The sequence below is a fragment of the Emys orbicularis genome, chromosome 1 (assembly GCF_028017835.1).
Source record: "Emys orbicularis isolate rEmyOrb1 chromosome 1, rEmyOrb1.hap1, whole genome shotgun sequence".
NCBI classification, from domain to species: Eukaryota; Metazoa; Chordata; order Testudines; family Emydidae; genus Emys; species Emys orbicularis.
Window position 1 is genome coordinate 117,726,092 of NC_088683.1, and position 968,479 is coordinate 118,694,570.

General features: G+C 43.3%; 6 protein-coding genes across 11 annotated transcripts; 2 read left to right on the forward strand and 4 right to left on the reverse strand.

Moving 5' to 3' along the window:
- Nucleotides 1-26,891: 26,891 nt before the first annotated feature.
- DCP1B (decapping mRNA 1B) lies at nt 26,892-85,904 on the reverse strand. Its single transcript, XM_065403351.1, has 9 exons — nt 85,752-85,904; nt 82,003-82,043; nt 78,418-78,545; nt 47,562-47,628; nt 45,729-45,864; nt 39,890-40,018; nt 38,258-39,106; nt 30,915-31,163; nt 26,892-27,022 (listed from the first exon to the last, which is right to left on the reverse strand). Exons 1-9 carry the CDS (start codon nt 85,902-85,904, stop codon nt 26,942-26,944), a joined length of 1,833 nt encoding a protein of 610 aa, XP_065259423.1. The 3' UTR covers nt 26,892-26,941.
- A 97,066-nt stretch (nt 85,905-182,970) lies between these two features.
- CACNA1C (calcium voltage-gated channel subunit alpha1 C) lies at nt 182,971-790,702 on the forward strand. 2 transcript variants are annotated; one of them, XM_065403340.1, is made up of 46 exons: nt 182,971-183,286; nt 189,036-189,139; nt 523,154-523,293; nt 531,788-531,927; nt 562,365-562,515; nt 567,532-567,736; nt 603,695-603,798; nt 610,780-610,952; nt 643,960-644,050; nt 654,948-654,974; nt 657,203-657,363; nt 658,427-658,652; nt 664,842-665,049; nt 665,889-666,009; nt 668,201-668,315; nt 669,641-669,761; nt 669,875-669,944; nt 672,921-673,053; nt 676,029-676,158; nt 679,244-679,303; nt 683,264-683,370; nt 685,340-685,427; nt 685,895-686,002; nt 686,568-686,620; nt 686,728-686,874; nt 688,176-688,377; nt 688,808-688,966; nt 696,129-696,239; nt 715,803-715,886; nt 744,557-744,589; nt 747,607-747,735; nt 756,052-756,117; nt 761,076-761,167; nt 762,618-762,783; nt 763,628-763,755; nt 765,919-766,015; nt 767,852-767,954; nt 776,685-776,786; nt 778,511-778,638; nt 780,041-780,175; nt 781,299-781,651; nt 784,395-784,523; nt 785,073-785,182; nt 786,164-786,267; nt 789,782-790,108; nt 790,406-790,702. In XM_065403340.1, exons 1-46 carry the CDS (start codon nt 183,001-183,003, stop codon nt 790,700-790,702), a joined length of 6,324 nt encoding a protein of 2,107 aa, XP_065259412.1. In that variant the 5' UTR covers nt 182,971-183,000. The 2 variants fall into 2 exon arrangements, with proteins under 2 accessions (XP_065259412.1, XP_065259406.1); XM_065403334.1 differs by lacking the exons at nt 679,244-679,303; nt 715,803-715,886 and adding exons at nt 679,445-679,504; nt 716,448-716,531.
- Nucleotides 790,703-824,620: 33,918 nt separating this feature from the next.
- IL17RA (interleukin 17 receptor A) lies at nt 824,621-842,509 on the forward strand. The gene is made up of 12 exons (XM_065423411.1): nt 824,621-824,636; nt 828,305-828,448; nt 830,404-830,528; nt 831,993-832,119; nt 834,534-834,581; nt 834,671-834,831; nt 837,359-837,445; nt 837,877-837,955; nt 838,053-838,067; nt 839,958-840,059; nt 840,295-840,324; nt 841,002-842,509. Exons 2-12 carry the CDS (start codon nt 828,313-828,315, stop codon nt 842,507-842,509), a joined length of 2,418 nt encoding a protein of 805 aa, XP_065279483.1. The 5' UTR covers nt 824,621-824,636; nt 828,305-828,312.
- An 8,841-nt stretch (nt 842,510-851,350) lies between these two features.
- TMEM121B (transmembrane protein 121B) lies at nt 851,351-852,787 on the reverse strand. Its single transcript, XM_065399103.1, has one exon. The coding sequence runs from the start codon at nt 852,785-852,787 to the stop codon at nt 851,351-851,353; it is 1,437 nt and encodes a 478-aa protein (XP_065255175.1).
- Nucleotides 852,788-870,081: 17,294 nt separating this feature from the next.
- HDHD5 (haloacid dehalogenase like hydrolase domain containing 5) lies at nt 870,082-879,725 on the reverse strand. Of its 3 annotated transcripts, none has more exons than XM_065418285.1 (8): nt 879,600-879,725; nt 876,518-876,721; nt 875,059-875,171; nt 873,562-873,655; nt 872,969-873,002; nt 872,551-872,725; nt 871,366-871,554; nt 870,082-870,723 (listed from the first exon to the last, which is right to left on the reverse strand). In XM_065418285.1, the coding sequence occupies exons 1-8, from the start codon at nt 879,723-879,725 to the stop codon at nt 870,348-870,350; spliced, it is 1,311 nt and encodes a 436-aa protein (XP_065274357.1). In that variant the 3' UTR covers nt 870,082-870,347. The 3 variants fall into 3 exon arrangements, with proteins under 3 accessions (XP_065274357.1, XP_065274373.1, XP_065274366.1); XM_065418301.1 differs by lacking the exon at nt 879,600-879,725 and having other exon boundaries at nt 870,082-870,613; nt 870,662-870,723; nt 876,518-876,792; XM_065418294.1 differs by lacking the exon at nt 879,600-879,725 and having other exon boundaries at nt 870,082-870,599; nt 870,639-870,723; nt 876,518-876,792.
- Nucleotides 879,726-886,791: 7,066 nt separating this feature from the next.
- On the reverse strand, nt 886,792-922,244 carry ADA2 (adenosine deaminase 2). Of its 3 annotated transcripts, XM_065415299.1 has the most exons (10): nt 922,096-922,244; nt 915,413-915,720; nt 911,363-911,588; nt 904,589-904,799; nt 900,535-900,662; nt 899,150-899,240; nt 897,923-898,031; nt 896,969-897,126; nt 890,506-890,708; nt 886,792-889,247 (listed from the first exon to the last, which is right to left on the reverse strand). In XM_065415299.1, exons 2-10 carry the CDS (start codon nt 915,705-915,707, stop codon nt 889,139-889,141), a joined length of 1,530 nt encoding a protein of 509 aa, XP_065271371.1. In that variant the 5' UTR covers nt 915,708-915,720; nt 922,096-922,244; the 3' UTR covers nt 886,792-889,138. The 3 variants fall into 3 exon arrangements, with proteins under 3 accessions (XP_065271371.1, XP_065271377.1, XP_065271380.1); XM_065415305.1 differs by lacking the exons at nt 886,792-889,247; nt 890,506-890,708 and adding an exon at nt 893,587-894,110; XM_065415308.1 differs by lacking the exons at nt 886,792-889,247; nt 890,506-890,708 and adding an exon at nt 896,113-896,193.
- Between the last annotated feature and the right edge of the window lie 46,235 nt (nt 922,245-968,479).

The following is a 968,479-nucleotide window of genomic DNA, read 5'->3' on the forward strand; positions in this document are numbered from 1 at the left end:
GGAAAGAAGTGGCACTGCTAAGCATTGAGGATGGGGTGGAGATTAAAGATAATCTAGGCATGGCCCAACACCTAAACAAATAGTTTGCCTCAGTTTTTAATGGCACTAGTGAAGAGTGTAGGGGTAGTGGCAGGGTGGCTAATGGGAACAAGAATATGGAGGTAGAAATTACCACAGCTGAGGTGGAAGTCAAACTCAAACAGTTTAATGGGACTAAATTGGGCAGGCCCGGATAATCTCCATCCTAGAATATTAAATGAACTGGCACAAGAAATTGCAAGTCCAAGAGAAAGGATTTTTAATGAATCTGTAAACTCGGGGGTCATACCCTATGACTGGAGAATTGCTAATATAGTTCCTATTTTTAAGAAAGGAGAAAAAAGTGATCCAGGAAACTACAGGCCTGTTAGTTTGACCTCAATTGTATGCAAGGTCTTGGAACAAATTTTGAAAGAGAAAGTAGTTAAGGACATAGAGGTGAATGGTAATTGGGATAAAGTACAACATGGTTTTACAAAAGATAGATTGTGCCAGACCAACCTGATCTCTTCTTTGAGAAGGTAACTGATTTTTAGACAAAGATCTAATCTACCTGGATTTCAGTAAGGCATTCGATACAGTTCCACATGGAAAATTATTACTTAAATTGGAGAAGATGGGGATTAGTATGAGAATTGAAAGGTGGACAAAGAACTGGTTAAAGGGGTAACTACAATAGGTCATACAGAAAGGTTGTACAGGCTGGAGGGAGGTTACTAGTGGAGTTCCTCAGGGATTGGTCTTGTGACCAATCTTATTTAACATTTTTATTACTGATCGTGGCATAAAAAGTGAGTGTGTGATGATAAAATTTGTGGATGACACAAGTTGGGAGGTATAGCCAATACGGAGGAGGACCAGAATATCATACAAGAAGATCTGGATGATCTTGTAAACTGGAGTAAAAGAAATGGGATGAAATTTAATAGTGCAAAATGCAAGGTCATGCATTTAGGGATTAACAAGAATTTTTGCTATAAGATAGAGACTTATCATCAGAGAGAGGAGAAAGACGTGGGTGTATTGGTTGATCATAGGATGACTAAGAGCTGTCAATGTGATGCAGCAATGAAAAAAGCTAATGCAGTCCTAGGATGCATCAGGCGAGGTATATCCAGTAGAGACAGGGAAGTGTTAGTACCTTTATAGAAGGCACTGGTGAGACCTCATTTGGAATACGGTGTACAATTCTGGTCTCCCTTGTTTAAGAAAGATGAATTGAAACTGGAACAGGTGCAGAGAAGGGCTACTAGGATGATCCGAGGAATGGAAAACCTACCTTATGAAAGGAGACTCAAAGAGTTTGCATTGTTTAGCCTAACCAAAAGTAGGTTGAGAGGAGATATGATTACTCTCTATAAATACATCAGAGGGATACATACCAGGGAGGGAGAGGAGTTATTTAAGTTAAGCACCAATGTGAACCCCAGAACAAATGGATATAAACTGGCCATAAACAAGTTTAAGCTTGAAATTAGATGAAGGTTTCACTCCTTTGATGGTTAGAAGTTCTGGAGCAGCCTCCCAAGGGGAGCAGTGGGGGCAAAAAAACCTAATTGGTTTCAAGACTGAGCTTGATAAGTTTATGGAGGAGATGGTATGATGAGACTGCCTGCAATGGCGTGTGGCCCATGGGTGACTGCTAATAGCAAATATCTCCAACAGCCGGTGATGGGACACTAGATGGGGAGGGCTCTGAGTTACTACAGAGAATTCTTTCCCAGGTGTTTGCCTGGTGGGTCTTGCCCACATGCTCAGGGTCTGACTGATCTCCATATTTGGGGTTGGGAAGGAATTTTCTCCTGGGTCAGATTGGCAGAGACCCTGGGGAGGGGATTCACCTTTCTCTGCAGCATGGGGCACGGGTCACTTGCAGGTTTAAACTAGAGTAAATGGTGACTTCTCTGTAACTTGATGTCTTTAAACCATGATTTGAGGACTTCAGTAACTCAGCGAGAGGTTATGGGTCTATTTCAGGAGTGGGTGGGTGAGGTTCTGTGGCCTGCAATGTACAGAAGGTCAGACTAGATGATCACGATGGTCCTGTCTGATCTTACAGTCTATGAGTCTATAAAGAATAAATCTTGCCAAACTTGATTGCTTTTATGATGAAATTATAAATATAGTGGATGCAGAGAAAGCAGTAGATAAATCAGATCTGGATTTTAGTCAAGCATTTGATGCTGTGCCTCTCAAAGGGCTACACTGTGGTATGAATGCTCCAGCCCCGAGCAGGGGGCAATGCAGAGCCCAACTGCCCTAAGAGGAGCACAGAGATGATAATATCTCAGAGAAATACACTCTCTCCAGGGCTGCTGTTTATGTATGGAGGGCAGGAGGTGCAATGAACTGCATGCATTAGAAAGGAGCAGACTGGACCCAACATACTGGCCCCACTCTGGCTTATTGGGGAGGGAGGGAGGCAGAAAGAGGGGCCAGATCCCCACCACCTCCTGTCCCTGATTTCTGTATCCTGCAGGAATGAGCAGTAGCACAGGGCAGAGCTGGAGCGAAAACATCTACATTTGGAAAGATTGAAAAAATTGGGGGAAAAATTGATGTTTTTTTCTTGAACCTCCCCCAGTTATTTGACCATCTATAGAACTGGCTGAATTTTTCGTATTTTGATGACTAATAAAAAGTCACAGAAAAAAGTTGCCTTTTTCTGGGCAACATTTCCTCACTCTTTTTGCAAGGAGCTCTAGTGCAGGAAGCATTGGGACTGTTATTGTGTGAGGTTCCTGTACAGGTGTGCGAAGTGGGGGATTCTTTTTCCTCACTCCTTCATCTATGTCAGGGGTGGGCAAACTTTTTGGCCTGAGGGCCACATCGGGGTTCCAAAACTGCGTGGAGGGCCAGGTAGGGAAGGCTGTGCCTCCCCAAACAGCCTGGCCCCCACCCCGTATCTGCCCCTCCCACTTCCCGCCCCCTGACTGCCCCCTCAGAACCCCCCCCATCCACCCCCCCCCCTTGTCCCCTGACCACCACCTCCCGGGAGACCTCAAGGGCCAGGCAGGACAGTCCCGTGGGCTGGATGTGGCCTGTGAGCCATAGTTTGCCCACCTCTGATCTATGTATTGCCACTTATAATCTGGACCCAATTTAATCCAAGTTGGTTTAGCTAAAAGAACTGCCATGTGCTTTGAAAACTATCCAAAGGACTGAAACAAAAGATGATGAGAAACAGCAATGGACCGAGTTGGGAAGATGATTCTGCTGATAATCTGTGTTAGCTCCCATTTTATTTAAAACCTTCAGTAGTGAGCTAGAAGAGGGAGTAAGCAGCAAAAGAATGCAATAGAAAGATGAACTGAAAGTACTATTGAGACTAGACCAATAATACAAAGGGACTTGGAAAAGGTTTAATTTGATAACTGTGTGTATAGTTATTTCTACGGTGCTCAGTCACTACAGTCTCTGAGCACCTCTGAAACACAAGGAAGCAATAACTAAAAACCGATTCAACAAGGTGCAAAAAATGAAATCGAATTCTGAACAACTGGTGAAAAACAATCCAAAGCAAATATACAAACTGGGCTGGAGAAACCTGGGAGGGTGTAAGAGACCTAGCAATGAGAGTGGACAGCAAATTAGAACTAAGTTAGCAACGCACTGTGACAGCAAAAAAGGCCAGTGCAATTCTGAGCTGCATTCACAGAGGCATCACAGCAAGGAGCAGAGAAGAAATATCCCCTCTCAATGTAGCTCTGGTATGACTGGAGTTGGGACATAGTGCCAGGCACTGAGATACAGAGTTCACTTCTAGGCACTTATTATCAGAAAGATACTGACAAATTAGAAGGTGGTCAAAGAAAAGCAACAGGCATTATCAGAGGGTTGGAGTAACTGATATACAAGAGAAGATTATTAAAGAAGCTAAATACGCATTGCTTGGCTAAGTAATGGCTATGGGATGACATGGTCATAGTTTACACCTGAATGGAGAATTATGTAGTGTTACAGTGGGATATAAATAAGGAGAATGGGATGAAATTAAGGAAGGGAAAAATTAGGTTGAATATCAGGAAAACTTTCTTGAGTGTGAGCTCTGCTTGGCCATGGGATTGCCTCCCTAGACACTTACTTGACCAGTGCACAATTGGCCCTTATGCTACATTTCCTAGTATTGGGGTCTCTCCTCTCTGCTAGCTGGCGAGTCCGGTGGGATAGAGGATATGATAGTGTGCTTGAGGGCTGAAGGAGAGGAACTCAATGAGAATTTGAGGATAAAAGACAGGGAGGAAATAAGCGAGGGTGGAAAGGAATGGGGATGGAGAGGAGATGAGAGGGGGTGTTGTTAAGAAGACAAGTTAAGAAGTTAAAATTGGATGGGATGATAAAGTTAGAAATGGAAAAGACCATTCGATCATCCAATCCATCTCCCTGCCAATGCAGAGCTGTTCCCTACAATACATTTCTAGCATTTTGTCCAACCTAGTTTTAATTGTTCCAGGAAATAGGTCTTTCAGCTCTTCCTTGAGGAGGTTGTTGTATGCTCACTTGGCAGCACACAACTCGGGGGCTGGGGGGTGAATCAAGCCTGTGATTTTAAAATCTAACCAGGACTTCTGGTGTCCTGTAAGATGCAACCCAATTACTAAAATACAGGATGCTGCTGATTTTTTGCATAGTAGCCCTGAACACTGCAGGCCTTTGGAGGGGCTCATAAGGGTGACTGTCCGAGTCCCACTCTTCTGTAGATACCAGGATCAAGGGGTGAGGAGATGGTGTCCGTGTTAGCCTGCTTCCCTTTCTGGATCCATTAGGATCCTGTCATCTGACTGGGAATGCTGAATAACCATGAACATCAATGTAAGATAGCGTGTTGTCTGTGATTAATAAGACACTTTTATTCTAGTTTTGGATGAAACATTCAGGCTTTAAATAAAAATTTGAAATATTTAATTTTAGTTTATTCTACTTTGGCGAGACTATTTTCCATCCTAAAGGAAGGATGGGAACTATCAGCAGAGGAAACAGTCTTTGGGTAGGTCACAGCTGATACATTGCATTGCTGTTGAGATCATCTTCAAGTCTCTATCATTCATGCTATCTCACAGCAGGACTAATCAGATGAAGATCTGGGTGTGAAAGCTCCTTGGCAGTGTCCCTTTAAAGCCCTGCTCCAGAACAGTGCTTTAGCATCAGCCCAGCAAACTGTCTTCAGAAATGGTTCTTGCAAGAGTGATACTAGCACAGTGCCTCTGGCCTGTCTCAAAAGGCCTAACTTCCATATACTGGTTTGGCAAGCAGTCTCGTAGGGCCTTGCCCACACTAGAAAAACGAGCATCCATATTACAGCAGCTGCCAGCAACAGTGTAGCTATGCTAATGATAGCTATGGGGTAGGGCCTCGGGTGGGCTCCTGTTAGACACAGAGAGGTATTTTTACCATTCTGTCAGGCAAATCTTCCAAGCAGGGTCTCAAGACATGATGATTAAAAATTCCAGAGCCTGTCTAAAATAGCAGCTTAGCCCCAGCCAATGCAGCCATGGCTTTGCTGGGTGTTGCTGTTATATGATGCCGATTGTTACAGCCCAGGAATGGGGTCCAGGAAATCTGGGTTCTATTCCTGGCTCTGCCACTGAGTGACTGTGAGACCTTAACCTCTCTGTTCCTCAGTTTCCCCTTGTGATATTAGTCTCATTATTGATCTTTCAGCAGAACAAATTCATCCCTGTGTAATTACTGGAACAAAGGAATTGCCATACTAACTGAGAACAGTGGCCCATCTAGCCCAGCGTCCTGGTAGTGACATTAGTCAGTACTGGATGCTTCAGAAGAAAGTCAAAGAAATCATGTAATAGAGAATAATGTGAATAGCTGGACCATAAAACATCACTGGAGTTAATCGAGGCTGAATTTGGCCTAACGTTCATTTCAACTTCTAAATTCCACCCTCTCTCTCAGTTAGCATCTGGCTCCAGATCCATTCTTCTGCAAACTGCATGATTTTACAACTGTTTATAGAAACAGTCATATAAAAGTTCTATTAATTAATGCCTGTGGCTGGTCCTTTTTTTTTTTTTTTATTTTAACTTCTCTCTAAATTTAGATTTGTCTAAATATTCTGGGATAAAACAGGCACTTTCTTGCTCAGAGCATTTTAAAGACACAGCATTCATCATTGTTCTCAGCAGCAACGGCAGCAGCAGGAAACCCAGAGCAACCAGAGTAGGAGACATCAAGGGAGAGCAGAATGCACAGAGACTAAGGAGCAGAGAAGCATCTCCCCACTGTTTATGCAATAGAATAAAAGAAATAGTGAAAGCAGATATTTGATTTTTTAGAGAAATCTGGGCAAATGGCAGCTTTCCTACCTGCTCTAAGAAAGAGACCCGAAAAGAAACCAGACAGTGTCTTTATCTAACCACCCCCCAGGAGACAAACGTAATCTTTTCCACTTCATGACCCAAAGGAACTCAATTAGTAGGAAGGCAAACAGAATTTTAAGAGGGATTAAAGTCTCCCATGTGGAGGTGGCTGCTCTAGAACATTTCTTTCAAGGGGGGTTGTGCTGCCTGGTGGATGATGCAAGATTGTGGCCGCATGGAGAGGCACTAGAATTGCACGGCACAAAGTGACTAAATAAAGGATGCCGCTTATTCTGTTGATCTCCAAGACCACCAAGACGCTTTACTAAGTGCATATCGCTCAGTGTAAATTGCATGGCCAAATCCTGTTGCATATTAAATGCAGGATGTGATGACCTTATTCTGAGGATACACTACAAATATCTCCTCTTCCTACTCAGTGTGTTAACTACCTCTTAGGCTCCAGTCAAGATTTCACCAGGTTATAAGAACAGAGGGAGCTGGACCAAATTCAGGCTGCTCCAGCAGGGATGCACGAATAGGAGGAAAGAGCACACAAACCACAGCTCTCCTGGTGCTCTTGCGTAAAGGAGGGCCATATGTTGGTTGCAGGTCCTGGAAGTGAAAAGTCACTTTCCCTTTCAGTCTCAGTTTACTCACCCCCCTACTTGTGAGGATTCAATAGTTAACATTTGTACGGAGCTTTGAACATATAAAGTGCTCTATAAATTCTAAGTATTATTGCTAAGGGAGGTAGTGCAGTCTAGTGGGCAAGGTGCTGGCTTGAGAGTCAGGAGACCTGGGTTTCTATTCCCAGCTCAGCAATTGACCTGCTGTGTGACCTTCACCTCCCACTCTTTGTCTTGGCTATTTAGCTAGCAAGCTCTTTGCAGCAAGGACTATCTCTAACTCTGTGTTTGTACAGTGTCTGGCACAATGAGGCTCTGATCCCAGTTGGGGCTTCTAGCACAGCTGTAATACAAATCAGAATATGAAGAATGGGGGACATGTCTGGGCAGGATCTCTCCTCTCAGTTATCATTCATCCTTTTAAAATTTCCAGCTGATGTTGTTTTCCCCAAACCCTTCTTTTTCTTCAATGTTTTCCCTTTTCTCATTCAGCCTCTCTTGCCCATGCAGGTTTACATTCACTGTTCATACCTTCCCTCTTTTTATCTTTTCTTTGCCCCTATCCTTCCCATTCCCTCTTCCTCACACTTTTCTCTCTCTCCTCCATGACTCTCCCACTGCAGCTCCTCTACCCTTTCCAGGCCTCCTTTGACCCTCTCTTCTCTAGTGTACCTGTCTTTTTATCCTCCGATTCACCATCCTTCCAGCACTATGGAGGGATGGTGAGGGTCACTGTCTCTCCTGCAGCGGCTTCTGAATGACCAGGGAGCACTCTGAGGAGTTAGTGTCTCCTCCAGTGCAGTTGCTCAGCAGCGCCCACTCAGGCCACTGTGGGCATGTCTACACTGCAATAAAACACCCGCAGCTGACCTGGGCTTGCAGGGCTTGAGCTGTGGGCCAATAAAATTGCAGCATAGATGTTTGAGCTTGGGCTGGTGCCTGGGCTCTGGAACCCCATGTGCGGGGAGGGTCCCAGATCCTGGGTTCCAGCCAGAGCGTCTACATTGCAATTTGATAGCCCTTCAGTCTCAGCTGCACAAGTCAGCTGATCAGGACCAGCTGCAGGTGTAGACATACAATGTAAACCCAGGGTTAGTAGAACTCAAGTCAGCAGACCCTTGATTTGTTAACCTAGGACTTGAGCATCTACACTGATTTGAAAGTCCAGATTAGGAATTGTAGAACCCTGGGTCCCAGCCTGGGGCTCCAACATTTTACACTACATTATGTGCGCCTGAATCCAACCACCCATATCCCAGACTTCCTAGCGCCCTCCCAAAATGTGGCTGCTCTAGCCCTTTGTTCATGGTACAGTGTGTGAAAACTTGACTGTCCACCAAACTTGTCTCTCCAGAGGACAGAGAAAGTTGGCCTGTAGGACTGTGGGATACTTTTGGCGGACTCCCAGAGCATGCGTCCAGTGGGATGTGCCTACACTGCAAAACAATAGGGCTTGGACCCTGGGTCCCAGCTTGACTCAGGGTCAGACCGTCCACCTCTGTGGGGTCCTGGGACCCTGTGTCTGAGCCCTGAGTTAGCACGATTTGTGCGTAGGTGGAAGGGTGGGGGTTAGCCTTGAGACTGAGTTCAAACCTTGGGCTTGCACTGCAGTATAGAGATACCCTCAGTTAGTGCCCCAAAATTGGAAGATGAGCTCTTTAGCCTTACTGAGAGGCAAGAAGTCTGACAGACATCTGCTTTTTTCAGTGCCTGAGTTCTAACTGATCAGCATTGCCTAACATTGCCTCTGCACAACCACTGGTTCCGGCGAGCTCTTGCCAGGTACGGTTCTCCACAACCACCATATTACAGTATGAGAGTGAGAGTACTGCTCTGACTGCACCCTGGCTGGGCAATAAGAGCCCCACAGATCTTGCAGGAGGGTCTCACCCCAGGCGCTGCATTAGCCTAGCACAGGACAGTTCTCTTCACTAAAGAGCATCCATAGGAACCCTCGTCCCTGGCAATGAGAGAAAAGGCTTGTAGATCAGTCTAGGGCTTCAGAGAAGGATCAAATTGCTGGGTGAGCAATAGGGAAGGGTCCATTTGGTGGAGTGCCCACCGGGGGGAAAAGATCCATTTGCTGTGAGGGCAGGGGTCAGTTTGCTGTGGGGAGTGGGCCAAAAGAGCTAGATGATCAAACTGAGGGGGTGAGGGAGATACAAATTCCAGGTCCAGGAGTTAAAGGAAGAATCAATTTTCCTGAGATTGGGGTGGTGGGAAGATCAATTTGCTGAAGGGGGCTGCAGAGGTAGAGTGTAAATGAGCTGGGAGGAAGAGAACAGAGCATCAATTGGCTGGGGATAGTCACAGGACTGAGTAGGTGGGAGGGGTTGTACAGGGTGGACTCAGAGAGGACAGCTGGGGGCAGAAAAGGATGGATAGAATGTGTGAGAGAGGGGTGGTCAGAGGGTGAATTGGAGACCAGAGAATTGCTTGGGAAGGGTGAGGGGAAAAGGATGGACTAGGGAGTAGAGATTTGACAGTGGTGGAAGAGGGGAGAGAATCAGTTGAATGGGAAGCCCTATTAACGGTCTCCTAGTCTGGAGTTCCTCAGATTTTGAGTGTCCATCCTGAGACCACATGAGCCCGATTTCTAGAGGTGCTCCTTCCACTGCCTGTAGCTGGAGTGGTGAGTACTCAGCACCTCTGACAATCAGGCCCTAGGTGTCTCAGCTAGGGCATTCAAAATCATTGGCTAGTTTTGAACATTTTGGCCTTGATATTTATAAAGCACATGGAGGACCTCAAACGCAAAAGCCATAGTGATGCAAAATGCAATTCAAAAACCGTTGAATCTGAGATTTTTGCATTTAATTCGCAATTCACAAAATGCTCCAATTTTGCCAGTAGTCTCGAAGTCATGATCTGTGACATTTCATGATTTTTTCTTGAAAATAGGACTGACCATTTTTTCCCCACAGAAAACCTTTAACATTTCAAACGTTTTAATTGGCTGATGATCGATTTGAACGTGTTTTGAGATAAAACTGGCCTTTAATAAAATGTCACAAAAAGAGAACTTCTGAGCCATGGGAAAGCCTGGAATGAAATAGTCAATCATTTTTTCATTAATATTTATGAAAACATGTTTTTGATTTTTTGCCAGCCATTACTTATCTCTAAAGATATTGTGATGGGTTTAAAAAGAAAGGGAGGAGCAAGAAAGGTTCCACATCAGATTAGAACAGTTTTTAGAGTCTCATATTTTGCTCCCAAATTACTCAACAAAGCACTAGAAGTGTTTCCCTGACCAATGACAATGAAGCTGGTTGCTTGTGAATAGACCTCAACTCAGGACCAAAAGTACATTTGGGAAAGATTGTGTTGTAGCATCTCTTCTTGACCTCTAATTGCAATTCAAGTCACTTCCCTTCTCACCAAGCCACTTCCAAATCTGTAATTAGTAAAGTTACCTGCTAGCTTTCATAATGGATGCTCTCTCCTTCCTTCAGCATCTGACAGCGTCTCTTGCTTTTCACAGAGATTGTCCTTCCATTGCCTGTTTTAGTGCTGTAACTCTGCCCTAAGAGGATTAAGATAGAAATCATGTTCTGTACTGAAGAATCATTAAGCACCTACTTGGATTTCCTTCACAAAAAGAGTCCAAGGAGGTTAGAGATCAAACCAGCATATTTCTTGCAAGCAGCTCGTATTATCTTTGTAGCATCTAGGGTATGTCTACACAGCAACTAGACATCGGCGGCTGGCCTGTGCCAAGTGACTCAGGCTTGCGGGGCTTGGGCTGTGGGGCTGTTTCATTGCTGTGTAGACTTCCAGGCTCGGGATGGAACCTGGGTTCCAGGACTCTGCAAGGTGGGGAGGGTACCAGGACTCGGGCCCAACTGAGACTGGAGCCCCATTGTTCTAGACATTGTATGTATACATGTAGGAGACAATCCCTATTCTACCTTATAGACTGACAAGAATTATTCTAGCCAACAGGGAAGAGTGAGCACAAATCAACTCTCATATTACTAGACTATATCACAGTGTACATGTCTTAAAAATCAATTTATAGCAACCTCACTTATATTGTGTTCTCTTCTGCTGTTGTCAACATTTGTGTAGTGTGTCTGACAGTGAATAAAAAAAGAGAGTGACAGCTCAGAAAACCACTCAACTTGATCAGGGATGGAGCAGCCTACAGCCCCCTTCAAAGAAATCGAGGAAATGCATTCCATTCAGTTTGACTTGAGCTAAAAATAATTAAATAAAAATGTTATTCCCAGTCATGCCCTCTGTCCAAAATCATTTGCTCTGGTTAAAAACACACATTCCAACTGCCTGCCTTCTGGTAAGCACTGCGTCAAGATTGAAGTTAACATCTTTCCAAGCCAGAGGCTCCTGAAGTTTTTGAGAGAAGCCAAATAGTTGTGGCCTCAGGGGAATTCATATGAAATCTGACGTACACAAAGCAGGCAGCCTGGCACCGGAATCTCATTAGCAATGGTTGTTTGCTGTAGCTATGACCTTAGTGTAACTCTCACTCCAGTGATGTTGCAGTTAATTGGCATTTCCAGTATGGAATGATTCTCTCTTCTAGCTACAACTTAAGATAGGCTCCATTCTGCTCTCCAGGCTCCACTCTGCTCTCTAGGTCTGTAAATCCACTAAAAAGAAAAGCGTTACCTGTATTTTAATGTACAGTATTACATTCTGACAGCTACTAAGCTACTTTATGTCTGCATGGGAGTCCAGCTATCAGACTAGGCAACAGCAAAATGGGTGTGCTGTTTAGATTACACACACAAAATTTTGATGGAACACTGCTGCTCTGAACGGTTACAACAGCTATTAAACTGTGCTGTCTGTTCATTTTCAATGTCTTACTTTGCAAGAAACGATGAACACATCTAAGAGATTGTGATGGATGGAGAGTGAGCGAAGCCATTCAGCAGAGAGCTCCTGCCTGGGGAATGCTGGCAATATGCAGGTTATACAGAGAACCCTCAACCCCTCTCTCTCCCCCGCACCCTCACCCCCGGCCTAAATTAACATTTTTTAATTGCTATCCCTCACTGTTAAGGAGGTGTGTGGCAGCCTCTACTGGCACAGATAATGCATAACCTTGTCACGTACTGTATATGCATATGATCCAATGGCTGCAGGTTAAAGCGAAACAAATTCATACTGGAAATAAGGTGTACATTTTTAACAGTGAGGGTAAAAAATTGGAACAATTTACCAAGGGTTGTGGTGGATTTTCCATCAGTGACAATTTTTCAATCAAGACTGGACGTTTTTCTAAAAGATCTGCTCTAGGATATATTTTGGGCAAGTTCTATGGCCTGTGCTGTACTGGAGGTCAGACTAGACAATCACAGTGGTCCCTGCTGGCCTTGGAATCTATGAATTGTGATCCTCATGCATTGAGAAAAGCTTAGCACATCAATGAAGACACTTAAAATGCAACCAATGGCCAAGTGGCAAGTGTAGCTAGTCCAGGTTATAGGATCACAACAACTTTCCACTCCTCACTTTCCTTCTATATGAGATTATCACAACAATAAAATATGGTATAAACACATAGTCAACATGAGAATTCACTGCTGCAGGAAGCCATTGCGTCACACGTGACAGCTGGATTTTTAAAAGGCCTGGATAATTTTATAACATATACAAACTTAGTATAATTCATTCTCAGGTTTCAGAGCATAAGGTTATCATCTCAGGGGATCAGGAAGACATGTTAGCATCCATATGCAGCCATCCATTGGCTAAAATCACTATTATTCTGGGCCATGGGGTTTCTCTGAAACTGCAATTATTGGTAACTGACAGGAGGGATACTGGACTTGATAGACCACTGGTCTGACCCACTATGACAAACTTATGTTTCTATATACAGATTCTTCTCTTTTCCATACAAATTTTCATTTGCTCTTGTCTGAAATGCCTGAAGCAATCACTCATCTATGGACAGACCCATCACAAAGCCTCCAAAACTCCCACAGAGATGCTGCAGTCACCTGGCAGGAAGAAAAAAAAACATAGGGCCCTACCAAATTCACAGCCATGAAAAACATGTCACGGACTAAGTTCCCTCTAAGCTGCATGACCGCGCAGCAGCCTATTAAGCGCCGTACAGGCGCTCAGAGCTGCGGTGGGGAGAGATGCTTCTCCCCCAGTCCCTGACCTGCCATGCTGGGGAGAGGCGCCCCTCCCCCGGCCCCAACCCAGCCCAGCTCCGGACCTGTCACGGATGGGGAAGAGGCGCCTATCATGCAGCTCCAGCCCCAGAGCTGCCGTGGCAGGGAGAGGCACCTCTCACCCCCAGCCCAGGTGCTGCTGCAGGGAGAGAGAGCTGGGGGGAGTCCCCTCTCCCTGTCGTAGCCCCGGGGCAGCCTGCACCCCAAACTCCTCATCCCCAGCACATAACAAAATTGGTGCACAGAACAAAATTCATTCCACACTTTCATGGGAAAAATTAGAGGGAACACTGGTCACGGACTGTGAAATCTGATCTCCCCCATGAAATCTGGCTATTGTAGGGGAGACCAGATTTCACAGAGTTGGGCAGCTGGAGAGCAGTGGCTGCTGGCTGGAAGCCCAGCTCTGAAGGCAGTGTTGCTGCCAGCAGCAGTGCAGAGGGTGGCCTAGTATGGGGTGGGATCATCAATTCGGGGGGGGGGGGGAGAGGGGGCAGGGCTGGCCTTAAAGGTGGGCAAGTGGGTGATTGCCAGGGACCCATGGTCCAGGGGATGCTGTGGTCATCCTCATCCACACACACAGCCAGCCCAAGGCCCCTTTAACTACCAAGCGCTGGGTCTGAAACCGAGGAGAGGCAAGGCTGAGGGTGCCCCAGCTGGGGGCTCCCACTGTGTGCAGGGCTCCAGCTGCTAGTCCCGGATGGGCTGGGGTAGGACAGACCTTCCTCTTCCTTTGCACGGGCCACTCCTGAGGCTGGGTCAGACCCATCTCTGGGAACCAACCTCGGCTGCAGGAAACTCCACGGCTACTGGCTGGGAGTTTGGTAGGGCCCTATTTATAAGGCCTAAGTGCAACAGCAGCTCTATCAGCAGCAGGAATCATATTAGGGACCCTGAGAAATTGGAGGAGAAAATGGTTACTAACCTTCGGTAATTGTTGCTCTTAAGATGTGTTGCTCATGTCCATCCCATGCTAGGTTTCCATGTGCCACGTGCACAGTTGCAGAGCTTTTTCCCTTAGTGGTATCCGCAGGGCCGACCCTAGTGCCCTCTGGAGCCCTGTGCACATGCGTCAGTATAAGGGGTGCCACCGACTCTGCACCCTCTCAGTTTCTTCTTGCCAAGAACTCCAACAGAGGGGTAGGAGGACGGGTCATGGAATGGACATGAACAACACATCTCGAAGAACAACAGTTACGAAAGGTTAGTAACTGTTTTTACTTCTTCGAGTGCTTGCTCATGATGATTCCATGCTAGGTGACTCACAAGCAGTATCCCTGGAGGTGGGCTCAGAGTTCACGGGCATGCTGATTGCAATACTGCTCTACCAATACTGGCATCGTCACGGGCCTGCTGGGTGATGGCATACAGTGGGACACGAATGTATGAATAAACGACCATATTGTGGCCCTGCCGATGTCCTGGATTGGCATCTGCATGAGGAATGGTACTGAAGAAGCCTGGGCTCTTGTGGAATGAGCGGTCACGATGGCCAGAGGCTGAACTTTCGCCTGCTCATAGCAAGCTTGAATGCAGGCGGTTATCCAGGAGGAGATTTTTTGGGATGACACCGGTAGTCCTTTCATCCTGTCTGCCACAGCTACAAAAAGTTGTGTAGACTTGTGGAAGAGCTTAGTCCTTTCAATATAAAAGGCCAGGGCCGGTCTAATGTCTAAAGTATGTAGCCAACATTCCTCATTGGTGCTGTGAGGCTTTGGAAAGAAGACAGGGAAAAAAATGTCCTGGTTGTTATGGAACTGCGACACCACCTTTGGTAGGAAGGCCGGGTGGGGGCGCAGCTGGACCTTGTCTTTGAAGAACACCGTATAAAGGGGTTCTGAAGTCAGGGCTTTGATTTTGTAGACCCTTCTGGCTGAAGTAATCACCACTAGGAAGGCAACATTCCATAAGAGGGGCAAGAGTGAACAAGATGCCAGCGTCTCAAAGGGGGGCCTCGTTTAAGTCCCATGGTGGAATCAGGAGCAGGTTTAAGTCCCATGGTGGAATCAGGTCGTGAACCTGCAGGTAGAGTCTTTCCAAACCTTTGAGGAACCTGATTGTCATCTTGTGGGAGAAGGCTGATCTGCCCTGGACTGGATGATGGAAGGCAGAGATCGCTATAAAGTAAACCTTGACCGACAACACAGCCAGACCCTGGTGTTTCAGGTGGAGCAAATAATCCAAGATGGACTGCAGGGAAGACTGAGATGGAGAAAGATTCCATTCAGAGTCCCAACAACTGAAATGTTTCCACTTAGCCAAGTAGATAGCCCTGGTGGAGGGTTTTCTGCTACCTAGCAAGACTTGCTGGACCTGATCTGAGCCGGCCCACTCCTCAGGGTTTAGCCACATAGAAGCCACGCCGTCAGGTGTAGGGAGGCAAGGTTTGGATGAAGCAACTGGCCTTTGTCTTGAGAAATCAAGTGGTGGGAGCTCTAGTGGAGTTTCTACTGAGAGGTCCAGAAGCGTACCGAACCAGTGCTGGCATAATCACAATGGAGCTATCATGATATCCTTTGCCTTGTCCCTCTTGATCTTTAGGAAGACCTTGTGAACGAAGAGGGTCGGTGAAAAGGCATACAGCAGTCTGCCCGCCCACGAGAGCAGGAAGGCGTCGGACAGGGAGCCCTTGCTGAGCCCATGATTTGAACAGAATTGGTGGCATTTCCTGTTCTGTCTGATGGCGAACAGGTCCACCTGGGGAGTCCCCCACTTCTGGAAGATAGCACTGACTACCTTTGGGTGAAGAGACCACTTGTAACAAGAGGAAAAGGACCTGCTGAGGTGATTCACCAACGCACTCTGGTCTCCCAGGAGGTGTGCCGCCTCAAGGTGAATGGTGTGGTTCACACAGAAGTCCCACAGTTGGAGGTCCTCTTGACACAGGGCTGAGGAACGAGCTCCCCCTTGCTTGTTGACATAAAACATCGAGACCATATTGTCCATCAAGACCAGCATGACCTTGCCAGAGAGCTGGGGAAGGAACACCTGGCAGGCCAAGCATATAGCCCTGAGTTCCCCAACATTTATGTGCAGGGAGAGTTCTTCCTGGGACCAGAGACCCTGGGTTCTGAATCTGCAAGGTGGGCTCCCCACCCCAGGTCTGAAGCATCCAAAACCAAGGTTACTGATGGGTACGGGGCAGAGGGCAGCAAAAGGCACCTCTTTCATCACCAAACATGGGTCTATCCACCAAGTTAGAGATGCTAAGACATTTGACAGAATCGTGAGAACCGAATCCAAGTGGTGTCTGCCCAGGAAGTAGACTGACGCCAGCCACATCTGTAGGGATCTGAGGCGTAGCCATGTGTACTGCATCATGTAAGTATATGCTGCCACGGGACCTAGCGGCTTGAGGCACATCTGGGTGGTTGTAAGTGGCTGAGCTGTGATGTGGGTGATTAGATCTGACATAGTTCAGAACCGGGCCTCTGGCAGGTAGGCCTTGGCCTGAGTGGAATTGAGCACTGCCCCTGTAAACTCTATTCTCTGCACGGGGACTAGTGTTGATTTCTGTTCGTTTATTAACAGGCTCAGCGCCTGACTGGTGGCCCATACTATGCCAATGCTGTGCTGAACCTGAGCTCTCGAGCGGCCTTTGATCAACCAATTGTCAAAGAATGGCATGCCTTGACATCTTAGGTACGACTCAGGCGCACTGTTTCTTGGCACCGGGAATGGAGAATGGTGCCAGGAAGAGCACGGTGCCAGTGGAGGCCAAAGTACTCAGTGTCGATTCGGAGCGGGATGCTCAGAGGATGGTCTGAGGGCTGCCTCCATTAGCAGAGCCTTCAGGTGAATGTCTCAATCTTTCTGAGTCCTTGGTGTGAAGCCCCTGCAGATCATACACTTCTCCTTAATGTGAACTTCCCCGAGGCACTTTAGACAGGCCGAATGCGGGCCGCTCAGAGGCATAGGCTTGTTGCAGGAGAAGCACGGCTTGGAGATCAGAGACCAGGGCATGCCCAGACCTTGGGATGACATCCCTCTATGACTGAGACAACTATCTATACTATGTACACTAAGACTAACTTGTAACTAAATTTGCTGACTACAAAAACTATAGACAAATAGGTAAGGCTATGTTTTAGTCATGGGTATTTTTAGTAAAAGTCATGGACAGGTCATGGGCAGTAAACAAAAATTCACGGCCCGTGACCTGTCCATGACTTGTACTATATACCCTGATTAAGCTTGGGGGGGCCCAGGGGTGCTCGTGGGGGGGTGACCCGAGAGTGCTGTGGGTGCTCGGGGGGAGCAGCCCTGGACTCCCACTGGTGCTGGGGGCGGGGGGTTGGCGGGACTGTTAGGCTCCCTACCTGGCTCCTTGTAGCTTCCCGAAAGTGGCTACATGTCCCTCCCTCAGCTCCTGGCTCCGCGCACTGCCCCCACCCCAAGCGCCGGCTCCACAACTCCCATTGGCTGGGAACCCTCACCCCTTCCTGCGCCCCAACCCCCAGCTCTGAGCCCTCTTCCACACCCAAACTCCTGCTGCTGCTGTGGGGTGGGGGGGCAGTGGCCCAAGACTACACCAGCAGCGGCTGGTGCCGTTGGCCCAGGGCCTGTCCGAGCTGCTCGGGTGGCCCCCGGGCCAGCCACACTGGCCGCTGCAGAAGTCACATGACTTTCTGTGACCTCTGTGACAAACTCGCAACCTTAACAATAGGTCAGAGTCCAAACCATGGTTAGGAAAGCCTTGTGAGAGCAAGAAGGTCGTTCCAAGCAACCATCTAGGGCGGTAAGAAGAAACAGAGGGTGCGGATCTGGCAGTGCCCCTTATGCGAGCGTATGTGCATAGGGCTCCAAGGGGTGCTAGGACCAGTCCTATGGATACCACTAAGGGAAAAATCTCCAGCAACTGTGCATGTGCACAATTAGTATGGAATCGACCTGAGCTAGCACTCGAAGAAGAAAGAGCAGATGCTAATAGGATGGGGGAAGATAATGGGCAAGTTGCATCGATTTGGCTTCTCTAGCTTGCTCTGTTATACAGCTAGAGATGGTACATTTCACAGTGAAGGTAATTTTTCTGACTGATGCAGGAATTGCATATGAAAATATTGTCCTTGTTAAGTGTGCCCTGCTGGCTTTATTGATTCTCCTGTTCTTCCTCTCTCTCTGCAACACAAGGGATACAGTTTTCTCAAGTGCAAGACTTCTCAGCCAGTGGGTCATAACCAGGAGGGGAATTGCGAGGGGGCTCCTGCTAGGTCACACCCACTGACTAAAAAGAAAAAACAAGATCAGAAATTATTTATTTGCAAAGGCCCAGTGCAGGAGCTTGGATAGGAAAGGAAGGAAGCAGTTTGCTCCTTCCCTGTTCTTCTGCTGCCTCTACGTCCCTGTGTTTGCTCCATTCCCTCCCAATCTCAGGGCATGTCTACACTTGCCTGGGAGCGATGCTGCTACGATCGATGCACCAGGGGTCAATTTAGTGGGTCTAGTGAAGATCCACTAAATCAACCACAGAGCGCTTTCCCGTCAACTCCAGTACTCCACTGGAACGAGAAGAGTAAGGTAAGTCAAGGGGAGAGCATCTCCCATCAACGCAGCACAGTGAAGACACCCGCAGAAAGTCAACCTAAGCTACATCAACTCCAGCTACATTATTCACATACCTAGAATAGCGTAACTTAGGTCGACTTACCCCGGCAGTGTAGACAAAGCCTCAGTGTAAGCACCTCCCAACCTTCATGCCCACACAGCACTTGGATCTGTGAGAAGTGCTGCTCTGGGAGGCTATGGAGGGTTGTGGGAAGTGGATAAGTTATGGCTAAAAGCCATGGAAGGTTTTTAGGATCTAGGTGGGAAAGAGTTGAGAACTACTGGCCCAGTGGCTAGGAGGCAGGAGAGCTGGGTTCTGTTTCCACCTCTGCCACAGCCTTCCTGTATAATCTTGATTAAGTCACTTACTTAACCTCGCTGTGTGTCAATTCTTCTTTCTTTAAAATGGGGATAATAATATTTCCCTTCCTCTTAGCAGTGTCATGAAGCTTGTTTGTAAGTATGACGTTTTTTAGATCTGTGGATAAATGGTGCTGAAGAAATACAAAGTATATATAAGAAGCAGACAGTCTCTGCTGTTTTCCACACTGTTGCAGTTAGAGCAAGTTAGGAGGTTATAATCCAAAGAAACTCAATGGAGCAGGCATTCAGATACATTATTGTACATCAAATAAGAATGAGCAGATCAGTTCAGACTAAATAAACATTGACCAAACCTTTGCCCTGGCTCTCCCTCCTGTGCCTTAAACTTTTTATCTTTCCCATGCAAGCTCTTCATATATCCAATATCACATTAATTATGGTGGAGCTGAGGAGAATATCTTCCTGGCCACCTGTTCTTGGTGTAGCAAGAACAATCTCCAATGACTCTTGCAGCATAAGTACAATATCACCTGCACAGCTCGCTCTCCTTTAGCTCCCAGCTCATGTCTCGGCAGTCATTCTCAATTGTCTCAATCTCTTGCTTTGGCCTTCTGGCTGGTTCCAATGTGCAGTATGCTGAAAGGGTTCTATCTGCCTGCTTTAATAATCTCACCTAGTCTCTGTGACTAGGTGAATCTATGAACATGTTGTAGGTTCCTATTCCTGAGAGGCCACACCTTCTGAATTTCTCCCCACACATGAACATTTGGTCAATAACTTGCAGTATGAAATCTGTCACCAGGCCCCTTGTTTCCTTCTCTCTGGAGTCTTTGTACTGACCCATCTCACATACTCCCCTTCTGGCCCACTCCCATGCCCCTTTCAATTCATTATCCATGCTCAGACTCTGTTGAGCTCTCTCTGCTTTAAACTTGAGAGTTCCTTCCTTTTTAATCTCCAAGGGCAATTTTTCTTGTCCTGGTGTTTCTGCTGTCTCACTGCTTTCCTGTTGTCTTGTCTTCTCTTCAGGTAGCCTGTGAGTCCATCAACCTTCTCCCCTGAAATGGTAACAGGACTCCATGTTGCAAGGAAAGTCATCCCAGACTTAGTGATGGAAGGTCAGCCATGAGGTAGTCCTCTAAATAAAATGCCTTTGTGCATTACAAATTTATGTTCACCTTTCAGAACTTGAACTACCATTATACAACTGGTGGCTCTCCTGATTGCTAATAGTTTGCGTATGTCCAGGAATCATAGAATATCAGGGTTGGAAGGGACCTCAGGAGGTCATCTAGTCCAACCCCCTGCTCAAAGCAGGACCAATCCCCAGACAGATTTTTGCCCCAAATCCCTAAATGGCCCCCTCAAGGATTGAACTCACAACCCTGGGTTTAAGCAGGCCAATGCTCAAACCACTGAGCTATCCCTCCCCCTGGATCCCTGTTAATAATTCACCTCTGTTCCCTGCCACCTTCAAAGCTAAAATCTCCTCCTCTACTCTGGTGTCTGTCCTTTCCTACGTTTTTCTTTTCCCCTTTGTTTCAATCTCAGTCTCTTTTGGCAAATTCCCCATGGATGAAGTTTCTGGTCTACTGTTTTCACTCATTTTAATAACCCGTCAGGCTTTGCACTCCCTATTTTCTCTTCCTCAGGCACTCTGGTATTTCCCACTCTGCAAAGAGCTGGATTTCATGCAAGGCTTAGCTCTGTTCCTTGATTTACACTCACTCACATGACCACCCTGCTTCCCATCCCTTTCACAGAGCTCCCAACCAGTTTACTTTCAGCTACCCCCTCTGAGCCCCACTGGATTCTTAAGACTACAGTCGCTTCATGTACAGATATTATTTTTATAGATTGCTCGGTGCCTGGGTTGTATTACTCAAGCCACTTCCAAATGAAAACATACCTGGATTTTTTTGAGTTTAGCTAAAATCATCTAAACTTTTCCTTCAGGGGAACTTTAAAAAAAACCCAACAAAAACAAACACACACACAGACAAATCACTCTCAGTGGACAATTAATAGTGTAGGGTACAGAAAATGTCCACAGATCAATAGGCACTGGAACACCAACATGATTAAATCTCTACCAATTTCAGGCTGCTGCTAACAGAACCTGTGTGACAGATCAACATGGAGTCCTGTTATAGTTCTTCTCTACAGCCACATAATATCCTACTTTTCAAAACTTTAAACTGTTTTGTTTTTCTTTTAAGATAGTATTTAAGGAAACAGACAAGAGCCTACTTGATGACCATGGTACAGAACAGTGCCGAAAGGTAGCAGAACCCCAGTTGATGATGCTTGTGTACAGTCTCAGGAAACTGGATTCTCATCGCTCTCCAAGGAACCAGAATGGGGAAGTAGACAAGGGAAATGACTGTTTGTGGAGTGATGTGATACGCAGGGGTAGAGAACTTGCTAGCTGAGGGGGTTGGAGCTATCATCTTAAGCAGAGGAAGACAGTTGAAGAGTCAGGCTGCCAGCCAGATGTACAAATGAGCAGAAGACCTTGTTTCCAGCATGAGTGGTCCTAGGCTGGGCATGCTACCAAGAACTTAACTGTTCCTCTCATATCTTTCTTTTATTTCTCTTTTACAGCAATATTTACAGGAGAGTACAGAGGTAAAATACATACATAGGTCTGCAGGTTGTGTCTGTGGAATAATACCTAGCTTATATGTAGTGCTCTTCATGAGTAGACCTCAAGTGCTTGATGGAGTAACGCAATCACACAGAGCCATTTGATACACTCTGCAGTCCACAAGTAGGCATGTAATTTTTATACACAGTACATGAGAATTTGGTACAGAAGAAGTCCTTAGTTATTTATTTATTCAGTGTCTAAATGGGAGATTAACATCTTTCTCGGTACACAACAGTAGTTTTAGCACTTTGTCATGGTCCACATCTTTTTTTCTTGTATTTTTCAAGTAGCTCACTGAGCAGCGATCTGTTCCATATCTTGTGCTCTCTTTAGTCACTTTACCAGCAGTGTTTTCTCTGAGCCATACTATATTGGTGTTATGAATACAAATATACTGAATAAACAGCTTTCTTTGTTTTGCATTCTCTACGTGCAATGTTTGTTTTGAATTAACTCGACTATTTCCTATTGGAAGCCTCTCCAAGATGATTAGAAGGAGGTGGCAGTTATGTATCTTGGGGATATTTCTCCAGAAATTTTGCTTCTCTTTCTTTTACATGCTGCACCTTGTCTATTCAGTGCTATTCTGAGTTACACGGACAATGGGAATCCATTTCTTAGATCTCCCAGCATACCTGATTTATTTTCATACTTAGACATGGATTTCTGTATCTGCCTAATCTATTCCAGAGTGATAGGAATGTCAACATTTTAAAAATACAAATCTGACCTTTTATGGTTGTAAGTTTTGAATGACACTAAAAGAGTAGATCTCTGAGTTAGAAAAAAACCTAAACTATCTAACCATGGTCTTCTGAGACAAGCTAGGGGTTCAGTATGTGTTGTCAGGAAAGTCTTAACAACAAATGTCTTTATGCACTTCCAGATAGCTAAAGTGGTTGATGCATATGTTAAAAGACTCAAGACTGGATTTGTACTTCAATCTGTATGGTATCTCTAGAGGACTAATTTCAGTAGGGAAGCAGTGTCCCCTGGTTTGTTAACATGAAGCTAATATTTGATTCCCTTTTTTCCCCCTCTTTCCCAGCTGAACCTAGAAATGTGTCCAGAGATCAGAACAAGATCGTTGGGAATATCAGTGGTAGCAGTTTGGAAAAGGAGCAGAAATCTTAAGGGACATTCATCTTAAAAGTTCTTACTCTACCTACCAGGATTAGTAGAATTTATGATAGTTTGTCAGAGTATTTATGGTTCAGTTCAATATTCATTCCAAGAAATCAGAATCCTACTTTTTTGTACTTACACAACTGAAGAACCCACCTGGGAAGAGATGTCCTCTTACTGTCTTTTATCTTAGATCTTAAAATGTTGTACCGCAAAACCTCTATTTAATCTAATTTTAGGCTTTTCCTCAGCAAAGACTGCTGAATTTGCCAATCTGTGTGTTGTGGGTTTAAAGCCCCAGAGGGACAAAGATGAAGCCAGGAAACTCATTGCACTTGCAACTGAAACCCAGAGCTCATCACAATTTAAACAGACTTTCACTTTAGACCTAGTACGCCCCTACTTAGCTACATTACTCTCCTTGAAAATCTTATTTTAATGTAGAATTGTAATTATTCCCTTTGCATCAATAAAAAAAAAGAAAGGAAAAGGAAAAGCAATAGGAAATTAATGCATAAAATCAGATTAAAGATTTGAATTTTCTATGAGAGGAGCCTGGGGACAGGTTTGGATGCCTTCACTGAGTATAATATATTTCCATGATAATTATAACACTGACAGAGACAGGATTAATCAGAGATCATGCTCCAGCACTTCACTGGGTTTCTGCTATTTACCATCTTCCCGGTGAGTTTTATGTATAAGGAGTTTTGTAGGCAGTCAAAAAGTAAAATTAAATTGAAAATTAACACAAATGCAATAGTAAGACTGAGAAGTACAGCATATAAAAAAGGAAATCCCAGAAAGGTACGTTCGCTACAGAAGTGTTAACGGAGCCTGCTGAACCTCACAGTAGCATATTAAAGAGAATCGTGGTTAAAGAGGAATAAAATATATGACAGATGTGCAACATGGACGTTTCTACAACATGTTCACTTGATCCTTTCACATTTCCTGACTTGCATGCGTGCCTCTTTCTTTTTTAGAAGAGATAAAAGCAGGGTAGAGAAAAGCACTGCTATCACTTCAGCAATGCTGCCTTAACTGAGGTGGCCTTCTTAACTCAGGAGGCCTTAAAACTCAGGAGCCCTTAAGCTGTTAAGAGTGCCCTAATACCAAAGCAGTTCAGAGACCCCAACTGTTCTAAACCACTTTAGCTTTGAGGTGACCTACAAAATCTAACAGAAAGGGTTCTGACACACATACAGACATGGGCTGTGTAAAGGAAAACGACCAGATATTTGGTTTTATGCTTTAAAAACAAACACGTTATTAAACAGAAGATAGCATTAAAGATCTCAGCTGTTAGTTACGAAATGTCCGGAGAAGTTCCAGCTTTTCTATAGTTGTGGATGGCTCTGACTATAAGGGCCTTATTCTGACAAAAAGATACTTCAATTTGCTCATTCTCTCACGCTCTTTCCTTCCGCCCTTAACCACATCTACCAGATAATATTCCAGTCACTCCCCCCAACCCAAGTCTCTCTACATTCAGCTACCATGCAAGTTTGACTTCACCCTTGTGGTGGATCTCACCATCCTTCTTTTTCCCCAGCCAAGAATCTGGGATTTCTTTCTGAGCCTCATTCTATCTTTTTCCCCCCTGCTCCTCTTGGTAAGCACACAAGTCAGCCAAGAGAATAGGCCCATCTCACCTCTTCTCATCCTAGCTTTCCCACAGGAGATGAATATTTGCCTCCTGAGAAATCCTGGGCATTCTCTCCCTCACGCAGTGAGGCATGGGTGGATGAAGAAGAACTCTGAAATGTTACATTGTGCATATGTGATCAGAAGAATGGAAAAAGATACTTCACAGTTTGCTTCTGTGATACCACATTGTCTGCCCCTACCAGACAATGTTTGTTTCAAAGTTTGTTTGTTTTTTTAGGTCAAGTATATTATCAATTTGAAAGAGAGCCAATACCACTGTTTTTGATGCATACCAAGAGGTTGCTGAAAAGGTCAAGGTTTAAAGTAATTTTTTTTAAATTCAGAATTTCTTGAAATGCTGTTCTACTCTGAAAAGCAAATGCAAAAATGGCATCATTTGATCTCAATTATGCCTTTATCAAATATGCTTATTTTATAAGTAAGAATGCTTCCCCGGGACAGGCTTGCAAAAAACTCTATTTGGGGTGTATCATAGTCAAACTAAGATAATTCCTTTTAGCACATCATTAGTAATAAAGCTTCTACAGGCCAAATTAGGTCTTTAGCTATACATGTCTATCATCCTCAAATTACATCAGGCCCTTGATTACACTCATGCAAACCCACTGGTCTTGATTCCAATTTTACTTACACCATTGTGAATCAAGATTGACTTCAATGAAGTAAATAGAATCACCCCTCTGTATAATGGATGTGACATCAGAATTAGGCCTCTTCTCTTCAAGGTATGCCCTCCATGATACCTGTGCAACCTGTTGCCTTCAGTGGGTTTGTATAGTTATAAGTGACTGAAATTTACTAAAGCATTTTGTTGATTACCAAAAAGAAATAGAATCCACCTTGTTCTCTTAGGGTTTGCCTACATGGGAAAGTTTTACCGGTTCTACATAGTTACACAGGTATAACCCCTATGTGGACATACTAATTCTGGTATAAGAATGGTTGTTTTCAGTTTAGCTTAAACCCGTTCCCAAACAACAAATTAAACCAAAAAAAGCCACTTTTATACCAGAATTAGAGTGTTCACATAGGGTGTGTGTGTGTGGGGGGGGTCAACTATATAACCAAACAACTATATCAGTTTAAATTCACACCGTATGTAATACTGAACACATATGCCCTTGTAGACAAGGCCTTTGTTGATTTGCCTTGACAGTACTGGGAGTAAAGCAGTAAAAACATACTTTTGTCATTACAATCAACAAATCTGGCTCTGAAACCACAAAGGAAACAGTTCTGATGAGTAAGAAAGTACCGTTTTTATACTGTAGCATTACAGAGTAGAAAAAAATTTGGACTGATTTTTTCTTCGATAAGGACTATGAACAAACCATGACTTTACATATACCATCTGCCACTGAAGCATGTAAGAACTAAAAACACCACATTTGTTTGTTTAGTCTGATTGATTTAAAAATGTGTTAATGTGGAGCACATTGCTCACTGTAATCTACTTCATTCCTATACAAGTTTGGAAGTATATTAAATTCAGAGCTTAAACTTGACAACTGACCTTTCAGAACTAAATACTTAGTCCACCTGGTAGTAAAATGAATCCACTGCACATTCTGGCTAATCCATTTTATTTTCTTTATAAATGGATCATTGGAACCACTGACCCATCTGCTCTTGGAACATATTAAAAAAGGACTTATAAACCAAGTAACTGTTTTCTTGACCAGTTTACATATTGCTTATGATTATGCAGATTGTTTCCAGAAGCACAGAAATATGATGCTAGTGCCACATCAGATCTACATTAACAGCAAGAACAGTCACAAACAAAAGGACCACCCTATAATTTTAAAAAACTCCTCAGAGTTCATTTCTATAGCTGGCTATAAATATTCTGAAGACAAAACAGAAACTGATTTTCATAAAAAAAATTGAGGAAAAATGTCACCACTTTCTTTGAAACAATTTTTTGTTGTTGTTAGAAAAGGTGATGGAACAACCCGTTTCAAAAGATCATTCCTCTTCCAAAATTTCACCAATATCTTCATATGCTTAAAAACAGTCCAACACTGCCACATGGTGGCCAGGAATGGGCACTGTTCATTGTGAAATAGTGTTGAGTAATGGAAGTGATAACATCTATCTGAGAAAAAAACACATTAAATATCTAGTCCATGAATAACCACAGCCATAAATAAAAAGAAAAATGAACTCTGAGAACAGAGTCTTTATGAAGGAAATATAATTAATCTAGCAACAGCCCATGTAAGAAAAATAATTTAAGATATTTTGTGAGTCTTTAGCAGCGTCGTTACCCTCCCCCCCTGAGGAAAGCAGTTTCCACCCACACATTTCTCAGTACAGCATGTACTTGCCAACAAGCAATATTTAAGTGTAACTAAAAAGTCTAGGACCATTTATTTCATTTTATTGTTTTTAAAGGCAGAAGCTTTTAAACAATGTAACACCACTTGGCATGAGAGACTTTTTCTTCCTGGAGTTCAGGAAGTCATAGAAATTTAATTTTAAAATTATCTTTTACATAGACTTTTTGATTGCTGCCTTTCTCACACTGAAGAGATAAGCTTCATAGATAATGTTTAAGAAGTTGTCATCATTCTGAAAAACAAAATAAATAAGACTTGTTACTGGAGGATCATAGTTCTCAAGTTAAAAGATTCTGAATTCATTCCATTTCAGGGTCTAATGAATTTTCAACCTTACCATCCCAGTCAAAATTGGCACTAGCAGGGGGTTTTCATCCTCAAACACACAAAAACAGAACACAAAACCCAAACACTTTGTTACCTCCAGCTAATAGCTTTAACAGCATTTTTTGCATACATTGGCAGCATGAAAAAAAGGGGGAATTCTCTTATCTCTTTTAGAAGAGTTGAAGTCACGGAAAACAGGAAATTTTGTAAATTCATGATGACGTTGGCTGGGTGAAAGTCAGACTTTTCTCTTTCCCACCCTGCAAGACTTCTGTAGTGATAACATATACTTGCAATTTCTTCCCTTCACCCTAATTATCACATATCTAGGAGGTCCTTTACACAGTTTCTGTTCCCCACCCACTACTGCAATAATAATACCACAGTGCCTGGGTGAGCAGGTGGGCTGTGTTTCTTCCTGTTCCTACACTAAATTCCATGCAGTCAAATTGCTGCACCTGCACTGAATGCCATTGGCTTTAATGGTCTTAATCTGCACTAGTTACTCCACCCATGCACACTTAAATAGCTGGCTGATTCTTGATCATCTGCTTAGGGTCTAACTGATCCTCATATGTGGAGCTGGGAAGGAATTTTCCCTCTCAAGTCAGATTGGCAGTGATCTTGGGGGTTTGAGCATTCCTCTGCAGCATGGGATATGGGTCATTTGCTGGGATCATCCGGGTATCTCTATCAATCAATTCCCAGCCACTGCAAGGGTCTCAGTCATTGGTGCACCTTGGTCCCTCCTATTGTCTGCCTGTAGCACATAATAATTTAGTCTCTAATGGGCTGTAGGCTTTGGTCTAATTTCAGTTGCTAGTTTAGTAGATGCTGGGTGGTGTTGGTGACCTGTGATATACAGGCGGTCAGACTAGATGATCTGGTGGTCCCTTTTGGCTTTGAACTCTATGACTCTTTAGGATAGTAGTTCTCAAACTTTTTCCATTCTGCAGACCATTTTGCACTAAAATATTTTTCCATGGAGATCTCCCTTTCCAACACTTCAATACGCCACACTGGCTGGTTCTCAAAATGGTTCAGTTTGCAGACCACCAGGATTTTACACACCACAGTTTAAGAACTACTGCTGCCGAACCTGACAGCCTGGCAGAGTGGAGGAACAGAACAACACAAATTACAAGGGAATGAACCAACCCATGCATGAGCATAGGAGGATAACTAAAATTAGGACAGTCCTTCCCCCCCAGAGCCTCCTGCACTCCATGAAACAGCTGATTGGGAGGTGCGGGGAGGGAAGGGGAGGCGCTGATTGGCGGGGCTGCCGGTGGGCAGGAGGTGCTGGGAGCAGGGGGCTGCTGATGTATTACTGTGGCTCTTTGGCAATGTACATTGGTAAATTCTGGCTCCTCTCAGGGTCAGGTTGGCCACCCCTGCTCTCCATACTATTGCAATAATCTTTGTACAAAGTATCCCTTGAAAGGTATCATTTGAAAACTCATAATTTGCCGATATATAATATCATGGTAAAATGCATGTAGCAGCGTTATATGTGAAGTTATAAACATAAGCTGAAATCATGACTAAAAGTAGGTTTTCCAGATAAGTCTGAGGAGTGGCCAAACCAGTTCCTCAGAGATAAAGGGCAAGCTGATGCCTCAGCCAGGTGTAAACAATGCTGATGGACCATTACCTGCTAAGTGGCCATTCTTTGGCAGGAAAGCGGGCAGAGGCAAAAATCTACATGTTAGCAAAGGAACAGCATGGAGTTTCCTGCCACAAAGACTGACTGTCCCCTGGCTCCCACCTGGAAATGTTTTTCAAGAGGGGGACTGAAAATATAAAAAGCAGGGGCAGATACCTCAAGACACTCCCTTCTTTCTCCCCCTGCCCATCATATTCATTGCCTCTGAAGAGACAAAGGAAACCGCCATTGGACTCTGGGGGAGGAGTCCTGTCCTAAAGAGTCTGGTCAGTAAGACTGCTGAAAGCATATGCTGAGGAAACTTTGAATCTAATGTAGTTTGTTAAGTTAGGCACAAATTGTGTTTTCTCTTTATTTTTGTTGTAATCATTTCTGACTTTTATGGGGCTTGGGCTGTCGTCCCCCCTGGTTATTTTTAGTAAAAGTCACAAACAGGTCACGAGCTTCCATGGATTTTTGTTTATTGCCCACAACCTGTCCATGATTTTTACTAAAAATAACCATGACAAAACCTTAACCTTATTTATAAGCACTCTGCATTCCATTATATAAATCATTAATGAAAATACTAAATAGTACCAAACTCAGGACTGACGCCTGTGAAATCCCATTAGATATGCCCTCCTTGTTGGACAGCATGAATATGGTCTTTCAATCAGTTGTGCAGCCACTTTATAATAATTTCATCTAGATTGCTTTCCCCTAATTTGCTTATGAGAATGTCATGTAGAACTGTGTCAAAAATTTTACTAAATCAAGATGTATTATGTCAGCTGCTCTCCCACCCCCATCTACTAGACTAGTAACCCTGTCAAAGGAGGAAATTAGGTTGGTTTGGCATGGTTTGTTCTTGACAAATCCATGCTGGCTATTCTATAACCCTGTTATCCTCTAGGTGCCTACAAACTGATTGTTTTGATCCAGTATCTTTCCAGGTATCGAAGTTAGGTTGACTGATCCTATTCTTCTCCAGATCCTCTTTGTTCCCCTTTTTAAAGATAAGTATTATATTTGCCCTTCTCCAGCCCTCTGGACTTCACCTGTCCTCCAGGAGTCCTTGAAGATAATTGCTAATGGTTCTGAGATTGCTTCAGCTAGTTCCTTAAATGCCCTAGGATAAGATCCATTAGGCCCTGTTGGCTTGAATACATGTAACTTATCTAAATATTCTTTTCCTATTTTGCAATCCTTCCTCCTTGTTAATATTAATTGTTTTGAGTATCTGGTCCTCTAACTTTTTTAGAGATGACTGAAGCAAAATACTCATTAAACACCTCAGCCTTCTTGATGTCATCAGTTATTAGCTCACATTCCCTGCTAAGTAGAGGATCTACACTTATGTGGGCAAGTAGCCTGGGCTTAGAAATTGGAACCCAAGACCTGTCCCTCTTTATTCCTTATAAATTATATACATTTACCTTTGGCATTTACCACATCCCCTTTAAAACCACTGTTTCTAGTATCCATAGAATTTGAAGATAGGAAGGATCCTAAAAGAGCACTCATTCCACTCTGTGTCAAATACAGGATTGTTTTCTACATAATATTCCTGAGTGTTTTGTCAAGACTATATCTGAGTCACGCAAGCTGGAAAACTACATTTAATTGACCTTGTTGTTAAAATATTTTCTGGATATTTATCCTTCATTTTTACTTGCTCACCTTCATCCCATTATTTCTTATTCCTACTTGAACTTCTCCTGCCCTCAACATGGATCTCTTTTAAGGATTTCCAAAGTACTGTATTGCCATTGAGATGCTCATCTTTTAGCTAAACTACATACATGTAAGTCGTTTTCACCTTTAAGCCAATTCCTGTAAGCCCATAACATCCTTGTTCTCTTCCCTGAATCCCCTCAAATTTATCATTCTTGAACTGTTGCACCCCAAACTGCATACATTAATCAAAACAGTTAAACCACAACTGTAGCAAGAGGGACTATTATCTCCTTAGCCAATGATTTAGTGCTTCTTTAATATATAGCCAGAAATAGTACAACTGCCAGTGGACATTTTAGTTTACTAATCTATCATTCAGACTGGTGGATGGGACCAATTATCCATCAGAGGTATTTAAATCAAAATGGGAAGGAGGGATACAAGCAAAGGGGGAATGTTTCTGATTCTTTACCTGGATCAGGTGTAAAAGTGTTTCCTGAAGCTGCATCTTGGTCAATGAGTTGCTGTTTACGACAGATGGCTCTGGATTCTGCATAGGAAGGAGAAGGCTAGCTGAATTAGAAGCAGATTCTTGATTTGCTGGTGGTAAGCACCCACTTTCACTTGCCTTTGGTGGAGCAGGTGTGGACTGTGTGAACAGCATGGGGGACATCAGCAGTGCAGGAGTCACAGTAGCAGGAATGCGCTGAGGTGGGATGACCTGCCCATACACAAATTAATAAAAAATGGAAGCATTTAAGCAATGTGTATATTCACTAAGAATACAGGGGTAAAGATGAAGAGGACTCCAGACAGAAATAGATTCACAAGAGCAGATATGCAGGGATACACTGAGGATTAAGAGTATCTGGGGCCCACAGCCACCCATCCAGTTCAAGATCACAGTACTCAATCTCATGTGTAATAAAGTCTATATATCTGGCAAATTGGTTAAATAGAAAATCAGCTTATTATAAAAGTTAGACTATTATAAATACTAGCACTGTAGAAGAATGACAAACTACAACATTTGAGGTCCTTCTTATAAGGATGGTCCTTCCATGTCCCCCGGTTTGGGTTTTGAGAATATGCTCGCTAGTATGAGAGTGTACTTTAATAAATATTTTGAATTTTATAGTACGTTTCATCTATAGCTCTCAAAATACTTTGGGGGGGGGGTATGCATCCTCATTTTACAGATAGAAAAAACAGGAACAGAAGGTTAGGTGACTTGCCCGAAGTTCCATAGTGAGTTGTTGGCAGAGTCAGGAACAGAATCTAGTTTTGACTTCCTGGCCCATGCTCAATGCACTAGACTAAAAAAACCTTTAAAGAAAAAGAGAACATCTTTACCAGAAACCTAGATGCTACTATGATTCTGTCAGAGTTCCCTTAATTTTAGTCTAAGCAGGGAGGCACATATTGATTTGAAAGTAGAGTGTGAGCCTGCAGAGTTTTTATCCTTTCAATTATGGGGTATATTTAGAACTATTAAATGTGCAGCACCGACAATGCTGCTAGGAATAAGATAATGTGACAAGTGCTCTTTAAATGTTCACCACAAAGCTCTAGCAATGGGCCTTAATTCTAATCTGTAGCTTTCCTCACTGCTCAAGTATCTGGCATTATTTGAGAGGCTTCCAGTGGGAGCAATATTGGGTGATTTTTTTTTAATATGGACAAACACCCATAGTAGCATCTTCTAAAGCTCTCTATGTAAGCTTGAAAGTTTGTCTCTCTCAACAACAGAAGTAGGTCCAATAAAAGATATTACTTCACCCACACTGTCTCTCTAATATCCTGGGACCAACATGATAACAACAAAACAAATATTTACTGTTATTTTATCTAAACTATTTGGGCACTATTCACCATAGTATGCAGTCACTCAAAAAAAGAGAGAAAAAGGACTAAGTTCTCAAGCTACTTTCTGATGGTAAATTTACAGGAGTAGAAAAACTTTCTAGAAGGATTTGTGGATATGAAAAAGCATGCAATATTATGCTATCACTAACTGCACTGTTTAGTAAATATTGTTTTTCTGCTTTTCAAAGCCAGACTGCTTTTAAAAAAGAAAACTATTTACGTGCAATTCCTATTCCCCATGATGCACAATCATAACAGAAAGAAGCAAGTCTGTGTTCCCTGCACATGAATGGCAGGTCTTCCCTAACTCACTGCGTGGCTGCTGCCAGCCAGCAGCGAAGGTGGTACACGCATGTCTGTGCTTGGAACACTGCTGGCCCCTAGTGTTACTTATTAGTCGTTCTGTTCTAACAAAATGACTAATGCTGGCAGGGATGTTTCTAGCTAAAATAAAAGTAATATGCATCTACAAAATTTGGATACAGTGTCAGGTTTTTAAAAATCAAAGATACCACTTTGCTGTATACAATCTGAGGAATAAGAATCAGTTACAGAAGTATAGAGGTACCATGTTGTGCTTTTAATAGCATGGACTTATTCTAGTCATAAACAAACATACAATGTAGTTTAGTAGGCATCACTTAAGAATTATTTGTTTTTCATGGTGAGGAACTGCTTTTCACCAGTATACGTAAAACAGAGGCTAAGTGTGTAAGTAACCCTGCCATGTACTGGTGACTGAGCAAGTTAATATTTGGCTAATGCAATACCCAAGTGATCCTCACACCTAAAATATTTGTCTCGGGATAAGAATAGAAAATATATGCACCTATTCCTTGTAAATGAAGTCTTAAATTTTCTGTGTAACGAATTTAAAAATGTATATTCTTGTTAACAAATGAGATCCTACATGTTCATAAATTCTAGCATTTAAGTAGCTTCCGTACATGTGGAGGATAGTCTCCTTCAACACAAAGGAGACTTTTTTCAGTTTAGCTATTTAGTTCAGATATTTTCAGTTACCCAAGTGACAAAATTTACCCAACGGCTTCTGAACTTCTGTTAGAAATGTCAGATGTTGATTCTGGTACTATTATTGTAATCTCTGTAGTACCTCCTGCAACTTTCATTGAGAGTGATTACTGTGGCTTGAAGGTCCTAAAGAATCTTTGGTAATGGAGTAACTTCAGATAAAACACCTTTGAGATGATTTCTTAGCTAGCAGGTGTGTAGGTGCCAAATTCAATGTTGCCAATATAGGACACTCAGGGCATGTCTACACTTACCAGTAAATCGGCACTGCTGCAATCGATGCAGCGAGTGTCAATTTAGCGGTTCTGGTGAAGACACACTAAATCGATGGGAGAGCACTTTCCCATCAATTTGTGTACTCCGCCTCCCTGAGAAACGTAAGGGAAGTCAACGGGAGACACTCTCCCATTGACACAGCACAGTGTAGCCACTGCGATAAGTGGCTCTAACTACGTTGACTTCAGTTACGTTATTTACATAACTGAAGTTGCATAAGTTAGATCGATTTACCGCAGTAGTGTAGACCAGCGCTCAGTCTATTTTGACACTACTTTGCCAGTCAGCCATTTCTCTTATCTTTGAATAATTCCTCATAAGGACACAAATCACCTTCCTAAAAATGTTGCTAATAGATTTTTTTCTGATAGAATTTAACCTGAATTGCTTGTTCATTCAACATCCACTGATTTATCTCTAGCTTCACCACATCAAGACTTAAGTCTCTGACTCACCATCAGCACAGCAGGACTTTAGTTTGTCAGTTGTACAGCACTGCAATAGGACAACAAGAAAAAATATGCTGCTTTGAAACAAAGTACTTACAGCTGGATAACATGGCACTTGGTGAATTTATTTTATATTGTTTGAGCTGAGAAATGTATTGGAACTCTTGTAATGTAAACTGGGGCCTACTATCACACACTAGCTGCTTGGAATTCCATATGTATCAAATGAGTCTCTTAGAACATTAGTAGTTAGAGTATGTGTTGTGGACTTCTGGCCATTTTTAGCGAGTATCACTTAGGACTAAAAACATTTCACCTAAAAATGTCTCAGCAAATTCTAGATGTAGCTGTTGCCAAGATTTTGTTGGTTAAAACCAGGGTACAAACATGTTTTTGTTACCATGCACTTGTACACAACTGGTGCACTCTTCTGCTGTTGATTACATCTGAAATTCAAACCCTGGATGCCAAATTTATCTGTAGCCTAGTTATTTTGTTATTGCTGTTCAGAAACTCCCTTTCTTAAATATTTGTTATTGCAGGTTAACTGTTATTACCCAAGTACCTCATCAAGTATAAAAGAATCTTTTGTGACTGGAAAGTTCATTCCACCATGAGGTAAATGCTCCTAAGCATTTTCATGAACTGGCCTGTCATAACTAAAAAAAGTGCCTTTCCAAGTTTAATTCAGAAATTATGGTATTTTTCAAATTTATTAAATGTTTTACTTGTGACAAGTAAAAAATACCAGTTGTACCACCACTGAGTACCATCACCACTACAAAGTACCACTTTTATGCACAGATAGAAATAACGCCCTATATTGAAAGTGTGTAACTGATTTAAGGCTGGTCTAAGAAGTGGTCTATTGTAAATAGGATAAATTATTTGTATAGTGTCAAGGCTACGGTAGGTACTCTTATGATCGTGGCATAAATTCATGAAAGCACTTAAGCACGTACTTAAGACCATCCCTATTCAGAACAGCACATGCTTAATGATAAGCAGGTGCTTAAAGTCCATTAGGGATCAATGCTTTCCCATTGGGAATTAAACATGCTTACTTGTTGCCTTTAATATGGATAGTTTCCTGAATCAGGCTAGCACTAGGCAGAGTGCCTCCTTTGTAGATTTGAGCATAACTGTTCAGCTTTTGCTATTTTTCCCTGCAATTAGTCTTTCCTTTCCATATGGGAGTTGAAAGTTCTTATGCCATATGGAGATACATCACAAGCCAATTTAAAACTGGGTTTGTAATGTGTCAGAACTATCGTTGAGAAAATACAAGCTATAGTCTCCTTATCATTGAAGAATCTTATCCGTTCCTTAAATATCCTTGGTCTTTTTTTTCCAATAATGAAGATATTGTTGAGACAGCATTCTATTCCTGGCAGATATCGTAAAATTTGCTTTATTGTCCTTTGATCTGTAGTAGGAGCAGATACCATACTGAATGATAAACAATTATAAGGAACAGACTTTTTGGTGCATTTATTGTCAGGATCTGCTTTGATTAATCTTGCTTCAGCATGTAAAAATATATTTGTGACAGATCTATTTAATTTAAATGTTTATTCACTGGACAGGGTGGCAAACAAGTCTTCAGTCTATAGAAAAGAATACTGAGACACACTGAGAGGGATTGACCCTGATTTTAAAGTCTCTACAGATTTTTACCTTCCCATCTTTTTCAATAATAGGTATAACTGGCTTGGCCAAGTCACTGAATTCTATAGGAAATCCTGTGCTAACTAGCCTTTCTTAGTCTATGTCTACTCTCTGACCCAATGGAATGGAATAGGTCATGCCTTACAGAATCTAGGTTGGTAGTGGTACTAATGATTAATCATATCTTAATCATTTTTATAGTCTGTAATAGGTCTTCTAAACAATGCTGAATGTTTCAAAGTCAGTACAACCAGTACAACACTAGTGGTTGTTGGTGTCTCAGCCAATAAAGCCATCTCCTGTGAGTCAATATGAATCTTCTTGAGTAATGCTTTGCCAAGCAAGGTGAGATTGGAATTGTAATAATTGTTGTTGCATTTTATGCACATTTACAGTAGTAATCTCTGGAATGACTTTTCCCTGTACGTATTTTTGCTCTCAGCCATTGTTTCTCTTTGAATTCTTCTAGTAAAATTACTAAGATTATGAAGCTAGTATCAAGTTCCATTCTGAATGGTTGTTCTTTTCATCTCAGGTTTACCCAGATATAATTACTGCTTTCTTGCCTTTTTCAAACACATGCAAAATGAGGTCACTATCACTTATCAATATCAATACCAATCTCTTTTTCTGAGATGGGTTATATTTTTGTTATTTCCTATTAGTACAAACTGGTTTATAATATATAGCTTGACACTTGATGATTTTCTAGGTTTGAATAGCACATTTTCCCCATGCTGTGTGCATGTTTCATAGTGAGTTAGACAACTTCTCACACTTATAGAATGCAGTCCCCTCACCCAGTGAAAACAAAAGTAATTACTGTGACTTTGGTTACCTTTTTGTTAGTAACTTTTAGGAAATGGATAGAAAATATCATAATGCCACTATATAATCCCATGATGTGGCCACACCTTGAATACTGTGTGCAGTTCTGGTCTCCCCATCTCAAAAATGATATATTAGAATTGGAAAAGGTACAGAGAAGGGCAACAAAAATGATTAAGAGTATGGAACAGATTCCATATAAGGAGAGATTAGTAAGACTGAGACTTTTCAGCTTGGAAAAGAGACGACTAAGGGGGGAGACATGATAGAGGTCTATAAAATCATGAATAGTTTGTAAAAAGTGAATGAAGGAGTGTTATTTACTCCTTCATATAACACAAGAACTAGGGTCACCCAATGAAGTTAATAGGCAGCAGGTTTAAAACAAACAAAAGGAGGTACTTTTCGCACAATTGCATAATCAACCTATGTTGCCAGGGGATGTTGTGAAGGTCAAAACTATAATGGGGTTTAAAAAAGAATTAGATCAGTTCATGGAGGATAGATCCATCAATGGCTATTGGCCAAGATAGTCAGGGATGCAACCCCATGCTCTGGTTGTCCCTAGCCTCTGACTGCCCAAAGCTGGGAGTGGACAACAGGGGATGGATCACTCAACGATTATCTGTGCAATGCTCCGCTATAATGTCGTTTGGCTGCCTGCTCTGTCCACAGCTGGCAGACCCCCTATCAGCTCCCCTATGCCCCCCCCCCAGCGCTTCCCGCCCACTGGCAGACCCCGCGGATCAGTGCCTTCCCCCTCTTCCCCCCGCCTCCTGCCTGCAGCAGTCAGCTGGCTTCTGGCGTTCAGGAGGGAGGTGGGAGGACTTGGCGTGCAGGCTCCCCTCCCTCCTGAAAGCCGCAAACCAGCTGATTGCCGCGGGCAGGAGGCAGGGGAGGGAGGAGCCTGCACACCGAGTCCTCGCTCCTCCCCCTCCCTCCTGCCCCCTGAACATCGCAAGCCAGTTGATTGCTGCGGACAGGAGGGAGGGGGGAAGAGCGAGGACACCGGTGCACCTGCCTCCTGCCCCCGGCAATCAGCTGGCTTGCGGTGTTCAGGAGGCAGGGGTGAGAGGGGGAACCTGCGCGCTGTGTCCTTGCTCCTCCCCACTCCCTCCTGAATGCTGCAAACCAGCTGATTGCCACGGGCAGGAGGCAGGGGAGGGAGGGGGGAGGAGCGAGGACGCGGCGTGCGGAGTAAAGGGGGGGGGGAAGAAGAGGCGGGTTAAGGGTGGGGCTTGGAGGAAGGGGTGGCATGGGTGGGCTGAGGGTTGAGCCCCCCGCCCCTGGTGCTTGCAGAGTAGGGGAAGCTGCCGCTGCGCAACGTGCTTCACCTAACCTACAGCACCTTCAGCCTCCTTGCTGCCTCATTGTCTCCAGTGCCAGTGGGCTGTGCCTGTGTGGGGTAAGGCAGGGGCACCTCCCAATTATAGTACTGTACTGTATGGCAAAAAAAAATAAATTCCCTGGCACCTAGCCCCCCATTTACATTCATTCTTATGGGGAAATTGGATTCACTTTACATCGTTTCACTTAAAGTTGCATTTTTCAGGAACATAACTACAACGTTAAGTGAGGAGTTACTGTAATGGGAATTAGAGAACAGCCTTATAAAACTGAATTCTGTTGCACTGCAGCTCAAAAGATTCCTAGATACCTTCCCCACAGGCATTAGTTCCTTAAATCACATGTTTACCTGAAAGAGAGGGCTCTGCTTTTGTGCACCTGATGTCTTGTCTATCCAGGCGTCCAAGGGTTTTAGAGTGTTGGTGTTCTGAGTAACTACAGGAAACTTAGCTGCCAAGGTAGGTCTGCTGGACACATGTAACTGTTGCTCCTGTTGCACTATCTGGAGTTTTTTCAGTAACTCTTGGGGTGAAATCACTCCAGAACTGGTTGATTGGTTGCCCGAGAGGGAAAGTGGCTGTCTAGGAAGTTTGGACTGTTCTTTACCAACAGTCTGAGGCTCTAAAGTCTGGGTTGGAAGAGAGCCATTGAAATATACCAGATGTGGCTGGGTCATGTTATTTATCTGTGCTGCTGATGCTGTAGCAGCAGAAGTCCTGCTGAAGATTGAAGCTGTTGAACTTACAGTACCTGTTGCACTTGGGTCCATTTTGGTCACTGATCCTGATTGTCCCTGCAGTTTCTGTAACAAGCTTTGAGTGCCAGTTGTGTCCTGGGCTGGATGAGATGTTACAATACCATGAGAAGTCACCGGTTGGAAGAGTCCAGTGAAAACCTCCCCTACGGAGCGGACATTGCCGTTTTCACACAGTCGATTCTCAGGAAGCTCAGAGAGTGGATGAAGGTCTGTCCCACGCACCATAAGTTTTTGAATAGCTGGGCAAAGCTGCTTCTCTGCTGAGGGTGAATGTCCGCTAGGTTCCTCATAGGACAGTGAACGCACTACCCTCTGCCTGACAGAAAGATTAAGTTGGTGCTTTTTCTGTGACTGTTCTGGGACATCTTGGTATATGGTAGGATTTTCTTGTTTTCCAAACAGTGCTGTCAAAGATAAGTGTTGTGGTTCGGAGTCCATGTTCTACAAGGAAAAAGAGAATAAGTGAACACAGTTCTTGTGCACATTAAGCTACATTAACTGTCTGAAGTGTTACCTTGCAGTATCTAAGGAACAGCCAAGACAACTGACCTACACTTCCTCCTCTCAAGAGGATTATTTAATGACTGTGTCATGTGGGAGGAAAGGATTTTTAAACAGCCTTGAAACTCCTGGTCTGTGAGAAAAATGCTGCTTCCAGAAAAAAGGTACGAACTTCACTTTCAATGCCTAGAGAGAAGGGTCTCCTCTTACAGTCACTAATAAAATATTAGAAAAGCTCAAAAAGGTTATGAAGGGGAAGAAAGGAACCTTCTGTCCCTGTGGGAAGTAGTGTCACTTTCTGTCTTTCGCCTTACCATGGCAAAATGGATGTAGCTTGTTGGATTTTGCATTGTGATGTATTTTTAAGTTATATGAAAGGCATCTATCATGTATGGAAAGGCATTTGTACAAATTTAAATTAATAAATGAATAATAAAATAAGCTGTGTTCCACTGGCTAGTTGGTGGTTTGCCTGCAAGCACAACAACATTCCTGAATTGAGAGATCAATTGTTTTTGCTTGACTCAGCATACAACATCTATGTTTTAAATAACCATTTTACACAAAAAAGCTATTTTTTGTAAAGAGATATTAATTTTGCATTAAGACCATCCCATTTACCCTAATTCCACTTCGCATTATTGTACTATTTGATCTACGCAAGCATCCTCCCATGCCGGATATGTTATGGCAGCACTAGTCAGAGTGCAAAATAAAGTGTACCTTGCCTTGATGAGGTATTTGTTGGTGCTGAGTTTCACTGGGCTTCACTGGTATTGGTTTGATCAGGTTTGGGTTGTCATAGATAGCAGAGGAACTGGTCATTTGTTTTGGCTCTGAACAGGTCTTACACTGCAACAGAAATAAAACATATTTTGGAATGAAAGAAACTACCACTTTCTTAAGGGATGTTCTCCCCTAACTTTGTATCATAAAATCCCAAACTGGTTAAGTCTTCAAGAAATACCACCACTTGCAAGCCTGACAACTGATTGTGATAAATGAGGATACTGAATAGAAGTCAATCTCAGTTCCTAGGAACGTTAGCATAAGTTTACGGACTCAAGTCCGCAATGCTTTGTATGTGAGCCTTTAAAAAAGAAAAAAAAAAAAAAACCAATTCCCTTCCTCGTCTTTTCCTGTACATAAGGCAAAACCAACCTGGCACCTTACAGACCAGACCACAGCTACAGGTTTTCTCTATCAGTGAACAGCTAGTTCTGTTATGGCTTGAAAGTAGCTTAGGTACCTGAAGGATTTATATGCACATATATTTATAGGCTATCAATAGGCACATTTTACATATTTTACATTAGTACTTTCATAACCTCATAATTTCAGCTTGCCTGGCAGATATAGCTCTATTGAGAGACAACTGCCACCCTCAAAAAAGCAATTCAACGCACATTTCTTTTTCTCGAATGCTCCTGTGTGGATTGCTGCTGGTTTTCAAAAAGGAAGAGGAAAAAGAAGAAAGAGAAATGGAGAGACGATTAAAGAACATGAGTGTGACAGTTTGAAAGCTGGTATCCTATAGATTTTCCACTGAAAATTACATGGAACAAAATTTAGAAATGGCCTATAAAAACAATGCCGTACAGTATATCACTTTGTTTACTATTTTTACTAGTTTCTGGGTTTTCTTTAAAACAGGGTTGTAAGGGAGGACTATATTTTAAATCTTTTTTCCTAGGGTTGAGGGTTATATTTGCTGATCTCCTCTAGATAACGATCTCATGCCATCGACAATCACATAACATGTATAGTTTATACACACTTAAAATCTTAAGAAAAAAACTGAAGTATGTGATTGGTTAACATTTGAGTCAGTATGTTCTCTTGTTAAATACTGATATGTTAACTGGTATTCTTATCTCAAAAAGGATTGGGCAGAAGTAGAGGGGGATTCAGAGATGCTCGACAAAAATGATTAACAGTATGGAAAGACTAAAATATGATGAGAAACTGGGAATATTTAGTTTAGAGAAGGCGCAAATAAGAGGAAACATGCTGGAGGTATACAAAATAATGAATAGTACAGAAAAGGTAAATCAAATGCTTCTCTTTACCCTCTCATAATTGAATGACAACAAATATAAATTTGATAAAAGGAAATTATGCACTGTATAAAGAAAGCAGTATTAGCCCGTGGAACTCTGATACAAGATACTACTGTGACCAAGAGATAAGCAGATTCACAGAAGGATTAAATATTTCTACTAATAACAAGAACAAGTTAATTAGACACAACAAACAAAAATGTGGAGGAACTATAAATCCTCATTCTTCAGAGCATAAACCAACCTCTAACTGATGAATATTAGGAAAAAGCTTTCCTTATGTCCAGATCATTCTTTAATTGTTGACTTTGGGCTTGTACGCCTTCCTCTGAGGCGTCTAGTTCTATGCATTGTTGGAAATAGAATAATGGAACAGATGGACCACGGGTCTGATACAGTTCCTATGCAATTACTAAAACAATAGGGCTCTTAGGCTTTTGGTGTTCAGAGACCATTGCCTATCATGCTGACCCATGTCTTACTGTTTCGTTGTACTCCCCCATGTGTCTATATCCATCTACTGGCTCTTGTCTTAGAATGTAAGCTCTTTGGGGTGGGGACCATCTTTTCATTCTGTGTCTATCCAGTGCCTAGCACTGTGGTGTCCTGGACATGGCAAGGGCTCCTAGGTCCTATGGTGGTACTACTACTAAAGAAACGACGGGGTGGTCTGGGTAGCAGACGCAAACCTGGCAGGATTCAAAGGACTGATCATAAGCCAGAATAGCTACCGAACAGTTAAAAATAAACTTGAGAGATATACAAGGCAGAGTGGACTGAAAACTATCCAGTGCATCCATTTCTAATACACCTATCACTATGGGAAAACGAATGAGAAAGAGAGGGACAGATTAGTTCAATGACTGCATGAGGAGGCCAATAAAGAAGATCTTGATGACTGTTAGAGAAGGCAGGGTATTTATGTCCTGGTTCTATGGAATGCTGGGCTTGAGGGAACTGCCCTAACTGCCAACTACTTCTCAAAAATAGTTCACTGGCTGTGTGGACAGGCATGTAACTCCTACAATGGTGCTCAGGGGAGGAAATGTCATGAAGGAGCATCAAAGTTCAATTCATACACCTGGGCTTCTGCTGTTCTGCTTCAACCTCTGGCTCAGATGCTGCCTTCAGCACTGGTTTTTGGAGGCACAAACACAGACATGCTAAAAGGGCTGCTAGCAGCAAGGTGGAAAACGTTAGTTCAGTTCTTGAATCTTCCTTCATGCGGTCCCCATCTGGCATAAGGTCAGCAACTGCTTCAAGCAACAGGACTAGGAAACTATGACAACCAAATAGTAAACTTTGCCCTGAAAGGAGAACTGCAAAGCAAAAATGGAACTTGAGTTAACTATAAAATGCTGTACTGAATGCCCGCTGGGTGGGCAGCATTCAACACAGAGAGCTATATAAGCTATCCTGCTACAATTTTTTCCCCTCGGTGTAAAAACTTGTTAGTATACACTAGTTCACTGAAGATGTCTGGGGTATCTCAAATGTCAGAAGTCTCATCAATTCAAGCGCAGGCTGTAGTATTTGATGGCACACAATGGTGAATTTTAGGAGCTCTTCAAATGAACTAGGAAGTACCAAGAGGATTTCACAGCGGGCAAGAGAAACTTCTTAAAAAATGAGTTTATATTGATTTCTATGCTCAATGCCCCAAGGCCTGGTTAATGAGGGCAGAAATCTGGGCTTAACTAAAGTTTCACTTTTGCTTTGCAGTTGCCCTTTAAAACCTGTTACATATGGATGGCTTAGAAAGACAACATCAGAACAACAATTTGAAGATCCAGTATGGAAGAGGGAAGAGTGTGCCAAAAACATTAAAATAGATATTTGTGTTAAGAAAAGTTTCCTTTGCATTAATCAACACCGAATGGCACATGTCATTGTGTTGTCTATTCACCTAGCTTTGTTAGGTCCCTCTGGAGTTCCTTCACCTTTAAGTTTGTGCATGCGGCATCCACACGGGGAGTTACAGAGCAGCACTTTGATGCACACCGCTATTCACCCCCCCTTAGTCTGAGCTGTACAACAATGTAGACATGCCCTTAAGTCTTAAGTCACTTCGGCTCTTTGGAGAATTTTACCACTGGACTTAAATGAAAGAAAACAGACCTCTTGAATGCACTAAAACCTGCTTGTTTATCTTGTCTGTTCCTACTCTATGGCACACCAGGCTTCCATTATCCTCCCGAATCACAGAGACTGCAGAAGGGGTAATAAGCAGACTTGACAAGCTGATTTCAGCACAATGAGTCTTGAGACATAAGCTGGCAAGAAAGTATAACAGTCATGAAGTGGCCAAAAATCACGGTACTTGTGAAGTATAGTGGCATTTGAGGTAGGGGTGTCATCTGCTATGAGGCAAGGGGGATAGCTGCCTCCCCCAGACCTTGGTTTGCCTTCCTCCTCTGACTTTTCATAGGTCTATATACTCCATTATGTCTTTTTACCCCTTCTCCGAACTCTGCAGGATATAATATATCCTATAACAATGTTCTAGATGCTGATGCAACTTTGACCCCTCCTCCCAAAATTTTCTGAAATGATACCCCTGATTTAATGTAAAAATAAATCTGTGTGTCACTATTTGTCCCCCTCCTCCTTTCGTAATTTTATGTTACTAAGGCCACTGGCATGAAAACATGATCTCTAGTCTGTACCAGGTCAGCTATTCCTGCTGCTTATGCCCCAGCTGAAGGCAAAGTGCTCTGTTGCAGAATATTTCCTTGGCAACCAATTATGATGCCACAAACATAGGATTATGTGGGGCATAAGCAGCAGCAGCAAATTTACAAAATATTCAGACTTTGTTTGCACACATATCTCCGAACAAAATATTTTTGTATTTCTCTTCCTCTATTATCCTACTACATAAATGTATATGTATAAAGGGAGAGGGAGAGACTTTTCTCTGTCTATCATTCATTCATCACCAAGGTAACTGAGCACAAGCCTGATGTTTTTCTAGATTTTCCAGAAGGTACCATTATAGTTTTTTCAATAGTGGCTATTCAAATTAGTTGTAAACACTTTATTGTATATGAAGCAACAAAGTTTTGATCCAAGCCTAGGTAACAATTCAGGATTAAATTACACCATCAAGTCTCCTTTTTGTCATCTGTTTAAAGCATTAAACCCACCTCTTACACAGAACAGGTCTCAAGATGCTGGCTTCAAAAGCAGCTCTGCCACAAGAAACAAAGGCTACATTTCATGGGAGCCGAGAAAATTCACTACAGCCTTGCTTAAAATCTTATTAGTAACCACATTTCACAAAAGAAATAAAATCACCTCTCTTTAAATTGCTTGTGTTAAAAAAATATATATTCCCAGATACAAAACTCTAATATCTTATGAGCTCATTATTCAACGGTGCTCCATATGAAAGAGAGGAAACAGCAGCAGGATCCAACGGAGGCTCTGAAATAATTTACACCATTGATATGAATAATTGAATTGATTGGACTTTTATTCTGAAAGGTAAAACATTTTGGGCTACTCAGTAATAAAGAGAAGAAAGTTAATTAATCCATTAGTTACTTAGGTGTCTTAGAAACTCCAGAACACAGAGGAAGCATGTGGGTTCAAATTATACTAGGTTTCAAACCTTTTCATTTCCATCCATCAGTGACTAAACTACATCTCACCAACTACATTTAAAAACAGTTACTTACATGCTAGGTAGGGGTATTCTCAACCAAAACTAAAGTATGGAAAATACATTAGATATTTGTCAAAGAGACTGAGAATAACTTCCCAGCAGCTAGAAGCCACCATGAGCATGTCATCCACATCAAAGAAGTTAAAAGCAACAGAGGGTCCTGTGGCACCTTTAAGACTAACAGAAGTATTGGGAGCATAAGCTTTTGTGGGTAAGAACCTCACTTCTTCAGATGCAAGTCTTGCATCTGAAGAAGTGAGGTTCTTACCCACAAAAGCTTATGCTCCCAATACTTCTGTTACTCTTAAAGGTGCCACAGGACCCTCTGTTGCTTTTTACAGATTCAGACTAACACGGCTACCCCTCTGATACTTGACAACAAAGAAGTTACAGCTCTTAGGCACCAATGAATACGCAAGGAGTATGTGAGATTCATGTGTCAAAAATCAAAGTCACTGAAATGTATCCCATAAGCTCACATCACTTAGATAATACTTAATTCTGTCCTGAGTGCAGAGGACTGGACTAGATGACCTCTCAAGGTCCCCTCCAGTCCTATGATTCTATGATCACTTAATAATGCCCCCACAGAAAAACAAAAATTCCTATATGTATTATTTTCCGTAGAAGATACTGATACACAAACATGAAATTGTTTTGCATGTTTTGACAGGGAAAACCACATCAGGCATACTGCTCCAACACCCTGTAATTATTTGATGTTTGCAAAGTAATTTTACAAAAAGAACATAAATCCATTAGAAAACAAAATGACAAGAGGTGGTGTCATGTTATCAGGATGCCCAAAGGAAATTTTACACAGAACAAAACTCACCTTGGTATATTCATCTTTGGCCTTAGTAAGCATCCGTAAGATATCCACTTCCTTGCTATCACCAGAGCTCTGGATCATTGGAGAGGCTCCTGCTCCAGCCCCCTGCCGTGCTTTGAATTGCTCCTGCTGAGTTAGACTGGAAGTGAGGGGTAAAGTGGGAATCCATAAGGCAGAAATAAATGAAAATATCAAGTTCAACCACAATTATTTTTAATCATTAAACAAAACTCTAGAAGTCTATATATTTTTGCAGTCTATATAAAAGGATGGCTTGACTGGGGACAAGATGAAGTTTCCTCCAAATTCTGTGCACACAGGGCCATAAAGACTTGAATTTCTGAAACTCAATCACAGGTTCCATAGCCAGAAGGTACAGGGAATTTATTGTGTTATTCAGTTCTGACTGGTGGTGGGAGGTGGGGAACAGACACAATTCAGTCATTAACTTGTAGTAAGTGACCAATTTCCTGCCCCAGCTGTTTTATAATTGCAGCAGAATGCTGAGAGTTCTAGCACACAGCCACTTGGCTGAGCTACAGGGTATTTTTTAATCTATATGAAATGCTGTTATTATAAACCACTACACATGGTTTCCAATAGCATGAATCCTGTGAAAACTAGTCTTTATTGTAGTAAATTATCAGTTTGAGAGTACCTAATCACCACCAACTGCAACTTGAGCTAGTTAACTAACATTAGCTGTTAAAAGCTCAGGTTTCCTAGGGATCATTGCTTATTTCTGTAAATTGTTTCTCTATCAATTATTTCTTGGGTCACAATTTAGCCACTTCAGCGCTGTAGGACATGCAGTGGTGATTTTTTTTTTTTTTTGCTGTCTTATAGACCGCTGTATTTCTCACTGTATGTATGTCTACTAGTGCTGCAGTGTAGACATACCCTAAGGCCTCAAAAACTTTGATTACAACATTTTATCAAAAATTAAGCACCTCCAACCCCTTCCCCATCAAAAACAAACAAACAAATGTTGCCAAAAAGCAGGCATATAGCAGGGTAAAGGAGCCAGCCATTAGATATAGAGCAGTAGGCAGAGAAGGGATGGGCTCTGCCAGCAATGGACTCTTACAGAAAGCAGTGAAAAAGCTAGATGAGTGGACATCAGTAATACTATCAGAAATGAAATGTTGCACAGAATATATATGGTTTTATGTGAGGTGTTCGATCTCTGATTTGATTGTATAATTAGAGCTTATAAAACACACTGAAAATTGTTTTATTAAGCAAACAAATATATTGAAGTCAGAGCCTTATGTTTCAGAAAAATGACAAAGAACTTAATCTTGCACATTTTGTTAAAAAAAAAGGAGAAATAGAAGGAGTTGTTCAAGGTTAACATGGAAAGGACATATAAAAAATACAGAAAAAACCTGCAGGCATCCTTTATGAATGTCCCCTCCCCCCACTTACCCCTTTTCTTTTTCTTGCACACTTGCAACAGTAATTCCTTTTAAAACTATAGGTCCCCAAAAAGAGGGGGGAAATTATCCATTCTAACCCCAATGTAGTACTTTTTCATTGAGACACTCTCCGAAATAGATCCGTTAGGTTTTAGAGAATAAATCAGATGACCCATTACATTCTGATATAATTTGAGAGATACCGAATTATGTAAAGGTATTGTATTCTGTTTATACATTTATTTTTAAATACATAATATTTAGTGATGTGTGACACAATCTTATTTTCAACAAGTTCAGTATAAATGGGGTTAATGTTCAGAGGTGTAATACCATCCAAGCAATATAATGTGCATGTATATACAGAAGTACATACACATAAAGAGCACAAAAATCTTGTTTACCCATCATCACTTACTTTTTCATGAGCTCTGCAATTCTTTGGCATTCTTCCTTATCATAAAACCAAATTCCATAAATGGACACTGTAAATGCACATCAAACACAAACTATGAGCATCTATCTTCTCATACATAGTATTCCACCTGACAGCAACTCGCTTTGGAGTGGGTAGTTAAAGGTGACTTGCAAAGGATTATTTTTTAAAATGTTTCTTTAAAATCTCTCTCTCTCTCTGTATATATATCTTCTATCCTACTCATCTATTTCCACAGCTTTATTGTGGAATGAAAACTTGGCATAGGAGGTTTAAGCTGGAAAGGACTTTGTTAACATTTGAAAAGAAAATTAGTTTACAGCTGTTTGTAAGGCACAGAAGTGCAATGAGCCCTCCACCCCATTTCCCCTCAAATTTTCAGCCATTTGTTATTTGCAAGTCATTTGTATAACTAAAAAAGGACTGAAGTTAAATTTGCCAAAAGATTATCTTTAAATATGATTTAATCACAATGCCCTGGCAGGGTGGGGGGAGGAGGACACAAACTAAATAGGCAATGAACAGCACATTTTAAAACTATATATGGTGCGTATCATTAATTTTCAGAGTAGCGTCATGATGATTTTATTACTTGTCTAAATAAGACATTTTATACCATAGGCTGTGATGGTTCCAAAACTCATGTATAAATATGCAACAGAGCTGTTGGTGTGAATTGTGCAAATAATGAACATCCTATACAGAAAAGAAAATTAAACTTTAAAACCTACATTTAAAAACACTGAGTTTATAACACAAACCAATAAAGGTCAGGAATGTTAAACTGCAAACCTTTAAAACTAAACATGGGATCTGTTTTTAGGATCCCTAATTACTATCAGAGTATGCATAAACTCAAAAAACTAAACATTCTTTTTTATACAAAATATTTGAAAAATTCATTGTTCTGTTAGGTCCTGTTTACACTACAAACAGTACAATAACTGAATCCTTCAATACAATACAGTGGAGGACAGACGTGATTAAAATACGACTGAACACTATTTTAAAAAGTTTTACCAAACCATTGTAAAGGCTCTGCAAAGTCCCATCTACCCAGTCATGTCCAACTTGTATTTTAATTGTGTCAAGGTGCTACTGTACTGTAAATGGGTCTCTAGTATAGGAGTGGTCATAGTGTAAGACCATAGTTGCCTGCTGTATCTTTAGTTCAAAAATCTTTATTCCTCCTCCTATCACTGGTATAATCATAAACTGCTAAATCAGGTGTTTGTGTGACTGAGTTTTGGATTTTGTTTTGGTTTTTAAGAAATTTATATTTGACACCTGGGAGATTTACATCACTAAAATCAATTACAAGTCAACGGAACACAATAATCTCCCTGTTTGTTAACATGGGCTAACAGGAACACCCTACCACCTCTGGCCATGGACAATTTAAAATCTGGAACCAATAGCAAGAGCGACCAAGCAGATTTCAATTCCTGTGACAGAACATGAACCGAGAGAAGCTCTCTCTCTAATTACCTGGGTAACAGACCATTTTAGATTTCATATGTTATAATGAACAGTTTGACATGCACCCAGAAGCAGACGACAACAAGTGCTGATCACAGAGCATAGAATGTTGACTACTAAAGTGATCTGGCCTATTCAAGTGACATTCCACCGCATCAGTTGAAGGTTTGAGTCCTTTTCTCAGGTAGCCTCAAGGCATATGTCCTCACTGCACTGTTAGCCTAGGATCTTACTCAGATGTTGACCTTAACTCCCTTCCAGTCCACCTATAGAAACCTCCCACCAGAATTAAGTTAAGCTTTCAACCCAGGCTACCTGGCCCGGCTGGAAGCATAGAGCCAGGGCTCCACTTTCACTCAGGCTGGCAATCTGCCCTCTTTGCAGCGAGGATGCAAAATCACTTAAGGGCTATCGTCCTCCAATGCCTTCCCGAAAGGACAGATACGTTTGTCCACAACTCAGAGAGAAACAATCACTGCAGCACGAAGAACCATGAGATGTGCCCCCAGAAGTCGTAGTGTTACACACAAGGGAGTGCCTGGCTTTTCACACCCGGGGTAGGCTAACCAGTGCTCAGTCTTGGGTGCTGATTACTAGGGATAACTGCAGTAAAGACACACCCAAGTAGAGCATCTTGTTGAAACCTCAAATTTAGGGCTTATCTACACTGGCAATTTACAGCACTGCAACTTTCTCGCTCAGGGGTGTGAAAAAACACCCCCCTGAGAGCAACAAGTTCCAGCGCTGTAACGTGACAGTGTAGACAGTGCACCAGCATTGGGAGCCGCGCTCCCAGCACTGGTAGCTACGCCCCTCGTGGAGGTGGTTTTTTTAGAGCGCTGGGAGAGCTCTCTCCCAGCAACTACACAAGCCACGTTAAAGCGCCACCGCAGCAGCGCTTAAGCATTGCCAGTATAGACTAGCCCTTAGATTACTACGTCATGGATTACTGGGGCAAAGTCTGAGTTAAGAGTGGAACAGCCACACGCTCCTAGCCAGTCACAGATGGGAAAGGCAATACATACTATAGTTAGTACCTAAGAATCCAGGAGCATCAATAAATCTAAAATGACACCAGACTACAAAAACTGTAATGGCAGCGGCCTGGCATATCCCTGTAATAAAAGTTGAACTCAGACACCACCAAATTCTCTAGAAGCATTCTAGTACTTATTACAATAATTTGTCTCACCTAGACTGAGTCTAAACCGGATTGCTCCTATCTATTCCTCTAACTCTATCAGGCAGTGTTTGGCAAAAAACAAACAAAAAATTAGATCTGAGTATCATCTGCCAAGCGGTAATCTCACACGCCAAAATGTGTCTCTGCTTCCCCCACACTATACTTACGCATTTAACAAAGGAGGAAAAGGATACTCCTCATCCTTTGAGATCTGTTCCAGAGGAAAAAAGAAATCTACTGAAAGGCCTCTTTTATCCATTCCTGTAAGGCTTTGCAGGGTGTTAGCAAAACAAACACATCATGGACAATGATATCAAAAGATGCTGATAGAGCTAACAAAATCACATGGACTCTGTAAGAACCAAGAACTAATTAGGGGGAGCTGGTCAGATTCATACTGCTTACTGAAAGAAATGTGACTCAGTATCAATCTTATAAATTTTATTAAGTCTCAAAGAAATACAAAATCAAGAAAACATATCACCAAAATTAAACTATTGTTAATAATAAACTAAACTAGAAATAAAGCATTACAACTATCAAATCAAAATCAGTATCAAATCAAGTTTGATGATTTAATTCCAGTCTAACTAGTTAAATCATAGGATTACTGTTAAAAATAGTCAATCCTTATACATTCTAAACAGGATTCTAAGAAAGTGGCTGTTTGGTTCTAAGTCCTAACTAAAGAATTTTACCAAGGTGAATCAAATCAATGATTTAAAGTCTGTCAATGGCTTACTACGGAAACTAAATTATTTAATATGTTTAAACCACATCAAAGCCAATTATAAAGCTTCCTGCTTAGAATTCTAGTCTTATTTTGTGGCTAACACCCCCACATCCAGAGATACTATAGTAGAGGCTTGAGTTGATCTTGGAGATTCTGAAATGCCAGTTTTCCCTCAGGTGGCTTACTGACCCAAAAAGGTAATGTTTTCAGCCTTATCCTTAGTTCCAACAGTTTGAAAATTTTATTTACTCAGCCATGCAGCACTGCCCCCCCAAGGTTTCTGACAAATCAGGTGCAAGGCACACCTTGGAGCCACACAACTTGGGCCAATCAAGGTCAGATTAGGTCATCTTTTAGTAAGCATCAACTTGATTAAGCTCTACTTAAATCAGAAATTTAAAAATATATGCTAGTTACTAGACACTGTAAATCTGCAATTCCTTCTCAAAATGTCAAAAATACAGAAATATTAGACCACTTTTGAAGAAGCTGGCATGTACTTATCCAGGTGAAAAAAAGTCTTGAAGTGACTCTGTCATGAGTTTCTGGAACGTTCAGCATAAAAATAACTGATTAGAAAAGAATCCTGGCAACAGTCACTCAACATTCATCCATCAGCAAAACTAAAAATAAGTTTGAACAAACTTATGATCAGTTATCCATTTCATCATCTCCAGTTCCCTCAAAAACCAAGGACTTTACAGTGTAGTTGTAGCCATGCTGGTCGCTGAAGAAGAACTATGTGTTGCTTGCAAGTTTCTCTCTCTCACCAACAGAAGTTGGTCCAATCAAAGATATTACCTCACCCACCTTGTCTCTCTAAGGAATTTACAGTAATTTCTGTTTTGGAACTGGGCTATAAGTAAGGCTCTTTGTTTTTGGTTTTTATCAAATTGACCCCCCCCCCCCCAATTCCTGGGTTTTGACACAAACAAGAATTTGGATTTTATCAATTTTAACCTGAATTTTGCAAATGCTGGAATGCCCTAGACCTGGCTCTGTCCTTGGAGTGCCCCTGCCAAAAGGCGCAGTGCGCCTGCACAGAAGTCAACTGCTCCTGCTGTGCCGAGGGGTAGCAAGACAGGCAGGGAGCCACATTCTGGCAGCCAAGGGGGGCTCCCTGCGCATCTCGCCTCATCACCCGACTCCCTGTGCAGGAGGGGAATGAGACAAGTAGGGACACAGGCAATAGCTCTGGTCTGCTTTCTCTGCCAGACAGAGCCTCCTCCTGACTCCGGGCCTTCACAGTGGCTCCAACTGCTTCCCTTGCACAGTAGACAAGTGAGACACGCAGAGAGCTGGGCCCTGGTAGCCGAGACTGCTCGACTTCTGCAGCAACAAGCCTGCAGGGAATGGAAGGCCGCTGCCTTCCCATGAACACTGGGCTGCCTTCACACCCTCACCCCCACCGGACCCTTCATGTTTGGTTTTTATCAATCATCTTTTAAATTTTTTTTTTTTTTTTTTAATACTGATTAAATTCCTGGGAAATTTTAAATTAAATAAAACCCCAAAACGCATGAGAAAAAACTCTTTTTCTGGAATCTTCATCTTGATAAAGAAAAGTAACTTTAAAACCTATCAATATTAAACCCCCATGAAACATAAAATTTTATATAAGGTCTGTATTCCCATACAAGCTGTTCCTCTCTCAACTATTTTGTTGTCAGTCACTAACTGTCAATCATAAATAAAATACCATCTCCTTGCTAAGCCCACATTTAAAGATGACCTGTAAAGGGGGGAGAGGAGGAGGGGGAGAGTTTGTGCCCTTTTGTTTTCTCTATGATGTATAGCTGAGGCAAAGACGACTTGAAAAGAGTTTTTGTTTTGTTTTGTCTCCTTTTGCTTTTTACGATAGAAATTCAGGTCAGATCTGCCATTTTCCTAGAAAACTCTGTGGACAACTCGAGAATTAACAGGTTTGTGACATCACAACTATCAAGGAAGTAAAACCTGATTAACTGAGCAGGAAAGTGATTTTTATTAAGACTAAAACTCTCTGCTTTTGCTAACTGTAACTAAAACACCTAACAAGCAGCTAGGAAAAAAGCTCTCTGTTAAAGACTGAAGAATCCTCTCCTTCAATTAAAAGGCTGATAAAACTCCAAATCCACTTTCAACATAAACAGGGATAGGAAGACATAATATTTTCATTATTTCAAAGGTGAAAAAAACAAGCAGGAAAAATATTTTATTGAAGGAAAATAAAATCATTTTCAGAGTTATCTTTACACAACACAAAAGACATGGGGGAAAATTCTACCTCCCTGCCCTCCTCCCGCTCCCGTCTCTTCCCTCTCCCCCGCCCCCCCTCCCAAATAAAAAGCTTCACAGGTCACCTTTAAAACCAAATTAGCAGGGAATTGCTCAAATAACTTTCTCAACCATCTTTCCCCAAACGCAGATGGTTAAGAGAGTGGGCAGTAAATTGGCAATGTTGTTAAAGTCAAGAGACCGTTTTTTGTGTAAGGACCTCACCACCATCTGTTTAATTGTGGCTGGAATCCGGTCTTAAAAGTGAAGCATTTAACAATTCTTGTTAATAAAATGGACCCCAAACCTTCCCTCTGGTCTTTTACCAGCCAGGAAGGGAAGGAACCCAGATCACAGATTGTCAGATGTAGCTGCAACAATACATCTTAAACCTCACTCTGCAAAACAGGACACTACTCAAATAGAGAAGGTAGTTTGTTTATAAGATCTTGCTCGTGGCTCTGCCCTAACTGTGTTGGTCACACCAGACTAGATTCTTTTCAGCAGAACAAATAAAAAAAATGTTCCTTACAAGAAAATCTCAACTCTATATCAGTAATAAGCAAATTGGGTGCACCAGACTGCCCCAAAATTCATGTTAGCTCTATCAGCAACTTCTGAGCTCATTGATACATCTGCAAACATTTATGGAAGTAGATGGAAAAACCCTTCAGTGGGTTCTTTATTTCTTCTGCAAAAGACCCCAAAGGCAAATTGTGTTCACTAGGACAATTCAGCTGACGCTGATGTTACAGGAAGTGTAGCGAATGATATAGTTGCCTGTTCCAGTTATGATATGGAAAGACAGAAATTCTCTGTCCTGTGATCTGATTTAGCCAGGAGCGCTGCCAGCTTTTCCGCCACCCTAGGCGGCGGAAGGTCCCGTCCCAAAATGCCGCCCCCCCCCCCCCAGAAGCGGCGGAAGGTCCCGCCGCTGAAATACTGCCACGGTCGCCGCCCCCCAAATCGCAGTGCCCTAGGCGACCGCCTAGGTCACCTAATGGGTTGCGCCGGCCCTGGATTTAGCATGAATTTTCCTCCACTGGCATTCTACCCTCCTCTCCCGCCACTTCCTGAGTCCCAGATCATCTGTAAACCAATGTGACTTGTGACACCAACATAAAGGTAGGAGATTTGTTGCTGTTAGTCTGTCAATATCTCCTGATAAGTTGTCATTATTACTTTATTTTACAGTGATGCGTAGAGGCCCCAAGTAAGACTGGAGCCCCACTGTGCAGGCACTGAACAAATACATAGTAAAAGTTGGTTTCTACTCAAGATTGACAAAAGGTAGATGAAAGGAGGTATGATCCCCATTTTACAGATGGGGAACTGAGACAGAGAGATTAAGTGACTTGCTCAAGGTAACATTAGGAAGTTTGTGACAGATCTGGAAATTAAACCCAGATCTTCTGAGTCTCAACTACAAGACTGTCCTTCTCATAATATTCCATCAGTAGAGGGCTTCAAAGGTAATCTGCATTATTCCTCATAAAGATCTGGAATGCAATTGTCTCCATAAACTTCTCAGGGCACACTATCAAAACAAAAGATGGGAGGCAAGGCCCTCATTTACAACAAATGATCTGACCGTAATGTAGAAATCTATCACCACAAAAATCTGGGCAGTAAAATAGTCAACAGGCATCACAGACTCTGGGAGGCAAAAAGGTGGCTTAAAGTCACTTTTTCCTCCTCATCCTGAGCTACAGGCACAGCACATAATCTGGCCCCTGGGCTCTATTCCCAGCTGTGCCATAATTCACCTATTACTACCTCAGTTACAAAATCTGTAAAATGGGGAGTGATATTTGCATTCTAAGGTAGGAGTAGGAGACCTTGCTCAATTAAAAGGGCTAGAAAGTGCACATGATTATTAACACCAGCCAGTGGAAGAGATGAAACTAGAACACATGGTCTTTTTCTGGCTCTCAGCCCACCTTATCCCAGTGGTAAAAGTAGACAAACAGAAAGACGAGCTCACTGCAATAGTAGACAAGGAAGAGGGAAAGCATAAAAAAGCATTGCTCTCCCAAACTGGGCAGATGAGAGGGAGCTGTCATGTTGCTTTCAGCAGAGAAGGAACGAGAGCTGCACTTCCCCTTCCCCTAATGCCTTCATTATTTCCACTCTACCTTCCCCTAAGCTAAAGAAGTGGCAGCTGCTCCTACAATGTCTCCCCAAAAGCCTCTACCAAGATCTATTGTAGCACTTTTCAGAGGTTTATAACTCAGCCAAAATCTGGGTGTATATTTCTGGGGACCTCAAAAAGCACCTCTTCGATCCTGCTACCCTCCTGCTAAGTGTCAAGTTCCTGCTCCAAACTCCAGAGGTGCTAGAGATCTTCAAAGAAATGAAAATAATTTAACATTTGTAAAACTACCTATTTTCCCCTAACCTCATTCTCAGAAATAGATGAACAATTTTTGCTGAAATTAAACAACAAACAAGCGAACAAAACCAGCCTGAGGCAGTGAGCAAACATAGAAGTTTTCAGCCCAAATGGTTAAAAGTTTGGAAAAATTATAAGCATTTGAAAAGAAGGGCTTATAATGGAAAGTGTTAAGCAACCTTAACTATAGATGTTGCTTCCAGCTCTGCTTATAATGATCCATTTTAGCTTATTTCTGCACTGAATGCCTCTAGATCTTAGTTAATGGAAGCGTATTTGCAGTTCTGGGCTTAAAGGAACACCATCAAGCACAAAAATCCAACTTTTCTCAAATTTGTACCTATTGTTATGAGTAATGTGTAAAGATTACCTTAACTTTTTCCCCTGTATTTTTTCCATTTGTTTACTCTGTGCATTTGACAACACTTTGTGCATAGTCAATTTCACTGTTTCTTCAGTTTCCTATGTTTGGATGGATCTTTCATTTAGTAACTGCAGTAAGAAAAACATTTTAAAAAATGGGAAGCTATCATTGTAAAGCCATAAAAATTGGCTGGGGACTCAGAAGCTGGTGTAGTATCTGAAACTACTTTAAACTCTTTTTGCAATTGTGCAATTTCAGGTTGCCAGTGTCCCTTTAGCTCAATATTCACTTTAGCTTTGCAGTTCATCTTTACATCACACCCTTTGACTGTGCTTTTATCAATTTGTCTTGGCCTTTTAAAATTTTGTAATACATGAAAAAAGAGAAATTTTCTACTGAATCCTCTGCAGCCCTCTCTTCTGCCATACTTCACTATTATTTATCTTCAATAATGCAGAAATCTGCCCACAGATAGAGTTTCCAGTGGAAAATGAGAAATATGATTTTAGAAGGCAAAATTTCTTGGGCACAAAAAGCAGTCTTGCCTCCCTCAGGAAAAAAAAAAAAAAGAGTAAACAGGATTTGGTTTATTCTAGTCATAGATAAGTTCACACTGTGTTTACAAGACAAGCTTAGACACCTTGTTGCAGCTTCATCCCCTTTTCATATGCATATGGCGAATACATTTTCAAATACTGGAAAACCTACAGGATATTAAAATTCCCCCTTTCTATAATTCCTGAATTTTAGTAAGTGTGATTATACTTTGAATGATGTTGTTTTTCCCCTTTGTTAATTGATTAAGGGTTTTTTTGGTTTTAGGGTATTTATATATTCTATTTTATCAATTTTGGTTTAATTGTGTTTTAAATTAAGGTTTAGATTACTGTAAAACGGGCAGATTGATTGACTATTCAAACAAGACAATTGTTTGGTGGAGTAGTCTGTATGGCTACTCACTATGCTTTTAGCTTTGAAATCAAGTTTTTCACCAATGTGATTTAAAAAAGAAATATGTAGCATATTCTCTGTTTCAAACCTTCAGTTTAACAGGTTAGTTCAGCAGAACATACAGGCTCATCAATTTCCTGTTGGTGTAATAGCCAGACACTTTTTAAATGCTGAGGGAGGGCAGGAAGGCAACCCAGTTGAAAATGGGATTCTTGACCCCCAAAGATAGAATATAGTTGTGTGTTAAATAAGAACTTGGATCTGCAAATCAGGAGGTTCACATTTTACAAAATCTGCAGAGGAATGGAAAAACAGGTTCTCCCAGAAAACAAATGTGTCTTTTCAATTATATTGGGAAAACAAACCTGTTTTTTCAGCGCAAACAATTTCTTGGGAAAGAAACACTTCAACATCCTTTGTCTTCCTTTCTCTCATCCTCCCCCACCTCCTGGTGCTATACTTCCATCAACTCTGCACAAACTGGAAATTCCCTCAAAGACAGTTTCAGGGTAAGTAATTTGATTTCTCAAGAATCTGCATGTGTGGCTGTCTCTTGATCAAGAACTATTACTTCCTACATTTGGTTTTCTACTTTGCCTCCTATAAGCTTGCACCTGGACCTTTCAGCTCTCTCAAGCAAGGAAGCAAAAGTGGCTGAATCACCGACAATTTAATGTCTGCTGAACCTATTTTAAGGAAATCATATGTTGATTACAAACTTGAACCCCAACTTCTGAAAGGCATGAATTCAAAATACAAAAATGCCTCAACTCTTGGCCTATGGGAACTTAAATCCCAGCACTGCATCTTTCAGTGACAAGAAGCTCTTCTAGGGCATTATGGAAGATTTTTATTTTCTGTGTGGTGAGATGTACAAAATGTTCATGTGATAGAAACCAAAAAAGAAAAAGAGATGAGCCAACCAAAGAGAGAGAGAAAAAGGACCTAACTAAAACATTACTGGAAGGTTTATAATACCTCGACCTAGTCACATGGAGCTACAAGCCCTGATGGCTTTATTTGTTCTAAATTTTCATTTCCCCCCCCAAGTTTCCCCCCCCACATTGAAAGATGTGTTGAGATATAAGTTATTGTGTAGAGTATATGCTGACAGCACATCCTGTTAAGCAAAGAATGTGAACACTGACTTTCTGCAAAGTTTGACACAAAGGCAAATGAATTGCCAAAGCACGTCCAGGTAGTCCAATATCTTGTCTCAGACAGTGAACACTACCAGATGTTTCAGAAAAAGATTCAAGAAACTCTACAACAGACCATTACGGATGAGCTTAACCATAGAGAGCCTGAAGCACGAGGCTTATATCCTTTACAAATTTCTACCCTGGCTAATGGAACTCTGGGTTGTTATTCATATAAAAAATAACCCCAGTATCACTGAATCACAAGCTCAGAAAGGCATAGGAGTGCAAAAATATGTAAAATAATGACAAGAATGGGTGGAGAGAGGATTTCTTATTATAATTTTAAGCAATATATCAGCAAATAACAGTTATAGATTTTAGAACAGGAATGCATATTTCTAGGATGGCAATATCCTGGCTAGAACGAAGTTAACCAGATGTAATATTTTAAGTTTACTTTCATTTGCTGATTAACACAAACTCTGAATTGCAGAGAAATTATAATAATTAAACCATGCTGGTCATTAATAGTATTTATAATCCTAGACAGGGATGATTGAGCCCCAACACTAAGTTACTAGTTTTCAGGTTTTTAAAAACACATTTGCAAACTTTGTAGAATGACACTGGAACAGTTGAACTCAGTTTTATTATAGAATACATTCCTTATCCTTTAAAGGGTATGCCATCCTATACTTGGGTTTCATGTTTTTAATGGAAAATATGGTTTAATGCTGATTTTCAGTGTTTGCTCTGACAAAGGCAGATCTATTGAGTGTCAAGCATCTTATATTACATCAATTACACACATGAATGATTCAGTATATGCATCATATGGTACACTCTCTTCCCTATTTATCTTCCTTGTTTTGAGAAAGGGTTACAAATATAAGTTTATATGTTAAAAAAAAAAAAAAAAAAAAAAACCAACAAAACAAAAAAAACCAAACTCACATTCCAGGAGAAGTTTTCTGGCTATGTCAGGCCTGAGGTCCACTCACCCCTAGACAAAACCTATCTTTCTTCAAACACAAGAGGATATCAGACAAGTTAGTGGTGATTTACAAAAACCAGAGATCACCATGACTCAGTGAGGTGATGAGCTGACAGGCGGATGGAGCCCATTATCTTCACTTCTCAATCTAAGTTTTCCTGCAAAACCACTGGGGGAGGAGAGGGCTTTAACCAAGCATCAGGCACGCAGGACAAGAAAAGGATTAGGAGTAAAGAGCTAGGGAAGAAAAGATAACGCAAGAGACGTTGCTTAAGTTTCAAATAGCTGGAAAATAGTTTCTGTAGTTTTGGTCACACGAGCTTTTGCAAGAGAGGGGTTTAACATCTGGGCAAGTTTTGTGGCTATTAGGTTTAAATGATACTCAAGTAGGAAACCACTGACAATCAGGAATCTACTTTTACAGAATATTTAGATTCAGCTGTGCAAAGCTACCTTTGGAAGTATAAAATGTTTCAAGCCTTTGTTCGGCAAGCTACTTCAGCATATCGCCCACTACCCAGTCTTCTGCCAGGTGAACCTGAGATGAGGTATAAGGGCAAGTTGGTGCACGAAACTCAGCTTAACTGCTTCTACATCCAACCTGGAGGTAAGACCCCATTATACAGTGATGTACATAATGATACTCTGAAATCTATTGTGATGTATTCCATTCCTATTGAAACAGAACAGTCAATTTCATATCTGAAAGAGCTTTGATGAACAAAGCATTCTAATAACCGTTGGTAATATATTTTGAAATTGTATGTGTATGAATGCACTGCCACAGGATACAGAGTGCTCTGGAAATTCTCAGATCTCTAGAGCTAAGTAGACAAGTACACCTCTACCCCGATATAACCCGACCTGATATAACAAATTCGGATATAACACGGTAAAGCAGCGCTCCGGGGGAGCAGGGCTGCGCACTCCGGCGGATCAAAGCAAGTTCGATATAATGCAGTAAGATTTTTTGGCTCCCGAGGACAGCGTTATATTGGGGTACAGGTGTACTTCACTGGGTAACGTACTGACTTTTAAGCATTTAATTAATTCCAGTCCCCCATTTCCATCTAGAAAAGGATGAGATAGGATTTTAGCAAAAATATTTGATTCCAGAGTTTAAAATGTAGTCACAGGCAAAGTGTGGGCCTGGGCTTGGGTCGGAGTAGATAGGGAGAACAGGGTTACATTTTAGAGTATATAAACAATATTTGAAGACAAAATATTAAGTGTGTTTTTTTTAAAAAGGGGCTGGAAAGACTGATTTCTAAAGGGGAATTAATTGTCTGAGATTCTTATTTTCTGATCTCCAATTTCCAAAAGTACTATGTACATATTCACTGTCCTGGAAACAACATGGATGCTTTCCATTTTATCCTATACAAGGAGGTAAGAGGGGGGGGGAAAGTGTCATATGAAAAGTAACCCTCTTTAAAAAAAAAAATCCATTCCATCTTTAACTACTGTGCTTTTCTGCATCATATGCCTATCTTATCTGGAAAAGATGTCCGGAATTCCCAGTGTTGGCAGTACACTCAGCAGTACATGTTCAGAGCAGCTAGCATATTGCCTATGTACTGACATCCATAAATGGAAACTATGGCTGTGTTCAGCAGAAATACACTGAATTATTCCTCTTTCCACCTCATTAAGAATCTCACCCACATCTCCAGAGTGCTCTAAATATGCCTTAACCCTCCTTCATACACTTTCTGCATCAGTCTTCCTGGCCAAACAGGGATACAATCCCACAGAATACAAAATCACCATCAGCCACTGAAAGTCTACATAGCATTGTTATCTTTAGCTTCAGTCTGTTTCTTCTCACATGACATACAATTTCACTGACTTTCAAATCAAGTCCATTATTCCACATAGTTGAAAATTCACATTAGCAGAGAGGCATTTCTTTTTCTTGTGGATTAACAGCTTTATCAGGCAACAGGGATACTTGAAAATGACAGCTTTACCCACTACAGGTAAGGTCGCAAAACTGTTACCATAACACATCCATTTTCACATACACGGGTCTTCATAAAATGTTCACCTTTTCAGTTGAAGATTTCCATGCTCAGATCAGACTGTGCAGAAAGTTTTTTTTTTTTTTTAATTTGAACAAAATCCCTGTAATTGTGTTGAATCATGGGGAAAAATATTGTTTTCCCGCTGTAATATTTTAACCTGTTTTTAAAGAGAGCTACAAGAATTGGCATATATATAGCCCTCATTGAGCATACACTTTGATTTAAGGGAACCATTAATAACAAAAATAAAGTTATAAGCAATTGGAAAAATCACTTCGGAAAACACTGAGTAAAGCATGTGTGTGCTGTTGCTCTTTTGTCTGTTTTTTAAAGATCCATCTCCTTTGTGATTTAGATCCTATAATTCTGAAATTATATTTCCTATCCACATTAATTAAAAGCGAAATTCCAAATATTTTAAAAGAGTGCTTAACAGAACAGGTCTGTTCAATGCCCTCTATATGAGGAAAGGGGAAAATATGACCAACTGTGAATGTTTTCCCACTCCGCTTTTTCATTATTTACTCATTACATTATAGTTACTGATGTATATACACCACATGCTTATTTTGCCGGCAGTGAATGATCCTGTGCTCTTCGGACTTGACATTTCACAGTGGGATTCTACTCTCACTGAAGTCAATTAGAGTTTTGCTATAGACTTCAAAGGGAGAGGGATTGTGTCTTACATTCATATTCTATATAATGCAACCTGACTGAGACAGTAGGTAGCTAGCTATTCCTATTTCCTAATAAAGGCCCTGATCCTACATATATGTTTTGAGCCTGCACAGTAATGCATCTGTTCACAATTAATTGCCAGACAGGGTCCTACAGTTCCAGCTAGCCATAAAACTCCTGGTATAACAATTACAAACACCTACAGGTAAGCATTCAGGATTTTTGCTATCTTTAAAAAAATAAATAGGGGTGAGTTTCACAGAATTCTATAAAAATATAACTTAATACCCCCCATTTCTATCCTTACTTATTCTCCTATTTGATCTTACTCAAGTGATTTATTTGCTACATCCTTTAAGGGGAGTAGAATACAAGAGGGGAAGGAGGATGGGGGAATAGAGCATTAATAGCAATTGCTTTTATAAGCCAATTTAGGGAATCAAATTCTGACCTCCAGAGAGAGAGAGAGAGAGAGAGAGAGAGACAGAGACAGAGACAGACAGACAGACAGACAGACAGACAATCAATTAGTTCAGATGAATGCTAGACAGGAGAGGTAACATCTTGAAGATAGGAACAAGAAGTTCTAGTTCTCCCAATGATTACAGAAAGAAGTTGAGCCCCTCTTCCCCAAGCACTCCTCACAGACCAGCATGTTCTGAGGAGTTCTTCTCTCCTAAGCAGACTTTAGATTGTCTTCACACCTATATCAAAGGATTCTAAATAGCCAGGAAAGATAGGAGACCAAAGAGGGCTTTTTTTTTTTTTTTTTTTTTTTTTTTTAATAAGAAAGAGGAAGAGCAAGAAAAAAAAATCTTAAATCAATACTAAGGTTGCAGATAAAGTGACATAAAAGAGAAAATGTAAATTTCTAAGTTGCGTATCCTATTTTATGGTATCCAGTTAATGACAATCAGTAATACAATTAAACTGTATGCATAACCAGTAAAACAGGTATAGAAAATAATACATATGCAACATGACATAGCTAATAGCTAATGCTGCTATTGGTATTTTAACCTATTCCTTACCTGGTTTTAACAGTGCAATCTTATTATTACCTAAGTATTTTCTACCCATTTAATTTAGATTACCTTTTAAACATAAAATAAAAAGAAGTGAAGTGAAGGACGGGATCAATACCTACCTTTGCTGCTGTTCTTGTTTAGTGGGAGGCAAGATTATCATTGGCGTACAAGCTGTTATTGCTTTATTTTAACAATGGAAAAAAGCAGCATTTTTTAAAAAAAAGAGTATATTGTAGAATGAAGAAAAAATTGCAGACCCTCTAGATAGGTGGAATTTGAAATTGTTTTTGTAGCAAAGATGTCTCTCTAGGACCCAGGTTAGGTTCAACCACAAACATTTGTATTCTGGAACAAACTATTGTGGAGTGACTTTACAAACGCATTATCTATCTTGAGTTAACTGGGAATCAATGGATATAAAAAAAAGCCTACTGGTATGATCAAGCCCTCTGTGTCCAGTGACCTGAATTTACATAGTTTCACCATTCTCACTTTAAAACAATATTACTTCATACAAACAAAATATTTATGAATATTTTAAAAGGACTTTGGGCCATAAAGGTGTCTTCTTTAATGGAACTAGATATTCTGACCCGATGTGCCATCTACTTTTAAAATCCAAACAATCCCCACAACAACTTGTCTTTCTTTTAAGTCATAGGGATACAAAGAACATGTTGCTTCTGTGCCTAAAAACCACATTTTTAAAAAATTAGAAGTTTTCTGATTGAACACGGACCCATTTTTCATTTAAACAAACTACAAATTTAAAATGTGTAATTTTATGTGTAATGTAGTTACATCAAAAATCCACACACGTCCCAACTAGTTAAATGTACAATTCAGAAAGGCTTATTTAGTCCAGTAACATAACTCTCCCAGGATGGACAACTGTGCCGATACTCCTCTCCACTTTAACATTGATACTTCTACTAAAGGAATTCAGCCTCAATAGGTCAAGGGCAGAAGGTCTAAAAATGTCCATTTTCTTTCTCACAATGAAAACAATTGAGTAAATTATTGTTAACCAGAATTCCTTTAAATTAGAAAGGTGAAATGAACTCCATTCTAACAGACTCTAAAATGAGTTCTCCCAACAGAGATGGGTTCTAGCTTAAGGTCATCCAGGCACAAGCATAGTAAATCTAATTTAACAAGAAGTATAATCTTGTCCAAAGAGATTGCAATCACTTGCCCACTGAGGCTAGGTCTACACTACCCGCCTGAATCGGCGGGTAGAAATCGACCTCTCGGGGATCAATTTATCGCGTCCCAATCGATCCCCGAATCGACGCTCTTACTCCACCAGCGAAGGTGGGAGTAAGAGCCGTCGACGGGAAGCCGCGGAAGTCGATTTTGCCACCGTCCTTACAGCGGGGTAAGTCGGCTGCGATACGTCGAATTCAGCTACGCTATTCGCGTAGCTGAATTTGCGTATCTTAAATCGACCCCCCCCTGTAGTGAAGACGTAGCCTGAGTGTGGTATTTGACAAAGCTCCCTTCCTGAGACAAAGAATGAAGGCTGAAAAAAGTAAAGACATTTTAGGTTACTTCTTTGGACAGCTGCCAAAACATCAACTGAGTGTAAATCTGCAAAATTTGAGGATAGGCAGAACAACAAGTTCCTCAATTCTGAGTTGAACTAGCTGTAGTTACAAATGAAATTTAGTTGCAAGAGATATTTACGTACTGTTTAAAAGATGATCTTTCAGGGTCTGTAAAGCCATTCATAATTATTTCTATTATAGTCGCACCTAGGAATCCTAATCAGTGCCCAAATTCCCTGTAAGCTGCGCGGCTGTGTGGCAGCCTATTTAGCGCTGCGCAGATGCACAGGGAACCCACCCAGGGACCTGCCACAGCCAGGGGAGGGGCGCCCCTCCCCCGACCTAGCCCCACTCTGCCACGGCTGGATGAGGGGCAGTCCGAACCCAGGCTCGGCCCGCACCTGCCATGGCGCCCCTCCCCTGACCCCAATTCTGCCGCAGCCTGGGGTGCCAAGATCTGCCATGGCCGGGCACCCCTACCCAGCTCGAACCCAGCCCTGGCCCTGCCACGGCGCCCCTCCTCCAGCCTGAATCTGCCAGAGGAGGGGCGCCTATCTTGTGGCCCCAGCCCCGGAGCTGCTGTGGCGGGGAGAGGCACCCCCCCCCCCACCGCCAGCCCAGGTGCTGCTGTGGGGAGAGAGAGCTGGGGGGAGTCCTCTCTCCCTGTTGTAGCCCCAGAGCACCTTCCTGCACCAAAAACCCCTCATCCCCGGCCCCACCCCAGAGCCTGCAACCCCAGCCGGAGCCCTCATACTCCTGCACCCCAAACCTCTGCCCCAACCCCAAGCCCCTCATCCCTGGCCCCACCCCTGAGCCCCCTCCCACACTCCAAACCTCTCACACATAACGTCCATATTGGTGCACATAAAATTCATTCCGCACGCGGGTGGGAAAAATTAGAGGGAAACACTGGTCAGTGCCCCACCGTATTAAGCGTAATTCATGCTAGCAGAGTTTGGGTCTTTCTCCCTTTCATTTGGCTGTACCACATTTATGAGTCTGCCACTGTCCCGGATCTAAGGAGATCTGCAGTATACGCTCATGCTTTCAGATCTATAAGTCCCAGGTTCAGTCCCTGCAGATGACACAATCAAAACCATAGTTACACATTCACTGAAGAAACAAAGAAAACTGTCCACATCCCAGGAAGCTGACAGCCTAGGTTACAGGATGGACACAAGAGATACAAGACAGAGAAACAGAATTTAGGATACTGGGAGGATGAGGTAACAACAGAACAAAGCTTAGCATGAAAACAGTAGTCTCAGCTTAACACTTATCTAAATGAAGCCAGTGATTAAGTCCCAATGCTGAAATGACCATTAATTCAGGAAAGCTAAGGAGTTTTGAAATTTAAGGATGATGAAAGATGAGAAAGACATCACAAGAGCAGCTAAGATTGCTACTAAATTGTTAGTTCCGGAACAATGATCAAACAAACCTTTTGAAATCCACCCATCAAAACAAAATAAAAAAACAAAAACAAACAAACAAAAAAGCTACTCCCCTTGTCGTAACTGTTGTTCTTCGAGATGTGTTGTTCATGTCCATTCCAATCAGGTGTGTGCGCGCACACATGCACGGTAGCCAGAAGATTTTTCCCATAACCGCATCTGTCAGGTTGGTCCGGGCGCCCCTTGGAGTCGCACCTTCATGGCGCTGAATATAGAGCCCTGCCGACCCACCACCCCCTCAGTTCCTTCTTGCTGGCTACTCTGACAGAGGGGAAGGAGGGTGAGTATTGGAGTGGACATGAATAACACATCTCGAAGAACAACAGTTTGAGTAACCATTTTTTTCTTCTTGTTCATGTCGATTCCAATCAGGTGACTCACAAGCCCAAGTTTAGGTGGTGGGATCGGAGTCTTCCACTGATTGGAGCACTGCTCGTCCGAAGGCCACATCATCTCTGGCCTGCTGGGTAATCGCTTAGTGCGTAGCGAAAGTATGGTTGGAGGACCACATCGCTGCCCTGCAGATTTCCTGAGTGGGAACCTGAGCCACGAACGCTGTTGATGAAGCCTGCACCCTGGTGGAGTGTGCAGTGACTGGAGGTGCAGGAACACCTGCCAGTTGTAGCACTCACGAATACAGGACGCTATCCATGATGATATGCGTTGGGATGACACAGGCTGACCTTTCATTCTGTCTGCCACTGACACGGATAACGACCGATTTTCTGAACGGTTTTGTTCTCTCGATATAAAAGGCTAACACCCTGTGGACCTCCAGAGAGTGGAGCCTCTGCTCCCTACCGCTGGAATGTGGCTTAGGGTAGAATACCAGGAGAAAAATGTCCTGGTTGATGTGAAACTGCGACAAAACCTTCAGGAGGAAAGCAGGTGAGGCCTGAACTGAACCTCTCCTAATAGAACACGGTGTAGGGAGGCTCTGATGGGAGGGCCCTGAGCTCAGACACCCTCCTGGCCGAGATTATTGCTACCAGGAACGCCACCTTGTAAGAGAGGTAGAGGCAGGGAGCATGTCGCTAATGGTTCCACGGGGGGTGGGGGTGTCCCATGAGCCTAGAAAGGACCAGGTTGAGGTCCCAGGCAGGGATAGGCTGACGGACGTTAGGGTACAGTCTGTCGAGCCCTTTTAAAAAACCAGCTGACCATAGGGTTAGCAAGCACAGAGCGGCCCTCTGCACCAGGGTGGAAGGCCGAGATGGCGGCTAAGTGCACTCTTATTGATGACATCAAGAGCTCCTGCTGCTTCAGATGGAGGAAGTAGTCCAGAATAAGCAGCACTGAGGCTAGTGTCGGGGACGAATGGCGCTGCGCCGACCAGACTGAAAATCTCTTCCACTTGGCAAGGTATGTGGCTCTTGTAGAGGGTTTTCTGCTGCCAAGGAGGACCTATCTAACCTAGTCTGAACAGGAAAGCTCCAACAGTTTCAACCATGGAGCTTCCACACCGCGAGGTGAAGCAACTCGAGGTTTGGATGTTGAAGACGACTATGATCTTGAGTCAGAAGATCCGGGAAAAGCAGCAGGGTGATCGTGGCTTCCACGGACATGTCTAGGAGAGATGTGTACCAGTGCTGATGGGGCCAGGCTGGTGATATCAATATGACCTGAGCTCGTTCTTGCCGGATCTTTAGAAGTACCTTGTGAACGAATGGTATGGGCGGAAAGGCGTATAGGGGAGAACCTCCCCAATGGAGGAGGAATGCGTCCGCTCTGGAGCCCGGGTTGTGATTTTGGAAGGAGCAGAGCTGCTAGCACTTCCTGTTGTGTTGCGTGGCGAATAGGTCTATCTGGGGAAGTCCCAACTCTGGGAGATTAAAATTGCAACGTCCGGGCAAAGGGACCACTCGTGGCTGTGAAACAACCTGCTGAGGTGGTCCGCCAGCTTGTTCTGTACCCCAGGGAGGTACAACTGAATGTTCTACACAGAAGTCCCACAGCATGAGGGCTTCCTGGGACAGGGGAGAGGAGCATACACCCCCCTACTTGTTGATATAGAACATTGCTGTTGTATTGTCCGTCATGACTGATACACATTGTCCCGTTAAGTATGCACCACTCTGAGCTCTCTGATGTTGATGTGGAGACCCAGGTCCACCTGAGACCAGAGGCCTTGAGTCCTGCGTCTCCCAGATGTGCTCTCCAGCCCAAGTCTGATGCGTCCGTCATTAGCGACAGAGACGGCTGCAGAGTGGTGAAGAGGACCCCATAGCATACTTTTGAGGGTCAAGTCACCACAGGAGGGAGTCGAGGACTGGGCGAGGCAGGATCACGATCCTGTCCAAGCTGTCCTGGGCTGGGCGATACACTGACGTGAGCCATGACTGAAGAGGTCGAAGCCTGAGTCTGGTATGCCGTACCACATAGGTACAGGCAGCCATGTGTCCGAGAAGCTTTAGGCAGTTTCCCGCTGTGGTGGTGGGAAACTGTCTGAGGCCTCGAATGATATCGGTTAGGACCTGAAACCTTGCTTCTGACAGGTATGCCCTGGCTTGGGTCAAGTCCAGTACTGCCCTATAAACTATCCTCTGGATGGGGGACAGAGTCAATTTTGCTTCATTTAGAAGGAGACCCAGGTTGTCGAAGGTGGCTCTGATGAATCTGACTTGAGCTTCCACATGGGTCCTGGAGCGGCCCATGATCAGCCAGTCGTTGAGGTACGGAAACACCTGTACCTGGTGCCTGCGCAAGAACATGGCAGCGACTGCCATGCACTTGGTAAAGACTCGAGGTGCTGCTGCCAGGCCGAACGGAAGGACGGTAAATTGGTAGTGGGTACTGTTGACCACAAACCTGAGGTACTTCCTGTGGGGCTGAGTGATTACGATATGAAAATATGCGTCCTTCAAGTCGAGGGTGGCATACCAGTCTGCTGAATCCAGTGAGGGGATGATGGAGGCCAAGGAGACCATGCGGAAACTGAGTTTCTTCACGAACTTGTTGAGTTCTCGCAGGTCCAAGATAAGCCAAAGGTGGCCTCAGACCTTCGGTATTAGGAAATACCAGGAACAAAAGCTCCTGAGGAACCTCTTCCACTGCCCCTAGAGATAGGAGCTACTGCACCTCCTCGATAAAGAGCTGCTCGTGAGAAGGGTCCCTGAAGAGGGAGGGTGGAAGGGCACAGAATTGGATGGAGTATCCCCTCTCTACTGTGCAGCACACCCAGTGGTCTAAAGTGATATGGGACCATGAATGGTAGAAAGGGGACAGTCTGGAGGAAAAGGTAAGGCGGGGTAGATCCAGTTTTTTGTTCTGGTGCGCCGTCCTCGACCGCACCTTCAAAAAGTCGGTTTGGGGCCGGAAGGTGGTTTGGGTTGGCCAGACCCCTGGCCTGAGGACACTGTTGTCTTTTCCTGCCACTCCTGCTCCTCCTCTGAGAACCGTCCTGGAGGTTCTGCTGATAGAACTTCTGAGGAGGTTGCGGCCTAAAGTGTTTCCGCTGTGTGATGGGAGTGTGCAGGCCCAAAGACCTGACGGTTTCTCGTGAGTCTTTCAGGCTATGCAGCCTCTTGTCTGTCTTACCAGAGAAAAAAGAGTCACCCTCAAATGGGAGGTCCTGAATGGTCTGTTGGACCTCATAAGGGAGCCCCGAGACTTGAAGCCAGGAGCCCCTTCTCATGGCCACCCCAATAACCACGACCCTAGTGGCGGCATCAGCACCGTCCAACGCAGCCTGGAGGGAAGCCTGGGAGACTAGCTTTCCCTCCTCCACCAAGGCCAAGAATTCGGCTTGGGTGTCTGAAGGGAGGAGCTCTGCAAATTTGGCCATCGCCACACAGGTATTATAAGAGTACCTGTTGATGATGACCTGCTGGTTTGAAATATGGAGCTGAAGAACCCCTAATAGAGTAGACCTTTCTCCTGACAAGGTCGAGTCGCTTAGCCTCCCTGTTTTTAGGCGTGGGCCCCTGGAAACCCTGCCGCTCACCCCAATTAGCAGAGTCCACGACAAGAGAGTCAGGAGGTGGATGGGAGTACAAATGTTCATACTCCTTGGAGGGTACAAAATAACACCTCTCATTGTGCTTGGCAGTGGGTGGCAAGGAAGTTGGGGTCTGCCAGAGGGTCTTGGTGGTATCCACAATAGTCTTAATATGTGGTAGGGCAATACGAGAAGGTCCTGAGGGGGCAAGGATCTCCACCATGGGATCAGCCTCCTCGACCACCTCCTCAGCCTTAATGCCCAGACCCTGTGTTGGCGTGTGGGCAGGCGCCGAGGCGAGCTGCATGGTTGATAGCGGGATGAATGTGGCTGAGGCCACCGAAGACGCTGAGGAGTGGTGTCCTGGGATCCCTCCCTGGCTTTGGTGAAAGGCCCAGGGGGTCCAGAATGACCACTGTGGTGGATTCTCGCCTGTCTCGCCTTGACCTTGATCGTTGGCTCCTACTCCTTTGAGAGTGGTAGGAGTCAGACTCTGACTACGAGACTGAAGACCACGGAGGAGCCGAGCTTCCGTGCCTCGAGTGTCAAGAGCTTGGGGAGCGACTAGCTCTCTGTCCGAGTGGGCTGGTGCCGAAGGACATGGCGAGGGGGAATGCCTGGACATCATTGCCGGCGTCCCTCTTGACTGCACCTGGGGGCGGGGTGGGATCGCCAGCACCGGAGGTTCCTCCCTCCTAGGGGACGAGAATGGCGCCGTAAGGTGCAGTAGATCCCGAGCAGCTTCAAAAGCTTCCGCTGAACCGGTGAATGTGGGGGGCCTGAACTCAACTGCCTCACCTGAGCAGGAGTCGACGGGGCCCTAACGGGGGATTCCGAGCTGTGGCCTGCCTGGGGTGTCGCTTCCTTAGATTTAGCCGGAGGTGACCGACTGTCCGGCTTCTTTTTCTTCTGAGGCACCAGCGAGTGAGACCAGTGCCTGCTCTCTGCTGGGCCTCGGGAGGTGACGTGCCGAGAGTCCCGGGACGAGTCCTTTCTCGGCACTGAACTCGATGATGGCGCTGGGGCACTCCGCGTTGACGAGAAAGTGTTAGGAGCCGGGTCAGAATGGGGGCGTAGAGCTGCCTCCATGAGGATCACTTTAAGCCACTGCTCCCTTTCTTGAAGAGATCTAGGGCGGAACTCGCGGCAGTTCTTACAGCAATTCTTTTGGTGACCCTCCCCTAGGCACCGTAAACATGGGGAGTGTGGCCCGCTCTTTGGCATGCGCTTTGTGCAGACCACACAGTTTTTAAACCCTGGGGACCGCGACATACCACGGCTCCGGGGAGTCAGAAGGGGGTAGAGACCCCCAACAACTCTAATCACTACTACTGACTAGTAACTACTAAGATAACTAACTATATACAAACAATTGGAGTTGAATGCGCTTGCTAAAGCGAGGGCTATGGGAAGTTTCAGCCTGCTGTCACTGGCGATAAGAAGGAACGGAGGGGGGTGGCAGGTCAGCAGGGCTCTATACTGAGCGCCATGAAGGCGTGACTCCAGGGGGTGCTTGGACCGACCCGACGGATGCTGCTATGGGAAAAATCTTCCAGCTACCGTGCATGTGTGTGCGCACACACACACACATATGATTGGAATCGACATAAACAAGCACTCGAAGAAGAACTGAAAGTTAGAGTGAGAATATCTTTCACTGACAAGTTCAAAATAATTGAGTCATGGTAAAAAAAAAAAAAAAAAAAACCAAGTAAAAACAAGACCCCCCCCCCCCCCAAAACACTAACTCTATTTAAAAAAAAACAAACAAACCCCACACAACTCAAACCTCCGAGCTGCTCTTTCATCTTCTAAATCTTCTAGGGATCTTGAAAGTCCCAATATTTGGACTTGGCATTCAGTGTGGAGAATTAAGTTTCTAGAAGCTGAGAGTTTCTCTATCAATGTCTTGTCTTTGATATACAAGTTTATGAGGGAATGTTAACCAGATAACTCTGAAATGGAGGAAGTGCCCAAATCTGAAGTGTCAGTGAGTTCAACATGCATCCTGGTCCCCAAGAAGTTGGCTAAGATCCCAAAGTACCCCCAAGATAGTATGGAAATTGGCAGATTTCTTGATTCTAGCATGTCAAATTGCTTCTTCTTGGAAATAAGTGAAGAAGAATTTTCCTTGCATTTTCACATTTTAAAAACTTCTATTTTTTACAATCTGTATCATCTTTCTCTAAGTGTTTAGTTACTTGACAATGAGGGCTTTGCTTCTAGAACAGACTTTCCCTTCTTTGGTTGCCTCTCTAGGAACTCCTGATCCACCATACCATGGCAGCAGACTCTCAGATGTTGAAGATTCCAATAGCCTGGCTATCCCTTCAGATGCAATAAACACAACCCCTAATGTTAACAGGGCAGGACTTTGTGACATACTAAAATCCAGCAGTTCAGCTAATTTTCCTCATAAACAACAGTGGAATGGCAGTCAGTCCACAGTTCCCACACTATCTTCCACTACATAATAGTATAAAAGCTCCTGAAATGCGGAGAAATTTATCTTGTTGCCTTGTCATTTAATTTTTCTCCACATGCAATACCCAGAAGATAAACAACTATCTGATAATCTTTCCCAGTAACTATACTGTCTATTTACAAGGTGGAATCATCATTGTAAACTCGCCTTATTCCATAAAAATGGCAAAAAGTAAAGAGTGAAGGGAAGATATGTTCATCAACTCAAGAAGGAATTCACTGACCGAATGTAGAGCACTGCACAATTGGCTAGATATGTTCTGTTGGCATGGCAGAGGTTACAAATCCTCTGAAATATTAGAGACACAAGGTTTAGATGAAGTAATATCTTTTATTGAACCAACTTCTGCTGGTGAAAGGGACAAGCTTTTGAGCTTCAGAGAACTCTTCCTCAGATCCAAAACATTAGATATTTGGCCAATGCAGAAAACTGAATTAGATGAACCAATAATCTAATCTGGTATAGTGACTTCTGTATTTCTACTGGGCTGCATCATAGTAACAGGCACAAGGCTCTTAAGTGAAAGGTCTCTGCACAAATCAGTTGGTTCCAAGGACCAGTGTCCTCACACTGCAAATACTACTGATGAAGGAGGAAAGAGAAATAATTCTGGATTTAATGTCAGACCTTGACAAATCTCATTACCCAAACTATAGCGTTTAAGGCTGGATAGTGTTTTAAATTATTAAATGATTTAACCAATGCCACAGAGAAAAATGATTATTTTGCTGTTAGAAAAGCAAAGGGAGTTTTCGAAACAATTGCAACAAGTATAACAATTTCAACCAGGTTGAAAATACTGATTGTGGTGTCCCAATCCCTGTGTCATGAGGTACTGAAACAGAGAGAAACTTCTACTGGCAATATCCATAATGACTGGATTTGTTTGAGCTTCTACCCACTCCTAGCTTCTAAATTAACAGCCCTAGTTCCAACCTGGCTTTAATAGACACACAGACAAACTTTTCAAAGAAACAGTGGATTAGCGCAAATGTTCACTGGCTTGGCACCCAAAGCCCGCCTGAAGAGCCTTAGGATTGGATTGTAGGGGTTTGCATCAATGCTTTTAGGCACTATTTCAACTTCATGTTACAAAGGCAAAACAAAATAACACAAAACAATATGAAAACTGCCAAACTACAATAAGAAACATTTTAATTATACTGTAAATCTTCATAAACTTTAGCATAATTGAATATAATTTTTGAAACTTTTTGTATTGTTATTGTATATTGGTTGCAAGTACAGTCCTTCTAAAGGATAAATATAATGCAACATGTATGTTAGACTTATCCAGCACAGAAATACAATCCCTTGCTGCTGAGTGTATTTATTTCAGATTATGTGATACAATGAGCTACAGATATCCATCTGCATTGAAATCAAACTGGTTTCAGTGATCGTTCAACAGAATGCTGCAATTTGACAGGATTTATTCAGTCCCTCAATCGTACTGTTTGCTTTCAGCTATCTCTGAAATTTACACTTAGAATAAACTTTTACAAATATCAACTGCTAGTTTTCTTATAAAGGAAAGCAATTGTACTGCTGAACTGTTAAAGCACAGAGGAAAATGTATGATTTAAATCATATAGAATAGGAAGATAAATACAGCAAATAATTAAAGACTCAGACAATTTAATGAAAGGCTAGAATAAAGGTAATTTACTTAAAGTATCTACTAATTTTGCTCCCAGCCCTCAGTGGGCAAGTAGCTATTATTGCATGTCCCTTTACCTAGCAGATGGAGGCAGGAAATAAATAAATAAAAGTTATAATATTAATCCCTAAAAAGGAGCTAGTTCTGATTGAAAATTCCAGTTTGTAGGGGGCATTCCAAAACCTCAACTTAGTGAGAATACTGGAAATAAAAAAATATGTGATGAAAAGATCTACAGTACTGCTTGAGCTGGAAATCCATAGTAATGTTGTGAGGATGAGTTAACTAGTGAAAACATATTTTTAAGATTGCTACAATCAATACATTTTTAAAAAAACAAGGTCTCAAATAGATAAGGAAGAAAAGGACCAGAGTTCCTCACACTTTAGTCAAGCAATTTTGGGTAGACTCTGTCTGGACCTAAAGAAGAGTAGGAATAGTCAAATTAGAAAGTAAATTGTGTTTCTCCTATGCACTGTAAATTAGTTCAGTCAACTGGTCACTTCAAAGGCCAGACATATGATGAGAGGACTGAGATATACTGACCCATCAGAGGTAGGCAAGCAACACCACCTGCCAAGAAGGCATTTCCAGATTACTGCCACTACAGTGAGATGTATAGAAAAAGGTGAAGAGATGTTCAGGTCATAACTCTGCAGAACTCCAGAGAAGAGGCACATACTTTTTTCTGCCCTAACAGAGTGGACTCCAACTCCTAGAAAGGAATCTTATTGGTCACATGGGCCTCTGACACATAAGAAAGGCTTTTAAGTTTTTCTACCTCTCTCCATAGATAAATAAATGGTCTGGCTCCTGATTTCCCATACTCTTTTAGGTAGACCTGAAAGGCCTCTCACATTTACAATATGCGTCAGCTTCTAGTATTCATCCTTTACAAAGGGTCTAAGGGAAGTAAGTAACACAACATGAGCAAATTTGACAAAGGAAAAAACCTCAGGAAAGGAGGGACTTGTTTGATCATCGCTTTGGCTTGGTAAAAGACTAAATTGCCTACAGGAAGTTCCATAACACTCTTAATTGAGCAATGGACACTAGGAAGATAAGTCTTAAGGGCAAAAAGTCACATGGACACTGGCCTCAGAGGCCTGATACCGTGGGGAGGACGGGTGAAAATCCATGGATGTTCAAAACTAGCCTTAGATCCCAGAAAGGTAAGGAGCTCAGATCGCAGAGGGCTTGAATTTGTCCACTCTCTTAAGGAATGTGACTATTTCTAGGGGAGTCCAACAGAGGAATTATTTTGTCCCCAATAAAGCACGAAAAGTTGCAGTTTGCACTCAGAGTGAGTGCTCAAACTTTTACTAGACTATTTTGTAGGGGGGTGGGGGAAAAGAGCAATAGAACAACCAGGGCTCAAATGTCTATCCCTGCACCTGGAACATATCTGACAGTAATAAGCATTGGAAGTAGCCGGCTTATGGACTTATAACACAGCCAACCTATGACTCTTTTTATGCAGTCAACCACTCAAGCCAAGTGACCGACATAGGTGATTTCAGGTTCTGGTGGAGTAGTTGGTCCTGAGAAAATAAGTCCCCCCAGAAAGGAAAGTGGAAGGAACTTTTACAATACCAGAAGTACAGTGGATGAGGATCTTGGTGCTTTCTCTATCTTACCCTCACCAGACGGAAGGCATAAGCTAAGACGAAGTGCTATGGTTGCAAGAAGGCATTGGCTCTCATGGCTAAGGGATCCCTAATTGGAAAGAAGAATTTTGGGATCTTCATATTCCTCTGGGTAACCATATATTGCCAATTCATGAGCACAGCTAATTTATGCAAAAACATGTTTGTGTCACTGCTTCCCTGTCCACTCTCTCCCATCCCCTTAACATGTTTGTTAAATAAAATTGTTGCATCTGCTCTTTAAATTTAGATTGTAAACTCTTTATGTCAGGTACTGTTTCCTACTATACACCTGTACAACTACTAGTACAATGGAGCCTCTAGGTGCTACAGTACTATAAATAAGATAATATAAATAAGTAACTATAATACTATGCTTCCCAACAGCTGTCATTCTCCAGATGATTCTGGTTGTGACTCATCCTGTCTATCCTGCAGTCTAGTTCCCCATCTATGTGTATATAGCTGAGAAGGAGATAAGGTTTCTTTCTAACCACATATGGGTCTGCGAGAGTCTGCTGCTATGCCTCTTTTCCTGCACTCTCCAGTACATGATACAAGCGATTATAGGAACACTTTTTGTCTGCATTCAGTGCATTGCCCTTCAGGCTGCACTGAAATGCAGGAAAGCACTGCAGACTGCTCTTATTTTCTGGAGGTTAATTGGTAAGGTGTTTTTCTAATAGTCATAGAATGCTAGACCTTCATTCCACCTAATCCTTCCTCTTTTTCCCCTCCTCCCACCCCAGTCCCCTCATTTCTCTATTCATTTATGTCTTCTCCTATTTTATTACTGTTACCCCCAACATAATATGTTATATCTATATAGTATTGTCTGGATTTGTACTGGATGGTCTCGCTGCTTTGAGAAGTTGTAAAACTGCATAATTCCATAATTCTACTGGAGACCTCATGAAATGTGTGGTATTTGGAAACATATACAAGTCAAGTCATTTACTTCTTTGTACTTTTCACTGTCTGTTTTTTCATGAAAACAAGCAAACAAAAAAACCAACAAAAAATCCATTACAAACATCAGCCGCCCTGAGCTGCCTTGTGGCCAACACAGGAATCCCAACCAGACAGACCTATGAGCTAGGCAGGGGGATATAGAAGGTAGACTTACTTCAGAACTGGAAATAGAGACAAATAGCTTGAGCACTGACCAACTGTAAGGAGTTGGTGCTATTATGATCTTGAAGTTCTAAAATTCTGGCATGTCTTGCAGGGAATATATAGTTTACATTTTGAGAAGAAAATTTAATGAATTATGCTACCATCAAATAATGCTCATTTTGTCTGTAATGCAGTGTTCAGGGATGTCTTCTTGTTCCCTCTATGTTAGTGTGTTTTATACCGTTACAATAGACTGCTTCTCGCTATCATTAATTATGGTTTCTCACCATTGAAAAGAGACAAAGGTTAGTACAAATGACAAGATCTTATTCTCATTTCTTAAATCTAACATCAAAATGTAAGTTTTAAGCATACACACACACACACAAAAACCACTGGGCATTTTTACAATGATATATACACATAACATAAGGGAAATACTTTGCATGTATATAGGTAAGAAACTTAAAAATCCACCAACTGGAGTGATAACTAGTCCCTACCTTACTTACCATTCTAAAATCTTACTAATGGCTACAAGTAGAGGCGTGGGGCAGCCTGGCGATGTCCTCTGGATTTACTTTCAGTTTCCCTGAGAAATTTCAAGTACCACCACTCACCTCTTTTTCAGCTTTTCAGATACTTTCAAAAGGTAGAGGATTTATTGACAGTTCATGATGTTCTCACTTTTCCACAATCATTTCTACCACACAGTGATTCAGAGCCACTGAACTCCCTCTTGCTGCATTTTCCTGCTTCAAATTATATTTGGGAATAGATAGTCTCTCTGATGAATATAACCCAATGTGCTCCAGGTGAGATACTATGACATATCTTCTGGTTCTATCACATCCAACTGGAACACTTCTAGATTTCAGATGCACACAAAGGCAGGTTCAGAGGACTCCATACAAACTGTTTTAAAGTTTAGGACCTGAAGACAAGCCTGTGCCATGGTACAGATCTCCTGCATGAGTACAGAGACATAACCCTTCATTTTCTGAACCACTGGCTCTTGCAGGCAAGCTTTGCCTAGCTACACACTGAAATGGCCTCTTGGGCAAACTAGCTCCTGAGAGCTTCAGGAAGCTCTTGGCCCTTGTTTGTGACAGTCAGATGGCTCCAATAACCCCAGGAAAGACTGAACCTTATATACTGCTAATGCCTGCAGATCCTAGCCTGGAATGAGCCAGTCAACCAAAAACGGATGGACAAACCTGCCTTCCTTCCTGAGAGCAACAGTCAATAACACCCACTAGTTTGGCTAACAGGGTAGGGAGCTGTAGCCAAACCAGAAGGCAGGGTTTTGAATTGGCAGTGTTTTTCCAGTGTTGCCCAGCACACACAATGAAATCAGAGATCAGCTATACCACCCCATCTTGAGTGGCTTCCCCTTAAGGGAAGTCTTCCAAATACCAATTCAGACATACTCAAAAAAACATACTGCATGACAAGATTTCTACATATATCTATATTACACTGTATTTTAGCACATAAAGTCTACTATTTGTCAGCCAAGAGACGGATTAATGGCTTAACAATGTTTACCTACTTTCTCAAGAAGAGAGGCACTTTGAAAAAAAGAGCCACTCCTCCCTTGATTTGGCATGTCAAATATCGAAATTTGCCCCTCTGGGTTGCAATTCCTGAACAAGCCAATGTCAGCTCTTGAAAGCCATAGACTAAATGCACTAGTAGTCATTGGAATGCTTTAAAGAGTTTATTTCTCAAACACTTTACCCAATGGATAGAAGAGAGAGACTCACATCTGGCATTTCTGTAAAGCAGAAAAGGGTCCTGCAGCTGGAAATCTAGGTCTTTAGTGATGGGTTCTGTTCGATTTTCCATGCTCAGCCTGTTCATAATGGTGAAGCCATGCCTGGGAGAAGCTGATCTGTAAATTACCAAGCAGAAATCATAGCAAGTCAAGGAAAAATATGAGTACCACTTCTTTGTCAGACAGTGCTCCAAAATTATTATTTCAATAGAAGTTGTCATATAAATTCTAACTATGTTGCCAGGGAGGAAACAGTCTTGGAGCCTGACAGAATTTTTGGTTCCTTTGTGGAATCCTTTTGCTTTCTTCAAACCCGTAAGCTCTGTATGAAAAATGACATAGATAACTGTGGCCACAATGACTGTTTTTTTTATACACAATCTGCAGCATCTGAGGTGCTATAGTTTGAGTCCCAAAGCCTCTAGTCATAATCCTAATTATTTGTGCATGCCCTGCATTCACAGCAAGTTCTAAGGCCTACAACTTTAGGAATGGGCAATAACTTACTAATGTTAAACTTGTCCTCAGATCATTGGTGTCATAGTATCCAAGGATCAGAACTGGTCTACACTTTCCCACTGCAGCAGAAAAGGGATATTGGAGATACAGTTGTGGAACAAAATTAATTACAATTTTTACTTTTTTTTTTAATACACGAAGATAATGAATTATACAAGTCACTCCAGGTGGGATTTTCAAAACTCCCTAAGTGACATAAGAGCAGAAATCCCACACTCTACTTCTGATGCTAATAGGAGATGTTACTTTGGAACCGAGTTTGACAGTGATGGACAAGACACTGACTAAATGTTTGGGATAAGTGCCAAGTACAGTAATCACCAGCGGGTGTCTTCATTAACTCCAAAGCACAGGAACCTGCATTACAGGAAGGGAGGCAACAGAAAATGAAACAAAGGGTGGAAGTGATAGAAAGAATACTTGATGGTAATAGCCAGAGTTGTATTTCTCTGAGTCTTTTAATGTTATCCCTAACAGGTCTCATTTTTGACATTTAGGGTAAAGGTATTTTTTACAGTTCACAAAGAGGCGCAGATGATAAATAAACCAGTTTATTTAACTGAAATGCTAGACATTTTCACATTTCCAAAATAGCAGTGAGAATGGATTTGTTACTACAACATCTGTAGAAAGGACTTCCTCAGTTGTACCCACCCCAGTTTCCAACAGGTATGAACAGATGATTTTTATGTGCTAAGACGTAAACTTTATAAGCCTTTTCAACATTAACTGACACTAAAATGTGAAGGGGACTACTTAGTTATTGTTTGAAAAGACATCTAGAGACAAGACACTCTATGTAGAAGAGCTAAATATTATTACTGGGGAAAACAATGCTGTAAATGAATAAAACTAGAGAACATAATTAGATGGGGGAATTAGATTGGACAACGCCAAACCACATTAAACTGTGCTGTGTATGCTGGTGTATTTGGCATTTTTTGCTCAGAATTGCTAAGAGCCCAGGATCCACTGAAAATAAAATCAGGTATTCTCTTATCAAAGAGAAGGAGACAAGGGAAGGGAGTGACAGAAAGAATACTTGATGGTAATAGCCAGACTTGTATATCTCTGAGTGTTTTGGCATCATCCCCAACAGAAAGCAGATAATTGACACTTAGGGCTTGTCTTCACTACTGGGGTAAGTTGACCTAAGTCACGCTACTCCAGCTACGTGAATAACGTAGCTGGAGTTGACATAGCTTAGGTCGACTTACCCTGGTGTCTTCACTGCACTGTGTCGACAGGAGACACTCTCTGGTCGACTTCCCTTACTCTTCTCGGAGAGCTGGAGTACCGGGGTCGACCGGAAAGTGCTCTGCCGTCTTCACAAGACCCGCTAAACTGACCCCTGCTTCATTGATTGAAGCAGCATCGATCTCCCAGTAGTGAAGACCAGCCCCTAGGGTAGAAACATTTCCTCGAAGTAGTCTTTCAAAATAAAGATTATAGTTTTAGTCTATCACTTTTCATTTTTGTAACGCTCTTTATTTTATTAAACTCTTTTTTTTAACCATGTATTTTTCAGTTTAATTATGTAATTGAATGTCTTCATTCTACTTTCCAGCCTGTGCCTTTATTTCCTGCTTAAAGGCAAGGGCTAGGAAAGGGTTAACTATTAGTGCTGTGATTAAGAATATAGGTGGAACTGAGCAGAAAAGACTGCAGTTACTAGACTGAGACGCTGCAACAGTTAAGTGAATATCCTTCCTCAACTTCCTTCTTCTCAGGACCCAGAAAAGGAACCGGAGTGGTGGAGGGGCACCAATATGACAGACTAGAAGCAGGAGGCTAGTTGCAGACAGCTCCAAAATTCAGGTCCAGTGTACAAGAGAATTATATTCCTGCTACGGAGTGGGCAAGGCACCTTTGATCTGCCAGACCCTGCCACAAGCAGCAGACACAGGAGATAGTTCCTTCCTCCAGCAGTGGCAGCTACAACAGCATCTCTTACCTCATCCATTCTTGTTCTTCTCTACACAGATGAATAGAAGAGTGGGTGTGGGGAGGTGCTGGTACTGGCTTCTGCTGCTGGGTAGGAAGGAGCCTAGAGATCAAAGTAAGCTCCCATACTCCCTAGTAGAAGATTGGGTCCACTGTACACCTGGCCTCACATGCTGTTTGTCACCTCCATATCCCTCTCTTCCCAACTCAATCAGAGGGACCTCCTGCCTCCTCAGTCCCCATCCTTCTTCTAGATGGATCCTCAAGAAAAAACAAATGGAGGGAGGAAATCCACTTACCTGTTCGACTACCCAAGTCTAACAGCTGCAACCCTATGTCTGCTAGCTGCTTGATCTTCTGCTCGTTACATCAACAGCAAGCCCAGCACACTGATGATAGAGCAGGCATTGCAACATACCTGTGTGGTACAAAAGATGAGACTAAATGATCTAATGGTCCCTCCTGGCCTTAAAATCCATTAAATTATTCCCCATCTCCCCAAACAACCCTGCCTTCAATTAAGAGGTGAAGAGTTAGAAAACAACAAATGTAATATAAAACCGAACCATGAAATTAAAACAAACATCCAGAGCTGTTAGAAAAAAGAGCCACTGAGAATATCTTAACACTTGGGGTGAAACATGCATGATAACCACATTGTAAGTAATTTGATACCGAGGCAAATGTAAGGAAAAATGCATGAACTTTCCCCTATCCAGGAAACAATTACAATTGTATTAAGTCCTGCCATTTCCTTAACCTTGATGAGCACTATTATTTACTCTGCCATTTAGCTTTTTTGTTCTGAAACCTTCTAAAGGACAAATGTTACATCCTATTTAAATAGAACTTTGTCAAGATTTATCAGATTCATCCATACTGAGGTCTAAATTACATTTCCAAGCCTTATCCACATGAACACGTACAAAGTGACGTTCTCCTTTTCAATCGTCCCTTCCCTGCATTGTCTCTGACAATTTCAAACTAACTTCAGTTATTCCTTTTCACCATGTAATAAGACTGGATTTAGAGTGGTTACTTAAGGATTCTTTTTAGCAGGCTTTTCTACTTCCATAGATTTTATGTTGACATTAAAATGTAACATTCTCACCTTGTGTAAACAAAGAGTGTTCCTTCCACATCAGTTTTCTCCTAAAATAAAAGAAACATTCAAGTAATTCAAATAAAAATTCATAAGGTGAAGGAAAACCAATGTTTTCCACAAAACAATCGCTTAGTATCACCAGCAGGCATAAGACACACATTGGTATAGTGAATTTAACATATTGGATCATTAATATAACAAAGACAGCAGTAATAAAAGGGATTATCCTTATGAAGAGGAGAAAAGTGGATTTACTGCCATATTCATAGTCCATTGCTGATGAAGCAATAGGAAGCACAGGAACTATTATTTTGTCAACCATAAATAAGCCACCACTATCTTCCTTTTCCCAAAGACCATGACAGTTACATATTTCTGACTGAAATGAGGAAATAATTAAACCAAATTTCAGGGATTTGCTAGTAAGAGATTACAACTACCATAGTTCCCCTTCATCCTTCAGCTGAATCAGGTTTTACGATAAGACATGAAAACCATCAGCTCTGCATTTTTTTATTTTTAGTTCTGGTTTTTTTGAAGACAAAAAATCTCACAGTTGTCTTCTTATCTAATTTTTTCTCCTGATATCCTGTCAGCCAAGATAATTGATGAGTTGTCATTTAAAAAAAGAAACTTCAGTGTCTCTTCCTGATCTACTGGATGTCAGAAAGTGACAGTATATTTATGCTTCTGCATTCCATTTGACACATAATATCCCACTTGCTTAAAATATGTAAGCTTTTCTGGTCCAGGGACAAACATTTTGGAGACACGCTCTTTGGGATCCTTTTAGATGAAAAATACTACATAAAATTCTGTCCACATAAAGATAGAGTTACATTTGAAAATCATGCTTAAACATAGTTTCCCTAAACCAGTTTTGATCACTGTTTTAACCCCATCAGCATTAGCCAGTCAGCAGAGTTAAAAATCAATTTGGGGGAAAAAAACTTTAAGTAAGTTTTTCATACACAGCTCTATTTGCTGTATGCACAGGGGTTAGGTGAAATCATTATCACACTCTGACCTACGCATATTCAGTCTGACAAAATATTAACGGGACACTCAAGATAATCTTTTTTTCTAAATATCATCTGTATTACTAATGTCTTATATATTTTTTAAATATACTGATATACTTTTCAATATTTATTTTTTGCCCGTAACTCAGTGCAGACTTTGAAAATGGACTGGTAAGCTTCACCTCCTCCTAGTATCAGTTTAACTTTCTTATCCTCATTTACCAGCACATTGCATTTGTGTTTTCCCCCCTTCCTCTCTCTCTCACTGCAGTGTAATATTTTAATCTAAAAAGTTTTTACTGAAATAAAGACTCTTGATAACATCGCTATTAGGTTTTGTAGGACTTCCTTTAAAAAACAACAACATATCCATAACATTTATGTTTGAGGGGTGACTTACTCAAAATTGTCTATTTAAATAAGATTCCAGTCCTATAATCTAATTGTTATCGGGGTCTGCCCATGCAATCGCCAATGCAGAGTGCCACTGAAGACAACAAAAGCCTGTACAGGCATACTTGAACAGAGGAGATCAAGGGATCAGAGTTTAGACACAAAGCTCTACAGCGTATAATGTTAAGGTTACACAATTAAAATAACTAAAAGACAGGAAATGCAGGAGTTAAGACTCCCAGTTATATATCTTATATGTTTTATGTGTGTATAATATTTTAAGCAACAGATTTTAAAGAAAAGCAGGACTACAAAATACTACATATGTGCAACGCAGCTGTTTTTCTGGAAATCTTTTAACTTTTGCATTTACTGTCTTTTTATCATTTCTGACTGGATAACCTTAATGCTGCATTAACTATTTATTTAATTTTCTCTTTCTTACATGATTTAGATAGTATCTGCTTCCTTCTGGCTAAAAGTCCTTAATATACGAATGAAGACAATGGACAAAAGATAGAGGAAGGGAAGGAGAAAGAAAAGAAATGCAGAGAAAGCTTGTTCATTTCAGCTTGTCAATGACATACACCAGCTCAGTTCTTCAACAGAGTGTGCACTGGGTTAACTAGGAGGCACCAATCAGTAGCTATTAAAGTGCATTGAAATGAGTGCTTTTCTAAGGAGGAAAAGCCCTCATTAATGGTCCATCTCTCTATGAGTGCTCATTTTGTATTAGGCATGTCCACAGTTCAATTTTCAAATGTTCAGAATTTTTAGATTAAATGTTGAAATTTCCAACTACTTTTTTTAAATTTAATCATGGACATACTTCTCACCAAAGATTAGGTTGATGCCAAGTTTCAAAGTTCAGCCATATCTGAATTTCTTCTCCAAAAACAAATCTGGCTGTTTGTTTGTTTTTTAAATACACAGAGGCTAGGCTGTATTTTTTCATTGTATATAACTTTCAAAAACACCTGACAAGATTTCTGTCAATTTCCCCCAAATTAATAACCTTTGGGCAGAGACCAATTGTGGAAAATTTTAAACAAATGGAGAATTTTATGAAATTTTAGCACATGAAAATGAAAGGATAACAATTGAAACTATATTGTATTTGCTATCAAATGAATCCAAGACTGTGCTATAAACTGGAAGAGACTTAGGAGAGAAAGGAAGTTAGTTCAATGTGTATGGTTCCTCGCTGTGGCCCTGATCTAGAAAATAACTTAAGGCTTCTCTATGCTGTAACTAATGTGCTTTAAGGGGGTCTGAGTTCTAAAGCCCACTAACGTGTTGTGCATTACTTGGGCTATGCAGACCCTGCTGGTGTGCTTTAACACAGCACTGCGGAAACAGCACTATGTCAAAGCACACTAGGGAATCTTTAGTGCGCACCAGAGGGTCTACATGGACCAAGAAATAACTCAACACATTAGTGAGCTTTAGAACTCACACAACACACCCATACAGTACACTACCCCACATGCAGACAAGATCTTAAGCATGTACTTAACTTTAATTGCATAAGAAGTCCCACGGACTTCAGCATGTTAATCACATACTTAAATCCTTTACTAAATCAGGGCGTCTATAAACAGTATTCTTATCATGAAGATTTGTTACATTTGCTGCTTCTTGAGCATTGGTACCACATTACTGGTAAATCTGGAATTATATGCTGTGCTTCCAAAAATCATATACACATACACCACTCCACAGAGCGTTCCAGTCACAATACACTTTCCATAGAGCACTGCATTGTATTCATACACTATATACATATAGACTATATGCTCTTCAGGGCAAGGACTTGCTACCTGCTTTAGCACACATTGTTTAATAGACACCCCTATGAATTTAAAGTTCATCAAGCCAGCATGGGGGAGGGACGGCCACCTCTTCATTCTCCCAACTATCCTCTCACCAGCTTTTGTCTGGTGTTTAGTTTCAGAATAGTGCGGGAGACAACCGGAAACTGTTCTTTTCCCCTTTCGGGTTTCACAATGGCCGTGGGCCTTTATAACAGCATATTAAATTTTATAAATTAAAGAAGAGAAATACAGCCCCAAGACTTTCAGCCACCATCCCTCCCAGCTCCCTCACTGCCCACGTGTGTGTCTGTGTGGGGTGTCTTCCCGCTTCGTGCCCTCCCCACGTCGGGGGGGGGGGTGTCTCCCCACTGCCTGCCCTCCCCAAACCGGTATGTGTGTGGGGGAGGTGTCTCCCAGTTCCCTCCCCCCTCCTGGGGGGGGTCTCCCCGCTACCTGCCCTACCCCACCCCCCACCCCGCTATGGGGGGCTCCTGGCCCGGGGGGGGGGGAATCTCATCTCACGCACCCACTCGTTGGCGCGGTGCCCGAAGGTGTAGAGCGCCACCTGGCTGGCCACGTCCACGATGCTGCTGATGTAGGGGTCGTGCCGCTGCAGCGCCGCCAGGCTGATGTCCAGCCCCTTGCCCAGCAGGGCGGCCCCGGCCACCGCCGCCGCCATTTTGCCTCCAACAACAACACTCACGGCGCGCTGGGTAGGCACGATTAATCTAAAGCCGAGAACGAGATCTAGCTCTTAGAGAGAGAAACAAAACTGGGCCAGGGTGCTGGACCCAGACTCGGTAGTCGAGCGCCGAGTTCACATTGCTCAGGATTGTTGCCATTAGCAACAAGATAAACTCACCAAAGGCCAGGCCGGGCTCTCGCGTAACCCAGGGGGCGGGGCCTGCAGGGACCGCACCTTGTAACGCCCGGCCTCGCACAGCCCACGCGCGAAATCAGACTCTTCTGAGGGGCAGCCGTGTGAGGGCATGTGCACGCACAGGCACGTGTAGCCAGCGGTGTACAGAGACCGGTATTGCCATCCCCAGTTGTTCCAAAATCATAAAAATGGTTCAACAATAATAATTTTTAGGTTCTTTTTATTTGTTTTGTGGTGGTGGAGTCTTTAGGGTTCATGTTTAACAGATTTACTCCACAACCTGGAGGACTACAGACTTAGGGGTTTTGTTTGTTTGTTTTTGTTTTTAAATGCAAGTTAAGAGTCTTTGAAAATCACTTGATTCCAGCTGCTGGGGATTCAAGAAAAGTATTGAGAATTCATTTGCAAACTTAACACCATCAATTTGGGCTTGAATAGGGACTGGAGGTGGTTGGCTCACTACAAAAGCAATTTTCTCTCTCTTGGTATTCACACCTCCTCATCAATTATTGGGAGTGGACCACATCCACCCTTACCTAATTGGCCTTCAACATTAGTTCTCCACTTGTAAGGTAACTCCCTTCTCTTCATGTGCCAATATATATTTATGCTTGTTTCTGTAATTTTCACTCCATGCATCTGAAGAAATGGTTTTTTACCCACGAAAGCTTATGCCCAAATAAATCTGTTACTCTTTAAGGTGCCACCAAACTCCTCGTTGTTTTAATGAAATTTTGAGACTTGGCAATCCAGAGTTAGAAACACAGGCAAATATAGGCACATATACATATGCCCATAAGCATATGTAAATACAGAAACATATATGCACAGAAATACATGCATGCCCCAGGGCACACATAGACCTAGATGTATATGGGCATGTACACTCATACCTATGAGTATACAGATACACCAAAGCATCAACACACAAAAATACCCACAAGAGAGCACACAAAGCCGTACATGTCTGTAGCATAGACACACATACACATGGGAATGGGCATGTATATATATATGTATGGACATACACACATGGGTGGGTACACACCCATGGCTATGTGTACTCATATTTGCCAGCATACACCTATGGATCTACTTACTCATCTGAATCAGCTATGAAATAATACAAGTGAAGCTAATCAATGGAGAGGCGCCATGATTAGAAACAGATGGACAATACATTTTCCTCCAAAGGTAAGCAGTCCGGTGCCCTAACATCAGTCCAAAGTAAGTAAGGTATGGCGTTTCATGGACTAGGGAAAGAAATGCTGTGGTCTGGAAACTTCAGGAGGAAGATGGGAAGAAAACCAGTGAGGAGGAAGGGTGACAATTAGGCATTCCTTGCTGCTCAAGTGACAAGTAGATCAACTCAATTATTTCTGCTGTCTAAACCCTCCTGGATTCCCTAGTAACAAGACATCCCCCTGTCCCCGAATCCCCTCTGATGTGCCAATCCTTCTTATGGCCATTTTGTCTACCCCAATTTGTCACTGAGGTATGGGAGGATTAAGCTCTCTCAACCTGACTTCTGCAGCTGCCCAGCCCTTTTGGTACCCATACTACTGATAATATTTAAAAAGGTTTCCCTATTTTGTATTGCAAAAATCTGGTCAACCTAACTCCAAAAGAGACAGAATATAATGCAGAAATTGATTTGCAATGGATTGTTCTTTCAGATTGTAAACATTCACTCATGGTTACAATTTGGCATTCCAGTGAAGGTCTGAGTCTGTTATTGTGCAACATTTTAATCAAGTTACTGTTTAATAACAAGTTATTGTTTATATACCTTTTGAATTCTGGGAATGTATAAAAGCAGAAGTTAGTAAGATTGTTTCTGATGGTGCCTATTTGGTCTGACTGAGTGGCTAATCGATGTTTAGAGCCTTGCAGGTTTGTTTCCATTAAGAGGAGAAATTGATTATAGGAGTCAGGTATATTCCTTGATGCAATCCTGTTTATTTACAAAGAATGTACAGAGTCCTGCTTCCCTGTACACAGAGGAAACAAACAACTGCAGGCAGTTTCCTTGCTCAGAAATCCTCAAACCTGCCTTTCCAGTGCATTCTGTGCCCAAGGAACTCTGTCTCTCTGCTCCCTCTCAGGACCATATTCACAACTGCTTTTTTCCCTCTCTGTTGGTTTTCTTTTTGGTTCCTATTGGTTTTCTCCTGGCATCTTGCCTCTTTTACACACACAGCTTGCCAAACAATTCCTTACTCCCTGTGTCTGCGATCAGGGAACCCCTGAGCCCACACATCTTGGCCTCTGATGAGGCCTTGCCACATGATCCATTGCCTTGGGCAGTATCTTCTATTGTTTCCAACTATCTCACTACATTAAGGGGATTAATTGCGCCTTCTATTTAGCCTGAAACAAAAGTGCACACCCACAAGTTTTAACCAGTTTTGTGACCTCTAGAGAACAAAGGCCTGCTTGATGGCAGCCATTAACATCTTACAACATAACACTGTCAGCTTGTCTTGTGCTTTAGTTCTTTAGTGAAGACTCTACCACACCAATGGGAGACCTTCTCCTGTTAGCGTAGTTAATCCACTTCCCCGAAAGGTGGTAGCTATGTCCGCAGGAAAGCTCTCCGTCTGACATAGAGCTATCTACATAGTGGTTAAGGTCAATATAAGTATGTTGCTCAGGGGTATGGATTTTTCACACCCCTGAGTGAAATAGTTATACCGATATAGGCCTGTAGTGTAGACCTAGTCTGTGTTTAAAAAAAATCTTGTAGGTACAGAAGCTTGTGAATTCTCAATTCTCTACCAAAAATAAGCACTTCTCAGCAAAGATTTCATAACAAAAATCTTTAATTCTTTAAATGTGCTTGTTTTCTCACTTACTAATTCACTAAGGGAACAATCTATAATTGCTCTCCCAAATCAAGTTAGCATGATTTTACTGGAATTTGTTTATGAAGCAAAGTGGTTTTTTAGCTTTGAAAAGTCATAATTTTATAAAGCACATAATTGTGAAATATAGAATCATAGAAATGTAGGGCTTGAAGGGACCTCAAGAGATTATCTAGTCCAGCCCCCTGCACTGAGGCAAGACCACATATATCCAGCCATCCCTGACATATGTTTGTTTAGTCTATTTTTAAAAATCTCCAGTGTCAGGGATTCCACAACCTCCCTCAACCTGATACTGTAGCAGCTACTCTTATGTAGAACTGGGTGAATTCTTTTTGGCAAATAGTAAATTCACTAAAAATACCTTTATTGGGGAAGCAAAACTATTTGCAAATTTGGGTAGAATTCAGTGAATAGTTTTGACCAAAAACAAACGAACAAAAATTGGAAATAGTAACATGTTTCATTTCAACATTTCTGAAAGAAAACATTTTAAAACAAATGAAATGAACAAAATGTTTCAACTTTTTGTTTAGAAATGGCCTTTCATTTTGAAATTTAGCTAATAACAGAGTTCAACCTAAGCCTTCTCTCCAGGTGTGGCTGCTTCTAATGTACCTCCTTCAGGATTGCTCAGTCCACACCTCGGTTCTCTCTGTCTCAGATTCAAGGTGCCTCTGTATAGTGAGTTACTCCAGCCCCCCTTACATCCTGGGTGGAGTTAAGCAAGCCCCCACCTCAAACAGCAGGACTCAGTATCTCTGCTTTCTTATCTCCTCAGACTCAGTCTCTCCCCTTCTCTCTCAAGAAAAACTTAGATGAAGGTTGGCTGCATCTCTCGCTAGCCATCCTGATAGGGTCATTTCATATATATTGTCCCTTCAGCACAGTTTTATTACAAATGATCAGTAACTGACTTTACAGTATGATTGGGGAACATGTATGTTGCTGGTACCCACAAGTCTAAAAGACTACTGTTGGAACTTTGTCTACCTCAAATCCCAATGTTTAAGGAAGTTTTAGTCTTTTTGTTAGCAGTTTACGCACTCAGGATTCCTTAACTGACTCAGCCTTGAACCAAATGGCACATGGAGAAAACTGTGCTCAGCCCAGTTAATTCCATCTGGCATAGTTATTTAAAAATTTAACTCCCAGAATCAAACTAGATCCAGTCAATTTCATTCTCAAACTAGAAAAAAATTGCAAGGAAAAGATATATAACATCACAGTAAGTTATCAGTATCAGTGTATGTGTAATACTACCCCCTGGTGGAATTTGGCAGACCTTTTTGATGCAAAAGCAGCCCACTTCACTATCCGTTGAGAATTTTTATTTTAACTCACTGAAAAATAAGATTCTCTACTTTGGTGCTTTGATTTTGAGAACTCTGATGCTGTAGGTATTGTGTGTGATTAATTACAATAACCACAAGTTGTCATGGATTTCTGAGGAATTCTTTCAGGAAATGAGGGCATGTTCTTTGATTGAGATCACATTTCTTGCTTTGCACATTTTTGCAAAATGTTTCTGTTGCTGTAATTCTAAGTGTTGTCATATGGTGAACGCTTATTTCAGACACTGTACATTTCACACACACCATCTTCTGTCTAAGGGCTCATCTATGTGGGAAAGTTTTACCAGTTATATTAATATAGTTATACCTGTATAAATCCTCACCTCCGATGTGGACACTCTTATTTCAGTATAAGTGTGGCTTTTTTTGGTTTAGTTTAACCCCCTTGACAAGTAACATAAACTGAACTGAAAAAGGCACTCTTAGCCTAATACTGGAATAAGTGTGTCTGCATTGGAGGTTATACTGATATATCGGTTTAAATTCAAACCTTATTTTATACTAGAAAAATGTTCCCATGTAAACAAAACCTTAGTTTGCTACTCACTGCTTCTTTATTTACTTCTATTTTTTTCCAAAATTTTAGTTTTGCTCTGCAGGTATCATTCCTTCCAACTGAGATTAATGCCACAAACCAGTCTGGTTTTGATAAGAGAATCTGTTAGTTCTCCAAAATCCTAAATTTAATTTAAAATTTAAGCTCTGTTAAATATTAATTTATTGCCTCAACTTGTAATTGGATACAAATGATAAAACTGATCCCTTTTATATATTTGTTTTTGGGATACACTAGTCATCAAACCTCTGAAAAACAACACCCAGATTATTTCTTCCAACCTCTTCCCAAAAATGAAGGTGTTATAAACCTCCAATCCTGCTTCTTTTTCTATATCCAGAAACAAAGATGTCAAACATCGGTGGCTTCCGCCCCCTCTCCCCCAAGTTCTGTAAGCATGAAATAAATCAGAAATCACTGAACTTCCTACATTGCTCAACAAGATTTCTGAGTTTTCACTTTGAAGTTTGTTTGTTTGCCATTTTGTTTGAGTTATAATCCCTAGCCTAACACAAGGTTATATTCTGATGAGGCAACCACCTTGAGTCCTTTATAATAAAGGGCAAGCATTTGAATTACACAACCAGTAAAGTAATATTGTTACCATGAGAGCAACAAACTTGTACTCATTTAATAGAATATTGCTTTAGGATATTTACTATGGCTACTAATTTATTGCCATACTAGTATTTAATCAGGCAATCACCTTAACTCTTAGACATATGGCATTTGTCAGACCACCAACTAATCTATAACAGTACAGGCTTTTCACTGTGGTGCATACTCAGGGTTTGGGGAGCATTTTTCTTTATCTGTTGCATTTTGCTGGTAAATACATAAAAGTTCAAAATACCAATGCAATATTTGTGTTTAAATGGTTTCAAGTTAAAAATGGACTCTTCCTTACATGGAATATTGCAATAATGATTCACAAGTAACAGCACAATGTAATGCAATTACTGCCTTATACTAAACAGTGTTAGGCAACCTATGGCACAGGTGCCGAAGGCAGCACGTGAGCTAATTTTCAGTGGCACTCACACTGCCCGGGTCCTGGCCACCGATTTGGGGGGCTCTGCATTTTAATTTAATTTTAAATGAAGCTTCTTAAACATTTTAGAAACCTTATTTACTTTACATACAACAATAGTTTAGTTATATATTATAGACCTATAGAAAGATACCTTCTAAAAAGGTTAAAATGTATTACTGGCACGCGAAACCTTAAATTAGAGTGAATAAATGAAGACTCGGCACACCATTTCTGAAAGGTTGCTGACCCCTATACTAAAAGTTTGAAATACTGCATTTTGTTGTTAGATTGATATTGCTTTAAATTATTATCTTTGTTATTTGTATTGCAGTAGGGTTTATGGACACTGCAAGAAGCATTTGGGCAGTCAAAGACCTAACATTTTTGTATCTCTGTCAGCGATGCTCTGGGAAATAGTGAGCGAAATGTATCCCTGCTTTTATACTAGGGACATCTGGTACACAGGGGCCTCCCGTGGGCAGCCAATAGAAGATTGAAGCACTTTTAATGAGATTCTGGACTGAAAACCAAGGGTATTAACACCACAAACTCCAGTGGGTAGCTGCCAGGGCTGGCCTTACCATGAGGCGAACTGAGGCGGCCGCCTCAGGTGCCAGACTGTGGCGGGGGGGGGGGCACCACTAGGACCCAGAGTGTAGAGGAGAACAGGCAGTCAACTGAAGTTAGTAGAAGCCAGTTAGGCCCTTAAGATGCTGATACCTTCCCTTACTCAGGCCCTGCTACCAGCCTGCTTATTTGTCCCCTTCAATTGAGTGTTGAGAGCCACTATAGCTGGCACAGAACAGCAGTCATGAGTGAAAAAAGAAAACGCCCCTCTGGGGCAGCATTCAAAAAAAGAAAGAAAGCAAAGGAAGCTTTTCTATCTAAGCAGGAAGGAGCTTTCCTGAGATATAGACACAAATGTTCACGGTGAGCCTTCCGGCCCCAGTGAGGGTGTGAGTGGTGAGGAGATGCCTGATCTTCCAGTTAGTCAGAGTGCAGGTGACCTGGCAGCTACTGCAGCATCCATATCTCCATCTCAAATGGATGTAACCATGCACATTCCTGAAGAAAAGTGTAGATCAGAGAAGAGTGTGGTGGAGGCGCAAGAAACAGCTGCTGCTGAGTTTAATTCCTTAAGTCTAGATGATCCAGGACTGTGGACCCACTTGAGCAGTAGCCTGAGGGACTTCCTTGTACTGCATTGGCAACAGCAAGTGAAAAACTTCATGTTCCCCAAAGACAATGAAAATAGAAGTTTCCATCCAACACATTACTGGTGTGAAATCCCCAATGATGACAAAGTGGAGAGGCCATGACTTATGTACTCAAAAACCCAGAATGCTGCATACTGTTTTTGTTGCAAACTCTTCCAGTCTAATGTTCCAGCCACATTGGGTTCTACAGGAACAAAGGACTGGAAAAATCTGGCTAGAAAGCTGGCATGCCATGAGAAGGCAGCAAGTCACCAGAGAGCATTCCATAGGTGGAAAGAGCTTGAGATGAGACTAAGGTTAAAGGCCACCATAGATGATCAGCATCAAGAGAAGACTGCATCAGAGTCTCTTTACTGGCAAAATGTTCTGAAAAGGCTCATTGCCACTGTGAAAATCCTTGCTACCCAAAACCTAGCACTGCGTGGCACTTCAGATCAGCTGTATGTGCCAAACAATGGAAACTTCCTTAAAATTGTGGAGCTGATGGCTGAGTTTGATGCTGTACTCCCGGAGCATCTAAGAAGAGTCACCACCCAAGAAACGTACACACATCACTACCTTGGAAAAACAATTCAAAATGAGATCATACAGTTACTGGCAACAAAAGTCTAACAGAAGATTGTGGCAGATCTGAAGTCAGCAAGATATTACTCTGTTATTCTGGACCGCACCCCTGACATGAGTCATACGGAACAAATGACTTTAATGGTGCATTTTGTAACAACAACAGAACCTAGTGAAAATGTCCCTTCAATAGTAACTGTCAGAGAGCATTTTCTAGAATTTATTGACATTGATGATACTACAGAGCTGGTATGACAAATGTGCTTCTTAAAAAGCTGGAAGATATGGGAATTGCGATAGCTGACATGAGAGGTCAGGGCTACGATAATGGTGCCAACATGAGAGGAAAGAACAGAGGAGTGCAAACACGGATCCGAGAGTTAAACCCTCGAGCTTTTTTTGTCCCATGCAGTTCTCATTCATTGAACTTGGTGGTCAGTGATGCAGCATCAGCTTCTTGTGAGGCTGCTGAATTTTTAAATATAATTAAAAGCATCTATATATTTTTCTCTGCATCAACTCATCGATGGCAAATTTTGAAGCAACATCTGGGAACATCCTCTCTGATACTGAAACCACTGAGTGCCACATGATGGGAAAGTCGAGTGGAGGCGATAAAGCCTATCAAACACCAAATTGGGAAGACAGATGATGCCATAGTTGCCATTATGGAGGATAACGCTATGACAGGAACTGTTTGTGGGAGAACAGTGGCAGAGGGAAATGGAATCACCAGAAACATACATAACTTCAAATTTCTGTGTGGCTTAGTGTTGTGGCATGACATACTGTTTGAAATAAATGTTGTAAACAAGAGACTCCAAGGTGTTGACCTTGATATATCTGGAGCAATGGAAGAACTGGGCAAAGCAAAGTCATACCTACAGTCTTACCCGTCAGATGAGGGATTTCAAAACATTCTGAAGAGTGCACAGAATTGGCAGAGGAACTTCAAACTGAAGCTATTTTCCCACCCATTCAAGAATACAAGGGTCACCGAAGAAGAAGACATTTTGATTATGAGGCATGGGATAATCCCATAAGAGACCCCAAACAACAATTCGAAGTTGAATTCTTTAACCAGGTGCTAGATTGTGCAATACAGTCAGTTGAAGAAAGTTTCATGCAGCTCAAGGAACACAGCAGTATATTTGGGATGTTGTATGATATTCCAAAACTCCTCACTATACCTGAAGAAGACCTAAACCAGCAATGCAGGGCACTAGAGACAGTTTTGACACATGATGACATGCGCGATATTGATGCGAGTGATTTAGGTGATGAACTGAAAGTCCTTTCAAGATACATTTCAGCAGGATCAACTTCAAAGGCTGTTCTGGAATATATGTGCACAAATAAGATGACCACCCTCTTTCCACATGCTTTTGTTGCTCTGCGCATACTTTTAACACTTCCTGTAACAGTGGCCAGTGGAGAACGCAGCTTCTCCAAGCTGAAGTTAATAAAAACACATCTATGTTCCACAATGACATGGGAGAGGCTGGTCGGCCTTGCAACCATCTCAATAGAGCATGAGCTGGCCCAGACTGTGGACCTTCAGCAGGAAGCAGTTCAAATCTTTGCAACCAAGAAGGCACAGAAAGCACCACTTTGATTATTCAAACAGATAAAAATTCCAGTGTTTACTATGCAGACAAGAAAAGTTACATTTGCTGTTCAGGCGTTTGAAAGTTGAGTGTTACTTAAAATTTTTGAACAAGGCTGTAGCAGGGTGGACACCTGCTCCTGCCTGGAAGAGCCTGAGATAGCCCAGGGAGCAGGTAGCATGAAGGCTGAGCTGATTAGGGGAAGTGGCTGCAGCTGGGGCCACACCCCAGACAGCCTCAGCAGGCCCTATAAAGGCAGGGAGGCAGGAGCTCAGGCCAGAGTCTCTCTCTGCGTTCAGGAAGAGAAGGGCCTGGCTGTAGGGAGCTAGACACAGGGAACCTGAGTGGAGCAGGGCTGGGGAAAGGCTGAGGAGCTGGGGAGCTCCAGCCTGGATAGCCCCAGGCTGTGGCCTGGTAATAGGCCAAGGGGTACTGGGGGTTGCAGAGGGCAGCCCAGGGCTAGGCCAAGGCAGCAGGTCCAAACCCCCCTTGCCAGTGATGAGTGGCCTATACTGCAGTCTGCCCCAGGGAACAGGGGCTAGTTGGTGACTGGCAGTGGCCTAGTGCTGAGGCAAGGTGGGGATAGTTGGTGGGGGTTCCCCAGGGAGGGGAGACCCAGATTTGTGGGGTACTGCCAGGGGGCAGCATCCCAGTAATAGGGGCACCGGGTCCTGGGAGGGACACGGGTGCCAGCAGAGGACAAGGTGGATCACCGGCCTGCAGAGGGCGCTCCAGAGGCTGGTGAGCTAATTCCCTGGATGACCAGTAGGAGGCGCTGCAGGGGTGAGTCCGCTCCTCTACAAAGGCATTTTAAGTTGTTGTTTGTCCTTTATTGGGGTAGGTAGCAGAGCAGTACCATGAGAGGAGTAGAACAGGAAGAAGGCAGAATTGAGACCTTTCAAAGTTTTGGCCCAAGCGAGGGGGCATAGGGGCGTCATTTGAGCTCCCCGCCTCAGGTGCCAAAATGTTGTGGGCTGGCCCTGCTGATAGCAAAGTCTAGGTTTATTATACTTGTGTGAATCTGTTTGCCTTGGTACACTTTGAGTGCTGTGAAGGTGTTTGGTAGTCACTTTTCCACAGTCTGATTTCTTCATTTTCTGGTGATGCTGATGCTATGATGTGTTGTCTGTCAGATGAAATTTACAGGCACTTTAACTTGCTAGATGGGAACAGTGAGCTACAAGGATTTCCTGAGGAGAAACTTCCATGAGAAGTGTATGAGGTTTCTCATTTTTCTTTTGGCTGATTGGTGTTTGCCCAAATCTATTAATTTCATTATCACCTCAATTCAATCTTATACAAATAACCTTCACTGGATCCTGTGTAACCCTGTTCCCTGAACTGCAAAGAAGCATCTGTGCTCTTTAAACAACCAACAAAAAAAGCAGACAGCTTAAGACTTCTTGTTAGACTCTCCTGATGCCTGCTATTGTCTTACTAGTCATCTTTAAGAAAAGCTTCTCATAAATGGGTGTGGCTTCCTTCTCAGAGTTCAATTAATTAATAACTACTTATGTGAATAGAAGAATGCACATTTTCAGTACTCATTCCTGCAGTCCTTTTTATTCAGGTCAATAGGAATTTTGTTTAAGGGTCTGTGGAATTGGGTTCTGAATCCAAAAGGACAGGTTAGTTATAGGTCCCATAATCCATTGTGTAATCAGGTGTCAGAACAGATTGTGATAGAACCAGCTCAGGGAAAGTGGACACAGAGTCCAGCCTGTATGAGGAGAGCAAAGAAAAAAGTTGTTGCTGTTGCAGCCTCTCTGAACAGTGGAAATTGGGCTCCAATGTTCTTTAAGGAGGCAATCAGAGGGTGTGTGTAGCTTAGCTATCTAGGGAGGGAGAGATGAAATTGCTGACTTTGGGAGAGGGAGAATGAAAAGAAGTCTATAAACCTTCCTTGGAAAGGGGAAGGCGTAAGTGGTTGCAGAAGTGGCTGAGTATCTAAAGAGAAAGAGAGAGTAAGGATGAATGAAGAGGCACAATTGGAAAAAGGGAGTCTGAAAGCCTGTAGCTTGACATCTATTGGTGGATGTTAAAAGCCCACTGTGCATGCACAATTCCATGACAGACAATCCAATTTTGCATTTTAACAATACTAAGGTGACCTGTATTTTAATGTCAGCTGATGAATTACAGCCACATTCCATCCCAAAGGTGGCTGCATTCCAGTACTGGGTGGAGTTTGTAAGGTGCGGTAATATCCTTAGAAATGATAGGTGCATTTAAATGTAAGAAACTATATTTAATAATCTATCTGGGAAATTATCATTACCAGAAACAATATATACTAATTGAGTTATTTAGGTGGTTGTTTTAGATTGTTAAAATGTTTTGAAACCAGCTCTAAGGGGGAAAATTTTCAATATATATTTTTATAAGTTAAAATGTTCAAGCAATAAGTCTTTTATGTGGTCTGATATCTTCTGGAATTTTGTTAACTTCATTGTTATCTTGTAATTCCATTTTAAATGAATACAATGATTTCCCGTATAGATTTAGCCTTGCATTTGGCAAATTCTTTTGCTTTGTTAGAAGGAAGAGCGCCTTGGCCCAGCCAAATTTGCACTTTTGCTGGTTCATAGTTGCCCTAAGGCACCAAGGAGTAGTCATTATTCAGCAAATGGAGATGAGTGAGCTAGTTAGGATAACAGAAAAGCTGACAAACATTTGTTTATTCAGTAGAAGCAAACATAAAGTGAACCTTTCTGGTTTTTTTTAAAAAGCGCCTTTTCCTTTTTTATGTACCTCTGCATTTCCTACTTCCAGAATATTACAGAAAGACTATTCACATGGCATCTCATGGCAGGGGTTTATTTTCTTGAATTTTCCAGTTCAAAACTACAGACTAAAAGAGTTTGGATAAGCATCCAAACTTCTGGATAATTATTCAGACCAAACCTTTTAAGGTTCTCCCACTCTCTTTACTATCAGTAGCTATGATATTCCCATGCTGACTACGGGGGAAAAACAAATATCCGCAAAAGTACATTTATATTGATTTATCTTCCCTCTTGTTTTCAAATTTAGTAAAGACTTACTACTAATATAGCATTACATAAAGATTCCCAGGAGCTACCAGGGCTAATAAGACCGGGTCTCATTGTATGCTGTCTGTCAAATTGTACTCACTTTACAATAGAAAGCAGGGGCCAATTTAAGGGTCTGCGCATGGTCAGTAAATACGCCGCATGGGGCCTGATGGTCACATCACCGTAGGCTTTTTTAAAGATAAAAATTAAAAAAAAAAAAAATTATAGGCCTAAACAAAAGTGGAATCTCACGCAATTCTGTAATTCTAATTATTGGAACCTCTCACCACAGTGACACTTTTCCTTGGCAAATTGTCCTATGATGATGTCCAGTTCCAACTTTGCTGTCTCATCTTTCTCAGTTACAAGGTCACTCAGCTATGTTTGCTAGAGTGTTGAATGCATGTAGTTTTCGACACACCTTAGTGTGCTCATTGTGCACTTGGCACTAGCCACTTTAGTTGGTATGGTGAGAAAGTCAACACAACATTTCCATTTATGTTAAAAAATCATCAAGAGAACTTGACACTCTGAAATTCAAATAGCTCTGGACTTCAAGTGACAAAATGAACACCTCTGTTTCCTTTATAAAATAATATACTTATTGAAAGACATAATCTTGTGAACCTCAAATCTAAAGAAAAATAGGAGTATTTTACCATGAATTTAAGAACTTCCTCCTTTGACGCCTCTACATTTATATATTAAAGTCGCCTGCGATGGAGGAAACCAAATAGAGTAGCTAGCTCTTGGAATCCCTCACATTGAGATTTTAGTTCCTCAATCATATTGTTTAAGACCTCAAAATATTTCCTTTGATGATTATCCTTTGTTTCTAACATAGAATCATGTGGAAGTTCATCATCCATGCAGCATATACATCTCTTTATGTGGCTTGGATAGATTGCATTTTCAAAACCCATTGTTTCCCACTTGTTCTGAGATGCTTTTATAATTTCCTCATACTTTTCTTCAGATCTAAGTTTGCTGAACTCATTCACTGTGCTCTCAAATGTCCAGAGGACTTGGAACAGGTCAATTTTCTTTGATTGAAGGATTCCATACTGCAGCCACAATAACTAAGATCCTATGCCACCATAACAGATTTAGGTAAAACATTCAAGCCATCAAGGACAGCTTGCTTATTACTCAATGTATGTCCTCATTACTCCTGCATTCAGCTACAGTTTCATCTTCTAGGCATTCAAATATACTGTGAAAATTTACTATTGTTCTCTCAGGCTACGTCTTCACGGGGGGGGGGTCGATTTAAGATACGCAAATTCAGCTACGCGAATAGCAAATCGATGGCGGCAAATCGACCTCCGTGGCTCCCCCGTCGATGGCGCTTACTCCTACCTGCGTTGGTGGAGTACAAGCGTCGATTCGGGGATCGATTGTTGCGTCCCGACGAGACGCAATAATTCGATCCCCGAGAGATCGATTTCTACCCGCCGATTCAAGCGGGTAGTGAAGACGTAGCCTCGGTTGCTTTCATTCAAGCTGCCCATCTAGTAGGATTGCCAACCCTCCAGGATTGGCCTGGAGTCTCCCAGTATCAGCATCAATCTCCCAGTGACTGTTGAAAGCAATCCGGAAGATTTTGATAGGATATTTTAAGAAAATGATATTACATCATGGTGGGGGAAAAAAATCTCCCCTAATAGCTTAAATCAGAGTTGGCAACCCTACCATCTAGTCTTGAAGCATACCTTTAGATGTAAAGGTCTCCTTCGTTCTTCAGAAGCCTGTTCAATTTTACCTGCTGCATCAATCTTTTTAACTTCATCTGGGGCTTGAAGTACATCATCAAGTTCCTCTTCCCTTTGCAAAACTGTACTCTCGTGAGCAAGAGTTTGCAGATAAAGATTATCTTTGGACATAATCATTAATTTTTCCCATTGATGGTTAGAGTCTGTGAAATATTTATGTATTTCCTGCAAAGCACTGAAGAAAACCACCAGGTCTGAACTGGCCTTATTTTCAGCAGCATCCACCAAAATTAGGTTAATTTATGTGCTGGGCAACAGATGTATATGGTGCATACACTTTTCCCCTTGCCTGAATGATACTCTGTCATTTTTAGTTAGTCCTTCATGCGTTCCAGCCATAACAATGGCCCCATCATATCCCTGTCCAGACATGAATTTGGGGTCAATCTATCATTGCAGGATAAAACATTTAGTTAACTGGTCACACAGGGATGCAGCATCTGCCTCACTTACTGCCCAAAGCTTACAAAATGCTCTTTTATATCTACTTTTCCTTTTATATGATGCTTATTGACAAAGTGAAAATTGCCATTTGATCAACATGGCTAATATCCATAGTTGAATCTTCAATTACAGTAAAAAACTCAGTTTCTGTGCAGCTATTAAGTATGCCCCTCCTGGATTCTGATGCTAAAAGATTTATAAGTTCATCAGTAATTGTCTTGCTCAAGTATTTGATTCTCTTGGTGTCACCAATATGTTGAGCAAATGTTGTATGATGCTCAAGCAAAGACCATAATTGTTGGTCTCCAGCACTTCATGGTGGCCATGGAAGGGGAGACCTAAACTAGCAAGTTTTGACTGTGACAAACAATATTTTTAAGTCTTCTTGCCATTTCCTAATATTTTCAGATGCTTGTTTATCAAACCATACATTGATACTATGGCTCTTCGCAAACTGTAGAGCTGCCACATGTGACTGCACATGTTTGCTTCTTCTATGAACAGACATTGACTAACCATGTTGATTTTCAAGTTTCTGTATCCCCGAACAGCCAACAAATGTGACAGTATGCATAAAATGAAAGATATGAGTATGCTAAGCCACTTGACATGCAGATCTTCATGTGGTGCATTTTCCATTCTGTAAAACGAAGATGAAAAATGAAAGTTTGTAGGGAAAAAAGGAAACTGTCCATTTGGCCTATCACTTTCAGTGAGCTGGCAGGGACCAAGCTGTACAAGCATACACAATTGCTCAGGTGATAAAAGTCACTTTCAGGATTCAATTTTATCATATGGGAATGTCAAACCCATTTCAGCAGGAAGACTGCTTTGATTTGCTTCATTGTTGACCTGTTCATGGACAGGACCTTTGGTTTTGTTCCTTTCAAGTTCATCTACAGGACCTTTGGAAACAAACTACATTTCCCAACAGTAGCCCCTTCAGCACCGGAGAATTCCCAGCGGCTGTGACCGCTGTAGGATGGGGTAGGAAACTTCTATTACTACCAGACACTGCTGTGCATGCTCAAATGCTGTGGGACTTTGCAAAGGCATTGCAGGACTATAAAAATGGTGTCTGGTGGCCAATGACAGCATTAGACACATGCAACCCATGCAATTGCATCAGCCCTCAAGCAGCGAAAGGTCCTCTTGCCATGGTGACTGACTTAGTTACTTGTGAGGATGGGGCCCCAGAATTGAGTGCACAGGAGGGGAGGAAATGGCAGTGGCAGAGAAATAGCTGGTGCAGCTGCTCAGAAGGCCCCTGCAAGCTGAGGGCTGCTCAGCCACACAACATATACCTGGTGCAGGCTGCTGCCATTGTCTGTGGCCTGCTAGAACCTCTAGGGAAAGCAATGCATTGGTCCCCACTGCTCACATTTTAATTTGCCTGGGGAGTGGGCCTCCAAAATGGTGGCTCTTCCATGAATTCTGATTAGTGGGACTGCCAATGGCAGAGCCTCTCCTCCCACTGGCAGGGAAAATTCAAATAGGGGCAGCAGGAATCGGCTTGCAGCTCTTCCTAGAGGCTCTGACTATAACTTTGGTGGCAGCAGCAGTGGTAATTTGTGACTCTGATGACAGCAGTTCTGGCTTTGGCGGAAGCAGTAGTGAAGGCTCTAATGGTAGCAGCACTGGTGCAGGGCCCAGGTCAGGGGAAGCAGACAGCAAAGCATGGAGCTGGGTGGGGGCAGATGGGGTAGCAGAGCAGGGGTGGAGAGGCAGGGATGAGTATGGGAGGTGGGGAAAGTGAGAGTTTATTTGAATATGGGACATGTGATGTCATGTGGGGGACTACAATAAAAACCTGCACCAGGGCCCATCATTTTGTTCCTCTATCACCAGCAGATGGAAGAAGGATATGGGGGGGGGGGGGGGTTATTTGGAGCGGGGGGTCTGTCAGCATTTGCTGACTTTGCTGGCTGTTAATTCTGCCACTGAGAGAGTCCACTGTGGAGATGCCCAATGTGGAGAGGTTTCTGCATATTTAAGCATAAGCCGCACATCAGTGGCTGTGATCACAGGGATTAGGTTGAAAGGAGCCAACGAGAGTGTGGAATGGGCTAAAAAAAGCTGTTTAGGAAAGGGAAATAAGAGGCAAGGTGGTGTGTACACACACACACACACACACACACACACACACACACACACGCATTTATTTCTTTATGCTATATTTTTAAGACAGGTTTGGTACTCCAGATATGTGCAAGCTGTTATGCAAATATCTGAAGATCCATACTTGTGTTTGTGAAATCTAGAGAAATAAGCATTACTTCAATGTTTGATCAGTTCACTTCTCTCAACCCTTCTATTTGTCTTAAAAAAAAAAAAAAAAAAAAAAAAAAAAAAGATTCTGAAAGCAAAAATGTATGCTCTTGGAACATTAGATTTCACCGTTTAAATTCACAAAAGTCAGGGTACTTGAAAGTTTTTTGTCTCTCAGAAATAATCTCAACCACATGCATGCAAACACACACATCATCTATACAGAGAAATTCAGACTATAGAGTTATACAGACTATTACACATGCACAAGAGTGCCCAGGTACAGTTGCTGCAGCAAAAGTAACTGAGTTTCTTGAACTTGTACATTTAAATTCTCAGCCATAACAGTCTATAACATTATTTGTTGCACTGAATATTAAATTGATTAAAAGTTTTTAGCCTTATAAATGATACATACATACATACATACTCCTTGCAATGTCAAAAACATAAAACAGTAACAGTATATAAACTGGTGGAAAAACAAAATTCTCAGTATTCTCACTGTGTACTATCCACCTGTACAAATACATGGTGGGGAACATTTCCTGCTTTACTAATGGGCAGTGTGTTACTTTTTCAAGGTAAGACATTGCATAACGGAACTGTTAAAAAGCAGAACATTTGATCATCCTATTAAAGGACAGAAGAAAACAGTGGCTTACTGAAAAATAAAGTTAAATAATTGGTTCACCCAAAGAAGGTGTTTGGTCTCCCAGTAAAGCTTCTGATTTTTTTTACAGCTGATAGTTTACATCTTCAGAAATATTTTTAAAACCTTTTGATTTTCATTTCAGAATAGTTTCTCTCCCAAACTACAAATCCTACTTTTTACTTTTAATGCATTGATCTATGGTAGCTGCTTTCAAAGGCAGGAAACTGGATCTGCTGGTGATATAACTAGTATCAGATAGGATACAACAACAGAAGTAAAAGCATTCAAATTTATTTAACTACTTTAAAATAATGGATTGGTTTTTATAAACTAACATTATAAACACCAGGGCAATCTTTCTCCCATTGAAGTGGGCAATTTTGCCCTGCCCTCCATTGGGAGCCATAGCTGGGCTTTATTTAAGTAAACAAGGAACAGAAGGATACATTTTGATTAGGAACTGCCAAGTTGTGCTAGCTGTAGACAAGTGATTATGTCAGATTTAAGATTACTCTGTAAGGGCCTGATTTTGCAAACTGATGTTTGGGTATAAATCCTTAGAATGGAATTCCATTGACTTTAATTGGATTCAGAGTAGGGGTCTGTGTGTATGGATTTTTTTCCAGATCAGACACCTTATTGTTAATTTGTGCTTTCTGCTCAACCTTTCTATTCCAAAAGTACTGAGAATAAATCCTCATCAAAGAAGTAAGACATCCCAGTCGCCACTAATCAAACAAGAAGATCCTGTTATCTCACATGCTTAATCTGTCAATCTAATTTTCCATTAGGGTTCTAGAGATGAGCTGGAATTTCAAACTCTCTTGCTGACTGCATGCCTTCTATTATAATTACATAAAAAAAAAAAACTACATTAAAAGAACATTCATGTTGCAAACCAAGCACTCAAAAGTTAGAAAATGCAAGAACTAAGGGTGTCCAGGCAACCTTAATTTGGCTCTCTTATGCATATGCTACTCCTGAGGGACTTCTGCATCAAAAATTAAAAATTCTGCACACAATATTTTCAAATTCTGCAAAATTCTGCATATTTTATTTGTCAAAATAACATGATATAATCACACCAGTTTCAATTATTTTCAGTCATTTATTTCAAAATACCTGTCAGCAAGTATGTCTCTAACAATAGAGACAACAAAAAAGTTTCAGGAAATGTTTTTTGACAGATAGATTCCTTATTAGTTATGTATATTAATACATAACTCAGAGTAATAATTCATTTAAACTACAAAACAGAACTGTATTTCCCGCCCCCCTCAGAAGCAGTGCAGAGGCTTGGGGGAGTCAGGGGTAAAGGAGGAGCTGAGGGAGAGGGAAATAATTGCTGTGAAGGAGCCTGGGTGTGAATTTGGAGGGTTGTTGGGTATAGGTGGGGAAAAGTATGGAACAGATTTTTTTTGTGGGGTGAGGAGGGATTGTTAAGGAGCTTCCCCTATGCAGACCCTGGCTGACCCCTAGCCTCTCCCATTCAGTCAGGCACCTCTGCCCCTGTCCCCACATGGCCTTGCACCCCCTTCCCCTGTCCCCATGTGCCTCAGTGCCCCCACTTAGCCACCCCCTATCCCTGTGTTGTCCTGCACCCCATCCCCATGTGGCCCTGCAGCTTCCTCCCCCCCCATGGCCCTGCGCCTCCACTCCCATTCAGCACCTGCCCCAGTCTGTCCTCCCCCACTAGCCCTTATGAGCCCCTGTCTGATCCCCCAGCAGCCCCATACTGTCTCCCCATAGCCGCTGTCTCCTGACCTGGCCCGACAAGCATTGTGAAGAAGGTAGGCTTTTTTTCTTCCCTAGCTGGCGGGAAGCTGCTGCTCTGTTCTACTGCCACAGTGCCCTCTGATGGGTAAAAGGCAGAACTGCAGCAGCTTTCCAACCAAAGTTATTTTCTGCTGAGGCTGCTCTGTTCTAGCACCACAGTGTCCTCGGGTGGGGAAAAAAGTGGAACTGCAGCAAGTTTCCAGCAGATGCTTTTTGTCTGCGCAAAAAATTAAAAATATGCATGGCTCATTAATTAGGCATATGCACAGTGGCGCAGAATTCCCCCAGGAGTAATATGCATTATGATTTAGTCTTTAATTACATCATCACATACTATATTTTCCACAGGACTCCTGCCTCATTCTGTGCACAGGATGGATGATGCTCACTGAACGAACAGCTTTATTTACTGTGCACCATTTGAACTCTGCTTTTAAATACTGAATTACTGATATCCTCATGGGCTTTTCTATGGTGTTCATCACTGTAGCTTCTAAGTGCTTCACAAATGTTAGTGAATTTATCTTCACAGCACCCCTATGAGATCAAGGAGTATTCTTATGCCCATTTTACAGATGGGGAGCTGAGAAATAAAAGCATTAGTGTCAAAAGTGTACATTAATTTTGGGTGCCTAATTTGAGATACTTATGGCCTGATTTTTCAAGCAATGATATTGATTCACAGCACAGCTCTCATTGACTTCAGTTGCAGCTCTGAGTACTCAACACTTCTGCAAATCAGATCCCAGTTGCCTCAGCTTGGGCACCCAGAAAATGAAGAACACACAGTTGGCGGCTATCTGTGAAAAGTTTGGATTTAGAGACTTGCCCGGCATCACACAAAAATAGAGACATATTAATCCTATTGTACAAGGCACTGGTAAGACCTCATTTGGACTACTGTGTACAATTCTGGTAATCTATGTTCAAGAAAGATGGATTTAAACTGGAATAGGTGCAGAGAAGAGCTAGTAGGATGATCAGGGGAATTGAGGGTTTATCCTGGAGAGGAGATTTGAAGAATTTGGCTTATTTAGTTGATCAAAAAGTAAGATGGGTGGGATCTGATTGCTCTCCATAAATACATTATGGGGTGTGGCAGACCCAGACCAGTGGGGTACAGGAGTCTGGTAGAGGGCAAATATACTGGTCACTGGATGAGTAGTTTTCTGTTCCCTGAGTGACCAGAGCAGGGGCTGCACTAGAGTAATCAGGAACCTGCTAGAACCAGTTAAGGCAGGCAGGCTAATTAGGACACCTGGAGCCAATTAAGAAGAAGCTGCTAGAATCAATTAAGGCAGGCTAATCAGGGCACCTGGGTTATAAAAGGAGCTCACTTCAGTTTGTGGTGGGAGTGTGAGGAGCTGGGAGCAAGAGGCGCAAGCAGCTGAGAGTGAGAGGGTGTGCTGCTGGAGGACTGAGGAGCACAAGCATTATCAGACACCAGGAGGAAGGTCCTGTGGTGAGAATAAGGAAGGTGTTTGGAGGAGGCCATGGGGAAGTAGCCCAGGGAGTTGTAGGTGTCCTGCACCTGTTACAGGAGGCACTATAGACAGCTGCAGTCCACAGGGCCCTGGGCTGGAACCCAGAGTGGAGGGTGGGCCTGGGTTCCCCCCAAACCTCCCAATTGACCTGGACTGTGGGTTCTTCCAGAAGGGAAGGTCTCTGGGCTGTTCCCCAACCCACATGGTGAATGAGGCAAGAAAATCCGCCAATAAGCGCAGGACCCACCAAGATAGAGGAGGAACTTTGTCACACTGGTGTCAGGAGTGGGAGCTTGGGGTGCACAGCGCGGCGGAAGAAGGAGGGTGATTTAAAAAAAAAAAAAAAAAAAAAAAAGGGAGAGGGTTTATTTATTTTTTTCACCACAATGGATGACGTAGTGCGGGCACTGAAACAAGCTACGGCGGCCCAGCAGGAGGCTACCCATGTCCACGCAGCCGCCCAAAAGGAGGCAGTGCGGCTGCAGCAAGAGACTAATCGCCTGCTGATGGACCAGGCTGCTCAAGACCGAGCTATGTTGCGGGAACTGGTAAACCAGGTAAAGTCCCTTACAGAGCTGAATCGCGGCCATGATGGGACGCGGCTCATACGGGCCAGCCATTGGCTGCAGAAAATGACATGGGAGGATGATGTAGAGGCATACCTTCTGGCCTTTGAGAGGACAGCCCTACAGGAGGCCTGGCCTCGAGATCAGTGGTCTGGCATCCTTGCCCCATTCCTGTGTGGGGAGGCCCAGAAGGCCTACCATGATCTGCCTGAAGAGGCTGCGGCAGACTACCCCCAGCTGAAAGCAGAGATCCTGGCCAGATCTGGGGTAACGACAGCAGTGCGGGCCCAGCAATATCACGATTGGAGGTACCAGGAAGACAAAACCCCGCGGTCCCAATTGTATGACCTCATCCATCTCGCACGAAAGTGGTTGCAAACAGAGTCCCAGAGTCCGGAAGAGATACTAGCGGTTCTGGTCATCGACCGATACATGAGGTCATTACCACCAGACCTTCGTGCCTGGGTAAGCCAGAACAAACCCTCCACCTATGACAAGGTTGTCGCCCTGGTAGAGAGGCGAAGGACAGCGAGGGAGCTGACCCGACCAGTTAAGGAAGAGGCACCCCGGGTTAAACTAGCAGCACCAAGCCCTAAAGTTCGGGTGACTGGGCCACCAGGAGGGCCCAGGTGGAAAAAGAGAGAGGCTGAAGGCCCATCAGAGGCTACAAAGAGTCGGAGCACTGAGGGAGAAGAGGATCGTGATGTTAGACTGCCCAAACCAAGAGACCGGGGAACGCCTAGGGCTCCATACAGATGTTATGCCTGCGGGGAGTGGGGACACATAGCTGCACAGTGTCCCAATGCTGAGGAGCCTATGCAGTGTAACCTGGGGAACTGGGCAGATCCATGCTCCCTAATCCACCTTGTGGGGGTCTCACTAACCCCACATATGTATACCAGACCAGTGAAACTAAATGGGGTAGGGACCATGGCACTGGTTGATTCGGGGAGTGCTATCACGCTTATCTCAAGGAAGTTCGTGAAACATAGTCAGCTGCTACAGGCTAAACGTACGGGGATAACCTGTATCCATGGGACAGTTAGTTACTACCCCACCATCCCAGTAAAAATTGAGATCCAAGGGAACACTACTGAGGTAGCAGCAAGTGTAGTCCCTGAACTCCCATACCCGGTGCTCACAGGGAGGGACTTCCCAGGGTTTGAAAACTTACTCCCAGTAGGGAGATTGGAGAAAGATGGGGACCCTAAAATTGGTGAGGCATCCACAGCAGACTGTCAACCCCCAATCTTTTCTGAAATATCCTCAGATTTGTTCTCCACTCCCAGACAGGGTAGAAAGACAAAAAGGGAAAGGAGGGCAGCTAAGTCCTTGGGAACCCGAATACTGACCCAAAGCCACAGGGTCGCTCTTGTAGGTAGGCGGACCCGCGCAGCTGAAAAGGAGGCCACGCAGGAGGGAGAAGCACCTGAGTCTGACCCCCACCCTAATGCTTCTGAACCAGTAGAGGCAACAGAGACTGGGCCCCTAGATCTTGGGCAGATTAGCCCTGGGAGAGAAAATTTTGGACAGGACCAGGCAGAAGACCCAAGGTATGACAACATTAGGAAGGAGGTGACTGAAATAGATGGGGTCCCCATGGAAGGGAAAACCCAGGGACCAGGACCCTACTTCATAATGAAGAAGGATCTCTTATATCGGGTTGCACCAGTACAGGGGCAGAAGGTACAGCAGATCCTAGTACCTCAAAAACACCAGAACGCTGTATTAAGTCTTGCTCATAGTCATCTTTTGGGGGGGCATTTGGGGGTAGAGAAGACCCTGGCACAAGTCCTACAACGGTTCTCTGGCCCGGAGTACATGAAGAAGTGCGGAGGTACTGTACCTCCTGCCCGGAGTGTCAGCTCCACAGTCCCCGTCCCCACTTGAGGGCACCTTTAGTACCCCTTCCCATCATAGAGGTCCCCTTTGAGCGAATAGCCATGGACCTAGTGGGACCCCTGGAGAAGACCGCTCGGGGCCACCAATATATACTTGTTGTTTTGGACTATGCTACTCGCTACCCAGAAGCCGTCCCCCTGCGGAACACGGCCTCTAAAACTATAGCCAAAGAGCTGGTGGGGATCTTTGCCCGAATGGGGCTACCGAAGGAGATAGTAACCGACCAAGGAACCCCATTTATGTCGAAGCTAATGAAGGACCTCTGTACGCTGCTCCATATACATACCCTGAGAACTTCGGTCTACCATCCGCAGACTGATGGGTTGGTAGAAAGGTTTAACCGAACCCTCAAGGCTATGATAAGGAAGGTGGTAAGTCGGGACGGGAAGGATTGGGACACCCTACTACCCTACCTTATGTTCGCTATCCGGGAGGTACCTCAGGCCTCAACTGGGTTTTCCCCCTTTGAGTTATTATACGGGCGTCACCCCCGTGGCATACTAGATATCGCCAAAGAGATCTGGGAAGAGGAACCCAATGAGGGGAGAAATATAATAGAGCATGTAATGCAGATGCGAGACCGGATAGCCCGGGTTACCCCTATTGTACGGGAACATTTGGAGAAGGCACAGGAGGCCCAGCGAACCCATTACAATCGCCAGGCAAAAGTGCGACAGTTCCAACCAGGGGATCGGGTTATGGTGTTGGTACACACGGCAGAAAGCAAGCTTCTGGCCCAATGGCAGGGGCCCTATGAGGTGGTTGAACCCGTGGGGGAAGTAACCTACAAGGTGCGGCAGCCAGGACGCAGAAAACAAGAACAGATTGATCACGTTAACCTTCTGAAACCCTGGCATGCACAAGAGGCATGCACAACGGTCCAGAAAGACCTAACCCAGGAAAACAAGCCTTCCAAACAGGTGAGAGTGTCTCCCGATTTAACACCAGACCAGAAGAATGAGGTGTCTGAGATGATCTTCCGGAACCAAGATGTGTTCTCGACAAAACCGGGTCGAACAACCGAGACATATCACCACTTCGTCACGAACCCTGGGGTTCGAGTAACAATGAGGCCCTATCGGGTGCCAGCGGCAAAAAGGGAGGAAATAAAAGCAGAAGTAAAAAAAATGCTGGAGTTGGGGATCATCGAAGAATCCCACAGTCAGTGGTCCAGCCCAATCGTGCTGGTACCCAAACCTGATGGCACCACAAGATTTTGCAACGACTTCCGGCAACTAAACGAAGTATCCCAGTTCGATGCGTACCCCATACCTCGCATAGATGAGCTAGTGGACCGTCTGGGTAATGCCTGGTATTTGACTACCTTAGACTTGACAAAGGGGTACTGGCAGATTCCCCTTGCAGAGGACGCAAAGGAAAAGACTGCGTTCTCTACACCAGAGGGTCTTTTTCAATATACTGTCCTCCCTTTTGGACTACATGGGGCCCCAGCTACTTTCCAGCGCCTCATGGACAAGCTATTACGCCCGCATAACAGTTATGCTGCTGCCTACTTGGACGATGTGGTCATTCATACCCCAGACTGGGAAACCCACCTGGAGAAGGTGGAGGCAGTCCTCAATACCTTCAGGCGAGCTGGCCTTACAGCAAACCCTGCCAAGTGCGCTGTAGGGTTTACAGAGGCCAAATATCTTGGCTACATTGTAGGAAAAGGTTTGGTAAAACCCCAAGTGAACAAGTTAGAGGCCATCCAAAATTGGCCCCGACCAAGTCGCAAGAAACAAGTCCGGGCGTTCCTAGGTGTGGTGGGGTATTACCGACGATTTATCCCCCACTTTGCCACAAGAGCAAGCCCCCTGACAAGACCTAGTGAAAGCCCGTGGACCTGATCTGGTGAGATGGTCTGACGCAGCAGAGGAAGCATTCACAGACCTACGGCCTGCCCTCTGCAGTAACCCCATACTGATAGCCCCTGATTTCACCAAGGAGTTTATCCTGCAGACGGATGCATCGGAAGTAGGGTTGGGGGGCCGTTCTATCACAGATGGTCGGGGAGGAGGAACACCCAATTCTATACCTCAGTCGGAAACTCCTTCCAAGGGAACAAAAATATACAGTGGTGGAGAGAGAATGCCTCGCTGTAAAATGGGCCATGGAAACATTGCACTACTACCTGCTCGGGTGCAGATTTGTCCTCGTGACCGACCATGCCCCTCTTTAATGGATGCTGCGGAACAAGGAGAAGAACACAAGGGTGACCAGATGGTTCTTATCCCTCCAACCTTTCCAGTTCCGTGTGCAACACAGAGCAGGGAGCCGTCATGGCAACGCCGATGGCTTGTCACGTGTGCACTGTCTGGCGTCCCAAGCTCCCCAACCCCTTGGTGTTGAGCAGGGGGGAGGGATATGTGACAGACCCAGACCAGTGGGGTACAGGAGTCTGGTAGAGGGCAAATATACTGGTCACTGGATGAGTAGTTTTCTGTTCCCTGAGTGACCAGAGCAGGGGCTGCACTAGAGTAATCAGGAACCTGCTAGAACCAGTTAAGGCAGGCAGGCTAATTAGGACACCTGGAGCCAATTAAGAAGAAGCTGCTAGAATCAATTAAGGCAGGCTAATCAGGGCACCTGGGCTTTAAAAAGGAGCTCACTTCAGTTTGTGGTGGGAGTGTGAGGAGCAAGAGGCGCAAGGAGCTGGGAGTGAGAGGGTGTGCTGCTGGAGGACTGAGGAGCACAAGCGTTATCAGACACCAGGAGGAAGGTCCTGTGGTGAGAATAAGGAAGGTGTTTGGAGGAGGCCATGGGGAAGTAGCCCAGGGAGTTGTAGGTGTCATGCAGCTGTTATAGGAGGCACTACAGACCGCTTCAGTCCACAGGGCCCTGGGCTGGAACCCGGAGTAGAGGGCAGGCCCGAGTTCCCCCCCAAACCTCCCAATTGACCTGGACTGTGGGTTCTTCCAGAGGGGAAGGTCTGTGGGCTGTTCCCCAACCCACATGGTGAATCTCTGAGGCAAGAAAATCCGCCAATAAGCGCAGGACCCACCAAGATAGAGGAGGAACTTTGTCACGGGGGGAAATACCAGGAAGAGTAAAGAGCTATTTAAGCTAAAGGACAATGTCGACACAATAATAAATGTATATAAATTGGCCATGAACAAATGCCAGTTGGAAATTAGAAGATGGTTTCTAACCATCAGAGGGGTGTGGTTCTGTAACAGCCTCCCAATAGGAGTTGTGGGGGCAAATAACGTAAGTAGTTTTAAGAGAGTGCTGGACAAATTTATGAGTGCAATTGTACCACACGGTTGTTTGTGGTGGTAGTGGGAAGGGCTCAACAGTCTTGGAGCTCACTTCAAGTTTATGTCCTATGGTCCTAAAGCTCATGCTTCAGGGTTTCAGCTAATCACTGGCAGGGGTCAGGAAGGGATTCCCTCCCCCACCCCTCCAAGTGTAGTTTGGGAGAGATTTTTATCTCCTTTTACTGGAGCATTAGGAGATGGCCATGGCTGGAGATGGGACATTAGGGAGGGGGCAGGGCTCTGGGGTGGCACTAAGCATTCTCTCTCTGAGGTGCATGGCTGGTTGGTTCTTGCTCACATGCGCAGGATCTAACTGATTGCCATATGGGGATCAGGAAGGAATTTTCCTCAAGATCAGATTGGCAGTGGCCTTGGGATTTTTTTTGCCTTCCTCTTTATCATGCAGGTGCAAGTCACTTGCCAGAATTATCTGGATATATCTCATTTAATCATTTCCCTGCCATAGCAAGGGCTTTAGGCACCAGTACTTCTTGGTCCCTCCTATTCTCTGTCTGTGGCACATAATAGTCTAGTCTCCCGTGGATTGTAGTACTTTGGTCTCATTTCGATTGTTGGGTACGTGTGTGAATGCTGGGTGGTGTTGGTGGCCTGTGCTGCACAGGAGAGCAGTCTAGATGATCTAGTGGTCCCTTCTGGCCTTAAATTCACTAACTGTATGACATTGGAAATCTGTTTACTGGCAGACATTGCCTCTCTAATCCTGGGAACTGAGGCCTACTCTTATGTAGCTTTCACCCACCCTACCATTTCATAGTTATCCAAGCATTTAGCCCAGATCAGCAAATGAATTAAGAGCAGCTTGGCTGAAGCTCAGTCTGAGAGAAACTGAGGTGATGCTGCTGGGAAGAGAGAAGCAATTTGAAGAACTTCCCTGCATTGAGGGCACCTGCCCTAAAATTGTTAAGAGGTTCTTCACGCTTGGTGTTCTGACTCTCTTTATTACGTCCAGATAACCATGGCTGTAAAAAATGACCTTTTCCACCTCTGGCTGGCAAGAAGACTGCATCTCTCCCTGCCAGATTCAAACATATTTTTAGTGAGCCACACATATGTGATCTTCAGGCTTCATTACTGTAGTTCTATGTACCTGTGTACAAAATCACCATCTTAAAAAAATAAACCTATAGTTGGTTCAAAACATAGTAGTCTGTCTGCTCTGCAACACAGGCCACTGAGAGCCATTACTCTAATGCTCTGCAATCTCCTTTATGGAGCCAGATTCTTTGGGGAGCCAAAGATGAGTGCAGAGCAGAGAGAGAAATCTGTATATGCTTTATAATTTTCTGAGATGCTTAAATATCTTGGTGATAGACATGGTGTAAGAATCTATGTAGAGACAAAGATGGAGGTTAGAAAAGTACATAATATTTTGTGTGAAGCTTCAAGTGTAGTTTCCTCTGTTAATTTATGTTTCAATAATAAATCACCCTGCACTTATGAACCACATTCCCCCCACCCCCGCTGGGAATCTATCAGCCTCCACAGTGTCTCACAGGTGGAGGGGAAAGACATCTAGGCATATCAGTGCAAACATACTTATTTATTGTGTCTGCTGGCTGGGAAGTCAAGGGTGAAAACCCAACAGTTTGGATAAGTGAAGACAGATCCTAAAAACAAACTTCCGAGGAAAAAACTGTCCTTCCTTTTTTTAAGGTACTTTAACCTTGACCTAACACTGGGAAAGTTATGGTATCTTAGATAGTGGTAAGTCTTGAGAAAGCACAGGATAAATAAAATATCTTGCTCCTTTTTTCTTTTTCTTGTGGTGGGGGTTGTGTGTTTTTTTTTTTTTTTTTTACAGCTGTTGCATACCAGTTATTCAAATACAGTGTTCTTTAAGGTATTTTTTGACTTAACCCTTGGGACTCCTGCAATTTCCAAACTTAGGTGATTAGGAGGATGTGTACTCTGCAATGTCCAAAAGTATGAAGATCTTATGGTCCTTGATCCTTCACTGATTTAAGAAGATGGTTGTCACTTGGGTATTCAGAATGGCCACTTGCTTTTTTACCTCCTTCCTCATTGTCACGGTTGATCTGACAGTAAATGATTCAATAGCTCCTTCCTCCTTCTTTGTGGGCCCTAATGAATTAGGGGCCATGTTTTGACCCAATGCATAAATGACCACCCAAGTGCATTCTGGTTTGTGACTCAATTCAGGTGCAGATCCTTCTTTCACAGAGAAGGATAAATCTATTTAGGGGTAGAGGTGCAGAAGTTCTTTGTCAGGAGGTCTGTGTCACACATGCACAAATGTGCAGATAGATGATGTCCTAGGCTTAATGACAAGAATACCCTCCACAGGTTCTTGTCCAGGATGGCTTCTGCAGCTGCCTCTGTGGTTTTGGTCGTAAAATGGCAGGTTGGGATGGAAAAGATGTGCTTAATTTCCACCCTACTGCATGAATGTTTTCTGATGGGAGCTGACATAGAGAACCCTGACAGAATTTGGCCTGAGAGTCACTCATGTTGTGTTTTATATCCCCTACTATTCAGTTCCATTATTTCATAATGAAGGATGTTATGGGCCAAAATAGTTATGCCCAGTTACACAGGGCTGAATTTGGCTCTCTTGGTATTAGAGCATGCTATGAAAACGATCTAGAAATATTTACTGTTTCAAGTTACCAAACTTGTTTTACCCAAGGCAAAATTAGGGGCTACTTGCATTACTAAATAATTGTTGAGTCAGAGCGTGTTGCAATAAAAAAAACTGATGAGTTTGTTGTGTTTATGTGTGTTCTGATGTGAATTAAACCAATCCATTGTCTTTTTTTGTGTTCCTAGGGATGCACTATTTTTATGCAGAACTTGCAAAAGCAGACACAGTTCACTGATGTTTATTAGCGACCTTGTCTTGTCCTCTGAATTATGGGCAGTCTGCTTTGAACATGGGGAAATGCTACTAACAGTCATGATGTGGGTGTTCAGATTTTTTTTGTAGTTGTTTAACCTCTGCAAGGCCCTTCTACAGTTTTAGATTTGAAAAGAGGGAAACTGAATTATGGGTGATTAAAGCTGAAATATTTATAGAAGCAGTTTTTGATTTTAAAAATAGCATTTGTGCCTGAGAAGATCAGATGTGCTACTTCAATGTGAAAAACAAAACCAGATTTTAGTGGATTTTATTAATAGCAACTGCATGAAATTTGATAATATTATATCATTTTAAAAGTATTTTCCCCTAGTTTGGCATTTAGGGTGCTGCCTCATTAAAGTATAATACTCTATGATTTTTTTAAAACATCACAACATAGGACATAACAAAATATTTGATTTTTTTTCTTTTTTTCTAAATATTATAAAGCCAAGCAATGTGATCATTTTTGTAAAAGGGAGAGGTATACAGGAGCCAACTAGGGTGACCAGATGTCCTGATTTTATAGGCACAGCCCCGATATTTGGGGCTTTGTCTTACATAGGCGCCTAATACCCCTCCACCCCCGACCTGATTTTTCACACTTGCTGTCTGGTCACCCTAGGGCCAACAGCAAATAAAAGGAAAAGCATCTCTGATAAAACAGAGCTTTCAAAACAAAACGGGAGGTGTTAGCATTAGCAGTTTGATCAATATAAGGAGGTGAGGTTCAGCCTCTACCAGCAACAAAGTGTTGTAAATTATTAACAAGGCATACACTAGTTACGGAACAAAACTTAAGTCTTAGTTCTTTAGGGGTGTAAAGTTTCCACAGTAACCTAAAATAGAAGCATGTAAGGGACTTAAAAATCCCTCCATGCTATTGCAAAATCTAGCATACAACCCAATGCTACAGTCCTTATTCAGACAAAACTTCCACTGGAGTTAATGGGAGTTTTACTGGAATAAGTATTAAGCTATGCAGTATTTAGCCCATGGCTATTTTAAGATGCAGGGAACTATTAATGCGAATACTGTGAAAATATAGGGCCAAATCTTGATCATCCAGGAATAGTCCAGTTGACTTTTATTAGAACAGTTATGCAAATAAGGTGAACAGGATTTGACTCATAATGTATTAAGTATTATGATCTCACAGTAGCGAGATTGTAGTTAAGATTGCATCAGAATTTTTTGTTTTACGTGGTCTGTATCTGAGTGTCTCACCTCTTTTTTTTTTTTTTTTTTTGGGAACCCTTTTTTGTAAATATGCCATGGAGAATTTGAACCAATTTTTAGCCACTGATTTAATATGGGTGTGGAATCATTTCCAATATGCATTTTGTGTTTGCATGTTGTTTTTTAGGAAATGTGGGGAAAATGTAACACCAGATAAGCCTGGGTGCACCTTTGCTGCTCACTGCTGCTGCCTGAGCAGTAACATTGTGACATTAGAGGTAAAATCAGCCACTTATCACTCAGTCCTTCCAGTTCATTTGCATACTTGAAGAGAGTCACTCTTGTCCTGGTTTTCATAGCAACGACTGCCTTTGATAACTGATTTATCTCAGGGTACCATAACATTATTGCAAAGAAAGTCACAGGAGGAACTGTAATCAGAGCACACAGGATAAACTCCTGCTGTGCTCCTTTGGGTTTGTACTGTATTAAGTTACACTATTTCTTTTCAAAGGGTAATTGTTCATTATTTCCTCAAAAAGGGTTACATGAAAATAAGATACAAAATTCCAGCTCCTTTTTCATGTGTATTGTTTATATGTTTCTTACAAATTGGGGGCTCTGGCTCTCTAAATATTTACCTTTTTTTAAAAAGTGGGAAATTATAGATATGGGACCCTACTCCATTTTCTGTTAGACAATTTTAAAAAGTCATTTAAATGTTGCTGTAAAACTTATCTATTTTTTTTCAATACTGTGTGGAGCTTGACATGACATTAAAACTTCCCCCCCCAAAACACAGAGAGAGACACTGAATTCATGCTGTCTTGTTTATAGGATACATCAACATTCTACGAACAATACTGCTGCAATTTAATTAACAATGTCATATAAAACATAATCATTGCTGTACAATATAGTTTTATGGCATATATATATATATGTGTAAGATTTTCTTTCTATTAAAAAACTAAGGAAATTCTCAAATAAACTTGGTTTAATGTTAGTTAAGGTTGCTGTCATCAATAAACTAAACCATAAAAATGTAGGAAATACAAAGTTAAGGATTAAAAAAGATTAAAAGGAAACAAAGTCAAGTACTCTCAAATTAAGAAATACCAAAATGAACATTGCTCATTCAACTTTAATTTGGCTCCCATGTGTGTATGCATTATGATACAGTATTTATTACACCCAGAAATTATCACCTATGAAAAGTTTGATTTAAGTGACTTGTCCAGCATCACAAAGGAACTTGGAGGCAGAGGTTGGGATAGACTCCAAGTCCTCAGGATAGCAGTAATTAAAGACTGTATCATAATGCATATTTATGAGTGGGCTGAGTTAAAGTTGCATGAGAAAATATTCATTCTGGCATGTCCTAAATTCTGAGTTCTTGATTTTGCAAACTTTTAATCATATTTAATCCTTAACTTTGTATTATCTATTTTTATGATTTAGTTTGTTGATGAGAGCAACCTTAACTAACCTAAAACCAAGTTTTTTGTTTGTGAATTATATCTAGAGGATGAACTATGAAAGTGAAAGTCAAGAGAGACATTCTGGTTATGATAAGGAGGTTCTTCTTTTCCTTTCCTGTAGCATATAATTATTGGTGTAGTGTAATCAATATATTTATTGTGTCTCAATAGCATAAGCTGTAGCCAAGTCTGAGTACTGAACTCAGTACCATACTCCCTCCCTGTGCTGTTAGAGCATCTGGCCACTGGTGGGATTGTGGGGAAAAGGGAATGTCTTGTGTTGTTCTTTTAAGGGAAATTGGTGATGTAGTGTGGGAAAGTTTCTTCACTACACAGAAACAAACATGCCACAGTGGTTAAAAGAACACACAGGATGATTCTTTCAATTAAAAATGATAGCTTGTGGGGGACAGAGCCGGTGACTTTGGTGTGTTAGTGCACTACCCTTTCACTGTCAGAGATGTTAGGTCAAATTCTGGTGTAGAGCACACATGGGGGGGGGGGGGAATTAGTGCCCCGAGGACACTATCTGTATGTCCACATCACAAATCAAAGCACAGTTTTGCATAATTGACTGTATTTATGTTTTAAGAAGGGGGACTAAGCCCCTTCTCCCCAAATATTTGGAAGTTTTTTTTAATGTTAAGATACCTTTCCTAGATAGAGTTTGGGAAACAGTGTTAATTTGAACCTATGTGGATACTGTCACCTCTCTGAACTAATCGCTGCCTCAAGTTTCCCCAGAATGACAAATCTGCTTGACTTTGCAGTCCTCTCACCCGAAGAATGTGTAAGGCAGCACACTTGATTAGTCAAGAGAAGGCAGTGTGCATCCATTAATATAGGAAATGTCACATCAGACTCTCTGCTTCCACCAGCCTGGAAATGATGGGCTGTACTCTTTTCACATGACTGATGGGTAACAGTAAACAATTTGAGGTACAATTGTTAGTTACCTTTTACTCCTGGGCTGACTCTTGGTTTTCCTCGCTGTAGTTCAAAGCTTCTAGTAATTGCTTGGTTTACCGTACTATCTTGACTGGCACTTGCATCTGAAGAAGTGAGGTTCTTACCCACGAAAGCTTATGCTCCCAATACTTCTGTTAGTCTTAAAGGTGCCACAGGACCCTCTGTTGCTTTTTACAGATTCAGACTAACACGGCTACCCCTCTGATATCTTGACTGGAGCTCTTGGAAAATAATCAAAGTCAGTCCTAGTTATTAATTTGACAAAACTTTCAAGGAATGTTTAGGATGATGAAGGAAATGGTGAAGACACCTGAGTAGATGGCACTCTTCCCTCTGAACCAATGACCCAGTATACTTACTGTTGGGTTTCATTGTGCTGCTGTATTATCTTTTGACTGTGATATAAATTTGAGGGACTGACAATTTGTGATCATTATAGACTCCTTAGGACTTTTTACTGTAGTAGGGTTGCTAATGCTAAACCTGACCCCAAATTCCAGTGCAGGTAATTACATTCTGCCTAAATTCTTAGAGTAGCTATAATCTGATATGGTATTCCTTACTTCTTATTGCAAACTGTTCTGTGATCTTATTGTGTTCTGTTAAACAGTTGCTGTCCTTTAACCCAAAAGGCAGCTGTATGTCAGTGAAAGGTGAAATGATTCCTGTAATAGGTTTTGGGATGCTTTGAAACCTTTTGGGATGCAAAGCACTGCATACATATAAGATGATGATTATATCATTATTCTGTAGATGCCATTGCATGCTATGGAAACTTCATTATAGGGGACTGAGGAACTCAAAGCCTGGAGATGGATGGTACAAAAACATCAGGTTCCAGTTGCTGTTACTTTGCCATGTGGCAAGAGTGGAATTCATCAGTTCCAGATTGCTGAAAAGTAAGATGTAGATGCATTACTAAGGGTCCGATTCTGTTCCCACTGAAGTCTATGGGCCTAATTCTGATCTCTTTGTACCAGTATAAATCATATAATGCTTGCGTGAGATCAGAATCAGGCCCAATAACACTAGTAGAAGCAAGGTTGGGCCCTTGCAAACAAACAGATATATTCTTGTTTTTAAAAATTCCATTTAAGTTATACACTTGCCAGACATGCAGAGTAAATGTGAACAATGATTGGTATTTCCCAATAAAAGACTTACGGTAATTTAATTAAACATATTTACACCATATGCACTTTCTGGAAGTAAGTTCATGCATGCTGTGGCTTTGAGTGAAGGATCAATTTTGACCACCAGCCCACTTCCATTTTGGCAGTAACACCATATGCCAGGGATTCTCAAACAGGGTGTCGGGACCTCTCAGGGGGTCGTGAGGTTATTACATAGGGGAGGGGAGGGGTTGTGAGTTGTCAGCCTCCACTCCAAACCCCACTTTGTATCCAGCATTTATAATGGTGTTAAATATATAAAAAAGTGTTTTTAATTTATAAGGGGGGTCGCACTCAGAGGCTTGCTATGTGAAAGGGGACACCAGTACAAAAGTTTGAGAACCACTGCCATATACCATTCATCCACTGTATAATCAATCTTCTATCTTTCTAATTTTGTTCTCATGTATATTGCTTTGATACTTTGTCAGTTAGTCTACAAATGTCTAGTTTAAAAATAAACACAGGATTTTAGAAGGATTTTTGATAAACTAGAGGCACACAGAAGGAAGAATTGTTTATATATGGTTATAAAGCTATTTCTGTAGCGCTATTTCTGGTAAACTGGAACTATTTGATAACCTAGAGTAGCATAAAAAAGAAAAATTATTTAAGCATAGATATAGAGCTATTTCTGGAGACAGCTGGAGTTGATCTTATTGGCATCATGTGGGTTTCACTGAATAGCTTTGCATAGAACATTCTTATCCGGGATATAGAAGATATGTTATTGTTTTTTCCTTTACCTTCTTATGTTATTATAGGAACAGACTTGGGTTCTTCTTTCTTATATTAACCTGTCTTTCAATTCTAGACATTGGTAAGGCTGCAAAGCAGCACTACGGTACCGTACAGCTAAATACAGATGTTGAAAGTGTGATATCTGGCATCCTGTCAGTCAGTCCCTTGGGCACAAGTCTGTGCCTATTCATGTTTGAACAATAGTCACGTGTCTCATTTGTAAAGCCAGGTACTTCTCTTGCATTCCATGCACTGTATATTTGTTCTGTTATATACTGAAGAAACTCCACTGTTGTGCTTTCTGATAAATGTTCCTTCCCCAGGCTGCAGTGAAAACCAGCAGCACCCGTTGTGCATGATAGCAACTGCCAAGAGCATTGCCAACTTAAGTGGCAGGTACTCAGGATTTGAGGAGCATAGTAGTGGCTATTATTTGGAAATCATTCATTTTCAGCTCCCTTAAGCTTCACCAACCTGGAACAGATAGGTTGCACTTTTCCTTTTGGATTGACAGGCAGCAACATTCAATACAAGCCTTCAGAATTTTGGTGCCTTCCTCTGCTTTGGTCTCTTACTCCCTCCAGAGTTCATGCTTAGCTTCTGTAGGGGACACAGCAAGAGGGTTCAGCAGTTGCAAAAATCAAAGACCCACCAATGAGACTGAAGAGGGAGAACTTAATTTGGGAGACCGTTCAACAGTGATTCAATTAAACATTACAGATGCAATGTTCAGACTCACCTTCTGCTTCTTGGACTACTATGATGCAGACAGAGGTGAATGAGATTTTGGGTTTTCCCTTGCCCAGTTCCTTAGAGGCAAGAGAAAGGCCCTTAAGAATAGAGCATGTCAACAAAGCACAGTTGGAGGTGAGTAAACAATTTTCTACTTCACCTGTTCCTGGTTCAGAATCATAAGCTACCAACAGTGTCTTCAAACAGACCATGATAAAAGAAACTCCAGCATCTATCCTCCTAAAAATTAAGGTGTCCTTTCCCTTCCAGTCTTGCTCCAGAAGCCTAGAAGCAGAGTCTGATGCCTTGGTTAAGGGAGACAGCCTCAGGGACTTGGTTATGCAGAAGGCAAATCTGAAATATTCAACTTTTATATTAATTGCTCCCAACCCCCTTCTGAAGTAGGGGAACTTAATTTTGCCTCATCCACATCATAGGTGATGACACAAGTAACCTTACACAAAGGACATATCTTAAAGAGGAGGCAGTTATTTGGAGCTTAGAAGAACAGGAAATCAAGACATCTGCTCTCTTCAAAATTCAGTTCCTCACTCCTTATGTTACTTTGGACAAGTCATTTATTTTCTCGGTTTCTTAATCTGCAAGATCAGTATAATAATCATTATTATATTTTATTATTTGTATTGCTTTAATGCCCAGAGGCCCCAATCAGGATCAGGGCTCCATTATGCTGAGTGCTGTACAAACACATAAAAATACACAGTCCCTGCCTAGCAAATCTTAGTATAATTTAAGAAAACAGTTCAACAAGTGAGGATAACATACAATAGGAGGGAAGTGGGGAGGCAGAATGAGAGACAGACTAAGATCACAGTTACATAGGCTAATTTATATGTACACCAAATATCTGTCTTCTGTTCCTTCTGTTTTCTTTTCAAAATTTGTTTCAACTCCTGTCTCTTGTAGTTTAAAGAAAAACATTTAGTTATAATCAAATAAATGCTGAAAAATTCTGTGACACTCCTCAAAAAGACACCCCTACCCTTTCTTGGCAGCCAGTTAGAGTCCATGATGCCCCTCCATTCTGACACTCACTTATTTTTCTAGACAGGTTACCTTGTGCACTTCAGAATAGTGAAGGATGCTGATTAGCTGGTGAAGAGGTGAGATATTTTTCTTTTGGTGGAAAGTTCTGCCACTGCTGTAAATTCAACCAGGAGGTACTCTCTTTGTGGTTCACTTCTACTGTCCCCCCAATTAAAGAACAAATCAAACCAAACATGGAAAAAATTGAAGAACCTAAACAAAAATCTAAAACTCCTCCACCCTAGAGAGAATGCATTCATTGAGAAATAAGTGTCATTTATCATAGACTTTTAGGTCAGAAGGGACCATTATGATCGTCTAGTCTGACCTCCTGCACAACGCAGGCCACAGAATCTCACCCACCCACTCCTATATCAAACCCATAACCTATGTCTGAGCTATTGAAGTCCTCAAATCGTGGTTTAAAGACTTCAAGGTGCAGAGAATCCTCCAGCAAGTAACCCGTGCCCCACGCTGCCGAGGAAAGCGAAAATCCCCCAGGGCCTCTGCCAATCTGCCCTGGAGGAAAATTCCTTCCCGACCCCAAATATGGCAATAAGCTAAACCCTGAGCATGTGGGCAAGACTCACAAGCCAGACACCCAGGAAAGAATTATTTGTAGTAACTCAGATCTCACCCCATCTAACATCCCATCACAGGCCATTGGGCATATTTACCGCTAATAGTCAAAGATCAATTAATTGCCAAAATTAGGCTATCCCATCATACCATCTCCTCCATAAACTTATCAAGCTTAGTCTTGAAGCCAGATATGTCTTTTGCCCCCACTGCTCCCCTGAGAAGGCTGTTCCAGAACTTCACTCCTCTGATGGTTAGAAACCTTTGTCTAATTTCAAGTCTAAACTTCCTGATGGCCAGTTTATATCCATTTGTTCTTGCGTCCACATTGGTACTGAGCTTAAATAATTCCTCTCCCTCCCTGGTATTTATTCCTCTGATATATTTATAGAGAGCAATCATATCTCCCCTCAGCCTTCTTTTGGTTAGGCTAAACAAGCCAAGCTCTTTCAGTCTCCTTTCATAAGACAGGTTTTCCATTCCTCAGATCATCCTAGTAGCCCTTCTCTGTACCTGTTCCAGTTTGAATTCATCCTTCTTAAACATGGGAGACCAGAACTGCATACAGTATTCCAGATGAGGTCTCACCAGTGCCTTGTATAACGGTACTAACACCTCCTTATCTCTACTGGAAATACCTTGCCTGATGCATCCCAAGACCGCATTAGCTTTTTTTCATGGCCATATCACATTGACGGCTCATAGTCATCCTGTGATCAACCAATACTCCAAGGTCCTTCTCCTCTTCTGTTACTTCCAATTGATGCGTCCCCAGCTTATAACAAAAATTCTTGTTAATTCCTAAATGCATGACCTTGCATTTTTCACTATTAAATGTCATCCTATTACTATTACTCCAGTTTACAAGGTCATCCAGATCTTCCTGTATGATATCCCGGTCCTTCTCTGTATTGGCAATACCTCCCAACTTTGTGTCATCCACAAACTTTATTAGCACATTCCCACTTTTTGTGCCAAGGTCATTAATAAAAAGATTGGTCCCCAAACTGATCCATGAGGAACTCCACTAGTAACCTCCCTTCAGCCTGACAGTTCACCTTTCAGTACGACCTGTTGTAGTCTCCCCTTTAACCAGTTCCTTATCCACCTTTCAATTTTCATATTGATGCCCATCTTTTCCAATTTAGCTAATAATTCCCCATGTGGAACCGTATCAAATTCCTTACTGAAATCAAGGTAAATTAGATCCACTGCGTTTCCTTTGTCTAAAAAATCTGTTACCTTCTCAAAGAAGGAGATCAGGTTGGTTTGGCACGATCTACCTTTTGTAAAACCATGTTGTATTTTGTCCCAATTACCATTGACCTCAATGTCCTTAACTACTTTCAAAAATTTTTCCAAGACCTTGCATACTACAGATGTCAAACTAACAGGCCTGTAGTTACCCGGATCACTTTTTATTCCTTTCTTAAAAATAGGAACTGTGTTAGCAATTCTCTAGTCATACAGTACAACCCCTGAGTTTACAGATTCATTAAAAATTCTTGCTAATGGGCTTGCAATTTCATGTGCCAGCTCCTTTAATATTCTTGGATGAAGATTATCTGGGTCCCCCGATTTAGTCCCATTAAGTTGTTCGAGTTTGGCTTCTACCTCGGATGTGGTAATATCTACCTCCATATCCTCATTCCCATTTGTCATCCTACCATTATCCCTAAGCTCCTCATTAGCCTCATTAAAGACCGACGCAAAGTATTTGTTTAGATATTGGGTCATGCCTAGATTATCCTTAACCTCCATTCCATCCTCAGTGTTTAGCAGTCCCACTTCTTCTTCTTTCTTTTTCTTCTTATTTATATGGCTATAGAACCTTTTACTATCAGTTTTAATTCCCTTTTCAAGGTTCAACTCTACATGGCTTTTGACCTTTTCTCACTTTATCCCTATATGTTCTGACCTAAATAAGGTAGCTTTCCTTGCTGATCACTCCCATCTTCCACTCCTTGTAGGCTTTCTGCTTTTTCTTAATCACATGTCTGAGATGCTTGCTCATCCAGCTTGGTCTACAATTCCTGCCTATGAATTTTTTCCCCTTTTTTGGGATGCAGGCTTCTGATAGTTTCTGCAACTTTGACTTGAAGTAATTCCAGGCCTCCTCCGCCTTTAGATCCACAAGTTCTTCAGTCCAATCCACTTCCCTAACTAATTTCCTTAATATTTTAAAGTTAGCCCTTTTGAAATCAAAAACCCTAGTCACAGATCTATTTTTGTTTATCCTTCCATTTAGTTTAAACTGAATTAGCTCATGATCGCTCGAACCAAGGTTGTCCCCTACAACCATTTCTTCTATGAGGTCCTCACTACTCACCAAAACCAAATCTAAAATGGCATCCCCTCTTGTTGGTTCAGCAACTACTTGGTGAAGGAATCCATCAGCTATTTAGTTTGTGTGGGAGCTTAACTTGTTCAGCTTTGCACTCACACTATTAATGAGAGGACATTCATAAACTAATATGTACTCTTGATAGTAAGTAAGCTATTAACTAGGGCTGTCAAGCGATTAAAAGAATTAATCACGATTAATCGTGCGATTAAAAAAATTAATCATGATTAATTGCTCAATTAATCGTGCTGTTAAACAATAATAGAATATTTTTGGATGTTTTCTACATTTTCTACAGTGTCAAACTTTGGACTTGTAGGCTCTAATCAGTCCTACTTCTTGTTCAGCCAATCACTCAGACAAACAGGTTTGTTTACATTTGTAGAAGATAATGCTACTGCTTCTTTTTTACAATGTCACCTGAACGTGAGAACAGGCATTTGCATGGCACTGTGGTAGCTGGCACCACAAGATATTTAGCGCAGATGCGCTAAAGATTATGTCCCTTGATGCTTCAACTACCATTCCAGAGGACATGTGTCCATGCTGATGATGAGTTCTGCTCGATAATGATCCAAAGCTGTGTGGACCGACACATGTTCGTTTTCATAATCTGAATCAGATGCCACCTGCAGAAGGTTTATTTTCTTTTTTGGTAGTTTGGGTTCTTTAGTTTCCGCATCAGAGTGCTGCTCCTTTAAGCCTCTCATTCTTCTCATATTTTGGAAGGCACTTCAGATTCTTAAATCTTGGGTCGAGTACTATAGCTATCTTTAGAAATTTCACATTGGTATCTTCTTTGCATTTTGTCAAATTTGCAGTGAAACTGTTCTTAAAATGAACAACATGTGCTGGGTCATCATCCAAGACTGCTATAACATGAAATATATGGCAGAATGAGGGTAAAACAGAACAGGAGACATACAATTCTCCCCCAAGTAGTTTAGTCACAAATTTAATTAACGCATTATTTTTTAAACAAGCGTAATCAGCATGGAAGCATATCCTCTGGAACAATGGCCGAAGCATGAAGAGGCATATGACTCTTTAGTGCATCTGGCGTATACATATCTTGTGATGCCAACTACAACAGTGTCATGGAATGCCTGGTTCTCACTTTCAGGTGACATTGTAAATGTAAACAAACTTGTTTCTCTTAGCGATTGGCTGAACAAGAATTAGGACTGAGTGGACTTGTAGGCGCTAAAGTTTTACATTGTATTGTTTCTGAGTGCAGTTATGTAACAAAAAAAATCTACATTTGTAAGTTGCACTTTCATGATAAAGAGATTGCACGACAGTACTTGTATGAGGTGAATTGAAAAATACTATTTCATTTGTTTACAAATATTTGCACTGTAAAAATGATAATCAAAAATAATATAAAGTGAGCACAGTACACTTTGTATTCTGTGATGTAACTGAAATCGATATATTTGAAAATGTATAAAAACATCCAAAATATTTAATAAATTTCAATTGGTATTCTATTGTTTAACAGTGCGATTAATCACGATTAATTTTTTTGAGTTAATCACGTGAGTTAACTGCGATTAATTGACAGCCCTACTATTAACTTGTTTCTTCCAGAATAGGTTGGATGGTTGAATAAAAAAGTCTCTTAATTTCATGGTGGATAAACTGTTTTTTCAGCTAAAATGGTAAGAAATGAAAATGGGGAAAATACAAATAAACAGTTTTGGTTGAATGCTGCAGTGATAGTTTAAATATAGTACATCACCATTTTTTTTCTAGATTCAAAATATAAAGACTTTCTAGAGAAGATGTGGCTAGAAACAATAAACATATAAAGGTCTTTTTACAGTGAGTTGATTCAAAGCCTGTGTACACCACACATTTTATCACCCTCAAATTGTAGGTGACACTCTAAACCTTTTGCTGCTGTTCCTGGAACCTAGTGTACTGCTGAAATTTTATTAACATTCCAGTGAAATCAATGGTGCAATGTGTACGTGTTCAGTAGCCTAGTGGTGCATATTAAGAACATAAGAACGGCCATACTGGATCAGACCAAAGGTCCATCTAGCTCAGTATCCTGTCTTCCGACAGTGGCCAGTGCCAAGTGCCCCAGAGGGAATGAACAGGTAATCATCAAGTGATCCGTTCCCTGTCGCTCATTCCCAGCTTCTGGCAAACAGAGGCTAGGGACACCATTCCTGCCCATCCTGGACCATTGATGGACCTATCCTCCATGAATTTATCTACTTCTTTTTTGAACCCTGTTATAGTCTTGGCCTTCACAACATCATCTGGCAAAGAGTTCCACAGGTTGACTGTGTTGTGTGAAGAAATACTTTCTTTTGTTTGTTTTAAACCTGCTGCCTATTAATTTCATTTCGTGACCCCTAGTTCTTGTGTGATGAGAAGGAGTAAATAACAGTTCCTTATTTACTTTCTCCACACTAGCCATGATCTTATAGTCCTCAATCATATCCCCCCTTAGTTGTCTCTTTTCCAAGCTGAAAAGTCCCAGTTTTATTAATCTCTCCTCATATGGAACACGTTCCATACCCCTAATAATTTTTGTTGCCCTTTTCTGAACCTTTTCCAATTCCAATATCTCTTTTGAGATGTGGTGACCACATCTGCACACAGTATTCAAGATGTGGGCGTACCATGGATTTATGTAAAGACAATATGATATTTTCTGTCTTATTATCTATACCTTTCTTAATTATTCCCAACGTTCTGTTTGCTTTTTTGGCTGCCGCTGCACACTGAGTGGATGTTTTCAGAGAACTATCCACAATGACTCCAAGATCTTTCTTGAGTGGTAACAGCTAATTTAGACCCCATCATTTTATATGTATAGTTGGGATTATGTTTTCCAATGTGCATTACTTTGCATTTTTCAACATTGAATTTCATCTGCCATTTTGTTGCCCAGTCACGCAGTTTTGAGAGATCCTTTTGTAGCTCTTCACAGTCTGCCTGGGACTTAACTATCTTGAGTAGTTTTGTATCATCTGCAAATTTTGCCACCTCACTGTTTACCCCTTTTCCATATCCTTTATGAATATGTTGAATAGGACTGGTCCCAGTACAGACCCCTGGAGGACACCACTATTTACCGCTCTCCATTCTGAAAACTGACCATTTATTCCTACCCTTTGTTTCCTATCTTTTAACCAGTTACCAATCCATAAGAGGACCTTTCCTCTTATCCCATGACAGCTTACTTTGCTTAAAAGCCTTTGGTGAGGGACCTTGTTAATGGCTTTCTGAAAATTTAAGTACACTATATCCATTGGATCCCCCTTGGCCACATGCTTGTTGACCCCCTCAAAGAATTCTAGTAGATTGGTGAGGCATGATTTCCCTTTACAAAAACCATGTTGTCAAGTATCAGAGGGGTAGCCGTGTTAGTCTGGATCTGTAAAAAGCAACAGAGAGTCCTGTGGCACCTTTAAGACTAACAGATGTTGTCATAACTATAAAGGGAAGGGTAACAGCTCTCCTGTGTACAGAACTATAAAATCCCTCCTGGCCAGAGACTCCAAAATCCTTTTACCTGTAAAGGGTTAAGAAGCTCGGGTAACCTGGCTGACACCTGACCCAAAGGACCAATAAGGGGACAAGATACTTTCAAATCTTGGGGGGGGGAGGAAAGGCGTTTGTGTGTGCTCTTTGTTTAAGGGGTTGTTCGCTCTTGGGACTGAGAGGGACCAGACATCAGTCCAGGTTCTCCCCATCTTTCTAAACAAGTCTCTCATATTTCAAACTTGTAAGTAAAAAAGCCAGGCAAGGCGTCTTAGTTTACTTTGTTTTCTCAACTTGTAAATGTACCTTTTACTAGAGTATTTATCTTTGTTTGCTATACTTTGAACCTGGGCTAGAGGGGGGTCCTCTGAGCTCTTTAAGTTTGATTACCCTGTAAAGTTATTTTCCATACTGATTTTACAGAGATGATTTTTACCTTTTTCTTTAATTAAAAGCCTTCTTTTTAAGAACCTGATTGATTTTTCCTTGTTTTTAGATCCAAGGGATTTGGATCTGTATTCACCAGGGAATTGGTGAAAGGTTTCTCAAGCTTCCCAGGGAAGGGAATGGTGGCAGCGGACCAGAACTAAGCTGGTAGTTAAGCTTAGAAGTCATCATGCAGGCCCCCACACTTGTACCCTAAAGTTCAAGGTGGGGATACAGCCTTGACAGATGTATTGGAGCATAAGCTTTCGTGGGTGAATACCCACTTCGTCAGACACATGACGAAGTGGATATTCACCCATGAAAGCTTATGCTCCAATATATCTGTTGGTCTTAAAAAAAAAAAACATGTTGACTCTTCCCAACCAATTATGTTCATCTACGTGTCTGACAATTTTTTTTTTTTAACTATAGTTTCAACCAGTTTGCCTGGTACTGAAGTCAGGCTTACTGGCCTGTAATTGCCAGGATCACCTCGGGAGCCTTTTTAAAAATTGGTGTCACATTAGCTATCCTCCAGTCATTTGGTACAGAAACTGATTTAAATGTTAGATTACAAACTAAACAGTTAGTAGTTCTGCAATTTCACATTTGAGTTCCTTCAGAACTCTTGGGTGAATACCGTCTGGTCCTGGTGACATATTACTGTTTAGTTTATCAATTTGTTCCAAAACCTCCTCTAATGACACCTAAATCTGGGACAGTTCCTCAGATTTGCCACCTAAAAAGAATGGCTCAAGTTTAGGAATCTTGAGTCCCTCACATCCTTAGCCATGAAGACTGATGCAAAGAATTCATTTAGTTTCTCTGCAATGGCTTTATCGTCCTTGAGTGCTCCTTTAGCATCTCAATTGTCCAGTGGCCCCACTGGTTGTTTAGCAGGCTTCCTGCTTCTGATGTACATAACTTTTTTTTTTTTGCTATTATTTTTTGAGTCTTTGGCTAGCTGTTCTTCAAAAAAATTTTTGACCTTCCTCATTATATTTTTACATTTCATTCGCCAAAGTTTATGCTCCTTTCTAATTTTCCTCACTAAGATTTAACTTCCACTTTTTAAAGAAGCCTTTTTGCCTCTCACTGCTTCTTTTACTTTGCTGTTTAGCCACAGTGGCACTTACTTGGTTCTCTTACTATGAATATTACTAAAATATTCCAGATGTATATGGTAGAAGTCATGGGGTTTAAATGAAGTTTACAAACATGTTAAAGTACCAACATAAGTACCTTTATATTGAAGCCATTTGGATAACTTTTGTATGCCAGCCCAAATCCATGTATCTGGAGATGATATAATATATACACTATTTAAAAAACTTTCCAGGATGTCTTTTATATCTCTCCAACAAAATAACACTTTGTTTCATGCTTCTACAACTTTTGTAACACTTTAATAATTTCCCAATAAATGAGCTTTGGGATGTCCTTAGAGAACACTCAAGATGGAAACATAATAAAATATACAGATTTAAAGTTGATGATTTAACCAATCCAGTTAAGGTCTGTGCAGCATTTGCTTGTGGTGTTTTGATGAAGATTTTTATGGAAAGGAAGAGCTCTTTTCAGCAATCTATTGGAACTAATTTTATTTTTTTGAATTGTTGGAAAAAATTTAGATCACCTAAATGCTGGACTAGGTGGTGCTGAGATGCACCCTTTTATTAGCTGTAGATGATAGCCTTCCATCTCTGGAAATCTGGATTCAAATCTAATATTGCTACCCATGAAAATATTTCTTTAATCTAGTGTCCCTTTCTTTGCCCACATCACAAAATCCCCATTTAGTTTAACACCACTACCAGTCACTATAGCAGGGGGTGTTGGTAGAGCGGTGAATTATCGTGAAGAGTCCAGGACAGCAATAGCTAAGGGTATTGCAATTCAGGACTGAAATACTGTGGTTGCTAGGGTGTTGTGATTTTTCTCCAGCCAGAAAAAATAATTGATTAAAAAAGCCAAAAGAACCCCATGAAAGATTTTATGAAGTAAAACACAAGCCCCATGTTATGTGATTCATTTCATAAGCATATTTAGTCCTCTAACGTAAAAGGATACATTGTCCAAAATGAAAAGCTTGAAATTCTATATGTAAAACCAGTAACACAATAACTAAGTCCTCAGTCTATTAACTAGTTAGTCCTACCACTCTCCTGCAACTGATAACTAAAGCAGGTAATTTTCTTTTTCAGCATATAGCCTATTACTAATATATGTTGATCTTCTAAAAATTAACAAAATTCTCAACTGTCCTGTGTTCCATGATTTTACTTCTACCATTTTCTACCATTTTGTTGCAAAGAACTGTGATATAACCTTGTTCACAAAACAAATCTGGATCTTCAATTTTAAATGCTAAAAGCATTAAATTATGTTCCATCAGTCATGTTTCATCTGCCTCTTCCTGTTCTGAGCTCAACTTATGACCTTTTTATTTGGAAGCAGTCATACTGGCTAACTAGTGGAAAAGTTCCATATCTTCTTTGAATTGCTTTTTGATTTTATTGTTGTGCGGCTCCATTTGTTTGTTAATTAGATCAAGCCAGATTTTCAGTGAGATGGAAAACAGTAGCATCAACAGACCGTAATCTGTCAAATCCCTTCGAAACCTTCTTCATTGGCTTTTGTAATTTTAGTCTTTGTAGAGTCCATCATTTTAAAAAATGCATGTGATTTTTTTTTTTTTTTTGGACATAGTCCTCCCTCATGCTCTCTGTAAATTTAAACTAACTTATGGTAGCTATTTACAAATAAATTTATAGATACAATATTTCTGAGAGCTCCACCAAGTATCATTAGGGAGTGTCCTTCTTTTTCAGTCAACTAACCATGAAGCGATTGTGAAGAATATTGGAACTTCCACAATATGTTTTTGGACTGTTAGGTGATTTTAATAGTGTGCAGAACAGCCATATGCCAGAAGTTTAGTTATACTTCATTTTATTCATGTTGTGAGCAAATGACAAAGACCTCATTGTCATACTATTCTTTGCATTTTTAGATGGCATCATCAACAACTTGAACATAATATTCTATAGTTTTTCTTTTTAGACAAAGCATAAGTAGCAGTAAATTATAATTCATTTTTCATTGTATATCTGATTTGTAGACTTTATCAGGTCATATTTCATGTTTCACCAACTATCTTGCATTAATATCAATGTTGATTCTTTTAGTTCTTTAATTTTTCTTTTCCTTTACTTGCAGCATCCAGTAATGGATCAATCTGTTTGTAGCAGTATATGCAATTCTAAGTACTCCAATCATTTCTCAGTTAGAATAAAAGAAAATGCAATTTTTTTTTTCAAGTTCAAGTCTTTGCAGTTCAGTTTTTATGGCACAGTCATCAACTATTCTTTGTAATTTTGTGAGGAACAGACTGCTCAGGAATGGAGATAACGAAGTTCTGTTAGAAGGCCTGGTACCACGTATTAAATTAGCATTGTGTCCATGTGTTGATGATGAAAATGTCATTGGAAAATATCTTACAGGATTTCACAGGATCATGAAAACTTACCTATGATCTCTTCAACTTCATTTTCATTCAATGACACATTTGGTCTTGAAGAATCCTAAGAAACGGATTTTTTGCACTTTTTGACGTGGGCACAAATCTTTTCTATCTTGCTACTTAACAGCTCTTCACAATGTTTACATTTTACTTAGGGTAATTATCTCTTTTTATTACCTCAGTCTATTCAAGCACTTGTTACCTAAAGTTGAAGGAAGAGGTAGGAATGTCAGATAAATTCATACAATGATGTTTAGTAATCACTAAACATTAATTATCTGTTTGCAGTATTGATCAGCAGCTCTCACATTTACTACAGCTGGAATCAAAACCAAATTAACTCTGAAGATTGCAGACTGAAAATTAAGATGAGCTAAACAGCTTTATATAAAACAACATTTTCAGATGCCAAAACCTTCCTTCCAGAAGTTTCTATATTCTAGCAAACCATACCCTACTTAACATTTCAGTTCCATCCACTTCTATTTCTTAAATATAGAATAACAGTTGATTCCACTCAGTAGCCACTCCCTTGTCCAGTCTTCAATGGTTTCATTAATTTACCTTCTTCTCGAAAATTCTAGACAGTTGTGACTTTCTTACCATTTCCTAATAGACTTAGAAGGCCCAATAATGTGGATACTCTCATAGTTTTCCTTTTAATTTTTTAGAATAGTTAGTTTTTATTGGCATATTGAAATTAGAACTTAATGACTGAGATTTTCAAGCCAAGTAGGGCATTTAGTCATAAAAGTCCTATTAATTTCAATGGGAGTTGTGTGGCTAAATTCTCTAGTTGGTTTTGAAAATCTCAGTGTTTTGGTTTTGTAAAAATTTCAAGTATATGTCATATTCTAGTAAATATCTCACAGTACCAAATTCTAAGAAAATGAAAACACACAGAAATCCTGATAACCTGAAAAATGTCTCTGGATTTTTTTTTTTTCTGGGGAAAAAAAATCCCTGTGTTTTATGTAAGTGGTAGAGCTGAAAGCTTGTGCACCTGGCTACAGTCCGAATTGCTTACATTCATGCCCATTAAAACTAACTATAAATTTAAGATAAAAAACATTTTAAAAACCCAGTGTTTATTTTAGATATATGGAAGATTTCCTTCATTAACAGGTAGAAAGATGGTGTGGAGAGTGCGGCAATCAAATTTGTAGGAGATGTGAAACTGGGAGGAATGACAAATAGTTTGGAGGGTAAGATTAAAAATGAACAATCTCAATAGATGAGAAAAATGGTCTGAAGTCAATAAAATGTGATTGATATAAGGTAAATGCAATGTGGTCATGCCGGACAGAATACTCATATGCACCAATATAGAGCAAGGAAATACTGGTTAGGAAGTAGTAGCACAGAGAAAACCCTGAGGGTTATGGTAGGTGATACATTGCATATGAATCCACAATGAAATGCTGTCACAAAAAACAGAAGTTATGCTGAGCTGTGTTAAGAGAATCATGCGTTAGCCAAGGAAGATAATTCTTTTGCTGTACTCATCACTAATTAGGTCATTGCCCTCAGATTTAGTTACCCCATATTTAAGAAGATAGACACTAGACAACAACTGAAACCATTAAAGACCAAGTTTTCAAAAATGGAAGACTGAGATCCATGTGCAAAATTTGAATTGTGGTTAGGTCCCATTTCTTCTTTTATTGAAATCAATGGCAAAAATTCCCATTGTCTTCAGTGTGAGCAGGAGCAGACTGTTATGTGCTGCCTCCACTCCCAGCCTGACTGAGGTGCAAAAACCTAAATCTGAATAAAATTTTACTTTTAGCATAGTAGTGCAGAGATCTGAAACAGGGTTTCTTTCCTTGAAAAAATCATTTTTGTATGATTTTTCATACAATTTCTGGAGATAAATGTTTATTTTCTTCTTTTGAAGAATTTATCCTCTTGTGGTATTATAGGTAAAGGAATAACTACCAACAATGGTGTGAAGTTAATCTATTGAAAATAGGACCAACTAGATAATTTATGCAATAGCCATATTACATTAATTGGAAAAAATCTAGTCTGTTTGAGGCATAATGAGAGTACTTAAAAGATTGTCATCATATTTCTTTAAAAGTAGTTGTTAATATTCTTATTTAATATTCTTCAAGGATCTCTGTTTTTACTCCATTTCTTTCGCAGTTCTGCCGTCAAAAACTGGCATCACAGTAGCCCTTCCTTTAGTACAAAAGGGCTGGATACCAGCCACAGAACCCAGGCAGATAGCTATAACTTATTTGCTAAGAACTGATGTTAGTTTTTATGTGCCTAATATACTCTGTATATTTGGGAAGGGAGATGGAATACTGCATTGTTTGGCAGAAAAAATAAACTCATGATACATGATCTACTGCTCAAACAAACTCTGCCACTTCATACCTTAATACAGAAGTAGTTTCTCAGAAATAAGTACCCATCTAACTATTTATATGGCCCTCATCTCAATGGTATCTGAGCACCTCACAATCACAAATGAATTTTATCCTCACAACACTCCTGTGAAGTAGAAAGCGCCTATTCCCATTTTACAGAGCGAGATCAGAGGCACATGATAGATTAAGTAATTTTTCTAAGGTAACACAGGAAATCTGTGACTGAGCAGGAATTGACCCAAGTCTTTGACCCCTTGGTTTAGTGCCTGTCCACTAGACTAGACTACCCAGGTTAACAACTTGCAATGCATATTTAGTAGAGAAAACTCAAAGAGAAGCCATCAACTTTCTCAGTATTTTTTTTACTGGAAGAGGTTGTTCCTCCGAATCTTTAATTTCTTTCCTTTGGCTGAAGAGGGCTAGATGTGGTTCTGTTTGGAAAGGTATCACTGCTTTTGTAAGCATCAGACAGCTATCAGTCACTCAAGAACAATTCAAGGCCCTCTGTCTTCCTCCGCGCTGAACATTCTGCCTCTGGTGTCTTGCTCAGAACCTACCAATCCAGAGTACTTAGGCCCAAACCTAGTTCCCTAGTAGGGCATTAGTGTGCTATGCTGCCACGACTAGACTACCAGTCTACTTGTTGATGTAGTGTACTTGTTAAGTGTGCTGCATTTCCATCTCTCTAATGGCTAGTCTGTTAGAGCAGGGGTGGGCAAACTTTTTGGCCTGACGGCCACATCTGGGTGGGGAAATTGTATGCAGGGCCATGAATGTAGGGCTGGGGCAGGATGTTGGTGTGTGGGAAGAAGTGCGGGGTGTGGGAGAGGTTGCAGTGTGCAGGAAGGGGCTCAGGGCAAGGGGTTGGGGTGCAGGAGGGGCTCAGGGCAGGGGGTTGGGATGCAGCAGGGGACTCACGACAGGGGGTTGGGGTGCAGGAGGTGTGCAGCAGAAGGTTGGGTGCAGGAGGGGTTTGTGGTGCGGGCTCTGGCCCAGCGCTGCTTACCTCGAGTGGCTCCGGGCTGGCAGCTGCACGCAGCAGGGCTAAGGCAGGCTCCCTGCCTGCCCTGGCCCTGAGCTGCTCCTGGAAGCAGCCAGCACCACATTCCTGCTGCCCCTGGAGGTGGGGTGGGGCAGGCGGCTTTGCTGCGTGCTGTCCTCGCCTGTGGGTACCACCCCCAAAGTTCCCATTGACTGCTGTTCCCCGTTCCCGGCCAATGGGAGCTGTAGGGGGCAGTGCCTGCAGGTGAGGGCAGCGCACAGAGCCCTCTGCCCCCCCCCCCTTCCCCAGGGGCCACAGGGATGTGGTGCCGGCCGCTTCCGGGAGCGGCGCGGGGCCAGGGCAGGCAGGGAGCCTGCCTTAGCCCCACTGCGCCATGGGGCTGGCAATCCCCCGGCCAGATTGAAAGCCCTGATGGGCCGGATCCGGCCTCCCCTGTGTTAGAGGATAACAGCCGCCGCCTCCTCCTATCAGATGGTGAAGGTTCTCCTTTAACTCAAGCAGTCTGTGTTTTGGTGCTGAAAACCTCAGGTTCAAACCCTGCTGTCTTGTACTGGGGATCATTACATTTGCATTCCCCAATTGCTATTTTATATTTAAGTTGTCTGGGTGAAATACTTCCTGGTACAGATAGCCAGTGTGAGGCACATCATACACCTTAAGCCCCATGGTAATACATGGTAAAACCGTGTACTTAGGTTATCACAGTGTTAAGGAAATGTGGTATAACCACCTTTACTTTAAATGCAACTTTTTAACAAATTGATTTTCACTAACTTTTCTTAGTGCTTAAAATAAGATTTTTTTGAGAAAAGTGCTTGATGGTCACTGTCCTACCTCTTGACTGTCTTTCATTACCAGGATGACTTTATCTTAAATTTACATTCACTTCCACCTTTTACATAGTAAGCTATTAGTGTCATAGATGTTGTATCGGGAAACTGCTGGTTATAGTAAAACTTATTTATGTTAACAAATTAATGCAGGCTAATATTCTAGATCCTTGCACTATTTTCTTCTGAACCTTGTTTTTGGTAATTGGCCCAAATTGTGTCCTATGTTGGGAGCTTAGAAGGATAAAGACCAGAGAAAGATCTGTATGTGGTAGGGACAGCTTGTGTATGTGCCTGCAGATGTATGTGATTTGGCAGAAAGCAACACTATGGTGGTTGGTGGCTGACATTTGACTAATGCTGTATATAAATTTTCTGCTTGTTGAGCATGTGAACCAGTAAGGGCAAATTAGATGTTTACAGATGCCCCAAGGAGTATTTGACTTCTGTGTAGCAATGATCAGCATTCTCCTAAATGCTTCCTAAGTGACTGTGTCCATGCAAGTGATGGTTTTCTGGGTGAATCATGCAAATCTTGGTTGACTCATGCTTTAAAAAACGGAATGAACACAATCCAAGATGGTAAGAATTTGGGTTTATATAGAGAACAGTAGAGCATACTTATTTACATTCAAAAGTAAGAAACAGGAGCCATTGTTCAGTTCCTTTTCAGTGCTAAGGGTTTGTTAAATATAATTTTTGAGGGAGAAGTTATTTTTCACAGACCAAAAAACAACTAGAAATGATGATAAAAGTTAATGTAATATACAATCATTCGATCTCAAACTATGATGTCACCTGGTTTCATGAATTAAACCGGGTAAGTGTGTTTGGATGGGACACTATGAGATAAAATCTAGGTGCTGGAGGAAGTAGTATTTTTGATTCAGCTGGAGGCACTCTCTCTTCTGAGTCAATACTAACTCAGTGCCTCAGCATGGTGTTATGGGGCAATGTGCTTCAGGAGAATTTGTCTTTTCAATGCCACCAAAAACGGAAGTCCTGTGGTAATTAGAAAACCAGGGGACCTTTTTTATGACAGGCGAGTGTGCTGGCCAAATTTCAACGTTGGTAATTGCATTATTCTTTGGAAAATCATGGGAGACGGGAGAGATTCCAGAAGACTGGAAAAGGGCAAATATAGTGCCCATCTATAAAAAGGGAAATAAAAACAACCCAGGAAACTACAGACCAGTTAGTTTAACTTCTGTGCCAGGGAAGATAATGGAGCAAGTAATTAAGGAAATCATCTGCAAACACTTGGAAGATGGTAAGGTGATAGGGAACAGCCAGCATGGATTTGTAAAGAACAAATCATGTCAAACCAATCTGATAGCTTTCTTCGATAGGATAACGAGTCTTGTGGATAAGGGAGAAGCTGTGGATGTGGTATACCTAGACTTTAGTAAGGCATTTGATACGGTCTCGCATGATATTCTTATCGATAAACTAGGCAAATACAATTTAGATGGGGCTACTATAAGGTGGGTGCATAACTGGCTGGATAACCGTACTCAGAGAGTTGTTATTAATGGTTCCCAATCCTGCTGGAAAGGCATAACGACTGGGGTTCCGCAGGGGTCTGTTTTGGGACCGGCTCTGTTCAATATCTTCATTAACGACTTAGATATTGGCATAGAAAGTACGCTTATTAAGTTTGCGGATGATACCAAACTGGGAGGGATTGCAACTGCTTTGGAGGACAGGGTCATAATTCAAAATGATCTGGACAAATTGGAGAAATGGTCTGAGTTAAACAGGATGAAGTTTAACAAAGACAAATGCAAAGTGCTCCACTTAGGAAGGAACAATCAGTTTCACACATACAGAATGGGAAGAGACTGTCTAGGAAGGAGTACGGCAGAAAGGGATCTAGGGGTTATAGTGGACCACAAGCTAAATATGAGTCAACAGTGTGATGCTGTTGCAAAAAAAGCAAACATGATTCTGGGATGTATTAACAGGTGTGTTGTGAGCAAGACACGAGAAGTCATTCTTCCGCTCTACTCTGCTCTGGTTAGGCCTCAGATGGAGTATTGTGTCCAGTTCTGGGCACCGCATTTCAAGAAAGATGTGGAGAAATTGGAAAGGGTCCAGAGAAGAGCAACAAGAATGATTAAAGGTCTTGAGAACATGACCTATGAAGGAAGGCTGAAAGAATTGGGTTTGTTTAGTTTGGAAAAGAGAAGACTGAGAGGGGACATGATAGCAGTTTTCAAGTATCTAAAAGGGTGTCATAAGGAGGAGGGAGAAAACTTGTTCACCTTAGTCTCTGAGGATAGAACAAGAAGCAATGGGCTTAAACTGCAGCAAGGGAGGTCTAGGTTGGACATTAGGAAAAAGTTCCTAACTGTCAGGGTGGTTAAACACTGGAATAAATTGCCTAGGGAGGTTGTGGAATCTCCATCTCTGGAGATATTTAAGAGTAGTTTAGATAAATGTCTATCAGGGATGGTCTAGACAGTATTTGGTCCTGCCATGCGGGCAGGGGACTGGACTCGATGACCTCTCGAGGTCCCTTCCAGTCCTAGAATCTATGAATCTATTATGTCTAGCTCAGTTTCCCTTGTGGTTTCAAGTGGCTATGGTATTATCTTCCTTTCCTCAGCAAATCTGTTGTGTACAGGGCCGGCTCTGGCTTTTTTGCCTTGCAAAAAAGCCTCCCGCCGCCCCCCCCGGCGGGGAGCGCAGCAGGGGAGGGCGGTGAGCCCGGCCGGGGCCCCGCTCTCCCCGACCGGCCGGAGCGCCGGGAGGAGGGCGGCGAGCCCGGCCGGGGCCCCGCTCTCCTCGACCGGCCGGAGTGCCGGGGGAGGGCGGCCCCGCTCTTTCCGGCCAGCCGGAGCACCAGGAGGAGGGCGGAGAGCCCGGCTGGGGCCCCGCTCTCCCCGACCGTCCGGAGCGCCGGGGGAGGGCGGCCCCGCTCTTCCCTGCCGGGGGGAGGGCAGGTGAGCCCGCCATGGCCCCGCTCTCCCCGGTGGCCGGAGCGCCGGGGGAGGGCGGCGAGCCCGGCCGCGGCCCTGCTCTCCCCAGGTGAGCGCCGCCCCCCTCCAGGTGCCGCCCCAAGCACATGCTTGGAGGGCTGGTGCCTGGAGCCGGCCCTGGTTGTGCACATGTTGCTGTGTGCTGTTATGCTCTGAGTTTCACCCCAGAGATATCCACAGTTTAGTGGTGATTGAAAGATTCCTAAGAGATAGATGTTTTGTAAAGCGCATAGGGATCCATTTGGAGGAAAGGTGATAAAGGCCATTATCATTTAAATCCAGACTACACTCTATAACCAACCTCAAAATATATGAACAGGAAAATCCTACCATTCTAGCTTAATTGAAGGTATATTAGGAAGCAACAGAGCTACCTGTATGTTTAATCACAATGAATCATGTTGCATGCATGATGCTTATAAGTTGATGCTATATGACAATTAAAATATTGCGTTTATTGTTTTACAGGTAGGACATAATGTTCTAGATGTTCCCCAAAATGCAACTCCAACTATTTTAGCTTCCCCAATCAGCACAATTTCTAGCCTCATTCCTGAGAGGGGTATTTTGTAACTCTGCATTTCTTGTTGAACATGGCAGCTCTGAGAGCCCAGATACATTTAACATGTACTGTATTCAGTTCACATTTTGTCTGAAAGAAGTCATTTCTGCTCTCTGTGGAGGCTCCTAGTATAGTGGGCCAAATGACAGGGATAATTAAGTAGAATGGTGGGATACCCCAACAGAACACTTTTGTGTTTCCACCAAGGATTTTGAAAATCCTAGCTTGATTAATCTGTTTAAACATCTGTGCATCCTCTTGTCTGTGCAACTTATCCCTCCGTATCCCTTTCATCCTCCTCCGTGTATTGTGTTTGTATTTTAGTTATACAGCATCCTGATTGTAATTGATCACATGTAATCACAGCTCATTCCGATGTTTTGTTAAACGCCGTTGTATGAAGCAGACGTTAATATTTCAGCAAATGATATTGTCCTCCTTTAAATTCAGATCACAGATGCATTCCGTAGTGGAACCGCAGGGTAGAGCCCACAATATTGAGAAATAAGATTGAGGAGGGGGGTAGTGGAAAGCTGTTCTAATTGCAGTGGAATTCTTGTAGCGATCTGCAATGAATACTATAGAGCTCAGTTCCACCAAGCTCTGTCTGTCAGTCTGTCTATTGATTCCACCCCTCCTTCCCCCCCCCCACTTTTCCAGGCAGCCAGATCCAGCTTGCTTTCTTGACGTCATGTCTGTAGAAAGGTTTCAGCAGGCGCAGTGAGGGGAGAGAGCATGTTAAACTTTCAGATCAAGTCAGCCGGCTCCTAAAGCTGTGCACGGGGGGCTGTGTGCTGTTGCTGCTGCCGCAGCTGGAACATCTGGAAGTGTTCAGTGTGTCTGTCTGTCTGCGAGAGCGAGAGAGGGAGGGAAGTGAGTGTGCTGAGAGAGGGGAGGGAGTGAGGGGCTGGGACTGTGCTCTCTCTCCCTCTTCCTCTGCAGAAACAGCTTTCTGCCAACAGAACGCGCTCAGAATGGCTTTGAAGAGGAGCAGCAGCCTTTGAACATCTCTCTCCCCCTCCTCTTTTTCTTACTCTTTTAAATGATGGATTTAAAAAAAGACATTTAACCCTTTGAGATTTGTCCTGGATGCTTTTTTTTCGTTTCCCCCCTTCTTGCGCTCTCTCTCTCTCTCTTTTTTTTTAATGGTTTAGCAGCCAGAGGTGCTGTGCTAAATTCTTGGAAGGGGCCCGGATGTACTGAGGATGCATTGCAATTTCACTAAAGGAGGCAGTAGTGGAAAGGATCAGTTTTTGGTGTTTGATGCAATAATGGGAATCAGGTAATAATAAAAGGGGAAATACTGCAGCTCCATTCTTCCTTGAATTTTACCAAGCCGATATTTGGAGGGATTAATCTGGACTCATTTTAAATGGTCAATGAAAACAAGAGGATGTACATTCCAGAAGAAAACCATCAAGGTAAGATTGAGGTTTACCTCAAAGAATCTAGCAATTATTTTCTATTCTGTCCATCGTCTCTATAATGTCAATTTCTAATGCTGCTGCTAGAGTCAAGGATAGGAGGGGAATAGCAAGAGAAAGCAGGCTATGACACCAGTTTCCATTCAGATCATACTGATAACAGACGGATTTGTTGCAGTGATCTTGTTAGAGTATCCGCTGAAAAATCCCCATGGGAGCATGTGTTTCATAAGAAATACCAGGGAAGGAAAAGTTGTCCAAGTCCTTTTTTTTAATTTATTTATTTATTTATTTATTTTAAATAACAGAAGAGTGGAAAAGGGACGCCCAACGGACAGTTTGGAAGAAGGCTAAGTGATTTTGCGGTGCAGCTTGGCTGTTACGTGTCAGAGGAAGATTACTTCCAGTACAGCCTGGTTTAGGGGTTGTCACTAGTTAATATCACACCAATTCCTCCAAACCCAAATCTCAATACAGTTTCCCAAGATGCTGGGAGGGGAGCCCTCTCCTTCTCCTTTGGCTATTTCTAAACTAACATCAAAGGGGAGAGGATGAGGAGTTATCTGTGTACACACACATACACATATATGTAATATGTCGGAGATATATAGTGATAGAAAGGTATGATGTAGCGCTGTTTTATGTTTAAATCAAAGTTGGGTTTTACTTTTAGTAGCGAATTCTCAAATAGCTCGTTCTGATTGTCCACATTATGGACTTTAAGACACGTTAGTTCTCTTTATAATTAAGAAGTGTAACCACCTACCCCCTATATTAAAACTTTGTTGGTCCAACTCTAGAAGTTCCCCCTCCACTCCCCAATTGGCAGCTGTTATACTTGATGTTATTTTTATCCTGTAACCTGCATGTTCTCAAGCTCCCTCCATTCTCCTCCCCGAGCAGCATTTAACGCACAAATTGTGATTGCAGAACAAATAGAGCCATTTTCTTCCCCTGAAAAGAGAGAGAGAGAGAGCGGTCCTTGGTGGTAGTAGTGTATCGAGGTGTCTATATAACCCCATTTGTGACCAGCGTCTTTTTCATTTCCACTAAATCTCCCCGCATTGCCTGATAAGGAAGCTTCTCCGTTTTAGTGGTGCGTACTTACACCTCTGGTGTCAGAGGCTAACTTGTCTGTCTGTAAATGCTGCCCCCTTTCCTCCCTACTCCTACTGTTGCTAGAGGGGGATTTCCCCTTAAAGACCGCAGTTAAACAACTCGTCTTGGCAAAGCGCCCCCGAGTCATTTGGTGAGCCACTCAATCTGGGGGCTAGAAGGGCAGTTTTGGGCCAGATTTTCTCTTCCTATTTAGCCCCCTTTAGCTGGGGAGGAAACACCCACGGTGCATCTGGGCTGTAGTAGCCTTAGTGGAGGAAGAATAGGTCGATTTCAACGATCAAATCCCCAATTAAACACAGATTAAGAAGAAAAACAAACAAACAGCCCCCTCCCCCTCCAAGTACTCTCCCAAAATAAGGTAGGCGGAGCGAGGAATCAGCCCCGATCTAAAGTGTGCGCTTTTTTGTGTAAGCTCCTAGTGCTTTGCACATGCATTCGGCAGGCAGAAGTGGATTTCTCCTTCAGTGCCAGAGCTGGTAAAGTGAACGAAGAGCTTAGCCTTCATAGCAATATGCCAACGCTATGGCAACCTGAATCCAGCTCCCTACTTATCAACTGCAGTGATTATATAATTGGAGGAGCAGTTTTGCATCTATCTTTGGATGCTGATTCTCAGTGCTCCCAGGTGAAAGAACAACTTCTAAAGCAAACAGAAAACCATCCAAACGTGGAAGGAAGTTGGTTTCCCTGAGGGCTGGCATTTATTCATATGTCTTTTAATTTTTGTAAGTGGAGGAAGCTTGTGAGGTAAAAATGGATTTGTAGCCAAGAAAATGGGTGGCAAAGAAGATCGGAGCTCAGAGCAAACCAATCCCACGATGTAATGGAGTAATTAGAGCAAACAGCGATTCTAAAATGAAAGGCAGAGATTAAAAGGATGAGTGCAAAGGAAAGCCAGGATACTGAGCTGCTCTTCTCAGTATATCTGAAAACATTTGGTTTAGGACACTAGAATGTCTTAGCTTTACATTCACCAGCTGTTGACAGCAAGGAGGGTATTCTGGGTACTGCCAGTAAAACACATATCTTTATGTCTGTATTAGAAGTTTGAGTGGCATGACTAGGCCTCTTCTTGTCACAGGTGCTCTCTGCTTATGTCTATATCCAGTCAACCACTTACCTGACTATCCTAATGCTCTCACATTCTGGAGTCGGGAAAACAAATGAGCCAAATTACTATTCTTTATTTAAAAAATAACAAAGGCCTTTGGTCAGGTAGAGAAGATCATATGGTTACAAAGGCATTTTTGATGTGAATACACTATTTTCTTATGTATTAATACGTGTAGGTTTATAACATACTTGTATTAACTTTATAGTGCTGCTTAGAAAAGTGATGGTATATTTTCACCCTGAAGTCATAATTTTCCCAGTTTTTTGAGATGAAAGATATTGGTCTGATATATTTTCCATCACGCTCTTGTACTGCACATAGAAAAGGGTAATGGGGTTGTTTTAGCTAGTAGCACTGTTGCTTCTTGATGCTTAGGTACTTTTCAGTGCTTAATTATTCTACACAATGGAGTATATTTCAATGACAATTATTCATTGTAACCATAGAGCATATGTTTATTTAAGGGAAAAAATAAAAAACAAGCACAAGAAAAAGCATGCACAACTAGCTACATCATATCAAATGGACTTACTATAACCCATCATAGTATTTCAAATTTTTTAGTCATAAAATAAAATGGAAAATCATTCTGCAAAAGTATGTTTTGCACTCCTTTAAAATGCACAGGGAACACAGTGAGCCCTTTGGTGCTCCTAGTTTGAGTCTCAGGTGTAGTTTAAACATCTAGTTAAATTTCAATGCTTGTGCTTTTGGCATTGGGAGGCAGGGAATCTTTATTTGATGAGATTTGTTGGCCAAATATGAAGGGAAATAAAACTGGTGATGGTTGTTTGTTTATTTAAAAAAAAGAGTAGTTCAGCTGTTGCAGTTATCAAGGTGGACATGGGAGAACTTGGGCTGTTTAAGTACTGCCTCTTCCAGAAGGTGGCACTACAGGGCTATGGAGTCAAGAAGTCATAAAAGAAATACTTGACAGGAAAGAATTTCAGGTCCACCCAGTCCATCCTTTGGCTCTCAGCAAGAATATCTGCTTTTCAGAAAGAAAGTCCGTATATAGCATTGATAGTTAGATATGTATCCATCCTATAATTAAATTAATTAGTACTACAGACCCCTGCTAGGTCATCTATTCCACATAGTAATGATCCTCTGAGTGAAAATCCATTTCTGATATCAGGTTTAAACTGCTCTTCATTCAGTCTCAGATTATGCCTTTGGGTTTTGTCCTTGTTGCATAGTCTGAACAGATTCCGACCTGCTCGTTGTGGGACTCCCTCAGGTATTTTTAAACCATAATTAGGTCTTACTGTAGCCTCCTTCTTTTCTAGGCTGCACATATTTTGTTCTTGATATTTTTCCTTGTAAGACAGTCTCTTCAAAATAAGTTTGTATCTTCTTAAATAAAGGCTATATTAATTAGTTCCTCAATTTACCAGGAACATACTGATAATAAGAGGGTCAAGCCCCTAATATACTCATAAGATATTTTCTGACCTGAAGTTAGGGTCATGTGATGTGTACTGTGGCAGAAAATAATACATCATTTTAAGGGTGAAAGATATTTTCCTTTACAGGTAAAAATGCATAGATTTCATTTTATTTGTTGGAATCTGTCTCATGCTATGTTACAACACAAAACCATTGAAGATGTAAGATAGATAACATTGGATGGCTTCTCTAACTTTCTGCTGTATTTTCAGCATGCTAATTTTACTTTCTATACTTTTGGGGAGTTGCTCCTACATGTATGAGAAACTGCTCTCCTGCCATAATTTAAAAAAATAAATTAGCCACCGGTTCATTAATTTTCTGGTAACTATATTTTGTCCTTTCATTTTTCTGTAAAAGGTCTGTCAGTAGAAACATTAGAAAACCTGTTTTGTGAGACATAAAAATTCTCTCTTGAGACTGGTGCCCATGGTATCAGATCATATTTCAGTTTCAGATATTGGCAGAAAAGAAACCTTGAATTGCTGCTTTGAAGTGCAGTTCTGCAACTCCTAGCCCTGGTGACTGAACAATAAATAATGTTATTTACAAAGCACTATCTTCCTCCTCAAAGTAGTCAACACATTGTGCAAGCAATTAAAGTACTGTTGCACTATTAAATAAAATAGTTGAGACATTAGCTAAAGCTTCATAAAATACATGTCTCGAAAGATAGGTGGTCCCTGTTGATAGACTAAAGCGCAGCTCCCCTGGACTGGAGCAAATGAGTCCAATCCAGCCAATTAGAGGGCTGGGCTACACCTGTGCCTATAAAGGGCTGCCAGTGGGCAACTGGAGGAGGAATTGCTTGGGATGGGCTATTTTCTGGGGAGGAGAAGGTATGCTGGAGTGGAGCTAACACCTGTGGTGGATGTCCTGAAGCAAGGGGGTCAGGTGCTCAGGGCAATAGCCATGAGACTGCTACCCCAGAGAAGGAGCAGGGCTGGTCAGAACTGGGACCCTGCCAGAAGGTCTGAGAGGGGTGGAGCAGAAACCTGGAAGTAAGGACTAAGTTAAAACTGTTTTTCTACTGGCTTCTGTTAAGAAAATGGGTATGGCAGCATATATTCTGGAGTTGGGGAAAAACCCTGTGTCACTGGCCAGGCAACAGCGTAGCTATGCTGAACGCTCTCTAAAGAGAAGTGTTTTCAGGCAGTTTTTTTCCCCCAAGGGGAGGAGCCAGGGCCGGCTCCAGGCACCAGCGGAGGAAGCACGTGCCTGGGACGGCACATGCTAAGGGGCGGCACAGTCCGGGTGGCTTTTTTTTATTTTTTTGCTTGGGGCAGCAAAAATGGTAGAGCCGGCCCTGGGAGGAGCGATAGGCTGAAGTGGATGTCTAGACAGAGAAAGAGTTCTGCATATGAAGGGTTACTACATCTGCTGACAGAAGGTGTGGAGATGCGACCCCAAAAAAGTGGTTGATGTCAGAGCATAGATCCAGCCAGGAGAGGGTTCAGTGGGGAGATCTTGATTATACAGTGACCCCCCAAATAATCTTCTATCTCTTATATAGACTTCAATGAGAAATGTTGCATATGCCCTAAGTTCTCAAAATAAATATATACCCCCCCCAAAAAAACACTAAACAAAACAAAATAGTAAGAGGACCAAAGAATGCCACCATGGCTAAATAGCAGAGTAAAAGAGGTGGTTAGAGGCAAAAAGACATCCTTTAAAAATTGGAAGTAAAATCCTAGTGAGGAAAATAGAAAGGTGCATAAACGCTGGCAAGTCATATATAAAAGTATAATTAAACAGGCCAAGAAAGAATTCGAAAAGCAACTAGCTAAAGATATAAAAATTATCAGCAATTTTTTTTTTAAGTACGTCAGAAGCAGGAAGCCTGCCTAACAATCAGTGGGGCTGCTGGACGATGAAGGTGCTGAAGAAGCACTCAAGGAAGACAAGGCCATTGTGGAGAAGCTCAATGAATTCTTGTATCGGTCTTTGCTGCACAGGATATGGAAGAGATCCCCATACCTGAGCCATTCTTTTTAGAAGAGGACTGCAGATGAGAGGAGAATATGAATATGAGAGTAGTATCTCTTCCTCTCTGGAGCTTGGCTGAATTGAGCCACACTTTTCCAAGCAAAGTTCACAGTTGAGAGATAAAGTCCTATTGTATCTGTGTTTTTAAAAAGGCAGGGGATGCTTTAAGTTTAGTTTTCCACTTTACAATAAAACCCACTACTAGGGTGTTTAAATATCACCTAGGCGTATAGAATTCTTTCATGCTCTCATTGGTCTGTCATAGTATGGTTGACATAAGTGCCCTAATTCTTAACATGATTAAGTACTTCCAAATATAACCCCTCAATAAAATGGGACCATGAAATAAGAGAAAGGGACATGATTATGTAGGGGCTATCTACCAGAAAGACTTCTGTCTTTTCTGGGTTAAGAATGAGGCATCCCTGAAAAATCTAGCTGGCAGTATTATCTAAGTACCCTTCCAGGACAGAAGCTAACAGGGTCCATAGGGCAAGGAGTGTATTATTGCCTGTCCTCCTCAGACTAGTGATATTTTATCCATGTCTAAAAATGATGTCTCAAGAGGGCACATACTGTATGTAGCAATGAATATAGAAAAGAAGTTAGAGCCTGGAGTAATGCTGCATTCCAAATCCCTTGTTGATTACACATGATTGTCCACTGCCAATACTTAATTCTTATCTTCCAGTAGTGTTCTTTGGTTGCCATAGCAACAATCCATGGTCAGGCTATCAACATGTTGAGTGGTCCAGCTGTGAGGTCAAATGACAATACCCTACAGTCAGGAGACCTGAGCTGCCCCATAGCTGGGCACAATCCTCTTTCCCAAAAAAAGGAAAGGCATACACTTTGTTGCCAAGAGATGGATTCCTAAGAGGTGGGCTGGGCTACTTCAAGTTTAAGGACAGAATGTTAACTTAGATGTGCCAGCCAATAGCTTAATTACAGCCATGCTACTGGGTTTAATCAGCCAGCATGATCAATTGTTGGAACCACAGATGGTGGGTTTCAGGGAACCCACATACCATGGACATCTTCACCAGAAACCACACTGAACTCAGCCAGGGTAGACAGTATCTTGGAAGCCTGAGATTCTCATAATTTAAAGGCATGGCGAGACAAACCTGGAGTCATTCTTTTCAACAAATATACTAAGCTTGTCACAGCAGTGTAAGCAGGTAGTTTTCCTACCCTGTGCCAAAACATAGTCCTTACATACTGTAAAAGGTCAAAAATTCCCTCACTGGGATTTGAATTTATGCTTTACTTAACAGTAGATAATAAAAATAAAAGATAAAAAATCAAGTCCAAGCTGCCTTTGTAGGTTTGGCTGCTTCTATGCTTTCTCCTCAAGGATTCTTCAGATGAGACCCTGCATACACTCTGCTCAGAAAACCACTTTCACCACCATTATAACCAGGGTGAAGTCAACAACACTCTCCTGCAGCCATGAGCCAGCAGAAATCTATGAGCAATTCCATGCAGGATTCCACTGGCTGTAAACAGAGCAGGTCAACAGAAGAATTCTGTTCCTCTGTTACAAACGTTGATTTGAAGTGACTACTGTTGGGGGCAAATTTGGATTAACCAAATGTAGTGCGACTAGATAGAGCTCAGCTGGGTAGTTTCTCAAAATGTAGTTGGCTGGAGACGTACAAAATCTCTTGTGCTTGATTATAGCTCTTTTGTATACCCCCATAAAGTCCTTTGTACAGAAGATGATTGGACTCCAAGTGCCTTTCCCTGCCATCTGCTATCTAATCTATGACCCATCTGCATTCTGTCCCAAATATCATCATTAAACCCCAGTGATATCTGGGCAAAAGAAACAACCAGAATGCAACACAGGGGGGAGCCAGGGAGTTGTCTCCTTTAAACAATGGAATTAGTTATCAATGAGTTTATTGACACCTTGGCTAGAAAGTGAAGTCCAATATGCCCCTGCACCAGTAAGGAAACTGAAAAAATCCACAGGACTCATCAGTCTCCTGAGCTGGATACAAATAGACGTGTGTTAGTACAGAGATGGGGGAGATAGTTGGCTCCTATTCTGAAACCTGCAAGATGATAACTAAATCACCCAATGTGGATGACCCGTGGACCTAAAATTTTCAGACCAAATCCAAAGATGAGGTCAAGAATATGACTATCCCTGTGGGAGCTCTTTTTGTCCTGTGGGTAAAACTCAGTTAATTGTTTCCATGAAAATACAAATTGGTGACCATCTGCACATTGAAATCCCAAAGGATACAGAATCTTTCCTTTTTAAAATATGCTTCTATAAATGTCTTTGTTTTTTTAACTGAAGTTTTTCAACTTTTAAGTCCATGATGTGGATGGCTGCCTTTGGATATTTTGGAAAAAACAATTTAAAATGACCGAACATGACACTATAATGATAAAGTAAATATGGCCTAATTGAGTAATTAAGGCCTTGTCTACACTACGAGAGTACTTCGATTTTAGTTAATTCGACTATGTGGAATCGATATTACTAAGTCGAACGTGTGTGTCCACACTAAGGACAATAATTCGACTTTGTGAGACTTTGTGAGTCCACACTAACGGGGCAAGCGTTGACATTGGAAGCGGTGCACTGTGGGCAGCTATCCCACAGTTCCCGCAGTCCCCCCTGCCCATTGGAATTCTGGGTCGAGCCCCAAATGCCTTCTGGGTAAAAAAATGTGTCGAGGGTGCTTTTGGGCGCCTGTCGTCATCCGTCCGTCACTCAAGCCCTCCCTCCCTCCCTCCCTGAAAGCGCCGGCGGGAAATCAGTTCGCGCGCTTTTCTGATTACTGACAGCGCGGACGCCACAGCAGTGCGAGCATGGATCCCGCTGCGACCATCGCTGCAGTTGTGGCAGTTCTCAACGCCTCGCAGCTTCTCCTCCACCTGTACCAGAGGCAGCTGCAGATCAATCATGAGAGGAGGCTACGGCACTACCGTGACGGCATGAAGTCGGACACTAGCTCCGACCTCTCTGAGAACATGAGACCCAGCGCCCAGGACATCTCGCTGTCACTGGGTCTTGTTGATACTGTTGAACGGCGATTCTGGGCCCGTGAAACCAGCACGGAATGGTGGGACCGCATAGTGCTGCAGGTCTGGGATGAATCCCAGTGGCTGCGCAACTTTCGCATGCGGAAGGGGACTTTCCTCGAACTGTGTGAGTTGCTGTCCCCTGCCCTGAAGCGAAAGGACACCCGGATGCGGGCAGCCCTGACTGTCCAGAAGCGAGTGGCCATAGCCCTCTGGAAGCTCGCAACGCCAGACAGCTACCGGTCCGTCGCTAACCAGTTTGGCGTGGGCAAGTCTACCGTGGGGGTTGCTGTTATGCAAGTAGCCAGGGCAATCGTCAAGCTACTGCTATCTAAGGTAGTGACCCTGGGAAACGTGGAGCTCATCAGAGATGGATTTGCCGAGATGGGATTCCCAAACTGCGGTGGGGCTATAGATGGGACTCACATCCCTATCCTGGCACCGGACCACCAGGCTAGCCAGTACATCAACCGGAAGGGCTACTTTTCCATGGTGCTGCAAGCACTGGTGGACCATCGGGGACGTTTTACCAATATCTACGTTGGATGGCCTGGCAAGGTTCATGACGCTAGGGTGTTCAGGAACTCTGGTCTGTGTAGACGGCTGCAGGAAGGTCTTTACTTCCCGGACCACAGAGTAACTGTTGGGGATGTGGAGATGCCTACAGTCATCCTCGGGGACCCTGCATACCTGCTAATGCCCTGGCTCATGAAGCCCTACACTGGCGCACTGGACTCAGGGAAAGAACTATTCAACTACCGGCTCAGCAAGTGCAGAATGGTGGTGGAGTGTGCTTTTGGCCGTCTCAAGGGGAGATGGAGAAGCCTACTCACTCGCTGTGATCTCAGCGAGACCAATATCCCGATTGTGATAGCTGCTTGCTGTATGCTCCACAATTTGTGTGAGAGCAAGGGGGAGACCTATATGTCGGGGTGGGAGGTTGAGGCAAATAGCCTGGCTTCTGATTACGTCCAGCCAGACAGCAGGGCGATTAGAAGATCACAGCGGGACGCGCTGTGCATCAGGGAGGCTTTGAAAGCCAGGTTCCTGACTGAACAGGGTCTCCAGTGACTTTTTACTTTGTGGACACAGATGCTGAACCTGCCCCCGTTTCTTTACCCAGTTACTGTTGACTATCCTTCCAAGTTACATACCCCCTTCCCCACCTTCCCAACAAATAAAATCTGTTCTGTTCTGTTAATGAACAAGGTTCTCTTTTTTACTGTTTTCGCGGGAATGTTTTAAACCGGGGACGCAGACTGTGGCGGGGGGCGGGCTTAGTGTTTTGATGCAAATGATGCTTCTAAAGTCCGGGAATGACAGGCTCCGCAGTGCTGGATTGGTTGTTTCAACGCAGCCTGCCAGCAGTCCTGGGCGGGACTGGATGTATGTGTCGGCCAAGTGACTTTCTGGCAGGGGGCGGAGGGTAACAGATCCCCTGCTGCGTGGCTCTGTGATCCAGGATAAGGACCGCGGCATAGGATCTCTAACTGCCCTCCCCCGACACAAAGTCACAGATCAACCCCCTCGCACCCCAGAACAAGAAAACCGCCTCCCAGACTGACCAGGGTAACTGGTGACTGTGCTGTGTATGTGTCCTGATGCTGGACCTGCCCCCGCCTCTGTAGCCTGCTACAGGTGACTGTCCTGTCCAAGTAACAAACCCCTTCCCCCCCTTCAGACAGAATCCCCTCCAAAAGACACTCTCGGAAACAGTACTTAACAGAAACAGATGTTTTATTATGAACCGCACATGAAAAGGGGGGGGGGGGGAGGAAACTTGGACATGGGCTAGTGTGAGATGGGTAGGAAAGGACTTTTCAAAGTTTGGAACGAGAGCCTTCCATTGCTGCAGCAGTGTGCAGTGGCCGACTGACAGTTTTAACGGCCCTTGCCGCCCCTCCTTCTTTGTACTTTTGGTGAGGGGGGTGTGGGACTTGGTGGCGGGGGAGGGCGGTTAGAGATAGACAGCAGCAGTGCTCTGTCCTCCTGCCTCCGGTCTTGCAGAACATCCACTAGGCGCCGGAGCGTCTCCGTTTGCTCCCTCATTAGTCCAAGCAGGGTTTGAGTAGCCTGCTGGTCCTCCTGGCGCCACCTCTCCTCCCGTTCCATGACTGCTCTGTGCATTTGTGACAAGTTCTCCCTCCACTGTGTCGTCTGGGCTGCCTGCTCTCGTGAGCACTCCATAAGTTCATAAAACATGTCTTCCCGCGTTTTTCTCTTCCTTCTTCTAATCTGCGCTAGCCTCTGGGAGGGTGATGCCAGGCTGGGTTGGGAGACAGTCGCAGATGTGTCTGTGGGAATGGGAAAAAGGGAGTAAATTCCTGAGACAGATAAATGAAGTTGCTAACAAAGAGCATAGTCTTTCTCTGTGAACAACACCATGCACTGCACCTTTCACATGCGCACTCAGGACAAGGTCGAATTTTCGGCCCTCGCCTTATGTGTCTGGGGTCCTGCAGTTGCGATCAGAGAAGCGTTGCAGGACACCTCTACTTCTGCTGCAGGAAAACATGGTAAGCCGTAGACTTGTGGCAGCTTAAACATGTAATAGTAGCACTGGGCTCCTTTCGCACTGAATGCAAGGCCACTCTCTGCTGGCAGCAATCAGGGAAGCATGAGCTCTGCCCCTGTCCCACCACCTCGCGGCTGTCCCCGGGAAAGATCCCTGTATGCTGCCCCTCTGCCGCCTCCACCGCGTGGCTGTAAAGCAGTCCCAATACTAACATTCCCCTCCCTAATTTAAAGCAGGGCGTCATGTGTGACATTACACTCATGAGGATCTCGGAGACCGAGAGGGGAAGGATGCTGCGTGAGAGCATGCAGAGGCCTGGGCCGTATGCCGCCATGCTGTGCCGCGCACTGATCCCCGACTACCTGATGGACTCATGGCGTGGGAACGTGTGTTACCACGGGGGACCGAACAAGATCGCCCTGCCGTGGAACCTCATGCGCATGCTGGAGCGGTACCTCCAGGAGAGCTATGCCGAGCTATCCCAGGAGGACTGTCTGTCCATTCCCGGGCACATTGACCGCCTTTTCATTTAAGTTCAGCATAACGGACTACAGAGTGGAGCGTCCTGTGGTGGACTAATCATGAATATCCGGACAGTACTTGATTTTCTATACATAGTTAGGAGTAAATAGTTCACTAAGCCAACTAAATCATGAACAACAAATTACTAATATAGTTAATATTCCTGTTTTGTTATAAATAAAAGTTTCTATGTTTAAATGAGTGACTGAAAAGCCCATTCTTAACAATATAAATATTCCACTTATGTTAAAATGAAATGTTTAGATGTTTAAAGCACTCACTGCTTGATCCTTCCCCTGATTCGGTGTCCGGGGTAAGGGCTGTGGACGGTTGGTAGGGGATCTCGGTAAGGGTGATGAAGAGCTCCTGGCTGTCGGGGAAATCAGCAGTGCAAGCGCTGTCGACTGCCTCGTCCTCCTCATCTCCTTCCTCATCTTCCCCGTCACCTAACATTTCCGAGGAGGAACCGGCCGTGGACAATATCCCATCCTCGGAGTCCACGGTCAGTGGTGGGGTAGTGGTGGCGGCCGCACCTAGGATGGAATGCAGTGCCTCGTAGAAACGTGATGTGTGGGGCTGGGATCCGGAGCGTCGGTTTGCCTCTTTGGTTTTTTGGTAGCCTTGTCTCAGCTCCTTGATTTTCACGCGGCACTGCGTTGCATCCCGGCTGTATCCTCTCTCTGCCATGGCTTTAGAGATCTTCTCGTAGATCTTTGCATTCCTTCTTTTGGAGTGCAGCTCTGAAAGCACGGACTCATCGCCCCACACAGCGATGAGATCCAAGACTTCCCGATCAGTCCATGCTGGGGCCCTCTTTCTATTAGATTGCACGGCCAACTCTGCTGGAGAGCTCTGCATCGTTGCCAGTGCTGCTGAGCTCTCCACGCTGTCCAAACAGAAAATGAGATTCAAACTGGCCAGACAGGAAAAGGAATTCAAATTTTCCCGGGGCTTTTCCTGTGTGGCTGGTCAGAGCATCCGAGCTCGAAGTGCTGTCCAGAGCGTCAACAGAGTGGTGCACTGTGGGATAGCTCCCGGAGCTATTACCGTCGATTTCCATCCACACCTAGCCTAATTCGATATTGCCATTTCGAATTTAGCGCTACTCCTCTTGTTTTCGAGGATTACAGAAGTCGAATTTAAAAGAGCTCTATTTCGAACTAAGTAGCTTCCTGGTGTGGACGGGTGCAGGGTTAATTCGATGTAACGGCGCTAAATATAAGCTCCTAGTGTAGACCAGGCCAAAGTCAACATTTCTTCCTTACAGGCATTACAGGGGAGAGCATTCATGTTACTGATCAGATTTCAGATTCTTTATTCCAAAGGAGGAAGGGGGGGGGAAAGTTTTTTCTCCATTTGTCAGCTTGCCAGAAGGATGTAATAGTTTTAAAGAATCCTCCCTTTTAAAAAGTGATACTTTTCTTTTGTCCATGTGTTGTCCCTATTACAAATTTCATGTCACATTTGTCAGACATACGCTCTTAAGTTCACAAAAAGAGTATCTGAGTCTCCCTGCAAGTCAATCTATCCCAGCTTTGTCAGATACAGGCTGTGTTTTTTCTGCTTCATGCATTCTTGACAATAATAATTCTGAATTTGGAATGTCTTATATTATCTAGTTGTTAGCAGTAGATTTAATGAATTTTAGATATAGAAGCATTGCAATGATCCATATGATAGGCGATGGAGTTTAAGTAAATTCAGGAGGTTAAAGATAGTGCCAGTTGAAGATGATGATAAAATACATTCTTGCAATTGAATATACTCCAAAATATATTTAACCTAAAGTAAGATTAAGGTATGACGCGGACAAATGTCAGGAGGTTGAAAGTTAGGACTGATATGCCATGTCATCTGTAATGCACTTTGCTGTGTCTACGTAATGCAGTATTGAAAATGTCTGTAATATGCAGACATGGCAGAGTACTCAAAGATGAGTACTCAAAAGACCAAATTCTCCCTTCAGATCTGCATTCAAATATCTAGAATTTGGATTTAATTGGGGTCTGATAGCCTCTCTGGTTAACTGAGGATCCACCGGTATACTACCTGTCTCAGAAGTGTGGATCACCAAATATCTTCTGCATTTGTGATTTCAGAATCTTTGTGGTTTGATTTAAAATTGGTGCCTTTAGCAAGAAGCAAGAGTTATTTGTATATTGACAATTGAAACAGATGGATGTAGAGTTGATTTGAATGTAACTTATGCTAACCTTAAGTGGAATAATTTGTACTGCTGAGCTGACTCAGATATATTGTCAACAAGTGCAAGCGATATGTAATTTTATACCACTTCAACTAAATTAGAATTCTAGGTGCAAAATCTAGGACTCTGGGTCATCATTTAGATTTGGGACATTCCAGGAAGGTCTTTGACTCCATAAAACAATGAATGGATTAAAATAACACATCTAATATTTTCTTGTCTGTCAAGATAAAATCTTGCTCCAGTATTTTTCCTGGGCCATACTGTCCCATGAGTTGTGAAGCAGAACTGCTCATTGATTTAAATGGACAGTTCAACTTAAAAATCGATGGAACAATAGGCTCCAAGTTATTTAGAGGTAAACAATATATTTTACTCACCCCCAATGAAAGTCTAAAAGATAAAGAGCACTTTTCAGAATGAATAAGCTATGAAATATGCTTGAAAATCAATTTTTAATCTCCAGATTCAAGTTTTAAAATATATCTAATCAAACTCCTAGTCTATTCATGGTGAGCAGAAATACTGCTTATCAAACTTTTACACTATTGAGCTTGACAAAATGGGTGCTGTTTACTTTTAGCTATTCAAAGAACACCATGTGCTAAAAAACAAGAGGATAGAAATTGTATAAACAAAATGTTGCAGTACTTACTGATCAGGTACTTGTCTTGCTGGGCCCTGTTTAGGTTGATTGTAACAGTCACAAATAAGCTGTAAGAATGGGGAACAGATTGGATATATGTATTACCTGCTCATAATATGTTGCCTAAACTATATGAACCCTGTAGTTGCATTTGAAGATTATTGTTCATATATTGAAAATGCATAAGCCAGCATAATTGCTGTTATGCCTGTTTAAAAAACAAAACAAACAGAAAAACCCCAACAACAGAAAAGAAGTTGGAAACTCACGTTAGTTCGAACAGAAGGAAATAGGTAAATCATAGATGCTAAGACCAAGGTTTTCTGAAGGGACTAGTTATTTTGGATGTCTCAATTTTTGGGTACCCATTTAATACCCTAAAGCAGGGGTCAGCAACCTTTCAGAAGTGGTGTGCCGAGTCTTTATTTATTCACTCTAATTTAAGGTTTCGCTGGCCAGTAATACATTTTAACATTTTTAGAAGATCTCTATCTATAAATCTATAATATATAACTAAACTATTGTTGTATGTAAAGTAAATAAGGTTTTTAAAATGCTTAAGCAGCTTCATTTAAAATTAAATTAAAATGCAGATCTTATCAGTTTAGTGTGCCCTTGCTTTTCTTTGCTGAGTTTTCCAATGTCTGGCATGTATTTGGATACTTTAAGCTGCACACAGGCTTCTGAGGGATCAGTTGTTAACTGGCTCCAAGAGGGACAGAGGACAGATTTCATGTATGAAAATACCTGTTCACACAGGTATGTGGATCCAAATGCTGAAAGCATTGCAAACGCAATTGTCTTCAAACAGTTAAATTTCACTGGCAGGGACGTCCAGCAGGTCAGAATAGAGGCCCCATGATCTCTCTTGGTAGCTTCAAGTGCACTCCTCAGATCTCCAAACTTTGATGCCCACAATTCTGAGCTTTTTAACTGAATGAGCTGCATTTCGAAATCTTCAACACCCATCCACTGAAATACAGACAAATCCAAGTTGCTTTCGTTGATCTTTTCAGGTTTAATTAGAAAAGAAAGCATTGGGCCAAATCGCTGGAAATCTTGAAATCTGTCAGAAAATTCTGATTCCAGTTCTTGCAATGTACATTCCAATCTCATCGACACTGACAATGCAATGTGTTGATAGCTCTTTTATGTGTTGGAAGTAGCGGAAAGTCAAAGTTCGAATATCCCAAGAAAAAACTGCTAGTTTTACAACAAGTGCCTCAAGTCTTCATAAAGATCCAGAACCATTTGCCCTGCACCCTGGAGACAGAGGTTGAGTTCGTTTAGGTGAGCGGTGATGTCGGTTAGAAACATGAGCTTACACAGCCATTTGTCATCATCCAGTTTGGGGTAGTTTTGTCCTTTTTCTGACAAAAAGGCCTTGATTTCATCAAAACAGTTTACAAAGCATACCAAAACCTTGCCACAACTTAGCCACTGAATGTTGCTATAAAGTGGAATGTCATTATAAGCACTGTCCATTTCTTCTAGTAGTGCTTGAAACTGTCTGTCAAAGCAGATCGAGCAACAAAGAAATCCACAATTTGCACCACTGTATTCATCATATTATTAAGCTCTGAATTAGAAATTTTAGCATGCAGGTTTTCTCAATGGTTAATACAATGAAATTTGACTGTCGGGTGGCCAATTTGATCTTCATGTAACTTTACAAATCCCTTCTATTTTCCGACCATGGCAGGCACACCATCTGTTGTCACACAAAATATTTTTCTGATGTCAACTCCTCGTTCTTCAAAATGGTTTACAAAACTTTCCACTATATCTTCCCCCTTTGTTGTGCAGAGCCCCCCGGAGCAGTGGCGAGGACCCGGGCAGCGTGAGTGCCACTGAAAATCAGCTTGCGTGCCATAGGTTGCCTACCCCTGCCCTAAAGGGACCTGATTTTTCACAGGGGAGGTGCTTACCAGTTTCTGAAAATCAGGACCCTTTTAAGGGGATCACAAATTAAGCATCTGAAAATTGCCACTTCATTAACCACTTTTAAAAATATTAGCTCCTATGAAGAGAAATAGAGGTCAGGCACTGGCTGTGGGCTCAATCCTACAAGCTCTCTGCATGTGGAACTCTAACTGCAGTTAATGGAGGCTTGGTGAATGGAGGCCCTGCAGGATTGGGTCCTAAAATCTGAAACAAATTTATTTAAAATGGATCAGAATGAATAATTATTTATAATCTGTTAAGTGCCAAGTATGTGCTTAGCACTAAATAGGACACATAATTTAGACAGTCCTGTTCTGAAGAGCTTACCACCTAGAAGTTAGAAATGGAGACGGCTTGGACTTCTTGGAAACTTAGAAGAAGGATTAAGTTTAAGTTAAATATGTTGTTTGCTTGCTGGATTTACTTCTTGTGGGCATGGGGGGGGGAGAGTGAGGATTAAGGGGGGGGCGTTGAAAACAGAGAGGTGGTGTTTTGGTCAATTGGGATGAGGTGTGTATTCTTTGCATAATAGGACATTATGAAAAAAGTCAGACAGAAGGAGAGAATGAGATTGCCTGCAGAGAAGAGGGGGTTGAGGAAGGAACATAAGAAATGAGTTAGTACCTCAGGTAATCTGTAATAATATAAGCAAATATGTACCCATGTTATGCACTCATGTGGGGAAATGATTTGAGGTAAATGCTAGTGGGTGTTGCTAGAAATGCCCACTGAAGCAACTAAAAAACAAAGCAAAACTGGATACAATGTGGCAGAAGATGTGAGCCAAGAACTTTTACAAACACATGGCAGCATATGTAATAAGGGGCCACAGTATACATATAGCTTGAGATGCCTTAAAAAGAGGCCTGATTTTCAGAAAGTGAACAGTCCAATAAAATGTTTTGAAGCCTTTTGTAGTCTGAGATGAAGCCCACTCCCACCATATCCTAGTGATACTTATGCTTAGACATCAGCTTATGCTTATATTCTGCCAAACTAGGGCACATATTTCTATCAACAGAAAGTTAAAATGCATGGGCCATATCATGCCATTGACTTTAAGCAGAACTTGCACTGAAATGAAATGGAATTTGCTATCAGTTTTCTGTAGTGTCTACTATCTCTCTTTGTTTCGCCAAGGAAGCATATATGATACCTTGGCTTTGCCTTGATTCCGTCAACATTTCCTCAGGATACTTTGGATGTTGTTGTTTTTGTTTGAACATACATTTATTTTTCAGATCTTCTGCATGGGAACATTTGTGCTGCAAGTAGTGGCAGTGTACCAAGGAGGAGATTTTGGCTTGTGCATAGAATTTAGAGGTTGTTTTTGTAGTAAGTTGCTATACTTTTTGGCATGCAACCTATAGGACCTTACAGTTCCTTATTTGCCAGAAGCATAGATAAGGAAACCTCATCCAGAGCCAGATTCACAAATGTCAAAGGGCACAAATCAAATGTGTTGCTCTTATAGCACACCTGAGTGATTTTTTTATTTCACAAAGGGATAAGGCTGGCCATAAGGATGAGCGTACAACTTGAATTTTGAATTGTTACTTCTGCCTATGTACCTCAGAACTCTAACATTATTTAAATATACGGTTGCATTGATAGACCTCAATCTGTGTGCGGTAGCATGGGGCTTAAACCCCTGTTTAATAAAACTAAATACCTTTATAATGACTGCACGGGGGCAGACACCAGATGGTCCAACTCAAACAATACAGCAGATATACTTAATAGATCAGTAGGAGTTATTTTGCAGAGAAATGAAGAGGCTAATATCCAAGTACCTTACTCTGCTGGAGAAAAGGAACTATGGAATATAAAGATTTGGAGGCTCAGGATAGTAGTTTAATTTGCTCCCATTTTATTACCTGGATTATCAGAAGCTCTATCATATTTCCATGGAGGTTTTACCTGGTTCAGTATGGTGAGACCTCTGGGCATTCTTATCTCTTGTGAGAGTGAGTTCCATAGACTAGGTCCAGCTTCTGTGAAAATTCTGTCTTGAGAACTTATAAGCCTTCTCCATTGGTCAACAGCTTCATGGTTCCAGTGGAATGTAACTGTCATAGAAGCATCGGAGTGTAGGGCTGGAAGGGACTCGAGGTCATCTAGTCTAAGGTCATGGAGATAGACTCTCTCTCTCTCTTTCAGCTAGCTGGGAAAAATCCCCTGGAGGGGTTTGAATATTAGGAGAAAGACCTCAAATTGAACTTTGTGTTTTGAACCAGTTGCAGCCTATTCAGGGTATGTGATTTCATTCCTAGATGGGTGTTGTAGTAATCAAGCTTGGGTCTCATGAATGCAGGGGTCAGCGTGCCCAGGCTGAGTCTGACAGGAGGGGGAACAATCTTCTGATCAGCTGCCGATAGAAATGGACATTCTTTGTTGCTGTGTCTACATGCCTCCAATAGCATTGAGGAGCAAAAGAGAACCTCACAGCTGAGAACCATTTTAACAATCTGTGCGCAAAAGCTCTCAATGGATTTGTAGTTAGGGAGGAGGTGAGTTTTTGTTCCTCACGGTTCCTACTAGAATCAGCTCCATGTAATCTTGGTTCAGCTTCAGACAGCTGCTTTTGATCCATGTGTTCATCTCAGCTAGGCATTTGAAAAGGTGGTAGTTGGTGCTGCAAATTGTAGTCTCCGTTGTGACTTGAACTTGTGACTTGTAGCGGTACAGATTTGTTTAGTACTAGCTATCTGTCATCTCTTCAGCAAAACTGTCACAGGGTTTTAAATTTTTTAAATTCCTTTAAAAATATTCTTATGAAAATGCATATTGCGTATTTAAGAAACTGGAATACCCCCTTTTTGGAGCCATTCTAATGTCTTGGACACATGTGTTGGTGTGCTCTGTGTATGTAGGCAGAGGTATTATTCACTCAATGGACCAGAATAAATAAATGACTCTGAATTGCACTGATCTAGTTACATTATATTGAGTTTTGAAAGGGGTAGGAAAACATGCAATAAGAGAGAGATGTGCTAATGTCCTGTATGACCCATGTTTTCTAATTACAGTGCCAAAACTATTAAACTCTATTCTAATGATACATATTAAAAGAATTTAGAGCAAAATATTTTTCAATTATTAAGACCTTTTTTAGTGAGATTCACCAGTAGGTGCAGATGTTGCATGAGCCTTTTAAAGGTAATTATTCTGCATGGAGATTTAGCCACATGACTTCTGTTAATGTATTCCTTAGATTAAATACATTTGTATCATGCTAAATATATAATCCTTAGAGTTGGTGGACTAACTTTTAGCTCTATCTGTGTGTGTTACATATAACATAAAATTTTACCTAAAAAGAAATTTCAACTTTTTTTGCTGGAGTCAGTTTTATTTAGAACAAGTTTTGGTCATGGCTTTTCCATAAATAGATAATGAAACAAAGTCTTAGAAGAATGAGAGAAATAATATAGTTGCGTCTGAATTCTGTCATTCTCATAAAGTATGTTCCATCTAAGGTAAATCTTAAGTGTCTTTATTCCTAAATTTGTTAGTGAAATGTGCAACAGTTGACATTAAAAATGGCAAAATAAAAAGAATATTTCAGAAGAGATCATATTACTTTGTCGGGGCAAGTAATATATTTCTAAAAATCAAGGATTGCATACATATTTTCTTTATATCATTGTAAAAAACCCATTCTATCATACAAACTATATCTTTTGGAAGATCTACCAAATAGGGGCACAGTGTATTCTTCATATCTTTACATATCATCTCTTCAAAACCTCTTTTCCACAACCTATAACTTACGTTTTATAAATGCAATTCTGAATTTGTGCTTTTTGCAGAGGCAGTATGATGACAGAGGTGAAACACTTGCCTTCCTCTGAGATGTGGTAGTCTGCTGTGGCCTACTCCACTTATGTGAAATTATTTCTGTTGAGTCTTAGATTAGTTTCACTTCCAGAAGACCATCAGCAAGAAAATCAGGTCACAAAAATTGTGGACTGGCTCAAAATGGTGGTCGCAGTCCAGTCTATAGGTTTCACCTCATTGTCTCATTTGTACAGTGTTTATTAAATTATTTGAGGTTCCAGAGTAGGAAAATCTTTTAAAAAACTGAAGAAATAACATGCTATCACAGGGGTAGGCAACCTATGGCACGCGAGCTGATTTTCACACTGCCCGGGTCCTGGCCACCGGTCCAGGGGGCTCTGCATTTTAATTTAATTTTAAATGAAGCTTCTTAAACATTTTAAAAACCTTATTTACTTTACATACAACAATAGTTTAGTTATATATTATAGACTTATAGAAAGAGACCTTCTAAAAACGTTAAAATGTATTACCGGCACGCGAAACCTTAAATCAGAGTGAATAAATGAAGACTCGGCACACCACTTCTGAAATGTTGTCGACCCCTGCGCTATCACATCCAGTAGCTTCTAGTATAGAGCTTTTGCAGAAATTGCAAATATATATTCCTTTTTAGGATGCATCACTGTAACTTTTCATCGACTTACCCATAATGCTTTCCCTCTCCATTTAATCCTGAATGCTCTCCACCTGCAAATGCCCAGATGTGGTAGAATGACCCAAAACATGAGATGAGAAAATGCAGGACATTTTTAGATTTAGCTGTGGTTGATTTATTTAAAGTAACATAACTCTTCTATAACACCAATTTCCTGATTAAACAGTTGTGCTGCAAATAATGACGACAATAGAAACCCGGATCTGTGCGAGAGGATGTTGGATGTTTCTTATTATAGGCCCAGATATATCATAAAAGGGGATATTTGAGAGATTTATTAGGAAATAATTTACTTTAAATTGCAACATAATTTTATAGAGTTTTCTGCTGTTCTCAAACTGTCTGTGAATAACTAATAGATTTTAGGGTCAGAAGGGACCATTATGATCATTTGGTATGACCACCTGCATAGCACAGGGCAAAGAATCTCACCTAATAATTTCTACATCAAACCCATAACTTCTTTTTGAGTAAGCAGTAGAGGTCATATATGTGGACATTAGTAAGGCTTCTTCTAACACAGTAACACATTACATCCTCATAAGCAAACTAGGGAAATATGGTCTAGATGAAATGACTAGAAGATGGGTGCACAACTGGTTGAAAGATCATATTCAAAGAATAGTTATCAATGGTTTTCTGTCAAACTGGGAGGCGTATCAAGTAGGGTCCCACAGAGGTCCATCTTGGGTCTGGTACTATTCAGTATTTTAATTAACAACTTCGATGGTGTAGTGGAGAATACACTTATAAAATTTGTGAGTATCATCAAGCTGGGAGAAGTTTCAAGCACTTTGGAGGACAGGATTAGAATTCAACATGATCTCGATAAGTTGGAGAATCGGTCTGAATCAATAAGAAGAAATTCAATAAAGACAAGTGCAAAACACAGCACTTAGTAAGGAAGTTCACAAATATAAAATGGGGAATAACTGGCTAGGCAGCAGTACTACAGAAAAGGATTGGGGGTTATAAAGCATTGCAAATTTAATGAGCCAAGAACATGATTCAGTTGCAAAAAAGGCAAAAATCATGTTGGGGTATATTAACAGGAAGTAATTGTTCCAGTCTACTTGGCACTGGTGTGGCCTCAGTTGGAGTACTGTGTCCAGTTTTGGGCACCACACTTTAAGAAAGATGTGAACAAACTGGAGACTCCAGAGGAGCGCAATAAAAATAAGAGATTTAGAAAATGTGACCTATGATGAAAGTAATGGGAATGTTTAGTTTAGAGAAGAGATGATGATTGAGGGGGAACATGAAAATAGTCTTCAAATATGTAAAAGGCTGACAAAGAGTTTGGTGATCAATTGTTCTCCATGTCCACTGAGAATAGTACAAGAAGTAAATGGCTTACTTTGCAGCATGGGAGATTTAGATTAGATATTAGGAAAAGTTTTCTAACTAGAAGGATAGTTAAGCTCTGGAACAGGCTTCCAAGGGAGGTTGTGGAATCCCCATCATTGGAGGTTTTTAAGAATAGATTAGACAAGCACTTGTCAAGAATGGTCTAGTTATACTTGGCCCTGCCTCAGTGGAGGGGGCTGGACTCACTAGATGACCTTTTCAGGTTCCTTCCCACCCTACTATATCTACAGGTGCTGAGAAGCTTCAACTTCCATTGACTTCAGTGTGAGCTGAGGCCTATTAAAAAGTCATAGGACTTGATCAATGATTAGCAATACTGCCTGGTTTGTAGCTACTGTTGCCATGTTTTTCTGTTGATCAGGGATTTTGCGTGTGTGTGTGTGTGCGTGTATTCAGTAATGATCAATGGATCTGCTTTTGTATAAACAGGAATTTATATTTTTAGAAAGAATCTATAGAGACTGTCTCGTGCATTTGTCTGCACCCACTGCGGAAAAGGTCAGAGTGGTTGGTTAACAATGTTTGTATAGACAGCTAGTGACATAAGAACTATTTCAGGGTTATGCATTATAGCTCTCAACCTAAGATGCAAGCCAGCCATTGTGTTTTTTACTCATAACATTGCTTGTGAGGGATCCTCCTTTCCTAACATCTCCCACCTTTTATTATCATTGGACATGCTTCATGCTAGCAGACAGTTCTGCCTGCACATTTTTTTTCTTTACTGCAGATATAACCTTCTGATTCTGTGCCTAATTTAGGGCAAAAATTTGCAGAGCAGTGTCAGTGTCTGTTTTTGCATCTGGATATTACACATGCTCAATTTTCAGACTTGGAACACATTCCAAAAGGATACCAGAAAATACAAAAGTATGTCAGAGAAATGTGGGCATGTTAAAGATAAACTTAAATGCTTTAAAAAAATACCCAAATGATCTAATAAAGTGAAATTCTACTGTGAAAAGTGCCTCTGTAAAAATACAGTTGTCTCAATGATTCCAGATCAAATATGCGCAGTTTATGAGTAAAAAAGATGTTTTTTCTATCTGCTGAAATCTAAGACTCAAGCTGAGTTTTTTTCATTCTCATGTATCAGTCAACATTAATTCACTCATTAAATTTCTGCAGGTTCAGTGAAGGGGCAATTCCAGGGAGATTGGATTTCCTCTGTCCCCTCCCAACCTGTAAAGGTCAAATCTAGGGTGACCAGATAGCAAGTGTGAAAAATCGGGACGGGGGTGGGGGATAATAGGAGCCTATATAGGAAAAAGCCCCAAATATCGGGACTGTCCGTATAAAATCGGGACATCTGGTCACCCTAGTCATATCCCACACAGGTATCCGTGGAGGTGCTTTTGTGAGTTGAGGGAAAGTCGGATGATGCCACTGGGGCAACATCCGTCGTCTTTCTTCTAATCCAGGAACTGCTAAGTGTTTTTTCTTTCCCCCTCTAAGACCTTAAGGGAACACTGCCAAGTTAAAAAGCACCCATCTGTCTGACTATTTTTACCTTCTATAATATTAATTAAAAAATAAGATTAATACAACTGAATGGGGTTAGAAAAAAGATTTCTTTTATTATTTGGTTAACTTTGTGCATTTGACAGAACTTTGTGTATAGTCAGTTTCGTTATTTTCCCTGTATAGTTAGTTTTTCCTGTTGTGAGGGTCTTTTCCACAGCAACAGAGGAGAGAAAAATACTTTAAAAACAGGAAAATGTGACGGTAAAAACAAAAAGATTAACAGAGAAACTCAAGGTCTAGTTTAGTACTTATTTTATTTAACTCAGTTTCCTTTTAAACTGGCTGTATTTCAAGTACATAGTGCCCCCTTAATTCATTAGGATATTAGATATGTAATCTTAACATTACAAAAATATTATTTATAAGTAAATGTCGAGGTCTAAATTTTCAGGTGTTTGCACTTTTGGGGCCCAACTTGACACCTTAAAGAGGTCTGCTTTTCAGAAAGTGCTGAGCACCTGCCTATGAATATCAGGCCCATTTAATTTGTCAAATGTTTTGCACCCCCAAAATTGTGGAGGCACAAAATACTAGTCCCTTCAGAAAATGTAGGCCTGACTTATTTTACCTGGGTTCTCCTACAGGAGCCTTAGGCTAGGTCTACACTACAGCGGGGGTCCGACCTAAGATACGCAACTTCAGCTACGTGAATACCGTAGCTGAAGTTGCGTATTTTAGGTCGGCTTACCTAGCGGTGAGGACGCGGGAAAGTCGACCGCTGCCGCGCTGCCGCCGACTCCGCTGCCGCCTCCTGCCGAGGTGGATTTCCGGAGTCGACGGCAGAGCGATCAGGGATCGATTTTACCGCGTCTTCACTAGACGCGGTAAGCCGATCCCCGATAAACCGATTGCTACCCGCCGGATCGGCGGGTAGTGAAGACAAAGCCTTAATACTTAAGGCAATGCAGCAAGCTCTGCTTTAGGTGTTAATAATGTCACCAGCTATTATGAGGGAAGCCTAGAGCTCTGAACTCAGCTGCTAACATAAATAAAATGAAAAGACATTTTAAAATATTTGGGAGAAAATGTAGCTATAACTTAAATCTACCCATATTTTCTGTTAGGGCCAAATTTTGAGCACTGTTTATGTGGTTGGAAAGTCTGTCTAAGTCCCAGATAACTGGATAAACAGGCTCAATGCCAGAGTGACTGATCCTGGGAATGCTGGGATCCCAAGGGATCTATATCTGCCCTATGGGAGTGAGGTGCAGAGATACTTAGGTATGGAGAGTTCCTGCATGAGCCTTTCCTTCACCCTTTGCAACCTTGCTTAGGGGCCAGGTACAATACTATGTGCTCCCAGACACAAGGACCAGGAAATTCAAGTGCAAACAATAGTGCTAGAAATCTCAAAGGGGATAGGGGAATGATGGCTTTGCACCATACCTATCAGATGTGGGCAGACACAGAGGGAGTACATGTTGCTCATCTTAAGTGGAATAGAAGTTGATGATACTTTATGCACTTGTCCAGCCCTCCCAGACACATTATACCTGCTTTAGGCAGAATGCCTCTGAAAGCCGCTGACTGGATGTGTGCAAGTACACACAGGCCCTGGAAGCAGCAGTTTAAAGGCACAATGTCACCCACTGAAGTCAAAATAACTTGTACTGTACATTGTTTAATTGGTCAGGGCAGATCTCTGTGTACAGTTGACTGCTGCTGGGGTTTCCAGATCTCTGGAAAGTGAGGAGTTCATAGAAGAACTGGTTGTAGGGGAAAACTTTGGTTCTAGTGATCATGAGCTAATTCAGTTTAAACTAAATGGAAGGATAAACAAAAATAGATCTGCAACTAGGGTTCTTGATTTCAAAAGGGCAAACTAAAAAAATTAAGGGAATTAGTTATAGAAATGGACTGTACTGAAGAACTCAAGAGTCTGAATGTGGAGGAGGCTTGGAATTACTTTGTCAAAGTTGCAGAAACTATCTGACGCCTGCATCCCAAGGAAGGGGAAAAAATTTGTAGGGAAGAGTTGCAGACCAAGCTGGATGATCAAGCATCTCAGACAGGTTATTAAGAGAAAGCAGAAAGCCTACAAGGAATGGAAGATGGGAAGGATCAGCAAGGTAACCTACCTCTTGGAGGTCAGAAGGTGTAGGGATAAAGTGAGACCTGCCAAAAGCCAAGCAGAGTTGGACCTTGGGAATTAAAAAAAAAAAAAAATAGGTAAAAGATTCTATAGCCATATAAATAAGAAAACAAGGAAAGAAGAAATAGGACCCCTAAGTAGTTGAGGATGGGATGGAGATTAAAGATAATCTAGGCATGGCCCAACACCTAAAGAAATACTTTGCCTAAGTTTTTAATAAGGGTAATGAAGAGCTTAGGTGTAGTGGCAGGGTGGCTAATGGTAACAAGGATATGGAAGTAGAAGTTACCACAGCCGAGGTGGAAGTCAAATTCAAACAGCTTAATGGGACTAAATCAGGCGGCCTGGCTAATCTACATCCAAGAATATTAAAGGGACTGGCACATGAAATTGCAAGCCCAATAGCAAGGATTTTGAATTAATCTGTAAACGCAGAGATTTGACTGGAGAATCCTATGACTGGAGAATTGCTAATATAGTTCCTATTTATAAGAAAGGGAAAAAAAGTGATCCAGGAAACTACAGGTCTGTTAGTTTGACCTCGATGGTATGCAAGGTCTTGGAACAAATTTTGAAAGAGAAAGTAATTAAGAACATTGAGGTAAACGGTAATTGGGATAAAATTACAAAAGATAGATTGTGCCAGACCAACCTGATCTCCTTTGAAAAGATAACTGACTTTTTAGATAAAGGAAATACAGTACATCTAATCTATATGGATTTCAGTAAGGCTTTTGATATCGTTCCACATGGGAAGTTAGTAGTTAAATTGGAGAAAATGGGGATTACTATGAGATTTGAAAGATGGATAAAGAGCTGGTTAAAGGCAAGACTACAACGGGTCATACTGAAAGATGAACTGTCAGGCTGGAGGAAGGTTACTAGTGGAGTCCCTCAGGGATCGGTTTTAGCATCAATCTTATTTAACTTGTTTGTTAATGACCTTGGCACAAAAAGTGGGACTGTAGCAATAAAATTTGTGGATGACACAAAGTTGGGAGGTATTGCCAATATGGAGGAGGACCGGAATATCATACAAGAAGATCTGGACTATCTTGAAAACTGGAGTAATAGAAATGGGATGAAATTTAATAGTCCAAAGTGCAAGGTCATGCACTTTAGGACTAACAACAAGAATTTTTGCTATAAGGTGGGGACATGTCAGTTGGAAGAGGAGAAAGACCAGAGCGTATTGGTTGATCACAGGATGACTATGAGCTGCCAATGTGATGGGGCCGTGAAAAAGGCTAATGCAGTCTTAGGATGCATCAGGCGAGGTATTTCCAGTAGAGACAGAGAAATGTTAGTATCATTCATTATACAAAGCACTGGTGAAACCTCATCTGGAATACAGCATGCAGTTCTGGTCTCCCATGTTTAAGAAAGATGAATTCAAACTGGAACAGGTGCAGAGAAGGGCTACTAGGATGATTCGAGGAATGGAAAACCTGTCTTATGAGAGGAGACTCAAAGAGCTTGGCTTGTTTAGCCTAACCAAAAGAAGGCTGAAGGGAGATATGATTGCTTTCTATAAATACATCAGAGGGATAAATACCAGGGAGGGAGAGAAGTTATTTAAGTTAAATGCCAGTGTTGACAAATATCAGGGGGTAGCCATATTAGTCTGTATCCACAAAAACAACAAGGAGTCTGGTGGCACCTTAAAGACTAACAGATTTATTTGGGCATAAGTTTTTGTGGGTAAAAAACCACTTCTTCAGATGCATCGAGTGAAAATTACAGATGCAGGCATTATATAATGACACATGAAGAGAAGGGAGTTACCTCACAAGTGGAGAACCAAACTCCCTTCTCTTCATGTGTCATTATATAATGCCTGCATCTGTAATTTTCACTCGATGCATCTGAAGAAGTGGTTTTTTTACCCACAAAAACTTATGCCCAAATAAATCTGTTAGTCTTTAAGGTGCCACCAGACTCCTTGTTGTTAATGTTGACACAAGAACAAATGGCTGTAAACTGGCCATCAACAAGTTTAGGCTTGAAATTAGACAAAGGTTTCTAACCATCAGAGGAGTGAAGTTCTGGAACAGCCTTCCAAGGGGAGCAGTGGGGGCAAAAATCCTAACTGGCTTCAAGACTGAGCTTGATAAATTTATGGAGGGGATGGTATGATGAGACTGCCTACAATGGCATGTAGCTGATCTGCAACTGCTATCAGCAAATATATCCAGTGGTTGGAGATGGGACACTAGATGGGGAGGGCTCTGAGTTACTACAGAGAATTCTTTCCCAGGTGTCTAGCTGCTGGGTCTTGCCCATATGCTCAGGGTCTAACTGATCGCCATATTTGCAAATACGAAGAAATTTTCTCCCAGGTCAGAGAGACCCTGGAGGTTTTTCACACTCCTCTGCAGCATGGGGCCCAGGTCACTTGCAGGTTTAAACTAGTATAAATGGTGGATTCTCTGTAACTTGAAGTCTTTGAATCATTATTTGAGGACTTCAGTAACTCAGCTAGAGGTTAGGGGTCTATTACAGGAATGAGTGGGCAAGGTTCTGTGGCCTGCAATGTGCAGGAGGTCAGACTAGATGATCATGATGGTTCCTGCTGACCTGAAAGTGTATGAGTCTAAATACATGCAGTGTTTAACCTACACCTTGGCCCATGCAACAATCTCTTTTTTATGTTATTTATTCACTGTTTGCCTGATGCCGCTGAAAACAGGCTTCCAATCCATTTCTTGATTGAGTATGATATAGGCATCACAGTAACTGTAAATAGCATTGTCGGATGTAGAAATCAGCAAACTTGCAGGCTCTAAATTATTTAGAGAATATATATCACCTGTAAATAAACATTTGTCCCTGTGTCAGATAGTCTCTTTGTGACAGAGATGTGCAAAATTTCCATATCAGAACAACTCAACCAATATTTATTATGCAGTTTTGTAGTTAGGATTGCAGGATTTTGTGGCACGGCTTTCTGTGAAGGACAAGGAATGTCACAAAGTGGCCTTTCATCTGTGACATGCCTCAGTTGAAAAAACAAGTTCTAATGTGCCTTTTGCTTCGCAGAGGCTGGCCAGAAAAAGCTGCTGTTTTACCATGCACATGTGTGTGCACACGTACACAGAGGCACATGTTGTCTTTCATTTTGTATAATCTATTTCAATCTTGTGTTCTTTCATAAGTGGTATTCTGAGACCATTTAATAAAGTGAAGACTATTTTTAACTTCTATTGGCAGCTGGTAATAAATTATATTTTGATTACTTATTAAATGAAGACTATTATCCGTATTACAAAATCACTGATGAAAAAAGTACATGCAGATGAATATAATCCATTCACTAGTTTGTGGACCTAAGGTCCGCCAGATAGGATCAAACCAATAAAATGGACCACACGAATCCCGTGTCTCTATTGAAATCAAAGGAGTTATACCAGAGATGTATTAGGTCGGTGTCCCTGAGTGATGTCTCCTGAATTTGTATATTTGATTTAGCCGAAAGATGTGAAAAAGTGCATGTAAGCAAGAAAGCTCTCTGTTAGTCTACATATGAGTATTTGTGCTTGGAGTTCATACCAGCAAGTACATGGAATACACGGTGTTCATGATGTGCGGTTCAGCACACATTAGTGCATAGATCCTGTGGTGATAGGCACACTAGAAATGCTTAAAAGTGACAGATACTGGTTTAATGTAGCATTACATGAATAACTGGTACCAATGGCAAACGTTAGTCAACTCATATGCCATTTGTATTATAAATGCCTATTTGATCCAGTGTGTTCTCTGGAAGACTGCATTTATTCCAGCAGAACTGTTGTTTTATTTGAAAGCTGGTGCTAGTTATTCCCTCAAAAAAATATATATATATATGGTTCTCTCACGTTTCTTCCACTACTTCCAGAGGCTTACTTGGGATGAATGCAAATTCTCTTCTTAGTAATAGGATCTTTAGGTTGCTGTGGCTGCCTTTCCCTTCTTGAATTTTCACAGCTGCTGTAGTGGGCCATGGTTCAAAGAAGGGAAAGGTGTTCTTCAGCTTGGAAATAGAGAGCTGAGCCCCAGTCACCAACAGGAGCCTCTCTCAAGAGGCCTGGAGATGCTTGTTGAAGTGGGGGGGTTTGGTTTTCTTTCTGTTGGCCAGGAAAATTGAGGTCCTTCAAGAGAAATTGGAGCTCATTATTTCCTAGGATCGGATAACCTAGAAAAATTCCTTCTCAGTGCAACTCAGTCTGGCAGATCATAGAATTGTAGGACTGGAAGGGACCCTGAGAGGTCATCTAGTCCAGTCCCCTGCACTCAAAGGAGGACTAAGTATTACCTAGACCATCCCTGACAGGTGTTTATCTAACCTGCTCTTAAAAATCTCCAGTGATGGAGATTCCATAACATCCCTAGGCAAGTTATTCCAGTGCTTAACCAACCTGACAAGAAGTTTTTTCTAATATCCAACCTAAACTGCCCTTGCTGCAATGTAAGCCCATTGCTTCTTGTCCTATCTTCAGAGGTTAAGGAGAACAATTTTTCTACCTCCTCCTTGTAACAATCTTTTATGTACTTGAAAACTGTTATGTCCCCTCTCAGTCTTCTCTTCTCCAGACTAAACAAACCCAGTTTTTTCAATCTCCCCTCATAGGTCATGTTTTCTAGACCTTTAATCATTTTTGTTGCTCACCTCTGGACTTTCTCCAATTTGTCCAGTTTTTTCATGAAATGTGTCCAGTTCTGAGCACCACAATACTCCAGTTGAGGCCTAATCAGCGTGGAGTAGAGCGGAAGAATTACTTCTTGTGTCTTTCTTACAACACTTCTGCTAATACACCCCAGAATGATGTTTTTTTTTTTTTTTGCAATGGTGTTAGATTGCTGACTCATATTTAGCTTGTGATCCAGTATGACCCCCAGATCCCTTTCTGCAGTACTCCTTCCTAGGTACTCATTTCCCATTTTATATGTGTGCAACTGATTATTTCTTCCTAAGTGGAGTACTTTGCATTTGTCCTTATTGAATTTCATCCTATTTACTTCAGACCATTTCTCCAGTTTGTCTAGATCATTTTGAATTTTAATCTTATCCTCCAAACCACTTGGAACCCCTCCCATCTGCACACTTTATAAGTATGCTCTCTCTGTCATTGTCTAAATCATTGATGAAGATATTGAACAGAACCGGACCCGGAACTGATCCCTGCAGGACTCCACTCGATATGCCCTTCCAGCTTGACTGTGAACCACTGTTAACTACTCTCTGGGAATGGTTTTCCAACCATTTATGTACCCACCTTATAGTAGCTCCATCTAGGTTATATTTCCCTAGTTTGTTTATGAGAAGGTCATGCGAGACATATCAAAAGCCTTTCTAAAGTCAAGGTATACCGCATCTATCACTTCTCCCCTCTCCACAAGGCTTGTTTCCCTGTCAAAGAAAGCGATTAGGTTGCTTTGACATGATTTGTTCTGGACAAATCCATGCTGACTGTTACTTATCACTTTATTTTCTAGTAGGTGTTTGCAAATTGATTGCTTAATTATTTGCTCCATTATCTTTCTGGGTACTGAAGTTAAGCTGACTGGTCTGTAATTCCCTGGGTTGTCCTTATTTCCCTTTTTATAGATGGGCACTCTATTTTCTCTTTTCCAGTCCTCTGGAATCTCTCCCATCTTCCAGGACTTTTCGAAGACAATCGCTAATGGCTCAGATATCTCCTCAGTCAGCTCCTGGAGTATTCTAGTATTTCATCAGGCCCTCATGACTTGAAGATATCTAACTTATCTAAGTAATTTTTAACTTGTTCTTTCCCTATTTTAACATCTGATCTTACCTCATTTTAATTGGCATTCACTGTGTTTGATGTCCAATCATTACTAAACTTTTTCGTGAAAACAGAAACAAAAAAGTCATTTAACACTTCTGCCATTTCCACATTTTCTGTTATTGTTTCCCCCCCTCATTGAGTAACGGGCCTACCCTGTCCTTGGGCTTCCTCTTGCTTCTAATGTATTTGTAGAATCATGCAGATTCCTATGTCTTTCCTGCTATCACTATCAGACCATCAATCTTTTCCTTCCACAGACTTGCCTTGTACTGCGGGAAGCGTCTCATTTAAAAAAAAAAAAAAAAAACCTAGCAGGGAGTTGCATTTAGCAGGCATAGTGTTCAGCAGACTTATTGGGAAATGTACATCCCCTCCTGCTGCTGCATAATTCTCAGACTCCCTTTCCTAGTTAAGGCTGATGTTCCTTGTTCTCCTTCATGAGTTGTTTGTTGTTTTTTAAACAGGGTACTGGTATACTGAAGCTAGTTAGTGCATTGTCACAGCCGAGCCACAAAAAGGCAAATTACAAGCTAATTTGCTTTTTGTGGGCCTATTGAGGCAGTGCTGATTCCCACCCTACTGGGTTTTTCAAATCAAGCTTTGATAAGATACTCATCTACTTGGTGAGAGAGAGGTGAGCAGGTAACCAGATTTTCAGAATGGAATTAGTCAAACTGGAGAAGCAGAGGAAGAAACCGTAGAGAGTGGGGAAAATTCTTGATGGTGATTGGTCGTCATCATCCTACCTATTGAAGGGGGTGAGAAGAGGAATCCAGCATCTGCACTATTGCAGACTTGAACCACAGAAAGTAAATTAGCCGGTCAGCGAGACTATAATGCCTTTATTGTAACTACAGGATTATGCCCTTTGTAAATAATTAATCTGAATTCTGTTAATTCAAAAACATGCTTATAAAGAGAAATGTAATCTTTAAAGGCCATATCACCTGAAATAGACAGCAGAAACATCTGAGGTCTCTTGTAGCTCTTTCCAACACTGTTCAATTGTTTTTGTTTTGAAGCTTAATTTTGAAACAGAATATGTTGACTGAGAGAGACTGTGAATGTAATGTCAGATATTCATGCTATTTAAGTTCCTGTATGTGCAGTAGCACTTCAATGATGCTAATCTCTGCTTACCTATTTAAAAGGGGATATCTGTGTCTAATAATTAGATACAAACAAAAAATCCTGGCAAAAGAGACTTTTGTGGGTCAGACATAATTCCATAAAAGTAGTTTGTTATTGTGACTACATCTTAGAGCATATCTTATATGTTTGATCACTCATTGTTCTGTGACCTCTCCCTCCTGCCCCCACTAGAAGAAGGTAAATACTATAAATACAGAAAGATGATGCTGAAATAGCCTTATCAACTTATGATTTCCTGGTTTTGGTGAGTATATGTTTGACTATAAGGGTCCAACTCAGTTCTGCAATACCTCCATGCATATCCTCCAAATTCTTTCATGTGGCTGCAGAGTTGTCACCTTTGGGAAAGCATAGGGGTTAACCATCAAATCTTGCTCAGATTTTGGGGTATTTGCTGTGAGACAGAGACAACTGCATTGAGACACTGTGCATCTGCATCAGCTCATCAGCCCCCTTTCTCCAATGGAGTCTTAGGGTACGTCTTCACTTACATCCGGGTCCGGATGTAAGCAATCGGTTTTCTGAGTTCGATTTATCGCGTCTGGTTAAGACGCGATAAATCGATCCAGGATCGATCCCGGAAGTGCCCCGGATCGATCGCTGGTACTCCAGCTCAGCGAGCGGAGTACGCAGCATCGACGGGGGAGCCTTCCTGCCGCGTCTGGACCGCGGTAACTTCGGACTAAGGTACTTCGAATTCAGCTACGTTATTAACGTAGCTGAATTTGCGTACCTTAGTCCGAAGTGGGGGGGTTAGTGTAGACCAGGCCATAGTGTCATGGAGTCCTGCATTTATGGTTGCCACAGGACTCCCCATGTGTGGAGGGGTTCTGTGTAGAAAGGAATACTTGTTTATCTTTTTTGTGAGTTGATACTCCACAGGGCTAGAGAAATTTTGGGAATGTCCTCTGGTTCTCCCTCTTTCCATCCCTAGATCCTTGGATCAAAGCCCTACAGGGGTCTAGGGGTTGAGAGGAAACATGGTGCTGTGGACACAATAGATCCCAACACACATCTGGAAGGCAGGAAATCTATACACAGGGGATGTTTTATGCAGTGATTCTAAGGGGAAGATCCCTCCCAAGGTTCATTACAATGCTGATGGGTAATATTTTTGTTATGGTAGCACCTAGGAGCCCCTGTCATGGACCAGGACCCCATTGTGCTAGATGCTGTACAAATACAGAACAAAAAGACACTCCCTGCTCCAAAGAGCTTACAATCTAAGTAGTGTTAGCAAAGTTATGAAAATTTACCATGAACAGTCAATATGTAATTTTCAAACTTAAAGATCTGACTCAGTTACATACAGCCCATGCAGATCCCTCCACCGACACTGACTTATTTTTAATATTTTCATGATTGCAGCCTCTTTTGCTTCTTATTGGACTCTGTTCTTTCCATTAATGATGTGCAGCATAAAGAGGCTCTGTTGAAAAGAAAAAAAGCAAAGGACTCTACTCCCAACTAAAAAACAACTTGAATAAGATTTTATGTATGTTTAATTAAAAAAAAAGTTTAGTCTCAGATTTGGCAGAGAACCATCTCAAATCTATTTTTTATGTGTGATCTGGTGCTCAAAACCAATTTATAGCAAAAAAATATTTGAATCTACTACCTGGGCTGGCAACTTGCATCCTGAGTTTCAGCCTGATGTGATGTTTAAAGGAGCATGTGTATAGTATAACTCTAGCTGTAGCAAAAACTAAATTTCAGGTTGCAATTCAGGTTGCGTCTGAAGAAGCAAGGTTTTTTACCCATGAAAGCTTATGCCCAAATAAATCTGTTAGTCTTTAAGGTGCCACCAGACTCCTTGTTGTTTTTATTAAAACCCCTTGTTTTCACTTACGAATTTCCCAGAAATTCTCCTTTTGGAAGGAAACTTTTCAGTGCTTCAGAGTAGCAGCCGTGTTAGTCTGTATCCGCAAAAATAACAGGAGTACTTGTGGCACCTTAGAGACTAACAAATTTATTAGAGCATAAGCTTTCGTGGGCTACAACCCACTTCTTCGGATGCATATAGAGTGAACCTCAATATATGGTTCACTCTATATGCATCCGAAGAAGTGGGTTGTAGCCCACGAAAGCTTATGCTCTAATAAATTTGTTAGTCTCTAAGGTGCCACAAGTACTCCTGTTATTTTTTCAGTGCTTGTGTCAGCCGAAAGGTTAATTATAAGAATGTTTGAGCTCTCTTTAGTTATTTTTAAGTAAGCAAGTGGGGGGGGGGGGGGGGGAGGGGAGGAGGGAGGGGGATCTACTTTACTTATTTATTTTAAATATGAAGACTACTTTGTATTCAGTCCGACAGTCCTTGGGCAAAACTCCCCAATGATGTCAACTGAGACTTTAGTCTGAGTAAAGATTGCAGGATAAGGCCATGCTTTTGCATACAAATGAATCAAATTAGTTATGTTTGAGATTTTGAACTTTGTATGTAGCTAGTTTTCAATGTGCAGAATTGCTGAAGCGAAGTTTTTTCTGTAGCTGCAGATTGAAGTTTAAAACCCATGGAATTGTCAGACAACACAATTATACAATTCTGTTGTTCCAGGGCATGGGCTTTTGCATATCTAGTGGCGTACTACAGTTTACAGAGCTGTAGGGAAAAAAACAACTACACAACTCCATAGTGCTGCAGCCACATTTAATTTTCTATATCAATACAACATTAATGTTGCAAATAATAAAATGAAGTCAGGAAATGCAAAAATTACAGTTCTCATGTTAAAATTAACTTGGCCACATTGAATATACCGTATTCACCATTTAAATCATTACAATTGTTGGTATGACACGTACACCATGAATTATTTGCAAACAGCAATTGTAAAGATTTTAATGGTGATCACAATACATTATTTTGGGTGATTTTGCTGTAAAATGAGTAGTGTGATATTTTTGTGTGCAATGTGGTTAATTCCCTCTGGTAGACCAATCTTAACTTCTACATTTTGACTTCATTTTAAATTTACAACCTTGATTGATATTTAATAATTGATATAGTGCATGGGTGGGTTACTTGTGGGCAAGATAGCTTGTGGCTAAGTCAGCCCTGATTACAGGCTGAGCCCCACCTGAGGGGAATCAGGGGATTCCAATGTAAAAGGCAGAAGGCAATTGCAGCCAGAGGTGTGGGTGAGAGGGGAGCTGAGCCGAGCCCAGCCAGCCATAGGGTGACCAGATAGCAAGTGTGAAAAATCGGGACAGGGGGTGGAGGGTAATAGGAGCCCATATAAAAAGAAGCCCCAAATATCGGGACTGTCCCTATAAAATTGGGACATTTGGTCACCCTAGCCAGCCAGCTGGATAAAGCCTAGGAAACTAACTATCCTGTAGACACTGCAGGGAGTAGTCAGAAGGCTTCTACAGAGTCCTGAGTCAGTAGGGGAAGGCACCACCTGAGAGAACCTGGGGAGAAGCACAAATTCCAGGCTGGGGATGCTAGGAGGCAGACTCTGCTCTGCTGACACCGGGACTGTGAGAGCTTGTGTTCCATTTTCAAAGACTTTGTGTTATTTTGGACTACGGAGTGAGAGAGACTGAACTAGGGTTGAGGCCTGGAGGGCTGCTGTGTACCAGAAGACTAAATAAATGGAACCCGTTGTGGGGATTGTTTTGAATTATCTTTAAATAGTGAGTTATTAAAGGGCCCTGATGAAGGAGAATTAGAGGCAGGTGATGGCCACTGTGCTACAGTGCCATGAATTTGTAACTTTACAGAAACTAAAATGTCTCTGCCCTAAAGAGTTTAGAATCTAAGTTGATGTGTTAATAAAGTGTTTTATATGTGTTAATAGTACACCTCTACCTCAATATAATGCTGTCCTCGGGAGCCAAAAAATCTTACTGCGTTATAGGTGAAACCGCGTTATATCGAACTTGCTTTGATCCGCCGGAGTGCGCAGCCCTGTCCCCCCGGAGCACTGCTTTACCGCGTTATATCCGAATTTGTGTTATATCGGGTCACGTTATATCGGGGTAGAGGTGTATTATGTAGGGCTAAAATATGTTAGCCACAGAACAGATGCACTGGACAGAGAGGAAGGGATGCCAGGAACCTCTCTGTGACCACCTGCTGGACAAGGGCAGCAACACAAATTCTGGTGAAAGGAGTAGTAATGAGGGGTGGGATCACACTGCCCACAAGGCTTTGGGAACTGTTAATCCCAGATAGTGCTATATCTCTGCCTCCTACTTCTGGGGAGGGGAAGTCAGCATTTGGACCTTAATAACAAGCATACAGCAGAACCTGCTAATAGTAAACTAGATATAGTGAAACTTCATTTATAGTGGCGAAGTAGAATGAAATATTTAAATTTTCACTAAATTGCAGTGTGACAATAACAATTCCAATAACAGTGACCTTCATCTTATTGTTAAATTCTGTGGGTGGAAAAACAACTTTGCTCTCAGTAAAATTCACCCCTGCCCTTCAGCAGTCTGACATGAAACCTCTGCACCATTGAACCCTTAGGGTTTAGTACCGACTCTGTGAAATAGAAGGGTGAATTTTGCCCTCTAAGAGAATACCTTGCAAGTTTTGGCTATGGTACTTTTGGTACTATTTTGCCAGGTGATATCAGTGCTTTTTTCCATTTTGTATAGAGCTGTGTGAGCTTTGCGTGTGTTTGTTTGTTTGTTTGGTTTGTTTGTTTGTTTGTTTATTTATTTTTAATTTAAACCATTTCTCTAAATCAAGTCATTTGCCTGTAGATGAAGTCATTTGTCACTGCCTTTAGTTATGGAGCACAGATAGTGTCTGCAGTCTCAGAGCCTCATTAAACAGACAGATCTTTATCAGTAATCAATATTTTCAATATTTGTTAATATTAAACTGTCATTAGTGACTAGTCATTTAAAATTAATTTGTGCCAAAGGACTTATTATGGGCCTCATAATTGCAGTAGAAACAAAAGACAGTGAAGCCACTAGAAGATGTATTCTTAACCAGACCAATATATCAGTCAAAATGCATAGACTTGAGTTCTGATGTTGAACCTAACTAATAAGCAGTACTAATAGAGAAATTCCCAAATTGTAGAGAAGTCTTTGTTAGAATGCAGTGCTGTTTACTTTCATGACAGTGGGGTCCAGCCAGCATGGTCAGAACACAGTGGTAATGGGTCAGTAAGTTTGCTTCTGCTGCAAAACATAGATCTTTTTCTATCCTCTCCAATAAGTGTGTATTAAAGAGCAGCTTTATTTTGAAAATAATTGGAGTTACTTTCCAGTTTTTCTTCTTTGTAACATACTGCACCCTCATTATTAATCAGCTTTAACCCCTGGTGCCTAGCCATGTGGTCTTCAGTTGTCGTCTTCCTCTTTCATATGGTGTAAAAACCAAGCAATGTATGAGATGTTCAAATCTAGGTTGGTGGTCCAGTTGATTGCCTCAGGTGACATGAAGTGAATGGCAGAGATATCGCCAGCATACGATCACTGAGGACATTGGTTGACAAGGCATTCCATAGTTTGAAGTTTGTTTTTGCAGTCACAAATAGGATTGTGTCTTATGGAGGATGTAGGTACATCTGCCATCTGATGTGGTTACAGTTCAGAATGGACCCTAAATTCCATGAGAGTGAACAGCTGCTGGGATCTTTGGTTGGGTCCTTGATGAATTCCGCGTTTGGGTCATTGTGTTTGACATCCACCTTGCTTGCCACTGATCCTTGGAGGAAATCCCAAGTCTTTGAGATCTTGCACTGCAATCTAAAAAGAATTTGAGTTGGAATCTCGGTATGTTATTTAGGTCTTCATGTACTGGAAGATCTTTATTCCCTCTAATATGATGGGACTCCCAAAGGATTCTCATATTGCAATGAACTTGGGGTGAGTGGATGTGTGGTCTTCAGATAACAGAGAGAGAAGGAGACAAGCTCAAAATTTTCCTGCTATGAGAAGAAAACTAGAACAGCCTGATAACCTCATGGAGATGGCTGGCATAAAACATCAGTTGACCTGATAATTTTCTGTCTCTGCTTTCAGTGAGAGATGTATTTTAAAATCTGATGTGCTTTTTACTTAGGGGCATAGATTAGAGCAGAAGAGTGCAACCGATTAATTGTATCTTTCTGTTCACTCTAATGCATTTACAATGCAGCTATTGCTGTGGTATCTTAATACTATATAGACAATTTGAAATCAACAATTACAGAAGATTTAAAAAAAAATAGATTTCCAAGCAACTTGCTAACTTCCCTCCCCCACTTTTAATCATCTCTCAGAATGTATTCTACAGATAGGAGGCACTAGGTTGCCTTCTTCTGGTCCCTTTTGTTTCCCTTGTACAGGAACTCAGTTGATCTGCCTGCTTAAATATCACTGGATTTCTTTATTAATCCTCCTTAAAGCAGAACACAGTCAATGTTAGGTAATGAGCTAGCTCTGCTACGTAAGATGATCTAACTCCTTCCTCTGGTTTCTCCCCTTCTGCTCCCCTTTGCGAGTATGCCTTTTTGAAAAGCGGCAGCACCTGTTCAGAGGTGAAGGGAACTGCTTTCTCTCAAGGGTAGCCGGTGTTCTCACAACTTGAATCATTTATTTATGTGCTGTGAAGGAGTAATTATAATTGGTTCAAATTTACACTGCTACAGGACATTCCAGCTTCCTAACATAATTACCAATATCCCAAAACATGGGCTACTGCCTAGTTCACAAATAAAAACATCTAGGCTTTCCTTTTGGGCACATGCATATGTCGTTCACAGCCAGAACTTGGCTCATTGTTTACATATCACAGAAGGGTGTGCCTAAACAAAAGCTCATGTGCCATTTCACCTTACAGTGAGGTCATCTTGCTAAAGATTTGAGGCATCAGGATTTTAATGATAGCAGACAGATGTCATAAACATAGCAATTTGGGTCTGAATATGTGAATACGAGTTTGCATTATTTCAATACAGGATCAAGGAGAAGTGTCTGAAAACTCTTAGTAAAACACAAATGTCTTCAATAAGGGTAAAGAATGCTTAAAAATTTATTGACTGAGATAATTTCTTTTAATGAAAACATTTTTTCCCCCCCGTTTGTTTAAATGTGACAGTCTCTCTTTAAAATACAAGCAGCAGAAATAAGGTTTAAAAGACTCCAGTTCATGACACCAACGCAACGTACTCTCAGGAATGAATTCACAAACGGAATTTTAAAGCTATGTTTTTATTTTTGGTTTCTATCTTTACATTTTCTCTTTTCCTGGGTTTTTGTTAAGCTCCTGGGAGGTTTTTTTTTTCTTTTTCTTTTTAAATTAGCTATGATGTCAGTCCACTGTGCTGTGAAAAAGAATAGAAGTCCCCATTACCCCTATGCACACATGTCAGGTCAAGCTGTCTCTCTTTTTGTGTGTGCATGCACCTCATTTTGGGTCATTCTACACATTCACATGTATGACATTAATCTATTTAGTCTTGAAGGAGTACATTTATGATCCTTATGAATTTTCAAACTACTGAACTTGGCTAAATGAGTGGGAGAAGACGGGAAAGGTGGACATTTTCTTTTAACATTGAGTGCCTGGTGATTGTATTGACTGAAGGTTGTAAACAACTCCATGTCCATGGATTTTCATGTGAGAGTATTTCAAGGCAATTGACACTGCAGAATAGTATTCCCATAAAATGAAGTTGAACTGAAGGGAAGAGCTTTTGTTAACTGTATATTACCCTACGCTTACTCAATCTGAGATCTTTATTTTACTGAAGCTTAAGCTCTTTCAAAGTAATGTTTCCTCCTCCTGTTAATATAGCTTAATATATTTCTCTTTGTTTTTCATTCCTAGGTTCCAATTATGGGAGTCCCCGTCCAGCTCATGCCAACATGAATGCCAATGCAGCTGCAGGGCTTGCCCCAGAGCATATCCCTACTCCAGGGGCAGCTCTGTCCTGGCAGGCTGCTATCGATGCTGCCAGGCAGGCCAAATTGATGGGTAGTGCTGGCAATGCAACAATATCCACAGCTAGCTCCACGCAGAGGAAACGACAGCAGTATGGGAAACAGAAAAAACAGGGTACAACCACAGCTACACGTCCTCCCCGGGCATTGCTGTGTTTAACGCTGAAAAATCCCATCCGGAGGGCATGCATCAGCATCGTCGAATGGAAATATCCTTTTCGATGTAGTCACATAGAAACCAGCAAGTTGTTACTGTGCATTAGGCACAGTGCATAAATATGAATAAATAAATACATTAGGCTGATGGGCACCTCTGGGAATCTAAAGTGGATGAGTAGTCTCTGATGTGTTCATTGAGAGCGGTTGTGCTCAAAAAGTTTAGGCAACTGTACTAGGCTAGAGTCTTGACTGTACTGCAGCATATCAGAAGCCAGCAAAAGTTTTGCATGATGGAGATGGTGTCAAATTTTGCCCTTACAAAAGCATGTACAACTTATGCTGAAATCAGCTGGAGCTGTGCAAGGATCTCTGAGGGCAGAATTGGACCCATATTATATGAATGATAGCAATGGATCACATTCTTTTTTTAGTTACACAATAGGGGAAGCATGAGTAACTTAGGGTATGTCTACACTGCAATTAAAAACCTGCAGCAGGCCCAAACCAGCTGACTTTGGCTCACTGGGCTCGAGCTGCAGGGCTGTTTAATTGCAGTGTTAACTTCTGGTCTCGCTGCAGCCTGAGCTCTGGGATCCTCCCACTTCACAGGGTCCTAGAGCCCAGGCTCCAGCCCAAGCCTAAAAGTCTACACAGCAATGAAACAGCCCTGCATCCTGAGCCCTGTGAGCCTGAGTCAGCGGGGTCAGCCACGGGTTTTTAGTTGCAGTGAAGACATACCCTTAGAGAGTTTGATGGTATGTGATTCAAAATTCAAGAGCTGTGTAAGTCGTGGTGTCACACTAAATAGTACAGTATGCATCCTGGAAAGAAAAGGGGGGTGGCATTGGCATGGAAGACTGAAACCTGATAAAGTGTTGTCTGTGATTAGGCCAAATCCTGTTCACCTTACTCATGGGAGTAATTCCATTGAAATCACTAGGACTATTTGCATGAGTAAAGTGAGCAAGATTTTGCCTGTTCACTGGAACTGGGCGAGAGAGAGAGACTAGATCAGAGGTGGGCAAACTACCACCCACGGGCCACATCCGGCCTACGGGACTGTCCTGCCTGGCCCCCGAGCTCCTGGCCCAGAGGCTAACCCCCGGCCCCTCTCCTGCTGTCCTCCCTCCCCCGCAGCCTCAGCTCGCTCGCTCCGTTGCCGGCGCAATGCTCTGGGCGGTGGGGCTGTGAGCTCCTGGGGCAGCACAGCTGCAGAGCCCGGCCCAACCTGGTGCTCTGTGCTGCGCGGTGGCAGCAGCGGCGGTGACAGCGTGGCCCGGCTCCAGCCGGGTGGCGCGGCTGTAGCGCCGCCAACCACCGGCGCTCCAGGCAGCGCAGTAAGGGGGCAAGGAGTACGGGGGGTTGGATAGGGGGCAGGGGAGTTCGGGGTGGTGGTCAGGGGGTGGGGGTGTGGATGGTGGTCGGGGGGGGAACAGGGGGTTGAATGGGGGCCGGGGTCCCGGGGGGGCCGTCAGGAATGAGAGGAGGGGTTGGATGGGGTGACGGGGGTCTGGGGGCAGTCAGGGGACAGGGAGTGGGTGTGTGTGGATGGGGCAGAGGTCCCTGAGGGGCCGTCAGGGAACGGGGGGGGGGGGAGGGGGGGGTTGGATGGGGCAGGAGTCCTGGAGGGGGGGGGGGGCAGATAGGAGGTGGGGGCCGGGCCACGACCCCCTCCCCAACTGGCTCTCCATACAATTTATGAAACCCGATGCATCCCTCAGGCCAAAAAGTTTGCCCGCCCCTGGACTAGGGGATGAGTGTGTGACTTAGGCCTGGTCTACACTAACCCCCCAATTCGAACTAAGATACGCAACTTCAGCTACGTGAATAACGTAGCTGAAGTCGACGCACCTTAGTTCGAACTTACCGCGGTCCAGACGCGGCAGGCAGGCTCCCCCGTCGACTCCGCGTACTCCTCGTGCCGAGCAGGATTACCGGAGTCGACGGCGAGCACTTCTGGGTTCGATTTATCGCGTCCAGACAAGACACGATAAATCGAACCCAGAAGTTCAATTGCCTGCCACCGAACCAGCGCGTAAGTATAGACAAGTCCTTATAGTATAAAAAATCCAGTAAAAGTTAGAGTGGGTGTCTGGATCTAGCATTATGAGCAAGGGGCAGACAGTCAGATAATATCTATTACCAGTGTGACAGAGCACTAGAATTCAAGGGCCCAGTCCTGCTCCCCTTAAAAGTCAATGAGAGAGTGGCCATTTCCTTCAACAGAAGGAGCAGAACCTAATTTATAATATAGCTTTATTTTGTATAGTGTGTGTCAAACTGTATCCCAAATCCCCTTGGAGTGAAATACACATTAAAATACAAAGAAAAACTTTCAAAACAACATAAATCAAAACTAATCAGAAATGATGATTGTTAGTAAATCACTAGCTAGGCAGGGATCTTCAATAAATCCAAGGGACAGGACAAGAGGGCGAGGGCGGGGGGAGGAGGGGAAACAGGGCTGGGATCAGCCTTTCTGATGAAGACAGTTCGAAACTCAACAGCATGTAGGATAATGGAAACTGACTTATGGTTTTTAAGATTTGATGTGCTAATTTAGATGTTGCTCCCAATGAGGTTTGGAGGGCCAAATGTAAAGATGGGGAAGAACCCAACACTATAAGCCTGTTTAGATCTTGCTGAAACAAAACCTTCTTTTTCAGATGGAGAACGTGTTAAAAATGGTCCTGTCAATAGGGGTTCATAGATGTCCTTAAGCAGCTACTAGTCTATTCCTTCCTTTTTGGGATGCTAGTTCTTAATCCCTTTGATTGGTTTTGCTACTTGTTATCCCTTCTGACCCAACACTAATGCTTTTAGCATAAAATGATGGATGGATGACTTAGGGTCTAAGCTGAATATTGGTTTACTTACTGGCACCTCAGTAACTACATGTCTTTAGGTAGACAGCATGAATTAAAGTTTGATAAATGAGTAAGATCAGTGTTGGATGAAGGGACTTGTGTTGTAAAACAGGATGGAGCACTGATGAGATTTGAAGAGGATCAAGCAATGCAATCAAATCAATTTGAACATGCTGGTGCTCGATTTTTGTTTATTTTTTTTAAAGCTAGTAAATAGAAGATTTTTTTCTATCAAAAACTGTCCCTGAAAGTCTAGTGTTTACAACCACAAAATATTTCAATATCATCAAAGGGTTATGATGAGATTTCATCTTATTCTGCACTCTGACTATTCCCTATTATTTAGAAGGGCTGGGCTTAATGTTCTGAACACTGAAAGCCAAAGCACACAGGATGTTAAATAAATATCAGATGTCATTAATGGCCTTTTTATTTTACTATGCTGTGATTTGCAGCTTCCCACAAAAGAAAAAGTCCAAACCTGCAAAGCCTTACTTCTGAGATGTGTCTGGTCACATATATACAAGGGCTCCCATTGTAATAGATATAGTAACAGTTATTAAAGGGGTGCTATCAAGGTTGTTAGGATTAAAACTTGGCCTGTGAGTACCTGGAAAGTTGAATTCTATTGTACCTTAAGGTTCCCAACCGTGCACTTTTTATATATCTGTGGTAAAATCCTGACCCTATAGAAATTCAGTGGGCGTGCTCCCAGTCAGTGATGCTCCCAGTATCTTCAGAATGGCCAAGATTTTACACCAATCCTTGCTCTAGTGCCACATTTAGACACTGTCAATTTACATTTGGCTCAAAAATTAAATTTTGAAATATTAAGCTTTTATAAAACGTAATGCCAATGTAAAATGTTCCACAATTGAAAAAAGAAATTCCAGTGAAAAGGTTTTTAGACAAAGTAAGCCTTCATCTACAGTGCTTGAAACCCAAACACTACAGCATTAAGATCACACAAATAAAACTGGCTATAAATAAAAGTTAAACCAACTTTGGTCTTGATTCTTCAAAGGCTTGGGCATGTATTTAACTTTAAACACTGGGAATCATATCCATGTCTTTGCAGAACTGGGATCATAATTGATTGTCCAAAGAGAGAGGGTGGGGCTGGGGATGAGGAGTTTGGAGTGTAGGAAGGCGCTCTGGGCTGGGACCGAGGGGTTTGGAGGGCGGGAGGGGGATCAGGGCTGGGGCAGGGGTGAGGGAAGGGGTGCAGGTTCTGGCTGGGGGTGTGGGCTCTGGGGTGGGGCTGGAGATGAGAGGTTTGGGGTGCAGGAGGGTGCTCTGGGCTGGGATCGAGGGGTTTGGAGAGCGAGAGGGGGATCAGGGCTGGGGCAGGGGTTTGGGGAGAGGCTCAGAGGGTACAGGCTCCGAGCGGCACTTACCTGAAGAAGCTCCCGGAAGCAGTGGCATGTCCCTTCTCTGGCTCCTATGCAGAGGCATAGCCAGGCGGCTCTGCACGGTGCCCCATCCGCAGGCACCGCCCCTGCAGCTCCCATTGGAGCGTGTAGGAGCCAGAGCGGGGCCATGCTGCAGCTTCTGGGAGCCGCGTGTTGCGGCCGCTGACCCAGCACCCCAGCCGGAGCGCCGGAGCGGGGCCGAGCTGTGTGGTGCGACTCGCAAGCCTGCTTAAAACATTTCACGGGCCAGATCTGGCCCGCAGACCGTAGTTTGCCCACCCCTGCTCTAGTGACTATTTATATAAAGTGGAAAAGGTTCAGCAGGAGAGATTGAGATCTACCCACTGGGTAGGGTATTCACCTGCAATGTGGGAGACTCCAGTTCAAATTCATGCTCCACATCAGGCACAGGAGGGACTTGAACCTGGGTCTCCCACATCCTGGGTGAGTACACTTGGCTATTGGATAAAAAGAGTCAAGGATTTCCCCACTTTCTTCTCTGCTTGGTGAATGCCTGAAATTGAAATGTTATGTTTTGATCAACCTGAAATAAATTATTTTTTCTTTGTTTTGTTTTCTGTTTGTTTCTCTGAGAAAACTGAACAATTTATGTTTTGGGTCAATCTAAAACAATTTTGATTTTTTGTTAGATTTTTCAATTTGACCAGTGAACCAAAACATTGATTATTTTCACAGCTCTAGGCCTGATACTGCACATTTATGTGTGTAACTCTATGCACCTGAGTGGTCGTATTAAGATCAATGAGTCCACGCGTGCATAAAGTTAAGCATGGCTCCAATCCAATTCCTACTGAAGTCAGTTGAAAGACTCACACTGGTTGCAATCGACATTGGATAGGGCTCTATGAAAACTTTAAGACAGGCCACTTTTTGCCTTAACATCCTTGATCATGCCTTTTAAACAACCTCTGGTTAAACACTCACTCACTCACTCACACTCTCTCTCTCTCTCTCTCAATTCCTTTTGAGATCAAGACTCAGGAAAGAGACACTGTGTTAAAAATATATCATAAGCTATTTGATACAGATCCTAGTGCTTCATTGAATGTCTCTTTGAAATGTGAGGGAACAGGGTTGAGAAATGCTAACCTGCTGTCAAAAATATTTAAAATATATAGTCCGAAATGACAGCTGTATATGGACAAGAGAAACTGTATCACAAAAGGAAAGAGAGGTCCTGTCTGAATAGGCATTTCTATTAAAAATAGCACAGCTACACATGAGAGGAAAATAAAGTAAAAGTCAATCTAAATAAAAGAAGAAAAAACATTTAAGAAATCTGTGTTTACTCTTGCACGCGACTGGCCTACACTGCTTTTGACATATTAGGAAGAATCTTGGCTGGGACCTCCTAAAAGCACTTAAAAAGGCATATGTTTCTTTTCAGACTATAAGGGGCTTGGAATGTTTTCTTTAAACAGAATTCTTATAAATCTTTTTTTTTTTTTTTTACTTGTATGTGCGCATTTCAGAATAACTTCCTTAACTCCATTCCTCAGACCATTTGAAATAATTATTTTACTGACTATTTTTGCCAATTGTGTGGCCTTAGCTATCTATATCCCCTTTCCAGAAGATGATTCCAATGCCACCAATTCCAATCTGGTAAGTCCTCGCAGGTGTCCAATTTTACTCTTTTGTCGGCCTTGTTTAAAACTGACTGGAGAGTTGGTCAGGAGCTAAGGAGAAAATAAGGCGTGCATCAACTCCATACAACAGAACTGTGGATTTTAGTTTTGAATGCTGTATTGCTCTTTATTCATATTAGCACCTGTCTCATCAAGGCCTGTTGTAGGAAAGAATATTCCAAAAAATTGTGAGAATCCTGTATGTGGTGTTTTGGTTAGTAAATCTGAATGTGCTGTAGAAGTGTTTGGTAAATTTAAACTGCAGGTGTTTGCACAGAATATCTTTAATTATAGATTGCTATGCCTTTGTTTCATTAAGTGCCTTTGTGTAATTGATAAGGTCCTTCTCTCAGGTGATGTACAGCAGAGCAGCTTGGTGACTAATTTCTAGGAAGCTCGTCAATGTTTGCATTGCACGTTGGGACTTGTGTGTGTTTGAAGGCTTTTTTTCTCTTGACTGGGAAGGTTGCTATTCCTGTATCCATTGATGCAAATGCCAGTATTTTGGGATAGGTTGTCCCTGGAAAAAGGAAGGAGTGTTTACTTTTGGCTTAGTGTGAAGTCATAGCAAAGAACTCTGTTCAGGCAGAGCACAACACAAAACAGAGGTCTGGAATGCAATCCACAGAATTAGAATAAAATTTAGCCCTCCCTCTGAAAATATTATGTGAACAAATCTAATGATCTGATTGGAACAGAATGAAGTCTTACTCTGGGAGGGTAAGACGTGAGATACTGTGCTCTTACCCCAGTTGAAACTCTGTGGCATGAGAGACCTTTTGGATGGATAGAGTGGGGAAAATAAGGGCCATTTCTCCTAAACAGAGACAGCCGGCATGTATGACTTGTTAAAAATGTCACGCTTTTCTCTGGGGAACTGGTTGTTTTGATGAACTATTCTCTAGAAGTTGTCTAAAACAAATTGCAGTAAAAACAAAGACTTCCAGATCTTTCCTGGAACATAGATCCTGGGTAAAATCTTAAACTTACTTTTTTGCTTTGAGAGAAAAGGTGGGTGAGGTAATACCTTTTATTTGACCAAGAAAAGATATTACCTCACCCACCTTGTGTCTCTAGCTGATGCTAGCCCATTTGGGGTCCTAAGCAGGAATATTTTTGCCCACCTCCAATACTAAAACAGGCAAGTTCTTATAATAAAAAGTGAATAGGGGGCCCCCTTGAGCTGTTTGGGGTCCTAAACAATTGCTTAGTCTGCTTATGCCTAGCACCAGTTTTGCAAACAACCTTCTTGCTTTGAAACGTCTTTAAAAAGTTAAAACAGGGGGAAAGTGTATGCCTGTTCATATGTTTTCAGCCATTTTTTACTTAGCTTCAAACTCCATATTGGGTTTTCAACAAGGATGTTTGTGAGTTGGTATCATTACCTATTGCTATTTGTCTGATTGAACCGTTGGAATCAGAGTGCTGGATGATGATGATGATGGGTTGTGTGGGTGTGTGGATAATTTACTTTAACAATAAAATATGTCCCTTTTCAACAATGGACATCTTGTAATAAAAGTCAAACAATAGTTTCTGTATCTTATACAAACAGGAATTTCCCTTAATGGCCATTATAATAAACAGAATACCGTCTCCTTGTCTACTATACATTTTGATTTATAACATTAAAAGATACAAATGAAGCAAATTTGAAGCTTGGAGGACTTCAATTTCATCCTATTCCAGAGCTAAGTTAAATTGGGCTGAGGATACTTGTCTTATTTCAGCATCATGAAACTACTGGATAATGGCAACTGAGTAACATTTCAGATAAACTTTGGTAATAGGATCAGGTAGACTCAAGTTGGCATGTCCGGCATAATGATTAAAATTAATCTGAGTGGCTGCCATGCAGAGATCTGTTGCACACATATGGTACTTCTGTTTAATATCTCACCTCGTGCCATGACCGTCCTATCAAAACCTCTCCCCTTATTTGTGGGTGATATAATATAAAATACAAGAATTCCTAGGGATAGGTTAGTAAAAGGTGTCCACTTTACTTGGGGCTGGGTAGAAATAATTCATTTATTTGGGCAGCTGGTCTAGGGAGTTAGGGGAAAGAAAAAAATTAACTGTTTCCCTATATCCTGTTGTTGTTTTGATCTCAGTGGAATAACAATTTAAAATGTCAGCAAAGGCTCACATGGTAGGTCAGGTGTCCAATGGCAGTGAAGTGGGGTTTCATTTAGTGGCGGTAAGGCTTTACTTTGCATTATGTGCTTGGTCCTGGAGCGTTGACTGCTCAATGGCCTCTTGTCTTGTCCCTTGTAAAAGGGACATTCTGTTAAAATCGATAGAATGTTGGTTCATCCTAAGGCAAACCTCCCCTTTGCTGAATTAAGCTTTCAAGTTGTATTTCAGTCAGTACAGCGGTTCTGCCTGTTAACATTTTGCTTTCTCCCACAAGGTGATGTGCCCAGGTTTTAATATTTGTACCTAGGAATTTTAAAAAATACATTGTATAATCTATTTCACACACAGTGCATTCCAAAATGCTTCACAGAAATGTGGAATATAATTAGTTAAATATTAAGCAATAGCTAAGGGAGAGCAGAGCTAAGAGGTTTAGATAAGGGTGAAAAGATGTGTTCTGCAGAGATTTGGAATGAGATGGAGAGTTGATGGGGCACAGAGGTATAAGAAAATTGTTCCAGAGGGCATCAACTGCAAAGCAGAGGGCTCTTGCACTCAAATAGCCAAAATGTGTGGAAGGGACAGAGAAATAAGGGCTTTAAGTGGAGAGAGAAGGATTATAAACCAAACCTAGGTTTAGGAGTCTAGAACCTCAAAGGATTATTTCTGCAATAGAAAGGGTGTGCCCTGTTTCACTGTGGGTATGTTAATATTGTGTGCAGATGGGCATATACAGTGTTATCCCTTTATTTTTTAAAGAGTCAGTCTGACTGAAAGGAAGTAGAATGTGTCCAACTGCCCAGGGAAAATCTTCACTTGGGTAACAAGTATTGCTTCACATTCACTTTGCGATTTCATTTGGAGTGGGAGGGGGAAGGTGGAGTATTACCATAACAACTCTTCCATCCCTGATTTTCTGAGACATGGAGAACCTTCTTCAAGAGACATACACCTCTACCCTGATATAACGCTGTCCTTGGGAGCCAAAAAATCTTACCGCATTATAGGTGAAACCGTGTTATATTGAACTTGCTTTGATCCGCCGGAACGTGCAGCCCCGCCCCCCTGGAGTGCTGCTTTACTGCGTTATATCCGAATTCGTGTTATATCAGGTCGCGTTATATCGGGGTAGAGGTGTATTACTCAGTATGTGACGTGTAACAATTCTTTTTTTTTTTTTTTTTTTTTTTTACAAGGTTCGACAGAGAAAAACAACTGTTTTCCAATAAACTGGCACACTTTCCTCAGGCTGTGAATGCTACTTTTCTAATATCTCATTGTCACTTGTAAAGCAACTTTTTCTTTTGAGATGGGGGAGAATTAAAACAATTTTTTAAAAAAGTTAAAGGCAGGGAGGTGGTTGTTGGGAGAGGAGGAAGTTGTGGACTGTGTGAACTTCCATCAGTGCTTTTCTTTTTGTGTAAAGCTGAGCAAAATGGTGGCTAATGTGGTTTCACTGAATAATTATGATCTGGGTAAATTCTACCTGTGAGGGTATGAGATTAATCAAAAGTCAAACAGGACATATTTGTACTCTCCATAAGAATCTTGCTCAGAAGTACATACGCCTCACTCCACATGGATAATATCCATTGACACACATTCACCTCCCTCTTTTTATCGCCTTTGTCATTAGGTATGATACCTACTTTGCACTAAATCAGAAGTTAGGAACATACATGAGACTTATACGCGGTTCAAATAGCACAGGCCCTTACCATCTGAACTGAAAGAGAATCTTCATAACATGTTAAGATGTTAATATAGGATCAAAGACACACAGATGAAAAGTTCTGTTTCCATCCGTGACGGGCAGTTGTACATATATACACTAACCAGTTCATGACAATATTAATATAGGACTTGCTATCCTGGATTACATCATCAAGCCATTTTAACTGGGTGTAGTGATGTAGACTGGGTTGTGGAGAGTTGCCCACAAATGTGTTAGGTTCCTGGGGCTGGTTGGAAGCCCCCTTCCTCAGTGCTCTGCACGTGTATAAATGTGTTTGCTGGGAGTGGCTCCTACAGGCTGCTATCACCCTCGTTTTTGGACTGTCAGTGATGCACAGTATCATCACCTAATGGTGCTTATGCACCATGCAGACAGGGTCCCCCCCAACAAGTTCCATTAGCCCGGCTGTTAGGTGACTCAGTCTGTTTCTGCCTTGACCATGAGAGATTCCTGCAGCCAAGCAAGGAGTCAGGAAAAGAGCCAGTGTGTAGCTGCCCTTCTTTCTCAATCCAGTAACAGAGAGAGAAGAGAGTGAGTCAGGGGTCATTGAGATCTCTCCCAGCCCATCACCAGTCAGGCCCCAAAAACCAGCAGCATGAAACCCAGGCTGCATCCTTACTCAGCCAATCCATGAGTTTTCCACTTCCCCTTAATTCAAGCCCAAATAAGGGGAATTTTGGGGTGAGTAGCCAGGTCTCCAAGACAAATATTGTTGAAGCCAACAAGGGAAGGGAGGGGAGAGGAAAAAGAGATGGAATGTATGAGCACTGATGACATGAAAAGAAGAGCAGAACTCAAAAGCTTAAGGAATGATGGACACACAACTGATTAATTGATTGGCTAAGGACAGAACTGATTTCATGATTGAGAGGGAGCTACAGCAGATGAATTGGGGAAGGAAAAGACAGAAGTGAATTGTCTGGGGTGGGGAGACTGGGTAAGAACTGATGGGAAGGGGCATGCAAAACTGATTAATTGATGGGTAGTGAATGTGCGTACAACTGGACTGAATGGGGGTGAAGACGAGGAGAACAGATTGTGTTGGAGGATAGGATGAATATTGCTGTGGCCACCTGGCATCTTCCAGTCAAGGACTGCCTCTAATTCAGTGTTTTTCCTTCAGCAGTGGCTAGCTCTGTACCTGTTTCAGAGGAAGGCCAAACTTCCCCATAACAAATAATCAAATCATGTATACATTTCTAATATTCCAGAGTATTTCTGTATTTACCAGGCAGGCATGCAGTGGTCATAAAGACACTCAAAAGGATACTGAGGTGTACAGTGGAATGACCAGAACTTTTTATAACATTTTATGGTACAATTTGCCTGGTGTAAGGAATACTGGGCTATATTCACCAGTGATTTACACATCGTGCAATCCCAGTTAATGGACTAGCTGTGGCGCATTGTCTAGTTTAGTGTTTTAAAACTATTTTTCCAAATCAAAATCTTTAACTACATTCACCCATAGACGTATACCAGTTCTTGAATAGCTTTTGGGCATCATGCATATGTTTTATTTTTCATTTCTTCCTTTTTTATGTGTGTCCATGCAATGCTTATGTTTTTGTATAGTTTTTTAATTTAAAAGTACAGTACATATGAAAGGCCACTTTTTAAAACAGCAGACATCTGTGTTTATAAATTTAGGGTCTGAGCTGCACTGACTTCAATTAGCATAATATCAGGCTGTTGAAGTCCTGTAATAATAGAAAAATGCATGTAGCTTCTACAGTTTTTATATTTACCCACGCACACACACACACTTTGTGTCCACTAAAAACTTAATACACATACATATGGAAGGGAATAGTATTAAATGCAAAATCATTTTGGAACTAATGAACTCAACTAAGGTTTTGCTTAAATTTACAAATGAAAAAAGCTCACACATAGAGCAGTGCTGTGTATTCTCGAAAAATGAAACTAGTTTGAGGGGAATTAAAGTTAGCCTGTTGCGCGGCTGTAGTTGATATGGAGTCTTTGTGCTTGTTATTCCTGGTGATTATGCATAAAAACAGAGATAATGTACCTTTAGAATAAAACTATAGGCTGCGTAAGATAGGAAGCTGAGAGGAAAATGCTTCTGTCATTTTACTGGCAATTGCAGAATGGCACATCTGGTCAGTGTCACAGCATGGTGATAACATAACTAGGTTAATACCAAGATTTGCAACACATTCCGTATAACACAGCTCACTTCACTGTTTATGCTTTTGGATAAATAGCAGGAGAAAATTCGTTGTGGTGTTTTGATGGCCCTGCTTTCCCTCTCCTGAACTTTTTATAGCAAGGAAATCCTGTGCTACAATAGTTAAACTAAACATTCTTTTTCTACACTCATTTTTATGTGTGTTTACAGTTGGATGTTACCTTTTGATTAACTTCTTACAACTGAAATATGCCCCTTGGATGAAGAAAAATGGGATTTGTACATGCCTATTAGAGATTGTGCCAGCCTGTCTGCTTGTGAGTGTGCCTGCCTGTGGAAAGTGGGCTTGCCTGTAACATAGAGTACAAATATGTGTCTAGTTTGCTGACTGGCAATTATGTTTGTATCCAATTGAATGTATGAAGTCTGTACAAAAAAGGAGAAACTATGTTTAATCTTCTTGCATTTGTATCAGACACACAATGAATGGGTATATAATACTGTGGCTTGATATATTGTAATCTAGATACTGGTAAAAAGAAGCCTAATCAGTTTGCTTATCACAGAATTCTGAAGGTCACATATTAAAGTGGCATTCTTGCAATATATGGTCCCTTCCAGTGTACAAAGTCAGAAGTAAATTTACAAATAAGATTTTAAATAAAATGTAGCAATTCTGTAAATTATTTGCTTAGTGTCGGTCACCTTCCTGGAATCCTCACTTGTCATCCTGGTATTTGGAGGCCAGTGCTGGAGAGTTTGTATTTTACATTAACACTAGTTTTAATATCAAAAGAAAAACTTTACCAAGAGGATGGAAATTGTTTTCCATTCTCTGTGTTCTGGTTGCCTGTTAATCTGCTGTTTCAAACATTGCCACTCAGCGATTCCCTCCCTTGATTTTTCCCATGGAAGAGACTCATCAGGGCCATTGGGTCAAATCTTGCAAGTCCTTAGTCAAAAGTCCCTTTGGCTTCAATGAGAAGTTTTCCTAGAGTCAGCGGTAAGGACTATAATATGCACGATTTTATTTTCAAAATGAATTGAACAAAGCTGGTCAAAATAATGGGGTGGGGGAATTGCAAAAAGTTGAAATTTGAATGTTTTGACCAGCTTTAGAATTGAAATTTTGCAGATCAGGAGTCAGCTTTCCCTTCTCTATGGTATGGACATCTATATTTTGATTTGTTTTTATTTCCCTAGTATATTAAATCTGAATGTTCGTTTAAGTTTGTAATTCAGTACTTTTCATTGATTCTAAAAGTTAAATTTTTATCACTGAGGGAATAATAAACATACATATGTGGAAACATGATCTTTCAGTGAGTTTACTAGGGGTAAGAGTTTTTCGGCACAGCTCTGTAAGCACATCACAATAAACATTAGTATTATGAATGTTACATTAGCATCAAGAGTGCCCAACCACAGTCTGGTCACTGTTGTACTAGATACTGTAAAAACACAGACTCGGACAATCCCTGCCTCATAGAGCAGATGAAACAGAGACACATAGGGGTGAAGCAACTTGCCCAAGGCCACACAACAGATCAATAGCATTTTCAGGATTAGACTCCAGATCTCCTGGGTCCCAGGCCACTTCCCTACGTCTTGGACCACAGTGGTTTCATAGATATAACTGGTAGCAATTCCTGTATTTGGGTTACTTAACACTTTCCATTATAAAAGATTCTTGCAACTTTTTAAAGCATAAACCCTTCCATTGTTTGCAGCAGGCTTTTGAAATTGCTAGGGAGAAATCCCTGAGGCCAGAGAAGTGTCTTTTCTTTGTTCCATGAAATTCTGCTCAGGTTTTGTTGAGAAATCACCATTGCACAGCTCTTGCTTGCTTTCCTCAGAAAAATTGTTGTCAGCTTGCCAAAATAATATTTGAAAAAGAAACATTCTAATCTAAGGCCAGACTTGTGCCACTGCAATGGGAACCTCAGGAGAAGATAGCTTTGCCGAGAGAGGGGGAAGAGACCCAGGCCAGTCACTCCTCCGACAACACTCCACCAGACTTGGCACAAGGCCCATCACCAACCCCCTCTCAACTGTGAGGGCAAGGCATGGAGAAGGAGCTCCCCTCGTCTCATTTACAGCCTGTTCCTGCTGCCAGCAATGTAGTTAGTCAGCGTAGCTCAAGCTGTGCTACAGTGCTGAAGATTCTGGGTTTAAATCCTACCAGTGATTCATGATGGGGTGGGGAGTTGCTACAGTTGTAAATAATAGAATTTGTTTTAACTTTTTCCTTTTTAAAAAAACATAGGAAATTACTTTAACCCCCCCCCCCCCCATAAAAGAATGTTGTGTTGCAAAATTGAACACTTTAAGTTAGGAAATGCCAGAATTTAGGTTGCCAGGCAACCTTAATTTGGCCCCTTTGTTCATATGGATTATGATAGTCTGCAATTACATGATCACAGATGATTTTTCCCCACTGTCTTATTCAGTGCACAGTCTAAACAGGGCTCAGGAAATGAATCAGGGTCGTGTAGTGAATGAGGCTGGTTGTATGATCCCTGCTTCATTTGCTCTAGACATTGAAAGGTGTGTAGAAAACAAAGTAGGGGTTTGGAGGAAAAGAAATGAGTGCCTTGTGGTTAAGACAGATTTATGAGACACAGGTGAACACAGTTCGATCCTTGTCACTGCCACACTTTCCTGTATGATGTTGTGCAAGTCACATAAGCCTAAACTTGGCAGGTGGCCACTGTGTTTCTCACTGTTTGAGTTGCCAACTTGAGACACCTTGGATCTGATATTCTGAACTTCTGAGCACTCACCACTTCAGCAGAAGTCAGTAGGTGCGGTGAATGCTCAGCATCACTGGCAGTAATGCAGCATGGTCTGAAGGAATGATCACTGAGTGTGGAGTCAGGCGGTTCAAATCCTTATCCTGGCTTTGTCATTAAGTCACTGTGGCCTCAGGCAAGTCTCTGTCTCATCTTTCCCACCTGTAAAATAGGATGCTGCTGCTCTCACAGAGGAGATCAATCCATTGAAGTCTATGAGGCACTCTGATACTATGGTGATAAGTGCCCTAGAAAAGCCCATCAAGAAAAGAATAATTGTGTATTCATCCCATAGTGTGAAATAAATATGGCAGTGGCCTGTGGTTGAGTGAAGAGGATAAAAATAGTGAACAGCTACCTAACTCCCTGGGCACTATCCACCCCATGCACTGAATGAGGGAGGGGTCCTATGTGAAATAGGAAAAATCCTATGTGATCATGTAATTAAAGACTGCAGAATAATACATTTCCATAAGGGGGCCAAATTAAAGTTCAAAGAGTAACAAACTGTGGGATTTCTTAACTTTCATGTGCTTGACTTTGTAACCTAAGTAACATTTTAAATGTAATTTCTGAATATGCATACAGTGGAACCCCGATTATCCAATCTAATTGGGACCAGGGCCAGATCGGATAACCAAAAATCTGGATAAACCGGAGAATGGGTGGTGGGGCTTGAGCTGTGAGCCTGAGGCAGCCGGGGCTTGGGCTGTTGCACAGATAGTAGGAGCCCAAACTGCCCAGGGCTGACAGCAGGTGCGCCAGCTGGCCAAGGCTCACAGGCAAAGCCCCAGCCATGTGGGGCTCAAAGCCTGAGCCCCACCACTGTCAACCCCAGGTGGCCAGTGGTTCAGTTAATAAGGAGAGCCGGATAATGGAGGCTCGGTTAAATGGGATTCTACTGTATATATTAAAACAATGTTATTATTAAGATTGCAAAGTCAAGAACTCGAAAGTACTTGACTTGGCAACCTTGATGCTCTTTTAACATAGTTTTTTTTTAAATGTAATTTCCTAGGTTCTAAAAAGCAAATTCAAAAAACAAATTCCATCATATGGCATCATATTGACACCACCATGGTTCATCAGCAGGACTGGAACCTTTGAATCAATCACACAGACCTCTGCCACTTGAGCTAATGGTAATGGATAGAAGTTATAGATTGTCATCCTCTATGTGAACCAGCACAAGAGAGGGGTTGAGACACACCTTGGCAGAGTGGTTCACAGATATTTGCTGACAGCAAAGGAATGGTGAGACTCAGGAATCTTGGGTACCATTCTACATTCTGGAGGGGAGTGTGATCTAGTGGGCACAGACACTTCTGCCTGTCTTCCCCAAGCTTGACCCCATCCTCATCAACCTGTCCCTGTCCCAGTCCTGTCTCCTCCCCACGTCTAGCTCCTTGTCCCACTCTCCTTGCCTACCCAGACCTGGTCTTCACTTCTCAGGCTTCTCATCCTATCCCCTACCAGGCAACTCCTCATCTGATTTGTGTCTTCCTTCCCCACTGCACTGGCTCCCAGTTTCCCTCCCTGGATTCCAGTGACGGAGCTAAATGGGGGGAGGGAGACTGTCCCCCCAGCAGCTTTCAGGGGTAATTGTAGTGCCTTTTCATGGCAATAGGTATAACTGAAGGTGGCACCACCAGTGATCCATTGATTGCCCCCCTTTCTCCCAGCTCTACCAATGCTCAGAACCTGGCTGCTGTACTGGGTTCCTCATCCAATCTCTCTCCCTGTCCATGCCTGTCCTTGGCTGTCTCTGTCTCTTTGTCCAGCCAGTTCAAGTCACCTCCTGCTCCTCCTCCAATCTGTGCCCCCTTCCCTCCCAGCCAATGGGCTCCCAGTTCCTGCCCCCACTTCCTTTACTGGCTTTCTCCGCTCTCCCCGCCTACTGCCAGTCAGACTTTCTATTCCCTCCAACCTCCAGTCTCCGTCTCATTAAATTCCTTGGCCAGATGGTCCCATTTCCCTCACAGATGACTCCACTCTCTCCTCCACTGGCTCTGGCCCCCTTGCCCTGGTCCAGTTTTTGTCCCTTCTGCACTGAAAAAAGACAGCTTCCTCCTCCACACTGCCTGGATGCCAACAGGGAGGTCATTGGGAGTGCAAAAGAGACAGGCTCCCTGTTTTTAGTTCCAGTGCCCAGTCCCACCCCAGCCAGGAGCAGCAATTACAGGGAAAGACCTCTGAGCCCAAATAGCCGTGGCCCTGTGCACGTTCAGTCACTATTTGGGGATGGAGCATGTGCAAACTCGGCAGCACTAGGAACTGTGACAGGCTCAACTATGCTCCATTAGGATGGCATCTTTGGAGATTTTAGCTGTTTAGCTCTAGCAAGTGTCTACTGAGTATGTTAACTGCAATTTTTCAAAGGCTTATAATTTGCCCAAATTTGGGTTAATTTTCATGGGGTCAGCAGAAGGCAAATCTCAGACACATGGGCCACCCCTTGCCAAATTTCAAGTCCCTGCTCCAAAGCATGAGGGTGCTAGAGCATTTCAAAAAAAGGTCTTCAGAATTTTTAATGTGGGTAAAATATATTTTTCTTACCCTCATTCTTAGAAACATCTGAACTGATTTGGCTAAAATATTCTAAAAATATTCAGCTTGAGTCAGCCATCCAGTATGGAAAATTTCAGCCCAAATGGTTAAAATTTGGCAAACCTATGAACAGCTGAAAACAGGTTCACAATAATGTGAAGCATTGGGCAACCTTAAAAATAATAAAATCGTCGATATGAATGTATAACAAAATGGTTTACAGAATCAATAATATAATGAAAATTATGTAATGGTTACAGAATTAAATAATTGATGATATATAATACTGTAACTGTATTAAGTACAATTATATTATGCAATATGTAATGCAGTTAGAGAATAGGGACTTGTCTACACTGGAAAGTTTTATGGGCAAAGTTCTGTTGGCATACTGCTATCAACATAGCTTTTTCAGCAGAGTATGTCCACATTTAGCTGCCTTCACTGGTACAGTGTGTCCTCGCAGCATCAGGTTACATTGTAAAAGATGTGTAGCACTGGGCAGGCATCTGTGTTCACCCCATGCCACCCTCTGGCACATTACTTTGTTGGATATTTTTGCACTGTGTTGTCAGATAATAGCACTCCTTTCAGGGAATTGTGGGAATTTGAGGTCAAATTCCCACAGTTCCCTCTGTTTCATCCTATAATCTACTTGTTTTTGCACCATTTTTAAAAATCCACACAGTTCCCTCTGGTCCATCCTATTATATTTTCCGCTACTTTTAAATTTCTCCTGGTTCTCAGTCAGACCTGCATCATCTATTTCCCCTTTCTGAATGAGCTTCTCCTCATTCTGCAGTTCTGGGCCCTCCCCACCTCTGGAGGTTGTGAGGTGTCCACTGTCCATGATGGATTAGGTACGCAGTATTGCATTGAGCGCTACACAATAGTGGCAGCTTTTGGGGGCAGCACCAGATTTTGTTGCCTGCCTTTGTCCTCTGGTAACCTTCCTGCAGCTCCTTCTTTGCCTGGCAGTGGCACTCATACTTGTCGTACCCCAGCTTCTGCATTGCCTTTGAAATATTGGAATGTACATCTTTATTCCTGCAGGAATTCCACAATCCTACCAGCACAGCTCCTTCCCCCCACAGACTGAGGAAATCCAGGACCTCTTTCCTGGACCAGGCAGCAGCACGAGGTTAAGCTGGAGTTTTACCTGGAGCCATACCTGTACAGGCGTGCCTGCAAAGGTGAGCTAGCAGGAAAAGAGGCTTCCAGTCACTGGGACCCCTGGCAGCAGAGTTAAATATTTGACCAGAGCAGTCACTGCCACAGGGACAGGTGCATTTTGGGTTTGTTGCCAGAGGACTGGTTGTACCAGTACAGGTACTTCTGCATTCATATAGGCATTGTGTCAATAGAGGATGTATGTCGTTCAGGGAACTGGTTTAAATTCACCAGCAAAACTTCAGGGTTTTGTTGGCAGGACTCAAAATTGTGTTTGGCTGTGCGGACAGAAGGCAAGTTTTGCTGGTAAAACTTTGTAATGTACACCAGGCATAGTAGAGGGAGAGGTACAGACTGGGGTGGGGGACGTTGGTTTTCATATGACATTTGAAAAAGAAATACATAACTTCTGTGGCAGAGAGAGATTATCTGAGAAGTCTGTTCCAGATAGGAGCTGCAGATGAGATGACTCTTGTACCAACCGCAACAGAGCTTCTTAGAACAGAGAGCTGTGCTAGACTAGAAGAGGGCTCAGGAAGAGAAGCGGAGAGAAAGAAGTTCTGTGTAGTAAACTGGAATAAGTACATAGTAGCTTTTAAAATCAAGAAGGGAAATTTTGACCTGGATTCTGAAATAGATGTGGAGCCTCTGCAGGTATCTTCAGAATGGTGGTAATATGTTTAGATGATATTCAAATTGTATATTTTGTTTGTGGCAGGACTATACTTCAACACACATGCTATTTTCCCAACCATTTTCCCCTTTAGTTTTAAACTGTTTAAATTTCTGAATGATCATAATATAATGATGTCCCTTTAGAATGAAAAAGTAGCTATTAGGGCTGTCAAGTGATTAAAAAAATTAATCTCGATTAATCGTACTGTTAAACAACAATGGAATACCATTTATTTTAAATATTTTTGGATGTTTACTATATTTTCAAATATTAATTTCAATTACAACACAGAATACAAAGTGTACAGTGCTCACTTTATATTTATTTTTGATTACAAATATTTGCACTGTAAAAAAACAAAAAAAATATTTTTCAATTCACGTCATACAAGTACTGTAATGCAATCTCTTTATCATGAAAGTTGAACTTACAAATGTAGAATTATGTAAAAACAAAACAAAACACCCTGCATTAAAAAATAAAACAATGTAAAACTTTAGAGCTTACAAGTCCACTCAGTCCTACTTCTTGGTCAGCCAATCGCTCAGACAAACAAGGTTGGTTACAATTTGCAGGAGATAATGCTGCCTGCTTCTTGTTTACAATGTCACATGAATGTGAGAACAGGCATTCGCATGGCACTGTTGTAGCTGGCGTTGCAAGATATTTATGTGCCAGATGCGCTAAAGATTCATATGTCCCTTCATGCTTCAACCACCATTCCAGAGGACATGCTTCCATGCTGATGATGGGTTCTGCTTGATAACGATCCAAAGCAATGCGGACTGACGCATGTTCATTTTCATCATCTGAGTCAGATGCCACCAGCAGAAGGTTCATTTTCTTTTTTGGTGGTTTGGATTCTGTAGTTTCCATATCAGAGTGTTGCTCTTTTAAGACTTCTAAAAGCATGCTCTACACCTAATCCCTCTCAGATTTTGGAAGGCACTTCCGATTCTAAAACCTTGGGTCAAGTGCTGTAGCTATTTTTAGAAATCTCACGTCAGTACCTTCTTTGCGTTTTGTCAAATCTTCTGTGAAAGTGTTCTTAAAACGAACATGTGCTGGGTCATCATCCAAGACTGCTATAACATGAAGTATATGCAGAATGTGGGTAAAACAGAGCAGGAGACATATGATTCTCCCCCAAAGAGTACAATCACAAATTTAATTGATGCATTATTTTTTTGAATGAGCATCAACAGCATGGAAGCATGTCCTCTAGAATGGTGGCCGAAGCATGAAGGGGCATACGAATGTTTAGCATATCTGGCATGTAAATACCTTGAAACGCCAGCTACAAAAGTGCTATGTGAACAGCTGTTCGCACTTTCAGGTGACGTAAATAAGAAGCAGGCAGCAGTATCTCCCGTCAATGTAAAAAAACTTTTGTCTTAACAATTGGCAGAATAAGAAGTAGGACTGAGTGGACTTGTGGGCTCTAAAGTTTTACACTGTTTTGTTTTTGATTGAAGTTATATAACCAAAAAAAAAATCTACATTAGTAAGTTACACTTTCACGATAAAGAGATTGCACTTCAGTACTTATATGAGGTGAATTGAAAAATACTATTTTTTGTTTATCATTTTTACAGTGCATATATATGTAATAAAAATAATATAAAATGAGCAATATACCTCAATATTGAAAATGTAGAAAAAAAAATCCAAAAATATGTAATAAATTTCAATTGGTATTCTATTGTTATAAGTGCGATTAATCTCAATTAAAAAAATTAATTGCAATTAATTTTTTTGAGTTAATCACGTAAGTTAACTCTGATTAATTGACAACCCTAGTAGCTATTATTTGTAAATCCTGAAAATCACTGTAGGTGCATTGGATGTGCCATAGGCTTGTGTTCAGGGAAAAGAGCACAAATGAAGAGGGATGCAGGGAGAAGTTTACAGTACTGGGTTCTTCGGTATACTTTATTCCTTATCTCTGTAAAAATAATAAAACCTTGAAGCCCTGGAAATGTTCAAAATAAAGTCAAGAGAAAATTGCAGGTACTGTTTTCACTGATGGTTTTCTGCAGATTTACTTATCTTCCTACATCTTCAGGGTCTAGTCTCGCCATAATCAGTACATAAAAATCCCATTAATGATAAAAGGAGTTATGTGCCTGTATTTAAAGGCGAAGTAGACAGCTTTATTTAAAAGACCCATTTAGATTTCTTTATATGTAATTCACATTGTTGCAAATTCTGTAGTCAGTAATGAGGCAAAACTCCCCTTGACTTTAGTGGGAGCTTTGTTTGATTAAGGAACCCATAATTTGACGCATTGCTACTAATTTACTGCATACTTGTGACAAACAGTTGCTGCAACCTCGGGCCCTGCTGTTACCTCCAAAACCTTTGGCTTTAAAGACAAAACATTGACCCTTTGTATTTCACAAAAAAGAAAAAGGAAAAATCATCTTAATTTATAACTCCTTTAGAAACAAACAAAAAAAGGTGTTTGGCAAAGGAAGGGCAAAATCATCACAAGGGAAGGAGTCCTTTGCATCTCTGATGTAGAGGACTTCAGTTCTCTTCACTTGAGTTTGTCTGCATTTAGCCTAATATTCCCAGAACCTGTTCAGAAGTTATCACACCTTGGTATCACGGTCCTGGATTGCCTCTTCTGTGACATCTCCTTCTCCTACAATAAGAATGTCATCAGCTACCATCTTGATGCCTAGGAGTCCCTCTAGTGCCTGGTTGGTTTACACTGGAACACTTCTGGGACTGGGCTGATACCCATAGTCATTTATACCTAGTGGTACCTGCCAAAACGTGTGACGGGCAGTCAGGTGACTGAATGGCTTATCCAGCTCAATGTGCCAGAACCCATTTTTGACAATGCAACACAGTGAACGCTTTTGCCATGGATCAGTCAGTTAGTAAGTCCTCAATCATTGGTAATGGCTAGTGGGTGGTACTTGTGTCTGTCAACTACTACAAACTGCAAGTGATAATATCTTTTGTTTCATGAATTCCTTATGGACATCCTGTATTCACCTACTCAGGATAGTTTTCTTGTAAATCACCAACATTTGGACTGAATCCCTTCAAAGCCTGCGACTGCTCCTCTCGAATTTGTAAAAAGGGGTCACCATTGAGAAATGCAAGGATTTTTTACGACTGAGCCTGATTTACAGCCCAGGCCAATTTGAGGGGAAGGGGACTGGAACAAAACCTATTGTTTCTGAATAACAGAGCATTAACCACCAGGAGACTTGGCCTATCACTGATGCTGTTCTAGTAAGAAACAAAATATTGGAAGTTCACCAGTTGGGGGAGACTTCCAGCACATAGCAGGAAATCTTAATTAACATCTTAACATATTCCATTTCAGCTGGGTATTGGAGTGCTGCCTTAATTTCCAGTGTGCTGCAGCATATCTCCTTAGCACCTCATCAACATGTCCCATTGCACCTGGACACAGGAGCTCTCTTTGAATTTTCATATTTTAGTAACCTTTAGCTATAGCCTCAATAGCCTTCAGAGTGTGTGTACCTTTAAGGAATATGTATTTTGTTTGGCTGAGTCATTAGAAATTAATTATATTTGCAAACTGTTATACATTCAGGCTGTAAATTCATATCCAAACATGGTGAGCTTATCCATGCAGAACTTGGATTCTAAGACAGTAGATCTTGACCCACACAGCATACGTATGGCTTTAAGACTGTGTCTGTGTTACCTCCTGCACTTGCTGATGTTACGACTTATGATAGTTGGTTTGGGTTCCCTCCAGCTGTGGTGTCAGCACTTTAAACCACATGGATTAAATTGGGCAGTGGCAGGATCCAGACGCCTAGTTCCCTACAGTACATGCTTTCCAACTGCAGCATTTAGAAGGTTCCCCATATGGTTTTGTTGGCAGCTATGCAACTACTTTTCAAGCTGCCTTGTTAAACTTGCACTAATAGAGAGTGTTGGGATTTTGGAATGTTTCCTGTTTTACTGGCCTGCTGTTAGCTCATTGGCCATAAGGCTTGCCTGCAGGAGTATGTTGGGATTGGATGCAGTGATCATCTACACATGATAGTCTTCATCTGGTGTATTAGAATATAATTCTATTTAGCCATAGCTTTGCTAAGCTTGTTAAAACTAACAGGTAACTACAGTTATTTCCAGATCTAAAATAATATTCAGAGATACATGCTTATGCAGTGACACTTTAAAAAGTATATTTTTAAATATGTACATTGAATATTAAACCTCTGATATTCCAGGTACCTCTATCCAGAAATAGGCAGTGCATTCTGTATTATTATTATTGTTGCTATTTATTTAAAATCACATATAGTGCGTAATTATCTTAGTGCCCTTTACTGCTGTATTCTCGAATGTGCCCTGATGTGTCATTTAACTTTTAAAAAAAATTCCAAATGATGTGTGGACTTTACAGCATTTAAAAAAAGTAAAATTAAGTTGGTCAAAAGACTACAGAAGGACCCTTCCTCAACCACACAGCATACTATGCCTACAGTGTAAAATCTGAACCCTGTTTAAATGAGATAATGCAGCCGAACAAATGGCCACATAGTTGCAGACTCTTTTTTAAATTGCTGCATAATTATATTTCAGAACCTAAGCTTATAATTTTAAAAGGTCTCTTTTCCTTATGGTCACAAAGATAATCTTAAAAATTGGAACTGGATGTACATTGTTTCATGAGTACTTGCCTGAGTCTGCAGACAGTATGAAAAAATACATCTGAGACAAAGTATGAACTGCTCCCATTCATCCCAGTTGGTTGTTAACACTAAAATATAATTATGACCATTTAAATGTCAACATTCACAATGTCACTAATTTGACACATCTGCTTAATCAAACAGCAATGTAGCAGATACTGGGTTGGGTTGTACTGGGGTATCTAATTATTAAGGGTTGCAGGGGCGGGAAGAAGAAATTCAGTTCTCTCTCCTATTGAAAGTCACCATTGCCCTTGACAAAAGGGAAAGGGGAGATTCAATGCCTCTCTAGTTCCAAAAGTCTTAACTGCTTTCTAGAGGACTAACTAGGTATTTGCTTATGCAAATATTGCAAATGTATGCATGATTAAAGTAATTGGATATACACAGGAACAATTTTCTCAGCTTAAATCTTCTGAAAATGAGACTCTGTAAGTACAGTAGTCATATAATATACGACACAGCATTATGCATATGTGTGTAAATATGATGGATCAGATCTACAGCTGGTATAAATTGATGTAGCTCAGCTACATCGATTTATACCTGCTAGGAATCTGGTTTCACGTCTGCTACTTTCTATCAAACCTGTTTGACTGCATCCTAATTTTTATAAATCATTAACAGTGTTTTTCCATCGTCAAACTGTAAATCAAGCCTCAGTGGTGAATCACTGCCTTTTTTTTTTTTTTTTAAATAGATCTGGTCTTATTTAACATTCTCATGTTGTTCATTCTCATTTCACAGTCATCATTTTTTATCAATCTCAAAGGAGCATAGATTGGGTGACTGTTTCATTCTGAAATAAACAAGTTCTAGTTATAGCCATCCTACCATCTAGCATTGCTTTTTATTTATTGAAATTAAATGTTGAACACAGTTTTACAATGACCTTTACAAAATTACATTCTAGTTTCAGCATCACATTTTTTCTTTATATTGTTCATAAATATTAATGTCCAAACCAATTTTCTTTCCATTTTACACTGTCCCTAAGATAGAATCAGCAACTGCTGATTTCTTTGTTTTCATCTTTCAAGCATTAGGTTGTTGAGTGCAAGTGTTTGACAGTCCAAGGGAGCAGGGGTAGAGTGAAAGAGCAGATGAGATAGAGAGTTAAGTGTCCTAAGACTTACAGAGGCTATGAAATATGAGAATGTGTTTGAGTCATTCAGATGGTCTTTCCATCCTAAAAGTCTCACTGGGCTGAAAAGACAGACAAACAAACACAATCTTTTCAAAAATATTTATACTTCACATAGGGCCCAATTCTGTCAAGTTCTGAGCATACGCATTCCCACTGATCTCAAAATATTTTTTTTATATATATATATATGGAGGCGGAGAGGAAAAGGGTATAAAGAGGAGGCATGAATCTGAGTAAAATAGTCATACAATATTTAACGATTAACTAGTGACATAACTGGAAATATTTCTGAGAAGTGTCTGCTGAAATAAATACTCTGGTAGCTGATGGTTCCTTTTGGAACAGTTTACCTTTGCTTTCACATGAAAATACTGTATTGAAAAGGGATACCACAGAGGTATTGATCCTGCTCACAGGGAGAGAAAAATCACAGCTTGTATTCAGATGCTGCTCAAAGACTACTTATGTGCGTCTCTGCTCTATTCATTTCAGTTACTCAAGCCATTTTCAGTGCCAGGCGGGGAAACATTGTCAGACTCCTGTGTGAATTTGCAAAGGTGTGTTTCAAACAGTCAGTGTTTTTTGTGGTTCTTCCCACCCTCCACCCCCCCACTGACCTGGCATAACATGGCAGTCAGCCTCTGTGACTGTTATTGTAGCTGACACTCAGTAGAATACAAAGAGAGGCTTTGTTGAATGATAAACTGTAACAGCTTGCCCATCTTTCTTTTCTTAAAGGAGCGATTATTCCAGGCAGGGATGTTGTCATTGACCTTACAGTACATCTTTGCTTTATTTTGCCCTAGTGTATTGGAACATACCTGACCATCATTTACTACATGCATAGCATAAAACACCACCACCAAACCACAGAAAGATGTCGTAGACTATTCCCTTCTAATGTAATTTAGCTAAAAATAAAAGGGCACATGATCTCTTGAGAGCTGAGTCTGTCCTCATGAGGCTGAAGAAAGGCCACCTGTGATAGGGCCACCTTTGAGGGCCTAGAGATAAGCAGAAACTGAAACCCTGGATCCAAACTCCATAGATTAATAGATATTTAAGGCCAGAAGGGATGATTACAATCTTCTAGTCTCACCTCCTGTACAACACTGGTCATAGAATTTCATAGTAATTCTTGTATCAAGTCCATATTGTTTTTGGACAGACAGTCAATTGTGATTTAAAAACTTCTAGTGATGGAGAGTGCATCACATCCCTTGGTACATTGTTCCAATAGTTAATTACCCTCAGTGTTAAACATTTGCTCCTTATTTCCAGTCTCACATTGTATAATTTCAATTTCCAGCAAATGGAGCTTCTTAGGCCGTTATCTGCTAGATTGAGGAGCCCTCTATTATCAGAAATCTTCTCCCCAGCCACCTCCTAATTTTCTCTTGAATAAACTTTGATTGAACTTCTTTATTCTTTCATTGTAAGACAGGGTTTCCAGACTCTGAATCATTTTCATAGCCCTTTCTGAACTCTTTCCAAATGATTAACATCCTCTTTCAAGTGTGGACATCCGAATTGGACACAATATTCTAATAATGGTCTTGCCAATGCCATATAGCAGGGATTGGCAACCTTTGGCACGCAGCCAGTCGGAAATCTGCTGGCGGGCTGGGCCGGTTTGTTTACCTGCAGCGTCCACAGGTTCGGCCGATCGCAGCTCCCACTGGCCGTGGTTCGCCGTTCCAGGCCAATGGGGGCTGCAGGAAGTGGCACGGGCTGAGGGATGTGCTGGCCACTGCTTCCCGCAGCCCCCATTGGCCTGGAACGGTGAACCGCGGCCAATGGGAGCTGCGATCCGCCGAACCTGTGGATGCTGCAGGTAAACAAACTGGCCCAGCCCACCAGCGGATTTCCCTGATGGGCCGTGTCCCAAAGATTGCCAATCCCTGCCATATACTGAGATAATACCACTTCTCCATTGCTGCTCAATATTCCCCTGCTTATGAATCCAAAAATTGCATTACCCTTCTTAGCCATTGGAAGATCACATTCAGTTGGTTATTCACTATGACTTCCAAGTCCTTTTCAGAGTCAGTGCTTTCCAGGATACAGTTCCCCATCATATAAGTGTTACTTATATACTTTGTATGTAGAAGTAAGGCTTTGCATTTGGCTGTGCTAGAACACATGTTGTTCCACACCTCCTGACTCTCCAATACACAGATCTGTGGCCCTGCATTGGAACACCCCCAAACTTGGGAAATTTTCCAAACTCTGGAGTGTTCAGATGTATCTCATTACAGGGTATATCTACATAGCAACTGGGAAGTGTGATTCCCATCTCAGGTAGAGTGCATGCACTAGCTCTGCTTGAGTTAGCATGCTAAAAATAGCACTGTGGCTGCAGTAGCGTGGGTGGTGACTCAGGCTAGCTGCCTGAGTACAATCTCACTCGACTCCTGCAGGTATTTGGGCAGCTACCCCGAGCTGCTGAACATAGAACTATGGCCACACTGCTATTTTTTATTGTGCTAGCTCGAGCAGAGTTAGTGCACATATGTGTACCTGAGCTGGGAATCACACCTCCCATCTGGTGTGTAGACATACCGACAGAGAGAGAGAGAGGCCAGGTGCAAAGTCAGACCCAAACTAACCCAGGTCTGAGCCTATTTCTAGTGCAGACAAACTTGGTCATTGAAACTAGAAATTTGGGTTCCTTCCCTTTTAAAGCCTGCCTGAATCAAGGTTGACCCTAGGCATTTTAGACATGTGTGACTTCAAAGGGTTCTAAATCTTCTGGTGCCCAACTCTGTACTTTTGGTAGAACGTCTTCCTTCTGCTGTAACTCTTCCAAACCTAACACACACCTTGAAAGATTAACTTGGGGACATCCATAAGGAGCACCCCATGAGTCTAAAAAGACAAGTTCCCTGATCCATATTGTGACAGGTTGGATCACAGAAAACCCCTTGGGAACTGCCAACTGATGTACTGAGACTACCTCTGAGCCCATTTTCCCTGGCAGCTTGGGACTCCAGAACCCTGCCTGGTTGGGCTAGACATGCTAGCCTTCTACAAACACAGACCCAGGTCTGAACTACATCTCCCAAAAGGCTGCAGGCTTAACTGAAAACAGCTTAAGAAGTGTTCCTGTCTTCAACACCCAGATGCCCAGTTCCCAATGGGGTCCAAACCCCAAATAAATTCATTTTACCCTGTATAAAGCTTATACAGGATAAACTCATAAATTGTTTGCCCTCTATAACACTGATAGAGAGATATGCACAGCTGTTTGCCCTCCCAGGTATTAATACATACTCTGGGTTAATTAATAAGTAAAAAGTGATGATTTTATTAAATAGAAAAAGTAGGATTTAAGTGGTTCCAAGTAATAACAGACAGAACCAAGTGAATTACCAAGCAAAATAAAACAAAACATGCAAGTTTAAATCTAATTCAGTAAGAAAGTGATTACAGATAAAATCTTACCCTCAGAGATGTTCCAATAAGCTTCTTTTACAGACTAGCTTCCTTCTAGTCTGGGTCCAGGAATCACTCACCCCTGTGGTTACTGTCCTTTGTTCCAGTTTCTTTCAGATATCCTTTGGGGGTGGAGAGGCTATCTCCTGAGCCAGCTGAAGACAAAATGGAGGGGTCTCCCAGGGGCTTAAATAAACTTTTTCTTGTGGGTTGAGACCCCTTTCCTCTCTCCTATGCAGAATCCAGCTGCAAGATAGAGTTTTGGAGTCACATGGGCAAGTTACATGTTCATGCATGACTCAGAACTTTACAGGTGGCAGCCATTGCTCACATGCTACCTTGAAAGTCCCCAGGAAGACTTCTTATGTGGATTGGAGTCTTCCAAGATCCATTGTCCGTTAAGTGTTTCTTGATTGGGCACTTAACTTGCAAATTCCTTTCTTAAGCAGCTGACCAAATGCCTTACTAAGGCTACTTAAAATCAAACAAGTACACAGCCAATATGCATAACTTTGAATACAAAAATGATACATGCATACCAATAGGATGAATATATTCAGTAGATCATAACCTTTGCAGAGAGATGTTTCATGGCATATGTAGCATAAAACATATTCCAGTTATGTCATATTTGCATTCATAAGCATATTTCCATAAAGCATTATGTAGGGTTACCATATTCAAACATTTAAAAAAGAGGACACTCCACGGGGCCCCGGTCCCGCCCCCGGCCCTGCCCCTTCCCCGCCCCCAGCCCCGCCCCTTCCCCAAAGTCCCTGCCCCAACTCTGCCCCCTCCTCTGAGCACCCTGCATTCCCCCTCCTCCCTCCCGCTCTGATCGTGGTTGGGGGTTGCTAAGTGCTTCCCTGCTCCCCACTCGCCCTGCAGCCTCTATGCCCCTGCCTGCCCTGCTCCTCCTCGCCCTGCAGCCTCTGCACCCCCCCGCCCCTGCAGCCTCTGTGCCCCCTGCCTGCCCTGCCCCTGCAGCCTCTATGCCCCTGCCTGCCCTGCTCCCCACTCGCCCTGCAGCCTCTGCGCCCCCTGCCTGCCCTGCCCCTGCAGCCTCTACACCCCCCCGCCGCCTGCCCTGCTCTCCCCGCTCACCAGGCAGAGGGAGAGCTGCAGGCTCCAGGTGGACTCAAACACTGCCGCGCTGCTCTGTGGGGGAGGGAAGAGCGGGGGACAGGGAGGGACTCTGGCTGCTAGAGGCCCTAGTGGCTGCGAGCGGCTTTCAATCAGGCCAGGCGTCCAATCAGCCGCGCCGCACTCTGCATGAGGGGAAGGGGAAAATCCCGGACATTTCTACTTGATTAGAAATCTCCCCCCCCGGACGGCCATTTAAAGCTGAAAAACCCGGACATGTCCGGGGAAACCCGGATGGATGGTAACCCTACATTATGGGGTGCAATGTCACACATATCACTTAGCAGATACCAAAATCCTCTTTCTCTAAGCCCCATTAATGTCTATCACCCTGATATGTCTATCATCCCAACATCTCACATACGGTGTATTGATTACCAAAAGCTCAACCTGGCATCCATATTTTTAATTTGCCTAATGGCTCATAAACTGTAGGTCTGGCCTGGTCTGAATTGCAGTGATTGAAGGCTCTAACCATTGGATTGAGTAGCAAGCAGGTAACATGCAGAAAATCAGCAAGGGACACCTGTGCAGGCTTTCCTGAGCAAACAAATCACCTGAAAGAACCCCCAGAATGCAATTCCTGCAGACCCATGAGCTCTAAGAGAACTTGAGGTTGTACCTGTTTCAGTCATCCTAAATCTTTTTGGAGCCTGCTTTTTATGAGCAACTTTGGAACTTCCTAAACTGCTAGACTCAGTCACCTTGTCAAATAGCACCCAAATCTCATGCAGGTGACCTAGTTTTCAAGTGAGTTCATTGGGGCAGAAGAGGACTAGAGCACTGGTTTGTGTTTATTTTAATATTTTTTCCTACACATATAAAGGTTAATTTCTCTCTTTCTTTCTTTCTTTCACTTTGCTTATCCTATTGGTATGTCTTCATCTATACAAGGAAATGCTTTGTTCTTCTCTCCGGTTTACTCCTTACTATTACCTGGCCACTCTCCTGGATGTGGCAACTATTTGTGTGCCCACATGTGATATTTGTAAGAAAGTGTAACTAATGGACACACAAGGTTATGCTCTACAGTGAATTGTGTAACTACTTCTGTTTTCTGTTCGAGGGCTGTTTGCATTTCCAGCAGGTGCTACAACACAACTACAGTACACACAAACCTTTAGGAGTATGATCATTTGCATTTATGTAGTGCCCTTCTATAATTGCTTTACAAATACTAATGAATTAAACCTCATGAAACCTCCATGAGGTAGGTAGGTATTGTGCCGCCTTCTGTCACCAGGGCCCTGCTTCTAAAACCAGTGTCACTCCTCTATCAAGCAATAACAGAATTCTTAGGCCCTGCAGGTTAGTTTACAAGTGGAGGAAAAATCAGTGAAGTCTGGGTATATTCTAATTGTAACTTGTTTTATTTACACACATTAGTCCTGGAACAGAGGCACTCACAAACAACATGCAAGCAATCCCCTCTTCCAGAAATCTCACCCACACAACAATGCCCACTTCCCAGGAAGCAATTCTGTACCAAGAACTAATTCTACCAGCGAGAAAACCTTCTTATTGCTTGCAACAGCTTCTGCTACACTGAATTTGCAACTAAACAAACAACAATACAGACATTCTACAAAGATTAGCATACTAAGAAAAAGAAGAGTTTTTGGAAGACTGTGTGTAACTGTGCTACCTGGTGGCATCTGTCATCACAGTATTATTGGTTCCGTTTTACAGATGGGAGAATTGAGAGACACAGAGGTTGAATAACGTGACCAAGTTCATATAGTACGTGAATAGCAAACCCAGGAATCCCGATTCCCAGGCACCTGTTTAGAACACACTACCTCATCAAACAAAGATGGGAAGAAGCTGTGATGGTTCTATTGTTTAGGTGGGAGAGAAAACTGAGAGAAGATGGCTGATGAAATAATGTGGAAAAACCCAGACCATGTAAGGAATTTCAAAAGCTGCAGAGTCTTATTGAGATGGTTTGAAATGGGAATTGCAAAAGAATCTCCTCAGGCTTTTAATGTCAGAAATAAATATAGTCCCTGTTTCAGGAACTCTGCAATTTGCTTTATAATCATGAAGTGCTGTATAAAAGACTTATATGTTTTGGAATCTAGGCACATCACATCTATCAAATGACCAAGCTTGAGGTATCTATCCAAGAGGCTAGATAAATCCTAGACAAAGAGAACACCACGTGTCAGGGAGTCAGTATAAAACCTGGGCATGATGCCAGACTCTCAGGGACAATTCCACATTGATGGCATAAAGTGATTTATACTTGTCTCTGCCTCTATAATGAGTGCCAAAACAAAGGGGAATGGAGTGGAGAAAGAAACAGAAGTTGAAGTGGCATATCCTTACAGGGACACTTCAGTGAAAAAAAAAAATCTATTCATTGCCTCATTCTCCTAGGGAAAAAATGGATTTACAACATCATCTGAAATTCTATGGCCTGTGTTATACAGGAGGTCACACTAGATGATCACACTGATCCTTTCCGGCCTTAAAATTTATGAATCTTTTGGTGCTAAAGCCGCCTCACTCATATGACCTCAGTGAGACTAGCCTGGGTAAGATAAGCAGGACGTGGCCACTGATAAACAGATGGACTAAGCCCTAGACAGAATTTTTCCCCACCTAAAGAGCCCCCCATAGTAGTTTTCTCTAGTGGTCAAATCTCCAGTTTCCTGCAGTTTTTGAGGTACCTGAGTAAATTACAGGAAAGTCAGGACACTTCAAAGGTGGAAGAAGTCCAACATTTCGAAGCCTTTTATGCCCCTCTAATATGGTTCTACTTGTCTGCTTATTGAAGTCAACTATTTTGCTCTGGGATTGGACTGACTGCTTTTTCCCAGGAGTTTTTGCTCTCTGTCTTTTCATAACACCAAAAGAAAGCCTTGCAAGACAGCCTTTTTGAACAACAGAGCAGTCAGGAGAGAGAAATGATTCAGTCTTTTTGTTCCTCCCTTCTCCTACATCTCCTCATTACCATCCAACAGATTTCTCCTGAAATATTACCATTAAATAAGCAAGGGTTTATTGGAATAGACGGCAGTAATAGTCACTTCAATACAAGGCTTACATCTACCTAACCCACCTCTCATGGCAAAGGAATCTGCTCTCCCAGGGCATATCTCCTCAGACACCAAATCAAGGATGTCTGTTAGTGTGAAGAATACCAAAGACTGTTGCATCAACTCTCATAATTTTATTGCAAATCTTGCAGTATTTAGTGATTTTCTTGAAGCGACAGTTTCTGGTATGAGAATCTTACCTTTCATTAATTTTTTTTTAAGCCCTTGTGATTCCAAAGAAAAGCTTGAAAACATGAAACCTAAAGGCTCAAAAACCAGAAGGCAAATAAAAACAGCCCCACATTTATTATTTCTTATATCTTATTTTTAAGACAATCTTATGATTGGGGGTGGAGGTGGCATGGTCTGACTGGTATGTCGAATGCTTGCGGTTACTCAAAGAGTTTGTGGACTTTGTTTTAGACCAGGTTTGGAAAGGCAACTGCTCACAGAGGATTTTCTGCCTCTGCATTAGAGGACTCGTCCCAAAAGTATCATTTTAATCCCAGCTTTATTGGTTCCTTTCTTAGGCTGGTCACTAAAGCTCTGGATTTAAGCCTGACAGCACCAGAAACTGCCACTAAGAAATATTTCTCAAAGTAGATTAAAAAAGATAAAGTTGTTTTTCCAACTCCAACAACTAAGTAAAGCTCTATCCTGTGGCTTGGGCAAAATCCAGTGAAAATTATGCTTCCTGTAAGTCTTTCAGAGCAAAGACTGTTATAAATATTGAGGCTGCTCAGTAACAGAGTACACCAAACCCCTAAGGTGCCAGTAGCGTGCCTAGTGTACCATGACTCAGAGGCAAGTACTGTAGGTGCTTCAGCAGCTAGGCCTTGTAAGTGCTAGCCCCGATTGGTCCCAATAATCACTCTGAAACATGGCTAAATGAAAGGTAACTTTACTAGGGTTGGCAGGAGAGGGAAAAGTTGCAAATACCCTAGGTATAGAGGCTTAAAAAGTTACTCTTCAAAGCAAGCAATAGCAGAAAATGTTTGGGTCCCAGGGATGGTCCGGTAAAGAGTCAGGGTTCTTCAGGCCTAGTGCTAGTGCTCCTAGTGCTCTCCAATCCAGGCTCCATGCAAGAAAATAGGAGCTTGTGCATTTCCAAACCCAGCTCAGTTAGTCTCTCTCATTAAAGCCCTGTTGCTGGCTCCCTGCCCAGCTGCTGCTCCCCCATAAGTCCTACACAGACCTGCACCCAGCTATAATGTCTAGTAGTCAAAGCCTGTTCCACATGCAACTCTGCATACGATTTCTGGGGAATCTTTTCTGCAGCTTCTAGCTAGCCATGCAACCTCTGCATCCATCTTCTTTGCAGCTAGCCATATGGCCACTGCCTTCAACAGAGCCCAGCCACTTTGGGATTTCCCTTACCTGGCCAGAGGAAAGAGAAGTGCAGTGGGGAGGGGGCTTATGGGAGTTGTAGTCTCCTGCTTAGCAGAACCATCATACTGAGTTAGACTGCCCAGGGGCAAAGTTTTAGCCAGGGGCTCTGAGCTAATGGTGGACATTACTAGTGTTCCTCCTGTATAAATGATTTCTCCATTTTGGGGAGGAATGTAGAAGGGAATTAAAAACAAAACAAAAACACTCCACCTCAAGAGGACCATTTCCTTAACTAGTATAGACAGCAGGATTAGTGATGCCACTTTGGGCAGGCAGTCTCAGGTTCCATGGCTTTTTCTCTGTTTTGACTCAGATGTTTCAGAGGAGTTGGAAATTGGGGGGGGGGGGAAAAAAAAAAGAAGGTGGAGAATACCACTATTGCTAAGTGGCAAATCTGTGACATAGCTTCAGATTCAAAATAAGTAGAATTATTGGACCTGACTCTGCTGTCACTTACACTGGAGTCAAGCAAAAGTAACTCCATGGAAGTGAGTGAAGTTACATCCATATAAACCTGATCTAATGCTAAAGTCGTAAGCAATATAGTGTCAAGGAGAAACTCATGACTGCTATAGGGCTCGTGACTTTCTTTGTTCCCCCATCAAAATGACCTTTATTACCTTTGCTGTTTCAAGGAGACCACTTTAATAGGCAATCACAAATGGAGGCTCTAAAGGAGATGTCCAAGACACCTTTGCCTTTCTCCAAGGAAGAGAAACCTAGCAACAAGTTCTAGAGACTGTCCCTATTTTTACAAAAAGAACAGGAGTACTTGTGGCACCTTAGAGACTAACAAATTTATTTGAGCATAAGCTTTTGTGGGCTACATTTCAGACAGTTTGACAAGAAGATGTGAAGATACTTAACATGGGGAAATAGATTCAATGTGTGTAATGGCTCAGCCATTCCCAGTCTCTACTCAAGCCTAAATTGATGGTATCTAGTTTGCATATTAATTCAAGTTCAGCAGTTTCTCATTGGAGTCTGTTTTTGAAGCTTTTCTGTTGCAAGATTGCCACCTTTAAGTCAGGAATCATAACATTCAAAAACCAGTAGGAGAACACTTCAACTTCTCTGATCACTCAGTAACAGACTTAAAGGTGGCAATCTTGCAAAAGAAAAGCTTCAAAAACAGACCCCAACGAGAAACTTCTGAACTTGAATTAATATGCAAACTTGATTATCACTACAAAAGTTTTTTTCCCTCCTGCTGATAATTGCTCATCTTAATTAATTAGCCTCTTAGAGTTGGTAGGGCAACTCCCACCTTTTCATGTTCTCTGTATGTGTATATATATCTCCTTACTATATGTTCCATTCTATGCATCCGATGAAGTGGGCTGTAGCCCACGAAAGCTTATGCTCAAATAAATTTGTTAGTCTCTAAGGTGCCACAAGTACTCCTGTTCTTTTTGCGGATACAGACTAACACGGCTGCTACTCTGAAACCTATTTTTACAGATCCCTAGCAAATTGAAACCTGTTTCTCTGATACCTTGGACATTTGTATCTGGATCTCTGTAAGGCCTCAGAAAACTTGCCTAAACTCTACATATTCATCTTGGTCTTTCAAACAAAGATTCTGATTGGGTAAGTAATTCTTAAGAGGCATCTTTTGAGGAGCAGGCTATGTCTGTTACTCAAGTGGAATCAGTGGGTGCCCTCTCTAATTGCTGTACTGTACTCTGCTTTAGAAGGGCTTTGGAAAAGCTATCCACTTCACAATAAATCACACTTTCTTTTCCCCTTCAGTTCCCCAATAAATAAGCCATCTGTTAGTGCAGCACCATGCACTGGTAAATCTTGACCTACGGTACAAACATGTTTTCCAAGATGCCTCAGGAAGGGAAGAGAATATAAGACTGTGCTGTCATCCTTTTTGTGGTCCCTTCTAACCCTACGATTCTATGCTTGAATAGTAGGGAAGTTTCAGGCCAGTGCTAAATCTCACATGGCTGAAAAGGTTAAAAGTAAGATCAGTTATTTATTCATCAAATGTTGAATCCAAAACTGATATTTGGATTTATCCTGAGTAGAGGATGGTGATATCTGAAAGTAGGTAGGTGAGGCTGATGCATGAGCCAGTTTACAACGTGCATAAAGACATATTGTATCTAATTCAAAACAGGTTTGCCATAGCTACTCTGTTAATCCCGAGGCAATTATATTGTTCATCTACACCAGTGTTTTTCAACCACTGTTCCGCGGCACACTAGTGTGCCGCGAGATGTTGCCTGGTGTGCCGTGGGAAAAAAATATTAAACCATGCTTGAATGTCGGAACTGGTTACTAAAATTTTTGAATCCCACCACTGATGTTAAGGACTATAAATAGCTCAGAATATCAGCTTTGTGTTCAGCCAAACAGGCCCAGGTTGCGCACTGAATAAAGTATTTTATAATTTTTCATATTTCTGTTTACTTACTATTTCATAATAAAGTAATTATAAAATACTTTCTTTGTGTTTATTTGATTCCTATTCAAGAGAATTACTTTATATATAGCCAATATAGGCACAGAGTTAAATTTTTTAACATTTTCTAATGGTGGTGTGCCTCGTGATTTTTTTCATGAAACAAGTGTGCCTTTGCCCAAAAAAAGGTTGAAAAACACTGATCTACACTAGCAATAAAAAGCAGCTTCTCTGCGTTCAGGAACAAGACTGAGGGTGAGCCTTATAGCATCTGAGTTCAGCTTTGTATTGCTGCTTTAATTGCCTAATTTATACAGGAACATGTCCTGTTGTGTTGTGTTGTGTTGCACTGCCTTTATTTTTGGTATCTCTCAGATTTTCTAGGAAGATAGTTTGGTGGAATTATCCTCAAGGCCAAGAAAAAAGGAGCCACACTCTGTGGTTTTGTCTACCTGATTTCACCAGTTGGCCATTGCTCTCTCTGTGTCAGCTGCTGTGGATGATAGAGATGGACCCAAACCAAAACCCTGGACCTGAACATCTTTGAACTTTTAGAAAATTCAGATCCCAGTTAGGATCTGAACTTTGCAGCGTGGTCCCATATCCCATGTAGGATTCTTGAAGTAGGTGCTACTTTCATGATCTAGGAACTTGGCCAGAACAATGCTCTTTTTTTATTCTACCCCATAACAAGTAGCCAACTTGGAGAGGTGGAAAGAACCTATTTTTGTTTTAATCATGGCAAAGCTAGAAAAATTATTCACCCAGTCACAAATCCTAAGATAAACAAGTGAGATGTTTTACCAGGTCTGCTTCCCCTTCTGGCATTGCCATTGGCTAAACTGATGTAGCATGTCATCTCTTGTTTGGTAGTTACTTTTGCAAGCGTTCAGTCTAACAACATTAAAAGAAGGCCAGGAAGCATAAAATGGGAAGGCACAAGCTTAAAGGGGCATATCCTTATTGTAGTATTTACCAGTTTGTAAACTATTAGCATATATTTAATGACAATGCCTTTATTTTAATAATAATCCATGTAACAATTTGAAGAAAAGCAGTTCTAATAAGAACACTAAGGGTACTAATTATGCACATGATAGCATTTTAATAGACTTCCATAATTTATGGGACAGAGAGAGACTTAAGAAAACACTGATTGACTCCCTGGAGTTGAAGGTTTCTGGTGAGTGCTTCAAATGGACTAGTCCTGCTTCTTGCCAGCACAAATAAATCAAGTGTAAACCATTACATTTTAACTAAATTATGTAAATAAATCTTAGTATGTGATAAGACCTGATAGATAAACATTAATGCCCATCTTGTTATAATAGATACCTTAAGTTAAAGGTGATTGCTAGAAGAAAACATCTTTACTTTTAATCTCTAATGAAGTTGCATATTGTTAACATAAAAATGATGATAAAGAACCCAAATGATTGTATTTAGAAAGGACATTTTTGGAATCTTATTAGTGTGGTGAGAGGATACAGTGGTCTCCATTAATGAGATAACATTTGCCAATAATTACCACAGTTACTTCCTTTTGAGTAACCATGGAAATTGTACCTCAAATAATAAAATATTATAACTATCTGCATGCTGACTTTTGAATAGGAACCACTATAACTGCAGGGTGGGGGGTGTTTATTATAGTGATGCTCTGACTGCTGCAGTCCCCCATCCATTATTGATATATAGATCTGTGGGGTAATTATGAAAATGTCACTCCTAAAAAGTATGTCAGGGTTCATTATTTAGGATAGTAGGATATATACATGTGTAAGTTTAGGAGGGTGGTGAAGAGCTAGAGCCCATGGCTCTAACACAATTATATGCAAAGATCAATATTGTATGGTCTATTTGCCCTTATGGAGGTGTGGCAGGGCAGGGGTAATGCCCTGCTAAAATGCTGGCTAAGCCCTGCTTTTTGGTAAGGAGGCCAAGTGCAGGGGCTCGGCTGCAGGCCCTAATGAGGGTGGACTCACAGCCATGACTTGAGTTAAATGCCAGCAGCTGGGCTGAGTAAAGGAGGGCTATAAAAGCCCTGAGGAAAGCTCAGTCAGGAGGGTTATGTCTCCCCACCCAAGGAAGGGAGCCCCATGGGCCAGCAGACCCTGGGGAGGGTCTAAATGTGGATCACTGTTGGGGGAACAAAGTGGGGTTGCACTGTAAATAAAGACACAAGGGTGAAGCACTGAAAAAGGTGTGAAGACTATTTATTTAACCAGCCGGCACAGGCACAAGAGGTTAAGAATTATGAAGCATAGGTTGATTTTCCACATGATGGAGCTGAGGGTTGCAAGAGCCTGCCCAGGCAGAATCCAGAGGCAGTTTGTATAGTCTTTTCTATGCAGATATGTCTTCATTGCAGAGTTAGCTTGATTATAGATAATTGGAGCTAACTCCTCTCAAGTTAACCTAATTTGAATGAGAGCAGCCACACTGTGAAACATGTGCGCTGCACAGAGCGATCGTATTAGCAACATAGGATATGTTTACGCTGCAATAAAAAACCTGCGGCTGACCCATGCCAGCTGACTTGGGCTCCTGGAGCTTGGGCTAAAGGGCTGTTTACTTGAGCTGTAGATGTTCGGGCTTGGGCTCTGGGACCCTCCTGTGACGTTGTGCAGTCTATATGGTTTTATAAAAACATGATAATAAGTGAATATAATGTAACTGGGATAGTTTTATAAAAATTTGATAATAAGTGAATATAATGCAACTGGGATATGCTTCATGCAAAAGGTCTCTTGTAAGGTATCATTACAAAGCTTATAATCTACTGAGTATGATCATCCGATTTGTATAAATGTACCACTCTTGTATCTAAAACTAGAAATATAAAATATAACTCTGAGGGCTTATTGTAATTATGTAAAGTGTGGGCCATTAAGGATGGTTTGGAATCTTGATGACTCCCATTGTCTGCAGATGGCTGTATTTACCTGTGAGTCTTCCTGTATGTGTGTGTGCTGGCAAGTGAGTAATGAAGTCTTGCAGTGACATGTGATCATGTCACCTGAACTGGAATCCATCTGTAACCTGGTGCTTTTCCAGTGAGGGGGGGGGAAACCCAGAGGGACAAAGGGTTCCCGCCTTATGCAAAAGATATATAAAGGGGTGGAAGAGAACAAAGGGAGAGAGGAGCCATCATGAAGAATCCCCTAGCTATCACCTGAGCTGGAACAAGAGCTGTACCAGGGGAAAGAATTGTGCCCAGGCCTGGAAGGTGTCCAGTCTGAGAAAAACTTACTGAAGCATCTCTGAGGGTGAGATATCTGTATTTAGCTTGATTAGACATAGATTTGCACATTTTATTTTATTTTGCTTGTGACTTACTTTGTTCTGTCTGTTACTACTTGGAACCACTTAAATCCTACTGTCTGTATTTAATAAAATCACTTTTTATTTAGTAATTTACTCAGAGTATGTATTAATACCTGGGGGAGCAAACAACTGCATATCTCTCTATCAATGTTATAGAGGGCGAACAATTTATGAGTTTACTCTGCATAAGCTTTATGCAGGGTAAAACGGATTTATTTGGGTTTAGACCCCATTGGGAGTTGGGCATCTGAGTGCTAAAGACAAGCACACTCCTGTGAGCTGTTTCACTCAGGTAAACTTGCAGCTTTGGGACAAGTGATTCAGACCCTGGGTCGGTGTCTGGAGCCAGATGGGAGTGTCTAACTCAGCAAGACAGGGTACTGGAGTCCTGAGCTGGCAGGGAAAACAGGAGCAGAAGTAGTCTTGGTACATTGGGTGGCAGCTCCCAAGGGGGTTTCTGTGATCCAACCCGTCACAGTTGGCTAAAGGGCTGTTTACTTGAGCTGTAGATGTTCGGGCTTGGGCTCTGGGACCCTCCCACCTCACAGGGTCTTAGAGCCTGGGGTCCAGCCCAAGCCCAAATGTCTACACCACAATAAAACAGACCCTTAGCCTGAGCCCCCAGAGCCTGAGTCAGCTGGGTTTTTAATTGCAATGTAGACATAGCCTCAGAGTACCTGAGGCCCCACTGAACTACTAGCTTCAGGGCCGGCTCCAGCATTTCTGCCGCCCCAAGCAAAAAAAAAAAAATATCCGCAATCAGCAGCGGCAGTTCAGCGGCAGGTCCTTCGCTCCTAGAGGGAGTGAGGGACCTGCCGCCCCCGAATTGTCGCAGGTGCCGCCCCTCTCCCTTGGCCGCCCCAAGCACCTGCTTGTTAAGCTGGTGCCTGGAGCCGGCCCTGACTAGCTTGAATGTCAGCAGCGCTCGAGCTTCAGCCCACACCCCTAGATGGGCCATCTAGCTCAAATTTAAAGAACCACTTAACTCCAGTGAGAGAATTGTGTGTGGGTAGGAGCCTGACAAGGGACAACACTTGAGTTATTCCTAGAGCAAACACTGCAGTGAAGTTAAGCCCTATATTGCATAGTCTACTTATTTGTTTCCTTTCTTATAATACAAGGTCTCGAATCACAGTAAAAACACTCATCTGGAGATAATGGTAGGAAAATTTAAAAAAGAAAAAAAGTTGCTTTAATGAATGAGTGAACTGAAAAATAGACCTTGAAACGTATACTGCAAACACCATGTATTTTTTATAATGACTGACTAAGCATGAAGGCATTAAAAGAGGTTTTCTATATCCATCAGCATTCTGCTGTCCCACCTGCCTGCTGAATTCTGGAAAATTGACTAGATAGTTAAAACCTTTTAGACTCACTACATATCTTCACAAGCACCATGGGTACAAGAAATCAAAGGCTGACATTTTCAAAGCTGATTAGGGGATTTAGCCCCACAACTCCCATTAATTTCAATGGGAGTTGCATGGCCTAATTCAATTCCTTAGTCAGCTTTGAAAATTTCAACAAGTGATGTTCATTAGATTTACACGAAACAAAATGATTGTTTTGTTTTTTTCTCCCAAACTTTTTTTTAAAAAAGATTGTGTGTGTGCCTTTTGTGTGTATTGGGATCATGTACCTGTAAGTGAACAGGGAGTATATATGTGAATACGTGTGTGTGTGTGTATGTGTGTGTGTGTGTGTGTGTGTGTGCGCGTGCGCTTCAGTGTCTGTCTTGCGAAGACAGGGACACTCATCAAAAGTTTTATTTGTGTATTTTTAAGAGGGTCAGAATTGGCATACCTATTTCACTTTCCTTATACCAGTGACACTGTAGCTTTAATATTGGCACCAAACCTGTTAATACTATTGCCCAGTCTTACAGGTGGTTTGCACTAACAGACTTGTAGGTGGTTCAGAATTGTGTTAAACCTTGCAAGAGATTTATAATTTCTAATAACAAATATGTAAATTCTATACACCAGTGTTGATTTTAGTTTATTGTTTTTTAAATTATGCAAGTAGGAGAAAACATGTCTGGTGGCACTAGGATTTTAGGAGTAGATTAAATAATTTGGTCTTAAAACAACAAACATGGATTGACAAGAAAATCTAAAAAACTCTTTGATTTCTTGTGGCTTACAAAATCATCAGTGAATTATGACAGCTACTCCTTCATATGCATGTGATTTAAAAAAACCACACAAACAGCAATCAACAGAAACCTAAGATGAAAGAAACCATTAATACAAAAAAGCACATATAAGCTTTACTCTGATGCTTTTAAAATGTCTCCAGAGGGAAGAATTTATGGACGATGATTTGAGGGCACATTCTCCCTTGTTTGTGAGGGGAAGTTCATGCTGTGGCTCATCTTGGGTTCATAGTCTGACATGTTTTTATCTGTTTTTGCTCACTGGAAGATGAATCTTTTAGTGCTATGGTGTCTGCTGCCCCTCAATTAATTGGTCCTGTCCCACATTTATTGCACATCAGGTTTAAGTGAAGGGCAGAAGTATGAGATTTCATAAGAATGGTATTGCTTACATGCCATTGTAAACTGTTTATTTCTGAGATTCCAACTTCAGCAGTGCACAATGCATTGTCCCTCTGGTTTTGCTTTATCTTCCAGTCTGAGAAAAACCATTATTTCATACCAAGCTGGTGAATGCTTTAAAGGGATGTTGGTTTATGTGGGTGATGCCAAATTATCCAAGAACTACTTGATTCCTTATAGGGATCCTATTCTTTTATTTGTGTATATGTCTTTGTCATGACCTTTAATTTTCTAAGCTATGTGATAGCTTTTCTGAAAGGCTTCAAGGTGGGCTTTGACTGAAGGTAAGTTTGAACAGAAGAGAATAAATTCTAATGTGCAATGGTGGAGCTCTCCACCGGAGTAGAATATTGTATATAACTTAAATTGCAGGAGATAATTTAAGTAGGCAGAAATACCTAAAGTGGAATTTTGCCAGGATACTGGTGTTAACATCCATTCTATTGCAAAAAATGACACAAGACCACAATATGTTATATTGACTACAGGTGCTCAGAAGCGCAGCTTTATTTCATGTCTGAAAGATGACAACTTCAGTAGTTCTGTGCCCCTTAGTACCATATTGGTTCAGTGTTGACTCAAAGGGAGGACTGTCCTCTATTGAATTACCAACACCACTTTCTGTAGCACAATGGATTTCCGTATAGATTTCCCATCCAAGTGCTCACCAGGTCCAAACCTGCTTTATGTTTGTGATCTTACTAACCAGCAGCTTGAGGTTGCAAGTATTTCATGTACTTCACATGAATTCTTAGATTCATGGGAAATAGTTGTGCAACTGCTTTGAGATTGTGTATGAATGCTGATGCCACTATTTTTAATTTCCCCAAAACTTTAAATCTTGTGTTGCTGGAATTAAGAACTGGGAAAGTGGTCTGCATAGGAAGACGGGACAATGGCTCTTAAGACAGACTTTGTCACTTTGTCATTGCCCAGAGATACTGTACAGATGGAGAATAAGTCCAACTTGAATGAAGAACAGGATTTTCTGAGATACGGTTATGACAACTTTGTTGAACAAAACAAAAAAAAGGCGCAAAGAAGAACTGCATGCCTGACTTTAAGAAAAGCCAACTTCCACATAGTATGTTGGACAAATTGTTAAAGAAAACTCCATCCATATTTGTATGGCTCCCTGTAATCCTGTTTTCTTCCCCCCTCCCTCTGTCCTTCAGACACAGTACCTGGAACATTTCCTCAGTTAGGCACCACATTCTAGAAACAAGAACATTGAAACTTAAAGCTTGAAAGAGAGAGATTCGTTATGTCATTACTTAATTTACATTAAGTAAACTGATGATGTAAGAATGGGATAGGAAGTCTCCAACAGACAGAGAAGGGATTCAAAGTAGATCAAAAATACAATAATTCAACTCAAGTCATTGCAGTGAGTCACTGTCCTGAAGACTTTGTGTTCTGACAGTGTGGTGGATCATAGCAGAGAGAGTCCTCCATCTTTTCTTCATGCATAACAAGTCATTTGGAAGAGCTGTGCAGCTGGCAGAGAAGAGACATGAACACATCTTTCTCCTTGGAAGAACTGGCACGCTTCCGGCTATGTTAGATAAAATTAAATGATTGAAGAGAGACAGCTTATAGCTGGTGCCAATATATGAGGGAACACCTTTAGCATGATTTAACTGCAGTGCATCTTCCATACACTGGAAATGTTGAGATGAATAGAAAAACATTTAATTATATTAAAGGTAAACATAATTGTTGACAGTACAAGCATTTTTTTCTTTACAATATAAGTGAAACAGTTCATAGAAAGGATAAACTGTGGGATTTTCTGCTACAAGAAAACAATTAAAACAAAAATGGTGGTTGGACTTTAAAAGGAACAATAATTTAATGACGGTTGATAACAGTAACAATTCAAGTTAAACTGATTAGATCTCTTATTCACGACACAAGATGATCACCTGTGAGGACTTGGAAGCTTCTCTCTATAACTCTCCACACCCATGTGCAGATTTGTACTGTGGCTATGTACATTATGTAGGTTTTGTGCCTTCCTCTGGAGGGTCAGATACTGGCCACTGCTGAACACAGGATAAGGGAACAGATTAATAGATTTTTAAGGTCAGGAGGGGCCCTTATGATGATCTTGTCTGGCTTCCTGCATGCTACAGGCAACACTTTCACCCAGTAATTCTATAACTAGTCCAGTAGTCTAAAAAAGCTGTATTCTTAGGAAATGGTTGGCTGTACATTTATATTAATTACAAAGGAAAGCGAACAGTTATTTTGTTATGCTCAGATTATAGGGTGACCAGATATCCTGATTTTATAGGCACAGTCCTGATATTTGGGACTTTGTCTTATGTAGGTGCCTATTATCCCCCACCCCGTCCCAATTTTTCATACTTGCTATCTGGTCATCCTGATGTGATATAATCTAGTGGGAATTAATAACTTTCAGTTGGGAGCATAGGCTGTTGAAAAGGAGCACCACATAGTTCTATGGTAATTAGGGTGTTTTATGGAAACATTGCAATTGGCATCCTGGAAGAGACCAATGGGCTTTCTAGTTCAATATCCTGCCTTTGGCAAAGGCTGATGATGATGTTTCAAGGGAAGGTGAAAAATCCTCCATAATGTGCAAGCTTATTTGAGAGGGAAAAATTCCTTTCTGATAGCAGTTGCTGATCAGCTTAGCTCTGAAATATGAGTTTTTTCCCCCTCCTAACTTCCTAGCCCTAGGTATTTATATAAATGTTGTTCATGTGTATCCTATTTAAAATCCCACTAAAATTTTGGACTCCATCATTTCCTGTGGTAATGAATTCCATGGTTGGTATAAAATCCTTATTTTTTATTTTTTTATTCAGACTTTTCATTTACAGCTATCAAATTCTCTAACTATATGACAAAATTTAAAAACACAAACATGAAACAGAGCATGTCAAATAAATGTTAGAAAAACAGAATTCCTAAAAATTCTTCCCAATCCCAGAATGAGCTGCATTCCATCACCTAGAATCTTAGACAGTTGGGAGCTGCTTGGTGCTCAGCACTTTGGAAAATCAGATCACTCTTATGGACTTAGGAACCTAACTTTAGGCACTCACTTTAGAAAACCTGGGCCTGGGTCACAAATCTCAGTTAACAAGAATACAACAATAGCAGGAGCAGACTATAGCTCCCCAGATCACAGTAACAAAGAAGGCTGTGTGATAAGTGACTAAAATCCATTACGAAAACAATAAGGGTTATTTTAATTATCCTAACATTAAGAGGTTGAATAACTCATCAGGGCATGATTTGATTACATATTTTTCTTGATATTGTAAATGGCAACATTTTAATCAGCTGGTTTTGGGACTTGTAAAGAGGAGAGAGGACTCGCAACATAGTCCTATGTAACAGGCAAGAGTTAATGCAGGTATTGAGAAGGGGAGCTCCATTTTATAATAGTGGCTATTACACAGTCAGGTTTCAGGACTGTGAAGCTTTGAGGGAAATGGTCAAGATCAGGCTGAAAGATGGGAGGAAAATTAAAAAAATTAAACCATAGAATTATCATGGAAGATGCTATTTCAGAGCACTCTGGTAGAGGAGAAAATGGTTTATATAACAAAATGGAGGCAGTAAGTTTGGCACAATTAATCAGAGAAGAAAACTAATTCGTTAGAGCTTAAAAATCATTCTTTAAAAAATGGAAATCCTGTCCAAATACAATTAGCAGATTGGAGTACAAATGATGCAAGATATGATGTAAATTAGAAATGTGCAAAAAGATAGGAAGGCCAAATAAATACTTTTGAAATCCTTTGAAGACATTTGATGTAAGATAGTTGAATGCAACTGCAGGACTAGAAGTGCAATGCACATTTTTTGTTGAGGGCAAAAGAAGGAAAAGGAAGTGCAGTTCACACAAAGCAAGGATGTTATAATGTGAGTTAGAGAGCTTAATGGGGGCATACAATAATAAACATGTACTTTTTTTGCAACCTTGATCTGAATATCTCAGAGTGCTTAACAAATATTGAGCTTCACAACATACCTGTGAGGTAGCTAAATTTAACTTTTGCCCTTTTACAGTTGGGGAAACTCAGTCACAAAAAGGTTAAGTTGCTTGTTCAAGGTCAGACAGGAAATCTGTGGCAAGAGCAGAGAGTAGAATCTACATCTGTTCACTCACAGTTCTGTTCCTTATTCTTTTTGCCCAGTCCAAAGTGTATGGAATGATTAAAATGATTAGGGCAATACTAGCATTGGTTATAAAAGGAAGATACACCCCACTGTGTATTATGCAAAAGTAGCTGGTAGTTTTGACAATTTGTAACATTTGACGCTGAGATAATGCTTTAAAAACTAGACAATCATATCTCATGTTTCAGGGAATCAGTTATTCATCTTTGGGGATCAAGAAGGAATTTGCACCATCCTGTATATACTATTGCAAAATTTGATAGGTGCACTATAGGTCTTTTAATTTCCTCTGAAAGGGTTATTGGATATCACAGAGGCTGGATTTCAGAGTAGGTGGACAAATGGTCTGGTTTAGTATCTAATCTACCTATTTATGCTGATTTGCACAAACTTCTCTTAAAATGAAGAATGGTGAGCTATGTGTTCCTAAATGGCAGCAGGTCACTCTAAAGAGGGATTCCAGATGCGTACAAAATGTAGGCAAGATGAAAATTCTCTCCATTTCCCTTAGTTTTTTGATCAATTTGGGCAAAACTGTCTGACAGTTCAAAAGAGTTGAATGGTTCAAACCATTTCATGTTTTATAATGATATTCTATGTTCATTAGGACAAATGTCTCCAGATGCCTGAAGCTTGACTTGTCATAGGCCTCTGTGCATCACTCAGTGCCTAGCAACAGTGATCAGGTCCAGTATTTTCATGCTCCCTTCATTTTGAGTGTTTTTCAGCTTCTCCTAGCTTGTATTTGAAATAAAAACATCTTGAGCAACACTCACCACCACACAAATGATAGCTGATTTTAATATTCTATGGGATAAATTTGTCCTGGTAGGAAGCCCTTAAAACCATTCTTTTTTATTCTAATATTATGATTTCAAATCCTTGAATTTAATCTCTTGGGAACCTGGTAGCAAAATGGAAGAATTTGTGTTGCAAATCACTTATGCACAAATCATAGGTTATTGGAGGGGACGACAGGAAAGAAGAGAAATAGGCCAAAAAATAAAGGGTTTCTTGCCTCCAAACTGCACTTTAAACACGTTATCAGAAGAAAAACCTTGAATGTTTTCTAAATAAGCAGGCAGTTTGCAGACACAAACAGGGTTTTTCGTCTCCATGGTGTTCAGATGATAATCCTATTTTCTCAATATTAATAACTTCATGGGCATTAAAGAAAAGACTATTCTTGAGGCAGCCATTGAAGCAAAACTACATAGCCTATACCTTCATGTGTAAACTATTCACCTTCTCTGCCATATTTTAGTTGGGAGGAATGTTATTCAATTGCCCTTTTTTGCAACCGGTAAGCATTTTGTGCATCTCTTAAGGCATCATTTGCCTATTGTATATGTGACTGACCCTGAGTGTGGCTTGTCATCAGTATCTCCCTTTTCCCTAGAGGAATGGAAGCAAAATTCATTTGTGTTTTTCACCTCCCTTTGACTAAAACAGTTTTTAAACTGACCAACTATATTTCTTGCTGTGGCATTTAATTTTGTTTGGGTATTATGTCAACTGGCATTGGATTCTGGGACTTGTAGTCCCTGCAGGCTCTGCTTCATATTAAAGCACATTACAGGACTCCTCACACTTCATTTGGCCAGTGCACACGCTTTGGCTAACCTAGCTCTAATGAAATCACAGTCAAAAGCAGAGTGGAGCTTCTGAACGTCTACTCTGAGTCATTTTATTACAATTCATAGACAGCTAGTGAGATTGTGTCTTTCCTCTCCATATGAGGCCATTTTATGTAGATGGATAATTTGCAAATATGAAATGCTTTAAACTAAAATGTCTTGGAGCCAGTTCCAGCTCCAAGTTCAGCTAGTGTGAAGTGGCATAGTTCCGTTGACTTCAGTGGAATTAAGCTAATTTACACCATCTGAAAATCTGGTTTACCATCCCCCTCCCCCTCAAATCTCCAAAATCCTTCATAAGCTGTTCCTGTTCTGGCCTTTCTTTATTTCAGTTCTCTCCTGTAGTTCCCCCACCTACATAGTCTTCTTTCTTCCTGACAGTCATACCATAAAACAGAATCTATTTGTGCAGTTACAGTACATTTCAGGAAACTCACCTCAGACTGGTTGATGCAATCAAAGCATAAACAAAAGGTGTGTTATCTAAGTCATGCAAAGTGCTTGAGAGGGTGATTAGAGATATTTGTGGATATTCTTTCAAACTGTCACTGAACCTTGCCTAACAAGGTTTAACTTTTGTATTGTCTGACTGCATTGCTTTGCTGAAGGGAAGACCTATATTATGTTCTGAACTGGGATTGGATTTCGTGGTAAGTTTTATCATGTTTCATGCTTGTAAATGTAAGACTAATTGTTAACTGGTCAGATTCTGGCTTGTCCCTGCATATGTGCACAAGTGGGGAGGAAGTGTTTTATCAGCTGTTGCTGAGCCCATGGTTGGCATGTCTACATACACAGTCACTGTACTACCAGTATTTATTTAGTAGTAAATTTATTTGGTACTTATAGGCATGGCAGCCAGATCCCAGACAAAACTGTAAAACATTAAGCACATGTACATGACACTAATTGGGCAGATGAGATATTTGTGTATTTATTTATTTCAATTTATTACTATTCCTATGAAGCTCTCTAGGCACTTATGCTTTTTTAGGAACACATTAAAAACTAATGCTATTTCTGAGAAAATAAATAATATTGCTGCTGATTCCTGGACTTTATTGGAATTGCTCTAAAACAGTTTGGTTTGGGGGAGTGGAGTAATGTTTTGGTTTTAGCTGTGAGGGAAAGAAAAGGGAACGATTGAAGGATGGGGGAGAGAGCCCAGTGGGTTATGCAAAAAGAACAGGAGTACTTGTGGCACCTTAGAGACTAACAAATTTATTTGAGCATAAGCTTTCATGGGCTACAGCCCACTTCTTCGTATGCATAGAATGGAACATATATTGAAGAGATATATATATACACATACAGAGAGCATGAAAAGGTGGGAGTTGTCTTACCAACTCTGAGAGGCCAATTAAGTAAGAGAGAAAACTTTTGAAGTGATAATCAAGATAGCCCAGTACAGACAGTTTGATAAGAAGTGTGAGAATACTTACATGGGGAGATAGATTCAATGTTTGTAATGGCTCAGCCATTCCCAGTCTCTATTCAAGCCTAAGTTGATTGTATCTAGTTTGCATATCAATTGAAGTTCAGCAGTTTCTCGTTGGAGTCTGTTTTTGAAGCTTTTCTGTTGCAAAATTGCCACCCTCAGGTCTGTTACTGAGTGACCAGATGGGTTAAAGTGTTCTCCTACTGGTTTTTGAATTATGATTCCTGATGTCAGATTTGTGTCCATTTATTCTTTTGCGTAGAGACTGTCCGGTTTGGCCAATGTACATGGCAGAGGGTCATTGCTGGCACATGATGGCATATATCACATTGGTAGATGTGCAGGTGAACGAACCCCTGATGGCATGGCTGATGTGATTAGGTCCTATGATGATGTCACTTGAATAGATATGTGGACAGAGTTGGCATCGGGCTTTGTTGCAAGGATAGGTTCCTGGGTCAGTGTTTTTGTTCAGTGGTGTGTGGTTTTTGCTGGTGAGTATTTGCTGGTGAGTATTTGCTTCAGGTTGGGGGGTTGTCTGTAAGCGAGGACAGGTCTGTCTCCCAAGACAGTGGGTTATGGGCACTCTTTGGCACTGTTGCCTTCGATCTCCTAACACAGTGGTGGGCAACTTGCAGCCCGTCAGGGTAATCTGCTGGCGGGTCGCGAGACAGTTTGTTTACATTGATCGTCCACAGGCATGGCTGCCCGCAGCTCCCATTGGCCACTGAACTGCGGCCACTGGGAGCTGCTGGTGGCTGTGCCTGCAGACAGTCAGTGTAAACAAACTGTCTCGCGGCCCGCCAGCAGATTACCCTGACGGGCTGCAGGTTGTCCACCACTGTCCTAATGGGTGGGGAGCAGAAGTAGAGAGGGAACAGGACCAGCATGTGTCTCTTGTTCAAGAAGGGAGTTGTAAGTTAGTGACATTTTTAGAGAAGTGGAGAAGACATCACTTAACTCATTTTTGTGAAGGCCTCTCAGCTGGAGCAGTGACATAGCTGTTGTTGTGGGTCCATACAGGAATGGAGGAGCTGGGGGACAAGAGTGAGGTTTTATTGCTGGAGGCCCCACTTGTAAGGCCTAGATCCCAAAGCCGTGAGATAGCCAATGGCAGCAAGACCTTAATAAGACCCTGTAAGGAAGTCCAGCCTGCAGATATCAGAGGTTCCAGCATCATGGTTGTTTGGTTCTAAATGGGGATGAGTCATCCCTGATTTACGTCTGAGTCTGAGATTGCTTAAGCCTGAGTTACCTCTGACCCTGAGCCTGTTTAACCCTGATTAGCTATCCCTGAGTTACCTCTAAACCTGCTTAAGCCTGAGCCCAAGCCCTGGTCTACACTATGGGCTTAGGTCGAATTTAGCCATGTTAGGTTGATTTTAAAATGAATGCATCCACACAACCAACCCCGTTCCGTCAACTTAAAGGGCTCTTAAAATCGACTTCTGTACTCCTCCCCGGCGAGGGGAGTAGTGCTAAAATCGACCTTGCTGGGTTGAATTTGGGGTAGTGTGGACGCAAATCGACGGTATTGGCCTCCGGGAGCTATCCCAAAGTGCTCCATTGTGACCACTCTGAACAGCACTTTGAACTCCGATGCACTAGCCAGGTACACAGGAAAAGCCCTGGGCAGGGCTGGCTCCAGGCACCAGCTTGTCAAGCAGGTGCTTGGGGCGGCCGCTCCGGAGAGGGGCTGCACATCCAGGTATTCAGCGGCAATTCGGTGGACGGTCCCCCACTCCGCCTGGGAGCGAAGGACCTCCCGCCGAATTGCCGCCGCAGATCGCGATCGTGGCTTTTTTTGTTTGTTTTTTGTTTTGGCTGCTTGGGGCAGCCAAAACCCTGGAGCCAGCCCCAGCCCCGGGAACTTTTGAATTTCATTTCCTGTTTGGTGAGCGTGGCAAACTCAGCAGCACAGGTGACCATGCAGTCTCCCCAGAATCGTAGAGCGTTGAATGTTTCTACGCTCCCCCTATCATCTCCGTCCCTGAGGTTATCGCAGATTAGAAGGTGAAAAAAATGCACTTGCGATGACATGTTTTCCGAGCTCATGCAGTCCTCCCACACTGATAGGGCACAGTTTAATGCATGGAGGCATTCAGTGGCAGAGGCCAGGAAAGAATTAAGTGAGCGCGAATAGAGAGCTCCTTATCTTTCCCTCCTCCCCCATCCCACCCGGGCTACCTTGTCTGTTATCTCATTTTTTTTAATTAATAAAGAAAGAATGCATGGTTTCAAAACAATAGTTACTTTATTTTGGAAGGGAGAGGGTGGTTGGCTTACAGGGAATTAAAATCAACAAAGGGGGCGGGTTTGCATCAAGGAGAAACACATACAACTGTCACACTGAAGCCTGGCCAGTCATGAAACTGGTTTTCAAAGCCTCTCTGATGCGCGGCATGCCTTGCTGTGCTCTTCTAATCGCCCTGGTGTCTGGCTGCTCAAAATCGGATGCCAGGCGATTTGCCTCAACCTCCCACTCTGCCATAAACGTCTCCCCCTTACTCTCACAGATATTATGGAGTACGTAGCAAGCCACAATAACAATGGGAATGTTGGTTGCGCTGAGGTCTGACCTAGTCAGCAAACAGCACCAGTGAGCTTTTAAACGTCCAAAGGCACATTCTACCACCATTCTGCACTTGCTCAGCCTATAGTTGAACTGCTCATTACTACTGTCCAGGCTTCATGAGCAAGGGATAGGCTGGGGTAGGTGCGACCGCGCGGTGCTGCCGGCTGGGAGAGCAGCCTGAGGCAGAACCCTCCAACTTGCATGATATTCCAGGCAGGACTGAATCTCCATGAGACGAAACTTAAAGAAGAGAAAGACCTGGAGTCTCTGGCTCCCATTTGGTGCTCTAAGAGGAGGATAGCCATGTCTGTCCAGGCACCCCGATCGACCTCACCGAGGTCTGCCAGGAGCACCCAGGAGACATACAACAGCTATCAGTCCTACTGCACCATCTGCCGCGAAGGCAAGGAGCTGCTGCTGTGTGGCAATGCAGTACTGTGTCTGCCAGCAGCACCCAGGAGATGTACGGTGATGGTGAGCTGAGTGGGCTCCATGCATGCCGTGGTATGGTGTCTATACAGGTAACCCAGGAAAAAAGGCGCGAAATGATTGTCTGCTGTTTTCACGGAGGGAGGGAGGGGGCCCTGACGACATGTACCCAAAACCACCTGTGACAATGTTTTTGCCCCATCAGGCATAGGGGGCTTAACCCAGAATTCCAATGGGCAGCGGAGACTGCGGGAACTGTGGGATAGCTACCCACAGTGCACCGCTATGCAAGTCGATGGTAGCCATCGTAGCGAGGACGCACTCCACCGACTTAATGCGCTTAGTGTGGACATACGCAATCGACTATATAAAATCGGTTTCTAAAAATAGACTTTTATAAAATTGACCTAATTTCTTAGTGTAAACATACCCAGAGACTGTGATAAGTCATCAGAGGCAATTACCTGCAGCTTCAGGTCTAGTGATAGGCCCCAGGCCATTAAACAGTGATCAGCCAATCCACAGGCAAGGACACACCCACATGATCCCAAGGCAGGTATATACTGTTTCCAAAGGGAAGCAGTTTTTCTCTTCTCTGCAATATTACTGTCTGGCTGGGAATGCTCCCTTTGCTTAATTGTTCTGACAGAATGCCACTGCTCCTGCTCCAGCTGGCTCTTTCTCCTGTTTCTGCTCCAGCCCATTCCTATTTCCATGTAGACAGCCCCTGCTCTAGCCTGCATCTGCTCTTGCCTCAGCCGGCCACCCAGTGATTCTGACGTAGGTCAAGCATTACATGATGATCCCTGTAGTCTGAGTCTCATAGTGTTACAGATAATGGGTGGCTGGGCTCTGCTCCATTTTATGAAAATTAGTTGCAAGCCTCTGGCTCCTGTAAGTTGCCCATATGACCTTCAGTTGGATGAAGTTTGTGCAGCTGTGTTTCAAATTCCTTGTAGATGGTTCCCATCAGCAATCCCCCATTTGGGTGGCAATAATGCTGGGAACTGCCGCTTGCATTACTAGAATTACCCTCTCTGTTTTGTAGCATCTTAAATATATTGTAGCAGGAGACGTTTTAGAGGCGGGAACATGTACATTACACAGGATTCTTTCAATATTTCAGTTACTTTAACCTTTATTTAATTAATTGAACCACACTAAACTGAGTGCTTAAAAGCCATAGTAATAGTCACTAAAATTGCAAGCAGCCTTTTTGAATACCAAAGCAGGCTAATGAGAAACATTGATTTTAAAGGAACTGGGTAACTTTGCTCTGAGGTAGTAATGAGACAATAGAGCATTTTACTGCTTTGATGGCCTGTGTGAAATGAGTTGGTGGCCCCAGTCCAGTTCCTAATAAATGCTTAGCTGCTACAACAATATATTCTCTATAAATCATCGATACTGCCCATATCACAAAACCCACCACTACTTTTGATACCAATTGGCTGTCTCAGCAGAGAGCCCTGAGTGTGATTGGCCATAGTTATGCAGGATTGCCCCAACTCCCTTAAAGGTGGTTCTCTGTACTAAAGTTGAAACATTTTGGCAAGGTGCATCATGAGAGTTCTTTGAAAATGCTGAGTATCCAGGTACATATTCTTTGGATAAACCTCAATTTCCAGTTCTGTCAAAATCTGGCATTGTTTATCAACACTAAATTGCACTTAAAAAACAAAGTGGAAACAGAAAGGAAAGCCATTGGTTTGTAAATCTGTACAGAAAATCTGTTAAATTGCTTCTTGTTTGTAGGATTCGGTGTGCAGCTTCTCTTTAAGCCCCTCACAATTAGGGATGGTCTGAATGGGAAGAATCCCCACCTTATGTCTTCACAGAACACTCATATATTCATGTCTGAAAACTCCCCTTGTCGTCCATTTCCTGCAATGTTCTTTAACTTAAAAACAATAAGCATAACCCAGAGCCTAAGCTTCCGTCTGAGCTGGCTATTTGTAACATCTTTTCCTGCATGTCCTCCTGTCCCACCCACTAGCCCACTGCTTACCTCAAGGAGACGCCAACATTTATCCTTCTGATAAATAAGACCCGTCTGATCTGATCTGTCAGTATATATTGGACAAAGAGTGCTTCAAGGTCCTAGCATCTGACATCTGTCTATCTGTGTGGGTACTTATATGATCCCCATCACTGTATTATCTGAGCGGTGAGCACCTGATACAGATGGGCAAATTGGTTCAGATAAATTTAGAATTGACTCAACTTTTTACCCAGTCTTTGGAACAGAAACCAGACCGTACTAACTTTGAATGTCAAAACTCTCACTGATTTCAGTCAGAGTGCTTGGATCAGGATCCAAATCTTTGAATTTTGTGAAGCTCCGAAAAGTTAACTTTTTAAAATTAATTCTCATACATCTCTACACTTCCTTGATCCAGTCAAGATCAGAAGTGCAAAAACTGAATTATGTGAGAGAGGCTGCCAGATCAGAAACAGAGTGCCAGAAACCTCCCCACATAAAACACTGCATACTTGCAAGACTTTCCTCCCAATTAGCAGGCCAAAGATGTTTGGTAAAGTGTTGGGTAATATTATGTATGCTTAACTGAACCTCAAACCTCTTGTGGTTCACCCATTACTGTTCCAAGTTAAACATGCTTTCCTCACCTCACACACCCATGAAAGCCAGTCCCTGTCCTAGTGTGCTTCTGCCATGAGAATACAAATATTAGCAGACAGAGCCCTTAAAGGTCAACAGAAATCAAAGAGAAGTGTATTCCACAGTGATAACTAAATAATGCAGAAGCTGTCACTTCAACAGTGCCAGAAAGAGCAAGAGCACATCCGTTCACTTGTGTGGACACAGACACACACACACACACACACACACAGAGCTTAATTAGAAAGGCAGTGTCTCCTCTCTCCTACGACATCATTGTAGGATCATAAAATGTGGGTTGCCTAGGGAAGCATAATATTAACTTTTGAAATGAGAATTCTTTTTTGGAAACGTTAATTAATGAGCATCAGCAATTCATGCGCTGCACAGAGAAAGCAGCAGTTGGGGGTCCATAGGGTCTCAGATGCTGGCTGGCTTTGTGTAGCCCTTTTCTTTTCAGCAGGTGAAAGCAGACCAAAAGAGCAAGTCATTGGGGAGAACAGAACTGCAGAATGAGTCACTAGAAAGGGATTGGATAGAATAACGTGGATTTTCTGCTTACATGCTATTTTATGCCTCTATGCTCCTGGGGGTGGTTGGAGAAACCGTTTTATGGAATAAGACTTGTGAGCGGTGTGATGGATTTGGAGCTGCTCTGTAATAATTTATGAATACTGTATGTTGACCTGGTTATTGGGATGTTTACCGTATGATTATATTGGTTTAGGTGGAAAAGGACTATTGGGAAAAACAAGCAGGAAGGAAAAAGAATGGCTCATGATAAGCCACTCCTCAGCAAACACATAAGAGCTGTTAAGAGACAATGCCAGAATAGGAAAAGGCCTACAAACACAGGGGATCAAAATAATTGTGGCAGGTTTAAAAAGGAATAGTCTCTCAAGAGAGGGGGGAGTTGTTTGGGGAAACCAGACTGGAAGATGGACTGCTGCTGGGGGTAACTGAAGGAGTTAGGCCTGCCTAGGTTACCCTCAGGGGATGGTTAGCCTTTAGATAAGATAGCCATGAGTGTAGACTGTTTGTTGTTTAAAATCCTATTGTTCTAAATGCTTAGTTCTTATTGCAAAAGAAACAATACTTTGTTTTAAGAGGTGAGTTTGTTAACATATATCACTGGTCACAGACTCCCAAAGGGAAGAACTGCAGATGTCAGAACTCAGTTGGGAACCTACTGGGTAAACACAGTTGATACACAGGGTACTGTAGCCCTCAGCCTGCTCTAAGCAAGGAAGAATTGTGGAATTCCACCCTGGAAGAGGTAAAGGCCTGACAGCTGGAGGAATGTACGTAGAGGGATCACAAAGGGGACAGATGTGTAACTGTGGCAAGGGGTTCCATATATATGCAGGGGACTGGACTAGATGTCCTCTTGAGGTCCCTTCCAGTCCTATGAAATAGGTGATAGGAAAAAAATGGAAGCAAGGCCATTAGTAGGTATAAGAAACCACTACTGACAGAATGAATTTGTAACTCATTCTAAGTTGTTTTGCTTATATAAATGTATATACTTGTGACAAGTAGGGCCTTTCTCAGGGGTCACGCTCATGTGACTTCAGAGCCCCTTTGCCCCTTTTGGGTTTTGGTAGGTCTTTGTGGCTTGACAACTGTCTCCCTCTCTGCTCCCTCTCTGTAACAAGAGTCAGTTCCTTCCAAGGCACAGCACCTTTCCTCCTGATTACCACCTCTTCCTGTGACCAGCTGTCCTTTGGAAACTTGCTTCCTCCAGCTGGAGCAGGCTCTGCAGGTGTGTTTGTTTGGTAGGAATTGAGCCTGGAGGAGCTTGTTAGACTTCTCGTGATTGGAATAGGGGGCCTACTCTAGAGCTCCCAATCACAGGAATGAGTATATTTTGTATAAATAAATGTGATCTCCTAATTAGGTTTATCTTTGGAAATTAATACACTTTGAGACTACTGATTTTAAAAAAGATATATTATTTGTAAAAGAGATTATTAAAATCTTGTGGTATCGAATTCATCTAAAAAGTCACAGATTTGACCTAAGTTCAAGGAGAATTTCCTTTCTAATGACACACAGCATGATTTTCATCTCCCAAAATAAAAATAAAATTCTAGCAAATCTACAGCAACTAGTACTTTTGTTTGTATATAATTTGGGTGTAGATTATTAAAACTTTGTGACACTGACACCTACATACAGATCTCAAGTATTTGTTTCAAGTAAGGGATGGCGTGATAGTCAAGACTCTAGGAGGAGTTCAGAATGCCCACACTGTGTGTATAATTACAAATTCTGCCATCATTTATACTGGTATAAATTTGGTGTAACTTCATGTAAGTCAATGAAGTATGGCCTGTTTTAAAAAAGAGCATTCCCCTGCTGTAATGGAATGGTTCTTCCTTGGGGAAATGCAATTTTCTTCTCAGCCTATCAGAATCCCGGTCCCCCAGTGTTCTGTGAGGTACATGGAATGATGACTACTCTAAGGAAAAATAAGAGAGTTTCAGAATGTTGTGGAATCCTGGATGATTATTGTCTAGTAAGGAGTTACCACATGATTTGTGATGATGTGCTTTGAGGATCAGCCCAGCTGAAGGCTAGAGTTTAGAGGTCAATGAAACAGCATTGTGGCAGAGTTGGTAGCTGCAGTCTCCAGTCAGCACTGCCTCATGAAACTTGCAAGATGCTTGTGTGTTCAGCCTAAAAAGTTTGACATGGAAAATGCTGTAATGTGATTTTCCTGTACATGTAAAATCTGTTCTGAATTATATCCACCTGCAAAAGTGTGTGTGTGTGAGAGAGAGAGTTTATGTGCAGTCTGAATGTGATTGCAATGTATTCTAACTGGCCAAATCTGTTTTAATGAACACTCCTTTCCCAATTCCATTCCCCATTCTGATTTTTATGGTGAGTCAGATGGGCAAATGTACAGGAGATACTTTTACCTGGAAGTATTTTCAGGTGCATAATGTTAAAAAGGAAATGCAAATGAGGTGTTGTATTAGTCCTTTAGATACAGAGGATGGTTGCTTTTACTTTGATGCTCACACCTCAATAAATATGTTCTCTTTGGGATATCCAGGTGGAAACTCTTAATTCTTCCAACATAACTTGGTTCCTTTTTTTATTAAGATCAAGTTATTGTGGATGTATCAGGTCATGTGATTATAAAACTGCACTGAAAAGATGAACAAAATACAAATCACTTAGAGCTTTTAATATTTTATGCTATCATATACCTGTGAAAATCACACTGTTCTCTGCAGCAGCAGCAAAGCCTATATATAGAGGGAATCATTATCTAAAGACCTTTTCAAGGTGCCAGGAACAAGATATTTGTATGTTAAATCCCTCATATGGGCAGTGAAGCACTGGAAACCAAATATGTACTTTCCCCCTTGAAGTAGCACTTGTGTTTTTATATAAAAGGTTGGCTAGCTAGCTAGATAAGTATGTTATAAAAACATGTCATCATAATTCAAAAACAGATGTTAGTTAAGAATTACCAGTGGAAGCTTCAATTTTTCTGTGGGCTTGGATGGCTTTTAGTCTTATTTTGTGGACCCGGCCATGTTTTGTAACGGTGAGAAACTGTTTTTTCCTGTTATTTTTGCCCCATTCCTGAGATTGTTCTGACCATACAGCTGTCCCTCCTCAACCTAGGCATCACTATACACCTACCCTCCAGTTTGACCTTGGATCTTTTAGACCTCTTAGTCTGACCTCAGCACTGTATCCTGTTAAGTCTTCAGACTTGCTATTTGGTTCATCACTCCCCTTCTTCATTGAACCAAGCATCCAGGCCTTCCTGATAAGCATTCTTCCCAGCTCACTGCCCTCACTTTTTTTGGCAAGTTGCCAGGTTAGCCACCTGACCCCTGGGTTCCTTTCTGAGTAAACTTAAAATTCTCTTCTTTTTCCTTAGAGTGGGATGATGTGAGTTGCTAGCTGGCTGAGTGGCCCTGGTTTGCTGGAGGGGAGAGTGCTATGATGTCTGAGTGACATCTGAACTGGGGAAAGGAAGCTATGAAACATGGAATGTTACATGCAGTAAAGGTGGGGCCATGGCCAAAAGAGGTCTCATAAATTGTCAGCCACCATGCAATAAGCAAGGTTTATTTTTGTTACGTAAATGACCCCGTAAACAGCCAATTCCATAGTTTTTTCAGACAAAGTGAGGGGATTCTGAAGTTTATAGAAAATAATTAAAAAGTAGAATTTTCATTTTAACTTAAAACTGATAAAAGGTGAAACTTACACCCACAGAGACTGATGTGCTCATTCTGCAAAGGGGGTTAGAGCATGGTTAGAGGTAGTGCAAGCTTCCCTCACTAATGCCACATTTGGAGTAAGCTACTCATTCTGAGCTACTTTGGGAGTAGCTTACCCCCAAAGTAGTCCCACTGATTAGTGTGTGATCGGTCACACTAACATACACATCTTGAATCTCAGATATTGAATATTGAACTATTATTTATTTATTTTTTATTTTATTTTATTCTATTATTTATTTTATTTTCTATTTCTACTGTGGTAGAATCCAAAGATCCCAATCAGAATTGGGGCCCCATTTTGTTACTTTGTACAAACTCAGAGAAAGCCGTGGTCCTTGACCCAAAGAGCTTAACGTCTAAGAATAAGCAAAACAAACTGTGACCAATCCAAGGAGTAAATCAAAATTTCAAAATAGTTGTTGAACAGTTTCAAAAAATGTATAAAAGCAAGGAAGCTGTGATCATCTCATGAGCATCCCACAAGCAGTAAAATTGTTGCTAGACTCCTGGAATGGATTGTTTTTTCAGCTCTATTGGCTACAGTAAATACATTCACAGACAACACTTTAATGCAGAAGTATTCACTCAAACAAAAATTTCTCATAGACTCATAGACTCCAAGGTCAGAAGGGACCATTATGATCATCTAGTCTGACCTCCCGCATGATGCAGGCCACAAAAGCTGACCCACCCACTCCTGGAATAATTCTCTCCCTTGACTCAGCAGTTGAAGTCCCCAAATCATGATTTAAAGACTTCAAGTCGCAGAGAATCCTCCAGCAAGCGACCCCTGCCCCATGCTGCGGAGGAAGGCGAAAAACCTCCAGGGCCTCTGCCAATCTACCCTGGAGGAAAATTCCTTCCCGACCCCAAATATGGCGATCAGCAGAACCCCGAGCATGCGGGCAAGATTCTCCAGCCAGACCCACATTGACCATTGATACTAATTACCAGCGATGGCACGTTATTGACCTATTGACTAAAATCACGTTATCCTATCAAACCATCCCCTCCATAAACTTATCAAGCTTAATCTTAAAGCCAGAGAGGTCTTTCGCCCCCACTGTTTCCCTCGGAAGGCTGTTCCAGAACTTCACCCCTCTGACGGTTAGAAACCGTCATCTAATTTCAAGCCTAAACTTCCCGACGGCCAGTTTATATCCATTTGTTCTCGTGTCCACATTAGTACTGAGCTGAAATAATTCCTCTCCCTCCCTGGTATTTATCCCTCTGATATATTTAAAGAGAACAATCATATCCCCCCTCAGCCTCCTTTTGGTTAGGGCTTCTCGAGTCTCCTTTCATACGACAGGTTTTCCATTCCTCGGATCATCCTAGTGGCCGTTCTCTGTACCCGTTCCAGTTTGAGTTCATCCTTTTTAAACATGGGAGACCAGAACTGCACACAGTACTCCAAATGAGGTCTCACCAGTGCCTTGTATAGCGGAAGCAGCACCTCCTTATCCCTACTAGAAATACCTCGCCTAATGCATCCCAAGACCGCATTAGCTTTTTTCACGGCCACGTCACATTGCCGACTCATTCTCTTCTTATAAAGATCTTGCCCTATAGATGAACAAACTCTGGTAGAGGGAGTGAATTCCAGAGTTTAGAAGCCACCATTGAGAATGTCCTGCCTCTGCTCCCACAAAATTCAAATTTAGAGATTTTCAGCAGAAACACGTCTGCTGATCTCAATATTGAGATGATGCATAAGGATAGAGGTAGACTCTTAGATTATGTGGAGCCCAGACCATTTTAAAATAGCCTTCTTCTTAGCATATGCACAATGTGCATCAGGTGGCATGTGACCAGAAGTCATCACCAAATTTGGTCTGCTGGTTGGATCACTAGCTCTCTGGCCTGGGCCGGGTACTAACAGGGAGTGCGACATGAACACCGATCTATGTCCCCCTTTAAAACTAACATCTTAAATTACACTGGGAAGCAAATAAGAAGTTAGTGCAGCCTATCCATCAGATTTAAAATGTGGTCAATACAGCTTATGACATTCAAGTAATGCTACTGTATTCTCCACCAGCTGAAGCTTCTGCGGCATCTTTAAGGGAAACTCTGAGAAGAGTACATTGCAACCTGGAGGTGACTAAAGGATGGATAACTGTGACAAGAACCACAGTAATGATAAGCCATATATAAACTCTTAGTTAAGCACAGACAGTAGAGCCTGCTTTTGGACACTGTTGCTATCGGAGCAGACAGAAGTATCCCCCAGTCTTTATCATGGACAAGAGGTGGGCATATAGTCTCCACAGAGGAGTAGACACAATCCTTATAGCACCTTTGAGATGCCAGCACCATCATCTCCTTCAGCCAGTTCAGTCTCATCCAAGCCTTTCTTTTAGACAAGCACTGGACAAGTGGAAAGGCTGCAAGCTTGGTCTTGGTCTGAAGAAAAAGAAAAGATTGTTGGCGTGTTAGTAGTTCTGAAGTTCAGAATGCCTCGCTATCTAAAGATGTGGCAGGAAACTATTGGCCTATGGATTTGAATACTTCGTGAGTGGGAGACTTAACACTTTTCTGATGTTCCACACCTTATACACATGATCTTTTCCCCGGATCTTCCATCTCAGATAGTGTGGTGAAGAAAGTGCAGGCAGTGTTTTAAAAAATATGAGGTAGAAGTTTAAACTTTATCTTCTTTTGGGGTCTGAAATTTAGCTAGAGATCAGCCCTATTTCCATGCTGAAAAAAGCCAGAAAATAATTTCTGAGATGCAGGTATCAATTGGTGCTCTCTTCCTGTGGGACTCTAACATAATTGCCTGGTTTGTAATGCTCTACTTGCCTTGCACAGATCAGTTTCATCCTGGAAACTGTTCATTGTATCCCCAGCTCTTTTTATGTAATGTGTTTTCCAAATTAGATGTTCTTTAGTGGAAATGTCTTGTCTTTATGTGAAATTTATAAACCCATTACAGATTTTACACCTAAACATATTTTTATTCAGGGAGCTAGCAGGAGAAATGTTTCCTTTGCAATTGATAGTACACATTGTATCCTAGCTTGTAGCCTTTAATGGTTTGCACCCAGCAACAAGCAGTGTAGGATTTAATATGCTGGCTATAGGACTATGTCTATGAGATATGTGGTAGGTCCAGTAAGCTCACATTACACAGACAGGATGTGTAGCCAGCCTGTCGCTACACTAAGTGGTAAAGCAAAGAGCTTTCACTTTGAGGATGATTACAGTAAGCAAGCAGATATATTTATAGTCAGTCCTAAACTTACAAGATCAGTTTTGGTTGTACTGAGAAAACGAATGATAGATATTTTACCTAGGTTGCATGCCAGTTTTCATTTCAATTAGGAAATGTTCCCGTGGCAAGTAAAGAATATGGTTGTGATTAATGATTCTTGGCACAGTGATACAAGATACATTTTTGCATGAAGAGAATTCTCTTTGGAGGTTAAGACATATGCAAGGATGGTGTGTTCCTGCAGCCTTTACTTGTGCAAGGGGACTTCATATTGTCTTGAGGCTAACAAAACCACAGTTGAAGTTGTAACATGATTATAGCTATGCTAAGTTTTGAGTGGGAGTTCTACTTGTGATCATAATGCAAGTCTAGATATGTGACAGTGAATATTATGTGAAAAAGAGTATGATGGGAGCATAAAACCATAGGAGTGGATAGTAAATTCTTTGAGAGAATCAAATACAGGTAATTAAAAGGACAATGCACCTCTTCGTATGATAGTGATCTTTCCCACTTACTTTCACTGCCTCTGATAGTAGTTGTGTTTTCCAGTGGTTAAAGCAAAAATCTGACATCCTGAGGGCCATGAATTATACCACTGCCTGAGTCACTGACCTGTTTTGTTACCTTGGGCAAAAACTCCTTGATCTCCATTTAGCTGAGTCTGGAGCTCTGGAAAACCTATTTTTTTAAAAAAGATACACTGAATCTGAGGTGAGTTTCCAGGGGAAAGAAATAATAAGACCCCAAATTACAGAACTTCTATTTGTATTTATTCTTTTTTTGAGTTTGTTTTTTACATTTTCCCCTTTAATCCTCCCCCTTGTCCTATGTTTATTAATTCTTATTTATTATCATATATTATAAATAGTGCTTTTCATCTGAAGAATGCCAAAACACTTAGGATTCACTTCTGCAAATTGCTGAGCACTCTCAACTCCCTATGAAATAAATGGGAGCTGAAGGGTGCTTACCAATTTTCAGGAGGTACCACAGTATATTGCAAGACTGAGTCCTAAAAGTGTAAGAGGATATATAATATGTACAGGAATTCATCCACCAGTCAAATATAGCCAGTCTCCATCTCACAGCAGAGAGGGTAGTAATTCAAATTGGGATTAGGCTATGAATACCAAATTTAACATGCTACCTGTGTAAAGTTCATTGGAATCTTTTTAATGCCCATAAATGTTCAGGAACCTTGCCTTTAGAGCTCAACTGTAAGACAGTATCTGCAGTAGCACAGTAGCTCTCTATGTGAGATCACTGGTTCCATAACTAATTTATTAATACTGACTCCTAGGGTAAAGAGCCACTTGCTGAATCACAAACATGACTTTCTGCAACACTCTGGGAGAGATTATTCCTTCTGCTACTCCTTTGTATGTTGCTGAGGTGATGTAAAATGGCCAGTAGAGCCACAGATCCAGCTAGGGGTAGAATTTCCCTGATGCAAGCTTTGAGCAAGGCAAGTTATGCTACCCTATGAGTGCTGGGCTACAAGCCCCACATAGGGGGCATATTGGGGGCAGGTCTGGGGACAGGAAGGGTATGTTGAGAAGGGGAGAAGGCAAGGCTGCAGTGCATGGCAGTATAGGGATCCAGGGATGAACAGCCACTCATATGAAGCTGGGAACAGACTTATGTAACTTAGGTATATCCCAAGGCGGTCTAAATTATACCAGAGGCCACACTGGCCCCTGCAGCAGCCCAAAGTCAGGAGGGGGGTGCAAAAATAACATAGCAGAACAGCATAAAATCTCACACTCTGAGTTTTGCTTAAGTGATTCAGTGAAATACTCTGAACCAGTCTGACCCTTGCTTAGTTTTTCAGTCCTGACAGACTTCACAGTCTAAAATTGCCAGGTTAAATAGCTTACTGAGTCTTACAGTAGGATTTGAAGGTGATTTTACTGCCAGGTTTCTCAGATTCTGGAATAAACTGAATGCTGGCAATAGTATTAACCCATTAAAGTGAGTGCATAGCATGGATGCTTTCCATCTATAGATTTTCTCAAATGCAAGACAGTAGTGAATATTTCAAAAGAACTCTTGAATTTTTTCAAAGGAAGAGGAGTGACTCTCCCAGAATCCATTGTCAAAACTTTCTTTTTAACAGGATTAAGATTCCTGTTCAGAGGCAGGAGTATGGCTCTGGCTCTTCAGCAGCATGCAGACAGGACAGGCTGGCTTCCCCTTGTCCTGTGGCAGTGATTCTCTATTTTTTTCATATAATTTCTAGATGTGTAGTAATCTTCTCGTGACACCTCTCCTATATTTCTTGTGACAATTGTGTTGCTTGGTTACATGAAAAAGTAAAAAAGAATTAAGAGGCAAGTTGGAAAATAAACTCACTTAAATGGGATATGGGTATGGCTGCTTGTTTGCATCCTGCATTTTGTAACTGTGAGCTTTATTTCCCCTCCCTGAATGTAGGGCTTTACATTTATTATGCCAAATCTCCCCTCATTGCTAATAACTTCCACTTCTCTAATATTTTCAGGTCACTTTGCTTCTGTCCTCCTTGGTGTTTGTTACCCCTCCAATTTTGTCAGTAAATATATTCATGGTTAAACTAACACCCAAGGAAGACTAAATTTCATGAACTGCTGAAAAATGCTTGTGGGGTTTTTAGGACTCTAGTTTGTCAAAAAAGTCCCTGAAACAGGAATGGACAATTACCATGAAATGTTGCTATTTGAAGACTGAAAGATGCCTCACTACTGGGACAGGGACTGTTTAATGGAAGTTCTTCACAGTGGTCTGTAGAACACAGTTTGAGAACCACTGTTTTATTGGTATCATTCTTTTTTACCTCCTTCAAGGAGACAACTTATTGGTGCTGCACCCGGAGAATCAGTGAAACAGAAAAGGGGGACTGGCCAGACCACAACAATTTACTTGAAATAAAAGAATCTGAAATGAAACAGTGTAAATTTGTGACAAATGCCATTAAAACGACATATTCTTCCAAAGGCCTGATAGCAATATAAAGTGGGGAATTTATGGCACAAAATAAACCTTCAGGGATCAATGATGTTAGTGAACTATTCAAGATTTTCATCTGTTGCAGTATATCTCTCTTGGGCTTGACATATATACGATCAGAAAGTTAAAAGCTTGTTTACAGGCTGCTTTGCAAAAGGAAATGAAATATTGAACCCCTCTTGTGGGGGTCTCTTTGAGATCATCAGATGCAGAGTAACTTAATCAACAGGTTCTTATTCAGTCTCTTGTAATAGGAGTTCATAGCATATAGAACAAAATAAATAAGTGTGTTGCTACCTTTTAGAACACCCTGGAGGAAGTTTTGGTTAAAAAAAAAAAAAAGACCATCATTCTTGATTGTCTATTTAGAAGTTAAGCATTAATTGACGTGTTTAAAATAACCAGTCGATTGAAACAAAATGCTTAAACATATTGTAGGACAGAAAATCCCATCAAGCAGCTGCAGTATCATTTTCATCAATTAAAGGCAAATTTTTATAAAATGCAATAGTACTAAAATGAAATATGCTTCAAGCAAATTTGTCTTTCCCTCCCCCCCACCCCGCACACACATTGTAGCTCTCACAGTAACTTGGCGGGATGCAGCATGTGAAATTCAAAATGGAATTTAAGTGATGCATAGGACTTGTGCTGGTCCTCTGCATAAGGGTGAATTTCACCCAGATATCATTGAATAGCACAAGTGTATTCTGAGTGATGAGAGCCTGAGCAGGCTGCATAGTTGAGGAAAGAAGGTAATTTTATACATATATCATTCTGACCTCTGTAAGTTGTTTTTGAATACTTTAAATTAGAGCGACGTGTCATTGAGAGAACTTTTGCAAAGAAACAGTGATGGGCCTGAAACAAATGGGAATATTGGGATCCAGGTCCAGATCAATACATTTTAGGGTATGTCTACACTTGCAGAGTTTTTGCTCTGTAAGTTTCACCAGTGATAGTGAACCGGTGAAAGTAAAGTGCTGGTTTGTGTACTCACTTAATTCCTCAGGCGTCAGAGAGTGTTTACATTAGGAGCACTTCCAGCGCCCAAGAGAGCAGCATTCTAGGGCAGCTATCCCACAGTGCAGCTCTCTCCAGTTTGACGATGGGTCTTGTGGGAAGGGGGGGGGGGGTGATCGCGGGGCATCCTGGGTCCCTGCACAAGGGGATCGTTTGCTCCGGTGAGCAGGCATTGTCACCTGGCCAGATAAGTGAGCACTTGCCAAGAAAACAGGAAGGGAAGTTTCAAAGTTCCCGGGGCTTTACAGGGGGAGGGGTGGATGTCTGGCAACAGAGCAGCTGGCTAGAGTGGTCACCTAGGCACTGTGGGATATCCTTAAGAGGCTAAAAACTGTGTAAACAGGAAGAACGTGTCTTCACTTGTACATCACAGCAAAAGCATCACCCAGTAAGAGCTGCATGCCTCTCGTGGAGGTGGTTTTCTTTTTGCGGTGAAACTTCTGAGTTTCACTGCAAAATGTCATTGGCAAGTGTAGACGCTCCCATGGTTTTTGTGCAAAGAAGGGACTTTTTCTGCTTTAAATGGCAAGTGTAGACATGCCCTTAGTTTGGGCCTAACTCTAATTTAGAAAAAAATCAGCTGTGATACCCTATATTTTTTGCCTTTTTTTGTCCTTTGTTTTTATTACTAGAGACTTCCTGGAAGCAACTGCTAAGTTCATCTGTCTCTGCTGATCATTTCTCATCTGAATTCATAACTAGAGCTGGTTCAAAAGATTTTGATGAAATTTTTTTCCACTGAAAAATGCCATTTTGTCAAAACACATTGGTTTTGAAGGTCCAGTATATATATGAGAGAGATCCACCTTGGAGCAGTGATTTAGAGCAGAGACTCTCCCACATCGCAGTCTATCTCTCTAATGAATATTTAATTATTTATACAAAATGGAACAGCTCCAACAGGAGAGAGAGACTGCCATTATAGCCTGATGGTTTAGGGCAAGCTTTGCCTATGCTCTGGCTTAGGCAGAGCAGGGACTTGAAACTAGCTCTCCCATACCCCAGGTGAGTGCCCTAACCTTACTGGCTATTCTGGGGTGGATCTCATTCTTGTATTTTGTGAAAAATTCTGAAAGGTCTTGTTTTCATTCTTTATTGGAGCAAAAACTAATCTCAAAAACCTCAAAATGTTTGGCAAAATGGAATTGTTTTTTGGCAGGCCCTAGTCATAACTCTCTGTGACAACACGGTAGTTGCTGTGGAGATGATAATCTTGTTTCCATGCAGATTTCCTTAGTAATACAAAGAAGGAATTAAAACAATAATAAATATAAGTCTCCAAGGGGTTTGGGTCCTGGCTGAACTTGAATTAATATGCAAATTAGATACAATTAACTTAGGTTTGAACAGAGACTGGGAATGGTTGGGTCATTACAATAATTGAATCTATTTCTCCATGTTAAAATATCCTCACACCTTCTATGGGTCATCTCGATTATCACTTCAAAGTTTTTTTTCCTCTCTCCTGCTGATGATAGCTCATCTCAATTGATTGGCCTCTTACAGTTGGTATGGCTGCTCCCACCTTTTCATGTTCTCTGTATGTATAAACATCTTCTTTCTGTGTGTTCCATTTTATGCATCTGATGAAGTGGGCTGTAGCCCACGAAAGCTTATGCTCAAATAACTGTGTTAGTCTCTAAGGTGCCACAAGTACTCCTGTTCTTTTTGCTCTCTCCCAGTGTGATACTGCAGCAATGGAGATGAGCTGAGGTGTCTGAGCTAGCAGCCCTTAGGTTTAAAGGTGAAGAGCTGGACATTTTCAGTCAGGGATCCTTGACTCTTAAATTCAGTTCCTTCCCTTGGTCTGTTAAAGCTTGACTTTGCTGAGCTTCTGGGCACTTGTAAAGTCCATGTAGTCTCTCTGTCTTTTTCGCATGTGTAACAGAAGAGATTGAGTGGGTCATTGGGAATGGATGGGGAAGAGTTTTAGTTGCCCAAATTCTGTATATGTATGTGGTTTATAAATTTTGTATTTGGAGCATTGGATAGGCACATTTTAAATAAATACAAATAATTAAAAATGAAAATATAGGACATAATACTATGGTCTGCAGAGCCCTTCCCTTTTCTGATGGTCAGAATGGATCACTTTGAGAACCAAGCATTGTGGGGGTTGGGAAGAGAAGTGATACGGAAGCAATTGGAGTGAGGGAGGAAGGAAGGTGGGTTCATGAGAAGATCTCTCTCTTGTGAAGTGGTTGGCAGAACTGATAAGTTGTAGAACCATTGCAGTGGATCATCAAAATGGTTTCTGAATAGAATGGCTTTCAGAGTTCTCCCTGGTGGTGGTGATGGTTGCTTAAGCAAAAGTTTTGCTCCCTTCTACAGTCTACACTCATGTGAAGGAAGGCCATCCTTCTGAGAAGACACATGAAACAGATTTCTCTGTTGGCTTGAAACTAAAGGTTTCTCCTAGAGCTGTCCATGTTCACTATGCCTGGTTTTTGCTTTCATAACAAACTCAGAACTCATACTCGAAGGTTTCATTAAAATGCTGGTCTTCTTTGAAAAGTGACTTTGTAAAAATTGTATTTTAGGATTCCATGCTTGTTTTTCTGACTTCAGATTAAGGATGTTCAGTTTACAAGTAAAAAAAATATTTTCTTTAACTGCCAGCCCTGCAAACTCAGTCTAGGGTTTGAAAGTTAAGCCTGGTTCTTTCCTTCTTAAACATCACCACCAGTAATATTCTGCAGGACAAATTCTGTCGTCAGTGACACTTGTTTAATGCCATTGCTTTCAGTGGGATTTTAAAGTGTCATGGCAGACAGAATTTGTCCCTACAGTTGAAACTTAATGAATAATTAATTAGTCATTGATTATATACAAGCCAGAACAGAATACAGCTCACATTCTCATATCTGTATTTGTTCTGCAGGGCTAAGAAGAACAAAAAAGTAGTCAAATCATATTTGTGTCCCTAAAACAAGCAGTTATAATTGTGTTACACAGGGTGCAGATCAATTGAGAGAGACCATTTCCACATGGTCACTTTTCAGAGGAAAACAGTACTTTAAGGTTTGTGAACCTTTCAAATATACTGGTTTTAAAAGTTCTTTAGCCAGTCTTTGGTTTCTTGTTGAAATTTGCTAAAGATCAGTGGTCTTGTGGGAGTTTTGCTTTGAGTTTCAGGTTAATTTGAGTTTAACAGGTATGAATTTTTGTGGAGAATGAATTTCAAACATACATGTGAAAATATTCATGGAAATAGAATTTTAGACATACATGTATGTGTCAGAAGTCTTGTATACTCATTCAGTCAAGGAATAGCAACAGTACCATGTGTGACTTACTGGATCATTCATAGCTGAGTAAAACAGCTGTAATATCAAGAAATGGACCAAGCCAAATCACAAAATGGTACACTTATTCTGGTATAAGTATCTACACAGGGAACTCTTTTGGAATATCTATTGCACTTTAAATACAAACCCTACCTTATTCTGGAATAATTTCCCCATGTAGACAAGCTCTCATTGGTGTAGTCTATGCAGTATACTGTATTAATTATAGCAAACCAAAGTAGTTTTGTACTATTTCCCTCCTTACTGTAGCACATAAATGGATTGTCTAGCTAACTTTGGCTAAGACATAATCACATCACTCTGTGACCGAAAACAGAAATCTACACACCAGGGTAATTCAAATACTACAGCAGATTTAAGACAAAAGTCTCTGTTTTTGGTAACATTTAAACTTACTGTGCATTTAGGGTGAAATTCTCTCCACCTTCTTAAAGTCTGAGTTGGATGTGAAATGTGTGCCCTCCACCTAGGGCCAAACTGAGAGACTGTAATGTGGCCCCTCCGTTGTGGCTGGAAGGTTGATCAGCAGTCCTTCCCCTGACTTGCTACCAGTGTTACCTTCTGCCTCCAGTGCCAGCATGGAGATGCTTCCAGCACTATGCAGGCATCCTTGTGTGATTGCTCAGCAGGCAGACACCCTCTCTCCCCCGTGTAACTTTGATGTAGGGTTAGGGTAGTGCAGAAAACGGGGCCAGATTTAGGGGCAGGCAACACAGGCGACCGCCTGGGGTGCTGGTTTGGGGGGCGCCGGGTTCGGGGTGCTCTTTTTGTTGTTAGCAATTTCGTGGTCTATGGAGACAATGGATTTGAAGGTGCCATCACTGCTGCCAAAGAAATGGCGGAAAATGTAGGAGTTGAGCCTGTCTTCAAGGAAACTCATATTCATTGGAAGAAGAGACAATTTGGTTACAAGGGCAGAGATGAGGTGATGGGAAGCTCAGAATCAAAATTCAAGAGGGAGGTTTTTTTTCTCACTCGTTGACACTGCTCGAGCGTCCATCAAGAAAGGTTTGGACAAATGAAGCACTGTGAAAAGATCTGGGGTTGGGGGGAGGAGGGGAGGGCCGGCCCACAACATTTTGGCACCTGAGGCAGGGAGCTCAAATGACGCCCCCATGTCCCCTTGATTGGGCCAAAACTTTGAAAGGTCTCAGTTCTGCCTTCTTCCTGTTCTACTCCTCTCATGGTACTGCTCTGCTACCTACCCCAATAAAGGAGAACTAACAACTTAAAATGCCTTGTTCAGAAATTTTAAGTAACACTTAACTTTCAAACGCCTGAACAGCAAACGTAACTTTTCTTGTCTGCATAGTAAACACTGGCATTTTTATCTGTTTGAATGATCAAAGTGGTGCTTTCTGTGCCTTCTTGGTTGCAAAGATTTGAACTGCTTCCTGCTGAAGGACCACAGTCTGGGCCAGCTCATGCTCTATTGAGATGGTTGCAAGGCCGACCAGCTTCTCCCGTGTCATTGTGGAGCGTAGATGTGTTTTTATTAACTTCAGCTTGGAGAAGCTGCGTTCTCCACTGGCCACTGTTACAGGAAGTGTTAGAAGTATGTGCAGAGCAACAAAAGCATTTGGAAAGAGGGTGGTCATCTTATTTGTGCACATATATTCCAGAAAAGCCTTTGGAGTTGATCCTGCTGAAATGTATCTTGAAAGGGCTTTCAGTTCATCACCTAAATCACTTGCATCAATATTGTGCATGTCATCATGTGTCAACACTGTCTCTAGTGCCCTGCATTGCTGGTGTAGGTCTTCTTCAGGTATAGTGAGGAGTTTTGGAATATCATACAACATCCGAAATATACTGCTGTGTTCCTTGAGCTACATGAAACGTTCTTCAACTGACTGTACTGCACAATCTAGCACCTGGTTAAAGAATTCAACTTTGAATTGTTATTTGGGGTCTCTTTTGGGATTATCCCATGCCTCATAATGAAAATGTCGTCTTCTTCAGTGACTCTTGTATTCTTGAATGGGTGGGAAAATAGCTTCAGTGTGAAGTTCCTCTGCCAATTTCTGTGCACTCTTCAGAACATTTTGAAATCCCTCATCTGACCGGTAGGACTGTAGGTTTGACTTTGCTTTGTCCAGTTGTTCCATTGCTCCAGGTATATCAAGGTCAACACCTTGGAGTCTCTTGTTTACAACATTTATTTCAAACAGTATGTCATGCCACAACACTAAGCCACACAGAAATTTGAAGTTATGTATGTTTCTGGTGATTCCATTTCCCTCTGCCACTGTTCTCCCACGAACAATTCCTGTCATAGCATTATCCTCCATAATGGGAACTATGGCATAATCTATCTTCCCAGTTTGGTGTTTGATAGGCTTTATCACCTCCACTCGACTTTCCCATCGTGTGGCACTCAGTGGTTTCAGTGTCAGAGAGGATGTTCCCAGATGTTGCTTCAAAATTTGCCATCGATGAGTTGATACAGAGAAAAATACACAGATGCTTTGAATTACATTAAAAAATTCAGCAGCCTCACTAGAAGCTGATGCTGCATCACTGACCACCAAGTTCAATGAATGAGAACTGCATGGGACAAAAAAAGGGTTTAACTCTCAGATCCGTGTCTGCACTCCTCTGTTCTTTCCTCTCATGTTGGCACCATTATTGTAGCTTTGACCTCTCATGTCAGCTATCACAATTCCCGTATCTTCCAGCTTTTTAAGAAGCACATTTATCATACCAGCTCCCGTAGTATCATCAATGTCAATAAATTCTAGAAAATGCTCTCTGACAGTCACCATTGCAGGGACATTTTCACTAGGTTCTGTTGTTGTTACAAAATGCAGCATTAAAGTCATTTGTTCCATATGGCTGATGTTAGGTGTGCAGTCCAGAACAACAGAGTAATATCTTGCTAACTTCAGATCTGCCACAATCTTCTGTTTGACTTTTGTTGCCAGTGGCTGTATGATCTCATTTTGAATTGTTTTTCCAAGGTAGTGGTGTGTGTACATTTCTTGGGTGGTGACTCTTCTTAGATGCTCCTGGAGTACAGCATCAAACTCAGCCATCAGCTTCACAATTTTAAGGAAGTTTCCATTGTTTGGCACATACAGCTGATCTGAAGTGCCACGCAGTGCTAGGTTTTGGGTAGCAAGCATTCTCACAATGGCAATGAGCCTTTTCAGAACATTTTGCCAGTAAAGAGACTCTGATGCAATTTTCTCTTGATGCTGATTATCTATGGTGGCCTTTAACCTTAGTCTGGTCTCAAGCTCTTTCCACCTATGGAATGCTCTCTGGTGATTTGCTGTCTTCTCACGGCATGCCAGATTTCTAGCCAGATTTTTCCAGTCCTTTGTTCCTGTAGAACCCAATGTGGCTGGAACATTAGACTGGAAGAGTTTGCAACAAAAACAGTATGCAGCATTCTGGGTTTTTGAGTACATAAGCCATAGCCTCTCCACTTTGTCACCATTGGGGATTTCACGCCAGTAATGTGTTGGATGGAAACTTCTATTTTCATTGTCTTTGGGGAACATGAAGTTTTTCACTTGCTGTGGCCCATGCAGTACAAGGAAGTCCCTCAGGCTACTGCTCAAGTGAGTCCATAGTCCTGGATCATCTAGACTTAAAGAACTAAACTCAGCAGCAGCTGTTTCTTGCACCTCCACCACACTCTTCTCTGATCTACACTTTTCTTCAGGAATGTGCATGGTTACATCCATTTGAGATGGAGATGTGGATGCTGCAGTAGCTGCCAGGTCACCTGCACTCTGACTCACTGGAAGATCAGGCATCTCCTCACCACTCACATCCTCACTGGGGCCGGAAGGCTCACCGTGAACATTTGTGTCTATGTATCTCAGGAGAGCTCCTTCCTGCTTAGATAGAAAAGCTTCCATTGCTTTCTTTCTTTTTCTGAATGCTGCCCTAGAGAGGCGTTTTCTTCTTTCACTCATGATTGCTGTTCTGTGCCAGTTATAGTGGCTCTCAACACTCAATTGAAGGGGACAAATAAGCAGGCTGGTAGCAGGGCCTGAGTGAGGGAAGATATCAGCGTCTTAAGGGCCTAACTGGCTCCTACTACTTCAGTTGACTGCCTATTCTCTTCAAGTGGGTTCAGGGAAGCAGAAGGAAACAGAAAGCTCCCTGAGAAGCTGGTATTAATCAGTCCAGGCTCCTGGGGGTGCTAGAGAGGTACATAAGAGGCTCCTCCTCCTCTCTCTCCCTGCAGCTCCTGCTGCTTTCTGTTATTCCCTCTCACCTTTTCTCCTGCCTGCCTGTTATGTTTCTTGTGCCCTCCTTCCTCCAGCACAGCACTCCACCATCTCTGTGCATCTAGAGCAGAGAGAATACATATGCACCAGCAGCAGACACAATTTTCTACACTCTGGGTCCTAGTGGCGCCCCCCCCCCCCCCCAGTCTGGCACCTGAGGCGGCCGCCTCAGTTCGCCTCATGGTAAGGCCAGCCTGGGGTGGGGTGGGGTGGGGGGTTAGGACCTTAGTAAGCTGCTGGTGGACAGGAAAACACTCTTGAACTATTGTACAGACCTTCACCGGACGCTGACACCTGGGGAATGTTCTGACATCAATGATAAAGACCTCTATGTTGAATTGGATAGCACCTGTCACATTTTGCAACACAGGAAGCACTCCCCACTCCAAGTTCTCCAATTCATTCATGGTGCAGAGCTGAAGGACACTTTTCCTAATGTGTGGATAGCTTTGAGGATTCTGTTCATCCTGCTGTTCACAGTCATGAGCGGTGAGTGCAGCTTCTCGAAGCTCAGATTCATTAAAACATATCTTTGATCGATGATGGCCATTGAGAGACTGACATCGCTTGCTGTTTTATCGCTTGAAAATGCCATTGGCCAGTCTTTGGATCTCTCTTATGTTGCTGTGCTTCAGCTCGTGAGGGCAAAGGGAAGAATAGCGACCTTTTGAACTAAGGGACTAGGGTTAATATTCTAAGGCTGTCATCTACTGTAGTACTATTTAATACTGGCTCACCCAGAGCTAGTGCACAGTTCAATTTCTTGATGTTAGTACATTTCAGTTATTCTTAAAATTAAAGAGTTTCTATAAACTTAGACTAAACGATTTTTTTTATTTGCTTATACATGGCATGAATAAATACAGATTTACAGATCCTAGTGTGCAAATTTAGCATCTTATATGACAGGGATAAACCATGCATGCAAATCGTGCATTAAAGTTGTGAAATGGGCTACAACTGCAATAAAAATAACGTATTCAAAAGTTTAATAAATGGAGGTGGGAGGGGTGCCATTTGGTCTATGGCTGGCCCTGGCAGAGGACCTTGTGTTGGCCCTCTTCACTGGGGTTAATTGAATCTGTAGTGCTGCCTTTTGGACATATTGCCTTGAACTTCTGATGCTTTAGACATACAACATAATTTGGACATAAAAACGACAGAAAGGAATATGAATACTATAATTAAAATAGTTCTTGGGGCAACAAGAAGAGCGTGCTCTGTACTGTTTATAGTAAAACGGTATTTTAAAGTTAATATGTGCGAGATAACTAAAAACTAAGGACATTTTTTACTTGACTGTATCCAAGGCGGCTACTGCTATTAGGGCTAGAAATTGGCTATTGCCTGAGAGGGTCATATGTCATTGGTTCTGACACCTTGAAACTGTACGTCAATGTAAGTAATATGGGGCACCTTCATCCCTGGTCTTTGGACACAATACCAAGGGGGTAAATCCCTCAGTCTGGGTGGTAGTGAAGAATTTATCATAGAAATTTATAAGGAAGAAACATTTCCTTCTTATTGGTCAGGCTTTATGAAGACAAATGGAATCAGAACAGAATGTCTTTATAAAGTAATTCCATTTCATGTTGTGCTCATCTTTTTGGAGGTTGCTAACTGGTACCTCCATATATGCAGTTGCTTGGCTAAGGCTAAAGAATCGCTAATTATATTTTAGAAATACAGTTTAGAAACTACAGTCTAAAGTAACTCTCTTGAACTTAGAAAAATTGTGTCTCTGGAAACCATCTACAGAAAGATATCTGTGCTTCCCAAGGGGAGCCAACAAGGGAAGAAAGCAAGTCAGATTTTTCACTGTTTGAGTCTGTGCCTTCCTTAAAGGTTATCCTTGTATTTGTAATTGCTTTGTTTTTCTCAGGAGCTGAGATCCATCCGGACAAAAATCAAATTCTAGGCTGAAATCAGAAGGTTTAAAATCCTGTTATTTTAAGTGCTGTTTGCTTTAAACGTGTGTGTCTGGTTATGTTTATATAAATTACTCTTATCTGATACTCAGCAAGTCAAGCTGTATAAAATTCAGTGATATATACCAGAGAGAGGGAGAGAGAATGATCTTTCTCACAAGGAAAAACTTACATTTTACTTTTCAGCAGTTTCTTAGAATAGCAGGTACAATGTAAAAAAAAGAGTTCTCTCTTGTTTTTTAAAAGTTATCTTGAGTTTAATTTGATTTATTTTTATATAGTGGATTTTTTTAATTAACAGGTCTCAAAATACTTTGCAGAATGTTCTAAACACAGATCCACTGCCTCTCTGTTGGTGTCACTGTTTAAGGGCATTATTCCCAGCTTTCAAATCTCTAAAGCCCTTACCATAACATTTGCCTTTCTGATGCATGCATCTTTCATTGCTCCCTAAAATGCTCTGTAGAAGATACACTGTTTGCTGAAATACTGTACATATAGGGGCAGAACAGGAGAGAGAAACATTTGTATTGTAATACCACTGAGGAAGGGCCATGCCAGCTTAACTACTGGCGCCAATTTGGAATATAAGCGGTGATAAAATTGTCATGCGTGACACATGGAACTGTAGGGAGATCACACTGGCTGAGGGCTGTTAAAGAAGCTTACGGCAGCAGTTCACCCCTTTATCAACTGTTTCTGCAGCTGATTCATTTCCCTGACAGTTACGAGAAGCAGTTCATGGGAATTCGGCAGCACCAAACCACATAGATCATTGAATCAATAACAGTAAAACATTACTGGTTAGGATCAAATTTAATTTGGTATTTACAGTAACAGTTTACAGGGACCTTAATGGCTTTCTCATCTTTTTTTAATGTGTATTCCTTGTAGTAAAGCTACTGTTGCTTTGTCTGTGTGTGTGACTTCATTTTCTCTCAGAGCTGTGTGTGCATGTGTATACATGTGTCTGTGTGGTAACCTTGACCTCTCCATAAAATCATGAAAGGCTAACTTTAATAGTTTCACTTCTGTAACTTTAATGAACTTTTGATGAAGGATTTTTTAGTGCAATAGTCTATCTTCTTTCTGATGATCCTTCCATAATATTTGCTTTCTTCAACTCTGTGTAAATTAGCCATATAATACTTTCCACTTCGGTAGCATCTTCCACCTGAGGATTTCAAAGCTCTTAATGCATTAAGCTTCACAATACTCTGTAAGTTTCAATTATCCTTGTTTTACAGATGAGGAAAATTGAGGCACAGAGAGGCTGAATACCCAAAATAATCAGGTGTTAGAGCTGGGACTAGAATCCAATTGTTCTGATGCCTTGTCTTGCCCCTTAACCACAAAACGATTCCTATATAGACTATAATAGCATACACTTTTGGAGCTTTTACACCCCTTCTCTACTGATGCAGAGACTTAGGATATTTGACTTTTTCCCACATAACAGTTGCTTTTGGTGTTCAGAACAATTCCTTTTCTAGTCTTTAATTTCCTGTTTTCATCAGTTTGGAAAATAGTCTGACTGCCATTGTTTTGTTTTGTTTTGTTTTGGTTTTTGGAAGGGCAGTGCACATTTTAAAAGGTAATCAAAGCTTATGGGCTACAAATATGCCTTTACTGAAGGGCTCTTGAGTGTTCTTTTTTATTATTATTTTGTCTGGTACACATGGACATCTACATGGGGTGAAAAAACCTAACGGCTTTATTTTTAGGCTTTGCTAATTCTCACTCTTCTCCTAGTTCCCAGCTACCTGGCAACAGCTTATTGTCATGGCAACACCAATGTTAATGAGTGAAGCTCTCAGTGTGTCTGTTTTATCTGGCTCTCTCTGATAGATACAAAGCTGCAGCATCTGTATAGCCATCACAGGCCATAAACCGACTTCTTGCTCACTGGAGACTGTGTGGTTCACCAGGGACCATGTGGATGAGGTGAAGAAAAAAGGGGAAGAGGAAGGAAGGGACTTGTTGCTATTATTAGGATTCATATTTTGCTTAGAAATACCAGGGTACCAAAGTGTTCTATTTAAAGTCATTATTATAGTCTTCCTACTTGCCTTTTTATCCTTGTTACATTTCACAGTTACAACTGTGTTGCTATTTATGTGTGCATCCTTCATATGCTTACACAAAGTGTGTCATTAATTACTGCGGCCAGGTTCTCATCTCATCCAAAAGAATCCAATCCCACCAGGCCAGATTCTACCTTGACTGTAGCTCAGGCAATTTATGCCCTGATTTATACACTCTGGATGACATCTTCAGTGGGAGTTTTGACATTGACTTCAACGAGACCAGGATTTCATCCTGTGGCTTTAATGTGGGGTTGTACAAGTTTTAAGTTAGGGCAGTATTTGGGCCATTTAATTTACTGGGGTTAAAGTAGGGGTTAAAAGAAGATTTGAGCCTTCTATTTCTTTAAATAGTTTATATTTTGTAAACAATATTCATCAATAACATAGATTGATATCAGTTCAGAGATGAGATTTCCTGCTCCCATGTACATTTACTCTGTCACCCCCTCTCACTGACTTCATAGCAACTCTGTCCAACCACTGAGGCCTAGACTTGAATCCTGACTATGGGACTCCAAATGCTGGAGTGAAGAGTGTATCTTTCCCTTCCCCCAAAGGACAAAGCACAGTCTTCACTTTCCTCCATCTCTTGGCTAGCCCAAGATGCCAGATTTTGGCCTCCCTTTGTTAAGGATAGTTATTCAATCTTCTGGACAAGAAAGGTTAAAATTAGAGCAGGTTCAAATTTTCCATTGGAAAATGTGGTTTTATTGAAATAAAAATTTCAGTTAAAGTTTTAGATTTTCCAACCAGAAAATTAAAAAAGAAAAGTTTCATTCAGAATCAACATTTCCCTTACTTTCCCACTCTTTTTAGTGTTTCCCACCCTGTGTTTTCCCAGTGGGAAAAATGCAAGCAAAGTTTAAAGAGAGAGAGAGGCAGGGTGAAGTGGGGGGAAAAGCAGAAAATCTCAAAATTGAAAATACAAAACTAATTTTGTAGTTTCAAAAACCAAACCAGCATTTTAAGTCAACACTAACTGGAAAATCTGACCTTTTTTGGTCAAAATTTTCTAAAAGTGATTTTCCCCAGGAAATTTTTTTTTGGGAGGGGGGGAGAAAGAGGGTGAGAGTTTTCTGCTCATCTCTAGTTAAAATAAAATGCCTTCCTCATAGTTAAACATTGGTGAATGGTGAATGTCAGTGTAACCAAAATGACCATTAAGCAATATGTCATGACAGTAGGTGGTGAAATTGTTAGATATCACTGCATCACTCACCTCTGGGGTGAGCCATGAAGTACAAAGATTAATCACCATGACCTAGAGTATCTTTTCACTATTATAAATTGGCTTGATTACTGTATCTTGATATTTGTATGTCTTAAATTCCATTTAATGATAATCATTATACTTCCAAATAGCAGTTTCTTCCATGTTTCTTAATACCACTAGATACGTTTTAATCATCTGGAAGCTTGCTGTTTTTTATTTCTCCTAACAGCACAGCAAGGTGTGCTGGAATTACCCAGAAATGCTGTCTGTCATGCCTCTTAACAGCCTGTAATTGCCCAGAAATGTACTGACTGACATGTCTTAGTGCTCATATATGACAATGGAATGGAATGTGCAGTGACCTGAGCTGTCTAATATTTGGTAAAGTCTGTCGCATAGTACACATTTTAGCTATGATAAAATACCACATGTTGTGTCTTGGCTTGACAGTGAGATTCCTGGGTCATACAAGAATAGTGAACAAGGGCAGTATTGGATTTGTAGAATGTGTGTACTAATTTAGATAATGTTAGGTTTATCTCATAATTACTTTTTTCTTGTGAAACTTGAACAATTTGTGTAATATTGTGTGTATATATATGGCTCAAGAAATATAGTGAAATATACTGGTTTTGCCACTTGATTTTATTTTTGTTACTTTTAGTGCATGACTAAAATGTTGTACTAGATAAGGTGATACAACTATATGAAATGGTGCATCTGAGAGTCTACTTAATTGCATGTATTAATTAGGATTGGTTTTAAAAAGTTGGTTTTAGATATATCTGCAGAGTTCTGTCCTGCACTCACTGAATGGGAGTTTTGCTTCTGACATCAATGGGAGCAAGACCAGGTCCTTATTTCTGTGGTCTGTGCTTTGTTAGGTACCCTGCAAGTAAAATATTTTTGCTATGTCAAGATAGCGAACAATTTGGATTTTTTAATGAAGACTCATGAACACATGAAGACATCCCTTGGCTGTGTGCTCCATCATTCACCCCACAAATCTTTATTGCATCAGATACTATTTATTCTTCTCCATTGAGTCTAGACTTCATTGGCAGATTGTCAAGATTTCGATGAAGAGATATATGGGAGTCTCATAATAAACAGACAACTTAAAAATCTTATTAGAAAATGGAGCTTGTAAGGCAGACCTCAAGGAAATGTCTATAAAGAGACCCCCTAACACTTTTACCCAAAAGTGGTGTTACAATTGGTAGACACTTTGCAAGCTCTGGTAGTAGTTCTTTGGTTTGTGGATTCCACACAGATCACTGGAAGAGTTGGAGGTTGTTTTGTGGTTTAGGCACATTTCAATCATTAGATGCCTCCTAAAAATCATTATAATATTAGAGCTTGGACAGACTGCGTGTCATGGTAGGGTTCCTGGATTCTGTGGATATCATATTATAGTTTCAGGGCTCTAAGGTCATTGGGAACACCAAAAGTCTTATTGGAAGCTCTGGAGGTTAATTTTAGATCACTGGAAGCATAACCAAACTTTGTAAAGGAAAAAATATACATTTAAAAATATCTAAACAAAAGGAGAGAGAGACTTCAGAAATAACACCACAAAAACTGATACTGTACTAATGTGTGTAATACTAGAAGAATTCTTCAGCCAAGTCTGCCTCAAAGAATCATCTGACTGGACACCACAGAGTGGATGAAACCATACTCTTGAACATTACATTGCTTGCTTCAGGATAAAGATTGACTGTGAAATCCTTAACAAACATCACATCCACCACAATCTCTCCACTGCCAAGAGGGCAGCTATACAGTCCCTGTAATCTAACCACCAGACAGTGATCAAACCAGCAGAGAAAGGGGATGCCATTGTAGTCCTCAACAGTGATGACTACATGAACGAGGCCAACCAACAACTCTGACACCACCTACTTTAAAGAGCTTAAAGAAGACCCCACACCACAATTTACCCAGGAATTTAAGGGTATAATCAAATCCTTCCCCAAACAGCTCTAAGAGAAATTCTACAAATTCATCCCCCATGAACCTACCCACAGAGATCTTCTACATGCTTCCCAAGATACACAAACAAGGGAACCCAGGCAGACCTATCATATCTGGCCATGGCACTCTTACTGAAAGAATATTGGGACTCATAGAAACCAGGCTCAAACCACTCACCACAGAAAGGCCCAGCTTCCAACAGGACACAACCAACTTCCTTCACAAACTTTGCACCATTTACAGTCTCCCTCAGAACACCATCTTTGCCACCATGATGTCACTTATATCCTTCACAATGTTGGCATAGCTGCTGTGACGCTGGCAGACCAGGTCATGCTAGAGGGTAATCAGGTCAATTCACTTGTGTATTAGTATACATCAAAATGAGTGTAAATGTAAAAGTGTATTAAGGTGTTTAAACTTCATGAAAATTAGTGGACTGTTGCTTGTATTGTTTTCGGGTATCTGTTCCTGTTATAATGTAATAGCAAACATTTACATTATATATACTCCTTTAACTAAATAACCATCAAAGAAATCTTGTGAAATGCTAATGAAGGACTTTAATAGAAAATGCTAATTTCAAAGCAAGTGGCCATTATGTGTGATGGTCGGAGGTCAAAAGACTAAATACATTCCTTACGGTCATCAAAGGAAAAGCCCCTGTGGGTAGAGACACTGTCAGTTTGCTTTCTGTGTGAAGAATCTATAAATATGGATTCAAAGAAAGATCCTTTATCTCTGAACTGTTTGGACTCTTACAGTGAAGTGTACCAAATGCAAAGCGGAGATCCCCAGAGACAATTTGGGTACCCTGTAAAGACTTTTGGAAAACTGGCAGTTTATTATATCACTGCCACCATTTGGAATTATAAACTGTGATTCATTTTATTTTACCTGCTTTAACCTCTCAACAACTCTCATTCTTTTTTTGTAGCTAATAAATCTTTAGTTAGTTTACAGAGTAGCAGCCGTGTTAGTCTGTATCCGCAAAAATAACAGGAGTACTTGTGGCACCTTAGAGACTAACAAATTTATTAGAGCATAAGCTTTCGTGGGCTACAACCCACTTGGGTTGTAGCCCACGAAAGCTTATGCTCTAATAAATTTGTTAGTCTCTAAGGTGCCACAAGTACTCCTGTTATTTTTTTAGTTAGTTTACTGTACAATTGGCTGCCAGCATTGTCTTTGGTGTAAGATCCAGAGTACCAATAGATGGGCAGGGGGTGGGAGTAAGTGACTGGTCTCTTGGGACTGGGAGAAACCTGATGTGGTGTGATTTTTGGTTTAAATTACCTTTTATCATAAAGTTCAGTTTGCCTGGGTGGCAAGATAGACTGGAGAGTCTAAGGGGACTGGAGTTCACATTTGTTACTAGGTTGGTGAAATCTAATTATAGAACACACTACCAGTTTGGGGTGTCTGCCCTTGTTTTCTGACAGTCTGTTCTGAGGTAGGCACTCACAGTACTGAGCCACTCCAGACAGCGTGACAGCTGCCTGCCTCAGATATCTACAGGACAATGGACAACCTTCAGATATCCATCCCAAACACATCGCCAAACTCAGCCATTTCATCCTCACCCATAAAAATTTTACATTCAACAACAAAAACTTTGTCCAAACCATGGGAACAGTCATGGGTACTAGGATGGCTCCCCAACATGTTAACCTCTTCATGGATCACCTTAAAGAAGAATTTTTGGACAAGTTCCCCACAAAACCAATGATATACCTGAGAAACATCGATTATGTTTTTATCCTTTGGACAAATGACTTAAACTGCTTCATAGATTTCCACCACAACTTCAACAACCACCATCCATTAAACTTTCTCTGGAGCACTCCCACATTAGCATTAACTTACTGGACACCATGATCAGCTTCAATGCTTCAGACAGCTATATACAAGAAATCCACGAATCATCACGCCTATCTTCAGAGATCCAGTAATCACCCCCAAACACTCCAAGAAATCTGTTATCTGCAGCCAAATATTTGCACACCACAGAATAAGCTCTGAGGATAAAGTCCAGGATATTCAACTTAATGCACTCAAAACCCCATTCACAATACAAGGACACTCCACCAGAGAAGTAGATCACATCATGGACTGGCCCATCCAAATACCCTGAGAGAATCTGCTTCAATACAGAAATAAAAACCCCTCTGACCGCACAGTCCTAGTTGTCAGCTTCCACTCCACACTGGAACCCATAGGAGTATCATCAAACAACTACAACCCATACTTGATGGGGACCCCATCCTGAAAAATCTTTCCTGAACCCTCTTTTGTGGCCTTCACACAACCCCCCAACCCCTGCAAGCTCATCATCAGAAGCAAGCTCTCCACAGACCAGGACACATCAACTCAAAGCAGCACCAGACCTTGCCAGACCAACAGATACCCGCAGAAATATCTCCACTGCTACAATGGTCAACACCCTCTACCACACACCTTTCAAGATCCATGGGTTCTATACTTGCCCATCACAAAATGTGGTGGACGTCATCCAGTGCACTAAATGCTCCAATAACTATGTGGGTGAAACCAGGCAATCACTATGCTCTCACATGAACTGACACAGGGAAATGATAAAAGACAAAAACACTGGTCACCTGTAGGTGAACACTTTTCACAAAGCGATCACTCTATATCTGACCTATCCTCATCCTCAGAGGAAACCTGCACAACACTTTCAAAAGACGAGCCCAGGTGCTTAAATTCATAACTTTGCTATGAACTAAAAATCATGGTCTTAATAAAGATACTGGATTTATGGCTTACTACAACAATCTGTAACGCACTAACCCTCCTTTTTGTCCTATAACTACAGGGTTTTAGGCCACTTCACCTTGAATGGTCCCTTAGAACAGGGGTCGGCAACCTTTCAGAAGTGGTGTGCCGAGTCTTCATTTATTCACTCTAATTTAAGGTTTCGCATGCCAGTAATACATTTTAACGTTTTTAGAAGGTCTCAGTCTATAATATATAACTAAACTATTGTATGTAAAGTAAATAAGATTTTTTAAATGTTTAAGAAGCTTCATTTAAAATTCAATTAAAATGCAGAGTCCCCTGGACTGGTGGCCAGGACCCGGGCAGTGTGAGTGACACTGACAATCAGCTTGCGTGCCGCCTTCAGCACGCATGCCATCGGTTGCCTACCCCTGCCTTAGAATATGTGCTAACTACTTATGCTAAACTATCTGTTCATCTTGTATTTAGCTGTGACACTCTCTCAGTACCTTTCCCAGACCTGAAGAAGAGCTCTGTGTAGCTTGAAAGCTTGTCTCTCTCACTAACAGAAGTTGGTCCAATAAAAGATATTACCTCACCCACCTTGTCTCTCTCAAAAATAAACAAACACAATTTAAAATGTCCCTTAATTAAATCAATAAAATCCATGGAAAATATTTAAATGTCCTTCCAGAATAAGAAGTCAACACTTGAGCTTTGTTGCACTTGTGATAAATAGAGCAGAAGGGAAGATGACTGACACAATTCAGGGATGGAGGAGAAAGACTAGATAATTGTGAACTTTGCTTGGGAAGTGTCATTAATAGGCTAGACTGCTCATGCAGCCACAGTGCGTTATTTCACTGCACAACCCAGTTTTGAAGACAGGTCCATGTCAAATATACATACATTTTTGCCAGATGGAATAATAAACACTTTATTCCTTTGACAACATGTTCTGTCCAGCATGCTGCTGGCAGGAAGGAAGAAGCACTAGGAAATGTTCAAGCTACAGCTGTTTTTGCAATAGAAGCATTACACATTATTGTTTCGAGTGGTTGCTTGTAGTCCATTATTCCTTTAAGAATAAATTCTTTAAGATTGTGTAGAAAGAAGATGAAATACCATTCCAGGAAGCTGGGGGTGGGGTGGATGATTGGGGGGAGATGGTAGTCCATCCAGAGCTGGGATTTGGAAACATGTCTAAAATTGTACGTAAGCCAAAGTTATTGTTCTCATTTAAAAAACCAAAACCTAAATGTTTAATATTAGGGGAAAGACTTCTAGCTGTTTGTTTGAAGAAGGATTGTCCCACCTCTGCCAGCCTCCTCAAAGCTCCTGTCCATTTCCCTTGTATCCCAGTACCTGTTCAGGCCATTTTGGTTTTGCCTCCCTGACTTCTGAAACATCTGGCCATAGCTGGGATGTAGACACTGATCAGAGGAGTGTTTTTTTTTTTTTAATTCCCATGATTCGTGTTCAGTTCCCTGCTCTGGCCATGTTTGTTAAGCAGAGCAGGGAGTGCTGTTGATTGGACTGATTAGCAAAGAGAACTAGGTTAGCAGATTGCAGGTGTGCAGCGCTTCCATACTGCTGGCAGAATGGAGGAAGGTGAAGAACAGGGGATGATGATAAAGCATAGTGAGAGAAACAGAATCCAAATCTCCTCTCTGATTTCCAGCAGCAAATTCCAGAAAAGTGTGCCTGTGCCTTTTTATTTTAACTTCAGGCTAGTCGTATTTTAGGTAGTGAAAGCAGGCAACAAGGAGACACTGGGCCTGATCTTACATTCAGGTAAAGCTTCCATTGAAGTCCATGAGAGTTTAGACTGAACAAGGAGAGCTAGATTTAGCCAATGGGACCCAACTCTTTATAATGCTGAAAATATTAACTACATTCAGCATTTCTATAGGGGACTGTGCCTGTGCAACTCCTGTTGCTGTAATTTAAAACTATGGAGGAGAGCCTGAATCCTTTTTTCAGCTGTGAAGGCTGTACTCCTATCTTGAAACTGTAGGCCTTGCGCTTTCCTCAAACATCTCACTCAGAAACAAGGGACACATTTATATATAGAATGAAAACCAAAAATTGCTTTGCGTTACTGTAGCATCTCCCCTGTGTGCTCCGTACAGCACCATCAGGCGCGATAGAATGTGTGATGCAGTGTTTTGTTGCTATCACAAATCCAATCTCGCAATTGAAAATTTCCCCTTTCACAAGATGAAGAGATTTTGTTAATGTTCATTACTGCATATTAAAACATTACTGCTCAGATCCTTTCACTGCATTATACAGAGCACTGTCATTCCCTCTTCCCATCAGCCGAAATAATCAATTATCCTAAATTGCATTACCTTCAAATAAAACAGAGAAGGATATGGGCTCTAGCCTTGACAATCAAGGATTGCTTTAGATAATGTCGTTAACCACTTGAAAAAGCAGAGTGAGATATCTGAGCCATGTGGCAAATCAGCAGAAGAGGGAGACACAATTGGATTGTTCTGCAGTAAGTCTGTGCCTCTTTTATGACAAAATCTAAGTCAAAGATTACTCTGTTTGTAACAGACTTCCATGTTGACTTCAGTGAGTTAATGGGTAATAGAAATGAGAGACATTCCAAATAGAAGGTGTCAGAACTCTTATTCTTATATATTTTATTATTTTTACAGAGTCATAGTTGTTTGTGGCACTGTACAGACAAATAAAATGATAGGCCTCTGCGGTGAAGCTCTTAAAATCAAAATTAGACATAAGACAGTAAGGGGATTAGAAGTAAGACAGTAACCAGAGGAAGCTAGGAGGGGATATTTGAGAATGAGGGTTATACCAGTGAAAGAGTTTAAGATGTGCTTATTGTTACACACACATTGTTATGGGTTCTCTCTGGAATTTTAAAAAAGAAATCAATTTAATATTTTAGGTTTTTGGTAGTGTTCAGAACAAAAGCTGAGTCAAGGACTGAAAGATGTGTGCCTGGAGGAATGTGAAGAGGGAGTGAGATTGTGCAGCAGAGAGGATCAGTGAAAATAGTGCATCTATAGGGGTGGTGTGGGAAAATATGTATAGCCTTCTCATCACCAGCTAGTAAGACAATTATATTCCTGAAAAGTTAATTCTGGTATCTCGCTCTAATGAGAGAGAGGTGTTCCTAGGTGCCCAGTCCAAGCACATCCAGTGACCTCATTCAGTTGTATTCCTCCATGAAATCATTTATTTCCTCTCCCACTTTGGGGGCAGGGTGCAGAAACAGGCTAAGGTAGGAGAGAGGGGATGAACAAGCAGGCATTCAGATGAGCAGTGGTTGGTAACTGCTGACTCTAGGGCACCCCCCAGTTGGAGAGAGTGGACAAGGTGCAGATAGTAGTGGCACAGAGACACTGGAGACAATTGTAGCTAGGGAGAGCAGCCAGCATTCAGGCTACTGTATTTGGGAGTTCCTGGATGCTTTTCCAATCCTGGGAGCAGCCAGGGCCGCCCAGAGGATTCAGGGGGCCTGGGGCAAAGCAAGCAAGCTTGTACTCACCAGGCAGCGCTCCGAGTCTGCGGCGGCGGCATTTTGGCCGCGGGGGGCCCTTCAGTCGCTCCACGTCTTTGGCAGCACTGAAGGGACCCCCGCCGCCGAAATGCCGCCGAAGACCCGGAGCGACCGAAGGCCCCCCGCCGCCGCAGTGCCGCTGCCGCAGACTCGGAGTGTCGCCGGGTGAGGAAAGGGATTCTCAGCCAGGGCTCGCGGGGCCCCTGCGGGGCCCGGGGCCTGGGACAAATTGCCCTACTTGCCCCCCCCCCCCTCCCCGGGCGACCCTGGGAGCAGCAATTAAAGCAAGAGAGAAGAACTTTCTGTCAAGTGTCTCCTCAAAGAGTCTAAGAAGGCAGCACAGTAGGCATGTCTGAACAGTGCCGGAAGACAGGGCTTGAGGGATTGAAGAATCTCTCCAGTCTCTGGGAGGCTGCGTGCAGCACAATGAGATCACTTTGTTTTATGTGGTTTGGAGGAGAATGTGCATAATTCTAGCTGCAGATGGGCCAATCTGGGCACCACAAGTGTCATAGCCTACATAAAATAGCCTGGGGGGTTGAGGCTATCCCTTTTTGAAGCAACTTTTGTGAAAATGTTTTTATTCCAGGAAAGTACCAATTTTACCTTTTATTCAGCTACTGAAATCAGCCCTATTCATGGAAAGGAGAATTCTCTGCAGTAAAGAGATTTGCAATTTCTTAAAAGTCCTGTTTCCAGCTGCACAAGTGCAGCATTGAATGACTTTAAGAGGCTCCACTGCAATTTATAGTTTGGTTTTCTTCCTCCAGTGCATGAAGTATATAGCTTGAATGCAAGCTGCCTCTCCATGACTTCTAGACTGTTTGAATTGAGACACAAAAGCTAGGTAATTATTAGGTGCATGGTAAATTTATATACAGAAGAAAGCTGCTAGCTCTTTGAGCTGCCAAGAGAAGGTCTCTATGTTGAAATACTGGGAAAGAAAACTGAGTCAAGATTGCTTAATCCAAATAAAAGGCTGAATTTCATTTCTCTTTGGGACACATTTAGGACCTGATCTAAAGACCAATGAAGTCAGTGGGAAGACAATGGGCTTTGGATCAGACCTGGGTGTTCAGACAAGAGGAATAAATGGAATACGCTTAAGAAGATATGTTCGAACAAAATACAGTGTAATTGTTATGCTGTAGGCAGGTGCATTTTGAACTCAGGAATGTGCTAATTTTGATTTTTATCATACTGTATAAAAAGGCCTGCTGATGCCACTGGAGTTAAGGGTTGGTAAGTGTTTCCTTCAGAAACTTCATTTTACAGGGTTAATTATCTCAGCCATTTTCAATCCCATTTGAATAAATATGTAAACTGACAGCCTGAGGGCACTTTGTGTGCTGTAGATATAGATTTATTTAACCAACAATGATCAAAATCTACAGAATTCTTTCATTGTTGTATAATGGCAAATATGATCTCTGAAAAATGTTAGAACTTTTTGCCCCTCAAGATGTGAGAGTGAAAACATTGCTTGTGTTTGGGCGAAGTCTGTTTTTACTCAATTTTTACTTGGTCTTTACTCAGGCAAAACTCCCACGGACTTCACTGAGAGCATTGCCTGAGGAAGGACTGAATAAGAACTTCGGGATTTGCCTCCTCATGCTCCTTCATGTGAAATTTGAATGAAGCATATCTCTTTTGTCCCAGTCAAATCATCAGACGATGCTTCCTGCTTTCATGAAATTTTTTTTTAGCGTGCAAAATCTGGCTGATCATAATGAGATTTTTGTGGAGTAACAATCATTTGGATTTTGCTATGACTATTTTCCATTATGAAAAATTGCAATCATTATACAAATCAGCATCCAAGACTGACTCTTTCCAAAATACAATGGGGCAGACATCAGTGCTTTTGGATGTCTGGAATGGTCCACAGGTGGTATTTTGCTTGACTGGATGGCTTCACCTTTTGGCTTTTGATTGACCTGCAAGTCAGGGATTTTTCACTGTCCTGATAACCTGAATCTATCTCTTAGAGTTGCTCAATAGTTGTGCACTGTATCTTTGATTAATTAAATACCTCTGCCTATGTGGTTTTGATTTACTCACTATTTCAGTCTCTAATGTCACAGGAATTTCCACAATGGAACACACTAAACATCTAGTCAATTATCCTTACCATGGGTGAAGCTGGATGCCTCAACAAATGTGAAATTCCCGTGCCCCTCATTAATACAACTAGACAATTTCACAATACTATACCATGGAGGTACTGTTCATTGGGATCTCCAAAAGGTAATGTTAGTACTTCAGTATTCGAGATTAACATTCTGAACTCCCTAGCAAACAGGAACTGAGTTAGGAACACAGATTTTGGTTTAAGCTCATCCCTGGTATATGTTGTTTGAAGTTAATGGAGTTATGTCAGGGAGGAAATTGGGCCCCTTTCTCTCTCTCTACCAGACTTCAACTCCACTTTCTCTGCTTTTATCTGAAGATATACTATGTGACTTTTCCCTTGTCTACATTTCTGAAGTTTTCTTTCCTTTGGCTATTACTTATGTTAAGTATTTTATTGCCTTCAGTAATTATTTGCTTCATTTCTCCTAACTTTGTTTGTCTAGTCTATTTAGACTGTAACATCTCTGGGCCAGGGACTGTCTCTTATTATGTGTCTTTACAGCGCCCAGCACAATGGGGCCCTGAACATGGCTGAGGCCTCTAGGTGATACCATAATACAAATTAAAATACAAAGCATTTTGGGATACAGATGGTATGAAAAGTGCTATACAAAATAAGGCTTCAGCAAAGCATTTAAGCATGTGCTTCAGTTCCCTTGATTGCAATAGGACTGAAGCACAGGATTAAAGTTAAACATGTGCTTAAGTGTTTGGCTAAAAAGGGGTCTAAGTTGTACTTTTATTGCTATAAGATTCTTTAGAATGCAAAACAACTATTAAAATTTAAAGTGTTATCAGTCTTGATTATGCTTGTTACATGGAAAATTGTGTGGAAATGTATTTGGAGAAATAAGAGCCAAAAGGACAGGTAAAGCAGGATAATTAACAAACACTGGTCCCACCAAGAAATCCCCACTGAGGATAAAGCTAATTAAAATGTATTGTAACATTGAACTGAATAATCTCCTCATTGGCTTCTACTTTGCATACAGAAATAGTTGGCATGTCTGTCAGTAAGAGAAGAGAATCCCAGCCATGCAATCTAATTCTTTTCTTTATTAACCTCTGAAAAAGTCCATTTATCCCCCACATTTCTCCAAACTTGGCAAAAGAAAACAGAGAAAATGAATTAAAAAAACTTCCTGCAAGGAGTGACTCCTGATTAGGGTGGAGGTTTCTCAGGCTACACAGGGAACTGAGCACTGTAGATAATTTGAACTGTATTTGGCCTATGGTTAAGTAGAGGAATTTTTCATCTTTGCTGGTAGACCATGATTTTTATTAAGATTAAATAATCAATAGAAATTGAGTCTTGTTATTGACTTGAAGGCAAGTTGTTATAGGACCCAACCACATGATGGGATCAGGGTTAGCTGATATGATGTTCAACGTGATTCGTCCTGATCTACTAATTGTTATAATCTGATCAGTGTTGTCATCCAACTTGCTTGTATAGTGTAAATAAAACTTAGAGTTTGAAATGGTAGAATAAATTCTGCAAAAATGGATTAGTGTGCAGAAGGTAGGTGATGCAATCAAAGATGGATGATAAATTCATTTATCACATTTTATCAAATGGATATCGTGTGTGTGTGTGTGTGTGTGTGTGTGTGTGTGTGCAAGCACAAAATATGCCTGAGGTACTCTCCAGACTTGTAAAACAAATTATTTTGTCTGTAGTCAGATAAGCTTTAATAGTCCTGCATTGAAATAGGAGAACAACCTGATCTTACATAAAGATTAGATTATTTTTAGCAAACTGATAGCATCTGGGATTAGAAGTGCTTTCTCATTCATGGAAATGGAAAAGAAATGCCATCTCATCATCAGCAGGGATAGCTTCTGTGGAGTCTTTTTGATATATTGCTGAACTGTACTATTACATAAACCTATTGGAAATGAATTCACAAAGGATGTGTGGAGAATACATCCAGTGGAAATGAGGACCAGTGAGGGTTATAGCCATTTAACAGAGATGATGTGTTTTATGGATCTCAGGAACCAAGATCTGAACTGTAACCACTTTTGGTTATTATAATAGGTACAGCGATGGAACCTGTTGAACAGACCAGTAGGGAATAAGATTTAGTGGAATCCTGTAATTAGTTTTAGGCCAAAATCAGGCTTTTTGAAATTGCTATAATGTAGTCGTGAATGTTTGTCTTCTAGGTTATTAATAACTATTGCCCATAACTGATAATTTGCACTTTTTGCTACCATTGACTATTAGCAATGACCAAAAGAAACAAATGCTTATTTAAACCTTCCTTCTGTTTTTCCCATTCTCCACACAGCCTCATCAGATGAATCTTCCATAGAGTTAATAATAGGGCTGTCAAGCGATTAAAAAAATTAATTGCGATTAATCGCACTGTTAAACAACAATACAATACCATTTATTTTAAATATTTTTGGATGTTTACTACATTTTCAAATATATTAATTTCAATTACAACACAGAATACAAAGTGCACAGTGCTCACTTTGTATTTATTTTTATTACAAATATTTGTACTGTAAAAAAACAAAACAATTGTATTTTTTTAATTCACGTCATACAAGTACTGTAGTGCAATCTCATTATCATGAAAGTTGAACTTACAAATGTAGAATTATGTAAAAAAAACCTGCGTTCAAAAATAAAACAATGTAAAACTTTAGAGCCTACAAGTCCACTCAGTCCTACTTCTTGGTCAGCCAATCACTCAGACAAACAAGTTTGGTTACAATTTGCAGGAGATAATGCTGCCTGCTTCTTGTTTACAATGTCACCTGAAAGTGAGAACAGGTGTTCTCATGGCACGGTTGTAGCTGGCATTGCAAGATATCTATGTGCCAGATGTGCTAAAAATTCATATGTCCCTTCATGCTTCAACCACCATTCCAGAGGACATTCTTCCATGCTGATGATGGGTTCTGCTTGATAATGATCCAAAGCAATGCGGATTGACGCATGTTCATTTTCATTATCTGAGTCAGATGCCACCAGCAGAAGGTTGATTTACTTTTTTGGTGGTTTGGGTTTTGTAGTTTCCACATCACAGTGTTGCTCTTTTAAGACTTCTAAAAGCATGCTCCACACCTTGTCCCTCTCAGATTTTGGACGGCACTTCAGATTCTTAAACCTTGGGTCGAGTGCTATAGCTATTTTTAGAAATCTTGGTATTTCTTTGCATTTTGTCAAATCTGTGAAAGTGTTTTTAAAATGAACATGTGCTAGGTCATCATCTGCTAGGTCATCATTCAATTGGTATTCTATTGTTATAAGTGCGATTAATTGCGATTATTTTTTTTGAGTTAATCACATGAGTTAACTGTGATTAATTGGCAGCCCTAGTTAATAATAATAATGAATAAACCCAAGGAAACTAAAATTATGCTTTTCAAGTGAGCTCATACTAGGCCAAGCCATATGAACAGGGTTGGTCATTCTGGACTGAGGGAGCTGAGGAACTGACATATGCACAAAGGGTCTCTGGGAATGGGAAATTGTTGGAACATTATTGGAGGGCTGTTAAAGTGAGGCCCTCATAAAGGGCTGTGAGGAATGGGAGACACTTGTGATCCGATTTGTAAGTCACCAGGAGGCAGGGGTGAAAGTAACTTAAAGGATTTACCAGTAATCCGGAGTCCATAGGAGGGGGCGGGGCCTCAACCGGAAGAGGCGTGGCCTCTACCGGAGGAGGCGGGGCCTTTAAACCCCGGGCGCTTTAAATCAGGATTTAAAGGGCCCAGGGCTCCAGCTGCTGCTACCGCAGTGGAGCCCTGGGCCCTTTAAATCACCATCGGAGGGGGCCCCGGCCTCTGGCGGAGCTTTAAAGGGCCCGGGGCTCCGCTGCAGTAGCGGCAGCCGGGAGCCCCTGGCCCTTTAAATCACCCCCCGAGCCCCGCGGCTGTTACCCCAGGTCTCGGCCTCTGGCGGAGCTTTAAAGGGCCCCGGAGGGTAGCGGCAGTGAGAGCCCCAGGCCCTTTAAATCACCGCCCGAGCCCCCGGCTGCCGCTGCTACCCCGGGGCTCCGGCAGCGCGGCTCGGGTGGCGATTTAAAGGGCCCGGGGCTCCCACTGCTGCTACCCTCCGGGCCCCTTTAAATCGCCACCCGAGCCCCGCTGTTGGAGACCTGGGGTAGCAGCCGCGGGGCTCGGGCGGTGATTTAAAGGGCCAGGGGCTCCCGGCTGCCGCTACTGCAGCGGAGCCCCGGGCCCTTTAAAGCTCCGCCAGAGGCCGGGGCCCCCTCCGATGGTGATTTAAAGGGCCCAGGGCTCCACTGCGGTAGCAGCAGCTGGAGCCCTGGGCCCTTTAAATCATCCCCGGGGCTCCCAGCCTCTGCAGCTGGTAGCTCCGGGGGCGATTTAAAGGGCCCGGGGCTCCAGCAGCTGCTGGGAGCCCCGGGCCCTTTAAATTGCCGCCAGGGGAAGCCGATCCGCCTCGGTATGGCGCACCGGCTCTTGCCGTACCGGGGCATACCAGCTTACTTTTACCTCTGCCAGGAGGCTGATGGGGTTGTCTTTGAAGGTTACTGGTAGACTGGCAAGGCCTCATCAGGGAGGAGGGGAGAACAACAGAGCGCTGTTGGAGAGCTATGAGCAGCGCTTTATTAGCACAGTGACAGGAAGGTAGAAGTGGTCATATTGGGGCACCTCCATCCCTTCTCTCTCCTAAAGAGATAAGATAGCTTCCATTTCCATATCTTTTCAATCCTGAAAAAATGGGGTTGGTTCAAGAGAAAGAAGAAGGCTTGATTTGCTCTTTATTCTAACCAAACTGGTTCATCCATACACAAATCAGTAGGAAAAAAAGGAATGTAATGCCCCCTTGCAACTTAGAAAATAACAAATAGGAGAGAGAAAAATAAAACAGCAACTAAGACAAATAAAACTATACTTAAAGACTTTCCCTTAAGTACTGTTTTTTATGAGATAACAGATCAAGAAAAAGAATCTTAACAGTGAATTTATTACTTGATAATTTAAAAATAGATTCCAATAAGTTTAAGCCTGCAATTTTCAGTACAGTACATGCATATTAGCATAAAATTAAAGCACATTTATATGGATTATTCAGTGCAGAACTCTTTCCTGCCTCCATTCTGTCCTATCCAGCATTAGATTCCCTCAATCCCAAATAACCACTGTCTCACAAGGTTTACCCCACTATTGTACAAATCCTTCCCCCACTCCCCAGATAGAGAGGTGGAATCTATTATGGTACTGATCTGACGCCAAGGCAGCCAATGGAAGAATGAAGTCAGATTTACTTCATCTTTCCCTCTTAATAAACTCCCCAAATCATAGGGTTTTACCTCAACACAACTATTCTCCAACCATAAAGGCTTAAGTGAGCATCCGTCAGAGCTCTGTTGCTATCATCTGATAATGATCCTGATTTCACCAATAGTTATCACTGTTGGAAACAAGCCTCACCCTTGGCAACTGGAGCTAGATGCTCCCTCCTTGACTCCTGGCTCTAAAACATTGGCTTGCTTTGTGAATTTGGGCAAGGCCCTTTTTCTCTCTGTGGCTGTTTCCCTCCCTGTAATATGAGGGTAATTATAGTACTTACCTGTCTCCAGAGAGAGATTGTAAGGTTTAATGAGTTAATGTTTCTGAAGTAATTTGAAAAGACAAAGTGCTAAATATTCTCATCCAGTGATGAAAGTTTCTTGGAAATGAGAGGCCAGACCTGGAAATTGGGCTGGCTGGACCAGAGTCTCTAGTGTGGTACCTGAAAACACTTAACCAGAGGACAACTGTGCTAACCTTGCATTTGTCACAAAAACAGTCATTTTGCCAAAATGCAACTTCTTAAAAATAATACTTGAATTCAGAAATAATTCAGTAGTGAGGTCTTAAAAAGAAAACCCTGGATGCCATTTTGAATAGCTACACTGGCAAATGGAAAGTATGTGAGAGAGAAAAGAGTGAATTCTCTGAGATTCTGTGGTTCTAGGGTTGCCAAACCCCCCGGATTGGCCAGGAGTCTACCGGAATCAGCCTCAATCTCCCGGTGACTATTAAAAGCAATCTGGGAGATTTTAATGGGCCAAAAGTCTGGTCTGCGGCGCAGCATGGCTAAGGCAGGCTCCCTGCCTGCCCTGGCTCTGCGTGTCTCCCGAAAGCAGCCAGCATGTCCGGCTCCTAGGTGCAGGGGTGGCCACAGGGTCTCCATGCGCTGCTCCTGCGCCCTGCCCCGAGCGCTGACTCTGCAGCTCCCATTGGCCAGGAACCGTGGACAATGGGAACTGTGCGGGTGGTGCCGGCAGGCAGGGGCAGCACGCAGAGCCTCCTGGCTGCCCCTGAGCCTAGGAGCTAGACATTCTGGTCACTTCCGGGAGCCGCCTGGGGTAAGCGCTGCACCCCTCACCCCCTCCCACACCCCAACACCTTGCCCCAGTCCTGAGCCCCCTCCTGCACCCCAACCCCCTGCCCCAGACTCAGCCCGGAGCCCCCTCCCACACTCCGAACCCCTCGACCCCACCCCAGAGCCCACACCCCCTCCTACACCTCAACCCTCTGCCCCAGCACTGTGAAAGTGAGTGAGGGTTGGGGAGAGCGAGTGACAGAGGGAAGGGGGATGGAGTGAGTGGGGGTGGGGCCTCAGAGAAGAGGCAGGGCAGGGGGTGGGGCAAGAGTGTTTGGGTTTGTATGATTAGACAGTTGGCAACCCTATGTGGTTCTCTAACCAAGAGAGCCGCAGCTGACATTTGTAAAGCTACAGTACAACAGGGCTCTGGGGATTGTTTCACAACAGACCTTTGGCAGTCACATAACAGAGTGACAGCAAGGGAGAGCAAAGCCTCTGAGGTAAATATATCGATGTGATCTTCTTGCAGTTTTGCAGGCTTATCTGGATATTTAAAGTCCACACAAGAAAGCAAATCAATTGATAAAATAGTGTGTTGCGCATAAGCCCTGGTGGTTGGCATGCTGCCAAAGTCTGCCAACACTGCAGTTAGTCAGTGTCTGCTAAACAGGTGTATGTGGCATCCCTTTAAATCAATGCTAGGCTTAACTCTTCTGTAGTGGCAGGTAGCAACACAGAGCTTGAATGAAGAATATCAGTTGCCTGAAACTGATACATGTATGTATGTGCATTGCTGTCTTCTGTCTCTCTATCTGTCGTACATACATCGTATTGTGGAGGGATGGTCGTCGTCAGTACATTACAGTTTTCAAACTTGACTTACCAAAATTATTTTAGTAATAGCTAGTGTGTAAATGGGTTCTCCATGCCACTCTCCAGCTCCCTACTCACCCATTAAAATACGTTAAAATATATAGATCTACATATCTGCCTACAGACACAGATATACTAGGTGTAGCCGGTAGTACTGTGGTAGCATTAAATAGGTGAGGCACTGCATGTTGAGCTCTCAGGGCTGGAACATCAACCAAACACTTCTGAACTCTGTCTGTGTACTGGCAGATTATGTCTATATCTAGATACCGATAGATAGGGAGAAGAACAGAGGCAGAATATCCTCACACTTTTTTAAATATACAATCGAAGGTTGTTCACAGAGGCATTTTTTTATTCTTTTTCATAATCATATTTGACTTGACAGTCTATTATAATGACACATACACTTGGTATTAATAGGCTATTTTTATGTTGTCTGCATTTCTGAAGATTGTGAGATCTTTACATCTCTGAATATGTCTGACTATTGTTCTGCTATATTTATCAAATATATGACTAAGGAGAGATGTTGCGCCAGCCTTGAGAGCCTTGTGCACAGCGCCTCTGCCCATTTAAATGTGACTTCAATATTACCAACCTCCATCTGAGGTTGAATCTTGATCTCTCTACATTCAGCACAGTACAAGCAGGGTTCATGATGTTTTTGTTTTGGGCTGTGTTCCCTCTATTTTAAACCATTTTTTAAATAATTACAATGATTTAACTTGTACGGGAGTTTCCTCCAATTCCAGAATACTTGTGGTGTTACCCTTTCCCTAAAGAATGACCAGAAATGTGTTCAATATGCTCTCCAGGTCATAATACGATAGGAAATGGAGAATTCTGCTTTTGAAACTGTTTGCATATACAGTATCTCAATTCTTGGAATCCACTCATGCCACACAGCCCTCTCATTGTGAAAATAACTACCATAGGAAGGGGCAATATAGTACCATGCATATGCAGCTCAGTGCAAAACATGAGGTTATAAAGAAGTACAGAGCTGCTGCCCTCTCTGTTCCTCTTTTGTTCACCTGTCCATTTGATCTTGGGAATTCTGGTCTCTCAGCAGACCGTTTTTTCCATTTCCCCCCAAATTGCTAAAATTCACACCGCTTGCTCTCCCATTGCCTCTCTGGAAATGCGGTACTTTAGCCTGCTCAACACTTACCTTTAGGAGAATAGCCCTTAGATTCCAGGGCAACACTTGCATTCCTCCTGCAGGGTTACTTCATAGATCTGGACCAAACCATTATACACATCACTCAGCACACAGTGGAGACAATTTGATTTTGCCTCACATGCTTGGGGCTACAAGCATCAATATTATTATTATTTTATAATTCTACTAAAGCATGGTAATGTCAAACACATAGGAAAACACAATTTTATCTTTTTAACACACTTTTGTTTTCCTTTATATTTTGTTATTGTTCTTGCCTGTTTCTTGTTTTTGTTTCAAGTTCCCAGTTTTATATAGTTTTTATTTTGTTTGTATGCCAAATGCAACCATTCTCATTTTGGTAGAATTTGCACTTCCTGTGTTCAGGAATAAATGACTTCCCAAAGTGCAGGGCGGGTAGAAATCCAGGGCCATTGTCTTCATACAACCCGCCTAGTCTTTTATTCTTCCCTGCTCCTTTGGATAATCTCACTTCTGAACAGGCAGACAAAACGGAAGGAAGAAATGAACCTCTTTCTAACCATGGACTCATGCCATGACGTCTCCTTCAAGTATTAAAAGTGGGAGGCAGTATATTTAGAGAACATTTTTGCACCCTTATCTGCAGTGATAACTAAGATGAGGATGCAGATGAATACCCCAAAGTGATATCGGAAATAAGGATGAACATGTAACCCTTGGCCATCACCAGTTATGAAGTCTCCTCAGCCCTCAACTGAGGTAACATCTCAGCAGGGGTGCTGGAACTAGTGGTGCTAGAGGTGTGGCAGCACCCCCTGGCTTGAAATAGTAATAACAATCAAATACATGTTTTCCTCGTTCAGCACTCCCACTATAAAAATTGTTCCATCACCTCTGCATCTCAGATCAGGGTTCAACTACATAACCAGTACAGTAACAAAGTGTGCTCTTGTTTTTAAAATAAAATGGAGCCCATGGAGTTAACTATTTACTGTACACAAAAGCCCTAAGAAATCCTATTTACAAATAGCTGATAAGTACAAAGACTAGCAGTAGGATGCAAGGGTGTAAATGATGCTTTACCACACATATGCAATACTAAAGTTATGGGCTTGGTGCAGATATTAATGATAGAGGTTCTTTCCCTGTGTTTTGCAGAAGGTCGGAGAAGATGATCATAATGGTCCCTTCTGCCCTTAAAATCCATTAACCTTTGACTAGCAGTGCAATCATAGTGAATAAAAATGAAAAGGCACATAGGGATGCATGAAATAATTGATAACTAAAATACGTTGGTCCTGATCCTGTATTGAAATCAACTAATGTGAACAGCTGTACTTGTGTAGAGTCCCACTAACTTCAGCACAATTTCTCAGGGATACAGTGCAGGAGGAGGGCCACTGGTGGGTGTAGCTCCACATTTCCAAGAAGGCCCTTCACTTCCTGTGCTGGTTCTGATTTGTCACTCAGGTACAGTTTTTATTTTCACTTTACATCTTTGATATATCTGAAACCAAGACTCTAATCTAGGAAAGCATTTAAACACATCCTTATCTTTAACACATGCATAATCCATTGACTTCAGTTGGACTAACTGTGTTCTTGAAGTTAAACGTGCTAAAATGCTTTGCTGGATCAGGACCTAAGTGAATAAGGTTCCAGTGTCACTAGCCCAGCTCGGGTTCAAAAATGAAAGCAAACCAGAATGAGTAATCTGATTGCACTGCACACACCCAGTATGGAGAGAGCTCTGCTCGGGATGTCAGCTGTTTGTAACAGAGTTATAATAAGAATACTTTTATTTATAAAACAACCCCCACCTCTTGCTTTATGTTGTTTGTTTAAACAAAGTGAATTGTTTACACAAACATAACAGTACAATAAAATCAAATAAATAACATGCTCTTAACAGTCAAGCAGATTAAAAACGAAGAAGGAATTCCTACTCTCTCTGTGTCTCTCTAAAACACACAAATACAGAAGGGATATTAGGGAAGATACATTATTAATAAATACAGGTCCAACAATCATCATAAACTAAAACACTGCCATTAAACAATACTTGAAGTGCTTATAAAAGTGGGGAGAGAATTGCTGAGCGAGATGCCAGAGGGAAATGGCTCCATTCCCAAGGGGACACTGAGGCAAAGGTGCGGTTGCCTGCCACTATAAAGGGCAGGGGTGGGATCCCTGAAAGATGGGTGATGTCACAGTGCAGAAACCAAGCCTAAAGTCAATGTGGATTTCCACATTACCCAGAGCCTTTACCAGTTTCTGTTTTGAAAATTAACAAGGTCAATTTAAAAGCAAGGTGTCACTCTGTAGAAGGTACTAATGTAAAGAACACTGGGCAGGCTTACTATGATCTCTCTTAGGCAAACAAAATATCAGACAGGCAGGGCCGGCTCAAGCGTTTTTGCCGCCCCAAGCAGAAAAAAAAAAAAAGCCGCTATTGCAAGCGGTGGCAGCTCTACTGCCGCTTCATTCTATGGCGGCAATTCGGCGGCAGGTCCTTCCCTCCAAGAGGGAGTGACGGCCCCGCCGCTGAACAGCCGCCGAACAGCCGGATGTGCCGCCCCCTTCTTCATTGGCCGCCCCAGGCACCTGCTTGCTACGCTGGTGCCTGGAGCCGGCCCTGCAGACAGGCTACCATATTCTGAATAAGCTGCAAGCTGTGAAGCTGCCCTGGGAAGAGAGAGTTATAGTAGACAAACCACATGGTCACAAGAGTACCTGTTGCTATTGTGAGTTTGACAAGGGATAAGTAAGGGCACAGCCTGTGCAAAGTGTGCAACAGAATAAACATTTTCAGGCCATGTACATGCCTACAGTTTTCCATGGAAAAGGAATAATCAAAGAGTGATGCCAGAATTCAACTCATTCCTTAAGGTTAGAGTGATCATGCGATAGAGGAGCCACCTCAGTTAGGGAAGTGGAGAATAGTCATTCTTGCTAAAGTTCTCTAGCTCCACATTGAACTGTTAGCCTAATTTATGCAAATCATTGGCAGTGTCAGGGAGAAAAGTACTCACCTGACTCCGTATGTATACTGAGATTTGTAAAGGAGAAACAGTTCCCCAAGGCACAGCTGCAAGCATAGGTGCTGGAACTAGGGATGCTGGAGATGCTGCTGCAACCCCTGGCTTGAAGTAGCAACAACAACCCAAATACATGGTTTCTGCAGTCAGCACCCCCGCTATAAAAATTGTTCCAGCACCACTGGCTGCAAGGCATCTTGAGAGCTAAAAGAATATGTGGTGCCATCAGATGGTTCCTACTTAATCTGAATGGCTGGCAGATCTCGGTATATATTTCCAAAAATAACTTTGTAAGGGGGGAAAGAATATATGGAAGAATATTGAAAACGTACTGTATCTACTATTGAAACTGAATTTAAAACCTCTGCATACAATTAGAACAACTTAATAGGGACATTTGCTCAATTGGGATACATGACTTGGAATTGACTTTATGTAATGTATATAACAAGCTTTATAATCTGTTTTATTGGGACATTACTGAGACCACTTGCTAGATAATATCCATGTCTGGAAGCTGATTTTTAAAATTTTCTATGGGCATTGAGGTGGCATTTAAAATACAAGCCCAGTTTTTAAAGTGCTTGTTATGATAGAGGCTGTAGTATTTATAATTTATGTTTTTAGAATTTTATGTGTATGTTTTGTTTTCTAGCAGTGCAGTGCAGCTTTAACTGTTTTTAAATGTATACACACGCATGTAATAGCCATATCTGATACAATGATATTATTATATACTTATGGTATACTGACTTTTGTCTGCATATCTACTGATTATCTGCAAAACTCTCAGCAAATTATGCATAAATGTGTACCTGATTCTCTGCCATTTCTTTAGTCCATTTATAGTTCCCTGACGTTTCTGCAAGGTAGAGACCTGAAAATCTGTAATGAGGATCATTGGCTTAATTGTAGGGCTGTCAATTAATCTCAGTTAGCTCACGCGATTAGCTCAAAAATATTAATCATGATTAAAAAATTTATTATAATTAATTGCGGTTTTAATCGCATTGCTAAACAATAGAATACCAATTTAAATTTGCTAAATATTTTGGATGTTCTTCTACATTTTCAAGTATATTGATTTCAATTACAACACAGAATACAAAATGTGCAGTGCTCACTTTATATTATATGTAACCCTTCTGCCCCTCTGAGTTGGCAGCAACAAGGGCCGGGTTCTGTATCTAGGGGTTCCGTTTCAATAACGCAATGCAAAACCAGCTTGAGCCCCCACCCAGTGACCTGGGACAATTACATACCACCCCCCGGGCGCCTCTCGGAGGCAATACTTCCCCTCTCGCAAGCACGGAGTCTGAGTGTAGCAAAAGCCTTTTAATAAAGGAGGGAAACAATGCGACATTATGTTGGGGAAACACCACAAACAGGATTCATAATGCAAACCATGAGCAAAAGACCCACCTCCAAGTAAGTTTGGCAGTGTCCTTTTCCCCTCAGGGTCTTAAGTCCAATCACCCCAAAGTCCAACAACCCAAAAGTCTCTGTCCCTGGTCAGTGCCGCCCCAGAGTTCAAAAGTTTATCTGCAGAGTTTTACCCCCCCAGCCTGGGTGGAAATGGGGGGGGGCACCTTACGTGGTCTGAGGCCGACTGCCCCGCCTCTCTGTGGAGTTCTGCTGCAGCCTTCACCACGAATGGCTCCGCTCTACCAGCTGCACCACGTCGCTCCTCCAGCCGCCCCTGCAAACTGCTCTGCTCCGCTCACTGTTCTGTGGGCCGCTCCAACCGTCCCACAAACTCCTCCACTCTGCCAGCTGCTTAGCAATATATCTTCAGGCTCCCCCACTAGTTAACACAGCACTCAGTGATCTCAGCTAAGCAATTTTAGCTCTTTTAGTGATTTCAGCTTGTAGTAGGGGAGCCCCAGAGCTGGTGCACTATTGGCCCAAAGTGAATTCAGCTCAGCAATCTCTAGCTAGACTCCTAATGGAAGCAAAATTAGCTTTGCTATTCAACAGTGGAGAGACAGGGTAGTGCAATTGGTGTTCCAGGCCCTCAAAAAGCAGCCCCATACCATCAGGTACACATACCTGCCCCCAACCTCTCTCAGTTCACTGGGTTTTGTAACCCATGCCCCTTGTCTAGCGAGTGCTACTTAGTTAATGGTGAGTCCCTCTGTCATACAACAGTTCCACTGGCCTTGATTCACAGAATCAGGGTAACAACACTTTATTCTTCCTGCCCCAATAACAGAGAAACTGGGAATCCCACACCAGCCAAAGTAACCACTTTCAGTTGCTGTTGTCCCAGGCTAGGCAGGTGGGTGTGCCTATGCAAACAAGATCAGCCCCTGAAGTTCTTTTCCACCCTCGCCATAATTCACCACCAGATGTCAGGGTAGAGCTCATCCTGACTCTGCTTACATCTATTTTTGATTACAAATATTTGCACTGTAAAAATGATAAACAAAAGAAATAGTATTTTTCAATTCACCTCATACAAGTAGTGTAGTGTGACCTCTTCATCATGAAAGTGCAGCTTACAAATGTAGATTTTTTGTTTGTTTGTTACATAACTGCACTCAGAACCCAAACAATGTAAAACTTTAGAGCCTACAAGTCCACTCGGTCCTAATTCTTGTTTAGCCAATCGCTAAGAGAAACAAGTTTGTTTACATTTACAGGAGATAATGTTGCCTGCTTTTTATTTACAATGTCACTGGAAAGTCAGAACAGGCGTTTCTGCTTCATGCTTCGGCCACCATTCCACAGGACATGCTTCCATGCTGATGACACTGGTTAAAAAAATAATGCTTTAATTAAATTTGTGACTGAATTCCTTGGGGGAGAATTGTATGTCTCCTGCTTTGTTGTACCCACATTTTGCCATATATTTCATGTTATAGCAGTCTTGGATGATGTTGCTCGTTTTAAGGACATGTTATTCATTTTAAGGACACTTTCACTGCAGATTTGACAAAACACAAAGAAGGTACCAATGTGAGATTTCTAAAAATAGCTACAGCACTCGACCCAAGGTTTAAGAATCTGAAGTGCCTTCCAAAATCTGAGAGGGACAAGGTGTGGAGCATACTTTCAGAAGTCTTAAAAGACAACATTCTGATGCTGAAACTACAGAACCCGAACCACCAAAAAAGAAAATCAGCCTTCTGCTGGTGACATCTGACTCAGATGATCAAAATGAACATGCATTGGTCTGCACTGCTTTGGATTGTTATTAAGCAGCACCCTTCATCAGCATGGACGCATGTCCTCTGGAATAGTGGTTGAAGCGTGAAGGGACATATTAATCTTTAGCGCATCTGGCACGTAAATATCATGCAACACCGGCTACAACAGTGCCATGCGAACACCTGTTCTCATTTCAGATGACACTGTGAACAAGAAGCAGACAACATTATCTCTTGCAAATGTAAACAAACCTGTTTGTCTGAGTGATTGGCAGAGCAAGAAGTAGGACTGAGTGGACTTATAGGCTCTAAAGTTTTACATTGTTTTATTTTTGAATGCAGTTATTTTTTGTACATAATTCTACATTTGTATGTTCAACTTTCATGAAAAACAGATTGCACTATAGTACTTACATTAGGTGAATTGAAAAATGCTATTTCTTTTGTTTTTTACAGTGCAAATATTTGTTTAAAAAAGTGAGAACTTTACATTTTGTATTCTGTGTTGTAATTGAAATAAAAATATTTGAAATGTAGAAAACATCCAAAAATATTTATATAAATGGTATTCTATTATTGTTTAAAAGCACGACTAATCACGATTAATTTTTTAACCGTGTGATTAATCACAATTAATTTTTTTAATCGCTTGACAGCCCTAGTTAATTGGGATGGTTTTCTATCAATGGAACTATCTCTAGTAACCACATTTCTTGTGAGCTCCTTGAGTGTTCAGAAAGTGCCGAGCACATAGTAGGTACTGTTGTAAATAAGCCAAATACAAATAACCTTCTGCCATATTAGGTGAAGTTATCTAAGTGGTAGGTTGGAGGAGTAGAAAGCAAGGAATGTTTAGAGACTTCATGGGCCAGATCCTGCAAGGTGCTGAATGCCCTCCACTTACTGCAGGGAGAATTGAGGGTCCCACCACCTCACAGAATTAGGTCCTTAATTTTCTTAAGAAAGTTTATATATATAAACATTAAGACCTCGATCTTTCTTTTCACAGACGTGATTCTGTCAGTTTAATGGTCTTTGTCCATGTACAGAAGACTAGAGAAAAGAGACGAGAGTTTCTCTTGCCATTGGGCATAAACACACCAGGAAAGCAGGAGACTGCTATAGGACCACTTCAGTTCTTTGGTTCAAGTTCCCAGATGGGTACATAGCTCTAGAATCAGAAGTGAAATATGCCAGCAAGTCTGTGTTGCATTGTAAAGCCCCAGTTCTACAAGGTACTTAATTGTGTGAATAAAATTAGGCACATGTTTAAGTATCTTGCTGAATCAGGGCCTAAAGAGTTCAAATTCTATGTAGATGGGTAATGACTAACATTCTGGCCACAACCTTTTACAACCAGGAAAGCCAGAAGTTCATGGTTCTAGAGCTATGTACCACTTGAACCAAAGGACTAAACTGGTCCTATAGCAGTCTCTTGTATCCTGGTGGTCTGTGTTCAATGGCATGAGAAACTTCCTGCTAACATTCCCTGCTCAGAGATGGTGTGAATCAAACACCCACCATTCATTTTACATCTTTTAAAACTAATTTATTTGTAGTGCATCTTCTAGAATGGAAATGCATCATAAGAGCATCTCACTTCATTTGTAAGGTCAATGATACATTTTGAGAGTTTTATTTGCTGTGGGAGGATTTTGTATCTTTTATAATGAAGCATACAGATATGTAAGTGAGAACTACATGAGATCATGAGAAGTGTGTGGCAGGGGAGTCGTGTTGTAATCTAAAAGTTTGGTTATTACCACAGAGACAGTTTCTTGTTCCACATAGTTGGATGTATTATTATGTGTCGGTGCTTTTGTAATTCTTATGCATGTTTAGTTTTGTTTGACAAAGCCAGGATGGTAACAAATAAAAGAACACAAAAGGCCTACTCCTGGGAAATGTGGTGCACCCCTAGTTTCAGACGATTTCAGTGGGAGTTGGGAGCCCTCACCACAGATTAGAATCAGGCTCACAGTGTTTATGTACTGTAGGTAGATTACATTAATGACTGGAGGTACTACAGCTCACTCCCCAGATTGTTCCTGAACATGTTTGACTTGTCTTTGTACAAGTCCCTAAAAACACAGATCCCATCAGCATAATTTTCAAGAATCTCATTTCTTTAAATTATTCTGTAAATCAGGACATATTTATTTTTACCTGCAGGAACAGAATCAGGTGGGACCAGGACTGCCCAAAGGTTCTCTTTTTACCAAAAACATCTACATTTAGTACTGTGTATCTGATTGGAGACTTTCTGCATAATCAGTTTCAACTCCATAGCACCTGGCCATGGGCAGATACTGTGGAACAAAATAGTCTACTCAGTTTGACACAGGATCTCACTTTATAGACCTGATACAGACTTTGATTTATACAGCTACAGTGAAATTGTTCTCCAGTAATTTGATCTCCCAATGAACTATCACCCTGATGGTTTGGTTAAAGATCCTGTATATACATTCATTCATCTAAGCTGGTCTTGATGTACTTGTGATGGAAACTTCAATCCATCCTGTCTCACTTACTGAATAGCTCACCCAAGCTCTGGAGCTGTGGAAAAGTTACTTGAATGGAGGATCAGATAACAAATGGACAGTGGTGTAATGTCACCTTGCCGTGAAGGATGTATGCAGTACTAAGGAGTGGCAAATTGCTTCGGGTAAAATAAAAACTGACTTGAACCATGAGTTGGACTTGATGGATCCCATAGCTACAGTTCACCACATAACCTTTCAAGGTATTCCTATTGCTTTGTACAGTATGTAAGACTTGCCTTTTTCAACACCACCATGTCTATGGCTGCTGATTTGCACAGCAATTATTTAGGCGTAGATGGAGGGGTCTTTTCTGTCTATTGTGCATAGGCTCATGGAGAGCAGTATGGAAAGTACATACTGTATATCAATCTTGCCCTGTTTTTCTTTTTCCCCCCAAGACTTTAGCTGTTTGACCACGTCACTATAGTTAATAGTATGCTTTGAATGCTCCAGGCCTCACTTGCATTAAGAATAAGGCATTGTTTTAAAAAGCACCCCTTTCACGTTTGGAAGTGTCCACTCCTGGTGATGTTTTCAATTTGTTACTAATCTATAAGTGCCCAGTACAGTGAGTAGCTAAGAGCCTCCTGCGTAGTGCTGAGCACCCTCAACACCCACGGATTTCAGTGGAATTGGAGGACAATCAGCACCCTGTGGGACAGGCCATTAGGGAATGCTACAGACAGCTGGAGCAGAGACATGTAATCAGTGTTGATGAAAGTGCTTGGTGGCTGTCTGGAAAATATGGCTTTTGTTATTGGGTTTGGCTCGAGGGACTAACTTTGAGGAAAGTTTTAAGAGAGTTAATTATATATTACATACAATAAGCTCTGTTAAAAGAACATATTAAGGTTTCAAAGGCAAGCACTCAAAAGTTAGGAAATGCCAGAATTAAAGTTGCCAGTGCTATGTTAATTTGGCCCTCATATTATATGCATTATGATACAGTCTTTAATTACATGATCAAATATAATTTTTTCCCACAGGGCACCTACTTTGTTCAGTGCTCGCTTAATGAGCAGCTATTCAATATTTTTATTTTTCCTCAGTGTTCAATGGCCCCAGACCTTGTTTACTGCACATCACACCAACCCCGCTCTGAACATAGAATTATTAATTTATTCCTGGGCTTTTCTATGGCATCCATCAACGTGTGATCCGAGTGCTTCATGAACATTGATTAACTTATTTTCACATCACCCCTAAGAGGTGAGAGGGTGTAATATGTTATATCAGCTGGGGAAGTGAGGAACACAGAGATTGTAAAAATGTTTCACTAATTTTGGGTGCCCAATTTGAAATGAGTAGGACCTGTTTTTTCAGAGTACGTAGCATTATATAGCCCTTCATATGTTCAAAATACAGCTCCCCTTGACTTCAGTTGTAGTTGGGAGTGCTCGGTACTCTTAGTCTCCCACTCTGGGCTTGCTGAGTCCCAAACTTCCTCACCTCACAACAGCTAGTCCCAGTCTCCTTGCCCAGCCAGTCCCAATTCCTCCCTCCCAGCTCCTTATCCTATCTATCTCAACACTCCTCCTCCATTGACTTCAAGTCCTAGTATCCCTCCCCAGGGTTCCTCATGCAACCTGTCTCCCCACAACCCCTTCCCCAGCTCCTTGTCCATGTCTCTTTGACCAGCTAGTCCTGGTTCTCCCTCCAACTCCTTGTTAGATCTGTCTCCCCTTCCTGCTCCCCATTCTTTTCCACTGGTTTCCAGTCCCAGTCTTCTTGTCCATCCCCATTCCCATCCCCAGCCAACTGGTTCACAGTTTCCCCCATCCGTTTCCTTCATCATCTCTTAGTCCCAGTCCCTTTCCCTGTGTGCCTTTCCCAGTCTCAATCCCCAACCAGCCACAGTCTTCACCCACTCCCTAACGCATGTCACAATTTCTCCTCCTCTCCCAGTCCCAGTCTTGCCAGACTCCTTGTCCCAATCTACTCCTTTCCCTCATGCCTGGCTTTTTACCCTTTTGCATTCAAATCATGCATCTTCCTTCTCCATACTGCCTGGGTGCCATTGAGTGATCATTGACACAGGAGAGACAGGTTCCCTGCTCTCAGTTTTGGTGTATGGCCCCACCCTGTGCCAGAGCAGCCATTATAGGGAAAGTCCAGCTGTGCCCATGTACTCCTGGACTGGAGCATGCTCTTTCACTCTGTAGGAATGGCACATGCACTGTCTAGTCAGCACTAGGAGTTTTGAGAGGATGTTGCACGCTCAGTGAGGATGGAATCTTTGGAGAATTTAGCTGCTTAAATTGAAGTCTCTACTGAGTATACATGAACTGCATTTTTTCAAAGGCTTACAATGTGGCCAAATTTGGGTGGATCTCACAGGGATGGCCAAAGGCACACCTATGACACAAAGGCCACCTCCTGTCCAATTTCAAGTCTCTGCTCCAAAGCAGGGGGGCCCTAGAGCTGTGCAGAGAACAGATAGCCTAGCCTCATTCTTGGAAATGGCTAAACAATTTTGGCTGAAATTTTTCCAAAAAATTCAGCCTGAGGCCCAGAGTTGGCATAGACAATGTTAGCCCAAATGGTTAAAGTTTAGTGAAGTCAGAATCAACTGAAAACAGGATTTTATAACAGAAAATGTCAGGTCTGCTTAATAATTGGTGCTACTTTCTCTGTCTATAATAATTCATCTGTGCAGTGACAAAAGGAGGGGAGAGACATAAACAGTTTACAAATACTGGAACTGTATAAACCCAAAAATTGGAAAGGAAGTGCTTAGGGTGGTACATGGGGTTTAATGAGAAATAATTCCATGAAATTAAAAAAGGGTCAATTTAAGCCAATTGTAGGGAAAATCTTCTGCCAGTGCATTTTGTTAGGCTGTAGAATAAGAAATGATGGGAACCCACTGTTTGACACATTTGAAATGAGACTGGACAAAACATTAATAAATGTACAATTGGGAACAGTCTTAGACTGTATCTAGGGAGATGAACAGGATGCCCTAATAAGTCTTTTTAAAAGAACCATTAGGTCTTTAACAAACATAATTGTGAACTTTTTCCATTTAACATAATATAACGCAGATTGTCCTATTTATTGAAGCACGCTCTGCACTGATAGTTTGTAATTCAGGGACTGCGTCCTGGTCTGCATTTCAGTGCACAGCGCTCATTGAGTTTATCATTGTACACATTATAGGTCAGCTTCCAAAACCATTACTCACATTAGGAACTTACTCCATAAGTAGTCACGTTGAAATGAATAGGTGCAGAATTTGGCCATATGAATTTGAGAGTCCCTTGGAAAAATGGAAAGAGTGAAGGTGTATAGGGACCAATCAAGAGAAGCTGTCATAAATTCAGAGTTTGGTCTTGGGGGTGTTTTCAGGGCTACCTAAGTGCCCAGTTCTCTGCATTCTGGAGTCACCCACCACTACTGAACCAGTATTTAGAAATTAACAAAATAAAACAAAAACAAAAGAAAGAAAAGAAAAGATCACTATTAGAAATGTCAGTTAAAATAATGAAAGTGGCAGAGCTCCCTTTCTAAGGAAATTTTGTAATCAGGGTAATAAATTATATTTTAGAAATGAGTGAATTGTGCTAATTTCATTTATACTTTTAAACTCAAGCAAATCTGCAGATTGTTATTTGTATATTCCATGTATAGAGAGAATTAATAGCTCTTTACACTGAATTTGTAGGTCAAGTATGAGACCTTATTGTAAATATAGGGAAAAATACCTTTTAAATGATATACAATAATTTACATTTGGTAGTGCCTTTCAACTTGGAGGATCCCCAAATGCTTTGCAATCTACAGTATGTATAATCATATTTCATACTTATTTATTATTTATAAATGATTGTTATACAAAATGTGCTAGGTGCTGTACAGATATAAAGGAAGACACAGACCCAGCACTAAAGCGCTTGCATTCTAATGGCAGACATGATTTAACAAATGAAAGTTACAATAATATTAGATAGGGTAAAAGAAGGTTACAAAAATATGGTCACACTATTATTTAGTTTTTATTCATGTGTCTTGTTACAAAATATTGCTTCCCAATATGTACACCTCAACTCACTAAAATTTCTATCCCTGGCAAAGTGCCTCCTTGCCAGCTCCCTGTCCACACCATCCACTCCTGCACCTGACCCTCATTCCCCCATCATTTTTAAACATACAATTCCTGCTGCGATCCAACCCTCCCACTTCTTGTCCTTTCTCACCATCCAACCATCCTCTGTACTCAGTATTGTAGTTTATGAAGTGTTCAAGTCTGAATGATATAGATCACAGGAAAAATCCAAGAGCAGACAGTTCAAAAAAGAAGGGCTACACACAACCTTAGAGAAAGCCACTAAAAACTTGCCAGTTTACTAAAAACAAATGGCATGACCTTCAACTCGAATAGTCAAGGATGAGTTCAAGTCAGGTCTGAGAAATCATAGATTATATTTGAGAACTTTATTTCTAATTAAGGGAAATTAACTTTGTGTGACATAGTATGGTATAACCTTCAGCTCCTGATAATCTTAGGAGCTAAATATGTCGGTACATTCAGAATATCAAAATTATATTATTAAACATGTTAAGCCTCTTGCACAAATACATTATACTGTGTGTCTGGTCATTATAGGCTAAGGGGCAGAAGCCCCATTAGTAATGTCACAACTGTCTAGCATGGCTGATGCAGTGCGAGGGTGCAATACCACCTGCTGTCATAAAAGACTCCTGGAGGGGCTGCTCTAGCCTTTGGAGACTGCAGTACCCCAAGCTGCTAGCCAGGGATTTCTGATCCTGTAGCTCATAGCCTGTGGGCAGTGGCGATAAGAAGGCACAAGGCAGGGAATAGAGGCGTCTGTGGCACTAAACCCACTGAGGCAGAGTACAGGGCTGGCTGCACATGCTCTCTAATGCTTTTGCTTCTGCTTTACTAGACCCAGCAACAAGTAGGGAGGGTGGTTTCTGAGCCCAGTAGTAGTGGGCATCACATAGAATGGGGAAGAGTTCTTAGCCTGGTGGTATTGGGTGGGAAAGAATTCAGAGCGGAGAAGGTAGTTCTGAACTGTGACGATGTTAGGAAAAGGGGGAAAGGGGAGCTCAACCTCAGATGTAGGGAGGAAGTTCAGGGTGGGGGATAGTTCTGGACAGGTGAGGTTTGGATCAGAGAGAGCTGGAGAAGTGTGTGCGTGTTTGGGGTTCTGAGCTGAGAGGGGAACAGACTGGACTGGACAGAAATGAGGGGGAATGGCACTGACTGGTAAAATGTGATGTGGGTGGTGGGGAATGGTAGAGGTAAGTGCTGGCTGAGGTGAGCAGAGAAGAGTTTTATCAGTTATATTATTCTGGACTTACAGAAACTTTAAAAATGTATGAAAGCAAGTGTGTAGCAGCTAATTCCCCCTGTTGCCTCCTGTTCATAATGTAATTGCCTGCCCTAGAGATCTTTTTATTAAGTGACCTAGATATATTAACAGTATCAATTAAAAATAAAGGGGAAAATCTAATTCTGCTTGTGAATTCCTCTCTGGAGTTTCTGGTTAGCTGATAGGAAGACAGGAGCAGACACATCTACAAGGGATGCTATGTTGTGGGGTTTTGCCCCTCTTTTTTGGTAACATAATTGTGATCTGTGCTTTGGTCTTTGACAGAGCTGCTGTTGCTGAGACCCTCATAATAACATCTTTTCTGCAGCATTGTAGTTCGGAGAAATCCTTGCCACATTCATAGTAATATACTATGGTGGCTGACACACATTTGAGGGGAAAACCCCAGTTTGCCAACCAAAACCACTAAATCTTTGCTCTCATTTCTATCCAAAATTTTCGATTTTTCATCATTACATACTAACACTTTGCAATTCTGTAGTGTCTTTTGTTAGAGGATCCCAAAGCACTTTACAAATAGTGTATTACAGAAGTAAGGCTCACAACACCCCTGTGAGGTACTTGTAGGTAAGAATAATGATCTCCTTTTTATACAGGAGGAAACTGAGGCATAGAGAGATGAAGGGTCTGAATTTCAACCCAAAATTGTGAGAGCACTACCATACAGGTTAGGGAGACACCTATCTAACTATGCATATGTGCAAATTCCCAACATATACATTGTCTTGTGCTTGCAAAGTAAGTGTGTAACATATATGTGCAATTTCAAACTGAAAACTAGGCCATAACTGAGTTGCTCAAGGTCACACAATGTGTGATATCTCTAGTGTCTCTGGTCTCTCAGTACTATGCTTTAAACACAAAACCATCCTTCCTCCCTAAATGACTGAAATCAGCAGGCAAACTTAAGTATTCTAGTGAGTGCTAATTGCCCTCAGAGCTTCACGCAGGTTTCATTGATTTATCTTTTGTTTGCTAAATGTCATTTTCTCACCTCTGCCTTGTTTGTTAGACTGCACTCTAGAGAACTAACAATCATTTTCCAAAATTTTGTTTTTAAAAAAAGTCGTATACATCAAAACTGTCTGCTTTGCTGAGAAAATTGTAATCAAATATAGAACAGAATGACTGAATTTGGCCCAAGGAATTATCATGGAATAAGAAATGTGTGCATAGAGACACACACTCAAACAAAAACTCATCAAAAGAGAATCTCATTTGGATTGGATCTGATACATTGTTGTGGCAGTTTATCATGTACTATATAGAGCATGGGCAAATACAGACGTCTGGGACTATGCTATGCGGGGAGTTTAGAAAGGCAGCTGAAGTTTTCCATCCATAATTTTTTCTCAACCTATTTAATCATAGAAAGCTTCGTGATAATATCTGCTGTCACAATACTATACACGGGAGAGTTATCGTGCTGAAATAGAATCAGAATATGATGTTTTAGAACCACTTACAGACAGGTATAACAGTTTTTCAGGCTGTCTCCTGTAATCTGCATTTTGCAGGACATTTCCCTTGTTATTCACCATAGTGTCTATTTTTGATCACTTCTGGTAGCAGTACCTTGACTGCCTCCCTAGGGTTGACTCTAAACTCTGATCACTCCTAATATTGAAACATATTCCCTAATATCTAGTGTGATTTTTGGCTAAGATGCCAAAGCAGGTTTTATCAAGATATTGGCTAAGTGCAGGCTACCTATGTTGTTTCCACAGGGGCTGCATCTTGTATACTATGAATATCTGTTCTTGACTTGTCTCCAGAAAAAATATTAGCTGTTTTTCTCCTCCTCCTCCTCTAGCTAAAATTGTAAGCAATCTGAGAGGAGGCTGTTAGATAAATGCCAGTAGGAAAAAGGGGCCTCTTAAGAGAAAGAGCCACCAGCACAAATACCACACCATTAAATGGGATATTGTAGATTCAGATATCTCAGGGATTACTAGTGGCAGAGGCAATACAAATCTTCTTCAAAGTGATTTGTGAATTATTAAATTTATTTCAAACTGCTCTATTACTCATAGGAATTGTATCAATCAACAAAGAGAGGTAAATTACTGGATCAGTCAGAAAATATTGTTGTAGCTGAAGAATCAATGCTAATTGAATCATTAGGGCATTATTACATGAAACACAAATAGCTTGGGATGATAACTCATTGCTCTGTTTGATCTATAGTCTACAAAGAAGACATTACACCAACAATTGCAGTGCTTGATTGTTCCGCTGATAGACATCATATCTTCTCAATATTATCAGTATAATTAGTGGCATTTTGGTTTTAAACCTTTTCTCCTATCTAGCACTTAAAATACCTGAACTGACCTGAGAGTGATTGTATTCTAGAGATCATCCCTTTTCTTGCCCTTGGGCCAACGTCATAGGGCTTGCACAGGTGCAACTAAGTGCATTGTTTGGCTCCTGGTATGGTAGAATGTTTTTATTAAGTTTTCTCCATTTCAAAGAACCCTGTCATAGCTCTCTTTAATGCAGTGGTTCAAACAAGATGGGTTGCAGTAGAAAGCTTTTAATACAAATTGTTCTAATATTCCATAATAACAACATTGGCACAAATTAAAGGAACTTGCTGCTTTGGGTCTCCCATAGATGTGGCCTCATTGTCACTGCACTGAGAGCCAAGAAAGTTTGACACTAATGCAGAGGATGAAAGGTGTGGACATTGTCACTAGTCCTGCACTCATCAAGTTGCAGTCACTCAGGATGGATAGGAATGGTAGCACCTTCTGAGCTGCTTCATTGCACCCATTCTCTTTCAGACACAAATAACCATACGCAGTCTGCTAGACTGAGTTCTGATGGCTGCAGGATTCAGAGATCATGTCTTCGCTTTTTAGCCATTGCAATAGCAATGTGTCCTGACTGAGGCATAGTGACAGTTAGACCTACAGTCTGTACATACATATGTATATATGAGTGATAGAGAATACATGTGGGTGAGTAGTTGTTTGCTGGGGTAATTGGGAATGAGTGTGTGTATGTGAGAGAGAGGGTCTGTATGGTTACATAGGTGAGAGTTGGTTTGGGATGTTGAGAGGTGTTTTTGACCTTCCTACTCCCCTCCCCCTTCCTAGAAGTGTCTTTGGGAGTAATTTATATGGCGATAACACTAGCAGGATTTTGCTATATGGTGCATATTTCCTATCATCTTGTCCCAATAATAAACTCTGCTAGTGAAACTAAAAGTGTTACCAAACTGTTTGATTTCCTGCTACTTCTCACCCTGCTGGAAAAGGGGAATCATTGTACTGTACGAGATGACTTCTCTGTCAAGGTGACCTCTTCTGCACCGTTGGAAGGTCTGAAGATATTTAAGTCTGGGTATGTTCACGTGTTTGAACAGTTGGAGAATTGTGTGGAGTAAGTCTGAAAAAGAAACATGTCAAAGGAATGACACACCCCACTGCATATTTTCTAATTCTGAAATTTGTTCAGTGCATTAAGAAGATTAATGAATGAAAGGGGTGGGTGCCAGCAAAGGACTGAAGTGCACCTTTTGAAGCCGTAGCATTAATGTAATTTCATGGGTAGAGCAATGCAGCTGCATCACTTTTCTTTTTTTTCTTTTGAAGTAAACATTGTGTTTTGTATTCACGCTGATGGCTCTGCCACAACCTTTCTGGGCTGTTTGCCTGCCTGCCCAACGCATCAGCTGAGAAATTTATAAAGTGCTTTTTCCTTTCCCCGCCCTTTCAACATTTCTGCTCCTCATCAATGCCCCAAGTGAGTAGTCACCAAGCTCTATAATCACAATGGAACCGCAGATGCTCATCATCAAAAGGCTTGTGCAAAAGGTCACAGGCTGCAGAGGGGACACAGAGCAGCGTGACCATGATACAAATGCATTCATTCAAGCCAGCAGATATTGGGAATCTTTTTGAATTTTGTAATATCCAGAACCATATAATTCATGACATCATATGGAGATGATCTTGCAATTTATATGGTGTCAAGTATCAGGGGGTAGCCGTGTTAGTCTGTATCTACAAAAACAACAAGGAGTCTGGTGGCACCTTAAAGACTAACAGATTTATTTGGGCATAAGCTTTCGTGGGTAAAAACCTCACTTCTTCGGATGCATAGAGTGAAAGTTACAGATGCAGGCATTATATACACACACATATATATATAATGGTATATATAATGCCTGCATCTGTAACTTTCACTCTATGCATCCGAAGAAGTGAGGTTTTTACCCACGAAAGCTTATGCCCAAATAAATCTGTTAGTCTTTAAGGTGCCACCAGACTCCTTGTTGTTTTTGCAATTTATATAGCACTTTTTATCCAAATGGATCCTAAACTTAATCTGAAAAATTTAGATATAAAGGAATTGGTTTGTCAGTGAGTCAGATGCAGCCACCTCCTGGGCTGAAACACAGCAACTGTTTAAAAACACACAGCAATAATATAGAACACTTTAAGAGGAGAAATTAACAAATAAAATTTCAGGGGGAATGTCAAGTTAGGTAAGAATTACCCAAGTTGAAAGTTGGCTAGGACACCACATTTAACAATCATACTCTGAATTTACAGAACAACATGGGTGAGACAATGGTGTGATCCAAAGCCCGGATCCAAAGCCCACCAATATTGATGGAAAGACTCCCCATTGACTTCAATGGGCTTTGGATCAGACCCCAAAGGATTAGAATATTACATTTTTTGTGTTATTTAAAAAACAGCACTTCCAACTACAAAATGCCACTGCACAGCATTGCTTTAATATTAAATCACTGACAACACTTCTTGCAGACTTTTCACTAGAGGGTCCACACATAAGTAGTGACCCAGCCCTACTCAATTTAGTTTCAGAGATAAGTAGCTACGAGCATGGCTGCATTGGCTCACTCCCACCAATTATTAGGCTTTTAAATATGATCTAATAGCTAGCCTTTTGGGGGCATTTCTTTTGTGGCTGTTCAGTAAAGTCTTGTTGACAGTTTTTACAGACATATATCATGTTTGCCTCACTGGGCTTGCACCTGATCCCACTGAAGTCAGTGGGAATTATTCCATTCATATTAATGGGAGCAGGATTAGGTCCATAATCTAAAGAGAGAACTTTTTGAAGCGTTCAGAAGACAATAAAGGGCACAGGGATTTTGTCCTCTCCTGCCAGCTGATGACAAGCAGAAAGCTCTGTGGAGAAATGTGACAGAGGATTTAATGTCTTTGATTATGCACCCCAGTACTGCATAATCTAAAAATACTGCAATTGATGTCTTAAAAATAAATACAAACAAATAAAATGAAAACCACTTTTCAACACAGAATAAGGGAGAAAATTCACATTTCTCACTTACTTTTACCTGCAGGATTCAGGATTTTCCTGATTCAAAATCTGCCTGATTTGAATTCTCTCACAGGAGAAAAATCAGACTTTTCAAATTGTTGGTCTTTAAAATCTGTTAATCTGTTCTGAAGTTTCTCTTGTTTCTATAACAGGACTCATTGCTTGGAGTTGAGAAGCATGAAGGGATCAGAGAAGTGAGAATTGTGGTCAGGGAAAGCCGGGGAGTCTAAGTACCATTCAGAATTTCTGTCTAAATTTCACTCTCACACACATGCAATTCTGGACAGAGAAATGTTATTTTGTAAACAATGAATGCTTGTTGAAAATTTGAAAAGTGGCACTTCAGTCAGCTGAGATCTGTCACCTGATCAGATGACCGTCCTCCCACTAAACTAAACTTGAGATGGTCTTGCCTCCCATGCAGTTTCACTTCATGAACTTGGTATGATCCTATACTCTTAGCTGCTAAGCTGCTGCTGCTTAAAAGATGCATCATCTGCTGATGCCCACCTGAAGAGATTTTTGATCTCCTAAAAGAGGCTTTGAGCTGCCATAGGCTGGCTGATGGCTAGCAGAAAACATAAGAATGTAAGAAACACGAGGAACAGGAAAAGGTTATGCAGATCTTTATTTAGATTTTTATCCCACCGTCCTGTTTTTTCACGATGTCCCTCAATCCCCTCTTTCTTCAAAAACAAATCAGGACATTTCTTGTATTCATTATATGTTTGAGTTTAAATGCTTCTTCTAGCAACTAGAGGTGGACCTGAGCCATGAAATTCTGATCTGTTTTTCTAAGTACATGGATGATCAGATCTGGGGGATTGATCTATGTCCATCCCTGCAGATAACGTTGTACCAGATCTCTTAGACTGGATGCAAATTGTCTGGGCCACCCAGATAAAAATCTGGTCTGAATCCAGACTGAGTTTCTGGGATATTTAAATAATTATTTGTACCATTCAGAACTTCTGTTTGGGTGGACAGCCATTGACCAGCTGCTCCACTTTTTCCACATGATCTACCCTGCAGAATTCCCTGACTCCCTTAAAAAGCCTAGCTCCCCCATTAAAAAGCCTAGTTGGTATCAATGGCAGCAGTGGACTTTCCACTCAACCTGTTGCCACACTTTTCAGAATTTGTCAGAACCAGCTGTGATTGAGTCTTATAAAGCGAATTTGAACACTGTGAGTTTGATTTGGAAGGCTCCCTTTGGGTCACTGGTGTCCAGCCTGTGGATGACTTTGTTGAGAGGAACATTTCAATTTGATTATGAATTGAAGTCGTGTTCCTTGAGCTGTGTGTCCTGTGACTTTTTTAACTGAAATGTTTTTAACTCCATCATTTTGAGGAGGTGGTAGGGGTCACTATCTCTCCATTGCCGCGCCCCCCCCCCCCCCCCCCCTACTGCCCAAGCATCCCAGGAGCAACTGTGATGTCAGCTGGGAGTGCTCTGCTGGTCACTTGCTGTATTGCAGGAGAGGGAGAAGAAAGTAGAGCTGGATGAATCATATTTTGGTTTGGTGGTCAAACCAAAAAACCTGGGGAAAAATCATTTGGGGTCATCCTGAAACAATTTTTGTTTTTTTTTCTGTTTTTCTGTTTTGTTTCATTTTGGGGGTGCTTTTAACCTTTTATTTGTTTGTTTTTTAAGATAAATCTAGCTATATTTCTAAACAAAACATCATTTTAAAAATCTCAAAATGTTTTTACTTTAAAAAAATTCTCCCCCTACCAAAAGCCCCCCTACTTGCCAAATTTGACCTGAGCTTGAGAAGTTTTGGTTGTCCCAAAACTACATTTTTTGGCAAGTTAATTTTGTAAAAAAAATTGCCCATCTTTAGCTGAGAGCCGTTTTAGCTGCTCCATTGCCTGGTTCCCTTCCAGGCTATGAGAGGAGAGGAAGAACATTGTAGGAACTCAGCTGGTTCTGCCAGAGGCTAGGGGAGCACCTGAAAAAGTATAGCTTAATTCTCCCCCACACAACCACCCAGCGCAGCTCAGGATAGGGGAAAAGGAGAAGCTGAAAACCAACAATTAATTATGGCTTTTTGATTCTCTGTCCCAGCCCTAATGCAGGTTAGAAGGGTTGCTCTAACTTGCATCAGCTGGATAGCCAAACTGCAGCTATTTCCCTTCCCTGCCCCCAACGTCTCTTGCCATAGTGGCTGTGGGGAGGGAGGTGTAGGAACCAGCTATGCCAGCTCGATGCCTGCTGGGAAGTCTCCCATTCCAAGAGAAATTCTCAGCAGTAAACTTGAGGGACGTTTCAGGACACAGAATCTGTCCCAAAATATTGGTTGGGATTCCTTGACCTTTTTGAATAAGCATGTTCAACCCACAGGCTGACAAGATTGGACACCACTGCTGTAGAAGGTGGTATAACAGTGTGTCATATTAATGTTGTGACATTGAAATGCATCATTATGCAGAGCTGCATGCACTGTCATACACTGTCTCTGGTGTTTGGTGACCTGTGTGGTCAGACACAGACTCTCCAATTTTTCTCCCCCCTGTTTGAAAATGGGACAGAAGACAGTATTAATTAAAGCTATAGGTTTCATAATTTAGGTACAGATTCTGTTTTGAGCTACATGCATACATCTCAGACCAAAGTGAGAGCTCTGTACTTATCTTAGACCCAAGTCTGTCTTTCTCTTTCATTTCCCCTTTCTTTTGATTTTTCTCTTTTCAAGCAACAGAGAGAAAAAACAAAATTAATTTCAGTGGAAAAAATAATAAAAGGAGAAGAGAAACTTATGGAGATGGGAGCATCCTTAAGCATTCAAAACTATGGCTATGCCCTTGGGCTTTCCTCTGCTCAGGTTTTGTCAGGGCATCTCTCACTGACAGAAGCTCCTCTCCTACAAGTCTGTCTCAGGGATGATTCAGATTTAGAATTTTTACACTCTTGAGCTATTTTGAAATCAATAGGCACCTAAAATGACTCAGTCTGATTCTCCATTTCAGGATAATTATCCATCACATTTTGCATTCCTTCACGTATTGTTTACACTGCACATTCCCCTAATTTCACTCACCATATTTCAGTCTTCTTTATAAGAAATAATAAATCTAGTTTGTGGCCCTCACCCCCCACCTCCGTCACATGTTGAAGAAAGAACAAACCCAGTCTCGGTGGTGGAATGTATGGAATCTCTCTAATCTGTTTCCAAGGAACATGTCCTCACGGCCAGGCCAATGAGCAAGGAAATGTTCCTTTCCATTGTAATTAAGCTGGAGCTCCAACTCCATGTACTCTTTTCTGTATGTTTAGCTTCTGGGTGCAAGCGAGATGTTGGGTCCTTAGTACCATGGAAACTGATAGGTGATGTATGTTGGTAGTTGACATCCTGGATAGGAAAAAGATCATAATGGAAAGGTGGTGGCTGTAACTGATGAGTGAGAGCTGCTTTCTTGTACCACACAAAATCTGTCATCTACATGTAAGGCTTACCCTGCCTGAGAGTTAGCCGTTATGCTGTGGCTGTGCCCGTGGTCTCTCAACATTCCCTAATAGCTGAGTACAGTGCAAAGAGTAATGGAAAAGAGGACACTTCTAACACTGCATTACCTTTGCAAGTACCTACAGTTTTAACAGAGAGAAAAGTCTTTTGAATACTAATCTGCCTATGTATTTCTGTTTTTAGCTAAAAATCTGAGATGCTTAGTCAATGGAACATTTAACCTAGGTAAGTAGAAATAAATTTAGGTGCAGATTTTCAAATGTGTGTGCCTAGAATTAGACTCCTAAATCAATGTTTAAGCACCTAAATAAGTGACCATATTTTCAAAAATTCAGTAGGAGCTGCTGGGAGCACAGCACTTTTCAAAATCAGGCCGTTTACCTTCGTGTCTAAATATTGATTTAGACACCTAATGTTAGGCACCTATATTTTGAAAATCACAGCTATACTCTACAGTTACCATTTTTAAAATTTGCACACACTACTAGTTTCCAGTGCCAACTGGAGACTGGCATCTTTCTGACTCCCCTTATAAATAATATGGTAATACTTTCAATTTCTGCAGATCAGTCTGTCTATTGCATGCATCACCATTGCATTTGACTGCAAAACAAATTATATGAGCTGCTCAAAGTACTTTACTAATTTTAAGAAATGTAGCTCCTGTGAGATAAGTCAATAGTAGTATCCTCTTTTTTTATGGATGAGAAAATTGTAATAAATAGAGATTAAGGGGATTGGCAAATGACACATAGGAAGTCTGTGACAGCAGTGAGGACAACAAGGAGTCTTGACTCCCAGTCATTTGCAAATGGGTAATATAAACCTTTCTGTTTTAGATTACTTAACTATAGAACTTATTGGAAAATCATAATTTTTTTCTCAAAAATATTTCAGATTAAAACATTTTGTTCAAAATGTTTACAAAAAGACTAAGTGAAATAAAACAATTATTTTTCTTTCAAATTGAAATTTTAATTGCATTTGCCTTTTCAAAAAATGGGGAACATTTATTTTTTGGATTCTTCTACCTCTTCCTCTTCCTTATTTATTTTCTCCTCTTTTTCCACTGGAAATTGGTGTATGTGTGTGTGTGTGTGTGGGGGGGAAATAGAAAGGAGAGAGAGAGTTTTGGGGATTCCCCCCCCCCTCACTGTTTTCACTGGACAAATGTGATGAAAAAGTTTTTTAAAATAGTTTAAAATGTTAGAAAAACAATACTTTCTCTCACTTTTATTCAAATTTTCACATTTTTCCAGTGGTAAAGTTAAAAAGAAAGTATGAAAAAGTGTTTTCCCCTCACTTTCTCTTACTTTTATCTTTCCCTCTCTTTTCCACGTGAAAATGGGCAGTGGGGGAGGGTGGCTATGTAAAAACTTTCAATTTTTTTTATAAATGCCAAAAACATTAAAACAAATTTTGTCCTAAAATTTTTCAATAAAAAGGAGAGAAAAATGTAATTGAAAACTTTTCCTAAAAATCATTTTATACAAAATTAGATTTTCTTAAGTAAAATCTTTTTGTTGAAAGTGTCACCCAGATGTACTATGTAATGAGTGAAACAGAACAATTTGCTCTCTGTATACTCAGGCATTATTTTTTCAGTTAGTGTCTAAACCTTCCTGAATAAACTGAGTCAGTACAGCAACTTCACTATAAGTTTTGCTACAGATAATTAGAATTTATGACTAAAGAGAACTATTTATTTGATATATTATCTGGTAAAGGTGTTTATAGGTGCTTGGCTTCAATGAGTAAATATTCCATGTAAAATAAAAATGAACCACAACTAAAGCCTGGATTATACATTAGGACTTTGTTGTTTGACTGCATTCAAAGCAACATCACATCCTCAAACTTGTTGTTGCACCCAAACCTTTGAATCTCAATGACACTCAAAGGGAGGGAGAGAACCTAAAAATTGTATACACAGTTCTCTATATGCTTAAATACATTACTTATCTGAAGCAAGTAGTACTGACAAGACAGATGAGCCTTGAATGTTAGAGGTTGTCAGTGTAAATAGTTTTGAGCTGTTCCAAGAGCTCACTGCTACAAATGCTTGTGCGATCTGAATTAGGACACAAGACCCACAGTATAACTTGTATTGAGTTTCTCCAAAAATTCTTTCCCCTCCCACCATTTTCTTGTTACTATTTCCTTCCTCTTCTTTAGCCCCCTCATCCCCACCACTATATACTTTATAGCTTCCTGCTGCAACTGCCTCCAGGGACTAGCACTGATGGAAGGTTTGAAGTTATTGCAACAAATCCTTCACCATAAAGGACCTTCGCTGCTTTCATTGTGCTTCACATCATCACCATTCAGAACTTTATGGCAACAGCAGGGATAGAGCTCTGACCAGATTGCACCAAAAGCATCTGCTGCTCTATAAGCTCTCACCGCTCGACCTAAAAAAAAATCATTGTCAGGTGTTAGCATCAGTACATGGGCTATTGCACATAAGCGAGAAATTTTGATTCCATTCAATAAAGACCAATGGTGTAACACACACACTAGCCAATTAATTATAGTATAATTACAGGCAGACTTGCTGTTTGCTGTTGGCTTGCAAACCATCACCCTGTAACTGTGCCCTGTTCTCTTACACTGTGGCTTTCAAACACTGATTATTCTCCCTTTCAAGGGATGAAATACTTTGGCCCTTTTTATCTTACATCTCAAGTGCCAGAGTCTGGCTGCCACCTCAGTTGTGACATTTGACATGAGCAGGAGAATTTGGCATTGAGTCCTGGGTGTATGGACTGCTGCAGTTTTGACAATCTGACTCTCTTGATGAGTGAAGCAATTGCACCTCATGCTGGAAATCGCTGAAATGTATTCAGAGATTCCAAGTCCAAAAGGGACCGTTGTGATCATCTTCTAGTCTGCTCTCCTGTATAGCACAGACCAGAGAACTTCCCCAAAATAATTCCTAGAGCAGATCTTTTAGAAAAACATTCAATCTTGATTTTGAAACAGTCAGTAATGGAGAATCCACCATGACCCTTGGCAAATTGTTCCAATGGTTAATTACCATCACTGTCAAAAATTTATGCCTTATTTCCAATCTGAAGTTGTCTAGCTTCAAACTCCAGCCATTGTATCATGTTATATATGTGCTGCCAGCTTCTTTTTTCTTGCATGCTTGTGATTAAGGTGTTTCTAATTAAAGGAAAAAGTGAAGTAGTTTATTAAAATAAAAGCCCCAAGTTATTTCTACTGGGGGACAGTCAGTCAGTGTGAAGGGCAATTGTTATTCAAGGTTACTAGGTACTCCTAAAATCAAAGCATTGAGACTTGATAGTGATGTATACAGCTATGTCTGTGCTGCATAAATATCCAAACAGCACTGATTAAACTCCCAAAATCCTGACCCAGAATATAGTGGGTAAAGAGCAAAACCTGGAATGGGTTGTCTGAAAACAATATCTCTCTGGTCATTCTGAAGTCCTGGTTATGAGTTCAGAGAGGCTGACCTCATGACATTAGAAAGAGTTCACACCGCACAGCTTAATGATTTGGAGGAAGAATAAACAGTGAATTGTGGATGATGACTCTAAGTAGGTTTGGTTGCTAAAAAACTATCTATAGAGGATTCTGAGAAACTTCAGATAGACTTATGCTCATTGAGGGATTCTGACCCTTGATGACTTGGAGATTTATTTTCTATTTAGGTGCCTATATGACTCACCACCATAGCATTTGAGCACCTTAGGTGGGAGGTAATGCTTCTTCCCTCCCCTGGATCATCCAGAAGAAAGGAAGTGTTCCCCTCCAGTGGTCAGGAGGGAGAAAGGCAAAGAAACAGAATAAGAGCCCTTCCCTTTCGTGTAGTCTAGAGCAGGGGTGGGCAAACTTTTTGTCCCGAGGGCCACATCGGGGTTGCGCAACTGTATGGAGGGTCGGGTAGGGAAGGCTGTGCCTCCCCAAACAGCCTGGCCCCTGCCCCCTATCCGCCCCCTCCCACTTCCCGCCCCCTGACTGCCCCCCTCAGAACCTCCAGCCCATCCAACCCCCCCTGCTCCTTGTCCCCTGACTGCCCCCTCCCGGGACCCCTACCCCCTATCCAACCCCCCTGCTCCCTGTCCCCTGACTGCCCCACTCTCTACCACACCCCTGCCCCCTGACAGCCCCCCCGGGACTCCCACCCCCTATCCAACCACCCTCTGCTCCTCGTCCCCTGACCACCCTCTCCCAGGACCCCCCGCCCACAATGGCTCCCTGGGATCCCACCCCCTTATCCAACCCTCCCTGTCCCCTGCCTGCCCTCCCGACCCCTATCCACATCCCTGCCCCCTGACAGGCCCCTCAGGACTCCCACTCCCAACCCTCCGTTTTCCCCATCCCCTGACCGCTCCCCCAGAACCTCCACCCCCTCCAACCAGCCCCTCCTCCCTGACTGCCCCCCAGGACCCCCTGCTCCCTTACCCAACCCCCCTGCTCCCCGCCCCCTTACCAGCAGCAGGAGCTCGCAGCCGCGACACCCGGCCAGAGCCAGCTACGCTCCCCACGCTGCCCAGTGGGAGCGGCGGGCCAGAGTGCGGCATGACTGCAGAGGAGGGGGGACAGCGGGGGAGGGGCTGGGGACTAGACTCCCCGGCTGGGAGCTCAGGAGCTGGGCAGGACAGTCCTGCGGGCCGGATGTGGCCCGTGGGCCGTAGTTTGCCCACATCTGGTCTAGAGGGAAACACCCCTGCTCCTTCCATTTCTCCCAAGTGGCATGCACATACATACACACATGCCCATTTACACAGGATAGTTAGCAAATGAGTTTTGTAAATGACCTATCTCTTTCTACATACATACAGCACCATAACACCCAGGGAATCTAAGACTTACAGGGACCCCCTAGCAATAAATACTGCCATTTCATAGACTTTTCCTCTATTACCACAAATAACAATAAAAGCAGTCAGATGAAAGATGTAACAAGCTGTTGCTTTGGCATACAGTCTGGAAGCTCTTTCCACATAACCATTATGCACCTGGTCTGTTCTCAGAAAAATACCCCAAAGCAGGGATTGGAATAAATAATGCACCAAAATAAGGAAAGCATCACAGCACAAATTTTGTTTGATAGCCACAGGACCCTGACTACATCATATGTATGTTCCATAAGTCCACTGAGTGCTCTGGGGTCATGCCAGACAAATGCTTTCCATTTCCTTGACCTCCCACTGGAAAGATTTCCTTGATCAGGGAAATCTTTAGCCAACATGAGGAAAATTGTTTTCTGATCAACAGAGGACCCAATGGCCTGGAACTGTATATCTTTTTCAGGTGTCTTATCTCATAATTTCCCAGAGTATTTTCCTTTGCTTGTACGTGAAGCATTCTGGGCATTTCTGAATAAGAACATATTGCTGGACTTGCCACACCAGATTAGGCTATTGGTCCATCAAGTCCAACATCCGTCTTCAGGGAGTGAGGATTATTTGATGCTTCAGAGGAAGCTGGAACAGTTCTGTAATGCACATAGCCAGTTGTGCAGTTACCTCTGGGAGGTGAAGCATGGAGCAGTTGTAATGGCCTGAATCAGGCATTTTGAACACTAATACTCTTAACTTGCAAAGCTACAGATATTATTGATAGTCAAAGTTATCCAGCTGCACTATTATTTGTCTTTTAACTTCCTCTTGTAACAAGTGAGTTCCATAGATTTACTATATAAAGAACAAAAAAATACTTGTTGTTTGTTTTAAAGTCTGATCTTGAATTTTAAAATTCTCCTTGTTCTAATATTTAGGCAGTGGGGCCAGAGGAGGAAGCCTTTCATAAATGGGTACACCTCAGTTTTGTCCCCTCTAACTCTTCTCTCTGAACCAATAGCAGTCTTCGCATTCTCTCATCAGATATAGTGTAAGTCAGGTCATGCTGCAGTACATTTGGATCAGATTTCTAAGGACTCTTTTCTTTCTATAGTCTACTTTTCACTTCTGTTCAGATTTTATTTCCATTACAACTTCTGTCTGCTTCTTTGAACTGCACTTGAGTTTCTTAAATTGTTCTTAAATCTTAGCATTTCACTACATGATTCTTATATATAAATGGTAAATCAATTGGTCTCTAAAGAGCTGTAAGATCTTTTGGATTTCAGGTATTATAATTTAGTGTAGACAAAAATAACTTTTAAAATAATGAAATCATTGTTGGAACTAAGATATTGTTTAGTCTATTACATCTCTGTTCTCCCATTTTTCCTAGTGTTTTTCCTCTCTTTTGAAGGATATTTTAGGGTGTTAGGTGGAAGGTTGGGTGTGGTGTTTCTAGAATAATGGATTCCAAGCCATTATATTCTGAATATTTGGAAGAGCACTCATAATGTTTGCCTGGTAACCTTGATGATGGTTTATCTGCTGAGGAGAGTGAGCAGAAGTTATAGGATTAATTTTGGATTCCAATTTTTACTGAACTTGAATTCTGAAAAATTCATTTAGTTGGCCCCTTTTGAAATTCAGTTTTTATACCATCTCTGTGGATCATTTGAGAAGATGAGCAGATAGATCTCTTCACCTCTATACAGAAGCCCCATACACCACATGAATCCTACATTAAACCCTCAAAAATAGGGTTCAAGAAGTGTAAAGGCCTCATGCTTGGCTACTGGACATGGGATGAATTTCACTCGAAAATAATCTGGCATTCAGTACTTCCAATAGCCTCTTTCATGATATTGCCATATAGCTTTTTAAGACCCAGAAGAAATAAAAGTTGGTTTATGGGATGCCTATTTCTCTGTTGCAGTGTCTCTGTGAGCAGAAAGTAAGTATCAGGGAATGAATCCTCTGAACTGCTATCTCTGCAGATCAAGTGAACGTGTCAGAATGTAGCATATACACTTCTGGTAGCTCATAAAATTTGTTACCAGGAGTTTCTTGACCACTGGTTGTTACATTTAGGAATGGGGTTAAATTGACCTTCCTTAGGCTAATGAAAACTCTGCTGTGATTATCTTGTTGATGTATACAATGCTTTAAAGTAAATCAGCAAATGAGCATACAGGTAACTACCACAAACTGTTTTCATGTAGGTATAGTTTATGGTGGAGACTCTTTTTTTTTTTTTTTGTAGAGAAGTCTCTTCTGAGTGATCATCAATTCCTAGTAATGCAAATCAGTTTGGAAACTCAGCCAGGGAAATTAGCTCCAAGCCTTACTGCAATATGTTAATCCATTAATCCAAGGGTTGAATTGACCATAGAACATATGATGGCTTTCCTGGAGCAAAAAAATTGAGAGGTTTGTAAACTGCCCTCTCCAGTGAGTTGCTGGATAGCAGTCGGGGAAAAGCTGTGGGAGTTGATAAGGGGGGGGGGGGGGAAGTCCCTTAATTTACATTGGATTATTTGGATTATCCACTAGACTGCAACAGTCAGAAGAATGTCTTCTCTCTGCCACTAACCTGAGATTGTAGACATGAATCTTGGAAATTTTATCTAAAGATCCTCAAATGGGCAATGCCATTTTCAGAAAATGAAAAGGGAAAACAAATCTTGAGTTCTCCAAATGTGTTAGTTTCTTTCAGTCCCAGAGAGAAAAAGAACATCTATGTTGTGAGGGTCAGAAGCAGTGATTGACACCTCGCAAAAAATAAAACCATGGGCCCCTATTCTCCTATCCTAGGATCTGAGTAACTCCTCAATGGGATTTAGTTATTTCATACTGGAGGAGAATTGGGCTCCAGTCCAGTCAGCTATAGAAAAAAGGAAGCCTCTCTTTATTTAGGGTGTAAAATAACAAGTGGACTGATCTAATCAGAACATTAAAGTGTACAATGATCCTAAAATGTGCAGGATGTTAACCTAGAATCAAGGCTGTACAAAAAATTAGGGATAATGGATTCTCACTGAACTCGAGATTCAACTGTTTGTCCCTCTCTGTTTGAGAAAAAGGCTACTTTCTCTGCCTTGGAGGCAAGAAGTGAGATTGTATGGGATATACAGTTTATGCTGTTAATTCTGCTTAAAGCACAGTACCGGGCTTGGCCAAAGACCTGAACCATCACAGTGTTCATGAATGTGTGTCCATGTCCTTCTATGTTTGTATCTCTTTAATGTAGTAAGTCCAACCATTTGTCTTTTAAATGCTCCCAGAATTTTCCCTCTGTAATGACTTTTAGAGACCTCTTGGGGTGAATTGTCTTTTTACATCCTTCATCGTTTTTTTCCTCTGTGTCTTCTTGTCCTACCATGGACATCTGCTGTATTGAACTCTCTTCTTGTTCATGCATCCTTGGACCTTTTCCCCATCCCGCCACCAGTTTTTCTTCATGTATTTTAATTGGTTCATTGACGTGACCACAGAGGGGCCCCTGTTGGGTGAGTGCTTTTTCTCTTGGGTCGAGCTTGATGTAAGGATAATGGGTACAAACACTCCTAGGCCTGGGCAATTTGTTGCTCAAAGTATGAATCTGATATATGCAGTAACTCCATATAGCTCTCTGAACTGTTCCCTTGGATGACTATGAGGGGTAGCCCTTTTTTCTTCCATGGTCTAATGGCACATTGTACTATATTCCATTACAGCACTTGATAGTTGAACATATAGTACCACACAGAAAAACACAGTAAAGACTGTTAATAGGACTATAATCTTTCATGTCTCAGACTTTGCCAGCAAAGAATGGGCCTTAGCTGCCACTAGGAAACTAAATTAAATTCCATCTAAAATGCTAACCTATCCTCCTAGTTGTACTGCTGATAGATGGAACAAGTAATTGTTACTACTCCTGCTATGGAAGGTCTCTCAGGAGTAAAACACAGAGGCTCTCATCTTGCCCTTGGTGTAACTACAGTTACAGCATGAAGAAAAGGTAGCCTGCTTTAATAGGAGCCTGCTGCTGCTGAACACTTGCTAAAAGAAATTCAGGATAATACCTTTCTGAGTGTTCCACTATCATGAAAAGAAGATTAAAGGATAAATGGCTTATATGGTTGCATTGGCTTGAGCGAACAAAACAAAAAGTGACAGAATTTTTCTGTCAGTTTTGATACACTATGTTTATCAATACTGTATGCTTTCCATTTGAGAATTAAAGTACTGAATAAAGGGACTGGAAAACTTATTTTGTCCCATAGGGAAGAATGTGGTCCAATGGGAGAGGACTGGGAGACAGGGAACCCTGGGTTCTATTCCTGATTGCTACCAACTTACTCTGTGACTTTGGGTAAGTCATACTGACCAAAATTTTCAATCTTAGGTGCCTGAAGTTAGGTACCCAGAACCACATGTTGATATCTAACTAAAGAAAAGGAAGGGAGAGGATAGGCAGACATACAGATTTCTTCTTGCACTGAAAGTTCTTCTAAAGGACCAAGTCCAGCTTTGTAGGACCCACAATGTCTCTGAACAGAAGTGTACTGTGATAGGCCACTGCCTGCTGGGAATACAGTGTTCTTCTGACTGACATGCTGTAAATCTATTAAGATCTTTAAAATGAGCTGTGGAAATCGTATTATGAGAAATACATGGATCGATATGCAGTGAAAATTTGTAGGAAGACAAACTCCCAAAAATTACATAGGGGAACATTTCCAGTGCAGTCCTTTCATAGAAAATTAGAAGGGCTCTCATCAGCTAGAGCATGGATTGTGTAGCTAATTCCCACTAATCACTGACAATTTATGCATAACTATGGGGCTTTAAGCACTAATTACCTATAGTGAGTACTTCTGGTGTGTTTTTGGTTTGTAACATTCACTTCCTCCTACCCAGAATATGTGCTAGTGCTTTGTCTCTCCCTGTCTGTTTCTCCCATGTGGTGAGCCAGTCATAAGTTCTCTCTTTTAATCTCTTCTCCAGGGTATAGATTCTCTCTCTCTTTGCAGAGAACTATACTTGGGTTCTCCAGTTCACTTTCCTAGAGACCCACACTTGGATTTTCTCCCACTGCTTGGGATCTAAGCGTGTTTTTTCTCTCTTCCGCTCTCCCACTGCAGATAGAAGCATAAGCTAAACTTTCCCTCCCAAAAGATACACGAGCAAGCATCTATTCTCCTTATCTCTGGGTATCTGAGAATGGGTTCTCTCTTCCCTTACCACCAGAATGATTCCTCATTACTGACTGAAGGGTGCTCCTGAGCGAGTGCTAAAGTTTCCTCGCCAAAATCTTTTATGGGGTCCACCATTTCTCTTTCCTGTGGATGGCCATTGTGGAATACTTATACTCTGATGGTGAAAGAACAAAATGACATTCTCTGAGGCTTAGATGCTCTGTGGAGTAGACAACAAGGCTATAGCTGTGGCTGACAGCTCAACTCTCTGATAAGACTTCCAGAGCTGGTTTATTTTCCATGAGTCCTTAAAATTCCATCAGCTTTGGAAGTGAGAGCCCTGAATACAGGACTTCTATGCTGCTGCACCAAAGCATTACCCCAGGGGCAGCTTCATTGAATTAGGAGTTTATTGGCCAGGGATGAATTCTGGGCCCCGTTAAAGTCAACAGGAGTTTTGTGACTTCAGTGGGGCCCGGATTTCACCCCAGCCCTGCACTGGATTTTCATATAGTGTGATCTCCCCCTGTGAGTGGTAAATGCACCATCCTGAACTACCAGAGCTCAGCACTGGCATAATTCCAGCAACACCTGAGACCCAGCTCTAGATGTGTATGATCAGTAGTCAAAGACTAACATCTGGGATAGTTTTGCAGTATCAGATGAAAAGCTGGGAATAGCTGTAAAAGTATTAGAATATGAATTCAGAAGCTATTCAGAACTATGATCACCACTGGTTCATAATAAAAATATTTTGCCTCTCTATAATGCTATTTATCTTAGGATCCCATTGTTGTACAAACACTAACAAAACAAGCCTCACAGCAAACCCATGAGGGAGGTAAGTATTGTTATATCCATTTTACGGAAGGGAAAATTGAGAAACAAAAAGATTAACAGAACTGGCCAAAATCAGAGGCTCTGCTGGGAATATGACCAAGGAGCCCACACTACCAGGTGCCTGCTCTACCCATTCAACATGCTGCCTGCTATAGGCTTAAGAGTCTGTTTGCTAAACCTGAATAAAATACATTATGATGATGATTTTAGAAAATAATGTTTAATTAACCCTCAAATGTAGATAAAGTGATTCAGACATTGCTAACTTGTAACATCTGGAAGGAGAAAGATTTTTCATCATTAATGGGAAATCTGTAGAAGGAATTTGCTTGCAGAGTAAACTATTGTTTAAATTACTAGCATTTTAATCTTGTGAAACCAATGTTTGAAGCAATTTGGAATCAATCAAATGTAAAATGTAAGACGGTTGTTGGTTGTTTGGTTGTTGTTGTTTTTTGAGGGGGGGCAGGGTTGTTGTGTAAGGAACAGGTTTTTTGCTATTGATTCTCACCTAGGATAACAAACCATATGGTGCCTCTGCCTGCATTGTAAGGTGTGTGCTTTTCATAATGGACCAGTTTACTTCTACTCCTCATTGAACCTTGACTTATTCTTAACAATTTTCTTAACACAGTACAGAAACAACAATAACAAAAATTACTTCATGTGCCATGGAGAATTTTGCTTTCAAGGATACATCATTAGAAAACTGTAAGGATCATAGAGGTGTCTCTTTGAGTATTGATTGGATCTTTGAGAATACCTTTTACATCAGTATGTAGGCTGAAATTCGAACACATTTTTTCATGAGTCAAGAAGCACAAACCTCTGTAGCTTTGTATATCAGCTTATCTGTATCTTAATCATTGACTTTCATTCTGAAGAAATTTAGTATTGCGTATGGAGTTTTGATTTGTTTTGTTTAAAAAAAATTCTTTTACACAGCAGTTTCCTTTATGTATGTCTTTTGTATATGTTTTAATAATTAATTGGTTAGTGTTTTTACAGTGCTTTGAGAATGTAAAGCTCTATCGAAGTACTAAGTATTATTAGCACATCAGACTAGTGTCATGGTAGTAAAAATGAGGTACAGAAACTTTCATGTCTTGGTCACTGATATAATCAGGAGTGGCCAAAATTTGTGCTCATCTGACATCTGTTAGGTGTTCTAAGTGACATGAGTTGGTGGTTTCAGTCCCATGTCTGGTGAAAAGGTAGCCACATCACAATAAATGGCACTAACAGGGACTCTAGTTGGCAGTCTCAGAAGAGAGGGAAAGGATTCCATGAGCAAACCCTAAAGATGATTCCTCTAGGTTAGGGGAGCGACACATTGAGGCAACATGTGGGAAGCTTGCACTACCACTGCTCATGATGTTTCTATTCTGTAGATAAATAATAGATTTCAGTCTCCAGGGTTGTCAATCTGTCCTCTTTTGCCAGTTGAAATTTATTTTTAAAATATAAATAAATAAACGGAATTGTCTTTTTGAGTTTGAACAAGGGCTTCTGTGCCTCTTTGCCCAGTAAAAGAGCAAATAGAAAGCTTGGGGATGTGCATTGCTTTGTGTTGTCCTGCTGAGCCTTTGGCTGATGTGCTACAGGCTAGAAAGAAGTTTACTATACAGGGTAAAGATGGCATATAATTAAATGTTCATATGCTGTCAAAACACTGACAGTTACAAAATGCTTCAGCCATTAACTCATTGGAGAGTAAGCAATGAGCAAAATGACTTCAATACACAGAAGAAATTCAGAGCCCTGAGGGAATGCTAATTCAGAGACAGAGTAATAGGGATTAGTGCTTGATTTATAGTGTGGCTAAAAGAAATCAACTAGACTAAACCTGCTTCAATTTCACTGCCTACATATATGCTTAAAGATATAGTCAGAAGTCAGTGAGCAAGGCATTAACTATCCTATCCATCTTTCATTAATGCTAATGGGAGATATGCCCGTACAATCTATCTTTGTGCACTGAGGTGAGGAGATACACACTTTGGTTTTAAAATAACATCAAGACCATTTTGTAGGTTTCTGAAGAAAAAATTAATGAGCTGGACATAGGGCTCTAGACTGAATTCCTAGTAAAATCTGTCACTATCCACTCTTGAGTTTGTTTGTTTTTTACTTCACCTTGTCCCTCACCACCCCCAGCTCTACCAGTGATGCCAACCTTGACTGCACACTTGTTCCCTTCTCACACAGTAATCTTCAGACCTTAATCCACACTGCCCCTGATGCATGGGATGCCCTTTGCAAATTGTGCAGTAGGCCACAGTCCTCTCTTCCTTTTGTCACTTCTTCTGTGACACCTAAATGAAAGGATAGATTTAGAGTTAATCTTGACCCACTCTTTTCTTTCCACTCTACTCCACTGAAACTACTCTCACCAAGTTGTGCAGCAACCTCTTTGTGGGCAAATCTCATGGCTTCTTCTCCATCCCCATTCTCCTTGAATTTTCTGCTGCACTTGATACTGTCAGTGCTATTTAACTTCTTGAAATGTTGTCCTCTTGGCTTTCATGTTAGTGTCCTTCCCTGGTTCTTCATCTACATCTCTGGCAGTTCCTTTGGTGCCTCTGTTAGTGGGTCCTTCTCCTCCCTTTATATGCTCTCCAGAGCAATCTCGCAGGGCTCAGTCCTTGGCACTCTCATCTTTTTGCTCCACACACTTCCACCCATCTGACTTCATGGAAAAAAGCCAGAAGGAAAAAGTAAATCTGCAAGTCATCTTACACTGATTATTTGGAGATTTACCTTTCCACTCACCCAATCCTTTATTTCAGCCTCACTTTGAAAAAGGCGGTACTTCCTGGGACCCTAAAAGCACCCCAATACCTGTTGGCACACTGTTGTCATGATATTTACCCAAAAAGGTGGTATATAATGTATTACTGGAAAACTAATAACTCACCCATCAATAATATTCTTGTGTGATGTGTGGATGGTAAAACCACGAAGAACTTTATAGATATATATGCTGGAAATATGTGACTAAAATATGTTTAAATCAGATACATCAGGTGGAGTTTTCACCAAACAAAGGAAAAAGGCCCACATCTCAAACCAGATGAGGCTAAATTCAATGGCCTATTCATTTGTTTTGGAGGTTGCAGAAAGAGATCATTTGCACTGTAAAAATCACCAGGGGGGACAAGACAGCACAGCGTCTACAACAGACAGCATGGCACCAATACCAGCAGGGAAAAGGAGCTTTGTTTGGGCTTACTTTTCAAAGAATACATTTTAAAGGTTTATGGACTATATAAAGAAAGGGGAGAGAACCTCATAGTTATCCATTACTGGGCAGATACAAGAGAGCAGGGCTCTTGTACATCTGAGAAAAGTGGATCCTTCAACCAAGGGGGTTAAAGTCGCTGGGAACTCAATATAGGTGAGAAACCTGCTTAGGCAAAGATTGTAACTTGCTTAAATTAAGTTTCAATTTTAGAACAGTATTTTTACTTTTGTTTGTTTGTAACCATTTCTATCCTTACTCCTTTTATTTGGTATCACTTAAGCCTATGACTTTTTGTTGAATAAACTTGTTTTACTTTTACTATAAATCAGTTCAATGCTGTGATTGAGTGGTTGTCAAACACCAGTTAAATTAAAGAGCTGCAGTGTATTGACTCTTTAAAGGAGCAATGAACTTAATAACTTCTGTGAGTGTTCCAGGGGAGGGCTGGACACTACGGAGGCACACAATTTGGGGGAAATTTGGGACTGGAGGGCTGTCAGGGATCACTCTGCAAAAAGTAACTAGGTGGTGGAAGACAGGATGTGACCTGCATACTTGTTTGCTGGCAGTTGGTGTCAGGGCTGTGAGCCACAGCAGCATGACATTTAAGGCATCCAGAGGTGCAGGGCAGGTGGTGACACAGTTCCTTACTGGTCTGGGTTGAACCCCAAAGTGTCGCACTTCCCCAACTCAGAGCCGTTTTGTGAGGCGCGATTAATTCGTAAAGTGCTTTGAATGCCTCAGCTGAAAGGCAGTCTATTAATGCACAGTGTTATTTAAAATATTACAAATACAAAGAGCAGAATATTTCAACTGCTATCTACAGTGAAGATCTGAAGGCTTAGGACTTTTCTTTTGTTAGAAGCCATAATCTTATCACAGAGAATTTAGAACCTTATTCATGGGAGCTCCACCATTAGATTATATTTCCTTTAGATTCAGACTCTTGTTAGAAGCCCATTTCGAGCATTCTGTTTGGGGGTTTACACGATGTTATACCATGATGGTATTGTAATCTAATAATTTGGGATACTAAAAAATATTTGATTTAATATTTGGGATTAGGGTTTGGTATCATTCTGCCAATAGGAGGCTGGGAAGAAAGGTTTGATTTATTATTGCTCTGGAAATTTTGGTATTGGCTAAATGTTCTGGTGTAGTCTTAGCTTTTTGACTGAACTGCACAGTTGCCTCAATGCATGTATCAGTGACTGCCAGTGCATAAGAGACGCTCAGGAAGAAGAAATGAGAAGGAAATATAATCTAATTACATTTTAACACATTTCCAGTTAGCGTTGGGTTGAACATGATTTTTAGTTTTGATTTATTTTGATGTGCTTATGAATTATGTACTGCAGAAGATTCTGTAAGTATTATTTGTTATCGCTGCTTAGTAATTTTCATCTGACTATAAGACCTACAAACATTTGTAAGATTTTTCCTCTTTGACATTTTTTAGGGTGGGTATGGTATAGTGCTCATTTATTGCACTAACTTGTGTTATGCTGTAATATGAATTTCTATCATATAGAATTTCCAGGGTAGCTCAATCATGGCCCGTAACACCCTGTTGTTCCAGTCTTGTGACTCGTACACAGCTCTATGAATGCACTCTATGTCCTGATCTCCAAACTCCTCATTTCTGCTATTCTAGATGTGTGTGGTCCACCAGCATCAAGCTCTACTAGTACATGTCATTCCTGAACTCCAGCATCCTTTTCTGTTCCATTTATAACCTCTTGCATAGTTTGGCTAACACATTTTAATTTTGACCTGTTTAACATCCTTGCTGTTTGACTCCTGGGCCTTTCTCAAACAGAGGCTGCCAATAGTGCTAATTCTGCCAAATATGATAGTACAGCTGGGCCTAAGGTACAAAGTATGTATCCAGAACCATTCAGAAAGGACTTTGGTTTGGGCCCATCTCTAGAATGATGGTTTTGTAAAGTGGATACATGGGACTAGGATGAGACTACCCTAGTCCATTTCATTTGCAATCTGCTGTAAGCAAAGATCATAGCACAGATACTAACCATTCTGGTTTGTGCAACGGTTCTGAGATATCTTCTATGGAGCAACAAAAAGTTCCTTAGATGCATTAGCCTATAACCTTTTCAAATTTTTGAGCTGAAACTATATTTATATCCTGATTTTCTTGAATGCAGGGATGCTACTGTGAATATACTACTGTGAATATCCACATAAGCAGATTCTAAGATTTCTTATGGAACATAGTACTAACATATGAACCCCCTTGGGTGTGGAGCGCCCAGTTAATCAATTAAATAGCATAATTAAAAATACTAAAAAGTATTAAGGAATTTAAATTACTGTATAATGTATTATGAGCAGATCTAAATTAATTAAATGCATAATGTAATGTCACATAGATGTACCAGAGATAGTCACAACATTTGGTATTTAAAAGGTTCTTAAATTTAGGAAATAAGGAATCATCATGAAAAATATTGGTTAGAATCTGAAAGTTGGTAAATGACCAATCTCCTGACTTTTTGTCCTGTCTCCAAGAGAATATTAGTGCTTTCAGAGCTCCTAAACCATATATCTGAAGGATAAAACTAGTCTCCAAAATTTCTTTAGGAAAGTAAGGTAAGAAACCAATGTTGAGACACATTTAACTTCCTATTTTGATTTATTTCTGAACTGGTACATTTTATGAAACTCTGTAATGCACATTTCAGTTGGAGTGAATTCCTTTGATGGGATTTTTTCCCCTAGAGTAGACGTATTAGTTATTATCTTGAAAATCAAATTTGTAACTTCTGACTGGAGAGTTTAGTACATTCATGTTGCTAGAAGCATGTCTTTGAGTGGAAAAAAAGTCATTGCCACCATCCTGGGAAAATTACTAATCTCCAAACAAAGCCCTAAACTACTACTTTTTTAAAAAAGCTTTTGATAAAACAGATTTTTATCTGCGTGTGTTGGTAAGATCATGTCCCCGTATCCAGAGAGCATATATGGTTTTATATCTGCAGTGTGAACAGGCTTGCACATCCAAAACATTTTCTGTTTCCCTGAGGGGTCCTCTGATTCCTGAGATTCAACACACTTGTCCCCTCTTAATTTTCTCCACTAGAGCATGTCATTGTCTGTCTGGATATGGGCTCTCAATGCTTTTTTGTGTTGACATTTCATAAGGGACATCTTGTCAGACGTTATTTCATTGGTGAAATTTGTTTGTAGCACACAACTGTATTTATGATTTCTAACTCTCACCACTGAAGAGCCCGTCTGATTGTGGGTAAGCATTGCTTTTTGATGATGTATCTTTAGAGTTGGACAGTTACTAGTGGGCATGATGATCTCTTCCGCAAAGAGCTGATGCACCACTGCCTCCTTGGTTCCACCAGCCCAGGAGTACTCAACAGAACTCCTTGCTGGCTCAAGGGTAGTTTAACATGAACTTGGATCTCTCAGCCCACTGGCGTAATTGCAGTGAATTGTGCTGCGGCTAGAGTATTTGAAATGCTCCAGTGTTTGAGATGTTACTACATAAGTGATAAGAACAATAACTAGGCAGGGAATAGTCTTCCAACTTGGTTGCTGACGAGGAAATACCAAAGATTAGAAAGCCAGGGCTGATGTAGGTGTGTGCCCTTCTGTGGGAAACCTAGTCCCAGTGTGGGATTTCCTGCACTGAGAGAACGGAGTCAGAAAATAAGCTAGATCTACCATAACAATGACTACCTAAATGACAATCGGGAACATATAGCACAAGAAAAACACTATTTGTCACTTGTGAATAATATGATTATCCCAAATTCATGCTGATAAAACCTTTATACTGCACCACCCCATGTCTTGGGGTGCTTTAGTTCAACCACAAGATCAGACTAGATAATTATAATGGTCCCTTCTGGCCTTAAAAACTGTGGGTAAAATCCTGGCCCCCACTAAAGACAACAATACTCCCAATGATTTCAATATGGCCAGGACATCTCCTTATGAATCTATTTATTACATATATAAAAATTAGATCTATAGATTTTTTCCTAGAGAATAATAATGCTTCCCTGCTTTGTAGGGGATCGTGAGGCTTAAATTATTATCATAAAGTACTTTGAGATCCTCAGATGAACAGTATTATTTAAATGGTTAACAGTTATTTTTAATATGGCAATACTTTAATACTAATATGTAATATGTCTGCCTCAAACATCTAATTGTAACTGGGTTCCCCTCACTGTCACTGTGATCCTCACTGTCTGACGCCCTCCACTTGTTTGACACACCCACTTGTTGCATCTTACCTTTATTAGTTCCTTTCCCAAAGAGCTTGCAATCTATCGCCTGTGATATGTATACAGTGCCTAGCCCAATGGAGCTCCAATCTTGATCAAGACCTCTAGGTGCTACTGGACTACAAACAATAAATCAGGGGTTGGCAACCTTTCAGAAGTGATGTGCCTAGTCTTCATTTATTCACTCTAATTTAAGGTTTCGCGTGCCAGTAATACATTTTAACGTTTTTAGAAGGTCTCGTTCTATAAGTCTATAATACATAACTAAACTATTGTTGTATGTAAAGTAAGTAAGGTTTTTAAAATATTTAAGAAGCTTCATTTAAAATTAAATTAAAATGCAGAGTCCCCCGGACCGGTGGCCAGGACCCAGGCAGTGTGAATGCCACTGAAAATCAGCTCGCGTGCCGCCTTCGGCACAAGTGCTATAGGTTGCCTGCAATAAATAATAAAAATATTATCATGGTTGAGTAAATATTTATTGAGCTATTTTAAGCTATTGTAGTAATAATATTAAACACTAATATTAACCAACTGTCACAACATTTCTATGAAATAGGTGAGTCAATATTCTTAGTCCTATATCTCAAATGGGGAAATTGAGGCAGAGAAGTTAAGAGACTTGCTCAATGCCATAAGGGGGTTCAGTGACAGAAATAAAACTACAGCTGAAGTTCCTGACTCCCAGTCCTGAGCTCAGTTCACTAAACTATGCTGCATTAGAGACCATTTCACCAGAGTATTCCTCTTTAAATGTGAAGCAGTCACTCTATAAAGTAATTCTCTACCAAATTGCCTGATGCTCTGTTTCTGGATCTCAGACCTTTCACTTCCTAATTAGGTTTGCCTATTCAGCGGTCAGGTTACAGTGGTGTCTGGAGTTCTCTCTCTGGCTTACCACATCCCTCGTTAACACATTAGAGCTGGTTTTAGATTTCTCACACTTTAATTGTATTCAATGAAAGCTGTTTATGTGGAGTCCCAAAATGGATTTGTTTTTGCAGTGCTCCTCCTTTGTTGGATATTAACGTTTAATTACCAAAACGATCATATTGCCTCATCACTGAAAGAGAGAAGAGCTAAGGGACCTAGTAAATACAAAATTAGATGCACAATCAACCTTCAATCTGGTCATAATGTTGTTACTTAAATATTATTATAACTCCTGTCATAAGCTTTGATCTGATAGAATTTGAAATGTTTATACCCAGGGCATCTGGGATAACTTGTTTTTGTGAGCGTGCTAAAGTCAAAATGTCTGAACTAAAGAGATGACTACTCCCAACAAGCTTTATTTGGGACCTTTCTGTGCTTAAGTGGCTGGTCTGCAATGTACTTCCTACAGAATGGGAACTGAGATGGAATCCAAGTTGAATTTAAACCAAGAAAAAACTTTTCAAGCAATCTTTAATCAGCCATAAATGTTCTCATGGTTCCAAGGAGCATCTTTCAGTGGGAGCTGTTTTTGAAGCAACACCAGACTTTCTCTTCTGATTTTGGAAAGGGAGGGATGCATAACCAATAAACAGATGCAATATACACTCCAAAAGTAGGGGGACTTCCTGGGGAAAAATAGAGTTTCAGTTCAGTTGGGTTTGTTTGGGGGTTTTATATCAATTTAGATTAAGTCAAAGATTGGATGGGGGCTTTCACTGAGAGTAATATATGGAGGGCAGCAAAGGGAAGTGTGGTGGGTACGCTAGCTTTTAAAGCCTTAAGAAAACCTTGCTGTTTGATTCTACTAGTACCACAATGCTGCACATGGTTTGTAGGCATGCACTCTGGAATATTTTCTGATTTTCAACATTTTGTGTTTATTGTTAACAGCTGTTACCAGATATGACATCTTGTGTTTCATAGAATCATAGAAATGTAGGACTGGCAGGAACCTTGATAGGTCATCTAGTCCATGTCTCCTGTACTACAGCAGGATTAATTATTATCTAGAACATCACTGACTAGCGTTTGTCTAATCTGTTCTTAAAAACCTCCAATGACAGAGATTCCACAATTTTCCTGTGTAATTTGTTCCACTGCTTAACTACCCTTACAGTTAGGAAGTTTTTCCTAATGTCTAACCTAAATCTCTCTTGATGCAATTTAAGACCATTACTTCTTGTCTTGTCCTCAGTGGTTAAGGAGAACAATCTATCACACTCCTCTTTGTAACAACCTTTTATGTACTTGAAGACTATTATCATGTTCCCCCTCAGTCTTCTCTTCCCTAGACTAAACAAACCCATTTTTTTCAATGTTTCCTTATAGGTCATGTTTTCAAGACCTTTAATCATTTTTGTTGCTCTACTCTGGACTTTTTCCAATTTGTCAACATTTTTCTTGAAGTGTGGTGCCGGGAACTAGACACAGTACTCCAGTTGCGGCCTTATCAGTTCTGAGTATAGTGGAAGAATAACTTCTTGTGTTTTGCTTCCAACACTACTACTAATACATCCCAGAATGATGTTTGCTTTTCTTGCAGCAGTGTTACATTGTTGAAAACTATTTAGTTTGTGATCCACTATGACCCTCAGATCCCTTTCCGCAGTATTCCTTCCTAGGCAGTCATTTCCCATTTTGTATTTGTGCATTTGAATATTCCTTCGTAAGTGTAGTACTTTGCAATTGTCCTTATGGAATTCCATTCTATTTACTTCAGACCATTTCTCCAGTTTGTCAAGATCATTTTGAACTTTAATCCTGTCCTTTAAATGCTTGCAATCCCTCCCAGCTTGGTATTGTCCTCAAACTGTATAAGTGTACTCTCCATGCCATTATCCAAATAATTAATGAAGATATTGAATAGAACTGGGCCCAGGACAGATCCATGCGGGACCCCACTTAATATGCCCTTCCAGCTCAGTTGTGAGCCATTGATAACTACTCTCTGAGTATGGTTTTCCAGCCATTTGTGCACCCATCTTATAGTAGGTTCGTCTAGGCTATCATCTAGTGGTATGATGTTTCAGTGGCAATATTTCATCATGGACTGTGAATGAATTTTTTTAAAAACATTCTATTGCATGAAACATTTTGATATTTTGACTTTTTGTTCTTGATTTGAATGAAAAACATAGTTTGGAATAGCAGAACTTCCTGTGGGACAAGAATTCCAATTTTTGACCACCTCTATTTATTTTTGTTTCACTCCAACTATGTGCTCAGCACTGGACAAATCACAAAAGTAAAGAACTGTCTGACATAATTAGATTAAAGTCCAAAGAAAAAACAAAAAAGAAAGAATACACTGGGAAATCCAAAGAAAGGATTTGAATGAGGATAGGTGGTAGCTCAGTGAAGTGACTTCAGAGATATCCCCGAACTGGAATTATGAAACTGAACTCCTGCTCCTTATATTTTGGTGAGAGAAGATGGTATGAAAATTTAGATTCTAATTTCTTGGTTAAGCATTATCTCTGTAATGGACTACTTGGAACTCTGAGTCTGAGCACCCCTGAACTTTAGAGTTATTTGAAATCTAAACATGAATCTGAAGATTGCTGCTCAAACAACCTTTTGATATGCACCTGAACTTCTAGATACTTATCCAAACCAAATTGAACATTCTGAGATTTGTGTATCCCTTGATTCAACTAAATAAGATATTTCAGTGATCAGACGTCACCATTATTAATGCCACATGAGCTGAGTTTGCCTCCAACTCTGACTAGATTGCAGTGGAAAAAAGTAAAATCAAGCAGAATCTGGCTAGGCTGTTTGGTATTAAACTATACAAAGTAGACTGGATGTTATCAGAAGCATGCAAACTCCATTCAGATTCCCTTATCCCATTGCCTTGTGAGGTAGGCTGTAGCTTTTGAGGCTGTTAGTGTGTTGATTTTTATGACTATGTTTAATAGCACTTCTGACTTGGGACTTCTCTCCTCAAATACTTGTCAACGTGACCTGTATTTTTTATTAATTACATTCTCTGAAGTATTCAACTCTTCAGTAGTGTTGCTGGGGTAGATGTGAAGCTTTTGAGCTAGTCACCAAAAAAGAAACCCAAGTAAATCTATAATTTACTATGTCCAAATAACAATGGATGCAACTCCCATTCCTCAAACACATGCTCCCAACTGTGATGGTTTTTGCATGTCATCTTATACTTCCATTATTTATATACCTATGTCATGTTTGCCCATCCTTCTATCCTCTTAAATATATTTTGTTGCTGTCTTTTAAATTTGGCTTGTCTGGGTTAAATTGGGCCTATTCTTTCTAGTTCAGGAAATATATGCTGTATGTCTACTTTTTGTACTTGACTCACTGTGGACAGTGAAACAAGACAAATTAATTTAATTTTCCAGTTCTCTTGCAAAAAGCTGTTGTGATGCAGTTTCCAGCATTATTGGGATGGGTTTAAATCTCCAGCATACCAGAACTGATTTCATTTTTTAATTACAAGCACATTTCTCTTCCAATAAAGTTGCCTACAAAACTAAAAATTGGGACTAAAATTACTGGACCAAATCCCTTTACAATAAATAATCTTGAAAACATGGGGGTGTGGATTACTGCCTCCCCAAAGAACTGAAGAAAAGATATGGCCCCACAAAGTAACCCTTTTATGAGCAGCCAGTTAAAACCATGTGATCAGTGGTATATGGTTTGTGAGGATTAGATTCAATTCAGACATTTAGATTAAGGGAATGGTCTTCCAATATATTTCGGAAACAAGATGCTTCATGAATGTTGCAGTCCTATCAGTGTTCAGAATGAGCAGAAGTTCCTGAGAGTTGAGCTAAGCCTCTCTTATTTTAACCAGCAGCAAAAGCTGAATTAATAGCACTTCTGAATTAAGAAAATATGATTTCAGCTGAACAAGAAAGCAAGACAAAATGAAATAGACCTCAAGGCTGAGATTTTCAAAGCTGCCTAAGGGATTTGGATACCCAGTTCCCATATACACCTCTACCCCGATATAACGGTGTCCTCGGGAGCCAAAAAATCTTACCGCGTTATAGGTGAAACCGTATTATATCGAACTTGCTTTGATCCACCGGAGCGCGGAGCCCCGCCCCCCTGGAGCGCTGCTTTACCACGTTATATTAGAATTCGTGTTATATCGGGTCGCGTTAAATCGGGGTAGAGGTGTATATAGGTGTAGGGGTCTCACTCCTACATTCCTTTCTTCCTAATGTGCTTTTCCCCATGATTCAGATCAGTGCTGCAGGTTTCCAATTGGCTTTCATGGCACTGCAGGATTAGGGGAGTCTGCTTACTGCGTTCCCTTCGCCTTTGGCTCCTGCATTACAAAAGTCCCCTTCTGCTTTCTCATCTCCTCCCTCTACTTTGTTCCCCAGCTCAGACCTGTGCTGTAGCATTGCAGGAGCTCCCTCACTTTTCTCTTATTAATTTGTGTGCTGAGCCCTAATTATAATTTACCAAAATGTTTTTCCATTTTCTATCCATCATGCTGTACATCTATAAAGGAGTGGGTGAGAAGACTTGTCAGTAAGTCACACCTCTTCAATATTTTTGGAACTACATTTTTAGGTGACTGATTCAGATGGACTTTCACTGTCAGAGAATAGAGACATAGCTTTTTCCTAGCATGTATGTTTCTTTCCACCTCAATCATCTTGTCGCTGGAATTTGAATTAAATTATGGGCAGGGTGGATAAAAATCAATGATTTTTTTTAAAAAAATCAGATTTTTTTTTAATTTAAATCAGATTTTTTTGATAAAATGCTTTTTGATGAAAAAATCTATCTAAAGATAGTTTTAATTAAGGTACATTATAGCTTAAAGATATCTTATCATGGAATAGGGATTATAAATTCTAATTCTATATATGAGACAATATATTCATGTAATGTTTAAGAAAAGTTTTGTAAATGAGTTCCAATAGTTCATGGATTAAGGACCCAATCTTATGGGGTTCCAGGGGCTTCTGTATAGATTATTTAGGTTAATCTTTCTATCTACCCAGTGGGACTCGGTGCTCAGTCTAGAAGATACCATCAGAGATGCTTAGTTTTGCAATTCTCAAACTGTGGATTTGTGTCTCCAGACAGAACATGCTTGTTAACAGCAAAAATGTTTTTAAGTAAATAAATAAATAAATATATAGGGGTGAGAAATAACAGACCTCAATCCTATTGTCCCTCTTCAAATTTCAATCCCTTACCTCTCTCTAAAAGTGCAAAATTTCAAAAAGTTCGATGAATAGAAGATTGTTGGGGGCGGAATAGATCTGGACAAGGAGAAGAAGTCTGGTGATAAATGTGAAAAGGGAGTGAAACTGTTTGAGCAGCATATTCCAGAAGTCTTGAGTTCTTTCTGAGTGTAGCTTTCATTGATTTGAGATCTACCATACCATTTTCTCTCTAGAAGGGAAAACCTATAATGGCAGCAGGCCGTAAAAGAGACCCAGTTTGGGAATATTTTAATGAAGTTCCTCTACCTGTGGGTAAGACAGGCATGCGTGCAAAATGCAAACAGTGCAACTAAGAAATGCAAGGCCTGGTGATGTTCTCCTCCTAATACAGCATGGCAAGAAAATCCTCCAAATATTAATGATTAACCTCTTGAATTGGAGATCACCTCCCAATGACTTCATAAGTATCTGCTTCAATTACCTTTGGTAAATGAAATAACCAAACAATCATTCCTTTTCTGATATATCTGTAAAACTGATCTGAAAAGTTTTCAAAATAAATCACTTTAAAAATGTATAGTGTGTACCTTCTAAAAATGAAACTTACATCTATCTCTGAGTTGTGAAGAATATTATTAAGGTTATAACAACCAACAATAATGCACTTTTATGTAGAAATCCATTATTAAATCGGGTCTTCCTGACTAGTGATTTAAATCATGATTTAAATCAAATCCACCCTGATTGGTGCCATTCTATGGGCTCAGTCCCGCAAACATTTACCCAGGTGAGTAACTCTACTCATGTGAGTATTCCCATTGAGCTACTCCTGATTTAAGCACCAAGTATTTGCAGGATTCGGCCTCATTATTGTTGATATGGACCCTCCAAATGTAACTCTAGTTATATTGTAACTACTAATGCGTATCTAGTCACAGCAATGAAGTTGAAGTTATTCCATAAGCTGCTTATTCAGAGGTGAAAGAACCTGGACAGGGGCTAGAGTACGGCAGAGAATTTACAGTGGAAGGTCAGTGTGTGCTGTCATTTAATTTTTTTTAATTACAGGATATTGTCAAGATAAACATGATGGGCCAAATCTTTCAGTCATCTCTCAGGCAAAACTCCTTTTGACTTCAATTTCAAGAAACTGTTCTTTCAATTTATTTTTATAGTCCCTTATCGCTGCCATTGTGTTTGGATTTCCAACATTACAGGGCAATCTTGAACTAGGAAAAAGAATGTTTCCACTTATATAAAAAACATATTAAGGACATATTTCTATTTATATTAAAGTTTTATACCCCTGTGATGCTTTGGGGATTACCCAGGCCATTAAGGGGCTGTGTTACCACCTGCCGTATAACCTTGGGTGCTTCTGTGCTGAGCAGCTTTGGCTCAGAGCCCTGACACCAGGAGCATGCTCACAGCACAGCGACCTCACCCTGGCTTCCACCAGCCTGGTTACTCCTTGCAGAGTGATACCAACAGCACTTCCAGTCCCGGGTCTCCCCCAAACCATCTACCCTGCAGTGTCCAGTCCCTGTCACTGGACCCCCCATAGAAATTATCAAATTCACTGCCTCTAAAGAGACAGCACACACCAGACTGTTGGTTTGGCTGAAGACCCAATTTCAGTTTAATACACAGCTTTGAGATGATGTTGTAAGCAAACAAGAATAAGGGCTTGTCTACACTTACCAGAGGATCGATGCTGCGGCGATCGATGTATCGGCGGTCAATTTAGCCACCGGTCTCTCTCCCGTCAGCTTCTGTACTCAACCTGATCGAGAAGAATAAGGAGAGTCGACAGGAGAGCATCTCCCGTCGATGTCACGTAGTGTGGACCCCACAGTAAGTAGATCTAAGCTACGTCGATTTGAGTTATGCTATTCACGTAACTTAAATTGCGTAGCTTAGATCGACTTTTCCCTTTAGGTGTAGACAAGGCATAAGTTTATTAATAAAGACGATAGGTTTAAATGATTACAGGTAAGAGTGAAAGAGATAGGAAAGGTTACAAACAAGACATGCCTTCTAGCAACTAAAATTTAATTCTAGCAACTTATAATCTTTAACTAAACAGTTTCCTTACTTACATCAAGTTATCAGTGTCCCTAGTTCTGCAGAGTAGGGGACCCAACTTTCATAGGCTCTAAGGGTGTTATACCCTTTCGTCCCCTTAGTTATGGATGATAAAATGGCATTTTGCTTTTGCTTATATCTTCCCCAAGTTCATTGGCCTGTTTCAAGAAGCAGGAAGGCTTCCTGGGGGTGCAGCCTCCTTCTCCCTTTGTGATTATTTGTGGTCATCTTCCCCTATTTGCTTGCCTGATGGCTTTGTTACCTTACTTGTAAATGTGCTTTTCATTGTCTTTGGTCACACCTGGCTTTATTTACATTGGAGACACAGTCAAGCCTGCAAAACAACATTCCTTTGTCTAGGACAGGCTCGCCTTAGGCTCTGGTCTGCCAAACACACTTTAGGAACATATTGCCAGCACACGTCTATAATCCTTTATACACCACCTTTACATACATCACACAATAATATTAATGATCAGCATGCTACCAGTTTGCATATGACATCTTACATGTAGGGTTGCCAACTTTCTAATTGCACAAAACCGAACACCCCCTGCCCTGCCCTTTCTCAGAGGCCCCACCTCTGTCCTGCCCCTTCCCAGAGGCCCCACTCCTGCTCACGCCATCCTTCCTTCACTTGCATCTCCTCCGAGATGTAATCTGTGAAATACATCACCTCAGTGCCCCACAATATTTGTTTCTCTGGTCTGATCTTTTCATGGCTCTTCATTTTAGGGAGCTCTACTCCAGACATGCCAAACCTGCGAAAAAAACGCAGAAATTGTGCTTGTTTTTGGCTTAACTGGCTTGTGAGTTGCTTGTTGGCTAGTTTTTGGCTTGTTGCTTGTTTGGCTTGTAGTTTGTTGCTTGTTGTAGCTTGTTGCTTCTTCTTTTTTTTGATTGGCTCCTGGCAAGCAGGGGCAATGGCAGGGCCGGCTCCAGCTTTTTTGCTGCCCCAAGTGGCGAAGCCAAAAAAAAAAAAAAAAGATAAAGCCGCGATCGGCGGCACTTCAGCGGCAGCTCTACCACGCCGCTTCATTCTTCGGTGGCAAGTCAGCGGCGGGTCCTTCCTGAGGGACCTGCCGCCGAATTGCCGCCGAAGACCCAGATGTGCCGCCCCTTTCCATTGGCCACCCCAGGCACCTGCTTCCTTTGCTGGTGCCTGGAGCTGGCCCTGGGCAATGGGGGGGCGGCAGGGCAAACAGGGGCAAGGGGCAAGCAGGGACAAGGCGGGGAGAGAGTCAGGGGTGCACAGCAGGCCCACCACAGTCCCAGACTGCATGCAGGGGGGATCTAGTCAGATAGAGTGTTGGGGTTCTTAGGGATTGGCTTGTTTTAGCCTTGTTTTGAAATGGGATTAGCTTGATTTTTGGCTTATCGTGAAAGTCGGGGTGCTTATTTACCACGTGAAAGTTGGCAACTGTGCTCTACTCCCAGTTAGCTGGGAAATTCCCTTCCTCTAAGCTATCCTTCCCTGATACAAAACTTTAGTAAATTCCCACCCAGGATATATATTTCCCCATCCTGTCCATATTTTTCTGTAGTTTGCCTTATCACTTGCTAAATGCTATTTCCCTCAGTCCAAGCACTGAGAGCTTTGTGGACCACTTCCCTTCCCAGGAATTTCACAAATTAGTAGCGTTGCTGTCCAATGAAATATGGAGTAAAAATCTAAGGTCATGTACTACTCTCTGCTTCATAGATAACAAAACGAGGAATCTATGAAGATAGAAAGCATGACGGCTCTTCTACATTTGTCTCCTCTTGCCCCAGACACTGTGGAAGACTCATTTTATCGTAAGGCCAAACACAGAAGTGGGGGAATTGCTGAGGAGCAGCCCCTCTCTGTTGGATGTTCTCCGCAGGTCTCGGCTGATTTGTAAGTGGGAACTCACCCAGGAATTTCTGCTAGTCTGACCAGCAGAGAGAGAGACTATAAGGAGGCAACTCTGAGGAGAGGGTTTTTGGTATAGCCATCTGCAGAGACCATACCACTGAAGGAAGGGAGAGAGCTGCAGAGCTCCCTGTCCGCACTGCATGTGTCCCAAGTTCCATGCAGATCCTGGACCATCTTGGGGTTTAAGGGTTCAAACTCCCTACCTTTTCCATTCAGGGGTAAACCCTGTCCCCAACCCAGCATGACTGGGAAGAAACTCAGTGAGTGGAAACTCATGGACCCCTAAGCCACTATGAAGGAGAACCTCTAAGAGCAGAATATGCCTCCTGTTCTGTTAGTTGGTAAATTTTCCGCTTTCTGTATTTCCCTTACTGAAGCTGCTGGTAGTTCATATGTTAGTAGGCTTTGGCAGTTATCAGATATATGTATTTAAAGGCCTCCCTGTATTTCTGTTTTATGTTTGGTGTATGGAAAACCTATATTTTTCCTCTGCTTCATTCCATTTACAGGTAATCCTTTGTATGGATTGCACTGTGAATGCTAACAACTGAATGCTTGTGTATGCAACAAACGTGGGGGATAACGTACATATTAATCAACACACTGCTTGATTCACTGCTATCTAGTGGCTCTAACAGTGTTAGTCAAAGTATTATTTAGTATACTTCATCAGGAGAACTGTAGCTGCTGAAAGGTAGTGCTAATATGTATGTTTGACCTGAAAATTATAATGTAAAGTGCAGGGCAATGCATGTAGTATAGGCAATTTTTAATTAAAGTCTGTTCACAAAGTATGTAGCTCATTATGATGTGGAAATACCAAGTTGTCAACTTGTCAATCACACTAAAAGGGTTTCCATCTAACAAAGTAGACCAGTTTAAAAAATATGGTTTATTGAAATTCAATGTCTTTGAATAATTATGTACTAAATGTGGCTGCCATATGAAGGCACACCGCAACGATGGAATCATGCCCAGCAAAGTAAAGCTTCCTGAGTAATGCAGTCTTCCAAGGCTAATAGTGCAAGATGAGTACAGTTTGTACAGAGGGAATGCTTGAGGGCAAAGAGGAAGTGGCGTGATATACACTTAAATGGATTGGATGTGTGAAAACACCACAGTCTGGCTTTATTCTGATTTAAAGTATAATTTCTTTTATCTTGCAAACCTAGACATTTTTCATAGCCGTCCATGATTTAGAGTGTGTGTGATTGGATACTAGAAATTTCAATTACATAATATATCTAACACAGGCTTTACTTGTAAACAAATTGTGGTTCCTTGATAGCTCACTAGGAGGTGTGTGACTGAGGTTATAGAATAAATTTAAGATAGTCTAATTCGACCAAGTGCAGTAGAGAGAGAGCTGTAATAACTGCATATTAATAATAATTTGAAAGTATCAGAGTTAATCCATTGCTATTTGCTAAGTAGACACTAAAGAAAATATGTCATTAAAGGTGACTTGCAAAGAAATATAAAATAATCCAACAACTTTGGGTTTACCTGCTGAATTGATAGGCGCCTGTTTGTACAAGGACTCTTAGGAAAGTTAAGACAAGTTAACTAAAGGTGTGAGGTTAAGGCACATAAGTTAAAGCACATTAAACCCTTGTGTGGATGCTCTCATTCAGAGGTACAATGGAGAATTAAGCTGCAGGGAAATAAGACCACTTTACTTATGAATTAGTTAATTCGTCTTAACTTTCTTGAGTATCCCTATGTACCCAAGTCTCAAGTATATGTAGAAAGAGGTATTAATACATCAGTAACTTAAAACATACCTTTTTTTCAGCCCTACATTTCCAAAGTCAGGATCTCTAGGGACTTTTATGTCTCACATTACCATAGTATCGGAGCACCTCACAATTTTAAATACATTTTATCCTTCGACGCACCTGTGAGGTTAGATGGCACACAGAGATAAAGTGACTTGCCCAAGGTCACACAGGAAATATGTGTCAGATCAGAGAATTTAGGCTGGATCTCCTGAGGGGAATGCTCGGGGATGCAGATGGAAGCGGGGGCTACGGTCTGTGAGGGGGGAATGTCGGGGGGAGAACAAGAGCAGTGGAAGCATGTGACCGTGAGAAGCAGGCCAAGGAAAAGGAGGGCTAGTGAGGGGGAAATAGAACTCAGGAACAGGTTTGGGTGTTTGGCTAACGAGGAGGGGACGCAGCAGGTGGTAACTGATGGTGGGAGGCAGAGGAAGAAAAGAAGGGCAGCTAGTCCAATAGACAGGGGGGAGGAGTTGATGGAAACAGCATCAATACTCGGCCCCAGGAGGATACAGGATGGCAATAGGGGGACTATAAGGGAAAATAGAGACAGACAGGAGTTACGGCCGCAGGGAACAGGTGATAGATTAGTAGATTGCGCTGCCACCAGGCAAAGGCAGGTTTATGTGATTGGGGACTCCTTACTGAGGAGGTTAGACAGGCCTGTGACCAGGGCGGACCCAGAAAACAGAAGGGTGTGCTGTCTGCCGGGCGCTAAGATACGGGATGTGGACCTGCGGTTGAAAAGGATCCTAAAAGGAGCAGGTAAGAACCCTTTGATCGTCCTTCACGTAGGAACGAATGACACGGCTAGGTTCTCGCTAGAGAGAATCAAGGGAGATTATGCCAGGCTGGGGAAGACGCTTAAGGAAGTCGAGGCTCAGATTATCTTCAGTGGGATTCTGCCTGTTCCTAGAGAAGGACAGCAAAGGGCAGACAGAACTGTGAGGATAAATAGCTGGCTAAGGGAGTGGTGCTATAAGGAGGGCTTTGGGATGTATGGCCACTGGGAGGCTTTCGGGGACAGACAGCTGTTCTCACGGGATGGACTTCACCTGAGTAGGGAAGGAAATAGACTTCTGGGAGGGAGGGTGGCTCATCTCATCAAAAGGGCTTTAAACTAGGAACTTGGGGGAGACGGTTGGGAGATGTCCAGTTAATCTCCACGCCAGATTCCAACACTGAAAAAGAGGGCAAAGAGATAAGCACAGATATAGGTAGGGGTAGGGAATTGGACATGAGAAGGAGGGGGCGGATGGACAGTACGGGGTCCGTACCAAATTGCATAACTAATGGAAGAAAGGATAGACAGCGTACTGTAAGATGTTTATACACAAATGCGAGAAGCCTAGGTAACAAAATGGAGGAATTGGAGTTCCTGGTCCGAGAAATGAAACCTGATATCGTAGGAATAACCGAAACGTGGTGGAACTGTAGTCATGACTGGAGTACAGGTATGGAAGAGTATGTGCTGTTTAGGAATGACCGGAAAAAAGGTAAAGGTGGGGGTGTGGCATTGTATGTCAATAATGAGCTAAAATGTAAAGAAATAATAAGTGATGGAATGGATAAGACGGAGTCTGTATGGGCAATAATTACACTGCGTAAAAGAACTACTAGAGCCTCCCCTGAGATAGTGCTTGGGGTGTGCTATAGACCGCCGGGATCTAGCCTGGATGCGGACAGAGAACTATTTAATGTTTTTAAGGAAGTAAAAACTAATAAGAGCTGTGTAATCATGGGGGACTTTAACTTCCCAGACATAGATTGGGGAACAAATGCTAGTAACAATAATAGGGCTCAGATGTTCCTAGACGTGCTAGCAGATGAATTCCTTCATCAAGTAGTAGCTGAACCGACGAGGGGGGATGCCATTTTAGATTTGGTGTTGGTGAGTAGTGAGGACCTCATTGAGGAAATGGTTGTAGGGGACAACCTTGGCTCGAGTGACCATGAGCTAATTCGGTTTAAACTAAATGGAAGGATTAACACAAATAAAACTCTGACTAAGGTTTACGATTTCAAAAAGGCCAACTTTAATAAATTAAGGCAACTACTTAGGGAAGTGGATTGGGCTAACATACTTAGAGAGCTAAAGGCAGATGAGGCCTGGGATTATTTCAAGCTGAAGTTGCACGAGCTGTCCGAGGCCTGTATCCCGAGAAAGGGAAAACGGTTAGTAGGCAGGAGAATTAGACCTAGTTGGATGAGCGGGCGTCTCAAAGGGGCGATTAAGAAAAAACAGAAAGCGTACAAAGAATGGAAGAGGGGAGAGATCGGCAAGGAAACCTACCTTATTGAGGTCAGAGCATGTAGGGATGCAGTGAGAAAGGCCAAAAGCCGTGTAGAGTTGGACCTCGCGAGGGGAATTAAATCCAATAGTAAGAGGTTTTATAGCCATATAAATAGGAAGAAAACAAAGAAAGAGGAAGTGGGACCGCTGAAGAATGTAGATGGAGTGGAGATTAAGGATAATCTAGGCATGGCACAATACCTAAATGAATATTTTGCGTCGGTCTTTAATAAGGCTAATGAAGGGCTTAGGAATAGAGGGAGCAGGACAGAGGGGAATAAAGGAGGGGCGATTGACATTACAGTATCAGAGGTGGAAGCCAAACTTGACCAGCTAAATGGGACTAAATCGGGCGGACCGGATGATCTTCATCCTAGAATATTGAAGGAGCTGGCGCGAGAAATTGCAAGCCCCTTAGCGATAATTTTTAATGAATCTGTAAACTCGGGGGTGGTACCGTTGGACTGGAAAATAGCTAATGTGGTTCCTATTTTCAAGAAGGGGAAAAAAAGTGACCCGGGTAACTACAGGCCTGTTAGTTTAACTTCTGTAGTATGCAAGGTCTTGGAAAAAATTTTGAAGGAGAAAGTAGTTAAGGACCTTGAGGTGAATGGCAATTGGGACAAATTACAACATGGGTTTACGAAAGGCAGATCATGCCAAACCAACCTGATCTCCTTCTTTGAGAAAGTAACAGACGTTCTAGATAAAGGAAATGCGGTGGATCTAATTTACCTCGATTTTAGTAAAGCGTTTGATACTGTGCCGCACGAGGAATTATTGGTTAAATTAGAAAAGATGGGGATCGATATGAAAATCCAGAGGTGGACAAAGAACTGGTTAAAGGGGAGACTGCAGCGGGTAGTACTGAAAGGTGAACTGTCGAGTTGGAGGGAGGTCACCAGTGGGGTTCCTCAAGGTTCGGTTTTGGGTCCTATTTTATTTAATCTATTCATTACTGACCTCGGAACCGAATGTAGGAGTGGGCTGATAAAGTTTGCGGATGACACAAAGTTGGGAGGTATTGCCAATTCGGAGAAGGATCGGGATATTCTGCAGGGAGACTTGGATGACCTTGTAAATTGGAGTAACAATAATAGGATGAGATTTAATAGTGAGAAGTGTAAGGTGATGCATTTAGGGATGACTAACAAGAATTTTAGTTATAAGTTAGGGACGCATAGGTTGGAAGTGACGGAGGAGGAGAAGGACCTCGGAGTCCTGGTTGATCGCAGGATGACTATGAGTCGGCAATGTGACGTGGCTGTGAAAAAAGCTAATGCGATCTTGGGATGCGTTAGGCGAGGTATTTCTAGTAGGGACAGGGAGGTACTGCTTCCTTTATACAAGGCGCTGGTGAGACCTCATTTGGAGTACTGTGTGCAGTTCTGGTCTCCTATGTTTAAAAAGGATGAACTCAAACTGGAACGGGTACAGAGAAGGGCCACTAGGATGATCCAAGGAATGGAAAACCTTTCCTATGAAAGGAGACTCGAGGAGCTCGGTTTGTTTAGCCTAACCAAAAGAAGGCTGAGGGGGGATATGATTGCTCTCTTTAAATATATCAAAGGGATTAATACCAAGGAGGGAGAGGAATTATTTCAGCTCAGTAGTAATGTGGACACGAGAACAAATGGATATAAACTGGCTGTGGGGAAGTTTAGGCTTGAAATTAGACGAAGGTTTCTAACTGTCAGAGGGGTGAAATTTTGGAACAGCCTTCCGAGGGAAACGGTGGGGGCGAAAGACCTCTCTGGCTTCAAGATTAGGCTTGATAAGTTTATGGAGGGAATGGTTTGATGGGATAACGTGATTTTAGTCAATTAGGCATTAACGTGCCATCGCTGGTAAAATGAGGGTCCAGCTGTAGAATCTTGCCTGTATGCTCGGGGTTCTACTGATCGCCATATTTGGGGTCGGGAAGGAATTTTCCTCCAAGGTAGATTGGCAGAGGCCCTGGAGGTTTTTCGCCTTCCTCCGCAGCATAGGGCAGGGGTTGCAGGCTGGAGGATTCTGTTAAGTGGGTGGGTCAGCTTTTGTGGCCTGCATCATGCGGGAGGTCAGACTAGATGACCATATTGGTCCCTTCTGACCTTAAAATCTATGAGTCTATGAGTCTATGAGAGTCAAGCTATCAGGACTGACTCAAAAGTTTCAGCACTTTTGGCACTTCCTTGACTATAGCTATTACAACCATGAAAGTAATGTTGAATAGAATAAAGCAGGAACAGTAGGCTAGATCCTGTCCTGACGGGAAAAAATGGTGGGCGCTGAACATCCACCGGCAGCCCTCCTATCAGCTCCCCCTCTGCCTGCCAGCGCCTCCCACCTGCTGGCAGGCACCACGGATCAGCGCCTTCCCCTCCCTCCCCATGCCTCCTACCCGCTGCAATCAGCTGTTTCGCAGCATGCAGGAGGCTGGGGGGGAGGAGCGAGGATGCAGTGTGCTTGGGGGAGGGGGTGCGGGTGGAGCAGGGGGGGAAGAGGCAGGGTGGGGTAGGGCCTTGGGGGAAGGGGTGGAGTGGGGGCGGGGCCTGAGGCAGAGCCAGGGGTTGAGCACCCCCCGGCACTTTGGAAAGTCGGCACCTGTGGTTCTTTGATCCTACTTTTGTCCCAGTTAGTTAAAGTAGGAGGTGTATTATTATTTTTATTTAAAAAACACTGTTTGATGTCAATATTTTTCATATAGCAAAGCGAATCAGAGGCTTGTGGTGGTGAGTGTCAGTTACCAAGCTAACTGCATCTCTCCTGGTTTCTCCAGGCACACCGCCCTCTAGGGCTCAGGCCTCAAGCCATCACCTGCCTCTTGGGGTGGAACCTTATGATTCTCTTACTCGCAGACTAGACCTTGGCTGCAGTCCCCTGTGTATCCATCATGATTACCTCAGCAGATCTGACTGTGGGTACGTCTACACTTACCGGAGGGTCCGGCGGCAGGCAGGATGTTCTGGGATCGATTTATCGCGTCTGGTTTAGACGCGATAAATCGATCCCGGATCGATCCCGGAAGTGCTCACCGTCGACGCCGGTACTCCAGCTCGGCGAGAGGAGTACGTGGCATCGACGGGGGAGCCTCCCTGCCGCGTCTGGACCCGCGGTAAGTTCGGACTAAGGTACTTCGAATTCAGCTACATTATTAACGTAGCTGAATTTGCGTACCTTAGTCCGAAGTGGGGGGTTAGTGGGGACCAGGCCTGTGGCTCAGACTTTGCAGTTCTGTTCCCTCCAGGGGAAGGACAGTGGTAATCAGTGACCAAACAGCTTCCATGAAGCAAACTATCATTTATTTAGAACAAAAATATTTCAGAAAAAACATACCTTAAAAACAATAGAACAGCTTATGTACATGCCTGCCTCTAATGCTTATCTAACCATCTTCCACAGGGGAACCCTGGAAGGAGTAACTCCCTGTAGACTCTTCTGCAGACGCTTCTTCTGCGTCACCTTATCTCTCTGTAAGAAATCACTGACACTGCTTGGGCAGCTCCTGGCACCCCCCACCTCATCCCCTTCACAGGAATCAATACACTTTAACTTTTTATAGAGTTCAGTACAACTCTCTAGGCCAGTGGTTCTCAAACTAGGGCCACCGCTTGTTCAGGGAAAGCCCCTGGCGGGCCGGGCCGGTTTGTTTACCTGCCGCGTCCGCAGGTTTGGCCGATCGTGGCTCCCACTGGCCGCGGTTCACCGCTCCAGGCCAATGGGGGCTGCAGGAAGCGGCACGGGCCGAGGGATGTGCTGGCCGCCCTTCCTGCAGCCCCCATTGGCCTGGAGCGGCGAACCGTGGCCAGTGGGAGCCGTGATCGGCCGAACCTGCGGATGTGGCAAGTAAACAAACCGGCCCGGCCCGCCAGGGGCTTTCCCTGAACAAGCGGCAGCCCTAGTTTGAGAACCACTGCTCTAGGCTAGGTCTACACTAGCACTTTTGTTGGTATAACTTACGTCGCTCAAGGGTGTGAAAAACACCCCCCCGAGCGCCATAAATTACACTGACAGAAGCATCGGGCAGCGCTATGTCGATGGGAGAGTGTCTCCTGATGACATAGCTACTGCTGCTTGTTGGGAGTGGTTTAATTATGTCAATGGGAGAGTTCTCTCCCGTCAGCATAGAGCGGCTACATGAGCGATCTTACAGTGGTGCAGCTGCATCGGTACAGCTGTGCTGCTGAAAGCGCTCTAGTGTAGACATGGCCTTAATCTGGCAACTCCCAGCTCTGGCAAAATAGGGTTTCCAACAGGAAATTGGATCTCTGAAGCTAACAACCTGCCACATTGTCTTCCAAACGCATAGCTAAATGTTCTTATCTGGGAAATCACTGGGCTGCTTTCCTGTTTGTTCTTCCCACAGCTCTCTTGTGCTAGAACAGTACATTCACACAGGAAAGGCACATATAGTGTTCATAAAATTGTTACATCTCTGTATTCCAAACATTACAGATGATTACCTAGCAGCTCCACTTCTGTCACAGTGTAAGTCTGTATCATCTCCAAAAGCATTGTAAAATTTTATGGCCATATTGTGCTCTATGGATCTACAAGCTGTGTGGGCTCTCTGCATGAGCCTCTTCTCTTAGCTGTAAGAGAGGTGGAGCATGTTTCCTATGGCATTAAACCACCATATCCCTTCTGCTGGATCCCAGCGAGAACCACTAATGATACTGGAGACCCACAAGTAGGGGTAGGACAGCAGGGGGCTGCTGGGAGATGGCTTGAAGCAGGGCCCAGGGTATGTGTGTCATTCCCTCTGGAATTCATGTTACAGGAAGTGCTGTTGGAGACTTAGTATGTGGTCCTGTTCCCTATGGGTAAAGCTATGTGAATAATTGATTTTTTATTTGCTGGTAATTCCGGGGGGGAAAAAATGTGTTTAGGGCTAACCCCAAAATGATTTTTTTTTCAAAACTTCTGATAAATTTTTTAAAAGCACATACCTTAATATCCACCAGGGTTTTCAGGGCAGTATTTCTCAATTTCAGCATTGAAGAGTGCTAGTGGGCGTTGTGAGTCTGTGCGCCAGGTCACAAAGACACTCACTGAAATTTGACCTGCCTGCCCCTCCGTCATGATGGAGGGGCATGTGTGCCAGATTTGAGTGAGTGGCGTTGCAACCCGATGCGTGAGTTGGAAGGCTTGCTGTGCCCCACTCCACGCCCTGGTTGAGAACTATTGTTCTAAACAAATTCCAACTTAGGTAATTATATTCCTCTTTCCTAAATCCACCTTATATCAGTAGTTTCCATTGGACATGGTCTTCTTCCTCACTTGCTGTCCACTAATATTGCTACTCTGTACCCTGTGTTCCACCCCAAATATGGATGCGTTTCAGTGATGGGTGGAATAATCCCTTTTTATCTCCTGCCTACCTCACAAAAGTGTTGTGAGGCTAATGTTCTTTGAATCTCAAGCACAATATAAATGCAAAGAGCTATTAAAAGACATGAGGAACCTCGCTAATGTGCACATTGCTAATTAGCACACAGAAAACATGTATTTCACTCTACCTCTTAGGAAAGATTTAATAGCAGAATGGTGCAGTGAGGTCTTGTATTATGAAGACTTCATTACTTTTAGAAATATGCTAAAGAACATTTACTATTACATTATGAAGTATTATCAGGAATAACTAAGAAGTGGGCTGTAGCCCACGAAAGCTTATGCTCTAATAAATTTGTTAGTCTCTAAGGTGCCACAAGTACTCCTGTTCTTTTTGTGGATACAGACTAACACGGCTGCTACTCTGAAACACTAAACTACATTTGCCAAATGAACAAAGTACATTGTATGATACTTTATCCTTGCTTGTGCCTGGGTGTTGTTCACTTACTTGATACTTCAGAAAATGTACTAATATGCAATGTGTCTTCTAATCAAGGCTCTGAGAGTTGGCTACTTAATGTGGATATTTAGAGATCTAGGGCCCGACTCTGATCACACAAAGAAGTGTCATAAAAGTCAATAGAGTTGCATAGTGTAAAATTGGTGTTGATGAGATAAGAAACTTCGGAATATGAAGACCTAATTGAATCAATATGAATGTTGAGGAATGTAAGTTTTGCATATGACCCCATATCCTATTATTAGAGCAGCATCACAGCTGGAATTTCTGTTTTGTGGTAAATTCTGCGATTTTGTCATTTGTTTTTGTTCTCAACTGGAAGAATTTCAAAATTTCCTGCAAAACAATTTTGTCCTGAACATCTCATGTTAGGCCAATTGAAACATTTTGTTTTGATAAAATTGAAATGTTTTGTTTCTGTTTTGAGTTTGTAATTTATTATATTATAATATAAAATAAATTTTGAAATGAAGTCATTTTTAAACAAAAAATAGAAATGTTCTCTTCCTAAATGTTTTAATACTTTATAACAAAACTTGGTCAAAATGTACACTTTCCTGTGGAAATTTTCAATTGGAAAAAACATTCCATTGGAAAAATTTTGACCAGCTATAACTATTATATATTTAAAAATAATTTCTACTAAATCAGAGTTAATATTTCCATTGGTGTCAATAAATATATGTAGGAAGGGCTACCGTTTACAACTTCTAAGGATAGCCTATTCAAGCAAAGGCTTGGCTTTAAATACAAAATATAACTTTGGTATTAGGGAATGTCGTGAGCAAAATGGTCAAACACATCTGAACAGTGGAATTTCAGATATAACACAGCAGCGCAAAATAGGGATTAATTGGATTATATATAAAAGATGATATATAACCCTTTATTTGCTCTTATTTTCTGAAAATGTTAAAGAAAGTCTATAGTGAAAGAGAGACAAGGTGGGTGACGTAATATATTTTATTGGACCAACTTCAGTCTGTGAAAGAGGCAAGCTTTCGAGCTTACATAGAGCCCTTCTTCAGGTCAGAAGTTGGTTCAATAAAAGATACTACCTCATCAATCTTGTCTCTCCAATATCCTGGGACAAACACACCTACAACAACATTGCAAACAACTATAGTGAAAGAAACTATAGTGACCATTTCAGCTGAAAGAAAGTGAGAAATAGTTTGCTCCTCAATGTGAAATATTTAGATGCAGTTTAGAAACCTAATATTTACAAGACATCAAGACTGGTATTTGACTAGGAACACTTGTTTTACTTGTCCAGGTATTGAAGTAACTGGAGAAACTACTAGAATCAACTATTAGAATATAGAGCTCCAAATTTTTTTGCTAATTTGTATACAAAAGAAGAGTATTTATGTGAAGTTGAAGTGACTGTAAATAGGCAGCTTTATATAGGACCTTTCATTTAATTCGTCTTTTGAGTAACTATGATGTGAAAATTAGTCACGAGAACTGAGAAAGATGAGGTTTCAGTGTGATAGAAATTGGGATGAACTCCAGCATCCGAGTGGTTTCTCATGGTGGAAATATACCTAATGCAGTTGAGGGTTTCGAGAATCCTAGCAATATCCACATAATACTATGTCTAGCACTCTTTATGGACATGAAGTAGCAGTCATGGCCTGGTTACTTTGTACTCACAGTTTGTACCCAAATTTGCTTGTTGTTGGACTGTTTGCACTCACCTTTGTTTAAGTAAAATGCCTTAAAGAAGAGAACTTCTTCCTGAGATGTTTTCTCTGAAAACCCATTACTCTGAAGTAAGGATCTGGTTCTTTTGAGACAATATTTAAAATAACAGAATTATACTTTGCACTTTTTTAAAAAAACCATCTTATTTATCCTTTCATACACATGAACAACAATAGACAAGAAATACAAAAAGAATACATATATAAATTCCCTCCCACTCTCTCCCTTCCTCTCCATTTAACATTATCTCCTTGGTAACACATCCTCGGAATGTGTTAGTCACATTCAATTCAATATCTAGCTGTTTAATATATTTGAATCTTCTCTGTAAAGTCCAGCTCCACATACTAATTTACTTCTGCTTTCTCTGTCTCTTTAAATATGTTTTCCAATGGCCTACTTCTTGCTCAGTGATCCAAAACCACAAAGGATGAAATCCTGACCCCACTGAAGTCTATGGCAAAACTCCCATTGACATCAATGGGGCCAGGATTTCACCGAAAAGCTGTTCTCCTTCTGCTCCCAATTCCAGTTATTTAATATCCAAATTGGATAAATGCTGCTTCAGTTTGATAATATCTGATGGAGATCTTTACACCTGAGTTTGACAAAAAACAAATGTGTGGTAAACATGCCTAAAGCCCTTTCTAGGTTCAGGAATAACAATATTGTACAATCTTGAATGGAGGCTGGCATTTTTTTCTCCATTCAGTATTGCATTAAATAAATTTGTGAGAAAGCCTACTGATTTTGATTTAAATGTTTTATCGTGTAAAATCAATATAACCCATCTGGGCCTGAGGTTTTCCCATTTTTAATATACTTTGCGGTTGATGATACTTAATCCTCTGTAATGGAATGACCAAGCACATGTATATGTAACTCTTCCCCTGAGGTGTAGCTCAAGTCTTCTTTCTGGGCTTGCTACTTGGAGTAGCTCCTCCTTTTTCGCATGTGTTGAGTCCCAGGTTCTTGCATGTGTTGAGTCCCTGGTGCTTCTACCCAGGGTGACAGATCACTGTTCCCAAGACACCAGGCATGTTATCCCTTAGGAAAATGAACGATACCACCACTGCTGGCAAGGACTATATACCCAGTACACAAGAAACAATAAAGTACCGTATGTAGGCACCTTCTACTACTGTGGCCCTCTAAACTTAATTGAAGCTGTTCCTGTCGGGAAGATTCTGAGTGCTGCACTCCTGCTTGGAGACTACAACTCCCATGATGCCTTGGGGAAGAGACTTCCATTCCCAGGGGTGAGGAGAGCCTTATTTTGGATGCAGAGGCAGCATGCAGTGGTCTCCATTTTTGTGGGGAGCTGAGATCCTGGTCAGGTGTCAGGATATTGCTCTGTGGAGCTCTATACAAGCCAGGAACTGCTGTTAAGCTGCTGCTAGAAAGCCAGAAGCTGCTGCTGAGATAGGATTGGTAGGTGTCTGGTTTTTCACCGGAACACCCCATTGAAAAGGGATCCTGCTGGCTCCAGTCAGCACCACTGACCGGGCCGTTAAAAGTTCGGTTGGCAGTGCAGCGGATCAGGCAGGCTCCCTGCCTGGCTCCATGCAGCTTCCGGGAAGCGGCCGACATCTCCAGCTTATAGGTGGAGAGGCAGCCAGTGAGGCTTTGTGTGCTGCCCCCACCTGCAGGCGCTGCCCCAAGCGCTGGCTCCACAGCTCCCATTGGCTGGGTATCGGAACCCCTTGGCCGCTCCTCCACCTAGGAGCTGGAGGGACATGTCGCTACTTCCCAGGAGCTGCCTGAGGTCAGCACCGCCCAGAGCCTGCACCCCAAACCTCCTCCCTCACCCCAACCCTCTGCCCCAGCCCTGAGCCCTCTCCCAGACTCCAAACCCCTTGACCCCACACCCTAGCCCGGATCCCCTTCCTGCACCCCAAACTCCTCATCCCCCACCCCACCCCAGAGCCCGCATCCCAGCCAGAGCCTTCACCCCTTCCCGCACCTCAACCCCCTGCCCCAGTCCAGTGAAAATGAGCGAGTGAGTCAGGGAGGGGGGATGGAGTGAACAGGGGGTGGGGCCTTGGAGAAGGGGCTGGGTAGGGGGCAGGGCAAGGGTGTTCAGTTTTCTGTGATTAGAAAGTTGGCAACTCTATGCTGATAAACTGCTGGGGCTTTGACCAAGCAGGGACCCCAGGAGGCTATTGCTTGGCTTCATTGGAACTAAGGCACAGACTGTTGCTGTGAACAAAAGTGACTGAAGTTGGCATGGAGTGAAGATGGTGTGAGTAAACACAACATTTTTTGTTTGGGAAAGTGCTTGCAGGGGAAGGGGGATAGCGAAGAGACTTGAAGGGGTTTCCTTGAGTCTGAGAAGAGATGAAGTAGTCTTATTGTCTAACCAGGATTCAGGGTTATCAACCTATAGTTATAACAACTCCCATCTTCAGAGGGATTGTGCAGTTTGGAATTATTCCAAGTTAGAATTGTTCTGCTTCTTGTTGCCTTGCCTGGTCTACTATACTGGACCAATAGAGTGCTGTCCCCAGCTTCAAGATCTTCAAGTGCACCCACACAAGCAAGAGTCTAGAACTCTGAAACTAAGAGTAGTGTACACCCAGAGTGGGGTAATTGGTGCCAGTGTAAATATAAGTTGGTTAAATTTAATTTATTACTGTAAACTGCATGTATTAATTGATTTATTGAGGTGGTCCTTACTGATTGAAAGTGGTTGTGACATTTTAATTAAATTCAGTCTGTTATGATGTCTTTCTGAGTGGTTAAGCAAGGTTGTGTTAACTCTAATCTAAGACTATATTGTCTGTGTATTGTTCATAATTGGTACTTTTGGGTTAGACTAATTGCATAGATTAGCTAAGATTTATTCCTATAGGCTCCCAAGGCACCCCAGTGTGTGTGTACAGGGGTTATCCAGGTGGAAGCACCACCTAAGATTAACTTCATTTATAAATAGGGCCCTACCAAATTCACGGCCATGAAAAACACGTCACAGACCCATGAAATCTGGTCTCCCTCTGTGAAATCTGGTCTTTTGTGTGCTTTTACCCTATACTATACAGATTTCACAAAGGAGACCAGCGTTTCTCAAATTGAGGGTCCTGACCCAAAAGGGAGTTGCGGGGGGGGGGGGGGTCACAAGGTTATTTTAAGGGGGGGGAGTCACTGTGTTGCCACCTTTACTTCTGCACTGCCTTCAGATCTGGGCAGCTGGAGCGTGGTGGGTGTTAGCCGAGCACCCAGCTCTGAGGGCAGTGCCCCTCCAGTAGCAGCGCAGAAGTAAGGGTGGCAATACCATCCCATGGCACCCTTACTTCTGAACTGCTGCTGGCGGCAGCTCTGCCTTCTGAGCTGGGCTCCCGGCCAGCAGCCGCTGCTCTCTAGCTTCCCAGCTCTGAAGGCAGCGCTGCCTCCAGCAGCAGCGCAGAAATAAGGGTAGCAGTACCGCAACTCCCCTACAATAACCTTGAAATCCCCCCACAACTCCTTTATGGGTCAGGACCCCTACAATTACAACACCATGAAATTTCAGATTTAAATAGCTGAAATCATGAAATTTATGATTTTAAAAATCCTATGATCATGAAATTGACCAAAATAGACCATGTATTTGGTAGGGCCCTAAATAAAAGGACTGGAGCAGAGGGGTTGATAGAGGATCCCCACCTATCCAACACCACTAGGATACTCAGGATTTCCTTTACTGTCGCTAACATCAGGCAGCTGGACACACAGGTGAGAATTGCCTGTTCCTGAGTAACTTGGGAAGGAAAGGGGGAGAGTTACAAGTGCATCAACACAAACCCCAGCAAAGAAATGACACATCCCAAAATAACAGTATAACAAAGGGGAACTTTATTTGGAGCAGGAAAAGAGGGTCTGGGGAAGGAAAGGGTTAGGGTTAACTGATGAAGACTGAAACATCAACAAATTTCTCACTTCCCCACACTCACAACTCTTCCCAGCTCCCTCCTTGGCAGTTTCTCAAGTGGATGGCACACTGAGGATGAGTCTGGATACAAGTGCTGCAGCACTGTGAATAGAGGTGACCGGGATGTCCCAATTTTATAGGAACAATCCCAGGATCCAGGCCTTTGTCTTATATAGGCACCTATTACCTCCCACCCCATTCCTGATTTTTCAAACTTGCTTTCTGTGAATGTTGTCCAACTTAATAAGTGTCCCCTTACTGTGTCTTTGCCCATTGGTGGGGCAGGGTCCTCCACTGGCTCCCTGTCTGGAGTCCTTTGAAGGTCCCAGCTGGCTCTTTTAGTTGCCTGTGCCAGGTCAGATCTTTGCCTCTCTGGACACTGGTCTCCACAGGGTGGAACTTCCTGATTCATGTACTAGATCCCACAGCAGTTCAAAGACTCCCTTTGTGGGGAGGGGAGTTAGTCAGAGATCTCCTGATGTTCTGCTTCTCACTCAGCTCCCTCCCAAGCACAAAGCTCAGAACTGAAACTAAACCTAGCCTCTTTGTCTCTGAGTCAGGCTATCCCCTTCCACTGAGGGGCTGGGCAGCCCTGGTTCATCCATGACCCAGCAAAGTTCTTGTCTATATCACCTACTGCGGAAGCCTCCCTTTTGGCCTCAGCAGAAGTTTCTAGTACAATGGTTCCCAAACTTGTTCCACCGCTTGGGCAGGGAAAGCCCCTGGCGGACCGGGCCGGTTTGTTTACCTGCCGCATCCGCAGGTTCGGCTGATCGCGGCTCCCAGTGGCCGCGGTTCGCTGCTCCAGGCCAATGGGAGCTGCTGGAAGCGGCGGCCAGTACATCCCTCGGCCCGCACCGCTTCCTGCAGCCCCCATTCCTTTGAATTCCTAAATGGAAGTTGATATACTTTATTTGAATTCCTTTTAATTGTCTGGCTGAAATATTATTCCCTTCAATTCCATTTTCATAATGTAATTGTTTTGTATATTTGAGGTCTCTTTCTGTTTTAATCATTAATAACTGGCAGCCCCAGTAAATAACTAGAATTTTATTCAAATCGGGTTTTTTACAATGGGATCCTAGTTTTTTAATCTTCTGTTCTTCTTGTCATCTCTCTTTCTCCCCCACTCCTCAATTAGGAGGCTCGGTCAATAGAGTGATCTTTCATCACTGCTTTATTTGCCATCCTTGGCAAGAGTTATTAGATGTGTGCAGTTTAGTTTCATACAACCTCACTGTGAGATAGGTCAGCATTATTATTATCCCTGTCTTACAGATGGTGAAATTGAGGTACAAGGAGGTTAAGGTTAAGAGGTTGACATGCTCAAGGTTACATAGGAAATCTGTGGTGGAGTCAGGCATAAAATACAGATCTCCTGATTCTTTAATCCCAAAACAATCTATTAAACAGAAAAACAGTGGCAGATGCTGTGATGCCAATCTGATGGAGAACCTCCGTGTGAGAGTTGGAGGAATTGGTGAGTACAGAACCCAAATAGCAAAAGCTGGAGACTGATTCAACAGTTTCGTTATTCAAAGAGATTGGAATCGTGGGTGGACTTGGTCCTAGATTTCACAGTTTTGTTTTTGACTATGAAACATGGAGGCCAATCTTATCTGACTCCTCCTCCATATGCTGGAGTGCCTTGCGAAAGTGCCTGTCGGGGCTCTGTACTAGAAGAACAATGTCATCAGCGTAGTCAGGGTTTGAGAGCAAGAATCACCGTCGCTTGCATGTTCTATATAAACAAACAGGGAGGAGCTCCCTCTGCACTGAGGCATTAAGACTGTGGAACTAGTGCATCAATCACAACATCACCATATCGGCCTTCTGTCTCCCAGACCATCAAAACACCACAGCAGACATGTTAAGCAGAAAGTTCTCCCACAATTACGAATGGGAAATAAATACCTCGGTGATACAGGATATATTCCAACAATGGGGTTTCCCACCCATAGATCTATTTGCCACAAGTCAGAACAGCAAATGTCCATTTTTGCTCCAGGGCCAAGATCCATGGGCAATTGGACGCACCTCTCCTTTACGCTTTCCCTCCTACCCCGTTGTTGTTCAGGGTCATACATAACATCAAGGATGACCAATCCAGAGTCATTTTGATAGCCCCCACATGGCCCAGACAAATTTGGTTCCCATACCTGCAGCGGATATTGGCATGTTCACTGCACCATCTCCCACTTCTTCCACATCTCCTGTTACAAGATGCAGGCTAGGTCTTGCACCCAAACCTGGAGATACTCCACCTGAGGGCCTGGCTCCTCCATGGTTCCAAGGTGAGATGACCTGCTCAAAAGAGGTGAAGGATATCTTGATAAACAGTAGGCGGTTGACTACACGCTCTACTTACCTTCAGAAATGGAAGAGATTCCACACCTGGTGCCAGAACAAACAAATCAGAGCTATCACCTCTGCTCTACCATTAGTCCTGGACTATATCCTTGGACTAAAAAAACTGGGTCTTTCACTGAGCTCAGAGTACATGCGGCAGCTATCACAACCTTCCACCATAAAGTAGATGGCTCTTCAGTCTTCACCCATCCAATTACAAAATGATTCTTACAAGGTGTCCAGAACCTCTATCCTGAACTCAGAGTCCCAATGCCTCCATGGGATCTTAATCTAGTACTTTGTTCTCTTACCAGACCTCCGTTTGGACCCTTGGCTACATGTTCACTGTTACATCTATCAATGAAAGTGGCCTTCCTTGTCACCATCACATCTGCAAGATGTGTAGGAGAACTTGAGGCCCTCCTGGCATACCCACTATATAGAATCGTCCTCTGCGGTAGAGAAGGAACTGATGGGCGGTTGGTCACACAGCACTAGTTAACTGCTACTGACAATACGAGAGGGGGACAGTGCATATGCAGCCCAACAGGGCACTACTGTCAAAATTCTCTGTCCAGGGGCACAGAATCACCCAGAGGGGGGACACCTCTTGAAGAACCTCCGTTACTGCACAAGATAAGTGACCTCTTTCTTAAACTGTGTTTGAAAAATGCTTTCAAACACAGTTACTAAGTCTGCTATACGTAGGCTGTAAGGCCTTTTCTTTGCCCCCAGTTAAAGTGACACACTGTCAGCCTAGCTCCTAGGCCTAGCTCCTAGCCTAGCATTATGTATGAGCTTAGCTCCCAATGGGATTTGATCTTGCACTGTGTACAATAACTTGGTAGCTAAACTAATAATTCTTAGTACTTAAATGCAGATCTTCAAATGCTTTACACAGCTGGGTAAACTAGCAATACTCCCATTTTACAAACGGGGAAAGTGAAGAACTATAAGATGAAATGACCTTGCTAGAGTCATATAGCACATCAGTGTCTGGGAACACAACCAAAGTTGCCTGATTCCCAGTCTAAAGGATCTGTTTTTTTCTAAAAGTGTCCTAATGGTCATAATAATTGTTTTATCACTGTTGCTTATAATTACCCCCTTGAAAGCTCAAAACCAAGTTACAAAATGTTTTTTTACTGTGCACCTACATAGAGGTTTGTTTTTGTAGGGTTACTTATGGCAACCTGTTGAAATATGTTTGTTATATAACTTAGTATGTGTATATACCTATATAATATAACATGTATACGTGTTGGGGGGACATCCCCACCTTCTCATTCCTCCCCGCATGCATGCACACACGCATACACACATGAATAATTACTTGGAATTTGCAGATAGAACAATGTGATGTCTGCTGACCTTGACAAGTATTCTTTTTTATAGCAGAAAAAGGAAACAAATGGAGCAAGTGATAAAATTAGTTCATTTAGAGGAAAGATTGTGCTTAAAACCCAGGCCTGGGAATCAGGAGGTCAGGGTTCTTTCTATGTGTAAGGGGACTGTTGCCCCCTTACTAACATTCAGTGGGGGTGTTTTGGTTGGCTAGCTCCCAGCACTAAAAGGGGAAGGGTCGATGGCAAATCAGGAGCCTGAGACTGACAGTCCCCAGGAACAATGGGGAGAGGCCAATGCTCCAGATCAGCCTGATTGACAGGGCGGGCAGGCTAATCAGAGAATCAGGAGGCGAGGGGGGTCCCATCCTCCGTGTGAACTGGAATGGCTTGAGTCAGACAGAGTGGGGCCGAGCTAAGGAGAGAGCAGGGGCCCGAGCTAAGTTGCTGGGAGCAGAGCTGCAGCCCCAAAGCCAGAGCACAGCCCAGAGAGAGCAGACCTGCCCTGGGAGGAGAGCTGCAGCAACCAGAGCCAGAGGGGCCAGACAAGCAGCCAGGAAGCAGGTCAGAGCTGGGAGCAGAGTCACAGAAGCAGCCTGCAGAGCAGACCTGCCCTGGGGGCAGAGCTGTAGCAACCAGAGCCAGAGAGGCCAGAGAAGCAGCCCAGGGAGCTGAAGGCAGAGCAGCAGCAGCAGCCGTGCTGAGGCAGAGTGGAGCTGGGGCTGGAGCAGGGGCTGGAGCAGTCCGGAGCCGGGTGCGGTGAGCAGCTGGGGAGAGTGAGGGGGACCCTGGCAGTGGGCCCAGCACAGGGAGACGCCTCAGCCAGGAGGCCTTGCAGGCCAGACTTGGAGGGGGATCGTAACCCTGTCAGGGTGGGGGCGACGCTGGGAAAAAGGGTCCTGCCACCTAGAGCCTGAGAGCGTGTGGCCACTGCCAGAGCAAGTGTCCAACCCGCAGCGTCTCTGCAGCACAGCCAGGGCCTGAGAAGGAGCCTGGGACCTACAAGGAACAGACTGTGAACTGCCCTGACGTTCCAGAGACACTGCTTGTGATGTTCCCTGCCACAGAGCAGGGTGATGGGTTTTCCTTTAACCTTTCCCATTTTTCCTTATTCTTTTTTAAAAGTAATTGTTAATTAAACAACTTGTATTTGCTTTAAATTGTATGAAATGATCAGTGGGTCAGGGAGGTGCCCAGTGCAGAGAGAGTACCCCGGAGTGGGGACACCCTAGCCCCTGTCCTAGGTGACCACAGCAGGGTTGGGGGTCAAGCCCCCCAGGAATCCTGGGCCCAGCCTTGTTGGGGTTTACGAGGACTCTGCCAGACAGGAGAGTGGAAGGGGAGTCCTCAAGGGCAGGGAGGCCTCTGGGTAAAGGAAGTGGGAGCGAGGACTCGGATCCTTTCGCTAGCCCACTTCACCGGGGTAGTGCAGAAGCCAGGAAAGTTCCCCACAATAGCGGGACCATTCCCCCGCTTACATATGCCAGGCACTTCCTTTGTGTCTCTGGACTAGTCCCTTAGATCACAATTTTCAAAAGTGGCCAGTTATTTTGGATATCTCCATTGCTGTGTGCTCAGCTTGAGACACTTATATGTACCACAAGTTGGGCACTCAATATGTATGACCATTTGGGACAATTTTGACTTTAGCTTACTTGTTAAATTACAGAATGGTCTTCATGTACTTTATGAAGATTAATATATCAATATTGGTAAAGTGCGTTGGGGTTCTTGGATGTAGGGTGCTTTAGAAGTGCAAAGAGGTAGTGGTAAATATGCAGATACATTTATGTCATACACAGGCATTCTCTAACAATCCTTAGGGTTATCTGACCATGGTGTATCAGTTGTACTGACCTGCACAAGTGGCCGAAGACAGCTTCCATCACTTAATAAGGAGATAATCCTGTGGAGATAACACTGGACTATGTTAGAAAGAGAAAAGTTTGGCATGAATAAACTTGTAACAGAGCTGGTATGTCTCTCATACTAAAAATAGATTATAGTTCCCTGATCTGGAAGAGAGAGAGAGAGTGTGTGTGTGTGTGTGTTAGAGGCAGCAATTAGCTTTGGTATCTAAAGGCTTGTCTACAAAAACAATTAGTTCGTGGCAAGCTGCGGTGTGAATCTCTCCCACACTAACCTGCTGTGGACTAACTGTCCATGTGGACCCTGCTGACCTGCATTAACTGTTGGGTAATGCTCTTTAATCTAGTCCTCTTTGAAACAGACATCTAAGATATCTCAGAGTACAAATGGATTAGGAGAGCAAAACACTCCAGTCTTTTGGATAGAGAAATAGAAGTTGTGTTCCTTCACCATTTGCTGTACTTCGATCTATTCAGTGGCAATAACATTGATGCTTTTCTGTAAGTGAGGCATCCTAATAAGTTACATTTGTGAGGCACCCTGAAAACAGTGACAGCTATTTGGAGAAGAGGTGAAGAAGTCACTCAGGAACACTTATACCTAGAGGTTGGGAGTGCCCTCCATGTTGGGTGCCGGACAGCTGAATTATTTGGCATATATGCAGACAAAGGGATAGCCTTTGAAAGGAGAAGACTTTTCCATGGATTAAAGGGAAATGGAACCATTTAACATGCTACTGTGAATACGCCTAAGGCGTTGGCCCACAATGGCATGTTAAATGGTCATCTTTTAAATTCATTTCTTCATTTTTTACTCCAGCAAAATTCCCATTGCACTCCAGGGAGTTTCTCCTGAATAAGCACATAATAAGGATTTCAGGATTTGGCTCAGAGTTAATAAAGGCATTTGCCAAAATTTTCAAATTTTCAATATGCCACTCATTTTGGGTGATTCAATTTTGAGTGCCCAATTTAGGACACTTAAGAAGTACCCAACATTTTGAAAATAGTAGCCACTGTATCTTTCCTTGTTCACTGTAGTGGACTTTTCATTTGCTTATGTGTTGAGCCATATTCACCAGACATGCTCACCTGTTAGTTTTTTATACTGTGATACATGCATTGTTAATGGCCAGTTTTTGGTGATGTAGCGGGAAAATATCCTTTCTTTCTTTCTTTTTTACAGTGCTGCTTTTTTGTGTGAGTGACCATCTTCCATCACAGTTGATATGCTGAGCTACATACATGGGGAAAAGAGTGGGTAGAGAGTTACTAACGTGACTGGAAAAATGAAAATAGTTATTAGATGTCATAAGAACAGATGGCTTGTGTCGTATATCTTAGAGCAAAGATGAAAAAATCGATAGAGAAATTTGAAGGAATGTTATTAGGGTATCAGAAATCTATTCTTCAATAATAGCTAGGAATGCCAAAATTTTGGCAGAAAAACTAACAGGGAGCCCCCAAATCTCAGCTGCATCAAAGCTTAGAAAGGAAAACCTGAAATCTCATATCTGCCAATGCTTAGGGCAGGACCTGAAATCTTGGCTACACCAGTGCTCTCTAGGGGACTTGAAATCTCACTGCACAAATGCTTAGTGGGGGGAACCTGAAGTCTCCAATTCACCAACATTTGGTGGGGGACCCAACATCATCTCATCTTTCAGCTAATGAAAAGGAATAGGAATGGAAGGAGAGGTCTCAGAGGGCTGGAGACTGAATAAACAAACTGATAATGTAACCAAATCAAATATTGAGTGTATTTGCAACTTTCCTTAGCTTGATTGTAACCTGTTTAGTTCAGTTGTTTACATTTCTATTGTCATTTACTAGAAGGAAAAAAAATACCATAGCTGTCAGCATAGTGAGCCGAATTATTGACAAGGAACATGCATTTAAAGGTTGTTTTATCAACTGCGTTGGCTGTGCTTTACAAGAGATGTATTAATCTTTCACACAAGATCGAGATTGACAAATATAAAGTCATCAACATAAACAGAAAGCTGTCAGTAGAGGATATATTTATGGAGGGGGTTTATTACTATTACCTATTGCAAGGGTTATTAGAGAGAGCAATACCCATGCTGCACAGGCAATTTATAGATTATAAGATGGGTGGAGGAGAAGTCATTTTCTACTGCCAAAACCTCCTCTCTCCTCTACTAGAGGAGGGCATACGGCCCAGCACAGCCCAGGAATGGGTGGCTCTGGCCAGGAAGGGAGTGTAGGGCCAGTGCAATCATGGGGTATGCTGATCAAATACACCTTTCTTGCAGAGCTTGTAACTGTAAACTAAAGCTGTCCCCATCACTTAATAGAAACCCCTATCATGGTGAAGAAACATGGGTGGCATCAGTGCCTGCACTCTGTTAGAATAAATTACTCCAAGATTAAGGAGGCCTCTCTCCTGTTGGGAGGTGTCAATTATGATTCTCTGTGTAAGCACTAGTGAATCTGGCTCTAAAAATTGTGATCCTTCAACACTGCACAATTAAGAGACTTTCACTCCATGCTTTATAACAATGTGTGTAGTATCACACAGATATGAGACATCTTTTTAAGTCTGTACAGAATCCTCCTGCATTACTTGCTGGGCTTAATTCCAGAACCTAGTGCAGTTGTTCAAAGCAGATGTCAAGTAGTACAGGTTACCCCACAGATTTGATTTATCTTAATATTGTTATAATCCAATAGAGAATGTCCTGGATTCAGGCTTCATGAGAGGCAAACTTTACTAGGTCTTTATTTGAGGGATTTAGCCTGTAAGGAGACTTAAAAGCAGTAAACATTGTACTCCTAAGTCTGTGTGTGTTTGTATTTTACATACATATTTACCCGGTCCTGCGATATTTACGTAAGTGACAAGGGTATGCAGAGGAGACATGGGAGATGAGTTTATGTGGCTACTGGGGGATTATAAATTGCATGAGTGGCAAGTGAAAGGGCTTGCCCAGGTGTTGGGCAGGATTTACAGAGAGTTAACGAGAGAATCTGAAGGAATCATTAAGCAATATTTACAGAGAAGACTTGGTGGTGAAGAAACTGAGTCAAGCAATGTACGGCGTAGACAATAAGAACAGGACATTGTGCTGCCTTCCAGATGCCAGAACTATTCTGGAATGTATTTATAGGGGCATCATTTGTATGAGTAGGGAGTTTAAAATATCTCTTATGCAGCCTGGTTACTGCTGTACTTGGGAATCCCATCATTCTAAGGGTGCAAATCTGACTCCCTTAGTATAAAACGGGCACAGTATACAGGAAAATATCTAATGAAGGGCAATCACAATAATGAATCATTAAAGGAGATTGCTTCTGTACGTGGTGTAAGAAAATTAAATATGTACTGTAAACTTTGGAGAACAGGGACCAAACTAGTCTGAGAAATATGAATATAAAGGAGGGTGAGAATCTGAGATAAGTGTGAAACAAATGGGAAACTCATGAAACTAAAACAGCTAAAAATATGCTTCTAGGGAGGATGTTTATTCTATACTCTTAATGTAGAAGAAATCGCCTGTTCCACAGTGGGGGCTGAACAAAATAACTCTTGAAAAATCCCATCCTCACCCACCCCCAAAATAATTGTTTGAGTATTTTAGTTAGATACATAGATAGCTACTCAGTCAACAAATGGTACTCAGGTTAACTAGCAATCCCTATACACTCAAGGAATTGACATGACAGTACAAAGGCTATCATGGATAATGCTGACAAAAATCAGGATGGTAGACAAGGCAGAGCCACATTGGTCTGTGCATCATAAGGAACACATTTTTGTCAATGGAATGGGAAAATATTGATCAGGGAAGAAATATGACTTCTAAGCTTCTTTTCCTATGAGGCTAGTAAGTAAAATATTACATATTTCACAGTGGGTGCAATGGTGTCAATGATTCCGTAGATGACACTTTTACCTTTGAATCAGTACTAAACCAGTGTCTCAGCATGAAGTTGGGGACTACTGTGGTGCTGGAGGTACTGAGGTGTAAAATTGAGATCTGGTCACTAAAGAGTCCATGAAACGTTTAGTTAAAGTAGTGGTCTCAGACTCACTATCTATTGGTTACATTCTAATCCAGGAAATAATAATTCTGCTTACCTACATTCTCCCTGAAGTTTCAGTTGGATATTCTATTCACTTCCTGACTTGCTAACTTACTGCATATTGTTATTGTGTGCTGTTGTCACTGTTCAGGCTAGTTACATCTCTGTCCCCTCTTCTGGTCTCTTTGAGTGCACCTCAGGAGACTGGCCCCACACTTTCACTTCTCAGCAGGACCTGCTCCAGGGTTTTTGCCGCCCTAAGCACCCCCCCAAAAAAAAAAAAAAGCCACGATCGCGATCTGCGGCACTTCCGCCACAACTCTACTGCCGCCGCTTCTTTGGCGGCAATTCGGCGGCAGGTCCTTCCCGCCGAGAGGGAGTGAGGGACCCGCTGCCAAATTGCCGCGGAAGAGCCGGACGTGCCGCCCCCTTCCACGTGCGACCCCAAGCACCAGCTTGCTAGGCTGGTGCCTGGAGCCAGCCCTGCCTCTCAGGGTGAAATCCCATGAGTCTCCTGCCCTTAAACGAAGTCTGTGGCTACTACTCCTATGGATCCACCATGCTTATTCTGCAGGTCTGACTGGATTCAATACCTGAAGTAGTTCCCTATGGGAGCTTTTGACCAGTTGTGTAGACATTGACCAGACAGCCTTTTAAAATGAAGTAGTGTTTAATCTTAACATTAGGAACAAAGCACAATTTAAGAGGGAAAGGGTTTTAAAAACCAATAAAAGGTCTACAAGCATATCTATCTTACCCAAGTCTTACCAGCCTCTGGAATCTTAGCAAGGCCTAATTTCTTAAGATCCCCAAGCAAGTGAGTGTCTGTGGGTGATAGCTTGTTTCCCAGGCATAGGTTCCCTGGTAACTGCCCTTCCCCTAGAGAGTGTGTGTCCTTTTAAAAAATGTAGTCCTATCCTTTGTTCTTTCTTCCTGGGCCTTTTGCCTTGCTAGTCCAAAACCAGTTTGGTGAGCTCCCCAGGTGGCAGAGTCAGATCAAGGCTTTTGCATTTTCTCAGGTTTTTGCACCTCCTTCCTCCTCCTTGAATTAACCCCTTGGATCGATGTTACAGACAGTAGTCTCCTTTACGACAGTCCAAGGACCAATATTCAGAAGGTATTACAGAGCAACTCTAGATCTGTGCGAGCTGTTAAATAACTGCCACATTCCACCCCAGAGGTAGATGCACTTCAGTGGAGAAAGAAGTGATTTCTATATGTATGATTTATAAAGTGATTTATCTTCAAAATGTTAGGTGTTGTTTACAGTACAGTAAATTATATTATTATCAAGAAAGAGTATTTGCTAATACTTCATTTCAAAACTGCTACCTACTCTTCTTCAACAGTTTTCATTGAATGTGATTACTATTTTCTGGGGGATCATGATTCCCCTTCTTATGATTTTTCACTTCTGCAATATAATTCTGCACAGAATATATTTGTCTGCAAGTATGCATGATCTTTTTGTGAAATTCTTCCCAGCTAGTTTTACCATATTTCAGGTTCCCCAAAAGAGGTCATTGCCAGAGAGAGAGGAGCTAGATGGTGGAGGGGAGGAAACTGGGGGAGTGCTGAAGGGGATACCTGCAGCGGGGGTACTCATTGGAGGTGGGGGGCAGTGTCACTCCCTGTCATGGTGACAGGGAGGCTGGAGCAAGCCCAGGATGCAGTGACAGCTATCAGTCAGCACCTCCCTGCGCGACCCTCTCCCCAGGGTTTGGAGCCGGGGCTTATGTGGGCAGGATTCGACAGCTGTGGATTGCAGGGGAATGAACCAATCAGGAGGGTGTGGAGTGTTTGTGTGAGCATGATTGAATCTGCTCTGTAATCTGCCTTGGCTGTCTTTTGGTTTCTAGATCGTTTTTTAAAAAGGGCTTGAAAGGCAATGCTGGCAACTACAGGACGGTAAACTTACCTTCAGTACCAGGCAAATTGGTTGAAACTATGATAAAGAACTGGATTATCAGATACACAGATGAACACAATATGTTGGGGGAGAATCAACATGGCTTTTGTAAAGGGAAATCATGTCTCACCAATCTATTAGAATTCTTTGAGGATGTCAGCAAACGTGTGGACAAGGATAATCCAGTGAAAATAGTGTACTTGGACTTTCAGAAAGCCTTTGACAAGGTCTCTCACAAAAGGCTCTTAAGCAAACTACATAGTCATGGGATAAGAGGGAAGGTCCTTTCAGGGATCAGTAACTGATTAAAAGCTAGGAAACAAAAGGTGGAAATAAATGGGTAGGAATAAATAAATAAATCTCACAGAGGAGAGAGGTAAATAACTGGGTCCCCCAAGGATCTTTCCTGGGACCGATGCTATTCAACATATTCATAAATGATCTGGAAAAGGTTGCACAGTTTGCAGACGATACAAAATTACTCAAAATAATTAAGCAGCAGACTGCAAAGAGTTACAAAGGGATTCACAAAACTGGATGACCGGGCAACAAAATAGCAAATGAAATACAATGCTGATAAATACACATTGGAAAACGTAATCCCAACTATACATACAAAATGATGGGGTCTAAATTAGTTGTTACATCTCAAGAAAGAGATCTTGGCATCACTGTGGATAGTTCTCTGACAATTTCTACACAATGTGCTGTGGCAGTCAACAAAGCTAACAGAATGTTAGGAACTATTAGGAAAGGGACAGATAAGAATGTAGAAAATATCATAATACCACTATACAAATCCAGGGTTCACCCACACCTTGGATATTGTGTGCAGTTCTGGTCAACTCATCTCAAAAAGGATGTATTAGAATTGGAAAAGGTGTAGAGAAAAACAACAAAAATGATTAGGGGTATGGAACTGATTCCATATGAGAAAGATTAAAAAGATTGGGACTTTTCAGCCTAGACAAGAGATGACTAACGGAGGATATGATAGAAGTCTATAAAATCATGAATGGTGTAGAGAAAGTGAATAAGGAACTGTTATTTACCACTTCACATAACACAAGAACTAGGGTCACCTGATGAAATTAATAGGCAGCAGGTTGAAACGGATGTTGTGAAGGCCAAAAGTATAACTGGGTTCAAAAAAGAGTTAGATGAGTATACGGAGGATAGGTTAATCAATAGCTATTTGCCAAGATGGTCAGGGACACAACCCTATCCACTGGGTGTCCCTAAACCTTCCACTGCCAGAAGCTGGGACTGGATGACAGGGGATGGATCACTTGAAAATTGCCCTGTTCTGTTCATTCCCTCTGAAGCATCTGGCACTGGCCACTATTGGAAGACAGTTGTGGTCAGTGGAGGCACCTTACTTGAGATACCATCAGTGTAAAAGAGAGGGGTTGGCTGGCAGGGCATTTGGAATTCTCTTCCTCCCTACATCTGAAAACTGCCTGAGTTTCCTATCATTTGGGATGCAGTGTAAAGGCCCCCTTTCTCTACTGCCCATGAGATGGGTGTTGGGTAGGTCTGACAGAGAAGTTGGGGAACTTTGGGAGGTATGTGGGCAGGTTCATTAATTTCTGTTGTATTTATGTTCATAGAGTCATATATTTAAGGCCAAAAGGGACCATTATGATCATCTAGTTTGACCTCCTGTATAACATAAGACACAGAATGTAATTAAATGCATCAAGCCCATGATTTCTGGTTGAGCTAGAACACATCTAGTTGGGCTAGAGCACATGCAGTCGTAATTTAAAGACTGAGAAATGCAGAGTCCACCACGTGCCTTGGTGAGTTGTTCCAATGGTTAATTACCTTTATTGTACAAAATTTTGAGTCTTATTTTGAGTCTGAATTTGCCTAGCTTCAATTTCCAGCTATTGGATCTAGTTCTGTTTTGTCTGCTAAATTAAAGATACTTCTACTATCAAAAATTGTATCCCCTGTGTAGGTACTTAAAGACAGCAATCAAATCACTACTAAACTTTGTTAACCAAAATAGATTGAGCATCTTTAATCTCTTGCTGTAAGGCAAGTTTTTCAGACCTTGAATCACTCTTGTGGCTCTTTTCTGAACCCTTTCCAAATTCATCTACATCCTTTTTGAGTTTGGACACCAGAACTGGACATAGTATTCCAGTAATAGTCTCACTAATGCCATGCACAGTGGTAATAACATCTTCTTCCTTCAACTCAATATACTCTTTCTTATCTATCTAAGATCAGCATTTGCTCTCTTAGTCACCATATTGCACTGGCAGCTCATGTTCAGTTGATTATCTAGCCATGAACCCTATATACTTTTCTAAGTCACTGCTATCCAAATTACAGTCCCCCATCCTGTAAATGTGACTTACATTATTGGTTCCAACATCTGTGACCTTGCACTTAGATGTACTAAAATGCATGTTGTCACTGGGTTAGTTGATTTTATTCCGATGAATTGGGAAAAGGTTGGAATGGGCTCTCAGGGCACTGGATAGGCATTCTTTTATAATTTGTAAAAATCTAAAAGAATAAATAATATATTCAATTCCCCACAAGTCAGTTTTTCATCTGAATGAGAAGCATCCCTGCTTGTAAGCATATTTGTCACATGCTTCAAAGAATCCTTCTAAATTTCTTGACCAGTAGTAACCTAAATAGAGAGAGACCCTCGAAACTAAAACCCAGGTTTTACATGAAATTCAATGTACCATGGAACTAGACTTTGAAAGTTTTATCTAGAGTGCAACTGGTGAAAATTCTTTCTTGACTGGAGATTTGAAATCACTTTGACCCTGTGCATAGGAGCAAAAATAATCATTGTCATGTGTCTAATATTTTCTTAAGACAGTTTGCTGTAGCTGTTTGATCCAAGAGATATCACACCGGGAGAGGCTTTTCTTAAAACATAAGGAGTTGAGAAAAGAGAATTAGATATGGCTGTCCAAGATATTCCGGTCTATAAAGAGAGGATTTTATGGATTTAGGACCCAATCAGAGTTCAATGAAGCCTGATGAGAAATAAACTCTAGTAACTTGGTGAAATCTAAAGAACTGTTCAACTTACACCAAATTATATGTTCTAAGATTTTATAAGGGTTATTTTAAGGGTTTTATCAGAGTTTTTACACCCAGTCGATCATTAACAAGTTAAATAGGTGACCTTACAACATAGTTCATGCCTTTAGCATTAATTTAAATTTAGTGCGTATTAAGTTAGTATTTATTTAGCAATCAATGTTATTTTTGGATATATTTGCTGAAAATGAGAGAGAGATCTGAACCAGCACCACAGATCCAAACAACCTATCATTATAATGGGTAGAATTAAAACCTCAGAATCTTCATCTTGCTTCTTACTGAGCAATGTTTGGTTTCAAGTGACCTCAACTTTGAGGATATACACAGAGAATTGGTGAATGTTTGTTCCCAGTACTACAGCTGAGTGAAATTATTCAGACTAAAATCTTTTTCATCAAAATAGGCAAATTCAGGTCAACCAAAACTTTTTGAAAACTCATGCCAAATTGTTTCAGATGAAAGAAAGAAAAGAATTCTGAAAAAGTCAAAATGTTTCATTTTGACACTTTCAAAATGAAACAATTTGGATTTTATGATTCTAAACAACTTTTCATTTCAGCTTTTACTTCTATTTCATTTTTAAACGGTAAAAAAATCTCTTGAAAACTAAACGTAATGTTTCATTTTAAGTTGAACAAAAGGGTCATCCTGAAATCAATTTTTTTTTGCTTTTTCATTTTGCTGAAAAGTAAAACAAATATTTTTTTGTTTGGTGGCCAAATCAAAAAGTCGGTTATTTGCATACCTCTACCTAGAACCAGGAGCAGCAAGTGTTGCTCTATTAATAAATTAATTAGAGTAAAGGGGAAGGATGTTAAGTGAATAGTGGTTTCTCACATGCCTTCGCCTCCTCAACATGACTATTACCTCCTTTTGAGGCCTGAGCCAACTCCCTTTTGAAGTCAGTGGAAATACTTCCAGTGACTTCAGTGGGAGATAGATCAGACACATAGGATACATCTACATAGCTACTAGGAGGTGTAATTCCCAGCTCATGTACACATATCTGTGCTAGCTGTGCTCAAGCTAACACCTAAAAAAAGTAGTCAGGCCTCAGCGGCCCCGGGTAGCAGCCAAATATGTACCCGGGATGTGTGTATATCTACCCAAGCTGGGAATACACCTCCCAGCCAATGTGCAGACATATCCTTATGGACAGATTCTCAGCTTGTTTAAATGTAGCCAAAATAGCTATGCCAGTTCACACCAGCTAAGGATCCTGCTTTAATCTTTAAAATGTTGGCATTTTGCAGACTGATATATCAAGCAGAAACTCCAGAAAGTGTACACAACATATGTCCACTGTCTCTAAAGGGTTAAAAATACAAATCCACAGACAATCTGGGAGTTTGCTTACCAAAGTTTATTCAGCCCTATTTTTAGTGGTTTGAACATGTTGACTCTTACATAAGATTCATTCAGTATAAATAAACTATTCAGTAAATATTCCCACATGTGAAGGAATGGTATTTTCATCCATTTTGTTTCCGTCTTTCACTTTCTAAAATAGGCTATGGGAGCTTTTTTGTATGTATTTCCATGGCAGTTGCATGAAGAATAGCTTTGTGACTTGATCCTGCTGAATTTAGATTGGTTTTGGGCTTGTCAAGTTCCTGCACTGATTTGTAAGTGTACATCATATATTAATGACATTGCAGGGAAGTGAAGACTAAAACCAGGAAGCACACAGCTTGAAATGTGGAACCTGGTTACAACACAACGCCATTAGGTAATACAGATGAGAGCTTAACCATGCTACTGAACTAGGCTGAAGCCTTTGACTGTCCAGCAATTTAACATGGTTTGGAGATACAGTTAAGGTAACCATTTATGCAGGAATAACCACAGTGTAGCTGAGTCCCCTTATGTGTCTGTAGCTATAGTATACACAGACTTTCTCTCCCTAAGCCTTCAAGGAAACTTTTTTCTTACTGACAACAGACCTGATTCTTTTCTCTCTTACAGCAGTGTAAATCAGGAGTAACTCCACTGGCATAAAGCTCATGTAAACATCCATCTATTTTCCTACATGAACCTTACATACCTCTCCATGCTCACTAAAAACTGTTAAGAACTCAGAAAAGTATGTTATGTTTTATTCAGTTTGCCATACGTCTGCCTTTTCTTAAAGTCACATGATTGATTATGTGAGTTGTTGAGGACTGAGCCACAGAAAGGGAGAGGCCAAGGTTTTTGATCCAAGGAGACATGACACTGAGAGCCTGATTCTGGTCTTCTTTTCAGTGGAGTTACTCCTGATTTACACTAGTGTAACTAAGATTAGCCTGTCCCTTATAGTTTGAATATCTCTGACTGTATTACATTGCTTTAGTGTTGGTATATGGTATTTTAAAGTAATAAAGACCCACAACCTACATATCACTGGGCTTGTTGACAAAAAAGCCAGCATCTGTTTCATTATTTAAACTACAATAATTCAATATGAATGGGAGTCCTATGAGAACCAGGGAAAGCCCATGGCTTACACCTGGGCCTTATGCTCCCAGGCCACAGTGGCTTAGAACACTGTGAAGGCAGTGCACTCACTTCCCATAGGATGCCTGGAACACTGAGCAGTCAGCTCCCAGATTGGAAGTGTTATGTAAACTGTGCATCCAGCTTCAGAACTAGTAAGAACGTGGAGCACGCTGGACGCAGCATCGGCATCTCCTGTAGTGCTAAAGATGGGACTCATAGTGGAGGCAGCGCATTCAGTTCTTGGACCAGCGAGGTCTGGAATGTTTATGGAGGCACAAAGTCAGCTCATGCACTGGCAAATGCAAGGAGAACTTGGCAGAATATTCCACTATTGATGGAATAACCAACGCTGGGTCTGGAGGGCAACACGGTCCACTACCAGAGTGGCAGGGACACAGAATGCAGAACAAGAATCACAGTCATCTTCTGTAGGAGAAAGGGGTGGGATACCGAACACTTCTGTAGCAGTTCTTTGTTATCCAGCTTCCTTTATTCAGATGGAAGGGTTGGCCTCACTTAATGCTTTTGAGGAGGAGAATAATCAGACAGGGAAGGGGAACATATTAGAGAGATCTCAGAGAAATCCCTCCCCACTCTGCCAAATTAAACAGATTTCCTTTCAAAAAATAAAGTGGGTCTAAAGATTGTTATTTCAAATGAGGAGCATTGTAAAAACCTCCCAAACACCAGGTCCAGTTCATGCTACACTACAAGGAGTTATCTCAGCCTTCTTTTTCTGGGTTTATAACTGAAATTTATACATCCTATTCTCTGACATCAAGCTGTTTCCCCACCTGGTTCTTCAGAGTTAGTGAAGAGTGATGGCTGATTTAAAAAAAAAAAAGAGTTAATTCCCCTTTCCTCCTTCCCAAGCAGGGAAATCGTACTTTACCAAACAGCAAACATTCCTGTCTCTGTGCCTAGTAGCTTCCAGATGTTGGCAGTGGAGGCCAGTGGAATTTTACTGCCCTCAAACCTTCTAATAATTTTAACTGTACTCTGGGTTGCACATGTTTGACATGAAGGTAATTTGGAATGTAAACACTGCTGGGCATGTACTGGAATTAATTAGAGCCACCCTGTATTCTCCAAGGTTTTAAGCCTGCAATTAACTGTTTACATTAACACCAAGCAAATCAACTGGTAAAAATATAAACATAGTTTAATCGCTTTCCTCCTCAACCTGCAAGGGAAGAGAAACCACTGATGATCCGAAGCAGACCAGCTGTTTGCTATGTTGGGTCATGGCAGCCTCATTTTATAATTTCTTGGCTCCCAAAATAAACACTTTCTGACTACTTCATTATCATGGTTTTTGAGATGCTTGGCATGGAAATCTGAAATGCCAAAATGTCTCTCTGTTAGTATAAATCAAGACACGTTTAGACTTAGGTCTGGAAGTTTGTATGAAAATGGACTAAGAGTAATTGGGAGGGCTGCAACTGAGCAAACCAACCTCTGCTCTAATATCACAAAAGAGAGTGGCTCACAAACTCCTACTAATAGATATTAAGGATGGAAGAGCCTTAAGTGGACCCATAAAGTCCCAGTATATAAAAGATTGTAAGAATGAAACAAAATACAGAGTTTCCACAAGAAACAAAAGCAATCCAAAAGACAGACTAAGGCTGAAAAATCTCAAAACATCTGAGGAGGTAACATTTATATATTTATACATCATTTATAACATTATAACATTTATACATCAAAATCACTGCCATCTGAAGATACGTGATTTCAAAGAAAAGAATCCAGGCAGCAGTACTTACACAAATACATCAAACATTAGAGCAGGCATCATAAACAACACGCACCTACCAGGAAGATTCCAGTCACACATTCTATCCCCCAACAAGTTCTTCAACTCCCAAACCTTAAGGACAAGAGAAGGAAGGGCAGGGAGGAGTGGCCCTCTCTGGTTTTTAATGCTCCAGATCTTGACAAAACACACAAACAAACCCAACTAAGTATCCTAGAGCTGGTCAGGAATTTTCCATTGAAATGTGCATCTGTGGGGAAATTTCAATTTTACACACACAAAAAAAGATTTTTTGTTGGGAAATTAAAATGAATCATTTCATTTCAGGCTGGGTTGTTCTGAATGGAAACACTTTGGTTTGCTGAACCAAATCAAAACATTTCATTTTAGGTCAGTTTGATGTTAATCTGTGCTCACATGTTAAGTCATGGTTCCTGGGAGTTGTAGTCCAGGTGTCCATTTTCCTCTATTAGCTGGACTCCTGGGCAGGACTACATCTCCCTTGATGTGTCGTGGTCCCATCTCTGGTTGAGCCTTTGTGGTGCATTGTGGGAATCTCATGACCATACCAATATGAAATGTTTGGATTTGAAGAATATTGAATTGTTTAGTTTTGACTGAAAATGTTAAAACAAAAAGTTTTGACATTTCCAACTTGAAATTTTCTGGAACTTTCCATTCCGTGAAAAAGATTGAAAAAAAATGTTGAAAAAATAAAATTTCCTACAGGACAGAAATTCCGATGTAGTTCTAGTCTTTATGTTGTGCAGGCCACAACCCCCCCAATTGAGAGCCATATTTTTAAACAAAACAAACAAACAAACAAACCCAACAGCATCAAACACTCCAGTCATAATCTACATTTCCCCACAGCAGTCTTAGCAAGAGGGAAGGAAATGGGTGGTACCCCACTCTGCTATACCAGATCTTGAGACTCTGAGCAGAAAATAACATCCTCTCACAAAATAAAGCGTCCATAATACATTTTGGTCCATCACTTCCTCAAGGCATGATCCTGATACTCAAAATGTAACATTTAATAAATTCATCTGCCCAGCTGACTTCCCCCACCTTGCCTTGTGATCTCTGCAAGATTTACTGCTAATTTTTTCTTGCAGAATTACATCATCTTTTTCATAATCAGCACTGCTGTCATACCCACCCCTCTCCCATCTGTATTTGCCCACAGCTGAGTTTTCCATGCCAGATTCTCCTTATATTCAACAGCATGCAAATGCCCAGCAAAAGATTAGAATCAGGCCACCAACTCCTGCTTTGTTAATTCCCATCACTCTTTTTGAGAAAAATAGTTCCCCTGTGCTGTCTCTCATGTGGCTAATACTCCTTCCACCTTTCTAATTAGTATCTTACTCAGTAGCAGCATAACATTCAGCTTCCAGTTTCCGTGACCAGAATGCAAAGTACCCAGAGGACACAACTGTACCTGCAGTAAAGGATGGTCTCAGACTTCTGTGTGCCAAATTCTCAATTTCCATGGTATCTTTTACATTCTGTCAATCTGACTGCAATAGTCCCCTCTAATAAATGTGAATTCCTCATCTGCCCTAGTTTGTGTGTGCTGGTATACAGCTTCTAATCCTGCAGCATTACAAATCTCCAAACAAATCTCATTAAAATGTAACTTCCTGGGACCCCAGCCTAAATGTTGTTGGTATAACACAATTGAAGTCATCCAGAAAAAACAAAAGAAGAGATCAGTAAAAAGGGGGTGATCTCTTTAAAATGTTTTAGTCCTGAGCTTCCAGAACTGTGGCCCCATATAGAGCAATCACCTAATAAACAAACTAAGAAAGACAAAAAAATCTACCAACAGTGCTATCCCTGGCAAGGCTTCAGCACTCACTGATATTCTACTGAGTAACTAAAAACCAAAATCCCCACTCTATCAGATATGTCTGACTCACTTGACCAAAAAGAAGGGGCTAGCTTTCAGTCCAGCTTAACACAATATTCATCTCAACCACTACTCAGTTAAATTTCCTGAACTTGTAGTGGCCCTGCCTTCCAAAAATTGAAAATTCAGTCGCCATCTTTGAGCCCTGAAAATGGAATACATGTTTCACATAGTTGTTTAAAAGAAAAGAAAGAGGAATAATGTCAACCCTAAAATAAAACAACCCTAAGATCTCGTATGCTGTGAAAGCCACATGATGGTCACTATGTGATGTTCTTTTTCTTATATGCAATTGCTGTATTTGCCACAGGGAAGATATTATATGCAATTGCTTTTGGGAAGGGAGTTGGCTGTATGATTGCAAATGGGTAGTGACCTTGAGGCAACCTTTCCAATAGCATGTGGTCCATTATATGAAACTCCCCAACTTAAAGACACTCAAGTCTCCTCGTCCATGCACATCTCTCTCGCAGCTGTTGTATAAAAGAGAAGAGTTGCTTCCATTGAAATGATCTTTGACTTGTGACTCAGTTTGAAGGCATCTGGATTACCACAGCAATCAGCTAAGCTGATTGATTAAACCCTTCCATCCTGTGAAGGTGCTATTGTAGATGATGGGCATAGGTTTCTTTCCTGTTAAACACTGTCTCCTCTGCAGCTGCTCATTGGTCTCCAACTTGACCAGCAATTCATACAGGAGCTCATGAAGTCATATCCTATCTCTGAAACATACTGGTCTTTTTTGTCTTCAGTAGCAGTTTTTTAAATGTAGTTAAAGGATAATGCTCTGGTGGAGGAGCATATGAGGCAATAAAAGGCTTTTGTGGGTGATTAAACACCAAAGAGACATGAGAGTCCAATGCCAGGGACATTATTTCTATTATGACAAAACTGAAGGAGAGTCAACAAACCAAAGCATTAAAGAAGAAAGAAAATGCATCCTTTTCTTGCCCTGTGAGCCGGTAAATTCTGTGCTGCTGTTTTTACAGATTTTTCCATTTGACGGGATTGAGCTTGTCATTCTGATTGTTTAATATGTTTCCTGTCCTGCAAGAAGGGAATGACTCTGTCACAGGAAGCCGGTGTTATATAATGGAGTTCACCCTGTAGAAAGTCTCCTGCAACACAGGAGAAATCTTAAAGGGCTAGGACTGTAAGGACACAATCATGTAACCTACTGAGTACCTCATCAGAGGCACCAAGGACCCTCAATTCTTGGGATTTAAGGGCTTCATCCCACTCCAACTGAGGTTGATTGAGGTTAATCAGAATCTTTCCATTAATGTCAGTGAGAACTGGATCAGGCCCTAAGCAAATAACTTAACAGGGGAGCAGCTTTAAAAAATGAATAACCATCTGAGGATTGGGCTAAAAAAATGAAAGATTGTGTCTGTAAAAATGGAGTGATTTGTTTGGATACAGATAGTGACACAAATGATTTCAGTGTTTTTAGAGGGAGGATTTTCCTGTGTGCAATGACTGCCTGGAATTCTTCTTTTCTCATCTAATAATGTCTGGTAAGGGCTTGAGTGAAGGAAGGGTCCTGCTCTTTCTCTGCTGTCTGACATAATACCATCCATCTGAAGAAAGGTACATTGGAGCTTTGAGCCTTGTCATAATAGGGTTTTGATTTCATCCTAACAACACCAATCTCTCATAAATAATCATTTTATTTTTTGGGGTTGTCAAGGCTGTATCCCCACTTTGAACTTTAGGGTACAAATGTAGGGGCCTGCATGAAAACTTCTAAGCTTATCTACCAGCTTAGCTCTGGTCCGCTGCCACCATCTTAAGAATTCCCTCCCTGGGAAGCCTTGAGAAACCTTTCGCCAATTCCCTGGTGAATACAGATCCAAACTCCTTGGATCTTAAACAAGGAGAAATTGACCCTTCCCCCCTCCTTCCTTTCACAAACTCCTGGTGAATACAGATCCAAACCCCCTTTGGATCTTAAAACAAGGAGAAATCAATCAGGTTCTTAAAAAGAAGGCTTTTAATTAAAGAAAAAGGTAAAAATCATCTCTGTAAAATCAGTATGGAAAATAACTTTACAGGGTAATCAAACTTAAAGAGCTCAGAGGAATCCCCTCTGTCTTAGGTTCAAAGTATAGCAAACAAAGATAAGCACTCTAGTAAAAGGTACATTTACAAGTTGAGAAAACAAAGTAAATCTAAGACGCCTTGCCTGGCTTTTACTTACAATTTTGAAATAAGAGAGACTTGTTTAGAAAGATGGGGAGAACCTGGATTGATGTCTGGTCCCTCTCAGTCCCAAGAGCGAACAACCCCTTAAAACAAAGAGCACACACAAAAACCTTTCCCCCCCCCCAAGATTTGAAAGTATCTTGTCCCCTTATTGGTCCTCTGGGTCAGGTGTCAGCCAGGTTACCCGAGCTTCTTAACCCTTTACAGGTAAAAGGATTTTGGAATCTCTGGCCAGGAGGGATTTTAGTACTGTATACAGGAGAGCTGTTACCCTTCCCTTTATAGTTATGACAGGGGTGGTGGGATTTTTTTTTTTTTAAGAATTAGGGTTAAGTAGTGGGTGAAATAGTGGTGTAGCAATTTCAGGAGGGTGTTTTTTAGGGAGGATCATGTTTGGAATAAAAATGCTGGGTATTTTTTTTGGGGGGGGGCTATATGAAAATTGATATTTTTATCTAGAAATTGATAATTTTTCCAAGGAGTTCAAATAAAAAAAATACACTGTTTGCAAGTGATTAGTGTTACTGTAGGTTTACAGGTTTTCCCTATAACTAGTATATACTTATACTGTATCTGTAATACCACAGCAATGCTAATTACTTACAAACAACAAATGTTTTTAATAGCAACCACTGTACATATCTATATGTGGGAAAATATTTTAAAACCTTCTTCAGTAGAGGTATGGGGCAGGGGTATTTAACGTTGATTCGGAAATTTTACATTAAATGTGTGAGTGGGGTTAGACAGCTAGAAATTGATTTCCCTCCCCAATTTAAACATAACAACAGGTCCTTTGCTGTTCTAAGGGTACGTCTACACTTACTTCCTGGTTCGGCGGCAGGCAATCGATCTTCTGGGATCGATTTATCGCGTCTTGTCTAGACGTGATAAATCGATCCCGGATCGATCCCGGAAGTGCTCGCCGTCAACGCCGGTACTCCAGCTCGGCGAGAGGAGTACGCGGCATCGACGGGGGAGCCTGCCTGCCACGTCTGGACCCGCGGTAAGTTCGGACTAAGATACTTCGAATTCAGCTACGTTATTAACGTAGCTGAATTTGCGTACCTTAGTCCGAAGTGGGGGGTTAGTGTGGACCAGGCCTCAGACACATTAAAAGCACCAATGAGTTGATCACATGCCATCCCCCAATGATGAAACGGGGTAGGGAGAGGGAAAAAGACTGTTAAGAATATGATAGTCCAATAATAAATAAATAAAATAAAATGTTCTTCACTAGCATTTTAACCTCAGGGTCTCAAAGCACTTTACAATCATTAAATAAGGAAATCTCTTAATACTAGGTTAAGGATACATAGAAATTACTTCACTCGCCACTGAAATATAACCACCTATGGGGGAATATGGTTCTTCCTTAATAACAAACAATAGCATTACCCAACAGTTTAGGACAGGAAGTGAATAATCCCTTTTCTAGTTGAAATTGTAGGGCAAATTTTGTTAGGCAGCCTCTAATCAGCTGGTTTGGAATTGAGACACTACTGACACAAAGAGATCTATGAGATCTTTTTATGAACAGGACTGTAGCTTGACATCTAATCTGAAAGACATCACTTCCAGCAGAAGTGTCAATTGTTCAGTATTGACTCAGAGGGAAGAGTATCACCTCCTAAATCACCAAAACTTCTTCCTGCAGCAAATAGATGTTCCCTGGAGATCTTCCATTAAATGGATCAGCATAATGTCTTATTGATCCATAACCACAGCCAAGATCTGGTGTTATCACTTATCTCAAATAGCTCCTTGGGAATACAGGGGAGTTGACGGGGTACTACATAAGGCAGTGTTAAAGTGTTTGCCTAGGCTCTCCGCATTCAGATTAGGGGTAATTCCTTAGCTTCCATTTGGTCATACTGTCCCCAGCCTTTGCCACCAGTTTTCGCTCAATTTAGAGTATGCCAGTGTTTTTGTTCAAGGTCAGTGCCTGGGGTTTGTGTTTCTAAAGGAACCAGGCTCTCCAAGATCATTGGCATTTCCTGCCATTTTGTTACTCTGTAGCCTTCCACAGTGGTATTTTGGGTAAGGGATTTTCAGCGGCAAAGCTCTTTCTGGACTTCCTCCTTGTGGGTGGTGGAATGTCTCTATAGAGTGGAGGTCTTGGATCATGCACCTGTTTTTATCTCTCCTTTTTACTGAAGGCTTCTCATCTCAAGGGAGTATAGCAACAGTGGAGGAGTCAGTTTCAAACTCTCTGTAATGATCCTATAGGGTTGATTGAATTCAGTATTAATTTTATGTGTGTGGGTCGAGTGTGACCATCCTGGGAGTAATAGCTGAGTAACACAGGATAAGACTGGGTGCTTGGGGTGTTTTGGGGTCAGCTCTCTATTTTGTGTTTCTGGAGTACACAATTCCTGGAGTTCACTTTCTTTTTCAGCTTCTTGATGTGCTCTTTGAGACCCCAAGGCACACCAGACGTTCATAGTACTCAAGGATTGTACCATCCCCCAATATCTGGAGTTTTTGCTTGGCATGGTGGTGTTTCAGGTGGAAAGTGTACACTTGTGTCTTGCTAGGATTGGCATTCAGGAAGCATGTGTGATAGTATTTTCCCAGTACACTCTGGGAGCCAGTTAAAGTGTGCTCAGTGTCCTCAAATCTTTGATTGGGTGGCAATGCAAAGATCATCTGCATAAATGAGTCTTTGCATGTTGCGGAATTCTGGCTGGTTATTTCTGTAGACATTAAACAGCAAGGATGATAGCACTGAACCATGGGGAAGTCCATTCCACTGAGTATGCCATTGACTTCTCAGACCATCCATCTTGACAAAGAAATGTCGATTTTTGAGCAGGGAGGAGTAAACGTGCATGATGGCTCACAGTGTTGTAAGCAGCTGACAGATCAGCAAAGACAGCCACTGTAATTTTGCAGGTTTTGAACCATTTTCGATGTATTGAGCTAGATTTATAACTTGACCACAGCATGAATGTCCTGGGCAGAAACTGGACTGGTGATCTATCAACTGTCCTTCCACTATTTACAGTATTCTACCCATTATCATCTGCTCATCTAGCTTGTCGGTTGAGTGGAATAAATAACACTAGACAGTAACACTTTGCAGAGTTAGGGGTTTTATATGGTTTGAGTAGTGCAGCCCATTTTGGCCCATCTCCTAGCAGGGCCGGTGCAAGGAAGTTTCGCGCCCTAGGTGAAATTTCCACCTTGCGCCCCCCCCCCCCCAGCCCTGCGGCAGCTCCCTGCCCCCCCCCCCGCCCTGAGGTGCCCCCCCGTGGCAGCTCCCCCCCGCCCTGAGGGCCCCCCCCCCGCGGCAGCTCCCCCCCGCAGGGAGCCGTGCGGCAGCTCCCCACCCCAGCTCACCTCTGCTCCGCCTCCTCCCCGAGCACGCCGCCCCCGCTCTAATTCTCCTCCCCTCCCAGGCTTGCGGTGCCAAACAGCTGATTGGTGCCGCAAGTCTGGGAGGCGGGAGAAGTGGAGCAGCGACGGCGTGCTCAGGGAGGGGGCGTAGCAGAGGTGAGCTGGGGTGGGGAGCCCTGCGGCAGCTCCAACCCCCCCTTAGGCACCCCCGCGACAGCTCCCTACCCCCCCCCCCCGGCCCGGGGAGCCGTGCGGCAGCTCCCCACCCCAGCTCAGCTCTGCTCCGCCTCCTCCCCGAGCATGCCGCCCCCGCTCTAATTCTCCTCCCCTCCCAGGCTTGCGGCGCCAAACAGCCGATTGGCGCTGCAAGCCTGGGAGGCAGGAGAAGTGGAGCGGCGACCGCGCACTCGGGGAGGGGGCGTAGGAACACTGTAAAAAAAAATTGGGGGGCACCGCTTTTTGCCGCCCCCAAATCTTGGTGCCCTAGGCAACCGCCTAGTTTGTCTTAATGGTTGCACCGGCCCTGTCTCCTAGGGTGACCAGATGTCCCGATTTTATAGGGACAGTCCCAATATTTGGGGCTTTTTTTTATATGGGCTCCCATTACCCCCCACCCCTGTCCCGATTTTTCAGACTTGCTATCTGGTCACCCTACTGTCTCCACAGCCTAGATATATGCATTGTCTCCATCCAAAAGTTAAAGAAGTCAACAGCCATTTCTGTGCTCTCCTCCTGAAGTGTAGTAATGGTTAATTAAATATGCCATCAAGTCCAGCTACCTTTCCACATTTCAAAGTTTTCATGGCTATTGTCAGCTCCTCAGTGTTGAGCTGCTCATTGTGGACTTTGGTGTCTCTGGAAGGAGCAAAATTTCTGCTTGACTTGTCTCATTCTGCACTTTGCTTTGTGGACTGGTTTACCATTTAGGATGAGTTGGTATATGACTTGATTGGGAGAGAGTGCAGCGATGTGCTTTGGTTGTTGTCCATCCAGGTTCAGCTTGCGAATAGTGGCCCATACCTTTTTGCTATTATGGCACAGGTTTGTTGTTTCAATCACATCCCACCAGTGGTTGTGTTGCTCCTTTCCAATCTTAGAAGCATTGTCCCAAGACCAGTGATTTCTTCACCAAAGGGATCCAGGTCAAACAGTTCTGAATATCTCTTAAACTGTTGGCTTATCTGTTCTAAAATCCCTGGGGATGTATTTTTGAGCAGTCTTCCACACCAGGGAGCTAAATTCTCTATAGTGCTCATGTGTCAAAGAAATATTAAGGTGGATTCAAAGATAAAGCCTTCCCAGTTAGCCTTTATGAAGCTGAATCTTGGCAGATATTTTGTTTTCCTGGGTTGTACTGCAGCCTCTATTATCACTTGCACTGGTCTATACTGTCATCTTGGGATCACTGCCATGACCTCCCTTCTGAAGTTGTCTGCATTTTCAGAGGTGACAAGAGCTGTGTCAGGATTTTACCCCTTTTTTCATCATGCGCTTTGGAAGGTGCATTTGTCCTTGAAGTTGTGGAGCTGCCCACTTCTCTACTTCTTCTCCATTGTTGGGGTATCCCAAGATGGTATCGTGACTGTTAAAGTTGCCTATGACAAGGCATGTTTTTTCTTGCAGGGAAAAGTCAGTTGGCCATGCAAATTTTCACCTGCTTTTTGTAAGCAGAAACTACTGCTGTTTGATTGAGTTCAACCGTGATAAGTTCCATTGTACCTGACATTTCACAGTAGTGTGTTTCACAGATCTTTTGTCACTTGTAAGTATCATGCTGTCATAGATGTTGCTTTTGATGTTTACAGAGGTATTCATGCCAGGGATGTTTGGTAGTCTTGTCTTCTTATGTGTCTCCTGTAAGCACCTAATGCCTACTTTGTTGCCAGACAGAACATAAGCCTTCGCTGCAGAGAATCCCTCCACATTCACACTGATTATTTAAAGTGCCATCTTTGGTTGAGGCCCTGAAAGGGGCCACTTGAATTGACATCTATGTCTATGTCTTCTATTGAAGTGTTAGTGCATATTGTCAGTTTTGGTCTCTACCATGGTTAGTTGTAATGGGAAATTAACAGGGGCCACAACACGAACATGTCTGATGTGACCCTACCAAAGGGATAAGCCGGTATGACCTTCCTTAGTTTGAGATCTTGCACCATCACAGCACTAAGGGGGTCTGACTGCAGGCAACATATGCTGCTAAATCTGCTTAAACGAATTGAGGCACTGTATTTGCTACAGCAGAGGAGACTGAAATCTCCATTGCAATGCATCTACTTGTTGCAAGCACTGCAACATGGGCAATTTCATTTGTACATCCTTAGTGACAGTATAGTAACAATGCAAGCAATGGGTATTAGAGACAAAGCACACATCAATTGGCTCCCAAGTGGAATGGACCAGGAGTCAAACTGACCTGTGTGGGGGTAAATGAAACACATTTAAAGAACCGCATTGTGTCCATATTACTTGCAGACTTTACAATTTGGTATTGTTGTTTTTGGAATTGATACCCATACAATCAAAACTGGTTGCTTTAACTCTGTATAACATAATTATAGGGCTGACAGGCTGTGACAAGTTGGAAGAGACATTTATTCTTACAGCAGGCAGATGCTTAAATGATTTTGTATTGGAAAAAGCTGCCTGTGAAATGTTTTGTCTCTGTGTACATTACTAAACCCAGATTTGTAATGAAATCTAGCATCAAATATTTACGTAAAATTACTTTAATGTGCAAATAATTTTATCTTTAAAGAAAAAAAGCAGAGAAAATTAGTAAGGGAGTTTTAAGAATGTTGTGTTAATTACAGAACAATGATGTTTTTCTTCATCAGTTCTTTAAAATTGTTACCCAGCTGGTACTTCACAGAGTGAAATGTACACAGTATCTATTGCTATATGAAAAATATTTGTGTCCTGATGTATTAATAGCACTGTAACCTATCCCAATTGGGGTCACTGTGTATTATTAAAATCCTCTCGCAAGACCAATTTGGGAAAAGCAGGAGGCTTTATGTAATAACCATGAATCAGTGATAAATAAAACACTTTCCCACAGTGGGTCTCATCAGGAAATGCCAACATTGCACATGCTCAGTTGCTTCTTAGTCCCCTTTCCTTCCTGATTTAAGTTAATACCCTAAAAAGAACCTCTTTTGTCATTAACCAGCTTTAGGCAGTAAGGAAAGCACAAAGATGGTAGGGATGACTTCAGTAATTCAAGCCACATAGCCAGCCATACTCAGCTGTGGCAGTGGCAGAGTATATTTTAACATTTTAATTAATTAATTTGAAGATTAAAACAACTGACTCTAATCCCCAGAATGAATATGAATGTGATCTCAGCAAAATCCCATGAAATTGCACATTCCTTAGATATCGTAATGAAGGGAAATCTTGATGGGACCCACTTTTTCTAGTTTGCATTCTCTCTGATTAAGAGCACTACACAGGGCCTGCTGATTCCTGCCCCAAGAGACCCGTAAATCCCAAATATTGGCTCTGCTTACAATTTTGCTTTCCATAAGGTCTCTAAGAGTAATCTCTGCACTGCTGCCTAGCCACTAATCCGACCTAGTTACTGTAAACTGATTTCTCTTGGATGAAAGGATTTCTCTAGTTCCTCTGCAGGGCTGGCTCCAGGCACCAGCCGACCAAGCACGTGCTTGGGGCGGCACCTTGGGGCAGGGCGGCGCTCGATTTTTTACTTATTTATTTATTTTTGATTCGGCGGCGCGGCGCTCGGAGGGGGGGCAGGGCTTTGGGCGGCGTGGTGCTTGGAGGGGGGCGGGGGCTTTGGGCGGCACTCGGAGGGGGCGGGGGCTTTGGGTGGCGTGGTGCTCGGAGGGGGGAGGGGGCTTCGGGCGGCATGGTGCTCGGAGGGGGGTGGGGGCTTCGGGTGGCGCTCGGAGGGGGGTGGGGGCTTTGGGCAGCGTGGTGCTCGGAGGGGGGGCGGGGCTTCGGGCAGCGCGGTGCTCGGAGGGGGTTGGGGGCTTCGGGCGGTGCTCAGGGGGGCGGGGCTTCAGGCGGCGTGGTGCTTGGGGGGGCGGGGTCTTGGGGGGGCGGGGGCTGGCGTGGTGCGGCGCTCGGAGGGGGTGGGGCTTCGGGCGGCGTGGCGCTGGGGGCGGGGCTTCGGGTTGCGTGGTGCTGGGGGGGCGGGGATTTCGGCAGCGCTCGCGGGGGGGGGGTACGGCAGGGCGGCGCTCTTCTTTTTTGCCTGGGGCGGCAAAAAAGTTAGAGCCGGCCCTGTTCCTCTGGGACTGTTGCACTGGGACTTGGACAGATTACTTTGTGGGGTTATGCAGCATAACTAAGAGTATAATCTGACAACTACTATCTAGGTTAGGGGTGGGCAAACTTTTTGGCCCAAGGGCCACATCTGGGTATGGAAATTGTATGGCGGGCCATAAATGCTCACAAAATTGGGGTTGGGGTGCAGGAGGGGGTGAGTGCTCTGGCTGGGGATTCAGGTTCTGAGGTGGGGCCAGAAATGAGGAGCTCAGGGTGCAGGAGGGGATTCTGAGCTCGGACAGGGGGTTGGGGTGCAGTGAGGGGGGGAGTGAGGGCTCTGGATGGAAGTGTGGGCTCTGGGGTGGGGCTGGGGATGAGGGGTTTGGGGTGCAGGAGGGTGCTCCAGGCTGGGATTGAGGGGTTCAGAGGGCAGGAGGGGGATCAGGGCTGGGGCAGGGGGCTGGAGCGCGGAAGCGGCTCAGGGGTGCAGGCTCCGGGTGGCACTTACCTCAAACAGCTCCCGGAAGCAGTGGCTTGTCCCCCTTCCAGGTCCTACGTGGAGGCGTGGCCAGGCAGCTCTGTGCGCTGCCCCTTCCGCAGGTGCCACCCCCGCAACTCCCATTGGCTGCAGTTCCCGGCCAATGGGAGCTGTGGGGGTGGTGCTTGGGATGGGGGCAGCATGCGGAGCAGAGTCCCCTGGCTGCTCCTACGTGTAGGAGCTGGAGGGGGGAATGCTGCTGCTTCTGGGAGCCGGGTGGAGCCACGGCACATGCGTGTGGAGCGGCCCCCGACCCTGCTCCCCGGCTGGAGCGCGGGAGCAGGGCAAGCCCCAGACCCCGCTCCCCGGCTGGAGTGCCGTAGCGGGGCAAGTCCCTGACCCTGCTCCCCAGTGGGAGCTCAAAGGCCGGATTAAAATGGCTGGCAGGCCGGATATGGCCCGCGAACCGTAATTTGCCCAACCCTGATCTAGGTGTTTATATGGGCCCCATCACTCTAGTATCTGAATGCCTCTCAAATATTTAAAAGTAGAGCGAGATTGTTACTGATATTTCTGTTTCTTCTCAGATCATAGAAGAAATAGCTTGATTCATTTATAGGGTTTTTTGTTTGCATGCTTGTTTATACTTCTGGGTTTTTAGAAATTTACTGAGGGAAAGCTCAGAAGAAAAAAAAGATTTTTGCAGTTAGTTCTGAAATTAGTGAGATCCATGGTCATTCTTATCTCTTGCAGGAGTGAGTTCCATAGAGTAGGTTGTTTAGATTGTAAGCTCTTTGGGGCAGGAATTGTCTTTTTTGTTCCATGTTTCTACAGCTCAATGGAGTCCTAGTTCATGACTAAGGGTACATCTATACTACCCGCCGGATAGTGTTCGATGTATCGGGGATTGATTTATCGCATCTCGTCTGGACGTGATAAATCGATCCCCGAATCGACGCCCGTACTCCACCTCAGCAGGAGGAGTAAGCAGAGTCGACGGGGGAGCCGCGGCAGTCGACTCGCCGCCGTGAGGACGGCCAGGTAAGTCGAACTAAGATACTTCGACTTCAGCTATGCGAATAGCGTAGCTGAAGTTGCGTATCTTAGTTCGAACCCCCCCGCTACTGTAGCCCAGGTCTAAGGGTCTTAGGTGCTACAGTAATACAAAGAAATAATAATAATAATAGCTACTGTGACAGTTCTGTCCCCTGTGTTTCTGATTATTGATCAATGGTTTCATGGTGCCACCGGAATGTAGTTGTTGTAGGAGGTCTGGCCACAGAGAGAGAGGCAGTTTCTTAAATAGACAAAGCCAATCCCATGGAAGACTTTGAGTATTAGACGGAGATCTTGAACTGTACTTTGTATTCGGTGAGAAGTTAGTGTAGGGAACAGAGCACTGGGGTGATGAATGCATGGTGACCTGTGTTTTTAAGTACACAAACTATTGAGTTTTGCTCCAATGGGAGTTTTTTCAGGGTGTGCGGTTTCATTACAATATGAGTTTTAATGGTCAAAAATGTGTGGATCCTATACCCATCTGTGTCTAATAGAATCAGATTTAATCTTCTAGCCAGACATGTACATTAGTAAATGTTTTTTTGCCATCATGGCTATTTGGCTTTCCAATATCCCTGAGGAGTCCCAAGCAAACTAAATGGCCACAAACCTGCAGACTGACTTAATCTGAGGACAAATGCCCTTGATAGTGGGAAAAGTTATGGCGGACTTAAGTTCTTAGAAATACTTCCTGTTCCTAACAATGTTACCTCAGTCTTGCCTGGGTTGTTCAGCTGCAGCCAACTGCTCTTCATCCAGGTGATGATTTCATCTAGGCATTGAGAAAGCCGAGAGAGGGTGCTGTTTACATTTGATATAAAGGAGGTTTAGAGCTGGGTATCGACTAACAGACTGCTGGCACTTCAGCTTTTGTTTTCTTACCAGCTCTTCTCACAGTTTCATCCAGCTACTGGATAATGTGGGGGAGAGGATTGAGCCTCGAAGACTCTGCCTTCTGCAAATCGGGGGCTTGGTATTGGAGGAACAATTGTATAGGTATCTACTGGTCGAATGCAGCAAGAAAATATTGCTGATGATCAATCGTCCGTTTACTCTATTTGCACTCAGGAAAAGGCAATGGAGTGCTTCTCAGCCAAGAGATATCAGTACTCTGCACTCTCCCCTGAAGACCTGGTATTAGTCAAGCTACCTGGCTCTCCCTTCCCCATGCAGGGTGCAGGAGAGAAGAAGCCCCAACATATTTTTCCCACCAGACCATGTAATAATAATTATAATAATTCTTAGCTCCCTATAGAGTGTTTATTATCCAGGTAGCTCTCAAAGCACTTACGTTGGGGAGGAAGAGATGAAAAACCTGCCACATCCTTCATCCAGGAGTGAGGTGATTAGAATCCCCTCTGCTTCATAACTGAGCAGGAAGAGATGAGAGGAACCCTCCCACCTCACTCTGACCAAGTAGGAGAAGTGGGTTGGAAGCCTCCACTCCTCTCCAGAATCCATAAGGCAGAGCAGAAGAGTCCCCCAAGCCACCACAACAGTCATAAGAGAGGATTATGGAACACCACTTCTTCCCATCAGTCAGGAAGGATATATGTACTTTTTACATTTACTAACATTTACCATACATTAATGAGCATGTACAATAAGGAGTGTGTTTCACTCGCTGTGATCCTTGTGGCATTGTGCTCATTCTGGTTTCTATCTGGAGATCTGAAATCTCTGCAGGGATCTTCAAAATGGCTCATTAAGGATGTGTTTCAGTCAGTGGTAACAGGCGATTACCCTGAAAATCATGCAACCTGCAGTTTAATGTCTGTGGAATTAATTGACTTTACTAATAGAATGGGACTAGAGAGCTCAAAATGGAACTGCTGAATTCTTACCATGTTTGGCTATCAAAGTGGGGAGATAGCATAAATCCCACCATTACTTATCGTGTGTATACTAGTGACTGTCAACCCTCGCACACTGTCACCCTCACAAGCATGCACACAACACTGATACTTGACCTACCCACCTAGGAACTCCCTGTTTCCTTTTTGCATGCATGGAGAAAGACATACAGAGAAAAAAGAATGCTGTGGTTACTTCCCAGAGTGCATGCCATGTGAAAAGGACAGATTTGAAATTCTTCGAGAATCGGACAGCAATTGTCCAAAATGTTATTGAAATGTTCCCAGTTCTGATGTAAGCTGCACTGAACCTCTTAATGTGATAAGAGGCATTAGGAATATAAAAGGGCTCCAGCAGGTATTTAAAACATTGGAAGGTCTGATTTTTACAGCCTATAATAACATATTTACAGTGTTTCATAACTCTAAATTAACAGTGTGATAAGCAGAGGAACAGCCACTTTTCACAGAAGCCAAGAGAAGGCTGCCTGCCTTGGTTGCGCAAGTGGCAGTATTGTTCAGAACAACAAACTAGAGACTGATTTATTCCATCTTCTTGAGAAAAATAAGAAGGGGAATGGGCCGGGGAGTTGGAAAAGAAGAGCAGGGAATGGAGAGGGAGAGGTGGAAAATATGTATATAATACAAAAACCTATTGTAAGTTTGCATAATTGAACACACAAAAGTGAGGAAATGCAAAAATTAAAGTTCCAAATTTAGCATTAATTTGGTTGCATTGCATATCCTAAAGAGTAAATCACACCTTCAACTTTGTCACCGGTAACCCAAAGTATAATACATGTATATTAGGCAAGTTACTCTTACTATGGCTACCTTAAATTTTACATTTCCTGACTTTTGGGTGTATAGAATTGAAATATTAACACTGAATTATCATAGGGAAAAAGAACAAAATGTAAAAAAACAAAAGCAACAAAAGAAAAACCTACAAAAAAATCAAAAACATAGAGGCCCACAGCTCTAGTACTATGAAATTGCACAGTTGAGTTTTGGCAGCTTCATAGGCTGTAAACAACAGTACTCCATACATACAAGAGGAATCTAGCTGTGCCACTGCTGAGTATCATAGTATGGACACATGGGCATTATTCCTGTTTTACCACTGTATCCAGGTGTGCTGGGACAATTTGTATCGTGGGGGTCCTGAGCGACATTTAACCAAACTGTAAACCCTGTATATGATGGAAACCCCTTCAAGCAGGGGGTGCGGGAGCACCCTAGTTCCAGCACCTATGACTGTAGAAATGCAGAGGTGAAGCTGGCTCTTGCACAGCTCCTTGGTACCATGGGAAGCAATATGTGGGGAGGGTTAGCAAATGTGTCTCTAAGCTACCTTCATATTGCCCTAGGATGACCAGACAGCAAGTGTGAAAAATCGGGACAGGGGGTGAGGGTAATAGGAGACCATATTAAAAAAAGCCCCAAATATCGGGACTGTCCCTATAAAATCGGGACATCTGGTCACCCTATATTACCCTGTTCTGGGGCGGGCTGGGAGCTGTGTAACTTTAACAGAGTAACAGTGTAACTTCAAGGCAGCCTCAGAGCTGTAAATTACACCCAGGTGCCTGTGGGCTCAGTTGATTGTGCAGGCAGCCAAGGATTGCTGGGGTAAAGCAGAGTGCTAGCCATGACTCCCCGAGCTAGAGGCGAGGAAGGAGGTGGTGAAGAGCCAGCATAGGTATACACTACCCAGGGAACCCCCTTACAGAAAGTGAATCCACAGGGAGCTGTTAAGTCAGCCCAATGGCTACTATGTACCACTGGAGCAGCATAAGCCCACAATATGTGCTTTATCTACTGTATACTTTAACAATCATTTTATATTTAAAAACTTTTTTGAAAAAATAAATAAATTACATGATGGCTGTTGCTCACAAAGAATTTAGCCCCATATGATTACATTTGAAAGCCTTTTTCAGTTACTAATCTCAGTATATTCCCTCAGGAAAGCCAGAAAAAGTTTATATTTTTCTCTGTGGTGTAATTTGAAAATGGCTGGATTTAACTCAAGTTCTCTTAATGCAATCACCTGTGGGCAGAGACTAAGTGTTGAAAATTTCAGCATGCATGCACATTTTCTTGAGAAGTTATGAGTTTGTGAAAACAGGATTAAAATGGAAGTTGTGTTGTAATCCTCACTATTTCTTTTGCTCCCAGCAAAACTATGCTGTTGTTAAAGTAGTAGTAATAATAATAATTAATGCTATCTTTAGTGATTGCTCTACATTTTCTTGAACCATGAATCCAAGTTGGAGAAATTCCATGAGCTCAGATCAGTACAGTAAACATATGTGCCTTATTTCAGAGGTAAGTTTACATTTCCGGTTCAGAACCATGTATTCAGAGTGGATACATTGCTTTGTTGCCTTTCAGGATGTATTTGCTGCATCTTGCGAAGGACTTTAGGACTCCTCAATAAGAAAGCTGCCATAAGAATTTAGATCCCCCAGGGAAAGGGAAAGTGTGGTTGACCAATGCAATTTTAGAACATACCAACTTAAAGAAATCTCATTTTTATTTCAGGAGCTGGATTTGTAGTTTACAGATCTTTCCCTCTGTGGGACAGTACAGTGAATAATAAATATTGGCTTGGACTGTGACAGTCAGATCCAAATCCAAACTTTCCCAAAGTTCAGGGGTGAACCATGACTAGTTTGTTTATTTAAAAGTGTTGACTGAGAACCCCACATCTGATCACCTCTGAACTAGTGGTGATAATTGTATTCCAAATGCTCTTTTTAAATACTTGAGGGAGAAGCTATACTATTATTTGCCTAGGTGTTCAAGGAAAGAGAATTTCCAGTTTCCATAGCAGCTTTGGGCCCAATTTTCAATTCTGCTTCTCTGAACAAGACAGCCAAATCCCATGGGAATTAGCACTTAGTCCACAAATGCCCATTTTATGCACCACAGTGGCAGTTTGTGTGTCAAATGGGGGTATAGGAATAGGTAATATTTTCCCATTCTTAGATGTTTGAAAGTAACTGAGAAGTGGTCAGGATTTCCTGGTAGGAAGTTAGTATTCTCTGCATTTTGTATTGTCATCAGCAAAGAAGTGATGTGAACATCTACTGAAGTTCTGCTCCCATCTCACATGGATGTACTGTTCATCTTTTTGCATGGAGTCACAGCTCTGATTTGTGCTATATTCAGAGATCTGGGGTTTAGTAGGATGTAGTTATTTGACCAGAGTGTGTCTATTATTTAAAAAGAAAAAATGTAGCATTTGCATGCCCTTTTATGGTCTGCTTTTGAAAATGGGGCTCTGTCTCTCAGGGACTCCAAGCTAGCTACTGAGGCACATAAATCTAATTTTTCAATATGGGCCTGAGCACAAAGTTCAGATTAGGATGCAAACTTGCTCAGCATTTTGGGTGCTTGGATCCAGGGTTTTAATCATAGAATATTAGGGTTGGAAGGGACCTCAGGAGGTCATCGAGTCCAACACCCTCCTCAAAGCAGGACCAATCCCCAGACAGATTTTTACCCCAGTTCCCTAAATGGCCCCCTTAAGGATTGGGCTCACAACCCTGGGTTTAGTAGGCCAATGCTGAAACCACTGAGCTATCCCTCCTTCAAGCTGATCTATCTTCATTTTAAATCTCATCTGAAGACTTACATTTTTCTTTTTTCTATACATTTTGCTTTCTCTTTTTCAGAAGTTTCTCTTGCTTTTGCTAAGCTTGTCACATCCTTCCTTTCTAGACAAACCAATAAGTGTTGGCTGGAGCTATGGACAGGTGCATTTGGCGAATCCTGCTCAAGCCATTAAAAAAGTCACTGATTGTTCTAAATGTATTGATGCATAAAATACCACTGGAAAAAACAATGGAGATTCCTAATACAGCTGCTGATTAAATGTTCCTCTCCGGAGAAAAAATAATTTCCCAAGAAAGTTTGATGTCAAAACATGTTAAGTGAAATGAAAGTTGTGGTTTTTTTTAAACTAGGATAGGGAAATGATGAAAGAAAGCCACTGTCAACTCAACAGTGTAATCTCTATTCACTCTCTCAGCTCCAGAACCTCATCTCAGTACTCATCCCATCTAACTGGTCTGGACATTGCCTCCAAGAGGACATAGGGAACAAATCCTCAACTTATTGGCTGTGGCGTGGCAGCAAAGCTACTCCTGCTCTCTCCTGCACTGCCCCAATTCTCTGCCGTGAATCTTTTTTCTCTTCCTCCCATCTTTTCCACCCTGCTACAAGTCTCTGTACAGCGGATTGCATGGTACACAGGGTGTATGTGCAGCCTGTTTGAGCTCCCACAGTTCTGTCACTCCATTGTGCAAAGAAGCTATACTGATCCCATGGCATCTGGAATCCTCCAGACCTGGAGAAGAGTGGCAGGATTTGCTCCTTAGTACAGATGGACAAATTTGATTAAACTGTGGTCTTTTTGCTGCCAACTATCATTAGATGATGTTTTGCTTATTATCAACTAAAGTTCTTTTTATAATAAAGTTAACAGCAATGTCTATTTCAGACTTGTCCTACACAAATGAGCTCATTGGACCAACTCTAGGTTGAATGAACATTAGAAACATGTTTTCTGTGATGTTTTGGAATATTTTCTTGTCCATTCAGAAGGGGTAAAATTTATTTTTTGCTTTGTTTGCTGTTATCGTAATTGTCGTTTGTTTAAGTTTTAGTAGTTTTATCATTTTTTCTCGTCATTAAAACTTGTTTGTTCTGTTACTTCCAGCCCCTTAACTAAGAGTTAACGGTTTTCAAGGAGAGGGTAATAATTTCACAAACACAATAGAACATTGAATCTTTATTTGTAATGGTATATTTGGCACAATTACATTAGTTTTGATTCTTTTGCATTAAGGTTATGTGAAAAACCTTATCTTCACAATAGTCTGTTTCTCTTACAGTTTGGAAGTTCAGTATTGATATTGCAATCCAGTGATAAATAAAAGAGGTTTTTTGTTGCTAAGGCACTAATTACTCTTCAACGGGTTGATCTGTTCCGTGGATTTTTCTTATAGATTTTGGGATTTCTTTTAATTTTTTAAAGATAATTTAGATGCAGAAATGATAACACTAGACACTGAAAACTTACATTTAGCCTGGGGGGAGGTACCGCATGGGCATGTGATAGTGCTAGCTCCCTCTCCACAAACCCATAAAACGTGGCTCACTGCAGACCTGGAAAGTTCTTTTTGCTAAGACTGCCAACAAGGGTGCCAACTTGTGATGATGGTGTTTTTTAGTGTATGAGCAACTGCCCACTAGGAACTGAATTGAAACCAACAAACTGAATTTATATAGTTATAATAATAATAAATTCTCCAGAGATTGCAGCTCTTGGATCCATGCTTCAAGCATAGGACAAGGGTAAATAGCTCAAAAGTCCTGAAACACTACTCCTGTAAGGTGTATTATGAGCTACCCTCACAGAGCAGCTATGATGCTCCCTGGTACCTCCAATCAATCTGTGGGGTGACCAGATGTCCCGATTTTATAGGGACAGTCCCGATTTTTGGGTCTTTTTCTTATATAGGCTCCTATTACTCCCCCCCCCACACCTCCTGTCCCAATTTTTCACATTTGCTGTCTGGTCACCCTAGTCATCAGTGACACAGCAGCCCATGTGTGGTTCACTACTCTGTGTCCACAACTCTTATCAGGCCTGATGTACTCATTATGCCTCACACAATGGTGTCATGGTGTTTATTTAAAAGGTGACATATAATATATTATTTGAAAACTAATAAATTGCTGGTCAGTAATATTTTTGCATGATGTATGCACAGAGTGTGTACAAAAAGTTATGAATATGTGCTGGATTTATGACTTAAGTATGTTTAAACCAGGCATGTCAGGGGGAGTTGATAAACAGATCTGCCTTAGACAAAGGAATGTGTATTTGATTCTCTGACCAGCCCAGTCTTCAAGCAAACACAATGAAGGTCCATTGTTTCATATTAGATAAAAAAAGCTATTAATCTAAGAAGTGGGGGAAGAAAATTCATGGAGTTTCCTTCACCACCGGATTTCATCTCGCCATCTTCACAGCTTGAATAAACTTTTATTTGAGGGGTAAGCACCAGAAGAATCAATTTCAAAGGTTTACTAGTCTATAAAGATGGGGGGCTGACAGGGCCGGCTCTAGGTTTTTTGCCGCCCCAAGCAAAAAAATTTTTGGCTGCCCCCCTGTCCCAGCCCTGGGCTCCTCGCCGCACCCCCCTGCCGCCCAAACCCTGGGCTCTCCCCCCCTGACCCGCACCCCCCTGCCGCCCCAGCCCTGGGCTCTCACCCCCCCACCTGCACCCCCCTGTCGTCCCAGCCCTGGGCTCCCCCTACCCCCTCACCATTGCCCCCCCCACACCTCCTGCCGCCCCAGCCCTGGGCTCCCCCCCCACCTGCACCCTCCTTCCGCCACAGCCCTGGGTCACTGGTAACTCGCTCCCAGGGCAGGTCATTCAGCAGGAATTTTAGATGTGCACAGAACACAGACAGGATTGGTTCCCATATGGTTACAGAACTGCAGTAAAGTGAAACAATTTTCAGCTTGTGTGATTGGAGGATATCTGGATGCATATTATAAGACTGTCCTCCATAAATGAGGAAAAGTTGAGGTGCCTTTATTATTCTTTTGTTCCACTCTTTCTTTCTATGGGGAATTTGCCAATGCAATATCACTGTCTTCCTTTTAAACAAACAAAGAAACAAACAAACAAACAAAAAGGCAATGGCTGCTGAAAATAGCAATTCCAGTCCTAATAACCACTGGGAAGCATTTCTTGCTCAATTTTATCCTACTTTTTCTACAGCAAGTTACAGTGGATCAGTATATTTGATTTGGGAGAAATGAAGTAACAGCTGCCCAAACTGAGCTTGAGCACTCCTGAATTTTGAGGTGTTCAAATCTGGAAGGCAGGTGCTGGGAGGGGGCTGTGGCTCCGCAGGGGAGCACGGCAGCATGTATGCAGCAGCGTGTCTGGCGCTGCGCGAAGCCAGACACGCTGGTCTGAGTGGCACGGTAAGGGGGCTGGGGGGTTGGAGAAGGGGTAGGGAGTTCCAGGGGGGCAGTCAAGGGACAGGGAGCCCGGGGGGGGGGGGTTGGATGGGGCGGAGGTTCAGGGGGGGCAGTCAGGGGCAGGGAGAAGGGGGGTAGATGGGTCAGGGGTTCGGGGGGGCACTCGGGACAGGCAGCAGTTGGATAGGCATGGGAGTCCCAGGGGTTTGTCAGGGGACAGGTAGGGGGTGAGGTCCTAGGGGGGAACTTGGGGGGGTCTCAGGAGGGGGCAGTTGGGGACAAGGAGAGGGGAGGCTTACATAGGGGGTGGGGTCCCGGAAGGGGGCAATCAGGGGACAAGTACCAGTGGGGCTTAGATATGGGGTGGGGTCCTGGGGGGCAGTTGGGGCAGGGGTCCCGGGAGGGTGTGATCAGGGGACAGGGAGCAGGGGGTTGGATGGGTTGGGGTTTCTGTGGGGGGCGGTCAGAGGGAGTGGATGGTGGCAGGGTGGGGCTACCCTCTCTCCCCGTGGAGTGTCCTATTTTTTGAATGTTAAAATATGGTATCCCTACCCTTCCCAGTGCAGCTCTCCATTCAAAGCAGGCTGTAGCATGAGGTCTCAGCTTCCTCACTCCCTCCCCCTCTTTCCTGTTGGTAGTGGCCAAGGGAATGCTGGGAAATGTAGTTCTTTCCCTGCTCCAGGGCTGGCTCTATAGGCAGGGAGCTAACCAAGGAACTACAGCTCCCAGGGCCCCCTGTTGGTTCTCAGCTCCCATGCTGGATCCCTGCCGCCCCTGCAAATGGGCTGCCCCAAGCACGTGCTTGCTTTGCTGGTGCCTAGAGCCGCCCCTGGGGGCTGAACTCATGTCATAAGCAATTGAGTCAACTGATTGTATACAATATTACTGTATTATAGAATGTATAGCGTGAGGTCTTTTCTGAAAGAAAATGGCACACTGGTGATTAATATCATTGTGAAATGTATGTATTAATACTATATGAGGAGACATATGGATACTTATTGAGTATTATTCTTCAAAGTCTGTGGCCAAACAGGGAGAAACAGGTTCCCGCCCAGACAGGAGAGAAGACAGCTGTTTACCTGTCTCCTATTTAAATTAAGCATGGTGGAATAAAAACAACGGAAGGCCCATTACATGCAGGGGGATGGGAAGCCCACATGAAGGGAAGAACAGCATGAGGTCATCTTGCCTCTAGAAACAAAGACATTGAATTTTGGAAGACATAAGCAAAGACAGAAGCCATCTTTGGCATTCATCACTAGACAGACACAAGGGAACAGAGTTCTTGCAAGCTGAGAAAGATGGGTCCTTCAACCAAGGGGGGAGTTGAAGTCTCTAGGAACAGAATCTCGGTGAGAAACCATCTTGAATAAAGCCTGTATCTTGCTAGATTAAGTTTTAGACTTTTAGATGCATGTTTTCACTTTTGTTTGGTTTTAACCCTATCTAACTTTATTCCTTTTACTTGGTATCACTTAACTTTTATCATGTTGTTAATAAATTCATTTTACTTTTACTATAAACCACCTCAGTGATGTGTTTAAATGGAAGGGTGTATTTACCCCAGTTAGGTTAATAAGCTATGACATGCCCTTGTGTCTAGAGTAACAAACGGACCATATTATCTCTCTGAACTGTCCAGGAGAGGGCTGGACATTGCAGAGCACACAGTTCTGGGGAAGCTGGGGTCTGGGAGTGTGCTGGGGTCACCTTGCTGGTTGTAACCAAGGCTGGTAGAGAGACCAGGGAGTGTGACTCGTGTTTTTGCTGCAGGCTGCTGGGATCAGAGTTGTTGGTCCAGGACTCCAGTTATACACAGACATTCAGGGTGTGACCTGCATGTTTATTGCTGACTGTGAACATCCAGGCAGGGTGTTACAGTAGCAAAGCATTTTTGCACTTAAGGTTATTAGGCAGGCAGTGACTCACCCTCCTCATTGGTCTGGATTGCACCTCAAAACACCATCACTTCATTTGCTAATATCCACTTAATTAAATTTGGTTGAAATTTCTTCCATACACCCAGCAGTAACTTCTAGCAGTGCCTCCCTTAGCTTAGTGCCTTCTTTGCAGAAAGTACTACAGTTTTAATTTTGAGTCTCCTCAAATTCAACAATTGAGAAAGTTTTGATGCCTTAGGTCCTCTTGGATTCCTTGACCCCTGAACACTTGATACCCATGAGCTGTGCGGAGTGAGTGAGCTTCAAGTGAAAGATTTTATTCCTTAAGAGTAAGGTGGTGCTGTAGTATCATCCTAAATTCCTTTCAAAGATGATGGCAGAGTGACATCTTAATCAGTCATTCATTTTGCCAATATGTATCCCATGCCTTCATGGCTGTCCAAGCAGGAATATTCTCCACAAATGTGATGTGAAAAAGTCCTCACATTTCCATCTGGAGTGGACAAAACCCTTAGGAAGTTCACCTAGTATTTTTCTTTCTGTTGACACAAATATAATAATTCTGCTGTCTCCAAAGGAAGGTCTAAATAGCAGTCTGGTTGCATTTCCCAAGAGCCAATTCAATGGCATATTCAGTATGAAGGATTTCAGCCCCTATGGTCAATGTCTGCATTATTGCTTAGACTTGGCAGGAATCAAGGGAGGAGGCAAGGATTGGCCATCTGGATTATGGACCTGTTTTTTTGGAGTTCAACCCATTTTAAATTTCCATCCCAGAGACCAGCAAAAATGGGTTGTTTAATAGAACGTGGTCTTTATTTATAGGTAAAAAGAAATATATTGGAAACATTGGAATCTGGAACTGGTGTCTTAAGACAGAAGTTGCCAGATGGAAGTAGTCTTCAGTGCAAATTGTTGGGAGATATCTTAGCCCTCCATACGTTTTTTTTATTATTCTTAAAATACAGGGAAGCCTGTTAAAGTTCCTACTGCCTATTCCAGAATTATGTTACATTTTTATCTTTTTTCATTGCTTTAACTTTGGTCTCCAAGAGTGGTGATTTGTTTTGATGGGATTCTTCAGAAGCACCATAATTATCTACTTGTAATTGCTCTCTGAAGATACACCTCATAACAGATCACTACTGACTAGCCGTCTTTCCCAGAGTTGAGAGTACAGAATACTTTTTTGATACTTGCAATGGTAGTTTTTAAATCATAGATGCTTGCATTTCACTAAATGGGAATTAACTATTAATACTAAGGGATGCAGCAGCTGTTATGAAAGGAAAGCTAATGATGCAGGAGCAATGGCTCAAAACTTTGAGCTGTGGGAGTTCCTGCTGATCTTGGGCTCAGAATATGCACTTGAGCAGTGTTCTTTTATGATATATCTTCAAAGTCATTACAACTGAAATGCATCTATCTCTAGGATAAAAAGCAACTCTTTATTTACCAGCCCACAACAACATAATAGAAAATGAAGTAAGCAAAGATAATGTAAATATATTCTAGTATGGGAAGAGTGTTCCTAACAAACCATAAAAAAAATTGTGAAGCAACATCACATGGTAGAATGGCCAATGGTACCTCTTCAGCTTCAGACCAGGGGAGGTTTCCTAAACATGACCAGGTCATTCCCTAGAAGCAAAATGTACAAAAGAAATGCAAATATTGCTGTTTGGAGATTTCATGATACTGTACAATGGCTGCAAAGACATTTTGAAATCTGAGATTTCTAGCAAAACTAAAGAAGCATAATTATTCCAATTTTATTCACATGTTCTACTGATGGTACAGATTCTGAAAACTGTGTGTATTCCATTCTATTTTCAGTGGAGGGTATACAACTCCTATTTTTAGCAGCAATGCAGTATTGTTAATCTAAGACTTTGACTATCCTGTGAGTCAGAAGGTCTGATTGCCCAGAGATATATGAGTCAGGCAGGCAAGAATAGTCTGTTCCTCTTCAAGACACCAAGAGACTTAAATTTAGAGAGGAGTTTTCATACTCAGTCAACAATACAAATGAAAACATAATATCTAAATAGAAATCCTTTTACCCTTCAGATTAGATTCTTTTCCCAGGAACCTCTTGTCCCAAAATTGTTACATACAACACTGCCTCTATTTTTATACAAAAAAGGCCAGCTTGAAACCCATTTCTTTCTTTTCATATCCACTGCTGGTGAGTTAATGTATTTCTAGGTCATGTAATCCTCTCATTGTGACATAACTATTCCCACAGTAAGAGATGGAATATGCAAGAATCAGGGAGAAGAGATGGGGGTCACAGAGGAGAATTTCATAACCATTTAAATTTATTCTCAGACATCAGCTGTTTGGAAGGGCAAATTCAATTAAAAGAGCAAAGAGAAACTAGCTTATGTGTTCTTGAAGTTTCACCGAACATTGTACTTCATCCAACACTCATGGACACCAACCATTGCTGGCATCCATTTATATATGTGACAAACAGGGAAAATGCTAGTAACCACAGAGCTGCAAATAATCTATCTATATAATGCTAGGAGGAATTATACAGATAATCAAATTCTAGCTCAATCCTAAAATGCTGAATCTTTCTCAGGACATGCAGAAATGTACATCTAGCTAGACCATTTTAGTGACTTTTGAGTTGTGGAGACCAGAGTTTTAACAGTTTAACATAAAACACATAGGCACAGCAGATCTTAGTAATTGAAAACCAGTTCATGGGAGACTTGGTAGCTCAACAGATTGGTAATGAAACATGGATCCTCTCACTTGTAGGTCACTGGTTCTAAACCATCCAAGTCAGTAGTGTCAGAAAGTTGTTATATTATGACTGTTCAGTGACGTATGTGAGCTGAATTGGTAGTCTCAGTTGTGATAATACAAACTGTGAACACAAATGGCAGTAATTGGCTTTCTTTTTGGCAGTTTCAGGAAAGAATCCCAGGACCAAATAGGCCAAGGAGAGTGTAGCATTCCTACCTTCTCTGTTAATAAAGAGAGGACTGAAATCTTTCGGACTGACAATCCAGAAACTTTTATCAGCACTAGGTTCACTACAAAATGTAAGAGAAACATACTTTTAAAAAATTTAAAAATTTAAAGTCAAACTGAGAGGTGCTGAGCCGTTCCAATTTCCACTGATTTCAGTGGCAGCTCCACATGCTAGGACTGCTTAAGATTTGGCCCAAGTGAAGTAAGCTTGATGCACTGGTTTGGACCAGCTAGCCTTAGCTGTTCCATACAAGTACTCGCATTTACTATTTAGTGAAATGTTGGGTTGTAAAGCAGAGCTGAATTAGGCTGTTGACAAAACCTTGTTTCCTTCACTTTCAAAATAATTGTTGCAGTGGACTCTTATTTAGCCTCTTGTTTAAGTCTAGAATATTCATTTACAATTTGTTTATGTCGTCAGTGAATATCTGTAAGGTCTTTATGTAGTGTATCACTAGTGTTTGGTGTCCATCTCGTGTTATTGGAAACTGACTGCAAATGAGGCCGCTTCATCTGTTCCAGGAACTAATCTTCTGCGGTTTTAATGTGCTTTACCTGTCTTTAATAATCAGCTTCTTTTCTCCACTTTAATCAGAGAAGAGCACCATTGTAGCAGCATATTTAGCCCATTTTCATAGATCCATAGATTCTAACAAGAGAGCATTTTGATCATCTAATCTGACCACCGGTATACCACAGGACATAGAACTCCCCTCAATTATTTCCTGTTTGAACTAGAGCATATCTTTTAGAAAAACATCCAATCTTGATTTAAAAATTGTCTATGATAAATTGCTCCAATTAATTACCCTCTCTATTAAAAATGTGTGCTTTATTTCCACTCTGGAGCCAGCCATTGGTTTGTGTTCTATCTATGTCTGCTAGATTGAAGAGCCCATTATCAAATTTTTTGTTCTCCATGTAGGTACTTACAAATTGTGATCAGGTCACCCCTTAACCTTCTCTTGGTTAATCTAAATAGATCAAACTCCTTGAGTCTGTCACTATAAGGCATATATTCTAATTCTTTAATCATTCTCATGACTCTTCTCTGAGTCCTCTTCAGTTTATCAGCATCCTTTTTGAATTGTGAGCACCTGAAATAGACATTGTATTCCAGTGGTGCTTGCACCAATGCCAAATACAGAGGTAATATAACCTCCCTTCTCCAACTCAAAATTCCCCTCTTTGTACATCCAAGGATCACATTAACTCTTTTAGCCAAAATGTTGAACTGGGAGCTCATGTTCAGCTGATTATCCACCATGATCCCCAAGTCTTTTTTAGAGTCCCTGATTCCCTGGGTAGAATCCCTGATCCTGTAAATATGGCCTACCTTCCTTGTTTCTGGATGTGTAACTTTACTTTTGGCTGTATTAAAACACATATTGTTTGCTTGCGCCCATCTTACCAAACGATCCAGATCACTCTGTATCAGTGTCTCTTCTACACACATTCTTCTCTTCATTATTTACCACTTCACAAATCTTTGTGTCCACTGCAAACTTTATCAGTGATAATTTTGTTTTCTTCCATGTTATTAATAAAAATGTTAAACAGTGTAGAGCCAAGAACTGATTGTTGTGGGACCCCATTAGAAACACACCCATTCGATGATGATTCCCCATTTACAATTATATGTTGAGACCTGTCAGTTAACCAGTTTTTAATCAACTTAATGTGTGCCATGTTAATTTTGTATTGTTCTAGTTTTTTAATCAAAATATCATGCAGTACTAAGTAATTGCATGTGTGTCCAAACTGAAAGTGTGGCTATATAAGGACAGTGTGTTGCAAAAAACAATAAGAGCACATCAGGGTTTTGCAGTACTGAGGCATCAAGGCTCATGACAGCATTATCCAAGTCTTATATTTCCCACATAACAGTAAGAACACAGATACAGACTTTGTTGGACATGTCTCAGCTGAAATTCCCTCTTCTCATCTGCAAAAACTCAAAACGGCATAGCCTTTGTTTTTTCTAAAAAAAAAAAAAGATTAATCAGCACTAGTATTTTCAGCAGGATCATACTGAGCATGTTAGGTCCAATAACTTATACTGTATAGTAGTCATTGATGGATGTCAATATTATTCCCTAAAAATGGATAGGAGGCAGTTTTGGGTATTTTGATTCATACAAATTCATGTACAGGTACATGTAAAATGGTGGCAGTCACGGTAGCTTTTAAAGTCAAGGGACTCCAGTCTCCTTATGATTAAACAATCTATAGTATGAGGAGTTTAATCAAAGCAAGTTAGCTTTGCACATTGAATGAAGATTTCTTCAACTGGTGGTTCATCAGTCTATCATCTTGCCACAAAAGTGTCTTCTGACTTTGTATTCCATCAAAGTGAAATGTAACTGATAAGCTGAATATAAAAAGTTCCCCAGGGTTTTTACAGTGAGATCAGTCACCTTCCTATTTTATCTGACACTTAATCATCTTGTATCTAAAAGTGCAATTTCAAAATTGTTCCCTTCGTGTAGTTTTCCAATTGATATTCTCCAGGATGTCTGTCAAGTAAGTCTGATGCCAAAGTTAATTAAATCAGAGCAATGTCCATGTCAATAACCAGCCTCAAGAAAGAACAACCACTAAAATTGGACAGATCATGAGAAAAAGTATTCACACACATTTCTGCAAATTCTGAGTTACATTTTGACTTGACCATAGTCGCACCTGCATCACCTTCTTTAAAAAAAAAAAAAAAGAATCATGAACATTCATGGAAGTGAAGCTTTGTTCAGAAGAACATTTGTAAAAACTAATTTTGGACTTATACCTGAGTTTCATTGAATCAGACTGACAATTTCAGGCAGAAGCAGAAATAATAATACTCATCTACTCATATATATAATATTATTTATGTTAGGCCAACTGATCTGGGAACAGAAACGATACTATATGAGTTGGGTGACCAGTCAGACAGCTTGATTTCCAAATGGAATTCCTCACTGAATAATCAAATGAATACCCACTACAAAAAGTTCATAGGCTGAGCAGTCCATAGGCTGAAATTTGTTTGCATAAATTATTCAAAAAGTTTCAAGTAACCAATAGGTAAATATTGTAATTGATTTGCACAGAATTCATGAACAAGAGAAAAGGCTAAATTCCCTAAATAAATTGACTGTAATAATTCTACCCACTACAGCAGATTTGCAGCGCAGCCAAATGGACGTCGCTGCATTTTTCAGTAAAATATGAGTACCTCAGAGCTACATTACTGTATATTTACGAATTGTCTATCCACTATATTGGGTGTTGCCTAAATAAAGGAGCTTCTTGCACCTCTCCATGATATCTGTTCACATTTTACGGCAACATATGCCAAGACTCCTTCAATATATGATATTTTTGGTAGGGTATGTGTTATCTAATTTGGGCAAAATAAGAATTATCTGAACCTTTTCCAAAACCATGATTTGAATTTGATTAAAACATTTTCACATTGATTGACACTCTACCAAAACTGTGTTTACTGTCAGTGGCATAGCCTTTATGGGAGAATGTTTGGTGCCAGGGCCTACTCCTTTTCACTGGTTGCAGAATCTAGGAAATAGGAATGCAATAGCCTCTCCATTTGGATCAGTTGCAGGTTCTTGGTTTCAGTTTAGCAACACTCTTTGGCATCCCTGGAACTTGTACCCTAGAGTCCATCACACTCTTTTAGAAGAATATATTGCCCTATGAGATGTGAGTCCTGGGAAGCCTTAGAATGACACTAATATTTAAGTATAGCAGCTGGAAGTGTGCCCATTGAGCTGATTCTGACTCTCACTCCCTGCCTATCACCATTAGAAGATAGAGTAGACAAGCTTCTGCTTGGCACTGACTCAGGAGGGAGGGAACAGGGATAGAAAGTATGGGGACCCAGGACCCATGGAGAGGTTGTGCCACAGGTTGTCTAAGCAATCACAGATTACCCAAGGATTATGAAAGAGTGGAGACTCAGAATGTTCACAGATTTGCATGTAAATATCAGGACTTTTGACTGTTTATTGGAATCAAACATCTAAATCTTTGGAGGTTTGTCCATCATTTGTTTTTAGTCAGCTACTGACATCATCCCAGGAGAGCACAGAAGAACAGACATACACACAATAGGCCTGACCTGTAGCCCATTTAACACAATGGAAACACTTTCATTGACTTCACTAGATTTTGAATGCGGACCAATACTTGCTCCATAGCAGAAACTCAAGGAAAGGAAGTTCTCTAAAGGGTTCTTTATTCTAACATATACTGTATCATAAGCTGTCCATCTTCTCCAAAGTGCCTTTTGAGTATACAGTTGTGACTTTCTCAGGAGGTCCAGAACTATAAATCACCTATTATTGCTCTGCCTTAGCAAAATTAGCAAAAAAGGGATTTGTTGATGCTAAATTGTGTGTCAGCTCCCTGCCACACCATTCTGTTAGCCAACAAAACAAACTCCTTAGAACTCTACCAGCCCTTCCCTTGCCCTGCAGGTAACACTTGGTGCCCCCAGTTCCCAAACCCCCTGGAAGAGCATTCCAGATAGTATCCAGCCCCTGTCACTGTACACCCATAGAAATGATCAAGTCTGCAGTCTCCAAAGAGGCAGAACACACACCAGCCTATTGGCTCAGCTGAGGATGCACACCTCATACTTTAATATAGCAGCACTGAGATGAATTTATAATATGCTGACCTCTTTGTTGCCTCAGTGATGGATAACCAAAATGTCTTTTTGCTTTTCTTTATGTTCCCCAAAGTTTATTGTGATTGTCACCATGTCATGACAACCCCCTGGGGTTCAAACTCCCGTGTCTTCCCATGCTGATTTCACATCCTCATCTTAATTTGTTCCTCCTGTTTACCTCAATAATTCCTTATATTGTGTTACTACGTACATTTCACAATGATATTAATGACCAGTGCATCACTGGTTTTCATTTGATATCTTACACAACATTCGTTAGAGATAAATACCCGTGACAACTCTTTGTTAGGAGTAGTGAGTTTGTCAGGCTTGATAGGAGTTGCTGTTACATGACATTGAACCCTTTGCCAATGGGCATTGAAGGCCTTTTAGGGACACAGCAGTACTTTAAAAAAATGATTTAACAACTACGTATTCCTGACAATTGCTATTTTAGAGAGCTAAGTGGTGCAGTAGATTAATGCACTATTCACTCAGTCTGGGGAACTTGCATTCAAATTATGTGCTTTAGTCACATGACTAAGTGTAGTGGTCTCTTTATCGACATAACAAACACACACCAAGCAATTTGATGTAATTAATCTTTCTTGGCAGTCTCTGCTCAAGACATACCCAGGACTGAAAGAGCTGGAATATTACTAATCAGGATTCAACGGCATTAGCAGAGCTGTGTGGAAGGAAGGACTGGAAGAGTAGGAATGTTGCAGGCCAGGATTGTGGGTGTATTGGCAGAATCGTATGACAGTACAGGACTGGATTAACAAGGATACTGGTTCAAACATCTGGACAAGACTGCAGTACAAGCAATAATACTACATATCAGATGACACTGAGAAGGCTGAGGTGTTAAATGTCTTTTTGCTTCAGTCTTCATTAAAAAAGTCAGTTGTGACCAGATGCTTAACACAATTAATATTAACAATAAGGAGGAAGGCTTGACTTTAGTAAGGCTTTTGACATAGTCCCATATGACATTCCCATAAGCAAAGTAGGGAAATATAGTCTAGATGAAATTTCTATAAAGCAGATGCACAACTGGTTGAAACACTGCACTAAAGGAATAGTTATAAGACAGGGGTAGGAAACCTATGGCACGCGTGCCGAAGGCGGCACATGAGCTGATTTTTAGTGGCACTCACACTGCCGGGTCCTGGCCACCAGTCCGCGGGGGGGGGGGGGGGGGGGGGCTCTGCATTTTAATTTAATTTTAAATGAAGCTTCTTAAACATTTTAAAAACCTTATTTACTTTACGTACAACAATAGTTTAGTTATATATTATCGACTTATAGAAAGAGACCTAAAAAAGTTAAAATGTATTACTGGCATGTGAAACCTTAAATTAGAATGAATAAATGAAGACTCAGCACACCACTTCTGAAAGGTTGCCGACCCCTGTTATAAGAGTTTATTGTGAAATGGGATTACATATCAAGTGGGGTCTGAAAGGGGTCTGTCCTGGGTCCAGTTCTGTACAATATTTTCATTAATGACTTGGATGATGGAATAAAGAGTACGCTTATAAAATTTGCAGATGACCCCAAGTTGGGAGGGGATGCAAGCACTTTGGAAACAGGATTAGAATTCAAAATGATCTTAATAAATTGGAGAATTGGTCTGAAATTATAAAATGGAATTCAATAAAGTGTGAAATATTCCACTTAGGAAGGAAAAATCAAATGCACAAATACCAAATGGAGAGCAACTGGCTAGGCAGCAGTACTGCTAAAAAGGATCTGGTGGTTATAATGGATCACAAATTGAATGAGTCATCATTCTGGAGCATGTTAACAGGAGTGTTGTCTGTAAGACATGGGAGATAATGGTTCCACTCTACTCAGCACTGGTGTGGCCTCAGTTGGAGTACTGGGTCCAGTTTTGGGCACCACACTTTAAGAAAGAGACAGACAAGCTGGAGAGAGTGCAGAGGACAGCAACAAAATCGATAAAAGGTTTAGAAGACATGAGGAAAAGTTGAAAAGAATTTGCCAGGTTTAGTCTAGAAAAGAAAAGGCTGAGGGGGTGAGAGAGAACAGCCTTCAAATATATAGAAGGCTGTTATAAAGAGGACAGTGATCAATTGGTCTCCATGTCCACTGAGGGTAGGACAAGCAGGAACCAGCTTAATTTGCAGCAAGGAAGTTTTAGATTAAATATTAGGAAAACTATTAGGATAGTTAAGCTTTGGAACAGGTTACATAGGGAGGTTTTGGAATCCCCATCACTGGAGGTTTTTAAAAACTGGTTAGACAAACACCTGTCAGGGATGGTCTAAATATACTTGATCCTGCCTCCATGCCGGGGGATGGACTAGATGACCTCTCAACGTCCCTTCCAGCCCTACATTTCTATGATTCTATAGTAAAATAAAAGTGTATTGGCAGAAGTGGATTGGGACTATTGTCTCAAAGGGAAGCGGGTGCTGCAGATCCCGATTAAAATGTTTTGCCAATTATGTGAAAGAAGCTTGAACAGCAGTGCATTGCATTGCACAAGACAGCATCATGAACCCCTCATATAGTGGGGCTGGGGAAAGGAGAAAATGTACAGGCAAGGTAAGTAGGTTAGGGGCTTGAGATGGGCTTTGCTTTGCTGATCGCTACACTTGTGATCCTGAAAGCAAATTAATAAAAGCAAAGCACTTCACAGAGAGTCCCAGCCTGACTTTGACAGTTAAATCCCACTGTTTCCAACCATGAGTACCCCAGCGGACAGACTGTTCCCCCAGGAAAAGGCAGCCATGCAACCATTTGGTTTCAGCCAGTGCTTCCTGCTCAGAATACATCTGAATAGCAATAATGATGATAATGGGACCCAGCAAGTCTGTTAAAGAGAAGACTAGCTAATAGATTATTTTCAAATATTAGACAAGGAGAACAATCTTCCCTATTAAATATTATCTGTTACATTTCTTCCCTTCCGTCCATCAAGCAATATGTTCTGACAGTCTGAAACTTGGAGATAATTGTTAAGTTTTATTCAAATTACATTACTAACCCTGTAACTCATACTGTGTTTAATCTTAACTATCTAAAAGGATTCTGTAGGAGGGGTAGTTTTCCATTTAAGCCAACATTTCTAGGCCTTTTTTTCCCCAACAGCATTTAGCATCAAGTCCTAGCCGACACATTGGTGGTTTGAAATGACAGATTACTAAAGGTTGGAATTGTTCTAAAGAATCATATTTCACTTTTGGATGTGTTATGCTGGTCTTCTTTAGAGGCTATGATGGCTAATCTGATTCAGGAAAAAATCTTCTGGAAGTTTCATTATACTTTGACTGATGTAATGATAGTCATAATTACAACAGTGTCTGCTTTCCATGGTTTCATAGTAAAGTTTAGTTTGACTGCCATACTGGAGGAGATAGACTATCTTAGATCTTACCATTATACCCACTAACTTTATTTTTGTTTTTCTTTTTCCAAACCGTTCAGTCTGTTAGAAAAGGGAAGAAATTGCCGCTAGATTTTCCCCATTTTCTGTCTACCAAGAAGTAATAATTTTCATTGGGAGTTACTTCTCATTTTCCCCAACGTAGTTGAAATTAGAGTCAAGCCCAAATGTTTTTAGGTGCAAATGATGTTAAATCTTAAAAATCATGGGCCTGATTCACACCTTATCTATGCTGCTGAAAATCAGGAGCAACTGCAATAAAGCCGATACCATTAACACTAGTGGTAACACAATGTAAATGAGATCTGAATCAGGTGGAATAGAGGGAATCCGTCCTGACTGGACACAAATGTGGTTTGGGCTTTGTTTGTGATTGGGCAGGAAGTCCAAGAAAATATCTCCTGTCAGGGGACAGGGAATGGTTATGGTGGGGATGCATCTGGTGTGTTGCCCATTGTTTGGCAATAGTTGTTTTGATTGTTTTAATTTTTATAAATGTTCCCAGATCATATGTTGCTAGAAACAATATAAATCAATGACTGAAATTTATTCAACTTCTAAGCAACCTGGAGAGATCAGAATGGAGGTAGCAGGCAACAAGAAGAGATGTGATACTAATAAATATAAAGTTCTGTACCTATAGAAAGGAAATAAACAGCACAGTTAAACTTGGGGGTTGGGGAGAGAATGTCTGTGGAAGAGGGATGAGATTTTGTAAGTCTGCGGCTTGAATTGGTACTTGCTGTACAAATTGATTTAACCACCCCTACTGTGAAGTAAGCAGAAGGATTGTATCTGCCTGTGATTCCTTCAGTTCCCAACATAAAAAGGTAAATATAATGCAAATTTAACTGTGAAACTTTGTTGCTGTAAGACTTCATAAATATTATTGTTAAACCCTGTCGAGGATATTAAAATAGCTTCACTGCAAACAGCTTAGGATAACTTGACAAATTGTTCCGACTCCAGAAGGATAAAAGTCCTTTCCACATTAATTCTAGGGAGGGCTTTAATAAAAATCTTAGAAGAAGAGCTAGCATAGTGACATGTGATATTTAAAAAAAAAATCCATATGGGAACTACCTACCTACCAGGTTTATTTCAGAATCCAGTGCTATTAGCAGGGAGGAGTTATGTGAGCAAAGCACAAACTCATTCATCCCTGCAATGGCCTGACAGTCTGCATCCACTGCTCATAAATCCCCTTAGCCCCTCAGTCCACATTTGTAAGAGAACTGGTGCCATATGGAAGAGATTCACTTAGATTTCAAAGGATGTTTAAAATGAGCAACCTCACGGCACATTTAATCAAAAATTGTAAAGTCTTTCCAGGGAAAATGCAGGGGGCATGCTCCAAGCCCCCATAGGGTATCTCAGCTTTAGACCCAGCAGCACTTGGAATTGAATCTGACATATTAACCAGGCAAAATCTTCTTTGAGCTAAGTTGTTGCTGCCTGGAAATGTTTAAAAATACTGTATTTGGAAACAGTTCAGCACCTTGGTTGCATATTTTCTCTGGGCCAGATTTTGAAGTTCTCGATTCAGCCTTTTTCAGGCAAAACTCCCATTGAAGGCAAAAGTTACTAACTACTTCAGGATTATTCTGATATCACAGAGGATTCTGACTTGTGGTGATGATAAACCAGATCAATAGAACTCTTAAGGAAAAAAATGATCCTGTTTAATACAAATGAGCCAGATTCTGATCTCATTGACATGAATGTAAATCTGGAATAGCTCCACTGAAGTCAATAGAGTTGCTCTAGATTTACATTGAGGTGGGGTTAGCCCAATGCCCTTAATTTTGTAAGATTTCTGAATATATTTAACTCACTTAAATTGGAAACTAAGAGTGCTGGATAGGCAGGCATAGTATGGTGCAAGTTTCTCTTCAACAGTTAACCCAAAGTATTGCTTTCATGACATGCATCACCTTCTGCTGTTCTAGGTTTCTGAACCCGACCCAGTTCTTCCAATGCCCCTCAGTCCTGACCAAAAAACTCTCCCTATTTCTCAAAGTGGAGGTTGGCCTTTAACTAGACAGATTTTCATTTATACTGTGGTTCTCAATTCACCAAACTATGACCCTATGTTACAAGAGAAAAAATATGTCAGTACCCTTTGTCATAAAGAAGGGAATTTAAGGGTGATTGTGATCCCTTAAAACCTGTTCACTACCCCTTAGGGGTCACAAAAGTGCCTAAACAGGTTAGGTGCTTGCAGGTTAGGTTTTTACTGTGCTTAGATCCTTTTGAAAATCTCACTTGCCTCTGTCTGCAACTTTAGAAGCCTAACAGCTTTGAAAAATCTGGCTTTGAGGGCTAAAATTCTACTTATTTGTTATAGCAACCTGGCATATCCTGCATGCTCACTGTTCTGGGGAAGTTACAGTGGTTTCTAGCAAGGAGTTTTTGTTATGTATCCTCTGAGTTCATAGACTTGCATTCTTTACAGTCATTAGTGTAGCGATGCAATCTCTTTTGTAAGAATGTCAAGGTATAAAACAAACCTTAGTTAAGCAAATTGCTTAAGTGATTACCCATACCACCTTTCTTAGGGTTTTTTGAATTTCAATTGTATAACTAAAGAAAAGGGAGAGTTATTTTTTTAACAATGCATAACAACAACTAATAGTATAGACTATAAGAAGATAAAACTTGTACTGGGCTATGATTCTGTTAACATAAACTAGAAAAATTGGTCAATATGATTACCATCCAGGTTTTCAGAATCAAATAACACAACCATGATAGAAAATAACACTTATACTCAATCACTGTACTGGGAAGGTGACTTTGTTAAGATTTTTGACAGTCCCTCAGAATAGGACCTCACCTGTGCCAGCTGATTATCAACTCCACTGTTGCTAACACAACAGAGGAAAAACAATGCACAGCTAAAGCATGAGATAAATTGGTCAATTACTTACACAGTAATTCATCAAGGTCTCCTTCCCAATGGATCTGTAGTAGTCAACCCTTTTAATCGACTTCCCCACAAATTATATCAGCTCCAGTATCTGATTAACACTCCTAGCTATCTAACATAAACTCCTATATTTATGACAAATGGTATAGACTGAGTACAGTTCAAGAGGCTTGCACATCTGGTCTCATTTTGTGTCTATATACATCTGGATCTTGAAAGGCAGAATGAAACCAGTAACTATAGTAGACACATGTACAGTGTTTCACAATCTTAGTTAACAATATTAATCTTTTCAATTTCAATTACAACAAGGACACACACTGTAACTCTATGACAGTCTTCAAAGCCCATACACAAGCGTGTATGCTTCCTTAATAATGAGGTACCCAGTTTCAGGAAGAGGTCAATTGATTGATTTGAGTCATCATCCAAGAGAAAGTCTATGTGTTACTCATCACCAGACCTTTGCTCAGTCATCAGCTTTCAGTTCAGTTACTGTTCACAGCAGGAGTTGACATTACAAACACAGATGGAGCGAAGGATGGACATGACTGTAGTCTTATGTTGATGCGCTAGTGGGCAACCCAAATTGCTGGAAAATAGAAAGACAGTTAAAGTGGCCTATCCAGGCTAGGTACTTGATATCATCAGGAAGACTCCCAGGTGGCCAACCCAGGACCTTAGTCTTCTTCCTTCTAGATGTGTTTGGCTTTCTGGAAGCAGTGTGCTGAAGCCATTTAATCCCATTTCTGTTGGGTCGTCCAACTTGGTTTCTCTTCTTGGAGATGCTGGACCAATCAGATGGTGACCCAAAGATTCTGCCAAAGATTCAAAATGTTCAACCAAAATGAGAGTTGTCCTTTCTAACCATCCAATCAGGGAATGACGTATCAGCTTTGAGTTCTTGTAACTGAAGCTGGAATTTTCCAGGCTCTTTGTGCAAACATCTTGTCAGATCAGCTTGTGTAAGACAAGTTAGACAGTAGCTGTTGGTACAACCATATTGGAACATACATTGAACACCACCTAGAAATTAGAAGGAAGTTTTTTAACCATCAGAGTAGTGAGGTTCTAGAGCAGCCTTGCAATAGGAGTTATAGGTGCAAACAACTGAATTAGTTTTAAGAGAGAGCTGGACAAATTTATGAGTGTGGTTTGTGTGACTGGGTTGCTTGTAATGGTATGGGGCAGGGCTTGCTTCCAATGTATGTCTTATGTTCCTAAAAGCTCATGCTTCAGGGTTTAAGTCGGCCTCCTGCAGGGCTCAGGAAGGGATTCCCCTCCCCACAACGTATTCTGGAATTGGGGTTCTTTTAATCTCCTTCCTCTGAAGCATCAGGGATGGCCATGACTGGAGGTGGAACGTTGGATGGGGAAGGCAAGGCTCTGAGGTGGCGCTAAGCATTCTCTTTCTCAGCTGCTTTGCTGGCTGGTTCTTTCTCACATGCTCAAGATCTAACTGATCACCAAATGTGGAGTAGGAAGGAATTCCCTCCAAGTCAGGTTGGCAGTGACCTTGGGGTTTTTTTGGCTTCCTTTGCAGCAGGTGGGTACAAGTCACTTGCCAGGATTATCAGGGTATATCACATTTAATCATTTCTCTGCCATTGCAGGGGCCTTGCGCACTGGTGCATGTTGGTCTGTCCTATTCTCTGCCTGTGGCACATAATAGCCGAGTGTCTGGCAGGCTGTAATACTATGGTCTAATTTTGGTTATTGGGTTTAATGTGTGGGTGCTGGGTGGTGTTGGTGGCCTGTGCTATACAGGAGGCTAAGCTACATGATCTGGCAATCCCTTCTGGCCTTAAATCTTATTACTATGACTTTCTAAGTTGCTCTCTGTGGGCTGCTCTGTGGTTTATCCCTTGGCCAACTTTGCATAGTATGCTTGCCCAAGTTCCAGTTTCTCCATCAACACATTGCTAGATGCTGAAAAGTCCTGTTTAAAGTTCACATAGAATATACACAAAGTCCCTCCATATTCTTTGATGCTCTTTAAACTTGATTTAACAGTCCATTATACAAGGCAACGTCACTTCAAGAACTGCTGTTCTCCAGCAGGCTGGGACAGCTGTGTAAATCTTCCATTCTGTTCTCGTTTAAAAAAAAAAAAGGTGGAATCTTCATGTGTATGGCTGAGCTGTGTCTGTGCCATATTGGTCAAACATTACACTTCTAATTATTCTATTCTGTGATCAAGTGTCCTTATAACACACCATTTAGTTTCCATCCTGTTTGTTTACTGCCTCTTTCAACACTGGTATATTTCACTGACCTGATAGCATAAGCATGGTTGATTGCAAATATTAGCCTGACTTCTTCATTTTATTACTAAAACTAAAAGAAATCAGTCTGAATGCAACCTCTTTTTTTCCTTATCAGGATTGCCTATGAGTTAAATCCTGCCATTAAAATTTGCAATATTTTACCCAAAGCTGTATCACTTATAGTTGACTTCCCTAGTACATATATAACTGTATTTAATCCCAATAATTAATTCAGTCTGGTTCCCTATTTTTCCCCACTACTATATCTGGCAACATAATGTAGTATCTTAATATTTGATATCTATGTTTTAATTCATTCATTCACAGACAGGGAAAAAGGGAAGTCTCTTCAGTTAACCAACAGTACACTCTTGTGAAAGGCTCCAAAAAATTCCTCAGACTGTTTGGAAAATTTGAAGAAACCTAGATGATAGATTTTGAGTTTTATTTTCTCAGCTCCTCTGTCCTATCTTTTCTACAAAGCCTTGATGCCTGGGCAGTTCTTAAATAGTAATAACTCATAATTTTGGAGCCTTAGAGATTACACTTTCTCTTGTGTTTTACACTGCCTGCTCAGCTTAATGAGTTACTTTGTAAGGTTCATAACTTTTCGTATGAAGCAGCATGTATACACAAGTAAATGAGTTACAATATATGTTTAGGAGAACTTCCTAAGCATGTATAGAGTATATAAACAACTCTCAGCTGATCTGCCTCCAAACAATTCATAGAGAGCCCAATCCTTGGATCCTGACAAGCTGCACTTGGCACAGCACCCAGGGAGTCCAGGAGGGAATCAAAGGTAGCTGTATGCTTCCTTTGTGCTTCCCCAATGGTTCTGCCATCTGTGAAATTTAGGATTAGTTTATCCCTTTCCTATCATTTTCAGGATGGACTTCCAACTGGTTCTCATTGTCTTCTTTGTAACTTGTATGTGTACAGGTTCCTCCAAGAACACCGTGAATTTTCTTTATTCCACCCCTTAAAAAGGTCAGTCGTTGCATGACCCATGCCCATGGACCAAGAGCACAGGCCACAGAGCTCTCTTGTTGTTCCAGCAGGAAGGGGATCGCATGAGTGATGTGAGTCACTGAATCTCCCCCTGAGCTAAGCACACGGCCGCCACAGCCTTTAACTGTCTGGAAAGCAAGGAACTCTTATCTTGATCCTAGATCTCCTGGTGCAGTTGTTGGCTTCCCAGCTCATCCCTGAAAAAATAGTTAATTTCTGTCACTAGTTTAAAAAGAAAAAAGAAAGAATACAAATATCAGAAGAAAAATTAACTGTGAATGAAAACTGGAAGTTTTCACAAAAGTATGTGATTATTTTTATGGCTTCTGCCCTTCCTTAAGTCTGCAAGCCATCAAAATCCATGTCACAGGATAGGAGGATCTGCTGATCAGACAAACCTTTGAAAACCTCCTCCTGCTCCATAGTGCTACATTTCCCCAGTGCCTTATGGTTATAGTTGTGCAGTCCCTTTTCAAGAGAGTGATACAAAGCAAACTGCGCTCAATGTCTCCACTATTTTATGTAATTTTTTCTAGCTGGTTGGAGTTTTAATAAATTTTATCTTCCAGTTGAAGAAAGAAAGGAAGCCTCCATTAGTGTAATTATTTTTAAAACATACCAGTGGTACTGTGGGGTGCGGGGAGAAGAATATCAAGACAATAACTCTGTAAATTCAAACTTGAAAAGAGCCAGAGAAAAGTTATTTGGTTTACGAGGGGTGAACGTAATTGTAAAAGTTTTGATCAATCCTGATCTTGATGAGAAAGTATCACATTACTATAGCTATGGCAGTTTGCAGTGTGAATGGAACAGGGCGAGTGTATTTATTCCTTTACCCTGCTTTTAAAAGTCAAGACATGCTGCTTATATGGAACTTTGGGTTGTTTGTAATTACATTTTCCTAGGCGATGCAAGAGTATGTCATTTCTCATCTGTCTGTGGCATCTGTTTTTACATCAAATACAACAACGTTTTTTCTTTTTTTTTCTTTTTTCTTTTTTTTGGCCTTCATGTAAAATAAAAATAGGAATGGCTGTGAACTATGATTGGATTAATTTTAATATGCCCTTTGTGCGCAGACAGCTGGAATTAAACCCCTGTGAGCCAATATTTGCCATCAGTTATTCCTGTACAACCACATTGAGCTCAAAGAAATTCTATCTGCATAGATGAGGGGCAGAACTCGCATTCTATTTCTGTGGTGTAGATCAATATCCTCTAACGACAAGCCAGCTTACCAGTTCTTGAGTGAAATAACCCGATCTTAAAAGTTCCCCAAAGCTTCATGTTAGCACAGTTATTTGAAAATGCAGACTGAGCAACCCTTGCTTGATCTTAAGATGCAGTGACGTTCAGATGCTGTTGTCCTGTAAAGGACTATAAAAAATCCTGCCATCTAATTTACCATTCTAGAGTTATGAAGAATGCAAGGGCTTGTAGGCCTGGATTCTGTGAACTCGCTCATCTCCTTGATCTATCTTGCCATCAGTCTTTGTGCCTCTGCACATTGTCAGGGAATGGTGGGGAAAATATTGATTTTTCGTGTCGTTCAGTACTTTGGGACATCTGCAGTACCCTAAAATTGTCCAGTTCTTGAGTTTCATTTCAATGAACAGATTGCTGCAGTAGAATGAAAAAAATGTTGTGTGATTGGTCATTACAGGCTCTGAATTATTCAAGCTTCTGAGAGCCCTCAAACATTTGTTACACATGAAGTCAGACTGTCTCAGGGTCATTGTTGTGTAGTCTCTGTGTGTTTGGTTCTCTGTTGGAAAGACTAGAGAGCTCCAACTGTCCAGAAGATCACTCCGTCCTGAATAGAGATGTTTACCTCTGAGATGGGTGTCTCTGTCCTCACTCACATTGGGCTTGATTTGATCCCAATTTTACACCAGTGTAACTCAAATGACTTCTGTTGAACTACTATTCGGTCAAGACAATGTGAGAGGAGAGTTAGTCCACTATGTCTAAAGCATTTGAACAGTATCACATCCTTGTTTCTCTCTTTTCTTTGTATTACACGGGAGTTTTACAAGTGCATTCTTTTTATTCATCATGTGACTTGGGGAAAAAAATCTTCTGAATGAAACGTCTATGTAGCCATATGTCAAAATTGTCCAAAATAGTATCATATCTTAGATCTGCTCTCTCCTTTATAGAGTGCTTCATCAGAAATAGTCCCTAATGGGTTTTTACATAAGTCATCTTCTGTTATGACAGCACATTTTCTGCCCTCTTCACTTTTATTTCCCTGATATTATGCATAGCTTTCCACCATCTCTGGTTTAAAAAATCCTATTCATATTATAGAAGTCTCCAATGTGCCCTGCACAATGTCTCTGAATGGGAAACCAATTTCTTATTGTATGGACATTTTTTTTTCTTTATCATCTCTGCATATTTTTAAACGTTCTGTTGCCCCCTCAAATTTCAAATAATTCTTGAACTGACAGTCTCAGATTCTTGATCATTATTATGTGGCTCTGTTTGAACAATCTGGAACATTCTGCAAAATCTGCCCTACTGTATGTTCTATGAAGTCTCCCTTGCTTGAGAGATATTCTGAATACAGTCCAATGGTGAGATCTAGCAAGTGAATAAAGTAGTAATAATGCCACCTATTATATACAATATCATGTTTCTTTGCTACAGCTCTGCATTGAGCTGAAAGCTGTAGGGATCTTTCAGACTCTCCTGTATTTCTCTTTTAATCAAATGATGCAGTACCTTTTGATTTCCTTTCTTTATTCTTTGCTCCAATGCTTAGTATTCCAATGTCCTCTTATCTAAGCTGAAATATTTAGCTAATTAATTGCTTGAGACCATTTTCTCTCACCTTTTTTTAAAAAAAAGTCAAATCTATCAGCTTTATATATATTCACTGTTCATTCTTCTGCACTAGGAAAGAAAATCCCCCTTAGCATTCTTCCATGTCAGAATGGGGATCTGCTGAATGAACTATGTAATATTTATGAGATCATAAGAGTTCCAGACAGTCATGTCATGCAACCTCTCCGAGATAGGTAAACTGGTTCAGATAAAATTAGACCTAACCTTAATCTTCACCTCAAATTCAAACTGAACCATTTTGGAGGTTCAAAAAAGTAGGCCAATGTTTGCTCTAATTTTTCATTTTTACATATCTTTGTGCTTCCCAGTTTTGCCTGGGACTAGAAGCAGAAGCATCAAGAAACCACAATACAAACAATTTTGCAGACTCAAGAAATTAGGATAAGTACCAGCACTTTTAAATGCTCATCTGAACCTTCAAACAATTTCTGGTTTGCTTATGACTAATTTCCAGTTAGCTCTGGAGGGAACACCTCAAGTGGTATTTTTTTCCTTAGTAGTGTATCCAAACAATATATATTTTACTGAGGGGCCTTGCAAGAGATTTTTCTGCAAATTCTGTGATGTTAGTTTACAAGCCATTCCTTTGGTTTTCTACTACAGCAAAACAGTGTAAAGAAGCTGAGTTTATTTGGCTGATATTGGCCTGAAAATATTTGCTAAAATGATTATAGTGATTGCAGCTCTTGAAACAGATGGGCATCCAGTTAGCCTTTTGCTGATGGTAGTTAGCCTCCTAACATACATTTACAGAAAATGGGTAATATGTCAGGAGTAACTAAAGAGAAAACAGCAGTCAAGATTGTAAGTTGACAAAAGAATATGCACCAAATTCTGCCGTCAGTCACACCTGTGCAAAGGCACTGATGTCAGTGGGATTTCAATGGCATAACTGAGGGCAGAATTTGTCCTTGTATCTCTCGTAAAATAGCATTAGTAGTAACAGTACTATCTCAAAAGGTACTCCTAATTGTGGGTGCTCAGGACCACTTAGGATCAAGCCCTGTGTCTGGAAAGTGGATTAAAAATCTCACAAGAGAAGACTTCCATATAAAATTTTGGAAAATGTACTGTTTTGGCCAGGTCTGAAATACTTTGAAAATAGCATTCCCTGTGGTACTTGGACATTTGTTTTTAGGAAAAGCCAGGAGTGCAGAAACGTGAAAGGTGTACAACTTGGGGCTTTGGGCTGATCAGGGGAGCATAAGTGAATTTTTTGAACCTCAAAGAAGACATGGGTTTTCAGTTTGGGGCATAGGTGCATGCATTACATTATTTCTCACGGAATCCAAAAGGCTATGCCTATTCCCAAATGACAGCTCCTCAGAATGAGATTTCTACATCTTCAAGGTGAGTAATTCTTTCCCCCAGCTGTTCCTGATTACCAATTAGTGAACAAATAGTCTAAAACATAATTAGTTCTTGGATTGTAACTGTACCATTGTATTTAACCAGGACAGGAGAAAATGGAGATGTGAAATTTTTTTTTAAATCTCCTTGTTGGTCATTTATCCTACTCACATCTGGAAAGTTTCCATTTCCAGCACATTCACAGTATACAAAGAAATTATAGACAATTCCCACCTAGCCAGCACTGGGCACACCAGGGATATTTTCAGAAAAGCATGTTTGACTTTATAATATGATAGAGAAAAATGGGTAGCTATTTTCAGGGGCAGGAATACTTCATCTATCTCCGTCTGTTATTTAATTTTGTATCTTGAGAAGTATTATCCACAGTACAAAATAAGACTTGATTTTTGTAGGTTCATTAGCGAAGCACAGATCCATCCTGCTAGCCAATATTTCAGTCTGTCCTTCAGCCTGGCATGTGCTTAAAGCTCTTATTAATCATTTGGTTTAGCAATTTGATTAAAGACAAACTTAACTAACATCCTAAGCAGATAAAAGGGAAGACACCCAGAATGAAATCTCGCTCTCTTTTTATAGATACGTGATGCAGCTAAAGACAGAGAAAGATCATTGGTCAGAGTCATTCCTGGAGTAACTGTTTACAAGTCAGATAAGATCATAACTAAATTTCACTCAATGTGTCTAGATCACAGGTTTTGAAACTGTGGACTCTTTTTACTTTGGCTGTTCTAAAGTCCTTATCAGAAACAGTGGATCTTTACAGAGCTTCACAAACACCAACTGCCTGTTTCATTAGTTTAGTTTCAGTGAAGTGTTTAAAAAAATTCCCGAATAAATTGTGAAGCAAAAAATTATGCAGAACAAAATACAAACTGGAAATGAGAGTTCATTTGGCTACTTTTCTCCTTCTGCCTCACCCTTTATCGGCTCCTGTGTAGCATATTGGGATTTTTCCTCTTTTGTTCTTGCTTCTCTCTGAGTAGCTAGCTGGTTTGGCATCTCATACTCTTGTAAGTATTTTTAGCATGTCTTGAAATTTCTGAAATGGATTCCTGCTGCTGATGCTGCATTCTCCAGTGGCTACCATCAAAATCTCATCTCTCTATATATCTGCTCCTCCCTTCCGCTCCTACCCGCACACTGTATTTACCTATTTTATTCTTACTGATATATCTGATTTCTATGTTAGATCAAGTGTTTCCTCTTCCTTTTTTGGGTGGAAACCTATGAATTCTGGGCTGGGCTGTAAATCTCTTGCCCCTAAAACTCTTGACTTGCTATTTAAACACACATCAAAAACTTTTGGGTTATGTTGCCATGGTGATAGCAACATGTTTATCATGGTACCTGTCTTAGTTTTTCTTGTATAAGAGCTTTTTGCCCAGCTTTCTGTGGCACTGGAGGGCTGTTTCTTAAATTAATTTTGACAAAATAGTCTTTTTGTCTATTTAGTGCAGTGGGATTTTTTATCTCAGAAAAATGAAAACTCTATGAGATTGGAATTGTCTTCTGAATAAAGACAGGCTGCAGGGTTTGTTAGGGTTTGGGGGTTTTTTAGAGCTACCCAGTACATCTTTTCCTGATGCAGTAAGTGCCTCATAAAGAAACCTGGATTTGCTCATTTCAGCTTGCAGAAAAGTGCTCTCAGTTTTCACAGGGCATTTATTGGCAATGATGTTTTGTATAAGAACCTCCAGAGTCAGCTTTCCTGCCCTATTCCCTACAATGATGCCTGATGGGAGAGCACAGAACTAGAGTGGCTGTGAGCTACTTACTCCCTACACCATTTCATGCTGAAACTTGTGCTAGGTGGAAATGAGTTCCAAGTACATATAAGATAGTAAAGGGTGAACCTCAAAATGAGCCAAGATTTAGTTCAGTTAACCCCCAAAATGTGGATACTTGTCCAAATAGATCTGAATCTTGGAAGGATCTCCCTTCTCCATCCTCAAGTCTTCCTCCTGCTTCCTTCAAATCCAACAACAAAATCCATCCCCAACGTCATCAATCTCTTTTCCTGATCTTCCCAACTCCCTGACCTACCACACGCTCTGCTTCTTTTCACCAATCCACTTAAATGTGCTCTAGCTAACTGTTATATTGAAACTTCGTTAAATTACAGGGTTTCCCCAGATCAGAAGTGCCTCACAATGCACCTGGATTAACCTGGCCTAGAGAAATGAGATTTCTAGAGCCATAGAGACACCAAGGTAGTTTTCACCAAAGAAAGAAAATTTTGGGGGGGATCAGGGAAGATGGAGGTAGTTATCTGTATTCTTTAGAATTGGGCTCAATTTAAAATTGAGATTTAGGCTGAAATTCAGAATTGAGAATCAAGATGATCCTTATTTTATTCCAAACCAATTTATTTATCCCTAATAGGCATGCACTCCCTCTGGCTGAGAAGACAAGGATGTGATTGAATGTGGCAAAAGCCATCCTCACTTTTGTACCTTAGGTTATTTAAACACAGAAGTGGCAAGCGCTGCGTACAGCACAGAAATATACTTCCCTGTCATTGATCAACCTCTCCAGTGTTACCCCAAACAGGATGTTATTGTTGATTTCATTCACCTTTCCCCTACACCTCTTGACTCACCCTATTCCTTGAGCATTCACTGAAGATGAATCCTGGCTGTATTCTCTGATCACAGTATCTGGAAGCCCCAAAGATGTTGTCCTAGGAAAGGGCCTGATTTCATGGAATTCCAGCTCCTCAATGGGAGTTACTGCAAGCTCTCTGCACTTGGATCAGGCTTCAGGTGTTGAAAGGATAGATTAGAGTAGGTTTGCTCAAGAAAGAAAATGTTTCAAAAAACGAATAATAATACTTACCCTTTATGGAGCTTTTAACACATATAGCCTGTTATAAAGGAGAGGAAGGTTCACTACCCCCTGGTACAGCTGGTGGAAATGGGGCACAAAGACATGAAATAACTGCCCATGACCACACAGTGGGTTAGTAGCAGGAATAGAACCCTGTGTTCCTCCTCCCAGTCCCATGCTAGACACACTGTCTCATAAAAGTCCTCCTTGGGGCTATCAAATTCTTAGACACATGGAACCGCTATGGAACATTTGAGGCAGGGTGTTATGCATCACTTAGTTAAATCAATGAGATCTTCCCTTTTAGCAGGAAGCCAGCCAGGAAGCAATTAACACCAATCCTTATTGGAAGTACTCTCCAGAGTCTTTCTAGAAAAACTTTTTCTTCCTGTGGCTTTCAGCCTGTGCCTCTGTCTATAGTACTGCAGAACTGTCTTTTGGAGACTGCAGAAGTCTTAACCCTGCTCTCAGCAATGGGCAAAATTTCTTAGGCCCTGTCTTCACTGGGAAACAACCGAGTTTTGAAACTATGCATAAAGAAGAGCTAATTTGCAAAAACTTTGTGTGAAAATGTAAATGTTTGTAATTTTTCACCCTACATGTTGAGGGCTCAATCCTAAAATCCTTACTCACGAGCAATCCCACTGAAGTCAGCAGAGCTACTCACATGATTGAAGGATGCAGCCATATAACTTTATGTAACACCGACAGACCCCGGTCGGCGGGATTGAACCTGGGGCCTCTGGAGCTTAGTGCATGAGCCAAAAGCTATATGGCTGTTAGCAGAAGCATTAATCTCTCTCTAAGTGGTCTCGGTGCCACTAGATGGGACAGAACACCACCCCCAGGAGGTGAGTAGGTTACATACTTCCCCTAGCTGAAGAAGTGCGTTCTGAGCTTTTGAGACTTCCCAGTTGAAATCCCGGAAGAGCTCCTACTTGTAAACTGACAGACCCCGGTCATTGGCAGGCGGGATCGAACCTGGGAACTCTGGGACTAAATGCATGAGCCTCTACTGCATGAACTAAAAGCCATATGGCTGTTAGCTAAGGCTTTAGAGCAGACTCATTAATCTCTCTCTAAGTGGTCTCAGTGCCACTACATGGGACAGAACACCACACCCAGAAGGTATGTGAGTTACACTTACAGATCTAGTATCTTAAATATGTAATTAAAATTTATTGGTTCAACCTTTTCTGCTTCCCCCTTTAGGCCTGATCCTACTCCTTGTGCATCTGAAACTTCCAGTGAAGTCAAGGGGAATTTGGATGCACAAGAAATGCAGGATTGGGCCCTAAAGGAGCTGAACTCTTCTTCAACTTCCATAAACTTTCAGGTGGACCTTAAGGACCAACACAGTTTTGGAGCTGTGCGCGTGTGGGTTGGTGGACCTTGGTGAATGTCCTCAATGGTTTGTTTTTGTTTAAAAAAGAAAGATATCTCAACTAATATCTTTTCATTCTGACAGTGCCTCTATTTAAACAAAGACTAATTTAACTGATTCTCAGTTAATTGGTTTAAAAATACAAAAAACCTCGACCGTGGGGTGTGCAGTAGGCTTTTCATAGCACACAGTGGAGTCAGTTACCATGGCATTGCAAAAGATTTTGGTCTCTATAGCAACATCAGGTCGGCTTGTCGCACCTTATATCTTACGCAGACTGAAAGCAGCAGCTTGTTTAATCTAGAGTTAATATAAATATCGGGAGATAGGCAGATACATGTACTAGAGATTTTTCTTCTAACCACTTTAAACAGAGAGCCTCAATCAATCTTTTAATTAGTACTAATCATGCTAATAGTATGTAGCTTGTAGTAAGGGTCGGCGCAGAGCTGCAATACACTGAGGGAGCAGCAGGAAGCATTCTGCCATAGGAAGCAGAATGCCACCGGGAGCTCTCCAGTTGTGCTGGAGGGAGCACAGTCTTCATCAGACAATACTTTATGGGAAGCAGCATATTCCCCCTTCTTCCCCCCAGAGTCTGGCCAGCGGAGCCTGCTGGCATATGGGGATGCAGAGCCATGGCTCTGCTTACTTCCCGCCCCCTTTCTAGCAACTCTGTATGAGCCCCTGCACTCCTCTAAGAATGCAGGCTACAATTCATGGTCCCCTTTATGCAGGGCTACGCAAGGTGTGGTGGTAGGAAAATTCTTTACTCTCTTCCCTCTCACTGTACACCCATGAAAAGGAGAGCCATGATTTACCCATTTGTACTTTCAGGACAGTGCTATAGAAGTTTCTTTCTTCCTTCCCCATTCCCACTCTAAGTAAGTTCAATTTGTGCATGAGCTGTATCAAATTCTAATGTAGCTCCCCTGCTGGAGCACCTTAATGCCCAAGACTGGGAGAATCTACTTGCTCCTCCTTTCTAAGTAGCTCTGTGCCCCACCTGAGTGACCAATGGTCACTGGGTTCTTAGTTTTTCCTTTGGCTGATGGCAGGTGTCAACCCTTAACTTGCTAGTCATTGGTGCTAAATGGGATTCTCCGTGTGCAGTGCCTCCATCTGGTGCCTGGGTAAATAAATTAATAGACAGCCCTCTGACTTCTAGGGTATTAGGAATTCACAGGAATCAAGGATTAGCCAATATTAAGAAGGAAGAAACACTTTATCAGGGGAAAAGATAGGGTTAAATTACAGGAGGAGCAAGGCTAGGAACTGGGGGAAAAGGAAAAGGCTGGAGAATCAAGAGGAACAGACAAATGAACAGATAACTTAAACTCACAACAGTAATCCGGCCCCCACCAAATAAAAATATCCTCACTAATAATTACATGTAATCAAAATCCCACACACTTTGGGCATGACCCCGAAGTGTGCCCACAGATACCAGGTTGCTCACTGTGCACATGGTTCTTTGTGTTGGAGCTCTATAGAGATGACTGAATAAACGTAAGCTTGTACAATCAAATAACCAAATAGACATTGCAGGCCTAACTGTTGCTTGTGTGCATTGTGGTGCCAACACACTCATTCAACTCCAGGGGTACCTTGACCTGGCTGAGCGCCCACTGAGCAAGACTTTCTTTGCACAGGAGGCCTGACCTACCTAACTAGGCTCAGAGAGCAAACAGTACTCACTGTTGAGGCATCCCACTACAACGGAGATCTCACACTGAGTGGAACAAGACCCTAGGTTGCTCAAAGCCTTGCTTTCCTTAGCTTCCAGAGCAAGGGCGGCAAAACAGGTGAGGCTGGCAGATGATCCTCTCTCTCTGCATACGAGTCTGGGGCCTCCATCTCTCACTGCTCACAGCTGGTGATCACTTAAGTGGGGGTCTGCCTTTTCTACTGTAACTAGCTGTTTCAGTGACAGCTAGTTGAGGGAGGACACCCTCTTTGAAACTGGGTGTTTTGGGTCAGGTTGGCTGCCTGACAGAGCAAAAATTGAATTCTCTCCCCTACTCTGCAGAGAGCAACTGGGGAGCTGTGTCTCTTTCTGCTGCTGGAATGCCTTAGGCAGCTCCCTTCCACTGAATGCTGTTTTTGTCCATGTTCAGACAGCAAGCATGTCTGGGGGTCCCAATCCTGGGACTGTAGTTGGTCACTCTGGCATGTCAAGAAGGCTCCTGGCCCAATAATTTCACCTTTTATTCTCTGCTTCTGTCCTACGGGAAGCTGCTTTTCTCAAGTTCCCAAAAGGCAAGAGGGCTATGTCCATTGAGCTGTGAGGGTTAGAATGTGGCTTTTAAGCCATAGCCCTGAATAAGGGGCAGTGCAGAGTACACCAGATCAGGAGGAGCACTGGGAAGGTTGTAAATAAAGGAAGACTTTGAAAGACCACATGCACATACTCCTGCTCACCCAGAACACTTGTTCTGAAAAATCTTACCACTTTCACAGTGGTGGTAAATTGATATTTCTTCAAACCATGGAAGCAGCTATTGGGACTGTTAAAAGAAAAGTGTGATACTCAAAGTATATTATTCCATTCAGCCTCTGTTTTAAATGAGCCTTCATACATGCTCTTTCTCTGTGATGAGTCTGAATCCAAAAGTGGGAAGAAGTGAGGGAGACGAGGTCCTGAGGCAGGAGTGAGGGACATATTTTGTGCTTCCCAAACAGTAAACATGTTTTAAATGTTTTTCTGTTTCCAATAGTCCTTCTGTCTGCTCTAAGGGCACCACAGCATACACTGAGTACTGCTCAATTTGAGTTATGGCAGGTGTACCAGTCTGGGTGTGGGCTGAGGCTACTAGAGCTACACTTCTGACAAAAAATGGCCAGTGTTTAACCCATGCTGATGCCCATTTATGGGTAATTTGTCTATTATGTGCTTCATTCTGGCTGTCCAACTCAGGGCTCTTTAGCTGCTTCTTTATCAAACAGAATATGTTGTAGAGCACAATAGCAAACAAGATTAGTATTTTATGAGAAATAAACAAGTTTCTGTGGAAACTACAATCTCTGAACATTTTATCACACTGATTATGAACAAGACATATAATATATGTAAAATACACCTCTGTTTCTTATATCTTATCACTTGGATTCATGCAGCCGCCTCTTAGGGAGATGAAATTCCTTGCATTTTTCAGTTCCTATTCTGACATCTGGGTTGGTGATGGGCATACTTCAAAAGGGTCATAGATCTGGTTGAGAAGCTGTATCTGAACCTTATTTGTACTATGCAAGTTTCTGTAGTCTTCAATATCAGTGAAAATCTCACAAAAACCATCTTTTCTCAATTGTACTTCTAGTCCTAGTTAGAACTAGGAAGCATGCAAGTTCAGATGAATGAAAAACAGGGAATTTATGGAATTTTCTCAACCCTCAAAAACTAATGTCTTATTCAAAATACTGGGGTAGGTTATAGTTGATTCTTATTTTATTCATCTATCCTTACCCTGGGTTGCTACGAATAGAGATGGGCCAATGTGGCAAAGTTTAGATCCAGTTCTGAAGGAGGAAGTTCTGTTACTATGAAGTCAATATTTATGATAGGGAAAGTTTTCTGGCTTTATTGTTTAGGAAGTTTGTTTTAAGATATAGAAATGGTATTTTAGAAATGTGTGTGCTTTTAAATAGATGAAATTCAACTAGACTTCAGACACGCAAAACTGAAAATGTTACCATGACATAACACTGTTTGTTTAGCACAGGTAAGAAAGGGAAGGAGATTTGATACCCCCTGGTTAATAAATGTCCTAAATTGAGTCCAGCATAGGAACTGAGTGATTCCTGCACATGATACATTGTGTCATTCTGCACTGGAGTATGGCAGCTTAACCATTGCTTTTGTGGCAGAGAGCTACCCTGATAACATCACAGCATGGTGAGAGAGAAGCAAGAGTTATGAGGATAAAATTCTTGCTTACATTTCAATCATTTCTCTGATATAGTGAAAGACAGAAATATATAAACGTGTAACAAGTGACAGCTTTTCATTTAGTAGGATACTTTATAAAGCTAGCCCTAATGGTGAAGGGTTCCTTTTCCATACTTTACCATAATACACATGTTTGAGAGAAAGATGTGACTGTTCTAAGGGACAACTGTTCTGAGTGAGATGGTCTTAAATGGTTAAAAGAGCACTTTACATGCACATAACATCTTTGTACAGAGTGTATTCAGGGACGGGTATGCCGCAACAGAGAGAGGGAGCAAGCAATGACAGAGCATGCTCTGTTTTCTGCCTGACTTGAGATAGATGACAGTAATCACAGAGACAGTAATCTGGCCTTTTCTGCTGTGCCCACCTGCTGCTGATGTTGTCATGTTCTGCACTCTGCTGCCATCCTCTGTGACAGTGGAGCCTCCATTTTGGCAGTACTGGGAATAATTAGGGGTGGCATAACTTCACAGCTGGTTTGGTGTTAAAGGGGTGTGTGTGGGTGCAGGCAGGGGGGAGTAGAGAAACTGGGACAAAGCCAACAAAAAAGGAAATTAAATGGGATGTCACTAGAGCCATCAGTTAGCATTTTAACTCCACTATTAGCTGAGGACATAAAAGAAAAGTTTTGTCTGAAAATCTGGTTATTTTTGTGGGGTGTAGGAAAGGGAGCCATTAGAAGGCCAGAAATAGTCAGAATAGCAGATTACAATAACATAGGTTAGACAATAGGCCCAGATCTTTAAATTCAGTCCTGGCCCTTGAAAATCCCCCCGGTCCTTCACAAGGGAAGTTCTTTACACAAGAATTGTATTCAGTGGAATTGACCCTGCAAGGCAGCAAATCTCCTGCAAAACAAAAGGAAAATTAAAGGGCCAGGCTTTTATGACTTTTAAAGCAGAAATAAAATGTATGATGCCCTGTTCAAAAGATCTAGTGATCCTGGGATGCATAAACAGGGGAATCTCGAGTTGGAGTAGAGAGGTTATTTTACTTGAATATTTGGTACTGGTGCGACCACTGCTGGAATACTGTGTCCAGTTCTGGTGCCCACAATTTAAGAAAAATTTTGATAAATTGGAGAAGGTTCAGAGAAGAGCCACAAGAATGACTAAAGGATTATACAACACGCCTTGTGGTGATAGACTCAAAGAGCTCAATCTGTTTATCTTAACAAAGAGAAAGTTAAGGGGTGACTTGATTACAGTCAAAAAATATCTACATGGGGAATAAGTATTTAATAATGGGCTCTACAATATAGCAGAAAAAGGTAAAAATTGATCCAATGTCTGGAAGTTGGGGCTAGTCAAATTGAGACTGGAAATGAAGAATAATTTTTTTACTGTGAGAGTAATTAATCAATGGAATGATTTACCAATGGTCGTGGTGGATTCTCCATCACTGAAAATTTTTAAACCACGTTTGGATGTTTTTTTCTAAAAGATCTGATCTAGGAATTATTTTGGGGAAGTTCTATGGCCTGTGTTGTACAGGAGAGCAGACTAGATGATCACAGTGGTCCCTTCTGGCCTTGGAATCTATGAATTGCTTTATCCATGGTGCAAATCCATATACACTTTATCCATATACACTTGTGTCACAATCCTTTGCATAATTATTGCTTGAAAAAATATCAGAGATGATCTTCATTTTAGATACAGTTGGCAGGACATCATTCAGCATCAAATAAGGGATATGCCTTAGAATACAAATGGTCGCTCTAGTTATTTTCATTTTCCACCATATGGAATGGACACTCTGTAAATACAAACTAGTATCTCTCCTTATCTCTGCCTAGGGCATATCAACTTAAAGGGGGAGTTCTCTTCACGAAGGGCTTCCTTTTTCAAGTGAAGAAGAAGAGAAATCCAAGAGCTGAAGAGATTCAGTACCCAGTCCTGAAAGATTCTGAGTGCCTCTTGCATAGTGCTGTGTGCCATTGGCTGCCATTGACTTCAAAGGGCAGTGACTGTGCTCAGCACAACACAGAGGCACTCAGCACTTGGGGCACTGGCCCTTATTCCCCACAGTCCATTACTTGTTGGTCAAGGGAGCTCCAAGAACTGTATACTGTAGATATGTTGTCAGGTGTTGTGACCTTGATGTGAATTTCTGCTTTGTAATGAACATTACTACAAAGATCTCTGATTTCTGTCATCACAAAATCTAAAGCTGTTTACCTTCTTCACTACACAATCAGAGATGCAGAGATAAAATTTCTAGATACCATAATGGCTACTTCTTGGAGCAGCTGGTCTTGGAACTCACGAGGGGAGAGGCAATTCTTAATTAGTCCTATGTGGAGCAGAGGAACTGGTCCAAGAGGTGAATATAGCTGAACCACTCGGTAATAGTGACTATAATGTAATTAAATTTAACATTCTTGTAGTGGGGGAAATGCCAAAGAAACCCACCACAGTAACATTTAACTTCAAAAAGGCGTCCTACACAAAAATGAGGAAGCTCGTTAAAAAGAACAGTCACAAGGGTAAAATACCCACAGACTGCATAGAAACTATTTAAAAATACCATAATAGAGGCTCAAACTAAATGTATACATCAAATAAAAAACACAAATAAACTGTAAAGAGGACCCAAAAAATGACACTCTGGCTAAACAGCAGAGTAGAAGAGGCAAAAAGGCATCCTTTAAAGATCAGAAGTCAAATCCTACTGAGGAAAATAGAAAGTAGCATAAACTCTGCCAAGTCAAGTGTAAAAGTATAATAAGGCAGACCAAGAATTAATATGAAGAGCAACTAGCTACGGATACAGAAAAAAAAAGTATATCAGAAGCAGGAAGCCTGCCAAACAATCAGTGGAGCCACTGGACTATTGAGGTGTGTGATCGGTGTCGGTCCACCTACCCGCTAGGGGGCGGTGGGGAGCTACGACGTCACTGGCCAGCCTGGGTCACGCCTCCGCCAGCGGGGAATTAGCAGCGGGAAGGCCGCCGGCCAGAGTCTGTAGCGTGCCCCTCAGGCAGGGGAGCGCCGGCAAAGGTCAATAGCGCGCCCCTCAGGCAGGGGAGCGCCGGCAAAGGTCAATAGCGCGCCCCTCAGGCAGGGGAGCGCCGGTACAGGTCAATAGCGCGCCCCTCAGGCAGGGGAGCGCCGGCAAAGGTCAATAGCGTACCCCTCAGGCAGGGGAGCGCCGGCCAAGGGCAATAGCGTGCCCTTCAGGCAGGGGAGCGCCGGCACGGGTCCCGGCGTGGCTTGGCCGGGTAGGGGAACGCAGGCCCACCCTACACCACTGCGTTCCAGCCCAGAGCCCTGACAGTGGCAGGACGAGGGTCCCGCCACTGGATCAGCGGGGTCCTTCCGCGATACAGACTCACCACGGTGCAGCTCTGTCCCTGGGCTACTTCCTACCCGATTGCTCGTCCGAATCCCTCTGGTCCCGCCAGTGCGTCGGGGTAGTCCGCTGTTGGCAGCTCCAGCTCCCCCTCAGGCTCAGGCTCCTCCAGCTCCTCCCAGTCCTTGGCTGCTGGCAGCTCCAGCTCCCCCTCCGGCTCCTCCAGTTCCTCTGGGTACTCGGCAGCGGGCAGTCCTGGCAGCCCCAGTCCATCCTCCAGGTGAGGTTTCCACTGGTCCAGGGCCTCCCCTGGCGTGGCAGCAGGGTCTGAAGGGAGCAGCCCGCAGTCTGCGTCTGCCTCCCTCCCTGGTGCTGCTCTAACTGAGTTAAGGGCCCCGCCCTTTATACTTCCTGTTCCACCCCTCCCCTTCCGGGGGGTGGAGCGAGCTTGGGCTGGCCCCGCCCACTCAGGCTGAGAGAAAGGCCCTTTACCCTCAGGTTCGGAGGGCAGCCACCCTGGCTCCCTACAAGGTGCTAAAGGAGCACTCAAGGAAGACAAGGCTGTTGCAGAGAAGCTAAATGAATTATTTGCTTTGGTCTTCATAGCAGAAGATATGGGGGAAATCTCCATACCTGAGCCATTCTTTTTAGGTTACAAATCTGAGGAGCTGCCCCAGATAATAATTTAATTAATAATTAATGGAGATATCCCATCTCCTAGAACTGGAAGGGACCTTGAAAGGTCATCGAGTCCAGCCCCCTGCCTTCACTAGCAGGACCAAATACTGATTTTGCCCCAGATCCCCAAGTGGCCCCCTCAAGGATTGAACTCACAACCCTGGGTTTAGCAGGCCAATGCTCAAACCACTGAGCTATCCCTCCCCCCCTTTAAAGTAGGACCAATCCCCAAACAGATTTCTGCCCCAGATCCCTAAATGGCCCCCTCAAGGATTGAACTCACAACCCTGGGTTTAGTAGGCCAATGCTTAAACCACTGAGCTATCCCTCCCCCCTTCCCTGATTGAGGTATCAGTAGAGGAGGTATTGGAATAAATTGATAAATGAAACAGTAATAAGTCACCAGGAGCAGATGGTATTCACCCAAGAGCTCTGAAGGGACTCAAATATGAAATTGCAGAACTATTAACTGTCGTATGTAACCTACCACTTACATCCGCCTCTGTGCCAAATGACTGGAAAGTAGCTATTGTAATGCTGATTTTTTTAAAAAGACTCCAGACATGATCCTGGCAATTACAGACAAATTGGATGAAACTAGAATGAAGAACAAAATTATCGGACACATAAATACAATATGTCGGGAAAGAGCAACATGGTTTTTGTAAAGGGAAATCATGCTTCACTAATTTATTAAAATTCTTCGAGGGCATCAACAAGCACGTGGACAAAGGTGATCCAGTCAGCATAGTGTACTTGGACTTTCAGACAGCCCTGGATAAGACCCCTCACCAAAGGCTCTCAAGCATTCTAAGCAGTCACGAGACAAGAGGGAAGGTCCTCTCATGGATCAGTACCTGGTTACAAAATAGGAAACAAAAGGTAGGAATAAATGTTCAGTTTTCACAATGGAGAGATGTAAATAGCAGGGCCCCTAAGGATCTGTACTGGAACCAGTGCTGTTCAACATATTCATAAATTACACTGGTCTACAATTTTTGAGAAGTCGTCTGCTTCAGAGATAAAATGTGCTATTTATTATGTATTTTGATGTGCTGAATTCAAATATGACAATTAAAACAACTGATTGGCTACTGTTTCTAAGATATTTAAGTTTTTACATTTTATGTCTATGTATATTTTGTAGATAGTAGAGTTTTAATCATAAATTGTAAACCTAGGTCTTTTCATGTGTTTATGGTTGCTTTACATGATAATATTTCACCTGTCCTGTTTATGTAACACTTTAAAAATCAGCAAAAGGGTTATATAAATAAAATTTATTATGAAACAAAAGGCAAAAAACTATTCTGTACATAGTTTAGTCCTATTCAGTGTCTACTCGGCGCTTCTTGGCTTGTCTCTTGTATTCATTAAATGGAGAATCTCTTGTTACTGTCCAGCAATAGTCTGCAAGCATTGATGGGCTCCATTTGCCCTGAGAGCGTTTCTCCATTGTTGCAATGTCCTGGTGAAATCGCTCGCCGTGCTCGTCGCTCACTGCTCCACAGTTTGGTGGAAAAAAATCTAGATGAGAGTGCAAAAAATGTTTCTTTAGTGACATGTTGCAACCAAGGCTTTTGTATGCCTTGAGGAGGTTTTCCACCAACAACCTGTAGTTGTCTGCCTTGTTGTTTCTGAGAAAATTTATTGCCACTAACTGGAAGGCTTTCCATGCCGTCTTTTCCTTGCCACGCAGTGCATGGTCAAATGCATCGTCTCGAAGAAGTTCACGAATCTGAGGACCAACAAAGACACCTTCCTTTATCTTAGCTTCACTTAACCTTGGAAATTTTCCACGGAGGTACTTGAAAGCTGCTTGTGTTTTGTCAATGGCCTTGACAAATTTCTTCATCAGACCCAGCTTGATGTGTAAGGGTGGTAACAAAATCTTCCTTGATTCAACAAGTGGTGGATGCTGAACACTTTTCCTCCCAGGCTCCAATGACTGTCGGAGTGGCCAATCTTTCTTGATGTAGTGGGAATCTCTTGCACGACTATCCCATTCACAGAGAAAACAGCAGTACTTTGTGTATCCAGTCTGCAGACCAAGCAAGAGAGCAACAACCTTCAAATCGCCACAAAGCTGCCACTGATGTTGGTCATAGTTTATGCACCTCAAAAGTTGTTTCATGTTGTCATAGGTTTCCTTCATATGGACTGCATGACCAACTGGAATTGATGGCAAAACATTGCCATTATGCAGTAAAACAGCTTTAAGACTCGTCTTCGATGAATCAATGAACAGTCTCCACTCATCTGGATCGTGAACGATGTTGAGGGCTGCCATCACACCATCGATGTTGTTGCAGGCTACAAGATCACCTTCCATGAAGAAGAATGGGACAAGATCCTTTTGACGGTCATGGAACATGGAAACCCTAACATCACCTGCCAGGAGATTCCACTGCTGTAGTCTGGAGCCCAACAGCTCTGCCTTACTCTTGGGTAGTTCCAAATCCCTGACAAGGTCATTCAGTTCACCTTGTGTTATGAGGTGTGGTTCAGAGGAGGAGGATGGGAGAAAATGTGGGTCCTGTGACATTGATGGTTCAGGACCAGAAGTTTCATCCTCTTCCTCTTCCTCGTCTGACTCGAGTGAGAATGATTCTGGTGCATCAGGAACCGGCAGTCCTTCTCCGTGGGGTACTGGGCGTATAGCTGATGGAATGTTTGGATAATGCACAGTCCACTTTTTCTTCTTTGACACACCTTTCCCAACTGGAGGCACCGTGCAGAAGTAACAATTGCTGGTATGATCTGTTGGCTCTCTCCAAATCATTGGCACTGCAAAAGGCATAGATTTCCTTTTCCTGTTCAACCACTGGCAAAGATTTGTTGCACAAGTATTGCAGCATATGTGTGGGGCCCACCTCTTGTCCTGATCTCCAATTTTGCAGCCAAAATAAAGGTGATAGGCTTTCTTAACCATAGTGGTTATACTGCGCTTTTGTGATGCAAAAGTCACTTCACCACAAACATAGCAGAAGTTATCTGCACTGTTCACACAAGTACGAGGCATCTCTGCTCACTTTGGCTAAACAGAAATGTGTCCCTTTGCAAAATCAAACACTGACAAATAAGAGAGCACGACACTGTATGATTTCTAGAGCTGATATAGGGCAATTTGTTCAGCAGAGTGATGTAAGCTTCGTTATGATTGCATCATCCATGACTTCTAGGAATAACATGATGCAATTCATATCATGTATGACGCAATACCAGCTTCAGATTGCATCATTCATTGTTTTGCCTAAAAAGTAAGTACTGTCCAAACCCAGTCATAGATTTATTCATAGATCCAGTCAAAGATGTATTTTAGTCATTTCTGGTTTAAATTGAGATCCCTTCCCTTTATAACTCACTTATCCTCTGCCATTCCCAAGTCAAGGTTCGTATATACTGACCCAATAGCATATCTTGAAAACTAGAGCCAATCAACAATTTTAAGCATCATTTTCGTTCTCAGTGACCCAGAATTAGTAAAGTTTGACTACATTTATTTCAGAAGCATTTTGGCTGTAGAGCAGTGTTATCTGGAAAAAGGGGTGAACAATGAGGTGGCAAAATTTGCAAATGATAGAAAATTATTCAAGATACTTAAGTCCAAAGCAGACTGCAAAGAGTTACAAAGAGATCACAGAAAACTGGGTAACTGGACAACAAATTGGCAGATAAAATTCAATGTTGATAAATGCAAAGCAGCGCACATTGAAAAAAATAATTCCACCTACACATTCAAAATTATGGGGTCTAAATTAGCTGTTACCACTCAAGAAAGAGATCTTGGAGTCATTGTGGATAGTTCTCTGAAAACATACACTCAATGTACAGCGGCAGTCAAAAAAGCTAACAATATAAGGAACCATTAGGACAGGGATAGATAATAAGATAGAAAATATCATAATGCTGCTATATAAATCCATGGTACAAAGACACCTTGAATATCGTGTGCAGTTCTGGTCAATCCATCTACAAAAAGATATATTGGAATTGGAAAAAGTATAGAGAAGGGCAACAAAAATGATTAGGGGTATGGAACAGTTTCCATATGAGATTAAAAAGATTGGGACTTTTCAGCTTGGAAAAAAGACGACTTTGAAGGGATATGATAGAGGTCCATAAATGGTGTGGAGAAAGTGAATAAGGACATTTTATTTACTCCTTGACATAACACAAGTACCAAGGGTCACCCAGTGAAATTAATAGGCAGTAGGTTTAAAACAAACAAAATGAAGTACTTCTTCACACAATGCACAGTCAACCTGTGGAACTCATTGCCAGGGGATGTTGTGAAGGCCAAAAGTATAACTGAGTTCAAAAAAAGAATTAGATAAGTTCCTGGGGGATAGGTCCATCAATGGTTATTAGCTGAGATGGTCAGAGACCCAACCCTATCCTCTACATGTCCCTAAACCTCCAACTGCCAGAAGCTGAGACTGGATGAAAGGAGATGGATCACTAAAAATTGCCCTGTTCTTTTCATTCCCTCTGAACCATTTGGCACTGTCAGAGATAGGGTACTGGGCTAGATGAACCGTTGGTCAGACCTAGTATGGCCGTTTTTATGTCCTTATGTTTAAACATTAGGGATGTGTTCACAAAAGCATTCATTAGAGATGTGAATTATACAAGTTTTATAACTCAAGTTCATTGCCAATTCACTCAAGTTAGCTCACACCTTTTGTAAATGCTAATCTGGACACTTCACAAACTTCAGCCTAGGCTAAGCCACTAATGTTTGTGTCCTGGAAAAACATTTGTGTCACCCCCACTACACATATCAGAGGTAATACTGATGAGGCCCTGCCCACAGAACCGTGATCAGCTGGTCTGGCACTTGTCTGGTACTGATACAAAACCAAACGTGGTTTTGTGTGGTATCACACAGAGCAAGGCATTTTGAAGAGTGTACTGCCCTGTTCCTACTGGCGGTGAAGGTCATGCTGCCGGGAACAGGGCAGCGTACTCTTCAAAATGGAGTCCTCCGTGTGGTGTGAGCTTGCATGCACCATACCGGAATGTCTGGTATTCTGAGGATGTGTCAGTGGACACCCTACACTTGCACCATGTACAAAATCAGCTAGATCCAAAAGGGAAGGAGGTGCCCTAATTGGTGCATGAGGGACTGATGCTGGTGGGTCACTTGAACTGAATGTTTGCTGATAAAGGTGTTGGGGGTGATTTCTGGGTGAATTCCTGCCTCTGCAAAGTCTATAGAAGGGGTCTCCACCTCCAAGGCAAGGGATGGGAATTTGGAACTAACTTAGGATGGGGTTGCCACCTGTCCAGGTTTTCCCAGGATCATCCCTTTTTTGAGGTATCTGACCTGGGAAATCTGTAAGGGGTACTCAGTACGTGCTGCCAGCTGTCCAGTTTTATGGGCTCAGGATCATCCTGGATGTCTCTTGGTGGCAATTCTAAGCCAACTGCCAGTAATGGAAGCCCCCATCACACATTTTCACAGGTGTTAGCTAATTTAAGTTAATTGGTGATCAGTTCAGTTGAGTTACAACAGAGCCATGAACTCTAATCTAGACAAACCCTAGGAGTTTTGTCTGATCCTCTTGGCTCGGGTACACTGTTCTGGAAAGCTCACAAGACCAGGCTCTCATGTCAGATTTCTGGTGCTCCCAACTTTAGTCAGACCAGAAATGTGGTATTGTGCAGAGATGGGCCCAGACCAAATCCCGCAGTCAGAGACTACAGTGATGAATAGAGTAAAAGTACTTAGATAAATCTGAATGCCTCCAAATTTATTTAAAAAATGCTTTCATCAATATTATTCTGTTCTGATTACATTTTGTATTAATTCCCTCCATCCTTCCCCAGTTTGACACCAACTGCACTGTAGCTCTAAACTGTAGGATAGTGTCTCTTTAAGCCAGAAACAGAGGATCTGCAAAGACATTGTGGAGCTGCAAAGTCACTGTGTACTGTACAATTTTCTATGTTCTGACTAATAAATTATTGTGCATCTTCAATGTGCTCTGACATGCAATACAATTGTCCATGTAATGGTGATGATAGGCTGTCCTGAGCTAAATAATCAAGACCCCTTTATTTAGATTCCTCTGCCTTTTAAGGACATCTTAAGTAACAGTTCTTATCTCTTTGTCAGTTTTTATTCCACATTTTATCATAAATGGAACAAGCTTTTAGCCTTGAGTTTTACTGTTAAAACATGTTAAAAAGAAATTTAAGAAAAGATAAATAATCAGCTCTGTTTGCAGTGACAGACTGCCTTTATGCATCACAATAGAATATGGTTAATTGAATGTTGCAAGATGCCTAGAAAAGGAGATCTGTCTTTCCTATCGACACCGCAACAACCCTGTGCCACCAAAAACCAACATTCTGGCTCTGATCTGAACTGTTCCCTTTAAGAACCCCATGCAATTTGGAGCCTGTTGTTCTGACCCTGCACTTAAGCATCCTTCTTATCCCTCGAGCAAACCCATTGCCACCCAGAACAGTGGCCAAGCCCTGTTTTGAATGACTGATGGTGTTCTCCTTGGAACAGTCCCTCCCCACACTTACTTTTTCAATGGTTTCTAACTGCGGTTGTTGCAAATTTGCTTCTAAGTGAAACTTGCTATGAAGGGTCGCAGATGCAGCATGATTAACTTATGTCAGAAATGGTAAAAAAGAAAATTAATTTGCTCTTTCTATTTTAAACCTATAGTATTAGTATTTATAATTTCTTGTTTAAGCCCTAAATAATTTATGACCAGTCTGCTGTACCAAAGTGACCATGGTTTTCTCCTGTGGAATATTCCCTCATGGCAAACATATTAGCATGACAGGAATTGCTTACCATCCCATTGTAAAATCTTGAGTGGTTAGGAAGTGGTTCCTTTTCCCTTCCCACCTATGCCTATGGAATGCTTTACCTTTTCCATGTACTGTGACACACATCTGTACCATCCTTCAAAACCAGACTTAAGACATTCTTATTGACATTCAGTTATGTTTGCTGAGTGCTATTGTTTTGGATTTTTGACTCCATGTTTTGTGTGAGGCATGTTGGGGTATTGGCTTTCCTTTGTCCTCACTCTGGGGATTTACTCATCCACGTTAGCCCAGTTTAATAATTGTTTCTATTTTCTTGACACACTCATTACTGGTATTTAAGTTACAGGAAGGCAGCCCCCCTTCTCTTCTATTCAAGTATACCGGTTTCAGGAGAGTTTCCAGGTTATTTAAATAACAGCTGTAACATTTTAATTTCCAAGTCAATGAAATGTATATATCTCACCAGGACCAAAGATTTCTGGTTCCACGACACATCCCAGAGTGCACTGAACTGACAATGACATCATTAGAGTTGCGCAGGATTTTTTTGATGAACCTTCTTTTTTGTTGGAAAATTCCAATTTGTCAAAACTGAAAATGTTTGTGTGAAAGAGTTGATTTCAACTGATTTCTCATTTTGAAAAAAAAAATGGAAAAGTTTTGCATTTTCGAAATAAAGAATTCCATTTTTCTGTTTGAAATGACTTTTTGCTTAGAAATGTAAGCTAATTGAAGTAAAAAAATGTAAAGTAGATTGAAATCACAATGAAATGTTTCAAAATTATCAAAACATTCTGATTGACCTGAACCAAAACCATTTTCTGATTGTTGGTTCACAAAAATTTTTGAGAATTTTACTTCTTCCCAGTTTGGGATGAGAGAAGTTTTCAAAGGCTCAAAATTTTGCCCAGGACAGGAAAACTGTTTCCCCCTGGCTGTAGACATCATACTGTACTTGCTATTGACCAACATAGGAGCTAGGACTCTGTCTAGAGACAGGGTGGCAGGTGGGTTTAAGAGTTTTACTCCTTTCCAATACTGGACTGGTGTCTACTCAGTAAAATTATCTGGAAGGCATAAAGTAAGACTTACATTTTAACAAACCATGCAGTGATGATGGGGAAGAAAAGATAGACTTCCCCTTCCTTGGGGAAGATGGCCTGCTGCATATTCACCAAAAATCAGCACTGCAATCAGCAGCACAGTTCTTGCTGGGCATCTCTTGGGTATGGGACTACATAGAGGAAGGTGTTTCATGCACCTGAAAACTTAAAAAAAAACAAAAGTTTGACATTTGAAAACTTTAATTAAATTCGTGATGGCCTTATTTTGATGGTAAATCTGCTCCTTGTAGAAAGGTGGCAAATGGCTTCCTCAGAAGCACCTCAGGCCTCCTTTAATTAAAAAAATGACATTTAGCTGCAGTCATCAGTCCGTCATAGAGACTGGGCCTTTTAAAAATAATAATTGGCAGGGTCGTGTATATCTGACAATTACCTCTTTATAACTATGTTATCATTACTGTTTCATTCCGATAATTAGCTGTCATGCATGCACAGGAACCTTTTTTCCCCTAAAGATATTTCATATGCACATTTTGTAAGTGCCCAGCAGTGCTATGTACGGAGACTGCGTGCTGTTACCTCGTTAACAGCTCCCAGGCTCCTGTGGGAGATCCATAGGAGCCATCCTAGTCTGTGGAGTAAATAAGTGTCAGAAAAAATTGTGACTGCATATTTGCAGGAAGGATTCTTTCAAAGTAACGCACCTATCTTGGTACAGCAAATAATGCAGCTAGTTTTGTTTAACACTATCCAAACTATATATTTTCAAATTACATCTGAGTCCCCAAATGGGGATTTACATGAATTCACATCAAACCGTTTGTCTATCCAGTCTTTTATTCTGCTTATCAGTGAATGATACCCAATTTTATTTAGATAGCGCTTAATCTGTCTGAGGTGCTGAGTGCTCTCAGCTCCCACCAAAGTTAATAGCAGTTGTTACTTGGCACCTTACAGGATTGGGCCCTTAGTTATTTTCCAATGTATATAATGCACTTATTAAAATGGCTCTCTTGGCATGGGAAGAATGCAAATGTAAAAGCACTAATATTTGTCAATCTGAGTGAGTAAAATAGTGATAAGCACTCCTTGAAATATAAAAACCCAAACACCTTCTTCATTCAACCCAGTCATGCTGCAATGGAAGTCTGACTGAACAGCTAGGCCTCTGTGTTATGCTTTTGAGCAGGGGTAGGCAACCTATGGCACACATGCCAAAGGCGGCACGCGAGCTGATTTTCAGTGGCACTCACACTGCCCGGGTCCTGGCCACCGGTCCGAGGAGCTCTGCATTTTAATTTAATTTTAAATGAAGCTTCTTAAACATTTTAAAAACCTTATTTACTTTACATACAACAATAGTTTAGTTATATATTATAGACATATAGAAAGAGACCTTTTAAAAACATTAAAATGTATTACCAGCACACAAAACCTTAAATCAGAGTGAATAAATGAAGACTCAGCACACCACTTCTGAAAGGTTGCCAACCCCTGCTTTAGAGGGATGGGGAAAAAACATCATATGAGGATGATATTTTAATGTCCTGCAAACCTAGGTTTCTAATATGGTGGTGGAAGCATCATGCCTTGGGACATTTACAGCTAGACTGGACAAAGGACTGGAGAATAAAATATAGGGAAAACCCCTGCAATGACAAGGAGGTGGGCTAGATATTTAATAAGAGATTCTGCTGAAGAAATCCCGGCTCCATTGAAATAAATGGCAAAACTCCCATTGACTTTACTGGGGCCAGGATTTCACACTGTGATTTGACGGCATGTACCAGCCTATCAAACTCAAGGTGTGTGGCAACTCTGTGTGAAATAGCTCTCCCTTGGGATGGAAGCATGTTGCACAAAGCCCCTTGCTCACCCTGTAAATTGTGCTATAGTCACCTGACTCCTTTTGTTGTCTTAACACCATGATACAATTAATTTGTTATAACTTTGTGGTATTACAGAGTCTTCCTCTTGCTCGACCCTTTACCTTGTCTCTTGTGATGAATGAGCTCAGAGTTATGGGACAACTGTGATTTTTATTATAGTAAATCCTAATAGGAAAATCAATGCATTCTTGCTGATTTTTTTGTCCATTTTATTTCACCATTTAAAAACAAAAAAGAATAGGGAAACGCTGCTGTTAAAATGTGTGCGGGAAGCAGTGGGACCTTCCTACAGAAGCCCTTTTATATGAATGATGATAGATCTTTGTGTTTATAGTTTCAGATGGTTCTATAAAACAGAATTATTATAGATTTATTGTTATACATTTCTGTTTAGAGCTGTGTTTAGTGGCTGTTACTATAGATCTATTTCCATGCTGCCAAGGCCATGCCAAACAGGGTGTGGAAGATTATTAGCATAATTGTTCACCACACCAAGCGCAGTACCTTGCACCTAGTTAACGAAATTAAGGCAATATATTAGCACAGGTCCATCATGGCACAGATCAAATTTCTAAGATAAAACTTACTGTATTGCATATTTGTTAAGAAAGAGCATGGGAGATGAAAAACAGGTTAATCTCCGAAACCCATGTCTTTACCAGGCACTCCATTTGTCCTTCCACTATTTTCACAATGTCCCACTTTCAACCCCCACACTAACACTTAATCTCATTTGTATAAGAAGACATCAGTGCTATGCCCAGTAGTTCTCTGCTTCTGCTAAACCCAGACTAGCTGGTATGTTCAATTGCACATGCACTTATGTGCCTTCTTTGTCGGATGCTCAGTGCATTCTGGGTGCAACTAATAAAGAAGGACCAGACACTTATGTTTTAGCATAACAGTTGGCCAAAGCCTTGCAGAGACTGAACCTGTGGTCTTCACACCTATGGGCTAAATTCATTGTTATCCTAACATTGGACTGCCATTTACACTTTGCACGGGTGTATGTCAGACATTACTATAATGATCTGATAGCATTTTATATCCACTTTGCGCTCAATTTGCACTGGTGTAAATTAGTACAAAAAAGTGCAGGGCAACAGTCATTATGACCCTAAGTCTTCAGAAAGGTAAGGTGGTGATGGGAGGTAGCTATCAGTCATAGTGAAGGATGGACATAAATAGCAACAAATACAGTTATGCCCCTTAGGGGGCATAGCTGTTGTTTAATGTCAGCAGCAGGGAAGGGTCCAGTAGAAGTCATCCTGATGCCATCAGAAAGTAGTGCTCTGGTCAATAGAAAATACCATTGAAGATGATTTAGGAAGACAGTTGGAGAAGGATCTGTGATACTTTAGCTATAGCTACTCAGGCAGATAAAGACACTTGTATTATGCACACACAGAGAGCACCATGAGCCAGAAACCACAATCACTTGTTTTTAAAAATGGTCAGACTAGGCCTCAGGTTGGTGAGCAGTTACTTGCAAGCTGTTCCATTGACTTCAAGAGGACTACTCATGTGAGTATGGGGTGAATGAGGTGTTCACAATCTGTCCCCAAGTTAACAGTAGATTTACAAATAGTTCAAGAGTCACTGCCCATTTATTTTCCTAAAGAGGTCAGGTTATCTAGTTGCAAGATCACTGGACTGAGAAACTCGGTTCTAGCCCCAGTTTTGCAGTTGGTTCATTCTGTGTACTTGGGCATACAACCTCTCTGATCCAAAGTTTGCACATCTGTAAAACAGGAATAATAAATACTTACCTCCTATCACAGTGTGCTATGGATTCTAATTAATGAAGGTTTCTAAATTGCTCTGAGTGCTGCAGCTGTAACACACTCTACAAGTGTTGCTGTTATTTCTTAATACTAGCCAGATATCCCCTTCCTTATGTCTAGTTTCCTTAGTAGCTTTTTAAACAATTGATCTGTAAGCTACTGAAACCACGTGGTGTTTTGAGAACAGGAGTACTTGTGGCACCTTAGAGACTAACAAATTTATTTGAGCATAAGCTTTCGTGGGCTACATCCCACTTCTTCGGATGTTTTGAGTCCATCATATTAAACTAACCATTTGGCCAGGAAATAGAAGATAGTGAAACATTCACAGACACTTTTCAGTAATTGTTGCAGTTAATGGAACCTCCGATTACTTTGAGAGAAGTCTCACTCTGTGATTGCGCTTGAATTTAGCATGCCAAGAAACCATTGTGACATACTCAGAGCCTGAAGCTTTTGCTGCTCAAACCTTTTCCATACGGCTGCGAATCCTAATGAGAAACGAAGGCCTGCAGCTAAGTATCTCACAGCAGAGTGTATTACCGCAAACTGAGCAGAAAATGCACCCTTAGGTGAGAAATCCTCTTTAAAAGATTACTCTGCCATGGAGACGGGAGGAACGCCACTGCTGCCCTTAAGGATCAACTCATTCAGATCCAGACAGACACTCTGGCAGCCATTATTTGATGAAGAAACAGTTACCCATAGTGGCTCAGAATAAGCCTCCATTAGTGCACTCCACATGTCCTGTTGGATATATCTGCTAGAAGAGCGTTACAGAAAAGATCTCATCACTAATAGAACATCTCATTTCTGCAGGTTTAGCCTACTCCCCCTCAAATATCTTTCTTTGGGTGGGACAGCGGCATGGTGGGAACCAATGATTGCATTTCCATGACTAATGTCATGGTGTGTGCCTTTAATTTCTCAGATCAGCTAACCTGAGACACAATGGTATGTGCATTTTTAAAAAGCTCATATTAGCTTACCTGTGTCATACTTTTCAGAGCTCACATTAGTTTACTGATGGTGTGTCTCATCAGTGAGCTCGTATGAGTTCTGAAAAGCTCTTCAGCTATGTCTATACAGTGACTCCTCACTTAAAGTCGTCCCGGTTAACATTGTTTTGTTGTTACATTGCTGATCAATTAGAGAACATGCTTGTTTAAAGTTGTGCAATGCTCCCTTATAACGTGGGGGAAGCTGTTCTAGACTTGATTTTAACAAATAGGGAGGAACTTGTTGAGAATTTGAAAGTAGAAGGCGGCTTGGGTGAAAGTGATCATGAAATCATATTGTTCACAATTCTAAGGAAGGGTAGAAGGGAGTACAGCAAAATAGAGACAATGGATTTCAGGAAGGCGGATTTCGGTAAGCTCAGAGAGCTGATAGGTAAGGTCCCATGGGAATCAAAACTGAGGGGGAAAACAACTGAGGAGAGTTGGCAGTTTTTCAAAGGGACACTATTAAGGGCCCAAAAGCAAGCTATTCCGCTTAGTAGGAAAGATAGGAAATGTGGCAAAAGACCTCCTTGGCTTAACCACGAGATCTTGCATGATCTAAAAAATAAAAAGGAGTCATATAAAAACTAGGACAGATTACAAAGGATTAATATAGGCAAACAACACAGGAATGCAGGGGCAAGATTAGAAAGGCAAAGGCACAAAATGAGCTCAAACTGGCTACAGGAATAAAGGGAAACAAGAAGACATTTTATCAATATATTAGAAGCAAGAGGAAGACCAAGGACAGGGTAGGCCCACTGCTCAGTGAGGAGGGAGATACAGTAACAGGAAACTTGGAAATGGCAGAGATGCTTAATGACTTCTTTGTTTCGGTCTTCACCGAGAAGTCTGAAGGAATGCCTAACATAGTGAATGCTAATGAGAAGGGGGTAGGTTTAGAAGATAAAATAAAAAAAGAACAAGTTAAAAATCACTTAGAAAAGTTAGATGCCTGCAAATCACCAGGGCCTGATGAAATGCATCCTAGAATACTCAAGGAGCTAATAGAGGAGGTATCTGAACCTCTATCTATTATCTTTGGAAAATCATGGGAGACAGGAGAGATTCCAGAAGACTGGAAAAGGGCAAATATAGTGCCCATCTATAAAAGGGGAAATAAAAACAACCCAGGAAACTACAGACCAGTTAGTTTAACTTCTGTGCCAGGGAAGATAATGGAGCAAGTAATTAAGGAAATCATCTGCAAACACTAGGAAGGTGATAAGGTGATAGGGAATAGCCAGCATGGATTTGTAAAGAACAAATCATGTCAAACCAATCTGATAGCTTTCTTTGATAGGATAATGAGTCTTGTGGATAAGGGAGAAGCAGTGGATGTGGTATACCTAGACTTTAGTAAGGCATTTGATACAGTCTCCCATGATATTCTTATTGATAAACTAGGCAAATACAACTTAGATGGGGCTACTATAAGGTGGGTGCATAACTGGCTGGATAACCGTACTCAGAGAGTAGTTATTAATGGTTCCCAATCCTGCTGGAAAGATGTAACAAGTGGGGTTCCGCAGGGGTCTGTTTTGGGACCGGCTCTGTTCAATATCTTCATCAACGACTTAGATATTGGCATAGGAAGTACGCTTATTAAGTTTGCAGATGATACCAAACTGGGAGGGATTGCAACTGCTTTGGAGGATAGGGTCATAATTCAAAATGATCTGGACAAATTGGAGAAATGGTCTGAGGTAAACAGGATAAAGTTTAACAAAGACAAATGCAAAGTGCTCCACTTAGGAAGGAACAATCAGTTTCACACATACAGAATGGGAAGAGACTGTCTAGGAAGGAGTATGGCAGCAAGGGATCTAGGGGTTATAGTGGACCACAAGCTAAATATGAGTCAACAGTGTGATGCTGTTGCAAAAAAAGCAAACGTGATTCTGGGATGCATTAACAGGTGTGTTGTGAGCAAGACACGAGAAGTCATTCTTCCGCTCTACTCTGCACTGGTTAGGCTTCAACTGGAATATTGTGTCCAGTTCTGGGTACCGCATTTCAAGAAAGATGTGGAGAAATTGGAGAGGGTCCAGAGAAGAGCAACAAGAATGATTAAAGGTATTGAGAACATGACCTATGAAGGAAGGCTGAAAGAATTGGGTTTGTTTAGTTTGGAAAAGAGAAGACTGAGAGGGGACATGATAGCAGTTTTCAGGTATCTAAAAGGGTGTCATAAGGAGGAGGGAGAAAACTTGTTCACCTTAGCCTCTAAGGATAGAACAAGAAGCAATGGGCTTAAACTGCAACAAGGGAGGTTTAGGTTGGACATTAGGAAATAGTTCCTAACTGTCAGGGTGGTTAAACACTGGAATAAACTGCCTAGGGAGGTTGTGGAATCTCCATCTCTGGAGATATTTAAGAGTAGGTTAGATAAATGTCTATCCGGGATGGTCTAGACAGTATTTGGTCCTGCCATGAGGGCAGGGGACTGGACTCGATGACCTCTCGAGGTCCCTTCCAGTCCTTGAATCTATGAAAAAAATGTTGTTTGGCAGCCGCCTGCTTTGTTCACTGCTTGCAGAAAGAGCAGCCCGTTGGAGCTAGCTGGTGGGGGCTTGGAACCAGGGTGGACCGGCAGCCCCCCTATCAGCTCCCTGGTCCCCTAAGTTCCCCGTGCAGCAGCCACCCAGCAGACTATCAATTGCCCGGCAGCTCAGCTGTCCCTCCCCCCACTGCCCTGTGCTGCTCCTGCCCTCTGCCTTGGAGCTGCTCCTGGGAGCCTCCTGCTTGCTGTGCAGAGGGGGAGGAAGAGGGGTGCTAATGTCAGGGTGTCCCCCTCCTCCCACTCCTGCCCCAGCTCCTGTACCCTATCTCCACGGGTGGTGACAGGGGGAGGGGAGGGAACACGACGGGGCTCAGGACGGAGGAAGCTTGCTGGCAGCAGCTGCTGTCTCAACTTGCTAATATACTTAAAAAGGCAATGTACTTAGAGTGGGGTCAGTGTACTTAAAGGGGCAATGCGCGTCTCTCTCTCTCTCACACAGGGTGTGTGTCTCTGTCTCTCTCTGCCATGCTGTCTCCCCTCCCTCCATTTGTGCTGCCTTGTAGAGTGTGAGGCTACATTAACAACAATGTGTTAACACTTGAGGGCTCAGCTGAGTGCTAGTTCATCATTTAGCAGTAAGGCATTCTCTGGGAAATATCCCACCCTCTGACTTCACCATCTCAACCAAGCTTCACAATCAGCATTGCTGTGTACGGTATTAAATTGTTTGTTTAAAACTTATACTGTGTATATATATATAAAATATAGTCTTTTGTCTGGCGAAAAAACCTAACCCCCCCCCCATTTACATTAATTCTTTTGGGGAAATTGGATTAATTTAACATCGTTTCACTTAAAGTCGCATTTTTCAGGAACATAACTACAACATTAAGCGAGGAGTTACCGTACTGGCATTTTTCTTAAAATCTTCTGCTGTTGCACTAGCTCTGGTGCAATTCCACCACTGGTAGCAATGGGGAAAACACAAGTATATACAGGGCGCATTATACAAGGTACTGGTGAGACCTCATCTGGAATATTCTGTGCAATTCTGGTCTCCCATGTTTAAGAAAGATGAATTCAAACTGGAACAGGTGCAGAAAAGGGCTTCTAGGATGATCCGAGGAGTGGAGGACCTACCTTACGAGGAGAGATTCAAGGAGCTTGGCTTGTTTAGCCTAACCAAATGAAGTGGAGGGGAGATAAATACATCAGAGGGATAAATACCAGAGAGGGAGAGAAGTTATTTAAGTGCCAATGTTGACACAAGAACAAATGGATATAAACTGGCCATCAAGTTTAGACTTGAAATTAGACGAAAGTTTCTAACCATCAGAGGAGTAAAGTTGTGGAATAGCCTTCCAAGGAAAGCAGTGGGGGCAAAAAACCTAACTGGCTTCAAGACTGATCTTGATAAGTTTATGGAGAAGATGGTATGATGAGATTGCCTACACTGGCATGAAACCCATCTGCGACTGCTAGTACCAAAAATCCCCAATGGCCAGAGATGGGGCATTAGATGGGGAGGGCTCTGAGTTACAGAGAATTCTTTCCCAGGTGTCTGGCTGGTGGATCTTGTCCACATCCTCAGGGTTCAACTGATTGCCATATTTGGGGTCGGGAAGGAATTTTTCTCAGGGCCACATTGACGGAGAGCCCGGGGGTGGGCGGAAGAGGCAGAGGAGAGGTTGCCTTTCTCTGCAGCATGGGGCACAGGTCACTTGCTAGTTTAAACTAGAGTAAATGGTGGATTCTCTGTTACTTGCAGTCTTAAAATCATGATTTGAGAACTTCAGTAACTCAGCCAGAGGTTAGGGGTCTATTACAGGAGTGGGTGGGTTTTGCCCCTTTAAGTGGGACGCGCATTGCCCCTTTAAGTACACTGAGGTTTTGTGGCCTGCAATGTGCAGGAGGTCAGACTGGATGATCATGATGATCCCTTCTGTCCTTAAAGTCTATGAGAATGTATCCTTTTCATTTGGTTTGACTTTATTGGCAAAAGAAATTAACACAAAATCCAGCCCAAGTGCTTGGCTTCTCATGAGGTTTCTCCCCGAAGAGTCCTCTTCCCACACCCAACGTCCCTTCTAGAGAGGCACTACCACCTCTACATCACCTGGCCAGGTAATGACCCTTCTACATTAGTGAGTCATCAAAATCCACTTAACATTTTCCATTAGAATTATCACCTAATAAGAGGGTGTGGTTTTCAGGCAAACACTGTAAACTTCTTAAAAATCTTTGTTATTGTGTGTGTATAATATGAAACATTGATACAGATATAAAATAAACTATAGTAGGTCAAAACAGGTATATATTCATACTTGGTACAATATTTGTTTCTCAAGAGAATCTTGCCTGTATGCTCGGGGTTCTACTGATCGCCATATTTGGGGTCGGGAAGGAATTTTCCTCCAGGGTAGATTGGCAGAGGCCCTGGAAGTTTTTCACCTTCCTCCGCAGCATAGGGCAGGGGTCGCAGGCTGGAAGATTCTGTTGTGGGTGGGTCAGCTTTTGTGGCCTGCATCATGCGGGAGGTCAGACTAGATGACCATATTGGTCCCTTCTGACCTTAAAGTCTATGAGTCTATGAGTCTATGAGAAATTTACACAAACAGTGGATTTGATTCAGATCTCATTTATACCAGTTTAATGCTGATGTAACTCTACTAGCTTCACAAGAATTACTTCTGATGTTCACTATGGTAACTAAGCTCAGCATCGTACCCAGTGTTTCTAACTTTGCTAATGTAAGGAGACTGTTGTCCCCTTACTAAAACTCAGTGGGGGTGTTTTGGTTGGCTAGCTCCCAGTACCAAAAGAAAGGGGAAGGGTCGATGGGAAATCAGGACCCTGAGACTGACAGTCCCCAGGAATAATGGGGAGAGGCCAATGCTCCAGATCAGCCGGATTGACAGGGCAGGCAGGCTAATCAGGGAGTCAGGAGGCCAGGGGGGTCCCGTCCTCCAAGTGAGCCAGAATTGCCTGGGTCAGACAGAGTGGGGCCGAGCTAAGGAGAAAGCAGGGGCCCAAGCTGAGCGGGGGAGCAGAGCTGTGCCAGATCCAGAGGGGCCAGAAAAACAGCCCAGGAAGCAGGTCAGTGCTGGGAGCAGAGTCACAGAAGCAGCCTGCAGAGCAGACCTGTCCTGGGGGCAGAGCTGCAGCAACCAGAGCCAGAGGGGCCAGAGAAGCAGCCCAGGGAGTGGAGGCAGAGCAGCAGCAGCAGCCGTGCTGAGGCAGAGTGGAGCTGGAGCTGGAGCTGGGGCTGGGGCTGGGGCTGGAGCAGTCCGGAGCCAAGAGCGGTGAGCAGCTGGGGAGAGCGATGGGGACCCTGGGCAGCGGGCCCAGCGCAGGGAGACGCCCCCAGCCAGGAGGCCTTGCGGGCCAGACTTGGAGGGGGATTGTAACCCCAATGGGGCAGGGGCGCCGCTGGGAAGAAGGGTCCTGCCACCTAGAGCCTGAGAGCCGTGTGGCCACCGCCAGAGCAAGTGTCTGACCCGCAGCTTCCCTGCAGCACAGCCAGGGCCTGGGCAGGAGGCCTAGGACTTGTGAGGAACAGACTGAACTTCCCTTAGGCCTGGTCTACACTGGGGGAGGGGGGGGGGCGGAATGGCCTAAGATACGCAACTTCAGCTATGAGAATAGTGTAGCTGAAGTCGACATATCTTAGTTCGACTTACCTCACGTCCTCACGGCGCGGGATCGACGGCCGCCGCTCCCCCATCGACTCCGCTTCTGCCTCTGGCCGCGGTGGAGTTCCGGAGTCGATGGCAGAGCGATGGGGGATCGATTTAGTAGACGCGATAAATCGATCCCCAATAGATCGATCACTACCCGCCGATCCGGCAGGTAGTGAAGACGTACCCTTACATTCCAGAGACGCTGGTTGTGATGTCCCCGTGCCACAGAGCGGGGTTCTGTGTTTTCCTTTAACCTTTCCCATTTTTTCCTTATTTTTTAAAATTGATTGCTGTTTAATAAATCGTATTTGCTTTGAACTGTTTGTAAAGATCAGTGGGTCAGCAAAGCATCCAGTGCAGAGAGAGCACCCCGGAGTGGGGACACCCTAGCCCCTGCCCTAAGTGATCACAAGTTGTGGGTTGAGCTCCCCAGGCAGGGCTGGCTCTGGCTTTTTGGCCCCCCCCAAGCAAAAAAAACCAAAACGGGGCGGCTAGAACGGCAAAGCAAAAAAAAACAAAAAAAACCTGCGGCGCGGCCGGAGCGCAGGTGCAGGGGGACTGGCTAGCGGGGGGGAGGAGGAGGGAGTGGGTGGGAGAGAGAGAGAAGGGGGGCGGCCAGGGCTACAGCGGGGCGCGGCCACGCGGCCCCTCCTGCCGCACCGCCTGCCAGGAGGGCTCCGCTCCGGTCGGCGGGGAGGGAAGGACGAGGACTGCCCTGCCGGGCTTGCTGCAGGGTGCTCCCGTCCTCCGCGCCGCCGCCCCCTACAGGGCGGCCGGAGCGGAACAAAGAAAAAAAAAAGCGGCCGTGCCGCCCTAGGATTGGGCGGAATGCCGCCTCATTCAATCTGCCGCCCCAAGCACCAGCTTGCTCGGCTGGTGCCTGGAGCCGGCCTTTCCCTCAGGAATCCTGGGTCCAGCCTTGTTTTGGTTACGCAGACTCTGCCAGACAGGAGAGTGGAAGGGGAGCCCTCGAGGCCAGGCAGGCCTCTGGGTAAAGGAAGTGGGAGCGAGGACTCAGATCCTTTTGCTAGCCCACTTCACCAGGGTAGTGTATAAGCCAGGAAAGTTCCCCACAATAGCGGGATCATTCCCCCGCTTACACTAAGGTGAAAGAATGTGCATTCAGACCTTACTACTACAATACATAGCCTGAATAGAGAGAGAGATTTTATAATGTATTTGTGTGTGTATTACTGTCAAAATTGAATGAAAATCAGTTAACTTTTAACAATTATTCTCTGGTCAAGCTTGCCATCAAAATGAACATAAATATTTTGCCAGAATCTCAGGTTGCTCAACATTTATTGGACAAAAATATGTTTGCACTTTGACTAATAGAAAAGCCATTTGCATGTGTGTTGCCAAAATTAAATACTTTGGGGCACTTTTTCAGGGTGATGTGTGTTGGGTATTTACTCTAACTGCACAACTCCCATTCCTGTTAAATAAATGCATGTGATTTACTTAACAATTTACTTGAAGATGTTAGAGGGAAAATCTTTGCATCTGGATTAGCTCATGTACCAGATATTACCTGGTTGTTTGGTAGAGGTTTTAATGGCTGGTTTTAATTCAACCTCTTTTGCCAAGGGGTAGTAGATTTTAGGACTTTCCAGTGGTTGTTTCCTGTTGGGGGAAAAGCCACACTTGGTGACATGTACTTTGGGTATTTTCTCTTAGTCTGTTTTATTTACAGTATGTACACAAGTGCTATTGCTTTGAACAGAGGTGGGAAGAGCATCAACAAAACTGCACATTGACAATTCCAGTTGCAGAAATGCTAGCTAAGAAATCACTGTGTGCAGCCTGTAGTCAGAAAGCCCCCTCTCTGACCTTTGATCTCTCTGGTTTTAGTACATTGTCTATTCCTGTCCTGCCTGCTCCCTGTACTTTCACCTGGGAAACTCTTCAGCCCAAAATCTCATCCCTCTCATTGTTCAATATGGAGCATGGCTAGTTCAGATGACCCCTGGGATTTAACCAGGGCCGACCTTATGGGTAGGTGACACGGACGACTGCCCTGTGCACCATGTTCAGGGTGTGTGTGGTGTGTGCTATGGTCAAGAGGCAAGAAACAGGGTTGCCCTGGGTGCAAGGCCATAGAAGGGAGCTTGGGGCAATGGGTGGGGGTGAGGCAGTGGGACCAACAGGCAATTTGGGGGGAGCCCGAGGAGGCATTGGGAGTCAGAGGGATGGGAGGGAGCCCGGGAATGTAGCGGGGCCCGGGCAATGCGGGGGTTGGGAGCCCGGGGAGACAGTGGGGGGTCAAGCGGGAGGGGTGGGGAGCCTGGGGAGGCAGCAGGGGCGATAGGGAGGTGGATAGGGAGGTCGACGAGGCAGTGGGGCCAGGGGGATGGATGCGGAGGGGGGAGAGCCCTGGGGCCAAGGGCAATGGGGAGGTCGGGAGCCTGGGGAGGCAGCGGGGACTAGGGGCACCAAAATACAAGTTTGCCCAGGGCACAATTTTCATAGAATCATAGGACTGGAAGAGACCTCAAGAGGTCATCTAGTCCAGTCCCCTGCACTCATGGCAGACTATATTATCTAGACCATTCCTGACAGGTGTTTGTCTAACCTGCTCTTAAAAACTTCCGATGATGGAGATTCCACAACCTCCCTAGACAAGTTATTCCAGTGCTTAACCACCCTGACAGTTAGGAATTTTTTCCTAATGTCCAACCTAAACCTCCCTTCCTGCAATTTAAGTCCATTGCTTCTTGTCCTAACTTCAGAGGTTAAGAAGAACAATTCTTCTTCCTCCTACTTGTAACAACCATTTATGTACTTGAAAACTGTTATCATGTCCCCTCTCAGTCTTCTCTTTTCCAGAGTAAACAAACCCAATTTTTTCAATCTTCCCTCATAGGTCATGTTTTTTAGACCTTTAATCATTTTTGTTGCTCTTCTGTGGACTTTCTCCAATTTGTCCACATCTTTCCTGAAATGTGGCACCCAGAACTGGACACAGTTGAGGCCTAATCAGCGCGGAGTAGAGCGGAAGAATTACTTCTCGTGTCTTCTCGTGTCTTGCTTACAACACTCCTGAAAATACATCCCAGAATTATGTTTGCTTTTTTTGCAACAGTGTCACACTGTTGACTCATATTTATTTTATGGTCCATTATGATCCGCAGATCCCTTTCCGCAGTGCTCCTTCCTAGGCAGTCATTTCCCATTTTGTATGTGTGCAACTGATTGATTCTTCCTAAATGGAGTACTTTGCATTTGTCCTTGTTGAATTTCATCCTGTTTATTTCAGATCATTTCTCCAGTTTGTCCAGATCATTTTGAATTTTAATCCTATCCTCCAAAGCACTTGCAACCCCTCCCAGCTTAGTATCACCCGCAAACTTTATAAGTGTACTCTCTATACATTATCTAAATCATTTTCTGGATTTAACTCCCCTTTTCTCCATCTGTTATGCAATGCAAAGGAGCTCCTCAAACAAGTTTGACTGTTCTCAGCATTCACCAGAGCTTGCCTCTCTGCAAGCAGAAAACAAAATTTGATAGAATGAAAGTTTTCATGTTGTTGTTTTTATCCATCAAAAAGAAGCAAAAAAGGCTCAAGTTGTTTTCCTTTACCAGGTCACCTTTAACCCATGTAATAAGGCTAACAGCTGTCCTGCTCAATCAGTGTAGCCAAACATTGTGGGATTGTTAGCACTGTCTTTGTCTTTTTAGAGCACTTCATATCCAATATTACTTTTATTCAGTAAAATGCATTGCACAGATTATCCATTGCTTGGACATGAGGCCTTTGCTTGCTCTGTGCGGCCAGTTTGAGTGACTGTTCTAATCAGGCCCTCAATGATCTCATAACTGGAGAACCTACTTTGGGAGACATCTTTGAATCCCTAAGACAGGGGTTCTGAAACCTCTCCATTTTCCTCTGAAGAAGAAGATTTCAGCAATTTTGGATTTTGGCTTCTGCCATCTGTAATGAGATCTTCATCCCAGGCGTGTTCTGGTGGAGGATAGGCTTAGGAACCTCCCTTCAATTCCAGAAAAGCCCTTTTTAGCGTGGCGAGCAGATCTGGGTGGAGTTCTTAATTTCTCAGCTGCTTGTCAGAACTAACCTCTAATGCAGAGCTTTGGAGACTTGGTGAGTCCAGGGGGCTGGTTTATTGACTGCCCAGGAATCAGATGGAGAGGGTGCCAAAAGTGAATAGAGATTCCATTGTTCCATTCCACAACATGAGGGAGTATCCTAACAGACAGGACAGCACACCACCAGAATAGAAGCCTGAACATACCAGCGGTTTTTACAATCAAAACATTTCTTGCCTCCCTTGCCCCCCTCCCACTTCTACCATTTATCTCTATACTGCTAACAAGCATCAGCCCAGAAATGCAAAATTGATATTGCAAAAAGGTTTCGCTGAAGCAGCTGGCAGGACATCTCTAGCAGAAAAGAAACATGGTAGCTCAATTGTCCGTCCTCCCATCTGTCTGTCCATCAAAGAAAGCATAGGAATCCCAGTAATCCGATGGTATATGGAGAGTCTCACTGACTGTCTAGCCATCATTTGATAATCAGTGACAAATACCATTCTTTATGTGACACTACCACTGCCTCATTGAGAAATGCTGACAGTATTAGGATGGAGTCCAATATAGTTAGAAGCGGAGCAGAGTGCCTGAGGCAGGGGTGATATAGAACAGGTATTCGAATAACTGTATGGAAAGCCTGGGAAAAGGAGGTTCTGGCCTTGATCTATCAGCGAATGGAGCATGAAAGCAAGGAGAACAGATATGGGTGGCAATTTACTAGACTGAAAAAAGGCCAGAGGAAATGGGAAGTTTGGGGCCTCTTTAATTAATGACAGATAGTAAGACTCATTAGTAATTCTGATTATCATATTCCTTAGAGGGGGGTTAAGATATGTCATTGTTTAAATGGATTAACTATAGGACTAATCATGTAATTGGCAATGGCCTGTCCAGTTATGCCTATAAAATATACACACACACACACCCCATTGGCATCTTTCATATTTGTTTTCCAGTGTATCGTGGTGTGGGTGGAGCAGTGGGGGTTTGTGTCTGGGTTCTAATTCACAATTTGATAAAACTTAACTCAAACTTCTTCCCATTCTCTGGGTTCTTGGAGCACTGTACTTTTGTGCACTGGATGAGTATTACACATATCATAGGGCAACTCTGCCATGATATGTCTACCCACATGAGCTCAGACATATTTGGGTTGGGTTCAGAAGACTTGAACATGAATGGTTCAGCTAAAATAAAATGAAGCAAATTTAAAACAAATATCTTTTCGTGCATGATAGACTGAACCTGGGGAAGTCTGTCACATGATATTACTGAGGCAAACAGTTTAGTAAGTTACAAAAAGGACTGGATATTTATTTAAATAAAAATTGCATTTGTGGTTATATTAGGTAGGATTAAATTACAAGACCCATAAATTTCCATGTTTCAAGGTATATATTGATCAGCAGGTTGGGGTCAGGAATAAATCACACATGCACATATACAGCTGAGTTACAGTATTGCAAAATGTGATGCGTTATGGGGGCGTGACAATTAGATTTGAATGTATTTATCGCTTTGTATTAAATTTGAATCTACAATAACTAACCTCATTTCCCTGTAATTTCTCTCTGAACATACTGAATAGTTGGTCTTGAGAATCAAGTTGCCTGGGTTTGCATAGATGATATGTCCAGACCTATCTCCTATCTCCAAGAAGTTACAAAGAGTGCCTAAGATCTATACACATAGTACTTCAGGCAGAGTTGAGAGACATAAGGAAATATTTATTAGTTACTGAAACTGGTGTGTGAATAGGTACGCGTGGACATCACTAAGGAAAAATAACCCCCGTGGTCTGGACTTAAGGGGTATTTTTCCAAACGCTAACTGAGATTTAACATTTGAACGGTGAATCCTATGGTCAATTTACAGATACATTATTTTGCCATCATAAAATGCAGTTTCATCAAAAACTAAACGGTGCAGGAATATGTTAATTTTGGTGAAAATTTTTTTTAGAAAAAATTGAAAAAGTGTTTTGATAAAGGCAAAGTGTTCCATTTGGATGAAACAACTGAAATTTTTGTTTCAAAATGACTAGTTCAAAATTTGTATTTTAAATTTTTTTAAGAGTGGAAATCTGAGTGAAATGTTTTGAGTTTATAGAAACAAAGTTCAGCTTGACTTAAAACTAAGTTTTTATGAAAATTCCATTCTGTAGAAAATTTAGAAATTTTGTTTATGTTCTACTTTGGACTATGTTCTTTATTCTTAGGGTTTTAAAAAAAAATCTTAGAAATTGGAAGATCACATTTCTTCTTTGCTGATCCTATCTGTCTTTTACAAATATTTTATTTTCCAGTGTTTTTAATGCAACAGGTATCTATGTTTAACTTCTCCTTCTGTGTATCAGTATCTTCATTCACCATGTCATGAGGAATGTGTGTGGTTCAGAGAACAGAAGGTTTTTTGCTGAAGGGAAAGGGAGTGCCAACATAATGAGTTTGGATGTCACTCAAAATGTGTGGCACTTGTTTGTTTTGGAGGTTTTTTTTCCCTTTCAGATGCTGAGTAGATATAAAAATCAAGCAATATGGTAATTGATTTTAATAATGTATAATTGTAGGCCAATAAAATAAATCAAGCAATATACGTTTAGGCTCTGGAAATCATTCCCCAATGGATCACAAAGTTATAATGTTGGTCAGATTAGAGGGTAACTAAATAGACACTGTCCATTGAAGGGTCAGATTCTTAGGGTCTTAGCTATACTTGCATGGTTTTCATCATCTTCAGTCAAGTGAAATAGGGAGCACATGCTCATCGAAAGGCTGAATTTGGCCCTGAAGGTTTTTTTCTTGTCTTTCATAATCTATGCATTAAGGACTGACAAACAGATCTAAACAGCATAGGAATTTTCTTTGCTTGAACCTTGAACTGATCAACTCAAGCAAGCCCTCTTTTTAATTTAAAAAAAATTGATTAATTTGTTTTTAACTATTTGTGCTTTTGCACTTATGGATTATGGTCAGGTCAGGAAGCCAAGATGCCAACAAAACAAAAATGAGTGAGAGAGAAAATGGCACTTCTCATGTTTTTTCACTCTGGCCATAAGTAAATAGTACCAGACAGAATCTGGAAAAGCTAGAAATAATCTGTTTTCATGAGACCAGAATTGCAAACCAAAGACGTGGATACTTCAGTTAGATGCAGAGAAGCATCTAAACTTGTGTAGCCACATTTTCAAAGTTAGGCTTGCACAACACCACACGTACTTTTCCCTGTGCCCAGTTGATGCATGCGAATACTTCATAACCACACACGCATAGACTGGCTAATGTTTGCACCTGGGGATAGATCCACAAAGGGATTTAGGTTCCTAACTGTCATTTTAGGTGCCTAAGTCCAAAATTTAGATCTTCAAAATCCCTACTCAGCTGCTGTCTAACCCTGTAGGCACCTAAATTCTCTAGGTGGCACCTACATTTCTGCCCACCAGCAGAAACATAGGTCCCTAAGTCCTGACACCACTGAGCTGCTCATTGCCCTAGCTCATGCCTAAGTCCCAGTGGGATCCTTAAACTAGGCATTGCCCTGCCTATCTCGCTTGCAGGGCCTGATTCAATGGGTGTGCGTTCAGGAGCACCGCCAGCTTTTCTGCCGCCCTAGGCGGCGGAAGGTCCCGCCCCGAAATGCCACCCCCCACAGAGGCAGCGGAAGGTCCTGCCGCCGAAATACTGCCGCGGTCGCCGCCCCCCAAATTGTAGCACCCTAGGTGACCACCTATGTCACCTAATGGGTTGCGCCGGCCCTGCGTGCGTTGAGGCTAGTGTCCCTATCGGATTGGGCCCTGCTCAAAATGTGGTAGTGAAGGTGCCATTATACCCAGGAGCCCAGTTGTTAAAGCATTTACCTGGAAAATGGGAGACCCATACTCAAATGATCACTGTACCCCATTTGCACCAACAACTTGAACCCAGTTTCCCTGCTCTCCTGTAAGTGCCTTAACCAGCGGGCTCTAGGATATTTTAGGATGGGTTTCTCACCTGTAGAAGCTGTTGCACTTTTATAAAATACTTAAATATTCATTGGGCCAGAGAGTGAGAAAGAGAGACTGACTCTATAGCCTCGTGGTTAGTGCACATACCTGGGAGAACCAGGTTCCTGTCTCTGTTACAATGAATATTTATGTATTTTATAAAAAGTGGGACAGCTTCAACACGAACAGTGAAGAGAGCCAAACCCCAGAACACTCAATAGCCCAGTGGTTAGGGCACTCACATGGGAGACCTGGGTTCAAGTCCCTGCTCTGAATGAGGCAGAGTGGGCATTTGACTCTTCAAGAGAATGTTTGCTGCTGTGAATCTCAAGCAAAGATTCATGCCTCCCTCTGGCCCAGAGTTAGGCGCATAAGTTCCTTTGAGGCCTGCCCTCTCCTTGGCATCTCCTACTGGCTAGTTTAGGTGGCTCCCCGCTCAGCTTTCTGGCTTCTGTAATTCCCTTTCTTAGTTGCCAAACTCTCCCCATGCATTTATAGGAAGCTGGGGTGCCTAACTCAGGGCTGTGAATTCCATTGGGTGGCATGGCACTTAAAGTTAGGTATTGCAACATTGCACCTCAGTCCTCTTTGTGAAGCTAGCCCATGCGTGTTTAGACACAACTGACTACATGCACCCAAAAATTCCTGACTCGTCAAGAATTTGCACAAATTAGTTAAGAGCATGCAAATATATGTGAATACTTAAATGAAAATCTGGGGCTTGGGGTGCTTTTCCGGGCTAGATTATATGAGATTCTCTCTTCACTGCTTATTCTTGGATTTTTAAAGATTATAATGAAAAGTACTAAACAGTTTGGAGGTACAGTATGTTTCCATATACTTGCTCGTGGTATGAATTGCCCCATACTGTTCCTTGGACCTGGATATTTTTCATTACTTTATTATTGTTATTTTACTGATGTATGCAATATGAAGTTGGTTTAATAAAGTCAATCTGAGTTATTAGAATAAGTAATTTTTGTGATTATTGTAGCAAAATATACCCTTCTGTATTTTAATATTTCACAACCCCAAACTGCTGTACTTGTAGACTAAGAACACTGAAATTTTTATTTAAATTTCTGATAATAGAAAATATTAATCAGTCATGAACCATGAGTGAAAGGGCTTAATTCCAAAAGATGTTCCCATTTACTGCGACGACAAGAACAGTTGCCTTCACCTCCTTAAAGAAGTCACTCTCACAGGAAATAAGAGTACTAACACAGCAGGCCCAGGTTTTGCTTGAATGAAGAGTCATACAGGAGCATGGAATGGCAGTCTAAGGTTTCAAAAGGTAGGTCAAGAGCTTTGTGTCTTAAGCCAATGATAGATATGGTGATGGTAATACATTTTCTCCCTCTTTTGTCAGGCCAGATATTCAAATACTTTCTAGAAGATGCTGTGCCATCTTTAATAGATGCTACCTGTCTGACACTCTATGCAGAAATAATACTGGGAAAGGGCGACGAGATTCCAAGTGTGAAAAATCGGACACTTTTTTGGGGCGGGGGTATAGTTGCCTATATAAGACAAAGCCCCTAATATCAGGACGTTTAGTCACCCTATGCTGGGAGTTGGGGGAAGAAGGAGTGATTCCAGAAAGATATGTGAAACTGGCTAGGGTGTTGCTGTCTTGCTGGGATGGCTCTGTCTTGGACAAGAACCCTTGAATGTGTAGAATATGTTAGCTCACCAGTGTGCCCAACTGTTTTTGAGGCTGGTGAGGAGAGCCTTCTAAGGAGGGAGGGTACTTCTTTCTCTGCAGCCAGAAGAAAATGCAGAGCTATTTCCCTCTCTCAGCTGTGTCACTTGGTGGTTTATCCTGCTTGGTGAGTGCTTTTTGACTTCCCTTCATTTTTCTGGGATCATTGAGTCATAGATTTTAAAGGCCAGAAGGGACCAACAGATCATCTAGTCTGACCTCTTATATATCACAGGCCACCAACACCACCTGGTGCCTACACACTAAACCCAGCAACCAAAATGAGACCAAAGTATTGCAGCCCACAGGAGACTAGACTGTTATGTGCCGCAGACACAGAATAGAAGGGACCAAGGTGCACCAGTACCTGAGGCCCCTGCAGTTGCAGGGAAATGATTAAGTGAGATATACCCAGATAATCCTGGCAAGTGACCTGCTGGGGAAGCAGTACTCTCCCTCTTTAGAAAGCTCTCCTCACCATCCTCAGAAAAGTTGGGCACACTGGTCAGCTAACATATTCTGCACATTCAGGGGTTCTTGTCCCATTTAAAGGCTTCTCTAGCCATTCCAGCAAGAAAGCCTCACCCTAACCGGTGAAGCTATCAGTTAAACCCTCATCATGTGAGCAGGAACAAGCCAGACAAGCACCTGAGAGAGAGGGAGAATGCTCATTGCCACCACAGAACCCTGGCCCTCCTCCTCCAGCGGTGCTGTAACAAGGGCGAGGCGAGTGAGGCACTTGCCTCGGGCGCGCAAAGCGGAGGGGCGCAGCTCTACCGCCCAAGCGGGGCGGAAGTGGGGGGGGAAAAGCCACGATCGGCGGGGCTTCGGCGGCAGCTCTACCGTCGCTGCTTCTTCGGCGGCAATTCGGCGGGGGGGTCCCTCAGTCCCTCTCGGAGGGAAGGACCTGCCGCCAAATTGCCGTCGCCGCTTCATTCATTCTTCGGTGGCAATTCGGCGGCAGGCCCTTCCCTCCGAGAGGGACTGCGGGACTCGCCGCCGAATTGCTGCTGAAGACCCTAGAGCCGGCCCTTGCCTCGGGTGCAAAAATTCCTTGTTACGGCTCTGTCCTCCAGTGTTCCATCTCTAGCTGTGGCCATCCCTGATGCTTCAGAGGAAGGAAATTAAAAGCAAACAAACAGAAATGCATTGGGGTGGGGGGAATCCCTTCCTGACCTCTTCAGGTAACTGGCAGAAACCCTGAAACCTGAGCTACATAAGACATAAACTGGACGTGAGCCCTAGGGCTGATGATCCCTGTCCCCTCCCATCACAAGCAACCCTGGAATACCATAGTAGCAAGCAAGTTTCTAATGTAATTTGTACAGCAAAGAACGAGGTTGTGGGGTTTTTTAGTTTTTTATTTCGGAAACCCTGGTAATAGAGGTTGTGAAACAGGAGAAATCTCCTCTGTTTAGGTCTTCGGTGAGTTAAGTCAGGCTATAGAGATACTCCAAGGTAGCCTTAGGAGCAGACATTATGTACCATGTTTAACACGGGCCTTAGTGGAATTATATGCTTTTACATAGAAGGAAATTTAGCCCTATCGTTTGTAATGGGGCTTAAAGAACTAGAAATGGTAAAACCTTCACTGTTCATAAAAGCCATGTTTGTTTCATTCCTCTAATCAGAACTGATGAGTCACTCTTTTACGCAAACCCATTTCTGCGGCCTGTCAACAGCCTGTGGTAATGAATAATTTTTGAAGAAATATAGTCATTTATCTAGTACCTTTCATCCTGGAGAATCCCAAGCCACTTTACAAACTATATTCAGAGATAATTTTGTCCACTCCTGAAATGAAGCCATGTCTATGGTGGAATGCAGCAGTTGCTTAACAGAGCAGAACCCTATCACTACCACAAGAAGTGAGGAAGAAAATAAATGCAGCTGAAATAGCAGGAGGAATTTAGGTAGGCAGAATTGGAGAAGATGATTCTGCAACAGCCTAAAAACCTGTTTTTGCTTCAGTGCCCAATAACTTTCTTTTTGTGTGTGTGTGTTAACTATGTAAGTCCCCCCCAGTCATGTCTGTCATTCCTGTTGAAGCAGGAAAGAGCAGCAATGGCAGTTCTGGTGCTGCTTTTCTTTTCTTCTTTTAATTAATTTAGACCTTTTGATTAAGTGACAGCTTTCCTCAATTTTGGCAGTCAGTCCTTCTCTGACAAAATGATTTATAGACGCATTGACATTATATGATTAGGACAATAGGGTAAATAACAGATGAAGAGCTGATTGTTGTGAAACTAAAAAGTCCCCTCCCTCCCCCAAAATTCTCTGTGTGTGCCGATTTCACATGCTGTAAGAAATAGATTGTGTTGTATGCTCAGCAATTCAATACCCTGCTAACATCTAAATGAAAACCACTTTGATGCAGAAATGAAAGCAAAGGGCAAGATACTAAAAACCCTTGTGAAATCTGATATAGATCTACGCAACCTATGAGCGGCCTAAAAGGAATTAGAATCAAAGGTTGGAGATGGAAAAACTCTATTAGAGCATTCAGCTTTCCCCTAGTCAGTTGAGAATTAAATCTCACGCTGTTCTGAATCAACACCAATGTCTACTAACTTTGAGCCACATGTGTAACTACCACTTGTGTCCTCATTCTATGCATGGTTTAATGTTCCTCACTGGGGATCTTAACCCAAATATTCAACTGTCTAGCATACGCTAGTCGTCTAACAGGGATAGCTATTAGAGTTGGTCAGAAATTTTCTAACAGAATGTTTTTCCATCAGAAAATGCTCTTGTTTTGAAACGGAAATGTTTTGAAGAAATGTTGATTTTGATGAAATTTTGTTTTTTAAAAAACAGAACAGAGTGAATGAAACATTTTGATTTTCTGCTTTGAAATGACTTTTTGTTTCCATTTTAAAACATGGTTTAGAATATTAAACAGTCAAAATTGGAATAAAACATTTTGAGCAACCCAAAATGTTTTGTTTTTTTTAATTTTGTTTCATGTGAAATTTCAAACTGCTTTGGTTTTGGTCCTTTTCAGAAAATTCTTTTAAAAAATCACAGAATTCCCCATGAAACTGAAAATCTGGTTCCCACATAGCTCTAGCAGCTAAATGTAGCCTAGAGTCACTCAGGCTACTGCATAGTAGCATGGAATCCTCTGGGTAAAGATACTGGAGACAAACTGAAGGATGTCCTTGAAGTATAGAGATGAAGTTCTTGGATTCATGGAGCATTAGAATCACTTCTAAAACAATAGACTGTTTAGATTAGATAGTCTCCACAGAAGTTGAAAGAATGGCGAATAGGTCCAAAACTGGCACACCTTGGCAGGTGAACTTTAGAGAAAATACAAGAGGGAAGGAGAATAAGAGAAGTTTCACTTGAAAGATCTTGTGAGTACTTCCAACATACAATATGGCAGATACTGAAAATGCACTATATAGTGAACAATCCTACATTGACAGATAGTGGGACTGGATGATACACCCACAATAAAAGTCTTTTCCATCTATATGGGAAGTTACTATGATTCTGTGGACATGAAATGTCTAGAACAAATACAGGAGGAATAATGCAGATTTAGAAACTCATGAACGTGCTCAAACGAGGTCAAAATCTGTTCATATACCTTATTTCTTCTCTTCAGTGGCAATACTCCTACCTGATCCCATTTTTAAGAAGTCACTAATCTCTTTTTTGCTGAAGCATCTCCCTTAACCTTCACAGGAGTTACTTCTTTGCACCATCCAATTCCTTTGGCTATCCCAAAGGATGGTTGATTGCTATAGTAGTATGTATTTTATATTTGGGAGTGGATTGAAATGGTGGAAGTGTGGGTCCTGGTTTCAGTTCTGTACCAGCTTTGGTGTTTATATATGTAAGTACTATTTGCCTTTGTTTTCAAGATTCATTTCTAGTTAGTTGTTTGTTAGGCATCCAGTGGCCTTCAAGCCTGGGGTGCCACTGAGATTAATATATTTTAGAAACATGTTTTCCTCATTGCACTCACAGAATCATGTGAATTTGATCAGTGGCTTGAAAGTAAATAAGATCAACATGAGGCTACCATTGTTTATTCCCAGACACACAAATGAAGTGATTTATTTTTTGATCTGTCAGTGCGAAATGTATCTGATCACAAAACCTGGAATGCAGAGAGGAATTGCTTAATAGATCAATGGAGCTGCACACATGTTTGCATGCAGACAGCTGCAGACAGACATGGACAGATCATCCTGGCAGTCACAGTTAGTTTCAAGGTTCTGACACTCCGATTTATTCATGTTTCTTCATAAACAGCATGATTGTCTTTAAGAAATATCTTAAAATCCATGAGAAAAATGAGGAAATGTAAGAGGATAATAGTTACCTCTATGAGGCTCTAATTAATGCTAGGCTGTCTCTGAGGCAGTGTGAAATGCTACCTCTGCAAACGTGGTGGGCCTGATTCTGAACTCACTTACACCAGTGTAAACCATTCCCTTTAATGGAGTTCCTCCTTGTTTACACTAGTGGAACAGAACAGAGCCAGGCTCACCAAGTAGAGGCTCAGAGTATAGTTACAGTTACAGGGATGTGCTCAGTGCAGCATAGGAATCACTTAACTGGGTATGTGTAATCACCATTGACATTCTGGAAGTTCCACTTCCCAGTGCACACTGGAGGGAAGTAATTTCTGTGCAGTTATAGCTTACTCTGGCTTTGAATTCCTTTGAAGTTGAGGCGAAAGGTGTGGTATATATCCCTCCAATCTCCCATGTTCACTGAAGGAATGAGGGCTTGACATCAGTGGGTTAAAGATTGGGCCCTAAAACCAGACTGAAATGATCAGCTGCTTGGTCCTCACAGCAATTGCACAGGGATCCCCAAATCAGAAGCATTTGGTTACAAAAATTTCTCCTCCTCCAAGAGAATCCGAGCAGCTTTGAGAGCCTGGCTTCTTTTAACCTTATTTTGCACCTATCCTTGTGAGTGCCAGGAGAACAACTGTGGGATGGGTTAGGGCCTCCAATTTGTTAGCTTAGGAGAAATTCAGAATGCAGGTAATAGGGTGGCACAATTGCCCCACCCTATAAGCAAGCATTGGAACCCTGAAAGGAGGTACAAATTAATTTCTCTGACTCATCAAAGTAAGTTTGTCTTGTTGACATCCTCTGTGAGTATAAGGAAGGTGGAAGCAGCTCTTTAGAGAGAGATGGAATCTTGAACAGCCAAGTGTGGGGAGAAATCTTCAGCTGGAGTTTGTTGTGTAGTCTAAGTCATTTTTGGTAATAAAGGCCAGCTCCCATGAAGGAGGTAGCTTTTGAGCATATACAAAAAGTGTGTGCAGCTTCTTGTTAGAGTATGGTGGGACCTAGCCAATTTACACCTCTTTAAAAGCAGAGAGTTGGAGAAGTGGATGGGCAAATGTCCCCAAGCCACGGCTACAGCGTATCCAACACTACCTGTGGCTGCAGATGAGGCAGAAAAATGTAAGACACTTAGCGAGCAGTTGGCTTTCCCACCTTCCTCCAAACACAGCCCAGACATGCTGGACAGAGTCACAACTCACCCCTTTCCTGGCGTTTGATTTTATTGACAAAGCTAATTACAGTAAACATAAATTCCTACCCTAGCCCTCTTCCTGGACATGGATGCTTCTAGGGTGCCTCCCTAAGGAATTTTCAGTCCAACTTCCTTATATCCGGCATAGAATTGATGAGCCCACCTGTTGCAGTGAGCCAGTAGTTCCCTGCAGAGCTACAACGCCTAGCAGATCAACAGAAGAACCTCTCTACCCTCTTATTTTAGTCTGTTGGTGTAAAACTATAGCTGGGCTCAAAGACTTGCCTTCTGTTGGAGCTGCTCTAATGTATCTTCATGTCTCTCAGTAACATACAAGGCCTTTAAAAGCTCTTTGCATTTTAAGTCTTACTACAATCAGGGTCCTTAATTCACAGTTCCTGGAGACTGCTGAAAACAGCCCATAGGTGAGACTCCCATTCTGAAGGGTTAGCCCTGTCTTTAAGCTGCGCTAGCATAGCCCTATTGTTCAGATGTGTTAACTCCAATAGATTTACTGTATGTATATTTAAAAATTCAGGCAGCTGTGAGCTGAAGAACGGCTACGCATTCTGGCCCTGGTGTCTGCCTCCAGGTCTAAGTCCTTAGCTAATATGTTGCTACTGCTGCTGTCTGTGTTGATTTGGAGACACTGGGATGTCCGTGCCTGGAAAGAGCATGTGGGCGTACTGACAGAAGCACTGCTGGAGGCTATAAATTCTAAATCCTGAGAGGTTAGAATTAAAACAATGGTAGCATGTGAGCAAGTGAGTTGATCTGGATGTGCTCTCCAGAACAGCACACTGCTTGCAGACTAAACATAGGGGGACTTATTTCACCAGTCCATTTGTTTGCAAGTCTTATTCTCCTTTCTGTGAGGGGAGGAATGTGTCATTTTGGATTATAAACATGCAGCTTTCAGTAGACATGGGCCCCAACCAAACCTCTGGCTCCAAACAGCCCTGAACTTTGGGGAACTCTGGATCCAAATTTAACAGCTGGCACCTTTCCTTTTAATGGACCAAGTTAAAACCTCAGATCCAGATAAGCCTAGGCTTTGAGAAAGATCAGATGTCGATCCAGACCTTGCAATCCAGGCCCATCTCCAGTTTTTGTCATTGAAGCCAAATATTCAGGGGGTTTCAAGACTGTGCCCACAATATGTGAGTGAACATATTTGTTCAGCATCCTATTAATGTATATATTCAGATGTGCAATTGCACGTGCAAGGGGGGTAGCTGCCTACCTACAGCTACCAGAGCTCCGTGAACAAATTAGTGTTTACGAATGCACAAATTGGATTTCCATACTAGAAACAAATTTTGGAGACAATTTGAAAATGTGGCCCTCAGATAGCTCAGATTATAGTGCCAGAAAAGATGACTGTGATCCTCTAGTCTGTTCCCCTGCATAACACAGGCCATAGAACTTCCCTGAATTAATTACTGTTTTGAACTAGAGCACAAGTTTTAGAAAAACATCCAGTCTTGATTTAAAACAGCCAGTGATGGAGAATCTACAGCAACCCTTCATAATTTGTTCCAATGGTTAATTACCCTCATTGTTAAAAAGTTGTGCCATATTTCCAGTCTGAATTTGTCTAGCCTCAACCTTCAGCCATTGGATCGAGTTATAGGTTTGTCTGCTGGATTGAAAAGCCCATTGTCAATTTTTTGTTGCCCATATAAGTACTTATAAACTGTGCTCAAGTCACTCCTTAGCTTTCTCTTTGTTAAACTAAATAGATAGACTCATGGACCTCAGTCACGATAAGGCAAGTTTTCTAATCCTTTAGATCATTCTTATGGCTGTTCTCTGAACCTTCTTCAGTTAGGATTATGCTTTCCAATGTGCATTACTGTGCATTTATCAACATTAAATTTCATCTGCGATTTTGTTGCCCAGTCACCCAGTTTTGAGAGATCCTTTTGTAGCTCTTCGCAGTCTGTCTGGGTCTTATTAGTGCCAAAACAGAGATAATATAATGTCTTCTATCAGGGTTCACTCACTGCTGAGGCACCTCCTTGTGGCTGGGTCTGGGGATCAGCTCTTGCCCAGTCTGATGCCCCTTTCCATTGGTTGCTTGCACCGTGGTGTGTGTGTGTGTCTCTCTCTCTCTCTTTCTAGGACTCAGGGTGCTCCCTTTTCATGAGTCAGACGTCTGGCCAGGTCACTTTTTAGTCCTCCCCTTCCAGGGTCTCAAAGGACCACTAGATAAGCTGTCCATATGCCATGCAAGGCAGTCTTCCGGTCCAAGTCCATGTCCAGTGCCACTTTCCCAGTGGCTGGTAGGGAACCTTGGCCCACCCACCATTCCAAGTTCCACCCCAGGGACCCTATGAGAAGCGATCCAAGGCTGCTTAGTCTCAGATCCTGTTGCTGTTTCCCTGGGATCCTTCCTACATCATCTCTCTCTCTCCTGGCCTACCTTTGATTTACCATCAGAGATGCCTCTGCTCTCCGTGGCTACTTCATAATTCTCGGCCTCTTGCCAGACTCCCCAGTCAAGGGCAGGATCGCAGTGCTTACTCTCTTCCTAGAATGCCTCCTTGTCCCTAGCCAATACCCTTTCTCTCTAGGGAGTGGCTGCAGAGCTTCTCCCTGCAGCCTGCCACTTGCTCGCAACAAGTCCAGCCTGCCCCTGCCCAGCTGGGCTTCATCTTCAGTTAGATTTTATCAGTCCCTGGCTCTCCTCCAGTGTAGACTATAAGGTTAATTGGCCCTTTTTAATCTGCTCGCCCTATCAAGCCTCCCTGCTCAATTTTCTTCTGTTTATATGTCCAAAGATCTCATTAGCCTGTTTCACCAAACAGTTGCACTGGGAGCTCATCTTCAGCTGATTATCTAGGGTTACCATCCGTCCGTATTTCCCCGGACATGTCCGGCTTTTGCATCTCTAAATAGCCGTCCGGCAGGAATTGGTAACAAGGTTAAAATGTCCGGGGGGGTTTTCTCCCTCGCCTCCCTCCCTCCCTCCCTTCCATGCAGAGTGCGGCTGCTGATTGGGTGGCTGGGCTGATTGAGCCGCTCCCATTGGCCTCCAGCAGCCAGAGCCCTCCCCTGCTCCCCCCTCCCTCTGTCTGCAGCCCTGTGTAACACACAAACCGACCCACCGGGCAGCGTGTTTTGCCTACACGTTGAGCCAGAATGGTAAGGGGAGTCCGGGGGGCAGTCAGGGAACGGGGGAATGTTGGATGGGTCCCCGGCCTCCACCTGCCACCCCCCCTCCGGGCGTCCCCCCCCGTGGGCCCGCCCCTCCCTGCCTGCCTCTCCCTTGCCTGCTTGTACTGCCAGAGCCAGCAGCAACTGCTGTCTGCTGCCCCCAGGGCCTAGCGTCCCCCATCCACTAATGGGAAGACAGGCTGCCCTTACCCTGCCCTTCTACCCTAGCCCTGAGCCTCTCCAGTACCCCAAAACTCTCAGCCCCAGCCCTCATCCCCCCGCACCCTAATCCTCTGCCCCAGCCCTGAGCCTCCTCCTGCATCATGAACCCCTCATCCTCAGACCCACAGCCCTCACCCCTGCATCCCCTCCTATCCCCAAACTCCCTCCCAAACCCCCTCCCCCTTCCCACACATCCCCTCCTGCCCTCAAACTCCCTCCCAAAGCCTGCACCCCCTCCCTTTGCACTGCCTCCCACCCCCAAACTCCATCCCAGAGCCTGCACCCCTCACCCTCTCCTGCACACCCACCCCTTGCCCCAGCCCGGAGCCTGCACCCAGCACCCAAACTCTATCCCAGAGCCTGCACCCTGCACCCCTCCTGCACCCTAATCCCCAGCCCAGGACCTGCACCCCAGACCTCCACCCCCCTCCCAGAGCCTTAGGCAGGTGTGGTGGGGGGGGTTCTGGGCACCACCAAAATTTCTACAACCCTGCTACCCATGCGAGTGGATAAGGGTCGGGGCAGTCAGGGGACAGGTAGGGTCCTAGGGGGACAGTTAGGGTGGGGGGTTCTCAGCAGGGGGCAGTCAGGGGACAAGAAGCAGGGGGGTTGGGGTTCTGAGGGGGGCAGTCAGGGGGTGGGAAGTGGGAGGGAGTGGATGGGGGCAGGGCGGGGCGGGGCGGGGCTTCCCCCCCCCCCCAGTGTCCTCTTTTTTGATTGTGGAAATATGGTAACCCTAGATTATCTATCATGGACCCCAAGACTTTTTTCAGTCAGTTTCCCAGAATACATTTCCTCATCCTATAAATATGGCCTGTGTTCTTTGCTCCTAGAGATAATGTTACATTTGGCTGTATTAAAACGAATATTGTTTGCTTCTGCCCAGCTTACCAAGCAATCAAGATCACTCTATCAGTCTCCTCTCCTCTTCATTATTTACCACTCACGCAATCTTTGTATCATCTGCAAGCTTTATCGGTAATGATTTTATGTCTTCTTCCAGATCATTGATAAAAACGTTATAGTGTAGGGCCAAGAATTAATCCCGGTGGGGCCCCACTAGAAACAAAAGCACTTGATGATGATTCTCCATTTATAGTTACATTTTGAGGCCTGTCAGTTAGACAGCTTTTGAGCCATTTAATGTGTGCCAAGTTAATGTTGGATTGTTCAGTGCCTGTAATCTTTAAGGTCTCTTACTAAAGCCAATGTAAGCTAAACTCCTACAAGCCACTTTTAAATTGATTTAAGAGTTTTCATACACAAAGTTGTTTTGGTTTAACTAAAGGTGGGACTGCCCTCATTTAATAAAATCTGTTTTAAAATGGATTTAAGTTAAACCGGTGCAATGACTGCATGTAAACAAGCCCTAAGTAAGCCACCTGTGTAGGAAGACTGCCTTAAAACACAGAGCTTTCTAATTGTACTTGCCCTTTTCAGTCTGAAATGCCTACCTAGAGCCACATTTTACTTGCCAGAAGTTCATTTCCTGTTGCTGTCCCAGTCTGTTTTGCAAAAACAATACTATGAACAAGCAGGCATTTATACCAATAGGGCACAGGAACCCCTGTAGCAATAACGACACCTGTGGTACTGTCCCTATTGTTTTAATTGCAACAGAAACTTCAACTGATCAGACAGAATAAGCTTGAAATTGAACAGCTATATACTAATAGTTTCAGTCACTGGTACCCTCACTCTACCCTTGGACAAGGACCTTGAGTATATCATGCTCATGGATATAAGGCTACTAGCTCCATTAAAGGCCAGTAAGATCACACTTGCTATATCCAAATTTCCTGACATTTGTGCAGTTAAAATCTCAAACTGATTCAATTAATGTTGGGCTTTTTTGCATATAATGCTAAAAAAATTGGTTCCCCAGGAGAGTTTTGATGTGGAATTATATTGCTGATGGTGGTTGCTAAAGATATACAAATTTATCCTTAACAAGTTAAGCTTGTTGTGTGTGTGTGTATGCTTATATGCATACACACATGTTGCTGTCTTATTCTATAGCCTCTAGATATGTAGCTGTCTGTTCAAACTCTTGAGTCTGCCTCTAGGCATGAAAGAAGTTCTAACACTCCCACTACCATTTTCCACACTATGAAAGGAAAAAGATATTCAACAAAACTCTCTAAGGGTCTTGACAATTTAAAAGAAGACACTCAACTTAGTTTTGGTTACAAAACCGTTGCCACTTTTCTCAGAGTGAAAAAAACAACCCCACAAATACTCAAGCTCAGTTCCCAAATCAGTGACTACTACCTCGGCTCTGACATGCTAAATATAATTTGCCTTGGTAAGAGGTTGTTTTGCAGATGGAAGTGATTAGCAGTGAAGTGTATTGTACTAATGGAGTGCGCTAAGGTTACATTAGTTCAAAAACACAGTGTGAAAAAAGTGCCATTTTTTCTCTTCAGTACAACTGACCCAATTAAAAATATGCCAGCCGAACTGATCACATGAGCAGCCCTCTCTTTGCTTCTCTCTCACTTTTCTCATTTTCCCCTTCAGTCCTCTCTCTTTCCCTATTTCCTTTTCCACTCTCTTTTTTTTATCCCTTTCCTTAGTCTGTTCCTCCCTCTTTCCCCATTAAAGGCTCTGGGCCTCATCTTAGCCTCACACTTACACTACCTTGGGAAATTCTACATACCTCCTATCCACCATCCCCCCAAAAAGGGTTATGGAAACAATAGAGCACTAGTACCATCCCCCCCAAAGTGAAGTGCATTCGGAGCTCAGGTGCACTGCTGTTTGTACACAGAAGCTTTGTACAGCTGGGAATATGCAAATGTGTGTGTGGTTTCCCTGCGGATTTCCTCCAGAAATGCATGGACAAGACAGGCAGCAAATAATCAGTGTAGACAGCAGGCACAATTAATACACACACACACACACACACACACACACACACACACACACACACACACACACACACACACACACACACACACACACGATCTGGGTCTAGAATGTTCCTCCCACAGCTCCAAAAGTTAGGCATTTACTACTTGAGTTAAAGGAGATCTCCTTTGGCTGCTAGCTGCTTCCTTATCCTCTCTCTGGGCCAGCCCCTAGTGTGCATCAGTGTACATACAAAGCCACTGCATTACAGTAGCCCTCAAAATAAAGCAGCCACTGTCTGTTTTAAACTGTGTTGCAATGGCAAAGGAGGTAAGATCCTGGGTATGACTGATTATGATCTTCGATTTCATAGATGGGATCAGACCACTGAAGACAGAATCCCAGTGGCTACTTGTTCAAATCACCCTCTGATGCTGTCTTTGAATTATCCTAATTAGTACTTTGCTACCCATGTGCAAGCAGGGTTCTTTGTGTGTTTTTGTGGGTGTTTGCTCTGTCGGGTGTGATACCCTGCCTGCCCTATGTCCTAATGTGTTTATGTGAATTAAGTAAAGGAAGATTAGGAGGATTAGATTGATTTCATTATTCAGCTGAGTTTGAGTAAATTGGGCTTTCTTCCCCATTTCTTCTCCTTAGCGCCATGAATGTTCTCAAGTACATATTGCATCTACTTGCTCCTGTTGCAATTAACCTTATTTACAATGGCTATTCAGTGTTGTATGCTCCCTGTCTGCTTGGCAGATAGTTGTGTCTCTGTTGATGTGGGAATGGTCTTCTGACCACTGATAAGGGTTCTGATCCCTTTGACCACCCTTTCTGGGAATGTCACTTGCCCCATAGCAGTGGCTGTCTGGTTACCCGTTGTTTATGCCTTCCCAGATTGCTACTGGCTGATGTGACATTTGCCTCCCCCTACCCTTTACAGCCATGGTGTACTTTCCTCCCTTCTTCCCCATACTGTCTGTGCATGTGGCTGTAATTATCAATCTGGGGGGGGTTACAATACGGTTGTCTTTACTGAGCACAATTTTAGCTTATATCTCTTGCCTGTGCACTTTGAGCTCCAACTCCCATTATTTCCTTCCTTTTTAATATCTATCCCCCTTTCACTCTCTCCTTTAAACCTTTTCTCCCTTTTCCCCTCATTCCTTTCCTTTCCTACTAATCTCCTGCCTTCCCTGCTAATCTGTTCCCTCTCTTCTTTTCTCTTCTTAATCACCCTCCTTTTCACTTCCTCTCTCCCTATCAACCAGCCTCGTGTCTTCTTATGCATCCTCTCCTCTTGTCCATCCCCGCACCTCACTACATTAATGTAATCTGGTTGTCCTCCACTCCCCCATCCGTCTCGCTCCATAGTTGCCATCTTTCAGTCAGAGAAAGACATTCAGAATGTGAGCCACCTGAATTTTGTGTGCCATAATAAACAAATGAAATGTGTAAAAACAATGAATACATGATCCGACAACTGCAATCATTGGAGACCAAAAATTCTTATGAATTAAATTAAAAACAAACAAACAAACCTTCAAGCTGAACTGATGGCTTTAGCCTCCTCATCACATGCCCATCAGCTCAGCAGCAATTGGGATAATTCACTAATGAAATCATCCTCCAATAACAGCTGTTTGTATTGAATCAAATGTATTATTGTACTTCTCTCCTCCTGCCTTTTGTTTAGCGTATAACTCAGATATGATAGTGATGGGGATAAGTAGCTAGGCAAGTAAATGGACTTTCTCCTGTGGAGTGTGGGGTAGTGATGTCATGGCCATCCATTCAGCCCTTGTGCATGGGGTAGGGAAAATTATTTCATCCACTTCTGACCCATGGTGGCTGCAGGCTCAGGACAGCGAAGTCCTGGAACTCAAGCACTCCTTCTAACACTTTGCAGCAGGGCTTTCCTGTAAATGCCCCCCTCCCCTTCCAGATCCCAAAGAATTCTTGTCAGGGTAAAACTGTAACAGAGAAACCATTCCAACTTCACATCACCAAGGAACGAGTTAAAATATAGTAAGTCTCCAAAAGGAGTGAAAGACTGTAATCCTTCCCCAGCTACCCACTGCCTGATCCCCAAAGGGAGAAGCCTGAGATCTCCTTATATGGGGATCTTCTTTTCAGCTGAAACTGGTCAGAAACTGAATGATGTCTGTGTTCAGTCTGTATGTACAGTACTGTCACTTCCTACGTTATGGCTTCGGATAGCCACAGACAGACATTCTTCCAAGAAAAAAAGCCGCTCGGATGCTGCTATTTCAATTCGAGCCAGAGTCAAACACAGCTACGAAGAGATGTATAGTGAATGCAATCTTCCCTTTCTCAGATATTTCCAAGGCCAACAAATGACTTTCCTGATTGAATAAAGTGGCTTTGTTAAGCTGCACTGGATAGAGGGTGCTGCCTGGTATTTGTACTGTGTGAAAAATTCTAGTTTATTACTCTACAGGAATGGACAAAAATCATAGCAGTAATAAACCATCTGCTTCACTAGCCTCAGGGTATCTTAACATGCAGGTGGTTTGGGATGGTAGCATGTGCGTTTATGACAATTTACATTTTGGCCAAGATCAGACCACAAACTTTGTCACTTTTATATTAATGCTTTTCCTTTAAAAAAAAAATCATTTGCAGTCATCTGCTGTTATATGCTGGTTTGCATTTTTTTTTCTCTGCTTGTCCACCATTTTGTGCAGCATGATTGGAAGGGGGGAAGAAACGGCGGGGGGTGACAAGAGAAATAGCACTGCATCTACCCACACTGAAGCCAGAGTTAGGATTATAAACTAAGAACCTGCTCAATTATTTTGTAATTCCTTCTAAATAACAACAAATATGAGAGCCTTCATCTGACCAGCTTGAGATGCAGAGTCTTCCTCTGCTTCTGTGGTTTGTGAAACTTCCACCAGATTGTGCTTTTCCTGGCATGCATAAGGGAACTGGTGTCATGACTCAGAGTTGAGCTCGTCTTCCTCTTCTGCCTCTCCCTCTCATTGCTGGCTGACCGGGATGGGTCACCTCTTCACAAACAACCGTGTTCTGAAGCCACATGTGTCCTGACTCCTCCGATGAGTCCTTGTAGAAATGGGGCTCTTTGCTCACATGGCTGCTCAGAACACAGCCCAATTCTTTGTAAAACCAACAGTTTGTTGGGGCAGCACCAGATTTCTTATCCCTGGCTTTCTGGTAGCTCACCTCAAGCCACTTTACCTTCTCTCTGCAATGCTGTCCAGTCCACTCTATACCATGATCGTCCAGCAGCAGCTTAGATAAGGTTCCTCTCTGTACTGTTAAATTAATGGATTTTGCTCACTTCAGCCCAAAGCTGCACTAACATTCTAGTGTGTTCTTACTGCTAAGTGACAGCATGCTGATACACAGGTTTGGGGGGGTGGAGGGGAATTGTTCTGCTGTTTCACATGCTGGAGGTGGCAAACCTGCAGAAATTGCAAATAGGGTGGACCGTGGATGCAGAGCAGATGAATATGAAGGTAGACCACTTCTGGTCAGGGGTCAGAGTACAAGTAGGTGGCAAGGTAGTACATAGGAATGGGGCTCCAAGGGCTTATAGGAGGGGATTGGAGGACCATGATATCTCTCTTGTTGTGGGCTGCATGTATTCACTGCATGAACCTCAAGATAGCAACACATGATAAAAACTACCTCATGGTATGCCCTGCAGCTCAGAGTGTGGTGGCTGCTTCGCTGTGTGGATGTGTGAATGCGTATCATAGTAAAGGGGATAACTGGGGTTGGACATGAGGTTACCATGCAGTGAAGACAAGCCATCAGTTTGACCAGCCTGTGGCCCAGTGATTTGAACCCTGAGACCCTTCTCATTTAATGGCTCAAGTAACTTAACCACACTCCTTTGGTTTTGCTTTTTGGTTTTGTTTTTGCTTTTTTTTTTTTTAGCTCCTCTACAGAGTGTTAGAGTGAAATGAATAAGTAGATTGTCTAGACAGTTGAAATAATTCAAGGTCAATGGCAGCAATTCTCTCACTAGGGGACCACACTGAGATCCCTGCAGAAGTATGGTCACTGTGCCATGTATTCAGCAGTGACATAATTGCCGTGCCACGATTCTGTTAAAGATGCAGAGACTGTACCTTGTTTGCCAGGGTGACACTGTGATTGTGCCCTGTTTGCCAGGAACATGCGGTGGGCCCCCTTTTCATTGGGACCCAGGTGCAGGTTTTTTTGCTACCACGAGAGGCACCATCACTGCACCAAGTTTCCAGCAGCGATGCAGGTACACACAGCATCTCATTTCCATTGGAGACCCAGCTGTTGCGTCATTTTCACTAGCGCTGCAGGCACAGCATAGCATTTTCCAGTGGGATGCAGCTGCTGCACTACATTTCCACCAGAGAAGCAGTCACTGCATAGTGTTTCCTGCTGATGCATCGTATTTCCACTGGTGACGCAATTGCTTCATCCCTTTTAAAGGACTTTAATTAATTTCAGGGAAATAGGGCTCTTCTCATCAGCCTACCCATGACCCCTGGCAGTATTACTACTGTAAGAACAGAACTGATTAATCATTAGGATTTTTAAGAAGATTTCTAAGTTGTGGATATCTCACTAGTACAGCAGCATGGCTTTCTGTACTATCCACAGCCTTTGCCACCCAATAGCATTGACACCGATAGCAGAATGAGGACCTGTTTGACATCAAGCCATACATTCAGACACAGTATTCTTTGTCTAAGGTAAGGTGTGGTAACCTGTTTTAGTTGAATTTACTCTCACTTTTACCGATGTAAATAAGGAGTAACTCCATGAGAGTAACTCCTCTCGAGGTCCCTTCCAATCCTATGATTCTATGAAGGCAATGGAGATAAACAGGCAGAAAACCAGTATAAGTGAGATCAGAATCAAGCCCAGCTACCTTAAAGTTACACATCCCAAGACTCTTTACTGTTCCTACCCCCTCTCCTAAAGGGATCCAATTCTACCATCAGATAGATGGGTAAACGTCTCACTGAAATCAGTATGAGTTGTTCCACTTTTAACCGATGGCTGAATTGGGCCTGCTGTTCCTATTGTTTTAAGGTACATTTAATGCTCATTTTTAAAAATTTCCTATGTGCTATTGAAAGCACCTCTGTCTCACATGCCAGCACATCAGTAATCTCCAAAATGGTCTCAATTTCTGAGTGAAGCTTTGCATTTTGGGCCAAATTCTGACTTAGGGTAAGCAGGTACAACTCTTTCAAATTTAGCCCATTTAAGTTTAACACCCAACTTGCAAGTTATTCAAAGTATGCTAATTTTTTTAAACAAATGTTTGTTTTTATTTCCGTTTTGGCACCTAATTATTGCATGATTAAAACGTGGATATAATCCTCTATATGTTCTATCCAGAACTGATTGTATATACCTGGACACATATTTTATCGTTTGTTTTTAGTGTTCTATTCAATATCTCTTGCTCCTCAGTTACCCAGGATACAGTTCTTTTAGAGAGAGTGGGCTAAATTCAGTCCTGGCATAAGCAGATACAATTCCCATGGATTTCAGTGGGAGTTGTATCTGCTTTTTCCAGGATTGAATTAAGTCCAAAATGCCCAGTCATTAAAGAAAGACTCCTGGAATCTATTCCTGGATTCACCATCATCTAGTTCTGCAACCCTGAGGAAATCACTTAACCTCTTTGTGTCTCAGTTTATAAAAGAGAGTCTTGTTGAATTTAGCAGGAATGGAACCAACTTTTTTTTTTTTGAGCCATCCTGTCAAATTCTATAGCAAAGATATATTCCTCCATGAAATTCTACAAGATAGTTCAAATAACATATAGGAAGGATATAATTTTCTTTTGAGCCCCGTAATACTTTTCCAGAAAGGGATGGGTATAAAATAATCTCCTAGTCCACAAGGTGTTGTGAATGTTAATCAATGAATATTTTAAAAGTTCCCTGAAATCTAGACTCATAGAAGTCAGAGGTAGAAGACACTTATTAGATCACACAATCTTTCTTGCTTCTTATGCAGAATTGTTTCCTACGGGACATCTTCAGTGTTCTGTCCAGTCTAGTGTTAAACATCCCAAGCATGGTCTTCCATACTTTCTTTTGGGAGACTGTTCAATAGTATACCAGAAGTCAGTCTAAGGAAAATGAGATATTCAGTGTAAGTTTACCCTCTCTAAATTTTATGCCATTATTTCTAGTTATATCTTCTTGTACAACCTTAAGTTCCTCTTCTTCCTGGGTGTTTATGGCCTTCAAATATTTGAAATAGTTGCAGTCTGTTATGTTTCCCTTCTTAATAGTCAAGATATGCATATTTAGCTCTCTTAAACTTTCCTTCTGAGTCAGTCCCTGGTCATACTTGTTGCTCTTCTGCCTCTAATTCATCTAGATCTTTCTGGTGATGAGCTGCTCAGAAATGAATTAAGTATTTTAAGTGTGTTCATATACATGCAATAGAGAGAGGGACTATTTCTCTCTTTCCGTGATGTGATAGCCCCAATCTTCAGCTGCTGGGGTCATTTTGCACTGCTCTGCCAACACAAGGGAATTCTAAAGCCAGTCTTCAAGGCTAGAAGATTCCTCTTGCATAGGGAGATCCTGGGGTGGAATAGAGGTCCTGTCTCAGCTTTTACACTTTGCCTCTCTGGAGCTGGTGCAGGGAACATCACCAGAGGAAAGGGAACATAGCTGGGGCAGACCTGGACCATGGCAATCCCTGCCATGTTGACCTTCGGGCCATTGTCAGTTGGCACAACTTAGAACAGCCCTAAGGGTGCTCTAATTTACTCCACGAAGTGGCCCAGCTCCTGCACAGCCCAGGATCAAGGGAACACAAAGTGGACCTCTCTCCCCTGCACCCCACCACAAGCTGTGCTGCATTAGCCACAGCCCAGGACTGGTCCCAATGCCTCTGTGTGCAGCCCAACATTATATTGGCTTCCTTTGCTGCCAGGTCTTATTGAAAACTCATGTCTAATTTACTGTCCACTCTCTTATCCCAGGTTTCTTTCAGCGTTACTGCTTCTCAGATTCTCCCCTGCCTGATTACTTTTCTCCCAATGGAGTAGCTGGCAATTTTCAAAACTGAATTTCACTGTTATTTTCTGACTGTGTTTCCTCCAGTTTCCCCAGGTTCTTTTCTGTTGTTTTTCTGCCGTCACTGAGGTATGCAACTTTTCTCACTTTAGTATCATCTATGAATCTTAATGAGCTGCTGCTCCTCTTTCAGAGCAGTAATGAGGATGTTAAAGAGTGGACCTAACATTTATCCCTGTGATGCTGCACTAGACCACTCACCCAAACGTGATATATTGCCAATATTTTTTTTTTACTGACATTGTCAGTTTTCATTCCCTATGACTGTGTTCATATCCAAGCTGAAGTGAATTAATTTCATGAGTAAGATTTCATGAGGTGCTCTGCTCTGTCAACTGCTTATAATCCAAATACATTACATCTACTGCCTTCCTTTCATCCATTAATTTTATAATTCTGTAAAAAGATAATCAGGTTTTTCTGGCAGTATCTGGCCTTTCTAAACGAGACAGCTTTTAACTTATTCCCCTGTTCTATAGATCAGTGCTTTTTAGACTGTGGTCTCTGAACCAGAAGTGTTTCACGGAGCAGGGTTGGTATGTTCTGCAGAGAACAGGCTGGTCAAATGGTGCTGTCTCCCCCTTCTTGCTTCCAGTGGCTAAATTTCATTGCAGCACACTAAAGCATATTAAATGCATGCCTAATATTGCCCTTCTTTGTAGGCAATTGCTAGAGTTGCTCCAGTGATGATATGTGATCACAAATGGGAGGGAATGTGATCTGTGCACTGGGAAGTGAGGTGATCCACACAGTAGCGAATGGGATGAGTGGTGTCCACAAGCAAATCTTTGCATCAAGATATGGGCCACCTACAAACTAGATGCTGTCCCTGGCATTTGTGAAGGTGTGTAGTAAGGGAAATGAGGTCACAAGGAGCTCCCCACCATCACCACAACCACCTTCCATATCCAGAGCACTTACCTGGAGTGATTGTAGTTCCAGTGATCAGGGAGCACAGGGTCTGCTCCCTCTACTCACAGAGTCTCAGGGTTATACATTTCCCTGAGTTCCCCTAACAGCTGCACTGCACACTGCCCCCAGTACAGAGCTGAATCGTAAACTTGACAGAAAATGCAGTGTTGGGGTGACAAACTTCCTGAATTCAGGTCAAATTCGGTGAATAGTTTCAGCTGAAAAAATTAGAGAATTTTTTTTAAAAAAAGTCAGATAGTGGCATTTTGAATCAATCTGAACAAAACGTTTCCTTGTTCCTTTTGGGCAACAACAAAAGATTCAGTTTTGGTTTGAAACGAAACAGATACCAAGGGGAGGGGAAAACCAGCTTGCCTGCCTCCTAGAATAGTAAGAACTAGGAACTCTGCTGGCCAGGGTCAGTTTGGACGCCTTAAAGGGGACACGTTTTTTGGTCAGTCTGGTTTTGGCCTTCCCTGTCTTGAATCCTGTGCTGCAATCCCCAACCAATTTTCATTTAATTTCTTTCTGTCTGGGAGGGAAGTCTTTGAGGGTGTCAGCATTGTAAACTTAATTGGGAAGATAACAGGAGTACTTGTGGCAACTTAGAGACTAACAAATTTATTAGAGCATAAGCTTTCGTGGGCTACAACCCACTGAAGATGGGCAGAGCTGAGATGGGGATTATTGTTATGCAGGAAGGTGTTAATGGCTGCCATCAGCTGGTTCTTTGATCTGTAGACAATTACGGGGCTGATTGAATCTGTTGGCTTTTCTAACCAGTTGCCAGGGGCTCTGCCTGTGTCCTATTTCCCCCTTTTGGTTTTTCTGCCTATTGATGCCTAGCACATTCCCTGAAATGGTGGAATTTATTAGAGCTGCCACATTACAGACAGACAGAAATGCCATTAGTTGAACTTTGTTCGGCTAACAAATGCCAGGGACTGTTTTTTTCCTTTGTTGGAAAATTGGTACCATATTTGCTTTTCATTATTTTCCCTATGACTTCTCAAAATTATCATTGGGAGAGTAAGTTATTTGCTTTGAGTTTCTCAGATGAAAGTTGCTCAAAGTATGTGCCTGATTTCCTAATTTTTATCCAGTGAATGTGAGCAGTGAATATTTGAGAGTCAAGTCCATCATTCAAGAATGGGTATAATTAAGATGTCTCCTTTGGGTTTTGTTAAGATATTCATAGCAATATTCAGTGAAAATCATTGTTAACTTTGTTTCTTTAAATCCTCCTATCTTGAAAAAATCTCCAAGTTATTGATCCAGTGAAAATTTTGTGAAATAAATCAGAGAATCTTGTTCCAAGTAGCCAAATCCTGGGAACTGGGTCTGGGCAGTAATAAACGGTTTTCTAGTTTATTCTTGTGTGGTCCTAAGAACCACTCAGTACCCACTGGCAAAGAATTCACTACCACATAACAGCAATTCCTATCAAGTCTGACAAAATCACTCCACCTAACACATTGCTGGCATGGTATTTATCTAGAAAGGATGTTGTGTAAGATATCAAATGAAAGCTGGTGACACACCAGTCATTAATAGCATTGTGCTATGTATGTATGGAAGGTGTTTAAAGAATTATGTATGCGTGCTGGAAATATGTTCCTAAAATATGTCTTGGAGGCAGAGTTGAAAAACAAGTTTGCCTTAGACGAATGAATATTGCCTGGGTCTAGAATGTAAATTAAGCAGGGTGAGCCAGATACAATCAGCTGTTCATTTGCACCTGAGGTAAACACCAGTTACCAGGAGGATAAGGAAACAGCATGGTGTCAGCTTGCTGGAGCGCAAACAGCAGGGAAGAAGAACTTTATCTAGGGGTACACTTCTAAGATTTATTGGACTATAAGAAAGGGAGAGAACCCCTTTGTTATCCATCACTTAGGGGACGAGGAGGCCAGCGCTCTCTGTATCTTTGAATGGTGGATCCCCGTTGGGTGGGTGACGCTGAAAGGCTGCTTTAGGTAAGAGACTTATCTTAGGCAAGGTTGCTGCCTGTTGAGTTAAGTCACTAGGAAGTATGGTTATACTTTTGTTTTATTTGTAACCATTTTCTTTTTCGATTATCTCTACTGAGTATCACCTAAATCTCTGATTTATTAATCAGTTTATTCTTGTTATAAATTCACCTCAGTGCTGTTAGATTAAAGTGAGGTGTGAATCCTCAGCTGAGCCAACAGGCTGCTGTAGCTCTACCTCTTTGGAGACAGTGGACAGGGTAATTTCTGTAAGTGCCCAGCGCCAAGGACTGGATGCTGCAGAGGAACACTCTTCTGTGGGAGGAGGGGGTTGGTAACTGGGGGCAGCAAGGGTCACCTGCAAGGAAAGGAAAGAACTGTCGGAATCCTGAGTTTGTTGGACTGGCTGACAGACTGCAGTGTCAGGGAGCTGACACAATTTAGCAGCAGCAAATCTCTCTCTCTTGCTAAGGCAGAGGGGTAACAAGGTGACTTACAGGAACATCCAGTTCTGGATGCCCCCAAGAAAGTGTCACACCTTGTCATCCCCTAATAATAATACACAAATCATTTTAGAAAAATAAAGGAGAAAGGGACTGAAATCTTATCACTTACTTGTATTACTGTAGCACCTAGACCAGGACCACATTGTGCTAGGTGCTGTACAAACACAGAACAAAAAGACAATCCATGCCCCAAGGGGCTAACAATCTAAGTATAAGGCAAGAGACAACAGATGGCCACAAATAGATGGGGGAGTACAAGTAAGTAATGAGATGTTATTGGTCAGCATGATCGACTGTGAAGATGGACAGTGAGATAGCTTTGCAGATGTTTATGGGGAGCATCTCCCAACCAGGTGGGGCAGCATGGGAGAAAACATAAAGGTGTTTGTCTGAAAATGTAATAAGGGGGTAGTGGAGGCCGGCATCATGGGTCAATCAGAGGTGAGCATTCGCAGCTCGATAGCAAATAGGAGTTGTCTGTCTTCTCAGGCTCTCTTGGCTGTCTGAGCTGTGAACCAGAAGGCCTCCCCTTTTCAAGAGACTCCCATAATGCTTTTCTCTTCCTGCATGTGGTTTCCTGAGTGAGGTATCGCCTGCTGCCATCTCTCTGCTCTCGGTCTTTGTGTTGCTCCAACGGTTACTATGATCTCAAGAGGGTTATCCAGCACATACTACTGCATGTTTTTCTCACCCCACTTGAACTTTAGCTGCTTGTGCTGAAAGGAACCATTCTTTCCCCAAATTTCTTCTGCTGGAAGACAGAATGATGCCTGTATCTCCACATGCGAAAGGTTTCCCCAATAGCTCTCTGTTCCTTAGTCATTCTTTGATATGCACATCCACCTCTCTCACACACACACACTTACATCTTCCAGCTCAGACTTGAAATGAGATGAAGAGTCAATGAAGCAGAGAGATACTGGAAAGTAATTGGACCTGGCAGAAGCTTCAAAGGAGAAGGATCTTGCAATGACAGTGATGAGATTATGTGAAAGACAGAAGAGAGGCCATTGCTAGACAAACAGAGGGAGTAAAGTGAGAGTGGGCCAGTACAGACAGTGATGTCACAACTGCAGCCAGAGGAGACCCTGAGTTCATTAGGGCACTATCCCATGCCCTTGCTCCAATGCAGCTTGGTTTGGCGTAAGAGCGACAGTATGGTGACTCAGAATCCTGGAGAGACAACTTGAACATCCATGGGGAAAATATAAATTTGGAACAAATGGCTGAATGCCCCCCTTACTATGTGGATCTGAAGCCTTCCTCCATCTGGCATGATAGAGCATTTGAGGTTCATTGTGAAAGAGAAGGTCATACATTAAATCTTGGGTCTGGCAAGTAGGAGCCCAAATGAGTTGCCTTGCAGGGTGCTCTAGATTTGTTTGAAGCAGTCCTGAGAAAATTCTCTATATTAAAAGATTAACTACTTTCACCTAACCACCCTGGGAGTCTGGGACAGCAAAGAACAATGTGCCAGGGTATCCTGCCAATGCAGCTGCTAGGGTCTGGCATCTCTTGCTGTGAGGGCTGGTTTGGAGCATTCCCAGAATTAAATTGCTGGCACTCACTGCATGAGTAATGAGCCAGAGCAGAGTCCTGGTTGCCTCTGTTTTGTACTACTTTGGTAGGATCTCCTCAGCTCCCTCCCTCTCTTTACACCACCCATTAGAGTCGCAATTAGTGATCATGCTTATTGCATTCCTCTTTTGTTTTCAGTGAAGGGCAACACTCAGTGCTCGTGTTATTTTGTCTTTCACCGGGCTGATTTAGGTAAAGGTCACAGATGAATGTACTAGCCTGCACTTGGATTGTTTTATGTTACCGTTAGTTAGGATGATAAGATAAATTATTAAGAATGACCTGCCAGCCTGTCAGTTGCCTATTAATAAGGTGTTTGTGTATGTCTGTGTGTACATGCGCATGAGTGCAAGAGAATGAACCTGTGCATGCAGCCAGACCACCCTGGGATGTGAGCTGAGTTGATCTGACAAGCCCAAGGTGTCAGCCCAGTGGCTCCTTTTCCCAAGGTCTCAGATTTCACCAATGAAAACCTCCTGCTGAAGTCAATGAGACAATTAATGTGGACCTTTCTGTAACTCCATGTCACACAGAGAGGGAGACGAGCAATTTTCTAGCCTCCAATCATTAGGTTAAGGATAACCTTGGATAAGGGACTCCAAACAGCCGTGTCATAACCTTTGAAAACTGAGCAGTGTTTTATCTGAAAGCAAAGTGGAGTTTAACCCCAAAGCAGAACCCAGTTACAGGCTTGTCTGTGACATAGCTTAACTTGTGACAGGAAGTCACTCCTTCACCAAATGTCACTGGGTTTTTTTTGTTTTTTCTGTTTTTCTGAAAGCGCCCCTTTGGGAGCACAGAGCACTCTCAATCATCTTCTTCCCTCCACTTTTACTCCCATAAAAAGGATCTGTCATCTGGGATCCCTGTCAGAAGGGATCACTAAAGGGACAGACACAATGGGCCAAATTCCTCCCTAGTATAAGCCCATTTAAGTCAATGGAGTTACACCAGGGATGAAGTTAGCCCAAGGTGCCTGCTTCCTTGCCAGGACTGAGTGCCCATCCCCTTCTGGTTTGGAGACAAGCTCAATAAAGTCAGACTTTTCTTTATCCCCTTATATTGGAAACACGTGTGTTTTGGATTCCTTGTTAGAGGGAAACTATATCAAACTTCACAAATATAAAAAGTATTTGAATTCCCAAACCACCACAATACATGTGTAGACTTAAACAGGATAAATAAATCCATTTTAAAAGGACTGGCTGTCTCAGGGGACAGGTAATGGGACAAGGATCCTTTCATGTCTGGGTTACTGCTTGCTTCAAATTTAGGCCACGGTAGTAGGATCTGCAGGTTGTCATCTGATGGCTGGATAGTGTCCTAAGTGAAATGTGTTGGTGTCCACAGCATAATAGGTACCCTTTGGTGACAGTCTTTAGAGACACTAAGGAAATGAGAACTCCAGAAGCAACTATTGCAGAAATCTCCCTCCTTCACCAGTAGTTCAGTTTACAGGGCCCAAGTGAGATGGCTTTAGGATCAGTTTACTACCACTAGAGGATGAATGGCAGGGCCTGCTTTAGTGAACAGATGCTTGTTATCCTTTAATTTTTTGATGTGTAGTAGGGATACAGGTTCATTAAGTGAATCCCAAATTTCAAGCCATGTGGCTGACAGGACCAATCTTGCCTCCCATTAGGGGCAACCCCTTGGTTCCCTTCATTGTACTGGTCAAGACTCCTGTGCTGAGTCTAAACTTATTTTTTAGCCTGGCCACCGCTGTGCCTCTACTCTGTCCCTTGGGCTGATCCTGTAGTCACAGGTTCAGGCTGTAGTTGGACTGTTCCCCCCCAGCAACCACAGCAAAGCCACATGCGTTTAGGCCTCAGTCTTACCTGTCCTCTCTCCAGCCCGGCCCCATGCCAGCTAAGCCATCCAGATGGCCTGCAGCCAGTCCGTTGTTCCCACCGGGGCAGGGCTGAATTCCTGCTTTGGTGTAACATTCTTCTTCTCCAGTGAGAGGTGGGATGGCAGCAGGAAGTCAGGGGTGGGATTTCCTCCCAGTCTCTTTGCCAGCCAGCACTCTGAGGCCAGCTACCCTCTCTGTCTGCCCCCTAATTAAACAGGACAGCTGGGGCTGGCCCTTCCATGTGTCTGCAGTTGATCTGTGGAGCAGAGGCTCCACGAAAGGATGCTAGCTTCTGGATGGAACGTTTGGGGCACCTATGCCCAATCCTGGTTATAGTTTTATTTTGTGGGGAAGGGAGCTGTGTTCGTAGGGTGATGATAAGATTTGGTTAGACTAAGGGGCACTGCTATCACAATGTTAATGCTATTGCAACGTGTGATTGTGTAATTGAGCCAAGGTGACTTTATCTGAGCCTAATTCACTTTTCAATCTCATTTGTGCTTTGCATACTCCAGGGAATGTAGCTGTCCTCTCTTCCCCACTCCTGGTTTAAACAATCTCTGTGATGCTATTTTAGTAGAGTTCTTGTTTGCTGAATAAAAAAAGAGTCTGGCTCCTTAGTGCAGAACAATGCTAGAGCTTTTGAAAGCATTGGTTAGTCTCCTCTTTCCCAAAAGGTTAAAGGGAGGGCTCATTTGGTTTGGAAACTCATTTCAGGGAGTGAAATGGGGTAAATATCAGCAGTAATGGGGTGAAGTTGAGCAAATGAAAATTTGGGCTAAATATTAGCAAACATTTTAACTGTGAGGCCTTCTAGATTGTATAGTATGCTTTGGGAAGAAATAGTGAAAGCTCCTTCATTGGAGCTTCATTAAAAATAAACTGAGCAAAGCCCTGAAGAATATGCTGTAGAGATCAATTCTGTTTTGCATCCCACCTCCCCTCTGGATGAACTTTTCTATTTGTGATTTCTGTGATGCTAGTAACTTTTTCCTGGGGGGAAAAAACAAACAGTGTAGATGTCGGAGGTGTTATCAATCAAGTGAGAAAAGAAGCAAGATGCCCAGGAAGAGAGGGACAGGCATTCTCTCTTTATCTTTGGATGTTCACCTCTGTAGGAAATCCTGTCTCCTCTTGCTCTCCCATCATTCCACAGGAACATGACTGGAATTGCTGTATGCAGTGGCTATTGGTCCCAGTGTCCAGTGTTGCAGGTTTGTTTGGGGTTTTTTTGTGTGGCTTCAGGCTGGCAAGGAACAGCTAAGAAGGTGCTTGGGAAATCTCTCTCACTCAGGCAGCCGCCAGAGTTAATACACGTGAGAGATTAGGTTTGGGGAAAATCTGCAAATCTCAAGTCTTGGCCATAATGACTGCAGCATCCAGAGTGAAACATAAGAGGCACTGTGGCCATATTCATTAGGTAGAATGAGAAACCATCTTAATGAAGGTGAAGCTTTTCATTTAGATGTTTGTCATCAGGTTTATCTGTCCCTTCTCAGCCTCATGGCCAGATGCATGTGTTGTCCAACTGCCTTTTGAGAGGGGATCATTCAAAATCACTTCCCCTGCTACAAAAGGAACTTAATTTCAAATAGAGAAATTGTGTCATCATCTTAAAGTGCAGCAAGCTCTTAGAAATGGTGGGATCTGCATAGCGAAGTATCTCAGTGTAGTTGCTGGAGCCAAATAACCTCAAACTTCAGAGGAGTTTGGATCCAGATCTGGGCCCAAACCCCAGCTTTGAAGCTTGACCCATCTCTTATAGTTCGGCAGCTCTAATCAAACCTTTGAAACAAAATGCCAGCAAGTTACAGGAAACATTCTGTACTGTTCCAACACTTTAGCTGATGTCACTGCACTCTATTGATATATGACAACTAGCAAGTGTTGTTAATTGTCATTTCTATAATACTAAATAGTAACCTTTACTATTCATTAATGAATGTGAATGTTTACAAGTCAGTGGAAAAACAAATTGCCAGCCAGATTGTGAAAATGCATATATAATTTATTTTAAAAGTGTTTAAAATTAGTGATAAAATGCTATGTTTGTAGGAACACGTGCATACTTAACTCTGTGATAGTGGGACTGATTCTGCTCTCAGTGTCACAGGTATATGGGTGTCAATCAGGAATAACTCCACTGAGGCCAGTGGTATTACAACACCATGAAGCTGGTGTGATGGGAAACTGAGGCCCATTAGATATCACTATACTGCGTATGTACCATTAATAAACTAAAGGCAGCTGTGGATGCAATGATATTAATACCTGAAACCAACTCTCTCCTCAGGTGATATCATGGCACTTGAAATCAACTGGAATGTTTAACTAATAGCCTCAAGGTGAAAACAGAATGGAGCTGGTGACAGGTTATATTTCAGGTGGGGCCCTTGACTTTGGAACTCACTCCCCTGGTTTTTTTTGTTTGGCTTCAGCCATCTGTTATGAACATCAGTTCACATTGCAAAACACATGTAATTTCCTAGGTCTTTGGGGTGATGGAGATGGATGAGAGTTAATTTTGGTTGGCTATGGAGGACTTTGATCAGTTTTCCAGGGTTGCCAATTCTTGCAATATTACCACAAGTCTCACAATATTTGGTGTTTTTATTACTGTCCCAGCTCTTGGAGGCAAGTGATTCTGTGAGAATCTCAGCTTTTGTTTAAAAGAAAGAAAGAAAAAAAGAAAGAAACATTCATAGTTTCAGAGAAAAGCTTGAAAATATGAACCACGTGTACTCTAAAGGCTGAGAAACCAGAAGGCAAAGAGAAAGAACCAAAAATGTATTGTTTTTAAAAATCTCATGATTCTGGGACCTCACTTGTGGTTTCTGAATGCTTGGTGTTGGCAATAGTATGTATGAGGTTGAAATAAATAAATTAAAAGCTTATGGATAAATAATGAACAGTGTATGGGACATCAGCAGGATAGTAAAAAATCAGGAGGGTGGGGGTGTGATATATACCCCCACCCAAAGTTCCCTGGGAGGGAAACGGGGTAGGAAGAATCTTGAGTTTTTCTAGAGCAGTGGTGGGCAACCTGCAGCCCACGGGCCGCACACGGCCCATCAGCACAAGCCACTGGCAGGCCGCCAGGCCGTTTGTTTACATTTGCACTGTGCCTGCAGCTCCCAGTGGCCACGGTTTGCCGTTGCCAGCCAATGGGAGCTGCGGGAAGCGGCGGCCAGGCCCACGCCACTTCCCGCAGCTCCCATTGGCCGGGAACGGCGAACCACGGCCACTGGGAGCTGCGAGCGGCAGTGCAAATGTAAACAAATGGTCTGGTAGCCTGCCAGCGGCTTGTCCTGATGGGCTGTGTGCAGCCCGGGGGCCGCAGATTGCCCATCACTGTTCTAGAGAAATTATCCTTTTTCCCATCCTGCCACTGACCCAGAAGCAGAACCGTGGGTCTTTGCAGAAGCTGCGTCCAGCCCTTCACAAATGGAAGTCAGCCTTTGAGGGGGAACTGAATTGTAGGTATCCCTGAGGAGTCCCCTCTCCCTTGCCCCTCCCAGAAAGCAGCCCGGGCAAGAGCACGGGAAAATTGTTCTCCAAAAGATAATGCACTGAGTATTTTGCTCTTTGCTTTGCATTATCAAGCATTAATACTGCAGTTTCCCTGTTGGTGATTGATCAGATTAAATGCAGATTGTTCTCTCTCCTGGCATGAGCCGGAGGGTGCTGAAGAAGGAGGTGACTCTATTTATCATGGTAAAGGACATTGTCTGCCCCCTCTGAGGCTGACTGGCGTAGATTTCAAAGCCTTCCTTGTTTGTTTAAACTAGATGAAATGAACAGCATGAGCTTCCTTCCTAAACAGAGAGGTACTGTGCCTCCATTGGGAAATGGAGTATATACTGAGGAATTTCCGAATCCAGAGACTTTACACAGCATTACTTCTGCACCAACAATCTCGTTCTGTGTGGTGCCCCCTCAGAAAGACGGCACTGGTGCCTCATACTGGGCCTGCTTCTGCTCCCATAAAAGTTGATAACAAAACTCCCATTTACTTTGTATGGAGTAGGCTCATAGCTTCTGATCACTGCGATAAAATAATTTGTATTTAAGCCTTTTAAAATGTCTGGTGATGGCTGCTGAAATCCTACATTCAGCTAGTAGTAGCAGAGAAGAATTGCAACAAAAGCAGCCCTACCCCTTTCTCATGAAGATACTGACTAGTAATAATAAGTGTGCACCACTGCCCAAATTTACATTAACCTCATCCAGGCCTTCTGTTCAGGTCTGATGATAATCAGCACTATAGTGTAGCCTCAAGAGAGGCAAGGAGTGACTTCCAGTACAGCCCATCCTGGGCATAGTCTGCTAACAGATCTCAAGGATCACTGCGGGATGGGGGGCATTTGGGTGCCTGCTTTTGCATAGCCAGTTGAAGGGAGGAGGAGTTTACGAAGAAATCTGTGGAGCAGTGAGAGCAGAGATATGAGCTGAGATGTATTGCAGAGCCTTGAAGGTGAGGACGAGGTCTTTTGCCTACAATTAATGTCCATTTCTCTACTGCTCTCACTATATTCTAATAAATCCATTCAGATCAGTGACATCTATAATAACCCACTCCAAGCCCACAGCCTGCAGTCAGTGAAATGTATTTCTCCCTTCAGTGCATCATGATATAAAGTAAATAATTATGTTTTAATATTTCAGTTCCACCACCCAGAAAAATAAAATACTCAGAAATTTCCCAAAACAGAAATCAAATGCAAGCCACTTAATTACTAGCAAGTAAACAGAGTGATTCTTCCTCCTTAAAATACCCGAACACATTCATAATTAAGTAATTAAGCCACCATATAAATGATTATTCAATATAAAAGAGAGATAGATAGGCAGGGAAAGAAGAGAAGACATTACCAGCAAACACATTTCTTTCTTCAGGAAAGGTAATGACTCGTTACAGGAGAGACGATAAGTGGAAAATAAGAAAAATCATGGCAATAATTAACTTAACAATGTCTCCAGTTAAATCAACCTGTCTGTCTAAGTGATGGAAGACCACATATGAGATGTTCAACTATTTCTCAGAACCCCCAAAGACTATGTTATGATGGAATGGTTGGTCTTCTTGCCCCGGATCCTCAAATGTATTTAGGCTCCTAACATCCATGGAAATCAATGGAAATTGGGAATGAGATGGGAGTTCCAGATTCTGCCCATGGTACTAATACTGGCTCACTCTGTACAGCTTGGACAAGTCCCATAGGTCAAAATATTCAAATAGGGGTGCCTAATGTTGAGCATCAAACTCCATATTTGTATACAGACTGTGAGTGGGCCTTGCATGGCTGCACAAGGGCTGCTCACAATGACAGTCCCAAAACTGAGTGCTCTGCTATCGGAGGATAGATGAATAGCAGTAGTTCTGTGTTTGTGCAAGCAAACACAAGGTCAAACATCATGAGGTAAGTTATGAGAGGTGCACATAGTTTTAACCATACAGCTCTCACTACATATCTTAGGTGCAGGAAATTACTGTAGTATCTCAGATAACTGTGTGGTAAATACTGATTTATTCATGGTGACCACTGTATCTCGAATGGTCCATGTTGAGCTTTTAATGGTGTTCACTCTAATTCACAAGCAAATCAACATACAATATTTTGTAAATTTGCCAGCATTTATTTTATATATAAAGATAAACTCAATCAGAAATCCTCATCATATTTAAAATGAATATACCTGTTCCTCAAGTGGGGAGCTTTGCTAGCTCAAAACCCATATATATTTATTTTATATTTCTGTATAATGCTTGTCATGGAAGGCTTACCTCAAGGCACTTCCTAGGAAATGGATCATTCAGTAAATAAAAATAAAACTATTATTTAATTTCAAACACTGACAAATTAATGAATCAGGCACGAGGAGCATGATCACATCAACCATCTTTTTGTTCTGTGTTTGAATGGTGCTTTGTCAATGACTAGGGCTTCTAGGCACTACAGTAATACAAATAAGAAAAAAATAACTCCATGAGATTATAGAGCAGCAACATCAGTCAGTGGAGGCTTATCTGCAAGAGAAATAAACAAGAGAGAGGGGAGAGAGAGTAAATATTGAGGAGGAGCTACTCTTTCCTCTCATCTCTCTTCTGTCTATCTCAGGTACTAATTGTGACCCTCATCACTAGAGTATCTCAGCACCTCCCATAAGCAAAAAGATGACAATGTTCTCTCTCTTCCTTTCCTGCCTCCTTCCCACCAAGAAGCACAGGGGTCTGCCTGGGTTTCCTCTTCTTTAATGACTCTCACAGATAGGTATCATTGTTTCTTTCTGTTTACTTAGTGTTCATTAGAAATAATTCATTCGAAGAACAGTTGAGAGACTGCAGGATGAAGGGAGATATTAGCTCTTTGCTAGCAATCTGTGGAAAACTAAAGAGGGAAGTATTCTCCAATAGGCTGAAAAACACAGATGGTCCAAATGGATTATGGAGACAAATGTACCCCAGTAGTTGTACGAGTCAGATGAATCCTTTTCCATCATATTAAACTAGTCTTTTTTTCCCCATGTAGTAATGCAGTGGAGTAAACGGATATCAGCTGTCTCTCCTTCAATAAGCTTAACCAATTTTTATAAGACATTTGTGTGTTTTGATATTGGAACTGCTGCCATTTTTATGATTACTTGTGATGTACTGAAACGGTAACATCTCTGGATGAGCTTTGCTGAGATGCGGAATGAAGTGTATGTCCTTCAGATTTCATTGTCTGAGAAAACAGTGCAGAGTGTGTGAGCCTTGATAACCTGAATTAAACAATAAGTTAAAGTGATATCCTAATCACTGAGCGCTTTAGCTCCTCTGCTCTATGTCTGAGATGTTGTAATATTGGAAAGGGAAATACACTCTGTTTAGAAAACATTTAACAAAAGGAATCCTTGGTGGCTAGAGGGGAAAAAAGAGAAATTGGAAATGAAAGCCCAGATGCAGGGCTAGCTCTAGGCACCAGCCTAGCAAACGTGTGCCTGGGGCGGCAAACGGGAAAGGGCGGCTTCCCGGGCGGTCTTAGGGCGGCACTGCGGTGGCTTTCGGCGGCACGCCGGCGGCAGCTCCTCCAGCGATTCCCTCTTTGGTGGCATGACGGCGGCAGCTTTTTTCTTTCTTTCTTTTGCCGCTTGGGGCAGCAAAAAAGATAGAGCCAGCCCTGCCCAGATGGGGAGCAAACATCCACTGCTGCGTATGGAATGCTTTGCCACTCTGTGAGCACTTAGTGTGAAATTTACATTGGAAGAGGTTGCTTTACTGCATGACCATAACTGTGGAGATAGTTTGACCAATAAAGTTGAAAACGTGTTAGAACCGTTTGGGACTGTCACTGGAAACTATATGTGAGAGGGATGAAGGCTTATAAGAATCACTCATGTATCTGCTGTGAAAGCAGTTACTTTAAAGCTATTTGTGCAGTGTGCAGAACTTTGTGGACCCTTGCAAACAGTGAGTCTGCTTCTGTTCCTGCTGAAGTCAATAGGACCTACTGGAGGCTCAGCACATTTGAAAGTCGAGCCATATATTCAGGTGCCTAAATATAGATTTAGAATACTCTTAGACTTTAAGGCCAGAAGGGACCATCATTATCATCTAGTCTGACCTTCTGCACATCGCAGACCACAGACCATTACCCACACACTCCTGTAATAGACCCATAATAGAAGCCTACCTTTAGGCAGCTATTTTTGAAAATACTGAGTCTGATTTATTGGTGCCCAAGCTGTGCTCATTACAGGACTTGAGGTGTCAGGGAAAAAGGTGTCTGTGTGCGACCTTTGTGCTTCCGTTCTTCTGGGAATGGCCAGGAACTGGTTTTACCCATGATGCAGGTTATGGCTGCCTGAAGCCCAGCTGTCTATGGGCCCAAAGGACCATCCCAGTGGCTGGGAATTGTTGCTCTCTTTTACATAACTGTGCTCTATACGTAGCCCCTACTTCAGGGCCTGCAATGGGTCGAGTGATTCTATACCAGGGATCGGCAACCTTTCACATGCGGCCCACCAGGGAAAGCCGCTGGCAGGCTGGGATGGTTTGTTTACCTACAGCGTCTGCAGGTTTGGCCAATCGCAGCTCCCACTGCCATGGTTGGGTTCGCCATTCCAGGCTAATGGGGGCTGAGGGAAGCAGTGCAGGCCAAGGGATGTGCTGGGATGTGAGGGATGTGCTTCTAGTGCTGGGACTGCCTTTGTCTTGTCTCTTCTTCAAGTTGTTCATGAGTGCTAAACCTTCTGGCTGTAAACTTTACATGCACTTTATCCAGCTTACTTGCTGTGCATAATCTCCTCTGATTTCCAGTATTGCTTGGCTCTGTTGCTTCCTCAATGCCATTCTAGGTTCAAATATCCTTCACTACTATTACACACATCTGGTTTCTACCCTTCTCTCTCTCTCTCTCTCGCTCTCCTATCCCATTGTCTCTCTAGCTTTGTCTTTTTCAGGCAGGTCTCACACAGCCTAGCTCCCTTGTTCTGTTTTCCTTCGTGATGACTCACGTAAAGCTGAGTTTACCCATCATAAAGTTAGTGATTCTTTAGGGTTGAACCTTTAGGCCAAATTCTCCTAAATAAATAAAGATATCCCATCTCCTAGAACTGGAAGGGACCTTGAGGTCATTGAGTCCAGCCCCCTGCCTTCACTAGCAGGACCAAGTACTGATTTTGCCCCAGATCCCTAAGTGGCCCCCTCAAGGATTGAACTCACAAGCCTGGGTTTAGCAGACCAATGCTCAAACCACTGAGCTATCCCTCTCTATTACATTAGTGCAACTCCACTGAATTCAACAGAACTGCTCCAGTTTAACTCAGGACAGTTTGGCCCTCCCTTTTAAATAACTCTGTGTGTGCTGGCTCATTGTTTACCCTTGGCTGATAGGTATATACTGACACCACAGAGGTTGGAGAGAGACAGACAACCATATAGAGACAGTCACAAAAATAGTGTGGGAGTGCAAGGCAGATTTTTGATGCCCCTTTCCTTTCAGAAATACTTTTTCTTCTCTCAGGCCATTAGATCCAAAGCCAGGACACTTTTCCTGTCAGGCAGGAGAAGGGCTGGTCTGATGAATAGACTTCTGTCCTCATAAACCAAAATAGTTTTAATGAGGTTGGAGAGCTGTTGTCTTTGTTGAGTTGTGTGAACATGGGGTCAGATTCTGATCCCAGTTACGCTAGTATGTTTCCAGAGTGACACTATTAAAAGGCAGCTGCTCCAGATTTACACAGGTGTAACTGGGATTAGAATCAGCCCTATAGATTGCAAGTTGACAGAAAAATCTGGAGGAAAAGCAATGAGAAGGACAAATTCTCATCTCTGACAGGTTTCAGAGTAGCAGCCGTGTTAGTCTGTATCCGCAAAAATAACAGGAGTACTTGTGGCACCTTAACAGGTTTCAGAGTAGCAGCCGTGTTAGTCTGTATCCTCAAAAATAACAGGAGTACTTGTGGCACCTTAGAGACTAACAAATTTATTAGAGCATAAGCTTTCGTGGGCTACAACCCACTTCTTCGGATGCAGCATAAGCTTTCGTGGGCTACAACCCACTTCTTCGGATGCATCCGAAGAAGTGGGTTGTAGCCCACGAAAGCTTATGCTCTAATAAATTTGTTAGTCTCTAAGGTGCCACAAGTACTCCTGTTATTCTCATCTCTGAATCCCCAGTTCTGTTTCCTATTGTTTATTTTTTAATCCAGTTATCTATATCATTTATTTTTCACTGTCCCCTTGTAACAGTACCATCCTGAGTTAATGTAGCACAATATAAACAAACCTATTACCCAACTAACAAGTATACAGTTAAATATTATAACATGACTAAGCAACTCTGGACACATCCTGTGTCCTGTATCCTGCATGACGTGTATGTCCCAGCAGTTTATAGATGTTTGGATATTATTGACTGCAACAACAACAAAAGTGTGACTGGAGGTATTTTGTTTTGTTTTTTTAAATAAACAAGGTATTTTAATTAATAAAAAATGACATTGCTCTATCACCTTCCATTCAAAGACCCTAAGGTCTGCATTCTTTACAAACAGATTAAAAATTATATGAGAGGATTGCTTCATTCTTCACTGGAATGCAGTGGCTTCTGAGTGGGAAGCTACAGCCTATAAACAGTGCACAGCAACACACAAGATCAGGAAGAAAGTGAAGAGTTCCTTAGCCAACTGAAAATACAATTAAGGAGAATTTCTGGTATAGGCAAGGTGTATTTACCCAACTGGAATTGGCCTAGGTACTGAGACAGGCACTCCTACTTGTGTGAAAAGTGCCATCGTATGTTAATAATCACATCTTATTTATTTATTTTTGTTCAGAAAGGGATATTTCCCAAGAAGACCTGAGATTCCAGATTTTAGAGCAGTGTGGAGTGATATGTTTTAGCCCCTGCTCAGAAGTGAAATGCTGCTAGAAAAATTTTGGGGAATAAATGTTAGAGAAAATATATTCATAAAAATATATTAACAAACATAGGTTTGTGTGAGAGAGAGCACTGTACAGTATTTTTCTATGTAATATTGAGTTGCATTTCAGTGTTAATGGAAAAACAGAAATTGATCAGACTGATTACTCTCATTTAAAATAAACCTACAATATTTGAAAGTAATTTCCCCCAAAAGTGCAGTGTCCCTATTGTATAATAGTGTTACAAGAAATTACTTTAGAATACTACAAGACTTTCTATAAGGGTGGGGCCTGACGCACTCGAGACAGGGAACAATAAAAGACTCCACACACAACTCTCCCAGTGCCCCTAAACTTGACTTTCAGAGGCCCCGACACTTCCAATCTTGTAAAGAACCTCAGTGTTGATCTTCAGCAACCCATGCTACTCCAACCTCATTGCAGGCCTTACTTACAAAGACTGTCAACTGATGTGGTGGCTTTGTGTTAATGATGAATGACCTATATACCCTGCCTATTTCATGTTTTGGACATAAGGCCTATTATACAATCGAGGGGCTCTGTTTTTTCTGTTCTGTGTTCTGTGTTTGAGATATCTTCCTGTTATGATAATGGACTGTTAGTGCTGTTTAATGCTGCTTGAGTCAAACTGACCCGTAGTCTCCAATTCCAATTGCAAGGCAGGGTTGGAAGAGGCTTTGCTTTGTCAGAATAAGGATACAGCAAGGGACTTGATGAGCTGCAGATTGACTCATGAAGCCAGATCTAAACTGCATTGGGGTTCTTTGCAGTGGAGAATATAGCAAGATTGTTAGCTCTTTCTGGATCTAGGTCAGGGTTTTAAAATGCAGCATTTGTACTGTATCTACTGTACAGCAAAATCCTCAAGCTCCCTCCCTGTGCAAATGGAATATATCTCAGCCACACAGAGCAAACTGAAGGCATCAGGTGCTTTAATAAAATGGAACTCACTATATACTGTGACAGACCCAGACCAGTGGGGTACAGGAGTCTGGTAGAGGGCAAATATACTGGTCACTGGATGAGTAGTTTTCTGTTCCCTGAGTGACCAGAGCAGGGGCTGCACTAGAGTAATCAGGAACCTGCTAGAACCAGTTAAGGCAGGCAGGCTAATTAGGACACCTGGAGCCAATTAAGAAGAAACTGCTAGAATCAATTAAGGCAGGCTAATCAGGGCACCTGGGCTTTAAAAAGGAGCTCACTTCAGTTTGTGGTGTGAGTGTGAGGAGCTGGGAGCAAGAGGTGCAAGGAGCTGAGAGGGTGTGGGTGTGCTGCTGGAGGAGGAGGAGGAGGAGGAGGAGCACAAGCACAAGCACAAGCACAAGCACAAGCATTATCAGACTCCAGGAGGAAGGTGTTTGGAGGAGGCCATGGGGAAGTAGCCCAGGGAGTTGTAGCTGTCATGCAGCTGTTACAGGAGGCACTATAGACAGCTGCAGTCCACAGGGCCCTGGGCTGGAACCCGGAGTAGAGGGCGGGCCCGGGTTCCCCCAAACCTCCCAATTGACCTGGACTGTGGGTTCTTCCAGAGGGGAAGGTCTCTGGGCTGTTCCCCAACCCACATGGTGAATCTCTGAGGCAAGAAAATCCGCCAATAAGCGCAAGACCCACCAAGATAGAGGAGGAACTTTGTCACAATACTTGGTTACAGTAAATGTTCAGCAAGTGAAGACAAATACCTACTGTAGGCAATCTAGGAATATATTGTCTAATATTTTGCCAGTTCTCACTCACTTTTAACCAGGACAGTGACAGGAGGCTGCCAGGCACTCTTTCAGACAAGTTCCATTTTCAGTAACACTTGCCAGTCCCGAGGAAGAGAATAATTGTACCCAGGCATTTTGAACCTTAGTTTGATGGTTTCACTGCACAGAAAGATTATTGCTCTTGGGCTGCAAAAGTGGATGGAGAATCTCATAAGAACAAGTTTTTCTTGTGATGTTTTGGCACTTCTGGTCACTCTGGAATTCAAATGTCACTGCACAATAAAGGCACTGCTTTAGGACCATACATTAGAGTATCTCAATGCACTTTACAAACATCAGTGAAGTAAGCTACCCAATACCCCAGTGAGGTAGGAAAACTTCTCTGGCATGCCTCAAACATTGTCCTGCAATGAGCATTTTTATTTAAAGGGTGGGAGGTAGTGCAAGAGACCCAGATCCTCCCTATTGAAGTAAGTTTGATTGTAGAGTTTTCACAAACATTCTAAAATTTATATTCATTGTAGAAGTGTCACTGTCATGGGCTGGCTGGCCCTTTGAGGTACACTGGGCTCAGCCTTGCCCAGGATTTAGCAGCTATCCCTCAGCCTCTGGCATTAGCTGGCAAGCTAGTTAGAGCCCACAACTGGATGCAATGGGGCTTAATTAGAAAATTACCCCAATTAGATATTCTCTGCACCTGAGCTGTGATTGATTAATTGCCTGTTGGTTGGAAGAGGTGGAGCTAGGCCTTACATAGAGCTGAGAATTCAGTAGCAGGGAGGAGAGTCTGGAGGGAGGAACAAGGGGAGCCTTGCTCTCTTTGAAGAGTCTGTGGAAGACCGGCTAAGAGCCCCACAGGGAGCTGTGTAGGGTCCTGTGAGGGAGCCTGAGCTAGGGCCAAAGAGAAGCCCAGGAGGGGTAGAAGAGCTAGTGGTTATAGGAGGAGCTTTGCAGCAGGGAATAAGGAAAGCTGTTGGAATCCCTGGGGGAGGACTGCAGTGGGGAATCTTGCTGGAGGACAAACAGGATTTTGTGGAGACTGACAGGGGCAAAAAGACTATTTTTGTGTATTTGATTTTGAAGTTGGACCTTTAGCTAACCCAGGAAGGGGACTGACTTGTGTGTGACTTAACCAAAGGGCTGAGCCTCAGAAGATCCAGGAAGGGAATCAAGAGAAGGAACCATCTGGGATTTAACCTTGAGACCAAGCAAGTGGCCCCCAGAGTGAGTGTGGGAGGTAAAGTCCCCTATAATGCCATGTCTGGGCACAGAGGGATGCCCCAGAGGTAAGGATGTGCATCTGCAGCCCCCTGTGGTAGAAATTAAGAATAGGTGAACTCAGAAATGATATAATAATCTTGTAATACCTGGTGTTCTACAGATCTTTAGTGTCTATAAGGCTTTGTTCGTAAGAATATTAGAAAGGAAAAAGAGAGTTCCCTGCTGGACTGGGGCTAACACAGGCATAGAGGAAGTAAAGAGAGCCTGGGCTCCACAGCTAGAGGGGACTAGGGGGCAATGCGGAGGGAGGGAAACAGCGCATAAGAGAAAATAAACAGTATTTAAATATTATGTTTTAATCGTCATTATTATATTAATAAAAAGGGCTCAATTTAAAAATGTGGTAAATCATACTCTGGATCAGGTTACAACAATACAGATGTTTTTAAAAAAAAGGAAAAGCAATATATATGGGAATTTTAAAATTGCTATGTGATTGATGGTAACTCTATCTAAAATCTCTTATTTAAAGAGGAGGAGCAAATGTAATGGAGATCTGGCTGCGGGGATTCTCATCCCTTTTGGCACAGGGTAATATACTGTGCAAGAGCAAGCTTGGTACTTGTGGGGGAGTTTATTAATGACATGACTGTTTAATATTAATCGAATGAAAAGGGTATGCTGCTCACTGCAAAGGATTTTCCTACTATCTAGTTACAGGAAACGCGCTTGAAGAAAAATGATGATAAATACCCGAATGCTTGTTGAACACTGCTACCATATGCCTCTCCAGGGCAATCTAATAGAAAAGGGCTGGACATGCTCTTTGCTAAACACTTTCCTTTTATTATTTCAGTACAATACATAGATGCAAAGGGCAGATATATTTTAAGGAAACCTTGAAAGGTAAACTTCTCACTTTAAGCAATGTATATGCTGCCAACCAAGGGCAAATTTCTTTTTTATCAGGTGTTTTAGGGATTTAGAAAGATTTAGGGAAGGGGATTTTATTTGGGGGCGGTTGACAAGATGCTTAATCCCACTTTGGATCAATTGAATGTACACAGAGGGCATTTGGGAGGAGCAAGTGTAAATTTATTGAGTCACAAAGGCCTGGTCCACACTACCCCCCCACTTCGGACTAAGGTACGCAAATTCAGCTACGTTAATAACGTAGCTGAATTCGAAGTACGTTAGTCCGAACTTACCGCGGGTCCAGACGCTGCAGGCAGGCTCCCCCGTCGATGCCGCGTACTCCTCTCGCCGAGCTGGAGTACCGGCGTCGACGGCGAGCACTTCCGGGATCGATCCGGGATCGATTTATCGCGTCTAGACAAGACGCAATAAATCGATCCCAGAACATCGATTGCCTGCCGTCAGACCCGGAGGTAAGTGTAGACGTACCCTTATTAGAAAATGAGGATCTGTTGGATATCTGGCAGGAGATGAATCTGGATGTTGAGGGCTATACATACAATTCATATGGAAACACAACAGAAAAAGGGTGCATTTTTAAAGTCCTATATCAACTTACAAAATGGGGCGGACTAGCATTCCTTAATTTGACTTAGATTAGAATTTATTTTTTATTAAGCATCACAATTAATAAGATGTGATCAGTTGGGTTAACAATAGACCAGGGGTCGGCAACCTTTCAGAAGTGCTGTGCCGAGTCTTCATTTATTCACTCTAATTTAAGGTTTTGCGTGCCAGTAATACACTTTAACGTTTTTAGAAGGTCTCTTTCTATAAGTCTGTAATATATAACTAAACTATTGTTGTATGTAAAGTAAATAAGGTTTTTAAAATGTTTAAGAAGCTTCATTTAAAATTAAATTAAAATGCAGAGCCCCCCGGACCGGTGGCTAGGACCCGGGCAGTGTGAGTGTCATTGAAAATCAGCTCGCATGCTGCCTTTGGCACGCGTGCCATAGGTTGCCTACCCCTGCAATAGACCATCCAAACACTGGGTAAAACTCGAACATGACTGAAGACCAAATATAGCTATTCATACTTAGGTCACCAAAAATTAAAAAATCATCCATTCATCCAGACCCACCTTAGCAGCTTGGCATAAATTTTTAAAATGCCTGTTGCTGAGGCTGTCTCCCATAGCCAATTTAATTAATAATCAGTAATTTATCCATAAGAAATATCCAAATTACTATTTGCTGTGGGTGAGAGCTGAGATTGTTCAATTTGAACATCTGTTCCTGGGTCCTGATTTGAAATCATACCAAGAGATATGTAATGTCAATAATATAAAGCTCCTATATTTTCAATATTTACAACTCCACTGTTTTATTGTGAAATCTTGATACTCCAAGGCTCTATCTAGACCTTTAACCACATTTGAGGAATTGACCCAGGAGCAAGCTGCAACAAAAGGTTTAATTTAATTTTCACTGAAAAAGATCTTGATAAGAAAACAAACCACAGATGGGAGAGGGACTTGGACAGAGAAATTGATCTGGATGACTGGGTCACTATATGGGAAATGGATAAATGTCTTCAATTTGTGTAGCTCATAACAGAGAATTTTTATAAATTATTATAGCTATTTTACTCCAGTTAAGATCCATCATAGTTTTGCTACTAGGGAGGAGCTCTGTGGGCACCTTTTGTAGGCTAAGGGGAACCTACTTGTAGATGTGGAGATAGTTGGTTTTGGGAGAAAACTATTAAAGAGATTCATTGTATGACCAAACGCCAGCTTACTAACAGGTCAAGGGATCTATTACTTAATACTCTAGTAAGGAATTTACTTTTTTGAACAGAAAGGTAGATTTGTTTGTTAGCAGCTAGACTTGGTATTTCACATTATTGGAGAAAGTGACAAGTCTTTTCCCTCTGAAACTAATATAGTATAATATGGGACTGTCTGTGTAATGGGAAAACTGTCACACTAAGTATGTACACAAGAGAAGCACCAAAAAGAAGAGCGGTATTTAGGAAGTTGGCCACCTTGTTTAGCATACTTAGAAGAGGAGGGCTCTCTTGTTAGCAAGACACTATCCACGTTTTGAATGTCAACCTGACCCTGAATAAGTAATGTATGATGTAGTATATTAATCAGTTTTTTAATTATCCCATCTCTTATGGCTTAATTTTTAGAGGTTTTGAGCACCCACAACTCCAGTTTAGGTCAGGGGTGCCTGTGACTACTTAGCGTCTCTGAAATCAAGTCCAGGTTGTCTCAGGTTGGACAGTCAGCAACTGAGGAGCCCAAAATCAATGGACACCTTTGTAAGTGTTGGCCTTAATGTCTCTGTTCTTCAGTTTTTTCCATTTGTGAAATGGAGAGAACACCCTTTCTCATAGTGGCGGTGTGACTTGTAGCTTAATTCATTCACTAATGTTTGTAAAGCCTTTTGCAGGCCTCAGATGAAAGATGCTCTACTACTACAAAGTAGTAGGGTTGTTATTTTGAAAACTCCTCCAATTGAGAGAAATCAGTAACCTCAGGAGGCTAAGCCAAAGTCTCAATTAAATGCCAATATATCCTTGGCCACTGCCATCAAGGAAACTCTGACATTGCTCCAGAGACAGAAGGAGTTCAGCAATCCACAAATCCCCACATTCTCTAAATCCAGGATTAATTAAAAATATGCTCAGTGAAGCTTGCCTCTCTGCAAAAGGGGCTCTGAGGGGCCTAAGCAAAAGAGACTAAAAGAAGACTAAACATTCACCAGGGCATGTTCCTAAATGTCTTCCTGAGGGCAGGTCCAATGAGGAAGAGGAACTTTCTATCCTAAATCTCGCCAACCCAACTGAGGATCATTCAAATCAATGCTTGAGATTCTCTGGAAAGAGGGGAAAATCCCCCCGATTAACTTGGGCCTTTACCTTGTGACCTTTTCTTAGGTTACCTTGTAACGCAGATGTACACTAGAGGAGTAGAAAAAACTATTTAATACAGTGCCTGAGAGACTGTACAACTGCATGTGGTGACCGGTAAAGGTGATCATCCAGGAGTGGAAGTCTCTATTCCACCTCCTCCCCCCCCACCCCCAAAAGTAACTGAAATTTTTTTTAAAAGATATATACTGTACAAGACATTCTTTAAGATCCCAAATTATTAACAGAATTCATTTGTAGATTTGCTTAACAATTTTAATTTAAATATTGAGAAGCTTTTCAGCTGTGAATACCTGAGTATTTCTGGAACAAATGCATAAAGAGGGAGTTGCATTCCTGAGAGGTGATAATGCTACATTAACTGTATTAGGGATAACTCAGAAGACAGAGCAGCCTTTTGGCTGCTGTAAAGTATAGGTGGCCAGGTTGGTCTTTGGCTGGTTCTGGGACTGAGGGAACAAACAGATGTCTTAAACTACTCCCCCGTCATCTGATCTAAAAGCAGAAGATGGGGTGGCACATTTGGGGCTGCAAGCAATTTTTCTATTTGTTTCCTTTAATACACAAGAGGGTTGTTTCCTTTTTCCTCCAGCATCCCTTTGGTCTATTGATATATTCTCCCCTACAGTGGTAATTTAACACCAGCATAAGGCTGGATGAGAACTTCAGCAAATAAAAAAACCTGAGTCTACCCAAATCAACCATGGATGACAGTGCTTGCCATAATTCAAATGTTTCAAGTTTGATGCAAGCCAAGAGCTTTTTCGACATTTGTATCGAAACAAAATGTAGTAATGACATTTGTAATGAAACAAAACAAAAATAGGTGGGGCCTGCATTTCTTCAGCCCCAGTTCTGAAGCTCAGGAAGAAAGGTTTTCAGTTAAAATAGGGTTGCCAACTTTCTCCTCGCAAAACAATGAACACTCCTGCCACTTCTCCAAGGTCTTGCCCCCACTCACTCCATCCACCACTCCCTCTGTTGCTCACTCTCCCCACACTCACTTGCTCATTTTCACTGGGCTCTCTCAGGGGGTTGGGGTGTGGGAATGGGTGAGGGCTCTAGCTGCGGGTGCAGGGTCCCAGGTGGGGCCAGAAATAAGGTGTTCAGGGTGTGGGGGATGGGGCTCTGGGCTGAGGCAGTAGGTTGGGATGCGGGAGGGGGTGAGGGCTCCAGTTGGGGATGTGGGCTCGGGGGGGGGCTGGGAATGAGGGGTTTAGGGTGAGGAGGGTTTCTCCAGCCTGGTGCAGGGGGTTGGGGGGTGTCAGGGCTCCAGCTGGGGGTGTGGGCTCTGGGGTGGGGCCAGGGATGAGAGATTTGGGGTGTAGAAGGGGGCTCTGGGCTGAGGGGTTTGGAAGGCAGGAGAGGGATCAGGTGTGGGGGAGGGGGTTGGGGCATGGAAGGGGGTCAGGGGTGCAGGCTCTGGACAGCACTTATCTCAGGCAGCTTCCGGAAGCAGCGGCATGTTCCTTCTCCGGTTCCTATGTGGAGGCGGGGCCAGGTGGTTCTGCATGCTGCCCTGTCCGCAGCACAGCTCCCATTGGCCGTGGTTCCTGGCCAATGGGAGCTGCGGAGCTGGTGCTTGGGGAAGCGTGTGAAGCCCCCTGGCTGATCCTACATGTAGGAGCCGGAGTGGGGACATGCTGCTGCTTCTGGGAGCTGCGCAGATCCACGGCAGGAAGGGAGCCTGTTTTAGCCCTGCTGTGCTGCTAACCGGACCTTTAATGGCCTGTCAGCGGTGCTGACTGGAGCCGTCAGGGTCTCTTTTTGACCAGGCATGCTGGTCAAAAACCAGACACCTGGCAACCCTAAGTTCAAATGGGCTAAACTCAAAACCCAAATATCTCCTCTCCCCTACAGTAGATGCAACTTGTAGTGAACCAATATTATAGATAATTTAAAGAGCTAAATTAATGGGACAAACTCATCACTGGTGAGTTCACTCATTGATTTTTAGGGAACTTATATTGGGATGAATTTGCCCCATTGACTTTTTCTGTAAAATACTTCTGTGCTGTTGTCTCCGCTTCCCTTTGCTGTATGAGAGTTTAGTTGAGCTGCGCTTCTAGTACAACGAGGCTAATGGCATCCATTACTTGTAATTGAACTTTTCATTAAAGGAATGATTGCAGAAAGAAAACTAATTAAAATTAAAGAAACTCATTAGATTACTCTATTTTATGGCCCTGTTGTCAAAGGCCAGTGGAATGACAGTCTAATTTGTTTATCATGCGTCAGCTTCTTGTCACCAAGAACAGAGATTGAAATAAAGCAAAGCAAGACAGAAAGTGGGAGGGTTTGGGGAAGGGAGGGGGGGGAAACAAAGGATGTGAGAGTGACAGATATTGTGAAAGAAAGATAAATACCATATTGTTGCTAGAAGAGAGATAATTAAATGCATGGCATTGATGCAGGACTCTGACAGGTTAGCTGGGAAAGGTTTCTTGCACTTCTCTAGAGAAAGTGATGGAGGCAAATATGGAACTAATTACAATGAGGGGAAAAATAGAAACCCAAAACTGACAAATTTTCCCATCAAAAAACAAAACTTTAGCCAGAGCAAAAATGTTTGCAGAAAGTCAATCAAAAGGCCATATTTTATTGAACTGTTTCAACAACAAAAATTTGAGCAGCTGTAAATGCTGTGCACCCACAAATCCAAGTAAAGTTGAGGTCACTTGTACATCCCCATCGCCTCTAAAACACTGTTTCCATGTGTTACTAATACCTTAGATCAATAAAACTGAATTATTAAAATCTAATTCGTTTTCCCATCATTAGCTTTTTTTTTTTCGTCCTGTGTTCTGCTCTGACAACAATAGACGTTTTTTTGGTTTAATTTGTGTTGCTAGTCAGTTTCACTTTGAGGTTCTCCTGCATTAGTACACTGCTGCATTTGGAGGGATTGGAGGTAATGAAGTGAAAATAACAAAACCCACCTAAACCAATACAATTATTCTTTTAAAATGTCAGTATAAGAATATTTCTGGTATTAATGGGCCACATCCTTATGCATTTGCTCATTGTTTATTCAGTTCTTACTCGTACAAAATTCTCACTGAAGTCAGTGGGAGTTTTGTCTAACTAAGGACTACTTCGTTCAGAATTTGGTCCATTCAAATTTTGTAAAGCACTTACAGGATAGATATTTTTGGCTTCAATTTCTCAAACTATGTTATGTTACAAGGGAACTTTTAACAGCTTTACCTGTAATATCAATGGGATTAAGCTAAAGTATTATTTTTTGCAACCTTTAGCATGATCTCTCTAACTCTAATGTGGGAGCTGAAGTCTAAAATATAATAACTATTGCATGCTTGGTTGGGAGATAACAGCGTGATAAGAGAACATTTGTCTTGCAACAGCATTCAGGAGTTCATCAGCTCCTGCCACTTTTGCACTGGCAGATATAAACCCAGCTTTGATGTGCATGACCTAAACTGTACAAGAAGCAGCGGTGTAAACAGCCAGAGAATGTCACAGGATGACAATGTGCAGAGCCTGCAAGGTTATGAGGGGATACATACTGAGCACAAGAAAACATTTATGCACCACCAAAATGAGAGTTCAAGTACGAGTATCAGCAGCCTTTTATTTCTGGGATGCACGTCGGCACTTAGCCAACAGAATGGCAAAAAATGATGGATTTAGTGTATTACAGATCAGCAGGATCAACTCAACAACAAGTAAGGATACAGAACTTGGAAGGGATCCACTGCAGCAGCGTATACCATTTATAGCATTAAAATAATTTTCAGGCAGAACAATATGAATCCTGTTTGCTTAGCACCTGAGGGCATGCAGTGGAGGGGGGACTGCATGGTTGAGGATGAGTAAGTGAAAACGCAAAGCATGACATCTTATCTTTATCAAGTGAACACAAAACCTTTGAAATCTCAATCCATTTGGCAAAGTGTGTGAGTCCGGAGCTCTAGTCTCTGTCTGACGTAGAGGAAATCTGGATGAGTTCTTGGAGATCAGTTCCCAAGGTGATCTCCTGAGCCATTAGGATTTGTTTGAAATTTCACAGATGAAAGGGGATTCTGGTTAGGGTTAGGATTTAGAATCTATGAACAGGCCATCTGAAATCTAATTTTGCCTTCGAACAGAATTTCCTACAGTATATGGAGAAAATACTTCTCGGGGAGTGGGCAGGGAGAGAAATCTTTTGCAAACTAACTGGAAGCTAATCAGGCTGACTGAATTTCCTTTAGCGCCTTGTAATTTATTAAATTCCTGACCACCACCTGTGAGTTTTTTCCAATTATTTCATTTTTAAACTTTTCTGGGTGACCATGAAAATGATTTTAGGGGTTTAGGATAACTAGGAAAATATATACATACCTATCCACATCCTTACCCATCGTGAAATCCTCTCACCCCAGCTGTCCTGTCCTCTTGCCCAAACTTTTACAATTCTTTTCTCAATGGTCACCCCAGTCTTCAGCTTTCTGAACACCAACATATGTAGAATGCTGCTGCCAGACTTGTCACACATGTAAAAATGGTTAAATACAGCATGACAACTCTACTCGTTCCTCATTCATTTTGAAATTCTGTTCAAAATCATCCTCCTTGTCTTTAAAACTCTCCAGGGACTTGCTTCAGCCTATCTCACAGATTTCCTCTCCTATCCTCTAGTAGTAGAGCTATTTTAAAATCCAAATTTCCATCCCATGGGAAATTCTGATATTCCAAAAATTATTTTCATCCCAATTTGAAATATGTTTTTTATTTTTTTTAGAATGGGAAGTTCCAAAAGACTTTGAGTTTGGAAATGTCAGAACACTTTGTTTTGACACTTTTTGTTGAAATGAATTGTTTTGATATTCCTGAATTTAAATGTTTTGTTTCAGTGTCTTGAGCTGATCAAAATATTTGAGCTGATCAAAATATTTCTACACCAATTTGTATTCCCTCTGAACTGCTATGATGGTGTAGTTGTAGTTCAGCTGTCTCATGTCCCCATTCTCTTCTATGGACTGAGCTACTTGTCTGACTACATTCCCCATGATCCATTTTGGTCGTATGAGTCCCATGATGCAGAACACTAGTTCAATCACCGGGAAGATTGCAGTGTAATATGGGAGATGTAGTCTAGCCAGGAAGCATATCCCATAGATGAGAATAGAGATTTGGGGGATAGAATTTGTCTGAAAAAAAGATATACACCCTATGTAGTCCTGGTAGTTACTGTTTGAAATAGGAGGAAATGTTTCTTGTAAATATGTTGATTTTAGGGCTGTCAAGCGATTCAAAAAATTAATCATGATTAATCATACTGTTAATAATAGAATACAATTTTTAAATAGTTTTGGATATTTTCTACATTTTCAAATATATTGATTTTAATTACAACACAATACAGTGTACAGTGCTCATTTTATATTTTTGATTACAAATATTTGCCCTGTAAAAAACAAAAGAAATAGTATTTTTCAATTCACCTAATACAAGTACTGTAGTGCAATCTCTTTATCATGAAAGTTGAACTTACAAATGTAGAATTATGTACAAAGAATAACTGAATTCAAAAATAAAACAGTGTAAAACTTTAGACCCTACATATCCACTCAGTCTTACTTCTTGTTCAGCCAATTGCTCAGACAAATAAGTTTTTTTACATTTGCAGGAGATACTGCTGCCTGCTTCTTGTTTACAATCACCTGAAAGTGAGAACAGGCATTCACATGGCACTATTATAGCCGGTGTCACAAGATATTTATGTGCCAGATGCACTAAAGATTCATATGTCCCTTCATGCTTCAAACACCATTCCAGAGGACATGCGTCCATGCCGATAATGGGTTCTGCTCGATAACCATCTAAAGCAGTGCAGACTGCTGCATATTCATTTTGATCATGAGTCAGATGCCACCAGCCGAAGGTTGTTTTTCTTTTTTGGTGCTTCGGGTTCATTGGAGTGTTGCTCTTTTAAGACTTCTGAAAGCATGCTCTATACCTCGTCCCTCTCAGATTTTGGAAGGCGCTTCAGATTCTTAAATCTTGGATCCAGCATTGTAGCTATCTTTAGAAATCTCACATTGGTACCTTCTTTCTGTTTTGTCAAATCTGCAGTGCAAGTGTTCTTAAAATGTGCTGGGTCTTCATCCAAGACTGCTATAACATGAAATATATGGCAGAATGTGGGTAAAACAGAGTAGGAGACATACAATTGATCCCCCCAAGGAGTTCATTCACAACTTTAATTAATGCATTAATTTTTAATAAGCATCATAGCATGGAAGCATGTCCTCTAGAATGGTGGCGGAAGCATGAAGAGGCATACAAATGTTTAGCACAACTGGCACGTAAATACCTTGCAATGCCGGGTACAAAAGTGCCATATGAACGCCTGTTCTCACTTTCAGGTGACATTGTAAATAAGAAGTGGGCAGCATTATCTCCCATAAATGTAAACAATCTTGTTTGTCTTAGTGATTGGCTGACCAAGAAGTAGTACTGAATGGACTTGTAGGCTCTAAAGTTTTGCATTGTTTTGTTTTTGAGTGCAGTTATGTAACAACAAAAATCTACCTTTGTAAGTTGCACTTACTTTAGTGCAATCTCTTTATCATGTACTTGTATGAGGTGAATTGAAAAATACTTTCTCTTTTGTTTGCCATTTTTACAGTGCAAATATTTGTAATAAAAAATAATATAAAGTGAGCACTGTTAACTTTGTATACTGTGTTGTAATTGAAATCAATATATTTGAAAATGTAGAAAAACATCCAAAAATATTTAATAAATTTCAATTGGTATTCTATTGTTTAGCATTGCAATTAAAACTGCGATTAATCACGATTAATTTTTTGAGTTAATTGCATGAGTTAACTATGATTCACGGCCCTAGTTGATTTCTTCAAAATTTCCCATTTTTGATGAAAATTCCATTCGAAAAATGTCAGTTACATTCTGTTTTAAAGAAAATGACTTTTTAAATTTTGCAGAAATTGTTTTGCCACTCTTTCACTTGTGATTGGTGACTGAGTTTTGTCACATGTTGCTGTGTGGTGGTGCATGAGTGGATAAGTATACCTGTAAATACTGGGAGGGCGTGTAATCAGGTCGGTTGAGCAGCAAATCAGAGGGTGAAATGCTGTTCTGTTTGGATTGGGGCTAGGCATTAGGCCCGGATACATTAAACGACTATCTTCTCATGGGGTTCCCTATAGGGCTACTGAGCCATAAACCTCCTTTATCTCAATCTTTGGGAAGAGGGAACAGATTTTGGGCTGTTTGTCTCACTGATCATTGCGAGTTGCAGCTCTTTGCCTGAGCTTTTCAATACATGGGGGTTCTGGGCAGACTTTACATATTGTGGGCCTCACTCTCTGTTAATGTGGTTTCCTGTAGACCGCTGTGTCATACCCCCACCTACTCCCAAACCTTTGGCATGAGAGAACAGGGATTTGAAGCTGGTGTTTTTATCATTGGACCCTGCAGTTCTTCTATTCCAGGGCCCCATTTTCCGCTAACATTTACCCCCCAGCTCCTTGGTGCTAATCCGCTCCATAGATTTCTCCCAAAAGGAGCCTGGGTGCAGCAGTGCCTGGTCCCTGCACTGAGAGTGGACCAGGAAAGACTGATTGGGGCTCCATCAAGAAATGGAAGAATAGATGGGAACTGAACCAGTGTTGGGGTGAGGGGAACAGGCAGGGTTTGCTGCTTGTGGCCCTCGAAATACCTCCCGAGAACTCTAGGGACCTCCTCCAGAGGTGGCTTCACTGGTCCCTGACTCCTGCTCCTTGCTAATATGTGAATCTGACTTCCCTGCAACCAAAAAAATGTTCCCAGATGGTGGAGGGCAACCCTCTTCCTCTGCTACTTCTAGGCTACCAAGCAAGTGAAGCCATTTCTTTCACATAATTTTCCTGTTCCAGCTTCTCCTTATTTCTCCCCCATCCACGATGCACTGGGGGATTATTTTTGCTTTGTTTTGCTGTGACTTGGAGACGATTTTTTTTCTCCCTTTAAATGTGGCAAGCTGAAGACAGTGCACCCTCCCTTTGGCTTCCCTTGCCTACTGACACACTGAGAAATAAACTCAAAATAGCCACTCTTGGACTTCCTCTCTGAGCAATTGTCAAAATTTTGGATGAATTCAAACTTTCATTAATTTCTAATTGAAAATGTTCACATTTTTCCTTTCAGACGTTTTCAATTTGAAACTATCAGAATTTTTCATTTCGTAAGAAATTTTAAATTATCTACATTTCATTTTATAATTTTTTTAATTTATTTGGCAAAACTTTTTTTTTTTTTAAGCTCAGTATAGAACCATTAGAATTCTAGGGTTTAACTACTGGAATCAGAGGTGCCACCTAACCCAGAGACAACTTTGGGCTAATGTCAATAGCTTAATGTCAGAACTGTTCAGGAGCCTTAACGATTGGCACCTGTAATGTTGCGAGAAAACAGTGACTTACAGACTTTGCAGGCCAAATTCTGGCCTCAACCTAGTTCATATGAGTGATTGTCAATGGGAGCCATCTGCAGAGAGGTGAGCACAGAATATGGTCCTTAGAGGTGACTTTCTATTGAATGCCAATCTAACTGCAAATGTAAATTAATTCTAAAACAGTGGAAATCAGATAAAGGAATTAAAATTGCTAAAATTATACCACGGTAATCCATCATCTGCTTGTTTCCAGTGCAATTCAGTTTGTAGAAGCCTAACCATACTTCTAAAAATGTGATTAGAAGAAAATAAAATAAAATTACAGCTTAGTCTATAAATTAACTCTTCAAGTATATATAAATTAACAAACAGAACTATGTCAATTAATCCAGACTTGATTCCAGGAAGCATGTGTCTAAATTAGATGTGATTTTTCTTTGACCAGCAACATTTTACTCTGCTTCTAGTAATGTGTGTTTCACTGTAAGGACTCAAATGCTGTTCCCCTTGCTCTTTCAAAACGTTCCCTATCTTCATTGGAAATTTTACATGGGAAAGTGAGCAGAATTTCCTTCAAAAGGAGAGAGGTGTGTGCATTTTTACTTTTTAAAATATCCATAAGTATGCTAGGTGCCTACATTAATAAATTTCCTACTCCAAACAATTTATAATCTAAATATGTATATGTACACACACAACTATATGTGCTTATGTATCTCCAAAGGAATATATATGAATTTTTAAAGCAAAAGTGTCATCAGGTGTGTTCACTGTGGCCAGTGTCGTCTTATTCCTTTCCTAAGTGATGTTCATGTACTTCTGTAGCAAGAGCCTTTTTTTAAAGACACAAAGTGTGTGGGTTTTTTTCCCCAAGACATTTCAAACTGGTCTCCATTTGTGAGCATCCCCAAGTCAACTGTGAGTGCACTTTTCAACCTGGGCACTTGATAGATTCTAATACAGGGGTCGGCAACGTTTGGCACTCGGCTCGCCAGGGTAAGCACCCTAGCGGGCCAGGCCAGTTTATTTACCTGCTGACGCGGCAGGTTCGGCCGATCGCGGCCCCCACTGGCCGCGGTTCGCCGTCCCGGGTCAATGGGGGCGGCGGGAAGCCACAGCCAGCACATCCCTCGGCCCGCGCCGCTTCCCGCCGCCCCCATTGGCCCGGGACGGCGAACCGCGGCGAGTGGGGGCCGCGATTGGCCGAACCTGCCGCGTGAGCAGGTAAATAAACTGGCCCGGCCCGCTAGGGTGCTTACCCTGGCGAGCCGCGTGCCGAACGTTGCCGATCCCTGTTCTAATACCTGTGCACACAGCTGTTAGGATCCATCCTCCCCTGCATTCACAGGTGTTAATGACTGGAAGGTGAACAAACATACAGAGCCTGAGGGAAAGTACATACCTGAAAAAAAGACTATGTGAAAATCAGGCCCAGAATCTCAACTTCTGGGAGGATAAATTAGCCATGACTGCTAAAACTTGGTGCATCTTTCACTTCTCCTTTCCCAAAGAAAAGCTGGTCACTTTGCAGCAGGATTTGTAAGTTCTGTCTATTCAACATGAACCTTAGAGACTCATCTCCATTCACAGGGCTACTAAGCAGGTCACAGTTGTTTTTAATCATCCAATTAGCTTTCCATTTAGATAATATAATGAGGTTTGTTTGCTGGTTGTCAGAGATCCTTATGGCTCTCTCATTTTATGTGCCCTGTCCATTCAAGCAGCAAACAAATAACACAAAACTACTACAGAGTCGTAAACAGAACCCCAAATTCTTTGCGCTGTAGAAGGAAAGATAGTTGGAGATTAAGAAGCTGCAAGGGCTCTTCATTTTTCTTTCCCTCCAGTTGTGTTTTTCCCTGTCTGCTGGGATCTGTGTGAACAGAATGAGAAATATGCCCTTATATTACTCATGAAAAGGAAAGGTCATACACGCACACAAAAAGCAAGTGAAAGAAAAAGACCCATAGCCTTAAAGCAGGAAGAATGGGACCTTAGGGCCACCTTGTTTGCTTAGAAATTTCAGGAGGGAGAAGTTAGATTATTTATATCTCCATTTATTTATAAAGCACTCCCTGCTGAGGCATTCACTGCTCTGCATAAACAATTATAAAAGAATCATAGCAGATTAAAAACATAAATTAAAGCATCATAAAATACACAAGTTATCAGATTAAAATGCCTCTGGAAGATGTATTTTAGAAGTGGGGAGGGATGCGCTGTACTAGGTTACAGAAGGACCTATGCCCACTGGGCCGGGCCAGCACAGCACTGCCTCAGGGCCATATTCACGTCAGGGAGTCAGTTACATCTTCCTGATTCTCTGCTCTGACCCTGGAGCAGTTTAGAGCAATTTTATGGCTGCTCTAAACTGTGCTAGTTAGCTATTGTTCCTTAGGCATCGAATACCAACTGGGGATTGCCAGAATGCTTTGAGCTCTGTACGTTTCCCCTGCCTGCCCCTTCTTGTTCCCAATACATCCCCTGTGCCAGGGGATGCTAGGAGAGAAGCATAGTATGTAGATCTGCTGGCTCCATTCTTGCTGGGAACTCCCCCATTCTGTAGTATCCCCATCAGGGGATTTAGAGGTTTGCACACACTTTACATCACCTAAGTGTCACAAAGGGAACAACATGTGATAGTGAATGTGGCCTTTAGTCAACACAATAAGATGGTGATCCTTTTCCCACGAAAAATGTGGCAAAACTCACATTGACTTCAACAGGGCATTTCAGACCACCTGCAACATTCTGGAATCACTCAGTAACTTGCAGGATTGTGACCTTGTTAAGAAGGGATGTTGTGAAAGACCAGACACCTGTCAGGTCTCAGTCAGGAAGTCTGAAAACTATCAGCTCCTCTCACCACTAAGGGATTTAGTGCCAGATTTTCTAAAGACCTCAGCACCCAACATGCCCTTGGGAAATCTGGGCACATATTAGGGTGCCTGCTAGCCATTTTGACCCAAGTGGCTATCCAAAAATGTTGGGTCTTGTAGGCGGTTCCCATTTGGAGGAGAACTTGATGATAGGTATTTCTTTGATGCAATTTTGATTATTTAAAAAGAATGCACAAAGTCCTGTTTCTCTGAACACTGAAGGAGTCAAGTGGTAGGAAACACTTTCCTTGCTCAAAGCATCAAACTCTTTCAGCCAGCATTCTGCTTATCTAGGTTTCTCCCAAGGCCCCACACCTTGCTTCCAGGCTGGGCCTCCTTGTCTTCTTTCCTGTTCCTTGTCCTGTGGTGCTTCAGCTTTGTGCTGTGTCTTTCTCTTTCTCACACACACAGACCAAAAACAGTTCCACCAATCCAAATCCTAGCCCTGCATTTGAAACCCTTTGGGCCAGGTGATTCAACTTCCACTCATGTTTTTCCATGTGTCTGTGTTTTTGAGCGCAACTACTATTGTTTCAGCTATCTGATTGCAAGGTCTTCTTTGTGTTTAGTCTGTATGGTGAAGGTGGTGGCCATACCTGACCCATAGCAAGATGTAGCAGCTAGGGAGCACTCAGGGCCAGCTCCAGGGTTTTGGCCGCCCCAAGCAGCCAAACAAAAACAAAAAAAGCCGCGATCTGCGGCGGCAATTTGGCGGGAGGTCCTTCGCTCCGAGCAGGAGTGAGGGACCGTCCGCCGAATTGCCGCTGAACAGCTGGACGTGCCGCTCCTCTCCGAAGTGGCCGCCCCAAGCACCTGCTTGGTAAGCTGGTGCCTGGAGCCGGCCCTGGGAGCACTGCTAGAAACCTCTATAGGGGCATTACCATTATGGGTTATTCAAAAATTCCCCTCCCATGCATAGTGTATTCATTGTTCTTCCTGGACAGGGAAATGTTCGACAATTTAACACCAACATGTTTTCAAGTTCAAAAGGGTTAGGCTGCATGGGATTGTTTAAATAATAATAAAGTGTTGTTAATAAAATGGAGCTCTGAAATGTTTTATGGCTTGTAGATTCCTATATCTCATTTGAGCTTGTGAATGAATCCAAACACCTGAGTGTGGTGAGCAGCCAATGTGTAATTCATATGAGTAATTTAGGGAGCCAAATGAGACACGATACGCTCCATGATGATCTATTAGATGCAGCTGTCATACTGAAGCCACTTTGATTTAAATGGATGCTTCTGGTATTCTGTCCTTAATCATTGGTTGGTGCCTTGGGCAATTGAGGATAGCACCACAAATGGCTGTTCTAACCTTGGGAGAATTTTTTGGACTGCATCTGTGTCTGAAACCAGCTAAGGGAAACCTGCAAAAAAATTCCACACTTGAAATCTCCCCTTGTCACAAAAACAGCACAAGGCCAATGAACAACTTAATCCTTATGTTGAGGATTTAAATGATTAGACGCCTAAGGCTGGCCCTCTGCACGGGGGAATTCCAGCCTGGACAATGTGGGAAGAGGGGAAAGTCAGATCAGTGTGATAAGAATATAGCATAGCCGTTACTTTTTGTTTAATTGAAATAATGAACTTGAAACCAGAAAGTAGAATCTGAATTTCTTTGTATTTTAGAGGTTAGGATTTGAATCTCCAGATCCCAGCCTGTCCAAAAAAACCCAGAAGGGACCTATTTTCTGCCATTAGCTCATATATAGCCAGAATCTAGAGAATGGCCATTATTGCCAAGTTTTAGTCCAAAATAGGAGAAATCTTGAAAGATCTGCTGAACTTATAGGATTTCCACTGTTTGGGAACTGAAGTCTGGGAAGAATAATTCATGCAATATAGGCACTATCTAATTTGAACCAAAACTCAATTCCTAGACCTGATTAGTCCCCCAACCCAAACCACATCACTAGCCTATAGCTAATCTGAATCAGGACCCAAACACAGCCTCCTTGTCCCAGCTATATTGAAATAGTACCTAGATGCTCAGATACCTCAGTGATGAGCTTATAATAAGAACCTAAATAGAATAGAAACATAATAGTTTTATATTCTCCAAGTTGAATGCTATAATATTTAATGCACTATACCGTAGCTGTGATTGAAGTAACATCATTGGCGCACACATTGAGACATGAGTTCTTTTAGGAAACAAGGATAGCAATGGCTCAATCTGCGAGATACCCTGATATGATCACATAGTAAGTCAGTGGCAGAGCTGGGAATAGAAGGTGAGGCCTGACTTTCCATTCTCTTCCCTATCCAGTGTACCACACTTCCCCAGATCTTGATTTTAAGCTCAGTGATCAGAGAGCAAGTGATAAAATTGACCATCTGAAGTGATGAAAGAGTAAGCCATCTAGCTGTCTAAATGAGAATGCATTTAAATTCAGGTCCTGAACTTCTGGGGAGAATACCTTCTGTCACTTCTGAGCAACAAGCAACCTACTTTGGCTGACTCAGCAATAGTATTGTTGGGTAATAGAGTATGTCTAGCCATCCTTGGTTAGAAGAACAAGGCACCACCATGAAGGGCCTTTGATGGGTGATTTAAAAGAAAAACTGTCTCTTTAGAGTCTATTAATGGTTAAATCATAGAAATGTAGGACTGGAAGGGACTTGCAGAGGTCATCTAGTCCAGTCCCCTGCATTGAGGCAGGACTAAGTATTATCTAGACCATCCCTGACAGGTGTTTGTCTAACCTTTCTTAAAAACTTCCAATGATATCCCTAGGTAACTTGTTACAGTACCCTTACAGTTAGGAAAAACTTCCTAATGTCTAACCTAAATCTCCCTTCCTGCAATTTAAGCCCTTTACTTCTTGTCCTGTTTTCAGTGGTTAAGGAGAACAATTTATCACCCTTCTCTTCATAACAACCTTTTACGTACTTGAAGGCTGCTATCATGTCCCCCCTCAATCTTCTCTTCTCCAGACTAAACAAACTGAGTTTTTTTCAACCTTTCCTTATAGGTCATGTTTTCTAGACCTTTAATCATTTTTGTTGCTCTCTTCTGGACTATCTCCAATTTGTCAACATCTTTCCTGAAATATGGTACCCAGAACTGGACACAGTACTCCAGCTGATGCCTTATCAGTGCTGAGTCCAGTGGAAAAATTACTATTTATGGCTTGCTTACAACACTCCAGCTAACATCCCAGAGTGATTATTGCTTCTTGGTTTTTTTTGGTTTTGGTTTTTTTTTTTTTTTGCAACAGTGTTGAAAACTATTTAGTTTGTGATGCACTATGACCCCCTGATCCCTTTCCAGAGTGCTCCTTCCTAGGCAGTCATTTCCCATTTTGTATTTATGCAATTGATTGTTCCTTCCTAAGTGGAGTACTTTGCATTTGTCCTGATTGAATTTCATCCTGTTTATTTCAGACAATTTCTCCAGTTTGTCAAGATCATTTTGAATTCTAATCCTGTCCTCAAAAGCACTTGCAACCCCTCTCAGCATGGTATTGTTCTCAAACTGTATAAGTGTACTCTCTATGCCATTATCCAAATCATTTATGAAGATATTGAATAGAACCAGACCCAGAACAGGTCCCTGCAGGACCCCACTTGATATGCCCTTCCAGCTTGACTGTGGACCATTGGTAACTACTTTCTGAGTATGGTTTTCAAACCAGTTGTGCACCCACCTTATAGTAGGTTCATCTAGGCTATATTTCCCTAATTTGTTCATGAGAATGTCATGTGAGACACTATCAAAGCTTTACTAATGTTGAGATACATGGCATCTACTGCTTCCCCCATCCAGGCTTGTTATCCTGTCAAAGAAGGATATTAGGTTGGTTTGACATGATTTGTTCTCGACAAATCCATGTTGACTGTTACTTATCACCTTCTTATCTTCTAGGTGCTTACAAATTGATTGATTATTTGCTCCATTATCTTTCTGGGTACTGAAGTTAAACTGACTGGTCTATAATTTCCTAGGTTGTCCTTATTTCCCTTTTTATAGATAGGTACTATGTTTGCCCTTTTCCAGTCCTCTGGGATCTCTCCTGTCCTCCATGAGTTTTCAAAGATAATCGCTAATGATTCAGATCTCTTCAGCCAGTTCCTTAAATATTCTATGGTGTATTTCGTCAGGCTTTGCTGGCTTGAAGCTATCTAATTTAAGTAATTCTTAACTTGTTCTTTTTGTTCTGTGTTAGCCTTCCCTTCCCCCCCCTTCACCCCATTTACACTAACGTTCCCATCCCACTTACACAGATGTTCACTATTTTAGTTATCTGATCACTGCTAAACTTTTTGGTGAAAACTGAAACTAAAAAGGCATTTAACACTTCAGCCATTGCTGTATTCTCTGTTATTGTCTTTCCCTCCTCATTGAGTAATGGGCCTACCCTGTCCTTGGTCTTCATTTTGCTTCTAATGTATTTGTAAAATGTCCCTAGCTAGTTCAATCTCGTTTTGTGCCTTGGCCTTTCTAATTTTGTCCCTACATGCTTGTGTTGTTGGGGGTTTTTTAATCTTCATCCTTCACACTTTGACCTACTTTCCACTTTCTGTCTGACTCTTTTTTTGTTTCAGGTCATTGAAGATCTCCTAGTTAAACCAAGGTGATCATTTACCATACTTCCTATCTTTCCTACACATTGGGATAGTTTGCTCTTGTGCCCCGAATAACGTCTCTTTAAAAACTGATGTACTTATTTAGATTTATAAAATATGCAAGTAATGGTATGTCATGGGCACCCCTTCCAAAACTTCAATTCACAATCATCTATAAAACAAATTGAATTGCTTGAGTCTGTCTCTCCATTGCCCCAAACCTTGTGTACTTGTTACACCAATGCAAAGTGGGTGAAAAATGTTACCAGCTCAGAATGATAATGACTTACACTTTGGTTCAAAGGTGGGATTTTTATATTTACCTCAGTGAATTAGGAGCACAAATGCGGCTGAAAGTCAACCTACATTATTACACAAGATGCAAAGGAATGAAGAATTGGGCCCTTTATGCGCCTTGTAAATTGCCCTTGCATTTACAATCAGATTCTGCCACAAAATGTAATCCCTAGTGAACCCAAAAATAACTCCTCCCAACCCTTAGGCTGCTTCTTCAGAAAGCACCCTAGAGAAAAGGCTTGGGATCAGACTGGGCCAGGGCTCTATGAAACTCACAAGGGCTTTAGTGGGAGCTCTGAGCGCAGAGCACTTATAGGACTGGCTGCAATGACTGATACCTTGCTTTCTTTCTATAGCCAGGGGAGGTACACATGTGGACCAAGGGCAGGATATTAATCATTTTAAATAACTAAAAGTTGGCTCTCACAAGCACTTGATGTATGAAATCGCCATGTTGAAAGCAAAGGGAATTCTACATGTAGAACACATCTGTTTGTTCATCCATCTACTCTGATGTACCTAAACTAATCTGTGATTCTAAGCATTTTTTAAGTCCCCACTGATTATAGTATTTCCATGGAATGGTCAATTGCAGGATCAGGCCCTAATTCTTTAGAGTGAGAATGTCAAAAGCTCTCAGTGTTGAGCTTTCTGTTCCCAGTGAAACCTGTGGTAAAACACCCATTTCAGTGGGGGTAGAGTTAGGCCAATGCTGAGCACTTTTGAAAACCTTTGCCAAACAATTCTGACCTCTCCTGCTTAATGCCCCGATTACTCAAGATTTGTTGCATGCTGTCCATCCACTGCTTTCTCTTTGTATATTTTGCCCCTGTCAGGTTATGCAGGATAAAATTAGCTAGTGTTCTAGCACTGGGTTTCTGAGACCTTGATTGGGGAACAGGTATGAGAAGGTACAGTGTGCTGTTTCAGAACCAGAAAAAAAAGTGAATGGAGTAATTCTCAACAGCCAAGCATTTTACGAGCCCTGTCTCTGCTAAATAAAGAGAAAAGGTTCACCATTTTCTGCAGTGATAATGCTGCATGAGAAAAAAAGCCTATTTGTTTTTTTGATAGTTTTATTCTCTCGCATACTTGTCTGCTACACTCATGTATACTTAACTGAAAATGTCTCTTTAGCAACATAGTATGTTTTGGAAGTAATCCAACATTAACAAACCTGTCTTAACATATGTTTTATTGAGTTGATCTTGTAAGTGCACACATCTGGTTCTGTTGCATCAAAGGTCAGAGTTATTCACTGCAGCTTTAGGCCAGCATATTCACATAGAGCGGATATTCATATCTCAGATCTGATGATAATCTGTAATCCAGAAACACAGATCCTTTCACTCAGTTTCCTTGTCCTCCTTTTCCAATGTTAAATTTATATTCCCTTCCTTCCGGTCAGCAAAAGGCTGCTTCTCTTAGTGCACAGAGCCTATGGTATCCGCCTTGCATCTTTCTGAACCTGTGTATAAATTAGTGCCATAAAAGCAGTGGCCCTTCAAACATTACTGTCTGCCCTACATAATAAAGCATTTGCAGCATGCAAGGTATTTCCTATTGTACATTTAAGGAAGTGCAAGGAAATAATGCAGATACTGACAAAAACTGATCTCTAAGGTTAAGCTGGCAGGTTTTTAAAGGCCATCCCTGGGCTGGACCTCCTGTTTATAACTTAGAACCCTTGTATGAGAAATAGTTTTTGAAATGCCATAGTTGAGGACTAGAGTAGTGGAGAGAGAGGGAAAAGTTGAGAGAGCCTTGTGTAAGCAGGATCTGAACAAGATCTCCCCTGACATCTAGTGATGAGCTGGGGGAAGACTACAAAAGCAGACCCTGTTTGCGTAGACATGCCCACTTTGCCTAGGTGCACAGCATGGTGGAGCTGCTTTGCCAAAATGATGAATGTTGGCTGGTTTTGGGTTACAAATCACTCTAGTATTCAAATGCAGTGGTAATGAAATGTTGTTATCCTTATTGTACGAGTAACTATGCTTAGCATGCGCTGATTGAAGGGGTCATCCAACCTAAATAAAACCTTGCTTGCTAAGCAGAGGGTAGGAATGCCAAATCCTAGTGAAGATGAGTGGGTGTCCCTGTCCCTATCCCTATCTGGTGGTGTGGGCTCTTCCCAAAGAGTCCTAGACACTATTTGAACAGCTCCTCTTCAGTGTTTAACTAAGAGCTAATTAGACTCAATAGAGAGTCCTTGTTTCTGGTTGGTGATTCCTAGAGCTGATGTAGTTTCTGAGCAGGTCTAGGAGCTAAGGCTTAGACTTGTGTGGGGACAGTGAAAGACAACACAAAGACTGCACTGGCTGTGAGATTCCCCACTACTTGCTGAAATCACTAGGAGCTGAGTTAAGTGGCAGAACCTCAGAACATGATGTTGTAGGAGCAGCAAGCAGAGGTGGCTGATGGCAGCAGAGAGTGGTAGCAGATAAACAGTGGCAGCAGCAGAGGGATTACTTGATGCCCTCAGGGGTGGGAGGTGAATCTTGTGAACACATCCCTGAATTCTGGGTCTTTGCTACCCAAAGATAGCCAGCTCTGTGTGGGTTGCAGCAGAGGGAGAGGGGAGTGATGTGTTAAAGGGACATTGTCGCACTTTCCCACTGCAAGGTGGGAAACTGAGGCAAAGGACACTGCCCAATGCACTGTGAGGTCGGGTTGCTTATGATCACATGCTTTTGAATGTGGTTGTGGTGGTGTCAAAAATTAATGCTTGGTTCCCTCTCCCTTTTTAATAAAAGTTCTTTTTTGTTATACACAGATTCAGTGCTTGCAAGACAGGGAGTATTGCCTCTAGGGATGATGGTAGGGTTTTCCCAGATTACTGGGTTGGGACTTGAGCCAGTTCTGTTTTGTATTTTTAAGAGTAACCCCTAGGTGCTGCTGACTCCACCTGGCAGAAGGGTTACACTTGTAATGTTTAAATTTCTTAGATTGTTAACTGTTTGTTTGGGACAGGGACAGTACAGCACCTAGCACAGTGAGGACCTGGTCCTGATTGAAGCCTTTAGTAACTACTGCAATAGAAATATTAAAAACTAATAATGCTGTGTGGCATGTGTGAGATGGGAAGGAGGATGTTGGAAGAAAGAGATGGGAAAGTAGCACAGTTCTGGTCAGCTCCTCAGAGGTAGTGCTGGGTTGGTAACTTAACTCCCAGTGGAAAAAAGCCCCAGAACGCTATGCCTGTTCACTCAGAGTTGCTTGCATGAACTTGATGTTTTCAAACTCCCACCATTGCCCCAGGACATCAGTAGGAATTATAGACAACACAGAGACATCTTCAGCAATGAAAAATGGGATTAGAGGTTTCTGGTGTTAATGTAATAATTCCAAAATCCTTTGGAAACAGATGTTAGTGTTAACAATAGGTTAAAGCTTATGTCTTTATTAAGAGTAAGCAAATGTGTGATCTATTTCTCTGTAATGTAAACTCTGGTGAAACGAAGCTTTGATTAAAATGTCAGCTACTCTAGCTGATGCTTGTGTCCAGTGTCTGTAATAACCAGCACTGAAACCAGCCACAGAACATTTGTACGTGCTCTGGAGATTTATTCCAACTAGCTCAAGTCAACGTTTCTCTCTATATTCCCTTCCCCACTCGCTCCAGACATTTTGCCTGGCCTTTTCTCTGTTGCGCCACAGCCTTGCCACTAGCCAAGCAAAAGCCTTCTGCTCTGCAATTCCCTCCATCTGCAACATGCATCCTGCATTCCAGCCTCATAGACACTGAATAAATTTCTCAATGACAGCTGAAAACATATGGTATCTTTTGTCTTTTTTCTTTACCGTATTGTATTCCAACTTCGCTCTGAATCTGCCATTGTGTTTTGTCTTATCACTCTGGACTGGATTAACTCTGAAGGTGACAAGAGGATCCAGTTTGCACCCTCTTTCAGCCCAGAGGGTCATTGAGCTGGAAAGGGCATTCAACCCCAGGGCAGCAACAGTATCCTGGAACTCTACTGGGAGAGGACATATTTAAACTCAGGTTGGAGCTGCGTAAGATCCCTGCCAACAGAGACTGCCCAGGAGAGGAAATGAATCACTTTCTGTGGGCTGGCATCTTTTAGGGTGGTGCCAACTGGTCCTGGGCTTCCCAAAAGAGTGGAAATGCAGGGTATCTTGCACTTCTACATCCTCTGGGTCCTGGAACCCCAGGGTTAATCTGGCACTAAATTATACTATTGAGCTCTGTTAGAGCAAAGATAAGCGTCACTTTGGATGCTCACCCAGTAATGGCACTTAAAGCTGAAAATTATCTAAGGTTCATCCATCCAATTATGGCAAAGCACTTTATCACCATGAGTTGATTAAGCCCAGTGCTTAATTTGTGCTGGGGCTTGCTGCATCAGTTATGAAGTAAAAAAATTCCTTGAGCCCCGACACCTCTTTCATTACAAATTAAGCTCCATGATTGTCAAGTACAGTAGGTATTCTCCCCTTCCCTAAACTCATGAAGCAGGTCAGCATCAGAGCCAGGACTGGACCCCCCTCCCATCCTGAATCCTAGGCATGTCTTCTAACCAATAAACCACACTGCCTTTTTAGTGGAGAGCTGCTGAGGTTTATGGTTTAGAAAAGAAGTGAACATAAATCAATGATTTTAAAAAAAAAATCCTCAGTTCCAAACAGAACTAAAAAGTGGCCTCTTGAAATAGTCTCAAAGTAGCTGCACATTTAAAACTAGGCAATATTTTTTCCTTTGGTTTTGGTTCCTAAAATCATTAGTTTAAATGGAGAGGGTAATAAAGTCTCTGTTCTGCTCAGCAGTGTTTGGTATCTTATGTTCATTGCAGAGGATTTTACAGTGTTTTGTTTTTTATGGATCTTTCAGCTTTAACTAGAACATTGTAAAGAAGTGTGTGTGTGTGCGCGTGCACAAACAGACATATACAATATCTTGGCAGATTATTACTCAGCAACAGGGTTCAGCAAACAGCCATATTACAATAACAGAACATGAGTCTATAATTCCATAGGCATCTTTAGGAGGCAAAAGGATCTGAGGGCCTTAAGCCCGACCAAATGGAATTTGTTAATTCTTTAAATTTTGGCTCTGGAGCTGAGTTGTGTAAAAAAAAAAAAAAAAAAAAATTCTGAATTCAGAGGGCATTGGGATGGGCTCCACGTTGCCACACGTCACCATGGCACTCTGCTTCAAGTTTGACTTCTACTAATGAAAGGGCAATTTAGTCTCTGTGTACATTGAAACTTTGCCCTCTCAACTAAGACTGCCAATCAGCATGTTAGCTGGTATCAGTTTTGGGGCTGGTTTGTGTGAGATGGGCACCAGTCCACTAAAAACTGTTCTGAGTACACCGCCACCTCAATCCACAGATCCACCTATTAGTTGGCCCAAGCACAAGGAATAACACCACCAAAATAGCTGGGCTCCATTTGCACATGGAGCCCCTCAGAAAGCAATCTGAGGACTGTGGTCTCAAACCCTAATGGTGATCCATGGGGGTGGAACAAAAGGGCGGATCTATCTACGCAGGGCTTGCTTATGGCTATGGAAACCCTTTCAGTGAGGCATAGAGAGAGGCCCTTAATGGAATGGGATGGAGTAAGAGAAGTCTCTCCCTTTCCGTTTTAAAGACGTTTGTTCATCCCTAGCAAGGCCAGTTCAGTCCCAATTGCAGCACTGCCATGCCTAATTCCCATCACATTGTTCCCCAGCTGAGCCCATTTTTGTGTTCCTCTTGTATTCCCACAGACTTTTTCTTAGCTAGGGCATTGTCTCCTCACCGCGGAGTTAACACAGGCTAGCTGCCTGCTGAGCAGGATGTAGCCTGGCCTCATGCCATGCTGATAAAGGCATGTGGCAGCACAAAGGCGCGTGGTAATCAAAAGGCGCTGCATAAAGACTTCCCATCACACATTGATTTTTATTAGAGGTCCTCTGACAGCTCCGCTTACACTTACTTTACAAATGTGCGCATGGAACTTAATCGTCAATGTTTGTTTTTCTACTGTTTGCACAGCCAGTAGCCACTCAGCTCCAGGGAATTGGGGGAAGGGCAGGGACATTAAATAAGACTATTTCAGGAATCAGCAAGCCTTTTACCATTTCAGAGCTCTTATCTGTTGCCAAGCCAGTGGCCAGGCAGTTGGCTATTTACTCTTGCATGCTAATTTCTTTGAGTAACAATAAGTAATGTGAGGTTGGAGGTAGAGTGGTCACCTTATAAAAAGTCAACATTTGTAAACAGTTACCAGTATTGGTATTGTAACTGTAAACTGAAATGTCTTGGATATCTCTGTGTGTGAAGGTTAATGGTGACCACTGTAATTTACAATTGCATCGGGTAACTTAGGCCAGGTCTACACCCAGCCACTAGTTCGGCGGCTGGGAATCGAAGTTCTGGGTTCGATTTATCGCGTCTGGTCTGGATGCGATAAATCGATCCCGGAAGCGCTCGCTGTCGACTGCGGTACTCCAGCTCGGCGAGAGGAGTACCGCGGAGTCGACGGGGAGCCTGCCTGCCGCATGTGGACCGCGTCTGAACCGCGGTAAGTTCGAACTAAGGTATGTCGACTTCAGCTACGTTATTCACGTAGCTGAAGTTGCGTACCTTAGTTCGAATTTGGGGGGTAGTGTAGACCAGGCCTTAGGCTTTGTCTACACTGCACTTTCGTTGGTAAAACTTTTGTCGTTCAGGGGTGCAAAAAAAACACCCCCTCGAACAACAAAAGTTTTACCAATGAAAAGGACAGAGCTCTCCCGCTGACAAAGCTACTGCCTCTTGTTGGGGGTGTATTTATTCCACCAACAAAGACCGGCTACACTGTGCACCTTTTAGTGGCACAGCTGTAGCAGCACAGCTGTGTCGCTAAAAGGTGTGTAGTGTAGACATAGGCCTGGTCCACACTAACCCCCCACTTCGGACTAAGGTACGCAAATTCAGCTACGTTAATAACGTAGCTGAATTCGAAGTACCTTAGTCCGAACTTACCACGGGTCCAGACGCGGCAGGCAGGCTCCCCCGTCGATGCCGCGTACTCCTCTCGCCGAGCTGGAGTACCGGCGTCGACGGCGAGCACTTCCGGGATCGATTTATCGCGTCTAGACAAGACACGATAAATCGGTTCCAGAAGATCGATTGCCTGCCGCCGAACCAGGAAATAAGTGTAGACGTACCCTTTGGCTAAGTAACATTTACCTAATATATGTGTAATTTCGCTAGTTATCCCCTGCATTAAGTGCAGGGCATACTGCAATGCTAAGATAGCATTATCTAATGGAAAACGACAGCCTTTTTAAGCACAAAGGCTTGTATGCTACTGTAAAACAGATTTCTGAGGCATGTACAATAGTGTGTTAATGTAAATGTGCAGATGAACTGGATAATGTGGGTCTTGGTCATCCACTAGAGCATCAGGTGCTTTGCTAGCCACTGTGTTACTGTTAACAATCTAGAGTTGAACGTTAATCTTAGAGGTTTAGGAGTGTGTCTGGGTCAGATGTTGTAATGACTTATTTTAATGCTGTGATCCACCAAAGAGAAGCAGTGATGCATGCATTCAGCAGAGTAGCGGGCAGGGAGAATTGGCCAATTATATTCCGAAACAGAGATGCAAAATCAGGCAGTGACTCACTGAATTATTTCACTGGTCAGACTGCAGGATCTACTTGAGCCAAAAGTTTAGTTTATTTGTGTTTTTCTAGAGCAGTGGTTCTCGCAACAAATTTTTTAGTGGCCTCAGAGTGTGGCCACTAACTCTTGCTGGTGGCCGCACTGACACTTTTTCCTAAAATTATTTATTTTTCCTAAAGTTAATAAACTAATATGCACATATATACGTCCAAATCATTGTAATTTATTTATGTAAGGTTTTGGGTTTTTTTTGCAGACTCAGTAATAAAAATCATGCACAGTTATCTCTACTGGACCTAACAGAATAGAAACACAAATAAGGTGCTTTGCACGTTCTTGTCTTTTTTTTTTATTGTTTCTTTTGCTTTTTTAGTAAAAGTTGTCTGTATAACAATTTTGAAGTAAATTTAAAAATGCTTTGACATAATAGAAGTCCAAATAATAATGAAAAACATATCTGGGTGGCCTGGGTCTGGGGAGGGGACGCACGGCTGTGGCTGGCCCGGGGCTCCTCCGGGCAGGTGGTGGGGCTCAGGGCTTCAGCCGGCCAGGAGCTCCTCCAGGCAGGTCGGGGGGGGGGGCAAGTCTTGGGGCTTCTCCAGGTGGGGGGGGCTTGTGGCTCCCAGCGCAGGGGGTCTCGGGGCTTCAGCTGCCGGGGGGAGTGCGGGCAGAAGGGGTGGAGTCGGGGGCTAGCCTCCCCAAAGGGGGGCTCCACCTGCCGCCCATGTGCCCGCTGCTCGCTTCCTCACTCCCCCACCCACCGCTCGCTTCCTCACTCCCCTGCCACAGACACCTCCCTGCCCTCTGCGAGAACTCCCACTTGCTAGTGGCTCACCACTCACCTCCTCACTCCGCCGCTCGCAGCCAGACCCCCCTACCCGCCTCGTCACCCAGCTGCTGGCTTGCCACTCACCTCCTTACTCCTCCGCCAGGGCCCACAGCCCCCCGCCACTCGCCTCGCCGCTTGCCTCCTCATCACCCCCAGCTCTCCGCTCGCCTCCTCACTCCCCCGCTCGCAGCCAGACCCTCACACGCCCACCTCACCCTGCTGCTGGCTAGCCGCTCGCCTCCTTACCCCTCCACCAGGGCCCCCCTGCCACTCGCCTCTTGCCTCCTCACTCCCCCACGCACCTCGCCGCTCGCTTCCTCACCCCCACACCTGCTGCTCACCTCACCGCTTGCCTCTTCACACACACCTCCTCACTCCCCCGCTCGCAGCCACACACACACCCCGCCTGCCTCCTCACCCTGCTGCTGGCCGCTCGCCTCCTCACTCCCCCGCCAGGCCCCCCCGCCCAATGCTCACCTCGCCGCTCGCCTTCTCACCCCCTCCTCGCCTCCTCACCTTGCTCCTTAAGTGTTGTGTGCCCCACCTGTGTCTCCAGAGAGATGGCACATGCAGGAGCAACAGGGACGAAGGGGAGGGGCTGATGCTTCCCCCCGCCCCCCAGGAAACTGACATGGCCGCAGGGAAACCCCCTGGTGGCCGCATTTGAGAAAGGGTGTTCTAGAGACAGCCTGAATTTTCAAATGTGACTCTCTTTAACAAAATATGTAGTTTAACCTATTCAAGGGCCTGGTCACCTTCTGGCATCCACTGCAGCCATGCAGCTTTGCCTTCTCTCAAGGGTAACTTTTGATAGGCAAGTAAAAAATAATTTGATATTTTTATTAGCGTAATGGTGGATTGAAGGAGTCGTTTTTGTACCTGGGCTAGTAAATTTTCTAGAGAATTTTGCAAGGCTGAACATTGCATCTCAGACTTTCATCTCAACCAAGCAGCTCATGGGATTGTTAGGGGCCTACTTTGCAATGTGTCCCAGCTGTAATCATTTAAATGAATGAGATTTCCAAATGATTGTGAGGATGAGGCTTGTACATTCTTCTTTGAAGCACATGCAACAACATCTTTCCTTACCAAAGAGAGAGGCTTCAGTTAAAATTAATCCAACATAAGACTCTCTCCAATGAGGGAGACTTGGTAGATATAATCTTGGTAGCTCTGAGGACTACAACTATCGTTTCCCTTTGAGTCCAGGGGCATGTCGACACAGCATCTGAGAACGAGCCTCCCAGCCTGGGCCCACAGACCTGTGTTGGCAGGGCTCACACTAGCACGCTAAAAGTAGCTATGTAGATACTGTAGCTTAGGCTCTGAAATCTAGGATGAGGGATGGGGCTTCAGAATCTGAGCTCCAGCCTCAGCAGCAACATCAAGGCACTGTCACACAGCTGTCTTTAGTAGGCTAGCATGAGCCTTGCTAGCATGTCTGTGGACCCAGGCTCACTCCCAGATTCAGTGTAGATACCTACATGACTGCTCTGATCCTGGGACAGCTGAGTGCTAATTATCTTCTAAGGCTGCTCTCAGGGCCTTTGCAGTGACTGGCTAGGAAGTGAGTGAGGAGGACTGGGCTCATTGTCACTTTAGCAGTGCTACGGCTCTGCCTCCATCCTGGGAATAGGAAATCCGAAGTTAAGAGAGAGGTTAAACCCATATTCGGACTCCTAAAACCTCCCTGCTGAATCAGACTGTATTGTCACTGCAGATGACTTCCTTTGCGTGTACCAAACTCTGGATTGCATTTCACAAGTTGCACATGTGAATATTCTGATGAAATCACTAAAATGATGGTGACTATGCACTGAGTGCTAATGAATCCATATGAACTGTAAATCATTTATCACGTTCCTACATCCGTTTTTTCCCCCAACAATGCAGGAAGCAATCTCACAAGACAAGTGAAAAGAATGACAGTTTTTCTTGGGGTGATGTGTGTGTCTCAGCAGGGCCACTCTTCTTCCCTCTTCTTTCCACAAAGCCTCAAATCCAGCCACCTTCCCCCTCCAAGAGGGTTGGACACAGCTCACTCTGGAGCCTGTCAATGCCTCTCAATACATCCTCCCGAGAACAAGATACACCGCTACATCGATATAACGTGACCCGATATAACATGAATTCGGATATAATGCGGTAAAGCAGCGCTGCGGGCGGGGCTGTGCACACCGGTGAATCAAAGCAAGTTCAATATAACGCGGTTTCACCTATAACGTGGTAAGATTTTTTGGCTCCCGAGGACACCGTTATATCGAGGTAGAGGTGTTCTAGAGAGTGATGCCTCCCGACACTGGCGCTGAGCATTCTGTCTCTGCAGAGTTTACAGTTCCTGACAAGTCAAGGAACATGAAACTCGCATCCTAACCTTGACTGCACTGCTGCTAGCCCATCAAGCTAGCCACAGAAATAACAATTCGGAGAGGAAAAGCTCATTGGCAAGTAATGGGGTTTAACACTGGATATTCCCAAGTGGCTCTGGTGGGCCAGTGACTAGAAGGCTGCATAGATAAAATGTAAAAAAGGTAAACAGATTCTTACCCATTGTTTTTCAGCACTGAGCTAATTGTTGTCTTTCTTTTTTCTTTTGTCTTCTCTCCAGGAACGAGTGGAATATCTCTTTCTCATAATTTTTACAGTGGAAGCATTTTTAAAAGTAATAGCATATGGACTTCTCTTTCACCCCAACGCTTACCTCCGCAATGGCTGGAATTTACTAGATTTTATAATTGTGGTAGTAGGGTGAGTACTATTGTCTTTGAGTACACTGTACACATGGGAACACAAAGAGTTCATGTTGGGGTATCAGGAATTCCAACTGGGTACATTACAGAGGAGGAGTGCATAGGCTTCTTATGGATGCTTGTTTGACTGACTGTACTGCATATTCTGGCTCTCTCATCTCCACCACCCATCCCCCCAACTCACCCCACCTGCAGGCTCCCTTCCTTTACCAAACATACAGAGAATGTACTGAATTCAGTGTCAAATCCTCCGCTGGTACAACTGGTGTTGCTCTGTTGACTTCAGTGGAATAGCGCTGATTTATACCAGCTGAGGAGCTGGCCCACAATGTTTAATCTTGGCATGGGTTTTCTGGTATTGTGTACGTCCAGCTCCTTAGACCCCATTCCTGGGACTTTACCCATTTCTAAGGCATGGAAAGTAAACCACTTTTTAACACTTGTGGAGGAAAAAACAGAAAGCAACACAAGATTATTGGGCAATGTACAGCTGGGTCTCAGACTCCTGAGTGTAATCCTGACAGAAGACAATCAAATAAATTAACTCTTGACAGCTCCATGAATGTGGGGAGAATAGTTCATGGGATGTAATTGTAACTTGTTACCTGTAACAATGAGTGAACCCCAGGGCTCAGGTCCAACAAATATTTCAGAAAATAAAATGTTAAAAGATGTTCCACATTGGTCCATTATTGGGCCTGACCACTGTGAGGGTCAGGCAGAAAGCAACATTATCAGGAATGAGGAGCATATTTTGATTAAAATGGCCCTACCAATTATTTAAAAAGCCCAAAACAAAAGAAATACAGAGAATGTGTTGTATGACCCACATTTTCTCTAACAGAATGTTTTTCAAAGTTTTCCATATGGTATCAGCGTATCTCTGAGACATGGGAGCCTCTAAAAAGAGTGTGTGAGCTAGGAATTGAGCTTCATCATTCCCTTATAGCCTCCTAAAACATGACCTCTGAGAAGCCAGAGGAATTGTGAAGCCCTAGAGAAAAGCAGCCAGGAAGCAAGCTATCCCTTTTTGGATACCTCACAGTGAGTTGTGCAATGCTGCTGAAGCTGAGATGAGTTATCATCTTTAGGAAAGGGGACAGCATGGACACTGTTCAACTTCTATATACTTTTTCTGAGTGGCCATGCTTCTGCTTCCTGACCCTCTTCTCAGAGAAGATTCTGGGCCTGCACATGCAGTTAAATTCCTAATTTCCCTAGGGATTAGAAGTACAAGAGTGGAGCAATTTCTGCGACACTTGTAGGCAAATCTCCAGTAGGTATCCCTATCTCACTACGGAGAGCAGAAAAATCATGGGATGAGGTGAAGGGTTTAATGTAGGGGAAATGATACATTAAATTGGGTTGAGTTAGTTGACTTAGAAACTTGGAAAGCAACATGACAAGCTGTTTGAATGGTAGTTAGATGAAGGAAGTGTAACGTGGGATGAACTAACCCTTAAGGCAATGAGGCTGGGTCTTCTTCTCCTGAATGCCTCTTCCCTTCCTATCTCCAGCCTCATCTCCAGAGTGAGTTCCATGCCCCACCAGCATCCAGGCCCTCCCCTGTCCTTCCCTTTCCAATAGAAATCCTCGCCTCCATTCCCACACTGAGTACCAAAAAAGGGCAGTTTTAGCAGCCAAAGCAGCTTATGCTTGCTGCCCAAATCCATTGATCATCTGGCCACTTGTTTACTTGTATGGAGGAACCGAAAGCTATAAAACTCCTAACCACTCACCTTTGCTGCTGCTGCTGCGCTACTTGATCCCTGTTGCTTCCAGAATGATAGTTGGAAGTGGGGGGAGGAGTTCCCATCAAGGAGGTGGGACAAGTTGGAACCTATTCTTAGTCCCAAAACAGCCCTACCTCCTGCCTAGACTCTTCGCCCTGCTATTTTGGTGCTCTCACCTCCGCACCCCCAAAGGAGTAAAAAAATACCACAGGAAATTAGTCACATCCACCCAGGGATTAACTGGTTTCCCAAGATAAATCTGATTCTGCAACCTATACTCATGTAGCATTCAGTCACCTGACTAGGGACTGCTGCTCAATATGAATAAGGGCCTTATGAATCTGATTATTTTCATTTTATGTGGGTCTTTATAGAGACTTTTTAAAAGAGGACAAATATTTTACCCCCTTTCTATTGTCATGTAAAAGAACAGGGTTCCAGAAATGTTAGATCAGCATTATATGTAGTTTAACTTGAGTTTTCCTATTAGGCCTGTTAATCAGCAAGATGATATTCAGGCTGAAATTAATTCCCTTGCCAGTGACAAAAGCAGCAGCTCTTCACTGTGCTATTCTGTCTGCTCTCATGTTCAGCAACACTTACTCTGTAGCTGGAGGAAACAATCTGACAGCAACTGCAACAGGGGAAAGATTACACATATATAAACATGACCAAGACCCCTAGGTCCCAGTTAAAGAGTAACAATTGCGAGCAGCAGATTCCACTTTAAGGCTGGATGGGTTTCTCTGATATTTATCTATTTAGACTGGCTCATACAGGACTATGTCATAGTGTGGTGTGCTGCTTCCTCTCCCAGCAGACCCTACTTATCAGCAAATTCTGAGAGGCAATGCTGTTTGCCCCTGTTCTCCCCTGCTTGCTCCCTACTGTTTGTTTGAAAATTGCAGTGTAAACCCAGGCTGCAGTTACACCATATTTAAACTTGAATTGATTTTGTTGGAGGGGCAGGAAGTTTTCCAAATTTCTCCATTTTCTTTTTTATTCTGCTTCCTGCAAAGACCCTTTATTGACCTACCATTTTCTTCCATCTGAGGGGAACCAGCCAGGGCTTCCTCTGGTGTCCATCAGTGTTGCTGGAAATGGTTCCAGTGGCAGCCTGAAACAAGAGGAAGCATTCACCTGACAGTGGCTGTACATGCTGCCTACTGTGTTCCCAACTCAGCCCAGGCTTCCTTAACATTGAGCACAGGCTCATTAATGAGATTTCAGAAGAGAATGAGACACTAACTAAAAAAATGTAATGCTAATTCTAGCCACACTCTGTAGGGCTTCTAGATTGATGGATATGATGCTCAGAAACCCAGTTTAGAGCTAGCGAACCTAAATGTATTATCCTAAACTCTTGACTAATACCAGTTTGCTAAAACTAAAGACCTGGGTAATTTAGAAGGATGCAGCTCAAGGATGCTCCTGTGACTTTGTGGGCTGGAACTGTTTCTTGCTTTGTATTTGGAGGCCTCTGGGTGTTACTGTTCTCCAAGGAATAAAGAAAAACTTGCCTTCCTGTGATAACTGTTCTCTTGGGGCTGACCGATATGGACATAGTTGTAGTATTGTAACATAGGCCAGAGAAGGTCATAGAGGTTCATGGGATGGCAAAAGAGGATGGTGCTTTCCTGGTAATATTCAGAAAGTGTAACCTAAACCAGTGGTTCTCAAACTTATTTGATTGCCCCCCCCCCCTTCTTTGTGTCTGTAGTTGTTTATGTCTTCCCCCCCCCCCCCCCCCAAGCATATAAACCACCACCCAGCTCTGAAGGCAGAGCGAAGAGCTGGGTGCCCCGCTCTGAAGGCAGCGCCATGCCAGCAGCAGCACAGAAGTAAGGGAGACAATGTAAAAAGTGATATTTGTCAAAATCACTTTTCACAGCAGATTTAGCACCCCACTGCCACCCTTATTTCTGCGTTGCTGCTGCATCCCGGGGCTGACAGATGGGAATTAAGGGATGGAGCGGAGGGGGGGGCGGGAGGAGAGCCTGAGTCCGGGCTGCCTCTGGTGAGGAATAGAAGGAGGGTGCAGGAGGAGAGCCCGAGCCCAGGTGGCGGGGCTCCGGCTGTCAGCCCCAGAGTGGTAGGGCTCTGGCTGTCCCCTTTTCCCTGCCTCCCAGATGTGCACAGCTCTTCTGCATGAGCTCCAAACACCCAGGACTGACAGCCAGAGCTCTTCCTTCCTCCCCCTGGCAAAAAAAGCCAACAGCTCGCACCTCCCTAGACACACTCCCATGCCTCCATAGTTTGAGAACCACTGACCTAAAGCATTAAATTTTAAAGACTTTTTCATCACAGCTGTCATCTTGCACTCATTCTGCCATTGGAATCTTCTTCTTTAAATGTTGATGGTTCTCACCATAGAAAAAAGAGTAGGGCTGGATGGGAAATGGAAAAATCCTATATACAAAGAATAATTCAGGTGCTGCTGTGGCAAAAGGGAACATAACCAAGGACAATGTCTAGATCCTCTGTCTATCTTAACTCCCATTTTTTCCCACCACACCAGTGCATGCAGCTGGAAGGTCTAATAAGGAGAAACTATTCTGATATTGTTCATTATTTTCAGGTAGACAAGGAGATAGGGAATGAGCATTCTAGAAAGCAGCCTACATTAATTCTTTATAGTACCCATTATCTGCTACGCTTTATAGTACCAATTATCTCCCTGTCTTCAAAAGTTGGATCATCTGCTGCCCGAAGAAATCTGTGACTTCACTTTGAATGTGTAGTTCTAGGATGGTCAGATGAATCCATGTCAGGAAAGGAGAAGAGCATTAAAAGCAAGGACTATATCTAGACTTAAGAGAATGCCTTCTGAAGAAGGGATGCACTTTAGACTTATAGGCTTGTAACAACTTATCTGTCTTGCAATATGGTTGATCTGCTTTCTGAGCAGCTAAGTCCTTTAAAGATTGATCTAGCTTATCCTCAAATAGCCTATGACCTTTCTGTGGCAGAGCCATTAAATACTGCTTTGAAGAAAAATCTCTTTGCATAGGTATCAATCATAAAGCTCTGTTTAAGAACATTGCTAGTTAAGAACAAAGATCACACACTCAAGCTGTCTAATGAAGCATATCCCACAACTGCTAATCATTAGTTAAATTGTTTCCTAGTTCTTTTGATTTTATTTTTCTCCTTTTGGAAAATAAAGGGTGTTCTGATACGACTGTTGTCCTTGGAATTCATCATGACTTAGAAGGAAATTTCCTTCCCTGACAAAAATGACTTGAAAGTGTTGTGTTACAAGAATATTCTTCTTTCCAGACAGCATGTAATGCATTTCCTAAGAGCAGTATTTTCTGAGGACCCTCAGTTTCGACCAAGAGAAAGATATCTTAATTTAGAGAACAACCTTACTTAGATTGTGAACTGAAGGTATTTGCAAGGGGTCTGAAATTCTGAACAGATTCAAAAACTTGGGTGTAGAAATGAGCCTTTCCTTAGGTCTGTGGGGAATTTTCTAAAGGGCAGCCTCAAGCACTTCCACCTTTACAAACCCTTCCTGGAGTTAAAAAATAGCCATATTTAAAGGTGAACTGTAAAGCCAAAAACAAAAAATCTTTTGGCCTTTACTTTTTCTTTATGCTGTATAAAGACTCTCTCTCAAAGGTGTTTCTCTGCTCGTTATTTGCATTGGAAATATCAGATCCTCAGTTCCCTCTGTTTGCAAGAGCCCCTTGACAAGATCTTCTCTTAGACTATAAGAATCAGCATCCCATCCACAAAGACAGGGGAATAAAGAGCTGCAGTACAGGTAGCAGCCTTGTCGTGCCACTATTGAGGTCCTCCAAAGATCTGGCTAAGGGCCTTGGCAAAGAGAATACCTTATGTGTCAGACCTAAAAAAGGAAGCAGGAAAAATATTGGGGGAAAAAAAGAAAATAATAAGGGTGTCTTCATACATCATTAAGAAGAAGCAGAAATCAACAATTTAGTCTTTTATTTGCTTTGTAGTTAATCTTTAAGAAATGAACCAAAACTGGATGCAGTGACCCCTAGGCTGAGATTCAGAAATCATTTATCAATGCTCAAGAACACTACACAACAGTTTAAAATAGGAGGTGGATAATATTGCATCCTGTTGGAAATGGAACGGGAAGTTAGGTTGCAGAATGTGCTTATCTGAGATGAAATAGGGTTGATTCTCATACTCTTTGGAGAGGTGCTAGGGGATCTTCAATAACTGCAAGGGGGTAGAACCTTGCTTTTACATCTCATTGAAAATGCCTCCATCAGCACAGTGCTCTCTCGCATCATGCTGTGGCATTGTTTCAGCTGGTTCACCTACTGAAAGGGAATGTCAGGAACTACTGAATCAACCACCCCACGTCCTGCAGTATCTACTGTAGGTTTTTTCAAGAGGTTTTCTTGGTCCTGTTCATTAATTTGCAACATCCTCCCCTCTACTCTCCTGCCTCCTCTCACACTCACTACATGGTTGTTAATTTTTCAGCAATACTTTAAATTATGACTTTGAATTGAGTCAACTAGCTCCCCCGTCATAGCTGCCAAGTTCTGTGTAGCTCCAGCTGGGACATTTGCAACTAAGGTGTATATAACCAGCAACTTCAGTTTAAGAAAATTAGTGCTGGTGAAAGGTACAGTACTGGCCTGAGTGCTGTAATGAATGTACTCTTCTTTTTATCTACGGGGCAAGCTTCCCACACATATGGCCCTGCCAGCGTACCTCAACCCTGAACTGCGGGGATTTTCTCTAGAGGCAACAGGGCTATTTTATTCTCCCTGGCCCATGCAGTTTTCGGCCTCTCTGTTGAATCTGCCAGTTTAGTTCAAAGCATGATGATGAGTTTGTGGCATCGTAGCTGGAACTGGCACCCACCAAACTTACCTGAGATAGCAGCACCATTGGATGGGAACAACTTCTTTAATCTCTACTGAGTTGAACTGGATTCAGAGTGGTGCCCTCAAGGTGAAAGGCTTTGTGGCTCCTTAGTAATGCCCTCAGAAATTCACTCTCCTAATAAATACTAATGTTGCACTTCGAGAATGAAGTTTACTTTGTTGAAAGATAAGTGTATTAAATCAAGTTCTGACCTTTCACAGGCTGGGTCTTCCACTTTCTGCACACATAAACAACATCTCACACACACTGCTCTGCTTTCTTCAAACACACTCTATAATTAAGTGCCCCACCCTGTTTTTAAAGGGACAGCTCCTATTAACCCAAGTAAACCACTAAAAATATCATAATAACACAAGTATGAGAATCCAAATTCGCCTCTAAATAAAATGTTTTGTAATATGACATGACATCATGTCAACAGTTGCATTTTTTCAGAGTCTTCACACTAACTTATACCTACACTTTTACCCCCCTTAAGCCACCATTAGGGTTTGAACCCAAGATTTTCAGATCACAGACTTCTTCCACTTCATCTACACTTGTAACTGGTAGGGAAATATGCTGTTATCTTCTATTTTGACCAGCCCATAGAGTGAGCCATGATGCATACTTTGCCACGTGGTACACAACTATTGTTGAAATAGCCCTGGAATATTTGATTTTAGGATTCATGGCTTCTATTCCTAGCTCTGGAAATAGAATGTGAATAGAAACAGCATTGCCAAATGTAATGAATGCTGCTGTTTGGTCCTCACAAAAGTTTGAAACTGGAATCTCTGGATCTAAAAGCCTATCTTTATCTGCCTCATAAACTTCTGCATGTGATCTAACCTTAGGGGGGTCAAAGGGCCACACTTTGTTAACATGGATTACACACGCACATAATATGACATGGTTCTTCTCAAAGGCAATAAATGAGACCTGAGTTCTATTGCCAGTTTCACCGGAAGTGACCTTGTGGAACCTGAGTTAGATGTAAAATAGATCGGGGGACTGAACTCCCTATGAATGGGGGACCAGATGGATAGGAGAGGGAGCAAGGGAAGTTACTGAGACTTGAGGGGGCAGCTGGCTCCAGGCTAGGAAGGTATGTCCCAGTAGTTCCCATTGCCGTTTCTGGGGTTGGTGCCTGGTGCCGTGTATTCCCCTCACCTCCTTGGCAGCTAGCAACCTGTGTGCCATTGCCTCCCACCCAGGTGCTGATGCCCTGTCCAATCTCCCACCTCACACTAATGGCTGGTGCACACTCTCCTGCCCTTCCCCGGGGCTGGCTGTCTCTGCTGGGACCTGTAGTGGCTGGAAGGTGGGACCTGGCTGGGCTGGGGAGTCTTACCTGCTCCTCATCAGTCAGCCTGATCTTGTGGCCTTGGCAGCTGCTACAGCCTCTCCTCCAGATCCTGCTCTCATATCTTCCTCCATGTGAATGCAGCAGAGTCCACTCCCGATATTGGTGGGTAGGCAGAAACATAGACCTCCACATACTATTTCCATTGCAGAGATGCTAGCTCCCTCCCCCGCCCCCAGTTCCATTGGCCCTGAAATGGTTGAATAATTGCCCTTCTACAGTAGAGTGTCAGTTAATAAAGGTTGCAAATGGCACAGAAATATTAATAGCAGTCAGAGGAACGTCTGAAATTAGAACTTACCGGTATGTCTCCTGCCTTACATCTCAGTTCCCATTCTTCTAGACTACAGGATATTGTATAGGGGAAAAGTCTCTTTCTCCCCCACTACATATGACTATCAAGTCAGATATGTGATACATCTGGTGGGTTTATGCAATATGAGGTAGTTTCAATTATATTATGATGTTAGTTAATTTTCTGTTTAGCCTGAGCCTTGCTGTCTGCCTACAGCTTGTTTCCTCTTTCCTTTTTGCAGGCTTTTTAGTGCAATTTTAGAACAAGCAACCAAAGCAGATGGGGTGAATTCAATAGGAGGGAAAGGTGCCGGATTTGATGTTAAAGCACTGCGGGCTTTCCGAGTGTTACGCCCCTTACGGCTGGTATCTGGAGTTCCTAGTAAGTAACAATCATTTTCCCTTTTGTTTTTGTTTTTTGGGGGCGGCGGGGGGGGGGGGGCAGGGGTGTGTGTGGAGGTGGGATGGACGTGGGCTAAACACAGGGGCAGGAATTCTTTTTCTGTGGAAAGATGTAATGTGATGCAGATGTTTTGGGGACTGGGAAGAAAGATACTGTTTTACGTTAATGTGGCTACATGGTCAATATGACATTAAATTAAAAGATGGAAGAGTCAAACCTGAGAGGGTAGGTGGGCAGGAGGGGGGTATGTGTATGAGAGAGATTTATTACACAGTTACATAAAGTCTGCAGTGTATGATCAAACAACCTCTATAAATAGTGGAAATTGCAGATCAATTTCAAACAAAAGTAAATGAAGTTGTAATCTCTATAATGAATCTAATATAAATCAAATGAATCAAACAACTGGGATTCTGGCTTTGACATCACTGTATTAGTCTTGCAAATGGATGACCTAATGGAATGGTGAATAAACACTCTTGTTCATGGGGAGACTGTTCAATAAAAACTCCATTCTTCCTACCTGTCCACCACCTGCCGCTCTGATCAAGAGTGTTCAGAGTAATTGAGAACAAACTGTCCATAGGACAATAAATAATCATGATTTCAGTTAGAGTCATATTAATTTAAATAATTTTGACGACTCTGAGGAAGCCTCCAGGCAGTTTCTGATCATCCAGTTTCTACTGACATACCGGCAGGGAAGTTTTGACTGACCAAAAGCTGACTTGTCCCATTGTGGAAATGGGATTTGAGCATTGTTTTATGGCAGGGCTATACCTTTTGAATCAAGAGTTCTGTTTGAGAATGAACCAGTGATTGGTCTTTTGGGTAGGGGGTTAGGGTGAAGGACCCCATCCATTTCCATAGGGGTGATTGATCTAGTTGGCAGAAATGGGAGGGGGGATAATGTAAGGAATAGACTTTTGGGGTTGAGTCATTTGCACTAGAATGGTTGTGGAGAGGGGGCTTTCTGTACTTTTATTTGGGGAAACTTCTAGGTTGAGGGCTTATTTCAGTATTGCCAACCTCAGTCATTCAAAAATCATGAGTTGGGCCCTTCAAATATTACTAGATTGTCTTAAAAATAATAATGAAATTAAAAAAATAAAACTTGGGTTCTTTTCACTTGACTTGGTTTCTGAGCCCTTAGGTTACAGTTGGGTCATATTTTCAGCCTTTTCTCCTCAACTATGAGGGCTAGAAACTTACTTTTCAAATGAAAGTTGAGATTCTTGGCTTTAGGAGCTAGGGCTTTAAGAAAAACAATAAATATTGCAAGAGTTGGCAACACTGCGGAAGGTCCTTGCTCATGCACCCAGATGTGACTGCTGTGGTGGCCATTGTAGGGTGGGAAGGATGGTTGAATAGCTTTCTGTACACTGAGGAGATGAAGGACCAAAGAGGGAGCCTGCTGCAGGAGAAGGGAGAGATGGTATCTGCCCCCGGGACTGCAGGGGCAGGCCCATCTTTTGTTAATAAAGTTGTATGCAGTGTTGTTGTAGCCATGTTGGTCCCAGGATATTAGAGAGACAAGGTGGATGGATCTTTTATTGGACCAATTTAGCTTTTGAGCTCCACAGAGTTCTTCTTAATAAAGTTGGCAATCTAGTAGTCCTGCTAGCTCCTCCACAGCTTTTGAATACCCAGATAGAAGCAGTAGCCAAGAGTGCTTTCTTTAATATATGCTCAGTGAAGAAGGTTCTGACCTCTCCTCTCAGATGTGCACCTCACAACAGTTATCAGTGCCTTAGCCACCTCTGGGTAGGATTACTGCAATGTTTTTTTATATCCAGCTATCCTTGAAGACCTCTCGGAAACTTTAGTTAATACAAAATGTGACTGCTCACTTAGCTTACAACCCTAAACAAGCAGATCAAGAGGGAGATTGGTAAATCGGCTGGCTGGTTGGCAGAGGTGGCGGGGGGCTGACAGAGGATGGGAGCAGTAGGAATGGGAATTGTTGTTTTGACTTGGGAGAGATTGTGTGAGGTCCTTCATCTTGTAAGATTTCCAGTTGTAGTCCATGCTTGGTGTCCAGTCTTGTCAATCTCTGGAGACTCCGGTTTGAACTAGTATGTATGAATCTCTCCAGGCAGTGGTACTTTTTTCTGGAGGTGTTACAGCCTGAGTGAATTTGCCTAATTGTCCCCTGTCACTGTTCAGGGCAACTGCACCTGTATTTCCCCTCTGTGGTTCAGCAAGGGCACCCACTCTTGGTTTTCAGCTTCACAGCTATTGCCTCTCATAGGTGGAGACGTCTCTCTCTCCCTTCTGACCGGGTATTCAAGTTTATCTTAATTCCATAAGGTTTGTTCAGGATGTGACAGGTTGATCATATCTGGTCATATCTCCCACTGTTCTTAATTCTTGGAGGAGTTGTGGTCACCCTCCCCCATGGAATTCATACAGTCCCTGGCCCATGATGATACATAAACTTAATACAGTAAGATCTCCCAAAAATATTGCAGGAAATTGTCACATCTGTCACACCTTCCTATTCACATAAATCTATCCCCTATTTGTGGCCCATCCAATGTAGAATCATAGAAATGTAGGGCTGGAAGAGACATTGTGAGGTCATGTAGTCCAACTCTGTGCTGAGGCAGGATCAGGTAAATTTAGATAATTCCTGACAAGTGTTTGTCCAATCTGCCCTTAAAAATCAACAATGACAGGGATTCCGCAACTCCCATGGCAATCTATTCCAGTACTTAACTATCATTATAGTTAGAAAAATTTTCCTAATATCTAGCTTAAATCTCCCATGCTGTAGATTAAGCTGCTTAATTCTTTTCCAACCTTCAGTGGACATGGAGAACAATTGATTGCTATCAGGTCCCCACTCAGTCTTCTCAGTCTTCTTTTCTCAAGACTAAACACGCCTAGTTTTTTTTAACCTTTCCTCATAGGTCAAGTTTTCTAATCCTTTTATAATTTTTGTAGCTCTCCTCTGGACTCTATCCAATTTGTCCATAGCTTTCTTAAAGTGTGACTCCCAGAACAATACTCCATGTAAGGCCTCACTAGTGCTGAGTAGAGCAGGACGGTAACCTTCCATATTTTACATACAACACTCCTGTTAATATACCCCAGAATGATATTAGCCTTTTTCACAATTCCATCACATTGTTGGCTTATATTAAAGTTATCCACTATAACCCCCAGATCCTTTTCTGCAGTACTGCTGCCGAGCCAGTTATTCCCATTTTGTGTGTTTGATTTTGCCATCCTAAATATAGTACTTTGCATTTGTCTTTACTGAGTTTCATCTGGTTGATTACAGACCAATTCTCCAATTTGTCAAGGTGATTTTAAATTCTAATCCTGTCCTCCAAAGTGCTGCCAACCCCTCCAGTTTGGTGTCATCCAGAAATTTTAAAAGCATACTCTCTGCTCCATTATCCAAGTCATTAATGAAAATAATTAATAGTACTGAACCCAGGACAGACCTCTGCGGGACCCCACTAGATACATCCCCCAAGTTTGACAGCAAACCATTGAAAACTACTCTTGCAGTACAGTCTTTCAACCAGTTTTGGACCTACCTTATAATAATTTCATCTAGACCACATTTCCTTAGTCCCACATGACATTTTCATAAAAAACTATGTCAAAAGCCTTACTGAAATCAAGATATTTCATGTCTTCTGCTTCTCCCCTCCACTAGGCCAGTAATCCTGCCAAAAAAGGAAATTAGGTTGATCTGGCATGATTTGTTCTTGACAAATCCATGTTGGCTATTACTTATTGCCCTATGATCCTCTAGGGCTTAGAAATTGGTTGTTTAATAATTTGTTCCAGTATCTTTTTAGATATCAAAGTTAGGCTGACTGGTCTATAATTGCCCGGGTCCTCTTAGTACCCCCTTTTAAATATAGGTACTTTATTTGCCCTTCTCTAGTCCTCTGGGACCTCAGCCATCTCCCATGAGTTCTTGAAGATAATTGTTAATGGTTCCAAGATTGCTTCAGCTAGTTTCTTAAGTACCCTAGAATGAATTTAGTCAGATCCTGCCTGCTTGAATATATCTAACTTATCTAAATATTATTTCCCCTGTTCTTTCCCTAATCTGACTTGTGTTCCTTCCCCTTTGTTGTTAATATTAATTGTGTTAAGCATCTGGTTACAGTAAACTTTTTTAGTTATGACTGAAGCAAAATAGGCATTTAAACACTTTAGCCTTCTTGATGTCACCAGTTCTTAGCTTTCCTTTCCCACTAAGTAGTGGACCTACACTTTCCTTCATCTTCCTCTTGCTCCTAATGTATTTATAAACCCTCTTTTTGTTGCCTTTCATGTCCCTTGTCAGTTGTAACTCATTTTGTGCCTTAGCCTTTCTGATTTTGTCCCTATCTACTTGCATTATTCTTTTGTACTCATCCTTAGTAATTAGTCTGTTTCCACGTTTTGTAGCACTCCTTTTTGATTTTTAGGTCATTAAAGAGCTCCGGTTGCGGCCATATTGGCCTCTTACTTTTCTACCTATCTTTCCCTTGCATCAGGACAGTTTGCTGTTATTGTGCCTTAAATATAGTCTGTCTTTGCCAAGTCTCCTGAACTCCTTTTTCCCTTAGGTTTTCTTCCTGTGGGACCCTACCTATCAGTTCTCTGAGTCTGTTAAAGTTTGCTTTTGGGAAGTCCATTGTCCTTATTCTGCAGCTCTCTCGCCTTCCTTTCCTTAGAATAATGAAATCTGTCATTTCATGATCATTTTCACCCAAATTGTCTCCTACCTGCAGATTTGCAACCACTTCCTCCCTATTAGTCAGAATCAAGTCTGAAATGACTGCCCCTCCCCTGTTACTTTCTCTACCTTCTGAAACAAGAAATTGCCCTCTACATATTCCAGGAACTTACTGGCAATTTTGTGTTTTGTCATCATACTTTTCCAGCAGATGTCCGGTTAAAATCTCCCATTACTACGAGAACTTGTGTTCTGGATATTTCTGTTGTATGTCCTAGAAATGCATCATCCACTTCCTCCTCCTGATTTGGTGGTGTATAGTAATCCCCTGTCAAGACGTAACCCCTATTTATCCCCTTTTATCGTCACCCAGAGATGTACAACTGGTCTACCTTTAACCTCTTTCTAGACGTCAGAACAAATGTATACATTCTTGATGTACAATGCAATACCTCCTCCCTTTTTTCCCTACCTGTCCTTCCTGAACAAGTTATACCCCTCTATACCAATATTCCAGGCCTGAGTTTTATCTCACCTCCTCCTTCACCTGTCTTATCTGCTTCCTGAGAGATATCCCCACAGTATCCCAGGTAGATCACCAAGCTTCATTGAGAATTATCCACTATTTTAAATACTTCAATTAGCTGTTGTTGTGCATTGTGTTCATATTATCAGTAAGATAATCAATGGAGTACCCAAATAGCCATAGGGATTTGTGTGTGGAGGAAGAGGGGCATACCCTACTCAGTGATGTTATACAGTAGGTATTTTATCAGACAATTTAAAGCTGAACTGCAAAAGTTGTTTTTAGTAAAAATACATAAAACTAGGGATGTGGCTTCCTCAGGATCTCATCAGGTCTCCTCTAAATTCTAGTCAGAGGGAGTTACTCAAAAGCAATACAGGGCTCTCCCTTATACCAACCCCCTCCCCTGCACAACCCACTGCATTTATAGTACCGCAGCCCCTGATTGCCTGGAAACAGAGAATATGAGCTCAGGAATCAAAATCAGAGGCTCCTCACAGTAGCGTGTGTTTCTGCTAGGCTGTCAGTCTAGTCAACTCACCAAATACCTTTTTAATGTAAATTATCTATGGCCACCATTTTCAAACATGAAGGCCTAAAGTTAGGCACGCACATCCATATTTAGGTATCTAATGAAAAGCAGCCTGATTTTCAAAGAAGATGAGCACTCTGCTGCTCCCACTGAAGTCAGTGGGCACACATCCCCTCTGAAAATCAGGCTACTTTCGATGAGGTGCTTACATATGAATATAGGTGTCAAATTTTAGACACTCCCTTATGAAAATTTTGGCCCATGTCACTACCGTAATCTCCCATTACTCCCTATGATGCTCTCCTCTTAGCTATAACACTTTCCCACAACTTCCTACAATTGTCTTCTTACTCTTTCAATGCTCACTCCCCGTATTCCTTGCGAAACTTTTCTCCTGACTCCTTTCTTTGAAATTCCCTTGTGCTATGTCACATGGATATCCTGTCCCTTATCTGCCATATGCTATTACATCCAAACTGTTCAAACCAGTGAGGGGTGGTCATGTTAGTCCTGCTGGCTCGACAGTCTGCAGCACTCTTTACATATGACAGCACATTCCTCACACACTGCAACAAATATGAGGGATTATAAAGTCTCAGAGCCTTCTAATAAAGATTAAGGGTAGAGGCAGCATTTGCAGTGTAAGGGGAAAGTAATTTATGCCTTTGAGAAACACCAGGGCAGAGAAATGAATCCCAGCTGTGTACTTTACGCTGGGTTGACATACCAGCAAGCATCTTAGGGGGTTACAGCACTGCATTTTTTCCTGTATCTGATTCTGCTTGAGTGGAATGCTCTATTAGGTATATTGCACTTGCTTCCTAAGTATGGCAAGATTTTTGAGGGAACAAAGAGAAGAGGGCTTGCAAATGTTGTCTCATGTTTAGAACCTAATATGTCTTTTCCAGATATAACTTCTGTGATCCTATATCTAGAATGGGAATAACTTTCTTTTCTTTAAGGAATTTGTCTAATAATGCCAGATCCTTGGAGAAGCATAGCCAGAGATCCTAGTGTTCCATCGATCCCCAGCCACTGCCAGCATAAGTTAGAGCAGCCCTTAGGAAAACAAGAGTAGTGGCTAGCTGGGGACCATGAAACTCAGGTTGGCCCTCTAAGAGAAGACCAGTTATTTTTTCCCCACATAAGCAAATGCTCTATTCTTTTGTCTGGTTTACAGGTAAGTCTCCTCCTACATTGCTTATCTGAAGGGAATTTGAGTTTCTACAGCTCCTTTCATACCTGACATATACAAAAGGTCTTTTGGAGCAATGAGTTAGGTACTGGTACTATATTCGGGGCTTAACCCTGAGGTTCACCTGAACTGGGATTGGTGCAGTTGATGGGAGGGAGAGTAAATGTAGTATTACACTACTTTTCTGCACCCAGTAATCCTGAGGCTGGCCAGAGGCCAATGCAGCGCCTATTATAAATTAGAGAAGCCTCAGGGCTGCTCTAATTTATGTTCCCAGGCAGCTGTTCCACCAACTGATGATCAGATATAGTGCTGTGTGCTCAAGCTCTGCCTCTAGCTGATGCCTCTTAAACCCCTATATACTGTCTATACCAAGCAGGGAGGGAATGGTGGGTTATTTTATGTTTTCCCAGTGTTCCCCTGTGCGGGGGAATCCTTATCTGCCCATATAGAACATCTTTAAAGTAGCTTTGTGCCATTCTGGAATGCAAATTTGACCTTACAGAGGGCTACAGATGAGGCCCAGAGGATTTATACCTGTGCTTTCTATGTCACAAAGCAGCTACCCTTCTCCTTATCCTAACATGCAGCAGTAATCTCTCCCCTTCTGTAATCCCTACCCTGTCTGTCACCCTCTCTGTTATCCCTCATCCACCCATTGAAATAAACACAGCTGCATTTATTTCATTGATTACACTCAGTGCAATTCTTTGATTCTAAGTGTCTACATTGGGTTATTTGAATGCGCAATCAAAATTTTTATTTGTATTTTCTTTTTTCCATTGCCAAGGAAATTAAATGCAGAACGCTGTGTTAATTAAATGCTATAGCTGAGATTTTAAATGCACAGGACTCCGGAAATTAAAAATTCTGGTTTCTGCAGAAGCTATAATGTCCTCACTGCACACATACAGTACATTACATAGGGATGTGAGAAATCCACTTTTTTTTCTTTTTGTTGGATACATTTATTAAGCATTAAGTTTCATCTCATAATAAGTACCAGTCAGGGTCACACATTTTGTTCAGAAATATTTTCCTCTGGCAGTGCATAGTTGGCATAACCTTTTCTATCGTTTGAATGCATGCAATGTCAGTGGTGGGTCAAGGGGATGAGTTTTCTCACCATAAAGTACCTGATGATGTGGTAGAAATAAAGGATGCTGGGGAGATCCTGAACTGTCTTCAACTGAGGTGATCTGAGGAATGGCTTGATCAAAGATGCCAAATATGTCTTTCTGTACATTTGCATAAAGGAGTTGATTCAGCTATCGTTGGAATCAATATCCTTGGCTAATGTCTGCCTTTGAATCCATGTATTCAACACATGGATGCCAGTTGCCACGTTTATTTGAGGGCAAAATTTGGCTTCCAGTCCTTAATGCTGAACTGACTTTTGTTGATGCATTTACTAGTGTGGCAGCCACAAAATCCAGCTTTTTTCCTGTCTCATGGGCTCCCATACGGCAGGATACATTGCACCGTAATGCAGATTTCCTGCATGCTGCCTCATTGCTGAGCAAACCTTCTCAACCATCTGTCCTGTCTCTGTAGCATACACTACACTATGTGAGGACGAGCTATGTCACCTTTCCAAAGTAATTGCCTTGCTGGTTTTAATCTCAAGTGGCCAATTTTTTTTTTTGCTTTCATTACAAAAGGAAAAAGGGGAAGAGGGAGGGAACAACATGAACTAAGTGTCCTGATTTGGCTTATTTCATTGCATTTAAGTTTAAAACTGTGTCCAAATTAAGAACCCAGTCCTGTAAACCCTTACTCCTATTAGGCATCCTTACTCATGAGATTGATGCCATTGATTTCAAGGGAGCTACTCCCTGAAGTAAAGACCACTCACATGAATAAGGGTTTGCAGGATCAGGACCTAAATTCCACATTTTTTAGGGAAAAGCTCAAAAGATGTGATTTGCAGTGGAAACAGTTAATTCAGTATGATCATATGCATTTAATCTTAGCAAGGAGAATTGCTCACAGAAACACAGACTTCTTGTCATAATAAAGATTTGTCTCATATTGAAGGAATGCCAGTGAAAACAAGGAAATATTTGTTATTTGAGTTTCACTACGCAGCTCTTTTAAAAATAGTAATAACTAAGAATGTATCAAATAACAGTGTCATCATTTATCTTACCAATTACTGTGCATACTTGCATGATTATTAAAACAGCCTGTGTGAGAGAACAAAAAAAGTAAATTACCAAGACTGTGGCTAAGGAAGTCAGGGCCTAGACAATCATTTCAAACTTCCTATTGGAAAAAAAAAGGGGGGGGGGGTCATAAAACAGTTAAAACAAAATGGAGAAAGAATCTAAAATAATCTCATTGCTCAATTTTCAGAAGTTTTCAGTCTGAGCCTAACTTTGCACCCAGTATTGTCAGTTTATTTTTAATGTTGTGGTAGTTCTCAGAGGTCTCAATTATGAGTGGGGGGGGGGTTTCTATTGTGTGGCACTTAACAAACATAGAAATAAACACAGTCACTGCTCCAAAGAGCGTAACATCTCAAAATAACTATCTGGCTTATTCTGAGTATTGTTGACATAATTGCATAGCTGTACTTTATCGTCTGGACCATAATGGAATGGCAGTAGATACTCAGATTGTAACTAGCCATTGACACCAGCAATAGGTTATCAGCTGCCCACCCATAATTAATGGCTTTCTTTACCCCAGCAGTGGGGGAAGGAGGGCTCTGCTGTATCCAATCAAAATAGTAAGTATATTATCTACTCCATCCTTTTCTTATATCCTCACCCTATTGACATCTCCTCTTCTTCTGATGACAGTCCCAACCGTATCATCAAGTGTCAGATCTTTCATTGATCCTGAATGTCTAATTTTTGCACTACTTACTTGTTTAGGGTCATATAAGCTATGGTTTGAAGTCTTTGTTCAGTTTCTCTAACGTGAATTGCTGCTTGCAAATGTTACACAGTCCAAGAAACTTCAGCAAGACAAATCCGAGGCTTTCTTGTCCTATTTATAAAATTTGGCCAGCACCCAATGGCTTGCAGAGGCAGAACTGATTAGAACTGGAGCTAGGAAACAAGAAAGATGATCTTGCTGGGTTCATAAGAACTTTTTTTTTAAAACATGCAGATTTAGTCTAATGGTGTTTCAGTGACTCATCAGCATCATTTAACATGAGGAGTTTTTTGTTAATCTGAGTTTCCTAAAAGATGATTAGAAATGGATGGTCATTGAAGTGCCCTACTTTCCTGAGTATTGCCAAAATGTCAGTGAGGCAGAGGGCAGTGCAGCAATCAGGTAATATACTCAACACCTGGAAAAAAAATGGAGTCTCATGTTCAGCCTCCAAAGAAATTACTTTAGACAACAACCTGGAATGGGGCCAAATGGTGCCTCTGCAAATTCAGAATAAGTGTCATAGGAGGAAAGAGAAAACACAGAGTACATAAGAATGAGAGGAAACAAAATTAGAGAAAATGGTAAAGATTTAAGCAGCTTTTTAAATCCACTGGAGACCTTCTCTCTTTAATGGAGCCCTTCCAATCCCCCTCTGCCAAAATCAGGTAGTACATTCTGTACTGTGTTGGCTCAGCAATGGATCACACATTGCTGTGATTATATCTGGGACGCAGGTGTGTCCGCTGTCTTATATTTTTATTTATTTATGTGTTTATTTACCTACTTATTGGTGGAGGGAAGAGTTGCCCATGGTTAGAACAAGGAAAATATTAGCATCAGGGAAAGTCCAGCCAACCTAATACACCCAGTCCCCTAGTGGTTTATCCGAAGCCTATCTTCCTGCTTTAAAAAACATTCTCACTTTCTTCTTTTCCCAGAGTCAAATCCAGGTCCCTCTAACTCATGTACACTCTTTCCCCAATAACTTATCCAATATGTTTGTTACCCTTTGCTTCCATTAGTCCTACCTGAGTTGCTAGTTATCCCTCATTTCTTCAATTTTATTTTCCTAGTTTATAAGATCACAAAGGTGAAAAATGTTTGTCCTGCCACCTCATTAATCCCATTCATAATTTTGAAAACATTTGGAAAATAGCTTTTTGATTAAATGGAAATTTTCATGAAAAAACTTCTGTTTCATCAAAATTTTTCACAGGAAAAAATCTTTTAATGACTAGAGCTAACAAAACCTTCCACTTTGCCTTACATAGTGGCTATGACTAGACTGCACAATGAACCTGAGTGATTGATACCTGGGTGTCAGCATCCCCACTGCAATGCCCTGCTCATGTTACTCTGTCCTCACTCTTTCTGCATTCACTTGTATTTGTCTGTCTGTCTGCCTGCCTGTCTTGGGGCATATCCCATGATGATTCTTTGTGCAGAGAAGCTCTAGGATTTGTTCCCTGTCCATTGTGGAAGAACTTGTCTATCCTTCAAGGGGAATTGTGAGAAGGGTTTGGAAGGACTATCAGCACTCTAGTGTTTTAGCCTGTGTCTTCACTGCAAAGTGGGTAGGTTCCAGCACGTGTTATAGCAGAGCCACGGTTCTAACCCTCACCTTCAGCCGGTAAGATAACCCAGGTTAAAGCACCTCTAAACCCAAGTCAGAGGTTTTTTGTGTGGATAGTAGGGAGGTTACGTCTAAAACACAGGCAGTACAAGAGTCTGGGTTAACTGTGTAGTGTAGACTTACCCTTAGATTCTTCTAATCTAGTATCATTAATGCTGTACCCTGTCCCCCTCTGTAAGGCAACAATATCATTCCTGTAGCATGCTAGCCAGTACTGCACACAGTATTTTAACTGGGATCTAACTAGTGCTTTCATCTCTATGGTTTTGTATTCTTTTCTGTCTGTCTCTTAACAAAGTAATCTCGTGGCCTGTTTAGCATTTCTCTGCTTTGAATTGAGCTGATGGGTTTAATGATTTCTCTACAGTAACCCCAATTCCTTTTCCTGATCAGTGCGCTGAACAGTTGTTTTATTTAACACATGTTCCCTAATTTGGTACCTTCCTCCCAGACTTATTATCTTATATTTCTCTTTCTATTTTAAAATGTATTTAGCATCCACCAGTCAGTATCCTAAATGATGCAAATCCTTTTGATCATTATTTGCATTGGTTATCCTACTAGATTTACACTTTATAGATCTCTGAACAAGTGATAAGTTTAAAAGTTAGAAAGGGACACTGGGAAATTTGATTTTTTTAAAAATAGAAATGGTCCCCAACTGGAAAATTTGGAACCAAATTTCAACCTCCACCACACAAAGTTTGGGAGGAGGGAGTTTGGAATCAGGTTTTTGGTTTAGACATATCTCTGTTTTTGAATAGTTTATTATTGAAATTTTAATCACACTTAAAAGTTTTACTCTTCATTGGGCCAAATTCTGTGCTGTTTTTTATCCAGTGTGGCTCCAATGAAATCAGCACAGAATTTAGCCCATCCTGTCTAGTTCTCACCATTCCTGTCCTGCAACAGCAAATCTCCAACTATGTGTCCACCTACGTGACAGTTTACAAATGCGTAAGGGAAAATTCAAAATAAATAACAGCCAGTGCAAATGCATTCCAACAAGAATATGTAAAATGTACAAAGTTCATGCGAAGAGTTCAGAAGATAGGAAGCCACCAAGAGAGTGCTCCTCTGTGACAAATGCATTCCAGCAAGAAATTTAACCATGGATCTTTCTATCCAAATGTAGTAGGGCTACCCTACAGTGCTAAAGGAGAATATACTTATTGTGTCAGTAATGGTCTCATTTATTTGAGGCCTGTAAGTAAAGTTTTCAGACAGAGTACTCAGATTTATAAAAGAGAAGGAGCAGCCATTGCTGTTTTCGAGTAGAGTATTAGTTATTTGAGGTAGAGACTCATCCATCCAAGTACTAATTTGTGTGTGTGTGTGTGTGTGTGTGTGTGTGTGTGTGTGTGTGTGTGTGTGTGTGTGTGTTTAAGGCAAAGTTATAATCAAACATTAACATACTACATTGTGCATTACTTATTACTTATTCAGAGTCAGGTTAATATTCAAGGAACCCGACTAAACATTGTGCCTTGCTGGCAGGGGAGCCCTCCTCCTCTGAGTAGGCTAAACAAGGTGGCTGAATTTCTAAATGCCTATCCTATTTTTAGTGCTTCTCTTGTGTACATACTTACTGTGACAGTTTTTCCATTACAAGGACAGTCCATATTATACTATATCGCAGTTTCAGAGGAGGAGGAGTCACATTATTACAAATTATTGGAAAACCAAGTCCAACTGCTGACAATAAAAAAGAAATGAATTTGTCATTCTGTTTAAAATGAAGGCCCTTTACTGGAGCAGTGAGTAAGCAGGTCAGGGGATCTCTAGGAAGCTGGCATTTTGTCATCAGTTGAATCTCTTTAATAATTTTCTCCTAAAACCATCTAATTCTTGGACACAACCACCATGTGTGCAAGTGTGTTCCCCTTTCCCTGCAACCCCTCCAACAGAGCACCTCCCTCATAGCAAAACTACGATGGACCTCAACTGGAGTCAAATGCCATCAACATAGTAATTTATAAAAAAGAATTCTGTCTGACCTACCCAAAATTGAAGATGTATATCCCCTTTCCTATACCCACTCATCCAGATCAGTTTCTTTGTGCAAATCTCTCCCATCTTTTCAGGTGGGTTGTTTTCTTATCAACTTCTTTTTCAGTCAAAATTGTATATGTCTTAGAAATTGAACTGTTTGTTCCAGCTTGCTCCTGGCTCAACTCCTCAAATGCAGTTAAAGATCTAGATAGAGTCACCTTGTATGCAGATTTTGCAATACAATGTTTGACTTGTAAACAGAGGCGGATTTACAGTAAAACACAGGGTGCCCTGGCATGAGGCCCCCCAATGACAGGGGGCTCCAAGGCCAGGCAGCTGTGGGGGCAGAAGCTTGGTCCTGCCGGCTCCTGGGGCTCCTGCTGTAGGCTCCGCACCCACCAGTAGCCAAGCTCCCCATTCCCCTGCCTCCCCCGCCCCCCCAGCGCGCCGCGTTCCCACCCCTCTCCTTCCCTCCCAGCGCTTCCCCTGCCGCCAAACAGCTGTTTGCCGGCGCTTCGTGCACTCCGGGAGGGGGAGGGGTGGGGCTGCAGCGTGCTCGGGGGAGGAGGCGGAGGAGAGGTGGGGGCAGGGCCTTGGGGAAGGGGGTGGAATTGGGGCAGGGTGGAGCAAAGGCGTGGCCCCCGCACTCCCCCTACATGTACCCCCCTACCCCCCTGCTGTGAGCCACTCAGGGCAGGGGGCTGGGAGCACCCCCACGACCCCAGCACACAGCCCCTGCCCTGACTCCTGCACCCCCCTCAAATGCCCCCTGCCCTCCCTGACTCCTGCACCCCCCACACATATCCAGCCCCCACACACCCCATGCCCTGACTCCTGCACCCCCCACACATCCCCACCCCCACCCTGAGCACCAAATGGGAGCTCCTGCACCTCCCCACATTCCCACCTGCACCCCTTGCACCAAATGGGAGCTGCCTCAGGTAAGCTCTCCACACCCAAACCTCCTGCCCCAACCCCCAGCCCGCTCCTGCACCCTAACTCCTGGCCAGACCCTGGACCCCAACCCCCAGCCCACTCCTGCACCCTAACTCCCTCCCAGCCCCTGCACTCCCTGCCCTGACTCCTGCACCCTCCTCACACACACCCAGCCCTGGCCCTCCCTGACTCCTGCTCCCCCCCACACACTCCCAGCCCTGACTCCTGCACCCCCTCACACACCTCCAACCCCCTGCCCTACCTGACTCCTGCAACCCTCCACACCCCCTGCCCTCCCATACCCCTCCAGCCCCCTGCTCTCCCTGACTCCTGCACCCCCCCCCCACATCCCCACCTGCGCCCCTCACACCAAACGGGAGCCGCCCAGGTAAGCGCTCCATACCCCAACCCCCTGCCCCAGCCCTAAGCCCCCTCCCGCACCCTAAGTCCTGGCCAGACCCTTCACCCCAACATTTTTTTACATTTTTTTTAATAAAGCGTTCTTATCCAAAGTGCTTCACAATAGTTAGTTAACGGTACAAACAATATTTGGAAAGATCATTAAGTGGTCTGCTGAGACTCTCAGCAATTTTCAAGTGGTCTGTGGAAAAATAAATTAGACTACAAAAACAATCAAGGTACCTCACTTTATTTTCATTTACTTCCTATTACTTATAGGAGGAGGATGAAGAAAAAAAGAATGAAAAACGGGTTTGGGGGGCAGATAAGAGAGAATGTTCTTTTTCTTGGCTGGATCCCAAGGAGGGACGCCAAAAATGAAGCTGAGCACAGGACCTCACTAACTCTAAATCTGCCACTGCTTGTAAATACTGAAAATACAGGATCTTTATATTATTTACATGTTTACATATTTCTTGGTATGATTTCAAAAACCAAGATCCAGGAACAGCTGTCCAAATTGAGTAATCTCAGGTCTTACCCACAGCGAATAGTCACTTAGATATTTCCTAGGGATAAATTCCTGATTATTAATGAAAGTAGCTAAGGGAAAGAGCCTCAGCAATAGGAATTTTAAACATAATAATAACAACAACAATAAGAGAAATTAGAGAAAGCTAGTCCCTTTGCGGGCTTATTCGGAACTTTAGAACTCACCCTTGGTCTTTTATGTTTCTGAATAAATTTTAACATCCTGCCATGTTTTTAATGTCATGCCAGGGATACCAACAGGGATGCACTAAAACAAAAATAATAACTTTGGGGGGACATTTGTCTTCACTGAGGCTACCCTCCGTAGCCAAGAAACTCCTTATTTGTTCCGTTCTTCCAAGACTTTCATTATTTTTATTCCACATTAAAGGGTAATTTGTCTTAAGAAGTTTTGTATCTTTTGTCACAATATTTATTCTTAAATATTTTAAAGATTCCTTTATCCATTTAAATTTATGTAGCTGACAACAGTTTGTTTTGAGCCTTTTGGGAATATTAATTCATAAAATTTCAGAAACCCATTTAGTTTTCAAAAACAGGCTTGTTCAGATTGCTCTGGCTGTTTGTTTTTAAGGATCCAGCCACTGCACCATCAAATTTAACTTATTACAGCTTCCAGAATTAAAAAAACAACAACAACAACGTTATGTGTACAGGATGTAACACAGCAAAGATCATAAACTGTGTGGTTTAGCTATAATCCCTTCATTATCTTGTCCATTTCAGTAGTAATTTCAATGTTACAAAGTTACTATGTATTGAAGATGTCTTACACTATTCTATGACACAAGAAAAGTAATGGTAATGATATAAAGGAAAGGAAAGAGAAAATTGCCTCTAGTCATATACCAATTAGGCAACCATTCAAGAGGTCATATCTAAAACAACAGGACAGGATTTGAAAATAGTTACTCGTCAACAGCCATTCTTTAAATTATTTGCCAGTTGCAAAGATATTAGTTAGCTGATTTCCCTGTAAAAAGATTTCATTTCTTCTGCTTGAGCATGTGTATTGGTCACTTCACCCCTCAGATGCATCCAGAATCTTATGTTATTCAGGGTAGGATATAAGAATTGGGCTTCAGGTCAGGGCTGTCCATAGCGGGGTGCAGGACCCGGGGCGGAAGTGACGGATCCGTCACTTCCGGGATCAACCCATCACTTCCAGGACTGACTGCGCTGGCCAATCGGTGGGGTCCCCCAAAGCGTAGGGCACAGAGCGGTCACCCTGATTCGCAGTACCCAAGGGACGGCTCTGCTCCAGGTCATTGGTCATATTTGAAAAAGAACTCGGAACAAAATGTGAAAGTAACAGACGTGCCATGGAGCACTTTGTATGTTGTATCTCTTCCCTCCATTATTAATGAATGTTTTTGTCATATTTTAGATTGTAAGCTCTTTGGGATAGGGTCTGTTTCTTCCTATGTATCTCTACATTGGCTAACACATTTTGGGTGCCATTATCATGTAAATAATAAAAAATAGATAATAGTGGGGGCAAAGGTCAACATTTTCAAAAGTGATTTAGGGCCAGATTTACACAAGTATTTAGGCAGCTAAGGATGCAGATAGGGGCCTAACAGGGTTTTCAAAAGCACCTAACCAGATTATGTGCCTCTAACTCCATTGAAGTCCGATGGGAGTTAGGCACCTGACCTGCTTAGGCATGTCTGAAAATCCCTCTAGGTGCCAATCTGCATCTCTAGGTACCTAATTATCTGGCTATCTTACCCCTTAGGCACTTCTGAAATTGTTACCCTGTGTTTGGATGGTAGTCTCAATTTTTCTATGTGACCAGTGTAGATATGCTAGATGAAGTGGCAAAATGAGTTTTCTGTTGCTTTCCCAGGTCAGATAATCTTTCTTCCCTCAAATATCACACAGAGGTTCTGTGCAACTAGTCCTCTAAAAATGATGTTCTGGAGTTTAGCCAACAGTTTTGCTCCACTTTCTTACACATGAAAGCAGAATGCAGCAGCGGCTGATGTGGTAGTAGAGATAGGCTTGAAGTGTAGAATCCTAATCGTTTCCCAGAAAGATTTTTCTATATTTGACTAAAACATGTCACCAGTAAATGTTGCAGTCTTCCCAGGAAGTAAAGACTGCTGTAATATACTCATCCCAGAATGTACTTTTACATTTACAAGATCATTGTTTGAATTTGTTATACTATTAGCTTTTACGTTTTACAAACCTCTGTGCAAGTGACAAGTTGCAGCGTTAAGGAGGATTATTGCTGCAGGAAAAGGATGCTGCCCAGAGCTCACCCCAAATAAAAAAGTCTGTGGTATTTAGAGGACATATAAACTTGTTGAATGCAAACCATAAGGGCTAAAATCCTTTCACTTTACCGGGCTAAGAGTATAAGTGAGAAGCATATATAAATAACATTTTGATGTGCTCCCCGAAATTGAGGAAACAAACATACTGGGGAAAGATGCTTGTAACCCAAACTCCACAAGCCCTCCACTCAAACTTTGATGTATTCAAAATCCTGATCCAAATCTTGTGCCTGGGACCGATCTCTATTAGTATCCAATGCTCAGAGCACAATCTTGAAACTGCCACAATCCTTTATTTCAAAACCCTCTTTCTTCAAATAAGGCAAAGCATGCAGTCCCTTTTCAGAGCTATGTACATGCTGCATTTAGAGTTCTAAAAGTTGTTTTATAAGCTGTTTTATTATTATCTGAGTACAAATAACAACCAAAACATTTCTTAACCATATTTTTTCATGCTCACATAATTCAAGCTTGGCTGCATTGCTGTATGTCAAACTTTCTAAACAAATGGCTCAATTCTGCTCCCATTGGAGTCAGTGGCAAAACTCCCACTGGTTTCAGTAATTGGGTCCAAAATTTGCTTCTGTGTTTGAGTTCCAACCTCTAAAGTACTTTTCTGAGAAAGCTGTGATTGAGTGAGAACAGGCTCAGAGTAGAAATGTGACTGGATCATCTCACTGAGTCATTTTGCAGTCTTGGGGCCAGACTGTTTGTCTCTGTGTAGATGTGCAGGGGGAGGGCACAAAAAGCCTTTCCATTGGTGGACATGTGCAGGGACCAGACACAGCCCTAGTGCTTGTACTGAGCACCAAGACTTCTCCAGGAGAGCACTGATAGAAGTGTCCACAGAGGAATCATGGCCCCGCACTGAGACCTGGAAGTCCGTGCTACATCATGGGAAAGGGTATGACAACAGTCATGCTTGCCTGCAAGCTCCCAAAGCTCCTGCATGCATTGTACCTACCTCAGTGACAGCACAACTCTTAGAACCCCTGATAGGGTAATAAATATCTGCATCCCTTCTGCCCGGCTGCATGTTAAAGGCACATTCCAGGCTTAATTCAAGATATTCTTCCAGTTAACTTACAGCATTTGTCCTGTGTTCTTGGCCAAAATAGTCTTCCTCTAATGGCTTTCAATATGCTGTGTGCAGTTGGCTGCTACATTGCAACCCAGACGTGACTGAATTTTACCGATGCTATGCTGTTTGCAAAGCATAATCTTTTAGGATGAAAGACTATGTATACAAGACTTGTGATGGGGTATAGGTACCCCATTGTTGAATGATAAAGGGGTTAAACCTTCACTGGACTGGAATAGCACAGCCCATAGGGGGACTGCCTTAGGTGTGGGCCTGGAGAGAAGCTGACAGCTGAGCCTCATGCACAAGGAAGTCACAAAACCCCTAAAGCTTCCAGTGGGGTAGAGAAGTGGTCCCAAGAAAGGGGAGTTTCTTCCAAACAGAGAGGAGAGGTCTGGAGAGGAGAGGAGAGGTCTGGATCATAGCACACCCTCTTCTTTATCCATTCTTTTTCCTTACACAGGGTAAAACTGGGACCGCGTGGCCACCCTGCTGAGGGGAATTCTTATTGTGTGGTTGTTTCAGTTAGGTCGCCCTGACAAAAAGGGAACAATGAAAGATGAACTGCCTCCTAGGAAGAAAACAGTCTGAAGAAAGAGCTGGGTTTTGTTTTTGTTTTACTATTCCTTCCTGGCTTAAAAGGATTGAGGCAACGACTGTTACAAGACTCTATAAGTATAAAATAATTGTACACACATACACACACACACTTGGTTTCTATTCCTCTCTTTTTGGGTAGATTTCAATTTGAAAATCAATTAAAAAAATTAGAAAACATAAAGAAGATATGACACCATGGAAGCACACGAACCAAGAGTATTCCATTTTACCAACACACATGACTTTTTAAATGGTGTATGCTGAAACTACATTACTAGTCCTGAAACAACCAGTGTTCCATCCTGAAAGTGTCCACCACTGCCTCTCCTTTGCCTTCTGCACCTTAAGCCAATTTCCTATCCTGTGTCCTATTTTGCCTCCTACTCCATGACCTTATCCATTGAACTCTGATGTGAAACCTTGTCCAAATACTAGGGCTGTCCATCAATGGCCATCAACTCACGTGGTTAACTAAAAAAAAATTAACTGCGATTTAAAAAATTAATCGTGATTATCGCACTGTTAAACAATAGAATACCAATTGAAATTTCTTAAATATTTTTGGATGTTTTTCTACATTTTCAAATATATTGATTTCTATTATAACACAGAATACAAAGTGTACAGTGCTTACTTTATATTATTATTATTTATTACAAATATTTGCACTGTAAAAATGATAAACAAAAGAAATAGTATTTTTCAATTCATCTCATACAAGTACTGTAGTGCAATCTCTTTATCGTGAAAGTGTAACTTACAAATGTAGATTTTTTTTGTTACATACTGCACTCAAAAACAAAACAATGTAAAGCTTTAGAGCCTACAAGTCCACTCAGTCCTACTTCTTGGTCAGCCAATTGCTAAGACAAACAAGTTTATTTACATTTACAGGAGATACTGGTGACTGCTTCTTGTTTACAATGTCACCTGAAAGTGAGAACAGGCGTTCGCATGGCACTTTTGTAGCTGGCGTTGCAAGGTATTTATGTGCCAGATATGCTAAACATTCATATGTCCCTTCATGCTTCAGCCACCATTCCAGAGGACATGCTTCCATACTGATGATGCTCGTTAAAGAAATAATGTGTTAATTAAATTTGTGCCTGAACTCCTTGAGAGAGAATTGTATGTCTACTGTTCTGTTTTACCCACATTCTGCCATACATTTCATGTTATAGCAGTCTCGGATGACTGCTTGGCGGACCACAGGAAATAACTCCGGGGGGGGGGGGGGAAGCTTGGCAGGCCGCAGGAAATAACTCCGGGGGGGGAGAAGGGGAGCTTGGCGGGCCACAGGAAATAACTCCGGGGAGGAAGGGGAGCTTGGCGGGCCGCAGGAAATAACTCGGGGGGGGGGGGGGGAAGGGAGCTTGGCGGGCCGCAGGAAATAACTCCGCGGGCCACATGTGGCCCGCAGGCCTCGTGTTTGAGACCCCTGATCAAAATGAACATGTGTCGGTCCACTCTGCTTTGGATCGTTATTGAGCAGAACCTGTCATCAGCATGGACGCATGTTTTCTGGAATGGTGGTTTAAGCATGAAGGGACATATGAACTTTAGCGCATCTGGCATGTAAATATCTTGCGAGGCCGGCTGCAACAGTGCCATGTGAACACCTGTTCTCACTTTCAGGTGACTTAAACAAGATGTGGGCAGCATTATCTCCTGCAAATTGTAACCAAACTTGTTTGTCTGAGTGATTGGCTGACCAAGAAGTAGGACTGAGTGGACTTGTAGGGTCTAAAGTTTTACATTGTTTTATTTTTGAATGCAGTTATTTTTTGTACATAATTCCACATTTGTAAGTTCAACTTTCATTATAAAGAGATTGCACTACAGTACTTGTATTAGGTGAATTGAAATATACTATTTCTTTTGTTTTTTACAGTGCAAATATTTGTAATAAAAATAAATATAAAGTGAGCACTGTACACTTTGTATTCTGTGTTGTAATTTAAATTAATATATTTGAAAATATAAAAAAATCCCAAAATATTTAAATAAATGGTATTCTATTATTTTTAACAGTGCGCTTAATCGCTTAATCACTTAATTTTTTTAATCACTTAACAGCCCTACCTTTTGAAAACCAAAATATGCCACGTCCATTGAATTTCCATTATCCATCATGGCAGTAATATCATCAAAGACTCCAGAGGGTTAGTTAAGCTTGACCTCCCCTTCCTGAATCCTTGCTGTCGGACTATTCTGAACTAAACGGTGCAGTTCCAGGTTTTCCTTGCCGCAATGATGAGGAAAGTTTCCAAGCTTTTCCTCGCAGACCGTTTTAAATGTACTCATTTAAAATGGTCTGCGAGGAAAATCTTGGAAACTTTCCTCAATACATTTCCTGAAATGTATTAATTTAAAATGGCCTGCTTTTGTCTCTTGACACTTTGACCAAATAATGGAGTTATTTGTGTCACTTTCCAACCCTCCTCTGAAATCTGGATCAAATCTGCTATGCTCTTACAAATATCAGTTAAGCATTCCCCAATTTCTTAGCCCAGCCCTGTGTATATTCACTGATGAGCCCCCACCCTGTGGTCTGTTACTGATTATCCATCTTGTGCTTTGGAAATGATACTGTAATGCTTTCTTCAAATGGGTCATCACAGAAATGCACCATAAAGAATGGTGCATAAACTGTATCACCCCAGGAGTAGCCCCCAGAGGCATTCTGACTCAAACACCTCTTTGAGTCTCAGTTCCTTCGGTTTCGTCTTTGATCCCAGGTGGTAGTTTTCTGTTGGACGATACCAGTAGCAAGTTACTACTGCCCATACCCTTTTCCCTCGCTTTCTTCCCTCTTCCTCCTGGTACTGGCTTAGCTGCTTGGCCAGGATAGGGGCAGGAGTAGAGTCACAACTCTACCCATTCCCAATCCATTTCCCATTTACCTGCTCCAGGGAGTAAGTGGTGAGTAGCTCCATTTTTTCCTGTGTGCTTGGTCCCAAGCCAAGGTGCAATGGGAGCTCTTACTCACTTGGGCAGGTCTGGAGTCTGAGTACAAATCTAGCCCTGAATAACATGACAAGGAACTGAGGCAGGGAGTGCTGCGCGCTAGTTCAGACTGAAAGCTTTGTAGGAAAAAAATGGATGATTAATAAGATTAAAAGAAGAAAACAGCACACCCAGTAAACCAGGTTTGGTCCAAAAGGTAGGTGAAATTGCCAAAGAGAGCTCCTCTTTAAAAGGCCCAGTTGCCTTCTCTGAGACCAGCATTCTACTAGTTTCCCTGGATATGTTTCACAGAGCAGCAGTGCCAAGGGATTTTCAATGGTTGGCTCCAGTGTTCTCTTTTGAGCCATCTTGTCTGCTCCTGCAGGAGATGAACAGAGGACCCAGACTCCCCCTCCCCTGACAGTGCAGGTCTTCAGGAGTCATGCTTCCACAGAGTGCTCCTCTGCACCCTACGGTAGTGCAGTAAAAGCCAGGGAGGTTGACTCTATGTGAGATAATTCTGCCTTAGCTCCTGTGCAGATTTCCAGTCAGAAATCTAGGTAGGGATCAGTCCTGCAAGGTGCTGAGCATTCCGCCCAAGGTGCAAAAAAGCACGTAAGCACATGCTTAACTTACAGCATGTCAGTAGCTCCATTGCCTTCAGTGGAATTACTCACATGCTTAAAGTTAAGAATGTTCTTAACTGTTTTGGGGCTAGAGTGCACCTCACAGGATCGATCCCATAGTCCTGAGGGGAATATACAGTATCATGCAACTGCTCCCTGAATCCACCCCTCCCACCACAGCTCTGGCATCCTAAACCCAGAGGTGATAGTAAGCCGGTACGCCCCAGTACGTCGTACCGGCAAGAGCCGGTGCGCTGTACCGGGGTGGCCCGGCTTCCCCAGGCGGCAATTTAAAGGGCCTGGGGCTCCCAGCAGTAGCTGGAGCCCCAGGCCCTTTAAATTGCCGCCAGAGCCCCGCTGCTGGAGCCCTGGGGTAGCGGCAGCGGGGCTCCGGGGGTTATTTAAAGGGCCAGGGCTCCCGCTGGGCCCTTTAAATAGCCGCCGGAGCCCCGCCGCCGCTACCCCAGGGCTCTGGGGGCTATTTAAAGGGCCCAGGGGAGTAGAGGCAGCGGGAGCCCCGGCCCTTTAAATAACCCCCGGAGCCCTGCCGCCGCTACCCAAGGGCTCCAGCAGCGGGGCTCCGGCAGCTATTTAAAGGGCCCGGGGCGGTAGAGGCAGGGGAGCCCCGGGCCCTTTAAATAGCCACCGGAGCCCTGCTGCCGGAGCCCTGGGGTAGCAGCAGCAGCCGGGGGCTCCGGCAGTGGTTTAAAGGGCCCGGGGCGGTAGCGGCGGCCGAGCCCTGGGCTCTTTAAACTGCTGCTGGAGCCCCTGGCTGCCGCTGCTACCCTGGCGGGGGAGGGGAGGGCACTTACCGGTACAGGGCGGGCCGGGGCTGGCTCTGACCCCCCCATCCCTGCCCCTTCCGCCCAAGGCCCCGCCCCTTTCGGGGGCCAGAGCCGGCCCCAACCCAGCCCCGTACCGGTAAGTCCCTATTTCTACTGTCACCCCTGCCTAAACCCACAGAGGACTGTCCTTAGCTTTGAAGAGGGACCATGCTGTATTGACTCCAATCCCTCCCACAGGCAAAGAGTTTTTTTGTACCCTAAATCTTGCTTCTTTGCTTTCCTCTAGAAGGTCATAGGGACCTTGATCTGGCAAAAAAAAGTGATGATGTTCCTATATAATAAATATTTTTAACATTTTATCAGTGTAAATAAATCCTGTAGTCTGGAAGCCCAGAGAATGCAGCTAACATGTTTTGCTTGCTGAAACATTTATGGAGTCAATTTTAGGCAACAGCATGCAGCCACACTAGTTTGTTAAAGGTAAGCTGAAGTGCTTTGGAAATAAACACTAAAAGGTGTTTAAGATCTTAAATTATTACCAGAATAAAAGAGTAGGTTGAAAAATGACAAATAGTCTATTTTTGTGATTCCCCTTCCCTAGCCTCTATCCACCTGTCTATCTATCCATCCCTGAGAGCTTTTCAGGGCAGGTACCATCCCTTCATAAATGTGTAAGAGTGTGTAGCACATTGTGGTGGTTTCCACAAATAAATAAATATATTGAAAAACAACAAACATTTGAACATCATTTCATATTCACTTGCCAGACCTAAGGTCAGGGCTCTGTGTTTCTCCTGCATTAGTGAATGGCATCACTAACCTCTGTAAAGCCGCGTAAGCAGTGGTTCTGGAACAGTTTTTATAGTGGGGGTGCTGAGGGCAGAAACCATGTGTTTGGGTTGTTATTACTACTTCAAGCCAGAGTGCTCGGCAGCACCTCCAGCATCCCTAGTTCCAGCACCTATGAGTGTAAAGATGCAGCTCTCCACTCTGCTGTAGTGGGACAGTTGATGGTATCATCTTTTTTAAACCCAGAATCTGGAGTTTGGTCTTGCCAGATAACAAACCATTCCAGTTTAATTTTAGAATGTATTTATGAGTAAATACTATCCATTTTCTCTGTTAGTGGCATATCTTGGCACCTTCTCCATGTCTGCAGGGGAAAACCGTAACTCGAATGGTTTGCTGTACAGGAGAGTGGGGACTGGATGGGGCACAGAGTGGTGGAGTGGGTTCACTCCCCTGCAAGTTGTGAGTCCCCAGTTTGGGTGAGCTCCATGCATGGCAGCATGGGGAGAGTGGGAACAGGTGGAGCTTGGGGCAGAGGAACAGTTTAGATGTGGTTTCTCCCATCCTCTCCTTTTCCAGGGGTTTGCAGGGGCTCCTCTAGCCACTGGCTGTCATAGACTCTGGCCTGGGGTGGAAACTTGGCCCCAATTTCCCCGGATGCACAGACACATCTAACCAGTGGCCAGCCCTCCTATTCAGTGCCGGCACAGAGCTCAGGGTTTGCCTCTTTATGATTGAGACCATTTGGATGGCTTTTTTTTAATTTTAAAAAGAAAATCTCTTTGTACTGCTGTTTCCGCTGTCCTCCCTCGACTACTCCCATTCTTCTTTCTCTGCTATCCCTCTATCTTTCCTCCACTACTCCACAACTGGGTCCTCAGACACCCCTTGTGAGTCAAAGAGATCAGTTTGTGTTGCAGGGCTGCAGGAACTCAGAAAAATAATACTGTGCTAATAACTTGTCAGCAATGCCGGACACATGGTGATAGATGTTGTGTGGGATTTTTTTTTTCTCCTGCAAGTAGCTTTTGGCAATTTTTTTTTGAGCTGACACCTCTAAAGTTGCAACGTTATTAGCAGTTTTCAACTTTTAGAACCTCTGTGAATACTTTAACAGTAATGTGTGTACAACTTGCTAATTAATGGAATCATTTGGATTTGAAAACAGTTTGTCCTAATGGAATACTGCAAAGCACTTGCATTAATTCATGATAACATTATTCAATAGCTTTTCTCTTCTTTTCTTCAAAGTTGGTTTATTATCGTAGAGTAGCTTTTTCTAATTAACCTAGTAGAAGCCCATATAAATCTCTTGGTGGTACCAGTTCTCCTGGGCTGTCTGAACTCCTTACTGTGACAGGGTCTGCTTACTCCACACTAGCCCAGACAGGGTTAAGCCCATGTTATTGACAGTGGAAGTCCCGCCTCCCTGGCAAGACTGGGCATGCTCCAAGTGCTCTAGTAGTATAAAGGGAGGCAGCCCAGCTCATTCTGGGCTGGAGGCCGCAGGGGGAGGACCTACCTGGGAAGCTCCTGTGGAGGGCCAGCCACAGCCTCTGACTGCACTGGGAATCGAAGCCGTCCACGGCCTGCCTGCACCCCGGCGACTGGAGGAACGCTTGGAGACGACTGGCCCTGCCGAACACAGAGGACCTGACATCTCATGGGAAACCCCAACACAGACTCTGGTAGGAAGTGACCCAGGGAGGGTGATGGAGTGGTACCTCCTGCCCGGGGAAACTCAGCGTGTTTCGGTAGGACCCTGCCGCTGAGTCAGTGGCAAGTCACTACGCCACTGTTAGGGCCCTGGGTCAGGGCCCGGTGGAGTCGGGGGGCTGCCACATGCCAATGCTATAGACTCTGGCCACTAGGCCCCGCTGCCCTGCATCAAAGGACGGCTCTATAGATTCTGGCTGCTAGGCCATGCTGCCCTGCACCGAAGGGTGGCGCTACAGACTCTGGCCGCTAGGCCACACTGCCCTGACCCTAGACCATCACACATGGTGGAGAATGGGGGCAACGCCCAGGACCTGCTGAAAGGTCCAGTAGAGGGAATCTAGACGATGGGATTCCCACCGCCGTCCAAGATGGATACAGAGAAGTTTCTAAAGTGGATACTGGAAAATCAGCAAGAGCAGGCGGCCCAACAGCGACAACAACAGGCTCACATGATGCAGCAGATGACCCAGCACCAGGAACAACAGCAGCAGCTCCTTCGAGAGTTGGCTGCCCAGCAACAATTACAACAGGAACGCCTAGTCCAACAAGTGGCAACTCTACTGCGCCCACTGGGAGCCCCAGCCCCCGCATCTACGGGAGCGGGATCTGGAGAGGCTTCAGTGGGACTACCAATTCGCCTCACTAAGATGGGACCCGGCGACAACCCCGAGGCATTCCTGGTCACGTTCGATCGGGTTGCCACTGCTACTCGGTGGCCCCCAGAGCACTGGGCCACCATGCTAGCCCCTTATTTGATGGGACAGGCGCAGACGGCCTACCGTAACCTTGATCCCTGAGAGGCCTTGGAGTACCCTGGGTGAAAGCGGCCATTTTAGACCAGACCGGCATTAGCCCAGAGACATACCGCCAGCACCTCCGTAAAGAACAGTACCCCCTCGGGGCTCGACCTCAGACTGTGGCCCAACGGATACGGGATCTCTGTTGGAGATGGTTAGACCCAGAAGGCTTGACCGGGCCCCAGGTGGCGGAGATGGTGGCGCTTGAACAGTTCACCCAGATCCTCCCTGCAGGAGGAAAAGCATGGGTGGGCCCGGGCCTCCCTACCGGGGCTGCCATACCCCAACGCTATAGACTCTGGCCACTAGGCCACGCTGCCCTGCGCCAAAGGACTGCTTTATGGACTCTGGCCATTAGGCCCCACTGCCCTGCATCAAAGGGCGGCGCTACAGAGTCTGGCCACCCTAGGGGTGTGGACCATCACACTTACCATCTCCTGTTTATGGTAAAAGCTTTTGATTTTTTTACAACCACCACTTTAACAAAGGGTGCAATGGTTTGAATTGACATTGTCTACCCTGTATATCTGCAGTACACTTGAGCACTTTAATGGAGTGGCTTTTTGTATGTTTAAAAAGATAGCACTTTTTATCCATCATCATGGTTATCTTTAATACCCTCTCAAATGCTTTGGGGAAATCCTCATATGAATGTTAAATAAATTAATAAAAATAATAATTAATTATTATTAATATGAGACTAGGGCCTTATAATACTTGACCTCCAAGTCTTGACTACATTTAGGATTGGGGAGGCCTCTAAAGTCATTGACAATTAAGAACTTCCTTTGCTTACTTGTAGGATATTATAAACCCACAAATTTTGGATCCAAATCTGAAGTTTCAGAAAGTTGTTGGAATTAGACAAATTCAGGGTTTGGTTCAGACCTCTCTCTGCCATTTCCCATGTAGTGATCTTACATTGTGGAGTGGGAAAGTGGTTTTTATTTTACTGTGAGACTCCTAAAAACATTTGGGATGAAATTTTTGTCTGGAATAAATTAGCACCATTCTCTGACCTGGACTACAGTTAATTTTCTGTATGTGCAGGTAATTCAGACTGGTAGGGTGAACAAAATGAGCAATCAGAGAAAAGAAAATCATCTCTGACTGGCTCAGAAAATAACTGATCTTTTAGGTGGCCATAGCCATATTTTCCTCCTGAGCATGGCTACCCATCCATAGCTAATCCCCAGTGGGAATGCCACAACTGAGCTGGCAGGACATCCTTCTCTAGTGTGAGGTGAACATCTGATAACATCAATATTGTATTTCATTTACGGATTACTATATGAGAAGCAGGGTATTCCCTGCTGAATACAGTACACCTTAGAAGTGGGTGTGAATCATAAAACTATAAACCAAGTGACTATAACCACTCAAGAAGTGCTCTCTGAAAATGGTATCAGTATAGTGATATTGACAGCTGACTCAGGTTACTGCAAGTGAATGAACCATCCAATTAGCCTGACTATTGACGTCTTCTCTGGTCATTCTTACTGGGTGCTGGGATGATCAGGTGAGCAAATTAGAAGACTCAGTCTGCTGTCAGTGTTTGCACATAAGTGTGAAAATGCTTATTAAGAAATGTATTGTCATCATTAGAATGCATTTAAATTAGTTGTTAAAACAGTAGTAAAAACTAAAATGCCTAGATCTCAGACAATAGATTTGAAAAGTTAATGGTTCTTGCAAACTCTCTTGCTAGCAGACATTTACAACTCGAATCACATGTTTCAGAAATCACAACTAATATCAACTTCTTTGATAAGATGACAGAATTTGTAAGAGACATGAATAGGTTAATTCAAGGCTAACAGCTATTGCAAACCCTGAGGAGCTTATAATTGTGAACTGGCTGTTTCTCAGCTGAAGGATAGTAGATACTTAAGACGTCCGTTGGGAACCCTCTCCGCGCTCCCAACATTAATAGCATAATAATGTTGTGCTATTTATTGTATTTTCACCATCCAAATGAGGATTTTTAACTTAGTAAACATTAGTGAATTTCCAGTAACCTTATAGCGTTCCTGTGATGTAGATATTATTATTCGTGTTTTAGAAGTGGGGGAACTGAGGCACAGAGAAGTCCAATGTGCTGAGAACCTTCAGGTCCCATCAATTTCAAATGGAGTTAAGGATGCTCAGCACCCTCTGCAAATCGGCCCATAAGTGACTTCCCACTGTCACACTCTATGGCAGAGCCAGAACCCTGAACCCAGATTTCTTGATTCCCAGACCCACGGGTGCCGGCTTCCAGTTGTCCCAGGAAGTGCTTAACCCCCACTCCACCCCTTCACCCAAACCCCCACCCCTGCTCCGCCTCTTCCCACCCCTGCTCCGCCTCTTCCCGTCCCTGCCCACCTCTTCCCTGCCTCTTTCCACCCCCTTCCAGAGGTGGAAAGAGTGCTGAGAGGGAGGGGGGGGAGTTGATCAGCAAAGCCACCGGCGGGCAGGAGGCACAGGGGGGAGAGGGAGAGCTTGGCTGCCAATGTGTACTAAGCACCCACTAATTTTTTTCCTGGAGCACCCACGGAGTCAGCACCTATGCCCAGACCTATGCCTTAAGCACAGTATCAGTCTTCTTCCCTCTGTTTAAAAAAAAAAATTAAAAAAAAATGTTCTCACCTTTCATCTCTGTTGGCAAAGAGGACAGAGAGTTACCCTGACACAGCATCTGGGGATTCCCCTGTTGTAGAGGGAAGGCCCAGGTGACATAAAACCAGCAACAAGTTCTGTCTCATCCAATAGGAGTAGAGAGCATTCCTTGTCAGGCTGAAAGGACGGGGCAAAGATGAAGTGCAGGGTGCTTTGGCAATCTTCAGCCAGCAGAGCAGTCTTTAAAGGATCACTCTAGTCAACATAATCTAGGGTAGCCCTTAGATTGCTTTAAATTGTGCCAGAGATTGGTTTGGCCCCCAGTCAGACCAAGAATTGGGGAGCAGAAAAGAGCCTTGACGCTATCTTCCTTCTCCACACTGCAAGAACTGCTCTGCTAGTTCCAGGCATCTGGCTCACTGGTGTTACCCATTGCTGCTCTTCTTCTGGCTGAGTTCTGGATTTGTTTCTCTTGTTCTTTTTACCCCTTTTCTCTCACATATATCCCCCAAGAAATGCCTTATAACTGATTTTTGGGAATCTGCAGAAACAGCTGCTGTTTTCCATCCCAGAGGTGGTAGCATTCAGTGGTAGGTGAAGCGATCCCTTCAGTAGTTTACTTTGTAAGTCAGGTTTGCTGTGGTAAGTTTGTAGAATACTCTGGGCTTCCTCTGGATGAAAGGTGCTGTATAAATGTAAGTCACTATTATCAGTTTATCAAATGCTGGGGGAGCGGGATTGGTTTTATATGCCCAATAAAAATGAAGCATTTGTCTGCAGTTTACAGTCCTCGATGGCTCTATTAGCTTTGGCTTGTTCTCTTATTGATAGTGTTGCCTTCTTCCCTCCCTGCAGGTCTCCAAGTGGTTTTAAATTCCATTATCAAGGCTATGGTCCCCTTGCTGCACATTGCCCTGCTGGTGCTGTTTGTCATAATTATCTATGCCATCATTGGACTGGAGCTATTCATGGGGAAGATGCACAAGACCTGCTACTTCCTGCAAGGCGGATTACCGGGTAAGAGTTGTGTTATGTGGGGCGGGGGCTGGAGGCTCGATTCACTGTTGCCCTGCACCTTGTGGAACATTTACCCCAGTGCAAAAAACATAAGAACAGCCATACTGAGTCAAACCAAAGGTCCATCTACCCCAGTATCCTGTCTTCCGACAGTGTCCAATGCAAGGAGCCCCAGAGGGAATGAACAGAACGGGTAATCCTCAAGTGATCCATCCTTTGTCGCCCATTCCCAGCTTCTAGCAAACAGAGGCTAGGGACACCGTTCCCTGCCCCTCCTTGCTAATAGCCATTGACGGATCTATCCTCCATGAATTTATTTACTTCTTTTTTGAACCCTGTTATAGTCTTGGCCTTCACATCGTCCTCTGGCAAAGAGTTCCACAGGTTGACTGTGCGTTCTGTGAAGAAACACTTTCGTTTGTTTGTTTTAAACCTGCTGCCTACTAATTTCATTTAGTGACCCCTAGTTCTTGTGTTATGAGACGGAGTAAATAACACTTTCTCCATACCAGTCATGATTTTATAGACCTCTATCATATCCCCCCTTAGGCATCTCTTTTCCAAGCTGAAAAGTCCCATCTCTCCTCATACGGCAACCGTTCCATACCCCTAATCATTTTTGTTGCCCTTTTCTGAACCTTTTCCAATTCCAATATGTCTTTTTTGAGATGGGGTGACCACATCTGCATGCAGTATTCAAGGTGTGGGCATGCCATGGATTTATATAGTGGCAATATGATATTTTCTGTCCTATTATTTATCCCTTTTTTAATTATTCCCAACATTCTGTTCGCTTTTTTGACTGCCGCTGCACATTGAGTGGATGTTTTCATAGAACTATCCACAATGACTCCAAGATCTCTTTCTTAAAAGGTAACTGCTAATTTAGACCCCATCATTTTATATGTATAGTTGGGATTAGGCTTTCCAATGTGCATTACTTTACATTTATCAACACTGAATTTCATCTGCCATTTTGTTGCCCAGTTTTTTTTCAGATCCTTTTGTAGCTCTTCGCAGTCTGCTTGGGACTTAACTATCTTGAGTAGTTTTGTTGTATCTGCAAATTTTGCCACCTCACTGTTTACCCCTTTTTACAGATCATTTATGAATATGTTGAATAGGACTGGTCCCAGTACAGACCACAGGGGGAGACCCATTACTTACCTCTCTCCATTCTGAAAACTGATCATTTATTCCTACCCTTTGTTTCCTATCTTTTAACCAGTTAACAAAGGATACAAATTATCAGTTTTCATAATGGAGAGGGTGTCAAATGCTACTATTATAATCTGGTAGTGTTTAAACATCCAGCTGGCAGTATCTGTGCACTGGTGTGTATATGACAATACAAGGTGTAGCGCAACGATGAATTTGGCCCTGATAGTGCAGGGAGGTACTTGAGTGCTGCTGATTTACCAGCTAGAAGAAAGCAAAAACTCTAGGGTTTTGCTCCAAGATGCTGCGCTGGGTTTAGCCAGTTTCACAATTTCCTTCTCACTATTTTGGGAATTTCGTGATTGGTGTGTGTGTGTGTGTTTGTGTGATGCTGGTGTGAGTGGCCCTATGGACAGCTTTAGAGCCAAAAAGAACAGTCTGCTACAGTATTTGTCTAATTTACACATCTATATAGCACCCCTCACTGCTGAGCTAAGCAGAAGCTTGAATTTCCTACACTCTGATTTTTGCAATTGTTTTAATGGGATTTTCCAGGTTTAGAAGGATCTAGAGCCAACCATCACCAACTAACACATTTTTAAATACGACTGTCTTTGTCCACACTGAGGGCAAAATGATGGTTAACACCCTTATAGTTAAAATGTTTTAGTGAACATGTTTTCTACCACAATGCATTTTCCCAATGTAGGCCATGCCTGTGAGGCTGCATTAGGGAAATGGGAAGTGCCCATTCTGCAAATGTCTGTGGGCTTCTGCCTATGGCTGTGAAAACAATGGATTTTTTTGGTTCGGTGGCACATTTAAATTATTTTTTAAAATAGTTTTGGGTCAAACCAAAAACAATTTTTTTTTTTTTCAAAAAAATTTTACAAATCAAAAAGTTAAAAGAAAAATTTGGTCAACCAAAAGCTTTGTTTTGATTTTGAGCTTTTAATAAAAATTAAAATTAAACTAAAGGAAACTTCAAAACAAAGTCATTTCAAATTGAAGCGTCTCATTTCAGGAATGTTGATAGGAAATATGTTGGGTTTTTTTTTCAGAATTTTTTTTAGGGTTTTTTTTTTTTTTTTCTTTTGACCAAAGCAATCTGACTAAATTTTTGAAAGGTTTCAGTATTGCCGAATCTGCTGCTTTTTTTTTTTTTTTTTTAAACTGGAAAAAATTTCCAGGCCAAATTTTTTTCCCCAGCTCTACTTCTATCCCCAAAGAGGAGAACATGTGGCCCTTGGTATTTAAGGCAGTTTGCACATTTTTTCTTTTTACTCTATCAGAAAAAGCTGCAGATGCCTTTAAACAGTTCAGCAGAGGGATATTTGTCCATAAATATACAATGTAATTAGAAATACAGCCAAAGGAGAACAAATGCAGATGAAGGAATGAACTGAACAGAAACATCCCTTTGTATTTTCCTTATGCGAGCCAGTTCCTTCCTCCTTCTGTTTTCCCAGTCGATTCATCCTCAGAATTGGGTTGTTTTCTTGGTCATTCTCTTTAAGCCTCATCTCTTCTCTAAGTCCTCATCCTTCAGAGTCCTTGTGGACCTGTGAGTCAAGGAAGCAGAAGCTATGCTTGTTAGGGCATCTTTATGGGCTTCACCGTCACTGGCTTGGTCATGTTAGTGTGTGAGTGGAGGAGCACTGCACCAACAGCAGTTGCTGGAGGCATTCTGCTTGTGGAGGACAGAGAGTGAGCAGGCTGATTGCCTCCAGAGGACCAAGTTGCAAGGGTGTGACAAAGCAGCAATATTAAAGGCACTCTCTGCATAGATACACAAGTGAGAGGGAAGGAACAGCAGACTAAATACGAATATTTTCAAAGTGAGGCTTTCCCAACATAATGTAACTTTCACTCAATTAGAACATTTAAATGAATTTAGCGCTGTTGAAAGATGCCTAAGTGCCAGCACTAGAGATAGGAGTTCTCTATCTCTCCACAAAACATGTACGATATGGGGATCAAAAATGGAAACTCCTTCTACTCTGCCCTATAAACAGAACTCAGCTTTGATATGGAGAAACCAGCAATATGGGTGATAGTTTAGCTCAGTCTCCACAGCCCATCCAGTCATTGGCCTTTCTGTTGAGACTTCCGGCAGAGTTGTCAATTCCTACTGAGCGTGGTGGTGCTTTTTCATGTGAATGTTTGCCATTTGCAGCTGGGCTGAGACCTCCAGTTCATTTCCCATGGACTAAAGCAATAAGACAGTAATGACTTTCTCACCAGCAGACTAAGTTGTATTTGAGTCAGAAAAATAGAGTTGAACAACTCACCTATTCTATAACGACTCCAGTCCCCAAATATACAATACTGTAAACTTGAATAACTACTATCATGGCAGAGGAGTTTCTAATCTATGATCAGCCCTTCCTTTTTCTCTCTCAGGATGTGGCTGTGGTTAGAAAGGCAGCTACTCTGAAAGTAAAAATGAATTAATAGGAGGAATCCTGCACACGAAATCCATCAGAAAATGCCTCCTAAGAAAATCCAGTAGATTGTCACTCTCACATCTACTCATCTGCTGTTTATCATTTGATTTATTTGACCTGAGCACCAGTGATCACTGTGAGATGCTGGGTACTAATGACTCTGTCTCAGTCACGATCATATAGCAAGAAAATATCATACAGAAGGAAATTGCCACAGGAGTTCTCTAGTTTCTACCTTCTTATAAAGTCAGCAAATTTCAATTGCTGGAAAATGTACTAGAACTCTAATGACCTGCCATGGATTTTTACGCTCTGTTAATATATATATTTCTCTATGGTAACTACTGAAGAGGCACCTGATTCTGATCTTGCTACTCCTGATGTACTTTGGTGTAAACACTACCAGAACTTTTGGAAATCTCACAAGAACAAGCTGTCTCATGAAATAGATAGTAGCAACAAACAAAATAGATAGATAGAAACAAAATAAACCCCCACATATCTATTTTAAATGTAGGGCCTTACCTTGCAGTCCTCATCCAGGCAAAGCTCCCACTGCTTTCAATGGTAGCTTTGCCTGAATAAAGACAGCAGGACTGTACTCTTACTGATCAATCACTCTCATTACTATTACTAGGATCCCAATATTAGTATTTGTGTTTATTTGTATGTATTAAAATGTTTTTCATGGGCTTTTTTTAATGCACCAGAGAGTTGAAACAGACATGTAGCTTGGGTCCTTAATTTTACAAATTGGGAGAAACCCCAAACCTATATAGAATAGGCAGGTGGTTAATCAGAAGTTACGGTCCTGCAGAGCTTCTGAGCACCACAGGCCCTGTGGATAACATTCCACAAAGCTTCTAAGCTACAGAAATGCATCACAGCAGTTTAACATTAGTCCAGCATCCCTTGGCAGCTCCATAGCACTGAAGCCTGAAGTTTGGCTCCTTTAGAGGTAAGGTGCTCCACAGGAAGAGAGCTTCAGTCAGTTCAATGCTAGGGGGCATAAGTGACCTTAAGTTAACCCAGACTGCCCATGAATATGGAAATGGAAAATCACAGTTGCAGTGTGCACACCAAGGAATGCAATAGACGTAACCTAACATCTCCTTATGTATGAGTGCACTGATGCTTGTTTGTGGAAGGATGTGTATTGAAAAATGTAAATGACAATTTTGATGGTCATAATTGGTAGCTTGTCTATCCTCTGCAAAATAAAAAAAAACAAACCAAAAAATGCACCGGCGCCTGGTTAAAACCAATACAATTTTTGGTGGTGTCTTCAAATAATGTGTCAAATCCACTGCAAACGTCTGGTCTCAAAAGCAAGTATCCTTCTTTTGCCTTTCCAGTTACTCATGCAGTACTTAATAATTCTCTCATTCTTGTTTTCCCATCATTTATGATACACCAGCAGAAGAGGAAGCCTCTCCTTGTGCCCCTCAATCAGCGCATGGACGGCAGTGTCAGAATGGCACTGAGTGCAAACCAGGATGGGAGGGGCCCAAGCATGGCATTACCAATTTCGACAACTTTGCCTTTGCCATGTTAACTGTGTTTCAGTGCATCACTATGGAGGGCTGGACAGATGTACTGTACTGGGTACGTATCCGAAAATGACTAATCCATGGGACCAATAGTCCTGTCCTGCCATACTGAGAATATGGAGTTCTGGCTTGGTCTCTATTTTGCTCACTGGTTATGTGTGGTAATGGGAGGGTTAATAATAAATGGCTTTAATTAATTTAATGTGTCAATGGGATGACATGGAAGCTGTTAGCTGTCATATTTTTTAAAATTTAAATGTGAACTTTCTATTATATTAAAATGTTAAGAGATGGCAGATGGCATTTTATTTGAGAATCTGCAATGTACCTTTGTTCAGCTGGGTGTCATTGAGTGACCCTCCCGATGTGTGAACTATCTCACACAAATCCAAATTACTAATGCAGCAATATTTCTTATGAGCAAAGATAACCATGTTCTGTTAACAAAGGCACTAGAATGAAGAGACCCATGGATTTCATAAGGAAGTTCAGAAAATCCTTCTAGATCCACACTCTAATCCTAATTGCGAACCTCATCCTGACCCTAATTCTTATCCTGATCCTAATTCTGATATTGATCTAGATAATGACCTGCATATTTATCTTAATCATGACCTAAATTCTATGTTTAAACTTGATGTTAACCTTGTCATCCTCATCCTAGTCCTAACTTGGAGACTTGCATTCAGCTTCCTTCAGCTTTTTTAGGTCCCATACTGTAATTCCTATTATGTTTGGGGACCTGGTAACAGCATGGTAGTCCGACAAGAGTTAAAATAAGGATTGATCTTTCATTGTAAACTGGACCTACCTGGGCTTCTGAACTATGCTACTGCCTTGGACTTCTGCAGGGTTGCAGCATGGTCTAGGAACATGCTTAAAACATGATTTAATCCTGACTACTGTTAGAGTCTGGATTATAACTATGTTTAGAGACTTCCACATTACATCTGGTTCCCCCAGTATGATAGGAATTTCAGTATAGATAGAACCTGAGGCTCAGTGCATGGTAGAATTAACACAAGAATATTCTAAGGAAAATGGGGAAGAGATCTGGATTGGGGTAAGCTTGTGCTGTTAATCAACACCCCCATCTCCCTTTAAACTTGATCCTGAAACTACATTCCACCTGCCACTGGGTTAGAGTTTAAAATATTTCTCTTTGAAGATTTAGAGTCCATTGCACACGGATGGGACTCACACAGATAATGATGGTCTTTTTACCCTTTTAAATTTAGATTAACTTTGTGATGCCAGTTCCTTCCTGGTGACTAAGATAAGAGACAGAGATGAAAATATTTGAGCAATCTGGGTCTTGCAAAATGAAAATTAGATTTACTTGAAACAAGAATATACATTAACAAAAACAGTGAAGAAAAAACTAAAACCAGAAAAGAAACCAGGCAAAATTTCTCAGTATTTGATACAAAGAGTATATCTGTCTGTCATATTTCAATAGTATCCATCACTATAGTATCTGAGAGCTGTATCTCTGTGTATTTGAGGGAGACTCGCAGGCCATTCAGTTGAGAGAATCCAAAGCAAGGTGAACAAGACAGTCCATAATAAATAATGATGCACTTGTGGCATTGTACACTGTTTATTCATATGAAATGAATCTCCCAAATTATCATTACTTTCTCTAATGGTAGATTTTACAATAGACCATCCCTGAGTTTCTGCACTCTAGGGTCCCTGCATCATTCACATGACAGGGTATGAAACACTCAGGATACAGTCATCAGTTCTTATTCACCTACTATTAGGAGCCAAAAGCATATAGCCACCAATAAATGCTCTTCTACCGTGACTGCTACAGATTGCTTCATTTTTCATAGATTCCCTACAGCAACCTAGCTGTTGGCTGTTGGGGTTTGGTTTGGTTTGAGCTACTTTCTGAAGTTATTTTTTCCTTTCATACAGTACAGTATATCGAGGCCTCAAATTATAATGAATTGTTAGGTATTAGTTCTTCAGGACAACTCTGGAGCTCTTAGTTTTCAGGGTGTGGATATATAGAACACTTGCTTTGGAAGAAAAAAAATGTTCTTGTTCTCAGTTCTAAATTATTTGCAGACAAAAAATCTTCATTAAGCTCGGTGGTAGGGTCTTCTGTGGCCGGGCAGCCTAGTGGCTAGATCACTGGTCTTTCAGTCTGTAAGGCCCAAGGCCATAGTAGAGGGACCCAGACCCTCCCTCTCTACTGGGTCCCATCCCAGGGCCCTGTATAGATCAACCCCTAAACAGGGGTGATGGGGTCTCCCATTCCAGCAGGGAGTTAAGCCCCACTTCCCTGGGCTACTTCCGACCAGTCTCTTCAATTTGGGGCATGACCCCGCTAGTCCAGTTGCCCCGAGCGCTGGGGCTTATTTGCAGCCTCCCCTTGGCAGGGAGCCCTTACTTGCCTTAAGCAGCTGCTCTGGCTGGCAGGTCACTGATCTGTCCCTTCAGGCAGGCAGAGATCTCCTGCTTCCTCGCCAGTCAGCCCCCAACTGAGCCTGGCTCCCTTCTTTTCTCCCCTCCTCCCCGCTCCAGGTCTGCCATTGGCCACAGGTATAGCGGAGCTGGGCTAGCTGAATCCAAAGGTTTTCTTTAACCCCTGCTGTACCGGATGGCCGTTTCTCTGCTCCCTCACAAGCTGGAATTAAGGTTGTAAATATAGTATCAATAACAAAAGGGGAAAATCTCTAACTAAAAAAACCCCACACCATCAGCTTCTGAAAGCCAGATAATGCAAAGTTCAGGTTACACTTTAGAAAAAACACTAGGAAAAAAACACCAGAAATGATGGACATTTAGGGTTAAGGTGATCCAAAGAATCTTAACTGTGCCCTTGTATCCACACCATCCTTTGACTTTGTCATGTTATATAGATACATTGGCCACCATTAAGAAGTTTGTGTTTGTCAGTTGCCATACAGTAGTATCTGAGATGCCATGGTTATTTTGTTCTACTTAGAGTGGTATTTGTTTAGCAAATGCTAACTTTTAAGGGTGACTACTGTACACCTCTATGACAAGTGTTATAGCTATAATAGTTGGCATGTTGAAACCCTATAAACATTGACATTTCAACTGTGTCAGCAGATGTCTTAAACAACATGCACGGGTTTATGCAGTAGAGTATACAGAGCCGAAGAGCAAAGGTATACTGGCTTTAAGATACCTACAGCAACATAGAGACTTAACATTCTGAATAGTAAAGAGTTAACAGGGTTTCAAAATTTCCAACCCTCTGGAATGGGTGAAGTATTTTACGAAGTGGCATAGGATATGGGTAGGTTTTGGGAACCAATTCTATGAGTTGCTGGGTCTGTAGTAGAGCCTAGATCATAACCCAAAACTCTCAACTCCCAGGTCTCTGCGTTAACCAAGACTATTCTTCCCCTACTTAGAGTTAGCCTGTTGGTGGTGGTGTCTTGTCAAGAGAGGCTACTCTGCGGTCAAGTAGGTGACACATGGCACTAAGGCTATTTAAAAGAGCCCCTGTGTCAAATTTGGGGGTTGGGAATCAAAATTTGATTTAATTGGAAATACAGCTTCAACTTTAAAGAGAGATTGTTGTTTTTCCAGCATAATAGGTTCCCTCTCACCCACTTTCTCCGGAGAACGATGGAGAGAAATGGGTTTTGTTTTTTATTTTAACTTGTATGTCAAGAAAAGTGCAGACAATTTCTAGGGCTTATGCCTCATTAGTGGTTAAAAAAAGTCAGAATTTTAGGCCATTATTTTCAAAAGTCATTGTCTGAAATTTTGCTCCTACATTCATATTTAGACACCTGAATAATTGACCTGACTTTCAAAAGTGCTGAGCAGCCAAAGTTTAGAGAAAGCTGCTGGGTATTTGGCACTTTGAAAATCATGCCAATTTAAGTATCCAGAGTGAAATCCTGGCTCTATTGAAGTCAATGGCAAAATTCCCATTGACTTCAATAGTGTCAGGACTTCACCCCCCACTTTTTAAAATCCTGGCCTAATCTCTCAATGCTTCACATGCACAAGACCTGGACCCACAAGAGTGTTTTTGGGGATGGGATCTATTGTAATAACTATCTTCTGAGGACAGGAATTACAGGTAAGCAATTTGCTTTGCTCTCCCTTCAAGTCTGAAAATGAAAGCGTCTGTCCTAAAACTCAGTAGATCAAGGCAGATGCCTTTGAGCGGAATTAGTTGGTTGGAAATATTCAGCCAATTGAGCAATTTCCTTGGCTGAACATTGCTAAGTGCCTTGTAATATTCAGTTCTGCTTCCCCCTTCCCCTCCCCTAAGGACAGATTCTGAGAGGTGCTGAGCACACACAATTCTTATTAAAGTCAATGGGAGTTGAGGGTGCTCAAACACCTCTCAGAATCAGGCGCTGAAAGAACAGCGAGCCACTTAGGAAAACTTCTGAAGTCTGTCTGTCTAGAGTCTTTTGACAGACCCAACAACACCATGGTACCAGAGTGCAGTTATTTGCCAATCTCCTGTTCAATCAGGGTAAAATTTTCACAAGTGACCTAGGAGCTTAAGTCCAATTGGCTTTTCATGAAACTTAGACTTCTAAGGGTATGTCTACCCTACGAAATTAGGTCGAATTTATAGAAGCCGGTTTTATAGAAATCTGTTTTATACAGTCATTTGTGTGTGTCCCCACATAAAATGCTCTAAGTTCATTAAGTCGGCGGATCGTGTCCACAGTACCGAGGCTAGCGTCGACTTCCGGAGCGTTGCAGTGTGGGTAGCTATCCCACAGTTCCCGCAGTCTCCGCCGCCCATTGGAATTCTGGGTTGAGATCCCAATGCCTGAATGATGCAAAACAGTGTCGCGGGGGGTTCTGGGTACATGTCGTCAGACCCCTTCCCCTCCATCAGAGCAACGGCAGACAATCGATTCGCGCCTTTTTACCTGGGTTACCTGTGCAGACAACATACCATGGCAAGCATGGAGCCCGCTCAGCTCACCGTCACCATATGTCATCTGGGTGCCGGCAGACGTGGTACTGCATTGCTACACAGCAGCAGCTAATTGCCTTTTGGCAGTAGACGGTGCAGTATGACTGGTAGCCGTCATCGGCTATCTGGGTGCTGGCAGACGTGGGGCTGCATTCCTATACAGCAGCAGCTCCTTGCCTTTTGGCAGTGGATGGTGTATTACGATTGATATCCGTTGTTGTCATATTCCTCAGTGAGTTCGGTCAGAGGCACCTGGGCAGACATGTTTTGTCTCCTGGAGACTCAGTCCTGCCAGCAGTCCTATTGAACCATTTTGACAATGATGGCTAGCAGTCGTAATACAGCATTTTCTGCCAAGCACCCAGAAGATGCCGATGGCTATCAGTCATGCTGTACCGTCTGCTGCCAGCTTAAGATGTAAAAAATAGATGGACCAGAGTTGTTCTGTATTCATTTGCTTCCCCCTCCCTCCGTGAAATCAACGGCCTGCTAAACCCAGGGATTTGAGTTCAGTCTTTGGGGGGGCCATTCTGTGTGACAGTTGTTTGTGTTTCTCCCTGATGCACAGCCACCTTTGTTGATTTTTAATTCCCTGTAAGCCATGTCGTCACTCACCCCTCCCTCCCTCAGACAATAGTTTCGTGCCTTTTTTCAGCCCAGACGCCATAGCACTGGGATCATGGAGCCCGCTCAGATCACCGCGGCAATTATGAGCACTATGAACACCATGCGCATTGTCCTGGAGTATATGCAGAGCCAGAACATGCCAAAGCAAAACCAGGCGAGGAGGCGATTGCAGCGTGGCGACGAGAGTGATGAGGAAATTGACATGGACATAGACCTCTCACAACGTACAGGCCCCAGCAATGTGCAAATCATGGTGTTACTGGGGCAGGTTCATGCCGTGGAACGCCGATTCTGGGCCCGGGAAACAAGCACAGACTGGTGGGACCGCATCGTGCTGCAGGTGTGGGACGATTCCCAGTGGCTGCGAAACTTTCGCATGCGTAAGGGCACTTTCATGGAACTTTGTGACTTGCTTTCCCCTGCCCTGAAGCGCCAGAATACCAGGATGAGAGCAGCCCTCACAGTTGAGAAGCGAGTGACGATAGCCCTGTGGAAGCTTGCAACGCCAGACAGCTACCGGTCAGTCGGGAATCAATTTGGAGTGGGCAAATCTACTGTGGGGGCTGCTGTGATCCAAATTGCCAGGGCAATCAAAGACCTGGTGATATCAAGGGTAGTGACTCTGGGAAACGTGCAGGACATAGTGGATGGCTTTGCTGCAATGGGATTCCCAAACTGTGGTGGGGCGATAGACGGAACCCATATCCCTATCTTGGCACCGGAGCACCAAGCCACCGAGTACATAAACCGCAAGGGGTACTTTTCAATGCTGCTGCAAGCCCTGGTGGATCACAAGGGACGTTTCACTAACATCAACGTGGAATGGCCAGGAAAGGTACATGATGCTCTCGTCTTCAGGAACTCTGGTCTGTTTCAAAAGCTGGAGGAAGGGACTTTCTTCCCGGACCAGAAAATAACCGTTGAGGATGTTGAAATGCCTATCGTGATCCTTGGGGACCCAGCCTACCCCTTAATGCCATGGCTCATGAAGCCGTACACAGGCAGCCTGGACAGTAGTCAGAACCTGTTCAACTATAGGCTGAGCAAGTGCCGAATGGTGGTGGAATGTGCATACGGACGTTTAAAAGCACGCTGGTGCAGTTTACTGGCTCGGATAGACCTCAGCGAAGCCAATATTCCAATTGTTATTGCTGCTTGCTGTGCGCTCCACAATATCTGTGAGAGTAAGGGGGAGACATTTATGGCAGGATGGGAGGTTGAGGCAAATCGCCTGGCCGCTGATTATGCGTAGCCAGACACGAGGGCGGTTAGAAGAGTACAGCAGGGCGCGGTGCACATCAGAGAAGCTTTGAAAACCAGTTTTGTGACTGGCCAGGCTACAGTGTGAAACTTCTGTTTGTTTCTCCTTGATGAACCCCCCCCCGCCCCCCGGTTCACTCTACTTCCCTGTAAACTAACCACCCTTCCCTCCCCCCTTCGAACACCGCTTGCAGAGGCAATAAAGTCATTGTTACTTCACATTCATGCATTCTTTATTAATTCATCACACAACTAGGGGGATAACTGTCAAGGTAGCCCAGAAGGGGTGGGGGAGGAGGGAAGGAAAAGGACACACTGCAGTTTAAAACTTTAACACTTATTGAAGGCCAGCCTTCTGATGCTCGGGCAATCATCTGGGGTGGAGTGACTGGGTGGCCGGAGGTCCCCCCCACCACGTTCTTGGGCGTCTGGGTGAGGAGGCTATGGAACTTGGGGAGGAGGGCTGTTGGTTACACAGGGGCTGTAGCGGCGGTCTCTGCTCCTGCTGCCTTTCCTGCAGCTCAACCATACGCTGGAGCATATCAGTTTGATGCTCCAGCAGCCGGAGCATCGACTCTTGCCTTCTGTCAGCAATCTGACGCCACCTATCCTCTTCAGCCCGCCACTTGCTCTCTTCAGCCCACGATTCAGCCTGCCACCTCTCCTCTCGTTCATATTGTGCTTTTTTGCACTCTGACATTGACTGCCTCCACGCATTCTGCTGTGCTCTGTCAGCGTGGGAGGACATCTGGAGCTCCGAGAACATATCATCCCGAGTCCGCCATTTTCTCCTTCTAATCTTCACTAGCCTCTGTGAAGGAGAAACATTTGCAGCTGGTGGAGGAGAAGGGAGAGGTGGTTAAAAAAGACACATTTTAGAGAACAATGGGTACACTCTTTCACGTTAAATTTTGCTGTTCACATTACACAGCACATGTGCTTTCGTTACAAGGTCGCATTTTTCCTCTTATATTGAGGGCCTGCCAGTTTGGTGTGAGAGATCACTCACGCAGTGCCAGGCCACAGATTTCGGCTTGCAGGCAGCCATGGTAAGCCACAGTCTTTTGGCTTTTTTAACCTTCTTAACATGTGGGAATGGTTTCAAACAGTAGCGCCCTCATTTCCCATACCAAGCACCCGTTGGGTTGGCCATTTAAAATGGGTTTGCAATGTAAAAGGAGGGGCTGCGGTTTCCGGGTTAACATGCAGCACAAACCCAACTATCCCCCCCACACACACACACACCCAATTCTGTGGGATGATCACTTCACCCCTCCCCCCCACCGCGTGGCTAACAGCGGGGAACATTTCTGTTCAGCCGAGCAGGAACGGGCACCTCTGAATGTCCCCTTAATAAAATCACCCCATTTCAACCAGGTGACCGTGAATGATATCACTCTCCTGAGGATAACAAAGAGAGATAAGGAATGGATGTTGTCTGCATGCCAGCAAACACCGGGACCATACGCTGCCATGCTTTGTTTTGCAATGATTCCAGACTACGTGCTACTGACCTGGCGTGGTAAAGTGTCCTACCATGGCGGATGGGATAAGGCAGCCCTCCCCAGAAACCTTTTGCAAAGGCTTTGGGAGTATATGAAGGAGAGCTTTCTGGAGATGTTCCTGGAGGATTTCCGCTCCATCCCCATACACGTTAACAGACTTTTCCAGTAGCTGTACTGGCCGCGATTGCCAGGGCAAATTAATCATTAATCGTTAAACACGCTTGCTTTTAAACCATGTGTAATATTTACAAAGGTACACTCACCAGAGGTCCCTTGTGTGCCCTCAGGGTCTGGGAGCACGCCTTGGGTGAGTTCGGGGGTTACTGGTTCCAGGTCCAGGATGATAAACATATCCTGGCTGTTGGGGAAACCGGTTTCTCCGCTTCCTTGCTGTGAGCTATCTTCATTGTCTTCATCATCATCTTCCTCGTACCCCGAACCCGCTTCCCTGTTGCGTGATTCTCCACTGATGGAGTCAAAGCACACGGTTGGGGTAGTGGTGGCTGCACCCCCTAGCATGGCATGCAGCTCCGCGTAGAAGCGGCATGTTTGCGGCTCTGCCCCAGACCTTTCGTTTGCCTCTCTGGCTTTGTGGTAGGTTTGCCTTAGCTCCTTAATTTTCACGCGGAACTGCTGTGCGTCCCTGTTATGGCCTCTGTCCTTCATGGCCTTTGAGACTTTTTCTAATATTTTGCCATTTCGTTTACTGCTACGGAGTTCAGCTCGCACTGATTCGTCTCCCCATATGGCGAGCAGATCCCGTACCTCCCGTTCTGTCCATGCTGGAGCTCTTTTGCGATCCTGGGACTCCATCATGGTTACCTGTGCTGATTAGCTCTGCGTGGTCATCTGTGCTCTCCACGCTGGGCAAACAGGAAATGAAATTCAAAAGTTCGCGGGGCTTTTCCTGTCTACCTGGTCAGTGCATCTGAGTTGAGAGTGCTGTCCAGAGCGGTCACAATGAAGCACTGTGGGATAGCTCCCGGAGGCCAATAACATCGAATTCCGTCCACCCTACCCCAAATCCGACCCGCAAAGGCCGATTTTAGCGCTAATCCCCTCGTCGGAGGTGGAGTAAAGAAACTGGTTTAAATGGCCCTTTAAGTCGAAAAAAAGAGCTTCGTTGTGTGGACGTGTCCAGGCTTAATTCGATTTAACGCTGCTAAATTCGACCTAAACTCGTAGTGTAGACCAGGCCTAAGACACTTAGGCATTATTGCAGATTTAACCTCATTCTCTCCTGCATCCTTTCTCACACTTGCTGTTTTTCTCATTTTTAATGAAGCCTATCCCTTCCATCTCACAAGATTGTTTCCCTGCCTATTCCTGCCTGCCCATGAAAAGTGTCAGAGGCATTCAAATCAGTAAACTTTTATTCCACAAAATATTTTTTAAAGTAATGTCAATAAAATCAATAAGCTTTCTAAGCTCCTCTCTCACCCAGTGGATAGTGTGTGCAAATAGGTTGGCTTCCTTTGACTTTTTAGAAAAAAATGATGCTCTTCCTTATATAGTTTAACATTACTTTATTTGCTATTATTGTTGTTATTATTTATTTTATTACTTTACTATGGTCCAAATTCTGCATGCAAGACAGTGAGGCTGCACAGGCTGTAAATCTGAGCAGAACTGTGCCCAATAAGCCCCAAATGCCTTCTGCATCCTCCATGCATTGAAAATGCTAGCCCAGTGCTGTCACTTGGGTGGCAATGTCCAGCAAAAATTCCACTGGCTCCTTAAATAACCTTTAAAGCCCTAAGAAATATTAACAGTCCCCTATCTTTAAAAGTAGAATTGCTGAGGCCCTCTGTTAGAAAACAGCATTCCATGTGGAGTCTGCTTGTGATTTTCTGAACTTGGTGAAGTTGTCCTAGCAAGGGAGATATTGAAGGGGCCTTGTGATTACAAATAAGACCACATAGGAAATTGGTAGTTTAAATATTGCAAATAAACAGTTCATAATACAAATCCAGAGAAGCACTGAGCACCCACAGCTCCCTCTGACTTCAACAGTGGTGGTGAATACTCAACACCTTTCAGGATAGACTCTGACTGTGAGGTTAACTCAAGTTTGGGTGGCCAGACATCCCGTTTTTAAAGGGACAGTCCCATATTTAAGCCCTCTTGCAGGTGTCCCGACTTTTTCTTAAAAACAGGCAAATTGTCCCGTATTTTCTGTCTCTCTCTCCCCCCCACCCCCCACCAGTACTGATGGGATGAGGGTGGGTCCTGCTGCTGGCCAGATCCCTGCTCGCCAGCATTCCGCACACCAGCGGTGGGGGGGGGTCCAGTGGCCGATAATGGGTGTGGGTGTGCAAGGCTGGTGGCAGGGCTGGCCGCTCCCCCTGCTGGTCCATCAGCGCAGCCCCCGCTGCATGCCAGCTCTCAGCCCGCAGGGCCCTACCCCCTATCCCGTTTCCAGCTGGCACTGTCTATGCACTACGAGCTGCAGTGGCTGGTGAGTGTGGGTAGGCGCCAGGCGAGGGCCGGTTACGTGTTGCCTCTGCTGCCCACCCATCAGCCCTTTACATGCTCCCCCTCGCACTGTCCTCTCCCTGCTTTGCCCCTTCGCCTCCCCCCAAGCCTCGCTGCTCCTCCATATCCCACTCCCAGCAGGACACGTCCCACTCCCAGAGCTGTGTGAAGAACCAGCCCCTGGTCGGAGTGTTCAGCTCACTAACAGCCTGGCCAGCAGGCTCCTTCCTTCCCCCACTGTGCCCCGGGAAAGCCCAAGACCCTCCCGCCCGGAGGGTTGGCCAGGAGGAGCCGAGCCCTGCATGTGCCAAAGCCCCGCACAGCAATGGCACGGGGAAGCCTCTCTGCCCCTCAGCTAAGCTCTGGAGTGGGGCAGGGAGAGCGATTTCCAGCCTGTTCATGCCCTGAACCTGCAGGCTCCACAACAGCACCCCAGGCAGGGGGCTTTACACCTTCTTCACCCGCCCCCGGCCCTCCTCCCTGTGTCCTGCCCCCAGGGAGCACGGGGCTGAAGTCCCTGCAGTCAGGTTCCCTGGGCCCTGGTGCACAATGCATCCTTAGGGCTTAACCCCTTCCTGCCCATGCTGTAGCCACGGGACAGGATGTGGCTGGGTTATGTCATTGGCCAGCAACAGCGGGGAGGTGTTAGCTGCCTTTCGACACTGTGCGGGCAGGAAGGGACAAGCTGCTTCCAGCCACAGGGGAGTGCGGGGTGGGGACGGCGGGGGAAGAAATGAGCTCTGCAAAGACACAGGCCAGGTCATTGCTCCCCCGCTCCTCCCCTGTGGCTGGAAGCAGCTCCCATCCCTTCCCTCCTGCAAAGTGCCGAAAGGCTGCTACTGGCCACATTCTGGTGTGAACCCTGGCAGAAATCTGGGGAGGGGGGCATGTGACCCTGCGTGCCCCCCTCACATGTTTCCCCGGGAAGATGCGGCACCAGGTACCAAGTGAGGCAGGTCCATCCCAGGGGCCCAGCCAGGCATGGAGAGCGGCAGGCAGGGAGGGTTGATCGGTCACAGCCCCTCTCCCCCATGTGAGAGAGGTGTACAGGAGAGAGAGAGAGAGAGAGAGAGAGAGAGAGAGTGTGTGTGTGTGTGTGTGTGTGTGTGTGTGTGTGTGTGTGTGTGTCACCTCTCCCCGTGTGAACCCTAAAGCCTTAAAGATAAGAAAGTAAATAAAAAGAATCCAACTACACAGTATTTCTTTTTAACAGGGACTCAGTCAACTTGATGTTAATTTGAACGTTTGTACTGCATAGTTCTGATTGCCATTGAACTCGCTTGAATACAAGTAATTTTACCAGGTGTACCGTATTCAGGGACATATGGGGGAAATGGTCACCCTACTATTTATTATTATTACTAAGCGTAACATATGCAAAGAGGCCCCAATTGAGCAAAAAATGTACTTATCTGCTGAAGTCCATAACTATTTAGCAAAGGACTTAAGCACATGTTTAATTTTAAGTCCCATTGAAGCCAATCAGGCTGAAGCACATGCCCGAATTAAGCATGTGATCAGGTGCTTTGTTGAATGGGGATAGACTGCTGAATCAGGGCCAGAGTGATTTCTAGCTTAGCTTCAGTTTACTGTAGTACATCTCCTACATTGGCTGAGCCAGATGGAGGTGGTTCATTTTTTGGTTTACATTGTAGAACTTCTCCCTATGAACTATGGAGGTTTGAATCTCAGAGGTATTAACATTCTGGACACCCAAAGTATCCCAGCCACTGAATCATAGAATTGAGTTGGAAGGAATTGGTAGTGGTCATACTATTTCCTGTTTATCGGGACAAGATTGGCCTTATCATTCCTATATCCCCTCTGAACAGATGAGTGTCTAGACTTGGCAGCTCATTCCATTGCCTAAACTGCTCTTATGACGTTTTAAAGTAGGGACAAGTCTGACCAAATCCCATTCAGAACACCACTGAATTTTAGGAACATTCAGAGGAAGACCAGATCTAAATGTTACAGATTGCTCCCCTTCTCTATTTTAAAGAAAATCTCTGCTGTAGCTCTTTATTTCTTGTACTCTCTTTGATAGTGGGAATAATTAATCCCTGTCTACTTTTTAACATCCCATTTAAGTATTTGAAGACATTTATCACGTCTCCCCCCAAATCTTTCTCCAGACTGAACAGATCCAGTTCTCTTAACAGGGCTTAATTTTAATTATTTTTAGCAGTTTTGTTGCTCTCCTTTAGGGGAGGTGTCACTTATCAGTTAATATGCTATAGAGTAAGGCTAATATCTAGAATGGGTGTTAAACTTTGTATGCAGTCTGCCCCTTGCAGCTTGAGCTATGGGACACACTGCATGTAGACTGCCGTGTGCAGCTTTAGGCCTGGTTTGCACTGAAAAGTTACATCAACGTCGGCCACCGGTGTGCAGGGCCGGCTCTAGGATTTTTGCCGCCCAAAGCAAAAACAATTTTGGCCGCCCCCCACGTTTTTTAATTACCCCACCCCCGGCCCCGCCTCAACTCTGCCCCTTCCCCAAATCCCCAGCCCTGCCTCCTCCCCCCAGGCTCTCAAGCGGCCGCTCGGGATCTCCCCCTCCCTCCCAGGTTTGAGAGCCTGGGAGGGAGGGGGAGACTCCGAGTGGCCGCGGCGCGGGCGCCGCTTCTCCCCCTCCCTCCCAGTCTCTCAAGCCTGGGAGGGAGGGGGAGCAGCGGCGCGCGAAACGGCTGTTTTGCGCGCCGCGGCCGCTCGGGATCTCCCCCTCCCTCCCAGGTTTGAGAGCCTGGGAGGGAGGGGGAGACTCCGAGTGGCCGCGGCGCGGGCGCCACTTCTCCCCCTCCCTCCCAGACTCTCAAGCCTGGGAGGGAGGGGGAGCAGCGGCGCGCGAAACGGCTGTTTAGCGCGCCGCGGCCGCTCGGGATCTCCCCCTCCCTCCCAAGTTTGAGAGCCTGGGAGGGAGGAGGAGACTCAAGCTGTGAGAGCCTGGGAGGGAGGGCGAGTAGCGACGCGCGAGCGGCAGCAGCAGCAGCAGCGGAGGTTAGCTAGGGCGGCCGGGGCACATTTTTAGGGCAGCATTTTGGCGCCGGCCATGCCGCCCCTAAAAATGTGCCGCCCCAAGCACCAGCTTGTTTTGCTGGTGCCTAGAGCCGGCCCTGCCGGTGTGAAAAAAACCACGTCCCTGACCAACGTAGCTATGCCAACAAAACCCCCAGTGTAGGCATAGCTAGGTCAATGGAGGAGGGCTTCCTATCTTCAATCAGGTATTCCTACACTGAAAGATAACCCCCTTCTGTCACTGTAGGCTGTGTCTAAACTATGGGGCTATACTGACATGGTCTCTGCAGTAGAGACATACTCTTAATTCTGGAAACCCGGTTCTCCATTATGCTGCACCTTGAGGTGTCATTTCCACTAGTGCAAAGTGAGTGCAGTGTGAAATGCTACCAAATCAGAATGATTGCACCCACTTTGCAGTGGTGCAAATGACTACTTATGGTGCAGAGTAATGGAGAATCAGGCCCTGGGATGATCTGCGTGCAGTCTGGTCCTTGCAGCGTGAATTCTAGGATCAAGCAGAATGACCACTTTTAAAAAGAGCCATTCAGGCTACCTCAGTGAGGAGGGATTTGTTTTGTTTCACATAATTCATGCAACGCTTCTGAATTCTTGGCCAAAATCTCTGAAAACATGACATTCCAGTACTTGCAAGGGCAGTTTGCACTGAGGCTCTGACTATAAAGTAATAGTTGTAAAGTAAAGAAGGGCAGGTTTAACTTGGATATAATTAGAGATGGACATGAGCTAGAACACTCGATCTGAACCCTCCTGGACTTTAGGCAAGATCAGATCCAGGGTTTCAGCCCATCTGTCTGAGAGACCTGAAATGGAATGCAGGATTTCAACCCCCTCAAATTTAAGAGGACCAAACTTCATAGGTTGGCCCAATCCCTACACAGAATGAGAAAACGCTCTCAGAGCAGTAATTCAATGGAATAGCCACCAAGACAGCACAATGAGTTTGAATCAGTGGAAATGTTCAAATGTGGGTAGATGACCCATCCCAGGGAATAACACAGGGTATCATGCGCTAGATGCAGCAGGTTAGATGTGCTGTCTTGACAGGCCCCTTCCAGCGTCAATGCCTATGAATCTATGAAATCATACTTCTGAGATGATTCAGTAAACGAGCTTGAAACCAGAGTTCACAGTCACCCTGGAAACTCCTGTCAGGAAATCAAATTGGGAAAGAAACCAAGCAATAGATATAATTTACTTTGCTGACAGCCTTGACATGCTTTGTGAGCTTTTCTCATCCCTCCACAGCCTGGTGAAGCCCGATGAGGAAGATGTGGTGAGGAGTACAGTGATATTGCCATAAAGTGGAAAATGTTAAATGCAGAACTGCAACCCCCAATTTTCACCAGCTGCGTTGTGCTTTCTAACCCTTTATTCTTACAGCACTCAGGCTTGAATTAGTAAGGCTTGCCGCACAAGGGAATGATCTGATTTTCAGAATATACCTCTCTCTGTTTCCACAGCATTTATTTTTTCCAAAAAGTGCTGGATTTTTATTGGGGGGGGGGTTATGATCATGTTAGCAGGATTTGGCACGGTGGTGAAAAATAACAAAAAAATAAAAATAAACTTGAGAGCACAAGCAAACGGTCTCACTGATCACAAAGGTTATTCCACTTTCATCTGCTGTAACAATGCCGTACAGTGGGGTGTCCACATGTTGTGGTACTGAGGGGCCACAACATTGACTTGCCAGAAGACTAATGGCCAAGCTTAAAATTTATGGCCCATGCCATAAATCTGTTTTTCACAAACAAATACATATGCAACCATAACAGTTGCTTCTACTTCTGTCTTCCTTGAGCAATTAATAGGAATGGCTTGTTGTTTTACTCCCACAGCAAAAACTTGGCCTCCATACAAAGAGGGTGCACTCTAAGACTGCAGGTTTCATGTGACCCTCAAGCCTCACTTTGGGCACCCCTCCTGTATATGTAGAAAGGCTCTCTGTTTAGGATAAGCTTCTTTCTTGGATATTTATGGGTTGGTGCTAATGGAGTGCCTCTGCCCAATGCTCCTGCTTGTGAAGGATTTCTTTAATAGCCCTGTTTTTCTCTTGCCCTCTACCCCTCTTTCTTCCTTCACTCTTCCTCAGACTCTCTCCTAATGATGGCTTTCTCTACCACAGAGACTTTCCTGTCCCTCATCTTCTTCGCAAAGCTGGAAAATTGAGAGCTTACCTGTTGGGACAAATATTTCAAAAGTTACAAGAGATTTTGGGTGCAACAATTTGTGGGTTCCCAACTTGAGACCTCTTAGATTTGCCAGATTTCCAGAAGACAGATACTCAATATTTTTTGAAAAATCAGGCCCTGTTAAGGCGAGTCAAGTTGAGCATTCAAAAATTGAGGCCCTCGAAGTCATGGTCACTTTTGGAAATGTCTTTGTTCCACCCGCCAGACCCAGGGAAGTTACAGTATAATGATGACTATGAGGTAGAGACATTGTTTGTCAGATGTGCCCAGAAATTGAAGCCCTAGAAATAGCTTATATGATTATTTGATTTGTTTCCAGTCTAATTTTGTTTTCATGAGTTGCTTTCAAGACTTAGAGCCCAATTCTGGTCTCAGTTACATGTATGACAATCTCATTGAGTTCAATTGGAACTTCACTCGTCCACTGAAGACAGAGTTGGTCCCTTAGGATTGGCTCCTGCATTTCTCATAGAGGCAAAGTTCATTGATTTCAGTGGGAGTTGTGCCTGCAGGAGAATTTGAGGATTAAATCCTCAGTAATCTCTTATGAGTGAGTGGCAGAAAGCTGCACACTTTGGGGTGACTGAACCACTGGTAATGGGGAACCACCGACAGGCTTGAAATAAAGACAGGAGGAGACTAGAAATGAGAAAGGGAATGAGGTGCCATTGGAGTTCAAGACCCAACAGAGTGAGAAGTTATTATGAAACAACAACATCCTGGTGATGTTAACTTTTGAGAGCTATTGTTCTGTTACTCATAACGTGAAATATTCTTCTATTAGGGCCATAATAGAAATCAGACTTTCATTTACTGCAGAGATTTTCCTTTCAGATGGGTATTTTAATACCTTTTGTTGCTAATAGTGCACACAGGCATAGCAGAAGATTCAGCCTTGTCTTTAGAGGTTGCAATCACAAGTTTAATTGTGGCTTTGTTGGAAATGTTGTAGCAGTTGCATTTCATTCAAGAGCTCTGATTATGGTTTCCTCAGTAAAAGTCTAGCAGTTGTATTATGTTAATGAGGAGTTAGTATGATAATCAGTGAAATGTGTAGTTCCTGTATATTATGAGGTGTGAGTTTGCTTTCGTCAGTACAAGTCTAGATATTTTATGTTATATTTGTGAACTGTGAGAATAATTTCGTCAATAGAAGGTGATCGGTGTTTATGAAATGTGAATATGGCTTCATTGTCTAAAATGGAAAGGCTGAAGTCAATTCATTTGCTGGGAATATCCTGGCTTGAAAATTAGCTCTGAAAGGAAACTGGGATATATTGATCAGATGTAAATTAGAAAAGTTGACTGTCATGCCTCCATTTAGTGAAGTGAGTGTTTATCTACAGCTTATATTACTGCTTCTCATTATCTTTATTTTTAAGGGTTTAATCGACTATGGAAATCAATGAACAGCATGTACTTGGATATTTGTGTGCATGCCACAATCAGCGCTGTTTTGATATACCTATGGTAGTATCTTGTGTCAGCCTGTGTAGAAAAAGCTCTGAGACAAATAGAAGAGGATAAAAAACAGCAGTACAGTGAAATGGGCAGCAAATCCCTTTCTGGATGATCAGCCATGTAAATGTAAACACAAAATAAATAAAGGCAGGAAGGGAAAGCCCTGGATTGTGAAATGAAATAAAATCTGTAGGTTTGGAGGCCTGGTATCCTGAGGAATATTTTCGTGCTTGAAATCAGCACTTTATCTTTGAAGAGTGAATTTCCAAAGCCTTTAAAAGATGAAAAGGTTTTTAAGCAGCAGAGAGCGATGGAAGTGCTGTGGTGTCTGTAATGAAAGAACTATCAGCCCCCAGGGTAAATACTCTTTGGGCCTTATGGGCATTTTTTTTCCAGAGATCTTTACATGTTTTTAACACACACTCATTTAGGAGCAAGGTGACTCAGCAGGTTAATGCATTAGGTCTTTTGCCTCTGGAGACCTGGATTCAAATCTTGATTAAGTCACACAAGTCAAAATAATTTTGGAGGTCACTAGAGGCCTATATGCAGATGGCAAAATCACCACTGCACGCAAACATCTTGGCATAGTCAGCAATCTGTAATAGGGAGGATGGGAATAGTAAAGTGTGACATTTGTCTGGATTGAGACCTGGTCTTGGCAGAGCGGAGTTGAGAGTCCAACAGCCTGAATTTCCTTTCAGTTACACTGGTGTAAATGAGACAAGAATCAGGGCACAGAAATGGAATAGCAAGGTTCTTCTTCGAGTGCTGGTCCCTATGTGTATTCCACTGTGGGTATGCATATGCACCAGGGTCCTCAGAATAAAAGATTTTGCTAGTACTGTCCATTGGTCCACACCTGTGCTCTTCTTCTCACGTTTCAGACTGAGGGCATAAGGGGGTGCAGGCCATCCACCTCTCCAGTTCCTTTCTACTACCACATGGTCTGAGACAGAACCTCTAATGTCCATGGAGCCGCTGTTCTGCCTTTGAATCTCTAAATATTGTAAAATAAAATTTTGTTAGTTAAGTATTAGTTACTTAGTTAGATTTTGGGGATCCCCCCTCCCAATACAGGACTCATATTATGTCCAGCATTCCAGACTTCAAGAACTGCATCTCCTGCCCTCCAATCCCTCCTGGTCAGCAACAACCATCAGAGGTGCCTATACTGTATAATCTCATCTCTCCACTAAGTATAGGATCTTCCACTCCTTCCCCAGCAGAACCCAGCAAATGCAGGGATTCATAGATTCCATGACCAGAAGTGACCATCTAGTCTGACCTCCTGTATAACACAGGCCCTAGAACTTCCACAAAATAATTCCTAGAGCGTATCTTTTAACAAACATCTGATCTTGATTTAAAAATGATCAGTGATGGAGAATGACCACAACCCTTGGTAAATTGTTCCAATGGTTAATTACTTCCACCATTAATAATGTATACTTTATTTCCAGTCTGAATTTGTCTAGCTTCAACCTCCAGCCATTGGATCATGTTATGCCTTTGTCTGCTAGATTGAAGAGCCCATTATTAAATATTTTTCCCCCATGAAGGTACTTACAGATTGTAATCAAGTCACCCCTTAACCTTCTCTTTGTTAAACTAAAGAGATGGAGCTCTTTAAGTTGATCACTACAAGGCATGTTTTCTAATCCTTTAATCATTCGTGTGGCTCTTCTCTGAACACTCTCCATTTTTTCAGTATCCTTCTTGAACTGTGGCCACCAGAACTGGATACAGTATTCCAACAGTGATTGCACCAGTGCCAAATATGGAGGTAAAATAACCTCTTTACTCCTACTCAAGAGTCCCCTTTTATGCATCCAGGGATCACATTAGCCCTTTTGGCCACAGCATCACACTAGGAGTTCATGTTTGGCTGATTATCCTCCACCAGCCCCAAATCTTTTTAATGTCTCTTTATACAGCACCAGAAACACTGTAAGCATGGAATAAACAATAACAGCAGAGTAGGTCATCAGGAAAAGAATCATGAAGGAGAAGCCAGGAGCTTATAGATCCTGTTGAGTAGGCTGAGAGGGTGTGTCTGGCTCTTCAGATTTAGGAAACATCTCATGGAGCATGCTATGAGTTTCCAGTCCGATCTAGGATTGATAGACCCCCTTGTACATTGGGCAGAGGTATCAAGGAGTGTGCCACCCAGCAACACTACCTCAGATACAGGGGCGAGCAAAGGTAGAGCTAAGGACTCCTCTTACTCACCTCACCATGCAAAGCCTTCTCAAAAGCCTAAAGAGAAATCCACTTTCAGAAACATCTTTAAGAAGATAGCTGCTTCCCCAACACCTTCTATGTCGGGTGATTCTTTGCACCTGGTCCCAGCAGGCTCTAGAGGCTATATGGGTCACAGTACCAACCCACAGACTCCAAAGAGTGAGAGTGCCTCCACATCAGCACCATCAACAGGAGGGAATCGTCAGCACTGAGCAAAGAAAGACATAAGCCAAGGCCATGACAACCACAGGTACCAACAAAGGGTCCCAAGAGCCACATGCACTGCAAGTACTGACACGGGCACATAAGAAAACACAGGCTTCCAAGAGATTTCTACACCAGCTCAGAAGTGCACAGGAGGAAGACTCTTCACCCCCAATGATGACAAACAGATACGCCACTCTGGAGGATATCTTCATCTTTCCGGACCCAGAATCATTCCTTTTATTGGACCTGATCCTTACCAGGGAGATTCTAACACCATCGGTCCACAAACAATATGAGAGATGTTGATCCTCTATTACATCTATTAATTGTGGCATCCCTACACTGACAGTACCGAGGGCACCACGGTTGCCCACATTTCCTCTTTGGGGGAATCTGGCATGAAGGAAGGACCAACCTCATCTCCACAAGAGATGAAAACCCAGATAGAGGTTCCAGAATTTCCTGGACCCTGCCACAACCTCATAAGCTGGGGCATCCCCTCACCCAGAACTGCTGGTCCCCTTGCCTTGGGAACCTCCTCACCTATGTTGGATCCCTCTCACTGACCTTACTTGGAACTGTGGGACCCATACGTGTAATATCCAGAATCAGTACGGTCTCATTAAGAATCATGCCATCTCTTTCTCCCACCCCCAGAGATCAGCCTGAGATCCCTCAGGAGGCCATAGAAGAGGAGGAGGCAGAACCAGATACAGCAGTACCATCAGTCCCAACAGGAGTATTATCAGAATCGCCCGATGAAGTGGTTGCCCCAGACTTGCTGTGTCCTCCAGATGACCGTAAACAGTTTCAAGGTTTGGTGAGGAGAGTTGTGAATGAGCTCCAGATTACTCTGGAAGAAATTGAGGACCTCACAGATTTCTGGACATGTTACAGAGTTCAGAAGCTAGTAGAATGGTGCTCCCCATTAATGAGGCCATCCTAGAGCCTGCCAAGATCATGTGGCATACTCCAGCAACACAGGCATCTGCTCCTAAGAGAGCAGAAAGCAGACACTGTGTCTTAGCCAGGGGAGCAGGGATTTTATTTATTCATCCTCCCCCAAACACTTCAATGGTTCAGGTGTCCACTGAAAGGAGTAGACAACAGCACCCAAAGTCCACTCCCTCGGATAAAGAGGCCAAACATATGGACTTCCTTGTAAAAACAAAAAACAAAAAAAAACGATATTGACATCCAGTAGCCTGCAATTCTGATTAGCCAATTTCCAGGCTTTACTATCGAAGTATGATTTGTGCCAACTATTCAAAAATTTCAGAATTCAGAGACAAGCTCCCTCCAGAGGACAGAACACAATTTCAGGCCCTTATTGAGGGTGGTCAGATTGGGGGCTAGAACATCTCTACAAGCTGCAGTTGATGCAGCTGAAACAGCCTCGGTCAATGGCAACAGCTATTGTTATGTGTTGTGAATCCTGGCTGTACTCCTCAGGATTCCCCAGAGAAGTTCAATCAACTGTAAAGGATTTGCCCTTCAATGGTAATAACTTATTTAGTGAAAAGACTGATTTGTCTTTATGGTCACTGAAGGACTCCAGGGCAACCCTTCACTTCCTGGGTATGTATGCACCAGCATCAAAGAGAAAGTATCATAGACAGCCTTCTAAACTGAAGCCCATTGCCACAACCGTTCACTATAGATCCAAATTATTATCAGTATAAGGTGTTCCCCTTTGGATGAGCAACAACATCCAGAGTGTTTACGAAGGTGCTTTCTGTAGTGGCAGCACACTTCTGACACCATGGCTTGATAGTCTTTCCTTACCAAAATGGCTATTGACTGAGAGATATCATTGGGAAGTACTGACATCAACCACATCTCCTTTGAATCTCCTAGTGTCACAGGGAATCTTCATGAGCACACAAAAGTCCCTTTTAGTTTAATCGGGGACCATGGAATTTATCGGCGCAACTCTGGACTTGGCTAGAACCAGAGCTTACCTACCTCTGCACAGGTTTAATCAATGAACTGAGATAGAGCCCTCAGCCATCAGTTGGTGTTTATCTTATCCTCCTAGGTCACTTGGTGTCCTGTACGTACCTGATACGCTTCACGAGACTTCAGCTTCACTGTTCGCAAGCCTGGCTTTGGATGGTATACATCTGAAGTAGACATGCTATGAACAAGCTAGTCACACTCCCCTCTCAGAGTGAGAGACTCTTTTGTTTGGTGGTAGAGCAGGGAGCAGGAGTTCCCTTCATTCTTCCCCCACTCCAGAAGATATTGATTACAGATGACTCCCTCCTAGGATAGGGCACCCATCTGGACAAACACACAGCACAAGGAAGATGGAATTTCCGAGAGTCCAGGATGCACATAAATCTCCTGGAGTTGAGAGGTGCCCATGAGGACTGCAAGCAATTCTGACCATTCAGATAATCCCAGCATATTCAGGTTATTATGGGGCTGTCAGCCCCAGCCTCCAATCTTACCCAGACCTCTTGACACAGGGCAGGGACAAGATCAGACATCCCAATCCAGAGGCTCTCCACCTCCTGGCCTGGTATTTGGGTGGATGTCAGGCAACATGACAACAGTGTTCTACATCAACAAGCAAGGGGAAGAAAGATCCACACACATACCCCTTATGCCTGGTGGTCAATCTGTGGAATTGCTGTATTTGTCCCCAAATCATCCTACCAGCAGTACACCTCCCAGGAATACACAGTAGATTAGTGGGCAGCCCCAGCAGACACCTTTCGATCAACAACAAATGGGATCTACATGATTCTGTAGTAAAGACTATATTCAGGCAATGAGGATTCCTATCTTGGGACCTATTTGTGTCACCAGAAAACAGGAAATGCAAGACATACTGCTCCAGAGGCACACAGGGTCAGGACTACAAAGGGAATGCCCTCTTAATCTAATGGGAGAGGCCCTTAGCATACACCTTTTCCTCCCAATTCCTTTCTTACTGATTCAGAAGGACAAGGCAGAGATCATCCTCATTGCTCCCAGATGGCCGAGACAGTGTTAGTTCCCCAACCTTCTCCACCTGTCAGCCCTGTCCTCGCATCAGCCTCCAATATTTCCCAAAACTCTTGACACAGGACAGGGGCGAGATCAGACATCCCACTCCACAGGCTCTCCACCTCACGGCCTGGTATTTGGGTGGACGTCAAATCTAGAGCAGACATGTTCGGTAGCAGTTCAAGCCATCCTAAAAATAGCAGGAAGAAATCCACCAGAAAGTGCTACTTGGCTCAGTGAATGAGATTTCCTGTTTGGGCCCAACATCGCCATGTGTCCCCAGAAGAATCAACCTTTCCCACCATTTTAGATTATCTGCCCACCCTGAAGTCCTCAGGTCTTTCCCTTAGCTCCCTCTGAGCACCCTTGGAAGCAATTAGCATCAATTAGTGCCACAGAAGTACAGGTCAGGGCTGAAGTGCATTGGCAGAATGTTATAGGCAAGACTGGAAAAGATGCAAGTGCTGAAGATCTGGATTGGTGTGCTTTTACAAATGTTGTGCATTGTATCAGGGTGATGCTTGCCCCACTCCACATGCGCGCACACATACACACACACACACACACACCCCATTTCTGAAAATGCAGTTAGCACCAGATTATACCTAGCCCTTGTGCAGGTGGACAAAGGAAGGAGATTGTATAGAGTCCGTCCTCCAGCTATACCCGCTGCTCAAGAGCCAAGCAAAATAGTTAGGGAGTGCAGTGATAAGGCAGACTACTGCTACTGCTGGTGTTAGCCTCTCCAGAGGTAAAAGATGGGGAGATGGTTATAGCCCTGTCAGCCCTCCAGAGCAGCTAGCAGAACTGACCAGGAGTAGAGGAATGCTTCAAGGGTGGCATAACAGCCACACTACCTCTGTATTTATTGGGGCTCCCAGAGCCATTCTGCTTGCTCCAGGCACATCTTCTGGAGCTCTCACTTCAGTAGAGTACCTGCTCACCTTCCCCTACATGGGGCTGTGACTATATGTCACAGTCAATCCCTTAGCAGAGAGCAGGTGATCCAGGGCAACATTAGAATCTTTTAAGAGATTAGTTCAGATGAATTTATTGCATCCCCATTATGCAACTGTCCAAGTACCCTGTAGAACATGGGTCACTTTTATTTTGTAAGACATGAAAATCAAAATTTCATCTTTGGACAATCCAGCTAATCTTTTGTAAACTGTATGGTTGGGAAGATTGTTTGTACATGAGACACTGGGACACTGCTTTTCAAAAATGCATCTGTGTTATTGTGTGTGTAAAAATGTGTGCAGAATTACTTGCCTAATTCCTGTGAGTAACTACCACAAGCAGGTATTTTTACTTGCAAATGGCCATTTAGGTGCATCTGTGACAGTCCATTTGTGTCACTAAATTGGGTACTGCATTTGCAGATGCATTTTTGAAAATCAGGCCCAAAACACACTTATTTTCAAGAAAGGATCAATGACAGTCCAAGAAGTATTTTATATTTATTAGACAGTAAGTGCACATAGTTGTAAACTGCACTGGAATCATTTCAAGCTTTCTGTATTCACTGTTTTCTGTTTTAAAAGTATACCTTACCAAAAGAGATCAGGCTCAACAGATTTAACAGGTGGCTTAATGGCCCCACTGTATGTTATGGATTATTTGATTTGGAAGGGACCTCCTCTGGGTCACTTAATTCACCCCTTGCATTGTAATCGAATTACTAAATTCAGCTGATTGTTGCACTTCTATTAATTTGTTTCATTGGCTTGTCTCATTTATAGAACTTGCATTGTCCCAAAGGTTCCCAACATATTTTGCAAATTTCGGGCCTGATTCTGATCTCTCACTGATTTAAATACAAAGTAACTCCACTGACTTTAATGAAGTTACTCCAGATTTACACCAGTGCAAGTGAAATCTGAATCAACCTTCTGTGTACAGGGACCCACCCCTGAAATGCAACCACTTCTGGGGCAGAATTCCATGAACCATCTGTGCTTGCCACATGGCATAACAGGGTTTTTAGGAGAGAACATGAACAATTACGTATCCAGTTGAAACTACAGGCAAGATTTGAGCTGAACTGAAATTTGGCCTGGGCAATGGGGCTAACACCCCGGCTGTCACAAAAAGTTCTTTGCAGACCTATAGTACCAGGATTAATTCACCCACTGGCTAATCTCAGCCATGTGGTTTTAGAACACCCAAACTTCAAAGAGCACACCCGGGGTGTATCTAAATAATCTTTTTACTGACTATTTCAAAAACAATACAGAAAACAAAACTTGGTCATTGATAATTTTTTTAACTACCTGTGGACAATAATAAAATAACATCTACCATCATATCACAAATAATTCTTCCTTAAATTTCTGTGGAGGACTTGGCCTGATAGATTGTAAACCAGGCAGCCAATTACTGTATGCTACACTGGACTGACATAAATTAAAAGATTAAAATAAAATAAAATATAATATATTTTTTCTGTAATTTATTAGCCCTGGATGAGCTGGAGAGGTGATCATATGTGACCTGTATGAGTGATGGAAGTCTCGTTGTAATCCAGAACTTGGCTGCCCTAAGTGTACGGAATATTAGCAGTGTAACTAATATTTTCAGTAGGAGTGCACTATGCTGTGGTGATGTATTTGTGACAGCTTTGATTGTTTCTCCTCTCTCTCTGCACTGAACTACAGAAATTTCCCACTAATATATTGATCAATTAAAATGAAAATGCTTTGGTTCTCTGAGCCAAACAAAGCACCCTATGCTTCTCAAATAGTCTGTGCCCCATGGTAACCCAGGTCTGAGTGTAGCATTATTGGTATCATTTAATCTTCTAACTTTATGTGTGTGTGTCTGTTCTCTCTGGTCAGTAGAGTTCCTAAATGTTTATGCTTCTATTTTGAAAAGGGGGCATGGGGATTTATCTGCCAACATCTATTAACATCAGTGTATGTTGTACTGTTACATTCCTGAACCTCTTTCAAAATTATGGGTTTCATTAAAACAGGAACTAAACACACCTGAGCCTTGTAAAGGGCCAGTATTCTCCCCCATCTCAGCCTGCTGCAAAGCAAACTAACATGCCATAAAAATATATGATCTGCAGGCATTTTCAACATGAGTGTATTGCAGTGAAAACCAGTTCAGTTGACTCAGCATGTATGACAGATATTTTGACCTTCTGGCCTTTAAATACACATTTTAATTCTCTTCCTGCATTTGTCAGAAGTTTCCAAAATGACACATACAAAGACCTTATAATTCTCACAATAATGTGGGCTTTTACTGAGCAGCTGACCTAAGAACAGAATGTTCAGCTGAAGCAAACACACATGGAAAATGAAAACAGAAACTGACCAAAGAGTAAAGCAATGTCATAGAGTCCAGTGTTTAGACACTGAGGACTAAAAAGCACAGCTGAAGGCCTCTGTGACAGGGTAGAATATCAGTAATTTAGGGCTAGATAGTCAAAAGGTGTTGTTTGTTAATATGTGTTTTGGACTTTGCACAGCTTCACTCAACTGGAAAACCAGATATATCCTCAGAGGATGTAACCAATGATGAAAATGTGGCTAAGTGCTAGTGTAAATAGATATACTTGACTAATTCTAAGGGCTGGTCCACACTAACCCCCCAGTTCGAACTAAGATACGCAACTTCAGCTACGTGAATAATGTAGCTGAAGTCGAAGTATCTTAGTTCGAACTACAAGGTACTTACCGCGGGTCCACACACGGCAGGCAGGCTCCCCCGTCGACTCCGCGTACTCCTCTCGCGGAGCAGGAGTACCGGTGTCAATGGCGAGCACTTCCGGGATCGATTTATCGCGTCTAGACAAGACGCGATAAATCGATCCCAGAAGATCGATTGCTTACCGCCGAACCCGGAGGTAAGTATAGACGTACCCTAAGTTAGAAAATCCTGATGGCTGCTCTAATTTACACCAGCAAGCTATGGTCCCCCAGTTACCACACACAATATGGAGATAGCCAGAGCATACCACTCCCTATTTTCGCTTCTCCCTGCCCCTGCTCTTCTTCCCTGTTCTCCTTCCCCATGCTCTTCCTTCCTAGAAGATATTTTAAGAAAGGATCTAGGTATCTGTTTTATGTTTTTTTATGTAAGATTACTTGTAAAATGTCTGAATCCATATACTCAGATAAAGAGGTAGTGGGGGCCATATAAGTAAGTACTAGATGGATCCAAGGAGGCAAGAGAGCATTGCTTAAGATTGCTTGTCCTAACCTTGATACTTTGAAATAAAGTGAATTTAAGGAGCAAAGAAAATAATCACTTTTAGCAGCAGCAGCTAGTCGAGTGCTCTCTCCCTTTGAGTGTCAGTGGCTCAGAGTGAGGTCTTGGACTAAGCTCTCCAGTCCTCCTTCTCCACATCAGCAATTCTACTAGTGTTGCTGAGTACAAAATTGTTTTTAAAAAGTAGTAAGGTTGAAACATTGTCTTGATTCCTTTAAGACAATCAGGAAGGAAGTTTTATTTTTAGAAAGATGTCCTATTGAGAAAAGAAGCAAAAGAGTCAATTTATTACTGTATTTTAAGGTATTCAGTGGCAATTTCATCCAGTCATTTTAGGATCTGTAAAAATAAGTCTTATTTCTTCTGTTGCTTTTTTCCCTGCCTTTGCCTTGATTCAGCTGTGAAACCTGCAGTTTCCCTGCCTTATTACCTAGCTTATAGACTCTGGAATGCTGAAAGTGTATTTCAGTTTGATAAATTCTTCTCTTGGTGCACTGAAATGTCACTTGTCTGGACCAAAATGTCTAATACTCTGTTACATAACAGTGATTTTTGGTTCATCCGTCTCATTCTTGACTTCTTTCCAGGGAATTGGCAGAAAATAACCTCCCCATAATGTATGACCCTCAATCCTGAACAAAGCCTCAATCAAGAAATGCACTTAAGTACACATGTAACGTTAAGCATGTGAATAGTCCCTTTGACTTCAGTTCATTGGCCATTGACTTCAATGGGATTAATCATGTACTTAAAGTTATGCACATATGCAAGTGCTTTGTTGGATAAGGAACCAAGTGAGAAAACCACCTAATGGGATTTTATATAGTGAATCTTTGTGGGAGCTGAAGCATGAAATCCTTATCCTGGTCCTTGGGGCAACCATGTCAGTAAGCCAAATCTAGCTCTTGACGGGTATGGTGGGAAGTAGCAGAGGTAGTCCTTTGTTCCCCTCCTATATGACTTTTGGGCCATGTGTGTAATGCCCAGACCAACTGGTCACATCTCTTTGCAGGTCTGGTGGAGATCCACCATGGAAGTTTCATCTACACGCAACCTCCCCCTGCCCCCTTTTGTGTACATTCTTCACCACTTTGGACACAAGCACACCAGAAATGCACCATTTAGGTGTTCCAAAGACATTAGCAGGCTAAGGAATTGGGTGTTTCTACTGATATACAACCAGCCTCGGATTTTGTCCTATAGATTGAAAAAGACACTTATGGAGCCAGGGAAAGAAATGTAGTGGATTTAAGTTCTATGTCCCATTCACTTTTTCCAATAATGACCTGCCTGGGGATTGTTTCTCACTATCTATACTTTTGTGAAGAAGAAACCAGCACACATTAAGAGCAATGTGGTTTGGGATATATTGTAAGGTGCATAGTTAATACATTTATCAGGACATCTACAAAAAAAGGTTACACTCTGAATAGTACTGTTTAAGGGTCAGTGAGAGAGATGGTATTCAAAATCAGTCACCAGCATTTAACCAGTAAACTTATAAATTTAGACACTGGATTATTCATATAATAACTTACATAATCACAGTCCAAGTCAACAAAGAACTGTACAGGAATCTAACCACCAAGGAGCTGGTTTACTGTCAGATGTAACTAGACTTCTAAGAACAAAAAATCTTAGAGAGGAAGGGAAAAGTCAAACTTTCCTGTCATAGCAAGCCTTTTGCTTACCTTGATTGTTAGCAAGAGCTTTCCAGGCAAAATCCACAAACTCTTTGAAGCCAAGAAGTCCCTAAAACAGCATAATCAACACTCGCGCTGAGTGACTTATTTGCTGGGAATCATTTCCTCAAAAATTTAGCTTTTTTTCTGTTTGCAGAATGTTCGCATAAAGATCATGACCACCTCAGTTTAGTTTTTATTTGAATTGTCTCAGGGCTGGATTGTGATACAATACCTTACTCCTCAGCTAGCCCCCTGATGTGATGGGATTACTTGTGAAATATTATCTAGTGTGTCAAAATCTGGCCCCCCAATGAATATTTTTCAAAGTGCTGGTGGTTTTACTTTGTGGATCTATCACGAATAATGCACTGCAAGTATCCAATACTCAAACATTTGAAATTCAAAGTGTGTTGGTTATATTTGATTGGTCACAGCAATCACAAGATATTGTTTTAATTCCCTGATTGGGTGAGCTTAACTGTTGTAGTCAGGAAGAGGGTTTGACAAAGCCATTGGAGCTTTAAATATCTCAGGGAAAAGCTGAGGTAAAAGGAGAGAGAACAGATAAGTAGGAATTCTTGAAAATGATAAACCTTTTCTTTCTTGGCCACACGGACCTTCCCTGGGAAATATAGGGTACTGTAAGATTTACTGGCTTGGTGCAGTTGAGATTTAGTTTTTCTCATCACGTTGTCAGCATCACTTTTCACAGCTAAGACAAAGTTAGATTATTTTCTAGTTCACTGAATTGCTTCTGTGCCAGGACTCTTGTAAGGGGTCTGGGGAACCTTGTCCCCAGTTCAAAGAAATGTCTCATCTCACATATAGCATTTCCAATGCTGAGTCTCGAGCATGCAATCTTAAAATTATATTTCCATGAGTATACTTGTGAATAAAATGCAATCACTCAAATATTCATAGAAAGAGAAGAGAAGTGGGAGTATGGGCATGGCCAAAGAAAATTCATTTTTAAATCCAAACATCCAAAATGTCTTCTTATTTTCAGTAGTCTACCATCTCGAGTCAGCAGGTGGCCTTGATAATCTATAATTGATAAAATTATTACCTCAAATTAATAAATCTGTGGCCCTTTAATGCCGAAGACCCCAAAATTACCAAACAATGGCTGCAAAATGGCCAGTCATTCACTATGGGAACAAAAGTTTGGATGTATCAGATCAGACCATTAGTTCATTTAATCTGCTCTCCTATCTCTGATCGCAGTTGAGGAAAGCATTGTAACACATGCTTAAAGTTAAGAATGTGTTTAAGCACCTTTCCTAGAGATAGGGATGTTTTCCTGAATCAGGGCCTCTGGCAGGGAGCTCATGTCACAGGAAGTTAAATTTTCTCCTGCCCCCTACTGTAATGCACCCGACCAGTTATACAATGCTGTCCCTAGGGATGGGGATTCTTGCTAAACCCCCAACAAATAGGTCACTTCAGGAAAAATGGTATTTTATTTTCCCTTATCATTCCAAGCGTAGCGTACTTGCAGCTACAGATTGTGTTGTTGGTCATAGCCCTAGAATTTGGCTTGACCACTTCCTGAGGCAATGAATTCCACAGTTGCCTATATGCTGCATAAAGTAGCATTTTTTTCTTTTGATTTCTACATTTACTGCCCTTTATTTCACTGAGCAGTCCATTGTTCTTGATTAATGTTAGTCTGCAAAAGGCTGTACCATCTTATTATGAAGTACTTGAAGCACTTGACTTATATTTTAAAAAACACAATCACAATATTCCACAGCTATTCAAAATCAGTTAGCATTTTTTTGCAGGAGATAGGAAGTTAGCCCTGGTGTCCTAGTTAAGTTACATTCTGACAACCTAGATCTCTCCTCTGTTTTTCACTGGATACAGTGTTCTTTGCTTTCTTGAATTGTTTCAGTTTAAGAGCTGCTGCTTTATTTCCTTCCTTTCCAGAGGCAGTTGCATTTCACTGATGGATGAAGTGATTCATGTATATTTAGTTTGTCCACCTCAGCCACTGACTGGATGAAAGACATTCTGTATATATCTGGTGTTGTTACTTGTTACCTAGCTGGGGAAATTTGATGTGCCTTCTGCCTTACTGGTGGAGAATTACCCGTTCCAGTATGGTGGTGAATAATAGCCATTCTGCCATAATCCCATTGCACCTGACAAGGGACGTCACTATATGAATTTAATGCTTGTAAAATGTGCCAGATTAGCAACCCTGAAAACAGAAATCCTCTAAGCAGGTAAAGGATGCCAGGAGTGCAAAATGTCATGCTCCACCCCACCAATATGCCTCAACTCTGTTCTGGAAGAACCACCAAACCACCTCCACCAGCCAGATGGTAGATTCATCTCCATGTCTTTTCAGCTCTTGGCTTTGGCTGAAAATGCCAGTTGTGGTTGTAGTTTAGCAAACTCTAGAATTAAAAGTCCCAGCTGTTGCTGCTGCTCACAGGCATTATCTGCATCACTGGGATCAAAGTCTTGAACTGAAGTTGAAGGCTGAGATGTTATTCCCATGACAGCAAACAAAGAAGGCTGCACTGTAAGAAAGGAACTGTTATTGTACTACTCTGTGTAAAACAGTTCCACGCTGGCAGAATAGCTGTCTGACCTCTGCAACAGAAATCATGACAGTGTGAATAGGCTCCTCAACTACCAACAACCCAGAATTGTCAATAAAATGATTTCGAAATTCATATCATCTCTTCTGCGCCATATTGAACGATATCGCCAATATAAACAGTGTTGTTTATTTCACTCCTGGGGGGAAGAATGACCCGACGTTTGTTTAGAACAAGGGACTTGAGTTGCACCCAGTAGAATGTGAGACTTACCTCACCTCAGAAAGATAATTATGCAAGAAACGTCAATCTGGAATACGGGGTTGTGTGGAATTCTGTAATACTTGCATAATATGTTGACTGATATGCAGAGTAGTCAAAATTATTCCCAAAGTATCCAGCTGTTCTCTAGATTTTGCAAAAAGATAACCCATGTATAACTTCCCACAGAGTCTCACTAATAGCAATAGTGCTTTGCACTGCCATAGCCCTTTACAAACATTCATTTAATCTCTTAGTACCTCTTTGAGTTATGTTAGTAGCCTGTTTTGCTTACTGGAAAACGATGGTGAGATGAAGTGACTTTCCCAAGGTCACCTAGTGAGAGTGCAGCAGAGCTGGGAATAGATTCTACATTTCCTTACCCCAATTCTGTGCCTTACCCATAAGACCATCTCTTTCTTTTTTAACCAACGATACATCAGAGCTAATGTACAATAATGTACTAACCTTATGATCCCTGAGAGTAGTAAAATATATGCATCTGAGGATGTGACAGCTGAGAAAGGGTAGGCATTTTGAGATGGGAAATGATTTCTGCAAACTATCATATGTAGGGTCCCACCTGCTGTTAGTTATGAGGTCAGGTGGAAGTACTATCACATGCAATCTTTCACTGACACCAGCTTGCAATCCCTGTGCCCTCTATCAGACAGCATAATCACTCAGCCTACATAGTATAATAGTCCCATTGCAGAACTGTAAAGTTAGTAGATGATCCACCTTTCCTGTTAAGGCTCCTGGTTGATAACAAATGTTCACCTGGAGAAAGATAAGGGAAAATTTACCCTGCAACCAGAAGGCCCAGACAGCTGTAAAACAGAAACGGGAGAAGTAACCTTTAGCATTGCCTCTGCCTATTCTCACTGGACAGCAGCTACGTAAAACATCCAGAGTCTCAATCTCCAAACTTAATGGCATATAGACAGTAAATCTCTTTCAAGTCCTGCTGTGACCTTCTCCACTTCAACAGTATTATTAGCAAAAGCCAACTGTACCAGTCCAGTAAGTTCTTCAGTGACAGCCTCCAAGCGCTGTCAAGGGGTATATTTGTGATGAATGTCTGCATATTCACCAAGCTTTGAAAATTAGCCAAGAAAGATTTTGGACCAAGCACAGATTCAAGGTGCTTTTTGATACAAGTACAGTAACATTGTTCAGCTGATAACAGTCTATCCCAGACTTTCAGGACAGGTCCACTTTACAGGAAGAATTCCCAGATACGTGGTGACATGCAGTCTTAGCTGAGGATATAAGGCCTTCCTGCACGATAGTACATTGTTGTTTTGGGCAAGTGTTTGTATTTTTCTTTCCACCGTCTGTCAAACAGTCCATAATCACTACCCTATCCCTTCTTCCTTCTCCCAAACCCGAAAGACATTCTTCATGGGCAGGTAAAGGATGCAAGGTGTACCTGTCTTTTTAGCATTTTAAACAATTGCACCAAGTCTTAGCAAACTTCTGCAATACAGAAATTGTATCGTATTGTCACTGAACACCTCTTTCTTCTTTTGCCTGTCGCTTACAGCCCAATCCTACAGTGTTTGGAAAACTTTCCCCTCCACTTGAAGCCAATGAGAATTGAGGGTGCTCATAATTTAGCAAGATGCTCTATGATAGAGCCCAGGAAGAGACATAGTAAATAATGATCAGCTCCTTACCAAATACCAGTGATTTCTGTACACCCAATGAATTATTATAAAATTAATGCTGCTTTCACTCAGCCTTTTCATTATACATAAGACTGTACATTGTAAAGGAGATGAAAAATTGAGGTCCTGATCACTTAGTATCAGAATTGCAGACGTTCTGCAGTGCCAATGTGCAGCTCCCTGATTCTCAGGGTCATTCTGTGCTGACTCCCATGGTCAACAGTACCAAAGGAACATACACTAGTTAGGAATGTCTTGAGTACAACATGCTCTGGCCATGCCATTCCATTCCCTACACCAGGATGGGGTTGGAGCTGACATCTCCTCCATGCCAAAATAATACAAAGGCCAAGAATGCACCTGTGAATCTGGCCCATAGCTGTTAGCGTACACTTAAATCAGCGTTGCAAAATTCTACTCATCCACTGTTTTAGGCTGAGTAAATTTTTTTTGATGGGTAAGTAACGTACTATTATTTTTTTTCATTATCATCGACCATGATTAAGGGATGTCAAGTCATTTTTGTGCCTAAGCTGGTAAATTTTTATGGCATTGTTCCAAAACTGATTTATAGTAATTAAAAATCCCATGCCATTCTTCATAAGAGTAGGGGTGTTAACTCGGATGTCCTGGCTTAATTCCAGGTTGGGCAATAACATTCCGCCCAAATTTCCCTCTGTGGTTTCAAATGGCTATCTTATTCTTCCTGTCCTGAATGCCTGTGTGCTCCTGTGCTCTTGAAATAGCTGCTGTGTTTCACTGCAGAAGTGACTGCATTTCAGTGGGGGGAGAAGTGAAGCCTATATAATTTGTTCTTATTGCATAATCCTTCCGACCCTTTGGGATGAAAGATATATTTACGTAGTAAGACATTATTTCAATTATTTATAAACTAATGTAATAACGGAACAATTCTACACATGTATTCAAGAGAAAATGTAGAGAAGGTAGGAAGAGGAAGCCCTGCACTTGTGAAGGGAGAAGGAGAGTTCAAGAGCTCTTTTCCAGGTACAAAACCTATAAATCCTCTTGGGAAGAGGCCAATGAGATAGTTTCACTGAGACAGACTTTGAGTTCATTTTTAATGAGTTCTTTCCTGTTATGCTGCAGTTTAGGGATCCCTGCATAGAGACATAGATTGCCCCATTGACTGTGGACTATTGCCAAAGAAAGTCATCAGATTACAGTTGGAAAGTTATGAATTTGGGACTTTAAAGACTGTACAATGAGAGGGATATGGATGAGGTACTTTTTTTCTACAAAGAATTCACTTAACAAGTATTACTTTCCTACCTCTGCCTATTGAAGATTTGAATTCTTTTCCTGAGTAGTTATGTGGCTTAGTCATCTTTTCTAAGTTGGTAATGTGTGAATGCCTGTGTACTGAAGAATTTTATGACCTGAAAGAAACAAATGCTTAAGTTGCCATAAGAGGAGCAGTTTCTATACTATACAGCATAAAATTTTCAAAAGCATGGTCAGTGGGACTTAGGCTCCCAGCTAAAACACTTTGGTGCTTTTGGAAATTTTGCCTACAGTCTATTTCTTTGATGGTGCCATCTCTGCCTTGGAGATAAGTGTTTATGAAATGGTAAGGCTAGATTAATGCATCCAACTATGAGATATCTTCACTTGAACATCCCAAAATATGAATTTCTAACAAAACTTTTAAGATAAGGGTGAGCCCTTGAATATAGTATTTGTATGTACCTGAATTGATATGCAGGCTGCTCTCCATATACTGCAGGTTCTGTGCTCAGATGACATTGTGCTTGAAACAGCCTGCTCTATTTGCAACCACCTGCATTCATGTCAAAGCTGGAACTGCACTCATGCCATTCGGTTGCAGGGTCTCCGACTGACATGTGCGGGAATCTCTGGGTTGCATGGATGGCCACTATAGACAGAAGGAAGTTTTGTAAGAAAAGTTTAGAAAGCACTTTACAGCATCAGAAAATGGTGGGCAGTGGCAGGGCTTTCTTCTCAGGCCTGGTCTACACTTAAAAATTAGATAGCCCTGAATGATGTAGGTAGGTCTGTGAAAAATTTCACACTCTGAGCACTGCAGTTGTGTCACCCTAACCCCCAATGGAGATGCAGCTAGGTCAATGGAAGAATTCTTCCATCAACCTAGCTACTGCCTCTTGGAGAGATGGATTAGGTACATTGATGGAAAACCCTTTCCATTGATGTGTGAAGCATCTGAGCCTCAGTGCTACAGCAGCACAGCTACAGAGCCATAGGTGTGCTGCTGTAGTATAGACATGGCCTAAAGGACACAGAGACTGCCATGACTATGGTAAACAGTGTGAGAATAACCAGGAAGTTGCCATTAAAAGTCAGCATTTGCCAACAGTTACCACTTACTACTATCTGAGGTACCACAGTTCTCACTCTTCTTAGAATGAGAAATTACTTCTTATCTGAGATCACAATGTGTGGTGTGTGTTGGCAAAAACTGATTCTATAAAGGGGACCACAGTAGGTCATACCTATGTGGGAAAAGGTAGAGAACAGAAGAATCAAAGGAGAAGAAAGAGAAGTGAAGACATCATAAAGAAGAAACATTTGGTACATTTATGTGTAAATAACCAGAGGCTCTGTTTACAAACCTTTCCATCTGTTCCTTTGCCTAATCAGTTCTGCTTTCTCTTTCTGTCTTCTAACTTTCCTTCGTCTTTCCAGATGCAGGACGCTATGGGCTATGAGTTACCATGGGTGTATTTTGTCAGTCTGGTCATCTTTGGATCCTTTTTCGTTCTAAATCTGGTTCTTGGTGTGTTGAGCGGGTAAGCTGCCAGTTTTTGATGTCCTTTTTCCAATGCTGCAGGGCAAGACTCCATAATCAGGGTTCTTCCCAGTCACCAGGATCCCTTCCTTCCTTCCTGACTCACCTCCATCCAAAATAAAATTCTGAATCCAAGGAAGTTTTTACATTGGTTTTGAAATAAATAACTTAGAACTTGATCAGCCAAAATAACTGTCACAACAAAGTGTTACTCTCTAATGAGGAAATTCAACCTCAGTCCAACCAAAATATCCAGCTCCAGCTAGACTGGAGAGAAGACAACTTGGTCTCAATCATAAACTGCAGTAATGCAAAACTTTGAAAACCCTGGTGCTGGTGACTTGGGATCCCTTTGGCTGGAGCCTTGCAGTGCTCAGAAACTGAGCCTGTCTCACTAATTATCATTCCACTCTTCCAGGTCAATGATGCCATAGGAAGGGACTGGCCCTGGATCTATTTTGTTACACTAATCATCATAGGGTCATTTTTTGTACTTAACTTGGTTCTCGGTGTACTTAGCGGGTAAGCAGAACCAGGAAAATGTTTTTTATTGTTTATATTTTTCATTTATATCTCTATTCCTTCTCTTTGGTTATGGATATAATGGGGGCAGTGGTGGGTCACTCTCAGAAACATTTAGTAGAAGCCCCTAGCTTTGTTGTGTAAATACCAAAACATGGCATCAGATGGCCTACCTGAAATGGGGGAAATCTTTGAGTAAATCCCTTTATGAAAAGCCAACACGTTGCCTTTAAAATACTCTTCTCCCTAAAATAACCTTTAGCAGGTGCCATGAAACTACAAGTCCTGAATTTGCCTGAATAAGGATGAGCACATCACTTACCACACCAGGAAGGGATTGTTGGTAAAATCCTGGAAAAATCAGTGGAAGTGAAAGGTGACTAGCAGCATATATGGCAAATTCCTAAACATTTGTAAAATGGGAGTCTTTCCAAATTATTTCTTCTCTACTGAGAGATTCTCTTGTTTAATATCCTTGAAATGTAGGCTGATCGGGGGGATTATTTTCCCCATGAACGGACTAACATATTTTTCTTTAATGGGCACCTCTTCTTTGTTGTACACATTACAGGGTTAGGCATGATGCAGGGAGAGGCCATTTCCTTGTGAGGTTTTATAAGGGTGATCATGAGAGTCAGATGCGGGTTGGGGTCCAGTAGGGAGGGTTAAAACATCCCCACTGGATGTTCCTTAATTCTTTATTTTAACCTGTGCGACAAAGCATCATTGCTGAGGCCAAGTAAGCAGTTGCCTCACATAAAACCAGCTGTTAATGTATCCAGGAGTTAAACACTGTGCTGGCTTTGGTGAACGAGATAACTAGAAGATCCAAGTCAACAAACATTCTTGACAAGATTTTCAAAAAATGAATGCCTAGGATTAGGTTCCCAATTCCATATTTAGTCACTGCTGGGTACTCAAGATTGTTAAAATCAGGCTATTTTATTTAGGGGTGTAAATACAGTCATAGAAGCCTAACTTTAGGCAGCCATTTTTTTTAAAATGTTGGCCCCAGTGCTTACTATACTGAGCCTGGTGGGAAGTTTGGTCAATGTCTGTACCTATCTGCTGTATTGACCACTCTAAACTCTCACATCTAATTTTGATAAGGTGTTCTTGAGGTGAGGGGGCCCTGGCAAATCAAGGGCGACGCTCTCTTAGCAGGAGCAGGAGTTACGTACATCACAGAAATGTTGTCCATGATCTCAGAGACAACCAGAACAGGAGGGCACTAGTAGGCCCAGACAAGAAAAACCTTCTCTGCTGTCCTACAGAGAGATTATGGATTTAGAGGAGGATTCATTACTTTCTGCATCACCCCTACTGAGGGAAAAGTATGCAGGTATGACAACTGCTGCCAGGAGAGGAGCTCCAAGTGAGTAAATGGAGAGGAAAAGAGTCTCCAAAAATAAAGAGTGAGGCAATAGCCTATGTTTGGAAACCTGGAGAGTGATACTGTGGGTCCAGTTTTCAAACATGAGTTCCTCAATATCAGAGTCAGATTCCCCCACTTTGTCACTCAAATCAGCAGGTAACCATGTAAAATAGCAGTGGAGGCTGGTGGCATAGGAAAGTGGGCAGGCAAAATTGATCGCACCTTTACATGACAAAAAGTCAATAGCAGTAATTAAAGAATATATATTATCTTGGGGGTGGGGGGGAGGGAAGCGTAGCAGTGCCCACCCTGACAGCACCTAAGGTACTGCAGCCAGAAATCACTGAAGCTACACTACACATAAGCAATTGTTAGGGACAGCTGGGATCAACTGTGAGGTCAATCCGCAATTACATCATTGAACTGAATCTCCTTGCCTGTGTTGACTGGACTGTGATAGCTGCACCTTTTCTGCTGTACTCTTCACAGTCAACCTGGAGGATCGCACTGGGAGCCATTCACTGTTAACATCCCTGAGAAAGGCTCCTCGTTCTTAGCAAACTGAAATGAGGAGTTGAAGTTTCCAAAAAAACTTTAGAAAAAATAACACAATGTTCAAACAGCTAACTTTCAAATGCAGTTCTGAATTGTACTGAGTCCTGAAATGTCTTCGCCCCTCAGACTCAGATATTGCTCATGCACTCCCTATTTCGATTGATCCATTCTGCATAGATATTACAAAACATTATTCCTGGTGATCTGTACATTCCAGGTAATCCATTCTGTGCATCTCATTTTACACCCAGCATGTCTTTTAGGAAGAGAATTATTTCTTATACTTCATCATTCAAAGGGGAGATGTTACATTCTTGCTCGTATAGGCCTAAATTTTAAAAAATTGTTTCCCAATAATGTGGATACAATTTTGTGCTCACAGTTAAATTAGGGTGTAATTAATTGTGCCTACTAAAATGCCTTAATTGCACCTACTTTTTTGCAATTGCAAAATTGGAGGTTGAATTGTGCTCTGGCTAAAAATCAGAGTCATAATCAGTCATTCCTAGGTATCTCATTCCATATAGTCATTGTGGACAAGCCAAGCAATATGCTATACCTAGTTATATACTAAAGTAAATACTATATATAAACATCGCTATAGTCCTGCTACTGGCTTGACTGAGGATTAAGGAATATGGATGTATTTCTAAAGAAAATACCATACCAGTTCAGGGGAAATGATTCCACATAATAATTACAGCAGCAAATTTGACTCAAGATTTCAGTTCCCCCAAAGATTGGGGTGTTTACATCTGTGGGTTTGTTTCAGTCCATTAGAGATATGGGTTAGCTGCGAGATTCAGATTCCACTTTCCTCCATACCTATAAGCCATGGTGGTATTCAGATTCATGTTTGTGATTCAGTCAATATCTGATAGTAACTCCAAAAATATGGCAAGCTGACAGGATATTCTGTACCTGTCAGAGTAAATAGAGTTCGAATCCATATGCTGGATTTAAAGCAATCACCAAGATCTTTAAACAGCTGTAAATTCACCGTTTTGCTTGCTTTCCATCACTGCTCTGAGTACCAGAGATTTTAAAAAATGAGGTATAATAATAATATAATATAATAATTCTGCATCCCATTATCAGAGCAGGGAAGAAAAGCTTTCCCCTAAATAATACAGGACAAAAGACTCAGCCCAGTCTCATACACACTGAAAGGCACTTCCCAGACATACTCCATTTGTTGAGGTTGTACCCAAGTGAAGATTTCTCCTTTAGTTTTCTATAGGAAGAAGGGGAAAGTGAAGTAAATTGAATGCTGGTAAAAATTGCCAGATTTGCAGCCCTCAATTGATGTTGTCTATCCACTGAAAAGAGACAGGCTGGTCATTACTCCTGTAAGCCTCCCCCATGCCACTCTCCCATCCTATTTCAATGTTGTTCTAAGGAGACCACCTGTAGGTTTGAGATGGTAGTTCAATGAACAGGCTCCTTTGGACCTGGGCGTCCCTGCTGAGACTTCCAATAAAAACAATTAGTGTCAAATGCGATGGTGGTGTAGGTGATGTGCCTCCTGGGAACTGAGCTGAGATCACCAGCTCATTTCACATAGGATACTAAATAGCTTTCAGTCAGTAACAACAGTTAGTCATTAACAACTGGATTAGCCTGGATTCTAACTGGCTTCCTAAATATGCATTGTTCTGAATTTCATCAGCAGTTCCCTGATGCATGTAGCCCTCAAGCGTCAAGTTTTAATGTTACTACAGCTTAGAAATTAAGCACATTTGATTAAGTCCTGTTCTTTAGAAGGTTTTCTGAAATGGGAAGCCCTCTTATGTTTTGTGAGGGAAGAATCTGTGCCAATACTGGTCATTTAGGTCAGTGGACTAAGAATTGGGATTATTGGATTCTATTCTGCCACTTGTGGGCTAGCCCAAGGCCTATGTACTACTTAAGCCCTGTTAGGGACCACTGAAGTCCTGCTACCACTCAGTGTAACTGGGACTTAAGTGGTTCCTAACAGGTTTTAAATGAGATTTAAGTAGCGCATAGGCTTTTTGCTGGCCCTTTGCAGAGGGATGTAATTTTGTGTGACATGAGCCAAGTCTTTATGCCAAAGATCAACATTTTTACACTTGTATGCCCAGATCTAGCCACTTAAATTCATATTTAGATACCTAAATAAGTGTGTTTCCATTGGTGTCAAATGCTCAGCACCTCTGAAAATCAGGCCACTGATTTAGGTGCTTATCTTTAAGCACTCAAATTTGAAATGTTTGGTCTTAATCCTGCTTTTCCTCAGTTCACCCATTTATAAAATAGGGTTAATATTGCTTCCCTACCTCACGTTTTTTCTGAGCATTAAATTCATTAATGTCGGGAAAGCTCTTTGAGAGTCTCAGAGGAGAGATGCTATAGAAGCGAAAAGCATTATTATTATTGATTGATCTTTTCAACATCCATCTTTTTTACATTTCCAAACAACACAGTTGTGGTTCTCAGGGAAAGAACACTAGATTTGTCACTTCTGACATAGGGCAAAACTCTAACCCGGGACTTATTGTGAAGCTATATTCAGAACTGAGGGCCCAGCCCAACTACTCTCCACTTTCCACTTTCAAGTCTTCATGATCATAACCCCATGAAGCAGGGCAAAAACCAAGCAAGATGATAGAGAAGAGGACCGTGCAGGCGTACTTTGTCACACACTGTAACTCTGCATGTTTGTCTGATTCATGAAGACCCGTTCCTGTGTTTATTCTCTTGCTGCCCAGGTTACAGTCAGGCCTCACAAAGGGCCTGATCCAAAGCCCATAGAAGTCAGTGGGAGTCTTTCCATTGATTTCAGTGGACTTTGGGTCACACCCTAGTTGAAAGGGAAACACTTCCTCTCCCAGCTCCATCTGAGTTACCTGAGGACACCACACTTGGCACTGATTGACATGTTTGGGACTTTCAAAAGTGTTTAGCTTTGGTCTAACTGCTCCCTTTGACGTCAATGATACAACTCCCATAGACTTCAATGGGGACAGAGTTAGACCAAAGCTAAGTGCATTTGAAAACCCCACCCTTTGTTGGCAGTATCACCAAAGCGGCTACAGATTAACTGGTCAGAGAGAATGAACTCACATTTTATGCCTAGAGATGGAGGGATTGAGTCTCCACTGCCTGTATCTCATGTAGTCCTTAACACCTGTGCAAAGTGGGTGTAAAATGCTACCACTCAGAATAGTTGCATTTTACACTCACTCTAGTAAATGACACATGGTATGAAACAGTGCAGAATTTAGCTCAGTTCCTGTAAGTCAAGGTTGATCCACATTGGCAGGGTAGTATGGGAAGCTTGCACTGTCTGAGCCCATGCTCTACTTGTTCTGTGGATAAATGAAGGTCTGAATTCCTGAGGCTGTCAGTCCAGTACGTTTCACCACCACTAAACTCACTTTTTAAAATAAAAGCATCTCACTGGCTTAGAGTTATGGAAGAGAAAGTTCAATCCAATTAAAATTGGATTCCGTTCAGTTTAAAAGAAAATCAGTGGTTCCCCAAATATTGTTAAGACAGCAGCTGCAAAGAAATCATGAAGTGAGAACACCCAAAAAAGAGCCACCTTTCTTGAATGCAGTCGTGCCACAGGTTCATCTGATTTCCTCTAGTGCAAGAAGAAGTCCAGTATCTAACACCTCCAGACAAAGCTGATTCAGGATAGGATTCTCTGTCCACAGAAGAAGTAAGGGACAGCCCACATAAGACCCACCAGAATGCTTGGATTAGCAACATGGAATTCTTGTTCCTGTGTCTTGTATTTAAGCACATAGTCCATATAATGTTTTGTCATCAAGCTGCCAAATGCCCACCCCAAATCCATTCTCTGGCTGTAGCCATTATTCCTAATGGTTATCCCCCAAACTTTGGATTTGCAAATGCTTCCTTCTGGTCAGGGAAAAGCAGGTAATAGTCTCTAATACTGGAAACCTATGGCAAAACACACCGACCTAAATTTTCAAATACAGCATCCCGTGCTGTGGCTGCAGTTTTTCATCCTGGATTAAATGTGTGAACAGAATTGTGGGTGTGTTTAAATATACCCAGAGTTGCACCAATTGAGGTGCAGTTGCACTTCCGTTCTGGAGATCAGGTTGAGACTTGGCTAAAAATCAGCACTGCAGTCTCTCTCCAGCTGTCAGATTATTGCAGGACATTTAATTTGGATCGTCGGATTAAGCTAGTGTAATAATAACAGATATTCGCAAATGACTGGTGGAAAGATGCATATAGCAAAGCATTATAACCTAAAAAGAATGACATTTTATGTAAACATATGTAAGTTTCAGTTACATTCTTAACCAAATGCTGAGAGTTGGCTTCTTCCCAACATATTTACAGAGACTAGAACTGTTATATCTGTATATCTAACAAGGACCACTCCATGTACATATTAATGTGACTTTGAATGAATAGCGGCAGCTGAGGGTCCAAGGTAGGGGATGTCATATTTCCAGTGCAAACCAATCTAATCCCATTGTTTTTCAATCTCTCCCACCCACATCCTGTCCCTCCCTCCCTCCTTGCCAGGGAGTTTTCCAAAGAAAGAGAGAAGGCAAAGGCTCGGGGTGACTTTCAGAAGTTGCGGGAGAAACAACAGCTGGAGGAAGACTTGAAGGGGTACCTGGATTGGATAACTCAAGCAGAAGACATCGATCCAGAAAATGAAGATGAAGGCATGGATGAGGAGAAGCCCCGAAACAGTAAGCAACGTTCCTGTGTCTCTCTCACTGGGCTTTTAGCTAGGGAGGAGTGTTTCAAAATTTGTAGCAGTGAGATTTCTTGCAAGGAAAAATAGATCCATCCTGAGGCATCCACCATTCTTATACATTACCATGGTTGTATACTTGTAGGAAGTTGGGGGAGGGTGAAATACATACAAAATAATTGGTATTGATCTTCAGTAACAGTAACATTAAATGCTGATCTTAAAAAGAAAAAGGACCATTATTTGCTGTTGGGAGTGCTCTACAGGAATACATGTTAAAATATACATCTGTCTCCTATTCATTTATTTAATTGCAGTTCAGTGTTGCAGGCTGTTGACATATGGTTAATTACTTTGAAAGCAAAGGTTTCTAGCCAAAGCAGAGCTACAGTATGGTATAAGGGCCAAATCAACCCTGTTATACAGTATTCTGTGTAACATTCTGTAACTCCTCTGAAGTCAGTGGAATTGCATCTGGTTGTGCCAGGGTCAAATTAAGCCTTAAGACTTTTCTTCTCAGGGAATTCTCTGTTATTTTTGTTCTCTGGAGTTCAGGACATCTTTGTGCAAAGTAACGGGGAATTCACCAAATGTCTCTACTAATTAGAGCTGCTGAAAAAGGAATGGTTACATGACAGCAGCAGTTTCCTATATATCCCTACATTATCCAGATCTTCCCACCCCCTCCTCTTATCAGCACAGACTGCATATTCACTTCTCAGACACCTAACACCTATCTTTACAAGTCCCATAGTCTGGAAATGTCAGGGCTGGAACCCTTCAGACAGTTACACAGTTAAAGGACACTAGCATTGTTCTTAGTTTACTAAAATGTGCATGATCAGCTGCTTGATTTTGGAAGGGGGGCAGTGAAATATTTCCATTGGGGTGTATTATTGCCCTAATTGCTGATGAAATCAATAGCTCTCAAGGAGGAAAAGGTTTGCCCTATTCCCGCTCTGACCAAACAAGCAAAATCCAAAAGACAATCACCTTTGAGACCATATACAGGCAACATGTTGACACTGAAATGATTTGTTTGAGCAACAAAGTAAGATTAGTATCAGAGGCTGGTGGGCTTCTCCAGGGCAAGCTCTAGCATTGATAATTGTACCACCAAAGCTCTTGATTTCACAAAAGTGCACGTTGTTAATTAACACCAATGGCCAAATCCTGTTCACTTTACTTAAGCAAATTAGACCTGGTGGAGTAAATAGGAGCTCTGGGTGCTCCATCTCTCTAAAAATCAGATAACTTTTATTTAGACACCTAAATGGGGCCTGTTCTCAGGTTTGAGAATTTAGGCTCAAGAACTTCTTAGGTTAGAATCTGGCTCAGGTTGTTAATGACCAAATATTGGTGATAGCTGCTCAGTGGCCTATAATATTTGAAATGGGTCTGGAGATCTAACCGTAATTCTCAGTGCAAAGTTGTCCACATTAAAAAAAAAAAATCATGACCGGGATTCAATTAGCACCTTTATATGAAGTCTCAGCAAAAATACCAAGGATTAAATTGACACAGTGCTTGATACAAAACCCACTGAAGGTAAGAGAAGGCTTTCTATTGACTTCAATAGGCATTGGATCAGGTCCATAGAGTCTCACCTGTAGGTGGTTCAGGCACATTAACAAGGCAGTTTGATGAAACCCTTGTACTGCTGCTTCCTGTTTTGTATGTGTTCTGAGAGTCAGCAGAGAATAGCCGTCTCCACTACAGTTTTTATGAGCATGAGATTAACTCTTTTTTGTTACCAGAATTTCAGAATGAATCAGACTTCAGCCCTTGACTAAGTTTGCTAATTCCAAGGTAGGCAATCGAAATGTGAGCTAACAAATTCCATTTACGTGGGGCAAATCTGTGATGCCCTGGGGAAGCTGAGAACTAAAAGCTAACACATCCGCAGACTGCACTCAGTTTTCTGTGTCTCATTGCCTTTAGCTGGCTCAGCTATACAAGGATGAGTTTTGTAGGTGCTTGTCTCAGTTTGTCCCATAATGTATGTAAGTCCCTCTGGAGGTTGTCACTGTTGTCCATGAATGAAACAATGAAATGTCATTAGCAACATTTACTAACTTGCTGCCTGTTTCTTCTTCAAAATGATTAATGAACAGAGCATCTTAGATAGCATTGGTTCCAATACTGGCCACTTGGGGAACTTCTGTTAACTAGTCTCCACTCTAGAGAGTAACCATTTTCTGTGACACTATGTTGTTCGTCACTTAATCAGTTTCTCTTCTATGACAAGATCAGGCTTCGGAACAGAAGACTGAACTGTCTAATAATGCTGTAGGGTGAAATCATGCTTCTACAGATAGACACCACAGCGACAGGTATAGGAGGGAAGTGGAATGATGCTGGCTACACATTAGTGACATGAGTCTCCCTGGCAATGCAGACAGGATAGGACAGGCCAAGCAGCCAAGTCACAATATGGAACACACATTCCTACTCTTCTGAAAAGAGGCTGTATGTGCCCCAGTTAGCTAATGCTGCAGATGGCATTATGTTTGCTAGCTGACGGGGGACCTGGCCATGCCCCCAGGGCTGGCAAACAAAACCCTCTTGTAGCCTTGGTGCACTAGCCAGTGCAATAGCTGGGCGCTCTCCTTTTCATTTGCTTGAGAACTGTTGCCCCCTTCTCCACTAGGATTTGGCCCCTAAGGCCAGTTTGTGAACCCCGTGGTACCACTGGGGAGCAGTTAATTGCATGAGAAGCAGGGGCGGCTCTAGCTTTTTTGCCGCCCCAAGCACAGCAGGCAGGCTGCCTGCGGGAGGTCTGCCGGTCCCGCGGCTTTGGTGTACCCACCGCCGAATTGCCGCCGAATCCGCAGGACCGGCGGACCTCCCGCAGGCAAGCCGCCGAAGGCTGCCTGACTGCCGCCCTTGCAGGGACCGGCAGGGCGCCCCCCGCAGCTTGCCACCCCAGGCATGCGCTTGGAGCGCTGGTGCCTGGAACCGCCGCTGATGAGAAGTCCAAGTGAAATAAAGGAGACTCCCCGGGTGAGTAACTGCTCATCCATGCGAGTTAGTGGTTCACAATCTGGCCCTGTGTGTTTATAAGTAAGACTTTTTTTTGCATCTGGTGGTTTTATTTGCAGTTGTATGAATAGAGAGCTCATGTTATAAAAACACCACAGTGTCTTTGTAATGGTTCCGAGTTTAAATCTTTACTGATGTCACAAGTTATACTGTGCTGCCAAATAATTGATTTAGAAAAACACTTCTGATTGCCCTGCACCGATAAGTAGTACACATGTCATTGTTTAGAATATCTATTTGTCTTTCATGTGTATGAGAAGCCATTCCTGGTATATTTACAGTGTATACATAGAAGACTTCCCATCTTTCATATCCCATCCCCCACAAACCAGTTTCCCACGTGGCAATGCAGAGCAGCCCAAAGCAATTGTGGTCTAAGGAATGAGAGGCTAGGGCAGGGGTCGGCAACCTTCGGCACGCGGCCCATCAGGGTAATCCACTGGCGAGCCATGAGACAGTTTGTTTACGTTGACCGTCCACAGGCACAGCCCCTCCGCAGCTCCTATTGGCCGTGGTTCTCCTTTCTTACATGCTTTGATGAGCAGTGAATTAGTAAACAATGTTGTTATTTAAATTATCAGCATTGAGCATCTCAATTAGTATTTCACAGAGGTGATGGGGCTGTTCAGACTTCTGAGCTATTGTTTCAGGCTCTCTGCAGACTTCAACAGGTGTCTCTGGACCAGTTACACATGGGTCACTTGAGTTAACTATTTCAGCAATGGATTTAAGTTTTTTAATCAAAGCTGAGATTCTTAAGAATAAGAAGGCAGCTTGACAGAAATGCTGGTATGCCAGACCCCCATGTACCAACCTAATTTGAGTGTTACTAATGTGGTTAATATCTATTTATGATCACACCACTCAGCAAAAAGATTCTAAACCATTTTACATAGAGAAATCACTTCACCTACCGTTGAACTGCAGCTATTTCTGGATGGAAGGTGAGAGCTGTTTAAAACTCCATTTCCATGGGAATCCTTTTATGATGGTGTGAAGGTACTTTCCCCACAGGTGTACTATTCTTTTCACAGTGCAACATCTCGTTTAAAATTTGGGGTTGTAAATTTTCAAGGGAGTGTGCTGTGAGGTGTTCATCTTTAATGTGAGTCAGACAATTACGTTTGAACACTTAATTTTTGAGGTAGCATAGATAGAGCACAGGACTAAGAATCAAAACACCTGGGTTCTAGTGTGATCTCTGACATTGACTCACTTTATGACCTTCGACAAGTCACTTAGATTCTCTGTGCCTCAGTTTCCCCATCTGTCAAATGGGTGTGTGGTTAGGCATAATTGATTAGTGTTTGCAAAGCTGTGTGTGATCCTTGAAGAGAAAATGTTATTATCCAGTGACTATTGTTACTCTATTTGTCTTGTTATGGTGTTCTTTTTGTCTGCTCAGGTTTTTTGGTTGTTTTTTTTAAAATGGGGAACAAAGTCAGCAGACTTCAAGGCAGAGTTAAATAGCAAATAACAAACTTGTTTGATTATTAGGCCAGTGCCTCAGCTGCTATAAATCAGTGAAGCTCAGAGATTCACCAATTTACATCCTCTGGAATCTGACCCATGTAGTCTACCTAAAGTAGGCCCAAACCAGAAAATATATGCTTTCAGTGTCTTCTCAATCCTAGAGCACAGTGGGGAGACTTCCTGCTCTGTAAACAGGGCTGTCTGTTCCGGCCCAGGAATCTGCCTACTGTGAAACTGAGTCTCACTTGCAGCCTGTTGGTTTTTGGATTGGCTGGCTGTGTCTGTTCCTAAGGGGGTTGCTGACCTTGGCCATATGTCATTAATCATATTTCTATCTGCTGTCGCTCTCCTGACGCCTCCACACTGTGCTCTGAGCCATGATGGGTGTTAACAGCCCTAAGATGAGAGGCCAACAAATCCAAGTGCCACAACACTGAGGGACTTAGTAGAGAAAAGATGGGTAAGCAATGAAGGCAGCCAGAGCTACATATTCTATACAGACTTCAACTGATAATATCCCTAAAAGAGACCTCGGCATTCTTCTGAACCAGTTTAATTGATTTTATCTCTCACATCTGTTCAGGGGACATCCACAGAGCTGGCTGCATTCATCTGCTGTGTCTTAGGGAATGGCTGAGAGGTAATGCAGCAGCGTTATTTGCAAACATGATTTAACAATTACAGCAGATGCAGAGTGGAGGAGGTAAAGAGGCATCTGGAGGCTGTTTGTGTTGATGGTTTTCATCTTTGCCCTTTTCCTGATGGGCTTTTTTGCAGAGGAAGAAAACATTAATTTGATCCAGGAGAGAAACGCACGATATGCCACAAAACAGATGCTGAGCTTCAAAATTATAGCACAACACGATAGCAAAGAGATTTCCCCTTCCTGTTGTACAGCAACTGGGAGTTTGCCCTGTTTTATCTGTTATAAAGAATGGGGTGCTCGTGCATTGCAGTGTGTAGAAACAGGAACCTCAGCAAAGGCCAGATTCTCCCTTTGTTGAAGCTGAATGGCAAAACTCCCATTGGCTTCACTGTCGCCATCCATTGTTCCTGCCATTCACATTTTCTCCCTCCCTCCCTTTCAGTTCTGATTGGTATAAGTTCTGCTATCAGTAGGGGTGCAACCCCACTGATTTCATTGGCGTTCACAGGTGTGACGGACAACATACTTTGGCCCATTTTCTGACAGCAAAAGCATTTTGTGATTAGAGGTTGCTCATTTTCCCACTTAAAATCATATCCAATACTTTAATGTAAATTATAACAAGAACTGATAGCTCATCTAATGGGACAAAGATACTAAGATCTAATTACATTCCAGGGCTTTGTTGTAATGGGACTGATGCCTGGAGAAAGTCAGATCCTCATGTAGTTTAGCGGGAAAAGCAGTGGAAATCAGTGTATCGCCCCTCCAAACTACGTAGGAATGGCTTAGCGAGTACATTAAGTGGTGACAAGTACAAGGGGTTTTGGCTGCACATCAAGATTTGTGCCTGATTCACAATAGGAATGTGAGGAAGCCCAAATAAAGAGACAGAGAGAGAGCCCAGAACAACAGGCAGGTTGTGAACCAGAGGAGAAAATTGCCCAAATTCTAAAATTAAAATCCTACATAGCTTGAAAAGAAACAATCTCAGGCTTCACAGAAATGACTGTAGGGTCTGTTTGACCTTTGGGGTCATCTTTACTCAAGGAAGAACTCACTAATTCTCTAATGAACTAGCAATAAATAGGCTTTTCCACTGACATCAGACCTGCTTGTCTTGCCTTAAAAGTCCCTCGTTTTGTCTTATGCAAATATCCAGTGTTTCTTGTGGACAGTGGTATGTTGTGGTGATCAGGTGATTTCAGCATAGGCAGCAGAGTGTTTTTCATTTGTGGCGTGCAAGGGACTTTGTCAAAAGCCAGCCATTTTAAGCAGAAACATCTAGGCGGAAAAGTAGAATAGGAAAGAAGAGTTTTCAGATGAAAAGGTAAAACTTTAAGAAGGAATGGGGAGCTGCTGGATGCTGAGCTGTAGCTCTTGAAAATCTGCTATTGCATTTAAGTGCATAACTGGGAGCTGTGCGCTTGTGAAAATCTGGCCAGAAGTGAGGGGAATACAAAAAGCAGTGGAACGGGATGTGAAGAGAGAAATATTTTAGGGCACCAGAAATAGCAGCCCCAGGAGTAACAACCTGTCCACATTATCTTGGGATAACTCGCAAGGTCTATGAAATCATTTGACTCCTTTGCACAATACACGGATAGAGGCCATCACTTTTCCCTTAATGTTCCCTTTGCTCAGGATTTACCCACACAATTCCTATTGACTTGAATGACTCTTTTTAGGCCAAATTCTGCCCTGGTTTACACCATGTGCAATCCCCATTGACTCCAGTAGGATTTGCACGGACTTTGTCTAACTGACTTTAATGAAAGTTGTCTCTAAATCCTGTGCATCCCTTTGAAAACCTAAGATTTTGAGGCTGTATGCTGTGGAATGTGTTTAGTGTGCGCTGATTCTAATTCTAATGTTGATTCTAGTGAGAATAGTAAGACAAGTGAGTTGTTAATTTCACATATCAGCTAGCTCTGTGCCCTCTGAATCATATATGCTGAGTGTACTGATAGGTAAATTGTCAGCCCTGCAAAGCCAACGTAGTGCTGTGGAATCACATGTAAAGCAGAAAGTACATACCTGGATTTCCAGAGACCGGATTGTAACGCTGAATTTGTAGAGCTGGCCTTGGAAAAGTCTTGTCTTGATTTATAAACTGGTCAAACTTTATGTGAAAATAACAGATGAAGGTTTCAAAATGGAAAAACTAGATGTTCGTTTTAGAGGGGAACCTTTCAGACTCCAGTCCCAATCCTAACTGCTTTTTTAGGCTGCCATTATCTGATTATGTAGCCAAAAAAGTATAAACTGGGACAACATCTGCTATCAGTTTTACCAGAATAAATTTGGAATAACTGCAGTGAAGTCAATTCAGTTAATCCTGATTTACTCCAGCGTATCTCTGAGCAAAATTTGTCCCATTGTATTTCAAATGAACACTCAGGGACAAAGTCAGCAGAACAGTGGCTGGACAGTACGGTGCAGTTTGCTGTTTTGGAAGCTGTCACTCACTGTAAAAAACTCAGGAAGTAGAAGTCTGTGTAAAAGTTGTAAGAGCCAAGACACAGGTTGAAAATGAAGTCACTCGTTTCCTTAGCTAACCAAATAGCAGCTTGAGAATGGTGTCCTACAACCTGATTGCATTTTGCCCCCCTTGCATAAATACCAGAAAATAAAAGCCCATGTCATGGAATGATTTATTATCTGTCAAAAACGGCTCTAAAGATGGAGAGTGCATGGCAGCATCTACCTTTATCATTGTCCACTCATGTGGAAAATAATCATCTGGTAACTAAGAAAAGATTAGCTACAAACTCCAACCATTGTAGGCATTCTGAAAGGGAGTCTGGTGATGCGCCACAGGAATACAGGCAACCAATCTGGACTTATTCTCAGTAGACTTGAGTGACAGAGCTATGGGGAGAATGTGCACATGTCCACAAATTATATTGATTCTCTCTAGGGACGAACCCCACATCCTGCACCACATCATTGCTGGGGGATACATCAGTTTAGGCTTCAAACTTTGCTTGGGTTTGTGTTGCTGCCATCTGTATTTAGCATGTGGCCTGGAAAAACCTTTTGGGTTACATCAGGGGTTCTCAAACTTTTTCCTTCTGAGCCCCTCCCCCCCCCACCCCCCACACGCTATAAAAACTCCACGGCCCACCTGTGCCACAGCAACTGGTTTTCTGCATATAAAAGCCAGGACTAGCGTTAGGGGGTAGCAAGCAGGGCAGTTGCCCAGGACCCCACATCACAGAGGGCCCCACAAAGCTAAGTTGCTCAGGCTTTGGCTTCAGCTCCAGATGGCAGGGCTCAGGGCCCCGGCCTTCGGCCCCATGCGGTGGGGCTTCGGCTTTCTGCCTTGGGCCCCAGCAAGTCTAATGCCAGCCATGTTTGGTGGACCCCCTGAAACCTGCTTATGGCCCCCCGCAGCGGGCCCCAGGCACCTGGTTGAGAACCACTGGGCTACATCACTTCTGCGGTCCTTAGGCAAAACTCCCATTGAAGTCACTGAGAATTTTGCCTGGGTACATCCCAAGGTTCTAATCTGTCTGCATTTCTTGTCAACCGCAAAACTCCCGAAGTGTAAGGTCAGCAGAATTTTGTCCAATTTGAGATGTTGATGCAGCAAAAGAAAGAATTGTGTGTGCAAGCTTAAATTTGAGTGCTTACTCACAACTTTGATGTTCTGTGAATATAGTTGTTTGTATGGAATAGTATGCGAGTTTTTCTCTCTTAAATGACTACTGCATTTAATATTTTCCAGTTGATAACCCTTAGCCAAATTCATTCTTGGTATAAATCCAGTGACTAGAATTGAGTTATACGAGGATGAATTTGACCCACTACGTTTACTTGTATTTTGTCTGTGTGATTAAGGTGGTTGAATTTAGGGAAATCTGGGTTCAAACCCTAGAATGATCTCTTATACCCTGAGTTGGTGAGACCAGGAGCACTGCAAAGGAAGGAGAAGGGGTGTTAGTTAGCCTCCTAACACTCTATAGTGATCATTATCATATGTGGCTGTAACTGAGTGGCTAGGGAAGAATTCATCCTCACAGCTGAAGGAGAGTCATGGTGGCAGGAGGCCTATGCACAAAGAGGAACCTCCAGAAAGGATAGGGTTTGAGTTTGGACTCGTTTACACTGATGTACATTAAGAGTGATGCTACTGAAGTCCATGGAGTTACATTGGTGTAATACCAGTGCACATGGATCAGACCCATTGGTTCTAACTACTTCCTCATCCATTGGTTTCATAGTCTATCCAGGGTTTTTGTTCCCTGGATGATCTCAGATTAGGATTAGGATTTGTAAATCATAATATTCTTTTCCACTCGTAGCACTTTTCCTCGGAGAATTGAGATTGTCCCTTTCCAAACATTAACTAACACATCTTCCCAACACCCTTGTGGCCACTCTGAATATCTTATATTTATCACATTTAGCCATTCAAATGGTTACCATGATATTTGTGATAATTTCCCATTCTAAGCATGAGACTGATAAAAGGAGTCCATGGGAAGTTTATCAGGGTGCTCAATGTGGGTAGAGTTGTCAAGTGTCCGGCTTTCGACCGGATCCCGCACTTCCTCCCGTGCCCCAACCCTCTGCCCCAGCCCTGAGCCCCCTCCCACACTCCGAATGCCCCAGCCCAGAGCCCCCTCCTATACCCCAAACCCCTCATCCCTGACCCCATCCCAAAGCCCGCACCCCCAGCCGGAGCCTCCTTCTGCATCCTCAAAAATAACAGGAGTACTTGTGGCACCTTAGAGACTAACAAATTTATTAGAGCATACATTTCTGGCCCCACCCTGGAGCCCACACCCCCAGCCCAGAGCCCATACCTCCTCCCATACCCCAACCCCCTGCCTCAGCCTGGAGTCCCCTCCCACACTCCAAACATTTCAGCCCCACCCCCCTGCCCGGAGCCCCCTCCTGCACCCGAAACCTCTCATCCCAGACCCCGCACGCCAAACCAGAGCCCTCATCCCCTCCCGCACCCAACCCCCTGCCCCAGACCAGTGAAAATGAGCGAGTGAGTAAGGGTGGAGGAGAGCGAGCGAGAGAGGGAGGCGAAATGGAGTGAGCGGGGGCAGGGCCTCGGAGAAGGGGTGGGGCAGAGGGCAGGACAAGGGTGTTTGGTTTTGTACAATTAGAAAATTGGCAACCCTAACTGTGGGTGGCATCATACTCAATTTAAATATGATAAACTGAATTGGAAAATGGCCTTTCATTGAAAAAGATTTTTTTGTGAAAAAGTTTCAATTCCATTTTTCAACAAATTTCAAAACAAAAATTCTCAGGAAAAAAATAATATTGTTTGGTATTTTTGAATATTTAATTTCAAAGTTGTGGGGGAAAGTCCACTTTATATCAAGCTTTTCCTATTTCCTCTTCTGCCCCCCCCCCCCTTCCCCTGGTCCCAGAAGAAAGAGAGAGAAATGTTGAAAAGTGATAGAAAGTATCACCTGAAGAAGAACTCTGTGTAGCTTGAAAGCTTGTCTTTTTGACCAACAGAAGTTAGTCCAATAAAAGATATTACCTCACCCACCTTGGTTGTCTCTCTAATATTCTGTGACTAACATGTCTACAACAACACTGCAAATAGACATTAGCACTTAAGAATATAAGAACGGCCATACTGGGTCAGACCAAAGGTCCACCTAGCCCAGTATCCTGTCTTCTGACAGTGGCCAATGCCAGGTGCCCCAGAGGGAATGAACAGAACAGGTAGTCAGCAAGTGACCCATTCCTAGCTTCTGGCAAACAGGCTAGGGACACCATCCCTGCCCATCCTGGCTAATAACCATTGATGGACCTATCCTCCATGAATGTATCTAGTTCTTTTTTGAACCCTGTTATAGTCTTGGCCTTCACAACATCCTCTTGTAAAGAGTTCCACAGGTTGACTATGCTAAGGTTGACTTACACTTTTAAAATTAAGACTTTCTCTCCATTTTTAACTTTCTCTCTGTCTTTGAGTGAAAGTAATAGAAAATGAACATTTGGGGTAAAATACTGGCTCCACTGGTGAAATAGTGGTAAAACGCCCATCGACATCAATAGGACCAGGATTTCATCCTTTGATTTTTTTACCACAGGAAAAAAAAATTAAAAGTGAGAGTAGATTCCGCTTCCCCCCCCCCCACACACACACACTTTCTCTTACTTTTTACCTTTTTATACTGGAAAAAAAGTGGCAGGTAGAAGTAAAAAGGAAAGTAGATTTCCTACCCACCCCACTTTGTCTCACTTTTTTTACTTTCCTCCCCTTTTATCCAGTGAAAAAAGGGGAAAAGTTTAAAAAGTAAGAGGTTTGGGCTCTAGTGATCTAACTTACAACCAAGGGTGCTGGAATAATTTATATAGTGGGGGTGCTGAAAGCCATTGAACCAAACTGTAAACTCTGTATATAATGGGAAACACTTCAAGCCAGGGGATGTGGCACCACCCCTAGTTCCAGCACCTACACTTACAACTTTTTCCAGCTTCTCACTTCCCTGACTCTTGCAACCTGGATTGCAAACAACATTCCGTTTAAATCTGTTAGAGCAGTGGTGTGTGACCAGCTACAGCATATAAAAGCTGACATTAATGTTTACAGGGCACAAGGTTTTCTGCTATGAAGGTTATTTCCCTGGCAAAGAATGATTGATGAGAAGGCCATTCTGTCTGGCCTATTGGAAGGGAGACTTATGATGGTGTGGGAATCCTGTTTAATATCACTGAGATCACTATGCAAAAACATCACTGAAGGTGAGCCCTGACAAGGGGCTGATAATAAATGTGGTCCTGGAAGGAACCTTTTCCAGATGAATAAATCTCCACTTACCCTACTGGAAAGGAAAGCATTGGTTGAAGTTATCAAGACATATCTGATGGCACCTTGAATCCTCCTCTGGGAAGAAGACTTTGTGTAGGAAACAGTCTGGGTGTAACAGGGTCAGTGGCTTGCCCAAGTAGGCTTGCCTACTTGAGAGGAATCAGGTGATTCCAATATAAAAGGCAGCAGGAAGCTAGAGAGAAGGGTATGATTGAGAGTGGAGCTGAAACTGTCAAGGGCAGGAAGTCTGGCAGTAAGTTGGGAAAGCTTAGGAAACTGCAGCTATCCCTGCAGATGCTGCAGAAAGTGGTAAGAAGGCTCCTGCAGGGCCCTGAGTCAGCGGGGGGAAGGCACTAGCTGAGAATTTGTGGAGGAAGGACAAACTCCAGGCTGGGGATGCTGGGAAGTGGACAGTCAGACCCTCAGGGAGAAGGGGCTGTGCCTAGCTAAAACTGGGATAAAGACTGTGAGAGTTTGTATTCTATTTCCAAAGACTTTGTGTTATTTTGGACTACTGGGGGAGAGAGAATGAACTAGGGTTGAGGCCTGGAGGGCTGATGTGTACCTATATAAATGGGGATTGTTTGAATTACCTTAGAACAGTGAGTTCTTAAGGGGGCCTAGACAGGGCCGGCTCCAGCACCATCTCAGCAAGCAGGTGCTTGGGGCAGCCAAGGGGAAGGGGCGGCACGTCGGGCTCTTCGGCGGCAATTCGGCAGTGGGTCCCTCGGGACTTGCCGCCGAAGAAGAAAGCGTCGCGGTGGAGCTGCCGCTGAAGTGCCGTGGATCGCGATCGCGGCTTTTTTTTTGACGCTTGGGGCGGCAAAAACCCGGGAGCCGGCCCTGGGCCAAGATGAAAGGGAAGTAGAGGCGGGACAGCCAAAGGGGCAACCCTAGCCAGGAGCGTGTGTTGGGGAGGCAGTAGGTGGCCACTGTGCTACAGTGGGCAAAGCTGTCAATCACATGCTCTTAGATATAATGAACATGCTTTAACTTCAATGATTAAACAAACTGATATAAAACATGGAATCTTCTTCCTTAAAGGTTTTTAAGGTCAGGCTTGACAAAGCCCTGGCTGGGATGATATAGTTGGGGATTGGTCCTGCTTTGAGCAGGGGGTTGGACTAGATGACCTCCTGAGGTCCCTTCCAACCCTGATATTCTATGTGCACCACCAGCATCTCCATAGAGACCTGGGGTACAGTTTTTATAAGAGGTGCTACAAAAAAAGCAGAACTGACCGAGTATATACCAAGGCCAAGACTTTCAAAAATGAATGCCTGAAGTCCTGCTCCTAAATCTATATTTGGGCATTTAAATTAGCAGTGTCGTCTTCAAAAAGGTGGAGCATCCACCAGTTTGTACTGAAGTCAATGAAAGCGACTGAGTACTCAACACTTTTAAAAATCAATTGTTGCAGTTATGGCATCAGGAGACACCTTCATTGAAAAAAAGGCAACAGTGCATTCAAAGCACAGGTGGACACCTGTGGAACAGGATTACACACATAGGTGCTGGAACTAGGGGTGTGGGAGGTGCTGCAGCACCCCCTGGCTTGAAGTGGTTTCCATTATATAGAGAGTTTACAGTTTGGTTCAGTGGCTCTCAGCACCCCCACTATAAAAATTGTTCCAGCCCCCCTGATTACATGGCAATAATCATGCCTGAAATTCAAAGGACTTTTTAGATGGTGTTGAGAATTCTGAGTAGCGAGGTGGTGTTAGGCAGTGAGAGCTGGGAGATATGGAGCGTGTTGTTGGAGCTGTGGAACTGTGGATTATTATTTGTATGAAACAGTAGCAGAACCGAGCCTCTTTATATACGTGCTTTATATACCTCGCATAGTTTACAGTCTAAATCGAGAAAGCAGACAGGCAGGAGAAAGGAAGTAGTATTCCTATTTTCATGAAATCATAGATTTTTAAAGCCAGAAGAGACCACTAAAACAACAAGGAGTCTGGTGGCACCTTAAAGACTAAATAAATAAATCTGTTAGTCTTTAAGGTGCCACCGGACTCCTTGTTGTTTTTGTGGATACAGACTAACACGGCTACCCCCTTATAAGAGACCACTGTGATTGTCTGGTCTGACTTCTTGCCTAACACAGGCCATAGGATTTCCCTGTGTTAATTCCTGCTTCAGGTCCAATATCTTGGCATGAACTAGAGTATCTCATTTTACAGATAAAGAAGTGTAATACAGAGAGAAAGCGACTGGCCCAAGGGCACACAGGAAGTCTGTAGCAGAGCCAGAAATTGAACCCAAGGCTCCTAAGTCCAATTCCGGTGCCTGAAACACAAAACTATTCTTGAATGGTACAAGACATGTGGTGGGACTAGACATTGGGGAAGTTGTTTTGGTGTCTTTTTTCCAAATGTAAGAGTAGATTGACGGAGAGTGTCTTTTTTTTTAATCTTTTATTTTAGTTACTCCTTTTATTTGCAGTTTTACATGCAGTGAAGGAAACAGGCAGGCCAAGACTGACCTACCTTGGCAGATCGGTGTGCAGGCTGAGGCCTGGCTGCTGTAGCCAGAAATGCTGCATCAGAGGACAGAGGTGCATTGGCAGAGTAGCGTTGGGGAAGGTTTTGTAGCCTGGGCCTGTATTGCCCCTTACTCAACGCCAATCTCACCTGTCCCTCACTTTCAGAAACACCAACATTCGCACACAAACATTTTAAAAGCAAGAATAAAATATTTAAAAAATAAAAAGCAGAGTTTAGACAGCTAACTGCTGACCTCACAGGTTCCAGCTGTTGCAAGAGACCAATGTAATTAGCTGTAGCTAACAGGCAGTCTATGTTGCTGCTTTTTCCTGAGGCAGAATTTAGACAGAAGGAATCTGGGTGACCTTACACAGTTGAACTGGAAAATGTACTGCTGAATCAATCGCCATCACTGGCACAATTGAGAGGAATTCAGTTACAAACAGCACTGGCACAGCTGAGAGGAATTCAGTTATGAACAGTATTGCAATCCTTCTCGTTACTTAGGTAGGATACAGGAAGCCTGTAATAAGAACCTAGATGTGGCTCAAGCAAGAAGAAACAAAGATTCTTGCTCTGTGATCAGACCATCTCACGAGGGGCCTCTTCCTCTGCTCAGTGGGGAGAAAACTCTCATCCACTCCAGCTATTTCTATCCAACTATCAGATAATAGGCTAAAAATCCTAAACCACCTCCAGTTGTCTCTGTTTATGAGAGGAAATACACATCTCCACACCCCAAATGTCCTACGGGCTTCAAGTTTTGAAAGAAAGACAGAAAAATAATTTCCCCCCTTGGGGTAATTGAACCTATAACAGCTGCCACACAACACCTGTCTAATCTTCACTCCCACAGCAGTTCTTCAGTAGCAGGCTTGTGGAGGTGAGTCAGTATTTAGTGAATTAGCCTTTCACCTCTTGAGACTTGGATTCAGACTCTGCTTGAGGGCACATGAGGTTTTATTAATACTGCTCTCAGCCATTCATAACACCACAGCACATTTATCCTCTCTGCTTAAGAGAGGACTGGAATAGGAGGTGGTTTTCCAGGTCTTAACTGAGATGCATCAGTAAAGTTTTGTGGGGGGCCCAGGACTAGACTAGCATGGGTCATTGCAGATCAGTTTTGAGCTGTGTTCACAGTTGTGTTATGTCCCCTCGACTGGAGTAATAATGAAAGTCAAGGTCAGAATTGAAAGGCATTGGCAGAGTTGCATGGGGTACTCCAGGTCAGAGTATTAAAAGACTTTGGAGGACCCAGGAATGGAAGAGCAGGGGATATTTAAGGTCAGGAATGAGTTGTTTTCACACAGCTGGGTGAGGGAAGCTTACATAACACCCAACCACACTAAGCTTAGCTCAGCTCAAGCTGGTGTTATCAGTCCCTCAGTTTTGGGAATGCTGAAAGTATTCACAAACTAAAAATTACTATTTCAAGCCCACTAGCAAATGCCTATTTCTTTGGCTTGGAGTAATTGACCTGTTTTCAGTGTCTTATTGCAGAGGTACAAGAGCTTTAATTATACACTTTACAAGCGAGCTTTAAGCGAAAAGCCCCTTAACTTGAAATCCTTGTTTACACTCCTGGTTCCAAGCTGTAACACAGCCTGCCCTGCTAGCATGTCTCATTCTTCTGACTCATAAGATATTATAATAGTGTCTAGTATCAGACTAGTCATTATGTTAGCAGAAATGTCTGAAATAACACCTCATGCACAGCAGTGTTCAAAATTACAAACATATTATTTCCTAGATATAGCAGAAATGTAATATAATGGCCAGTATCTGAAAACAGGGGAAGATGTTTATTCCCATTTCAAGCTGGGAGAAGTGATTGCCAGCTCAGATCAGGGAGCTGAATAAAATTGGTTAAATATGATGCATTAATACAACTGCAAGGGCCTGCACCAGCTCAGCGGTGACCTACAACTAATGAGCATATTGATCAGTAAATTGGGTTGATTGCCACTGGGAAAGCACCACCCAAGAGGCTTAGCCAAAGATTCCACACCAATACTGACACTAAAAAATGTCTGTACTCACATCCGAACATGGCAATTGCTGCCTGTAAAACAGGCCCCCTCAGACTAAGGAAGCCTCACTGCTCACTCTGTTGTTATATGTCACTTTGCTGTGTGGAACACTAGGAGCAAGGTATCTGTAGCCTGAGATACTGCAGGGGAGAGTACTCAGCAGCAGCTGATCCGTTCCACTAACCTCCCCCACAAGAGTCCCAACCTCTGCCCAGCTGCCTTCAACCCTCTGAATGTGCCCCAGCCCAGCTTCTCCTTCTCAGCTGCCAGTTCCCTCTTTCTCTTCTTGACGTGTATCAACACCTGACCAGCCTCCCAAAGGCTATTCTTAATTATTATATTTATATTATTGTAGTTCCTAGGTGCTCCAGTCATGGACCAGGACCCTGTTGTGCTAGGTGCTGTGCAAACAAAAAACAAAGTTATTCCCTGCCCAGAAATCTTTTTCCTCTCTACTAGACACAATCTGCAATCAGACCTGCCTTCTAGCTGTTGTCACCTGTTTGCTATAAAATCCCTTACGTAATCAGCTTCCCAGCTACAGTAACTTTCATGGCTCCCCAGGGAAGACTTCCAGCTGGACCTGACTCCCAGCTACTGGAAGTCACACACTCCCCCTGGACATGATTTCAGACCCCTCTGACCTCCCAGTTGTTGGTTCATTCCCTCTCCTCCCAACATATACTCCCACCTGGTCTGCCTTCTAGCTACCAAAGCTTGCCCACTAACCACAGGCATATATGCTCACCTTCTCCAACTCCCAACCTTCAGACCACTCACTCAGTCTCCAGGTATTGCTCACTTGGAAATGATGGGTGGGAGGAATGTCACAAAATTGCTTGGACTCAGTTCCTTTGAAAGCGTAGAAATATAGGTGGCCTGCAGCAGTCCCTGGAAATTTTCCAGTGGCCTGAACATGGCAAATTGGAATGGCCTCCTACTGCTTGTTTCTCATAGGCCATGCAGGAGGGACATATTCATACAGTTTTGAACTGAAACAACAAAGACACTTGCTGATGTGAAGACCATCTTCAGAGTTACTGATTTGCTGCCCAGTTCTGCAGCTGTTATATGTGCAGAGCAGCTGCAGAACTGATCCCTCATACCAGGCTTTGCCACAGTTTAAAAGGACACCATCAACTTGAAAAAACATTTGTGCCTGAAACTTGTGTGCCTATTACTGTGATAAGTAACACCTAGATTCCTGGAACTACAAGAATTGCTAAACCAGAGGGGAAATAATAGTCTCTATTTTTCTGTTTGTTTATTATGTGCAATTGACAGCCCTTCTTCTATGGTCAGTTTTACTGGTGTGTTGCTGGTCAGTTGCACTTCCTGTGTCACTAGCACAATATCCACTGCTCAAGGGACAGCTCACATGCTGCCATTTCCCAGGCCCTACCAGGGCATGTTTGCCAGTTACAAAGCAGTAGAGCTGCTGCTATTTCCAAATTAATGGCTCGGGGGGGTTCTCCTTTACCCAGAACCTCTGCATGGAGCCAGAGAACCACAGGAGCCAGGGTGGATGGGGAGTTCCCCTCTGCACTCCTCAAACCACTGCCTGGGGCAGGCTTCAGTACATTGGGTGGTGTTGCTCTTGGGCTCACCTCCCTTGCTGAAAAGACGCTTAGAAGCATCAACAGGGATGTAGGAAAATTCTTAGAACTATTTGGAAATAATCTTTTAAAGTCAGGAAATAGTGTTTAAATAGTGCACGACCCAACTCGAAATGTTTTAATTTAACTATAACTCAGCATTACAGCTAGAAGGAGTTTCCCAAGAGAAGCAGACAGACTCAGGATGCAAAATGCATCCCAACCTGTCTCGTAAATGGTTGTACTTTTTCCCTTAGTTGTTCCCAGCCAGGAAAACAATACAAGCCATTTACCAAAAAAGCGAAGAGGCCAGTATAGAATCTGTTTTGCAAAGGTTGGTTTGATGTCATACAGAGGGATCCACACTGGGAGGAGGCATGTCTTCGGTTACCTGTTCTTGTAGCAAACTCTCCTAGCTTATGACCTGACCAGTCTGTTCCTGCATTCCTTCTTGAGTCCCAAGAGGCTCAGTGTGCTGCTTCTATAGCCCTTCCAACCGCAGTTAGCCTGAGGAGTGATGAGCAAGCGAGTGATTGGAACTTGGATGCCCACTTGGCAGTACAGCTAGCTGCCGCTGGAGAATGCTTGGTTTGCCTTTTCTAGCACAGGAATGAGCCATTTTCTTGAACGTATGTTTCAGAGTGAGATTCCTGCCTACTGTGCTTATGAGAAATCCAAAGTATTACAGCGGTGTCAGTTATTTAAAAGAAAACCTGAACGCTATGTGCAGGGAAGTGTTAATGCACTCCTGGGAATAGATGTACACGTTCTTTCTTGGGAGTGGAAAACAGAACGCATTTGAGACTTGAAAAGGTCATCTCACTTTGAAAGGGGCGTAGATTTGATTTTGTCTATTATGTGGTCTTCTGCATAATGCTTGTTCCATTCACCAGCTATAATGAACCGATATTTATGGAACACAATGTCTCTCTGTTGGGATGATTTTAAAAATAACAAATGGCAGATGTTTGGAACAGCTGAGGGGTTTGAAATGTCAGACTAGATCCCAGGGAGATGGACTAACAGGAAGACAATTCAGCTATAGGTATGTGATAAACTGGATGGGTATATGGCAAATATATCAATCACATACTTGTGCAATTTGGTTTATCTTGATTTGTCACATGTTAAGTATCAGGGAGTAGCCGTGTTAGTCTGTATCCACAAAAACAATGTGGAGTCTGGTGGCATCTTAAAGACTAACAGATTTATTTGGGCATAAGCTTTCATGAGTAAAAAGCCCACTTCTTCAGATGCATCTTTATCTTCAGATGCATGATTTATCACATGGTTATTATTTCCATGTATGTGGTGTATATACATTTATCACATGACTCTGTCACCTCAACATATGTGGGGTGAGTTTGTGAGTGTGAGTATATGTATATAATCAGTTTATTGCCATGTCCACTCTGAAAAACCACATAGTACTTCCTAGCTCAGCTCCATTCCACTGTCTTCTGCCTTCACATGTCAATCTTCTGTCATGCAACCCAGTGTGCTAGCTATCCTCGTCTTTTCATCGTAGGAAGCTCTGTTGCTATATGCTGCTTCTCCATCTCTGTATCTCTTTTGCTTACTTTGGGCTGATTCTTATTTATGTTAAGGCCCCTTTACACCACTCTACTTACACTGTAGTGGTGTAAAGTTGCCTTAAAATGAGTGCAAATGACAACCACTTTAAGGTCCTTTAACATTACCACAGTGGTCTAAAGGGGCCTTGTCATAAATGAGAACCAGGCACTCTCTTTCTAATTGATGTCCTCAGACATATTTTTACATAACCTAAGTTGGCCTCTTGGAAATCAGCTCTCGGTACTAATTGGACAGGCATTGGCCTTCTGGCGCTCAACTAGTAGTTTCCAAGGATTTTACAGTCCTTCGGGGACCTTTTGTGATAAACTCATTGATGTACCATCTGTCCTCCTCATATACCTCTTCTGCTTCTCACTTAGCTTCTCAGGTGAACAGCAAATCACGTGTCCCTTTTCCTTAACTCCAGAGGCCATTCAGGTAGGTTCCTCATCTAAGAAACAGGGCCACTTTTTTTTCCACTGTTCCCTGGTCATCTTTCATTGTGAACACTCACTAATTCAAAAACAGTTTCTCTTTTGGAAAGGACAAGTGCTCTCTGCAGCAGCCAAAAGTCTACTGAGAAGTGATAAAAGAATTCTCAAAGGGGGTGGAGGGAGGAACAGACGGACGAATGCATTTAATTCAGATCCTGTCATGAAAAGAAGTGTCTCTGGGGAGCATGTGCTTAGTGAGTAAAAGAAGTGTCAGTACCCCACATTAAAAACAATTAATTACCAGAACTGGTGTTTTGTTTTATTTTCCTTCCCTTACTATGGAGCTTAAATTCCATCTCAGCACTGAACTTTTTGATAGAGTTAAAGTTGGAAATTATCTACAGGAGTCTGCTCTGCTTAACTGAACCAAACCTCCGTTCTAAAATGTACATTATTTTTATCCCATTGCAGGCCAATAAATCATTGGTCACATGACCATACGATTGATGTTTGGTCACGTAGTCATAAGACACTTGCTCAAATAACTTTATAATCCAGGAAGTACCTAACCACCAAAATCCCACTGATAATTCTAATTCCCATCTTGTCTTCTCCTGGAGGAGCTCCACTAATACTGTTACCACTTTTCACCTAAGTGGTTAGTCAAAGTTTGGGCCTCTGTGGGTTATTCCAGTTGGGAGGAGACATTGATGATGGAGTCTGGTATTTATGATGCAATCCTGTTTATTCACAAAGCCCTGTTGCTCCAAACACAGGAGGAACCTTAAAATAGCACATAGCTGCCTTGATCACAGCAGCAATCTCTTTCAGCCAGCTTGTTCAGGCTTTCTTTCTGCTTCTCTCTGTGGTCTTTCAGCTTGAGCTGTGTCCCTCTCTCTCACGCCCACCCACATACCCTTACCCAGAGACAATACCCTGTGGAGCCCTCTGCCCAAAAAGTCCAAATTACTGTGCAGGCTCGGATGCCCCCTTTTTCTTAGGTGGCACTGCTTAGCTGTTTCGCCCAGCTATTTTAAATGAGGAGTGGAGGTCACGTTTGCAGTGTTGTAGCCGTGTTAGTCCCAGGATATTAGACAGACAAGGTGGGTGAAGTGAGAGACACAAGCTTTCAAGCTACACAGAGCTCTTCAGGTTTGGGAAAGGTACTAAGTGTCACAGCTAACTACAAGGTGGAACAGATTGTTTAGCATCAGTATTTAGCACATATTCTAAGGGACCATTCAAGGTGAAGAGGCACTCCTGTAGTGACAGGACTAAAAAGGGGGTTAATGGGTTACAGATTGTTTTAATAAGCCATAAATCCAGTATCTTTAGTAAGGCCATGGTTTTTAGTGTCTAGCAAAGTTATGAATTTAAGTTCCCAGGCTCATCTTTTGAAAGAGTCGTGCAGGTTTCTTTTGAGGATGAGGACTGATAGGTCAGATATAGAGTGAAAAGTGTTCACTCACAGGTGCTATGATGTTTTTATCACTTTCCTGTGTGAGTTCATTCAAGAGTATAGTGATTGTCTGATTTCACCCACATAGTTGTTACTGAAGCATTTAGTGCACTGAATGAGGTACACCACATGTTGTGATAGGCATGGTAGGGTCCATGGATCTTGAAAAGGGCATTGTGAGGGGTGTTGATCATTGTAGCAGTTGAGGCCAGAATAGATTAGATAAGGTTTAACCCAATCCACAACAATACAGTATCACTTTGCAGGATAGAAACCCCAAAAGAGCTTCCCATTTCATAGCTAGTTTTTTCCTGCCAGCCATCTGAGATGACAAGAGGGGCTCTCCTATACACAAGCATTTACCCCCATGCACCCAGTAATTTACCTTTTGCATGCTCCTTGTATAACCCACGCACCTTCTGGGTGTGGTGTTCTGTCCCATCTAGTAGCACCGAGACCACTTAGAGAGAGATTAATGAGTCTGCTCTACAGCCTTAGCTAAGGGCCACATGGCTTTTAGCTCATGCATTTAGTTCCAGAGGTCCCGGGGTTTGTCAGTGTTACACTTGCATATAAGAATATACTCATTGATTGTTCCCAGGACTTTGTCAATCCTGAGAAATACATGCAGCAGAATGAAAGCTGTATCTCATTTAAATTAATTGGTAAAATGAATAAGTACGGCATTTCCACAAACAGAGGCGATGAAAGGAGGAAGCTAGGCAGTGTTCATGTATTAAACTGAGGACTCTCCACAGAAAAAAGATGACTTGTTTGATATTCTGACAGTTGCCCATAAACTCATTCATGAATGGATGGGCAGGAGAGGCACTGTAGGAAATGGGATTCTTTTTGGAGATGGAGTCATTCACTCAGTGCTAACTCAGTTTAAGGAGGCAGCTTGGAAACTGAAGACTGCAATTTGTTTTTGTTGTGCCTGATGGAAAAACAAATCTTAAGTTCCAGCTGGAGAATTCACAGAACTTCTTTGCTCATCAGAGTTGTTTTGTGATCTTGCTGAGTCCCACCTGGAACGCATTAGCGGCAATAATAATGATAATACTTAGCTCTTATTACGATGTTTTTCATCCATAGATCTCAAAGAGCTTGACAAAAGTGAGTAGAGAATTACTATCCCTGTGTTAGAGAAGGAGAAACAGAAGCATAGAGAGGTTTTACCAAGACGACACAGCGAGCCCATGGCAGAACAAAGATGAGATCCAGGTCCATCTGGTTTCAAATCCATTGCCCTGTCTGTTGGACCACACTGCTTCAGCTCAAGTGCCCTTGTATCCCATTACCTTTAGCAGTGATCAGCAGTGACAAGGGAAGGGGAAATGTGGTGAAAAATAGGAGTTGGAAAATAAGTCAAAATAGCCTTCCATCATGCTGGTGGACAGAATATTACCAATAATCATATTGCAACTTCACAGGACCTTTCTCCTAGAGGGATCCCTATCATCATCTCAATGAAAGATTAGGCTCTGCTTCTTCCTAAAATACATCCCCTACTCTCATGGCTTAATGGCCACAAGCAGGGCTCATTTAGAAAGTGACGGGCAAAAGGCTGGTTGAGAAGAGTTCCTTCTGCTGTGCATCACCATAGTTCAACAGCATAGAATCATACAATCAGAGAAGAGGTTTGGAAGAGACCTTAGGAGGTCATCTAGTCCAACACCCTGCTCAAAGCAGGACCAACCCCAACTAAATCATCCCAGCCAGGACTTTGTCAAGCCAGGCCTTAAAAACCTCTAAGGATAGAGATTCCACCACCTCCTTAGGTAACCCATTCCAGTGCTTCACCATCCTCCTAGTGAAATAGTTTTTCCTACTATCCAACCTAGACCTCCCCCACTGCAACTTGAGACCATTGCTCCTTGTTCTATCATCTGCCACCACTGAGAACAGCCTAGCTCCATCCTCTTTGGAACCCCCCTTCAGGTAGTTGAAGGCTGCTATCAAATCCCCCCTCACTCTTCTCTTCTGCAGACTAAATAAACCCAGTTCCCTCAGCCTCTCCTTATAAGTCATATGCCCCAGCCCCCTAATTATTTTTGTTGCCCTCTGCTGGACTCTCTCCAATTTGTCCACATCCTTTCTGTTGCGGAGGGCCCAAAACTGGATGCAGTACTCCAGATGTGGCCTCACCAGTACCGAATAGAGGGGAATAATCACTTCCCTCGATCTGCTGGCAATGCTCCTACTAATGCAGCCCAATATGCCGTTAGCCTTCTTGGCAACAAGGGCACACTGTTGACTCGTATCCAGCTTCTCGTCCACTGTAATCCTGAGGTCCTTTTCTGCAGAATTGCCACTTAGCCAGTTGGTCCCCAGCCTGTAGCAGTGCATGAGATTCTTCTGTCCTAAGTGTAGGACTCTGCACTTGTCCTTGTTGAACCCCATCAGTTTTATTTTGGCCCAATCCTCCAATTTGTTTATGTCCCTCTGGACCCTATCCCTACCCTCCAGCATATCTACCTCTCCCCCCAGCTTAGTGTCATCCGCGAACTTGCTGAGGGTGCAATCCATCCCATCATCCAGATAATTAATGAAGATGATGAATAAAACCAGCCCCAGGACTGACCCCTGGGGCACTCTGCTTGATATCGGCTGCCAACTGGACATCAAGCCATTGATCACTACCCGTTGAGCCTGACGATCTAGCCAGCTTTCTGTCCACCTTAGAGTCCATTCATCCAATCCATACTGCTTTAACTTGCTGACAAGAATACTGTGGGAGACCGTATCATAAACTTTGCTAAAGTCAAGGTATATCACGTCCACCGCTTTTCCCATATCCACAGAACCAGTTATCTCATCATAGAAGGCAATCAGTTTGGTCAGGTATGAATTGCCCTTGGTGAATCCATGCTGACTGTTCCTGATCACCTTCCTCTCCTCCAAGTGCTTCAAAATGAATTGCTTGAGGACCTGCTCCATGATTTTTCTGGGGACTGAGGTGAGACTGACCAGTCTGTAGTTCCCCAGATTCTCCTTCTTCTCTTTTTTAAAGATGGGCACTATATTTGCTTTTTTCTAATCGTCCAGGACCTCCCCTAATCACCACAAGTTTTCAAAGTTAATGGCCAATGGCTCTTCAATCACATCAACCAACTCACTCAGCACCCTCAGATGCATTGCATCCAGCCCTATGGACTTATGCATGTCCAGCTTTTCTAAATAGTCCTTAACCTGTTCTTTCACCACTGAGGGCTGCTCACCTCCTCCCCATACTGTGCCGCCCAGTGCAGCAGTCTGGGAGCTGACCTTGTCTATGAAGACCAAGGTAAAAAAACCATTGAGTACTTCAGCTTTTTCCACATCATCTGTCATTAGGTTGCCTCCCCCATTCAGTAGGGGTCCCACACTTTTCCTGACCACCTTCTTGTTGCTAATATACCTGTTGAAACCCTTCTTGTTACCCTTTACATCTCTTGCTAGCTGCAACTCCAATTGTACTTTGGCTTTCCTGATTACACCCCTGCATGCTCGAGCAATATTTTTATACTCCTCCCTAGCATGTAACAACACTAACAATTAATTAATACATACTGGGCCTTTTTGTAGTACCTTTTAACTGAGAATTTCAGAATACTTATGAATGTTAATTAAACTTCAAAACGTGCTTATCAGCTAAGTGTTATTTTGCAGATGGATAAACTTGAGTTCAGTGGAGTTACTTCTACTTACACACCAGGACTGACTTTTACAGGGAAGCTAAGTGGCTTGGCCAAAGTAGCATAGTGAATTAGTAGTAGAGCGGAAAATAGAACCCAGAAAGCTGCATTCCTCGTACGCAGCTGAAACCACTAGACACACTCCCACATGACTCTTAAAGAGTCACTTGATTTGCCATTCTTTTTTTTGAAAGCCATAACCCTGGCCTAATTTGTGGACATGTAGCTAATCAGGGGCTTTATCAACAAAAGTGCATTGTGGGTATGATGAACAAGGGTAAATGTGAAGGTGCTGGGAGTTCCATCATAATTGGCCAGGCACAGCACTCTTGCCTCCATGAGAATAAGTGTGGTGTCTGTCACTGGAACACTCACGCTGCTTTTTCAGGTGGTGAATGGCAGTGCCTGGTTTGGGGGCAGGTGGTGATCTCTTTGTGCTCTCTGCCCTGAGGGCCCCTTAAGCAGCTCTGATTGCTGGTAGGGCATTACAGTGCAGGAGGATGGGGGCAGGTTGCGTGCTGTTTATACCGGCTGCCCCCTTTAACAAGCTGCTGCTGCTGGTGTGCTACACTGTGGGGACGTTTGGCCTCATTCACACTTGGTTGCTTGACCTTCTGTTGAAATGAGGGTTGGACAATGTCATTCAAGGCATGCAGCAATGAGAGATCGTTCTTTGTTTTAGCCTTGGGTGCCAGGATGAGCAGAAACCTGCAGTGCGAAGTGTGTAGTGAATGGACGCTTCATCAGTCTCCTCTGAGGCAGTTAGGGGTGGGTTTGGGGAGCTCGTACAGGGTGGTGTTCTCTGCATGCTGCAGAGCCCAGCTCCGTGGGAATTCCTTGCATGGATGCATGCAATCATTTTTTAGAGGCAGGTGGGGAGCCAGTGCTGGGGGAATCCACCCATCACCAAGCACCACAGGGGAGAGGAGCACAGGGCACAAGAACTACAGAGAATAATCCACTCCCACTTTTGATTAATAGAGCCATAGATTATAAAGCCAGCAGGAACTATTGTGATCATCTGGTCTGACCTCCTGTATAATACAGGCCATAGGACTTCCTGGAATTAATTTGTGTTTGAACTAGAACATATCTTTTAGAAAACATGCCATCTTGATTTTAAAAATGTCCAGTGATGGATTCTCCACCGCATTCCCTGGTAAATTATTCCAATGGTTAATTACCTTCACTGTTAAAAATGTGCACTTTATTTCAAGTCTAAAGTCTGGGTGCCATTAACAAGTTTTGCATCTCTGTGAATAGGGTTAGATAAGAATGTCTCCCCCACCCTCCCCATATTTGTTGTGGTTCGTTTCATACCCTGTCCCAGTCTGTGTGTGCCTCTGCCTCCTTCGTTTCGGTGTTGAAAAGTAAGTCCCTCCCGCTGCAGCAAGGCTGGCGCTCTGTTCATCTTTGGCGACTAGTGTTTCTGAGTAACAGGGAGTCAGCCGACTGTTTAATAGGCACTGGCTCAGCGTTGGACTACTGTGCATTTGAACCCCGCTGTAGACTTGCTCTCTTCAGTAATGTAGATATATGAATGATACAGTAATTAGCTCTTCTGCAGCACCTTCCATTCTGAGGAGCTAAAAATGCTTTACAAACATGAACATATTAAGCTTTGCACCATGCCTGTGGGGAACGTGAGTACAGTAACTCCTCACTTAACGTTGTAGTTATGTTCCTGAAAAATGCAACTTTAAGTGAAACAATGTTAAACGAGTCCAATTATCCCATAAGATTTAATGTAAATGCGGGGGTTAGGTTCCAAGGAAATTTTTTTGGGGCAGACAAAAGGCATTATACTGTATACTGTACAGTACTGTACTGTGGTTGGGAAGTGCCCCTGGCTTACCCCACACAGGCTCAGCCCGCTGCAGGCAAGGACACTAGGAAGCACCTTTGCAGCAGGAGCGGCAGCTTCCCCGGAGAACAGGCTCGGATTTTTTCGGGAATGCTCCAGGCCCACCTCTTCCCACCCCCACTCCACCTCCTCTCCAGAGCACGCCACAGCCCTCCCCCCCACAAAGTCCTAAGCCCTGCCACACAGCTGTTTGGCGGGGCTTAGGACTTTCTGGGAGGGAGGAAGGGAGGGGGAGGAGCGGAGACGCAGGGCTTGCCCTGCTCCTGCCCCTCCCTCCCAGAAAGTCCTAAGCGCGAAGTGCTGGGAGGGAGGGGGAGCAGCAGGGAAGCCCTGCGTCTCCACTCCTCCTCCTCCCTCCCAGAAAATCCTAAGCGCCGCTAAACAACTGTTTGGAAGTGGGGGAAGCGCTGGGAGGGAGGGGGAGGAGGCGGAGAAGCGGAACTTGTGCAATGCTCCCTTGTAAAGTCGCTGCTCTTCCACAGAACCTTACAAGCAGGCAGCCAAACGACGTTATAAGGGAGCATTGCACAACTTTAAACGAGCATGTTCCCTAATTGAGCAGGGACGTAACATTGAAACAATGTTAAGTGGGACAACGTTAAATGAGGAGTTACTGTATGATTCTCCCCTTTATCTTGATGGGGGAGATGAGGCACAGAAAGGTTAAAGTGATTTGCCTAGGGATGCTGTAGCAGAGCTGGGAATATGAGCCCCGTTCTCCTGTCTGTCCTGCACATTAACCTCTAGGCCGCGGTTCCTCTGGCATACACATAGGGATTTATAGCATTTATTGCTGTGAACATCTTCCACCTATGTTGCGTTTTACAACTAAAAATTGCATTAATGTAGCCACGCCCGAGTGCATGACAATGTGCTATACCAGGAGTGGCCAAGCTTACTGACCCTACGAGCTGCATACAATAATCTTCAGAAGTTCCAGAGCTGCAAAACACGCACAACCTGCCCCACGGGACAGTGCCTGCAGGGGTGTGGGCCTGATGCCCCCGCACTGAGCTAAAGCCCTTAGACCCCCCCTCCCTGCAGGGCAAAAGCCCCTCGTTCCACCACCCCACCGCAGGGCAGAAGCCCCGAGCTCCCCCCTTCCCAGTCCTGTAGGCGGAGAATGGTGGAGGGGTACGTGGGGGGCTCCAGGAGCCGCACTTTAACTGTAAAAGAGTGCAAGCCACAGTTTGACCACGTCTGTACTATGCTGATCCTTGGCTGTGATTTGAGCCTTTGTGGCCATTGCAGTGCAGCCCTCAGCGCACTCTAATTAGCTTATCTCTCACCAACAGAAGTTGGTCCAATAAAGGATATTACCTCGCCCACCTGGTCTACTCAAATTTAGGACAGGCCGACCCGCCTGCAGAGAGCAGAAGCAAGATTAGTGGAGGATCTGGCCACTTGTGTGTAATAAACAGTGGATCGGTGTTTTATAATGCCATACAAACCCACACACCAGAACGTCAGTGGGCGGATGCTCAATGTAACTTCAGGTGGAAAGCAGGAGACATAGTGTGGGAAAAAGACTCATCACTCTTATTTCAGTCTGGGCATGACTCTGTTGTTCAGCTCCTCTGGGCCTGCTTGGTAGATGTTTTTAATCTCTGGAAATCGGCATAAAACAGAGAATTGCATTCACAGCAGTCCACCAAGAGCTTTCAAGTAGCAGCATTGCCAACCCAGCGGAGGAAATCAAACAAACGTGTATTCAAACATGGGCTAGTCCAAATCCTGGCCCCATTGCCCACAGTGCAGCCATATAACTTGTGGACAAATTGTGATTGCCTTATTTATGCAACAAGTCCCATTGACTTCAATGGGACTACTCCCAGGAGCAAGGCAATCACAGTTTGGAGCACAGATAGCTAGATTAGTCACTCTTCGGGAATTTTGCCATTCACGTCAGTGGGACAAGGATTTGGCCCACAACTTTAACTCAATGGCTTGATGCTTGCAGGATTCAGCTTGTAACTAAGGCCTGGTCCACACTACCCCCCCACTTCGGACTAAGGTACGCAAATTCAGCTACGTTAATAACGTAGCTGAATTCAAAGTACCTTAGTCCGAACTTACCGCGGGTCCAGACGCGGCAGGCAGGCTCCCCCGTCGATGCCGCGTACTCCTCTCGCCGAGCTGGAGTACCGGCGTCGACGGCGAGCACTTCCGGGATCGATCCGGGATCGATTTATCGCGTCTAGACAAGGCGCGATAAATCGATCCCAGAACACCGATTGCCTGCCGTCGGACCCGGAGGTAAGTGTAGACGTACCCTTAGAGCAGAAAGAAAGGGAGGATTCTCCTCTGACAGTGTATGTTGTAATATTTCATACTTCCATATGCCTTTATTTTCCATTTTGTATTTTTAATTCATGATGAAGTTTTCAGACAGAAGTGGATGTCATATGTGTAAGCTGAGTTCCTTGTTTTTTTCTTTTGCCTGTCACTGGCTGCATGCTCTCTATTGATGTCTTGTTCCTGGTACTTGACACTGACCATCTTGTCTGTGAAAGGAAGCACTCCTGCTGGCTTGCCTGATAAGAAGAAAGGGAAGTTTGCTTGGTTTAGTCACTCCACAGAAACCCATGGTAATGTTCCACTCCGCTCTGTGTCCATAATGTGTGTATATATGTATATATATTGTATGTAAGTATATTTATGCATGTATGTGCCTCACTCCTTCTATTGCTTGTGCAGTGTCCTGTATATGTGTTTGAGGTAATAACTCCTATTGCAAAGCAACCTTTTTCTAATAGCTTCAAAACTGTTTTCCATTTGCAATCAAGCTCAAATATGTCTTGAAGGTGCTTCACTTCATATCTGAAGATTATGTGCCAAATAACTCTGTTTTGTTTTCCTAGAGGGGGGTCAGACTGTATGATCAAATGTTAACCTTGTGGCTCGGTTTCTTTTTCAGTTTGCTTGGCGGTTTCTTGTGCATCAAAATATTAATGTAGCTGGCTTCTTGGGTTGTTTCTCCAAGCAAATAAGACAATAAGAGCACATATGTTATTGTTGCCCCTTTTTGACCTAAGCAGCTAATCAAAGTTCAGGACCCTAGAAATGTTCTAGTTGGAAGTAGAAATTGATGGACTCTGGTATTTTCTTTGTTGCAATCTTGTTTATTTACAAGGAATGTACAAAATCTTCCTTCTACAAACCCAGGAGAAAGAAAGAACAAAAGGAGCAGTTTCTTAGCTTACAGCCCCAAGCCTCTCTAGCTAGCAGACCCAAAGTCGCTCTCTTCTACCTTTTTTCCAGCGTCACCTTGTGCTTACAGGCTACTGCTAGGCTTTCTAGCATTTTGCATCTGCCTCTCTGTTCTTGTCTTTTTCAGTCTGTTGTCTCCTCTCCCCTCCCACACTCACCCCTATCCAAAGCAATACTCAGCCAAAAGCTCCTGGGCAGATTTCACACACTTTTCTTGTTTTAAGTGGGGGCTTATGCTTACAGTAATGTTAATTGAATGGTGCGTTCACACCTCTCAATCTCAATGGGGTTTTAACGCAACCCATAACAAGATTTCACCCACCTCATAAGATTATGTAAAGGAGTGGACACACTTGGAGCAATGCATTTGGTCATGTTGGATTGAGTGCCACAGTGTCAAATATTTCATTCAGTGCTCAAAAACACAATCTAAGAAATTTAGCTCTCCATAAGAGACAAAGTAGAAATGCTAGAGATTGTTAGGTTGAAAAAGAGGGAAGACTCTGCACTGAAACAAGAATACAGCATATGTTTGGAAGGGCCATCAGATCTCTCTCCAGCTGCTAAAAGAGGACCTGGTCTCATGGCCCATTGGACATCTCCCCAGTTGCAAATGTAGAGCATACCCTGAAAGGACCATCAGGTTTATCTCCTGGTGTTAAGTTTAGCTCTTGCTCTGGTGGCCCATCAGATGTCTGTCTTATTGCTAACAATAGCTGTGTTCTTAGTAATACACAACATGTTCCGACAGCCCATTAGATATCTTTCCAGCTGCTAATACACGGCATACTCTAAAGTCCCACTGACATCTGTTCAGCTGCTAACGTAGGTCATGTTCTGACACTCTATCAGACATCTGTCCAACCCCTATCATGCCATTCAGCTTGAAGAGTCATTTCTTTGTCTTTAATTCATTTTGTGTATTTGGAAAGTAGGGAGGGAGGAAAGGCACATGGGGAGAAGTGCTATCCTTTGTGCCACACGACCTCAGACAGATATATGCTAAGGAGGTATTTTAATTCTCCAAACAAGGGACACAAGCAGTTACTCAGTTGGAGCTGTCTTGTTCCATGAACTCTTGGTGGAATGAAAGGTTTAGGGGATTGATAATGGTCTAGGAAGTCAGTCCCCTATTCAAAAACAGATCAGGTAGATGTGGATTACAATATAATGGCTGCTCAGTGACATATATGTAATAAGTTAGTGGACTCAGCCAGGTTCTTAATTGACAGGTGTTCACACAAAAACTCCACCACAGTCAGGATTCATTAGCTTCCTTGTTGGAAACTCTAGAAAGTCGGGCCAAAGATTGAATGGGCCATAGAAACTGAGCTACACTCTCATTCCTAGAGATCCCATTCCTTCAGGTGTAAGGTTGAGGCACAATGGAGGATAGCATCACTGCTGCTTGTGCTATAGCTGCTTTTCAGATAACAGAGGACTTCAGTCACAAGAGCTGTGACTCTGGTACTTTTCATCGGCACTCAGTTCACCAGAACATATATCATTTATTTTAAAAAATGTAGACCATGCATAAATAAAGGAATGTTTTTTTAAACGTTTCACTGTTAATCTCTTTGGTGGTTTTGCCAAATTTTCCCTCCAGTTTCCATTGATCCTATTTATAAACTTTCAAGGGACTAATTCACTGAAAGAAGCAGAGCAGCAGCTCTTGTCCCACTCTTTTCTGATTGGGGAACTTGTGTATATACTTAAGCTATACCTGCCTGGCCTGACCTATGCAATAAGGCCACAGACTTGCTCAGCAAACTGCATAAGTAGGGCCCTACCAAATTCATGACCATGGAAAACGCATCACGGACCGTGAAATCTGGCTATTGTAGAGGAGGGCAGGACTAGCACCCCACCCAGAGGTTCCTACCCTGCACCAGGCTCCAGCTGCTAGCCCTGGCCAGGATGGGAAGGGATGGGACTTCCTCTTACTCTGCAGGAGCTACTACTGGGGCCGGGTCAGATCCACCTCCAGGAACCTCCCCCAGCTGCAGGAAGCTCAACGGCTGCTGAGTGGGAGCCCAGCTCTGAAGGCAGCGCTGCCACCAGCAGCAGCCGGGCAGGACTAGCAGCTGGTGTTTGGCACACAGTAGGAGCTCCTGGCTGGGACATCCCCAGCTCTGCCCCTTCCGGGCTCCAGGTCCAGTGCTCAGGGTCAAAGGGGCCTTGGGCTGGTTGTGTGTGGCGAGAGATGACCACAGCATCCTCTTGACCCTGGCACCCACCCATAAGGCTGGCCCTGCCACCCCCCAAAAAGTGGCAACCCGTCCCCCATACCATGTGACCCTCACCTTTGTGCTGCTGCTGGCAATGGCGCTGCCTTCAGAGCGGGGTGCCTGGCCAGCAGCCGCCCTCCAGCAATCCAGCTCTGAAGGCAGCACTGCAGAAGTAAGTGACCCCCCTACAATAGCCTTACGACCCCACCACCACAACAACCCCCTTTTGGGTCGGGACCCCCACGGTTACAATACTGTAAAATTTCAGATTTAAATATCTGAAACCATGAAATTTATGATTTTTTAAACCCTGTGACCGTGAAATTGATAAAAATGGACCATGAATTTGGTAGGGCCCAATGCATAAGGCTCAGATGTTGCTACTCAGACTCCTTTGCTAAGCTGGCCCTTCCGTTGTCATTGGTTGCTAATAGATGTGTTGCAAAGTAATCACCAGCTCTTTGCTTTTTCTTCACTTTGACCTTTGCAGTGAGCATGCCTACAAGTGAGACTGAGTCCGTGAACACAGACAATGTGGCGGGAGCAGATATTGAAGGAGAAAACTGCGGTGCTAGGCTGGCGTGAGTACATATATAAAGATATTGATGTTGCTTCTACTGCAAGCGAGATTGATTTAAAGGGTTAAGTCCAAATATTTTAAATGCAAACTTAAGGGTTTTTAAACAAGAAAATGGTACGTGGGGAGTTATGAAACCTAATAGGCCATATTCTGATCTCAGTCAGGTAAATCCAGAGTGACTCTTGATCTCAGTGGAGAGATTTGGGATTTACACAGGTGTTAATTAGACCAGAATCAGGTGCACTATAAAAAGAACTATTTCCATGGTCTTATCTACAAATGAAAATTAAAGCAGAATAAGGTAGGGTGTAAGTTTGAAGTGGATTAACTATTCCTGATTAACTTCATCTGAGGACACTCTTATTCCAGAATAAGCATTTTAGGGCACGTCTTCATTACCCGCCGGATCGGCGGGTAGCAATCGGTCTATCGGGGATCGACTTATCGCGTCTAGTGAAGACGCAATAAAATCAATCCCTGATGGCTCTGCCGTCGACTCCGGAAATCCACCGCGGCAAGAGGCGGTAGCGGAGTCGACGGCGGCGCGGCAGCGGTCGACTTGCCGCCGTCCTCACAGCCAGGTAAGTCGACCTAAAATACGCCACTTCAGCTACGCTATTCACGTAGCTGAAGTTGCGTATCTTAGGTCGACCCCCCGCTGTAGTGTAGACCTAGCCTCAGAATAAGGCACTCTTATTCTGGAATATGAATGTCTGCACATGGAGTTAATCAGTAATAGCTATTCTGGAATCACTCCCCATGTAGACAAGCCCTATAATTTACTTTTTAAAAAGTTGATGAAAACCGTTTTTTGTTTTTTTTTTAATTAAACATTCTCCTGTATTGATAGATACCCAGACAGAATGACATTGTTCTAGCTAGCACATGAGAACCAAAGAGTGAAACTGACTAGTCTGATTTAATGAGCTGAGTGACATGCAAAAAGCAAGCAAACATCATATATTATGTAAAATCATTTTGATATTCAGAATTCTTTCAGGTTTAATTACTTAAGGTGTTATTAATAAAACAGGTAAAATAATTTAAATATATATCTGTGGTCACAAACCTGCAAACCTCAAGAGTTGCAGCATTGGGCCCCATATTTTTATTTTGAAAAGTGTCCATTTAAAAGTGATGGATCCGGATTCCAGAATTCTGGATATGTTCTCAGTTGAATGCACAACGCTTTTATCAGGACTAATGGGATTTGCACTGCACATCAAGCTCTGATTACTGTACATAGCATGGTACCTCTTCTTATAAAAATGTTAATGATGACATAGAAGTACCTCAGTCAGAAAAAATGCCGTGGGTCATAAAATCTATTGGGCACATATGCAAAATATGTGAGACAGTATTTCTGGAAGGTATTTAAAATATTATGTGCTGGACTATGGCAGAGGGAAAAGGCATTTTCTCTGGCCCTCTTGCTTGGCTCTCACAAGGTCTGGTCACAATTGCAGGCAGAATGCTACGTCGGTGTGCACCCAGGAGCATATGTCACGCCAAAGGGAGGAAGTGGTAGGTGGGGTTATAAGTGACATCACTACCTCAACTGCCCTGCAGAACAGGCCCAGCACACCTGTGGTGCAGCCTGCACAGTCCCCTTGCAAACTGGAGAACTCAGGGAGGCACAAATATGCCCCAAGCTCCCTGGGACCTATACTATACAAGCATAATTTAGGCCCCATAATATTGGTCAATAGTTGACACTATCTGTAATTACTTATTTGGTGTGCACAAAGTTATTTGCAAGTGCAGTTTGTTTTCATCACCCAGCTCACGAAAAATTACTTATCCTTTTTCCTTGTGCTCCCTCCATCTGTCTGCTGCATCCACCTGTTGTCTTTTGCATACTTAGATTGTGAGCTCTTCGTGGCAGGGACTGTCTCTTTTTTCCTTTGTGTGTATATTGCTTGTCACGGTGAGGTCCTTAGGCGCGAGTGTAATACAAATAATAATAAAAATGGCAAACATATTATAATGTCTATATAGTCACCTATATATAATATAATTTAATATTACAATGTGCATTCATATCATGTTTTTCATCCCAAAGGATCCTAAAGCACTTCATGATCTGTGTATGTAGGGATCACTTTTCCAGCACTGAAGTGCAACCACCTTCAGAGTGAAAAGTGGTGGCTATCTGAAAGTGCCAAGAGACACTACACATTCATGGGTTTCGGAGACATGAAAGATGACTTGTCCTATGTTGAAACTGCAGGGGGGATTTTGACAGCTAGAGTAGAATTACCTTAATTGGAAAGTGGCCAGGATACTGAGGCTAACACTCAATTCTGTAGGTAATCAGGTTCTTAGATATATGTTTCTGTGGGGTACAAAGGGGGCCTACAATAGCCAGAGATGACCAGTGGAAAATTCCACCCTGCTACTTTCTGCTCCAGCTATCTGCCTACCCAAAGTGTAAGGACAGGACATGTCAGGGGAATTCCAGGGGCTGGGCCTGGACAGGAAGGTGCATGGTGGAGCAAAGCTCCTTTACACCTTATCCTCAACTGTGGTGGAAATTAAGATAGGCCCATTGCTGTTCTAAGTTCCACCAGGGTTGGACAGCTGAGGATCAAGGAGGGAGATGCAGCCATCTCTCTGCAGTTGCCACTCTCCACTATATCTGAGAACATCTCAAACGTAGTGGGAAGTTGAAACCAATACAGTTTTATGGAGAGGGGGTTCACATTCCTTCCTCCAAAAAAGACTAGAATCTCAGCAGACTTTTCTTTGGCCAAAAGAAGACTGGGTGCAGGTTCCTCTAGGCCCCATTGGTACTGTTCCAAGCATCAGGGAAATGGAAGATGCTCCCTGCCACCAGGATAATAAGAGGCCACACCAGTGTGTTTGAAATCCAAACCCAAATCTTGACTGAGATCCACATTTTGCCAATGTTTCCTGACTTAATAATGGGCCTGAACCAATAATCTGGATCTGAAAACTCTCCAGCTTTAGGGAAGTTCAGATCTGGATCTGAACTTTGGTGCTTGGGCCCATCTCTAGTTTATTGTAGTTGTCATGTCTCCCTCTCAGGCAGCAACAAGTCTGAAGTTCAGATTGTTAGGATGTACCAAATCCTGGAGTTCCTATTAAGTCCTTGTTCAATCCTCATGTAAGCCAAAATACCCCATGTAAAAAAATAGGTCAAATTGTGAAATTCTTACATAAGAAGTTCAACGAGTGTATTCCTTGAGGAGAGGCTGAGTAAGGACATCAGGATTTAGCCTGATAATAGGGAAGTAGTGATTAGCTCAATTTGTTGTAAAATACAGGGGTAATTCTTGTATGAAGAATGCTGAATCTTTCAAACAAGTTTATAGGGCCATATCTTCAGTTCCTAACAGGCTTTTTTTTTTTTTTTTTTTTTGGCTCATTTGGCTTCCGTTGAACAATGCCCATTTACTCTATCTGAAGATCTGACCTGTACTTTTTAGCAAAACTTTGTGAGTTCATCTTTCCACTGGAATTTGCATGCACAAATGAAATAACTAGATGAGCTTTGTAAAGCTTCAGTTTGTCTTTTAGGCAAATTATCATTTCTACAAATCTGGTAAAATCTCAGTGGCAATGAGTCCCTTTCGTCTTGTTATAAGCACATTTTTTCCCAGAGGGCAGAGATCATGCTGGGCAAACTACAACCGGACATGACAGGAGCAACAGGGAGATTTCAAGTCAAAGTTGATTTTTTTAGTGACATCCGGCTAAAGGGTATTTAACTCTGTCAGTTTGGCAAGTCAACCTCGCCATCAGAATGTACTTATGACAAGAGGAAGACATGCCCTTGGGAGAAGGAAAGGAAAGCAATGTTATTAAAGATGACTTAGAATTACTGGATGTTCTTTCTGTTCTTATATGAAGTAGTAGAACCTTAAAAAAAGGTCTGTGAATGGCAGAAATATCAACACAAGAAGCCAATTCCAAGCATCTCTTTTGGAAATGGAAATCTCCCCTGACAGCCTTACCTGACTTCATGGAGATATGTTCTCAGTGAGATCAGGAGAACACCCCTCCAGCAGAAGTAGATTCCTGGTGAATCATCCTCCAAAGAAACCTGTACCTTCCATAGTACTTAAGCCTAGAGCAAGTGCCTTCTTCAGCTGAGCTGTCTGGAGTGATGCTAACCTTAGAACCAACAGAAGGAGTTCTAGGAAGAGTTAAATTTGGATTTCTTGATTTGATTAATGTGCTTTACATCCAATTTATCAAAACAAAAGCAAAAAATCTGTGTCAAATTCATCCCTGGGGTAATTCCATGGACATGAATGGAGTTATATCAGGGATGGGTTTGGCTCACAATGCCTAGGGTGGTTGTAATACATACCAGTTTTTAGGGACCGTTCTGAATTTGATAAGACTATCAAGAACCATCTACAAGCATTCCAAAACTTCTGCAGTGCCAACATGACGTCACATCTGCATTGGAATGGTAACACAACAGTTGTATCCCAAAGACAAAATTTGAAAGAGGTAACCCTAACCTTACCTCTGTCCCACCACAACTGTGACTAACCTATTTTAACAAGGTGCATTGAAATGTGTTTCCCATGATCCTCTGCAACAAATAAACTGGTGTTAAACCTAGACCTAGGAGCAATGGATTTTGGATTAAGGAGAAGCCTTAGTCACAGGGCTTCCCAGCGGTGAGTAATTTATCTGAGATGCTGCATTTTTATCAGAAGATCATATGAATTCCCTACAGATATAACTTTAATTTGGAGCCCATGTTGTTGTAGCTTAGATTCCTGAGGTCAGGCAGTGACCCATGCTTAATATTAGCCTCATTGGAACTGAGTTTTGGACTAGGTGCATCCAAGAAATCTGGTCCTCCAGTACAACTAGAAATACGCAGGGTGACATGAAGCTCTTGCCTATATGAGTGGCTGATCTATAGAAAAACCCTTGTTGAGACTCATGTTCCAGGAGGCCACAGTAGAGGGTTGAAGCATTTGAACTCAAAGGAAGAAACAGCTTCAAATGATCAGCTTTCATTGGAACAATCAGCCATTTGGCATTTTCATCTTGGCCAGGATTTCCTTTCAATCCTGGTATAGTCCAACCGTTTTCCACGGGGGGGTTAAAACAAAAAAGGCAGAATAAAACAAAATAAATGAGCTACACAGGCTTTTCAATTGAATATGCTATGTCCTGAAAATCCTGTAAATAATGAAAGCTCTTGGCAGCAGCTGATCCATCAGTGTATTTCCCTTGTTGCTTTTCCTTGTGCTCTTCTGGCTGGCAGAATAATTCCTTTGCAACTCCTAGAACAGTCAGCACAGGCGTCTGTGGAGAAGGGGGAAGAGCTGATCACATGCAGGTTTGTTGTCTGCCATGGCTGCTGCTGTTCTGGGCTTGACAAGCAAATCGTGTCTGAAAAGATGCCTTTGCTGCTGCGAGATCTCTGGTCCCCGCCACATCAGGAGCAATGATAACAAATGTCTGCCAAAAGCCCAGAAACTCACTGCTGAGTTCAGTAGGAACATGCACAGGCTTGGCCCTTGTTTCTCTTTCTTGTCTACGACCCTCCCAAGTATCACAGCCTGGACCATTGGTACTCACGGCCAAAGCCCATTACCTCACGAGATGTGTGTATAGAGGACAGTAGGTTGGCTTTATAGAGGAGGATCCTTCACATTTCCAACTCTGTGACTAGCCTGAACCGCCCCCTCCCTCTGCCCCTTACTTCACAGTCAGGTCTAGAGTATCCATTAGACTCTAAAACCCCAGTCTAGTTTCCCAGCCTGTGGTGTAACTCCTTGACTAGCAAATCACCTTAAGATTTCGGCAGGAGAGATTTGGGGATGGATTGCACCCTCAGCAAGTTTGGAATGACACTAAGCTGGCGGGAGAGGTAGATAGGCTGGAGGGTAGGGATAGGGTCAAGAGTGATCTAGACAAATTGGAGGATTGGGCCAAAAGAAATCTGATGGGGTTCAACAAATGCAGAGTCCTGCACTTAGGACAAAAGAATTCCATGCCCTGCTACGGGCTGGGGACCGGCTGGCTAAGCGGCAGTTCGGCAGAAAAGGACCTGGGGATTACAGTGGACAAGAAGCTGGATATGAGTCAACAGTGTGCCCTTGTTGCCAAGAAGGCTAACAACATATTGGGCTGCATTAGTAGGAACATTGCCAGCTGATCGAGCGAAGTGATTATTCCCCTCTATTCGGCACTGGTGAGGCCACATCTGGTGTATTGCGTCCAGTTTTGGGCCCCCAACTACAGAAAGGCTGTGGATAAATTGGAGAGAGTCCAGCGGAGGGCAACAAAAATGATCAGGGGGCTGGGGCACATGACTTATAAGGAGAGGCTGAGGGAACTGGGTTTATTTAGTTTGCAGAAGAGAAAAGTGAGGGGGGATTTGATAGCAGCCTTCAACTACCTGAAGGAGGATTCCAGAGAGGATGGAGCTAGGCTGTTCTCAGTGGTGGCAGATGACAGAACAAGAAGCAATGGTCTCAAGTTGCAGTGGGGGAGGTCTAGGTTGGATATTAGGAAATACTATTTCACTAGGAGGATGGTGAAGCACTGGAATGGGTTACCTAGGGAGGTGGTGGAATCTCCATCCTTAGAGGTTTTTAAGGCCTGGCTTCACAAAGCCCTGGCTGGGATGATTTAGTTGGGGTTGGTCCTGCTTTGAGCAGGGTGTTGGACTAGATGACCTCCTAAGGTCTCTTCCAACCCTAATCTTCTTTGATTCTATGATTTTATGGAGATGCTCTGCTGTCTCTTACCACTGCTGGTCAGCAGCTGTCACTCCAGTACAATTCAGTGCCCATCCAGTCAGGTCGGGGTTGCTTTTCAGTTCTCCTGGAGTCAGAGCAATACTATAGGGAGAGAACAGGAAAGGAGAAATGGCATCAATCTCCAGGCACTGCTTCAGCTCACTGATTCTGCCAGGAGACTGAGTATAGTTGTCAAGTAAAGATCTTCCCATCAAGTCACAGTGGAGTCATGGGAATATCTGAACCCGTATTAGAAGCAAAGTTAACTGTCCTTTTGTCATCAGTACTGTGTCCCAGTTTACTAGAAGCCTTTAATTAATACACAAAGGGCCAGTTACTATCATCACTTACATCTGTGCATCTCCACTGATGTTAATGGGGTTACACAGAATGTACCTGAAAGAAGAGCTTAGTTCAGTGACTGCCATAGGAATTACACAGGCACATCTGAGAGCAGAATTCATCTCTAACAATTTTACTAGCTTTATTGCTGGGTACATACCTGAAACTGACTAACCCTCCTAAAGTGCCCTGTCACAGCATGCATTTGTCCCATGAAAGGTCTAAAATGGGATCTTTGGTGGTTGTCTCTATTTCAGGCATTCCAAAGTCCTGAGTGGAAACAAGCAAGGAATTTTTAGGACCTTTAAATTAACCAGGAAAAAATGTTACTCGGAAAGTTTTGTTTTGCTGTTTGACCATTAACTGCACCACTAACCTGTGTCATATCAACATGCAATCAGTGTCACAACAGGTCTGAACAATGCACCTCCTTGGATATGATGAATATCCCAAAAGTTGTGTATATCCTAGAGTTACAATAAGTGAATTTCTGTGCTACTGATGTTCTGAGAGCTTTTAGTTGTGTCCATGGGGGTTTGTAAGTCATCAGGAAGATAATTACTTGAGAGGTTGTACAGTATAGTAATAGCTGTGACCAAGGTTGACAAATAATTGCATGGTTATATTTTGGTAAAATCTGTACACTGAGAATATCTGTAGAATATCATGATTAATATTACATGCGTGGAGACCTGTAAGGTGTTCCCAGAATTGCTGTTCTGGTAGATGCACAGTTATATTGGTGCCTAAATGCTCCCCATTCTCAGTGCAATAGATCTTATTTCTGTATAGCTTTCATACCAGAGTATCACACATTTCTTCATAAACGTCTTTCCGTTTGTCTCCTATGGAATACTTGGTGGTCTGATGTGTGATGGTGTTGTGTAAAGCTTTTGTGAGTAAGAATCTGGGCTATAGCAGATTTCTGTGATTTATGCAGATCACCCTGAACTCATTAACTCTTTATCCCCCACATACTGTCTGTTGTATGTTACAGATTTATGGAGATACAATTTTAGAAAAGTTTTAGGGAATTAAAAACCAAACAGGGGACTATTTTGGCGTCCTTCCTTCTTTAAACTTAGGTGAGTTAAACTATCATGAGTCTAACTCTGCTCTACTCAGAGAGAGCTCTAAAAACATCTAATAATGATCTAAAATAGGTTTCCTGTATTTTAAATGTCAGGATTGTAAGGTCCAATATCTGAAGATCTTCCAGAGCTAGAAGTAAAAGCTGTGTTTCATTGGAAAACTGGGAAGCTCTCTTTTCCAGTGACATAAAGCTCCTAACATAATAGGGTTGTGAAGTATTGGTCTTAAACTCATCACTTTGTCCAGCACTAAAGCTTGTCCACCCTGAGCCTCAGGCACGTGTAATTTTGGAGTGGCTCAAAGGGTTTGTAACAAGGGACCAGAATCCAGTCTGTTGACAGCAATAGAAATAGATATAACAGCATGTTTTTGTGTGAGAAGGATGACTGTGGTTCTGAAAGGCAGGAGGCCTGTGGTAGTAAGGGTCAGTTGAGAGGAGTGTTACAGACTAGCTGGCCTACTGTACATAATGTTTCCATGTTTGTAGAATCAATCATATTATACAACTTATGTTTTCAGAATTCACATTTCACCTTTGTATTCTGGCTCTAGATAAAAATATCTTCTTCCTTCCCTGACCTGTGCTATAGATAGATAGCACCCCCATGGGATAAACCTTCTGCCCTAGCAGAAAGGCATCCAAAGCAGTGGAAAGATTATTAGCTAGCCTGGCAGAGAAGTGAAGGCACTTTACTGCAGCTCCTTGTGCATCAGAGATGTAATTATCACATGCATGATAAGTATAACACCTGCCACAACTTTTTGCTTACCTAAATAAAAGGTTCCTTAAATACAACATAGCTCCCTTTTTGTAAAGCAGGAGGGACACTTGAATTCAGGACGTGGGATCCCCAGAGGTCTTTAAACTTCTGTCCTTCACCTTCCATTGGTCATCTCCCCCATGACATCTTCCTCTCTCCACCTCTCTCCCTTGTTCCTCCCTACCGTTCTCTAGGAGTGACCTCTCCTCTCATTCTCTGTGCATCTTTCACACTCTCTCCCTCTCCTTCTATCTCTCTCTTACACCCTTTGACTTCTTCCTTCCATCCACTGTGACTTGTCCCTTGCTCTGACTGAGCTCTCTCTCTCCTAGTGCATGTTCACAAATTCTGGTTTGTTTTAGGTGATACTTTTAAAACATTCTTTAAATCTGAACATTCATTAAATCTACATATTGTACAATCTATAGAGATGGCTTTTCAAAACAAAACTTCTTCCAAATTATAGTATTTGGAACCTCATAATATTAAGGATACCCTCTGGGGGTACCTCATTACCCCATTCACTTTTAAGCTCCTATTGTTTTTTACAGCTATGTATTATATTAGAAGATACATTATTTCTTCTTCTTTATAAAAAGATTTTTTGTGGTGTTGTCTATATTCACTGCAGGCTGGTATGTGGCCTAGTCTTCTTTGCATATGACACAGCAGGAGAGATGCATTCAGTGCAGAGGATTTTTCTTTATTTGGACCATGGTGAAATATGTTTCTATCTCTAAAATCCCTTCCACATAAAGAAACTGACCCATTGGTGTCTGGTCTGTCAGTGACGGATCTCCCTGCACAGGGACAAACCCATTTTTAACATCACTATAAAAAACATGGTTAAGAGATGGTTAAGACTCCATAATGATTTTGTCCCATCTATGCTAGCAGCTAAACCATTTTTAAGCTGGTTCAGGGGAACCTTTTGCTGACAACTATCATCAGCAGTGTATCAGTTTCCTTAGATGGAGCCTTAAAAAGAGACGTTCCTATGAAACTCAACAGAAATTTCTCACCGACTAGAGAGTGTGCAGATTCCCCTTACGTTCTGAAGAGCTCTTATTTGGTTATTGTTGTTTTCCGCAGCTACATTAAGGTCATTTAAACTTTACATTTGTGTGTTAACATGCAGAGTAGTGTAATGATTTGAGAAGAGGATTGGGAGTCTATTCTTGGCTTTGCCTGTGACTTGCTGTATGATGTTAAGTAAGTCACCTAGGTCATTAAACTTGGGTGCCTCAAATTAGACACTAAAATACATATTTAGGATGAAAGTGGTCTGATTTTCCAGGGTGCTGAGCACCCGCAAATCCCAATGAAGTCAATGGAAACTGTTGGCTCTCAGTGCCTTTCTAAATCAGGCCACTTTAATTTACATGACTACATGTGACTGTAGGCATCCAAATTTGAAGTTGTTGGTCATAACCCTTTATACCTTGGTTTCAGCAAAATGAAGATGATATTTACCACCAACACCCTTTGCAAAGTGCTTCAAGAGCCTCAGGTGAAAAGTGCTATATAAAGGCAAAGTGCTAATATTTATATATTAACATACATTTATTTCATATAAAAGTAAAATCCAGAGGACTCTAACTCTTCAATGACAAAAGGAAAAAGAAGATGGTCACATTTGTATAAGATATTTGGTAACAGGGTTATGGTAACCCTTGGCATCAGAATGACCTATTAGATAACAGAAGGGCTGTTTCATTGATGATGTAGGTGACGGAATCCTCAGGTTCACATGGCACCACTCTCCCTCCTCTTACTAACAAGATTGTACTCTTCTTTTGCCAGAGCAACCGCCAGTGGCATGGATTGAGTTACAGTGTTCAAAGAAGGAAACAGTATGCGTTGGGAATCTATTGTGCTTATTCTTATTTCTTTCTATTGCTGTTTTCGTGGAGGTCTAGAGTGTACAGTTCATTTAGAAGCACTAACAGTAACTCTTATCTTTCAGGCATCGGATCTCCAAATCTAAGTTTAGGTGAGTAAAATATAGTATATTTTTTTGTCATTCCACTGGTTTGTATCCCACCTTTTAAAATTATCTTTCACTGTCACCATGGCACACGGATAGCTCTAAGCCATTCCCAATGTTGATAGATTTTAGTCAATCATCCACCAAAATCAGTGACCATTTTACTTAATATTAGACTGAAATAAGGCCCAAGAGTTAGAGGTGACACTTATCTCGGAAGTTCACATTTGCTGGCGTGTTGGCTCAGCTCCTGAAAGCTTCCCCATTGGTAACATTGGGTCATAAAATTATAGAAAGCTAGAGACAGACCAGTTAGATCATCAGCTGATATTCATTCCACTGAAAGGCCAACCCAAGGACTTGTTTTTCATAGCATTGGGTAGTGTTCTGTTCTCTTTAGTTGTAAATGTCTCAAGAGATAAGGCTTCCATGTTAAATTAGGCTTCATCCCACCACTGCACAGAGTTGGAATCTTTTACCCTTTTGTAGCAGGATCCACAGAGTTTCCCTACTGGATGTTTGATTCTTAATAATTTATCAGTTTTTAGAAATGTGTGGCGGGCCTGGGCTGACCAGACATATACTTATACTGCCAGAATTTACTCCATCATGCTTATAAATATATACTTGTTCATTGTGAAAAAGGTTTCCAGTCCATTTCCCTCTCCCGTATGTGACCCATATTGGCTTCATGGCTTTGAATTCTAAGTCCAGCGAGACTTCTAACACTAGAATTTTATACGAATTTTTTTGGCTTCCTCAATAATTGGGACAGGAAAACTGCTGTTTTCTTCTTCATACATGAGATGTGAATAATAATGTAGAATTGTCATATTAACCCAGGCACATTCACACAAGTACATGTGAATGCACATGTACAGTACATGCATGCTGACACATATAGACACACAGGAAAGCATAAGTATTCCTATATGCGAATACATGCACATATAGCACACACACATGCACCTGTACACTCATACATGCACACACTTACGCATTTTGGAGTAGATGAAGGCTGGAAAACAAGACCACAGCATTAATGCTATTTGATCCTCATGCACTTATTCCTGATGATTTCAGAGTATCTCTATTACCCAAGCACTACAATAATTTTCTCATTTTTCAAAAATAACACTTCTAGACTCTCTTCCACTTGAGCGCACACAAACTACTTGTGTTTCGTAGAAAAATTTTTAGTATTTTACCTAGCAGTTGAGTACCTGATAAAATTTTCCTGTAAGATTCTTAAGCAGTTGTGGAATATTTGCATCTGGCTTTAGTGTGTCTAGGTGCTGAACTCCATCCTAGCACGAGGTCACTGCTTACCACTGGACAGGGAATGAGAGAGACAGGTCTAGCCAAGAAAAGTTCCCATTCCATTTTGTCATGTAATATATATATAATAAAAACTATTAGATGTATTATACAGTGCCAAGAGTTGCCTGGAAACTGGTTGCTAAGCAAGTTAAATTCTGAAGAGTAGGAGGTGTATAATTAGCTTTAAATACCTTCTGTGGTTAGTAATTACCCTGAGAAATCAGTGTGACACTCATGAGGGGCTGTGTTCATGGAAGGCATAATTTAAAGGGGTACTGTTTATTAGCAAATGGCATCCTTATCAACAGGCACAAGGGAAGATGTTGAGGTCCCCCATTGATCTCAAAGAAAATAGACTTTTGTGACATTGTTTTCAGTACAGAGTTGGCTGTCTTATTGGGCCTGATACTGATAGGTGCTGAGCACTTGACATTCCCACTCTTTGCTGAGACTCACAGGCACACGGCACCTCTCTGGGGGCCTCGATTCCAGGCCCATTGTAGGCAACGAAAGACTTTCAAAGTTGACTTCCGTGGGCACTGGATCTGACCCATGACCAGGCCCACAGTTATTCAATAAAGAAAAGCTTACTATTTCTGTGGAAAACAAGAAATCTCTAGAGGCCTTTTCTTTCTGGTCAGCACATGCCTCCTCTCACCAAGGCATACTGGCTCAAAGGGCTCGTCCACCCGAGAATCTTAGTACATTGTTTAGAACCGTGTTTTGTTCAGACGTTGTAGTCACCCTGAGCAGTAGTGGAGACTCTCTCCCAGCATGGATTTAAAAGCCTTTCACTGTCATCACTTCAGACTCCATAATACACCTGAATGAAAGCTGGAGGGCTTAACTGAGGGATTTGCAATGGCTTACACCTCCCCATTTTTTCATCCCTTTTTTCTTTCTCCCGTTTCAAGCCGCTACTGGCGCCGGTGGAACAGGTTCTGCAGGAGGAAGTGCCGAGCTGCTGTCAAGTCCAATATTTTCTACTGGCTGGTGATCTTCCTTGTGTTTCTCAACACCCTTACCATCGCTTCTGAACATTACAACCAGCCATACTGGCTTACAGAGGTCCAAGGTGAGATGAGGCAGGTGGTTCTGCTTGCTGTCCTTGTAACCAAGGGATAAACAAACTTACAGGGAAGGAGAAAGAGAAAGAAAGAGTTAATGAGGTCTGATGGCCAGGGCCGGCTCCAGGCACCAGCTTGCCAAGCAGGTGCTTGGGGCGGCCACTCTGGAGAGGGGCGGCACATCCAGCTGTTCGGCGAACGGTCCCTCACTCCCACTTGGAGCGAAGGACCTTCCGCCGAATTGCCGCCGCAGATCGCGATCGCGGCTTTTTTTTTTTTTTTTTTTTGCCGCTTGGGGCAGCAAAAACCCTGCTGATGGCCCGGTATTTGAAATCCCAGCCTTGAACTACAAACAAATACAATCCTCTATTTGCAGAGGATGCTAGACAGTATCTCAAATACATGACTGCATTATGAGAGGCCTCAGAGAACACTGAGGGCTCAGCTGGTAGGACCCAGCTAGAGAGTTCCTTTAGATCCAGGTGAGGTCACATAGCCGGAGTTTACTGCTATCTGTGTGTGCAGTACTTGGGCTGCCAGTTTAAGAGTAGATTCTCAGGGCTGTAAGTTCCCCAGTTTGTCACTCGAATGGCATTTATGATACATTCTGGTTACAAGGGAGGTGAGGAGGGAGGAATGATTTATGAAGTTCCCCTTAGTCTAAGAAATAAACAGCTGAATCCTCAGTGGAAATGAGAGCAGCTGAAAGGCTGAATTAAACAACAGCAGATAACACGGCAGCCAATAGCTGTAACCTGTACATCGGAAGATGACAAGTGTGACAGGAGGTTGTGCATTGGAAAGCACAGTTCCTGTCAAGGAGGTTATACAGCTGTGTAATACATGCATGTGGGAAGTGTTGTGATTGAAACCAGGGCTTCTATGCAAAACATTTTCATGCATGGATTATCAGCACATAGGCCCACTTCCTTGGCTGCACGCTGAGCAGAGTCCTCTCTCTTTTCACTCTGACCTCAGCTGTTTTGCTGGTAGTAGTGGGTGGGATTTTTGGTGGTGGTGGTGGTTTTGGGTTAAATTATAATAATTATTCTTTATCTGTTTTTTCATGAGACACTGCCAATAAGGTGCTGCTAGCACTTTTCACGGCAGAGATGCTGCTGAAGATGTACAGCTTAGGTCTCCAGGCCTACTTTGTATCTCTCTTCAACCGCTTTGACTGCTTTATTGTTTGTGGAGGAATCCTGGAGACCATCCTGGTGGAGACCAAGATCATGTCACCGTTGGGCATCTCGGTGTTGAGATGCGTCCGACTCCTGAGAATATTTAAAATCACAAGGTACTTCTGTTTTCCATGGAGGCCAATTTTGGGGATGAAGCAGGGACAGGCCTAGGAGCACTACCATCATGGACAAATATGGTACTTGATATCTGTTCTGCACACACATGTATCCAAATCACTGATCTCCTTGCAGCTCCATTCAGTCCACTATCCTACCTACTGCTTCATATAAACCATTTCTTCCTCCAAAGGGCATCCCAGTTTCTGCTCAGTCATCTGCGGTGTGTACCTTTGGCAGTACAGTGGTTTCTGGAGAGCAGCTGAGAACTAAAGGCACCTGCACGCGATTGAGCAGAAACAGACACCTTTTTGGGGGGATGGGAGAAGGGAAGGGAACAAGAAACAGCTGAGTAGAAATTCCATAGCCAAAGCGGAGCAGTTTGAGACTGGTCTGTTGGCAGGGGATTTAGGGTGCTTGTGTGCCTTATGCCAGGGTAAGGATGTCCTTGGGATGGAGACATCAGCTCTTTCATAGGGAAGAAATGGGAGAAGTCAGAGTGAGGGGTTCATTGAGAATTGATCCCCTTTCTATACAGATTGGGGAGTTGTAAAGATTGGAGGCACGTCCATAGGCGCTGACTTCGTGGGTGCTCTGAGGCTGGAGCACATATGGGAAAAAAATGGTGGGTGCTGAGCACCCACCATCAGCGCCTCCACCAATGCTTCCCTCTTCCCCCAGTGCCTCCCACCCACCGACAGCTCCGCCAATCAGCGCCTCCCCCTGCTTCCCAGCACCTCCCGCCCGATGTAGTCAGCTGTTCCACGGTGTGCAGGAGGCGCTGGGGGGAGGGGATGGAATGGGGGAGGGAAGAGGCAGGGTGGGGTGGGGGCAGGAGCTTGGGGGAAGGAGTGGAAAAGGGGCGGGACCCGGGGTGAAGCGGGGGTCGAGCACCCCCCAGGAACCAAAAAGTCAGCACCTATGGGTGCATCACTTGAAGAAACGGGAAATCATCCTCCTGGGTGATTAGCAAGGCTGGTTGGAAGCGCTTTAAACTAAGCAGGTTAATGTATTAAAATATGGGAAGATGTTATCCACCAAGCTGTGTCTTTTAAGGGTCCCTGTCAAATCAAAAAGAAATTAGCATGTGCCCTTTTTTTGCTGCTTTATGGTGACTCAAGGAGGCCTGAAATGCTGCATTAAATGTGAAAAAAGTTGATCAAGAAGCCCATTGCCAACCCCAGCAGCCACAACAATAGGCAGACCAGGGAGCGGACCCTGGCGGCTTCCTCCCCCCCCAGTCCCTATGGAGAGAAGCATGGTGTCAGCCCTAGCAGCAACAGAGAGAGGACTATATCCACTTCCTCCTCCCATTCCAGTTCCTCCCTCAGAGGAGAGGAGCCCCACACTGGCAGCAGCAACTGAGACCTTCTTCAAGCTCTTTTTTTTAAATTCCCTTCTTTCTCTCCCTCCCTCTCCCCAAAGGCACAGTGCCTCCTAGTCAGTGATTCTGTTCCCTCAGGTACTGCAAAACACAAACCTGATTTAGCAGGACTTTGCCAGCTTGAGGTGAAGTCACAGGAAATGTCAGCTTCCGACTGATGGAGAAAGGGATCTGGGGCTCACCCATATGGGCTTCCAGTCAGCACTTTGTAAAAGCTTCAATTGTGGGGGTGAAACCATGGGTTTTCCTGCAGACTCGGGTATGAAAATGGCCCTACAATCATTTTAAACTTCCAGAAGGAGAACTCTGTGAAAACTGAGATAAAAACACAGAGCACAGGAAAAGCAAGACCAGATCTGGAAGACGTTCAGGATGGCAAAGCTGTGCTGCAGACAAAAACAACTGACTTGGATGCCAGATTAGTATAAGGTTTTACCCTGAATTTAACAGCCGTTATAGAATCCAAAAAAATTAAAAACACCTTTGAAGTTTCTATGGTTCAGCTTACTGCCAAGGGTGGATGGCTTTCAAGGTCAGATGTCAAGGGCTGAAAAGAGGTTTACAGCCATAAAGACTGTTCAGACATTGGCCAAGGCAAGGCTGTGACTATTCAAAAGGAAGGTGGCCTATTTAGAAGAGTCAGCTGAAGATACATGGAATAGGAACTAGCAAAAATAAACTATTAGATTCAGCCTCCCGGGAGGAATGGAGAGCCCAGATCTGCAGAGTTTGTCTTCTTTCTGGATCCCTGGGACTAAAGGCAAAGGGTGACAAAATTTAATTAGATATGGCTCATTGAGCTCTGGTCCGAGTTTCTAAGGAAGGTGCCTGTCCCAGGCCTAAGTTAATAGGATGCAGATAGGCCATTCTACCAGCAGGTTTTACGGAAAAAGAAGCAACACATGATGAAGAGGAAGAGTTGTTTGTTCAGGACTCTTCTCCACTCCTGCAGAGAGAGAGAGAGAACAGTTTACAATCCTGCTAGGAGAATTCTCTGTGAAAAGGGGCATAGATGTGGAACCTTTCACCTAGAAATCCAGGGAGTGTTTAAGGGAACTCAGACCCTTACATCTGGAAATTAGAAAGAAACACTGAAATATGCCAAGAACCTGCTTCTTGTGAGTGTTCTTTCTAGTACAGCTGCCAGTTTTCCCATTCTTCACTCAGCTCTGAACACAGTGATGATTTAGTGTCATTAACATTATAGACACTGGTGGAATAAGCCACATGCATGGAATGATAATAAAGTAAGATGCCATCCCAGAAAAAGCAGAAGGGCAGAAAAGATGACAATGTAATGCTATATGTCAACTATATATTTCTGACTGACATGCAGACATATTGGACGTAGAAATAGTGATAATCAAGAGGATAAAAAGAGGCACAAATCATGGAAAATATGATGGCAAGGGTATATCTTAGACAACTTAATCTTCATATATTTATGTGAATTTTCCATGATAAGTATCAAGTGTAGACAAACTCTCAATTCATCAAAAATATGCACATATATGAAAAGCATGACTACTACTCCATAATACCATCGAGCAAATAAAAACACAGTTGAATGAATACCCCATAGTTTTGGGAACCACTGTTAGAATTTCAAGAGCAAACATTACTTGGAAGATTATAAATAATCATCAGAATTATTTCATGACATAAATTAAGAAGCAGCAGTATAATCTATTTGTTTTGTTCTCTCTAATTTTTACAGTGTTGTACAGAATATCTTCCCGTGCTGAGAGAAATCTAATGACTGTCAAATGAGCTATTCTAGATGGCTTTATAAAACCCTATATTTATTCTTTTATATAAACTGAAAAGTAATCCATTATTTCCTAACTATAAACTTAGATTCATATTTTAAAGCTAAGTCCTGCCACTGGATGTCCATGGTTGGTTTTCTATTAAGTCAATGAGGGTTCTTATACCTCCAATGAAGTGTCTGTGTTGGGTGAACAATGTTGGAAGCACTAGTGTAGACAGCCCACCGTCATTACCACCATTTTAAGAACCGTATCTTGAGACTGCAGGTATCACAAAAGCCATAGTTGAAGGTGTATAAAGACAGGGAAGAAGAATCTTGGGACTTTCAAAGCACAATACTGGGAATCAGGACTCCTGATTTTAGTCCAAGATCTTCAGTTAAACCCTATTTTAAGTGGTTAATAGGACTTGAGTGGTGCACAGGCTGTGTGCTGGCCCTTTATGTAGGTGTCAATTTCCCCATTAGTGATCATATGTGAAATTTACTAAAGTATAGAGTTTAGAGATTAAAAACAACTGTTAGCTCACCTTCTTCCTTGACTAATGTAGAATTAGAAAATATCACCTGCTCTCTTGGAATGCTTCTGTGAAACAAGTGATAGGTGGATACTGGAAGAACCTCCCTGTTAGTGCCTTTTAGGTGTAAATCTTCAGAGGTGCCTGAGGTTTTCACCATATGACTCCAGTTGGATTCAATAGGGTTAAACCAGGGATTAATATGTTCTTACATCCCAGTCTATCTAAGGTACTTAAATCCTCCCCCCTCCACCCCCGCTACCATAGTATCTTGGTTGCCTCATAGTCTTTATTGTATTTATCCCATAACGCTCCTCTGAGGTAGGGAAGTGCTATTATGCCCATTTTACAAAAAAGGAACTGAGGCAGAGAGACTAAGTAGCTTGCCCAAGGTTACACTGAAAATCTGCAGTAGAGCAGGCAATTGAACCCAGGACTGTCAATTCCTAGCCGAGTGCCCTGGACCATCAACCAAGATGGTAGGCACCTGAGTACAGATTGTTGGCATTCATGTGGTTCAAACCTTTTTTCAATGCTTTAAATCTGGGGGGAGGGGCTAAGGAACGTAATATTTCTCTGTTTGTGTGTGGTTAGAATTAGCTTTCCAACAACACAGGACTGTTCTGCTGTGCCCTCCTATAGTTAGAGAAGCTCAAATGAAAGCTCATCCAAGAGATGCACAGTGACCTAAAAATCTAGAGAGTCCTTCTCAGAGAATGTTCCAGGCCACTCACATGGGACTTAATGCTCTTCTGGTGCCCGATCCATAAGCAGAAGGAATGGACTCCCTCATCATAAGACAGGAGATATAGAGCTGCTGATGCCTGCTCCTCTCCTATCTATGCCTATGTAGAAGATGTGACTGGAACTTCAGAATGAGACTTGAGTCCACAATAGCTGCTGTGGAATGGACAGTATTGGCCAGTGTTGAACTTCTGGGTGAGAAGGTATGCAGGGGGAGTCACTTATTAGTAGAGTAACAAAGGATGAAGGATCTGCAGATGGAAGGCAGATTGACAGATCATGACTGGACGTTATGGAGGATGTGCAACTTGTTGAGACCCAACCGTGTATGTGATTAGAGGGAGTGATTAAAGGATAACAGGTTTCAGGTCAGCTCTGCTGTCAGACCCATAACTGCTGCTGTTGGGGTAACACTAGTATAGAAAAAGGGGCCACCGCAGAGCTTGAAGTGGAGTGGGAGGTGTCCAGCAGCCAAGAGGGCAGCATGGAAGCTGCTTCAGAGTGGACACTCTGTGTCCCATAATGCAGCCTGTTTTCACGCCAGTGCCGTTCTGTAGTTTGGTGCAGAGGGAATGCAAAGTATGGCCACAGCCCATCTTCTCCCTGTTCCCTTTGGACCACTGTGAGCCCCCAGGCAATTTGGATGCTCTCCTGAATGGGCACACAATGGGTTGAAGGCACTTTGCAACGTCCCCACTCTGACCCCATCACTGATATATGAATACAGTGGGTGGGGAGGAGAATTACCAATCCTATCAATTTAACACTAGTTGTTTTAATAGCTGCAGTCAACATTGTATATCATTATATAAAAGGGTTTGGAATGTAGGGTTTGGAACTGTCACAAACAGTTTATTCTTCTGTCAGTAATTGCAATAAATGGGCTTCATCTTAGTAATGTCCATGAAATTTATGCCTGTCTCAAAAGCTTTTTAAAAATGTTCTGTTGATTTTTAACATCGGGATCCAACTGGCACCAAGGTACCAGGGTGATATTAGAAAATGTCAATCTGGAACTAGTTAGGAGCATTTTAAAGATGTACTGAGGCAATGTAATGAGTTTGATGCATAAAGAACAATGGTAATGTGCAGTTCGCAGAAGCAAAAGGCAAAGGAATTGTTGAGGGCCTGAACCTGATATCACACTGAAGCATCTCCGGAGTATCTCCACTGAGGGCAATGGAGTTACACTATTGAAAACCGGTGTGGGAGGAGGAGATGGCCCTGAGTATCTATCCCAGGCTTCCAAACACCAGAAAGCCCAGCGGCCTCCTTCCAAGATTGAGCACATGCGCGCACACATGCACACACCAGATTTTGGACAAGTCTGTATTTGCATCCAAATAGTTTCCCCATCTGTTCTTGTCCGTTATTACAGAGCCATTCTCTGGAGTCAGGTATTCTGGCTGCTGTACCAGCTGTGAGTGTTGTAATGAGGTTGGTTAGAATGTAACTCACTGTAGCAGCAAGAACTAATCACTGTATATTGATAAGAGATTTGCAGCGTGTTAGTCTGAGAGCACTGCAGTAATCTGTCTGTGTGTGTGGCTGGGGGCGGGGGGAAATTGTGTACGTACACGTGTGGTAGTAAAATTACTCATTTACTGCAGTAGGTCTCATTATCTCAGGGAAGCACATGGATGATTCACTGCTTAACAGGGTGTTTGGAAATGCTTGTTTATATGCAGTAGGCAGCCTGAAACAATATCTGATGCAGTCCGTGAGCACCTGCCCTGGGAAACGAATCCTAACCACCTCTCTTTGGCTACCGTAGGTATTGGAATTCCTTGAGTAACCTAGTGGCTTCACTGCTGAACTCAGTCCGCTCCATCGCTTCCCTGTTGCTGCTTCTCTTCCTCTTCATCATCATCTTCTCGCTCCTGGGAATGCAGCTCTTTGGGGGCAAGTTTAACTTTGATGAGATGCAAACCAAGAGGAGCACATTCGATAACTTCCCCCAGTCCCTCCTCACGGTGTTTCAGGTATGAGTCACAACAGTTCCAGCAAGGAATTGACAGTCTGCTCGTGTGTGGCCCCTATTGGGGTGAGAAGGGCCTGGATCATTCCTGTGCAGACTGGTATTCAGTGAGACTGAGATTAAATTAGTCTGCTGCAGAAAGTGATCCATGACAGCAAGTTCTGCAGCTGCTGAGATGGGGCCAAGGTTAGGAGCTGAGCTGAATTCCATCTATAGCAGAGGTCAAACTTCATATGCCTAACTTGGTGAGGCCAGAGGATAGGCACTGCCCTGTCAAAGGCTAGCAAACTGCAGTGTAGCCCTGCATTAGTTCTCTGCCCTAACAAAGTACTGCTGGGTCTGAGAAGAAGAGATTAAAGAAAACCAGAATGGGAATCTAGTATCTATATTCTGATTACAGCTTTGCAAGTGTTCATAAAAGAGCAGAGGTATAGCTAGCTTGTGTCCATGGTGAGGGGAAGTGAAAATCACCTGCTGTACAGAGGTATACGTCGCTGTGACTTACTCCGCTGTGCTGAGCGTTCTGTTCCAGCACTCAGTTCGTCAGTCTGACTGATGCAAACAGGCACACCATGGCATCATATGGAAATGGCCAGGAAACCGGAACAAAGCTGGCTTGGATATCTGCCTGGCTTTAGCGGTCAGACCTCATGGGAACATCTGGACCTTCAGAGCACAGGCCCTCTCAGCTCCTTTTTGTTTTCTGGTTGGATACATCCACCAGTCCGAGTCCCCCGGGGAGTTTCTCTAGGAGACGGTGGGGTTTCTTTGTTATCATGGGGTTTTCAGGTTTGCTTTGTGGTCTAACACTGTGTCCCTTATTGGCGGGAATGTGTCATTTAGATCCTGACTGGGGAGGACTGGAATTCGGTGATGTATGATGGGATCATGGCTTATGGCGGCCCCTCTTTTCCAGGAATGTTGGTCTGTATTTACTTCATCATCCTCTTCATCTGCGGAAACTGTATCCTTTGATGCTACCTTTTCTCCAGGCAGGGCTGCATTTAAAACCATGTTTTACTACCTTATTGTGTCAGGGGAATATGAATTTCATGAGTGTCACCTTTACGGTTTATCTGGCTCTGCATTTTGGCTTCTGACAGCTAAAAATCAATGCCATCTAATGAATTTTAACTGATACTAAGACTTTCAGTTGTCAGAATAGGGTAAGGCCGAGCCAATATACCAAATATCGTTTTGGTTTAATTCCATCATCCTTTTGTTCACCAGACCTTAGTCCTTACCTTGTCCAGAAACTAATCTATGTACCTACTTACTGTATTTGCAGTGTATTTTTTGCTTTAATTTATTCCATTATTATTTTTATACACCCCATGTGGAACAAATGTATATGTAGTTTACAGTATACGGTATACAAATGCTATAAAAGTAGCATGTTTTACAGATTAGATTTTATGTGAGATCCTACATTAACTCATTTATACACCAATATGATAGAGATCTCCTTTCATATATTACAGTCTACTTGTATAACAGATATAAAAACTCTATACCGTTATCTATGGGTCTGAGCTGGTGCTGAGCACCCTTAATACCCATTGACTTCAGTGAGGATTGAAGGTACTGATCACACTCCAGGAGATATTCAGCACGTCGCACAGAGGGCCCTGTGTATATGAAACACAGCTGTCCTTTCCACTTGAGTTTGCATGAAGTACATGACTGTAGATCTGTCCTAAATCCCTGTCTGCTATTAGTTCCTTCTGGTTTAGTTTGTGTTCCCCTAATGGATGATCCCCTCCCCAGAGATGATACATTTTTCCTGCTGATTCTTCTGCGCGATCACCTTGTAGACTCATCCCAACTCCTTTGACCTTTCTTCATAATTTAGATCTCTCAGACCCTGGTGTCTGACATCTCTGTTGCCCTGTGCTGCCCTCTCTTCAAAGTGAGATAGTGCAATCCCATTTATCTGAAGGTCGAGGGCGGCAGTCTGTCATCTTAGAAAAGGTTGCAATTCAGGTCCCCCTGTAAACAGTGAAAAGGAAAACATCAGCCAGCTTTGCAAGCCAGCTGGCTTTGGAAGGCTGCATTTTGGGCCCTTGACCCCACAGCACAGTGACAGTCCAGGAGGGTTCTGTATATTTACAATACAAGCCTTTAACTGGAATTCACTTAAATAGGATTATGCTGTAATAAGAACCTACACCAAGGAATTCATAAGAGAAACTAGCAACAGAGAGTCCTGTGGCACCTTTAAGACTAACAGATGTATTGGAGCATAAGCTTTCGTGGGTGAATACCCACTTCGTCAGACGGGGTGGGTATTCACCCACGAAAGCTTATGCTCCAATACATCTGTTAGTCTTAAAGGTGCCACAGGACTCTCTGTTGCTTTTTACAGATCCAGACTAACACGGCTACCCCTCTGATACATAAGAGAAACTGAAATTCAACTTTGTGGTAGAGGGGGTCTCTGAACAGTGATTGATCTAGACACAAGGGAAAGGATGGAGCTACAACTCCAGCTCAAAATTTCCTAGCCTGTCCATCCAGGCCCCTCAAGTTATTTGAGCGTGATTGCTTTGTATTGAATACCTTACATGCATGGGCTTACGTTTGGACTTGACAGAGCTGCCAAATGATTCCCTCAGCACTCAGCTATAATGAATTTCACTTTGGTCCCCTTAGAGATACACTGCTAATGACAATGCTATATGTAATGTCAATTATGGCCAATCAAGTCTGTGGGGAGACCTTTAATGAGGTTGTTCAATTCAAGTACATAGGCCAAAATTTTCACAGGCAGGTGCCTAATGTTATGAGGATCTTGAATACGTATTTAGGCTCTTAAAGAAAAGTGGCCGGTTTTTTCAAAGGTTGAACCCGTGTGCAGTTTCCATTATCTTCAGTGGGACTTTGGGGTGCTCAGCTCTTTTGAAAAACAGGCCACTTTGAAATTGATGCCTACATATGGATTTAGATGCCTAATTCAGGAAGGCAGGTTTTGAATGTTTTGAAAACACAGTGTATTGTGTTGGCCCAGGGGGGTGGAGGGGTATGTGTATATGTCTGTGTGGCCTAACCATTTGTGTGAGATCAAATTGCACCTTGGCATTTCAGGTGATTAGGGTTCTCCCTGTCCTGGTCTACAGTTTTCCAAGCCCATTTTCTTTACAGAAATACACAAACAGATATCCTGCTGAATGTATTTTTGGCCATTGCTGTGGACAATCTTGCTGATGCCGAGAGTTTGACATCTGCTCAGAAAGAAGAGGAAGAGGAAAAAGAAAGAAAAAAACTAGCTAGGTAAACCCATCTATAGCTATAATTTTAAAAACTAAAGTGGTTGAAATGAGGGAGCAAAAGGAAGGCTTTAGGGTTACCATGCTGCACCGCTGTGTGGGGAAACCCAGCTATTAGAGGGACCCTGAGCTCACTGTTCCTTGAACTACCTGGGCTGGGAGCACTGTGGAGGTGATGCTCAGTGGAGGAGGTTGCCCCATTAATACCCTGAGGCATACAGTTTAAAGCACGTCCCTAGCTCCTGTGGCTGGGACAGTGTAACCAGAGAGGAGGCATGCAGGGCGATGGGGCTTGTGCAGTAAACATGGTGTTGGAGGAGGAGAAGTAGGAAGTGATAACACAATGACCCCATTTGAGCTACCCTAATATTTTCTGATCCCCACCCCACCCCCAATGGTTGATGTTTATCAGGGACAGTCTCAGCCATTACTTCCCAAGACCAAAAATTCAACCACTTTTTCACCTGTGATGCCACATCCCCCATTCCTCATCCCAGTTCCTGTGGTGCTTCTAAGGACTCCTGGTAAGGGTGAAGCTTCACTCAGATTTTCGCCTTTCCTCCTGGCTGTTGGCAGCAGGGAAGCTTGATGTTCTGTCACCACTTGTTACTTCTTGTCCCCATATCTTCTTTCTCGTTGCCTGGAGAGGGGAGCTGCTCTGATACGCTGATCATTCTGCAGGACACCTTTGCAGCTGGCAGAGTATTCCTATGATCAGGGCTCTATTTGCCCTGCCTAAGAGCATTCATAGCAAGCAGAGCACAAATAACCAGCAAAGACCATCAGACTGCTGGCGTGAAACTGGGAGCCATATTAAGGAAAATCTGCAGGCAATATAACTCAGGATCATAGCTTAGAGGTTGAAAACTATTCATACAGTATATGTGATTGGTGGGAGTTGGGTGAGTGAAGAGAAGGCCTGTGGTCAAATCCCTAGGCCTGTGGTCAAATGTACGCACGCATATATCACTAAGAAGCTCTGCAGATACTGTCACTGATGTTGCCTTTCCAGCCATTAGGAAGGAGGAGCCTGCTGGCATATATGCCAGATGCAGAATGGAGATGCCAGCTGATTATTGTCATGTTTTGTACTGCACTAGAGCATTGGCTTGCTAAACCCAGGGTTGTGCGTTCAATCCTGGAGGGGGCCATTTAGGGATCTGGGGCAAAAATCTGTTTGGGGATTGGTCCTGCTTTGAGCAGGGGGTTGGACTAGATGACCTCCTGAGGTCCCTTCCAACCCTGATATTCTATGATTCTATGATTTCTGAAAGGGAAACCCCTTTTCCCCTTTGTAAATGTTTGCTTTTTATCCTGTTGAATTGTTAGGACCGCTAGTCCTGAAAAGAAACAGGAGATTGAGAAACAAGCTGTGGAGGAGGAGACAAAGGAGGAGAAAATTGAGCTGAAATCTATCACTGCTGATGGAGAGTCCCCGCCTACTACCAAGGTCTGCTATCTCTTACCACCCAATGTGCTATGAGCAGTTCAGATTTCTGAGTGAACAAAAAGTCAGGGCACTGTCTGACCAGGGCTTTGTCTCTGTCTCCTCTGTTTTGTCAGATCAATGTGGATGATTATCAGCCCAATGAAAATGAAGAGAAGAACCCATATCCTACTACAGAAGCTCCAGGTACATCCCATCCCCTTTTCCTTACCACTGATCCAGGAAGGAGAGGCTCTAGTTCCTAAAGTAATAACAGTTTGATCATATTGAATCAAATTATTTTTTTTATTATAATTATCCAAGTTCTGAGATACCTCAAATTTATGTCAATGGCTGATGCGGTCACAGCAGCCTCCATGATTGGGGGGCAAAAAAAGTGAAGTAAAAACACTTCTCCCCTCACCCTCTTTGGTGTGCCAGCAAAGCTAGCCCTAAATATGAGTAAAGAATACAGATTTTCCTGACATGATCAGTTTTCCAAAAACTCATGCTGCCAATTGTCCCTGGTGGTGTTATCAGTGAAATGCTAACAGATCAGCTGCATGGTTATTTGCTGTTGTATTGTACCCTTTATTGAAGTGAAGTGAATTGTATGGTAGTTCCCAGAATTGTTCTTTTCACCCTTTTTGAAAATTGGAATTACATTTGCTCTTCTTCAGTCCTCTGGTACCACTCCTGGTCTTAGTGATTTGTGAAAATGATAGCTATTAGCCCTGCAATTTCCTGGCTGCTTCTCTTGGGTCCCTCAAATCAAAAAGCAAATCAGAAAGGTTAGGTGATTTGAAATTTTTCATATGTTCAGGTATATTTTTAGGAATCTGTTATCTATTATTAGACCAAATTTACAATAATAATCTATTAGAGAGACAAAGTGGGTGAGGTGATATCTTTTATTGGACCAACTTCTTTTGGTGAAAGAGACAGAAGTTGGTCCAATAAGATGTTACCTCACCCACTTTGTTTCTCTATTATCCTGGGACCGACACAGCTACGACAACACTGCATATTGTAATCTATGACATTCTATTCTATATGGTCTTCTCATTCTGTTGTGTGAAACTCTGACCCCAGAGAACCCCTCTAGGGCCTAGGACAATTGGTTCTCAAAAAATTTGGTCCAGGGCTTCCCCTGCCTATTAGGAAGTAATTATTCCAATCACTTGTATTTCTCCCTCCTATTTATCAGCTTCCTTGTGACCACCTGACATTATGGGCTCCTCGTCCTCTTAGCTAACCAAGCCTGTTGTGCTACATGAGGGGCCATGTGTCCATATCCTGTCTGTCTGAGACAACACCTGATCTCAGACCTCTTCTTGCCCACTGCCTGCATGTGGATGTACTTTAGCTGTGCCTAGACTGGAGTACTCCAATTTTCCTAGATGTTCTCTTTTCTCATCTGCAATCAGCTGTTTCTACCAGCTATCAATCCATGGCTTAATCTCTTAATTCCAGTGATCCTCTCACAGACACCATCATCCCACCCTCTAAAATCCCTCACGCTCACCCAGTGCCTGAAAATGATTTGAAATGGTCATTTCATGTGTTTCCCTGCTAGCTGTACCTTTATTCTTAAAACCTCCCCACTCACTCTTCCATCAGCTTCACCTGCCTCACTCCCAATAACCTCCTCTTACAGTATCTACTACACAATCCAGCATCAAACCTCCATCACCACTGATCCTCAGAACACTTATTATGCAACTCACCACTCTGCCCCCTTCCTCTGCTGAGTCTCTGAAAGAGATCAGCACCATCAGTGAGTTTACATATAGTAGAAAGATGATGATGATGATGATGAGCGATTCATCAAGGTAAAACAGGGTGCAAATCTTCCAATCTAGTTCAGCTACAGAAAAAATTCAAATCCCAACTCTCAGACATCCTGTGAGAGTTTGGGCAAGTTGCTTAACCTCTTCCTCAGTTTCCCCATCTGTCAAACAAGGTCATCTACTTATCTACCTCATAGGAAATTTGTGAGAGTCAGTTCATTAATATTTGTCAATAACTTTGAAATCCTCATATGCAAAGCACAAAAAAGTGCCAGGTGTTACAATTATAGTATTATTACAGTCATTAACCTCATCACCTCCTTTACATGGACTATACAGAAAAGCACACATAAAAGAATGTTTCTTAAACCCATAGAGTTTGTGAAAAGTATAAACTTCCAGTGTATTACAAGATCCAATACAATAGAAACATGAGCTGTTACAGAAATAAACTTGTTTTAAAAGGTACGTGCTCTGTGTACCGAACACAAACATTTATCCAAAACCCTCTGAGCTGAATTCCTGCTAACGGAGGTGTGGAGAGAGAGCGAAGCCCATTTGTGTGCACTCGGGTTATGCATTGAAAAGGCTGCTTTTCTCCTGTCCCCAGTAGCTATGCACCAAGATTAAGGTATGAGCTGATTCATCTGCATTTTCTAATGTGTTGAAAGCCCAGCCAAGCACAGTGACTTTGGGAAGGAGAAAGAAAGCAGAATGCGGATCTAGAGTCTACCTGGAATTTATCTCATTTTGTGTGGGCCAAAGAAACTATTTTATTACAGTAGAATTGCCTCATAGGCGTTGGCCGGAAGATGAATGTTGTTGTGCGTAGCCAGTAATCTCACCCATCTTTCAGCATTTCTACCTATCTTACTAACTAAATGAAGGGAAATGCTATTGCACCATGCACAAAGCAATGTCTGACTTCAGCAGGGGCTTGAACTCCTCAAAGGGTAAAAGTTCTCTTTCAAACCTTCCCCATAAGGCCCAAAGCCCCCATCTCTGCATTTCTTCCTTGCGGGTTAGTCACTGATCTGTGCAGTGCCTGCAGCTCTGCTTCTTAGGAACTTGGTTCAAGAGTTTTACCTTTGTCTCCAGCCTTTCTATTCTTCTCTCTCTTGAATTCTAAAAAATGACAATTCTGAGAACTTCTGACTGGTGTTCGACAAAGCGGCCATCCCTAGTGTTTTCTCAGTGGCACGCTCACTCATCTTGACACAACCTCAGGCAAGGTGTTGGCTCTGTGCAGGGCTCATATAATGCAAGAGGAGAAGTTTCTAGCTGTAGTTCAACCCAGAGAAGTAACTGAAACTTCTGGGTACATAAAGTGCTCTGCACTCAAGTGAACCAGTTACTGCTACATAGCATTAAAAAACCCAACTGTTCCTTACAGCAGAGGAAGAGGAGGAGGAGCCTGAAATGCCTGTCGGCCCCCGGCCACGCCCAATGTCTGAGCTGCACCTCAAAGAGAAGGCTGTGCCCATGCCGGATGCCAGTGCTTTTTTCATCTTCAGCCCTACCAACAGGTACTTGAGAAGTTGCTGTGCTGCAGTGTTCCAACCATGAAAGGCAGGTCAGGTCTCCTGTTTGTATTGGACCCCCAAGAACATGCTGTGCGGAGCTTCCTGGCTTCAGTGACCCAGTCAGTCCTGCAGAACCCCCTGCTTGGAATCCCAGGTGGAAAGCTCTGGGATCTCTATGCAGTATCGCTGCCTAAGGGGAGTTCAGGGCACCTAGAAAGTTGGTCGGAGAGGCAGATCATGAATACTTTGTATAAAGGGGTGTCACCCTCCTCTTACAAGCCCCTCCCCCCCCAGTTGAGTGTGTGCATGCCTGCAGTTTTTCTCAATTTCCTCCACTCACAGTGCCCCCTGTCAGCTGCTGTGCTCATCAGGTGGGTCTTCCGTGACTCAGCCCTCCGGCTGAGTCACACACAGGCCTGTGTGAAACTAAACAAAACAAATCCCTTTCGGGGTATACTGTCCAACCAGGCCTATCTCAAAGCACTCAGTAATGTACTGCAGCTCTTCCCAGCTCAGTCCTTTAACAGTCCAACAGTGCCCATCACGGTACCCTCAGTTAGTCATATCTCTGCAGCCCTCCACAGGCTCAGTCCTCAGTCTGACCAACAGAGTCTATCTCAGTACCCTAGTTGGCCAGCTTACGTGCGAAGGTTCCTGCTCTGGGATGGAGCAGCGCCCCCTGGAGACTCTTCGTCTGTCGTTTAGTCCTCTGACCCTTGCTCTCCAGCTGGGTCAGTCTCAGTTCAGCCCACTTCCTGCCCCACAGGGAACAGGATGCTGAAAAGTGGATAGAGGAGGGGAGCTCATGGCTCCACAGAGCAGGGCTGGCCTGCTGGGGGCAGCATTCGGCACCAGCACAATCTCTCTGGTGTCCATCCTGGGGAGGTGTGGGTACTCACTGCCCCCTACATAGGGCTGTGGTGCTCTAAGCCACATTCTAGCGCTCAGGAGATCAGTACCAGTCCGACCAGCACAGGGGCTCTGGGGTGACCTCCACCAAAGTTGAAAAGAAACCTGGGCACTAGAAATAAAATACATAAAATAGGGGGTCTGGAGAAGTTGAGGAATTGGTATGGCATCTACAGCCTTTCATCTGTTCATCACCAGTTCAGATCATTTGTGATCAACAGGCTCTGAAGAGCATTACCATTTGAAGGCTGCTTGGTGGCCAGTCATGTGTAGAATATGTTGGTGATCTGACGGCCTCCTGAGACCACAAACCTATTTTATATAGATGGCTGTAAAGCCATCAAATGCCAATGATTGCCAGTCATTAGGGACCTGCTCCCATTGAAATCAATGACAAAACTCTCATTGATTTCAGTAAGAGTAAGATTTGGCCCCCTGGGTTGAGTTGGTGAATTAGTGAGGAAAAGCTACTTGTATCATGAACAGTTCCCTCAAGTCCTCTCTTCTCTGCCCTATTCCCTTTTAGTTGGAAATGTCAGTAATTGCATCCATCGGTATTCTTCCATTTACATTAAAAAATATCCTCCTCACACTCTGGGACAGTGCTAGGACTTTGGAATCTAATTAACAGATGGGTTTCCTGATGTACCATATTGATGCACAAATAACAAGTGCAAAAACCAGGTCCATCTGGCACCAGGAGTACATGTGGTGCTTTCTTTGGGTGGGGGTGCTTAGTTATGTCAGACACACATAACTAAAGACGTGTGGCATGATTGTGCCAAGCCCTGCATGGGTGTGCAAAGGGGAAAGGGCACAAGGAACCTCATCTCTCTTGTGCCCCAGTGCAGGGGTCCTTGTGCGCTCCTGAGTATAGTACCATGTGAGGCTAGTGCCATTGGTGGCACTAGCTTCTCCAAAGGGAGTGGGAGACTATGGCTGTCACAGAAGGGAATGCATGCTGCGTCCTTCCAAGGACGTATCAGTAAGCATGCTTGCCTGATGCACAAGGCGTCCCAGAACTTCCATGGGGTCATTGTGTAGGAGTGCAGTCCCAACATGAGGCTGTCATAAAGGGTGTGCGAGTGTATATAGCAGGCAGTGGGGTAGCGGCAGTCAAGACTCTTGGATTCTAATTCTAGCTCTGCCGCTGACTCACTGCGATTTCTTGGGCAAGCAATGTAACCTCTGCACCTATCTGGAAAGTTGATCTAATAGGGGTTGGGGGTGTTATAAACCAAAAAGGGACCGAAATAAGATAATGATGCTTTAGTCCTCATTCTTTGTAAAGTGCTCTGAGATCTTTGGGTGGAGGGAGTTACGGAGGTGCATAGTAAACTGGGGAAGGGCACTTTTCCATTTGACTGGAGTCTGTTTTATTTCTTGCCTGCTAGGTTCCTGCTAAGGGTAAGAATTGCTTTGTATTAGGCTGAGCTTCAGCAAAGAGACACCATCTGGCATGATATTATGCCCCTAGAAGCCCCAACTTGCGCCTGATTTCCTGTTATTGTCTGAGGCAAGGGTAGTGAGTGGAGCTCTTCTAGCACCTCTCCAGAGAAATTCCAGTTCCATTCCGGGGTCTGTGGTAAATGAAAAACATGTATGGAAAAGAAGTGAAAAGAACCTCTGAAGATTCTTCTTAACTGGGTTTCTATCTCGTTTAGTTCCCTTTAATTGAGGCCAAGTGGTGTAATTTCAGGATGAACCAACAGGAGGTCATTTATTTTAGAACACAACTAAATCTGAATAGGGACCCAAACATATGTAAACAGAATGGCTGCCATCCTCTCTTTCCTTCATTGAAGCACCAAGGGCCCAGTCCTGCAAGATGTTAAGCATCTCCTGTGGCTCCCTTGTGTGGCTCAATGGGAGCTGAGGACACTCAGCACTTTGCAGGATCAGGTACAACTGCCTGGCCTAGCTTTTTCCCCCACTCCTGGGTCAGAGGGACTTATGCAGAACACTCTTACAGGTACAGACCCAGCAGCAAAGGTGGAGGAGTCCCACCCCTTAGCTCTCTCTGCAGCTGGTTCTGATGGATAAGGTTGTGTCTTTCCTCTCTCTTGCAGGTTTCGTCTCCACTGCCATCGAATCGTTAATGATAACATTTTCACCAACCTGATCCTCTTTTTCATCTTGCTCAGCAGCATCTCCCTGGCAGCTGAGGACCCTGTCAAACACTACTCCTTTAGGAACCAAGTATGCCTCCCATCCTTCCTCCTTCCCTCACAACATGTTAAGAGTGTGATTCAATCAGATCATGAATCCATGCCAGAATAAACTAATGGCGGTGCAGAGAGGGCTGTATCGAAGACTTCTGGGGCTGGCTTGAGTAGGCCAAGGGAAATCAATGGGCTTGCAGAGAAGGCAAGCCAGGGCAGAATTTGGCCTCAGATCAATATCACAAACATCTGCTGGGGAAAGAGGGCAAGAGCAAAGGGAGACAAAATGTTTTCTATGGGGATTTTGGGTAGGACAGGTTACAATAAAACTAGGATCTAGAAACATATGTTGGATTTCAAATAATCCTTCATTTTTCAAGCCCTTTTAGAACTTCAGCTCTCTTGCCATGTGCCTGCCTTTCACTTGAGAAACTCAGGGCTTAATTCTGACCTTCCTTATACTGGCATAAATCAGAAGTAACTCTCTTCAGGTCAGTGCAATCACACTGCTGGAAACCCAGGACTACTGAGATTAGAATGGGCCATCGGTATTTGAGTGCAGACTGTAAAGCTATAATCAAACTGGAGATAAACCCCGATAAGTGTTAAATGCCTCTACTGACCAGGCTGTGGGGGTCATTCAGCCCAGAAATGCATTCTAATCTACCTTTCTAAAAGCTCTTATTAGCCCTCGTAGATGTTCACTGCTCTCCTGAGTTTGCTTCGGTTATTCTGGGTTGGCACAGAACCCAGAAAAGTCAGCAGTTGTGTGTGAGACAACTTTTTGGAGCTTTTCCAGTCTAGTTCTGAAAGAGCTTGGAAGACTTTGACAGTAGCTAAATGTTTTGTAAAGCTTGTTAAAGCTTAATTTAATGCTGAATGTTCAACTGTCCCTCAAAAACACACACACGCACAACACAAAGTCTGGTTAGTGGAGGCATAGTACATGTTCCTGGGTTTATCTCAGCTTTTATCATAGTTTTGCATTTCACCTTTAAGGAGAGCACTGAAGAATATAATCTGACCTATGTGATTGATTACCCACTGGTGCATTGCTGAATGTACTTACTATGGAGGCCTAAATGCATGTCGGCTCTGCAATTGACATACCTGGGGCAGTATTTCCACAGAAGCTCTAGTAGGAAGCTGTAGCTAAAGGGGATCCAACAGTTACTACTGGATGAAGAGCTGGAGGTTTGGGGCAAAATCTTGTCTTGCATACTTTAACCCAGTAATGTTATATGAAAATCTCTGCTTAATTTTTGCAGGTACAAGTGTTTAAAATGCATCATGTAAGGGGACACTGGCAAGATGTTAGGGTTGCAAAAGTGACCTGCCTTTACAGTATGACAGTAAGATTGTACCCTGCCCTGCACAGGGTGACATTACAAGCAGCCTAACTCCCTTTCTGCATCCACACAGGGACAACACAGTCTGGTCCATACACTATCCTGTGCACCAGGACTCTACAGGGCTATTGCCGCTGTTGGCAACTCTCCAAAGTGGGCAAAGGATAGTGGGGAGACCCTGTCTCTGCACTGGCCAGTGGAATGGACCATACTTGCCATCCTAGGGTGGAGCAGTGGCTGTGTTCTCCCTGTGTTCCCAAGGGCTTGTGCCCTTAATGCACAAAAGAAATTTGGTGCCTAATTCCCAATTTTGGGACCACTGCAATGCACAAAACTCCTGCTGAACCATGGAGGGGCCTAAACTCACTCGGGACCTAAGTTTTTGCATTAAAACTTCTCTACGCACCCAAATTTCTGCTTCTGAGTATGTGCACTGCTGCCTCCCTCTAGGCATCTGGGCGCCTTTCTCCCACCTAAGCCCTAAAGCAATTCACAAATGGTAGGACAGGCATTCGGCTGCCTACGTCATGTGCAGGGCCCAATCCAATAGGCATCCCCCTCTGGTAAATTCCTACAAAACAGCCAGGAGGCAGGGGAGGACTAGGACCTCCCTCATATGACTCTTTGAGACAGACAGAGAGCATACAAGCACAAGAGTGACCTGATAGCCCAGAGGTTAGAGCACCCACATGGGAGACCCAGGATCCAGTCTCCCTGCTCCAGTGATTCATTAGTTACCCAGAGTTCAACAGGAGAGACTGAGAAGCCCCACATCAGAATATCCCAGAGCCCAATAGTTAGAGCACTCACCTAAGAGGCAGCAGATCCCTGTTAAGATCCCTTTTCCCCCTCAGGCAGTCCATCTCCCTGCTACTGAAAGATTATATGTTTACTATTTCTTTGTCCAGTCCAGCTTTACATTTGCCAAGTGATGAGGCTTCTCCCACTTCCCATGGCAGACTATTAAATGTAAAGTTTAATCAAACTAGCAAGACAGTAAGCCAAAGAGAAGACATTCACAATCTGCACTGCTAATAATGCAGTTGAAAGAAAAGGTTTGGGGGACTGCAGGAGATTTGACTGTGACATGGATATTCTCCTTCATCTCAAATATATAGGGTCAAATTCTGGTCCTATTGAAGTCAATGGCAAAACTCCTATAGCTTTAATGGGACCCAGGTTGATCCATAGTAAGATAACCATGTTACCTGCTTTGGATGTCACTTTACACCTCAGGACCTGCCATTCTCTCTTGTGTCACTCTAGACAAAAAGCTATGATTATGTTTAATTTGTTTAATTTATATATTCTCAGCATAGAGAAAAAAAGAGCAATAGCTGCCCCTGAACAGCAATTTGAAGCCTTTTTTCCCTCCACTGTAAAGGACACAGAAAAACTTGAATGGAAGTTAATAAAAAGAAATCGCATGTTTTCCACTGAGACACCAGATATCCTTGTATTCTCCATTTGGAAATGTCTTTGGGAAACCCTTGAATTCTTTATAAAATTTAATTAAATTAAAAAAATATTATTTTGCCTCCGAAGCCACATGGGATTGTAACTCTCAGCAAAGATTTCATTAATATGCTGCCTGTATCCTGTACCAAGAACTTCATTGTATTCAACAGGATGTTCTTACCAAACCATTTCCCATCTATTCCTTCCTGCCCTCCTATTAAAAGACTTGTGCATTTTGATTTTGAATGGTGATTTCTCATTCCAGTGATCACTCACTGATCTACCCTTCCACCCCTATTCCCTTTTGTTTTACAGATTCTCTTTTATTTTGATATAGTTTTTACTGTCATTTTCACCATTGAAATTGCTCTGAAGGTAAAGTCCCCATCTTCTCTACCATTATTATCTGTCACTTATAAGCCTACTAGTTCTCTGCCACTATCTGTTGCTAACACACACGCCTGTTTGTATTGGGTCACGCTCAGTACCACTAACCCGATTGTGCTTATTTTTCAGATCCTAGGCAATGCAGACTATGTCTTCACTAGTATCTTTACATTAGAAATTATTCTTAAGGTAACCAATCTGAGCAATACACTTCTCTCTCTCTCTTTCTCTCTCTCTCTCTGTCTTTGTATCACTTTAAATCCCATTGTTATCTCCACAGACAGGATTTTCTTTTGTTTTTTAGCTTATTGGTAGTTGTCTACGCTTCTAAACAGATCTTTTGGCCAATGTTGATATTCAAATGACATTTGCTATTTAGGACCAGTGTGAGCATGATGCTGCATTGGGGAGTCAATATGAAGGGATGATTCTTTCAGGAAATATTAGACAGGGACAAGAAAAGGGCAAACAGGCCAGAAATTTACCCCAACAGTTGCCAATCGTTTCAGGACAACAGTACATGTGTACCATACTAAGAACCATGAGCATGCAAGCCTCTCACATGTGGAACTCACACTGCAGAACGGCACTGTGTGAACCAATGCCCTTCCTCCCTCACACAGTTTGGCGTGTCAAAACCCAAAGTGAAGCTCTGAGTTTTACACTGTCATGAGATTGGAGTTTGGAGCAGTCAGAAGTCCCTTGTGGCTTAATGGCAGATAAATAGCAGATTGCCACAGGGGCCCAGCACAGAAGCTCATTGTTAAGGTCTGGAGGAGGAGTCTAGAATACCAGTCACTAAAGAATGAAGGCCCATAACTGGGATGGGTACTGGTCGCTGAAAATCTCTGATCCAGAGAGTGAAACTGCCTGGCTAAAATACCCCCTTCTGATTTTCAGGGGAACACCCTGGCCACAAGGAAATGGAACAGGAGAATAGTTTGGCAATGAAGAAAATAAAAATCTGTTGCCTTTGTCTTAACTCTCCTTTTCCCAAAACCTAATATTTTAAATAACAGTAATCAAACAATGTCCTGGCTCTCTAGATGCAGGGTTCAGTTGCCAGCTTGCTTTTTACTCAATGAACTGGTTTTAAGCGCTAGTGGATGGCAGCATTCTCCTTGGAGCTGCTGAGATCTCATAATTCAGACAGCTAATACAATATCCAAATGAACACTGGAAGGGCAGGATGCTCCCTGAATGTTAGGAACTGGGCTTGTCTGTTTGGCTTCAAAGCACCAAAACCACAGTGCTGTCCAGAGAGGCTCACACTTTTTGTTGTGCTGCTACGTACAGTGTGTGTGCCCATTAAATCTAACACCCACCAAAAAAAAAAACCACGTTAAAAAGGAAAACAGCTCAGCAGCAACATTAAATATAAGTTTAGTACAAGCTTTAGCTCTCTGTACAAGGGCACCTTCAAGCCATTTGACTTTATGGTAGTATACCACTAATGGCCCAGTCCTGCTCCCACTGATATGAATGGCAAAGCTCTCATTGACTTCAGTGGGAGTGGGATCAGGTCCCAACCTTTTATCTAACAAATCCACTAGCAGAGTGGTCTGCTTTCCCCTGGAGGAGTGAACCTTCTAGTAACTATATCTGGGATTCAATTCTGGTCCCATTGAAGTCAATGACAAAACTCTTGTTAAATTCAGTGGAACCAGAATTTCAACCCTGGGCTTTTTCCAGGTGTAACTGATAGGAGAGCAGGGACTGAGCACAGGGTTAGGAGTCAGGAAATCCTGAGTTCTAATCCTGTCTCTGCTAGTGTCCTTTAGCTTGACCTCAAGACAAGTCACTTAATCTCTCAGGGCCTGTTTCTCCACTGTCTTGCATCTTGTGCAGTCTTCTACATGAGTACCAAGTAGGTGTAAAGAGTTGCCTTGATTGGACCAGCACAAATGACTGTACAAATCTCAAGACAGTGGAGAATTTGTAATTTGGGGCTGATAACACTTCCCTTCCTCACAGTGTTGTGATAACCGTTAATTAATTAATGTCTGTACAATGTTTTGAACATATAAAGTGCTGTATAAGCAAAGACTATAATTCTTTAAATCGTTTAAAATGGTATTGCAGTTGCTTTGGTCAGTGCCACAAGTGGAAAGCAGACACTGGATTATACACTCTTTAAGTAGCTTCCCTGAATATAGTGAAATCTTCCAACAGGCAGTAAAGAACCACTGTTCCTACAGTACTGAAACCCAGCAGAGCTTCCCATCCTGATTTCAATGGTGTCTTCTTTCTTTCAAGATTGCCATACAAAATACAAGCAGTAAAGGGCATCTTTACCACCTTTGTCATGGCAAGAACCCTCCCTTTCCCCAGTCAAATGTGTTCATAAGTATAAATTCTAAATTGAGGCCAGAGTTTATACTCCCTTCCCTTCTGAGTCCTGTCTGACTGATTGATTGGTAGGCAGTTCCTAATGTCGTGGATGTTTGGTGAATAAAGTCATGCGCTATATCATGCTGTCTTCAGCGCTCCTTTGACTGGAATTGCCCTGGGTAGCCAGGGCTGGAAACTGCTAGGAAGTACACTATCTGGACTAATAGCAGGAACCAGAGGACCCATATAAGGTTGTGTATCCTTCACAATCCAACTGGACTTAGCCTCTGATTGTTCTTCTCCTGCTTTGAGCACCCTGGTTAAAGCTAATCATTTTTAGAAACCGCAATGCTAGTCTCATCTAGTTGTGTTTTGAGATGGGTCTTGCCCATAAAATTCAAATCAGGGTCTGAACTTTCCCAAAAAGATGCTCCCTTTCTGTGGGACAGAGGGAATTCTAAGGCTCCAGAACTGTATTTATTGACAGTGTAAAAAGAGAGAGGTCTGAACCTAAACTCCGGGTCTAAAAACTTCTGGACTTCCCAGATTTCAGAGGTTTTTAGGCCTGGAGTTTTGTTCAGACCCATCTGTATTTACACTCAATAAATACAGTTCCAAAGATGGAAAATTCCACCTGCCCCACAGAAAGGGAACATTTTTTCACAGAATCTCGTTGTTATTCAATAAAATACACCTTCTGGGGCAGGGAATCCCTCATATAGGAAGTGGAATTTTAATGTTCCAAGAGTGGAAGGGGCTCCTGCTGACTGTTCTTCCTAGTACAGAAGCTGTAGTCACATTGTCCCATGGAATCTTTCCTTAGGATTTGTGAGAAAGGAACAGAGGGAAGAGAGGGGAAATATACAAGCTTCATTTCTTGAACAAAATTACAGGGACCAAACTGGGGCTGAACTTGAGGGAAAGCAAGTAGAGAGGACACAGGATTGAGTTTCTGAATCTAGGGAATGAACCAAATCAAAAGGGAATTCTGCCTACCGTTTCAGCCCTGGCCTAAATCATAAAATCCCCAAGTGATTCAATTGTTGTTCTCGCTCAGAGGGAGGAGGTCTCAGCTGTCCACTCCAGATGGTATTGCCCAGGAAAATATCCCAAGAAACAGTCCCTTTTTATGTAATATTTTTATTCAGCCTAGTCCTGGAACCTTTATAAAATGCAGGCATCTTAGTCATAAGTGCCTTGCCATTAAAGATAAAGGGGAAGGCATTTGGTTGCAACGAGTTGTTTTTGCAAATATTCACTGTGTTGCTTTGCTATTTCTAAGTGAACTTTATGTTCTCTGTATGCTCTAATTCCGAGGAAGAATTACTGTTGGCCCCAAATGAGCACCCTCTCCCCAGATGGCTGGACACTGGCTTGAAACTTTTCCTCATATATTCTCATGATAGTTATTTTACCCTCTCTCCCACTTCATTTTCTTTCCACTGGGACCCATCCTGTCCACTGGGGTTTTGAGGTAAAATGATAGGGCAATATTTTTAATGCAGCATTCTTAATATATACACCTTGAGCATAACAAGTTGGACTTGGTCTGAGAGATGGTCCCTGAATAGCTGCTAATGGCAAAGTTTGCTTGTGTTTCCATGTGCCTCCCCGCAGATGACTGCATATGGAGCTTTCCTCCACAAGGGCTCCTTCTGCAGGAACTACTTCAACATCCTAGACTTGCTGGTGGTCAGCGTGTCTCTCATCTCCTTTGGGATCCAGTGAGTGAGCCATTCTTGACTGAGATAATCCACTGGTCTGTTGGGAGGGCGGGAGGGGGAGGGGAGGTACTAGATGGATTGTGTTGGCTTGTCTGTACAAGTTTTTATTTATTTTTTACACTCCCCTGAACAACAACAGTCTTCTTAAAGCCTCAGAATTGTTTTGCAGACTCGTTCAGGAAGTGGCTCATACTAGCAAGGCTCAATACGAATTGGGTCATGCTGTCTGTCGGTAATGACCTGGAGCGGGAGATATCGGAGATAGCAAATGAAAGAGAAGAGTGTAGTCCAGCGGTTAAGATAAGGAACTGGGAGTCATGAAACTCTCGGGCTTTCACAGTGTTACTTCAGGAGAGTCTTTATACTGCCCTGTGATTCAGTTACCTCTTCTGTAAAATGGGGTAATATAGATCTACTTCACAGAGGTGTTCTTCCTTAAGGAATGCTTGCAAGGCACTTTGAGAGCCTAGGGAGAAAGCTGCAATAAAATTACAAAATTGTTGTTGTTGTTGTTATTACCCAAGCACTCCTTCCATAAACCTTACCAAGCGTATGGAACCACTTGGTTCTGTTAGAACTGTCTGCCTCACATGGAAGATCTGAGGATAAAGCCAGGGTAGTTCCTACATAACAAGAACCCAGCTGATCCCAAAGCAACTTTACCTTGTTCCTATTATGCAAATAACAGCTTCCTTAGGGCCTGATCCAAAGCCCATTGAAGTCAGCAGAAACATTCCCTTTGACTTCAGTGGGTTTTCTATCAGCTTCTTAATAACTGTTCAATGCTCATTTTGGCCATTATCCCCAGCCCTTGTAGAGCTTGTTCAGGCTCTTCATATGCTAGCAAAAGGAGAATGTTCCCAAAAGCTGTAGGCGGGGGCCTGACACCGTACAACTGCAGGAGGGATTCTTCATCGGGGCTCACTCCTGCATGGTGCTGACTGAGCCCTCTGCCCTAGAGGTAGCAAAGCACTCATCCACATGCTTAAAGTTAAGCATGTGAGTAGCCCCACTGAATTCAAGAGGACTATTCATCTGCTAAAAGTTCAGTACATGCTTAAGTGTTTTGCTGGATCAGAACCCAAATGCTCAGCACCTTGCCAAGTCGAGCCCAAGGTTGGATGAGGAACCTTTAAATTCATGAGACACCAAGAATTAACTGATGTGCTCCTTTCTTCTTTTAGCACGTCAGCGCTGTGCTTCTTTGTGCCCTTATCTTAAAATGTCTTGCGATGATTGCATCTTGGCACTGTTTGCCATTGCACGTCTGTCGTGTATTTGGCAGCTTGTCCTGTTCGAGAGAGCCCTCCCTGTGTTCTGATCGTTTTGTGAATACAATGGAGATGGCTAACGATAGAGGGATGTACCCTGGGACTCTGATCAAGAGGCAGGGCTCACCTGGACATTTCAGTAGGGCAGCTTCCCATCCTATCTCAGGGCTTTCTGAAGTGCTTCCTAAAAGCTCCTTCCTTTCACAGAAAGTTCTGAAACATGGCTAAAATTACATTTTACAAAACTAGATGTATTCTGAGGAGAGTATCTACCATTCTTGATGTCTCTGAATTATATATTTATTCACATCAAGGACTGTGTTTGAATGAAATGATTTGTAAGGAACTTGCTTGTGTGTGCGCGCACACGCGCGCGCATGACTTCCCTCTAGTATACTAAATCACATTATGATAATCTGCGTCATAAACCCTATACTGCCAACAGCTAATGGAGATTCTCCTTTAGCCAAAATTGTAGTAGCCTATGCCTTTGAAGCAGAAAGTACCGAGTTCTACCCCTGTTGCCACCTTGATGCTTTCAGTGGCATGGCATGCAGCAAAGGGATGACTCTGAAGTGTTGGGCGGCCTTGGATTTCTTACACTATTTACAAATGGGAAAGAGTGGGTGAACTGTCCCCTCAGGTAGGTCACTTCCTATTGTTACTGTAAAAGCTGATGTACTGCTACTCTCTTCCAGGTCCAGTGCAATCAACGTAGTGAAGATCTTACGTGTCCTGCGAGTGCTCAGACCGCTGAGGGCCATCAACAGAGCCAAGGGACTAAAGGTTAGAGAAATCCTGATCCCCACAAGTAGTTCTCAAGGCTAGAAACCCAGGTTACTTCAGTCAAGAAGTATCAGCCTTTTAACACCGCTTGAGTAGTGTTTAAAGGGTTACTGACAAGGTTGGAGGGCCTAATGCACTAGCTTTGGGTTGGTTTGCAGATAGGTGGGCTGTGCTTCTTGCCTCCTCTCTATCAGCCAGGTCCCTTCACCTGACCAGGAAGGGTATTCATATAGATGAGGATCCTGCTGCTCTCTGAGCCGAGTTCTGGTCTTTTCTACACTTTTCTGCCTGCTCACAAGACTACAGCTCACAGTCCAGGGAGTCTTTTCTTCCTGTCCTGAGACACCACTTTATGGAGCTTGTAACCTGGGATTCTTATATTTTTGCTGAAGCCTTGGGCTTCTCCAATAGCGACAGCAGCTCAGGATGGTTCCTCCAGTTACTCTTGCCCCATCTTTCCTTTGCAGCACGTGGTCCAGTGCGTATTTGTAGCCATCAGAACAATCGGAAACATTGTGATTGTCACCACTTTGCTGCAGTTCATGTTTGCCTGCATTGGAGTTCAGTTGTTCAAGGTAAAACCATTGGGTCCATTCATTCATCCATCCCACTGAATCATCTTCTCTGGTGGCCGGGGGGAGAAACGTAATGTGGTGAAGTGTAGGGGAAAGGGGAAATGGAGCTTTGCATGGAGCAGAAACCATCCTCACTACTGTCAGATAGGAGTCCTGGGTTAAGCAGTAATCCCCCAGGCTCCCATTAGCCAAGTTCCGAAGACATGAGACCAGGCATGTCACAAAGGTGACTCATTAAACCTCAGGTCATGAGAACCAGGAGCAGCACTTTGCCACCCTCTCCCAGAAGTTTGTGGCATAACATCAATAGCAGTGGGGCTTTTCTCGGGGAATGTCCACATCCATGTCTTGTACAACTGAAGGGACTCCAGATGAACGCTGAACGTTCCATCTGTCCTCTCCCTTTGGTTTCTCCTTTTATACCCCACCCTCCTGGCACCAGTTGTTACTCAGCTCTTCATGGAGGCACATAGTCAGTTAAGCAAAGAGAAAGTGCAGTCTCCTTGCTACACTGATCAACCATAATGAAGGGAGACTTCACTCCTCTTCTCTCATTCTCCCCAAGGGCAAACTGTATAGCTGCAGCGATAGCTCCAAGCAAACAGAAGCAGAATGCAGGTGAGTCCGGCCTTTCCCAGGCAGCTGCATTTCTCAGCTCCACTCTAACTGGGTCTAAGTTGAGAACTGAAAATCTCTCTTGTTTTCCTTCTGCCGTCCAACAACAGGGGGCATTATATTTCGTACAAAGATGGAGAGGTCACCCAGCCAATCATCCAGTCCCGCAATTGGGAGAACAGCAAGTTCAACTTTGACAACGTCTTGACTGCCATGATGGCACTCTTCACTGTTTCAACCTTTGAGGGCTGGCCAGAGTGAGTGCACAGCTGATCTGGGGGACAAAAGGCTTGGTGATGGGGAGCAGTGCAACTTCCCCATTCATTTCTAAGGGAAAATCAAAATCTAACCATTAATCTTCCCTCGTCTAAATTTTCATGCAGTGTTGCTTAACAGCTGCCACACCCCAGCCCAGAGGTGGCTGCGTTTCAGAGGTGGGTGAAGTGATTCCTATAATATCCCTTATCATCCACTCAGCAGAGTTATGAGTGGCTTAATTAGTGTTTGTAAAGTGTTTTGATATCTTTAAAGGAAGGCGATAGAAAAGTGCAGAGGAGAAGTCGTAGCAGCATTAGTATTTCTGTATATGAAGATTGTAAACTCCTTGGTGCCAGGCCTATTGCCCCTTTCACCCTTTCAGCTCTCAGCAAATACTGATGAGTAGTAGAAGCAATATTAATATTTTGATTACTACTGATTAATATTAACATTATTATTCTTTCAACCAAGTGAAAGCAATTGTTCCCATTTTGACTGTTCCAGTTAGATGCCCAGTACTAAATGCTTGGTATTGTAGAATACTATGTGTATAATAGCTCCCTGCCATGCCATACTTTATCTGTGCTGTGAACTGCATGTGAGGCACATTATCAATAGTTACGGAGAATGGTGAGTTTTCTCACGGGTCCACCCCACCAGTGCCAGGCTGGTGTGAAATGCGACAGCACAGGCCTGTCCATGCTGGTGAGACACGAGATGTCTCACAGTTCCATCCTGTGTGTGCCAGGGGGGCCTGGCATCTCTCTCAGTACCATTCCATCAGGGTGACTCAGGCATAAGCTGTCTCATGGCCCTACCCTGTCCTAGCCAGGCTCAAGAGCTTTCTTTTGTTGGTGCCAGCATGACGTCAAATAGTTTAAAGTGCCAAGATCATGCTTCCTTTCAGAACGCCTGTGAACAGCATCAAACTAGGACCAAGTTCCCAACAAATTGGACTGTTCCTTCTTTATCTGCACTATGTTAAATGAAGGGGCACATCTTCTATTTTAATCTTTTAAAAGATTAAACTACAGATAGCCCTGAACCCACAGCAGAGTTGAACAGATAAATTAAGATATAGATCTGAACTTTCACAAAAGTTTGGGAGTCAGATCAGGAGGTTGAGTGTGTGTCTTGTCCCTGTATAAAACTAAATCCTTTTTCAATATTAATAAAATGAGAAGAAAATAGCTAAAACTTGGACTCCCACCATCTTACTTACATAGCCCAGTGGGGTGTTGAGAGACAATTATGTTGGAAATTTTCTAAGTGTCTGCATTGGGTTTCTCTTCACCTTTAGGCTGCTGTACAAATCCATTGATTCTCACATGGAGGACGTGGGACCCATCTATAACCACAGGGTGGAGATCTCCATTTTCTTCATTATCTATATCATCATCATTGCTTTCTTCATGATGAACATCTTCGTTGGTTTCGTCATTGTCACGTTTCAGGAACAAGGAGAGCAGGAATACAAGAACTGTGAGCTGGACAAGAACCAGGTAACTTATATCTGCATAGTGCAACCAAAGGCATGAAATACTAGCCAAAGGAAATGCACAAGGGCTAAAATAGCCAGAGTGGAACACAGAGGGCTATCAAACGGATAAAGCACTATGCTGTCTCTATTTGTCATCATTCAAGAACCAGGTAAAATAATTTCTTCTTAAAGGCCCATAGATAGAGCCAAATTCTGCTGTAACACCCGTGCAACCACACTGACATCATTGAGGTTGCATGAGTGTAATTGAGGGCAGAATTTGGCCCACAGGAAGTACAGATGGTGGTTCCAGTAAGTAGAATGTATTTATTTAGATTGTGATCTAAAAGAAATTACATACCAAAAAAAATTGTCATGGAAATATATTAATTTTTTATACATGAGGCAACCCACCTACCTTATTTTTTTAATCTCTCCTTTCTCTTTAATAGCGCCAATGTGTTGAGTATGCCCTGAAGGCCCGCCCCCTGCGGAGGTACATCCCTAAGAACCAGTACCAATACAAAGTGTGGTATGTGGTGAACTCCACCTATTTTGAGTACCTGATGTTTGTTCTCATCCTGCTGAACACCATCTGCCTGGCTATGCAGGTAAGTCAGAGATCAGAAAGCACCATAGGTGTGTGGGTGGGCAGACCTTCAGCTGGGAGGATGTGGGAGTCTGGCAGGGCTTTAAGTTGCTCCCCAGCCTATAACTCCCCTGGGGTGAGAAGGAAAAGACCTGACTCTCTTGTTTGTTAAAGACATTGGGCCAAATTCATTCCTGGTGAAACACCACTGAAACCATGAATCTGGCTCTCCTCTTCTTTCCAAGAGGGCACCAATAACTTAATTCTGTTTATCCTCAATTTAAAAAAAAAATAGTAAAGTCACAGTCCAATTAAATGGTAATCCAAAGAACAAATGAATTCACAAGCCACAGACAGAATCCTCTGAGAAGTAGAGGTGGGCCTGAACCAACACCGCAGATATAAATACCCCTATAACTCCAGGGTGGGCCAACACCCAGATCTGAACTTTGCATCTCACCCTTTTCCCAGTTGGAAAGAGAGGACAAATATCTGGGGAAGAAAAGAAAGAGGGGGGTGGGAATGGAAGGGAAAAAATCACTAGCATCATCTTTAGTCTGTGGTCTGTTCTTGCATTGCTGAATGAAGACTAGGACGTTTGAGTTCACCATGAGAACACACCAAATACCACATTGATGGCCACATATTCAAAGGGGCTTCATCCCAGTCTTCTACATCATGGGTGCAGTTTTAGGTTTTGCACCTATGCTATTTCACAACAAAGTTATTGCCCAGTGTGTCAACTCCACATTGTGTGCAAAATTGCATTTGCTCATGCAGGTCAGGTAATTAGGTCCTTATATTTGCAGAGGATGCATTTGAAAACTCAGCCAGGGGGTTCAAATTCTATCCTTGGATGTGTATTTATGGCAATGAGAGTCAGGCACATACAATTAAGGGCAGAATTTGTCTGAAAGGATGAAGTGTTGTAGCAGAACTGCAGCCTATTAGGACTACTTCCTTTCCTTCCTGGAGACTTGCTGTGTTCAAAAGCAAAGCTTCTGGAAGCAATACCAGACAAGGAAACTAATTAGTGATATAGTGAGAGGTATAGTACTGTCATGGATCAGAAACTAACTAAGAGACAGAAAACAAAGATCAGGAATAAATGGTCAATTGTCAGTGGCTATGTCTACACTTATAGTTGTGTATAGAGTACATACATTACACACCTCCCTAGCTTGGGTAGAAATAGCAGTGTAGACAGTGAGGCACTGCTTAGGTGAGTAGAGTAAAGACATGCCAGAACCTTAGGATATATACCCTACCCGGCTCTCGACACCCCCAAGCAGTGCCTCCCACATCTATGTTGCTATTTTTAGCATTGTTGGCAGAGCCTTTCCCTGCTGCCTACGCACAACTACTTGTAGCCTTTCACTGCCACGTGTAGCTACACACCATAGTGTGGATGCAGACTAGTTTTCATAGAATCATAGAATTGTAGGGCTGGAAGGGACCTTGAAAGGTCATCAAGTCCAGCCCTCTGCACTGAGGCAGGACCAAGTAAATCTAGACCATCCCCCTAACAGATGTGTGTCCAACCTGTTCTTCAAAATCTCCAGTGATGGAGATTCCACAATCCTGCTTGGAAGCCTATTCCAGAACTTAACTACCCTTACAGTGAGGAAGTTTTTTCTCATATCTAACCTAAATCTCCCTTGCTGCAGATTAAGCCCATTACTACTTGTCCTACTTTCAGTGGACACGGAGAACAACTGATCCCAGTCCTTTTTATAACAGCCCTTAACAATTTGAAGATTGTTATCAGGACCTCCCTCAGTCTTCTTTTCTCAAGACTAAACATGCCCAGTTTTTTCACCTTTCCTCCTAGGTCAGGTTTTCTAAGCCTTCTATCATTTTTGTTGCTCTCCTCTGGACTCTCTCCAGTTTGTCCACATCTTTGCTAAAGTGTGGTGCCCAGAAGTGGACACAGTACTCAGGTGAGGCCTCACCAGTGTCAAGTAGAGTGGGATAATTACCTCCCAGGTCTTACCTACATGTATTAACTCCTGTTAATACATCCCAGAATGATATTAACCTTTTCTGCAACTGCATCATATTGTTGATTCTCGTTCAATTTATAATCCACTATAACCCCCATATTGTTTTCAGAAATACTACTGCCTACCCAGTTATTCCCCATTTTATAGTTGTGCATTTGCTTTTTCCTTCCTAAGTGAAGTACTTTGCACTTGTCTTTATTGAATTTCATCTTGTTGATTTCAGATCAATTCTCCAAATTCTCAAGGTCATTTTGAATTCTAATCCCATCCTCCAAAGCCCTTGCAACCCTTTCCATCTTGGTGTCATTTGCAGACTTTATAAACATACTCTCCACTCCATTATCCAAGTTATTAATGAAAATATTGACTAGTAGCGGACCCAGGACTGACCCCTGTGGAACCCCACTAGATACACCCTCCCAATTTGACAGCAAACTATTGATAACTACTCTTTGAGTACTATTTTTCAACCAGTTTTGCACCCACCCTATAGCAATTTCATCTAGACCAGGGGTCGGCAACCTACGGCACGCATGCCAAAGGTGGCACGCGAGCTGATTTTTGATGGCACGCGGCGGCAGGCTGAGTGTCTCAGCCCGCCGCCGCTCTGGAGTTTCCGCCGCCGGCTCCTGCCAGCCAGGGTCCCGCTGCCGGCCTGGGTGAAGGAACCCCAGGCTGGCAGTGGGCTGAGACCCCGACTGGCAGGAGCCAGCGGCCGAAACCCCAGAGTAGGGGCGGGCTGAGACACTCAGCCCGCCGCCGCTCTGGGGTTCCCGCTGCTGGCCCCTTGCCAGCCAGGGTCCCGCCGCTGGTCCCACTCCCCTTGCTTCCGGTTGCAGTTCCAGCGCAGGCCCCCTGCCAGACAGGGTCCAGGCCTCCGGCCCTGCTCAGCCCTACCAGCAGCCAGCTCCACTCACCTCAGCTGCCGATCTGGGGTTCCAGCCCCTGACCTCCTGCCAGCCGGTTAACAACGGATCCCTCAGAAGCCTGTGTGCAGCTTAACGTATCCCAATACCTGCCAGACATTGGAAAACTCAGCAAGGCAAAGCAAGGGCAAGGATCACACTCAACTGATAAGATCTGCATTTTAATTTAATTTTAAATAAAGCTTCTGAAACATTTTGAAAACCTTGTTTACTTTACATATAACAGTAGTTTGGTTATATAATATATAGACTTATAGAGAGACCTTCTACAAAACGTTAACATGTATGACTGGCATGCGAAGTCTTAAACTAGAGTGTATAAATGAAGATTCGGCATACCACTTCTGAAAGGTTGCCGGCCCCTGATCTAGACCCTAGTTTGCCTATGAGAATGTCATGTGGGACTGTGACAAAAGCCTTACTAAAATGTTCACTGTAGTGTGTAGCTACACATGCTGCCTCCAGTGTAGACAAGACCAGTCTGATACCCCCAGGTTCCATACTAGGACCATCGTTGCTTAATATGTTTATCAACTACATACACACAAAATCAACATTAAAAGAACACTATTAAGGTTGCAAAGTCAAGCACTCTGTATTAGGAAGTGGCAGAATTAAGGTTGTCTGTTCAACCTTAATTGGGCCCCCCCCTGTGCGTATGCATTATGAGTAAGGCTGTTTTAGTCACGGGTATTTTTAATAAAAGTCATGGACAGGTCACAGGCAGTAAACAAAAATTCACAGTCCGTGACCTGTCTATGACTTTTACTAAATACCCCTAGCTAAAACTTGGGCAGGGGGACGGGCGGTCCAGGGGCGCAGCGGGTGCTGGGTAAGGTGGCCTGGGACCCCGCTGGTGCTGGGGGGCTGGCAGGGGCTCCCTACCCAGCTCCTTGTTACCCTGCAGCTCCGAGGAGGGGCCGGGGGCTCCATGCGCTGCTCCCAGCACAAGCCCTGACTGTGTAACTCCCATTGGCTGGGAACCGCAGCCAATGGGAGCTGCAGGGGTGGGGCCTGTGGTGGCGGGGTCTGTGAGGGCGGGCAGTGCACGGAGCCCCCTGGCCCCTCCTCTGCCTAGGAGCTGCAGGACTATGCCAGGGGGAGCTGGGGAGCCCCCCACCCCAAGGTAAGCGCCCCCCGCACTTCCCTGCCCCTAGCCCTGAGCCCCCTCCCACACACCCAAACTGGTGCTGCTGGCCGCTGCAGAAGTCACGGAGGTCACAGAAAATCACGGAATCCGTGACTTCCGAGACCACCGTGACAGACTCGCAGCCTTAATTATGATACAGTCTTTAATTACATGATCACGTGTGATTTTTTTTCCACAGGCTCCCAGGCTCCAAGTGCTAGTCTCCCTCCCCAGTCGCCTCATCAAATCTCAGTCTCCCCACCCACTCCCCAGTTGTCTTCCCCTGTCTCCCTCTTCCTAGAGCCTAGCTCCTTATCCCAGTCCTTTTGCCTAGCCAGTCCAAGTTCCTCCCCTGCACCACAGCTCCTTGTTAGATCTCTCTCCCTGCTGCACTGTTCCCACCACCCATACTTGTTCCTAGTCCCATTCTCTTTATCCAACCAGTCCCAGTTTCTCTCCTCGCCTCCAGTCCCAGGCTCACCAGAATCCTTGTCCCAATTTATTCCTTTTTCTCCCCTCTGATCTGGCTTCTCTGTGCATTCGAATCAGACAGTTTCCTCCTCCATGCTGCCTGTGTGCCAGCAGGGGGATCACTGAGTGCACAGAACAGACAGACTCCCTCCTCTCAGCACAGTCCCCACCCCAACCCAGAGGGGCTGGGAGCAGCAGTCACACAGGGGTTATGTCTATACAGCAACTAGACTCCCGTGGCTGGCCCATGCCAGCCAACTTGGGCTCACAGGGCTTGGGCTGTGGGGCTGTTGTATTGCTGTCAGGGCCGGCTCCAGCTTTTTTGCCGCCCCAAGCAGCGAAGCGGAAAAAAAAACAAAAAAAAAGATAAAGCCGCGATCGGTGGCACTTCGGCGGCAGCTCAACTGCACTGCTTCATTCTTCGGCAGCAATTCGGCGGCGGGTCCTTCGCTCCGAGAGGGACTGAGGGACCCGCTGCCGAATTGACGCCGAAGACCCGGACATGCCGCCCCTTTCCATTGGCCGCCCCAAGCACTTGCTTCCTTCGCTGGTGCCTGGAGCCAGCCCTGATTGCTGTGTAGACTTCCAAGCTTGGGTTGGAGCCTGGGCTCTAGGACACTGTGGGATGAGAGGGTCCCAGAGCTCAGGCTCCAGTCCAAGCCCAGAAGTCTGTGGGATGAGAGGGTCCCAGAGCAATGAAAGAGCTCCACAGCCATGGGTTTTTCTTTGCTGTGTAGACGTAACCAGAGTCCAGCTTCACTCCCCCACCCTCCCCAGCCCTGAGTTGGAGCATGCTTAGTTGCTCTGTTTGGATGGTGCATGAACAGTCTGGTCAGCACTAGATGACGAAGAGATGGAACATCTTAACTAAGGATGAAATCTTTGACATTCTAGCTGCTAAAAGTCAAAGAAGTCTCTACTGAGCATGTGCAAACTGCAATTTTTCAAAGACTTATAACTTGGCCAAATTTGGGCAGATTTTCACAGACACACCAAAAGGCACGTCTTTGATAAAAGCCAAACACAGACACACCCCTCTCCCCCCCCCAAAAAAAATTGCAAGTCCCTTCCCCAAAGCATGGAGAGATACTAGAGCTTTTCAAAGAAAAGATCACCAGAATTTTTTTAAATGGGTAGAACAGCATATTTTTCTCTAGCCTTGGTCTCAGACGAGCTGAACTGTTTTGGGCTAAAAAAATTCCAAATAATTCAGCCTGAGCCAGATGCCCAGCATGGAAAGTTTCAGCCCAAATGGTTAAAGTTTAGCCCAGTCTTATAAGCAACTGAAAACGGTCTTATAATGGGATGTGTCAGGCAACCTTAGCAATGGGCAGCACTACTACCCCACCTATAATGATCTGGTCAAGAGGATGAACAGTGAGACGGAAAATTTTGCAGTAGACACATTATGTGGGTTATTGAAGACTAGAGAAGATTGGGAGTAACTTCATAGGATCCTAATGAAGCTAAGTGAATGGGCAACATGATTTCAGATATAATTCATAGTTGACAAATGCAAGGTAATGCACATTGGAAAGAATAATTTGAACTACTCATGTAGATTGTTGGATTCTGAATTAACTGTAATTACTCAGGAGCAAGACTTGGCATCGTTGTGGACAGTTTAATGAAACCTCTGTGAAGTATGCAGCAGCAATCAAAAAAGTAAACAAGATGTTAGGAAAAACTGGGATAGGAAATAATATTGCAAATGTAATTATGCCCTTACGTAAATCAATAATGCATCCTCTACTGGAATACTGTGTTCAGTTCTGCTAACCCCCATCTCAAAAAAGAAGATATCCAGAGACAGATGACAGGAATTATTAGGTGCGTGGAAATACTTGCATGTGAGGACAGATTGAGACTGATTGCTATAGAGAGGGGACATGCTAGAGGGATGCACAATAATGAATGGTCTTGAGAAGGTAAACGGGGTGCTCCTATTTACACTTCCTCATAATACAAGAACAAGGGCACATTTAATGAAACTGAAATGCAACAAATTTAAAACTGATCAAAGGAAATACTCTTTTTAGCCAACATACCATTTACCTGTGGAATTCACAAGGTGTCATTGGAATAAAGAGGTAAGTAAGGTTAAAAAATGATTGGCTCCATAAGTACATTAGATAGGAATTAAAAAATTAGGAATATAAACCCTCATGCTTCATAGCATAAGCCAACCATTAACATGTGGAGCCCCAATTTAGTAAAGCATATGAACATATCCTTAAATCCATCCCTAGTCAGCAAAGCATTTAAGTACATGCGTGTTTTGTTGAACTGGGACCAGAGTTAAGAGGAACCTTCCTGTTTGAGCAGGTTCTTTCATAATGGCCTATTATGCCATTTCTGTCAAGTTCCTGTGAAGCTTCTGATATTAGCAATTGTCAGGAACAGACTACTAGACCATATGTACTGCTGGGTTAGTCTAGTATGACAATTCCTGTGTTACAATCACAAACTAATCCTAAAGAGATCCACATCCAGTCTTGCTCGACCATGAAGGAAAGTTATTGCTGTGAATGAATTTAAGGAGAGGGGAGTCATAAACCTGAAAAAATATGAGCAGTCCTCTTTAAGTGGGGGATGCAACCCTGTATATTCAAACAGCCCATTCTTCATAATGCTTCTGGGACGCTTGTTTTTCAGCACTATGGTCAGAGCTGTCCCTTCAAACAAGCCATGAATATCCTCAACATGCTCTTCACGGGTCTCTTCACCGTCGAGATGATTCTGAAACTAATCGCCTTCAAACCCAAGGTAGGTGTTGTAGATTGGGAATTTCTCTTCCTGTGTGGTGGGAGTGAGGAGAAAATATGTAATAACCCTACCCCACCCCCACAGTCACCACCCAGTAGCTGAACTGGGCAGTTACTCTCTGGATTGGAGTCTCACCCTGTGTTTGGAAGAGCTTTTCTCAGGAAGAGAGTAGACACATTTAAAAAGAGCAGTGCCTTTTAGGAGAGGAAGATCCTGCTCCTTCATTATTATGAAGACATGGTAGTTACTCTACAGTTAAGGCTACAGCATGATTTCCATATTGAATGCTGATCTAACGCTCTCTCTAACTTTCCCAAAACAAATTTTATAGCCTGAAACATCTCCTGATTAGTCCCCAGGCCACAAGTGATTTTAAAGAAAAGTGAAGTTAATCAAACATGATTCATTTTGAGTTATGGTACTTGGAAATTTTTCTTTGGGTTTTGGAAAAAATATTCTAATTGATCTACTCACAGGTCAGTTATCAGTCTGCTCATAGTTCAAAATGGCTGGCAAATTGGCCTATACACTAGTGCTTTGTGAGGATTACAGCACAGGGCTGGTTTGGATAATGTTAGTTTTGAATTTAATCATTTATTGTCAATGTTGGAAACCCCATCAGTTCCTGTATCCAGAGATTATTACGTTCACAGGAGCTACACATTCCACTAACATAATTATACCAGAAGGAAAGTTGTAATTTACAAGCTCTTCCAGCTAACCCAACACAGCTCTTAAATTAAATGAGGCCTTCATCTTTTTAGCGTAGCTTCAGCTACATTTCATGAGGTCTCAATATGGCATTAACAAAGGTGACAGTCTCCACCATGTCCAACAACCAAGCTTGTCTATTCTATTGAAAGTTAAAGCACCACCCTTCACCAACCTGTCATCCTTCTTCCCCTCAGCAGTGCAGTAACTTTCTGCGCACACTCCACTCAAACCAATATCTCTCTCCAGCATCATCTCTAAGTTGGTTCTCCCTCCCACCCCAGCACCTCTATCCCCTCTCCCACCTTTTTCTATAAGGCCTTTTAAAAGGTAGAGGATCGAGGAAAGTCACAGTCTCTGCCCTCAGCCAGCCCAGAATCTCTCTCCCTTCTCCCATCATTCTCTTATAGGTACCACTCATGAAGGTCACAAGTTTCATGGGTTATGTTCGAAATCTTGGTACTTTTGTGAGGTCTCAAATGTAGTGCTTGTGAAAATTACAAGCATCACCAGCTGTACCAGCAGAGCTTGTAACTTCCAATAGGCACTAGGCTTACAAGTTTGTGACTTTGCCACATATGCTACCGTAGAAATTCTTCTAAGTCCAACACTTTGTAAAAACCTTATATGCATATTATATGTGTAGGAACATACCTCATGCATTTAGTAGCATTCTTCTGCTTAGATTCTGCTTCGTTACACTCTTCAAGCTTTGCTATGGGCTCTGATCACCGTGAGTTTTAAAATAACCGAGAAGATTTCTAAACTAAAAACTTCTCTGTGACCTAATTAAAGATGAGATATATGGCATATCTTTTTAACACTCTTTAACATGGACTAGAACAACAGGGTTTTAATAAAGAGTCTTGAAAGCCAGGACATTCTCAGTTAAGGTCCCAGCATCAAACATAACTCTGCCCCTACTCATGCTGAAAGAACAGCCAGCTACAGGAATACACCATATTAAAGATAGAAACTAAAAATGCCTGAACACCAAAAATTAGCCCCAAAACTTAATTTAATTTTAGAGGCCGTCAAACTGGACGATCACAGTGGTTCCTTCTGGCCTTGAAATCTATGAACCAATATCTTCAGAGGGGAAAAAACAGTAAAACAGGGCATTTGCCCCCAAAAAATCACAGTGGGGAGAATGAACCTATGGAAATTGCTAATACAGCGAAAAGCTTGCCTTAAGCAGCATATTAATGCTGATTTATATTCTGTACCAGTGCAGTGATTCTGTAAATCTTAGAGCATCAAATGTGTTCTGCAACAAAACTCCCAGTTGCCCTCCTTTTTATCACAAAGGTGTGACCTGCAAGCCTGTAGAACTGCCATCATGCACTGCTCCATCTTGATTCAAACTGCCTGCCAAAGAAGGACGCCACCTACTTCTAGAAGGCCTCTTGGATCAAGGTGGACCACTGCGTGATGGGATCTGTAGTCACTATCTCTATGGGCCACGTGGTACAGCTATAACGTGCTGCTCTATTTTATCTATGTAAATTGGGCACAGACTTCCAGTTCTGAGAAAGATGGTGGTGCAGCCCTCACTTAGGCAGGGGCTGGGCACCGACTACCATGAATGGTATAAAAAATGGCCTGCAAATGGGTGGTTATCCCTAAGGGGTTATCTGAACAATCTGAGAGATGAAGAGCTTTAAGATACAGTCACCCTCCTCTCCCACTGAAACATCCCAAGTTCCCCAGCAGAAGCTAAAGAGGGGATTTTAAGTGCATTAAGTTTTCCCAAGTATGAATGACTAGCTTAAATACTTACGGGGTCTCTGTTGTAGATGGAATTGGCTGCCATTTCCAGAGCAGTAAAGCCCAAACCAATCTTTGATTAAGCTGTTTTGATGTTATGCCTAAAGCCCAGTCTTTTCAGGCTGAGGAGTTTCTGAAAGTGATAGAGCAGTTACTCCTTTATGACTGACTGCAGAGGAGTAGGAGACATAGATGGGGACCTGAAGGTATCATGCTCTCAGCTGAGCAACAACAGGAAAGGCTTTTAGGAGAGGACAATGCGGGAGAAATGAGTGTGAGAGAAGCAGCAGCAGGCCTGTCACAGAACTAAAGCTAGGGTGTTTGCTCTAGGGAGCACTCCACTTTCTACAGCTGCTGGTATTTCTGAACCCAGCAAGAGGCACCATATAGGTAATGTAACTACTGCTGGATGTTGGGACGTTGTCAGATACCTACGCCTCTTACAGCCACTCCCTAAAGGATAGTTGGAATTGGAAAGGAATGGTCCCAGCATCTCCCAGTAGTTATAGCTAATCGCAGTATCTCCCAGGAGGGGTCCCAGCAGGAACTGTTGAAGGAGCAGTTACTATGTGGAGCACACAGCTGCTCATTCCTTTTCACGAAAGAATAACTGAAGAGAATGAGATAGGTGCTGTGGCCACTAGGGAGCTCATAATCACTGTGGTCCCAGCTTCTCCCGCAGGAGTCACTGTAGGGAGTGCACAGAAGTGGTGGCCATGTAGAAGTATAGAGCTAATGCATTCCCAGTCTCTCCCTGCATGAGTACCATAGGCAATGGGGTAGTAGTGCTGGCTGAGGGGAGTTTACAGATACTCCTATTACAGCTGTTTTTCGCTGGCATTTCTGTGAGTAATAATGAAAGGCATATGGCTCTTTCTGATTCTGGTATGTATTTTTCACCATGTCCGCAGACCCCTAGCATTATTTATCTCTTGGCCCCTGTTTTTTTGAGGCAATGTGCCCTGCTTATTCAGCTCTCTTGATAGCATAATGGAAAGGAAAAAACCCAAGGAGGAATCAGTTCCATAAGCACTAATTGTGAGCACAGACTCACCCTGGCATAGGGAATTTACTTGTATAATCCTGTGCTGGAGCTACTTCTTGCATTAGAGTAAGGATTCAGTAATCAAGAGGCTATTCTCTGGGATGGGGAACTACGTTTAGTCCAGGATCTGGGTCCTCCTCTTAGTACTATTCCATGCTCTGTAAACAGTATTTGAAGTTGGTAGAAAAACAAGAGGTTTCATAACTAAACACAGCCCTGGCACTGGGAATGCTTGGCTTTTGCAGCGAATCTGTACTTCGTCCTTCTGTGAGCAGTGCTATCTCTTTAGTTAGCCTCTGTGGGGGCAGGGCAGTCTCTGTCATTTATGCCCAGCTGTGGGGGTAGTGCCGTCTTTCAGCTGACACCACTTAGTAGGAGCAATACTGTCTCAAGCCCATGTCTTTAGGCGTGCAATGTTTTTCTGGAGGAGAGGCACAGATCTCTCAGGTTTTATCAGTGTAAGGCAAACAGCCCATCAGCATCTAACCTACTCCAGGCATAAAGAGGGAATGAGAAGTAAAGGATTTGCTAATAGAGAGATTTGGGATGATTAGGGCTGCTGATAAGAACACATCCACTGTGTTCCTTGCATCTCTGTGCAGAGTATTAACCTGCTGCTCTGAAGTACGACTCCCAAATGGACCTTGAGTGTTTGTCTTGGCCGAGTCCCATAAACTGATTCAAGATTAGTTACTCTGAACAGGCAGGCAGTTTAAAGAGATGTTCTTGAGGCTTGGGGAACAGAGGGGTTCTGGTGTTTGTGTTTCTAATTTATAAAAAGCTCCAGCACTCTGGTGAGCTTTTTGTGATGGTGCTTCTAGGGTTTTCTCTTTAGAACTCAGAGTCTAGTCTGAAATGTTTACACACGTTTGTGCCCCCTGCCCACAACACACCCATAATCTGCCTAGGCAGACATGGCATTAAACACAAGGGAACAATTTAACTGCTAGTGCAGTCAGGGACATAAACTAGTTCTATAGCCCTTTACATCAGTAGATCTCAAAGTGCTTTATAAAGGAGTTCAGTATCGTGGTCCACATTTTACAGAGGGGGCAACTGAGGCCCAGAGAGGCAAAGTGACTGGCTCAAGGTCATCCAACAGAGCAAGGAATTGAACGTGGGTCTCCTGAATCCTAGACCAGTGCTCCCTCCACTAGGCCACATTGTCTTCTGTGAAGAGGCTAGTAGTAATTTCAGTGGACTTTTTCCCACTTATGCCACCAATGACCTTAGCCACAATCAGTAGCCCAATAGGTGTCTTTAACTAGAGAAATGAGATGGGCTTGAGTCAGATCCCCAAATGCAAACACCCCCAAGCTTTGTGGGAATTCAGATCCAGGTAGAAACTCAAAGATAGATCATTGACTCTATAATGGGCAAAACTGAAGGCCTGAATGCGAACATGCACATATACATGAACTTTGGGAAAATGGGACTCTGGAAACAAACTTTCCAGCTTAACCTGTCTCTAATCTACAGTAGAATTGTATGAATAAAAGGCCTGATAAAGAACCAAACAAATCTGCCACTCATTAGAAATGTTGTCCCTTGGAGAAGTAAAAATCCATACATCCATATGTTCCCCTACGCTCATGTCCTAAGCCACAGTCATGGCGTGCATCAGCTGCATGTCACCCTCATTGATGAAGCTCCTACTTGTTTCATAACCTTATACCAGAAGATACCATCACCGCTAAATATTGGTACTGGTGGACTGTTTGTTGTTTTGCTGTTTCAACATTAAGACTGGCCTCTCAAGAACAGGAGTACTCTCCTTTTCAGAGAGGAAGGTTCATTTACTGGAGCTGTCTTCTCTCCCTGTTTCATGAAAAGAATACATTTTATAACTCATGCAGGTAGAGAAAAAGGATGAAGAGTAAAATTAATCTCTGCTTTAACTCTGTTGGCTTCATTAGCGTTTCAGGGAATGAATATAGGGATGAATTTTCCCCAGTGAATCCTGTAACTGTCCAGAGCCATTAGGAAATGGTTTCTTTAATTGCTGAGCCTTTCATACGTGCTTGTCTTCTCGGAAAATGTTCATTATACCCTCCCAGAACCATTTGTTGAGTCAGAAATAGGATCCTAGAAAACTGAATTTCTACTACCACTCTCTTCCTGGCACTAATTCAGATGGTACTTCAATGGAACTACTCACATGAATAAAGCTAGGCATATGTTTAAGTACCTTGCTGAATCTGGGCCCATGTGAAGAAGGGGAATACTGGGGATTTATCTCAAGGAATCATAGATATTAGAGATGTAAAAGATCACATAGTCCATTTCCCTTGCTGTCCAATGTAGCAGCCAAAACTTCTCTCTCCTTGATGGTTATAGGTAGGTGACTCTCATGTCCCCCATAAATCCTCATATAGCCAAGCCAGGCATATTTAGATCTTCTAATTTTTTCTTTATAAGATCATTATGTCAGCCCCATTGCTGCTCTTCTCTGAGTTCCCTCCCTTTATTGACATCTTTTTGGTATAGAGGTGTCCAGAACTGAATGCATTACAGTAAATGAGTTTTGCATTCAGTGCAGGATGTACACTTCCCGGGCAGTTCCAGGAAGGATTGTGACTTTCTCTACACAAGGGAGTCCTGCCTACTAGTCCATCCCTCAATTCACTAGGAAACCCTCCCATTCTCAGCCCTAATTGATGCATTCTTCAACATTTATTAATAGATCTACTTTCTCTCTAGTATTTCTTTTTCTCTGGGTATATTTGGCCATCTTTATTCCCCCTTTAAGCCCTTCACTTAGCATTAATCATACATTTGATGCTCTTATATTTCCTTTCACGCCTGCAAACTGACTCATCTGTTTTGGTTCCCTCCTGACTACTCCATTTCAGTGCAATTCCTTTTTTTACACTCAGATCTTTGGAGTGTCTTTCGCTAAGCCACATTGGCTGCTTCTCTTTCCTTGCATTCTTCTTTTTCAGAGAGATCACAATCTGTTGTGCCTTGGTTATGACATATTTTAGGATGCTCCAGCCTTTGCTCATGCTACTGAATTTTTTACACCTTCCCATTGCACCATTCTCATGACGTTTCTTAATTTTTGAAATCTATCATTCTTTGTATTGCTGCATTCTTGTCGTCTTAGAAATATCTATCTATCATAGGCTGTTGAACAGGCATCAAACACCAGAAGATTTGAGCCCCTCTGTCATATCAAGGACGCTGACACACCTGGGAGGATCAGATTAAGGACCTTTCTACACTAATGCAGCCATGTCAGGAAACCTGCCTGCAACCAGGCTGTCTCCAGCCCAATTACAAATATTGTTCCAATTTGTAATGTAGACGGATTTCAGCTGTGGTCCAAGGTTTAACCAGTTATAAAACACAGTTAAGGTCCAATCCACACATGATAACCAGGAACCATATTTTTGTTGTAACCGGGTTCCCTGAGGTGCAGTGCCATGGATTTGTAGCATAGAGGGGGTGTTAGCTCAGGGCTGGATTATCCGTGAGATTCAGGAATAGAGCATCCAGATACCATGAGACTCCTGAGTGCAGGCTACCCAAAGACTTTAACTAGGCTGTTCTGGTTGTTAAAAGACTCAAATGCTGTGATTTCTTTCTGCACTGGACTTGAGGCGGCCAGGATAGGCATCAGGCTGATTCCTCTCATCAGCCTCTGTTTCAACCTTTCTGCTGTGCAGGAGACAGCAAGCTAGAGGACACTGAGCTAAAGGAGGTATTGGCTAACTGGCTCACGCACCCAGCTGCAACAGAAAGGGCATTCTGCCCCCTTCCTTTAATGTCTTAGTGATTGGGAGCAGGGGCCTGAAAAGGGAAAGAGAGAGAGGAGGGGTATGAAAAAAAAGATATGAGGGGCCATAAGGAGAGGAAAAAGATAATGCACTTCCTTTGAGGATGAAAGTTGGAGAAGAGACACTGGAACATGAGGAGAGCAAGGAAGGACCAGACAACAGGATGTGAGGACCGAAGAAAGTGAGAGAACAAAGAGACCATGTATGAGGGGAAGGAGAGGAATAACAACAAAGAATTGGGTTTCAGGGAAAGGGAAAGAAACAAAATCAAGAGAGGAAATACTGTGTATAAACAATGGGTAGGGGGAAGGAGAGAGTATTTTTAAAGGAAGAGAAAATACAAGACACAGAAAGAGGAAAACATTAATAAAATGGACAACAAGACGACTAAACAGAAAAGTGCAAAGGAAAAGAGAGAGAAGCACAGGGGGGGTAGAATGAAAGAGTGAGATGGAAAGAGAAAAATAAAGAAGGGAAAGAAAAACAGAGGGAAATGGAAATAAAAACCAAGGAAGGAGGCATATCACTTTTAGGGTAATGAACGATATTTTATTTATGCTTCTACATGTTACTGAAGTTCCCTGGCAGGGGTCGCACCTCCCGTGTCTGAGGGGCATTGGTTTCTCATTCACAAAGTCTCCTGAGGTGCTCTTCTGTGGGGATTGGAACTGGGTGAATAATTAATATTCTATACATTTCACCTCTTTTTGTGTGGATTAGAGGTGAAACTCACCCCTGGTGCCGGGGTTTGATGCAGAGTCCTCATCATCACGTGAGCCACACAGAAGAACCACATACACCCCCTGCACACCACAAAACTGACCTGCACATCGGCTCAAGGTCGTTTTGGAGGTGGGAGGCCCATAGGCATGTTGGCCCTGGGTGAGAGGAGTGAATCTGTGATAGATAAATTATCATTATCCTCATTGCAAAGAGGGGGAAACTGAGACACAGATAGGTGAAGGCCAAAGTCAGCAAGGGGATTAAATACATGAGCAATTTAAATACATGCCTAATCCCACTGACAGCAATGGGCTTTTTCATGAATGTAAAATTATGCATGTGTTTAAGTACTTTGATGAATCAGGCGTAAGTGATTAGCCCAAGGTCACATAGGACATCTGTGGCAAAGGCAAGCAAAAAACCTGAATCTCCCAATAGCCAGTCCTGGGCTTTAGCCATAAGACTGTCCTTCCCTTTTACAAGAGACTGTGCATTTGCAATTACCTGTTTGCCAGGGATTAGGAGTGCAATGCATACATGTTGTGAGGGTATTTGAATATGTGGCCACTGGTGTGGCAGGGGGAATGACCCTCTTTTCTAGTTCAGTTATACAGAATGTATACTAACGTGTGTCTTCCTGTATGTCTGAACAGCACCTAGCACATCTGGGCTGCTACCATAATGTACATAAATAACAGTGATTAATAATTAGATCTATACATAAAGGATCAAACTGTCTCAAGCCCCTGCCCAGGTACATGGGGTAGGGGGCCCTTCAATAGACTTGCTCTCTCCATTGTATTCCCTACACGTAGTCATTACTTACATCTGTCTATGGCTGGTAGGGGACAAAGGTAATTAACATTCCTGTGCTTAGGGAAACAGAAGGTCTGCTTCCTCCATGCACCTCTGGGAGGAGGGGCATAGAAGGGCAGAGAGGAGGAGAGGCCATGAGCCCATGTCCCCTCCTCACTGGCCTGAGAAGTTGGTCAGATGCACCTCGGGGAGCAGGTTGCACCCTGCATGCCTGGGGAGCCTTGGAAAGATGGAGTCCAGGTGGAGGAAGAAAGCAGAAATGGGATTAGAGAGGGATTGTGCCTCCTATAACAGTCTTCCCCACAGTTCCGCCAGGGTGTGTGGATCCACCCCACCCCACACATGAATCAGTGACTAAATGCCATTCATGCACAGAGCATATGTGACAGGGATTGTCGCAGGACAAGCATCAAGGTGGCTGTTGTTGTTTATTATGGGCCCTCAGACAGATACCATTCTGGCTCTGTTCCATAAAGCCTATTAGATGAAGGGGTCATCTGAAGAAAGGGAAACCGCATTCCTCTTATTTAGAGTGCAGGCTCATTAGGTTAAAAAATCAGGGGGTAGCCATGTTAGTCTGCATCCACAAAAACAACAAGGAGTCCGGTGGCCTCCTTGTTGTTTTTTTAGGTTAAAAAATACATTTGAAATAGAAAAAAGACCACTGAACAACAAACACTCCAATACAGAGTAATGTAACAAACTACACAGCGGGGGACTCAGGAACAGGATTGCTCTGCTAACATCTTTCAGACGACAGGCCTCAACACAGCAAATAATGGATCTAGTCCCTTATGCAAACATCCAAGGAATCCTCATTAGTGCTTCCTTTAGATTTCAATGAGTTTTCAGTGATGTTATGTTACTGTAACTGAGATAATTGGATCCATTGGCTTCCATGTTCATCTGAAGACAAAATTTGGCCCCAGTGGTCACCCTGATGCTACACCAATTGTGAAAATTGGCTGTTGGGCCAGGTATTCATTAAAAGCAAGGATGACTGTATGATCTGCAAACCATAAATCCCATTTGTTGTTGAACCTACTCTACCAGTTGTGGGACCCTGATCATTAGTAGGAATTTAAAGGAGAGGAAAGCAGGCAATGTAGTTAAACTTCACAGATATAGGAGGCAGCTACCCCAGACAAACAAATTGTGCAATGTGAAAAGTATTCATCGGATAAATGAATAGAGGGAACTAGATTGATAACAGGACACAAAGCTTTACACAAATTTCTAGGTCACTGGTTCCAATTGAGCCCTGGTCAGCAGGAATCAAAATTCTTCACTCTGAATACTAGTCGACGTCCTGTATGAAATGAGCTAGTTTCCTAGTGGATGGGGTCCATGTCACATAAAAAAGCAGCACAATTGATCTCTTTATTGGCAATCCCAGTGGAGAGGCCAAGAACTGAATGAACATGGAGAAAGAACTCCCCTTTGCCCTTAGAAGTGTTCCCCATTTTGTCATGGTGGAAGCACATTGGTGAGAGATGCGGAGGATGCTTGCACTGCCGCTGCCTATGTGCTTATAGGATAGAGGACGTCCTCCTTCTGGGATTGACAATCCAACACCATTCAACAACACAAAATTTATCCTATACTCTTTATTATGAATTATATGTAACTGTTCTAATTTTCTCCAGCAAGGGCTGTGCAGTGTGATTAGCCAACCTCCTAGAGGACTGATAGGAAATCTGGTAGGCAAAGATAAATACTAAGATGCTGAATAGGAGCTTTGTTAAGGAGGGACCTTTTCCTTCACAGTAAACGTACCCAGGGAATTTGCATATTTCTGCAACATTGTGACAGATTTATTTCCAGTCTGGCACTTGAGGGTTTTAATGTCATTATGAGTGATCAAAAATAATGATATGACTACACAATGCAGCGGTGTAGGAAGCACAGTATTAGCTATTACTCTTTATTAATATAGAAAATTATTAACGCTGTGTTAAAAGCACAGTGGGATGGTGCACTGGGGTCTCATTCACAATGGTGCCTGCAGCAACAGCAGCGGCACTGAAAGGGAACAATATCAGGGAAAAGTTACTTGTTCTCACCGACAGAAGGAAAATCCCAAACCTCTGTCACTTCAGACAGGCTCATGCAAAATGGTCAAAAGTTCTCACAGGTTCTCTTCATTTAAAAACAATGCCAAATAAGAGGGTACAGCAAGGCTCCATCTACACAGTACTTTCTATCCTGTTAGGAAATGATGTCAGAGGCAGTGTTGCCTAGGAATAAGGCACTGGACTGTGGCCAAGAAACCTGATTTCTATCCTCCACTCTGCCACTGGCCGGATTGGCCACGTCACTTTACTGCTCTATGCTTTTCAGTTTCCCCAAGCGTAAAATGGGCATAGTGATGCTGACCCTCCTTTATAATACACTTTGAGATTGATGCATAAGAACGAGTATTGGTGATGGTGTTATTTATAGATGGAAAAACTGTACTCTGTGAAATCAGGGCCATTTTGAAAAAAAACAGAGAGAAAACTACAGTAAACCAAATAGTCTAAAAACATATGATGCATATCTCTCAGGACTGTCACTTGAGTGTAGAGTTGTTCCAGTGGGTCACCATACCTCTGTACCAGCCATGCCAGACAAGATGTCCAGCTCCATCTCATGGCACCTACATGAACAGAGTCTGTATCCCCTCCTAAGACATCTCTCACTGATTCTGGATGCTTTCCAGTCTGTTACCACTTCCTGGCTCATCCTCCACCAAAATAAGGATAAAAGATTCTTCATTTCCAGAGATGTGCAGGCAGAAGCCTCCACTCACAAATCCAGCATTGCATCCCACTTGTTATGGTATTTAAAGAACATGGGATCTCTTTCAGAAAGAGGGAAGTGAAACTGATTTTTTTTAAAAGCAAAGCATTTGCTCCTATTCTCATGTAGAAGCGGCTATGGAAAGCTGGACTACGACAGTCCTGGAAGCATCAGTGATAAAGGTCAATGATTGGTAGCGGTGTCCTTACATGTTGCTAGCAATATCTCAGCTCATAGTTGTTTTTTGCAGGGGACAGCTTCTTTTGGGTCATGCTCCCTTCCCTAAAAAGAGGGAATCTCTTTTATATCCTCTTTTGCCAGAGGATGTTGTGAAGGCCAAGACTATAACAGGGTTCAAAAAAGAAGTAGATAAATTCATGGAGGATAGGTCCATCAATGGCTATTTGCCAGGATGGGCAGGGATGGTATCCCTATCTTCTGTTTGCCAGAAGCTGGGAATTGGCGACAGGGGATGGATCACTTGACGGTTACCTGTTCTGTTCATTCCCTCTGGGGCACCTGGCACTTGCCACTGTCGGAAGACAGGATACTGGGCTAGATGGACCTTTGGTCTGACCCAGTATGGCCATTCTTATGTTCTTATAGCAAAGTCCAGCTTTTTGTTCTTTCCTTCTTCTGTGCTGTTGTCTTGGTGCATTCTCTCTCATACTTAATCATGACAGAACCTGTTCATTGTAGCCCTTGGGGAGTCCGCCAATGTAGAAACCCGTAGTTTCTCCCTAATGTGACATGATAGTAAATTGCACATGGTTATCAATATACAGAATGTGAAATGTTCAGGCATAGCTAGCCGTCACAGCCATTTTTCAGTCTTTTCATCAAGTCAGTGTTCTGACTGGAGTGTAACGTTTCCTGTGGGTTATATCCTGCTACCATGACCATGGCATGGGGTATTCATGATGATGTTATTCTTGGAAAGAGCCCATGGCTCTTTACAGAGCTTCACTGGATCGAAAGGGTTCCACCTGGATGAAGATCAAGAAGGCTGATTTCATTGTTCCAGGGGACCAGCAATGGAGATAGGGGAGCATTCAATTCCTATTCTTTGTGTTCATGTTTTTATGTCAGGGAGGCCTGAAACATCGGTGCATGCAGGCTCCTGCCATTCCTTACCCTCCTTTCCCACAAAACTAAGAAGAATCCAAGCCAACAGCAACAACAGTTTCCCAGGAGGATTTCATCTAGTTACAGTCATCGTTCAGAGTCATTATTCTCCATCCCTTCCCACTGTGCAGGCCTGAAAGATATTCCTGCCACCACTAGGAGGCGCTTTCGCTGCTGGGTGCCATCTCCAGAGATACAGGGCATCGCCTCTGCCATGCTTCTAACCTGATCTAGGGCACAGGCCCCCTAAGGTCACACATTGAATTTCAGACCTCACACACGGCTGAGTGCTTATACACCAGAGTGACAGCTACCTAGAAAAATGAAGAAACTAAAGATATGAGTTACCAACTGCACTATCATCCAGGTGGGAAAGGACCTATTTGATTATTTGCAAGCGAAAATAGTGCTGGGTGAGATGAACTGTGGTGTAAGATCTGGAAATGGAAGTCCTTTAGCCACAAAACGGATACAATACAGACTGCTGCAGGGCAGGCATCCTCAACATTGCCCTTACACCTGACCTGGAGAGACCACCTCTAAGGAAAAAGAGTAGTTCAGATTCTATAAGTATTTTCTTCCTTTTAAGACTGCCAGCCAGGAGGCCAGTTAGTGCCAATTGGGGTGAAGATTTTCCATGTGTGTGTATGAGAGAGAGATGGGGACTCTTGTCCACTGGGAACAAAACAGAGACCAGTAACCTATTTTAGCTACTGCACCTTGTCAAACAGTAATCAGAGGATAATAATTTTTGGTCACTGATAATCTGAGCCAGATTCAGCCAGAGACCTAGAAATGAACGTATCTGTGTTCTATTACCAGTCACAGAGCCATCCAGTCCCTGCAACATCTTTGATTCTGACATGCTAGAGACAATATGTCTGGGCGGTCCATTAAATCCCAGGGGAAAACCACCCATCTGCTTTCGGTAGCTTCTTACTGCAGGAAATATGAGAGCTCATTAATCAGAAGTGAGACTGAAGTGTAAAATAAAGATATCCAGATTATTAAAAATGAGTCTTGGCCTAAAAGGATGGGGCTGCTTTCTTGTTAAATAAGCAAAGAGCAGCAGCATGTTCCTTTAAAAACACTTGGATTTTTGGAACTGACTCAGAAGTTGAAGAACTTGTCTCCTTTGACTGTTTATAGCTTTGATGAAGTAGAGGATTTGTGTGGTTCCCTGCAGCAATGACTCATTACGACAAGCAGTAGGTGAATTGCGATGACTGTCTCTCAAAATTAATCCATCAATGAGTGAGAGCTGATAGTATGCAAATAGGTGCTGTTTTCCTACAGTCTGTCATGATCTGCAAGCAGCTGCATCCTCCAGTTTATTTCTTCTCTACTAGGCACTGCTAATTTCCATGATTGCTGTTATGGCTAAATGGCATCTTAACATAATTTGCATTATCTCCATTTGATGTCAGTTGTTATTGTAGCTTTGTAATATTCTGCAGAATACATGTGATTCTCTCAGCCATGCCGGTGAGACTGTGCGCCAAGATTCAAATGACAGAATATATGTGATTCAGTTTAAATTTCTTCATAAAGAGATGCCCCCTTGCCTTGCCACTTTCCAGTGTGGACGCTTTCAGTAAAAGCCTGGAGGTGAACCCCACAACTCCAAGTGGCCTGCAAGAGTTTCAAAAATGCATTCCCGTGTTGAACATGAAGGTACTGTGCTACTACCAGATTGTGGCAGCTCAGCTACCTTTGCAGATCATCAGCAAAGTCTGAGTTGATGGCCATTCCAATCAAACAGAATTTTTGCTCTCCTAAGAAATCACATTCCTTATCAGGAAGTCATCCTTGAACCAGCCCCTTTCCCTCCCTCCCATAAACTCCCTCTTCCAACACACACCTGGCTTAAGACTAATGTTTCTTTCCATTGTCTAGACTTGCAGATTTATTTTAGGTACTCTGAGACCAGATCATCCTGTCAATATTCTTTCCTGTTAGTTCCCCCATCTTCTCTCTCTTTCTCTCTCTCTTTCCTCCTTCCTTTCTATATCTTTCCCATTTTTCTGCAGTACTGTAGCAGCTTCTTCCATTGGGGACCATCTGACCTACATTCAGATCCCACCCAATAGAAACACTGAGGCCTTGCTGCACCCTTTATCTACATATGTTTTACAGAGGGAGAGACTAGTTAATTTTTGCAAACCTTGTAGTAAGAAAACATTGAGCACCTGTGGCTAAGCAAAGAAATACCTGCACATCAATTAGCACAGAGGTGACCCTGGAATTTCCACTGGGTTGTGTACTCCTAACCCAGCTGGGATCACTAATCAGCACCCCACCCCCTTTTCTCCTTAGGAATTCTGTGCATGGGGTAGCCTGGTTTGGGCTAGAACCGTCCCCCACAGTTCTGATTTTGAGTCCCAAGTGGCTATGAGCTCAGAGCTTCAGACAGCCTCTAGTGGGCAATTTCTCTGCTGTTAACAGCGCTTCCCAGCTACTGTATTTAGGAGTATTTTCACAGGATGTAAAAGCCATGGTCTCCAGAGATCACAGTGGCTCCATTAGTGTTGAAACAAACCACAGTATCTTGTTAGCTGAACTCAGCAGCCAAGAAACCTAAAGATGATTGGCATATTCATTCTGAAGTGATACCGTGTCTGCTCCCCTGCACAAATGAGATTCCACTCCGGTCAGTCACTGCATATGTATGATCAGCTTTTCATTAATTAATTGATCCTGGGGTGATTTGCTAACAGTTCCTTTTTGGGGGGAGTGCAGAGAGGGGCAGAAAATGTGTGTGTTTTATTGTAATGATGGGTACTTCATGCTCATGAGTAACCAACCTGGCCTCCCTCCACACAAGCTCCATAGATATCATGTACTCCAAAAAATTCCCACAAGGGGGTGACTGCAATTCCTCTGTAAATCCCAGGAGAGTTCAGCACAGTGATATGTAACTCTATGGCTGAAGTAGGGTGAGCGTCTCCCTTTAAGGGTAAATTATGGTATTGCACTCTAAATTCCTTTATTGCAAAAATAAACAGTGCCTTCAGTTCACTTCCCCCTCCTTCCCTGGGGGGGGGAAAATCAAAACTTTCTGGTGGGAAAAATAGTTTGGAACTGCTACCTCTTTATTTGACTGAAAGCTCCTTCCTTAGTCAGCTTGTCTTTCATCAACCACCGTGATTCTCTCCAACAAGGAATCTGGCTTTGAGAGGTACTTTGAGGTCATAACAAGCAAATCCCAAAGGGGTCTAATTCACTCTCAATATGTGCTTGTAACTCTTGACAAGATTACAAGCTATAATCCAAAACCAAGCAATCACATGGGCAGTTTTCAGATGATGTCTCTAAGAAGGATTGGCTTTTAAGGAAGGATTTAATTAATTTCCAAACAAACAAAGTATTCCTTGCATCTTATTTGAAGAATATAAGCAGCAGCGTTCTATGATTTCTTTAGACTGTGTGACTATGAATAATATCTTCTTGATTCAAGCCCCTCTTTTTGCTATAGAGAGGGGTTGGGAGAGGAGGAGGGAAATGATTTTAAAATCTTATTTTTGAATTCAGTTCTTAAAAAATGGACTGTTGGGTGTGGGGATGAATAAAACTGGAAGAGTAGCAGTAGTTCCTCTTTATCAAACAACCCAGGTGTGTGAGGAAAAGAGAAGTTATTTGAGTGTACCTCACACATGGGCAACAGTGGGTCATTACAGGGTGTGCCTCCTATGGAGACTAAGGTGACAAGACCATGACTCACGACTTTCAGAATGAGCCAATGGCTGACTGGGATCAGCAGAGCTGCCATTTGAGGGACGCCATGGTTCAAAACATGGGCCTATTTTCTGACATCAGTAATTCCAGTGTAAACCCACAGTAACTCCATGGAAGTAAGTGAAGTGACTCCAGATTTATTTTGGTGTAACTGACACCAGAATCAGGCCTATTAAATTCTGATGAAAAAAGGAACCTCTGCTCTGAGGGCCAGATTTTGCCCTGGGATCTAGATACACAGCTCCCTTTGGGCCACATACTGCTTGGTTATGTCAGCACAATGCGGTTGACTTCAGTGATGTAACTGAGAGAATTGAATCCATTGGCTTCCATGTTCATCTGAAGACAAAATTTGGCCCCAGTGGTCACCCTGATGTTACAGCAATTGTGAAAATTGGCTGTTGGGCTGAGAGTCCGGGTATTCATTAAAACCTGGTTAGGCCCAAACTATGATCTGCTGTAAAGTTGGTATAATCTGATGGCGGCATCTCCCGTGCTTGCTAAAGAGCTGTTTAAACCATACAAAGTATCCATGGATTTAAAAGTAAACAGCTACCATTTTGGTGGGCACAGCCCAAACAATCAAACAGGTATGAACTTCACCCTTGTTGCTGCATAAAATCAAACTCAGAGTTCCTATTTCAAGAGCTGTTTGGAATCCCACTGACATCCTTCTTGAGGCTGGTAGATGAACACAGAGAAGGAAATGGAAGGTAGACATGTTACTGAGTCTGATCCTGCAGATCTTCAGTATGTGAGCTGTGCCACTACCTCAGTGGGACTGTACTCATGAAGAAAGGTTGTAGGATCGGGCCCATTGTCTTCTGCTTTATTCTCTTGATTCTTCAGGTGCCCTCAGGGCTGAGGTCATGTCAGGTCACACAGGCACCTTCTTGCAGCTCTGTGTGATCTGTATGTGTTCTTTATTTGTTCAAAATGTGAGTGCCTTTACAGTTTAATCTGCCATTCTCTCCCTCCCCTTCCCCTTTGTGAAGTCTAATTACACTTTTATTCCAGGTCCATCTGGTTGCTAGAAATGCTGGAGATCACCGCTGTGCTCATGCTAATGTTTGCTGTGTATTTTCTAGGCTGGATGCTGAATAATAATATTCCCTAAATTTGCTTTTGCTCCTGTTTCCTCTCCCAAAGTAGCAGACTGTGTAATATGGGATATGAAGTGGGAAATTTACACTCACTGGGCAGATTTTTTTTAAGAGTTCAGGTTTTGAACAAACCTATTTCATGTTTGCACACGAAAACGCTCGCTGTGTTTTTCAGAATGAGGTTTCTTTTCTTGTTTCTCTTTTCAAAGTCCATTCTAACAATTCCCCTCACAGCAACTGTCTGGTGTGTGCTCAGTCGGAAAGTGGGGTTTGTATATTTGTTTGTTCTGCCCAAGGCATGGCCCATAAATGTGAGAGTTCTCTAGTCCAGAAGAGTCCATCTGGGCTGCCTTCCAGGGTTCAGAAGGGAACTCCTCGCCAGTGTCTGACCCAGATATTAGTTGTGCCCACAACAATCTCAGGTTCCCAAGCCTGGCTTTTGCAGTGCTAGCAGTGGGATTATTTGTTCTCCCCTCTTTTCTTTCTGCAGTGCTGCCTGGGAACTCAGGCTCACACTTTACCCATGACGTGACTTTCCAGCACTAAGAATAGCAAGCGTAGTGCAACTTAGGTTCAATATCGCTGGAAACAAGACACAGCTGGGAATCAGGGAAGTCAGATTAGTCCATCCTTCCACAACCAAAATACATAACAGGAGTACAGGAGTTCCTGTTTGTTTGTTCCTAAAATTGAAGAAAAGGGGATTATGTAGGAAAGGGGAGCTCTTGGCAAAGATATTTTGCAAATCTTGACGAATTCTCTTGAGAGTAACTGTAAATCTTTGCTCAAGATATTAATTTGAAAAAGCGACAGACAACCAGAAGCTCAGCAGCCAGACTGAATAAGGCCTTTCTGAAAAGGATGCTGGATCCTAGCTCCCCTTACTGCTCAGGATCATTGGGGTGGATGGTAGGCAGTGGAGGCTGGTGCCACCTGAAGGTTGGTAGGCAAATTGGACACATAAAGTTGCCCTCAGCATCAATTCACAGAGTGGGTAAAATATCTTAATGTATTTGACTTAAAGCAGCCAGAGCTGAGGACCCTCCACTGGGGTGTGGGGAGGCAATAGGCAGGATCTCATAAAGAGCCTGGAGAATAACACTAACATAAGAACATAAGGGCGGCCATACTGGGTCAGACCAATGGTCCATCTAGCCCAGTATCCTGTCTTCCGACTGTGGCCAATGCCAGGTGCTTCAGAGAGAATGAACAGAACAGGTAACCATCAAGTGATCCATCCTCTATCACCTATTCCCAGCTTCAGGCAAACAGACGTTCGGGACACTTAAGAGCATGATTTTGCATCTCTCTTGCTAAGAGCACCAGTCTGCCTCGATGCCTTGAAGAGACGATCTAAGGCACAATCAGTAGAAACTGTTGGTGCCTTGCAAATCCACAAAGGGTGTTTGGGCAAAGAACCAAACATGATAAGCAATGAGTTGTAAAAGCTCCTTCTAACCCATCTCCTGATTTTATCAGGCCCCTCTTTCTCTTTTCTTAAGAGACACCTGGTCTTTCATAGCCCCAGCACAGTCCATTACAGCCTGAATGTGGATCCAGTGGCCGTTTCTCATTTGCAGCATGGGAGTGAATACTGGAGAGAACCAAGGGTCACCATTCCTTTACCCCTCCCCCCAAAATTACACAACCCAGGAAAACCAGCATAGCAGAAGGTATTAGGTTACTTAGAGAAAGGTGGCTCTGACACCTGAAGGACTCAGTCCTGCAACCCCTACTCACAGAGCAGTCCTTACTCAAGCAGGGAGTCCAACTGGCTTCAATGGTTACGTTGGCTGGAGAAAGGACAGCTCACATAAGGGATGCAAGAACTGGTCTTTGGTCTCTAAACCAGTGCGCAGATTTAAGAGCAAAACTGCTTGAGGTATCAAGGCAATAATTCTAATGGTAATTTTGAACTGTTTTTGTCTGTCTAACATTCCTTTTTAATCCCCATCCTGCCTGCCCCTTCCTTATGTAGGGTTACTTTAGTGATCCTTGGAATGTTTTTGACTTCCTCATCGTAATTGGCAGCATTATAGACGTCATTCTCAGTGAAACTAATGTGAGTATTACTCTACCCTCCCCAGGATACCACCACCACCTCCTCCTCCTCCTCCTCCTCTGTTTCCTTCTCTCTCTCTTTTTTCTGGTTTTTTTCCCCCCTCTAGTCATGCTTTTATTGAACTTGCCGTCGTCCTTCTCCTTCTCCCAGGGAAAAAAAAAGGAGGGGGAACCGCCTCCTTCTTTTTCACTTGTCATAGCACGCCCCCGGCTGTGACTGGTGAAAGCGCACAGAGTTTGGGGGGTGTGTGCTTTTTTTCCCTCCAAAGAGTAGACATGCTTGAGTGTAACTTTCTAACTAACCAGGCTTTTGTTGATACCCTCCATCATGTGAAACTTTACAGAGGTTTGAGCAGCCAGTACTATAAAGTGGTAAGAGACTATTTAATATGCCCACGTAACCTCTTTCTTTTCTTATTTTTTTCTCTTCTCTCCCTCTTTCATGCTTTTTTTTGTTTTTGTTTTGTTTTTGTTTTAATATTTTTTACCTTTTTTCCTTTCTTTCTCTCTCTCTCTCTTTCTCTCTCTCTCTCTCTTTCCTCGGCTTCTCTGCAACATGCAGCACTATTTCTGTGATGCATGGAATACATTTGACGCCTTGATTGTTGTGGGTAGCATTGTTGATATAGCAATCACCGAGGTGAACGTAAGTAGCTGGCGTCTGTCCATGATCGTGCCTGCTCTAACATTCATTTGTCTTTCCCGGTTTTCTTTTTGTTTCTTTTTTTCCCTCCCCCCCTTTTTAAAGATTGTTTTTTGTTGTTTTGAAATTTTGTTTTATTTTTTGTTTTCTTTTGTTTTCACTTTTGGAACGACTTAGAGAACTTTTTGACTGTTGCATCATTTTATTTCCCTCATAATCAGCCTGGCATGAGTAAAACTGTATAGCAGGAAAATCAATGGGAAATGTGGAGTGTAAGTGAGAGTGAGATTTGTGCCATGGGAAGTTGCTGGAGTGGTCCCAGCCCAGGACTCTCCATGGCATTGTGATACTTTCCACTCCACAGAGATCTAAAGGCAACTCTTTCGAGGTGGAACTGTGGGAACCAAACTTAGAATCTTTTGTGTTGATGCCCCTTGGTTTTCCTCCAAAAAAATCCCAGCACCCCAGTAGCCACAGAGAAGCCTGTCCCTACTTTTCCATTTTCATTTGAGATCAGGTAAAGTGGGTTAAAAAAAATCTATTATTTTACAGAGTAGTTTCCCCCCATGCCTTGGTTCCCCCACCACTCCAAAAAAATCCATAGAAAATGTACATGGTCATGTCTCATTCGATTTCCCACTGGACACATTTACACATCACAAAATCCACCAGCACAATTGGCACTAATTGGCACCACTTCTGGTTATCTCAGCAGGCAGGCCAAGGATTGAATGGCCCCTGGAGACTGAAATGAGTAGCATTAGGTTTATAAAGATTATATTTTACTAGCAAACTTTATAGTTTTTTTGATGGGACAGGATAGAATTATAGAATTAGTGGATGAAGGAAACGTAGGAGGTATAGTACATTATATTTAGATTTGAGGTAAGCATTTGATACTTTAGGCCAGCTCTTACTGAAATCAATGCAAAACTCCCATAGACATCGGTGGGACAAGAATCCCAATAAATCATATTTGGAAACTTAAATCAAAATGACTTGGACAGGAGCACAATCATGGGGATTGAAATCTGGCTAAAAGACCATAAAAATAGCCTGGTCTATCAAGTTGGGAGGAGGGCTCTCAGGGTACCACAGGTTTACCCTTATTTAATGTCTTCATCAATGATCTGGAAGAGGGAGTAATGCATTAATGAAATGTGCAAATACACTAAATGAGAGTGAGTTAAAAAAAACAGGACAGAAATATAATACAAAGGGACTTAAAAAGTATAGAAACGTGGACAAAAAAATAACAATGAAATTCAGTTTAGAGAAACCTGAGAAGTAGAAATACTGCAAAAAGGTGTTACTGGATAGCAAATTGGACATGAATTTGCATTGTGACATGGCAGCAGAAAAGGCCAATGCAGTTTTGGGTTGTATATGTACAGTAGAGGTATCATATCATGCAGCAGAGAAGTAATAGTGCCCTGCTGTAACTTTACCTGGGATGCTGCATTAGGTTTTGGGCACCCCACTACTAGAAAGATATTGACAAATCATAGAATCATAGAATATCAGGGTTGGAAGGGACCTCAGGAGGTCATCTAGTCCAACCCCCTGCTCAAAGCAGGACCAATTCCCAACTAAATCATCCCAGCCAGGGCTTTGTCAAGCCTGACCTTAAAAACCTCTAAGGAAGGAGATTCCACCACCTCCCTAGGTAACCCATTCCAGTGCTTCACCACCCTCCTAGTGAAAAAGTTTTTCCTAATATCCAACCTAAACCTCCCCAACTGCAACTTGAGACCATTACTCCTTGTTCTGTCATCAGGTACCACTGAGAACAGTCTAGAGCCATCCTCTTTGGAACCGCCTTTCAGGTAGTTGAAAGCAGCTATCAAATCCCCCCTCATTCTTCTCTTCTGCAGACTAAACAATCGCAGTTCCCTCAGCCTCTCCTCATAAGTCATGTGTTCCAGCCCCCTAATCATTTTTGTTGCCCTCCGCTGGACTCTTTCCAATTTTTCCACATCCTTCTTGTAGTGTGGGGCCCAAAACTGGACACAGTACTCCAGATAAGGCCTCACCAATGTAGAATAGAGGGGAATGATCACGTCCCTCGATCTGCTGGCAATGCCCCTACTTATACAGCCCAAAATGCCGCTAGCCTTCTTGGCAACAAGGGCACACTGTTGACTCATAGCCAGCTTCTCGTCCACTGTAACCCCTAGGTCCTTTTCTGCAGAACTGCATCCTAGCCATTCGGTCCCTAGTCTGTAACAGTGCATGGGATTCTTCCGTCCTAAGTGCAGGACTCTGCACTTGTCCTTGTTGAACCTCATCAGGTTTCTTTTGGCCCAATCCTCTAATTTGTCTAGGTCCCTCTGTATCCTATCCCTACCCTCCAGCGTTTCTACCACTCCTCCCAGTTTAGTGTCATCTGCAAACTTGCTGAGAGTGCAGTCCACGCCATCCTCCAGATCATTAATGAAGATATTGAACAAAACCGGCCCCAGGACCGACCCCTGGGGCACTCCACTTGAAACCGGCTGTCAACTAGACATGGAGCCATTGATCACTACCCGTTGAGCCCGACGATCTAGCCAGCTTTCTATCCACCTTATAGTCCATTCATCCAACCCATACTTCTTTAACTTGCTGGCAAGAATACTGTGGGAGACTGTATCAAAAGCTTTGCTAAAGTCAAGGAATAACACATCCACTGCTTTCCCTTCATCCACAGAGTCAGTTATCTCCTCATAGAAGGCAATTAGGTTAGTCAGGCATGACTTGCCCTTGGTGAATCCATGCTGACTGTTCCTGACCACTTTCCTCTCCTCTAAGTGCTTCAGAATTGATTCCTTGAAGACCTGCTCCATGATTTTTCCAGGGACTGAGGTGAGGCTGACTGGCCTGTAGTTCCCCGGATCCTCCTTCTTCCCTTTTTTAAAGATGGGCACTACATTAGCCTTTTACCAGTCATCCGGGACCTCCCCGGATTGCCATGAGTTTTCAAAGATAATGGCCAATGGCTCTGCAATCACATCCGCAAATTCCTTTAGCACCCTCAGATGCAGCGCATCCGGTCCCATGGACTTGTGCTCGTCCAGTTTTTCTAAATAGTCCCGAACCACTTCTTTCTCCACAGAGGGCTGGTCACCTTCTCCCCATACTGTGCTGCCCAGTGCAGCAGTCTGGGAGCTGACCTTGTTCATGAAGACAGTGGCAAAAAAATCATTGAGTACATTAGCTTTTTCCACATCCTTTATTACTAGGTTGCCTCCCTCATTCAGTAAGGGGCCCACACTTTCCTTGACTTTCTTCTTCTTGCTAACATACCTGAAGAAACCCTTCTTGTTACTCTTAACATCTCCTGCTAGCTGCAACTCCAAGTGTGATTTGGCCTTCCTGATTTCACTTCTGCATGCCTGAGCAATATTTTTATACTTGGTCATTTGTCCAATCTTCCACTTCTTGTAAGCTTCTTTTTTGCATTTAAGGTCAGCAAGGATTTCACTGTTAAGCCAAGTTGGTCGCCTGCCATATTTACTGTTCTTTCTACACATTGGGATGTTTTTTTCCTGCAACCTCAACAAGGATTCTTTAAAATACAGCCAGCTCTCCTGGACTCCTTTCCCTCTCATGTTATTCTCCCAGGGGATCCTGCCCATCAGTTCCCCTGGGAGTTCAAAGAATGGCAGTTAAAATGATTTCGGGAGTGGGGAGATGGATTTGTCTGCAGAAAACTGAAGAGCTCTCCATATATATTGCTTGTCAAAGAGACAACTAAGGACTTGTCTACATGGTACACCCCAGTGTGGAGCATGCTAACTGGCCTGCGTGGCCGCTGCTGGTGAGCACTAGAAGTTCCCTAGTGCTCGTTAATGTAGTCCTGTTTCAAACATTAGGGAACTTCTAGTGCACACCAGTAGGGGCCATACAGTTCAGTTGGTGCGCGATATACTGGTGCACATTAGAATTTGCCCCCCAGGTAGTTTGGACTAAGGCACCATGTAGCCAAGCCCTAAGAGAGCAGCCTGGAAATAGTCTACAAACACTGAAAGATGGAGAGGCATCATATAGCATAGGCATGGGAAACAGGGGCCAAAGGGCCATTCCTCCCTGCACACACTTTTTTCATGATGGCTGCCCCTGCACCATAGGCCAAATGTGAATGAGTGGCATTGCAACCTGGTGCATGGGGTTGCAGTGCCATTCAGATTTGACCCGTTTTGGTTGCTTGGCTCTCCCACTTTTAAAACCTTCTAATGCCCATCATGTAGGATGATGAAAGGGGAATAATAGCTATAAGTAATGAAGTGGGAATTATGCTAAATATCAGGGGAACGTTCCTGACTGAGAGATTAATCTATGGAATAATCTTCCAAGTAAAATGATGGAAGTCCATTCATTGGGAACATTTAAAGCCTGAAAATATACTATAGGGAACAACCCTGCGCTGTCGAGGAGATGGACTCAGTTATCAAATGTATCTTTTCAGTGTAATTCCCATGATTTCTTCCCACGTAGGAGAAGGTTTGAGGCACATTGTCAGGGTGTTGTAGGGAAGCTCATGCTATTGCTACTCATGCTGTACCTGTTCTGTGGATAAACAGAGGTCTTCAGGGCTGTCAATATGATATGTTTCATTACCATGGAATTTGTACATGAAAAAAGGGAGGAATACACCAAACATGGCCTCCTCTCTTTTCCATCCCTGTCTGAATTCAAAAGCATTTGTTTTCAGGCTAGCTCCTAAATCTGTCAGCTTTGTATTTCAAAATACATAGAAAAGTATGATCAATGGCATGCCTCTGTAAGACCATATCTGTCCAAATAAACAATTGTCTTTCTCAGCTGAGAAGGCAGCCAGGGGCAGCCCTATTCCCTGAATAGAAAGTACCAATGGCACTTAGTGATGGTCCCTGTGTCCCCTCTAAAGAGTTCTCTCCTACTATACAGTTCCCACAGATTTCTGCACATGTCTTTTTGTTACCTGGCATGTTTAAATTTTCTCTCTTTATCTAGGCAAGTCCTTTGCTCTAAGTTCCTAACATTTGTTACTAAAAAAAATTAATCATTGTTGCACAATCTTTTGATGCACTGATAAATGAGCAGCAGCTAAGGATGGAGTTTGTTTTGAAGTGTTTGAAATCCCCTTGCACTTATAACACTATTGAATAAGAGAATGTGTTGTATGTTGGTGTGTCCTGTCAGATTCCCTTCCTGCTAGCAGCACTTGGTATACTACAGCTTTAGCAGATGGGCATTGGAAATAGCAGCCCACATCAAATGGACAGTTGTCATCTTCCCAAGAAGTGTGATGTAGTTTATCGATGCACCCCTCCCGTTCTATTAAGGAGCTTGTTGCTTGCTCACTGTTTGTGGGTCTGAACAAACCTGCCTTTTTTGTCTGCATACTGTCTTGTCTTGTTCCAGTAGACTTGGAGTCTGAAAAAGCGAGAAAACACACACACATGCTCCACTAGATGAAGAGCTTTAGACCCCTCAGGATCAGTTAAGATTAGCAATTGACCAAGCTTAGTTTGAGATAGGGTCTCAGAAGGTGCTGGTAGCATTCCGTGTAATCATTTCTTGAAGGTGAACCTACCTGGCTCGGCTTACTTTGTCATGAGAAATTGTAGATGTGTGGATATGTATGAAGATTCCATGAATTCTACCAGAGACCTTCCCATGTAGATCAGATTTACCTGGGAAGCACTTGCGCACTACAGCAATAGGTGCTATGGAAAACCCTAAGATAGATCAATAGGTGCCTCGGTTTGTGTGTAGCTTTATACTCACATCTGTGTGTGCAATACTGCATGCACTGGGTTTCCCCTTGACAAGTTTTTTAGAAAAATTCCCAGATCAAAAACTTCATTAGGATGTGGGGGGCAGGAGCTTTTGTAAGTGTATTCCTTTGGTTGTAGTATATGTTCCTGAATGTGTTTGGATAGCAATCTGTAGGGCTACAGATCTAAGTCAGAGTGTGCATCTCTTTAGATCTGAATCAGTGTGTATGCATGTATGTATTTGTGTGCACAAGTAACCCATTGGTGAGGGTGTGTTACAGGTCTCCCTCAGTGCCAGTCCTTACAGGATATGAGTTGGTACAGCCCCCCAGCTAGAGGGGCTTAGCTTTTTCTCTCAAGATGTAGCAGCTCATGCTTTTAGCTCTCGAGGTCCCCAGTTCAATCCCAGATGTGTTGGCCAAGAGGGAGGTTGTCACACTCACACATATGGGTGTGCATTGTTGTTGATGGAGTTGTGTGTACCTTGGAGTCGGTGTGGGTGTGGGTGTTTTGTGTATGTCTGAGTATATGAACACAGTATCTGAGTGTATGTGTATATCTTAATCTGCACATCTGTTGGAGTGCGTGTGGATGGCTGGCTGCAAATATCTGAGAGCATATGTACGTAGGCATGTTTATCTGCATGCTTTTGGGTGACTGTACACATGCATGTATATCTCAGTGTGTGTGCATGTTTGTTAGCATGCCTCTGTGTTCAGCATTGTAATTAGAAGGTGTGCAGATGGGTCAGATCCTGAGGTTCTCCTCAGTTTTTCTCAGTCCTTACACAGGCAACCCCCCAATGAAGCCATCTCAGTGACACTGAAGAGAATTCACCACTAGTGCACATTGCACCAAGCTAAGGCCTATTTCTGAGTTGAGCTTTAGAATGCATTTCAGTAACTACTCTCTCAGCTGTACCTTTCAGAGATACCGTGACAGGTCTCACTCCACTCACTGTGCACCACAGTTAGTTGCATATGAGAAAACTTCAGGTAGTGACACAATTTCTGCCAGATTCACTTTTAAATTGGCTTATTTTCAAGCCCATTATGTAACTACATTTTCAAAACTTTGCCTCTCAATTTTAACAAATATTGCAGAGCTAAATTCTCTCCCGCAAAATGCTTTAAAAAATGTAACCCTAAACATTTGATTATTTCAGTTGCCTTTCGTGGCTGAGTATATATTTTTGGCCACTCCTAAGAAGCAGCTAAACTTATTTATTTATTTACTCTCTTACCTTTAATTCTGGTATTAAAGAAATTAATTCCAAAGCAGAAGCCAGGTCTGCTAAATTTCAACCATCAGTGAACGCTAAGATCTAGCTCCTGAGAATAAAATTCATGATGCTGTAATGGCTGGGGCTAGAAGTCAGGACTTGTGGATTTTATTCCCTGCTCTGGCTTACTGTGTGACCTTGGAGTTAACGGCTCTATGCCTCAGTTTCCCAATCTGTAAAATAGAGATAGCAATATTTACCTAACTTACAGGAGCATTGTCCTGTGAGTTACCTTTTACAAAGCATCTTGCAACCTCAGAAGAAAAGCATTATGGAAGTAAAAATGTTTAATATTGATGATAATAATAATAAGGTCATGAATCTCTGCACTATAGGAAAGGAAATGTTACAGGAGATGAACAGAACAGAAGCCAGGGCATTTGGAATACATTGTCCAAGAAGCAGTCACAGGGACAGATTTAGATGTCCTTACTTTCCAGATCGGCAGAAACAGTACAGTATTCATTGCTCTTTGTTCTTACTGGAGCTTCCTGACAACCTGCTAGCCCCTTCCCTGGGTGAAAGAAGTTTCTCGTAACTTTTTACTGTGTGGTATTGGAGAGGGAAATCAAGTTTGATTTGTGCACTGTGTTACTGTGCCCAGAGTGATGGAAAAAGACAGCCAGGCCTGAGTCACTGAGAAAGCTGCTCACATAATGTCCTCCCCCTCAGATTTTAGTCAGAGAAAGCAGCTGACACATCTTTGGTCCTTAGGGTCCTTCTTCCTTTGTTCTATTCCCCTTCAGTGTCAGACAGCTTTCGGTTGCAGCTGAATTTTCATTTGCTGCAGAAGCCAGTCTCGCAGCAGGACATGCTTACCTGCCTGGGCTCCTCTGGCAGAGCTGCTGCCCTTAGCCAACGAAGACTTTGTTCAATTCTTTGAACACACTGGGCAGTTTGCACATATACATGTATGGGAATTGCATTGGCATGCACAGATTTGAGTATATCCATTTATCATGCACAGGCGTGGGTATCTGTGACCGTTATTATGTTTGGCTGTGTCTGCGTACCTTGAAAGAGTGGAGGGTGGGTGGATTTATATTTATTTATATCCAGCCACAAGTCTTGGTGTCTGTGTTCCTGTCAGTGATCTAGGCCATGTTGGAATGTCTGGTTGTCCCCATGTATGTCAAAGTGACATGGTGTCTGAGGGTGCGTGGTTGTGACTGGGCAAGAATGTCTGCGTTTATATCCACCTGCCTGTGCCCATCAGTGACCATGAAAACATTAGCATGTATGAGTGTGTCTCTGTATGCTGAAGCATACACAAAGGAAGTAGTACAGAATGGGAGCTACCGAATATTAAGCAGCAGTGAGACTAATAGCCAGAAGATCATGGTATAAAGAGCTCAGCGAGCCACCCTCTGAAATGTCCTGGATATGAGATAAGATGATGAGGGGTGTAAGCGATTTGAGGGCTTGTGTGAATAAAAAGGATGTAGATTGCCCTCCCTTTGTAGAAGTCCAGTTTTGCCAAAGAGTGAGCAGTCTGTTGAGTCCTAGAGCGGATGGAAATGTTTTCTAACTGGGAGGTGCAGAGAAGGAGAGAATAGTGAAGTATGATTTCACTTGCTAACCCGTTCTGCAGTGATAGAGCTGGTGGCCCCTGGACCAAAGAGCTCTGGAAAAAGACATCTCATAAGGAAGTATAGCGAAAGCCAGCCAACTACATGCCTTCCACAGGCAAACTTCAGCCAGATCCAACACACACCACCTTTAGTCACACAAACACTGTTTCTCTGCCTGATATTTAGGAAGGCTGAATTTATTTAGATCTTGATACAAGTCTGAAAAGTAGGTGGTGTTATAGAGGAGTCTGTAGGGGTTCACCAGAGGGGTATGGCTTTGTTGATTTCTGGCTTTAAAGAATTTATGAGATCAGGTACAGTACGGACAGAGACACCCAAGCCTTCAGATTCTAGGGTTATCTGGAAACCATTGTAGTGATTTCTTCTTTAGTCCCTTGGTTGTGAGTAAAAGAGCCTCCCTTTAGAATCATCCTGCTTTTGACTCCAATAGATTTCATATGATTGTCATGAACGTCTGCTCCCGTTCTCTGGAATATTTATGAAACAGCACATACTCGAGTCTCCCTCTTACCTTCTCTCCTGCACCCTCTCTATTTACCCTGCCCCTTCCTGTCCCTCTTGCTCCCCTCCACTTCGTCTCCAGCCAGACCAAACCTCACACGATTATTTTCACCCCCAATCAAGAGTCTGAAGGCAGAGAACCAGTGGCTCAAATCCTGCAGTCCTTACTCAGGCAAAACTCCCACTGGGCACTTTATCTGAGTAAGAATTGCAGCATTGGGCCCTATCCGACTAAATTCTGTATAAGCCGCACCCCTGCAATGGGAGCAAGGATTGGTGGAAGGACGGCACACATCTAGCCTGCACTTCAGTTGGGACTTGCATCCATCTCTGTCGCTGCGTCTGTCCATCTGTCTCTCTCTTTCTGTAGCTGTGCCTGGCTGGTTCTCTCAGCTTCCAAGCCCTTTGCTCTCAGATTTTGGCCATCAGGCGACATTGGAAACAAATCTTCATAATTCTGAGCAGTTGCTCAAAGTGTCTCAAGGACGGGTGGTATTTAAATATCACTCAACCTTCCAAATGCCATTTGGAGAGCAGAGTCTTCCAAAATACGTAGCAAAGGGCTGTTGAAGCACAGCAGCTTCTTTTGACATCCTGTATCGACACCCTTCTTGTTTCCATCCTAAAAGTTGTACATAGTTTGATACATACGTATATGTGTGTGTGTATACGTGCGTATATAGAACTCGTTTTAATTTTGTAAAGCTGCTGATAAAACCGATGACGGGAGGGTTGGTTTGTTTAGAATTTTTTAAAATCATTCATGGTGGTTTTATTTCTGTAATAGTAAAAAGTTCACACACCACGGTGGCCCCACCTTCATTATAAAAATACCCATGTTGAACATGGCTGTGGCAAACCATGGGATAGCATGGTGCAGTCTTCTCTTTGTGGACAGCAGAAAAAACCCAAAACCATGTTATAACCCTGTTTTAACTTAGCCATCTACCACTGTTAAAACATGAGTTTGTAACACATTTTTCTGCCCACAAAATCTAGAAGAAAGTTCTAAGATTGCGTGACCGTACCCATGTGTGAATGGGGTTGTTTTTGTAATGTAGATGGGGCCTTTTTTTGTTTTTGTCTTAACAAATATTTGTATTCAGATTTTCCAGACTGCATCATACAACTTGCCCATTCCAGAGGAGTGCTCACACTTACAGTCTTTATGGAATGTGGGCTGTCAGAAAAGAACATGTTTTTTGCAGAAGTGGAGGCAGTGAATACCAATGACTCCTGCTCTCCTCCCCCTCAGCCCCCCACATCTACCTAGGCACTTGAGCCATTGCCAACATCTAATGCTAATAGCAATTCACCACAACAACAGAAAACCATGTGATGCCTGGGGGCGGGGGTAAATGCATCAAAAAAGCATGTATTCCCCAGTTTTATGGAAAATGCTGAAATATGTGATTTCCACAAAACTGCATGTTTGGACTCAGTCATTGCTCAAGATCCAGGACACATTTTATTGCAGGAGAGATTTAAAAGCAGGATAAAAATACATTGACTGCTCGTTCTGGGCATGTTAAATCAATTATAATCTGAGAAACAGACAATACAGTACCTGTGACAAATTTTCCATATAACCGTATGACGTTAACACAGTGAAGTGATAGGGAAGAAGTATGGTGTTATAAAGTCATCTATAGATTCAGGGACCCAACACACAGGTTTTCTTATCTGGCATCCTTCTAAATCAGTGATACTCAGACTGAGACTCACAAGTCGCAAGTGGCTTTTTAATGTATCTCCTGCAGCTCTTTGCAGCACGATATTAAAACACTGTGATTTAATTATTAACCAATCTAAATTATTAACCAGTCACGATGCTTTTACAATGTTATTAACCAATTGTAGTTGATAAAATAATACTTGGTCAGTCATTTTGCTGTGAGAATGAGAGAGAGAGAGTAAATGAAACAATGAATTCACACTACTGTGAGTCTTTTGAGTAATGTTGGTCACTAATTTTGCTTCTGAACCACTGAGGTCTGAGTATCACTGTTCTAAATGAAAACATGTAGGACACTCATTAAAATGGTGAGACAGTGGCAGAATGACAGGTCAATACATTACAGATTTGTATCCTTCACTCCAGAGCATTCTCCAGAGCACCACATTTTCACAAAATCATGTTGCCACAGCACAGATTTTGTGACCCAACAGTACACCATCATTCCAGGTCCCTTGGAGCCTTATGCAACTCCCATTGAAATTCATGGAAACATTCACAATGACTTCAGCAGGTATTGGATTGACTGATGGCCAATTCCTGCACTCCTTATTCAGTCAAAATTTTCATTAGTTTGTAAGATCTTCAGGGCAAAAACCTTGTGTTCATTCTTGCCTGTAAATTGCATACCCCATTGTTGGTGCTATATTAATGATATTAGCGCAAGCTTTGATTGAGTAAGCAATGCAAACTTTGACCCTGAATCTGTTCAGTAGTGAGACATACATATAGCATAAAAAGCATGTTTAAAAAGATACATTCGGTTTTCTGATCAGTATTTGAATTTTCTTCTGGTTTTGTTATCATCTAACTTTTGAGATGGCGCTATGATATTATGGTGCTGGGCATCCTAGAAATGCTTATAATAATAAACTGATACTTTTTTTTATAATTTCAATATTTATTTACACAGAGCACTTACTAATTAAAGCAATCAAAAGAACAACCAAAAATAGCATTAAAAACCATCTGAGGTTACATTTTTCACTGGTTACCCTTCACATTGGTGGCCAATGAAACAATTCACTTTTGCCCAGCTACAACTTCTTTAAGTTTCCATGAATACACATACGAACTGTACCTTTGTATGAGTTTGTAGAGATTTGAGCACAATGGGTCCCTGATTCTAATTGAATTCCCTGGTTACTTCTTTAATATAAATATTAAATAATAACTCACCAAGGACCAAAAAGTCATATGTCCTATTGGAAGATGCTGAGCTTGAAAGTAAATGTTCAAGTCCCGATTGCTGTGTCATGTGGGGCAAACCCCTGAAGCAGTGTGGGGATTTCCTACCATCCACCTTCGCTCCTTCTTTCAGGACTTAACTGACTTGTAAGTTTCAAGGAATTTTGCCATATGTCCCTGTTTCCACAGTCAGAATGCAGTTTTAAAATGTACATAAAGGGCTGCCAAATTTCACCATGTTCAATAGTGCTGCAAAAAAAAAAAGTTTCACTTTTCATCAAGATCAAATTAGTTGCTTGCAATCTTTAACCGTCTGCCAGCCCAAGATCTCATGCACACACCATATATGTACAGTACACTATTCCATTACCCGCTGTGCATAGTCAGGGCCCTGCTTAATATGTACAAGAGGAATAAAAACACACATTATATCCCAGCCTGCAGCACCAGAAATGCTAGTTGTGGTGAATGCAACAGGAGCTAGGCTGACAGAAGAGGGGAAGAGACACAGGAGGGCCTTTATCCTCATTATCTCCTACCCCACTCCTCGTCTCCTCTATTGCTTCCTTCAAACAAAAATCTCTAAACCTTTCTGAGAACCTTGTGGCAGTAGAGAGCATATTCCCTGCAAACTGGGGACAGTTTTCATGCCACACCAATGGTCAGTCCCCCTCGCCCTGAAATTTCAGGCGTTAGCTGTCTCTCTCCCTCTCTCTTCGCCTGAAGCCCTGACTACCAGCAAATGGGGAAGATTAATCCTCTCTTCTCTTTTGTGCATTCCTTCTTCACCAGGTCTGTGTACTAGAAATTAGGATATCATGGTGATGGGCACCATTCTAAAAACCTAGATGGACAGACAGTGGATCCCCTCTGCCTGTTATATGTGACTCCTGATGTTCCCATTAAATAAATCCAGTGGACCAGCAGGATACACTTGCCTGGCTTCTTCCCACGGCCGGGTAGAATGTGGGCTGTCAAAGTCACTGCACCTTGCCTTCCCGCAGTAGACCTGGGTGGGCTGCTTCTCATGGGGATTGGCTGAGAAGAACACAGAGTGCTGAGAGCAGCTTCTGCCTCACATATCTTCTTAAAAGTCTGATAAATGGAGCACAGTCACACCTGAGTCCAGCTGGCCTAGCTGTAGGGTTTGGACTGGTTCTGATGCTCTGCAGATTTACAGCTGGAAATGCAGGTCTGACTTTAATCAAATGTAAACTTGACTAGGGCAGGGAACAACATGTTATATGCCCCTGCCCCATGTCAATCTTCACCTCATCCACCCACTTTTAAACCAAGATGTACCAATTGTGTATGCAGTCTGCTAGCCCTTCACATTGGCTTGTCCAAGTGAGTGGAAGAGAATTTGCTGCATGTAACACACGACATCACTTCCTAAACGGAACTCTGACATAATGGCCAAGATACCTCCACTCCCAAGAAACATCTGCTAATAGGAGAGGATAAAAACATATATTAGGAGAATTCAGCTTCCTAAAATTAGGGATTTTGATTCCAAGCTCATTGTCTGCTCTGGGCCCACTTTCACCTACAAACTCATGTATGTTAACAATGAGCATTATGTTTCACACATCCCATCCCTCTACATTACTGACCTCACCAAAGCAGTCACCAGTTATTCTCAGGGCGATATCCCTGGAACAAAACCATGTTGCTCATTGCTTTACAACATCAGGCCATGGTCTCCATAACACACTCAAGTAATGCCTATAATTAACATTTCCAATCCCAATATGGCTCACAGACTTTATTGTATCCTATATTAATATTCACCAGCCCAATCTACCTCCATAAGCATTTCCTTTTAAAGAAACTTCAGCATCTACATTAAACAGCTTCCTAATTAAAAAGGCAATGAAAAGACACAGACGGTGAATTAAATACTAATTGCTCCAGATTTCAAATGAAAACTATCCTTAACAAACTCTCTCCTTGGGCTATTGATGTGTCTGGACAGGCTCCCTTGGGCAGAGACTTGATATGCAAGAATAACTCTCCCCATCAGGGACTGCTAATTTGCTTGTGTTCACAGTCTGTTGGGCTGTACGTTCCAGTTGCATTCAGATAAAAGTTTTTTCCTGGCTTCATCCAAATGAGCAATGTCTTCCAGCATCTCCTTCAAAGTTTAAGACTGCTCACCAGGTATCTTCACCCTGCCTTTGGGCTGGCTACAGGCATCATCCTAACATCATTGCAGGATCTTTGGGCTGGCCCAGTGCATATCTGGCTATCTGGAAAAATCTGCTTGTGATATAGACTAATACTAAACACGTTAGCTCTCAGGGAAGTCATTGCACTAAGCTATGGGTACCTGTTCAAGGAAGCCTATATCTGTAAGCCACATAAATAGCTAGACTGCAGATCATGGGTCTGTTTCTGCCCTCGTTTCCCATCAGTTCAATAGGAGTTGCTGCGGGCACTGTACTGGATCCTCTCATTCCTCTCAGGCAAATCCCAGAACATCATAATGGGCTATCGCTACTCCTCACGGATGGAGGCCTGCAGAGTCTGATATTCTCAGCCCTCCTTTTTAACATATATATATATGTGAGACTGCTCAGAGAGATCCAGAGACACCATAGACTCCAGTGTCACAAATACATGGATGGCACCCAGTTGCAGTCTCCTTCTCAGCCTGTGCATCCCCAGGGCTCACTAAGATGTCCCAATGACTGTAAGCCATTACCAGGCGGATGAAGAGCAAATGGCTCAAACTCTCATCCCAGGGAGGACAGAAGTGATAATGACAGGAAGAGGGACATGTGTCAAGGCGCTTGCTTGCTGAGACTCTGACACCACCTTCAATCTGATCATCTGTCGTCAAGGGAGTACTAAGCCTGGAGATGAAGCTCAGTTCTTCACTACTGCTGGACACAAGGAATGCAGTAGAGGCAGTCTTCTTCTGCCTGTGACTGCCCAGGAGACAGTGCCCTTTCCTCTCAGAGGAGGACCTTGCCATCCTGATCCATATTTTGTCACTTCCAGAGTAGTCTTCTGCCAGTCATTCTACTTGGGGTTGAAAGTGAACACCTCTTGAGGGCTACAACTTGTACAGCACACAGCAGCCTGTCTCATAAGTAACAAAGGCTGGCTCCCTTTTCACTTCTGGACCAAATTCAGGGTCAATTTGTGATGGGGTATTCACCCTACACTGGCAAGGAAGGGGTGAAAAGCAGCCTAGGGAGGCTGTGCAAGGAGCAGCCAACTAGAGACAGACTGAACGGAGCAGCTAATCAGGGCCCAGGAGGCCCATATAAAAAGAGACACAGGGCAGAGCAGGGTCAGTTTCTGCTGGGAGCTCAAGGAGTAAAGACTGTGTCTGTAGCAGCCTGAGAGACCTGCGACACCTCGGACAGAGCAACCACTGGCAGGGACCAGGGGAGCAAGAGGAGTTCCTAGCTGGTTGCTGGGACTGGGTAGTTGCATGTCCTGAGGAAGGGCGAAGAAGGTGCTAGGGCCATGGGGAAGGGGCCCAGGGAGACTTAGCAGCAGTGAGAGGAATTTGAGGCACAGCAGGAGGCTGCAATACACAGGGTCCCTGGGCTGGGACCCGGAGTAGTGGGCGGGCCCAGGTCCCTCCACTCACCACTGGGGAAGTGACTGGACTACTGAAGGAGATACAACCCCACACCCTGGAAGGGGGAAAACGTGGAGAGTGACGCAGCCGGAGGGCCGAATCATGAAGAGGACGCTGCAGTACTTGGACTGAGGCAGGTCTGCAAGTGGTGACGACAGCGGGTGAGGCACCATCAAGAGAGGGCATGCCGGTTGAGTGAGCTAATCCCCCATATTAGCAGCAGGGGGTGCCGCTCTGGTGAATGAACCCCATGACACCATTTTAATATACAAGAACCTTAACTGGTTCACACCTGACTATCTCAGAGACCATCTCCTCATCTGTTGCCCACCAAGACAGCTGTGGTTTCACAGAGGTGCTACAGATATGCCCAACATAACTAATAAATTAAACTGATGGAGGCAGGACTTTCCTGATGACTGACAGATCCCTGGCTGTGGAACTCACTGCTGATAGGGATCTGAATTAGCCACAGCCAGACTGCACTCAGGTCAAAATGCCAACCCCACTTTTCCCACAAAGCATCATTCCCTCCTATCTCATAGGGATGAGGAGACTTAAGAAGAAAATGGAGAAAGAGGGATGAGAAAGGAGAGATGAAGAAAGGATGAAAATCTTCAGTCCTGAAGAGGTGGAGAGAGGTGATCACCCTTTAGATTGTATTCCTGGCCCTATAGCTGTGTTCTGCACTTAGAAGTCATGGTGATAGGTGCCTTATTAATGGGAGTAAGAGAGAAATTGTGGATACGTCTAAACTGCAATTTAAAAAAATCCTGTGGCAGCGAGTCTCAGAGCCCAGGTCAACTGACCCGGGCTCGCGAGAGTTTCATTGTGGGACAAAACTTAGCAGTGTAGACATTCCCACTTGGGCTGGAGCCTGGGCTCTGAAACCCAGCGAGGGGGGTGGGTCTCGGATCCTGGGGGCATGGAGTGCAGCAGACAAAGAATGTGGCCTAGTAAGTTGAGATGAAAACTGGGAGCCTGGATCTTGGAGTTCTGACCCAGGTTCTGCCTCTGACTCACTGTCCCTGCTCAGCTATCTGTGTCTCACTTTCTCCCTCTTAAAATGGAGGTGACAATAATGGATGGGGTGCTGTGAAGGTTAATTAGCTGATATTGGTACAGTGCTTTAAAAAACAGAGAACTACATAAGTCCTGCTCAATGTTACTGTCGTCTAGTGAAAGCTAAGGACACAGTTCCTTGGCACCTCAGCTGCCTCCCATCTCTGCCTCCTCACAATAAACAAGATCCCTTACCAAGTGCCCCAGTCTGAACCTGGTGCCTTCTTTTGACTAATTCCTTCCTTCTCTCCACCTGCCTGATCACCATCCCAGTCAGCCCCGCTCTGACTCATGGATCATTCCTTCCCTGTCTCTACTGATATGCTCCTGAGCCTGGACTTCCTCCTTCAGGATCCCTGCCTAACAGCGGAATCAAGAACTAACAGTGACGAGACAAGTCCTACATGGAGCCCATGCTGGGACTCCTGGTTTCTGGCATTGGGGCACAGGTCAGTATTCACTCTAGTCATGAGCCCCAAATTGCCAGGCCTTCTTGAAGCCTTGCTAGTCCGTCTCTGGACTAGCACCTTAATACTAGTCACTTTGTAAGGGCTGACATTTGATTGCAGTCATATTAAAAATGATATTAAATATGAGGTTCATGTATTAGGGAATGACCCTCCATAATCCTCATTACACTCCACACCATTCAGAGAGCCTGTCCAAAAAATGCTATAACCACCCTCCACTCCAGCTGAGCTTTCAGTGTCTATGTCCCTGCCTCAGTCTTTCTTCAGTTCCTTCTTACCTGGACGGGACTTTCTTCATGTACCCATTCCACAGAAATCAAAGAATATAATCACAGGTGAACTTGCACCTGCTTTGCTTAGTCAGGACCAGAACTAGCAGCTATTACATTGTGGAGATGAATACCACATCTCTGATACTATTTAATGCTAGCTATGCTCTATATCTTATTTCCCAGGAACCCTGGGGCTTGATTATCATAAAGCTTGGAATTCATCATTTACCCAGATTTAATTAGAAGCATTATTAACACATCCTGAAAATTAAGAATAATTTGCATGTACATGTTTTCCCAGTTGTTGTACTTTTCCTCTGAAACTCAGGTTTTTAAAAAAAGTAGCTCACAGCTGTATGAAAAGTGAACCTTTCATTTAACTGTCCAATAACTCAATCTGGGGTCATTTGCATAGCCAAATTAAAGCAAGTGACTTTCTTTATACTTACCTTTAATCACCTGGAACCATAAGATTATTGTCTCTGGAAACTTCATGGATATATATATGTCAGATATTAAATAAATTAATAAGTTATTCAAATTGGCATGATTTGTATATACAAATGAAGCTAATTAGTAGTGCAGCTCCCTGAATTTAAAAATCCTAGAATTCATAGGAAATGAAGATAGAATTGACTATTTTAAGCCTCACTTGGTATATATATTTATTTTAAACATCATGAACCATATTGAAAATAGGACTAAGTTGTATATGTGGCTAGGCAAATAAATATGCCTTTTGCAGATCTGAAGTTGGATAGACTGCATCTGAAACATGGATGTTAAGTTTGTATGAGCTGACACTTACTATAATGGTACAGTGACCCACATTAGCAGGGAATAACATAAGTGTTATGACAAACATCATCTCAGGCATCACAACCCCTGTCCCAATAGGAGTGTGAAGCTCCATGTTGCACCAGATGAAACTCACTCTACATTAAAAGAGGTGGCATTATATTAGTCTCCTCTGTACAGCAATCAGGAGTTTAGCCCAAGATAGATCCCACTGGAACCACTTAAGCACAGTGCTGTTCCCATTGAAGTTGGTGGGAATTTTGCCATTTACTTCCATGAAGACAGGATCAGGCCCTTTGATTCACCATCTATGTGAAACAGGTGTGCCCCTCTCAAGCACCCACTAAACCCAAACTAAGCAAATCATCTGTGTTTTATGGACATGATCAAAACTACTGCACTCAAAATGTTTCCAGTAATAATCAAAGGTACTGAATTCTTAGTGGAGAATAGGGAGTCTTAAATGCCTACATGACTGTCTTTTTGTAATAGCCAGTGAATCCATTGGTTTCACTGTAGGGTTGTATGTGTTGAGAATTATTTCCTCCATAATCCCATAGCACTCCCTCAGTACATCTCTTAGAGGAATGGCAGACTGATTTCTGCCTGGAGTGTTGATACATTTACAAACATCAGTGGCAAATGGATTACCTCCAGAGGTCTTGTGATTAAAAACCCCCAGAGCAATGACAGACAGATTACTCAGGTTTTGTGATAACCCCCAGGGTAATGACTGAGTAATTACTGCCAGGGCTCAAAATAGTTTTATGCTCTGGACTTCTTCTGGGCATCCAATTGCCTCTGGAGGACTTGTGCTGTTCTCATCACCTGACAGTGATGTCCCTTTAGTCTGTTCAGACTAGAAATGCGATGGAAAAATCTAGTAGCTGTATTAGAATCATTGGAGAATTGATAATTTGGCTCCAATGTCTTTTATATATATTCTGTTAACCTCTGATTCTTCTTTGAATATACGTCTATGTGGCTCCCACTCTAGATGCACATGCACCCCATATGCATGAGATCAAAGTCTTTTGAATCACAGTGTCTGTGGAGCCATGCCTATGTAATGCATGTCCTCATGCCCCTTTGTTATTTTATTTTATTATCCAGTCATAGCCAACAACAAAAAATTCTCCCTTGACACCTCTACCTGTGCCGAAATGATTTATTCAAAGCCCTCAGACCTCCAACTGTGTCTGTCCTAAGATGGCTGCACACTGATGGCCACAGCCACTGTCTTTCTGTCTCATGAGAACCATGTGTCAGATCACTGCTCCATTCATCAGTTGTCTTAACAAGAACAAGAAAGTCTGGGGACACCCATCTGAAGCTTTACCTCCTCAAAACATCTAGGGGGGGAATGTAAACCCCCAAAGAGAGAGGATTGACTTCCAAGATGGATCTGATCTTTCGAAGTCTTTATCTTTGTCAGCGTTCCTGCCAGCCAGCACCCAACTGCCAAGGTCAGTACCAGCAAAAGACCCTCAGCACCATCAGGCAAGGATTCAGTGTGGAAGATCACCTAAGCTCAGACTACCACCCTGGCACCAAAGACCAGTCCCACCACCTCAGTGAGGCAAGGGAGACCTGAACACTGGGATAGGCATGGCTCCCAACACCAGTCCCTTTCTTCCCATAAGGTGGAACCCAAACCTTCAGTCACCAGCTCAGCATCAAAGAAGCACAAGATACCTGTAACTGGCATAAAGCAGCACCAGCTTCGACACCAGTAACAACATCAACATTGGTACCGTCAGCGGAATCCATGCTGGTACCTAATGGGTCTCTGTCTGAGGAGGTAACCATGTCCCCAGCACCAGTGTCTCTACACTTGGCACAGGTGCATATTTCTGGCATCTTGGTACTGAAGTCACCTCAGAGGTTGGTGCACCGCCTCTGGATGATGTCTGTTCTTCATCTCCATCACTGAAACACGCCTTTTCTTCTCCATCCACTAGGAAGCTGCCTCCCCTCAGGCATGAGATAGTCTCTCTCTACAAACTGGGAATCTCAGTTTAGAGCTCCAACACATCCACAACATGGCAATGGCCAGGTCAACACCATCTGAACCAGCCTTACCAATACAGTGCACCACCCTGGCCATATCAGGCAAACTAGGAACCCCTTCCCAGGGCATCCAGGAGCTGGTCTCCCTTCTATCATTCCGGGAAGCATAGATCTCCTTCTCCCTCTGCATCCATGGCCAGATCCCCATCTACAGAGAGGGAAGAACAAGAGCAACTGGCAGAGGAGGAAAAGGCACTGGAACCCCCCAGAGCAACACCCTTCATCCACCAGAGACTCATCATCATCCTCCCCAGACAAAGCCGTCTCTTTAGCTTCAGTACTGGCCCCTGATTACTTTAAAGCATTTTAGGAGCTACTTGCCTGCATTACTGAAACTCTTGACATCGAAACATCTGTCATGAAGAAAAAGCTCTCATATTTTGCACTTGTGTCCCCCTGGTAGGATAGGTCTACCTGTCAATGCGAGGGCATCTTAGACCTAGCCAAGACCCTGTGGCAGACACCAGCTGTACTACCACCTATGGCTAAGACAGCAGAAAAAAGGTCCCAGGTTCCCCAAAAGGGGTTTGAACAGTTTGACACACATCCAACTCTGAGTTTCTTAGTGGTTTCTGAGGTCCATGAACAGACAACGAAGCAGACTAATAGCATTCCTAAAGACAAAGACACCCCCCTCTCCCCCCAAAAAATTAGACTTATTTAGAAGAAAGGTCTATTCATCAGTATCACTGCAGCTATGAATTGCTGATTACCAGGACGTATTTGTGGGAAAAACCCTACCCCAATGAGATAGCTGATCTTCCACAAGATTCCAGAGAGGAGTCAAAAAGCATTATTGTGGAGGGCCAGCTAGAAGCAAAACCACCACTACAGGCAGCCATGGATGCATTTGATACAGCTAGAGCCACGGCCACTTCTGTGACCACACACAAAGTGTCCTGGCTGCAAGCCTCTGGCATTTATAAAAAAAGTGAAACATACAACTGAGAATTTTCTCTTTGAAAGCAAAGAATTGTTTGGCACTCGTGCGGACAATGCACTGCACTCTCTCAAGGATTCCAGGGCCATGTTCTGTTCCTTGGGCAGCTATACCTTAGCCCCAAACTATAAGCTCTTTAGGTACCAGAAGCAATTGTGTCAGAAGACACCTACCTACCTCCAACACAGGTCTTCTGAATACCTACACAGGAGGAAGCCAAGGTTTTCATGTGCTTTCATGTGCAGGTCAGAAGGCTTCTTTGACTGTTAGTCACTCTACCTCAGTTTCCAGGCAGCAGGTTTGATAAAAGGGTCAAGAGCCACACTCAGACCACTAGTAACCATCCCTAAACCTTCCTCTTGAATGCTGACTTGGTTTCTTCCATCAAGCATCATTGTTTATGATAACTTCCAGTACACATCTGTTTGTTGTTATCAGTCATGACTACCTCATCCACTTTTAGCCCCTAACCCCTTCCATCCCCTTCCCTGTCCCTCTTCAGGGACCATTGTCATTAAAATCACCTGAAAGAAGAAGCAGCTTCTCTGTTTTGTCTAGGAGTCATACAGGAATGCCTCTGGAGTACAGGGGAAGTGACTTTTGTCCCCAGTATTTCCTTACCCTGAAGAAAAAAAAAGAGGCTTTCATTCTGTCCTACACCTGAGAAGACTGAACAAATGTATTCACTGTTCCACATTCAGGATGGTAATACTTGCCTCCATCATCCCTTCCCTTCAGGCTCAAAACCAGTTTGAGGCTCTCGACCTACAAATAATATATGGAGATATACCTATCTCATAGAACTGGAAGGGACCCTGAAAGGTCATTGAGTCCAGGCCCCTGCCTTCACTAGCAGGACTAAGTACTGATTTTGCCCCAGATCCCTAAGTGGCCCCCTCAAGGATTGAGCTCACAACCCTGGGTTTAGCAGGCCAATGCTCAAACCACTGAGCTAGCCCTCCCCCCATACTTCCTTATTGCCAGCCACCCAGCCCCACAGGATGTGTCTGCAATTCACAATAGGGCCCAGTCATTATCAGCATAAAATGCTTCCATTTGCTATCTCCACAGTACCAGAAGCCTTCACAAAATGCCTAGCAGTAGTGGCAGTACATCTGAGCAGTTGAGGTATTTGCATATATTAATATGTAGACAATTGGATTATCAAAGGAAGATCTCATCAAGAAGTTGCCAAAGCTGTGAACTATTCAGGCAACTGGGTTTCATGGTGAATTATGATAAATCGTGTCTCATTCCAGCACAGAGGACAGAATTTGTAGTCAAATTCAAATAAGCCAAAGCATATCTTCCCAGTAACAGATTTCTTTCACCAGTATCAAATCAAATCTGACAACTACAGTAAGAAACTGCCTCAAACTCCTAGGCCACATGACAGTTTGTATACATTATGCCACTACCCAGACTTCATGTGCATGCATTACAAGGCTGGTTAATGTTGGTGTATCACCCACCTTCCATGACATCAAATGAGGTTCTGAATTGTGGTCCCTGCACACATCCTGTCAGCATTGAACTGGTGGTTAGGCCGAAAAAATGTTCAGAAGAGGGTTCCCTTCTCCAAATCTCTTCCAACAAAGATGTTTATCACTTATGTATCAGGACTGGTTGGGGAACACACCTGGAGCACCTCTGGGTACAGAGGACTTGGTCTCAAAAGGATATGACTCTTTACGTTAATGTCCTAGAATTCTGAGTGATCAGATGATCATGCATAGCATTCCAGCCTGTTCCACAGAATTCCATGGTGCAAATTCTCACAGACGACACATCTACAATGTACTGTAAAGCAGGGAAGTGCCCTATCATCACCCCTATGTTAGGAGGCTATCATGTTAATGGACATGGTTCCAACAATACAGGATAACCAATATCCACAGTTGCTCTTCATCTTCTAGGAGTCAGCAACAACCTAGCAGGCTTCTTGAGCAGACAATCCATCACCAATCACAAGTGGTCTCTGAAGAGCTCCAGCATCAAACCAGTATTTCACCTCTGGGGAAATCCCATTACAGGCTTCTTTGCCACAAAAGATCATATGAAACATCCAACCTTTTGTTTCAGGGGAGACATGAGACTGGGATCATTACATGACACCTTCCTTATATTGTGGGATCAATGTCTAGTGCATTTCCTTTGATTCCCTAGATCCCAAGAGTGATGTGTAAAATCAGACAGAAGATAAGAAACGCCACACCTTGTTTCAAGGGCCTTCTGATACTATCTTGACAGAACAGACTGTCTCCGAATCCTTTTATTGTCTTCCCTGGTGCTTCCGAGAATCAAGCCATCTCCTCTCAGAGAATTTCCAAATGGATTATGCAGTTTATATCAAGCTGCTATCATATGATTGATATGCCTCTCCCTCCAAAAGTTAACAGAGTGTCCTGTGGCACCTTTAAGACTAACAGAAGTATTGGGAGCATAAGCTTTCGTGGGTAAGAACCTCACTTCTTCAGATGCAAGTCCAAAAGTTAACACTCACTCCAGTAGAGCACCAGCCGCATTCTCTGCTTGCATCAGGAACATCCCTGAATCCAAAATTTGCAAGGCAGCTATGTGGATTAATAGTCTTACTTTTGTTAAACACAATGCCCTTGACCTGGCTGCAAGATCAAATGCCCAATTCAATAGGAGAGTGTTACAGTTGTTGTTCAGTTAGTGACAGTCAGGGCTCATCAGTCCTACTTTCCAGATGGGTCACTGCTTGTCAGTCACCTAGAGTGTGATCCCCACAGACACATACTCGAAGAAGAGAACAGTTACTTACCTTATAGCAACTGTGGTTCTTTAAGATGTTGCCGTCTGCATGGATTCCACAATCCGCCTTCCATCCCCACTTTTTCAGAGTCCTCCTTATTTGGGATACTGTATTAGCAAGGGAATTGAGGGCCAGTTGTGACTGCCCTGCCATATGCCTTGGGGCAGGGCACGAAGACACCGTGGCACATTGGTGGCCTTGACAGACCCTGCTATTCAAAAGATTCATATCTCCCACACATGGGGTACATGCACACCTACAATGGGATTCACAGACAACATCATCTTGAAGAACCACAGTTACTGTAAGGTAAGTAACCATTCATTTCCAGGTGTGCTCGAGCTCTCCCTCAGCCTTCATTCTACTGAGTCCTTTTCCAGCCTCTAACACTACAGGAGCCCTCTGTTTCTCCTCCCCTCCTGCTCCCAGTCTAGCTACCTCTTATAAATGTAGTAATGTAAAAAACAACAACATCATATAGGCCAATCATTTACAACTTACATTATGTTTGACTCCATGAATGTCTTTATGCAAGAAGAGGCCTGCCCTGGGTGTTTCCTTCCTTTATAGTAGCAAGTGCAACTTATAGTGTCTAATCAATCAATTAATAAATACTTAACAAAGAGGTTCCCAACCACTTTTAACTGTCCCAGGACTGGCTGTGCAGGGTTTCCGTGACTGGTACTCTAGGTTCTTTCTCTCTACAATACCAGTTGGCTCAGGGCACAGCCTCTGGAATGGGCCCCAAAATGCCACTGCTGCCCATCTGTCATTCAGTTATGTGCACATTACTCTGCGGCGAAGTTTGCCTTGCCTCAAATCCCAGTCTTGAAATGACAAGACTGGTTTGGGGTAGCCAAAGCAGGTTAGAGCATGTGCAGATGAACAGGAGGCAGCAGATAACAGATGGTAAAGCCAAGGTCTTATTGATAAATTGGTACACTTGCCCAAAACTCTTCTTTAAACATCTGCTTTTGTACATAGTTCCTAGGCTTCTTATAAATGAGCTTCTGTTTATTTTAAGGAAACCTTATTGTCCATTTATATGGAATTTATACACTGATATTTAAACATCATTTCCAAGTACCTACCGGCACTGCTTAAACCCCTGTGAGCCTGTGTGACTTCAGTGTTCCTCCACTCTTCTAGGACAAGCAGTTAGGGTACTAGATGCCCTGAGCCTTTCCTAATCCCACTCCAAAACCAGTGGTGCTTCACAATGCATAGAGCTGGCAGGGAAACTACAAATAGCTATCTCTGTGACATAGTTAGCCATGTTCACTCTTATGCACCAGCAGCATGTCCTCAGATGTCTCTACTCCAGTCCACAGGGCCTTGCCCCCGTGGAATTAGGAAAATGTTTTGGCAGTGTCCATGGTTTCATCTTGTGAGATTCTTGCTCCAGAAACTGCTGTTGGACTGAAATCTATACAGCAAGATGGCGGCAGCAGCCAAAGGCAGTCTCATCTGAATGACAAGCTTGCAGCAGTGAAGGTTGGAGTGAGTGTGCTCCATGCTGCTTGGTTTAGAGGCTGTCCCTGGTGGTGACAGTAGAAAGAGTTTTGCTGTTTTACTGACACATTCCACCAGCCAGGAATAAAAAGTCACACCCCCAGCACTTGTTGACAGAGTTCATTTAAAAGGGTCACATTCCACACATAGTTAGGGATGCTCATGATGAAACAGCTACGCATGGATCTGTAAGGGACTGACACAACAGGCAAGGTTCTTGCATACCAATCCATCAGCAATGGTGGAAACAATGGTGGGACATGGAAGTTCTCACAACATTTTCAAAGTATCATGGAATATTTTCAGCAAGCAACATGGAAGACCAAACTTTTAGAATGTTCAGTTCACCATCCCCTCATCTCATACCCACACCCATCCACCCACCCCCACACACAGTACTGTGTGTCCACAATTTCAAGAGAGCAAGACTTTATTAACTGGAGACTACTAGATGGGACATCTATTGATGTTAACAAATATTTCCATTGGATTATAAGCCCTTTTTGTGGGAAGTATCAACATTTAAATTATATTTGATGCTTTCTTAAAATTCAGGCCAGCTGCTCAAGGAGTGGGAGAGGGATTACCCAAGATACACTTTGCTTCTTCAGCCATACCAAGTAGACAGTCTCTGATTCATAGCTTCTTAAATATCTTTTCATATAGAATTGTTTTCACTGTTACATTATTATTATCCTCACATTCTGGTCAAATACTGATGATATCAGAATTATGAGTAAGGAACAGTAACTTTACAGCACGTACAAGGCTTCTTGAGACAGCCAGTCACAGGAAAACTCTATTTCTGATGTCATCAGCCTGGTCATATTGGTAATCCTGAAAGATTCCCAGAGCCACCTGAGAAGCGTTGAATGCCCTGGATTCCTGTTGACTACAATGGAACGTGCGGGGCTCAGCACCTCCTAGCAGGAGCTCAGCACCTGGTAGGATTGGGCCCTCTCCTGTGAGCAAAAACTCAAATTCAAAATAATGTTTTGTAAGACAGACCAAAAGAAAAAAAATATCCATTGTCAGAAAGGAAGAATTTGCGGAGCAGCATTAAAACAAAATCTTTATCTGGCCTGTACGAAAAATGTCTGTATGGGCAAATTTCCATCTTCAGTATTCCAGCCAAATTTTCCTTGTTTAATACTTGAAAAGAAAACACAAGAGCAAACATCTGAAAGAGGAGGGTAAAAGCAAAGAGCCCCTCGAGTGCCAAAGCAATGAGTTAACCTAAAAGAGCACCAGGGAGCTAGAGGTAGCTTTCGTTTTTTATTGTCCTCATTCGCACACGTCACTGGATGTTCAAGGCATCTAAAACTACAGCCTCAATTTACATAAAAACAAAATACAAAGCTAATTTGGTTAGTTCAATGTCCTCAGTGTGTTCCCATTGGCAGAAAGCACCGGAGCATCTTGCTGGGGTCCAAAGTAGCCTGTTGGCTGAGTTCAGCTGCAAGGGAAGAAGCAGTGCACCAGTTTCACCCTCACTGGTGTAGCTACAGAGAATAGCTTCAGAGACGTTTCCATCCATTGGCGTGTGACGTCGGCTAGTCCCTACAGATTAAGCTGATGTTTATCTGAGGGGAGCCTACATAAAATTTTCATTCATTTTTGGATTCTCTTGTACTCTCTGGTACAGCCTGGAGCACTAGCTACCGTCATTGGTTTTCAGAACTAATCTCCACACTGGAAATGGCCTCAAAGGCTAATAAAGAAAGCGGGTCATGCACAGTGTTCGGAGTGGTTAGGTTTCTCTAGGAGTAGCTGGAACTCAGCTGCTACCAGACTCCATTGGCTCATCCATCACTTCCCTGGAGTTTCTTTGCCTGTGGGGGTGGGTGAGGATAGATCATGGAGAGGGCTAATTGACAGCTTTACCATCCCACTTTCTACAGCTGGCAATGGCTATTGTAGGGTTGCCAAGTGAGTGATTACATTATCTCAGCCTATTGTTTTAATAACCACAATGTAATCACTGAGAACTGTATGCTAGGACATGGGGACATATAAATAGAAAATATCATAGATTTGGGCTATTGTGGGTTAAATGGGTTTGCAGATCAGACTGAAATATTAGAAGATGGCTGCTTCCTATGCAGAAGTGGCCTTGAGTTGAGATGGGGAGCTCAGTTAGCTGCTGTACTGGGAGATGTCCCTTCTGAGTTCTAGCTAGAGTTGGGATATTAGAAACGTATTAGCAGCATTCTGTCCTCTACTCCATAGGGGGTTCAAGATGCCTGGAAACCCAGAAAACACTGGGCCAAATTCAGATCTATTGTCAGCAGGTGCAGCTCTCATTGGGAGTTGCATCTATGTTTGCCAGGGCTGAATTTGGTCCACTGCATTCTTAGGGAATCAGCCCAGTCTACTTTTGCATTCTTTTCCCCCCATTTTGCCCTCTTCTGCCATTTTGTTGCTCCTGTGTTAGCCTGAGCCTCTTATTGGAGACTTATTACAGCTTATTTCTGTCTCCCTTTCTTTAAAGCCAGCTGAACATACCCAATGCTCTTCCTCTATGGTAAGACCAAAAATACAGACCACCCTCACAGCTTCTGTGACAGTCGTCCTCTCACACTCCTTTACTCTCTTCCCCTGATTATGGGTTTTTTCTCCAAGCCCAGCCTAGTTATCTCTGCATGCAGCTGCTGTGTTGTGTATTTGTGTGAGTCTGGTGTTCACATGAGCTGCGAATATGCTACATATGTGTATTTTTCATGCATCCTGAGTTTTCCTTTGGTCAAGTTAATTGTTGTCCTACCTTCTAATCAATTGCCAAGAGAGAACAAGAACTGTTAAGATTTCTTGTTAGCAGCTAACTTTCTATATCGTTTTGACATTGGATTGACTTGCAATGTGATTTCAAATCCAAATTTGCTATAAAGGTCTGGGGCTCTGAATCTCTGATAGCTGAGATGATGTAGTAGTGAAGTTTAAATTCACCTTTTGTGGAAGAAGAGGATAAGCAATAATGATCAAAAACTACACAGCCTTTGAGAGCTACATTTTAAAACATCATACCATCAGGGGTGTATTAAACCCATTCTCTGTGTGCAGCCATGTAGAACTTCCTTGCTCTGTCAGAGATACGCACATCAGAGAGCTGCTAGAAAATGAGAGTATAGCAAGCAAGGAGGAATCTGTTCAGACTGGCCAAGCAGTTGTCACCTGGTCTTACACTGTCCAGCTCCCCAAGTAAACATAACAAACGTGGAAGATGTAAGCAAAAACTCCCTAATTTATGCACCGCCATAGTAGGTGCAATTAGGCCCTACCCACACGGGAGTAAAATTTTAAATAATTGGCCTTAACTCTCCTTTGAATTTAGTTTATTAGAGGAAATTGGGCCAGAGGGATTACATGGGATGAGAGTGGTGCACAAGCTTTGTAGTTGCCTTCTTGAATAGTAATCCTGGATGTAGACAGGCAAGTGTCATGTCTATTTAAATGCTCACAGCCAAATTCTCCTCTTATTTACACCCCATTGACTTTAGTGAAGTTGTGTTGATGTAAATGGGAGGAGAATTTGGCTTACAGACTATTGGTGGTGTTAAAGTGGTAGGAGGGGTGGGCAGATGTTAGGGTTTGGAGGGAAACTCATTGAGGTTTGTACCTGGAGGTTGTCTGTCCCCTCAGTTTCTCCTTCACTGATCAGTGTGCCCAGCCAGCAAGAGGCCACACAGCCTCACGCTGAATTCTGTGCCTTGCCAACAAATGGGGAATGCCCCGCATTGGCCACAGGTTTAATGGTCCCCAGAATCCCACACTGTAGGCTGGAGGAAGACACTAGCTCTCAAAGGTGTCACTGATGATTAACATGCTTTGTATAGCAGGCAAAGCTGCACCTCCGGCGCAGCTCTGATCTACTAGACACGACACAATGTTTCTCTGAGAGTCTAGCTTGAAGTGTAAGTAGCCACACACCATTGCAACGCACATGCTGGAGCAGAGGGTCAGCTGTGAAGTGGTTGAAACCCTTCTGGAAGCAAAGACTACAAACAACCGGCTGGATAAAGGAACAGACACACGCACAGGGCCTCTGGTCACTGCACCTTGAAACTAGAATTTTTTCTAGTCATCTCAGAAATATAAATCCAAGTTGTTTCTACAGCTTGGCTTTCATGAGGAATAGAAATGCAAGCAGATGCTGCTTATTTTGAGCTATAACAGGAAATCCAAAAGCTCTGTTCCCTCCTGGTTTGTACAGTGGTGACTAGTTAAGAAGGGGTGATCTGCACTGTTTCTGAGTCCTGAAGGTTATTCTCTCAGTAGTTTGGGGCTTGGCATCCAGCTCTTGGCTTTGCAGCAGGGAAGGGAGGTGGTGTCTGTGTATTTCTCTGGCAGAGTGAGTAGGAGGAGGATAAGATTATCTCCCTATATAGCACAGGGTTATGTTCCCACAGCATTTCCGATGGAAACTACTGCCTACATATATTGAGCACAATATTTTCAGGAGGGTTGGGGGCAAATTGAACTGGGAACCTTGTAACTTTGTTCTGCACAATTCCCACAAGCAGAGTGATTCGCTCACCTTGAGCTAGGCAGCAGGGTTCATTACACAAGCTAAGGCAAAGCAACTGACTCCTTTTTGTTTGGGAAGCTGTTGCGAGCATATGTGAAGCATGAAGAATGTCAAAGCTGGTTGCAGGCCCTGGGGGAAATGCCTAGGGACAAGGCTGAGCAGTGAGAAAAGCAGAGGCCAGCAGAGAGACTATTTAAAAATATTCCCGGCCTGAGCGCTAGCTGTCAAGCCAAAATTTAAAAAAAATACTGGGCAGTGCATAGGCTGTGGGAAATACAGAGGGGTCATGAGAAAGACGAAGGGCCCAGAGCTCAGGACTGTGAGTGCACAGTGCAGAGCACAGAAAACACAGCCATGCCACTGCGGAGATGGGAAGGCTGATTCTGAGACTCAAGCAATGTTAAGAGCTTGGCTCAGTGGCAGCACATGCTATGCTCATGTGGGACCTCCAAGCTTCAAAGCAGACTTGGGACCTGCCAGAGTTCCCCAGGCAGAGCAGGCTAAGTGTGTCATGGATACTTAGTGCCAGATTAACCAGGGCAGCTGGATGATGCACATTATGTAGTAGCTTCAGAGACAACTCCAAAAGAAAACTGTCTTTTTCCCCCACTGTCTAATTTTGACTTCTTGACCACTGTAATTACAGAGGGGAACTGAGGACTCCTTGAGGAAGATACTGTCAGGAAAACTATTCCATTACCTTTAAGACCCTGATCATGAGTTCAGGCACCCTCAGTAAGGAACACAAAGGAAGGGGTTGATGAGAGGTTGCAAAGCTCCCCTAGGGACTACTGAAATCCAGAGAACCTTTAGGATGGCACCACAGCCTTGGGATAGAAGGCAGGTTAGACCTGCATCAATCCATCTGAGCTGCTGGGCCTAGTGCAATGCCAGAGAGCTTTAACAACGAAAGGGAACAGTGCAGTGAGCTCTTCCCACATAGTGTTGTCTGTGACCCAGGATCTTTGTTCCTCATCTGCTGTTATAACTACTGCCTCTGTGCCAATGGGTTCCAGAATGCAGAGGAAAACTCGCGCATCTCAATCACCTTTTTCCGACTCTTCCGCGTGATGCGTCTCGTGAAGCTCCTGAGCCGTGGGGAGGGCATCCGGACGTTGCTTTGGACCTTCATCAAGTCCTTCCAGGTATTCCTTCACTTATCACTAAGCAGACATGCCTGGAAAGAGGTATGTATGCTATTTTTTGCCTTTCAAAGAGAGATTTTCATGCTGGCAGGATGGGCCTTAAGCACAAAAGGCAAAATTTTCTTCTATGCAGGCCAGCACATCGTTTAAGTGGGACTTCAGTGGTGCAAAGGCTTCATGTTGGCCTTCTGCACAGTGGTGAGTTCTACCTAGACAGCCTAGGTAATTCCTTGGGTCCTATACACACTTGGCATCTCATGGGACACGCTGGTCTCTGCTTCAAACCAAAGTGAAAAGCAATTCAGACATGAAACCACGGCCCTGATTGCTTTATAATCATTAAGATCCCTAGCATTTTGTAAAAGAGAAGGGATATTGACTCCCATATATTGGCCAAATTCTAACTCAGGTAATTACATTCTGCCCACAGCTCCCTTAAAATTCTGTCTGCAGTTTCAGAGGTATTCTGTATCCATGTTTTAGGTGAAATTCACTCATGTGCAGAGGGCCAGCGTAAGGCTCTGTGCACCACTGAAATCTCATTAAGCTCATAGCCCTTGTGCTGCCTCTTCCCACAAGGGTAATTTGCCCTTTCTGGCCAAAAGTGTGGTGTAATCAGAGGTGAAAGTAAACTGGTACGGACCGGTACGGCATACCAGTAAGAAAATGGCCGCTGGTACGGACCGGTACACAGCCGACGTTAAAGTGCTGCTGTGACAGCGCTTTAAGCACCGTACCGGCAGGGCCGCTGATGGGGGGGCGGGGGGGAGGGCAAAAGAGGCAGCTGCCCTGGGGCCCAGCAATTTAAGAGGGCCCGTGGCTCCCGGCAGGAGCCCCGGCCCTTTAAATTGCCGCTGGAGCCCCGGGCAGTGCAGGCCAGGCAGTGCTGAAGGGCTGGCTGGGGGAGTCTGGCCCCAGCCCTGCCCCTTCTGCCTGAGGCCCCGCCCCTTCTGGGGGCCCAGAGCCACCCTTTGACCTTGCCCAGGAGCCTGGCCGCCCTGCGTACCAGTAAGTCCTTTAAGTTACTTTCACCTCTGGGTGTAATGTAGCTGTAACCTGTTAAACAGCTGCTGCCTTTTCACCCCAGAGCTAGCTGCATTTCAATGGGAGGTAAAGTGATCTAGAGTTTGTAAAGCACTTTGAGATAATTCAGAGTGAGAGGTGAGATATAAAGGTAAGGTGGTATGGTTATTAACCTATTGCACCACAGCAAGACGTGAAGCGGACACCTCAAACTGAGCCAGATCTGCAATGTAAGGTATGAGAGTAAACAGAGTGGGTGAGGAGAGGGGGACCATGAAACATAAGAATGATCATCTCTGACAGAAACAAATAAGGAGACATCCACTCATTTGAAATAATGGTTTCAAACAGTTGCTGAGGTTAGCCAAGTTCCAATTACTAATGAAGCCCAGCATATTTCTGCATTTCACAGGTGTTTGACATGGACTTATTGGGCCAACACAACCTGATACTAACAGGTTCAGCTTATGAGGAAGTGTCTGGGCCAAATATAGGAGTGATGTAAATGGTGATCTAAATTAAATATCAGTGTAAGGTGGTCAGACAATGTAGTCTAAGTAGATAAAAAAAGAACATATACCAATGTATGATTCGGCAAGTGTGCAAATGAGTGTAACACACAAGCCAAGCAATTCACAAGAAGCTGAAAGAGAAAGCAGATTTCCCTATACCCGCACACCCATAGGCGCCGACTCCGTGGGTGCTCCAGGGCTAGAGCACCCATGGGGAAAAATTGGTGGGTGCTCAGCACCCACCGGCAGCTCCCCGCCCCCCTGCCCAGCTCATGTGCACACAGGCTCCATTTCTGCTCCCAATGAAGGCAATGACAAAATTTCCACTGACTTAAATGGGAATGGGAGCTGGTCCACACTTTTAAACTTACTTTGCACCACCTTCACTCTTTTCTGGGGCTGAATTCAGTCCTGCTGTAAGTGGCCACAATGCCCATTGACGTCAGTGGAGTAACGTCTGCCTATATCAGGGACTGAGTTTGGTCCCTTCACAATACAACTCCTGGGTACTGTAAATTAACACCAAGTTGGTGTAAACAACTCACTGACTGCCAAATTGGTACAAGTCACACTACCACTTAGAAGGCTTTCACCCATTTTTCTGACCAACTCGTACCCGTAACCTACCCCACCACTTCCATCACCGCTAACTTTGCTTCGCTGTGTGAGCAGCTCCAATGGGAACTGTGTTGGCAAGGTGGGTAGGAAGGAGATTCACTGACAGCCCAGTCATCACTAACCAAGGAAACAGAACGAAGTTTTCAAATTCTGGCTGCCCTACTGGCTTAGGAATAGCTCCTTTCAGTTCTGAGATCAGCTCTCCCCTCCCCAGGCCAGAAGGGATGAGAATGAGGGAGATGTGTTTGCAGCTTGGGTAACCAGACCCACACTAGCTTTAATCTAGTCAGCACAGCTAAAAATAGCCGTGACGTTGCAGCAGCACAGGCTTCAACGTGGGCTAGCAACATGCATCTGTATCTGGGGTCCCAGGCACTCTGGAACAGCCCACGCAGAACCCCAGGCCTCCACATCTTCACCTATTTTTAGCTGCGATAGCTAGATTAAAACTAACAAAGGAGAGCTTACCCAAGCTGCAGTCACCTCCAGCTACAGTGTAGACATACCCTGGTGGAAAAGGGAGTGGCTTCTCTGAGGCCTTCTTGGCTGCAGAGTCACTCTGAGGCAGGGCTGAAGGGTGATGGGAGGAAGTCAATGGAGAGGGCAGAGTGCGAGGACTAAAAATAGCCATTGCTAAGAGCTCTTTGTTCAGTCAGTTCCACTGTCAAATCTGAATTTCGGTGATTTTTTTCTCTGGGATTGTGCATTTTTCTGTGTCTCAGAATATGCCCAAGAAATGTCCTGACTCATCCAGGACAGCCTGATATTCATCAGCTGTCCCATGTTGTGGGAGTTCAGATCCCCTCCACCCTCCCGCCATTGCTCTGATTAGTGCTGTACCGGTGGAGCTGGATGTTGATCAGAGAAGTGGTCTTGTGTTGTGGGAAACCAGTCAGCAAAGCTTCCACATTGTGAGGCATCAACACAGACCAGAATAGATAATTTGGGTAGAAGAAAAAAGTAAGGGTGTTGAGAGCAAGGTGAGGGAGTGAGAACCAAGAGGAAAGAGCAGTGAAACCAAGGAGAGGCAGAGCTGAAGGGGGAGTAAACCCAGGAGAGTGGGACCAGAGGGAAGTGAGGGAATCCTGGAGGATAAGGGAGAGAGGAAAAAACAGAACAAGAGAGGGGAATGAAGTAAGTAGGAAAACAAAAGGAGAGAAGTAGAACAGATTGAGAGAGTAGACTCATAGACTCATAGACTTTAAGGTCAGAAGGGACCAATATGGTCATCTAGTCTGACCTCCCGCATGATGCAGGCCACAAAAGCTGACCCACCCACAACAGAATCTTCCAGCCTGCGACCCCTGCCCTATGCTGCGGAGGAAGGCGAAAAACCTCCAGGGCCTCTGCCAATCTACCCTGGAGGAAAATTCCTTCCCGACCCCAAATATGGCGATCAGCAGAACCCCGAGCATACAGGCAAGATTCTACAGCCGGACCCTCATTTTACCCGTGATGGCACGTTAATGCCTAATTGACTAAAATCACGTTATCCCTTCAAACCATTCCCTCCATAAACTTATCAAGCCTAATCTTGAAGCCAGAAAGGTCTTTCGCCCCCACCGTTTCCCTCGGAAGGCTGTTCCAAAATTTCACCCCTCTGACGGTTAGAAACCTTCTTCTAATTTCAAGCCTAAACTTCCCCACGGCCAGTTTATATCCATTCGTTCTCGTGTCCACATTACTACTGAGCTGAAATAATTCCTCTCCCTCCTTGGTATTAATCCCTTTGATATATTTAAAGAGAGCAATCATATCCCCCCTCAGCCTTCTTTTGGTTAGGCTAAACAAACCGAGCTCCTCGAGTCTCCTTTCATAGGAAAGGTTTTCCATTCCTCGGATCATCCTAGTGGCCCTTCTCTGTACCCGTTCCAGTTTGAGTTCATCCTTTTTAAACATAGGAGACCAGAACTGCACACAGTACTCCAAATGAGGTCTCACCAGCGCCTTGTATAACGGAAGCAGCACCTCCCTGTCCCTACTAGAAATACCTCGCCTGACGCATCCCAAAATCGCATTAGCTTTTTTCACAGCCACGTCACATTGCCGACTCATAGTCATCCTGCGATCAACCAGGACTCCGAGGTCCTTCTCCTCCTCCGTCACTTCCAACCTATGCGTCCCTATCTTATAACTAAAATTCTTATTAGTCATCCCTAAATGCATCACCTTACACTTCTCACTATTAAATCTCATCCTATTATTGTTACTCCAATTTACAAGGTCATCCAAGTCTCCCTGCAGAATATCCCGATCCTTCTCCGAATTGGCAATACCTCCCAACTTTGTGTCATCCGCAAACTTTATCAGCCCACTCCTACATTCGGTTCCGAGGTCAGTAACGAATAGATTGAATAAAATCGGACCCAAAACCGAACCTTGAGGAACCCCACTGGTGACCTCCGTCCAACCCGACAGTTCACCTTTCAGTACTACCCGCTGCAGTCTCCCCTTTAACCAGTTCTTTATCCACCTCTGGAATTTCATATCGATCCCCATCTTTTCCAATTTAACCAATAATTCCTCGTGCGGGACAGTATCAAACGCTTTACTAAAATCGAGGTAAATTAGATCCACTGCATTTCCTTTATCTAGAAGGTCTGTTACTTTCTCAAAGAAGGAGATCAAGTTGGTTTGGCACGATCTGCCTTTCGTAAACCCATGTTGTAATTTGTCCCAATTGCCATTCACCTCAAGGTCCTTAACTACTTTTTCCTTCAAAATTTTTTCCAAGACCTTGCATACTACAGAAGTTAAACTAACAGGCCTGTAGTTACCCGGGTCACTTTTTTTCCCCTTCTTAAAAATAGGAACCACATTAGCTATTTTCCAGTCCATTGGTACCACCCCCGAGTTTACAGATTTATTAAAAATTATCGCCAAGGGGCTTGCAATTTCTCGCGCCAGCTCCTTCAATATTCTAGGATGGAGATCATCCGGTCCGCCCGATTTAGTCCCATTTAGCTGGTCAAGTTTGGCTTCCACCTCTGATACTGTAATGTCAATCGCCCCTCCTTTATTCCCCTCTGTCCCGCTCCCTCTATTCCTAAGCCCTTCATTAGCCTTATTAAACACCGAGGCAAAATATTCATTTAGATATTGTGCCATGCCTAGATTATCCTTAATCTCCACTCCATTTACATGCTTCAGCGGTCCCACTGGAGGAAGCCTTCTACTACCTCTTCTAAAGATATAAGAGCTTCTAGGAGCTTGGCCTGTTGGGTCGCTAACTGGACGCTGCCCCTGGACCACTTTTGGGGTCTCAGCTACCCCCAAGTCCATAACCTTGATTTGACCCATAAGGGCTCTCTCCAAATTCCAGTTTGGTGTACCTCCAATGCGGCCTGGAATTACCACAGGGATTAATTTGCCCATTAGGTTAGTAGAACACCGAAGATTTCCCTGCCTTCTGTTCCATTTTGATGATTTAGATGGATTGTTTAAAGGTAAATGCAAAAGATCTAAGGTTTAAATCTTGTTTTAAGATTCTAGTTCACTTATGGCCAAATCCAACAGTCCTTACTCTGTCAAAACACTTGTGGAAATCAGATCTGTCTAAATAAGGACTGCAGGATTGGGCCCTAATGAAACGTAGGAGTAAACTTAAAATTAGCAAATGAAATTCAAATAACAATTCAAAATTCTGGACCAGACACTCCCAAAAGAGAAGATGTTCAGTACCCAAACCAGGGTCAGTATCCAAATTTTGCAGATGGCTCTAAGATCTGTAAAATGGACCAAACCAAAATCTCAGATTGCAACACCCCCAAACTTTGAGGTGTTCAGACTCAGGATGGAGATCTGAATTCCATGGCTTGAGCCCATCTCTGCTACATATCTTTAAAAAACAAGAAGGTGGAAAGTCAGTTTCTCCTTTAGAGACGGACTGTTATGCTTATAAGCACACAGTTTTTTTTTCAGGGGAAAAGGCAATATGCCGTGTTTATTGAAGATATAACAATTAGCATATGCATTCAATCACACTACACACTGTGACAAAGTTCCTCCTCTATCTTGGTGGGTCCTGCGCTTATTGGCGGATTTTCTTGCCTCAGAGATTCACCTTCCCCTCTGGAAGAACCCACAGTCCAGGTCAATTGGGAGGTTTGGGGGGAACCCGGGCCCGCCCTCTACTCCGGGTTCCAGCCCAGGGCCCTGTGGACTGCAGCTGTCTATAGTGCCTCCTGTAACAGCTGCATGACAGCTACAACTCCCTGAGCTACTTCCCCATGGCCTCCTCCAAACACCTTCCTTATTCTCACCACAGGACCTTCCTCCTGGTGTCTGATAACGCTTGTGCTCCTCAGTCCTCCAGCAGCACACCCTCTGACTCTCAGCTCCTTGCGCCTCTTGCTCCCAGCTCCTCACACTCGCACCACAAACTGAAGTGAGCTCCTTTTAAAACCCAGGTGCCTTGATTAGCCTGCCTTAATTGATTCTAGCAGCTTCTTCTTAATTGGCTCCAGGTGTCCTAATTAGCCTGCCTGCCTTAACTGGTTCTAGCAGGTTCCTGATTACTCTAGTGCAGCCCCTTCTCTGGTCACTCAGGGAACAGAAAACTACTCATCCAGTGACCAGTATATTTGCCCTCTACCAGACTTCTGTACCCCACTGGTCTGGGTCTGTCACAACACACACACACACTGTTCCACCAGTCGATGTTATAGTTACTAGTCCAGAGTCCGGATCAATCTAGTGGCCAGTTAGGTTGATCACAGGAAGGGAGGAGCCAGGTTTTGTCGGTCGCGACACGATGGTCTGGGGAAGTCTTGGCAGGACGAGCCCAAAGTTTTATGGCAAGTCACCCTGTTTATATAGTGATTTTTTTTAATTGGGACTAATGAGGTTTGCACCATTATGCTGTAATTAATTGTTGTTTGACGAGTGCTTGGGTTTTTTTAATTGTTTTTTTTTTTATTAAGTTTTTTAGGGAGTTATTTTATGCTGGTTTTGATTACAGCTATTTTGTTTTTATTGATAAGTGGCTGTTTTATTTTTAAAGTTGTTAATTTGCCCTTTTTTGATATTTTAATAGGGGCGTGTTGCAGCCTCCTGGCGCCTTTGCGTTTGTCTCCGGTTCCTCCCTAGACCATCTGGTTTAGCGATGGCCTTCACACTTATTTTTTAATACATACATTCCTCATTCACACACAAAACAGAATTAATTTACACAGAACATTTTGAACAGGAACATCAAGTTGCAATGCAAAAGAAAACAATCATGGCATTCTTTTACTTATTTTAAAATGCTAAACCTACAACAAAATGGTCTGTTACTGCCTTGAAATCAGTCCAGACACAAAGAAATTCTGGCTGATGCATTTTTACCAATGGCATATTAGGCTATTCCTTTCTGCTATTCAAAAAGGGTGGCAGGCAGGATATGGTCAAATCATACATTAGTACATTTAATACGTGCTACATTATTATTTTATTATTTTTATTTTAAATTATACAAAATACAAACATAGCTGAGGAAGCTGAGGTCACGTAGCATCTCACAGGGCAGATCTCCTACTTACAAGCCAGCACCAGCTATCAGGACTTTGCATTTCCTTTTCAACAGCTGATCACAGACACCGAACGCATCTCTGACACTATCATAGATACCTAACTCAGAGCAGGGAATGTAGCTCATGCTGCTTTTGGTGCTTGTGATATCATCAGCCATAGCAGGAGAAGCCTTGAACTTTGATCTTGGCACTTTACGCACTTCTCATTTCACCAAAGTAGCTGCAGAATGTCACACTAAAGAGCATCACTTGCTGCTAATATCAGGGCGATGCTAATTATAAGTTTTCTACATTTGGAAGACGAGCAGAGATTGGACCTAATTCTGATCTTACTTTCATTGGTGTACAACTGAGCGATTCCATTGAAGTCTGTGGAGTTACACTAGTGTAAGTGAAAGCATAATTGGGCCTATCTTGTTTTGGGTGGTACAATGGCTGTATTTGAGGCACCTTGGTGAAATCAGATGTGGATCAGTAGAGGCATCTAGTGGTCAAATGGATAAATTGCAGACCTTAATTGATTCTGGACTGGCATTGTTCTCCTCAGGCCATCTTGATAAAGCAGGGCCCCAGTAGAATATGCCTGGCTCCAGCATGCCAAGTTATCTGCTTAATTGATACAATGTGTTCTGTTATTTTTTTTCCTCCAGGCTCTCCCCTATGTGGCTCTTTTAATAGTGATGTTATTCTTCATCTATGCGGTGATTGGAATGCAGGTAGGTGATTCTCAAGAGCTATGTTATCTTTCACACATGAGATTCTGGGGAGGATAGTTGCACAAGAAGTCACCAGATAATTTTCTGGTCCTACATGTAGCTCCTCTCCTAGCCATATAATCAGGCATTTAGGAAGTTGAGCTCAGACAATAAGCCTGAGTCAATTCAGAAAACATTGACTGGGTTTGCACTGCCAACAGGACTTGACAACCACACCAGCCAAACTAAACAAAAACACTATGTAGGAGACCACAGAGTATACCATAAAAAGAACATTACAGCCACCCAACCTCCCAAAGGAATATCCCTACAGCTGTATCAAAGGTGGTTTACTGGCTTGCTCATTGTCACACAGCAATCAGTTCAAATGGCTCCTGGTCATGGTGGTGATCAGGCCTGATTATTCTCTCACCCCACTTTCACATTGGTGTGACTCCATTGACTTCAACAGAGTTACTCGTGATTTACACTAGTGTAAGTAAAAGTATGATCAGACCCAACATCTCAACTCTTTACTTGTGCCAATTCCTCATGAAGCTGCATCAGTACTATATTGTATTCTGCTTACGAAAACAAATTTGGAACCAGCATGAGCATTAATCTATGCAAATGACTGATACTGTATACAGACAAGTGGAAAAAGCTATTGATGTGCACACAGTATGTGACTGTCCCAGCTATACGTTGCATTCCTGCCTCACTTACTGGTGATGATTTTTCATGCTAAGCTTTACTTTCCACCTCTTAGTTAATCAAAGGTCTCAGAACAACTACCAGACCATCAGAGGTTAGAGACCAAAAAAAAAGAAAGGAATGGTGTATCACTTCCAAAGGTCTTTCACCATCCCACAGTTCTTATTCTTCACGATGGAGCCAGAAATTGTTAGAAAGAATGTAAGAAAGGTTAGGGAAAATTCATCTGATCTGCTATATCTCATTTTGTTTTATTATTTTTATCATAACCCCAATTTACCACCTTTTCACTGTCTACTCTAGTCTCCTCTTTCTCAAGAAACAAAGCTTGGTATCTCTTGAATTAATGTAGACTGTCTCTGTTGCCTCCTCAATAACTCTGTCTATTTAGCTCTCCAATTAGAGTGGTCACCTTTTAAAACTTTCCAGTTTTGCCTTTATTAATCTAACTAGCTAATGTTACCAAGATCTTCCTAGTATTCCCTATACAGTATAGGGAACAATTTGGGAATACTGCATTAACGTTACCTAGCTGCTACTACTACCATTTAATGATGACCTCTGTGTGCCTATCTGTCTATAGTATCTCGAATGAGCCTGTCACTGTAATAGCTAGGTGTATGATCCAATAATTCTATTATCTTTTGTGAGAAGTAGTTATGCCTGACTTTCCTATTTAATCCTAATTTTAGATTCAATCCCCTGTTTTTAACCATCTCAGCAGTGGGAAAACCAGATGTCTATCAGTTGTGTCGATCCCTTTCCAAATTCCAAAGACCTCTGCTAGGTCACCTTCTAGTCTCTGCTTTTCCAGTGAGAAGCCCAGTCTTGGATCGTTCTTCATCACTTAGATTCTTCAGACCCGTTATAATGTTCGTTGTCGTATACTGTGCCAAAGGCAATAACGTAATTACAGGTAGTTGGTTCGCACTTATGCCCCCCGGGTTGTGTGCTGTCCTGAGTCTGCCGAAGCAGAGTTCTTGAAGAAAGCCTTCAGTATCTCGCTGTTGAGCAGCTCACTTGAAAGCCTAGATGACAATGTCATTAGCATGACAATACCTTGACAATGACATAAGAATTTCCTATATAAAGAAGACCTATCGGTTCATCTTAGCTACCTCTCTGACATGAAGTGTAACAATATTCAAGCCTCACTACCTAACATGCCCAAGTGGAAAAATACAAATTGATGCTGATGGATTAAGCTACCAGTCTGATGATAGCCCAAGAGGCACTGTCTGGAAAGGACAAGAGGGAGGAACCTCCTCCTGCATCTTCCTCTACTTGCAGCTCTTCCCTCACGCTCCGTTTCACTGCTGAGTAGTGTAGCAAGCCTGTAGTAACACTGCCAGTGCTTTACATGAGTTGAAGCTGGGTAGTTAAAAGGACAATTAGACTCTTCCAACAGGGAAACTCCCTCATGTACCATCTCCTGAAAGGAAAAATATGGGCTGCCTCAACTCAAGCTGCCTCTGAGTATTTGAGCTGTCCTCCCACAACAGTTACTCCCAGCGCCTCCTCAGTGCAGCTGGGGCTGTCACTGCCCACCAGAGAGAGGGGAGATCTGAACCAGGAGAAGCCCAAAGGGCTCTTGAAGAGCATTCTATTTAAAGATGGCCCTTCTGAGATGGAACTGTTTCCCTGTAATTCTCCCTGTACTTCTCTCCTTCTATTTATTTTTTAATTACTGAGGATATTTGCATGCAAAGAGGCTCTTTGTTCCTCCAGAGTCGCTCAGTTCTTGCTACTCATTCTGGCTATAAGGTTACAACACTCTGTCCTTTAAATCAGCATCATGATGATGTCAGATGGGGAATAAAGAGCCCTGAGTAGTTGAAGTTCTAAGAGAACTTTCTGGCCTGGCAAAGCTTCCTCAGCTCTTGGCAGTGGTGGCTATAAAAACTAAAGCTGTACAAGATGCTTTCAAGGAAGCCTGAAACCATCTGAACTCCCCTCCCTTTGGGTATCATTACAAACTCAAAACCCAGACCCTGCTCATCTAAGATTCGTTGAGGATTATGGGCTGGAGTCTGTGATTTGACTAAGCTGAGCTTGGTACAAAACTGGTGGAGTTGGTGGGGAGCAAAGATAGCTTTAACCCACCTTTACCCTCCTCCAGTTTTGGGAACCTAATGCCTGTCTCCTTCAATCCTAAGGCTGACCCACAGCCAGTCTGCTCCCCTGTGTAACTCAGAGCAGCATAAGGGATAGGGGTGGATGAATCCACATGGACTGCAACTGAAGAAAATGTTTGCGCAAGCCCTAGCAAAGCAAAATTGCAGATTCCCTCAGTTCTGATAAATACCAAGATTCAAGTACATTCACTGAGGAGGATGCCCTTTAATAAGTGGGCTGCTTAGTGCCCAGATTCATCCCTGATCTAACTCCACTGAAGTGAATGGGGATGCACCTTTTTTTCCCCCCAAGTTTTTAATCAGTGGCTCTTAAACCTTTCTGTGCTTGTATCACAGACCACTACTTGATCTTTAAGACAGTAATTCTTTGGTGGACACCTGCCTTCCTCAACTGGCTCCCACACCTTCCTGCAGGAACTAGATTGACTGAATTCCTAAGAAGTACCATTAGGACAGTAATGTGTTAGGGAAAGAGGATGGAAATGAAGTCAGTTTGGTATGATGGGGCTTGCTGCTTAGTTACCTTTCCCCCTTGTATACTTGTGCCGTTTATTTCCTCTCCTTACATGTAGGACTTTGCGCTTACTAGTGCTGCATTTGTCTGCATTGCCTACATCCCTGACTCGAATCTCTACAGGTTGCTCTGCAGTTTGCCTCTCTGTGTTTACTTCCTCCCTGGCTTCAGTGTTGTCAGCAAATTTGATTAAGTTGAATTTTACACCCAAAAAGCACCAATCAAACCAAAACACACAAAGAAAGAGACTTGTTAATAGGTTTCCCTGTCTGTATAGCAGCCCAAACACATGCATACAAGGGAGTTCTGGCAGGCATCCAAAGAAGCCATTAAAACTTCCTAGCATGAAACAACAGGACCTCATATTGTTTCAATGATGAAAGCTTTGCCTCTCGGATGGCAGTAACTCCACGGAGCAGCTGAGCTCCACAGATCAGAATTGAAGAACCTCTGCTTTAAAAGATATTTCAAGGCTTCTGATAGGTTTTCTCTCTCAGTAACTGTCGCTCTGCATGCTTTGCCCTCTTCCTCCCCCCACCCTCCTTGTCTTCTGATTTCTCCTTTTCCTCATCCTGCCACACCCTCTTTACATGCTGTACTCTCTCTCTTTCCCCTGCCCTCCCTCTGCTTAGCAGTTCTGCTCTCTTTTCTCCCTATTCCCTGCCTGAGGCGCTCCTGGTTAGCCATTGCAGGATTCACTAGCACTGCAGGATTCACTAGCATTGCAGGATTCACTAGCACTGCAAGTATTACTCAGAAAAAGTCTGATCCAGAACTCATTGAAATCAATGGAAAGATTCCCATTGCCTTCATTTTTTATCAGGGTCAATCACCAAGTCCTGTATGTCCTTGTGCGGTCCTTAATCATACTTCTCATTGACTTCAGTGGGAGTTTTGCCCCAAGTAAGGACTGCAGGATTCACCCCATAGGTTTTTTTTTTATTCTTGCCCCTGTTCCAGTGTCCATGCAGCAGTGCTGGTTTGGGGCAGAACTGTTTTGAAGCAATCACACCCAGGACACCTGGCAGACATGGTTGCACCATTGCATTCTGGGGTTCCTGAAACGCCTATCTCCTAGCACCAAGCACTGTCGCTATAGACCTTGGGGGTAAATTCCAAATGTGAGGCACTACACTATACTAGGGCACAGCTGTTGTGTGCAGAGGCAAGGCATCTTACAGACACTGGGCAGTCCAGACAGTGCTCTGTTGCAATGCTTTTTCTCCTAGTGCAGACTGAGCCTCAGGAACGCCAGTGAAGGAAAGAAAAATTGCAGCCTCTCCTCTCTCATTATTTTTCTTTCCACTGAAAACATCCAGTGTGAGTGCACATTGAAATGAGATCCCCATGTCACATATTCATGGCACATGCAATAATGAATGATTAGTTATGTTAATGGTGTATTAGAATGTGCCTCTTGTTTCTGTGAGGTGCTTTTCCAGTGATATAGCACAAACAGGAGGAGCAGTAGCAAATATTGGAAACCGGCAGGAAACATCTTGTAGGAAGGGGGAAGGCTCTAGTGCTCATAATCACTAAGATGCAAGGAACTACAGCTGACAAGAGTGTTTTGGGGGCTACAAGGCTAAGTTGACGAGACCTCTGCTTTTTGCTAGGTGTTTGGTAAAATTGCTCTGAATGATACCTCGTATATAAACCGCAACAACAACTTTCAGACGTTCCCTCAAGCAGTGCTGCTACTCTTCAGGTGGGTGCCTCGGAGTTTTGGACTGTGAGGGTGACTGTGCATCTGGACATGTCTTCTCCATTTTTACCATATCTTGATAATGAGATGATTAGAAATACAGTGTCCCAAATCCAGAACGTAGGATTTTCTATTTTGGGGAAGACCATTGGTCCACCTGGCCTGATATCCTACCTCCAGCAATGGCCAATACTTGATGTGTCAGAGTAAGGCAACACCCCCACCCCATAAATTCATATATCCAGTTGTTCAGTGGGCTACATGTGGGGGAGGGGAATTATTTCCTTCCCCCTGAGGTGACCAGTTACACACTGAAGCATCAAATCTGATCACCCCAGCTGAGCCACAAATGTTGATATTGATCACAAAACCGTCCATTCTTTTAAACCAACCAAAGCATTTGGCTCTCTGACCTTCTGCAGCAGGAAAGGGAACCTTTATCACAGTGTTCAAGTGGTTCCCTTAAATGTTCAGAACATAATTGCCTTGCTGGAACACACCAGTGGCCCGTGCAGTCCAGGATTCTGTCTCTGACAGTGGCACTGTTTCAGAGAAAAACCTAAAACTCCCACGATGGAAAATATTCTGCCACAGAGGGAAATTTCTTGACCCAGTTGTTGATCAGCTGATATCCTGAAATATGCTATCTCGATGTACACATCTTCCTTTTGTTTATTGTTGTGCCTATATTTATATGGTACTTCATCCACTAGGACCCCCAGATCTTTCTCCCACTAAGGGTTCAGTAGCGTTCAGACAGTATACAGCATCCATAGGCCTGACAAGACTCCCCCCAGAACCTCCACTACCTGTTCAGGTTATTTATTGCTGCTTTGGCAGTCTGTCCCTTTCCCTCACTCCCTTGTGGAGTATGTACTCAGAATGGGATGCCAAACACCAATCAGGGCACTGTTCCTTGCTCAGTTTGACACATCATCCCTCCCCTAACTGGTGTTTGGCACCCAGCTCTGGCTATCTGTGTCAGGCAGGGCAGAGAGTGCTGAGGACTGGACCTACTGAAGGAAAGAGTTTGCAGGGGTACACCACTCTTACATTGCCTGCAGGTTTACAGGGCGTGAGGACAGGGGAAATGGGCAGCTCAGGAGAGGAGAGGGAAGAAAAGGATGAGGGAACACAAAATGGGAGAAGCAAAATGCTGATCTCCTTCCAGCCCCTCAAAAATCTCCTCAAACATCTGGTCAGAACATGGCAGCCCCGTATCCATGGTATACAAAAGCAGGTGCTCCAGTAATGGATAACATGATGATAGCAACAAAGCTAGAAGGAAAGGAACATGCCAGTTCATGTTAAACCTGTCCCATCACCCATTGTATGTAGGCCATGACTTCAATGGGAGCAGGAGAAGGCTCTTCATGTGCTTACTGCTGCTTCCCTTTTGAAGTGGTCACTGTTGACTTCACTTCCCCATTCTCAAGTATCCCTTTATGCCCAGGTGTGCCACTGGTGAAGGCTGGCAGGACATCATGCTTGATTGTCTGCCAGACAAGAAGTGCGATCCTGAGTCAGAGCCAACCAACTCTACTGAAGGCGACCATTCCTGTGGGAGCAGCTTTTCCATCTTTTATTTCATCAGCTTCTACATGCTCTGTGCCTTCTTGGTGAGTCAGCATACATGGTACTGGCCTGTGACTGCCCAGTAACCCCTTACTTCCCTGAGCACTGACATTGTGTAGCAGAAAAGTGATCTCATATATAGAAAATCTGATACACATTGTCCACAATGGCCTCACATGACAGTGATAATTGATCCCCACAGTTCATGCTCAGGAGCCTCTCTCTAGACCAAGTTCAACAGCCAGTCACAATATAAACAAGGACACCTCCCATCAGAAAAACAGATTAGTGGCCTGAGGTCTGAAGTGAGGCCACCAGTGCCTCACTCCCACCTTCCCTCCTACCTTCCATCTGTTTTTTATCCACTGCTGCTATTACTGTGAAAACGGCATATCCCACTTGCATCTGCTCCGTCCTGGCAGTGCAGTTCTCCTGGTATTACGCAGTACAGCAGCACACACTGTGCAGCTGGCCATTAGAGCTCCAAACACCCTCCTAGAAAATGTCTACAATATTTTTAAACCATTTGGCTCAATGCCAGTAAATGACTCCAACTCTGCCCCCAAGGGAAAAAAAACCCAGGCCCCTCCCAGGAAAAAGTCTGTATAAATAGGTAGGCCCTGCAGCATGCCCAAAAGCTCAGCAAACATGGGCTTCATTGATCAGTTGTGGGGAGCAAGATTTGAGGGGCCCTTGCTAAGAACATCTTGCCTCCAACACCTTCCATTTAAATCAAGAGCCTCTGCTTATCTCACTTGACATGGTGTCACCTATGAGAAGAGAGACAGTCAAACCACACAGGGCCAGGTTTTGGACACAAACTGGAAGCCAAGTAAAGTCTGGTGTTCCGTGCCTCCTTCTTCACATCACCTCTGTCTTTGTTTGCAGATTATCAATCTTTTTGTGGCTGTTATTATGGATAACTTTGACTACTTGACACGGGACTGGTCCATTCTGGGGCCACATCACCTTGACGAGTTTAAAAGGATCTGGGCAGAGTATGACCCTGAAGCCAAGTAAGTGACTAGGCCTGAACTTTAGAACATGCTAACTTCTGGTGCACCGTCTCTATTTTCTCAAAAGTCTGGCATCCCAGACCCAATGCAATAGGGTAGCATCTTCTCATGGCAGGAAGCAAATCCAGCTGTATGTAAATCTCTGTGAAAACTCTAAAAGGGAAGCAGAAGCTGAAACCTCCCCCATCTCTCCACATGTGAATCAGATAGAAAAGCAGCCTGTTCCAGGATACGTGAGCAGTAGAAAGTCTAGTAAATGGTCTGCTTTTTTTCCCAGCTGCACGTAATTTTAAATTGTGCACAGCTTGGAAAAATATAGGCCATTTATCAGATTAATAAACAGGCCAGTGGGGGATATGCATTAAGAAGGAGGCTTGTTGAGTGGATTGGTACACTGGATCACATGCTGTAGTACTGAGTCCCAGCCTGTGACCTGGCCAGTCTGACCCTTCTTAGGTAGCCATAGAAACAGGTCTGTGTGCCCTTATATGACCTGGACTCTGTTACTTTTACGCCTTCTGCTCTGCATCCCATATTTGGCTCACACCAAAGCTGCAGCATTCATTCTTTGTGTTTCCATGTGTCATCCACATGCCAGCAGCGATGTGGTTGTGCCAGCCGCAGCCTGCATCACTGCATATATGCATTGCATGTGGAGGGCCAAATTCTCCCCTCTGTTCCACCCCTGCAACTCCACTGACATTAATAAGTTTGCACAAGAGCAACTGACAGGAGAATTTGACCCACAGGCACCAATATGGCTCAGTCTGAAACACTCTTGGGCCTGATGCTCATTTACACTAGACCTCTTTAAGGCACTCTGACAGTGTAAAGGGGCCTTAACATGGGTGTAAATTACTTGGCTCTGACAAAGAGATCATGAGTTCAAGACTCATTGGATTCATAGCTAATTCTGGCTGTGCAGCGTTTGGGGCTGTGTCACATTGTTGGAAGTGACATTTAAACAGAGGTCCCTTTTGGCCATCCCTGGTGGCTGTCCAAAGCAATTTTCAATAAAGATAAGAGAGAACCTCAGTGCTGGAATAAACATTCCATTTGCTAATAAAACAGGCCCTAGTATCCAAGGCATGTTGACATGGGGAGTTATTTCAGAATAGCCGTTCCTGAGGAACTATCCCTAACTAACCCCATGTGTGGACGCTTTTATTCCTGAATAAGAATGCTTTATTCCAAATTAGCTTAATCCACTTGGTTTAAGATAATTCAGAATAGGGCACTCTCATTTCCAGAATAAGAGCATCCACACATGGAGTTAATTGGAAATAGTTAACCTATTTGAAATTCACATCCTTCTTTATTCCAGATTAATTCTCATGTGTAAACAAGCCCCAGGACTGTTTGTAAATAGGGTTAGCCATATGTTGCTGGAGCCATATGACAAATATCACCTGTAAGGATCCACCTGTGAATGGTCTCTTTTTCTCAATCCTGTCTGTATGTCCGTGCCACTCCCTGCCAGCCTGAGATTCCAACTCTGGTTGTGGCAACTCCCGTCCCTTCCCCGTTTGAGTTTTTCACTTTTGATGACCCATTTACAAAATTTGGAAAGCCAAATTGCAGCTTTCAAAATGGGTGTATGGAGGCATTAAGGGACTGGATTCTTTCCATTGCCCACTGGCCACAGAGACAGATAGGAGCATAAACAAGAATTGAGGGATGGTGGATCAGGGTTGTGACTGAGACAGAGCACCAGGAAAAGAGAAACCTCGTGCAGCTGCATGGGTCACAAGGCCAGCCCTGTCTGCAATGCTATTTACTAAGGCCAGTGTTTTCAAAGGTGACCACTGATTTTGGATGATTCAATATTTTGGGTGCCCACAGTGTCAGGTTGGGCACCCAGAAACTGAGGCACTGAAATCCATGGCCAATTTTGCAAATATTGGCCTAAGTGTATAATGATTGTTGTGTTTTCTTACACATTCAAACTAGTAGGAGCTAACTCATGGCTGTGCAAGGCTGGAGAGATACACTTAGTATGAGAGGTGCCGTATAAAGCCATCTGCTATGTCACGTTAACACAGAGTGGTTCTGGCAATCTTGGGATGGAGACCTCATATATGTTTCTAACAGCATCTGCTCTCAGACCCTCTCCAGATGGATTGACAGGCCCTTATATCATCGATATTGTATTTTCTTCCCCAGGGGACGAATCAAACACCTGGACGTGGTGACGCTGCTCCGGCGGATTCAGCCTCCGCTGGGCTTTGGGAAGCTCTGTCCTCATCGAGTGGCTTGCAAAGTAAGACAGTGCAGTTGTGGGGAGGTTGGAAGAGGGAACAACATCTCAGAGGAAGCACAGATGTAACAAATTACAGCTTCATTTACTGATAATCTAGAGCGTAGGTTCTGGGGAATTATCTGGTAAACACTGCTTGCTGCTTTATTAGCTTCTAGTCAGGCCATTTGTTAGCCTATATTATAGATTCCTTGCTAGAGTTTGCAGACTCCCTGGCACAGGAATTATCAGGTATACATAGTGGTAGATGCTATAGACATATTAGCTGGAGAAACAGAGTCATGTAGGCTATAAAGACCCATCTGAGGAGGTCTGCTGCCCCCTAGTGGGGAAGACAGGAATAGTATGTGTTTACTCCGAACCCGGTATACTGTAATCCTATCCCCTGGCCTATTTCAGATGGGAGTAACCTTCCCCAGGGCTCTTCTGTTGAGAGACCGCAGGCAGTTTCTAGTTGCACTCAGTGCCCTGGTGGGAATCCATTAGCCATATCAAGCCACTATGCGACTAATAAGGCTCTTGGATAACTGTAGCCCTCAAATATCAATGATGTATGCATGCAGTAGAGACAGATAAATAGATAAGATAGATATGGTCTCTGAAAGGTAGACAGAAATAACAGGGGAGGGGAAATAGCTTTTAGATTTTTCTTCGTACCTAATGCACCTGGGATGAATTATCATTCCTTAAATAATTTCTACAGACTAAACAGCAGTATTACCTACATATTGAAATAAGAGAAAAGGGGGGGAAGGGAGGAGAGTCTGTGTGTGAAAATTTCCTCCTCAGTTCCTTAGTTAAAAGCTTCCAGTCATCAGAAAGGATTTGCCCTTGTGAAGGATCTGTTTCTAGCCTGTGTGTTTCCTTTCTCCTCTATGGACAAATTTGTCCTTCTCCAGAGACTTATAAAGTTTACGTGTTCCTCTTGTAGCTGGTTATTATCAGTCTTAGAATATAACAAGACTTTGGGCAGAAATACATTACTTTTTGTGGCTGCAACCAGACCACTTCAGCCTGTTATTTTGCCAGATCTCGCATGCTAAGCAGCGTCTGGTTGAATCACTGAAACTTGGAACTGCAGAAAGTGGAGGTGGGGAGTCAGCAGCTGGCGTTTTTCGCTCCCAATTCGGCACTGAACCATGCCCAGTGTGGAGGTGTTGGGGGCAAAGTGTTAGTGACAGTGCCATCTTTAGGATAAAATGTAAAATCAAGGCTCTTGTGTCATTATAGATCACCTGGCCCAAGGGGAAGGATGTTAATTCCAGTTTATCATCCACATTCTGATTTAGACAGCTATGGTCTGCCTCTCTAAAATTCTCCATGCAGTTGCAGTAGGATATGGTATTAACTTCATGTCCTAAAAGGTGGTGGAGAGTTTCTGTGATCTGTTAAACAGCTCTGCACCAGAGGTAGCTACATTTCAGTGGTGGGCAAAGTGATTCCTTATAGATTCCAAAGCACTTCACAATCATTAGGAATTAAAGATGCCATGTAAATGTAAAATGTTGCTTCTACTGTAATAAATACCAGTCTGTGTAGATGCATTGTGGGTACATGCCCACTTGCTACTGGGGAAAGTGGAGAGATAAATTATGTCCCGACCTAGAAAGGGTTATTCACATTGAAGTACTGTAGTATATGCCTCTGGGCAAACACATTCTGCTGTTATGATGGTATGAAGAATCCTTTCCTATCTGTGTAACCAAGCACATGGACTGTGTCTGCATTGGTGGGAGGGGTGATAAGTCTGGAGAGCAGTGTGAGGGCATGAGAAAAAACGTTTTGTTGAGTAGTGTGTGCTGACTGCATGATTGTTCTGTTTCTTCTCCCTACCCATAGCGCCTAGTCTCTATGAATATGCCACTGAACAGTGATGGGACTGTCATGTTTAATGCCACCCTCTTTGCGTTGGTCAGAACAGCACTGAGGATCAAAACTGAAGGTAACCGACTCAGGCTGCGCCTCCTAATCTCAAAGAATGTGTATGACGCATGTGGTTTTATTTCATGCATGTGACTGCGTGTGATGACTGGGAGCGTAGATGGATGACACCTATGCTGAAATTTACTGGGTTTGAAAATGACATATGGAATCACATGCATAAAATGATTCCAGCTATTCACTTTGAGTGTGTGCCACGGGAAGCAAATGTAAATGTGTAAAAAGGAATAACACCCTAGAGGGACGGTACAATGTTTCTAGCTAAGTGTCATCCAGGCAACTGGTACCTTTGTAGTATCATTCCTGATTATTAGTAATTTTCCTAAAATTCCCTCTTAGATGATCTTGCAACTAAAGCTGCAGCTCTAGTGAATGCTCAGATAACGGTCAGGAAAAGAGGGGAAAAGGTGGCATATGTGCCAAAGCTGTAAATCTGCACCTTCAGAGGGCAGCAAATAGGCTCTGGGGTAGCAGCCTGAAATCACTGACCACTCTAGGATGGAGAAAAGATGCTACCAAGGAACAATCACTGGCCAGGCCAAAGGGCTAGATCCTCAGCCCCCGCTCTGTCACCTTTGCACTACAGGGCAGAAGGTGAGCTGCCATAAAGGACAGCTGAGGAGATCCCTTGTGTGGGGAGCCCAAACGTGGCATGGAGCTGGTCTAGCCATATAAACACCACCCAGTACTGGTCTCCCTAGCTGTCGGAGATGTCCCTTGAATCCTCCTGAGAGATCTTGATGGAACTTTCTTGGCAGTATCTGCAATCCCCTGCCAAAGGTGTCTAGGTTTGGCAGCCTTATTTCTTCCTCTGCCGTAGGACGCTTTCCCACACCAGTCAGCGATAACTTAGGCTGGCACAATTGCAGTACATAGGCTAGCAGCATACGGGCCCAAGCGGCTTCAGGATGCCAGCTGTGCTCTCTGTGCCCTGGTTACCCTCAGGAGGGAGATATCAGCTAAAATCACCATTGCCTGAGGACAGTGGTGCCAGTATTCAGTGCCATTGCCCTATACTCCTAGTTTCATGCAGCCGAGCAATTCCCTCTTCACTTCTGTCACCCGGGTAGGCCACTCTCAGCGTGACTGGTGCTATGAGTGGCGCGGTGCACAAGCACTCCGAAGCAGAAGTGGCAGTAAGCAGGTCTTGTTTAAATCTTTAGGGGAGCCAGGGAAGGCAGTTCTGAATCTTAACTTTCACTTTCCATTGTGACTATACTGACAACGGTAATTCTGTGTTTTATTGCCTCTTCTAATACGGCACCGCACAACACCACAAAGAACTCGGTGCCTACTCAGCTGAGCCTGCCTGTGCTGCACACAAGGACGGTTGCTGTCCTGGCACCGACATCTCAACCACCTATGACTATGCATACGCCGCCGCACCAATCGGCACCGGCCGACCCTATGGCACCCCTGCCACACCCAGCGCTATATATTCTGGCTCCTTCTACCGCTGCACCACAATTTATTCATTCCAGTGATTTGCTAATCTTGCCAACTTCACGTTCTCCATTACTTGGTACCGATCTCTCACCGGGACCGTCGGCACAGCTCCGACAGCTATCCCCTATTCCCTCTCACTTTTCTAGTGATGAGGATGATGAAGTGGAGGGAGTTTTTTCACCATACCATTCCTCCCCCCTTCTCACTCCTACTAGCATGGGACCAAGGAGACCAAGGTCCTCATAATCCAGGGATTTACCACCCGGGTATGGACACCAGAGGATGGGAGCATCCGTGTCCTTCCCCTGATAATGGCATTATTGGAACCCATGGGGGCCCTACAGCAGGCACCACGGTAGCCAGTACAGCCCACGTAGAGGCAACATTAGATCTCTTCCTGTACCCGTCCACAGTTCTGTGACGGACGGACAGGAGCAACCTGCAATGGTGCACGCAGATGAGGAGGCACCTGAACCCTCCCCAAATAATAATAATTCATCCACCTCACCGGAAGAGGCTATTATGGCCCTACCCCCAACAACAATGGATGATTTTACTCATTTTCAGGACCTCTTCAAAAGAGTGGCCAGTGAGCTCAAGATCACTCTGGAGGAGGTGTCAGAGACTCAGCATGACTGACATATTACCAAGATCACCCTACCTATTAATGGAGTCATTATGGATACTGCCAAGAATATCTGGCAAACCCCAGCCACCATACCCCCTACCTGCAAAAGGGCAGACTGGAAATACTATGTCTGCTCCAGGGGCTCAGAATTCCTTTTCACACACCCAGCACCAAATTCACTGGTAGTAGAATCAGCCAACCAAAAGAACAAACAGCAGCATTTCCAGTCCACTTCCTCTGACAAGGACAGAAAAAGAATGGACCTACTCGGCCACAAAGTTTATGCATCAACCATGCTACAATTTAGAGTGGCAAACTATGTGGCCCTACTGGCCAAATATGATCACAGAAATTACAGGAAACTCATGGACTTAATGACGTCCCAGAGGACAAGAGACACCAATTTAAAGCAATAATCTCTGAAGGGCAGATTATTTCCCGCACGGCATTGCAGGCTGCCCTTGATGCTGCGGACACATCTGCCAGGTCCACTGTGACGGCCATAGTGATGCGTCAGGCTTCATGGTTTACCTCTTCTTCTTTCCCACGCAAGATTCAAAACACCGTGGAGGATCTTCCCTTTGATGGCGAGAAGTTATTTGCAGCAAAAACCAATGAGGTGCTGCACACCATGAAGGATTCCAGAGCGATGCTTAGATCCCTAGGCATCCATACACCGGAAACTAGAAGAAGACAATACAGGTATCAGCCTTACCAACGCCCACGATACCCAGCCAACACACAACAACAGAGGCCATACGACCACCAGCAGCAACACCACCAGAGACCCAGGCATCAACGACGACGCCTCACAACATCGGCACCGTTGCAACTCCCTCCATCTAATAAGCAGATTTGGTCGAGGGTATAGAAGACCTCCCAGCCACTCCAGCGCTTATACTTCTCATCCAACCTTTTGGTCACCATTTACTCCCGTTCTACCACAACTGGAGAGCCATCACTATGGACAAATGGGCCCTAGAGGTCATCCGATTGGGCTATTCCATCCCCTTCCTGTCCATATCTCCTCGCCCCCACCACTCCATCCCTCTTCAGGGACCCCTCTCCAACAAGAGGTGCAACATCTTCTACAAATAGGAGCAGTGGAGACGGTACCCGATCAGCACAGGGGAAAGGGTTTTTATTCCCACTACTTTTTGACAGAAAAGAAAAGTGGGAGATGGCAACCCATCCTTGACCTCAGGCAACTCAACAAGTTCGTCAGAAAGCAAAAATTCAGAATGGTTACCTTCACAGCCATAATTCCAGCACTGGAGCAGGGAGATTGGTTTTCAGCCCTCAACCTGCAGGATGCTTATTTTCATGTAACTATACACCCCGCCCACAGGCGTTTTCTCAGATTTGTTATGGGCTCAAATCACTATCAATACAGGGTTCTACCCTTTGGTCTCTCAACAGCACCCCGCGTCTTTTCCATGATTCTCGCGGTGGCAACAGTGCACCTACGAAAAATGCGAGCGGAGAGGGCTAGAGTCATACTAATAGCCCCTACGTGGCCCAGACAGGCATGGTCCTCATTTTTAACGAGGATGTCAGTTTGCCCACTGATTCCACTTCCCCCCCTTCCGAAACTATTATCACAACACAGGGGTCAACTACACCACCCCAACTTAATGATGCTGCACCTCAAAGCAATGATTCTCTAATGAGGAACTAGATTGCTCTGAACAGGTACAAAACGTACTGTTACATAGCAGAACGCAATCCACTCGTATCACCTATCTCCATAAATGGACTAGGTTCACTCCCTGGTGCTCCCCCAAGCACACCGCTCCTGCTTCTGCCCCTCTTTCACTAGACTAATACTAGACTATCTTTTAGAACTTAAGCTATCTTGGCTCTCCTTTAGCTCCATAAAGGTTCATCGAGCAGCAATTCTAGCGTTTCACAATAAGACCAGAGACACTTCTATCTTCGCGCCCCCCCCCACATCACAAAGCAGTTCCTCAAGGGCCTCCAGACCCTATACCCAGACATTAGACCACCCACTCAACCCTGGGACCTACACTTGGTCCTCACATGCTTGATGCACCATCCATTTGAGCCACTTGCAACATGCTCTCTCCTACATCTATCCATGAAAACTGCATTTTTAGTTGCCATTACATCTGCCAGACATGTAGGAGAACTTGGAGCACTTATGGCTGAACCACCGTACATTATATTTTTTAAAGACAAAGTCACACTCAGAACACATCCTAAATTTCTCCCAAAGGTGCATTCCTCCTTCCACCTCAATGAACCTATCCATCTACCAACTTTCTTTCCTAAACCGCATGCCAACACTTTGAAATCAGCAATGCACACACTCGATGTGCGCAGAGCATTGTCCTTTTATCTGGATAGGACTAAGCCCTTTAGGGCTTCCCCTAAACTTTTCATTTCAATCGCAGAATGATCCAGAGGCAAATCCATCTCTACCCAGAGAATATCCAATTGGATAGCAGACTACATCCGCTTATGCTACCAACTAAAGAAGATGAATCTTCCAACTTCTGTTAGAGCACACTTCACCAGATCTCTGTCAATGTCTGTGGCATACGTAACATTCCCCTCACAGATATTTGCAAAGCCGCCACCTGGGCTTCAGAGCATACCTTTGCTAAACATTGTGCTCTTACTCTGGGACCCCTGACCGACATTCGAATGGGCTGAACTGTGCTGTCTACAGCTTTCTTACCAGATCCGAAGTCCCTATCTCCTTAAGAGATGCTGCTTTTCAGTCATCTGGAGTGGAGCAACCACAGGGACATCTCTCGAAGAAGAGGAGGTTACTCACCTGTGCAGTAACTGATGTTCTTTGAGATGAGTGTTCCTGTGGGTGCTCCACTACCCACCCTCCTCCCCTCTACTTCGGAGTTTGGAGCGGTCTCCATTGTAGAGAAGGAACTGAAGAGCCCGGGCCACCCGCGCGCACGTTATTGAGGCACATTTGGCGCGTGAGGGAGGCACCGTGTGTGCGCAGCCCGTGCAAGTACTACTGTAAAAATCTCCAAGCGAAGGCACAGGGGCGCACCAACACCTGGAGTGGAGCACCCACAGGGACACTCATCTTGAAGAACGTCAGTTACTGCACAGGTGAGTAACCTTCTCTTACTTGTTATTGTACAGTGTGACACAACTCAGAGGTCCAGTGACAAGCACAGTGTAATAATTATCAATGTACCACAAGCAACACAAAATGAATAGGTGCATTGACAGTGTTATATTCATAGATGTACCCCAACCTAACATAACTCCTAGCAGGCCCCAAAACTGCAGGGCCAGGCAGAGCACAGACCACCACAGCACATTACTGCGGCTTGCTGTAAAAGTGCTCTTTCAAAGCCTCCCTGAGCTGGATAGCTCCACGTTGAGCTTTTCTAATAGCCCTTATGTCTGGCTGTTCAAACTCAGCAGAGAGCCACTCCGCCTCTGCCACCCACCCTAGCGGCAGCTTTTTGCCCTTTGCCTCACAGACATTATGCAGGACCCAGCAGGCAGCTATAATCATTTTTTTTCACTGAGCTCCTGTCTTGTCAGTAAACTACGCCAGTCTCCCTTCACTCTACCAAAAGCACATTCAACTGTCATTCTGTACCTGGTGAGCCGGTAGTTGAATCTTTCCTTGGTGCTGTCGAGGTGGCCGGTATACGGCTTTGGGAGCAAGGGGTAGGCTGGGTCCTCCAGGACCATTCTTACCATCTCATTATCCCCAGTGGTAATCCTCTGTTCAGGAAAGAAAGTCCCTGCTTGCCGCTCTCTGAACAGTCCTGTGTTTACTTAAAGATGTGAGCGTCATGCACCTAACCTGACCAGCCAACGCTGATATCAGTGAAGTGTCCCCAGTGAGCCACCAACACTTGCATAACCATAGAAAAGTTGCCCTTTCTGTTGATGCACTCTGTGGCAAGGTGTGATGGGGCCAAAATAGAGATATTTGTGCCAGTTATTGCCTTATCACAATTTGGGTATCCCATTGCTGCAAATCCATCCACTGTGGCCTGCACATTGCTGAGAGTCAACGTTCTGCATAGCAGGAGACGATTGATGGCCCTGCACAGTTGTACAACAGTAGCCCCCACAGTGGATTTTCCTGTTCCAAAATTGTTTCCCACTGACATTTCCACAGTGCAAGCAGCACTCACTTCTCCGCTGTCCATGCAGTTCTCATTCTGGCGTCCCTGCACTGGAGGGCTGGGGCAAGCTCAGCATGCAGATCGAGGAATGTGGCCTTGAGCGTTCTGCAGCTGCTGCTCATGGTCCCATTCTTGCGTTACGATGCGATCCCATCAGTCGATGCTCATTTCTCGGGCCCAGAAGTGGCACTCCACTGTCTGCAGATGCTCCATGAATACCATCAACAACCTTGCATTGGTTCTCACTATGTTCCACAGCAGTCTGTCCTCCATGAAATCATCATGTTTCCCGCTGATTTGGGTCTTCTTACGGCTCTACGATTACCAGAGGATCGTGCGTCCTGTGCGTGCAACGCTTATGACAATAGTGCAAAGTTGTGCAGGCTCCGTGCTTCTGTCAGAGATGGTGGAGAACAAGGATGGCAGCGTGGGTTTGTGGGATTTTTTAAAAAGTGCAAAAAATATGGGCTATAGATGACAATTTGGGATGGAGACCGTTGAAAACTGGGAAGTTGACCTCTTGCTCCCAGTCACCCCTGGGCGACTTGTTTTGGCTCCACCAGGCATTGCCAAAACTTCCCAAAAGATAGTGGGCGCTGGATGGTAGCGGGTTGCACACTGGGATACCTATCCATGGTGCACCACACTGTGCATCAATACAAGCACTGCTGGTGAGTATGCGCAGCGCTGACGCAGGGAGGCAAGTATACATACGTGCACAAGGAATATACTAACTGTTTTAGTATAAATATCAGTTTAATGCTGTCAGTATAAATATAAATATCAGTTTTATGCTGATGTAACTTGCGTGGACCAAAGTTTGTGGTGTAGACATGGCCTTAGCTTCAAACCATGTAAGTGTGGTCTTCATGGTTAAAACAGGAGACTGGGAATCAGAACGCATGAGTTCTAATTCCTGACTTTGACACTGACTTGCTGTGTAATCCTGAGCAAGTCACTTAACGTTATCATTCATTAAGAACTGCTGGTGTGCACAGTGCTGTGCAGAACATTGGGGAGGATGGAGTTCCCATAGGAGCTTCCAGTCTTAGGTCCAATTCTGCAAGCTCGTTGTGTCAGGAGGTGGAGGGGACTCCTACTGTAAGTCCACAGGGGGCTTACAAAACTGGGCCCCTCATTAGTCTGACAGAACATTAGGGGCATTGAAAGCACCAGATGGGGTGGAACCTGAAAGGGGTTCAGAAGTAGGGTGACCAGATGTCCCATTTTTAAAGGGACAGTCCCGTTTTTGGGGACTTTTTCTTATATAGGCGCCTATTACTTCCCACCCCCTGTCCTGTTTTTTCACAGTTGCTATCTGGTCACCCTATGCAGAAGGCAATATTGATTTGGTTGTAAGAGCCTGGGAGTTCACTTAGGGTAACAATGATAGACTCCATGAGGCAAGTGCACTTGGGGAGGAGAGGGTGGTAGTTTGATCCACCAGGAGAAGGAAGGGAATTCCATGCATAAAGGACTGCATGGAAGAAGGGGCATACATGAGAGTCAGAAAAATAAACCAAAGGGGCTGTAAGGTGGGCAGCTTGAGAAGAGAGAGGCAGTTGGAAGGGGATCACAGACAATGGAGATACTAATATTTACTCAGTCCCAGAGGTGTTGCGTTGCTTGATTCAGTAATGTCTGTTAAGGGGGTAGAGTTCCTTGGATGCAATATGCAATATCCTAGTCCCTGGTATGGTCCCCTCAAGTATTTTTGTACCATGTTTATATACCTCGCAGGTGGAGCCTATTAAGCTCTCAAAGCCCTTCCTCATAAAATAAGCAAGAATACCTTTAAAATAGCCTTTGTGCTAGTTTGTCAGAATACTCTGCATGTCTCTAGTGCCTTCCCCGTAGCACTTCACGCACCACCAACTTCAGACTCTCAACTTCCCTGTGAGGTGGTAGTACGTATGCTTTGCAGATGGGGAAATTGTGGCACAGAGCAGGGAAGAGCTGGGAGTAGAATCCAGGTCTCCTGACTCCCAGCTGTGCTGTTACTACAAGATGGTTCTTCCTTCGGAAGTAGTTCCCCTCCACAGGCCCTCTGCTGTCACTGCTCGACCTTCACTGGACCTCCGGAAAGGCGGGAAGTGCTGTATCTGATCACGCATGTGGTCATTTATAGCATAAAATGGTCCTACAGTTTTCTGTCTCTCGGCCAGGCTGCCCCAGGCAATGCCCATCCAGAGCAGACGTCCGACCACACCCAGAATCAGAATGTGCGCTCCCACCTTTCCATCTCTCCACAGGGAGGTGTGAGCAGCTCCTGAGTCTCTACACATTTAGGAATTAGACTGTCTGCTGTGAGCACGAGGGAGTAAGCCATGGTCAGACAATCCCATTGCCCACATCCAATTGCCCTCTGCTGCTCTTGAAGCATTCTCCTGCTGTAAGAGAGTGCATTCGGCAGACTTTTGAGCCACTCTTTTCCTTTTGGGATGCCGGAGTCTAAGTGTGAAATTTTCTCCTCTGCTGGAGCTGGCTTAATTCCTCTGTTCACTGATTCCCCTGGCAGGTAACCTGGAGCAAGCCAATGAGGAGCTGCGAGCGATCATTAAGAAAATCTGGAAGCGCACCAGCATGAAGCTGCTGGATCAGGTTGTGCCCCCTGCAGGCGGTGAGCAAACTAGCCTTTCCTTGTCTGTCTGTCTTGTCACCCCTTTCTCTACCTGCTGTTTGTCTTTCCATAATCCTGTCACTTTTGTGGTCCTGGGTGGGATATGGGAGGCATGCTTTCCTCTACACGATGGTATCTGTCAGACTGGACATTACAGCTGGTTGAGTGCTGATCATGCTTGTATCAATGAATGTGTAACCCTCTCAATGGGCAACTTTTGGGAGGACGTGGAGATGTCAGGGTGGGAGAGAAAACAATATTCTCAGATGCATACACCAGATCTAAATGGGGTGATGTTTACAGTTCTCTACACACTCCCAGTGAGCCAGGGACAACAGGATTTTGCCTTGCATTACGCATGGCCTTTCTCCGGAGGGCTAGATGCTTATCAGTATTGCATAACTCTAACGTGATCCCTGGTACAGGGTGTTCTATTTATTTGCCTTGTCAGTGACTATTTGCTGCCAGGGAGAGAAGAAGCAATAAACATTTAGTAGCTGTAGGCAGGGCATAGGAGAGCAGAGTAACATCACTTTTATCAGCATATCAGAAATAAACCTTCAACCTTGAGCGAAGGCTATGGCCTCTTTTCCTGGGTTCCTAGGCCTGTGCTTTCAGCTTGGACTCCTGTCAGATCCATATGGACACAGTGGGCCAGATTCTCAGCTGGTGTAAATTGGCATAGATCCACATCTGGCCCAGTATGTTATTGAGGTAGATTTGGGAGTATGCACCGGGATTTTATCTGAGGCATGCTTTCTGTCCCTCTCCCTCCCCCCCCTTTTCTGCTACCTACTTTCTGTCTCACTCTCCCCTCTCATCCTCTGTCCCACTTTTCTCTTTCCCACAGCCCCTTTATCCATCCCTCTTTACCCTCTTGCTTGACCCCTTCTCTTAGCCCATCCTCCCCCAACTCCTGACCCTCTCACAGCATCAGAACAATGACCCCCCTCTCTTCTGGCCCATCCATCTCCTGACAGCTCATCCTCGGCAGGAGCATGATTGACACTTGTGGTTTCCAGGCACTGGGCGTCTGGTCTCCCCTCTTGTACCTTAATAATGAGCCTTCATGCTGGGCTGGTGAGCCGCGCTGCATTATTGCTGACCCCCCAATCAGGCTGTCACTCAGAATTGCACTTTGGGGATCGTCTGTATTTAAGGTCAGATCCTGAAATCTTTGCTCAGCCCTTGTCCTCACGGAAATCAATGCCCCACAAAACTTCCATTGACTCCAGGTGGGTTTTGCCTAAAAAATTGAGTTAAGATTTGACCCATTGACGTCAATGAGAGTTTTGGCTGAGTAAAGGGAGAGCAAGGACTGCAGGATTTGTCCCTTGGTTTGAAGCAGGTACTAACTCACAACAGGACGTTGCAGGTACACTGAGGTTTTATCTGGGAAATTGGTACAAGCAACTGAAATGGTCAGGAGCCATATCTTTATAGTAAATGTACCCATCAGTTATAGGCATTCTATACCAGTATAGCTAACCTATGCCCGTAGATGTAAGCCATCTCTGACCCCCACAGAGCCTCTGCAAACAGCTATGGCTCTGGAGTAAATGTTCCCTCTAGCCTGCTGTACTTCTACCCTGAAAACAAATGCCTTTGCCTCTCTTTGGTTCCTGGTATTTCTTCTGTAAATGGCAAAGCTTTGCAGCTTGTATTGGTGAATTCACTGTTTACAATCAGCTGCTTGTTTGCTTTTGGAAATATCCCCCATGCAGATGATGAGGTGACAGTCGGGAAGTTTTATGCCACTTTCCTGATCCAAGAGTATTTCCGGAAATTCAAGAAACGTAAAGAACAAGGCCTCGTGGGCAAACTCTCACAGCGGAATGCTCTCTCCTTGCAGGTGAGTGATGGGCAGATATGGGCCTGGGTGCCACAGGAATGAAACAAGGACATAGAGCTGGAGGTTTAATAAGTTTGTAGACTTCCTTAACCTTGTTACAGTCAAGGACACTTGGCCATGCCTCCTTCCCAGCAAGTGCCACGCACTTTGGGAACTGTACTGAGCAACTGACAGGCCCCTCAGTAGAGGGAACATTGGAGGCACCTTGAGCTGCCATATCAATCCCTCCAGATAGACGTTCATCTATCAAAGGCCATGCACCCTTCCTTATGTTGGCGGGATGCTGGGGTGAATTATGTTCATAGTTGATAAATCCATTGGTAATGTTTGGGAAGTGCTTTCCATTTGGATAGTTAGTTCCATTTGGTTTCCATTTGGATAGCTGGTACTAAATAAATGTAAGATCGTTACTGTTGTCATGTTTCATCCTAAACCCCTCTGAGGAGGGGGTCATTATGGATAGGTCAGGGAAGGTGTCTAGCAGTTAAAAAAACCAAGGCAGATGCCTGGATTCAAGAGGCATCATAGTCCAGCGGATAGGTCATGGGACTATGAGTCCTGGGATCTAGTCTCAGTTCTGCCACTGATTCGCCGTCTGGATTGCTAGATTGCGTGTCAGAGGCTTCCACTGCATTTCTGAAAAAAGAATTCTGCGTTTATTACAGCTACAGAACTCAGAGCAATCCCTAGCTCTATACACTTCTGAAACTATTACAGTAAGAAAGAGAGAGAACACTGGACTCCAAGCAAACAATGTGCCATGTGAGAAATAGCCTGATATGTACACAGCATCAGCATAGGACAGCTTTACTGTTTCCTAGAACAACACTAATTGAGACACATTCCAATTAATGAGGTCTGGTAAATGCTGGGTGTAGTTTCTGGCTAAAATTTCCAAATCTGGGTGCCAAAAATTCAGCTCTCCACTCCCTATTTAAGTACCTGAATAAAATTGGCCTGATTATCAAAGGGGCTGAGCTCCCGTTGACTTCAGCTGGAACTGTAGGTGCTCAGCTCTTTTATTTGTGTGCCCAAATATGGATTGAGGAGCCGAACTCGAAAGCACCCACACTTGCTCATTTGGGCTGGTATGTTTAGGCACATGTGCAGTACTTGTTAAAACAAGCACCTGGTAATGAAGAGTCTTCGGTCCTATTGCTAATTCCGCCAGAAATTTGCTAGGCAGCCTTTAGCAACTTACCCTCTTTGCGAGTTGGTCTCGCCACCTCTAAAAGGGGAATGGGGTAACAGTACCTGCTGACCTCACAGGGCAGTGGTGAGGTTAAATTAATCAATGTTCATAAAGTGCTGGGTAGCAGATGATGTCCAGTGTAAAGTGATACTGTTTTTATTGCTTACCTAACTACATGGAAACAGAGTGTTACATGGTACTGTTTTCCAGGCCGGGTTGCGCACATTGCATGACATTGGGCCAGAGATCCGACGGGCGATCTCCGGAGACCTGACAGCCGAAGAGGAGCTAGACAAGGCCATGAAAGAAGCTGTTTCCGCTGCCTCTGAAGATGATATCTTCAGGGTAGGTGCTACTGCTGAAATCCTTCTTTTCCTCTTGAATGAGGCTACGTGCTGAGCTCAATACATTAGATTGGGCAATGCTATATGGTACATTTCAGTTTCTCTCTCTCAGTTTCCCAGGCTGTATTATAGAGAACAGAAATGGAAAATATAAAGCTATATGTCAAATAGAATCAGATGGCCAAATCCTGAGGGCCTCATGTAGTGTTCACTCCATTTTTCCTCAGTGGGAGTTTTGCCTGAGTAAAGACTAAATACAGTCCGAGTGAGAATGTCAGGGTTTGACCCACAGAAATTGAAAAAACGAATCAGGTCATCACCTCCATGCTCCATCCTATGCATTATTGATCCACTACATTCTCTAGTGTTTTGTTTAGTCCACTTTTAAGTGACCCAAGCAATGGGTCTTCCAGCATGTCCCTGGGAGACGGTCGCACCCCCTCATACATCTCACAATGGAGAATTTTTTCTGAACAATCAGGCTAAATTTTCTTTTTCTTAGTTATGCCTTTGGGCAACCCTCAACATTCCCTCTCTCTCCTTGGTGCCTCTACCCTTCAAATACTTACAGAAAGTTACTCTCTCTCCCCTTCATTATGACTTAGTCAAGCTCTACGTAACAGGCTCTTTAAACCTTTCCTCACTAGTCCCTCCTGCTGGTTAATCGTTTTCGTTGCTGTTCTCTGAATTCCTTCTAGTAAGTGGATCTCTTTCTGGTACTGTGGTACACAGAATTGAACACAATAGCCCAGATTCTCCATCCCACCCAAACTCCACTCAACACAGGAATGGAGGGGAAGTGCAAAGATGGCTCTTCACCACTTGTAGAGCCCTCTGTATTCTGGAGCTGGCTCTTGTCATCTATCAGAGCACTACATTAGAGCTCATTTACAACGGACCCCATCACAGCCTCTCTGACAGAGATGTCCATATTCTAGGATTATCTCCTGGTAGGGAGACATTCTGCTTGTAACGGGCCATATCACATTACCAAATTGGTCCCCAAATTTTCTTTCTCCAAACATTGCTTTGAGGTGCAGTGACAAACACCAGGCCTGGAGAACTGTCCTCATTTGCACCTATTCTCACTCACCAAGAGAAAATGTTTTCTGTTTTGCTGACAGAGGGCTGGTGGTCTGTTCGGAAACCATGTCAGCTACTACCAAAGTGATGGCAGGAGCTCATTCCCCCAGACATTCACCACCCAGCGCCCTTTGCACATCAATAAATCTGGCAACAACCAGGGAGATACGGAGTCCCCATCACACGAGAAGCTAGTGGATTCCACCTTCACTCCCAGCAGCTACTCGTCTTCGGGCTCCAACGCCAACATCAACAATGCCAACAATACTGCCTTGTCCCGCTTCCACAGCCCACCCAGCTACCCAAGTACTGTCAGCACAGTGGAGGGGCATGGCACACCCTTGTCACCCACCATACGAGTGCAGGAAGCCCCTTGGAAACTCACTTCCAAAAGGTAAGCTCCAAAGAAGCAATGGGCTAATGAAACCAACGCATATGTACAATTTTTAAAAAATGATATTGCCTAGTGAAAGTCATGCTCTGACAGTCTAGAGGTGGGACAGGGTGCTGTCGTGCATGGGATTTGAGGTGAGCTCTCAGGCTCATCACTTGCTGCCTAGACCAGCAATGCTGCAGAAGCACCACACGCAGCCTCTGGAAAGAAGCACTGCTTAGCACCACCATTGATCAACACCCTCCATCTCCCAGGCTATAAAATTGGTATCTGAAGGGAGCTGCATCCTAGGCTGTAGGGAGGTGTTTTACCTAAGGCAAATTAAATCGAAAAAGAAGGGGGAAATGCAATTCATACTTGCAAACACTAGAAGAGAGACTCTAGACCAGTATTTCTCAATCAGCAGGTGACAACTCCCAGGGAGCTCATAAAATGCAATCTGGAGGGATGCGAGGCATTCAAAAATGTATTATAATCTAAAGCAAAGGAAATTTCACTCCCAATCTCTCCATACAGCCTTACCCTTCAAAGTCAGATATTCGCTGTTAACCTGTCAAAACACACACGAATGAATTATATCATAGGCTTATCGCTGTTATCATTCATACATGTTTTACTTGGTTATAATAAATGTAAAGGGGTCATGAATATTTCTGACTTCAAATAAAGGGTTGCCAGCCTGAAAAGGTTGAGAAATAATTGTTCTAGAGAAGAAGAGAAGAGAATAACAAGACGAGGATGCCAGAGGTGTGTGAGTTTGTTTGAATAAAGAATCCAATAGCTTTTCCATTTCCCAGCCTTCCTTTTGGAAACTATAGGAATTTGACAGCTATTTGTTTCCATACTTCTCCTCCTCCTTACTTGTGTTTATGTTACATTCCTGACATAGTCTTCTTTTTCCCCCTTGCTTCCTTGGTGAACTAGGACACATTACTATGAAACATTGGGACGGTAGGTGTTTCCTCTCATGCTGTAATGTTCTCCAGAGTTGCTCCTGTTGAAGTTAATGTCCAAATCCCCATTATTGTTTCACTTAAGCCCTTCCTAAGTTCGTAACTCTGAACAAAACTTTATGGTTGTTCTTTAAAAGTTTACAACTGAACATTAACTTAATGCAGCTTTGAACCTTTACTATGCAGAAGAAGAATGCTGCTTTCCCTTTATTTTTTTAGTAATTTACGTTTAACACAGAATTGTACTGTGTTTGCTTTGTGTGTGTGTGTATCTCTGCTGCTGCCTGATTATAAATGAGGTGTGTGGTTGACTGGTCAGTTTGTAACTCTGGTGTTCGTAATTCTGAGGTTCTACTGTAATAGTAGTATGGTGTCTTCAGGAGACATTCACCAACTAGGTTCCTCTAGCCATAATGCAGACAATTGTATGGACTCTGGTAGCTGGATTACCTGGTGGACTCATGTGGAATTTTCACCTCAATCTCCACATGATCTCAGACCTGACCCCCGTCATTCTTTGATCATTGCAGAGTGAAGTCTGTTTTATCCTGTTCTTACCAAAATAGTGTAGAGTTTGGCTAGAGCTTTGCCATGTGGGCTGATGAGGGAATGACACTGTTATACAGGACCTTTTCTTCACCCATACAGCTATGATTGCCAGTCATCCCCTGTCTGATCACTCAGACTAGGGTGACCAGACGTCCCGATTTTATCGGGACTGTCCCGATATTTGCTTGTTTGTCCCGCGTCCTGATATTTTTTTTTTTGCTCCCCCCTCTAAACCCCCCCGCGTCCCGATATTTCCTGTTAGTGATCTGGTCACCCTAACTCAGACACTCTTCCTTGGATTTTTTTTTCAACTGACCCAATGCACCATACGTATACTCATTTCCCTCCACTCCACCAAGTGGAGTGAACCAATGACCAAACAACCATGTTTCTTCACTTCTCCTATTCCCACATGGTGCTTCTCTACCACACTGCTCCCTGCTGACAGCACAGGTAACAGAGTGAAAGTTTCAGATTTCTGAAGCTCTCCATGCTGGCATTTCAGAGATCCAGGTTCTGTTCAGCTGCTTGCACAATCAAACTGCAGCCTAATACCAGGAAGCCCAGCAAAGGAAATGGAGGGAGGAGGAGGAGGTAGAGATGGAATTCAAGGTGCTCCACCCACCACAGAATTTGAATAGCACCCATTGAACTCAATTGAAATTACTCATATTCTATTATTGGAAAATAAGGATCAAGGATGGAAAAGACAAGGAGAGAGAGAAGATGAAAGAGAGCAGAGGGAGAGAAATGGCACAGAGAGTGGAAGACAGGAAAAAGAGACCATAAGCATCACAGCTGAGAGGGGTGGTATAATGTCAAGGAGGCACCCTTCTGAAATTCCTTACCGGCACTTTTTGCCACCATAGAAGAAAATCCACCCCTCTCTCCCTCAGGGAATCCATCTCAGGTTTTATACTGAGCCCCAGGGGACAGGACTTTAGTAATTTAGTCAGTGCCCTGAATGCTTATTCAGTGCAGGCATGATCAATTGCATTCATAGTATGTACATCACTACTGACTCTTGATGCTTTGATTAAGGAGCTCCAACTAAGTGGGGACAAAACAAAGGGTCACTTGTATTTATGAATTGTGCTTCTGTCTTTGATCATTGATTTTTGTGTGATGGCTCGGCACTGGCCATAACAATAAACGCAGACAGATGGAGCCCTGTCATTTTGTCTCAATAGCAGCTTTTCTTTACCATCTCCAAATTTTGACTTGCCTTTTTTGCTCATTAGCTCCAGTTCCAGAGACAGCCAGCTGGCAATCGTTTGCCAAGAGGAAGTATCTCAGGATGAGACTTACGATGAGAATTTGAATGAAGACGTAGAGTACTGTAGCGAACCAAGTCTGATCTCTACTGAAATGTGAGCTTTGCAATAGAGTGGCTAAGCTGTTTGGGGTTTTCTGGTTGGGGGGCTGTGTGATATCTTTCTTTAAAGACCCTTCATCAGTTCAGCCTAGGGAATGGAACTAAGGGAAGGCTAGTAAGAAGAAACAGGTTTGCAGATGGAACACTGCGCCAATCCAGATATCAAAAGATGAAAAAATGTGCTTAAGCCCAGGCAAATAGTATTGGGAAAGGAATTTTTTCTCTGACTTTTTGAAGTCCCTTTCCTCCCAGTGGTACCAGTGGCAGTGCTACCTCCAGGCCCCTTCACCATCCATTTCTAATGTCTAACGTTCACCGATTTCATCACCAGAGCTTTCTCTGTCCCAGCCTTGGATGCTGTCTCTGGAGCATTTAGATCTGGCAAACTAACAAGTTAGCTACATCCCTTCTTTGTGAATAGAGTGTTCTTCCTCTTCCTCATCTCCTTCCAAATAGTGCAGCCTTTCCCTAGTAGAAGAGGTATCCGATCCAGCATGATATCCTGCTCAAGTGATGGTTCCAAACTCTCTGTTTTTCATTCCAGGCTCTCATACCAAGATGATGAAAACAGACAACTGACTCCACCTGAAAACAACAAAGGCGAGGGCTCCAGGCAGTCTCCAAAGAGGGGGTTTCTTCGCTCCTCGTCACTGGGTAATATTCCAGCAGGATGTACAAGCTGTGCTTTCTGATGCCTTGACTGATTTCTCACATCTTGCTGGAGAATCCTGTCATGTGTGGCCTCAGGTTTTGATGTGCACTTTGCTTCCCAGGAAGAACATGAGACACAGAGTGCAGGATAAGATCTAGACAATGCACGTCTTACCAGCAGGCCTCTCCATTGCTTATATACTGCTCAGTCAGTGTATAAATCTGTGGTTCTCGGGATGGCATGCATCTATGTGAACTGGTTGGTTAAGTCTGCATGTGAACTAGGGGAACTTATCAGAGCTCTGTGGGCCCAAAAGAACCTCCTCATAGAGCCAGCCAATAGAGTGAATTAGTATGTAGTAGTCTTTTCTTTAAATATTGAACAGGGAGAAAGAAAATGTTCTTCTTTCTTCTCTTGCAAAAGAAAAATGATGAATTTCAGTACAAGCAAATACACCGAGAATCTGGTCTCTGCTTTAATTGTAACTGAAACTTTTCAAGTGTTAGGATTTGCAGACTAAAGTCAAGTGCGGTCCTTTGATCATGCAGTTTCACAGAAGTACTAGCCCCCTCACATCAGTGAATCCTTACATTGTTGTAACATGGTTCACTTCCTCATCCAACACCGTTACAACTCATTTTGCCACACTGTTCAGAAATCTTCAAGCATACCTAGGAGGATCATCAGTAACACAGTTTCTACTAGCACTATTGTTAAAAAAAATAATCCCTGTCCAGAATATGTGCTAGTTTTCAGCTGTCTTGGAACACAGCTGTTGGTCAGACTTTATGATGCTTGACAAACTTTTTCAAATACAGTTGCTCTAGCAAGGTGCAAGGTATCAAGGTAAAGTGGACAGGGCCTACAATGGGAATTTTTCCTCTACACCCCCAGAGGTATTACACTGATACCAAGCTCAAGTCAGAGAGTCTCTGTAATATGGTGTGAATGATGATCACAGTTCTGTGCCATTGGCATTGCAGGTCGAAGAGCATCTTTTCACTTGGAGTGTCTGAAGAGACAGAAGAACCAAGGTGTAGATGTCTCCCAGAAGACAGTTCTGCCATTGCATCTGGTACACCATCAGGTAAGATTTAATTACTAAGCTGCGGCCAACCAACCCAGCTGAACATTTAACATTTGCAGTGCTTACCAATGGCACCACTAGACGACCTCTCTGAAACCATTAGAAACCAATATCAAAGATGCTGTTGTTAGAAATTGTTTTTGTGCTCCTGTCAGCTCCTGGTTTCAGGATTTTCATAACTCCCAGAACAAAGCTGCAGGAACATGCTCTTCAAAGTTGGCAACATCAGTCAGTACCTGACATACATGAAGGGGAAAAAAACAAAAACCTAGCTAACATCTCATGGTACAAATAGCTAGCCAAATCCATCCCTACTGTAACTCCATTGACTTTGATGGAGCTATTAACATGAGTAAATGGAGAGGGACTACCTCCACTTCAGTACAAAAATAATCAGTTATGCTAATCATTTTTAAAAAGTAAACTGATTACATGTAACTAGTCAGTTTCTTAAAAACCCTGACAGAGACATACATCAACTTAGTGCTTTCTATTTGGACATATCTAGATGATTAATCCGCTGTCAACTCAGAAGTGAACACCTGTCCTTTGTTTGATGCTAAACTGTCTTTCCCTGTCTGACACTATAATATAAAAACTATTGCAGAAACAGTTTTCATATGGCACTACCAGCCTTGGGACATTTGATGTTCCTGTTGGTTGATTGCACATTTCTGGGGTGCTCTTATTATCTGTAGAGTAGTATTAGTATACGTGATTCTTAAAAAGCACATAAGAGGGTAAGGTCCTTGCTTCAAGGAGCTTTCAGTCTGATTCACTGAATCCAGTACACAGGTCAACAGTTCAATGCAAGAAGGCCTTGTGGAAGACTGTACTGGGGAAGCATGTCCTTCATTTCTTTGACTATCAGGAACTCATGGTGCTGCGACAGAAAAACCATCCAGTATTCCACCCCATCAACATTCCCTCTAGTGTAAAAGATGTTAATGCTACAAGAAAACTCCACTATCAGAATTATGGTCTTCTGGGTTTGGTAATATTGATTGCTGCTTCCTTTCAGTGGGTGAAATTAAAATTTGCACTGTCCATTGTAAACAATCTGTTAATTTCCCATTAGATATTAAACACTGTAGGGTGTCTTCTCATTGTGAATACTTGAAGAGTTATTCATAGGAAAGGCTCACACATATTGATTTATGAAGGATATACACATATATAACTTGCTGTGATCCTTCAAACACTCCTGGAACTTTGTCAGTATTGTACTGGTTGGAAACACAGCTTGTATTATATTTCTACAACAGGCTGAAGAATCAGTTCAGTTGTGCTTAGGGTGACCAGACGTCCCAATAAAATCAGGACTGTCCTAATTTTTAGGCGTTTGTCCCGCGTCCCGACCGATGTTTGGTCGGAACGCAATTTGTCCCGATATTTCACACTCCTGTTTTTTGTTTGTTTGTTTGTTTTGTTTTGTTCCACCGGCGGGACTCCGCTTTTTTTTTTTTTCCTCCCCCTCTGCCGGCGGGACTCCGGGACTCCGGGACTCCGGGTTTTTTTCCTCTCTCTCTGCCGGTGGGACTCCGGGACTCCGCTTTTTTTTTTTTTTTTTTCTCTGCTGGCAGGGACACCCCCCCCCCCTCATGTGTCCCGATATTTTCTTCATCCCATCTGGTCACCCTAGTTGTGCTTCTAACCAATCTAGGACCCATCCTGCAGCCTGTTCAATTAAATGGAACTGCTTATGAGAGCAGAGACTGCAGCATCAGGCCTTTAGGGGGAGATATTCAAAAGGCCCAAAGGCCAGTTAGGTGCCCATTTTATACGGAAAATTAATAGGAGCTGGACAATTAGCTGCCTTCTGTGCCTTTAAAAATCTCCCCCTTTATGAAAAATGTTTGGGTAACTGACCCATGGCACTAATAGAAGACTCTTCTGTTATCCCATTTCTTTGTGTGAAATCATCAGCATAGCATATTTAGAAACTGCTCCTGTTTGTGTTAAAGTCAGTTGCCATTGATTTCAATGGGAGGAGGTCTGGAAAGTTAATGAGGGAACTTTCTGCTTACAGATAGTACAAAATCACAACTTTTTATTTTCTATGGGTTGGCTTCTGATTCCCTTGCTCACACTGAGTAGTACCTTACTCTATGGCTTGGTCTACACTTACCCCCCAATTCGAACTAAGGTACGCAACTTCAGCTACGTGAATAACGTAGCTGAAGTTCGAAGTACCTTAGTTCGAACTTACCTCGGTCCACACGCGGCAGGCAGGCTCCCCCGTCGACGCCGCGGTTCCCCCGTCGACGCCGCGGTACTCCTCTCGTCTAGCTGGAGTACCGCAGTCGACGGCGATCACTTCCTGGTTCGACTTATCGCGTCCAGACAAGACGCGATAAGTCGAACCCAGAACTTCGATTCCCAGCCGCCGAACTAGCGGCTGGGTGTAGACATACACTATGAGTTGCCCTATTGACTTGTGGAATAAGGTACCATTCAAGGTGAGTAAAAGTATCAGACTCTGGCCCTATGGAAAAAGAGATTTCTTTGAATCACTTACTTAGTTAAAAGGTACTACATGACTCATGAATTATGTATTTAAATTCTTTTGAGGGACTGGGTGGCTCAGGGGACTAGTAATGGATATTGATCTTTTCACTAATAGATCACTACATAAAATACAAAGCAGGTTGGTTTTAACTGAAATTTATTACCAACTAAGGCTGTGTCTAAACTAGCACTTATGTCAGCAAAACTTTTGCTGCTCAGAAGTGTGAAAAAACACACCCCACCCCATCCCGAGCAACATAAGTTTTGCTGGCATAAGCACTCATGTGCACAGTACTATGACGATGGGAGACGCTCTCCCGCCAACATAGCTACCGCTGTTGAGCTGGTTTTATTATGAGAGAGCTCTCTCCTGTTGGCCACACGAGCGCTCTTACAGCGGCACGGCTGTATCGGTACAACTGCGCCGCTGTAAGCTTGTAAGTGCGGACATGGCCTTAGTGTCGCTGGAGACCTAAATGAAATGAGTTGATAGTCTCAGTTCAGTTTCTAGAGTAGATATCACCAAAACACATCACCACAATTAGCAATACATGATCGTGGTGGTGGGATCAGAAGAGGGGTCAAAGATTAAAAGGATGTGGAAAATGAACTACCATGTCACCCTACGTCGGAAGTGATGGTCTCTCCGGAACAGGAATGAAGGCACTCTGGCAGGGTTATGTGGGAGAAGTTTGCACTGCTGCTAGCTATGCTGTACCTGTTCCATGGACAGAGGATGTCAGTCTCTAGAGCTTTGGACCCGGCACATTTCACCAGAACAAAATAATCCATTTTTAACGGAATCTTTGTAATATTTACAAAATGGATCAGCAGAAAACAGAACAGTGTTTTATTACCCACAGCTGTATTTCACAGAGGTCAATCCATCTAAGTTCCCAATTAGCATAAACCCATTCAAGCCATCCTTGTAGTCTTTCCTCACTGCCTAGTCATTCATGCTTCTAAGAGCTGGCTAGTACTGCATTCTTTCTCTCTCTGTCTGAAGGCACTAGCAGTGGCAGGGCTGAGTCCCCTGCTCCAGAGAAGCCATTCCCCAACAACGTTCTCCCCCCGGTTGTGTGCCACGCCCCCTGCCGTGCCCTGTAGCCGTGGCTGGCCACAGAAGACCATCCCGACTTTACGGCTTGATGGAGTGGAGTCCAGTGAGAAACTCAACAGTAGCTTCCCATCAATACACTGCAGCTCCTGGTACTCTGACAGCACCAGCTGCAGCAGCCCTCGGAGAGCCAGGCCGGTCTCCCTCACCGTCCCCAGCCAGACTGGAGGGAGCAGCAGGCAGTTCCATGGCAGCGCTGGCAGCCTTGTCGAAGCGGTAAGTCAACAAAGTCACAGCGGCATGGGAATGACTGCAGCAGCAACTAGAAAGGAGTCATCTTTAGGGCTGCTGTAAGAGGATAGGTATTAGTAGTGCAGACAGCAGTGCTGGGCTTTGGTAGCCATTTCCAATCAGTGCTTGGTGGCGTGAGTAGGAGGAGAGAGAGGTTTGGTTGGGAAAAGGGAATGGCCAGGCAGGAGCTTGGATGGTGGATGGAAGGGTGATGGGACTGATGATGCTAGTGCTAATTTGTATCTTTGTGTTCTGTCTCTGGTTTCCCACTTGCTTTTGAAGGTCTTGATTTCAGAAGGACTGATGCAGTTTGCGCAAGATCCAAAGTTCATTGAGGTCACAACCCAAGAGCTAGCAGATGCCTGTGACATGACAATAGAAGAGATGGAAAATGCAGCAGACAACATACTCAATGGTAACAGCAAGCAAAGCCCCAATGGCAACCTCTTGCCTTTTGTTAACTGCAGGAACCCAGGGCAGGACAGTGCAGGAGAGGAAGAGGAAGAGGTGCAGAACCCGGATTGTAGAAAAAGTCAGGAGGAGCTCCAGGACAGCAGGATTTATGTCAGCAGCCTGTAGTTGCCAGGGCTGAAGCGATGCTGGTTTTTTATTTGTTTCAATGTTCCTAATGGGTTTGTTTCAGAAGTGCCTCACTGTTCTCGTGACCTGGAGTAACCGGAACAGCGTTCTTCATTCATTTCTGTTGGGACGAGTCGCAGAGTTGGGTGGTGTAAGAGAGCTTTTCAGGAGCGAATACAACCCCAGCATGTGTCCATGAGGAGGAGGAAGAGGTGGAGGAGGAGAGCCAGCTCCCGCTTGTTCTCAGTCGCTGCACAAGGAACGATGGCTGCTTCCTGAATGCAAAGGAGAACCTCAGCTTCCGGTGGATGGCCTAGCCAAAAGGACCCTGCATCAAACGGGTGTCTTTCAACTTTGCTTGTAAAAATCATTTTGCACATATTCTGTATGAGCCTCACCGTCTCCATAAAGCCAAGGCCCTTTTGATTTGGAATAGAATGATGGACTTCTTCTGCTGTGGATTCCAGTACCTTGTTGGGGAGGAGGAAGCAGAAGAAGCCTTAGGGGACATGAGAGGCAAATGGCAACACTGCAGGAAGGCTTGTTGACAGAAAATGCAGAGACTCCCAGGCAGTGGTCTCTGCCAACCAATCAGAGCTCAGGCAGTCACTTCTGCCAACCAATCAGAGCTCAGGTAGCCATGTCTGCCAACCAATCAGAGCTCAGACAGCCAGCTGTGCCAACCAGTGGGAGAGCAGGTAGCAGGCTCTGTCAAGCAGAGCTGAGGCAACCTGCCCTTTTCTAAGTGAGGTGGTGATGGGCTTATGTAGATCTCTCTTTGTTTTTGCAGTTTGATATTTTCTTGAAAGCATGTTCCAATTTTTATTTTGAATATTTTTGTTTTGTTTTGGAGGGAGAGGGGAGAAAGGCGTGTTTACAAAATTTTGTAACCACCTACCCTTTTTGTTTTGTTCTGTCTTCACCTTTGCAAATGTTAAATTGGTTTGATTACATGGTATTATTTAAACTATTTTTTCTCCATTGAAATTCGGTAGAAGCTATAATGATAGAAGAGTTTTATCAACCATTATGTACACCAAGAATTTGTAATTTAATTTGATAGTAATTGAAATCTCCTTTTTTTTGTTGTTGTTTTATAATTTAAAGATAGTAGGCAATGCACTTGATATAGTCTTGCACATTTGAGTGATTGATTTGGATTCTTTTTAGTGCTAGGTATTTTTGTGAGTGAGTGAGTGTGTGAGCGGCACTGAGTGAGCGTGTGTGTGTGTGTATAAGTGCAGACAGTTCTCCACTTCCTGGTTTTACCTTCAGGAGATCTGTATCTGGGGCCATTTGAATGCAAAAACAAACCACTGTCTCTGCTTTTGAAAGGGGAATCAGTAACTCTTTGCATTTTCTGTTCCACAAGATATGCAAAAACAATGCAATAATATTAATTTTAAAATACAATTGTGAGTTGTGTTGGCATTAAAACTGTATAGAAACAAAATTAAGGGGAAAAACAAACAAAAGTGAGAAGGAGTTATGCTTCAATATATTCCGTGTGATGTTTTATTGCATTGATAATGTTTCTGTTGAAGAAACCGTAATACTTGAATTCAGGTCAGTTTCAGTATTTTTCAAATATTTTTTTAAAATGAATTGCAATTGTGCCAAGCGAATATAATGAATTGAATTAAGTTTGTTTTAAAAGATCACTTCTTGTATATTTTGCTGCATGTAAAGTAAATCATTTCGTATTTGGAGTGTGCCAAGCTTTACCTTTGAACTTTTAAGTGCTTTTCTACGTGTGGTTGGGGAAATGGGTACTAAATATTTTTTTTCATTTTTTAATTTGTACAATGAACAAAGTGTACCTAGTGTAAGTAACTAGTCTGCAATCCACTGACAGGTTGAACGTTACTGATTTTGCATATCTTGTGTTCACTTTCCTTTTTCCTCACTCCCTTAAACATGCACAATTAATTTCTGAGTAGAGTATCTTGCTTCCTGAAACCAGGACATTTTATCCAGTCTTCATCCTCTTCCCTGTGCTCAGATTCTCTCAATATTTCTTCTCACTAGGGTGGCTAAATCCATATGCCAAGCTGATCTGGTACGATTTCTAGGAACTCAGCTGGCACCAGCAACTCAGGGGGGATGGGATTATAATATATAATTTCACATTTCTTTCACTGAATCTCTAACTCTTGGTCATCAATAATAGAGTTTCCTGGGGTACATGACAGGCAAATGCAAGAGGCAGAGTCATTATCTAGGGGAAATAATCTAGCTCTGCCCTTGACTGATATTCCAGTAAAAATAACAGGAGTACTTGTGGCACCTTAGAGACTAACAAATTTATTAGTTTATTAATTTATTTATTAGTCTCTAAGGTGCCACAAGTACTCCTGTTATTTTTGCGGATACAGACTAACACGGCTGCTACTCTGAAACCTGATATTCCAGTGTTACTCAAGAGAATTGCTCTGGTACTGCTCTCAGCTGGAGACACAGAGGGTTAGTGACATGAGCCCATATTTTGCTCTCCAATGTGCAATCTCATCATTCTCTTCGTACTTGAGTTTATGGGCCAGGTTCTGGGCCTCAGTCATACCACTTTAAATCTGGCATAACTCCACTGAAGTCAATGGCACTATGTCTCCCGCCCATCTCAATCTTGTTATTGAATCTGAACTTCCTCTTGTCCCTCCTCTGCCTGGCACTTGTCTCTTACTAGTGACAAACCAGAAGAGAAATATGTAGATCTTATGCAACTTGCTGGGTTTTCCTTGGAAATGGATTCTTCATTTGAAACCACTTGAAAAACTACATCATGTGGAATCTTGGCTGTCTATGTCTAAAACTCTCACAAGTTTTGCTCCATTTTCCAGATGGATCCCAGAGTTGCAGATCCATACTGAATAAAGAAGAATGATCTGATTCAGGAAAATCAGAACCAAACTTTCATCCAAAACTTGAGCTTATTCTGAGATCTGAAAATGTTAAGTTTATTATGTCTATTGTTTATATTTTCATTTACCTCTGGACTTTCCTGCTTTTGAATGGGGCCTAAAGAAGAAACAACAAAGGGATATTTTTGGTGGTATTGTATTCCCAGTGGTATTATCAAGTGGCCAGCAGCACTTCAATATGTCCTGGATATCTTACAAGGAAAAGCCTCTTCTCAAGAGATTTTTATTGAACCAAAGAAGCTTGCATCAGTTTAGCTACACATTGGGGGAGGGGGGAGTCAAAGTCTTGAAATCCAGGACTTACCTAGGCAAAATTATGCATAGACATCGATGAGCCCAGTGCTGAGCATTTTTACTTGTTCTTTACTGAAACAAACTCTCATGGAGTTTTGCCTGTGACTTGCATATGGATTCAGGATTTTATTTCTGGATACTTATCTGATCCAAATCAAACCTCCAAACCTTTTGAAGGTTCTCCATTTTTAGTGTTGTGATGCATAGGTCCAGTGCTATTGAAAATGAAATAGCCCCACTGCTAATCACCTATTTCTGAGAGGAAGTCAGGTGGCAGAGTCTCCCTAACTCATTCTCTTTTACTGAATAGTTCATTTGATGCACATTTAGTGGTCACATTTGTTGGTGCTCATCACCTCTGAAGAACAAGCTACTAATCTGTAGTAGTCTTTACTGAAGTCAGTGGGAGCTCTGGATGCTCAGCAGGTGCCCATTTCCTCTTAGGATTTGGCCTCAGGCTAGAGGATGAAGCTTACATCATCTACATCCTTCTGTGAAAACTCCTATTCCCTCAGTGATCACACCCTGCAGAGGGCTGGAGAAACCCCATCTCTCTACTGAACAGTCCTCTACATCCTACTGATTTAAATGCTTGTGCAGAGAGGACAATGCAGATGAAGATGATATTTATAATTTGGGAGTGGTACAAAAATCAGAACTTGCTGATGCCAGCTGTGCTAATTTCACTCTCTTTGGAAGATGGCAATTCATTTAGGTACTTTCTGACATACAGATTGCAATAGGCCTGAGCAAAGAGCTACTGCCTCCTTCAAGTGGGGCAGGGTCCGGGCCATGGTGGGGAGGAGAGGGCAGGTTTAGTTCCCTGGCGTGTCTTTCCTTTCCCTGTGTATTGGAGCAAATGTCAGGTACAGTCACTGCGCTGTGGATGGAAACATTGAAGAAGTGAATGATTGAGGAGTTTTGTGTAAGGAAAAAGAAAGGAGGAAATAGTCTTATCTTCATCATTTGAGTGTGGTTGATCTGCAGCTTGCTAACAGTACACTGCAGACTAAAGACATTTCTTACAAAACAACATACCTGCTGTCTCATCACCCCTGGTCATTACTCCAGGCAGCACCAGGCCAGTCACACTGGATGCATTTCTTTTTTCTTCCTTATTCTGTATGGCTGCCATGATGGAAAAAGTGGGACTGATGATTCAGAGCTGGAGTTTCCTTATCCACAGACCTTTTCTGCATCATCTGCCTCTTCAGCTGGACATATGAATGATGATGATGATGTAGATGCTGCTGCTACTGTGAGGGGTTCAACCTGTTTCATTCCCCTGCCCGACCACACCCCAGTCTGGAGGGACAGCTGAAGGAGCGCCATGTACAGAATCGCATCTATTTCTGCTTTGTTTTGTGACTCAAAACCCTGCCCCTTCGATGGCTATGACAACAACAACAACAAAAGGGCAAATGCATTTTTTTACATTTCTTGATAATTTTCAAAGCAATGTATCATTGCTTTCTTTAGACTGATGCCAATATAACAGTTGTATGGGTCTCAGCCAGGCTCCTGTGTCTTTTCTGACTGCTAGTTTCAGATTGCTGTGTGAAATGTATGCATGTTTGCACACAGACACAATCCCACAAGGTGACAGACTCACAAGCCAGCCAGATTGCTAACATGCTTTTTACATGCAGTTGGAGGCCTCTTGCTTCTTACATATATATGAAAAAACTAATCAGCAAACCAGAGAATATTCTTTAATGAAGCAGCCATATTTGGATAGAACTGAATAATATAATATATATCCACAATACAGCCTTGACTGTCCAAGTGTCATGTGGGACACTGAGTAAGAAGTTTGGAAATCAAGGGATTTTAAAGCAATTAACATCTATCAAGGAACCTGAATCTACTTCAGATAGTTGTGAGTTTTGATAGGTTCAGATAATCAAGATTGTAGTGCATATAAAGAAAATCATAATTCCAGTCAAAAGATCTAAATCACTTCTCACTAATGCCAGTGTAAACCAAGTATAATTCATTTGAAGCTAATGAGGTAATACTGATATCACACCGGTGTGAAATCAGAATCAGGCCCAGAAAATTTATTTTTTCTTCCTTTATTTTCTTCCCTGAAGGAGCCTGACTATAATTTTTGCATAAACCTGAGCTGCCTATGTTTTTCATTTTTATTTTAATGTCTGATTTTAGTTGGCTTTGTAAGATTAATTAAAAATGGGAATTAATTTATAAGCCCCGGGATCAAAACAGTTCTTATCAGAAGTCCAGTCCCAAGAAAGTCCCTCTGCTGCTGCTTTGTTTCTGAGGATCTTACAGTAAGAGCCCTGCTTCAGTGGGCCTGACATGGGGGCAGGTGAGAATGGCCGCACAGCAATGAAATGCGTGGTGCAGCACTAAAAACAGACGGGTCTCTAACTTAACATAAAGAGGTCTGTGGTATCACACTAGGATTAAAGTCTCTCCTGATATTAAATTCAGTGTCCTGTTCAAAGCCCCTATTCTCCCCACCTTGTAGAGACTTTGCTTATGATGAGCATAAAGAGAAGCCCCTCTTTAGAAGTGAACAGTCCTGTCTAAAGGGCTACTCGAAAAGTGCATCTTCAATAAGCAAACTGCTGTAGGCATTTATCTACTTCAGCATTACAAATGACTTCACGGGAGGCAAAAATCAATAGCCCACAATCTCGCCACATTCTCACACTGTTGCTTCTTTGTTCCATCTCACTCAGACAACCTGCTTTCATTGAAGTCCATCACATTCTCCAGCCACTGCTTTCACTTGGTCCAGGAGCAAACTGGCTGGGTCATAGGCCAAATGCTATGCCACAAACACAGACCAGGGCAGACATGCCTCCTTCCTAGAACAGATGCTCGCCCAACCTTCAAACAACCTCCTTCCTATGCAGTAACCTTCCCAACCATCTTCCCCTACTTAGTACAGAGCCCTCCCACCACTAGTCTTCTCATCTATATGATAAATGTCCTGAGTTGTCCAGCCAGGCAAAATGTAATCTATTTCCCAGAGAGAATCCGGGGCCAGTTTGCTCCTGGCTCAGTCAGTTAGACTAGTATTCAATACTCCTTAAAACCTCTCAATGCCATGACCTCTTGTGGAAGTGACACATGCAGGGGTGTCCAGTCCAGCTATGATCATTTGAATGGGGGAAGATCTCAAATAACTAAAAGTGAGATTTTGAATATCACATTACAAACTGCTGCATCACCCAAGAGAGAGACTTTTAAAACTGCCTTAACAAATGAATTCAAAATGAGGGAGTCTCCCTCCAAATGAGTGACACATGGCAACAACAAAGGAAAAGCCATTTGGGGGAGTGAAATCTGGCTGGAAGTGGCTGGAATCCAGCTTAATTCCAGAGGTGAAAACATAGTTTAGGGCCTGATCCTGTAGTACTTACTCAGGATAAATTCCCCTTGACTTCATTGATTAAAGACTGCAAGATCAGGACTTTACAAGGCAGAGGTGGGTATTTTCTTGCCTGCATCTGATTAATTTGGGGACTGATCCTGCAAGGTGCTAAGCACATGTATTTCCCATTGGCTTCTGTGGAAGATTTGGTTGCTCAGCATCTCTCAGGCTCAGCACTTGAACATCATTTCCTGCTCGGACCATCAGCTATAAATGTTGATAAATGTAGGTGTTTTGCCTTCATTTTAATTGCCCAATGCTGTTAAATGAACTGTCCTAGATATACGCCACCCCAGATGTAAGTCTCCTCTCCCACACTTCTCTCCACCCCAGATGTCCCTATCATCTTCACTGAAGCCCTTCCCAGTACTAGTTTACCACATCCCACAATTTTATACCCAGGTTTCATGAAACCACAGAAATGCTTTTGTAAATAATGCTGTACAGTTTGTAACTGTAAGTGTACGCCTGTCATCGGTGCCAGAGTCCGGCTTGCCCTCTCGCACGTTTTAAAAAATCAACGACGAAAAGTTAGAGCAAATGGCCCACAAGTGAGCGATAGGGTCATCTCTGTGTGGGACAAATGTATATTCCTGTAAGATTGCATTTTTATCTAAGGAATGATGTTATTTTAAAATTGCTAATAAATTTCTAAACAATGCCTAGATTGGTTTAGTATCTGTAAATTTTATCATAACTTCTTATACAAATCCATCCCCTTCTTTCAACAGTGTCCAAAAACAAGCCAAGTGCCTGCAAACCCTTATTCACTTGAATAGTCACATTGAAGTTAACGGGATTACTCATGTGATTTAAGAGTTCGCAGAATTGGGTCCTTGGTACTGACAAGACTATCCTGATAAATATCACCCTAGAAAATTCAGTTACATTTTATAGTAGAATGACCCTAATTACATTGTAGTTACTCTGTAATGTCTGACTATAAAGTGTAACCCATGTAGTTAACCTTCTGGCTATAGGATTTTGTGCTACATATATATCAAAATGTATAATTTTTGCATAATTACAATTAAATTAATACCTTAAGCATGAAACTAACAGGGTATTAAAAAGTAATTAAGAACAGGAGTACTTGTGGCACCTTAGAGACTAACAAATTTATTTGAGCATAAGCTTTCGTGGGCTACAGCCTACTTCATCGGATGCATGTAAATTTGTTAGTCTCTAAGGTGCCACAAGTACTCCTGTTCTTTTTGCGGATACAGACTAACACGGCTACTACTCTGAAATAAGTAATTAAGTCACCTATTTAGCTTACTGATTATATGAATTTGTGGCATAACTATCCTGCAATTTTTTTTTATAATTCCAGTGGAACAACACTGTAATTACAAACACAGTATAATAAACCATAGGTAATTACAGCCACTGTATTGCAAAGTGATTCAGAAAATTCTTCTCCAAAACAAATCAATGATTCTTCTTCAACTGTTTGTAAATAGCCTCTGATCTTGGTAACTAAATGTTGCAATTGGGGGGGTCTTCCAGTGCAGACCATAATCACTGGAATCTTTCATTGCAGCATGAGGCTATGAGGACGAGGTACAGAGACACAAGCCAAACTCACCACTGGCATAAGCTGATCTAATGTCATTGAATGTCATTGAAATGGAGTGGCATTTTCTTATCCAAGGACTAAATTTGGCCTTCAGTTAGAAACTTTCACCACAAAACCATGAGAAACTGCCTTGGTCTCAAATTCCATTACAACCCGAACATTCAGCTCAGATTTGTTGAAAAGTTTACTTATCTGCGACCCATTTCAGGATCAGGTGAGCCAGGTGATGGTTTTGTGTTGAAACCATGTGGAATGTGTGGTTTCGATGCAAAATCAGGTGAAACTCCGAGGTTTAGAATGTATTTGAATTTCAGGTTGAGGATGTGTTCAGACTGAAACTCAAAGTGAAACCTGTGGCGGTGGGAGGAACTCCATGTACATCAGCTAAAAGGTTTGCACAAGCCCTTGTGAACCAAAAGTACTGAAAGTTACTCCCTACCATAGGGAGATATCGTACTATGCACTTTCATAACACCTTCCACTTGAGGACCTCAAACCACTTTAATCCAATGTTTATGAATTAAAATTCACATCACCTCAAGGAGGTTGTTATATCCCCAGTTTACTGATGGGGAAATGGGCCCTGAGAGGTTGTGACTTCCCCTAGGATACACCTGAAGTCAGTGACAAATCCAAGAACAGAAGTCAGTTCTATGACTTTTCAGCCCCATGATTTAGCCACAAGACTATCCTTCTCCTAGCAATAATGTGAATGTAATACATAACTAATTCACAGTTCACAGCAAACGCCGAGGTAAGAAGCGAAAACTAGAGTCCACCTCTGGCTAGCCTGTCACAGGATGGCCAATTAGAAGTCTGCATAACGCTGTGTGTTAATGGATCTTTCCCCTGGGCACTCCAGCCTTTGACAGTATGGCAGTGCCCTGGCTTGCTCTTTCTGTCTGTATTCCAATGGGCAATTTACGGTCAGAGTTAGAAGGAAACAAGAAAGCCAAGAGGTCTGAGAGGCACTGACTACAGGGCACTTGTTGATCTTTTGTTTTTTTAAATCTGCCCCAATAGGCAATGGGTTTTCAAACATGCGTGAACGGAAGACATGAAAATGGGAAAATAACATAAACATTGTAAATGAAACACAACAAGCCTAGGGATTTATAATGAGATCTAAAGCCTTTCATCTCTAAATTCAAGATGGCTTGGATCAGCAGTGATGGGAAGTGGTTACTATCTGATGACTCCATGAATTGTGGTCTCAGCAAAGTTGCATCCTCAGCACAACCACAAACTGGCACTTTTACTTGCAACCACCACAGAAAGGCAGAGTACTAAATGAACAGAGATTAATCTGTTCTCTCACCCCTAAGGTGGGCCCTTCCATAATGTAGTAGGAAGAGAGCCTGAAACATAAGCCCTTGTATCAGAGGCCTGGTATGAGGCAGGCCCTGCTCAGAATCTGGCAAGAAGAGGGCTGATATTGCAGAAATACACATTCCTAAGAAGTGCTAAGCACAGAGTACTCACACAAACACATCCCAATATCAAGTGGTACCAGAACATCCCGATATCAAGGATGATACAAAAACATTCCCCAAGGATAACAGAAACACACTGACCCCTCCTAAAAGATCAGGTCAGGATGACACAATGTAACTTCTTTATCTCGGGGTATAAAGATATATCTCAGAGGGCGTATTTTTGGCCAGCCTCGGGGGCAGTGGAACATCCTGCCACTGACTGAGCTGAGTCCATTTTCACAGGCATACATGTCTTAGTATCCTTCTAGAGTCTGCCAGGTGCTATTACAGTGCTTCATCAACAACCTGGCTGGGTGCCTTCGTACCTTAACGGATCTTGTGGTCATTGGGCAGTTCACTCGAGGTCTGCTGTGCCAACTGTCTGCAGAGCTGGGACAGCACACAGGGAGAACACACACATGCAGCCACATGTGAGAGTTAATGTACATGGGTTCAGTGTGGCAAAGTTTTCTTTGATGCTTTGTAGCTAGAGAACTTCAGTCTCCAGCACTGTCAGGACAGCTCTTACCATGAGCAATTTCACTAAACTGAATAATACAAAAGTTTCATTTTGACTATATGTGGACAATACAGACCAAACAATAGTTGGCTGGTGAGAATTTCAGCTTGTGTATACTTTGCTTGAGTAGGTTCAAGATGTAAAAGGCTTTATTTTCCATTGCCTTGCACTTTGTGTGGTCACTTATACCTGCACAAATTTTAAAATGCTACACAATCCCAATAGTAGCATCTTACACCCACTTTGCATAAATATAATTGACTACACAGGATGCAAAGCAGGGGAGAATCAGGCCCTAAATTCAGCTCTGGATTGAGTTTGATTAAGGAGTTCAAATCTGGGGTTTTCATTTGGCTCATAAATAGAAGGGCCATTTGGAGAATTTGGCTCTGAAGCCAGAATTGGTTGAAGGCTATCTTTATGCTTACTGTGACAGCAATGGTTGCCACTCATTAGCTACGTTTCCTTTCCTCACATCAATACACCATGAACCCACAAAGGAAATTGTTTACCTTGTATTTTTCTCTTTGCAACTGAACATAACCTACCTTTAGGATGTTACGGGATTCAGTGTCAGGGCCTCCCGAATTTTGCCCTTCCCCAGAGACCTATAATGAACTGTTTGAACAGGATGGCCAGGTCACTAGCTCACTGTTTACTGGTTAGGTGTGTGGAATACTCAGGAGGCTCAGACATCAGAAAACTTTTATTGGAGTCCACATTGCTGCTGAAACACAAGGTAATTTTCAAAACATGCTCGCTCCAACACTTTCTTACTCAAGCATGTTTTTTGGGGGCAAGCAGGGGGCAGGAAGAGTGCCTGTTCCAGGAGCAGAAATCAGGGAGGAGAGTGTCTCAGTGGAGGCAGTGACAACATGTTTAAAAATAACACCTTCCCAGAAACACATTCCGTGCCTGGAACAGATCTCAGACCAACTTGTACTCTGGGACCCCCCCCGCAAGACAGATTCGGGCTGCTCCTGTGTGGGTGCACAGGGTAGAGAAGAGCACGCAGCGACTCCTGCCCTCCTACGGATCCCCCCCGCAGGGACAGCCACACGCCTGCAACGCGTGGTCCCGGAGCACATGGTGTGAGGGAGTCACCCAGGGCCGGTGCAATCATTTAGTAGGATTTGGGGGGCGCCATTTTCTTCGGCAGCGACCGGGGCGGCTGTGCCTGGGTGGCACAGATATGTCTCCGAGCCCGGCCCGGCCCGCCCCACTCCCCCAGCGCAGCCCCGGCGGCCAGAGGGGCCGATCAAGTCCCTGGCTCTACAAGCCCCGCCCCCTCCTTTCCTGTAAACCACGTCCCCTTCCGTACAGTTCCCGCTTGGCTCCGCCCCTTCCCTCGCTAGTAAATTCTGGTCCCGCCCCTAGTCTAGTGGCCCCGCCTCCTCCCGGTGCCCCGCCCCTGTCCGCCTCAGCGAGGTGCTACCTCTCTCGTCACAAGGCCCCGCCCCCTGCTCCTCCTCAGGTGAGTGCGGGCCCCGCCCCCTCCGGAAACCGGCGCCGGTCCGTGGAGCCGGGCGGCCGCTGTGCTGCGCTGGCTGGGGCCATGGGGCGGGTGGCCGCGGCGTTCCCGCGTCTCCCCCCGCTCCTGCTGCTGCTGGTGCCCGGGGCCCTGGGGCTGCGGCTGCTCCTCAGCGCCCCGCCGCCCTTCGACTGCTCGCAGCCGGTAAGAGCCGCCCGGGCGGGGGGAACAGCGACCGCGGGGCGGGGCGGGTCAGTCCGGGCCGCGGGGGGGCCGCACCCTCCACCTGCCCCGGCTGGCGGGGACACGGGCCGGAGGCTGCTCCAATCCCGGCCCCTCGGCCGCTGAGGTGAAAGTCCCCCTCACCCTGCAAGGAGCGAGGCCCGGGGTGTGTCACCGGCTCCCGCCCACCCCCGTTACAAGCCCCCCTTTTAGCGGCCCCGCCTGGCCGTGGGGTGGGTGGCAGCCGCCTGCCCACAGCGGGTTTGGTCCCCAGCCTTTCGCCCCGCATCACAAATCCGCCTTGAGCCCGACCTGTGACTGGGAGCAGCAGTGGCCTCCTGGCTGAGCCTAGGGGTGGGAATAGCCTGGGTGCTGCTCCTAGCTCTCCCGTGATTTGCTCTTGTGAACTTTGATTAAAGTTGCCACTTTTGGAAGCTGCTATTGTTCATTGTAGTGTCTCTGAAAATCAGACATAAAGTGCCCCCAGGTTTAGGCACCCAAAATCACTGACCGCTCTTTAAAATTTTGGTCTGAAATTCGGCCTCAGTTATCCCATCTGTAAAAGGGGAATAATACTTGGAATTTCTGTCAAGACCTGTGACATCTACTGATGAAAAGTCCTATTTAAGTGCAAGTAATTGTATACAAATCCAATTCTAATACAAGGTGGGATTTGAGGGGTTTTTTAACCATCCTCCAAAAGTCCATGGAAAAAATAATTTGCCTGCTACTGGTGGTTTTTAAATGATTTTCAAACACGTCTGCATTGTAGGCTACCTCTTAAGAGAGGGCTCTTGGAAACACTTCCAATCCCAGACTCTTTCCAGATATCTCACCTCCCATTCCCTGCAGCAACTGTGTACATAATGTTTCTTTACAAGAAGAAATAATGTAAAGGCATTATTAAAGATACAGGATCGAAATAAGCTTGCTTTAATTCAGTAAGTGAAAATGCATGGTTTTCTCCTGTCTGCTGTTTAATTTTAAAATGTTTCTAGCCTTTGCAGTTGTGAGGAGTGTTTTAAATATAGATTTGAGGCAGCTGCTGCTCATATCTTTCCCAAGCAGCAGCAGAATGAAACTTGGGAGATTTTGGCTACTTTCACTGATCCTGTACAGACCTCTATGGGTAGTAGTTAAAATTAGCAGCATGGGGAAGCTATGAGATTAGTACCAAAACTTTCCTTGCAAACCACTTTAATTTCTCCACGTCATTTTGTGATCTTGAATCAGCATTCTTGTGTGCTAGAAAATACAAGCTCTTCTTTGGAAATTGTCCCCTTTCTGAGAAAAGAATATTCCCAGAAACCTCTAGTAAACAGCAGCTATGGAGGGTCACTAGTGCTTGTTAATCTATTAAAAAGAAGGATTCACATGAGTAATTGTGAGAAGAAGAATAATTCACTCATTTGGATCAACCTTAGGGTGACCAGATAGCAAGTGTGAAAAATAGGAACACTTTTTTTTTTCCGGGGTATATTGCGTATATAAGACAAAGCCCCTAATATCAGGATGGTCCCAATAATATCAGGGCATCTGGTCACCCTAATCCAGCCTCCTTGCCCATCTTGCAAATCATCTTGAAGAACCACACTTACTATGGTAAGCAACTAGGGTTTCTTGTGTTTAGCTAGTTAGCCTCTGGAAACCCTAAGGGAAGCCTGCTTTGGGACTAAATTAGTGGGAAGTGACTGATCAAATTCGTAATTTATTGAGACAGAAGCAGCTGCACAGATCAACTTTGAGCACCACTCTTTTCATGGAAATTGCATAGGGATACTTTGAAACATATTCCCTATTGTAAATGGTCTTCAGTGCAGTTTTCTGTTTTCCATATATAACAGCAATACCACCATCCAGGTTGTGTATTTCCATGGTGATTAAAGTCCCATTGCCCAAGATATAATGCGATCCGGAAATGCACTGCTTGTCACACAATATTGCTCGTATTTGGGTTTTTCTACAGCTTTGGAAGCTGACTGTGATTGATGTGATCTGCACTTGACAAAGCAACTCTTATCTTAATGCTAAGCTAAAATATAAATAATGCAGAACTTGCCTGGTCGGATGACCAGTGTCTGGAATTAAGCCTGTCACTGACATGTTTGAAACAAGTAAGGGGCCCTGGCTGGCGCTAAGATTTGCCAAGCTGCCTGGAGTTCCTGGGCAAGATGTGGGGCTGTGCCAACATCTCCGGTTGTCACTTTTACCCTGTTATTTCTGCAGAGCGGAGCAAGGCTGGCCATCTGACGTGAAAATTAGGTGGCGCTTCTGCTGGAATAGTTGTAAGAATTTCAAATGCATACATTCTTGGATTTTTGCAAACACCGGTATAGGGTCCCCTTTCTCTCTGTGTCACTCAGGCCTGGTGGTCAGGGTCGATGCCAGAGACCAGGGGTCAGAATGAGGGTCAGAAACTAAGGGCAGTAGCCTGAATTCGGGACTGGGGGCAGGGTCCACATACTGATCCCATGGGGCAGGAATAGAGCCAGAGTTCAAATGCTAAAGCCAGGAGTCAAAGCTGAAATCAGAGCTTCAGTACCAAAACTAGGGGTCAAAAGTCAGAGTCCCAGGACTGAAACCAGGGGGCAGAGCCAGAGCCCAAGTACTGAAGCCAGGGGTCAAGATCATTCAAGGGCAAAAGCAGAGGGTCCAAGCTGGTGTTGGGAGTCAGAGAGCGAGCGAGCAAAAGGCGGGTCTGCCACTATGGCTGGTGGGGGAAGTCACCTCATTGCATCAACACTTCCTGGAGCTCCTCTTGGGCTTAAATAGACCAATCAGGTGCCATGAGATAAGCTGTCAGCCCAGCCTTCTGAGGTGCTACTGCTGCTGGTGTTTGTTTCCACAAGGTCTGTGTGATAATTCATGCAGCCCTACCATGGGTCCATGCCTGATAATGGCATGGAGATGTCAGCCATCCCACAAACCTGTGTTCTAGTTCCATCCCTGCAGAACATCACTCTGTGGCATTAGTTGGAAGGAGTGTGAAATAGAAAATGTGTGATAGAGCTGTGTTCAGATGGATTAACCCAGAGATTTACCGACCTGAAGTGGAGCATAAATTCTGGCACTGGGTCCTGTTCCAGCTGTATACAAAGAGCTTGGAGGCAGAAATAGCTCTCTTCTCACTTATCAGGGGGTAGCCGTGTTAGTCTGTATCCAGAAAAACAACAGGGAGTCTGGTGGCACCTTAAAGACTAACAGATTTATTTGGGCATAAGCTTTCGTGGGTAAAAAACCTCACTTCACACTTTTCACTTGACAACAGTAATGTTATGTATAATTTCAGGGTCACAAATATATGGGCAGACTGACTTTAACTTCTCGACTGGAAGTTTTATGTCATGCTGTGTCTTCTAACAAGTAATTTTTCTCTATATATCAGGTCTGACCATCTTTTGTATATATAATCCTTCACTGAAGGATGAGAGAGGTTTAAAAGTGAGTAGAGCAGATGACATCAGCAAATTAGTGAGTGATTTGTTTCTTGGGGCAGGCTACATTTTGTTTTCAGCCTGACTCTATTCTTTCCTTCCCTGTAAAATCCCCTCTCTATTTAGATCAGCCTATAGTCTAGGGCAGGAGTGCCCAAACTAAGGTGTCTGAGCTTGATGTTCACCAATTATAATTAAGCATGCCAAAAAAGAATTTGAAGACACAAACGACACAAAAATTAACAGCAAACATATTTTTAAGTATGTCAGAACTAGGAAGCTTGCCAAGCAATTTGTGGGGCCACTGGATGATCAGAGTGCTAAAGAACCACTCAAGGAAGACAAGGCCATTGTGGAGAAGCTAAGTGAATTCTTTGCATCCTTCCCGGCAGAGGATGTGAGAGAGATTCCCACACATGAGCCATTCTTTTTAGGTGACAAAACTGAGGAACTGTCCCAAACTGAGGTATTAGTAGAGGAGGTTTTGGAAAAAATTGACAAATTAAAGAACAATAAGTCACCAGGAACAAACGGTATTCACTCAAGAATTCTGAAGGAACTCAAATACGAAATTGCAGGACTAATAACTGTAACCTATTGCTTAAATCAGCCTCTCTACCAGATGACTGGAGGGTTGCTAATGTAATGCCAATTTTTTTTAAAAGGCTCTAGAGGCAGTCCTGGCAATTACAGGCTGTTAAACTTAACTTCAATACCAAGGAAAATTGGTTGAAACCTTTGTAAAGAACAGAATTTTTAGACTCGTAGATGAACGAAGTACATTGGAGAATAGTCAACACAGCTTTAGTAAAAGGAAGTCATGCTTCACCAATCTATTAGAGTTCTTTGAGGGGGTCAACAAACATGGACAAAAGTGATCCAGTGGATAAAGTGCACTTGGACTTTAAGAAAGCTTTTGACAAGGTCCCTCACCAAGGCTCTTATGCAAAGTAAGCAGTAATGGGATAAGCGGGAAGGTCTTCTCATGGATCAGTACCTGGTAAAAGATAGGAAACAAAGGATAGGAATAAAGGGTCAGTTTTCAAAGTGTAGAGAGGTAAATAGCAGGGTTCCTCAAGGATCTGTACGGAGACCGGTGCTGTTCAACATGTTCATAAATAATCTAAGAGGATAAATGGTGAGGTGGCAAAGTTTGCAGATGATACAAAATTATGCAAGATAGTTAAGTCCAAAGCTGACTGCGAAGAGTTAAAAAGGGATTTCATAAAACTGGGTGACTGGGAAACAAAATGGCAGATGCATTTCTTTGCATTTATCAATGTTGAATTTCACATTAGAAAATGTAATCCCAACTATACATACAAATTGGTGGGGTCTATATTAGCTGTTACCACTTAAGAAAGAGATCTTGAAGTCATTGTGGATATGCATCCGAAGAAGTGGGTTGTAGCCCACGAAAGCTTATGCTCTAATAAATTTGTTAGTCTCTAAGGTGCCACAAGTACTCCTGTTATTTTTGCGGATACAGACTAACACGGCTGCTACTCTGAAACCTGTCATTGTGGATAGTTCTCTGAAAATGTCAACCCAATGTGCATCGACAGGCAAAAAAGCTAACGATGTTAGGAAAGGGATAGGAAACACAGGAAATATCATTTACACTATATAAATCCATAGTACACTCAAATCTTAAATACTGTCAGCTGGTTCTGGTCGCCCTATCTACAAAAAAAAATTAAATTTTGAAAAAGTACAGAGAAGGGCAACAAAAATGATTAGGGGTATGGAACAGCTGCCATATGAGGAGAGTTTAAAAAGATTGGAACTGTTAATCTAGAAAAGAGATGACTAATGTGATAGTGGTCTATAAAATCATGAATGGTGTGGGGAAAGTGAATAAGGAAGTGTTATTTACCCCTTCACATAACAGGAGAACTAAGGGGTCACTCAATGAAATTGATAGGCAGTAGGTTTAAAACAAGCAAAGGAAGTACTTCACATAATGCACAGTCAACCTGTGGAACTCGTTGCATGGGATGTTGTGAAGGCCAAAAATGTAACTATTGTCCAGGACATGCTGTGGGTGTCCCTAAGCCTATTGACTGCCAGAAGCTGGAAGTGGATGACAGAGGATGGATCACTCAGTAATTGCTCTGTTCAGTTCATTCCCTCTGAAGCATTTGGCACTGGCCACTGTTGGAAGACAGGATAGTGAGCTAGATGGACCATTGGTCTGACCCAGTATGGCCATTCTTATGTTCTTAAGGTGGGAATGTGAATCAATAAAATTTGGGAACCATTAGTCTAGGGTTAACTAAAGGAAGAGAACTAAGGGAACCTTTACAATGGAAGATATTTTCTGAAACCTTTCAAAACATGTACTCCCCCGGTGCAGACCTTTCCCCAGTAGACTCAGGAGTGCGGTTCCCCACCCAAGCTGAAGTGGCCAGATTGATTTAACCCTTAGAATACTGAAGTGCTCAGCAAGCAAATGTCAATTCCCAGTCCCTTCTCTCCTTCTTTACAAGAGACCCAGCCTTCATCTCTATTACTTTTCTCTTCCTCTCAACGTGACTCCTCCCTCTTCCCTCGCAGCTGCAAACTGCTGTCTCCCTCCCTAATTCCTGTGAACATTTAATCACAGCTGAATTGCTTTCCCTGTACAGGCTCAATAAGTTCTGTAACTTTTAATTGCTCTTATTAAAAATACCCCAAGCGAACAGTCAACTTCTAAAGGTTTAATGTACACTATGCAATGAATTATGACAGAATTCTCACAAATAGAGAAAAAGGACATTGCCTGATTGGTTGTCTGATGTAACCACATAGATCAAAACTCCATTAGCCTATTTTTACAGTTTGATGAGAATAACACTGCAAAATAATTTATACTAATCCCTGGACACCTTTCGATTAGTTGCTTGGATTCTGGTTGTCTTTATGCATACCAAGCTGCATAGCAATTTAGTGTAAATGAGCAGTAACATGATGAGATGTGCATTGGCTAAATGCAGTCAAATGTCTCTACATACCCTGGATGTGCATTTATGGAATAGGTGCATATGTTGTTACTTTACTTGATTTTTAATTTTCTTCTAACTTTAATGTTCCATATGTACATTTTATAATCTGTCCAAGAAAATCTAATATTTAAAAACACATTAAGAGTAGTAGTAATACTGGTAAATAACAAAAGTGCTCTTTTAGGTATACCTGTAAAATTTTAGGTATAAATACACAAAAGTTGTCTATTTAATTTTTTGCATTTGAAAAGCCTGCAAATCTCCCATTTCCCTGGGCAGCATTAGTCTGAGCCTGACTTCAGAGAGCATACCATCAACACCCTTCCCAGTCAGCAGCAGCCGCTGCAGTGGTTTTTTTAAAAGGAAACTGTTGCTAAGTAAGGTTGGTGATACGCACTTCCCTTTTGTAATCCTAATCAAGATTCTGCTAATGATGATAATTTGAGCAGGTTGGGGCAAGCAGCAGTAACGTATGTTCTTGAAAGCCCTGATCTGGTTGCTGCGATTCAGGAGAAGGGGCAGAGAATGGGAAGTGCCATATCAACAGACACCTGTGATGATCACAAAAGTAATACTGAACGGTTTCCATGGGATGGAGAGGGAAATGAGGAGTAATTTCTTAAAAATACATTTAGATTTCAATTGCGTGGGCCTGATTCATCACTGTTACTCCAGTTCTGCAGTGGCAAACCAAGAACCTTTTAGTGTAAGATGTTTGAATGTGGTATAGTAATCTGGATGGAGGCACGGTTCTAGCCTCCAAATGTGCTCATTTAAACATAATCACATAGGTTAAAAGCCTCTTCAGCCAGTTGGATTGCAGCTCTTGACCAACACCTTTGTCATTGCTTCTGTAACTGTTTTATAAAAGGGCCTGTTTTTTGAAGCCCTGTGGGATACAATGTTTCATAGCCCCTACCAATTTTAATAAATTGTTGGAAAGACGTACAGAATGTGCTGAGAACCTGGATCCCTGTTTGAGTTCAGACCCCCAGTTTTAACTTGGAAAAAGGACAGGGACCCACAAAAGACCTCACAGCAGGAACACTCATAGAATCTGTTACACTTCATGAAAGTGATCCTGATGGATAGGAGAGGGAGTGGAGTCTCTGCAGAGAGGAACTAGAGAAAATGTCTGTCTATCTGGCCACAGTATGTGTTTCCTTTTTTCCCTTCTATGCTAACTTTTTTTTTTTTTTTTTTTTTTTTTTTTGCTGTAGACTATTGCTGCTAGCCAGAACAACAGTATCACAACTAAAGCTAGTCAAAATAGTCTCAACATGCTTTTCATCAAAAAATGTCTTTTTAACCAAAATGGATCAAAATTTTACATATTTTTTTGACAAGCAAACTAAACTGGAATTTTTTGGTACTTTTTTTAGTTTGGGGCTTTCAAAAATAGAACATTTTTACTGAACAGCTTTAAAAAGCAGAACTATTAAATTTTGTTTTTGCCAATTAAAAATTTTCAAAATTTTCTGTGGAACATTGACTTTTTTACCACTTCTAAACACAATTTTGGTAAGGAATTATTTGTATAGTGTACACAGAGCCTAACTAATCTGTTCTTGCAAGATAAGGGATCAGAAAAAGGAAGTGGCAGTAGAGCATAAGTAGGTCGGGCTGCAGCAGCCATGCACATGAGAGGCAGCTCACCAAAAACATTACACGTACTCATGCTCAGATGGGAGGTAAACCCTGCAAGCTTGGAACTCTTCCTGTCCTCCTGCAGCCATTTTTTAGGGGACAGCAGGGAGCCCTTCCCAGCCTAATGCAGGTGCCTTTGGGTTCCCACAGAATCCTGCTGGGAAATGTTGGCCTCCTATTAATTGTATGACTGAACCGTTATGACTCAGTGCTGATGGACCAGTATCCAATTTTCCAGATTTGTGATGTTTCCCATTGCACACAACACTGTGATTTTTTTTTTTAAAGCATCAACAAGAATAAAAAATACAAAAAGGAAATGTGGTTGTTAAATCAGATATAAACATTAATTTATAAAGCCACTGACCCACGTCGTCTTTCTGCCACTGAAGCTAGCCTCAAGTAGAGCTTGGCAAAACTTTTTGGATAAATAGTATTTGTCCAGTGGTTAGGCACTCACCTGGGATGTGGGAGACCTGGATTCAATCTCCCCCCCAATGTAGAGCAGGGATTTGAACTTGGGTCTCCTCCATTATAGGAGAGTGCCCTGACCACTGGGCTTTGGGATAATCTGGTGTGGGCTTTCTCAATCTCTCCTCTTGAAGACATTCCACAGGGACTTAAACTTGCGTCTCCCACCTCACAGGTGCATGCCCTAAATACCATGTTGTAGTCATTCTCATTATCTTTTTGGCCATTGTCGTCATGAATAACTGAACTGTCACTATGAAGGACAATGGATAGTCATTGGACCAGGGAAGGAGAGTGGGAATGACACTCTAGCCTAGTGGTTGGGGAACTGACCTAGCATTTGGGAGACCCAAGCGCAAGTCCCTGCTCAAATGACTATTTAATTACTGTACTTATAAAAAGTGAAAGTCAGCATGAACAGTTTTTTTTCTGACTTTTCAAAATTGCCAATGAACCTAAAAATCCATTATTTGCTAGATGTAGCTTCAAGCACCTCCATGTTGTCTTCCATGTTGCTTTTTTTATGTATGGGAAAAATTCTCCATCAAAATTGATAAGGCTTCTTCCTTATCTTTTAAATCCCTTCTTAAACTTATCTCTGTAATGATGCCTACAAACATTACTGTGTGGCATTAGTTAAAGTGGTGAGCTACCTTCTGCTTTTATGCTAAACTGTTCCCTTTATTATATCCTCACCCTTCTAACCCCCACCTTCCATCAGTCCGTTACTGTGGAAACTCTTGCACATTTTTAGCTTTATGGAGATAAGTGGTACTCTGTCTTCTTTCTGAAGATGAATGGTCCTCCCAGAGAACATCCCACCAGCTATCTCTCTCTTACACAAGTAGGGATCTAGCTTAGGTACTCCTGCTGACCACAACTGTGACAATGTGGCTTGTGAAGGAAGGTGGTATTTCAGATAAGTAGTTGCCAGGTGATTTAGGACTTTCTAAGTCAAAACCAACACCGTATGTTCTACCTAGTAACTAGCAAGTAGCTGGTGTGGATCCAAAAGTGCTGGTATGTGCTCCTGGCAGGACAAATGAGCTGCCAAAATCAGCTGCAGCTTCTGATTCTGAATAGAGCCTTAGATGGTTTGAAACCTACGCAATACTATGGTTTGTGAAATAGTGGAAGTTGGTGGGGGAGGGGGGGAGAACATGCAGCGTGGTAAAAACTATTTGCACAAATTAGAGTTGACATAATTCAAGAGTGATGACTTATCACTGCTTGTTATCATATATGTGGTTGTGTGACTTATTCAACATGCCCACATTTTTGATGCCATTAGGTTTATAGCTGACTTTTTGTATCCAAATTGTAAGTATGCCATTTAGAGGAGAAGTTCTTTAGCTAAACAGCAGTAATTGTGTATGCTCATTTGATTATAGTCCCCTTTTGTTATGCAAGAAATTCTAGCAGGTCAAAGTCTGATGTAGCCTGTCAGGTTCGCTTTAGTTACTGCCTCCCCCACTTCAGTTGGTTGTAGTCCTCTGATTGAACTGTAATTCCTGCTCTGACTGAAGGTTAAAATATTTCAGGCTAGCTGCATTGGTAATGAGGAGCCAGAAAGTAGATCAGAGCAAAAGACAGGAGTCATGCTTGATGACCGAAGTAGTTTGTCTTCCATGAACACCCTCTTGGTAAAGTAAAACTGTCAAACTCAAGAGTGTAACAGTAGCTACTGGAGTCAGTGGATACTGATCACTCTAATGCGAGAAGGGCATTCAGCTTTGCAGACCTGTCCCATGTCTAGTATCTGGGACTGACGAATAAAGCCAAGTCTCTTACCAGCACTCCTGTGTATTGCACCTTTATTACAGAGAGCCTTTACATGTGCATTTTTCTTCAGTTCCAGATAACAGTCTTCCTTTAAGAGCACTAGCATTGATCTAAATAGCTCCCAACAGTTGAAATTAGTCTAATTGATAACTTTTATATACAGGGAAACCCCGCTATAACGCGCCCCACGATCATGCGAATTCGGATATAGCGCGATCATAAGGTGGCTCCCGCCGCCCCAAGCGCGCCAAAAAACAAAAAAAGGAACGTGCCTTCTCCACGGCCTCTTCCCCCTTACCCCTGCTTCTCCTTTTGGCAGGAAGAGCCATTCTCCTCCCCAGCTGCTCCTCACTCTTCCTCTGCCCCTTGCACATCTCCCCTGCTCTCTGCCCAAGAGAAATTGACCGGCTTGAAACTGACCGGCTTTAAATGGTAAACTTTTCGTAACCCCACTATACCGCAACCCCGCATTTATCGCGATCGAATTTTTTGGACCCCAATCGTCGCGTTATAGCGGGGTTCCACTGTAATTTGAAGAATGCCAGAATGCTGCATTACCCAAATCAGTCAATTTTTCAACCTTTCAGGCTGTTCTTCACCGCATATCATGATCCATATGAGCTATAAGTACGCACAATACTGTGGCCCTCATAAGCTGATGGCTTTATCCATACTTTGCAAACAGTCTGGAAGAGTGCTGAAAATGTAGATTATTAAAAGTAAAATGAAAATTTCACATGGTATCCTATCAGTATAACTTGGAGCATGTCATACAGCAGAATTCTTCCTCTAGTTGATTGGCATACGTAAGTACGTTACGATTGCCTATCTGCAGAATGTGTAAACCATCTGATGATATTAATGGAATCCTTTTAACAGATTGGAAAACCAGCGATAGTTCTGTGAACCTAGGTTAGCACCTGGCCCAATGGATATAATTTCAATTCTCCTTCACCTCAAATGGCAACCTCCTGTCCAAACCCTGCTTATTTTACACATGGTGCGGACCCTTAAACAGTCTTCCTCTAATTTCTAGATTTTTAAATGCAGTATTAGAGGGGTGGTAGTTGTTGCAGTGTTTACAATGTATTTGTATTGCAGTACTACTGTGAGGCCCCTAGTGGAGGCTCGTTGTTCTAGCATCATGTGCACACAACAAAAAGATGGTCCTTTCCCCCAAAGATTTTATATTCCGAGAGCTTAGATAGAAGTTACAATGCAACAAATGTCATTAGATTTAAAATCTGTGGTTGCACTTGGAATTAAAATCAGTTGCTCTATCTGCTTTGGCGAATAGAGGCAGTACCCTCTTTGATATATATCATGGGATGAGAGGGTGAAGGAGATACTATAGTTATACAAATAGGTGTGTTAATGTAGTATTCTGTTCAAGGTTTTCCAAAACCAGTAATGAGCAACATCATATAAAAAGTCATCTTGGTTCTGTGATGCGTAGCTATTTGTTTAAATGACCAAGCAATGGGATCAGAGCATTCCTGTTTGCTAAAATTTTAACCCTGTCTTTGCTAAGAACTATGCTTTTTCCTCTACAGTGTTGGGAGGGGGTTGTATGTAGCTAGGAGAGGGAACCTGTAGTAGCTAGTGATGATGTGAGAGGCACAGAGGTGAAAGTAAGCCAGTATGCCCCGGTACGGTGTACCTGCAAGAGCCGGTGCACCTTACCGGGGCGGCCCGGCTTCCCCAGGCGGCAATTTAAAGGGCCTGGGGCTCCCAGCAGCGGCTGGAGCCCCAGGCCCTTTAAATTGCCGCCAGAGCCCCACTGCTGGAGCCCTGGGGTAGCGGCAGTGGGGCTCTGGGGGTTATTTAAAGGGCCGGGGCTCCTGCTGCCTCTACTGCCCTGGGCCCTTTAAATAGCCGCCAGGAGCCCCGCCGCCGCTACCCCAGGGCTCTGGGGGTTATTTAAAGGGCCGGTAGAAGCAGGGGAGTCCTGAGCCCTTTAAATAGCCCCTGGAGCCCTGCTGCCAGAGTCCTGGGGTAGCAGCGGCAGCTGGGGGCTCTGGCAGCAGTTTAAAGGGCCCGGGGCAGTAGTGGCGGCCGAGCCCTGGGCCCTTTAAACTGCTGCTGGAGCCCCCGGCTGCCGCTGCTACCCCGGCGGGGGAGGGGGAGGGCACTTACCGGTACAGGGCGGGCCGGGGCTGGCTCTGACTTCCGCCCGAGGCCCCGTCCCTTCCGGGGGCCAGAGCTGGCCCCAACCCAGCCCCGTACCAGTAAGTCCCTATTTCTACTTTCACCCCTGGAGAGGCATGATGTTGTCACTTTTTTGTCATACAGATCTGTGGTCTATGGCAATTATTGGGGTCTAGCAAAGAGTAGCTAGATGTTTAGATGTCTAAGTTGGTCAAGTCTAGTCTATAGAGCAGTAAAGGAGAAGAAAATCATTGGTATTTTCCTAGAGGCCTGGTACAGATATGCTATTGTTTCCTTGGCAGTATAGTTGTGGAACCAGCTTTCCAGAAATCTTCTCCCGGCTTCTTATTTCCCTGCCTGGGTTTATGGTTCAGTTTTGTGCTGTTTTCTCCAATCCTGTCTTGTAGTCAGGAAGTCATTCTCTGACTCTCTGGCACATAAACTTTTCCTTTAAGGAGGCAAATACCTAGCAGTATGTGTGGTTATACAGGCTTAGGATGCTTAGGTACTCAAAGTATCTCAGCCTGACTAGTAAATAACCAAAATTTTTGCCTGACTAGACACAACTTTTAATTTTTAAATGAGCCCAGCTATGTGTGAACTAAGGCTTTTTGCCCAATAGTTGAAGAGGCCAATATGGGGTAGGAAGAAGGGAACTCTGCACTGGGAAACAAGTCAGTTGAGAGTCTGGAGGAGGGTGGAATGGGGACCTGCACTAAGTAGGAGGCATATCTGCTGCTGCTTCTGCTTGTAGGATTTCATTCTGGTCCATGATCTAGTCAATATACCCTGGCATTATAAATAGACTATATATTATTGCAGGGATTACCCACTTTGTCTGGGGACTACAGAGACTTGTGAGTATCTATAGATGATCATTTAACCTACAGATGTGGTTGCTATAAAAAAATTCCAGATATCATGAAGGGGTCCAGCCAGAAAGAAAACCCAACAGAAATCTTACTGAGTGCTCAAGTTGGAGTTAATATCAAATATCTTCATTTCAGTGGGAACAGACTTCTTTTTGTCACAATCCCCATCAACCAGTTGATGTTGCTGGATGAACCTGGATACTGTTGCCAGTTCTGTATGGACAAAAAAAAGAATGATGTAGGGGAGATGTCAGTGGAGAATCTCTCCAAATGGCTTTGCCTAGAACATTGGCTCTCAGCCTTTCCAGATTACTGTACCCCTTTCAGGAGTCTTTGTCTTACGTACCCCCAGGTTTCACCTCACTTAAAAACTACTTGCTTACAAAATCAGACATAAACGTACAAAAGTGTCACAGCACGCTATTACTGAAAAATTGCTTACTTTCTCATTTTTATCCTATCATTATAAAAGAAATCAATTGGAATATAAATATTATACTTACATTTCAGTGTACAGCATATAGAGCAGTATAACAAAGTCATTGTCTGTATGAAATTTTAGTTTGTACTGACTTTGCTAGCGCTTTTTATGTAGCCAGTTGTAAACCTAGGCAAATATTTAGATGAGTTTACGTACCCCCAGAAGACCTCTGCATGTCCCCAGGCATACGCATACCCTTGGTTGAGAAACACTGGCCTAGAACATTTGGTTTTGGGGGAAGTGATTCTGATTAAATCTGCAGTGTTGTCCAGTTTTTAGAGTGGTAGTGTAGATTGAGAAACTGAGTTGCAACACTTCCTCCTCCTGCCTCAACTGGCATCTCCTTGCCATGATGACTTAGCTTCTTCTTCGAGTAGTGTCGCTATGAGTGTTCCACTCCAGTTGTGCTTGCGCCCCCGGTGCCTTTGATCTGAGATTCCTCGTAGCAATGTCCATTCGGCACATGCATGCGTGTGACTCAGCTTCGTAGCCCATACCATTGCTATATAGTACTGCATGGGCTAACCATCCTCAGTTCCTTTTCAACTGCCCTGGCTTGAGACACAGCCTTAGCTAGTTGTCCACATTGTTTTTCCTCAACTATGTTCTCTTAGCTTTTGTAGTGAGTGTATTATAATAGTTAGTATTATTAATAGTTAGTTGTATTAGTTTTTCTTAAACCAAAAAAAGAATTCTATAGATCGAGAGAGAGAGAGTTTTCTCCCACTCTGGGAAGGTTTTGCCCTTTTCAAAGGTATGCCTGGTGTGCCAGGAGGCAATCCCAGTGAGCAACAGACACTCCCACTGCATCTGTTGCCTTGAGGAATCTCATATTTCCCAAAATGCAACTTCTGTCTGGCAATAAAATGTAGAGCCAGAAAGAACAAGGAGATAAAACTTCAGCTCCTTATGATGGAGAGCTTGCTGCATCCAGCCTTTGACCCAGGCCGGGAGCCTCCCCTCCCCCATATGCAGGTCTCCAAGTAAGTCACCTGCCTCTTCTGTCTCTGAGTCACACTCCTCAAGGGCATCTAAGAGGAAGACCCAAGATTCTTTTCATAAGTCTTCCAAAGACCTTGCCTTGAGTTTCCAGGTAAAGAATCTATCTTGAAGTTGTCAACTCCCCCAGATTCCAGTGGTCTCTGACATGGTACCCCCAAGGCTGCTGGTTCCTCAGATACCGAGAGCACCACTAAGCAAAGAGATCCAAAAATATCAGGCCCCAGGACACCATGGTGGCAAGAAGAGCTCTACCACAGTACCAAAAAAGACAGCTCAGGCTCTGCCCAGATTCCTCCTGGAGCATTTGAAACTTGTGGTACCATCAACTCCTTCATTACCATTACTTCAGCTCAAGCCCTGGACAATGCTCTTGGTACTGCAAGAATTCTGGCTTCCTTGAGACCTCACGATGTCCGAGACTCCTGATTCGCTATTGCTCGGCTCCGATCTTTTCTCGGTACTGAGAACTTCCAGATCTCCAGACACCCATCTGGTACTGATGGTGGTACCTCAAGCTTCTTCTGTTGTCCCACCATTACTGAGTGACTTTGAGGAGGAGGATTTTGATGAAGATTTTTCCTCAGCCTCCCAAATATCTGTGCAAAGCTCTCCACTATGCCCCTGTGAAGGTTTTTTTTCCTGAGGAGCCTGAGCTTACGTTTGACAGAAATCCACAACTACTATCCCACTGGGACAAGCACTCATGGACTCCGCCACCCGTGCCATATGTGCCACTCCCTTGGCCATGCTGGGACCACTGGGCAGCTTATTGCCATCAATTCTGTAAGGCCTCAATCTCTGCCATTCGTAGAGATAAACAACCCTCCTCACCCTCCCTTTCTAGGAGACCGGAGCCTCAGGAAGAGACCTCTGAGGAACAGGAGGACAAGGCTGACAAGGAGGTTTCTCCAACTACAAACATCTCTCCTTCATCCCTGGATGAAGCTGTCATGCCATCATAACCATCCCTGGCTGACTATTTTAAGGAGTTTCACGATCTCATCAAGAGGGTCATGGATTCTTTACAGATCCTCCTTCGGGAGACTGAAGAACTGTATCATAAGCTGCTCGACATCCTGCATACAGCCTCCACTTCCTGCATTGCTCTGCCAGTCAACAAGGCACTCCTGGATCCTGCAAAATTCATCTTGCATACTCCAGCCTCAATTCCTCCCGTGTGCAAGAGGGCAGACAAAAAATATCAGTTCCCACTAAGGAGTCAGAATTTTTATTTTCTCACCCATCTCCTAACTCCTTGATGGTTGAGGCTGTTAATGAATGTGGAAGGCAGCACCACACTAAATCTATGCCTTACAGTAAAAATCATAAGTATTATTCTTCAGCTACTTTACAGTTTGTAATCACCAACTACCAGGCCTTAATGGCGAAGTTCAACCACACAAATTATACCAAGCTGATCTCCTTTATTGAACATCTGCCAACAGAACACAGAGAGTGGTTCCAGACAATTCTTGCTGAAAACCAGCTCCTTGCCAGGACATCTCTGCAGACTTCTCTCAACATTGCTGATGCTTATTCAATTTCTGTGGCAGTAGTTATGCGGTGAGCATCCTGGCTTCAGTGCTCAAGATTCCCTAAGGAGGTCCAGAATACAATAGGAGACCTTCCTTTTGACCGCACTAAGTTATTCGCTGACAACATGGATGAATCTCTGCATACATTAAAAGATTTCGGGGCCACTTCACAATCTCTGGAGATCTACACACCTGCTCAGAAGAGAGAATTTAGTAGGTCCCGGGCAGTACAGAGATCCTATTCCACCCAATTCCCAAGCTCACAGAGCCCTTATGAACCTCACCACAAGAGGCAGAGATTCCAGAGGAGGAAATCACCCAACTCCTGGCCTTCAAACTTCACAACCTTCCACCTCAAAGCATCAATTTTTGATGGGATGATCAAGGTCCTGAGCTGCCATCCTCTTTCTGACCAGCTGCAATGTTTCACCTGCCTTTCTCCCTTTGGCAACTTCCTTTACCACTTCTAGCAGGCTTGGGAGCTCATCGCCCATGGACAAGTGGATTTTAGAGATCATTTCCACAGGGTACTCATCCGCTTCAATTAGCTTCCATCCCCCCAAACCTCCTTCCCCATCCCTCTTCAGGGACACCTTCCACGAGAACCTGCTGTGGCAGGAAATAGACTCTTCTACACCTGCATGATGCTATAGAACCAGTTCCCAAACAGCACAGAGGGAAGGGGTTTTATTCCAGGTATTTCCTGGTTCCAAAAAAAAGAGCGGTGGTTCGAGACCCATCCTAGATTTAAGACTACTTAACACCTTTGTGAAGGTACACAAATTCAGAATAGTGACATTTGCAGCGATAATCCCATCACTGGACCAAGGGGATTGGTTCTAGGCCCTTGACCTTCAGGACACACACATCCCCATTGCGATCCACCCATCCCACAAACAATTCCTATATAAGAAAGTACAGGGACAGTGTTATTGTTCTGACATGGCCCTGACAAACATGGTTTCCTTACCTGATACAGCTGGCCGTGTTCTCACCGATCACTCTCCACGCCACTTCTCGTCTCCTTTCCCAGGAGAGCAGGAAGATCCTTCACCCCACCTCAGAAAGCCTTCACCTCAAAGCATGGCTTGTCGATGGTTCTCAGGCATGGAAATGGGCCTGTTCACAGCAAGTAAAAAGAATGGTACCACACAGCAGAAAAGAGTCTACACACTGCACTTACAAAAATGGACAAGATTTGCCCGCTGGTGTGATCTCAAACACATTGATCAACAACTTCTTTGCTGCCGGACATACTGGCCTGCATTCTAGAACTAAAGAGCTCGGGGCCATCGCTGAGCTCCACTAGAGTTCATCTGGCAGCCATCGGCCTTCCATTTTCCAATAGAGGGGTACTCTGTATTTGCCTGCCCAGTGACAATGAGGTTTCTCAAAGGCCTCTGAAACCTTTTTCTGCCAGTTAAATGCCCTACTTCGGTTTGGGACATCAATTTGGTTCTTAAATGATTTACAAGACCACCGTTTGAACCTGTGGCTGCCTGTGCACTCCTCCATTAATTGATAAAAACTGCATTTCTGGGTGCTATCATATCAGCTTGACGAGTTGGGGGGAAATAGGGGCTTTTATGGCATATATCCCCATTCACAATATTTTTCAGAGACAAGGTCACATGACCGTACCCCAAGTTTTTGCTATATTAATCACCCTATTCACCTCCCCATCTTCCACCCTAAACCTCACTGGGATAAGCGGGAAGTGTTTTTCCACACACTCTGTCAGGCAAGCCCTGGCCTTCTACCTTGATAGTACTAAACATTTCAAGAAGACTTCCAGATTGTCTCAATCACAGACAGAACAAAAGGAGCTAAAAATCTCTAAACAGATGCTCTCTAGGTGGAGAACTGACTGTATTAGTAGCTGCTACCAGTCTCATTTTCTCGAAGCACCCACTGACATACGAGCTCACTCTGAGATCCATTTCCATCTCCACAGTCTTTCTTAAGAAAGTTCCTATAATTGAAATATGTAAAGCCACAACTTGGGCTTCTATGCAATAATTTGCAATTCTGCTTCCGATACTGTTTGGCTCAGCTGTACTTTCTTCCATACTGGACTGAAGCTCACTCCTCCTTAAAGGGGGACTGCTCAGAAGTCACCTAGAGTAGAGCACCCATAGAGATGGTACTGGAAGAAGAAGAAATGGTTATTCACCCTGTGCAGTAACTGTGATTCTTTGAGATGTGTGTCCCTATGGCTGTTCCACTACCTGCCCTCCTTCCCCTCTGCTTCAGAGTTCCCTGTCATGGGGCAGGTTTTGCAGTAGAGAAGGAACTGAGGATGGTTAGCCTACACAGGGCTATATAACAATGCCAGGAGGCTGAGTAACACACATGAAGTACCCGTTTGGCCTGTGCTATGAAAAGTCTCCAATTGAAGCTATCGGGGGTGCAAGCGCACCTAGAGTGGAGCACACATAGGGGGACACATCTCAAAGAACCACAGTTTCTGCCCAGGGTGAGTAAGCAGTCCTTCTCTGCAAAGGCAGAACTCCTGGCTGCTGCTTCCAAATTCTCCACTCAAGAACCTGCTTCTTGTGGGACTATATTCCCTTTGGGCCTGCAATTGTCAAATGTTTCCCAGTGGGTGCCAAACCAATAAATGTTGGAACAGCTGCTGTGCTTCCAGGCACCCATGACTTATCCGCTGATAAGAAAAAACAATACTTAAATGAAACCAGATGGCTTTGCCTTTTGTGTAAATAACTTATCATCATTTATGCAAGGACTTTATTATGAAGTACAGTTTACAGTAATTATTGGTAATCTAAAATTGTCCAAGTACAGAATGATTTCATTTAGGTGATTGGCTTTATCTAAAGGAAAGTAATTGTTTGTCAGACTTGTCCTTTTGTATCTTGAATGTTTGTTTTTTTAAATCGAATTTTCATAATCTGTGGCCTATTGCTTTCTTTAAATTTATTGATTAAAGGGACATTTTCAGGTAAAATAACATACCCTTATGTGTCCTTTAATTCTGTTACTAACACTTAAGTTTTTGTGATAATTAAATTTGTTTCAACATTTATTATGTTCCTTTAATTCTGTTTCTCTCAATTTGAACAGTACAAATAGATTAGCTGGCCTCACATTGGTTTACTCAATATCTAATCCCTTTCTACTTCTCATTCACTGGGAAAGTACAACAGAGTTTGGGTTGCAGATGCTACATGGGAATGTTTCAATCCAAGCAAACTGTTCTCATTTGAAGATATAAAAGTGGTGAGAAAATGTCCCCCCTTGTGTTTAGACGCTTTATTAACACTGATAGAATGTTAGAATGATAGAACGTTAGAAATCCAATTTAGGAATTGTCTAAACATAGAAGTTGCATCAATTTAACTTAATTAGTTTGAGTGCCATGGTTCAATATATCAACTTTAGTTGACTGACTAATTTTAGTGTGTTAAGAGCTTTAAAGATAGAGGCCTGACCTGCCAAGTATTTTTTCCATTAATATTAAACTTGAAGCTAAGTGTAATCTCAGTATTGCTCTGATCATGATGGTCCTTCTACCCGCTGGAGGGCACAGCTAATCAGAGTTTTTAGTGGTCCCAGTGCTTAGGCCCCAGTTCAGTAAAGCTGAAGATGAAACACTGATTTCAGTGGGACTCTGGCACATGCTTAAGTGCTTGCAGAATCGGGGGCCTTAGTGCTGGAATCTAGTAATGAGTCTGGTTTCCCACCCAATAAGTTATTTGGGGACTAGAAGTAAGAGGTCCAGGTGAGGTGGGAGCAATGGTCATTCCCATTGATGAGCTGCTGGTTTGGGGGGGGGGGGGGTTGGTGTTTCTTCTCCCCCTCCTCTTATTGAGTAACAGCTGGAGGCTCTGATTCTCTCTGAATTTGAGAGGGTGTTTTCCTACCATAACCCTAATTCTATGTTAGGAAGATAGTAGTGAGTATAGGCACTGCCACTTTTAGTGAAACTTTTTGTTTTTCAAAACCTCAATGTTGAACATAAGCTACTTGACAATGTCCCTTGTAAATGAAAACATTCTTCACCAAGTTTATTTTAGCTCTCAGGTAAATCCTTACATAAGTCTCTGTGTAACTCACAAATTTAGAATGGCCAGATTAGTCAGACTCCACCTCCTCTTGGATTGGCACAACTTGAACGGCCTGCTGCATGCCATTGGAACAATATTTTCCAGATTTGTAATAAGTTCTCTGACATGATGACCTTTGATGTGACCTGAATTTTGTAGTAAATTGAGTACCTGTTCCTTAAGTACTTCTGTGATATTTCTTACGGGCATGCAGATATGTTTACCTGCAAAGTACTATTGTTAAAATTACATTTGTACCCTTTTATACTTTATGGTGTATGTAACAAGGGCCTGGAAGAGGCTTTTAATTTTTCTTGTTACCTTAAAAACATCTGTAATGTCAAATCTGGTTTTCCCTGATTTGCTGAAGGATTTTTTTTTTTTTTGAGGTTTGGATAATTTGTGAGTTCTCCCACACTAATTGAAGAGGGAGTGACTGTTGAAATTTCAGCAAAGACTAGAATTTTGCAGCAAGTTCTTTCTGTAAAAGCACACTTTTTTTTATATATATATATATATATAATATGAAGCCAGAGATTATGAGGGAGCCTATAAATCCTATGGAAACTACAAACTGTTTTGTCTTCACTAGGATTTTTACCTCATGTTTGCTAACTCTCAGGTTAAGAATGCACCAGTTTCCTAGTGAAGACAAGACCATAGTTTTCCAAGGTAGACCAGATGTGGAAAAAGAAGTAGAATCACATTCCCTCTGCCTTTTTATTTCTTTTCAGGACATCTTGATTCTTCATAAAGTATAAAAGGGCAGTAACTCATTTCCCCCCCCGTTTGTAGTTCAGCTTTAAAAGTGGTTCTCAAGAGGATAAAAACAGGCTCTCCTTTTAGAGGACTGGTACTTATTAAAGATGCTAAAACACTTTGTGCCTTGGTTCAGAAGAGCATCATAGAAATTAAAGGTGGAAAACGACTGCATGAGCTAATAGTTCATCTCCCTTGAGGCAATGCAGGATTGTTCTCTACAGTTTCTCTCCAGTGATTTGTCCAATCCAGTTTTAAAGTGACCGTATTTATTTCTATTCTATTCTGTTCTAGCACTTATGGACCTCAAATACAGAAGAGGTCTTCATTGTACTAGGGTACATTGTTCATACGAACAAATACCACAGTGACAGGCTCTGCCCCATAGAGCTCACAATGTAGGTCAAAATGATCTCAGAAGTCGCAGGTGGCTGCCAGCATGACCAGTGCTGGATGGTAATAATTTGTAGCCATCATGGCAAAGACAGACCTATCTGATTCAAGCAATGGGACTTTCACCACCTCTCTTGCAAGACTATTCTACAATCTAACTGGACTTCATTTTAGGCAGCTTTTCCTGATATTCAACCTAAATTTTCTTTTAATTTCATCCCATTACTCCTAGCAATAATGTCACCCTAATTGCTCCATTCAAGTGCTTGCAGATAGTTCTCATGCCTACCCCTGAGCTGCAATTTAGCCTAGCTATGCTACTGTTTCCTGGTAAGTCCGTTTTTCCAGGCCATACTTGTTGCTCTTCTCTGTACCCCTCTGTCACCAGATCAGGATGAATAAATGAGAAAACAACGTCTAATCTCTCAATAACTTTCTTGTTTTCTCCACAGGATCTAAACTGTCTCGTAAGAAATAGTAAGTCAGTTTTTCTTCTTTTTTTATAACTGAAGTCAGATGGTGAGTGCCTCTGTTTAAGCCACTGAGAGGTGGCAAAGTCAAGCATTATCCTGTTAACCAGCATTATGAGCTATTATCTGCCTGCCTAATCCAAAACCAGCTCTTTCCAACAGGCAAATATTCAGGTCTCTTTTCAGACCTCTTTTCAGGCCAGAGTTCTTGAAAGAGCAAATCCATAATTTTTTAGCTTCTGTTCAAAACTGAGTCAATTTAAAAAAAAAATTATGGTAAGATTTTAGGGTAAGTTTGTTGTGTGTAATACATGTCCATCCCACACTACGCTCACTAAGTCAGCAGGTAAAATTAGACGTAAACTTAGTGCTGCTAAAGAACAATAAAACGATGAAAAAGTTGAAAGAAGTGACTGTAAATTAGCAGGCATGATCTTCAGAAAATTGATACAAAATGGAAACAAAATAATATAGGTCCATTACTAGATAGGTATGTTAAAATTATCAGGAATGCTGCAGAAAAGGCAGAAGTGTTCAATAGCTATATTCTCTACTTGGGAAGAAACTGGGTGTTGTATTTGTGTCTTACAGTGGAAAATTAAATACTTCTTATTCCAACAGTAACTAGGAAGGATATTAAACAACTTCCAAAGTTAAACCTCTTTTAATCTGCAGGACTGGATAACATACACTAAGAGTTTTTAAAGAATTGGCTAAGCAGCTCTCTAAGCCATTAAGTGAACTGAATATTTAATTCACTGGGTGTTTAAGAAATCTGGAAGTACAGAACTGGGGAAGTGCCAGAGGAAAAAGCTAATGAGCCAGTATTTAAAAAGGGGTAAAAGGGATGCTCTGGATAGGCCATTTGCTTAACATCTATCCTGGGCAAAAGCATGGAAAGGCTAATGGGGTGTGCAATAAGTAAAGAATTAAAGGCTGGTAGTATAATTCATTCCAGTTTGCATGGTTTTATGGAAAATAGGCCTGGTCAAACTTGATACTGTTTTTGATGCCGTAATAAGTTTGGTTGACAAAGGTAACTGACATAATATACTTAGACTTATGTAAGCATTGTCTTAATACCTTATGGCATTTAAAAATTAGCATTATATGAAATTGATATGATACATAGCTAGATTTTTAAATCCATTAACTAACTGTTAGGTCTGCAAAAGTAATTGTAAATGGGGAATCATCATCCACAGGGTGTGTTTCTGGTATGCTCTCATAAGGATCATTCTTGACCCAATGCTATTCAATACTTTAATTAATGATCTGGAAGAAGATGTAAAATCATTGCTTGTAAAGTTTGCAAATAACATACTGATGGAAGTCACCACCTAATGTGAGCTCCCAGTGCAATGTGGTGACTAAAAGAGCAAATGAAATCCTTGTTTGTATAAGATGGGGAATATTGAGTAGAAATAGGGAGGAGTTATTGCCAGTATATATAGCATCAGTGAGACTGTTTTGGGACTTCAGAAAGAATGTTGACAAACCAGAAGGGTTCAGAAAAGAGCCACAAGAATGATTCAACATCTAAAAAACCTGCCTTACCGTGAAAGACTAAATAAGCTCAATCTGTTTGGTTTTGTCTGAGAAAGTTAAGAGAGAACCTGATCAGTGTAGAAGTACCTAAATGGGAATAAGATTGCTGATGGTAGATTCATAATTGTTTGTTTCTAAAGACCAGAAGGCACTATTAAACCATCTAGTCTGATGACCTATATAACACAGGCCATGGAATTTAATCCAGTTACTCCTGTATTAAGATCAATAATTTGTATTTGATTAAAGTATATCTTCCAGAGAGAAATCCAATCCTGATTTTAAGACTTCATGAAATGGAGAATTTGTTTCCCATGGTATTTTGTTCCAATAGTTAATTACTCTCACTGATAAAATTGTGTGCCTTATTTCTAATTTGATTTTGTCTGGCTTCAGCTTCCAGATATTTATTCTTGTTATGCCTTTATCTTCTACAATAGAGAGCCCTTAAGTGCCTGGTGGTGTCTTCCTGTGAAGGTACTTATACACCATAATCAAGTCGCTTCTTGATCTTTTTAGATATGCTAAACAGAGCTCACTGTAAGGCATTTTTCCTGCCCTCAGATATTTTTATTGATCTTGTCTGCACCTTTTCCTATTTTTAACGCCCTTTTTTTTTTTAAATGTGGACACCAGAATTAGCTGCAGTATTTCCATATCAATGTCACCAATACCATATACAGACATAAAATCACCTCCATGCTTACTCCTCCTCTGTTTATACCTCCAGGGATTGCATTAGCCCTTTTTGCTACTGCATCACATTGGGAGCTTTTGTTTGTCTACTATAACTCCTAAATCCTTTTGAGAATCACTGTTTTCTGGAATACAGTCCCCCATTCTGTAGGTATGATGTGTATTTGTTATTAGATGTATGACCTTATGTTTGGCTGTATTAAAATGTATTTTGCTGAATTGGGTCCAGTTTATAAAGTGATTCAGGTCTCTGTGTATGACAATCCTGATTACTTCATTATATACTTCTCTGCCAGTCTTCCATAAATTTTATTAGCAATGTTTTTATATTTACTTCCAGATCATTGATAAAAATACCAAACAGCATTGGGCCTAGCACGGATCCCCGCAGAACTCCCCTAGAAATAGCCCCTTTCAATGATGATTCCCCATTGACAACTGCTTTTTGAGATCTGTCAGTCAGCCACTACTTAATTCACTCTGTGTGTGGTTTGATACTGTATAGTGCTATTTTTAATCAGAATGTTGTGTGGTAGTAAGTTAGGTATTTAACATCTATGCAGTTACCTTTATTAATCAAACCTGTAATCTCATCATAAAATGAAATCAGGTTTGACATGACTTTTTCCATAAAGCCATGTTGATTATATTCCCATCCAGAGGGCTCATTAAGTTAGCAAAACATAAGAGCCAATGACTGAAAGCTGAAGCTGTCGTACTCAGACTAGAAATAAGGCAGAATTTTTTAACAATTAGAGTAATTAACCATTGGAACAAATTGCCAGAGGGATATGGTGGATTCTCCATCAAGTTGAAGTTTTTTAACTTCAAGATTAGACTTCTTTTTAAAACATATGAGCTAGTTCAACAAGAAGTTATGGACTTGATGTAGGAATTACTGAGCAAAATTCTATGGCCTGTTTTGACCAGGAGATCAGACTAGTGATCATAATGTTCCCTTTTTTGCCTTAAAAATGTACAAAGAAAAATATTTTCCCCAGAAGATGAATCAAGATTATAGTATTCATAGTTCACATAGCATGGCTGGGTCTACTTCCTCTCAGAACACGGCTTTCCTTTACAAGAACTATGAAAGAAAATGTCAGTGACCTTGCCAGCAGGGTTTACTGGTTTTCAACCTGTGGTCTGTGGACCTGCAGACTGTCTAAGGGGTCTGCGAAAGATTGTTGTTACCATAGAACAGTAGTTTTCAACCTGTGGTCCACAGACACCTGGGGGTCCACAGACTAAGGTTTCCAAAGGGGTCCATGTCTCCACTTGAATTTTTTTAGGGGTCCACAAATGAGAAAAGATTGAAGACCACTGCACTAGAGGAGGGCATAGTTGCATGCACTTGTGCAGGTCTTATGTCATCCAGCAGTGAGCCATGGTGGAAATAAGCTTAAGAAACATCTTTGATTTGACTGACAGGTACCTGCATGGACCAGAGCTGGTTACAGGTTTTAAAATGGACTCCCTCCGCTCCAAGCGTTCTTGATGTCCACCCTGACGTTTTCCATGAGGAGGGAAAACTGCTCCCTGTGCTGCGGATAGAGTGGATGGTGGCTACTGATGGTAAGTGATCGCTTAACATAGACACGGAAGGGAAGGTGCTTAGAGAGATTATAGAATCTCTGAAAGAGAGTGATGGGACTGTAGTGTTTGCGGTCATTCACTGGTTCAGCTGTGGAAGTTGAGCTTTGAGGTGGGTTTTGGACAGCTTGTCTACTGGGTCAAAGGACATGAAATGAGTAAAAGTTAGTGCAATTGTCCCTCCCTCATTACTTAATCTGCAACAGAGATCAAATGCTGCTATTAGAATGGAAGGGCAGCACTTAATGTGGAAAAAATAAAGCACAATAGTGGTGCTTAACTTTACCAAGATGAGGGGGGGCTCCCAGTGCAGTCGGTGTCAGATAAAGACCTGCAGTCCAAAGCCCTAAACTGGGATCACTATAGTCTGATTTTTTTAAACAGGTTTATATTTCATAGATACTTTGAAAATCTCAACTACAGTACTGAGTGAGGTTTACTCTAAACTGATCCTGAATATGCAGATGGATCTTACAAACTAGGTTTACAAATGTGAACAGACTGATGGCAAGAGGAACTAGCTAGAAAACATTCCATTTACTAGAAGCTAAGAATTGTTTAAGGGTTGAAGAACTCATAATAGTAAAAAGACGTGTCTACAAAACCAGAAGTTGGGGAAGGCCTAATGGAAAGGAGAAGAGAGGGAAGAGTAGACTTTTATTTACTTTGCCTGGACAGACTCCTAACCTGTACTATTCATAGCTTTATATTCCTTCTTGTACTATGAATAGTACAGGTTAGGAGTCGGTCCAGGCAGAATAAATGTCACTTTTGTGCAGCTGTCTTGAATCCAGTGCAAGTTTCTTCCATTTGGGATAATCAAATCCAGTTTTTGTAATCCAGACTTCCTACATGCATGTGTGTCTTGGTTCTCACCAGAGGCTCTGTAGCTGGGTGCCTTGTGAAATTCATGCCAGTGACAATAAGGGTTGGTGTGTGGAAACATTGCAGGTTTTGCCTTCCAGCTTTCTCCCTTCACTCTTCAAACATAGTTGATTTTCACAGACTTGGGAAATCCCCTTTGTACACACTAGTCAGCCTAAACTGACCATTGCTGGAGTCAGGATGAACAATACTAGGTGTCTGCTGAGTCAAGGGTGCACTCCAGAGTTGTCTGAGCACTGGTCTAGACACATTTTTGTACCACTATAACTACATCAGTTTATCAGAGGGGTAGCCGTATTAGTCTGTATCCACAAAAACAAAAGAAACATTTTTTTTACATCAGTTTAAAAACAGTTATAGTTAGAGGGTTGTACCATTTTAGTTTGGATACAGGTATAAATGTGCTTATATTAGTATAACTTATTTCTATACATTTACAGAAATAAGCCATTCTAATACAAGTACCTTTTATAACTGTCCCCCCACACACACACACACTAGAGGGTGGTACTGCTTTAACTATGCTTGTTTCTAAAATGATAGTTGTAATGGTACAAAAACTGCGTAAACCTTCCCTGAGATGCAAGGCTGGAGGACGGGGGGGACTGGTTATAGCACTGAGATACTCTGAGGTGAAGTTGGAGGGTTGGATTTATCTATTAGACGTACTTTCTGCTGCCTGTTCATGCAGCTCAAGTGCATTTTGCATTATGAATAAAATGGGACTTCTCAGACTCTATCATGACCCCACATTCACCTATTTGCAGCCAGTCTCCTTAAGATCCCTCTCCAGAATCTTTTGTGCCAGTTCCCATGGCACTTCATTTAAGTGCCCCACAAACTGGTGCAGCAGTTTATGGGCTGCTCTTGTCATGTGAAGGTAGCTGATAGCAAGGGACTTAATAAATCAGATGGGATAAAGTGAATGGGAGTGGACCTGTGACATATCCCAGGAATGCTGGCAATCTCTGGGGGTGGGGTGAGGTAAAATTGTTAGATTTGGAATTGCTAGAACAAAACTTTAACCTCTCCCCTTCACTCTCCCCCCTCAGCAAGCATTCAGTATCTCCAGGGAGTGGAGCTGGCTGTGCTACAACTGAACAATAATCAACAAATCTGTGCCCAGTTTGACTTTCAGAACAATCTGCCACTTCAGGTCCGTCCGGATGGAGGCCGGGTGAGTAAAGAGGGCTCTGACGAATGGTTTTCTAACCCACAGCTTTGTTTCCTGTTTACTCAGTCAAATAGCAAAGCTTCTCCATGAATAGCACAGAATGCTTAAACAGGAAGGATGGCCTTGTGATTAAAGCAGTGAACTTGGGACTCAGGAAGTCTGGATTCAATTTCCAGCTCCCCCCTCGACTTCCTCTGTGACCTTGGGCAAATCAGGTATTCTGTGCCTCAGTTCCCTGTCTGTAAAATGGGGACAATGTCAGTGCTCCCTTTTCCCACCACTTCTGTCCTTTGGCTTGTACCTGCCCTCCTGGGCAACTGGGACTATGTATTACTAAGGGCTAGTCTACACTGGCAACGCTAAAGCTGCGGTGAGAGCTGGCGCAATGTTCTAAAAACCCACCTCCATGAGGGGTGTAGCTACCAGCACTGGGGCCGCGGCTCCCAGCGCTGGTGCACTGTCTACACTGGCAATTTACAGCGCTGAAACTTGCTGTGCTCAGGGGGGTGTTTTTTCACACCCCTGAGTGAGAAAGTTGCAGTGCTGTAAATTGCCAGTGTAGACAAGCCCTATGTGTGTGTACATTGTCTAGCAGTGGAGCTTCTGGATGCTACTGTAATACAAATAATCTTGGCAATCATTGCTTCATCTATGGTAGTCACGGCATTTATAGCATAATTTTAATTCACTCTTTCCTTATGCCCGAAATCCTTTTTTTTTTTTACCACACCATGGAAGAAAGCACTGGGATAAGAGGGGTCAAAGTCTTTTCCCACCCCTTCTCATTCATTAAGGTCCTTATTCAGAGAGAGGCTGAGTACCCACAATTTCTACTGAAGACAATAGTATTTGCAGGTGCACAGTACCTCTTAGGATCAAGCCTAAGCATGCTGTGGAGAAAAACTCTGGCCTACAGGAGCATAGTGACCTTCTCCAGAATTTTGACATCTTCACTGATGTAAAGAGCATTGTGGGTAATGATATAGAAGTGAGAAACACCAAGGCAAAGCAATTAGCTATCCATATAAATACGTACACTTACAGAACACTGCAGAATTTATTCTGGCTCGCACAATTTCACTCATACAAATTGTATTGAAGGGTATAAATACTTTTTTCCCCTTAGCTTCCCCATTATTACTAACCTCTCTTCAACCTGAAACATAACTGAAATCTGTCCAGACAATTAAGTGATTTCTGGGTTGTGATTCCCCCATTTCAGCCCAGAGTTTCCATATAGTGATTTAGACCTGCCCAAAAGTAGCCTTGCCCTTCCCATTCTGAACAGGCACATGGAGACGGGGCCAGGGGAATTCTGGACAGGTTTAATTAGCTTGGAGTCCATGTCTCACCCTAGCTGCCAAAAGAGATGAAGAATGGGGGGACAGAACAGGATCAGCTATTAATTTCAGTGCCTTGACAGATCAGTTGTCTGGATAAAGACCCTATCCTCATCCTCTGTTTCAGTGGAACTTCACTTTCAACCGCTTTGAGGTGGAGCCTGGCCAGATGTACCAAGTGACTGTCCATCATCTGCCCAAACTGGGCACCAGTGGAGACCACAACTGCAAATCCACATCTTACACGGTGCCTGGTAAGAGGTCCTCTGATGCTTTTTATTAAGCCTTCAGCTGGAAACATCAGTTTGCCAGTACTGAGAATAGGCTTGTTTCGAAGCCAAACCAGATCAAACAAACTGGAATATGACTCATGAACAAGCATAGTTAGGGAGCCAGATTGCTGAAAGAATTGTCAGACCTGCTCTCTTCTCCTACTTCAAAAAAGTAAATGTTCAGTCCATGCTTTCACAGTGCTACTGTGGTTCCTCCGCAAAGTACGTACACCAGGTCCTGTGCTGCAGCACACCATACCCTTCACATCCAGGCTTTCAGAAGCCTATGTAGTTAGTGTCCCTTACCCCAAAAATATAAAGCTCTGCTTGGAGAGTAGAGTGCAGAGAATAAACTTTCCCTCCGCAGGAGCCACTGTTACCTAGAGTGAGACGTGCACAAGTCATTACGTGTTCCGTGAAAAGCTGGGCTGAAATTCTGTGGCCCAGTTCCTGGATTTTGCAGGGTTCCAATGTGGTAAACTGGAAATTCTGCAGCAGTTTCAGATACGTTTTTGTTTTTTTTTTTTTAAATTGAGATTCAGAATTAAATATGAAAAATAATAGCCAAAACAGTAGCCAGTCTGGGCGACCGTATGGATTCTGGAGTAAATGCATTTGTTGGGTGTTTCTGCTAAAATGCTCAGCAGTGAAATAAGTGGAAGTGACTCCTGTTGAGGTGAATGAGGTAGCTCACACCTGTGAGCTAATCTTTCAGGCTCTCTACAAACTCAGAAACAGCACTGCATGCGTTTCACTTTGTCAGTTATCTTGACAACCAGGAGGGCTAAAAACATAAGCCAAAATTTTCAAACAGAGTGCCTAAAATTAGGCTTCTAAAGTCATATTTAGGGAAAGATTTTCAAAGGCAAAATTGGAGATAGGCAGTCAACTCCTGATGACTCAGTAGGGTGAGGTACCTAACAGCCCTTTGTGCCTTTGAAAATTTCCCCCTAAAAAGATTTTTCACAGGAACTCCACTGACTACACTGGCCACTTTTTATTTAGGCTCCTAAAATTTGATTTAGGAGCCTAACTAAAGCACCTAGGCTTGAAAATTTGCCCACAATTTATTTTAATAGGAGTTTAAATTCTGAACACAGTTCTGCTGCAAAGGATGAATTTGGTAGCGAATCTCTAGGTGTGAAATCACGAAACTCACAGGACCCTGAGTGTGCAGTTGGGAAAGCAGGGTAGGCTCTAGGTTTTCAGATTTATACTTGACTCTTACCAGTTGAAAATAGTGCCTCTTACTTCTGTCCTCCTTTGTTCCCATAAATCTTGTATTGTGAGGTGGAACTGAGCAGCAGAGCTCCCTGTTGATTGGGGCTTGGCTTATGATTTGTGGGACCCCAAAATGAAAGTCAGAGGTTCAGGTTATGAGGAGTTTTCCCTCTGCTGGACGGTAGAGTGGGCAGTGAGTTCTTCCTTCCTCTCTCCCTCCCCCCTCCCCACTGGAAGAAGATCAGGCTGGGTTGAGAGTTGTAGAGCCCAAATAGTCAGTTGGCTCGTAAATGTTTGAGGCTGGGCCAGCCTGCTTGTTGATCTTCACAGACTGAACAATCCAATCTGCCAAGCCAAGCTCAGAGAGAAACAAGGTAACTGCAGAAGAATGTCAGTCAACAAGGGTTTTCCAGCTAATGGAATCCCGGGGTAAACTCATTGGAGATGGTGGCAGGACATCTTTGGTGGAGGGGTCTGTGGCTGTGAACCTCTCTACTTCCCGAGATCAGTATGAAATCACAACTCACCTCTTTAGAGCTTAGTACACACCTCCCTCTTTGCACACACCTTCCCTCAGCAAAGGCTACAGAATAGTCCAGGGGTAGGCAACCTATGGTATGCGTGCCGAAGGTGGCACACGAGCTGATTTTCAGTGGCACTCTCACTGCCCGGGTCCTGGCCACTGGTCTGGGGGGCTCTGCATTTTAATTGAATTTTAAATGAAGCTTCTTAAACATTTTAAAAACCTTATTTACTTTACATACAACAATAGTTTAGTTATATATTATAGACTTATAGAAAGAGACCTTCTAAAAAGTTAAAAGGTATTACTGGCACGCGAAACCTTAAATTAGAGTGAATAAATGAAGACTCGGCACACCGCTTCTGAAAGGTTGCCGACCCCTGGAATAGTCCTTTCCCACTAGAAAGTTTTGTCCTGGAATGATCCATAAAAACATGACCTGAGTAGAGAAGATGGTCCACACTTGGACAGCAGTGATATACTGCTTTTAATTATTGTGGTTAGTGACTAATTACTTTGGTGATGGCTGCACTGAAACAAAGGGCTCCATCCTTCTAAAGTAGACTAAAAATGAGAAAATGTGTGTTCAACACTCTGAATTTAAGTGTAACATTTCTGTGTCAAGACCTAACAGACTATCTTTTTGCTGCAGATTGCAAGGACCCTGCGATGAAAAGAACCATGCCATGTATGAAGACAGGTAAAGTGGGTCTGTCTCAGTCTGTTAGAGCTGTGGGAGTTGAGAGGTGGCCCATTTTGTAATTCTGGGATATTTTACACTACTTGCAGGCAGCCTGTGGGAGCCCAGTATTCATGGCAAAAGTCTAGATGACAATTCTCTGTTGGTGAGTTTTAACCCAGGGATGGAGTCAGCCCGATACCGGATCCATGTCACCAGTTTCCCAGATGATGAAAAGCAATGTAAAGAGACCACACATGATATTTATGAGGTAACCATCTTCCCTCTCACACTTCTGCTGACACAAACCAAAACTGAAATCCCTTTTCCACATTCGTTCAACAATCGGCATGAGCCCCAATCCAGAGAGAGCTCATGAATACAACTGAGCAGTTATTTCCTAAGAACTATTTTTGTGAATTTATTTTGAATTTGCTTGGGGAATTTTACTCCTAGGGGGCTGGGGTGTGAAGGATCAAGTTTCAGAGAAGAGCTACAAGAAAAATTAAAGGATTAGAAAATATGCCTTATATTGAGGGACTCAAGTAGCTCAACCTGTTCAGTTTAGCAAAAGAGATTGAGGGGTAATTTGATCAGTTTAGAAGTACCTACATGGGGAATAAAAAATTAACAGGGGTCTTCAGTTTAGCAGACAAAGATCCAATGGTTGGAAGTTGAGGCTAGACAAATGCAAACTAGAAAGAAGTTGCACACTTTTAACAATGAGGGTAATTAACCACTGGAACAATTTACCAAGGCTTGTGGTGGATTTTCCATCACTGGCAGTTAATTAAATCAAAGTATGTTTTTTCTAACAAATATGCTTTAGTTCAAATCGGAATTAATTCAGAGAAGTTCTGTTGCCTGTGTTACACAGAAGAGCAGACAAAATGATCAGTAGTCCCTTCTGGCCTTATAGTCTATGAAGTTTGACTCTCAAAAGAAGAACCCCAAATACCAGTGTTAGGGTCTGCCCATCCTGAGGAACTTGTGGAAAAAAACTCCTGAAAATTGACACTATTTCCCATCCCCACGGCAAGGGTTTAGCTAGCAATTGTGTATGTGTAGTCTGTCCCATTCCTTCCATTTCCAGCATCCCATTTACTCTCTGTGTATTGATGCATATTAGGATCACTAATGTGGCATATACAGCTAAAGATATCTGGCAGAGGTATAAGGCCCAACTTAGAAACAGGCCCTGCCAGTTGTCATAAGTAGGGCTCCGTGTTTGTCACAGAGGTCACGGAAGTCACTGATTCCGTGATGTCCTATGACCTCCATGACTTCTGCAGCAGCCAGTGTAGCTGGCCTAGAGCCACCCAACCAGCTGGCCCCAGAGACAGCTGCTCAGGTAGCCCTGGAGACAGCCACACTGGCCACTGCTAGAACGGCTCTGCAGCCAGATGCTTGGGTGGTCTCTCAGCCAGCCGCACCAGCCGCTGTCTGGCGGCCCCGGGGCTCCCTCCCCCGCAGCGGCGGCCGGAGCAGCAGTGGGCCCTCTGGGGCTCTCTACCCCTTGGCGGGGGCCTGAGCCATAACAGGCCGCCGGCTTTTCCCCCCACAGCGCTCCCCGCTCCAAGATTCAATCATGAGTATTTTTAGTAAAAGTCATGGACAGGGACAGGTCACGGGCAAAAAAAACAAAAAATCATGGCCCCATGACCTGTCCATGACTTTTACTAAAAATACTCATGATTGAATCTTAGCCTTAGTCACAAGGAATATTATCCCCGAGGATATCAGTTGTATTCCGTAGTCCATAGATGTCAATCACTTGCCTGGGCAAAACTTTTTGATTAAACATTTTTTGGTAAAAAATGAAAACTTGGAGATACCAAAACATTTTGAAAATTTGTCAATTTTGAATTGTTTCAGGTATAAAAAAAAAAAAACAGAAGTCCAAAAAATCAAAACATTTTGTTTTGACACTTTCTAAACAAAATTCTTTGTTTTTTGTTCAAAATGAGTTTATTTTGAAACGTCCTTTAATTTTATTTTAAAATAAACATTAAAAATGCTCAAATCAAAATAAAATGTTTTGTTTGACTTGAAACCATTTTTTCATTTTTTTTCATTTTTTTATTTTTCAGAATTGCCAGCGAACCAAAAAGTCTGTTAGCCCATCTCTACTTAATACATGTATTCAATTAAGGGAGTATTATAACTAAGGCTAAGATTTTGTCTCAGATATTTTTAGTAAAAATCAGGGACAGGTCACAGGCAATAAAGAAAAATTCATGGAAGCCCGTGACCTGTTCCTGACTTTTGCTAAAAAAATATCCATGACAAAATGGGAAGGGGCTGGGCAGATGCTGGGTAGCTGTGAGTTCCAGGGCGGCCCCCAACTGCGGCCGGAGAGCTGCAGGGTTCCCCCACTTCCCCTCCCATGGCGGCCGGGGAGCTGCAGGGATCCCCCCCTGCCCACAGCAGCTGGGAGCTTGGGGACACTGCTTCCTCAGGTGGCAGGGGTACCTCACAGCTTCCTGCCACTGCGGGACCCTGCCGCTCCCAGCCAACAGGGCTGAATTCATAGATTCTGTGACCTCCGTGACTAAATCAGAGCCTTAATTATAACATGTATGTCCCACTGCTTGTTGCTGTGGGACCCTCACTATATTATTCTTCTGTAGGGCTGCTCTCAGCTCCTATTAAAGTCTATTATAAACTCTCCCTGTGCCTAGCACCATAACATCTTGTGACCCACATACTCCCACTGCTGTCATCCTCATTTTCCCTCCCTTCTTCAGAGCTTTATGCCATTTTCTTCTGCCTTTCCTTGTAATCCTTTTGTCTGTTAGCCTCTGCAGAGTGGACAGCAGCACCGTGTGAATGTCACTGTCAAAATCAAGGAGAATTTAAAAGCCTGTTGCAGATACAAAGTACAGGTAGGATCTCAATTCTTTTCACTCAAGGGAGGAGAGAGAGAGTGGTGAACAATCTCTGAATATTAGGTTGTTTGTACAACACGGAGCTCTGTCCATGACTAATCCCCAGTTGCCCAGGAAAAATTATGTACACTTCTGAAAGAACATCATACACATTGATGAATTCTCTGTAGACAGTGGTTCGTCCTTACATCATTTTCCCCATACTAATCACTCCTGAGAGAGACTGGGACTGACATAGCTGTAGGCACCTCTATTGGCCAGTTCTTGTCTGTGTATATGGAGTAGTCCCAGAATCTGTAACCCTTTAACATCTCGAAGAGAAAATGGGATTATAATCTTTGTCTCGAAATTTGCAATGGGAGACAGGGTAAAGCAAGTTAGTTACTTCCAGTACGGTTTTCTGATTTCCTGATTTGTTTCAACTCCAGATTCAACCATTCTTTACCATGTGTGGCACCGACTGTTTGAGACATTCTGCTGTCATCCCATGTCCCTCAGTGGCTCCACGTGAGGACTCCTTTCCTCTACATTAGATTTGCATTATTTTATAGGTGATAGCTGAGCCTTGATCTAACTTTCTGTTCTATTTTTGATTCCTTTGCAGCTACATATCCTGTAGGTAAGACAATAACTCATTCCTATTCCTATTAAAATCTTCCTTTGTGGTTATTTTACTCTATATGTAGTACAGATAATAAACTAACTTTGCTTGCATGTGAGACAATACATGCAAGGTGTGGGATTATTCTAAGTAGTCACCCTGCTACACACAGGCTTTAGGTGTGTTCACTCCAGAATGCAGAAATCTAACAGAGCTGTCTTATTTTGTATTAAAAGAGAGAGCTTGTATACGATATATATAATGTGCATCTTTTCTTAAAGGAACTACTTGTTTAGAAGTATGTCTCTTAAAAGCAAAGCAATGTGTGGTCAGGGGGAGCATGACTTACTTTCTGTTTTGCTCAGCAGTTTGAATTTACACAGTAAAAGCTGCATGTGACATACAAGGGCACAATGCAGACTAATTAGCAGCTGTGTCATCCCTGACCAGCAACATTGGGTGCCTTACAATGCCTTGATGAAGTAGGTCACAGTCTTCCAGCACACAAGCCACACTGAGTGTGTGTAACTGCAGCCTACCAGCCACACTGGGGTTATACTCTGCCTCTCACTAGCCTTGGTTATTCTACATGGTGACCCCAACACACATGCCAGTCTTAGATTTCCCCCCCCAAGAAATGTATGTCCTGTACAGCCCAGCCCTCTCCTGGACAATATGTTATATTTAGAGTCCCTTATCTCTTTAAAGGAATAATATGCACACAACTTGCCACCCCAAATGGAGTTTCCGAGACAATTCAATTAAAACACACTGCATTAGATAAAACAATAAAACAAGTTTATTAACTACAAAGAGAGATTTTAAGTGAGCACAAGTAATTAGGCATAAGTCAAAATGGTTACAAGAAAAATAAAGACAAAATGCAACTGATGCCTAACTTAACAGACTATGTTAGATTCAAAGCACAGTTTTTCTCACCACATGCCTTCAGCAGTCTTACTGTTGACCAAACTTCTTGGGTCAAGGACCTCTTCTTCCCGAATCTAGCAAATGCTTCCTTTGTTGCTTCAGGTGCTGGGAATGGGCAGGGGGCATGTTTGTACTTCCTTTTTATAGTTTCAGTCTCCCACTTGAAAAACATTTCCAGCTGCATACCAGGAGACAAAAGGTGTATGGGGAAGGATGTTCCCTGCTGCTTTTTCCTCACCTGTTGGAGATTCTTTTGTTTCTCTTCCTGCTTGATGTCTGTTTGCTTTGCTTAATATGCATTTAAGCAGCAAACAGGCCTGTCTTAAACAAAGGAATATTTGCCAACTTCTGCTTGGAGCATGTGGTGTTAACACCACACAGTGGAATCTTATAAAATCACAGACTGTTGCCACACACATTTTATCAGGACAATACTGATCAGCAAACGATGAATTTTCAAATTATACCTTACTAAACATGCCTTGCACAAAAATTATTAGTCATGTGTAGGGTGTGGACACAGGAACATTCTGTCACAGCTTGCTTGTCACATATTTTAATATATATGTGTACAGTTTGGGTGGTTTTTTCTACTGTTTAAAACCCTCTTATCAGGCTGTGATAGCTCAAGCAGCTAAATGGAATCTTTCCCAAATTTCCAAAAGAATTTGCCTCTGGGCTGAACAAACATGAGACATTTCATACCAAAGGAGTTTTTAAAAAAAAAAGAGAGAGAGCGAGAGAAAGTTAAGCATCTGAAAAGGAGTTTAAGCGTTCTCAGCCGTAACTGCATTGTTGCTACTTTGGTGCTATAAGGAAGAATTAGTGGGTTTCCTTCTTCCTGCTACTTCCCAGTATTTCTGGGGACAGGGTGCTGCTGTTCAGCTGACTTCTGGTGGTCAGTACAGCATTTTGTTGCTGGATGAGACTCCTTGGCCATGTAAACTTGTGTCTTATTCTGCTCTTCTTGTGCCATAGATGATCCGATTATGTGGCTATACTGGTGTATCACTGGCATCTGCATTTTACTGGTGGGATCAGTCATAGCTGGTGCTATTTACATGACCCGAAGACAAGTAGGTAAGAACGATGTCAGCTGGGGAGTGAGACTCAGAGGCACATTTATGCCGCTCCCTCATTTCTCTTCATTTACTTCCCTGAATCCTTGTGTGATGCTCTGCGATCAGGGAACTGCCAGTACAAACTTTTCCTTCAGCCCACTGTAAGGTGTTTGCTTTCTGGTCTTTGAAGGGCACAATCTAAAAACATAATTCAAATTCCTTTAGATTTGACCATGTATTTTTTTCTCTTTCAGGCCGCCAGCACAGGAAATATAGCAGCCATGGTAAGAGAGACTTTCTATGCTGTAGGAGAGTCCCTTCATGCTGCACATTCTAGGAACCTGCCTTAACTGCCCTTTGGAGTCTATACTAGGATTAATTTGCTATTGATGTTTCTTGATACCAAAATATTGCTCTGCAACTTTAAAGCTGTTCTCTTTAACCAAAAGGGACTTATGGGACACTAGCAGCCTTGGACAGAGAACAACCCAGGTGTGAAGCTTTTGCCTTCCCCCAGGGGGCTGCTGCTTTATCTAATGAAATCCTTTAGAAACTATGGATCTGCAAATGAGATGAGAATGGGCTGTGACTACATTTGTCCATCTGTGTGTCCTAGAGCTAAGCTTGATTGCTTGGGGACCTGTCAGGACAGGGAGCTCAGCTTTCGCTTGCGGGCTTGAGGAGGGCTTTTAGAGTTGCTTGGCTTTTTCACTAGAATAAAATGGTGGCTGAGAGAGCGCTCCTTTCTTTCTTTTTTTTTTGCTTGTGGTAGAACATCAGGAGAGGGAGGAGGGGCCATGTCAAAGGGCCATGTCTCTGGCTTTGTGGAGGTTGGATCTTGCCATGTTGTATTTATCCGTGTGGTGTGTCCTTGGTCAGTTAATTGCTTCTGGATTACCCAGATACTGCTTCAGCAAATGTTATTGGAATGAACAATTGTACTTTTTTCACCTTTTTTCAGAGCTGTTACCTCCACAGCTGACTCCACCATCCCTGAGGCCCCGGAAGGTTTGGATTGTGTACTCTGCTGACCACCCACTCTATGTAGATGTGGTACTGAAGTTTGCCCAGTTCTTGATCACAGTCTGTGGTACTGAGGTAGTCCTGGATCTGCTGGAAAAGCGTCCGATTTCAGAGATCGGGGCCTTACCCTGGCTTACTCGACAGAAAAAAGAAATGGAAGAACTATCTTCAAAGATCATCATTTTGTGTTCTCGGGGCACCCGGGCCAAATGGCAGGCTATGCTTGGGAAGGAGGGAACAGCTGTCTCTCTCAAGCAGGATCAATGGCAGCCTACTGGAGACATGTTCACTCCAGCCTTGAATTTGATCCTACCAGACTTCAAGAAACCAGCTTGTTTTGGCATGTATATAGTCTGCTATTTTGAGGGCATAAGTGAGGATAAGGATATTCCTGACCCATTCAATGTCACATCCAAGTACCAGCTGATGGACAGGTTTGAGGACATTTACTTTCTGATCCAGGATATGGAGAAGTTTGAACCAGGGCGGATCCATCAAATCCAGGAAATCACCGCTGAAAACTATGCTGAAAACTCCAATGGCTGGAAGTTGAAGGAGGCAGTACAGACATTCCAAGAATGGCAGGCAAAGTACCCTGATTGGTTTGAGAGAGAGAACACATGCTCAGAAGATGAGTCTCTGGATAAGGAAATACTGGAAGAATTCATGCCGGGTAATGGAGAGGTAATTATAAAACAGCAGCTGCATGTTCAAGAGCCTGATCCCAATGGCTGTTGTGCAGTTAGCCTCCATGTGAATGAAGATGAGGGTGGAAATTTTAAACTGCAGCTTCAGCTTAATCCACAGGGGAATCCAACTTCCCAGACCCTGATGATTCCCATGGATGAGGCACCTCCAGTTCAGATGGTGGAGCCAATTTCTATTACAGGAGGTAAAAATGCAACTAGTCATCAGGTGCTGACCAACACAGATTGGATGGAAGGAATCCCTCTGCTGGAGACTAGTGTCCCAATGAGGAACAGCATCATCCTTCATGATGATTTTGATGTCCCATCATCAGACAACCAGAGATCTGCAGACCACCTCCCAAATGAAATGAGGCAGCAGCTGGAGGGGTTAATGTACTCTCTTTACCAGCAAAGCGTCATTTCTTCTGAGCCATCTCTCCGTCAAGAAGATGCTGAAGAGCAGCAGCAGCAGATGGCTTTCAATAACCCATGCAAAGATCAGAGACAGTCAGTACAATCAGACCAGGGCTACATCTCCAGATGTTCCCCTTTGCCTCCTGATGATCTGGTGGAGGAAGAGGAAGAGGAGGACCAAGAACAGGAAAACAAGATGCCTTCTCAGTGTCTCTCTCCAGAGGTCTTGGACAGTCTAAAGAGTCTCCAACAGAAGCTGCTTTTCCAGGAAATTCAGCAGAAATCTGTCTGGGAGCACATGGGTGGGATGATGGACACAGGTCATTGTGCAGCGGACTCTTAGCCTCTCTGTCCAGGACCATCCCATTTGAAAAATAGGGCTGGAGGGTGGTAGTGTGTATAATTTCAGCACTCTTCTTCAAGCAGTCTCCTCATCCTTGTAAAACAAGGGTCCTATGTTCTAATCAGTAGGAAATCTCTAACTGATGCATATCACCCGGAGGCAGACTTGCCAAGTGAATACAGTATGGTCCACCTACCTATACCTCTTAAAACACAACTGTTACCTCCCAATCTATCTCTGAATGGAGGAAGATGACAGCAATGTTAGTCCCCTGCATGTGCTGTGGAGGAATTGGTACTAAATCTGTTACTCCATAAGAAATCTACTGTGTGTAGAATCCACTGTGAACTAATTACAGGCAAATTATTGTGGTCCATCAGGCTGCATCTCTCAGGATGCCTGTCACACCATCATTCCAGCTTATTGTAGAGGACTAAAGTCACAGTTATGGAGGAGAGGGTAAAGACTCTGATTCTGAAATTAGTTTATTAGCTAAGCTTTATTGTAAATGCTGTAGTAAGTAATTTATACCTCAGATCACAACCAGTGATGACTAGGGCCCTACCAAATTCACTGTCCATTATGGTCAATTTCATGGCCACAGGATTTGAAGATTGGTAAATTTCACATTTTCAGATGTTTAAATCTGAAATTTGTGTTGTAACCGTGGGGGTCCTGCCCCAAAGCGATTTGTGTGCGTTGGGGGGGGGGGAGGGGTGTCGCAAACCTGTTGTAGGGGAGGTCTTGGGATTGCCACCCTCACTTCTGTGCTGCCTTCAGAGCTGGACTGTCCCTCCCCTGCGCAGCCAGAGCTAGGAGCCCTCTTTGCTGGGGTGCTCCCAGCAGCACATGGCAGATCGGACACAACTCCACAAGCCTCCTCCAGCTGCAGGAACCTCTGGGGCTGCTGCCCAGCCCCAGAGAGCACCCTACAGTAGGTGGAGGCACCTGGAGGTGGGTCTGGTCTCTTCCCCACCCGCCTCCCCAGAGCAGCTGTGCAGGAGGAGATGGACAAGTCCTGTCCCTCCCCTGCCCACCCAGAGCTAGGAGCCCCCTTTGCTGGGGCGCTCCTAGGAACAAGGGGACATCCGATTTCACAGGAAAGGGCTTATTTCACAGTCCATGACGTGTTTTTTCATGCCATTAAATTGATAGGGCCCTAGTGATGACAGATCCCAGTAGACCCACTTGTGGTAGTACCTGAGTGCTGGGATTTTCTAATGCATTACACATGTTGGCATTGCCGTACTTGCCTGGCCGTTAAGCAGCATAGCAGGATGCTGAGCAATAATTGGGATGAAGATTTTTAAGTGGGTAGTTTTGTCTCCTTGGTACTTTCCCCTCAACCCATGATGAGTGGAAGGCACTTGAAAAGCAGCAATACCAAAAGAAATGTAAGCTTGGTGGTCAGAAAATGGGATAGGAGCTTGCAGTGTAACTACAGCAGAAAAAAGAATGTGCTTTGGGGCTGCATATGGTCTTCACATCATAGATCAGGGAGGAAATGTGTTTTTTCTGTTGCACTGATCGTTCCAACCAGGATATTGTGTTCATTTCTGGGCATCTCAATATCAGGAAGATTTCAAATTGGAGATATGGTGAGAAAAGCAGTAAACACAATTAAGGGTCTGAAAGACTGGAAGAAAAATTTAGTAGTAAACAGGGCTGTCAGTCACATTTAATGGCTGTGATTAACTGAAAACAAAATTAACATGTTAAGCCTGTGGCAGGGGAGCTGAAAAAGCCTCAGCCTGCAGCTCCACGGGCAGCAGGGGAAGGATTAAAGGAGCCCCAGAGTGCAGCTCCCTAGGCAGTGGGGGAGGGGTTGAAGAAGTCCCAGCCCACGGCTTCCCAGGTGGCAGGAGGGCTGGAGCCCTGTGCCCTGAGGGGGCATGGGCAGCAGGTTGCATAGGCTGGGGGAGGCTCTGCCTCCCCAAACAGCCAGGCGTGGCCCCACCCCCTGCTTACCGCTGCTCGGGGCCGCCTGCCTTCCCGCGCTCTGGGGCGGGGCGTGCTGCGGCCGCCCCCGCTCCGGGACTGGTGGGGGCTGGGGCTGTGCACTACCCACCTTCCCAGTGCTCCGAGGCTGGAGCCGCCCGTCCTGCTGACGCTCCTTTGGGGCTAGGGGGCTAGCCTGGGGCGGGACTGGGATGGTGGCCAAGGTGGGAGGGGCTCGGCTCCAGTGGGGCAGGAGGAGAGGCCTAAGGCAGAAGGGGTTGGGGTGAGGGCTAGCCTCCCCTGGCCGGCGGTTCACGCACTGCCCATGCAAGGGAGGCTGAAGCACCGAGCGGGGTGGAAACCCAGAGCCCCCAGCCCTGATCCTATATTTGAAAATATAGAAAACCCCCCAAAATATTTACATAAATGGTATTCTATTATTAATAGTGTGATTTAAACTGCAATTAATTGCAATTAATTTTTCTAATCACTTGACAGCCCAGTAGTGCGCATAGCTTGAACATATGTTGCCTCAGCGTGGGGAATATAACCAACAAGGGAGGGATGCTGGAGTGAAACCAATGTAAGATGATCCCTGGAGATGTAACTAGTATTAACGTAAATTTGAACAAAGGAAGTTCAGGCTAAACATTGAAAAACATTTCCTAGTAGTGGAGACTGCGGAGTCATCTCCCACAAGTAGTGCTGGAAACTTCATCAGTTGAGAGATTTCAAAACTGGTTTTAACAAACTAGGAGAACACTCTGTAGTGAACAATCCAGCATTGTCCCTTGTGGGATCGGCTAGATAGAAAAGTAAACCTATTTAAAGCTGGAGATTACCCCATGCACTGTGGCAGCTTGTTCAACTCAGCCAATCAGGGAATGGCTTTTTGAGGAGTAAAAGCCCCCAATCCAAACTGCATTTTTTTTCCTCTCCCATTTTGGGATCATACAAGACTCCTGCCTTTCCACCTTGCTAATTGCACATGTTGGACAACAAGATGTAAACTTATGTCTTGCATTTACATGAAGCATTTGTTCATTCCTGAGATGGCTAACTGATTTTCTTCAGCCTATGCTGATTACATCTGAACAACTTCAAGTATTTTGTTTTTTCTATGATTTATACATTGGCTTTTCAAATGAAAGTTTTGAGTAGCTATTACTCCACATTGTCACTTCTGCCTATGCAACCAATACAATGATGTATTTTTATAACTGATTGTATCTTGTTTTTTTCTAATTTTCTTTTTTAATTAAAGGAATAATATACTTTCAGAAGATGCTCACACTGAAATGATTAAAGGATCTAGAATGTCCTCCTTCATTTGATCTTCACCTATGCAGGACACTTCCCCCTTGGACGCAAAACAAAGCACTGAAGTATGAAATTGAGCCACTCATGAAATGCCAAAATGTTCAGGAACAGGGGTGGCCACCTGGGACAAGGGAGGGGGAGGGAAACCCCTCATTGAAAGTTGTCTTCCTCAAGACCATACTTGCCATCAGCAGTCAAAATTTGTCTGTGGGATTTGGTTGGCTGAATGTAGGACCATCAGCATCCGGAACTGTCTATCTGTGCCTGTACAGCCACAAAGCAGCAAACAGAAAAGTTCCTGCAAATAACAATGCTCGGGACCAGGAGCTGTCTTCATTCTATGTTTTGTATAGGACCAAACGTGGGTTGAGGCTAAACAAATAAATAGCACTGGGCTCAACATGCTCTACGATCATTTAGCCCTATGGCCACTGAGGGGGAAATAAGTGTTAGTGCTCTTAGAGATGGGGAAAGTAAGGTGCCGGAGGTGCCTTTTTTAATACTTTTGCTTCATTGTAAGCCCATGAAGACTTCACAATTACCTGTATGGTTTTTGTTTGTTTTGGTAAGTCCTTTTCAAGAAATATCTTAAAATGTGCTGAGCTCAGAATAGAAGTGCTGCCTGAACTGTGTTCTTGACTTGCTTATACCCTTCTCAAGTAGTTGTCCTTTTGCGTTGAAATTTCTCATTTGGCTCTGAGTGAGGAAGTGAAGGTTGAAGAAAATCCAGTGTCGCTTTTAAGTAATCAAATGGGGAGGGCAAATAGTTTGAGTGAACGTTTTAATGTAAACGTGCCCTGCGATACCCATATCAATACACTGATAAGAAACTCAAAGGGAACCAACACACCAACACACACTTGGTCACAAATGTCCAATTTTATTTTAAGAACAATCTCATTTAATAAAAAATACAAACTCAGATTGATGCTAGTGGGGATGCCAAGCTGCCTTGTGCCACAGGCTGTATCTTTTCTCTAACTTCATTTTCCCCTCCCTCGGGTGATCACCTCTTACTGTTTGCTAGTCTCTTAAGTGAGGGGCATGGACAGAACAACTCCTCCCCTAACCAGTTGAATTCTGGTGCAGGGGTAATCTGCACACAAGTGTATGACAGAATGGATGCTTAGAGGCCTTTATCTTCATATGGTAGATCGTGTTTTAGCAAAATTATTCACTTAAGCCAATAATTAGTGTAGGTAGATGTAGGCGGAGAAGGGGGCCTGCATAGAAGGTGGGGTGGGGACATAATTTTCAAATTGTGAATATACTCGTTCAGCAGAACAAGGTGGGGGGTTAAAGAGAGGGGAGTTGCAGAACGCTATGACAGGCTTATAAACAGAAAAGAAATGTAAGAGCTTTAATATTTAGGTATTATTTCATAAGTGGTAATACAGCTGCCAATTTTGATTTCAAGGTGCTTCCGTCAAGTCAGATATACTAACAAAGCTGCATGTTAGCCAAACTGCTGCTAATTAGGTTGGCGGTGGGAGGAGGTCAGGACACAATGGCAGGTACTAGGAACAACTCCATATACTAAAGAGAATAAAACTTCTACAGAGCAATCTATAGCAAAATATATATATTCTGGATCTCTTCAGTATGCTCAACTCGACTGTGAATCCGAGAACAAATGTAACCTTAAGAGTAATGCACTGCTTATAAAATCTTGTCATGTTGATACTAGATTTAAAAAAACCTGCCATCTGCATAGTTAAATGTCCAATATGCCATTTTCACACCAGTGTCTGTCTGGTGGGGGAAGGCACTTGCTGTTGAAACAGCAGTTCCATTTCAATTGATATCTACGGTGAAGTAGTATCAAAGTCAGAGTTATATTAACAATTCTGCTGTGACTTCTACTGTCTGAGCTGTATGAATATGTGCCAGTGACTCAGGGGGGCCAAATTCTTTATGTTTTGTATGTGAGTTTAGCATGAGTAAGAACAGCAAGGTTTAGTTCTGGCTAAGGCAGCTTTTCTCTCCATCTCTTTTTGGTAAATTGGTCTACTCTACAACGTGGCTGTTTGACTACAGGGAGTGGAGTACTCTTAGTTTAGGGTACTGATTCATTACTGTTTGAATGGTACGTTGGTTTGTTCTTTGAGTATGTTAGTTTTCTGTTTAATATTGACTATTTTGTTGGGGGAATCCCTACGTGCATGCAGGCACACCTGCCAGTTCTTCCTCTTGGCCAAGAAGCTAGCATCCCCTTGACATATCTCAGGTCACAGAGGAAAAGTCCACAGTACTTAGTTTTACAATCACAGTCACTCACAGCACCAAGATTGTCCAGACAAATAAAAAGTTACTGAAGAGAAGGCCACGGGCCAGAATTAACAATTGCCCTTAACAAGCATTGTGTTCAGGGCTCAGATAAAAATAAAGCACTCTTGGGAAAGTTAAGTCTAGTTCTTTGCAGCTACATCTCCCACTGCCTGTTCTTCCCAAGCTAATCACCCCAGCAGCTGCAGCTCTAACAGATGGACACTTTAGACCTGCCCTTTCTGAGCCAGAGCTGGGGGCTGCCATAGTGCTAGGGACAGAAGAGCCTAATGGCAATTATACAGTTCCACCCATGGGAAGCAGAGGGAAAAGTCCTCAGCCTGTAAACATTTTGTAATAACAGTGTCTTAGGCTTGGTCTACACTAAACCCCCAAATCGAACTAAGGTACGCAACTTCAGCTACGTGAATAACGTAGCTGAAGTTCGAAGTACCTTAGTTCGAACTTACCTCGGTCCACACGCGGCAGGCAGGCTCCCCCGTCGACTCCGCGGTACTCCTCTCGTCTAGCTGGAGTACCGCAGTCGATGGCGATCACTTCCTGGTTCGACTTATCGCGTCTAGGGCTACGTCTTCACTACAGGGGGGGGTGTCGATTTAAGATACGCAAATTCAGCTATGCGAATAGCGTAGCTGAATTCGATGTATCGCAGCCGACTTACCCCGCTGTAAGGACGGTGGCAAAATCGACCTTCGCGGCTTCCCGTTGACGGCTCTTACTCCCACCTTCGCTGGTGGAGTAAGAGCATCGATTCGGGGATCGATTGTCGCATCCCAACGGGACACGATAAATTGATCCCCGAGAGGTCGATTTCTACCCGCCGATTCAGGGGGGTAGTGTAGACCTAGCCTAGACAAGACGCGATAAGTCGAACCCAGAACTTCGATTGCCAGCCGCCGAACTAGCGGCTGGGTGTAGACATACCCTTAGAGAGTAGGACATCTACCCTGCTCTGAGAGCAGGGAGGTAGTGGCAGCAGTTCTGGTTCTAGTGCCATGACTGCCACTGAAGCCCAAGGGTTGAAGGGAGGAATGTATGTACATGTATGGGGAAAGTCCCAAGTGTGGTGTATAAGTCCAGCACAGGCTTTGGATAGTGGTTGGTTGCACTTTGTTCCCTCTTCTAACTGGGCAGGATGGGATTATAACCCTTCCTCCAGGAATGCAGTCCTATCAAAGAGCTGTGAAGAGGAAAAGTTACCCTTCAAGACCTGGCTGGTCCTACTTCAGTTCTACTGGTTCCAGATGCAGCTACAGCTGGGTAACGGGTCATGCCCTAAACTGGGCCAAACTGATTCATGGAACTTTAAAAATTAAGGACAGCTGCATTTCAACAAGACCAATTGCTTTACAATTGACGACTCTACCCTCAACCCTTTCCCCCATGCACATGGAGAACAGTGTGAGATACACCCTGGAACTCTTTCACAGGGAGCTCATTGTAGCACTTCACTTTCCGTGTCTGCACATTAAATGAGGTTCAGCACCTAGCCCACTCCAAGCAGCACCAAGATTCTCCTGCTGGGATAGAGGGGAACAGTTCACAGGCTGCATCCTCAGTTCTAGGGGTAGAGTGTCCACCTACCTATAGCCAATCTTCCCAGCCTGTCTAATCTCAATGGAGGGTGCCCTTATTGTCCACATAAGAAATAAACACTGATCCTTAAAACATGCATATCCACAGAAAAACAAGACCCCCCAACACACAGATGCTGCTGCTTGAACAAGCAGGTGACCCTGTTCTCACCAGAAATAAACATCTCAATCTGGAGGGGCTTTAGGCCCTGAGCCATGTCCGTTTCAGACTCACTTGTGTCTTTAGCACATAAAGTGAGCACAAGATGCAACAAGATTCAAGCACAGAGGTAGACATTTTCAACAAGGGGAAGGGTGGCTCCCAGGATGGCTCCCCTTTACATTTGCTGGTCACCACCCTATTCTGAGAAACTCCCCCAACTGGGGGTTCAAAGTCTCTTCCTCATTTCACCTCAGTAAGTGGAAAACAGAGATGGTACTTTTGCAGGATACAAGCTTAAAAGCAAACCTCCTCTTTGTGGTCACGTACATGCAAGGAGCCAGGTCTCATCACCACTTAGTCTCTGCTAAAGTCTCTCATCATGATCATCAGGAGCTGTCAAAACTGTCCACTGGTCTCCATTGCTTAGGTGCTGAGGAATAATGAAGAAACAATGAAACCCACGTTGCCACTGAGGACATGATGCAAACATGATATGGCACACACTTTCCTGGGAAAAGCTTCTGCGTTATTCCCTAGGGATAGTAAGTATGATCTCTGGGTAGACTCCACTGATGGATTTGTTCAGGGAAAAGGGAAAGAGAAATGAGGTGTTAAACTAAAAAAACCTGTGTCCCTCACCTGCTCTTATTTGCAATGTCAGTGATGTGAGGACCCTGAGCAGCAGGCAGAGCAGTTCTGCCAGGGAGATGAATAACTTCCCCTAGCGTAATGGCAGTATTGCTCTGTGACTTTCAGCTGCATGGTGAGCAGTTTTGCCTGTCAGGAGCAAAGGACTGGTACGGAGAATCTGACCAGTTTAGAGCGGTAGGTAGGTAAGGCAAGGGATGGTTGGGGAACCTCCCTCTACCCTGTGCTCTCTGGGAGGTGGGTAGCCCCCTCTTTATTCCCCAGTCCCCATAGGCAGTAGTGTTAGGAGGCCTCTCAGAGACAGGGGAAGAGTAAAGAACCTGACCAGCTCCCAAGGCTGGGGAGGAGGCAGAGGCGTGTGGATCTCCCCTGTCTGTGCAAGGAAGTTGAGTTCATGAGGGTGGCCAGGGAGCAGGTTTAGCTGGGTAATTTCCCTCTCCCCTCAGTTCTGGAAAGTCGAGCTCACAAGATTAGGAAAAGGGTAACATTTAGGGGGCAAGGATAGGTATGGGGGTAACCTCCTTTCCCCTCAGCACTATGTGACCAGCCATAATACTGGTACAGAAGCAAGGAGGTTGGTAGTAAGTGCAGAGGTCAGTGCTGGTTATGTAGACGCGAGGGCTTGGGGTATGGGTATGAAGGGCAAGGGATGGAGGTAAGGTCTGGTAAAATTAAGCCCTCTGTCCATCCCCACTGCTTAGGGTTAGGTGTTACTAGGTGGCAAAGTGAGGTTGGAGGGGGCAGGTGAATAGAGGAGTGGGCTGCGGGGGCAGGGTTCCTGGGTGGGGATAGCGGAGGGGCAGGGTTACTGGGTGCAGGTAAGTAGGGGTGAGACGAGGGCTCATGGCCGGGGAGGGGAGAGAAGTGGGGGGGGGGCAGGGGTCGGACGGCTCCACGGCCCCCCGCCCCCGCTCAGTTCTGGGCGCTGACCGCCAGGGTGTTGACGTAGCCGTGGGGCCCCATGTCGTTCTCGGAGATGCAGTGGCTGAGCTGGGCGGCGCCGGGGCCCGGGCCAGGGGCCGCGCTGTACTTGGCGCCCCCGGCGGCGGGGCGGAGCAGGCAGCAGGTCTCCATGGCCTCGAGGCCGCGGCAGGCCAGGAAGAAGAGGTTCTTGAGCATGAAGATGGAGAGCGGCTGCTGGTAGCGCAGCAGCAGGAGGCAGCGCAGGGCGAGCAGCGGCGCGTCCAGCAGCCCGGCGGGCAGCAGCAGGTGCAGGGCCAGGCGGGCGGCGCCGGGCGGCCGGGCGGCGCTGAGCTCGTAGAGCCAGAGCACGGGCGAGGCCAGGCAGAGGAAGTAGACGGCGATGAGCAGGTAGCGCAGCGGGCCGGGCAGCGGGGCCGGGCGGCCGGGCTGCAGCACCAGCTCCAGCAGGGTGAAGCTGTCCAGCAGGTCGAGGCAGGTGGCCAGGAAGGCGGCGGCCGCGCGGTGCTGCGGCGGGGGCTGGGGCGGCAGCAGCAGCTGGCCGGCGCCGTCGGGGCCGATGGCCCGCAGCAGGCAGTAGAGCAGCGGGGCGGAGAGCGCCAGGGTGAGGCGGAAGCCGGTGGTGCCCAGCGGCAGGCGCAGCTCGATCAGCTCCAGGATGGAGGTGCCCAGGATCAGCGCCGCCTTGGGGGTGAAGGCGATGGAGTAGATCAGCCAGGCCAGGTGCGCGTAGGCGAAGTCCCCTCCCCGCAGGGGGCCCCCCGCCCGGCCCGCGGCCCGGCCGCCGTGCGGGGGGTGCAGCAGCAGCGGGTGCAGCGGCGGGGGCGGAGGGTGACCCGGCGGGGGGCGCTCCCGGCGCCGGGCCCGGCTGTTGCGGCAGAAGAAGATGCCCCAGCCGGCCGCCAGCACCAGGTCGGTGGCGATCCAGCTGCACCAGTAGAGGTCGGTGACGGCGATCAGGTAAAGGTCCAGCAGCGCGCCCTGCCCCAGCAGCAGCACCAGGGACAGCGCCTTGTAGCCCCAGCGCGACCCGCCCGAGCCCCCGCCCGGCCACAGCAGCCCTCCGGCGGTCGCCGCCGCCGCCCCCCCGGCCGGGCCCGCGCCCCCGTACAGCTCCCCCGCCGTCATGCTGCAGCCCGAGCTGCTGCTGCTGCTGGAGGCCGGGGAGGAGGCGGCGGGGGCCGGGGCGGCCGGGGCCGACACCAGGGGTTTGCTGATGCTCTCCTCCTCCTCCTCGCCCCCGCTGCTGCTGCTGCTGCGGGCCCGGGCCGAGCCCGAGCTGGAGCCCGACACGCGCCGGCTGCGGCCGCCCAGGAAGAGGGGCTGCAGGTCGGCGGCGGGGTGAGCGGGCGGCGGCGGCGGCGGCTGGAAGGAGCCGGAGGAGGAGGAGGAGGAGCCCGAGCGCTGGTTGGAGACAGCTCGGTGCATTGTCCTCCCCGGCCCCAGAGCGAGGGGCCCGGGCCCCGGCCGCGCCCCGCGGCCGGCGGTACCGAGGGTTTGGGCCAGGGGCTGGAGGGGGCCAGCGAGAGCGGAGCCCCGGCCTGGATCCGCCGCAATCCCGGAGCGGCTCCACTGGCGAGAAGCGGACTCCGGAGAAAGCAGCGGCGGCTCCACGCGCGAGAGAGGCGGGGAGCTGCGAGGGGGCCCGCGGGGGGCGGGGAGAGGCGGAACGAGGAGACTCCCCGAGTGAGTGGCGGGGAAGCTGAAGCAAGTCTGAGCCTTCTCCGGCAGCTCGGGTGGGTGGGTGCGTGGGCTGGAGCGGAGAGAGGCTGTGCAGCCGGGAGCAGAAGTGTGTGCTGAGCCCAGGGTCACTGCCTCAGCCCCCGGGGAGAGGAACCCTCCACCTGGCTGGGCTGGGAGCACAAACGCTGCAAATTGCTCTCCTTGGTCTGTAATGAACACCAGGCCCAATCCTCAATTAGCAAATGCCTCCTCCCCCTGACCGCATACACGTGCCAATGCCAATAGGTACCCCGTCACTAGGGCTGCGATCCCATAGCCACATGACAATAGACAGACAGCGGAAGTCCCTAGTGCCATGGCTAGGGCCTTAAGAGCACCACAGGGTTATTATTGATCTGGTGCAGCCAGGTTGACCGCATGACTACTGCCAGCCCATGACTGGCCACTATCCCCTACTGACCTCAGTCTGATCTTCAGCGCTCAACATGCAGGAACTTTGTCTCCAAGGTAGGCAACTGACCAAAAAGGGCCTGCCGGTGGTGGCCAAGCATGACTTCAAGCCTCTTGAGGCCAGTTCTCAATTCTACATCCCTATTACTGATATAGAAAGTCAAACCATCTTATACCCAGTAGTCACTGCTGGCAATGCTTATGACATACCTCTAGCCTCCTGCTATATTGTTTAAGCAACAACGTCCATGTTTCAGATCCATATAAGAGGGTCGGAAGTACACAGGGTTGATAAATCCATGCTGTTTCACCTTCTTTTGGTGCCAGACCCTATGCAGATCTTTCCTGGCTGAGGCTGCTAAACCAATTCTCCTTAAGATATCTGTGCTCATTGATGATAGTTTACTGCGGATGGATGAAGTCAGCCAATAAATCTGTTAGTCTTTAAGGTGCCACCGGACTCCTTGTTTTTGTGTATACAGACTAACACGGCTACCCCCGATACTATTTCCGGTTTGTCTGGGAGCACAGATGCTTTCTATCACAATTTTTGCACCAACACGCTGCATTTTTGTTTTTGCCCAAGAAATCCTTAGCCCAAGGGCAGCTGCCTCTTCTGGAAGCTTTCTAGTGCTTTGAGATCATTTGTGTCCTGACCAAAGATGGTAACCCAACATCAGCCACGTCAGTAAAAGAGCTTGAACCGATTGTTGGACTGATAGTTGGTTTAGGTTTGACACTAGAGCTGAGTTGAAGCAGGGATGTGACCTGGTCCCCAGCCTTGTTCTGCTGTACAAAGGATTGGCGCCTTGAACATATCACTGCAAATACTGGTATAACTGTCAGGACAACCACATGACAAGCTTGTCTTAAATTACTTGTATAGCCCACAGGCACGCTGAAATCTGTCTGGAGCAATGACCCACCCCAGCATCTGCTGCATTTGCTCATAGGTGAAGGGAAAAAGAGGGCACCTTAGAGCTGCCAGGCAGTGGTTTAGTGGTTACAGAAAGAAGTGAGTCAAGTAAACTCCATATTTCCCAAGTAAATAGTGGGTTTACCCGAGTTTCTCCTCCCTACACGACGGCTGCAACATTTCATTTGAAAACACACGATAAAGGATTTCACCTAGCTCAAGCCTCCTTAATGGAAGGCCAAACTCAGTTTTTCTGCCCAGAAAGTGAGCAGGTCATGCACACCGCATTCTGCCCCTCCCTCCATGCTCTGTTTTGCGCTAATATGTATGCTTTTTCTTTGAGTAGCCACTGCATAGTCACACTTATGGGGATTGACGCCTCCTACTGTGGAATCTTCTGCCCTGCCCTGCCCCTCACCCCCTCCACAAGGATACCCAGGGTGGTAAAGGGGGGGGTGTCAGTTTCTTTGTAACCGCTGAAGGTGCAGAGCTGACACTCTTCCTCATCAGTTTTCTTTCTTTCTTTTCTTCTGCCCTCTTAGGACTATTTTTGGTCTAGTTAGTTAGCTTGGCAAGTACAGTACTACAAATTTCTTTATCTAGACAAAGAGGAAATGTTACCCAGCCAGCATGCGTAGCATCTGAACCCACAGATGCAGGAGGACCACCTCACAAACCCCTATGGTTGAGGGAGGCTCCCCAGGCCCATTCGACTAAGTCTGGCAATGTGTAAGTCCAGCATAGGCTTTAGAGTTCTGCTAGCTTAAGTGGCTGTGTCCTTGGCTTAAGCAGTGGCCTGGTCCCTGGATTTTATCCAGCTGAGCCTAGCACTCAGATTCTGGCACAGTCAACACAGCCCCAGGGTCCCCAGATTCCTCTGGGCCATCGTCGCTTGGTGCCAAGGTGCCTGTACCAAAGACATGGCAGCAAAGTATCCAGCTCTATGCAAGCTAGTGCCAAGGTTCTGACATCATTGACTCTAGTGAATCAGAAGTCATTGGGTGCACACCATGAGTGTCACTAAGGTCCCCAGATCCATCCAAGCTGAGTCCAGAGCCAAGTGGTTCACCATGATCTCTGGTGAACCACTTGATGAAGTGGTCTGCCCGTTATATATGGCATACTGAGAGAGTTCTGGGGACATTGAGTCAAGATTTTGGCATTAGTGACCAGTATACCACTTGCCTGAAGTGTCCAGCATCAGTAAAAGTGGTTTTCGGTCCCTAGATGTTTGGGATCCTCAACTGAGATAAAGGACACCAGTTGCTTGGGATTACTGGTGAGTAGTGCTTTTCCTCAGCCATGCAGCAGGTGAAAAATTGCTGCCTATGACATTGGCATTATATCAGTCACTTATTTTAATGAGACAAACTCTGTTATATCAGGCCAACTAGTTACAAGTATCCATCTATTAGCAGCAATTTTAAAAAGGGAGCAAACCCTGGTATCCTGACCTCCTGTACCTCAAATGTCAGCATAGTCATGCATGTATCTGTATTCATGTTGTAGCTGAACTTTGGTCCAAAAACAGATGCCATAATAGTGTAACTGGGTAATACCTTTTATCCAGGTTGTGTCTGTGGCCACCATATGACTGCTTATAAAAGATACCACCCATTCTTGATATTACTTATACCTGAGCTACTTATGGTTCTGGTCATTCAAGATGTAAAAGGCAAAAGTAACACATGCTTATCATGGAATTAATAGAATCATAGACTATCGGGGTTGGAAGGGACCTCAGGAGGTCATCTAGTCCAACCCCCTTCTCACCTCCCTTAAATCAAAAGTATTATTTCCAGATAGTGGACTTGGATGGTCACTTTGTTCGCTAGCCTTTTCAAGGTTTGTGGACTCTGTAGAATAAACTATGTCCAGGCAGATTCTTTGAACAGAGTTTTGTACACTGACACAAATGTCTTAGTTAGCTCTCAGTTGGGCATTATGTGTGCTGTAAGGGGCGAAAGTCTCACCCGAGTCTCACAATTGTCTCCAGTTCTGAGAGCAAACATGACACAGTGTCGTACTTTGACTGGAATCAGGAGAACCTCTGTACATTCCCTCCGATACTGTTGGTTCAGGAGCTCTGCAGATCAGATGGGATGGAGCCAAGGTTTTGTCACTAACCCTAACTATTCTTGGCAGCATTGTTTTGAGACAACCTAGGTATAATGTTAGCACGGCTGTCTAATGTATTGGATCTTTGTCTTCAGATTAGGGTAAGTTTACCCACCTGAGCATGAATTTTCTCAGGTTGACACCCTGACTTTTGTTTCGCTGACAGGCTTGATGATGATTCTTCAGAAGTCTACTGGGTCCTATTGAAAAGCAAGAGCTTTTGACCCAATAAATCTCTCTCTATTGCTTTTAATGTTGCTAGCTATTATACTTTGAACAGTGAGACCTGTGTTTTAGTTATACCAGTTGCATGGGTTGTGAATTCAGCTGCCACTCTGAAAATCTCAGGGCACCAGTCCTCACCCACTATGCAATAGTCTAGTTTATGGACGGGTTGCTCCATATACCACTAGTGTTGCTTGAGGTAATTGTGTTGTCTTGATGGCTGCACCAAAGGCATCTAGATGTTCTCAGCAATGCACTTGGCTGTGCTATGGGTACCATGTGTTGGCTATATTCATTTAGCTACCCTGAAGGTATTGCCTCCAGTGCATAGATCATTTTTGCCTTTTGATTGGAGTTTTGTTTCCCAAAGCTTTTGGGACTTGTGGTCTGCTATTGGTCAGAGCATCATCTGTCCCATACACCTGGCTACTATGAGGAACACTCCAATTACCATTCTGGGGGTAAGTGAACAGGAAGACTAAAAAGGTGGTACTAATAAGAGACCTAGTGAAAACCCTTGTGCAAGAGGCTGTTGGCCAGGGACTCAGATCCTTTTGTTACTCAGTTCAGCCGAGGTACTGCGTACATAGAGAAATTCCCCTACTACGGTGGGCGAAATCCCCTGCTTACATGTGGGAAAAATAGAAATGGCATTCTCAATCTCAAAAAGCAAAATACATCTGTAGTCAAATCCTTGAGCACTGCAGGGTGAAATACAATGAGCTGTTTCCCTGGTGATCCAGTATATCACAAAATTCCTGGTGCAGCACATGGAGGTGGTAACAGTTACAAGCAAGCAACAGTAGCAATGAAGCACATATTTAAAATTTAGTCTAACCTCCATGCCTATCTCCTCCATTTTCAGCAACTTTAAAAATAATGGCTAGGGTGTCTGATTAAAACTGATACCAAACCCAACTGAAGCCAACAGCTGCAAGCAGGTTTTAATAAAATAGATATTGCAACTGCCTCAAAATTACCATGTTCAGGCTTCACAATTATTTGGGAAGTAGGAAGCAGAGGCCCCCAAAAGCCCTCCCTCTCTCCCCCATCCCTCTTTAGTGAGAGGGCCTGGCTTTGGCAAGGGGCAATTGTTTTTGGCAAAATTCAAGAGGAAACAAACCAGCTGTTTTACTTCTGGGAAATTAGACAAAACATGCCGAAAGTAAAGACCAGGTGCTAAAATCCTAATTATGTCTCTCAAGCACTGTCAGAAATTGGGAGCTTGAGGGGAAAATGGAAGAGGCTACATTGAATTCTGAGAGTTTGAATTAGAGGAATCACATTAAGCCACATTTAAAATGCAGCAAGCGTGGGATGGAAACACTGAACAGTGATTCTGTGATGCACATTTGACACTGCAGTTATCTGATCAATTCAAATGTGCAGGATGGACGTCTATAGCCTTAGGTAGAACAGTTTCACCAGGCCAGTAATAAAATACAGAGACATTTCAATTTATTTATTTCAAACACTGAAAATATGTCACTAAAGTGCTCATTCTGTACTGTAAATTCATGGGTACAGTCATTTTGCTATAGACCAGTGGTTCCCAAACTGGGGTTCGCAAAATGTTACAGGGGATTTGCAGGAAAAAATTCCCTAATGGCGGACAGAGCTGTCCCTAGGGACCCCTGGCAGCACGGGGCCAGCAGCCTGGAGCCCCTGGACTTCCAAGAGCTAAGCAGATCAAAGCAAGCATATCTATCACACTGAGGAGATTTAAACTTCAAGACTCCTTATAAGAATTGGAAAGGGAGATGGATATTTTTTGCTGTTTTTAAAATTAAATAGGCAGCTAGTATTGTTTTTAAAATTATTATGAAGAACAAGTTAAAGCTTTGTTGTAGTCGTCCGTTGTTTGCCTGGACTGCTCAAGACCCGAACGCTTGTGTAGGAGGAACTCTTTGAGTTGGCTTCTTAAATACCTTCATGCTGTTTCACATCTCATACTCCTTGATGAAACATAGGAGCCTTGTCTTATAACAGGCTTATTCAAAGTGATACAAGCTACAAAAGTGAGATCTTGGAAGAGTGTTGCCGTTTTTATCATGTAATAAAAATACTGTAATGATAAATAATTAATAATAGTGTGTAATACGCATGTCATTAAAAACAAATTTTATATTTCCAAGATCACTGCTTTTATAATTTATACTCAGGTAAAAGAGACAATCCCTGGAAATATTTTTAGGAGGGGGTTCGCGAGACTTGACATTTTAGTGAAAGGGGTTGACAGGTTGTTAAAGTTTGGAAACCACTGCAGACAGTACATACATGTAGCAATTTGTTACCTAGTTAAACTATTACCTAGTTAAACAGGGTCATAACAGCCCTGGCAGGTGTTTTAGCATTGATCCTAGGCTGAGGCAAAAAATGAAAGTAAAAAGGCCAGCTCTCTCATTTTATCCATTCTATTTAACTAGCGGGAATTTTTTTTTCTCTTACTAGTCTTTGTTTTATTACATTAGAGTGAATTTATTACTCGTGAAAGGTAGGGGCATAACACTAAATTCCTCTCTTTATCTACGTAACAGATGCACTACCGCTGCCCTTTCTGGAAGTTTCCTCCACAGCCTTGCCAATGTGCCTCAACCCAGATACAGGAGGCCTGCTTCTAGGGATGGGAGACAAGTTCAGGCTTCATGGTCATGCTTTTTCTTGCCAGTCTCACAAGAGGTTGCTTACTGTCAACAGTGATGTTGTTTTTAGTTTTTAGATTCTTGTCTACTAGGACAAGACTCATTTAATAAAGGCCGTTGAACAGGCTTCTGCAATTAACAACTTGCAGTCACTGTTGACATAGGCCAGTGGTTCCCAAACTGAGGTTCGTGAACCCTTGGGGGTTTGCAAAATGTATCAAGGGGTTCTCAGAAAAAAATTCTGTAATGGCGGACAAAGCCATCCCTAGGGACCCCGGGCGCCAGCAGCCTGAGCCCCGTGACCATGACTTTCTGGCAGAACAACTTTAAGCTTTGTTGTAGTCGTGCGTGGTTTGCCTGGACTGCTCAAGACCCAAATGCTTGTAGGAGGAACTCTTTATTTGAGTTGGCTTCTTAAATACCTTCATACTGTTTCATGTCTGGTACTCCTTGATGAAACATGTGGGAGGCTTAATCGAAGTGATATGAGCTACAAAAGTGAAATCTTAGAAGAGTATTGCCATTTTCATAATGTAATAAAATTAATAATGTAATGATAAATAGTGTGTAACAAACTTGTCATAAAAAATATATATATATATATATATATATATTTATATATTTCCAGGATCACTATAATTTATGCTCAAGTAAGGGAGAAAATCCCCAGAAATATTCATTTTTAGGAGGGGGTTCACGAGATTTGATATGTTCATGAAAGGGGTTCACGGGTTGTTAAAGTTTGGGAACCACTGACACAGGCTGATTTGAATCATTCAGCTAAAGCTGCAAGGCTCTGCATCCCATTGTCAGTCTTCTGAGGCATCCAGTTTTCTGTCATTTAGTTGCTTCAGTAGTGACTTCTAATAGAACTTCCACCAGCTTCCACAGCCTAACCTAGATCACTACTACCAGGGGGAAAAAGATGAACCTCATGGTTAGGCTAAGCATTCAATACGGAGGCCAGATAGAAGATGCCAAATTTATGCTTAAAAGCATGTGACCACCTCAGCCAATCAACACTCAGGATTGCCCAACATTCTGAAGCAATACTTCTTTTGCTCAATCTCAGCCAGCTGCCAGAGGACCCATGGGCTTTGAGCCTGGATGCTGAATAGAACAGTCACTTTTGGTGGAATGAGTGGGAGGGTTTTGAACAGATGAAACAGACCCAAACTGCTCCTTGACTATTACAAGCTGAAGGTTTCCACATATTGGGAGCCCAATCCTTCTTCTGTTGAAGTCAAGCAGAGTTTTGCCCCTGGCTTCACTGGGAGAAGGACTAGGTTGCTTAGTGTTAGTCTTGCGTAATTCCACTCACCTTCTCAACAGGGGCTAGTCCATGTTTGTGTCAGGCAAGCAGTGTCGCAGGTCAGAGCAACTGCACCTGTATTCCCCCCTCTATGGTCCACCAAGGGCACCCACTCTAGGCTTCAGGCACCCTGACCATCATCTCTCGAGTGGAGTCACATGTCTCGCTACCCCTGTGCTGCACAGTCCCCTGACTATACTGGGATATCCAGTGGGGAAATTGGATACCGGGAGGAAGCACGAGCAGGAGAGTGCAAGAGGGGAGGACTCCTGTCTCAAACTGAGAAAGCGGGACAATCAGCGAGTTATCTTAAGTGCCTATACACAAATGCAAGAAGCCTGGGAAACAAGCAGGGAGAACTGGAAGTCCTGGCACAGTCAAGGAACGATGATGTCATTGGAATAACAGAGACTTGGTGGGATAACTCACATGACTGGAGTACTGTCATGGATGGATATAAACTGTTCAGGAAGGACAGGCAGGGCAGAAAAGGTGGGGGAGTTGCATTGTATGTAAGAGAAGAGTATGACTGCTCAGAGCTCCGGTATGAAACTGCAGAAAAACCTGAGAGTCTCTGGATTAAGTTTAGAAGTGTGAGCAACAAGGGTGATGTCATGGTGGGAGTCTGCTATAAACCACCAGACCAGGGGGATGAGGCTTTCTTCCGGCAACTAGCAGAAGTTACTAGATCGCAGGCCCTGGTTCTCATGGGAGACTTTAATCACCCTGATATCTGCAGGGAGAGCAATACAGCGGTGCACAGACAATCCAGGAAGTTTTTGGAAAGTGTAGGGGACAATTTCCTGGTGCAAGTGCTGGAGGAACCAACTAGGGGCAGAGCTCTTCTAGACCTGCTGCTCACAAACCGGGAAAAATTAGTAGGGGAAGCAAAAGTGGATGGGAACCTGGGAGGCAGTGACCATGAGATGGTCGAGTTCAGGATCCTGACACAAGGAAGAAAGGAGAGCAGCAGAATACGGACCCTGGACTTCAGAAAAGCAGACTTTGACTCCCTCAGGGAACTGATGGGCAGGATCCCCTGGGAGAATAACATGAGAGGGAAAGGAGTCCAGGAGAGCTGGCTGTATTTTAAAGAATCCTTATTGAGGTTGCAGGAAAAAACTATCCCAATGTGTAGAAAGAACAGTAAATATGGCAGGCGACCAGCTTGGCTTAACAGTGAAATCCTTGCTGACCTTAAACGCAAAAAAGAAGCTTACAAGAAGTGCAAGATTGGACAAATGACCAGGGAGGAGTATAAAAATATTGCTCAGGCATGCAGGAGTGAAATCAGGAAGGCCAAATTACACTTGAAGTTGCAGCTAGCAAGAGATGTTAAGAGTAACAAGAAGGGTTTCTTCAGGTGTGTTAGCAACAAGAAGAAAGTCAAGGGAAGTGTGGGCCCCTTACTGAATGAGGGAGGCAACCTAGTAACAAAGGATGTGGAAAAAGCTAATGTACTCAATGATTTTTTTGCCTCTGTCTTCACGAACAAGGTCAGCTCCCAGACTGCTGCACTGGGCAGCACAGTATGGGGAGAAGGTGACCAGCCCTCTGTGGAGAAAGAAGTGGTTCAGGACTATTTAGAAAAACTGGACGAACACAAGTCCATGGGGCCGGATGCGCTGCATCTGAGGGTGCTAAAGGAGTTGGCGGATGTGATTGCAGAGCCATTGGCCATTATCTTTGAAAACTCATGGCGATCTGGGGAGGTCCCGGATAACTGGAAAAAGGCTAATGTAGTGCCCATCTTTAAAAAAAGGGAAGGAGGAGGATCCAGGGAACTACAGGCCAGTCAGCCTCACCTCAGTCCCTGGAAAAATCATGGTGCAGGTCCTCAAGGAATCAATTCTGAAGCACTTACAGGAGAGGAAAGTGATCAGGAACAGTCAGCATGGATTCACCAAGGGCAAGTCATGCCTGACTAACCTAATTGCCTTCTATGAGGAGATAACTGGGTCTGTGGATGAGGGGAAAGCAGTGGATGTGTTATTCCTTGACTTTAGCAAAGCTTTTGATACGGTCTCCCACAGTATTCTTGCAAGCAAGTTAAAGAAGTATGGGCTGGATGAATGGACTATAAGGTGGATAGAAAGCTGGCTAGATCGTCGGGCTCAACGGGTAGTGATCAACGGCTCCATGTCTAGTTGGCAGCCGGTTTCAAGTGGAGTGCCCCAGGGGTCGGTCCTGGGGCCAGTTTTGTTCAATATCTTCATTAATGATCTGGAGGAGGGCGTGGACTGCACCCTCAGCAAGTTTGCAGATGACACTAAACTGGGAGGAGTGGTAGATATGCTGGAGGGTAGGGATAGGATACAGAGGGACCTAGACAAATTAGAGGATTGGGCCAAAAGAAACCTGATGAGGTTCAACAAGGACAAGTGCAGAGTCCTACACTTAGGACGGAAGAATCCCATGCACTGTTACAGACTAGGTACCGAAACAGGGAGGGTTGGGAGTGGGAGTTTTGGGGGACCTGTCAGGGGGCAGGGATGTGGATAGGGGTCGGGAGGGCAGTCAGAGGACAGGGAGCAGGCGGGTTGAATGGGTTGGGAGTTCTGAGGGGGGCAGGCAGGGGGCGGGAAGTGGGAGGGGTGGATGGGGGCGAGGGGCCAGGTTGTTTGGGGAGGCACAGCCTTCCCTACCCGGCCCTCCATACAGTTGCGCAACACCGATGTGGCCCTCGGGCCAAAAAGTTTGCCCACCCCTGCGGTAGAGTCTGAAAAAGCTATCTCTGGCCTAGGGAAGAGAAGGATAAACTCCAGCATTGGGATAGAAGGAGGGACTCCCTGAGTCTCTGCTCACACAGTCTAGTCTGGTGCCACTGGTGGGGTCATCTCCTTCTCCAAAGATTTCACTCTCTCTCTCTGTCACCCAACCCCCATTTCTACTGGATGAAATTCAAGCTCCTCCTCATATACAAGGTCCTCAGTAGTTTTGCCCCTTTTCCTGCTCTTTTTTTCTCTTTTCATACTTCTTGCCTTATTGCTCCCTTTGAGCCTCCAAAGTCCACTGACGTCAATGGAAGGAAGATGCAGATGCTCCGCAGCTGTCAGGATGAGCCCCTTAGAATGTTAGCTGTTCAGGGCAAGAAGCATCGCTCAGTGCTTGGACTGTGCTCTGTAAAAAGCACTTCTGTATAAATTATTGAAGTCCCATATCTGTTGCTGGTCAAACCACCCATAAAGAGGCAAATTCACTCCAAAACAGAAGGAGTTGAAGTGTGACAATCTGTGGGGGTTGAGGGTGTACTCACTTACGCAGTTGGGAGTACATGATACACAGAGTACAAGAAGCACTGGCAATGATACTGAGGCCAGAGTCCCACAGGATATTAACATTTCTTGTTACTCACTCCCAGCTGTTAAATGGTTAAGCTGTACCTCACCTGCAGCTAATTCCTATAGACCAGTGTTTCTCAACCTTTTTGAGATCTGGGACAGGCTTGCTGCCTTTCTAATCTGTGTCAGGGAGATCTCAGGGACTAGCACCATTGAGAAACACTGCTTTAAACAGAAGGCAAAGGGATTTCACTTCACTCCAACACTGAGGTACAGCCATTAAAGGACTTCTCGTCTGCTTTCCTCTCCCCTCCCCAGCCAAATACACACAAGCATGCTGCAAAATAGAACATTCTACCAAAAAGGTTAGGCCCTTAAGATTCATAGACAATCATTTGTCCCCCAAGGTCACTCAGTATATGGCCAGAGGCTGCTGTAAGTGGTGCACTTGTTTTGGAGAGGTTGGGAGAAATAGTTTTTTTGCACTACCGGGGGGGAAAAGATGAACCTCATGCTTAGGCTAAGCATTCAATACGGAGGCCAGGTAGAAGATGCCAAATTTATGCTTAAAAGCATGTGACCACCTCAGCCAATCAACACTCAGGATTGCCCAACATTCTGAAGCAATACTTCTTTTGCTCAATCTCAGCCAGCTGCCAGAGGACCCATGGGCTTTGCACATGGATGCTGGGAACTCTTTAATCCCTCACTACTTTTGGCTCATGCAGACAGACAGACTGCAGAATGCACTGGGTGTGCTCTTACTTGGCTAGAACCTGGATTTGAGAGCAGGGAGACGTAGTGGAAGGTTCTCTCCCTACTCCTCTACCCCTTCCCAAAGAGAAATGGTTTCAAAATCCTAATTAAAAGCCTTCGAGTGAAAAGTTATTGGTCAAAATACAGCACTGCCTCAGCATCATGGTCTTCAAGTAATAGAACCATGTGATTAACTCACTACCAATAACAGGAGCTGCTGAAGGCCACCCTACACTCATAGCCACAACAGGTTAGAGGATCACACTGTTAAAGCTATTGAGGCATCTAAAGATGCCAACAGGTACCTAGACACTTTTGAAAATCCCACTAGGCACCTGCCTCCACCTTTAGGTGCCTAAATACCTTTAAAAATCTGGCCCAGAATGACAAGTGGAAGGCATGACCAATAGTTATCAGTCAACAGCTCTTTTGTGACCCAAGTCTATGTAAGGCTACTGCCCACAGCAAACAAGACCCATCATAATTAGCACCCTTACTGGCTGGCTATGCTGGGAGACCACAGACTGAATTATCATAGAAGATGAGCTCCCCTTCCACTGTTAGAGGTCACCCATCTAGGTAAGGGTTGGGTACACAAGCAGAGATGATGGAGCTGCTCTACAGATAAACAGGACTTGTGCCCTTGTGATGGCAGGCTGGCACGCATAGTAAAGTCACTTAACACAGAAAATTCGCTTAACACAGAGTGGCTCATGAATGTAGATACGGTTCCTATAGCTGGAAAGCCTTTTTCAGTGATGTGTTAAGTCTAAAATCCTCTGCATAAGAGACAGGTCTGTAAATGGTGTCATTTGGAGCAACGCATATTAGCAAGACTGCTTTACACTTCCACAAACCAAGAAACTCAGAGCAAAGCCTCTGTTCTTACACCCACCCTGACTGTTCCCAGGGACGCTTGACCCCACTAAGACCTGCGGGGAGAACAAACCCAGGTAGCTCCGGGGCGGCTAAGGAAGGAATACCTTCTCATTGTAACTTTCATAGGACTTGGTACCAAGGATTCTCTGATGTTTGGCCTTTCATTTCTTTTGTTAAAATGTAACTGACCGAATGCAACCGTGTATTCACACCCTATTGTAATAAGCTTTGTATAATATATGCCTTGTGAGGTACCATTTGAAAACTAACTCCTCCCTTGTCAGTAATAGCCTGGTGAAATGTATGTAGCAACATTATATGTAAAGTTATGAACATAAGCTGAAATCATGATTGAAGTGGGTTTACCAGACAAACCTGGGGAATGGATAAACTTGTTTCCCAAACACAAAGGACAAGTTGACACCACTAGCCAGCTGTCATCAAAGCTGATGGGGCATCACTTATCAAGTGGCCATTCTTTGGCAAGGAAGAGGGGAAGGAACAAACAGATCTGCATCTTAGCACACAGCAGCATGAAACCTCCCCCCCACCAGACTCCATAGCTCTTCATTGGAAAGAACGTTATCTAGGTGTCACTTCCAGGAAAACGCTTTTCAAAGGAGGACTGAACTATAAACGTGAGGGGCAAAAACACCCCATGTTATCTCTCCCTATCTGATGCAAGAGATTTTTCCGCTGCTCTATTCGGTGTGGAAATACAGCACCAGAAACGCTGTCCGGCATTAAAAGCGCTGAAAGCACACTTCAGCACTAAAAGTGCTGACCTGTCACAATTAGCTGAAGTTGGAAGCAATTGAGATTTGGTCTTGTTTGAATTAGTAAAATTGGAGCGGTGACAGTGAAACATAATGTTAAAGTGCATATAAGTGTATAATTTGTTTGATAATTATAAGAATTTAAATGATTAATAAAGATGGTTTTAAGCAATTAGAGCTAGGGAAAACAAAATGGCGTTGTAAGCAGTCAGTCAGAGAAATCCAAAATGGAGGTCTGGGAGAGATTCCCAATAGCAAACAGGCAGGCTGAGGTGATACAAAGGTCACTCCAAAACCTGAGATGAGGGGTTAGGCAGAACACAGGTTTTCAAATAGGTCCAGCTTTGATTGGCTGATAATGATAGGGATTAAAGAAACAACCAATCAGAACAGATCAAAATATGTATATAAGGCAGGGAGCTGAGTTTGATAGGCTTTAGCTTGTCTTGTGAGGGAAAAGGTACTGGTGTGTGTGTGGGAAAAAGGTATTGGAGAAAATAGAAACAGGAAAGAAGGAAGATCACTAAAAGAGCTAAATTGCTAAGAAGAAGCAAGCAAAAAAAGCAGCTGCAATTAATATTAATGCTATTGCAGAAGGACCAGTTGAAGGGAAGAAACCTTGAAGAAGTAAGCATAAGGACACACTCTATGTAATGTATACATTTGTATGTATGAGATAATAAAGCTGGATGATTGTGTGTGTGTGTGTGTGTTTTATTGTTATATGTATAGTTTTAATGTTTAAGAACTTGCAGTCAGCATCCTATATGTGACTGGCTATTGCAAATAGAATGTAACCATTTAGAGCGGTTTTCCAGTTGCAGGATATTGCAATTTTGGGTACTTTAATATGCATCTGTGCTAACAGAATTTTGTCTTTGTTAAGAAAAGGGGTGATTTATTTCTTTGATATACATATTTTAGATCTGCTGTGTTTTCATTATGTGTTTAGAGTTATTGTATTAGAAAATAGTATTAAAATAAAGATTGTTTGTTTTGTTTTTGAAAAATTACTGCCTAAGTGTCAGTCCTTTGAGCAGAAGGCTGTATCTGTGTCCTCCCAAAGGTTAACAGTCTGTTCTGGGGAGTTCTCCACAGGTTGGGTGATAACCCCCCACTAAAACCCTGGCAATTCCTCTAGGGTGGACTATCTCCTGTTACCTACTAAACCAGATAAAACGGACAATCTACTGATACAGGCAGGCCATTATAGCTGTGCTTTAGGTCGGATTTTGGGGTAACCTATCCATCTCTCTCATCACCTAAAACAAAAGAAACAGCCAGTGGATTTTTGGGAGCAGATCCTGGCCTGAGTTTGGTGAGAGTGCACTGAAAGCATATGGGAAGGGATTTAACAAACTGGAGTTGGTTCAAGGTGAAGTTTAGAAAATCTTTTTTTTTTTTCTTGTAACCATTTCTAACTTTAATACCTCATTACTTGTACTCACTTAATCTCTTAAGTAAACTTGTTTTATCCTTTAATTAAACTAACCCAAACAATTCACAACCCTGGATAACTTCGCTGAAGGTAGCAGACTGTTGTATGTTGATCACCTTAAAGGGGCAACAGAAATAATATATTTGGACTGTCCAGGAGAGGGCTGGACAGTGCAGAACACATGTTTTGAGGGGGGAAATCCAGGACTGGGAGTGTGTTGGGATCACCCTACAAGTAGTGACCAAGGTGGGTGGAAGCCAGTGTGGCTGGGGTCAGAGCTGCATGCTGGTTGTGAGGAGCCCAGGTGGAAAGCTGCAGCAGCAAAGTGGTGTGAGGCACCCCACGTTACTGGTCAAGTGGTGACACAGCTCCTCACTGGTCTGTATTACACTCCACAGTAACCAAGGGGGAAGGAGGGGAAGAAGACACACACTACCTCTTTGCCAGGGTCACTGACAGAATACACAGCTTGCTTCAGAAACTACTGCCCCCTGAATTAGTTTTTCACGTGGAAGGAAGGAGCTTGGGTCCCTGTGCAACCCTACTAGGCTAATCCAGTGTTACCAAAGAGGAGGTATGAAAAATAAGGTGCTCATAGCAAATCAACAAACCTGAACTCTGATATTTTAACTGAGAACAAAATATACTTATGAAAAGATCACAGCTTATGCTCTGCATGAGTGAGAGGCTGCTTAAAAATGGGTATGTTTGCAAAGAGACTGTGGCCCTCAATGCTGATCTTATTTAGTGGTGTGAGTCAGTAAATCCAGTGATGTCAACAGAAGTGCAGAGGCACAAAAAACAGACATCAGTCAGGCCTTTCCACTTGATATCAAGAATCATTTGTAGTACTGCCAGGGTGGATCACATAAATCTTTTAGAGGATTAAAATTAACCTGTTTCTGAGCTGACATCTTTCATAGAATCATAGGACTGGAAGGGACCTTGAGAGGTCATCTAGTGTAGTCCAGTCCCCTACACTCATGGCAAGACTAAGTATTCATGTTGAGTTTCATCTTGGGAAATTTTCAAAGATATTCTTAAGAATTGTTAATGAAGACACAAGCCTCAAACTCTCCCCTAAGAATGAGGGCTAAGGAACTGGAAGCCATCAGGGTCAGGAAGGGAAAGGAAAGTTAAAGCAGGGTCTGGCAGTGCTGCAGCAGCATTAAGCTGCTGACCAATCCAGGAGTAGCAGTAACTACTTTGGAGAGCACTTCACTGCAATTTGGGGAGAGGAAGGGAAAGAGAATTAGAGTTCAGGGCATCCCTGAGGAGCAAACTACATCTAGGAAAAAACTTCTGCATTTAAAAAGCCCAGAGACCAAAACTGGGAATGTCCAGAGGCCCTAGGTTTGGCTGTTTATGGCTCCACTCCCAAAGGGCAATTTAACAGCGCTACATAAGAGAATAAAGTAAATGGGTGACCTATCACAGCAGCCAGCAATGCAGGGCAGGCTTGAGCTACTGACCCTAGTTCCCAGGAAGCAGCACCAATGGGGGGGGGCACAGTAGGAGAGGTTTCATCACTCTTATGGAGGGTGCAAAGGTCCATTTTGGTGCCCACACGGACTCTATTGGGGCTTCAGAATCTAGGGCTGCTGCAAAATGCAGCTTCCTTGCCTCTGGTAGTTTATAAATCCCAGGTTCATTCCTTGGCATCTTTGGAGCAAGACTACGTGTGCTCCCCCTTAGGAAGCAGGAGGGGGCTGTTGGCAATCAGAGAATGCATTTAAGTTACAATGAGAAGATTTTAATTCCACCTTTGGCAGGGCACCAAGTTGCTATGGCTGCCCAGGTTTTCCTATGAGCTAAACTACCACCCCTTATGTTGCTGGGGAGCCATGAAACAGAGATGAGGATGCAAGAGACAAAGTTTCTGATCCAGCACAAGGCCAGTAAGAGCACAGGTGCTATATCAAGACAACACCATGTGCACTCTCAATCCCCAGACAAAAAGGTAGTTAGCAGGCCAGGGCATCAAAGCACATTTGGAAGAGACATTAACCCTTCATTATCAATTTCACCCTGGGCCGAGGGTCAGTACAGAGGCCAGGCTCCACTTACATCCTACTTAAAGGTTTGTGTAGGACATAACTGATGCATGGGTCTATGATGCTTCCCCCCCCCGTGTGTAACAGGGATAAGCTTCTCAAGCACTGAGGGGATTTGAAAGGGAAAGGGCTTTGGTCAAGCAGAGCCCCACAAACATGGGGGCAAAGGTGACAAGGATGATCTATCCAATCCTGTCCCCATTACAGTTTAATGCACAGGAGCAACAGCAGTGTGTAAACATGGACCTGGCCAGATTTAGATCGTTACCCTGCTAGTAACAATAGACTGACCAACTGATATTAAGACAAGGGACCTTTGGTATCAGGCCCCACAATGCACTGGGAATTCCCCCCCCCACACACACACACACACACACACACTTTAGGACAAGTTAGGCTAGAAGATCCCAATCCTCCCCTCCTCAACCCTGATGACTGTAGATTTTGCCACTCCCATTTCACTCCTGGCTCCAATTCTCCTTCTCAAAGACAAGCTCCACAGCTTCATTCACATCCTGCACCACATAAGATGCCTCCACTAGGCTGGTGTCAAAGCGGAAGTCCCGGTGCCCGTGGAACACAGTCTCTACCACGCTCTCGTGTGGGTCAGTGGGCACATCTCCATGAGGACTGTAGACCCCAGTGCAGACCAGAATTGACTTGCAACTCTCCAACGAGACGTACCAATCCTTCCTCGGCTCTGAATGGTCCTCACGCCGGGGATCTGCCACCACCACACTCCTCTTCACCTCAGCCTGGGCATGGGCCTGACACGCAGCCTTGAGGTAGCGGTTGTACAAGTTCGCACCATAGATGTCAGACATTGGATTATCCCTGTGCATGGCCATCAGATGAGGGAAATCAGTTACTTCACAAGTTTGATTTGAACATAGGCAGGCTGGGATTGGTCCAGCATAAAGGTGGGTGGGGGAAGGTAAGGAATGAGCTAGAGTCAGGTACTTACATAGAATTGGGCAGGTCAGATCAGTGGCCTGTCTAATCCAGCATACCAACTCTAGCAGCGGCCAATGCCAGATTATTGAGAGGAACATGGTAACAGCCCCGAGTCCAGCCATTTGCACAATGCTGGTTACGAGGAAGATATTCCTTCTTGTTCCCCCCTCTGCCCCCAAAGAATGTTTGATGGACCTTGTCTGAAGTGGCTGTAAAATGTAATTACTGGCTGGTTGATGCTATTACACTGATGTGAAATTCCAGAGCTATGCTATGTATCTCAGTCACATCCTGCAGCAGTGACTCAAGCAGGCTGACTATTCCAGTCAATTTCATGGAGATGCAGGGAGTTGTGGTTTAGTGACCTTTTGGCCTAATGCAGTTCAGATCAGCATTTAGAATAGGAAGCTCCAGAAATGCCTCAGGAGTTTAAATAAAAAAAATAAACAACTCCTCATAAAACTCTGCTACAAAACCAGGGCTGAAGACCCCTAAGGAAACACACAGGAAGTAGTCTCTTACCCAACAGCATAGAGCCTGCAGATGGGAGACGGCCACCCTCGTCTTTCCACCTGCTGTTCGATCAGATACTCAGCATATTGGTAAGTGACAATGCTGGGTTTGCCGATCAGGGCCTCATACTTCAGCTCCCTGCCAGTCACTTTTTTGTAGATGTTCTCCAAGCAGACAAGAAAGGTGCCATGGCCAAATCTGCCCCAGAAAAAGTATCATCAGTGCCCCCTGGCCCTTTGGCATTTGCACAGAAGCCATTATCCATCTTACGGCTATGATCATCTCCCAAGAGAGATGAAACTCTACCCTGATCCACACCTACATGCGAACAACTTGAAGACAGAAGAACAGAAGTCCCCACCCTGCCATCCCTTCTTTTGAATTTACTTGGATATTAAATATGCAGAGAACCTACCCACCCCCCAATACAGAAGCCTCTCCAAAAAGTGTGCATAACATGTCGATTCTCACGTTTATCTCATGTATTCCTCATTGTTTGAGACCATCTTACTAACTACTAGACACTGGAATTAAAAAAAATATATATATATCTACCTTCAGACATATGAATGGCTTAGAAACACCAGCAGCTGCAGACATGGACCAAGTTCTGCCTTTTTTATTTAAAACTCAAACTTTTTCTGTTTTTAATTTTCCACTTGGGATGAGATGTCTGGTGTTTGGGCTTGACCCAAGAGTGGTGAATCTTTTGGAAAGGTGTGAACTGAATTCAACCAGATGGCTCAGTTTATGCAAAAGGGAAAGAAGAGAAGAGGCTTTTTGCACTTAAATAAAAAGTGCACATTTTTCTGTTGCCTCAACGACCCAAAAAGGGTTGAACTTCAGAACTGTGAAGTCACCTAATCATAGTCCTTGAAGCAGAAGGCCATCCTTTCTAAATATCAAGGTGTTCGGTACTGCTAAACCCAAGTATCTACTCAGACTTAGGCACCTAAATAAAAAAAGGCCCAATTTTGAAAATATTGGCCTGAGTTCCCAATGCAACTTTGAGGTCTCTCCAAATAGTGCCACCCTTTCAAACAACACTAGAGAAACAAATATATACTGTAACCCCACTAAAAGGTCTCCTAGCCACATTACAGAGATGATGTAGGTTAGGTCTCAAGCAGAGCTCATCAACAGGGTAGCTGAATAAACTAGGCTAAAAGTGACCTTAACAAATATGTTTTTCACCTTGGCATCTTGGCTTCTGCCATCCACAAAAGATCCATGTTACAGGCAAGGACAGGTATATGGGGATATGGCACTGCTGCCAGCTCCACCCCAGGGTTCCCGTTGCTCAGGAGGACATCAATAATCAGCTGCAGGCTTGTCTCCCACTGGACTGGCTCCCCAAACAGAATCACCCCTGAAACATTTAAGAGATACAGTACATGGAAGCTCAGAACAGCCATCCATTCAACAAATAAAATAAAAAGAACTCGGTCCACTACAATATACTTCTTCTGGAAGGGGACAAATAAACACTGTGTACTACAGCATCTGAATCAGTCATTCCGTCAGATGTCCTGTCACTAAATGGCTATCCAGCTGGCTTGGCTGAATAGCAAGCAGGATAACAGCATAAACATGGACAAAGCATAGCACTTACCTTCTATGGTAGGGAAGTCAGTGGTCAGAGGAGGCTGCAGGAAAAAACAAGCAAGGCTGGGTTAATAATACAGAACTAAACAGATTTGGTATTGACATAATGTGATAGTAAAGATGAGAGCCAAGAATTTCAAGAGTGACTAGTCATTTTGGAAGCCCACGTTTAGAAGTCTTCACGGGGTCTGATTTTTCAGACAGGTGCTCAATACTTGCTGAAAATCAGGCCCCTTTAAGAAGTCTTAAATTGGCCACCCCCCCCACCCCCCCACACACACACCCACACCCAAAAAATCACTAATCATTCTTGAAAAATCTTGGTTGTAAACATTAGGATACTGGGGGGTGGAATGGGGGTGTGTCAAAGCTACTGCAGCTCTAGCCTCTTCCAGCAGAGGCCATTGCAGAGAGCTATGTAAGAGTGCAGACCTCCAGGGAGCTCAGTAACAATCCCAACCTCCCCCAACAGGAGTCACTCTAATGAATGGTGTAAAGAGGGCTAGTTATAGATGATCTCACAGCTATTCTATCAAAGGCCATGACATACAAATGCTATAATCCCAGGTCACCAAGTCTCACAGACAGGTTGATATTTACCAGTTCCTTTGGTCTACGGCTTTGATCAACCATGTCCAGCAGGGGAAATGCTTTCCTCACATCCTGTATGGTAACCACATTCCGGAACCCCACACTATTTCAGACAGTCAAGGAAGGAAATAGAGCCTGCTCTTTACAGATTATGGGCTGATTTACAAAAGCACCTAAGGGATTTAGGAGCACAAGTCTCAGTGACTTTCAATAGGACTTCTGTTCGAAATCATCTACATGACTTAGGAGCAGCTCACCCCAAGTTGGAAATCCCATTACCCTATAAAAGCTGGGTCATTTCCTACCCCTACTTCTTCTGGAAGTCCAATATTGACTCAAGGCATTACTGGAAGACCATCCCATAGCACCAGAGATGACAATTCAGATAAAATCCATTCATGGCAACTTCGGAAGTCTCAAGTCTCCAGAGCACAGCAGGACAGCGACTCTCAGAAAGGTTACAGAAGGAGGGCTGCCAATTCACACCTGGTAAGTGGGTGCAAATTCACTAGCTTCAGTGGAATTGCATGTGCCTACATCAACCCAGTGTGGCCTAGTAGGTCTAAAGGTTAAAAAGAAAAAGTCTGTGGATAAACTTGTGCAAGAGAACACATGGTGGAGTCTCCATCACTGACAATTTTTCAATCAAGATTGGATCTTTTGCTTAAAAAAAAATATGCTCTAAGAATTATTTTGGGGAAGTTCTATGGCCTGTGTTATATAGGTCAGGCTAGATGATCACAATGGTCCATTCTGACCTTGGGATCTATGAAAGACGCTTACCCATCAATAGTCTCTGGTAACGAGACAGGTGCGGCAGAGATGGAATAGATTCATAGATTTTAAGACCAGGGACCATTATGATCATCTAATATGACCCTGCATAACAGAGGGAAATTCTCTAACCTGTTAAACAGCACTGGTATCTACAGGTCAGAATAGAACAGATATATTTTGGCAAAGCTTTTGTGGGTGGGTTCTAGATTTGGAGCAGCACAGGGAGTTAAAGATCAGACACATCAGCAGAGTTGGGGGAGCCTGGGACCCAATTAGCAGAGGAGAAGAGTACACTGGACAAAATTGTGTAAGGAAAGATTGCACAGCACCTGCCTATAATGTGTCTGACTGCCGCCTGGCATGGACTGCGATATAAAAGATTACAGAAGCTAGGAGTCTTGCACCAATCACAGTAAAATGGAGGCAGGAAGCATGGGCCGTAACTAACCCAGTCAGTGCAAGAAGCAAAACAGGCCACAAGGGTGCATCCAGAAGACAGACTGCAACTTAGTCCAAAGTTTCAAGTCTTCCAAAGGGTCCCCTCCCCACAAGATGCTCAGAATAAATCAAAAGACCTTTTCCCGCTCCCCCACCTCCCACAGGCTGGCCACACAAGTGTCCCAGTACGTATCCAGATATCACTGCCCCCCCAGGCACGGCCAATACAGCACAGTTGTGAAGCTCTGATGGGACAAGCAGGGTCCATAGCCTCAGAACTGCAAAGGATACTTCCTGGCATTCTCCTCCACCGGCCCCTGCCCAGACACCAGCATACACTTCTCATGGAACTGACGGAAGAGATGCAGGGGGCTGTGGGAGAGGATCACTTGCTCTGGAGACACCTGCAGGAGGAAAAAGAGACCAGAGTCAGCAGGATGGAAGCTCTCCATTCCCCACACAGCACTCAGCTGTTACCCCCTTTCCCCTCATTTCATTTGTAGGGGGAGGGGACGAGGGGACACCACACACAGCCCACACTGAGGTGGACTACCAGGGCAACCCACAGCCACAGGCTGAGTTCCAGCTGGTTAAGCCAACACAGAGAAGAACTCTGCATCCACAACCACCACCCAAACCAACTTGCATACAGATAATACTCTCTACTCCACTGTATTCTACTCACCATGTCACTAGGAGCAGATTCTGAAGTGGAGCTAGACCTCTGAGAACAAGGCCACCACACGTTCCACCCCACTGAATATCTTGGGCTAGAACCAATCCAGCACCATCTTTTGATGGCCTTCTTACCAGCCCCAGATGTCTAATGAACTAGGGGCCATCATCATTTAGATAGCAACATTGGGGTGCTTGGCAGTGTAGGGACTGAACACATAGGGCCTGCCCAGAGGCGTTTAGTCTAAATATTCAGCCACTATCCTTCTGAGCCTGGTGAATTAAAACACAGCTTTGAGAACTAGTCTGGATTGAACAGCTTTAAATCTTTGGACTTAATGGGTTGATCCGACTGCTCCAGAATTCTTAGTTGGAGAGTATGCCTGGCTACCTTGCTCCACTGGGTCTTACTTGCTGCTCCGATACAAGAAACATGTGGATGAATTAGCTCTATGGTAAGGACAGAACTGGCAGCAGGGCAGTGCTGATGTCAGCTGTGCAGCTACATAACCATTTGGACTTGTTTTGTAGCAGTAGAATATCTCCTTCCTCCAGCTCAGACATGGTATTTTCAGTTACAGACACTGGGATAGGTGACTGGCCAGCTCAGCGAAGTGGAGTTGGGATACGAAGCCTTTTGACAACTAGTGAGCATGTTGTTCCCCGCTGATGGCTGTTTGGCAGTGTGCATGAAATGTGATCTCAGACTAGTTTCAAGTGACCAGCTGTATATTGCACAAGAACATCTCCGCAGGGCCTCTAACTGGCTCTCTTGCTATTTACATGCTTAGTTTCTAATTTTGACTAAACTTGGGTTCTTCTTTTAGCTTTGGTTTTGCAATCCTATAGTGCTGAAGAAAGTTAAATAAAGTGAATGACTGATGACAATGGATTCCCACCGAGCTCCTGGTAGGGGGACACTGATGAAAAGAGACATGGGATTTCTGCTGTCAAAGTGAAGAGTCTCCTGCACGTACTTTTTTTTTTTTTTTTTTTTAAACCTGTGTAGCTTCAACTTAAAACCCAAGGCCTCCACCCAATGCCCCAGGACAGAGGAGGTTGATTCTCTTGTTACCTCCAACCCCAGAGCATCAGAGAGTTCCTGGGCTTTGACATCCTGTAAGCAATTCCCAGCATTTGTCACAAAGACTACCGGCACCCGGAGCTGTCCATTAGAGTCTACCAGTTTCCGGAAGGCCTCCTGGGCAGCAGGAATCACATAGCGTCCCCGAACAAGCACTCCATCAATGTCAAACAGGAACCCAAAGGTCGGAGGAGTCTGCAACATAAACAGATTTATAGCAATTACTGCGGCACTGGGAAAAAACAGAGAGAGGAAGAACAAAAGGTTCTTTTTAAAAGTGACCAGCTGCTCCTAAAAAAAAAAAAATCCACTGGTGGAAAAAAAAAAAAAAAAAAGAAGGCTAAGAAGGAGTATTATTCCCAACCTATCCCATGCAATAAACACTCATCCAATCTCACCACATGCCCTCTCCCTCCTTTAGTAAGAAAATGCCAACATGTGTAATTAAAGGGAGGCAATGTAGTCAAATTTCTGAAAGTCAGGAGTCCTAGCTTCATTCCTGACTCTGCCACTGATCTACTGTGTGAGGCTGGCCATCATCTGACCTCTGTGCCTCAACTTCCGTATTTGTCAAATAGGTCTAATGATATTTATTTTTGTGAGCACTTTGAGATCTGTGGTGGAGAAGCCTATAGAAAAGAGTGGCATGTGTTATTAACAGAAATGAGTCTGAACCCGAACACCACCTGGTCCATATCTCCCAATTAGGGGCTAATTGAATAGATCCCATCTCTGTGGTTCCAACCCATCTCTGGCTTTTGCTTATTATGGTAGAGTGATGCAAACTGATTTGGACTGCACCATGCTCTGCTCTTACAGAAATCAAGGAGAAAATGCCCCTGGGAAGGAGATGAGATGGTCCGGAAGCATGACTACAGTATACTTACCAGTTCCAGATCAAAAGCTCCTTCAGGAAACAAGCTGCCATATTTACCCAATATCCAGTTGGCTACCCGGGAGTCTGGCTGCCCCTCTCCCAGAGCATCTTGCCCAGAGCCAGCCTTAGGAACATACAAAGTAGGTGGCTATTTGGGGCTTCCTACAGTCCACCATAAGTTCTGTCACTGGGGCATTGATTTGGTCAGAATGGTGAGAAAATAAAAGCAGAGTGAGCTACAGTTACCTTCAGCCCAGTTCTATGGACAATTCACAGCTGTTAATGTGTCAGAATGCATGACACATGACAATGGCACCAGCGCCCATCTACTATTTAGTGCACAGTTCACGTTGCACTAGACTAGGGGCTGTATAGAAGCAGCCGTCAGATTGCATTAGAACAGCCCAGCAACCACAGCAGAGCACTGAGAGGCATTTTAAAGCGGGCCCTTCATTAACATCTATGTGTTCCTTAAGGGGCAAGCAGTGAGTGAACACTTTCCAGCATCCCTGTTAGAATTCTGCTCTACAAGACAGGATCAGGACAGGAGCCACTGCTCCCCGTTACTTGTGACCAGCCTCCCTCTCCTCCTGGCACAAGCTGCGAGCCTGGTTTGCAGGCTCAAAGGGATAGATAATAAGACAGAAAATATCATATTGCCTCTATATAAATCCATGGTACGCCCACAGTTTGAATACTGCATGAGGATGTGGTCACTCCATCTCAAAAAAGATATATTGGAATTGGAAAAGGTTCAGAAAATGGCAACAAAAATGATAAGGGGTATGGACCGGCTTCCGTATGAGGAGAGATTAATAAGACTGGGACTTTTCAGCTTGGAAAAGGCAACAGAGAGGCCTGTGGCATCCGACGAAGTGGGCATTCACCTACAAAAGCTTATGCTCCAATACATCTGTTAGTCTTAAAGGTGCCACAGGACTCTCTGTGGCTTTTTACAGATCCAGACTAACACGGCTACCCCTCTGATACTTGACAGCTTGGAAAAGAAATGATTAAGGGGGGATATGATAGAGGTCCATAAAATCGTGACTGGTGTGGAGAAGAGTAAATAACACTTTATTTACTCCTCATAACACAAGAGCTAGGGGTCACCAAATGAAATGAATAGGCAGCAGATTTAAAACAAACAAACGGAAATATTTTTTCACACAACGCAGAGTCAACCTGTGGAACTCTTTGCCAGAAGATGTTGTGAAGGCCAAGGCTATAACAGGGTTCAAAAAAGAAGTAGATAAGTTCATGGAGGATAGGTCCATCAATGGCTATTAGCCAGGCTGGGCAGGGATGGTGTCCCTAGCCTCTGTTTTCCAGAAGCTGGGAATGGGCGACAGGGGATGGATCACTTGATTACCTGTTCTATTCATTCCCTCTGGGGCACCTGGCATTGGCCACTGTTGGAAGACAGGATACTGGGCTAGATGGACCTTTGGTCTGACCCAGTAAGGCCATTCTTATGTTTTTGTGGACATATTCATCTAGTGTATTTTTTAGTCAACAATTAGAGGAGCCTCTTGTGATGATTTTAAAAATACAAATAAATCAATGAACTATTTCTGCTTGTCCCAGGACCAGGAGAGAAAAATCTCACGCTCTACTGCTACCCATTGCCTTAACTGGAGCTTCTTCTGGTGGCTTCATAGGAAATACTGTACCAGTCCGTATGGAGCAAGTCACACTTTCAAAGCACTTCAGAAACTTGCACCAGATGGGGAGGTTTTGGAGGCCCCTATGACACAGCTAGAAAAGCAGAGGCACAGACATGGGGAGTGTGTGGCACGGTCAGGAAGTCAGCCCAGGAATCCCACTCAGGCCACTAGGACTACCCCCCCCCCCCCCGCCGCCCCACCACACATCCCTGGGGTTTCACCCCCTTGTCCTCACCCACCAGCCGAGCCCCACCAAACAACGAAGCCAGCCGAGCTCTTGCCCTCGTACCAGCCAGAGCCAGCACGATACGTATCCCCCCGCTCTAGGGTGACCAGGTGTCCCAATTTTATAGGGACAGTCCCGATTTTTGGGTCCTTTTCTTATATAGGCTCCTATTACCCCCCACCCTCTGTCCCGATTTTTCACACGTGCTGTCTGGTCACCCTAACCCCGCTCTGTTATCTGCCCCCGCGCCCTGCAGGCTGCAACCCCCAGCGCCCGCCCAGCCCAGGCCACCGGGGCTCTTACCTCAGTCACCCCGAGGGGGCCCCCGCCCAGGCCCCTCTGGCTGCTCGGGTGCAGCGCCCAAGGCCCCCCGCGCCACCATCGCCTCATAGCAGCTTTGCTCGCGCAGCGCAGGCAACCTAGACCCATCCCCCGCCGCTGCCGCGAGCAGCCCCTCCTCGCCCCCCCCGCCGCGAATCAGAGGACAAGAACCGGGGGCCCACAAGGGAGTCAGACTCTCTCGCTGGGGGTTGGAGGGAACTACAGCTCCCAGCATGCCTCACAGAACGCGGCGCAGGTTCCATGGCCCCGGGCGCAAGGCATCATGGTAAATGGTAGTTGTATTTCCACCTCCGGCCACGCGGCGGCCGGCATGGATGCTCCAGGACTCCATCTTCCAGAATGCAAAGCTCCAGCTCAGCGCTGGCAGGAAAGGGGGTTTTGCGTCCCGGGGCATGACGGATACTGTAGTTTTCGTACAACAGCTTCGCCTCAAGCCGGCGCTGGAGCCCGCTTCAGAGGTCATTAGCCTGGCTGCGCGGGCCGCGCGCCCGCTGCTGTCCCTCGCGCCTGCGCCCTGGTGGCGGCTGCGAGCCCTGCAGAGGCTAAGTAAGGCGCGCCAGCCCCGCAGCTTGGCTGGCACAAAGCCTCTTACGTCACAGTGCGGTGAGATGACGTCTCTCCGGCCCAAACCTTCATGGCGTCACAGGGCAGCACGCACGGCCTGGCGGGGCTGTTCTCCCCGGGCTTGACCTCGGTGGTCGGGCGCCCCGAGCAGCCTTGTCACTATTGTTGGCCGAGATAGAAACACAGCCAATAAGAATGTGGGGAGGGGGGTGCGCACTGGGCGCCTGGCATTGGGGGGCACACAGAACCGCAGGTGGGGGGGAGAATGGGAGAGCCAAGTATGAGGAGCGGGGGAGGCAGCGGGAGCTGGGGGCACACAGAGCCCCTGGCGGCACACAGAGCCCCTGGCAGATGGCAGAGAGGGAACAGAGGTGGGAGGCACACAGAGCCTGTGGCATGGGGGGAAAGTGGGGGCTGCAGGGAGTCGCTGGACTCGAGAGGGGTGGGAGGGTGGCACACAGGGAGCTTGTGGGGAAGACTGCAAGTAACCACAGGTATGTGCGATAAGCTCAGCCTACAGAGGCAACGAAGTGTGCCACCCTCAACTAGCAAATACTTTCATTCTCATCACCATGCCCATGGCAAAGGGCAGCAAGTAGATTGTGTGTCCAGGCTGGTAATTTTTCATGATAATTTTGAAACTCTATTATAAAGGTTGCTTTGCAGATCCTGGTACATCCATGGTAAAAAGCAGGATGAAAAACACTGCTTATTTTGGGACCCATTGTACGCCACATTCTAAGGACAGGCCAGTTGTGAGTTCTGATACCCCACACCAGATGTCTCCCACCACCTGCAGAGATCACCCTGCATTTCATTCGTGCCAGGAATTCAAACAATGTTATTCTAACTGGCCAGCAGGTGTCACTTTGTACCACAAGAATACAACCATTGATGCATTAATAAGGTAATAGAAGTTGGAGATCACAGTTAGAAAAATTAGCATACTATTGGCACTCAGTAAACAGTAAAACAGAAAATGCCCACCCGTTAACTAAGTCCATCTCCATTGCAAGTCCCCAGAACATATTGAATGTTAAATTGATATAAGTGATCTTAGCAAAAGGCCACCTCTCTGGAAGGGGTAGCAGAAAGAGGTCCAAAGTGCCTACATTTAAGATGGGGATATATTTTAATAGTTTATAATTTAATAGTTTATAACAAAAATTGAAATTTTCTTGCTGTCAGTTTTTCAGGTCAGCCGTGAGGACAGCCTCAGAATCTTTAATTTCCTATTGGAGAGAGATATGGTCCCCGTTAAAATTACAGGTTCAGTAACCCCAGATTGAAAGGGCCGTTTCCTCCCAAGATATATTAATATTTTGTTAAAGAAACATTTGATTGGGTACATATATTCTAGAGTATTTTCTGCCCAGGAATCATGTCAGTGAAAGTGGCTGGTATTGGATAACACTTTCTTGAAGCTTCTAAATGCTGAAGTGAACCAGGGCCTTATGTTCAGCACAGAAGGGCGGGTGCTGGAACCATGTTCTAGGGGCAGATGTCTTTATGCTCATTACTCCATATAACTAATGCAGAGATCAGCCTTTTGTGCAATGGAGGTTGGTTCTGTGATCGGGGGGGGGGGGGGGGGGCGGGGAAGCATTGCTCATTACAGAGTTATTGCATTTGGACAGGCTCCCACAAATGATGTTTGCCCTCCAGCCAGTTACAGCAAATGTTCCTGTAAAGGTGGGAAAGGAGACTGTACCTATTTTTATAAATAAGACTATCCAACAGGCTGAAGTTTGCATGCCATTCACAATAAACTACTACAACATGGCTGCCGAACAAATATCTGTCCCTCAACACACACCATCCATTGGCTGCTGAATCCAGATAATTCCAGCATCAGCAACTGCCATACCTTGATTCTCTCATCTCTGCACTACATCCCTTCTGGATCAATTCCCATTCACAGGATAGTGTAACTCCCATTAACTCCAATGAGAGGGGTCTTTTTTCCTGTAGGGTGACACTGGGCCTTAATCCTCCTTCCTCACACAATGCAGCTGCCAAATTCCAGCTCCCACTCCACAGCACCCCATCATCACTACCTTCAGAGTCCCCACCTCCACCACCCCACTGGAGCACCAGACCTTTCTCTTCCTGCTCCACCCATCACCACATTGCCACCAGGGCACTGTTCCCATTTTCCCTTCTTCACTCTCAGCACCAGTGTTTAAACCCAGATTTCTCTTTCCAGGGCTGGCTTTAACAACAGACAAAGCAACCAGTTGCTTGGACCCCTATTTTTTGGGCTCTGTATGGTCAGCAACTCAAGTGATTGTTCTGTAGCAGAAGCAGTAGGCACAGTAATACTCACCTGTAGATCCTTTCACCTGTGACCACCCTGCCCTGTTGGCCTTCTGGCATCAGCTTCAGAAGAGCCAGCACTTACAGCCTGATTTCCTCCTCCCACACACTGGCTCTAATGACTTGAGTCCCTACCAGTGGTAGGACAGCCAGCTGCCTTCCACCTCGCCTCCTCTGCACAGCTGCTCAGCCTGCACCATGCTCATCTAGTGCTGGGCAAGTCAAAGGGAAAGAAAAATATACTAAAATGCATTTCATATACTGTAATGACCATTGGGGAGGGCACTACCAGAAACTAGTGACCAGCCAGAAGTGGTGAGGGCCCACACTCATCCTCTCTTTTAATAGATAGAAGATGCTTGACCCTCTTGTCAATATTGAAGCTGTAACCCCTGAAAACACAAAGTTCTGAAGAAGAAGAAAAAAAAGAGAAATAAATTACCTGATTAGGCATTACAGAGCTTGTTTGCTGCTTGTTCTCATGGCAATGAGGTTCTGTTCAAAGAACTGGGCTTTTCCTAGCAATGAGAGACTGATACAGTGACCAAGGCCAGAAGAGTTTGTTCATGTATTGAGGCAGGCTAAGTGGTGGTTGCTGATTGGGCCACATCTCAATAGCATTAGGAGTTCAGGTGTGATGGTTAGAGGTGGGGCTGTGCTCTAAAGGTCAGCCACAAAAACTTGGAGCTGGAATTTACTCAGTCCCATTGTTGAGATTGTAGCTGACAGGAAGTTTAGATCTAAGGGCTCAACTCTAGTTTCAACCATTTAAAAAGCAGCTATTTTATTTTCCTTCTCTTAATGTTTTTATTTGCATGATTTGTGACATCTGTGGTAGGGTGACCATGTGTACCTTATTTTAAGGGACCATCCCTTATTTAATTGATTTGTCCTTAAGAGTGATTACCTGTCCCTTATTTTAAGATGTATTGAAACATATTAAAACTGATAAACTTCAATTTAATGTTTAAAATGGTACTTAATTGCATTGTAAACTTGAGGACAGTGGAAATGCACACTTGAGAGAAAATATATGATATGCTAAGGGAAATGGTGTTTCACTAAAATGTCCTTTAAAAAAGTATTTTTCCCTTGTGGTTTTCCCTTATTTCCATCAAGCAAAGATGGTCACCCTATGATGAATGCCCAGAATACAAGACGTGGGCCCTCATTGTCCCTGTTCCCACCTGCATGACCCCACCACTGCTAGCGTGACCTCACACACAGCATGCATGTGAGATCCTACTGGCAGAGGTGAAGCAGGGTACTCTGCAAAATGGCCTCCTCCGTGCATGCTAGAGGACAAAACCATGTCTGGTTTTACATCAGCACTGGACAGGGAACAAACCAGACAAAAACAGGACTGTCCAGCTTGTTAAAACCAGACGAATGGCCTGCCTAACAACCACAAATGTGTCAGGCATTTCCTGGCTATTAGTGATCAGGGCATAAACATTTAATTTATTAAGGTACCTCCTAGCCAAGGCACTCAGGCCACTGTGCAACACCATACAAATATCACAATACATTTATAATGAAGAGCTACCCACTTACCATTCAAACAAATAAAACCAAAGGGGAAATATTATAAAATATTGAGAGAGTGATGGGGAAAGGTAATAAGTGTGGGGCCTGCTGTAGTCATAATAAAACCCATTTGAAGCAAGTGGCAGATTAAGGCCCCATGGGTTTTCTATTCTACAATATCTGAACACCTCCTGAGGATTCATCTCAGCCCCCTCAGTTCTTCCAGCTGTTCATTCGCTGACAGGAAATGCTGTCCCCATTGATCATTATTGCTTAGGGCAGAGGTCCTCAAACTTGCTGAGCTGGTCACATGATGCCTGCTCTTTTCTTTGATTCCAGCTAATAAATTGTGTTAAAAGAAGCTAAAAATACTGCTAATAATAATAATTAAAATACTGATGTACATAGAGTAAGAGATAATGATGAAACATTTACTCCTTTGTAAAGAGCTGTGAGATCTACTGACAAGAAGCTCTGTATAAAAGAGCTAAATATTATTATTGTTATTCGATAATTCCTTTTACTTTCCCACATAGGCAATTGCTGTAGCTGCCACAGGAATCTTACGTGAACACACATGGGAGGTGAGGTGGTCCCGGCCATTGTAAATGGGACAGGAGGCATCCATGAGACAAGCTCTGTACTGAGATTTGGCACACCCGTTGAACAAAATTGAGAATCCCTGATTTAGGGGCATGATTTTGAAAAGCCCCATGCACTTTCAACTCCTATTGTACCTCTCAGGATTAAGTCTGAAGTCAAAAGATTTTTTTTTAAAGAGCAAGAGACAGAAACAGACCCATGGAAACAGATTTAAAAACTCATTAAGTTTATTAAATGTTGAAAGAAATAAAGTAGGAATTACTTACTACATGTCTGTAGAGCAGTGAGTATAATGTGGAGGGTGGTGTCAGGATTCTTTAGGCACCATCACAAATAATAAACGATGGGTCACTCTAAACTAAACCCCACATCCAAACTACTTCTCAACTCTGAGGACATTTGACTCCTAACCTGAATATGTCTGACCCTTTCTTTATAAGCAGTCAACCCAAATCCCTGGATGTTAACACACCTGGAGTTGGGGAGGTTTGGATCCAGAGCCAGACTTTGTGGCCCATCTCTAATATAAGGCAAACTAAAGGAGAGGACTGTTCCCCAGCAGGGAGGCAGTCCAGGCCATTCCCCCTTCCATCTGTCACTCAAGAGAACTGGCTGTAGGACCTTTTCGAGGTGAAATTCATCCACTGCTATAAAAGTCTCTGGAAGACCTGATCTTGACATGGAGTACAGATCCTGTTCAAAGAGAGATGCAAGGAGGAACATAGTGCAAATTCACCTACAGAGAAGTCAGGGCCCTCCATTCAATTCAGACTTACTACATTAAAAACAAAATCTGATTGGAATAGTGATGGGGAAGTATCTACAAGCAGACCTAACCCAAACTGGGATACCTCAGGTGGCAGGGCAATCGCTGGACTGGTCACTGGTCCAAAGATGAGCCATTTAAGGCAACACTTCATTTATTTGCATTAACCAGCTGGAGAATTTCCAATCTCATCAGATCTGCACAGTATAAACCTTCCTATAATTATGAAGAGTACCATCCACTGAAAGGTTCCAGGCACTGAGAGCCGTGCACCACACTGACTGTCAAGAAGTAAGAGTCCCTGAACACTTACATCATGATTCATGCCAGACATTTGACTGGATCCTTCATAGGAGGGTGGGGGTACACTGGTTTGCCAGAGCTGGCAACGGTAGAGCAGACATTGGAGAGGATGCTTGCAGGTGATGGCTAGAGCAATGTTGCTGGCCAAAAGACCATCAAAGATTCAAGCCTGCAAGAGAAGATAAGTATGGCGTGTGTGTGCCACTATTGCTGTTACTAAAGGCTTTTTGCCAAGGTGGAAATGGAGGGGATACTGGTGAACCTGTTAAACAGCTCATTGCTTTTTTCCGCAGTTATACAGAAATATTATCATTTTCACCCCTGTCAAAGCTAATTCCCCACTCTGGCACTTTGAGTGCAGAAGGTGGGGGCCTGCAAGGATTCTAAAAATTAATACTGGCCACACCAGGCTTGTATTAAACTGTATTAAAGGTTACAGCTTTTCTCTGACCTTGGATGGGTAGATGCTGCCACCACCCAAGTCAGAACCCCTTTGAGAACCCAGGAAGGCGCACTTGGGAATTCCTTCCTGTGGTGTACCGTCAAGCTCTTCCTCCTCCCCTCCCCCCTGGGGAAGAGCTGAGGGGAAAAAAGGGAAATCAGCTGTTGGCACCAGCTAATTAAACAACATATGCACAATCCTCTTAGGGCACAAAAATCCAATTCTGTTCTTTAAAAAGGTGAACTTTATTAATAAAAAAAAAGAAAGAAAATACATCTGGGAATTCAGGCTATTGCTAGATTTTAAAAGAGCAACTACAAGGATTAAGCACCAAGAATAGCTTTCTTGAGGTCCAGCTTAAAGGTTACAAGCAAAACAAAAGCACCTGGGGTTAGCACAGAGGAATCCACAAGCCATAAAGAAATAAAAGGGATAAACCTAATCACATCTTCCTAGACATTTCCTGATCTACTTACATATCTGGGGTTTTAAATGAGTAGTTTCTAGGTATAATACTGATTATTTTTCATATCTGGCCCAAGCTTCTTACAGCATAACTGCTACCCTGTCCACCTCCCCTGGGAGAACAACAGACAGACAAAAGTGGAGTCTTTTTTTTTTTTTTTCCAATTTAAAAAAGTTCTAGCCTTCCCATTGGCTCTTTTGGCCAGGTGCCCACTCACTTCCTTTTACCTATGCATAGCAGTGAGACTTTTTAACCCTTTACAGGTAAAGCAATTAGAGAACAGCTACTAAGAGGGATTTTATAGCTACTAGCTGGCTGGGTGTCCATAAAAGGGAGCTACCCCCACCCTTCATTTATTACACCCCGTATCAAAGATTCACACGTAAGGGAGTCCCAACTCACTGGTGAATACAGGCTCCTTCTCCACTCACACGTAGCAAACTGAAATCCACTGAGCATGCTCAGAAGGACCTAACTTTAGGCCAGTCACTAACACATATACCCTTTTCACTTCAGTTTCCCCAAATATTACAATAAAAGCATGTTTCACAGCCAGTGTTTGTGATGTGGTGCCATAACTCACTCACATCGATATGGAATGAAATACTTTATCATTTATGAGAGCCACAATAACCCCATATTAATGAAAATGTGAACATAAACTCCAATCAAGTTTTATTGCTTATAAGAGTGGCTATTGGATGTTCAGGAGGAAGGTAGAGATATGCAGGCTGTGGGTTATGATATGGAGGTAGTTGTGGTTGAGAAAGGAACTGATGAGTGAGGTGTAGATGGTATATTAAATGGACTTCATTGCTTCTGCATTTTTTATGGTTTGCACTGGTGGGCTGTGTGGTCTAGCAACCTTAAATTAGGTGTGAATCTTCAATACAGGGGTGTAATAAATATTTTTTGCATGGGAATATACATACACAAAAATACGCTCCATGGAGTTTGGATTATTTAAAATTGTGAGTACCGTGCATGCACACAATACAGCTGAACCACTTATTGTGGTAAATATATTTGTGCTCTACTGAAGCATTGTGACCGAGATTAGTGAAAATAAACACTATTGCCAGACAGCTCAGGATAATTAGTATAATAGTATAATAGTAATTAACCTGAGGTGGACAGACCTGGAAATGACAGTCCTACCAAGTCTTATGCATTGGAGAGAAAGACTCAGTTAACTGGGAACATTTTAAAGAACATTTTAAAGTCTCCAGAGCAGACCTTGAGCTGGAGTAAATTGGTGTAGCCCCACTAAAGTCAACAGATCTATGTCAATTTACACCAGCTGAGGATCTGACCCCACAACTCTTATACTGAAGGATTTTGCTAAATCCATTTAATTGAGACAGCCAACATCTGAATCAGAATTTTTTTAAGCCTTCCCTATTCAAAACTGTCAGACCTGAAATCATCCTGGCACAATCACTTCTACTTCTGCAGTTTTTGTCACAGTTATTTCAAAGGACTCTATCTAGTTACTATTTAAATTGTGCTGTTGCTGCTTTGTCTTTCTTCTGCAGAGCTGATAACTGTGAATGCCACTGGCACTGTATTGAAGCCATATCGAGGGACTAATTCTTTAATACATCGGAGATCTGATTGCTATGGACTCAGGGACTCACTAAAGGCACACCGGGACCAGATCCTGCAGTGGGATCTGCCAGTACATGTTGAATCCCATTGAAATCAAGAGTATTACACATGGGTGCAGGGGCCTGCACTAGTGGATTCCAGTGCTGGATCGGTGCTTTATTTAATATGGATCTGAGAGATACCTCTTGAAGTCAGGGGTTCTTTTCCAATTGAGAAGTGTATTGAAATCCCTACAAAGGTGGGTCCCAGAGTGAAGTATCTCCTTTCAGCAATCAGTGCTTGCATTCTTTGCTGATCACTGCTTAATAAAGCATACAAGTTTTGAAAGCATTTGTACAGGTCCATCAGCTTGTTTCTAGCCCTTACGTCTTGAGATGTCAGACCTTAGACCTGGTTCCTCAGTCTAGCAGTACTATTTTGGCACCGGGCCCAGGGTCAAACATAACCAGTCACAGATCTCAGACAAGAATCGCTTTCAATCCTTGCCCTCCTGAAAGTCAAGGGGCTCAGATGGTGGGATGTTTGTACTAGCCGTTTCCTGAGGAGATATTTATTTTATAATGATGTGAGGCAAAATCATGAAGTCCTTGCTCAGGGAAAACTCCCATTCACAAGAATTAAAAAGTGAGTAAGCACTTCACGATTTTAATGGTATTTTGACTTTAGTTACTTTGATCATTTACAGCACTTTTTGCTTCTGTTTTAAAGGCTCACTGCTCTGTTTCACCTGCACCCAAAGACATTAATGTATAGAGGTGTGGGCAATTGCTATTAACTATAATTGGCCAAAATCACCCGGCTCCAGGCCACAGCTTGAGCGCTGTTTGCTCAAGTGACATAGAAAAAGAATTCTCTCTGCATTAGCAGTAGCTCCAGTTCCCTCTGCCGTGCAGACATCCTCCCCACTACAGCTCCCTTGGAAAAGCATTGCAGAGGTCAGCTATAAACTGGTCCCATTTTTTCTGCCAGACCTGTTTGGCCTGGGCTTTCTCCTTTGGCGGCAAGGAGCTGTATCTGTGGGATCAAAAAGAGCAAGGATTAGACATGGGATTGGGGTGGCTGGGGAGGGGAAACTATTTCAGGATCCGAATCCAAAATGAAAAGGCAGGAAGCTAGGAAAGATTAACTCTTTGTGTTGCCTCAGATAAAGATTAAAAATGTCTCTGTCACCTGTTCCTAATGGCAGGAAGTAACAGATTTGTCCTCCAAACCTCTGTAGGATACCTAGGATTGATACAGGCTTGGGCATCATCTTTGGGAAAATAGACAAAGCTTCAGGTGCAGGCCAGAATGCGTTGGGCACATTGGCCAAGCCATCAGAGGATGCATAATGGGTCTCTGCAAAATATACAACTAAGTAAAATTCAAACAAATGAAAAGTGACTTGAAAAAAATCACCTCTCTCTCTCTCTCGCCAGAGACCAGGCTCCATAGATAAATTGGCACTGGATGGAGTAGGGGAGGGGAGGGAAAGAGACACACACCAAGAAAGGCTGTATTGACAATGGACAGCGTAGACTCTGGGATAGCACAAGCCCCTCAAATCCTGCCTGTAATGGGACGGCTACCCTACTCCTGAAGAACAGGGGTTAAAAGCAGCCCTGGAGAGGGCTGCAGCTGGGAAAGGCTAGGCTGATTGGGGAAGCAGCCACAGCTGGGGCCATGCCCCAATCAGGCCACAGCTGGCCCTATGAAAGTGCTGTGAGGCAGGTGCTGAAGACTCTCTCTCTAGCTTCTAAGAGAGAAGGACTGGCTACCTGGGAGAAAAGGGTACCTGGAGTGGAGCAGGGCTGGGAATAGGCAGGGGCAGCTGGTTCAACCCCCCTTGCTGATGATGAGCAGTTTACAGACTGCAGTCTGCCCCAGTGAGTGGGGGCTAGATGGTGACTGGCAGTAGCCGCTGAGGCAAGGTGGGGATAGAGGGTTGGGGAGACCCAGATTGTGGGTTACTGCTGGGGGCAGAACCTGGATGTAGAGGGGCACCAGGGTCTGGGAGGGACACGGGGGCCAGCGGCAGGCGAGACACCGGCCTGCAGAGGGTGCTCTGGGCTGGAAGAGCTAATTCGCAGGATGACCAGCAGGAGGCACCGTGCTGGTGAGTCTCACTTTGCTACACTGCTCTGTGAGAGACATGGGGAGGACTTTGGGTCAGCAGAACCCCAGCCCGAGTGACAGAGGAGACTCTGGGGCTGAAAACAGAATAAGGTGGCTCTCTGCAGAGCAGGCAGATATCTCCCCACGTGTCACTCCTAGTGCAAGAGTGTGTGCTTACTTTAGAGAGTTTAGTGCCAGTTGTTTTAAAGTTCTCAGGTCTGCGCGCATCCCGCCGATGCCCATGAACACCTCATAGAAGTCATACGACACGCCCTTTGATCCAAAGATAGATGGATCGTCTGAACTAACCACCATGGGGTGTCCCTCTGCCATCAACTGAGCAGCAGGATGGTTCCTCAAATCTGATACTAACAGCAGGACCTTGGGATGAGGAGGAGGAAGAAGCAAGGATGGGTTATTCTTACAGATATTTGCAGTATATATTTATACTTGTTTGGAAGCTCTTTGGGGCAGAGACTGTCTTTCTATCATATGTTTGTATAGCACCTAGTACACTGGGATTGGAGCCTGTAACAGGGTTTCCTTCCCCAGACCTCCTATCTCAGGGTATGTCTACACTGCGAAATTAGGTCGAATTTATAGAAGCCGGTTTTATAGAAAGCGGTTGTATACAGCCGATTGTGTGTGTCCCCACATAAAATGTTCTAAGTGCTCTAGTCGGCGGACCACGTCCACAGTACCGAGGCTAGCGTTGACTTCCGGAGCATTGCACTATGGGTAGCTATCCCACAGTTCCCGCAGTCTCCGCCGCCCATTGGAATTCTGGGTTGAGATCCCAATGCCCGAATGATGCAAAACAGTGTCGCGGGGGGTTCTGGGTACATGTCGTCAGGCCCCTCCCCCTCCGTCAGAGCAACGGCAGACAATAGATTCGCGCCTTTTTACCTGGGTTACCTGTGCAGACAACATACCACGGCAAGCATGGAGCCCGCTCAGCTCAGCTCACCGTCACCATATGTCATCTGGGTGCCGGCAGACGTGGGACTGCATTGCTACACAGCAGCAGCAGCTAACTGCCTTTTGGCGGTAGATGGTGCAGCATGACTGGTAGCCGTGGGGCTGGCAGCCGTAGGGCTGCATTGCACCAGCCCCTTGCCTTTTGGTAGAAGATGGTATATTACGATTGGTATCCATTGTCATCGTACTGCAGTGGCTGTCGATCATGGGCACCTGGGCAGACATGCTCAGTCCTATTGAACTGTCTTGACGATGATGGCTATCAGTCGTAGTATGCTATTTTCTGCCAAGCGCCCAGTATTTTCTGCTAAGCACCCAGAAGAGGCCGAGGGCGATCTGGGTGCTGGCAGATGTGGGGCTGCATTGCTACGCAGCAGCCCCTTGCCTTTTGGTAGAAGATGGTATATTACGACTGGTATCTATTGTCATCATACTGCAGTGGCTATCAGTCATGCTGCACCGTCGGCTGCCAGCTTAAGATGTAAAAAAATAGATTTGTTCTGTATTCATTAGCTTCCCCCTCCCTCCGTGAAATCAACGGCCTGCTAAACCCAGGGTTTTGAGTTCAATCTTTGGGGGGGGCCATTCTGTGTGACAGTTGTTTGTGTTTCTCCCTGATGCACAGCCACCTTTGTTGATTTTAATTCCCTGTACCTGTACGCCATGTCGTCACTCGCCCCTCCCCTGGTCCGTCAGATACTAGTTTTGCGCCTTTTTTCAGACCAGGCGCCATAGCTAGCACTGGGATCATGGAGCCCGCTCAGATCACCGCGGCAATTATGAGCACTATGAACACCACGCGCATTGTCCTGGAGTATATGCAGAGCCAGGACTTGCCAAAGCAAAACCAGGACCAGCCGAGGAGGCGATTGCAGCGCGGCGACGAGAGTGATGAGGAAATTGACATGGACATAGACCTCTCACAAGGCACAGGCCCCAGCAATGTGGAAATCATGGTGTTACTGGGGCAGGTTCATGCCGTGGAACGCCGATTCTGGGCCCGGGAAACAAGCACAGACTGGTGGGACCGCATCGTGCTGCAGGTGTGGGACGATTCCCAGTGGCTGCGAAACTTTCGCATGCATAAGGGCACTTTCATGGAACTTTGTGACTTGCTTTCCCCTGCCCTGAAGCGCCAGAATACCAGGATGAGAGCAGCCCTCACAGTTGAGAAGCGAGTGGCGATAGCCCTGTGGAAGCTTGCAACGCCAGACAGCTACCGGTCAGTCGGGAATCAATTTGGAGTGGGCAAATCTACTGTGGGGGCTGCTGTGATCCAAGTTGCCAGGGCAATGAAAGACCTGGTGATATCAAGGGTAGTGACTCTGGGAAACGTGCAGGCCATAGTGGATGGCTTTGCTGCAATGGGATTCCCAAACTGTGGTGGGGCCATAGACGGAACCCATATCCCTATCTTGGCACTGGAGCACCAAGCCACCGAGTACATAAACCGCAAGGGGTACTTTTCAATGCTGCTGCAAGCCCTGGTGGATCACAAGGGACGTTTCACCAACATCAACGTGGGATGGCCGGGAAAGGTACATGATGCTCGCGTCTTCAGGCACTCTGCTCTGTTTCGAAAGCTGGAGGAAGGGACTTTCTTCCCGGACCAGAAAGTAACCGTTGGGGATGTTGAAATGCCTATCGTGATCCTTGGGGACCCAGCCTACCCCTTAATGCCATGGCTCATGAAGCCGTACACAGGCAGCCTGGACAGGAGTCAGGACCTGTTCAACTACAGGCTGAGCAAGTGCCGAATGGTGGTGGAATGTGCATTTGGACGTTTAAAAGCGCGCTGGCGCAGCTTACTGACTCGCTCAGACCTCAGCGAAAAGAATATCCCCATTGTTATTGCTGCTTGCTGTGCGCTCCACAATATCTGTGAGAGTAAGGGGGAGACATTTATGGCGGGGTGGGAGGTTGAGGCAAATCGCCTGGCTGCTGATTACGCGCAGCCAGACACCAGGGCGGTTAGAGGAGCACAGCAGGGCGCGGTGCGCATCAGAGAAACTTTGAAAACGAGTTTTGTGACTGGCCAGGCTACGGTGTGAAACTTCTGTTTGTTACTCCTTGATGAACCCTCCGCCCCGCCCCACCCGGTTCACTCTACTTCCCTGTAAGCCAACCACCCCACCCTCCCCTCCCCCCTTCGAGCACCGCTTGCAGAGGCAATAAAGTTATTGTTACTTCACATTCATGCATTCTTTATTAATTCATCACACAACTAGGGGGATAATTGCAAAGGTAGCCCGGGATGGGTGGGGGAGGAGGGAAGGAAAAGGACACACTGCAGTTTAAAACTTTAACTCTTATTGAAGGCCAGCCTTCTGATGCTAGGGCAATCATCTGGGGTGGAGTGACTGGGTGGCCAGAGGCCCCCCCACCGTGTTCTTGGGCGTCTGGGTGAGGAGGCTATGGAACTTGGGGAGGAGGGCTGTTGGTTACACAGGGGCTGTAGCGGCGGTCTCTGCTCCTGCTGCCTTTCCTGCAGCTCAACCATACACTGGAGCATATCAGTTTGATGCTCCAGCAGCCGGAGCATCGACTCTTGCCTTCTGTCTGCAAGCTGACGCCACCTATCATCTTCAGCCCACAACTTGCTCTGTTCATCCCGCAATTCAGCCCGCCACCTCTCCTCTCGTTCATATTGTGCTTTTCTGTAGTCTGACATTGACTGCCTCCACGCATTCTGCTGTGCTCTGTCAGCGTGGGAGGACATCTGGAGTTCCGTGAACATATCATCCCGCGTCCTCCGTTTTCTCTTTCGAATCTTCACTAGCCTCTGTGAAGGAGAAACATTTGCAGCTGGTGGAGGAGAAGGGAGAGGTGGTTAAAAAAGACACATTTTAGAGAACAATGGGTACACTCTTTCACGTTAAATTTTGCTGTTCACATTACACAGCACATGTGCTTTCGTTACAAGGTCGCATTTTTCCTCTTATATTGAGGGCCTGCTGGTTTGGTGTGAGAGATCACTCACGCAGTGCCAGGCCACAGATTTTGGCTTGCAGGCAGCCATGGTAAGACACAGTCTTTTGGCTTTTTTAACCTTCTTAACATGTGGGAATGGTTTCAAACAGTAGCGCTCTCATTTCCCATACCAAGCACCCGTTGGGTTGGCCATTTAAAATGGGTTTGCAATGTAAAAGGAGGGGCTGCGGTTTCTGGGTTAACATGCAGCACATACCCAACTAACTCCCCTCCCCCCCACACACCCAATTCTCTGGGATGATCACTTCACCCCTCCCCCCCCACCGCGTGGCTAACAGCGGGGAATATTTCTGTTCAGCAGAGCAGGAACAGGCACCTCTGAATGTCCCCTTAATAAAATCGCCCCATTTCAACCAGGTGACCGTGAATGATATCACTCTCCTGAGGATAACAAAGAGCGATAAGGAATGGATGTTGTCTGCATGCCAGCAAACACCGGGACCATACGCTGCCATGCTTTGTTATGCAATGATTCCAGACTACATGCTACTGGCCTGGCGTGGTAAAGTGTCCTAACATGGCGGACGGGATAAGGCAGCCCTCCCCAGAAACCTTTTGCAAAGGCTTTGGGAGTACATGAAGGAGAGTTTTCTGGAGATGTCCCTGGAGGATTTCCGCTCCATCCCCATACACGTTAACAGACTTTTCCAGTAGCTGTACTGGCCGTGATTGCCAGGGCAAATTAATCATTAATCATTAAACACGCTTGCTTTTAAACCATGTGTAATATTTACAAAGGTACACTCACCAGAGGTCCCCTGTGCGCCCTCAGGGGATGGGAGCACGCCTTGGGTGAGTTCGGGGGTTACTGGTTCCAGGTCCAGGGTGCTAAACATATCCTGGCTGTTGGGGAAACTGGTTTCTCCGCTTCCTTGCTGCTGTGAGCTATCTACATTATCTCCATCCTCATCTTCCTCGTACCCCGAACCCGCTTCCCTGTGTGTTTCTCCAGTGAGGGAGTCATAACACACGGTTGGGGTAGTGGTGGCTGCACCCCCTAGAATGGCATGCAGCTCCGCGTAGAAGCGGCATGTTTGCGGCTCTGCCCCGGACCTTCCGTTTGCTTCTCTGGCTTTGTGGTAGGCTTGCCTTAGCTCCTTAATTTTCACCGGTACTGCTGTGCGTCCCTGTTATGGCCTCTGTCCTTCATGGCCTTGGAGACCTTTTCTAATATTTTGCCATTTCGTTTACTGCTACGGAGTTCAGCTAGCACTGATTCATCTCCCCATATGGCGAGCAGATCCCGTACCTCCAGTTCTGTCCATGCTGGAGCTCTTTTGCGATCCTGGGACTCCATCATGGTTACCTGTGCTGATGAGCTCTGCGTGGTCACCTGTGCTCTCCACGCTGAGCAAACAGGAAATGAAATTCAAACGTTCGCGGGGCTTTTCCTGTCTACCTGGTCAGTGCATCTGAGTTGAGAGTGCTGTCCAGAGCGGTCACAATGAAGCACTGTGGGATAGCTCCCGGAGGCCAATAACGTCGAATTCCGTCCACACTACCCCAATTCCGACCCGCTAAGGCCGACTTTATCGCTAATCCCCTCGTCGGAGGTGGAGTAAAGAAACCGGTTTAAGGGCCCTTTAAGTCGAAAGAAAGGGCTTCGTCGTGTGAACGTGTCCAGGCTTAATTCGATTTAACGCTGCTAAAGTCGACCTAAACTCGTAGTGTAGACCAAGCCTCAGTGTATGGCTAGCTTAGTTTTCCCTACTTCTGTGCCTCTGGGGTACTTGCACACCACACAACGGATGAAAGAGCTCACCCTGTACTCTTGTTACCCAGGCTTTCCAACTCCTTTCTGGCCCTTCCCCCGAGGCTTCACAGTCACTTGTTTCAGGCCAAGTCCCTCCTTGTCTCTATTCTCAGGCCTCCAGCCTCAACAGTGGAGAGCTGTCTTCTGTAGAGTAGAATTTGTAAGGTATTAGCTAACACATAAAGTGTGCCTTTAACATGTGTTAAACTGGGCAAGGCTTGAACTCTGTTTAACACATGTTAAATGTGCATTGCTTTGTCTACACTAGACTATCAACATGTTTTCGTTAACATCTTACAAATCCTAATCTAGACAAGGCTTCACAGAGTGAACCAAGAGTTTTGCCTTATATAGTCTCACAGACAAACATATGATCCCAAGTAACCTGATCCCTTAGACATGTGCTCCATCTAATAACTAAAAGTCCCAAAACTCTTGTCTTAAAGGAGCTACTTCCCTGTAAGAAGCCATGCTGGACTGTACACATACCCAAAGGACCAGTTTCCTGTTATAGGCCTCTAGGCACTACCACGATACAAGTAAATAATCATAATAATAGTTCGTATGCATATTCCTAATGTTATGCTCTGAAGGGGAAAAAACCCACCAAAGAGACCATAACAAGGGAATAGGTGAAAGAGAAAGCAGAGACCATATGTAATTTCCAATAAGTGTGGCAATTAAACCGAGCAGAGAATGTCTCCAGAATGTCTCCATAATGGTTGAGTTAAAGGACAGGGACTCAGTCTCCAGAGTAGTCCTCTGTCCACAATACGTTCTTTAGAACCTCCCACCTAGAAAAATCTACACAAAGACCAATATATGTTGAGCAACACCTTGCTGCAGGTCACTTATCAAATTCTAAATTTCTGGTCCCAGCTCCTGACTTGAGACCTAAGGTCACTCAGGTAGGGCCTACCTGGTTGGAGATTGGGCAGAGTTCTATAGGAACATCCATCTTAAGGGACATCTTCTTGGCTACTAAATGTTTAGTGAGAGCAAATCCATGGCCAATCCGACTGGTATTGAACAGCAAAGCATCGAGCACATTGATGTCTACAGAGATGCCCTGCCAGTCTGAGGAGAGAAAGATGGATCCAAATCATTGCCATGTTATATGGAAACAGATCTTCTCAAACAGGCAATTGATTTATTTTATTTTTTAAATAAATGCCTCAAATACAAACTAACAGGCTTCCTCATGGCTTGTCTCCTGTGTCTACCAGGGACTACACCCAGCTTGGAACTCTCTACAGCACTATATATCATCTGGTGAATGAATAATATACTGCATATAAACATGTTATTCCAGCAATAAAGGACAAAGGGTATATTTAATTATTTGAACAAACATATTTAAGCTAAGATATGTAGCTGACTCAGTGACATTCATTAGAAAACGGACTTAAAAACATGACTCTGGCTGGTGATGGCTTCAAAAATTCCCTCTCTGGTGCTGGTGAGTTTGGGAGGAGACAACTGATCACGTGGCTCTGGGAAGGAGATGGCTGTGCCACACCAGTGGCACCTCCTGCTGCCTGACTCCAGAAGAACAGGCCCAGGAACATCCCAAGATGAGGAAATGAGAGTGTTCAATGCAGAAGACAAGTGAAGGGGACAATGAGTATCAGACACAGGTGATGGTGAGGGATATGAAGACAATGGGAGAGAGTAGGGAGCAGGTAGGGGATGTGGAACCTGGAAACTGGGAGGAACCATCCAGTATGCTATGGCAGTGAGCTGATCTTCTGCTGATGTAGAAGAATGATGGGAAACAGAATATACCAGACCACTTCTCATGATACGACCACCAGCTCTCCTCCTCAGTATCCAAGTATCCACTCCCCTACATGGCCTGTGTTCTCATGCTTACCAGTCTCACCAGCATGGAAAAAGTAAGGCAAATTGACTCCTTTGGAGTATGGAATGGTGAGGGCATCCTTCAAGTCCCACAGAGAGTGTCCTTCATCCTCATACCCAACCTGGGGAGAAGAATAAATATGTTTCTGAACATGCTCCAGGTGATCACTAGTCTTTTGACTTGAAACTACCCTACATTGCCATCTGAAATTCCAGTACTGTAGTCCCATTTTTTGTTAAACGGGTCCTCCAGGGGTGAAAACTAGCATAGTTCCATTGACTGACTTCCACAGAGTTATCCTGGTTTGTAACAGGCAGGAACAGGCCCTCTCTGTAAAAGATAAGTCATACACATGTTTTTAACAAGAGCATAGTGCAGCCAGTAAGGATGCTAGTGCATGTCGCTGCCATTGCATCTCCACCAGTAACAGAATTCCCTAAATTTCTGCACTCGTGCCCACATACACATTCCCAGTCCCCACCAAAGCTCTTATTCTTGAGATAGCAACAAACACAAAAGCAGCCTGAGAATGACTTTGCAGAAAGTCTGGGATACTGGTTGCTGCTCCCTTGCTTTTCACCTTGACAGATAATCAGGTTTTAGACGCTGTGTTTGGTGTCACGAAGAAAGATAACTTATATCCCATTTTTCTGTGGTAGTTTCAGTAGGCACTCTTCCCCTGTCTCAGTCCTACTAGTAATGGCCAGCACATGTCTTGCGCTGCAGATACAGCTGCTCGTGACTAAGTAGGTGGCATTCTTTCCTCTGAGTAAAGACTTAATAACATACCTGCAGAGTCTCAGGAGACACTGCACTGAAGTCCTGATTAGAACAGAGATCAGGACTACTTGTGGTCACTGAAAATCCCACTGCATTTTCTATAAGATTTGGCAGTTTCCTGGCCAAATTCCAACTCCACAAATTACATCCTGCCCACCTCAATTTCATCTGCAGTTTAAATTAAAAAAAAATATTTTTCACTTCACTTCCTAGATGCAGTTATAAAGTATAGCTGTGAGGCATTCTATAGCTACGTCTCTCCAGAGGTGTCTGCACTGCAGTAGCTGATGCTTATTCAAACAAAATTATTTGGGATCCTGCAGGACGAAAGACAATGGGGCAGCATTTCAACAGCTTGCTTTGCTGCTTTTCCCCTCTGAAATCTCTTTGTACCAATAATCACAACTCAGCCCTTGTAATATTAAATACAAAACCAAGTAAGAAATAATACAAAGATACCAGGTCAAATCCCGCCAGAGTGTCCGGGAACATGGCTCGGAGGTCTATGGCCTTCTTGAGGGCTTTTTTAATCTCGGTAACGTTCTTCTTTCTGAAAACCAAGAGACAGAGAAAGGTGCTGATGCTCATTTCCATGGAACCTATTTCTCAGGTTCTGTCTGTATTATGACCAGGAGCCTTAAGAAAATATCCAATATTAAAAAAAACCCACATAAATGCCTAGGAAAAGCACAAATGACTGGAGTTAACCAGCATCATACACACTGTTTGGGACTAATTGGCCAACCTCCCCTGTAACAATAAACCAATGAGGGGGCAGAACCAGAACAGCTGTATAGGTAACATTTAAATATGCTCTGTGTATTATTTTGCTGGAGTTTTTCCATTTTAATCGTGTTTTAAAATTAATCCACTACAGACCATCAGAGTCTATTGGATTCAAATGTGTATAAAGGTTTCTGGGAAGGCAGCATTTGCAGGGTCTCTGAAGGAGCTTTGAAATATACAGTACCAATCCCCCAGCTGTTCTGCTGTTGCTCCTGCTTCCACAGAAATAGATGATGCATCAAGACTCAGGGAGAGAAAACATAGGCCTGGTCTACACTACGACTTTAATTCGGATTTAGCTGCTTTAATTCGAATTAACGCTTGACCCGTCCACACAACGAAGCCATTTAATTCGAATTAAAGAGCCCTTTAATTCGATTTCTGTACTCCTCCTCGACGAGAGGAGTAGCGTCAAAATCGGTATTGTTAATCCGAATTAAGGTTAGTGTGGCCGCAATTCGAAGTTATTGGCAATTCAATGTTATTGGCTACCCACAATGCAACGCTCTGGAAATCGATGCTACTACGGTAGCTTGGACGCACACCACCGAATTAATGGTGCCTAGTGTGGCCGAATACATTCGAATTTATAAAATCGGTTTCCTAAATTCGAATTATATAAATTCGGATTAATCCTGTAGTGTAGACATACCCATAAGGCTTTGAGAAAACACACTCACTTCTCATGTGCACGCACACAGAAACACAGCCTCCTGCTCACTCATTGCCACTCCCTTCAGCTCAAGAGTAATCACTTTTCCATACACACCATCATTGCTAACAAACCCCAATCATCTTACATGTACACATACTCGCTTCTATGATCAACTGCACACATTCACCCTCAGTCATTTCCACCTGCAGGTGTTTATATGCTGGAAAGCACTTCAGGAGTTAATATTCTAGGCCTCACTACACTGGAAGCAATGCAATCTGGATCACTTCCACGGCCTCTCTGTTGTAACCACTTGTGCCACTCAATTGATCCTGCCTGCACGACAACATGACCATTTACACATAGAACACTTCCACACTCGCCCCATGCAAGCAGCCTCTACCTGTGTGTTGTAAATATAATTTTTGCTCCAATAAAATCAGGGTGATCCTTAACAAACTGCCTCGCCACCTCCTGATACGTTGCCACAGACCAGGATTCATCGTATTTGGTCCCATCCAGTTCGTACACCTGTGGAAAGAATAAGCACATGCAAAAAAAAGAGCAGAGGATAGTGAGGAGAAAGAAGTGACACTTCTAAACTTTGAAGGAAAGATGGAACAATTCTGAAGTAGTTTGTGGCTCAAATTAAAAATGGCAGGTGTATAAGGCCAGAAATCCAAACTGTGTCCAGTGCCAGGAAGAAAAAAAAGAATCAGTTAAATTGTTCAGGATACCTTTTCTTGGTCCCTTATTAACCAGCAAGCACCAGAGAACACTTTGCTTTCATAATATACCATACAATAACCTGACTTCTTAACACACATACATGGTAACCACATGCCCTGGAGTTCAGGGTGTCTTGGGAAGAACATGAGAGCTTGCTACAGATCACCTCAATTACTGAAGCACTGCATGTGCATGTTTGGTTTCTCACAAATACCATGTCTGTCAACAATGGCAGGAGCATGGCAAGAATAAAGAAAGGGTTGGTTTCACAGTTAAGGTACTAGACTGGAATTCAGGATATTGGGGTTCAATTTTCACCTCTGCCAAAGATTTCCTCAGTGACCGTGAGCAAGTCAGTTAATCTCTCTGTACCTCCAGCTCCCTATCTGTAAAATGGGGAGAATACTGCTTCATTTGTCTCATCTATTTAGTTTGCAAGCTCTTCAGCACAGGGCTATGTACAGCGCCTTGCACAATGGGACCCCAGTTTTGGTTGGGGCCTATAGACAGTACCATAATATTAATAATAATAATAATAATAATAAGCAGCAGGGGCACTGTCCAGACTTTATCACAGGTGGACTTTATCACCAGCTCCATCCCCCACTCTCACCTTGTCCTTTCCTTCCCTCTTCTTCCATCTCCCTGCCCTTCTTCCCCACTCCATCCCTAATTTGGGTCTCCTCACCTTTCTCTTCATTCCCCTGCCCTCTCTCTCTTATATTCATCTCATTCTCCCCCATCTGGTCTTGACCACTCTGGGCCCCTCTTGCATTGTAATCACCACCTTCACAGACACAAGAAGCCAAGTGGAATTTTGCAGATTATCAAAAGGACATTTTCCAAGACTTTCTACAGCTGGCTTTGCAAACACAGCTGTATTTTGGGGTCCTTTCTACAATGTATGCTGTTTTCCAATCCTGCCTTTAATTTACTTTGTTTTAGTGTCAGTTTCTGGCTTGTTTCATTGCAAAGATGGCTTTTACAATTAACAGATACTGTTGCCCAAGTCCTACAAATGAATCTCTAGTAGCAGAGGTGTCAGCCTGCCCCTTTGCACCCAGTCCACCTTTATTGTAGAGTGTAGTTGGGAGTGATAGGTAGAGATAGGCCAGAAAGCTATGCTACAAGCGCTGGCCTCTTTCCAGTAAAGAGCTTTCCTCCATTCTCCTCCCAAGTACAAATTTTCCATCTGGGCTCACTGGCTGCCTGGTAAATGAGGGTATTACTCAAAAAAGGGTATTACTGCTTTTAACATCCCAAACATCTTTGGCTAGTCTACCTCTGCTCATGGGTCCATTTCAACGTTGACACCGATAAACCATAAAAGCATTTTGACATTGCAACTGTTTTCTCTTCCCAGCTGCCACCTCAACAGACATTTGGGACTAGTAAGTCAAGCAAAATTGGCCAATCACCGTCCTCCACAAAGCAAAACACACAAATCTGTGTCATTGTTTCCCCCATTCAAATGTTAGTGCTGGCAGAAAGTGACCGAATGTCCGCTCTGGGGATGCTGTGGCTGAGCTGGGAACACTTCGACAAGTGAGAAGGTGGCTCAGTCTCTGTATTCACAACAGCACCTATCTCACTCCTAAAGCAGATGCCAATGAGGTCATTACTTAAAACCAATTGCAGTGATGGTGTGTGTGATATAGATACCTACTGTTCGAACTGAACTGAGACCACCCCCATTTCATGTAGTCCATTAGATAGCAATGATTTATAGTCAATGCCAATGTAGTCTGGAGTGAGACTAGAAACCTAGATGCTAAAAAGAGTTAGCCCATTCACAAGGCTCTATGTATTCAGGGGCAAGCTGTGCCTACATTCTGTTGCAAAGCCCCTGGATTCTGTGTCCTTCTGATGAGACCAATTGGAAATTACGCAGAATTTTCATTAATTTTTTTTTTTAAGTGGAGGTTTTTATTGTATTAAATGGGACAATGAATGGTTGCCTCTTATTTATTTTGATATTAAATTTTATTTGTTTCACAATGTTCCCGTGTTTTCAATGTGTTGCAGATCACAGTATTGACAACATGTGGCTGCATTGTAAAGTTGTCAAGGTGAAGCTGAAGATTTTATCATCTCAGCAGGAGTCAGTCAGGGCTTTTGGCACCTGGGAAGGCATCCAAGGCAGTTTGGGATTATGGGATAATTATACTGGTTATAGGTGACAATCAGTGAAAAAACCTGATAGTTTAAACATCAACATTATTATCCTTAGGTTCCAGTGTTAATTGAAAAGAAAGACGTTCACAACTTTCAGAGCTACTGTTTCAGGCTGTCTATACATTCTGGAGACAACACTGCATCAGTTTGTGTTCCTAAGCTTATGAAGAATAGAAACAAAAAAACAAACAGGTCAGATTATGGAGCACAGTTCTGCAGCAAGGGATGGATATCACAGCAAATTCCATAGCCCTCCAACTGCAGAATACACAGAGCATCACCCATTTCATTCCCCTGAACAACCAAATGTGACAATCACAGTCCAGACACCCCAGGGGATGAACAGGGGTCTGAACCCCAAAGAGTAAGTGATTGAATATACTATTATTGTACTATAAACGTACATTGAACAAGGTCTTTTATGAAAGCTGGTTATACACTGGTCAGATCATTGTGTGTGATGTTTGCAGGGGTGGTGTACAAAGAGCTATGTATCTCTGCTGGAAAGAATGTTCCTAAAATATGTTTTGGGGATAGCCTTGATAAACAAGCCTGCCTTAGACAAAGGAATGTGGATTTACCTGTCTGGGCCAAGCTTTGTAAGCCATACACATTAAAGTACATTTACATACAAGATAAACAAAGCTAACAAGCAGCAGAGGAAACAGCTTAGTAAACAAACCGGGGGACAGAGTCTGCACCCCCAGGAAGTCTTCCTGGTTCTTAAGGCCAAGACAATGGATGTTGGGAGCTATAAAGGGACATTCTAGTGCTCCATCACTTAGGAGACATAGGGGACAGTAAACTCGGAGCCTGTGAATGGTGGATCCTCTTGGTGAGGAAGGCAGGAGCTGCTGGTGGCTAGCTGTAAGCGAGGAACTGTTTTAGGCCAAGATATAGCTTGTTAGAATTAAGTTTTAGGCACTAGAAAGCATATTATTTTTGTTTTGTTTGTAACCCTTTTCCATCTCTTTTCTTCTGCCTGGTGCCACTTAAATCTCTGACCTTTGTTACTAAACTTATTCTTAGTTTTACTATAGACTGTGTTAGCGCTGTTGTATTGAAGTAAAACGTGAGTCTTCTGCTAATCTACCAGGCTGGTGTGTGCTCCCTCTCTTTGGAGGCAGCAAACGTAATACCTTCTGTGAGTGTCCAGGAAGGAGGACTGGACACTGCAGAGACATATCTCTGGGGGAACTCAGGAACTGGGGTTCACTGGTTGTTACCTGCAAGGCAAGGTTTTGACTGGCGAGTCTCAAGGAATTTGCTGGCAAGGCAAATAGACTGGAATGTCAGGGAGCTGACCACACACTTTAGCAGCAGCCAAGCTCTCACTTGCTGAGCCAAAGGGTGACACAGTGGTTTACAGTTCTGGGTTCCCTGAGGAGACTGTCATACCAAGTTCCCAGCAAAGAGCTTTCAAATGAAGCAGATTTTTCCACCCACATATGGTCAGCTGTGCCAGGGTCTGAATCTAAATATAAGACCGGGCTGGAGAAAAGTTAGAGAAACAAGATTTTAAAATAATATTAGAGAAGTCAAAAAGTGTGTACCGGTGGAAATATAGCTCTCATCTCGACATACTGTACGTTATCCTCATAGAGCTCCAACAGCCCCTGATAGAAATAGGCCTTGAACACAGGTGCATAGCTGATGAGGCCAGAAGCAGTGGAAAAGACATTCTCAAATCTTCTCCAAATGAAAGCCTGCGTTGGGTATGTCAACTCAGGGTTGTCAGTCACCAGGGTCAGGTTCTTCAGCAAACTACAGAAAGAGAAACAGGACAGCTGGATTTAGGAGTGTACACAAGATGAGCTGGCAGCTCTTTAGCCAGGAGTCACAGAACAATATAATCCCTTCTATTTAGATATGGGCCTTCCCACCAAAGGCCAAGCTGTACGGATATGGGGATCCGCCATCCACAGCCACCTCAGAGGTGGAGTGGGGGAGCTGCTCTGCATCAGCAGCACTACCCAGTGTGTTTTAGGTCACATAGTGGAGGGGAAGGGACAGGAAGGAACGTGAAGAATAGCGTCTCACCCAATGGGGGCCCACTTCCTGACTGGAGCCTCTAGGCATATTATCACAATACAAATACTTTCCAATTTAAACTACAGAGGGGATTATTTTAAAGTAATTGCCTTCTGCCTCCCAAATTAGAACGTGGCTGACATACAGTTAACAACCTAATCTTGCAAATATAACCATCCCCATCACCTTAATTACAATGATTGGGATCTCAGTTCTACTCTCTACTACCTCCAATAGGGTAACACCCTCTAGTCACTAGGAGGCAGCATTGTTTCAATATCACACCCTTACTAAACAAGTTACTTTCCTTAATGTCAGAAAGGCACTAAAGTGTGACTTTTTGAATCTACAGAATAAAATGGTTATCAATCAAAAAACAAAAACAAACAAAAAACACCTTTAGTCCTACTGAACCAATCTGGCTACTCCATTATACCAATCCAAAACTCATAATTTGCCGACATTAGCAATGGATTTGATTTTTCAGATTTGCCACCTCAGAACCAACTGGCATGACTCAGTTCCTGCATGTTTCTTACTGGGATGGTATTCTGTTTACTTTACAGAACTTGCCTGTGCATACATTTCCTCACCACAAGCATAGAGGGCACCAAGTAGTAGTAACAAGGGGAGTTTGGTGGAAATAGAAAAAACTTGATTATCTTGCAATTACCATGAGCAGCTGCAGGCAATTCTGTTTGCATTTACACTGTGGTAATAGTTATCCTCTAAACAGCTCCAATCCTGGACTCCGGGTGGTCACTTTTCCAATGGCAGTAACTCTCTTAACTTTTCAACTTGCCACCTGAACATTAGTTTATCAAATGTTCAAGCTGGAGGTGTAAAATCCAAATAGCAATACAACTGGTAAATAGGTTCATTTGGGGATGGAAAAATTGTAGGAGTTACCATAAGTTGCAACCAAGGGGGAAATAGCTGGATGCTTAAAAGCTGACAGTCTTATCAGTCTGAGTAGGTCTGATTTTATCTAATATTAGAAGCTAAACAGGTTTGAGCCTGGCTAGTACTTGGATGGGAGATCACTGGAGAATACTCTCATGGCTTGTTGCTTCTCTCTGATAACTGTGACTGCTATTTAATGTGTGATGTCTTCCCTGGTGGCTTAGCGATAGTGCTCTGCTATGTTATATAGAAGAGTTAGATATGATTCATGCTCTTATTATCTTGTTCCAAGAGGCGTCAGTGTCTAGAATTAAAAGTCACTGTCCTATTGCTATAAGATGTGATCTTGTCTAACCTCATAAACAAGCAGTGCAGGGCCTGGTCAGAAGGTGGAACAGGAGACCTCAAAGGGGTGACCATAACATGGAGTCTGTTCACCAGGCATCTTGTGCACTGGTTGCTTTTTTAGTCACTTAAGGAGCCCCTTCCTGTGGTTCTGGCTGCACTTCTTCCTCACTTTTATTCATGTGGGGGGTTGTTTTTATTTTTTAAAGCAAAATTATATACAAGTGACATTCATGCCACCTTAAGAATGACATTTTAAATGCACAAGAGTCAGGAAATTCAGAGTTAAGGATTCCACAATAACTTTAGCTCTGTCCTCTTGGGCATGACAACAGGGCCTTTGTTCCATTAATACACAACATCAGCCAACACAAAATCTTGTTCAGGAAACAAAACAATAAAATGGAAAGGAACTACACCTTAACCAGGGAGGCATATATATGAAGTATTTCGTATTACTGCATGCAATGGCATTCCGCATTTCAGACATGTTCTGGGGAGCACTGAGTGGTGACAGTGGAGCATCACCCTAGAAACCAGGAATGCAAGCACCAGAGGCATCTTTTCACAAGCTTATCTAACTGAGTTCAGCTGGAGACTGGCCTTAAGTAGAGAGGGCATGCTCCTGTTCAGTGGGGGAGGGTGGAAAGATTTTGTGTGGGAAGAACCTGGACTGCATAGCAACCCTCTAGGAAAACAGATGCAGAGTTCCAGTTGAAGCAAACTCCCCCAGATACTGGCTCAAGGAAAGTTATTCTCAAAATGCAGAAGTTCAGCTGAGAACACCTGCCTGGAGGGTGAGCCTGGAGTTTGTCCCTATCAGGTGTAGAAACACTGAAGGAAAACCTCAGGGTGGGTCAAAAGACCATGTGAGTCTATTCATGTGACAATACATAGTTTACTTCTAGATAAGGACCAATAAGCAGTTATTTATCAAAGTAACTTTTCCATAGATTTTCCTGAACACAAAGACTTCTTCAATAAATATGTGTAGTGCTCTTTTCCCCCGTGTATATAGGGGAGAAAGAGTGGCCCCTTACATAGGGTCTCTTATATATTGCCTGTTGTGTCTACGTAGCCTGTGCTCTTGTGTTAGAACTAGTAATAAGCCACCAACACCCCTCCTAAAAAAATTAATTGTTACATTTCTTACAAATTCCCCTTCCCTTGAGACTAATTATTCATATGTATAACTGTGAGGATATAGCAATCCATCCTTGATAACATGCTACTCCTTTAAGGGATCAGTAGGCCAACTCTTTGCCACGAATAACCTACTCAGACAAATCTGGGATTTGCTGATTCTCTAGGGAAAAAAACCCAAGTCAGTGGTTGGATTTAGCTAGAAAGACCCTGCTTGGATCGTGTGTGACTATGTACTGAACAATGCTATTGCAATGCATAGGCACAAGGGGGCAAAATTACAGGAGACCTGCAAAAGTCTGTTTTGCTTCTTTATGGTGTAGAATGAAGGCCTGAAAGGTTTGTTTGCTTGTTTTCTATTCTATATGTGTCCTTAAACTGCATTCATCACCATAGTATCTAAGCACCTTCCGGTGATGTATTAAGCAACATGACTAACATCTATCACGTGGTTCATTTTCTCTCTCATCCTCTTTCTAAGGGGAGAATTGAAAGTGCAATCAAGTTTTGGTTTGGTAACATACACTCTGCTCTGAGTTTCTGTTAAAGAAAGTAGGCTGAAGAAGTGCACCCTGCACTTGGAGCAGAAGGTGGTGAGGTTTGTGATAGTCCTTGATTCCCATGGAAATTTGTTCCATTGCCTGAGACCAGCACCCAAGAAAGCTTCATCTGCTACACTGATGAGCTTTACCCTTATGGCAGAAAGTTCCATTGTGCTCAAGGAGTGGAGTCTACATCCTGGAGCTTTAGCTGATCTTTTAGATATGCTGGGCCCCGGCCACGGAGCTTTCACCTTACGAATATCAGCAATGTCAACTTTGCTTCCCTGAGTGTCTCTGTCCGAGAATGTTTATTGTGAGCACTCAACTAAACCACAGCATCAGAGGTATTGAATATTTAACAAAAAAGTCCTTCCAAATGTTAATCATTGGAATTAAATAGGGGAGGATTTTTTTAAATGTTTCTAAACTCCCTGACCATGAACCTCTTCCCCTCTCTGTTGCTCGGCATTCAGTCTCTTGCAATATCACCACTTCACTAGCTCTCCAGCCCCCGCAGAGTACGCTAGGGTCAGGTCAGACAAGACCTGAATTTCTAATATGAAAAACAAGCAGAAAAAAAAACAGGGGGGGGGAGGGAGAAGAAATAACACACACTCTTCCAGGGCCTCTCTACATTACAAAGCAGCAAAAAATATGAAGACGTGTCCCTTTAACTTTGCAGATCACCCTTAAGCAGGGGCATCATTTCAGAAATAGTCTGGATGGGGAGGCAAAGTTGTGTGTCAGCATACAGAACATTATATGTGACTATATCATATCCTGCAATGGTGGAGGGGGAGGTGTATAGGATGTACACCTATGAAAAGTTGCAGGGGGGGGGGCAACTGCCTTTCTTGCCCCATAGCAAATGACATCCCTACCTTTAGGAAGTGTTCATATCTTCATAACCACACTGTAATTTTTGGAAGTAAGGCTGTTGTAGTAACATTCTTCCCCACACCACTTTTAAACTTGAAAATAAACAGTTTGATTGTAGGGATTGTTCGGTTTGTCTGTTTCCAGTCCTTCATTCCACTTCCACATTGAAAACTAGTGGAAGGGGTACAGCCCCTGGAAAACACTTTCTCCCTTCCCCTCATGCTTGCTGATCCTCCCCATCTTGTACGTAAGAGAGCCTGGACCTTCCCCAGATGCCATATGCCCTTGACACATACTTGCAGGCACCCAACTAACCATCAGTTCCCACCCACCCCAACATCTTCTTTCCTTCAGCCTGTTGATGCTCAGGGCAAACAGAAGGAAGGGAGGTCACTTGCGGGGCACATGTTCAAGGGACTGGGAGTGTTTCCAGAAACTGAAAGACATAGCGGATTGGGGCTCATTCCTGGCAAGAGACCAACTCCTCCATTGCCAGAACACCTCCCCAACCCCCAGATTAGTACCCAGGGAAGAGATCAAAATAAGAGGGGGAGCTCCTCAGTATGGTGGCTGTGATCATGTGCCTGGACTTTATGTGGGGACATTGCATTACATCATCTTTTGCTGATGGACCTGTTAAGGGCAGTGAGAGGCAGCACAGTCTGTGGATAAACCTGGGCACTGAGTTTCAGGAGACCTGGGTTCTGTTCCTGCTCCTGCCTCTGCTGCTGGGTGAACTGGGCAAGTCACTTCACCTCCCTGTGCCTGTTTCCAACCCCTATTCTCTTGTGAATTTAGATTGCTTCTTCGGGGCAGGGACTGTCTCTTATTATGGGCTTGTCTACACTTAAAATAATACAGCTGCAGTGCTTCAGTGTAGACACTGCGTACACCGACAGGAGGGGTTCTCCCGTCGGCATAGGTAATCCACCTCCCTGAGAGACGGTAGCTAGGGCGATGGAAGAATTCTTCTGCTGACCTAGTGCTGTCTACACTGGGGGTTAGGTCAGTAAGGCTACGTCTCTCAGGGGCCTGGATTTTTCCCACCCCTGAGAGACATAGCTATACCAATGTAAATTCCTAGTGTAGACCAGGGCTATGAGTCTGTACATTACCTAACACAATGGGTCCCTTAACTCAGTTGGGGCCTCTAGGTATTACTGTAAAATAAAAGATAAGGGGACACTGAATGGCGATAAGTGTCTCTGAAATAAGTTCATGTCCCAAGCAAGCTGCTAGCCAGCACAGCCAAGCCTGTGGTGTGGTGTCCTCTGCAGAGGTACTTCCTTGGTGCTCTCCCACCCTTATTCCTATAAATGGGATTCTCTTGATTAGATCAGGAGGGAGAGTCTGTATTCTGTAAAATAAAACAGAATGGGGGGCTTGAGGGATGTTCCTCAGAACACCCTGAAACATTCAGGGCAGTCGCCTCTGTTCAGATATTTCAAAAGGAGATTTGATGCAAAATCCCTCCTCTATTATTTCTCTCCCCCTCTTCTGGAGAGGCAATGGGGAGCTGGTGTCATGGTCTCCCTTTTCCCCACTCTACCGTGGAAGGGGTGGAAAGCCAGCAGGGGAACAGTCTTTCCTCTAGAAGAAGCTGATGGAGATGGGACTTGCTGCTGGCAAACATCCGCTTCTCCCATGAGGTGCTGCTGCTACTCAGCCTACTGACAAGCAAGGCTGGGAGCCCTAGAAACTCCTCAGCCCCAGCACCACCTTCTCCTTCTGATCCCATTTCCAGTTTCCTCAGCCTGCTGACTTCTCACCTCAGCAGCTGAGGAGGAGGGGATGCTCTGGGGAACCAGCGCTGTCTAGCCCAACAGAAGGCAGAACTCTCCCTCTGCTTTTAGCAAAGGAAGGGGAGCTGCACTAACTGGCATTTTAATGCTTGGTAACTCCACAATCTGAACTGTCTCACAAATCATTAATGCTCCATTCCAAGGTATCTTCCATCTGATAAGTGATCAGTGCCCTAAGGAGCAAACAGTCTCTGTTTAAATATTTGTGTATATTACATTTTGAAAAACCCTACATTGAAAGACCATTAAGATTGGACAGTCAAGCACTCAAAAGTTAGGAAAAGCCAGAATTAAGGTTGCCTGTGCTCATGCATTATGGGAAAAATCTTTCATTACAGGATCACATACTATTTTTTCCCACAGGAACCTCCAGCCTCATTCAGTACACAAGACAGTGCATTCCCTAACTTATGCTTGTTTGACTTTGCAACTATAACATGCTTGTTACAGGGTGTGTGTGTGTGTGTGTGTGTGTGTGTGTGTGTGTGTGTGTGTGTGTGTGTGTGTGTGTACGTGTAAAATGCAATTTTAAATAGAGAGTCCAGTTTCCAGAGCAGCCACCCCAGGAGGACGATGGGCCAGAGTGACCCTGCAAGACATGTGTCCTGTTAGCAAATGACCAGCAAGCAAAGAATAATAGTGCTATAAAACTCCAGAGTGCCTCAGATCATTGCTCACACACCTGTTATCGAACTCACTGATGTTGTGCAGCTGCGTCCGGTAAGTCTTTAGCAACACCCACTCTGAACAGCCCGGCGGCACTGGGCTGGGTGGGTGAGGCTTGGAAAACCTAAACTGAATAGTACCCACATGGGTGAAGCAGATGTAGCAGTCAGGTAGGTAGGTGGCATTGTGCACCAGCCAGTCCACGCTCAATATTGCATAGTCATGCAGGTGTAAGACAGCACCTGTGGGGGAAAGGGCAAACATAATAAGAAAGGGCTGCTGAAGTGAAGGGGAAGGAGCGTCAACATGACGACAATTAAATCCACCCATGTGCGTGTGCCTGGAGGGTCTCATAGATACAGTCATGAGCAGCCCCCACAGCAGCAAGACTGCAAACCGGCCCTGCCTCCCCCCATGTGAGACACAGATGGCACATTCCACATCAAACACAGGGCAGGCAGAGCGTGATGGCTCAGTTTGAGGGGAGGGGGGAAATCAATAGGGAGTTCTACGCTCTACTTCTCCACTGGGATGGAAAATGCACTGAGTTATTAAAGGTCTTTCAGACACACTTCACCGTGAGAGAGCTGGCTCACACCCCACTGATTTAAAGAGGAACTTTCACACTAAGCAGCACTTTACCACACATACTATTTAACAGACAGACCTGAACCAAATCCCTGGATCTAAGCAGTTTGGATTCACATGTGATTTTCTTCATCTAGCCCCTATTTTTACTGTGGGCCAGACCAAAACCTCAGATACTGACATGTTGGGGAATTCTGAGATCAGAACAGAGAGCTCTATTCATCTACTTAATCAAACACACACACTTCTGTCTTGTATTCATAGATTTCAAGGCCAGAAGCGATGACTGTGATAACCACTGACCTCCTGTACAACACAGGCCATAGAACTTCCCCAAAATGAATTCCTAGAGCAGATCTTTTAGAAAAACATCCAATCCTGATTTAAAGATTGTCTGATGGAGAATCCACCATGATCATAGAATATCAGGGTTGGAAGGGACCTCAGGAGGTCATCTAGTCCAACTCCTGCTCAAAGCAGAACTAATCCCCAGACAGATTTTTGCCCCAGATGCCTAAATATCTCCCTCAAGGATTGAACTCACAACCCTGGGTTTAGCAGGCCAATGCTCAAACCACTGAGCTATCCCTCCCCCTCCTTAGTAAATTGTTCCAATGGCTAATTACCCTGACTAAAATTTACACCTTATCTGCTGCTGGCCATCACTATCTGCCTTGAGATGCACCGCTATCCTGCAGTAGATTGGCAACTGACAGAGCTTTTACTGCGACAGTCCATGGAGTGTGAAACTCATTCTCCTCACACACACACACACACACACACACACACGGTTCAGACCATCCCTCTGCATTATCAAATATCGTCCTAGAACTCTCCTTTTCTAGAGATTTTTTTTAAATGTTAGCTCTTGTGTAAAACCTCCCTTTTTAAAAGATGCTGTGGGATCTGGATTTTTTTGATATATCAATTTGCATATCACAGCAGTTTAATTGACTGTGGATTACCCTGAACTCCTTGAGTGTCAAGAGGCACTTTATAAACACAATAGTTACATTATTAGAGTATTTGACTTAAAGAAAACATGATTTAGTTGTTAGGATGCAAGGCTGCAGGTCAGGAGATCTGGGATCTATCCTAGGCTCTGCTACACATTTTTGTGTGTGACTTTGGACAAGTCACGTAAGGCCAAAAGTTTCAAAACCACTCTCTGATTTTGCGTGTCCAATTTTAAATGGCCTGACTTTCAAGGTGCTGAGCAACCAAAGTTCCTGACTTAAATAGAACTATGGTGGTTTAGCACCTTTGAAAAAACAGGCCACAGCAATCTAAAGTTGGGTCCCCAAAATCTAGACCAGGGGTCGGCAACCTTTCAGAAGTGGTGTGCCGAGTCTTCATTTATTCACTCTAATTTAAGGTTTCGCATGCCAGTAATAGAATTTTGTGTTTTCAGAAGGTCTCTTTCTATAAGTCTATAATATATAACTAAACTATTCTTGTATGTAAAGTAAATAAGAAAATAAAATTTTTAAAATGTTTAAGAAGCTTCATTTCAAATTAAAATACAATGCAGAGCCCCCCGGACTGGTGGCCAGGACCCGGGCAGTGTGAGTGCCACTGAAAATCAGCTTGCGTGTCGTCTTCGGCACGCGTGCCATAGGTTGCCTACCCCTGATCTAGACAGCACTTTCTGTGCCTCAGTTTCCTATATGCAATCTGGTGTTAATATTACAATTTAATATTTGTATTACCATAATGGTCAGAAGTCCCACCCTTGATTGGGGCCCCAATGTGCTAGGCACTGTACAAATATAGAGACATAATCCCTTTCACAAAGGACTTACTATAAATACTGCAAAGAAGCTACAGGAGATTCACTAGTGCTTGGGAAGTGATTTAAGATCCTTTGGAGGAAAGGGATGTAAAAGCAAAAAGAGTTAAACATTTTCCTTGCCATTTTTTCAAAAAGCTAAGATACTTATATTTTTAAACCGCAAATTCCCTATTTGATTCAGCAGTGAAGGGATAATGGGGAGTTCGACATCTCAGTTATTTCTGTGGCAACCAATCATGATGCCATAAACCCCAGAGTCTGAAATCACCGCAGGGACAAGCTAGCAGATTAGGGAGATGGCTCTTGTTCAGACAGAAACAGACCAATTCAGAATGGTGGGAGCAAAGCAGTTTACTTTTTGTATAAATGCGCTCTCCACAAATTTTCCCCAGAGCAAGGCTCTGCCTTGCACCCCAATAGCCAGATTGAGAGGGTTCCAATCTGGGATCTGGTACCTAGAACAGATCAGTCTGAAAGGAGAACGCATTGCACAAGAGGGAAGTGTGTTCTCAGGTTTCAAAGTGAAAGCCTTCTGTCTTCACCTAGAAAAGGAAGCCTAATTAAAATACTTTTCACTGCATCAGAGAGAGAAGTGGAAGGGTAGAAAGAAGTCAGTCAGCTGAGAGTCAAGGCCTTCAGATGTACAAATTCATTAACTCCTTGCTTCCCACATGGAACTGTCAAGGTCACAGAAATTCAGAGAGCCAGCAATAGCTAACTCCCTGCTGGTTAGACTGGATGGCTTAGATTTCAGATGGTCAAAAATATCCTCCCAACCACTCAGTATATTATAGTTATTAAGGATTAATTCTTAGAATGCTGACATGTTCCAGACTGCTAGCAAAACAAATGCTTAGGATGACACTGTGCATGTATTTTACACTCATATAGTGACTTTCATCCTAAATCATCCCAAAGCACTTTACACACTATGTATGCACCATATGGTGTAATGCAGCCATCTCTGAGGTGAAAGGCTGTAGCCAGCTTGTACACATCATGCTACACAAAAGTGGAGGGAGGAGAAGTTTCGGCCAAGGCCCATAGGGCAAAGTCCTGCACTTACAAACAGAGATCTTTCTCATCTGTGTGGATCAGAACTCAGTTTTTAAGGTCTCAACTGAAAGACCCTAACAGAAATTCAGTTTTCATATAGACATTCTATAGATCAAACAAACACACAGTCTCCAACGCATTAATAGATCTATGCTGTACACAGCTACTTGTATAAGGACACATGTGAACACCACCACATGGCAGCATGTTTGGTTATACAAGATCAGTCGCAGGCCTGGGACGCATTGGAAGGATGAGCACCCCCAGCGCTGGAGTGCGCTACACAGAGGTCAGTGTCTTTCCCACATTATATTATTTTGTCTTCTTTCTCCTCCCAAGTGAGGTAAATGGTGCTTGAAAGGTCCATGCTGTACAGTTATACAGCATACCCACATGTTTGGAAACCCTCCCTGGCCAGTGTAATTCCTCCTTTCCCCCAGCCCAAAAGAGCCAGCCCTAATGGAGCTCCTTCCAGGATCTGAAGTTGCTCTACTCAGCACCTGTTATAAGGTCCTTTTAGTTTGGATGCAGCAGGGGTTTCACACTGACAGATTCTTGCCCCCGTCCTGGTCTCTGTTTTATCACAGAAAGCATTGGGACAACCAAGAACTCTCAGGCCAGAATCCCTACCTTTCGGCATACGTTTCAAGATGCTGAACACTGCACTTTGATCAATGAAGCCTTTGGCCCTGAAGAAGTGCATGCTGGGTGGGAAATATCCAGTCTTCTGGGCCTTGGCCACTTCCTTCTCCTTGAGGCTTATTAGATACTCATTGACCTGCTCTTCCCACTTCCCCAGCACCAGGTTGCCACCGATCCGGCGGACGTTCTCCTGCTCCAACAGGAAGTCCCGCAAAGGGATGGGAAGGCAAAGAGGAACCAGACTCAGGACAAGGAATACCAGCCAACCAGCCTGAGGCTCCATGTCATGGACACACCTGGGGGAAAAACAATCAGAGCTGTAAGTGCAGGTCAAAAGGTGACATCTCAAGGGTGGTGCATTGGCTCTTTAACAAAGAAGTGGCAGGATGATGTGTGCTAGGCCATCCTGGTGAAGGGCCCTTGCAGGAGGGGTAGGAGAATCTGAGATGAATCAGGAGAAATACCTGACACTCCCAAGTATTCAAAGGAATCGGTCAGTTTTGAAATGCATTTGACTCATAACATAGGCGTGCGCAGCACATTTCATTAGGGTGTGCATTCAGGGAGCCCCGCCCCAATCCACTCCCTCCCACTTCCCACCCCCTGACTGCCCCCCTCAGAACCTCCAACCCCCCCTGCTCCTTGTCCCCTGACTGCCTCCTCCTAAGACCCCCCCCACTGTAACTGCCTTCCTAGGACCCTACCCCCTACCTATCCCGACTGCCCCGACCCTTAGCCCCACCCCGACTCCCGGGACTCCCACGCCTATCCAACTGCTCCCTGCCCCCTGGCAGGATCCCCAGAACTCCCAACCCATCCAACCCCCGCTCCCTGTCCCCTGACCGCCTCCTCCAGAGACCCCCCTGCCCCCTAATCACCCCCCAGGACCCCACCAACTATCCAACCCCCCTGTCCCCTGACTGCCCCGACCCCTAGCCACACACCCACCCCCTGACAGGCCCCCTGGGACTTCCACACCCTATCCAATGCCCCCATTCTCCGTCCCCTGACTGCCCCCTAGACCCTCTGGCCCATATCCAACCCCCCTGGCCTGGCCGGCCCGGCCCCCTTACCATGCCGCCGCTCAGAACAGAGTCCCCACCAAATCCCACCCCCGGACATCCCCTTGACCAATGACGTGATGGCACTTACGGGGCAGGCACAGAGAGCACCAACCAAGCTGGAGCACAGCGATGGAAGAGCGCTATGACTGACGTAAGTCAAAGGTCATGTGTAGTGCTGGGGAGGCAGCAATTGGCTGGGCGGGCCCGGGCAGGAGAGCAAGGGGGGTCCCTGTAGCAGCGTGGGGTTCACTGTGTGACACAATTACAACAACTTTGTGCAGCTGCTGGGGAAGTTTGTACAGGCAGCAAATCCGCCTGCGCAGGGTGTAACCCTGTCACCCTGACTCATAGGTACTGACTTTTGGTTTTGCCGGTGGGTGCCCCATCCTGGCTCCACCCCCTTATCCAAAGCTGCGCCCCCACTCCACCTCTTCCTGTCCCATCCTCCTAGACCCCCCTGAACACCACCTTCTTGCCAACTCCCTCCCCTAAATGCCTCCCAACAGCTGCTCACTCCTTTCTGCCCCCTCCTGCCTTAAGGGCGAGGTGTGGGTGCTGGAGGGGCACTCTGCCAGTTTTGAGGGGAGGCTATTTTCAACATATTTATACACTTTCATTCTAGTTATTGAAAGTGTGTCTATCATGGTATCTCCCCTTCCTGATGTTTCCCAGTTCTTGCTCTCCACCTGTGTCCCTTTTTCCATCTCTCTCTGCTCCCCACTTCCTGGTGGCTCTGTTTAGCGCCTGCTCCCACGCACTCAAAGCAGCTCTGTCTCCCCCCCCCGAACCCCACTCCCTGCCGCCAGCCTAGAAACTACATGCCCTGACACAGAGAGAAATTTTATTCAACAGCCCAGCATAGAAATGGCCCATTCATTCATCGTGCTGTGTGGCTGCTGTGTCACCCCAGCTCTTCCCAATCCCAGGGCTGCAGCCCACCCCTACTTTGACTCCTTCACACACTCTATGACTTTTGTGGGAGGAGGGGACGGTTATAGGCAGGGGAGGGGATAAACTTCCTCTCTTGGAGGAAAAGCCCCTCAGGCAGGCTTGATCTGGGCATGGGGGAGGGGGAGACAGCTTTGAGCTGGGCAAGCATTACTTTCCAGGCATGAGGCTGCAGTGAAGCCCCTCTGGACGGGTAAAGAAGGGGGAGGAGGGCGAGCTGCGGGCCCCAGCCCAATTTCACTCCTCAGACACAAGGGAGAACTTTTCTTAAAAGGAGCCATGTCCTTTGGTTTGTCCCCCTGCCCAGCACGAAGGGGGTCTGCAGCTGGTTTCTCCTGGCTGAAGGGGGAGCACAGGTCCTGGGGGGAAACACCAGGGTGGGCTGAGAGAGGCTGGCTCAGTCCTTGAGAAAGCCACCAGCCCATACTCCCCCCAGCAGCCTCCTGGAGCCAGCTGAGAAGCTGCCCACCCATCTCCCCCCAGCCCCCTGCCAAGAGGCTGCCCACCCCTCTGAAGCTAGCCCAGAAGCTGCCATGCCCTGGCTGCTGGTCCCCCCTAGCCCAGCTCCCTCTACCCTGAAAATCAGAAAGACTCACTCACCTCTACCTGCAGTCTGGGAGCTTCAACAGTGGCAGGAGAAACAGCTGATAGGTGGGGACTTCCCACCAAACAGCTGATTAGCTGCAGCCAGCCAAAGAGCTGATGAGAGCTGCTGCAGCATGCTAAATAGCTGATTGGCAATTGCCAACAGCTGATCTCCCCGGGGGGTGCTAAGCAGCCTCTTCCTCCTCCCCCCTCCGAGCCTCCAGCGGGGGACGAGCAGCCTTCCCAGACTGAGCTCAGGCATGATTAGGGTGTACCTGGGCACACCCCGTTCGCACGCCTATGACTCATAACCATTCACGTAGGCAGTAAGATCCTGTGAGGAGAGAGTGTATCACTGTTGGATCAGGCTGACAGTGCATCACACTGTCCAGCTTACTCAGTGCTATGGGAAGGGGGTCTGTGGCAAAGGAGAAGTGATTTGTGAGGTCAGGACATTATGCTTCTGAGCCAGCCCTATGGTTTTCATAGATTCTAGGACTGGAAGGGACCTCGAGAGGTCATCGAGTCCAGTCCCCTGCCCACATGGCAGGACCAAATACTGTCTAGACCATCCCTGATAGACATTTATCTAACCTACTCTTAAATATCTCCAGAGATGGAGATTCCACAACCTCCCTAGGCAATTTATTCCAGTGTTTAACCACCCTGACAGTTAGGAACTTTTTCCTAATCTCCAACCTAAACCTCCCTTGCTGCAGTTTAAGCCCATTGCTTCTTGTTCTATTCTTAGAGGCTAAGGTGAACAAGTTTTCTCCCTCCTCCTCATGACACCCTTTTAGATACTGAAAACTGCTATCATGTCCCCTCTCAGTCTTCTCTTTTCCAAACTAAACAAACCCAATTCTTTCAGCCTTCCTTCATAGGTCATGTTCGCAAGACCTTTAATCATTCTTGTTGCTCTTCTCTGGACCCTCTCCAATTTCTCCACATCTTTCTTGAAATGCGGTGCCCAGAACTGGACACAATACTCCAGTTGAGGCCTAACCAGCGCAGAGTAGAGCGGAAGAATGACTTCTCGTGTCTTGCTCACAACACACCTGTTAATACATCCCAGAATCATGTTTGCTTTTTTTGCAACAGCATCACACTGTTGACTCAGATTTAGCTTGTGGTCCACTATAACCCCTAGATCCCTTTCTGCCGTACTCCTTCCTAGACAGTCTCTTCCCATTCTGTATGTGTGAAACTGATTTTTCCTTCCTAAGTGGAGCACTTTGCATTTGTCTTTGTTAAACTTCATCCTGTTTACCACAGACCATTTCTCCAATTTGTCCAGATCATTTTGAATTATGACCCTGTCCTCCAAAGCAGTTGCAATCCCTCCCAGTTTGGTATCATCTGCAAACTTAATGAGCGTACTTTCTATGCCAATATCTAAGTCGTTAATGAAGATATTGAACAGAGCCGGTCCCAAAACAGACCCCTGCGGAACCCCACTTGTTATGCCTTTCCAGCAGGATTGGGAACCATTAATAACAACTTTCTGAGTACAGTTATCCAGCTAGTTATGCACCTACCTTATAGTAGCCCCATCTAAATTGTATTTGCCTAGTTTATCGATAAGAATATCATGCGAGACCGTATCAAATGCCTTACTAAAGTCTAGGTATACCACATCTACAGCTTCTCCCTTATCCACAAGACTCATTATCCTATCAAAGAAAGCTAGCAGATTGGTTTGACACGATTTGTTCTTTACAAATCCATGCTGGCTATTCCCTATCACCTTACCACCTTCCAAGTGTTTGCAGATGATTTCCTTAATTACTTGCTCCATTATCTTCCCTGGCACAGAAGTTAAACTAACTGGTCTGTAGTTTCCTGGGTTGTTTTTATTTCCCTTTTTATAGATGGGCACTATATTTGCCCTTTTCCAGTCTTCTGGAATCTCTCCTGTCTCCCATGATTTTCCAAAGATAATAGCTAAAGGCTCAGATACCTCCTCTACTAGCTCCTTGAGTATTCTAGGATGCATTTCATCAGGCCCTGGTGACTTGCAGGCATCTAACTTTTCTAAGTGATTTTTAACTTGTTCTTTTTTTATTTTATCTGCTAAACCTACCCCCTTCCCATTAGCATTCACTATGTTAGCCATTCCTTCAGACTTCTCGGTGAAGACCGAAACAAAGAAGTCATTAAGCATCTCTGCCATTTCCAAGTTTCCTGTTACTGTTTCTCCCTCTTCACTGAGCAGTGGGCCTACCCTGTCTTTGGTCTTCCTCTTGCTTCTAATGTATTGATAAAAAGTCTTCTTGTTTCCCTTTATTCCTGTAGCTAGTTTGAGCTCATTTTGTGCCTTTGCCTTTCTAATCTTGCCCCTGCATTCCTGTGTTGTTTGCCTATATTCATCCTTTGTAATCTGTCCTAGTTTCCATTTTTTATATGACTCCTTTTTATTTTTAGATCATGCAAGATCTCGTGGTTAAGCCAAGGTGGTCTTTTGCCACATTTTCTATCTTTCCTAACCAGTGGAATAGCTTGCTTTTGGGCCCTTAATAGTGTCCCTTTGAAAAACTGCCAACTCTCCTCAGTTGTTTTTCCCCTTAGTCTTGATTCCCATGGGACCTTACCTATCAGCTCTCTGAGCTTACCAAAATCCGCCTTCCTGAAATCCATTGTCTCTATTTTGCTGTACTCCCTTCTACCCTTCCTTAGAATTGCAAACTCTATGATTTCATGATCACTTTCACCCAAGCTGCCTTCTACTTTCAAATTCTCAATGAGTTCCTCCCTATTTGTTAAAATCAAGTCTAGAACAGCTTCCCCCCAGTAGCTTTTTCAACCTTCTGAAATAAAAGGTTTGTCTGCAATGCAGTCCAAGAATTTGTTGGATAGTCTGAGCCCCGCTGTGTTATTTTCCCAACATATATTTGGATAGTTGAAGTCCCCCATCACCACCAAATCTTGGGCTTTGGATGATTTTGTTAGTTGTTTAAAAAAAGCCTCATCCACCTCTTCCACCTGGTTAGGTGGCCTGTAGTAGACCCCTAGCATGACATCACCCTTGTTTTTTACCCCTTTTAGCCTAACCCAGAGACTCTCAGTCGGTTAATGGACCAACTAAGGGACACCCAAAGACAGGGCACCATGCTCCTGGGCCAGCCTGTAGGTCAGAGTATGTATGTGTGGGAGGCTGGGTGGAGGGGGATAAGGAGACAGGTCTGTTGTCATACAGAGTATGCTGAACTTCAGAAACATTCAGGTTCTGTTACTCGACAGTCCAGGAGAGACCATGCTGATGCCACAGCAAAATGCATTCTCGCTGTTAAAAGGGAGAGTTCTGAGGGCTTCACATCAAGCTCAGGGGGGAGGGATAGCTCAGTGGTTTGAGCATTGGCCTGCTAAACCCAGGGTTGTGAGTTTAATCCTTGAGGGGGCCATTTAGGGATGGGGGGGGGGGGGGAAACTGTCAGGGACAGTACTTGGTCCTGCTAGTGAAGGCAGGGACTGGACTTGAGGACCTTTCAAGGTCCCTTCCAGTTCTAGGAGATAGGTATATCTCCATATATTACCACAGTGCACTAACACCCCCTTCACACCAGGAGTCAGGCATCTCCAGTGCCCGGATATCATAGGCCACAGCATGCACCACAACTACTGGCACCATAAGAACTGGTAGAAAAGAGAGAGAGGGGAGAGAATGTGGTGAGTCAGAGAAGACAGACGCATGACAAATGACTCTCGCTCCCCAAAGAGCATTGTTGGAATACAATCTTCCAGCAATGGGCACCAGTCTGGAGGGTCCCTAATCACATCAGACTAACCCAGTCTTGAGAAGCACTCAGGGCTGCAAGACAGGTCCCTATGGCTCATGTATTACGTCCCCATACCACATTTCCTGCTTCAGCCCTCTACCCAGCTCCCCCCTTTTTGCCTGCTGCCCCATCACGCTCCTCTCCCACACTATAGCTGGCAGCAAGATGGAATCTCCTATACAATTTAGCTCAGGAATGAAGGGGTTAGATACAGCTCTAGAGCCAGCCAGTTCTGATCCCAGCATAGCAAAAGCGTCTTAAAAAAACACAACAGCCTCAGTGAGACAGACCCACTTACTGTCGATTTTCTCTTCCTTGCGTCCAGAGATCATCCAACTGCAACCGAGATAGCAGATCCTAGTCACCGCTCCTTCAGACAAATGGGTACAAAGCAAAGCCACTATTAAAACATAGAACAAATCAAACAAGCCAACACTGACAGTTCCAATTCCTTGTTTTAGTTTCACTTTTATTCTTATGTAAGGTGACCAGACAGGAAGTGTGAAAAGTCGGGACAGAGGGTGGGGGGTAATAGGAGCCTATATAAGAAAAAGACCCAAAAATCAGGACTGTCCCTATAAAATCGGGACATCTGGTCACCCTATTCTTATGGCTTGTTGTGGTGTTTAGATGCTGGATGTGATTATTAGAACTGGGAGCACTGGCTGTTGGGAGTCTGAAAGGACAGGAAACAGGAAGGAGGGGGGAGGAGTGGAGGAGGCTGGGAGAGTTACAGAGTGTGCAGCTACAGCTTGGAGAAGAGACTTCCACTGTAAATAAAGTTCTGTTGAAGTTGTTAATACTTTGCTTGGTGGATACAACACTTGTCTAGAGACTTCAGAATATATTTTAAAAGAAGAGAAGGGGGGGGGGGGGCAGAAAAGGTTATGAGAAAAAGAAACTAAAGGAATGTAAGGAGCAGAAAGCCTTGGCAGGCCAGGTGAAGAGGGCTGAGGTAACAATAGGCTGAGCTAGCAGGAGGACATTCCAGAGCTGCTTGGAGAATGGGAAATGGAGACCCAGAGCAGCAGAAACATTACGACACATCCTCCACACAGGATATGGTCAGGGGAAAGGAGAGTTCTCTGGTGGTTCTCAGATAGCCAGCTGGTCACATAGCATTTCCTCATCCTTCTATCCCATCTGCTAAATTTTAACCTCTTCACTGCCCTCACGTGAGGAGTCATTGTCATCTCTGTGTAACTGTCACCCACTCATAATCTGACAGTTTTACAAAGATGACAAATGTACTCTCAGGAGAGGCTTGGGCCCAGGCTATTTTACAAACTGCATTGCTTCCTACTCTGTGACCCCACCCAAACTGCCACAGAAATACACATCTGCTGAGCTATTTTAATTCAGTTCAGGGTAAGCCGGTTTAAATTAGGGTGACCAGATGATAACTGGAAAACATCGGGACCGCCGCAGGGGGAGCGCATTTTCAATTGTTACACTCACCCGTCTGGGTCTTCGGCGGCACTTCGGCGGAGGGTCCTTCAGTCGCTGACAGTCTTCGGCGGCATTTCGGCGGTGGGTAATAAACCTTGCCGCCAAAGAAAGAAGTACCCTCCGCCGAAATGCCGCCGAAGACTGTCAGCGACTGAAGGACCCTCCGCCGAAGTGCCGCCGAAGACCCAGATGGGTGAGTGTAACAATTGAAAAGGCGCTCCCCCAGCGGCGGTCCTGATATTTTCCTAAGCAAAGCCTAAGCAAAAAGAAAAAAAAAACAAGCCCAAAACAAAATATTGGGACAAATGGCGTTCCGACCATACTTCGGTCGGGACGCGGGACAAACTGCTCGGTATCAGGACAGTCCCGATTTTATCGGGACGTCTGGTCACCCTAGTTTAAACACAGTTTTGCCTGGCTATTGAAGACCAGGAACAACTACACTGCAAACACCATTTAAAAGACCTTTTTAGTCAAGATCCCCAGCTAGTCGTATTTAAACACACTTTTAATGGTTTTTGTCCAATCAACATTGACTATAAGCAAACTGGGCCAAAGTCATCCCTGATATAATTGCATTTTTCAGATTTAAAAATTTTATTAAGATGATGTTAAAAAAAATAGTGAACAGAGTTTGAGCATAGAAGTTTCTGGTTATCAGGGAATAACATACAGATTATCGAGGGTGCAAAGTTTGGTTTAAGATAAAGTGGCATGAGGAATACATAATCTGCAATATCCCCGATTGGGGGTAAAAGGTTGATGGGTCAAAGTACAGACACTGAGATAGGAGGGTATGAAGTTCATAAAGTGGCTATGTTCGGGTGTGGATAATAATGAGTGGATATGATGATGAGGATGGATTGACCCTCATTTGGTGAGATTTAATGTTCAGGGAGTTTATGGTTCCAGTTCATATGATCCAACGGAGAAGGTCACTTAGTCCCTTTCTTGTAGTGGGAGAACGATGTCACTCTGGCTCACACCTCCTGGTACTGTCGGTGGCCGGTAATGTGCTCGATGTAGATGTCCCTGGACCATCGGATGGCATCTGAGACCATGAGGCGCCGCATGAGACGTGCGTAGCGTCGACCGATCCCGCAGGTCCATAGCACACGCTCGTTGCAGGGGTCCCAGGCGCGCAGGGCTCCGACAATCAGGGCGTCCATCTGCACCTCATAGCCCTTCGCTGTCAGGGTGTCAGCCAGGGGGGCGTACTTTTCCAGCTTACGAGCTCGGGCTTCGCGAAATGCCGGGGTCCTGTTCTCAAAGGAGACCGTGACGTCGACGAGGATGATCTTTTTCTGGGCCTCGTCGGTGACGACCACGTCAGGTCGTAGCTGGCTGTCAGTACCGGCGATGGTGCAGTTCACGGAGATCTCCCCCAGGCGTGGCACGATGGCTTTCACCAGGCGGTTCTGGATGGCGTTGTGGCGCAGCTGCCAGGCTCTGGAGTGGGGTTTACAGCTGCACAGGACGTGGGGCAGGGTCTCGTTGGGGTAGCCGCACTTCCTGCAACGCTTGTCTCGGTTCCCATGGCGGACGGCTCCGTTGAGTGGGATGCAGTTGAGCCGGGCACGGTGGATGAACTGCCAGTCGGCGAAACAGGTGAAGCCGCCCCCGTCGAGGAAGTGGTTGCTGGCGTCCCACTTGCTGGTCAACTCAAAGGCTTTACCCTGGTCCGGTCTACGCTTCAGGGTTTCCACGTATAGCGAGCGGATGGCGGCCTTCAGAGTCCTCTCCAGCAAGCCCCTGGCCGTCGGGGGTAACGACGGTGTTGTCGTCGGACCTGATCTGCGGCACCCGGATTCCCAGCTCCTGGCGCTCCTCGCACCACTCCCAGCGGCAGCCGATGCGCTTCCCCAGGCGACGCGTGGCATTGCGAGTGCGGGACCACAGTGAAGCGATGTCGCGCCCGTCCCGTCCAAATTCCCCATCCAGGGAGCCGCTCAGGAAGGTGGCAATGTCTTGGTTCGAGGGGGCTCTGCCGATCCGCTTCTCTGTCGCATCACGCAGGGCGTTCGCCGCAATGTTCCTCACCGTGGCGTCGGGACATGTCAGCAGGCGGAAGGCGTGGGTGATCACCGCGACGTCGCACAGGTCACCCATGCGGGGGACGTTGGCGCCGCCGTGCCTGTGGACGATGTAGACCAGCTCGTTGCTGGCTCTCCGGGGAAGGAACAGCCACTAGAGCTGAATTTGGCACACAGGGCCAATTCTGCTCTCACACTAGATGTAAATCAGGAGTAACTCTGAGGTATACTACCATCAGAGCTGGTCACACTAACAAGAAATCATGACAATTGTAATTTTGAGGGTGTTTCCACTTCGCGTGGTTCAAAATGGACCCCTTTTGGTTTTTTTAAACATTTTAAATCAAAAATGTTACAAATTGTGTTTATCAAAGACTGTTTTCAGTACATAAAAAGAATAACAATCTAGATCAGAGGTGGGCAAACTATGGCCCGTGGGACCCTCCTGCCCAGCCCCTGAGCTCCTGGCCCAGGAGGCTAGCCCCCAGGCCCTCCCCTCCTGTTCCCCCTCCCCCACAGCCTCAGCTCGCTCCACCGCCGTCACAATGCTCTGGGTGGTGGGGCTCCGAGCTCCTGGGGGAGCGCCGCTGCAGAGCCCGGCCTGACCCGGTGCTCTGTGCTGCGAGGTTCATGGCTGTAGTGCCACCAGCCACCAGTGCTCCAGGCAGCGCGGTAAGGGGGCTAGGAGCAGGGGGGTTAGATAGAGGGCAGGGGAGTTCGGGGTGGTGGTCAGGGGGCTGGGGTGTGGATAGGGGTCGGGGCGGTCAGAGGGCGGAGAACAGGGGGGTTGAATGGGGGCAGGAGTCTGGGGGAGCAGTCAGGAAGGAGGGGGGCGGTTGGATGAGGCACGGGAGGCAGTCGGGGTGGGGGTTCTGGGGGCGGTCAGGGGACAGGGAGCAGGGGGGGTGGATGGGGCAGGGGTCCCGGGGGGCCATCAGGGAACAGGCGGGGTTGGATGGGACAGGAGTCCTGGGGGTGGGCCGTCAGGGAGCAGATGGGGGGGAAGCGGGCCATGCCCCCCTCCCCTAACTGGCCCTCCATACAATTTCCAAAACCTGATGCAGCGCTCAGGCCAAAAAGTTTGCCCGCCCCGATCTAGATAATTATTTAAATTACAAATGTCACCAAAAATGAAAAAAATCAACAGTTCTTGAAAACAAAAAACAATCTCCAAACAGGTCATTTTTTAATAATGCTTTACATTGCAAGATATCAACTGGCACTAATTGGTACTAACCATGATCAGAATCAAGTCCCTGGGGCTTAAACCCCTGTTAGTGCGGCTGCCCTCTGAAAATTCCAACTGTATTCGACAACAGGTGCCAGACCTGTCTCTTCCCTCTCTGACTCCACTCAGCTGAAAGTGACAATCAGGGCCGGCTCCAGCCACCAGCCGAGCAAGCTCATGCTTGGGGCGGCAGATTCTAAGGGGCGGCATTCCGTCCAATCCTAGGGTGGCACGGCCGTCCTTTTTTTTTTTTGGTTCGTCGCTCCGGCCGCCCTGTAGGGGGCAACGGCGTGGAGGAGGGGAGCGGGCTGCGTGCTCCGTCTGCCCCAGCCAGTGCCAGGTCTGCAGCAAGCCTGGCAGCCCGCGTCCTTCCCTCCCCGCCGACCTTCAATTCACCTGCAGGCGGGAGCGGCGTGGAGCCCTCCCGGCAGGCAGCGCAGTACGAGGGGCTGAGTGGAGAGTACCCCGGCTGAAGGAAGCCCTGGCCGCCCCCCTTCTCTCTTTCCCCCCCGCTCCCTCACCCTCCCCCCCGCTAGCCGGGGCGCTCGCTCTGCTGCCCGGGGCACGTCTGCAGCGCAGGGAGTCCCGCTAGCCAGCGCGGCTGGGGGAGGCAGCTGTGAGCTGCCAAGTAAGTGGCACCAAAAGTTTGCACCTGGCTACGGACGCCCTGAACGTGTTTTTTTTTTTTTTTTGCTTCGCTGCTCTGGCCGCCCTGCACGGGGTTTTTTTTTTTGCTTCGCCGCTCCGTCCGTCCTGCACATTTTTTTTTTTTTTTTTTTTGCTTGGGGTGGCAAAAAAGCCAGAGCCGGCCCTGGTTACAATGGTTTCTCATGGGTGCACACAGGTGGAACGGAGTTCAACACTTGTGGTATGAAGGGGTGGCCTACCTGTAGTTCTATCCGGAACCTACCACACTGTCTTGCAACAACTGTTAACCTTGACTGAGCCTTGTTTTCAACTCCAGCTGAGGGAGCATATATGGAGGGCATCAGGGATCCATGCTTGATGGCCAATTTAAACATGTCAGAATGTTTTTTAGTGTGGATACAGCTTAAGATGGTCTCTCCTCTGGGGCAGTTTCAAGGAACTGGAGAGTATAACCTCTCACCGAACACAAGAGACACACAGTGCTCCACAGCAACTATTAGTTCCCTAAAAACAATACAAGGATCAGAGGATAAAGTGTATGAGGAGAGGTGAGGGAAGAGAAATGCATGTAGACTAGAAAAGAAAGTTCAGCAGGAACAAGAGCTCTGTCTATAAATACCTTCAAGGGAACAATATAGATGAAGGAAGGGAATTACTCCAATTATCTGAAAGTAGTAAAGCAGAGAGCAACAGCCTAGAGCTAGAACCATAAAACCAAATTCAGGTTAGGCATTAAGAAAAATGTCTTTACAGAGAAATAGGGCACTAGACACAGACTCCAAGAGAAGAGTGTTGAGACATCATCAGTGCAAAGAGCTAAGGGATTAGACAAGACACTTGTACGGAGAAACAGTAGTCCACAGAGCACTGACTGGTGGTTCTCAGATAGCCAGCTGGTCACACAGCATTTGCTCATCCTTACATCCCATCTGCTAATTTTCATTTAAGCTAAAAATGCACAAAATACTTCCCTAGCAAGACTTTTCTATGTAAGCAATTGCAGTAGTTGCCATGAGGATTGTATGTAAATGCAAGGGGAGGTGATCTGTGAGATCATAAATGGGGGGACAGGTGTTCATCAAAATCCTCTCTCTATTAAAATGTGGTCCATACTATGAAAAAGTTTGAGAACCCTGCACTAGCGGGAATAAGGACAATGAGATTGCATTTATATCATATGTAAAAGGATCCCAAAGCACTTTATTAATCAAGCTGTACCAACTATCCATATAGTAGTCACTCCACCTGCTACTAAAACATAGCCCTCTCTGGGGTGAAACATGACAGCCATTTTAAGCCCACAGCAGTGAACAAGATGGAAAGCAGAGGGGAATTTAGTGAGATAAAATGTAATTACTCAAGTTGGAATTTGGCCAGACACCAGAGTTAACTGGCCTATCCTTGTGAATATCATGGTTTCTTTAATGTCAGGGCCTTAATTTTAGGCCTCCTTGGAAAGCCAGGCATGACACAGGGAAACTTGTACAATACAGAGGATCAATACAGATTAACTAGGAGGTCTTTTCCATAAGCAACCGCCTCTAACCCCAGTTCTGCCAATCCCTCCTTTCTCTCATTCAACCAAGACCCATTGGAGAAAACTAAAGCCATGTCCACATTACCAGTGGATAACATGGTTTGTGGCTACATAACACAACTTTAAAGGCACATTGGTGCCCTGTTGCACTGTGGGAAAGAGGACTTTTACAAAGCTTTCAATTGTCTTTTAGCAGCAGGCAGGTATTCTCAGTGAAGTACCCTGGATGCAATTTCTTTCCCACACTCCAACCCAACAGAGCCAGTTTTAATTTTATTCATCCATTCTGCAAAGTTCATCTTTCTTCTCCAGCTTCTGCTTTCAGGACCAACCCATTGCGTCACAGCTCAGCATGACAATGTCGCAACACAACATCACTGCACTAGCCCAAAAGAAATATTAGGACACTTTGATTGTTTGCAGGGCAATGTGAAAATCAAGGCAAAGCATACACAAATCGTGTCTGGGTAACATGTTCCTACTAACCCATTTTTTAAAAGCAGTTTTGCTAATCCACAATGAAACTGGAAATACGCTCCCTGAATAGTGGTTTGAGAGTTGGAAGACTGGTGTTCTAGTCCTGGCTCTGCCACTGGCATGCTGTGTGACCTCGGGCAAGTTACTTAACCTCTCTACTCCAGTATCCTTATCTGTAAAATGGGGATGATCCTTCCCTAGCTACTTCACAGGGGCACTGTGAAAATTACGATTATTTATTTGTATAACCATAGTACCTATCAACCGCAGTCATGGACCAGGACCCCATTGTGCTAGGCACTGTACAGACACAGAACAAAAAGACAGTCCCTGCCCCAAAGAACTTACAATCTAAGATTAGTTAGTGTGTGTAAAGCACACCGAACATGCAAAGGGTATACATAAGTACTAAGTATTATCAGTTATTAAGGATTGACTGTCTCACAACACTTGGGATGACTAAAACATCCCCACCAGCCTGATAAATAACTTATACTTTTGTCTGGCTGGACAAATGAGGTGGTCAGTGGGAGATCTGCAGGGATGAAGAGGCATGTCTGCTGTGGCCTGTGCTTGCAGCTTAGCATCCGAGCCTGTGACCCGCAAGTTCACCTACAATTTGCTCCATCTATGCACATAAACTCACCCTCAGGCTGCCTTTTCATCCATCCTGAGCTGAATCTACACCCACCTGATGACATTTAAAAAGAGAATCACTGTTACAAGAATTGGAATCTGGTAATGCAGAGCCAGGGAAAAAGCTACACTCCCAGGTTAACAATTAATCACACAGGGAATGAAGCCGCTGATTTGTAATCATTGCCTGGCTCTCAAATATAATAGCCGTGAATTCCTGTGACCACCGTCTGAGACGAGGCGCTTTGGGCTATTCCCAGTGCACTTGCTAAAATTCAAATCAGTTGCAGAGCAAGTCTCTTAGCTCTGTGAGCTCAGCCGCTTATCAGCAAGAGGAGTCAGTGGTGCTAGCCAGCAGCAGTCTGAATAACCTCCCCCCCACCCCCCATCACTGTGCTGCTACTGAGCTGAGGTTTCATTTTCAAGTAACCCTAAGTAAGAACTGCATCATCTCTCCCCTGCCCCCCGCCAGGACTGTTCTCTGCTTCCATAACCCCAGGCTTGTAGCTACAGTAACTGAACGGACAAAGCAAAGAAAACCTTTGTATGGTAACACCAAGTCACTAAGGGCCAGTGCTGCAAGGTCCGGAGCGCCCTCCATTGTCAGGAATTGATGTCACCCTTCAGAGTAGGGGCTCCGACCCGCACAGGACCAGGTCCCAGGCTGTTTCCAAGGTTTCTGTGCAAGGCACCTAGAGAACATTAGCAGGGCCCCAAGTCAATTATTTGTTTTTCCCCCCCATCTCTCGTCTCTCTCCAATCTTGGGCAGTAAAAAAAGAAAGCAAACTGGGTAACAGACTGCATGTTGTACCTCGTGCTCTCAGGGTTACCGAGAATCCCTGTCCTGCTCACTCTCTCACTTTAAAGGAAGGAGAAAACCCAATGAGCTCCCGTCAATGTGGGAATTTTTTCCATTAGTAATTTCACATCAGTGCCTGCCCCCACTGTCTAACCTTCACCCCACACACACATAAAAAAACACTTATCCTCTCTAGAGCTTATGCTAGACATGCTGTTGCCCCCCAAATATCTGCACAGGTAGGGGAGTTCTCTTCCTTAATTCTACCTACTATAAGCTGCAACCTGCTCCTGTGCATGAGGCAGGGAACAGAGGAAGAGACTAAGGGCTTGTCTACGCTGGCAATTTACAGCGCTACAACTTTCTTGCTCGGGGCTTGAAAAAACACCCCCCTGAGCGCAGCAAGTTTCAGCACTGTAACGTGCCAGTATAGACAGTGCACAAGTGCTGGGAGCCGCTCTCTCCCGGTGCTGTGCTGCGACTACACAAGCAGGGCCGGCTCTGGCTTTTTGGCCGCCCCAAGCAAAAAAAAAAAAAACACGGGGCAGCCAGAACGGGTGCAGGGGGACCGGCTGGGGGGGGTGGAGGGGGAGGGAGCGGGCGGGAGAGCGAGAGAAGGGGGCGGCCAGGGCTACAGCAGGGGCGCTGCCACGCGGCCCCTCCCGCTGCGCCGCCTCCTGCCGCCTGCCGCGAGGGCTCCGTCCCGGTCGGCGGGGAGGGAAGGAAGAGGACTGCCCTGCAGGGCGCTCTGGTTCTCCGCGCTGCCGCCCCCTACAGGGCGGCCGGAGCAGAACAAGAACAAAAAAAAAAAAAAAGCGGCCGTGCCGCCCTAGGATTGGGCGGAATGCCGCCTCCAACAATCTGCCGCCCCAAGCACCAGCTTGCTCAGCTGGTGCCTGGAGCCGGCCCTGTACACAAGGTATGTTAAACTGCTGCCACGGCAGCGCTTTAGCATTGCCAGTGTAGACTAGCCCTTAGGTCCAAACAATACTATAAAATTAACTATGTTGGTGGATGTTTCATCTTGTAGTGTAGATAGGACCTAACCCAACTCAGATCTGCCCCCCTTTCCTATGAAAACCTTGGCTAATCCTGCTCAAAACAGGAATAGATGACAGTAGTTAGGACCCCGGGCCCACACTAGTACTGGCAATAAAAATTCCTACCACTGATGAGAAAAATAGTCCAAGTAGACAAGACCAACTATGTTATGACAGTGTTTGGTTTCAGCTGCATAGGTGTAACCAGGCTATGTTATAACCAGTATGGCATAGTAGGCTGCATAGATGGGACTGAAGGCAACACCAAAACAACTGTGGCACAACCACGAAATAACTGGGTCTGCCAATAGGGCAGTAACTATACTTTACACAGGAACTTCTCTCTTAACTGTGTTATCATCCTATATTTCCACAGCAAAAGCTACCTTAAACAGCTGGATGCAATTCCTCCTCAGAACTTATACCTGTTTTTGCCTGAAGTTTATAAGCTAGTTCTCCCACTCCTCTGTACTGTTTACCCTCTGGGAGAGAGAAAGGCTGGATGCTTGACACAGATAGTGATGCACTTCATCTGGCTTTGCTTGAAGGTGCAGGGAACTGGAGGAGAGAGATGTTTTTTGGTGTTAAAGAAAGACAGATGTTTGTTGCTGCTTTCCCTCCTTTCTTTTGTGAAGATTCACTACTGGAAAGAAGCAATGAAAGGTGATGTGGAAAGTTAGTGTAGCCAGGGCAAGTTCATAAAGCAATTGCCTGTGCTACAGAAATAAACAGGTTTAAGTATAGTTTAAACAGGTTTGAAACACGGCTAGGGCTGGGGGCGGAGGTGGCAGGAAGCACAGTGTAGGGGGGTAATAGGTACCTATATAAGAAAAAGCCCCCAAAATCAGGACTGTCCCTATAAACTCGGGACATCTGGTCACCCTAATTCAGACCTCACTCTTGGATGCTGAAGGGTGACAAGACAAGGAGTATCAAGTTACCAATGATTGCTGGAGTCTTTGGGATTCCTTGCTCAGGAAAGATGACTAACATCCACCAATAGCCTTGCTAGACTGTCCTTTTCTCCTTCACAGCATCAAGGTGAACATTTTTCAAGGTATATTGATAAGGGGCAGCAAGCAAGCTGGGTGGCCGACATAATAGGTTCAAAGACTTCAGTCTAGGAACGTTCAGACTTTGCCCAAACGAGGGCCACATTGGAAACTTGCTAGTAACATGAGGGGAGTGGCTAATTCGCATAAAATAAATCAAGAGCAGCCCCAAGGCTACTTGGGTGAAGTTGGACCATAGCACGTTGGAACCTGCAGGCTCCTTGACCACACCAATGCCTGAAGGAAGAGCGCAGCTTTGGACAACACAGTAGAATTCCAGTGAGTGCAATCTGGCCTGAAGGCATGTTTTAGCCACCCTAGCATTAGTTACCATTTATTTCACTCATGTAAACCTGTGATGGCTACACACAGTGATCGTAGGGAACAGGGATAAATCCCTGTGTACACTGAGCCAATCAGGCTCTCTGGCAATGTATCAATTGCTATGCCTGTTAATCACTGAAGCTCAAGGAAATACACTTAAAAGAAAACAACAAACCACTAGACACACTGAGCAGCCAGGACAAGCCTACCCTGTTGAAATTACATTGTAATTAAAACATAATAAAAACTGGCATTTATTGATGAGTTATATTAACCCTGTCTGAAACCATTTGAACAAATTAAGCCTCATAATGGTATTTTTCTTCACTGTTAAAAGCATTAAGACATGACATAGATCAATGATAATACCCACGTTGGCTCTTTGTAATTGGAAGAAGAAAGCTTTGCCGCTGGAAAGCTTCAATTGGCATGGCTTCAGCCAATAAGAAGGCACCTACAAGGGACCCTGCTGGCAAGCCCCAAAAGATAATGCCAGGGTACTTACATGGGCATATAAAGCATGCTCTCAAAAACACTGCCAGGAGCCCAGCTGTCCCACTCCAGGGGACATTTCCAGGGTATTTGCATGAGCAGATACCAATGTATGCCCCAGAAACCATTGCCAGGGCCCCTGCTGGCACATAGCAGTGGATGCTTCCAGGGGACTTGCACAGTCATATACTAGTGCCTGCCTCGAGTGCCAGTGCCCCCCTATACATATACCACAGATCCTACATGGGCACAGACGTGTCTCTGGGGCGGGAGAGGTTTCTGCCAGGAAAATATACTAGTGAATGCCTCAATGGGCACTGCCAAGGCTGGGGCCTGTGTCCCAGGTGAATTGTTCTCTAGTTGTTTTGCAACGGTTACAAACCTGTAAGGCAGAAAAACTGATAGACCCTGAGCTCCTTCCTTCCTTCTCCCAGCTGCTTCTGTCTCTCTCAAGCCACACAACAGCTGAGCAGATAAACAACTTGCCACCTGCTCCCACCTCCAACCCCGCCCCCTACATCCGATATGTCTCCACCTCCTCGTCCAATGCTCTGTTCCTGTGTTTGTATTCTCCTCCCTTAAGGCACAGTCCCCTGCAGCAACACAGCAGCCACTGCTGCGTGCCCTCCTCTTTAGCTAAAGGAGGGGCACATTGTGAAGAAAGAGATAGAGCTGTCTGTTCTCATTGCAAACAAGCTGACACCTTGAAATAACAACTTAGCCGGCATCCAAACTAAGACAGACAGGAAATCCCACCCTCCATTTTTGCAATGCCACAGCATATTCAAATTCTGAACAGCCTGACCCTCCTCCCCTTCCGCCTGTGCAACTGGGCAGAGAAGGCAGGAGAAGATAAATAGTAAGCATGGAAGGAAGATCAAGGGAAAAGGAGGCAAGGCCTATGAAGCACAATAGGAAACTGGGTGGTACCTCAGTTTCCCTCTGTGTAAAATGGGGATAATAATGTTTAACTGACATTGTAAAGCACGTTGAGACCTTCAGATGAAAAGTCATGAAAAGTGGCAAGTATTAATTATTATTACTACCACAAAGGGCTCCTAAACATGAATTAAAATAATGGAATGAACCATGCTCAATGCCCAGCAGCCTCTTTCAGCTTCCTCCTTATTTCTGGGGCAGATAAATCATTCTGTTGTGTTGAGTGAAGTATATAAAATAATGAATGGTCTAGAGAAGGTAGACAAGGAACTTCTGTTCTCTTTGTCTCATACCACCAGAACAAGGGGACAGTCAATTAAATTAAAAGGTAGGAAACTGAAAAAAGGAAATACTTTTTCACACAATGTGTGATTACACTGTGGAATTCACTGCCCCAGGAAGTCATTGAGGCCAAGAACTTAACAAGATTTCAAACTGATTGAACAGATCCAGAGTGATCATGATGAATGACAACAAAAATGTTAAACCTCCTACTTCAGGGTTTGGGCCCATCACTGACTTCTAGAGATCAGGATGAGGCCCATGTGCGGGGCAGATGATCCCACATCTGCCTACTGCAGGGTTCTTACACCTTCTTCTGAAGCACCTGGTGCTGGACACTGCTGGAGACAAGATACTGAACTAGATGGACCTCAGGTCTGATCCAGCCTGGCAATTCGTGTGTGTGTGAAGCACCCACAGGAGTGCAATGGGGGATAGATTTGGGCACATACAGTATGACTTGACATTTTGCCTAGGAACATACGATCAGACCAATGATCCAATACCCTGACACTGACAGTAACCAGCACCAGATTCTTCAGGCAAGATGTAAGATCTCACAGTAGACAGGAATAGGATTAACCTGGTCCCTGGGAAAATTACTCCATAACCCCAAATATCAGAGGTTGGATTTAGCCCTGACGTATGGGGCCTTACATTGTTCCCACAATTCTGGTGTATTTTGTAACATTTACTATTTTAACCCTTTTGAATCCAGCTAAACTCTTGGTCTCAATTAAATCTTGTGGCAGCAAGTTCCACTGGCTAAGTGTGAAAGAAAGTATTTCCTTTTATCAGTTCTGAACTTGCCACCTTTCAATGTCATTGAATGTCCTTCTGTTCTCATGCTATGAGACAGGGTGAATAGAACTTCCTGATCCATCTATTTTATACCACTAATATTTCTGTATGCTTTTATCAAACTAACTGAGGGGGGGAAATTGCTTAGGTCCAGTTTGACTCAAATGTGACTGTGGGGAAAATGGCCGTTTTATTGAACAATTCTGCTCCCTGTGTGTATTCAAAATGAGAATTATTTAATCTAGTGGTAAGAATAAGTTTTCATTGTTTTCTACCTTGCAGAGCAAGTACAGATATAGGAACGGAAGCGGTCTTCTAGTGTTGTTTCTGCATCTTCCACAGAATTGTTGGCCAAGCTTTAACTGCAGAGCCAAATTCCATCCTCAGTTGTGCCCGTACAACCCTGCTGAAGACGATAAGGTTGCACAGATGAAAGCAAGTGAAGAACTTAGCTTGCAGGATCTTATATGCTAATGATGATGCATGAGGAGGAAAGAACCCGATGAACCCTCAGATCTCATGCTGAGTTTGCAGGGCTGCAAAGTACAAAAATATTCTCTTTATAGTAAACTGAGGAAATTTGCCCTCGAACAACTGAGAGACAGACACAGAATCCTATGACGCCATTTTTACAGACACACTTTTCAGACTGAACAATACTTTAAAATGACAAATTAATCACCCAGAATTGTGGAAAGCAAAAGGAGCTTAGCTTTTATAACCCTGACATTTTCCAGACTGCCAGCCATATCCATGTGTAGGATGCCATGTGCGTATATACCCACAGTCTCCAAAGGGATAACTAACACAACACAGTGGTTTTCAAATGTGACTGATGTTCTTCTAGTGGGTTTTGGCAAATGAAGTTGCAGGGTAGAGTCCAGTACATCTATACATCTAATTAACATTACAGTAGCATCCAAAATGTGGTAGGTCCTTTACTACTTATAGAAAGAAACAACCCTTGCCCAGTCTACAAAGACAAAAAATAGGGGAAAGTGATATTATACATGCAGAGGTACTATTCCCAGTTGCCCCTCCACATAACCATCATTAGTTATTTTTGCAACTCTTCCCTGTTTACTAATGCGGATTTATTTTACCTATGCCTATTTACTGTTTATTTTGTCATGTCTCCTCCCCCACCCCATATATAATGCAATAATTTCTGCCAAACAATGTACAGCATTAGCCACTTCTAAAATTATCACCTCCCCACTGGGTTGTGTCTCCTCAGTATGGGAGGATGGAAATGGCTCACCTATCAGCTCCGAAGAGATTTTTCCCTCCCCAGTTAGTGGTATTCCCTGAGCCCAGCTGATGAAAGACACAGATGTGTTTGCTGAGGAGCAGCTCTCGGTGCCTGCCTTGTTCCCCAGAGCCCTCTTCAGCCAGTTTGATGTCTAAGTGGAAGGGAAGAAAATAGGCTGACAGTAGGGTTACCACCCAGACGATTTTCTGAATTGATGAGCTGCTTTTTCATAGATCTTATAGCTAGACAAATAGTGATCTTGTTGGATCTCACAAGCTAAGTAATGACCTAGGACAGGAGTGCTCTAGGGAAAGCCTTAGGAATGAGACAAAGAAAAAGCAAAGAAAAAACATTATCAGAGGAACTAAATACCAGCAACAAGAAGCAAGGGAAGTGCAGCCTGTAACAGTCAGAAGCAAAATGACTGCTGGTTTTGTCTCTACTTTTGTATTTAAAGGGCCAGCATGCCAGGAAAGGCTACAAACTACAGACTTAAGAGATGGCTAGGCAGGCAGAGAAAAGGGAACTTGAATTCTCAACTTTTTGAGGATAAGCCTCTGAGTGGAAAAACATACTAAGCAGGAGGCTGGTGTTAAAAATAGTTATAGCATTCTTTGGTTTTGTTCTGATAAATATGATAGTCTAATAAAATCCAGATCTCTTTTGGACATCCCTTGCTTCCCATGCTTAAAGTTCACTATCATATCATCATACCAAGGGCTGTCAGAAGTGGTGTTGGTGAGTCAGGATATGTCTTCATTGCAAAGTTAACTCAAGTTACAATCTGAGTGTTGCCCCTAATTCAAGTCTTGTCCACATATAACTCTTACCTCAAGTGTGACGGCACTTTTGACTCAAGTTGGCTCAGGGCCTGTCAGGGGGTACAGGCAAATGTGTGAGTTAGCACAACTCATCAGCTGCTATGGGTTCTGCAGAATACCCATATTCTGCTATGTAGAGGTATTCGAAACTGTGTCACTGAATGAAGAGGATCTTTTTCAAGCATCTTGGGCCTAGAATGATCGCTGAACACAGAGTGCTTATAGTCCTCCAGGGCCGTCCCACAATTTCCCTGCCCTGTGTGCAGAGACAGGGCAGACAAGTTATCCCACAGTTTGCTGGGAAAGAATTCACAGAGCAGCTCATCTTACTGCAGTGAAAAGAACCATGAGATACATCCCTAGAAGTTTTAGAGCTACACAAAAGTGAGTGCAGTGCTAGCGTGGACACCACAACTTAAATGTTATTTGGCAATGGGGCTGTTCTCACTTGAGCTAGGTTAACTCAAGAGGAGTAACTTGAATGTGATACTTCAAGTCAACTGCAGTGAAGACATACTCAGTAGGTGGCACTCTTTCCTCTGAGTGAGTGTGAAGCAATGTCCCTGCATGATGCTAGGCTGCTTGCTGCTGAAGGTGTGGTCTTTCAGAGGAAATTGTTTATGATCCAATAGCACTTTTTTTCCTAAAGTGGGAAGTATTGACTTCAGTGTCCTGAGTATATTCCAATTCTGGAAGAACTAGTAGAGAGGCAGCATGGTCTAGGAGAGAAGGCACTGGGTTAGGACTCAGGAGACCTGCGGTCTGTTCCTGGCTCTGCTACTGACCTATTGTGTGACCTTAGGCCAGTCACTTCACCCTCTTGTGTATCCGTTTTCCCACTCATTTTGTGTCTTGACTACTTAGGCTGTGAACTCTCTGGGGGTAAGGGCTGTCTTTTGTGTCTACAGCAGCCCATACAATGGGGCCCCAATCTCAGATAGAGCTCTTAGGTGCTACTGTAATACTACATCTAGCACTAACGGCAGTTATAGCAAATACGTGCATTTGTGGGGATGAGCTCCAGAAGGTGCCACCTTTAGCCATGCAGAGTGCTGCTTTGATGCAGACCTTCCATAGTGGCACTCTACCTTGATACAACAGGGAAAGGTGCATTTTGCTGTACAATGGATAAGCTCAGGGAAAATGTTGTGGAGAAATTATGTTGGATCCCATAAGCCTTGTTTTTCTACACACCAATTTGCCTTAAGCACTACAAATCCAGATATGGAAGGGAGGACATGGCCCAGACTTCCTGCATCCCCCTGGACTTCATGTTGAAGCCCTAAACTAAGGCAGATCTGGTAACTGAGAAGCCTCATCTCATTGTCCTTCCCCAGCTGAACTGTGCTGCTCCTACCAGAGGTTTTATTTGATGAAAAATCCTGGAAATAAAACCCACACTCTCTCTATTCCCCCTGCAAAAATCTCCCCACCTCCAGAACTGCAGGCTGCTGCTTTCAGCTCTTCTAATTAGCTAAGCAAGGCAGTGCTCATTAGCCCCACCTGAGTCACTCAGCTACTTGGAAAGAAGCGTATTAACCCCCAAATGGCCATGTGGCTCCCAAAAAATAGGAGACTAAGAGAACTACCCTCAGTTGCCTGTACTGTCAGTTAGGCACCCAGGCCCAGACCCTCAAAGGTTTTTGGCACCTCCCTCCCTTTGTGGATCTGGACCCAAGTGGCAACAGCATGACTAAAAGAGGTCCTTATTCCTATTGCAGTCTCAGACACTAAACAAAACCATGTCACCAGTTCTCTGAGGGACCCCACCATTCCCCCCTACTCCCTTTATAAAATCTTGGGTACATTTTCTCCAATGCTGATGCTTGGCAAGTAGGGAGAGGTTGGCACCCACAGAGTTAATGGGAACCAAAGCTCTTCTCGATACCCTCACACCAGAACTTCTCTCCCAATACACCCCAGCCTCTCTCAAGGGATTATTTGGATTGTAGTAGCCTCTCAGGGTCTCAGTCTAGATCAGGGCCCCACTGTACTGGGTGCTGTACAAACAGATAAGAAGACACAATCTCTCCTCTAAAGAGCTTACAATTTATAAGTAAAGACAAAGACACACCAGGGTAGTATCAAAAAACAAGATAGAGTGGATATGGGATGGGTAAACAAAATCATGTGGCTCCTTGCATAGTTGAGCATATCACTAAAATTGTATATTTTAAAAATATTAATCTATAAGGAAATTGGGGCTGAAGCTTGGAAGGAGAATGACTGGGAAGGAGGAGACTGTTGAACAGGAGAGGTATGCAGGAGATGGAGAAAACTGATGGGAGCAGGAGCTGGAAGGGTGTTAGGAATATGGCTATTCAATCTTTCTCTGTGCCTGGCTACCAAGAAGTAGCACTGGCAGGAGAGAAACAACAGCCAATGGCAGAGCAGAAAAACAAAGACTGAGAGTTTCAAAAATTCAGTGAACCTGATAGTATCTGCAGGCTGGATGGAGGTTGGAAGTGCAGGCATATCCTGGACTCCTGACATACCACACCCATCCCCTGAACACAGCTAGTGAGTTGGGGGAGATACCTTTCATCCAAGTATCTGAGACCTTTTTATAGACCTCATTTAGGGCAGAAGGGAGGCCATGGGGTCCTGGTTGGGACCTGGCCATTTGCGCCAACAGGCAAGTGTTATAGGACCAGGAATTATACTAAATATACCAAAAGCACCCCATTCACATCCTGCCCCTCCCTCCATTCATCCCCAAAAGCCAGGGCCACAGCAGAGTCAGGGAGCGCAATCCAGTTCACTAGGGCAAGATAAGTGAAAAATTGGTGATAATACTGCAGCAAAGTCCTTCCAGCCAGCAAATGACCGGAGATTCCAAAGAAGCCCCTCAAAGCAGCACTCAACCATTCCCATTGGCCATCCCTTCCGCTCTGGCGCTGATCCTAAAGGCTGTGATGAAAAGAGGGGAGGGTTGGCAAATTGAAAGCGACTGTCCTAACCTTACTTGGCAGCCTTCTAGCAGCAGCTGAAACGGTCCCCTCACAAACCTTGGCCTTTCCCACAGCATATAAGATGAAGAGTCACACACACCTTTGGGCATGTGGAGACATCTCTGTTTAGGTGTTTGGCATTTTCAATGCAACTTGCTAACCTGAAAGGTTAAACGGACACTGTCTAGTTAAGTATATTTGTACAACTTCAAATAAATCATAATAAAAAATAATCCAGGGTCACCTATGACTTTGCAGTTGCCACTTTATTGCACACCATAATCACACAGAACATTAAGGTGAGAGGAGGGATAGAATTCGGATCTTCTGTCTTATGGCACAGGCACCTGACACTTAAACTAAAGGGAAATCTCTATGGGCTGTTAGCAGTATAGAGATTATGACACATAGTTGAGCAGCTCTGATTCCATCCAGCAGGGAGCAGTGGCACATCAGGCAGTTAATTACAATCATTTGCATTTCTGTAGCACCTTTCATCCAAGTATCTCAGAGTATTTAACAAACATCAATTAATTAAGCCGCACAACTCCCTAACAATAGCTATGCATTATCTCCATTTTACAGCTAAGGAAACTGAGATATAAAGAACGAGGAGTACTTGTGGCACCTTAGAGATTAACAAATTTATTTGGGCATAAGCTTTCGTGGGCTAAAACCCACTTCATCGGATGCATGCAGTGGAAAATACAGTAGGAAGATATATATACACAGAGAACATGAAAAAATGGGTGTTGCCATACCAACTCTAACGAGACTAATCAATAGCCCACCTTAATTGATTAGTCTTGTTAGAGTTGGTATGGCAACACCCATTTTTTCATGTTCTCTGTGTATATATGTCTTCCTACTGTATTTTCCACTGCATGCATCCGATGAAGTGGGTTTTAGCCCACGAAAGCTTATGCCCAAATAAATTTGTTAGTCTCTAAGGTGCCACAAGTACTCCTCGTTCATTTTGCTGATACAGACTAACATGGCTACCACTCTGAAACCTGAGATACAAAGATCACTGTTACTAATAACACCTTCGACCACTAGAACTGAGAGCATTTAAAAAACTTCACTTACTTTTCACTGTTTATGCTGCTTGATTACTTCTTTGTATTTCTCTACGTTTGTACAATAAAAATACTGTAGCCAGTTTCCCTAGTATTTAAAGTCAATTTCACTTTTTGGCTCTTATTCTCTAGCATACTCCTGCAATGTTTGTGTTGTTAAGACAGTAGGGGAATATTTCAACCCAAACCAAAGAACAACTGTCACTTCATTGTATTTTTAACTTCATTGAAGCATTTGTATCATTATGCTTTGGAGAACCTGTTTTATTTTAGTTTCTTTTGGGCCTAAACCACCTGTCCCTTTAAAGAAAAGCAGCTAGTCTGTCCCCCACAGTGCAGAAGATTAATTGAAAACAGGACTCACTCCAGAGGAAAAGGTTCCCTAGTGGGGTGCAATTATGATAGTGGTTTAGAAATGCTATTTACAGATGAAAGAGAGGTTAGGTAAGCAACTTCAACCTAAAAACCTTTGAGGAAAGGATAAACTTAAACCAGAAAATGACAACTATAGGACCTACAAAATTATATACAGTCTTCCATATATCAACAAGATCTTCGACCAGCTACGCAAAATTCTATTCCCCATTTGCCTGGGACAAGTGAGGGGTTTTGTTTTGTTTTGTTTTGGACAGGTGAGTAAAACAGCATTCGACTTTTTCACCATCCATGATACTTGCTCCTTAAGAATTTGGAGAATCCACCACAGGTAACTAATAAGCAAACAGTGGACACAAGGTAGAATTCTGATCACAGACTGTAGGACATTTCAAACTATTAGGAAGCGTGCCCTTAAATCCACACTAACACATCATGAACCTGAAGCCCAACAGCTTCTGTTCTGGCTGAACTATGCTTGGTGGAGAAGGGGGGGGGGGGGGGAAGGGGCACCAAAGGGCACTACATTTGTGCCTCCCCATGATTAGGAGTCATCTAGGGGCCTATTTCACCCCCAGTAAGTTTGAGAGGCTTGGAGGCTGTTGTACTTGTTCACCATTATGGCATCCAAGTATAGTGAAGCACAGCAGCAATCCAGAGATGTCCTTACTCCAAGGATGGCTCTATACCATCCAGGGATATCCCTGTGCTAGAGGAATTCCTTGGTGTGTAGATACGCTCTCTTTATAGCCCCTCTTCACAGAAGGAGGGGTGTAAATGGGACATAGAGCACTAGTAAATTAAGCTCTGCATCTAGAACCAGTGCTGGCCCTGGCACAGCCCTTCTCTAAGGCCATAGAGAGCAAAGCATCCAAAAGTATTAATCACTTAGGGTATGTCTACACTACGAAATTAGGTCGATTTTATAGAAGTTGATTTTTAGAAATTGATTGTATACAGTCGATTGTGTATGTCCCCACTAAGCGCATTAAGTCGGTGGAGTGCGTCCTCACTACCGTGGCTAGCATCGACTCACGGAGTGGTGCACTGTGGGTAGCTATCCCACAGTTCCCGCAGTCTCCGCTGCCCATTGGAATTCTGGGTTAAGCTCCCAATGCCTGATGGGACAAAAACATTGTCACAGGTGGTTTTGGGTACATGTCGTCAGTCTCCCCTCCCTCCGTGAAAGCAACTGCAGACAATCATTTCGCACCTTTTTTCCTGGGTTACCTGTGTAGACGCTATAGCATGGCAAGCATGGAGCCCGCTCAGCTCACCGCTGCTAGGGTGACCAGATGTCCCGATTTTATAGGGACAGTCCCGATTTTGGGGTCTTTCTCTTATATAGGCTCCTATTACCCCCCACCCCCTGTCCCGATTTTTCACACTTGCTGTCTGGTCACCCTAACCGCTGCTGATGCGAGCATTGTAAACACCTCGCGCATTATACTGCAGTATGTGCAGAACCTGGCTAAGAGACGGCAGCATGAGGACGATTGTGAGGACATGGACACAGACGTTCCTGAAAGCACGGGATGTGGCAATTGGGACATCATGGCGGCAGTGGGGCTGTTTGATACAGTGGAACACCGATTCTGGGCCCGGCAAACAAGCACAGACTGGTGGGACCGCATAGTGTTGCGGGTATGGGATGATTCCCAGTGGCTGCGAAACTTTCACATGCATAAGGCCACTTTCCTGGAACTCTGTGAGTTGCTTTCCCCCCGCCCTGAAGCGCAGGAATACCAAAATAAGAGCTGCCCTGACAGCTGAGAAGCAAGTGGCGATAGCCCTATGGAAGCTTGCAATGCCTGACTGCTACTGGTCAGTCGGGAATCAATTTGGAGTGGGCAAATCTACTGTGGGGACTGTTGTAATTCAAGTAGCCAATGCAATCACTTACGTTCTGCTATCAAGGGTAGTGACTCTGGGAAATGTGCAGGTCATAGTGGATGGCTTTGCTGCAATGGGTTTCCCTAACTGTGGTGGGGCGATAGACGGAACGTATATTCCTATCTTGGCACCGGACCACCTTGCCAACCAGTACATAAACCGCAAGGGGTACTTCACAATAGTGCTGCAAGCACTGGTGGATCACAAGGAACGTTTCACCGACATCAACGTGGGATGGCCAGGAAAGGTGCATGACGCTCACATCTTTAGGAACTCCAGGCTATTTGAGCAGCTGCAAGAAGGGACTTACTTCCCAGACCAGAAAATTACTGTTGGGGATGTTGAAATGCCAATAGTTATCCTTGGAGACCCAGCCTACTCCTTGCTCCCATGGCTCATGAAGCCATACACAGGCAGCCTGGACAGTAGTAAGGAGCAGTTCAACTATAGGCTGAGCAAGTGCAGAATGGTGGTAGAATGTGCCTTTGGATGTTTAAAAGCTCGCTGGCGCTGTTTGCTGACTAGGTTAGACCTCAGCGCAACCAATATTCCCATTGTTATTACTGCTTGCTGTGTGCTCCATAATATCTGTGAGAGTAAGGGGGAGACGTTTATGGCGCGGTGGGAGGTTGAGGCAAATCGCCTGGCTGCCAATTTTGAACAGCCAGACACCAGGGCGATTAGAAGAGCACAGATAGGCATACTGCACATCAGAGAGGCTTTGAAAACCAGTTTCATGACTGGCCAGGCTACGGTGTGACAGTTGTGTGTGTTTCTCCTTGATGTAAACCCACCCCCTTTGTTGATTTTAATTCCCTGTAAGCCAACCACCCTCCCCCCTTCGATCACAGCTGGCAAAGGAAATAAAGTCACTATTGTTTTGAAACCATGCATTCTTTCTTTATTAATTAAAAAAAAAAGGGAGATAACTGATAAGGTAGCCTGGGTGGGGTGGGGGAGGAGGGAAGGACATTGCTTATTGTAGCCACACTACAAATCAAAATTGTTTGAATGACAGCCTTCTGTTGCTTGGGCCATGCTCTGGAGTGGAGTGGCTGGGTGCCCGGAGCCTCCCCCCCCCATTCTTGGACGTCTGGGTGAGGAGGATATGGAACTTGGGAAGGAGGGCAGGTGGTTGTACAGTGGATGCAGCAGTGGTCTGTGCTCTTGTTGGCTTTCCTGCAGCTCCACCAGATGCCTGAGCATGTCTGTTTGCTCCCCCATTAGTCTCAGCATTGCATCCTGCCTCTTCTCATCGCACTCACTTCATGCTTTCCTGGACTCTGCCACTGAATGCCTCCATGCATTCAGCTGTGCCCTATCAGTGCGGGAAGACTGCATGAGCTTGGAAAACATGTCATCGCGAGTGCGTTTTTTTGCCTTCTAATCTGTGATAACCTCAGGAATGGAGATGATAGGGGGAGCATAGAAACATTTGCACTTGCGGGGGATAAAAAGGGAGAGTAAAATTTAAGATGATACATTTCTGAGAACAAAAGGGAGACTCTTTCACAGTGAATCAAGCAATTCACAGCAGACAGCACATGTGCTTTAGGTACAAGGTCGCATTTTGCCTTTTATATTGAGCACCTGCCGGTATGGTGACACATCACACATGGCTGGGCAACAGAATTCAGTTTCTAGGCAGCCATGGTAAGCCAAAGGGTACGCAGGTTTGGCTTCTAACACCTTCATAACATGTGGGAATATTTCAAACTGCAGCGCCCTCCTTTCCCATAGCAAGCAATGCCGGTTGGGTTTGCCATTTAAAAGGAGGGGCTGCGGTTTTTGGGTGGATGTGCAGCACACACCTCCCCCAACCCCTCCGCATGGCTATTTGGGATGATCCCTTCACCCCTCCCCCTGCCACGTGGCTATTCTCAGGGATGATCCCTTTTAGCCAAGCACAAACAGCCCAGCATGAACGGGGTCCTTTTACTGTTCCCTTACAAAAATTCCCCTATTTCAACCAGATGACCGTGAATGTTATCACTCTCCTGGGGCTAACACAGAAAGATATAGACTGAATGTCGCTTGAATGCAGCCAAAACCCAGGACCAGTTGCTGCCATGCTTTGTGCTGCAATGATTCCAGACTACTTGCTACTGGCTTGGTGTGGTAAAGTGTCCTACCGTGGAGGACAAAATAAGGCAGCCCTCACTAGAAACCTTCTGCAAAGGCTTTCAGAGTACCTCCAGGACAGCTTCATGGAGATGTCCCTGGAGGATTCCCACTCCATCCCCAGACACGTTAACAGACTTCTCCACTAGCTGTACTGGCCGCGAATGCATCCCAAGTCTTCAGGGCAAATCAAACATTAAACACTATTGCTTTTAAACCCTGTACTCTAGTTACAAATGTGCACTCACCAGAGGTGCCTTCTCCACCTTCAGGGTCGGGGATCCCGCCATGGGAGGGTATTAGCTGAAAAGGTCCTGGCTGCTGGGGAGAACGGATCACCACTTGCCTGCTGCGCATTCTCCTCCTCTTCCTCATCCACAAAATCCTCCTCTGTGTTGCGTGAGACTCCCCCAGGTGTTCATGGAGAGTGGTGGGGTAGTGGTAGAGTCCCCCCCTAGAATGCCATGCAGCTGATCATAGAAGCGGCATGTATGGGGCTCTGACCCAGAGCGACCGTTTGCCTCCTTTGTCTTTTGGTAGGCTTGCCTGAGCTCCTTGACTTTCACGCGGCATTGCTGTGTGTCCCTGTTGTAGCCTCTGTCCATCATGCCCTGTGCGATTTTGGCATATATATTAGCATTTCTTCCTTTTGATCGGAGTTCTTCCTGCACGGATTCTTCTCCCCATACAGCAGTCAGATCCAGGTCTCCCGTTCACTCCATGCTGGAGCTCGTTTGCGATTCTGGGGGGACTGCATGGTCACCTGTGCTGCTGAGCTCGCCACAGTGACCAAACGGGAAATGAAATTCAAAAGTTCCCGGGGCTTTTCCTGTGTACCTGGCTAGTGCATCGGAGTAGAAAGGGCTGTCCAGAGCGGTCACATTGGAGCACTCTGGGATAGCTCCCGGAGGCCAATAATGTCGATTTGCGTCTGCACTACCCCAAATTTGACCCAGCAAGGTCGATTTTAGCGCTACTCCCCTCGCCGGGGAGGAGTACAGAAGTCGATTTTAAGAGCCCTTTATGTCGACGGAACAGGGTTGCTTGTGTAGACGCATTCATTATAAAATCGACCTAACACGGCTAAATTCAACTTAACCCTGTAGTGTAGACCAGGGCTTAGACTAGTAAGTGCTTGGCAGGAAGTAGTGGGAAATGGAGAAAAGAGGGGCCAAAGTTAGAGGGCCTTGACAAGGAATCCCCAGCTCCTTCCAGCATCACTTCAGTTCCTGTCTCCTCAGCCTACCAGATCAAGGAACAGTGGATATAAAAATAAATGTATCTAGAACTGCGTGGACATGTCTCAGCAGATTATAATTATTTTAAAGGTGATCAGGTTTGTTTCTCTTCCCTGGCCTCTTCACTTTCCATCTGCAGCTACTGCTAGGATTATGGTGTTCATTTTATATTCCAGAGGACCCAGTACAGTGCCACTGCCAAATCTTCTATGACCACTGCTCGATACTCTGGGGCCAATCCCATGGTTATGGTGAGCTGCACTTTGTCCCAAGAGGAGTCTCACTTTACTGCTATGTCCAGTTGCTGGAAAACGTCACATAATCACTTTCAAACACAAATCTTTCAGGCAATAGCAGAACAATTTGCTGCTACTGCTGTCACCGACTAGGCTGCAGCTCTCTACTTCATCATGTCCATGTTGGCTATTCTCTTCTCCCATCTAATTCCTTCAGGCATAGCCACATGGGCTGATAACAATACTTTTAATATATGCAATGCCTTTCATCCAAGAATCCTATAGCTCTCTCTGGGTATTGTAGTATTTCCCCTTCTCATATCAATTCAGCCAACTCTGGGATGGAGCACGTGCAGTAGCACACAGGAACATCACACCTTTTTAGTAGAGAAAGGAAGGGATAACTCCCCCCACTGAAACTGCCTAGAAGTGTTTTAGACCAGCAGGATGTAATTGCTCAGGTTGCAATTTGGCCAGAAACCGGGGCTCACAAGCTTCTTCATGGGATTTTTAGCTACCACGAATGGTCAGGACCCAGATATTACATCTAACCTGAAAGACGGGACCTCCAGATGCACAGTACACCCTAGCATTGTGCTGTTAGATTGACTCAGCACTGACTCAGAGAGAAGACTGCTGTCTATTGAATCACTTCCTGTCCTGTGGTACCTTGGGTTTTCCTGGGAGGCCTCCCATATTGACCCAGCCTATCTTATGAAAGCTAACAAGATAACAGCTAACCAAGCTTTTATACCATGCTCATCACTATGGTATCTGAGTGCCAGCTCAGGATGGCATGGTTAATGTGACAGAAAAGGACAAGCCCTAGCTTTGTTGTAAGGAGTGAGAGAGTGTGAGGTTAGGATTTTCTGTTTGTCTGACACTCGAGCTCTCTGATTTAAGTCTCTAAACCCCCTCAGGCTGAGCTGTGACTCACTGACAGTGTTTGATCATATTTTCAGAGCAGGATTAATTTTGTTTTATTGCTTGTCCACATAACGGACTAGTATCATCTTCAAAGGGCCATTCCTCAGAGGAGAAGGAAGGAGACGTGCTCCATAATTTAGTGACCATTGCTTCTAAATTAAAAGGTTAATAGCTTGACAAATTCACATTTTAACCCTCTAGCCTGTCTCCCTCTCTAATTGCAATGCACAACATTTTTATTTGAATATAATGAAAGGTCACTAGAGAGATTTGTGTGTATGTCTATATCTATGTCTATATCATTAAAGCTTTACTTCTTCCTTTTGGGGCACATTCTGATTTATCCGACACCAGCATAGAGATGGAGCTACCCTGATAAATCAACGGAGTTTCTCTGGTTGTATGCTAGTGTAACTGAGATCAGGATCTGCAGCCCCTGTGCTGGAATGAAAGAGTTGACAAAGGAACAAGAAGGGGAAAGAGGGTAACTGGGAAAATCAGCTGGAGCTGCTGGGTGCTGAGCACTTTTGAAAATCAGGCTTCTTATTTAGGTGCCTAAATATGGACTTAGGAACCTAGCTTCAGGCCCTTACTTTTGAAAATCTTGGCCTAGCAGTTGGAATAGTGGGGTGTAGGTCAGCCTTGGGGTGAATTAATTGGGAAGGCTGTAGTGGAAGTTCATGGCTTGAAATTATACTAGAAACAGAAGAGACATGTCATGTAACTCATCACCCTACCAATGCAGTGTTCTTCCCTATTGCATATTCACTACTGTTTTGTCAAGCAATTTAAAAATATCTCAGGCAATGGGGCATCTACCACATCCTTAGGGTGACTGGACTATTCCACAACTTAATACGTTTTACTATCAGGATTCTTTTCCTGATAGCTTGAATTTAGCATAGAGGACTGCAGGTTAGGCTTGAAGTGCCCTGACAGAGCTGCCTGGGGACCGAGGACTAGAACAACAGGTGATTCTCAGATCAGGATTGAAATGTACTGGCAGAGCTTAGTTTGTGAACTCACATTTCACCGTCCCACTCTATGCCTAGCTATAATGAGTACTTACAGCTCTCACATTTATAGTCCACTACACCCATTTACCTGCCTATTGTAATGAAATCTGATTGGGTTGGTAAGCAAGGGACTTAGCTTCAAGTTTCATGGTGAACCCGAAGTAAAAGCGAAAAACCTGCGGGAACAGATGGCATAGTCTTTCATCTACATACTGCCAGTTTATACCAGACTAGTGACCAAAATTGGTAACCATCCAATAACAGTTTTATGGCCTACGTACAATAAGTTTGGTGGTCTCAGTCCAGGCCGTGGTAGACAGAGATCACTCTTGAATGATATTTGCTGCAGAGAACTCAAGGATTACAATTAGGCATGCCTAGGGGTGGTCCCTCCAAAACCAGGCAGAGGCACTTTGCTGGGCCAGCACAGAGGAAGTTTGCACTACTGTTGCCCATGTTGTACCTGTTCAAACTGAGGATGTCAATCTCCAGGGCTGTCAGAACCAGCACCTTTCACCAGCACTGGAAAAAGAATAATAAAAAAAGTATCAGTTAAAACTGTAGCAAAAGCTCTGTGTGTGGGGGTGTGAGGTGGTGTCTGTACCGTGTAATATACTGAGGGGTCAAATTCCGGGAGTGACAGTCGGAGTACAGTGGATGAGGGCCTGAACAGTGATGCTCAGAACATGGTACTTGCATGGAGCAGATGCCTAAAGTATGCAGCAGGTGCCCTGAAAAAGTGCAGTGACTATCCTCATGCCTCCTTGCTGACACATGCAAAATACAAGTCTACTTCCAAGCACCAGTAAACGTATGTTCGGGATGTTTGTCTTTGGCATGATGAGTGTCATCAGACCAAATAGTCTAGCTCCATGGAGCGCTGTCGGTCTTAGAGCTGCTTCATGAACAGGTATTTGAGAGGGTAGGGAAAAGGAGTGGAGAAAAGGCTCCCAGCACCCAGCCCACAAGCTGCCAGCATTTTGGGTCTGATCCAATGCCACTGAAAGAAACTAATGAAAATGCCCATTGGGCTCCTGCATATTTTCAAGATTATCCTTACTAGGCTGGAAGAGTAGGGCCCAGACATCCTGTAATTCACTAGTTATAAGAAACTATTCTGGGAAGAGTCTGGAGATGACTAAATGGATTAGTCACCAGCCCTTTCCCTTTGTCACTGTACCAATTAAAATCCCCTCTCTCTATGAATCAGGAAGCTGTAACATGCACATATGCTGCCCAAAACAACCTACACTCCATCCTCTCACACTAGCTTTATGTCCATAAAATCTTTAAAGGACTTTAATGGAGCTCATCCTGATTTAGGTTTTCCTATATTAGTTACACTGGTGGAAGCTGTTCAAACTGATTTCATTACACTGGTATCAAATCCTAATGTAGATGCATTTAAACCAGTTTAAATTGTGTTTACACTGGTTTATCTTAACTACATTTATTGAACTAAGCTGAACCAGTAGAAATGCTACTTAAACTGGCTTAAAGGCATCTATATTAGGGATTTAAATCAGCAACTAAATCATCTTTGTGACACACCAGGGCAAGGTGCCTTAGACCAATGTCATTGACAGGATAGTCAGCCCCCCTGTGTTTGGTGCTTATGGAGAAACTGGATTAAGTGTCTCCATTTCACCTGGAATAATAATGATATTTAGCATTTAGATAGCACTTTACAATTTCAAAACAATGAATGAACATTCAGGTACTGCAGTGATTTGGGGGCATGGGATTTTATAGAATAATAGAATCATAGAATATCAAGGTTGGAAGGGACCTCTGGAGGTCATCTAGTCCAACCCCCTGCTCAAAGCAGAACCAATTCCCAACTAAATCATCCCAGCCAGGGTTTTGTCAAGCCTGACCTTAAAAACCTCTAAGGAAGGAGATTCCACCACCTCCCTAGGTAACCCATTCCAGTGCTTCACCACCCTTCTAGTGAAAAAGTCTTTCCTAGTATCCAACCTAAACCTCCCCCACCGCAACTTGAGACCATTACTCCTTATTCTGTCATCTGGTACCACTGAGAACAGTCTAGATCAGGGGTCTCAAACCCAAATGACCACGAGGGCCACATGAGGACTACTGCATTGGCCCGAGGGCCGCATCACTAACACCTCTCCCCCCCCACACACTGCCCCCGGCCCCGCCCCCACTCCACCCCTTCCATGAGGCCCTGCCCCCGCCCCGTCTCTTCTCCACCTCCTCCCCTGAGCGTGCGGCTCCCTGTTCCTCCCTCCTGGAAAGTGCTAAGCGCCACCAACAGTAATGCACCTCACTCAAAGGACAAAACACGCACTTAGTTAGATTTACTTCTGTTAAAGCCCCCCCACTGCACTGGGCTGCACCACCACTCCACCCCTGCTCTGCCTCTTCCAGGGTGGCAGGTTTGTAGAAATTTTGGTGGTGCCCAGAACCTGCCCCCCCCCAAACTCCACCCCCACCTGCCTAAGGCTCTGGGAGTTTAGGTGGGTGGGTGGGTGGGTGGGGGTCTGGGGTGCAGGCTCTGGGAGGGAGTTTGGGTGCTGGGTGCAGGCTCCGGGCTGGGGCGGGGGTGGGGGGTGCACGCTCTGGGATGGAGTTTGGGGATAGGAGGGTGCAGGGGTGAGGGCTGTGGGGCTGGGGATGAGGGGTTTGGGGCATTGGAGAGGCTCGGGGCATTGGAGAGTCTCAGGACTAGGGCAGGGGAAGGGCAGCCTGCCCTGGCCCTAGTAGAGGGGGGCACTAGGACCCTGCGGCTGTAGGTGATGCTGGAAGCCGGCAGAGCAGAGCAGAGTCAGCATGAGCTGCAGGCTCCGGGGCGGTGAGGAGGCAGCAAGTGAGGCCGGGGGACACTCGGGGGAGTTGCGTGGGGGCGGCAGGCGGGGCCGGGGGAGAGACCCGGCCCCAAACATTGGGGAGCAGGGAGCTTAGCTGCCACATAAAATAACTGGGGGGGCGGGGGTAAGGGGAGTTTGGCGGTGACAGGAAGTAACTGGGGGGGTGCATGGGGAGCTTGCGCGTGTTTGAGACCCCTGGTCTAGATCCATCTTCTTTGGAACCCCCTTTCAGGTAGTTGAAAGCAGCTATCAAATCCCCCCTCATTCTTCTCTTCTGAAGACTAAACAATCCCAGTTCCCTCAGCCTCTCCTCATAAGTCATGTGCTCCAGCCCCCTAATCAGTTTTGTTGCCCTCCGCTGGACTCTTTCCAATTTTTCCACATCCTTCTTGTAGTGTGGGGCCCAAAACTGGACACAGTACTCCAGATGAGGCCTCACCAATGTCGAATAGAGGGGAACGATCACGTCCCTCGATCTGCTGGCAATGCCCATACTTATACAGCCCAAAATGCTGTTAGCCTTCTTGCCAACAAGGGCACACTGTTGACTCATATCCAGCTTCTCGTCCACTGTAACCCCTAGGTCCTTTTTTGTAGAACTGATTCCTAGCGATTCGGTCCCTAGTCTGTAACAGTGAATGGGATTCTTCCGTCCTAAGTGCAGGACTCTGCACTTGTCTTTGTTGAACCTCATCAGGTTTCTTTTGGCCCAATCCTCTAATTTGTCTAGGTCCCTCTGTATCCTATCCCTACCCTCCAGCGTATCTACCACTCCTCCCAGTTTAGTGTCATCTGCAAACTTGCTGAGAGTGTAGTCCACCCCATCCTCCAGATCATTAATGAAGATATTGAACAAAACCGGCCCCAGGACCGACCCTTGGGGCACTCCGCTTGATACCGGCTGCCAACTAGACCATTGATCACTACCCGTTGAGCCCGACGATCTAGCCAGCTTTCTATTCACCTTATAGTCCATTCATCCAGCCCATACTGCTTTAACTTGCTGGCAAAAATACTGTGGGAGACCGTATCAAAAGCTTTGCTAAAGTCAAGGAATAACACATCCACTGCTTTCCCCTCATCCACAGACCCAGTTATCTCCTCATAGAAGGCAATTAGGTTAGTCAGGCATGACTTGCCCTTGGTGAATCCATGCTGACTGTTCCTGATCACTTTCCTCTCCTGTAAGTGCTTCAGAATTGATTCCTTGATGACCTGCTCCATGATTTTTCCAGGAATTGAGGAGAGGTGTAGTTCCCCAGATTCTCCTTCTTCTCTTTTTTAAAGATGGGCACTACATTAGCCTTTTTCCAGTCATAGAATCATAGAATATCAGGATTGGAAGGGACCTCAGGAGGTCATCTAGTCCAACCCCCTGCTCAAAGCAGGACCAATTCCCAACTAAATCATCCCAGCCAGGGCTTTGTGAAGCCGGGCCTTAAAAACCTCCAAGGAAGGAGATTCCACCACCTCCCTAAGTAACGCATTCCAGTCATCCGGGACCTCCCCCGATCGCCATGAGTTTTCAAAGATAATGGCCAATGGCTCTGCAATCACATCCGCCAACTCCTTTAGCACCCTCGGATGCAGCTATACCACCTGGCTAGATACCAGCATTAGCTAATTAGGCCTCACAACTTCCCTGAGGTAGTTAAGACTATTCCATTTCACTGATGGGGAAACAGGCATAGAGAATTGACTTCCTCAAGGGCAGACAGTGATTCAGTGCCAGAGCTGGGATTAGAACTCAGGGATGCTTGATTATCAGCTGGATGCTCATTCCCCTATACTGTACTGTCTGGTTTCCAGACTACACACCAGTCAGATCTAGTGTTCCATTTCTAAGGACATAGCGACACTGCACATGCATTCGTATCTGCACCATCTGTAGAGATATCTGAGCTAGCTTTGGTCTATCCAGCTGGGGTACTGATCACAGTGAAGGCATAGCAGGATGGGCCAGCTATCTGGGTAATTACCCAGGGATCCAGGTGGGCTTGCATAGCCTCTGCTTCTTTATGCAGGATTTAAAAAGAGACTACTCTGAAATTCTACTTAGGCTGCTGTGCTGGAGGTGGATCCTACATTTCTTTAGCCAAATTCAGCAATGACAAACATGGGTATAAGTAGAGTAAAAAATGCATGTTGGTAAAGTAGTTTAACTTGCACTAATTTGGCACTCAGCAGTTGTAAGTAAGGAAGTAGTGGAGCAGGAAAAACAACTACCAGGTGGGTGTCAAATGAAGTGTGGGGGGGAAAGGATCTGTTTGATCTTACACCTTCCTAGTAATTGCTTTTCCAGCCCTCTCAGTGTGCAAATTTGCACACCCACTAACTGTCAAATCAATGGATGTCACACTGCTTTATTAATTACACCCAACATAACTTACTCCACCATTTACATCAACATTGAATCTGGCCCAGAGTCTTCCATGGAGGTCACATCTGCTTACACCAGGTTTGAATGTGAACCCTATTGTCCAGGGCAGAAAGTTGCAGTGCAAAACTTCCAGTAGCCTCTGTTCGATCAGTGGTCTGGGGTAACCCAAGATCCCTCTCACATTGTGTCTTGGAAATCATGGAGGGGTTGTTAGAACAAAGGGAGTTCTAAGAGGAGCTTATATGCAGTTGGGAATTAAGGTATCAGAGTAGTCCTGTCCAAGGGGGTGTTATAATTGAGAACCTAATAGGTTGTAATCAAAACATTGTTTTAACTCCCCCTAAGGAAAATAGTATATCCCCCCGCCCCCTTAGATATTGACAGGGCATTGTTCTGTGCACAGAGTACTTCCATACTGAGACATGTCCTCTTCAATTCATTCTGGGGTTGTTCTCATTGCTTTGAATGTCTTGCCTCCACAGCTCTTTACACCTTTACAGCAGAACAAACTGAAGTTCCAATAATGAACCCCATGACTCTTTCACTAGGTGTTCTGACATTGTCTAGGAACCAGCAGCAAAGCGGGTGGTACCCCATTCCTCTGTATCAGTGCTATCTGTACCATTGCTACCCAATGGACTAGAAACAATTAAAGCCTCTGTTTATTTATGCTGTGCCAATGCTGCTTGTTGAATGACAGAGGACAGCAGAAGTGGTGACAACAGACCTGAAGAGACTTGAAAGCATTTGGATCTGCATGTCTTTCCACTCTGCTACTTGTCGAGGATTCCAAATCAGATTGCTAGCTCCCATCTTTTGTCAGTTGTTTGTGGCTATTCAAGCCAGCGTGTTTCTCACTTCTCTGACAGATCTACCTATCAGTGCTTAGCAGCCACGCTCCGCCTCAGCTGTGCCCATGGCTGACCACAAAAGAACAGATACACATTGGGATCATTTTAGTTCAGCTCTTTGATCTTGAAGAATTCTGAAAGATCCAGATTCCAGAGCTCAAAATCCATTGCCACAGATTTTTGTTATCCTGATGATTGCTCTCCAGGGGACAAAACATCAAGTTACAACCTGTGGTTTTCAGATTCAATGGATTAGGAGCAGAAAATCTGTTGAGACCTAAGGTTTAGATCTCCTAGCTTGATATGTACTTCAGCAGAGGAGCTATAGTGGACAGAAGACTTTACCATATCTATCCTAGCCACATTCCCACTGGGTAATTACTTTCTGACTGCCTAGGGCCTTGGCTACACTTGCAGATGTACAGCGCTGTGAGTTAAACCTGACTTCGTGCAGCTGAGTAGGGAAAGCGCTGCAGTCTGTCCACACTGACAGCTGCCCAGCGCACTGTCGTGGCCACATTTGCAGCAATTGCAGTGCTATTGGGAGCGGTGCATTATGGGCAGCTATCCCACAGAGCACCTTTTCCCATTCTGGCGGCGTGGGATGTGGGAAGGGGGCGTGGGTGCGGGGCATTCTGGGTCCTGTCCCAACGCCCCGTGATGCATCGCTTCGCATCCCAGAAATCCCTTTGTTTCTGTTCACCTTTGGCGCCATCTTTCAACGGTTTCTGTGCAGCGCGATCTGTCTGCGGGAAATGGAGCCCAAACTGCTGAGGCGTATGCTGACTTATCTCGCCAGCACGTCACGTTTGGTTGTCGAACTATTCCTTAAGATCCAAAGTGACAGTGAGAGTGAGGAGTCCGACGATGCTATTGAGCCGCGTAACGCGTATGACACGAAATTGCTTGTGGAATTCACGGACATGCTCAGCACCGTGGAACACTGCTTTTGGGCTCAGGAAACAAGCACCGAGTGGTGGGATCACATCGTCATGGAAGTCTGGGATGACGAGCAGTGGCTGCAGAACTTTCGGATGAGAAAAGCCACTTTCATGGGACTGTGTGAGGAGCTTGCCCCCACCTTGCGGCGCAAGGACACGAGATTGAGAGCTGCCCTGCCAGTGGAGAAGCGGGTGGCTATTGCAATCTGGAAGCTGGCAACTCCAGACAGCTACCGGTCGGTCGCAAACCAGTTTGGAGTGGGAAAGTCGACCGTTGGAATCGTGTTGATGCAAGTTTGCAAGGCCATTAATCGCATCCTACTCAGAAGAACCGTGACTCTGGGTAACGTGCAGGAAATAGTGGATGGCTTTGCACAAATGGGGTTCCCTAACTGTGGAGGGGCGATAGATGGGACGCACATTCCTATTCTGGCACCACCCCACCTAGGATCCGAGTACGTTAATCGGAAGGGGTATTTCTCTATGGTTCTCCAGGTGCTTGTGGATCACCGTGGGCGTTTCATTGACATTAACACAGGCTGGCCCGGAAAGGTGCATGACGCACGCATCTTTCGGAACACTTGGCTGTTCAGGAAGATGCAGGCCGGGACTTTTTTCCCAGAGCAGAAGATCACGGTAGGGGAAGTTGAAATGCCCATTGTGATCCTTGGAGATCCCGCTTACCCGTTAATCCCGTGGCTCATGAAACCCTACACAGGGAGCCTTGACAGCAGCAAGGAACGGTTCAACTACAGGCTGAGCCGGTGCCGAATGACTGTGGAGTGTGCCTTTGGCCGTTTAAAGGGCCGCTGGCGATCTCTGTATGGGAAGCTGGACTTGGCCGAAAACAGCATCCCCACGGTTATATCCGCGTGCTGTGCCCTCCATAATATTTGTGAAGGGAAGGGTGAAAGCTTCACTCAGGCATGGACCTGCGAGGTTCAACACCTGGAGGCTGAATTTGCACAGCCAGAGAGCAGGGCTATTACAGGGGCCCAGCGCGGGGCTGCAAGGATTAGGGATGCCTTGAGGGAGCAATTTGAGGCTGAAAACCAGCAGTGATATCTGGTGCCCTGCACGGGAGTGAAGTGCAGTAGTTCCAATCTTTAGGAATCAGTGTCTGCTAAGCAGACAAGCAGACTTGCAGTGCCTGTTTAGTTCCTGGGCTAAGGAGTCTTTTACTTTATGCAATAATAAAGAATGTTTTCAAAGCCAAAGAATCAATTTATTGAAAAGAAAAAAAAATTATTTATTGAAAAGAAACAAGGGGGTGGAGTGGGGAACAGTACAATCACAGATTCGCGTATGTCCTGTCTGGTGTGCTGTGCAGTGAGTGCTGCACTTCAGGACAGCTATACTGCATGGTGATGGGGGTTGAGTGCAGAGGGTAAGGGTCGTGGTTTTCAGGGCTGGGTGGTAAAGATACTGGTGTTGGAGGCAGCGGGTGGCGTGAAGAACACAGAAGTTGGGGAAAGTGGGTTGGAGGTGACAGTGGGGCACAACGGAAAGAGTTTTGGGACAAGGGCTGTGGGGGGGGGGTGGCGTTTGCGGTACTGCTCCTCTTTCTGCATGGCTATGAGCTCCTGGATAGCGTCTGCTTGGCGCTCCAGGATGCTTATGAGCCTATCAGTGCTTTGCCGCCGGTGCGCTGCATTTTCCTGGCGGATCCTGCTTTCTCTCTCCCTCCAGTTCTGTGCTTTCTCATTCTCTTTAATAGATTGCCGCATCACTTCTTGCAGCATGTCTTCTTTGCTTTTTCGCAGTCTCTTCCTGAGTCTTTGCAGTCTCTGAGCAGGCGATAAGAGGGACAGCTGAGGTCTCAAGGTTGATGCTGCTGTATAGGCAAAATGCAACATTTAACAGAGGCAGCATTGTTTATACCAGACAGAGTAATGATTCCCCCCGCACTTAAGGAGTAGAAAACACACAGGGTCTACACAATAGCATAATTTTCCCATCCGAAACAGAGCACACATATCCCACGGTAGCCTCAAAATGGTGAGTAAGGGGGACTGATTGTTTCAGGGCTGCACTGTCCTCTGGGTTTCTGTGCCTTGGGGAGAGCCAACAGCTTCAGGGGACACCTACACCGAACACTGTCCCAACATTTTCCACAGGAGTTCGTCCTGGATGATATCTCGCTGCTGAGGGTGACCTGGGAAGCAAGGGAGGGTCTTCTACTGCAATGCGGCTTCCGCCCTGGCCCATATGCAGCTTGCCTGTGTGCAGCAATGGTCCCCCCTCCCCTCGCGGCACAGTGGCGCGGACACGTTAGCCTGGCTGGGACAAGGACCACGGCGGCTCTCCCGATAAACCTGCGCAAACGCATTGCACACGTTCTGGATGAGACATTTGAGGAGATTACCGAGGCCGATTACCGCGATGTGATAAACCACATCAATGCACTATTCCGCATCTAGGCATGCATGTCTAACCCTCCTCTCCCAAAGAGCCCGCACCGAAAAAATTCCTTCCCGAAAAAAAAACCCGCTTACCGGGAACCTGCTCTTCTGTTTGTCCTCCACCAAGTACTGGCTGCTGCGACTGGCTACCTTCCTCCTGGCTCGAGAAGAGCTCCTGGCTTCATGGCTCCAGGGATTCCGGGGTGTCTCCATCCGGCCCACCACCATCACTCCCGTTTTCCTCCTCCTCCTCTTCCTCCTCCGCCGCCCCCCACACTGGCTCTGAAGTGTCCATGGTGGTGCTCGGAGTGGAGGTGGGGGTTAACCCCAAGTATCGCATCCAGCTCTTTGTAGAATCGGCAGGTCGCGGGGGGAGCACCCGAGCGACCATTTGCGTCACGGGCTTTGTGGTAGGCACTCCGCAGCTCCTTCACTTTAATCCTGCACTGCAGGGGGTCCCGGTCATGGCCCCTTTCCATCATGTCCTTTGATACCTTCCCGAAGGTATCGTAATTCCTACGGCTGGAGCGCAGCTGGGACTGGACAGCTTCCTCCCCCCAAACACTTATGAGGTCCAGCAACTCGCCATTGCTCCATGCTGGGGCTCGCTTGGTGAGTGGAGGCATGGTCACCTGGAAAGATTCGCTGATAGCACTCCACGCCACGCCGGGCTGAGCAAACAGGAAGGGGATTTTTAAAATTCCCGGGGAATGTAAAGGGTGGGTCACATGGTTGGTTACCTGAGGCCAGGGCAGTAGAGTTTGAACTGATGACTAGAGTGGCTAGAACAGGCATTGTGGGATACTGCCGAATAATTCTGGAGGCCATTCACAGCGCATTGGGCGGCCACACTGGTGCCGCAGCGCTGCAGCGGCAGCGCTGCACTCGCTATTCCTCTCGGGGAGGTGGAGTACATGCAGCGCTGCAACCACGGAGATACAGCGCTGCAAATGCCTTGCCAGTGTGGACGGGGAGTGAGTTACAGCGCTGGGGGCGGCTTTACAGCGCTGTAACTTGCAAGTGTAGCCAAGGCCTAAAATGCCCCATTTAGTTTAAATTCGCTATGGTGTTCCTAACTTTCTCTCCTAAGGTGCAGGGATGTAAGTGCTGTTAAGCTTCTGCTATGTTTCATCCCAGAGGTGGCTGCAATTCAGTAGTAGGTGAAGTTATTCCTGAATACTGTGGTTTGTCTTGCAATGCATCAGCAACATTTTCAGCTACGTTCTAATAGCAAAATCTTAAATACTGTGACATCACGAGAGGCAGAAAGCACCGGTAGCCTTTCAAATGCTAGGTCAGACTTGCAGAAGCAACAGTCCCTCTCTTGTGATTGACAAATCATATTTTAGCTTATAAACTGAGCAGATTGGATACAGAAATCCTGGAGGTAGAATAAATATGGAACTTCACTTTTGCAACAGCATTTTTAAAAGTGTAGCAATTAGGGTATGTCTACATTTTAATTTTTAGTCATGTTTTAACATGTTGATGAACATGTGCTAACATGACTGCAAATTCTAGTGTGGATAGGGTACAAATGTTTGTTGCTAATCACGTTTAACTCTAGGCTGCAGGACTGGTGTATGATCTCTTGCATCCTAGCGTTAAATACAACTAGGAACAAATGATTTGTGTCCTGTCCAAGCTAGAATTTGCAATCATACATATGTAAAAACATAGCTAAAGATTTAACCCTAGACTACCCATAGCATGCACCTCATTCAAGCAAGAGAAGGTGTGCCTCTGGTTGACTGCACCACAGCTACAAACTAAGGGTTTGTCTACACTACAGGTTATGTTGATACAACTTACGTTGCTCAGGGTGTGAATAAACCCCTGAGTGACGTAAGTTACACCGACCTAAGCGCTGGTGTGGACAGCACTATGTCGGTGGGAGAGCTTCTCTCGCCAGCATAGCTACCGCCTTGGTGGTTTTATTATGCCAACAGGAGAGCTCTCTCCCATCAGCATAGAGCATTTTCACCAGCCATGCAGCTGCACCCTGTAGTGCTTCTAGTATAGATTGGGTGACCAGATGTCCCGATATTTAATCCTTTGTCCCACATCCCGATCAATGTAAGATCGGGAAGCCATTTGTCCCAATATTCAGGTAAGGAGGCAAGCAGGAGGGAGGCGCTAGAGCACCCACGGGGAAAAATTGCAGCCAAGCTCCCCCCTCTTCGCCTCCTTCTCCCCTCCTCCCCCCAGCGCGTTGCGTCCCCGTTCCTCCCCCCCTCCAGCGCTTCCCGCCGCTTAGCGCTTTCCAGGAGGGAGGGGGGAGGAGCGGGTACGTGGCGCGCTCAGGGGAGGAGGCGGAGAAGAGGCAGAGCAGGGGCGGGGACTTGGGGGAAGGGGGTGGAATGGGGGCACAGTGAGGACGGTGCAGGGGCGGGAAGAGGTGGAGGGTGGGCGAGCACCCACCTGGCAGAGGGGATGTCGGCGCCATAGGGGTGAGTGGCGGGCGGGGGGGGGTGAAGAGGCGAGCGGCGGGTGGGCAAGTGAGTGGGCGGGGAGGCAAGCGATGGGTGGGGGACTGAAGAGGGACGCAGCAAGCCAGCGGCAGGCCAGGGGATGAGGAAGGGCATGGGGGGGGGGCTGAGCGGGGAGCGGGCGGGACCTGGGGCAGAGTGGGGGTGGAGCCTGGGAAGAGTCGGGGTGGACTGTGGGCAGGACTGATGGCACCCCAATGTGTCCCGATATTTTAGTGTGGTGATCTGGTCACCCTAAGTGTAGACTAGCCCTAAGTGTGCTGGGTGGGGATGTCAGACTTCTCCTCTCATGCTACTCCGGCTTCCAACTCCTCCTCTTCCCCACTCCTTATTAGAGCAACACTCCATCAAGCCCTGTTCTCTTCTCTGCCTTTGTATAGTTATTATCTGTGCCCACCCAGCTCCTTCCTGCCCACCTTCTTTGACTCTAACATCCAGTTCTTCCTTTCACCACACTCTCCCACCCTTATCCTTGATGACCTCAACTTTCACACTGATTAACTGTCCAAACCTCTCATTTCACATCTTCCTGATTTCACCTCCTTGTTCCACCCTAAGACCTTCATTAACTCTCCTGCTCCCCAAAATAGCCACCAGCTTGACCTCGTCTTTACTAAACACTGCTCCCTCTCCCGGGACTCCAACCATCTCCTTCCACATCCTCCTCCTGTCATTGCCACCCTCTCTTCCACACAAGTTTTTTCTTCTTCGCCTTTAACTCACAGAACAGGATGTCTACAACTACTGCCTCATGTTCCTTTCCTTTAACTCTATGCTAGATCTTCTCTAATCACGCTTCAGCTCTCTTCAACTCCACTGAATTTGCTCTCCCCAGGATCTCCAACAACCTCTCCAAGCCTCTGCTCCAGTTTCATCATCTCCGCTGCTTTTGACACTGTCAGTCATATTCTCTCCTTCTTGAAATCTCCTCCTCTTGTGATATTCTCCTTGTTCTCCGCCTACATCACTGCTATTCTGCTGGAATCTTTCTTGGTGGATCTTCCTCCTCCCCACACCCACTCTCCATGAGTGTCCCAAGGGACTCTGTCCTTAGCTCCCTGTTCTGATCTCTTATGGACAGAGCATCCTTCCCAAATTAATTGGCAAAGCCACTACCCTCTCCTCACGACCACTTCTGCTGTGATGCCTCCAAGAAATCAGCCAACCAATTATTGTTTCTTCGTGTAGGAGTCAGGTATAGCTGATTTAGTTTATTTCATATGGTTTGGAACTGTCAAGAAGACAAGTAGTATATAAGTCAGTGACTCACAAACTCTGTGACTGTGCTGGGCCTGCAGCCAGCTGACTGGTCAGGAGGTGGCCCATCAGACTATCTACTAAAATGTGGTCCACACGATAAGAGTCTGAAAACCTCAGATCTAACTTGTGTAACCACATTACCTTGTCATTAGCCTTATCTTCCCTCCCCCTCCCTTTTTTTGGTCTCACACACTAGTATCTTGTCCAAAATGAAATTATGAACACTTTGAGGCAGGGACTCTGTATCTATATGTTTGTACAGTACCTTGCACTATGAGGGCCTCATCCAGATTGGGGCTTATGGGCACATCCACAATACAAACAATAGCGAATACTTCAATAATGTCTGTCAGCTAAGAATCTCAAAGTGTTCTATGACTAAGCTTCAAAACACCCCTCTAAGAAAGGTCACTATCATTCTCATCACATTACAGATAAGGAAACTGAGGCACTGACAGATCAGATAACTTGACCAAGATCACAAAGGAAGTCCATGGCAGATCCAGGAAATAGAACTCAGGCACCCGGTCTCCAAGTCCTGTGCGTTCAGCTACAAGATGTCCTGTATTAAAGAAGGCTTTTGAACAGTACCATGTTCACCACCAAATCTATACGCTCAGGAGGCAGAAGAGAGGGAATGAGAAACTTGAGGACATATGGAATTGGTTGGGACATCTGAGACAGATCCCTAGAGAGTAGAAGCATCTTGGGATGTAGGAAGGTGACTAGATTGGAAGTATCTTCTATTTTATACATCAGTGAGTTAAATGAAGGAGTGTGCAGCAAAGGTGATGAGACTTGCTGACAATAAACTACTGAGGGAACTCAATACAAACCAGGGAGCAATAAAATTCAGAACTGTAGCTAGAGTAGTGAGCTGAAGCAATTCACACAGAGAATGTAAGGCAGTGGTTTGGGTGTTAAGAGTTCGACAAGTTATGGCTGTTTTGAATAAATTGGTTTTAATCTATGTTTAAAATATTGTTCTCCTTGATTTTTATGAAAAATTGGACCACTCTGAAGCCCCATGCTCCTGGGAATGAGCCCCTCATGAGAACAGGGCACTTCAGGTTTGGCTGGCCCTTCTGCAGTGCAAACAGTTTGAACACTCCAAAAATGGCAGACTGCAGGGATTTCTATCTAGATTTTTTAAAAAAATCTCTTCTCACATTTTGTTCAGCAGGGTTTAACCTAAAACCAGAAACCCTGAATGTAAAGGGAAGGAAGCAATAAAAATTAGAGACCCTTATTGATTATAGCACCACAGTAGTTAGAGATGGAACAGGCCTATTCAGTCACAATCCATCCTTGTCCAAGGGCAGGATACAGGCCCCTGACAGAAGACATATCTGACATTAAACTAATGCTGCATTTAATTTATGCCAAAGCAGATTAAATATCTCAAGCCTTTCCAGGGGAAGTGGAAAATATTCCTCCCTTTTCCTCACCACCAGCCAATTGATTCCTTCACACAAGGGCTGGGACTTTTCAGTCCCTAAGTCACCTGGAAACATTTGTTTTAATATTGGCACTTGGAATTTGGCAGATTTCTTCAGGAAACAAGATCTGGAACCCAGTGTTGATCTTGAACAAAGATGTGTGGATCTCCTTTGTTCCATCAACTCAGAGTTCCCTCTCAATACGGTTTTACATAGTACAAACAACTCAGCTGCTAGAGGATTTGGGGTAGGAAGGAAGAAAGAGTATGTAGAAAAAAGGTGTAGGGGGCGGTGGTATGTGGGAACAATAAACAGAAGTGTAGGGGGATAAAGAGGACAAGGGGGAGAAAAAACACTGAGCAAGTGGGGCATTAGAGATGGCACAGAGAAACAACAAGCAGGAGAAGATGATTGAGCGCAGTAAGGAAGAGACATTGGGCATAGCATGCTTTGCTTGTGAGATTGGAACACAGTATTTGCAGGAAAACACAGATGAGGTGTGTGCGCATGTAGGGGGTAGACAAGGACAAAGAGGAACTGCCGTCTTTGCACTGTGCACAACAGCAGGAAAAAGGCAAATCAAATCTGCGAGAGCACAGGCGTTTGTGTTTAATATAACACATCTAAAAAAGTGATTCAAGAACAGCTTGAGAGTCTATCAGTACATACACTGCTGTGGGCAGTTCCAGGCACCGTCATATAAAAATAACATTATAGCAACAGAATGGGTTCACCATAAGTAACAGGGACGATAGAGGGAGCCAAATTAATCTAAAAAATTTAAGAGAAATTAGGACTGTAGCTCTTTTGAAAAGGAGAGATTAGGAGACTTCATTAAGATTCACAAAATTCTTAATGGGATAGAGAGCTGGGATGGTACAAAGCTGTTTGACCTAGTGTCAAGAACAAGGGGAGATGCGACAATAAGATAAGCCACAGCCGGACACTACAGGAATTCAAGAAGGAATGTCAGTACAGAGGGAAATGTACATACAAAATAAACTACCCTATGCGGCAACAGGATCAAGAAAGAGTTCTAAGAAGAAATCAGACCTAATTTAGAAGACAAATAATATTACAGGGTTCACAGAGGCCTTGTCACCCTGAAATTTCTCACACAAAGTTATTGTATTTTGCGCTGCTCTTGTGTGTTGTTAAAATGCTATTTGCTAGGCTGCAAGCCTGCAACCTCCTCCCTCTGCACTGACTATAGGATAGCTGGAGCTGGATTAATCCAGCACAGGCAGATACAATACACAAGAGAGCAGCAGCCTCCCTGCTCAGTACAGAGTCTTAGAGTCCTTGCTTATTGAAAAAGGCTGAAATGATCCTGCCGCTAACATTTTGGTCTCATGTAAATAATAGATTGCCTGTCAAAGGACAGTTTTTTTTAAAGTAACTCATGTACAGTTCTGGGGAGAATAGACACAAAGACTGTACTTAGAAAGGTAAATAATAAACTGAGAAACAGTATGTATCTAGGCAGGCATCTTGGCAAGGTAGGGAGCAAAAGAGTGCCTGGGAAATCTCTGCCGTGGGTGTGAAATTTACAACAAATGAGAATGAGGTCTGTGTCTGAGGAATGCCTGATGCTAGCTCTTGTAACACTGTAAAACATGTAACACCATTTATCCACATCACTGCCCCATTTCAGTAGTGACATTCATAGTCCTTATCCACATAAATACATAGGAATTAGCATACCAGATCAGACCAGTGGTCCCTCTAATCCAGTATCCTCTCTGGACAGTTGCCACTACCTGATCCTTCAAAGGGAGGTGCAAGAAACCCTGGACAATTATAGAACACTCTGCATGAGGGACCTTCCTCCCTAATCCACAACCATTAGTTTAGTGGTTATTTTATGCCCTGAAGCCTAAGGGTTTACATCCTTTCTAACATTTATTTTTATCCTGTCTAAAGAAGTAACCATAAATGTTCTCAATATCCATATAAATGTCTAATCCTTTTTGAAATCCTACTAATCTCTTTGCCTCAATGATACCTTATGGTAATGAATGCCATATGTTAATTATGCATGGTGTAAACTATTTCCTTTTGTCATTTTAAATTTGCTACCTTTCAGTTTCATTGGATGTTCCTTGATGATCTAGTATGAAAAAGGGTAAACAGGAGCTCACAGTTTGCCTTCTCTTCTAGACCATTCATTATTTTATATAGCTCTGCTACAGAGGTTTTCAAACTTTTTCAGCTGAACCCCCGCCCACAGTTACAATTTTGGTTGCACCCCCCCAACCCAGAGAAAAACAGACACGTGTAAAAGTATGCTTGATAGCTTACATAAACCTAACAGAGACCTTAACGCAACTTTAATTAAATTGCCTACATCTGTAACTTTCAAATACACAGATACTTACTATTGGTACAGCCAAGGCTTCCTCAGCAATGGGCTGCTTCTACTTCACAGTGAGGTTGCACCATTAGGGCAGGGCCAATACCTGCCCCTCTGCCCCTCCCCCATCAGGTTTTCAGGGTGGGGGAAGGAGCATGCGATGGTCTCTTGGGGTGTAGCCAGCACTAGGCATGGAGGTTGTCGGGAGTGGAAATCGGCACAGCCATGGCAAATGTTGACACTGACCCACAGGCTGGGTGGCCCACTGAGGTGAGTCAGAGGGTGGCACTAGCACTCCTTCCCTGCCCCCATCATGCAGGATTGGCATGAGCTGCCTGGTGTTTCCGCTTGCCTCCGCAATGTTCCTCCATGGCCCCATACGGGGGGCACACTCCATAGTTTGAAAATCTCTGCTCTACCATGTCCTCTTATTTGCCTCCTCTCTGAACTAAACAGCCTCTGTGTTCTCTAAGGTATTTCTGAGGCTTCACTTGGGCCAAATATGCAGTGGTACAGTGTACCAGCATGTCTCTCAAGCTGCCTTCTTTTTCTCCAATGTCTCAGCTTTCATTGTAAAACAAAGATTACGTGTCTAGCTATTATGGTTGAAAAGAAAATTTTTAAAACTTGAACAGAATGCAAAATGACATGATGACATCTGCCTGAGTTTGCAGAGAGTCTCAAATAGAGGTGTGAACTGTCCTATTTATCTCAATTGCCAATGATGATACCATTGACTGAATGATGCCACTAATCTCCCTCTCTCCTCCCTCCCCAAATCAAGGTGCTGAGTCCAGCAAGGTACTTAATCTGAGAGCTACCAAGAGGAAGCCAACCCTGAGGAATGCCACGGAGACCGTGGGTGTATTTAAACCCCACTGAAGGGGAGCAGAGCCAAACCTAAAGAGCCTACAGACATGTGTGGTCATATTTTGATCCCCTGCACAATCTACTGAGAGCATTGTCTTATTTTGGTGTGAAGTAGGTGGGACTTGAAGGAATACCAATACCTTTCCCCTCAACCTCTCCACTTTGACCCCTAGGTATTTCTAATGCACCCTCCCACATTTACACACGTTAGTCCATGCAAACATGAGGAGGTACATGTAGAGCGATAGTCACTTGCTCTCTGCTGCTATTTAAACAGCAGCTTTTGGTTAACACCATACGTAGGAGAGGAGAGATGGAAAGTTGGAACCCAAAGGTTCCATGACAGCCAGTGGCAGCAGTCCAGAAGAGGAGGGGAGATGGGAAGGGAAGGGGAGAAGGAGCAGCCAGGTAAAGACAATACAGGAAGTGGCATGGTCAGGTAAGGCACATGGGGAGGACAAGGTCAGAGACAAGAAACTGAACAGAATAAAGGAAAAGGGGAGACAGTGAAATTTTAAAAATGACCAGAACCAGGTGGAAGTATGAAGGAGGAAAAGGGGGGGGGGGGAGAGAAAAGGCCAGCCAAAGAGCTTTTATACACACAGTCATTGCACCAGTTCAACTAAAACTATGATGCTTAAACCCATGCAATTGTGTGTGTCAACACTACATGGCTTACATCTGTTGAGCTTGCCTCTGTAAACTGATGTATTACATGCATCATCCCTTTAGTTAAGCTGGTGCAACTTCTGTTTTTAACCTAGGTCTCAGGTAGCAATTATATCTAGGTCTTATATGGTGCTTTTCATCAGTAGGTCAAGATCATTATCTCCGTTTTACAAAGGGGGAAACTGAGATGCAGAGACGTGAAGTGACTTGCTCAAGCTCACCCAGTAGGCCAGTGGCAGAGAGAGAGCAAGCAAGCTCCTGGCTGTGGCTCATTGCACTGGGAAGGTGAGAAGAGTGAATTGCCACCTGGCCTATCTTTTGCTTAATATTAAAATATATTAGAAAATGTTTCTTTTTCTCCAATGCATTAAGTCAGGCTTGTGTCTCAGATACTGCTGATGCACCCAAGCACCAGCTTGAAGATCATTAGTTTAAATGGGGGGGGGGTTTACATTATTTACAGGGCAACATTAGTGAAGCAGAAGGATGATGCAATGTGGCATGGGGATTTAGGTGGCACGTCTAGGTTTACTAGAAGAGAACTATCATA

Bases quoted from the DNA above. Each gene is read 5' to 3' on its own strand.
- IL17RA (XM_065423411.1), top strand. From the start codon at position 828,313: ATGGACCAGAGCTGGTTACAGGTTTTAAAATGGACTCCCTCCGCTCCA. The intron at 832,120-834,533 runs GTAAGAGGTCCT...TTTTTGCTGCAG, and splicing joins CACATCTTACACGGTGCCTG to ATTGCAAGGACCCTGCGATG. The intron at 834,832-837,358 runs GTAACCATCTTC...TTTGTCTGTTAG, and splicing joins CCACACATGATATTTATGAG to CCTCTGCAGAGTGGACAGCA.
- TMEM121B (XM_065399103.1), bottom strand. From the start codon at position 852,787: ATGCACCGAGCTGTCTCCAACCAGCGCTCGGGCTCCTCCTCCTCCTCC.
- HDHD5 (XM_065418285.1), bottom strand. From the start codon at position 879,725: ATGGGTCTAGGTTGCCTGCGCTGCGCGAGCAAAGCTGCTATGAGGCGA. The intron at 875,172-876,517 runs GTAACAAGAGAA...TTCCTCCTGCAG, and splicing joins CTGATGCTCTGGGGTTGGAG to GTGTCTCCAGAGCAAGTGAT. The intron at 870,724-871,365 runs GTAAGAGACTAC...GGCCATGCACAG, and splicing joins TGCAGGCTCTATGCTGTTGG to GGATAATCCAATGTCTGACA.
- ADA2 (XM_065415299.1), bottom strand. From the start codon at position 915,707: ATGGAGCCTCAGGCTGGTTGGCTGGTATTCCTTGTCCTGAGTCTGGTT. The intron at 904,800-911,362 runs GTGTGTGAGCAA...CTCTTTCTGTAG, and splicing joins ATCAGTGAGTTCGATAACAG to TTTGCTGAAGAACCTGACCC. The intron at 897,127-897,922 runs GTAAGCATGAGA...TTCTCTCCTCAG, and splicing joins TTTCCATGCTGGTGAGACTG to ACTGGCAGGGCATCTCTGTA.
- DCP1B (XM_065403351.1), bottom strand. From the start codon at position 85,904: ATGGCGGCGGCGGTGGCCGGGGCCGCCCTGCTGGGCAAGGGGCTGGAC. The intron at 78,546-82,002 runs GTGAGAATGTTA...GGTAATTTACAG, and splicing joins ACACTCTTTGTTTACACAAG to ATCAGCTTCTCCCAGGCATG. The intron at 45,865-47,561 runs GTAAGTGATGAT...CCTCACTTCCAG, and splicing joins ATTGCAGAGCTCATGAAAAA to TCTAACTCAGCAGGAGCAAT.
- CACNA1C (XM_065403340.1), top strand. From the start codon at position 183,001: ATGAATGCCAATGCAGCTGCAGGGCTTGCCCCAGAGCATATCCCTACT. The intron at 744,590-747,606 runs GTAAGACCAAAA...AATGGGTTCCAG, and splicing joins CCCAATGCTCTTCCTCTATG to AATGCAGAGGAAAACTCGCG. The intron at 785,183-786,163 runs GTAATATTCCAG...TTGGCATTGCAG, and splicing joins TCTTCGCTCCTCGTCACTGG to GTCGAAGAGCATCTTTTCAC.